At 41.4% G+C, this 989,707-nt stretch overlaps 1 protein-coding gene across 1 annotated transcript; it reads left to right on the top strand.

Annotated features, from left to right (window-relative positions):
* Positions 1 to 150,728: 150,728 nt before the first annotated feature.
* Positions 150,729 to 905,619, top strand: LOC136864057 (potassium voltage-gated channel protein Shaw). The gene is made up of 13 exons (XM_067140592.2): positions 150,729 to 150,795; positions 341,416 to 341,476; positions 456,762 to 456,842; positions 482,800 to 482,933; positions 674,065 to 674,197; positions 689,297 to 689,476; positions 800,545 to 800,784; positions 840,140 to 840,451; positions 850,442 to 850,651; positions 873,098 to 873,251; positions 887,941 to 888,069; positions 896,624 to 896,739; positions 904,959 to 905,619. The coding sequence occupies exons 3-13, from the start codon at positions 456,783 to 456,785 to the stop codon at positions 905,058 to 905,060; spliced, it is 1,770 nt and encodes a 589-aa protein (XP_066996693.1). The 5' UTR covers positions 150,729 to 150,795; positions 341,416 to 341,476; positions 456,762 to 456,782; the 3' UTR covers positions 905,061 to 905,619.
* The last annotated feature ends 84,088 nt before the right edge of the window (positions 905,620 to 989,707 follow it).

Below are 989,707 nucleotides of genomic sequence, written 5' to 3'. Positions count from 1 at the left end.
TCTACGTAACTATTGCATCCTACATCTGCTCTAATCTGCTTGTCATATTCATACCTTGGTCTACCCCTACCGTTCTTACCCGCTACACTTCCTTCAAAAATCAACTGAACAAGTCCTGGGTGTCTTAAGATGTGTCCTATCATTCTATCTCTTCTTCTCGTCAAATTTAGCCAAATTGATCTCCTCTCACCAATTCGATTCAGTATCTCTTCATTTGTGATTCGATCTATCTGTATAGCGCATCAAATACAGTAGAGACAATACACGACACTTACGGACTTCGCCTTGATAAAATGGGAGACAATTCGACGGTGGCGCTCCTAGTGACTTGACCTGAACAAATCGCGCTAAATTCAAATATCAATGGAAATGTATATACGGAAATGGATAAATAAATTACGTCTAGAAAGAAAGTTGTATTGAGATATTAACTTCGAAGTTGCTAAAGCAATTCTGGATAAATGAATGAAGAATTATTTAAAAGGTTATTATTCAAAGACTGAAATTAGACATATAAACAAGGTGTGAAATGGACTGCTGTGAAATGGCTTGATCTTTCATTTATGCATTACTTTTTTAGCTTTAGCATACCTGCCTGAAATCTTACGGTTGGATTTGTCTTTTTTCCTCATTTAAAAACATTGTATCATCACATTAAGACATTTGTCAATAAAAATATCGGCACATTCCTTACACATATGATGCAATTAATTAACATTTAATAGCTGGACAATTTTCCTCTTAACATGAAGCCTACTAACAGAAAGAAAATCTATAAAATCCCGGCTTTAATCTGAGAAGAGGGATAAAAGAAAGAAAAGTTTGAAAATGTTGTCGATAGTGATGCTCTGAGGAATATTTACGTACAATTAGAGTAAAAATGTAACATACCCTTGGCTGTATAGTCGAGGATTTTTAAAGTCGCTGGCCTAGAAATGATCTGAACAGATCTTATAATTCTTATACAAGCGTAACGTCCCTTCCTTCTTGTACACTTTATCCAAATCGCTTCTGTGACATTTCAAAACCCACAGATCACACCTACAACAACACATCGGTATTGAAGGTTAACTGCTGCACTATACAATAAAATATGCGTATTATATTTTAAGCCCGTTAAAACATGGGTCGAGCAGGTCAGAAGATTATGAAGTACTATAAAAATCTCTGTCACCGGAAGAATATATATGCAAACGCAATATTACTTACATGTTCTTGTCACGAGGGAACCTGAAGAACGAGCGCGCATTTTTCTCTACTTCGTAATTACTGCAGCCAACACAGCACATACCTTTCCCCTCATGTTGAGAGGAGATATCAAGGAATGACATACGCTACTATTTAATTATGTCAACTCACTGAAAACGCATAAATAACACCAAAAACTTCACAAAAAAAAATACACGTGCTCTTATGACAGAATCAGTACCGTTCAGGTCGCTCCAATAGCTGTCCCTCGATATCCGGCTCAGTGTCGCGTATTGTCTCTACTGTATTTGAGTGCATGGAGCTACTGCCAGAGCGCAGCTCTTAAAGCTGACGTTATTAGTTGTTCATACACCTTTTTCTTTCTTTTTTTTTTGCTAGTTGCTTTACGTCGCACCGACGCAGATAGGTCTTATGGTGACGATAGGACAGGAAAGGGCTAGGAGTGGGAAGGAAGCGGCCTTGGCCTTAATTCTGTGGCTTGGTTCTAAAAGGGCCAATGTCAAGAATCATAGTTTTGAGTTATAAGCTTCTGAATATTTTCTGCCATTTTCTGACAAAAATTAACAATTTATTTGTTGGCTATTTGTTGGTATCATTATTGTTAATTAACTTAACTAAGGGTTATTTTTAAATACTACATTTATAGAATTTTCAAATTCAAAATTAAAGGACTTAAGAGGACATTGGCCCTTTTTAATATCATGAACTCTCTTTTATTATTTGACATTGGCCCTTTGGACTTCTGGGTCAAATACACTAAATACCAAGAAACAGGTAATTTTAAGATAAATATTTCCGTATTTTCATTAATTAAATAATTTTATTCATTCATCAATAATTTAATAACTGATAGCAAATGTTACATCTTCCAGAAATCGCATTTTGTCACCATAAAATTTCATAATTTAATTATGAAAACACGGTTTAATCTCGAAATCAGGGGGAGAACTGTTTATTCACGTTTCTTAATATCAAAAAAAAATAATTTGCACATACACTACGGCTGATACTGTAAAAGAAGGAACAAAAACATGTATCACTCGTTTCCATCATCATCACCATCCTGATCCTCCCCCTCATAAAATATCAGTTCATCTCTTTCATCTGACTCTGTATTGGCTCTCAGGTGACTGATGAACTGCATGTAGAATGGACGACTGCTTATGTTGATGTATGGAAGGAGATCCTTTAATTTCTTTTCTGGAATGGGAATGGTGGCGTCAGAAATAGGTGCGAGTTCTGGCATCGACAAACGTCGAGTTTTCTTTCTGTTCAGATCTATCATCTTGAATGATTCTTCAGAGGAGTAACTATGTTTGTAGGAAACGATTCCTGGCATATCTGAGTGATACTTCATCCACTTTATCTTGTTCCAAACGACAGGATTCCCTTCTGTGTTAATTTTCTTGTGCAGATAATGACTTCTCATCAAGTCTTTAAAGCTGTAGAAATCCTTTTGCTCCAGCTCTATTGCAGTTATGGGTGGCTTTCGGGGAACCATGCGTATTAATTTGGCCCAGTCTCTCGGCAGTTCCACTTCAACAGTTGTTGTTTTCTTTGTCTTCTCAATGGCTGCGTGAACAGAATCAGATTCCAAGTGAGTATGTCCAACTTCAAGAAACTTGTGGTTGACTTCCAAACGTCTTCCCTGAATCATAAATTCTTCCACTACTCTCAGAAACATGATTGCAACAAAAATATTTTTATTTTGTCCAGTACACGAATCACTCCACAATTTCGTCAGGCAGTTTCAGCAAATAATCATATAGACAAGAAGCTATTTCCTGGGCACCTCTTCCTGCAACTGTTTCATTCCAAATGTAACACACTGGTGAACATTCTTTAAGTCCTTTTACATAGATCGTCAAGTTGAAGGTCCAAAGTTGTCTTTTGTAAAATGCCACACCACAACGTAGAAAAGGTGTGGGTAGACATTTCTGCAAATCAAAGGCCAGGGTTACAACTTTGGAATTCTGCTCAGCTTTCTTTTTATCACTTTCTTTCTGATCATAAGCAGCCTGGGCTAAATCCAAATGTTGTTGTCGTTCCATTTCAACCTTACAATGTTGAGCATCATAAGTACAATTCTTGAGTAACATGACGTATTTGTCACATTTTGCACACGTGTCAGTCTTCGGTTTGTGAAAGCTAAGATTAAAACAGGTCACAAAAACTCTTCGATAACATGCTTCACTTCTTGGCTTCACACCTTTGGTTTGGCAGAATTCTTGATAGAGCCGGTACATTGCTGAAATACTCAAGTCTGGAGATAAATATTTCTTAGAAGAATGAGATCGTGAATAATGACTTTCGTAGGAAGGAAACATGTTAATATGTTCCTGTATTAAATCAATGTCATCGGAAGGAACTTTTGGATGATTTGAATGTTTACCACGTCCATCTTTAGAACACACTTCTCCTTCAGAGCTCCGTCTTTTCTCCACAATTACTCTTACCTCCTTTTGTGTTAAACAAAATGTATTAAGGAACATATTCTAACATATTTCTAGCTTAGTCTGCAAGGAAGCCATGTAAAGAAAGTACTTTCTGGAATATTTTCGTCTGCTTGCAGTTCCTTCAGGTTTTTTCCTTAAACGCTCCACATGTTTCTTTTCCTCATACACATGATTAGCTACGAACTGATTTTGAGCTTCTGGGGACAATTTGTAATATTCAATGAACATTTTTTCTCTCTCATTGTCACTTACCTTTTCTCCGCAATTTTTCCTGCACTTGCACGACGATTTCATAACCTTAGCAGGTATAACTTTTCCTTTCGATGTCACATATTGCTTTCCTTGAGTTTTCAGTTCTTTCCTCTGATTTTTTCTCCATAATTTTTGGTTTCGCTTTCTTTTTCTGGACGAATATTGTGGATCACATTTCTTCCTCCCCCTTTCACTGAACTTTGTTGTTTTATTGCCAGGCTGCTGTTGAATTTGATCAATTTCTTCAGTCCTTGAAGATATTTTAGCTATCCTTCGTACAGCTCTATTCCCTCCGTCACTGCTTTCGTCACTACTTTCCCCATCACTTGGAACATACTCATCAGAATCTTCAAATATTATATCTTCATCAGAACTTGAAATCACGTCTGGCAATAATGATGAACATGCATTTCCTTCTCTACTCGTACTGGGAAAACCTTGAAGAAAATAACAATGAAATCAATCAATCAATACTCAATCAATCAATCAATAATGATCTGCATTTAGGGCAGTCGCCCAGGTGGCAGATTCCCTATCTGTTGCTTTCCTAGCCTTTTCCGAAATGATTTCAAAGAAATTGGAAATTTATTGAACATCTCCCTTGGTAAGTTAATCCAATCCCTAACTCCCCTTCCTATAAATGAATATTTGCCCCAGTTTGTCCTCTTGAATTCCAACTTTATCTTCATATTGTTATCTTTCCTACTTTTACAGTATAAACGCCATTCAAACCTATTCGTCTACTAATGTCATTCCATGCCATCTCTCCGCTGACAGCTCGGAACATACCACTTAGTCGAGCAGCTCTTCTTCTTTCTCTCAATTCTTCCCAATCCAAACATTGCAACATTTTTGTAACGCTACTCTTTTGTCGGAAATCACCCAGAACAAATCGAGCTGCTTTTCTTTGGATTTTTTCCAGTTCTTGAATCAGGTAATCCTGGTGAGGGTCCCATACACTGGAACCATACTCTAGTTGGGGTCTTACCAGAGACTTATATGCACTCTCCTTTACATCCTTACTACAACCCCTAAACACCCTCGTAACCATGTGCAGAGATCGGTACCCTTTATTTACAATCCCATTTATGTGATTACCCCAGTGAAGATCTTTCCTTATATTAACACCTAAATACTTACAATGATCCCCAAAAGGAACTTTCACCCCATCAACGCAGTAATTAAAACTGAGAGGACTTTTCCTATTTGTAAAACTCACAACCTGACTTTTAGCCCCGTTTATCAACATACCATTGCCTGCTGTCCATCTCACAATATTTTCGAGGTCACGTTGCAGTTGCTCACAATCTTGTAACTTATTTATCACTCTATAGAGAATAACATCATCCGCAAAAAGCCTTAGCTCCGATTCCACTCCTTTACTCATATCATTTATATATATAAGAAAACATAAAGGTCCGATAACACTGCCCTGAGGAACTCCCCTCTCAACTATTACAGGGTCAGACAAAGCTTCACCTACTCTCACTCTCTGAGATCTATTTTCTAGAAATATAGCAACCCATTCAGTCACTCTTTTGTCTAGTCCAATTGCACTCATTTTTGCCAGTAGTCTCCCATGATCCACCCTATCAAATGCTTTAGACATGTCAATCGCGATACAGTCCATTTGACCTCCAGAATCCAAGATATCTGCTATATCTTGCTGGAATCCTACAAGTTGAGCTTCAGTGGAATAACCTTTCCTAAAACCGAATTGCCTTCTATCGAACCAGTTATTAATTTCACAAACATGTCTAATATAATCAGAAAGAATGCCTTCCCAAAGCTTACATACAATGCATGTCAAACTTACTGGCCTGTAATTTTCAGCTTTATGTCTATCACCCTTTCCTTTATACACAGGGGCTACTATAGCAACTCTCCATTCATCTGGTATAGCTCCTTCAGCCAAACAATAATCAAATAAGTACTTCAGATATGGTACTATATCCCAACCCATTGTCTTTAGTATATCCCCAGAAATCTGATCAATTCCAGCCACTTTTCTAGTTTTCAACTTTTGTATCTTATTGTAAATGTCATTGTTATCATACGTAAATTTTATTACTTCTTTGGCCTTAGTCTCTTCCTCTATCTCGACATTATCCTTGTAACCAACAATCTTTACATACTGCTGACTGAATACTTCTGCCTTTTGAAGATCCTCACATACACACTCCCCTTGTTCATTAATTATTCCTGGAATGTCCTTCTTGGAACCTGTTTCTGCCTTAAAATACCTATACATAACCTTCCATTTTTCACTAAAATTTGTATGACTGCCAATTATGCTTGCCATCATGTTATCCTTAGCTGTCTTCTTTGCTAGATTCAATTTTCTAGTAAGTTCCTTCAATTTCTCCTTACTTCCACAGCCATTTCTAACTCTATTTCTTTCCAGTCTGCACCTCCTTCTTAGTCTCTTTATTTCTCTATTATAATAAGGTGGGTCTTTACCATTCCTTACCACCCTTAATGGTACAAACCTGTTTTCGCATTCCTCAACAATTTCTTTAAACCCATCCCAGAGTCTGTTTACATTTTTATTTACCGTTTTCCACCGATCATAGTTACTCTTTAGAAACTGCCTCATACCTGCTTTATCAGCCATATGGTACTGCCTAACAGTCCTACTTTTAAGACCTTCCTTTCTATCACATTTATTTTTAACTACCACAAAAACAGCTTCATGATCACTAATACCATCTATTACTTCAGTTTCCCTATAGAGCTCATCTGGTTTTATCAGCACCACATCCAAAATATTTTTCCCTCTGGTTGGTTCCATCACTTTCTGAATCAGCTGTCCTTCCCATATTAACTTATTTGCCATTTGTTGGTCATGCTTCCTGTCGTTCGCATTTCCTTCCCAATTGACATCTGGCAAATTCAGATCTCCCGCTACAATCACATTTCTTTCCATGTCGTTTCCCACATAGCTGACTATCCTATCAAATAATTCCGAATCCGCATCAGTGCTACCCTTTCCCGATCCGTACATTAGGCGGTTCACAATATTTTAGATCGGTATTAAGTAGAGATACCAGTCAATGTATGGGTTTGGGCTGGGAAAATGAGGTATAAAATAACAGTTTATTTTAGTAAACTTACCTTCAAGGCAGAGTGACGACTTGTGGGCTAATATTTCAGGTGGAGTTGGTTCCTCATGCTCTTCCTTGTCGCACATTGGGCCATTTATCGAGTAGGATTCTGATAAACAATGTGTAATATGCCCTAGAAGTTATAAAGTAAATAATATTATGATAATACGCTAAGAAAAATATCCCTCATGAAAACAGGACATTTGTATTCGATTATTATTAGCGTTATTAATGTATTCGTACCTTCAAAACAAGATGATGACTGAAGTCCTGATTTAACTGGTACATTTTGTTGTCCAGACTCCTCACAGACTACATTTATGATGTCTGACCGATCATGTTTTGGTATATCGTTTGTAGCTTGCTCTAAAGTAAAGAACAAATAATAGTAAGAAACCGACCTACAAATATGTAATCAAAATAAACCTAATTACTGTATCATACGTGAAAAACAAGCTATTTGTGGTTATTATAATGAACAGATTTACTTACCACTAATGTCAAAGCCTGTCTTCTGGCACAAAGATACCATTATCCGGCCTCTGTGAAACATGATGTGTGTGCCTACCAAGACTCTCTACTGTAGATTCCTCATTGACAATGCACTAAAATGTTCCGGGAATTGTTAAAGGAACAACACTTATTATTGTGTATTCCCGCCAGGTTTAAGACCAATGTCACAGCACTGTTTCAATTGTTGAAACAATCTGTCAGCAATAAAGGCCAATGTCGACATTGGCCCTTCTTGAAACAAATGTAAAATAAGAGACAGGGCCATTGGCCCTTTTATTCTAATGAGAAACTTGCTAAAACACTTTGGGGCTTACATCTTTAAACGCCAGTATCCTCTCATCCTATGTGACTCAGACATTGGCCGTTTTAACAATACGGAGAGCACGTGAAACTGTATGGCGTACACCAATAAAACCTGTTTTGATAAATCTTGACATTGGCCCTTTTAGAACCAAGCCACAGAATTAAGGTACAGCCCCAACATATGTCTGGTGTGAAAATGGGAAACCACAGAAAACCATCTTCAGGGCTGCCGACAGTGGGATTCGAACCTACTATCTCCCGAATACTGGATAATGGCCGCACTTAAGCGACTACAGCCAGTAGCGTACCCAGGATCGGCCAATTGGGGGGGGGGGATTTACAGTTCCAAAATTAAGATATACCATAATGAAAGTGCTTGTGCGTGTCTAGTACGCGCATGCATGACTGTCATAAGGATACTGATACAAGAGTGAATTGCCGTACTGTATGTGATATTGCAATACACTACAAAATTCTTACTTTGAAATACAGAATAAGAACAAGATGATCGAGGTCAGCAGTTTTATCTCGAACGGTACGTTCAGTTTACAATCTAAAATCCAATTTTCGAGGCTTCCTAGAAAATAAATTTAACACATCTGTTGGTTTTACAACTATGTCTCTGTGAATGTTCAAGAGAGCCAACCCGTTGAGTCGACTTTCACTTGTAGTATTTCTGAGGTAGGTTTTCAGGCGTCTTAATGTTGAAAATGATTTCTCACTGGCTGCAGTGGTGACAGGTAGGGTGGCAAACACTTGAGGTATCGAATATTTCACTTCTCGGCTCTGATGTCGACACACGGCGCTCTTCCGTCTCGGAATGCAAGAAAAGCAGTGTTTCGCGATGACGTGGTGAAATATGGACCGTTATTCTTCACAAAGCGCTTACAATGATACTAAATGGGATCCGGTTTACAGTAAAAAGCTCACCATAACAGTAACTCATTGGAATAATTATGAAATGATTAGTTACATTTCGGAAGAATACAAAATACCGTATTCTATGTACAATAACAAACTTAATCTAATCCAGTTACAAAAGCATAGTAGTCTAAGTAAGTGAACTAACTTTAAGAATTATAAAATGAGTAACCAAATCTAAGAAGAGTCCGAAATAGGAATTTTACTGGTTCTTCTTACAATTTACTTTTCGTCACACCAACGTAGATAGGTAGATACGTGGATGGGACAGGGAAGCGTGGGAAGGAAGCAACCATGGCCTTCATTAAGGTACAGCCTCAGTATTTGCCCGGTTTGAAAATGAGAAACCACGGAAAACCATTTTCAGAGCTGCCGACAGTGGGGTTCGAACCCACTATCTCCCGAATGCAAGATCACAGCTAACCGCACGGCCAACTCGCTCGGTTTTACGTACATGTAACTATGTAGTTACGAAAGCATAGTAAGATAGTTAACAACTAAGTGAACTAATTTAAATGATTATAAAATGAATAATTAATCTAAGAAGAGTCGAATATCGGTATTATTTTTATTTTATTTTCAAAATCCATTTGGTGGCTGCGTAAAGACAAAGAATACACTCTAACAACTTCGTAAAATATAAGGAATTGCTTTTGTAAATGATAAATCCACGATCTTTGTCTGGCGAATATAAGTGGTGTCTGAATGAGTATCAGAAGAGAACTCCTGAGAGTTTTGAGCTCCTTGGTACTGATGTTGAAGCTCGTCTTCTCAGGGACTGTCCCTCGTGCACTTCTACGTCGTCAAGCTCGTATTTATTGTTGTAATAGGGCTCTGTAGGCAGGTAGATATACTTCTTTTCTCTGTCTACTTCATCTGGTTGGTCGTACAGTAACAGATTTGACACCGTTTCAAAAATCTTTTCTGTTTCAAAGCATCGATGTAGCTGACATGTACGGACGGACTGAGCTTCTGTTCACGCGACACACGGCACACGAAGCGTTGTGGTGTTGAGGCATCGAGACAGCTGATTGAGCCGGCGGTGTTTCGAAGCATACACACACTACGACCAAAGAGCCGCCGCGGCAGTCATGCAGACACCTCCATACTGACTTTGCATATTCCAAAAGTTAATAGACCTGTCGGAAAGCGTCATTATCTATTTTAAGCAAAGTTTATTTAGTTTATTGTTTACTGTCAGTTTCTATTTATTTTATTTTTGTGAAAGGTCCATGGGGGGGGTTGGTTCTAACCCCCAGTAACCCCCTGGCTACGCCCCTCACTACAGCTATCGAGCTCGGTCACTCATACACTCCTGGTTCATGTAGGGAGATTATTAACTTCTGGGTAATTTCAGATGATTCCGAAATCCAGTAATCAATCACTAATCAATCACTAATCAATCACTACTGATCTGCATTTAAGGCAGTCGCCCAGGTGGCAGATTCCCAATCTGTTGTTTTTTTTTCTAGCCTTTTCTTAAATGATCACAAAGAAATTGGAAAATTATTGAACATTTCCCTTGGTAAGTTATTCCAATTCCTAACTCCCCTTCCTATGAAGGAATATTTGCCCCAATTTGTCCTCTTGAATTCCAACTTTGTCTTCATATTGTGATCTTTCCTACTTTAAAAAACCGAGCTCGATAGCTGCAGTCGCTTAAGACATATCTGTGTCGGTGCGACGTAAAGCAAATAGCAATATCAGTCTCCGATGCCTTGCTCTCAGAAATACGTGCGAGGTTTTTTCTCACTGCTTTCAAGTTTTGTAAATGGAACAATGTGTCAGATGCTTACATTATAATGTGCTTTCGACTTCCATCACTCTCATTTGAGGTTTGGACTTCACCGATAACCTTGGTAGCCTTCAGTATACGCCACTGGTGCTGGCAACACTGTCTCACACGAGTACGCTGCATCTCCGTGCTCTTTACAAATATCACTCAGCATCGGACACATTTTTCTTCTTTCGGGGGGGGGGGGGGTTGGCTGAAGCCCGCTCCCCCCACGTGGCAATCGACTCAATCTACATTGCCTCCGACATGCTATTATTTCTAAGAAGAAAGAGATAGCAGGGAAGAGTGGAAAGTGATATAAGGAGTATCTGCCTGTTTCCATGTCAAGCATGCTACCAAGGCCAGTGTTTGTGTTAGGTATGTGGTGTTAAGGCGTGGTATTAAGGGTCAGGAAAAACCACATAGGCGAAAAAAAAGAGCCTGCATGTAAAACCTAACAAATTTTGATAGCACATGCAAGGATGCGATTTCTGGATAGGTCCAGGTGTTTGTGTTAGTAGAGAAAAGGTATCATTCACCAGCCATGATCCATATTCTCGCCAGTCCAGTTATCAAGGGATCAGTCCGTCCGGACACTGCCGTAACTAGCGTGAACCTTGCCGGTTGCGGAGCCATACGTCGATAGCCACTAGAGCCCGACGAACAGCGCCGTCCCCTTGGAGTTCCTCGTACCCAGTCTCCGATCCCGGAGAATGAGGCCAAGTCCGCCTGGGTAGGGGCTCATGACTTAGGCCCTCCTTCCTCTCTGCCCGCGCCATGGCCCGGTAATCAGCGTAACTGCGATGGGAGGCCGGGTGGACCCCGCGCAGTTGGCGCACACGGACGCCTCTTTAAGTGCTGCGCAGGCCATGTAGTGGTGATCACCCCCACAACGGTTGCACCTCACTAAGAGCCCACACCTATCCTGACAGTGGCTCCACCTCAGGCAGCGAAACACTGCAAGAGCTTCCGAGGGGGGTGAACGTTTCAGTCTCACCTGATTGACGCTACCCGCTGAGGTCCTCACCTGATTGGTTCCTTGGTCGACAGTTGTCCTGGGAGCAGTCCTGGGCTGCGACTGGATGGTCCTCTTCTGGTGGGTCGGCGACATCTTCTTCTTCCTAGTGCGGAGGTGGCACCTGCTTCTTGGCTGGGACGGTCTCTTCTCGGCTGGGGAAGAGGCTTCGTGCTGGTTGCTCTCCTCCCGCCCTGGCGATCCTGGGGTTGCGGGTGGCCCCGCTGCAGCGCCAATTTTTCCCTCCTCTAGGCTGGCGGCGGGGGCGTCGGTCGTTGCCGACACCTGATTGCGCTGACTGCCCTGTGGGGCGCACATCGATGTCTGCAGCATGACAGACTCGCTGGCCGGCCGGGCCTGTGTAGAAGCCTCCGAACTCCAGGGGGCGTCCGCCTCTACTGCCGTGGTATCGTACGCCATCCGGAGCGCCTTCCTGAATTGGGGCCTAGTGGTAGGCCCTTCCTGGTAGGCCTTGGTCTGCGTCCACCTCTCAGAGGTGGTTCTTGGAGGAGCGGCCTGCGTCCACTTCGCAGTGCTGAGCCGCTCGGCCTATGTCGCACAGTTGCGGTGCCAGGGGGCGGCGTGCTCCACCTCCGTGGTGGCATCGCTGGTCTCCGAGATGGATAGAAGGACTAGGTCGGTGTTAACCGCCTTATTCCTCGTCCTTCTGTCCTTCTGGTAGACGGCTTCCATCGGAAGGCGTCGAACATCCCTGGTGCGTCGTCTCTCCCTGGGAGACGGATGACCTGGGGCCTATTCCACAAAAGTATGGTCTTGTACATTATAAGTAAATTCTCTAGTAACTAGTACGAATAACAGATTTTCTGTTCCACAAAATAATTTTCTACAGTTGTACTTTACTACTCCATACTTACAAATTACCAGTGAATTTTTAAGGGTGTGTTCCACGAAAGTACTAGTACTTGTAACTTACTAGTGAATTGAGAAGTATTCTCTACCAGTGAAAGGACATTAATACGTAAATGTACTAGTACTATTTAAATATGCTTGTTTCAGATACATTTTGATAAATATCTGGTCTAGCAGTAGTGATAGTGATGGTGATGAAAATGAAAACTACCGTCTGTACAGGGAAAGAATAAACTTACAGTTTAACACTGTATTTCAATACAATGAACGTATTAGGTTAAGCACAATACAAATGGAAGAACTTTTTATAGATATTGGGCATAGGTTAAAACATCCTACGAACAGAAATAAATCTCTCTCTGCTAAACAACAGTTACTAAAAATCTTCGGTCTGTAGGTCAATACATTCTGTGGTAGCTGCCGGAAAATACTGAACAAACATGTTCCAAGAAGGACACCCCTGGAATCATTAATGAGCAGAGTATCTCTTACATACGCCCAACTTTTCCCCTCAAAAGCTCCATGAGCTTTTCCCAAGTCAAATATTTCCATCCAACCATTTATTTTGTCTTTTTTTTCAGAATCTCGCTGAATGCACCGAAAAGAATATCTTTCCTTTTTTCTATTTCCTTCAAAATGAATAACTTCGTTTTTCTTGACATCATTTTAACAATTCATGCAGAGTTTGCAATTTCGTAACAATTAAGTTTGGCGGCCGAATATCGTTATTAGCGGCAAGGCAACTGATTCCTAATGACAGACCAAGGTATGTCAGACTATCGTGGCACATATGCGAGGAATCACGAAAGAACAGGATGGGTGATAATAATGGAGTAATTTCGTATCATCAAAGAAATAAACTGAAAAATAACGTCGTAGCATTAAGAAATTCACAGGAATATTATTTTTTCGTATTTTCGCTGCATAAGTTACCTTAAAATATGATATTACGATAAATGCGGCAAGCATAACCTAATTCAACGAATGGAATACGAAGATAAACAGCTGATTCATGCTATGGCGTAGTGTGTTTATTGATATGTCGTCACTTGTAAAACTTGTAACAATTCACTGGTAATATACAAGAGACTTTTAATCTTTTGTTTAACAGAAATGTACAACTCCATACATTACAAGAACCCACACTAGTCACCTGTAATGTACAAGACTATACTTTTGTGGAATAGGCTCGGTCGAACTACAACCCTGAACTGCTACTGGGTACATTTTTAGACGTTCGGAAGTGGTTATTATTATCAGTTGTTACACTCCATACATTACAAGAACCCACACTAGTAACTTGAAATGTACAAGACCATACTTTTGTGGAATAGGCATCTGGTATATTTGAGAGATCTCCCTCGCGATGTTGTCCAGGCGCTGCTGTCTGTGGTCCCTGATGATTAAATCTCCGGGGAGGAAGCACCCGACGTGCTGCGTAGGGGAGATCCTATTCCACTTGGTATAGGGGTGGCGCATCATGTGCAGGACCATATCCCGCTCAGCGGCTGCTTCTTTCTCCGGCCTGTAGTACACGAGGAGAGCCTGGTTCACCGGGGTTGCGGAGCTCTCTCGGAACACGAAGCCGTCATGGAGGTTCGCACCCGTCTGTGTAGCCTTCCCCCTCCGTCTCGTTCTCCACCCCCGTCATCGTGGTCCTCCTGAAATAAACATCTGAAAAAGAGCTAACACGGAGAAATGCTTCCTGACAAGTTCGTACTGCGTACTTAAAGGTATACACAGCAGACAATGCTCTTTTGGAAGATGTACTCTCAAGTAGAGTTGCCTGACTAGTACTTGGAAAGTACAGATAGCCTGGCGAGGAGAGTGTGAGTCAGCGGGAAGCACATACGTCCTCTCGCTGTGAATGCCAAGCTCATCCTTGGCAGCATCTGACACAGTTTTTGCTCCGTATATACCCTACCAGGCCTGGTAATAACACTAGAAACGAACAACATTGATGCACTCTGTGGTCGTTCTACCTGTCACAGGGATTTTAAATTTTAAATTTAAAATTCCAATAATCTACCTACTCGCCGATGGTGTATACGCGTAAGTAGTATAATTGGACAGTTCTGGCGCCTCCTCCCGCGGGAAATTTGAATTTTGGCGGGAGATTTGAATTTGTAAACAAAGCCACGTGCTTTTTGACAGCTGTCATCGACAACAGCGCATCGCTAACCTCACTGCTGCCATCTTGACGGGCCTAAACCTCAGTAGTGCCAACTTAAATTAAGTAGCGCGAGGTAAACAAAACCACGTGTTTTTTTGACAGCCACGTGCTTTTTGACAGACAACAACGCATCGCTAACCTCAGTACTGCCATCTTGACGGGCCTAAACCTTAGTGGTACCAACTTAACCTAACTAGCGTGTGGTAAACAAAGCCACGTGGTTTTTTGACAGCTGTCATCCGCCATCTTTAAACCACAGAGCACTGTGCTGCCCTCTTTATCGTAGTAGATGTAAAATTCGTCACCTGTCATCGGCAGTGCTGCCATCTTGGCGGGCCTAAACCTTAGTGCTACCAACTTAACCTCACTAGCGTGAGATAAACAAAGCCACGTGCAGCTGTCATCCGCCATCTTTAATCAAGAGAGCACCGTGCTGCCCTCTTTAGCTACTTACCTTTGAAATATGGTACGTCACAGCTGTCATCCGCCATCTTGCATCGTAAACCTCAGTGCTGCACTCTTTAGCTAGATACCTTTGAAATGTAGTGGCGGCAAATTCCACGTGCTCTTGTTTGGAAACAAAGCCACGTGCAGCTGTCATCCGCCATCTTTAATCCAGAGAGCACCGTGCTGCCCTCTTTAGCTACTTACCTTTGAAATGTGGTACGTCACAGCTGTCATCCGCCATCTTGCATCGCAGACCTCAGTGCTGCACTCTTTAGCTAGATACCTTTGAAATGTAGTGGCGGCAAATTCTTTATGCTCATGTTTGGAAACAAAGCCACGTGCAGCTATAATCCGCCATCTTTAATCCAGAGAGCGCCGTGCTGCCCTCTATGTGGTGGTGGTAAATTCTACACGCTTTACAAACCTATGTGCTTTTCTGACAGCTGTCAACCGCCAGAGAGCACCGTGCTGCCCTCTTTGTGCCGGTGACAAATTCCACGTGCTTTTTGACAGCTGTCATCCGCCATCTTGGATCACAAACCTCAGTGCTGTACTCTTTAGCTTAAATGTGGTGGCGGCAAATTCCACGTGCTCTTGTTTAGTAAACAAAGCCACGTGCTTTTTTTGACAGCTGTCGTCCGCCATCTTTAATCAATAGAGCACTGTGCTGCGGGTAATTTCGTCAGCTGTCATCCGCCATCTTTAATTCACAGAGCACCGTGCTGCTCTCTGTAGTAGCGGGTAATTTGAAAAGTTCTGTTAGCTGTCATCCGCCATCTTTAATCAAGAGAGCACCGTGCTGCCATCTTTAGCTGAACTGTGGTGGCGGCAAATTCCACGTGCTCTTGTTTAGTAAACAAACTCACGCGCTTTTTGTCAGCTGTCATCCGCCATCTTACATCGCAAACCTCAGTGATACACTCTTTAGTTGAAAAATGGTGGCGGATAATTTAAAAAGAAAAATTCTACAGCAGCCATCTCTCGACGCTAATTGCACAAGATGGTGGCTATACATGACTCCTTAAAGGTGCTTATGCGAGATGATCGCTATACATAGTTTCTTATGAGACTCCCTTGGGATGCTTGCGCAAGATGGCGGTTATACAAGGCTCCTTATGAGACACCCTAGGGATGCTTGCGCAAGATGGTGGTTGCTCTTATGAGGCGGCTTAAGGGTCCTTGCACAAGATGGCTAGAGACGCCCTAAGGATGCTTGCGCAAGATGGCGGACGCAAGATGGCGCCTATACATAGCTCCTTATGAGACAGCCAGTACTCGATACAACATGTGATCAGAACATTGATTGATGTGTTCAGAACACAAAATAAGTGATCAAGACTAGAATCGAACACTGTACTCGATGTCGTTAACTTCAACATGTGATTAAAACATTGTTTGGTGTGTTCAGAACACTACATAAGTAGAATCGAACGCTGTACAACATGTTAGGGGATACCTTTGTTCTAAGAAGGTCAGATTGAAACATAACAAGACTAAAATTGAACACTACACTCGATACAACATGTGAACATAACATTGATTGATGTGTTCAGATCACTAAACAAGTAGAACCGAACACTGTACAACATGTTTGGGGATATCTTTGTTCTAAGAAAATTAGATTGAAACATAACAAGACTAGAATCGAACACTGCACTCGATGTCGTTAACCTTAACATGTGATCAGAACATTGATTGATGTGTTCAGATCACTAAACAAGTAGAACCGAACACTGTACAACATGTTAGGGGATACCTTTGTTCTAAGAAGATCAGATTGAAATATAACAAGACTAGAATTGAACACAGCACTCGATGTCGTTAACCTTAACATGTGATCAGAACATTGATTGATGTGTTCAGATCACTAAACAAGTAGAACCGAACACTGTACAACATGTTAGGGGTACCTTTGTTCTAAGAAGATCAGATTGAAACATAACAAGACTAGAATCGAACACTGCACTCGATACAACATGTGATCAGAACATTGATTGATGTGTTCAGATCACTAAACAAGTAGAACCGAACACTGTACAACATGTTAGGGGATACCTTTGTTCTAAGAAAATTAGATTGAAACATAACAAGACTAGAATCGAACACTGCACTCGATGTCGTTAACCTTAACATGTGATCCGATACAACATGTTAGGGGATACCTTTGTTCTAAGAAAATTAGATTGAAGCATAGCAAGCCTAGAATCGAACACTGTAAGAACATTGTTTGATGTGTTCAGAGCAAAAGTACAACTTCAATGATTTACCTAGTGTAAAACACGCACTGTGCACATATCGCATAGCTATCTCGCCTATCACTTGCCTAGTATGAAAATCAAAAACACACTGTGCACATATCGCATAGCTAACTCGGCAACACTTCAAATGATTTGCTTAGTACGAAAATAAAAAATCTATACCGCGTAGCTAACTCGTTCATCGCACTGCTAAGACGCTTAGTAATTACAAATACACTGATATATGTCATACGAAAATCAAGAAAGCACACTGCGTAGCCAACTCGCTCGGGTCACTCGCTTAGTAATTGCAACACGACTAGAACACTGATACACACACGGATAAGAATGTTGTGAGATACTACATACTTACATGTGAAAAAAATATTGGGGGGTGAATGATCATAAATTATATGTACACATGTTGTCTCCTCCAAGTTGTAAGACGAAATAGACGCAGTACTGTGAGTTTCCGCTATAGCTGGCGAACGGAAGTAGCATGATATCTCAGCAGAAAAAAAAATACGCGTGAGCTTGCAAGTCAGACACAATGATGGATACCGCGATTCAAATCCTGGTAACTTATGCCGTTAGGAAGGGCATCTGGCGAGCATCTAGCTGTAAATCCCCGATTCTCATGTTAGAAAGAACAACTAGTTGTAAAACATTCTTAATCCCAGTTCTTTGACGTCAGGAAGGGCAACCGGTCGAAAACAATAGTGTATGATGTAAGAGGCTAGATACTGCTAGTTTTGCGTCAGGAAGGGCGACTAGTCTTAAAACAAATTCTTGTGATTTAAAATCTTAGTTTTGCGTCAGGAAGGGCATCCGGCTGTAAAACAATAGTTCATGATACAGCGATTTAAAATCTAAGAAGAGCATCTAGCTGTAAATCCCCGATTCTCGTGTTAGAAGTTGTAAAACAGATTCTTAATCCGAGTTCTTTGACGTCAGGAAGGGCAACCGGTCGAAAACAATAGTGTATGATGTAAGAGGTTAGATACTGCTAGTTTTGCGTCAGGAAGGGCAACTAGTCTTAAAACAAATTCTTGCGATTTAAAATCATAATTTTGCGTCAGGAAGAGCATCCGGCTGTAAAACAATAGTTCGTGATACAGCGATTTAAAATCTAAAAAATATACGCGTGAGCTTGCATACATGCAAGTCAGACACAATGATGGATACCGCGATTCAAATCCTGGCAACTTATGCCGTCAGGAAGGGCATCTGGCTAGATCATGTTATGACGATCGCGCAGGTCCCCCTCGCCTAGCATTTGCTATTTTTTTACGGCTTCCGACAGTAGGAGTTCGAACCCGCTATCTCCCGAAGTAGCGAGAATGATTGAAGAGTGTTGAGGGTGATTCATTTGTCGGATGGAGGCGTTAAGCTGTGTGCAGACTTCTTCGGTAGGAGTAGGCTATGTACCGGTACCGGGATATCTAGTTATAAAACCCGCTATAACAAATTAATCGCGTATACTGCTATTTAAAATCCTAGTCAGGAAGGGTAACCGGTCGTAAAAATTTGGTGTATGATCTAAGAGGCGGGGTGTGCAAAAAAGCCAGCATTAAGTAAGCTGTTAGGGGGCGTTAAACCTTGTGCAGACTCCTTCGAAAATGATTTTGAGTACAAGACGTTGATGGTGATTCATCTGTCGGATGGAGGCAATAAGCCTTGTGCAGGCTTCTTCGATAGGAGTAGGCTATGTGCTGGTACCGGGACATCTAGTTATAAAACCCGCTACAACAAATTTATCACGCATACTGCGATTTAAAATCCAAGTCAGGAAGGGTAACCGGTCGCAAAACTATGGTGTATGATCTAAGAGGCGGGTGTGTAAAAAAGCGAGCATTGAGTAAGGGCTGTTGATAGGGAGCGTTAAACCTTTTGCAGACTCTTTCGAAAATGATTTTGAGTACAAGACGTTGAGGGTGATTCATTTGTCTGATGGAGGCGTTAAGCTGTGTGCAGGCTTCTTCGGTAGGAATAGGCTATGTGCCGGTACCGGGACATCTAGTTATAAAACCCGCTACAACAAATTTATCGCGTATACTGCGATTTAAAATCTTAGTCAGGAAGGGCATCCGGCTGTAAAACTATGGTGTATGATCTAAGAGGCGGGTGTGCAAAAAAACGCTAGCGTTAAGTAAGGGCTGTTGATGGCAGTTGTTAAACCTTGTACAGGCTCCTTCAACAGGAGTAGCCTACAAGCCGGCGTCGTACAGGCTCTTTCGATAGGAGTGGGCTATATGCAGGCACTGTGTGTTTTAACCTCTCCGTACAATAATGATAATATATGTTAGGAGCTTACACGGTGAGTTACAAGTAGCTTATCACCACGCAGTGTCTTCGTTCAAGGTTAATGCTACCGGAAGCCGAGTGTACAATTTCAGCTAACACATGCATTCCATACATCGCTCAGAATGACTGCGCCGATACAACTTCAAAGACTGTGGAACAAAAAAATGTAACCTATAGCCTACAGTTTGGTTTAGTGTGCATGCCTCTCACCCGGCAGTCTCGGGTTCGATTCTCTTGGGAATAAAAATATATTTTACAGATTTTAAATCGCAAGAATTTGTTTTAAGACTAGTTGCCCTTCCTGACGCAAAACTGGCAGTATCTAGCCTCTTACATCATACACTATTGTTTTCGACCGGTTGCCCTTCCTGACGTCAAAGAACTCGGATTAAGAATCTGTTTTACAACTTCTAACACAAGAATCGGGGATTTACAGCTAGATGCTCTTCTTAGATTTTAAATCGCTGTATCACGAACTATTGTTTTACAGCCGGATGCCCTTCCTGACGCAAAACTAAGATTTTAAATCGCAAGAATTTGTTTTAAGACTAGTTGCCCTTCCTGACGCAAAACTAGCAGTATCTAGCCTCTTACATCATACACTATTGTTTTCGACCGGTTGCCCTTCCTGACGTCAAAGAACTCGGATTAAGAATCTGTTTTACAACTTCTAACACGAGAATCGGGGATTTACAGCTAGATGCACTTCTTAGATTTTAAATCGCTGTATCATGAACTATTGTTTTACAGCCGGATGCCCTTCCTGACGCAAAACTAAGATTTTAAATCGCAAGAATTTGTTTTAAGACTAGTTGCCCTTCCTGACGCAAAACTAGCAGTATCTAGCCTCTTACATCATACACTATTGTTTTCGACCGGTTGCCCTTCCTGACGTCAAAGAACTGGGATTAAGAATGTTTTACAAATAGTTGCTCTTTCTAACATGAGAATCTGGGATTTTTCCAGCTAGATGCTCGCCGTATGCCCTTCCTAACAGCATAAGTTACCAGGATTTGAATCGCGGTATCCATCATTGTGTCTGACTTGCAAGCTCACGCGTATTTTTTTTTCTGAGATATCATGCTACTTCCGTTCGCCAGCTATAGCGGAAACTCGCAGTACTGCGTCTATTTCGTCTTACAACTTGGAGGAGACAACATGTGTACATATAATTTATGATCTTTCACCCCCCAATATTTTTTTTAACATGTAAGTATGTAGTATCTCACAACATTCTTATCCGTGTGTGTATCAGTGTTCTAGTCGTGTTGCAATTACTAAGCGAGTGACCCGAGCGAGTTGGCTACGCAGTGTGCTTTCTTGATTTTCGTATGACATATATCAGTGTATTTGCAATTACTAAGCGTCTTAGCAGTGCGATGAACGAGTTAGCTACGCGGTATAGATTTTTTATTTTCGTACTAAGCAAATCATTTGAAGTGTTGCCGAGTTAGCTATGCGATATGTGCACAGTGTGTTTTTGATTTTCATACTAGGCAAGTAATAGGCGAGATAGCTATGCGATATGTGCACAGTGCGTGTTTTACACTAGGTAAATCATTGAAGTTGTACTTTTGCTCTGAACACATCAAACAATGTTCTTACAGTGTTCGGTTCTAGTCTTGCTATGCTTCAATCTAATTTTCTTAGAACAAAGGTATCCCCGAACATGTTGTATCGGATTACATGTTAAGGTTAACGACATCGAGTGCAGTGTTCGATTCTAGTCTTGTTATGTTTCAATCTAATTTTCTTAGAACAAAGGTATCCCCTAACATGTTGTACAGTGTTCGGTTCTACTTGTTTAGTGATCTGAACACATCAATCAATGTTCTGATCACATGTTGCATCGAGTGCAGTGTTCGATTCTAGTCTTGTTATGTTTCAATCTGATCTTCTTAGAACAAAGGTATCCCCTAACATGTTGTACAGTGTTCGGTTCTACTTGTTTAGTGATCTGAACACATCAATCAATGTTCTGATCACATGTTGAGGTTGACGACATCGAGTGCTGTGTTCAATTCTAGTCTTGTTATGTTTCAATCTGATCTTCTTAGAACAAAGGTATCACCTAACATGTTGTACAGTGTTCGGTTCTACTTGTTTAGTGATCTGAACACATCAATCAATGTTCTGATCACATGTTAAGGTTAACGACATCGAGTGCAGTGTTCGATTCTAGTCTTGTTATGTTTCAATCTAATTTTCTTAGAACAAAGGTATCCCCTAACATGTTGTACAGTGTTCGGTTCTACTTGTTTAGTGATCTGAACACATCAATCCATGTTCTGTTCACATGTTGTATCGAGCGCAGTGTTCAATTCTTGTCTTGTTATGTTTCAATCTGATCTTCTTAGAACAAAGGTATCCCCTAACATGTTGTACAGCGTTCGATTCTACTTATGTAGTGTTCTGAACACACCAAACAATGTTTTAATCACATGTTGAAGTTAACGACATCGAGTACAGTGTTCGATTCTAGTCTTGATCACTTATTTTGTGTTCTGAACACATCAATCAATGTTCTGATCACATGTTGTATCGAGTACTGGATGTCTCATAAGGAGCTATGTATAGGCGCCATCTTGCGTCCGCCATCTTGCGCAAGCATCCTTAGGGCGTCTCTAGCCATCTTGTGCAAGGACCCTTAAGCCGCCTCATAAGAGCAACCACCATCTTGCGCAAGCATCCCTAGGGTGTCTCATAAGGAGCCTTGTATAACCGCCATCTTGCGGAAGCATCCCAAGGGAGTCTCATAAGAAACTATGTATAGCGATCATCTCGCATAAGCACCTTTAAGGAGTCATGTATAGCCACCATCTTGTGCAATTAGCGTCGAGAGATGGCTGCTGTAGAATTTTTCTTTTTAAATTATCCGCCACCATTTTTCAACTAAAGAGTGTATCACTGAGGTTTGCGATGTAAGATGGCGGATGCCAGCTGACAAAAAGCGCGTGAGTTTGTTTACTAAACAAGAGCACGTGGAATTTGCCGCCACCACAGTTCAGCTAAAGATGGCAGCACGGTGCTCTCTTGATTAAAGATGGCGGATGACAGCTAACAGAACTTTTCAAATTACCCGCTACTACAGAGAGCAGCACGGTGCTCTGTGGATTAAAGATGGCGGATGACAGCTGACGAAATTACCCGCAGCACAGTGCTCTATTGATTAAAGATGGCGGACGACAGCTGTCAAAAAAAGCACGTGGCTTTGTTTACTAAACAAGAGCACGTGGAATTAGCCGCCACCACATTTCAGCTAAAGAGTACAGCACTGAGGTTTGTGATCCAAGATGGCGGATGACAGCTGTCAAAAAGCACGTGGAATTTGTCACCGGCACAAAGAGGGCAGCACGGTGCTCTCTGGCGGTTGACAGCTGTCAGAAAAGCACATAGGTTTGTAAAGCGTGTAGAATTTACCACCACCACATAGAGGGCAGCACGGCGCTCTCTGGATTAAAGATGGCGGATTATAGCTGCACGTGGCTTTGTTTCCAAACATGAGCATAAAGAATTTGCCGCCACTACATTTCAAAGGTATCTAGCTAAAGAGTGCAGCACTGAGGTCTGCGATGCAAGATGGCGGATGACAGCTGTGACGTACCACATTTCAAAGGTAAGTAGCTAAAGAGGGCAGCACGGTGCTCTCTGGATTAAAGATGGCGGATGACAGCTGCACGTGGCTTTGTTTCCAAACAAGAGCACGTGGAATTTGCCGCCACTACATTTCAAAGGTATCTAGCTAAAGAGTGCAGCACTGAGGTTTACGATGCAAGATGGCGGATGACAGCTGTGACGTACCATATTTCAAAGGTAAGTAGCTAAAGAGGGCAGCACGGTGCTCTCTTGATTAAAGATGGCGGATGACAGCTGCACGTGGCTTTGTTTATCTCACGCTAGTGAGGTTAAGTTGGTAGCACTAAGGTTTAGGCCCGCCAAGATGGCAGCACTGCCGATGACAGGTGACGAATTTTACATCTACTACGATAAAGAGGGCAGCACAGTGCTCTGTGGTTTAAAGATGGCGGATGACAGCTGTCAAAAAACCACGTGGCTTTGTTTACCACACGGTAGTTAGGTTAAGTTGGTACCACTAAGGTTTAGGCCCGTCAAGATGGCAGTACTGAGGTTAGCGATGCGTTGTTGTCTGTCAAAAAGCACGTGGCTGTCAAAAAAACACGTGGTTTTGTTTACCTCGCGCTACTTAATTTAAGTTGGCACTACTGAGGTTTAGGCCCGTCAAGATGGCAGCAGTGAGGTTAGCGATGCGCTGTTGTCGATGACAGCTGTCAAAAAGCACGTGGCTTTGTTTACAAATTCAAATCTCGCGCCAAAATTAAAATTTCCCGCCAAAAATTCAAATTTCCCGCCAGAATTCAAATTTCCCGCGGGAGGAGGCGCCAGAACCATCCAATTATACTTCTCGCGTACGAAGTAACATTGACATCCAACCATTTCTTCTGAGCGCTGCAACTTTTTAACTAGGCAGTGCAACTGCTTATCGTTCTTGGATGGCATTATGGGGATCCAGTCTAAATATGGGGGTGCGGCTGGGGCAACAAAAACCTAAAATATAAATTGTCGTACAAGGCATTATAGGGTAGGCCTACGTGTGAAACTTAATAAGAAATATTTCAAGAAACTTATTGAAGATAAAGCGAAAATATACTGTATGTACATTACTCCACTACATGGAAAAACATAGAATAGTGGATATGTTTTCGCATAATTTAGTAGTAAAAGAAGTATCTACCCTTAACAGAGGGTGTCTCACTGTTCCATCGGACCTTGTGTACTTTGTTAACGAGACTCCTTGGCAGCATGTTCATCAATCATACGCTTGTCACTGTAATAGGCCAGAACATGAAGTGAATTTTCGGTCTCCATATGCTCTCGTTTATTTCACAGCATTTTTCACTTTCTATGGTGTTTTTCTCATGTCTGACATATTGAAACAAATTTCTATAGCAGGGCTTACATTACCCTTACAGATAAGTTTAAAATGTAAGGTATATACGAGTAAAATAATCCCTCATCGAGGACACATTGACGAGTATCAAATTGCTTCTTCCTGCCATCTGTAAGTATCAGGTTATGCTTCATTTCAGGTTTCCTTAAAGCTAGAATGTTGAATTTGTGTTGATAATTTAGTAGGAAAAGAAGCATCTACCCTTTGTTGCTGACACTCCTAGTTGTGTTCTAAGTCAATAATGTTAATTAGGACATATTTTTAGAGTATAGAGATCAACAGAGGGTATTAGTTGTTGTCTGAGCCTCCTTGACTCAAGCCCTGAATATGTTTTTCCGTAGTTTCCCATTTTCACTTCAGGCAAATATTGGGGCTGTACACTAATCAAGGCAACATACGCTTCCTTACCACTCCAAACCCTTTCATATCCCATCGTCGTCATAAGACCTATGTGTGTCAGAGTGGCGTAAAGCAAACTGAAATAATTTTTTTGTTCTGGGTTGAGCGGTGTACCTTACGTACAGTTTTTTGACATTTCGAATACATTTTCCTATTCTTTGCCAATGCGACTTAAGTGAGGTGATCATTTTCCCGGGACAGCCAATATAGACTATGAAAGTGGTTGTTGTGCCTCATCCTGTTCCTCTGGTTTAGGGCCTCTCAAACGCCGAAAAGCTTACGCTTGCAAACCGAGGCACAGAGGTTCTTTGTACCGTGCATCTGTCCGACTCGGCTCGGTTCGAACCAGCATTTTGTCTCGGGGGGACTCGGCTAAGCTCGCCTCGAATGGTGGAGCGCTACAAAGCAAGTGAGGAAGGAGGAGACAGGCGGTGCGCAGGGAAAGAGAAAGACAGCGCTATTGCTCAAAATCAAGGAGTGGGGGTCTGCACTCTGCTCAACGTAGCGAAGTCGTCTTTTGCATCTTGGGCCGTGCAATGTACCGTGTATGCACACTGAGAGGCCCTGTTCTGGTTGATGCAAGCCCCCGCGGCGCCTCTTGAAACATCTGGATCGTACGTGTTACTCGGTGCATAGCTGAGAGTTACCGTTCCTGTTCCGAGACCCCAAGCAATATGAATTTAGAAGAAGACTACACAATCAGCAATTCTTGAATGCTAGAAGTAATTATTACTCCATAAACATGCAGAACTGTCATTCCGAAACTCCTCCATGGTATCTCCTGCTTTCAGTAAGAGCGGACCCCAAAGACTCTCAAATTGAGAGCGTGGGTTGGCGACCACGTGGCCCTAGCTGAGTCTGACGTAGCTGCTATTTACTTGTGCCAGTCTTGTCACTTTCTCTTTCCTATCCGATCTCCCTCGTTCTACTCCAATCGAGGCTGTATTACATTTGCGAGGCCGAGCGAATATTTAATTTTCTTTTGCCGATACCTTCATTTTCGAAGTATCTGGCCTATGATTAGCGTTAACAGAGTACATTCGACAGTTGTACTTTCTCTAACAATAACCACCAACCACCAACCTCAGCAGCCCGAAGACTAGCTGGAACCTCAAACTGTACCACCAAAGGTTATGCGGTTATAAGGAAACTAGGTCTTGGGGTCACTTGAACTGTCAAATAGTACACTTCATTGAAATTTGTCCATATTCGACTCGGGATTAACTTTCTTGAGTCGGTACTCTATCAGTAAATAGTAGCTATAATTTCTCATATTCCGATCTGAATATTCCTTCGACTTCATTTTCCAGGCAAGTGTTTCACCTAACCAATTATTTTATATAGACCAAACCAAAATTTAAACTAAAGTAGCTGAACTATTAATGAATAAATGTTGATGAAATTTTTAACCACATGATATAACAAGAAGCCTGATAGCTCGTTCTGTTCTGTTCTGTTCGTGAAGTTGATTTGGGCTCGTTATTTCACCCAGACACAATACTGTATTATATTTGTACTAGTTCTACACACGCACACAATTTCAATAAAGTAGTACACCAATGCAGTTGACAATGTTTTCTGAGTACGAAGTACTTGAAGATTGAGGGAAGTAGACCAAGCAGCAGACTCACAAAATGGGTTCAAAGCACTTGAAGTAGTTCAGGAAAAGACGTATCACCTAGGAAAAGCACAGGGACACAAGGTATACTCATCTTCACGCTAGAGTGGCCGTCTCAGCGACTTTTACAAAACATACACACCGGGCCAACATATAAGGGACAAGCAGGAGAGGGCAGGGGAACGACGGAGCGGTGGATATATGTGAGAGTGTAGGACTTTGGACAGATGGAAAGAAATATCTGAGCAACGTATATGGGGGATGCAGAGAGGGCAAAGTGTCAGTGAAATCGTAAACAAAAGATGAAGAGGGGCGACAGTGTGTTGGTCTGTAGCTCGTTAAATATGAGCATAATAATTGTTTTATTTGTTTTGAATTAAAACTCATAGAATATTGTAGAAGTTGGACTAAGATAAAATCTCTTAGTTCTTTCAAATTAATCTGGCATACTTTCAAAATATATGTATATAATTCTTACATTTTCATGACTTAGGCCTATTTATATAATAATATTAAGCCTAAATTTTGTCACAGTTCCATTATATTAGTTCATCCTCTATATAATTCATATTTGAACAACTGTGCTGTTTCATGGAGATCAACCGAATGTTTATTGTGATATTATTTTTCTTGTTTAAAAGAATGCGTTTTCAGGAAAACGTAGATAAAGACACAGTTCGACCACAGTATGCCTTAGAAGGCTCCAGTGGCATATGTTATACCCTCTGTCTGTATGTTCTTGGATTTTTCTTCCAGTCTGAGTTTTTGCCTAGACCTTCTAGCTTTCGAAGTTGAGTTTGTAACTTTTTTCATCTGAATCTCCCCTTCCCTGATCGAACTTGTTCAAAGCTTCCGCAGTATTCGTTCCAACTTTGATTCCCAATGCCTTCAGTACTTGTAGGCTACTGCTAGCTCAGTCATTAAAACTGGCCAGTGCACTGTCGGTTGCTTTTTTAACAATTTTACTACCATTGCATGATGTTTTGGGACACATGGATCAAACTTTACAATTGAATGACTCATTTGTATTTTGATTTTTCCATTTTAGACATCTTCCCAGTAACTCTGTTTTGCTAAGATCCTTGAAAACAGGCTTTATGTTTTCATTGTAGGCTTGGGAATGGGATGTGGATGCTTGTAAGTACTAACTGACCCCTCTGATTTAGCTCGTCGATAGCCACACCAAGATTCTGAGCCTTTGGGACAAAAGGAGACCAAACCTCTGCCCCAAGTTTCCTCGCTGATGCATTAGGCGTACTCGTTGCCTCAGTAATAACATCGCCATTATCACCTCTCTCTTGCTTGGAAAAGCGACTTCCAGCAAATCTCCTCTTTTTTTCGTCTTACTACATTCCATTTCTTAGACATTATGATCACAATTCACAACACACTGTTATAGAAACACTAAGGATCCGGGAGATAGTAGGTTCGAATCCCACTATCGGCAGCCCTGAAGATGGTTTTCCGTGGTTTCCCATTTTCACACCAGGCTAATGCTGGGGCTGTACCTTAATTAAGGCCACGGCCGCTTCCTTCCAACTCCTAGGCCTTTCCTATCCCATCGTCGCCATAAAACCTATCTGTGTCGGTGCGACGTAAAGCCCCTAGCAAAAAAAAAAAAAGAAACACTAAGGAGTACACAACGCCAAGGAGTAGACAACAGAAACCATGGAAACAGAAGCTCAAAGCTGTCCACTCATTAAACCATGGACACAGGCATGGACTCTCACCGCTGGGTTCCGTGTTTCAAATCCCGGTCACTCCATGGGAGATTTGTGCTGGAGAAAGCGGAGGCGGGACAGGTTTTTCTCCGGGTACTCCAGTTTTCCCTGTCATATTTCATTCCAGCAACAGTCTCCAATATCATTTCATTTCATCTGTCATTCATTAACACGTTCGCGGCCGCTCGGATATCGGCAACCATTACCGTGGTACCGTAATACTTTTTTATTTAAAGGAGTTCATTTCTGTGTTCTTAAGCATTCTAGTTTAGTATTTGAATTATTTCAATATTATTTATGTACATACGAGCCATGACGCACATGCTGAGTCAGCGGTACTACCGATGAGTTTTTCGCCTTCGGTGCCGTTTGACGCAGCATGTGCGTCATGACTGGTAATGAAGTGGAACGAGGAAAATAACGTTTTGTTCGATTGTAGAACTTCTTTACAACAGAAAAATAAGTTTTTGAACATTTCACACAAAGATACTGTGCAGTAGAATCTTATTATTGCTGTGTGAACAATGTATACTCACATTGCTCCATAAGCTGTACAATGTAACTACAGTAGTCCATACAGTGTGCTACAGTGACATTTTCTCGCAAAAATAACTCTTCTGCAAATGCGTTACAATCAGTTTCAGTATTATTCAGCACGTTGTAATCTGCAAGCAAGCGAAAATAATCAATGGGTTTCGTGTCACTTGGCAGTGGAACCTTCATTTCCGGCCAACCAATAAAGTTAATTTGTTTCATTGAGGACGAATCTGAACTCGAAGAAATGGCTCCTGAAATATTGCCCATGTTATTTGGCGGGAGATTCGGAGATGAGATATTAATTAGGTCTTCCTCATCTTCTGTAATGTGAGAATTCTGAGTAGACACTCGACACATACATCCGTGATTAAAATTCTCACACAAGTGGCTACAGTCACTTTTCACACTGTCATCGCTGTCATCACTATCATTTCTGTCACTGTCACTAGCGTTCAGGAGAGCTTCCAGACTATCATCATTAATTGCAAATTGCCTGTTTATCCCGCTAAGGTTTCTTCCGGTGAAAAGGTACTGAAACTTCATTGTTCCCTCTTGACATAGAGGAAATGTATGCCGACTTGTAATGGCTACAGAGATTGTAACTAACAATTGATCTGATGCCCGGAGGGCGCATATGTTTAATAACACCTTGTGCCCGTTCACACCTCCGCAACAGCTTTCAATGGCGCCGAGTGAAGGTATGGCCCATTTGATCTATAGGAAGCAAAGAATAGACACCAGTTGCGGTGACATAGAAGGCCATACACGTCATGGAACGGTCGAGTATTGAGAGTGAAACGGGCAGTGGACTGTCTACTGTATTGTTTTACGAAAAAAGTAGAAAACTACGGATTGTTAAGAAAACTCCATCTTAATTTTTTTTCAACGGAGAGTGAAGACGGAACTGCCGACCGCGCTATAATTTTAAAGGAAGAAGAAGCGATCTGAGGCTATACTGAAGGAAAAAGCGTCGGAAAAGAGAAGAAAACAAGTTAATTCACCGGAAAATAAGCAGAGTTGATTAGAGGTATTAAAAAAAAAAGAAATCAGCTAGTACCACGAAATACGCGTGGGCGGATACAGAGCGCACTTGATATATACCCTGCAAAGGAAGACCAAGCCAGCATCTAAAAGAAAAGGATCTCATACAAGAAGAGATACATTTCGATTTATTGAAACAGAATAAAAATAAGTTTTCAAGATCCACAAGAAGCAGCCGACAGAGATAGATTCACTGAAATTAACACCAACGAGACCGAAGATATTCGGCGGAGACCAACAAAAGAAATAATAATTCAAGGATTACAAACTTCAAAAAGGATTATATAATGGCTGTTCACTGCGCTGAAATCCATATTTTAGTTGCTGACAAGAATACCATGAAGATGATGTGCTAAATATACATGATGGACCAAGCTGGGGATCAGTACATCTTGCCATACGTCCGAGGCATGATGAGGAAGGCGACGGGAAACCATTCGACCAACCCATGATGAGGAAGGCGACACTCGGTAACATATAATATTATTTTAAACTTATCATCATTATTTTTTATTTTTATGGAAGGAAGTTTAAATGCGCTGTACATGAAACCAGTACTAATCAGTGTTAATATACTGGTTTATCAATTCTTACCGCTATATCTAATGTTAAGTAGAATTTGTTCCTCTTATTAGCATTGTTACAACCTTTTATACCGGCCATATTAATATTTCATATTAGCTCATAGCTACTGGCTTCCTACCCTGAAGCTTGTGTTTCTGATCCAGGTTCAACCTGGCTCGATATCTTCATCTCAAGGATCACGTGACATCAGGAAGGACATCTGGTCTTACACGTCCGGTCAGCGATCCCAGAAATAACTGGGATAAGCTGAAGAGAGTTTTATTTTAGTACCATTTCAGAAATGCCTCATACCTCACACTGTATTGTATAACCTAGCCTTGTTCCGTTTCTCTACGAGGTCGAGGCAAAGTCTGCATTTTTGGAGGGTTCCTGAATGTTAGTATGATGGTGTGAAGAGTGAAAAACGTACTGTAGATAACTGAAATACATATTTTATTTCTAAAAGAACTAGTACAATGAGTTCAGCTATCTGCAGTGATCCATGAAGCACACAGCGCCGCCACAGCAAGGTTGCTGCCACCCCCAGTAGGAACAGCGCCGTCCCACCGACACACAAAACTCCTCACCTGCCTGAAACAATCAGCAAGACCGTTACAGCTAATCCTTATTCCCTACTACAGTATATGCTTACACAATTAACAATGCTAATTTTATACAGGGTGTCTGAAAATAAGTTGCGGAAAAATTATGGGCTCAGTAAACCCAATAATGTAAAAGAGGATTCATTTGATTAATCACCAGAGGTAACTGGTTCATATCTCTTATGTCCTGCGAGGTAGTGCACTTAATTCACAACAGAACGTTAGTGGTGAAGAGTGTTAACATTAGCATTCAAATTTACCAAGGAAAATGATCAGAATCTCTACTAGCGAACGGAGTACAGATATGAGCACGTGACTGACGACCGCACGGTATCGGCTGTTTACATGTGCTGTGCAGTTGGCAAGCAATACCTTAGTGTGTACCGCGTGACTCAATACATGTAAGAGAGGGGAGTGGACAAGCGAGGCATTGGGAAGGAGAAATTTAAAGCATCATTTCCTGTTAAGTTTTCGCGCTTGTGCCGTGGGCCGGGTGAAACACACTACAGAAATGAAATAAAGATGTTAATGTTCACAATATGCATCGTATCGTAATCGGTTTACCCTCCAGGGTCGGTTTTTCCCTCGGACTCAGCGAGGGATCCCACCTCTACCGCCTCAAGGGCAGTGTCCTGGAGCTTCAGACTCTGGGTCGGGGGATACAACTGGGGAGGATGACCAGTACCTCGCCCAGGCAGCCTCACCTGCTATGCTGAATAGGGAGCTTGTGGGGGGATGGGAAGATTGGATGGGATAGACAGGGAAGTGGGAAGGAATCGGCTGTGGCCTTAAGTTAGGTACCATCCCGGCATTTGCCTGGAGGAGAAGTGGGAAACCACGGAAAAGCACTTCCAGGATGGCTGAGGTGGGAATCGAACCCACCTCTACTCAGTTGACCTCCCGAGGCTGAGTGGACCCCGTTCCAGCCCTCGTACCACTTTTCAAATTTCGTGGCAGAGCCGGGAATCGAACCCGGGCCTCTGGGAGTGGCAGATAATCACACTAACCACTACACCACAGAGGCGGACGTTCACAATATGTACGACACATAAACAATTAACATAAATCATTAATCACTAAACATATCTCCTCAATGGCCTAAAGACTATAAGTTGAGCAGTAAAGGCCTGGCCTGTTACATCAGCAAATCTAAATAACTTAAAGAAGATGTTTGGCATTAATAGAGGTTTACATTTCTGATTAACACCTATCAAAACACAATAATAACATACGAAACTACTTTGGACTTAGTTTTGTTAGCCTATATCGTAGGATGCTCCGTTCTAAACGTAGCCTTTAATACCTGTCAATACGACAGGACGTGCTTGCGATGTTTACTTTTATTACGTAACTTATGTTAAGTGAGTGCGTCATTTCAGTAATTATTTTGCAGTGTGGCGCACTTTTACATGCAAAAAATGTACTGCGTTTACCGATATGCTTCATTAAACAAATGCGTTGTGCTCACCCGAACCTGGGAGGAGTTTTACTACTAGAATTTCGGTTTTGTACGACACTTGGTTCAGGGTATCTTAGCGCATAATAATTAAAATAACTACGCTGCATTATCCGGGCATGATGAACAGACGCTGCTCTGTGAAACGCCACCATTACTAGCAAGGTTGAATGCGAGCGAACGACACGTTAGTGTACTACGGTAGCGCACCGGCCAAGGTTATCAAACAAGAAAACTTGGCCGGATACACGCTGTATAGGCTGACACAGAAGTTGTTCACGATTGAACTTACATTTCTTTGTCGATAATCTGGTGAGCTTTCACTAGGAGGAAATCAAATACGCTAGAGGTCGATTTTGTTTCTGAACACTCTGTCCTCTTACGATTTCCGTAACTTATTTTCAGACACTCTGTATAGACCTTGCAGAGGTTCTCGTATGTTGTCATGCGACTCACGTCTGAATAACAGATTCCGTGACAGATGGATGGGCAGATGCGGAATAATTCCATGGCATCGAATCTCCCCTTACCTAAACCCACTAGACTTTTATTTGGGGGGACATTTGAAAGCTCTTGCGTAAATAACGCCGGTACAAGGTGTAGAGAGTCTTCGTGTTTGTATTGTTGTTGTCTGCGAAACCACACGCACTACTCCAGCATATCTGCGGTTCAGTCTGTTGATAAATTAATTAGCTTTGTAAGTCCCTCGTATATATTAAATGCGTTAAAGTTCGCTTGTATCTGCTTCAGTTAGTATTATATGTGTTATTGATAGATTATATACAATTTATTTGAGGCGGCCCAATTTTGCTTCCTGCTTCCGGGCCCGAATTATATTCGTTACGCCTCTGGTTAAATGCAGACAATATAAGTTTTTTTCCAACCTTAAAAAACAGGAGTGCCTCTGCAAGGTTTGATGATGATGATGATGATGATGCTTGTTATTTAAAGGGGGAAACCCAGCTTAACAAAGAGAAAAAGTTAATATTCATTCGATTGTTATATAAATATAAATATAAATATAAATATAAATATAAATATAAATATAAATATAAATATAAATATAAATATAAATATAAATATAAATATAAATATAAATATAAATTGTTTTTGACAATTGATGCCCATATCCCAGTATTGGCATGCTTCCTGGCAACCAGAAGTAACTTGAATAATGTCAAAATTCTAATTATAACATTTTAATTAAAATAAAATGTTCAAAATTTCCCGCCTTTTCAGCAATATATCACTGTTTCCCTTATAAATTCCAAATTTATAAGAATTTTCGTACTTTTCCTTTTTTTAAAGTATCAAACCTCCACCTACAAAATGAACCTCAATCACTAACATAGACTGTGATTCAGACATTTTTATTCCGAGCACCTGAAAATATTAATATTTTTGTAAATGCATATATTATATAAAATCTAATATAAATCCTATTGATCTGAATGAGGTACAGATTGTAGTAGAACACTATGGGAGGAAACGTAGAAAAAATCATAATCATCCGTGAAACAGTAAGAGAGTTATGAAGGAAACCGTGATAAATTGTTAAAAAGGTGGGAAATTGTGAACATTTTGTTTTTAAAATGTTATAATTAGAATTCTGACATTATTGAAGTTGCTTTGATTGCTAGGAAGCATGCCAATACTGGGATATGTGCAGCATTTGTCAACAACGTTTGTAGCATATGAATGAATGAATGAATATTGCCCTGTTTTCCCCGTGTTAAGCTGTATCTCCCCACTTAAAGGGGCCTAACATCTAAGGTCATCGTCCCTGCAAGGTTTGAATCCAACATCTCTACCACTGATAGGCAGATTAGTGACATGCGCTCACAACTTACCCGCTTGAGCATCCTGGCTGTGCGGTAATAGGGACTGAACCAAACGGGACTCCACTTGTAAATAGGGGCCTCGTCGTTGTAGCCTGAGCAGATGGTAAGCAGCAGGGCGCATGCGCACAGCAGAGGAAACAGGCGATTCATCTGTAACAGTACCGAGACAACAGCATATTTTATTGTGTGACTGGTTGTGTTGGTGGTGGTTATTATTATTATTATTATTATTATTATTATTATTATTATTATTATTATTATTATTATTATTATTTTGCTATTTGCTTTACGTCGCACCGACACAGATATGTCTTATGGCGACGATGGGATAGAAAAGGCCTAGGAATTGGAAGGAAGCGGCCGTGGCCTTAATTAAGGTACAGCCCCGGCATTTGCCTGGTGTGAAAATGGGAAACCACGGAAAACCATCTTCAGGGCTGCCGACAGTGGGGCTCGAACCCACTATCTCCCGATTACTGGATACTGGCCGCACTTAAGCGACTACAGCTATCGAGCTCGGTGGGTTATTCTTTTAAGATGAAGTACAACTGGGCAACCATCTTCTGTTAACACTAATCACAGATGAAAAATGGAAGGGATCCAGCACTTCAAAAATGGAGGTATCGGCTAAAGAAAGACAAGGGACACGAAGGGCGTTGACCAAGGGAGGTGGAATAGGATAGATGAAAGTGAGGAGCCTGGCACAATTAAGTGGAAGCATATTATGTGACACTCATCATACCGTGCAAATTCAATTTTTGTATGAAAGTGCTTGTACCTCCTAGCTTGCTACAGCCTTAATGCCAGCTTCTTGATTGAATGTTGAGCGCAGGAGAAGGGTAAAAACATTGTATTTTATAGAATACCTGGATGTGTAACATGTAAATTGATCGTGTGTGTGTTCCTATGAACTGAGTACTTAATAGCTGAAATAGCAATATTTAATATTAAGTCAATTAATGTTATTGTGCAATTCAATAATAATATTATAAATGGCATAATTTCCTAGTATTTGTAAAGACTTGAGTAAATGATTTTAATTAGTACAATAAGAAATCGTATTGTATTTTACTCATGAATATTGTACTGGCTGTTACCTGTGCTTTTATATGTTTCATAGTTTTATTTATAGCTTGTGCATAAGGCGTAATAAAATGTTCCCGTTTGAGGCCGTTGTTGCAGCGGAAATGCAACGCAGCGGGACTCCGATGCGGGTATACAAGCACGGACATATCAGCATAGGGACATCCTTCGCCGACTGCAGTGACTCTAACGACAGTTTTTTTTTGCAAATTGCTTTACGTCTCACCGACACAGATAGGTCTTATGGCGACGATGGGGAAGGAAAGGGCTAGGAATGGGAAGGAAGAGGTCGTGGTCTTAATTATGGTACAGCCTGGTGTGAAAATGGGAAACCACGGAAAACCATCTTCAGGGCTGCCGACAGTGGGGTTCGAACCCACTATCTCCCGAATACTGGATACTGGCCGCACTTAAGCGACTGCAGCTATCGAGCTCGGTAAACGACAGTTTATACCACTGCATAAGGTCGATTCACACATCTCCGGGACGTGACGGCGCTTTCCGTGACGTGACGGCATCTTACGTGAAAATAAAATATCGTCACCATGTAAACGAAGGGATGAATTCCAACACTTCCGTTGACGTCATTCGCCGTGACCTTCAGTGCTTCTCCGTGATCCGTGCCGGCAATACGTATTCGCTCGCCAACGATATTTTCTTGTTTTCACGGACGTGGTTTCTCTCTTCCCGCCTTCCTGCTTCTCTGCTTTCTTCGAGTACTGAGGTTATCTGTGTACGTTTGAACTGTTCTTTACCTCCAAAAATGAAGGACGAACTGCTGATTGGATTAGTGAAGGCACACTCTTTTCTATATAATTTAGCTGATTAGAAATATATGGATAGTGGTTTGAAGAAGCGTGTATGGGACGAAATTGGCGAGAAAATGAAGCTGAAGGTAGATAGCTAAATTCTTTTGCTTTTACGATTAAGGAAATCAGTCTGTCTGTGCATAGGCACCGACTTTGGCGCGGCAAGACACTTTCTGCCCCCAACCTACAAAGTCAGGGGTATTAAAAATTAATCAACAATTTCATTTATTTAATTTTCAAGTAATTATTACTTAATTTTTCAAGTAATTGAAAGCAAATGTCGTGTATCCGTGAAATTTTACTTCGTCGTCCTTCAAGCACTTAGACTATATATAGTAGAAAACTCTCCTTCCTTACCCCTGCGTTTCCATATAGGATGAACCCACTGTTTCTTCCTCTCTTTTTCCTCGTCATCCAAGATTATAGCTATCGTTAACAGTACATCACTAAAAAAAAACTCATCATGGAACACTTGATTGCTGACTTATAACTGCGCGGAACTGCACGGAACTGAAGTGTGAGAACAGACGTGAAATATTCATGTCGGAAAGGACGGATATGGACACGGAGAGCGCCGTCACGTCCCGGAGATGTGTGAATCGACTTTAAGTCTTCACGTCCATCGACATCCACACACCAAACTCTAACATGGCGATTTGTAGTCGCTTAAAAAGTGTATAGAAAGGTGGACTGACTAGTGCTCGAATTGAAGTTTCGCCTCAGGACTCGTATTACTACTTCAGGGAGCCCTATTTCCTGCTCCAAGCTCGCCGAGAGAACAGTCTACGCTTCTGCCTTCTCCACCGAATATTACAGAGCAGCGAACTGGATCGTCGTGTATCATCACCCCGTCACCACCACCAGCGAGACCTGTACCACCACTACATCGACGACTTCAGTTGTGTCAGCCGCCCTCGACTCCGCCACCGTAGCCTGCCATGCTCCCATCATGCCCTTCTTCGCTAATCCCAAATACCAGGTGAGATTTCTACCACAAGTTCCATCTCCAAAGTAGGACACCAACAGACCTCAATATAAGGTCCGCCCCAGCCACCCCTCCAGCAGATGCACAATCAACCCGACGTTCGGCGGTCAGACAGACTGATACTCGTGAGGCCTATCTGGATCATTCTCCAAATATCCCTACGGAAACTCCATCTGAACCTCCTCTTCCTCCCACCAGCGACTCACTTCCAGTCTCAGGAGCCCGCCGTCCTCTCAACAATTTACGCTCTCTTCAGACCCCACCTACTGGTACCCACGTCCATCTCCTTGAAAATCCAACTCAGCAGTTCCGCTCCTCACGCAACATCCTTTTCACCCTACTTATGTTTTAAATGCGCCGAGAAGAGATTGCGGACATACGGTCAACCACCAACGGCGTTATCATCAAATTGAATGGAGACCTAGCCACCCAAAATCTCACCCTGTCAATTGGAGCAGGTCAACTTGGTTCCACCGTTCCTTTCATGCTTCTGTCACAACCAGCGCTCAAGACACCACCTCTGCCACCCAGACATAGCCTCTTCAGCTTTGTGGTTCGTGGTATAGATCCAACTATTACCAAGGAGAAAATCGTCACCGAATTGAACTCCGAAGGTATTCCAGCTAGTAAAGCCTACTGAATCCGAAATGCAACAGGCCCAACTTACATGGTGAGGATTCTACTGCCTACCACCGCAGATCTCCACAGGTGTGTTCATCTACCGACGCCAGTACAAAGTTGAATCCGAATCATGTCCTTCTTCGCTAATCTCAAATACCAGGTGAGATTTCTACCACAAGTTCCATCTCCAAAGTAGGACACCAACAGCCCACGTGCATCGCCACCGCAGCCTACTCGCTGCGAAAGATATCTGATATACAACTCACACACGACTAACAAATGTCGAGCTACGAACCCTAAGTGCGGGCATTGTTCACAAGCACATCCAACCTACAAGTGCCCTAACACTGCGCAACCTCCTGTCTGCAACTCCTGTGGAGAAGCACATCCGACCTACGCCCGCAGATTAAAGCTCGACCCGCCCCTCCTCCTGATAACTCCGACCTCGTCGGACCTATCCGCACAGTCAGTTCACCAGCCAGTCCCAGCCGCTCTTTCCTCCCATCTGCTACCGTCGAGGATTAAATTCGATTAGTCACCATAGCCTTCTACAATATTCACCCGTACTACCGTGCTCTCGTCCTAACACACGTACAAGCTGCCGCAAACCAAACCCTCAACGTCCACTTTCAAACTTCATATTCCGGCCTAAATACTCACTTCCGTTTCACCTCATTGGAAACTCTTGCCTGAACCTTGTTCCTCATTCCATCCCCACCTCTAACTCTTCTCTACAGTGAACACTGCAATATCCAGTCAACAAACAGAACAGTAGCGGGGTTAGAAAGCTCCAGCACTTCATCGTCGACAAACTCTCATCGCTCTTCCAGTTCTAGAAGGATCATCTATAGATATTTTCCTACTTTGTATTATTTCATTATTTTATATCCAGTCATGTAACTTTTTATTTTTACTTTATTTTCCCCCAGATCAGAATATAAGTATTTTTCGGTATCAACGCTCATTCTACAGAGCAGAAAAACAAAAAACGAAAACGAAAAACAAAAACAATAAAAACAACCAAAAGCTCCTGTAAATGATAACGAGATAAAATATACTCATTAGCTAAAAGGCCAAACCCCCTCTCATGTGCTTCTTCTTGACATTCTTTACCCACCTCCTTTCTCCATCACACCTTCCCAACCCGGCCGCATCTCTTGGCCAGAGAGAGGGCGTAACCCTCTAGGTGGCCCACCCCAGCCCTTCAGGGTGGCGAATGAAAACATTGACAGATATATAGCAAATAGATTAGTGTGACAGTCGTGTCGTGCCGAGGCGCGTGCGTTAAATGCGGCCATTTAAACTATGGTGACGTTATTACGAAATGCGTCCAAACAGGACCAGAGTGCTGTTATTCTGTTCTTGGCTGCCGAAGGACAAACAACGGTGGACATCCATCGGAGAATGAAGACTGTGTATGGGACAACAAGTCTGTCGAAAACCACTGTTGTGTAATGGCACAAGAAGTTCCGTGCGGGTCGTGCTTTGACACAAGACACCGGTGGATTTGGGAGACCAGTCTCATCCATTACGGACAACAAGCGGGCGGTGGATGAGGCCTATAATCCTGATCTCTCCCCATGCGATTATCACGCCTTCGGTCCCCTCAAAAAGGCCTTGAAGGGTCGACGCTTCGTGTCGGACAATGATGTGCAGCAGGCTGTAACATACTTCTTAACGCCGCAGGACAGGGTGTTTCACTACACGGAGATCTTCAAGCTGGTGTGTCGGTGAGATGTGTGCCTCAATGTTCACGGCAATTTTGCCTCATTGGCATCCCGACGGCCGTCGAATGGAAACGTTTTGATCACACCTTATATTAGTACTTAATTTAAGCCATTTAATGTGTAATTATAGTATTATAGTGTAATTTTAATGTAGTGTATTTTTTATTTTTTATAAAAATGTTATTTGCTCGTGGCGTCGACCTCTAAAGATCTTTTGCCACTACTTGCACCATATGTTATGAACCTGCGTGTAATTGGAATTGCGAAAGTGTAAAGTGTTGAATGTGAGGAAAGGAACGTTTAGGACGACACAAACACCCAGTCCCCAGGCCAGGGATATTAATAATTTATCATTAAAAATCCCTGATCCGGCCGGGAATCGAACCCGCGGCCGCCGGGTGACAGGCGCACGCGTTCCCCCCTACACCGCGCGGCCGGACTTGTGTGTAATTATTACAATAAGTATTTCATTTTATGTCATATACATTTGTTTATTGCCTGTACCTTTACATAAGTTGTACTGCCTCCTCTTTTTTTGCTGTTGGCTTTACGTCGCACTGACACAGATAGGTCTTATGGCGACGATGGGACAGGAAAAGCCTAGGAATGGGAAAGAAGCGGTCGTGGCCTTAATTAAGGTACTTCCCCAGCATTGCTGGGTGTGAAAATGGGAAACCACGGAAAACCGTCTTCAGGGCTTCCGACAGTGGGATTCGAACCCACTATCTCCCGGATGCAAGCTCACAGCTGCGCGCCCCTAACCGCATAGCCAACTCGCCGACCGGTCGATTACGTTTAGATACATCATTTCTCCTGTCTCATGTCTGTGTTGAAGGCAAACAGTAATGCTTATCGGTGGTCCGTGGTACAATTTACAGATGGTTGCATTTAAAATAATGTATAATTGTAGATTTTAAATTTTGAAAATAAGACAAACGGAGTTTCTCTTTACAATGAAATGGCTAAAAAATCAGGTCATTTGTTGTAAAAGTCATATGAAAAATTATAATACCAAATTCTGTCCTCTCAACTCCAACTCAAATTATCCACGGTATATTATGAAATTTATTATTGTATTTAACACATCTACTTTTCTTAACTTTTTCATTATGTTTATACGATTATTTTCTATATTCACTGTATAACTGTTTCCCAAACAATGATAGGCTTAAAGCAATTTCAGTGTGTAAAATCCAGTTATGCCCTTGTGGCGGTAGAGGTGGGATCCCTCGCTGAGTCCGAGGAAAAAAAGCCGAACCTGGAGGGTAAACAGATGATGATGATGAAAATCCAGTTATGTTTCTCATAAACAGATGAATTGAACTTACGTGTGAACTGTCTGCTTTTTCCTTGTAAACTCTTCTCTATGTTCAGTACTGGTGTGCGACGTCGTACATTTTTACATAAATATGTCTTATAGCTCGGGTTCATCCGAAAAATGGTATTACGTAACGCAACACAACGTGTGAAGGATGTGTAACCATAGCAACAGTGCAGGCAGTGATGTAACGTATGGATGGATGGTTCAGACAATGTTACCTAACAACCATGCAGGCCATATCTTATGTCTGGTTGCCATCTGAAAATAGCAGTCGTTGACAGATGGCCATGGCCGGGAGATATATTTATGATCATTTGATTTTCGCAAAGGAAAACAAGTTTCTCTTTTAATTTCTAGCTTATCTTCTGTTGAATGAAAGCTGAAGGGTATTATCAGCAAACAGGGCACTAAATTCGCTGTGAAAATGCACTACTTGAGTCACAGTTCAATTAAAATAATAACAACACTACGAACTCCTGACTGCTACCCGTAAGGAAGCGAGTCAACTACGAAACCAGCAGTGCAGATGCTAGCGAGATGCGCGCGCATGAGAAATGAGTGGAGAATGCAGTCTGTGGTTGGGCTGTACCACCGACACTCCGCTGGACTGAACAGGAACCAAGATGTGAACGAATCACTCCTCAGAAAGAGTAACTTGAAATCGTTAATTAATTAAAAGTGGTGTTTTTTTTTTTCGCAAACCTGCAACCACTCGTATGATGCTTTGCTCATGATTACGTCCCTGCAGATGTCACTATCTTGTGTATACAACTTCTGTGCAGTATTATCCATGACATATTGTTCTTACTTTCTCCTTTCTGTAAATGTGTTGTGAAATAAATGTGGCGAAGCCTAGAATTATTTTCAATACTCTGTGAAATTTTCCCTCAGATTTGAGTTTCACGTCTTATTGCCCTCGCCTAATTCCAGTTTATTTTTAGTACCTGGCTGACTGAGCTTTTAATTCAGTTAATTAACCATGGAAGTGTGCACCCTAAAACTTACAGATGACATTTTTACAAACAACAAAAAACCGGTTTGTGCAACTATCGCCTATAACGACCGTTAATTGGCGGTCGCTTTAGGGTCATTATAACCGATTTCGACTGTATTTATTATACATTTCGAACACAAACTACGGTAACTACTTATCCGTTTGCGTAAAAGAGTAGAAAAGAATAGAGTACTCCCATCTCCTAGTTCCGGACCGCCTGAAACTAGCGAGAGACCACTCTTTTATTGCATTTCATTAAAGTTTCATACATGCAGTACATTTTACTCTTATAATTATTTGACTACTGCTACACTAAATATATTTTATTTTTTCCTAGACGTTAACCGTGCTATATTGCCTAGGACATGAATCTTTCTTTAGGTTATTTAATGCTTAATTTTGTGTCACAAGTCTTTTGGAGTATCCTATAATTAACAAGATGCCTTGCCTAACGGCTGAATTATGAGTAGAATATAAAGGCACGACAATCAACAATTTGTATATTATTACACTGGAAATTATGTTTATGATGATGATGATGATGCTTGTTGTTTAAAGGGGCCTAACATTGATGTCATCGGCCCCTAATGGTAAGAAATGAAATAACAAAAATTTCAGATTCATCCACTGACCAAAATAAAATAAAAAATGTCATGAAGAATGAATGGATGGACATGAACCCTACAAAAACAAACAAACAAACAAACAAACAAACAAACAAACAAACAAACAAACAAACAAACAAACAAACAAACAAACAAACAAACAAACAAACAAACAAACAAACAAACAAACAAACAAACAAACAAACAAACAAACAAACAAACAAACAAACAAACAAACAAACAAACAAACAAACAAACAAACAAACAAACAAACAAACAAACAAACAAACAAACAAACAAACAAAAAACAAACAAACAAACAAAAACAGTGGATCAGACTCAAAAAGAAGGTAGTTAATTAGAGTATTACTGACCAAGGGACCATTTATAAAGCACAATGATGCTTGATGTCTGAAGGGGTGCTAAATTCACGTCTAAGGCCCCACAGAATGGTACATGTCGCGAGTAAAGTAGAACCATGGTATTTGTCATTTTGGGGGACTGATCAAAAGTAGCGAAGACTCACGGTGGTCCACACAAGATGGTACTACTCACAAGCATTGCAATTCGTACAGGGAACGACGACCTATGATGTTTCTCACACAATGGCGCCACTCATAGCCAACGCAAACCGGTAAGGTTCCTCACCTAGGTGTACTAGTCACGGGCGCCGGTATTTTCGTGGTGTTCCTCACATAGTGGGTACCAATCACAGGCAACGCTAACCCACGGTGCCGCTCATTTAGCGGTACAACTCACAGGCTACGCCCAGACCCGTGGTGTTGCCCACAGGGGTACAATGCACGGGTACTGGAATCCACCAGGCCAGGCTTTTTACTGCAACTAATCACAAACCTATTTCGTACCAATTTAGTGATACTACTCGCAAGTACATGCAACCCATGGTGTTCCCCGCATGATGGTACGAATCAAGAGTAGTTTCATGGTTCTAATTCAATCATCCCTTGGTCGCCCCTGGTAGTTGCCTCTTACGACAGGCAGGTGATACCGCGGGTGTATTCTACATGTGCGTCCCCCACCCGCAGGGGGTAGTGTGTTTGGTCCGCGAGAGGTATTTTATTTCGCTCAAGTCCGCCGGCAAGCCGGTTAGGACTCCCCTATCCGCCACCTGGGACGCGCCACGTGGGAGTATCACCTCACCCCCTGCTACGCCTGCGTAGCAGGTTCGTGGAAATTATGTTTAACCTAATAGTAACTATATTCATTATTCTAGGATATGCAGGCCTCTTATCCGTCTTATCCTCATCCTTCATTACTCTCGTTTGTACTTGTTTTATTTTCCTTTTTCCACGTACTCTTTTAAATACAAAACTATTAGCTATTCTTCCCGGTGTAATTGACTCTTTACTTAATATTTTAGCAATTGTATAGAATTCTCTCTCTCTGTATTTTTTTGTTTTGTACTCGCTTCCCAGACATTTTACTCTCAATTCTTCGGTTGCACGCATAAAAGACCACAACTTTAATTATATAAAAATATGTTAATCTAACACTTGTTTCCATACTTTAATTAAGGCTTCCTTCCACCTACTACCCTATTCGATCGTCGCCATAAGACATATCTGTACCGGTGCGGCGTAAAGCAATTTGTAAATAAATAATAAAAAATAGTCCTCTCTTGTCAGAGATGGTGGCAGGGTGGACAGAGAAGGGATCTCTGAACCAGAATTCTGATTTTACATTTTTTGAAATATATCCTTGAAATCTGACATTAACCTATCGCAATGTTACGTTATATCATTCACCAGTTCACGACGTACTTACACTATTTCTTTTTTCCTTACAAGTTGCTTTAAGTCGCACCGACTCAGATAGGTCTTATGGCGACGATGGTACAGGAAAGAGCTAGAAGTTAGAAGGAAGCGACAGTGGCCTTAATTAAGGTACAGCCACAGCATTTGTATGGTCTGGAAATGGGAAACCAGGGAAAACCATCTTCAGGGCTGCCGAAAGTGGGGTTCGAACCCACTATCTCCCGAATACTGGATATTGGCCGCAATTAAGCGACTGCAGCTATCGAGCTCGGTGTGCTATTTAATTTTAATTCATGAAACTGTGCAACATTGATACTGTTCCATTTTTTACTTCCTTCATAGCGAAATAAATGTACTTTCTGAAGGCCTTTGTATTGTTATGGTCTGACAAATGTGTGTTAAGGAAGCCTTGAAAGCTCTTATTTAACCCATTTAGAAAATGTACGGTATGCCTGTTTACCAAAGCCAGAGTTCATCAAGGAAACGGTCTTTCAAAACTGAAGAACTGTGGGAGAGAAATATTTGTACTTGTAAACGAAGCTTGAAGGAAATGAGGCCCCATACTGAGAGCAGTCAAGACGAAACACTCAGCCACTATGACTCTTGACGCCATCTTATTCTCATCGATCAAGACAAGATGTGGTTTCTATCATCAGGAGATTCGTACCACTTGGCTGACAGAAACTGAGAAGGACATTGAAGAACTGAGAACATCAGATCTTCAAGATAGACGTCTGTACGACATACCCTGAAGGAAGTCCATGGATTTCAGGAAAAATCCCGGAAGAAAAGTACCCCCTGGACAGATGAAAGAAAGGAGTTACAGCTGCAGAAAATGCGACAATACTGGGCAAAGATCAAAGCCCAACAGTTGAACAAGCGTGGTCCAGAGTAGGCCCATTCGATCCAATAATAATAATAATAATAATAATAATAATAATAATAATAATAATAATAATAATAATAATAATAATAATAATAATAATAATAATAATAATAATAATAATAATAATAATAATGTGGCTGTGCATTTTCAAGTAACAAATATAATTTTATTTGTAAGTATAGCAGACTATACACTAATTTTCTACCTTTTGCGCTCATCAATATCTGAAAGCTCGAGTACCAGTACGGGTATTGTTGGGAGATCAGAAGAATGCACATGCTCGGTGAGGCATGGGGCGAAGGGGTTTTCACCAGCAGAGCCAGTGACGCAATGGTTACCATAGCAACTCCGCTACTACTCAGGCGACTTTATATTATCTTCTACTGGCAGCTCTTCGCTCTTGACAGTTGTAATCCAGCAAACTGCAAAGTGTGAGTCAAAGTTTTCGTGTAGCAGATAAGAGCAGTAAGAGCCGATCTGTCTGGGCAGAACAGGAAGTTCGTGCTTGCAGGCCACATTCCTCATTCTTGCATTCTGCTCATCTCTACACAGTACACTTACCACAGTTTGGGACAAAATTATCCAGGGATGAATACATGGAACTTCTTTCATTTGTTTCGTTTGACTTGTGAATGTAAATTTCGACATTCCATTGCAGTTGGTCAGGTAAGCAGGGGCTATGTCGTAAAGAAACAATGTATATTTAAAAACAAAAAAGCAGCTTTGGCGAGTCCATCCGGCCATTCTACTGTACCTATTTGCTTCATGTTTGGTATTCACTCGGGGAATTCCTGATGATGAGCCAACAAACATTGAAACGTCTCTAAGTTCAGTCAACTTTGAGTAAATCACTACTAACACACATTCCAATGAAGGAAGGCTCTCCGCTAGCCCGCAATACATAACATATCTAGCGGGTTGCATACAGTTAAGGAGCGGTATTGGCGAAGTTAAATGACAGGCGACCGTACGCAACCTGCAGCACTGTCTACCTAGCCATTACATTGAACACAACACATCACAACAAGCAGCAAACTAACACATTGTACCCTAGACTTCTTAGTCCCATACACAGAATAAGAACAAACCACTTACACCGTTCTCTTGGGACAAAATGCCTTATAAGGTCATCTGTCTCCCCTTTCATTAACCCTTGCGTACCTCCTAGACTGTGACTGTAACACAGTGATGTGCAGATGCTGGGAAAGTGGCAGCGAGCTGCTACACGGGCAGCGGGCACTTTGCATTGGCACAGGTGAGTGACGTCACAGTCCCTTGTACTCTCATGCACTGTATTACATTCGTAGTTAGTCTCAGTTAACATAATGAAACTTACTGCGGAAGGTTCAAAGCGCAGACTCCCGACATGAACGGGAAGTATTGTACTTATTTATGTACGCTCAAGGGTTGGTGAAATATTTGTCATAAAACCTTGAACCAACTGAAGAAATTCAATTTAAAACGATATTATATCGTTTATCATAGTAAGGATTACGATCAATATAAAGATGAAGATCGTCTAGCACTAATAAAGCAACTAAAGGAGGAAATTGTCAACCAAGAAGTAGATATTATATTCACCCATTTCAGAGTTCCTGATTAATTTATGCCCAAGCATATTAGCCTATTAAACATGGTTCAAGACTGAATACTCACTAACTACGACGATGTCATTCTGTTACGCATTATTAGCACTTTGCTAGATTGTTCGTATATATGGTTATTAGAAAAACTAAAACCTGACAGTTATAATATAAGAATTACTTGAAGTAAGTTTAAGTTTACGTCAATCTGTTTGCTTACAGGACAATGAAATTTTAAATATATAAACAATGAGCCAGCCTTCCGCCTCTCCTACAGAATTTCTCTTCAACTGGTAAAACGATTAAGTTCATCAGATGCAGATTTTATCAAAGATTATTTGAAAATGGGGTGGTAGAATTTAATCCAAATCTGATAAAACAATATGAATGAGTAAATTTATCAAGATGGATGTGAATCAAAGATCATCAATTTCCCGACAACATTGTGACCATGGCAACCAGTGTTCGTCTATGTACACTAGGTCAGTAGCGTCACCTCACTGTGTGCTTTCTTCCTGTAACTACGAGCTTGAGAAAATCTAGTCCTCAATCCAGAATTAATATCCTTGAACTGGTCGCAAAACGAATACAGGGCCTTGGAATAAGAGGCAGGCACGCTATCTCTACACCACAGAGCTGGGTAATAGTACAGAATATCTTGGGTCCAATCCAGACTGAAACCGGCTGGAAACTTCGGAATAACCATGAAGTTTAGAAAAATGTGAAGAAAATTTCAGAGACCTTGAAGAAGGTTATAATTTCTCAGACATTTGTACAGAATGGACAAAACCAGACTAATGAAAAAGTTATTCGACTACCTGTGGAACAAAAAGACAACGACGGCATTGATTAATAAACTTCGTAAAGATCTAGTGAAGTCCAAAATCCAGAAAGTTCATATGTTAGACAGGAAAACATTTCGACCATGATTCCAAATTTGGAAGGGTTTCAACTCGAAATAACTGCGAAGACGGGAAGAGCCCGGACAGATGAACAGAAGAAACAGCATAACGCCCATATGAAGGGGCACCTACTGAAGGAAGAGGAAACTCAACGAAAGAAACGAAATTGTAGCGTGATCGTCAGTGGTCAATTTATTCGCAAATAAAAATATAATAATAATAATAGGTCTCAAAATCGCCTTTGAAAAGACCAAAATAATAACCAACATTAAGAATCCTCCAAAATATTTGAGTGCGGGAACAAAGAAAAGAGATCGTCGGGGATTTCAAATGCCTTGGTGAATGGATAAGTTGGAATGGTCTTGAGAAGAAAGCAATGGAATATCGACGAACCAAAATAGAAACAGACTTCCATCTCACGAAAGACACCTACAACAAAAAATCCCTCTCCTGGAATTCCAAGATCAGACATTATAATACAGTAGACAAGTCTAAAGCTCTTTATGCTGCAGAAATGCCTATAACTACATATGGTCCATTGGAAAAGTTGGAGATCAAGGAAAGGAAAACACTATGAAATATTCTAGGCCCCAAATTCCATCATAACGAACTTCCACACATCAGCAATGAAACCCTGTAAAGGAAAACAGAAAGGATTGCCGACACAGTAAAGAAAATGAGAATTGACTTCTATGACCACAACCTAAGAATGGATCCAAAAAGGATAACTGAAAGAAACTTCGACTATTTCCGCAATAAGAAAGCCAAGCCGAACTGCATTAAGGAAACTGAGAACGATCTACGAGAGTTCCAAATTACAGAAGAGATGCTTGTAGATGGATCGGCGAAGAAAATAACCAAAGACAAAATAAAGAGGTTTCAGGACTGGGTGAAGCCCAAACGACTATACAAAATTTCTGAAGAAGAGAGGAAGGCAATATCTAAAAGGATGAAAAAGTACTGGGAGGAGAGGAAAAAAAGGACTCACTAACCATTGACTGATCTATCATACCCGAAAGTGGTTGAAACGGACAATAATAATAACAATAATAATAATAATAATAATAATAATAATAATAATGATAATAATGAGGTCTAGAATATCTTGCATTTTTACCATTCTTTTGTGGATACGCTCATTTTCCTTTCGATTCATCGGGACTCGTTATCTCCCTGTGGGTGGAGTCAAATAATGTTCACCTGCATGTAGTAATAGTCTGCTAAGAGGGAAACAACTCGCTGTCTCGTATGCTAAGTCCAACAGCATATCGTCGTTGCCGGGGAAAAACCTCCTATGTGATAATATTTTTGGAGATATACTGACCCGCAGCACATACATTATGAAGACCGAGAATGCCTTGACAATATTAACACAATATTGCACCTTAGATGACAGAAGCTAAAGGTAGTATATATCACATAAGAGGTTTTGTCCCGGCAACGACGATATCCATTATTCTCTGCTTTTTCATGTAGCAGAGATTAAGTACGAGTTCGAATTCGTATCATGTTCTTGAGTCAAATAACGGCAAATTGATCAATTAACACGATCGCCTTTCCAGGACACACATGGCAGAAACAATCTTTTTGTGTTTTTTCTCTTTCAGACCTTCTCTCCATTCCAAAAGTGTAGTTTTGAAGATAAATCAACGAAAAACATTAAGTTGTGAAAGGGTGAAGTAAAGCTCAGATTACAGCTATCAGAGAATTTGATGATAAAAGTAACACGGCGATGAGAGTGAACTGGCAGTCCCCGCTACCACAAGAACTGACACTGCCTGTGTTCCGTGTGCAGAAATCACTTGGGAGCAGATGCGTGTTCAGCCTTTCGGACGAAGCACGCAACAGAATGTGAGCTAGGTGCGGGGCCGAACGGGTGGTCGTCTCTCGTGGTTGCCGAGCTGTACAAAAACCACCAGTGTTATTTCTGAGGAGCCAGGACACAACGTTTCTTCCTCGTGGTAACTGTTGAGTAGTTACCTAAACTCGGTTTTTGCACTAGACCTAGACTTCTTACTTTTTCACTCCAGCTATCTGACGGTGAGATAGCGGCCCCGGTCTAGAAAGCCAAGAATAACGGCCGATAGGATTTGTCATCCTGACCACACGACACCTCAAACTTTAGTGTTGGCCTTTTCCATACCCACCTGGTCGCTATGATCGTTGAGGTGTGAAGTCTATATGGTCTGACACCATCGTTCGCCGGTTCGAGTCCCGTATACAGGGTTATTCACCTAACATGTTACACAGAAATAGCTTCTAAACCATTAAAGATATCGGCATTCTGTTTTTATATTCGTAAATGGTACCCAGGGCCTTATAAAATAACGTGCTACTTAGTCTCATGGGATGATTAATAACCGAGATATTGATACTAACTCCATATTTTTAAATGGAACGGCACAAATTCATACAGCTGGCCTAAAAGATCAACTGCGTACACGTTCAAATATGTAAGTATTTTCAAAATCGAACAATTACTTTTTGAGATATAAATAAGAACAGTATGCGCGGTTTTGCTGCCGCATTAGACGGCGTGAGTCGGACATGGACATATTGAGGCGCAAGCTGCTTCCTGGCCTTGATTCCAGCCATAGAACGGATACCAGGCAGGTACTGTAAACATAATGTGATGTACCGTAACATACCCTGGGTGTGCAACGTTATTGTATGACTGGCGAACACACAACGGGGAAGGGAGATTAAAGTTGTATTGTTTTGTTTTGACATGTAATAGGCTGCGCTCAGTTTAGCGTTTTTTTCTCACGGATGGGAATGGGAAGGATTTGGAAAGGAAGTCGGCCGTGGCCTATCACAAAGGTTCCTATCCGGTTTTTGCCTGGTTTTGAACATGGGGCACCATGAAAATCACTTTCAGGTTGGGCGAGGCAGGACTCGAACCTACCCTCTCCCGAATGCACGCTACTACAGTCGCGCTGGAGCTCTGCAGAGATTAATGCGTGTAAAATACAACATAAATAATAGTGCTGCTGCCATCTCATCACGATCAGCTCTGAACATTTGCTTTTCTAGAAGGAGCTCTTCCGGTGTTTTGTGTTACGTTTATTTCTCAACTCATAGAGTAGTATGAACTGTACACTAAAGCCATTGACAATTATAGCTTTCGTTATGGTCCTTTAAAGGCAAAGTAATTTTATTCCTTTTAAACACATCAACCCTTTCTGTCCTGCCATATGTTCCTCTGTCATACACACTTTGCAAACCCATCACACGTGTACGAGTTGCTTACATGCCTGGTATCCGTTCTGTGGCTGAACTCACTCCCAAAGAAACTGCTTGCGCCTCAATATGTCCTTGCCCGACATCACGCCGTCTAATGCGGCATGCAAAACAGCACTTGCTGTTCTTACTTATATCTCAAAAAGTACTTGTCCGATTTTGAAAATACTTACATATTTGAACTTGTACGCAGATGAACTTTTAAATCAGCTGCATGAATTTGTGCCGTTCCATTTAAAAATATGGAGTTTGTAACAATATCTCGGTTATTAATCACCCCATGAAACTAAGTAGCACGTTATTTTACAACGCCCTGGGTACCATTTTTGAATATGAAAACAGAATGCCGATATCTTTAAAGGTTTAGAAGTTATTTCCGTGTAACATGTTACGTGAATAACACTGTATATGGTAGGAGAGGTGGTGGTATACAATTTATTATCACTAGATTGCGTACCAGGAACCTGGATTCACTCCCTAACCTCTCCACTGTGCTCACATGGAATGAGAACATATGACGCTGATGATGGCGATTCGTCCGTCGGATGGAGATGTAAAGCTATTCGACAGGAGTAGGCTATGTGCCGGCACTGGGTTTCACCCTCTTCCTTCCTACTACCTTATATCTAGTCATTCATTTCCTCTCATTAACTCGTCTGATGTGGTTGACGTCAGGAAGGGCATTCGGTCGTAAAAACTCGCTACGAGGATTCATCTCATTTCATACCCGACCCGTAGAAAAGCGGGTCAGGGGTTGGACATTAACACCACCACCACCACCACCACCACCACCACCACCACCACCACCACCACCACCACCACCACTAACAACAACAACAATAATAATAATTTTCTTCTTCTTCTACCGCTTTTACCACATCTGTGGGTCCCGGGTGCGAACTGTGTCGCACATGTGGATTTGGCCCTGTTTTACTTCCGGATACTCTTCCTGACGCCAACCCTATATGGAGGGTTGTAATTTCTGTCGCATGTTTCTGAGGTGATTGATAGTGTAGTGTACCGTATTTGTCTGAATATGAAGAGGAAAATATTGGGACAAACACAAGTACTCAGTCCCCGGGTCATAAGAATTAATCAAACGCGATCAAAATCCCCGACCCAGTAGGGGAATCGAACCCGGGACCCTCTAAACCGAAGGCCTCAACGCTGAGCAATCAGCCAATGAGTCGGACAATAATAATAATCCAGGATGTATCTGTGCAAAAGCCGGCCCCGTGGTGTAGGGATAGTGTGCCTGCCTCTTACCCGGAGGCCCCGGGTTCGATTCCCGGCCAGGTCAGGGATTTTTACCTGGATCTGAGGGCTGGTTCGAGGTCCACTCAGCCTACGTGATTAGAACTGAGGAACTATTTGACGGTGAGATAGCGGCCCCGGTCTAGAAAGCCAAGAATAACGGCCGAGAGGATTTGTCATGCTGACCACACGACACCTCGTAACCTGCAGGCCTTCGGGCAGACCAGCGGTCGTTTGGTAGGCCAAGGCCCTTCAAGGGCTGTAGTGCCATGGGTTTTGGTTTGGTTTTTGGTATCTGTGCAAAACGTTGAACGGAGAACAGACGATTTGTAGGCATAAAACTCATAGACACACAATATAACACACACACACGCACACGCTGGATACGAACCTGACAGACTAGCGCTGAGTTCTAAGAAAACAAGATGTATGGCTTTTATTACCGGCAGGATTCGAGGTCATGGGGCAGGACTTTCTATTACACGCCTTTGGGCAACGCGAGCATGTGGGCGTGAGTTGATGATGATGATGATGAGGCAGGGAGAGGGTTAAACCCGGCCTACTCCAAGAAGTCTACTCATGGCTTAACGTCTCCATCCGACGGACGAATCACCATCAGCAGCGTCATGTGTCTTCACTCCATATGGACACTGCGGAGAGGTTAGGAACTGAATCTCGGGTTTTGGTTCGCAATCTGGTGGTTAGAAACTGTATACCTCAATCTCTCTTAGCCTGCCGGCCAACATTCTGATGGCGAAAATATTCTCCACGAACGAGACTCGAACCGGCTAACCAAAGTGTCAAACCATAGAGACTTGACTCCTCGACGATCATTGCCAGGAGCCGGACAGTGAAAACAGAAGAAAATCCAAAAGAGACAGAATGAAAAACGACCACTGAGCGAGTGGTTGTGTGGTTTGGAGATAGCGGGTTCGAACCCCACTGTCGGCAACCCAGAAAATGGTTTCATGTCGATTCCCATTTTTACACTTGGCAAAATTCCGGGGTGGTGGTGGTGGTGATTATTGTTTTAAGAGGAAGTACAACTAGGCAAACATCCTCTATAAAACACTAATCTGAGAAGAAAGGGGAAGGGATCCGACACTTCGAAAAATGAAGGTATCGGCCAAAGGAAGACAATGGCCACGAAAGGCGTTAAAAGTGAAAGACTCCCTAGCCCTCGCAAACCTAATAGCGTCGGGGTCGGAAAAGAACAAGAGTTCACCAAGAAAGGTCGGACAGGATAGATGAAAGTGAGGAGCCTGGCACAAGTAAGTTGAAACAATGCCAGGACTCAGGTAAGGACCCCGTGGTTGCCAACCCACGATTCAAAGTTCAGAACCTATGGGTTCCCATTTAGTCACCTCTTACGACAGGCAAGGGATACCGTGGGTGTTATTCTACTGCCCCCACCCACAGGGGGAGCAAATTCTGGGGTTGTACCTTCATTAAAACCCAGGATCGGTGGCATTCTGTGATCTGGCGCAAATTATTTTCTTGGATTGAACTTATTTTTAAACTTACAGACCTTAGCTGCTACATATTTCTCCCCACATTCGTATGAGGTCATTGGCATTGTCGTGAACGGTCTTGATTGTTAGGAGAGGGATTATTGTCAAGCGGTGTAATAAAGTGACTCTTTAGACCCCGCGCCACCAGACCCGTTCGTCGGAAGTACAACAAGAACAATGCCCATTCTACCCAGTGAGTTACATGTGTGGTATGTTAGGAATTCCATTCAGTCAATTCAGGTTTTTTTTTTTTTTTTTTTGCTAGTGGTTTTACGTCGCACCGACACAGACAGGTCTAGTTCGAAGGAAGTGGCCGTGGCCTTAATTAAGGTACATCCCCACGCTTTGTCTGGTGTGAAGATGGGAAACCACGAAAAACCATCTTCAGGGCTGCCGACAGTGGGATTCTGCTTGCTTGTTGTTTTAAGGGGCCTAACATCGAAGGTCATCGGCCCACAGTGGGATTCGAACCAGATGCAAGCTCACAGCTGCGCGCCTCTAACCGCACGACCAACCCGCCTGGTAGTTAATTCCTTATCGCTGAAATGAGTTATGTAGCGTATGAGGCAAGTGTGTCATCTCTTTTGCAGTCTGTGGAAGAGGAAGAAGTTTTAGTGAAAATGAGGATGAATTAGAAGTAGTGGACCCTAACAGTGATATGGGACAGAGCGCTAATGAAGAAGTATTGTGATGATGATTTACCTTTCTCAACGGTTTCCGACCATAACAGGAAAGGATGGTATTACAAAATGGACTAAAATTTCTCCTTCTAAAAATTCATGTACTCGAACCCACAACATTACACTCCTTTACCGGGAGTAATACTCGCAACAAGAAGTGCAGCATCGCTTGGAGAAACTTGAGTAATTTTTTCACGAATATGTTTTAACTCATTGTAAACTGTAAGAACCTGGAAACGGAAAGTGTCAGAGAATATTATACTCACAAACAAATTCACGATTTTATGGATTGTCATGAAGAGGGTAGTTATTTCCAGTAGCGTAATTATTTTGGGAGGACTCTTCCTCACCACCCAGGGATATAGCATTGCGTAATTAGCACAATCTGAGGCTGTCAGCTGAATCAAGATAAGGTGTTGAATAAAGATTAGTCTTGTGCATAACAAGTTTTTACATTTATAATATTCATATGCTGTGAAGCTAATCAGTATTTGGTATATACATTCACGTACAGTAGGTCGAGTTTTGAGCAATGGCAACTATTTTTTTTCTCGCGAACAGGAGACAACACGAAAAATCTAAGATATGCATTTGGAAACGTACGGTATGTACTTGCGTATGATACCACTAGATGGTGTAGGTAAACAACAGTGTGGGTCTAAGCATGCCTCCAAGTTCAGTCTGTAAGTGAGACCGTCACAAAGTGGAAGTCAACAAACAGGAGCAACGATCGTATATTAAAATAGCAGTTCTCCGCGGCAGAAATGTACGCTAATGCTATGCAGAGCTGCGGGAAGCATTTGGTGTGCACGCCATGTCCTATAGAACAGTGGCGAGGTGGGTGGAGGCGTTCAAATGGGGTAGAGTATCAACTGCCGATTTGCCTTGCCCAGGCCGTCCAGTGTCCATGGACAAAGATGTACTGCTGGCAACGCACAGTGGAAAACTTGGGTGATTAATATGAAGGTCTGTAACCAGTGGAGACCTGTCCTTTGTACGTAGTTTTGTGTATTTGCTGTCTATACCATAATAAAACAATGTTTACCAATGGCCTGTGTTCAGTCACTGTCCTACGAGAATCTCCTCAAGTCAGAATTTGTCTTCCGGCACTATGCATAAGAACATGCCCTACATTTCGAAATGTATATCATAGAATTTCCGTGTTGTCTCCTGTTCGCGAGAAAAATAAAAGTTGCCATGACTTATGACTCGACCCTCGTATTTTTGATAACATATTATGCTATTGCGTTAATAAAACTAATACATCAATATCTGATACATAAAAATAAGTAGTTTTGTTATTAGAGCAAGTTCAACAATAGTGGTCAGACAGTACACCGCGCCACCTTTCACGTTACATCAGCGAGCCACTTGTCGAGGGTTAAGGCTACAGCCGCTTTCTTCCCACCCCTACCCCTTTCCTTTGGGCTACCAGTGTCGCCATAAGACCTATCTGTTTCGCTGCAGCGTAAAGCAGATTGAAGAAAAAAAGACCTTGAATTGGCTGGCATGACATAAGAAGACGACGGAGGTGGCAAGTTGACCGACTGCAACAACTTACACCAGAGAAGAAAATAAGTCCATTGAAAAAGAAATACGAGCACAACGGAAGGCCCCTACGTACTAAATGAGCGTATGTTCTGCTATTCAGGTGAGAACATGTTCAGTTTTATGGTTTTACTGTGATCGTTTGTATACACTAATACTCAGTCCGGGAGATAGTAGGTTCGAATCCCACTATCGGCAGCCCTGAAAATGGTTTTCCGTGGTTTCCCATTTTCACACCAGGCAAATGCTGGGGCTGTACCTTAATTAAGGCCACGGCCGCTTCCTTCCAACTCCTAGGCCTTTCCCATCCCATCGTCGCCATAAGACCTATCTGTGTCGGCGCGACGTAAAGCCCCTAGCAAAAAAAAAAATACTCAGTCCCCGAGACATACCAATGGGCCAATATTCTGACCGTTCATATCAAGAGTCCAACCTATGGATTTGGCCCTATTTTACGGTCGAATGCCCTTCCTGACGCCAACCCTATGTGGAGAGATGTAATCACTATTGCGTGTTTCTGTAGTGGTTGGTAGTGTGATGTATTATGTGAATATGAAGAGGGGGTGTTGGGACAAACACAAACACCCAGTCCCTGAGCCAGAAGGATTAATCACACGAGACTGAAATCCCCGGATTGGCCGAGAATCCAGCCTTCGACCTTCTGAATCGAAGGACAGAAGACTGAGCCGAGGAGTCCGACAATAACAATATTAATAATAATAATACTAAGCGAGTTAGCCGTGCGGTTAGGAGCGCGCAGCTGTGAGCTTGCATTCAGGAGACACTGGGTTAGAGCTCCACTGTCCGCAGCCCTGAAGATGGATTTCTGTGGTTTACCATTTTTGCACCAAGCAAATGATGGGGCTGTACCTTAATTAAGGCCACGGCCGCTTCCTTCCCACTCCTAGCCTTTTCCTGTCCCGTCGTCGCCATGAAACCTGGCTGTGTCGGTGCGATTTAAAACCAATTATAAAAAAAGTAGTGCGTGGTTCACTTTTGCTACCAGATGGTGTAGACTATGACAACATGAGATACCAGTCTCAGTGTTGTGTGAACACATCACCCTTAAATGCCGAACTACAAGTTATCACAGTACAACAAGTAAGCAAGATGATGAGATCTGAACACTTACCTTCAGGTACGTACGGCTATGACGAGAAGGAGATCAGATCTGAACACACCACACACATATGTTCTGACGTAGCGCGGTGCCACAAGTGGGCAGGACGACGGCGCAGCGGCGGGTGTGGGCGACGCCCGACTGCTACAATACTTTCATTAAGAGAGCGGTACAATCGATATCCCCTGACCTATCATGTACGTGGGCCACAACCCACGCCATCATGTGGTACTTTCGTTTCTCAGCAAAACACCTGTCGGAGTCTACATTATCCCATTTGGGGCGCGGTCCAGGTTATCCCGTGCCTGAAGGAAGCGTCTACTGAATGGGGAGCTTCTAGAGACTCTCAACTTGGGAATGAGGTCATGATGAGGTGGTGGTGATTATTGTTTTAAGAGGAAGTACAACTAGGCAACCCTCCTCTACATAACACTAATCAGAGAGAAAAATGGGACGGGTCCAACACTTCGAAAACTGAAGGTATCGTCCAAGGGAAGTCAAGGGCCGCGAAGGGCATGAAAATGAAAGACTCTCTAGGCCTCCATACGTAATGCCGTCGGGGTCTGAAAAGAACAAGAGTTGACCAAGGGAGGTGGCATAATAGATAAAAGTGAGGAGCCTGGCACAAGTAAGTGGAAGCAATGCCAGGTCTCAGCTAAGGGCCCCGTGATCGCCAACCCACGCTCCAAAGTTCAGAGCTCCTGAGGCCCCTTTAGTCGCATCTTACGACAGGCAGGGGATACAGTGGGTGTTATTCTACCGCCCGCACCCACAGGGGGTTCATGATGAGGCCCCTATAGTGGTGGTGAAAGGGTTTAAACGAAGGTCAAGGAGTCAGTGCAATTACACGTGGCAAGAACTGGAACCTATACATCATAATATATGTTGATTGATTCATCAGTCCATAGACTGGTTTGATACAGCCCTACCCTGTGCTAAGCTTTTCATTTCTACGTAACTATTGCATCTTACATCTGCTGTAATCTGTTTGTCATATTCATACCTTAGTCTACCCCTACCGTTCTTACCGTCTAGAACCACATATATACTTGAGGCGAAACCGAAATTTTAATGTGCGAATCGTACATGGATTTCTCTTTATTTATTGAATAGGAGAATGCATTTCAAATGTTGAAATATAATACTTTTACGTTTCCGACTTACAAGGTTTGATGAGGGACACAACAGGTAACTTTAAAATATAGCATTATTTTGAAATTCTAGTCTAGGGCAAGAATAAGAACAACAACAACAACAACAAAAAAGAACCATTACATTTACTCAAGGTGGGAAGTATTGAAATGATCGTATGATGCACACAAAATATTTTCAATATCATACATACATACATACATACATTATCATTATAGACAGTTATGCCTTTCAGCGTTCAGTCTGCAAGCCTCTGAAAATTTACTAAACGTCGCCACAATCCTCGATTTGCAACTAGTGTTGTGGCCTCATTTAGTTATATACCTCTTATCTTTAAATCGTTAGAGACCGAGTCTAACCATCGTCGTCTTGGTCTACCTCTACTTCTCTTACCCTCCATAGCAGAGTCCATTATTCTCCTATCTCACCGCTCACCACCCTCTAGGACCCCGATACCACCTAGGGGTGATGAGGTGAAAAACCTTATCCACCAGAGAGAGAGAAAAAGAGAGAGAGAAAAAAAGGACGGAGAGAGAGAGAGAGAGAGAGAGAGAGAGAGAGAGACTCTGGTGAGAAGGTTGTTAGCGTGTCCGCCCCAAAATGGGAGTAATAGCGAACACGAGGAAGAAGATGGGCACAAGAAGAAAAACACCAAAGTTCAAGCACAATTTAAAAACAAGAAATCATAGAAATAACTTACCGGAAACAGCGGAGGAAGACGACTAAAAGGCCGTGGAAGTTAATCAGAGGCAGTGCTCCACCGAACGTGGCGAATGAAAACCAGCATTTACATGAAGTTTAAAAAACTTAATGGAAGGGCAAATAGTAAGTAACAAACCAAGTTATTAAGATGATAAAGCCTAAGTTTATTTTTAAAACATAATGGCAAAATGTAAATAAAATCAACATAAGGTTGAAAAATGGAAAAGGAAATTAACAATAAGTAAAATAAATTAGAATATACCCAGGTGGGGTTTTAAAGAAAATTAATTCATTACTAAATAACAATTAATGAAAAATAAATATTCTTTAACAGATAATAAATGGGGAGCTTTGTGAAAACAACAAAGAAGGAAAGGGGTGACCTCCGTACCAAATAAAATGTAATCAGAAAACAACGGAAAACCAATAGACTCTCTTACATAAGTACAACTTGAAATAAAATGTGATCGATCACGGATAGTTATTTAATAAAAAAACTAAGTTAACAATTATTCAATAAACTGGATCTTCAACGCGGTCGTTTCTAATAATTACCAGATTTGAAAACGTTCAGTTTACACCAAGGACAGTTTCCAAGGCAAACAGAATTTTACGTAAAAATACCTCCTCACGCGGGGCAAGGAAATGGTAACACAACATTTAAGGAGGAGAAAATAAATAAATTAATTTAAACAGAAAACGATACACTCAACCCCGAAATATATATAATTCAAGATCCACACAGGCTCAACACGCCAGACAACTCTTAACCCGCCAACAATCCACACACGAACCGACGCCAAGGTCACCACCAGAAACAAGCAAGGCCTCCTAAAACACGGAGGAAAAACAGGCCAGAGAAAATGATAAAATTCACCCAAACCCCAGAAGGGGGGGGGGGGGGAGAAAACATACCAAACGAATTAGAAAACAAAACACAGGAAATCAAACAGAAAGCCGAAAGAGGTAAGGTTCGGTACCTTGGAGACTGTACCTTGGTTTACAAAGAAAGTTACAATTTAAAATGCCAAAGTAGATCAGTAAAATTTTAAATTAATAATTCCAATTTCGTTCATGGTGAACCTTCCACATTACTGTGATTAGTTGCCGAAACAGTTTTCCAGATTTTCGATACCACACACGCAAATAGGAATAAATTTAACGGCGAAGTCCAAATATTTATTATTATTATTATTATTATTATTATTATTTTTCCAGAAATCTTCGAAAATATCAAAATCCTCTTCAGGACGACGTTTAAAGTGTATCAAACACTGGTACGTACCTTTGGTGATGAAGAAATGAGAAGAATTTTTAACCTGACATTGTTGACGAAGAAATACAGTCAAGCCACCGGGATCCAGACCTCGTTGTGAAGTATCCAGACGAAAAATAAATCCAAAAAACGCTCAGAGAGAATGGCAGGAGGTCTCCAATTAGTTCATCTGGGGCAAATCCCCGTTAACATACAATTTACGGTGGTTTCTTGGTACTCCAACACTCCATGACGCCGGACACAAATACACACCAGCACAACATGGCTGCTTCAAGCGAACTGAGTGTCGCGTCGGCCGGCTGGAAGCAGGCCAGTTTTGCCTGGTAGTCGACCGGCGGGCGCATGCGCAGTAATGCGCAACCAATCACAAGACCAGACAATGGCCCGCTGACTACAGTAACTTTAAAAAAAGGTATACTGGCGTAAGCCGTTTGACACAAATTATTCTAGGCCGCAGGGCCAGATCAAAATGGTTATAATGGGGAGGCTCACATTATTTAATATTGTCTCAGCCCTCCCGCCCCGAATCGACGACAAAATCACATGCATATGCCATCAATGATGTGGTGGTCACACATATACTAAATTTGGGCGAAGTTGTCCAACAGAAAACGACCACCAAGATTAACTAATTTTAGTTAGGAGTTCACATGACCAGGTTAATAGTCCAAGACACAGTTCCATATCACATAGTTTTTAGAAATAATTGGCGGGTGCGATCAACATCAGTGTCCAGAAATGTTAACCGAGCACCCGGAAAATCACCAGAGTAATGTTTGTCATCAAATAGAGAGTACAATGACCAGAGTTCACCAAGGTTTCAGGTTCACCTAATACACATGTTTTCTATGCATCACACAATGATATAGTTTATGACACATGACGCAGTTCACCTTGAGGTTTGGCAACTCTCACACTAATCACAGATATACTGACCAAAATTAATCCAAAACCACGTGTTTATAAGTCCACGCATTCAGGTTATTTTCTCAAGCACGGTGGTAAATTAATTTTTAATGCATGAATACCTTTACAAGTCTCCTTTGAAATTAAGGAAACGCATGATCTTGTGTTGCAAAGGGAGACTACAGGGGAAATGAAACGCACAGGGAGACCCGGATGGGGGCAAAACCACAAGAAGAGGGAGGAACAAAAAGCAAATCAGGAAATTAAAGTAGGTGAGTATTCAGTTACAGGATCCACAGATCCGCCCATAAACTTTACATTTAGCTAGTTACCAACAAACTAGCTGAAGCCCAGAGCTTTCCACTTGGTCCAATATAGTACCGAAGGAAGAGGAGGGCCCATTCAACAACAATTAAGAAATCAAAGGGAAACTACATAAAATATACCATGTTACACAGCCACGAAGGACACTTAGCCATGACACGTAGAGAAACAATGAACAAGAACACATAGAAACATAGGGTACAATCCAACACATAATACCAACTAGGACAAAGACAGATATCCCTAAGGATCAAGAACATAACGGAAGGGAAATCAGTAATATTACTCAAGCACAAATCACCCACGAGAAAAATATATAAGTAAAGGTACAGGACCACTCCAAAGAATAGACGTCCTTGGAACATATGGTTTAGAATACCAGACGCTAAACTAAGAGGACACATGAATGACCTATCAAATTACACTTTTAGATATTGGAGTGACACACACACAACCACAGAGTGGCGAACTCGTCAATCGGTCCAAGGGTCAAGAACGAGGGGTAGAGCCAGAATACAAACCACACTGGGATCGGCAACTTATCCTAGTTCACCCACAAACACAGGTAAGGACTCAAGCATAGAAACCTAATTTTGAACAAACCAACGGAAAACCATCAAGGAGAAGGGACGCAGAACCTACACGAGTTACAGATAGGTAAGACAGGTAACAGTAGCCTCGATGGGCAATCAGGAGACTCCTATAGGTTACCAGATGGAAAAATCGCGATCAGTCAGTCATCCACAACGGCCACATCAAGGTACAACCACCGAAACTAAATGCACGAGGCAACGTGGCACAGAATAGTAACCACAAACCTAATTCAGCGTGAGGAAGAACAAGTCGAAAATCCCAGAGCCAAGAGATAACTAAGAATTGCCCACCCGAAGGTGTGCTTCTTCGGAGTAGTGGATACCAAACCAACAGCCAAATCTACCGTGACACAGAGGTAAATTAAAGGACAAATCACATCCCAACCAAGGTGTCTTGACAGCCAAACAACGTAACCCAAAACACAATTACCTAAATAATGACAAGCTAGCAGCACGGGTTATTAATAGAGAGGTAAAGGATAACTATCCTCAACGCGTGCTCACAGACTACAACCCAACAGCACAATACAAAGCAGAAATTACAACAGCAAACCAGGTACAGATTAAGGACTAGGTCCATCCCACTGAAGCACAAAAGGAGAAATATCCTCAGGAAGGAAGTCCGACAGTACCACCGAAAACTCCACACGCCAACCGGTAGATAAGGAAAATTACACAACGTTACTAACGGTCCACTTTTCAAAAGGATCCAAACAACTCACAACAACATTACCAAGTTACAACACAGGAGATACAACCATAATGCTGGCAGGAGCGCACCAACCGAACGCCCACAGGAAAAATCGGAGACAGATTTTCTACATAACCACAAAACCAAAAGGTTAGGAAGATAAATTCAGCCCAAAAACCCATTACAGGAAAGATAATATAGAGGGTTCACGCATAGAAAACCACTTTTAGAACAGCCGCGAAGGGTGCCCAAAAGTAGGAGTGTCAGATCTCTCAATCATGGAAGAATACAAACATCAGTATCCGGAACAGAAACACCTTTAAGACACGGAGTCCATGCAGAAGGCAAGCAGGGAACTTATCCGACACCAAATGATCGAAACACACCACAATCAGAAATCGTACAATGCTAAAATGGCACAAATAGCAACCCAATCATGACTAAGCACCACACATCTTCAGACACACGCACACAATGAAAGGATGACAAAATGGTAAACACTCAGGCACCAGACACACTCCCTTACATTCCATCCCAGGCACACCATAGCTCAGCAATGATTAAGTCACAAGATGATCAAAGGGTTCAGCGGAAGGAATCCTATGCGGAGCCACAGAAGAAACAAAACTTTGAAATTACATACTAAAAGCCTAGAGAAAACAGAGGGACAACAAAGCACAATTTAAGTTAGATGTCATCAGATTTCCCCAATGGAACTTCGTTAGCGCACTACATAAGCATAAGGTTAGATAACGAGGATATCAATTCCAAGGTATTAATACCACCATCACAAGACAATAAAGGAAAGACAATTTCTAACTACAAGAATCCACACCTAGAAACAGAAATATACGAGAAGTACTAAATTAGAGTCACCAACACGAGGCACAGAAAGGACCAGATTGACTCGCTCGCCATCCCACAGTATGCGTGCTAAATTCACTAACGATACAGGTCAGCTACCAAAGTTGCATCCATCCAGCGGAAGATGCGGTACAATTTACCAGATCAACCAGGTTTAATTTGAGAAACATGAACGCGCCTAATACGTTTTGCTACAGGGTCGCTTACTAAAATTGAAACGGGAGACAAGAACTCCAATACCGTGCACGGGCCTTGGTACCTAGGGGCAAGTTTTGCCGAAAACTTATTCACAGCCTTACTCATTGGGTAGCACTTAACATACACGAGATCACCAACATTGAATTTTGACGGTTTCCTACCTTTATCGTACTGCTTTTTGACCTTTTCGTATGACACAGCTAGATTCCTTTTTGCTTCGTTCCAGATCTTTTGAACATCATTAGGCCTAGATAGGTCTGGGAGAAGATCCTCAATACATAGCAGGTTAGACATAGGGGAGTACGGAGTATAGCCAAACATTAAAGACATAGGCGTCTTACCATGGGACTCATGAGTAGCGGAATTGAAAGCATGGGCCAACCAATGCAGACAGGAGTCCCATTTGGACTGGTTGTCATGATGATACGCTATCAACGCAGATTTTAAGTTCCGATTCAACCTCTCTGCATAAGAAGGATTTGGATAGTATGGAATAGTGGTGACATGTGAAATGCCCAACTCAAACAGATACCTTTTGAAGGAGTTACTGGTGAAAGAACTAGCGTTGTCAGACACTAAGAACTTAGGTGGGCCAAATGATGCAAAGATGGAATTTAGACAGGAGATAGAGGCACGTGAATTAGTGGACCTGGTGGGAAAGATCCAACAGAACCGGGAGAAGGCATCTATACAGACAAAAATGTGGGTGTTTCCCAAGTAAGATCGGGGGAGGGGTCCTACGAAATCTATGAACAGTCGTTCCATGGGGCGCGAAGCTTGTGATGAAGACAATAATCCCACTCGGTTATTCAAATTAGGTTTGCTGATGGCGCAAGATTTACAAGATTTGACCATGTTCCTGATATCACTATCCATTTTCTTCCAAACAAAGAATTGCCTGATTTTCAAACGAGTTTTGAAATTTCCTAGATGACCGCCAAGGGGTGAACAGTGGTAATACTTGAAAATGACCGGTACCAGAACCTTAGGAACGACAATTTTGGAATTATGGTCCTTGCGACCCTTACAACAGAGAACACCCTTAGATAAGGAGTAAGGTTTCACTTCGATCCCGCTACTGATTGTATCAATGATCCTTTTCAGATCCGGATCAGTTTTTTGATGATCTCCAATTTCTTGATATAGCAATGGGGAATCGGTGAGGATGGCGCTAACTCCCACCGTATTGACAGCAAGCTCATCGACACATGGGTTGGCTTCCGCACAAGGGTGACCTTCAAACATCCTGCTCAAGCCATCGGCGATGACGTTCTCAGACCCACGAATGTGGCGAACATTGAAATTAAAGGATGAGATCCGTAATGCCCATCTAGTTATCCTACCGGTCCTTTTGGGTCGGTTCAACACCCAAGAAAGAGCCTGATTGTCGGTTTCCAGATCAAAGTTGACGTGTTCAATGAATGATCGAAATTTTTCCAGAGCAAACAGCACAGCTAGACACTCTAGTTCATAAATGGAGTACTTAGACTCCAGATCATTGAGGACCCTAGATACGTAGGCCACGGGCCTACGCCCATCTTCATGTTCTTGTAACAGAACGCCAGCAATAGCACGCCCAGAGGCATCAGTTTGGACAATGAAACGTTTCTCGAAATCGGGAATAGCTAACAAAGGTGCATTAATCAGTGCGACCTTCAATGAATTAAAAGCTTCCTCCTGGGCTTTACCCCAAGTAAATTTTACATTCTTTTTCCTAAGGTCGTTCAACGGGGCAGCCACTTCAGCAAAGTTAGGGATGAATTTTCTAAAGAAATTGACCATACCAATGAATCGAGCAACGCCCTTGACATCTTTGGGAGGTGGAAAATCCCTAATGGCTTGAGTTCTGGAATGATCTATGGAAACGCCTTCAGAAGAAACTACATGTCCCAAGAAAGACATGCTGGGTCTGGCGAAAGCTACCTTTGATAACTTCACTGTAAGGCCGGCTTTCCTTAACCGTAGCAATACTTCCCTAACGTGCACCATATGTTCCTCGAAGGTCTTCGAATAAATTAATAAATCGTCCAGGTAATTAAAGACATAGCTGAACTTAATGTCAGAGAGAATGGAATTTAACAACCTTGACAACACAGCTGCTCCACAGCTGAGCCCGAACGGGAGTCTGAGGAACTCATACAAGTTCCAGTCGGTGATGAAGGCAGTGAGGGGAATTGATCTCTTCGATAAGGGCACTTGGTAATAAGCCTGGTTCAAATCCAGGACAGTGAAAAATTTTGCACCTGAGAACCATCCAAAACAAGTATGAAGGTCGGGTAGGGGAATAGATTGGAGTACAATCTTACTATTTAGAGACCTATAGTCAATCACAGCACGATAACCACCAGAAGGTTTGGGTACCAAGAACACAGGGGACGCATACGGGGAAGTCGAAGGTCTGATCACTCCGTCTCTTTCCATTTGCTCAATGATTTTCTTTAATTCCAACATACGAGGTGGGGAAAGGCGATAAGGAGGGGATCGAACAGGCTGCAGGTCCGACAACTCAATGTCATACTCGAGTACGTTGGTCAAGCCTAACTTGCTAGTGAACACATCGGGAAATTCCCTGCAAAGATCACGAACTTGCTGTGCTTCGGCATCTCCTAAATGATTTAGGTCAAGCCGATCGATGTCACTAGACTCATCTGACTCAGGGTAACCCACACACAGAACTTTAGGCATTTTCAAGGGAACGTTAATCAATTCAAATTTCAGGTCAGGAGAAAATTTAAAAAAGAAATTTCGACACTGAGGATCCAAAACGACACCAGCCCAAGATAGAAAATTGGTACCCAGAATAATGTTACATGATAAATTGGATGTCACCAAACACTTGATCTTCCAAGTGAAATTCCCAATCCTCAACTTGACCTTCACAGTCCCCAAAATATTTAAGAACTGACAATTAGCCGAAACGCATCTTAAGTTAGTGGGTTTTATTTCCGGAAGTTTACACGAGGATTTCTTTTGACAATACCAGGCATAATTCATCAAGCATACTGCGCTTCCAGTATCAAGAAGGGCATCTACGGGTTCATTGTTGACTTCGACAAATGTGCACGTGCCAGAGGAGGGGGCATGAGCAGAAATACTATTGCACCTAGGGGGACACACCGGTTTCTTACGAGATTCAGGGTTTGCAAACTTAGAATTGGCAGACTTTGCCCTTTCCCTTTCTAGTCATTGAGTACCATTTCTGTCTACCAAGGGACAATTTCTTTTAACATGCTGTCTAGAGCCACAGGAATAGCAAGCGCCTGGACCACGTCTAACGTCAGGGCAGGAATTTCTTAGATGATTTCGGGACCCACAGTTGTAACATTTACGGGCATTCACTACCTTAGGTGTTGACGGAAGGACGGGACAATTGGTAGTAGTAGGGGGAGGGAAATTCACAGGTCTGGAGGCATCCCCATGTTTGACATCTTCAGCAAAGGAACAGGCCTCTTCCAATTCTTGAAAGGTAGTAGGGCAACGGGTTAAGGAAAGATAGGAGCGGTACGCAGGAGATATTCCTTTTAAAATTCTAGAGACCATTTCACATTCTGGCACAGAAATTCTAAAAACCTTGCAAAAGAATCGCAGATCCAGCACATAAGTTAGCAAGTTCTCATGCAGGAACTGGGTCCGAAAACAGTGTTGGGGCACAAGACTTTGGAGAGCAAGAGAGGGAATAAATTTGGAAAGGACAAGTTCATGAAAGGTACTAATCGATAAATTTTTCGAGATAGCTTCAGAAATTTCTCTCTTTAGAATCCCTTCACAATGAGGGAAGAGGGCGCGGAAAATCCCCAAATCGTCAACTGAGTACACATTACCAGTCTCGGTTAACTCCACCAGAAACCGAAGGAATCGAATACACTCATCGATAGAATTTACAGAAAAGGACTTCACTCCCCGAAAGACTTCCTTTAAACAGTTAGGCGATGACGCCGAATTTAGCTTAGAGACTAAGGTTTCCAGTAAAGGAGCAGTCACACAGCACTGACCTTGGGCATGGGTCGAGGACACAATTTGGTGGGAAGAGACACTCTGGGTAGGTACAGAAGGGTTAAGTGCAGTAGAAATAGAACAATTCTCCATATCTCTGTTAATCAACAGCAAGTCTAAATCAGAGGTGATGCCAGAAACAACCGTTAACAATCTAGCACATTCTGACACAAAAACAGAATCAGGCTTAATAGATAATAAATCCAGAATTCGGCCCGAGTAGTGGTCAGCTCTGGCCCTCAGCCGGTTTACTTGGGCTTTAGACGGAGGCAATTCAATAAACTCTTCGCGAATAATATTAATTTCGTTAAGATTGTCACAGATCAGGTTAAGGTACTCACCCACTCGACTCCTGTCAATAGAAAATACATTAATGGGGACCTGGGAGTTGGCTGATAGCAAGGCAGCGCACTCAGCAACAGTACGGGCAGGTTCAAGGCCACGAATGGATAACTCGTACTCCAATTCGGCACGACGCAGGAAGGAGGGGTTCGTAACGGCACGCGCCATGGTAGCAAACATGGAACAAAATAATCAAAAAATTACACAAGATCCTTGCACTCCCTTTTACAATAGTTATTGACAATAACACTTTTAGTTTTTCAATTTTTGGTTTCCATCCACCAACATTCGCCACAGCACTGCACCAAGCAAGGGTAGGAGGGGAGGAAAGTTAGGCTGCACAAGGCAGAAACAACAGAGATTAGGCAGCAGAGCAACAACAGTGGAACAACAAACAACCACCGCTCTGATACCACTCTCACCGCTCACCACCCTCTAGGACCCCGATACCACCTAGGGGTGATGAGGTGAAAAACCTTATCCACCAGAGAGAGAGAAAAAGAGAGAGAGAAAAAAAGGACGGAGAGAGAGAGAGAGAGAGAGAGAGAGAGAGAGAGAGAGAGAGAGAGAGAGAGAGAGAGACCCTGGTGAGAAGGTTGTTAGCGTGTCCGCCCCAAAATGGGAGTAATAGCGAACACGAGGAAGAAGATGGGCACAAGAAGAAAAACACCAAAGTTCAAGCACAATTTAAAAACAAGAAATCATAGAAATAACTTACCGGAAACAGCGGAGGAAGACGACTAAAAGGCCGTGGAAGTTAATCAGAGGCAGTGCTCCACCGAACGTGGCGAATGAAAACCAGCATTTACATGAAGTTTAAAAAACTTAATGGAAGGGCAAATAGTAAGTAACAAACCAAGTTATTAAGATGATAAAGCCTAAGTTTATTTTTAAAACATAATGGCAAAATGTAAATAAAATCAACATAAGGTTGAAAAATGGAAAAGGAAATTAACAATAAGTAAAATAAATTAGAATATACCCAGGTGGGGTTTTAAAGAAAATTAATTCATTACTAAATAACAATTAATGAAAAATAAATATTCTTTAACAGATAATAAATGGGGAGCTTTGTGAAAACAACAAAGAAGGAAAGGGGTGACCTCCGTACCAAATAAAATGTAATCAGAAAACAACGGAAAACCAATAGACTCTCTTACATAAGTACAACTTGAAATAAAATGTGATCGATCACGGATAGTTATTTAATAAAAAAACTAAGTTAACAATTATTCAATAAACTGGATCTTCAACGCGGTCGTTTCTAATAATTACCAGATTTGAAAACGTTCAGTTTACACCAAGGACAGTTTCCAAGGCAAACAGAATTTTACGTAAAAATACCTCCTCACGCGGGGCAAGGAAATGGTAACACAACATTTAAGGAGGAGAAAATAAATAAATTAATTTAAACAGAAAACGATACACTCAACCCCGAAATATATATAATTCAAGATCCACACAGGCTCAACACGCCAGACAACTCTTAACCCGCCAACAATCCACACACGAACCGACGCCAAGGTCACCACCAGAAACAAGCAAGGCCTCCTAAAACACGGAGGAAAAACAGGCCAGAGAAAATGATAAAATTCACCCAAACCCCAGAAGGGGGGGGGGGGGAGAAAACATACCAAACGAATTAGAAAACAAAACACAGGAAATCAAACAGAAAGCCGAAAGAGGTAAGGTTCGGTACCTTGGAGACTGTACCTTGGTTTACAAAGAAAGTTACAATTTAAAATGCCAAAGTAGATCAGTAAAATTTTAAATTAATAATTCCAATTTCGTTCATGGTGAACCTTCCACATTACTGTGATTAGTTGCCGAAACAGTTTTCCAGATTTTCGATACCACACACGCAAATAGGAATAAATTTAACGGCGAAGTCCAAATATTTATTATTATTATTATTATTATTATTATTATTTTTCCAGAAATCTTCGAAAATATCAAAATCCTCTTCAGGACGACGTTTAAAGTGTATCAAACACTGGTACGTACCTTTGGTGATGAAGAAATGAGAAGAATTTTTAACCTGACATTGTTGACGAAGAAATACAGTCAAGCCACCGGGATCCAGACCTCGTTGTGAAGTATCCAGACGAAAAATAAATCCAAAAAACGCTCAGAGAGAATGGCAGGAGGTCTCCAATTAGTTCATCTGGGGCAAATCCCCGTTAACATACAATTTACGGTGGTTTCTTGGTACTCCAACACTCCATGACGCCGGACACAAATACACACCAGCACAACATGGCTGCTTCAAGCGAACTGAGTGTCGCGTCGGCCGGCTGGAAGCAGGCCAGTTTTGCCTGGTAGTCGACCGGCGGGCGCATGCGCAGTAATGCGCAACCAATCACAAGACCAGACAATGGCCCGCTGACTACAGTAACTTTAAAAAAAGGTATACTGGCGTAAGCCGTTTGACACAAATTATTCTAGGCCGCAGGGCCAGATCAAAATGGTTATAATGGGGAGGCTCACATTATTTAATATTGTCTCAGCCCTCCCGCCCCGAATCGACGACAAAATCACATGCATATGCCATCAATGATGTGGTGGTCACACATATACTAAATTTGGGCGAAGTTGTCCAACAGAAAACGACCACCAAGATTAACTAATTTTAGTTAGGAGTTCACATGACCAGGTTAATAGTCCAAGACACAGTTCCATATCACATAGTTTTTAGAAATAATTGGCGGGTGCGATCAACATCAGTGTCCAGAAATGTTAACCGAGCACCCGGAAAATCACCAGAGTAATGTTTGTCATCAAATAGAGAGTACAATGACCAGAGTTCACCAAGGTTTCAGGTTCACCTAATACACATGTTTTCTATGCATCACACAATGATATAGTTTATGACACATGACGCAGTTCACCTTGAGGTTTGGCAACTCTCACACTAATCACAGATATACTGACCAAAATTAATCCAAAACCACGTGTTTATAAGTCCACGCATTCAGGTTATTTTCTCAAGCACGGTGGTAAATTAATTTTTAATGCATGAATACCTTTACAAGTCTCCTTTGAAATTAAGGAAACGCATGATCTTGTGTTGCAAAGGGAGACTACAGGGGAAATGAAACGCACAGGGAGACCCGGATGGGGGCAAAACCACAAGAAGAGGGAGGAACAAAAAGCAAATCAGGAAATTAAAGTAGGTGAGTATTCAGTTACAGGATCCACAGATCCGCCCATAAACTTTACATTTAGCTAGTTACCAACAAACTAGCTGAAGCCCAGAGCTTTCCACTTGGTCCAATATAGTACCGAAGGAAGAGGAGGGCCCATTCAACAACAATTAAGAAATCAAAGGGAAACTACATAAAATATACCATGTTACACAGCCACGAAGGACACTTAGCCATGACACGTAGAGAAACAATGAACAAGAACACATAGAAACATAGGGTACAATCCAACACATAATACCAACTAGGACAAAGACAGATATCCCTAAGGATCAAGAACATAACGGAAGGGAAATCAGTAATATTACTCAAGCACAAATCACCCACGAGAAAAATATATAAGTAAAGGTACAGGACCACTCCAAAGAATAGACGTCCTTGGAACATATGGTTTAGAATACCAGACGCTAAACTAAGAGGACACATGAATGACCTATCAAATTACACTTTTAGATATTGGAGTGACACACACACAACCACAGAGTGGCGAACTCGTCAATCGGTCCAAGGGTCAAGAACGAGGGGTAGAGCCAGAATACAAACCACACTGGGATCGGCAACTTATCCTAGTTCACCCACAAACACAGGTAAGGACTCAAGCATAGAAACCTAATTTTGAACAAACCAACGGAAAACCATCAAGGAGAAGGGACGCAGAACCTACACGAGTTACAGATAGGTAAGACAGGTAACAGTAGCCTCGATGGGCAATCAGGAGACTCCTATAGGTTACCAGATGGAAAAATCGCGATCAGTCAGTCATCCACAACGGCCACATCAAGGTACAACCACCGAAACTAAATGCACGAGGCAACGTGGCACAGAATAGTAACCACAAACCTAATTCAGCGTGAGGAAGAACAAGTCGAAAATCCCAGAGCCAAGAGATAACTAAGAATTGCCCACCCGAAGGTGTGCTTCTTCGGAGTAGTGGATACCAAACCAACAGCCAAATCTACCGTGACACAGAGGTAAATTAAAGGACAAATCACATCCCAACCAAGGTGTCTTGACAGCCAAACAACGTAACCCAAAACACAATTACCTAAATAATGACAAGCTAGCAGCACGGGTTATTAATAGAGAGGTAAAGGATAACTATCCTCAACGCGTGCTCACAGACTACAACCCAACAGCACAATACAAAGCAGAAATTACAACAGCAAACCAGGTACAGATTAAGGACTAGGTCCATCCCACTGAAGCACAAAAGGAGAAATATCCTCAGGAAGGAAGTCCGACAGTACCACCGAAAACTCCACACGCCAACCGGTAGATAAGGAAAATTACACAACGTTACTAACGGTCCACTTTTCAAAAGGATCCAAACAACTCACAACAACATTACCAAGTTACAACACAGGAGATACAACCATAATGCTGGCAGGAGCGCACCAACCGAACGCCCACAGGAAAAATCGGAGACAGATTTTCTACATAACCACAAAACCAAAAGGTTAGGAAGATAAATTCAGCCCAAAAACCCATTACAGGAAAGATAATATAGAGGGTTCACGCATAGAAAACCACTTTTAGAACAGCCGCGAAGGGTGCCCAAAAGTAGGAGTGTCAGATCTCTCAATCATGGAAGAATACAAACATCAGTATCCGGAACAGAAACACCTTTAAGACACGGAGTCCATGCAGAAGGCAAGCAGGGAACTTATCCGACACCAAATGATCGAAACACACCACAATCAGAAATCGTACAATGCTAAAATGGCACAAATAGCAACCCAATCATGACTAAGCACCACACATCTTCAGACACACGCACACAATGAAAGGATGACAAAATGGTAAACACTCAGGCACCAGACACACTCCCTTACATTCCATCCCAGGCACACCATAGCTCAGCAATGATTAAGTCACAAGATGATCAAAGGGTTCAGCGGAAGGAATCCTATGCGGAGCCACAGAAGAAACAAAACTTTGAAATTACATACTAAAAGCCTAGAGAAAACAGAGGGACAACAAAGCACAATTTAAGTTAGATGTCATCAGATTTCCCCAATGGAACTTCGTTAGCGCACTACATAAGCATAAGGTTAGATAACGAGGATATCAATTCCAAGGTATTAATACCACCATCACAAGACAATAAAGGAAAGACAATTTCTAACTACAAGAATCCACACCTAGAAACAGAAATATACGAGAAGTACTAAATTAGAGTCACCAACACGAGGCACAGAAAGGACCAGATTGACTCGCTCGCCATCCCACAGTATGCGTGCTAAATTCACTAACGATACAGGTCAGCTACCAAAGTTGCATCCATCCAGCGGAAGATGCGGTACAATTTACCAGATCAACCAGGTTTAATTTGAGAAACATGAACGCGCCTAATACGTTTTGCTACAGGGTCGCTTACTAAAATTGAAACGGGAGACAAGAACTCCAATACCGTGCACGGGCCTTGGTACCTAGGGGCAAGTTTTGCCGAAAACTTATTCACAGCCTTACTCATTGGGTAGCACTTAACATACACGAGATCACCAACATTGAATTTTGACGGTTTCCTACCTTTATCGTACTGCTTTTTGACCTTTTCGTATGACACAGCTAGATTCCTTTTTGCTTCGTTCCAGATCTTTTGAACATCATTAGGCCTAGATAGGTCTGGGAGAAGATCCTCAATACATAGCAGGTTAGACATAGGGGAGTACGGAGTATAGCCAAACATTAAAGACATAGGCGTCTTACCATGGGACTCATGAGTAGCGGAATTGAAAGCATGGGCCAACCAATGCAGACAGGAGTCCCATTTGGACTGGTTGTCATGATGATACGCTATCAACGCAGATTTTAAGTTCCGATTCAACCTCTCTGCATAAGAAGGATTTGGATAGTATGGAATAGTGGTGACATGTGAAATGCCCAACTCAAACAGATACCTTTTGAAGGAGTTACTGGTGAAAGAACTAGCGTTGTCAGACACTAAGAACTTAGGTGGGCCAAATGATGCAAAGATGGAATTTAGACAGGAGATAGAGGCACGTGAATTAGTGGACCTGGTGGGAAAGATCCAACAGAACCGGGAGAAGGCATCTATACAGACAAAAATGTGGGTGTTTCCCAAGTAAGATCGGGGGAGGGGTCCTACGAAATCTATGAACAGTCGTTCCATGGGGCGCGAAGCTTGTGATGAAGACAATAATCCCACTCGGTTATTCAAATTAGGTTTGCTGATGGCGCAAGATTTACAAGATTTGACCATGTTCCTGATATCACTATCCATTTTCTTCCAAACAAAGAATTGCCTGATTTTCAAACGAGTTTTGAAATTTCCTAGATGACCGCCAAGGGGTGAACAGTGGTAATACTTGAAAATGACCGGTACCAGAACCTTAGGAACGACAATTTTGGAATTATGGTCCTTGCGACCCTTACAACAGAGAACACCCTTAGATAAGGAGTAAGGTTTCACTTCGATCCCGCTACTGATTGTATCAATGATCCTTTTCAGATCCGGATCAGTTTTTTGATGATCTCCAATTTCTTGATATAGCAATGGGGAATCGGTGAGGATGGCGCTAACTCCCACCGTATTGACAGCAAGCTCATCGACACATGGGTTGGCTTCCGCACAAGGGTGACCTTCAAACATCCTGCTCAAGCCATCGGCGATGACGTTCTCAGACCCACGAATGTGGCGAACATTGAAATTAAAGGATGAGATCCGTAATGCCCATCTAGTTATCCTACCGGTCCTTTTGGGTCGGTTCAACACCCAAGAAAGAGCCTGATTGTCGGTTTCCAGATCAAAGTTGACGTGTTCAATGAATGATCGAAATTTTTCCAGAGCAAACAGCACAGCTAGACACTCTAGTTCATAAATGGAGTACTTAGACTCCAGATCATTGAGGACCCTAGATACGTAGGCCACGGGCCTACGCCCATCTTCATGTTCTTGTAACAGAACGCCAGCAATAGCACGCCCAGAGGCATCAGTTTGGACAATGAAACGTTTCTCGAAATCGGGAATAGCTAACAAAGGTGCATTAATCAGTGCGACCTTCAATGAATTAAAAGCTTCCTCCTGGGCTTTACCCCAAGTAAATTTTACATTCTTTTTCCTAAGGTCGTTCAACGGGGCAGCCACTTCAGCAAAGTTAGGGATGAATTTTCTAAAGAAATTGACCATACCAATGAATCGAGCAACGCCCTTGACATCTTTGGGAGGTGGAAAATCCCTAATGGCTTGAGTTCTGGAATGATCTATGGAAACGCCTTCAGAAGAAACTACATGTCCCAAGAATAGACATGCTGGGGGTCTGGCGAAAGCTACCTTTGATAACTTCACTGTAAGGCGGCTTTCCTTAACCGTAGCAATACTTCCCTAACGTGCACCATATGTTCCTCGAAGGTCTTCGAATAAATTAATAAATCGTCCAGGTAATTAAAGGACATAGCTGAACTTAATGTCAGAGAGAATGGAATTTAACAACCTTGACAACACAGCTGCTCCACAGCTGAGCCCGAACGGGAGTCTGAGGAACTCATACAAGTTCCAGTCGGTGATGAAGGCAGTGAGGGGAATTGATCTCTTCGATAAGGGCACTTGGTAATAAGCCTGGTTCAAATCCAGGACAGTGAAAAATTTTGCACCTGAGAACCATCCAAAACAAGTATGAAGGTCGGGTAGGGGAATAGATTGGAGTACAATCTTACTATTTAGAGACCTATAGTCAATCACAGCACGATAACCACCAGAAGGTTTGGGTACCAAGAACACAGGGGACAGCATACGGGGAAGTCGAAGGTCTGATCACTCCGTCTCTTTCCATTTGCTCAATGATTTTCTTTAATTCCAACATACGAGGTGGGGAAAGGCGATAAGGAGGGGATCGAACAGGCTGCAGGTCCGACAACTCAATGTCATACTCGAGTACGTTGGTCAAGCCTAACTTGCTAGTGAACACATCGGGAAATTCCCTGCAAAGATCACGAACTTGCTGTGCTTCGGCATCTCCTAAATGATTTAGGTCAAGCCGATCGATGTCACTAGACTCATCTGACTCAGGGTAACCCACACACAGAACTTTAGGCATTTTCAAGGGAACGTTAATCAATTCAAATTTCAGGTCAGGAGAAAATTTAAAAAAGAAATTTTCGACACTGAGGATCCAAAACGACACCAGCCCAAGATAGAAAATTGGTACCCAGAATAATGTTACATGATAAATTGGATGTCACCAAACACTTGATCTTCCAAGTGAAATTCCCAATCCTCAACTTGACCTTCACAGTCCCCAAAATATTTAAGAACTGACAATTAGCCGAAACGCATCTTAAGTTAGTGGGTTTTATTTCCGGAAGTTTACACGAGGATTTTCTTTTGACAATACCAGGCATAATTCATCAAGCATACTGCGCTTCCAGTATCAAGAAGGGCATCTACGGGTTCATTGTTGACTTCGACAAATGTGCACGTGCCAGAGGAGGGGGCATGAGCAGAAATACTATTGCACCTAGGGGGACACACCGGTTTCTTACGAGATTCAGGAGTTTGCAAACTTAGAATTGGCAGACTTTGCCCTTTCCCTTTCTAGTCATTGAGTACCATTTCTGTCTACCAAGGGACAATTTCTTTTAACATGCTGTCTAGAGCCACAGGAATAGCAAGCGCCTGGACCACGTCTAACGTCAGGGCAGGAATTTCTTAGATGATTTCGGGACCCACAGTTGTAACATTTACGGGGCATTCACTACTTAGGTGTTGACGGAAGGACGGGACAATTGGTAGTAGTAGGGGGAGGGAAATTCACAGGTCTGGAGGCATCCCCATGTTTGACATCTTCAGCAAAGGAACAGGCCTCTTCCAATTCTTGAAAGGTAGTAGGGCAACGGGTTAAGGAAAGATAGGAGCGGGTACGCAGGAGATATTCCTTTTAAAATTCTAGAGACCATTTCACATTCTGGCACAGAAATTCTAAAAACCTTGCAAAAGAATCGCAGATCAGCACATAAGTTAGCAAGTTCTCATGCAGGTCCGAAAACAGTGTTGGGGCACAAGACTTTGGAGAGCAAGAGAGGGAATAAATTTGGAAAGGACAAGTTCATGAAAGGTACTAATCGATAAATTTTTCGAGATAGCTTCAGAAATTTCTCTCTTTAGAATCCCTTCACAATGAGGGAAGAGGGCGCGGAAATCCCCAAATCGTCAACTGAGTACACATTACAGTCTCGGTTAACTCCACCAGAAACCGAAGGAATCGAATACACTCATCGATAGAATTTACAGAAAAGGACTTCACTCCCCGAAAGACTTCCTTTAAACAGTTAGGCGATGACGCCGAATTTAGCTTAGAGACTAAGGTTTCCAGTAAAGGATCAGTCACACAGCACTGACCTTGGGCATGGGTCGAGGACACAATTTGGTGGGAAGAGACTCTCTGGGTAGGTACAGAAGGGTTTAAGTGCAGTAGAAATAGAACAATTCTCCATATCTCTGTTAATCAACAGCAAGTCTAAATCAGGAGGTGATGCCAGAAACAACCGTTAACAATCTAGCACATTCTGACACAAAAACAGAATCAGGCTTAATAGATAATAAATCCAGAATTCGGCCCGAGTAGTGGTCAGCTCTGGCCCTCAGCCGGTTTACTTGGGCTTTAGACGGAGGCAATTCAATAAACTCTTCGCGAATAATATTAATTTCGTTAAGATTGTCACAGATCAGGTTAAGGTACTCACCCACTCGACTCCTGTCAATAGAAAATACATTAATGGGGACCTGGGAGTTGGCTGATAGCAAGGCAGCGCACTCAGCAACAGTACGGGCAGGTTCAAGGCCACGAATGGATAACTCGTACTCCAATTCGGCACGACGCAGGAAGGAGGGGTTCGTAACGGCACGCGCCATGGTAGCAAACATGGAACAAAATAATCAAAAAATTACACAAGATCCTTGCACTCCCTTTTACAATAGTTATTGACAATAACACTTTTAGTTTTTCAATTTTTGGTTTCCATCCACCAACATTCGCCACAGCACTGCACCAAGCAAGGGTAGGAGGGGAGGAAAGTTAGGCTGCACAAGGCAGAAACAACAGAGATTAGGCAGCAGAGCAACAACAGTGGAACAACAAACAACCACCGCTCTGATACCACTCTCACCGCTCACCACCCTCTAGGACCCCGATACCACCTAGGGGTGATGAGGTGAAAAACCTTATCCACCAGAGAGAGAGAAAAAGAGAGAGAGAAAAAAAGGACGGAGAGAGAGAGAGAGAGAGAGAGAGAGAGAGAGAGAGAGAGAGAGAGAGAGAGAGAGAGACCCTGGTGAGAAGGTTGTTAGCGTGTCCGCCCCAAAATGGGAGTAATAGCGAACACGAGGAAGAAGATGGGCACAAGAAGAAAAACACCAAAGTTCAAGCACAATTTAAAAACAAGAAATCATAGAAATAACTTACCGGAAACAGCGGAGGAAGACGACTAAAAGGCCGTGGAAGTTAATCAGAGGCAGTGCTCCACCGAACGTGGCGAATGAAAACCAGCATTTACATGAAGTTTAAAAAACTTAATGGAAGGGCAAATAGTAAGTAACAAACCAAGTTATTAAGATGATAAAGCCTAAGTTTATTTTTAAAACATAATGGCAAAATGTAAATAAAATCAACATAAGGTTGAAAAATGGAAAAGGAAATTAACAATAAGTAAAATAAATTAGAATATACCCAGGTGGGGTTTTAAAGAAAATTAATTCATTACTAAATAACAATTAATGAAAAATAAATATTCTTTAACAGATAATAAATGGGGAGCTTTGTGAAAACAACAAAGAAGGAAAGGGGTGACCTCCGTACCAAATAAAATGTAATCAGAAAACAACGGAAAACCAATAGACTCTCTTACATAAGTACAACTTGAAATAAAATGTGATCGATCACGGATAGTTATTTAATAAAAAAACTAAGTTAACAATTATTCAATAAACTGGATCTTCAACGCGGTCGTTTCTAATAATTACCAGATTTGAAAACGTTCAGTTTACACCAAGGACAGTTTCCAAGGCAAACAGAATTTTACGTAAAAATACCTCCTCACGCGGGGCAAGGAAATGGTAACACAACATTTAAGGAGGAGAAAATAAATAAATTAATTTAAACAGAAAACGATACACTCAACCCCGAAATATATATAATTCAAGATCCACACAGGCTCAACACGCCAGACAACTCTTAACCCGCCAACAATCCACACACGAACCGACGCCAAGGTCACCACCAGAAACAAGCAAGGCCTCCTAAAACACGGAGGAAAAACAGGCCAGAGAAAATGATAAAATTCACCCAAACCCCAGAAGGGGGGGGGGGAGAAAACATACCAAACGAATTAGAAAACAAAACACAGGAAATCAAACAGAAAGCCGAAAGAGGTAAGGTTCGGTACCTTGGAGACTGTACCTTGGTTTACAAAGAAAGTTACAATTTAAAATGCCAAAGTAGATCAGTAAAATTTTAAATTAATAATTCCAATTTCGTTCATGGTGAACCTTCCACATTACTGTGATTAGTTGCCGAAACAGTTTTCCAGATTTTCGATACCACACACGCAAATAGGAATAAATTTAACGGCGAAGTCCAAATATTTATTATTATTATTATTATTATTATTATTATTTTTCCAGAAATCTTCGAAAATATCAAAATCCTCTTCAGGACGACGTTTAAAGTGTATCAAACACTGGTACGTACCTTTGGTGATGAAGAAATGAGAAGAATTTTTAACCTGACATTGTTGACGAAGAAATACAGTCAAGCCACCGGGATCCAGACCTCGTTGTGAAGTATCCAGACGAAAAATAAATCCAAAAAACGCTCAGAGAGAATGGCAGGAGGTCTCCAATTAGTTCATCTGGGGCAAATCCCCGTTAACATACAATTTACGGTGGTTTCTTGGTACTCCAACACTCCATGACGCCGGACACAAATACACACCAGCACAACATGGCTGCTTCAAGCGAACTGAGTGTCGCGTCGGCCGGCTGGAAGCAGGCCAGTTTTGCCTGGTAGTCGACCGGCGGGCGCATGCGCAGTAATGCGCAACCAATCACAAGACCAGACAATGGCCCGCTGACTACAGTAACTTTAAAAAAAGGTATACTGGCGTAAGCCGTTTGACACAAATTATTCTAGGCCGCAGGGCCAGATCAAAATGGTTATAATGGGGAGGCTCACATTATTTAATATTGTCTCACCTAGATAACCTATCCTCCTCCATTCGCCTCACATGACCCCACCACCGAAGCCGGTTTATGCGTACAGCTTCATCAATCGAGTTCATTCCTAAATTAGCTTTTATCTCCTTATTCCTACTACCTTCCTGCCATTGTTCCCACCTGTTTGTACCAGCAATCATTCTTGCTACTTTCATGTCTGTTACTTCTAACTTATGAATAAGATATCCTGAGTCCACCCAGCTTTCGCTCCCGTAAAGCAAAGTTGGTCTGAAAATAGACCGATGTAAAGATAGTTTTAATTATTTTATAATTGTTATTATGCTAATTGGACAGCCGAAGTAGGCGACTGCCTGTAGGGGTGAAGTACAGTGGGGACTTCGAGGGCCCTGGGACCGCTACGGTAGCTGTGAAGGCCCTTCAAGAACTCTGAAAAGCGGTGACAAAAGGGGATCTTGTTAAGACGCAACAAGTTGTTATGCTTGGTAGGTTCCCAAATGGGTAAACAATAAATAACAAATAAAAAATAAATAAATGCAATGTAGCAATGTACATTTTAATCTTATAACAGTCGTATAATATTATATGAAGTAATTCCACATGCTGTATACGAGTTGATTATGTTTGTAAGTACCGGTACAGAAGATATTACGAATAGAATTTTGTAAATAATATAAATTTATTACGGTGAGCTGTATGATTAATACAATTATTGTTAGTGTAAATTGTATAATACTGTATGTTAGGAAAATGTCTCCTTTTGTTAATTTAAAATTTAGTGCTTAATAATAATAATAATAATAATAATAATACTAATAATAATAATAATAATAATAATAATAATAATAATAATAAAGTATTTTTGTGTACCATTTGCCACCGAGGTAGACACCTTATTTGCGAATAAAGTGATTTTGATTTTTGAATCTGAAGATGATTTTAGGTTAGTGAGTCGAATACCTTCAGGTCTCCCAGCTTGGCGATCATCCTTTCCCCTGCTATCGATCGAATATTGGTCATGGAAATTTTTGAAATGATCACACGATGGAAACAAAATATCTTATAGGTTAACCAATTTAATTATTTTATAATTGTTATTATACTATAGGCTATGACATGAAAATCCACAGCCTGTTTCCAGTCATTTGACCGGGTCAGGAATGGAATGCTTGAAGCCCCCAATTAGCGGCGAGGATAGGAATTGTGCCGGCTGCCGAAGCCTGTCGCACTCCTCTGGGGCAGTGATTAATGAATGACATATGGAATGAAATGATATTGGAGAGTGTTTCTGGAATGAATTATGACAGGGAAAACCGGAGTACCCGGAGAAAATCCTGTCCCGCCTGCGCTTTGTCCAGCACAAATTTCACACGTAGTGACCGGGATTTGAACCACGGAACCCAGCGATGAGAGGCCGGCGTGCTACCGCCTGAGCCACGGAGGCTATATGAAACAATATTCAATGAAAAAATGAAATGGCGTATGGCATTTAGTGCTGGGAGTGTCCGAGGACAAGTTCGGCTTCCCAGGTGCAGGACTTTCGAATTAACTCCCGTAGGTGACCTGCGCGTCCGGATGAGGATGAAATGTTGATGAAGATGACAGATATACCCAGCCCCAGTGCCAGCGGAATTAATCAATTATGATTAAATTTCCCGACGCTGCCGGGAATCGAACTCGGGACCCCTGTGATCAAAGTCCCGCACGCCAATCACTTAGCCACTGTCCGCTCGGAGATCTGTGTTCAAACCCCCTACTATTATTAAAACGTTTTCACTCCTTCCCTGAAGAGGGGAGGCGGACCTCTTAAACGGTAACGCTGTCTCTCAGGCCTGGAGATTTTTTTCGGTGAAGGAGATGCTCGGAGAAGGTGAGGGGGTTTGCAGCCGTGGCCTATACTAGGAACTGTTCCGACAGTCGCCTTAGTGCGGGGGGAATGGAAAAATCACGGAAAACCATTATCAGGGCAGCCGACGATTGGGGACAGCCGTGAGGTACATCCCTGCCCCGTCTCCCGAATACAGAGGCGTAGAGCCACTCTACACTCTCCTCGGTCGGCCGGTCGGAGTGCAGAGCTGTTGGATCACGGACCAGCCGTGGCCACTTGACGGTCGAGACACACTCTGCATCTACCGACCTTCAAACCCATCCCCTGGCAAAGTACAGATTTAACACAACCTAACCTGCTGGTCAACATTCTTATGGCGGAGATCTTTTCCATCAACGGGAGTCCAACCAGCCAACCACAGTGGCACACCATACAGACACGACGCCTTGACGATTAAGGTAAATCCGGGACAGATGCCGCCCCGGTAGAGATGCCGCATACACTGTGGCTAAAGGTTCCCATCGTTACAGCTAGATGGCAATATGTGTGGTTTTTCAGTTTCTAAGGAAGAACTACTGTCTGCGAGTGTGACGAAATTTGCTCGTATATTACGCCAATTATAGCCGATATCATGAGGCGAGTACATGTTTCCTGCTGACAAAGTTTTTGCGTGTGTTAATTTATTGTATATTAAGTTGGCTTCAAATGCTTAAATCAGACGTTTTTAGTACAGTAGACGTCAGAAACATAACTGTAGTTGAGAGTAAGCTAATTTTGGGCCATGATAGCCTTGAGGTATGAAAACAGGAGGGTGCGGCGTCTCTCCCTGATAGTTGGCCTTCGGGCTGAGCAGCGGTCGCTGTGCAGGCCAGAGCCATTTCAAGGGTGTTACGTGCCGTGGGGTTTTATATAACACAGTGAAGAATCCATTGCATATGCACATTTATAGTAAATCGAAATTAAAATATGATTTTAATGTTGTAAATTATCAGATAGATTTTTTCCATTGAATGATTATATTATGTGGATATAATTGTCTTGTAGTACATTCTAGTGTTCGGTTATATTAAAGTTGAAGAAATTGGCTTAAATTTGATTTTGTCATTAATTATTTTACTCGCGGCACCTCTCCCGAGCAAAGTCGGCATCTATACTGGGATCCAGAGAGAGACGCCGCAGATGCAACAATTCCTTTGTTCACTCCTTTCTCCCATTTACTTTCAATTGCCAATATTTTGCTCATCCCTGATCAAATGTACATGTTTTCAAATTATGCTCGATGAATTTGCAACAATTTTTAAAGTAAATATACCGAGATATAACAAAAGACATAAAAAGTGCGGCAACTCTCCCGGAATTACCCTATAGTCACCAGGCGAGCTTTGGGGATAACTACCCGAACTGGATTATTTCATTCTCACTTCCCACGAAGCTAGCTGCAATTTGGCACGCATATCCTTTAAATAAAGTTGTAGGCGATCCGCTGTATGTAATGCCATTTATTTGGCCATATTTTATATATGCATCCATTTTAGGTCAACTCAAGATCGTATCATTAGTTTTTAGCTTTTGTGTTTGATTGTTTGTTTGTTTGTTCTACCATCACTGGTAAACGGCAGAATAGATCTCGACCAAACTTCATATTTATAGTTTATTCATCCAGGAGCAGGTTTTGATATGCGTATCATTTAATATCACTTAATACACTGGGGGTTTATAGAAAGACCACAAGAGTATTTTTCAAATTTCTCTTTCACCTTTGATTATATCTCGACCAAACTCCAAATTTTTTTCTATTTGTTTTGCATCGCACCGACATAGATACGTCTTATGGCGACGATCGGACAGGAAAGGCCTAGGAATGGGAAGGAAGCGGCCGTGGCCTTAATTAAGGTATAACCCCAGCATTTTCCTGGTGTGAAAATGGGAAAACACAGAAAACGATCTACAGGGCTGCCGATAGTGGGGTTCGAATCCACTATCCCCCGGATGCGGGCTCACAGCTGCACGCTCCTAACCGCACGACCAACTCGCCGGTAAACTTCATATTTAGAACCCACTCATCCAGGAACAGGTTTTGACGTGCATATCATTTAAAAATCACTGAATATCAGAAGTGTTTCTTCAATTTTCTCTTACCATGTTCATGTTTATGACGTCAGAATCATTTTACGAATCTTTTAAAATCAGCAGTTGACAATTTATATTCACAAGGGGCGATCAAAAATTTTCCGTTCGACGGCCGTACAGTGCCGAATCGGGATGCTATTCAGGCAAAATCGCCGTGACCATTGAGGCACTCATCTCTCTGACACCTCAGGTTGAAGATCCCCATGCGGTAAAACACCGTGTTCTGCTGCGTGAAGAAGTCGGTAACTGCCTACTGCATATCCTCGACCGACAGGAAGCGTGGACCCGTGAAGGAATTTTTGAGGGGACCGAAGGTGTCGCATGGTGGTGGTGGTGGTGGTGGGGGGTATCAGGACTATAGGCCTCATCCACCGCCCGCTTGTTGTCCGTAATGGATGAGGCTGGCCTCCCAGACCGAGCGGCGTCTTGTGTCGAAACGCGACCGACACGGAACTTGGTGCACCATTCCACAACGGTAGTTTTCGACAGACATGCTGCCCCATACACTGTCTTTATTCTCCAATGGATATCCACCGGTGTTTGTCCTTCGCATTTGGTGATAACGTCGCCATAGTTTACGTGTCCCCTTTTAACGCACGCATGTCGGCACGACAGGACTACCACACTAATCTCTTTGCTAGTTGCTTTACGTTGCACCGACACAGATAAGTCTTATGGCGACGATAGGACAAGGAAGGGCTAGGAGTGGGAAGGAAGCGGCCGTGGCCTTAATTAAGGCACAGCCCCAGCATTTGCCTGGTGTGAAAATGAGAAACCACGGAAAACCATTTTCAGGGCTGCCGACAGTGGGGTTCGAACCTACTATCTCCCGAATACTCGATACTGGCCGCACTTAAGCGACTGCAGCTATCGAGATCGGTACACTGATCTCTTTGTCTACTTGTCCGTGCTTATATATCCGCATCGGAGTCGCGCTACGTTGCATGTCCGCTGCAGCAACGCCCTCAAATGGAAACTTTTTGATCACGCCTTATATTTGCGTCATAAAGAGGTTCATCAACATGCTCTCTGTTAAGAATGACTGGATCGTCGCCATAAGACCTATCTGTGTCGGTGCGACGTAAAGCCCCTAGCCAAAAAAAAAAAAAAAAAAGGAATGACTGAAATACATACTATGAAAACTGGTCGTGTGTTGTTGAATACTATTGGTATCACTGTCGATACTGTTTTACGTATGAACGTTTGCCTTTTTTTTTCAAATGCTGAAAGTTTGACAGTTTCAACTCGTGGTTATGCGGTGTTCGAATTAAAATTTTGTGGGATTGTCGTGTAAACATGTAATTCCATGTGATGTATTATTGGAGTGCAAGGAACAGTGTCACTAGTGTAATTTTCAATTCGGGGCGGTAATTGGGAAATTATGTTTTCAACAAGAAATGTACAAGAACTGAAACGTCCATTGTATTGTGAGTACTGGATTGCAATATAATTCGTTTTACCAAGGGATTTGTAACCGGTAACTGGTACACCTGGATCCTAGGAAATGTAGAGAAATTTATTTTTATCAGTGCCAGAATGTGTGTGATAGCAGTGTGCAGCAACTTCCTGTAGTCTCACAAGGGAAGGGCGCGTACCGGGGAATCGCGGATCTTAAGTCAGTTTTGCACACACGTTAAATGAGTCAAGAATAACACAATGGCCTGAATACTTCTTTCGGAAATTAACTCGTGCGGCCTAGAGAATGCGTTAAGAGGGGTATAAAAGGCCTATCCTGGTAATGTTAAATTTAACAGATCTACATGCGGGTTTCCCCGCAACTGTCTGAGGTAATAAAATAAACTTTTGAAGTATACAGATTCACATCTGATACACTTACTAATCTACTTTCTTGGTTCTAACATTATTAGAAATGAAGATATGGATTTTTGTAAATGAAGTCCTTAAATTTTGTAATTAATTTACTTTTGAAATATATTTATGATTAAAGTATGTGTGGCATCTCCACCATTGCAGATCTATATAAAACCAATAATGCTATTAACAAGAGGTGAAACATTTAAGAGCCCCCGCTTAAGTAGTTTCTAAGAAAATATGCAACATTCACAAAAAAGCAGTTTTTCAGAAATCACACTTGAAAGTGGCCACTTACAAAACATGGATGTGGAAGTGATAGGAAGTGATACCATAGCAACCAATGTAGCCAACGTATTGAACCATTCTGTTGATGGTCGAAAAATATTGATTTTATAATAAATAATGGGAATTGCATGAGACCACCCAGAAAGCGCTGTGTATAACATTCTTTATGTAAGAGTATCTTAGAATGCGCATTTTTTCGTGGGAACGTGGCATCAAAATCGAGATGAAGTTTCTAGAGACTCATAATAAAGAATTTATTACCCGAGCGAAGCCTATTCAAGGGTAGCGTCGGACGCACAACGCTTCGGGGAATCTCGCGGGCATTTTTACCTTGGAGGGAAGAGGAAATTACTTAATATTTTCCGCCACATGAGGAAGGCACAGGAGTTGATACAAGAACTGCAACCAGGGTAAATTCCTGAAAATTTTGATATGTGGAATGGCTATAGTGGTAATCATAAATGATAATTGAGGTGCTTGACACTCAGATCGCGGGAAAAATTTCCATTCGCGGGCGCGCCCAGTTGAGGCCACCCACAACGAGCTTGATAGTGAGAACGCGAGCCTGTTTATAAATACAGCTGCCGAGCCCGCTAGAGTCACTTCACAGTGTGCATTGCTATCTGTCGCGCTGCTACTCTGCGCTGAGAGGACCGACCTTGTCTACAAGCTACGCTATCAGACTTCACCTTACATTTGGAAATGTAAGTAACAACCATTGATAATTGAACTCAGAACTGCATACAGCAAGTGTTGAACTGTTTTCTTATAGGAAGATTTTGTTGCCATGCAATACTGTTCGTGCACTGTCACATAATTTAATTTGAGGCTCATATTGTTCTAAACGAATGACACAGGCTAATGTAAGCTCAGAAGATTAATATAATATTATTCAGTCAGTTAGGTGAGAACAATCTAAGGCAAAGTGCAGTACCGTTTGTGATTAGATAACGGAATCTCTGTGACGGAACTTCAGAATGTGACAGGATATTATAGAAGTGAAAGAGAAGGTGTAGAGGGGAGACGTAGTCATCGAACAGTGGACATTTCTTAGTGAGATTTTCTTTACAGTTCTCCTACATCATCAGCGGAATGGACACTGCTCACACAGCACAGTGAAGCGGTAATCAAGATCCAAAGTTCTCGAGGGTCTTCAAGACATCGAGGAGCAAACCCGGACCATTGGTGACATCGCAGCACCACAACATCAGGGAGGTGATCAACCCGTCATCAGAACGAGCCGCAAATAACCAGGAAGTAAAAATGTAGTTAGATTTGGCCTTCTGCCGATGTGTAAATAGTTTAGGATAAGAATGTTTGTATAAGCTAGAGTTTATTTTCAGGACTCTTAATTTCGTAGTTACTAATATCTGCATGTTTTAGTCATATATATTTGTTAATGTCGTTATGGCAGATATCATTCTATAGGTAGGATAGTTGTGATCGTTTCATTTTACCGGGACCTACACGGCCTTATATGAGGGTAATTTATACAGGAAGATTTGGTTTTAACCAGATGCATGTGTAACGCAGACTGGAGCAGTAAAATTGATTGAATTAAGCCTAAGATCTTCTATAACTCTTAAATACATTCGGGGTAGTGTGTCAGACTGAGTCGCCCTATCATCAGATGCCAATAAGAATAATGAAGTCGTGTTATGTGCCCAGAATAGTGAGTCGAGGCCCTAAAGAGAATAAGAAATACAAGTTGCATGATAATTTGTGTATATGTGTACCTGTGAGGAGGTCAGAGGATGTGCCGTCGAGAGCACAGTTGTTAGATAATGCTTGGGCCGGTTTGATTTGATTTCATCTGTGATACAGGGTGAATTTGTTATATGAGGAATAAAATGACTTGTTAGTATTTTATACTGCAGAGGACAATAAAAATGTTAATGAACACGCACAGCGGAGAGGGGAAGGCACTCCCCAGTCTCTGCCAAGGTGCTGTCAAGAGGGGGAAATTTATGGCGGAGCGAAAATGGCGGCTTAGTTGGTACAAAAAATCCCGAAGTGTTGAGAGACTAAGGTATTTTGTGTCTGATGTCACGGCTAGCAAGGCTGAATGCTGGAGCTGTAGGTTTGTGTGTCAAGGAGACCAGAGTGCGTTGACCTTTATCTTAGGTCTGGCAGGCGTAATTCTATACGAGCGTGTTGTTGTTATTCCCTTTATCACATATAATTAGATGTATCTGCATGTTGTAAAGATGTTTTCTTCGCATTGACGTAATGTTAGATGGTCATGGGATCGATTCCCAGATGTGTGTGTGGATTAGACGTTTATTTGAACTGATAGGACACTTAGGAGTACTGAGATATAAATTCATGGCAGAAATATAGTAGAGTCCTTGTAAATAGAAGAATGTAAATTCGTATTGAACTTCATATAAGTAATGTATGATCAAATGTTGTTGCAGTGCTTAATATTCTCATGAAGACCGGCGTCTCCTCTACATCATTCAGGTATCGAACCAGAGACATATTCAGAGTTAATCAACATAGATTTGACTTCAACTTATATGTCAAATCATGTAAATTCTTTATGTTATCCAATCATCTTAATTCTTTAATTTTGTAATAAACCTGTTGTTAAACTAAACGTAGCTCAGTTATGGTTATTTGGATAGTGTTAGTAACGCCTTGCATCTTCCCCTTTTTTATGTGTTCTCTTCATTTGATTTAATGATTTGAATAACCCTTTTTCTGACCCGTTTTCTCCCCGAAGCTGTCATCATGCCGGTGCTGGTGGGGAGAATACACACATCCAAGGTAAGCTATGTGCCTAAGTAATTCACTTGTGGCGAATGTATTGTACGCTATAATGTGCTTGGTCCAGAATCAGCTGTAGCATGACGTGGACGAAGGCATTATAGGGCACAGTATGCAACAGGTGATGGTGGTGTTTATTGTTTTAAAAGGAAGTACAACTAGGCAACCTTCCTCTATATTACACTAATCAGAGAGAAACAATGGAAGGGATTCGACACTTCGAAAAATGAAGGTATCGGCTAAAGAAAGACAAGGGCTACGAAGGGCATGAAGATGAAAAACTCCCTAGCCCTCGGATAGCTAATACCGTCGGGTTCGGAAAAGAACAAGAGTTGACCAAGGGAGGTCGGATAGGATAGATGAAAGTGAGGAGCCTGGCACAAGTAAGTGGGAGCAACGCCAGGACTCAGCTAATGGCCTGGTGGTCGCCAATCTACGCTCCAAAGTTGAGAGCCCTTGGAGCTTCTAGTCGCCTCTTACGACAGGCAGGGGATTCCGTGGGTGTTATTCTATTACCACTACCCACAAGGGGTTATACAACAGGATGGTTACCATAAATCAACATAAATCATCGCCTTCTAGAGCAAATAGTTCCCGAGATATATTCTCTTAACTGAACATGTGCTCAGGAAATCTGAAGAAATATCTTGTGTAGTATAATATTTTTTAAAATTTATGAATACCTGCAGTTCTCCAAAATCAATCCAAATATCAATTTTTTTTGCCATCACCACCTTTATACTCCCCTTAAGTTCGTATGATTGAATTAGTGCGCTCGGCTAAGTGTTTGTTTGTATGATGGTAATCAACACAGGCAAAGTTACTTTTCGGTGGATGGAAAATATGGAACATAAGATATTAAGCCCTTATCCTCGCTTCGTTGGGTGTTGTTGACGTAAAATGGTTTTGTCCTTTCAACAGTTCATCCACGAGCAACATTGTTGCAGAAGCTATAAGGAGTAACTTGTTTTCGTGTGTAACGTCGCTTGTTATACTGCTTAAGCTTTATTTTCACTATAGCAATCTTATTCTATTGTCTGTGTTGACCCGCAATGAATGCAGGAATTAAATTATTTCTCGTAATGCCACTACATCATTTACGCGAAGTGACACGCAATTACTAACGGGATAGAAAAGAATATAGAAATTAGTACAGACTAGATATATTTGCAATTACATACACATCCATAGTAAAACAATGTAAACAAATGACTTAATTGTTTCCTGTTCTAAGTTAAAATCCCACTTTGCTGACTCCTATTGTTAAGCTCATAACTTTAGTTATCTTTCTAATTTCTAGTTATACCATCTATCTCATCGTCATTATTATCTTCGATAACATCACTACCATCATGTATAATTACAGTACTAATGCAGTTTTAAAGCAGTACGTAAATCATTAATTGTAATATTTTAAATACCTTGTTATACTATGTTTATATATAACTGAATATTGGTAATAGTGAAGAAAAGTGTATTTTTATTTCATTTATGACTTTATTTTACAAGGACTTTCATAAGAGATATTATAATTTTAATTTAATATTTGTTTTTATCTAATGTAATAATATATGTATATGTGTTTCACATCATTAGGGTTGTACCTGTCTGAAGCACAATAAATAAATAAATAAATAAATAAATAAATAAATAAATAAATAAATAAATAAATAAATAAATAAATAAATAAATAAATAAATAAATAAATAAATAAATAATAAATAAATAAATAAATAAATAAAAATCAGTGGCGCGGTCCCTCGACGATTGAACCCAGGACGCTCCGTAGTCCTGCGTAGCCATGTGCGTTAATTCAAACATATGAACTTTAACGCTTTCTGTAGGTCGCCTAAGTTAATTTACGAAAGAAATGTTTTGGCTGTTGTGTTATTCTTGGCTCATTTAACGCGTGAGCAAAATTTACGTAAGATCAGTGAATCCCCGGTACGCGCACTTCTCTTGTCAGTTGCCTTTCAGTCTGGGACACTATTGGGCGTGCATCTCTGTTAGTTTTGACATTTTATTTTTATTGTTACGTGGATATTATGGAGAGCAGAGGTGAAAGAAGGTGCGGACATGAATAGGTGGACACACGAACATCGAAAGATTGAATTAAAACTTTTGGCAGTTTTTATTCCTTTCCTTAACCTTTCCCCTTTCTTCTTTTCAAATCTTAATATTTTGACAAGTAATTAACAATTGGTTACAAATGTTAGCTCGTAAGCTTGAGAAACACTTTTAGAGAGGTCTGAAATAATTAGATAACAATTTTACATGTTGAGCTTGAAGCTCCCAGTTACAAATGTTCCTTGAGCACAACTCCTCCATTAAATCAACAGTTAAGGAGACGGATCTCCCAGTTTTTGCACCAAAAGTAAGAGCATCTTTGCTCTATCAATTAACACTTAGGAATCTGTTTCCGAAAATTCACACTTTCCAGGCCTATCAAACGCACAATCTACGTTTAACAAAATTAAACACTGTTCACTGTCTTAACTGCTCAACAGTCTGATACCTTTAACATACAATAAATGGAGTTAAATAGGGGTAACAAGTACCCATTCTACATGGCCTTTGCTAAAAAAAATAAAACGTTAAATTACTGGCCCGAAAAACAAAATGGAAAAGAGGCGAACCCTTGCACTCCTAGAAATTTACATTAAATGCATAAAATTCTATTTGAGCTCATGGTCTTACGTTACAGAGGCTAAGCCTGTACTACTGAGGTGACTAGATGGAGAAAAATATTTCAGTTACAGAAATTACAAGATACAGAAGGTTACAAAATCATAGTCACCTCAAAATCAAGTTGAGAGGGAATACGAGAGGGAACCTTACTCTCTATTCCTTGGTTTCAGTTAAGTTCTTTCGGCTTGTTTGAAATTTACATTAGAGTATGAAATTTAAATTTTAGAAAATGAAGTTACATTACTAAACCTTCCCCTCGAGATAGCTTTGAAAGACTATCAGATTTTAAACTGGATCTACCATTACCTTAAGCTGGTGGACCTCCCGATGATGGATAAGGCGGCCCCCCTCCTCCGTTACGAACACACACTAGACTGTAGACTGGAGCGATTACAAAAACCAACTGGTCTGAAAATGTGCCAGCTTTTATAGCCGAGGGGAATGTTCCAGAAAACTCTGGGCTAAGGTCCTGACACACCCCCAGTTCTCTTGGATAATCAAATAAATACCAGAAAGTTTTGTTTGGCAGAAAAATACATGTACAAGATTTTTCATTGGCCAACATCTCAAGTTGGCGGGAAGAGATAGAAGTGTTCTAAACTTTAGCACACCGAAAACAAAGTATAAACAATTCAGTTTAGGAAACCTTAACATGAGTTTTAATAGTTCGTCTTTACAACAAAGAGCACAACATAAGTTTATAGTAGCGACATATGTTGAGAAATGTTCAATCTTCTTGTACTAGTTGGTGAAGTTATTAAAACTGAGAGGACTTTTCCTATTTGTGAAACTCACAACCTGACTTTTAACCCCGCTTTTTATCATACCATTGCCTACTGTTCATCTCACAACATTATCGAGGTCATTTTGCCATTGGCCAGCGTGATCTCCAGACCAAAGAGGATATAATAGAATAGAGATGAATGCCAATAATACAGTTCGGTTCTAAGACAGATGGCCTCTTGTAGTTTCGGCCCGCAATCAGAGACTGCGCCTCAATGCACATTGTGTGCAATACCTTACTATTATTATCAACAGATAGCGCACAGAGGTGACCTCCGCCGTAGTGACACACATCCTGTTAGGCTCACCCCTCTCACCACCCTCAATTCTGTCCCCCCTTCCTTCGCCCATCCTATCAAGACCCGCACCCTCCCCTTCTATGATTATTATAACGCAGTTCTACTATTTCCAGTCCCAGTACATTCTAATATATATTATTTTCAAGTACTTGCTATGTCCTAAATAACGATCTGACAAGCCCTAGTTCGTACGACATACTATGTTACTGAGAGCATAACCTCACTCTACAAAGTTCATTTACCTTGAAATGTATGATTGATACATTACCACAAAGCTGATATTATGTCAAATAATACAGTAAATCCCTTCTAAAGCAAGACACCAGAGCACAGCATACTATAAATATGGGTATCACATCAGTATCCAAGTACCACATGAAAATAAAAATAACAGAATTAAATGCACTGAGACAGGAAATATATAGAAATACATTAATAGAAGCATTCAGCTTCCAGCCCCTGAGGTGTAGTCAAACAGGAAATACAGCATTTCAGGAGGACTGGCGAAGATATATTTCTAATAAACAAGCACAAGGAACAAAGCTTTATAGCACATGGACATTGGCACTTGGAATTCAAACCACACAAATACAGTAGCATCATGGGAACTATCGCTTAAAATCGACGTTGGTTCGAACGACGTTAATCGATTGGGTGAAGTCGGATTCAATGCAATCCAGCAATGTTATATCCATAACATTTGACGTTATCCGATTAATTCTTTGTCAGAAGGGCCCACTGATTGAGGTTAGATTTGAAATACTTCATTTCGAGACAAATGGGCTTTAATGATTAAAATCACCCTTTTCATGCCTACTTGCCTGCAATCTACAGAACTTTCCTACAACTATATACTCACTGTGGATGACCTCCAGTGCCATCTAAAAATTAAGACTGGAACTACCTGAAGCTAGCTACAGATTGGAACCATAAGCCCCATTAGACTTTCACCGGGGTGCTCCACACCTCGCCTCCTCCAGGAAGGTTTGGATGGGATTGGACAGCAGATCTGGAGAGTCACTTGCCCATGATGAGGTAGGTAGGATTTTCCTCAGGAGAACATTCGAGACCTGTATGTCTCCATAACCGACCTGATCTCTGGAGGAGCGATTCATGCCACATAACGGAGTTTATCCCTCGGTGTAGGTTTCAGGCAACAAGTAATACGTCTATATGACTCATTAAGAGGTATATATACTTGTTTGACATGAGTAGAATGATACCACATCGGGGTGGCATGTTCATCTGCCGCATAATACATAACTGTTTCTTGCTGGACCGCCTTTTCGGTACTGTAGTGTAAGCTATACTTCAATACACTGTTTGTTTCGGGAACATACATTCGAAACAGAAAATATCAGTCTATTGAAATAAGTGGAAAAACTGATTAGCCTCTACTCAGTGGTGTCGTTCTATTTTTTAACAGTCAGTTCTCTTCTTATTCTTCTTAATCTGTTTACCCTCCAAGTTCGGGTTTTCCCTCGGACTCAGCGAGGGATCCCACATCTACCGCATGGAGCTTCAGACTTTGGGTCGGGGGATACAACTGGGGAGAATGACCGGTTACTCGCCCAGGCGGCCTCACCTGCTATGCTGAACAGGGGCTTTGTGGAGGGATGGTAAGATTGGATGGGACAGACAAGGAAGCGGCCGTTGCCTTAAGTTAGGTACCATCCCGGCATTTGCCTGGAGAAGAAGTGGGAAACCACGGAAAACCACTTCCAGGATGTCTGAGGTGGGAATCGAACCCATCTCTACTCAGTTGACCTCCCGAGGCTGAGTTGGCCCCGTTCCAGCCCTCGTACCACTTTTCAAATTTCGTGGCAGAGCCGGGAATCGAAGCCGGACCTCCGGGGGTGGGAGCTAATCACGCTAACCACTACACCGCAGAGGCGGACACACAGTCAGTTCTCGCCGATAATTACCGTAACTTTGTTCATTTCAATACAAGAACGGGCTATAGAATAACAGTCTGCTGTAAATAAATATAAGTTTTAATGCAACATGTTATATCTACAATAATTTTAAAATCTACCCACACTGCCTGAAGGGTAGAAATGAACCAAAAAGCTACGTGATTCTGTGATTATTATATATTTCTTTTTTATATTCGATACGAAGCGCACTTTAAAAGCTACTGGCGAAAGAATATGCCTACTGGCCCTTTCATCATGCCATTTGTTTGATTATTTGGTGCAGGATTGCCAACTAACCCCATATTCAATTAATCATCAGTAATCGCAACACCGAGTGCTTGACTGCCATGCAGTTTTACAATATTCATCACAATAACATCAGAAGGAAATTTTATACTAAATAGTTGATCGTCCTTTGTGGTAAAACACTATATTTAAATTAAATTGAATTTGCTGTTCTGTTAACCGGCTGATTATTCCAATGACCGTATTCTGCAGGCTGTGTCTCTCGTGGTAGCAGTCATTTTATGTACAATAGGTCGATGGAATAAAAAGTATGACACAAATTGAATACAGTTGACATATTTATTGCAAAAGCTTTGGACCAATGTACTCGTTAAGGCACTTAGGATATGATTCACACTGAACTCCTGTTCCACGAACCTGCTACGCTGGCGTTGCAGGGTAAGAGGTGATACTCCCACGTAGCGCGTCCCAGGCGGCGGATAGGGGGTTCTAACCGGTTGCCGGTGGACTTGAGAGAAATAAAATACCTCTCGCGGACCAAACACACACCCACTGTGTGTGGGGGAGGCAGACGAAGAATTCACCCACGGTATCCCCTGCCTGTCGTAAGAGGCGACTAAAAGGGGCGACCAAGGGATGATCCAATCAGAACCATGAGACTACTTGTAATTAGTACCATCACGCAGGGAACACCATGGGTCACATTTACTTGCGCGTAATGCCACTATGTTAGGTACGCAATAGGTTTGTTATTAGTAGCAACAGTGTGTGAATCAGGAGGTGGGTCCTACAGTACCTGTGATTCGTACCCCTATATGAGCGACACCATGGGATTAGCGACATTATGGTTCTGCCTTACCTATGCTCAGTTTCCAGTATGCGAGGAATTCCACGGGATAGTACGAGTCCCTGTGGTTAGTCCACTTATGTGAGGAACGCCATAGGTTTGCGTTGCCTGTAAATAGCGCCGCAATGTACGAAACACAATAGGTCTGTGTTACATGTGCGCATTACACTACCTGTGATTAGTACCATAATATGTGGAATACAGCGAGTCTCCGCTACTTTCGATTAGTACCACAACATGACACATAGCATGGTCGTACTTTCCTAGCGATAAATACCATTATGAGGGGCCGATGACCTGGATTTTGGACCCGTTTCGACTATAAGCATAATCGATTCAGCATCGTGGTATAGAAGTAGTTCCTTGGTCAGTAATACTATTGTTTTTTGCCAGTTTCTGTGCATGTGAGGCACTGTGGGTCGGATCCATGGATCGTTTTAAATTCATATCCGTCCATCCATTCATTCTTCGTCCGCACATTTTGAATTCTGGTCAGTGGAGGATTTTGGACTTTTAAGTTGTTATTTCATTTTGTCTCATTTTGTACCATTAGGGGCCGATGACCTCGATGTAACGCCCCTTTAAACAACAAACATCAACCATCAATCAATCGAACTCTGTTCAGAGATACCACAGGGAGTGATGGGTAGTACATCTTTGTTCACTCAATTTCACCAGTGTAATTTTTCCAATTACACTTTTCGACTACTGGTTATCACTGAATTGAGCTAGTACCGTGGTTCCTTACGAAATATTTGACATCAATGCGTACATTAGGTCGCTTCGCATTCTCAAATTACGCTACTTCGGCCAACATTCGTGCCTCAAATTCCCCTTCCCTTTTTCGCCAGATGACGTCACCTGCTTGGGTACATTCGTCGATCATTCTTTATTTCTCTGGAATTATCCGCGTAGGCGAGGCAAAACCTGCTTCAAACTGTGTCGGTCGATTTTCAAGGATAATAATGAAAATAAAAATCCACAGCCTGTTCCCAGTCATTCGACCGGGTTAGGAATGGATTGAATTAAGCCCCCATCTAGCGGTGATGATAGGAACTGTGCCTGCTGCCGAAGTCTGTTGCACTCCTCTGGGGCAATGATTAGTGACTGACAGATGAGATGAAATGATATTGGAGAGTGTTGCTGGAATGAAGGATGACAGGGAAAACCGGGAGAAAAACCCGTCCCGTTTGTCTTGAATAAATCTCACATGAAGATACTACTACTACTACTACTACTACTACTACTACTACTAGACTGGCAAGACCGATGGGATGGCACAACTGATGTTGGCCAATGGACAAAAAAGCTAATACCCAACATAGGAGACTGGCTTAAATGTAGACATCGGCAGGTAGATTACTATCTGTCGCAGATCCTGACAGGCCTGGAAGATTCGGCGTATATGCCATGAAGATGGGAAAGACGCAGGGAGATGGTTGTCGGTACTGTTCTGAAAGGGATACAGTAGAACACACTTTTTTCTACTGTGTTCGATGGGAAGAAGAACGAAGGAAAGCCTGCCAACAACTTGGCCGACGACTCACGCCAGGGAATCTGGTTCAGATTATGTTAGAGAGCCCGTTTGCCTGGAGCACAGTGAAGGCAATGGCGACAAGCATTATGGAGATGAAGGAGAAAGAAGAGAAAGGAAGAACTTAATAATATACATCATTCCATTCTGATGTGATGCCGACAAGCAGTTCCAGAATGGTCTGAGTGAATAGGGCAGGGGTTTTTAGTTGGTGGAAATCCAACTCCCACACAGAGTGGTGTCTTTAAAAGATTTTCCCCTGCCATAAGAAAACTACTACTACTACTACTACGGCCGTAGCCGTGTTGAAACACCGGATACCGTGAGATTTCCTAAGTTAAGCAACATTGGGCGTGGTCAAGATTTGGATGGGTTGCCACACGCTGTTGGTGGGGAGTAAGGGAATGGAGGAGCGGAAAGGAACTGGCCAACCTACCGTACGTAAACTCCGGCTCAGGCACACCTCTGAGGAGGTTCGGACCTGCCTTCGGGCAGAATACACCCTTACCTTACTTACTTACCATTACTACTACTACTAATAATAATAATTAGCTGAAACCTGTCAAGACATATTTATTGAAGGATTTCCTTATGTATGACATTCCTTGTCCTTTTTTTTTACAATTACCTTTACGCCGCCTCGACGCAGGTAGGTCTTATGGTCATGGAGGGATAGGAAATGCGTAGAAGTGGGAAGAAAGCGATCGTGCCTTAACTAAGGTACAACCCCAGAATTTGCCTGGTGTAAAAGCCATCTTCAGGGCTGCCGACAGTGGGGGTTCGAATCCACTATCTCCCAAATGCAAGCTGTTAGCTACCCGACTCAAACCACGCAACTACTTCCTCGGTGCATTCCTTGTACAATAACTTTTTTTTGGCACTATTGCAAGTAAAAATGTACCTCTCTTGACATTGCAACATTTAACTACCCATGGCTGAAAACTGGCTGAGATAAATAGCGACCTTCACGTCCCTTGAGATTTATTAATCTTGATACAAACTGTCAAGCAAATTTGCAAATTGATGGCACTTGAAATAAAATGGAAGTGTTTTATCGGATGCCATTAAGCCAATTCTAGGGATTAGAGCTCTCTGCAAAGCTTTTTCGTACATACTTCTTATAATTAATCCCTAATCTGGTTCCGTTTAGGAGCCGTTGGGAAACGTTCCGATTTCTAAGGAACATAACTATGGCTGCAATTTTTAGAATACCGAGCTCGATAGCTGCAGTCGCTTAAGTATCCAGTATTCGGGAGATAGTGGGTTCGAACCCCTCTGTCGGCAGCCCTGAAGATGGTTTTCCGTGTTTTCCCATTTTCACACCAGGCAAATGCTGGGACTGTACCGTAATTAAGGCCACGGCCACTTCCTTCCTATTCCTAGCCCTTTCCTCTCCCATCGTCGCCATAAGACCTATCTGTGTCGGTGTGACGCAGAACAACTTGCAATTTTTAGAATAAGAATATGTGGAGGCAAATCATTAATTAAGAACGCAACTTTCGAGAACATGATAACATCTTCCGCACAAATAAACGTTTTGTTATAAATATCAATCACGATTTCATCACATGATGAAATTCTGGCTGGTAGTTCAATAACATTTGATCTGCCACCATCTGCAGAGGGGTAGTCGCTGTTACGGTCTTCTTACAAAAAATCAGTTAATTCCATTTTTGTGGTTTTTACCCGCATATTCTTATAAGCGGCGTGTTTTGAAGAAGGGTCAAAGACGAGAGTATTTAATACAATTATAAATAAATAATTGTTTGGCGATAAGCATGTGGCAAAATAGGCAAGAACAATAATTTTCCCACCAGAAGGAATGGAATGTCGTAAATATATATTGTAGAAGACGATTCACACACATTAATGAATGACTACTTACCATTGGGACCTTATCACATACTGAGCCGTGCTAATCGAATATAGCCAACTGCTTTGGAATTTAATTTTAATCCAGACACCAAACTCTCATTTAAATTTAGAATGTAATGTGCACTGTTCAACGACTGGGCAGCAAAACAGTGGCTATTCCTGTCCGCGAAGTACAGCTGACCAGGAAGACGTCTGACTGCGCCCTATCGTGCCATCTGCTCTCACGGTTCAGGTGGCCTTGAAGTACTGGCGAGTGCTTTAGCTAATCAGAATTCTATATTTTCCTTTAAAAATTTAAAAATATACGGAAAGGGCTTTTTTTGCTTTTAAAGACACCCTGCAAATCTGCAGGCAAAGAACTTTCGTCAGAATGCTTTACGACATCAATCGGTTCAGCCATTCTCTCAAACTCGCGTTCACAAATAACAGACTAGTGCTTTAAATATATAGCAAACAAAGCAAAGTCATCTCTTTACAGGCCACGAAGGCCCTTGGAGTGGTGGAAGGTAAAGGCTTCCACTATTCGTAACCTCGGCACTTGATGGGATAGAGTGGTTAGCTCTACGCCCGGCCGTCTTTGCCCCCAGAAATTAACCTGGTACTCATTTTTGGTGTAGGCTGAGTGAACCTCAGGGCCATGTGCACCTCCGGAAGTGGAAATCTCGTTTCTTAAATTTTACGACTTCCTGGCGGAAATTCGAACCCACGTCCTTCCGGGCGAACCGAGCACGACTTTACCGCCTCGGCCAGGCAGCCCCTTTAAAATGTATAGCTAATAATAATAATAATAATAATAATAATAATAATAATAATAATAATAATAATAATAATAATAATAATAACAACTTCGCACTCTCACCGGGCGAGTTGGCCGTGCGCGTAGAGGCGCGCGGCTGTGAGCTTGCATCCGGGAGATAGTAGGTTCGAATCCCACTATCGGCAGCCCTGAAGATGGTTTTCCGTGGTTTCCCATTTTCACACCAGGCAAATGCTGGGGCTGTACCTTAATTAAGGCCACGGCCGCTTCCTTCCAACTCCTAGGCCTTTCCTATCCCATCGTCGCCATAAGACCTATCTGTGTCGGTGCGACGTAAAGCCCCTAGCAAAAAAAAAAAAAAAAAAACTTCGCACTCTCCGCTAAAGGGAAATGTATAGAATAACGTATAAGGTTTTTGGGCTCATCGCGGGTTGTAGGCTTCGGCCTACAAGTAGCCGCGTCTCTAACCCCTGCATTCGGGAGACGGAGAGGGGCTGGTTCCCACCGTTGGCAGTGCTGATAATGGTTTTCCGTTGTTTTCCATTCTCCTGCACTTTGAGGAACGCAGGTACATTTCTTACCATGGGCCGGGGCCACCACCACCACCACCACAAATCTCCTGGCCTTAGAGACGGCGTCACCATTTAAGAGAAAAATTGGTATTAATAGTCATTTTTGGGCGGTGTAGGGATAACGTGCCTGCGTCTTGCCGGGAGACCCCAGGTTCGATTCCTGGCCTGGCCAGGGATTTTTACCTGGATCTGAGGGCTGATTTGAGGTAAATTCAGCGTATGTGATTACCACTGATGAGCTACATGATAGTGAGATAACGGCGCCGTCTAGAAACTCAAGAATAACGGCCGAAAGGGTTCGTCGTGCCTTCGGGCTGAGCAGCGGTCGCTTGGTAGGCAATGCTCGTTCGGGGTTCTTGCACCGTGGGGCTTGGTTTAAGACTTTTGGGCTTAATAGGCGAGAGAGCGAATACAGATTCTTTAGTGGTTCCCCTCTTAGTAGACTTTCACAACATGCAGGGCATGCAGATAATGGATCTTTTAAATCCACCCACAGAATTCCGATAAATCGAAAGAAATTTGAGTGTATCCCCCCAAAAAATGGTAAGGAGCATGAATTCTGAGAAAATGTGACATTCTAGAATTCGTAAATGTAATAATACAAAAACAATGGCGCAACTGTTCCCAAGGGCCATGGCCTACCAAGCGACCGCTGCTCAGCCCGAACGTCTGCAGATTGTGAGGTGTCGTGTGGTCAGCACGATGGTTCCTCTCGGCCGTTATTCTCTACTTTCTAGACCGGGGCTGCCACCTCACCGTCAGATAACTCTTCAATTGTAATCACGTAGGCTGAGCGGACCTAGAACCAGCCTTCAGAATCAGGTAAAAATCCATGACCTGGCCGGGGAATCGAACCCTAGGCCTCCGGGTAAGAGGCAGGCACGCTGCCCCTATATCGCGGGGCCGGCTCGTAAATATAATAATTTCTTAATCTGTTTACCCTCCACGGTTGATTTTTCCCTCGGACTCAGCGAGCGATTGCACCTCTACCGCATGAAGGGCAGTGTCTGGAAAGTGAGACTTTGGGTCGGGGATACAACAGGTGAGGAGAACCAGTACCTTTCCCAGGTGGCCTCACCTGCTATGCTGAAGAGGGTCCTTGTGGGGGACGTGAAGAAGGGAAGGGAAAGTCAAGGAAGAGGGTAGGAAGTGGCCTTAAGTTAGGTACCATCCCGGCATTTGCTTGGAGGAGAAGTAGGAAACTACGGAAAACCAATTTGAGGATGGCTGAGGTGGGAATCGAACCCCTCTACTCTGTTGACCTCCCGAGGCTGAGTGGACCCCGTTGCAGCCCTCGTACCACTTTTCAAATTTCGTGGCAGAGCCGAGAATCGAACACAGGCCTCAACTGACCACTACACCACAGAGGCGGACCAAATACATTACTAACCTGATTATTATTAGTCATTCCTGTGGTGTAAGACCCTGGGGTTCATTTTCCGGCCAGTTCGAGGTGTTTAAGTTTAATAATAAATTTAAATCTAAATAACATATTAGCTATGAGGAAGATCAGAAATTCTAAATTTGTAATCACTTTTGTAGACTTAAAAAAGGCCTATGATGCAATTCGTAGAAATACTCTATTTGATGTTTTAAAGGAATTTGGACTTGATAATAAAACAACTGAAATAATTAAGGCAGCATTAACAAACACAACATCAAAAGTAAAATTCTTGGGTGAACTCTCAAAACCATTTAAAATAAGATCAGGTGTACGACAGGGAGATGGTTTGTCACCTCTACTCTTCAATTGTGAATTAGAGAAGGTAGTTCGAGAATGGGGGAAATCAATCAATCAATCAATCAATCAATCAATCAATCAATCAATCAATCAATCAATCAATCAATCAATCAATCAATCAATCAATCAATCAATCAATCAATCAATCAATCAATCAATCAATCAATCAATCAATCAATCAATCAATCAATCAATCAATCAATCAATCAATACTGATCTGCATTTAGGGCAGTCGCCCAGGTGGCAGATGCCCTATTGGTTGTTTTCCAAGACTTTTCTTAAATGATTTCAAAGAAATTGGAAATGTATTGAACATCTCCCTTGGTAAGTTATTCCAATCCTTAACTCCCCTTCCTATAAACGAATATTTGAGCCAATTTGTCCTATTGAATTCCAAATTTATCCTCATATTGTGATCTTTCTTACTTTTAAAGACACCACTCAAACTTATTCGTCTACTGGTGTCCTCCCACGCCATCTCTCCACTGACAGCTCGGAATATACCACTTAGTCGAGTAGCTCGTCTCCTTTCTCCCAAGTCTTCCCAGCCCAAACTTTGCAACATTTTTGTAACGCTACTCTTTCGTCGGAAATCACCCAGAACAAATCGAGCTGCATTTGTTTGGATTTTTTCCAGTTTATGAATCAAGCAATCCTGGCGAAGGTCTCCTACACTGGAACCATACTCTAGTTGGGGTCTTACTAGAGACTTACATGCCCTCTCCTTTACATCCTTACTACAACCCCGAAAGACCCTCATTACCATGTGAAGAGATCTGTACCCTTTATTTACAATGCCATTTATGTGATTACACCAATGGAGATCTTTCCTTATATTAATACCTAGGTACGTACAATGATTACCAAAGGAAACTTTCACCCCATCAACTCAACGCAGTAATTAAAACTGAGAGGACTTTTCCTATTTGTGAAACTCACAACCTGACTTTTAACCCCGTTTATCATCATACCATTGCCTACTGTCCACCTCTCATCATTATCGAGGTCATTTTGCAGTTGTTCATAATCTTGTAAATGATTTAGTACTCTGTACAGAATAACATCATCTGAAAAAGCCTTATCTCTGTTTCCACTTCTTTACACATATCATTGATATATATAAGAAAACATAAAGGTCCAATAATACTGCCTTGATGAATTCCCCTCTTAGTTATTACAGGGACAGCTAAAGCTTCGCCTAGTCTAACTCTCTGAGATCTACTTTCTAGAAACCTAGCCACCCATTCAGTCATTCTTTTGTCAATTCCAGTAGCACCCATTTTTGCCATTAGTCTCCCATGATCTTCCCTGTCATATGCCTTAGGTAGGTCAATTACGATACAGTCCAATTGACCTCCTGAATCCAGGATATCTGCTATATGTTGCTGGAATCTTACAAGTTGGGCTTCAGTGGAATAACCTTTCCTAAACACAAGCCGCCTTCTATCAAACCAGTTATTAATTTCGCACACATGTCTAATATAATCAGAAAGAATGCTTTCCCAAAGATTGCATGCAGTCAGCAGTATGTAAAGATTGTCAAAGTTACTGGCCTGTAATTTTCAGCTTTATGTCTATCACCCTTTCCTTTATACACAGGGGCTACTATAGCAACTCTCCATTCATTTGGTATGGCTCCTTCATTCAAACAATAATCAAACAAGTACTTCGGATATGGTACTATATCCCAACCCATTGTCTTTAGTATATCCCCAGAAATCTGATCAATTCTAGCTGCTTTTCTAGTTTTCAACTTTTGTAGCCTACTGTAAGTGTCATTTTTGTCATAGGTAATTATCCTTGTAACCAACAATCTTTACATACTCCTGACTGAATACTTCTGCCTTTGAAGATTCTCACATACACACTCCCCTTGTTCATTAATGATTCCTAGAATGTCCTTCTTGGAACCTGTTTCTGCCTTAAAGTACCTATACATACTCTTCTATTTTTCACTAAAATTTGTATGACCGCCAATTATGCTTGCCATCATGTTATCCTTAGCTGACTTCTTTGCTAAAGGTGTTTGACTAGGAAGAAATCCAAATAAAATCATTATAGATGACATGGCGCTATTTACAGACTCAAGAGATTATGCTCAAGAACCAATACAAGAATTACAGAAACAAGCGGTCAAAATAGGATTGCAAATATCATTTGAAAAAACGAAGTTCATGACAAACATCATTAATACTAACAATAACAAAATATCCCGGACAGATTGCTTTAAATACCTGGGAGAATGGATAACAAATAACACAAAAGAGAAGGTAGCTATCGATATAAGAGTAAATAAAATGGAAAGGATGTTTCCTATGACAGTAAGTATATACGATAAGAAATCTCTATTCTGGAATTTGAAACTAAGGCATTATCAAACAGTGGCCCAGGCAGAAATTTTGTATGCTGCTGAAACTCATAAACTTACAAGAATTGGGGATCTTGAAAAATTAGTGAAAGTTGAAGGAATAATTTTGAGAAAAATGCTGCGACCTATAAAAAACATAACAATGCCCAATTTAGACTACGATCAAACAGAGAGCTAAATTTAAAAGTTGAAAAACTGACAACTGTAATGAGGAAAAGAAGACTCCGTTTTTTGGACACATTCGTAGAATGAATAACAATGGATTAACTAAACAATTCTTCAACTTATTGAACAGTTACATATCCAAGCCAACGTGGTTCATCGAAATCGAAAAGGATATGAAAAACGCTGGTTTTAAAATAGATACGATAGAAAACAGAACACGTTTCAGAGAAGTAACATGAAAGGCAGGATTTGATGAGAGAAAGAAATTAACAACTGGAAGAAAATGGACTCAAGAGGAAAAGGAACAACATTCTCAGAAAATGAAGGCAGTCTGGAAAAGAAAAATAAGCAAATCAAAAGCAAAGTCTTCTCCATACAGGCCATGAAGGCCCTTGGAGGACTGGAAGGTAAAGGCTTCCACCATTGTTAACCTCGGCAGGTGATGGGATAGAGTGGTTAGCTCTACGCCCGGCCGCCTTTGCCCCCAGGAATTGACCTGGTACTCATTTTTGGTGTAGGCTGAGTGAACCTCAGGGCCATATGCACCTCCGGAAGTGGAAGTCTCGTTTCTTAAATTTTGAGACTTGCTGACGGGGATTCGAACCCACGTCCTTCCGGGCGAACCGAGCACGCCTTTACCACCTCGGCCAGGCAGCCCCTGGAAACGAAGAAAGATAAATGTAAAGAAGAGTAACTGAAGTTGATTTATCGTACCCTCAAAAGGGTTAGTCGAATAATAATAATAATAATAATAATAATAATGCTATTGTTTTTACGTCCCACTAACTACTTATTGACGCTTTTAGAAGACTCGGCGGTGCCGGAATTCCGTCCCGCAAGAAATCTTTTAGGTGCCAGTATATCCCCCGACACGAAGCTGACGTATTTAAGCACCTTCATAAACCATCGGATTGTGCCAGGATCGAACCTGCCAAGCTGGGGTCTGAAGGCCAGCGTACAACCGTCTGAGCCACTCAACCCGGCTGGTCTTTAACTTTGGACTGAGGAGAGGACGACTTGATACAAGCTCTTAGTTACAGGAAGAAAGCGCGCAGTGAGAAGGTGACGCTACCGACCGAGTGTACATAGACGGACACTGGTTGTCATGGTAACAGGGAAACTGATGACGCTAATACCAGAGAGACCCCCAGTTCAAAGGCGTAGGTATCTGTGTTAATAATGGCCTCAGCTACTGTGTGCAGTAATTATGATTTGACGCTACTCAGACTGTTTGTGCTTCTGTTTCGACGTTCCATTTTACTCTGCTTGATGGTTGAGTTTTATCGCAGGGGCTGTTCAGACAGCAAGGCTATAAACAAACGCTATTGTGAACACTTGTTTAAACAAACACGGCGCACTACACACAAAGAAGATCTTCTACTAACAAACAGCACATCGCACACGGAGCACGGTATTGTTGTATTTCACTCGAAAGTGTCGTTTAAACGGGCCTAAGTTTTTTTGATGTTTGTTTTAACGCTCTCATAAAGTTTTGCATATTCTGACAGTGTACTTTTTATTTTCTATGTATTTGTGTGTACTTCGTACATTACGAACGGTATATACGAAGAAGTTGGCCTCCGTAGTGCAGTGGTTAGTGCGACTAGCTGTCCCACCCGGAGGCCCGGATTCGATTCCCGGCTCTGCCACGAAATTTAAAAGTGGTACGAGGGCTTGAACGGGGTGCACTCAGCCTCGGGAGGTCAACTGAGTACAGATGGGTTTTCCATTCCCACCTCATCCATGCTCAGTGTGGTTTACCGTGGTTCCTCACTTCTCCTCCTGGCAAATGCCGGGATGGTACCTAACTTAAGGCCACGTCCGCTGCCTTCCGTCTTCCTTGTCTATCCTTTCATATCTTCCCATCCTCCGACAAGACCCCTGTTCAGTATAGCAGGTGAGGCCACCTAGGCGAGATACTGGTTCTCCTCACCTGTTGTATCCCTAGACCCAAAGTCTCAGTTTCCAACCACTGCCATTCATGCGGTAGAGGTGGGATCCATCGCTGAGTCCGAGGGAAAAACCAACCCTGGAGGGTAAACAGATTAAGAAGAAGGTATACGAAGAAATACAAAATGCAACAGGCTATGGAAAACCGACAGGAACACAAGAAAACACGAAGTTTGAGAAATTAAATGGCGTATGGCTTTTAGTGCCATGAGTGTCCAAGGACACGTTCGGCTCGCTAGGTGCAGGTCTCCTGATTTGATGCCTGATGGCGACCTGCACATCGTGATGAGAATGGAACGATAATGAAGACAACACATACACCCAGCCCCCGTGCCAGCGAAATTAACCAATGATGGTTAAAATTCGTGACCCTGCCGGGAATCGAACCCGGGACCTCTGTGACCAAAAGCCAGCACGCTAACCATTCAGACATAGAGCCGGACACGAAGTCGGTAATGTGAGACTTTGGACACAAGATTATTTTTTATTGTAAGGCAGGTCAATACCGAGTATAGCCACCTCGGGACCTAGACATAGTAAAGTTGAAATAAAATCCAATCGTAATCGACATTATGAAAGTCGATGACTTTCTTATTCCTCCAGACTGAACACGCAACCATGGCACATTCCATTCCTCCTACCATCCTCTTTCTTGACCTACTCACGGTTGCTGAGTCCGGACTTACGTTACATCACCAGCCGAGTGTGTGTACCTCATTCTGCTCTCGTTGCAACATTACTTAATCTCATTTAAATACCAAGCCAATCTCTACATTCGATTTTGCCAACACGTCTTACCATACCAAAAATTACCTACCATGTATATTTAATAAACACAATCATTCTTTATATCCCACCACTTATTAAATTCATTATTCATTTCAAATGCAATTAAGATAATACTGCCATTATTCTTTCCAATTTCATACCGCCAACTCAGCCTCTTGCCACACTACCTCACTTCTCATACATCCCACCACATAATCACCCTTATCTTCACCTAAATAACAATAACCTAAAATTACCATCAACTTACCCATATCATCCCGCCACTCAATTTCTTGTTCATACAAATATCATAAAATTACCATAATCACTCTTCCAACTTACCTTAACAACACTCAGTTAATTACACTCTACCCTAATCCAAATATAATCCGAATCAAACTCCACATTAAATTCACTAATCATTACAAATTCTCGTCCCTCACAAGCCATCAACTCATCATTCATATATAAATTTACCTTCCAAATCAATTCCAAATTTCCTTTACAAATTCTCGCCCCTCTAATGTCACCAACTCATCATTCACTTATACTTATCCCGCCAAATCAAGCTGTTATCTTTCCAATAACCACTCTTCTAAATTACCTTAATTACATTCAGTTCATCCTACCACATAACTACTCTTATTTTTAGCTAAATACAAATAACATGAAATTACCAACAACTTGCCAGACTCATATCGCTAACTCAATCTCTTATTCATTCAAATAACATAAAATTCCCATCAAACTTTTCAGTCTCATACCACCAAATTCGCTATCCATTGCAAATCATTTTTAGCTTACTTACTACTACTACTACTACTACTTGTCTTTTTAGTTCTCGTCACTATGCCTTCGTCACATTTACCTTTCTTAGTCTAAAGCTCCTTTAAGCTCAAGCTTCTCCTTTTAGCCAAGGCACCTTTTATTTCTGCTTCCTCCCTCGAAACATTATTTTCACTTTGTTTATAACCACTTGCCATTCCTTTTGTTCCTCCTCGCACTGACACTTCCTGTATCCTCATTTCTTCCCTCGCACGGGTCTCCATCCTCAGATCATTTTCTGCTTCCCTGACTTCTTCTAAGACTGCTTCTATGATGTCTCTTCTGCTCGATGCTCCTCTCTTGTTACTATGCACATCATGTCCATCTTCTCCTGTACGGTTTCCTACTGACTGCCTTTCTTCAACTCTCGCCCCCGTCACTTCGTCCTGCTTCGTCCTTTCTTCTAACTCCAATAGGTTTGTCACAGTCCGAAGTCTAATCCACCTGCCATTAGTCACTACTAATTGCTGTCCCCTAATGTGTGCTTTTAAACCTTGGTGTCTGGCCCTCACCAAATGTTTCTTAAGAGTTTTTAAATTCTTAAACCCTTCTCTCCCTATGTCCCTCTTAATTCATATTTTATCGCTCTGAATGTCACTCGCATTTCTAATCACTATATTAGCCATCAGTGTAGACAGCAACTTCACTTTTATAGGCCTATGACCCTGGACTTTGCCTATCCTTTCCGCATCGTCTATATCAGTTTCACTGAAGTTAATTTTCATTTTGTTCTGGATTAACTCCACTACTTTATACACAGTATTCACTTTATATTCTCTCTTTTCCTCGATAACTCCATATATAAATAAACATTTTTTCTACGATCTTGACTAGAGGTCTCTACTTCTATTTTCATCTTCGATACTTTCTCTTCCAAATTTCTCATTTTCTCTCTTAGTAACACGATTTCTTTCCCGTTATTTCCCACTTTGGTTGTTGCTTAGTCTGTTTTTTTCCTGTAACTATTTCTTCGTATTATCGAACTCATTGGTTTGCTCCTTAATCATATTTTTAATCTGCTCAAACGGGGAGACTTCTTCTACCACCCCTTTCACCACCTTCCTAATTACTCCCACGTCTTCCCAACTCATACTACCACTGGAGATCGGCCCGGGGTTTACTCCCACTCCCCCGATGACTAGTACTGCCATAATCACCATTGCCACCAGCATCATCTCCCCTTTCATTCCCAGCTCCATTTTACTTCCTCCATTTTTAGCTTCTTCTTTCTTTTTTCACCCCTGCCATCTTCCAGTAACTACACGATATTGTTCCACATCATCTTTCTCGTCACTCTTCACTTCTCTCTAGCACTCCCCTCTCGCACTACCGGCACACACAACACAGCACGACCGTTCGCTTCGCTTGCTCAGGCTAGACTCTGCTAGCCAGTGTTGCCCGAATTGCACGAGCATTATCATCCACTAGTGTAAAGCTCACGCCCACTATGGCAGTAAATCTTATAGATGGTGTTTAAATAAAGATGTCCGATATTGCAACCGGGGTTGGGATTGGACAAAACGAGAAGAAATGTTCCCACAAACATATGTCTGGAAGCAAATACCTGTTGAGATATGCGCCATTGTACCCGTGTGGAGGAACGATGTGTCCGGTGGTGCAGGCGTCTTCCCGTTGAAGGTCTTTGCACATGTCGGATGTTTAGTCACCGTATGCGGTTGTGCTGACAGTGCATCTTTCCGTTGAAGGCCTTTGCACGAGTCTTATGTTTCGTCATAGTATGTGGTTGTACTGGCAGTACTGGCAAACCAGACTAGTGGTCCCGTACTGTGTGCACGACGTAAACAGTGCGATGGGAAATGGCAGACATGGTCTTTTGGTATGGATTAGCCAGCGCTACTGGACGAGAGGCCCGTACCTTGTACGCTCAACGACATCCACACCGCAAAATTCTACCGGAAAAGATTTTCGCTCGGCTATTCCAGCGACTTGCAGAAACGGGTTCATTTGGTGCAAGGAAAACAGATCGCGGTAGACCACGTACCGTTCGCACGCAAGAAATGGAGGAGCGGGTGTTGCAACGCGTGGAACGTGATCCTCAAACAAGTGTACGAAGAATTGCAGCTGCTGAAGGTACCAACCATGTTCTTGCGTGGTTTGTTCTACATGAGCAGTTACTGTATCCGTACCATGCCCGACGTGTGCAAGATTTTCGGCCTCCTGACCACCCTGCCAGAACACAATTCTGTCAATGTCTTCTACGCCTGAGGGCGGAAGATCCACAATTTAAAGCCTGTATTTTATTTGTGGATGAGGCAGAATTCACCAGAATGAGCATCTTAAATGACCAAAACAGGCACATGTGGGCGGATGCCAATCCGCGAGCTGCCAGGAAGTCGAGGCATCAAGATCGTTTTAGTCCCAGATTAACAGGTGTTGCGTATCATTGATCCCTGCGCGATGAATTACCTGGACTGTTGAAGGACGCTGGGCTTCTATAACGCCAGCGCATGTGATTTATTCATAACGGGGCACCACCCCATTTTCTACGCATCGTGCGACAATGCCTAAACCAAACGTTTCCTGGACGATGGATTGGTCGAGGAGGTCCAGTAGCATGACCTCCCGATTCGCCGTACCTCAATTCATTGGATTTCTGGCTATGGAGATATTTAAAGACATTTAAAGATATTGGTGAAAGCCACACCCATCCAAAATGTTCAAATATTACAGGAGCGTGTGAGCAATGCAAGTGCCCACATCCGCGAGCAACCAGACTTGTTTGGTCGCGTTCGGGATACCTTGCGAAGAAGAGCCGAAGCATGTGTACAAATGCGTGGTAACCATGTGGCGTATCTCCTGTAACGTGCAGATGGTATGCGTGGACAGACCGGCTGATATAATCACAGTTCCTAGTTGGTGGTGTTAATGGCTGTTTGCACAACGCGTGTTCTGTGCAGCGTGTGTGACAGTCATGTGTTCACTAGAAGTAGCTGGTAGGATGACGTCCATTGTGTGACAGTCATGTGTTCATTCGAAGTTGCTGGTAGGATGACGTCCATTGTGTGACATTCATGTTCATTAGAAGTAACTGTTAGGATGACGTCCATTGTGTGACAGGCATGTATTCATTAGAAGTAGCTGGTAGGATGACGTCAATTGTCTGAAATGTAAATATGCAACCGAAATGAAATATCTCAACGGGTATCTGTTTTGTGGACATATGTTTACAGGAACATTTCTTCTCGTTTTGACCAATCCCAACCCCTGTTTTAATATCGGGCACCTTCATTTAAACACCTTGTATCTATGGTCTTCTTTACCGTGGATTACAGGAGTACGTGGACCAAATCATTACGGCACTGCCTTGTAGCCAATGGTGCTCGTTCCATCTCTCATCGGTTCGTATCCAGGCTCTAGTCCTCTTGTTATATGGGGTTCGTTTCCACTGTTCCTATTGCCCACCTCAAACGAGCTGCCCTATGCTGTGGTTTAAGAGGAGCTTTCTCCTCCGTTGTGCTCATGATAAGATGTATTCACCTCAGTGGTCATATCCGGCTCCATGGCTAAAAGGTTAGCGTGCTGGCCTTTGGTCGCAGGGGTCCCGGGTTCGACTCCCAGCAGGATCGGGAATTGTAACCATCATTGGCTAATTTAGCTGGCATGGGGGCTGGGTTCATGTGTCGTCTTCATAATTTCATCCTCATCACGATGCGCAGGTCACCTACTGGAGCCAAATCAAAAGACCTACATCTGGCGAGCCTAACTTGTCCTCGGACACTCCCGACACTAAAAGCCACGCGTCATTTCATTCTTTTTTTTTCAGTGGGTCTCCCAGGATCCAGGCGGAAGAAGGTGGCAGTAGCGGCGTTCTGACCTTCCCCGCGAGCAGTCCCTTCCGTTTTCGATCAGCAACCGTTTGTGTCACCCTGAAAACTGGAGACATAACTCGAACTTGTGTAGCGCCATGTCACAAATGTCACAATTCCAGTCCTACACCGACCTTAAGTGCTGTCACTAATGCCTCCTATCGGATAAATACAGAATTAGATCTGTGTTTAATGTCACTAGAGCCTCCGTGGTTCCAGCGCGCCGGCCTCTCACCGCTTGGTTCCGTGGTTCAAATGCCGGCCACCTCATGTGAGATTTGTGGTGGAGAAAGCGGAAGCAGGACAGTTTTTTCTCCAGGTACGCCGGGTACTCCGATTTACCCTGTCATTTTTCATTCCAGCAACACTCTCCAATATAATTTCATTTCACCTGTCAGTCATTAATCATAGCACCAGAGGACTGCGACAGGCTTCGGCAGCCGGCTCAATTCCTATCCTAGCCGGTAGATGGGGACTTCATTCATTCATTCCTTTCCTGACCCGGTCGAATGCCTGGAAACAGGCTGTGGGTTTTTATACAGTATACATGTATATCAGGGTTTAGTGTCACTACGAGCCTATATTGATTGGACCAAGCTATTTGAGATTCTGAACGTAATCTGGATCAAATACGGAGAAATAAGTATTATCTACAATCTGTACGAAAATCAGTCTGCAGTGATAAGAATTGAAGGCTATGATACAGAAGCAGCAAACCATAAAGGAGCGAGGCATTTACGCAGTTTTCCCGTCCCCTCTTCAATATTTATATAGAACAGGCGATAAAAAAGGAGGAATTTGGAAAGGCTATCACAATCCAAGGAGAGGAAATACAATCTGTAAGTTTTGACTATCATTTTGTTATCTGAGTCTAGACGATCTAGAGAAATTGCTGAATGGGATCGGCACTGTCTTGGGGAAGGATTACAAGATAAAAAATCGTAAGCCGGGCTGAGTGGCTCAGACGGTTGAGGCGTTGGCCTTCTGACCCCAACTTGACAGGTTCGATCCTCTAAAAGCCGTCAGAAGAAGGTTGTGGGACCGGGCGAGTTGGCCGTACGGTTAGGGGCGCGCAGCTGTGAGCTCGCATCTGGGAGATAGTGAGTTCGAATCCCACTGTCGGCAGCCCTGAAGACGGTTTTTCCGTGGTTTCCCATTTTCACACCAGGCAAATGCTGTACCTTAATTAAAGCCACGATCGCTTCCTTCCCATTCCTAGGCCTTTCCTCTCCCATCGTCGCCAAAAGACCGATCTGTGTCAGAGCTACGTTAAGCAAATAGCAAAAAAATTTTTAAAAATGGTTGTGGAACGTAAAAATAATAACATTATTATTATTATTGTATGTATGTTCAGTCCTCAGGTCTAAAGGCCACCACACACAGAAAGCTAAGCTAAGCTATGCTATACTATGTTAAGCTAAGCTATGCCAAGCTGTGGTGTGCTATGACACGAATAGAAAGCTAAGCTAAACTATGCTGGCAGCACTTTTAATATCTCGCTGTTGTAAATAATCAATTACTCTCTCTGCACTACTACTCGGTGGCATGATTTTTTTCGAAGGGGTTCGACTGACTGAGATTGTGTAGGTGTGGGGGCGGACGGAACAGATGATAAATCAGATATATGTGATAGGGAGTGTAGCTCATCTCATTCCGGACTCTCACAGTCATCTGGGTGGATACTTCAGTTATCTCTTGAAGTCGACATGTTTCCTGTCTGTCAAGGTTTGAATGTGAGATGTAAGGAAAATTAAGCTATTAATACACATCCAAACGTATAGTAAGAAATGACACATGGAGATCTGTTTATGGAGAATGAACAAATTGAACTGTCCTAGTCCTTGTGCTTCAAACGCAATTATTCATGTCGTTCATTTTATTAGTGAAATGTTTACAATGTCTTAGCTGCAGAACATCACAAATTGAGAACGTTCTTTTTATAACCTCGAATGAATTACATTCGTTTTAAATTATAATATGCTCAACATATAAATTCACTTATAATTTCATCAATTTTTAATATTTTAAAATATTTTAAATATTAGTCATACTACGTGCGTTAAAATGACAGCTCACCTTCTTGTAGAAATATAAGGCAGAAGGAATTCCATTTGTTTGTGGAATATCCACTCCTCCATTTTTTCCCTTCCTGTCCACTTTTTCTCTCTTTTTGTCTCGTTAGTGCCTCCCTAAAACAGTTTCTCAGTCTTTTTCATAAGTTTTAAAGTTCTTTACCTAAAACAATATATGCTATTATTTTACTTTTCACTTTCTTAGTAACTGTTGATATATTTAAGAATATGGCATTCAGTTGCAGAACAGGCGCTTCGACTGTATCTGCTAAATTGTAAATAATGTACGCAAAGCCATGCATTCTTTTCAAACAATTAGAACTGTCAAAATTGTGATTATATAGCTAATTAATAAAATGTAGTCTACTTACAACAATTTAAAGTACTGAACTTATTTCCTGCCAACAGTTTTCCTTTCTTATCAAATCTCTGTAGTAATTTGATGACATAACATAAAGGCTAGGATATCTTTTCATCTCCTCAATTAGTCGTTCTTCTTTTGACCCGTTATCCATTGTATTAAAATATCGAAGTACTATACCAGAATAGACTCACACGGCACGACTAAACACACATACGTCAGCCCACCAGACCAACTGCTCAGAAATGAAAAGCGCATGCGCCAGGCCAGCTACAGCCAAGAAAATCTCCTGCCTAGCTTAGCTTAGCTTATCTTGGCATAGTATAGCTTAGCATAGCGGCCTGTGTGTGTCATCGTACTTAAATGCATTGGGTGCGATATTTTTCACAACACCGCGTAGCTTAGCTTAGCTTAGCCTAGCTTTCTGTGTGTGGTGGCCTTAAGGCTGATTGGATCCTCAACAGCTTCGCCATCAGCTGTCATAGATGGCCTAGGCATCACTGTAGATGTGTAGTAGGGAAATGATGATGATGATGATGACTCCGGTTTCCCCTGTCATTTTTCATTCCAGAAACACTCTCCATTATCATTTCATTACATCTGTCATTCATTAATCATTGCGCCAGAGGAGTTTGACAGGTTTCGGCAGCCAGCACAATTCCTATCCTCGCCGCTAGATGGGGGCTTCATTCATTCCATTCCTGCTCCGGTCGAATGACTGGAAACAGGCTGTGGATGTTCATTTTCATTCTGACACATTTCCGTAGCGTGCTGCAATGTTTACAACAGTGGTAATCAAACTTTTTGGTTGGCGTACCCCCAAAACTCAATTGTTTTACCTTCTTACTGTCCGAATTACGAGTATGTTGCGATTATACCAGAAATAACAAATTATTGTTGCGGGATGCCAAATAATGTTAACTATCATCATCATAATGTCCGACTCGTTGGCTGAACGGTCAGCGCACTGGCCTTCGGTTCAGAGGGTCCCGGGTTCGATTCCCGATACTGTCAGAAATTTCGTAAGGGCAAGAGGGTTGGTTTGTGGTTGAAATGGTACATGCAGCTCACCTCCATTGGGGTGCGCCTGAAAAGAGCTGCACTACCGGGGTATGAGGACACGAGTTTTTTTTATCATCATCATCGTCATCATTATTATCATTACCGTCGTCATCATCATTATTATCATCATAGGGGCAAAAGATCTCTATAGGTCGACGCCCCGAACAAATAGCATTAAAATCATTAACATCACTATCAGTATCATTATCATTATCATTATCATTATCATTATCATTATGATCACCATCATCTATACGGTTCGGAAATTTGGGCTGAATCGTTAAAAATTACGAAGTATCGGATAAGAATTGCGGCTGTACAACGGAGAGCAGCTTTACGATTGCACGAGCATATCGTACAGTATCAGACTGCGATTCTAGTAGTAGCAGTAGTAGCTCCTATTGACTTGTTGGCTTTCGAAATACAAGAAATTTGGCTCACACAAGGAGAGCTAGGAAGGAGACGGGCAAAGGCTTTGGCTCTTAGTCGGAGAATGCAACGATGGCAAACGAGATGGGAAGATAATTCTAGACGGAACTCGACGTAAGGGCTGATACCTACTCTGGGTGTATGTGTTGGCGGAAATCATGGTAGATTGAACTAGGTACTCTCTCACACAGTTGTCTCCATAGACTAGGGCTAGCAACTAGCCCGGTGTGCATATACTGCGGTGATAACAAAACCTCATGGCACTACAGCCCGCGAAGGGCCTTGGCCTACCAAGCGACCGCTGCTCATCCCGAAGGCCTGCAGAGTACGAGGTGTCGTGTGGTCGTTATTCTTGGCTTTCTAGACGGGGGCCGCTATCTCACCGTCAGATAGCTCCTCAGTTCTAATCACGTAGGCTGAGTGGACCTCGAACCAGCCCTGAGGTCCAGGTAGAAATCCCCGACCTGGCCGGGAATCGAAACCGGGGCCTCCGGGTAAGAGGCAGACACGCTACCCCTACACCACGGGGCCGGCTATTCTGCGGTGATATCGATGACGAATTACATACTTTCTTTGTGTGTATTCATTGTCTGCCACAAAGAAGATGCTTAGAAGTTATACAGGGAGAATTGACACCAGAAAACATCGTGCCAGTAATGCTGCGAAGTCAAGAGTCTTGGGATAAGGTCAGAAGAAGAAGGATCTGGATGATTACGACAAACAGTAAAGCAGAAAAGGAAGATGGAGCACAAGATGCATTAAGCACGACATCCGTCCTGAAGTAATGCGAGAGCGGTTTCCGGGGCGGAGATAAACCTCGTGGGAAAAGGGAGTGTGGTTTTTAGTGGATAAGAATCTCCACACACTTGTTGAGTGCGGACCCTCACAAGCGTCTTATGAAATATTTTCCACACTCCCTCGCCCAAAATCATCATCATCATCATCATCATCATCATCATCTTTTTTATTCTGCTTCTTAATCATCATTATCATCAACATAATCATCATGATCACCATCATCATTAGCATCATTATCATTATCATCATAATCATCATCATTACCATCACCATGATCACCATTACCGTAATAATCATTATCATTGTCATAATAATAATCATCATCATCATAATCTAATCATCACCATCCGCAGATTACCACGGTTGCTCAGGGTCCCTGTACGCACTGAGGAACGAACGAGTTGTGGCGGAGATTTAAGGTGGCTTGCCCTTCCTGACACTACTGGATTTTCAATTGAAAATTCCACTCCAGCAACACCAGGAATCAAACCACTGTCGCAGGGATGTCAGGCAAGCTGCTAAGCCGCTACACCACCCTGTTCCCCAAATTAACAATAATGTATTGTATATAGTCTAATCGTTGCTGGGCAAACGAAACCTCGTAACTCTTTCGGAGTAAAGTTTACAGGAGTCCAAAACTGACCTGTCAGCAATGGCCGCAGAACTGTTCCTGGCATTTTCATTGCTTAATGACAGTTCAGTTATTCGAGCACTGCAAATGTCTGCTTGGATGGAGAAAGACTCACCCAAGTGAAACAGTTCAAATACTTGGGAAGTCTCAACTCGTCAGATGGAAGATATAAAAATGATGTCCGCTCTCGTGTTGCTCAGGCGAAAGAAGCCTTCAATAAGAAGAAAAGTCTACTAACATCAAAGGCTATCTCACTTTCAGTGGGGAAACATTTTACTAAAAGCTTTGTTTGGAACACTGAAACATACGCCTCGGAAACCTGGATGCTGTTCAATAGGGACAAGGCAAGAATTAGAGCTTTTGAAATGTGGTGTTAGCGTCGCATCCTACGAATACCATGGACAAGGAAGGTAACAAATGATGAAGTTTTGAATAGAGTGGAAGAGAAACGCTCGTTGTTACCAACTATTGAAAATCGACGGAACAGCTAGGTTGGTGATTTATTCCGTCATTCATCGTGGTGCATCTCACTGATGGAAAAAAAGTGGAAGGAAGACCAAAAGGAGGTCGATCAAGAACATAATTTCTAGATGACATAAAAAGAAGGCGTCCCTACCAGCTAATTAAACACCTGGCTCAAATGCGGAAGTCATTGGGAGAATATCATGCTTCCCACTGACCTTCGGGTTGAGGAGACAAAGAAGAAGAAGAAGAAGAAGAAGAAGAAGAAGAAGGAGCAGAAGAAGAAGAAGAAGTCTTCCGGTTCCTTCTCAGGCGACGCGGCAAGCCTTCACAAGACAGACGGAGCGCTGTTTTCTCGTGAGTGGAATTATGAAGTTTTCATAGCCTAGCAACGGTATATATATCACTATCACTATCAGCCATATTTAATAGTTTTTCCAATATGGCCTCTTTAAGTCCGAAGCAAAGTAGGTTTTCATCTCTCCATCTGGGACGGCCTTGAGCGATGTTCTGCTAATTGATTCCAGTAATCTTCCGGATGTCTTTATCGCATCTCTCTGGTGGTTTTCCCTTTGGTTTCAAATGATCTTTCGGACTCCACTCGAGCATTAGCTTTGTCCACCTACCATCAATTCTCCGAGCAACATGGCCTGCCTACTGCCATGTTAGGGTAGCCACCCTTTATAAAATATCACTGACCTTTGTGATTGACCTGATGTAATCTGCTCTCTTCCTGTCTTTATTCGTGAAGCCTAGCATAAACCGTTCCATAGAACTTTGGGCTGTTCTGAGGTTTTGCTTAAGAAACTCGCTCAATGTCCAGGCCATGACAGACATACTCATTGACCTGTTCTAGTGTGGAGTTTCTCACGTGTAGCTTTCCTGTTGGGGCCAATTTGTTGAGCATTACTTTGGTTTTAGAAAGGTTCATGGATAGTGCCACTTTTTGACAGGCTGAGACGATATCTTTTCTTAGAGTTTGTAGTTCATCGATGTCGTTGGCCAAAAGTGTAATGTCGTCTACAAACCTCAAATTGTTCAGCCTTTTCCCATTGATTTTGATTCCTGTACCTTGCCAGTTGAATTTTGACATGGCCATTTCTAATACTGCTGAGAACAGCTTGGGAGATATGGGGTCACCTTGATTTACACGTCATTGAGTGGGAAAATCCGTGGTTGGCACATCGACGTTCACAAAGGTTGAAGAGGTTCCGCAGATATGCTGGAGTACTCTTATGTAGGCAGCATCGACGTCGTGTTCGGCTAAGGCTTGCATAACAGCAGCGTGGCTCACCGAGTCAAAAGGCTTTTCAAAGTCTACAAATGCTAGACAGAGCGGCATTTGATATTCATTACTTCTACTGATAACTTCACGAAGGGTGAGTATGTGGTGAATGTTCCAAAACCTCAGCGGAAACCTTCTTGTTCAATTGGCTTGGCAAAATCAAGCGTTGAACAGATTCGATTTGTCAGTACCTTGGTGAAAACCTTGTGAGGACAGAGAGCAAGCTAATAGGACGATAGTTTCTGATGTCATGTATGTTCCACTTTTTGTGCAGGAGAATTATCATTTCTATATTCCAAGACGGAGGGATGAATGCATTGCGTAGACAAGACGTGAATATTTTTGCCAAGTGGCTTAATGTTTCATCACCAGCAAGTTTAGTTTAGAGGACACTGTTACTAAAGCAATTGAAGTGAACTAGTGGATTATGACGAAAGAAATTAAAACAAGAGTAATGCAGCATAAGTAAGCATATTTACATATCAAGTAAATGGGAGGTACAAACAGAATAAATAGTTCTGAAGGGTACTCTGTGTTGTGGAAGACAAAAACACAATCAAAACAAATTTTTATTGAAAATGAGCAGGCTGGGCTCTTTTCTGAAATGTTCACTGAAAACAGAAGCTATGATCAATTTGCGTACCTCTTGAGACGACCTCACGCACCCCTCGTGGTACGCGTACCGCACTTTGGTTACCACTAGTTTAGAACACCCAGAATGGAACATACAGAAACAGATATTTGAAATATTACAACTAGTGAGGAATGCAGGACTTCGAGAAATCATCATTCACTTCTTATTGATCATGGGACTTGCAGAAATAAGGCATAGTGAAAAAGTAGACTTTCTCGCTAAATAAAGTATAACTTCAGTGCCATGTCGCCTCCGTGGCTCAGGCGGCACGCGCCGGACTCTCACCGCTGGGCTCTGTGGTTCAAATCCCGGTTACTCCATGTGAGATTTGTGTTGAACAAAGCGGAGGCGGGACAGGTTTTTCCGCGGGTACTCCGGTTTTCCATGTCATCTTTCATTCCAGCACCACTCTCCAATATCATTTCATCTGTCGGTCATTAATCAGGCTTCGGCTGCTGGCATAATTCCTATCCTCGCCGCTAGATGGGGGCTTTATTCGTTCCATTCCTGACCCGGTCAAATTACTGGAAACAAGCTCTGAATTTTCATTTCTTCATTGCCATCTTTCTCCCTTCTACAGACTCGCACTTCATCATCCGTCAGGGAGCCTATGACAAGATAGCAACGAACTTGCCTACAGCTGAAGTAGGCTACGTAAAGAGCGTTACTATGCCAGTTCAAACCGACATTACCAACAACTGCATAGTTCAGCATGATAGATCTTAGCAGCCGACATGATACAAGCACAGTACTAACGAGGCTTGGATGTTATCTCGGTCACCAATGTGCAAACAAGATCCCGCATGTGCTGCAGACTTCTAATCCTAGAATGTACAAAATACCCCGTAGCGCCGGAAGTAATGCACTTTAGGAACAAGTGTACCATTGTTAGAGCAACCAGCGCATCCTCTCATAATTCCTACATGAAATCATGTAGTGTATGTTGACTTACTTTATGCAAAACAAAAAAATGACTGAACAGAAATTTCTTGTGGAAAGAACTAAAGACTAACCCATTTTAAACTTGGAGAGTGTGGAGTGTAATTTGCCTGTCCTGATTGTAGGCCAAAAGCCAATTAATAAAGAGAAAATTGTTGTATGCGAACAGTAAGTTCTACCGTGACCTCATTGTTATTCCAAGATGAATTTGGGAACCCTCAGAACTTATTGGCTTTAATATTTAAGACGTCTTCAACAGAATACGCTCGATCTCATAGCAATAATCTCCTCAGTACGAAGCAGGAGTTTGTTCATGCGGAAATGGCTTCCATAGCCGATAAAAATGCAATTGATTGCAATTTCCAGCCTTTAAAACATTTACTAGAGGAAAATGTGAGACGCATTTGTTTCAAGGATATTTGATCGGTTTAGTCTAGAGTACTAAACAGTTTATTAAAGATTTTTTTGATCAGGATTTCGGATATTTTCTTTACAAAACCATGTAATACCAACCTTCGAACCTTAGCATCAACGAAGTGGGGATGTCTGCGAAGCATCAACAAAACTGTTACGCTTTGAAGATTTCAACTTCGAAGATTGGAGTCTTCGAAACACGTGGACACTCCTATTATATACATTAGGATGCATAGCCATACTTCAAACAAAGCGTGTTCAGTAGGTTTTTCGGAGACATTAGGCTACATGGCGAGTTTTCTACTGTATTTTGTTGTAATAAATAAATAATAAACAACAAACACACACATAAGTACCTCAAAGTCCAAGAACAATTGATTGAAATAGTAAAATATTCAAATATCTCGGAGAATGGATTAGTTGGAATACTGTGGAAAGCTAAGTAATAGAATGCAAGAAAAATAAACTCGAACTGACCTTCCAACTAACAAAAGATGCATACATCAGGAATCCTTTCCACAGGGGTGCAAAGTTAAACATTATAACACAGTGATTAAGCCAGAAGCACTATACGCTGCAGAAAAATTAAACACGAATTTCAAAGGTCAGATGGTAAAACTCGATGTAAAAGAAAAGAATATACATCAAGAATGAAACACTCTACAAGAAAATTGAAAAACTCTCAGATACTATGCGAAAACGAAGGACTTCTTCTTCTTTAACAAAGCCCAACTTGTTTAAAGAAACTGAAAAGGACCTAGTAGAATTAAAAATTACAGAAAATTCACTATTCGATCGAACAGCTAAAGTAATAAATAAATTTAAAAATGTGTCTCAAGACAAATCTACATTAAAAGTCAAACCTATTACCTCGGAAGACGAAAGGAAACGGAGATAAGAAAGAATGAAGAAATACTGAGCACTAAAAAAAGAACAGCTCATAGAGAAATGAGATTCAACGTAGCCCAAAGAGGGTGCAAGGAAAGAAGAAGAAGAAATGAATTAGGTCTGAACATAACTTTATCACGACCATAGACCTGTAGGTCTCTAACCAACGAGTTCTGGAGCAGGCATATTTACTGGTAGTGCCTTGGACCTTACCCTACACTTACAATTGCTTAAAAGTGCGTCAACCGTGTACAAGGGACAACTCAGCTATTGTTCAACAGGCTTTTGCTATCCCACTCTGTAATGCCTTTGCTATGCTAGTTTTCTTCTTCTCTTTCTTCTTTTGCTTCTTGTACCATACTTAAGTTGTGTGTGAATTTGTATATGATGATTCTGGATTTATAATGTTAAACTAGTAGTGTTTCTTGTAATATTTTATTTCCATGGAAGTGCGTTTTACTCTTCTTGTTTGTTTGTTTGTTGTTGGGTAATTATGTTTACTTTACTTTATTATTACACTGCTGTAAGTGACCATTGCCACTGGGATATTTCCCATTTGCGATGTATTCATTAATAATAATAATAATAATAATAATAATAATAATAATAATAATAATAATAATAATAAAATCCTCATTGGATGTCGGCTGTCATCGGGGCGATCTGGTTCTGAGCCCATACCCTTGTCGCAGATTCTGTCCCTTACTTCTCCTTCCTTCAATTTTACCTTGTAAGGTAAACTGAAGGAGTCCATGATTTCGAATGATCTGTCCAAAGTACTCTAGTTTTCTTTTTTGGTGTTGTGCATGTTGTTCAGGCGTTGGAGTTTTTCAGTGTTACGTATTCTGTCAAGCCCATGGTACAGTATTCTGAGCAGGCGTCGTTAGCACCACATCCCAAAGGATCGAAGTTTTTTGGTGGTGTTCTCTGTTAGGATCAATCAATCAATCAATCAATCAATCAATCAATCAATCAATCAATCAATCAATCAATCAATCAATCAATCAATCAATCAATCAATCAATCAATCAATCAATCAATCAATCAATCAATCAATACTGATCTGCATTTAGGGCAGTCGCCCAGGTGGCAGATTCCCTATCTGTTGTTTTCCTAGCCTTTTCTTAAACGTTCGCAAAGAAATTGGAAAATTACTGAACATTCACCTTGGTAAGTTATTCCAATCCCTAACTCCCCTTCCTATAAAGGAATATTTGCCCCGATTTGTCCTCTTGAATTCCAGCTTTATCTTCATATTGTGATCTTTCCTACTTTTAAAGACACCACTCAAACTTATTCGTCTACTGATGTCCTACCACGCCATCTCTCCAATGACAGCTCGGAACATACCACTTAATCGAGCAGCTTGTCTCCTTTCTCCCAATTCTTCCCAACCCAAACTTTGCAACATTTTTGTAACGCTACTCTTTCGTCGGAAATCACCCAGAACAAATCGAGCTGCATTTGTTAGGATTTTTTCCAGTTCATGAATCAAGTAATCCTGGTGAGGGTCTCCTACACTGGAACCATACTCTAGTTGGGGTCTTATTAGAGACTTACATGCCCTCTCCTTTACATCCTTACTACAAGCCCTAAATACCCTCATAACCATGTGCAGAGATCTGTACCCTTTATTAACAATCCATTTATGTGATTACCCCAATGAAGGTCTTTCCTTATATTAACACCTAGATACTTACAATGATCACCAAAAGGAACTTTCATCCCATAAACACAGTAATTAAAACTGAGAGGACTTTTCCTATTTATGAAACTCACAACCTGACTTTTAACCCCGTTTATCATCATACCATTGCCTGCTGTCCATCTCACAACATTATCGAGGTCACCCTGCAGCCGCTCACAATCTTGTAACTTATTTATTACTCTGTACAAAATAACATCATCTGCAAACAGCCTTATCTCTGATCCATGTCTCGGCAACATAAAGTAAGACAGGAAATACATAACACCGAAGTAAACGGAGATGGAGATTGATCTTAAAGTCCCTGTCACAGAGAAATTTGCTCATTCTCTTGAATGGAGTCCTTGCCTGTTCATTCCGGGACATACTTTCAACAGGAAGCGAGTTTTCAGTGACATAAAAACTTTATGGACTGATGAACGAAATCGTTTGAGTGTGTCATTAGTCAAAGCCGAAGTTTACTCAAGAGAAATTTTATAGCATTTTATTGGTTTGTTGAGTAGGCTTATGTAAACGGACTTCGCAAGCACTTTCCTTTAGTTGAAAGCATAAAAATAAAAACCGAGTTTAATGTGTAAAATCTAACGTTTTATCACGTACCATTGTATGTAAAGGATTACATTACAATTATTCTTCGTGTGTTTTGAGCAGTTTTAAGTGGTACCAAGAATAAATGACTGTTAAAGGAGGCAGGCTCGTAAAAACATTTTGAACAGCGACGTGAGTCCTTCTTTCAGTACGTAGGCCTTCCTATTAGCCTGGTTATGGAATTTACGAAACTTTGCTCACTTTTCTTCATCGACGTCAAACTTTGCGCATCTGACTACGGAACTCTGGATGCTTATATTATAGGAATTTTGTTTCTCAGAGTTGGCAAAGCTCTTGGCTGTACGCGTCTGCAGTGAAAGTGTATCCACTATTCCCTGCAATGTGTTACAAAGATACTGAATCACGCGAACATTTTCAGACGAGTGGAGTACTTGACTATGCGTTTATGGAAAACCCCAATAAAATTGGACAGAATGGTGAAAAAAGTAAATTACTTTGTAGAAGGCAACAGAAAACTCATTCTATCGTTGATGGGTTAGTTTTTGTACAATGAGTGGCAGCAGTAGGTCATTCGTTTCCTTCCACCTCGGCGATGTTGGGGCTTCATGATTGCCTTTCTTGTTACTGTTCTTCAGCTTTTCTTTTTCATCTCGGTGGTACAACAACCAACAACACCATCACCACCACTCTTCCATGTCAGCGATGGTCGCCTTTGATAGACTTACAATCTAAATGAGTAAACATATCTGTTATTATAGCCCGCGGTGGAAAAAATGTATAAGACAAATTATCGCAGATAGTGGTTTATACAACTTGCTAGTTGAGACGTGGCGTACGCTGCTACGCCTCCATAAATAAAACGTGTTTTAATTAATTCTAGTTTATGTACTTTTTATTAATATTTGTCTTCATTATTTTTGGTTGTTTCTTATTTACATTTTCTTTGTTACATTCACTTGTATTTTCACTTGTAAAATTAAGAAATAATTACAGCAAATATGTTCTATTTTCAAGATTTCTATTAAGTTGATCAAACTGTTTCTGTTTGTTTATACACTGACTGACAGTGACAATGCAACACCAAGGAGGAGTGGTTCGAAAGGGATGAAAGTTGGGGAAAAAACAGAGATGGCACGGATGAATAATTGATGTTTATTTCAAACCGATATGCAGGTTACACAATGCGCACGGCATCGACTCAGTAGGATGTAGGACCACCGCGAGCGGCGATGCACGCAGAAACACGTCGAGGTACAGAGTCAATAAGAGTGCGGATGGTGTGCTGAGGGATGGTTCTCCATTCTCTGTCAACCATTTGCCACAGTTGGTCGTCCGTACGAGGCTGGGGCAGAGTTTGCAAACGGCGTCCAATGAGATCCCACACGTGTTCGATTGGTGAGAGATCCGGAGAGTACGCTGGCCACGGAAGCATCTGTACACCTCGTAGAGCCTGTTGGGAGATGCGAGCAGTGTGTGGGCGGGCATTATCCTGCTGAAACAGAGCATTGGGCAGCCCCTGAAAGTACGGGAGTGCCACCGGCCGCAGCACATGCTGCACGTAGCGGTGGGCATTTAACGTGCCTTGAATACGCACTAGAGGTGACGTGGAATCATACGCAATAGCGCCCCAAACCATGATGCCGCGTTGTCTAGCGGTAGGGCGCTCCACAGTTACTGCCGGATTTGACCTTTCTCCACGCCGACGCCACACTCGTCTGCGGTGACTATCACTGACAGAACAGAGAACAGAAGCGTGACTCATCGGAGAACACGACGTTCCGCCATTCCCTCATCCAAGTCGCTCTAGCCCGGCACCATGCCAGGCGTGCACGTCTATGCTGTGGAGTCAATGGTAGTCTTCTGAGCGGGCGGACGCCGGGAGTGCAGGCCTCCTTCAACCAATCGACGGGAAATTGTTCTGGTCGATATTGGAACAGCCAGGGTGTCTTGCACATGCTGAAGAATGGCGGTTGACGTGGCGTGCGGGGCTGCCACCGCTTGGCGGCGGATGCGCCGATCCTCGCGTGCTGACGTCACTCGGGCTGCGCCTGGACCCCTCGCACGTGCCACATGTCCCTGCGCCAACCATTTTCGCCACAGGCGCTGCACCGTGGACACATCCCTATGGGTATCGGCTGCGATTTGACGAAGCGACCAACCTGCCCTTCTCAGCCCGATCACCATACCCCTCGTAAAGTCGTCTGTCTGCTGGAAATGCCTCCGTTGACGGCGGCCTGGCATTCTTAGCTATACACGTGTCCTGTGGCACACGACAACACGTTCTACAATGACTGTCGGCTGAGAAATCACGGTACGAAGTGGGCCATTCGCCAACGCCGTGTCCCATTTATCGTTCGCTACGTGCGCAGCACAGCGGCGCATTTCACATCATGAGCACACCTCAGTGACGTCAGTCTACCCTGCAATTGGCATAAAGTTCTGACCACTCCTTCTTGGTGTAGCATTTGCTCTGTCAGTCAGTGTATAAATGACAATTTATTTGCATGATGCGTGATGTTTATGGCACCGCGAGTCCCAATTGCTTTTCTTTTCGGTGACATTTTTGTATCCTTCTCAAAATTCTGAAAAAGAAAATGGGAGGAATCATTTTTTCATATTAAAAATGGAATAGCATGAAGAAGGAATTCTATCGTTAAAAATGTCTAGTGACGAAGAAAAGGGTGAATACAATTGTAATGAAAATGTATGCCAATATTTACTTGAACGAAGGACACCTTTATTCATGTTGTTTACAATAACCGGCAATGAGTTGCCTAGTTACATGAACCTCCCAGAAAGAAAGAGAGAATCCACAAGGGATAACTGCCCTAGAACAAGGGATACCGTACGGTAACAGCATCAAATAGATAATAATTTTCGCACTACTTACCTTAAGGTAAAATGAGCTTACAAATTTTTGAATTTTGGAATTCCCCTGTTGTACGTCTATCACCGATCAGGAAATTTTTTTTTTACATATACGACATAACTGGTGATTTACCATTGACTAAGAATTACTAAACACATATTCACTTTTATGTATTATTAGACTAGCAGGTGCCCGCGGCTTCGCCCGCGTTTATTAATTCAACCGCGTCCGATGTTTCTAAAACGTTTAATTAGACGCAAAATAACTATATTTATTAACGTACATCGTTTTAATCTTTAATATTGGTCGTTTTCTATTATTTTAACATTTCACCCCCTTTCCACCCCCACCCGTAGAGATGTCTTACCCTACAGTTTTCTTACACAAACAGTAAGTCACATGAGAATCATGTTTGGTTGAGAGCTATGTTGGAACATGCACACGTATATCCATGATCTCGGTCATTTTGGACATTCCCTTTACCCCTTCCAACTCCCATCCCGACTGGGAATGAACTTTGGCTCAAACAGCATCCAGAGTGTCACGGTTCATCTCAGCTACCACCAAAGACTATGACTCGCCAATAATATCGGTCATTTTTCGGTCATTTTTACATTTCACCCCTTCCTTTGGTGGTGCCAGGGGTTTCTTGCTCCTACAGTATTTTCTCCAGATAGTAAGTTCATGTTTGTGGGTTACTGTAGTCACGTCCTAGTTCGTGAACCATGGGCAACGGTTGAGTGGCCTAGTAAGTGGTCCTGAGAGTCGGGATACTAGTTGCTATGGAATGGGAGTGGGCATCTCGGACATATTCTGAGTCGTGGCCCTCCTTGTGCTCAGGCGGCTAGGACTATACAATCCACCGGTGGTCCATAACCCGTTAGAGGAGAGATCCTCACTTGGACTATGTGTAAGTAGGGTAGCATCCTGCTTCATGAATCTACCGAGCTCAGAACACTTTAAGAAAGCCTCGGACCTATGGGAGTAACGGAGTCCCACTCCCATTTGACAGGCGAGGGACTCCTTGGAAACAACTTGGCGAACGAAATGGAATTCGATGGGGAGCTATCAATATTAATGGGGCTTATGGAAGAAAGAAAGTAGAACTGGCTGAGTCAGCAAAGAGGATGCATCTGGATGTGCTAGGAGTAAGTGATATTCGGGTAAGGGGAGATAACGAGGAAGATATAGGAGATTATAAAGTGTACTTAACGGGTGTTAGAAAGGGAAGGGCAGAGTCTGGGGTAGGGCTCTTTATCAGGAATACCATTGCACGGAACATAGTTTCTGTTAGGCACGTAAATGAGCGAATGATGTGGATAGATTTGTCATTTGGAGGAATTAGGACTAGAATTGTGTCCGTGTATTCACCATGTGAGGGTGCGGATGAGGTTGAAGTTGACAAGTTTTATGAAGCATTGAGTGACATCGTGGTCAGGGTCAACAGCAAGGATAGAATAGTGCTAATGGGCGATTTCAATGCGAGAGTTGGGAATAGAACTGAAGGATACGAAAGGGTGATTGGTAAATGTGGGGAAGATATGGAAGCTAATGGGAATGGGAAGAGTTTGCTGGACTTCTGTGCTAGTATGGGTTTAGCTGTTACGAATACATTCTTCAAGCATAAGGCTATTCACCGCTACACATGGGAGGCTAGGGGTACCAGATCCATAATAGACTATATCTTAACAGACTTCGAATTCAGGAAATATGTTAGGAATGTACGAGTTTCCGCGGATTTTTCGATGATACAGACCACTATCTGATCTGTAGTGAACTAAGTATCTCTAGGCCTAGGGTAGAGAAAGTGAAATCTGTCTGCAAACGAATAAGGGTAGAAAATCTCCAGGACGAGAACATTAGACAGAAGTACATGTATATGATTAGTGAGAAGTTTCGAACAGTAGACAGTAAGCAGGTTCAGGATATAGAAAGTGAATGGATGGCATACAGGGATGCTGTAGTAGAAACAGCAAGGGAATGCCTAGGAACAACTGTGTGTAAAGATGGGAAAAGGCGAACATCTTGGTGGAATGATGAAGTGAGAGCAGCTTGTAAACGTAAACAGAAGGCTTATCAGAAATGGCTCCAAACAAGGGCCGAGGCAGATAGGGAATTGTACGTAGATGAAACAAACAGAGCGAAACAAATAGTTGTTGAATCCAAAAAGAAGTCCTGAGAAGATTTTGGTAACAACCTGGAAAGGCTAGCTCAAGCGGCAGGGAAACCTTTCTGGACAGTAATAAAGAATGTTAGGAAGGGAGGGAAAAAAGAAATGAACAGTGTTTTGAGTAATTCAGGTGAACTCATAATAGATCCCAGGGAATCACTGGAGAGGTGGAGGGGATATTTTGAACATCTTCTCAATGTAAAAGAAAATCATCCTGGTGGTGTTGTGAACAGCCAAGCTCATGGGGAGGAGGAAAATGATGTTGGTGAAATCATGCTTGAGGAAGTGGAAAGGATGGTAAATAAACTCCATTGTCATAAGGCAGCAGGAATAGATGAAATTAGACCTGAAATGGTGAAGTATTGTGGGAAGGCAGGGATGCAATGGCTTCATAGAGTAGTAAAATTAGCATGGAGTGTTGGTAAGGTACCTCCAGGTTGGACAAAAGCAGTAATTGCACCTATCTATAAGCAAGGGAACAGGAAGGATTGCAACAACTATCAAGGTATCTCATTGATTAGTATACCAGACAAAGTATTCACTGGCATCTTGGAAGGGAGGGTGCGATCAGTCGTTGAGAGGAACCTGGATGAAAACCAGTGTGGTTTCAGACCACAGAGAGGCTGTCAGGATCAGATTTTCAGTATGCGCCAGGTAATTGAAAAATGCTACGAGAGGAATAGGCAATTGTGTTTATGTTTTGTAGATCTAGAGAAAGCATATGACAGGGTACCGAGGGAAAAGATGTTCTCCATACTGGGGGACTATGGAATTAAAGGCAGATTATTAAAATCATTCAAAGGCATTTATGTTGACAATTGGGCTTCAGTGAGAATTGATGGTAGAATGAGTTCTTGGTTAAGGGTACTTACAGGGGTTAGACAAGGCTGTAATCTTTCACCTTTGCTGTTTGTAGTTTACATGGATCATCTGCTGAAAGGTATAAAGTGGCAGGGAGCGATTCAGTTAGGTGGAAATGTAGTAAGCAGTCTGGCCTATGCTGACGATTTGGTCTTAATGGCAGATTGTGCCGAAAGCCTACAGTCTAATATCTTGGAACATGAAAATAGGTGCAATGAGTATGGTATGAAAATTAGCCTCTCGAAGACTAAATTGATGTCAGTAGGCAAGAAATTCAACAGAATTGAATGTCAGATTGGTGATACAAAGCTAGAACAGGTCGATAATTTCAAGTATTTAGGATGTGTGTTCTCCCAGGGTGGTAATATAGTCAGTGAGATTGAATCAAGGTGTCGTAAAGCTAATGCAGTGAGCTCGCAGCTGCGATCAACAGTATTCTGTAAGAAGGAAGTCAGCTCCCAGACGAAACTATGTTTACATCGGTCTGTTTTCAGACCAACTTTGCTTTACGGGAGCGAAAGCTGGGTGGACTCAGGATATCTTATTCATAAGTTAGAAGTAACAGACATGAAAGTAGCAAGAATGATTGCTGGGACAAACATGTGGGAACAATGACAAGAGCGTACTCGGAATGACGAGATAAAGGCTAATTTAGGAATGAACTCGATGGATGAAGCTGTACGCATAAACCGGCTTCGGTGGTGGGGTCATGTGAGGCGAATGGAGGAGGATAGGTTACATAGGAGAATAATGGACTCTGCTATGGAGGGTAAAAGAAGTAGAGGTAGACCAAGACGACGATGGTTAGATTCGGTTTTTAACGATTTAAAGATAAGGGATATAGAACTAAATGAGGCCACAACACTAGTTGCAAATCGAGGATTGTGGCGACATTTATTAAATTCACAGAGGCTTGCAGACTGTAGTAAGTTATATGTGTATCTAGTTTGGTTGAGAGCTATGTTGGAACATACACACATTCGTCCGTAATCTCTGTCATTTTCGACATTTTCTTTCTTCACTCCTTCTCACCCCCTAAGCCATGAGGACCGAACTTGGACTTTTCATTTTTATATACCGTTTATAGAAGAAGGAAAAGAAGATGAGTTTTAAGAAACACATCATAATCTTCACGTACTATTGGTTATGCAAACCGCTGATCAGACTTGTCATGCGGTTTACTTACCTTCCCCTATTTTCCTTTTCCTTCGCCCTTCTCACCCATGCCTACAGCTGTAGCCGTGTTGAAACACCGGATCCCGTGAGATCTCCGAAGTTAAGCAACACTGGGCGTGGTCAAGATTTGGTTGGGTCGCCACGCGCTGTTGGTGGAAGTAAGGGAATGGACGAGCGGAAAGGAACTGCGTGTCGTCTCAAAACTCGCGAGTTTCAAAAGTCACGAGACTCAAAACTCACGAATTTCAGGAAGAGGATTAGTAAGAACAAGTTTCTCTACCTGCGCCAGTCTCAAAACTCACGAGCAGGGCCAGTCCTTCTTTGAATCGATAAATGTCCACCCTATTAGTGATGGGATAATCGAATACTTTTAATAATCAAATGACTTCCATCCGATTATTCAAATAATCGAATGAATAATCAAATAAAATAATCGAATGAGTTTCAAATATCATTCAGTTATATCGCGCGGAATAATGGGATGCGTCATGGATATTTATTTTTCGGCTTAAGTGTGTCGGGTAGATAACCGATTGAAATAAGCGAATAGATGAACGCTTACGAAAATTAGAAATACACCTTTTTCCAAATGAATCTCCAAATGTTGAAACTAAATGAGTGAATTAACTGTCTTGACCACTAATATCTCTAAAATTCCTTATTCAAGTAAATGCCGCCTTCTGGCCGCATTATGGAACTAAGCCCAGTACTAACAACTGGCAGTTTCTTTTAACTAGCAGCGGACAATATACCTACTTTAATTTTATGTCGTCCGGCTGCACGCATAAATGCTGGCCTTTAGTCCAAGGGGTCAAGGGGGTCCCGGGTTCGGTTTCCGTTCGGGTGGGAGATTTTAACTTTCATTAGTTAATAGCTATGGCTCGGGGACTGGGTGTTCGTGCCGTCTTCAGCATTAGACTTCATCTTCGGTAGGGCTTCATCCTCACAGACGTGCAGGTCGCCTATACGGCGTCAACTCTAAAGACCTCTACCGGACCTCTCCGGAGGCCACACGTCAGTATTATAAATTTATGTGAAAGGTAGGAAATTCATTATATTAACTTTAAGGCAACAGCAAAATATTTTATAAAACAATGATAATAATACACCTCGGTCTCTTTCATTCACTAACCATTATTTGTCCCCCGTGGGTTGGGGTGGCAGAATAACATTCACAGCATCCCCTGCCTGTCTCAAGAAGCGACTAAAAGGGGCCCCAGAGGCCCTTAAATTATTTAAGAAAACACTTGATAAAAACTGATAGACAATCTGCTACCTGGGTGACTAACCTAAGTCGGTGGAAAAACATGGGTTGAAGGGAAGCGTGAGTCATCGCGCACCTCATCCCTCCTGTAGTCATCGCAAGCATATGCTGTCCGGATTCGTGAATTTTGAGACTCATTAGAATGTTTAATGTAGCTACCAGTTTGTAGTCGTGAGTTTTGATACTATTTGTTACTAATTATAGCCCGTGAGTTTTGAGACGTAACCAAGGAACTGGCCACCCTACCGTACGTAAATTCCCGCTCAGGCACACCTCTGCGGTGGTTCGGACCTGCCTTCGGGCAGAATACACCCTTACCTTACCTTACCTTAACTCTTCTCACCTCCTATGCCGAACTACCCATCAGATTTCGTTCAAACTACTTCCTAAACGCTCCCAGGAGTAATAAGAACAAATTGTGAAATTTTCAGTCAGATCGCTCCAGTAGTTTTTGAGTCCATTCGAGACATACATACAAACAAACGTTCATATATATATATATATATATATAGTCTATAGATTAGATTGGATATACTATGTGCAGTTTTAGGATATAACTCATATTTGTGGAGATATTTTAACTTGTACTCTGGAGGAATTTTAACATAGAATTAATTTTGGGCTGGGGTTCTGTCTGGTAACCCCTGTGGGTGGGGGCAGTAGAATAACATCCACGGTATCCCCTGTCTGTCGTAAGAGGTGAGTAAAAGGTGCCCCAGGGCCTCTTAACTTGGGAGCGTGGGTTGGCGACCACGGGGATCTTAGCTGATTCCTGGCATTGCTTCCACTTACTTGTGGCAAGCTTTTCACCTTCATCTATCCTATCCGACCTCCCTCGGTCAACTCTTGTTCTTTTCGACCCCGATGGTATTAGGTTGCCTTTCGTGGCCCTTGTCTTTCTTTGGCCGATAACTTCATTTTCGAAGCGTCGTATCCCTTCCATATATCCTCTCTGATTAGCGTTATATAGAGGATGGATACCTAGTTGTACTTCCTCTTAAAACAATAATCACCACCACCGCCTCTGACTGGTTTTAGCATCATCAATTTCCTGACACCATTGTAACCATGGTGACTAGTGTTCGTCTATGTAGCGTCATCTTCTCACTGTGTGCTTTCTTCCTGTAACTAAGACCTGGAGAACAATTATTCGTATCGTGTGAACCGTGTTCTACTTCTCAGTCCAGAATTAGAGTCCTAGAAACCGAACGAGTCAGCCGTGTGGTTAGGTGCACGCAACTTTGTGCTTGCATTCGGGAGATAGTGGATTCGAGTCCCACTGACGGAAGCCCTGGAGATGGTTTTCTGTTATTTCCCATTTTTACACCAGGCACATCCTGCGTCTGAACATTAATTAAGGCCACAGCAGCTTCCTTCCCACTCCTACCCCATCGTCGCCATACGGCACATCTATTTCGGTGCGACGTAAAGCAGACTGATAAAAAGAACAACAACCAAGAACTCACCGGAAAATGAACCCAGGGCCTTGGAATAGGAGGCAGGCAACACAGGACTGGCTAACAACAACAACAACAACAACAACAACAACAACAACAATAATAATTGTACCGGGCGGTACACCTCCATGCCGCTTATTTAAAATTTGCGCCAATTGAAACTCCTCTGCTGGAGGAAGTCTGAACTTTGTTGACGGTATTAATTTTCAAATTTCTCAGAAGATGTCACTACGGGGAAAATTTGGAGTTTTTGAACTGTGTCATTTTCGACGTATTTTTGTTTTGCTTGTAGTAAGAAGTGTGAACTTTCTCTTCTAGAGGACACTACTGAAGATCAACAGTAGTGCACCCTAGTGCGGAGTGAAAGAACTGTTTTTTTGGAGAAAATTTAATTTCAAAAGTTTGTTCTTTGCTAAATTTCTTTCAGTCATTGTTTAAGTTGGTAATATTAACCCTTTCTTTCCCCTTGTTTTGTATTTAGCCAATCCCGAATTTCTTGAATTAATTTTCCACCAATTATGTGTTTCTTCTTCATATTGTGTAGGGGTTTCCTTGGTTAGCCAATAAAGTTTTGTGGGAGGGTGTTCTCATTCCCCTAACGCCTCGAACTTTCCGCGAGAGTATATAAACTGCTGATTTTAGGGTCTCCGGGCCACTTCTGTTCCATCTTTTCGTGTGTAAAGTACATAGCAGGGGGCGGGAAGCGCCTCTTTCTTCGGCGGCAGTCAACAACCAGGTAATGGCCGATTAATTACTTCTTTTCTTGCTTGCTCAGCAGTTTAACTCTCGGGGCGGGTCCGAAGTTTTTCCATTATGTAACCTTCCTTAAAATGTAAAGAAACTTGTATCTATTCTATCTTTTAAACGACATATTGGGATAGAGAGTGCTTAACCCTCTCGAGCTCCCACTCATATTGTTTTGAGGTGAACTTATTTTCTCAACCTATTCTTCCTTAACATTATGTAAATTTGTTTCTTTTCTAAAGTCACCTCCGTAGTATGGGATTAGCCCTTGCATTAGTGGCCTAGAGCCAGATTAGGTTTTAAGAACAAATGCATTAGGAGTGCAGATCGCCTCCTCTCTAATTGTTATTTTAGAGGTCATGTAATTACCCTTTTTCATTTAATAGACCTCAGTAGGTTGGGTATGTTACCCCTGTGTCTATGTCCTGAGAGGACAACTTGAAGGTGGAGTTTGGTGTGGCCTTTGAGAGGCTTAAAGTTTGAGAGCGTGTGGCCCGTTCTTGAAAATTAAGTGTTGTATGCCTCGAGGAGGCTTTTCTGTGTAATTTGGAGGAAGTGCTCTGGAACATGAATGGGGTTTTCGGCCCCTCTGGTAAAACTTATTTTGGAGTAAAGTTGGGCTAATTGCCCTAGAAGTGTGTATTCGGGGCTCGAAGCCCAAATACTGTAAATACTGTAATTGCACCTTTTGTTGCCTTGCTACTCTGTACCTGCCGTAATTGTTATTTCTTAATTTTGAAAAGAAAATATAACCTTGTTAAATTTTAAATTAATTTTACTTTCGTAGCTTGAGACCTGTTCACCACCCCGCACCTTCTTTCACCTCTGACTACCACAAAAACACGGTAACAAGTGGTAGCAGAGCGTGGTTGAATGGGTCTCATTTTAGCCCCTTTTGACGGCTAAACATTGTTTTGATCCGAACTCTAACCATTTTCTCAGTTGCTGGAATTTTTTGAGTTTTTCAAAATTGTTCTGTCATCATGCCCGGCCCTCGCGATGTTCTCCATCTTAACTATTTGCGCAAGGAGGAGTTGATCTATGAATTGACTATTAGAAATGTGCAATCTGGAGACACGGTTGCAGTAGACACAAACAAGATTAGAGAGTCCCTTGATTTGCCCATTTCCATCCCCACCTTGGGAGAGAAAGAAATTGACGACTCTCTTTCCACGATCGTCGAGAATATTACTGGGCTAGCATCTGTAGTTAGTTTTTTTGATGAAAATGATCCTTCTCCTAATCAAATTAAGCGTGTGCAAGCCAGGCTGTTTCATTTTTCAAATAGAGTTAACGATCTGTTGTCTCTAAAGCTGAATGACGTTCAGAAGAAGGAAGCTAGTACGCTGCTTGAAAATATTTCTGAATTATCTAGCAAGGTCACTCAATTGTTAACGGGGGAGGTTCCTCCCAAAAGCGATCTACCCACCACAACGAATGTAGGTAGCGAGGAAGAGCCTCCTAAGGGAGAAGTAAATAGGAAAACCATCGCTGCTCAAACAACCTCTGCCCCATTGGACGAGTCTGAACGCCGTAACTCATTAAATAATGTACGTTCTGAATTAACTTCCTTGCCACTGAAACCTTTACCTACTATGTCACCCGGGTTCAGCAGTTTGCCTCATCCATTGGCAATGTTGTTCAGAGGTATCTCTAAGTTTTCCGTTAATACCACCAGTGAAGTAATTTCCTTTTTAAGATTTTTAGTTGAATTTCAGGATCATGCCCTTGTGTTTTCTCTTTCTCCATGTCAAATTTTGCAAATCATCTATCCTTATGCAATTGGTATTCTCTCTGACAAAATAGTAAGAGCCATAGCCGAACAGTCATCTATTGAAGATTTTCATGCACACTTGCTTGCAAATTTTATTCCCGCCCGCGCGAGGTCATCTCTGATTCAGAAGTACTATTATCGACTACAGAGATTGGATGAAAATCTGGCTGATTTCATACAAGACATTAAGTTTTATACTAGGGTGTTTGCCCTTCATTTTCCTGAAGATCAGATTGTACAGGCTATTGTAGAAGGAATTTCACCACCCTATAGGTCATATTTGTGTTTCGCGGCGTGCCCGCAAACTTTCTCCGAACTTGAAGCGTTGGCCGTCTCAGCGGAAGGAGTGAGATACGCCGATTCCTTGCGTGTCGCGAAAGAACCCCCGCCTTCTTTTAGTAATACTCGGCCTCCACCTCGCCGATCAGTCACACCTCGTAAATGTTATGCTTGCGGGTCGCCTGACCATCTTCGCAATAAGTGTCCACTGATCAAGTCTAGTAGGGCAAATAATGGAGCTGGTTCATCACAAGGCTGTTTTAAATGTGGGGCTTTCTCACATATCGCCAAGAATTGCCCAAACTCAAATAGCACCCCCTCCTGCTCAACTCTGGTGCAAATTCCACCAATGCCAATAATAAAATGTGACTAGCGGCTTCGGCTGAGTCGACTAATTCTGCTTCCCAAGGCTCAGCCCCTGGCAGAAAGGTCGTGAATTCAGGGAACGTTCAATTTGCAAATCCATCTTTCGAATGCCCCAAAGAATGTCTTAGGATTGCGGCGGATACCCCCGCACCTGTTCCTTTTCTTAAGATTGAGTTAAATAACGAGCCTATAACCGCTCTATTAGATTCAGGCAGTGTTTGTTCAATTATTTCGGACCAATGGTATTCAAAATTGAAGTCTGTTTGTAAATTACCTGACTACGGCTCATCTACTGTTCAATATGTTTCGGCTAATTCATCTCCATTAGAAATTCTAGGTTCTGTAAGGTCAAAATTCGTATTTTTAAATTTACATGGAAAACCAAACTGTTTGTGGCTAAGCACTTGTCTTGCCCCATCATACTGGGAGCGGATTTCATTTCTCACACTAGTCTTGTGTTCGATCTTCAGAGTAAGTCGTGCACATTCAAATTTGCGTCCAATTGTAAAATTCCCTTGTTAAAGTGTAATTCTGTATCATGTTCATCTATTTCGCCTAGCCAGGATGAGATGTTGTTAGACCTTAGACATCTACCTGAGGAGCAGGCTGATAGTATTCGTAAATTATGTCAGTCATTTCCAGAGGTGTTCTCGGATACTCTTGGTGTTACTGACCTTATTGAATACAAAATTGAGGTCACGGATTCAATTCCTGTCCGTTTTCCACCTTATAGGCTATCTCCACCTAAAATGAAGGCTCTGAAAGAAATCATCGATCAAATGTTGAAGGATGGTATTATTAGGCCCTCTAAGTCGGCGTATTCTTCGCCTATTTTTCTAGTCCCGAAACCCCAAGGAGGCTTCAGGCCTGTCATTGATTATAGGGCTCTCAATCGGAAGGTGGTGTTGCAATCCGTGCCCCTTCCTGACCTTCATTCTTGTTTTTCATGGTTTCGTAAGGCCAAGTTCTTTACTATCTTGGACTTGAATCAGGCCTATAATCAAATTCCCCTTGCCGAAGAGTCTAAACATCTTACAGCGTTTGCCACGGACTGGAATTTATACGAATACAACCGCGTGCCTTTCGTGCTCCCCACGGGAGCAGCTGTACTCACTAGGCTGCTAGATAGGGTCTTCTCCGACATCAAATTTGAGTACTTGTATCACTACTTGGATGATGTCGTCGTATTTTCGGAGAATTTGGAAGAACATCTAGATCATCTGCGAGAAGTTCTCAATCGCCTTCGTAAGGCTGGGTAAACTGTCAAGTTGTCCAAGGTTGCCTTTGCTAAGCCCTCTATGTCATTCCTAGGGCATATTGTGTCACCTGATGGTGTAGCATTCGATCATTCCAGAACACAGGCCATCCGTGATTTTAAACCACCTAAGGACACCAAAGGTATCGCCAGGTTCATTGGTATGGTGAATTTCTTCAGGAAGTTTATTCCTAACTTCGCTAATAGAGTGGCGCCCTTAAACCTTCTTCGTAGGAAAGGCATCAAATTCGAGTGGGGACCTTCTCAACAAGCCCCTTTTGAGGATCTTAAATTAGCTCTCTGTAATGCCCCTGTACTTGCTATGCCTGATTTCTCGAAGAAATTCATTGTCCAAACCGACGCGTCGTCGTCAGCAGTAGCTGCAGTCCTTCTTCAAGAGACTGAACTAGGGAGGCGACCCATCGCCTATGCATCTAGGACCTTGTCGGCTCAAGAAGCCAAGTATTATATCTATGAGCTCGCAGGGTTGGCAGTCTTATTTGCCTTAGAAAAGTTCCGTCTCTATCTGGAACATGTCAAATTCGACCTGGAGACAGATAATCAAGCCTTAAGCTGGGTCTTAGGTAGGCCGCGTCGTACTGGTCGTATAGCCCGTTGGGCCATCCGTATTTCTGCCTTCCAATTCGATGTCCGGCATATCAGAGGTACCGAAAATGTTGTCGCTGATGGACTCAGCCGTATGTTTTCCAACGACGTCGAGACCCACGAACCGGTCGACAGTTCATCACCTCCCGAGTCCATACTACCTGGTGTTAATGCCATCTTAACAGATGCTCCCATGCTCTTTAGGGATATCGAGAAATACCAACGTGAAGATCCGACGCTGGCTCCGATAATGGAAATCCTTTCTTCTGGGGAACATGTTGTCCCTTATGTTCTGAGGAATGGTGTTCCATGTTGCCCTTCGAGGCATGATAAGATGATGAAGGTTGTCGTTCCAGCTGTTCTTGTACCTATGATCTTCAAGTATTATCATGAGACCCCATTAGGAGGGCATCTTGGAATCTTTAAAACTCGTGAAAACATTCGTGAAAGGTTCATCTGGAAGGGTATGGACGGTGAAATCCGTGAACTAGTAAAAGCTTGTAAATCTTGTTTGCTCAGTAAACCCACCATGTCCACCAAGGTAGGCCTTTTGTCTTCGCATCAAGCGTCGCGCCCCATGGAACGCCTGTATATTGATTATGTAGGACCCTTCCCCCAGTCAAAGGGAAATGCCAACAAGTTCATCTTTGTATGCGTAGATGGCTTTACTAGATTTTCCTGGTTATTTCCGACTAAGCTGGCTACCGCTCAGTCCACCATTACTTGCCTAAATTCTATTTTTGCTTCTTTTGGTCCGTGCCAATATATTGTATCTGATAATGCTAAGGCTTTTACATCTAATTTATTTCGTAAATTCTGCTTTGACTTGTCCATCTCTCATGTAACTACTTCTGCTTATTACCCTCAACCATCTCTGGCTGAACGGGTTAACCGTAATCTCAGGTCCGCGCTTATTGCCTATCACCATGAAGATCATTCCAGGTGGGACACGTCCCTGCATTGGTTAGCTTTTGCTTTGAATTCGGCGGTTCATGAATCTCACAAGTTTACTCCAGCTTCTTTGATGTTCAAGTTCGTTCCCAACACGCCGCTCTCTAACCTCTGGTCTCTGAGTGACATTCTACCCGAGACAATAGATCCGGCTAATATTAATCTTTGGAAGAAGGCTAAAGCCAATCTTAAAGTATCTCATGAAAAGGTTAGGGAAAGATATGATCGTGGACGGAGACCCACCCATTTGAAGGTAGGTGACCAGGTGATGGTCAAGAATTTTGTTCCCGCGGGCAAGCTTGCCCCCAGATTTCATGGGCCGTGTATCATTCTAGATTTCCTTACGCCGGTCACATTATTATTAAGCAATCCAGCCACCGAGAGGATATTTAGGGTTCACCTGTCACAGGTGAAACCGGTGTAATTTCTGGGTTAACTTGCTTCATATAATCGTGAAAGGAATATGAAGGTTATACTTTTTTTTTGAGTTTCACTTTTAAGGCTTTCTGCCCCTTCTATAGTATTTTGTTTTATATGTAAGCATTTTTGTGAAACCTGCCCCGAAACGTTAAACTGCCATCCTGTCCTTGCCACGGCCATTACCACGCTCCCGTCTCCTGCTCCACTCTACACAGTGGCTTAATTAATGCCATGGATATCTGCACGCCGCTGGCCCCTCAACCTCTCCACAAGCCTGTGCCCTCAAAATGATGATGGTCCAACAATTCTGTCGCCTAGCTTTTATGTTTCAGTGCCCCCGCAGCCACGCGGCGCCGTGCTGCGACTGGGTTAGAGGAAGGGCCCCCTCTTCTCCAGCGAGGACGACATGTGCATGGCGAGCCGGAGCTCTCCTCCCGGCCAAGGCTGATGTGCGGCGCACGACCTGCTACTTGCCCGCAGCCTGTATATGTTCACCGCTGGCGCGGCGTGCTTCAACACCACTGCTCCCCTCATAGTGCGGGCGAGCGGTATCTCAGGGTACTTGAGGGGTCCGAGCGGCCTCCTCTGGACGCAAGCTGCAACGGCCGGTCTGGCCATCCAACTTAATCAACATCAACTATATGGACATTCCAGATCAACTTTACTACCTTTTCTTGGGTATTCTACTGCAATATTTGGTGGACTTAGAAAATTTTCCTCAACTTTAAAAACTAAAGTTTTCCTTCTGAATTCAACTTCTACAAACATAAAAACTTTACTTCACCAGTTACAACAAAAATTTTGAAACTGAATCAAACCACATTAAGAAAATCTTATAAATACTTCGGCAATTAATCTCCATATCAACATCAAAACTTGGACCTTTCCAAACAAATTGCATGTGTCACCCCTGGAGGAACCTTTGGGGGGGGGGAGGTCTGTACCGGGCGGTACACCTCCATGCCGCTTATTTAAAATTTGCGCCAATTGAAACTCCTCTGCTGGAGGAAGTCTGAACTTTGTTGACGGTATTAATTTTCAAATTTCTCAGAAGATGTCACTACGTGGAAAATTTGGAGTTTTTGAACTGTGTCATTTTCGACGTATTTTTGTTTTGCTTGTAGTAAGAAGTGTGAACTTTCTCTTCTAGAGGACACTACTGAAGATCAACAGTAGTGCACCCTAGTGCGGAGTGAAAGAACTGTTTTTTTGGAGAAAATTTAATTTCAAAAGTTTGTTCTTTGCTAAATTTCTTTCAGTCATTGTTTAAGTTGGTAATATTAACCCTTTCTTTCCCCTTGTTTTGTATTTAGCCAATCCCGAATTTCTTGAATTAATTTTCCACCAATTATGTGTTTCTTCTTCATATTGTGTAGGGGTTTCCTTGGTTAGCCAATAAAGTTTTGTGGGAGGGTGTTCTCATTCCCCTAACGCCTCGAACTTTTCGCGAGAGTATATAAACTGCTGATTTTAGGGTCTCCGGGCCACTTCTGTTCCATCTTTTCGTGTGTAAAGTACATAGCAGGGGGCGGGAAGCGCCTCTTTCTTCGGCGGCAGTCAACAACCAGGTAATGGCCGATTAATTACTTCTTTTCTTGCTTGCTCAGCAGTTTAACTCTCGGGGCGGGTCCGAAGTTTTTCCATTATGTAACCTTCCTTAAAATGTAAAGAAACTTGTATCTATTCTATCTTTTAAACTACATATTGGGATAGAGAGTGCTTAACCCTCTCGAGCTCCCACTCATATTGTTTTGAGGTGAACTTATTTTCTCAACCTATTCTTCCTTAACATTATGTAAATTTGTTTCTTTTCTAAAGTCACCTCCGTAGTATGGGATTAGCCCTTGCATTAGTGGCCTAGAGCCAGATTAGGTTTTAAGAACAAATGCATTAGGAGTGCAGATCGCCTCCTCTCTAATTGTTATTTTAGAGGTCATGTAATTACCCCTTTTTCATTTAATAGACCTCAGTAGGTTGGGTATGTTACCCCTGTGTCTATGTCCTGAGAGGACAACTTGAAGGTGGAGTTTGGTGTGGCCTTTGAGAGGCTTAAAGTTTGAGAGCGTGTGGCTCTTTCTTGAAAATTAAGTGTTGTATGCCTCGAGGAGGCTTTTCTGTGTAATTTGGAGCAAGTGCTCTGGAACATGAATGGGGTTTTCGGCCCCTCTGGTAAAACTTATTTTGGAGTAAAGTTGGGCTAATTGCCCTAGAAGTGTGAATTCGGGGCTCGAAGCCTAAATACTGTAAATACTGTAATTGCACCTTTTGTTGCCTTGCTACTCTGTACCTGCCGTAATTGTTATTTCTTAATTTTGAAAAGAAAATATAACCTTGTTAAATTTTAAATTAATTTTACTTTCGTAGCTTGAGACCTGTTCACCACCCCGCACCTTCTTTCACCTCTAACTACCACAAAAACATGGTAATAATAATAATAATAATAATAATAATAATAATAATAATAATAATAATAATAATAATAATAATAATAATAATAATATTATATTTACGAGGTCTAGAATGTCTTGACCGAGCTCGATAGCTGCAGTCACCTAAGTGCGGCCAGTATCCAGTATTCGGGGATAGTAGGTTCGAACCCCACTGTCGGCAGCCCTAAAAATGGTTTTCCGTGGTTTCCCATTTTCACACCAGGCAAATGCTGGGGCTGTACCTTAACTAAGGGCACGGCCGCTTCCTTCCCACTCCTAGCCCTTCAATGTCCCATCGTCGCCATAAGACCTATCTGTTTCGGTGCTACGTAAAGCAACTAGCAAAATAGAATGTCTTGCATTTTGTCACCATTACTTTGTCGATGTATGTTTCAAGATGCTTCAAGAACAGACTACAGCATTTCCTAAATTGTGTACATTTCTATGTGGCGGTGTCGTGTTTTAGTACCGGCCCCGTGGTGTAGGGATAGTGTGTCTGCCTCTTACCCGGAAGCCCCGGGTTCGATTCCCGGCTACGTTAGGGATTTTTACCTGGACCTGAGGGCAGGTTCGAGATCCACTCAGCCTGTGTGATTAGAATTGAGGAGCTATCTGACGGTGAGATAGCGGCCCCGGTCTAGAAAGCCAAGAATAACGACCGAGAGGATTCCTTGTGCTGACCACACAACACCTCGTAATCTGCAGGCCTTCAGGCTGAGCAGCGGTCGCTTGGTAGGCCAAGGCTCTTGAGGGGCTGTAGTGCCATGGGGTTTGGTTTGCTTTGGTGTCGTGTTTTAACGCAACGGTCAAACCACTGTAAATTGTAGTATTAAAGCATCTGAATTATTTAAGGTATGTGTGAATTTGTATACGACGATGCTGGATTTAGAATGTTGAACTAATAGTATTTCTTGTAATATCTTCTTTCCATGGTATTGCATGTTGTACTCGTGTTGTTGTTGTTGGGTATGTATGTATTATTATCACACTACTGTAAGTGACCATTGCCACCGGGATATTTCCCAATTGTGACGTATTTGTTAATAATAATAATAATAATAATAATAATAATAATAATAATAATAATAATAATAATAATAATAATAATAATAATAATTGTACCGGGCGGTACACCTCCACGTCGCTAATTTAAAATTTGCGCCAGTTGAAACTCCTCTGCTGGAGGAAGTCTGAACTTTATCTACGGTATTAATTTTCTACTTTCTCAGAAGATGTCACTACCTGGAAATTTTGGAGTTTTTGAACTGTGTCATTTTCGACGTATTTTTGTTTTGCTTGTAGTAAGAAGTGTGAACTTTCTCTTCTAGAGGACACTACTGAAGATCAACAATAGTGCACCCTAGTGCGGAGTGAAAGAACTGTTCTTTTGGAGAAAATTTAATTTCAAAAGTTTGTTCTTTGCTAAATTTCTTTCAGTCATTGTTTAAGTTGGCAATATTAACCCTTTCTTTCCCCTTGTTTTGAATTTAGCCAATCCCGAATTTCTTGAATTAATTTTCCACCAATTATGTGTTTCTTCTTCATATTGTGTAGGGGTTTTCTTGGTTAGCCAATAAAGTTTTTGTGGGAGGGTGTTCTCATTCCCCAAACGCCTCGAACTTTTCGCGAGAGTATATAAACTGCTGATTTTAGGGTCTCTGCGCCACTTCTGTTCCATCTTTCTGTGTGTAAAGTACATAGCAGGGGGCGGGAAGCGCCTCTTTCTCCGGCAGCGGTCAACAACAAGGTAATGGCCGATTAATTACTTCTTTTCTTGCTTGCTCAGCAGTTTAACTCTCGGGGCGGGTCCGAAGTTTTTCCATTATGTAACCTTCCTTAAAATGTAAAGAAACTTGTATCTATTCTATCTTTTAAACTACATATTGGGATAGAGAGTGCTTAACCCTCTCGAGCTCCCACTCATATTGTTTTGAGGTGAACTTATTTTTTTCTCAACCTATTCTTCTTTAACTTAATGTAAATTATTTCCTTCTTAAGTCACCTCTTTAGTATGGGATTAGCCCTTGTATTAACGGCCTAGTGCCAAGTAGGTTTTAAACAAAGCGTATTAGGAGCGCAAGTTCGCCTCCTCTCAAATTGTTATTTTAGAGGTCATGTAATTAATCTTTTCTCACTTAATAGACCTCAGTAGGTTGGGTATTTTACCCCTGTGTCTATGTCCAGAGAGGACAACTTGAAGGTGGAGTTTGGTGTGGCCTTTTGAGAGGCTTAAAGTTTGAGAGCGAGCGGCTCTTTCTTGAAAATTAAGTGTTGTATGCCTCGAGGAGGCTTTTCTGTGTAATTTGGAGCAAGTGCTCCTGAGCATGAATGGGGTTTTCTGCCCCTCTGTTAATACTTATTTTGAAGTAAGGTTGGGCTGATTGCCCAAGCATTGTGAAGTCGGGGCGCGAAGCCCAAATCCAGTAAATATTGTAACTACATTTTAATTGACTTGCTACTCTGTACCTGCCATGCTTGTTATTTCTTTATTTCGAAAAGAAAATATAACTTTGTTAATTTTACCTGAACTCTAATTTCGTAGCTTGAGGCCCGTTCACACCCGCACCTTCTTTCACCTCTAACTACCGCAAAAACACGGTAACAATAACAATAATAATAATAATAATAATAATAATAATAATAATAATAATAATAATAATAATAATAATAATAATAATAATAATAATAATAATAATAATAATAATAATAATAATAATAATAATAATAATAATAATAATAATAATAATAATCATAATAATAATAATAATAATAATAATAAACATACTTGATACATTCAGTTTTCTTTCTATTTATCGGAACTCTTTATCTACCATGTGGTTGGAGTCATAGGAAGCATGATCTGTACACCTGCATGTCGCAAGAGGCAACTAAGAGGCAATAAGCAAAGTATCTGTACTTGCTCTCTCGCAGCCTAAAACCAGAGCGATGATTCTATGCTCTTCTGTCCGTAGAAGAGAAATGTACGAAAGTGCGATTTCTTTTTTAGTCGCTTTTGATGAGGCTGAATCAAGATGAAGAGGGAAGAAATATAAAATTGACAATTTAGAAGACCTTCAATTCCTTCTAATGGACATGAACGGAGTAAGCAGCTAGTTTGACCTTAATATCAACATTCAGAAAGCTAAACTCATGGTATTCAGCAAGTAATGCTGTAATCATGTTGCACGTGTCTCACACAGCTCACACTTCAAATACCAAGAAAGGGATTCGGTTGAAGAAACCTAAACCAGAATTGGTGTCGCAAGAAGTGGTGTTTGTTATCCTGGAAATGTGGATGTACCGCAGTATAGACCACAGTCTGATACGACTGATATTCGGGAAGCCAGAAACCTGAAATGTTTTGTACACTTTTGCGATATTAAGGTAGAAATATGATAATTCTCGTTACGCCACTGTCGACTATTAAGAAATTCTCCGTGACAACTTATTTCCTACTTTTGTTGTTCGTGTTTTGAGAGAAATGGGGCAAACTGCCCGGTGCCACTTAGTTAGGCGCGAGAAAAGCCCGCCTAGTCTGACACCTTGCTGAACCGGTTCGAATCTCGTTGGTGGACAAAATGTTCGCCGTCAGAATGTTAGCCCAATGGGTGGGCCAGAGGGTGATACACAATTTCTAACCACTGGATAGCGTTCCAAAAGTCTGGGTTCAACATCAAACTTCTCTACAGTGTTCATACGCAGTCAGGTTATATGACGCTGTTGATTCGTCGGATGGAGACGTTGAAGCTGGAGCATGCCCTTGGGGTTATTCAACAGAAGTAGGCTATGTGCCGACACGGGGTTCCACCTTGTATTATCATCATTTCGTTTCTAGACGCGCAAGTAGCCCACGGCCGCATCAGGCGAGCCCAACATGTCCTCGGACATTCCCGGCACTAAAAGCCATGTGATTAATGTGGGCCAGTATGAGCCGGTACGAGTTAGCAAAATGCCACATATGGGATACCGGTATCAGTTTTTTAAAATTAAAGTTGTCTCTTTGCGAAAAGCTACTGATTATGCATATGCCTTTGGATAAATGAAACTTTATGTTATATCAAGGAGAACTGCATCTCTACGTCGAAGGAACTTAACTTGTAGCCGCAGCATCTTTGGCGATCAAGGCCTATGATAACAACTAATGTGACGTCAATGACAGTACACTTTCCATTTCAACACACCCTATTTATACAAATCCACAGCCGCAGCAACTTTGGCGACCAAAGCCTACGATAACAACTAATGTGACGTCACTGATGGTACACATTTTGTCGCGTTACGTTTACAATAAAACATATTCTTGTCAAAAACTAGTCTTTTTTTTGGTCATCTCCGTACAGCGCATGAAGGTCCTTGGAGGGGTGGAAGGTAAGACTTCCACTATCCATAACCTCTTCAATTGTTACGGTGCAGTAGCCACCTTTGACCTCGAATTCAGTTTTGGTGTAGGCTGAGTGAACCTCAGGGCCATGCGTACCTCCAGATTTGGAAATCTATTTTTTTTTTAATTTTTCAACTTCCTGACGGGGAATCGAATCGACGTTCTTGCAGGTGAACCGAGCACGCCTTTACCATTTCGGCCAGGTTTTGGTGGTTAATTCCCCAGTACTAGCTACCAACCACCCTGTAGCCTTCAGGACTTTGTCTTGTAAGCAAGCATTCCCTCTTCTTTTTTAATAATGAGTAGGCTACCACTGTACCTACCCGCTGGCCATGAGCGTTATGGCGCCAGGTCTTTGTTAGTCGGTTTGAGTCCCCTTGCTGCCTCGACTGACAAGGGATTCGAACCCACCCTTTTAACAAGCACTGACACTCAGCTAACGTGTTTATTGATTCTCGCGTCAGAAACATATACATACAAGGCACAGTTCAAATATTATAATACTTGTGACCAGAACCTGGCTACTTCCAGTGCATTTGCTGTGCAGTAATGAAGGTCTTCCTAAGTGCAGGAGGCTGGACACTGTTGGCATTGAAGTAGATATTGTACAGTCTGGACCTCACCACATTTACACTCAATAACATTCTTATCAGAGTAGCCCCATCTGGTTAAATTTACCTTTGATCTGCCCACTCCAGATCTCAATCTATTCAGAGAATTCCAAGTCGGCCATTGCTCGTCATGGTTAGCAGACAAAGTTTCCGAAATTCTTCTCCAACCACTGGAAAGGTAGATCGTAGTCTTCCATAGTTGTAGTCTAGCTTTTTTGGCTGTGGTTCTAAGTTCCTTTGATGTTCTAAGGATGTAGTTTGTCTTTCTTCCTTTATTAATCTGTTTACCCTCCAGGGTTGGTTTTTCCCTCGGACTCAGCGTGGGATCTCACCTTTACCACGTCAAGCGCAGTTCCCTGGAGCGTGCGACTTTGGGTCGGGGATACAAATGAGGGGGAGGACCAATACCTCACCCAGGCGGTCTCACCTGCTATGCTGAACAGTGACCCTGGGAGAGGATGGGAAGTTTGGTAGGGACAAACTAGGAAGAGGGTAGGAAGCGGCTGTGGCCTTAAGTTAGGTACCATCCCGGCATTTGCCTGGAGGAGAAGCGGGAAACCACAGAAAACCACTTCGAGGACGGCTGAGGTGGGAATCGAACCACCTCCACTCAGTTGACTTCCCGAGGAAGAGTGGACCCCGTTGCAACCCTCGTACCACCTTTGAAATTTCGTGACAGAGCCGGGAGTCGAACGCGGGCCTCCGGGAGTGGCAGCTAATCACACTAACCACTACACAACAGAGGCGGATTACAATATTAATAACATTTTAAGTACCGAAACGTGATCAGTGATAATACACGTGTTACATGTATCTACTGGAGTGACATCCTATTCAAAGGCGGAAACACACTATCGTCACATTCCGTGAGCTCACGCGTATAGTGTCGCAATCTAACCTGTCCATAAAGATGTGCTAAAAGACGTCCGTACAGCAGCTCTCTCTTGGAATCAGGTCTTCTAAATCTGCCAGTGTTGCCAACTTAGCGGATTTTCCGCTAAATTTGGCGGAATTAGAAAACTGTCAGCGGAGAAATATACCATTTAGCGGACAGCGGAATTTTTGGCGGAATTCTTGATTTATTATAGCGGAATTTAGTGTTTGATCCATTTTAAGTATTTTTTAAATTTGTACTCCAGTCTGTCTCCGAGCTATTCCGTATTTCCTGTCAGGAGCTAGCAGTCACATGAGGAAAACATGTTATTTTGATCTGATGCTATGAGATCATGGTATCATAAATTTGTAATGCGTGCGGAATGGGTACTTATCTCTTAGTTGACGAATGACGACAGATAATGAAACTGTGAGAAAGTAGTATTTATATTTATGCTATGAAGGAAGACCGTTTTATGAAGTGGCCTGTTCTGTGTATGGCCCTTGAGGTAGGGGATTCCTAGTTTTCACCCGTCAGTAAAACGCCTACAAGTTTTAGTTCGCCGGCTAGCAGGCAGGGGTTAATCTTAGTGAAACTCACAGATCAGGTGAGTGCAGACATTTACTTTTATTATTATCATTATTATTATTATTATTATTATTATTATTATTATTATTATTATTATTATTATTATTATTATTATTATTATTACTCATTATTTGAGATCGGATTTCTTGGCGGAATTTAAGCGGATTTTTAGCAGTATTTAGCGGATTTTGAAAATATAAGTTGGCAACACTGATTTCTGCTACCTGCCTGTTCCGGGGAAATACAGACAAATATGTCTACTACACTATTTGGAAATCCTCTGAAACTCCACAAAGATAACACGTACGATTTTTTTTTGCTATTTGCTTTACAACGCACCGACACAGATATGTCTTATGGCGACGATGCAAAGGAAAGGGCTAGGACTGGGAAGGAAGTGGCCGTGGCCTTAATTAAGGTACAGCACCGGCATTTGCCTGGTGTGAAAATGGGAAACCACAGAAAACCATTTTCAGGGCTGCTGACAGTGGGGTTCGAACCTACTATCTCCCGATTACTGGATACTGGCCGCACTTAAGCGACTGCAGCTATCAAGCGCGTACGATGTTAGCGACGCTTCAGTTTAGAGAAGAAATGGTGAAATTATAACCAATTATGGCCTTATATCATTAAAATGAGCAATATATGAGGAAAACAATAAAAATGGCCGAAATATTTATATTTATATTTATATTTATATGCAACATCAAATTGGTTTAAACGGGGCCAGGAACGAGTCATTCACAGTTATTTTTCGGATAAAATGGCTCAGGAAAGGAGTATGAATTTTCCTTAACTTCCGAACCTTATTCACCACAATACTAACAAAAACATACCAGTCTTTTCTTGGTGTTGACTATTGCCACACTTTTGTATCATACTGTAGATGCTGCTGTTCATTTGACGCTAGATTCAGTCTTAAGCAAGCATGCGGAGGCAGCACACCTTGTTGATGCAATACCACGCATGCGCTGTGAGCCTACAGGAGACGCGGGAAGCTGCGACGTCTGGACCATACGCCAGTCACTGGACGCCCGCCGTCCGAACACCCCACTTCTCGCGTCGCGCCACTAGAGACATTTCGCCAGCACTGGGACGCAAGGTGAGTGCTACAAAGTTCTCTGTTCATTACACTCGTTCATTCGTTGCAGTGTAGGCCGAATTGTGTTCGGTGTGCAAGGTTCACCACATAGCGAGGAGCGGCGCACCTTATGGTACATAGCAGCCACGTCATCACACAAAACACACACACGTGCCCTCCACTCCAGAGACACACCCACACCCGAGACCAAAAGTCAGGCTCAAATTTAAACAAATAAGTGTGGAAAGGGGAACTCGAGTCCCAACCCGACCAGATATTTTACAGCGTATGGCTGTTTCCTACAGGGCTCCATGTGCACAGAAACACTCAACAGTGATAATAATAATGGTGTTATGGTTTTACGTCCCACTAACTACTTTTGATGGATTTTGAAGGTGCCGGCAATTTGTCCCGCAGGAGTTCTTTTACATGCCAATAAATCTTCCGACATGGGGCTGACGTATTTGTGCACTTTCAAATACCACCGGACTGAGGCAGGATCGAACCTGCCACTTTGGGATCAGAAGGCCAGCGCCTTAACCGTCTGAGCCACTCAGCCTACACAATAGTGATAGGAAAGGCATTCGGCAGTAAAACTGGGGTTATAGTGCTTATAACTGGTAAAAGAGAACTTCATATAATCTCGTGTATTCACTGTTTGTGGCAGAACAAAATATTATAACTGAAAGTCGTGCAGAAAGTCTTTATAACAATATACATATTGTAACCCCCCGTACAGCACGAAATCAATCAATCAATCAATCAATCAATCAATCAATCAATCAATCAATCAATCAATCAATCAATCAATCAATCAATCAATCAATCAATCAATCAATCAATCAATCAATCAACACTGAACTGCATTTAGGGCTGTTGCCCAGGTGGCAACTGTTTTCCTGGTCTTTTCTTAAATCATTTCAAGGAAGTTGGAAATGTTAACATCTCCCTCGGTAAATTGTTGCAATCCGTAATTTCTCTTCCTACAAAGGAATATTTGCCCCCCAATGTTTACATTACATTGAAATTCCAACATTATCTTCAAATGACCTTTCCTTCTTTTAAAATTCCAAACTTATTCGTCTACTGCAGTAATGGCATTGCACACCAACTCATCACTGACAGCTCGAAACATACCACATAGTCGAGCATCTCTGCTCCTTACTCCCAAGTCTTCACAGCCCAAAGTTTACAACAATTTCGTAACGCTACTCTTTTGTTGAAAATCACTCCGAGCAATTTGTGCATTTTTCCTTTGGATCCTTTCCAGTTCTCGAATAACGTAATCCTGGTGAGGGTTTCATACACTGGAACCATACTCTAATTGGGAGTCTTAATAGTCACTGCCGGCTCTATGGCTAAATGGTTAGCGTGCTGTCCTTTGGCACAGTGAGTTCCGGGTTCGATTCCCGGCCGGGACGGGGATTTTAACCTTCATTGGTTAATTCCAATGGCTCGGGGGCTGGGTGTGTTTGTTGTCTTCATTAGAATTCATCATAAGTAGGGGCCATCCTCACACATCGCCTATACGGCTTCATCTCGAACGATCTGCACCAGGCCCCTTTGGTGGCCACACGCCGTTATATTTATTATAATAATAATAATAATTACACCAGTGACTTCTACGACCCACTCGTTTACATCCTAAATACCCTCATAAACATATGAAGAGATTTTTAACATTCATTTAAATCCCCATAATATGATTGATTACCCTGGAGTCCGGATATGTAATCACAAAACACTGGGCAGTGTTCTTCTAAGTCTACTTCTAGCTAAGGACAGCGAGTGTGAAATGGAAGACTGTGAAGAAGCACAATAATCACTTCGTTTTGACTTCACACTTGGATCGGTAAAGTGAGTAGTTTTAAATATAAATAATGCGATATGTTAAATGTGCATGAAGTTAGTAAATAAGCTACGGGGAAATTTAGTACATGTCGCTTGCATTTAGCGCACGAATGCGATATCTACTTCTTCGTTGTTCATCGTTATTATCAAGAATCGACATAATCGACTGTTACTACGATGCAAGCATTAGCTTTTGTAATTTTTATTGCAATACCCGTGGTCCAGGTGAAACGCCTCCCTCTCCATCTGTCAACAACTTTTATTGCGATGATCACAAATGCATTTTCTTACCTAATTCTGGAGTGAGATCTCTCATAACGTGCACTTCACAATTTCCCTGCTATGACAGCAAGAAAGCTCAGTCAGTGACGGGTTGGCATCCACCCTTGGAATACTTTATCGATGGTTTTTTCTTTTACTAATTCCGAAAGAATGCTGTGATGATGCCTTTCTTCCCAATCGCTGTGCGAACGTAGACAGATAATGGTGGCCAGAGCTTGCCACGTCTGTGGCAGTGAGCGAGTGAAAACCGTGGGACGTGCTTCAGTGTCACGCAGAACAGAGAATGTTGTGTACATTTATTTATTTATTTATTTATTTATTTATTTATTTATTTATTTATTTATTTATTTATTTATTTATTTACGCCTTTAGCAGTGGCCATCTTTCACGTTAACTGCGTAAATTACAGGTTGATAAAATATTCTATTACAAAACCAAAGATGACTAAAATATTTGGAGAGCACATAATGTAGAAAGAAAGCGAAGCTCAACAAACAATAGAAAAGAAATCCGAAGCATAAAGGGAAGGAGAAAAAGAAGTGAAATACCGACTGAAAACGTAAGCGAGTGGATAAAAAGAACAATACACGTCTGCACAAAGCATGTGTGGTCACAATATTTTTTACTTGCCCTAATTTATGATAATGAATTTGAGAAGACAAGTTCCAACAAGTGGACAGCAAGTTCACAGTGAAAAACCCGACCTGGTTTTTAGGCAGTAAGAGGTTGGAATGAAAACTAATTTGGTTATTAGGGAATGTCTAGCCGTTCTTCCCTTAAGTAGCGAGAGTAATATAAATTCCCGGGATTCTGATAGGTCGAACCCCTAATGTTATGCAAAGCTCATAGCAGAACCGTTGTGCAGGATATACTATACTTATCAAACGCTTCAGGAGGTTTGCATTCTATTAGTGCATAGAAATCCGGATTGTTATATTAATTGAACGTTACATATAGGATTATTATTATTATTATTATTATTATTATTATTATTATTATTATTATTATTATTATTATTATTAGAGTCTGCTTTACGTCGCACCGACACAGATAGGTCTTATGGCGACGATTGGAGAGGAGAGGGCTAGGAGAGGGAAGGAAACGACCGTGGCCTTTAATTAAAGTGCCACCCCATAATTTGTCTGGTGTGAAAATGGGAAACCACGGAAAACCATCTTCAGGGCTGCCGACAGTGGGGCTCGAATCCACTATCTCTCGAATGCAAGCTGATAGGTAGGCCTATGTGTCCCTAACCGCGTCCATTTGCTCGGTATAGGCTATAGGAATAATATACAGTATACAATGTTACTAGCATACATACCGCAATCACACGAAACAGTCAGGAGGTAATCTCCGCATTTTGAGATTGCCTTGGCAGCATCTAACCGTGAATTCCAGTCCCAAACGAAGGATCTATTTAACATAGAAGTGTAATAATAAATAACGTCATTTGTTTTTACGTCCCACCAATTAATTTTACGGTTTTCTGAGACGCCAAGGTACCGGAATTTAGTCCCGCGGAGTTCTTTTACGTGCCAGTAAATCTACCGGCACAAGGCTGACGTATTCGATCACCATCCTGAGCTAGGATCGAACCTGCCAAGTTGGGGTCAGAAGACCAGCACGTCGATCGCCTGAGCCACTCAGCACGGTGACATGAAAGAGTGGCTCACGGGAATAGCGAGGGGAGTTCTAGGTCTAGTGTTACAATTATGAATTGTATTTAAGGAGATTTTTTATTCAATCTTCCATGTACGGTATGTGAAACTTCCTCTCCTATCAGATTTTATCCAGGAAAGAGCTGTGTAGCTAGGGATTGCATGTTATGTATTAATGATAAAATAATGACATTTACAGAGATTTCTTTCTTTTCTTTCTTTCTTTCTTTCTTTCTTTCTTTCTTTCTTAATCTGTTTACCCTCAGGGTTGGTTTTTCCATCGGACTCAGCAAGGGATCCCACCTCTACCGCCTCTTGGGCAGTGTCCTGTAGCCTGAGACATTGGATCGGGGGATACAACTGGGGAGGATGATCAGTACCTCCCTCAGGGGCCTTTTTGGGGGATGGTAAGATTGGAAGGGATAAACAAGGAAGAGGGAAGGAAGCGGCCGTGGTATTAAATTAGGTACCATACCGGCATTTGTCTGGAGGAGAAATGGGTAAACACGGAGAACCACTTCGAGGATAGCTGAGGTGGGAATCGAACCCACTACTTAGTTGACCTCCTGAAGCTGTGTGGACCCCGTTCTAGCTCTCGTACCACTTTTCAAATTTTCGTGACAGGGTTGGGAATCGAAGCCGAGCCTCGGGGGTGGCAGGTAATCACACTAACCACTACACCACAGAGGCGGCTATTTGTAAAGATAATTCTTAAAATGCTTTACAAATAAAATTTCCCACCTATTCAATACAAAGTTATTACCATTTCAAATGGTTTGTCTAAAACATTACATTACGAAAAGTCATGTTTAGAGCTTACTAGAGGTCCTCTTCAGCTTAAAGATTACTAGGAAACAACATATACAGTACATTACAAGGTAAAAATATTACATAGTTACTATTAAACTCAATATTTCAAAACGTTTACGTTTCTTCAAGCTTGATGAAGATGAGCTTGTATTGAATAGGACGAAAATTTTATTTGTAATTCATTTTAAGAATGATCTGTATAGTCAAGTGAATACGGAACCGATAATGAAATTTATTACATGTACATGTACGATGTACATTGTTTCGGTTTCCCATATTAAGCAGAATGTAACTTAAATATTTCAAATACTAACTATTGTCCTTTATCTCATTACTGAATGATTGTACCACATAGCCAGGTGGTTGACAACAGAAACACTAGCCGTACTTACGTCATCTGCTCAGAACCTTCAATGTGAGCTCGCCGTCCTATTGTTGGAACTTGTCCTCTCAAACTCATTATCATAAATTAGGGCAGGTAAAGAAATGGTGACCACACATGCTCCGTGCAGACAAAGCAAGTACTAAAGTTTCGACTCGTCTCTCTCTCTCATCGTTCCCTCAATTTTGAACGTGATCTGCGAGCAGACTGTTGCTCACTTGTCTCCATCTCTCGCGCTCGTCGGCTGCACCAAGCACATTTTAATGTTGAAATCATACTATGAAAAATCAAGCAAATTCCTCACTTGCGCCGGAAATGATCGGATAAAGGGCACTGAAAGGTTTTAAATTATGAGTCTTGGACAGCTCTATCAAACTAAAAAGCAAATTTTGAAAATCGATATCGGCCTAAATGCAGTTCCGAAAAACATCCTAAAATCGCTCGTTCCTTTACTCGTTTTCGTTCTCATTCTTTCTGTAATGTGTTCCTTGGTTCAATACCCTCAGGAGTTCTCTGATTTTTTTTTTACAATGTCCACACAGAACTTAGTTATAAGGGTTTAAGTGAAACTATGCATTGACTCACGTGGTAGACAAAGGCAAACAACTAATCTAATCGACCGGATGGCGATGATTAAGAAAATATTCTAATCTTTAAGAATAAATAAAGAATATATTCTCACACTTTATTATATTTTATTTACCTAAAATTCGTAGCTCATATCCCTCAGATATTTTCAACATTGAGTTACTTGCCTGAAGGGCTAGAACTGTGCACTTTTGATAATGTTCGACGACCGATTGCAAACGCGTCCACAATGTCTCTTACAGGGAATAAGAATGATTAGTTTTTCTATGCTGTCATTCTCACGTGTGTCCAAAGAATTGTAGAACTCTTTGTTTACATATTGATTATAATCTGAGTCTGAGATTGAGCTGGATTATAATGGAGTCATTGGTGCGAAATGTTGTCCAAGGTATGCGTAACATTCTTCGCCAGCACCACATTTTAAAACAGGTCTTCACGTCTCTTTGACTGGTACTCAATATTTTATTTCCGCTTCGAAAATAGGTATAGTTCAATGTTTGTCAAGGTATCGCGGCTAAAATAAATGTCTAGAAACTTAATATAACTTTATTGTTCCTGAAGCCAGCGAGGCTACCAGGATGGCAAAGAATATCACAAACAAATATTCCATTTTAAAATGAAATATATTATGAATAGCTCAACGCCCGTTCTTCGCCCGGAATAAAGCGTTATCATTTAGTCTGTTTGTTAATCGTCCGGCTCCCGGCCTAAATGGTTAGCTTGTTGGCCTTTGGTTTAAACGGTCCCCGGTTCGATTCCAGGCCGAATCGGAGATTTTAACCTTTATCCGCGAATTCCAGTTGCTCGGGGCCTGGGTGTGTGTGCCGTCTTCAGTACTAGAATTCATCATAGGTAGAGCCTCATCCTCACAGCCGCGCAGGTCGCCTATAAGACGTCTCCTCGAAAGGCCAACACGAGGCCTCTTCGAAGACCACACGCCATTATTATTATTATTATTATTATTATTATTATTATTATTATTATTATTATTATTATTATTATTATTGTTAATGTTTCTTAATCACAAAGCACCGAAATGAAAATTGTTCAGTTTTTCTAAGTAATTCAGGAGAAACATCTATACCGAGCGAGTCGGCCGTGCGGTTTGGAACAGAGAGCTGTGAGCTTACATTTGAGAGATAGTGGGTTCGAACTCCACTTTCGGCAGCCCTGAAGATCATTTTCCGTGGGTTTCCATTTTCAAACCAGGCTGTACCTTGACTAAGGCCACGATCGCTGCCTTTCCACTCCTAACACTTTCCTATCCCATCGTTGCCATAAGACCTATAGTATCTGTATCGGTTCGACATAAAGCAGAGTGTAAAAGAAGGTCTGTGCCAAATTGCAGTTTTTTAGTTTCATAGGTATTATCAGCATTAAATATTGTAAATTCGAGAGTTAACCCTATTTCACCTCCTTAATAAAGAATATCGGAATGAAACATCCTTACTTTCATTAATTAGCGCATATGGAACACTCGTGCCAACTTTCAGCCCTCTATGTTTGTAGGAAGTGACTTATTTAGTGATATTATATTTAGAGTAGTTACTCCATGCTATCCCGTTTATTACAAAAATCGGAATAAAACATCTTTACTTTTCCTAATTACCTTGCAAGGAACACTTGTTTCAAATTTCAGCCCTCTAGGTAGGTGCGAGGCGATGAGTGATTGAATGAGTGCTTTTATTTATACATATTTTTGTAGGGATGAAAAGAAATATAAATGAAAGAGAAGGAAATCTTACAACAGCACTGCAGGGGAATTGTGTACGTGAAAGAAGGGTAGAGGTGAGGTGTGTATTCCCCAGCTGACGATAATTACTTCGCACACAGGATTTCTAGCTCTGTTGTATTTCTCCACGTGAATATCCTGTTCTTTTCAGTTTCTGTCGGCTTATTCCTGGTGAGTCTCGCGTTGGATAGTCGGATGTGGTCACCAGGTTTAAAGGCGCTTCTTGTCCCAACCTTCAGGGCTACCGACAGTGGGGTTCGAACCGACGATTTCTGGTATGTAACTGATATCTACGTGACCTACGGTACGTTAATATCAGCAGGACTAGAAAACTGAATATAGTGACATTTTTATCAAATATAATTTCCAAACTTCTGTGTTTCACGCGATTTTACCATGCAGGGAGTAATAACGAGAAACACTTCTTCTTCTGGTTTCTATCCGTTCCGGATGTTGGCAGCCGTCTTGGCTGTGCTAGTCCTGTCACTTGCGGCTCGAAAAAGCTCTGTACATGTTTTAGAGGTCCATGTTCTGATGTTCTTAAGCCAGGATATTCTTCTTCGGCCAACGCTTCTTTTACCTGGAATTTTTCCTTGCAGGATGGTCTGAAGGAGATTGTATCTGCTGTTGTTCCGCATGATGTGTCCCAGGTATTGGATCTTTCTTGCTTTCACGGTGGCCAATACTTCTTTCTCTTTCATCATTCTTCGTGGAATCTCGACATTTGTCACATGCGAAGTCCGCGGTATTCTTAACATTCTTCTACACTTAAGAAAATGAAAATTGCAACACCATGAAGCCAATGGTCGTTTGTATTGATTTTCAAGATATGGAACGATGTCATGTAGGCATGTAAACGATCAAAGTTTCAGACGCATTGGATTGTTGCTACATGTCTCCCCATGTGATTGGTCGCGGAGGAATCAACTCCAGTATACGGACTCTGGTGTAGCGTAGTTGATTTGCAGTCTGTGCAACGAAGTGTTCATCGTCAAACATGCCTCAACGACAGAGAAGATCACGCTATCAACAACTGTCGCCGTTTGAGAGGGCTCGGATAATTGGGCTGTGTGATGCTGGATTATCGCTAAGGACTGTCGCTGCACGTGTTGACCGACAGGCATCTACGGTACAACGTGTGTGGCAGCAGAGGTCAAATGAAGGTATCCACACTCGCAGATCTGGCACAGGCCCAGCGCGACAGACAACTGTGAGAGAGGATCACCGCATCATTCGGATGGGCCGGATGGAACCCCATGTAACAGCAGCGCAAATTCGAGCAGCTGTGGCACCCCACGTTACACAACAAAGAGTTGGTAATCGCCTGCGTGCAGCTGGCTTACGAGCCCGTGTCCCTGCAGAAGGTGTTCCATTGACCCTACAGCAGTGACGTGTAAGGCTGGCGTGGTGTCGAGAAAGATCGACATGGGTCGACGAATGGCATAGGGTCGTCTTTAGTGATGAACCGCGCTTCTGCTTTGCCCGCAGTGATCGCCGGAATCGCGTGCGCCGACGTACCGGGACCGCCCAGATCTTATAGTCGAGAGGCACACAGGGCCAACACCAAGCATTATGGTCTGGGGAGCTATTGGCTTTAATGTGAAATCACAATTAGTGCTTGTTGAGGGCCTATGACTGCCCGACAGTACGTTGATAGGGTACTCAATCCAGTGGTTGTCCCTATGATGGCGAACATTGCTAATGGGATGTTTCAGCAGGACAATGCCCGGGTTCACTCTGCACGCATCTCCAGAGAAGCTCTTCACGACATCACAACCTTAGAATGGCCCGTCAGATCCCCGGACCTCAGTCCTATTGAGCATGTGTGGGACATGATGGGTCGACAACTGGCCAACCGTCCTCGGCCACCCACAACTCTGGAACAACTGACCCGTGCAGTGCAGCAAGCATGGGCCACAATTCCTCAGGAAGGGATCCAGGGCCTTATTGATTCCATGCCTCGACGAATTCATCAATGTATTGCAGCTCGTGGTGGGCACATCCTGTACTGATTGTTGTCCAAACATGCGGTCAGAGGGATCTGAAATTGTAATCATCAAATCACAACCGAACACTCGTCCTGCATGTTCAATTGCAGCAATGTAGCACTACTCCTTCTGGGTGTTGCAATTTCCATTTTCTTCAGTGTATATCGCCATATCTCAAAAGCCTCTAAGCGTTTACTCAATTATTCTGTTAGAGCCCATGTTTCAACACCATAGAAGAGAGTGGAGAACACATAGCAGTGTAGAAGTCTGATCTTCGTCGACATTTCTAACCCGTGATTCTTAAACAGATTGCTCATCTTATTGAAAACAGCCCTAGCTTTTCCAGTTCGGGTCTTCATCTCATAAGAAAGATCTTATATGTTTCATATATTTTCAAATATTCGGTATCTGCAAGTTGCGCGTATCCGAATTAATTCCCGCATTGTCTTTGAGTGTTGGTATCAATTGATTTTCGCTTAACCGATCTTCACCTCGATGTCATATATCATTATGTAAAAACAGCTGCAAAATTCTGTCGCCTGAGCAGTGGAATGTTTATGTTGAATTCTCTTAATCAGACGAGCAAGCGAAATACTAGAAAGTGGCCTCATGCATTGTTTATGAATTGCATTCATATGTATGGAACTGCAGCATGTGATCCCAGGTAAAATACCAGACACGCTGTGGGTAAGACCTTATTGGTTTACGTTGCTCTTAGCATTACCCAAGAAACACCACGCAGAGTACGTCATATACAGTGTCTGTCTTATAAACCCAGACGTTCCAGCTGCGTTTCTACTCTCCGAGATGTAAGCAGCTGTACGGAAGGCGCACGCATAGTTCTTGACCTTACAGGAGCGTGCACATGTTCGACCTAGCATCAGTAGCCGGTCTGAATTCCAGTTGGTAACAGGGTAACACCGTATTTTCGCATGTAAACATTATTTTAAGTACGAGTCGGCTTGACGGGTACGCGATGCATTTGTTCAGCAATTTCCTGGTGAAGAGCCACCTTCATGAGCACAGATTCACGTAATTGTAAATAAATTTGAAACCACTGGCTCGGTGCTCAATAAAAAACATGCACACACACACGAACTGTTTTAAGAGAGGAAAAGATAGATGGCACTGGTGCGAATCTTGAACGGTCAACCGAATAAATCATTCACAAAATTAGCACAACAAGTAGAGGTTTCGGTTTTTTTCTGCACACAGAGCTACAAAGCTGTTACTCATCAAACCGTGCAGGTTTACACGGGCCCATTGTTTAAAACCTGATGATCCAGCCACAAGAATGAGATAGTATGAGTTGTATCTTGCAGCACAGAATTATCGTTTATTCGATCCTCATATTGTGTACTTTTCGGATGAGGCCTGGTTTTATCTTAATGGTCGTGTGAACAGTCATAACTCTCGCCATTGGTGTGAAGAAAATCCTAATGATGTTTATGAAGTCCCTCATTGTGAAGGATGACACTTCCAGGATCTTATATAAGGTAATGTTTCATATAACATTGTATACACACTTATTAAAGCAGGGCAGCCGTGCGCGACTATGTTGGGCTGAGGCAGCAGCTATAGCGCAGAGCACAGACACAGCGCGCTCGGTCCGGGTTTATAAGGGAGACCGTGTATGTTCTTCTCTTGGAGAGAAACCTCACTTGGTACATCAAGGAAAAATGTAGAGTTTCTTGTTGTGCTGGTGGAGAATTCTATGAAACCCCGTACCAGCATATTTATGAAGGTAAGACTCAATAAATCATCAGATCATTACTTCGAAAGTGCTACAAATGGCCCTCAGAGTTCAGCTCCTGTGTCGTCAACAGTCGCAAACAAAGTACAATGCTACTTATTTGATGTCCGGCTACAATTACTAAATGTTTAGAGTGCTGGTCTTCGGTCCAGGAGCTCCCGCATTCGATTCCCGGCTGGGTCGGGAATTTTAAACTTCATTGGTTAATTTCGGTGGTTCGGGGGCTGTGTGTGTGTGTATGTGTGTCACCTTCATCATTACAATTCACCATAGGTAGGGCCCGACCCACACAGGCAATGCAGGTCACCTAGACCACGTCAACTCGAAAGACCTGCACCAGGCCACCTCAGAGGCCACACGCCATTATTACCTATATGATGACAGAAAGGAAGGAATGCAAAAAATCTGTGTGTTGAAAATATGACAGAGACGCGTGCTGAACATTCACAATTCAGGTATATTAGATGTATAGAAAAAGTCTATACATTTTTTCCTTAGGCTTGTAATGTTTTCGATTATATTGTAGATACAAGGTGATCCAAAAGTCCGTTGACATTTGACGAGGCAATACTTCACGGAATATTGGAGATAGAGAGTTAATAATTGACACATATGATTGGCATGACATGGGATTTTATTGACACCAAAATAAAGTAAATAAAGCTTCACTAACAGTGTCTTTTTTGGACACTGCAATGGTAGACACATCTGATGCCCTCTCTCACGATGGCTCCTTTCATATCGTACACGGATTTCATGGGGCATCACTGACGTGTTGCTTTCCAGCGCCATCCGTTGGACTATTTGTGCAGTCGTTGTTGGTGTCAATATAACCCCATGTCATGCTGAGGACGTGGGCCATTTTTACCTGACGTGTTGGTGTCCAGCGCCATCTATTGATCATTTCGTGAACTTTATTTTAGAGTCAATAAAACCCCATGTCATGCCAATCACGTGCGTCAATTATTACTTCTCTATCTCCAATACTCTGTGAAGTATTGCCTCGTCAAATGTAATGGAGTTTCGGGTCACCCTGTAGATCAAATTTTCTCATTCTGGTAATGTATTTCAATGTCGATAATGGTAAAAATAGGCTGAATTGAATAATGCTGTTCGTGTAGACGCCGCTTTTCAGTTATGCATTGCTTTTACGGTAGAACTGTATTTTCTCTCTCTCTCTCTCTCTTCTAGTGGCTTTACGTCGCACCGACACAGATAGGTCTTATGGCGATGATGGGATAGAAAAGGAAGAGGACGTGGCCTTAATTAATGTGCAGGTCCAGCATTTGCCTGGTGTGAACATGGGAAAGCACGGAAAATCATCTTCAGAGATGCCGACAGTGGGATTCGAACCCACTATCTCCCCCGGATGCTAGCTCACAGCCGTGCGCCCCTAATCGCACGGCCAACTCGCCCGGTGAACTGTATTTTACCCACCTCGAAACAACATGAGTCCGGGAGTTATTGCTAAAATTCTTGGGATTTTTAGGGTTAATTGTGAAAATGACTAGAGAGCCACACGTTTATAACCAAACCTACAACCGAACGTATGTGAAAGATATAGTGGCTCCACACCATGCAATCACTTTAGACCTAGGAACCGTCATAATCCTGACATACACTTCGTTAGACGAAAGGGAATCAATTAGGATGCAACCGAAGTATTGGTTCCATCTAAAAGGTATAATCAACAATAATGATCAAACTCTAATTTTCAGTCATTTATATCTGATAATGTCCTTTTTGACGTGCGAGCTCTAATAATTGAAACTTTTGTTCCGAATCCATAAACTGCTGGCGTGGAAATATTGTGCAGTCGCCATGGTAACCAACTTGGTAGTTGTTCTTATAAGCTGTAAACACTCCCGCATTGATCGGGGAGGATGCTATCGAAATAACAAGATAAATGTGAAATGGTGGTGGGCAACCATCCTCTATTAATACTAATCAGAAGGAAAATGGGAGAGGTCCGACACTTCGAAAAACAAAAACACTGGTTACATTAGAAGAATAAGAGTTGACCAAGGGAGGTCGGATAGGATAGGTGAAAGTGAGGAGCCTGGCACAAGTAAGCGGAAGCAATGCCACAAGTCAGTTAGGAGATCAGTGGTCGCCAAGACACGCTGCCAAATTAAGAGTCCTGGAACCCCTTTTAGTCGCCTCTTACGACAGGCAGGGGATACTGTGGCTGTCATTCTACCACAGCCCCACCCAAACGGGGATCAAAATTTGTTGTTGAAAACAAGTTATAAACATTAGATATAAGTGCGGCTTTAGTTCCGGATTACAATGACGTACATTTTTGCCACGTCTGACCGCTATTGAGCTGGAGCATGGCAGGTGAAACGTGTTGTTATCTACCAGCAGAGTGTGACATTGTTCTAGAACGTTCAGAAAATAAAACACAACCTCGATCCTCTCTTGTTATAATTTTCGTACGAATTTTTTAAATTTGTTCATCACGATCTGTGGTTTCTATAAGGTTAATTTTAATTGTAATTCTCCTTCATTTCAATCTTGCTTCTGTGATTCACAACATTAATTTTGTAAACACCGAGCTCGATAGCTGCAGTCGCTTAAGTGCGGCCAGTATCCAGTAATCAGGAGATAGTAGGTTCGAACCCCACTGTCGGCAGCCCTGAAAATGATTTTCCGCGGTTTCCCATTTTCACACCAGGCTGTACCTTAATTAAGGCCACGGCCGCTTCCTTCCCACTCCTAGCCCTTCCCTGTCCCATCGTCGCCATAAGACCTATCTGTGTCGGTGCGACGTAAAGCAACTTGCAAAATTTCGTAAACATTCATTCAATGCCTTTTTTGCACGAAAGGAGATCCGTTTGTTTAATCATAACTTCACCTCTATAGAAAGGTGGTTCTGAAATACCATTGAACAACGTACAAGTTTAGAAAAAGAAACAATTGCACGTGAAAATAGAAACACTTCTAGTATTTCTTATTTTTGATAATCATTTTTAAATCACATTTATTAAAATGCAAACCTATTTACATTTTCATACTTTATAAAAATGTTGAATCTGACAGAAAATGTACTTATAAATTTTGCTAGTATACAAAATTCTTGTTTAAGTCCATAATTAAAACAAGTACATTAACAAAATGAAAGAATCTGCACATCTTGAAAGTCTCTCCCTCTACAATAACATATCAGTAAATCGAGAATATTGTCTGTCTACACAATACTGAATAACATACAAGCTACCTCCTGTTACATATCCAACAACATGTCTATGTTGTCTGAGTAGTGTTCGTGAGTTAACTATGTCACCGACCACGTACTATAAAAATTAACAAAACACACACGCACAGTACCGGCCGTAAGTATTTTGGCAAATGTTTAAATTGCTCTGGTCTCGTTGTTTATTAACATAACGAGTGCACTTGTACAACACAAATAATTTGACCATTTCTACACCCGACCAAACCATCACATTCATACAAACGTAAATGTATAACACAAATAATTACACTATAGTAATACATGCAGACCATATATATTTTGACAGATATAACTGAGCAGAAAAACCATTCCGGAAGTTCATATGTCATTCGTATCATCTAGTATTTAATCGGGTAGCCATTTGCTTGTACAACTACTGTACATCGAGTTGGCATTAAGTCCACCATTTTTTCAAGGCATGAGGTAGGAATTTTGGACCATTCTTCATTTAAAGCTTCGAAATATGCCTCCTTGTTTGTATACACTGACTGACAGAGCAAATGCAACACCAAGGAGGAGTGGTTCGAAAGGGATGAAAGTTGGGGAAAAAACAGAGACGGCACGGACGAATAATTGATGTTTATTTCAAACCGATATGCAGGTTACACAATGCGCACGGTATCGACTCAGTAGGATGTAGGACCACTGCGAGCGGCGATGAACGCAGAAACACGTCGAGGTACAGAGTCAATAAGAGTGCGGATGGTGTCCTGAGGGATGGTTCTCCATTCTCTGTCAACCATTTGCCACAGTTGGTCGTCCGTACGAGGCTGGGGCAGAGTTTGCAAACGGCGTCCAATGAGATCCCACACGTGTTCGATTGGTGAGAGATCCGGAGAGTACGCTGGCCACGGAAGCATCTGTACACCTCGTAGAGCCTGTTGGGAAATGCGAGCAGTGCGTGGGCGGGCATTATCCTGCTAAAACAGAGCACTGGGCAGCCCCTGAAGGTACGGGAGTGCCACCGGCCGCAGCACATGCTGCACGTAGCGGTGGGCATTTAACGTGCCTTGAATACGCACTAGAGGTGACGTGGAATCATACGCAATAGCGCCCCAAACCATGATGCCGCGTTGTCTAGCGGTAGGGCGCTCCACAGTTACTGCCGGATTTGACCTTTCTCCACGCCGACGCCACACTCGTCTGCGGTGACTATCACTGACAGAACAGAAGCGTGACTCATCGGAGAACACGACGTTCCGCCATTCCCTCATCCAAGTCGCTCTAGCCCGGCACCATGCCAGGCGTGCACGTCTATGCTGTGGAGTCAATGGTAGTCTTCTGAGCGGACGCCGGGAGTGCAGGCCTCCTTCAACCAATCGACGGGAAATTGTTCTGGTCGATATTGGAACAGCCAGGGTGTCTTGCACATGCTGAAGAATGGCGGTTGACGTGGCGTGCGGGGCGTCCACCGCTTGGCGGCGGATGCGCCGATCCTCGCGTGCTGACGTCACTCTGGCTGCGCCTGGACCCCTCGCACGTGCCACATGTCCCTGCGCCAACCATCTTCGCCACAGGCGCTGCACCGTGGACACATCCCTATGGGTATCGGCTGCGATTTGACGAAGCGACCAACCTGCCCTTCTCAGCCCGATCACCATACCCCTCGTAAAGTGGTCTGTCTGCTGGAAATGCCTCCGTTGACGGCGGCCTGGCATTCTTAGCTATACACGTGTCCTGTGGCACACGACAACACGTTCTACAATGACTGTCGGCTGAGAAATCACGGTACGAAGTGGGCCATTCGCCAACGCCGTGTCCCATTTATCGTTCGCTACGTGCGCAGCACAGCGGCGCATTTCACATCATGAGCATACCTCAGTGACGTCAGTCTACCCTGCAATAGGCATAAAGTTCTGACCACTCCTTCTTGGTGTTGCATTTGCTCTGTCAGTCAGTGTATGTTTTGCGTTTAACACGCCTTTTGAGTTTCTCCCATACGTGTGCAATTGGGTTTAGGTCGTTAGTTTGAATTGACCAATCAATAAGCCTGACTTTTCTTGCTGAGACAGGTTTTCACAAACTTGGAGATATGTTCAGGATCATTGTCATGCTGATACAACCACCCACGAGGCATGGTTTGTTTAGCATACGGTACTATATGTTATTCAGTGCTCCTGCCATATACAAATTGATCCATGATGCCTACAATTTTTACAAGTGGATCAACTCCAGTTCTAGAAAAGCAGCCCCAAGTCATTACATGACCACCATGTTTTACTGTGGGTTTTTGGTAGGGTACATCATTGAGTGTGTTAACTGAACGTCTGAGAAATGCATTTCCATCTGAGTTGAACATACTGAATTTACTCTCATCGCTCCACAATACTTTACTACATTCCTTGTTTGTCCAGGCACCATATTTCCTAGCAATGGCAAGTCGGGCCATCCTGTTCTTTGCTGAAATCAAGGGCTTCTTGCTTGGTCGTTGGCCCATTAAACCTTGGTGTTTGGGGTACAGTTTGATAGTAGTTAAGCCAACTTTGATCTTATAATTGTCTTGTAAATTATTCCGTACCGAGCTCGATAGCTGCAGTCGCTAAGTGTGACCAGTATCCAGTAATCGGGAGATAGCGGGTTCGAACCCCATTTTCGGCAGCCCTGAAAATGATTTTCCGTGGTTTCCCATTTTCACACCAGGCAAATGATGGGGATGTACCTTAATTAAGGCCACGGCCGCTTCCTTCCCTCTCCTAGGCCTTTCCCATCCAATAGTCGCCATAAGACCTATCTGTGTCGGTGCGACGTAAAGCAAATAGCAAAAAAAAAAAAATTATTCCGTACATCTTCTGCTGTCGTACGAGGATCAGCAGAGGTAATAATTCTAGGGTGACCAGATCTAGGTTTATTTAAAAGTGTTCCGCGGTTGTTGTGGACTCCGATCCACAAATTTACAATTTGTCTAGAAAGGCCAAGTCTTTTTGAAACTTATGCTTTGCTAATTGCCTCTCTTCAAAGCCGCAATCACCGCTTGCCTAAGATCTAATGAATATGTTTTCTTTTTGCCCATTGTAATGTCTGTTCGGGTGAAAGAAAGAACTCGAAATCAGGCGTAAGTAAATCACTGATATAAGTAAAATCTCATATGTCTCCACGTAAACAGTTGGCCCCACTTTGCTACTAGGTTCGAACGTAAAAAACACTCAACTCTCCACACAGACACAAGCAAGTAAAGTAATGAACCGGCCTCCTGTTCGTTTTGCATCATGGGTATCATTTACGCTATCTATGATCGAAAATATGAATGTCGAAGTACCTATGGCTGGTACTGTAGCACTGACATTATAACTCACAATGACACTGCTTTTTGTTTACCTTGGTATAAAACACACACACACAAAAAAAGGGAAAATCACAATATGGTAGATACTCCATGTATCAAATACTTTACAGTCATCACATATCATTAACTGGAAATGATCTAATGTTCATATCAAACTTAAAAAAAAGAAAAGCTTACAAGTGATTCCTTGATAGCTGGCAGGTTCGAAACAGACTGACGTTCTTCTTTCGAGCTATCAGCGTATTCAGTCGGAGTTGGCTAAACTAGTGTCCTCGTGGTGGTGAGCTACATGCCAGCCTTCCGGACGTGAACTGACATCATCACAAAGGAGGAGAGCATCATGTGTTAGCATGTAAATACATTATAATACACAATTTTGGGGATGTTAGGTCGTGTAATAATTGTTATACGTTGACTCGTTTCGGACCTACGACCAGGATCGTCTTCAGAGCAATATGAAAACCTACAACCTGTTTTCCATTCGGTGACTGGGTCAGGGATGGAATAAATGAAGCCCCCACCATGCGGCGAGGATAGGAATTGTGCCGGCTGCCGAATTCTGTCGTACTCATCTGGGCCAATGATTAATGACTGACAGATTAAATGAAATGTTATCGGAAAGTGTTACTGGAATGAAAGATGACAGGAAAAACCGGAGTACCCGGAGAAAAACCGGTCCCGCCTCCTCTTTGTCCAGCACAAATCTCACATGGAGTGACCGAGATTTGAACCACGGAACCCAGCGGTGAGAGGCCGACGCGCTGCCGCTTCAGAGTAATAACATAGATTTTATTGGCAACTGTCACTTCATAGCAACCAGACTCAAGATACAGAGAGTTTGTTAGAAATGTTGTTCACGCCAGGGCCTCCAGAGTCAAGGAGAAAGATGATGACGAGTTAACTATGGAGGGTAGCCATGATCTACTCAGTATGTAGCCGTCACCTTTGTTAACATTATTTGGGTGTTTAGAAATTTATATCGCCTCATGAATGTTTCTAGGTATAAATGTCAGAAAATGCATCAAAAATGATTCGATGGTGATTGTGTACGGCATGTTCTGCCACAGCAGACTTCCCTCACTGGCAGAGACGTAAGTGCCTGCGATGTTCTTTAACCCTCGTTGCTACCTTCCCACATGTTTGGCCAACGTAAACTGATCCACAGGAGCAATGAATCATATATATTCCAACGCTGTTTAAACCAAGGTAGCGACAAGGGTTAAGAAACATAGACTAGGCAAAGAAGTCTGGTGAGGCAGAACATGCTATACATAGTTACTATCGTCCGACTCGTTGGATGAACAGTCAGCGTACTGGCCTTCGGTTCAGAGGGTCCCGGGTACGATTCTCGGCCGGGTCGGGGATTTTAACCTTCATTGGTCAATTCCAATGGCCCGGGGCCTGGGTGTTTGTGCTGTCCCCAACATCCCTGCAACTCACACACCGCGCATAACACTATCCTCCACCACAATAACACGCAGTTACCTAAACATGGCAGATGCGGCCCACCCTCATCGGAGGGTCTGCCTTATAAGCTAGAAATAGCCGCACGAAATTATAATTACTATCAAACCATTTTTGATGTAACTTCTGTCATTTGTAAAGAGAAACACTTTATACCTAGAATTATTCGTGAGGCGATAGAAATAGCTAAACACCCGAATCATTTTAACAAAGGTGACGGCTATATACTGAGTATATTATGGCTACCCTCCATAGTTAACTCGTCAGCATCTTTCTCCTTGACTCTGAAGGCCCTGGAATGAATTAATTTCTAACAGGATCTGTCTATCTTGAGTCCAGTTAGTAAGGAGTGGCAGTTGTCACTAACATCTTTGTGATTGATCTGAAGACGATCCTGGTCGCAGGTTCGAAACCCGTCAGCGTATAATAATTATTACACGACCTTGAACAGTGTATATTATAATGCCATTTAGTCTACGTTTTAAGAATATGTAAATACATCTTTCGTATCAGTTAAAAACTATAATTTTCACAAATGTGGCGAAAGTGTACTGATTCCTATCTTAATTACGCTTATTTGTATGCAATCGTTTACACCCTGGTGAGTTTCAGCTTCCGAGGCCGACTGTAATACCAGACTTTTAGGATAATAGGCCCAGTGTATGTATGTATGTGGCGAACTGTCAAGTGAAGTTTCGAACAAACGCGATGTTCGGAAAAATCCGTAACAAACTCCTAGGGCATGTGGAGGATCACGCGCCCATCTCAGAAAACGCGCAGTTTCCGAGCTACAAGCACAACCATTTCAAATCAAGTGTTCGAATGTTCCTCTCTACTGGGTGAAGGAGTGATCTACCAGACACCAGGACAGCGCTATTGTCATGGAGCTGAGCATCATCTGAGGAGTAGAAAATAGAGAGTGATAAGGTTACGTGGAAACAAATTATTAATGTGGAAAAATGAACAGGGTCCATTTTTATTCTTTTCTTTTTTTTTTTGGCTCGCTCCGTGTGTCAGGGGAACATGCACGGAAGGCGATAGCGCGGCCGGGTGACTCATTTGCCGAGAGATATATTGCTTCATGACCGGCTAAGATGATCTAATGCAGTACGGTAGCGATAGCAATTGCTTTACAGCAATAGTTTAGTTTAACATCTGTGGTGCTGGTAGCGTGTTTAATGTGTTCGCTTTAAAATAGCGTAGTTTCTGTAGTAATAAAAAAGTTATCGTGTGTATATAGTGTTACGGAGTTTTCCGTGGTAGGTAGAGGTGAAAGAAGGTGCGGGTGTGAATAGGTCTCCAACTACGGAATTAAAGTTAAATGTAAAATTTAACAAGGTTATATTTTCTTTCCAAAATTCAGAAATAACAAGAATGGCAGGTACGGAGTAGCAAGACAACAAAGTACAATTACAGTATTTACAGGATTTGGGCTTCGAGCCCTGAAAACACAATTCTTGAGCAACTAGCCCAACTTTACGATATACAAATTTCAACAACGGGGCAGAAGACCCCAATCAAACCCTGGAGCACTTGCTCCAAATTACACCGTAAAGCCTCCTCGAGGCATACAAGACTCAGTTTCCGGAAAAGAGCCACTCGCTCTCAAATTTAAGCCTCTCCCAGGCCACACCAAACTCCACCTTCAAGCTGTCCTCAACGGACATAAACACAGGGGTAAAATACCCAATCTACTGAGGCCTATTAAGTGAGAAAAGGTTAATTATATGGCCTCTAAAATACCAACTTGAAAGGAGGCTCTCCGCACTCCTAATACACTTTATTTAACCTACTTGGCACTAGGCCGTTAATGCAAGGGCTAATCCCATACTACAGAGGTGACTTCAGAAAAGAACAATTTGCATTATATTAACGAAGAATAGGTTGAGAAAAATAAGTTCACCTCAAAACAATATGATTGGGAGCTCGAGAGGGTTAAGCACTCTCTATCCCGATATGCAGTTTAAAAGATGAAATAGATACAAGTTTCTTTACATTTTAAGGAAGGTTACATAATGGAAAAAGCTTCGGACCCGCCCCGAGAGTTAAACTGCTGAGCTAGCAAAGAAAGAAGTTATTAATTGGCCATTACCTTGTTGTTGACCGCTGCCGAAGAAAGAGGCGCTTCCCGCCCCCTGCTATGTACTTTACACACTGAAAGATGGAACAGAAGTGGCGCAGAGACCCTAAAATCAGCAGTTTATATACTCTCGCAGAAGGTTCTAGGCGTTAGGGGAATGAGAACACCCGCCCACAATCACTTTATTGGAGAATAAAGAGAAACCCCTACACAAGATGAAGAAGAAACACATTATTGGTGGAAAATTAATTTCAGAAATTCGGGATTGGCTAGATTTAAAACAAGGGGAAAGAAAGGGGTAATATTGCCAACTTAACCAATGACTGAAAGAAATTTAACAAAGAACGAACTTTTGAAATACAATTTTCTCCAAAGAACAGTTCTTTTTCTTCGCACTAGGGTGCACTATTGTAGTTCTTCAGTAGTGTCCTCTAGAAGAGAAAGTTCACACTTCTTACTTCAAGCAAAACAAAAACACATCAAAAATGACACAGTTCTAAAACTCCAAAATTTACAGGTAGTGACATCTTCTGAGAAAGTAGAAAATTAATACCGTCAATAAAGTTCAGACTTCCTCCAGCAGAGGAGTTTCAACTGGCGCACCTTTTGAATTAGCGGCGTGGAGGTGTACCGCCCGGTACAGACAGTATAAGAGCGTGTATTCATTGTGTTGTGCTATGCGAAACATTCTTCTTATACAGAATGCCGCTTTCGATTCATTCGCAAATTTCCTGGCATCCTCCCTCCCTATAGGAGTACGTTACGTAAATTAGTAAAGAAGTTCCGCACAACCGGGTCCATTCTCAACAAGAAATCACGCAGGAGGCGAACCGTTTTAACGAAGGAAAAACTTGATGAAGTAGGAGCTCTGTTGGGAAAAAAAACTCCAACAAAATCCCTGCCGCGTCTCGCCGTACAAGCTTATGTGTCATTATCTTATGCCCACAAAGCAACAAAACTGTTAAAAACCAAACCGTACAAACCCACCCCTGCCCAACATTTAAGAGGACCTGACAGTTTCACTAGGGTTCGGTATTGTAACTGGTTGCTTCAGTCAGTGGGTAAGTTGATCCAGAAATTTTATTTTATAGTGACGAGGCATGGCTACACTTAAGTGACTACGTAAATAGTCAAAACAATCGCTACTGGTGTGCAGGAAATCACCACCAACTGCGTGTCTGTGCACTTCATGTTGTAAAGACAGGAGTTTGGTGGGCAATAAGTACTCGCAGAATTATAGGGCCTATATATTTCCGTGAAACAATAAATGCTAATCGACATATAGACCTCATTCTCAGACCATTCTTTCAAGAGCTGATGGAAGCAGAGAGGAGCAATGTTTACTTCACGCAAGATAATGCGACGGAACACACTGCTAATCGGTCTATGGAGGTAATACGGGAAGTTCTTGAAGATCGTGTGGTTAATTATTCCCCTAGATCTCCTGATTTAAATCCCTGCAGATGTAGCAGGTAAATTCATGACAGGGAGACTCAAAATGTTAGACTCGGGACTAAAGGCTATATAAACCAAATTAGGATAGACGGTGATGTGTAAAGTACCGAGCCAATCGGTGAACAACTTAGCAGTAGAGGTTACTTCGCTGCTTATCATTGACATCAGTGATCTCTGGAAGTCACTTACTTGTGACAGTCTCCTCACTTTCATCTATCTTATCCGACCTACCATAGACAAACTCTTGTTCTTTTCCGACCCCGATGGTATAAGAACACTCGAAGCCTAGGGAGTCTTTCATTTTCACGCCCTTCGTGGCCCTTGACTTTCTTTGGCCGATACCTACATTTTACGAAGTGCCGGATCCCTTCCATTTTTCTCTCTGATTAGTGTTATACCAGTATCCCCCGCAAGCCCCCTGTTCAGCATAGCAGGTGAGGCCGCCTGGGCGAGGTACTGGTCATCCTCCCCAGTTGTATCCCCCACCCAGAGTCTGAAGCTCCAGGACACTGCCCTTAAGGCGGTAGAGGTGGGATCCCTCGCTGAGTACGAGGGAGAAACCGACCCTAGAGAGTAAACAGATAAAGCAGAAGAAGAAGACTATCATCTTCACACGCAACAATAGTCATAAAAAATAGTAAATTATTATTATTATTATTATTATTATTATTATTATTATTATTATTATTATTATTATTATTATAGCGCTATGACCATCTGTAGAGTTCGATAGAAATTATTTACCTACTGCTTATGTTTTCTTATCCGTCCGACTCATTGGTTGAATGGTCAGCGTTGAGGCCTTCGGTTCAGAGGGTCCCGGGTTAGATTCCCGGCTGGGTCGAGGATTTTAATCGCCTCGGATTAATTCTTCTGGCCCAACACTTTCCTCTTCATATTCAGACAACACGCTACACTACTAACCACCACAGAAACACGCAATAGTGATTACATCCCTCCATATAGGGTTGGCGTCAGGAACGGCATCCGGCCGTAAAACAGGGCCAAATCCACATATGTGTGACACAGTTCCTACCCGCGACCCCACGGGTGTGGGAAAAGCGGTAGAAAAATAAGAAGATTTTTCCTTCCGAAAATCTCTTCATCTGGGCACTGACAACTTTCCCCCGTTCTTCAGTCCATGATTTATTGGTCCTGGTATTCATTTTCTCACCAAAATGACGGTTGTTGACTGCTTTTTAAAGTTGGAGTCGATCTTGAATATTTTCCTGTGGGATGCTAATTTCCTGAAGGTCTTTTTCTACTTCACTAAGCCAGCTGTTCTTGACTTTTATTGAGAGAGCAATGTTGAGAATCTTTTTGATGAGCCTATCATTGTTCATTCTGAGAATGTGGCCATTGAACTTTAATTGCTTTTCCCTGATGATGTCAGCGATCTTTTCAGAATGCTGATAAATTTCCCTAGACTTCCGTTTCAACCAGATTCTCTCCGAGTAGACTGGACCTAAGGTTTTCCTCAATATTTTCCTCTCTTGTTTCTCTATGTCTTTAATACTTTGTAAGCGATCTACCTCCAATCATCAAGGTTTCCGACGCGTATAGTGATTATTATTATTATTACTATTATTATTATTATTATTATTATTATTATTATTATTATTATTATTATTATTATTATTATTATTATTATTATTATTATTGAACTGTCACATTTGTGTTCCCACCGGCGGCGTAATAGGATGTCAATCATACTGTGCATGTCCTCCATTAAAATAATGAATTTAGAGGGCTTGTGATACGCGCTCTCTCCCGGATGTGGGTACAAGACACATAACGAGGTTATTGCACGGCACACAGACACTTCCTGCTTGAAGAGCTACTGTCGATCGCTCTATACTTTGTCTGCTGAGGTTGTAATTTCTTGCTGTTTTCAGTATTAGCAAGTTTTCCGACTCCTTGGCTTAATGGTTAGCATACTTGCCTTCGCTTCAGAGTGCCTCCAGTTCGATTCCCGGCGGGGCCAGAAATGTTAACCTTCAATGCATAATTCTGCTGGCTCGGAGACTGGGTGTTTGTACTGCAATTCACACACCACCCACAACACTATACTTCACTACAGTGTGCCCGTTTGCATTTTCTAACGTGTTCCAAAATGGCACCTAGGAAAGGTATAGACCACTCAAACTAAAGAGAGTATACAACGAAGTCTTAACATTTAGATACAATAGGAGGCCATGTTTAACTTGGAACGACTACATTTCAAAGGCGGTGCAGAACAGAGCAAGGTCAAGCGAATTGTTTCAAAGAAAACAAGTAAAATAGAATAGATTATTGAAAAAACTTACTTGAAAAACTGTACTGGAGAGGACAGGAAGCAAATTGCTGTTGCTCTGTAAAAGTAAGGAAATTGTCGAAATTGCGGCAGAAATCCGGAGGAAAAACTACTATAATCTAGAAGAAGACGGAAAAACAACCTGCAGAAACACTGCGGAGGATATAAATACAGCGAGATATACAAGAATTTATTTAAATACGTATACTGATAGTCCCGAGGCGCAAGATCAGCGATACTTCGGAAAACATAAATTGGAAGCCGTAAGAAGAGAAGAGGATAGGAGAGAATTACTCCATTAAAAGAAAAGTCGAGGAAGGAGTAATAGTTTAGAAAATAAATAATCTAAATTTGAAGATTTTCGCAAAACAAGACAAAATATTTTATGCGGACTTAGAGAATTGGTCGATTATAACACAAAAGAAGACTAAAAGAATAGTTTAAAAGAAATATTATTCTAACAAGAACCTAAAAATGAATATTTACTTCTCGAAGATATTTGATTTGATTGGCAGTTATTCCGAGGAGAAGATGATCTGCTAAGCATCCAGATGGACCAACCTGGAGGGAGATATCATCCGAACAGCTGAACCTACCCGAGATGAGAGGAGGAATTCGCCCAGCCGAACCAACTTAAATGAGATGAGGAGTCTAGCCGAACCTCGAACCATGGCCAATGAACCAGCGATGTGACGAGCAGAAGGAGAGAAACTGACGGCTGATATGATGAAAGACGAGTTAAGTGTTTATAATAAAAAATATAATTCTTAATTTAGCTAGGCATATGCATTAGAATAGAATATTCTAAGTGTGAAATATTTAAGTGTGCAAGTGAAACAGTGAAATGAAGTGCATTACATTTAAGCTACTAATACTATGTTAAGTTAATGTATAATTAGATAGATATCTCGTGAAGTATGACTATGCATAAACAAATGCATTAACGAGATAGTTGGGAATACGAGAAGGAAGGAAAGTAATATAACAGCTGATTGCAAAGATTGTCATATGAGGAATAATATCTATGGATTTCGCGAAACCATTCAGTCAAAGATTACGTCACAGGTGGATCGCGTATGAGTAGTGATAGATAGAGTCGAGTTATTCCTTGTAAAGTAATGTTGTTAAATGCACAAATACAGTATTTAAGGTTAAGCATCGTAATTCTGGAAGGGAATTGATCAATGTAAAGGAATATTAACCTACAGAAGAATGTTATGTCTCAGTAGTTGCAAATAATATGAAGAAGGTGATGAGAATAGATATTGAGAAAGATGAAATGGAATTAATTGAAGGTTGTATAAGGTAGAAAGAAGTTATATGAGTTGATGTGAGTATGATAAAGTGCGTCGTGGTAATTATGAGACATATATATGGAAGATAGACGTTAAATATGAATGATATTGAATTAGTTAGACGATGTTAGTACTGGAAGAGAAATACACCGCGGGAGTGACTCGAAATAAGGTATGGATGGTGAATATTCGTATATAGTTGAAATTTGAGAGGTGATGTAGTATCGAATACAACTGTCAATATATATATATAGATATATGAACTTTGTGACGTATTCTCAAAATATGTGAAATGTGAAGTAGACAAGACGATATACAGTAGAGCCGACGTATAAACATAGTACCGAGATATCGTACAGCAGATACTTGTTGAATTACTTGCACACATGATATATTTGAGATAAACTTAACGAATGAATGCATATCGAGCCGAATTGCAATAAATTAAGAAGTATGTAGACAGAATAGTGAGATGGATTATTTTATATTTTTGAATGTTGTTTTATAATTCATGCTAACATTTTAAATGAGAGGATAGTAGATTAGGAGCCATGATTTAACAGGCAGTAGGGAGGAAACCTTAGCACGTCAGTCGTCATAATACAGTTCTTCAGAATGATATTCTACATTAGCGAATTCAGATTTCATGACTTAAAAGTGTATAAATTATAAGGAGGAATTCCAAATTATCCTAATTCTAAAGTAATTCTGTTACATTGATGCATGTGAATGACTAATTTAATTTTTCAAGGATGATTATAGATAGTTTGACTTCACTTTAGAAAAATTGAATTCATAATATCATGTTATTTTATTAGTAAGCCAGCGCTGACTTAAATATTGAATTTCATGTATTATTATTTTTTTTTAAACAGCGATTGTGTAAGTATCGTAATGATACGAGTTCTCAGTTCTTTTGAGTTTTTCTTAGTTTAATAAATATGTTTTTTCATCATTTTATAATTCAGTGAGTGATAATTTATAGTAGTAGTTAGTAGATTGACTTAGTTTTTAAGGTGTCTTTCATGTGATTTGCATTAAGAAATTGGTGTCGGTGATGAATTTACATTTTATGCGATAGGATGGAGACGTTCATCGGAGATTACCGCGTACGGTCCATATGTTTTCTTCGGAATTCACGTAAAGCCTAACCTACAAGAAAAATTAAATACTTTTCTTATTTGATGATACCCTGAGATTACATCTGACTGTCGGGAATTGATAGCTGTGTCGTACCTGGACGCGGGAGGGGCTCAAGAGTAACATGTAGTTTCCCATAAACACAGATGCCACCCACCCCAGTGGCAGTGTTAGCCACGCAAATTTTTTTAAAAAGAAGCAAATTTGTACTTTTTCAGGGTAAAGTCCATCATTATACATAACAAATAATGTTGAAATTAAATGGCGTGTGGCTTTTAGTGTCGGGAGTGTCCGAGGACATGTTCGGCTCGCCAGATGCAGGTCTTTCTATTTGACTCCCGTAGGCGACCTGCGCGTCTTGATGAGGACTAAATGGTGATGAAGACAACACATACACCCAGTCCCAGTGCCAGCAAAATTAACCAATGATGGTTAGAATTCCCGACCCTGCCGGGTATCGAACCCGGGACCCCTGTGACCAAAGGCCAGCACACTAACCATTTAGCCATGGAGCCGGACACAAATTATGTTTACAAATTATGTCAAAGATCTACTTGCTGTGAAGCAAAAGGGATTTCTTATGTTTGTTGTCTTTAGACCAAATGGACTATGTCTTTCTTGAAAGAGGTTAAAATTATGTGCACCAGATCGTTGATATATTCTCATATTTTTATCAGTTTTCACGTAAATTCTAAATTCAAGTTACCGAGCTCGATAGCTGCAGTCGCTTAAGTGCGGCCAGTATCCAGTATTCGGGAGATAGTAGGTTCGAACCCCACTATCGGCAGCCCTAAAAATGGTTTTCCGTGGTTTCCCATTTTCAAACCAGGAAATTTTCACACCTTAATTAAGGCCACGGCCGCTTCCTTCCCACTCCTAGCCCTTCCTTGTCCCATCGTCGCCATAAGACCTATCTGTGTCGGTGCGACGTAAAGCAACTAGCAATAAATAAATAAATAAATAAATAAATAAATAAATAAATAAATAAATAAATAAATAAATAAATAAATAAATAAATAAATAAATAAATTCAGGTTGTTTAAATAGAAGATATTTTAAGGTTCAAGAATACAAAGCAACGTGTATAAGTGCAACATGTTAGTAAAAAAACAACAGGTGCTACACACCTGAAGAAAAATATCAAATTACAAGACTCATTATAATTTTATACATTTATCTTGATAAGAATAATATGTTTTAATTATGTGTTTGTTACTATTGTGTAGTGTTTTAGGATCTATTCTTTGTGTTAATTTTCATCTGTACAAAGGGAATATGGCTGATGATGGCCACATAGGACGAAACATGTCCCGCAATATTCACGAGAGTATAGAAATAAAATATAATCAAAGTATTATTTTTTGTGTTGAAAAGGTGGATCGTTAACATAATTTTTGTATGTATACTATACAAGACATTCACCGCGGACCAAAAAAAGAGATTCATAACGTGGAAAGTCCATCATGCCATCTAGTGGGACCTGCATGAAAAAAGGAACGATTAGCCTAAACACCTGCAGTTTGCAGTGAAAGCTGTTCAAGCGCGGGAGATGAGCAGCAATATGCCATGGCACACACGGCACTCAGTGGCAGAGTCCATAACTGCCACCCGCCAAGTTATGGCCGGCAAACTGCTTTCGACTCACAACAAGAAAATAATTTATTCGAAAGCATTATGCTCCGTGCCAGATGGGGTAGTCATTGCAGACTATTTGAACTGGCAGGGAAGGGGAAAGAAGCATTTTAAAGAGAGTAGACCTTGTAATATAAATAAAATACTCGCCGCACGCTTGGGCATTAATTAAATTCTTAATATAATTGCATGTAATAAACATGAAATAAATGGAATTATTAACTGAAATGTCCGTAATTTGGGCGCCAGAGTTCACCGAAATGGATCCCTCGAATTTTGCTAGAGCATGATAATTCTCTCCCCCAGGCCGTGTACGTAAAGCTGTACTGGTATATCTGCTTTGGGCCTTACCTAACATTATGAAAACGATTTTTCCTATTTGCGTTACGTCGAACCGACACAGATAGGTTTAATGGCGACGACGGGATAGGAAAGGCCGAGGAATGGGTCGGAAGCGGCCGCGGCCTTAATTAAAGTACAGCCCCTGGTGTGAAAATGGGAAACCACGGAAAACCATCTTCAAGGTTGCCGAGGGTGGGGTTCGAACCCACTATCTCCCGGATGCAAGCTCACAGCTGCGCGCCCCTAACCGCACGGCCAACTCGCCCGGTTCGAAAACGATTGAACAGGTAGGAATTGCGCCTACGTTCTCCAATAACTTATCTTCTGATTCTAAAAAATAAGTAACTGTATTATGATGTGCCTTCGTGAATCAGGCGGCAGCACGCCGGCATCAGACCGCTGCGTTCCGTGGTGCAAATCCCGGTCAGTAAATGTGAGATTTGTGCTGGACACAGAGGAGGCGGGACAGGTTTATCTCCGGGTACTCCGGTTCTTTCTGTCATTTTCCTTTCCAGCAATACTCTCCAATATTAATTCATTTCATTTGTCAGAGCTTAATCCTTGCTCCAGAGGAGTGCGACAGGCTTCGGCGGCCGGCACAATTCCTATCCTCGCCGATAGATGGGGGCTTCGTTTATTCCATTCCTGACCCGGTCAAAACAGGCTGTAGATTTTCATTTTCATTATGACATATTAGTGCATGAGCACTTCACATTCAGAACATTAACAACTACTGGACGGCTCCCTATGTACATTGAATAATTCTAGAACGAAAACAGTGGGAAACGGCAGCGAGGACAGCACTATCATTTCTATCGAGCCCGATGACTAATTGTTACAATGCAATATGCAGATAGATTGCCCTTCACTGTTTTAGTATATCAACACAAATTGCCGGCTCTCACCATTAACACATGGTGTACCACTCTCATATACTGTACCTGTTTCAGCACTGACACAAATACTTGGTTTTAGAGACATGTCTGTTTGCACAAACACACGCTGTTGGTCTATGCCTTAAAACCAGGCCACAGATTAACCGAAAGTTGTCATGAGATATAGAAGGCCAAGTCCTGTACTAGATGAGTACACTAGCACAAGAACTGTGTGAGTATTCGTTGGTTCTTCAAAAGTAAATAGTTCGCTGGATCGCGGTCTCCCGACGTACATAATTATAGTCTTCATCTTCCCCCACTCCATCTTCACATGACCAAGCTCGTTCAGGCGTGGTTGTCCAATCATGAACAAGAGATTTTCGGCGCTATGGTACCCAAGTGGCTGTTTACCGTCCACATCCAAAGTTATGACTTTTGGGTCCATGGCTAGGTACGGGACTGACTTCAAGACTTGGATTCTTTGTATGATTCAAAAAAAATTTCCTGGGTGCTTTTCAAAACCTATAAATAGCTATGTGTTTGCAAATTGCCTGTACAAAGTAAACTACTTGTATTTAACATGGAGACCTCCCAGCTTCAAATATTCCCAGATTAATACACCATAATAATAATAATAATAACAGAGCCTTCGTGGCTCAGACGGCAGCGCGTCGGCCTCTCACCGCTGGATACCGTGGTTCAAATCCCGGTCACTCCATGTGAGATTTGTGCTGGACAAAGCGGAGGCGGGACAGATTTTTCTCCGGGTACTCCGGTTTTCCCTGTCATCTTTCATTCCAGCAACACTCTCCATTCTCATTTCATTGCATCTATCATTCATTAATAAATCACTTTGGGAGTGGCGACCCCATCGTACTAACAGCCTATATCTGCTTCATTCATTACATCCCTGACCCGGTCAATGACTGGAAAACAGGTTGTAGGTTTTCAATAATAATAATAATAATAATAATAATACGTTGTGATAAATCCAGTGCGGGAGTGTGATAAATTATCAATATCATCACAGCCTGGAAGGACTGGGTAGGTTGTTCCCAATCATCACCTTAGGTCCGCCACTCTCGAAGGAGAGTCTGATGGAACCAGTGAAACTGAAATGCAATGGCGTATGGCTTTTAGTGCCAGGAGTGTCCGAGGACATGTTCGGCTCGCCAGATGCAGGTTTTTCGATTTGACGCCCGTAGACTACCGGCACGTCATGATGAGGATGAAATGTGAAGACGACACATACACCCAGCCTTCGTGCCAGAGAAGTTAACCAATGGCGGTTAAAATTCCCAACCTTGCAGGGAATCGAACCCGGGACCCCTGTGACTAAAGACCAGCACGCTTACCACTTAGCTATGCAGTCGGACTGATGGATGGAACCAGTCATTAAACATTTTAAAATCAAATGTGTCACTTGAATTGTTGATCCCGGTATCCCGTCTTTACACCTGTTTACCTGTTTGTGATTGATGACAATACCAAGACTTTCGTGACAGCCGTTAGAATAGATGTACGGTATATACAACCACTACTAATACTATTAATGGTACCAATAATAATAATAATAATAATAATAATAATAATAATAATAATAATAATAATAATAATAATAATAATAATAATCGTATGGCCAGAGTTAATGTGTGAAAGAATTTTAATTAGACACCGTTTAGGCTACCTGCGCGACACTTTCGACGTACCATGCTACTCCACTAGATAGCTGAATGAACGATCTATGACCGTTTTTAATTATCTTTGTCGTGTAAACACCGAACATACCGTCGTTTTATGACACTGACTTTCTTGTGCCCCTACGTGTGCAGGGTTTGAACCCGAAGCTCAGCCACACAGAGAGCTAGTCATATTTTCTCAATGTTATAGTCACTCCGTAATCCTCAGCGTCTTTGTTGCACCGACCGACTTACTGAACTGCTCTCTAACATGGAATGGGGAGATGACTTCTCAATTATTTAAGTACATATTGAACCCTTTAAGGCCCTACGAAGGATACTTATCTTCCTTACCTATCAGCAATCTGCATGCGATCTTTCTCGTGGGTCGATAACGGGTTCTTCGGCATTTGCTTAGGTTAAGAGGTGAGTTTCAATAATGCAAAACTAATGTCTAACATGAGTGAACGCTACGAGCGTTTAAATCAAATTTTAGATTTCTTGACCATTTGAAACGAAATTTGAAAGTTTGTGACATTTCACAACAGCTGATCAACGAACTAATTTATCTTTGGTAATTGACTTGTCCATTAAAAACAAACGGATAATAATAACGATGATCAGAGACGCTGGGTTTGGAGACCTTAACTCAATTGCCGGAGGGGTATCCTTACTAGAAACCACCGTCTTAATTTAAGAATAAAGTAAACAAAGTATGGAGATCCCTAAGATCGGCTTACATGTGAAACTGCATGTACCAACGTAATGAATCGTAATAACCGAGCTTCCCTAATACGAGCTCTGGACTATTGGTATAATTAAGCCTACCCTATCGGTATGTGCCAAACAGTGGTTGTACGGCATGGACCCTTAATTGAATCGATGTGACCTGCGACTTTGTCATGGACCGACATCTAATTCTGTTATTTACGACCTGTAACCCTGTCCATTTTGTTCTTGTTCCGATGTTTACGAGTTTGTATCTATCTCTGCCGTCCTCGATCGTACACCAAACATCCCAACTTAACGATTTCCGAATAGAATTTGTATAACCGAACAATTGGATAGAGGTCGTACTCCAAACTATCCAACTTAACGAAACCTGAATAATTCGACCAACAATAAACATAATCTTCTCCACCGGACAGTAACGAGATACAAAAGGGAAAGGTCTAGCAAAAGAAGAAATATTATACAACCAAGACAAGTTTGCAAGAGCATCATGCTAGAAACCGTCGAATCTAATAAATAACCAATGCAGTGACATAGAATGAAACCAAAAACTTTTTAATTCAAAAAAATAGTTTTTTTAATTTGTATAAGTTTTTAATCTTTAACTAACAACTGCGCCCCCCCCCCCCACCCTTCACGTATTCCCCTCCCCTCCCCCACCACCTAATTGTTCCTTACTAACATAATTTTTAATCTTAGTTATGGAATTGTTTTATGCTATTTTTTACCTAAACATTATGTGAAACAGCTGATGATGATTGCTAAGCCATCGAAACATGTACTGTACGTTTTAATGACAAAAATTTAGCCGAAGGCTAAATAAAGAAAAGGTGGAACCTTTTTCATTAGTTATTAAATTTACGTTATCACTTGGACATATTTACTAGAAAAATTCCTTTAAAAGAAAAATATTATCTTCTTGTTTCTCAGCTGTAATTCGAAAGACATTGTTATAACTACCGGTACCACTTGTTTATTTCATTATGCCACTCAACAAGTTTACGTATAACACAAATAATTATTGAGACACTAGCTTGGATAATCCTAACCTTAAATCCTATAATTTACATAAATTACATGAAACGCAAAATAAAACAACCCATGTTAAACTCTTATAACGTCTACGGTTAACCCTTGGACTAACTCCGGCACCTCCTTCCTATGTGAATTCAGGCTGATGAGACTCAAGTGATGTAATGCACCTCACCCAAACTCTAGGTTGGATGGACTACTGCACCACAATGTGGTCCACAGGCATGACCTCATAGTACACGAACCTACACTTGTGCCTTGGAAACCAACAACAACACCTTATCCATCACGAACTCTGTGGATTGACAAGCTATCATGACGTTTAAGTAAAATAATCGCAGGACTTTGGACAATCCTCAACAGCACGAAATAACACTTCTATATATTCTCAAATTTTGACACCCCTATAAATGGTTATTTACAACATAACACAACATCATATAATTCCCGTCGCACCTATAATGAATCTAAAGTTCTCTACCAAACGGTTCTCTTATTAAGTAATGAAATCAGTTTCCAAACGTTGACTATACATGACAAAATCTCAATTACAATTCCTCTCTGACAAATGAACTGGCTCACTCGCCGAACAGGTGTTCGCTCTGCTTGAAAAAAGACCCTACTCATCTTTATGAAAGTAAACACGTTATCTCTTCCGAATGTATCAAAATGAAGTCTTGCCTCGTTGGCAGCTCGCGTGAAAGACATTACTGAACCAATACAGAATGTGCGAAGAGATTTTATTTAAAACGTCACTTGAAATGTTCCTAGCCACCACGTCCTACGGTTACGCGTGGGATCCTACAGTAACTATGGAATTACCCTATTCCCGTACCATTAAAACACACAAATAAGTCCTCGGGTTCCCTATAATGGAAATCTCGGCAACAAACTTCACTTGAACATTACAGGATTTCAACGACCTGAGCCACATTTCCTCCTAACACTGCAAGACTTGAACCACTTGCTATCTCAATTTCTCTACACAACAATAATGCGGAATATCTCTCTTACGCGATCCACTATGCTGTTACATAAAACAATCTATGATAAACTATCCTTCTCTCCCCGAATATCTGAATCTGACAACAAAATATATCAAAACTGATACTCACAACTTGACTTACAAATTTTACCGTTATTTTCTACTCACCAATTCTACGCATATTTTAATAGGCAGTTGGAATAATACTTCCACTTCACAAATCACACACCGGTTTCGCCTCGTACATTCCTAAACAAATTCTACAGCTCCGACCACATTACCGCTCGCGCTCAGCAACAGCTGGCCTACGGTTACGCGTGGGATCCTACAGTAACTATGGAATTACCCTATTCCCGTACCATTAAAACACACAAGTAAGTCCTCGGGTTCCCTATAATGGAAATCTCGGCAACAAACTTCACTTGAACATTACAGGATTTCAACGACCTGAGCCACATTTCCTCCTAACACTGCAAGACTTGAACCACTTGCTATCTCAATTTCTCTACACAACAATAATGCGGAATATCTCTCTTACGCGATCCACTATGCTGTTACATAAAACAATCTATGATAAACTATCCTTCTCTCCCCGAATATCTGAATCTGACAACAAAATATATCAAAACTGATACTCACAACTTGACTTACAAATTTTACCGTTATTTTCTACTCACCAATTCTACGCATATTTTAATAGGCAGTTGGAATAATACTTCCACTTCACAAATCACACACCGGTTTCGCCTCGTACATTCCTAAACAAATTCTACAGCTCCGACCACATTACCGCTCGCGCTCAGCAACAGCTGGCGTTCCATCAATACTACATGATCGCTTTAAATGGTATAGCACGGATTACGCTTACGGGAATTGCAACTTCACACTGAAAGAAATTTCGTTATAAAATATCTTACCTTGGGCAAACAACAAACATAGGAATAAACGTACGGAAATGATACCCCACGCTATACATTACATTCGTTTTACAACCATTAAATCTACTATTGTACAACATTTCACAGGCTAGTTTTGCGGCTCTACCGATTATCCAATAAACTTAAAATGACCTTTCGTCGTATACTTCTGACATTACCACGAAAAAAAGGGTGACCAAAGTGCGTCACAGATACACAAATAAAATGGTGACATAATGAAATAAAAATGCACATTACAAAGGGCAGCTTACATACCTGGAAGTCATTTACCTGAAAATAATGACATATAGAAGTATAAATGCTCTTTACACGTTTCTTCCTTCCGCGGACCGAACACGTTCGTCGAACCACCGACTCGCACACGCAGTACTTTAGAATACAACAGGTATATTTACAGCTTCAATTGCAGGACCGCGGTATTTGAATGACCGTATGTTGCATGTCCCTGAATTTACATGATGATTCGACATTTGTAATACCGTCGATTACCTTTATCGGAAGAGTGCTTTGACTGATCGGTTTACGTTATCAATTGGACATGATGTTACAGCCACTTTCGGCCAAAACCTATCTTCCCTTTTGGGAGTTAGTCTTCCAAACGCTGGTTTGCATTGTTACTCTGAAATGCGTGGAGTCGCCTCGAATTCACTGGACACAAGATGGGGAATCGCAAAATGGCGCGGCGTGGTTTTATAAATTTTTCACCCACTTCCATGCTGTCTGCCTAATGTTTACTGACACAGTTTTAACTCAGAGAAAATATAATCAGGCTTGATTCTAAAATAACACATAAATGTCTAGTTTAGTAGCGGTGCTGATGATAAGCATTAAGGTATTCTCTTAACAATTTTGAGTCTTTAAACTAACTCACAATCTAGACACTATATTTTGGTCAATGTAACAGAGTTCAAACAAACAGGCGGGTCTTTTCGGCAATTTTCCTTCTTGGAGCACTTTGGCGGCCTATAGACTTTACCACTAACAACCAAATTGTTTCATTTACGACCTCTTGATGTTTACTACGGAGTTTTCGCCGCCAATTCTCCTTAAATTGGAAGTTCAGCTGAAATAGTTCCGCGCCGAATTAATTTGTATCCCTGCACATTCTACACGTGTAGGTGACGTAATTTCTGTTGCGTGAGAATGAGAATATCCCATCTATTTTCCACGTGCCGCCTCTGGTCAGAAATAAATATGCAACTAGTACTCCTCATGATCTGGCGCGCTGGAATTAAATGGTATCACATGTAACACAATTAGGACTGGTTACTTTTGACTCAAGGGTCATGGGTTCAATATGATGTTTGACATTTAAAGAAATATTGGAACTTAAGGTTTTTATTTAAAGCATTAAATTCGCACAGAGTGAAAGATGAGTACATCCTGAAGACTCGCACGTTGTGTTTTTATTAACTGTTGTTGACGGTTTAGTAGGAGAGGTAGAGAAAACTTCAGTCAGTGGACTGTTATTCTTGAGGATTTGTACAGTTTCCTTCTCATTCGATAATATTAGAATTCCTATTCATTTTTCTTCGAGTGTTAATTTTTAACGTTTTGATTAATCATCATTATTTTCTGATGAACAGACGGTCTTGAAGAACTTCGTCACCTTCTTCGTTACCATGGTGACTTGCACGTCAGCGATGGACAGCATGTTGGCGAACATCTCTCTCCTACGGGAAATGAAACCACTTTTCCCTTTAAGAAAATCAAATGATCTTAAATATGCCTCCCGGTCAGTGTCGTCTATCAACGGCTGCTAATTTCAGATGGCAACCAGCCACGCGCGGTTGCTAGGTAACATTGTCTGTCCATCCATCCATACCTTACATCACTGCCTGCACGGTTGCTAGTAACATTGTCTGACCATCCACTCATACCTTACTCACTGCCTGCGCGGTTGCTAGTAATATTGTTTGACCGTCCACCAATATCTTACATCACAGTCTGCACGGTTGCAGGTAACATTGTCTGACCATCCATCCATACCTTACATCACTGCCTGCACGGTTGCTAGTAACATTGTATGACCATCCACCCATACTTTAGATCACAGCCTGCACGGTTGCAGGTAACATTGTCTGACCATCCATCCATACCTTACATCACTGCCTGCACGGTTGCTAGTAACATTGTATGACCATCCACCCATACTTTAGATCACAGCCTGCACGGTTGCCAGAAACATATTCTGACCATCCATCCATACGTTACATAACGGCCTGCACAATTGTTAGGTAACCTGGTTTGATCATCCATCCATACCTTACACCACAGCCTGCACGGTTGATAGGTAACATTACCTGAAAAGGAAACCCTTCCAAATATAAGACGCCTGTCTGATTGAGATTTAGTTCAACGACTTCAGTAGGAATGCTTTATTCTGCCATATCAAAATTAGATGCCCAGTCGTATATTTATAACCTGTTTTGAGGTACCAATGTTTGCTCATTTAAGCACCGCGAAGACAGGAGTGAGCGGCGGGAAGCAGGTAGAGGTGGGTAAGTAACATGTGTGCAAGAGAGGAAGAGTTAGAGCGTGACACATAAGATATTATCAAATAGCGGGTTTTCCGGGTGCAAGGACGATATGTGAGTTATGTCCCCTGAACAGTAGACAGCACACCACGAATATTTGGCCGTGATTGAAGCACTAGTTCTCTGGATAATGACACAGAATTACATGAATTGTAAAGCCAATAAATATAAATCCTTAACCTACACAATATTAAAACAATAGAAATATAATACTATGGCGATGATAATGGAAATGACTGGATAAATAAACTAAAGCCCCCAGCAGTTCTCATACTAATATGGAAAAGTACGCTTAACACTCTCAACAACACAACTGTAGCCTCCAAACGCTTTCCACAATAGGACGCGCCCAGTTTTCAGCTGGCCTGTAAGCAAACTAACAACGATTTTACTCGAATGATGACGAACATGGCTTCACGTGACCCCTGCTTCCGCGCGAAATGAGTAGCCTGTTTATTACCGAAGGTGTCCGCATTCAAAAACACAAGGGAGCTGAATTTTTCAGAAAACAAAAAGAGGTCTACAAAGGAGAAAGCAGGAAAGTTTGGAATTTAAAACTTGATCACCAGCAAACAAGAAGTATCAAGGGTACACACTTATGCACCCTCACATTGAAGAAGTTGTGAAGAAAGTGTACATAACGTTTCTTGCAGAGCATTTAATTTCAAGGCCACATGGTGCACATCAGTTTTTGATACGGCCAACTGTTTTACCCGTTATTTTATTTGATGTAGGGAAAAATGCCAAAATTTGAGACATACCCCTCTAAAATCCATCACTACTTTGAAACGGTGAATTATATCAAAATCAAAAGTTTTTTCCGGGTATTTCAAGCTATGTGCTTACCAAACTTCAGCTCTGTCCGTCCAGTACAACTGTAGCCTAAGCACAAGCAAACAAACAAACAGACAAACAAACAAACAAACAAACAAACAAACAAACAAACAAACAAACAAACAAACAAACAAACAAACAAACAAACAAACAAACAAACAAACAAACAAACAAACAATCAAACAGACAGACAGACAGACGCGATCTCATATTTATTTCATGCAGTTTCCCTTGCTCACATTGCTCAAAATACCGTGGAGAGTGGAACTACGATACTTACCATCAAAATCTCATTATTATGTGTGGACGAGTCAGTCTATCTATGGACTCATTGTTGAATGACATCGATTCTTTCACGGATGGCGTCGGCCTTGAACTGTGTTCATCTTAATACTATTACGAAGGTGTTTTTAAAAAGCGATCTCGTTCCAAACTCAATCTCGACCCTTGTAACGTAAATAGCAATCATAAAACGTCTATAATGTACAGCAGGAAGTTGGCGCTCCATATTTTACCTACCTCAGTACTTACAGTCTACTGCTTATCCGTCGATGTACATGTCGAATTTCGACAAATTCTGTTGCGCAATGTGTCCGTGATGTCAACCCAAACAAACAAACAAACAAACAAACAAACAAACAAACAAACAAACAAACAAACAAACAAACAAACAAACAAACAAACAGAAAGACATACAAATAAATAAACAGGCACACAGACCAATAAGTAATTTAACTCAACCTGGTTTCCACCTTTGTACAACTAATTCGAGATATACAATGATCAGCCAGAACATTATGACCACTTACCTACTATCGATATAAACCCGTCCAGGCGATAGCAGCGTCACCTGACGAGGAATAACTGCTAGTCAGACACACGCACGGTGCATGTAGTATCAGTGAGGGTTCCGTCCGTGTGTAGAATGGGGAAGGCGCACGATCTATCTGAGCTTGACCCAGGGCAGATTGTGATGGCCCAGAGGCTCTGCACGAGCATTTCGGAAACTGCACGACTTGTCGGGTGCTCGAGGAGTGCTAGGGCGAGTGTCTTCAATAAGTGGCGAAACCAAGGTGAAATCACGCCCAAACGTCGAGAAGTTGGGCGGCCACCCCTCATTACAGAAGTCGGACGTCGTAGGCTGGACAGATTGGTAAAACAGGACAGGCGACCAACTGTGGCGGAACTAACATCAGACTTTAATGCTGGACAGAGTACAGGTGTGTTTGAACACACAGTGCACCGAACACTCCTAAGGATGAACCTCCGCAGCTGACGAGCCAAGCAGGTGCCAATGTTAACACCACCACATCGGCAACTACAACTGAAATGGGCACGTGACTATCGACACTGGAGGTTTCCGCAGTGGCAGAGCGTTGCATGGTCTGATGAATCCCAATACCTTCTCATCATGTCGATGGGAGTGTGCGAGTCCGTCGTCTTCCAGGGGAACTGACACCTGTACTGCGGGACGGAGACAAGCTGGCGGCGGCTCAGTTATGCTCTGGGGAACATTCACGTGGGAATCCATGGGTCCAGTGGAGCTCGTGCAAGGCACCATGACGGCCGAGAAGTATCGTACACTGGTTGCAGAGCAAGTACACCCCTTCATAACGATCGTCTCTCCCAACGGCAGTGGCATTTTTCAACAAGATAATGCACAAGAGTGTGATGGAGTGGTTCGTGGAACACCGTGGCGCGATGCAATTGATGTTCTGGCCCCCAACCCGGCAGATGTTAACCCGATCGAACACATCTCTCATCTCTCCCCTCCACGGAATTTACGGGAATTTGGTTACTTGTGTGTGCAGGCGTGGTGTCAATTCCGTCCAGCGACCTACCAAGGCCTCATTGCTTCCAAGCCAAGACGCGTCGCCGTTGTATCCCTGTTAAAGGTGGACATACCGTCTATTAGGTAGGTGTCATTATGTTCTGGCTGATCAATGTAAACGAACTGTCATGAAAGAATATTACTTGTATAGACAAAAACCACTATTATTTTGTGTGTGCAGATATCCAACAGAATCCTCGAAATACAGGGCGTAGCAAATAGTTATGGTCAAACTTACAGGACGTATTCCTTACATGTAGAAGAAGAAAATATGTTATATGGACATGGGTCTGGAAGCGCTTTATGTCCATGTTAGAACTACAATGATCATGGGAAACAAACAGAAATAGAACGTACCAGCATAGCACACGAAACTTTTTCTTACATGAAATGTTTAAAATTCCCTCCTTTAGCATTGATACATGCATGAAGGGATACGTCAGCGCATGCGGGGTTGAATGCGACGACGTGTTGATGAATAGATCAACGTTAACGGGGGGCATTTGAAACATTTCCTGTAAGAAAAAGTTTCATGTGGTATGCTGGTAAATTCTGTTCCTGTGTGTTTGCCATGAAGTGGCGTATAGCTTTTATTGCCGGGAGTGTCCGAGGACATATTCGGCTCGTCAGATGCAGTTCTTTTGCTTTGACGCCCGTATTTGAACTGTGCATCGTGATGAGGATGAAATGATGATCAAGACAACATAAATTTCATAAAAAACTTTCCAGTCTGTCAGACACACAAAAATTTCAAATGCAAGTTAAAACACTATAAGCATACCTGTAAAAATCACATATTATGTACAAAGAATGACATGTTATGTTCTACAAGAACATCCTCAGATTCTATATTCTTCTTCTTTATCTGCTTACCCTCCAGGGTCGGTTTTTCCTTCGGATTCAGCGAGGGATACCACCTCTACCTCCTGAAGCTTCAGACTCTGGGTCGGGGATACAACTGGTGAGGATGACCAGTACCTCGTCCAGGCGGCCTCACCTGCTATGCTGAACAGGTTCCTTGCGGGAGGGATGGGAAAATTGGAAGGGATATACAAGGAAGAGGGAAGGAAGCGGCCGTGGCCTTAAATTAGGTACCATCCTGACATTAGCCTAGAGGAGAAGTGGGAAACCACGGAAAACCACTTCCAGGATGCCTGAGGTGGGAATCGAACCCATCTCTACTCAGTTGACCTCTCGAGGCCGAGTGGACCCCGTTCCAGCCCTCGTACAACTTCTCAAATTTCGTGGCAGAGCCGGGAATCGAACCCGGGCCTCCGGGGGTGGAAGCTAATCACACTAAGAACTACACCACAGAGGCGGACTCTTCTTCTTCCCAAGTTCTTCTTTTCCGTCTTTGTGATGCTGTCCATTGTGACTTTATTCAGTCGAGCGACCTTCATTCCTTCGTTGCATACGACCTCACCTAACCATGTTATTACAAGTTTTGCGAACAAGCATTATCAACACTGCATTTGTCCCTGTCGGGAGTCTGTACGGCGCACAGAAATAGAACAAAGTTTAATAGTATCAGTTGTTTTAGCGGAGTTTGAAAACGGTAATCGGAAAATCAATTCTAAGTTATCTTCTTGAAACATTGTTATACAATTCTTCTTCTTCTTCTTCTACTTTATCTGTTTACCCTCCCACCTCTACCACCTCAAGGGCAGTGTCCTGGAACGTGAGACATCAGGTCTGGGGATACAACTGGGGAGGATGACCAGTACCTCACCCAGATGGCCTCACCTGCTATGCTGAGCAGGGACCTTGTGGGAGGATGTGTGATTGGAAGGGATAGACAAGGAAGAGGGAAGGAAGCGGCCGTGGCTTGAAGTTAGGTACCAATCCGGCATTTTCCTGGAGAAGTGGGAAACCACGGAAAACCACTTCTAGGATGGCTGAGGTGGGAATCGAACCCACCGCTACTCATTTGACCTCTCGAGGCTGAGTGGATCCTGTTCCAGCCCTCGTACCACTTTTCAAATTTCGTGGCAGAGCCGGGAATCGAACCCGGGCCTCCGGGAGTGGCAGCTAATCACACTAGCCACTACACCACAGTCGCGGACGTTCGGTTTCTCAACTTTATTAAAGTAGAGACTGGTTTCAAAACAGCCCTACACATCAGTTCTTTAGAGCGTTGCCTGCATATCTAGAGCAAACCGAAGTCATCTCCGTACAGGCCATGAAGGCCCTTGGAGGCGTGGAAGGTAAAGGCTTCCACTATCAGTTACCTCGGCACTTGGTGCGGTAGAGTGGTTAGCTCGACACCGGGCCGCCTTTGACTCCAGGAATTTACCTGGTACTCATTTTTGGTGTAGGCTGAGTGAACCTCAGTGCTACGTGCACCTCCGGAAGTGGAAATCTCGTATCCTATATTTTTCAACTTCCTGACGGGGAATTGAACCCAAGTCCTTCCGGCTGAACCGAGAATGCCTTTACCCCCTCGGCGAAGCAGCCCCTGGAGTTGTTCCAAACGACAGTGTAACAAAACTGCACTCTTCTTCTTCTTCTTCTTCTTCTTCTTAGCGTGCCTATCCGCCTCGGACGTTGGCGATCAACATGGCTATTCGGGCTTTATCCATTGAAATTCGGAACAGCTCTGCAGATGTTTGGTTGAACCAGGTTTTAAGGTTGTCGAGCCAGGAAATTCTTCTTCGCCCAGGAGATCTTTTCTTCTATTTTCCCTTGCAGGATAAGTTTAAGCAGCTCATACCTTTTCTAATTCCTCATGATGTGTCCAAAATATTGTAGTTTACGACACTTGATGGTGTTGATCAGCTCTGGTCTCTGCACTCACAACCCTATTAAAGCGTTATTGTTGGGACAATGGCTGAGAAAAAGTGATGTATTGAAAGCATATGAATGAGAGGAATGAAATAACTTACCAAGGGAGATATTCAATAAATTTCCAATTTCTTTGAATTTATTTAAGAAAAGGCTAAGGAAACAAATAAGAAATCTGCCACCTGGGCGTCTGCCTTAAATGCAGATTAGTAATGATTGAGGCCTACCCTTTGTGATTGACAGTTTGAAAACATTTCAACTGACAGAAGTATGTTGTTTTGGAAGTGTTGTAGTGAACCGTAACGACAATTAGAAAGTATAAAGTTCAAAACATCTTCAAACGACGAAACACAATAAACGAAAAGAACAGGTAAACTTGAAACATAATCACCAGCCACTTGTAACCACAGCTTTCTGGACCAACACGAAGTGAATATAGTGATGACTTGTATAAAGCAAACATGCCATTGGCTAAGCTAAGGAATAAGAACAGACTTCAGTTTATGGAGAAGTATACGAAACAACTAGTCCTAGATGAATGTACAATTAGGAAGAATTATGTCCCTGAGATTTTTTATAACGTGACGTCTGTTAAAAAATGGGAGAAGGCTGACGGAAGATATATTTGGGTCTCCTTAGAAGAAACAACGGACGTCGACCAAAGATCTAAGATTAGCTTCGTGTTTTGAATTTTAGGAGAGGGAGAAGAGAGGAACTGTGAATGTGTTACCTAAAAATAAAGTTAATCACTCAAGAGTTACTGCATTTTTCAATGATGCACTTAGTTTTTTGTGGCCATCCCTAATTCTTTATGATCTTGTTCTCGTTACATAAGTGAAGTCTAGTAAGGTCTTGTGTTATTACATCCCATGTTGACACACGTCATGTGCAGCACATGAACTTCATAGAGTGGCAGAAGCAGTCTGGGCTTCCTTTCCTGAAGTAAATCGTTTGATCTCCGTATTGCTACTGAAGGCTTCACGTATAATAGCGTGATTCAGCCCCCCTTCCAAGGTAGTTGTATGCAACCCACAATATTCATTCCGTCCTGAAAACATCTTCCCTGCTGGTATGCTCAGACAACACAACCAGATATCGTAGTATTTATCGCCTCACAATGATAGGACGCCGATATGTTATACACTCGTATTAAACATTGGAAGACATGCGTGTGCCTTCTAGATCATATGAACCTAACACACCGGCGAAACACTAAATTGATATTGTGGGGCACGATGCGCATTGGTATCACCCAAATATCACTGTAAAATTTGTCACAAATGGAACATAATAATTGCTTTTACACATATCAAGTGAAAAATCCCTCGCAAATTAAGAAATACCGTCGTTTTTTGAGAAATATGAAAACATACTTAAGGCTTGTAGACAGGACTGGTTTATGACGTACTGCGCTGCTGGTGCCGTCATTTGTTACTTTCTTCAGGTCCAGGGCTAGCACCGTGGAATGGGAGTGCTATGTCTGTAGATTCTCATTATCTTTGTCCATATGACTAGAGCGGCCAGTTCAAACAGCAAAATGGAGGTCAACAGAAAAATAGCATGATCCCTGGACCAATAAATCACTAGCCCACTGAATTTTTCTTATGTACATTGGCCACACCATTTTGTCGCTTATTAAATATTGCATATCGCGATACAATTCATGAAATGATGTTTGACAAGTGAAGCAATGAAACGAAAGCAAAGAACTTCAGTGAACACAGATATCACACACGAAATCGTTGAAAGTGTAAGACAAAAGACATGTGTGTCACTGTGAGCGAAACACCAATATACTTGTAAAGTGGTAAAGTACGAATACATAATATTCTCGAAAAATCAAATATTTCTTAATTTGCTGCAGATTTTTCACTTGATATGTGTAAAAGCAATTATTATGTTCCATTTGTGACAAATTTTATAGTGATATTTGGGTGATACCAACGCGCACTATACCCGATATTGTGACCGAAGAGCTGCCCAGTGTGCTATACGTAACCATACTGTAATTGGTAAAGGCGTGGCGGAGCGGGCTTGCATGTCAGGTTGGAGGTTCGAGTCCGGGGTGAAGATTAAAATGTTTTGAAATATTTGTTTAATACGTACCGGTCGCAATGTAAGTTCAATACCCGCTTGGCGCTGTTTAAAGTGTAACAATTATTTTTATAACATAAATTGCTAATTAGTATTACATTTATGCTTGTTTCGAGTGCGTATCTTTACACTTTTGGTGTATATTTTGACATTTTTATTGAATAATTTTCCGAAGCGTGCATATGACATAATAAACGAAGGTTGTATACGATGTCTTTATATTTACAAAAATACATGTAAAGGAAGAGAATATGGTGAGTTCACTTGAAATGAGTGACTGACAAACGAGGGGAATGTAACCTTCAGATACTATAGTAAATATACTGCACAAGGACTTTCCAGGGGGCAGCTCTAACATGTTTAGGGATTTCATTTTGCAAATTGCTTTACGTCGCACCGACACAGATAGGTCTTATGGCGACGATGGGACAGGAAAGGGATAGGAGTGGGAAGGAGATGTCCGTGGCCTTAATTAAGATACAGACCCAGCAATTTGCTTGGTGTGAAAATGGGAAACCACGGAAAACCATCTTCAGGGCTGCCGACAGTGGGATTCGAAGCCACTATTTCCCGAATACTGGATACTGGCCGCACTTAAGCGACTGCAGCTATCTAGCTCGGTTTTAGGAATTTCACTAGGTGACACAAAATTCGTTCAGTGATGTTGGGACCTCTATGTTTCGTTTCTGCACTTGTGTAAAAAAAAAAAAAGGTATGGTGTGAGGAGGGGAGCATATTATAGAGATTTGTGTATAAAACGTGCGCCTAGTGGTGTGTTCGCCACTGCAAGTCAGCGATTGTAACGTTAAAATGTGTAACCAGGAACGGCCAAAGTGAAACTTCAGCTGCGCTGTAGAGGCCGCTATTAACATATCCGAGTTAGTTGGTGGTCGATGGCTACATACAGAGTGACCAATAAGTCTGTTAACATTTGACGAGGCTATACTTCACGGAATATGAGAGGTAGAGGCGTAATAATTGACATACATGTTTGGCATGACAGGGTGTTTTATTGACACCAAAATAGAAAACATGAAATGACCAACAGATGGCGCTGGACAGCAACATATCAGGTACAAATGACCACACATGCTGGACATGACACGAGGTTTTGACACCAAAATAGAAAACATGAAATGACCAACAGATGGCGCTGGACAGCAACATATCAGGTACAAATGACCACACATGCTGGACATGACACGAGGTTTTATTGACACCAAAATAGAAAACATGAAATGACCAACAGATGGCGCTGGACAGCAACATGTCAGGTACAAATGACCACACATGCTGGACAGGAATACGTCAATGATGCCGCAATAGACCAGTGTACGGTATAAAAGGAGCTGTCGTGAGAGAGAGCGTCAGATGCATCTATAATTGCGGCATGTGATGCTTGGCCTCCCTGGTCTCCCGACCTCCGTATGATTATTGGTTGTGGGGTTACCTGAAGTCGCAAGTCTACCGGGACCGTCCGACCTCATTAGGGATGCTAAAAGACAACACCCGACGTCAATTTCTCACCATACCTACGGATATGCTGTACAGTGCTGTTCAGAACATTGTCGCTCGACTACAGGTATTGTTGATGAATGGCGACCGCCATGTTGAGCATGTCTTATAAAGAACATCGTCTTTGCTACATTCTCGATTGTTATTCTAATTATTGCTTGTGTATCGTATTTTGTCCAATAAAACCGCATGTGGTGCCAATCATGTGCATTACCTCTCTATCCCCGTTATTCCGTGAAGTATTGCCTCATCAAATGTTAACGGACATTTGGGTCATCCTGTACATAATTACTTTCAATAAAACTGTTCTTCTTCTTATCATTATTATTAATCGGTTTACCCTCCAGGGTCGGTTTTTCCCTCCGACTCAGTGAGGGATCCCACCTCTACCGCCTCAAGGGCAGTGTCCTGGAGCGTGAGGCATTGGGTCGCGTGGTACAACTGGGGAGGATGACCAGTGCCTCGCCCAGGCGGCTTCACCTGCCGGAAGAGGGAAGGAAGCGGCCGTGGCCTTAAGTTAGGTACCATCCCGGCATTTGCCTGGAGGTCAAGTGGCAAACCACGGGAAACCACTTCCGGGATGGCTGAGGTGGGAATCGAATCCACCTCTACTCATTTGATCTCCCGAGGTTGAGTGGACCCCGTTCCAGCCCTTGTACAACTTTTCAAATTTCGTGTCAGAGCCGGGAACCGAACCCGGGCCTCCGGGGGTGTCAGCCAATCACGCTAGCCACTACACCACAGAGGCGGACCCACAAAACTGTTGCTGTACTTTAAGTTAGGTATTATTTACTCTTCGTGTAAATGAACGTTCTGAATTTGCTCTTTGTCGAGTGTCATGTTGTTTTATGATCGCAGAAATATGTTGTTGTTTGAGTCATCAGTCCATAGACTGGTTTGATGCAGCTCTCCATGCCACCCTATCCTGTGCTAACCTTTTCATTTCTACGTAACTATTGCATCCTACATCTGCTCTAATCTGCTTGTCATATTCATATCTTGGTCTACCCCTACCGTTCTTACCCCCTACACTTCCTTCAAAAACCAACTGAACAAGTCCTGGGTGTCTTAAGATGTGTCCTATCATTCTATCTCTTATTCTCGTCAAATTTAGCCAAATCGATCTCCTCTCACCAATTCGATTAAGTATCTCTTCATTTGTGATTCGATCTATCCATCTCACCTTCAGTATTCTTCTGTAACACCACATTTCAAAAGCTTCTATTCTCTTTCTTTCTGAGCCAGTTATCGTCCATGTTTCACTTCCATACAATGCCACGCTCCACACGAAAGTCTTCAAAAACATCTTTCTAATTCCGATATCAATGTTTGAAGTGAGCAAATTTCTTTTCTTAAGAAAGCTCTTCCTTGCTTGTGCTAGTCTGCATTTTATGTCCTCCTTACTTCTGCCATCGTTAGTTATTTTACTACCCAAGTAACAATATTCATCTACTTCCTTTAAGACTTCATTTCCTAATCTAATATTTCCTGCATCACCTGCCTTCGTTCGACTGCACTCCATTACTTTTGTTTTGGACTTATTTATTTTCATCTTGTACTCCTTACCCAAGACTTCATCCATACCATTCAGCAACTTCTCGAGATCTTCTGCAGTCTCAGATAAAATAACAATATCATCGGCAAATCTCAAGGTTTTGATTTCCTCTCCTTGGACTGTGATTCCCTTTCCAAATTTCTCTTTGATTTCCTTTACTGCCTGTTCTATGTAAACATTGAAAAGGAGAGGGGACAAACTGCAGCCTTGCCTCACTCCTTTCTGGATTGCTGCTTCTTTTTCAAAGCCCTCGATTCTTATCACTGCAGACTGATTTTTATACAGATTGTAGATAATTCTTCGTTCTCGGTATCTGATCCCTATCATCTTCAAAATCATAAATAGCTTGGTCCAATCAACATTATCGAATGCCTTTTCTAGATCTACGAATGCCATGTACGTGGGCTTGTCCTTCTTGATTCGATCCTCTAAGATCAGACGTAAAGTCAGGATAGCTTCACGTGTTCCTACATTTCTTCTGAAGCCAAATTGATCTTCTCCCAACTCAGCTTCAACTTGTTTTTTCCATTCTTCTGTAAATAATACGTGTTAAAATTTTGCAGGCATGAGATAGTAAACTAATGGTGCGGTAGTTTTCACACCTGTCAGCACCGGCTTTCTTGGGAATAGGTATAACCACATTCTGCTGAAAATCGGATGGGACTTCTCCTGTCTCATACATCTTGCAGACTAAATGAAATAACCTTGCCATGCTGGTTTTTCCTAAGGCAGTCAGTAATTCAGAGGGAATGTCATCAATTCCAGGTGCCTTGTTCCTATTGAGGTCACTCACAGCTCTGTCAAACTCTGACCTCAAAATTGGGTCTCCCTTTTCATCAACATCAACAGCCTCTTCATGTTCCAGAACCAAATTATCTACATCTTTACCTTGATACAACTGTTGGATATGCTCCTGCCATCTTTCTGCTTTGTCTTCTTTCCCTAGAAGTGGTTTTCCATCTGAGCTCTTAATATTCATACACCTAGATTTCCTTTCTCCAAAGGTTTCCTTGATTTTCCTGTATGCAGCATATAAATTCGTTAAATTATTATTAGTAGTAGCAGTAGTGTGGCATTTTCATGCTCGATTCACGTGGAAATACGTCGGGAATTTGTGAGATGTTACGGTGCACTGTGGTGGTGCTATTCATTACAACATGGCCCGGAGACAACGTTTGGATGAGTTCACACGGGGAAGAATCATCGGGAATCTGGAAGAAGGACGAAGTGTGACGAGTGTGGCATTGCTTCACGAGCTCGGAGAGCATTTCGAACTACAGACACTGCTGCCCGAAGGAGAGGAGGGGGTCGACCACCGTCAACTATAGCAGCAGATGACCGCTACATTGTCCAATAGGCAAGAAGAGAGTCATGTCAAACAGCAGGTGCAATTGCAACCACATTTAACAGAACTGCAAGGCACCCTATCTCACGCTCCACAGTGGCACGAAGACTGCTTGCCCGACGACCATTACGTTGTGTTCCGTTGTCACTCGCACATCTGCGGCACCGTTTGCGATGGTGCCAAGAGCGTGACGGGGCGTGGGGTCACGTGCACTTCTCAGATGAGAGCAGATTCAATCTGAGTAGTGATTCTAGACGTATTCTCATGTGGCGAGAGGTGGGAACATGTAATACACCCAGGAGCATTGCCGAACATGACCATTTTGTTGGTCCAACTGTTATGGTGTGGGGAGGCATAATTTTTCATGAGAGTATTGACCTCCCAATCTTTGAGCGGTGTACTTTCACCGGTCAACGTTATTGTGACAATGCACTTCTTCCCCATGTGCGTCTTTTCCGGTGTGAATTCGGTCCTAACGTCATTTTTATGGATGACAAAGCCAGACCGCATTGAACAGAGCAGGTGGAGGAGCTCCTTGGAACGAGGGTTTATTCGGCGAATGGACTGGGCTGTCCGTTCCCCCGACTTGAATTCCATTGAGTGTGTGTAGGACATGTTGCGCAGACGTATTGCAGCACTTCTACATGCACCAACGACCATCCAGCAGTTGTGAACCGCGTTAGTGGAGGAATGGAATGCCCTACCACAAGAACTCCTTACCAATCTTGTGGCCAGCATGGGAACACGTTGCAGAGCATGCATCTCTGTCCATGGTGATCACACACCCTTTTATGAACCATGTCTCTTCTTCTGTGATGTCCAGGGGACCATCTTGAGTCACAGTTAATTTTTTTTTAATTTCGTGTGGCTATTTCTAGCCGAGTGCAGCTCTTGTAAGGCAGACCCTCCAATGAGGGTGGGCGGCATCTGCCATGTGTAGGTAACTGCGTGTTATTGTGGTGGAGGATAGTGTTAAGTGTGGTGTGTGAGTTACAGGGATGTTGGGGACAGCACAAACACCCAGCCCTCGGGCCATTGGAATTAACCAATGGAGGTTAAAATCCCCGACCCAGCCGGGAATCGAACCCAGGACCCTCTGAACTGAAGGCCAGTTCGCTGACCATTCAGCCAACGAGTCGGACTTGAGTCACAGTGACTTACGTGCAATGTATTGTCTCTGTATAAAAGTGTCATTTCTGTTCGTCTCAACGTATATCCCTTTCAGTTCCTTACCGTACCATATTGCAGCAGATCTTCCTATATATGGTTCAAGTTTCATCGAGCTATGTTACTTGGCAGTGCCCGGCTCCATGGATAAATGGTTAGCGTGCTGGCCTTTGGTTACAGGGGTCCAGCGTTCGATTCCCGGCAGGGGCGGGAATTTTAACCATCATTGGTTAATTTCCCTGGCACGGGGGCTAGGTGTATGTGTTGTCTTTGTTACGAGGTTACCCGTGGAGCAGAAAGAGGTTAAAGAAGTTGCCGGGGTGAATGGGTCTATCTACAATATCAAAGTTGAGTGAAAACTTTAAAAGGTTATATTTATTTTCCAAAAACAAACTTAAAATTATTTTTCACTGAGTGAACATGACAATATATCAGGTACAAAGCAATCTTGAAACAAGACGAGAAAAATCCAAGATTCAGGACTTTAACAATTTTGGGCTTCAAGCCCCTACTTTTCAATGTCAGCGATATCGTATTCAGTTTACAGAACTTCAATTAAAATAAGAAATCCTTTAGTTAAGGGCAGAAATCCCCTAATTCAAGAGCACTTGCTCCCTCAATTACCAATGTAAAGCCTTCCAGAGGCACCCTTCACAATTACAAACTTTGACAAGAGCAAACAGGCTCTCCATTTCTTACATCCCGCTCAAGGCAATATTACCTCCAAAGTTTCACTCTCAGAATTACAAATAACAAGATTTAATACAGGGGTATCTAGCACCCAACCTACAGATTAAAAAAAAACGGCCCGAACACAAAATGAATGGAGGCGTACACTTGCACTCCTAGATAATGGAGAATAAAATCCTAACGGGGCTCTTGGCGCAGAAATACAGGGACTAATCCCAAGCTACTGAGGTGACACGAATAAAGGTTCAATTAATGCATTACGAAAAGGAAGAAAAACAGTTACAAAACGTAGTCACCTCAAACCAAGATGAAGGGGAGCTCGAGAGGGTACACCAATCTATATCCCCGGTTTACAGTTAAAGATTTTATGACATTTTTTACATTAGCCGGAAGAAAGTTACATTTTAGAAAAGTAGGTTACATGACTAAAGATTCGGACCTTTCCCCTCGGATTAAGCTGCGGAGGTAGCTACAACAAGAGAGATGTAATTTATGTGGCCATTACGTTATAGATGTTCTGCTGCCGACGAAAGAGGCCGGCCGCCTCCTGCTTAAACACACACACTTAGATAGACGACGATCAATTGGCCAAGAAATGTAAAGAGCCGCAGTTTATAAACCCTCAAGGAAGGTTCGGGATCATTCAAGACTAAACCAGCCACACCCTCTCAATTTAATTTGTTAATCTCAAAGTTACACACAGAATCGAACAAGAAGCCTGTGATAGGTTGAAAATTAATTACAGAAATGTTTGATTGGCCAGATTCAAAACTGGCGGAAAGAAAAAGGAGGGTTGCCAACCCAAAAATAAATGAACATAGATCAGTTATGGAAAGAATACAAAACTTCTTTAAGTTATAAGTTCTTGCACCTTGCACCAGGGTGCATGATCATAGTTTTTGATAGTGTCATCTGTGGAAAAATGTCCAAACTTCTTGACGTATATCAAAACAAAACAAGGATAAATTCAGTCAGTTTAGGAAACAGCGCAATAACAAAATAATTCAGTGGAGACATCTTCTGATTAAAGTTCCAACTTGTTGTGTTATTAGTTTCACTTTTGATTGATAGAGGAGTTCATTTAGGCGCTAATTTTGAATGCACGGCGTTGAGGTGTACCTCTCGGTACAGCCTTCATCATCATTTCATCCTCGTCATGACGCGCAGGTCGCCTACGGGTGTCAAATCAAAAGACCTGCACCTGGCGAGCCGAACCCGTCCTGGGATCTCCCGGCACTAAAAGCCATACGACATTTCATTTACTTGGCAGTGACACAACATGCGAAAGTTACTCGCGTCCTCAAGTTTTGCACAGCATTATGGATTAGTGTAAGAAGAAAATTGAAGAAGTGTCAGTGACAGAAGTAAAATTGAACTGTCTTGCAAAGGCACTATGGAAACAAACAAGGAACGTGTTCAATTCTGTGTAACAAACTTGGAGGTCAAGTTTCTCATAAACATGTCAAATATTGACATGAACATGTCTTATGGCTGGCGGTCATCCGAACCTTTGTATAACGTAACGCGACAAAGTGTGTGACGGGAGTTACGTCACATTAGTCGTTACCGTGGGCTTTGGTCACCAAAGATGTTGCGGCTGTGGATTTGTATTAAAAAGTGTGTTGTAATAGGAAGTGCACCGTCAATGACGTCACATTAATCGTTATTGTAGGCCTTAGTCACCAAAGATGCTTGGGCTACAAGTAAAGTTCCATTTCTTTGAAATGATGCTGGAAATAAATCGTTCGTTATCAGTATTTGAGTTTCATTTATTGAAAGAGGGGCTGCCTGGCCGAGGCGGTAAAGGCGTGCTCGGTTCGCCCGGGAGGATGTGGGTTCGAATCTCCGTCGGGAAGTCGTAAAACTGAAGAAACGAGATTTTCACTTCCGGAGGTCCACATGGCCCTGAGGTTCATTCAGCCTACGGCAACAATGAGTACCAGGTTAATTTCTGGGGGCAAAGGCGGCCGGGCGTAGAGCTGACCACACTACCCCATCAAGTGCTGAGGTTACGGATAGTGAAGGCCTTTACCTTCCACCACTCCAAGGGCCTTCATGGCCTGTACGGAGATGACTTTGTTTGCTTTTTTAAATTGAAAGATATATCCAAGATCATTAGCTTTTCACAAAGAGAAAAGTGCTTTTTTATTTATTATAAGGCGTAAGCAAACAAGTTCCCTGTAAACGAAAACATATATGTTTGAGGTCTGAGACATTTTTGGCTTGTTCTTTTTGAAATATGAATATTGAGTGGAATTATCTCTATTACTGCTCCCCGAAAAATATAAAGGCTCGGAAGTTTCTCGGTACACTCGTTGAGAAGCACTGGTTTAGTACTTCGGAGGAGTCCTGAACCCAGGACAACTAGATGAAAGTAGACGATCCAGCGTAGTCTCTTAAATAGCAGAGACTGCTCGTTTTTGTCGAGGTGCGTGTGCTGTCGATACATTTACAGCACGTGCCTCTTTCACTTCGCCTCGCATCCAATTCAATTACCTCACTTCACTGCCGGGAATCAGCTTTGTTACTAGACGGGAATTTCCTGGCCTGGAGACAGGACTGCTCTTGAAAGACCCAGGGCTTTCAACCATGAATAATTGTGCTCTCGTGTATTCAGAATAATTAGGTCTAGGAATTTTATGTAATGCCGAGGTGTGAAATTTGTACATATTATGTAAAAGTAGAGTAAAAAAAGTTGTCCTGAAATATGCAATATTAGAAAAGTAATGTATAGTATTGAAAACAGGCAGGTTCTTAATGAAGCTTCAATACATGGGACAGCAACACGTCAACCGCAGTCTACCGGTAAATTTTATCGCGAGATCTGAGCAGAGAGAGAGAAGGTTTCCAGAAAACATTTCAATTCCACGCGTTGCATGTTGACTCCGACTTGTTCGCTTATCCATTCTAAAGAGGTAAGGTAAGGGTGTATTCTGCCCGAAGGGAGGTCCGAACCTCCAGAGAGGTGTGCCTGAGCAGGAGTTAATATGCGGCAGGGTGGCCAGTTCCTTAACACTCCTCCATTCCCTTACCCCCCACCCCCCGCACCAACAGCGCGTGGCAACCCATCCAAATCTTGACCACGCCTAATGTTGCTTACCTTCGGATTCTAAAGAAAGGAACGAAATACGAAGTTTAGTGAAGAGCGATCCCATGATTTTTCATAGCATGAATTGATTGCATGATGTGATACTAATCCATGACGTGATCGCAACTTCTATAACCCTGATATGATGCTATTTGTGATGAAGCACGCAAGTAGTGATGGTGATTATTGTTTTAAGAGGAAGCGCATCTGGGCAACAATCCTCTATTAACACTAACCAGAGGTTAAACTGAAGGGGTCCGACACTTCGAAGAATGAACGTGTAGGCCAATGGAAGACAAGGGCCACGAAGGGCGTGAAATCGAAATACTCTCTAGGCCTCTAATGCTCTAATACCGCCGGGATCGGAAAAGAAGAAAGAACTGACCAAAGGAAATCGGACAGGATACATTAAAGTGAGGAGGTTGGCACAAGTAAGTAAGTCCCCAACGCACGCTAATAAGTTGAGAGCGGCAGACATGAGGCAGAGAATGCCGAACATGCTATTCTACCTCCCCCACATGGGCAGATTGAAAGGAATAGGAATTACATGCCCTAGTTCCCGACCGATATAGAGCATTTCGCAGGCTCCCATTTAAAATCTTACATCATGTTCAATTTCCAGTAATTTGATCTTAAACATTTTACACTTCTTAATAAATATATACACGGTGTGTGCGTGATGATGTTACAAAGTTTCAGGGATGATGGAGGACGGCAAATAGATCAGTTTGAGATAAGGAACCGTCGTCCGGAAACGTTCAAGTCAAAAGTTATTAATAATCCAAGTTGTTCTTCCTCCCCGCAGCAGTGTATACTACATATTGGTACTCAGAGATGTACTACCCACGTTCCTGAAACACATCCCACTTGCCCGTCAACAAAGGATGTGGTTCCAACATGATGGAGCCCCACATCACTTTGGACTGAAGGCGCCTGAACGCCTGGATCAGATATTCCCTTCAAAGTGGATAGTAAGAAGAGGTCCTGATTCGTGTCCCGGCCTGATCTCACCCCACTTGATTTCTTCTTGTGGGACCATATACAGATAAAAAGCCTTGCTTATGAGATACCTGTCGAGACTATAATAATTTCGTGTGCCTATTTCTAGCCGAGGGCAGCCCTTGTAAGGCAGACCCTTCCGTATGAGATACCTGTCGAGACTATAATAATTTCGTGTGGCTATTTCTAGCCGAGGGCAGCCCTTGTAAGGCAGACCCTCCGATGAGGTGGGCGACATCTGCCGTGTGTGGGTAACTGCGTGTTATTGTGGTGGAGGATAGTGTTATGTGTGGTGTGTGAGTTGCAGGGAAGTTGGGGACAGCACAAACACCCAGCCCCCGTGCCATTGGAATTAACCAATGAAGGTTAAAATCCCCGACCCGGCCGGGAATCAAACCCGGGACCCTCTGAACCGAAGGCCAGTACACTGACCATTCAGCCAACGAGTCGGACCTGTCGAGACTGAAGAGGATCTCTTGGCAAGAATTCTCGACGCTGTTCAAACGACACAGGGGATATTCGAACGGGTACGACAGAACTTCGTGCGACGATGCCACGTCTGCATTGACCAGGGGGCGCCATTTCGAACATTTGTTGTAAAGGGAGCAGCTTGTGGAACTTGTGCAGGTAAACGGACTTAAATGAGTAGAATTTTGCTTAACTTTTGACTCGATCGTTTCCGGAATATGGTTCCTTTATCTCAAATGGATCCATTTGCCGTCCCCTTGAAAGTTTGTAACATTACCACGGACACACCGCGTAGATTAACAACTGATAATAATTTATATATAATGAAATTCCTACATTTCATATTTAATTTTTCAAACCCGTTGCCTTCCGGGCGAGTTGGCCGTGCGGTTAGGGGCGCGCAGCTATGAGCTCGCATCCGCGGGATAGTGGGTTCGAATCCCACTATCGGCAGCCCTGAAAATGGTTTTCCATGGTTTCCCATTTTCACACCAGGCTGTACCTTAATTAAGGCCACGGCCACTTTCTTCCCATTCCTATGCCTTTCCTGTTCCATCGTCGCCATAAGACCTATCTGTGTCGGTGCGACGTAAAGCAAAATAACAACAACAAACCCGTTGTCGGCATGAAAATTAAACATTTCCAAAGTAGAAGAAAAGATAATATAAAGATTCTTGTATAAAATAACCTAATTTCCTCGGAATGTACATGTCCAAGGGAATAAAGACAGAAAATATCACGCAGAAATTTTTTAGTAGTTAGAAGTTATTCTGTCCGCCTCTGTGGTGTAGTGGTTAGCGTGATTAGCTGCCACCGCCGGAGGTCCGGGTTCGATTCCCGGCTCTGACACGAAATTTGAAAAGTGGTACGAGGGCTGGAACGGGGTCCACTCAGCCTCGGGAGGTCAACTGAGTAGAGGTGGGTTCGATTCCCACCTCAGCCATCCTGGAAGTGGTTTTCCGTGGTTTCCCACTTCTCCTCCAGGCAAATGCCGGGATGGAACCTAACTTTAGGCCACGGCCGCTTCCTTCCCTCTTCCTTGCCTGTCCCATCCAATCTTCCCATCCCTTCACAAGGCCCCTGTTCAGCATAGCAGGTGAGGCCGTCTGGGAGAGGTACTGGTCATTCTCCCCAGTTGTATCCCCCGACCAAAGTCTGAAGCTCCAGGACACTACCCTTTAGGCGGTAGAGGTGGGATCCCTCGCTGAGTCCGAGGGAAAAACCGAACCTGGAGGATAAACAGATTAAGAAGAAGAAGAAGTTATTCTGTGTTGAATGTAAACGGAAGCGAACGTACGTGTTCCCTCTGGTGACCTCTTTGGAGCCGACACATAATTTGCTGCCTACTGTCAGATATAACCGCACTAACAGCAGCGTTCAAACAACGATGAATGAGGGTGAATGTAGAATTTGGGGCGTACAGTAACAGTAATTTCACCCTTAGGCTGCGAACGTACGAAATTAACAGTCAACAGCTCGCCATAAATACACTTCTCTTTTGTGTTATATTATAATACGAGTTACACAATGTTTATACGGCCCCGCGGTGTAGGGACAAGGCGTCCGGCTGTCACCCGGCGCTCCCGGGTTCGATTCCCGGCCGGGTCAGGGCTTAATTTTAATGATTAATATTCCTGGCCTGGGGACTGGGTGTTTTTTGCTAGTGGCTTTACGTCGCACCGACACAGATAGGTCTTATGGCGACGATGGGATAGGAAAGGCCTAGGTGTTGGAAGGAAGCAGCCGTGGCCCCAGCATTTGCCTGGTGTGAAAATGGGAAACCACGGAAAACCATCTTCAGGTTGCCGACAGTGGGATTCGAACCCACTATCTCCCTTATACAAGCTCACAGCTATGCGCCTCTAACTGCATGGCTAACTCGCCCGGTCAGGACTGGGTGTTTGTGACGTCTTTAATCTTTCTTTCCTCACACACAACATTCCACACTACCGCCATTCCAATTACACGCAGGTTCGTACAATGTGGTGCCAGTAGGGGCAAAAGATCCACATGGATCGACGCCCCGAACAAATAGCATTAAAATCAATGTTTGGGTAGTTTTTGTGTAATTTAAGGCGTGATTGAAATGTTTCCGTTTGAGGGCGTTTTTTGCAACGGACATGCAACGTTGCGCGGCTCCGATGCGGACATGTAGGCAAAGGGATTAGTGTGAGAGTCGTGTGATGCCGAGGTGCGTGCGTTAAATGCGGCCACGTGAACTGTGGCGACGTTATTAGTAATAATGTGTTCCAACAGGATCAACGTGGTGTTATTCTGTTCTTGGCTGCCGAAGGACAAACACTGGTGGACATCCATCGGAGAATGAAGACTGCCTATGGGGCAGCATGTTGTGGAATGGTGCACCAAGTTGCGTTTCGACACAAGACGCCGATCAATCTAGGAGGCCAGCCTCATCCATTGTGGACAACAACAAGAGGGTGGTGGATGAGACGATTAGGGCGGAGCGGGGAATAACCATGCGATTACCACGCCTTCGGTCCCCTCAAAAGGGCTTGAAGGGTTGACGCTTCCTATCGGACGAGGATGTGCAGAAGGCGGCTAGGGACTTTTTCACGCAGCAAGACACGGTATTTTGCCACACGGCGATCTTCAACCTGGTGCGTCGGTGGGATGGGTGTCTCAATACTCACGGCGATTTTGCCTGATTGGCATCCCGATTCAGGACTGTACGGCCGTCGAGCGGAAACTTTTTGATCGTCCGTTATATAAATCATCAATACCGGTACCTAAATTGTTTGTGCACGCTCACACTGCGACACGAATTTTTGCGGACTTCTGCAACAATTCGGTCCCTGAAATGTCTTCATTATCGTACTGACTTGGCGTGGAATTCCCATAAGGAGAAAGAGTCGCGGCTTTATTAGACCTTCCAGCGTGGTTATAATCTTTACTCCTAAATTATCACTTTTTATTGGTTTTACGTCGCACCGACGTAGAAAGATCTTATGGCGACGATGGGATAGGAAAGGCCTAGGAGTGGGAAGGAAGCGGCTGTGGCCTTAAATAAGGTACAGCCCCAGCATTTGCCTAGTGTGAAAATGGGAAACCACGGAAAATCATTTTCAGGGCTGCCGACAGTGGGATTCGAACCCACTATCTTCCATATAAAATTATAACGTTCGCCTCTGTGGTGTAGTGGTTAGTGTGATTAGCTGCCACCCCCGGAGGCCCGGGTTCGATTCCAGGCTCTGCCACGAAATTTCAAAAGTGGTACGAGGGCTGGAACACGGTTCACTCAACCTCGGGAGGTCAACTGAGTAGAGGTGGGTTCGATTCCCACCTCAGCCATCCTTGAAGTGGTTTTCCGTGGTTTCCCACTGCTCCTCCAGGCAAATGCCGGGGTGGTACCTAACTTAAGGCCACGGCCGCTTCCTTCCCTCTTCCTTGACTATCCCTTCCAATCTTCCCATCCCCACACAAGGCCCCTGTTCAGCATAGCAGGTGAGGCCGCCTGGGCGAGATACTGGTCATTCTCCCCAGTTGTATCCCCCGACCCAAAGTCTCAAGCTCCAGGACACTGCCCTTGAGGCGGTAGAGGTGGAATCCCTCGCTGAGTCCGAGGAAAAAACCAACCCTGGAGGGTAAACAGATTAAGAAAAAATAAAATTATAACTAGAATGAAATTTCTTTTATATCCCTGTAATAAACTGCATGACCAGGATTTATTTAATTCCGACGATGATGTCCTGGGTGAGTGGGAACATCTTGAGATAATCGAAGAAGTTCCTCCTCAGGTATCTATGGTTTATGGGCACTACTTGCCACACCGAGCTATCGTGAAGGATAGGGTGCGTCCTGTATTTGATGCCTCTGCCAGGAAGGGAACCTCGCCCTTCCTCAATCAGTGTTTAGAAAGTTGACCTTATCTCAGTGAACTCATTCCCTTAGTCTTGCTCAAATTTCGAGAAAGAAAGTTTGGTGTAACAGCAGATATAGCAAGAGCTTTCCTGCAAATTAGTTTTAGAAAAGAAGACAGAGATAATATCCGCTTCTTCTGGTGGGATAAAGGAGACCGAGAAAAGTTTAGAGTTTTTCGGCACAAACGGGTAGTATTTGGATTGAGATGTAGCCCATTAATCTTGGGAGCGGTTCTCAATTATCAAATTAACGAAACAATGCGAAGCTCTCACTATAACAATGGAGTCATGTTGAAACTGAAACAAAGCTTGTATGTTGACAATGTGGTCACTAGTGTGAATGTAAGTCTGAATTAAAGCAGTTCATCAGCGAGGCCAGTGATACTATGAAACTTGGTAAATTTAATTTAAAGGTATGGCAGTCCAATCACTACAGTTTTGATTCCACTGTAAAAGTTAGGGTGTTAGGAATGTTTTGGGGCACTGTTTCGGATACTCTGACTTTAAATTTAGAATGGATGGAGGTGACAAAATGTACTATCCTTTCCGTTGCTCAAAAGATCTTCGCCCCAATTGGTATAGTCAGTTCTGTATTAATAATTCCTAGGCTATGGTTGCAGAAACTTTGGAGGAATGGGTTGTCCTGGGACGAGGAGACCGATGCTGGTACTCGAATTGAATTTCTGACATGGTACCAATGTCTTTCACTTCTTAGGAACTTAAAGGTACCACGTTGGTTCTTTTATGTAAGAAGGGACAGTAAAGTAAGAATCCACACCTTCTGTGATGCCAGTGGGCTAGTGTACGGAGCAGTTGTATTTATAAGAATACAGAATAATGATGAAGTGAAAGTATGTCTTCTAGCTGCCAAAGCACGAGTAGCTCCTATTAAAGCTGTCTCCATTCCTCGATTGGAGTTGATTGCTGCGGAGGAAGGAGCCAGATTATGTAAATCTGTGCGAGATGGGGTTACATTGAAGGACAATGACTTTTATTTCTGGACAGACTCTTCCATGATTTTGACCTGGATCCAAAAACAAGAAAATTAGACAGTGTTTGTAAACAACCAAGTTCAGGAAATACGAAGTCTGACTCTTCCCGAATCCTGGAAACACGTGTCTGGTCATCAGAATCCCGCAGATCTTTTCTCGAGAGGCTGCCGGGCAGACAGACTATTAAGTTTGAAATGGTGCGAGGGACCAGATTGGGTGAAAGAACCTCCACGAGATTGGCCTTCGGGAGAGATAGTTGTGAACGAGCAGGTGATTCGTCAAGAAATAGACGAGTCGACACAGGTGGTGAGCTGTCTTATGAAGGAATCGGTTGTCTGTGAATGGTGTCATAAACACAACAATCAATGCAAATATCATACTCTTACCTGGCACTATAAATATTTACGATAGAATCGTACGAATGATTGCGTGGATGAGGAGGTTCATCCATAACTCATAGGATTCAGGATCAATGAGGAGGGGAGAGTTATCATGTGAAGAGATCCGTATGGCGGAGAAAGTAGTGATAAGTCTGACACAAAATGAGTCGTTCATCTCAGAGGATGACAAATGCCTTATTGCTTTAAAGGTATTTAAGTATGATGAAGGGATTCTGAGACTTAAAACAAAACTAGTTAATAGGCAAGATAAGGAATATTTTTGTGCAACCATGATCCTGCCAACCTCTCATCCACTGGTTCACCGGTTAATTATGAGCGAACACAAGAAGAAATTGCATGTCGGAGTCCAAACACTTATTAACATTTTGAGGGAACAGTTTTGGATGTTGAAAGCCAAGAAAACCATCCGGAATGTACTCTCAAAATGTGTGGTATATTTAAGACAGGTAGGACATAATCTAAATGCCCCTTCGGCATCGCCACCAATGGACCGAATAAAGAATTCAGCGGTGTTTGAAGTGATAGGAGCTGATCTTGCAGGGCCACTCTATATGAAGGGTGCTACCAAAGCCTGGATTTTTTTATTCACATGTACCGTCTATAGAGCAGTACACCTTGAATTATTGTCTGCATTGTCAAAATAGAACTTTATTCATGGGTTCAGACGATTTATTGCACGCCGGGGGAGACCCGCAATAATGTACTCTGATAATGGTCGAAACTTTACTGGAACTTCGAATGAGCTCAATGCAGTTGATTGGAATAGAATTGTGCAGTACAGTAGTGTTAGGAAAATTTAGTGGAAGTTTATTTCTCCTGCAGCCCCCTGGTGGTGGTGGGAATTTTGGAAACGGTTGATTGGTGTTATGAAACAGATTCTCTGAAAAGTCCTAAGTAGAGCCCTGCTTTCTTATGAAGAAATGTCTACGGTTCTCTGCGACACAAAATCGCTTGTGAATTCCAGACCTTTATTTCTGAGAGTGTTAGTGAGCTTCTTCCCTTGCCACCCTCATTGTTTTTTCAGGATGTTAAAGAAACTCAAATGCCGTGTTGTGATATTATTGAAGAAACGTCTCTCAACAGAAGGTTGAAATATCGACAGAAAATACAGGCAGATCTACTCGTACGTAAAATATTTAGATCAGAGTATTTAGGTCTCTTAATGCTGAGGCCAGGATTAAAGAAACAAGAGAGCAAAATCAAACTAGGAGATATAGTCCTTGTAAGGGGCGATGATGTCAAGCGTGTAGATTGGCCCTTGGGACGAGTTATTGAAAGTTTGCAGGGCAAAGATAATGTCACTCGTTTAGTGCAGACTTCAACAACTGTCTTACTTAGGCTCATTCAAAGGGTAGGGTCAGGTTCGCAAATACGCCCACCAAAGTATATTCGTATATTTTATTCGAAGGTGAAAAGGAGTGCAAAGACAAATTAAAGCGGAAATGAAAGGTACATAACTACTAAATGTTTAGTGTGCAGGAATTCAAAACAACTGTATTATAGATGATTTTACTTGAACTTATTTAGGATCATTGCAAAACGGCCGTATTAGTAGACGGTCTTGTAAGATGGCCGTCTATGGAAAATTCTGTTTATGAACACTTTCCACACACAAAATCTTTTACATCATGTGCATTTGCACATTTCTCATGACACCACATAGTGCACTTCACACAACACACCCAGATTTGCCCGTCGTGGTTTTCGCTGAAGAGTCCATCACAATATCCACACCTGCTATCATCAGTGTTTCGTGCGGATCCATTTTTCGCTTTCGGGTTCATTTTCGCCATTTTCTTTGCTCTTCGTTCTCTTATGTGTTGTGGGGAAGTCAAAATTGTGGCTTTTTGACTTCTGCCTGTATTTTTATTTCTTGGTACAGAAGGCGTAGGGCATCGTTGCTGCAGCTGCCAGGTTGCTGGCCGTGTTACAAGACCATACACTTCCAAGTAATTCACGACCTATCTCACTGATGGCAGCTCTAATCTACCGTAACGAACTACGATTCTCTTCACTGAAGGCCATGCTTTAACAGGCAATGTTCACTTTTTATAATGTAAAACTCATACTGCTACAGTGAATTATATTTCACGAACACGAAAAATAAAAATGGCTTCGTCAGACTTACCTTTAGAGAATGTTAATGTTATATATTCTCTCGTAGAAAAGCACAAAACAGACATATGACAATAGCAGACAACTCTACGGAAGCTGAACAAGTATGGCAATGCTTTTAACACAGTCTGTCGGGTTCCTCACCAGATAGGAAGGCGGTAGATTTGAAAGAGCGAAATATGGCCGTTTTACAAGACTTGACCCTATACCCTCTAGATGTTTCGTCCGACTTTGTAGAGGAAGTTAGGACATCAGATAAAGCTGATGAATCCCAGAATATTTCTGAGAGTGAAAATACCAAGGACCAGTGCTGGATTAAGGTGTTTGGGGGCCCTGGGCTATTTAAAAATGTGGGGCCCCTTCTTCGTAACCAAGCCCCCCACCAGGCAGCGCCAGGGAAGGTACATGTGCCTTCGGGGGCGGGGGAGGGGGCAGTCATTATTGCTACCACTACACCAACGAGATCGGCAATTTATTATTTACGACTCCGAGTATTCCATACAATGTGACTGAAGTTTAAAATACACATTAGGATTCCCTTTCATTGTTCCTAAAACCATCTTCCTAATGCTCATGCTTTCCAATTCCGTAAGGACCTAATCTCTCTTAAAACAGCAGACTTAGATATTACACTATTCGCTTACCTGTAGAAGATTCCAATTCACCAGTAACAGTCTCTTCAATCGTCGATGCACTTGTAGACTTCCTGACAAAAAATGTTGAAATTTTCGGCAACTTTTCAATTTATTTCAAATGTTGTTCTTTTAATTTACGTTTCTTGGCACCACTAGGATATTTTCTATCCATTTTACAAGAACTTTACAGTTGTAACTTACGAATGGTTCAATAATCAGAGGTGAACTGGAAGTTCTCTTCCTGGTGCAAATATATAGTGCATGAGCATTCCATCGTGCTTCCCCTGTCCCCTCCCGCTCACTTCCTAGACCCCTTCCCCCTTCAGCCCGTACTCGCAAGCTGCCAGATTTAAATTCTCATCAACAATAACCTTTACAATAATTACAGTGCGTAAGTAGCGAGGATTCGTGTCTCCGGACGGTAACTGATTCTAGCAGTGATGAAATACTAACGCGGACAGCTGATAATAAGGAAGGAAGAGTGCGTGTTCGATATTTTGCGAGCGTAAATATTCATACACATGCACGGAGGTGGAGCAGTAGGCCTTTTTATACAATTTTAGGTTCGGCCAAGGGCCGGGGCCCCTTGGCACGCGGGGCCCGGGGCTGCAGCCCCTTTAGCCCCCCCCCCCTTAATCCGGCCCAGCCAAGGACTACCAGTAGTGGCAGGCAGATAAAGGTGCCTGAAAGATTAGACTTGTAATTGTTGATCCTATTGTTCAGTAGGTATTCATTGTATTGTATATCCCTCATTTTTGTATGTATTCTGACTTTTATGTATATAATTTTTTACATGTGTTTTTATTTATTTGTTAACAACCAAATGAAGTGGGAGGATGTTGTGTTTTCAATGTAAAATATGCTATGGTGGGAGAAGAGCGGATGCACGGGCTTGGCAGCAGTGGCCAAGCGGCATCATGATGCCAGAGAGTTGCTATGGTGATGTGTTGTTATGTCTTCCTATGTTTATGTTGCTATGGTGATGTGTTGTTATGTCTTCCTATGTTTATGTTGCTATGGTGATGTGTTGTTATGTCTTCTTATGTTTATGTTGCTATGGTGATGTGTTGTTATGTCTTCCTATGTTTATGTTGCTATGGTGATGTGTTGTTATGTCTTCCTATGTTTATGTTGCTATGGTGATGTGTTGTTCGCATAGATTGAATAACTATCTGTTGTAAGTGTGATGCGACTTATCATTTAATGACCTTCTTTTACTGATACGTGGCTAGCGTAAAACTAACAGATACAATTCCATGAAATGCCGTCTAGAAGGGAATTAAGAGAAAAGTGTCTGTCGGCTATATCTTGGCAAGGTCCTAATGAAGGAAGTAGTTGGATGTTCTGAAATTACTCTCACATATGTAACCTTTACACCTTATTTCAGAAGGTGATTAAAACCATGGAGGATAGTGGATTAAGTCATGGAGAACAGTGGATTCCTTGTGAAAAGAATTGTGGTGGACAATCACAAAAAACGTCCTCATGTTCAGACATTTCGGACAACCTCAAATATCCAAATTATAATGTCCAAGTCAATCTACAAACAGAAAAATCAAAGCCTAATTTGCGGTTACTTGGTTCGTGTTGTTGAAGAGAGGATGGAGTGTGACATTTGAGTCAGCAACATCTCCTTGCCTAGAGCTTCGATACCACTAAATGGAACCGATTATGCATCAGGACAGAGGAGTACTTCGATACACAAAACCTTGTTTTGTTGCTCTAATGAGGCATCTGAAGCTGATGTGTACTACTGTCGGAAGACCTTCAAACTTACGAGCCAAACACGAGGACTTGCTACATCTTCCGTTTCAGAATGTGTTCTGTTACAGTGTGAGGTCAAATAATATCAGCAAAATGTTACTGATATTATGCTAACCAAGTTCGCAAGACCTCTACTAACCGATGTTGCATTGGCAAGAACATAATTTTAGCCGCCCAGTGTATCACTCCAAGCCTTCGTCCAGGGTAATTTATTTATTTATTTATTTATTTATTTATTTATTTATTTATTTATTTATGTATTTATTTATTTATTTATTTATTCTGTGATGAACATAACAGGCGTTTTGCCAATTACAATGTTCACAATATACAGTACAATTAATAGTTACACTACTAAACATTAACTGAAAAAAAGACAATACAAAGAATACAATGAACTACCCAAACAATACAAAGTTGGTAATACAATAAAAATATACAGTTACTACATTAATAATTATTTTACAGTGGTGACTAACACAAAGTAACACATTCAGTTATACAGTTAAATTATACACTCTTAGTCTTAAAACATGACACATGACACATTATGCAAAATAATATTCTAAAAAGAGAAATAAAATGTTTAATTTATAGGTCATTTGAAAACTGTGAATTCAAATAGAAGAAGAGAAATAACAGAACAACTAGAAGAATGAAATAAAACATATACAGAAAACAGAGATAATATTCAACAGTATGTGCATTATGGGAAAGTATCACACGCCAATTGAAAGTTGATTTGATTCATGAAAACGATATCCAAATTGTATGTATTTAATGTATTATAAAGTTTCAGAATTTTATTAAGAGGAGAATTCTTATGGGCTTCTGTGCGGCATTTCTTAATGTAAAACAAATTCTTGAACCTGCCAGACCTCCGAGGAACGTAAAATGGTATCCTTCCAAGTATCTCTTCAACATCAATTTTACTATCCAATATTTTGTACAAAAATAACATCATGGACTTCTTACGTCTTTGTTCCAAAGTTTTAACACCAAAGTGTGATAACATTGTGGAGTAGGACAGAAATGTCGGGTACTCGTGTGACTGTTTCCAGTACACATACATTAAGAATTGCTTTTGTACTTTATCAATTAATTTGATGTACTTAGTGTCTGAAGGACTCCAGATAATAGAACCATATTCTAGTTTCGGTCTTATTAATGAGTTTAAACTGTGAGATAAAGAGGCCAGCTACGACTTCATATAGGAAATATTACCGATATTTAATATTAATGATTTAATTTACGAGCTTCAGGGAACATATGACTCTACTGCATAGTGTTTTGTTGGCTGTCATCATAATAATGCGTTAAGAACTTTGTGTGTCTTTGCCTGCCATCTAGCGGAGAAATTTTGTCGCAGCCTATTCGCAAAAAGCCTTGCATAGAGCCATTTCCTTCGTGATATACAGGCCGTAGTGTAGCTCTGATGACGTCACGCTTTGGGTGGGACTTGCAGGCGATACGCATCCGCTCCGCTTGAATAACACACTCGTTTAAATTAACTTAAGAAACTGTTAACACCTTATAAAACCACAAACTATTCATAAATATTTGTAAGTTCTGACATACAATGCATATCCTCCCCCGTAACGCTCTATTTCTAGCGTATATCCGTTCATTTCCGTGAGTACAGGTTGAAACTCTGAAATATATTCTTGCGATTTCTATTCATTTTCTTTTCAACTGGAATATTCACATCATAGACACTAATAGAAAACAAGCAACCAATTACCAACACAATATACTACAAATGTAAATTATTTCTGTACCACTAATTAAATACCTGCAAGAAAGACTGCGAGTAAGCTAACCTCCAACGATAACAAAACATTAATGTCACTGTCATGAAATTCAGTTATTGTTTCAAAAATGTAGATTTTTAAACAGCAAATAATGCCTATACAATTATTTTCATATTCAGACTTCATGGAATAACCCTGTTCCATTGCCTACGGGAGAAAGGAGACGAGCTGCTCGATTAAATGGTATGTTCCGAGCTGTCAGAGGAGAGATGGCGTGGGAGGACATCAGTAGACGAATAAGTTTGAGTGGTGTTTTTTAAAAGTAGGAAAGATCACAATATGAAGATAAAGTTGGAATTCAAGAGGACAAATTCTGGCAAATATTCGTTTATAGGAAGGGGAGTTAAGGATTGGAATAACTTACCAAGGGAAATGTTCAATAATTTTCCAATTTCTTTGCGATCATTTAAGAAAAGCCTAGGAACACAAAATATAGGGAATCTGCCACCTGGGCGACTGCCCTAAATGCAGATCAATAGGGATTGATTGATTGATTGATTGATTGATTGATTGATTGATTGATTGATTGATTGATTGATTGATTGATTGATTGATTGATTGATTGATTGATATGATATGAAATTTGATAGGAAAAATCTCAGCAGTGTTATTTCACAATACATTTCTACCTAAAATAGACTTGGATTTTGAGATACACCGAATTCAAATAAGCCGTAAGTCTGATTACATAAATATATATATAATGTTACCCATGTTTTTGACATAATAAGACATTTTAACTCACCATCTGGACGAGACTCTCTTATTTCCCCTCAGGATTTCGTCTTCAGGAAATTGGTTGATACACACAACTGTGTGGTGATTAACTATTAATTTCTCCCTAGGAATACCCTTCTTCCATAACCCAAGTCCTTCTTCATCAGAAAGAAACACAAATACTGGAGTGTACTCTCCTCGTTTATAATCTGCTATGCAGCCCGGCACACGGCAACTCTTAGCATAGTGATTTCTCTCACTGATAATCTTAATTAAATTACAGTATATACATATCGTAGTTGATAATAAAATGCTGAATGCAGTAACCAAATTCATTTTACACTAGGGATATAGCATTACACAAATAAACTACAAATTAAAACACGGTAGAGCGATATTCTTAACCAAAAGCTTCACATGAATACACGCGCACACTAAGTTTTCTTCACTAACTGAGGACTTTTCACTTAATAATGCAGCCGATAACGACTCAGTCTGGTATATATCTGAGTAAACCTGCGGCCATCGTTAAAAATTTCAATAAAACAGCGAAGAATTCACATGTAACTCAACTAACTCACGTGTCTGAACTCCCCCCCTAACGATCAGTTGATTGCCTTCCTACGATTGCTACAATACGGCCTATACTTCACGAAGGCAGTGATAGAGCAGTAAGAGGATCGAGACGGCGGTGCCAGGAATTAACCTCGTACTCATTTTTGGTGCAGGCTGAGTGAACCTCAGGGCCATGTGCACTTCCAGAAATGGAGATCTCTTTTGTTAAATGTTTCGACTCACTCTGATTTGGCTGTCGAGGAACTGTGACATCTCAATTCAACAACAGTTTTATAGTCTGTTCTTCTGTTAAAAGGAATACCCGTAACTTTTCCGATTCAAGCTACTTCCAGCATAACACAGAATTTTATATGGCACGGAGAGTTCTTTGTGCTAATAATTAGGAGGATATTTCAGCAATCTCATTAATTGCTTCATGACAGTTTACTTGGTCTCTGTATACTTGATTTGAATATTGATCTGCTACTGGGCTTTTACACGGGACGGGAGAAATAATAGCCTTTGTCGTGTTTGTCTGCTGCAGCATCCCGTGGGAATGAAACTTGGTATTCAACTTTACAATAAGGGCGAGGAATATCTTCGCTGTAATGTGTTCGGAACATTTACCTCGATGGGGGGGGAGGGGGGGTCGTGAAACATAAAACTCGATGTGTCTGTTTTACAGGAAAATTGCTCTTGACAAAATTTATTTAGAATGTTGAAAATGTAAGGGAAAATCCACAGCATGTTGCCAGTCATTCGACCGTGATAGGATAGGAATGACTGAAACCCCCATCTAGTGGCGAGGATAGGACTTGAGCCGGCTGCCGATCCTGTCGTACTCCTCTGGCGAAATGATTAATGACAGACAGATGAAATGAAATGATATTGGAGAGTTTGCTGGAATAAAAGTTGACAGACCGAGCTCGATAGCTGCAGTCGCTTAAGTGCGGCCAGTATCCAGTATTCGGGAGATAGCAGCCCCGAAAATGGTTTTCCGTGATTTCCCATTTTCACACAAGGCAAATGCTGGGGTTGTACCTTAATTAAGGCCACGGCCGCTTCCTTCCCAGTCCTAGCCCTCTCCTATCCCATCGTCGCCATAAGACATCTGTGTCGGTGCGACGTAAAGCCACTAGCAAAAAAAAGTTGACAGGGAAAACTGGAGTATTCGGAAGAAAACCCGCCCCGCCTCCAGCTTGTCCAGTAGAACTTACATGAAGTGACCGGGATTTAAACCACGGAACCTAGCGGTGACAGGCTGGCACGATGCCGCCCGAGACACGGAGGCTTACATTTAGAATACTATTTAAAGAATTTGTTGTTCGGTAAATTTTACTGTTAAAGTGAAAAGTGAGGGAAATGTACCTAGTGCCGGTAGTGTGAAAGAGCTGATATGTAACTGTATGCGGAGTAGACTCACTCTGTACATATATAAACTGTGTAGTGTATTGGACCAACATCACAGAAAGATCATAGATTTACAAACTGGAAATTTCAAAGGATTGTTTTGTTTCCCGGAACAAGGAGGGTGTCATTTCTACTGCCTGAGGCATCACCATGCCGGTAACTCTAATCCCCCTGTGAATGGGAGTGCCTGCCGTAAATATCGACTAAAAGAGCCATGGGGATTTTAACTTGGGAGCGTGGGTTGGCTGCCACCAGGCGGTGGGTGGACAGTGGATGTTAAATATTAAAATTTGAGGACTTCTATAAAATAATGTCGGGTGCATATTGTGAAATTAGAAACACTAAATTAAAACTTTCAGAATAACACAATTATTTAAGACATTTGTATTCATGTTGATGATTACAATAGCTGACGTCTCCTGGGATTTTTGGCCAGCTTATTGATTATATTTTCTACGGTATTTTCTAACGCATTCAATCTTTCCTGTACAGTCAGATTCTGCAAATGACCTTCTAAGTATTTCAGGGATGAAAGAGAGCGTGCTGGTGTGGCATTGGTCACTAGTAAGACAGCAAACAGTTCAGTACGCGATGTGTTGCTGGGAACATTTATCACTGTCGCAAAATGTTAAGTGCAGAAATGAAGTCCAATGGTGCAGGATGATTGCTTTTAGAAGAAAAATATGTAGAGAGTTCTTTCTTAATCTGTTTACGCTCCAGGGTTGGTTTTCCCTCGGACTCAGCGAGAGATCCCACCTCTACCGCCTCAAGTGTAGTGTCCTGGAGCTGAGACATTGGGTCGGGGATACAACTGTGGAAGAGGACCAGTACCTCGCTCAGGCGGCCTCATCTGCTATGTCGAACAGGGTCCTTGCGGGGGGATAGGAAGATTGGAAGGGATAGACAAGGAATAGGGAAGGAAGCGGCCGTGGTACCATCCCGGAATTTGCCTGGATGAGAAGTGAGAAACTATGGGAAACCACCTGGAGGATGGCTGAGGTAGGAATCGAACCCACCTCTACTCATTTGACCTCCCGAGGCTGAGTGGACCCCCTTCCAGCCCTCGTACCACTTTTCAAATTTCGTGGCAGAACCGGCGATCGAACTCAGGCCTCCGGGGGTGGCAGCTAATCACGCTAACTACTACACCACAGAGGCGGACTTATAGAGAGTTATTTATATTTATTAAATGAAGCATCAACACATTGTTGGCAATACGTAGTCGAAATTAAAAGCAAAACAATGAGTCACATAAAATCTTCATATACATGGTTGCCGCAATAAATCACAAGTTATAACCTTCAAAATTTCGTGGGGGGTATATATCCCCCGATCCCCCCTCTGCGTACACTGCTGGCTACCACCGGCCTTCTAGCTGAGTCTCACATTCTTTCCACTTACTTGTGTGCAAAATCTCTTCGCCTTCATCTTTCCTATCCGACCTCCCTTGGCCAACTCTTGTTTTCTTCCGAGCCCTACAGTATTAGCGAGTCTCGCCCTTCGTGGTCCTTTCCTTCCTTGTACGGAAACATCGGAACTCTTAGATTTTTCTTTTGGTTAGTGTTAATAGAGGATAGTCGGCCTCCAGGAGAACTGGAAGCCAGTACCAGTGGCAAGGCAGTCTGACAGTTTTACAGTTAAAGTGAAAATTAGCGAACACATTACTGTAGTTGAGATAAACAGTGCGGCTTTCTCTGACAATAGAGAACCCTCTAACTAGTTTTACGACGTTGCGTACGATGTGCTAACAGGGCCAGGATTGGAAACAGAACAGCAGGTAATGGGGTAATACAGGGCATCGCTTATACTGCAAAGGGGCCATATGGAGACTACCGCTTTTGCGACCCGAAATTCTACACGAGAAGGAGATCTGCTTCGTCTTGTACCAAAGGGGCAACCGTCTGCGATCGAGGAGTTCGCTCCAGGGAGTTTCCTTATCCCCTACCACAAGTGGGTAGCCATTCAGCCCCGGGGTGAGGAGGAGACACGTTGTACGAGGAAGTGAGGTGTATAGATAGCACAATTTATGACACGGAAAGAATTCAATGTTAAAAACGATTTCTTGGCAGACAAAGTACGAGCCTCCACACCACGAAAAATATAAAATTAAGCAATTTCCTCAACTGTGTCGAAAGTCGACGATCTAAAGTGACTGGAAATATTTTAAATTGTGCGTCTTGACAGCCCTATCAAACTAAAAAAAGAGAAATCGAAAATCACTTCCGGCCTAAATGCAGTTCCGGAAAACAGCTTAAAATCGCTTGTTTCTTTACTCGTTTTCTTTTTTATTCAAATCCTAAACAAACTAACTAATTTACATAATTGTTTCTGCAATGTGTTCCTTGGTTCAATACCTTTAGGAGTTTTTGATTTTTTGATAAATTTCACACCGAATGTAGTTATAAGAGCTTAAGTAAAACTCTGCCTTGAAGTACATTAGCACTCGTAGTGGTGCTTAAGTGAAACAATGCATTGACTCACATTAGCACTCTTAGTGGTGCTTAAGTGAAACAATGCATTGACTCATATTAGCGATCGTAGTGGTGCTTAAGTGAAACAATGCATTGACTCACATTAGCACTCGTAGTGGTGCTTAAGTGAAACAATGCATTGACTCACATTAGCACTCGTAGTGGTGCTTAAGTGAAACAATGCATTGACTCACATTAGCGATCGTTGTAGTGCTTAAGTGAAACAATGCATTGACTCACATTAGCGCTCGCTGTGGTGCTTAAGTGAAACAATGCATTGACTCACATTAGCGCTCGCTGTGGTGCTTAAGTGAAACAATGCATTGACTCACATTAGCGCTCGTAGTGGTGCTTAAGTGAAACAATGCATTGACTCACATTAGCGCTCGTAGTGGTGCTTAAGTGAAACAATGCATTGACTCACATTAGCACTCGTAGTGGTGCTTAAGTGAAACAATGCATTGACTCACATTAGCGCTCGCTGTGGTGCTTAAGTGAAACAATGCATTGACTCACATTAGCGCTCGTAGTGGTGCTTAAGTGAATCAATGCATTGACTCACATTAGCACTCGTAGTGGTGCTTAAGTGAAACAATGCATTGACTCACATTAGCACTTGTAGTGGTGCTTAAGAGAAACAATGCATTGACTCACATTAGCACTCGTAGTGGTGCTTAAGTGAAACAATGCATTGACTCATATTAGTACTTGTAGTGGTGCTTAAGTGAAACAATGCATTGACTCACATTAGCGATCGTTGTAGTGCTTAAGTGAAACAATGCATTGACTCACATTAGCGCTCGCTGTGGTGCTTAAGTGAAACAATGCATTGACTCACATTAGCGCTCGTAGTGGTGCTTAAGTGAAACAATGCATTGACACACATTAGCGCTCGTAGTGGTGCTTAAGTGAAACAATGCATTGACTCACATTAGCACTCGTAGTGGTGCTTAAGTGAAACAATGCATTGACTCACATTAGCGCTCGTAGTGGTGCTTAAGTGAAACAATGCATTGACTCACATTAGCACTCGTAGTGGTGCTTAAGTGAAACAATGCATTGACTCACATTAGCGCTCGCTGTGGTGCTTAAGTGAAACAATGCATTGACTCACATTAGCACTCGTAGTGGTGCTTAAGTGAAACAATGCATTGACTCACATTAGCGCTCGTAGTGGTGCTTAAGTGAAACAATGCATTGACTCACATTAGCACTTGTAGTGGTGCTTAAGTGAAACAATGCATTGACTCACATTAGCGCTCGCTGTGGTGCTTAAGTGAAACAATGCATTGACTCGTATTAGCGCTCCTTGTGGTGCTTAAGTGAAACAATGCATTGACTCGTATTAGCGCTCCTTGTGGTGCTTAAGTGAAACAATGCATTGACTCACATTAGCGCTCGCTGCGGTGCTTAAGTGAAACAATGCATTGACTCGTATTAGCGCTCCTTGTGGTGCTTAAGTGAAACAATTGCATTGACTCACATTAGCACTCGTAGTGGTGCTTAAGTGAAACAATGCATTGACTCACATTAGCGATCGTAGTGGTGCTTAAGTGAATCAATGCATTGACTCACATTAGCACTCGTAGTGGTGCTTAAGTGAAACAATGCATTGACTCACATTAGCACTTGTAGTGGTGCTTAAGAGAAACAATGCATTGACTCACATTAGCACTCGTAGTGGTGCTTAAGTGAATCAATGCATTGACTCGTATTAGCGCTCCTTGTGGTGCTTAAGTGAAACAATGCATTGACTCACATTAGCGCTCGCTGCGGTGCTTAAGTGAAACAATGCATTGACTCGTATTAGCGCTCCTTGTGGTGCTTAAGTGAAACAATTGCATTGACTCACATTAGCACTCGTAGTGGTGCTTAAGTGAAACAATGCATTGACTCACATTAGCGATCGTAGTGGTGCTTAAGTGAATCAATGCATTGACTCACATTAGCACTCGTAGTGGTGCTTAAGTGAAACAATGCATTGACTCACATTAGCACTTGTAGTGGTGCTTAAGAGAAACAATGCATTGACTCACATTAGCACTCGTAGTGGTGCTTAAGTGAATCAATGCATTGACTCACATTAGTACTCGTAGTGGTACTTAAGTGAAACAATGCATTGACTCACATTAGCGCTCGTAGTGTTGCTTAAGTGAAACAATGCATTGACTCACAACTGCGCGCGTAGTGGTAGGAAAAGGCAAACCGCTAATCTAATCGACCGGATAACGATGATTAAGAAAAGGATTGTAAAGTTTAGGAATAAATAAAGAATATATTCCCATACTATATTATATTTTATTTACCTAAAATTTGTAGCTCATATCAGTCCATAGACTGGTTTGATGCATCTCACCCTATCCTGTGCTAACATTTTTATTTCTACATCCTACATCTACTCTAATCTGTTTGTCGTATTCATACCTCAAAAAGTAACTGAACAAGTCCCGTGTGTCTTACGATGTATCTTATCATTCTATTTCTTCTTCTACGATCACGTATTACAAGTCCAGGGGGCAGCCTTGTCAAATTCCAAAGAACCATCACAATGTGAATCTGGAGAAGAACAGGCAATGAGTCATCTGTGCAAATGCCCACTCTGTCCTGAGTCATGCAGTGATGGAGAGTGATTGAAAGCTGAAGATAATGCAGTTGGTGTTGCCCCATTCTGGCTCAAGATTGTTTAATTTTCTTCCCTTAGTAATGGATTTACTCATCTGTTCTTTTACAATACATGTTCCATTATTCTACACAATCACATCAATTTAAATTTTTTATAGATACTCAATAGAGTAAATAAATAAATAAATAAATAAATAAATAAATAAATAAATAAATAAATAAATAAATAAATAAATAAATATCTTCTTCTGGTCAAATTTCGCCAAACCGATCACTTTTCACTGATTCGATTCAATATCTCTTCATTCGCGCTTCGATCTACCCATCTTCAGCATTCTTCTGTTCAATCAATCAATCAATCAATCAATCAATCAATCAATCAATCAATCAATCAATCAATCAATCAATCAATCAATCAATCAATCCTGATTTGCATTTAGGGCAGTCGCCCAGGTGGCAGATTCCCAACCTGTTGTTTTCCTAGACTTTTCAAATGATTGCAAAGAAATTAGAAATTTATTGAACATCACCCTTGGTAAGTTATTCTAATCCCCAACTCCCCTTCCTATGAACGAATATTTGCCCCGATTTTTCGTCTTGAATTTCAATTTTATCTTCATATTGTGATCCTTCCTATTTTTGAAGACACCACTCAAACTTATTCGTTTACCAACGTCATTCCACGCCATCTCTCCACTCATAGCTCGGAACATACCACTTAGTCGAACAGCTCGTCTCCTTTCTCCCAAGTCTTCCCAGCCCAAACTTGGCAACTATTTTTTAACGCTACTCTTTTGTAGGAGAACACCCAGAACAAATCGAGTTGCTTTTCTGTGGAATTTTTCCAATTCTTGAACCAAGTAATCCTGGCGAGGGCCCCATACACTGGAACCATACTCTTGTTTGGGTCTTACCAAAGACTTGTATGCCCTCTCCTTTACATCCTTACCACAACTCCTACATACCCTCGTAGCCATGTGGAGAGAGCTGTACCCTTTATTCACAATCCCGTTTATGTGATTACACCTGTGAACAACTTTCCTTACGAGTATATTAACACCTAGGTACTTACAATGATCCCCAAAAGGAACATTCAACCCATCAACGCAGTAATTAAAACTGAGAGGACGTTTCCCATTTTTCACACTCACAATCTGACTTTTAACGCCGCTTATCATCATACCATTGCCTACTGTCCATCTCACAACATTTTCGAGGTATCTTTGCAGTTTCTCACAGTTTTGTAACTTATTTATCACTCTATACAGAACAACAGCATTCGCAAATAGTCTTATCTCTGATTCCACTTTTTTACTCATATCATATATATATATAAGAAACATAAAAGGGTTTGTAATGGCAAGGCCAGCGTTCTTACATCAGAGAAGGTGAGTCCAGAGCAGACAGGGACACTGCCTAGAAAATTCAAAGATTCTACTGTTAATGTACACGCCAGTCATTTCAGCAGCCGATAGAACTATTTTATTAAATTAAAACTTGTTATATTTAATTTCTATGACCAATAAACCTAAAATGAAAAGATTTGTTTGGAAAGATTTAAGAATCTATAGAAGAACCTTTTATGGTTCTCTTTTTAATTAAATAGTGTCTTTTAGAACTGAGAAGAGAAAGCAACATTTAATTATCATTATCTTCTCTGTTACTAATTTGAGAGTTATAGCAGGTTCCTGTATAACATTTCTGTCAATATCTCTCTTAAGTTCCCTAGAAGTAAACTGCAATTTACCCAAAAATATGATTTTTCAGGAGAGGCAACAGGCTGATTTCAAACGACTTCAACGTTATTGTAATAATAATAATAATAATAATAATAATAATAATAATAATAATAATAATAATAATAATAATAATAATAATAATAATAATAATAATAATAATAATAATGTTATTTGTTATACGTCCCACTAACTACTCTTTTACGGTTTTCGGAGACGCCGACTTGCCTGAATTTAGTCCCGCAGGAGTCCTTTTACGTGCCAGTAAATCTATCGACACGAGGCTGACGTATTTGAGCACCTTCAAATACCACCGGACTGAGCCAGGATCGAACCTGCCATGTTGGGGTCAGAAGGCCAGCGCCTTAACCGTCTGAGCCACTCAGCCCGGCCAAAGTTATTGAAGGAAATAGGTGGATGCATATCAGGGCAAAATCTTTAAAATATTATTTTAAGCAAAACGAAATACATTGTACTTATTTATTCCCGTAAATGTTATAACGAAATAAATTTGAAGAAAATTCACTTTGGTTTCAATGTATGGATAATTTTTTTATTTGAATCTCATCAAAGTAGACAAAATGCAAATTGATATCAATGAGTAATTTAGTTTGAAGAATGTACATATTTCAGATTTATCCAAATATCAATAGTACCGTATATTTTAAAGGTTCGAATGTTAATGATAATTACACTATACTCCTGAAGGCTCATATCAGTGGCACAGTGAAAAGGATGAACAGTTCAGCAGTGTGTGAACTAAACTGTGTATCAACCTCCACCGCTCAACATACTAACTTCTTACGCAAAAGCTGCACATGATTTCTCTTTTCTTATGTAACTTCGTTGGCTTTTGGTTAATGTCACTGTAGTTCTTGAACTCCTGAAGGAACCTTAATCAGTTTCGAAATGTGTTTCACCGCACAGAGAAACTTTGTTTGCTTTGGACCGTTTGAAATAGATTGTTTCCATATTCAAAATTTGAAAATGCCATTACGCAAATTTCTTCATAACAGTCTCCGTCTTATATGTTAGTGTCATTGCCAACCTGTTGGGCGAGATGATTCATAAATACAGAATATTTGATGCCTTATATTCACATAATAAGTTGGTCGGATCCCCAAGGCAACGAACGGGCCAACCATTTGAGGATGTAATATTAGTATTTTTTTTAATCTGGCATTTCACGGTCTAGATATCAACTTATGTGGAATATCGTTATAAAGCTCTCCCTACGACTCTTAGGGACAAAGTTAAGTGGGGGTCAAAAATTTACTTCATGTCAAAATTTAAATGTAAACTCTGACCCGTCATGTGTGTATCATAACGATACCAATGCGGCAGGTCAGAAGTTACGTGGTGTAGTACTGTGTTTGTTACCGCTGGAAATAAAAGTGACAGGGTTGTCTATTTGGCCCTCTTCTCTTATTCATATATATTTATGGTATTGGTTGTTTAAAAAAATTGAAATTCGGACTACATTTGTATGCTGATGATACCAATATTTTAACTTATACGTCGGTAATTACTAGAGTCCGGATTATTAGGTGCTGATAGGTTAGAATGCAAACTTACTTAAGCCAGCAAGAAGTATACCCTACACTGTACAACGGTTTTGCTATGAGATTTGCATAGGTATTAGGGATACAGGCTACAGAACTCCTTAAATTTATGCTACTCTTCCTACATTTAGGTACAACGGGTTGCATGACAATTTCTATAATCCAAACTACAGTACTTTGCATTCTAACCTTTTACCACCTACAAATCCGAGGTATAGTAATTACTGACCTGACTTTGAAGAGAAAATGCAGCACGATATAACGTAAATTTAATGTTGTCTGGAAGAAAACGGATTAGCAATCAAACTGACAAAGGCAAATTATATTTTACACAATCTTCCTATCATTGTCACTCTATGGCCAATACAGTGGAACCTCGATATATCGAATCATCTCGAGAGCTATACTTTATTTCTAGTTATCTAAATTTCGAGATGTAGATGCGTGTAGCACATGATTGAATCATATGTCTCTACGGGCTAATACTGAATGAATTATTTTAACAGTATTTATAAATATATAAATAAACTCCATTTTACGGCATCACATTAATTATAACCCTTATTATAATAACTTTTTAGAAGACAGGATACAGTACATACAGTAGCGAAACAAGAAACATACGACAGTTAAAACCTTTGGAAAAAATCCATTAGTCTCTTCTGTTTGTTACTGTTGACCTTTCCTCCTTTCAAACTTCTCGTCAATACCACGCAGCAGAGGTTCTTAAGGGAAGTTAGGACTGAATTTATAAAAAATAGTAATTATTGATAGAATTGAATGAAATTTGGTTTATGGTCTTCTAATTGTGAAACAAGGCCATATACCAATTTTCAGGAAAATAGCGACATAACTTTCTGAGAAATTAACAGTTACAATTTAAAATTTTTAAAAATCGGTAAGGATAAAAAATGCTCCAGCTGAACAGTTACTTCAAATATCACATTGAAAACTGGTGTGCAGGCACTTCAAGGTATGGAAAGAATTTTAACGGAGAGAAAGTCTGCGTATGTAGTCCATGAATGTGAGGAAAACTGTGTTTTATGTGTTTATGTTTTTCTCAAATTATGCTAAAAAACCCATTTGAAGGCTACTATCTTTTAAAGTATCAACATTATGAAAAATTCCTCCTGTTAATATCAAGACAATACAAGTGTTAACAACCCATTAAATTCTCATGGAATTTAAAACCAAATTAGTTCAGCTGGAACATTTTAAATACCTGAAAATGTATACATAAAAAAAAAACACAACCGGACATTTAAATGTCACGCTAGTACTTTAAAAATGGTGGAACCCGAAAAATACCACCGCCAAATGATCCGCAGGAGTCCGGCGTACAACAATATGCACAAATTGAAAAATCGAACACTTTTAATTTTTTCACCAAAAACTCAGTCCCAGCCACCCTTAAATGGAACTTGTCATCCACGACTTCGAAGGTTGCTTTCGTACGTGACCGTTATAAAATTCACACCCGGGAAAAAAGGGAGACTTCGCCGATTTTCCGATCTCTAGAAGTTTTAGTTTTTCGATTCCCGTCATATTAGTTCCCAGCATCACTGTAACCCTTTCTTTTCTTCTTAATTGTTTCTCACAAACCACAAATGCCGTAATCCAGAGTTAAGATGTTGCACAAAATTCGAGTTACTTCAAGGGAGGAAATGTTTGCTTCGAGAAATCGAGAAATTCGTGAAACCAAATTTCGAGTAATGGGGGTTCGAGATATCGAGATTTGACTGTATGTAATTCGTGCAAAGTTTACGAGATTAATTATGGATTAAGCACTCCCTTGGGATAAATATCTTAAAGCCATTTGTGATAATATTATTCCTGCTGTAGGTATTTCGGGATGTAATATAATGAACAGTTTGTAGGTTTTCACTTTTTTCCAGGTATCTCGATAGCTGCAGTCGCTTAAGTGCGGCCAATATCCAGTAATCCGGAGATAGTGGGTTCGAGCCCCATTGTCGGCAGCCCTGAAGATGGTTTCCCGTAGTTTCCCATTTTCACACCAGGCAAATGCCGGGGCTGTACCTTAATTAAGGCCACGGCCACTTCCTTCGACTTTCCAGGCCTTTCCTATCCCATCGTCGCCATAAGACCTATCTGTATCGGTGCGACGTAAAGCAAATACCAAAAAAACAAAAAAAAATAGATATCTTGAGCAGACTGAAATAGAAGGTAGGCCATGGGCTGCTGCAAAGTGCTTACCATGCGGTTATAGAGATCCACCTCACTTACATGATCCATATTTGGGCTTGTTTAAGGAAGAAACAATTAGAAAAATCAATATCTTGCATCAAAGAACATTAACATAATCTTCAACCTGCTCATGCTGACTCCAACTGCGATAGAATAACATCCCCAGTATCGCCAACCTGTCATAAAGTGCGATTAAGGTGAATACCAAGAGCTCTGAACTTTGGAACGGTCCCCCGGCTGAGTCTTGCATTGTTTCCACTTATTTATGCCATCATCCTCACCTTCATTTGTCGTACAATTTTGCTTTACTGCGCACCGATACAGAGAGGTCTTGTGGCGACGATGGGACAGGAAAGGGTTAATAGTAGGAAGGAAGTGACTGACCCAGTCGGCTCGAGTCTCGTTAGTGGAAAAAATGTTCACCATCAGAATGTTATCCGGCAGGGCAGGAGTGTTGGTCGTATACAGTTCTTAATCAATAGATTGCGTGCTAAAAGCCTGGAGTAAATTCCAAGACCTCTCTGCAGTGTTCATAGGGAGTGAATTCATACAACGCTGTTTATAGTAATCCGTCTGTCAGATGGGGACGTTAAATCTTGAGCACACCCGTTAGTGTTATTCGACAGGCGTATGGTATGTGACCACACCGGGTTACACCGTCTCCCCACGTCTCTGTTATCATGATCATGATACACCCAAACGCGGAGATCACCTTTGGGCGTGTCGACACTTGTTGTGTAAAAGGTATATGACTTAGGGCTGCTAGTAATGGGGTTCGAACCCACTATATCTCGAAGGAGAGCTCGCAGTCATACGACCCTAAGCGCGTAGTCAAATCGCGCCATGTTGTACGTTGAGATTGTTGCAGCTAATACCTGCAGATTATCGGGGGAAGGGGGGGTCTAATACGTAGGAAGAAAAGCAGGTAGCCAAATAATTCCTGGTGACAACAGTAGCCTAAGTAGTGGGAGGATAGCGCCAAAAGTAGTAGTGCCCCACGCTAGTAAAGGGAGATTATCACCACAATTACTAGTGTCCCATGTTACCAACAGGAGATAGATTATCACCACAAGTACTAGTGCCCCGTGGTAGCAATAGGAGATAGATTATCACTACATTTACTAGTGCCCCGTGGTAGCAACAGGAGATGGATTATCACCACAAGTACTAGTGCCTCGTGGTAACAACGGGAGATACATTATCACCACAAGTACTAGTGCCCCGTGGTAGCAACAGGAGATAGATTATCACCACAAGTACTAGTGCCTCGTGGTAACAACGGGAGATACATTATCACCACAAGTACTAGTGCCCCGTGGTAGCATCAGGAGATACATTATCACCACAAGTACTAGTGCCCCGTGGTACCAACATGAGATAGATTATCACCACAAGTACTAGTGCCCCGTGGTAGCAACAGGAGACAGATTTCACCACAAGTACTCGATTAGTTCCGGGCACTCACACGCGCTACGCCCTTCACCTCGTTAAATGTCAGGCACAACAGTTGCTAGGCAACGCCGGCCCAGCTCAACAGGTGAGGGGTGAGCTTGGTGGGTTTGACATACCTATTCTTCGTTACAGATGGACGAAGTTGTAAATAATGTGATTGTTTGGTAAGGATTAAGATACGTGTTTTCTATGTGTTGTCCCGTCCCAGGTTGTAGGAGGTATCACGCACGTGCCGTCGATCGGCTGTGGGGAAAAAGGAGTTCACAGAAACATGTTTTTAGTGATAGGGGTTCGGTACATTATTGTCAGAATTTTTCTGTTCACTTATTTTCCAGACTTGAGCCAATTTTAAAGAGGTGTACACTCAGTCCTAGCTCGTGCTTTTTACCGTACTTACAGTATTGGAACAACAATATACTGTTTACACATTTGAGAAGTCCATTGAAAAATGCTTTGTCAAATTAAAAACTGTAGGAGTAAAATTCTTCTAACTCGACACTTACATTTTCTGTATCTTTAATGCTCCGCCTTGCTTCCATTATTATATAAAATTGCAGTTGCAATATCCTGTGTCATCAGCTGATCTAGCGAGAGTTGTTTATGTAAATCAAATGATTCTTATGGTTTGAATAAGTGTTCTAATTTTATTTGCTAAAATCAATACAGCAACAATACATTCTTCTGCAAACTTTAAATATTTTGCACAAACTACTTCTTTTCGTATTACGTGTGTTAAGTTTAATGTTTGTATGAAATCGGTGTTGAAATTGAAGAAAGTACACCAGGTTATATGAAAACAGGACAGGAGGAATTTTGTAGTTAGTATTTGCTCTATCGAAAAAGTCTTCATCATAAAATTCTCGGATCATTGTATTTTAAATTAAAAATACCGACTTCGATAGTTGCAGTAGCTGAAGTTCGGCCAGTATCCAGTATTCGGGAGATAGTGGGTTCAAACTCCACTGTCGGCAGCCATGAAGATGGTTTCCCGTGGTTTCCCATTTTCACACCAGACAAATGCTGGTGCTGTACCTTAATTCAGTCCACGGACGCTTCCTTCCCACTTCTAGACCTTTCCTGACCCTTCGTCGCCCTAAGACCTATTTGTGTCGGTGCGATATAAAGCAACTTGTGAACAATATATATAAATAATAATTAGGGGTCCGCCTCTGTGGTGTAGTGGTTAGTGTGATTAGTTGGCACCCCCGGAGGTCCGGGTTCGATTTCCGGCTCTGCCACGAAATTTGAAAAGTGGTACGAGGGCTGGAACGTGGTCCACTCAGCCTCGGGAGGTCAACTGAGTAGAGGTGGGTTCGATTTCCACCTCAGCCATTCTGGAAGTTGTTTTCTGTGGTTTTCCACTTCTCCCCCTGGCCAAATGCCGGGATGGTATCTAACTTAAGGCTACGGCCGCTTCCTTCCCTCTTCCTTGTCTATCCTTTCCAATCTGCCCATTCCCCTCCACATGGCCCCCGTTCAGCATAGCATGTGAGGCCGCCTGTGCGAGGTACTGGTCATCCTCTCCAGTTGTATCTCCCCACCCAGAGTCTGAAGCTCCAGCACACTGCCCTTGAGGCGGTAGAGGTGGGATCCCTCGCAGAGTCCGAGGGAAAAACCGACCCTGGAGGGTAAACAGATAAAGAAGAAGAAAGAATAATTAGGGACATATTCATGATTATTACATTTTTGACAAACTTCCACATATACCCGAAAATATTTATTCAATACAAATCCTGTACATAACACAAGTCTTATATATATATATATATTTTTACAATCTGTTTTATGTCGCACGGGCACAGATAGGTCTTACGGCGACGATGGGATAGGAAAGATCAATGACTGGTAAGGAAGCAACCGTGGCCTTAATGAAGGTACAACCCCAGCATTTACCTGGGGTGAAAATGAGAAACCACGGAAAACCCTTTTCAGGGCTCCCGACAAAGGGGTTCGAATCCATTATCTCCCGAACTACGTGACCCAAAGCTCATAGCCACTTGCCAGGTTATACATTTTTACCGCATGGGCAATATTAAGGGAGATATTTGGGAATAAGTCCTTCGACCGTGAATATTGGTGACATGGAAATATTGCTTACACGTAATTGTAAAATGTTAACTGCCCATGATGGTCGTTTTCGTGATATTTATTACGCAAAAACTGAGTAATAATCAGCCCATATAGATCTGGAGGATAACCATTGAAATGAAAAGAAAAACGCGAAGGAAAATAGTAAGACTAATGAAGAGAGGTGGACTAAGGCCTACACCGTTGTAAGCCTACGAAACTGATGAACAATAACATTACATTGACCGCTAAACGACTCATTCGGACAATTCTAATCTGCTTCAGCGGCTTGTGAGCTACAATTGTAGGAATAATGATCGAAGTGAAAATGAAATGGCGTATGGCTTTTAGTGCCGGAAGTGTCCGAGGACATGTTCGCTCGCTAGGTGCAGATCGTTTGATTTGACTCCAGTAGGCGACCTGCGCGTCATGATGAGGATGAAATTATGATGAAGACGACACATACACCCAGCCCCCGTGCCAGCGAAATTAACCAATGATGGTTAAAATTAACGACCCTGCCGGGAATCGAACCCGGGACCCCTGTCACCAAAGGCCAGCACGCTTACAATTTAGCCATGGAGCCGGACACTCATACAGAATAACAGTTCGTGTTGGACTTAGAAAATTCAGCACTCTTAAAATTTTGGGGTGAAATCCAGCATTTGCCCTGAGTAGAAGTGACAAAGATACCTGGCTTTGTAGCCTCGTGGTAGGTCTTCCAACATTGTCGCTAGTAAACTTGAATATTCTTGCAGTGAACCGCACCGGGCGAGTTGGCTGTGCGTGTAGAGGCGCGGGGCTGTGAGCTTGCATCCGGGAGATAGTAGGTTCGAATCCCACTATCGGCAGCCCTGAAGATGGTTTTCCGTGGTTTCACATTTTCACACCAGGCAAATGCTGGGGCTGTACCTTAATTAAGGCCACGGCCGCTTCCTTCCAACTCCTAGGCCTTTCCTATCCCATCGTCGCCATAAGACCTATCTGTGTCGGTGCGACGTAAAGCCCCTAGCAGTGAACCGCGCCTGTAGTAAAAATGTTGCTATTTTTATGAACTTATTTAGAAGAGTCCATAGAACACCCTGCTGCTGTGGTATTAACATTCAATCGTAGGTTTAAAAGTTACAAATGTTGAACTTCTTACTCTTCCAGAGAAACACCGTGTGCATGAGTGATCGCATCAGAAACGTAAGGAATACCATACGGGTATGCTCAAAGAAGTTCTTATAAAGCCTATCATTAACATAAAATTAACTACAGCAGATACCCGTGACTGGGTGAGAAGAGTGCTTATTCATTCATCCATTCAATCACAAATGCTCTCTCCCAAGTTGGTGGCTATCCGTGACTGGGTTAGAAGAGTGTTTATTCATTCATCCACTCAATCACAAATGCTCTCTCCCAAGTTGGTGGCTATCCGTGACTGGGTGAGAAGAGTGCTTATTCATTTATCCACTCAATCACACATGCTCTCTCCCAAGTTGGTGGCTATCCGTGACTGGGTGAGAAGAGTGCTTATTCATTCATCCACTCAATCACAAATGCTCTCTCCCAAGTTGGTGGCTATCCGGGACTGGGTTAGAAGAGTGCTTATTCATTCATCCACTCAATCACACATGCTCTCTCCCAAGTTGGTGGCTATCCGTGACTGGAATAGAAGAGTGTTTATTCATTCATCCACTTAATCACAAATGCTCTCTCCCAAGTTGGTGGCTATCCGTGACTGGGTTAGAAGAGTGCTTATTAATTCATCCACTCAATCACAAATGCTCTCTCCCAAGTTGGTGGCTATCCGTGACTGGAAGAGAAGAGTGTTTATTCATTCATCCACTCAATCACAAATGCTCTCTCCCATGTTGGTGGCTATCCGTGACTGGAAGAGAAGGGTGCTTATTCATTCATCCACTCAATCACAAATGCTCTCTCCCAAGTTGGTGGCTATCCGTGACTGGAAGAGAAGAGTGCCTATTCATTCATCCACTCAATCACACATGCTCTCTCCTAAGTTGGTGGCTATCCGTGACTGGGTTAGAAGAGTGCTCATTCATTCATCCACTCAATCACAAATGCTCTCTCCCAAGTTGTTGACTATCCGTGACTGGGTGAGAAGAGTGCTTATTCATTCATCCACTCAATCACACATGCTCTCTCCCAAGTTGGTGGCTATCCGTGACTGGGTTAGAAGGGTGCTTATTCATTCATCCACTCAATCACAAATGCTCTCTCCCAAGTTGGTGGCTATCCGTGACTGGAAGAGAAGAGTGTTTATTCATTCATCCACTCAATCACAAATGCTCTCTCCCAAGTTGGTGGCTATCCGTGACTGGAAGAGAAGAGCGCTTATTCATTTATCCACTCAATCACAAATGCTCTCTCCCAAGTTGGTGGCTATCCGTGACTGGGTGAGAAGAGCGCTTATTCATTCATCCACTCAATCACACATGCTCTCTCCCAAGTTGGTGGCTATCCGTGACTGGAAGAGAAGAGTGCTTATTCATTCATCCACTCAATCACAAATGCTCTCTCCCAAGTTGGTGGCTATCCGTGACTGGAAGAGAAGAGTGCTTATTCATTCATCCACTCAATCACAAATGCTCTCTCCCAAGTTGGTGGCTATCCGTGACTGGAAGAGAAGAGTGCTTATTCATTCATCCACTCAATCACACATGCTCTCTCCCAAGTTGGTGGCTATCCGTGACTGGGTGAGAAGAGTGCTTATTCATGTATCCACTCAATCATAAATGCTCTCTCCCAAGTTGGTGGCTATCCCTGACTGGAAGAGAAGAGTATTTATTCATTTATCCAGTCAATCACAAATGCTCTCTCCCAAGGTGGTGACTATCCGTGACTGGAAGAGAAGAGTGTTCATTCATTCATGCATGTATGAAAACCATTCATGAAATCAGTTCACTTACCAATTCATATAGGCACTCAATCATTCTTTCAATCATTCAATTAATTCAAAATGTATGTAGTAATTGTTGGATAACTCTATAAAGACGAATGAGACAGACGTAAGCGCTAAAAACACTTAGGGAGGGTAAGATACATGTTTGTCCTAGATTATACTGTATAACACTGTTAGGTCTAGGACTTTGAGGAAAAAGAAAACTTACAATTTAGAAACTGAATTGAATGAGTTACTAAGTTTATTTGTAATGTTTAGTCTAGTAATAGATAAATAATAATAGGGAAAAGAATGAATGTATCAAAACACATTTTCAATTAAAATAAATGATTACTCCGAAATTGGAGGATGGGAGTATTCTATTTTATAACTACAGCAGATATGAGGCAATCTATATTAATTTAATATAAACAAAGGACTTGCTATAAGATTACAAAACTAATTTATCAATCGATTTTATTTTGAAAGGTAAATATGTTTAGGGATTAAAGTACAACGTGGTCCGCCTCTGTGCTATAGTGGTTAGCATGATTAGCTGCCACCCCCGGAGGTCCGAGTTCGATTCCCGGCTCTGCCACGAAATTTGAAAATTGATACAAGGGCTGGAACAGGGTCCACTCACCCTCGGAAGGTCAACTGAGCAGAAGGGGAGTCGATTTTGACCTCAACCATCCTCGAAGTGGTTTTCGGTGGTTTCCCACTTTTCCTCCTGGCAAATGCCGGTATGGTACCTAACTTAAGCCCACGGCCGCTTCCTTCCCTTTTCGTTATCTATACCTTCCAATCTTCCCATCCTCCTCCCCCCACAAGGTCCCAGTTCAGAATAGCAGGCGAGGCCGACTGGGCGAGGTACTGGTCCTCCTCTACAGTTGTATCCCCGACCCAATGTCTCACTCACCAGGACACTGCCTTTGATGCAGTACAGTTGAGATCCGTCGCTGAGTCCGAGGGAAAACCAACCCTGTAAGGTAAATAGATTAAGAAAGAAAGAAAGAAAGAAAGAAAGAAAGAAAGAACGAAAGAAAGAAATACAACGTGAATAAATATACTCTTTGTCTTCACTTCTTTTAAAATGGACTGTACTCACATTTGATTCTACGTAAATAAACTGGACCATGCAGCGTTCTTTCAGAGATGCAAGGTCATTGATAATTTCAATGATATCCATGGATGACGCTCTTGATATTGAGGAGGCTGAGTTCACAGACTGTCTTGGATCATAACATTTCGTGTGTAGTTCTTTGTAAGTTTTAGTTTCGAAAAATGATCGTTTTTCGGAAGTAATAGAAACGGGAAGAATTAGGTCTAAAGTCTGATATTTTTGGAACCAATTTTCACTGTTTCTATAATAATAACTTGGCGCAAATATTTGTGAGAGAGCGTGCCGCTCGTGTTACGAGTGGACTCAGCACAATAACAATAATTTGCAGACAGATGCAAACTTCCCAAAATTACATACTCTACATAGGCACTATAAAAGCAAACTTTTCCGCCCCATTCTTCGAACACATCACGATGTTACCTTTCTCGCCCAGAGGGGCATTCGGGTGAAGTTACTCATTCATTATTTACTTCTCGGGAAGTCTGCGGGCCTCTTAATTCCCCAGCCCATCTGCATTGCAGGCCTCGCAGGGCCTCACGTTACGATACTGGATTGCGTCTATTTGCCCAAGCCAATGAGCATGAAGTTCGTTCCCTCGCAAACAAATAGGTATTTTTCTATGGCACACGTTAGAAGAACACGCAATTAGTTTTGAAAAATATCCTCGAGAGATTCATTATCGATCTGGTCTTCATTGTCAGTTGGCTCCCTGCATCACACCTTGTACCATTGTTTCGTGGAATGAGAGACACACTAACACCTCGCCTCAAGCAGATGTCGTCACATGTCTTATCTGGAAGACCGTCATCTTTCTTAAGCTCAATCTTTCCAGTGTTTCAAGTAGAGATATTCTTCTCCAGGATGAAATTAACAGAGAAATGCATGTAGATTTTAGAAAACTTCACATTTTCATGTTGAATATGTAGACTTACATTTTTTATGATTTTTCGTCTCTAACCTCTTTCTATTTTTAAATTATTGTGACATTTGTGATTCATTCTTGACAATATCTGCACGAAAATGTCTAGAGAATACAGGGTGTTTCAAAAAGAATATACATATTTCGAATGTATATAATTATTAAACTGTAAGACATACGAATATGAAACTTTACACACATATTTAAGAACCCCTCAAGTTCAGATTACAGATATTCAATATGTCCTCCAGGAGCGACACGAACAATATCACATCGATACTGAAATTCCTCCCATACTCGGGCAAACATGTCCTTCGTCACTGATGTTATGGCAGTACGGGACCGGTTCTTCAACTCTTCCAGGTTCTGTGGGAGTGGTGGTACATAAACGTTGTCTTTAACGAAACCCCACAGGAAAAAGTCACAGGGTGTCAAATCCGGTGACAGTGGAGCCCAGCTGAGAAATGCGAAGTCGCCGGCTCCTTGACGACCAATCCAACTGCTCAGTAGAGTTTCATTCAGATATTCACACACTTGGCGACTCCAATGAGGGGGTCTTGTTGAAAAATGAAGTTGTCTTCGTGCAGCCTGGGAAACAACCAGTTTTGTAACATAGCGAGATACTGCTGACCGTTAACCGTGTTTCCATCAAAGAAGAATGGGCCGGGATATCGCACAAAACACATTGACTTTGGGCGAATCTCGTACATGTTCAATGACTGCGTCTGGGTTTTGTGGGCCCCAGATTCGAACATTGTGTTTGTTCACCTGACCTCTAACATGGAAAGTCGCTTCATCACTGAAGACGATGCGTTGTGCGAAAGTGTTATCATTGTCAATACCATCAGGAATCTCGTTACAAAATGTCACACGTTTGCGTTTGTCATCAGGACGCAGAGCTTGTAACAGCTGTAACTTGTACGGCTTCATAACCAACCGACGTCTCAAAACACGTTAAACTGTTGTTGTAGGCAGTTGTAACTCCCGACTGGCACGACGAGTTGATTTTGAAGGATTACGTTGGAAAACAGTTTCAATTCGTGCAACATTTTCTTCAGGAACACGAGGGCGGCCAGGACTCTCTCCTTTACATACACACTCTGTATCTACAAACTGTCGATACCATCTGCGAATGTTCCACCCATTCCGAGGATCAATTTGGTACCTCAACCTGAAACGTCTTTGCACTGTAATCACGGAATTGCACTTCGCAAACTCGAGAACACAAAATGATTTCTGCTGCGGAGTAGCCATTTCAAACATATGACGGTTACCAAGCGAAACAGAAGACAACTGACATCTAGCAGCTGTTAATATAAACTAGACTATGTATTCGTTTTTCCAACAGCCGAGCCGAGGAGCAGCGATCGATAGTTTGGACAAAATACTACTTTGTAATACGGGCGATTGTAGTGCGTATATTCTTTATGAAACACCCTGTATTAAGTGAATTAAGCGATGAAACCTCTCTAAAGAACCAGAGATACAAGGAAATGCCATTTGGTCCTTGTTTCAATGAGGTGACATCCTGACATTCACCTCCCCGCGGTAGAGAGGGGGTAACGACTGTATATAAAAATTATATTTTATATGCAGGCGGCTAACGAATGAAGGGACCGATTATCTCCCAGTATAAGGAGATCCCCTATACCAAGTGCCAACAGTCTCTTTGAGAGTGGATGAGCGGGTATGGGTAAGGGCACTCTATTGTCCTGGGGACAAGAAATTGTTCCCAAAGGCGGAGGAACCAGTTTGGTGAACGGCATTAGGATGCAGAAGGCAACGGAAAACCACTGCATTAAAGATCCTGAGAGATATTCCAATAAATTCACATGGCATGGCTGCAACGTGAAGATCAGAGCTGGCCGTGTGGATCGTCTACCTCCGTTTGTAGACGACGTCTTAAGAAGAAGAAGAAGAAGAAGAAGCGATGAAAGCTTAATTCTTTGCTTATTATTTTTACCTAGATAATAAGTGCAATATCGCGAACAACGAACGTTATGTGCAGAGCTCATGCGCCGTGTCCACTATTGTGACATTTCTTCATTAATTTAAAAATGAGGAACTGGGAATATTTTCATGAACATTGTCATCTACCGGATAAACCGAAGAAAGCAAAATCTTTCGTTTTAAAGTTTATGCAGAAGCTGGAAGGATTATGGAGCAGTCAGTAGACCTCGTCATCCATTTGGTGATGGATAGTGCCCTGTTTTATCTTAAAAATTATTTTTCTGTTTGTTTATCTTCTTCTTAATCTGTTTACCCTCCAGGGCCGGTTTTCCTTCGGACTCAGCGAGGGATCCCACCTCTACCGCCTCAAGGGCAGTGTCCTGGAGCTTCAGACTCTGGGTCGGGGGATACAACCAATACCTCGCCCAAGCGGCCTCACCTGCTATGCTGAACAGTGGCCTTGCGGGGGATGGGAAGTTTTGGAGTGGATGGACAAGGAAGAGGGAAGGAACCGACCGTGGCCTTAAGTTAGGTACCATCCCGGCATTTGCCTGGAGGAGATGTGGGAAACCACGGAAAACCACTCCCAGGATGGCTGAGGTGAGAATCGAACCCACCTTTACTCATTTGACCTCACGAGGCTGAATGGACCCCGTTCCAGCCCTCGTACCACTTTTCAAATTTCGTGGCAGAGCCGGGAATCAAACCCGGGCCTCCGGTTGTGGCAGCTAATCACACTAACCACTACAGCACAGAGGCGGACTCTCTTTGTTTATAATTTTTATTTTCTAGTTAACTATGTTTTTATTCTATCGACTACTGGGCAAGTCTGCCATGCGGTCAGGGGTGCGCAGCTGTGAGCTTGCATCCGGGAGATAGTGGGTTCGAACCCCACTGTCGGCAGCCCTGAAGATGGTTTTCCTTGGTTTCCCATTTTCACACCAGCCAAATGTATCTTAATTAAGCCTACGGCCGCGCCCTTCCCATTCCTAGGCCTTTCATATCCCATCGTCGCCATAAGACCTATCTGTGTCGGTGCGACGTAAAGCAAATAGCAACAACTATTCTATCGACTCTGTTTATTTTTATTCGTGTATTTTAATTTGTTTAATTTTGCTATTAATTTTAATGATATACAGTATATGATTTAACAAAAACGGCAAAACCTTATTCTATTTTATGTCACTTTATAAGAAAAATAGATGAGCTGATTATTTTCAAATCATAACCTTCTTTTCATCATAATTTGTTTTAAATTCTAGTCAGCGGATACATTTTAATTGTTATTACATTTAGTTTTCACCTCTCACCATCAAGGGCCGACGATATAGGTGTTATGCCTCTTTATAAGCAACAAGCATTGTCATCACAGGAATATGTTCCAACATTTCTGTAATGTTCATTCCTTGCGCTGTGGAACGTACGGATTATTCTCATGTTTTATGTCGTCCTAATGACGACATGCTACTTCTCACCCCAGGAACGATGTTGCAGAACTGATAGCACCCAGGAGTAATGCAATGCGCCTTGCTAACACGGATAGGGATGCCACGTCACACTCCAGTAAAATAGATCGCTTGAGGGAAACCTAGTCCACGACGTTTATACTGCAGTACAGCACCTGTTCATGATTACAGTAGAAGTAATATGGCAACAAGGGCAGGAGAGGGGAAGAAGCGGCAGGACCTAGACGACCGAATACAACCACACCAAAACTTTAAATTTTGAATGTATTTCGAAAATTATATTTTGTTTTCCTTTTTGTTTAATTTCTATTGTCTTTCCAAGGCAACAACAATAACAAAATTTAACAAGAAGTAATATTTATAAGGGTAAATTACAAAATTGTCCGCCTCACTGGTGTAGTGGTTAGTGTGATTAGCTGCCATCCCCGGAGGCTCGGGTTCGATTCCCGGCTCTGCCACGAAATTTGAAAAGTGTTACGAGGGCTGGAACGGGGTTCACTCAGCTTCGGAAGGTCAACTGAGTAGAGGTGGATTCGACTCCCACCTCAGCCATCCTGGAAGTGGTTTCCCGTGGCTTCCCACTTCTCCTCCAGGCAAATGCCGGGGTGGAACCTAACTTAAGGCCACGGCGGCTTCCTTCCCTCTTCCTTGTCTATCCCTTCCAATCTTCCCATCTCCTCACAAGGCCCCTGTTCAGTCTATCAGGTGAGGCCACCTGGGCTAGGTGCCAGTCATCCTTCCCAGTTGTATCCCCAACCCAATGGCTCACGCTCTAGGACACTGCCATTGAGGTGGTAGAAGTGGGATCCCTCGCTGAGTCCGAGGGAAAAACCAACCCTGGAGGGTAAACAGATTAAGAAAGAAAGAAAGAAAGGAAGAAAGAAAGAAAGAAAGAAAGAAAGAAAGAAAGAAAGAAAGAGAGAAATGACAAAATTAAGCTTTAGAACTTAACTATTAACATGGGAGAAGGGGCTGACATTTGGCAATACAAGACTTGCTAGTCCTAAAAACCATCTTTGGTTTAGTCAGAGGATAAGAAAGCTAGAGCTTCCAATAATAACACTTATCCTTGAGAAGGATATCGGTTCTTCAACTTTGTTTTACAGTGGTCTCACGGGCTTAGAGATCACATCCAGGTACACTGACTTAGCAAATGTCATGGGATAGTCACCTAATAGCGTGTGGGGCCTCCTCTGGCCCTGCGAATTGCAGTGAGAGGCCGTGGAAGTGAGTCAACAAGTCCCTGGTAGTCCTCTGGATGCAGCTGACACCAAATCGTTTGCAGAGCGGCCGCCAATGCTGGTCTCTTCGTGGGTGCAGGATCCATGGCACGGAGCCTGCGTTGCAGGACATCCCAGATATGCTCGATAGGGTTCATATCGGGGCTCCTGGGTTGCCATGGCAGTCATTGGACCTCCAATGCATGCTCCTGGAACCATTCCCGGGCGACGTGGGAGCGATGTGGCGGCGCGTTATCATCTTGAAATACCGCAGAACCGTCTGGGCGTTGGAAGGCGAAAAATGGGTGGAGATGGTCTCCGAGCAGCTCAACATACCGCGTACCATTCACAGTCTCTTCCAGAACAACTAGGGGGCCAATTACGTACCAGGAAAATGCACCCCAGACCATAACAGAGACACCAGCGCCCTGGACCACACCTTCGAGGCAGGCGGGATCCATCGCTTCATGTGGTCTGCGCCATACGCGGTGCCTCCCATCGGCATGGTGCAGTTGAAATCGTGATTCGTCCGACCATATCACGTTACGCCATTGTTCCAGTGTCCATCCCTGGTGACTGGCGACAAATGACGTTGGGTTAACAGTGGCACCCGTGTGCGGCGCCGGCTCCTATACCCCATAGAGCCCATGTTCCTACGGATTGTCCACTGGAAGACGTGTCCAGCATGACCTGTGTTAAATTGAACCGTGATTTGTTGCACGGTTGCCCGTCTGTCACTATTGACAATCCGTCTCAGATGTCGCCGGTCACTGTCATCGAGGATGGCTGGACGGCCGGTCGTTCGTCTGTTGTGGACGGTGACACCCGCATTCAACCATTCACGATACACCCTGGACACGGATGATCGCGTGAAGCCGAATTCCCGCACCACTTCCGAAATCGCACTTCTCATCCGCCGGGCACCGACCATCATACCCCGTTCGAACAGTGTCAGTGCACGACGACGTTCCATGTTACACCTGTCACATGCACAGCCACTGCTCGGCTGCTATACCACTGCCGCTGGCACAGGGGGCGTGTGGTGCGCAGACAACACAACTGCGCGTCAGTGCTCCGCTATCGCATGACATTTGCTCAGTCAGTGTAGTTTGCCATTAAAAGATTGTCAGGTTTTAAACCACTTTTGCACTGTTGCTACTTCTTGATATTTTGCTGACATATTGTTGTTGTACGTACTGTGTAAATATTAGAAGGAAATTCTTCTCAGCCCCACTCCTCAAATACTCTATTAAAAATTGTAATGCAGCCGTCCTAACAGCAGATTCATCTTGGAAATTGAAATATACATTTCACGTTAGAAGGGAAATAATTCCGGAATGACATAATACATTTTTATACATTTCATCGAACGAAAATATGTGTTCTGCAGTGCATGGACAAATGTTAGTCTACTAGTACAATACAGTTAACAGACGACGAGTATAACGCTAAGTTCTCTTCTTGTAATACATAACATAAAAGGTCTGTACGTGACATACTGAAATGAGTTTTCAGTACAATAATAGCTTTTACTGTATCAAATTATGCTTTCTGAAGTTCCACCTCGGCGTATTCCCGGCAGGTGCAATGACAATAAGCAATATTGTTGCCGCGCAAATAGTAGATTAATATCCACCTCATTGCACAACCGGAGAGTTAAAAAAACCCTATTGTCTGGAGAAAAACGCTGCTGGTAATAACAAAATTAAATAGTGTATTAATTTCGCTTCTCCATTAAAAAACCGAACAATAAGTGATACCCCAACAACTGTGGGGAAGCTGGTAGTCTCATCAGCCTATACCAGGGCCTCTCAAACGCCCAAAATCTCACGCGTGCATACTGAGACGCAGAGTTCCTGTGTACAGTGCATCGGTCCTACTCGGTTCGGCTCGGACCAGCGCGTCGTCTCTGGGCTACTCGGATAAGATCGGTTCAACTCGGCTCGGATTTGGAGCGCTACAGAGCAATTGAGGAAGAGGGAGACAGGCGAAGCGAGCGAGACAGGCGTGGAGAAAGAGAGAGACAGCGCTATTGCTCAAAATCGAAGAGTGGCGGTCTGCACTCTGGTCAACCAAGCGAAGTCGTCTTTTGCACCGTGTACAGCGCAATGCACTGGTGCATGTACCCTCAGAGGCCTGGCCTATACCAATATTCTCTCAAAAAGGTAAAGGGATACACGTGGATGAAAATAGCCGTCACGTTACTACAATATTAACCGTCACAACAAAATGGAATTCTTATATAAACGTACGTAAAATAATATTCTTATAAATGCCAGTCATCACAGCCTGAGAACTTGGATGTCAATGAAATAGTTCAGAGAAATTCCAATACTGCCAACGTTCGACGAAAAGACATCATTGTGTTCGACGAAAACGCAAAAATCGGGTGTATAAGCCTCCGGACGGTCATATTCAAGGCTGAAGAGATACGGGTAGTAGGCCCATACTAATCGGCATGTAAACGCTCACATTACTCTTTCTCCCCTATTATAACTGAAGATAGTGATTTATAGTTATTTTCAAACTGTTGGGTTCGATTCAGTGCCTCTAACTACACAATTTACGGACCCTACTTGACGATATGATGTCTTAGAGTTACCGTTCATCTGGCATGTTGGCACTAGGTAGTCATATTTTGTTCTTGACTTGCGAGATTACACTAGCGTGTTGTGAAAATCACTATAGTTACGTTTTCGTGAATAAGTAAAGCATATTTTCTTTTTCTGCAGGATTGTAAGTCTATTTGGGTAATACCAGGTAAATAGAATTTTGGCATGTTCGAATACTGCATTTAATAAAGTAGTTATTGTGAAATGACGAACGCAGCCACTGTTGCCAATCGAAAAATATTTTATACACTCAATTTTAGTTTAAAATCCGCTGAATTCCGCTAAATTTCGAATTAAATCAAAATAGCATACATCAGCTTTTTGTATAGAGGAAATTAACTCGACACTTGCCAGTTTTAGAACAGGGTTTCATAATCTTCTCCTCTCCTTTGGTTTCATATGAAGCCTTGGTACTATTCCTTTTCGAAATATCTGATGCCAATTCATGATCACTACAACACTTGTTCACGCGTTTCAGTCCTGCTCGAATGGTAAACAATCGCAGTAGACATTCAAGTTTTTTTACCTAATGTAATTGACTGAGAGCTCTTTCAACAACAGCGTTAGACAAATATCTTAAATCTTTAGCACTCTTTCAGAGCAGCCAAAGGAACTTTCCGTCGACTTTGCGGCTCACCAGCAATGCAAAATTTAAAATTTTCTGATCTATTTCGGAAGCTTCTTCACTTTCATCACATGTTTCATTGTTTTCGTAGCCAAGAGATATTTAAGGAAATTTATATTTACTAATATCTACTGTCAAATTATCACCTTAGTATCTCGGAACATTTCTTCTGGCGATATGGTGTGCCGAGTTCGACTGGAATGATTTATTGACATTTCAACGTTTTGACGAAGAGGGTTTCAGAAAAACAATATAAAGTTTATTAATGATATCACTGTCTGGCAGTGAAACAATTTTCATTTGCCTTTGTTCCTAGATAATGGGTCATTAACTCAAGCCATTTGGAAAGGACACGATTTATTGCGAATTGAATAGATAGCCATCTTGTGTTACTTTGCTGCACCTTTCGTTTCGGCATAGAAACACGGTATCAAACACAACACATCATGATTTTAGTGACGTTTACACCAGCAGCAAACAATGATGGTAAGTTCTCTTCAGCACGTATAGCGAATTTTAAAGTGAGTTTTATATTATTGTTTCTCCATATGATAAAATATGATAATGTTACCGCTGAAAACCGTTAACAGATGTTTGAAAATCCGTCAAAAATTTCGCTGTTCGGTAAAGAGAAATTTTTAACCGCTGTTCCATTTAAAATTCCGCCAAATTTAGCGGAAATCCGCTAAGTTGGCAATACTGAACGCAGGACATTTTATACGGTCTTAGTTCGTTCAATTCGAATGTATAGACTTCAAGAAGCAAGAGGAATCTGCAAGGACTCCTCCGAAAAGGAACGGGACGTTGCCTCCTCTATTCTATGAAAAGTTTCTGACATAATGAAAACATGTTGAAATGGGCAGGAAATTTAGTTATCAACGTAACCTTACTTGACCTTGTGTTGTCTCGTCTGTGGTACGGTTTGCAGACTTGGCCTTTGTGTATTCTTAATGAATTACAGCGTACGTGTATGTAATACATTTGCTTGCGTATATTATTACAGCGTGATTTCACTTCAGTCCGGCTAGTAATAACAAATTTTAAGAAGGGAGCTGAAATATTTACTCCAGGCAAGCACGGGAAACATACGGTTACAGTAATGCGCATATCAAAATGAAGGCAGAAATATAAATAAAATTAAGTTGAGTGAGGGTGAGAGAGAGAGAGAGAGAGAGTGCGTTTATTTCCTTAATTCCTCATCGAGCTTGAAACCCAACGTACTGTTAAGGGTGGTAAGGAATGGTAAAGACCCACCTTATTATAATAGAGAAATAAAGAGACTAAGAAGGAGGTGCAGACTGGAAAGAAATAGAAATGGCTGTGGAAGTAAGGAGAAATTGAAGGAACTTACTAGAAAATTGAATCTAGCAAAGAAAGCAGCTAAGGATAACATGATGACAAGCATAATTGGCAGTCATACGAATTTTAGTGAAAAATGGAAGGGTATGTATAGGTATTTTAAGGCAGAAACAGGTTCCAAGAAGGACATTCCAGGAATACTTAATGAACAAGGAGAGTGTGTATGTGAGGATCTTCAAAAGGCAGAAGTATTCAGTCAGCAGTATGTAAAGATTGTTGGTTACAAGGATAATGTCGAGATAGAGGAGGAGACTAAGGCCAAAGAAGTAATAAAATTTACATATGATAACAATGACATTTACAGTAAGATACAAAAGTTGAAAACTAGAAAAGCGGCTGGAATTGATCAGATTTCTGGGGATATACTAAAGACAGTGGGTTGGGATATAGTACCATATCTGAAGTACTTATCTGATTATTGTTTGGTCGGAGGAGCTATACCAGATGAATGGAGAGTTGCTATAGTAGCCCCTGTGTATAAAGGAAAGGGTGATAGACATAAAGCTGAAAATTACAGGCCAGTAAGTTTGACGTGCATTGTATTTAAGCTTTGGGAAGGCATTCTTTCTGATTATATTATACATGTTTGTGAAATTAATAACTGATTCAATAGAAGGCAATTCGGTTTTAGGAAAGGTTATACCACTGAAGCTCAACTTCTAGGATTCCAGCAAGATATAGCAGATATCCTGGATTCTGGAGGTCAAATGGACTGTATCGCAATTGACCTGTGTAAAGCATTTGATAGGGTGGATCATGGGAGACTACTGGCAAAAATGAGTGCAATTGGACTAGACAAAAGAGTGACTGAATGGGTTGCTATATTTCTAGAAAATAGATCTCAGAGAATTAGAGTAGGTGAAGCTTTATCTGACCCTGTAATAATTAAGAGGGGAATTCCTCAAGGCAGTATTATCGGACCTTTATGTTTTCTTATATATATAAATGATATGAGTAAAGGAGTGGAATTGGAGGTAAGGACTTTTGCGGATGATGTTATTCTCTATAGAGTGATAAATAAGTTACAAGATTGTGAGCAACTGCAACGTGACCTCGAAAATGTTGTGAGATGGACAGCAGGCAATGGTATGTTGATAAACGGGATTAAAAGTCAGGTTGTGAGTTTCACAAATAGGAAAAGTCCTCTCAGTTTTAATTACTGCGTTGATGGGGTCATAGTTCCTTTTGGGGATCATTGTAAGTATCTAGGTGTTAATATAAGGAAAGATCTTCATTGGGGTAATCACATAAATGGAATTGTAAATAAAGGGTACAGATCTCTGCACATGGTTATGAGGGTGTTTAGGGGTTGTAGTAAGGATGTAAAGGAGAGTGCATATAAGTCTCTGGTAAGACCCCAACTAGAGTATGGTTCCAGTGTATGGGACCCTCACCAGGATTACCTGATTCAAGAAAAAGAAAAGCAGTTCGATTTGTTCTGGGTGATTTCCAACAAAAGAGTAGCGTTACAAAAATGTTGCAATGTTTGGGTTGGGAAGAATTGAGAGAAAGAAGAAGAGCTGCTCGACTAAGTGGTATGTTCCGAGCTGCCAGCGGAGAGATGGCGTGGAATGACATTAGTAGACGAATAAGTTTGAATGGCGTTTATAAAAGTAGGAAAGATCACAATATGAAGATAAAGTTGGAATTCAAGAGGACAAACTGGGGCAAATATTCATTTATAGGAAGGGGAGTTAGGGATTGGAATAACTTACCAAGGGAGATGTTCTATAAATTTCCAATTTCTTTGAAATCATTTCGGAAAAGGCTAGGAAAGCAACAGATAGGGAATCTGCCACCTGGGCGACTGCCGTAAATGCAGATCAGGATTGACTGATTGATTAAATATGAATAGATATCTTGATTTCTCATTTACTTGGATAAGGGAACATTCATTATTGATTCTTAGCCTACACTGAAGTTATAGTTTGTTATGTTTATGTAACTAGTCGAGTTTTCAGAAGTGTTGAACCATTAAAAAAGAGAATAGGGCGGCAATATTTGCTTTTTAGTGTATATCCTTACTTGACGAGACGTCGACCTAGGTATCCGTTACGATCTAGAAAACCTTGAAGTAGTAGAACGTTGGAAATTCCGTCTGCGTTTGTCGAATTTTCAACAGACTCAGAATGAGCAATAGTCATCAATGTTGTTTTTTCACAGCTCTGGAAGGATCGTTGAGGATATGAGACATCTTAATATTAATCTTTTAGTAGCAGTGCGTTAACTATCGCGTGTGCCGTACATGTACCATCCCTTCTACAACACATCTGCTTTTCAATGCCCCGAGTTAAATTTCGGACAGTGAAACTGAAAACCTAATTTTGTATCTTTTGCAGAATACATATATTGTGCACTGAAAGATACAGAAATGATATTCGTATCTCAGGAGAGAGTCTAGTCCTTAAAGGGTGCTGCAGATCGTAACTGCTATATTTCGTTTCGTTGGTACCAGTGTGGATCCTTGTGGTCACCTTACAGGATTGTACAATCAATCAATCAATCAATCAATCAATCAATCAATCAATCAATCAATCAATCAATCAATCAATCAATCAATCAATCAATCAATCAATCAATCAATCAATCAATCAATCAATCAATCAATCAATCAATCAATCAATCAATCAATCAATCAATCAATCAATCAATCAATCAATACTGATCTGCATTTAGGGCAGTCGCCCAGGTGACAGATTACCGTTCTGTGGTTTCCCTATCCTTTTCTTAAATTATTGCAAAGAAGTTGAAAATTATTTAACATCTCCCTTGGTAGGTTATTTCAATCCCTAACTCCCTTTCCTATAAACGGATCACCCGGAGGATCCATTTTCTGTTCCCGTCCTCATCAGCTTCGTGTTTCGGGACTGACAGTCACTTCTCTTGCCAACGTATAGTTAGATCCTCAGCGGCTATAGAGAGCCCATCTCACTGAAGAGGCGTGACGTTGTTTCCTGTTGCCTTCCGCAGTGAACCAATCAGTCCAGTACAACCCAACGTACGCTCTTCAAGGGCCGAGGTTTGTCGTCCCAATTCAGACAGGTGTTTTGTTGACCATAAGAACGAGAATCAAGATTCAACCCCAGCATTTGGTTGGGGTGAAAATGGGTAACCAGACAAGTGCGCGTTGAGGGCTGCTGACAGGCTGTTTGGAGCATCTACAAGGCTCAGAGCCAACTTGACCTAGATGTTAGACCCCATTATCACCTGTAAGCAGTGAACACTCCTCGCAGTAAGTCGGGCAAGCTGTTGCAGATGAATTCAAATTTATGGAGTTAGATAAGGATGCGCTATTAATTCTTTGACGAAATTCAAAACGTGTTCACAACATCGCACTTGGTGCAGTTAGGGTACATTTCATTTCTATGGAATATGGGTCAGTATTGTTTGTTTGTGCTCGCAATGAGGACTTGAATTACTTGGTGAATGTACAGCTCACTCCTCCTAATGTACTCTAATAATGTTATTGATTTTAAGTCCCATCAACTAGTTTTACTGTTTACTGAGGCTCCGAGGTACCGGAATTTTGTTCTGCGGGAATTCTTTTTCGTGCCCGTAAGTCTACCGACATGGGACAGACGTATTTGGGCACCTTCAAATATCACTGGACTGAGCCAGGATCGAACCTGTCAACTTGAGGTCAGATAATCAGGGCCTTAACCATCTGAGCTACTGAGCTCAGCAAACACTCTCTCGTGGGAACTACCACAATCTCAGTAATAAGTTACTGTCAACTTGTTGAGGCCTGTAAATGACCCGTCAGAAATCCAAGGTCTGAAACTCTCTTTCAGTGTGGTATATTCCATCCTGTACCTCAAGTTCGTGCCAGGTGCAACGAAATTCAACTCTTAAATATTGTAGAAATAATGAAGAAACCAAAACTCATATTTAACCGCTTGTCAGATATTGATACTTGCGGAGTTTTCTGACATGATTGAGAAGAAAACTGTTACATTCTTCTTCTTTTCTTCTTTCTGTCTTAATCTGTTTACCCTCCAGGGTTGGTTTTTCACCCGGACTTAGTGAGGGATTCCACTTCTACCGCCTCAACGGCAATGTCCCGGAGCGAGAGACTTTGGGTCGGGGGATGACACTGGAAAGGAGGACCAGTACTTCACTCAGGCTGTCTAATCTGCTATGCTGAACAGGGGCCTTGTGGGGGGATGGGAAGATTGGAGGGTATATACCAGGAAGAGGGAAGGAAGCGGCCGTGACCTCAAGTTAGTTACCGATGTACCATTCCGGCATTTGCCTGCAGGAGAATTGGGCAACCACGGAAAACCACTTCCAGGATGGCTGAAGTGGGAATCCGAACCCCTCTCCTTAGTTGGCCTCCCGAGGCTGATTGGGCCCCGTTCCATCCCTCGTACCACTTTTAAAATTTCGTGTCAGAGACGGGAATCGAACCTGGGCCTGCGGCTGTGGCAGCTAATCACGCTAACCACTTCGGAGGCGGCTGTTACATTATTAAGTTTAATAAATAATCATAATAATCGTATGGCCTCAGTTACCGTATGCAGACATTTTAATTTGATGCCATCTGGCTGTCTGCTCGTCATTTTCGATGTTCCGTTTTACTCTAGGCCTGATAGATGGCAGCAAAGTAACCCGAATCTCTCTTGGGCGTCTAAGCCTGACACGGGAAGTGTCCAACTATATCGAAATCGACAATGAAATTTCGCAGAGAACATGAGGAGACCCATAAAATAGCGATACAAAATCCATGTGACAATGGAGCTTACTGGACAACCCTTGCTTCTTGTTGGCTCGCGCGGCGTACAACGGAGTGGAGTTGCAGTTGTGCTAGAGAGAGAGAGAGAGAGAGAATGAACTGGCAGGCTGCCACGTGCCATGGTCACTTTCTTGTTACGGAACGAATGTGAAACATAAATGAGGTGTGTTAATCGCATGATAAAAAACAAATATTTTTGGCACCATGCACAATGAATATGCACTTTGAGGCCACATTGTTCTTCACAGTTTTCTTTACTTGTCTGAAGGCAACATTTCGCAAGCACTTCGTACTCGGGAGGTCTCTCCGTTGTATAATTGGTTGCGAACCACGAATATTTAATCACGTCCTTGAACCATGGGGAAGAAAATTGAAAATGAATGAAGGACTGCATTTTCAGTACCGGTATGCTGTTTCTCTGATAAACATCAAACTGAATGTCTTCACAAGTCGGCACAATGTCTGTTAAGCGGCGATACAAAGCCTTCAACTACCGGAAGAAAATCTTGTCCAAGGATTGTATTTTCCCTGTAGTGCCGGAAGGAATCTGGAGAATTTCTATACTGTTGCTTGAAGGAATGTCATCAAGACAGCTCTTATCAGTATAAATAGTCCAGGGATCTAGCAGTAGCAAACACTTCTCTTCCGCAAATGGGAAGAAGGATTCTTTATACCAATACTTTAATTCCTTTTTCCCCTTTTCCCCTGATTTTGTGGCTGTTACAATTATATTTTTGGCATGAAATATTTCTTTGGAAACTCTCGGACCAAAACTTCCAGTCATCATCATCATCATCATCATCATCATCTGTTTACCCTCCAGGTTCGGTTTTTCCCTCGGACTCAGCGAGGGATCCCACCTCTACCGCCTCAAGGGCAGTGTCCTGGAGCTTCGGACTCTTGGTCGGGGGATACAACTGGGGAGAATGACCAGTACCTCGCCCAGGCGGCCTCACCTGCTATGCTGAACAGGGGCCTTGTGGAGGGATGGGAAGATTGGAAGGGATAGGCAAGGAAGAGGGAAGGAAGCGGCCGTGGCCTTAAGTTAGGTACCATCCCGGCATTCGCCTGGAGGAGAAGTGGGAAACCACGGAAAACCACTTCCAGGATGGCTGAGGTGGGAATCGAACCCACCTCTACTCAATTGACCTCCCGAGGCTGAGTGGACCCCGTTCCAGCCCTCGTACCACTTTTCAAATTTCGTGGCAGAGCCGGGAATCGAACCCGGGCCTCCGGGGGTGGCAGCTAATCACGCTAACCACTACACCACAGAGGCGGACCAATAATTTCGTATGAATCAATTTCCTGTGTTCAATGAGGCTTACTGATGTAGATTATAATTGTTTCTTCCACCTATACAGTTGTCGTAGTGACGTCACCTTACGACAACTTTTAAGAGCAGTGGTTAATGAAAGCCGCTTCTTACACCCCCCCCCCCCATTATTTAACTATAAATGTAGAGCTTTTCTTTTGTACGCAAGATCTACAGTTTGTTCCACTTTCTTATGTGGACTGAAAGCATAGCTTGAACTAGTAGGTTTGCTAGGTGACTGCGGTGTCTCTTCACTGGATTGACGGGAGTCAGACTCGGGGCTCAAAATCGGATCCGTAACAATATCTTGTTCCTGGCAATGGTGTGCTGCCTTCTCTTTCAGATAATGCAAATGACGTGTCGCTGCTTCCACTATCACTTTCACTGTCACTATTTCTCTTCAGACAAGACTCCGAGACGATGCTGGCACCCATGGGATGATTTTCAATTAGTTCGGTCACATGTTGACCCAACTCCCTTTCTTCCGAAGTTATTTCACGGGAAGAGGAGACACCTTTTTCACGGAAATAACGTAAAGCATACTCTAGAACATCAGCCGGATTCATGACTGCTCTTTCAAAAGAATATGTGTCAACTGGCTAGCGCAGAAAGCGAAAGGTAACCCGGTCGCTTCAGCTGGTCACTAGGGCTGTCCATGTCGAGCTATACGCTAACGCGTGCAATTCTATTAGACATTTCAGTATCGATTTCAGGACCTTACAGATTAAAATAGCAGCTGAATTTTCGTACATTGATGTCTTATGGACCCCTCATACTCTCTACCAAATTTCGTTGTCGATTTCCATATGACAGTGAGATTTTAATGAATTTTGTCGGGTAAATACTAACAAGGAGGCATTACCTACTCGTCACCACCGATTTTGCTCAAATTTATAGAACATGCAAGGCTTGGCTAGAAATGAAAGTACCCAAAGTGGGAACTCCAGATGGCCAAGCATATAGAAAATAAAAATAAAAATGAAAATGTTGACGTGGCTCTCGCACCGTATAAGCCACTTACGTTAGTGCGCACGCCAGGCAGTAGTTGGCGAAGCGGTCAGAGCTTGGACTAGTAATTCGATGGTCGTGAGTTCGCCTCCCCGTGAGTGGTTGCTGTTCTCAATTTTTATATTATTAATTTATTTTAATTTATTTATATGAAAAAGGCATATGGGACGACATTTTTATAATTAGCGCACAATTGTAGCAAACTTTCCCGATATGTTCAAACAGAAATTCCTCTTTCTTTCTCCTTTATTGGCTATCTCCTCTCCTTGGGGAATGTGCCATAAACGTGAATAGTTGTTTCGCTGTAGGATTCGTTTCCACCAGAAAAGTAAAGGTTGCTCCTGCCGACTGTACACAAACAATAGATTCTTGGTGCAGATAGAAAAAAGTCTGACAATGAAATCCCAATTGTTTACCTTTTAAATGCCTTTTGCGTATAAATAAATAAATAAATAAATAAATAAATAAATAAATAAATAAATAAAATGAATTATTCAACTTTTTGCTTAATTGTAAAATTAATAATATAAAAGTTGACAGAAAAAACATTCTCCGCACAAAGAGTCGAACCCACGACCATCGCATTACCAATCCGAGCTCTTACCGCTACGCCAACAACCCCTCGGCGGGCGCAGTAACGTAAGTGGCTTATACGGTGCGAGAGCCGCATCAATACTTTTTTTATTTATTTTCTATACGCTTGGCCATCTGGAGTTCCGACTTCGGATACTTTCATTTCTAGCCAAGCCCTCCATGTTCTATAAATTTGAGCGAAATCGGTGGTGACGAGTAGGGAATGCCCCCCCCCCCTTGTAAGTGTGTCACCAGAGATCTTTTACGACCGAGCTCGATAGCTGCAGTCGCTTAAGTGCGGCCAGTATCCAGTATTCGGGAGATAGTAGGTTCGAACCCCACTGTCGGCAGCCCTGAAAATGGTTTTCCGTGGTTTCCCATTTTCACACCAGGCAAATGCTGGGGCTGTACCGTAATTAAGACCACGGTCGCTTCCTTCCCACTCCTAGCCCTTTCCTGTCCTGTCGTCGCCATAAGACCTATCTGTGTCGGTGCGACGTAAAGCAAAAAAGAAAAGATCTTTTACGTGCCGATATCCTACGACATGGAGTGTCGAATGGACTTTTTACGCCCTTCAAAAATCCGACTACTTCTGGCGTGTATGAACCCGCTATCTTAGGATCCGGAGACCGACACTCTACCACTGATCCACAGAGGTAGCTGGTCAGTTTAATTATAATCCTTCACGAAAGCGGTTCCAAGTTGCGACGACCTGCAACAACGGAATGTTAGTACACTCTGCTTCACGTCAACAAGTACCTCAATTACCAATTTCTCACTTGTATTATTTAATAAAATATATTTCTTTTGGTCTCCTTTGTAATTCATACAAATTTGAGCACTGAATTTGCTTACACGCTGTACTTTCTTCTTCCTGGGGTTCTCAGCCTGCTGCAGGGTCTACTTTGAGGGTCAATAAACGTCATTTTGAGCAGTCTTACTTAGATTTACCACATTTGCATTTTAGTGACCAATTGTACTGAAACATGGCCGTTGGCACGTTCTCTTTAAGCCTGCAAGGGTAGCAGAGGAACGTCCTTCTTGAACTGGGAGGTTGGCGAGTTGACTGATGTCCAAAGGACTTAAGAAGTCACAAACATCCTAGAGACATTCATCCAGTCTTAGGAGGCAATTAGTGAAAAGTCAAGATTTAAACTGAAAACAATAAATTAATGCTCACACGTGACTTTCTATTATTGCCAGAAATGTACAAAATTTCTTATTTTAAGCATTTTTAAAGAAAATGAATAACTGATGCAACCAGTAACCTGTTCTATCGGTTCATTGGCTTTCACAGGCATTCGTTTCATCATCATCATCATCATCATCATCTGTTTACCCTCCAAGTTCGGCTTTTCCCTCGGACTCAGCGAGGGATTCCACCTCTACCGCCTCAAGGGCAGTGTCCTGGAGCTTCAGACACTTGGTCGGGGAATACAACTGGGGAGAATGACCAGTACCCCGCCCAGGCGGCCTCACCTGCTATGCTGAACAGGGGCCTTGTGGAGGGATGTGAAGATTGGAAGGGATAGGCAAGGAGGAGGGAAGGAAGCGGCCGTGGCCTTAAGTTAGGTATCATCGCGGCATTCGCCTGGAGGAGAAGTGGGAAACCACGGAAAACCACTTCCAGGATGGCTGAGGTGGGAATCGAACCCACCTCTACTCAGTTGACCTCACGAGGCTGAGTGGACCCCGTTCCAGCCCTCGTACCACTTTTCAAATTTCGTGGCAGAGCCGGGAATCGAACCCGGACCTCCGGGGGTGGCAGCTAATCACGCTAACCACTACACCACAGAGGCGGCGGCATTCGTTTCCCGCAGTACTATTTCGTTCTTCTTCTTCTCCTTCATCTGTTTTTGTATTATTATTATTATTATTATTATTATTATTATTATTATTATTATCTTCTTCTACTTCTTCTTAATCTGTTTACCCTCCAGGGTTAGCTTTTCCCTCGGACTCAGCGAGGGATCCCACCTCTACCGCCTCAAGGGCAGTGTCCTGGAGCTTCAGACTCTGGGTCGGGAGAAACAACTGGGGAGAATCGAACCCGGGCCTCCGGGGGTGGCAGCTAATCACACTAACCACTACGCCACAGAGGCGGACTGATATGTACATGACAATCAAAATATACTAATAAAGAAATTGGTAACAGCATCAGGACTTCACTTTTATATTTTAATGCCCATATGTTTTATCCACGTAATCACTTCCGGTGTTACTTCATAGAATTCAACAAGTGCTCTCTTGCTATTTGATTCTGTTCTCATTGATTGTTTTACAATGTCGTTCACCCTTCGGACCGCCGTTTTACACAATCCCGTACCATCCCTTGGTCAATTCCTATCCCAATAGTACCCCACTCCTATGTCCTTCAGTAGTGCACACATTGCGATCATAGCCACGGGACCTCAAGTTTTATATCACTGTTCAGATTGTAATCCTTGCCACGGGACCTCAAGTTTTATATCACTGTTCAGATTGTGATCATAGCCACGAGACCTCAAGTTTTATATCACTGTTCACATTGTGATCATTGCCACGGGACCTCAAGTTATATATCACTGTTCAGATTGTGATCATTGCCACGGGACCTCCACTTATATATCACTGCAGAGATTGTGATCATAGCCACGGGACCTCCAGTTATATATCACTGCAGAGATTGTGATCATAGCCACGGGACCTCCAGTTTTATATCACTGTTCAGATTGTGATCATAGCCACGGGACCTCAAGTTTTATATCACTGTTCAGATTGTGATCATTGCCACGGGACCTCAAGTTTTATATCACTGTTCAGATTGTGATCATAGCCACGGGACCTCAAGTTTTATATCACTGTTCAGATTGTGATCATTGCCACGGGACCTCAAGTTATATATCAGTGTTCAGATTGTGATTATTGCCACGGGACCTCCACTTATATATCACTGCAGAGATTGTGATCATAGCCACGGGACCTCCAGTTATATATCACTGCAGAGATTGTGATCATAGCCACGGGACCTCCAGTTATATATTACTGCAGAGATTGTGATCATTGCCACGGGACCTCAAGTTTTATATCACTGTTCAGATTGTGATCATAGCCACGGGACCTCCACTTATATATCACTGCAGAGATTGTGATCATTGCCACGGGACCTCAAGTTTTATATCACTGTTCAGATTGTGATCATTGCCACGGGACCTCAAGTTATATATCACTGCAGAGACTGTGATCATCGCCACGGGACCTCTAGTTATATATCACTGCAGAGACTGTGATCATCGCCACGGGACCTCTTGTTATATATCACTGCAGAGATTGTGATCATCGCCACGGGACCTCTAGTTATATATCACTGCAGAGATTGTGATCATCGCCACGGGACCTCCAGTTTTATATCACTGCAGAGATTGTGATCATAGCCACGGGAGCTCAAGTTTTATATCACTGTTCAGATTGTGATCATAGCCACGGGACATCAAGTTTTATATCACTGTTCAGATTGTGATCATTGCCACGGGACCTCAAGTTATATATCACTGTTCAGATTGTGATCATTGCCACGGGACCTCCACTTATATATCACTGCAGAGATTGTGATCATAGCCACGGGACCTCCAGTTATATATCACTGCAGAGATTGTGATCATAGCCACGGGACCTCCAGTTTTATATCACTGTTCAGATTGTGATCATAGCCACGGGACCTCAAGTTTTATATCACTGTTCAGATTGTGATCATTGCCACGGGACCTCAAGTTTTATATCACTGTTCAGATTGTGATCATAGCCACGGGACCTCAAGTTTTATATCACTGTTCAGATTGTGATCATTGCCACGGGACCTCAAGTTATATATCAGTGTTCAGATTGTGATCATTGCCACGGGACCTCCACTTATATATCACTGCAGAGATTGTGATCATAGCCACGGGACCTCCAGTTATATATCACTGCAGAGATTGTGATCATAGCCACGGGACCTCCAGTTATATATCACTGCAGAGATTGTGATCATTGCCACGGGACCTCAAGTTTTATATCACTGTTCAGATTGTGATCATAGCCACGGGACCTCCACTTATATATCACTGCAGAGATTGTGATCATTGCCACGGGACCTCAAGTTTTATATCACTGTTCAGATTGTGATCATTGCCACGGGACCTCAAGTTATATATCACTGCAGAGACTGTGATCATCGCCACGGGACCTCTAGTTATATATCACTGCAGAGACTGTGATCATCGCCACGGGACCTCTAGTTATATATCACTGCAGAGATTGTGATCATCGCCACGGGACCTCTAGTTATATATCACTGCAGAGATTGTGATCATCGCCACGGGACCTCCAGTTTTATATCACTGCAGAGATTGTGATCATAGCCACGGGACCTCAAGTTTTATATCACTGTTCAGATTGTGATCATAGCCACGGGACATCAAGTTTTATATCACTGTTCAGATTGTGATCATTGCCACGGGACCTCAAGTTTTATATCACTGTTCAGATTGTGATCATAGCCACGGGACCTCTAGTTATATATCACTGCAGAGACTGTGATCATCGCCACGGGACCTCTAGTTATATATCACTGCAGAGACTGTGATCATCGCCACGGGACCTCTAGTTATATATCACTGCAGAGATTGTGATCATCGCCACGGGACCTCTAGTTATATATCACTGCAGAGACTGTGATCATCGCCACGGGACCTCTAGTTATATATCACTGCAGAGATTGTGATCATCGCCACGGGACCTCTAGTTATATATCACTGCAGAGATTGTGATCATCGCCACGGGACCTCCAGTTTTATATCACTGCAGAGATTGTGATCATAGCCACGGGAGCTCAAGTTTTATATCACTGTTCAGATTGTGATCATAGCCACGGGACCTGAAGTTTTATATCACTGTTCAGACTGTGATCATTGCCACGGGACCTGAAGTTTTATATCACTGCAGAGATTGTGATCATAGCCACGGGACCTGAAGTTATATATCACTGCAGAGATTGTGATCATAGCCACGGGACCTGAAGTTATATATCACTGCAGAGATTGTGATCATAGCCACGGGACCTGAAGTTATATATCACTGCAGAGATTGTGATCATAGCCACGGGACCTCCAGTTTTATATCACTGCAGAGATTGTGATCATAGCCACGGGACCTCCAGTCTTATATCACTGCAGAGATTGTGATCATAGCCACGGGACCTGAAGTTATATATCACTGCAGAGATTGTGATCATAGCCACGGGACCTCCAGTTTTATATCACTGCAGAGATTGTGATCATAGCCACGGGACCTGAAGTTTTATATCACTGCAGAAATTGTGATCATAGCCACGGGACCTGAAGTTATATATCACTGCAGAGATTGTGATCATAGCCACGGGACCTGAAGTTATATATCACTGCAGAGATTGTGATCATAGCCACGGGACCTGAAGTTATATATCACTGCAGAGATTGTGATCATAGCCACGGGACCTGAAGTTATATATCACTGCAGAGATTGTGATCATAGCCACGGGACCTCCAGCTTTATATCACTGCAGAGATTGTGATCATAGCCACGGGACCTGAAGTTATATATCACTGCAGAGATTGTGATCATAGCCACGGGACCTCCAGTTTTATATCACTGCAGAGATTGTGATCATAGCCACGGGACCTCCAGTTTTATATCACTGCAGAGATTGTGATCATAGCCACGGGACCTGAAGTTATATATCACTGCAGAGATTGTGATCATAGCCACGGGACCTGAAGTTATATATCACTGCAGAGATTGTGATCATAGCCACGGGACCTCCAGTTTTATATCACTGCAGAGATTGTGATCATAGCCACGGGACCTCCAGTCTTATATCACTGCAGAGATTGTGATCATAGCCACGGGACCTCCAGTCTTATATCACTGCAGAGATTGTGATCATAGCCACGGGAGCTCCAGTTTTATATCACTGCAGAGATTGTGATCATAGCCACGGGACCTCCAGTCTTATATCACTGCAGAGATTGTGATCATAGCCACGGGACCTCCAGTCTTATATCACTGCAGAGATTGTGATCATAGCCACGGGACCTGAAGTTTTATATCACTGCAGAGATTGTGATCATAGCCACGGGACCTCCAGTCTTATATCACTGCAGAGATTGTGATCATAGCCACGGGACCTCCATTTTATATCACTGTTCAGATTGTGATCATAGCCACGGGACCTCCAGTATTATAAAACTGCAGAGATTGTGATCATAGCCACGGGACCTCCAGTTATATATCACTGCAGAGATTGTGATCATAGCCACGGGACCTCCAGTTATATATCACTGCAGAGATTGTGATCATAGCCACGGGACCTCCAGTTTTATATCACTGCAGAGATTGTGATCATAGCCACGGGACCTCCAGTTTTATATCACTGCAGAGATTGTGATCATAGCCACGGGACCTCCAGTTATATATCACTGCAGAGATTGTGATCATAGCCACGGGACCTCCAGTTTTATATCACTGTTCAGATTGTGATCATAGCCACGGGACCTCCAGTTTTATATCACTGCAGAGATTGTGATCATAGCCACGGGACCTCCAGTTTTATATCACTGCAGAGATTGTGATCATAGCCACGGGACCTCCAGTTTTGTATCACTGCAGAGATTGTGATCATAGCCACGGGACCTCCAGTTTTATATCACTGCAGAGATTGTGATCATGGCCACGGGACCTCCAGTTTTATATCACTGTTCAGATTGTGATCATAGCCACGGGACCTCAAGTTTTATATCACTGTTCAGATTGTGATCATTGCCACGGGACCTCAAGTTTTATATCACTGTTCAGATTGTGATCATTGCCACGGGACCTCCACTTATATATCACTGCAGAGATTGTGATCATAGCCACGGGACCTCCAGTTATATATCACTGCAGAGATTGTGATCATAGCCACGGGACCTCCAGTTATATATCACTGCAGAGATTGTGATCATAGCCACGGGACCTCCAGTTTTATATCACTGCAGAGATTGTGATCATAGCCACGGAACCTCCAGTTTTATATCACTGCAGAGATTGTGATCATAGCCACGGGACCTCCAGTTTTATATCACTGCAGAGATTGTGATCACAGCCACGGGACCTCAAGTTTTAAGTGAAACTCGAACTTTTCGAGGATGGTTTTCTTTAAAGAATGCCATGTACGTTGGCTGTTAAATTAAGCGCAGTCATCTTGTTGATGATCCAACGATGATGTTAATGCGCCATTATAATCAAGTATTGCGTAGTGAATAGCGCCCGTCGTTCGATTCCCAAAGAAATCTTAGAATTTTACTTAGATTTGAGGGTATGTCGGACGCCCGCCCAGTCCTTAAGGCATATGACGGTGAGATAGCAGCGCTTCCGTTTGGTGGGGCAAGGGCGCGTTAGCAAAATAGTATCAAGGATTTGCTGTGTCTGTGAAACCTTCTCACTGAAGTTCTTCGAGAAAAATGTAAAGAAGAAAGCTTCTTTTAAAAAGGAAAGACATGCGTCACTCCGAATAACTTGAAGAGACGTGCTTTGACTTTTATATTTCCTGAGGTCGTCACAGAACGAACTCGCTGTACATGAGCTACAGGCATCAGCTCCGTGTACTAGTGTACAATAATAATAATAATAATAATAATAATAATAATAATAATAATAATAATAATAATAATAATAATAATAATAATAATAATAATAATAATAATAATAATAATAATAATTTCTTTACGTCCCACTAACTACTTTCTTGTGGTTTTCGGAGACATCAGTAAATCTCCCAACATGAGGTTGACGTATTTGAGCACCTTCCAGCGCACTGAGCGAGGATCGAACCTGCCAAGATAGGGTCAGAAGGCCAGAGTCTCAACTGCCTGAGCCGCTCAGCCCGTCTGTACACTCAGAGAGACGGTGTCTAAATTCACTCTGAAAATATTTTTTTGACATATGTGGTGACTTGTATGACTTGACCTGTCTTGTGAAGGTTGAGAAAGACCATATTTGTGAACTATGCGGACGACTCTCAAATTCTCGAAGGTTTCTGATACTGTACCGACGGTGATATTATGGACTCGTATGAAAATGCATTAGAATAAAGCAGTGAGAGTGATAGTGATGAACAGGTTGCCACATATTTCAGATAATTCGGAGGATGAATAGTCGGGGGATTTCCTACAAGATCTAACAGGAAATACTGAAAACAGTTACAAAAGCTTCCAAAATCCATCTTTCAAAAATCTGTTGATAATGAAAATGAAAACCTACAACCTGTTTTCCAGTCATTGACGGTTTAGGGATGGAGCGAATGAAGCAGATATAGGCTATGAGTACGATGGGGTCGCCACTCCCAAAGTGATTTATTAATGACTGATAGATGCTATGAAATGAGAATGGAGATTGTTGCTGGAATGAAAGATGACAGGAAAACCGGAGTACCCGGAGAAAAACCTGTCCCGCCTCCGCTTTGTCCAGCACAAATCTCACATTGAGTGACCGGGATTTGAACCACGGTACGCAGCGGTGAGAGGCCGACGCGCTGCCGTCTGAGTCACGGAAGCTCCCAAAAATCAGTTATGTCATGAAAATTGTATTACGTAAGGAAAGGACCATACTGTCATTGATTCAAATAATTTCACGTGATTGGCTTCGAAGAGGAGGTGGTGGTAGTGATTATTGTTTTAAGCGGAAATATAACTGCGCAGTACACCTCTGTGGTGTAGTGGTTAGTGTGATTGGGTGACACCCCCGGAGGTCCAGGTTCGATTCCCGGCTCTACCACGAAATTCGAAAAGTTGTACGTTAACTGAGTAGAGGTGGGATCGATTCCCACATCAGCCATCCTGGAAGTGGTTTTCCGTGGTTTCCCACTTCTCCTCCAAGCAAATGCCGGGATGGTACCTAAGTAAAGGCCACGGCGCTTCCTTCCCTCTCCCTTGTCTGTCCCTTCCCATCTTACCATCCCCACCAAGGCCCCCGTTCGTCATAGCAGGTGATGCAGCCTGGGAGAGGTACTGGTCATCCTCCCTAGTTGTATCTCCCGACCCAATGTCTCACGCTCCAGGACACTGCCCTTGAGGCGGTAGAGGTGGGATCCCTCGCTGAGTCCGAGGGATAACCCAACCCTGGAGGGTAAACACATTAAGAAAGAAGGAAGGAATATAACTGGGCAACCATCCTGTATTAACTCTGAATAGAGAGAAAATACGGAAGGGGTCCGACACTTCGAAAATGAAAAACCCACAGTTCTCTCTCTTCCGGCAAGCAACTCGATGTCGAAAACATCCTAGGGATATGAGTTACGAATTTTAGGTAAATTAAATGTACGTAATAAAGTATGAGAATATATTCTTTTATTCCTAAAAATTACAATCATTTTTTAAATCTTTCTTATGCGGTCGATTAGATTCTCAGTTTGCCTTTTTCTGCCACTACGAGCGCTAATGTGAGTCAACGCAGAGTGTCACTTAAGCACCACTCCGAACGCTACTGTGAGTCAACGCAGAGTGTCACTTAAGCACCACTACGAGCGCTAATGTGAGTCAACGCAGAGTGTCACTTAAGCACCACTCCGAACGCTACTGTGAGTCAACGCAGAGTGTCACTTAAGCACCACTCCGAGTGCTAATGTGAGTCAACGCAGAGTGTCACTTAAGCACCACTCCGAGCGAGTCAACGCAGAGTGTCACTTAAGCACCACTCCGAGCGCTAATGTGAGTCAACGCAGAGTGTCACTTAAGCACCACTACGAGCGCTAATGTGAGTCAATACAGAATGTCACTTAAGCACCACTACGAGCGCTATTGTGAGTCAACGCAGAGTGTCACTTAAGGACCACTCCGAACGCTAATGTGAGTCAATACAGAATGTCACTTAAGCACCACTACGAGCGCTAATGTGAGTCAACGCAGAGTGTCACTTAAGGACCACTCCGAACGCTAATGTGAGTCAATACAGAATGTCACTTAAGCACCACTACGAGCGCTAATGTGAGTCAACGCAGAGTGTCACTTAAGGACCACTCCGAACGCTAATGTGAGTCAATACAGAATGTCACTTAAGCACGACTACGAGCGCTAATGTGAGTCAACGCAGAGTGTCACTTAAGGACCACTCCGAACGCTAATGTGAGTCAATACAGAATGTCACTTAAGCACCACTACGAGCGCTAATGTGAGTCAACGCAGAGTGTCACTTAAGGACCACTCCGAACGCTAATGTGAGTCAATACAGAATGTCACTTAAGCACCACTACGAGCGCTAATGTGAGTCAATACAGAATGTCACTTAAGGACCACTCCGAACGCTAATGTGAGTCAATACAGAATGTCACTTAAGCACCACTCCGAACGCTAATGTGAGTCAATACAGAATGTCACTTAAGGACCACTCCGAACGCTAATGTGAGTCAATACAGAATGTCACTTAAGCACCACTCCGAACGCTAATGTGAGTCAATACAGAATGTCACTTAAGCACCACTCCGAACGCTAATGTGAGTCAATACAGAATGTCACTTAAGCACCACTACGAGCGCTAATGTGAGTCAACGCAGAGTGTCACTTAAGCACCACTCCGAACGCTAATGTGAGTCAATACAGAATGTCACTTAAGCACCACTACGAGCGCTAATGTGAGTCAACGCAGAGTGTCACTTAAGCACCACTCCGAACGCTAATGTGAGTCAATACAGAATGTCACTTAAGCACCACTACGAGCGCTAATGTGAGTCAACGCAGAGTGTCACTTAAGCACCACTCCGAGCGCTACTGTGAGTCAACGCTGAGTGTCACTTAAGCACCACTACGAGCGCTAATGTGGGTCAATACAGAATGTCACTTAAGCACCACTCCGAACGCTAATGTGAGTCAATACAGAATGTCACTTAAGCACCACTACGAGCGCTAATGTGAGTCAACGCAGAGTGTCACTTAAGCACCACTACGAGCGCTAATGTGAGTCAATACAGAATGTCACTTAAGCACCACTCCGAACGCTAATGTGAGTCAATACAGAATGTCACTTAAGGACCACTCCGAACGCTAATGTGAGTCAACGCAGAGTGTCACTTAAGGACCACTCCGAACGCTAATGTGAGTCAATACAGAATGTCACTTAAGCACCACTCCGAACGCTAATGTGAGTCAATTCAGAATGTCACTTAAGCACCACTACGAGCGCTAATGTGAGTCAACGCAGAGTGTCACTTAAGCACCACTCCGAACGCTAATGTGAGTCAATACAGAATGTCACTTAAGCACCACTACGAGCGCTAATGTGAGTCAACGCAGAGTGTCACTTAAGCACCACTCCGAACGCTAATGTGAGTCAACGCAGAGTGTCACTTAAGCACCACTTCGAGCGCTAATGTGAGTCAACGCAGAGTGTCACTTAAGCACCACTACGAGCGCTAATGTGAGTCAACGCAGAGTGTCACTTAAGCACCACTCCGAGCGCTAATGTGTGTCAACGCAGAGTGTCACTTAAGCACCACTTCGAGCGCTAATGTGTGTCAACGCAGAGTGTCACTTAAGCACCACTCCGAGCGCTAATGTGTGTCAACGCAGAGTGTCACTTAAGCACCACTCCGAGCGCTAATGTGTGTCAACGCAGAGTGTCACTTAAGCACCACTCCGAGCGCTAATGTGTGTCAACGCAGAGTGTCACTTAAGCACCACTTCGAGCGCTAATGTGTGTCAACGCAGAGTGTCACTTAAGCACCACTCCGAGCGCTAATGTGTGTCAACGCAGAGTGTCACTTAAGCACCACTTCGAGCGCTAATGTGTGTCAACGCAGAGTGTCACTTAAGCACCACTCCGAGCGCTAATGTGTGTCAACGCAGAGTGTCACTTAAGCACCACTACGAGCGCTAATGTGAGTCAACGCAGAGTGTCACTTAAGCACCACTCCGAGCGCTAATGTGTGTCAACGCAGAGTGTCACTTAAGCACCACTCCGAGCGCTAATGTGTGTCAACGCAGAGTGTCACTTAAGCACCACTACGAGCGCTAATGTGAGTCAACGCAGAGTGTCACTTAAGCCCTTATAACTACATTCGGTGCGAAAATTTTTCAAGAAAGTCTAAACCACCTGAGGATATTGAACCAAGTAGTATATTACAGAAATTAATTCGGCTAGGATTTGAATAAAGAAAGAAAACGAGTAAGGAAACACGCGATTTTAGGCTGTTTTTTCGGAACTGCTAGTGGCTTTACGTCGCACAGACACACATAGGTCTTATGGCGACGATGGGATAGGAAAGGCCTGGGAGTTGGAAGGAAGCGGCCGTGGCCTAAATTAAGGTACCGCCGGGTGTGAAAATGGGAAACCACGGAAAACCATCTTCAGGGCTGCCGATAGTGTGATTCGAACCTACTATCTTCCGGATGCAAGCTCACAGCCGCACGCACTTAGCCGCATGGCCAAGTCGCCCGGTTTCCGGAACTGTATTCAGGCCGGAAGTGATTTTCGAAATCTGTTTTTTTTTTTTTAGTTTGATAGAGTTAAAACCTTTTTGGGCTCTTTAGCCATTCAATTTTCGGTACAATTGAGGAAATTGCTTAATTTTGCGTTTTCGGTAGTGTAGGGATCTCTACTTTGCCAAGAAAATAAAACTCCCTAGGCCTCGAATATTCTGATACCTTCGGGGTTGGAAAAGAAAAAGATGTGACCAAGGGAGGACCAACAGGTAAGATGAAAGTGAAGAGCATGGCACAAGAAAATAGGTGCAATGTCAGACTCAGCTAGGGGTTATGTGGTCGCAACCCATAGGGGGAATTGCAATAAAGGAGTCTTAGTACTGTACCTAGGACCTACGGAATGTTTTCATTCCCCTCCCCGAACGGGGTGCGGGCCATCTAGAAGGCAACGCCTTCTCTCTGGCCATGAGATACGGCGGGGTTTGTTGGTTTGATAAGAGTTGGGAGAGAGGGGGTAAGGAGGTTTGTTACGGTGAAAGAGGTGGGAGGGGACTCGACCTCTTGGCCAAGTACTTTATTAAACGTCTCAAATTTGTACATTTGCATTTTTACATGATTGTTCGATTTACAACCTTGTGTGGTACTGTGCGTACAGTGAGAGCACCACGTATTATGAGTCGCTCCACATTGTCGCTAACTGCTACAGCTAATTTACTCGTACTTGTAACATGTTCCTAAATCTTCTACAATATACGCAGGTAAATGTCACGTGACCTCCGCTCTGGCCTCTGATTGGTGGAATATCTGTTTACAGACAACCAAGCTCGTTCCTGCCGCTAGGGTTTACTTTCCATAAGGCTGCAGGCGGGGTTGTGATTTATAGCGCACAATGAGCTACCGTACATCATCCGAGCTACTGTGTGCGGCCCGACCACTAAGAGAATTAGATCTTAGGTAATTACAACTTCCAACTGTTTAACAAAAATTGGATTGTATCAGAAAAGACAATACCATTAGTTGGTATGATAAGAATATATCGCCAAAGAAAATAATAGAAGCATGTACGTAAGTAATTAAGGGTTGTCCAAGAACATTTAGGACTTGAAACTTAACACAACTTATAGCACTGCAGTAGGCACAAATATTAGTAATAACTAATAAGGATTATTTAAATTCATGTACGGAAGCAATTTGTGTTACCATAAATGAATAATTCTGGATAATCCGAGCTGAAAATTCCTCTTGTTGATTTTTAAAAATCAATCAATCACCACTGATCTGCATTTAGGGCAGTTGCCCAGGTAGCAGATTCCTTATCTGTTTTTTATCTAGTCTTTTCTTAAATAATTGCAAAGAATTTGAAAATTTAATGAACATCTCCCTTGGTAAATTACTCCAATCCATAACGCCTCCTCCTATAAACGAATATTTGCTCCACTTTGTCCTCTTGAATTCCAACTTTATCTTCATATTGTCCGACTCGTTGGCTGAATGGTCAACGTACTGGCCTTCGGTTCAGAGGGTCCCGGCTTCGATTCCCGGTCGGGTCGGGGGATTTTAACCTTACTTGGTTAATTCCAATGGCTCTACGGCTGGGCGTGTGTGTGGCGTATTCAACATCAGAAATCATCCTAGGTAGGGCCCTCATCTTCACAGACCTGCAGGTCGCCTGATAGGCCGTCTACTAGAAAAAGACCTGCACCAGGCCTCTCCGGAGGCCATACGCCATTATTATTATTATTATTGTTACGGAGATATCCGTGGTAGGTAGAGGTGAAAGAAGGTGCGGGTGTGAATGGGTTTCAAGCTACGAAATTAACGTGCAATGTAAAATTAATTTAAAATTTAACTAGGTTATATTTTCTTTTCAAAAACAAGAGATAACAATCATAACAGGTACAGAGTAGCAAAAATGTAGGTACAATATTACTGGATTCGGGCTCAGTGCCCTTACTTCATAACTCTTGGGCAATCAGCCCGCCTTACTCCAAAAAAAATTTTAGCCAAGGGGCAGAAAACCCCATTCATGCCCAGGAGCACTGGCTCCAAACATTACACATAAAGCCTGCACGAGGCATACAGAAACAAATTTCAAAGAGCGATCCGCTCTCAAAATTGTAAGCCTATTACAAGGCCACACCAAACTCTACCTTCAAGCTGTCCTTCTAAGGACGTATTCACAGGGGTAAAATACCCAACCTACTGAGGTCTATTACATGAAAGAAGGTTGATTACATGACCTCTAAAATAACAATTTGAGAGGAGGCGAACTTGCACTCCTAATACACTTTGTTTTTAAAACCTAATCTGGCTCTGGGCCACTAACGCAAGGGCTAATCCCATACTACAGAGGTGACTTAGAGAAGAACACTTTACATTACATAAACGAAGAATAGTTTGAGAAAATAAGTTCACCTCAAAACAAATGTGAGTGGGAGCTCGAGAGGGTAGCACTCTCTATCCCAATATGTAGCTTTACAAGAAAAAGATGAAAAGAGTAATTATATTTTAGGAAAAGGTTACATGATGGAAATGCTTCGAACCCGCCGCGAGTGTTAAACTGCCGACCTAGCAAGAAAAGAAGTTATTAATAGGCCATTACCTGGTGTTGAACGGCTGAAGAAGAAAGAGGCGCTTCCCGCCTCCTGCTATGTACTTAATACACTGAAAGATGGAACAGAAGTGGCCCGGAGACCCCAAAATCAGCAGTTTATATACTCTCGCGGAAGTTTCTAGGCGTTAGGGGAATGAAAACACCCGCCCACAATGTTTTTATTGGATAGGACCCCGCAATCGATTCAAGTTGGGGGAAGATACATCTGATTGGATAGAAATTAATTTAAGAAATTCGGGATTGGCTACATGCAAAACAAGGGGAAAGAGAGGGGTATACAGCCAACTTAAACAATAACAGAAAGAAATTTAACAAGAAACAAACTTTTGAAATAAAGATTTCTCCAACAAAATAGTTCTTTGACTCCGCACTAGGGTGCGCTATTGTTGATCTTCAGTAGTGTCCTCTAGAAGAGAAAGTTCACACTTCTTACTTCAAGCGAAACAAAAACACATCAAAAGTGACACAGTTCAAAAACTCAAAATTTTCCACGTGGTGACATCTTCTGAGAAAGTAGAGAATTAATAGAATAGATAAAGTTCAACCTTCCTCCAGAAGAGGAGTTTCAACTGGCGCAACTTTTAAATAAACGGTGTAGAGGTGTACCGCCCGGTACAGACCTCCCCCCCCCCCCAAAAGTTCCTCCAGGGGTGACACATGAAATCAGTTTGAAACAAAGTCCAAGTAATGATGTTGATACGAAGATAGATAGCAGAAGCATTTACAAGATTTCTTAATTCAGTTTCAAAATGTTGTTGTTGCAGGTGAATGAAAGTCTTTATGTTTGTAGAATTTGAATTTCTGAAGATAAACTTTTAATACTTAAAGGTGAAGAAAATTTTTGCAATGTCCACCAAATATTGTTGTTGAATTCCCAAGTGTAGTTATTACTTATGGTGACTGTCCATGTAGTTGATGTAGATTGAGTCGGATGGCCAGACCGGCCGTTGCAGCTTGCGTCCAACGGAGGCCGCTCGGACCCCTCAAGTACCCTGAGATACCGCTCGCCCGCACTATGAGGGGAGCAGAGGTGTTGAAGTACGCCGCGCCCGCGGTGAACAGATACAGGCTGCGGGCATGTAGCAGGTCGTGCGCCGCACATCAGCCTTGGCCGGGAGGAGAGCTCCGGCTCGCCGTGCACATGTCGTCCTCGCTGGAGAGGAGGGGGCCCATCCCCCTCCCCAGTCGCTGCACGGCGCTGCGCGGCTGCGGGGGCGCTGAAACATTAAAGCTAGGCGGCAGAATTGTGTTGGACTATCATCTTCTTTGAGGGTACAGGCTTGTGGAGAGGTTGAGGGGCCAGCGGCGTGTAGATATCCATGGCATTTACTATAATGAAGCCACAGTGTAAGGTGGAGCAGGAGACGGGAGCGTGGTAATGGCCGTGGCAAGAACAGGATGGCAGTTTAACGGGTCGGGGCAGGTTTTACACAAGGCTTACATCTAAAACCAAAATATTACAGAAGGGGCAGAATGCCTTAAAAGTGAAACTCAAAAAAAATATAACCTTCATATCCTTTCAAAATAATATGAAGCAAGTTAACACAGAAATTACACCGGTTTCACCTGGGACAGGTGAACTCTAAATATCCTCTCGGTGGCTGGATTACTTAGCAATAAGGTAACCGGCGTAAGAAAATCGAGAATGATACAAGGCCCATGAAATCTGGGGGCAAGCTTGCCCGCGGGAACAAAATTTTTGACCATAACCTGGTCACCTACCTTCAAAGTGGTGGGTCTCCGTCCACGATCATACCTTTCCCTAACCTTTTCATGAGACACTTTAAGATTGGCTTTAGCCTTCTTCCAAAGATCTTTAATGTTATCCGGATCTATTGTCTCGGGTAGAATGTCATTCAAAGACCAGAGGTTAGAGAGCGGCGAGTTGGGAACAAACTTGAACATCAAAGAAGCTGGAGTAAACTTGTGAGATTCATGAACCGCCGAATTCAAAGCAAAAGCTATCCAATGCAGGGACGTGTCCCACCTGGAAGGATCTTCATGATGATAGGCAATAAGTGCGGACCTGAGATTACGGTTAACCCGTTCAGCCAGAGATGGTTGAGGGTAATAAGCGGAAGTAGTTACATGAGAGATGGACAAGTCAAAACAGAATTTACGAAATAAATTAGATGTAAAAGCCTTAGCATTATCAGATACAATGTATTGGCACGGACCAAAAGAAGCGAAAATAGAATTTAAGCAAGTAATGGTTGACTGAGCGGTAGCCAGCGTAGTCGGAAATAACCAGGAAAATCTTGTAAAACCATCTACACACACAAAGATGAACTTGTTGGCATTACCCTTTGACTGGGGGAAGGGTCCCACATAATCAATATACAGGCGTTCCATGGGGCGCGACGCTTGATGAGAAGACAAAAGGCCTACTTTAGTGGACATGGTGGGTTTACTGATCAAACAAGATTTACAAGCTTTTACAAGTTCCCGAATTTCACCGTCCATACCTTTCCATATGAACATTTCACGAATCTTTTCACGAGTTTTAAAGATTCCAAGATGCCCCCCCAATGGGGTCTCATGATAGTATTTGAAGATCATAGGTACAAGAACCGCTGGAACAACAACTTTCATCAACTTATCATGCCTCGAAGGGCAACATAAAACACCATTCCTCAGAACATAAGGGACGACATGTTCCCCAGAAGAAAGGGTTTCCATTATCGGAGCCAGCGTAGGATCTTCACGTTGGTATTTCTCAATATCCCTAAAAAGTATGGGAGCATCTGTTAAGATGGCATTAACACCAGATAGTATGGACTCAGAAGGTGATGAACTGTCGACCGGTTCGTGGGTCTCTACGTCGTTATGAAACATACGGCTGAGTCCATCAGCAACAACATTTTCGGTACCTCTGATATGTCTAACATCAAACTGGAAGGCGGAAATACGAATAGCCCAGCGGGCTATACGACCAGTACGACGCGGCCTACCTAAGACCCAGCTTAAGGCTTGATTATCTGTCTCCAGGTCGAATTTAACGTGTTCCAGATAGAGACGGAACTTTTCTAAGGCAAATAAGACTGCCAAACCTTCGAGCTCATAGATGGAATACTTGGCTTCTTGAGCCGACAATGTCCTAGACGCATAGGCGATGGGTCGCCTCCCTAGTTCAGTCTCTTGAAGAAGGACTGCAGCTACAGCTGACGACGACGCATCCGTTTGGACGATGAATTTCTTCGAGAAATCAGGCATAGCAAGTACAGGGGCATTACAGAGAGCTAATTTAAGATCTTCGAAAGCGGCTTGTTGAGAAGGTCCCCACTCGAATTTGATGCCTTTCCTACGAAGAAGGTTTAAGGGCGCCGCTCTATTAGCGAAGTTAGGAATAAACTTCCTGAAGAAATTCACCATACCAATGAATCTAGCGATACCTTTGATGTCCTTAGGAGGTTTAAAATCACGGATGGCCTGTGTTCTAGAATGATCGACAGCTACCCCATCGGGTGACACAATATGCCCTAGGAATGACATAGAGGGCTTAGCAAAGGCAACCTTGGACAACTTGACAGTTAACCCAGCCTTACGAAGGCGATTCAGAACTTCTCGCAGAGGATCTAGATGTTCTTCAAAAGTCTCGGAAAATACGACGACATCATCCAAGTAGTGATATAAGTACTCAAATTTGATGTCGGAAAAGACCCTATCTAGTAGCCTAGTGAGCACAGCTGCCCCCGTGGGGAGCCCGAAAGGCACGCGGTTGTATTCGTATAAGTTCCAGTCCGTGGCAAACGCTGTAAGATGTTTAGATTCTTCGGCAAGGGGAATTTGATTATAGGCCTGATTCAAGTCCAAGATGGTGAAGAACTTGGCCTTACGAAACCATGAAAAGCAAGAATGAAGGTCGGGAAGGGGCACAGATTGCAACACCACCTTCCGATTGAGAGCCCTGTAATCAATGACAGGCCTGAAGCCTCCTTGGGGTTTCGGGACTAGAAAAATGGGCGAAGAATACGCTGACTTAGAGGGCCTAATAATACCATCCTTCAACATCTGATCGATGATTTCTTTCAGAGCCTTCATTTTAGGTGGAGATAGCCTATACGGTGGAAAACGGACAGGAATCGAATCCGTGACCTCAATTTTGTATTCAATAAGGTCAGTAACACCAAGAGTATCAGAGAACACCTCGGGAAACGACTGACACAGTTTCCGAATACTATCAGCCTGCTCCTCAGGTAGATGTCTAAGGTCTAACAACATCTCATCCTGGGTAGGCGAAATAGATGAACATGATACAGAATTACACTTTAACAAGGGAATTCTACAATTGGACGCAAATTTGAATGTGCACGACCTACTCTGGAGATCGAGCACCAGACCAGTGTGAGAAATGAAGTCCGCTCCCAATATGATGGGGCAAGACAAGTGCTTAGCCACAAACAGTTTGATTTTCCATGTAAATTTAAAAATACGAATTTTGACCAGTACGGAACCTAGAATTTCTAATGGCGATGAATTAGCCGAAACATATTGAATAAGAGCTGAGACATGGTCAGGTAGTTTACAAACAGATTTCAATTTAGAATACCATTCAGCCGAAATAATCGAACAAACACTGCCTGAATCTAAAAGAGCTGTTATAGGCTCGTTATTTAACTCAATCTTAAGAAAAGGAACAGGTGCGGGGGTATCCGCCGCAATCCTAAGACATTCTTTAGGGCATTCAAAAGATGAATTTGAAGGCTGATTGTTCTCTGCATTTACAACCTGTTTACTAGGGGCTGAGTCTCGGGAAGATGGATTAGTCGACTCAACCGATGCCACTAGTCACTTTTTATTATTGGCATAGGTGGAATTGGCACCAGAAGTTGAGCAGGAGGGGGTGCTATTTGAGTTTGGGCAATTTTTGGCGATATGTGAGAAGGCCCCACACTTAAAACAGCCTTGTGATGAACCAGCTCCATTATTTGCCCTACTAGACTTGATCAGAGGACACTTATTGCGCAGATGGTCAGGCGACCCGCAAGCATAACATTTACGAGGGGTGACTGATCGGCGAGGTGGAAGCCGAGTATTACTAAAAGAAGGCGGGGGTTCTTTTGCCACACGCAAGGAATCGGCATACCTAACTCCTTCCGCAGAGACGGCTAATGCTTCCAGTTCAGAGAAGGTTTGCGGGCACGCCGCGAAACACAAATATGACCTGTAGGGTGGTGAAATCCCTTCGATAATAGCTTGCACGATCTGATCCTCAGGGAAGTGGAGAGCAAACACCCTAGTATAAAACTTAATATCTTGGATGAAGTCTGCCAGGTTTTCATCCAAGCGCTGTACCCGATAATAGTATTTCTGAATAAGAGATGACCTCGCGCGGGCAGGAATAAAATTTGCAAGCAGATGTGCATGGAAATCTTCGATAGATGACTGTTCAGCTATGGCTCTTACTATTTTATCTGAGAGAACCCCAATAGCATAAGGATAGATAATTTGCAAAATTTGACATGGGGAAAGAGAAAACACAAGGGCATGATCCTGAAATTCCACTAGAAATCTTAAAAATGAAATTACGTCACTGGTGGTATTAACGGAAAACTTGGATATACCTCTGAGCAACATTGCCAATGGATGAGGCAAGCTGCTAAACCCGGGCGACATAGTAGGTAAAGGTTTCAATGGCAAGGAAGTTAATTCAGCACGTACATTGTTCAACGATGTGCGGCGTTCAGACTCGTTGTCCAATAGGGCAGAGATAGTTTGAGCAGCAACGGTTATCCTATTGCCTTCTCCCTTAGCAGGTTCTTCCTCACTACTTACATTCACTATGGTGGGCTGATCAGATTTGGGAGGAACTTCCCCAGTTAACAATTGAGTGACTTTACTAGACAATTCAGAGATAGTTTCAAGGAGCGTATTAGCTTGCTTCCTCTGAACGTCATTCACCTTCAGAGACAACAGATCATTAACTCTATTTGAAAAGTGATATAATCTGCCTTGCACACGCTTAATTTGGTTAGGAGACGGATCGTTTTCATCAAAAAAGCTGACTACAGATGCTAGCCCAGTAATATTCTCCGTGATCGTGGAAAGAGAGTCGTCAATTTCTTTCTCTCCCAAATTGGGGATGGAAATGGGCAAATCAAGGGACTCTCTAAGCTTGTTAGTGTCTATTGCAACCGTGCCTCCAGATTGAACGTTTCTGATAGTTAACTCGTATATCAACTCCTCTTTGCGCAAATAGTTAAGGAGGAGAACATCGCGAGGGCCGGACATGATGACAGAACAATTTAAAAAAAAACTCAAAAAATTCCAGCAACTGAGAAAATTGTTAGAGTTCGAATTAAAGCAATGTTTAGCCGTCAAAAGGGGCTAAATTGAGACCCATTCAACCACGCTCTGCTACCACTTGTTACGGAGATATCCGTGGTAGGTAGAGGTGAAAGAAGGTGCGGGTGTGAATGGGTTTCAAGCTACGAAATTAACGTGCAATGTAAAATTAATTTAAAATTTAACTAGGTTATATTTTCTTTTCAAAAACAAGAGATAACAATCATAACAGGTACAGAGTAGCAAAAATGTAGGTACAATATTACTGGATTCGGGCTCAGTGCCCTTACTTCATAACTCTTGGGCAATCAGCCCCGCCTTACTCCAAAAAAAATTTTAGCCAAGGGGCAGAAAACCCCATTCATGCCCAGGAGCACTGGCTCCAAACATTACACATAAAGCCTGCACGAGGCATACAGAAACAAATTTCAAAGAGCGATCCGCTCTCAAAATTGTAAGCCTATTACAAGGCCACACCAAACTCTACCTTCAAGCTGTCCTTCTAAGGACGTATTCACAGGGGTAAAATACCCAACCTACTGAGGTCTATTACATGAAAGAAGGTTGATTACATGACCTCTAAAATAACAATTTGAGAGGAGGCGAACTTGCACTCCTAATACACTTTGTTTTTAAAACCTAATCTGGCTCTGGGCCACTAACGCAAGGGCTAATCCCATACTACAGAGGTGACTTAGAGAAGAACACTTTACATTACATAAACGAAGAATAGTTTGAGAAAATAAGTTCACCTCAAAACAAATGTGAGTGGGAGCTCGAGAGGGTAGCACTCTCTATCCCAATATGTAGCTTTACAAGAAAAAGATGAAAAGAGTAATTATATTTTAGGAAAAGGTTACATGATGGAAATGCTTCGAACCCGCCGCGAGTGTTAAACTGCCGACCTAGCAAGAAAAGAAGTTATTAATAGGCCATTACCTGGTGTTGAACGGCTGAAGAAGAAAGAGGCGCTTCCCGCCTCCTGCTATGTACTTAATACACTGAAAGATGGAACAGAAGTGGCCCGGAGACCCCAAAATCAGCAGTTTATATACTCTCGCGGAAGTTTCTAGGCGTTAGGGGAATGAAAACACCCGCCCACAATGTTTTTATTGGATAGGACCCCGCAATCGATTCAAGTTGGGGGAAGATACATCTGATTGGATAGAAATTAATTTAAGAAATTCGGGATTGGCTACATGCAAAACAAGGGGAAAGAGAGGGGTATACAGCCAACTTAAACAATAACAGAAAGAAATTTAACAAGAAACAAACTTTTGAAATAAAGATTTCTCCAACAAAATAGTTCTTTGACTCCGCACTAGGGTGCGCTATTGTTGATCTTCAGTAGTGTCCTCTAGAAGAGAAAGTTCACACTTCTTACTTCAAGCGAAACAAAAACACATCAAAAGTGACACAGTTCAAAAACTCAAAATTTTCCACGTGGTGACATCTTCTGAGAAAGTAGAGAATTAATAGAATAGATAAAGTTCAACCTTCCTCCAGAAGAGGAGTTTCAACTGGCGCAACTTTTAAATAAACGGTGTAGAGGTGTACCGCCCGGTAAAATTATTATTATTATTATTATTATTATTATTATTATTATTATTATTATTATTATTATCTTCATTTGTGATCTTTCCCACTTTTGAAAACACCACTCAAACTTCCACTGGCAGAAAGTTAGTCGTGCGGGAAAATCCGCCGGTGCCAGGGCTTGGACCCGCTGTCGGTGGTACGAATACAGTTTCTATTCTCGCAAAAGTTACAATCCTAGTGGCCACTGGGTTCGAGGCAGATGTTTAACCTCAGAGTGTTTACGACCAAATTGTTTGACACATCAGAGATGTATTCCGCTGCGGCGTATTCCAGGTGTTCATTGATGGTATTAGTATCGATATAATCCTCGCATAGAAATGTAGCTGCCACATATGCCATTTGGCCACCCCCGGAGCGTTATCTACAAACACCGACGTATTCATATGCGCTTGTCTGGAAGGGCGATGTGACTGCGTCATCTCTGTCCTGGTTCTCTGGGCCTGCAATCTGTCACAGAGATATCATGACTCGCCCCCTCGACAATAATACAACACAAATTTTATCTTTTAGTGCTCAGTCTGCAAGCCTTTGTGAATTAACCGTCGGGCTCCATGGCTAAATGGTTAACGTGCTGGCCTTTGGCCATAGGGGTCCCGCGTTCGATTCGCGGCAGGGTCGGGAATTTTAACCATAATTGGTTAATTTCGCTGGCACGGGGGCTGGGTGTATGTATCGTCTTCATCATCATTTCATCCGCATCAAGACGCGCAGGTCGCCTACGGGAGTCAAATCAAAAGACCTGCATCTGGCGAGCCGAAGTTGTCCTCGGACACTCCCGGCACTAAAAGCCATACGCCATTTCATTTTATATTTATTTTTTGGTGAATTAACCATGTGCCTAAAATCAGTCCTGTCGTCTTATATATTTCCTTAACTATTCGCCTGAAATAATTGAAAAAGTCAATCTAAACTATCCTCGTCTTGTTCTCCCTCTATTTCTCTTACCCGGTATGGCCGATCCCATTGTTCTCCAAGATGATCTGTCCTCCTCCATTCCCCCCACATGACCCCATCATCCAAGCAGTACCCGCCGTTTATGTGATATTATATAGCCTGTGTAAAGCTACTTTCCGCCAATATTCAGACATGCTGTTTTTACTCGGGACGCAGCAGTAATCCCATCTATCGGAGATGAGTGGCAGCAGAAGAGACACTTTGGGATATTAGAGCATCTAATTTAAAGGCAGTCCTTTCTCCTTTAATGACTTCCTCTTGTCTTATCCTTGAAGCGATCATTCCTTGGCGCTTTTTTCTAACTTTTTCTAATAAACGTTATGGTGCAATTTTCCTTGTCGGTACGGACCGATGACTACGCGCCTTTACACCTTAAGACAATCATGACAAAAACCATCGCCAGTTAACACTATTAAACAATATTTCCATGTTAGCATTACTCGGCGCTGATACGGACTGATCAACAAAAGTCTAAATTCATGAATTCTATTATTATAGTCAGTGCAGTAAAACTGTATAAAACATAAATGTTTGGGACTTGTATTCTATATAACTTTTATTATGTAATACTTTTCGATAGCACCATTAACATACAGTAGATATACTGTAGATTTAAGCATCTTCAGTTGAAGGGATGATAAAAGGAAAACGAGGAACGGGAAGGATACGATATCAGTTATTAGACAGAATTAGAAAAATCAAAACAAGATTTTGCAGAAGTGAAGAAAAGGGCATAAGATCGAGGGATATGGAAGTCACAGCCATGACTGAACCTGCCGGATGGCAGAATAACCTATGATGATGACGCCTAAACTACCATTTCATCCAGCGTGAATAAAACGTTTTATATCCTAGACTGTAGAACCATGCTCCCAGACTTTACATGCCGATTTCCATTAAGTGCTGTTCATCCATTTTCTCGTGGTTCGGGGTTGATATGGACTTAGCAAAAATAAATAAATAAATAAATAAATAAATAAATAAATAAATAAATAAATAAATAAATAAATAAATAAATAAATAAATAAATAAACCGGTCCGCCTCTGTGATGTAGTGATGACTGTGATTAGCTGCCACCCTCGGAGGCCCGGGTTTGATTCCCTGCTCTGCCAAGAAATTTGAAAAGTGGTACGAGGGCTGGAACGGGGTCTACTCAGCCTCGGGAGGTCAACTGAGTTGAGGTGGGTTCCATTCCCACCTCAGTTATCCTGGAAGTGGTTTTCCGTGGTTCCCCAATTCTCCTCCAAGCAAATGCTGGAATGGTACCTAACTTAAGGTCACGGCCGCTTCCTTCCCTCTTCCTTGTCTATCCCTTCGAATCTTCCCATCCCCCAGCAAGGCCCCTGTTCATCATAGTAGATGACGCCACCTGGGCGAGGTACTAGCCATCCTCCCCAGTTTCATCCCCCGACCCAGTGTCTGAAGCTCCAGGACACTGCCCTTGAGGCGGTAGAGGTGGGATCCCCCACTCAGTCCGAGGGAAAAGCCGACCTTGGAAGATAAACAGATCAAGTAGAAGAAGTATAATAAATAAACCGTAATTCATGAATATCTCTGTTGTCATAGCCGGTACGGTAAAATGTATAAAACATAAATGATCGAAAACTTAATTCTAAATAACGTTAGTAATTTAGTAATTATCTGTAGGACCACTAATAACATAAATATTTGAGAATTTAATTTTAGGCCTTCCCCTAAACTACCATTTCACTCAGCGCGAATAAAATTATTTTAGCCTGGGTTGTAGTGCCTCATTCCTCGACTTTACATACCAATTTTCATTAAATTATCTTCAGCCATTTTCTCTTGATGCCCGTACATACATACATACATACATACATACATACATACATACACACATACATACATACATTCTAAATAACGTTTCCTTATTACTGTGGACACAGTTGATACAGATATGGCATTCTTTTTAAATTCTGAACAATGTATAGACAAAGCTCTTATTTTATACATACCGTATAGGTATCGTGAGTTCACCCAGTTTTCACTCTCGTGCAGTTAAGTCGGTCTGAAAAGAGGTCGATGGAAATATTGTTTCCTCTGAGAGCTAATTTCTTTCTTGATTGAAACGGTTTTCTCACTGCATTCGCTTTGCAGCATCCTGATTCAGTTTCACTTACGAGGGAAGTATTTGCGTTTGAACTCTAATTTATAGACACGCTCAAATATTGTCGCTGAAAATGGCTGTACGGTTCCTTTCCGAGTAAAATTGTTCATTTGAAGAGACGAGTAGTTGCAGTTAATAACATGACGTTTCGTCGCAACGTTGGAGATGACCGGAATCGATTAATGCAGACTTCGTTATAGTACTGAGTTATTGACAAAAATCTATTAAAATTTTACATGGTGTTTTTAATGTACTTAGTTTATTTCCCTGGAAAGAATGCCACACGACTGCCATTTTAACAGTACCTATATAACAGTGAATGCAGTTCATAATTGATGGATCCAGGCCCTTTCAGCAATTAACACGACCAAAACACAAAATGTGATAATAAATCACCTCAAATTAAAGTGAATATTAATGGGAACAACTTTAAGTAATCCACACACACCACTGGTACGACATAAATATGTAATTAATCGTTTTATTCCACTATTCAAAGCATTGCAATAGTGTTACTTGTAGTCTTTTTGTAGCTAATCATCGCTAACATTCTTCACATTTTACACAGAGATGGAGAATATCAATATTAAACAACATTATCAGCATTAAAACAGTAAGTGGTATTACATCCGGAGTGTCATATTTCATCTCAGCGACCACGGAAGCTATGGACTCTACATTAATATTTCTCGTTGTCTATTATTTTTATTTCACCCCTCTTTCCGTGTTTTTATAATTCAACCCGGGCCCTAGGGGAGCAAGTAGTATTTAACCCCCATTGTAATTTCTTCCAGATAATAACTCATATGTGTACTTTGGTTGAGAGGTATGCTAGAACATACACACTTACGTCCATAAACTCGGTCAGTTTGGACATTTTCTTTTCTTCACTCCTTCTCACCTCCACGCCGATTCGGGTTCAACTTGAACTTAAACGACGTCCGGAGTGTAAGGATTCATTTTAGGGACCCCGAACACTATACATTCGACACTATTACTGGTCGTTCTTTGTTATATTTGTATTTCATTCCCTCCCCTAGTGGTTCTAGGGGTGTCTTACACTCACAGTATATTTACCAGATAGGAAGTCATACCTGTGTAAATTTTCGTTGATAGCTACGCTGGAACATACATACGTCCATTTTGGACAGTATCTCTTTTAACCTTTCTCAATCCATACGCTAAAGGGGGCTTTGACTTTAAAAGTTCCGGGGAGTCACTATTCATGGCAGCGAGCGCGAAAACTATGGATTCGACACTATTTTCTATTATTTTTGTATCTCACCCCCCACCCCCAGCCCTAGGCGTGCTAGGGGGATCTTACCCCCAACGCGTTTAGCCTCTTTAGAATAGGCTAAGTCATAAGTGTGCCAAGTTTGTTTCAAATCGCTCCAGTAGTCCGGAAAACTATGGATTCCACACCATTCCCCTATAGGTTTAGGGGTGTCTTGCCTCCACAGTATTTTTCACAGATATTAAGTAATATTTACACTAAATATAGTTGATAGCTATGCTGGAACATACACACATACAGTACATCCATATTCTTGATCGTTTTGGTCATCTTATTTTCCACCCTTTCTGACTCACGATGCCAAAGCGGGCTGAACTTTAAAAAAATCCAGTGTTACTATTCATCTCAGAGACCCCGAAAACTATGGATTCGACATTATTTTTGATTATTGTTGTATCTCGCTCCCTCGTCGTTCCCCCATGTGTTTTCATGTGTTTTTGAAATCAGCTAAACATTTACAGTGCAATTGTATTTGTATTAATTAGTGTATCATTTAATATAGCGCAATTTTTAACTTAATTCCTTGTTATTTATTGAACTAATCATTGTTTTAATTACTGCCTTGATGGGGTGAAAGTCCCTTATGGGAATAATTGTAAGTACCTAAGTGTTAATATAAGGAAACGGGGTTGAACTTGGACTTAAAAATTTCCATTGTGTTACTTCATCTCGGCGATCGCGAAAACTATGGATTCCACACTATTTTCGATTATTTTTATATCTCACTGACCCCCTCGCCCCCACCCAAAGGGGGGCTGAACTTGGACTTCAAAAAATGGGGAGTGTTACTGTTCATCTCAGCGATTCCGAAAACTGTGGATTCGACACTATTTTTGAGTAGTTTTATATCTTAATCTCCCCCTCGCCCCCAACCAAAGAGGGCTGAACTTGGACTTTAACAATTCCGGAGTGTCACTATTCTTTTCAGTGACCCCTAAAATAGGGTATAGATCTCTGCACATGGTTATGAGGGTGTTTATGGGTTGTAGTAAGGATGTAAAGTGGAGGGCATATAAGTCTCTGGTAAGACCCCAACTAGAGTATGGTTACAGTGTATGAGCTTGCATCCGGGAGATAGTAGGTTCGAATCCCACTATCGGCAGCCCTGAAAATGGTTTTCCGTGGTTTCCCATTTTCACACCAGGCAAATGCTGGGGCTGTACCTTAATTAAGGCCACGGCCGCTTCCTTCCAACTCCTAGGCCTTTCCTATCCCATCGTCGCCATAAGACCTATCTGTGTCGGCGCGACATAAAGCCCCTGGCAAAAAAAGAAGTTCCAGTGTATGGGATCCTCACCAGGATTACTTAATTCAAGAACTGGAAAAAATCCTAAGAAAAGCAGCTCGATTTCTTCTGGGTGATATCCGAAAAAAAGAGCAGCGTTACAAAAATTTTGCAAAGTTTGGGCTGCGAAGACTTGGGAGAAAGGAGACGAGCTACTCGACTAAGTGGTGTGTTCCGAGTTGTCAGTGGAGATATGGCGTGGAATGACATTAATAGAAAAATAAATTTGAGTGGTGTCCTTTAAAAGTAGGAAAGATCACAATATGAAGATAAAGCTGGGATCCAAGAGGACAGATTGGTGTAAATATGCGTTTAAAGGAAGGGGAGTTAGGGATTGGAATAACTTACCGGGAGATGTTTAATGAATTTCCAATTTCTTTGAAATCATTTAAGAAAAATATTGGAAAACAACAAATAGGGAATCTGCCATCTAGGCGAGTGCACTAAATGCAGATCAGTAGTGATTGATTGAATGATTGATAAGGCGAATGGACTTTGATTTTTTTGGGTTTTTGAGCAGAGCGTTTACGATTTTAGAAATTAAGAATCACATGCAGTGTTTAGAATATATGAGCTTTTTTCCTCCTGCTCGGGATTTCAGCGGACAGATGTTAATTCGTTGTCCAAAGAAAAGCTCGGTATTAGATATTGCCCTCCCTACCAGGCTGTCTTATTATATTGGAGCCGTTATGTTTTACTGCTGAGCCACCTTGGAATATTATTAACAATATTTAATATTACGCTAACGCTCTCATGATGTTATTTTCCACAGCGCCTAGAAACATCAGCCGGGACATGTGGCAAATCAGCGTTCCCGCATCTTCGCTCGTCGCCACGTGCGGAGAGCTGTTTAGAACACGCAGGTTGCTTTAATAGCGGCCAAGGCCCATTACATCCTACTCACAGCCCTTTCCTATCTTGCCGTCACCATAAGACCTATCTGTGCCGGTGCAACGTGAAACAAATCGAAAAAACAATATAAAACCCAACAAACGTGACTCAGGTTCTTTGGTCCTTTTCGTAATCATCCCTTCATTTATATTATCAATACAGGCGTTGATATGGACGAGACATCTTCAGTCAATATAATAATAATAATAATAATAATAATAATAATAATAATAATAATAATACTGGCTTTACGTCCTACTAACTACGTTTATTTTTTTGAGACGAAGAGGTGCCAGAATTTAGTCTCTCAGGAGTTCTTTTACGTGCCAGTAAATCTACCGACACGAGGCTGACATAATAATAATAATAATAATAATAATAATAATAATAATAATAATAATAATAATAATCGTATGGCCTCAGCTACCGTGTGCAGACATTTCAATCTGACGCCATCTGGCTGTCTGTTCGTCAATTTCGACGTTCCGTTTTACTCTAGGCCCATTAGAGGGCAGACCGAGTAAACCGAAACTCTCTTGGGCGTCTATGGCTGAGATTTAATGAATTTTGTCGGGTAAACACCAAATGTGTCACCAGAGATCTTTTACATGCCGACATCGTACGACATGGAGTGTCGAATTGACTTTTTTTCGCCCTTCAAAAATCCAACTACCCCTACCGGGCTTGAACCTGCTATCTTGGGATCCGGAGGCCAACACTCTACCACTGATCCACAGAGGCAGCTGAGGCTGACGTATTTGGGCACCTCAAATTCCCCTGGTTTGGAGAACGTCAAGTTAAGCGTTTTGAGCTGCAGCTAATAGCCAACGGAGCAGCCTGCTGTGTTGTCAAAGCTGCTTCACAAGCCTCTGCCCTGACCTCTGTTACTGCCAATGCTCAACCCCTGATCAGTGAAGATCGTACCCTAAGGTTTAGCAAATGAACATCCTTAGCAAATTAAAGACTAGATTTGTGGCTAAATGGATAGGATGCTTGTCATTGGTTCGATGGCCCCGGTTCAATTCTCAGAATCAAACCCCTCGTAGGCCTACTGTTAATCCCTCTGGCTCGGGGGCTGGGAGTTAATGACATCTTCGCCATTCATTTTATCCTCATTAGGTCACCACGAAGCTTTTCCAGATGCCATGCATTATTATTATTATTATTATTATTATTATTATTATTATTATTATTATTATTATCATTATTATATAATTCGCTGGGGCCATCAAGGACCACGTTAACTCTTGTTGCATTTGACACTGAACTTGGCCTTCTTTAGAGTCCAAATTTCCCTCATTCTTTGTGAGTGGGCCTGCTTACGCTCCTCTGTCCAAGGGGCACCATGTCTTCTCTTCGGTTGCTCGTCTCGGTTTAGCCCGTTCGTCAATATTTTCTTGCGGAAGAGATCTCTGTTAAGGGCATCTTCAGCTGAGATATGTAGCATTTGCAGGTCTTCTTTGGTATTTCTAAACCAAGGAATTGTGGTTTTGGGGTTTGAATAAAAAAAGTGAAAGATTTCTTTAGTTAACTTTCTTCCGTCCATTCTTTTCAGATGACCGTAAAATCGTGCCCGTCTTTTTCTGATTGTGTCGATAATTTTCTCTATTTTACTGTAGACTTCCTCGTTGGATCTCTTTTGATGGATTCCATTTCTGTACTTTGATCCCAAGATTCCTCACACAATTTTGCGTTCTTTTTTCTCCAGTTCTTTAAGGAGTCCTTTGTTGGCATTTAGAGACAGGGTTTCGGCTCCATATAGAACTACTGGCTTCAGAACGGTTTCATAGTGACGTATCTTGGTGTTTTGGGAAAGGCATTTTTTGCTGTAGATTGTGCGGGATGTTTGGTAGGCTATTTCCAGTTTGCGTACTCGCTCCTGAAGTGCTTCTTTGTCCAGTCCATTTTTCATGATGATCTCACCCAGGTACTTGAATTTGTCTACTCGGGTGATATCCCCGTATTTTGTATGGAGTTTTGGTGGAGCCTTATTGATGTTAGTCATTACTTCTGTTTTCTCAAACGATATCTGCAAACCAGTTTGTTCGGCAATTTCCTTTAAAATTTCAACTTGAGCTCTAGCGGTTTCTATGTCGTTTGAGAGAACAGCAATATCATCGGCAAATGGTAAGCAGTCTGTTGCTATCCCCTTGGATTTGGTTCCTATTCTCAATGGACTATAGTTGGTTTCCTGTAATCTCATCCGCCAGGTTCTGATGATCTTTTCAAGAACACAGTTGAAGAGTATCGGGGATAGCCCATTACCTTGTCGGACTGCTGTTTTGATGTCAAAGGAATGCGAGAGACATCCGTGGAACTTCACCTTCGATTTTGTATCGGTCAGGGTGGCTCTAATTAATGCCAGCAGTTTCAAATCAACTCCGAATTCATTTAAGATGTTTAGCAGGACTTCCCGGTCAATGGAGTCGTACGCTTTCTTAAAGTCCACAAAGACAGACACATACTGCTTGGACCTTAGTGTACAATATCTGATGATCGTTTTGAGATTTTGGATCTGCTCGGCTGTTGAGCGACCTTTTCAGAACCGTCCTTGGTATTCACCTATTTGATGTTCGACTTGTGCTTCCAAACGCTCCAGGATGGCAAGTGATAGAATTTTGTAAGTCACGGGTAGCAAAGATATTCCTCTGTAGTTGTTGATGTTCTTCATGCTGCCTTTTTTGTGTAATGGATGGATCAAAGCTATTTTCCAATCTTCGGGTAGGGTCTCTTTGTTCCAAATTTCTTCTATTTGCTTTTGCAAGATATCAAGTGATTATTATTATTATTATTATTATTATTATTATTATTATTATTATTATTATTATTATTATTATTATTATTATTATTATCACTAAATAAAAATTTTGAATTTTTACAGCGGTCATACCCATCGTTCACTGGTTTATTAGATTCCTCGGGAGATCAGTGGTGGTGTCCGACCCATGATCACGGGTTCGATTCCAACCAATAAAGAGAACACTAAACCTGAAAGATTGCATTTCATTTTAACAGTTCTACTTATTAAAAAAAACTATATTACTTCTATAACAACAGTCCTGCGGTGTCTTCCTACAAGGACGTGGAAGTAAATGGGGTGAAATACCAGCATTCCAGCACTCTGTTATCTGTATCATTAATCAGAAATATGAGGTGAGGAAGTATATACGATGAGGAACGCATGTTCGTTAGCAGTGGCGATCAGACGGAGGGAAGCCTAGTACACCTATCTCCCCGGTCCCTGCACCTACAGCAGCAAGGCGCTAAGCTAATAATAATAATAATAATAATAATAATAATAATAATAATAATAATAATAATAATAATAATAATAATAATAATTGTACCGGGCGGTACACCTCCACGCCGCTAATTCAAACTTTGCGCCAGTTGAAACTCCCCTTCTGGAGGAAGTCTGAACTTTATTTGTGTTAATTTTCAAGTTTCTCAGAAGATGTCACTACTTGGAAATTTTGAAGTTTCTGAACCGGGTCGTTTTCGACGTATTTTTGTTTTGCTTGTAGTAAGAAGTGTGAACTTTCTCTTTTAGAGGACACTACTGAAGAACTACAATAGTGCACCCTAGTGCAAGGTGAAAGAACTGTGTTTTGGAGAAATTTTCATGTCAAAAGTTTGTTTCTTGTTAAATTTCTTTCTGGTATTGTTTAAGTTGGCTGTATTCCCCTTTCTTTCCCGTTGTTTTGAATTTAGCCAATCCCGAATTTCCTTAATTAATTTACGACCAGTAAGGGGTTTCTTCTTCAAATTGGATATGCTGCTTAACCCTAACCAATGAATGATTGTGGGCGGGTGTTTTCTTTCCTGAAGCGCTTCGAACCTTCCGCGAGAGTATATAAACTGCTGATTTTAGGGTCTCTGCGCCACTTCTCTACCATCTTTCAGTGTGTAAAGTACATAGCAGGGGGCGGGAAGCGCCTCTTTCTTCGGACAGCAGTTCAACAACCAGGTAATGGCCGTATAATAACTTCTTTTCTTGCCAGCTCAGCAGTTTAACTCTCGGGGCGGGTCCGAAGCTTTTTCACCATGTAACCTTTCCCTAAAATGTAAAGACTCTTAGTATCTATTCTCTTTTAAGCTACATATTGGGATAGAGAGTGCTTAACCCTCTCGAGCTCCCACTCATATTGTTTTGAGGTGAACTTACTTTTTCACAACCTATTCTTCTTTAACGTAATGTAAATTGTTTTTTTTCTAAAGTCACCTCTTTAGTATGGGATTAGCCCTTGCATTTGTGGCCTAGAGCCAGATTAGGTTTTAAAACAAAGTGTATTAGGAGTGCAGATCGCCTCCTCTCAAATGGTTATTTTAGAGGTCATGTAATTAACCTTTTCCTCACTTAATAGACCTCAGTAGGTTGGGTATTTTACCCCTGTGTATATGTCCTTAGAGGGCAGCTTGAAGGTGGAATTTGGTGTGGCCTTTGACAGGCTTAAATTTTGAGAGCAAGTTGCTCTTTCTTGAAAATTTTGTTTTCTGCGCGCCTCAAGGAGGCCTTACTGTGTAATTTGGAGCAAGTGCTCCTGGGCATGAATGGGGTTTTCTGCCCCTCTGTTGAAACTTGTTTTGGGGTAAAGCTGGGCTAATTGCTCAAGAATTGTGAGTTCGGGGCTCGAAGCCCAAATCCTGTAAATACTGTATTTGTACTTTTGTTGCCTTGCTACTCTGTACCTGCCATGCTTGTTATTTCTTAATTTTGAAAAGAAAATATAACCTTGTTAAATTTTATCTTAACTTTAATTTCGTATTTTGAGGCCCGTTCACCCCCGCACCTTCTTTCACCTCTGCTGTTCCACAGATACCTCGGAACAATAATAATAATAATAATAATAATAATAATAATAATAATAATAATAATAATAATAATAATAATAATAATAATAATAATAATAATTTAAATAAATTATTGCAAGTTTGTGTTATTCGCTTTTGAGGCCTTACGGCACCCGATGAATCCGACTCTGAGCCCTCCCCTGCTTTCGTTTCCAAACTGAATCCACTAGAAGTGAGAGAGATGATTATCTTGTCCATATATTCCTCCACTACCCCTTCCCTTCTCGATGCCTCTTCTGTCTCCTTTCTTGCGGAGTAACCCGATCAATGCTCTCCCTAGTCAAGACCTCAGGTATTGTGTATTTCTTGTTATTTGGGGCAACGTAACCCTTGACTTACGTCCAGATGAGTTCTATCGGGTTCAAGTGAGCACGGTAGGGAGAAAGCATCTTTCAGATTCCTATATCAATGGTCGAAGTGAGAAAATTTCTTTTCTAAGACATGCCTTACTTATTTGACTAGTCTTCATTGTATGTCCTTACTTCTGCCATCGCTAGTTATTTTACTGCGCAAGTAACAATATTCATCTACTTCCTTTAGAAGGCTTCATTTTCTAATCTAATATTTTCTGCATCACCTGGCTTCGTTCGATTTCACTCCATTACTTTATAGATGAATTTACTTTCGTCTTGTGCTCCTTCTCCAAGATTCAGTCCATACCATTCAGCAATTTCTCCAGATATTCTGCAGATTCAGATAAAATAACAATATAATCGGCAAATCTGGGAGATTTGATTTTCTCTCCTTTCCAAATTATTCTTTGATTTCCTTCACCGCCTATTCTATATAAACATTGAAAAAGCGAGAGGACAAACGGCAGCATTGCTGTACTCCTTTCTGGATTGCTGCTTCTTTTTCATAGCCCACGATTCTTATCACTGCAGACTGATGTTTGTACAGATTGTAGATAAGTTAACCCTTCTTTCCCGGTATCTGATCCCAGTCTAAAATAGCTGGCTCCAATCAACATTACCAGGTGCCTTTTCTACATCTAGATAGTTTGAGTTGTAATTTCTTGTTTCAAGAGACCACCACTGTAGATCGACTAATTTCTAAGTAGTAGTGGACTAAAATTTAAATTGTTTACATTCTTTCCTTGAAGGAGGAGGAGGGCTTCTTAGACGGTGACGCCGTCTCTCAGGCCTGGAGATTTGTTACGGTGAAGGAGATGCTCAAAATAGATGAACGGGTTGGCGGCCGTGGCCGGGAACTGTCCCGACATTCGCCTTAGTGCAAAGGAGTGGGAAACCACGGGACAATGCACAGTGCGGATCAGCTCCTCTCCGTCTTCCGAACACAGAGGCGTAGAACCACGGTAGGGCCGTGGTCACCCCACAGTAGCATTTTTTGTTTTTGCTACTGGCTTTACGTCGCACCGACACAGATAGGTCTTATGGTGACGATGGGATAGGAAAGGCCAAGGAGTTGGAAGGAAGCGGCCGTGGCCTTAATTAAGGTACAGCCCCAGCCTTTGCCTGGTGTGAAAATGGGAAACCACGGAAAACCATCTTCAGGGCTGCCGACAGTGGGATTCGAACCCGCTATCTCCCGGATGCAAGCTCACAGCCGCGCGCCTCTAACCGCACGGCCAACTCGCCCGGTCCCCACAGTAGCGGCGATTACGGGCAGCAAGGGGGTGGGGCGGCTTTCCCCCATCACTTTGTGGAGGAAACATTACATTTTAATTCCATTTTAACCGGCTAAAGCTAAGAATTATTTTTTAAAAAAAGCAATTTGCACAAGCGCTATTGTCATATCAGCTAATTCTTCCCTTTATTTTATTTAATTAACAAATTTATTAGCGGAAATACTCACAAAATTTTGTTCGTCGTGGCTAACCGATTTATATAGCGCCACAGCAAGTAGTGGAGACTATGCAGGTGCTGTGAGGAAGGGTAGCAGGGGTATACTTTTTTGCCAAAGGTCATGGACTCTGAGGTATGATTCACCTTTCGCATTCGTCAATATGGCAGTCTCTTTAGTGTCCGGGCCGATGACCTTAGATGTCAGGCCCCTTTCTTTAGTGTCCGTTAGTTTCTTAGTGTGTACTAAATGATTTTTAATTGTATTATTACCGGGCGAGTTGGCCGTGCGCGTAGAGGCGCGCGGCTGTGAGCTTGCATCCGGGAGATAGTAGGTTCGAATCCCACTATCGGCAGCCCTGAAGATGGTTTTCCGTGGTTTCCCATTTTCACACCAGGCAAATGCTGGGGCTGTACCTTAATTAAGGCCACGGCCGCTTCCTTCCAACTCCTTGGCCTTTCCTATCCCATCGTCGCCGTAAGACCTGTCTGTGTCGGTGCGACGTAAAGCCCCTAGCAAAAATCGTATTATCACACCGCATTTCTATTTAAGTGTAATGCACGTGTAATATTATTCCGTTGATGAAAGTTTTATTGTATAGTATTAAATGAAAATCTCAAAAAACTATTATTACCGCACTTAAATTGGTAAACTGTCAATCTTTACATCTCTGTCGAAATTCGCTCAGAGAGCATTAAAGTTAATACTTCGCACCTTTTTTTTTCAGTATTGATGTATTTACCTACCCTCCCTCTCTCTATAACCCTAAAAACCCGGGTACTTTTCGTTGTCTGTACATACTTTTGCCCGCCACTTGTAATTCCTAATCGCCGCTACTGGCTATCCCTCCTCTGTTCGGTTGGTCGGTCGGAGTGCAGAACTGTCGAACCACAAACCAGCCGTGGCCAATTGTGGGCCGAGTCCCACTCTGCCTGCTGTTTCATTCGTGCCACGATCCCTTATTGAATGAAGTTACCTCACGTTATCCGCTTACTAGTCTTATATTTGGACATTCTTTAAACTATTACAAAATTTGCCAATTTTCAGTCATAAAACTTTCAATAAATACAACGAAATTTTCATTTTTCTGGTGTGTTTCTTGATAATGACACCTCTCGCAAGCTGCGCTGTGTGACAGTTGATTTTGGACTTAAATATGCAGTTTTGCCACAAATTTTAGCGCCACATATTGATTTGAACGTACGCAACCCTCTCCCTATATTATTAAGTTAATTAACAATGTTACCTAACAACAAGTAACTTTGATATAATTTTGATATATTGTTAGATTCTTTCTAGGCGACCTGTGCGTCGTGATGAGGATGAAATGATGATGAAGACGATACATACACCCAGCCCCCGTGCCAGCGAAATTAACCAATGATGGTTAAAATTCCCGACCCTTCCGGGAATCGAACCCGGGACTCTTGTGATCATAGGCAAGCACGCTAACCATTTAGCCATGGAACCGGTTAGCAAGGGTGAAATATCCCTCGAAAAGAATATTTCGCACACGCCAAGCATTTTCTGAGTTTTGTTCTTTTCCAGACAAGTGTGAGGAAAACCATGGGATCTGACACATGCATCAAGAAGTGGTGATTATTGTTTTAAGAGGAAGTACATCTGGGCAAGCATCCTCAATACAGCACCAATCAGAGAGGAAAAAATGGAAGGGATCCGACACTTCGAAAAATGAAGGTATCGGCCAAAGAAGGACAAAGAACCGGAAGGGTGTGAAAATAACACTTCCTGCGCCGCGAGTGCTCTAACACCATCAGGGTCGGCAAATAACAAGAGCTGACCAAGGGAGGTCGGATACGACAGATGAATGTGAGGAGCCTGGCATAAGTAAGTGGAAGCAATGCTAGGAATCAGTTAAGGGCCCTGCGGTCGCCAACCCACGCGTGCACATGTATCAACTCGCCGTCGCATTAAATCTCGGAAGAGCTAATGTATCCCTGGAGTATTGCGTATCCGTGTTTCACGCTAACGGAGGGCATTTTGAAAATTTCCATGTGGTATGTAGGTACGTTGTGGCTTTCCCATCATTATTGTACTTTGTCGAGTTCAAGAAAACGAGTTCTGACAGGGAAATAAGGCGTTTCTGGACTCATGTCTATATGACATTTTCTTCTCCTACGTGTAGGAATGTATCCTGAAAGTCTGGCCACACCTCATTGCTACAAGGTGTATGAAAGTTCCTACGAGAAAAAACTCCAGCACCTCTGCGTCTCTGATAACCATAAAAGTACTGTGTGAGGCCTTTCTTCTTCTACTTTCTCTACTGCGTTGTCCCACACCTGTGGGTTCGCGGGTGCGAACTGTGTCGCACATGTGGATTTGGACTTGTTTGCGGCCGGATGCCCTTCCTGACGCCCTATGAGGTCTATCAAAATAATAATAATAATAATAATAATAATAATAATAATAATAATAATAATATTACCGTAATTTGGTGGATCAGTAGAGGTGAAAGAAGGTGCCGGGGTGAATGGGTCTAACTACAATACTTTGTCAAGAAAGAATCTAAACTGAAATGGAAGGTTATATTGTAAAAAAAGCAATAATTTCTCACTTAGTGAGATAACAATAACATAGTAATTTAAAAAAAAAGATTTAGAAAAAAATCCAAGATTTTGAAACATTAACACATTTCGGCTACAAGCCCTTAGTTTTACAATTTTTGAGCTTCCAGATCAAACATTACAGAGGAGCGTAATTTTACAAAGGGCAGAAATCTCCAAATACCTGGAGCGCTTGCTCTTTAATTTACCATTTCAAGCCTCCTAGAGGCACTTTTACAATACTTGAAAAGAGCATTCACGCTCTCAGTTTTTCAAGCCTCTTCAAGGCAATAGTAGACTTTACAATTAGTTACCATTAAGGCACCACTTACAATAACGACACGGGGGTATCTTGTACCCAATCTACTGGGCATTAGCAGAAAAAGAACAGGTTAAGTAAATGGCCCGAAATACAAAAAATGAATGGAGGCGTGTACTTGCACTCCTAAATACTCATTTTAAAACCCAAAAGGCACTATGCCGATGAAACAGGGGCTATTCGCAAACTATGGCGGTGACCCGTATAAGAAAGAAATTTAAAACATTAATGAAGAGAACCAGTTACCAAAACGTAGTCACCTCAAACCAAAATGAAGGGGAGCTCGAGAGGGTAAATCACTCTCTATCCCTGAATTGCACTTACAGATTTTATGAAGTTTTTACATCAAGCGGCAGAAAATTACATGTTGGAAAGATTGTAAAGGTTTCGGAACTTTCCCACGGGTTTAACTGTTGAGCTAGCAAGAAACAAAGATGTTAAACGGCCATTACCTTACTGAAGACCTGCTGCCTGATGAAAGAGGCACCTCCCGCCTCCTACTACACGTCCACACACTAGGTTAGATGTTTATCAAGTGGCCGAGAGACGAGAAAATCAACAGTTGATAAACCCTGGGGGAAAGTTCGAGACCTTTCATGAATAATTAAGCCACACCCTCTCTCTTTTATTGGGTCGCTCAAAGTTACACATCAAATCGAAGAAGAAGCCTGTGATTGGTAGGAAATTAATTACAGAAATTCTTGATTGGTTAAAATCAAAACAACCGGGCGAGTGGCCGTGCGACTAGAGGCGCGCGGCTGTGAGCTTGCATCCGGGAGATAGTAGGTTCGAATCCCACTATCGGCAGCCCTGAAGATGGTTTTCCGTGGTTTCCCATTTTCACACCAGGCAAATGCTGGGGCTGTACCTTAATTAAGGCCACGGCCGCTTCCTTCCAACTCCTAGGCCTTTCCTATCCCATCGTCGCCATAAGGCCTATCTGTGTCGGTGCGACGTAAAGCCCCTAGCAAAAAAAAAAAAAAATTAAAACAGGTGGAAGGAAAGATAAATATTGCCAACCCACAACTGAATGAATGAAATTTAGTAAAGAACAAACTTATGAATACAAAATTTCTTCAAATAAAGTTCCTTCACTTCGCACCAGGGTGCATGATCATAGTTTTTTAGTAGAGATATCTATGAGAGAGTGTCCACCCTTCTTGAGGAACAGAAAACAAAACAAGTTGAAATTCACACAGTACTGGCAACTTCATAATCACAAAATTAAGGTAGTGACATCTTCTGAGAAAATTTATCATTTGGTCCAGTTTTAAGTTCCGAGTTTCTCCTGTAGAGGAGGTTTTATTGGCGCAAGATTTAAAAGTGTGGCGTAGGGGTGTACCTCCCGGTACAATGATGATTATTATTATTATTATTATTATTATTATTATTATTATTATTATTATTATTATTATTATTATTGAAATTCACAGCCTATTTCCAGTCAATCGACCGCGTCAGGGATGGAATGAATGAAGCCCCATCTAGTGGCGAGGATAGGAATTATGCCGGCTGCCGATGACTCTTATCAATCAATCAATCAATCAATCAATCAATCAATCAATCAATCAATCAATCAATCAATCAATCAATCAATCAATCAATCAATCAATCAATCAATCAATCAATCAATCAATCAATCAATCAATCAATCAATAAATCAATCAATCACTACTGACCTGCATTTAGGGCAGTCGCCCAGGTGGCAGATTCTCTATCGATTGTTTTCCTAGCCTTTTCTTGAATAATTTCAAAGAAATTGGAAATGAATTGAACATCTCCCTTGGTAAGTTTTCCAATCCGTAACTCCCCTTCCTATAAACGAATATTTGCCCCAATTTGTCCTCTTGAATTCCAACTTTATCTTCATTCTTTTCCTACTTTTAAAGACACCACTCAAACTTAATCGTCTACTAATGTCATTCCACGCCATCTCTACACTGAGAGCTCGGAACATACCACTTAGTCGAGCCACTCGTCTCCTTTCTCCCAAATATTCCTAGCCCAAACTTTGCAACATTTTTGTAACGCTACTCGTTTGTTGGAAATCACCCAGAATAAGTCGAGCTGCTTTTCTTTGGATTTTTTCCAGTTCTTGAATCAAGTAATTCTAGAACCATATTCTATTTAGGGTCTTAGCAGAGACTTGTATGCCCTCTCCTTTACATCCTCACTACAACCCCTAAATGCCCTCATAACCATTTGCAGAGATCTGTACCCTTTACCGTGTCACACTCCTTTGGGGCAATGCTTAATGACTGACAACTGAAATGATATTGGAGAGTGTTGCTGGAATGGAAGATGACAGAGAAAGCTGGAGTACCCGGAGAAAACTTGTCCCGCCTTCGCTTTGTTCAGCACAAGTCTCAAATGGGGTGACCGGGATTTGAACCACGGAACCCAGTGGTGAGAGGACGGTGCGCTGCCGCCCGAGCCTCGAAGGCTATTCACTATTATTATTACCGTATTATTATTATTATTATTATTATTATTATTAAAGACCAAAAGAACACGTACTCAAACCTTGCACTGTACATAAACTTATTCTGTCACGTGACTTCAGTGAGTGCCTTGTCTCTCAGTCTACACACATGTCTGTCGGCTTCTAGAAACTGTGAAAGTTCAACTCCTACCGTCATCTGATCGATTCACGATTCTGGCGGAGTTCCAGTGTCTTTTCGCTGCATTGCCCATGGAGATACACCTGTGTTTGTGCGGTCTATGTAACTCAGCGTCTGTTGAGAAAGGGCTGATTAAAACCCGGGTTAGATTGCTTGTCAGGAAGTCAAAATACTAGAAACAAGATTTGCACTTATGGAGAGGTAGATGGCCATATAATTAACCATTCTGTTGCTCCCTCGTTGATGCAGATCACCTTTTGCGAAAGAAATCATGGTATCCACTTGGCTCACTTGAGTTTTGAATTCTCACAAAATGGCTTTTAGTGGAGCCAAAACATTTCCAGACTTGTACTCAGTGCAGTACGATGTAACCTCCTCACTCAGCCACAATGCTGCCAACCAAAATCATACTATGGAGCACATGAGAAACACGCACTATTTCTCTCCATGCATCCTCAAGTATGGTACACCACGAGCGGCAACCTACTGTATATGCATCTGTGATCTGAAACAAACATACCCCTTGGCCTTGGCCTACCAAGCGACCGCTGCTCAACCCGAAGGCCTGCAGATTATGGGGTGTCATGTGGTCAGCATTACGAATCCTCCCGGCCGTTATTCTTGGCTTTCTTAACCGGGGTCGCCATCTGACCGTCAGATAGCTACTCAATTGTAATCACGCAGGCCAAGTGGACAGCGAACCGGCCCTAAGGTCCAGGTAAAATCCCTGATCTGCTCGGTAAAGGAACGGCGGGGCCGGCTGGTCTAATGAATAGTTCTCACATTTTCAAATGGTCTACTTTAAAAAAAAATCGTAACCCAACAGAGTTTTTAAAACGTCAATGAATGTAGGTAACAGTTAAAAAAGCTGTAGAGAATAAAATTAGTATTTACATACTGAAACGTATGGAAAAGCTTTGAATCGCCTCTATATTTAGTGTAAAACTTGACACGAAAATTTATCAACAACAGCCCCTTTGTTGGATGACATTTCGGAATCTACGATTCCAAATGCTCGTCACCTAACCCAGCTCCGTACTTATTTTCGATGGAATTCATGCTTGAAAATAAGCATTTTAAAAGGTATGTTGAAGTAAACAATATGGAAGGTCAGTCAGTAAAGCGAACTTCTATTGATAATTACAGACCAACTTCTCTTAGGTTCTCCAACATTTTTTAACGCTACTCTTTTGTCGGAAATCACCAAGAACAAATCCAGCTGCTTTTTGAATGTGTTCCAGTTCTCGAATCAAGATCCTGGTGAGGGTCCCATACACTGGAACCATACTCTACTTGGGGTCTTCCAGAGACTTGTACGAAGTCTCCTTTACATCGTCAATACAACCCCTGAACACCCTCAAAATCATGTGCAGAGATTTGTTTACAATCCCGTTTTTGTGGTTACCCCAATGATGATCTTTCCTTATATTAACGCCTAGATACTTACAATGATTCCCCTTAGGAACTTTGATCCCATCAACGCAGTAATGAAAATTATTTATTTATTTATTTATTTATTTATCGTATGATGTACACAGAAAGATTATATAAATAAGTATGCAATATATACACAATATATACAAACAGAAGCCTATAGTTCCAAATCAAGTCCATTGATCCATTTTAAGGCCTCCTCAGTTGCGTTATGAATGTCCTCCAAAGGACCCTGAAATGCTCTCTGTGGACACTCGACAATTACATGGTGGATGGTCTGTGAGGTAGCTCCACAATCACACCCAGGAGACTTCTGCCAGCCCCATTTATAAAGAGTATAGCCGCATCTTCCTTGATTGACTCTAATCCTGTTTAGAGTCCTCCATTGACGTCTGGGTAGATGGAATCCGGGAGGTTGAACATGAGGTAGGGTCACAAGATGTTGATTGGGAACAGAAGACTGTTGCCATTGATGTAACCAGGCGTTAGTGATGGAGAATCCAGATTCTTCCAGTGTAAGTGCAGTGCGCCAGGGTGGAGATCTAGACTTAAGTCGTGGAGGGGCAAATTGATTAATATCTTGATGAACGGGGAGGTTGGAGTCCTGGCTGATCTTCTTCCACAATTTTAGAAGAGCTTCAGACCTTCTTAAGCAAGGCGGTGGAATATTGCTGAGTGTAGGCAGCCAGGCCACGTTTGTAGAGCGAATGCAACCAGTTATAATGCGCATTGCTTGATTTAGTTGAGCATCAATCTTCGCAGTATGAGTACTTTTATTGTTTGTGAAACTCACAACCTGACTTTCAACCCCGTTTATCTTCATATCATTGCCTGCTGTCCATCTCACAATATTCAGTTTTAATAACTATGTTGATAATGTGAAAGTACCTATAGCTCATTCCACGTTGAGAACACAATACAAGGAGTGAACTCACCCCCTCTGAGACACCGATAATTTCTCGTGGTTAAGGGATATTATGCTGTACTTTGTAATGTACTATGAAAGGTAGATTTAAAAAAAACGAGGCATTTTTGCCCGCGAGTTGTTAAAATAACTACATAACATTTTCTTTTTTATAAATACATTTGTAGGGAGGAAGCACAATGGCAGTAACAGCCATCGCTTCGTTGCCTTCCTTCATTTTCTTTCTTCTGTATTGCTCTGGTATAAGCCTCGTGTAGTTCCTCACTCTGTGAACCGCCAGCAGCTCACTTCTGTAGTGAAGTTATCTGCAGTATTTATTTATACGCGTGTGCTTTTTCAGGCTTTAAATCTGTGCGTAATTGTCTTGAGTTGAGCGAGAGTTATGCGATAAGCCTATGTGTGTGATTTCTTTTTTAACATTAATAGGTCTACTGTGATCTTTTGTAGAGTCATCTACAGTATTTATTTGTTGCGTCTGTATTCTAGCCTTTATTGTCTGTAGACATTTATTAAATACAATTAAATGCATCCCCCACCCATCGAGCCCATAAAATTATTTGTCTATTTTCTTCCCCGATTTACCTTACACTTCAATGCTGAGGATTTTTATGTGCCGTAGTTTAACTTCGATTCTGTACAAACCAAAAATAGCCCCTGTAAACCCCCCACCCCCATCCCCTTTAGTTCATAAAATTAATTTGTAGCATAGTTTCTTCCGCTTTTTATTTGAACGTAAATACTGAATTTCACAAATTTATGTGCTGTCGTTTTCCCGTGATGACGTTCAACATAGTCGTTCCATGTGGGTTTTCATAACATGGAATGAGTTATAGGTGTTAGCATAAGGGAAGATCTTTATTGGGGTAATCACATAAACGAAATTGTGAATAAAGGCTACAGTTCCCTGCACATGGTTATGAGGGTATTTAGGGGTTGTAGTACGGATGTCAAGGAGAGGGAGTACAAGTCTCCGGTAAGACCCCAATTAGGGCATGGTTGCAGGACCTCTCAAGGGCCAAAAATCCCACGCATGCAAACTGAGGCGCAGAGTTCCTGTGCACAGTGCATCGGTCCCACTCGGTTCGGCTCGGACCAACGCTTCGTCTCTGGTCTACTCGGCTAAGCTCGGCTCAACTCGGCTCGGATTTGGAGCGCTACGGAGCAAGTGAGGAAGAGGGAGACAGGCGGAGCGAGCGAGTCAGGCGTGGGAAAGAGAGACAGCGCTATTGCTCCAAATCGAGGAGTGGGGGTCTGCACTCTGATAAACCAAGCGAAGTCGTCTTTTGCACCGTACACCGCGCAATGGACTGGTGCATGCACCCTGAAAGACCCTGTTCTATTGTATTGGACCACTACCAAGATTACTTGATACGAGAATTGGAAAAGATGCAAAGGAAAACAGCACTATTTGTTCTTGGTGATTTCTGACAAAAGAGTAGCGTTTCGAAAATGTTCCAAACTTTGGGCTGGGAAGACTTGGGAGTAAGGAGACGAGATGCTGGACTAGGGGGGTATGTTCCGCGCTGTCAATGGAGAGATGGTGTGGAATGATATTAGTAGACGAAAAATCTAGAGCGGAGTTTTAAAAATTAGGGAAGATCATAATGTGAAGGTAAAGTTGGAATTCAAGAAGACAAATTGGGGAAAATATTCATTTATATGAAGTTACGAAATGTTTAGGGAAATCCCAGTTCTTTGATATCATTTTAGTAAATACGAAGAAAACAATTAATAACGAATCTGTCACCTGGACGCCAGTCCTAATTGCAGATTAATGAAGACCGACTGATTCATACCGTCTTCTCAATATACGGTAGAATTCGAAAGTGTCAGGTGAAACACACGGAGTTTCCCTGTCGTGATACTTGCAAGCTCTATATCTCAGCCTCCAGATAGCGTCTTCAAATCTGGGACAGGTAGTCACATTTTTGGAGGGCGAAACAAAATCAAACAAAAAAAAAAAATAATAACATGGCGGAATGTAAAGATTTCTGGTGACAATTTTGGTGATTACCCAACAGAATGAAGTAAATTTCTTCCATTGATTGACCTACAGCACTCATTTCTCCGTCATCTTGTGGCGACTGCTACACAAGCAGCGTAAACGGCGTCAATTCAAAATATCTGTACACAGTAGCTGAGGCAGTACGATATTCAGATATTCAAGGAATATTTTATTCAAAGAAAATGAGCATTCTATTTGTGACCCGTTGTGGGGAAAGGCACCTAAACACTGATTTTTCCTTTTTGAATTTCATGTTTCTACGTGCAATACTTGAGAAGATATTGACAATCGACTGTTGCTAATAAGAAAACTGTGTTTTGAGAAAAACAAAATTACAGCTTTCACTTATTTTCTTACACATTTATAGAGATGATTCTACGTTAGAAACTGATCAATGAAAACAGTATCCCTTCCATATCTTGATCCTCCTTCGTAAGACCTCACAGTTATCTTATAAGCTAAGTATCATATTCGAGGGTCGGCTGTTGCACAGTGGGCTTCTGCTAATCCGAGTGCTCTGCATTCCGACCGTCTAGCCGAGGAGAGGAGGGGTGGCCGCGACTCCCTCGTGATTCTACGCCTCTGCATGCGGGAGACGGAGAGGGGCTGTCCTGAGAATGGTTTTCCGTGGTTTTCCATTCTCCTGCACTAAGGCGAATGCCAGGACATTTCCTAGTAAGTTATAGGCCACGGCTTCCAACCCTCTCACCTTCTTTGATACAAAACTCCCGGTCTGAGAGACGGCGTTACCGTTTAAGAGGCCCGCCTCCACCTTCAGGGAAGGAATGAAAACTTTTAGTAGTAGTAGTCTTGGTATTGTCCGACACATTGGCTGAAAGATCAGCGTTGCGGCCTTCGGTTCAGGAGGTACCGGGTTCCATTCCCGGCTGGGTCGGGGATTTTAATCGCCTCAGAATAATTGTTCTGGCCCGGGGACTGGGTGTTTGTGTTCATTCCAACACTTTCCTCTTCGTATTCAGACAACACACTACACTACCAACCTCCACAGAAACACGGAATTGTGATTACATCCCTCCATATAGGGTTGGCGTCAGGAAGGGCATCCGGCCGTAAAACAGGGCCAAATCCGCAGGTGCGACGCAATTCGCACCCGCAACCCCACAGATGTGGGAAAAGCGGTAGAAGAAGAAGAAGAAGAAGTTGTCTTAACATTGGTCCGGAACAAGGTGAAAATAAACCCCGCCGAAACTCATGCGCTAGCCTTAACTTCGTCATCTGAGCATCTGCCTTGATCTAACAAAATTAAATATCTTGGCCTAATTATCGACCGTGGTTTGACCTGGAGACATAATGAAGAACAGGCCTTACAGCGAGCCACAGCACTGATGGTAGCCCTGAGACCTCTGCTATGTAACAGGTATATCTCTACCAAAATAAAGAGAAACCTTTATCGAGCATGTGTCAGGCCCATCCTGCTGTATGGCTGTGAGGCCTGGAGCTATATTCCTAAAATTCTTTCCTGACATCGGGGTAATTTTTTCCTCCATGACAGATCTTTTCCCCTCCCGCCGGTGTACGTGATGGAGTTTTTCTGACTCATCGGCATTTCACGGCAAGAGATGAGTAAAAGGGCATAGTTTTCGCTCTGGGACTCTCATGTACTTGCTTTCAACAAAAACAAAATAACTTGGTACTGTGCTAATATGAAGACGGCCGTATATTTCACTATTTCAGGCCCGCACGTACACTCAACAACACAAAGAATTGGCTGTCACAAAAGATAACTTTCTTTTAAAATACTCCCGTTTGAAACAGGGTGAACACACTGCGCAGAAGAGAGGATTCCGTGAATCATCCTCGCGTTTCCAGAATTTGCGCGGTTGATTGTTCATCATTATCGAATGTTCCGGAGATGCTCTTTTTACGTTAAAACGGCTTTTTAAAATATCGGCAGCATGTACATTTTCAACGAGTATTTAGCTGAGATGGGAAAGAAATTAATCATTTCTGGCTTTTAACAGTCCTTGGAAAATGTTATTCCCATACTTTTCAAAAAACAATAATCCCAAAAGTAAAGTAAAAACGGCCACATTGTGCAGGCCTCTTTAATAAAGAGATTTCTTTCTACTATACGATGAACTACCACAACATTTGCAGGTATATATTTACATATATTTTTAAAAGTTCACATTTTTCACCATACCTTCACTTTTTAATTACACGTGACTCTCGTGGTTCATCTAAATAATTCTGGAAAGTTTTCAGTGAATCATCTAATGAGCTTATGAAATGAGGTGAGAATAACTAGATTCTTTGTCTATTATCTGACCACCGGGCGAGTTGGCCGTGTGGTTAGGGGCGCGCAGCTATGAGCTTGCATCCGGGAGATAGTGGGTTTGAATCCCACTGTCGGTAGCCCTAAAGATTGTCTTCAGTGGTTTAACATGTTCGCACCAGGAAAATGCTGGGGCTGTACTTTAGTGAAGGCCACGGTCGTTTCCTTCCCATTCCCAGACCTTTCCTATCCGATAGTCGCCATAAGACATATCTGTCGTTGAGACGTAAATCAAGTAACAATATATATATATTCTCTGACCAGTACAACTCAATCATCAAACTTATGTGAGGTACCTTTAGAGCACTATTCCGACTAATGATAATGTTATTGTTCTTATGTCCCATAACTACTTCTAAAAGTTTCTGGAGATGCCGAGGTGCCGGAATTTAGTTACGCAAGACTTCTTTTACGTGCGAGTAAATCTACCGACACGAGGCTGACGTATTTGAGCACCTTCAAATACCACCGGATTGAGCCAGGGTCGAACCTGCCAAGTTGGGGTCAGAAGGGCAGCGCCTGAACCCTCTGAGCAGCTCACCCCGGCACTATCCCGAACTGAGGAGAGTGAAGTACCAATATCTTGTTGGGATATATATATTATAACCGTTCAAGCTCGAAGGTTAACTGTAACCGTATTTTGTCAAAAATATAATCAGGGGTTCGAAGCAATATTGTTAGTGTGTCTTGGCATTACTCAACGCTGATACATGAGGTTCCACTCGCGGGCGTGAAGGTTCAATTAGACACCGGTTACAGTTCATGGCAAACATCAGTATGATAATATTACCATAATAAGAATTCGTAGCTTATAATTATTTGAGGCTACTATAAATACTAATTTATAAATGAAAACACTGAAAATCGATTTCAATTGGAAAGATGTTCCGTTTTAATGATGTCAAATCTTCGATAAAATATAATTAACAATAATGAAAAATAAACTCTTGCAACATGGATGGATAAATATCAAATGCTGAATATAATAATTATCGTAGTTTTAAAATATACATTAAAATACTTTTGTTGGCTATCATTCTCTCGCTCACATGGCGCTACAATATTATTATGATTCAAACAATGTTGGCAAACCGATCTAATATTAATGTTAAATACAAGCAAATAAATTATTATTGCCAACATGAAAATTGCTGAAGGCTTACATGTACAATCAATTACAATTATTTCAATTACTTATTTTATCCACCGTAGAAAAGAAATAAAATATTTATTCGTTCATATCTGTTTACATTATGGGTCAAAAACCTTGCCCTTTAATTTCCATTAATATAATAATACAATCGTCGCATAAATTAACGAACTCTAACTAACACCTTGAGTGCTCAATACATAAATACGTGCAACGTCGTGGAACCTAATAGAAAAATCAATCACGATGATCCAAATCTAAACTCTGCAGCTAACCACGAGTAAATAATTGAAAGCAATGTCAAATAAATGAACAACATAATCATGATATCCTTGAGCCGCCGCACCTAAGTGAAATAGACATTCAAATCTGCACACTATCATAATAAACAATTATGTTTTGAAATTATCAAAATATAATAACATCTGGATCCGTTCACAGGATTTCCTCCGGATAGCTGAAATTCTACCAGCATCTACAAACACATACTAACATTATTGCCACCCTAAAGAAAATACCTAGGTTGTACATTGGGTAGTATGACCCTAATTTCGCTTCCAATCATAATGCAACTCATACGTGTTATTGGGACAACATTATTTCGAATATTTTCATGTTTTCTGTATCTATCTATTCATATAACACTCGTTCCATAATTATATATCGGATTAATATCATCGATGAATATTCACATGCCCATTGCGACTTAAGCGACTGCAGCTATCGAGCTCGGTCCTTCCAATATCCAATGGTCGACCATGGTAGAGCGCTGCGCTGGCCTTCTTAGACCAACTTGGCAGGTTCGATGTCGGTCGGTCGGTCACTTGCTTTCTTGGCTTACGCTGCCTGAACCGTCAACGATAGACCCCAAGTGTAAGCGTACGAATTGTAGAGCATAAAAGCCTGTACCAAAAAGTCCGCGATGGTATATACCTATTTCGAACCGGCTGCCCTCTAGAAGCGATTTTATATTATAGTCCGCGGTAAGAAAAATAACTCCTTAAGATTCAATAAATATTTCGATATTATCCTCGAACTCCTAATCGAAATAAATTATTTGACCTCCTCCACTATTTCATAAGGCATACAATAACCTTGTCAGGACATTATTTGCATGAATGGTTCTGAAGTTATGACCATTTTAGACTGTAGTGGTAATTCGTTCCCTGTTGTCTGCTAGCAAGTTGCCTCTACCTCGCCGCTAGAGGTGCTAGTGTCGCTCCAGCTGTCAAGTGGATGAACCTTCCGCTTATTAGAGCCTCGCGACTGTATATATTAGACCAGGGCCTCTCAGGGTGCATGCGCGTGGTGCATGCACTGTGCACGGTGCAAAAGACGACTTCGCTTGGTTGACCAGAGTGCAGACCCCCCACTCCTCTCTCCCTACACCTGTCTCCCCGTTCGGCCTGTCTCCGCGTTCCTCACCTTCACTGCTGTTTCTCCCCCACTGCGAAATGTTTATGTGTGGTGAGCGGAGACGCTCAGTTGTATGGGACAAGGTTACCAGTGTTATTAAAAAGTGAATTAGAAATACACATACATGTTTGAGAGGAATGTAAACATAATTTAAAAAAAAATGCAGAACCCGTAACCAAAGTGAAAATGCTACAGTACTGGAACAAACCTCATATGTGGATATAGAATGCTCTTCTTCAAGATGTTTCAACTTCCTTAAGTCTTTCTCTCTGACGTCTCCTATGATTTCACAATCATTTTCCGAATGTAGTCTGTTGTAGTGTCTTTCAATAGACGATTTTCTTACGCACGTAATTATCGTCCCACAGATTAAGCATTTGGCGTTATAGTCACGATAGACAAAACAAATACGAAAGTTCCCAGTTCGATTGAAATGGACTTTCGGAAGTCTTTGCTTTCTTCGAAACAGGTTGCTCCATTATTATGTTGTTGTCGTGCGCTTATCTATTTCACTGATAAACACGTCGTCTACTACCAAACGCTTCGTCGCTCTCAGCACACTACACCATCTGAGTCAAGCCGAGTTGAGGCGAAGCGTACCGATGCACAGTGCACAGAGCCTATGCACCTCGCTCTGCACGCGTGAGAGTTTGAGCGTTTGAGAGGCCCTGTATTAGACCGTGATACAGTCCAATCATCCTGTCCTTGAAATATTATCATTTGCTTGTGTTAACACATCGCCACTAAGCCTACTCTTGCCGAATAACGAGAAGGGGTCCGGTGGAGAAATGACCATCCACAGCGTCATATGCCCTGACTCCGTATGAATACTACGGAGAGGTTTGGAATTGTTCCAGGCGTTGAAGTAACTATACATTTTATACCACCACCTTTTCTATCCTTGGCGAGACTCGAACCAACTATGGCAGAGTAGAGTGTGTTGGCGGCCACTAGGAGGCTTATTTTGGTGTTTCTTTTCTCAGAGTGTGGTGGGGCATGGCACAGTTATAAGTCCGGCTGCTCTTCCCGAGTGGTGTGCTGTGTGAATACAACCACGAACACCCACTCCCCGAGTTAGAGGAATTTACCGCACCCCGACCAAGCCAGGAATTGAACCATTCATTCTTCGAACAGAAGACCTCAACGGCGACCTTTCAGCGAAGAACCGTGACAGATGGTCTTATAATAACTTGTGTTTAGATATTAAATTTTGTTGCAGACCCTGTGTGAAGGACAGTATATTAATAACTCGAGTTATCGCTGGATATTAAAAATTTTACGATCGCAAAAGACGAAGTGCTCCTCTTACCGTCCTCTGATTAGACGTACACAGGCGTCTGCCCAGAGGCTCGCTGAATAGCTGCACGATAGCTTAGGGTTCTCCGCAGAATAGACCAGTAAGCTGTCCTGGAGAATGTGAAGGCATGCAACAATAATTAAAGAAATGTCCTGCTTTTTACTTCAGAGCCAAATAGCTAGAGTATTTTCTACTTTCTTTCCCCGTGTAAAAGTTTTGTTCTTGCAGTATTCCTTTTGTACGTTTTGATGTAACGGCGGTAGAAATTCAGTAAGGGTTACATTACTTTTATAGCATGATAAGAACGTAATATGTTGGAAATCTTAAGTGGAATACCTTGTAGAGGAGAGATGTGTTCACTGCGACAGTTAAGAACCCACCCGCCGTCCCCCAAAAGTAAATTTGCTTTTATAACCTAATACAACTTATGACGCACCATAGTTCATCGCCTAACTACGTTCCAGCATTTCGATTGGGTGAGACACAATGGGATATGACGTCACCCGTAGCAATGAAGTAAATGAATTCCGTTACCAACCCGCGCACAAGAAATACACTACTGCCCAGACCAATGGAAGTGTCACGCGAGATACTAGAGGCCTAGGGCCGCTTCGCGGCGATGGTTTTGTCAATGACCAATGGTCTAACCAGTCCAGACCAATGGCTTTGTCACTGACCAATGGTCTAACCAATCCAGACCAATGGCTTTGTCACGAGATTCGTAAATTCAAAAGTAGCGCCACTGCGCTAGGACTAGTTCTTTATATGAACAGTTGGCAGCTCTGTCCACTGCACGATCAAGCCCTTTGCGAGACGCGACAGTGCAATCGCGCCTAGATGCGTGCGCTGGAAAATGTAACCTGCTCTGAACTTTTGCCGTAACGGAAAATGCATTATCTGTGGCGAAGGAGGACGGTAGAAGTAGTGGCGAATGCTGGAATCAAGATGTGGGCTACCACTAGACTTAGGTTACCCCTTTTACGATGGTTGATTTAGTGAACGGCAAACCTTAAGCATTTTGAGCTGCAGCAAACAGAGTAGCCTGCTGCGTTTTCAAGACTGCTTCACAAGGTACTGCCCTGGTCTCTGCCACTTGCTAATACTCAACACCTGATCGGTAGAACAGGTAGCCTAGGCTTTAGCAAATTCAGGTTCAGCTTTGTGGCTAAATGGATAGAATGCTTGCCTTTGGTCCGATGGCCCCGGTTCAATTCTCAGAATCAACCCTCTCGTATTGTTAATTCGCCTGACCTGGGGACTAGGTGTTTATGACGTCTTCGCCATTCATTTTATCCTCATTAGGTCACCACCAAGCCTGTACAGATGTCATGCACCTATTATTATTATTATTATTATTATTATTATTATTATTATTATTATTATTAAATAAGAGCTTTGAATTTTACAGTGATCGTACACTTCGTTCACTGATTTAGCTTTCTCGGAAGATCAATGGTGGTGTCCGACCCATGACGACGGGTTCGAATCCAGCCAACAAAAGAGAACACTAAAACTGAACGATTGCATTTCAATTTAGCAGATCTACCTATAAAGAGAAAACTATATTACTCCGTAACAGCAGCCTTGCAGTGTCTTCCTACAAGGATGTAGAAGTAAGCGGGAGTGAAATACCAGCACTCTGTTATCTATATCATTAAGTGAGAAATTTGAGGTGAGGAAGTATATACGATGAGGAAAGCATGGTTGTTCGTTAGCAGTGGCGATCTGACGGAGCGAAGCCTAGCACACCTATCGGACATTCAACAGCAAGCCGCGTGAGATGAGTAGAGGGGAGAGGGACGTAGCGCCTGGGCTGCAAGATCAGTCTCCTATGCCTTGCTCTCAGAAATATGTACGACGTTTTTTCTCATCGCTTTGAAGTTTGTAAATGGAACAATGTGTCAGATGCTTACAATATAATGTGCTTTAGATGTTCATCGTTCTCATTTGAGGTTCGGGCTTCACCCATAGCCTCGGTAGCCCTCAGTATACGCCCCTGAGTAGAAGAATCCTGCACACCCACACTATGCCCACTGTACGGTGTTATATTCGAGCACTATCTTCGTTACGACGCGCACATCGAACGATCCACGTGCACAGTTCCCAAGAATGCATTGTTGTCACTTTTCCGTATATGCTCGTGGGATAATGCAGTTGTGAACCGGAAATCTAAATGCATACAATAGATTCCAAGCAGGAGTTGTTGTGAACACCGCTATGAGCTCCTCCATGACCCTGAAATACACTGACTGACAAAGCAAATGCAACACCAAGAAGGAATGGTTCGAAAGAGATGAAAGTTGGGAAAAAAACAGAGACGGCACGGACGAATAATTGATGTTTATTTCAAACCGATATGCAGGTTACACAATGTGCACGGCATCGACTCAGTAGGATGTAGGACCACCGCGAGCGGCGATGCACGCAGAAACACGTCGACGTACAGAGTCAATAAGAGTGCGGATGGTGTCCTGAGGGATGGTTCTCCATTCTCTGTCAACCATTTGCCACAGTTGGTCGTCCGTACGAGGCTGGGGCAGAGTTTGCAAACGGCGTCCAATGAGATCCCACACGTGTTCGATTGGTGAGAGATCCGGAGAGTACGCTGGCCACGGAAGCATCTGTACACCTCGTAGAGCCTGTTGGGAGATGCGAGCAGTGTGTGGGCGGGCATTATCCTGCTGAAACAGAGCATTGGGCAGCCCCTGAAGGTACGGGAGTGCCACCGGCCGCAGCACATGCTGCACGTAGCGGTGGGCATTTAACGTGCCTTGAATACGCACTAGAGGTGACGTGGAATCATACGCAATAGCGCCCCAAACCATGATGCCGCGTTGTCTAGCGGTAGGGCGCTCCACAGTTACTGCCGAATTTGACGTTTCTCCACGCCGACGCCACACTCGTCTGCGGTGACTATCACTGACAGAACAGAAGCGTGACTCATCGGAGAACACGACGTTCCGCCATTCCCTCATCCAAGTCGCTCTAGCCCGGCACCATGCCAGGCGTGCACGTCTATGCTGTGGAGTCAATGGTAGTCTTCTGAGAGGACGCCGGGAGTGCAGGCCTCCTTCAACCAATCGACGGGAAATTGTTCTGGTCGATATTGGAACAGCCAGGGTGTCTTGCACATGCTGAAGAATGGCGGTTGACGTGGCGTGCGGGGCTGCCACCGCTTGGCGGCGGATGCGCCGATCCTCGCGTGCTGACGTCACTCGGGCTGCGCCTGGACCCCTCGCACGTGCCACATGTCCCTGCGCCAACCATCTTCGCCACAGGCGCTGCACCGTGGACACATCCCTATGGGTATCGGCTACGATTTGACGAAGCGACCAACCTGCCCTTCTCAGCCCGATCACCATACCCCTCGTAAAGTCGTCTGTCTGCTGGAAATGCCTCCGTTGACGGCGGCCTGGCATTCTTAGCTATACACGTGTCCTGTGGCACACGACAACACGTTCTACAATGACTGTCGGCTGAGAAATCACGGTACGAAGTGGGCCATTCGCCAACGCCGTGTCCCATTTATCGTTCGCTACGTGCGCAGCACAGCGGCGCATTTCACATCATGAGCATACCTCAGTGACGTCAGTCTACCCTGCAATTGGCATAAAGTTCTGACCACTCCTTCTTGGTGTTGCATTTGTTCTGTCAGTCAGTGTATTGCAACACTGATTCCAACGTGGAGTAGACATGTTACCCGAAAACGACACAAATGAAGGCACCTTACTGGTGCATCCAGAGAACCGCTGACTTGATGGGCTCATGTGCCGGCCGTATTGAAAATAAAGGAAGCAGGCGCAAAGAAATAGAGCGAATTTCATTGTCTTGGAGAAGTTGGTATATATATTTTTGTAATACGTTTAATAGTACTGTAGAACCTCATTAATCTGGACTAATAGAGGCTCTAGGTTGTCCGAATTAATGAAAGTCTGGATTAAACCAGATAACTTGCGAAACGAGGTAAGGTGCATATTTAAACACTCTGTTCAGTAAAAAATGAAATGACGTATGACTTTTAGTGCGTGAGTGTCCGAGGACATACTCGGCTCGCCAGGTGCAGGTCTTTCGATTTGACATCCGTAGGTGACCTGCGCGTCGTGATGAAGATGAAATGATGATGAATACAATATATACACCCAGCCCCCTTGCCAGAGAAATTAACCAATGATGGTTAAAATTCCCGACCCCGCCGGGAATCGAACCCAGGACCCCTGTGAGCAAAGACCAGAAGACTAACCATTAAGCCATGGAGGCGGACACTCTGTTCACTAAAACGAACGCTTAGAGTACAGTATTCTAAATTTAAGAAATGCAGAGGTTATTTAGTATGCAAGATACAGTATAATGCTCTACAAAATACATAACAACTAGTGCAGTACAGATTTAGAACCTGGCGATCAAGGCGCAACTTCATTGACCACACTTGACACGCTTACTGGTTTGAAGGGACTGCTAATATTTTGTTTCTTTTGACATTATTTTTTTTAATAACTGACTCACGCAGATGACTCAAATGTTCGTAATATGCAGATATGTTTTCAACGTATTTAATGACAATGTTTAGATGGTCTTTAATTTCACTAAGTTTTGACTTAGGGTTAATAATACCACCTGCTTCATCCTGGTCATATTCATGCATTTCAGAGCTTTTTGCAGGGATCACACTTTCAACGATCTCCTCCTCTGTTAAAATGTGATAACTTGCATCATCCTCATCTACTTCTAGCCACAACATTGCTCTCGTAACACAGCTTTATACTGTAATTCTATTTATGTATTATTATTATTATTATTATTATTATTATTATTATTAAACGGTTGTCCCGATTAAACGAAGTCCATAATAATTGGGTTCGGGTTAATGAGGTTCTTCTGTGTTCGAGATTGTTATGAAGTACAGAGTCCCCAGTTTCCTAAAATTGTGTGGTAGACAATTTTAGGGAGTAACACGTGATTCTTCTTCAAGATTATCCTATATATGATTGAATAATGTTTGTCATCATATTATTACTGTTGTGTGCCGATCAAGTGTGGAATTACACTTAAGAAAATGGAAATTGCAATACCATGAAGGCATCGGTCGTGTGTGTTGATTTTAAAGATATGGAACGATGCCATGTAGGTATGTAAACGATCAAAGTTTCAGACCCATTGGATTGTTGCTACAGGTCTCCCCACGTGATTGGTCGCGGAGGAATCAACTCCAGTATACGGACTCAGGTGTAGCGTAGTTGACTTCCAGTTTGTGCAGTGAAGTGTTCCCCGTCAAACATGCCTCGACGACAGAGAAGAGCACGCTATCAACAACTGTCGCCGTTTGAGAGGGCTCGGATAATTGGGCTGTGTGAGGCTGGATTATCGCTAAGGACTGTCGCTGCACGTGTTGGCCGACGGGCATCTACGGTACAACGTGTATGGCAGCAGTGGTCGAATGAAGGTACCCACCCTCGTAGACCTGGCACAGGCCCAGCGCGACAGGCAACTGTGAGAGAGGATCGCCGCATCATTCGGATGGCCCGGATGGAACCCCATGCAACAGCAGCGCAAATTCGAGCAGCTGTGGCACCCCACGTTACACTACAAACAGTTGGCAATCGCCTGCGTACAGCTGGCTTACGAGCCCGTGTCCCTGCAGAAGGTGTTCCATTGACCCAACAATAGCGACGTGTAAGGCTGGCCTGGTGTTGAGAAAGATTCGAGTTGAGTCGACGAATGCCATAGAGTAGTCTTTAGTGATGAATCGCGCTTCTGTCTTGCCCGCAGTGATCGCCGGAATCGTGTTCGCCGACGTACCGGGGAGAGGGGCCGCCTAGATCTTAACGTGGAGAGGTACACAGGGCCAGCACCAAGCATTATGGTCTTGGAAGCTATTGGCTTTAATGTGAAATCACAATTAGTGTTTGTTGAGGGCACTGTGACTGCTCGACAGTACGTTGATAGGGTACTCAATCCAGTGGTTGTCCCTATGATGGCGAACATTGCTAATGGGATGTTTCAGCAGGACAATGCCCGGGTTCACACTGCATGCATCTCCAGAAAAGCTCTCCACGACATCACAACCTTAGAATGGCCCGTCAGATCCCCGGACCTCAGTCCTACTGAGCATGTGTGGGACATGATGGGTCAACAACTGGCCAACCGTCCTCAGCCACCCACAACTCTGGAACAACTGACCCATGCAGTGCAGCGCACATGGACCACAATTCCTCAGGAAGCGATCCAGGGCCTTACTGACTCCATGCCTCGACGAATTCATCAATATACTGCAGCTCGTGGTGGGCACATCCTGTATTGATTGTTGTCCAAACTTGCGGTCAGAGGGACCTGAAAGTGTAATCATCAAATCAAAACCAAACACTCGTCCCGCATGTTCAATTGCAGCAATGTAGCACAACTCCTTCTGGGTGTTGCAGTTTCCATTTTCTTCAGTGTAGTATTCATAAGGCAATGTCTTGGGAATTGTATATTTGGTTTCCCTTTTATGAAATCCGTTAACAGATGTATGTTTATGTAGCCGATATGCCTAGTATAATTGTGATTTCTATTTTTTAATCAAGTTATTTAGTGCTTGCCAAGTTTATTTATTTCGACATGCCTCTACTGGAGATTGCCTCTGAGGACAAAGTATACAAAAAGGAAAGGTGAATATTAATAGTAATTGTGAGCTGGTTAACTCATTCGACATACTGTATGTCATAGCATTGAGAAGTTTGGGAGATATGGTTCTTCAGGATTTGGATGGAATATTTCAAAGCAGCCACTGCAATTTCTGAGATTAATGACTGATTAAGGTTAAATGATTTTCAGAACTGGACGAAAGATAAATGTTTCCTCTAGCGCCAAGCATTAATCCTACGACTATGCTTCGGCTCGATATCTGTATCTTCAGTCTACGTGCTGTAACCAGTGAAACGTTCGTCTGCCATAAAGTTTATGTGTAGACACGTGTGGCAGGAAGGCCACCTAATCTGTATTTTACCGCTCGTCCAAGTGAGGGACGAACGGATGTCAGATATTATGCTGTTGCACAGGTTATTGGAATTCGAGAGAAACTCTTGTTAGCGTGGTGTTGTAATGATATACAAACATGGATGAAAGTATTCATACCCCTACCCATACAATTCAAAATGCTCTATTGCTGGACCAATACGGAGTGCAGGTCAAAATTACAAAACCAAACGTATACCTTGTACTGTAGTGTACATTAAAAAGCACAAAATAAACTGGAAGTAAATAACGGTACATAACAAAGCAACAAATTCGTACTCCATGACACTACTTGTCTGGACATAAGTATTCATACCGTATCCCAGAAGAGTTCACAACTCAATGAAGATACAGATATTACCAACTCGATCAGTAGCGCGTTTGTTTGCCTTACCTCTATATTACTTCTTTTAACCTGCTGGGCATTGAGAACACCAGTTTCCATGTTAGTTCAGATGAAATGTTCCCCCATTCTTGTTGTAGTAACTGTTTCAAGTGTGCTCTACTTGTTATGTGGTATTTTCTTAGTCTGGACTCCAATTATCTCCATAGATGTTCGATGGGGGTTAGAATCCGGCGGTTGGGGAGGTGTTTTTAGTGTGTGCGGCGTGTTTTAGAGTACCCACAAACGAACAATTTCCACCGTATGTTTGGGGTCATTGTCGTGTTGGAAGTAAAACTCATTGCAAATCCCAAGCTTTTCGGCGCTTTTGCGAAAGTTTTCTTTTAGGATATTAAGATATTTAAATATGTCCATCGTCTCCTCGAAAAAAACCAACTCCCCAACACCTGAAGCGACCATTGAGCCCCACACCATAACTCCACCCCCGCCGTGCTTCACAGTGGTAACGAGGTTCTGCTCATTTGGCTCTGTTTTGGGGCGTCTACACACTAAAATGCGTCCATCACTTCGGGGAATATTAAATTATTTCTCATCTGTAAACATCGTTGTCGACCAAAACGCATTATCTTTCGCCACGTGTTCCTTTGCAAATTGCAATCTCTTCCGTCAATTCACTTTCGTTATGTGCGGTTTCTTTCTTGGGACCCTAGATCGATACCCAGGGAGTGAAGGACCCTCCGTACTGTTTTATGTGACACTGCATGATGGAAATATTCTGCCAGCTGCGATACTATTGCCGAAGATGTAGTGTGTGGACGTTTTTTTAATTGTGGTTACTATGAACCTTTCTTATAGTGCGGTCAGTTTCTACGGACGTCCATTTCTTTTATTATTATTATTATTATTATTATTATTAAAGCGTCTTTATTGTGGCGAAGTTAGGGCTCCCGGCCCTTTCTTACACTTAACCACTTCATGTATATACAATGTAATTTTTACATAAAATTTAAACATATGAAATTTTTACAACCTAAAGTATAACTAAAGCAACTAAAGTATCACTAACTAAACTAAGGTGAGTAAAGTATAACTAAATTATACACAGGAACACATTGCAATAAACAATCATATTCACTCTCATTCATGCATCCCATTCACACTCAAGAAAGACTGGAAGTGCTTAAAAGATGACGCTGGCAAAGGATTTTAAATTTTGTCTTAGATTTAGCTTCTCTGATGTCATTCTTTTCTTGCTTATAAGAACATACTCTTCTTTTAACCTTTCTATGATGCTTTGCACAGTTGGTTTACTTCTTCCTATGATGTTTTCGATCTCAGAATACGATTTTCTTTGGTGGTGAAGGCGTAGAATAAGTCGTCTCTCTTCAACAGGCGTTTCCCTAGTTTTCCTCGCCATTGGACTTGTACCGTCTCTAACTAGCTAATCAGTCCATCTCTGTCTGCATCTACTACACAGCTAATGCCTCGGAACAACACAAGTTTCTGTTTACTCGTCCAAACCCCACTTTTACACTAACGTATGAATACTTATGTCCAGACAAGTAGTGCCATGGAGTACGCATTTGTTACTTTGTTATGTACTCTTATTTATTTACAGTTTATTTTGTACGTTGTAATGACCACTGCTGTACAAGGTATTCTTTTGGGTTTGCAATTTTGACCTGTACTCCGTATTGATCCAGCAATAAAGCATTTTGTATTGGATGGGTAGGGGTATGAATACTTTTGTCCATGTCTGTATGTGTAGCTCAGAAGAGGAGCTGTGACCCTCACTGAAGATATTCGATGGAGTACGTTACTTGTTGTGTGGTAGTCGGGCATGTGAACCCCAATGCAATGTAATTTAGGAGCTGTGCAGTAACCCTTGTGGCGGATACTATGGAATAATATTCCGAGAATTATAATGAAAGGAAAGTTTCTTCTAAGATGCACTCCAGTCATCAACATTTTCATCATTTTAATTTCCCCTTGTCCAGATCCTACCAGGAGTTGATGTTAATTCTCCACCATTGCCTCCACTTTCACCACTCGACTTCAGTAATTGTATTCCATCCCACTCTTCTTTTCCTTATACTGTTCTTGACAGAGTCTATCCATCTTTGCTCTGGGCCTCCCGCTTGCCCTCTTTCGCTCAATGCTAGCGTCCAACACTTGCTTTTCTTTTTTGTTAAGAAGGAAGTCAGACTTTCCATTGTCGACTTGGTTAAATGCAACTAAAAAGATTTCCAGTCTTTGGACACACAAGTTAAATATTACTCTATAACATACCTGTGGAAAACACATTATTAAACAAGAAATAAAAATACACACTAAGGAATACAAATACACACGTGTTTTTCTACAGGTATTTATAGTTTAATATTTAACTTTTAACTTTGCACAACCATGTTTTGGTATCCTTCCCTCCTCCATCCTCATAACATGTCCAAACCACCTCAATTTGTTCTTTTCTATACTATCATTCAGTTTTTCTACCCCTATTTCTGTTCTGCCCTCAAATGTATTCCTCTGTGTCTCCTTGTTTTCCCTACCATACTATTCAGGAACTTATTGGCCTTAATTTTACTCTCATCTCTTGCTGTCAATGTCAGTGTCTTCGATGCATTCGTTATTGCAAAGTAAACAAAAAGCAAAGTCATCTCCGTACAGACCACGAAGGCCCTTGGAGGGTTGGAAGGTAAAGGCTTCCACTATCCGTAACCTCGGCACTTGATGGGGTAGAGTGGTTAGCTCTAAGCCTGGCCGCCTTCGCCCCCAGGAATTAACCTGGTACTCATTTTTGGTGTAGGCTGAGTGAACCTCGGGGCCATGTGCACCTTCGGAAGTGGAAATCTCATTTCTTAAGTTTTACGACTTCCTGATGGGGACTTGACCCCGCGTCCTTCCGGGCGAAATCGTTAATGTAGGGGTAGATTACATCTTGCACATATCTCCTTGCCTTTCACATTAACTTCTCTGTTCTACACCAAGTTCCTTACATTCTGGTAGAACGCATTTCCCACTTGTACCCTTCTGCTGATCTCCTTATCCAAGCTTGAATTTATCATTGCGGTATGAACTGAAAAGATGACAGTGTCAAGAGATAGAACGTTAACATGTGTTTAGGTAGAAATCTTTAACGCTCCTAAAGCACCAGATGTAGTATGTCTTATGTTCAGGAGGGACATTAGATGAGGTATGTAATGTTTTCTGTTAATTTTGTGCAGTTACACGAATTATTTCAATCGGGCCGAGTAAGCCACATGACTATCTTCTTCTTCTTCTTCTTGCGTTACGGCCTCTGTAGGACCACGGACAGCTCCTTCATGGATTGCATTTTCTTCTTCTCCTCCCAGAACCTCTTCATCCTTTCTCTTCTTCTCTCCCACTCTTCTTCTGAGATATTCAGTATCCTCTTCTCTTGCCTACTCCACTGGTGACTCTCAATCCTTTTCCTGTACCCATCCCTATCATTGATCTCTGGCATATTAGTCGGTATGTACTTGCTTCTCCAATTTTCCTTTTCTTCCACCTTGATCTCCAATTCCGACCAATCTTTCCGGAGTTCAACTACCCACTTGGTTCCTGTCTTTCCTCGTGTCCTCGCTGTTGTTTCCCATACTCTTTTCGTCATTCTATCCATATTCATCCTGATTACATGTCCCGCAAACCTTGCTCTTTTCAGTCTGATTTCTTCTGAGATTGTTCTCATGTTCCGGTATAGTTCTTCCCTGGGTCTCCTCATCCATCTCTCACCTCCTCTCTTAGGGCCTAGTATTTTCCTCAATATTTTTCTCTCCTCTTTCTCTAGTTGTTCCGCACCATTTCTTCCTAGTGCTATTGTCTCAGCAGCATATAATACAGCATTTCTCACCGTTGCCTTGTAATGTCTAATCTTTGCGTCTGTAGATATATTCTTTTTATTGTATATATCTCTGGTCATACAGAAGGCTGATCGCCACATGACTATGCTACAGTAAGTTTCTCTCATCGGCTGATCCAAATTATCTGCCTCCCGTTGACTCATCACTGCCCGCTCCGCGGCGTAGCAACAAGGACAACATTTCGCTCACTTAATCTTTGTATGACATGAGATAACAATTAAAATTACGAAAATAAGAATTAAGATAATTAGTAGTTAAGAATTTTAAAAATAAGCTCGTACCTTATGACACGAGATGATGCAAATGCTATCCTCCAGCATTCACACATTTCAGTTTTACCATTTTCGTAGTCCATCATGCTGAGCTCTTCGAAACGCCGGCTTCTTGCCCAAGTCGTCTTAGGGATTTTGTAGGCGTGTGTTCTAATCTTACTGCGATTTCATTTACTTGTTCCTCGTTAAGTACACATTTTTAACACTTCCATTCTTATCGAGTAAAGAACTAGTTCCTCTCAATTTATTTACGAGTTTCCGCACGGTCTATCAATGTGGAGGGCGTACACCTAGAAATTGTGTTACAAATCGCCTAACAACTTCCTTGCAAGACTCTGTTTTCACATAATTATTGTACATAAATACCCTTTCCCCCCACCGTGTACACATGTGGAGGCATTATGAGAATTATATCCCGAAGTGACACTTCACAACTTGAGAACAATAGGAGCGACAGATCAGCACTTAATACACGGACAGGAACTGCGAAGTGCGGGCATTCCCGTGCTGTCACTGCGCTGTGTGACGGGAAGTGATGAGTCAACGGGAGGCAGATAAGCTGGGCGCGCCTTCCGGCCAACACGTGAGAGAACCCATGCACACTATAGACGATGTTAATGTTAGGTTTGTGCAGATATTGGAGATGTAATATTCCATTCATATGAAGTTGGTGAAGCATCTTCCAGCACTTCAGAATTGGTAGTAGGTAACGGAGTCATTTGTCGTTGACTGAATTTCATAACGTTGGTGAAATTCTTGTGTGTCGAAGTTGTATATTATTTACAGGTCTATCCTGCGAAGAAATAGATTTTTGTGTTAAGTGTTTTATTCAGGAAGTCAGCTTTACAAGTGCAAGTGATAACAATTCGTTTAACTGATTCTCCTAAACAATGGAACGACATGGGAAGGCGAGAGACAGTTCGTTACCAGGCTTTATTATTGTCATTTGTGTATTTCAATTTTTCTTATTCATCTTAATTTATTTTTGTTAAGCCCTCAAGGAAGTTGCTCTTGAGGTGTGACTTGAAGTAGGTATGTTAAAGTTATATTTTCAGTGATTATTTATCACCAATAAATTTATTTTCTGGAAGCCAGGCATTCTTTGCGACTTTCAGCGTAACTTAGGTTTAGCGTAGTGTTTACACCTGATCTCTTATTTCCCTTTTCTCTTTGCAGAAAGTAGTTTGCCTCAAGAAGTGAAAACACAAAATAAAAAGTTCTGAGTGATGAGCCATGCAATGCTATAAAGCGAATAGAAACTAAATTGTAACTTTGTTACACATTTCATTTGTTTGATATTTTATAATTATATTTTGGTATTGTCAAAACTAGGAGTAACTTTAATGATAATCATTATCCAGCCAGGAGATTGAATTTCATAACGACTTTACCACCATATCCTCATTATTTATTAATTTGCAATTCCACTATATCCTGTTCCCAGCCTGCGAAATTGGAAGAACTGTTCGTGTTCTGACAACCGCTGAAGTAGTATAAGGGCGCAGAATGTATGCATGTATGTATGTATGTATTGTACCAGGAAAAGTTCGTGGGTTTAGGGCATGAGAAGGATCTCAGGTAGTGGAAGTTGATTTCGGAGCCAATACAGAGCAGGATAGAATCGCAGGGCGAATAATAGATGGTTATACCTTTTACAAACAATTTATTAATAATGTTAAATGATTCATCACCCTGCAATATCAATATAGGAATCAGATATTTTGTTGAAATCAAAAATGTTAACGTAAATCTTCTTGAATTCAGTTCGTGAAAATAAATAAATATCACAGATCCTATAGTCTTTTGTGAAAACACGAAGTGTCAGTTCTTCACCTAAAGTCTTTCTAAGTATTAATTCATGAAATGAACACACACTTATAATTGAAAACTGAAATAAGAATTTAAATTTCTGTTGAAAGTTTCTCAGTTTGTTAGCCTTGAAATATAGAACACTTGAAAATCCTAGAGTTCTTCTATGTAAAATAAATTTATCATTAAAAGATGAATTTTGAGAAATGATGAAAAACTACAAAATATCGTCACACGCAGCACTGAGTAAACCACTGTTCAAGATTGATAAGAAAAAGTCAGTCAGTTTGTGACTACTCACTTAATAAAGAAAATTTGGCTTACACATGTTGATGGGAATCTGGAACATTCCGCGGGGTGCGAACGAAGACTCGAACTCGATGTTCCACGAAGAAACCACGTTGACGTCCCTCGATGGGTACCATAGATGAGATGATGTTGAAGGTTGCTGGATCTTGTAGAATTTCACCAAGATTTCCGCTGCTCGTGGAGGTGATTTTAGCACACGGAACGTTCATTTGGCGCAAGTAGTATTTACAGATGCTATCATTCACTGTTGAACACAGTTCAGTTCGTGTGTTAATTTTATGACGTTAAATGAATGATTACAATCCTTGCTGCATAAAACACTATTTTAAATCGTCACTGAGAACGTCCGTAAATACACAGTTCAAACAATTGAAAAAGTTACGTGTAATATTTCTCATTACAGTCTCTGACCACAGTCTTTGAATCGTTATCCTAGCAGATAACACTGACTTTCTGGTGGTAATAAAATTATATTACTTTAGAAAAATTTCTTAATATTCACCAAGTTTATCACTGTAGTAAGTCATGTCCTAATATGACACGTAAAATAAAGAGACACAGTTCAAGGACGTACTGTATTAGAAAAAAATAAGTCTTAGAGTAGTTAGAGTTATTGTACACAACAGTTTCTGTTTATTGTGGTAATTTAATATTATGTGAAATTAATTAAGTCCACGCGCCATGTTCTAGTTTGTGAATGTCCAATATTTAACTTCGTACTTCAATGATTTCACACGTGTTATACTTCGAAATGTCTGTGAATTATATCGTAGTCGCGGCACGATAAACTAGGTACGGTGCGACGTCTTCTACAAGTACGACGGCGATTGATTATCCCATAATTTCGTCTCCGCGAAACGCGACGGAAAGTACTGCCTTCAAGACTGCACTGACATACTGTACGAGGGTCAGTCTCCCCTCTGTCTCACTCACACACACATATTGCACTGCTCTGCACTGCACTGCTAGACTGTACTGCTGAACTGCTTGTCAGCCTTGACCTAGTGGCATATATATCTGCGCCAGGAGGGGTGGTGTTGTGAGTCATGTGACCGAGAGTGCTCAATCTTCTTAAACTTTATATTGTTATAACTCAAAAACTAATGGACAAATTGCTTTGAAATTTACAGGATTTTACTTTTACGATGTCTGCTACAATTTAGCGTTGGTCCTGTTCAAATTGGTTAAGGAGTTAAAAAGTTCACGAAAGAAAAATTCTTTCGAGAAATATCTCTAGGGGAGGCAAGTTTCAAGCGGTAGGTGACGTCACGTGGCCTCGCCTGGTCGGTCGTGGAGTCTGGTACGTACTGGAATGTTCCTTCGCTCCGCTGTTCGCATGTCGGACGGAAATTATATGCTGAAATAAAGTTTTTACAATCGATATGTGCCAGGACCTAGGCCTTCCTGGTACATCATGTATGTATGTATGTATGTATGTATGTGGGTCAAGTGCTAAATAAAAATCTTGATCGATCCCCTTGAAAATCTTTAAGGAAACTGGCTCTGCAAATTTGGGTTTCATATTCTTGTGCACAGCGGACGTCAAGGAAACTGAAATGTAAGTCTTACGTCACAGCAATATAAAGTTTAAGTCCAATAGATCCAGCCATAAGAAAGCATTGTTGTAATTGGTTTCTTCAGTTTGTCAACAGTGATGAATTAGACCTTGGAATAGTGCTGTTTTGTGATGAGGCATGCGTTTACACTCATCAAAACAAATGTTAAGCACACATCAGGTTCTGCTGAACTGAGGTTGAACCGATATCATAGTATTTAATGTGAAACTCAGAATAAGAAATACAACGAAAACGCACACTTCTCGGTGGTGGTGGTGATTACTGTTTTAAGAGGAAGTACAACTAGGCGACCATCGTCGTACACTTCTTTGTAACTTCGACCCAGCATGAAGAAAACCCACTCAGGACGTTACTAAAGCAAACAAAATTAAGGAACTTCCTCAGTTAGAACCTCACAATGAAGTCACACTAGCCGATAACGCGTTGGTCTGAGATACTCTTCAATGCGACTCGATACCAAATTATTGAACATTTCTTGAGACAAACGGTCCCACTCTTCGATGACAGCATCTTTTAGGGAGTGAATCGGTAGTGGTGGATGGTGACGGTACAAAATTGTTTTTTTTTTAAAGAAAGGTGCACTTGTGCTGATACGGGGTAGACGACGGAGGATCCCACGTCCCTGCAGGTACCCATTCACAGTTGCTGCATTATGTGTACCAGCGTTGTCATCCTGTACAGTAAACCCATCTCTTACAGTCTCTGCATAATCACTATTGTTCGAAGAATGTTGTGTTCATGTAGTGAGGCCGCCTTCAATGTGAACCAGTGGTATACGGCGGCCGAACCTGATACCTGGCCAGAACAGTGCTCAACCTCCAAGTTGCTCGTGTCATTGTACTGAGAATGATACATTGTAACGTTTCCCTGTCTCTCTGGATATGCTCAGAGAGTGATCATCAGGATGTAAACCAATTCACACTTCATCAGTGAACAACGTCCTGGACCATTGATCTGGTAATAATAATAATGGCGTATGGCTTTTTGAGCCGGGAGTGTCCGAGGACATGTTCGGCTCGCCAGGTGCAGCTCTTTTGATTTGACTCCCGTAGGCGACCTGAGCGTCGTGATGAGGATGAAATGATGATGAAGACGACACAGCGGAATTAACCAATGATGGTTAAAATTTCTGACCCTGCCGGAATCTAACCCGGGACCCCTGTGGCCAAAGGCCAGCACGCTAACCATTTAGCCATGGAGCCGAACATTGATCTGGTGTCCAAGTATAATGTGCTCTAGCCCTACGAATACGAGCCGCTCTGTGATGTTGATGAAGTCGAGTGCTGAGGGATCTTCTTGAATACAAACCCCAATCATGGAATCTAATGCGCACAGTTTGGGTACTTACAGTAACTCTTGTGGCGTCTCGAAGCTCCTGGCGCAGGGTAGAATCTGTATGTGTAGGGCGTCCATGTGCAGATATGCGTATACTTCGGTCTTGAGCTGCTGTTGTTTTGCACGGAGGGTTCACGCGATGAAACTGAATTGGTGTCTTGGAACTATATCCACAACAACACTTTAGTTCATGTGAACAATGAACGCAATGTCTAATTGTCGCCTGTTCTGTTGTATCAGACCTGCCATAAACAGTGTATGGCGAGACATTTTAATGCACAGTGAATAGAAGTGAGGTTGCCTGGAGGTCACCTCAGTTCTAGTTTGTTTCCCAGTCGCGAGTCGCATGTTGTGAAGAAAGCAGGATTGCCATGAGTTCTGACTATCTAACCATAAATATTAGACAGTGATGGGTACTGTAGATGAAAAATGAAAACCTACAACCTGTTTTCCAGTCATTGACCGGGTCAGGGATGGAATGAATGAAACATATACAGTATAGGCTATTAGTACAATGGGGTTGCCACTCCCAAAGTGATTTATTGATGACTGAGAAATGCTATCAAATGGTAATGGAGAGTGTTGCTGGAATGAAAGATGACAGGGAAAACCGGAGTACCCGGAGAAAAACCTGCCCCGCCTGCGCTTTGTCCAGCACAAATCTCACATGGAGTGATCGGGATTTGAGCCACGGTATCCAGCGGTGAGAGGCCGACGCGCTGCCGTCTCAGCCACGGAGGCTCCGGTAAATTGTAAATATGCTTAATTTTTTCTAATGAGTGTATTTGCATGACGTGTACCGGTATTGGTCAGGTGAGAATCGACGAATAATCCATAAAACTCGAGTTCATGACCTGAAAATTTGGGTTTGGTGCACAGTTTGTGGTTAAAAAATTATAGGGCTATTATTTTCACGACGCAATTAATTCTGATCGATACACTGAATGAACACTTCACGAGACTGAACAGGAAAGGTCTCTCGGATATTTCCAGCACATCCCGCTCGTAATTCAGTTAATGTAGTGCGTGTTGTTTTCGGGGACATGTTTATGGTCAGCTCGCTCTCCCGATGTAACGCACGCGAGTCTTGAAGAAGGGCCTCGTTGTTCTTCGTGTAGGCGCGAGACACCGGGCCCCAGCTTCAATCCGGTAGAGCGACTTGAAACGCGGAGAACCCTCTATCCGCAGCCGGATCTTCCTTCAGTATTAAGTGATTTCTGGCAAAATTTTAGTGACAAGTGACGGAATATTGTTAGACACGTCACACACTCCCTGTCAGTATACGTAATAGCACTTCAATAGTCTCATTTAAACGGTCTTGTCGAGATTTCCTCTTAAATACGAGATCAGCTTGTATGAATGTTAGTGTGTATGAGTGCAAGTATGATTTGGAGCTATTTGCAGATAGGCTAAATAGTATTAATCATTAAGAATAACAATTATAATATGTTATAATATTACTCCATTAATGTAGGTAGTTTCCGAGACTGTTAATGCTATTTTTCCAAATTATGTGACTATTTACTGGCATAAATAAATAAATAAATAAATAAATAAATAAATAAATAAATAAATAAATAAATAAATAAATAAATAAATAAATTAATTAATTAATTAAATAAATAAATAATAATTTTGTGTTTTATAAAAACTTACAAGTTTGTCGATTTTTACGACAATTTTAAAAATGTGTGTGCTTTTTAAAATTTTGTCAAATTGTAGTGCTATGAAAAAGATATATTAGTTTTTGACATAGTTTTTATAAATTTGTAGAACTGTCATTTTGGCGGTGACAGGTAAACCTTTATATGTAGCCAGCAGTGTTTATATAACTTGGGAATTCATTTTTATGAATGATTTGTAATTTAAAATCTCTGTTGGATAATGAACTATAGTAACAGTAGGCAATGAAGAAATAGAAATGAGACCATGCCGGGTTTTCAGACAACATATTAACCTAACATTCAATTTCAGTGACTTTGTAGTAGAAGATAGCAACGGCCGTAGCCGTGTTGAAACACCGGATCCCGTGAGATCTCAGAAGTTAAGCAACATTGGGCGTGGTCAGGAGTTGGATGGGTTGCTATGCGCTGTTGGTGGGGGGTAAGGGAATGGAGTAGCGGAAAGGAACTGGCCACCCTACCGCACGTAAACTCCGGCTCAGGAACACCTCTGCGGAGGTTCGGACCTGCCTTCGGGCAGAATAACCCTTACCTTTACCTGTAGTCGAAGATAAATTTCGAATTTGGAAGACATCAGCTGAATACATCATACAGTAAATGATACCGGACAGCAATTGCAGTCACAAACACAAAAGTTATTCCGTCACATCACAAGAGTAAATTTTGTTTCCTCTGCATTGACTGTTTAATATCGTAACATTATCAAAATTACTTGCCATTCTATCTGAGTGAGTAGGAACAAACTGGAGGTTAAATTTCAATTTGGGGTTTTGTCGCTTCATAATAACAGTCGATCATTTGTGCATCGCATTCAATGATCGATAACGCTCTTCGGAGCCATCTAGAGCGGAATACAGTAAACTTGAGATCTGACATAATATATATTGTCGCGTTTATGAAACAAGCTCTACAAGTTACAATTATTTTGCCTGTCACGTAAGAGAAACTTTAAGAAAACATTTATGAGAAAATTTGTGAAACAGAAAATTCTCATCACATATTGACACATTTGTCAGATATGACCTAACTGTAAAATTTTCCGCACCTGTCAAGTTTTATGAAATAGCGATCAGCTGGACGTTTCACGGCAGTGCTCTAACGACGGAGGAGATTGTTCATCGTTTGAAAGACAGAGTGTATAGAAGTAATCCCTGTTTAACATGGTTTATTGTTATTATTTAAGGGCCGCTGACCTTCGATGTTAGGCCCCTTAAAATAACAAGCAACAACAGCAGTTATTATTTATGACTACGTAATATTTATGCAGATAATGCAAACAGATTATATGCCCCCAATAAGGAATTGACAGAAATGTGTGTCTCACTTACTGCCTCAAACACCCATCAACACCTGGCGGAATACGGGATCACTTGGAAGTTCATTGCTTCCAGGTCTGCTTGGTGGGGTGGTTGGTGGGAAAGAATGATAGGCACAACAAAGCGGTGCTTACGGAAAGTATTAGGCAGACGTCAAGTTTCAGAATCAAGTCTAAATACTATTCTTATCGTGATCGAAGCGGGCTTAAATTCTAGGCCAATCGCGCAAAGAGAGGATGGAGACTCACAACAGCAAGCAAATGCACATTTTCTCTGTGGAGATCAACTCACAGCAATTCCAACGGAACCGGAACTTGAAGTTTCAACAAAACTGATAAAGGAGTTCCGGAAACACCAGAAGCTAGTGGATGATCTATGAAAAAGATGGACGAAGGAATATCTCACCCAGTTAAGGAGCTAGTATGAAGTCCGCAGACCCCACCAAACATCGCCGAGAGTCAGAATCGCTGATCCATGATGGGATACGGCCACGTCACATTTGGAACCAGTGTTGCCAACTTATATTTTCAAGTTCCGCTAAATACTACTAAAAATTCGCTAAAATTCCGCCAAATCCGATCTCAAGTAATGAGAAATGAAAACGAGGAATAATAATAATAATAATAATAATAATAATAATAATAATAATAATAATAATAATAATAATAATAAATGTAGATGCCTGAACTCACCTCATCTGGTGAGTTTCACTGGGATTAACCCCCTGCCTGCGACCCGGCGAGCTAAAACTTGTAGGCGTTTTACTGCCGGATGCAAACTAGGCCTCGAGGGCCACACACAGAACAGGCCAGTTCATTAAACGGTCTTCCTTCATAGCATAAATATAAATACTACTCTCTCACAGTTCCATTATCTGTCGTCATTCGTCAACTAAGAGATAAGTACCCTTTCCCCACGCATTACAAATTTATGATACCATGATCTCATAACATCAAATCTAAATAACAAGTTTTCCTCATGTGACTGCTAGCTCCTGACAAGAAATACGGAATAGCTGAGAGACAGACTGGAGTACAATTTTTTTTTAAATCGTTAAATGGATAAAACACTAAATTCCGCTATAATAAATCTAGCGTTCCGCCAAAAAATCCGCTAAATGATATATTTGTCCGCCGACTGTCTTCTAATTCCGCCAAATTTAGCGGAAAATTCGCTAAGTTGGCAACACTGTTTGGAACTGTAAGAAGGAAGAGATGGGGTGGTGAGGACCGTCGTGTTGCGTGCACCGAAACTAGAGTCTATCATTCAACCTATTCAGCTGATCATTCTTTTAGAGGTTCGCTAGTGTGGGGAGAGTGTAGACGATCTTTGTTATTCGACTGGGCCTCACAACATTTGAAGTGGTTAGTTTTGTTAAGTCACTCATTTTGTCATTGTCAGGTTTTGAGAGAAAATGAAAGCTACAACATGTATGTGACATTCTGTTTAGAAATTCCATATTTCTGATGAATAGAATGGATGGAAGGACACTGGGAACTTTTGATCTGGTTTTGAAACTGTGCAAATAATTAATTTGCGGGGTTTATCAATGTAACCATTATCGACTACAAATCCTGGTGGCCGCCATTGTTCAAGAAGTCTGTCCTGCCCATTGTATTGCATGGGAACGAGGCGCCTCGAGATAAGAAATTAATATTTCAGGTATCACAGTATAACAATTTTATGTATTCTAGGGACCATTTTGTTATATTACTAGCCAGTAGCCAACGGCCGTAGCCGTGTTGAAACACCGGATCCCGTGAGATCTCCGAAGTTAAGCAACATTGGGGGTGGTCAGGAGTTGGATGGGTTGCCACGCGCTGTTGGTGGGGGGTAAGGGAATGGAGGAGCGGAAAGGAACTGGCCACCCTACCGCACGTAAACTCCGGCTCAGGAACACCTCTGCGGAGGTTCGGACCTGCTTTCGGGCAGAATAACCCTTACCTACTCAAATATCTCCGCTTGATGAAACTTTGGGTCACTCCTCGGTCTTTGTTTAATAATCCACATTGATGGTCTGGCAACCTACAACCTCAAGGTTTTTAACAGTACTCCCAGTGCCACTGTGATGCCATAGAGAAGTCCGTGCAAACGTAATCTTCGAATTAATATAAGGAAAATGGAGGATTTGATAAAAATGGAAAGATACATATCGAATGAAGGGAAAATTCAAAGATTCTAGATAACCCTGTATGACTGTGATATCACTGGCAAAGAGACTGGTTAAAAAGGATTTCCATTTCAAAATAATTTGTACGGTGTGTACTTTCATTAAAAATACGTTTCTTAAGTTTTGGGAATTTTTTTTACTAACTGACATGTGAATCATTTTCCAGATGAATATTGTAATTCAACATATTATTGTAAGCAACGTGTGCCATGTTATGATAAAAATATAACAATTTTATGTATTCTAGCCCCTTCAAACCTGAATTATTTTGTGCAATGGAAAAAAAAAATTTAATACTGTTTTTTGTTTATAATACTCAATTATGTAACATGATTTACCTAATTTCTCTGGGTGTAATTTCTAAATTGCCGAATTTTGATGTGCATAATTGTGCTCAATTCTACCCAAACGTTGCATATTCAAGGTGAACTGCTGCTGTTTGATCAGTAATACAAATTCATCTATTAGTTGTAAAATGTATATTTATATGTTACAATAGCTTATATACAACACATTAGAAACAATGAAATACTAGAAATATATTATGTTTAGAAAAAGAATACAATCCTGTTATACGTGACAGCAGTCTTTTGAAACTAACAAGTCACTTTACTGTGTCACTGTAATTCTGCCAGGACGATGGAAATCAACGAAACCATTTCTGTCCTTCTTAATACATAAGTGAACCATACATTTGTCGCAATAGAACTGTGTTTTCTGATTGCAAAGTTTGTTTTTACACCGTTTGCCTTCCTTGTTTCCATCTAAATGTGGCATGTGGTCAACAAGGTCTTGACGAACTTCCGGAATACGACGCTGTTCCTCTTTACAGCGCTTGGGATTGCTTTTAGATTGACTTTCTCCACAACTTGGTCTTCCACGTTTCTTTGATTGGGGTTTTCCAGCCTTTATAAGACTTTCTGCAATACGCATTCTAAAATGCAGAAGATCAAGAACGTTTTTCACTGCAGCACAGTCGCGCTTATATTCCAACCAACTGCAAACAATAGCAAAGTCAATAATGTGGAAAATAAGCCTCAAAGTCCACTTCCTTGAGCGAATATAAATACGATACAGAGCAATCAGCTGATCCAATAGATCCACACCACCCATTGCGTGATTATATAGTCTCACAATCTCTGGTCGTGAAACTTTTACGTAGGTTTTCAGTACTCTGTTCCACCTTTCAACTAGGTCTGACTCGCCAGACCCAACAAAATTGGAAGCAAGTGCTACTGACCGATTGTCCATCCATTTAACCACTACTACATCACCATCAGCACTAACAACTTGATCAAAACTTCCTTGCCCCTTCTTCTTCAAGTCCTTATCACATAGGGGAGGAGGGTTAGCAAACCTGTTGAGCCTTGCAGTACCTCCAGCGCATATCTTTCTGCTTTTTAATAGCTGAAGAAGATTGTATGATGAGAAGAAATTGTCGTAAAATAGTTTGTGACCCTCTCCGTCTATTCGTTTTGCTAGGTGTAGAACAAGAGAAGCTCCCAATCCAAATTTCTTGAGGGTATCCTGATCAAGCTCAGTTGTTGAGCCTTGATACACCAGGAAGTCATAGGCCTGACCTGATTTCCCACACAATACAAAAATCTTTACTCCCCAAGGAGTGGGCTTTCCTTTAACGTACTGCTTAAATGACAAATTTCCTCTAAAGGGTACTATTTGTTCGTCTACACAAAGGTTTTCTTCCAAACTTAACTGAAGACATCATTCCCTAACAGAATTGTACAAAGGTCTGACTTTGAACATTTTATCTTGACATGATTCAGGTCTGTCAAGATTGTTGATAATGTGTAGTTTGTACGTAGTTTGAAAAACCTGTCTCTAGACATAGAATCTAAGAACAAATTCATTCCAACGAACTGATCCCAAGACAATCTAACCCTTGGAAGCTTCAAAGTACCAGTTGCAATGTGGAGGCCAATTAGAGTCTGAATTTCGAGCATATCTGTAGGATTAAAGTTCAATATATTATTCTGTAGGGCATAAATGTTTGTAAAATTTGCCATTTGTTCAAATATACTGTCAGGAAGATACAACTTGAAATAACTGATTGGATTCATGTGCACTATGTCAGTTTCAGATTCAGGCTTGTGCCAAGGATTGTGAAGTTTGTCAAATGAACGCCTTCTCCATTTTATATTTTGCTTTTCAGTCGTCTCTAAATTAGCATTACATGCACTGTCCACATTGTCACTAGCAAAATCCCTATCCCAGTTACTTGCTGCACCATTTTCTTGCACTGTATCTTCAGGCAGCACTCTATCACCTCCTTCACGAATAAAAGATTTATTGGACTGTACATGAGGTTCCACATTATCATCTTCATCACTCAGATCCAAATCCGATAGGTTTCCAGATTCTAGTTGCTGTAATATTTTGTCCACATCATCCGCACGGAACACCTCTGCAAAAAAAATACACCTCTGTAAAAACAGTTCTGTTGATACACTTACAGAATTCACATTGATTTCGAAGGCAGTGTCAGCTGAATAAAGGTAGTTAATATCTCTAAAATAAATAAGGGATTAATTAAGAATTAAAAGATAGCAAAATGATAGGAAATATGATGATTCCACCACACAATAATATACAAGAAGTCAAATTAGGCTAGTAATACACCATCACTACAAGTAAACAATTTACCTAAACAATGCAACCTTTCAGCCTGGGTGGTCATTATAATGCACATCATTTTTATGATGAGAAACTGGAGTATCACCTGGCTCAAATTAAGTATATTATGACGTACAACTATCTTAATAACTCTCTTCTGTAACATTCATTACAGATATTTCAAAATTGCAGTTGGATTATATTATTTAAAAGCAAAAATATGTGAGCTTACCTTGGTCAGTAGAATAGCAGTCAGCCATGCTTTCTTCATTGTGGCTTAGTTCCCTGTTTTCCACACAGGAAGCACCACTGCTGTTGTTATGAGTCTCAACTCATGTCCAGAATTGTGAACAAATCTTCTGAACGTTTGTAAGAATAACATGCTTCCATTTAAGAAGCTTTAAAACTGATGTGTATAATTATGCACCGTAGGTCTGAAGGGGCTAGGGACCATTTTGGTATATTACTAGCCAGTACATTGATGGTCTGGTAACCTACAACCTCAGGTTTTTTAACACTGCTCCCAGTGCCACTGTGATGCCATAGAGAAGTGCGTGCAAACGTAATCTTCAAATTAATATAAGGAAAATGGAGGATTTGTTAAAAATAGGTTTTGAAATTCTGTAGGTCATGAATTTACCAAGCTCGATAGTTGCAGTCGCTTAAGTGCGGCCGGTATCCAGTATTCGGGAGATAGTAGGTTCGAACCCCACTGTCGGCAGCCCTGAAAATGGTTTTCCGTGCTTTCCCATTTTCACACCAGGCAAATGCTGGGGCTGTACCTTAATTAAGGCCACGGCCACTTCCTTCCCTACCCTAGCCCTTTCCTGTCCCATCCTCGCCATAAGACCTATCTGTGTCGATGCGACGTAAAGCAATTACCAAAAAAAAAAGGTCATGAATTTAAACCAGACTAGCAACAATTGCGATATTTATACAAGACAACTGCATACTTTCATGGCATGCCCTAACTAGATTTAAAGTTCAGATGTAATAAAAGCATATACAAGTTTTCTACGTCATTAGTTATTCAGTTTTCTTATTTTTCCACAAATGTACAATTTTTGACTTAAGGGGTTTTAAAAATAACCGATTACTTATTCTTATGCTCTTTTTTCTGTAAATATTCGCTGTATTTAGAATATTACAGGATAGCTTCCTTGATGTTGACAACAATAAACCATGTTAAACAAGGTGGAGTGTTAAACTGCTCGTGCACACAATTTCCCAACAACCTCCGCAACAGAGAAGACCTGAAATATGCAATTCATACCCAAAATAGTTCTAAGTTTTAAAGTTGGTTCTCCCCTTGAAAAATACCTTCAGAGAGTAAGAAGAGAAGCTGCGTGTTTTGTGACATTGTCCTCATGAGTGGATTCCTCACGGGGTTCACAAGGAATTGAAGCTGCAGACAGTGAAACAGGAATATCATCGCACTTGTCTACAGAGTGAGGGAGAACATTTTCAGCACTTACTGTAGTGGGATAATTTTAATTGTTTTATTTGTTTCCCGGTACTTACAGGGGTTAGACAAGGCTGTAATCTTTCACCTTTGCTGTTCGTAATTTACATGGATCATCTGCTGAAAGGTATAAAATGGCAGGGAGGGATTCAGTTAGGTGGAAATGTAGTAAGCAGTTTGGCCTATGCTGACGACTTGGTCTTAATGGCAGACTGTGCCGAAAGCCTGCAGTTTAATATCTTGGAACTTGAAAATAGGTGCAATGAGTATGGTATGAAAATTAGTCTCTCGAAGACTAAATTGATGTCTGTAGGTAAGAAATTGAACAGAATTGAATGTCACATTGGTGATACAGAGCTAGAACAGGTCGATAATTTCAAGTATTTAGGTTGTGTGTTCTCCCAGGATGGTAATATAGTAAGTGAGATTGAATCAAGGTGTCGTAAAGCTAATGCAGTGAGCTCGCAGTTGCGATCAACAGTATTTTGTAAGAAGGAAGTCAGCTCCCAGACGAAACTATCTTTACATCGGTCTGTTTTCAGACCAACTTTGCTTTACAGGAGCGAAAGCTGGGTGGACTCAGGATATCTTATTCATGAGTTGGGGGTAACAGACATGAAAGTAGCAAGAATGATTGCTGGTACAAACAGGTGGAAACAATGGCGGGAGGGTATTCGGAATGAGGAGATAAAGACTAATTTAGGAATGAACTCGATGGATGAAGCTGTACGCATGAAACGGCTTCGGTGGTGGGGTCACGTGAGGCGAATGGAAGAGGATAGGTTACCTAGGAGAATAATGGACTCTGTTATGGAGGGTAAGAGAAGTAGAGGGAGACCAAGACGATGATGGTTAGACTCGGTTTCTAACGATTTAAAGATAAGGGATATAGAACTAAATGTGGCCACAACACTAGTTGCAAATCAAGGATTGTGGCGACCTTTAGTAAATTCACAGAGGCTTGCAGACTGAACGCTGAAAGGCATAAAAGTATGTAATGATAATGTATGTATGTATGTATGTTTGTTTTCAATCTCATTATCCATTCATCGAAGTAGATAGTTTCCTTTACGGTCAAACAGGAACGATGCAAGAAGGACGACAAATATTTTATGATTCCAGTCGATATTTTACTTGGCTAAAAAATTAAACGTGACATGTTCATGACGACTTCCAGTGTGTATGCCAAATTTATCCCTTCGTCGGGACACCGTGCGAACTAAAGCAAGATATTTAATGTGACACCGTTTAGACAGAACATGTCTCAACAAGTATTCACCACTCTTAACAACTTGTATGCGGCTTATTAAAAAGCATTTTTATCAATTACAGGAAGTATCATCACTCGCCTAGTTCTAGTACGAGCGTATCTCATGAAAATATTGTCGAGGTCCAGACCGCATAATAATTTGTCATTCATTCATTCACTATTCGTCATTATGATTGTTTAGGTCAGTCATTCGTATTCTGACGAGCTCTGATCAAAAGGAATTGAAATCATCCAGAATAGCATTGTGTCAACTGTATTGAGACGTCTGTTCGCATACTTTCTAAGTTTAAAGTTGGTTCTCCCCTTGAAAAATACTTTCAGAGAGTAAGAAGAGAAACTGCGTGTTTTGTGACATTGCCCTCATGAGTGGATTCCTCACGGGGTTCACAAGGAAATGGAGGCTATCATCATTGACTTACGTGATATCTTATGCAGCTAAAATGTATAACATCTTCCGGGAACTTCAGCATCATATTGCTCGCATAAAGGACTCTACGCAGACCCAAGATGAATAAAAATATCACTTTATTTCTTTGTCACTATCTATAGTGTAAATGTTCATCTCGTGTTTTGGTAATGTAGTATTTTCACTTCTTTCTCTGAGTAGAACTGTGGTACAGTGTTAGCGGTAGTCAACATACTGGGTTGTTATATTTTTGCTATGTCGTGATGGTGAGGTTATTTCTCTAATCATGTGCTTGTGGTGTTAGATTTGAATATTCTAAATACGTTCTCCAAGAATATGGTCGCGAAGTTGTGTAACGATATAAATTCATATCTAATGCAGTTATTGCTCTTCATCTTAAATATATTCCATAGAATTCCATGAATACGTTGGGGTAGATAAGTTTATGTCTAAACATATTAATTTAATAACTTCTAATAAATTAGACCGAAATTAATAATGAATGCATATGGTGCTGTGACAGGTGTTATTGTGGTGTTTTTATGTATTGAATATAGCAGGTATCAGTGAATCCATTAACATAGTTACATGGATATGAAATCATTACTGCCGTTCATCATGAAATTTGTTAAGTTGGTACCAGTTAATGATCAACGTTTCGTTATGCCCTTGTAATTTAAGATTTCGCCTGGGCATTGGAATTTAAATTCTGTTGTTTGAATGTTCATTTCATACGAAAAGGTTCTTATTTACTGATCTTTCACCGACCATTTTCGCGTTATATTTATGATATTTTTTCGAACACAGTACGACATGTTTGATATTTTAAATGAGAATGCAGTCATGATATTTTACTTCGGACAGTAACATCAGATGTTCATCTTGGCCATCACTCAGCCATTCATGATTGACCATACCCGATCATACCCATCAAGTGACCACGTAATCATCTTGCACTTGGAAGATAGTGGCTTCAAACCCCATTGTTGGCAGCCGTGAAGATGGTTTTCGGTGGTTTCCCATTTTCACATCAGGATCTATCGTGATTAAGGCCACGGCCACTTCCTTTCCTCTCTCATCACCGCCATAAGACCTATCTCGGTCTGTACGACGAAAAGGAAATTGTGACATATTAATAATAATAATAATAATAATAATAATAATAATAATAATAATTGTTACGGAGTTATCCGTGGAAGGCAGAGGTGAAAGAAGGTGCGGGCTGGAATGGGTCTAACTACAAGTCCGAGAGATGAATTTAAAATTTAAGTAAAGGTTATATTTTCAACAGACAACAATATTTAACAATTTTTCACTAAGTGAAATAAAAATAAATATTCAGGTACAATAATATTTTTACAAGCGGAAACACAAGTTAAGGTGTCTTTGCAAATCCTGCGCTTCGAGCCCCAATACGTCAATCCTTGAGCTCTCAGCTCACAACCACAAAATACCAAAGGGAAGAAAACCCCTAATTACATGGAGCTCTTGCTCCCGCTTAGTAATGTCAAGCCTCCTATAGGTACCTTCCAAAATACCAGAAAGAGCTGACCTGCTCTCAATTTTACAAGCCTATCAAAGGCCACAACAAATTTTACTTCTAACTGCCCTCAAGGCACACTTACAAAGAAACAGGGGTATCTTGTACCCAACCTACAGGGCCTTCGCATGAAGGAAAAAACAACAGGTTAAGTTACTGGCCCAAGGTACAGAGAGGACTGGAGGCGAGAAATTGCACTCCTAAATACACATTTTAAAACCTAAGTGGCGTTAGGCCGATTACCCAGGGGCTAATCCCAAGCTAGGGAGGTGACTCGTATGAGAAAACTTTAACACATTAAGGAAGAGAAAACGTAGTCACCTCAACTTCAAAATGAAGGGGAGCTCGAGAGGGTACGGCACTCTCTATCCCCGCTTTACAGTTAAAGAGATTTGTAGTTTTTACATAGACTGAAATGGGATTTACATTTTAAGAAGGTTGGTTACATATTAAAGGTTTCGAACCTTACCCGCGAGTTAAACTGCTGAGCTAGCAAGAAAAGATGTTAAACGGCCATTACCTTTTTAAGAGCTGCTTCCCGAAGAAAGAGGCGCTTCCCGCCTCCTGCTACATATCCACACACTAGGCTAGATGTTCTACAAATGGCGAAGTTCCGAGAAAATCAGCAGTTTTAAACCCTCGTGGAAGATTCGAGACCTTTCCTGAATGAAACAGCCACACCCACTACCTTTTATTGGTCGGTTAAAATTTACACGTCAAAAATGAAGAAGAAACCTGTGATAGGTGGGAAATTAAATACAGAAATTCTTGACTGGCTAGCTTCAACATAGGCAGAAAGAAAGGGTTAATATTGCCAACCGACAAATGAAAGAACCAAATTTAGTAAAGAACAAACTTATGAAAACAAAAATTCTTCCAAAATTTCCTTCACTTCGCACCGGGGTGCATGATCATAGTTTTTTAAGCAGTGACATCTATAAGAGAATGTCCACATTTCTTGATCAATGAGAAACAAAAACAAATCGAAATACACACAGCGACATCTTCTGATAAACAATTGAGTTGATTCCGTTTTTAAAGTTCAGAGTTTCTCCTGTAGAGGAGTTTCAATTGGTGCAAGAATTGAACTTGCCCGCTACAATAATAATAATAATAATAATAATAATAATAATAATAATAATAATAATAATAATAATAATAATAATGTTATTGGCTTTAAGTCCAACTAACTACCCTTTTACTGTTTTCGGAGACGCTGAGGTGCCGGAATTTAGTACCCACAGCAGTTCTTTTACGTACCAGTACATCTACCGACACGAGGTTGACGTATTTGAGCACATTCAAATACCCGGCTTTTTGTACATTGTTTTGTGCCTTGCCACCGCGCAAATTTAGCGGTGGTAGTTTTGTTACTGCTGTATTTTTTCCTGGCGCGTTGATTTGTGCCATTACTGCCATCGTTGTTCTATATTCATCAAAGCCTGATTTTATTCGATTATGTTGACTCATTTAATTTTGAATAACTCAAGTTTACAGTCAAGGAATATTTAACATTTAGCACGATGCACGATCGAAAAGGAAACAAATTTATGATCGATCGATCAATCAATCAATCAATCAATCAATCAATCAATCAATCAATCAATCAATCAATCAATCAATCAATCAATCAATCAATCAATCAATCAATCAATCAATCAACCAATCAATCAATCAATCAATCAATCAATCAATCAATCAATCAATCAATCAATCAATCAATCAATCAATCAATCAATCACCACTGATCTGCATTTAGGGCTAGTCTTTTCATAAATAGCCTAATTGCAAAGAATTTGGACATTTATTGAACATCTCCCTTGGTAAATTATTCCAATCCCTAACTCCTCTTCTGATAAACGAATATTTTCCCCAATTTGTCCCCTTGAATTCCAACTTTATCTTCATATTTTGATCTTTCCTACTTTTGCAAACACCACTCAAACTTATTCATCTCCTAATGTCATTCCACGCCATTTCTCCGCTGACAGCTCGGAACATACCACTTAGTCGAGCAGCTCGTCTCCTTTCTCCCAAGTCTTCCCAACCCAAACTTTGCAACATTTGTGGAAGGCTACTCTTTTGTCGGAAATCATCCAGAACAAATCCAGCTGCTTTTCTTTGCATTTTTCCCAGTCTTCGAATGAAGTAATCCTGGTGAGGGGTCCATACACTGACGCCATACTCTAGTTGGGGTCTTACCAGAGACTTATATGCCCTCTCCTTTACATCATTACTACATCCCCTAAGTATCCTCATAACTATGAGCACAGATCTGTACCCTTTATTTACAATAATGTTTATGTGATTAACCCAATGAAGATCTTTCCTCACATTTACACCTAGGTACTTGCAGTGATCTCCATAAGGAAGTTTCACCCCATCAACAAAGTAATTAAACCTGAGGTGACTATTTCTATGAGTGAAAATCAAAACCTGGCTTTTACCCCGTTTATCATCATACCATTGCCTACTGTGCATCTCACAACATTGTCGAGGCCTTTCTGCAGTTGTTCACACTCTTCTAACTTATTTATTACTTGGTTTATTATTTGGTTTAATGGCGTCATTCTTCTTCAGCGAGCCGTCTCATTCAATCAAGATGAAATTTAATGAAATAATGTGAAGCCAATGTAACTTATTAGCTCAGTGCTATGGACTTTTCTCTTCTCCACCCCATTTCATTTATTTGATCTACTTTATAATTCTTTTATGTGTGAATTAGGGGGAAAGCGAGCAAGCATTGTCCATAGTCATCAGCCTAGTTAGGACTCTTTTCATCTCTAATAAAGTACACCCTATTTTTGCCCTCGTTACTTGTTACTTTTTTATATTTCGAACTGAGTTCAAACACAGGCACTATTGTCTATTTTCCAGATGTGCTCTTCGAGGATGAAAGCTATCTACAGCACGTGAGGGAGTTTGATGTCCCGGTGGGGTAAGTAATCTCTTCACTTGTTTGTTACGGAGACAACTGCTTTGTCAGAGTTTCAGATTCATTCATTGAATGATTAATGTTGTATTTATTCAGGCAATATTAAAAGCCAGATGGCCTTCACTTACATATAACCAGATCGAGGCTACGTATTATATACAGCGTGTAAATACAAATCATTTTAATGAAATAAGTGATAATTGGGTTAGCAGATAATTAAAAATCACATAACTAATTCAAATGTTGAGCAAACATAAAAGCTATTAACTAGCGCAAATATTGAACCCAAGTGCTTTTAAAGTACAAAAGGCACAAACTCCTAGCCTAATAAGGTAATAGATTACACGTAAATAATTAAGAATAGTTAAGAACGTTATAATGAAACGGATCGTGGTGTGGGTTACTGTAGTCACGTTCTAGTTCGTGAACCATGGGCAACGGCTGAGTGGTCCTGAAAGTTGGGATACAAATTGCTACGGAATGGGAGTGGGCATCTAGGACATATTCTGAGTCGTGGCCCTCCTTGTGCTCAGGTGGCTAGGACTATATAATCCATCTGTGGTCCCTAACCCGTTAGAGGAGAGATCCTGACTGGGATTATGTATAAGTAGGGTAGCATCCTGCTTCACAAATTTACTGAATTCTGAACATTTTAAGGTAGCATCGGACCTATGGGAGTTGGCGAACGGAATGGAATTCAATGGGAAACTATCAATAATAATGAGGCTTATGGAAAAAAGAAAGTAGAACTGGCTGAGTCAGCGAAGAAGATCCATGTGGATGTGGTTAGGTAAGCGGAGACGCGTTCACAAGATCGCCGCTGAGAACCTTTACTGTTTCTTACGTCTGGATTTACTGCACTGATCACTCACTGCCTCTTCCAAGTGCAGACTTTCTCTTTTTCTTTGCACAGTGGACAGCGATGAAGGCTACGTCGTTTTGAAATTCCACTTAACTGAAAAGCACACCATTGAGCTGCATTTAGGTGGTGGACTCACTAGTCTTTTCTTATAAGATTTCTGGAAGCCCACTGTCGGTAGACCTGAAGGTGGCTTCCCGTGGTTTCACATTTTCACACCTTAATTAAGGTCACGGCCGCTTCCTTTCCACTCCTCGCCCTTTTCTACCCCATCTTCGCCATAAGCCCCATCTGTGCCGGTGCGACGTAAAGCAAATTGTAAAACGAAACATTTCTGGAAACCTTTTTTGCAGTCCGAAAATATTGCATTCTTTCTCTGGCCGCCTGTCTTCTCTCTTCTGTCCAGCCACTGTTGTGCTTTTGCTCATCGTGGAAATCCTTAAAATTGTTGATCACTGACGTGTATTTCGATCGGTTAGAGATGTCCTCCTGATTCAGTGCCATGCTCGTGAGGTCTTTCCTTACTTCCTTGAACCATTTATTCGAGATGTTAGGTCTGCTTCGTTAGTCGGGTTGCATCCATCTTCAGTCGTCATTTCCTTAACGAGTCCATCAGCCGTTCATGTATAGCTCTTAACTTCCTTAGAGTCTACAATGTCCATCTGTTATCATTGACGCAAGTGCGATAACAGGTATAACTTGAAAACAATATTCTCTCACGCATCGGTAACTAACACCAACTGACACAAATATATCTCGATTCATTATTATTATTATTATTATTATTATTATTATTATTATTATTATTATTATTATTATTATTATTATTATTATTATATGTATGGCTGTGAAGTGATGTATATCAAGTTAGTATTATTGTTTACGTAGTCGAATGATCGTACTGTATGTGAGGTTATGTCATGAAACGTGTGTTGTACATAGACATTGATATCAGTTCCGTTAATGTAAATACCTGTACTTACATTAATATTATAATTTATTCTTACCTGTATATATAAAGTGTAATCCATAATTATGAAACACACTGTAACTTCCAGAATGGTAATAGTGAGGAGGACGATTGGGAATATTCCATCCATTGTAAACTATGTATTAGAAACTCTAGAATTTTCACGAAGAAATGTTGTTGTAATGTTATTTTCTAGAAGCTTGGCCAGGCACCTATATAAAGAGACGATCTTGACGGTGAACTTAATTACTGTTAGTTACTGTTATGTTAGTTGTTGTTTAGTAGAGTACGGATCGAGTTGGCCGTGCGGTTAGAGTTACGTGGCTGTGGGCTTGCATCCGGGAGATAGTGGGTTCGAATCCCGCTGTCGGCAGCCCTGAAGATAGTTTTCCGTGGTTTCCCATTTTCACACCAGGAAAATGCTGGGGCTGTACCTTAATTAAGGCCACGGCCGCTTCCTTCCCACTCCTAGGCCTTCCCTATCTCATCGTCGCCATAAGACCTATGTGTGTCGGTGCGACGTAAAGCAAGTAGGAAACAAAAGAGTTTGGTAGAGTTATGGTGTAGAAAGTATATATCCCGGACTGCCCTCCAATATTTGCAGTCTTAATATTGAAATACGCAGTCATCTATTTTCAACTGTGTTTCAAAGTTGTAACCTCCATATTGTAGTGTTGACAGTTGTTTTTAGTAATGGCGGCTTTCTTGATATTCTCGAAGTGAAGTTTTTTGATATTGTGATTAAGGTTATGTGTGTGTTTAATTTGTAAATACATGTACATAGATGTGAAAATAGAACTGTACTAAGTTATAGCATCTCGCGTGCGTCTGTGTGGATACGTTATCTTAGGACCCATTATTTTGCGAAGGATCATGCACTCATACTTCTACCCTGCTCAGAATAGAACAAATACAAATGGCAGTAAACTTACTGACATTTGTGATGCCTTTGTAAATTATGCTAATGCCTAATAATAAACGAATATTCGCCACAATTTTTCCTCTTGAATTCCAGCTTTATATTCATCTAATGATCTTTCCTGCTTTTCAAAACTCAGTTCGAGCCTATTTGTCTACTAATGCCATTCCATGCCATCTCTCTACTGACAATTCGGAACATACCGCTTAGTCGTATACTTACAAGTATAAACAACCAAACGTTTAAGATATTTTCGTAAGACTACTCTTTTGTCGGAAATTATCCATACACAGGCACCATACTCTAATTACGCTTTAACCAGAGACTTATACGCAATCTCCTTTACATCCCAACTACAACACCTATTTACCCTCATAACGATGGGAGGAAATCTGTAACCATTATTTACAACCTCATTAATATGATTAGCGCAAGATATTTCCGTATATTAACACCTAAGTACTTACAGTGCTCCTATGAGGTACTTTAACTCCAACAACAGGCATCATACCTAGAAACAGTATCATCTTGAGGAATTGATTCCATGACTTCTCTGACTATCCTGAAGTGCGTTACATAATACAGTAAAGCAGAAATCCACATTCTCATCTCGTTAGAATTGGCTGAGAAATGAATTTAAATTTTAGGACACGGGATGGAGCTTCAGGAGATAAGAAAATCTTCTTGGTACTGAAAATAAGGCGATGGACATTGCGCTCTTCAGCAAAGCGGTGAACTGTATATCTACTGGGGAGCTCCACGGTAGACACATGACTATACCTCGGATTTGTAGGTGGTGAAAGGTTAGAATGCAAAGTAATTTGGTTTATAGGAAGTGTCATGCAACCCGTTGTACCGTAATGTAGGAAAAGTAGCATAAATTCAAGAAGTTCTATAGGCTGTACCCCTAATACCTATGCAAATCTCATAGCATAACCGTTGTACAGTGTAGGGCATACTTCTTGCTGGCTTAAGTAAGTTTGCACTCTCACCTTTCAGCACCATATAATCCGGACTCTACACATGACATTGTTCTACTTCAAGTGAGGTGCTGCCATCAATGTCGGGGTTCAAAGCCCCTCCGAAATAAAAGTGAACTTGACAAATTTAAACAGCATATATGGGTATTGGAACAGCCTACAATACATTAGAAATATTATAAAAAATAAGCATTTGATCAATGAATCAGTCACTACTGATATACATTTAGGACAGTCGCCCAGGTGGCAAATTCCCTATCAGTTGTTTTCCTAGCCTTTTAAAGTGATTGCAAAGAAATTGGAAATTTATTGAACATCTACCTTGGTAAATTACCCAATCCCTAACTCTCCTCCCTATTAACAAATATTTGCCGCAAGTTGTCCTCTTGAATTTCAACTTTATCTTCATATTGTAATCTTTTCTACTTATAAAGACACCACTCAAACTTATTCGTCTACCAATGTCATTCCACGCCATCTCTACACTGACAACTCGGAACCAACCGTTTAATCGAGCAGCTCGCCTCATTTTTCCCAAGTCTTCTCAGCCCAAACTTTGCAACATTTTTGTAACGCTACTCTTTTGTCGGAAATCACCCAGAAAAAATCGAGCTTCTTTTCATTGGAATTCTTCCAGTTCTTGAATCAAGTAATCCTGGTCAGGGTCGCATACACTGGAACCATACTCTAGTTGGGGTCTTACCAGACACTTATATGCCCTCTCCTCTGCATCACCCGTCGAGTTGTAAAAGGTACCGCTAAACACCCTCATAATCATGTGCAAAGATCTGTATCCATAATTTACAATCACATTTATGTGATTACCCAAATGAAGATCTTTCCTTGTGTCAACCCCTAGGTACTTGGCAATGATTCCTAATAGGAACTTTCATCCCATCAACGCAGTAATTACAACTGAGAGGACTTTTCCTATTTGTGAAACTCACAACCTGACTTTTAATCCCGTTTATCTTCATGCCATTGCTTACTGTACATCTCATAACATTATTGAGGTCATTTTGTAGTTGCTCACAAACTTGTAACTTTTTATTACTCTATACAAAATAACATCACCCGCAAAATCCCTTATCTCTGATTCCACTTTTTGACTCATATCATTTACATAATAAGAAAACATAAAGGTCCAATAATACTGCCTTGAGGAATTCCCCCCTTAATTATTACAGGGTCGGATAAAGCTTCGCCTACTCTAATACCCTGAAATCTGTTTTCTAGAAATATAGCCACCCATTCAGTCACCCTTTTTTATATTTCAGTTGCACATATTTTTGCCAGTACTCTCCCATGATCGAACCTATCAAATGCCTTAGACAGGTAAATCGCGATACAGTCCATTTGGCCTACTGAATCCAAGATATCTGCTATATCTTGCTGAAATCCTACAAGTTGAGCTTCAGTGGAATAACCTTTCCTAAAGCCGAACAGCCTTTTATCGAACCAATTATTAATTTCGCAATTATGTTTAATATAATCAGAAATAATGCTTTCCCAGAGCTTACACGCAATGCATGTCAAACTGACTGACCTGTAATTTTCAGCTTTATGTTTATCACCCTTTCCTTTTTACATAGGAGCTACCGTAGCACCTCTCCATTCATTTGGTATAGCTCCTTCATACACACAATAAATACATTTACGAAATAAACAAGTGAATTTAACCTGTAAAATACCGGTATGTGCCATCTTAAAATGTTTCTCTGTGAATATAGTTAACAAAATTACTGAAAACATAATGGACATTTGATTTTGGTGAGATATAAGGATTGTTTGTTTATTATGTTCCTAATACCCTTTGCACCATAAAAATCTATTTGAGTAGACATAAACATATAATGTTATCGACTCGCTAAATTTTTTTAACGAAATGAATCAAACCTCTAAATATTTTAAATACTTACAGTGACACCATTAAACAAATCTTTATGTCGCACTGCACTCACGTGTTCTGCCTACCATACCCTATGAATTTACCTTTCTACATCACCCGTCGAGTTGTAAAAGGTACCGCTCTAAAATTACTTCTGTAAGATCTATTTCAAAGTAAAAGAATATGTACTATAGTTTTTGTTTACGGAACCCTCCATCCTCCCCTCATATCCTAACCCCCTCCGAAAAATATTCATGGATACGGCCTTGGCTGCCATAAACGTCAAGAACATAGGAGGAAAGAGGGGTTTGAATCAGTAACGAACTACACCAAAGGTGTCAAGGTGTGACATCATAGCAACGAAGGAATCATTTATTCCTGACCCGCATTGATATTGTCATACAGTCCGACAGTATATCATTTCGATCTACTGAGGGAGATTCTTCAACAAGCGAGCGAGTAGGCGGTGCTGTGTATACTTGTGAACTGCTCTACGACCATGTCCGCTCTACTTGAGGTATTGCCAACTGACGAAGGTAACCGAACCACTTGGTAAGCAAGTAGGACTGGCGGACAAATACTTATTACTTAGACTTTAGACTACAGTAAATAAATTATACATTACATGAATTTACTTTAAATTACACTTATTCTACATAAGCAAATATATTACTAAAATGTCAGTTTATTTCAATAGAGTTACCTTTGGGTCGTCCGTTAAAAGGGTCTGCATTTTGACTTGGCATTGCTCATTTATGAAAACAGTTCGTATCCTATTAAAAGATTTCATTCCCCACTCTGAGGAACACCCTCTTTCTGGCCATGTGAAAACAGTTTCTAAAACAAATAAGTGGAAGCAAATATGCGCTTATTAAACGTAAAAAAATCTACGTGACACATATATTTTATTTTTCCAGCCGCAGATCAGATTTACGATCTGAATGAGTGACGGACTTCCAGTAGTGCCATGTTTTGTACTAGCTCAAGAACAGATTACTATCCTCAGCTCAAAGAAATGTGGGTATAATTGTAAGAATAATTTTCAAGCAGGAGTTCAAATTAACTTCTGATGGAATTTCATGTACCGGCCCTAAATTGAGGTGCTTTTAATCAACAAAACTAAAGAATAAAAAGTAAAAATAAAAATAGACCGGTTTTCCCTTTGCGGAAATCAAATGATTATAAACATATCTCCCGGTCATGACCATCTATGAACGGCTGATAATTTCAGAGGGCAACCAGCCATAAGACATAGCCTGCACGGTTGCTAGGTAACATTGTCTAACCATCCATACCTTACATCAGTGCCTGTACGGTTGCTAGGTAACATTGTCTAACCATCCATACCTTACATCACTGCCTGTACGGCTGCTAGGTAACATTGTCTTACCATCCATACTTTACATCACTGCCTGTACGGTTGCAGGTAACATTGTCTGACCATCCATCCATACCTTACATCACTGCTTGCACGGCTGCTATGTAACATTGTCTAACCAACCATCCATACCTTACATCACTGCCTGTACGGTTGCTAGGTAACATTGTCTGACCATCCATCCATACCTTACATCACTTGCTAGGTAACATTGTCTGACCAGCCATCCATACCTTACATCACTCCTTGTACGGCTGCTAGGTAACATTGTCTGACCATCCATCCATACCTTACATCACTTGCTAGGTAACATTTTCTAACCATCCATCCATACCTTACATCACTTGCTAGGTAACATTGTCTGACCATCCATCCATACCTTACATCACTGCCTGTACGGCTGCTAGGTAACATTGTCTAACCATCCATCCATACCTTACATCACTTGCTAGGTAACATTGTCTGACCATCCATCCATACCTTACATCACTTGCTAGGTAACATTGTCTGACCATCCATCCATACCTTACATCACTGCCTGTACGGCTGCTAGGTAACATTGTCTGACCATCCATCCATACCTTACATCACTTGCTAGGTAACATTGTCTAACCATCCATCCATACCTTACATCACTTGCTAGGTAACATTGTCTGACCATCCATCCATACCTTACATCACTGCCTGTATGGTTGCAGGTAACATTGTCTGACCATCCATCCATACCTTACATCACTGCCTGTACGGTTGCTAGGTAACATTGTCTAACCATCCATCCATACCTTACATCACTGCCTGTACGGCTGCTAGGTAACATTGTCTAACCATCCATACCTTACATCACTGCCTGTATGGTTGCAGGTAACATTGTCTGACCATCCATCCATACCTTACATCACTTGCTAGGTAACATTGTCTGACCATCCATCCATACCTTACATCACTTGCTAGGTAACATTGTCTAACCATCCATCCATACCTTACATCACTTGCTAGGTAACATTGTCTGACCATCCATCCATACCTTACATCACTTCCTGTACGGCTGCTAGGTAACATTGTCTAACCATCCATCCATACCTTACATCACTTGCTAGGTAACATTGTCTGACCATCCATCCATACCTTACATCACTTGCTAGGTAACATTGTCTGACCATCCATCCATACCTTACATCACTGCCTGTACGGCTGCTAGGTAACATTTTCTGACCATCCATCCATACCTTACATCACTTGCTAGGTAACATTGTCTGACCATCCATCCATACCTTACATCACTGCCTGTACGGCTGCTAGGTAACATTGTCTGACCATCCATCCATACCTTACATCACTGCTTGTACGGTTGCTAGGTAACATTGTCTAACCATCCATCCATACCTTACATCACTGCCTTTACGGCTGCTAGGTAACATTGTCTAACCATCCATACCTTACATCACTGCCTGTATGGTTGCAGGTAACATTGTCTGACCATCCATCCATACCTTACATCACTTGCTAGGTAACATTGTCTGACCATCCATCCATACCTTACATCACTTGCTAGGTAACATTGTCTGACCATCCATCCATACCTTACATCACTGCCTGTACGGTTGCTAGGTAACATTGTCTAACCATCCATCCATACCTTACATCACTGCCTGTACGGCTGCTAGGTAACATTGTCTAACCATCCATACCTTACATCACTGCCTGTACGGCTGCTAGGTAACATTGTCTAACCATCCATACCTTACATCACTTGCTAGGTAACATTGTCTGACCATCCATCCATACCTTACATCACTGCCTGTATGGTTGCAGGTAACATTGTCTGACCATCCATCCATACCTTACATCACTGCCTGTACGGTTGCTAGGTAACATTGTCTAACCATCCATCCATACCTTACATCACTGCCTGTACGGCTGCTAGGTAACATTGTCTAACCATCCATACCTTACATCACTGCCTGTATGGTTGCAGGTAACATTGTCTGACCATCCATCCATACCTTACATCACTTGCTAGGTAACATTGTCTGACCATCCATCCATACCTTAAATCACTGCCTGCACGGCTGCTAGGTAACATTGAATCCATCTGTACCTTACATCACTGCCTGTACGGTAGCTAGGTAACATTGTCTGACCATCCGTCCATACCTTACATCACTGCTTGCACGGCTGCTAGGTAACATTGAATCCATCTGTACCTTACATGACTGCCTGCACGGTTGCTGTGGTTTCACTTCAGTCACACATTTCGTTGCGTCACGTTACACACATTTTCGGATGACCTCCAGCCATAAGACATATTGATGCCAAAACCAATTACATTTATTAAAGGTGGGGAGTTTTGAAATGAACTCACGGTGTACTAAATGTTAACATTAGTGTAAGGTTACGAACAACAAGGGACCGGCACTGTTGACTTTGCACTCTGTTATGACGTCATAAGCCTGGGTCGGTGGTGGTGGTGGTGATTATTATATTAAGAGGAAGTGCATCTGGGTAACCATCCTCTATACAACATTAACCAGAGAGAAAGTTTGGAAGGGACGCGACACTTCGAAAAATGAAAGTATCGGACAAAGAAAGACAAGGGCCAAGAAGGACATAAGAATGAAAGATTCCATAGACTTTAAATGCTCTAATACCGTCGGTGTCAGAAAAGAACAAGAGTTGACCAAGGGAGGTCGGACAGCATAGATGAAAGTGAGGAGCCTGACACTCGTAAGTGGAAGCAACATCAGGACTCAGCTAGAGGCCAGTGGTTGCCAACCCACGCTTCCCATTTAAGAGCACCTTGGGTCTCTTTTGGAATACCGCTCCCACCCACAGGGGGTACTAAGTTCAGGCTGACTGCCGTAGAACTAGAACTCTCCAGAGCATTAGGTCACCCGGTCTTGGGAATCTTTCAATTCATGGCCGCCTTATAACCATCGAACGGGCGGACGAGAACAGCAGAATGCAATACACAGGTTGGTGGGGGTGTGCAGAGTTATGGCGACACGAAATTAAAACTCATAACCCAGATAGAGATGACAAATGGGCCGCGCTAGCTCTCCGTCACATCAAAGTGCAATGCTCTTATTCTAAACGTGAAACTGGCAGTGTAACGCTCGCTTTTCCTGTATAACGACCTTCATCCATGCAAAAGAAAAATGGTCAAAAACAATGTATTAAGAATATTCACTATAGATTGCTATGACTTTGAGCATTCAGTCTTCAAGCCTCCACGGCCTAGCTTAGATCACTAAAATTTAAAAAGTAATTTTGATCACTGCAGTATGTTTCTCACTCTAGCTCTCTTACCGAGTACTGACGAGTCCATTATTCTCTTACTCATATTTCTAGTTCTATCAATGTTCTGTGTAATTCTAGTTTGTTTGCGGCCCCTAATACCATGTCATCTGCATACAGTAATAGCGTCGTACTTGGGGTGACCTGAATTATATCGATAATGTCTGCTGTGGCGATACTGAATAAAAGAGGGCTTAAAGGATCATCCTCCGTTCGTCTGCGTGATGGGACATGATATGGAAATGCCGTCGTCAGTTTCTCTAAGGATATATGCCAAAATGTGTTCCAAAAGAGTTTTATCGGACGTAATTCATTGGACAAACTTTTAATCTTCTGTATTAGTAATTCCCAATGTATCGAGTCAAAAGATTTTGTGTAATCCACAAATACTGTATGGTATTTCCCTTTGGATTTTATTAATGCTTCCTCCACTTCATTTAGTATTTAAGTGACTTGGAAATTAACCTTCAAAAAAGACAGTTGAATTGACATTTAGGAAAGGCAGAAAATTCTACTCTGTAAGGCACCCTTTTGTTGTACAACGAACCATTAATCGTAGCGAACAAATTCGGTTACCTGAGTACAACCCTCCAGAATTTAGAAAGATCATTCAGCCAGCATGTACAAGAGAGGTCAGCAAAAGCCGTCAGAGCCATCTATAAGATCAAAAATCTAACAGCCCAGTCTCTCATTACAGTTTTGACACTATGCCACACGTCCATCTCAGCCATTATGACACTCGGTATAGAAATAATATGGGATCACCTCACAATCGGTGATCTCGAAAGATTAAAGAATGTCAAGTCACGTTTCATAAAATGTGCCATAAGAGTTGGAAGACAGGTCCCTACAAGATTAGTTTACGAGCTAGCGAAAGAATCCTTCTGCAATGAAATTATCAGTGCCAGCTACAGGACCGTCTAGAGTGTAGAGTGTAGACAAGCAAAGAGAAGAGAGATCGACCAAAGACTTTTATATTACTGACGCCATGACAGACAGAACATGGGCCAATCAATATTATGTTTTGTTTTTGCTATTTGCTTTATGTCGCACTGACACAGATAGGCCTTATGGCGACGATGGGATAGGAAAGGCCTAGGAGTTGGAAGGAAGCGGCCGTGGCCTTAATTATGTTACAGCCCCGCATTTGCCTGGTGTGAAAGTTGGAAACCACGGAAAACCATCTTCAAGGCTGCCGACAGTGGGACTCGAACCCACTATCTCCCGATTACTGGATACTGGCCGCACTTAAGCGACTGCAGCTATCGAGGTCGCTCAATCAAGATCAAAGGCGCTTAATAATGAGACTCGCCATTCATGGTTTCCACCATAAGATATGTTCAAACACAACATTCCACAGCCCAGTGACAAATATGTATGTGTACTATGTAATCAAAGGTGTACCAAGTATCATCTAATGACGTGCCGCAGAAGAACATTCGGCCGATCCGTTTGCCTTTTTATTTCAATAAAGAATGTATATTATTATGTCTGCCTGCTGTCATTTCTTGATGGATACAGTACTTTTGCATCCATCTCTTGGCACAGGCCAGAGTAAAGTGTAGCTTCCACCGAAGTCCCAGTCAACATCCATGGCTGTGACAATATGGAAGCTGATGGGGTATGGGTGGTGCTGAGTAATGACATTCAGAGCACAACTAGTGCATGCGAGTGTTATGAATGGTGCTGCTCACAGGGTCAATCGTGCTGCAATAGTACTTTCTGACCTAGTGAGGAAAGCAATGGCAAACTACCTCACTCCTCATCTTGCTTAGTACGCCTCATTTTGGTGCTGCCATTGGTTTTTGTGATTTCCTTATAACTGCATAACCTTTGGTGGTGCTATTTGAGGATCCAACCAGCCTCTGGGCTGATGACCTAACAGACAGACATTATTATGTGTACCAGGTGTATGCATACGTTTCTGCTGGGTTTTGTGGTAAAGAAAACACGTAATTTTCAACGGAAATTCATTTTGTTTCGTTTTTCAAAATATTGGCCATCGGCTTCTACACGCTTCGCCCATATTTCAGGTAAGTTATAAATACTATGACATGCGGCGAACCATTTTCCAACTTCCTCGTGCGAGCGCGTGTCCTATTGATGCGAAGAGGTGATAGTCAGATGGCGCCAGGTCGGGGCAGTACGGCGAGTGCGGAATGATGCCCCATTCAAGCGATTTCAAGGTGACATTCACTGGTTTTGCAGTGTGAGACGACGCATTGTCGTGTAACAAAATCACTTTGCCACGCCTTCTGGTCCATTTCGGATGGTCTTTCGATCAATGCGCGATTTAAATTAAACATTTGTTGGCGATAGAGTTGTGCATTAACGGTTTCACCGGGCTACAAGAGTTCATAATACTCAATACTGTTCTGGTCTCACCAGACAAAAAGCATGGTCTTCTTGCCAAAGCGATTTGTCTAAATCATGTTTCACATGTTCTAATCGATGGAGCGTGTTCACCATGTTTCTACCAGCAGACGATGACTTTCCACGGCCTTTTTTCTTTTGATTAAATAAGAAAAGCAATGCGTGCCGCAAATGTTCTTTTTGAGTCACAAACATCGATATGATCACTGAACGATATCACATAAATACTAGTGTTTGGTGGACTCAGCTTGTGTGTGTTGGTAGGTTAATATCAGACGAACACACTGACGTATGTGTCAAAATCATACGCTGCGTAGTGTTCGCTGGCGCCATCTCTTAGTGAAACCGGAAAGGACATATGCATACACCTGGCATTACTGCTATTCTCTTAGCTAACCTGTTTACCTCCATTCACCTTACAGGAGCCCACCACTACTCATTCCTGAGCCACTGTCACCTGTTTGTACCAGTTCACTCACACACATCCATCACCAGTCTTACTTAACAAGTGACAGCGACGCTGTACTTGAGAGTGCGACTTGGCAGCCACGGGCCCTCTAGCTTCCTCTTACTTGCGTCAGTCTCCTTTCCTACCCGCCCAGGTATGAGGTTTGTGGAGCCTTCATGACACTATGTAGCGATTGTGTTTCCGTTCCCAATGTCTTCATTCTTCGAAGGAGCGAAACTCTTGGTTAGTGTTAGTAGGGGATGGTTGCCCAGTTGCACTTCCTCTGAAATAATAATCACCAGTCCCAGACTGACGTTTCGTCTTGGGGTCCTCTCTAATTGTAGGTACCTGCGTATTTGTGGTGAGGCTCAGTGTAGGCGAGGGCGGATGATCTCGTACATTCGCACCCTCCAATGAGCCATTTTGATGTGGTGTGCAGATCTAATATTTTTCAGAACCTGGACAGCAAATGAGACATTTTGGCTAATTCGGAATTACGAAGGTGGGCTTCTGATTGGTTGTACCTCGTATTGTGTGCTGTCGTGATTGGCTGCAACAAGTGGTGGAAGTGCTGTCATTCCTGACATTGATGTTTGCGGCAGAGATTTTGCCGCCCCCCCCCCCAGCTGTTTACTTGTTTAGGGTGTGGAAGGGGAGGTTAATCGGATGATATACCTTCCTGGCGTTTTGCATTATTATTATTATTATTATTATTATTATTATTATTATTATTATTATTATTATTATTATTATTATTCCGCCTGTCTACGTAAGGGTCTTCTAGGGATCACGTGACAATTTTAGTGCTTCGTCCTTTGTTGTTTTTTGTCCAATATTTCATCTTCTCACTACGTTTCCTTTTCCTCTCATCGGATCATTTGGGCTTGTTTTCTTTCGCTACCGTCCTTGAAATCCTTCCATTTTTACCACTTTACCTTATAAAACTCTCTCTCTGTTGATTCTTCTTCTCTGTTGTTTCTTTCCAAATCTTCCTCGATTTCATAAAACCAGGTTGTTGTTGACTTCTTGTTCCCAATAGTTTGAAGATCTGTTTACTTCACCTGTTGTAATAAATTCTATATAAATGTCCAAACTGAATCAGTAGCCTCTTCCGTACTGTTTATGTTATGTTGTCTATGTTACGGCATATTTCATCATTACTTCTTGATTTCCAGAGTTCTGAAGTTCTTTCTTCCTTTCTTTCTTAATCTGTTTATTGTCCAGGGTTGGCTTTTCCCTCGGACTTAGCGAGGGATCCCACCTCTACCGCATCAAGGGCAGTGTCCTGGAGCTTCAGACATCGGATCGGGGGATACAACTGGGGAGAATGATCAGTACCTCGCCCAGGCAGCCTCACCTGCTATACTATACAGGGGCCTTGGTGGGGGATGGGAAGATTGGAAGGGATAGCCAAGGAAGAGGGAAGGAAGCGGCCGTGGCCTTAAGTTAGGTACCATCCCGGCATTTGCCTGGAGGAGAAGTGGGAAACCACGGAAAACCACTTCCAGGATGGCTGAGGTGGGAATCGAACCCACCTCTACTCAGTTGACCTCCCGAGGCTGAGTGGACCCCGTTCCAGCCCTCGTACCACTTTTCAAATTTCTTGGCAGAGCCGGGAATCGAACCCGGGCCTTCGGGGGTGGCAGGTAATCACACTAACCACTACACCACAGAGGCGGACTCTGAAGTTCTTAACGGACCAAATATTTTCCGTATAATTCTTCTTTCCAATATTTCTAATCCATTCAGTTTGTAATTCAGTACAAAATATTCACTAGCGCATAGTTCTTCCGATTTGAGTATTGTTGTAGTTTGAGGTTTTTAAATAAACACTTTTTGTTTTAGATATTTCTAGTTATACTGTATGATCTTTCCATCTTGTGTGTCCTTTCTTCTACAGGATTTTTAAAACCGTTTTCTTGAATTTTTTTCTTCCAAATATTTGAATTTCTTTATCTTCGTTATTCGAATAATTTCTGTTATTAGAAATTCTGGAGCATTTTTTTATATTCATCATACATTTGATTTTTTCTACGGAAGTTCTTAAAACCGACGTCTTCCAAGAGATTGACTTGTATTACTGCATTTGTCAGGTTATCTGAAAGTATGGAGAAATCATATGCAAATGCTAAACAGTTTATTTCAATACCTCTGTTCTTTCTTCCCAATGTTATTGGTGATAGATTTTGTTCTTTCAGGTTTTCATTCCAAATTTGCCGGGCTGAGTGGCTCAGACGGTTAAGGCGCTGGCCTTCTGAGCCCAACTTGGCAGGTTCGATCCTGGCTCAGTCCGGTGGTATTTGAAGGTGCTCAAATACGTCAGCCTCGTGTTGGTAGATTTATTGGCACGTAAAAGAACTCCTGTGGGACTAAATTTCGGCACCTCGGCGTCTCCGAACACCGTAAAAGAGTAGTTAGTGGGACGTAAAACAAATAGCATTATTATTACATTGCAAATTCTTACTGTTTTTGTCCAAGACGCAGTTGAACAGGAGTGGAGATAAGCCATCACCTTGCCTTACACCTGTATTTATTCTGAATGGTTTAAATATTTCACCCATAACTATTATTATTATTATTATTATTATTATTATTATTATTATTATTATTATTATTATTATTATTATTATTATTATTATCATTATTATTGCTCGACAATTTAGCCATATCTCAAAAGTACAGAGCCTGAAATCAATGTGCGCATACAATTGCAACTACTGCAGATCGATTTAGTAGAAATTATCATCAGCGACACCCAACATGGCTTCAGACCGGGGAAATCGACGACGACAAATTTGTTGGAGTTCACTCATCAAGTGTCGGCAGCCATGGATACAGGAGGCCAAGTGGATGTAGTTTTCACAGATTTTAGAAAAGCATTCGATAAAGTTGATCACGATGTACTTTTAAATAAATTAGCTTATTATGGACTCTCTCACAGCTTAATAAAATTATTTGCATCATATCTCTCTGATAGACAACAATTTGTGTCTTATAAAGGATTTGAATCTGAGTATTACAATACTCGATCTGGTGTCCCACAAGGCTCAAATCTTGGACCATTACTCTTCTTACTCCTTATCAATGATCTTCCTAAATGCGTACAGTATTCAAACATATTGCTATTCGCAGACGATGTAAAAATTTTCAGAACCATTCGTTCACAGGTGGACTGTAGATTTCTTCAGAAAGACCTCAATAGCATATCACATTGGAGCGTTATTAACAAGTTAGATTTTAACATTAACAAGTGTCATGTAATGGTATTTTCCAGGAATAAAAATAAAATTAGTCACTCATATAATATTTTGAATACTAATCTGTCATCAGTGAATTTTATCATCAAGGATCTTGGCGTGCATTTTGACGCTAAATTGACGTTCTCTCTGCACATAAACGAAGTAGTTGCAGATGCTTACAGAATATTAGGATTTATTAAGAGATGCACACGTGACTTCACAAATCCCGAGGCAATAAAGCTATTATACAACTCCTTTGTAAGAAGTCGGCTGGAATATGCACCAACCATTTGGAATCCCACCTTTAAACTATATGAAAACAAAGTTGAAATGGTGCAAAACAAATTTCTTAGATACCTTACGTACAAAATAACTAATAATTATCCTAAATTTGATTCGTATGATGACTTAATGAAACAACTTGGCTATAAGTCCTTAGCAAAAAGACGAGTAATTGCAGTTCTTCTATTTGTCTACAAATTATTTAACAATATTATTGGTAGCTCTAACTTGCTCTCTCTGTTCAACTTGTCTGTCCCTAATCCATCTACACGCCCGAAATATGTTACTTTCTACTGCTCTAGATCAAGAACCCAACAACATAGTAATTCACCAGTGTTTAACTCAATGAAAATATTTAATAAATATAGCAATGAGTATAGAATAGATATATTTGCAACTACATACACATCCATAATAAAACAATGTAAACAAATAACTTAATTGTTTTCTGTTCTAAGTTAAAATCCCACTTTGCTGATTCCCATTGTTAGCCTCATAACTTTAGTTAATATTCTAGTTTCTAGTTATACCATCTAGCTCATCATCATTATTATCTTCGATAACATCACTACCATCATGTATAATTACAGTACTAATGCAGCTTTAAAGCAGTTCGTAAATAATTTTAATTGTACTATTTTAAATACCTTGTTATAATATGTGCACATGTAACTGAATATTTGTAATACTATGTTACTGAAGAAAAGTGTATTTTTTATTTCATTTATGACTTTATTTTACAAGGACTTTCATAAGAGGTATTATAATTTTAATTTAATATTTGTTTTTATCTAATGTAATAGTATATGTATATGTGTTTTACATCATTAGGTTTGTACCTGTCTGAAGCACAATAAATAAATAAATAAATAAATAAATAAATAAATAAATAAATAAATAAATAAATAAATAAATAAATAAATAAATTATTCAGTTGAACAACTGTCGTGTCGCAGCGTTTCATCCATGACTTTGCATCAACGTACGCATACAAGCCGTCGAGCAGGAACAACTGTCTATATAGCAGATGATCTGAGATTGAGATTGAATTTGACTATAGCGAGTATTGATGACGATGATGATATTTGTTGTGCAAAGGGGCCTAACAGCTAGGCCATCAGCCCCTAGATAGCAAGTATTTTTTTTTGCTATTTGTTTTACGTCGCACCGACACAGATAGGGCTTATGGCGACGATGGGACGGGAGAGGGCTCGAAGTGGGAAGGAAGCGGCCGTGGCCTTAATTAAGGTACAGCCCCAGCATTTGCCTGGTTTGAAAATGGGGAAACCACGGAAAACCATCTTCAGGGCTGCCGACAGTGGGGTTCGAACCTATTATCTCCCGAATACTGGATACTGGCCGCACTTAAGCAACTGCAGCTATCGAGCTCGGTAAATAGATAGCAAGTATTATAAAGGAGGAAAGGTTCATTGAAGCTGCGGAGAAGAGGCCTGCTCATTATTTAAAATCTCTAAAGGAGTATTCAGATGCCAATTTAAAATAGAAGTTATTTATGGGAAGATGTTTGTATAGAAATGATTTCTAGATAGGTACAACTAGATGCAGATAACAGAAGAAAAGTTGAAAAGTGTCGTTTATTTTAGTCATATTTCCTTAAAATTAAACAGTTATAAGTATTTATACATTCCAAAATATATGTGGTGTGCATTTTTATTACGGGAGCAGAGGTGAAAAATTGTTTCAAGTTTTAAATCTTAGATATATAAAACTCGAGATTTCTCCCATACACAAAATAATATAATATTTAACTGAAAAACTTCTCTGTACATTTCTTGTGTAACTTATGTATATGGAAATTCATAACAGATAAATTAATTTGATATAAGGAGGGCTTGGACTACTTGTGAATAAAAATTATATTTTTAAAAATATGCCGAGTATTTCATGCAAATTATTCTTTAATTAGGTGATGTACCGCGCTTCACTGCGAAATTCTACATTGTAAACAAAATTCTAGGTTAAGTAGTGTACCTTTCGTGAGTAGGACTATATTAAATTCTGTACCTCTTAATGTAGCTGGTTTAGGGGTTTTCATTGTAATGGCAGGCCCTCTTGCCCACTACCAGTGAATCGAGTTGGGCAGTTTTCATTATAATCGCTGACTCTCACTCTCCATCTGCCTTTTGACATCCTCAGAAAGACTGTTTTGTGGGTTTCCCATCTGAAATCAACATAAGTCATTCCAATGAAGTCAGCAGGAACGTCACGATCGAAATCAATGCTATCATATGAAATACTCGATCAAATGAAAAAAAACTCGCATATTTTCTCACGCTGCCGATCTAATAGTTCAAAGTTCCTGAGCTAGAATGACCAGGCCGCAGACAGCCGTGAACACTCCTCTGCCATTATTCCTTTAAGTGTACACACTGCTCATTCCAATCAGCGTCTCAGAGCAGGGATCCAACAGCTGGAATACTATGATGTACCAGTGTATTACGTACTAGTAGTATCGGAAAATTTATGAACCAGAGGAATGGCATGCTTAAGAAGAAAGATATGTAACTCCCCAGCTACTTCCATCCAATTTTCAGGCAGGCTGTTATACTCCGTATGCAGCAGTAATCCTATCTATGGGAGATGTGTGGCAACAGCAGAGACAAAGCATATCACAAAAACAATGGTCAATGTAATGTTATTGAAGATCAGTTTTATGAGCTTTCGATATTGTAGGCCTTCATATTTAGATTTCTTCCGACACCGTGATATTAGGGCATCTAATGTAAAGGGAGTCTTCGTTTCTTTCATAACCCATTCTTGTTTTATTCTTCAAGCGATCGTTCCTTTATGATCTCCCTTCTTCAACTCTTGTTCTTTTCTGACCCCGACAGTATTACGTATGGAGGCCTAGGGAGTCTTTCATTTCCACGCCCTTCGTGGCCCTTGTCTTTGTTAGGCCGATACCTTCATTTTTCGAAGTGTCAGTCTCCTTCCATTTGTTCTTTCTGATTAATATTATACAGAGGATGGTTACCTAGTTCTACTTCCTCTTAAAACAATAATCACCACCACCACCACTACTCTTATCATAGTCGGTATGGTGAGACTGAATAAGACATAAATGATCGGAAATTGTATTACCTATAACTTTTCTTTTGTAGTACTTTTCGATAGGACAACACACTGCTCATTCTAATCAGAGCCTCGGAGTAGGGATCCAACAGCTGGAATACTACGAGGGTGAGTCAATAAATAAGTCGCAAACATGGGTGTGCCTTATATCATTTGAAATTACGCGCGCAAGTTTTGCCAGCAGATGGCAGCATATGTATGCTTGTCGTACGACATCTCGCAGGCACTAAGTCAGTCAGAGGCTGTTAGTGCACGATGGCACATGTGTTGCATGGCAGAAGAACAGCGTGCAGTTGTGGTTTTTTTGTGGGCCAAAGGACTGCCAACAGAAGAAGTGCATTGCGAAATGGCATCCCGTCTATGGTGAAAACTGTTTCTCACGGAAAGCTGTGTTCAATTGGATCCAGAAGTTTAACCATGGAAGTAAAAGCATCAGAGATGGTGAGCGCTTGGAACATCCACCGTACAGTCCTGACTTAGCTCCCAGCGATTTTCATCTGTTTGGGCCCCTAAAAGATCATTTGGGTTGCCGTCATTTTGATACAGATGACTTCGTAATCTATGAGGTTACACGTTGGCTGCGACAACAACCAAAGGACTTCTTTTTCTGCTGGCTTTCAGGGACTTGTAAAGAGATGGGATACGTGCCTGAATATACAGGGTGAATATGTGAAAAAGTGAAACAAATGTCAGAAAGTTACTTTGATTATTTTCGCCTCAATTCAGCTTTGCGACTTATTTATTGACTCGCCTCGTATGATGTACCAGTGTATTATGTAGTAGTAGTATCGGAAAATTTATGAACCAGAGGAATTGCAAGCTAAAGAAGAAAGTTATATAACTCCCCAGCTACTTCTATCGAATTTTCATAGTATTTAAAGATTAAATTTCAGGTGCCTTCCCCTGAACTATCGTTTTATCCAGCGTGAATAAAATTATTTATAGCCTAGACCAGCTGCAGTACCAGTCGTTGATGGGACAATCGTATAGAATGTGCAAAGTAATCCCCAGCTACACTCTACCAAATTCAGGCATACTGTTTTACTCGGCCCGCAGCGGTAATCCCATCTATCGGAGATGAGTGGCAGCACAAGAGACAAATCAATATAATGTTATTATAGATCAGTGATATTAGGGCATCCAATGTAATGGCAATCCCTCGTTCTTTCATGATTCTCTCTTGTCCCATTTTTCAAGCAATCGTTCCTTTACGATTTATTCTCACTTTTAAACAATCATCATCACAATTTTCCTTGTCGATACGGGCCGATGACCACGTGGTTTTACACCTTAAGACAATCATGAAGAAAAACCATCGCCAGTCAACACAATTAAACAATATGTCCATGTTTGCAATGCTTGGCATTGATATGACTAAGCCATTATTCTATTACCACTGTCAGCGATAACTGTGTAAGGCAAATGATTGGAACTTGTATTCTCTACAATTTTTATTATTTAATACCTTTCGATAGAACCAGTAAGAAAGGTATTTAAAAAATTAAATTTTAGGCACCTTCCCCTAAACTACCATTTCACCCACCGTGAATGAAAATTATTTACAACCTAGACTGTAGCACCTTATTCCCAAACTTTACATACCGATCTTCATTAAATTCGATTCGGCACTGATATGGACTTAAGAACAAAAATCGAAATTCACGAATATTTCTGTTATCATAGCCGGTACGGTAAAAATGTATAGCATAAATGATCGGAAATTTCATTCTATACAAATTTAGTTATTCCCGCCTCTGTGGTGTAGGTTAGTGTGATTAGCTGCCACCCCCGGAGGTCCGGATTCGATTCCCGGCTCTGCCACGAAATTTGAAAAGTGGTACGAGAGCTGGAATGGGGTCCACTCAACTTCGGGAGGTCAACTGAGTAGAGGTGGGTTCGATTCCCACCTCAGCCATCCTGGAAGTGGTTTTCCGTCGTTTCCCACTTCTCCTCCATGCAAATGCCGGGATGGTACCTAACTTATGGCTACGGCCGCTTCCTTCCCTCTTCCTTGCCTGTCCCATCCTATCTTCCCATCCCTCCACAAGGCCCCTGTGCAGCATAGCAGGTGAGGCCACCTGGGCGAGTAACTGGTCATCCTCCCCAGTTGTATTCCCCGACCCAGATTCTGAAGCTCCAGGACGCTGCCCTTGAGGCGGTAGAGGTGGGATCCCTCGCTGAGTCCGAGAGAAAAACCGACCATGGAGGGAAAAAAGATTAAGAAGAAGAAGATAAATTTAGTTATGTCGTATTTATCGGTAGAATCATTAATGACATACATTTTTGAGAATCTTTTCTTTTTTTAAATTTTGCTTTACGTCGCACCGGCACAGAGAGGTCTTATGGCGAATATGGGATAGGAAAGGTCTATGAGTAGGAAGGAAACAGCAGTGGCCTTAATTAAGGAACGTACACAGCATTTGCCTGGTTTGAAAACGGGAAACCACGGAAAACCATCTTCAGGGCTGCCGACAGTGGGGTTCAAAACCACTATCTCCTGGATGCAAGCTCTCAGCAGCGCACGCCTAACGGCACGGCCAAATCGTCCGGTAAATCAAATTTTAGGCCTTCCCCTAAACTTCCATTTCACTCAGCGAATAACATTATTGATAGTCTACATTGTAGTGCATCATTCCCCGACTTTACATCCCGTTTTCATTAAATTCTCTTCGACCATTTTTTTCGTGATTCCCGTACAGACAGACAGACAGACAGACAGACAGACAGACAGACAGACAGACAGACAGACAGACAGACATGAAGGAAAATTTAAAAAAATGCATTTTCTTGTTACTGTGGATACGACCGGTGCAGAAAAACCATGCTTTTTAAATTCTGAGCAATGCACAGACGAATCTCTTTCAGTCCCGGTGTACATTATACTGTACATTACATTCATTAGCTTATAGCACCAAGAAATACTAGTGAATAGAGGAGTTCTCTATCTTGCTAGAGACCTCCATGCTTTGTCTTTGTTTCTTAATTGGTTGAAGTGACATCTACCAACACATTAGTGAATTATGAAGATAAACAACAAACATGGCAGACAAGCATGCTGTTGGTGGAAGTAAGTGGGAGAATTTTATTCTTTATTTTTAACATTTTATTCTGTTGAGGGTAAAGTTCTGTTTGGGGGTTAAAGAGAAAGGTTTGAATAGAATATGCATACTAATTATAGTTAGTATTCCATGTCCTTTGACTCGTAACATCCATCCCCAGTATGACCTAAAATCAAAATCCGGTCAGAAATAATTTTTCTTTGTAATCAGAAAAATTCGGGACTGAAGGGGATAGATAATAGATCAAGTGTTTAAGTATCGCTATGTGTTTTACTTACCTTAATTTAACAATCAGCCTCTCTCTTTTGAGGAATTAGGCTTCTTCCAATTAGTATCCAGACACATCTCCACTCTCCAACAATTTCAAAATCGTATCAATGTCGCTCGGGTTAATTTTCATCCTTGATGTGCCTGAATTTCAACAAAAATATATTTTTAGGGAACTCCGAGAACAGAAACAAAGTTTCTTTTTAAATTTCTAAAAGAAAATCTAGAGTATACAACACTTAAACTTCTTCTATATCACTAGAAACTACCAGGTATATAAATAAAACTTTGTGAAAGACAATGAACTCAGTCACACTATTTGCAACACCTAAGACACTATGTACAGTATACTGTAGATGCTAACATGTCGTATGTATGCGCACATCGACGACTAGAGGCTTTAGTTGTAGTGAATCGTGGAAGGTGAATGACACGACTAAACTATTGAGCTGTGTCAAAACTCGCTTGTATGCGCCCACCCTAAACGGACATATCTTGGTGGCGATAAACGCTCGTAAAGATTACATGAAAACCCAATATTACAAACAAGGAGAAATTTGAAGATAACAAAAGAAGGAAAAATGCCTTAAAACAAGGAACAAATATCTTATGTGGCAAAACAATCCCAGTGAAATTTTCCGAAAATGATATTACCTCTCATGTTGCGTAACATAACCTAATCACTTCCACTGTGTTAACAGCTCGCAACGCCCATTCCAAGTGGGCGCCGAGGTGGCACATTCCCCATCACCTATTTACCAGGCCTCTTCTTACATGATTACAAAGAAGTTTGGGAATTTACTGAATATTTCAATTGATAAAATATACCTTAATTAAGGCCACGGCCACTCCCTTCCCACTCCTAGCCCTTTCCTGTCCCATCGTCGCCGTAAGACCTATCTGTGTCGGTCCGACGTAAAACAAGTAGCAAAAAAGAAAAAATCAGCTACTTTTGTTTAGCTTTCAAATTTTGTATCCTTTTGTCATATTACTGAGGTAAGTGACAGAGAATATGTGCTCGCAAAGATATGTAGAACCAAACATAATAATTTTTTGCATGCCAATGCGTAGATGTGCGGAAATTCCTTTTGTTCCAAATTTTAATAAAATGCAATGAAGCCCCTGGGATATATTACACAAGAGCCTTGTCAGTTCTCTTTTACACTTGACTGCACTCTATTCAATATTTCCAGAGAAAGGCGTCATAAAACTATTTAATTACGGTGGCGTTTCTTCTGTGTACTATCTCTAAACCTTCATCAAATTGTTTAATGGCTTGACAGTACTATCAGTGTTACAATAAGAAAGACAATATGGTTTTAAAGATAAGAATTCTTCAACATCTTTCTCCTGTATTGTTTTTCGAACAAGGGAAGTTCCATCCTAAAATCTTTAATTCTGTCCCAGGTAGAACAAATCAACACAAAGAAATATTTATATCACTCAAATAATTCATGAGACGGCAGTGGACTTCTTAGCGCCTGATTCAAAACCCGCGACACCGAATTACATTGACTGCAGAATATCAGAGCTTACGTGTCACTTCGGGCAGTGCGACAACATCGGTAAAGAAAGATAACAGGTCAAGTGATTTTCCGTCCAAAGCACATATGCAATAATACGAGGAAAGCATGCCTGAAGCTTAACAGATATTTTCATTGTCATTGGAGTTTTATTTTACAGGGAACTGTGAAGAAGGAATTCTCGGAGCACACGAATATAAATCTGATTCACCTTGTATTTCCTTTATTGAAATATGAAATACTATTCTGAAGAGCGCCGAGCAGCGATAAAGGGGTGATTCAAAGTTTAATATTCCCTCACTTGAAGCAATGGATCGAACGAGCTGTCCTTTCTTTCCTCTTCTCATCACAATGAATGTTGAGAACATTCCCTTTACTGTCAATGTCCTGCGAGCATTCTCCCGGCAATTGCGAAATTCTCTTTGGGATTGAGCCCTGGACGGCACTTACAGTAACACAGTCTTGTCCTAGAATGTTGGCAGTGGGAGTAGATAATAATAATAATAATAATAATAATAATAATAATAATAATAATAATAATAATAATAATAATAATAATAATAATAATAATAATAATAATAATAATAATAATAATAATAATAATCATGCTATTTGCTTTACGTCCCACTAACTACTTTTACGGTCTTCGGAGACGCCGAGGTGCCGGAATTTAGTCCCGGGGAGTTCTTTTACGTGCCAGTAAATCCACCGACACGAGGCTGTCGTATTTGAGCACCTTCAAATACCACCGGACTGAGCCAGGATCGAACCTGCCAAGTTGGGGTTAGAAAGCCAGCGCCTTAACCGTCTGAACCACTCAGCCCGGCATTATTATTATTATTATTATTATTATTATTATTATTATTATTGTTACCGTGGTTTGGTGGATTAGCAGAGGAGAAAGAAGGTGCGGGGGTGAACAGGTCTCAAAATACGAAATTAAAGTTAAGATAAAATTTAACAAGGTTATATTTTCTTTTCAAGATTAAGAAATAACAAATAGAACAGGTACTCAGTAGCCGAAACATAATTCGAAAATGTACAATTACAGTGATTACAGGATTTGGGCTCCGAGAGCCAGACACACAATTCTTGAGCTATAAGCCCAACCTTACGATATATAGAATTCAACAAAGGGGCAGAAGACCCCAATCATGCCTAGGAGCACTTGCTCCTCTTTACACGGTAAAGCCTCCCCGAGGCATATAACAACTCAATTTTCAAGAAAGAGCAACTCGCTCTCAAAATTTAAGCCTATCAAAGGCCACACCAAACTCCACATTCAAGTTGTCCTCCAAGTACATGAAAACAGGGGTAAAAGTACCCAACCTACTGAGGCCTATTAAGTAAAGAAACAGGTAAATTACATGGCCTCTAAAATACCAACTTGAGAGGAGGCGTTCTTGCACTCCTAATACACTTTATATAAAACCTACTTGGCACTAGGCCGTTACTGCAAGGGCTAATCCCATACTAAAGAGGTGACTTTTAGAAGGAAACAATTTACATTACGTTAAGGAAGAAACGGTTGTGAAAATAAGTTCACCTCAATGCAATATGAGTGGGAGCTCGAGAGGGTTAAGCACTCTCTATCCCAATATGTAGTTTAAAAGATAGAATTAATACTAAGTGTCTTTACATTTTAGGGGAAAAGTTACATGGTGGAAAGGCTTCGGACCTGCCCCGAGAGTTAAACTGTTGAGCTGACAAGAAAAAAAAGTTATTAAACGGCCATTACCTGGTGGCTGAACTGCTGCCCGAAGAAAGAGGCGCTTCCCGCCCCCTGCTACGTACTTTACGCACAGACAGATTTTACTGAAGTGGCCAGGAGACCCGAAAATCAGCAGTTTATATACCCTCGTGGAAAGTTCGAGGCGTTTCAGGAATGAGAACACCCTCCCACAAAAATTTTGTTGGTTAACGACGAAAACCCCTACACTAGATGAGGAAGAAACACCTTATTGGTGGGAAATTAATTACAGAAAATTATGATTGGCCAGTTTCAAAACTGGCAGAAAGAAAGGGTTAATATTGCCAACTTAAACAATAACTGAAAGAAATTTAACAAAGAACAAACTTATGAATTCAAAATTTCTCCCAAAACATAGTTCTTTCACTTCGCACTAGGGTGCACAATTGTAGTTCTTCAGTAGTGCCATCTGGAAGAGAATGTCCACACTTCTTACTACAGGCAAAACAAAAATACATCGAAAACGACCCAGTTCAGAAACTTCAAAATTTCCAAGTAATGACATCTTCTGAGAAACTTGAAAATTAACACAGTAGATAAAGTTCAGACTTCCTCCAGTAGAGGAGTTTCAACTGGCGCAAAGTTTGAATTAGCGGCGTGGGGGTGTACCACCCGGTCCGGCTCCCCCTCCCCCAAAAGTTCCTCCAAGGGGTAACACAGAAGAACATAAACTTTTGTTTCAAAATAAGGTCCAAGCTATGATGTTGATATAGAAATTAATTGCACAAGCATTTATAAAAATTTTCTAAATTTGGTTTGATTCAGTTTCAGAATTCTTTATAGTAACTTTAGATGTAAAGTCTTTATGCTTGTAGAGGTTGAATTCAGAAGGAAACTTTCAGTTTTTAAAGTTGAGGAACAATTTTCTAAGTCCACCAGATATTGCAGTTGGGTTCAAAACTGTAGTAATTGTTGATATTAAATGTCTATGTAGATGATTACATATATCCAAGGTTGATTAAGTTAGACGGCCAGACCGGCCGCTGCTGCTTGTGTCCAGAGGAGGCCGCTCGGACCCCTCAAGTACCCTGAGATACTGCTCGCCCGCACTATGAGAGGAGTAGTGGAGTTGAAGCACGCCGCGCGCGCGGCGAACATGCAGGTCGCGGGCCAGTTACAGGTTGTGCGCCGCACATCAGCCTTGGCCGGGAGGAGGACTCCGGCTCGCCGTACACTGGTTGGCTTCACTGGGGAAGGGCGGGCCCATACCCTGCCTCAGTAACGGTACGGCCCCGCGCTGCTGCGGGGGCACTGAAACATTAAAGCTCGGCGGCAGAATTTTGTTGGACCAGAATGATTTTAGGATACATTCATTGTGGTGGAACTGAGGGGCCAGCGGCGTAGAAATATTTATTTCATTTGAAAGCCACCGTGTGTAGTTGGGCAGGAGACGGGAGCGTGGAAATGGCCGTGGTAAGGACAGGATGGCAGTTTAACTGGTCGGGGAAGGTTTACAATAAATGGTTACCCACAAAGAAAACAGATTCCAAGGGCAGAAGGCTTTAAAGTGAAACCCCTCAAACAAAAATATAACCTTCATATTTCTTTCAAAATTATATGAAGCAAATTAACACAGAAATTACACCGGTTTCACCTGTGACAGGTGAACCCAAAATATCCTCTCGGTGGCTGGATTGCTTAGCAATAAGGTAACGGGAGTAAGGAAATCGAGAATAGTACACGGCCCATGAAATCTGGGGGCAAGCTTGCCCGCGGGAACAAAATTCTTGACCATCACCTGGTCGCCTACCTTCAAATTGGTGGGTCTCCGTCCACGATCATATCTTTCCCTAACCTTTTCATGAGACACTTTAAGATTGGCTTTAGCCTTCTTCCAAAGATCTTTAATATTATCTGGATCTATTGTCTCGGGTAGAATGTCACTCAGAGACTAGAGGTTAGAGAGCGGCGTGTTGGGAACAAACTTGAACATTAAAGAAGCTGGAGTAAACTTATGAGATTCATGAACCGCCGAGTTCAAAGCAAAGGCTAACCAATGTAGGGACGTGTCCCACCTAGAATGATCTTCATGATGATAGGCAATAAGCGCGGACCTGAGATTACGATTAACCCGTTCAGCCAGAGATGGTTGAGGATAATATGCAGAAGTTGTCACATGAGAGATGGACAGGTCAAAGCAGAATTTACGAAATAGATTAGATGTAAAAGCCTTAACATTATCAGACACAATATATTGACACGGACCAAAAGAAGCAAAGATTGAATTTAGACAAGTAATGGTGGACTGAGCGGTAGACAGCTTAGTCGGAAATAACCAGGAAAATCTTGTAAAACCATCCACACATACAAAGATGAACTTGTTGGCATTTCCCTTTGACTGGGGGAAGGGTCCTACATAATCAATATACAGGCGTTCCATTGGGCGCGAAGCCTGATGAGAAGACAAAAGGCCTACAGTGGTGGGCATGGTGGGTTTACTAAGCAAACAGGATTTACAAGCCTTTACTAGTTCACGGATCTCACCGTCCATACCCTTCCAGATGAACCTTTCACGAATCTTTTCACGAGTTTTAAAGATGCCTAGATGCCCCCCCCCCCTAATGGGGTCTCATGATAGTACTTAAAGATCATAGGTACACGAACAGCTGGAACGACAACTTTCATCATCTTATCATGCCTCGAAGGGCAACATAAAACACCATTCCTCAGTACATAAGGGACGACGTGTTCCCCAGAAGAAAGGGTTTCCATTATCGGATATTCACGTTGGTATTTCTCGATATCCCTAAAGAGCATGGGAGCATCTGTTAAGATGGCATTAACCTCAGATAGTATGGACTCGGGAGGTGATGAACTATCGACCGATTCATGGGTCGCGATGTCATTGGAAAACATACTGCTGAGTCCGTCTGCGACAACATTTTCAGTACCTCTGATATGCCTAATGTCAAATTGGAAGGCAGAAATTCGGATGGCCCAACGGGCTATACGACCAGTACGACGCGGCCTACCGAAGACCCAGCTTAAGGCTTGATTATCCGTCTCCAGGTCGAATTTGACATGTTCCAGATAGAGACGGAACTTTTCTAAGGCAAATAAGACTGCCAAACCTTCGAGCTCATAGATGGAATACTTGGATTCTTGAGCCGATAGAGTCCTAGATGCATAGGCGATGGGTCGGCTCCTAGTTCAGTCTCTTGAAGAAGGACTGCAGCTACTGCCGACGACGACGCGCCGGTTTGGAGGATGAATTTCTTCGAGAAATCTGGCATAGCAAGGACAGGGGCATTACAGAGAGCTAATTTCAGGTCTTCAAAAGCGGCTTGTTGCGAAGGTCCCCACTCGAATTTGACGCCTTTCCTACGGAGTAAGTTCAAGGGCGCCGCTCTATTGGCGAAATTTGGAATAAATTTCCTGAAGAAATTCACCATACCAATGAACCTGGCAATACCTTTTATGTCCTTGGGAGGTTTAAAATCACGGATGGCCTGTGTTCTAGAATGATCGACTGCAACACCTTCGGGCGACACAATATGCCCTAGGAATGACATGGAGGGCTTAGCGAAGGCAACCTTGGACAACTTCACAGTTAACCCAGCCTTACGAAGGCGATTGAGAACTTCTCGCAGATGATCTAGATGTTCTTCGAAAGTCTCCGAAAATACGACGACATCATCAAGATAGTGATACAAGTACTCAAATTTGATGTCGGAGAAGACCCTATCTAGCAGTCTAGTGAGTACAGCTGCTCCCGTGGGGAGCCCGAAAGGCACGCGGTTGTATTCATACAAATTCCAATCCGTGGCAAACGCTGTAAGGTGTTTAGACTCTTCGGCAAGGGGAATTTGATTGTAGGCCTGATTAAGGTCCAAGATGGTAAAGAATTTAGCTTTACGGAATCATGAAAAACAAGAATGAAGGTCAGGAAGGGGCACAGATTGTAACACCACCTTCCGATTGAGAGCCCTATAATCAATGACAGGCCTGAAGCCCCCTTGGAGTTTCGGGACTAGAAAAATAGGTGAAGAATAACCGACTTAGAGCGCCTAATAATACCATCCTTCAACATTTGATCAATGATTTCTTTCAGAGCCTTCATTTTAGGTGGAGATAGCCTATATCCGTGACCTCAATTTTGTATTCAATAAGGTCAGTAACACCAAGAGTATCAGAGAACACCTCTGGAAACGACTGACACAACTTACGAATACTATCAGCCTGCTCCTCAGGTAGATGTCTAAATCTAACAACATCTCATCCTGGGTAGGCGAAATAGAGGAACATGATACAGAATTACACTTTAACAAGGGGATTTTACATTTGGAAGCAAATTTGAATGTGCACGACTTACTCTGAAGGTCGAGCACTAGACCGGTGTGAGAAATGAAGTCAGCTCCCAATATAATGGGGCAAGACAAGTGCTTGGCCACAAAGAATTTAACTTTCCAAGTAAATTTAAAAAAAAAAAATTTTGACATATAAGGAACCTAACATTTCTAATGGAGAAGAATTAGCCGAAACATATTGAACAGACGATGAACAATAGTCAGGAAGTTTACAAATAGAGTTCAATTTCGAATACCATTGAGCCGAAATAATTGAACAAACACTGCCTGAATCTAAAAGAGCTGTTACAGGTTCATTATTTAACTCAATTTTGAGAAAAGGTACGGGTGCGGGGGAGTCCGCCGCAATCCTAAGACATTCTTTGGGGCATTCAAAAGATGAATTTGAAGACTGAATTTTCCCTGAATTTTCGACCTGTTTACCAGGGGCTGAGCCTTGGGAAGCTGAATTAGTCGACTCAGCCGAAGCCGCTAATCACTTATTATTAGTGACATTGGTGGAAGTTGCACCAGAAGTTGAGCAGGAGGGGGTGCTATTCGAATTTGGGCAATTCTTGGCGATATGTGAGAAAGCCTCACCTTTAAAACAGCCTTGTGATGAACCAGCTCCATTATTTGCCCTACTAGATTTGACCAATGGACATTTATTGCGAAGATGGTCAGGCGACGCGCAAGCATAACATTTACGGGGTGTGACTGGTCGGCGAGGTGGAGGCCGAGGGTTACTAAAAGAAGGAGGGGGTTCTTTCGCGACACGCAAGGAATCGGCGTATCTAACTCCTTCCGCTGAGACGGCCAATGCTTCAAGTTCAGAGAAGGCTTGCGGGCACGCCGCGAAACACAAATATGACCTATAAGATGGTGAAATACCTTCCACAATAGCCTGTACAATCTGATCTTCAGGGAAGTGAACAGCAAACACCCTAGTATAGAACTTAATATCGTGAATGAAATCTGCCAAGTTTTCATCCAACCGCTGTACACGATAGTAGTACTTCTGAATAAGTGAGGACCTTGCCCTAGCCGGAATGAAGTTAGCTAGCAAGTGGGCGTGGAAGTCTTCAATAGATGATTGTTCGGCAATGGCTCTTACTATTTTGTCTGAGAGAACACCAATTGCATAAGGATAAATTATATGCAAAATTTGACATGGAGAAAGAAAAACAAGAACATGGTCCTAAAACTCAACTAAAAACCTTAAGAATGAAATTACTTCACTGGTGGTATTAACAGAAAACTTAGAGATACCTCTGAGCAACGTTGCTAATGGATGAGGCAAGCTGCTGAACCCAGGTGACATAGTAGGTAAAGGTTTAAGTGGCAAAGAAGTTAATTCAGAACGTACATTATTCAACGAGGTACGGCGTTCAGACTCGTTGTCCAATGGGGCAGAGATTGTTTGAGCTCCAACGGTTTTCCTATTGACTTCTCCCTTAGGAGGCTCTTCCTCGCTACCTACATTTACCGTAGTGGGTTGATCAGTTTTGGGAGGAACTTCCCCAGTTAACAATTGGGTAACCTTACTGGACAATTCAGAAAAATTTTCAAGAACCACACTAGCTTCCTTCCTCTGAACGTCATTCAACTTCAGAGACAACAGATCGTTAACTCTATTAGAAAAATGAAATAACCTGGCTTGCACACGTTTAATTTGATTGGGAGAAGGATCATTTTCTTCAAAAAAAGGTAATTACAGATGCCAGCTCAGTAGTATTGTCCGTGATCGTGGAGAGAGAGTCGTCAATTCCTTTCTCTCCCAAAGTGGGGATGGAAATGGGCAAATCAAGGGACTCTCTAAGCTTATTTGTGTCTACCGCAACCGTGCCTCCAGATTGCACGTTTCTAATAGTTAATTCATAGATCAACTCCTCCTTGCGCAAATAGTTAAGATGGAGACCATCGCGAGGGCCGGGCATGATGACAAAGCAATTTTGAAAACAACCGGAAAAATAAAAAAAATCCAGCAACTGAGAAAATTGTTAGAGTTCGAAAACAAGGCAATGTTTAGCCGTCAAAAGGGGCTAAATTGAGACCCATTCAACCACGCTCTGCTACCACTTGTTACCGTGGTTTGGTGGATTAGCAGAGGAGAAAGAAGGTGCGGGGGTGAACAGGTCTCAAAATACGAAATTAAAGTTAAGATAAAATTTAACAAGGTTATATTTTCTTTTTAAGATTAAGAAATAACAAATAGAACAGGTACTCAGTAGCCGAAACACAATTCGAAAATGTACAATTGCAGTGATTACAGGATTTGGGCTCCGAGAGCCAGACACACAATTCTTGAGCTATAAGCCCAACCTTACGATATACAGAATTCAACAAAGGGGCAGAAGACCCCAATCATGCCTAGGAGCACTTGCTCCTCTTTACACGGTAAAGCCTCCCCGAGGCATATAACAACTCAATTTTCAAGAACGAGCAACTCGCTCTCAAAATTTAAGCCTATCAAAGGCCACACCAAACTCCACATTCAAGTTGTCCTCCAAGTACATGAAAACAGGGGTAAAAATACCCAACCTACTGAGGCCTATTAAGTAAAGAAACAGGTAAATTACATGGCCTCTAAAATACCAACTTGAGAGGAGGCGTTCTTGCACTCCTAATACACTTTATATAAAACCTACTTGGCACTAGGCCGTTACTGCAAGGGCTAATCCCATACTAAAGAGGTGACTTTTAGAAGGAAACAATTTACATTACGTTAAGGAAGAAACGGTTGTGAAAATAAGTTCACCTCAATGCAATATGAGTGGGAGCTCGAGAGGGTTAAGCACTCTCTATCCCAATATGTAGTTTAAAAGATAGAATTAATACTAAGTGTCTTTACATTTTAGGGGAAAAGTTACATGGTGGAAAGGCTTCGGACCTGCCCCGAGAGTTAAACTGTTGAGCTGACAAGAAAAAAAAGTTATTAAACGGCCATTACCTGGTGGCTGAACTGCTGCCCGAAGAAAGAGGCGCTTCCCGCCCCCTGCTACGTACTTTACGCACAGACAGATTTTACTGAAGTGGCCAGGAGACCCGAAAATCAGCAGTTTATATACCCTCGTGGAAAGTTCGAGGCGTTTCAGGAATGAGAACACCCTCCCACAAAAATTTTGTTGGTTAACGACGAAAACCCCTACACTAGATGAGGAAGAAACACCTTATTGGTGGGAAATTAATTACAGAAAATTATGATTGGCCAGTTTCAAAACTGGCAGAAAGAAAGGGTTAATATTGCCAACTTAAACAATAACTGAAAGAAATTTAACAAAGAACAAACTTATGAATTCAAAATTTCTCCCAAAACATAGTTCTTTCACTTCGCACTAGGGTGCACAATTGTAGTTCTTCAGTAGTGCCATCTGGAAGAGAATGTCCACACTTCTTACTACAGGCAAAACAAAAATACATCGAAAACGACCCAGTTCAGAAACTTCAAAATTTCCAAGTAATGACATCTTCTGAGAAACTTGAAAATTAACACAGTAGATAAAGTTCAGACTTCCTCCAGTAGAGGAGTTTCAACTGGCGCAAAGTTTGAATTAGCGGCATGGGGGTGTACCACCCGGTAAAATTATTATTATTATTATTATTATTATTATTATTATTATTATTATTATTATTATTATTATTATTATTATATCAGATGAGGCCTGCTAATGACCACGTGCCAATTTCAATTCAGTTCTTTCTGTCCTCGGATCACTTCGCACCAGGCTTCTTGTTCAGTCTTCCTTGGAATCATTCGATACTTACTACCCCTTTCTAAAAAAATCTCTCTGTCAAGAGTTTCTTCTTCTCTTATATTATTTCTTTCTAAATCTCTCTTTACTTCTTCAATTCAGCTAGTTGTTGCCTTTTTGTCCAAAAGGTACTTGAAAATCCTTTTTGTTAATCTGGAATCATCCATTCTGTAAATATGCCCGAAAAATTGCAATTTCATTTTTCTTATGGTTTCTGTTATGCTTTTATTATTATGCTTTTATTATTATTATTATTATTATTATTATTATTATTATTATTATTATTATTATTATTATTATTATTATTATTATTATTATTGTCTTCATTCGTACTGGCGAAGTTAGTTCACGTCATGGTCCTCTCTTACCCTTAACCACACTTTTTAACAGTGTACATCCGTGACAAATATTCGTAATCCTTTTATTATTTTTTATTTTTTCATTTAATTAACATTGATCTGCATTTAGGGCAGTCGCCCAGGTGGCAGTTTCCCTACGTGTTGTTTTCTTAGCCTTTTCTTAAATGATTACAAAGAATTTGGAAATTTATTGACCATTTCGCTTGGCAAATTATTCTAATCCCTAACTACGCTACCCATAAACGAATATTTGGCCCAATTTGTCCTCTTGAATTCCAACTTTTTCTTGATATTGTGATCTTTCCTACTTTTAAAAGCACCACTCAAACTAATGCCATTCTCCATCTTACAAACTAAAAATAAGATGAGACAAAATAACATAATACAAGCACACTGGATATTTTAAATCTTATCTTAAAAATTACGGTTAATATTCATTCGATTTTTAAATATGATACAATTGTTGTTGACAGTTGCTGGACATATCCCAGTATTGGCATGCTTCCTGGCAACCAGAAGCAACTTTAATAATGTCAGAATTTTAATAAAATTAATATTTTAAAATAAAATGTTCAAACTTTCCCGCCTTTTTAAGAATATATCACCGTTCCCCTTATAAATTCCAGGTTTATAAGATTTTTCGTACTTTTCCTTTTTTTTAAGTGTGCATCAAAACTCCAGCTACAAAATGAACCTCAATCATTAACATAGACTGTGATTTGGACTTTTTGTAGCGTTTTTATTCCGAGCACCAGAAAATATGTATAGTTTTTCAAATAAAAATGTTATATAAAATCTAATTTAAATCCTCTTGATCTGAACGAGGTAAATATTGTGGTAGAACACTATGGGAAGAAACTCTGAAAAATTCATAATTATCCGTGAATCAGTAAGAGGGTTATGAAGGAAACCGTGATATATTGTTAAAAAGGCGGGAAATTTTGAACATTTTATTTGAAAATGTTATAATTAGAATTTTGACAATTATTGAAGTTGATTCTGATTGCTCTAAAGCATGCCAATACTGGGATATGCGCAGCATTTGTCAACAACGTCTGTAGCATATATAACAATCGAATGAATATTGGCCTATTTTCCCCGTGTTAAGCTAGGTCTCCCCCCTTGAATATTGAGTGCTGCTGAGTAAATTAGCGTACATTCTGCTTAACCTGCGACATAGAAAGAAAATTAAACTCCTACTGTCTTGACTGATGACCATAATGTTTTCTCTAAGTAAAATTAATGAAATAGATACAACTTAACCAAATATTGTAGGTAAAATGGTGGAAAAATCAAATGATCATAAATAAATGAAACTCAAATTGATAGCGATTAAGTTATTTGCATGTAACGGATCGTTCCCGAGAGACATCTGTATTGAATTTGGTGTCGACAAGTGTCGGACTCTGTGGATCAAAAGAGGGAATCTGACTCAGGCCCTTTGAAACTACCACCAATGAAATAATCAGTTCTCTGCAGTATGAAGAGATGAGGTCTCTTTGATAAAACAGCCTTCTGTATGTCCCTCGGTCATGGCCATCCATCAATACCTCGTATCACAGCCTGCAAATTACATCGACAATCAATCAATCAATCAATCAATCAATCAATCAATCAATCAATCAATCAATCAATCAATCAATCAATCAATCAATCAATCAATCAATCAATCAATCAATCAATCAATCAATCAATCAATCAATCAATCAATCAATCAATCAATCAATCAATCAATCAATCAATCAATCAATCAATCAATCAATCAATCAATCAATCAATCAATCAACATTAATCTGCTTTTAGGTCAGTCGCCCAGATGGCAGATTCCCTATCTGTTGTTTTCCTAGCCTTTTCTTAAATTATTACAAAGAATTCGGACATTTATTGAATATCTCCCTAGGTAGGTTATTCCAATCTCTAATCTCTAACTTCGCTACCTATAAACGAATATTTCCTCCAATTTGTTCTCTTGAATTCCAACTTTATCTTCATATTTTGATCTTTTCTACTTTTAATAAACACCACTAAAACCTGCACTCTAACACGCCTCTTTGATAATATTGGCCAAGTGCACGAACCTTGTTTACCCCGCACGCTCTGAACCGAAGGCGACTATGCTGACCAATCAGAAAGAAGAGAAAGGGGCATGAAATATGATGGAACTACAGGACAGAAAAGAAGAATAATCCTCTTGCAGGATGAAGAAGAAGACCCTGAAATCCATCCTATAGTGCAGGAATGTATTGATAAACCTTGGAGGCCATTTCCCGTAAATTAGATTTTTTAAAATTTAAGGAACATTTTCTCAACAACCACTCAAGATAGCCAGATGAAACTTTTATATAGTGCTCTTTGTGGTAGTAAGTACATTTTAACACAGCCATTTGACAATATGTTCAGTAGTGTATAAGTAACTTAATTAAATATAGCAATTTTTTTCAAAAAAAATTAGGGTTGGTGACAAAAAATGATTTAAGGGAAACTATAAAATATAGTGAAAAATCCCCAGTCCGGATTTCAAGACTGAACCACTGTATTTCTTGACGAATTTTCAAATTAATAGAAGTAATAGTTTCCCCATAAATGTTCCTTAAATTTCATCATTTTAACATGAGCAGCATAGGCACAACAGACTTATCACTACATCGAGGTATTATGCCACTCGTTCCTTTAAAAGTTGTACGTGATACTATTAGTATGCACGGAACAGCAGCAGCTCGGATTGTACACGACGTGAGTAATAATATAGCTTTTGCAATTACGCCACAATATCGGTTTCAAAGTCCGAAAAATTGGACGACCTTTTTCTCATTTGTTCTTCCAGTACTGTCAGCAAAGAAGAAATGAATATTCCTCCTTCTAACAAAAGAAACACGAAATCACTGCAGCGCGTTCACTGTTCTTCACTAGCAAGTTAAACATCACGCTATTGTTTAATTCCACTGCCAAATAAACATGCCTAACTAAACATTGATTAAGAATGGTGGTCCACGCTTCCTTCTAACCAGTCCATAAATTTAAACCCTGTTGACGTACACACTGGTTAGCCGAATCTTAAACAAGATTGGTGCACTTGGCCATAAGTCTCTCAGTCGTGGACATCCATCAATAGTTCACACCACAGCCTGCATGGTTGATAGGTAACATCGCGTTACATATTTTGTATTTCCTTCTTTTCAATTTTGACCATCTAGGGACCACGGAAAGTAACACTGTGCATTAATCTTGACCCTTCTTTTCTTGAATTCCAATAGTTCTTCATCCTTTCATTTTTCTGTTTTCTCCTCTCTTGTGTTCAGATGTTATTACCTCTCATCTTCTCCTTCTCCTGAAAACCCTTGAAATTTTGTATCGACCTTCTGAAAGTTGTTCTCTCTTGTATTATATCGTCTGTTATTCCATTCTCCGCCATATCTGTTTTTGGTCCTTGGATCCACTGGTTGCCATTCTTGCTCTTGGTTAAACACTCGTTTTGTCAATCTGCTGTTATCCATCCTCATTATGTGACCCAAAAGTGTAATTCTCCGCTTCCTGATCGTGTCTGACGACCTTTCATTTTCTTCGTCCTTGTGTAGATCTTTATTCCTCCTATGTCTAAACTTTCCTTCCTCCGTTTTCAATGGTACCCAAATTTTCTTCAATATTTTCCTTTTCTTTTTCTATCTCTTCTATTTCACATGTTCTCGAAGAGAACATGCATTCTGTGGCATACAGACTCTCTGGTTTGTTTATTATATTGATTTAATTTTTTGAAGAGATTCTTCTTATTGTAGGTATCTTTAGTTAGTTGGTATGCTAGTTCCATCTAGATGGGCACCTGTACAATTGATAATGATTGGAAATTTACTCAGTTTTGTATTGCCGTGTGCTAATTAGGGAATGCTTGCAAGCAGTAGATAATACTCATACGATTTCTTCCTTGATGTGTATGACGATAAACAATTTTCTGTGGTACTGCATTTTCTGCATTGTGCGTTTTATCTCCGTCTGCTTCTGTTGAGAGGTCGAGTCGTCATTTCCATGGGTGATAATTTCAGAGACCATTTTGATTGTATTTTTGCGATATTTCTTCTCAGACCGGTTTTTATTTCTGAAGTTTATGAATTTGATCTTAGATACGGGGTAAAATAGTTGTATGATTTTTTTTATTCATCTAATGAAAATTGGCCTGATTATATCTACCTGACTGTGTCCCGTTACGGCCATCCTTGGTGTTCCGATGACCCATATTTCTGCGACTTTGAGTCATGTATTTGTATTGTAATAATGTTTAATTAGTATAATCGTGCGCATTACAACCTCATGATTCCAATGATGGGCAATTTGCATATTTCTGTTAATGGATTACTTTGATATTTGTCGATGTGCGGATGATTGATTTTGCTGTTGATTTTTGGTAATATATCTTTTTTAGATGTGCTATTCTTCTTTGTTTGCCATGTGTTTTATCTATGTCCGCCACGTGTTGTGTTTTTGTCATTTGTTATCGCTCATTTGTTACCAGTGCAGCGTTGTATTTTAGTTAGTTTGATGGCAGAATACGTTTGGGTATCTATTTTTGTGACTGCGGCCCAGCCAATCAAATTCACTTAAATTTCATAACGATGGGATGATTCATTAATTAATTTTCTGTAAACAATACCTGAAAGGAAGCTAATAATTACTAAATAAACGACACAGCACACAATTTAATTCGAGTGTTAAATGTAATGGATATAATTCAATCTTGCGTGGTTGGTGTTACCACTTCTCTTCATTTTGGGTACGAACACAGTCACCTCTGATATCCAGTCTTCACCCCTCTGGTCACTCTTGTGTGCTGACTATGTCCTACTGGCTGGTGAGGAGCGTCAATAGATTCAAGAGCAGGTTAAAAACTTGAACGAAAAACTAAGAGCGCATGGACTTGGACTCAATACCAAGAAAACTGAGTATATGGAGTGTGGTCCTCAGACAAATGGAACCATTCACATATATTGTTCTTTGGTCAACGCTGAGTGTGGCAATACCGTATTTCAGACCCCCGTACATGAGTAAATGCGGCCAGGATGAAGTAGCGGCAAACTAATGGTGTTCTCTGCGATCGTCGGATACCGATCAACATGGGGTCCAAGGCTTACAGGGCTGTTGTTCACCCAGTCGCTCTGTATGGCTCTGAATGCTAGCCAGCAACGGTCAAGTACGAGTAAGCACTCCATGTCATGGAGATGCACATGTTTCGCTGGTCACTTGGACTGACCCGGCTAGATCATGTCACCAACCTAGAAATTCGGAAAATAATGCGAGTTGCCCCTATCGTAGACAAGATGTGTGAGACCCGTCTTCGGTGGTATGGTCAAGTACATCTATTGTACAAAGGGCATTTCGCATCACGCCGTCTGAAAATAGGCCGCCACGTGGTCCGCCCAAGAAACACTGGCTTGATCGCCTTCAAGAAGACATGCGCTATGTTCATCTTGTTCCAAATGATGCGCTTAATAGAACAAAGTGGAGATTGGCTTGAAAAACAGCAGACCTTGCTCCATTGCAGGACAACGCTAATGATAATGATGATGATGTTGATGATGATGATGATGACTTCAATCTTGCGTGGACTGTTTTTAACATGGATTAACTTTTGCTTTTTAATTTTTTCGAAGAAACATCAAACATTTCCTGTGTCAATGAAATTAATGAATGATCCGAAAGGAGGCTACAAGTTCCAAAAGGAAAGGGGGGGGGGGGATTTCTGTTTCGAGTAATTCCTCGGCAGATATACCAATTCTGGTTGAGTGTAAGACAGGGCCAGGAGCCCTAACTTCACCGTCAATAAGGACATAAATAGTTGAACCTCTCTTCTGCAGACACCGTCGGTTCCGTGGGAAAATGTCCGATACGAGAAGTGACCACTAAAACAAAGTATTAAAAATGAATTGAACATTTTACAGGCAAAGAATATCCACATTAAATATAAGTACAGGGTCTTTATTTATGCTTGGCAGGGACTTTCTCGCTCGACCTTGGCCGCCGATGAGAGACCGCTACCGGCCGCTGGCGCGCGCGGTTACCGGCACTCTGCAGTTCTTGAGAGCTGAACTCCGAGATAGTAGGGTGTTCAATGAAGCTACTGCGTACTGTATGTCGTATTGTATAGTGTTTTATTGTTACTGTGTATAGTGCTGTAATGTATGTGATATATTCGTTACGTGAACGTGTATATCTACACAATAGTTACATTAAGTGCAGAAAATCGTGCGCTAGGACAAGACAAAAGTTTCGGGCGAAATTTCCAGGGAGACCCATTCCTATCATTCGGACAATAAAACAACTGGCCAAGAGATTCAAACGTACAGGTTCAGTAAACAATAAAAATAGACGTAAAGGTCATTATCTCCTTAGTGAAATGTGTTTGGTACGAGGATCATTAGTAAAAATCTGTGACCCTCTCGTAGCCCAGATTTAATGGCATGTGATTTTTATTTGTGGGAGATGTTAAAAAATGTAGTTAATGGGAACAACCCTCACACACTAAACTTAAAGGCACTATAAGAGTTGCAATTGCATCCATCAGTGCTGAAGAACTTGGTAGAGTAACCGAAAACTTCATTAGGAGGTGCCGATTATGTTTGGCAGCGCATGGGGAACATTTTCAGAATAAACTGAAAATATGGTGAGTAAACTGCATGATAATGATTTTGAGCACCGTATTCTGCCGTACATACGCACGCGCAGTAGCCGGCAACTGAACCGTCACTGGCGGCCAAGGTCGAGCAAGAAAGTCCTTGCCAAGCATAAATAAAGATCCTGTACATATATTTTGTTTCGGTTATTCAAAATAATGTCTAACTAAATATTTGCTTGAAAGATATTACAAGTGATTATACAGCCTTTACGTTCATTACAGCTTCGGGAAGTAATTGTACAGCTGAGTGGATAAATTTTGCATATTTTTCTTTATGCCAATATTCTCGAAAAGTGAATAACGACCCAGTATGACACACAAATTCTTCATTCAACTAACCTTAACTTTCAGGTTATTTGTGATTTCTAGCGGGTTTTTTTGTAACATTGGCCCACTCACACTGAGTTTCTTTCCTCAAAACACTTCTGTACCGCAATGTTCACTTCTGCCAAAATTGACTTCCATTTTCTTTGCATTCCTCGATTTCTATTTTCCTCCCACTCACTTAAAATGTTATATTTATTCTTCACAGCTGTGTTTTCCCGAAGTTTAATATTTCATGGAGCTTTTCTCGCTGAAAGTCCTTTCGGATTATGTTTTTCCTTGCCTCGTGATCTAAACACGTTCGTCTCTCCTACTCATGTTTACTGGGCGATTGAAATGGTATGGTATTTCTGCCTCTACAGCCAGCACATGAAAGTCACTTTCTTGTGAAGTTTAACTGAACTACCTGACCTCGATCTTATCAGCCTTAGGGCCGTTTTCCCCAAATGAGTTTAAACTAGGTTTATTTTAATCTGGTTTAAGTCTGAGTTTAAATTAACATTCATTTTCCCCATATTGGTTTAAACTTTGTATCAAGTTTAAACCTGGCTCAAAGTTAAACCTTCTATATTGTTGGTTTAAACTGCTGTTTATATTCAACCTTCTTGACATTTTATTAACGTATCTGTGATTTTCCTAATAGAAGGGTTAGTTTTGACTACCAGTACTGCAGCACTTTAATGAAAAACGTACTAAAATTATAACCTAGTATTAGCATTAGAAAAATGGGAGAATTTATTGAAGTCTTTGGTTAAATAGGAAATAATTTTGATGTGCAAGAGAGGTTAAGAAGCCGCGTTCCAACAAAAGTTTACAATCTTGGAAAATCGGATGTAACGGAGTTCTTTGATGGATTTATAATTCATAAGCGAACAGCAAGGATTGTCTAGTATCGAAGAAGGATTCATTTAAAACGTCAACTGCACGAAATAATGTTATTTCGCTAGAAGCAATGATTCTGGTTGCTTTAAGATATGATGCGCAGGCATTTTTTTCATTAACAACGGGGACCACAGACCTTAAATTGCAGTCTCCTTATAATATTATATACTGTAAAATACTGTTCGTGGTATGAATACTGTAATGTGAAGCATAAAAATATTCGTACATAAGTCGTGTAATACGTCGGCTCTTCCTGCGGTGCGTTGTGGCTGTGGTCAGCATCGTCCGAATCCGTGACAAGACGGTTCGAATCTAATTTGTCGGAAATATTTTTACCATCCGAATGTTGACCGGCACGGGAGGAGAGGCGGTGGTATACAATTTCTAATCGCTAGATTATATATTTATAGGATCAGAAAAACAATAAAGTATTTCATGATTGCTAGTAAACTTGTAATAGAATAGATTATAGTTAAGAATGTTTCATCGTATCTATTGCCAGCATACCAGCAATAGAAATATTAATGCTATAGGGAGAAGAGTATTATGCATACAGTACGACATATCGCGAACTTGGTTATGTTATAAACGAATATGGAATCAAGTAATACATCTCCAAATAATACATCCTCAGTGGTCTGTCTGCTGGATCCAAGGTTTGTGAGATTGATCCCGGCCGAGGGCGATGGATTTTGATAGGAGATAGATCCCGAGCATGCTTGGAATTTGTTTACTTGAAATTCACATAAATGTTGATTTTCTGAGGAAAGGAATACCGTAGGCCTATTGCTGAAAGACCAGGATTTTAATATTTCAACGTTCCCGTGTGTTCCGTAAGACAATAGACATCAAAAGACACGTATTAGGCCCACGGTACTTGTTTATGGCAAAGCATGACAGAGAAAAATAAGAAATAAAAGTGCGTTCCAATAAATTGTAGACAGCAATAGGTAGAATTATATGACACAACACTTCGCACAAATGTAAACAATTTATTTATCAGTAAAGCTAATATCCCGCCGAATTTGTTCTTTATTCACTACGTACGATAGCATTAACTCGCCACAAACAGCTGATATTACAAAAATGTCGGTCATTGAATTACTTGGCTCTGATTGGCCAATTCCAATCGACCATGCCTTCGACTATTCCTTCAGTGCAGCCAACGTTAGCGCCAACGACAGCTCGCCCGTTTAAACTAAACGAGTGTCAGAAATTGGTGGAGAAAATGGACGCAACTTTAAACTAGGTACTAAAGTTAAACGGGTTTAATTTATACCAAGTTTAACTCGATTTGGAGAAAATGGCCCTTAATCTGACTTACGAATAGAACGATTCAAGCTAGATTGAGAAATCGCTCGGTAAGGTTTTTATTTAAAAATATACCGCATTTGGGAAATATCCCGGGGACAATGATTACTTATAGTGTGATAATAAAGTAAGAACAAGACGTAATTACCCAACAACAATAATAACAACAACAAAAGTACAACAAGCAATTCTATGGAAAGAAAATATTACAAGAAATACTACTAGTTTAACATTCTAAATCCAGGATCATTCACACACAACTTAAGTATTTCCAGTGCTTAACATACGGCTTACATTACGATAGGTTGAGCTTACTACTAGCTTAACATTACAACACAGTCATATTCAAATTCACATACTCCGAGCTCGATAGCTGCAGTCGCTTAAGTGCGGCCAGTATCCAGTATTCGGGAGACAGTAGGTTCGAACCCCACTGTCGGCAGCCCTGAAGATGGTTTTCCGTGGTTTCCCATTTTCACACCAGGTAAATGCTGGGGCTGTACCTTAATTAAGGCCACGGCCGCTTCCTTCCCATTCCCAGGCTTTTCCTGTCGCATCGTCACCATAAGACCTGTGTCGGCGCGACGTAAAGCAACTAGCAAAAAAAAAAAAAAAAAAATTAAAAAAAATCACATACAACTTTAGTATTTCCAGTGCTTAACACTACGGCATGCCTTTGCTGGCGAGATGTAGTGTTTACAGTGCACTATGTCTTCTGGTATGGGCTATATCAAATTTGTTACTTTCATTGACCTGTCACAGTCTCATCCTTGGCTTTGACAATATGAAAGTGACTGAGGTATGAGTGATGCTAGTAATACCATTCCTTATGCAGCCAGTCCCTGTTATGAATGGTGTGAAAATATCGCTCATAGGGTCAGTTGGTGCATACATTTCAGTGGGCTTGGCAGACTGATATGTAAGAGCAACTGCTGGCTCGGTGAGGAAAGCAACGGGAAACTACCTCACTCCTCGTTTCCCTAGTACGCCTCTTCAGTGACGCCTAGGCTATTTATGACAGCTGTTGGCGAAGCTGCAGAGGATCAAACCAGCCTTCGGGCTGATTACCCAACATACATACATACAACACTACGGCTTATAATACTGCAGGTTGAGCTTACTACCAGCTTAACATTACAACACAGTCATATTCAAATTCACACATACCTTAAGTACTTCAAAATTGTACACTATGACTTAGAGTAGACTGGCGGTCCAATTACTATTATCTTAGCATTGTACATACAGCACGTTCATGTACAAATTCACAATAGTAACTAAAATAATTCAGATGCCTTAATGCTAAAATTTACAGTGCATTAAAATATGACACCATCACATAGAAATTTACACACAGTTTTCATAATGCTGGAGTCAGTTCTTGAAGCAATTTACATTTTTGGGAAAAGGCTCTAAGACAACTGCAGGTAACGCATTCCAATTACCTGATTTACAAACGAATATTTACCTAGTTAATTTTCTGCTATATGTCTTTTACGTTACGCTGATGATCTGTCCTACTTACGTAACAAGGCTTTTCTAGTCGACTGTTCAACTCTCCCCAAGCTGGCTTATCATCATCATCATCATCATCATCATCATCATCATCATCATCATCATCATCATCATCTGTTTACCCTCCAGGTTCGGCTTTTCCCTCGGACTCAGCGAGGGATCCCACCTCTACCGCCTCAAGGGCAGTGTCCTGGAGCTTCAGACTCTTGGTCGGGGATACAACTGGGGAGAATGACCAGTACCTCGCCCAGGCGGCCTCACCTGCTATGCTGAACAGGGGCCTTGTGGAGGGATGGGAAGATTGGAAGGGATAGACAAGGAAGAGGGAAGGAAGCGGCCGTGGCCGTAAGTTAGGTACCATCCCGGCATTCGCCTGGAGGAGAAGTGGGAAACCACGGAAAACGACGTCGAGGATGGCTGAGGTGGGAATCGAACACCCTGTACTCAGTTGACCTCCCGAGGCTGAGTGGACCCCGTTCCAGCCCACGGACCACTTTTCAAATTTTCGTGGCAGAGTCGGGAATCGAACCCGGACCTCCGGGGGTGGTAGCTAATCACGCTAACCACTACACCACAGAGGCGGACTAGCTGGCTTATACATGGCACATAACCGTGTTCGTTTCCTTCCAGTCCTCGGTGTCTCCCCACCAGTTTTTCTATCATACTTGTCACACTACTTCGAGGATTGAAATCATTAAACACGAATCCTGCAGCCTTTCGCTGTACTATCTCAAGTTACTATGAGTTCTATTTGGTACAGATCCCATACGGCTGCTCCATATTCCAGGACTGGCCTATATAGCCCTGCCCCTTCGCCTGGGAACTGCTGCCTTTTAGCACCCTCATCACGAATTACACTTTCTACGTGGGTGTCCCATCTTAGATCTCTGTTTATGTGGATTCCTAGGTACTTGCATGAGTCACTCTCAACCAGATCCAAGACAATGTTGAAAGTCCCCTTGCATATGTTTCTTTCCCATGCTTATGAGAATGCGTTTTCGAGAACTTATTTTCATTTTGTTATCGAGCACCCACTTAATGAATATATTTATATGTTTATGTAATAATCTATTATCGGTAGCAATCTGTGAAAAATGAAAACCCACATCCTGTTTCCAGTCATTAGACCGGGTCAGGAATGGAATGAATGATGTCCCCATCTAGCCGAGAGGATGGAAAATGTGTCGGCTGTCGAAGCCTATCGCACTCCTCTGGGGCTGTGATAAATGACTGACAGATGAAATTAAATGTTAATGGAGAGTGTTGCTGGAATGAAATATGACAGGGAAAACCGGAGTACTTGGAGAAAAACCTGTCCCACCTCTGCTTTGTCCAGCACAAGTCTCACATGGAGTGACCGGGATTCGAACCACGGTATCCAGCGTTGAGAGGCCGGCGCGCTGCCGCCTGAGCCACGGAGGTTCCTAGCATTCTGTATTTTTCTGTGTATTATGCAGTCCTCCGCAAACAATCTGCATGTACTTCGAATTTCGTTCGGCAGATCGTTGATAAATGCCATAACTAGGAGTGGCCCTATAACACTACCCTGCACTACTCCCGACGTTATAGAAACTTCGTCACATAATTTACTTCCCACCTTTACCCTCTGTGAGCCGGCTGTCAAAGATTCCCGGATCCACAGTACCGCCCTTTTATCAATGTTTGTTTCCACCAGTTTTCGGATCAGAATTTCATGTGGTACTACATCAAATGTCCGCCTCTGTGGTGTAGTGGTTAGTGTGATTAGCTGCCACCCCCGGAGGCCCGGGTTCGATTCCCAGCTCTGCCACGAAATTTGAAAAGTGGTACGAGGGCTGGAACGGGGTCCACTCAGCCTCGGGAGGTCAACTGAGTAGAGATGGGTTCGATTCCCACCTCAGCCATCCTCGACGTCGTTTTCCGTGGTTTCCCCACTTCTCCTCCAGGCGAATGCTGGGATGGTACCTAACTTAAGGCCACGGCCGCTTCCTTCCCTCTTCCTTGCCTACCCCTTCCAATCTTCCCATCCCTCCACAAGGCCCCTGTTCAGCATAGCAGGTGAGGCCGCCTGGGCGAGGTACTGGTCATCCTCCCCAGTTGTATCCCCGGCCAAGAGTCTGAAGCTCCAGGACACTGCCCTTGAGGCGGTAGAGGTGGGATCCCTCGCTGAGTCCGAGGGAAAAGCCGACCCTGGAGGGTAAGCAGATGATGATGATGCTACATCAAATGCTTTAGCAAAGTCAAATACAATAGCATCAACTGGGACACCTTTGTCTAATGAGTCGCTAATATCTCGAAAGAGCAACAACAATATTGTTTGCATATAATGGACGTAAGGTAAATGGCATCACGATGTGCAGGTCACCTACGGGTGTCAAATCTAAAGACCTGCACCCGGCGAGCCGAACATATCCTCGGACACTCCCGGCACTAAACGCCATGCGCCATTTAATTTCAGCAGCCTGTTTCCCCCTTTGAAATAGTGACTAGAGTTGCTTTCTTTCAGTCGTATTGTCGAAAGACACAGTAAATAGTATTTCCAAATAACGTAGAATAGCCAGTTTTAGAACCTCCCTAGCAATACTATCAGGCCCTGTCGACTTATTTTTCTTTAAGTTCCAACTGCGACATCACGCTCACGTTACACCATATTTCAAAACATTGGGATGGCTACGCATAAATGAACGAAGGAATTTTCACCTAATGACGCTTGTTTACCAAGTGCTCTCGACGAACACTCCTACTTACCTCTCTTCTAATTTTCGTTTCCTTTCCTCATTCCATGAAATTAGTACCCGTTCTGGTTCCCTACTTGAAATTCCACTAAGTCGAACGAATTCCTACAATCATTCCTTTTTAGTTACTGCATCGAGACTCTGGAATACACTCCCAATGGACATTCGGCACCTTACTTCGTCCCATAAATTCAAATCTGCCTGCCGATAGTATTTCCTGGGAACACATAACTGAGTTGTGTGTCATTGTGTGTATGTTGTGTGAATGGGTTTTCTTCATTTATTATTATTATTATTAGTAGTAATAGTAGTAGTAGTAGTAGTAGTATTGTCACATGAATTGTTGTACTGATATGTAGGCCTAACTTAGTCTTAGAAATTATCTGACCGGGCGAGTTGGCCGTGCGCGTAGAGGCGCGCGGCTGTGAGCTTGCATCCGGGAGATAGTAGGTTCGAATCCCACTATCGGCAGCCCTGAAGATGGTTTTCCGTGGTTTCCCATTTTCACACCAGGCAAATGCTGGGGCTGTACCTTAATTAAGGCCACGGCCGCTTCCTTCCAACTCCTAGGCCTTTCCTATCCCATCGTCGCCATAAGACCTATCTGTGTCGGTGCGACGTAAAGCCCCTAGCAAAAAAAAAAAAAAAAAAAAAAGAAATTATCTGTCCCTCGTATTATTTCTTTTTAGAATATCTAAGTCTTACTTTTATGTTTACCTGTTTAAATTTTATTGTTTGTAGTGGTTAAGTATAAGAGAGGGCCGTGAACCCTAACTTCGCCACAAATGTAAGTCAGGAATGAATGAATAAATAAATAAATAAATAAATAAATAAATAAATAAATAAATAAATAAATAAATAAATAAATAAATAAATAAATAAATAAATAAATTCTAATTTAGAAGAGAAAACAATCAATGTTATCGATAACAATGCTATTGGTAGATTGTCAGTAATTACTGTACCTCACCATCCCTGGATATTATCATTGACACATCATGGCTGGCCCCTTTCCTTTTCCTAACATACTTATAGAAATTTTCTATCGATTTTCCCTGGAGGAAAGTATACCTTTCATATATTTGAGCAGATTTCATTTCAGAAGCGAGTTCTTTGGACAGTTCGTGAAACGCATTCATATGCTCCGAACTAAATTGCCGTTTGTTGTCGCTTTCCTTACTTTCCTTTGAATAAAACTTTTTTAAATCCATGATTAAACAATGGATCAAATAAAAATACTACTAAGGCTCGTGGCTGCTCATTGCCCGTCGTCAGCTATAGTTGGCAGCCCTCCTCCGACTCGAGTCTTCCTTCTCTTTGCCGGCACGACAAAATGACTCTCTCGCGCAGGTTTCCTAACTAGTAGGAGTCTTGCCTGTTCAGGTGCAGTACATCCAGCGAGTGAGTCAACAGTCACCGGCAGCTTTGCCGGGCAACTAGAATTCTCAGAATGTACACTAATTGGAACACAAGACAACCGTAACAAAAGCTTTGGAAAGAGCCCTGTACAGAACAATTAACTTCACGGCTACTTGAGCATTCTTGTGTATGTTTCATCTCTCTTTTCCTTGGACACCAGGGAGTAAAGAATACAGGGAGCTGCCCGCTACACTACTCTCTGTCGCTATCGCTTGAAGCCAACGGCCACGCCCCCCATGGTTACCAAAACATGGCAGTTTTTACGTTGTGGATATATACAAACTAAGACATTTTCTCGGGAGTAAGGAAACTTCGAATCGCTCAATGAAGTACAATCGTTTTCAAAATAACACGGCGATTAACTGTAACAAAGTTTTCTGGCAAACCGACCTATTAATGCATTTTTACTGAGCTCAAAGGAAGCGTTTCTCATGACCCACAGTCTTAAATCTACCCTCTCGCTAGTTGACTATCGGTACTATAAACCGAGTATATTAAAAAAATAGATGCAAATATTCACCAGATATCAGTAAAGATAAGGAGTAGGCTGTTAATAATGGCATACCGCAATCTGAATGCTTTAGGGGAATAAATCACCAAACTGGGCTTAGCAACATTGCTTACTACATATTTCTTACTAGTGGTGATGATTATTGTTTTAATAGGAAGTAAAACCATCAAGCGAACCATCCTCTGACACCAGTGGAAACAATGCAGGACTCAGCTAAGGGCCCCTTGGATGCCAACCCACACTCCGAAGTTAAGAGCCCCTTAGGCTCTTAATCGCCTTTTACGACAAGTGGTGGTGATTATTGTTTTAAGAGGGAGTACAACTAGGCAACCATCCTCTATTAATACTAATAAGGGAGAAATGAAGATATCGACCAAAGAAAGACAAGGGCCATGAAAGGCGAGAAAATGAAAGACTCCCTAGCCCTCGAATCCACGTACAGCCTCAGGGTCGGAAAAGAACAAGAGATGACCATCGGAAGTCGGACATGATAGATTAAAATTAGCCTGGCAAAAGTAAGTGGAATGAATGCCAGGACTCAGCTAAGGGCCTCGTGGTTGCCATCCCATGCTCCCAAACTGAGAGCTGCTGGGGCATTTAAGTCGCTTCTTACGAAAAGCAGTGTATACCGTGGGTGTTGTCCTACTACACCCACCTCCCCAGGGATTTTTACGACAGGCAAGGAGATACCGTGGGTCTTCTTCTGCCGTAAAAGGAAGTACAACTGGGCAATCATCCTCTATTAACACTAATTAAGAGGGAAAATGGAAAAGATCCGACAATTCGAAAAATGAAGGTATCGGTCAAAGGAAGACAAGAGCCACGAAGGGCGTGAAAATTAAAAACTCTCTAGGCCTCGAGTGCTCTAATTCTGTAAGTAAGAAAGGAATGCTAAAAAATAGTAGGTAATGCATTCTCCTTCATAACAACTTTCTTCATGGACCAATCAAATAATTCCGGTTGGAAATGTGCTGAACATATTCTGGTGTAAGGAAAAGGTATCCGATTTTCCCTTCTAATGGCCTTAATCCACTCTGCTCTCCTTTCTTCACGAACAGGAAACCTCCGGAAAAATTGACGATAAACAACAAGTCTAACCTAAAAATTCTTACAAAAATTGAACGGTACTTCTGAGACTCCGAAATACAATGGAGGTAATATAATGTACTGTAGGCCTACTACATATTACAAGCCATACTTAGAATCTTATCTATGAGATGTTATTCCAGGAATAATTTTGGATTTCCGATTCTTGCAACCGTATGCACAACACGATATTGTAAGAGCTACAACTAAATATTAGTATCTCTTTTACATTTTAGCGTGTCGTACAGTGTTTGCATCTGAAAATTCCCGCAATTACAATCTTCGTACACCGTATTCACTTCAATGAGCTGTGATAGAATTTGACAATCAAAAAAGAACGTGCGTTCTCGCATCTATTCACGACCACGCCCCCTATGTAGACCACTGTCACTGGGCTTCACTCTCAGAGCTCCAAGGCATCTCCCTGTATTCTTTACTCCCTGTTGGACACGAAACAGTACAAACATTTAAAAAAAAAATTCCATATGTTTGCAGAATGATATTAAGAGTAAGAATGGCATAGCGTTGTGTAAAGAAAGTGTCCTGGAACGCGTAAAGTGTCCGCTTAAGAAAACAAGTAGACGAGACTAATGGCGGTCCTCTGCCCAGAATTCGAGATCTCCATTTAAATAACACTAATTTAACACGTGTCTTATGTAAAATAAAATCGGTTCCGTGAAAAACATGTCCGTATATGGAGGTATCGACTGAATAAAGGTGTCCGGTAGGGCAGGTTAGACTGTAATAATAATAATAATAATAATAATAATAATAATAATAATAATAATAATAATAATAATAATAATAATAATAATAATAATATTTGTTAGTGGCTTTACGTCGCACCGACACAGATAGGTCTTATGGCGATGATGGGATAGGAAAGGCCTAGGAATTGTAAGGAAGCGGCCGTGGCCATAATTGAAAAAATGAAACGGCATATGGCTTTTAGTGCCCGGAGTGTCCGAGGACAAGTTCGGCTCGCCAGGTGCAGGACATTTGATTTGATTCCCGTAGGCGACCTGCGCGTCATGATGAGGATGAAATGATGATGAAGACAACACCACCCAGCCTCCGTGCCAACGAAATTAACCAATGATGGTTAAAATTCCAGACCCTGCCGGGAATCGAACCCGGGAACCCTCTGACCAAAGGCCAGCACGCTAACCATTTAGCCATGGAGCCGGATGTGGCCTTAATTAATGTGCTGCCTCAGCATTTTCCTGGTGTGACATTGGGAAACCACGGAAAACCATCTTTAGGGCTGCCGACAGTGGGATTCGAACCCACTATCTCCTTGATGCACGCTCACAGCCGCGCGCCCCTAGCCGCTCGGCCAACTCGCCCGGTGTTAATAATAATAATAATAATACACTGACTGACAGAGCAAATGCAACACCAAGAAGGAGTGGTTCGAAAGGGATGAAAGTTTGGGAAAAAAACAGAGACGGCACGGACGAATAATTGATGTTTATTTCAAACCGATATGCAGGTTACACAATGCGCATGGCATCGACTCAGTAGGATGTAGGACCACCGCGAGCGGCGATGCACGCAGAAACACGTCGAGGTACAGAGTCAATAAGAGTGCGGATGGTGTCCTGAGGGATGGTTCTCCATTCTCTGTCAACCATTTGCCACAGTTGGTCGTCCGTACGAGGCTGGGGCAGAGTTTGCAAACGGCGTCCAATGAGATCCCACACGTGTTCGATTGGTGAGAGATCCGGAGAGTACGCTGGCCACGGAAGCATCTGTACACCTCGTAGAGCCTGTTGGGAGATGCGAGCAGTGTGTGGGCGGGCATTATCCTGCTGAAACAGAGCATTGGGCAGCCCCTGAAGGTACGGGAGTGCCACCGGCCGCAGCACATGCTGCATGTAGCGGTGGGCATTTAACGTGCCTTGAATACGCACTAGACGTGACGTGGAATCATACGCAATAGCGCCCCAAACCATAATGCCGCGTTGTCTAGCGGTAGGGCGCTCCACAGTTACTGCCGGATTTGACCTTTCTCCACGCCGACGCCACACTCGTCTGCGGTGACTATCACTGACAGAACAGAAGCGTGACTCATCGCAGAACACGACGTTCCGCCATTCTCTCATCCAAGTCGCTCTAGCCCGGCACCATGCCAGGAGTGCACGTCTATGCTGTGGAGTCAATGGTAGTCTTCTGAGAGGACGCCGGGAGTGCAGGCCTCCTTCAACCAATCGACGGGAAATTGTTCTGGTCGATATTAGAACAGCCAGGGTGTCTTGCACATGCTGAAGAATGGCGGTTGACGTGGCGTGCGGGGCTGCCACCGCTTGGCGGCGGATGCGCCGATCCTCGCGTGCTGACGTCACTCGGGCTGCGCCTGGACCCCTCGCACGTGCCACATGTCCCTGCGCCAACCATCTTCGCCACAGGCGCTGCACCGTGGACACATCCCTATGGGTATCGGCTGCGATTTGACGAAGCGACCAACCTGCCCTTCTCAGCCCGATCACCATACCCCTCGTAAAGTCGTCTGTCTGCTGGAAATGCCTCCGTTGACGGCGGCCTGGCATTCTTAGCTATACACGTGTCCTGTGGCACACGACAACACGTTCTACAATGACTGTCGGCTGAGAAATCACGGTACGAATTGGGCCATTCGCCAACGCCGTGTCCCATTTATCGTTCGCTACGTGCGCAGCACAGCGGCGCATTTCACATCATGAGCATACCTCAGTGACGTCAGTCTACCCTGCAATTGGCATCAAGTTCTGACCACTCCTTCTTGGTGTTGCATTTGCTCTGTCAGTCAATGTAATAATAATAATAATAATAATAATAATAATAATAATAATAATAATAATAATAATAATAATAATAATAATAATAATAATAATTGCTGTAAAGCATAAAGCTAGCAGGACGTTGAAGCAGCATATACTGTACATAACATTAATAGTTTTCCAGGTTTTGGATATTAACGTTGGAGATTGCTCTCTTTCGTAGTAAATATTTTCCGACGGCAGACATTGTTTTTTCTCAACGCAGTACTAATAGAGATGGCTCTTTTAGTTGCAGACCCGATCAAAATATAATCAGAAAATGGGTAATGAATGATTAATTCTTTCTTTCTTTCTTTCTTTCTTAATCTGTTTACCTCCAGGGTTGATTTTTCGCTCGGACTCAGCGAGGGATCGGAAGTGTCCTGGAGTGCGAGACTTTGGCTCGGGGGCTAAAACTGGAGAGGAATACCAGTACCTCGCTCAGGCGGCCTCACCTGCTATGCTGAACACGGGCTTTGTGGTTGGATGGAAAGATTGGAAGGGATAGACAAGGAAGAGGGAAGAAAGCGGCCGTGGCCTTAAGTTAGGTACCATCCCGGCATTTGCTTGGAGGAGAAATGGGAAACCACGGAAAGCCACTTTCAGGGTGGCTGAAGTGGGAATCGAACCCACTTCTACTCAATTGACCTCCCGAGGCTGAGTGGACCCCGTTTCCAGCCCTCGTACTACTTTTCAAATTTCGTGGCAGAGCCGGGATTCGAACCCGGGCCTGCCGGGGTGGCAGCTAATCACGCTAACCACCACACCAAAGAGGCGGACTGAATGATTAATTACTGAAATAAATGGGTGGCGGTGCGAATTCAATGCAGACTTACACATTATTTAATTAAGGGAATGTCAGAGGTTGATAATAAAGTGTAGTATGCACAGATTCTTATTAAAATTTGGATGTATTTATTAATGAATGCACACTACTTTAATCAACCATGCCATTACGGGAATGGACACACACTTATTCTGTTGCAACAGCGCTCAAGTTTAAACAATCATTAATACATTTTTCCATTGTTGGTATCCTCGCACAGAGAGTCATCTGCAGTACGTATTCTTCAGGTTGCAGGTCCTCTGCTCCTTGAATTTCGTGTCGAATGGCATCAAGGGGTCTGCTCAAGGCTTAACGTCTCCATTCGACGGACGAATCACTATCAGCTACATCATATGTCCTCACTCCGTATGAGCACTGCGGAGAGGTTTGGAATTTAATCCAGGCTTTTGGCTCGCAATCTAGTGATTATAGTTGTATACCACCAGCTCCCCTACCCTACCGGCCAACATTCTCATGGTGACATTTTTTGACCAACGGAACTCGAACCAGCTAACCACGGACTCTGACCGTTTAGGCGTCACGACGTTAACGATCATGGCCACCATGCGGGCAAAAAATGCTTGATAAGTATTTATGAATACATTGTGACATCTTTGGTCATCTGTTTTTCTTGCTTAATTAGCAAACCACATTTTCTTTTCCTTTCTTCATCCCTTATTCTGCTAACAACATTTTATAAGCCACTACGACCCTTATGTAACCGTCCAGGCTTCTCCAGCCCTACTAATTTAAGATAATATCATTTTACGCGATATCATTTGATATCAAGTTTATCCGCCATCGGCAATTATTCGTAATAACATATTTATTCTACGTCAAGCATTTGTAAATAAGGTTTTTGCAATCATATTGTATATATTATAACATCATTTATTATTTATTATTATATTATGAAAAATAGGAATTTATTATGTATTGGATGTGGTTAATATGTTGAAATATAGTTGTTGTCATTTCATCTCATTTTTTGTATAATAAATTCATCTGTATGTTATATTGCGTTAATTTTCTTTCTTAAGCGATACTTAATGGTTAATCATTTTAAATCCTACCCCTGTGATTTAAGTATAAGTCTCTATGCTAATAAATATAAATTTTGGTTTACATCACATAGAGAAATGGGAAACCATGGAATGTTAATTGTTTCTGTTTGCGTGGCAATTTGCGGGCAAGCCACAAATAGTTTATTTGATATTCATGTGTCCCAAGGTAATAACTTTCATCTCTCCAAGTGTCTTGATGAGGAGAGGGAACAGTTACATTTGTCGTATCAACGTGGAGCTCGAAAACCATTAAGTATTCGTGGAAGGGAAGCAGTAAAAGTAGAATCTGTGTTTGTGGGGGTTAAGTGAGTGTCCATACAATTTGTATGTGTGATTTTGGGGGAATCATGGCTGCACAAGGTGAAAAGGACATGAAATTACGTAGCGGAAACTTAGTAAAGGGAGGCGAGACGCTGAATTCTAGGAATGTTGTAGATGAAAGCATTGAAGTAGATAAAACGGTAGAGAGTGGTGGGAGCATGGAAAATAGCACAGAATCTTATGTAGCTACGATGGAGGGCAAAAAAGAAGGTAATACGAATAGTGATAAGAATATTGAACAACTGTTTGTGATGATGCAAGGGATATTAGAGCAAACGAATGTAATTAGGAAAGAAACGGATGAAATTAGGAAGGAAACGAAAGGGATAGATGAAATTAAGAAGGAAGTAGAGAGAACGAAAACCGAAATTAGCAGAGAAATAGAACAGACTAAAACCGAAATTAGCAGAGAAGTTAATACTAAGATGGATGCTTTAAATCGTAGATTAGATGAAGCACTAGAGCAGCATAAACTTTTTGAGAATCAGTTAGCGGAACAGGAGATGGGACGTAGCCAACATGAGAAAGTCGTAGATAGTAAGTTAACTGAACTTAGGAGCGAAGTAGACCAGCAGATCACAGGAATTAATAGTAAAATTCAGGAACAAGTAGGAGAAGTTACTAAAGTTAGAGAACAAGTACAACAACAATTCGATGATCTGTGTGGTAAGGTAGAGACTAATGCTAAGATATGTAATGAAATGTTGGTGAATGACGTAGAAACTAGAGAGAAATGAATTAATGAACGTATTGCTAGGTCGGAGGCACAAATACGTAAAGAAATCAGAGAAAAGCAAGGTAATATAGGAAGTCAGTGCCATGGTACAAATTTCATATGTGAAACAGAAGTACCTAAATTTAATGGGAGGCAGACAAACCCTTTAGATTTTTTAAACACTGTTAAGAAACGGTTTGAAAAGCGAATCGAAGAAGGAATCATTGAATGGGAAGAAGCGATAGAAATAATTGGTAAAGCTTTTATTGGGGAAACGAAATCATGGTTTGCGGTGTATAAGAGCAGCATGACCAGTATGGTGGAATTCCAGAAATATTTCAAGGAGAAATTTTGGAGTGAAGCTATACAAAGCAGGGAAAGAGAACGCATTGTCTTTGGGAAATTTAGGCCACACGAAGGAGTTTCTATGACCGAATATTTTTGGGCCCACGTTATGATTTGTAAAAACGTGGATGGGATGTCAGCGGAGAGAGATATTGTGAAGTTATTACTCAGACATTTTCCCAACAAAATCCGCGAAGCTAGCTGTATGCAACAGATAAAGGCTATTCAGGGAATGGAAAGATTGCTAGCAAGTTTCGATGCGTTAGGAAATAGTAATAGTACACGAGAGCACACAAACTATCAAAACACCACCCAGAAGACAAGAACACAATGACCGTGGTCAGTTTCAACCGAGACAACAACCTATAGGTAATCAGTCACACCAGCAAAATAGGAATGTTCAGAGGGAACGCAATGTTGAGGAAGGCACAAGCCGAAATCAGGATACAAGGAGACAAAGTAATTTAAACTGATAGTAGACGGTAATGAAAGATCAGATTTTCAGTCTTCAGAACATGTTGCGAGGAATTGTGTAATGACGCACATGAATTATGATATCGATGTCAGAGATGAGTTATTAAGGGAGGTGGAAATGGATCAAGTTGTAGTTGGTAGTAAAAGTGATAACCCCGTTGTTACGATCGTTGTATGGAGGGCGCAGTATCTGGCTTTATTGGATTCAGGCAGTCAAAGATCATGTGTAAATTCGAAGTGGTATGAGGACAGAAAGAAGGAGAATATTGAGATTGAAGAAATGCCTTGGAATCCACATATATCGTCACTGCTGTAGGTAAAAGATCCAAGCAAATATGTAAACAAGTTGCAATACCTATTTGTATTAACGGGAAGTCGAAAATTCAGATCTGTCTTGTTATTCCGAATCTTATATTTGATGTTATCTTGGGATCTGACTGGCTAAGTTTATACTCAGCTCGGTTAGATTACAATGAGGCGATAGTATATTTAAGGTGGGATAATGAGGATGTTAAAGTCACGTGGGATGCCGAAGTTCAGACGAAAGTGGAGGTTTGTAACATGTAGTGTGTTAATGAGGTTTCAAAAGATGAATAAGAGAGAGCGGATTTTAAGTTGTGTGAAGTGTGGTTAGAGGAGAACCACGATGATGCTTTGAGAGAAGCGGTAGATAGTAGCAATTTCGAAGAAGGTCAGAGGGACCGATTGTTGTATGTGTTGAGAGAACACACGGAAGTATTTTCATCGAAACCTGGCAAAACACATGTGTATGAACACTCATTTTCAGTGTTGGATCAAAGTATATTCGCTGGACCGAGATATCCGATACACACATAAGTATGCTAAAGCAGTAGACAATCAAATTGAAGCTATGTTAGAGGATGGTATTATAGAAGTTTCGAGTAGTGAGTGTGTCAGTCTTTTATTGAGAAAAGCGACAGGTCTTAGTTGCAGTAAGATTATTAGTGACAAGTATGTTCAGGAATTAGGTACGCCTAGTAGGTTATTATCTGATAGCGGATCTCAATTTACCTCGAAGAAGTGGAAGGCTGTGATGACAGAGTTAGGTATCACACATGTTTTTTCCTCAATTAGGAATCCGAAAGGGAATATGTGTGAACGCACGATGAAGGAATTAGGTAGGATGTTTAGATCCTAGTTCATGACAAGCACACTGCGTGGGTTGGTTCTTTGGCGTTGATTGAGAAATGGATTAATATGGCACAGCATGATAGTACGAAATTCACCCCATTAGAGGTTCATTTTGGCAGCAATCCAAGGAATGAGTCGGCAAAAGTACTAGGTATTACACAGGAACCTCAGCGGGATTCTAAGATATATGTCAGACTAGCGAGAAAGAATTTGATTAAAGCGGCTGAGAAGCGTAGCAAACAGCAGAAACGTCAGGTGTTCGACGAATTTCAGGTAGGAGATTCTGTTCTGTTACGTGTTCTCATGCTCTCGTCCAGTGAAGAGAAGGTGACGAAGAAATTCTTTTTGTTGTATCAGGGTCCATTCCAGATTCATTGTCGGGTTGGTCCTTGTGCATACAGATTGAAAGATGGTAATCGTGTCATGTTGGGCACTTATAATATTCGCTGTCTGAGACGATATATTTCTGCGAATTAAGTGTAATGTCTCCCAGACGTTGTTTTGACAACATTAAATGTACTTGAGTTGGAAAACGTGAATTCATGTATAGGTTGTGAACCTAGACCTGACACCATTGTAGAAGCCATGATTAACTTGGGATTTTGTTTTGAAACTGCAGAAGGAAATTAATGCAATAATTTTCTAAGTAATATTTTTTGCAATGAAAACAAGAAATTGCTTGCGGCCATCTAAGAGAGGTAAGCCACGTGTGATTACGTGTGTGTGTAGTGTATATATAATTATTATAACCTGGAACTGCCGAACACTTTGATGGTGAAGTGCAAAGAAAGTGTTATTTACCTGTTGTTATGTTGTAAATATTATGAGTGTTGCTGACAAACTTTCGGAAGAAAATCGGCAGGAATTATTACTAATGTTATCTGGTATCGTGGAAACAGACACTCTACAGTGAGATACAAGATTTGATTATGTATGTTTTTATTAAGAGTTCGTAAGATGTAATGATGTATATATCAGACGTTTTGGTGTAGTGTGTTATTTTCATATATGTTATACCTGTAAATAACAGGAGGGCATATGTAACCGTCCAGGCTTCTCCAGCCCTACTAATTTAATATAATATCATTTTACGCGATATCATTTGATATCAAGTTTATCCGCCATCGGCAATTATTCGTAATAACATATTTATTCTACGTCAAACATTTGTAAATAAGGTTTTTGCAATCATATTTTTTATATTATAACATCATTTATTATTTATTATTATATTATGAAAAATAGGAATTTATTATGTATTGGATGTGGTTAATATGTTGAAATATAGTTGTTGTCATTTCATCTCATTTTTTTGTATAATAAATTCATTTGTATTTTATATTGCGTTAATTTTCTTTCTTAAGCGATACTTAATGGTTAATTATTTAAAATCCTGCCCCTGTGATTTAAGTATAAGTCTCTATGCTAGTAAATATAAATTTTGGTTTAAACCCTGGCGCCCAAACATCACATAGAGAAATGGGAAACCATGGAATGTTAATTGTTTGTTTGCGTGGCAATTTGCGGGCAAGCCACAAATAGTTTATTTGATATTCATGTGTCCCAAGGTAATAACTTTCATCTCCCCAAGTGTCTTGATGAGGAGAGGGAACAGTTACACTTATGTGGGCACAATATTTACAAAGTCAATTCGCTGTCTATCTAATTATTGAAAATGACGCTGCTAGGGCAGTTAACTTCAGTTGCTTCCTCGACCTCGACTTAAAAGTCCCAGAATTTCTGCCTACCTGCCATGTATCCTAAAGGGTTGGGTAGGGTTGAGGCTCTGGTCATGGGGGATGCTATGGCTAGATATGTGGGGAAAGTGTGTAGAGGAAAAGGAACCAGGGTAGAGTGTTATCCAGGAATTAGGTTGAGGCATCCCCCTGTGGGTGGGGGCAGTAGAATAACACCCACGTTATCCCCTGCCTGTCGTAAGAGGCGACTAAAAGGGGCCTCAAGCCTCTGAACTTTGGAGCGTGGGTTGGCGACCATAGGGGCCTCAGCTGAGTCCTGGCATTGCTTCCACTTACTTGTGGCAGGTTCCTCACTTTCATCTATCCTATCAGACCTCCCCTGGCCAATTCTTTTTCTTTTCCGACCCCGAAGGTATTACGTATGGAAGCCTAGGGAGTCTTTCATTGTCATGCCCATCGTGGCCCTTGTCTTCCTTTGGCCGATACCTTCATTTTTCGAAGTGTCGGACCCCTTCGATTTTTCTCTCTGATTACTGTAGTGTTATATAGAGGAAGGTTGCCTAGTTGTACTTCCTCTTAAAACAATAATCTGCAGTCGCTTAAGTGCGGCCAGAATCCAGTATTCGGGAGATAGTGGGTTCGAACCCCACTGTCGGCAGCTCTGAAGATGGTTTTCCGTGGTTTCCCATTTTCACACTAGGCAAATGCTGGGGCTGTACCTTAATTAAGGCCACGGCCGTTTCCTTGCCAGTCCTAGCCCTTTGCTGTTCCATCGTCGCCATATGACCTATCTGTGTCGATGCGACTTAAAGCCAATAGCAAAAAAAACAAAAAAAAAACAAAAACAAATCAATGTTGGTGAGTTCTGAGGTAATAAACACAATCGGTTACCTCGTTATATTCTCAGACAAAAACAATACCCATGAGGTGGTACGTTTCCATCATTCACACTTAACACTGAATATGACTCAAATAGTGGAATAACTGTTGTGCAGATCGACCAACAGAAGGTAGAATCTCCCTAAAGCGTCACTTCAGTTGATATTTAAAAAATCTTATTCACTTGATTCTCTCACTTTTCCCTACATATCCCTACATATCTTTTCTAATAAGAGCGTCGTTATCTATTATGAATGGTCATTTGGCATGTGAAATTCACAGCATATATTCGCAGATGCGACGTTGATCGGCCGAGCAGCTTCACGGACATTCATTATGGAGAGTGACTGACGTTCAGCTTAAGCAGGTGACAGCTTGCCAGGTGTAGCGACGTGCTCTAATTGAACAATTACTTTAGTACACACTGAGGTCAAGAGATAGTCTGAATTTCTAAGGAAACAACATGACATACCGCCAGTATCACATGTTACAATGTTATAAATAGTTGTGGGCGTGATTATTGTTTTGAGAGGAAGTGCAACTATTTACACTAATCAATTTGAAGGAAGGAACAGGTTCCACTCTTCGAATAACGAAGGTATCAGCAAAGCGAAAGGTGTGAAATGACCTGGCACACCTCATACCGTTGAGTTGGGAAGAGGACAAGAGTTGACCAAGAGAGGTCGGACAGGAGCCTGTACAGAGTTATCGGTAGCATTGTTATTTTACTGATACCAACTAATTTTATTATTAAAGTTTTTCTTGTTATAACTATTATTTTTATTATTCTTAATACTTCATTATTACAATTGATATTTATTACCGAGATTACTATTATTACGGCACTATTATTATTACTAAGGAAATATGGTGGTTGATTTTAATTCTGATTTTACTAAATTAATGGGATTATATTAGGTAACGTCTTAAATATCAATTTCATGTAAGGGGTCATTACCATTATTACTGTTATCTTCGTCCGACTCGTTGGCTGAATGGTCAGCGTACTGGCCTTCGGTTCACTGGGTCCCGGGTTCGATTCCCGGCCGGGGATTTTAACCATAATTGGTTAATTCCAATGGCCCGGGGGCTGGGTGTTTGTGCTGTCCCCAACATCCCTGCAACTCACACACCACACATAACACTACCCTCCACCACAATAACACGCAGTTACCTACAAATGGTAGATGTCGCCCACCCTCATCGGAGGGTCTGCCTTACAAGGGCTGCACTCGGCTAGAAATAGCCACACGAAATTTAAAAAAAACTGTTATCTTCGTTTGACATCCAGAATCAGTAGGCAATAGTGTATTTTATTCATTTCTACTACTGTAGTGCTAAAATGTTTTCATTTCTCCCCTGAAGAGGAAGGCGGGCCTCTTAGACGGTGATGCGTCTCTCAGACCGGGGATTTGGTATGGTGAAGGAGAAGCTCGGAGAAGGTGAGGGTGTTGGCGTCCTTAGCCTATACTAGGAACTGTCCCTGCATTCGCCTTAGTGCAGGGGAATAGGAAACCACGGAAAATCATTTTCAGGACAGCCGACGGTTGGGGCCAGCCGTGAGGTCCAGCCTTGTCCCGTCTCCCGAATGCGGAGGCGTAGAGCCACGGTAGGGCCGCAGCCACGCCTCCTCTGCTTGCTTGGCTGGTGAGAGTGCAGAGCTGTTGTGGCCACTTGAGGCGTATAGTTTCAAACACGACCAAGTTCATCTTTTTTTACGTTCTGATGTTTTGACTTCCATGGATTCCGCTTTACAAGATGAATACAGCGGGAACGAAAGTGGGTTTCAAATCCGGCCAGATCACATTTAAAATTGCAGCAAAGAATGAGGTTTCATATCAAAGTCGGCCAAGTCCCTGTTAACCCGCACGGGCCAATAATCCTGCGCTATCCAGTCACGTGTTTTCTTCCGGTAATATGGCGGCCTGACGTTTGTTTGAGTCGCATGTGGTGGTTTTGTTTCGTGTATTTTAATAAATATTTTATAAATAATAAATATAATTATACATAATTAATTGGTCGTTTTTAATAGTATTCATATTTGCTGTGCAATAAAATGGAGGAAATTAATAAACGCCATACCAGAAGATGGCAACGTGATCTTTCCACCTTGAAGCGCATGAGGGAAAAACAGCTGAGATGAGTACAATCAACAACGAGTTGTTAGTGGTGATTTAGTCAAGGCTCGGTGATATATTTTGAAGGCGCGATGGTATTGAATAGGTATAAATGAAATGTATGGTTTTTAGTGCCGGGATATCCCAGAACGGGTTCGGCTCGCCAGGTGCAGGTCATTCTATTTGACTCCCGTAGGCGACCTGCGCGTCGTGATGAGAAGGAAATGATGATGAAGACAAATACACCCAGCCCCCGTTCCATTGGAATTATCCAATTAAGGTTAAAATCCCCGACCGGGCCGGGAATCGAACCCGGGATCCTCTGAACCGAAGGCCGGTACGCTGACCGTTCAGCCAACGAGTCGGACTGAATAGGTATAATATGAAGAATATACATTGAAGTAGCTACACGAATCCATATATTTGCAAAATATACACCATTTAAATGTTAATTGGCCTCTACATTGGTTACAGTGTTGGGTAAATTTACACAAACATAATGTTTAAAATAATAATCTTTAAAGATTTTTCACTAAATCGTATATTATTTTTAATCATATTTGTTCCAAATAAAGTCAAGATGAACACAGTTGGAAAATAGGCCTAATCTAGATTTCTTTTTTCTTTAGGTATTAGGCCAAATTTTCTAATCTAAGTTTCAAGGATGGCCAAGTCCTCTTACGTAAGTTTCAAAATCGGCCAAGTCCCACCGTTAGTTTCAAACATGGTCAAGTCCAAATTTTAAATACATTTTTCAATTCATGTAATATATTTAGACTATAAAAATTGTATGGTAATGAATCAGAAGCCTCTGCTAAGCAACATAAAGATTAAAGTGTCTGAATATATCTCAATTAATAACCTAAACGAGTTTTTTGCTTCTCCTGAAAAAACAGCTCAACGGACTTGGCCATGTTTGAAACTATACGCCTCACTTATGGGTCGAGACCCACTCTGCATCTACCGACCTTATTCATTTAATTTTATTATGCATTTTATGGTGCCACCGGTTGTAAGCCACTTGTAAGAGAAATAAACAGTTAACTTACTTACTTACTTACTTACTTACTTACTGACGGACTCACTGAAACTGATCCAATTAGCTGTGGTATGCGAGGTCCTAGGTGTAGAGTACAGCTATACCGTGGTACAGATCAAGAACGGGACAGGGCACTCCACAGCTCAGCGATATTCAATTGACGCAGAGCTCCAGCCAGTCAATGAAATCCACCCATCAATCTCCTGAAAGAGCCGTTCATATTGTTTATTTTAATCCTGCAATGCTTCGCTCGAGCTGTTTTCACAAGAGATGGAGTGTTAATATAGATGATGTGAGCTGAATGTAACTCTCATTATTATTAGACCATTGTGAAATTAGTTTCGAAACGAGAAATAAAAGCAAATCGCTCAAATCCCGTCTGCTATGGAGCTGCAGCGAGCGTTCAGAAATGTACACGGTTTGTTCAGAAAGTAACGCACTTCACACTGGCTCCCACACACAGAAATCTAAACTAAGCTAGAGTAACCTGAGCCATGACAACTAAATTTTACAGATCGCCAAGGAGGCGATTTTCATAGCTGTAGCTGGCTTCGCGCATGCGCACAATCACTTTTTTGCCCGGCGTCTATCAAACGGGAGGCCTAAGAGTCACCGTCATCTAGCATCACGCTTCACATCACGCACAGCCCAAGACCGACTCCAATCGTCAGACCTTAATGCTACTCTCGATCGTTCAAAGATGGCGAATCGAGTAGCCGGAATCGTTGGAAATCTGGGTTTGTTTTGGTTTGTTGTCATCGTACATAGTCTGTGTAATTTTATGAAAGTTGACGATAAATTTTAGTTTCTTTGTAGAATATAAGTGTGCCAGTGTATTTATATGAGTCAGTGGTCACGTACGATCTGTAATTATACGCAGTAATGTGAGAATATGCTTGTTTTTATCGTGTTTTTACCCATTATAGAACATGATTGCACTAGGTGGACCAGGTTTTAGTCTAACTATGGCAATGCCTCTCATACAACTATTCTTAAATTCCCTACGGAATAGAACATTAAGATAGAAATGGATTAGGAATATACATCGTGATTATTTTGAAGTCCATGACAAAACTGTAGCGTGCATACATCATTTTGTGAATAAGTCTGAGGTTAGGGAAGCCATTTCTCTACTTCCAAACTATTCGTGTTTCTCGATATATATTAATTTAGATAGAATATAATTGATATTGTATTATTCCGTCAGTGTCTATGTCCTTCAAAGTGTCGAGTGATTTAGATGCAAGTTTATTTTACAATAATCTGTGCTTTGACTGCGGAAATGTTTGCCTGGATCTTGGAGTATAACAAAACTTATAAGTGTGACAGTTTGAGCAATCTGTATAGTGTAACACAGAATAAATAGTGACTAAGAGGGATTAGCTGGGTTTGTAACGTAGGGTTTTACACTACCAACACCTTCCGATTCATGCTGTGGTTAACTGTTATCAAGCAGACTACGCCAAACTGAAGCTCGTGCATGTGGTTAAATATCAATGTTTAGTAAATAGAGGTTTTGCACTCATGTTCTTTAATGGGTACAAACCTATTATATCTTTAGTGTCTGAACGTTTTATTACTAAGGTTACTATCATTGTGTGAAGTGCTGTTATGTCATATGTCAACATTATGTTAACATTACCAGGGCCGTTCATTGGGTTAACATAATCAATTCGGGTGTACTTGGGCTGAGTGACTCAGACGGTTAAGACGCCGGCCTTCTGACCCCAAGTTGGCAGATTCGATCCTGGCTCAGTCCGGTAGTATTTGAAGGTGCTCAAATATGTCAGCCTCTTGTCGGTAGATTTACTGGCATGTGAAAGAACTACTGCAGGACTAAGTTTCGACATTTCGACGTCTCCGAAAACCGTAACAAATGTCGTTAGTGGGACGTAAAGCCAATAACATTATTATTTCGTGTGTACTTCCTATTCGTTGGGTGCTGAATTTAAGAAATTGTCCACCACTTCAAAACTAAGGCAACAAATTATGTTTCACAGTTCTCATGAGAGCGAATAAATCGAGGAATTTCGTACCTTAATTTATGTTGAAATATTCAAAATGATGTTAGAAGTATCATTTAATCAGTTTTATCATGTATTTTCATCTATCCAGCGAAGTGCAATCTAAGAAAAAGCGTTATTTGACGAACTGAAATTTCTAAATAATCAACTTCTAGTAGAATATATGTGATTCTTGTTGGCGAAGCGTTTTCATACGTGTAAAAGTGATTTTCGCTATTCTGTTACATTTATCATGCTAATTTACCGCCGGTTATATAACATGTACGTGATATTTTCGTGTTAGCCAATACCAGCAATCCGGCTACTTCGGCCGCCATGATTTTTTAATATTACAGTCTGAGGATTGGAGTTGGTCTTGCACAGCCGAACATTGCCGACTCGGCTCCGACCCGAAACAATATCTTGCTCTAGCACCCGATAGAGGCCAGCGGCTGCGCTGGCGCACTGGGACTCGCATTGGCGTACGAGTAATAATTATTTAAGAAAATACTGAAACATACACTTTCAATGTAGTACGTAGTTTATAAATGATGTAAAGAGATCATCCCCATTAGTCATTATTACTGAAAATAACTGCATGTAAATTTTAAAATTTCGAAGACTTTTTTTCTTCAGAAATTTAAATACAAATTACACAATAAATTTGATATTAAATATCACTTTGTCAGAAACACAGTGCTGAACTTTTAAAGGACAGGAATATACGATCAAGTAATTTTATTTAGAACTGCTGTGTTAGTTATGTGCCCTTATCAGTGAATAAAGAATATTTATTCACTGTTACAATAAAACTATTTATGGCAACAAACGGTAAGATTACAATTCGATGTAATTTTATTATTAACTAGCTGATGTACCCGTGCTTCACTATGGCATTCTACATTGTATACAGAATTTTAGGTTAGGTAGTGTACACGTTGTGAGTAAGATTTTATTAAATTGCATAGCTCTTAACGTTAACCTAGAAACGCGACGGGGAATTCACCAAACGTCTTTTTTTAATGTGAAGCCTGTGTTAGGGAATTTTCATTGTAATGGTAGGCCCTCTTGCCTACCATCAGTCACAATCAAGTTGGGGAATTTTCATTATAATGGCAGACTCTCATTCTTCACCTGCCTTTGTACACCCTCAGAAAGATTGCCTTAGTGGTTTTCCAACTGAAATGAGCGCTCGTCATTACAATGTCGACAGTAGGAATATCGCGATTAAAAGCAATGCTATCATATGAAATACTCGAACAAAGGAAAAACCACACATTGTCTCACTTTTAACGAACAGTAGTACGCTGCCGATTTAACAGTCCAAAGTTCCAGAGCAGGAATGTCCAGGCCGCAGGCAGCCATGAGCCGTGAACACAGCTTTTTTTTTGTCGGGGGGGGGGGGGAGTGGAGAGTCCCAGGGCAACAGCTATGCCCCTTTTACTCTCTGTTTCCTAGTAGTACCCGATGAGTCGGAAAATCTCAATTCACTACACTGGCGGGGAAAATCTGTCTGGCTTAGAGGAAAAATTTACCTCCAAGCCAGAGGAGAAACCCCCTCTTGGCTGCCAATTTGGAATAAAATGAATGTAAATTCATTTACCACTTTACCATCTTATTACCATTTTATTCAGGGCGAATAAAATTGTTTATAGCTTAGACTGTAGTTTCTTATTACCCGACACTATATACCAATTTTCATTCAATTCTGTTTACCCATTTTCCCGTGGCTCGGCTTTGATATGGACTTATGTATTAATGTTCAGTCTTCAGCCCTAAGGCTGGTTGGATCCTCAACAGCTCCACCATCAGCTGTCATAGATGGCCTAGGTATCACTGAAGAGACGTAGGAAATGAGGAGTGAGGTAGTTTCCCGTTGCTTTCCTCACCGAGACAGAAGTTGCTATTACATATCAGTCTGGCAAGCCCACTGAAATGCATGCACCAACCGACCCTATGAGCAACATTTTCACACCATTCATAGCAGGGACTGGCTGCATAAGGATTGGCATTACTAGCATCGCTTATACTTTAGTCAATTTCATATTGTCTAAGCCAAGTATAAGACAGAGACAGATCAATGAAAGTAACAAAATTACTCTAGCCCATACCAGAAGACATAGTGCACTGTAAACAGTAGGTCCTGCCAGCAAAGGCAAGATATGGACATAGCAACAAAAATACAAATTCATGTATATATATATATGTTATCATAGCCGGTACGGTAATGTGTATTGCATAAATGATCGGAAATTTAATTCCATATAACTTTCATTATGCAGTATTTATCAATAGGACCACTAATAACACAAACATTTGATAATTAAATGTTAGGCCTTCCCCTAAACTACCATTTATCTCAGCGTGAATAAAATGATTTGTAACCTAGATTGTAGTGGCACGTTCCCCGACTTTACATACCTTTTTTTTTATTAAAATCTCTTCAGCCGTTTTCTCGTGATGCGTGTACGTACATACATACATACATACATACATACATACAGACAGACAGACAGACAGACAGACAGACAGACAGACAGACAGACAGACAGACATTGCGGAATAGTAAAAACTGCATTTCCTTGTTACTGTGGACGCGACCGATACATAAATACAATCCTTTTTAAATTCTGGACAATGTACAGACAAAACTCTTAATATAATATAATATAATATAATATAATATAATATAATATATATAATATATATATATATAACATAATATAATATAGAAGTAAAGTGAAGATTCGTTTGATACCAGTTCTCAATAATACAATTGTACAAAGACATTATACACAGATTTTATCTATAAATAGCTAGTTATCTCACTAGAAATGATGCCTTTAGCAGTGGCGACGGGTGACGTTTCGAAAAGTGTTACCACACTCCTTCTGAGATTATTCTGTCGCTCGCACCGCAGCATTTTTATGAGCAGTACAGATGTCATTTTATAAAAGTGAAAGACTTGATAATTGATATTACTTTTGTAGAGGATAACATCATTTGAAAATGTTGAAATGGCACATAATATATTGAACACTAGTGACCATCAAATTCATAGAGACTAGCAGTCTTGATTATGCACTAATTGAAAATAGTTCACATCATGAAAAACTTAGGGCAGGTTACTCATGCACTCATAAATATCTATTAAAGTGCTGACTTATATCTGTTATTTTTCTTCTTTCTTTCTTCCTTAATCTGTTTACCCTCCAGGGTTGGTTTTTTCGTCGGACTCAGTGAGGGTTCCCACCTCTACCGCCTCAAGGACAGTGTCCCGGAGCGTGAGACATTGTGTCGGCGGATACAACTGGGGAAGATGACCAGTACCTCGCCCAGGCGCCTCACCTGCTATGCTGAACAGGGGCCTTAGTTGGGGATGGTAAGATTGGAAGTTATAGACAAGGAAGAGGGAAAGAAGCGGCCGTGGAGAAGTGGGAAACCACGTAAAACCACTTCGAGAAAGGCTGAGATGGGAATTGAACCCACCTCTACTCATTTGATCTCCCGAGGCTGGGTGGACCCAGTTCCAGCCCTCGTACCACTTTTTAAATATCGTGGAAGAGCCGGGAATCGAACCCGGGCCTCCGGGGGTGGCAGCACCGCTACACAACAGAGGCAGACCTGTTAATTTTTTACTAGCTTATCATGGTAGTGAATTTTCTTTCTGTAAGCTGTACTCAAACAGAACTCTATTCTGGACATTCCGAACTGAATAATATCGGCAACAGAGTTGATGTGTGCTTGAGATACCTCATGGTGTCTCTTTAAAACTCTAAAACTATCTAAATCGTCCACACCGTCTTTATTTTACCATTATTTTCTGAGGAAAACAGAATACATGGCCAACAGTACACTTTATTCTGTTTTGCACAACCACATAATCAGTCCACATTTATGTAGCACGAGTCACGAAAATATAGTTCTTCTTTTCGATTCCTCGAATAAATTTTTAAGAGAAGTCGTGGGTCTACCTTTTTCATTTATGTTTTCCTTTTCTTCAAAAGTTCTTAACGAAAATATCGTGTTCATTAACCCTTCTATTATACATGAACATTCTGGGCCCGTCAACTGACTTGTTTTCGAGGTGGAAGCGGCAGCACTCATTTTAATGTTTAATACGTTGTGCAGTCCTATAGGCTATCTTTACCTAACACAAATTAAATATAAATTCTCACTTTAAAAAGAGAAGTCACGCCGTATTATAATAGAAAATGTCCGACTCGTTGGCTGAATGGTCAGCATATTGGCCTTCTGTTCAGAGGGTCCCGGGTTCGATTCCAGGCCGAGTGGGTATTTTAACCCTCATTGGTTAATTCCAATGGCCCGGGGGCTGGTTGTTTGTGCTGTCCCCAACATCCCTGCAACTCACACACCACACATAACACTGTCTTCCACCACAATAACACGCAGTTACCTACACATGCCAGATGCCGCCCACCCTCATCGGAGGGTCCGGCTTACAAGGGCTGCACTCGGCTAGAAATAGCCACACGAAATTATTATTATTACAATAGAAAACAATAACATAATAATATAACAATGCGCTGTTGAGCACGGTGGAACGAACGGACGGAACAGCTAGCACCGACGTTATAAGCTCTTGTTTCCACTTTCCACTGTGGTAACACGAGCGGAGAACGTAGCAGGATACATCTCAGTGTCGAGGGGAAAGGGGCCTTGCTTGGCGCAGGCGCAGTATTACTCGCATAGCTGTTAGAAGAGATTCAAAGCGTAACCACTGCATGGTGTGGGTAACAGCCTCTCGCTCAGCTTTGACGGTAGCAGAGTGCTGCAATAGAGTTCTCGCGACACGTCCAGGCGAAGAAACAAAAATATTAAATATTAATATTAAAGAATATTCGATTTATTTATTTTCGAACCGTTGCCAGTGGTAACAGTGGATACTAGCACGCTTCGCCACTGGTCTTTAGTTAATCTCCTTTTCAACCCAATCCACGTTATTATCTCTATGACGACGTGAAGGTGGTGGTGATTATTGTTTTAAGAGAAAATGCAACTGGGCAAACATCAGCTCTTAACACTGATCACAGAGTTCAACAATCTACAAGTACGGAAGCAGTCGCGGGTGGAATGGGGAATATTCCATTCGGCTAGTGTCGGGAGACCTCGGCAGTACAGTGGTGTTAGATGGCGGTGAATCTTAGGCTTCCTGAGCCCTAGCCTCGCGGAGCGACTGCTGCCGCTTGTGTGATTTTGCCCTAGCAAACAGTCGTTTTATGTGTGTGGCTTCCGTGAATTATCTCAGTGCAGCAGCTATTATATAGCTTAATTGTTTCTGTGCTTGTTAATTATTATGGGAGGCACACCAAAGTATAAAAGGCTGATTGTCAATTTATTAGAGAGATATAACCATTAAAGACAATTGTTGGCAAAAATAAATTAAACCGTGGAAATTGATTGTACATGTCATTTATTGTTTCTACGTACCGGTACATGTTTACACTGCAATCTGTAATTGGGTACTTCATATTCATTTAAAAAGATATCATCCTCAGTAACAGAGAGAAGTTCATGAAGCTGTTCCTCATTTAGACGAAAGTGAGTTTTATTTCTTCATCACTTCCATTCAATGCTTGAAACAAACGATGGAATTCACCATGAATTATTCTCCCTCCAATTTCACCTGTACATAATCTTCTTCTCTTTCCGTTTCTTTCTCTTTCTTCGTCTTCCACGACGGTGGCCAATAAAAAAGTCTCCTCTGCAATTAATCTGCCATTTTTAAACGGCTGCCTAGTATTGTTTAGCTTAAATTTTTATTCGTGACGTAGTACAACATAGCTTAGCATTGTTTGGCATAGCGTAGCTTAACTTACCTTATCTCAGTTTTCTCTGTGTGGCGGCCTTTACTGGGATTGTTTCAGCGTCTCTCAGCTGGCGCCACAGTGCCCGTCGTACAATCACTGAGCATGTATATTGTAATGGTTATAGCCACGGTTACTAGACTATACTGCTAATAATAAGAGTTGGTGTCTGACATTTCTTAGAGGGAGGTCAGTTTACTGCCTGCCGAGGCGGGATAAAGGGAGTGGCTGTGTGGTTGCCATGGAAACGAGGGTGGGGCGATTGCGGTTGCCATGGATATAAAACTTCAGGGCAACTCGTCTTGCTGGGAGTTGCCAAACCTGTCACTGTCACTGATAAGAACCTGATTGTATAAGAGTGATCGCAAATGGGACGACACCGCCCGGCCAGGTAGTTTACAGCAGATCACAGCGGTCAGAATGAAGGAGGGAATAAGTGAGCCGGAAGCGAGGGGTAAGAGTATGTAGACAGCAATGCTGGAATGCAGCAAAATCGTGAAATGGCACGTGTAATGCTCCTCCCTCCAACCTTACCTGTCAGACGCCAACTTTAGTTAAGTCTATAGTATAGACGGTAGGGGTCAGGCGCAGGCTCGCTTTGGCTGGGGACGTCATGCGGCCTACACTGCCGAGCTTGCAGTGAACACGACCCATTGTAATTGTGCGTTTCTGTTAATGATTTGCTTGTTTTTATTTAACCACTTGATTAATATTTTTCAGTTTTGTCAAATATAATTGCCAGTTGTTATGTGTAGATAATTTTGTAGTAATTTATTTCAGTATTTTTCAGAGCATTACAAGTAATGTAATAACACTGATTAATACGAACAATTGTAGTAGCTTTCTCAGTACCAAATTATCTTTCGCCACGCAAATAAAGTATTTACGGTTCGGTTTTCGTATTTTCCATCCATACAGCGATTTTACAACTGGCGAATTATTGAGTAACTGAATTGCTGATAATAAAGACATTTAAAAAGAGATACAAAAGTTGAAAGATAGAAAAGCATCTGAAATTGATAAGATTCCTGGGGATATATTAAAGGCTATTGGTTGGGATATAGTGCCATATCTGAAATACTTATCTGATTACTGTTAGATTGAAGGAGCTACACCAAATGAATGGACAAGTGCAATAGTAGCCCAAGTGTACAGAGGAAAGGGTGATGTACATGAAGCCGATAATTGCAGGCCAGTAAGCTTGATATGTCCTCTGTGGTGTGGTGGTTAGCGTGGTTAGCTGCCACCCCCGGAGGCCCGGGTTCGATTCCCGGCTCTGCTATGAAATTTGAAAACTGGTACGGGGGCTGGAACGGGGTCCACTCAGCCTCGGGAGGTCAAATGAGTAGAGGTGGGTTCGATTCCCACCTCAGCCATCCTGGAAGTAGTTTTCCGTGGTTTCCCACTTCTCTTCCAAGCAAATGCGGGATGGTACCTAACTTAAGGCCACGGCCTCTTCCTTTCCTCTTCCTTGCCTGTCCCTTCCAATCTTCCCATCCCTTTACCAGGCCTCTCTTCAGGATAGCAGGTGAGGCCGCCTGAGCGAGGTACTGGTCCTCCTGCCCAGTTTTATCTCCTACCCAAAGTCTCACTCTCCAAGACACTGCCCTTGAGGCGGTAGAGGTGGGATCCCTCGCTGAGTCCGAGGGTAAAACCGACCTCGTGCTGACCACATGACACCTCGTAATCTGCAGGCTTTTGGGCTGAGCAGCGATCACTTACCAGGCCAAAGCCCTTTAAGGGCTGCAGTGCCATGGGATTAGGTTAGGTTGGTTAGGAGATTTTAAAAGTAGGATAGGTCATAATGTGAAGATTTAATTGTAATACAAAAGTTCAAATTGGGGCAATTATTAGATAAATTTCCAATTTCTTTGAAAACATTTAAGAAGAAGAAACGACTGATAGGGAATATGCCAAATCTGCCACCTGGGCGACAGGCCTACATTCATATCACATTTCATGAATTACCCAGACAGTAAAGCCGCACGTGTTATGCCCCTAGTCACTGGTGCTGTAATTCACTGCAAGACGTTGGCTGTGTCATCAGGTGATCCGATAACGGCCGACAGCCTCTGACTGATGGCCTGTTTTTCTTGTTCCCAGCATCCAGTGATTGATCGAAGAGTTCCATTATCCGATATAAAAGATATTATTCCGAGACTACTCTCGTGCACTTGGATGATGTGCTCTTACCGCACGAGTGCCAGCCTAACGCTTGTTCTCTCACAGCGAGGCCAGCGGAGTCCTCAGTGCAATCTTCTCGTTATATCGCTTAAATTTTTATCACCAACATTAATTTCCGTAGCAAGATCACTTGTATACCAAACTACCTTCGCAGAACAAGAGATCGGTAAAGTGGTATCATTCCACTTTGGATGATAAGGAGATCCATGATATTAACAGGGTCACTGGCGAGTTACAGTTCTCTTATAATTTTCGGCCAATAGGAATTACGTTGTACTCTCTCACCTCCATTCCATTATTTCTTCTTTATCTGCCTTTTACTGCTCTTATTCTTAAGAGACACCTTATTCTGATGACCTAGTTATTTCCCAGTGTAATTTATATATTTATTGAGAAACTCAGCGAATTTACAGACATTTCGATCTGCCATACACACAAAACTTAACTATAATGAACGAAGGTTATAAAATTAAATCTGAACATATAATGCGTATATAGATAAATAACTCTAAGAGTATCAAATTTGTACAGGATATCATAAAAATTGTTCACACGCTTGGAAATACACATGTTACTCTCGAACACCGTGTGAACCTGCTAGGCATTACCGCAGGCCTCTCAAACGCCCAAAATCTCACGCGTGCAAACTGGTGCGCAGAGTTCCTGTGCACAGTGCATCAGTCCCGCTCGGCTCTGCTCGGACCAACGCTTCGTCTCTGGGCTACTCGGCTAAGCTCGGCTCAACTCGGCTCAATTCGGCTCGGATTTGGAGCGCTACGGAGCAAGTGAGGAAGAGGGAGACAGGGGGAGCGAGCGAGACAGGCGTGGGGAAAGAGAGAGACAGGGCTATTGCTCCAAATCGAGGAGTGGGTGCCCGCACTCTGTTCAACCAAGCGAAATCGTCTTTTGAACCGTGCACAGTGCATGCACCAGGAAAGGCCCTCCATTACCGTGTGGTCCGCGTTGGACATTCATCTTTGACCGAACTGTAACGTCGTTCTATGTTTCGCAGAGATGCTTAGTGACGAGAAGTGTTACTTCCAGTAAAATGGAGCACCAACTATTTCGATGGCATGCTTCCGAACAGATGGATTGAGTGAAGAGGTAGCGTTGAATTCCCTGCGCGATCACCCGACCTCACGCCAATGAACTTCTTCATATGGGGGTACCTCAAAGATAAGGTTTACGGTGAAAAACAAGCAACAGTCGATGTGTTGAAAGCGGAACAATACCAAATGCAATGCTTCATAACCTTTTCGGCCCCCACTGGTCCACGTTACCAGCTGTGTATGAAAAATAATGATCATCAGTTTGAACATTAGCGAACATGGCGGGGGCTCTAGTATTTATTTTCCTGCATTTTGTGGTGTTTAATTTAAATTAAAGCATTAACGTTGCATATCTATGTCGCAGGATAATTGTAAACAGCCTTTTTATAGAAATAACGTCGCTTACTCCGTAAGACTGGAAATTCCTGGTAGTTTTATAATAAGCCTGATTATAGAAGGTACAAAAAGGCAAACACGGTCTACAGCCATTTTATAATTATCCTGATACGCCTAGCCAAATTGTAAAATGTTATTTCTCTTCTTATTCACGCATGGCACTTCCACAAGAATATTGTTGGAAAGATAGTAGGTTTGAGGAATGGAGTGTATCGAATAGGTACGTACCACTTCGGGAATTGTTAAAAACTGGTTTCTACGCCAAGAAATACAGTATTCGATTGCAATTGAACTAAGGTACTAAATTATACTGAACATACCTATTATTTTAACAAAGGCAATATCAAAGCAGTCACCATTCTGTGGACAAGGTTTTCAAAAGTGTTGCTAAAAATTTGTGCCGAACAAATCGATCTACTTCTTTCAAAAATAATATCCAGTGCAACTCAAAATGTCATTTCAGTTAACATATTTAATAAGTAGTCTTTCAGAAAGTAATTTCAGAATTAACCATTATTATTATTATTATTATTATTATTATTATTATTATTATTATTATTATTATTATTATTATTATTATTATTATTATTATTACACATTTCCATTTAAACATATTATGTCTAAGTACTATTCTTAATTCAGAATGTGTTATATTCAGTTTATTTTTCATAACTGTAGAGTGTGTTTCAAAATGTAACCTAGGCATGTAGGATATGTGATGATTATTCAATAGTTGAAGTGACCATTAATTAATAATAGTTAAAGTTATATTCTGGATTAGTTCCAACAGAAACCTGTCATTTGCTACTCATTTTTTTAATTTTTTAGAATTCTGTACAGAATATTTAACATATTTGTTTTACAGAACTCGTGAAGGGGATTCGATCAGTTAAAATGAAATTAGTACTTCATCATAATATTAAATATACGGATAATAGTGCTTTCAAAGACATTGGAATGAGACTAGCCTTTACATTGTCATTATTACATGTGACTTTATTTACAATTTGGCTGCAATACATAAGGCTTATTATAAAAAAAGGCCAAGAATTTCCAGTCTAATTGAGTAATCGACATTTTTCTACAAACAGACGCCTGATTGTAAAAAGGCTAGACTTTTTACAAAAAGGCAGAAATGACAATCATCCTGCGACATCTGTAAGAAGATATGGGTGCAATAACGAAGAAGATCCAATTTTTCTGATTATTAGATTGTGGATCTGCTTGATAGAGCAAATCATGTAGTTTATTAGTGTGTATTCATTTTAGCTGATAGTGGTCAGGGCCCAGGGATATTCGTCAATAAAAATAATTGGAAAGATGGAGAGAGAGAGAGAGAGAGGTCCGTGTGTTTAGCGAAAAAACGATGATTGTCCACTCTCTTTCTGCTTAGGAGTTGGTAAGTCTAATTTTTTATCTTCAAATGGACCTAGATACGAGTCCAGAACCGAATGTAGAGTGCGAAGAAGAAACGAGAGCCTTGTCGGATATTTGATGCAGCAAGGAAAATAAGAACACATACACATGAATCAGGTGAGGAGTCTAAGTGTACTACAGTAGATTAAAATGTTTTGAACGCGTGAGTGAAGTGGAGAAGACCTCCCTTTCTGTTGATTTGTACGAAGGCGTACGATAGATCAGACGTAAACCGAGCGAATTCCAAAGTGCAGAATGCCAACAGATATTTTTTGAAGAACGGTCAGCTTCCTTTCCTTCTCGAAATCTCTGAAGGAAGTAAAATAGTAAAATGAATAGCCAAAGATTATGCCATTAAAATCTGGAAGTTACAACGGTTCCTGGGAAGCAATCATCGTCACAGGTAGAGAAAGAGGACTTCGTTGGAGCTTCAAGGGAGAGATTTTACTCTACCTAGACCAGCTTAACCGAGATCTTACCTACGTACCTAGGAAAGATCTAAATCTACATAAATATTTTACAACACCACGTCGGGACCACGCAGTTGGCCTTGCACTGCTAAGCAGAGTCTTGGAGGGGCGTGTCAATCCAACTGATGAGCCCAAATGGCACGTCTGGGCGAAACACTGCAATCGCACAAGGCCAAATCTGGATCTATTCCCGTGATCTTTATAACTATTTTAATCACGTGTTTACGTATATAGTATCTTATAATTAACTTACTAATTTCATATAATTATTGATTTGGAGGAATTGTCCAAGCTTCTCACAAGAGAACAAACCAAAATCTTCTATGGAATATTACTAAATTTTGAATGAAGACAAGGCTTGTACGATATTATCTGGTTGTATTATTCTATATAGGCCTAAAAATCCACAGCCTGTTTCAAGTCATTCGATCGGGTCACAACTGGAATGAATGAAGACCCCGTCTAGCGCCGAGGATAGGAATTATGCCGGCTGCCAAAGCGTGTTGCACTCTTCTTGGACAATGATTAATGACTGACAGTCGAAATGAAATGGAATTCGAGAGTGGTTCTGGATTGAAAAATGACTGCGTAAATCGGAGTACCCGGAGAAAAACCTGTCCCGCCTCTACTTTATACAACACAAATCTCACATTGAGTGACCAGTATTGAACCACGGAACCCAGCGGCGAGAGGCCAGCGCGCTGCCGCTTGAACACCGTAAGCTCTAGTATTTTATATAGGTCTATAGCCATCTATTCCATTCATGATTCATAGAGATTCAAGTTAAATTGTTTTAAGGCATATGTAATTGTTTCAATCCTAGCGACGACGGGGGGTATATCAGATCATTCATCTCTAAAGTACAAACTAGAAATTCGCGTTTGGAAATCAAAATTTGAACAATTCAGCGACGATCATGGCTATAATAAATTGGTTCTAGATTTCGCAACATTCCTCTTCACATCGATTAACCTCCTGCCTGGCCCCAAACACCCAGCAATCAAATTTTATGAGGCTAGGAAGAAACGCCGTCTAGCTCTTAACGAAAAACACCACAGTCACTCGTCAAATCCACAGCGTGCAGACAAACGTGCCCGCGAAAAAAGGCGAAACAAATATAACTACAAACCTACCCAATACCAGTTCTACAATCAGAGACGGAAAGCAGTGAGGCGGGTGTTGGAACACAAGTCTGAGGAGTGTAAAATCGACTTTGGAAACATCCATAGCTCCTTTTCCGATACATTTTCCCATGAAAATTTACACGAAAGGTAAACCTACCCTTCAAAAATCACTGAAGCGGAGCGTGTGGAAATTAATGAAACGTTCGTGCCCACCGTGTCGAAGGAGGAAATCACTGCTGCCGTCCATCATATCGCAGTGGATACTGCACCGGGCCCGGATCGTGTTTTGATGAGAGCTCTTAAAGACGACGACGTACAGGCTATTATCGCAAAAGTAGCAACCAGAATGCTACAAACTGGCGAAATTCCCGAATGTCTGCGGAAAGCACGAACAATTTTGCTATATAAGAAAGGCGATCCGAAGGCCGTGTCGAACTGGCGACCTATCACTATCTGTTCAGTCATTAGGAGGGTAATAGAAAGAGTACTTAACAGTCGCCTACGTGAGTACATCCACTATAATGAACACCAGCGAGGATTCTGTTCAACTCCAGGCACCATTCTCGGTGCATTGTTAAAATATGCTAAACAGAGGAAAGAAGACATCCCGGTTATTCTCTTGGACATTCGAAAGGCATTTGACAACATCGGTCGCGGCCACCTTCTACAAACTCTACAGTCCGAAGGAATACCTTCAAAACTCAGAGACGTAATTTCCAACCTTCATACCGGGAACGTCACTCAAATCGAAACGCAGAAAGGTAGAACAAAACCTATCCTCACAAAGAGAGGTGTGATGCAGGGATCTCCATTATCACCAGCCCTCTATAACCTAGTCGTAGATCATATCTTAGACGAGCTAAGCGAAGATAGTCTCTCGCGGCATTACGGGGCATCTCTGTCACCAGAACTACCATCTATAACCGTAATGGGCTTTGCCGATGACACCGTCATCATCGGGAAGAACAAAGAAGCCGCCTTAGATCTTACTCGACTATCCCGCAGGAGGTTCGAAGAAATTGGTCATGATATCAATCCACAGAAGTGTACAGGGATATGTGTAATCCGAGGTGAGTTGAAGCAAGGGTCGCTATCCGTAGAGGAAGGCTGTAGCATTGAATTAATCGGAGACGGCGAACAAATTCGTTATCTTGGAACTACCTTCAGAGATACTCTAGCGTTCGACGAGACTGCTGTAATTAAAGACCTTCACAATAAGCCACTGCTTAAGGAAGACCAAAAGCTCATAGTACTAAATTCCTCAATCTGTCCCACCCTGATATACCCTTTCCTGACATGCAGTTTCAAGAAAATTGCACAAAACTTTTTATCCGATAGCGATAAAATGATTAAAAGTGCAACAAAGAAGATATTGCCGTTGCCGACGGATACCCCATATAGCATTATGTACACCGAAAAGAAATATAAAGGACACGCTCTGTTTAAAACCTCGTGGGAAGTTTACCTACAATGCATTAATGCCTGCAATATCTTGCTGAAGACTAAACATCCACTTGGTGTCGCTTCGAGGGATTCTCACGCGGAGAGTCGGGAATGTATAGAACGCCTAAAACTAACAAACGCTGATACCCAGAAAATAACCGCCAAGAACGGCTTGTACGATACCTTGAAGATACGTCAAGAGCTACGAGAACGTGAATTCACCTCCTGGACTCGGAGTACAACTTTACAAAAAGTATACACCACCAAACTCTTGGGTGCGAGATCTTACCGGACTGTCTTATAACGAGTGGAGAGAGGCTATAAAGATGACTGCTAATGTTTCTGCGGTGCGCTCGGTGCCAGGCAGATCCCTCGACAACAACCTCTGTCGGCATTGCCACGGAAAGAAAGGTACTCTTGGTCATGTCCTGGGATTCTGCACACGCGGGGAGCTCCTAAGAAACACGCGGCACCACCAGATCAGATCCTTCATTGCCGCAGAACTGAGAAAGAAGGGATTCAATGTGCATGAGGAGGTACACGGACTGGCCTTAAATGGTAGTTCGCAGAGAATTGACATCATATCTTTAATGACAACAGCGTTCAAGGATTCATATTAGATCCGACTGTCAGGTTCGAGCACCATAGCGGTCAGCCAGAGGAGGTTAATCTAGAAGATTAATAAATACAAAGCCACTATCCCTTATTACAAATCTAAATACCACCTTCAGGAAATTGAAATAATAGGGATAATGGTCGGAGCTCGCGGTACCATACCTCGTCACTTCGTTGCCACATGGAAGCGATTCCAACTCCCAGTAAAGCTCATCCCCGAAATCGCGACCCTTGTCCTCCGAGGCTCCATGAAGTTCCTGAGGCACCACCTCTACAGCTAATTTTGAATTTTCCTTAATTAATACATATGTCCAGAAAATTGATGTGTTTTACCTTGTTCTTAGCGGCAGCCTGTAAATACAGGAGGTCTTTCCAAAATAAATGGAAATTATATACAGAATTAAGAATTCGGGCTAAATTCATCTTTATTCCCGCTAATGTCTATGCAGCAAAAGGTTATTGTTGTCCCGCCATTGTTGTCAAACAGAAATTTAAGGAACATGGTATGTAAATTGTTAGAAACTTTATAGTTATTTTCATAGCAAGTATTCTTTACCACTGTTTCTGGCATGGATATTATAGTGTTTCAAACTTTAAAATTCAAATATCTCAGAATAATGAACATGTGACATTCATCGTTATTCGTCCCAAGCAGTGGCGGCCCTTGGCTAAATTATCCGGCGGGGCACAACTTATGAAATAATATGGACAGTCAAGTAGAAACTTAAGGTATCGGTTGCAAAATATTACACTAATGCGCATGTGAATAAATACACTAACAACTGACTTGTAGATCAGCTTATCCCGTTTACAGTTGGTGCCAGTTAGATATTAACACTAAGGAAAACGACAGTGAAAGGTGGGGTCAAAGGCACTGGGGCACGAACCCGTGACCTCTCCATTTCCGGTCAAGTATTATTTCACTGAGTTAATGGCCAGGGATAAGCGCATCCACATTTCATTTATAACCTGTTCCCCTACAAGTCAAGTAATAATGAATACAGTAACCTTCATATTTATAGATCAAGTCCATTCTTCGATCCTTTGCTTGAGCAAATACTTCGATAACTCGCTGGTTGAAGTCGGGAATCGAACTTACCATTTTACTTTCAATTTAAAGCCTGGATGACGTCATCGAATCTACACTCTTCATGGATATTCACGACGTTTGTAGTGCAGTGTGTTTTCACTTCTCCTGTACCAGCCCTTTCCAACTAGCCTATTTAAGCAGCCCACTTTGCTTGCTACTTCGAGGCGTTCTTCGGCTGCTGGAGAGAGGGTAACATCTTACGCTGTTACGCTGATGTACATTTTCACACCAGTATGGGACTAATTCTTCGCATGACTATGTTCTCGAGTGGTTGTTCTCGATTATGTGTCCATAAGGGAGCACCTGGATGTCTAATTCGTTTGTTTGGAACGCTGTTCGAATTTATATAAAAATCAACTTCCTGTGTGTCAATACTCTCGAAAACTGGTACTCCAAACTTTGTTTACATTATTGTACTGCGTAATACTCTTATCTTGAACTCGTTTACGTTTATCCTGTTGGGCTAAATACATCTGTGTTACATTCAGTGTTTTCTAGAATTTGTAATTTGAAATAGCGCACTATTTTCTAGTCAGGTGAATTCTTACGCTATCCCGGACTTTGTCATTTGTAACTTAAAATGCTGATCATTAATTCATTCTCCTATTCCATTGTTTTTTGTATCTTCCCTAATGTTTCTTATTTCACGTTGTACAGTTTGTTGAGAAACATGTATTGTACTTTATTTATTTATTTATTTATTTATTTATTTATTTATTTATTTATTTATTTATTTACATAGTTTACGCCCACATTAGAGCACTTAAATCAAACCCAAATACATTTACGTTAACACAGATTTAACTGAAGATTTATCTTGCATCATCTTGTTCCTTTCCCAAAAGTCTTCATTCTGGCTGACCTGGCTGCCCTTTCTTCATCAGATATGACATATTGTTTGTGTTGTACAGTTTTTAATGTCAATCTTAATTGTTTGTTCTTGAGAATCCTTTTTTATTTTCTATTTTCAATTTGCTTCATTGTAATATTCAGCTGTTCTAAATCATTCTGAACTTTAAACCAATTATTTTTTGTTTTACTTTTCCAAAAGTAATTAAATAGTTGTTTTATTATCCTATTATCATTTAATCTAGAAAGATGACAGAAAAAGGCAATTCTTTTTTTTCTCATCGTATTGTGTTTAATCAGAGTGTAATTGTAAATGTTTTTCGGATGAAATCCAATTTGTCGCTATCACCGATCTTTGTAATATTTCCTTCGTGATTTGTTGTGAAAAGTATTCTAATCTTTCGATATTTTAGAGCTGTACTATTGCTATCTTGTGTCTTGTTTCTGTACAGCTATTTTGTTCATCCGAAGTTGCCAATTCTTGTTCATCCGCTAGTGTCCTTGTACTTGCCTGACTGCTTGCACATTGCTATTTATACTTTCCTCTTTGTAAAATCCACAGTATACTTCTCGTTCCCCAGCACTTGAATATGTCTCTTCCACGATCCCTTTTTATCTTTCGTAAATAGTATATGTAACCAACCCACTTCAACCTTTAGTTGACGTTGGTTATACTTGATTTTATCGTGTTTTGATGTTTGTTTTTACTTGTTCTAAAAGTAATTATTTTCTAAGTTTCAAAATTTTCTTTTTAATTCATATTTTAATGTTCAATAATATTTAATAATTTCCCATGTTTATTTTACATATAACGCTCGACGTTTACACATTTTAAATTCTCAGTTACAACCCCCTTAAAAGTAAACATATCAGCGGCCGATTATCGACTGGCCTGACAAATCTCCTTTGTATTCATGTGATAGATTGAACTATCTCTTTCAGTGAACTCTCGTATTGAAAGCTCTCCATAATCCAAGTTCACAAACTTTATGGAGTTTGTGTGCTAATGGAGGACAACGACAGGAGCAGAAGAAATATGTTGAGTACGTGGAGAGAGGAGAAACATCTGTGCTCACAAACTCTATGTTGAGAATAGCTTTCTGACATACAATCTCCCAGTGGCTTGTAATCGAATGTGAATTACCGACCTACGACGGAAATTCTCTAATCTGGTTTTAAAAGAATGTGTAGCAAGTGTGCAGATTCTCTACATTTATACTGTAAAGCTAGAGCACGTTTCAGCTTGGAGGCATAACAAACGAGAGCAAGCAGAAAAGCAGCGTTGAACTGCGCTGGTACATCGGCCAGACAGAAAGCAGTATTGCAACAACAATATGTACAGCCAACATGCCGCCAGTCGTATCACAATTTACAAGATTATTATTGCTAATCGAGGTTTCTCCAGTGTGGATAGATCTGATTGACAGTGGGCACATGAAATGAATTTAGGGCGGGAAGATCTTGGCGAGTTTAATAACGTGTATAAAGAATTACACAACTGCAGTGAACGATTTTTTAACATCCATCATCATTATAGACGTCCGGCTCCATGGCTAAATAGTTAGCATGCTGGCCTTTAGCCACAGGGGTCACAGGTTCGATACCCGGCAGGGTCGGGAATTTTAACCATAATTGTTTAATTTAGCTGGCACGGGGTGGGTGTATGTGTCGTCTTCATCATCATTTCATCCTCATCACGACGCGCAGGTCGCCTACGGCCGTGAAATCAAAAGACCTGGATTTGGCGAGCCGAACATGTCCTTGGACACTCCCGGCACTAAAAGCCATACGCCATTTCATTTTATCATTATAGACCGCTATGCCTTTCAACGCTCAGTCTGCAAGCCTCTGAATTTACTAAACGTCGCCACAATCCTCTATTTGCAACTAGTGCTGTGGCCTCATTTAGTTCTCTAAGTCTTGTTTTTGCCTACTGCCATTTCTTGATGTATACAGTACTTTTGTATCCATATCTTGGCACAGGTCAGAGTAAAGTGTAGCTTTCACGGAAGTCCCAATCTCATCCATGGCTGTGACAATATGGAAGCTGTTGGGGTATGGGTGGTGCTGAGTAATGGCATTCAGAGCACGACTAGTGCATCTGAGTGTTATGAAAGGTGTTGCTCATAGGGTCAGTCGTGCTGCAATAGCACTTTCTGACCCAGTGAGGAAAGCAATGGCAAACTACCTCACTCCTCGTCTTGCCTAGTACGCCTCATTTTGGTGCTACCATTGGTTTTTGCGGTTTCCTGATAACCGCATAACCTTTGGTGGTGCTATTTGAGGATCCAACCAGCCTCTGGGCTGATGACCTAACAGACAGACAGACAGACAGACAGACAGACAGACAGACAGACAGACAGACAGACAGACAGACAGACAGACAGACAGACAGACAGACAGACAGACAGACAGACAGACAGACAGACAAGTCTTATCTTTAAATCGTTAGAAACTGAGTCTAACCATCGTCGCCTTGGCCTCCCTATAGTTCTCTTACCCCCTGTTGTATACAAGGAGCTTGATATACAAGGCACAACATAAAAGTTTATTATTTGGAAATTTTCATGCAGTATGTACACAGAAAGAACGAAACATGTCTTGATGTTTAATGTGTTCCACACGTTCAATGATAACATAAATTGGTAGACTGAGAGTCTGACAATTATTTACAGTTATACACTTAATATTTCTATGTATATTGAGTTTTATGTTGATAAGATATGCTGCTCCGATGAATGAATGTCCGTGGTAGTTGACGACTATCTGTAGTTGGTAGAATGACAAGTGGAACTTATAGAAAGTCTAGAAATACTAGTTAGGAGTTGTAGAACTTGCAAGGAACTTGCGGTAAAGTTCATGAATAGCAGAATGGTTGGATTGAAGTCGGAGAACTTGCAGGGAACATGTGTTAAAGTTCATGAGTAGCAGAATGCTAGGACAGGATGCACGACGGCGATACGGGAGGCAGGATACATGAGGCAATGTCCTGAGGTGAAACCTCCCGGCCAGAGTTAGTCCACCTGTTCAGAACACTTATTTAAGAGGGTACCTCCGTGTCTGACATACGGTGTAGTCCGATCGCTGGACACTGTGGGAGTGCCTGGAGAGGCGGAAACGTCGCTCAATTTATAGCGTGGCTGACGTCACGGACGGTTACGTCAAAGCACTGCAGTCCACCACATGGTCTCTCGAGACGTCGATGCTGGGCGGGCTGCGGAGCTTGCAGGCGGCGGAGGACATACTCAACACCCTCTATAACAGAGTCCATTATTCTCCTAGGTAACCTATCCTCCTCCATTCGCCTCACAATTTTTTAAATACTTGCTAATATCTGTAGAGACATTTGATAATTTATTACCTAACTGAAACTCAGGTTGCAGAGAATGGAACTAAACTGCAGAAAACGCATCACGGTAAAAGAGACGCCTGTTGTTACCTTGAGGTAAATAAAATACGAACTCTAGTTCTATTGTATTTTAAATAGTACTTCATTGATTAACTGAGAAAAGCACAGTTCCATATAAAGGTGGAAAATGGATATATTAAATCATCTATGCATGAAACTTCGTACAAAATAAGGAAATTAAACATTAACTCATTAATAGAGGAAAATAAGTCCATAAGCAAATAACATTACGTCACTAGAAAAATTGTTGCATTTTTGATTAAATGAAAGAAGCGTTGTTTCATATAAAGGTAGAAAATACATTGTTATTGTCCATTATTCTGAATAACATTAACAACCTGAGTCAGGTAACGTTCCTGTCTTTAAAATATTTGTGAGATATAAAGGTGATGACCGGGCGAGTTGGCTGTGCGGTGAGGGGCACGGAGGTAGCGGGTTCGAATCCCACTGTCGGCAGCCCTGAAGATGGTTTCCATGGTTTACCATTTTCACACCAGATAAATTCTGGGACTGTTACTTAATTAAGGCCACGGCCGCTTCCTTCCAACTCTTAGGCCTTTCCTATCCCATCGTCGCCGTAAGACCTATCTGTGTCGGTGCGACGTAAAGCAACTAGACAAGAAAAGCTGACGAAATTAATTCCTCTATTCCAAAAGACATGGTAAGTTCGGGACAAAACGCTCCACATGTGAGCAGCAAGAAACAAACTGATCTGACTTGAAGCGGCATTTGTGTGGCCATGCCGGCTTGATTCTACGCGCCCAACTGTTCAGGACCGCTTGTTATTGCTTGCTGCTTCAAAAGGCTTCGTGTGTGGCCTTAGGCTAAGGGTTCTAGAGATGGAACTGAGTTTTCTGTTGGTTTATTATAAACACGCTGGAAGTAAAGAGTGTCCTAGCAGTTCACAGACGCCTCTGATTCATACCTTGATTGTTTTGTTCTTACCAAGCTGCCCACTCTGCCTGACTTGATTTCGGCGCATCCCAACCCCATCTATACACTGTACATCGTTCATACTACTCGTCTAACACCACTGTCACTATAAAATGAATAACCGACGCTGGGCAATTCTAGGCTAATTCAAGGAAAAACCGTACCTGACACTTTTCTTCCGCACAAACAGCATAATAACACTTTTCGACGATACCAAATACGTAGTCATGGACCGAATTACGCGCAATGTTCTCTTTCCTCGAATAACAAGGCTCAACTTCATTTGAGCAACTCTTATAAATGAGAAAAATACCCCGTCACCAAGCTGGGTTTGGGGTGTAGCAGTCGCAGAGCCTTTCCTAGTAACCGAGGTCATCCACAATAAAACTGGGCCAAACTATACGATGTGCAGGCAGGAAATGATTGGGAGAGCGTCCGAAAGAATAATAATAATGGTAAGCTGACGGATATAATGCGGGAAATTCAACGAACATTTAGTGAAAAGGGAGGAAAATTGATTGAATTAAAGGATCTTAGACCATATCGCAAAATTAGAGACAAGAACGAAATGAGTGGAGGAGATCGAGAAGGATGTAAAATTGCGATAACAGGAGAACGGAGTTCATGGGGCGAACCGACACGCTCAGACAGTTCCAGGTAGGGAGTCAAAATTCAAACTAATAATATCCGAGAAGAGGAGAAAGGTAAAAAGTGAAAGACTGAGGACTTCTGAGAGGATAAGAGAAGACAGACCAGAGAGCCTTAACTAGTTGCGTAAAATGGAAATAGAAAATAAAGTAGATATCGGTTGGGACCGCCAATCAACGGTCGTTACAGCCGAGAGACGCACAAACCGGTTTATTATCTTCTTGCTAAAAATGTCATATCCGTAAGGTTAAGGCAGCACACTTATATTATTATTACATACATCATCATTATAGAACGTTATGTCTTTCAGGGTTCAGTCTGCAAGCATCTGTGAATTTACTAAACCTCGCCACAATCCTCTATTTGTAACCAGTGCTGTGGCCTCATTTAGTTCTATACCTCTCATCTTACAAACGTTATAAACTGAGTCTAAACCATTGTCGTCTTGGTCTCCCTCTACTTCTCTTACCCTTCATAAGACAGTCCATTATTCTCCTAGGTAACCTATCCTCCTCCATTCGCCTCACATGACCTCACCTACGAAGCCGGTTTATGCGTACAGCTTCATACATCGAGTTCATTCCTAACTTAGTCCTTATCTCCTCATTCTGAGTACCCCCTGCCATTGTTCCCACCTGTTTGTACCAGCAATCATTTATTGCTACTTTCATGTTTCTTACTTCTAACTTATGAATAAGATATCCTGAGTCTACCCAGATTTCGCTCCCGTAAAAGCAATGTTGGTCTGAAAACAGACCGATGTAAAGATAGTTTCGTCTGGGAGCTGACTTCCTTCTTATAGAATACCGTTAATCGCAACTGCGAGCTCACTGCAGTAGCTTTACTGCACTTTGACTCAATCTCACTTACTATACTACCATCCTGGGATAACACACATCCTATATACTGGAAATTATCTACCTGTTCCAGATTTGTATTCCCAAACTGACATTCAGTTCTATTGGATTTCTTACCTACTGTCATAGACTTTTTCTCGCACACATTGCACACATTTTCAAGTTCCAAGATATTAGACTGCAGGCTTTCGGCACAATGTGTCATTAACACTAAGTCGTCAGCATAGGCTAGACTGCTTACTACATTTCCATGTAAGATAATTAAGTTAAAACTTCAAAAAACGTAACTGAAGGAAGTACTGTATTTATACAACAGTAGGCTATTAGTGGAGTAGGTTTGCAAGGAATTTCAGTGGCTTTCGCTTGAGAATTAGGTCCATTGATCGGCACATTATTTGTTCATTGCTGCTTAAATCGTCTAAGTAAAGATTCTTCAGTATCTTTCTACTCAGATATTCTGGCACGCTTGATTTGTATGGAATTTTCTTAGAAAATAGACTGATTTTTTCTTTCTGTCCTTCCAAATTGTAGAAATCACTCAGTGTGACCCACACAAATCCTTAGCGATGTTGACTCTTGTTTCCCCATTTTCTATTCGCGGTATTAAGTGTGACTTTTCTACATTAAACACTTTTCTTTTACTTTGAGACATCCTCAGAGCGATGCTTGCCTCGACTATTTAACAGACAGACTGATTTGAAATCTGCAATAATAAGCGTTACATTGTTGTCAGTGGTGGTTAATTTTAATTTCGTGTGGCTATTTCTAGCCGAGTGCAGCCCTTGTAAGGCAGACCCTCCGATGAGGGTGGGCGGCATCTGCCATTTTTTGGTAACTGCGGGTTATTGTGGTGGAGGATAGTGTTATGTGTGAGTTGCAGGGATGTTGGGGACAGCACAAACACCCAGCCCCCGGGCCATTGGAATTAACCAATGGAGGTTAAAATCCCCGACCCGGCCGGGAATCGAACCCGGGACCCTCTGAACCGAAGGCCAGTACGCTGACCATTCAGCCAACGAGTAGTACGTCAGTGGTGGTGGTGGTGGTGATTACTGTTTTAGGAGGAAATACAACTAGGCAACCATCCTTTATATAACACTAATCAGAGAGAAAAATGGAAGGGGTCCGACACTTCGAAAAATGAAGGTATCGCCCAAAGAAAGGCAAGGGCCACGAAGGGCGTGAAAATGAAAGACTCCCTAGCCCTCGCAAACCTAATAGCGTCGGGGTCGGGAAAAAACAAGAGTTGGCCAAGGGAGGTCGGATAGGATAGATGAAAGTGAGGAACTTGCCACAAGTAAGTGTAAGCAATGCCAGGAATCAGCTAAGGTCCCCGTGGTCGCCAACCCACACTCCAAAGTTCAGTGACCCTGGGGCCCCTTTTAGTAGCCCCTTACGACAGGCAGGGGATACCGTGGGTGTTATTCTACCGCCCCTGCCCACAGGGGGAAACATTGTTGTCAGCAGTCCCCAAATGCGTATCAAGAAAAATCTGCATTGAACGTTATAGCCGATATTTTTCTCCGAAAATGCAATCAAGGTAGGTCGTTTTATAGGATAGGTCGTAATAAGCGAGTTTTTACGCACATTGTTTACATAGGATTTAGACGGGACCGTTAGATTTCCTCGTTATATCCAATTAAAAGCAATGTCGCAATAAGCGATTTCTACTGTAAAATGAGAAAGCTTTTCGGGATTTTTCAATCGTGAAATTATCAACGTTTAGCCGCAGTGTGGCAGCTCTCCGAGACTAGTGCTCTACCACGGGGCGGGTCCGGTAAAGAAGCCGACCATCGCTAATCCGGGGTTCAGAAATTGTTTAACCTAAAGGGCGAATTCTACCATGTCCAAAATCAATCAATCAATCAATCAATCAATCAATCAATCAATCAATCAATCAATCAATCAATCAATCAATCAATCAATCAATCAATCAATCAATCAATCAATCAATCAATCAATCAATCAATCAATACTCATCTGCCCAGGTGGCAGATTCCCTATCTGTTCTTTTCTAAACGTTTTCTTAAATGATTGAAGAGAAATTGGAAATTTATTGAACATCTCCCTTGGTAAGTTATTCCAATTCCTAACTCCCCTTCCTATAAACGAATATTTGCCCCAATTTGTCGGAAATCACCCAGAACAAATCGAGCTGCTTTCCTTTGGTTCTTTTCCTGTTCTTGAATAAAGTAATCTTGGTGAGGGTCCCATACACTGGAACCATACTCTAGTTGGGGTCTTACCAGAGACGTATATGCCCTCTCCTTTACATCCTTACTACAACCCCTAAATACCCTCATAACCATGTGCAGGGATCTGAACCCTTCATTTACAATCATATTTATATCATTACCCCAATGAAGATCGTTCCTTATATTAAGACCTAGGTACTTACAATGATCCCCAAAGGAAACTTTCGTCCCATCAACGCAGTAATTAAAACTGAGAGGACTGTTCTTATCTATAAAACTCACAACCTGACTTTTAACCCAGTTTATCATCATAGCATTGCATGTTGTCCATCTCACAACATTATCGAGGTCATTTTGCAGTTGCTCACAGGATTTTAGGTGTGAAAATTACGATTTTTTTTTCGGAATTCGTAAGTGATTATTAAATGAAAATATTTACCAAGCGCGACGACTATTTTGCCATGGTAGCCATGTTTGTGACGTCATAGTTCACAGTCAGTACGTCCCTTCAACTTGTTGGACGTCAGCCATGATGTCAGCATAAAATCTCAAACTAAGGGATTACAGGAAAAAAATGATCCTTTCGCGTGACAAAATACTTACACCATAGAAATCACATTAAACCTTTAAAGTACTGGAAATTGAAAACAAAACAACAAAACATGGGAGACTGCTTCGATGCCGTTTGAGGGATCCGTTCACTAGCGAGCAATTAACAAACATGAGAGCATGTTTTTGAATGAGGAAAGCATTTACGAACGATATGGAACGATGCCTGAAGCAGCAGTGAGGTGAGATCCTTCATTTATGCTTGCCATGGACCCACCGACCCACCGCAAGAAGTGTTATTACTTACAGTACACAGAAAAATTAAAACGGAGACTACATTACTTTGCAATTTGACACAGTGGCAGGAAAAGGAAGGTGTGTGTTCAGATGATAGTCACAGTTTACTAAAGGTGGTTATATTGACATCCATTTCACGCACTGTCGAAATTGTCCGCGAGTCGTCTTGCATTTCAATTCGCTCGTGAGGTTCGTTTCATCGCACATTCATTCGCAATTAAAACTACTTAAAACAACATACATACATTCACTTTGAATATGCACGAATCATTCCTTAATTAGTTAGGCACACAAAACAGTTTAATGCCATATACAGTCATTAATTACATACAAAATCTAGACTATTGACAGTCATAGCACCGTGATCACGAACACGTCGACTTGTCGAACTGCGGCTGATTACCACTCCTCCTTTTTCGACGCACACATGCGCTCGAGACCTTTTCTTAGAAATACCAACCTAAAAATTGTTACTACTTGGGGTTAGAGGGACGCCTACGAGAAAGACAGGCCATGCCCCGCTAAAGTCACGTGATTGGGCCAGTCCAACGCTTGGCGGAGTAAAGCCGATTAGCACATGCGTGGTTATTGCTAGTTTATTATGAATTATCGAAGTAACTTACCGAGATTTTGGGTTTATGTGGAATATGTTTGTGTTGTGTGACAGTTCATTACATAGACAGTATTGTTTGTTTATGGAGTTGTAAGTAAATATTCACCAACAAAAATGTGTATGTAACCTCAATTCAGCAATGTTAAACTGCAATACACGAGTTCCTAGAACAGTTGGATAAATTACAACTTCATTGCTGTGGATTTAGAGGTATTACATTAATATCCTATTTATTTACAGGTATATGAAAACTTGAAAATGCCTTGTCGCTGTAGGGTCTTCGACTATAAGTCGAATTTTGACACAGAAACTGAAAAAACATTGGCCTTTTCTTTACCGACGGATGAAAGCCACCGATAATTATGGTTTCGTCACATTTCGAGGGATTTTTCTAAACTGAAAAACCCATTAGTGTTATGCATAAAACATTTTGAAAATTCGTACATAATTCTAGTAGACAAGGATACGGTTAAGGGAGAACTGAAAGAGTTCACTTGAATAATTCCGAAACTTCCCGAAAATGCTGTGCCAGCTATTTTTTCCGAATACACGTTCATACTGGTTCTAAGTCACCTCCTAAAGTAAGACGTCTTGCTCATGTAGAATAGGATAATCTTCGAACAGCTATTCAGGATAGTATCGAATCCAATAAAATATACCTTACATAGGATTCCGTGAAGTGTCTGAATGACATAATTTTTTTTTTCTAGAAACCCGACAAGTTTATTCCAACAAGTCGACTGTGATTAAGCACGAGGAGAAATTACTTATTTTTCTCCTGGGAGTTGATATGGGAATACGTTGTGTTACTTCCTTATCACTGTACTTGAAGATTTGACATTCAGTGGAAACCTAAAGACCGGTAATACTTCAGTGTAAATATTTCCTTAAAGAATCATTAAGACATTGAACTCTATGAACGCTTTAGAAAGTATTATGCCGCAGGTAGGAAACGGAGACATAGTGTCTACTATAAGGACAAGGTTGACTGTGCTATCCACTTTTACAAACTATTCCCAATTACGATCGGAATGAATAGTTAAAAATTTATTGTTGAACAACTTAGTGGCCTTAGATCTCAAAAAATAACAGACAGTATACATGCAATGTTCTTCGGAGATGTGATTTAATGTTTATACCCATTGTAATGTATCCTCTAATTGCTGAGATATCGAACAGCAGAGCTTTAGTTCCAGCAGCCAATGTTGTTGGTTTCTTAGCACCACCCGGGATCACGTATAGGGCAGGCCTACTTTAGGGTTAAAGCTACAGACGTGATGCAACGGCGATCCCTTAATACGTTCTTCACCACTTGGCGATTGAAAACAAACGTATCCAAAACTGAGGTGATGGTGGTGATTATTGTTTTAAGAGGAAGTACAACTAGGCAACCATCATCTAAACAACACTAATCAGAGAGAAAAAATGGAAAGGATCCGACATTTCGAAAAATGAAGGTATCGGCCAAAGAAAGACAAGGACCACGAAGGGCGTGATAATGGAAGACTTCCTAGGCCTCGAATACTCTAATACCATCGGGGTCGGAAAAGAACAAGAGTTGACCAAGGGAGGCCGAATAGGATAGTTGAAAGTGAGGAGCCTGGCACAAGTAAGTGGAAGCAATGCCAGGACTCAGCTAAGGGCCTCCAAAGTTCAGATCCCCTGGGGCTCCTTTTTGTCGCCTCTTATGACAGGCAGGGGGTGGTTATTCTGCCTCCCCCAACCACATGGAGATCCAAAACTGAGGTCACCTTCTTTCATTTGAACAATAAGCAAGCAATTTACACCCCTCAAGTGGAATTCAATGGACAGATACTGAAGTATAATCCTCATCCAAAATATCTAAGCATTGTATTGGATCGATCATTGACCTATAGAGAACATCTCAACAGAACACCTGCAAGGGTCAAAACCCGTAACAACATCTCATACAAACTCTCAGTAACAGGCTGGGGTACAACTGCATCCAAGATGTCTTCCAGGAAGGTAGCAGATGTTGAAGCCAGATCCGGAGTGAATCAAACGTACGACTTGTAAATAGCTTACAATAGACCTACGTTTAATCCTGGATTCAATAAGATACAGTATTCCTAACATGAATGTTATTGTAAATATAGTTATATTAGCAACATTTTATTCCTATGAGTAGTGCATATTTTTACTGTAGTAAGATTTTAGGTTTTGTCAACCAAGGATAGTTAGTGACATTATATTTCCTTTCATCTGTAATTTACTAGTATACTTCCTTTAGACTGAAATGCGCTGAAATGTATTTTATCTACCATGCTACTACAGCCTCGGGATGTATTCTCTAGACAGACTGGCAGAGTCACGTGACATTCAATGTATGACGTGCGCGCTACGGACAGTCTTTCTCGTCGGCCTCGGGTTAGAGGACATGACGTTACGGATTGTGGTACGGTGACCTCTATCAACGGCATGGAACAGAATACAACAAAATCATTCAATGTAATAAGCAGCTTACTCACTTACTTGAGAGTAGGGCCTACTGCTCAGAAATCCACCTCCCCACCTTTCAACCTCTAACAACACTACTTACCTGTTCAGTGACGTAGAAAATAAATCATGTAGGTCCTAACTATTTTTTCCGAATTATTTTACTTGAAAGTTTTACTATTTTTACACGTCATGGTTCACATTTTGTTAATAATCCATTACGTGCCGCGGATATGAGCATATTTAGATGAACCCAAGCTCATAAGGAGCGGGCGTGTTACGCCTCCTTCCTCCTCGCAGGTGCATCTCATGTGCCCTTTTCAGTCACTTCTTGCGACAGGCAGGAGTTACCTTGGGTGTTATTCTACCGCCCCCACCCACGGGAGGTGCTGTGATATACGGTATGGATGGATGGTGTGATAATGTTACCTAGCAACCATACAGGCTATATCTTATGGATGGTGGTATCTCAAATTAGCAGCTGTTGATAGATGGCCATGACCGGGTGACACATTTACTGTCATTTGACCTTCGCAAAGCGAAAAGCGTTTTTCCTTTTTTCCCTTTGTGTCTACACGTACATACGTAATTTCAGTATTTAGTGAACATTGATTTCAGATTATATCTGCACTGAGTAAAAAGTATACAGGAGAAACCGCTTTTCAACTTACGCTTGAATGACAACCTACAACCTGTTTTCCAGTCAATGCCCGGGTCAGGGATGGAATGAATGAATGAGACCTAGGAAGTCTTTCATTTCTACGCCCTTCGTGGCTCTTGTTTTCCTTTGGCCGATACCTTCATTTTTCGAAGTGTCGGATCCCTTCCATTCTCTCTCTCTCCGATTAGTGTTATATAGGGGATGGTTGCCTAGTTATACTTCCACTTATATCACAGCCTGCACGGTTGCTCTGACCAACCACCCATCCATTACATCACAGCCTGCACGGTTGCCAGGTAACATTGTCTGACCAACCATCCATCCATTACATCAGAGCCTGCACGGTTGCTAGGTAACATTGTCTGACCACCCATCCATGCATTTCATCACAGCCTGCACGGTTGCTAGGTAACATTGTCTGACCAACCATCCACCCATTACATCACAGCTTGCATGGTTGCTATGGTTACGCTTCCGACACACAATTTGTCGCGTCACGTTACGCAAATTGTCGGATGACCTCCAGACATAAGACATATGTACGTCAAAGTAATAAGGTTATGTTTCTTGCATTTAATATTATATCAGAGTTAATTTTAGTTATTACCAAAGTATAATTCACCTCCCCTATACATACTAAACCGCGAACATTGTACAGTTCAGTTGTTTGTTTGTACCCTCCAGCAACTTATAAAATACCATACGCTCATTCTTTCTTGAGCTACTCTTCATGAATGAGGAGGAAGAGAACTAATGTCATCTTCAAAGAAATATTTTAAAGCCTGTCACCGTAGTCCGTCATTTTGTGTTGGTATGGCGGGAGAAAGGCTCGAAACTCTCTAAAACCAAAACAGGAAATATACATTTCTCCGGTAATGTTAGCTGTATCTAACATCTGCACAGTTTTTAATTAGCTTCCCGAAAATTATCAAGGCTATCACAAGGACAACGCATAATAAGTACAAATAATATGGGTATACAATTACTGATGAAAAATAGGAAAATAGTAGGAGAGATTAAGGACAATAAGACATTGTTAGATAGCATATAAATGATTTTGTAAAATCGCGACGGATCCCTTAACTGCCTAGGCTGCAATTTCTTTTATTGTACTCTCTGGGTTGCCTAGCATTTTGCTGGTCTTTAAGAAAGTCTCGGTATAGTTTCACCAGCATCCACCATCATTCCAATCACCTCAATATGTTCAAGGTTGTATGCATAGTAGAGCACAGTTGGTCGTAGATAGCCTTCTACCTCTTGTGGCTGGTTTGAACTCAGTTCATACCTCACAGTTGGATCTAGTATACAGCCAGTTTTTGAGTCAGTTTTAAAGACTATGATGTCTATTCGCTCCGTGTTCCGTCGTATGCCGATCCCAGAAACTTCCTCTCCTTTGTAAAGAGTCGTCTAGCATGTGACGGACGGTATGGTGACGGCATTGCGAATATTTTCACCTTGCGGGCAAAAGCCAAGGACGTGTGGAATTGTTTCCATTTCACTGTGGCAACGCCAACAGTTGTTACCGTCTGGAGTTCTGCGGCACAACTCCGACTGCAACAACATTACACGTCATTTTGAGGGCCTCCTATTCGGAGCAAGAGAGTCCATTCTGGTGCCACATCCAATTCTTTTCTGTTAAGAAGGAAGCCATACTTTCCTGTGTCGACTTAGTTAAATGTAATCTAAGACCTTTCCAGTCTGTCAAACACATAATTTCAATATAAAATATAACACTATACCACCCTTTAAAAATACACACTATTACACAAAGAATGATATGTTTGGCTCTATAAGAACATCATCAGATTTTATTAAATCACTTAAATCACGCGTATATATGTACAGTGCCTTTTACGTAGCGTAAACTTGGCGATGATTGGGAGTTTGGTGAAAATATGAACAAGTATTAACAAATAATTATTGTATTGGTATTGAACCATCGCCTTATTAACTTAATGGAATATTTCTGTACTTATCTAGTCTGCCTAAACGTAGTCCGTAGTCTCCAAATACTGTTTCAGGGTTATGGTCATGGAAGGCTAATGGAAAGTTATTTGGGCGTAGCATACTGTTCCGTGAAGAGGGAAGGGGAAGCATGGGAGGAGAGCGTTATGGATCCTTCTTATTGGAGAGGGTTAATTACTTCTTCATGTTATAAACTAGCATACTCTTCCGCGGAGAGTGGTGAATAGATAGGGGCGGAGCGAGGGGAGCGTTGTGGATCCTTCTATCTATAGTGTTATAATTTACATTGAAATTATGTGTTTGCCAGACTGGAAAGATTTTATGTTACATCCAAATATTAGTTCTTTATAAATAACGCAGTTTACACCACACTTGATATTCCATGTCAAAGAACTCAGACCTAACATCGCGAGCACATACTCGATTGTCCCTCGTATTTAAATGTTTTTCTTGTCTTACTAATTTCAACTGACCTAGACAGGTTGCGGGAGTTAGTGATGTATGGGTTTGCAGATTGTTTTGGAGTCCTTAATGCACTAAGCTGTTGCAGAACAGTTGGAGAGTACTATTTTCCGATCTGGTGTGTTATGCGTTTTTATCGTACGATAGAGACATTCCATTTTTTATATTGGACCCTTTAAAGTCCATAAAGGATACCTAACTTCCTTACCTATTAGCAATCAGCATGAGACCTGTCTCTTGCGTCGTTACTGGTTCTTAGTTACTTGCTTAGGTAAGAGGCGGGTTTCAGTAATTTTTATCTATCTACCAAATGATCGGAGTCAAATCTATATAACATTGATATTTAATCAAGAAAATTATTGAAATGAAGTTAAAAACAAATATTTAAATTGACAATATAACGCCGAGGATAGATGTACTTGTTTAAGAGACTTTAACTCAACTGACTGATGGGCATCCTGACTAGAAACCACTGTCATAAGTTAAGAGTAAAATAAAGAAAGTCTGGAAATCCTTAAAATCGGCTACCATGTGAGACTTTTTTTTTGCTAGTGTCTTTACGTCGCACCGACACAGATAGGTCTTATGGCGACGATGGGACAGGAAATGTCTAGGAGTGGGAAGGAAGCGGCCGTGGCCTTAATTAAGGTACAGCCCCAGCATTTGCCTGGTGTGAAAATGGGAAACCACGGAAAACCATTTTCAGGGCTGCCGACAGTGTGGTTCGAACCTACTATCTCCCGAATACTGGATACTGGCCGCACTTAAGCGATTGCAGCTATCGAGTTCGGTCCATGTGAGACTACACGTACCATCATAATGATTCGTAATGATCCACCCCTCGTAGCATGAACTCTGGACCCTTGGTGTAATTAAGGCAGTCCAATCGGTAAGTGCCACACAGTGGTTGTACGGCATGGACCATTAACTGAATCGATGTGACCTGCGACTATGTCATGGACCGACATGTAACTATGTAATTTACGTTAAAGTCATTGTGGATGATGACCGCAAGGAAAATGATGCTATAATGGCAAATGGCCTTAATCTAAGTCACTGAGTTTGATGACCCCATAAGCATTCAAGTTTCTAAGCTGAAGGCTAAACACAATCAAGTTACTGTAGTTGATGACCAAGGTTTCCACTTTAATAATTTCAGCACATTTCATGCTCAATCAATCCAAGTCAAATTATACAACAACAACAACAACAACAACAACAATAACGCACAACGCTAGTGGCAGTACAAATCCTTTCCTTTCGAATAGGTCCCCTTAATCGTAACGTTAACAATTGAATTTTCCCAGCAAAATAAACTAAGATTTCCAGAATACATTTCAAGTTAGTCGCTTGGTTTTATTTCTCAAATACGATTTTCACTGAATTTAATAATTTTGTAAATTGAAATATTTTTTATGATCCTAATTAACAACAAATTCTACCCACCCGGACGAATGGATTCTTTAAAAAGTCCCTAATTAATTTTGTGACATTTCTAATTACATTTTATACTTCATCATTCACTTGATTCGTGGAGGCTGAAAATAACGCATTTAATTCTTCCAGTATTATTTATTTTTACATGACATCACATCGTTAAGTTTACCTTAACACTCACAATTATTAATACTTGCTTGGTTAACCCTAATTATAACGTACCCAAAATCTGCACAAGTAGAACTCAACGCAAAATAGACCAATTCCCATGTCACCTCACCCTGTGACATTTAAAATATAACTTAGTGCATCCCTCAAATCAATATCAACAACTACCACAATACTGTACTTTGGACATCCCTGGAAATGGTTAAATGCGATCATCCATTGTCTCATTTCCGTCGCGTCAAATATACGTTCAAATATTGGTTAAAATAGTTTATTCTAAAGAATGCAATCTAATTCCAAACATATTACTCAATGATATTTTTTTTTTTTTGCTAGGGGCTTTACGTCGCACCGACACAGACAGGTATTATGGTGACAGACGATGGGATAGGAAAGACCTAGGAGTGGGAAGGAAGCGGCCGTGGCCTTGATTAAGGTACAACCCCAGCATTTACCTGGTGTGAAAATGGGAAACCACGGAAAAACATATTCAGGGCTGCCGACAGTGTGATTCGAACCCACTATCTCCCGGATGCAAGCTCACAGCTGCGCGCCCCTAACATCACGGCCAACTCGCCCGGTTTTTAATATATTTTTTAGAAATTTCCAAACAGATTATCTCGGATATCATTTCTATCTAAACAGGGCTGCAATTTCAATGCATGGCAGACAATACGAGCTATCAGAGTATTTACATCATTGTAATCAAGCGATCAAAATCTGGGACGGAAATTATCGATCCAACCTGTGCAACCAAATTAGGTCGATAAGGAGAAGACCGGGCGAGTTGGCTGTGCGGTTAGGAGCGCGCGGCTGTGAGCTTGCATCCGGGAGATAGTAGGTTCGAATCCCACTGTCGGCAGCCCTGAAGATGGTTTTCGTGGTTTCCCATTTTCACATCAGGAAAATGCTGGAGATGTACCTTAATTAAGACCACGACTGCTTCCTTACAACTCCTAGGCCTTTCCTATCCCATCGTCTCCAAAGACCTATCTGTGTCGGTGCGACATAAAGCAACTAGAAAAAAAAAGGAGTAGAAAGCCATACCATACTTTCTAGGCATGAACAATTTACAGAGCATTCGAGTTACTGGTCTCTTTATTGGTGCAATATTTCGTTGATTGCAGAGGACGGTACAAACTCACAAGAAAAGGAGAAAAACCAGTATGAAGTTTTCATCAGTGTTATAAAACATTCTGTTACAGTTATTATTCGTATAGCGTTCACGATACGTGAATGTAGGAAAAGTACATCCTATTATTAATGTTAAAAACATGTTTTAGCAGACAACGTAGGGTTCCCCAAACTACATAAAATTAAACAATTTCTCAATTGTGCCAAAAGTTGAAGGGATAAAGGGCCCGTAAAGGATCCAAATTATGAGTATTGGATATCTCTAACAAATTAAAAAGGAACAAAGTTCGAAAATCACTTCCGGCCTAAATGCAGTTCCAGAAAAACAGCATAAACTCACTCGTTTCTTTACTCATTTTTTATTCAGATCCTAGCCAAATTAACTTACATAATTATTTCTGTAATGTGTTCCTTGGTTCAATATCCTCAGGCATTTTTGTGATTTTTTGAAAAATCTTTACACCGAATGTAGTTATAAAGGCTTAGATGAGACTCTGCATTGATTCACAGTAGCGCTGGGAGTGGTGCTTAAGTGAAACGATGCATTGACTCATAGCGATCGTCGCGCTATAAAAAGGCAAACTGCTAATCTAATAGACTGGATAACGATGAGTAAGAAAATAACTGCAAGTTTTAGGAATAAATAAATAATATATTATCATACTTAATTATATTTTATTCGCCTAAAATTCGTAGCTCATACCCTTAGGATGTTTTCAACGTTGAGTTGCTTGCACGAAGGGCTAGAAATGAGTACTTTATGATATTTTGTGTCATTATGGCAAGTCTTCGCGGTCAGTCACAAGGCAGGAGTGTAGAGTGAGTGTGGACCAAACAGAGATAGGGAAGTTCTCTCAGATAGAGATAAGATATCGATCCCTGCGTCGTAAACGTGCATGGTAATGGGCAGATTACGGTCTGGTTCCTGGGAGCTCACACGTACAAATCGCGAAGTTCACCTTTATATACAGTAACATACTGCAGTTACACGCGTGGCCCTTGAACACAGCCTCCACATCGATTGAATACCATAATTTAGAAAGTGTGTAATTGCCAAAATGAATAAATCGCACAAAAACTGGAAAACAGTTTGAATACCGCAGAAGTGCGGAGTGATTTTCTCTAAATGCCATGACATTTACGTATGCATTGCACATTTATTTTTTAAACAAATTTAAGCACGCTTAGATAGAGAAAAGTTAGACATGAAGCACACCACATTACTTAGAAAACTTTATTTAACATGCTCATATAAGCATTAGATAATTTACTTTCTTATCTGGTGAGTATCAGGCGATCTAAAATTTGGAAAACTAAGTTTTTGTTTTTCATATTTTAACGTTCACCATTAATCACAAAAAACACTCATTTTTAAAAATCAATATATAAAAAACACCAAAAATTTATTCCTGCTTTTAACGATGTTAGGTTAGGAAAGTTAAACCCAGAAGAAAACACGAATGAATTAAAAGTTCGGAGCTGTATACAATTCCGTCAGCCGCCGAGCACTACTCGGAGTCATTTTCGGAGAGTTTACTTTTCCTGCCAGGCCTCATAGGTCTCCAGAAGCGCTGCAGCCCCCAGTTACACTTCAAAAGAAACAGTGTAAAAATAACAAAGGGAATTTACAGAAACTAACAGCACCAGCGAGCCAGGGCAAAGTTACATAGCAACTGAGGCCACAGGAGGGTGAGCAAAGGGAAACTGACTTTATATTACACCTGTCCAGGGCTACAGTGCATTAATAATAATAATAATAATAATAATAATAATAATAATAATAATAATAATAATAATAATAATAATAATAATAATAATAATTCGTAAGAGCTGTGGTTGAATGGAATGTGTACGATTATATCTTTGAAGAACAATCCCGGAGTCGAAGTCCCATCACATCTACTTCCTGGTAACCGCGACTAGATTTAAGAGATAATGGGCCGATGGCCTATCCATAAAAATGGGCATTATATTATACATTTATAAGTAGGGGGTTCTAAATACAAGAGGAATAATTTTAATTTCGTGTGGCTATCTCTAGCCGAGTGCAGGCCTTGTAAGGCAGACCCTCCGATGAGGGTGGGCGGCATCTGCCATGTGTGGATAACTGCCTGTTATTGTGGTGGAGGATCGTGCTATGTGCGGTGTGTGAGTTGCAGGGATGTTGGAAACAGCACAAACACCCAGCCCCCGGGATAATGGAACTGACCAATGAAGGTTAAAATTCCCGACCCGGCCGGGAATCGAACCCGGGACCCTCTGAACCGAAGGCCAGTACGCTGACCATTCAGCCAACGAGTCGGACTATAGGAGGAATACAACGTCACTACTAAATTAGAAGAATGATATCCTATGTTTTCGAATATAATTTTATTAAACTGAGAAAAGAACACACATAAACATTTCTATATAAGACTGTGCCATAAAATTTAATACTAAAAGGAAATACACTGACTGACAGAGCAAATGCAACACCAAGAAGGAGTGGTTCGAAAGGGATGAAAGTTGGGGAAAAAACAGAGACGGCACGGACGAATAATTGATGTTTATTTCAAACCGATATGAAGATTACACAATGCGCACGGCATCGACTCAGTAGGATGTAGGACCACCGCGAGCGGCGATGCACGCAGAAACACGTCGAGGTACAGAGTCAATAAGAGTGCGGATGGTGTCCTGAGCGATGGTTCTCCATTCTCTGTCAACCATTTGCCACAGTTGGTCGTCCGTACGAGGCTGGGGCAGAGTTTGCAAACGGCGTCCAATGAGATCCCACACGTGTTCGATTGGTGAGAGATCCGGAGAGTACGCTGGCCACGGAAGCATCTGTACACCTCGTAGAGCCTGTTGGGAGATGCGAGCAGTGTGTGGGCGGGCATTATCCTGCTGAAACAGAGCATTGGGCAGCCCCTGAAGGTACGGGAGTGCCACCGGCCGCAGCACATGCTGCACGTAGCGGTGGGCATTTAACGTGCCTTGAATACGCACTAGAGGTGACGTGGAATCATACGCAATAGCGCCCCAAACCATGATGCCGCGTTGTCTAGCGGTAGGGCGCTCCACAGTTACTGCCGGATTTGACCTTTCTCCACGCCGACGCCACACTCGTCTGCGGTGACTATCACTGACAGAACAGAAGCGTGACTCATCGGAGAACACGACGTTCCGCCATTCCCTCATCCAAGTCGCTCTAGCCCGGCACCATGCCAGGCGTGCACGTCTATGCTGTGGAGTCAATAGTAGTCTTCTGAGCGGACGCCGGGAGTGCAGGCCTCCTTCAACCAATCGACGGGAAATTGTTCTGGTCGATATTGGAACAGCCAGGGTGTCTTGCACATGCTGAAGAATGGCGGTTGCCGTGGCGTGCGGGGCTGCCACCGCTTGGCGGCGGATGCGCCGATCCTCGCGTGCTGACGTCACTCGGGCTGCGCCTGGACCCCTCGCACGTGCCACATGTCCCTGCGCCAACCATCTTCGCCACAGGCGCTGCACCGTGGACACATCTCTATGGGTATCGGCTACGATTTGACGAAGCGACCAACCTGCCCTTCTCAGCCCGATCACCATACCCCACGTAAAGTCGTCTGTCTGCTGGAAATGCCTTCGTTGACGGCGGCCTGGCATTCTTAGCTATACACGTGTCCCGTGGCACACGACAACACGTTCTACAATGACTGTCGGCTGAGAAATCACGGTACGAAGTGGGCCATTCGCCAACGCCGTGTCCCATTTATCGTTCGCTACGTGCGCAGCACAGCGGCGCATTTCACATCATGAGCATACCTCAGTAACGTCAGTCTACCCTGCAATTGGCATAAAGTTCTGACCACTCCTTCTTGGTGTTGCATTTGCTCTGTCAGTCAGTGTATATGATGGATTCAAATTGATGACTTAATGATCACTTGTCCTTTCAGATTTTGCATTCCGCATCAGATAACCCTATAACACTTAAGAGGCGCCCCCCTTATTATCACTTCACTTGCTAACACTCATAATTTAAAACACTCATTAATTAATTAATAATTGCACATAATAAAAAGGCACATTCGCAATTACGAATTGTGTCATTATCATGAATTCATATTCATAGATTCGAAGTTCATTGTGTCATGATATTATATGATTAAGGCACTGAATTAATTATGATAAGCACACATCTGAAATATTTGAAAGACATATTATAATTCTTGCTTATTAACCCTATTTGAATATTATTTACGATGATGCAGTTATCACACAAGCATGTTTCGGCGGGATGTGAATAACACTATTTAACGAGACAATTCATAGACAATGTTGTTCCTGTGAGACAATACATTGACAACAACACCATAACGCTATGTACAACAAGAATATAAGAACACTCATCTGGACATTAAACACACAAAATAATACATTTCACATATACACATGCGTATGGAAGGTATGCTCCCTCCATGATCAATGACAATGACGGTGTTCGTCACTATCGGATGGGATCGAACCCATAGTCTTCTGACAATCGGGCGCATGCCTAAACTCCTAATTCGAATTGAATAAATAAAGAAAAATTGGGAGGAATTCCTTCATCTCCTGATATATCGACTCTATCACGTCAGTGGTAATCTATTATTTGCACGTGTATGTTATGTAACGATTTGTCAGAAAGAAATAGCCAGAAAAGTGTCCCAGGTACTGTATTTGTGATGCTTTACCGTGCAGTCATTTCCCTCAGACACAGAACAATATACTTTTCGAGGCACACTCAGCTGACAACTTTCACTAGATATAACGGCAATTCCATACTGCCTTTCTCATTAATCTTAAGGAAGGATATCTCTCTTCCTACAATAGCCTCAATATTAAATCCGGCCTTATACAGCCTCATTATAGTATAGCTTTAATCTACCTCATTACCATCTGGCACTATTCAACCTCATTTTCATTATCATTAGTGTGGTATAAGATCTCACACTTGACATAAATTCTCTTGGAAAATTCACATTTCCATTTCGCTTCAACCTATCAGACGGTAACACGCAAGCCGACCATCATTCAAATCCTGAAATTTCAAACGCAAGCATATTTGCAGAAGAATCTATTCTTCGGGACATTTAAAAAAATTGCACATTACATTCGCCGTCTAAATATATCATATTTGCACCCGTTGTTACATTTCCAGCTTCTCAGTCAGTAGTCTTAAATATGATATGGGGAAATATCCTACCTTACGTGTGAAGCATAAATTTAACATAAGAACCTTCTAATGATTCATGACAACACGTAACCTGTTGATAACTGAGATTAGTTAAACGAACATTACTCCCATTTATTACAATACTTCACACACAAGACAGTACTAAGACCTCATAATTACGTCATGCATTAATTTTTCCCAAGGGTAAATAAAATGCTGGTTTCCAAACCAGAGAAAATTCCCTATAATAAACTAGAAAACTACAATCTCTTCGAAGTAGCTTGTGATAATTATTCATATTCTACCTAATTAGCATGCAAATGTACTTGTTTACATTTAGGGAAATTATGATTTTCAAGCTTAGAATTTTGAAGTGTACTTATCGATCCTGCATTGTGACCATTCTTCCTCAGGTAGGCACATTCAGAGGAAATTAAACTCTCATCACGACGTCTTCAATAGCGCAGGATCCTAGGTTCACCTCATTAATGTACACGTCCATGCTGCAGATCTTCACAAGGCGTTGGAAGGTCTAGAAGATACCTAACGCGCTGGGATGAAGCACAGGCAAACAGCCTTAGACTCTTCCAGGATCGACGATTTCACTCGTTCATATATGCAAATGAGGAACGTTAATTGTGTGTCACGTATTATGACCCGATGCGATTAGAATCACTCATAAGCTTGAGTGAGCTAATCTAGTAACGATATTTTTCTGTAGTTCGTTACCCTAATTATCTCATTAGCATAAACAGTTATTAATCACTCAGGTAAAAATTGAAGTATCACGTACACACTGGCACTGTTTCTGGATTTAATTAATTTCATGTGGCTATTTCTAGCCGAGTGCAGCCCTTGTAAGGCAGACCCTCCGTTGAGGGTGGGCGGCATCTGCCGTGTGTAGGTAACTGCGTGTTATTGTGGTGGATGATAGTGTTATGTGTGGTGTGTGAGTTGCAGGGATGTTGGAGACAGCACAAACACCCAGTCCCCGGGCCATTGGAATTAACTAATGAAGGTTAAAATCCCCGAACTTGCCGGGAATCAAACGCGGGACCCTCTGAACTGAAGGCCAGTACGCTGACCATTCAGCCAACGAGTCGGACACTGTTTCTGGATATACAGAGTTTATTTTATATAGCACACTCGTTGTTAATGATCTGGCGTTACCTAATTTACGGCACTTCTGCGCGTAAGGCAAGTTATTCACTGCGTTTACGTATTCGGCAGACGCTGCCCAATTATTATTATTATTATTATTATTATTATTATTATTATTATTATTATTATCACAAGTAAGCCACTATTTTTCTTGTCAAGTTCTCCTCCCGACTCTATTTTTGTGATTTTAACTGCGCTTTTACGGTACTTCACTTTTATCTGATCAACCGTGCTTTAATTATGTCATGTACACATTTACCTGTACATAAGTAAATGCCGCCAAGTTGTCACACGATTCATTGTAGGCAAATAGTACCTGTTTCACTAACTTGATGTTTGCAACACAATACGGAACCTCAGAATAAACGAAGAATTTGCAATCTGTGGCGCATGAGTGATTAACTTACTCAGGCCGATAATGTGTACATTATTTCACAACTCATATGGTACAAACACTTGCACTGCACAATGCGATGAACATATTGCGCAACTGCACTGACCGTAAGACTGATTGCACGTCTGAACGGTGGAAAAATACTGAAAATAATGGATATCTATCTCTCGTAGCGATTTATTTTATATGTGTAGAGGGCTAAAGTTGGTGGAGGGTGCTAAACACGCCTTCTTCTCACACATCGGTACGCTAATACCCTGTTCTCGAAGTTGATTGAGGTATCAAAAGATAGCTCCAGTCTTCTACATTCCACTGATCGAATCTCATCCGGATCGGATCGTAGGTTTAATCTGATATTTTTCTAGTAAATGACTCTACGCCTTTGAAAAATCTAACTTAAGCTAGCACGGCCAGAGTCATGACGTCTTTTCGTAATTTGCTGCACCCTTATGCATCGCGTAATTGATGATATGTTAATTAAGTGGAATATATCCATATATATTCATCCTGACGAGCTCTTACTGGTAAATATTTGTTGCGTATTTCAGAATCCATGTTTTTATTATTGTTATAAACAAGTGATAGTTCTCAGTTGGCATCAATGAATATGCGGGTAAATAAACATATAATTGTGTTTTCATGGGTTAACAAAACTTAATTAAAGACAGACCGCTGTCACCTGGTGTTTGCTCACTCTCATTCACTCCCACAAGAGAGAGAAGATATCGAATTGTGGACTGGCGCATGACCAGTTTTGGCAAGTGCGCGCAATGAGACTCTCGCTTCTTGAGCCAGCGGCGAGTCGCTCGTGCCCCGTATAGTGCAAAATGTGCTAGTTATGGCACTAATTATCACAGAATGACGCGGAAAACGGCACATTACTGTCACAGGGTATCACAACATGCTATGACAGTGTCGTGAAACAGTCACAATATCTACCCTGACTGAGTCATTTTTTTTTGCTAGTTGCTTTACGTCGCACCGACACAGATAGGTCTTATGGCGACTATGGGACAGGGAAGGGCTAGGAGTGGGAAGGAAGCGGCCGTGGCCTTAATTAAGGTACAGCTCCAGCATTTGCCTGGTGTGAAAATGGGAAACCACGGAAAACCATTTTCAGGGCTGCCGACAGTGGGGTTCGAACCTACTGGACAGAGTCATTTGCGGCCAGTGAAAAATTAGTGATGAAAGTGTTGAAGATTTGTCTTCAATGTCTTACTTGTTATAATAGCGTAAGTGAATGGTAAATTATAGCAGATTACGGGAATGCACGTACTATGCGTCGCGCATGCGACATTGGAATTCTATTCATGTTATATTGCGCAAGCGCGACGTTTGGAAGTTTTACGGTTAATTGCACGGTGATGTTTCAAAACAAATTAGCACACAAGTATTACAAACGTAGAATATTAAGAACATATTAAGCAAGTATAGGCCTTATCTGCAAAGAGGGAAAAGAAAACTTCAGCAGAAAACGCATGAATGTAAACTCTAAACTAAAAATGGATCTGTGTACCGTGTTCTTGTGAAACGTATTATATTTGTAACTTTGACACAGCTACAGTTTTATTACACACAAAACAGCAAACCTGCACCGTGAGATACAATCGCAACATCTGCCGGCAAATAAGGAAACGTTTTGCTCAAGTCCCTTTTCTTGTCACATGTGATGCAGTTCATACACTTAAGGTGGTGCTTCTTCGTGGTTGATGTTCTTGCTGTCGTCTTCCAGTTTTTACAATTTTGTAGGTTATCGGGGTATAAATCTCATTAATATTTTGTTAAACAGAAAACACACAATGTGAAAGGATATAAACTAATTCACTACAAAGTTTTGTCAGAGAACAAGGGCTCTTCGGGCACTCCAGCGCGTGCTAACGACCGCAAAAGTTTTCAAGCCATTGGCACACACAGTCATGGTTCGGTTCGTGAAAACTAAGTACAACACATAGATGGAAACCACGGACCACTGCACGAGCATGTCTGAGATCGAAGCAACTTTGGCACCAGTTGTCTGTAGTCTTTGCATCCGGTATACAAAAGTCACTTCAAATTTTTGTCTCCTCATAACTCCTTATAGAAATGTTATTGAATGGCTTCCTTACAAGGAACTCAACGATCTTCGTTTATGATTTTTACTGTGGAAGTTTCAGCAATATTTAGGTCTCCAGTATTTATAAAGGTATCCGAAGCTTTACAGTAATCCTTTAAACCAGTTTACTCCATATTAACAACAAAATAAGGACGTTTTGTTTCAGCTAATTATGATTAGAAGTTCTATGTTCTTCGATACAAATATCGCGTTTTACATTCTACTGTTGTACGTATGTTTAGTCCTCAGCCAGAAGGCTGGTTGGATCCTCAACAGCTCCACCATCAGCTGTCATAGATGGCCTAGGCATCACTGAAGAGGTGTAGTAGGGAAATGAGGAGTGGGGTAGTTTCCCGTTGCTTTCCTTACCGAGCCAGAAGTTGCTATTACATATCAGTCTGCCAAGCCCACTGAAATGCATGCACCATCCGACTCTATGAGCAATATTTTCACACCATCCATAGCAGGGACTGGCTGCAGAAGGAATGGCATTACTACCATCACTCATACCTCAGTCACTTTCATTTTGTCAAAGCCAAGGATAAAGCTGAGACAGATCAACGAAAGTAACAAGACTGCTCTAGCCCAGAAGACCTAGTGCACTGTAAACACTAGGTCCCGCCAGCAAAGGCATATTATAAGCTGAAAATTTCATTAAATACATTTCTATCTATTAAGGTAGAACCTCCTGTTTTTACAAGCTGCCATTAAAAGAAGGTAAACCATTTCAAATTTTATGTGTAAAGTTCTGTTAATGAACGGAAACACTAAATTATAACGTAGATACGGCATAACAGTATAATTGTTGATGACAGTGAAGGCAGATGTATCTAGTGAAGAGCTGTGGAACTTCGACACATTTTGTTACACGTGTAACTGTTGATACAACCTGCTCCATCCTCAGGTTGTTCCAAAAACTACTTCCTCCAAATGTTTTGCTTACACATGCTTTGGACTTGTTGCATAGACACATTTTTAATTGAAAACCTGACATTTTCAATTTTGGCACTTGGGCCCTTTTTAATTTATAGTATTCAATTAGCGTGTCAATCCTCGTAGTCACCAGGCCAACATGTAGCCACTGGAGCTTGTTCTTTTAATTTCCTAATAATTTCTGAATAATAAATGATGTCTCTGGAGCCCGGTATTCCTGCAATAATACCAATACTAATGAAGGTGCCACCTCATATTGTAAGAAATGTGACGACACTATAACATTATAATTATGTTAGAAGTGGCTACCACACAGGATTGAACTCGGCATGCCATATTCTGCCAATACGTGTTCGACATGTTTAGAGGATCTCCTCTAAGGTCGTACAATAAAGTCCCCTTTGTTTCCACTCTCTTCGACACTCCCAGATATTTGATTGACTCTCTCAGAGAGATGCTCTTGACGTTTCCTCCCGTAGGTTGAGATATCTTCACCAATAAGTTTTCACTTATATCATATTACTTACTCGGCCATATTAATATTCAAACCAATCTCACTGAATCCACGAATTCGTGCAAGTTCGAGCGAAGATTGTTTAACTTTGCCGATGATGACGGTATCATCCACGAAGCTTAAGACTGTTAACGGCTTACGTTCGAATGCTGTAGGGAAATCCATATTCTCTTGCAACTGGTTCCTCGTCGAGTTCTTCCAGAATATGATACATTACAAGATTTGATATCGCTCTAGATAAAGGAGATCCATGCAAAACGCCTCTTGTTACTGGCTTGGTATTTAAGTGGTTACTTTCAATTTGTGTTTGATTTCCTTCTTTTGAAGACACAACCAAAGAAAAAGATTTTGAGGGAGCAATGGAATTTTCCAATGTTCTTCTAAGATGATCGTGGTCTATGTTATCGAAGACTTCATGAATGTCAAGAAAAATTATAGTAGCATTGCTGCTATTCTTCTTTGCACATTTTAATATCGACTGTAGTATGGATGTGTTCAGTGTAGTGCCAGTTGAATTCGTGAAACCTCTTTGGTTCTAATTAAACATTAAGAATTCCCTTAACCTCCGGTCGAGGACTCGCCCGATAACTCTTCTGAGAACTGAAACAATTGTGATTGATGGCAAATTTGAGCTTGACATCTGATCTCCAGATTAAAATATTAATATTCTTCTTGCTTCATTGATGCAGGGTGGTACATGTGATATGTCGAACATACGGGTATCTGTAAGAGCAATTACATCAGTAACCATGGTTCTCTCTGACAACTCTCATTAACACGTGATAAGGTCCGGGTGGCGAATCAATTGCTATTTTCTGAATTGGTGATAGAATTTTCTCTTTCGGAATGATGTAGTGATTGTGTCATCTAGAACAATACTCTGTGGATCAGGTAATTGATTTGGATAGTAATTCCGGATACAGTCATTACTGACAGAAAAATCTGGGGAAAATGATTTTCTATATCCTGAACAGGAGCTTTGCCTTGGGATCAACAATTATCAAGAACACGATGAAGTGCTTTTCTCCTTTGATAATAATAATAATAATAATAGTGATGATACTGCGTTAGCTGGTATTCATGTTTTGCATGTCTGTTTGCTCAATCGCGCTTTGTTTGCCTTTCGGGTTTTGATGACTGTAAATACTTTGGTCCTTCCTATCGTTACTCAGTTCATAATACCTGCAAGCAGGGTGCTTAGGTCTAGGAAGAATATCAAGAGACTGGGCAAAGATATGTGTAAACTCATGTACCCTTTCTAAAAGCTGATTTTTAACCATATTTTCTGTGAATTTCTCTTTCCATTTCGTAATTTATTATTTGAATAGAGTAACTTTTAATCATCGAGGAAGAAAGAGAAGAGGTTGACGATTCAGAAGCGTTGGCAGAAATATTCACCTGACGAGATACAAGTCTCAGTTGTTGAACATCAGGACGAGATTTGCTCAAGTAAATCTAACGCCTTTAATCCATGGGCATTTGTTCCAAGGAATTGACAATGAAGTGGTTGGGGTGCCACGCAATGTGATTATTACACTGACTGACAGAGCAAATGCAACAAAAAGAAGGAGTGGTCAGAACTTTATGCCAATTGCAGGGTAGACTGACGTCACTGAGGTATGCTCATGATGTGAAATGCGCCGCTGTGCTGCGCACGTAGCGAACGATAAATGGGACACGGCGTTGGCGAATGGCCCACTTCGTACCGTGATTTCTCAGCCGACAGTCCTTGTAGAACGTGTTGTCGTGTGCCACAGGACACGTGTATAGCTAAGAATGCCAGGCCGCCGTCAACGGAGGCATTTCCAGCAGACAGACGACTTTACGAGGGGTATGGTGATCGGGCTGAGAAGGGCAGGTTGGCCGCTTCGTCAAATCGCAGCCGATACCCATAGGGATGTGTCCACGGTGCAGCGCCTGTGGCGAAGATGGTTGGCGCAGGGACATGTGGCACGTGCGAGGGGTCCAGGCGCAGCCCGAATGACGTCAGCACGCGAGGATCGGCGCATCCGCCGCCAAGCGGTGGCAACCCCGCACGCCACGTCAACCGCCATTCTTCAGCATGTGCAAGACACCCTGGCTGTTGCAATATCGACCAGAACAATTTCCCGTCGATTGGTGGAAGGAGGCCTGCACTCCCGGCGTCCGCTCAGAAGACTACCATTGACTCCACAGCATAGACGTGCACGCCTGGCATGGTGCCGGGCTAGAGCGGCTTGGATGAGGGAATGGCGGAACGTCGTGTTCTCCGATGAGTCACGCTTCTGTTCTGTCAGTGATAGTCACCGCAGACGAGTGTGGCGTCGGCGTGGAGAAAAGTCAAATCCGGCAGTAACTGTGGAGCGCCCTACCGCTAGACAACGCGGCATCATGGTTTGGGGCGCTATTGCGTATGATTCCACGTCACCTCTAGTGCGTATTCAAGGCACGTTAAATGCCCACCGCTACGTGCAGCATGTGCTGCGGCCGGTGGCACTCCCGTACCTTCAGGGGCTGCCCAATGCTCTGTTTCAGCAGGATAATGCCCGCCCACACACTGCTCGCATCTCCTAACAGGCTCTACGAGGTGTACAGATGCTTCCGTGGCCAGCGTACTCTCCGGATCTCTCACCAATCGAACACGTGTGGGATCTCATTGGACGCCGTTTGCAAACTCTGCCCCAGCCTCGTACGGACGACCAACTGTGACAAATGGTTGACAGAGAATGGAGAACCATCCCTCAGGACACCATCCGCACTCTTATTGACTCTGTACCTCGACGTGTTTCTGCGTGCATCGCCGCTCGCGGTGGTCCTACATCCTACTGAGTCGATGCCGTGCGCATTGTGTAAGCTGCATATCGGTTTGAAATAAACATCAATTATTCGTCCGTGCCGTCTCTGTTTTTTCCCCAACTTTCATCCCTTTCGAACCACTCCTCCTTGGTGTTGCATTGTCACTGTCAGTCAGTGTATATGGAAAATGGGGCTGAGATTCTAGCCATAAAGTGTAAGACAGAATGCACTTCATTCGTCAGCGCCTCAGACGGATTTTGTGCAGACTAAACTCGTTACCAATGGAACGGTTCATTGCCTTAACTGATCTAGTAAGTACAGTCACTGTGTAACTTGAGTACTTTGGATGGAGGAAGGAAAAATGGCAGCTCCATCAATAGTAAGGTATGTTTTCTTACATTTTGTACTTCAGTGCGTTAATATGTTATTTTACAACTTTTCTAGTTACAGGGTTGCCACTAAGACACCGATTAACAGGTTTGAAAGTTACTATCGAATATAATAATAGATATTCATATTAGTATGGGGAAACGAAAAAGTCTTAGACATAAAATAGACAAAAATCAAGTTAGCTAAGAGTACACATCGCTCCATCGTCTCTAGGGGAACTCGATAGAACTTGATAGCAGCTATTGCATGGGGGTTTGTTTCGTAATTAGTGGAATACTTGTCGTTGTATTTAAAAGAATAGTACGCAGTACGCGTTTCGTTTCATACATATTTTGGCACTTTAATCTATCGTTAGCAGGTAACCTACAAGGATCATTTTAAGGTATTGAAATGTTTTTATTTATTTTTTATTTATTTATTTATTTATTTATTTATTTATTTATTTATTTATTTATTTATTTATCGTGAGTTTTAGCGTCGGGAGTGTCCGAGGACATGTTTGGCTCGCCTGGTGCAGGTCTTTCTATTTGACACCTACAGGCGACCTGAGCGTCTTGGTGTGGGATGATGATGATTATTATAATGAGGTAGGTAGTGGGTGAAAACCGGCGTCCACACATAGCCTACTCTTGTCGAATAACACCAAATGGTGTGCTGAAAGCTTTTCGTCCCCATCCGACGGACGAATCACCATTAACAGCGTCATATGCCCTCACTCCCTATAAGCTCTGAGGAGAGGTTTGGAATTTAATCCAAGCTTTTGGCTCGCAATCTAGTGACAGAAGTTGTATATCGCCACCTCTCCTACCCTGCTGGCCAACATTTTTATGGTGAATTTTTTTTTCGATCAACTGGAATCGAACTGGCTAACCATAGTGTCGAACCATACAGACTTCAGCGCCTCCAGGCGGGTTGGGTATTGAAATAATCTATTAACTAATAACAGCGACACTGGGCTCTAATGGGTTTAAGTAACGAAACTGTAATGTCGAGTAGATGCTGCTCTAAGTAACTGGTTGTTGTTTATTCCAGGTGGCGCGCCATGCGGTGACAATGGACGGAGAAAACCGCATCATTCTCAACGTGGGCGGTATTCGCTACGAGACTTACAAGGTACAGTATGTCACTTAAATATCTCCTTAACATAAGTTAACTTGAGTTTAGTCAAAACAATTCTACACTGGAGACCGATATTCACAAAAGAAGAAATGTCTCTGCTTTAATAGGTTGCACACTAAAAACTATTAGCTGATCAACATCTAAACCTGCGGCCACGGAATTAGGTGGGTGAGGAAAACTGCGCTGTGTTCAGACGTGGGAGGAGGAGACAGATGGTCGAGAGTCGCTTACATCTGAGCACGGATTGGCAACGCTGATCGTGCAGTGCCGCCTATAGCTCATTCCATGTCAAGAAAATACAAGGAGTGAACACGCCCCCTCTTAGACTGTCATAATTCCTAGTGATTAAGGAATATCATACTATACATTATATGAAGACTGGACATCAATAACGGGATAAGTGCCAAAAAATTGAAAAATTATTTAGACCCGAAAAAGCGAGCTCTGTGCCAATGCTAACAACCTATAAAGAGGGCTAACTGCCATGGCCATGATTGTAGTGCATACAAGACCCAAAAGATGGCATGAGAGGTATGTGCCGGGCCGCTAGTGAAGCTATTACGGGCTATGTGCCACCGAGATTTTACTGTTGAGAGAGCAAGAGAAGTAATGAAACAAGATACTATATCATCTCAGCTTCCTACGAGTGACGAATGTACGTGTTCGATGGATCTTCAACAAGTTCTATCACTGCCTTCTCTAACCCATGGTCAGATGTTTTATTCCCGACAGCTTTCATGCTACAACCTGTGTGTCCATGTTGGTGACAACAACAAGGGGTTCATGTATTTGTGGCACGAGGGTATGAGTGGCCGAGATGGTAATGAAGTTGCTTCATGTCTGTTTAAAGCACTCAGTAGTCCTGAATTTGTGAGAAAACGAAAACTTAATGTCTGGTCGGATAACTGTATTGGCCAGAACAAGAACAAAATGATGATGTTTCTTTGGATTTACTTGACGATTAGTGGCAAGTATGATGAGATAAACCATAAATTTTTGGTCTCTGGTCATTCATTTTTATCTTGTGACAGAGATTTTGCACAGATCGAGAAACGTAAAAGGGTTGAAAAGTGTCAAGTTCCTTAGAACCTGGTGAATGCAACACCAAACAATCCTTTTACGGTTACTATGCTTCAACCTGATGACTTCTTTGATTTCAAAAAAGCAGCTGGTTCATACATCAATACGACAAAACCAAATATTTCGAAATGCAGTTGGATTAGATTTCAGAAAGTCGCACCCGGAGTCGTCAAGACGAGAAAAATGTTTAATGAATTTGAAGCATGGAGCACTTGCAAGGTTCTCAAGAAAGGGGTTACCACTAATACAATCAAGAACTTGGTTTTACCACTACAGCCGTGTCAAAACAACTTGTCAGCTGAGAAGAAGAGAGATCTGCAACAGATGCTGCCGTATTTGAAGGAAGAGAATCGAGCATTCTTCGAAGAATTAATCAACTAAAATTGTTTTGTATTCTTAGAAAAACTATACTAGGATGTTCTAACAAGACGTAAAGTAAAAAAAGAAGGTAAACTGTAATTAAATGCATGTACTAGGACTGATATAAACAGTTAAAATTTATAAAAACTTGAGATTTTTCATTGGCACTTAACTCGTTTTTGCTGAAAAAAATGTGGCACTTAACACGTTCTACATTTTGCTGAATAAAATGCTATTTTCCATTCATAAGAGAAAGTAAATTAAGAAAAAAAAACGCAATAGGAATATGAATCTTACCCTAAGTAATAAATTAAAAAATTGGTTAAGGTTTTTGATCAAGAGATCTTTGACAGAAACAAAAAAAAATGAATAATTCCAAATCAACTTTTTGGTACTTAGTCCATTATTTATGTCCAGTCTTCATATTGTATTATGAAAGAAAGAAGTATGGGGCATGTTTTTGTCGGTGAGTTATTAAAATAACTACTGAAGGTTTTCTATTTCATAAATACATCCAGAGGGAGGAAGCAGAATGCCGGGAACAGCCATCACTTTGTTGTCTTCCTTCATTTTCCTTCTGAGTTGCTCTGGTACATGAAACGCGAAATCCGTTACGCTGTGAATCGCCAGCAGGTTATCACTGTTGTAGAGAAGTAATCTATTTATTTGTGTGTGTGTTCTAATATTCTCGCAATGTACAGCAGTTGTTACTGAAGATTTTGATGTTGTGGTGTGCAGAGATACATCACGGCATGACTTGTACTGATATAGAAATTCGCTGTGCTTAGTTTTGTTACTTAGCTTTTGTATTTTAAGCGCACGTCTGTCACATTTTTGCCACTTTTTCACAAGCGCATTTAACTGATACCATCCTTTACGTGAGGCAATATGACGACACAGTAGTTCCCGGCGTTGCCTGGGCAAATTTGTAGAAAGCAATTTACTGCATCTTCCAAGCCTATAAACATTATCTGTTGTCTATTTTCTCCCAATTTTCCTTGAACTTCAATACTGAGGTATTGTATGTGCAGTTGTTTACCCATATTGCTGTAAAAACATAAATAAGCGCCCCCCCCCCCCCTAACAAACCTGTACCTTAGAATTTTTTTTAAATGCAGCTTAGTTTCTTGCTCCTTTTATTTTAAATATAAGTACTGAGTTTCGTCAATATATATGCCACTGTTTTTCCGCGATCCTGTTGGGCAGAGCCGTTCCATATGGTAAACTGTTGTCATAACAGCAATACTGTTTTTTTTAACTTGGAATGAGCTATAGTCGAAGCCGGTCCGCTCCAGGTCCAAGTATAGTTTAAAGTAGTTTTCTTTTCGATACTAGGCATTCCAATATATAGTATTCAGGTATTTAAAGTTATACTGTAAAGCATAAAGACATACAAATACTGTATTTTAATAAAACTGATACAGATTAATCCAAAAGTACCTCCTACTTACAGTGTCCTCTGTCCTGCGCTGGCCCGCGCGACCCAAACGACCTCAGCTAGCGAAATTTATATGGCCCCTTTCCGGGCCATTTTCCTGGAAAACTAAAAGACCCATGGGAACACGTTTCAAATTTTAAAAATCAAGTTAGATGATTTTCTATATTTTATTGACTGAAGAAATGGAAACATGACCGCTTACTTACAATTTCGATACATGATTTTAAGGATTTACATTTACTTGGTCAGGTTTTTTTTCTTAATAATATTATTGAACTGGTTTATGTGGGAAGTAGTTATACCGCTAAAATCACCAGTATTTCCTGGAGCTTGTTGTATAATTTGTATTGCAACATTACAGTACGTAACAGCAGGAGCTTGGGAGAGAACAAACTGCCTCGCCCTTCAAAATGACGCGTTAGATTAGACATTTCTTCAACAGTTGATACATATAACCTTGATCTTCTTTCTTACTACATTTCTTAACCTGTTTACTCCCCAGGGTTGGCTTTCCCCTGGGACTCAGCGATGGATCCCACCTCTACTGCCTCAAGCGCAATGTCCTGGAGCGCGAGACTGTGGGTCGGGGATACAACTGGGGAGGATGACCAGTAACTCACCCAAGCGGCCACACCTGATATGCTGAACAGGGGGGATGGTTGGGAAGATTGGAAGGGATAGGCAAAGAAGAGGGAACAAAGCGGCCGTGGCCTTAAATTAGGCAGCATCCCGGCATTTGCCTGCAGGAGAAGTGGGAAACCACGGAAAACCACTTCGAGGATGGCTGAAGTGGAAATCGAACCCACCTCTATTTAGTTGACCTCCCGAGGTTCAGTGGATCCCGTTTCAGCCCTCAGACCACTTTTCAAATTTTGTGGCAGAGCCGTGAATAGAACCCGGGCCTCCGTGGGTGGCAGCTAATTACGCTGACTACTACATCACACAGGCGGACTGATAGCCTTCGTGACAGCGTAATTTCTCCGACCCGCCTAATTTGGTGGCCGTAACAATAATGGAATTGTTGTTGTCTGTATAACTATGTACTAATGTACGGTAGGCGGAATAACATTCAATTTAGAGAGCAATAACATAGAAATGCAGCATAGAAATCTATTAGCAGCCCACAGTGGTCTGTTTTTGAGCTCCATGAAGTCAGATACGACTCCAAAGTGCGTATCACGACTGATATTTTTGTCCAACACCCTGGGACATTGCACGTTGTTCGAGTGTCACGTGGAAACTCGGAGAACTATTCTGTGGACAGCAGTCACTGTCCTCATTCAGCAGATCAAGCCAGGCAGTGATGATGGCGTGTCCTCCGGAGAAGCCTGGTGCAGGTCCTTCAATTTGATTTCCGTAGGCGACTTGCGCGCCGTGATGAGGATAAAATGATAATGAAGACGGCACAAACATCCAGTCCCCGTGCCAAGAGATTTCACCAATAGGGAACATGCATGATCCGGGGTTTTAATTAAAACTAAGCTTATCTGATTCAAAATTTCATGCAGAATTCAAAAATGTGATCAGAATGTACAAATAATAACTACAAACATGATAAAAATCTAAATCAATGTACGAAACTGTCACGTGACGCAAGTACACGATCTCATTGGTCTGACGTCATCGTACAGGTTGACTGAATTAGCAGACGAAATAACGCATAGTGTGCTGTGAGAAGCAGGATACACTTCGCGTATTTCTACTTTACGTTAGTGTCTGGTATGGTTTAATTCAAGGTCTATACATTGGATAATAATCTGAGTGGTATATTTTAGACTTAAAATGAATCCTGCGCAGACAGTGAGGCAGAAAACTTATAAATGGTGTAGAGTTCCGATGTGCAATAGCTAACTACTTCTACGATTTTCGGAGACGCCGATGTGCAGGAATTTAGTCCTGCAGGAGTTCTTTTACGGGCCAGTAAATCTACCGACACGAGGCTGACGTATTTGAGCACCTTCAACTACCACCGGACTGAACCAGGATCGAACCTGCCAAGTTGGGGCCAGAAGGCCAGCACCTCAACCGTCTGAACCACTCAGCCCGACTTGTGAAAGCTAGATGAAGTCATATTTATCTTTATCATGTTTAACTTTTTCTCTCCACAAAGATATTTAATGTTTCTCTTTCATGGGCCCCGGACATGGGTAGGCCAGTTGTCCCAACCATAAATATATATATTTTTGGGAATGATAGATTATAGCCCTATAGTACTATGATCTTTCTTTCTTTCTTTCTTAATCAGTTTATCCTTCTGGGTTGGTTTTCTCTCGGACTCAGCGAGGGATTCCACCCCTACCACTTCAAGGGCAGTGTCCTGGAACGTGAGACTTTGGGTATGGTGATGAAACTGGTGAGGAGGGCCATTACCTCGCCCAGGCGGCCTCACCTGCTATGCTCAACAGGGGCCTTGTTGGAGAATGAGAGGATCGGAAGGGATAGACAAGGAAGAGGGAAGGAAACGGCCGTGGCCTTAGGTGCCTGGAGGAGAAGTGGGAAAATACGAAAAACCACTTCGAGGATGGCTGAGGTGGGATTCGAAACCCTTCTACTCAGTTGACTTCCCGAGGCTGAGTAGACCCCGTTCCAGCCCTCGTACTATTTGTTTTCAACTTTCATGGCAGAGCCGGGAATCGAAACCGGGCCTCCGGGAGTGGCACACATTAACCACTACACCACAGAAGCCGACTAATACTATAATGCTACCTATATGTTTATGTTAGTGCTGAAATCCGATTTCTTACTTTACTAATGCTGAAAGCCCGAAAATGTAATGTTATTCTTTAATAGGGGAATCAGTCTAGAAGGAAATGTTGGAAGTGATGTGATTTCTATCCAGGTTCGTTGTTATCCTAATACTATGGGTTACAGTACATTGCACGTATATAAAAGACGCCACTTACAAACTTGCTTGTTACCCGCGAATTTCTGCGGCCACAAAAGTCACATTTTTCAAGAATGATGACATCTACACATGGTAGATTGTCTGACTGTGCTGTTTTGAACATTTCTTCTGTCATTTCAAAGTTATTCGCGATCATGAATAATAAACAATCGGCTTTTAGTAACGGCTGATGCACAACGGCTGGTAGAGCTGTATGCGGTACTGGATCGTGACGTCACAGCGCGCCGTTTACGTCAGAGGCCGTTTCACTCGCCTTACGGAAAGGCACTATTAAATATTTTTTAATGGTAGAAAACAAGGCAACTTACCACAATGTAATACGTTTACGTACTATTTCATTGGTGTACTTTTCAAAAAAAACATTTTTGAAAATGATGCATGTTCCCAATTACGGTTAAAATTCCCGACCCTGCCGGGAATATAACCCGGGGCCCCTGTGATCAAAGGCCAGCACGCTAACCATTTAGCCATGGATCCCGTCAAGCCAGGCAGTCAACCACTGATACAGTTAAAGAAAAATCAATCTATTAAGAAAGTTTACTAAAATCAGCTTTGCCCAGTTCGTCCATCTGTTCTACTGGACAGATGTGTTTCGTTTTTTTATTCTCTCCAAAATAACGTGCTAATGAATTATAAGTAGGATCGGATTTTTAGTCACTGATATTATAGGTTAGAATGCAAAATGCGGGTAGCAAGTATAGTCTATCTTGCACAACGGTTATGCTATGAGATTTGCATAAACGTTAGGGGTACGGCGATTTAGAACACCTACTACAATTTGTGTTACTCTCGCTACATTACGGAACAACGGGCTAGATGAGACTTACTAATAAGCAAATTAGTTTGAATTCTAACCTATCACTGCCTAAAATTCCGGGCTGATCATCAAACATGTAAGTTCAGTCAACATTGGGTAATCCTAAAACCAAATCATTAAATAACTGGTGTACGAGATTCCCTGTACTTCTGGCAAGGTACACATTGGCCAAAAATGCCGGTCCATTGGAACTCGAATCAAGAAACACCAAAGAAATATCCGTCTCCACCAGCCAGACAAGTCAGCAATAGCTAAGCACACGCCGTATCGTCGGGTCATGATGTCGTGTTCCAAGATGTTCGAGCTCCCACATTAGACACTACAGGTATAGGATTATGCGGGAAGCTGTGGAAATAGGCAAAACTCCTAACAATTTCAACAGGGACACTGGCTATCAATTAAGTAATACCTGGTTGCCAGCCATTAACGATTTATGTAGATAGTTCTCTTCCCTGTCCTTTCACTACTGTTATTTCGTTTCGGTAGTTTCCAAATTCGTACGTTCCTCAGCGCCAGGTGGTTCATTCCAGGCTGTGTTATGTGTCATACTTTCATAACGTGTGTACACCTGTTATTTCCCCCCCACCGTTCCCTCACACTGTCTCACATCATTATCATCCTTTGGTTTTCTCCACACATTTTCTTCCCATTCCTGACCTCTAGTCTATTCTTGCCCTGGTGTATTCGTTCATTTTATTTTATTCTTTTATTTATTTCTGCTACTACGTTCGTCCCTGATTTGTCTCATGCCCTCTCTGTTACTTCTCACGCACACTCGGTGAAATAGAACATCTTGATTGGAGCTCCAGCTTGGATTGCTAGCGCTGTGCTAGCATACGGGGAGCCATCTGGTGACGAATGAGCGTGCCACTACAGCTCCAACGATAAAGCATTCTTAAATTCAGACCTTCATTACTGTAGAAGTCTTCCTCATGAATTGTCTACATTTACTTCTGAAGGTGTGGAGCAAAGTTCTCTGCGAAATGTAAAGAGTTTCCGCCTGTTTTCTTGACACGGCGTAAGCCCAAAAGCCCATGGCATGTCTATTAAACAATCACTTCACTAATTACAGGCAAAGGCTTACCGTAGCCCGCAATACATTCTGTACTTAGCCGGTTGTACGCAGTTAAGGAGCAATATCTTTACGTAAAGATATCGGCGAAGCTAGAGCCAGCGTCTCTCAGGGTGCATGCACCAGTGCATTGCGCTGTGCACGGTGCAAAAGACGACTTCGCTTGGTTGACCAGAGTGCAGACCCCCACTCCTCGATTTGGAGCCATAGCGCTGTCTCTCTTTCCCCACGCCTGTCTCACTCGTTCCGCCTGTCTCCCTCTTCCTCACTTGCTCCGTAGATTTCCAAATCCGAGCCGAGTTGAGCCGAGCTTAGCCGAGTAGCCCAGAGACGAAGCGTTGGTCCGAGGAGAGCCGAGTAGGACACATGCCCTGTGCACAGGAACTCTGCTCCTCCGTTTGCACGCGTGAGATTTTGGGCGTTTGAGAGACCCTGAGCTGCACGATTAAAAGTAACGGCGACTGTAGGTAAACCGGCAATTTGAACCAAACTTGGAACATATATGACGTAATCTTATCTGCCAGCCACCATCGGCATGGGGTGTGAGAAGGGGAAAATAAAATGTCCAAAATGACCGAGGTTGTGTACGTATGTGTGTGTGTATATTCCAGCATAGCTGTCAACCAAATTTGGCACACATTTGACTTAATATCTGGAGCAAAATAATGTGGGAGTAAGACACCCTTAGCACACACGGTTGGGGTTTGGGAGGGAATGACATGTAAAAAAATTGAAAATGACCGATATTAATGTCGAATCCATACTTTCCGGCGTCCGTGAGATGAATTGTCTGGATGAAGTTTAAGTCCAAGTTCAGCCTCCAGCTGCATGCGGGTCATAAGAGGTGAGAAAGAAAATGCCCAAAATGACCGAGATGAGTTAGAATCCACAGTTTTTGGGTTCGCTAGGCTAATTGGTGACATTCCTAATGAAACAGGGAGTCGTGAACATCTTATCTATAGCTCTACGTGTAAATAAGTACAATTATCACTTTTATTATTTGGAACGATCAGTTACTTCCCAGACAATCCGGGCTGCCACAAGGACAAAGTTCCACGCGAGACAAAATAATCTTAAACAAAAACTTTAAATTAAACAGACAACAAAAGCTCTAAAGCTACAAAATAGTTCGTAGAAACCGATCGAGTGGCCGCGCGGTTTGGGTCACGTAGCTGTCAGCTTGCATTCGGGAGATAGTGGGTTCGAACCCCACAGTTCTGAAGTTGGTTTCCCGTGATATCCTGCTTTAACACCAGGAAAATGTTGGAGCTGAACCTTGATTACTACGGTCGTCTGACGAGAAAGGGTAAGGGGTGTGGAGGGTGAGTTTAGCTGCTACGCATGCGTCACTGTCAAGTCTCAAGGCCTGACAATAAACATCGGTTCCATCCACGGTGATTCTTGTGAATTAAGGTGCTGCTGTGAAGTTTCAAATTGGTAGTGCAATTGCGCTTCAGTTACACATTTACTGCAAGTAATACTGTATAACGAACCAGTGGCGCCCACTTTAGGGGAGGCAAGGTATTTCCTGCCACCCAAAAAATAATTTAGGGGGGCAGAGTTTCCTTAAAACGTGGAGTTTGATAGTCTTCGGGGGCTGCTGAGGCGTTAAATAGGGAGAAGCTGGCAGATGGTTTTATATGAAGAAATGAGATTAGAAAGAGGCATTCCTTCCGAGAACTACATTTCCCAATGGAGACTGTTCAGGCAATACATCTGGTGATAGAACTTCCAACATTTCGTATCATTACAGCACAAAAGCAAAGCAAAGTCATCTCCGTACAGGCCATGAAGGCCCTTGGAGGGGCGGAAGGTAGATTCTTCCACCATCCGTAACCTCGGCACTTGATGGGGTGGAGTGGTTAGCTCTACGCCCGGCCGCCTTTGCCCCCAGGAATTAACCTGGTACTCATTTTCGGTGTAGGCTGAGTGAACCGCAGAGCCATGTGCACCTCCGGAAGTGGAAATCTCGTTTCTTAAATTTTACGACTTCCTGGCGGGGATTCGAACCCACGTCCTTCCGGGCGAACCGAGCATGCCTTTACCGCCTCGGCCAGGCAGCACCTATAATATACAGCACGGTAATAGGATATTTATTTAAAAAATGTATTCATGTAGCAAATTCTAATTCTTTTACATGTTATTACTTTTTTATAGCTTCCTACATATAACATTCCTTCAAAATAATTTCTATAATGTCCGACTCGCTGGCTGAACTGTCAGCGTACTGGTCTTCGGTTCAGAGGGTCCCGGGTTCGATTCCCGGCCGGGTCGGGGATTTTAACCATAATTGATTAATTCCATTGTCACGGGGGCTGGGTGTATGTGTTGTCTTCATTATCATTTCATCCTCATCACGACGCGCAGGTCACCTACAGGTGTCAAATAGAAAGACCTGCACCTGGCGAGCCGAACCCGTCCTGGGATATCCCGGCACTAAAAGCCACACGACATTTCATTTCATTTCTATAATAAAACGGGTAACCATTTTAGGGGTGTCGATTTGATGGTGGCTGATATTGTCCTCATGGTATCGTTCAGTTGTGTATCAACTTTTGAAGTATATACACTGTTAAGCCACACAGGGCAGCAGTATTCTGCAACTGGATAGATCAAGGCAAGAGCTGATGTTCGTAGTACTGTCGCGTTTGCTCCCCATCCTGTTCCACTGAGCTTGTGTAATATGTTGTTCCTTGTTTTTATCTTGGCTGCAGTGTTAGAGAGATGTTGCTTGTATGAAAGTGTCCGATCCATTGTAACGCCCAGATACTTTGAATATGGATTCACAAGTGGGGAAGATCTGAAGACCCATTCTGCGACTGTGATAATGTGCCTCAGATCATCCAGCACATTGTTATGGACTGCCCAAAAAGAAGATTCAATGGATCTGTTCAAGAATTACATAGTGCCTCTACAGAAGCAGTGGACTGGCAGAAAAGTCTGGACATTAAGTTTTGAATGCTGACTTGTAGATCACATACTTATTTAAGAAATATGTATATTTATACTGAACCCATAATTCTACGGTGAGAAAAATTTTTATTTTTCCCAAATATTTATTTGGTATTCAGAAACTACTGTATGTTTGAGGGCAGCCATTTTTCGCTCCCAAGAGCCCGATGTTGCGTGGGAAGGTTCCCGCAAGGCGAGCTCGTGGATTGCCGGGACACCTCGGTGGAACTCGAGTGCCCGACAATTTTCTAAATTAATGAATTCTGCACAACGAGGGATTTTGACAAGATAGTAAAGGAAGAAATAAATAAGCAAAATTATTCATACACCCTCTGTGAAGGTAGTGACACCAGGGACAATTTTAGATGCAGTTAAGCCTAAGTGTGTGTTAGCGTGAGAACAGCGAGCTAGTTACACGTGCCAAGGTCGTGGGCAGAAGAAAACGCGCGAAACGCACGGGCAGAAACAATTTATTTCTCCTGTTGTGGGTGTAGGAAAATTATAAAATTAACACCTAACATAAGTGCAAGTCTGTCCGGAGTTCTGGGACAAATCTTATCAAAATTGGTCTATTAGAAGCAAATTTGGCAGATTTCACAACCAAGCCTCATAGAGGGGATAGCGTCCTTCTGGAAATTATAAAAGAAACCCCCCCACCGTAGATTTTTCAGTGTCGATCTGGAACTTGAAGCCGCGGGAGCTCGTGCCCGTCGTCATTAGAAATTCGCGCCAGATTGACCGACAATAATTCAATTTTTTATATTTTTGTGGCAAGAATGCATATTAAATTAACGATGTTATCGTGCTCTTTCAGTTTAATAAAAGTTAGTAAGCACATTTTTGCTCCTCATTTCAAGTAGTTAGGCTTTCTTCTGAACCCCATCGTTTGGTTAAGATCGTGACCGAATTTATTCCCGCAACGACCCAAGATTTAAGAGTTCTAAATTGTTCTACTATAGCAGCCGTGGCCGACCAACGATGGAATGGTAAGTTCAAGGGTTCAGTAGAAGTGGCGCCATCAACTTTGGGGCCTTAATGTCACGATAACGATGAGGAGCCCAAAGTCACGATAACGATACGATGCCACGATAACGATAATGAAATTATCCATTGAAAATAAATGTTAGAAAAATATAAAATAATGTTGAGGCCTAAGCCACATTATAAATAATACAAGCGGGTGAAAATTATGGCTGAGCCACAGTTAAACGAATTATGCCCAATGAGAGTGCTAGATATTATCACGTTTAACGAGGAGCGTAACTACTTGGTAGATAATAATAATAATAACAGTCACAATGCATTTTAGGAAACCAGTACTTAAAGCTGTATTGAAGCTTATGTCATGTTGCCAATATAAATTTTGGAAGTGGTAACGCTGAATTACATTCAAAGTTTATGCGTTAACATGTTCTTTGTTTAATTAATTTACGGAAGCGAAAACATTTGGGATATTTATCCAGAGTAAATTATTAACTTTAGAATTTTCTTTTTATTAAACAAGTTTGTGATACCAGCCACCTAAACAAAATTTTATGAGACAACTGTCGGAATGTTGTCAGTTTCGGTATTAAATTATAATAGCGTTTGTATGTGAAAACGCAGTAGATAGTGAATTCTTTCCCTAGTAGTTTGGAGTATTCTGGTTGCATCAACAGCCAGCGTACTCATTATTGTATTCTTTGTGGTATTGTGAGATGGAAGGTCAGGCGACCTTGGAGAAGTTAATGCAGATGATAGAGGACATGAAAGTCCAGAATGAGAATTTAAGGGAGGATATGAAAGTTCATAATGAGAATTTAAATAGTAAGATGGAGGATACGAAAGGGCAAATGTTAGAAAGTTTTGATAGTAAGATGGAGGACGCGAAAGTCCAGAGTGAGAATTTGAGAGAGGACATGAAGGCTCATAATGAAAGTTTGGATGGTAAGATTGAGGAGTTGCAGTCGAGTTTGAAAGACACTCGGGAGGAGTTACAGTCTAGTTTGAAAGACACTAGTGACGAGTTAAAGAGTAGTATTGAGGATACCCAGGCTAGGTGTAAAGAGTCTAGTGATGAGTTGAAGGCTGGATTGAAGAACGTAGTTCGTGAGACATACACTATGTGCACCGAACTTAAAGAGGAAGTTAGGGGTGAGATAGGTAAACTCAACCAACGTTTTGATGATAGCCGAGTGGAAATTAGGGATGAAATTGACAAACAATTTGCGGAAGTGCAGGTCAATTTAAAGAACGATTTTGATAAACAATTTTCTAAAATCCATGACAGTTTAAAAACCGATATGGACAAGCGTTTTGACGAAAGCCACGACATGTACAGTAGGTTATGTGATAGTCAGGATGAGATGAGAAAGGAACTTGACAAGCATTTGCTGGAGAGCCAGGCGGCGCATAAACAGCTGATTGACAGTCAGGTTGAATTTAAGGACGACATTACACAACAGGTCGTAGAGATGCGGATCTCCAGTGATAAGGAAAAGGGGAAAACGCTAACCATAATAGAGGAACAACGTCAAATATTATCTGCGGACATTCAGTCACTGAACAACAAGGTAGATAAAATTAGTGTGGAATTGGAGAGTCAGGTATTGTCAAAAACCGAAACCATGGAGAAGAAACTGTTACAAGTTAATGAGGAAGCAATTAGTAAACTCCAAGCGGCTAATGAGGACTCCGAAACTTTAATTAAAGAAATTCAAGAGGAGTTAGTTGAAATGAAAAATGAACATACCAGGGAATTCAATGACAGGCAAATTAGTATAGAACAGGACTTAAGGGAAATCACGTCAGCCCAGGAAGAGACAGACAAGAAAGTTGGGTTCATTAAGAGCGAAGTGAGCAGTTGGATTAGCAGCGTGGTAGATATGCAGTCCAAGGTGGACAAAGTATTAAGTCAAACCTCGACAGCTGTTAACTCTGACCTCAGTGGTCAATTGCCAAATATCAGTCATGTGAATAATAACGGTCAGAGCTCGAATGTAGATACCAGTCGATCTCAAAGCTCAGGGGTCACCAACGTTATTAACATGATCAAGTTACATGAGGACCAGCCTAAGAAATTTAATGGAGGTCCACATACCACGCCGAAGGGGTTCCTTAAGGATCTCAGGGAGTACATCCGGGACGCCAAGATTCCTGAGGAACGTCAGTTGAGGGTAGCTGAAAGATATTTAGAGGGGGCACCACTTTTATGGTTTAAAGGCTTCCGATACCACTTTGATACCTTTGATGAATTCCAGAGGGCGTTTCTCAATAAATTTTGGAGTACGGAAATTCAGCAGAGTCTTAGATTAGAGCTATACTCACGTCGGTATAATGCAATAGGCCCTACAAAGTTCAGTGAATACTTTATTGCCCAAATGGTAAAGTTCAGAGAACTTGAGGCGCCGCCCTCGGAGCAAGAGTTGGTACAGGCCATCCAGAAGCAGTTACCTCCCGAAGTGCAAAGGATGCTCTTTGCATCAAAGGTAGAGACCCCCATGCAGGCAGAAATGATCCTTAGGCAATTGGATCATACCCATAATCAAATAGCACCCAGAGGGGGACGATCGCACGAGCAACATGTAAACACTGTTAGCCAGGTTCCAGAGGGAAGTCCAGAGGCACCCGAGCAGGGGAAACCACAGCCGACTGAGCGGAGGCGTGAGTTTCGCAATAATTGGGAACCCTCGCATCCACGAAATGAGGATTGGAAAAGGCGTAGGGGTAATTGGAATTATCCACAAAGGAGGAACCCTTACTGGAGGCGATACGATGGGGACAGAGAAAACCAGAGGAATTTCAGGAATGGACTTAATAACCGCAGGGACTGGGGAAATAATCGAACCCAGAATTTCCGCCGTGATGAGGATGAACGGTACCGTGAACGTGTTCAGTACACCGACGGGTTAAGGAAGGACCACGAAAGAAAAAAATGGCAGGGGGCTATACAGCGCCAGGACGTCAACACCGATTGTTTCGGGGCTGAAAGTTTGGAATTCCAGAAGGCACATAGGCAAGACCAACGAAACTCCGGTCTGAACCCGTTTGCGCCAGATTTTGAGCAGGAGTCAATGTCGACTCTTGATAGAAGAAAAACAACTTCAAATTCCCAGTAGGAAAAGGTTCAGAGTCTTTCATCCCAGATTCTGAAGGAGAGACAACCAAATGACGCACATAACATCAGTAACATCAAGAAACAGACTCCTGGCAACTCCCAATTCAATGATGACCGCAACCCAATAAGAAGATTAAAGGTTTATCATAGAGCCGAAGAAAGAATTCCACTACAGGATGACGCAGCCTTACCAGCTGGGGAAATGGTCACCGAAGAAGAAGAAGAAGAAGTACAACCCGTAAATATGATCGTCACGTCGAGAGAAAGACAGGTCGAGGCACCACTCCAAGGACAGGCAAGCAGTGGGAGTAAAGAAGAGGAAGACGCTGAATGTTTACAATGTTCATTCTTAAGAGAAGACTTTGTTGATGACATCTGTAACGCAATCCTATTGTTGGAAGAAGAAAACAGGGAAATACGTGAAAGTAACAGAGCCCTACGTCAAGAGTGAGATCGGCTGGGAAAATTTACGTAGAATCATGGTTCATTTGTATCAAAATTCCCATGTACAATTCAGAATTTTGAAGGAATATATCTGTTTAAATATTTCCCCTTTCTGGGTAAATATTTCGTCGTTTGTAGGTGGATTATGAACCCATAATTCTACGGTGAGAAAAATTTTTATTTTTCCCAAATATTTATTTGGTATTCAGAAACTACTGTATGTTTGAGGGCAGCCATTTTTCGCTCCCAAGAGCCCGATGTTGCGTGGGAAGGTTCCCGCAAGGCGAGCTCGTGGATTGCCGGGACACCTCGGTGGAACTCGAGTGCCCGACAATTTTCTAAATTAATGAATTCTGCACAACGAGGGATTTTGACAAGATAGTAAAGGAAGAAATAAATAAGCAAAATTATTCATACACCCTCTGTGAAGGTAGTGACACCAGGGACAATTTTAGATGCAGTTAAGCCTAAGTGTGTGTTAGCGTGAGAACAGCGAGCTAGTTACACGTGCCAACGTCGTGGGCAGAAGAAAACGCGCGAAACGCACGGGCAGAAACAATTTATTTCTCCTGTTGTGGGTGTAGGAAAATTATAAAATTAACACCTAACATAAGTGCAAGTCTGTCCGGAGTTCTGGGACAAATCTTATCAAAATTGGTCTATTAGAAGCAAATTTGGCAGATTTCACAACCAAGCCTCATAGAGGGGATAGCGTCCTTCTGGAAATTATAAAAGAAACCCCCCCACCGTAGATTTTTCAGTGTCGATCTGGAACTTGAAGCCGCGGGAGCTCGTGCCCGTCGTCATTAGAAATTCGCGCCAGATTGACCGACAATAATTCAATTTTTTATATTTTTGTGGCAAGAATGCATATTAAATTAACGATGTTATCGTGCTCTTTCAGTTTAATAAAAGTTAGTAAGCACATTTTTGCTCCTCATTTCAAGTAGTTAGGCTTTCTTCTGAACCCCATCGTTTGGTTAAGATCGTGACCGAATTTATTCCCGCAACGACCCAAGATTTAAGAGTTCTAAATTGTTCTACTATAGCAGCCGTGGCCGACCAACGATGGAATGGTAAGTTCAAGGGTTCAATACGTATTTATAATGTATCCTTGTTTTGCCATACGAAATAATATTAATTGATGTAATTATTAATCAAGTTCTGTTTTACTGTTTACTTGTGAAAATTCCGCACATAAGTCCCGTTCAAAAATATATAATTTTAGAAACAAGCTCTATTATTGTTGTTCTCTTCTGTTTATTTGTGAATATCGTTATTCTACACTGACTGAGCAAATGTCATGGGATAGCGGAGCACTGATGCGCAGGTCTGTTGTCTGCGCACCACACGGCCCCTGCGCCAGCGGCAGTTGTATAGGAAACCTTGTGAGCAGTGGCTGTGCATGTGACAGGTGTAACATGGAACGTCGTGGTGAGCTGACACTGTTCGAACAGGGTATGGTAGCCGATGCCCGACGGATGGGAAGTGCGATTTCGGAAGTGGTGCGGGAATTCGGCTTTACACGATCAACCGTGTCCAGGGTGTATCGTGAATGGTTGAATGTGGATGTCACCGTCCACAACAGACGAACGATCGGCCGTCCAGCCACCCTCGATGACCGTGACCGGCGACAGCTGAGACGGATTGTCAATAGTGACAGGCGGGCAACCGTGCAACAAATCACGGCTCAATTCAACACAGGGCGTGCTAGACACGTCTCCCAGTGGACAATCCGTAGGAACATAGGTTCTATGGGGTATGGGAGCCGACGCCGCACACGGGTACCACTGTTAACCCAACGTCATCGGGCACAACGACGCGCATTTGTCGGCAGTCACCAGAGATGAACATTGGAACAACGGCGTAACGTGATATAGTCGGAAGAATCACGATTTCAATTCACCATGCCGATGGAGGCACTGTGTATGGCGCAGACCACATAAAGCGATGGATCCCGCCTGCTTCGAACGTGTGGTCCAGGGTGCTGGTGTCTCTGTTATGGTCTGGCGTGCATTTTCCTGGTATGGAATGGGCCCCCTAGTTGTTCTGGAAGAGACTTTGAATTGTACGCGGTATGCTGAGCTGCTCGGAGACCATCTCCACCCATTTTCGGCCTTCCTGCGCCCAGACGGTTCTGCGGTATTTCAAAATGATAACGCGCCGCTACATCGCTTCCACGTCGCCCGGGAATGGTTCCAGGAACATGCAGTGGAGGTCCAATGACTGCCATGGCCACCCAGGAGCCCCGATATGACCCCTATCGAGCATATCTGGGATGTCTTGGAACGCAGGCTCCGTGCCATGGATCCTGCACCCACAAACAGACCAGCATTGGCGGCCGCTCTGCAAACGATTTGGTGTCAGCTGCGTCCAGAGGACTACCAGGGGACTTGGCGACTCACTTCCACGGCCTCTCACTGCAGTTCGCAGGGCCGGAGGAGGCCCCACACGCTATTAGGTGACTATCCCATGACATTTGCTAAGTCAGTGTACATGAATGTTTGGAATAATAGTTGTTCCTCATTTCACATGCCTCAGCTCCTTTTAATCATCCCCCCCCCCCGCCAATAATTGTAATGAACAATTTAATAATGAACACGCATCTCTTTCAAAGAACTCGCATTGTTTATCGCGACTAATGTTTGTAGCTTGGTATAGTATCCGTTACTCGTGCCGTACCTACAAGCTGCCGCGACTTCTCGTGAGACACAGATATAATACCACGGTCGCTTCCTTCCCACTCCTAGCCCTTTCCTATCCCATCGTCGCCATAAGAGCTATCTGTGTCGGTGAGACGCACAACGAATTATAAAAAAAAGAGTTCGTAAATTATATTTCTTTTTCTACTTGCTTTACGTCGCACCGACACAGTTAGGTCTTATAGCGACGATGGGACAGGAAAGGGCTAGGAGTGGGAAGGAAGTGGCCGTGGCCTTAGTTAAGGTACATCCCCAACATTTGCCTGGTGTGAAAATGGGAAACCACGAAAAACCATTTTCAGGGCTGCCGACAGTGGGTTCGAACCCACTATCTCCCGAATACTGGATACTGGCCGCACTTAAGCGACTGCAGCTATCCAGCTCGGTCGTCAATTATCAGTCAACGTCACAATAAATACATCTACTAAAAAAACTTCACACAGAATTAATAGGAAAAGAGTACTCGGACAGCACGTGGAGCAATTTTATATTTGACTTATTTATTAAGAATGCTGCGGAGAAGAACGGACCCTCTAGTTATTTTATTATACAGCAGAAGTCCGGCTGTATGGCTAAATGGTTAGTGTTCTGGCGTTTGGTCACAGAGGTCCCGTGTTCGATTCCCGACAGGGTCGAAAATTTTAACCATAATTGGTTAACTTCGCTGGCTCGGAGGCTTGGTACATGTGGCAGACCATGGATGTGCAGACTTTTCCTTTCAGCGGGCGGTAATTTTCTTGTCACATAGCAAACCAGTGACCTGGCGCTACTTCAGCCATTTATAGCATTTACTCGTGCTCGGGTGTTTGGTGATGTATTTATCTCTGATGTGATGAGTGATACAAGTTATTTTAATTGTTTGGCTTCAACTAGGTCTTGCACGTCGATGCGAGTAGTATCAGCAGTCTGCAAGCCACACTGCACACACTCGGTTTTAGTAATGTTAAGGTGTAAGCCATATTCCTCTAAATTTGTAGTGAGTGTGAGTGGTTGAAATGTTCTGTTTCCCACAGAACTATGTTTTAGGGACTCGTTCATGTTTTCAGTTCAATGGAAATCTTCAGTAGTCATTCTGACTACTCGAAACTTGCGGTGCGCCTTTGCAATTGCGTACGCCCAATCCTCAAGCTGGCTTATTGTAAGCAGTTTGGAGGCAAAGAAATATATGTGTACTGGGCTGCCGCTAGCGCCAAACAAACAAACAAACAAACAAACAAACAAACAAACAAACAAACAAACAAACAAACAAACAAACAAACAAACAAACAAACAAACAAACAAACAAACAAACAAAGAAACAAGCAAGCAAACAAACAAGCAAGCAAACAAACAAACAAACAAACAAACAAACAAACAAACAAACAGTTTGATGAAGTGGTTCTGAAACAACATACTGGATTGCAGCACCTATCAATATTTTGCCACCAAACAGATTGGTTCTTCCCTTACAACTGACTCACACAATTTTTTTTAATTTTTGGTTCCTGTATCTCTTTGCTTCTCCCCCTGTGGTTGCTGCGATACAATAACACCCACAGTATCCCCTGTCTGTCGTAAGAGGCAACTAAAAGGGCCCCATCGGCTCTGAACTGTAGAGCGTAGGTTGGCGTCCACGGGGCTCTCAGCTGAGTCCTGGCATTGCTTCCACTTACTTGTGCCAGGCTCCTAACTTTCATCTATCCTGTCCGACCTTCCTTGGTCAACTCTTGTTCTTTTCCGACCCCGACGGTATTAGGTTTGCGAGGCCTAGGGAGTCTTTCATTTTCACGCCCTTAGTGGCCCTTGTCTTCCTTTAGCCGATATCTTCATATTTCGAAGTGTCGGATCCCTTCCAATTTTTCTCTCTGATTAGTGTTATATAGAGGATGGTTGCCCAGTTGTACTTTCTCTTAAAACAATGATCACCACCACCACCACCCCCACCACCCCATTGGCTCTAGGTGTTAATATAAGGAAAGATCTTCATTGGGGTAATCACATAAATGGGATTGTAAATAAAGGGTACAGATCTCTGCACAAGGTTATGAGGGTGTTTAGGGGTTGTAGTAAGGATGTAAAGGAGAGTGCATATAAGTCTCTGGTAAGACCTCAACTAGAGTATGGTTCCAGTGTATGGGACCCTCACCAGGATTACCTGATTCAAGAACTGAAAAAATCCAAAGAAAAGCAGCTCGATTTGTTCTGGGTGATTTCCGACAAAAGGGTAGCGTTACAAAAATGTTGCAAAGTTTAGGTTGGGAGGAATTGAGAGAAAGAAGAAGAGCTGCTCGACTAAGGGGTATGTTCCGAGCTGTCAGCGGAGAGATGGCGTGGAATGACATTAGTAGACGAATAGGTTTGAGTGGCGTTTATAAAAGTAGGAATCACAATATGAAGATAAAGTTGGAATTCAAGAGGACAAATTGGGGCAAATATTCATTTATAGGAAGGGGAGTTAGGGATTGGAATAACTTACCAAGGAAGATGTTCAATAAATTTTCAATTTCTTTGAAATCATTTAGGGAAAGGCTAGGAAAACAACAGATAAGGAATCTGGCACCTGGGCGACTGGCCTAAATACAGATCAGTATTGATTGATTGATTGATTGATTGATTGATTGATTGATTGATTGATTGATTGATTGATTGATTGATTGATTGATTGATTGATTGATTGATTGATTGATTGATTGATTGATTGATTAACTTGGGAGCATGAGTTGACGTGTACGGGCCCTTAGCTGAGTCCTTGCATTTCTTCCAGTCCTCACATTCATCTATCTTATATGACCTCTCTTGATCAACTTTTGTTCTTTTCCAACCCCGACTGTATTAGGTTCCGAGGGTACGGAGACTTTCATTTTCATGCCCTTTGTGGCTCTGGTCTTTCTTTTGCCGATACCTTCATTTCTTGTAGTGTCGAATCCCTTCCATATTTCCTTAGATTACTGTGAATAGACGAACGTTCACCATTTGTACTTCCTCTTAAAGTAGTAATCACCACCACCACCACCACCTCCACCCGTTTCCTTCCTAGCCTCTCAAATGTGATGTAACGTATTTGCTCATCTATTGCTCCTTAATCATCTCGACGCGCGCGGCTTCTGATTGGTGGCAACTTCTCTCGCCTAACAACCACCGAGATTAAAATAATGGGGCATGACGAAGAATCACAAACGGAACAACGCCTAATTAGTAAATACAGTCCTAGTCAGAGGGTGGAACACATTGACCACATCACATGAACTGCTCAAAGTTTCCTCCATGACCAGCCTCACCATGGACTGGCGATATCTGGGTCCTGTCCAACAGCTGCTCAGGCGTTACAAACATGACATTCCAGGTCGTTGATGTTCATCGGATTAATATACACTACTGCCCGCTTTCTCCAACTGTGTGTTAAAGTTTACTTAACAAAATGTTAACTAGCAATGTTTATTTATTTAATACTTCTGTTAAAAGTCCCCTGTTTCACGAATACATTTCCAACATGTGTTACAAAACAATTGTTAAAGACAAATTAACACGTATCCGAGAGATTTTTTGAACGCATTTGGCAGTGAGCATCTTTTGTTTCTTTAAGTACAGTGCTCCGAGGGGTGTATTGAAATTGTGCTTGCAATTTGTCATATACGTTTGACATTATTATAGGTTATCGTTGGCGCTTACCGGTAAGTCGTAAATATGTGCATTACCGAGCAAGTGGCCGTGCGGTTAGGGTCGCGCATCTGTGAGCTTGCATTCGGGAGATAGTGGGTTGGAACCCCACTGTCAGCAGCCCTGAAGATGGTTTTCCGTGTTTTCCCATTTTCACACCAGGAAAATGCTGGGGCTGTACTTATCGAAGGCCATGGCTGCTACTTTCCAATCTCCCACCCTTCCGTCGCCGAAAACCTTCGATTTGTTAGTGTGACGTTAAACAAATAGCAAAAAAGTGCATTAACAAGTAGCAAAAGCGTTATTATAAAGAAAAATAAAAGGACGGACGATTATATCACAACATTCAATGCATTCTCATATGAGTGCATATAAGACTCCTACAACACCGGAAAAATGTGATAATTCATACGTCTTGAATGATTTTCGGGCATTATTTTACTGCGGAGAAAATAATGTAATGCATTGCCAATGCCGCAAAGGCAGCAGAATATCTTTGCAGAATTCTACACATTCTTGACTTGCACTCACGTACATAGTGTCTACAATTACATGAAAAATGTCTGAAGCATAATATCAAAGAATTATAAGCAACGCTGCACTGGAGATACTGATAAGTTTCAATCTGTGGGAAACACTAACCTAGTACCTTGTTCATTATGACTTTGGTAATTAGGCATCTTTATAGATAACATTCTTCTGACAACTGTAAAAAGAAATTTTTCATAGTATGTGTCGTCCGTTGCCTTCTTCAGTTTATAGATAGTCTTCATATAGCAATACAGCTTCAAACTTACGACTTCTGGGTGCTACCATTTCGAAATTTTAGCAGCTGTTATGAGGTTTAACACAGGGCTGGTGTCATGTTAATTTAACACAAGTATTAATAGTTTGTTAGCGTTAACAATTCTTGATGACAAGGCCATTTTGTTATATTGAGCGTTAATTCTACTTAACAGCTGTTTTAACACTTAACATTCGTTGAAGTACCTGGCCCTATAATTTTCATGTGTTCCTACAAGTGAAATTTCAGTAGATGAATGTCGAGAGACCGTGCAGGCCAGTGGGCTAGGCAACGTCGCGGGAAGATGTCTCGAAACCGGTGTACATGCGAAGTGAATTGCGATGGAGCCCTCTGTAATGCCGAGGTACATGTTACAGTATTAGAGGCAGCGTGCCCATTACTGATGCATTCAGTCGTCGGGGTAGCATATGTGGGTCAAGGGTGATACCACATCACACATTTTGTCCAAAGCCCTGTTGATGATTAGCGACAATCGTACGAAGGAGATTTTCATTTGCCCATGTGTGTATGTTACCCTCATGGTGTCTGTCAGACAGCATAAATTTACTATCAAATTTTATCATGTATTGTTCGTTTTTGTTTGAACTTAATTGGCTGAAATGTAAGCTCAGCAGACAAAAAAGCTAGTCACCCTAGTGCGCACGCACAGATGGATGGTTATGCCTGTACAGATGGCGCAGCGAACCGCACGCGCTCTTGAGAATAAGGCAGTAGGACTCAGTGAGACATTGTTGTTTTAAGCGGACAGTGTACGTCATCATGGGTAGATGTAAGGATGTGACAGAGTGGCAAAAAGGGGCAATTGTGTTTAGCCGTGCACGTGGCCATACGGTGCGTGAAGTTGTTCGATTTGTTGGTGTTTTGCAGGGGACTGTTAACGTGTCTACAAGGAGTGGTGTACTGCACGTGGCCACGAAACACGACCTCAGAATTGTGGTCGGAAAAAAATATGCTGACCGAGAGGGACCGGAGACGCGTTTCACGGCTTGTAAATCGAAATCGCTTCCAACCCCGACAGGAATTGCTGCAGTCCGTGAATGAAGGTCCATCCCAACCTGTTAGGGACAGAACATTGCGACGGTAACTGCATGTAATGAACACCTCACAAGAGGCCATTGCTCACAAAGGCAGATAAAGCTGGGCGTCTTCAATAGGCTGGAAATCATCCGTCGTTGACAGTAGCTGACTGGCGGATCGTACTGTGGTCTGACGAATCACGTTTTCGCCTACATTCCAATGACGCATATCGTCGAGTGCACCGAAGGCCAAACGAAGCATTTCATCCTGGACGTGTGCAAGGTCAGATTCTTATTTCTTTTCTTGCAAGTTGCTTTACGTCGCACCGACACAGATAGATCTTATGGCGACGATGGGATAGGAACGGGCTAGGAGTGGGAAGGAAGCGGCCGTGGCCTTAATTAAGGTACGGCCCCAGCATTTGCCTGGTGTGAAAATGGGAAACCACGGAAAACCATTTTCAGGGCTGCCGACAGTGGGGTTCGAACCTACTATCTCCCGAATACTGGATACTGGCCGCACTTAAGCGACTGCAGCTATCGAGCTCGGCTGGGTCAGATTCAAGCCGGAGGTTGTTTATTTAAACATTCTGGATGACTAGGTGTTGCTTTTCAGTCAACATCTGAATGATGAGTACGCTATTGATTTTTCAAGTGACAGAGCAATGTTCTTTCGGCTGGATGCATATGTGACTGGTTTTATGAACACTCCCCCACCCTATTTCATATCAATTGGCCTGCAAAATCACCTGACTTGAACCCCATTGAAAATCTGTGGGGTATGCTGGCTTAGCGGGTAAAACGCTGACATCAGCATTCGCGCAATTTGGTGGAATTGCGCTATCAAATCCTCAGCATGTGGCTTAACCTCGATGTGATATACCTACACTATCTTGTGGATTCACGTCCTAACCGGTTTTCAAGTCCAGGGGTGGATTTACACGGTGTTAAATGATGCTTGTAATGATTTCTCTAAAAAAAGAAAAACAGAAGAAAATACAAGAAAACTAAACTGTAGCTCCAAAAACAGTAGACCTTCCTTTTTCTTTCTCAAAATTTTGGAACAGACGTTTTACTGATTACTTTTCTGCTATGTCATTCTTCCATAAAGAATCTAGAATCGAAAAAAAGAATCAAAATTATTGAAAATTTCAAAGCATAAATTCACTTTTTGTCCACCTCTGTGGTGTAGTGGTTAGTGTGATTAGCTGCCACCCCCGGAGGCGCGGGTTCGATTCCCGACTCTGCCACGAAATTTTTGAAAAGTGGTACGTGGGCTGGAACGGGGTGCACTCAGCCTCGGGAGGTCAACTGAGTAGAGGTGGGTTCGATTCCCACCTCAGCCATCCTGGAAGTGGTTTTCCGTGGTTTCCCACTTCTTCTCCAGGCAAATGCCGGGATGGTACCTAACTTAAGGCCACGGCCGCTTCCTTCCCTCTTCCTTGTCTATCCCTTCCAGTCTTCCCATCCCCCCCGCATAGCAGGTGCGGCCACCTGGGCGAGGTACTGGCCATCCTCCCCAGTTGTATCCTCGACCCAGAGTCTGAAGCTCCAGGACACTGCCCTTGAGGCGGTAGAGGTTTGATCCATCACTGAGTCCGAGGGAAAAACCGACCCTGGAGGTTAAAAAGATGAAGAAGGAGAAGAAGAAGACATTCACTTTTTGATGACCAAAATTGATGTTTTTAGATCATTTTCACCTGTTTGTATGCCGTATCCTCAATAATTAATTATCTTCCTCTTCCTGTTTGAATCCAATTTACCATCACTTTCTATCCCGTAATCGGGATCAATATCACTGTCGTCCAGCAGTTCATTAATCATTTCTTCTAAATCAGTTTGTAAGTTTGGTTGGTTTTGTTTCGGGACTCGTTGAGATTAACCAGTTTATGTGTCCACGTTATAAGTTTGTTCTGGTTGTTGAGAACGACCTGGTCATGGCCCCCTATGGTACGAATTAATTACAAAGAATTATCAGGAATGACAATATTATATTAAACAACGCTAATCACAATAAACACAAAATATTTATTAACACGACTCAGGAAAAGTAGTCGCGTAACCGTCTGTGAGACGGCACGGTGAACTTACCGCGCTTTTACTGAAGGCTATACACAGCGAACGACATGGAGCCATCGCTCCAACTCAAAGGCGGACAAAGGGAGGACGAATTAAGAACCCCGAAGTGGAGGGGATGGCAGTCGTCACTCAGGGTTATTTTCGACCAAATGTGGTCTCGTCGGCGAACAAATAGACGACAAACATATCAGTGACCATGTGCAATACCAGCGCACTGTAGGACATGTCTTGAAAGGGAGAACTTTTCTTGCTTTGTTCCCGGACGTTTGTTATACTCGTATATATTTTGATACAGCCTGAAGTGATCTACAGGTTGGCCTAAAAGTCAGTTAACATTTGACGAGGCAGTACTTCACGGAATATTGGAGGTAGAGGGGTAATAAATGATACACATGATTGGCATGGCATGGGGTTTTATTGACACCAACGAGTTTTGCAAACAGGCTAATAGATGGCGCTGGACAGCAACACGTCAGTACTTTTATGTCACCCTGCATTATGCTACGCAGGAAGCCCCAGACTATGTCATAAACTATTTTTGTTCCGCAGGCGACGCTGAAGAAGATCCCGGCGACACGACTGTCGCGTCTGACGGAGGCGCTGGCCAACTACGACCCCATCCTCAACGAGTACTTCTTCGATCGGCACCCCGGCGTGTTTGCGCAGGTCCTCAACTACTACCGGTAAGTGTTACTTGTTTACTATGAATAGCCAGTCACTGGTCCACCTGCTGTTATGGCTCCGCTTACACTGCAATTCCAACATACATAAAGATATGTCGTAAATGCATTGCATGTATTGTTACACATATCCTAATGGAATCCTACAATTACCACACATTTGAATTAATTGAATGAATGAATGAATGCCTACATGAATTGGTGAATGCATGATTTCATGATTGTTTTCTTCTATGAGTTAATGAATTACTGAATTACTGCAGTAGAGTTGCGTCTTGAGGTAACCCCACAAGCAATAATCACACTGATTGAGGTTGGGAGAACGGGGAGGCCAAGCATGATACGCCGCGATTGTAGGCACATCTGACTCCTTCTCTCACCACGGCTCCTTTTATACCTTGCTCTTCTCATCCAGCCACTGATAGCCATCATCTGGGAAAAGAGTATTCGTGAATGAATGGACGAATGAATGGGCTGAATTCCTGTAAAAATATAAAAAAATAAGAAAAAATCGCCTCTCCCAGTCATGGAAACCCACCAGCTGGGAGAGAGTTTCATGAATGAACTGAATGAGTTGAATGCCTACATTAATTGGTGGATACATGATCTCATGAATATGTTCGTGCATTAATGAATGAATAAACACTCTTCTCATCGAGTCACGGATAGCAACTAACTGCGGAGAGAGAATTCATTAATGAATGAGTGATTGATTGGATGAATGAGTCAATGAATGAGCTGAATGCATGCTCTCAACCTAGCGCTGTGGAACCCGGCCGTTAGGGAGACAACATTCCAATATTTACGACTGACTGACTGACTGTTTGAGTGAATGAATGAATGAATAAGTGATTTTCTGCCCCAGCCTCACCCCTAATGACTTTGGGAGAGCAGAGTGCCATTTCCCCCTTCAAATAATTCTCCTCCTAGATGTTAAGTCTCCTTAAAACGTCGAATTCGGTAATCTTCGGGGGCTGCTAAGGCGTTAAATCTGTAGAAGTTGGTGGATGGTTTTATTGATATAAATTAGACATTAGAAAGCGGGCAATCCTTCAGAGAACTACATTTCCCAATGGAGACTATTCGAGCGGTACATCTGGTGGTAGAACTTTTCACATTTCGTATCATGAAATGCAAAATATACAGTAATAGGGCATTTATTAAGAAAATGTACTTTTTGAAGCTAGTTCTAATTTTGTTAACTTGTGATTATTTTTGACAGCTTCGAATATGAAATATTCCCATAATCTTTTACGTATCAAGTTCTATTTTTCTGTTTACTTGTGAATAATATTGAAAACTCCGTACATAAAAATTGTTCAAAAATGTATTTGAAAAACAAGCTTTATTATTGTTCTGTTTTTCTGTTTGTGAATAAATGAATGCATGAATGTTCTCATTCAATTCACATGCAATTAATAGTTGTATATACAGTATATGGGCAATTAGACATATACCTATTTCAGCCAAAACAAACAAACAAACAAACAAACAAATAATAAAACCAACAGACAAACAATCAAAACTTACTAGACAGGAATACAATACGTAGCACATTTCAGCGAACAGAAATACTGCTAATTAGAAAATATATTGCAATACGTAAAGAATATTATCAAAACTGGACAAGTATAAAAAAGGAACAAGATACTAAAATTATTGTCACCCTTATTTATTATTGACTTTGACTCTACACTGTTCCATACCTGTGGGTCAAAATTTGTGTAATGTACATACGTGGTCACAAAATCTCGTTATTTTTTAACTCAGTATGACAAATTTTCAACTGCTGTACGGGTAAATGATCAATATGGAGTCTTCCTCTTCTGATATTGGTTGTTCGAGGCAGGTGAGACGAGATTTGGTTGATCCTGAAATATTAGCATACATTTGTGTATCAATGTAAACATGTACTGGTCAGGAACAATTTTTCCAGCCCTCGTGACGTAATCTGAGGAAACAGAACGAGGGAAGCTGATAGGAGAGAAAAACTTCTACAAGTAACGTAAATTACAGGTCAGAACGCGTAAAATACATCAAAATGCAAAGTATGTAGAAACAAACATAAAAATGAAATGTGTTTCTTACGATGTTTATTGTTGTAAAAACATTCTTTGAAAATTATTTTCTTCCAGATTTGTATGAGCTCTTTGACTGGAATTTTACATTCAGCGCTATTCACGCCATAATAAGCATAAGTATCGGGATTCACGGGCTTACGCGTCACTGCAAATACTGTGTTATAGTTATAAAGTGACATTTTCAGTTTTCGAATCAAAATGGGCTAGTTTTAAAGTGAGCATGTATCCTGAGTCTTCAGGTTGAAGGTTGATTGGTTATTCTCAATTCCACGGTCAGCTGTAATAAATAGCTTAGATGTCGCTGAAAATTGTGAGTGATATATTTTCCCGTTGCTGTCCTCACCGACCAGAAGGTCTGCCAAGCCAAATGAAATGCACGCACCAGACGATTCTTTGACTAACAGTTCCACACCACTCATCACAGAGACTGGGATGTTGTTACTAGTATCGCTGTGATTGAGACTGAGTCTATACCAGAAGTCACTCCAGAAATAGATGTGGGCTTTCAAAGTGGGTTAAATGTACTTTTCAGTATAACTTGCTTCATTTGTACAGTATTACGTGAATGAAAATATTGTGAAGGAATTTCAAAATCTATTAAAATGTCAAAATTCAGTTGTAATAAGTTACCAAACCAAACCCCATAGTGCAACAGCCCCGAAGGGCCTTGGCCTACCAAGCGACTGCTGGTCAGTCCGAAGGCCTGCAGATTACGAGGTGACGAATCCTAGACCGGGGCCGCTATCTCACCGTCAGATAGCTCCTCAATTGTAATCACGTAGGCTGTGCGGACCTATAACCAGCCTTCAGAATCGGATAAAATTCCTTGACCTAGCTGGGAATCGAACTTGGCGCCTCCGGGTAACAGGCAGGCCTTGAGGCGGTAGAGGTGAGATCCCTCGCTGAGTCCGAGGCACGCTACCACTAAACCGTAGGGCCAGCGAAATAAATTACCGTAAAAAGTATATAACAACACCTTTTAAAATTTTATAAATACGTAGGTATTGCATATTGTACTTTCTGCACAGTTGAACTTATAAGGAATAGCCGCAAGGGTGTCTCATGTAGTGAACGGCGGGAATTGTGCCGGGTAGATTTCTGGATGTCCGCCTCTGTGGTGTAGTGGTTAGCGTGATTAGCTGCCACCCGCGGAGGTTCGGGTTCGATTCCCGGCTCTGCCACGTAATTTGGAAAGTGGTACGAGGGCTGGAACGGGGTCCACTCAGCCTTGGGAGGTCAACTGAGTAGAGGTGGGTTCGATTCCCACCTCAGCCATCCTGGAAGTGGTTTTCCGTGATTTCCCACTTCTCCTCCAGGCAAATGCCGGGATTGTGCCTAACTTAAGGCCATGGCCGCTTCCTTCCCACTTCCTTGCCTATCCCTTCCAATCTTCCCATCCCCCCGGAAGGCCCCTGTTCAACATAGCAGGTGAGGCCGCCAGTTGTATCCCCCGACCCAGAGTCTGAAACTCCAGGACTGCCCTTGAGGCGGTAGAGGTGGGATCTCTCGTTTAGTCCGAGGGAAAAACACATCCTGTTTGGTAAACAGATTACGAACGATCGAGCATTGTGTAGAATTTACTAGACAGAAAATAAAACACAGTTTAAAATGTCGACTTTTAATTTTCATCCACTCTGTGACAAGAGACCGCAGCGGTGGTCTCGTGGCAGTGCTCTAGCTTTTCATCCAGTAATTAAATGATTAAATATAATAATTTCTGAAAGTTCACTGCTTATATAGCGTTGCAACAAAACAACTTGCCACTATATATACATTGAGAGGCCTATAAATACTACAACGAAATGCAATCGTAGTCCTCGATCACAGAAATATGAAAAGGACAAATGAACTTACCTTCAAGCTTGGCATACATGCAACTGTTCAAAAAAAATAAAAGAAACATTATAGAGAATAATGTTCCCAGAAGTATTAAACTATAAATCGGGAATAAATTTGGTATCTCTAGAGATCCATTGCTTCAGCAAGTAGGTCATGGAATATTTTTATTTAGGCCTTGCCGGACACACTTCTTCAAAGTAGATTGCAAAACTATGTCAAGGTAAAGTGTCCAACAATTCTCACTTTAATGGAGGTAGGTGTACAACGTTGATCGGTTCTCCCATATCATATGAGAAAGTACGAGTGTTAGAGAGCTTCGACGTCAAATTGTTCCTTATTTGTTCTAAAGGAGGGGCCGATGACCTTCGATGTTAGGCCCCTTAAAACAAATAGCATCATCATCATCATCATCATCATCATGTTCTAAAGGAAATTCCCGAAGTGCTATTTCTGGAGACTTCCGATAAATATCGTTATTGTTAATGGGGTAAATAAATTTTGAGAAACGAGAAAATAATTTTGTTGACCACACCAGCTAGAATATAATGCGTTGGAAGAAAATTTGCTTCTTTAAAAGACTGTTAAAAGACATTGAATAGGCAATCGTACTCCAAATAGGTATACAAATCCCCTGAAATAGGCATTTATAAGCATAATAAAATAACGAATTCTTGCTAAAAATGGCCAAATGACGGAGTTATATCATAAAAGTCTACGACTCTGTACACAGGAATAAAATACGCAAATAGGCAAAATTTCATCCCTAATCATGAGTTATGACTATTGACTTTTATTACGTGGCTGGCCTTTCCCTGTGGGTGGGGGTGGTAGAATAACACCCACAGTCCTGGCATTGCTTCCATTTACTTGTGCCAGGCTCCTCGCTTTCATCTATCCTACCCGACCTCCCTTGGTCAACTCTTGTTCTTTTCTGACCCGGAAGCTATTAGGTTGCGAGGGCTAGGGAGTCTTTCACTTTCACGCCCTTCGTGGCCCTTGTCTTTCTTTTTTTTCTCTCTGATTAGTGCCTAGTTGTACCTGTGGTTGTACTTCCTCTTTAAAACAATAATCACCATCACCACCACCACCGTAACTGCCCTTTAGAGTAAAGAGAGGTGGAGGGGAAAACTCTCAGTAATACTCCTTAATGAGAACGGCCCCTTCTGGGGGCTATTTCCAAAGTGAACAGCTGGACCGGACTGGGAACGATTGACACTGGGGGCGATTGACAGGACACCATGACAGAACACACCCGTGCACTGCCAGGCACTTTGCGAACCCCGCTACTGTCTGTTAGTATCGCACATCTGCATAAAAGTTAACATTACTCAACTTACATTGTTTTGAAGAAATGTAACAAACCTACTATTAAAAACTGTCTGATGTACCCGTGCTTCGCTGCGGAATTCTACATTGTATTCTGAATTCTAGGTTTAGTAGTGTACATTTTGTAAGACTGTATTAAATTGCATAGCTCTTAACGTTACGCCAGAAACGCGACGGAGAAGTCACCATACGTATTTACTCATGTGCAGACTGGGCTAGGGAATTTTTATTGTAATGGAAGGCCTTCTTGCTTATTATCAGTCACAATCAAGTTGGGGAGTTTTCATTATGATGGCAGGCCCACTTGCCTACTGCCAGTCACACTTGAGTTGGGCGTTTTCATTATAATAGCAGAATTCTCTTATCATAGTCATTCCCCTGTGGGGACCCCTTCCATTTTTAGAGGATGGTTGCCTAGTTGTATTTCCTCTTAAAATAATAATCACCACCACCACTCTTATCATAGTCGGTACGGTAAAACTGAATAGGACATAAATGATCAGAAATTGTATTGTCTATAACTTTTGTTATGTAGTACTTTTGGATAGAGGGACTGGCTGGCCGAGGCGGTAAAGGCATACTCTGTTCGCCCGGAAGGACGTGGGTTCGAATCCGCGTCAGGAAGTCGTAAAATTTAAGAAACGAGATATCCACTTCTGGAGGTGGACGTGGCCCTGAGGTTCACTCAGAATACAGCAAAAATGAGTACCAGGTTTATTACTGGGGGTAAAGGCGGCCGGGAGTAAAACTAACCACTCTATCCCATCAAATGCCACGGTTACGGATAGTGGAAGCCTTTATCTTCCATCCCTCAAAGGGCCTTCAAGGCTTGTACGGAGATGGCTTTGACTTTTCGATAGGATCAATAGGTATTTAAAAAATAAGTTTTAGGTGCCTTCCCCTAAACTACCATTTAATCCAGGGTGAATAACATTATTTATTGCCTAGAGTGTAGTTCCTTATTCTCCGACTTTACCCATTTTCTCGTGGCTCGGCAACAAAAATCGAAACTGGAAATGATAAGGAAATTTAATTCTATATTTACGTAGTAATTGTCGATAGGACCATTAATAACGTAAGTATTTGAGAATTACATTTTGTACTTTCCTCTAAACTACAAGAGTGAAAGTTATTCATAGCCTAGATTGTATTGGCTCACCCCCCGACTTAACATACCGATTTTCGTTAAATTCTCTTCAACCAATTTCTCGTTATGCCCGTGAAGACAGACATATGATATTTGTAAAGGAGTGGAATCGGAGGTAAGGCTTTTTGCGGATGATGTTATTCTCTATAGAGTGATAAATAAGTTACAAGATTGTGAGCAACTGCAACATGACCTCGAAAATGTTGTGAGATGGACAGCAGGCAATGGTATGTTGATAAACGGGGTTAAAAGTCAGGTTGTGAGTTTCACAAATAGGAAAAGTCCTCTCAGTTTTAATTACTGCGTTGATGGGGTGAAAGTTCCTTTTGGGGATCATTGTAAGTATCTAGGTGTTAATATAAGGAAAGATCTTCATTGGGGTAATCACATAAATGGGATTGTAAATAAAGGGTACAGATCTCTGCACATGGTTATGAGGGTGTTTAGGGGTTGTAGTAAGGATGTAAAGGAGAGTGCATATAAGTCTCTGGTATGACCCCAACTGGAGTATGGTTCCAGTGTATGGGACCCTCACGAGGATTACCTGATTCAAGAACTGGAAAAAATCCAAAGAAAAGCAGCTCGATTTGTTGTGGGTGATTTCCGACAAAAGAGTAGCGTTACAAAAATGTTGCAATGTTTGGGTTGGGAAGAATTGAGAGAAAGAAGAAGAGCTGCTCGACTAAGTGGTATGCTCCGAGCTGTCAGCGGAGAGATGGCGTGGAATGATATTAGTAGGCGAATAAGTTTGTGTGGCGTCTTTAAAAGTAGGAAAGATCACAATATGAAGGTAAAATTGGAATTCAAGAGGACAAATTGGGGCAAATATTCATTTATAGGAAGGGGAGTTAGGGACTGGAATAACTTACCAAGGGAGATGTTCAATAAATTTCCAATTTCTTTGAAATCATTTAGGAAAAGGCTAGGAAAACAACAAATAGGGAATCTGCCACCTGGGCGACTGCCCTAAATGCAGATCAGTATTGATTGATTGATTGATTGATTGATTGATTGATTGATTGAGACAGACAGACAGACAGACAGACAGACAGACAGACAGACATTTTAAAAGTGCATTTCATTGTTACTGTTGACACAACTGATACAAAAATACAATTCTTTTTAAATTCTGAGCAGTGTACAGACAAAACTCTTATTTTGTTACTTTTATTATGTAGTACTTTTCGATAGGATCAATAGGTATTTAAAAATAAGTTTTAGGCGCCTTCCCCTCAACTACCATTTCAACCAGGGTGAATAACATTATTTATTGTCTAGAGTGTAGTTCCTTATTCTCCGTGGCTCAGACGGCAGAGCGCTGGGTTCCGTGGTTCAAATCCCGGTCACTCCATGTGAGATTTGTGTTGGACAACGCGGAGGCGGGACAGGTTTTTCCGGGTACTACGGTTTTCCCTGTCATCTTTTATTCCAGAAATGCTCTCCTATATCATTTCATTTCATGTGCCATTCATTAATCATTGCCCCAGAGGAGTTTGACAGACTTCGGCAGCCAGCACAGTTCCTTCGCCGCTAGATGGGACTTCATTCATTCCATTCCTGATCCGGTCAAAAGACTGGAAACAGGCTGCGGATTTTTAGAGATGTAATTTGAGTATTCCTTATTCTTCCCAGAAATGTTACGACATCTCCCAGACATAATGAGGCAAGTCACCTGACACAAGAGTTTGTGGGAAAACGATTCTTTCCGCGATCATTATTACTTTATCTCAGTAGCTGAATCACATATGTCAAGCTTGCTTGTTCTAATTTTATTATGAATAAAAATAATACAAAAATTTGATCACCTATTGCTATACTGTCTAATTAGTTGGAAGTGCAGCATACGTCTGTGATAAATCGCCCGCGTTTATTAATTCATCTGTTAGATGTTTTCAAACCATTTATATAAAAGCAAAACAAAACATTACATCTATTAACATAGATCGTTTTTTTTACATACATTGCGTGAAATACATTTTTTAAAATTATATCTAGAGGATGCCTTTGCTGGCGAGATGTAGTGTTTATAGTGCAATATGTCTTCTGGTATGGGCTATATCAAATTTGTTACTTTCATTGACCTGTCTCAGTCTCATCCTTGGCTTTGACAATGTGAAAGTGACTGAGGTATGGGTGATGCTAGTAATACCATTCCTTATGCAGCCAGTCCCTGTTATGAATGGTGTGAAAATATCGCTCATAGGGTTGGTTGGTGCATGCATTTCAGTGGGCTTGGCAGACTGATATGTAATAGCAACGGCTGGCTCAGTGAGGAAAGCAACGGGAAACTACCTCACTCCTCATTTCCCTAGTACGGCTCTTCAGTGACGCCTAGGCTATTTATGACAGCTGTTGGCGGAGCTGCAGAGGATCAAACCAGCCTTTGGGCTGAATACCCAACACAACGTACATCTAGATGCATGGTTTTCTCGTATTAATTTATGTTAGATTTCGCGTAAAAGAATTTTTTTTTTTTGCGTTATTTCGCGAAATAGGACTGAACCAATCCCTTTAATTTCTATTCATAAGAAAACGAAATCGTGAGATTTGTGAATTATTTACATGGAAGATTAGATAAATAAAGAGAAGCAATGTTGATAAACATTCATTATTCCTTTTGTAATCTTGATAACTATGAAATGAAATGGCGTATGGCTTTTAGTGCCGGGAGTGTCCGAGGACATGTTCGGCTCGCCAGGTGCAGGACTTTTGATTTGACTCCCGTAGGCGACCTGCGCGTCATGATGAGGATGAAATTATGAAGACGACACATACACCCAGCCCCCCGTGTCAGCGAAATTAACCAATGATAGTTAAAATTCCCGACCCTTCCGGGAATCGAACCCAGGACCCCTATGACCAAAGGCCAGCGCGCTAACCATTCAGCCATGGAGCCGGACATTATAACTATAATATAGCGCTAATGAAGATTACATAACAAATTACCCTTTACCCTGCATAGCCATAGCTTTCACTCTACTGTATATGGCCATACCATTAAGGGATTTTAGAGAATATTAATACGAAGAGATATTTCTGTCGAAGCCGGCCGCGCGGTGTAGGGGTAGCGTGCCTACCTATTACCCGGAGGCCCCGGGTTCGGTTCTAAGCCAGGTCAGTAATTTTTACCTGGACCTGAGGGCTGCTTCGAGGTCCAATCAGCCTACGTGATTAGAATTGAGGAGCTCTCTGACGGTGAGATAGCGGCCCCGGTCTAGAAAGCCAAGAATAACGGCCGAGAGGATTCGTCGTGCTGACCACACGGCACCTCACAATGTGCAGGCCTCCGGGCTGAGCAGCGGTCGCTTGGTAGGACAAGGCCCTTCACGGGCTGTAGTGCCATGGAGTTTGGTTTGGTTTGGATTTCTGTCGAAATGAGAAATCCTTATTCTGTCTTCTGTTTTCCTTCACACATGTAATATTGGAATACAATTTCAAGATCGCTACTTCGCACGAATTTCGCTGCATTTTCGCACTTATCGCAAAATAAGTAAATTTCGCTTTAAATCGGCCTTGTCGTTTTAGTTCGCTATAATTCGCAAAAACAAGATCCCTAATTTCTTAACCAGAATCGGATGATTCGTTAAGATGTTTCAAAGTCGCTTCAAAATATTTTTGTCGCGTTTTTCGTTAATGACCAAAAAAAAAAAAATACTTTCAATGCTTAAGGTATCGAGTTGGTGGATGCTACAAATAATAACTAAGAGAATATACAGGGTGTATTATAAGTAATAGCGCAAATTGAAACAGATTTAAGTACACTATACTAGAAGCAAAACAATCTTACAAGGGGGCATTCCCTACTCGTCACCACCGATTTCGCTCAAATTTATAGAACATGCAGGGCTTGGCTAGAAAGGAAAGTACCCGAAGTGGGAACTCCAGATGGCCAAGCGTATAGAAAAAAAATATTGACGCGGCTCTCGCATCGTATAAGCCACTTACATTAACACGCACGCAGACCAGTAGTTAGCGTAGCGGTAAGAGCTGGGACTAGTAATTCGATGGACGTGGGTTCGACACCCCGTGTGGACACTTTCTTTTCTAATGAGACGTTGAAAGAACGATGTGGTTGTAAAAATGGGGCGTTTAAGACTTGTGCTAGATGCAGAAATAATTATTGTTTCCCCTGTTTCTACGATAAATATCATCCCGACACATGTAAAGCATCGAATATCAAAGAATAAAGTTTTGAATTTTCATGTATACAGTCTTTTCGTACGTGCTTTAAATACAATCCCTTGTTGAAAAGTCTGACAATAAAATTCCAATTTTTTACCTTTTCTATGTCTTTTGGGAATAAATAAATAAATAAAATTAATTATTCACCTCTTTGCTTAGTTGGAAAGTTAATAATATACAAGTTGAGAATAAAAAAGAAATCCACGACCCCCGAATTACTAGTCCGAACGCTTACCGCTACGCCAACTACTGCTCGAGGTGCGTGTTAACGTAAGTGGCTTATACGATGCGAGAGCCGAGTCAACATTTTTATTTTTATTTTTATTTCCTATACGCCTGGCCATCTGGAATTCCCTCTTCGGGTACTTTCCTTTCTAGCCAACCCCTCCATGTTCTATAAATTTGAGTGAAATCGGTGATGACGAGTAGGGTATGCCCCCTTGTTAGTAAACATGGGTCCGCAAAGGTCTACTTTCGTAGATGTGCAGCCGTTTTTAATGAACAAGAAAGCAGTCTTAATTAATGTGTTACAGTTACATTTTACAATGTCTGTACAGTGTACTTATTCGTAGTTAAAGGAAGTGTTCAAAGTGTTGTCCTTGTACCCGGATGCAGGCATGTACTAGTCACTGCAGTGAGTTTCGAATTCTTTCAAATACACCTGAGGAAACACTCGTGATGGTTTTCTTAATTATCACAGTTTTCACGTTTGGAGTCATACTGTGCATCAGTCGCCCCTGATTAGGGGTAATAGGTGATCGCCTTATAGGACGGTACGTTTTACCAAGTCCGCCTCTGTGGTGTAGTGGTTAGCGTGATTAGCTGCCACCCCCGGAGGTCCGGGTTCGATTCCCGGCTCTGCCACGAAATTTGAAAAGTGGTACGAGGGCTGGAACAGGATCCACTCAGCCTCGGGAGGTCAACTGAGTAGAGGTGGGTTCGATTCCCACCTCAGCAATCCTGGAAGTGGTTTTCCGTGGTTTCCCACTTCTCCTCCAGGCAAATGCTGGGATGGTACCTAACTTAAGGCCACGGCCGCTTCCTTCCCTCTTCCTTGCCTGTCCCATCCCATCTTCCCATCCATCCACTAGGCCCCTGTTCAGCATAGCAGGTGAGGCCGCCTGGGCGAGTTACTGGTCATTCTCCCCAGTTGTATCCCCCGACCCAAAAGTCTGAATCTCCAGGACACTGCCCTTGAGGCGGTAGAGGTGGGATCCCTCGCTGAGTCCGTGGGAAAAACCGACCCTGGAGGGAAGCAGATTACGAACGAACGAACGAACGAACGAATGTTTTACCAAACAAATCCAATGGACGGAATTACCTTCGGTTTCTACGGCATGAATCTCTAGAATTGCCTGTACAGTGTACAGTCATTCTAACATGTAACTGTAACATTCTAAGTAGGAATGTTTTCTTCTTCGTTAAAAACAATTGTACTTCTACCAAAAGTATCTTATAACTTTTCTTAACTAGGATGACGTTTACACACAATCAAGTCAGTGGTGGCTCATAACCACAAATTGTAAATTACCTCGCAAACTGCTCGTTTGATGACCCATGTTTACTAAGACTTTTTGCTTCTAGTATAATGTATTTACAGCTGTTTCAATTTGCGCTGTTAATTATGATACATCTTGTATAAAAGCAAACTATTTTTTACTTGCAGTGCTTCCGGATATTAAGTGATCTTCCATTTGGAGCTAAGGTGTATAGTGTGTTTGCCTTTCCAACTCTTGAACAACCCACGTACAGTTGATCATGGAAAGCACCTTTTCCGAAGATGGAGTCCAACTTTAAGATCGAGTTCTACAACTTAAAGCGATTGTCAGTGTGCCTTGTCGGTGCACATAGTGAAACAGACAACTACATAGAAACGGTATAGCCAAAGAGATGATTTCAATCCGAGGAATCGCGGCATGTCCAGTCGTGACGGTGGCTTCAATAGAAAATTTTAAGTGAAAGAAATGGATATTGGGTAAATATGAACTAACTCCAATCCCTCGTCCAAGTCGTGGGGGACGGGCAACGGTACGAAGTAGGGAATAGCCTGTAAGGGTGAAGTACAGAGGGGACCTTGTGTGCCCCAGGACCGCTACGGTAGCTGAGAAGACCTTACGGGAACCCTGAAAAGTAACCGCTAACGCGGCTCTGATGAAGTCCTTAACGGCATCTGAGGCGGAGAAGGAGACCTTTGGTACGGCAAATTTGACGGAGGAGGCAACCCTTCCTCTTGGGTAAATTAAAGAGGAAAACCAGTGCCTTGTGGTGAAGAGGGATCTTCAAAGGCTAAGGGAAACTACCCCAACAGAAGACAGAAGGCTTGGAGGCGAATGTGGCAGCCCCACCATCAAGCTCGGGTGCTGTGGGCCAATAACTCGCACAACCTTAAATGACCTTATTACAGAAACATCAACAATGAGAAACCGGTCTGATCCAAAGATGACGACCTTTGGCTTGAAAAGACTAACGATCTGTACACATGGAGGCAATGGAAGAAGGCAAGACCTAGAGAGAGGTGAAGAGGTTGGCTGACAACAGGATCAGATGGAGATGCTTTGTTGATGTCCATGTTCCACAAGGAACAACAGGAATTAAGTCAAGTAAGTCAACTAACTAACTAACTAACTAACTAACTAACTAACTAACTAACTAACTAACTAACTAACTAACTAACTAACTAACTAACTAACTAACTAACTAACTAACTAACTAACTAACTAACTAACTAACTAACTAACTAACTAACTAACTAACGAACTAACTAACTAACTAACTAACTAACTAACTAACTAACTAACTAACTAACTAACTATCTATCTATCTATCTATCTATCTATCTATCTATCTATCTATCTAACTAACTAACTAACTAACTAACTAAATTGTCCGCCTCTGTGGTGTAGTAGTTAGTGTAATTAACTGCCAACCCCGGCGGCCCGGGTTCGATTCCCAGCTCTGCCACGAAATTTGAAAAGTGGTACTAGGACTGAAAAGGGGTCCACTCAGCCTCGGAAGGTCAACTGAGTAGACGTGGGTTCGATTCCAACCTCATCCATCTTCGAAGTGGTTTTCCGTTGTTTCCCACTTCTCCTCCAGGCAAATGCCGGGATGCTACCTAACTTAAGGCCTTGTTCGCTTCCTTCTCTCTTCCTTGTCTACCCCTTCCAATCTTCCCTCCCGTCCACAGGCCCCCAAGGCCCCTGCTCAGCATAGCAGGTGAGGCAACCTGTGTGAGCTACTCGTCCTCCTCCCCAGTTTCATTCCCTCGACCCAAAGTATCACGCTTCAGGAAACTGCCCTTGAGGCGGTAGAGGTGGGATCCCTCGCTGAGTCCGAGAGAAAAAGCAATCCCAGAGGGCAAACGGCTTAAGAAAATAAATAAATAAATAAATAAATAAATAAATAAATAAATAAATAAATAAATAAATAAATAAATAAATAAATAAATAAATAAATAAATAAATAAATAAATAAAACGATTAAAAGTCATACAAATAATTAATGAAAGTAGGACTTAATCTGTATAAAGATTAATCTAAGAATACGCCTACGTTAAACATTTCAGATCTCTGCGTGCTGTAGCTGTCTGGGCATCACACACACACACACACACACAGAGAGAGAGAGAGAGAGAGAGAGAGAGAGAGTTCCGGATATTGCGGACTAAATATGGCTTCTCCTGTCGGGGAACGAAAATGGCTTCCTACGCCATGGACTTAAAATGGCTCCTAGACTTGTACTTCGTAGCGACAGTGAATCTATGTATTTAATCCTGGAGACAGCACATTGGATTGTTATATCCAAACCCAGGCTTTCCGCCGAATTTTCCTTCACAAACACCAACGAAGGCGAAAATGAAATATCCGGCTTCGAGGTTCATTTGGAGCCCTTTCCATCTACCTATGTTAAAAATTCAGTTCTCTGCATGCCACAGATTTGGCTGGGCATCACACACACACACATACACACAGAACCAATTTTAATTATAGAAATATGTGAACCAGGCCACTTTGGGATTAAACATAAAAAAGGGAAACCGCTAACGAAACATGTGTGTGAAATATTTTTTTCCAAATTTGGTGAAAAAATCCTGGAAGTATTCTAGAATAGCCGGAGTAACAGGTATTTTTAAGACGAGCGTTTACCGTTGTAAGAAAGAACTTAGGTTGATAGGAAACTAGTTATTCCTAAGAAAACACGTAAAGCGACAAAGTTAAGTGCGACAATTTTACAAAAGAGGTTTTCCGCAAAAAAATTCACGACTTCCTTTTAAGAAATAAAATACCAACTCTGAATAAAATATTAGCTTTAGTTAGTAGCAAAAATTCATTACCTACATTGGCCGGTTCATTGGCTAAATGGTTAGCATGCTGGCCTTTCGTCCAGGTGGTCTTGGGTTCGATTCCCGGCAGGATATGCGATTTCAAGCTTCATTGTTTAATTCCGATGGCTCGTTAGAATTCATCGTAAGTTGGACTCCATCCTCACTGACGCCCATACGGCGTCCTCACAAGCCACAAGCTATTGTTTATTATTACCTACATTTTTTCGTGCAACTCTTCACACTCTTCTAAACATTATGAACTTCACTTATGTGTCTCGAAATCGCCAGTGGGCACTTATTGAAATGGATAAAATAGTGTTGTAGAGAAGAAAGTATTATTCTAAATTAGGAAATTTCGTTAAGATGGTAGAAGTATTTATTTCGTTGATGAAACGTGGTTAAATGTAGAGCATATTACTAAGAAAGAATGAAAGATTAAACTATAAAATCTAGCAAAAAGGTATTTCTGAAGGGATTATCGAGTGGGATGAAATCTCCCTCAGGCAAGGCTTATTGTTCTCCACATAGGAAATGAAAACGGTTTTGTGGAAGGGGAGTTGTTATTGTTTGAGCCTAAGTCTATCGAGGATTACCATGAGGTAATGGACGGAATCGCATTCGAGAAATGGTTTGTTGACTTTCTTCCCCGGGTACGTAACAATGCTGTGATTGTTTTAGACAATGCTCCCTACTAGTCTGTTAAAGTTGACTGAATTCCGAACAAGTCTTGCAATAGGGGCGATTTGTGTGACGGGGGGAGCGGGTCAGTCGCCCTCCCTACTTCCTGGAGAATACATTAAACATTTATTCAATTTTAGCCTCCTGGAGCTTGGACTTATAGAAATTATTTAAAAATAAAGTTTGTACAAGCCCTGTTGTCTTATCAGCTAATTATTTCCTTTATTTTCTTTAATTATTAACAAAATTATTAGCAGAAATACGCACAAAATGTTGTTCGTCGCGGCTTACCGATTTGTACAGCGCCACAGCAAGTAGTGGAGACTTTGCAGGTACTGTGAGGAAGGATAGCAGGAGTATACAGTATGTGGCTTTGTTATTCGTACAGGCTTCAATTTCTTATCAAGTCTCCCATATTCACATTAACGATTGAAAAATTGAAATAAAACGTACACTACGGGTAAAAAAATGATTTTTCAATGACAATTCTTTAGTCAAAACCATACTTATCTACATGCAGGCCGGAAGATTTTATATGAATGTGCCGGCATCGACAAACAAATGTACCATTTGTATTCTTACATACGGACAGGATAATGCGCACCGTTTATTTGCGATGCACGGAAAAATTTCAGTGACGGCATACAACTAGTCAAATATGTTAGTCTCCTTCCTAGTGTATCTGTGGTGGGCATGGGTAGGAGTGCAGAGTTTTCTTAAGAACACTATCCATCAACTGCCACTTCAAGGATTTTCATTACGAAAAATTGGACAGCTTGTCAATATAACACATTCTACGATTCGATATGTGGTTCATGAAGTTAAATAGAAAGGCACTATTAATAACAATCCAAGGAAACCCAGGAGAAAGTGTTTAACTCAAAGGAAAGAGCATGTTTTGTTCGGCTGGTAAAGTCAGATTCCAAATTAAGTGCACCAGTATTGATGAAACTCAAGGAAGAGTGACCTGGAAAGAACATCAGCAAATCCACCATCCGTCGGATGCATGGGTAGTATGGAAAAGTCCCTCGGAAAAGGCCATACGTAAGTAGAAAAAACAGACGGATTAGACTGACATTCGCTAAGGAGCACATAAATAAGGAGAACGAAGTCTGAAATGACGTTATCTGGTCTGATGAGACAAAAATAAACCTTTTCAGGTCAGATGGCATCCGCAGGATATGGAGAAAAATTGATACGGACAATGATTTGGCAAATACACTTCCAACTGTAAAATACGGTGGTGCGTCTGTAATGCTTTGGGGCTGTATGTTGGCCAGAGATGTCGGTAACATATATTTCATTCACGGAATAATGAACAAGGAGGGCTATAATGCAATCCTGAAGGCAAACATGAAGCAGAGTGTCGAAAAAACGGGGTGCCACCTGTTTGTATGTTCCAGGATGATAATGACCCAAAACACACTGCTGACATTAATAAGCTGCTTAGAAAACCTCCCCAGTCTCCGGATTTAAATCTCATTGAAGATCTTTGGGCTACGTTAAAGAGGAATATCCGTAGGCAACGTGGGCGTTAAAAGTGTGTTCCTTCAGGAATGGTGCAAGAAATTAGTCGGCGACACTGTCAGGCAGTTATAAAGGATAGAGGACATTGCACTAGATACTATCATGTTCCAGGAACCTTTTATTTTTTGTTTATTTCAAGTGTTCAATTTGCTTGTACGAATAGGAAATATAGAAGATTATGGGCGCGCTTTTCTTTATTAGAGGTTCGACTCGTTGGCTGAACGGTCAGCGTACTGGCCTTCGGTTCAGAGGGTCCCGGGTTCGATTCCCGGCCGGGTCGGGGATTTTAACCTTAATTGGTTAATTCCAATGGCACGGGGACTGGGTGTATGTGCTGTCTTCATCATCATTTCATCCTCATCACGACGCGCAGGTCACCTACGGGTGTCGAATAGAAAGACCTGCACCTGGCGAGCCGAACTTGTCTTCGGACACTCCCGGCACTAAAAGCCATACGCCATTTCATTTCTTTATTAGAACCTGTCTGTTTTGTTAACATGCTTGCGAACAGATATAGTACGTATATGTTTTCTGAAGGCTTTGCTGAATATATTTTCAATGAATAAAATTCTTTTCAGTTTATTATTTTCTGGCAGTGCGTTGAGGTACTAAAGCAAACAGACCGTACGAATAGAATAGGTACAGTCACTCCCATAAATATTCGGCCACTGCTACAATCCGTGAAAACGTTATGATAATTACGCAACCATGAGCAGAATGTGAAACCAAATGTGTCTAAATAATGGTACTACATGTGGTTACTTATGCCGAAGAGGAATCACGCAGCATTGATATACAGTATGCTGTAAAAGAAATGGCATTGCGCACATGGGTGAAAAAAGACGCCTTAAATATACTCGGTCACCCGGAAAGGTCGGGATTGCCGTTGTGTTCATTGACAGAGACAGGGCAGATAGAGTTGCAAAACGTTCAGTTCGGTAGTGCGGTGCCACAAGACACGTCGTGCAGAAGCCATTTTCCTGAAGTTTTGCGGATTGGTATCAAATGGAGTGAAGAAGACAACACTATACCATATTTGAAGAACGCCAGCTCGTGATATTCCATCACGCTCGAGGTAAGTGGCATAGAAAGATATCCGAGATGCTTAACATAAGCAGAATAATAGTTGGAGATATAATCAGACGATTCAAAAATGAAGACAGAATTAATTCAGTTCCCCAGACAGGCAGACCAAGAAGGCTGACAGAACGAGAGGAGCAGTTTGTGATTCGGAATGTGAAACGAAATACGAAAATTAGTGCTCCCAAACTGGCAGCAGCTGTTTTAGAGGAGTGTAAAAAGAAAGTAGGTACTGTAACCGTGCGATGAACACTGCGAAGGAGTGAGTTCTTTGGGAGAAGACATAGGAGGAAACCATACATTATTGCGGTAAATATAAAGAAGCGGCTAGAGGTTGCAAAACCCTACGTAAGCAAACCCACCGTTTGGTGGGAGGATGTGTTATTTGTTGATGAGACAAAGTTCAATGTCTTTGGGTCCGATGGAAAGCAATTGGTGAGGCGGAAAAGTCACGAGGAGCTGGAAACAAGCAATTTACAAGCAACTATAATATATGGTGGAGGAAGTGCAAAGGTGTGGCGATGTGTTGCATCGAACGGGGTTGGTACACTGAGTTTTATTGAACATATTTTGACAAAAGGGAGCTACATATTTGGCTATCCTCGAAAACAATTTGCGACAACCTGTGGAACAACTTGGTACACAGCGTACTTTCAAGTTCTACCCAGATTACGACCTCAAGCACAAGTCGTAACTTGTCAGGGAGTGGCTGCTCTACAGCTGCCCGAGATTTTGGAGATTCCAGCACAATCACCGGACCTGAACCCCATCGAGAATGTGTGGATTTAAATAAAGGCAGCTCTTCAACTGCGGCCGCCAAGTTCCCTCACAATCTTGAAGATGAGACTGCTACAAAAATGGGCAGCATTAAGCCCTGATTGTATCAATAAAGTTATCGCCAGTATGCCGAATCGACTGGAAGAGGTCATAAAACATCAAGATGGACCTGCAAAGTACTGAAAGTGTAACAGGGTTGTGAATTATGCGAGTTTATGTTGCTTTGTGTATAGTGGCCGAATATTTTTGAAGCGGCCCTGGAATTATTGCTTTTATTTAATGCATGACAAATGGTGTGCTAATGACTGTCAGAAGAGTTTGATTTAATCAAAGTATTTGTATAACGTGTTATTATGTTTTCCTACATGTTTCGATTATCATTAGAGTCCGGATTATTAGGTGCTGATAGGTTAGATGGCGAACTTACTTAAGCCAGTAACAAGTATATCCTACACTGTACAGCGATTACGCTATGAGATTTGCATAGATATTAGGGGTGCAGCCTATAGAACTCCTTGAATTTATGGTACTCTTCCTACATTATGGCACAGCGGGTTGCATGACACTTCCTACAAACCAAATTACTTTGCATTCTAACCTATTACCACCTACAAATCCGAGGTATAGTTATCATTATAGCGTAAGAATAACTACCCAATAAAAGTGTGTCAAAAATCAGAGTGACCGAATATTTATGGGAGTATCTGTACATACTGTATGTATATTTTGTCAAGGTCAAGGACGCTTGAGGTATGATTCACCAGCTTGCCGTGCGCATTCGTCATTGTGGCAGTCTCTTTAGAATCTGCTAGTTTCTTAGTGTGTACTCAAATACTAAAAGTTTTTAAAATGTATAATCACGCCGTACTTCTGATTAATTGAAACACATGTGTAATATTGTTGCTTTGGTGGATTGAATAAAAATCTGAAAAAGAAAACCTTATTATCGCACTTAATTTGGTAAGCTACTTATTAACCTTTACCTCTCTGTCGAAATTCGCTCAGACAACATTACAAAGCTTACCATTTCGTAGCTTTTTTTTTTTTTGTGTGTGTCACCTCTCATCCAGTCACAGTTTTGGAACACGGTCAAAATCTGATACACTCTTATCTATTCCACCTCACCGCACCACACGATACACAAACTCATTTGTTATTTCTTCGGCACGACAATGGAATGCACTACCCGTCTCTGTTAGAGGAGCCTCAGCTGCTAGTTTTAGGCAACCTTGTCACCGCTACCTACTAAATAATGCTATGGAAATATTGTAGATTTAGCCTTCCTCAAACTATATACTTTATATAATCCCACTGTTATTACCAAGGTTAATAGAAATTAGCTAATCATGTCATAATTGTGTAAATAATCATCTTCACCTTCATCATCATCATCATCATCATCATCATAATTCTCCTATTTTTTCCTATTTTTATTTTTATTTTTTTATCATAATATTGTATTGTTTAGTAGTTGCAAGATGTTTTAATTGTACGTGTATTTATTTCAATTTTGCACAAGTAGATACTGTATTTTCTGGTTAGATGGAAGAGAGGGCCTAATTGCCTTAATCTTGCCAGACGAAATAAATCCATTGTATTGTATATACCCCCCCCCCCAGCTATAACCCACAAACACAGGTACGGTACATTTTTGTCTGTAAATTTTATGCTGCTACCCCCACTTCTAATTTCTAATCGCCGCTACTAAAGTGTTGGAGAAAGGATAACATACAGAACTTGCTAGACACGAAAGGCATTACCTATGACCCGCAGTCCATTGAAGTTCAACTACTGGCGCTAATAATACAGGAAATTCGTGATGTTTGTAATGAGTATCGCGTTGACAAGGCCGCAGCGGAGTCGGGACGACGTGTGTTAAGATTACATCCGAATCATTGCTCGTTACACCCAATAAAGCTTGCAAGGGACCAGGTTATTGGTTCAAATAAGGACTTGCGTGAACTATTGATTGAAGGAGTTGATACTGTCACTGCTGACCGCTGGAAATCGTGTATCAGTGCGGAGAAAGCTAACATGCGGAAGCTGGACGTCATTGTGGAGGAAGTCAACTTGGCTGACGACACAAATACCGATACATGCGAGGAATAGAACAACTTGACAGCGACTAAACTGTGACTCTTATTACTGCATGATGTTTTCTTTTTTAGGTTTTTTGTTTTATGATATTCAAACAAGTAGCTAATATTTCAACGAGTTTGTATCTCTGATGGTTCGCCCGGAAGAACGTGAGTTCGAATCGCCGTCAGGAAGTCATAAAATTTAAGAAACGAGATTTCCACTTCCGTCGGTGCACATGGTCCTGAGGTTCACTCAGCCTACGCCAAAAATGAGTACCAGATTAATTCCTGGGGGGAAAGACGGCCGGGCGTAAAGCTAACCACTCTACCCCATCAAGTGCCGAGGTTACGGACAGTGGAAGCCTTCACTTTCCACCCCTCCAAGGGCCTCCATGGCCTGTACGGAGATTCGAGGTCCACTCAGCCTACGTGATTAGAATTGAGGAGTTCTCTGACGGTGAGATAGCGGCCCCGGTCTAGAAAGCCAAAAATAACGGCCGAGAGGATTCGTCGTGCTGACTGCACGGCACCTCTTAATCTGTAGGCCTTCGGGCTGAGCAGCGGTCGCTTGAAAGACCAAGGCCCTTCGGGGCTGTTGCACCATGGGGTTTCGTTTGATTTGGTTTGGTTTCGTTTCGTTTGGTTTGGTTTGGTTTGGTTTGGTTTGGTTTGGTTTGGTTTGGTTTGGTTTGGTTTGGTGATATCTGTGTATCCTCAGCTTCAGTCTCTATACTACAAACCTCATAGCGGCAAATTGAATTCTTCTAACCCCTCTAACCCGTATGTGAAAGTAAATCGTTATAATGAGGATTATTGTTCAGGCGAAACAGTCTAATGAACCGAAGATACATTTTAGGAACAGAATACACGTGCTTGCTTTCTTGGAATCTCAAACCTTCGGAAAGAGACTGTAATTAACGTACAAGACCGCCTGGGAACAAGGCATGCCGCGTTGCTGTCATGTGACTTGAATTGCATCGGGTAAACGGGAATATCTTGTCTTTACGTAGACGAGTACAGAACAATGCCGAAAGTCTAATGTTGTCCTTGAAGAGTGGGAGGAAGCTTTAGGCGTCAGTTGACGTTCATTTCCAGTTCTGGACTGGATGAATCTTGGCCTTTCCACCCCATAAGACGGGTTCAGTTCAATGTTTGCCTGCTACAGCAACACGGGGGAGTGGATTCATGAAACTTGGTTAAGGGTGAGTAGGATCTTAGCTGTATGTTGTCCAAATGTTTTGCCACGAGGGGATCGCCAGAGGGAGCCTGACACATGAAGCCGACTGCCTCTTACCCGGAGATCAGGGGTCCGATTCCTGGCCAGGTCAGGACTTCTATCTCGATCTGAGGGCTGGTATGATGTCGACTCAGCCTACGCGAACCCCGCGGAACGACAGCCCGAGCGGCAGCTGGAGTAGGCTGATTGAGATTTCCGACTTATTTGGTCTCTCATCTCACTTTAACTTGGGCTCGTGGAGCGCTGACGTTGGCAGTTTTGGTATTTTTTCAATAGGATTGATTTGATTGTGGATTTAATGTCGTTATTGACAAGGTTCGGGAAAGGTATTGGATTCAGTAAATCTGAATCACGTCCTTGAGTTCGGAAGGTGCCGTACTTAGGGGATGTTTTCTGAGGGCTTACAATATTTAGAAGAGGGGAGGGTAAATCTGGGCTTGTGGACGGGATGTTTTCTTGCTTTTGGGCGGAATTTCTTTTGACTGTCAATCCTTCAGCTAGCCAGTCCACCTAGCTAAACTAATCTTAGGTTGTGACTGGTTTTCGGACTGTTTCGGGGGTAGGGTTTTGGGGTTCGGATTGGGCTTGTAACTTGGTTTGTGGTGGGAGAGGAAAACTTGGCTAGGATTGCTTGCAGTACGTTTTGTTCCTGGAGAGCTGGCGGTAGGTAAATTGTTGTGGGTTCGGTGGTGTTTGTGGCATGGTAAGTGTCGGGGCTAACTGGTGGATGGGGTGGTATATAGATTGTGAGAAATGCTGCTTGTATTTAGCTGCCTTCGCCTTATTTACGTAGGGGTAGCCAGGGAAAGAGGCAGCATGGTTCCCATGAGAGTTCGCACACATCGCCTGATCCCGAGGTAATAGGCATTCAGTATGACGGTGGTTTTCACCGCATCTGTTACATTTGGTGGAAGATTTGCAATAGGCAGCTGAGTTGTTCAGCTTTAGGCAGTTGAAACATTGGGTAGTTAGGGTACTTGTTTGGCGTGGACGTCTGGGTAGTTTAGAGGGTATTCAGCGTACATGATTACAGTTTAGGAGCTATCTGATGGTCAGATACTGCGTCCTCGGCCTAGAAAGCCAAGAATGACGACCGAGGGAATTTGTTGTGCTGATCAGACGACATCTCGTAATCTTCAGGCTTTCGGGCTGAGCAGCGATCGCTTGGCTGGCTGTTGCGCCACGGGGTTTTATTTTATTGGTCTCTCACTTAAGGTTGCATTTACAGGAGAACTGCACTCAGCCAAATTTATTTAGAATATTATTTGTAACTTTTTCTAGATTTTGTTTTTCTGTTGAGTCGAAAAGTCGATAATGAAATTTCCGGGGAGTTACCACGAAGATCCACGTTTTAGATGCATTGTACATTAGTCTGTACTTTTTGAATATTAACCTGATACCTGAGTTTTATATCGGATGGAAGAAATCATATGCGAGAAAGGATAAAACTACACAGTGCCAGACAGAGTCGTCACGACAAGCCGCTGCCCTTCCGCTTGCCTCAGGGTATCAGTAGCAACATGGTGCTACTGGGCAACACTGATTAAAGATCCGACACTTCGAAAGCGAAGCCCTCGAATGCTTTAATACCGTCGGGGTCGGAAAAATAGAAGAGTAGACGAAGGGACGTCGGATAAGATATATGAAAGTGAGGAGTCTGACACAAGTGAGGGGAAGCAATGCCAGGACTTAGCTGAGGCCCCCGTGGTCGCCAACACAAGCTCCCAGGTTAAGACCACCTGGCGCCCCTTTTAGTCGTCTCTGACGGCAGGCAGGGGATACTGTGGGTGTTATTCTACAGCCTCCACCTACGGGGGGGTACTTTCTTCAGGGAATGATTCTTAATTCAAAGTGAGTAATAGATTGCTCGTTATTTTCCTTTTAATCGGATAAAGTGAGTGTCGAAAAGGCACTACATGAGTAAGAATATACTTGTCCGGCTCCTGGTTCGGTTTAGGCGCTGGCCCGACTGGAAGGATGGTCAGGGAATGGACATTTCTCGTTGTATTCCTCGTTAATATGTGCATGATTACCTTTCTATAGATCCCTCATGCTGTCCCTCCTATGTGTGGGGGCGATATAATTGCTTTCACTTACTTGTTGCAGGCTCCTCACTTTTATCTATCCTATCCCCCTTCCCTTGGTCAACCCTCGTTCTTTTCTGACCCCAACGTTATTAGGTTCCGAGGGTTAGGGAGTCTTTTCATTTTCATGCCCTTCGTGGCCCTTGTCTTTCTTTGGTCGATATCTTCATTTTTCGAAATATCGGATCCCTTTCATTTCTTTCTCTGATTAGTGTTAATAGAGGATGGTTGCATACTTGTAATTCATCTTAAAACAGTAATCCCCAACAACACCTTAAGAAAAGTCCATACGCATTTTCTTAGTAGCTCTAACAGTAAGCCTGCATTTCGAGCATTCGTGCAAGTCCTCAATCTATGAGGGAACCTTTATTAAGGGAAAAAGTGAATGCAAATGTACACGTGACGTAAGTACCTGTTCTTTGTTGCTGATGTCCCTTTATAAAGCCTCAGGAACTGAACTACCAGTCACTTCTTAGGAGGTCTCCCCTCATATGCAAGCAGCTGCGAGACCTTAAGGAGACACTCCGGAGATAAAAGTCGATATTTTGGTCATTTTCGTGAAATTTTCTTTATGACTGAAATTGAAAGGGTTCAGTTTCTTTTTTTCTTGTTACGAAGTTATTCCGCTGAAATCAAACAATTTATCACTGTAATGATGCTTTGTTTGTCAATTGTAATTTTACATTTCAATCCCATTTGCTCCCATAATATTCTGCCAAATGTAACAAAATTTGTATGGTATATGTATCACAACTGTATTAAGAAACCTGCGTGTGGAATTTTTTATTGCAGAATTTTTGAAAGTAGTAGGTAGTTTTTAGAACAGTATTTTAGAACGTAAAAATTACACAAACTTTAGTACCATATAATTATTTCCTTATACAAATTATGTACAGAAAAGGGGATACGTAGTGCTTTTAAAAGAAGTATTATCTACCTAATTACGTATTTAAAATTAACATACCAATTAAATTTCATGAAAAATTGAATTAAATTTTTACAAAATTATTTTGGAAAACTATTAATTGTATATAAAAGAAATGTTTGTGATATCTCTACTTTTATGCAGGTGACATTCCCACAAAGTTTCGTGAAAATCCCTGCATTAGGTACAAATATCTTTTTTTATCTCCGGAGTGTCGCCTTAACATGTGAAACCATGTGCTTCTTACAAGTGCTTAACGATTTGAGTGTCTAACGTATCCTGAAGTTTGCAATTCACACTTAATGTCTCCGGTACAATACTTCCATTAAGTTTCATTTTAGTGTCCTTTCCAGAGGAATTGGTGTTGACTGTGTTAGAGGACCAGATCGCAGCGCTGCGAAGATCCTGTGTTACAAACCGTGCTGTGACACACCGTGGCTCTCAATGAAGTTAGGAGAGCTGCCGGTGGGCAATTTGCTCGTAGCTGGCAGCGAAAAACCGACAAATTCAATAATTCACAGCCGTCTTGGAACTAGGAGCTGTCACACCAAGACTCAAGTGAATTTGAGCACTTGGATTACGTCTTACGACACAAAACTTACTCAAGTGAGCCTCCCTTTTCTACTTCGTATCTCCATGCTTCATGTACACCTCTGACAGTGGTGGTGATTATTGTTTTAAAGCTGGGTAACCATAATTTATTAACACTAATAGTGATTATTATTGTTGTGAGAGGAAGATAGAACCATGTGAGGCGAACATAACATGATAGGTTAGTTCCAAAACTCAACATGCCCCTGTTAAAGTGAATTGAGAAAAAATGAAGAAACGGTTATCAGTGTCAATATCATCGAGAATGTGTATTGTGATAAAGACATTTTTTTTTCCTAGTTGCTTTACGTCGCACCGACACAGATAGGTCTTATGGCGACGATGGGATAGGAAAGGCCTAGGAGTTGGAAGGAAGCGGCCATGGCCTTAATTAAGGTACAACCCCAGCATTTGCCTGGTGTGAAAATTGGAAACCACGGAAAACCATCTTCAGGGCTGCCGACAGTCAGGTTCGAACCTACTATCTCCCGGATGCGAGCTCACTGCTGCGCGCTCCTAACCGCACCAACTCACCCGGTAAGACAATTGTTATGATTGAAATAACAACAATGTCAGGATTTCACTAGAGTTAAATAATAACGAAAGCTTTTAGGACATGTTGAGTGTTGGAAAGTACAAATGGACATATACAGTATTGAAACAAACATCACTGGGCACAATGAGTTTTGGAATAGATTCTGAGAGGAAGTTGCAGACTTAATACAACTAAACATTCGTATTTTCACGTTAAGTTTTCGACATCTAATATTTGATTTTACGGTGGGGAAATGGGAAATTTTCAACTTCAATGATTACTTCAATGTTAAGAGTAAATTCATATTGTCTTCTTGGAGAACATTTCCAAATAGCATCACTGTCGATCATTCATGTCCCTTCTTCGGATTAATTTATCATTTCAACCAAATAATTTGGGGTATAAAAGACTGTTCTGGTACGGAAAACTGCAAGTACTGTTTTCCTGTGATATGGAGCGTCACTTTTCAACCTATCGTAATTTGATCTCATCTGCAGTCGGCCTGTTACATCTATGCTGATGTGGAGATATCTCTTGATATTTTGTTACTACGTCCTAGTTCGGCAACTGTTAGGAACTGAGACGCCCTCTATGTCCTCTGTTGGTTGATCATTCTGTGATGGAGACTAGTAAAGAGTCGTCTATCTGTAAAACTGGAGAGTATGTACTAATAAAATAAGGATTTGTTCATAGCTTGCAAACGGTCATTACTTGCGTGGAGCAAAATATAACATACATACATACATTATCATTATAGGCTGTTATGCCTTTCAGCGTTCAGTCTGCAAGCCTCTGAGAATTTACTAAACGTCGCCACAATCCTCGATTTGCAACTAGTGTTGTGGCCTCATTTAGTTCTATACCTCTTATCTTTAAATCGTTAGAAACAGAGTCTAACCATCGTCGTCTTGGTCTCACTCTACTTCTCTTACCCTCCATAACAGAGCCCATTATTCTCCTAGGTAACCTATTCTCCTCCATTCGTCTCACATGACCCCACCACCGAAGCCGGTTTACGAGTACAGCTTCATCCATCGAGTTCATTCCTAAATTAGCCTTTATCTCCTCATTCCGAGTACCCTCCTGCAATTGTTCCCACCTGTCTGTACCAGGAATCATTCTTGCTACTTTCATGTCTGTTACTTCTAACTTATGAATAAGATATCCTGAGTCCACCCAGCTTTCGCTCCCGTAAAGCAAAGATGGTCTGAAAACAGACCGATGTAAAGATAGTTTCGTCTGGGAGCTGACTTCCTTCTTACAGAATACTGCTGATCGCAACTGCGAGCTCACTGCATTAGCTTTACTACACCTTGATTCAATCTCTCTTACTATATTACCATCCTGGGAGAACACACAACCTAAATACTTGAAATTATCGACCTGTTCTAGCTTTGTATCACCAATCTGACATTCAATTCTGTTGAATTTCTTACCTACTGACATCAATTTAGTCTTCGAGAGGCTAATTTTCATACCGTACTCATTGCACCTATTTTCAAGTTCCAAGATATTAGACTGCAGGCTTTCGGCACAGTCTGCCATTAAGACCAAGTCGTTAGCATAGGCCAAACTGCTTACTACATTTCCACCTAACTGAATCCCTCCCTGCCATTTTATACCTTTCAGCAGATGATCCATGTAAACTATGAACAGCAAAGGTGAATGATTACAACCTTGTCTAACTCCTGTAGGTACCGTGAACCAAGAACTAATTCTACCATCAATTCTCACTGAAGCCCAATTGTCAACATAAATGCCTTTGATTGATTTTAATAATCTACCTTTAATTCCATAGTCCCCCAGTATGGCGAACATCTTTTCCCTCGGTACCCTGTCATATGCTTTCTCTAGATCTACGAAACATAAACACAACTACTGCCTATTCCTCTCGTAGCATTTTTCAATTACCTGGCGCATACTGAAAATCTGATCCTGACAGCCTCTCTGTGGTCTGAAACCACACTGGTTTTCATCCAACTTCCTCTCAACAACTGATCGCACCCTCCCTCCCAAGATGCCAGTGAATACTTTGCCTGGTATACTAATCAGTGAGATACCTCGATAGTTGTTGCAATCCTTCCTGTTTCCTTGATTGTAGATAGGTGCAATTACTGCTTTTGTCCAATCTGAAGGTACCTTACCAACACTCCACGCTAATTTTACTACTCTATGAAGCCATTTCATCCCTGCCTTCCCACTATACTTGACCATTTCATGTTTAATTTCGTCTATTCCTGCTGCCTTATGACAATGGAGTTTATTTACTATCATTTCCACTTCCTCAAGCATAATTTCACCAACATCATTTTCCTCCTCCCCATGAGCTTCGCTGTTTGCAACACCACTATGATGATTTCCTTTTAAATTGAGAAGATGTTCAAAATATTCCCTCCACCTCTCCAGTGATTCCCTGGGGTCTATTATGAGTTCACCTGAATTACTCAAAACACTGTTCATTTCCTTTTTCCCTCCCTTCCTAAGATTTTTTATTACTGCCCAGAAAGATTTCCCTGCTGCTTGACCTAGCCTTTCCAGGTTATTACCAAAATCTTCCCATGACTTCTTTTTGGATTCAACAACTATTTGTTTCGCTCTGTTTCTTTCATCTACGTACCAATCGCTGTCTGCCTCGGCCCTTGTTTGGAGCCATTTCTGATAAGCCTTCTATTTACGTTTACAGGCTGCTCTCACTTCATCATTCCACCAAGATGTTCGCCTTTTCCCATCTTTACACACAGTTGTTCCTAGGCATTCCCTTGCTGTTTCTACTACAGCATCCCTGTATGCCACCCATTCACTTTCTATATCCTGAACCTGCTTACTGTCTACTGTTCGAAACTTCTCACTAATCATATCCATGTACTTCTGTCTAATTTCCTCGTCCTGGAGATTTTCTACCCTTATTCGTTTGCAGACAGATTTCACTTTCTCTACCCTAGGCCTTGAGATACTTAGTTCACTACAGATCAGATAGTGGTCTGTATCATAGAAAAATCCGCGAAAAACTCGTATATTCCTAACAGATTTCCTGAATTCAAAGTCTGTTAAGATATAGTCTATTATGGATCTCGTACCCCTAGCCTCCCATGTGTAGCGGCGAATAGCCTTATGCTTGAAGAATGTATTCGTAACATCTAAACCCATACTAGCACAGAAGTTCAGCAAACGCTTCCCATTCCCATTAGCTTCCATGTCTTCCCCACATTTACCAATCACCCTTTCGTATCCTTCAGTTCTATTCCCAACTCTCGCATTGAAATCGCCCATTAGCACTATTCTATCCTTGCCGTTGACCTTGACCACGATGTCACTCAATGCTTCATAAAACTTGTCAACTTCATCCTCATCTGCACCCTCACATGGTGAATACACGGACACAATTCTTGTCTTAATTCCTTCCACTGACAAATCTACCCACATCATTCGCTCATTTACGTGCCTAACAGAAACTATGTTGCGTGCAATGGTATTCCTGTTAAAGAGCCCTACCCCAGACTCTGCCCTTCCCTTTCTAAAACCCGTCAAGTACACCTTATAATCTCCTATCTCTTCCTCATTATCTCCCCTTACCCGAATATCACTTACTCCTAGCACATCCAGATTCATCCTCTTTGCTGACTCAGCCAGTTCTACCTTCTTTCTTCCATAAGCCCCATTAATATTGATAGCTCCCCATCGAATTCCATTTCGTTCGCCAAGTTGTTTCCAAGGAGTCCTTCGCCTGTCAAATGGGAGTGGGACTCCATCACTCCCATAGGTCCGAGGCTTGCTTAAAGTGTTCTGAAGCAGGATGCTGCCCTACTTGCACATAGTCCAAGTGAGGATCTCTCCTCTAACGGGTTATGGACCACCGGTGAATTGTATAGTCCTAGCCGCCTGAGCACAAGGAGGGCCACGACTCAGAATATGTCCGAGATGCCCACTCCCATTCCATAGCAACTGGTATCCCGACTCTCAGGACCAGTTACTGGGCCACTCAGCCGTTGCCCATGGTTCACGAACTAGGACGTGACTACAGTAACCCACAAACTTGAACCATGCAAAATATAATACCAAACCAAAACCAAACATTCCAAACCCCACGGCACTTATCGCCCTTGAAATGGTCTTGACCTGCCCATCGACCGCTACTCAGCTCGAAGTCCTGCTGATTACGAGGGGTCGTGTGGTTAGCACGACGCATCCTCTCGGCCGTTATTCTGGGCTTTCTAGACCGGGGCCGCCATCTCACCGTAAGATAGCTCCTCAATTCTACAGTAATCCCGTAGGCTGAGTGGACCTCGAACCAGCCCTCAGGTCGAGAGCAAAATCCCTGTCCTGGCCGGGAATCGAACCCGGGGCCTCCGGGCGAGAGGCAGGCACGATACCTCTACACCACGGGGCCTGCAAAATATAATACGGGTACCGAAAACCCCGGGAACGAATAATCATCAACACTACCATTAAAGAAGACTACACTGAACGGATATCTCCAATAATTTGTTTCTATTCTTTCCTTCGCGCTGCGAGTATCCACATCACAAGAGAGTACCAACATCACGGCAAACGACAGATGAGTAGATCGCATTATATTTATCCTTAATTAGTTGATTAGGGGTGTTATTACAAAAGAAAGAATGTTGAATGATAAACTAAGAGAGGGCGTCTCAATCCCTAACAGCAACTGTAATGCCCTTTCCATAGACTCTAATCTATTGCTCACCGTCCATTTCACTAGTTATAAAAGCTTCATGAGTAAACACACTGGCTTCTCTACAGAAAGAACTCACTATCGATACATTAAACACCGGGCGAGTAGAGGCGCGCGGCTGTGAGCTTGCACCCGGGAGATAGAGGTTTTGAATCCCACTGTCGGCAGCCCTGAAAATGCTTTTCGGCGGTTTCCCATTTTCACACCAGGCAAATGCTGGGGTTGTACCTTAATTAAGGCCATGACCGCTTCCTTCCAACTCCTAGGCTTTTCCTATCCCATCGTCGCCATAAGACCTATCTGTGTCGGTGCGACATAAAGCCCCTAGCAAAAAGATACATTAATCTACGCATTTTAACATCAAACCTGTCTTACAACAATAAGTTTCGTTCTGTTACCAGGTTGCTTTGTACGTGTCAAGTTATGGAACAGAAGATGTTGGGGACACACTCATTTTAGGATCAGAACTGAAAATTTAAGGTTTACTATCTATGGATTAAGAAGAGTTATTAAACAAAACATTATCAAGTATTAATTAGAGAGTCCCAAAGGTTTTTATATTTTAGTTTTTGTGGACATGTTGTGTTTTGGAATTAACCGACTCATATTATTTAATGATAACAGGTATGAAAGTAAAGGAGCCCACAGAGACGTCATATAATGAAGATGTATGTTTGTTTGACCTCTCGAGAGCACTTGCGACTGTGCTGCCCTCGAGCGCCCATTGTCACATCCCCCTTGTTTGTTGAGCTGAGCTCTGTCAACATCACGTGGAGAAACGTATTCGCGTGTAGTGAAGAAGACTGTGTTCGGCAGGGCCAGCCCCTTCGCAACGAAACTGTATGAAATAATAGAAACAAAGACAGGGAAATTAATGATCTTCATAAAATAATTTTAAAAACATTAAAGAGGAAAACAAATCACACTTCATTAGTCAATAAAGCATTGGCCACTGCAGAATATATATTTATTTTACGATTTGCTTTACGTCCACGGCACAGACAGGTGTTATAGCGACGATGGGATAGGAAAGGCCTACGAGTGGGAAGGAAGTGGTCTTATCAATCAAATCAATCAATACTGATCTGCATTTAGGGCAGTCGCCCAGGTGGCAGATTCCCTATCTGTTGCTTTCCTAACCTTTTCCTAAATGATTTCAAAGAAATTGGAAATTTATTGAACATCTCCCTTGGTAAGTTATTCCAATCCCTAACTCCCCTTCCTATAAATGAATATTTGCCCCAGTTTGTCCTCTTGAATTCCAACTTTATCTTCATATTGTGATCTTTCCTACTTTTATAAACGCCATTCAAACTTATTCGTCTACCAATGTCATTCCACGCCATCTCTCCGCTGACAGCTCGGAACATACCACTTAGTCGAGCAGCTCTTCTTCTTTCTCTCAATTCTTCCCAACCCAAACATTGCAACATTTTTGTAACGCTACTCTTTTGTCGGAAATCACCCAGAACAAATCGAGCTGCTTTTCTTTGGATTTTTTCCAGTTATTGAATCAGGTAATCCTGGTGAGGGTCCCATACACTGGAACCATACTCTAGTTGGGGTCTTACCAGAGACTTATATGCCCTCTCCTTTACATCCTTACTACAACCCCTAAACACCCTCATAACCATGTGCAGAGATCTGTACCCTTTATTTACAATCCCATTTATGTGATTACCCCAATGAAGATCTTTCCTTATATTAACACCTAGATACTTACAATGATCCCCCAAATGGAACTTTCACCCCATCAACGCAGTAATTAAAACTGAGAGGACTTTTCCTATTTGTGAAACTCACAACCTGACTTTTAACCCCGTTTATCAACATACCATTGCCTGCTGTCCATCTCACAACATTTTCGAGGTCACGTTGCACTTGCTCACAACCTTGTAACTTATTTATCACTCTATAGAGAATAACATCATCCGCAAAAAGCCTTACCTCCGATTCCACTCCTTTACTCATATCATTTATATATATAAGAAAACATAAAGGTCCAATAATACTGCCTTGAGGAATTCCCCTCTTAATTATTACAGGGTCAGATAAAGCTTTGTCTACTCTAATTCTGTGAGATCTATTTTCTAGAAATATAGCAGTCCATTCAGTCACTATTTTGTCTAGTCCAATTGCACTCATTTTTGCCAGTAGTCTCCCATGATCCACCCTATCAAATGCTTTAGACAGGTCAATTGCGATACAGTCCATTTGACCTCCAGAATCCAAGATATCTGCTATATCTTGCTGGAATCCTACAAGTTGAGCTTCAGTGGAATAACCCTTCCTAAAACCGAATTGCCTTCTATCGAACCAGTTATTAATTTCACAAACATGTCTAATATAATCAGAAAGAATGCCTTCCCAAAGCTTACATACAATGCATGTCAAACTTACTGGCCTGTAATTTTCAGCTTTATGTCTATCACCCTTTCCTTTATATACCGGGGCTACAATAGCAACTCTCCATTCATCTGGTATAGCTCCTCCGACCAAACAATAATCAAATAAGTACTTCATATATGGTACTATATCCCAACCCATTGTCTTTAGTATATCCCCAGAAATCTGATCAATTCCAGCCGCTTTTCTAGTTTTCAACTTTTGTATCTTATTGTAAATGTCATTGTTATCATACGTAAATTTTATTACTTCTTTGGCCTTAGTCTCCTCCTCTATCTCGACATCATCCTTGTAACCAACAATCTTTACATACTGCTGACTGAATACTTCTGCCTTTTGAAGATCATCACATACACACACTTATTTATGGTACAGCCCGAGTGTAAAAATGGGAAACCACGAAAAACCATCTTCAGGTCTGCCGACAGTGGGGTTCGACCGCACCATCTCCCGGATGCATGCTCACAGCTGCATGCACCTAGCCACACGGCCAAGTCATCCGGTATTGCAGAATGCATTTTCTTCGTACTATCTATTGGACAGAAGCATTCGTCACGTCATGTTAGTCTATGGACTTTAGGAGTTCACTCGCAGTGCAGAGAATAATAATAATAATGGCGATGAGGCCTGGTGCAAGTCTTCCGAGTGGACGCCGTATAGGCGTCCTGCGCGTCTATCAGGATGGGGTCCTACCTGTGATAAAATAATACTGAAGACGACTCACACACACAGCCGCCGAGTGATTGGAATTAACCAATGGAGCTTAAAATCCCCGACCCTGCCGGGAATCGAACCGGGACCTCCTGGGCCAAAGGTCTGCACGATAACGATTTAGCCGTGAGGGCGGAGAGTGCAGAGAAGAGGTAGTTTCTGTAGCTTCCATAAGAAAGGGAGGAACAAAGACATGTTTCGAGTCATATACAACGTTCGGCTGGATTGTTATGTCCTGGGGCGTTAACTCCACATTTAAGTAAATGTATTTCAACACCTTTCGTGAAATATCTGTTCAAGTAATTTGATCTGTGACGCAACGAAATGAAGTTAGCGATGTACGTGACGCAGCAATACTGCATGTAACTATTAAGTAGGCCAAACTTTCAAGACACTTTCCTCACACGTAGAAGAAGAAACTATGTTATATGAACATAGGTCTGGGAACGCTTTTTTTTCATGTTAGAATTCTACATAGTACATTAGTAGATATAACTGCAGCTTCACACGCATCCTCTGCCTCACGTGCCCTGAGACTCGATCCACTGAGGACCGCTTCCTTCTGACTGACTCCACTGATGAGGACTCGGCTAAGTGCGCGGCATCCGTAGAGGATGGTCAGAAAAGAGTGAGGGCTTATCTGCACACCCTGGCCAAGAGTAGTGCCTTAAATTCATACCCTGGCCAAGAGTCGTACCTTAATTTCGCACCCTGGCTGAGTGGTGCCATAACTTCACACCCTGGCAAAGAGTGGTGCCTTAAATTCACAGTCTGCCTAAGGGTGGGGCTTAACTTCACACCATGGCCAAGAGTGGGCCCTAACCTCACACCCTCGCTAAGTGTGAAGCCTTAAACTCACACCCTGGATAAGATTCGAGCCTTAATCTTACACTTCGACCAAGATAAGGCCTTAAACTCATACCCTAGCTAAGAGTGGGGCCTTAACCTCACAACCTGGCTAAGTGTGGAGCCTTAAACTCACACTCTGGCTAAGATCTGAGCATTAACCTTACACCTCGGCCAAGATACGGCCTTTGACTCATACCCTAGCTAAGAGTGGGGCCTTAACCTCACACCCTAGATAAGATTTGAGCCTTAACCTTACACCTCGGCCAAGATAGGGCCTTAACCTCACACCCGGGCTAGGAGTAGGGCCCTAACCTCACACCCTAGCTAAGAGTGTGGCCTTAACCTCACACCCTGGCTAAGAGTGGAGGATTAACCGCACACTCTACCTAAGAGTGGGGGATTAACTTCACACCCTAGTTAAGAGTGAGGGATCAATGTCACACCCTGGCTAACAGTGTGGCCTTAACCTCAGACCCTGGCTAAGTGTGGAGACTTAAACTTACACCCCGGCTAAGATTTGATCCTTAACCTTATACCTCAACCAAGATAGGGCCTTAAACTCATACTCTAGCTAAGAGTGTGGCCTTAACCTCACACCCTACCTAAGAATGGGGGATGAACCTCACGCCCTAGCTAAGAGTGTGGCCTTAAACTCACACCCTAGGTAAGAGTGGAGGATTAACCTCACGCCCTGGGTAAAAGAGGGGAAAACCTCACACCCTAGCTAAGAGCGTTGCCATAACCTCACAACCTGGTTAAGTATAGAGCCTTAACCTCACGCCCTGGCCAAGTGTGGAGCCTTAACCTCACACCCTGGCTAAGTGTGGAGCCATAACATCACACCCTAGCTCTGATTTGATCCTTAACCTTACACATCGGCAAGGATAGGGCCTTAGCTTCATACCCTAGCTAAGAGTGGGGCATTAAACTCACAACCTAGCTAGGAGTGGGGGATTAACCTCACACCCTACCTAAGAGTAAGGGATTAACTTCACACCCTGGCTAAGAGAGGGGATTAACCTCACACCGTACCTAAGAGTGTGGCAGTATCCTCACACCCCGGCAAGTGTAGAGCCTTAACTTCACACCCATGCTGAAATTTGAGCCTTAACCTAACACCTAGGCCAAGATATAGCCTTAAACTCATACCCTAGCTAAGAGTTTGGCCTTATTTTCACACTCTAGTTAAGAAGGGAGATTAACCTCATACCCTAGCTGAGAGTGGGGGAATAACCTCTCACCCTGGTGAACAGTGTGGCCTTAACCTCACTCGCCGGTTAATTGTGGAACCTTAAACTAACACAATAGCTAAGAGTCGGGGATTAACCTCACAACATGGCTAACAGTGTGGACTTAACCTCACAACCTGTCTAATTGTGAAGCCTTAACCTCACACCCTGGCTAAGATACGAGCCTCAAACTTGCACCTCGGCAAGATAGGGCCTTACACTCATACCCTGGCTAAGAGTAGAGCCTTAATCTCACATCCTGGCTAAGATTGGGGCCCTAACCTCACACCCTAACTAAGGGAGAGGATTACCCTAACAACCGGGCTAAGAGTAGGGCTTTAAAATCACACCCTAGCTAACAGTTGGGGATTAACCCCACACCCTAGTTGAGAGTTGGGGATTAACCTCACATTCTAGCTAAGAGTGGGGGATTAACCTCACACCCGGAGTAATTGTGGAACCTTAACCTCACACCTTGGCCAGGATTTGAGCCTTAACCTCACACCCTGGTCAGGTTTTGAGCATTAACCTTACACCTCGGCCATCATAGGGCCTAAAACTCATATCCTGGCCAAGAGTAGGAAGATAACCTCATACCCTGGCTAAGAGTGGGGCCTTAAACTCATACCCTGGCTAAGAGTAGGATCTTAACCTTACAATCTGGCTAAGAGTGAAGGCTTAACCTCAAACCCTGCCTAAGAGTGGGGGCTTAACCTCTCACACTGGCTAAGAGTGGGGCCTTAACCTCACAGCCTGGCTAAATGTGGAGTCTTAACCTCACACCTTTGCTAAGAGTGTGGGATTAACCTCATACAATGGCTGAGTGTGGAGCCTTATCCTCACACCCTGGCTAAGTTTTAAGCGTTAACCTTACTCCTCGGCCAATATAGGGGCATAAAGTCACACCCTGGCTAGGAGTAGGGCCTAAACCTCATACCCCGCCTAAGAGTGGGGCCTTAAACTCATACCATGGCTAAGAGTATGGCCTTAACTTTACACCCTGGCTAAGAGTGGGGCTTAACCTCACACCCTGGCTAAGTGTGGGGCCTTAACCTCACACCCTGTCTAAGAGTGGGGTCTTAACCTCACACCCTGGCTAATTGTGGAGCTTAACCTTACACCTCGGCTAAGAGTGAGGGCTTAACCTCACACCCATGCTAAGAGTGAGGGCTAAACCTCACACCCTGACTAAGAGTGCGGGATTAACCTCACACCCTGGCTGAGAGTGGGGCTTAACCTCACACCCTGGCTAAGAGTGGGGCTTAACCTCACACCTTGGCTAAGAGTGGGGCTTAACATCACACCCCTGGCTAAGGTTGGTGCCTTAATCTCACACCCTGGCTAAGTGTTAGGGCTTAATCTCACAACCTACCTAAGAGTGGGGGCTAATCGTCACACCGCAGCAATGAGTGGGGATTTAACCGTATACCCTCGCTAAGAGTGGGGCCTTACCCCTACTCCTTGGCTAAGAGTAGGGGCTTATCCTCGCAACCTGACTAAGAGTAGGGCCATTTTCACACCCTGGCATTGAGTGGGGGCTTAACCTCAAACCCTGGCTGAGAGTGGGGCCTTAACCTTACACCCTGGTTAAGACTGGGGGCTAATCCTCATACCGTAGCAATAAGTGGGGCTTTACCTTATATCTTGGCTAAGAGTGGGGGCTTAACCTTACACCCTGACTAAGAGTGGGGACTAAACCTCACACTCTACCTAAGAGTGGGGCCTTGAACTTACCCTCTGGCTAAGAGTGAGGGCTTAATATCACACTCTGGCTAAGTTTTGGAGCTTAATCTCACACCCTAGGTAAGACTGGGACCTTAAACTTACACCCTGAATAAGTGTGTGGGCTATACCTCACACCGTAGCAATGAGTGAGGCCTTGAACTTACACCCTGGCTAAAAGTGTAGCTTAACCTTACGCCCTAACTAAGTGGGGGATAAACCTCACACTCTACGTAAGTGTGGGGCCTTAAACTTACACCCTAGCTAAGAAGGGGGCTTAACCATACACCCTGGCTAAGAGTGGGGACTAAACCTCACACTCTACCTAAGAGTGGGGTCTTAAACTTACACCCTGGCTAAGAGTGGGGACTTAAACTTACAGCCTGGCTAACAGGTTGGCCTAAATCTCACACTCTGGCTAAGTGTGGGGCCTTGAACCTACACCCTGGCACAGAGTGGGGGCTTAATCTCACACTCTACCTAAGAGTGTGGCCTTAACCTTACACCCTGACTAAGAGTTTAGCCGTAACCTTGCACCCTGGCTAAGAGTGAGGGCTTAATCTCACACTCTGGCTAAGTTTTGGAGCTTAATCTCACAGCCTAGGTAAGACTGGGACCTTAAACTTACACCCTGAATAAGTGTGTGGGCTGTACCTCACACCGTAGCAGTGAGTGAGGCCTTGAACTTACACTCTGGCTAAGAGTGGGTGGCTTAGTATCATACCCTGGCTAAGAGTGCGACCTTAATCTTACACCCTGGCTAAGAGTGGGGCATTAACCTCAAACCCTGGCTAAGAGTGCGACCTTAATCTTACACCCTGGCTAAGAGTGGGGCATTAACCTCAAACCCTGGCTGAGAGTGGGGCCTTAACCTTACACCCTGGTTAAGACTGGGGGCTAATCCTCATACCGTAGCAATAAGTGGGGCTTTACCTTTTATCTTGGCTAAGAAGGGGGCTTAACCATATACCCTGGCAAAGCGTGGGACTTAACCTCACACTCTACCTAAGAGTGGGGCCTGAAACTTACACCCTGGCTAAGACTGGGACTTAACCTCACACTCTACCTAAAAGTAGGACCTTTGACGTACACCCTGGGTAAGAGTGGGGGCTTAACCACACACTCTATCTAAGAGTGGGGCCTTAAACTTGCACCCTGGATAAGAGTGGGGCTTAACCTCACACTCTACCTAAGAGTGGGGCCTTAAACTTACACCCTGGCTAAGTGTGAGGGGCTTCATATCACACCCTGGCTAAGTGTTGGGGCTTAATCTCACACCCTAAGAATGGGGCCTTAAACTTACACCCTGGCTAAGAGTGGGGGCTTAATCTCACACCCTACCTAAGAGTGGGGTCTTAAACTTACACCCTAGATAAGAGTGGGGGCTTAATCTCACACCCTGGCTAAGTGTTGCGGTTTAATCTCACACCCTACCTCTCCTAAACTAACCAAACCCAACCTAAATTAATGCAAGCTAAAAGTGCAGATTAACCTCACGCTAACCTAACTGGTTCCTCTGCCCTGCATCAGGCAGCCTTTCCCTATACAAGTTTGTAGGCTTGAAGGAGATATGGCTATGTCCGTAGGCTTAACTTAACATAGGTAAGAGTGCTGGATTAACCTCACGCCTAATCTAATCGGCTGCCCTAACCTGCACCAAGGCTTCCGGCGGAGCGTTGTAACATCATGGGTTAAAATGACTTTTGATGTTAAATAGTGTGGAAGGATATTTTTAATGACTTTTACGGTAAAAATAGGTTGGGGTGTAAACGACCCTTAATAAAAAAATTAAAAATTCAATATATGCTGAACCGTTAGGTGCAGAAAATTGACTTTTAGCTTAATATTTACAGTATTAGTAATTATTCTTTAACGGGTGATCTAGGCCAACTAACCATCGATTGTTTCTTTCCAATGTTTCGGGGTAAAATGACTTTTAACGTATCTTATGGCAAATTTTGGGTGTCCTGGATCAGACTAAATAAATAAAAATAAATAAAGATACTTCAAATGACGTTTAGATGATCCTTAACCTAAAAGTTTAATAATTTCTAAACTGATGGTTCTAAAAAATTGATTTTTAAAATTTATAAACTTTATCCTATAACCGGTGATATAAATCATCACATCCCTGACTGTTTCTTTCCAAAGTTTGAGGTAAAATGACTATTAACGTTAAAAACGTTAGTTTCTTGATTTTGTCTGTTTCTTAAATCTTCGAATGTAATTTGCAATTCACTCCTAAAATCCAGCTAGTGTTGCTCTTACTTTTTCTTCTTTTCTGTAATTCTCCTGATGATCATGTTTTCTGGTATTCTGAGTAGTGTGTTCATTACCGGTTCTATTTCTTTGTAGACTGTTTCGTTAGAACATAGCTTCCAACGTCTATTTCCTCGGTTGTTTTGTTTATGTAGTGTATTTTCTGATAACTCGTCTTTCAATTTTGAGTAGTCTGTCTATTTGTACATTGTTAGTTGTTTTGTAAATAGTTTCACTGGCGTATGTTATTTCTGGTTGTGTACGTTTTTTATAGTGTTCTAATTTTGTGGCTATTGTGAGGCTTTTTAGTGTATGTGTTCTTAGTGATATAATGTACACTGCTCAGTTATATATTTTATTACGCCTTGTCTCCTTTTCGTTGAGGTTATTATTTCTCCTAAATATTTAAATATGTAAAGGATTTTGATTTCTTGTTAATCTATTGTAGTTTTATTTATGAATGGTCGGTCACTTCACATAATCCTGCCTTTTGGAAGTGTGTTATCTTCAACATTGAAAATCATAAATTTATTTTAAAGTTGAACTTTTTATAACCAGTAGATCAAGACGATTCTTCACCAGAGGACACGCCCTTTCTTCAGAGGCTTATATGAATGCACCTTACCAGTAGACTATGAAAGCTAGGTTTCTGAACACAACCTTCTCGCACTTGGAAAAACGCAGTTTTTAAGTTTGTCATACTGGTACTGGGAAAGTACGGAAGATATTTTTTTCTAAACCTTCAAACTGTAAATGTTAATAAACCTCATAAAAGTACTCCTATATGAGAAACAGATGAATGAGCAATGAAAGTCTTTAGATCTGTTTAACATATACAAACCAATCTCACTAACACACCTACTACCAATCTAATAGAAATTCAGATATAACTATACTTCAATCCTAAATTCACCATTATTGAATATACAAGCAATAATACATAACCTCGTAATCTGAACAACATTCCTGCCAAAATTATCGAACCGTACACTGGTGCCTCAAAAAGTGGGAAAGTTTACTAAAAAAGACAAAATTAAAACGAAAATAAAACATAACATCAAACAAAATAACATTTATTAATAATTAGAGTCCGGATTATTAGGTGCTGATAGGTTAGAACGCAAACTTACTTAAGCCAGTAATAAGTATACCCTACACTGTGCAACGGTTATGCTATGAGATTTGCATAGAAATTAGGGGGTACTTCCTACAAACCAAATTACTTCGCATTCTAACTTATTACCACCTACAAATCCGAGGTATATTAATAATCTCAAATCCAAATTTGCACGAGCACTATGAACATTAAATTATCCTACTAGTGAGGGCAATGCAGCTAATAAAGTATAAAACAACAAATACACCCCAGAATCAGGCTGATACACCAACCCAAATTTAAAAAAATACAAAGCTGGCGTTAAACCACTTTCAAAAATGAAATAAAATTAAAGCTTTGTCACACCCATAAGAGTACAATAAAACATCAACAATAACAACAAAATATAAACCTGAAATAATTGATTATAACTCGGTTCAGTGATTCACTAGCAGTATTTATAAGTGCACAAGTCTGAAAATTCAACTATGTAAGTCCGTAAGATAGAATAACACAAGTAGAAAAATATGCCTTAGACGATCACCATCTCCAGTCGAAACATAGGCGAAGAAGAAAACAAACAAAAAATAGACTGAACGACCCGTCAAAATTCAAAAGCAGAACACACTGTGGGATTTAAAATATAATCATAAATATAAATGTTAATATTGTTAAATTCTAAATGTCCGAAAGGAGTTATAACCATATGTTCGAATCATAGAGACAAAATAATCTCAAACCCAAATTTCCATATACAGAATAAAAACTAAATAACCTTACTAACAGGGGAATGAAGCTAAGTAAGTTTAAAACTACAAATACACTCCAGCTTACAACTGCTGGCCTTGCACAAAAGTGCAAGTGTTATAGGCTCCGCAAATACAAGAAAGATCCAACAAGATAAAAGCTATCTGATGGGAACGGTACTGGAGCAGAAAAGAGACTGATTCATCTATCTATCTAGCTGCAGACTGGGTTATATTTCCACTTATGAGAATCCCGTGCAGATCAGTCTTGTATATATAACGGGCGATCAAAAAGTTTCCATTCGACAGTCGTACAGTCCTGAATCGGGATGTCAATCAGACAAAATCGCCGTGAGTATTGAGGTACTCATCTCACCGAAGCATCAGGTTGAAGACCCCTGTGGGGTAAAACACCGGGTCCTGATGTAACAGCCTGCCTGCTGCACATCCCTGTTCGATAGGAAGTGTCGACCATTCAAGGCCTTTTGGAGGGGACCGAAGGTGTGATAATCGCATGGGGAGAGATCAGGACTATACGGCAGGTGCTCGAGTGTCTCCCACTTGAGCTGGCGTATTGGATGAGTCTGGTCTCCCAGACCGACTGGCGTCTTGTGTCGAGACGCGACCCGCACGGAACTTGGTGTACCATTCCACAACGGTGGTTTTCGACAAACGTGCTGCCCCATACACAGTCTTCATTCTCCCATGGATGTGCACCGGTTTTTGTCTTTCAGCAGCCAAGAACAGAGTAACAGCACGTTGGTCCTGTTTGGACGTACTTGGTAATAACGTGCCATACTTCACGTTGCCGCATTTAACGCACGCTCCACGGCACGACACAACTGTCACACTAATGCATTTGCCTACATGTCCGTGCAGCGACGCTCTCAAACGGAAACTTTTTGATCATCCCTTATATGATAGAGAAGAGCCCAATTATAAACACCTTTAGCAGTATTGGGGGTAAATGCGGCTCCTGAATGTTCTAGCTTATCCATGAGATGAGGCAATTCTGTCAAAAACTTTTTATTTCTCAGAACTGCATATTTCTAATCTTGGGTACACTTTATTCAGAAACTGGAGGAGAAAACCACACGAAACTTTTCTTGTAGATTAATACTAGTGGAATTTGCCCTAAATTAAATAGAAAATTGACAACATTTTTCGCAACATTTTGGTTGAACTGTTTGCATGCTTCTAAAAATATCAAACTGACTGAAATGTGCTAATCACAATATAGTCCGATTCGTTGGCTGAATGGTGAGCGTATTGCCCTTAGGTTCAGAGAGTCCTGGGTTCGTTTCCCGGCCGGGTCGGGGGGTTTTAACCTTCAGTAGTTAATTGTAATGGCTCGGAGGCTGGGTGTTTCTGCTGCCCTCAACTTCCCTGCAACTCACACATAACACTACCCTCCACCACAATAACACGCAGTTACCTACATATGGCAGATGACGCCCACCCTCATCGGAGGGTCTACGTTACAAGGGCTGCACCCAGCTAGAAATAGCCACACGAAATTATAATTATTATCATAATATTTCCAAACTGACTGGTATATAATAATTTCGTGTGGCTATTTCTAGCCGAGCGCAGCCCTTGTAAGGCAGACCCTCCGATGAGGGTGGGCGGCATCTGCCATGTGTAGGTAACTGCGTGTTATTGTGGTGGAGGGTAGTGTTACATGTGGTGTGTGAGTTGCAGGAGCCCCCGGGTCATTGGAATTAACCAATTAAGGTTAAAATCCCCGACCCGGCCGGGAATCGAACCCGGGACCCTCTGAGCCGAAGGCCAGTACGCTGACCATTCAGCCAACGAGTCGGACAACTGACTGGTATTGTCGTAGATAGGTAAATATAAACATTTCAGGGGACTAGCTCTTCCTGAAAATTGTACCAGAAATCTGTCGATTTAACATGGACTGCATAGGAATGTCCTTTTGATTGCTCCCGATTATTACGAAACGAGTTAAGGAGCTTTGCTCCCAATTGACTTCCTGGAATTTTAAATCTTAGTCGTCCATATTGTTACAATATATTTCCAGTTCAAGTAGGTAGTCATTCTACCACGTCAAGTGTAGAATACCACATTATTGCATTCTTTGTATGTTTGGCAGAAAAAGTGGACTTCATAGCTGCAACACTGTACGTGAATTTTTAACTATTTTTCTAGCCTTTTCTAAAGGTTCTGATACACCTTTTCGGTCCATGATATCGTTCATTGCGAACTGAGATTGTGGGAATCACACCGAATTGGAAGAACTCCAAAAACATTTGTCCCGAGCGTCTCTCTCGCGGAGTTACGAGTCTTTCCGTTTGACACATTAGTGAAATAAAGTAATACTTCAACACTTTGGAAGCCCACTTTCATGGTTCCACTTTATCCTCTCTTGTGCTATGGACATTTATATTATCTACTCATATTCTCGCCATTGTCTGCTACGCATGTGAATAGCTACTACACTGTGACATTTCACTTACTTAGTAGTGACAGCCAGCCAATGTTCCCAGTCCTAATTCTAATCCCATGTATGTGAGAAATACCAGTCTCTTCTTCACTTCTCTACTAATTTTGTTCCATTTGCTGAATTTGAAACAGCTTATCCTTAATGCACGGCCATTCACTGCCAGTGATGCTGATGTCTGCCTGCCATGCATTCGTCACTTCCCCTCCAGCTCATTTTGATATATATAATCCTCCGTTGTTCTTTATGCACTTTGGCAACTCAGAAGGGTAATTACACTGCAAAAGCCTCATTAAATTTGTTGAATTATGCCAGATATTCCCTGCAAAATTTGTTGAAACGACCAAGCCATTTGGGAACGTCCTAGCTGATAGTGCAAATACTGTACATTTGAACTTTGTTATAGCGACATCGGTTTCAGCGACAACTCGTCTATACCGTCATGGTATTTTTTTGCGGTAAGGAGATATTCCTCATAAGGAATGTGTTTTTCAGCTTTGCTTAATACGACAAACGTATATGCGTCTACTTCGCATATAACGTCATTTTCAACCTCGATTTTGAATAAGATTTCCTAAGAACGAAAATATTTTAAGAAATATTTTGTTGAAATCTGGCAACCTAGCAAATTGTTTCCTGTCCACTTTTATCATAGACTTCTGGGATGCAGGCAGATTACCCACCCCATTGTAACCCGCCGGAATTCTTGCGGTATAAGTGCACGCAGTATGACTACTAAAAAAAAAAGTTTTAATGTTGCAAAAGAAGTTAAAGTCATTCACCAAATTGAGAATGGAATTAAAAACGCTGACGTGGGTCGTGAGTTTGGTCTTGTTAATTCCACAGTGGAAATTATTTGGAAGAGCAAGGTCAAAATTATCACTGAATTTGAAGAGAATGGCTCGACAACTAAGCGGCTACGAACACCTGAACGGAGCGATGTGGATGACGCCTAATTAAGTTTATGTTACTGTAGTTTAATTTTCACCTCACTCGACTGATACTACATATCCCGGTTACTACGACACTGGTTTATAACGATAATTTTTTTCAGGTTCCTTGGATGTCGTAATAACCGAGTTCTACTGTACATCATTTTGGTTCACAAGATTTCAACCTACAATTTACAGCATTTTAAAAAAGGACACAGACAAATTTTATGTTTTGCAATGAACCCATTTCTGGAAATCATCTGGTATCACTACAGGGCGACTGATAGCAAATACAACATGATGGTATTAATGGGCCTATATCTTGCATTACATACGTGAGATTACTGAAATGATATAACAACAATCGTTAATGGATACCTTTGTTTCCCAAGTGGTGTAAGTCCAAACTGTCAATTTTGAACTAAAACCACAAGTCAGTTCTTTAAGTTGTAGTTTGAAAATTGCCTGCATGCGAGCAGCTCAGGACCTAGTGGTGTACTTCCAGAGCATCTTTCATAAAGGCTTACTGTTCCCTAGTTTGAAATATCGTTTACTTTCATTTTATACTTAAAAATTATTCAGATATCTCTTTCAGTAAAAAACTCCAGTTTGATTAAAAAAGATTCATTAATTAATGAACGTATGTCAGTCCATTTATATAAAGCAGAATTTCTGTCTATCTGTGTGTCTGTACCTTATACAAATCCATACCGTTCTACCAATCTGAACCAAATTTGGTATACTTACCTTTTAGGACCCTGCGGATAACTCCATCTACAAGAAATTTTAACATCCCTCTCCTGGATTTAGGCTCTTTCGCACAGTAATATAGGCTAATATAGGCAAAATATTCAATTTATCATACAAGAACGAGACAAAGCTCATTTTAAGCCTCACGACGCAGAGAACAAAACTCAGCCAGGCCACACGGGCCCCGAAAACCATATTTTAAGGGCCTTAAACCAGCCGTTTCGGAAATATTGGCATCACACTACCCCGCTTTAGGAACTGGATGAAGAAATGACCAGCAGTAACCATGGCAACGTCAGTTCAAGGATTCTGCAGTAGAATACAGGCCTGGTGTTCGAAGTAGGCACGTGCGTAAATGTAGGCAAGGCCAAGGAGAGATTCTGCTACACTTATGACTGTCTGAAGAAAGCACTGTGGGGGTAAGCCACCGCTACGGTTGTGGTCGGGAGGGGGTGGCATATATAAAAATAATCGAAAATAGTGTCGAAGCCATAGGTTTCGGAGTCGCTGAGATGAACAGTGACACTCCGCATGTTGTTTAAGTCCAAGTTCAGTCCCCATCGGCATGGGGGGTGAGAAGGCCTGAAAAGGTCCAAAATGGCCCAGTTTATGGATTTATGGGTGTGCACTGCTCTGAGCGGGAGTGGAAATGGGATGAAGTATAAAAATAATAGGAAACGACCAATATTAAAGTAGAATTCATAGTTTTTGGCATCGCTGAGATGAATATTGACACTCCAGATGTCGTTCAAGACCAAGTTCACTCTCATCGGCGCGGGGGTGAGAAGGTGGGAAAAGAAAATATCCAAACTAACCGAGATTATGGATCAATGTATGTTCCAGCATAGCTTTCAAACAGACAAACAAACAAACAAACAAACAAACAAACAAACAAAAAGAGCTGTGGGGACAGGACTCTCCTAAATCCGTGCCTCTTTGGATGTCGTTTAATTACCAGTTCAGCTCGTAGGCATGGCGAAAAGTGCTGATGAAGAAAATGTCCGAACTTACCGATATTATTTTAATTAACGAAAAAGAAAATAATCTAAGACTTGAAATTAAACACAGCAGTAACTTCTGAACTGCAAAATAGTTCTTAAACAGTCAACGTCATAACAACGAAATCTACAAAAATTCTCTTCACACATAATTAAAAGTAATAAAATACCTAAAGGAGACAATAAAATGCCCGGGCGGCGCCCGGTAATATAGCTAGTGTATTATAAAATATATAATTACATATGGTTTTCTGGATTACAGTCACTTATTGATTACTAAAACAAAGCGGAGATTTCCGCCAAATTACATTGGCCTTCATTAGGGCACGAAATATCAGCAGAGAAAACAGTCACTTCAGTAAAAACTGAAATTCTTAAAAAAATATTCGTTAACTCTGGTAGTATATAAATGATATTAATGATATATAAAAACAAATAGAAAATGTAATAACGGAGCGAGCTCGCAGCGAAGGCAAATGCTGGGACTCTACATTGATTAAAGCTGCCTCATTCCCACTTCTAGCCCTTTCCTATCCCTGCGTCGCCACAAGACATATACGTGTTACGGTGCGACGTAAAGAAAATAGTTCATAAAATATTATAATATGATTCCAAATCTATTTATTCACGAATTTGAAAAGTAGAGGTGGCAAAATATTACCTTATAAATTTCGTTTTAGCAACATTAAGAATTAAGTAGGGTATTACAGTTTTCGAACCTCCACTCTGTTAACAATGTACAGAATAGTAATAATAAGACACTTGATCTTGTGTTAACAAATTTATTAGGCATACGTATTGTTGAGGAAATTGATCCAATCATTCCAAAAGACGGGTATCATCCTCCTCTTCAGATAATACTTAAAGTTAACCGAAATAGGAGAAAAGAAAATAATCATCATAGAAGGTATAATTTCACAAAGGCAGATTTTGAGAAACTTTACAGTCTGTTGAAGGAAACGGATTGGATTAATATTAAAGAATGCAGAGATGTTAACTTAGCCACACTACTTTTCTATGATAAAATGTATGCTGTATTGGATCAGTGTGTTCCGAAAACGAAAAAATACAAGAAAAAATATCTCATTTGGTTTACAAAGGATATTATAAGTAATATTAAATTAAAAGAAAAAATTAGAAAGAAGAAAAATTCTGAGTATTACATGCATATATTTAAAACTCTCAGAGCAAAAATAAAAAGAGATATAACTATTGCATACAACCAATATGTCGAGAAGATTGAAAATAACTTGAGTAATGATTGTAAGGTATTCTGGAACTTTATTAATAATAAGAGGAGATGCTTAAAAAATAACCCACAGTTTGAATTTCAAGGTTGTCTGTTACAATCACCAGATGACATAGCTAATGGATTTGCAGACTATTTCAAAACCATATACTCTCAGGAAAAGTCTAAATATAATTTAGAATTTAGGAATAATGATCAACCAAATGAAATAGGTGTACTTAATATACAGCATATAACTATAGAAGAAGTGCTTAAAGCAATTGACCACCTAAAACCGAAGAAGTCAGTAGGACCTGATGATATTCCCCCATATATTTTGAAAGGTTGTAGAGAAGTGTTAGTATATCCTTTAACCATTCTCTTCAACCTAATTGTAAAAACAGAAACATTCCCTGACTTGTGGAAACATACCAAGGTTACTCCTGTATATAAAACTGGAGATATCAAATTGTTCAGTAATTATAGACCTGTTACTATTGTTTGTGCCCCAGCCAAAATTTTTGAAATTATATTGTACAAACAAATTTATGATCATGTTAGAAATAGTATCTCACCGAGACAACATGGATTCATGGCGAGAAGATCGACTGAAACAAATCTTTGCAACTTTACTGAATATATATCCGCTAGTTTAGATGATCATGCTCAGGCTGATGTAATTTACACGGATTTTCAAAAAGCTTTCGATAAGGTTAATCATGATTGCTTAATAAATAAATTTTCTTCCTTTGGATTTTCTACTACATTACAAAACATACTGATATCGTATTTAAAGGATAGAACTCAGGTTGTAAGTTACAAAGGTCATATATCTTCCAAATTTGATGTAAATTCGGGAGCTCCACAAGGTTCTAACTTGGGGCCTTTGCTATTTCTAATCTTTGTTAATGACATACCGGAAACTATAACATCTTCTGAAATTCTTATTTTTGCTGATGATATTAAAATATACAAATCTATTAAAACAGTATCTGATTGTCAACTACTTCAAAACGATTTAGATTCTCTTGTAGACTGGAGCAAACAGAATAAGTTAAATTTTAATATAGATAAATGTGTAGCCATGACATTTACTCGGAAGAAACAGAAGATTAAATATAACTATGCAATGGATACTGACATATTAACTCGTGTCAAGACAAAGATGGATTTAGGAATAACATTCAATGAAGATTTAAGATTCAACGACCATATTCAAAAAATTACCAATAATGCTCTTAAAATGTTAGGCTTCATTATACGGAATTCATTATCATTTCGTCCAAAGACAATATTAACCTTGTTTAACTCATTTGTAAGGTCCAGACTTGAGTATGGCTCAGTTGTTTGGAACCCAGTGACCACAAAAAATATCAATCTTATCGAGAGTACTCAAAACAAGCTTTTAAAATTCATGACTTATAAAATCACAGGAAATTACCCAACCTTCATAAATTACTCAGGTATGCTGAAGGAACATGGTGTGAATAGCTTGCGCCACAGACGAAGTTGCAAAGATTTGACTTTCCTGTATAAAATAATTAATTCTGTAATTGATGACTCAAACATATTGAAATCAATAACATTTTATGTGCCACATAAACTAAGTCGTCCTAGAAATATATTCTTTCTATCAAAGGCTAAGACCGAAATACATAAGAACTCCCCAATTAACAGAGCAATGAGGCTGTACAACAATATTCATCCTTATGTTGATATTTTTAGTATGGCTGAAGCTACATTCATTTCGACATGTAACACTGTACTTCTGAACATATTTTAATAGATTATGAAGATTAAAAAAAGGAAAATAGTATAAACTAGTATAAATGTTGTAAACCTTGTTTTTTACATGTATAACATTCCAAGTGGAAATCCTGTTAAAATAATTGTTTTAAATATTATACTGATTTTAATTAGAATGTATTAGTAATGTAATGTAATGTATTATTAGTTATATTATCCATATTTTTTTATTTTTTTTATTTTTTTATTTTAGTAATGTGACTTGTGTGTCAGAGTAATTAGTTTTAGGATTACTCTAACTAGGTAGTGGTTTTTGTTCTTAATATGTATTTTTAACATGTAAGTAACAATTGTCGTGAACATTGTAATTGGGACTAATGACCTGTTATGTTCACAATAAATAAATAAATAAATAAATAAATAAATAAATAAATAAATAAATAAATAAATAAATAAATAAATAAATAAATAAATAAATTATCTTCTTTTGTACTTTTACCATGTTATAAAATGATACTGTACCGTTCCCGTCTGAAATACAGTCTACCGGCGCCAATCGGAGAGCTGCGTGTTCGGTTCTTAAAAAATTGATCGGGCTAAAATAAATTAAAAATTTGATAAAATAATACCATGGGTATATGAACGGGAAACAGTATCATATTTCCGAAATAAAATACAAAATAAAGGGGTAAGATGGATTTATTGACTAATAAACATTATTGAAATTCGAGATAAACAAAAAAATGGAAAATAATTAAAATATGGCTCAAATAAATGCCAAAAAAATTAATATGTGCCGGGCACATAATTAACATAAATTACACCAATTTACAAAGGACGGGCAATGTCCCGTTTCAAAATGAAAACATTTACAAAATAAACGCAACGACCTGGGGAAGAAATTCACACTTCGCTTCGACTTACGCAGTTAAATTCATTTATAACGCATCCTGACGGATATCATTCAAATTATAATTACAGGACATACCGCGACAGAATAAAATTATGCTAAATCCGATCCATAATAAATCTATATGTACATCACTTATCATCAAATCAATATTTCAGGGACCTTAGCTTACATCTACACTGAATTTACTTAACAGTCCGTTCTGTTATAAATTGGATGGCTTAGAAGCCTGCTTCCCAATAGAATGAGTTTCGGACTCAAATTTCAGAACAATTCTTTTTCAACGCTGGCCATGACATAATCAACAACAAACCAAGTAACACAAATTAATACAAAATACACTCTCGGAGAAACCTGTAAAGACATGCAATAAAAAAATATCATCTGTGTATTCAATATCTGAAATATAAACAATAAGATACTAGACTCCTTCATATAAAAAGAACACCGAACTCCAGGCTCAGCTATCCGTCTGTTGAGCTTTCACTTAGCACGCTGTAATATAAATCACGGAACACTTCTAATGCTCCAGCTATGAAACATCTTACTTCGCCAGAAAAGACTCTAACTAATTGGTTTGATAATTCTTGCCTGAGAGATTCTAATATATTTGGGAACATAAATTACGCTGCCATTCACTTCTCTGTTCATTTAATTAACACAAGGTCTCGAACTCAAACTAAGGCACCAATACACATTCCTATGGCCTTAACTACATATTCCAATATAACACGGCTTGCAGATATGATACTCAACACATCTGGCCTAACACTTTGGAGTCCGTGAGTTCGATTCTCACAATCATAATGAACACTTGAGGCAAGTCAAACCTCTCTCTTTTCATGCAGCTAACACCATTGTATCTTTCCCGATCCATTTCTAGTCACTTCCGTCCTGTGTAACACACATTGTAATCTCAGTATCAGGCTAATCTTGCCTTTTTCTCGTAAATACATGACTCAATACCAATTAGCTAGTTCTATCTGCGGATCTAGAAGACATTAGTTCGACGGTGCACTTTCACGTTGGCCATCACTGCCATGTACTCCTATAAACGTGCTACATGCAGAAAAAAAATACCTTGCTAAAATTTATTCCCAGACCAAACTTTAGGCTGTGTAGCCTTCATACTAAAAGAGTCTACATCTTGTACCAACATGGAATACACAGTTACCTTTAGACATATATATCCTCATCTACACCTAATCATTTCCCTCTTTCCCATCTTAGAAAAAGGTAATAAAGTAATATATAAAAATCAGGGTTCCAAACATGCATTTCCCTGAAACATGACACTAATCTATAAAAATACAACATAGCTCAGTCACAACAAGACTGACATTTATATTTACATTACACTTGGGATCGAATTAGCCTAATTCCTTCTATCTAAGCATGCCTATAATTAAAATGAACTTAACTGGTAGCGTCTCAGTTTCTTCATGATTCCAGGCCACAGCGTCCAGCAAATTACGCCATTATTGCACCAAACTGCATGGCGTTATCAAATTCTCTGCAAGTCTTTTCTTCTCTCTTCATCATGTAGTAATAGTGCTTCGCACACACCATTTAATTGTACCAATACGATGACGACGGTTCGTACAAGTTCTTCGCGAAACCGAACGCGTACCGAACACGGTATTTGCACAAACCGGATGCAAATTACGCATACACGGGTACGGAAATATCGACAGGAACTATCGTTTTTATTGTTATTATCCCGTGTCACCACCGCACTTTGACATACGTGATACGTGATATTATTTATATAGCAAAGGTAATTGCTCTGTTAATGTACTATGCACACTCGTAACTACAATCCATCACTTGCATTCATGTAATGCATATTTTCATAAAGGAAACGTTTCAGCTTCACAAATTGACTACTTATATGTTCAAACTGGTCACAAAAAAAAAGTTACTTTCCTATACCACTGGCTTAATATCAAAAACACCGACCCGCACGGATCACACTTGAAAGCAGAGTGACTTTCCATTTCCAGAGGCTGCTATATACACCACACTCCCGGTATTAGTCATATCTTAGGGGATTCCACTGGCGCGATGACGTTACTGCTCACCCACTACTCTGCAAAAGCGCTGATTCAATAAAATATGTCAATTACTTTATTAATTCAAATTAAGTATTGCAACTGTCTACAGGTAGTTCTTTTAATGTTTAACTGGCTTCTATTTCATATTAAAATCGTGGAGTATAGCTTTATAACAAATTGCCTAATAAAATAAAGAGTAGTGCAGCACTGTAAATTTAGAAGTTGGTAAGACTGACTTAATTTGTTTTGTAAATCCCTTCATTCTGCCATATCGCTTCCAGGGCTGTGATTGGTCCTTTTATAATCGGCCGCTCTCAAACACTCTCGTGCATCCCCGATTGAATCATACGAAATACCCGAGATATTCACTGTCGCTATGCATAGATAAGAAGCTATTACTGATGTCACGCGATGACGAAATACTGCATTACGCAACTTCTAGGTTGCATCATGACTCCTGCTTGTATTAGATGCACAATGTTACACCATATTATATCATTAATATTTGGGGCATATATGATATGGCACAATACCTTGCAAATAAATTATTATTTTTTCATTGGATATGAAAATTTGGCAAATTCTTTGCCCAAAACATTATCCATGTTTTTCTACAGAAATTCTAAATAAACCGTATTATTTATCGTAAAACCGTACAGTACTAATATTCACCCAACTACAGTACACTTTCAATAGAATGCGGGCAATAGTAGCAAGTACCAATAATATCAAATAGGAATGCATAACTGAAACGTATTACTGGAAGTAAGAAGATGCTCGTCCGCCTCTGTGGTGTAGTGGTTAGTGTGATTAGCTGTCACCCCCGGAGGCCCGGGTTTATTCCCGGCTATGCCACGAAATTTGAAAAGTGGTACGAGGGCTGGAACGGTGTCTACTAAGCCTCGGGAGGTCAACTGAGTGGATGTGCGTTCGATTCCTACCTTAGCCATCCTTGAAGTGGTTTTCCTTGGTTTCCCACTTCTCCAGGCAAATGCCGGGATGATACCTAACTTAAGGCCACGGCCGCTTCCTTGCCTATCTTTCCAAGGCCCCTGTTCAGCATAACAGGTGAGGCCACCTGGGCGAGGTACTGGTCATTCTCCCCAGTTGTATTCCCGACTCATTGTCTCACGCTCCAGGACACTGCCCTTGAGATGGTAGAGGTGGGATCCCTCGCTGAGTCCGAGGGAAAGACCAACCCTGGTTGGTAACCAGATAAAGAAAGAAAGAAAGAAAGAAAGAAAGAAAGAAAGAAAGAAAGAAAATGCTCTTTCTTCACATGTTGGATCAGGACGCAGACACTTCCTATACTGTCTATACTCTCTCACGACTGCCTGTACATTTCTGCCTTCTGGGTGTTTAACAGAAAGTTTTCAATTTTGGGGTGTCGAAGGACCTGCCTTTTTTTTTTCTGGGGAATCAGTAGTTAACCCCATCTTAACTTATTTAACATTCAAAATAAACGCCAAAGAAAATAATATATGCTTAATTACTAGATAGTAAGCTAATCAACAATAAATTGAAGCACTGCACTGTCACGCAAAAGAGTTCGTAAGTACATCACAATATTATTCAAAAGGTTTGACGAAATCACGTTATCCATAATATTTACAACTAGAGGCTGCACTGTTACATGTTTGATATTACACCACACTTCACACTGGTTCTGGAGTTCCGTGTGTGACTGAACAAAGATACGACCACGAGATCCACAGCTGATAAAGTTTGAAGTAGGGTAATCACAGCCCCAGAATGAGACAGAAAAATCCTACGTGTCAGACTATTCAGGCGCTTCATTGGTTGATTTGAAACCGGCTCAAAGGTGAATGACACTATTCAAAGCTTGGGAGTCCCCTGCATAAATGGAGGCCACGTCATATACAGTAGGTCCAGGAAATAAGGTATGTTCAAACAGGAGGAAAAATAATTTTGCGTACAACATAGGAACATTTCCAATTGTAAAAATGTAAATTTAAACATTTCATAGAACTGTATATAAGGCGTACAGTTTGACATTCGAACAGTACGCCGTACATAGAGCGTTGATGTGCGGTTCAAACAGTACGGTTAGGAACAATATCTCCAAAGTACAATTATGGACTTACATCACTTGGGAAATAGAAGGCTCTTACTATCTTCGCAGTTCTGAAAATATTTCCTTTCAATTTTACATTCTGTGTTCCAAGTTGCTCCTACACCTGGAAGCGTGAGATGTGACTGTAGGAAATGGTGTGCTTCAGACAGCAACGTTCGCGTCCAAGTGCACTTTGCTAGACACATTGCATTTCTTGGGCAACACGAGGACGGTGTAGTCTCTTACCATCTTACTGTTATGTTGATCGGTACAGTGGCACTTCTGTGTGCAATACTGCAGAAACAGTCAATATGTGAGTGGCTTTATCACCCTCACAGCCGCGATAACATAGCAGGACTGTGCGTAGGCTAATAAAACAGATCGAGTTAACTAAAACAAACAAACAAACAAACAAACAAACAAACCAACCCCAGGGCGCAACCCCGATGGGCCATGGCCTATCAAGCGAACGCTGCTCAGCCCGAAGGCAAGCAGATTATGAGGTGTCGTGTGGTCAGCACGACGAATCCTCTCGGCCATTATTCTTGGCTTCCTAGACCGGGGCCGCCATCTCACCGTCAGTTAGCTCCTACAATGTAATCACGTAGGCTGAATGGACCTCGAACCAGCCCTCAGATCCAGGTAAAAATTCCAGACCTGGCCTGGAATCGAATTCGAGGCCTCCGGGCAGGCACGCTACCCCTACACCGCGGGGCCGGCGGGATAGAGTTAATGCCCTTCCATTAATATCGGACACTCCATTTCATTTCATTTCTTCATTTCGGTGCTGGATAATATATATACTAGCAGGTACCCGCGGCTTTTCCCGCGTTCATTATTTCAACCATCAGATGTATTTAATCCATTATTTTAAAGCAAAATAAAAAATATAGTTATTATTGTCTTTTTACATAAATTGCATGAAATACATTATTTTATTTTTAATCTCTCCCATGATGGCAGTACAGTAAGTGAGATTGAATCAAGGTGCAGTGAGCTCGCAGTTGCGATCTACAGTAGTCTGTAAGAAGGAAGTCAGCTCCCGGACGAAAGTATCTTTTAATCGGTCTATTTTCAGACCAACCTTGTTTTACGGGAGGACTCAGGATAATTTAGTCATAAGTTAGAAGTAACAGACGTAAAAGTGGCAAGAATGAGTGCTAGCCACAGAATTAGTTACAAAAAGATTATTGTGGCGGTGGTTAGTGATTTCACAAAGGCTTGCAGCCTAAACACCGAAAGGCATAACAGTCTAAAATGAAGATGTGTGTGATAATTTTTTCTTGCAATGCTGAAGATACCGGTTTGGTGAATGGTACATATAATATTAAAATATAAAAGAACATCTATATAAAGTAGCATGTCCTGACTGACTCACTGACTCACTCACTCATCGATTCATCATCGCCGAGCCAAAACTACTTGATATAAAGAAATGAAATTTTGGGGATACATTTATATTACAGAGCAAGCTCCCACTAAGCGAGGATTTTTGGATATTCCGTCACTAAGTGGGTGAAAAGGGGGGTTGACTTTTTTGAATGAGTGTATCTATACCTCAAAACTTAAAAGTTTACGGACGTAAGAATTGGCATTTGCAATCTCCTTTAAAAATGAAAGAAACGCATTTTTTTGTTTTCCGATTATTCCCATCAATAGGGATGAAAAAGGTGAAAAGGGGGTTGAATAATTTTTATTGGGATACTTATTTCTCAAAACTGAAGATAATACAGACATGAAAATTGGTCTTTGGAATCTCCTTTAAAAATAAAGAAATACGTATTTTTTTGTTTTTGGAAAATTCAATTAATGAGGGTGAACAGGAGCGACAAAGGGGATACATCTTTAGAAAAAAATATATATACAGTATATCTCAGAAACGTAATATGTTACAGATGTAGAAATTCGTATTTGGAATCTCCTTTAAAAGTATGCGTACTTTTGTTTTCGAAAAATCAACTTAAGTGGGTTGAAAGAATTGAAAAATTAGTTGAATTATTTGTATGAGAATACTTATACCTAAAAAACTAAAGATGTTGCAGACATGAAAATTGGTATTTGTAATCTCCCTTAAAATTAATGAAACGCGTATTCCCTGATTTTGGAGATTCCAAATAAGAGAGGTGATAAAATTGAAAAATTAATTGAATTATTTGTTTGAGGATACTTATATCTGATAAAATCTAAGGTTGTTACAGACATGAAAACTGGTACATGGAATCTCCTTTAAAAATAAAGAAACACGAATTTTGGAGGGGGGGGGAGAATCAATGGTTGTAGGGTGAAAAAAAATGAATTATTTTTATGAGGATAATTATGTCTCAAAAACTGAAGATGTTGCAGACACGAAAATTTGTATTTGGGATATTCTTTCAAGGTAAAGAAACACGTATTCTTCTGTTTACGAAAAATCTACTTATGGTGGGTGGAGGGGGCGAATGAATTGAAAAATTAGTTGAATTCTTTGTATGAGGATAATTATATCTCAAAAACTTAAGATGTTACAGACATGAAAATTGGTACTTGGAATCTTCTTTAAGAATAAATAAACACGTTTTTGTATTCGAAAAATCCTATTAAGGGGGGTGAAAGAATTCAAAAATTAGTTGAATTATTTGTATGAGGCTACTTATATCTACAAAAGCTAAGGATGTTACAGACGTGTAAATTGGTATTTTGAATCTCCTTTACAAATAAATGCGTATTTTTGTTTTCGAAAATCGACTTAGAGCGAGAGTGTTGTGAGTTAAAATATTTAAAGGAGTTGAATTCTGTTCAGGAGTATACTTATATCTCAAAAACTGAAGATGTTACAGACGTGAAAGTTGATATTTTAAATCTTCTTTAATAATAAAGAAATGCGTACTTTTTCTTTACGTAAAGTCCACTTACGGGGAAGGAGGTGGAAAGAAGTGAAGAAGTAGTTCAATTATTTTTATGAGGGTATTTATATCTCAAGTACTGAAGATGTCACAGACGTGGAAGTTGGTATTTTCAATCTCCTTTCAAAATAAAGGACATGTATTTCTCTCTTAAGGGGCTGAAAAGAACTTAAAGAGGAGGTGAATTTTTAAAATGAGTACCGGTATATCTACAGTAATTGTCAATACCTTAACAGACATGAAACGTGGTATCATTTAAAATTACAGGAACACGTATTTTCTGTTTTCTGAAAAGGCACGGGGGTTAAAAGAAGTGAAAAATGTTGAATAATTTTTATGAGGATGCTTGTATCCCAAAAACTGAAAATGTTACAGGCGTGAATCTGGTATTTGTAATCCCCTTTAGAAATAAGGAAAAACGTACTTTTTGTTTTTGGAAAATCCACTTAGGCGGGGGTGGGGGAAAGACTGCGAAAGGAGATGAATTCTTTTTATGTGGATACTTATATCACAAAAACTGAAGATGTTACAGACATGGAAATAGGTGTTTGGATCTCCTTTAAAAATAGAAAAACATGTGTTTTTTTTTTCGACTTGAAAGTAGGCTACAGTTGTATGCCACATGGTCATCTTAGCTACAAAAGGCAATACCACGGACGTTGTTTCAAAGATTTTCTGGAGTAAATTAAACTCAATTTTTTGGCGAGTTTTTATACTCTAGGGATTATCTGATAATGTCTTGGTACAGTACCGAGGAAGGATTACTTTTATGAAATGACGAAATCCACGCGAGCGAAGCCGCGGGTAACTGCTAGTATAAAATAACATGTCCTGACTAACTAACTGACTGACTGACTGACTGACTGACTGACTGACTGACTGACTGACTGACTGACTGACTGACTGACTGACTGACTGACTGACCGACTGACTGACTGACTGGCCGACTGACTGACCGACTGACTGACTGACTGACTGACTGACTGACTGACTGACTGACTGACTGACTGACTGACTGACTGACTGACTGACTGACTGACTGACTGACTGACTGATTCATCATCGCCGGGACAAAACTACTGGACATAGAGATATGAAATTTTGGAGCTACATTTATATTTTAGTGTAGGTGCTCACTAAGAAAGAATTTTTTAATATTCCGTCGCTAATTAATTTCATGTGGGTATTTCTAGCCGGGTGCAGCCCTTGTAAGGCAGACCCTCCGTTGAGAGTGGGCGGCATCTGCCATGTGTAGGTACTGCGTGTTATTGTGGTGGAATATAGTGTTATGTGTGGTGTGTGAGTTGCAAGAATGTTGGGGACAGCACAAATACCCAGTCCCCGAGCAATGGGAATTAACCATTTAAGGTTAAAATCTCCGACCCGGCCGGGAATTGAAGCCGGGATACTCTGGACCAAAGGCCAGCACACTAACCATTTAGCCATGGATCCGGATAATCCGTCGCTAAGAAAAGGGGAGTGAATTTTTAAAATTAGTCGGATATCTACATCTAAAAATACTTAAAAAGTTTACGGATGTCAAAACTGGTATTTGGAATATCCTGTAAAAGAAATGAAACACGTATTTTTTTGTTTTCAGAAAATCCCATTAAGAGGGGGGAAAAGTTAAAAAGTGGTTGCATCATATTTATGAGGATACATATATCTCAAAAACTGAAGATGTTACAGACATGAAAATATGTATTCGGAATATCCTTTTAAAATTAAATAACTCGTATTTTTTGTGTTTGGAAAATCCAATTAATGGGGGTTAACTGGAGTGGCAAATGGGGTGAATATTTTGAAAAACCATATCCACGTTATATATCATAAACGTAACATGTTACACACGTAAAAAATGGTACTTGGAATATCCTGTAAAAGTAAAGAAAAATAGAAAATTTGTTTTCGGAAAATTCCCTTAAGGAGACCTAAAAAGGGAGAATTTTTAAAATGAGCATATCTTATATCCAAAAACTTTAACATGTTGCACGAGTGAAAATTGGCATTTCTAATCTCTTTTAAAAATAAACATGTATTATTTGTTTTCGGCAAAACCACTTGCGGGGAGGGGGGAGGGGGTGAAAAGGAAAGGAAAGGGGGTTGAGTTTTTTTTATTAGGATACTGATATCTCAAGAACTGAAGATGTTACAGACGTGAGGATTGGTATTTGAAATCTCCTTTAAAATTATAGGCTACTTACTTTTAGTTATCAGAAAATCCACTTAAGGGCGCTGAAAGTATTGAAAAATTAGTTGAATTGTTTGTATGAGGATACTTATATCTCAAGCACTAAAGATGTTCCGGACGTGAAAGTTGGTATTTGGAATCACTTTTAAAAGTAAAGAAACATGTATTTCTTTGATTTCGGAAAAAAATTTTAAGGGGGTGGAAGAATTGAAAAATTAATCGATTTATTTTTATGAGGATACTTATATCTAATAAAAATTACTTGTTTGATTATTGTTTGGTCGAAGGAGCTATACCAAATGAATGGAGAGTTGCTATAGTAGCCCCTGTGTATAAAGGAAAGGGTGTTAGACATAAAGCTGAAAATCACGGGCCAGTAAGTTTGACATGCATTGTATGTAAGCTTTGGGAAGGCATTCTTTCTGATTATATTAGACATGTTTGTGAAATTAATAACTGGTTCGATAAAAGGTAATTCGGTTTTAGGAAAGGTTATTCCACTGAAGCTCACCTTGTAGGATTCCAGCAAGATATAGCAGATATCTTGGATTCTGGAGGTCAAATGGACTATATCGCGATTGACCTGTCTAAAGCATTTGAGAGGGTGGATCATGGGAGACTACTGGCAAAAATGAGTGCAATTGGACTAGACAAAAGAGTGACTGAATGGGTTGCTATATTTCTAGAAAATAGATCTCAGAGAATTAGAGTAGGTGAAGCTTTATCTGATCCTGTAATAATTAAGAGAGGAATTCTTCAAGGCAGTATTATCGGACCTTTATGTTTTCTTATATATATATAAATGATATGAGTAAAGGAGTGGAATCGGAGGTAAGGCTTTTTGCGGATGATGTTATTCTCTATAGAGTGATAAATAAGTTACAAGATTGTGAGCAACTGCAACGTGACGTCGAAAATGTTGTGAGATGGACAGCAGGCAATGGTATGTTGATAAACGGGGTTAAAAGGCAGGTTGTGAGTTTCACAAATAGGAAAAGTCCTTTCAGTTTTAATTACTGCGTGGATGGGGCGAAAGTTCCTTTTGGGGATCATTGTAAGTATCTAGGTGTTAATATAAGGAAATATCTTCATTGGGGTAATCACATAAATGGGATTGTAAATAAAGGGTACAGATCTCTGCACATGGTTATGAGGGTGTTTAGGTGTTAATATAAGGAAATATCTTCATTGGGGTAATCACATAAATGGGATTGTAAATAAAGGGTACAGATCTCTGCACATGGTTATGAGGGTGTTTAGGGGTTGTAGTAACGATGTAAAGGAGAGTGCATATAAGTCTCTGATAAGACCGCAACTAGAGTATGGTTCCAGTGTATGGGACCCTCACCAGGATTGCCTGATTCAAGAACTGGAAAAAATCTAAAGAAAAGCAGCTCGATTTGTTCTGGGTGATTTCCGACAAAAGAGTAGCGTTACAAAAATGTTGCAATGTTTGGGTTGGGAAGAATTGAGAGAAAGAAGAAGAGCTGCTCGACTAAGTGGTATGTTCCGAGCTGTCAGCGGAGAGATGGCGTGGAATGACATTAGTAGACGAATACGTTTGAATGGCGTTTGTAAAAGTAGGAAAGATCACAATATGAACATAAAGTTGGAATTCAAGAGGACAAACTGGGGCAAATATTCATTTATAGGAAGGGGAGTTAGGGATTGGAATAACTTACCAAGAGAGATGTTCAATAAATTTCCAATTTCTTTGAAATCATTTAGGAAAAGGCTCGGAAAGCAACAGATAGGGAATCTGCCACCTGGGCGACTGCCCTAAATGCAGATCAGTATTGATTGATTGATTGATTGATTGATTGATTGATTGATTGATTGATTGATTGATTGATTGATTGATTGATTGATTGATTGAAATTAAGTTTGTTATAGATGTGAAAATTGTTATTTTGAATTTCCTTTAAAAAAGAAACACGAATTTTGTGGGAAAATCAACTTGGGGAGCGGGGGTGAAAATGAGTTGAATTTCTTTTGTGAGGACTCATATAACTCAAAAATTAAAGATGTTACAGTCGTGATAATTTATATTTGGAACCTCCTTTATAAATAACGAAAAATGTATTTCTTTGCTTTCGTAAAATTCACATAAAGGGGGGGGGGGAAATGAAACATTGAATTGCTTTTTATGGGGATACTTATATTCCGAAAACTGGAGGTTACAGACGTAGAAACGGTATTTGGAATCTCCTATAAAAGTAAATGAAATGGCGTATGGCTTTTAGTGCCGGGAGTGTCCGAGGACAAGTTCAGCTCGCCAGATGCAGGTCTTTTGATTTGACTCCCGTAGGTGACCTGCGCGTCGTGATGAAGATGAAATGATGATGAAGACGACACATACACCCAGCCCCCGTGTCAGCGAAATTAAGCAATTAAGGTTAAAATTTCCGACCCTGCCGGGAATCTAACCCGTGTCCCCTGTGACCAAAGGCCAGCACGCTAACCTTTTAGCGGGACTCCTATAAAAGTAAAGAAATATGCATTTTTAGGGGCGTGGGGGAATCAACGGGGCGGAGTTAGAAAGGAGTTGAATTCTTTTTATGAGGATACTTATATCTCAAAACCTGAAGATGTTACAGACATGAAAATTTGTATCAGGAATCTTACTTCAGAGAAAGAATGACGTATTCTTTTTTTCGGAACATCCACTTAAGGGGGTGAATGAATTGAAAAAAAATGCGCAGTACTTTGTATGAGGACACTTTATAAAAGCTAAAGTTGTTATAGATGTAAACATTGGTATTTGCAATCTCCTTTAAAAATAAAGAAGCACGTAATTTTTGTTTTCGGAAATTTCGACTTGTGTGAAAATACGTAACAGAGGAGTTGAATTCTGTTTAAGAGGATACTTACATATAATAAAAGTAAAGATGTTACAGACGTGAATGTTTGTATTTTGAATCTCTTTTAAAAATAAAGAAACACGTATTTTTTGTTTACGGAAAGTCCACTTAAGCGGGAGGGGAGAGTGGAAATAACTGAAAGAGAAGTTGACGTTTTTTATGAGGATACTTATATTTCAAAAACGGCAGATGTTACAGACGTGAAAGTTGGCATTTCTAATCTCCTTTAAAAATAAAAAAACAGGTATTTTTTCTTTTCGGAAAACCCATTTAAGGGACTGAAAAGAATTGAAAAAGCAGGTGATTTTTTTAATGAATACCGGTAAATCTACAGTATACGTAAGAAACTTAACATGTTACAGGTATGCAACTTCGCATTTGGAAAAACCTTTAAAATACAGGAACACGTATTTTTTACTTTTGGGGAAGAGCACTTAACGGTGGTGAAAAGAACTGAAAAAAGAGTTGAATGTCTTTTATGAGGAAGATTATATCTCAAAAATTGAAGATGTTAGAGGCATGAAAATTGGTATTTTGAATCTCCTTTAAAAGTAAAGAAAATGTATTTTTTGTTTTTGGAAAATCCAGTTAGGTGGGGGTGGGGGTGGATGAAGGACTGATAAAGGGGTGAGTTCCTTTTATTGGGATACTTGCATCTGAAAAACTGAAGATGTTACAGACATGGAAATAGGTACTTGGAATCTCCTTTAAAAATGAAGAAAAATATGTTGTTGTTTTTTCCGACTTGAGAGAAGGCTGCACACTTGTACAGTTCTATGTCGGATGGTCAACTTAGAACTAAAAGGCAATACCACAAACGTTATTTACAAAGAGTTTCTGTGGTAAACGAAACTCAATTTTTTGGTGAGGATTTACACTTAGGGATTTTCAGATAATGCAGATAACGTACCGAGGAACGTTTAACTTTGATAAAATTACGAAATCTACACGAACAAAGCTGCAGCTAACTGCTAGCATTATTCAAAAAACAAACGAAGTTTTCCTTATATAGCTTCCGCATAAACTATATTAAGTGTCCTTCTATTTGGAACTGAGATGTATAATGTGTTTGCGTTTCCAACTCTTGAACAACCCATGTACAGTTGATCATAGGAGAAGCACCGTTTCCGAAGATTGAGTCCTACAAATTTAAGCGATTGTTCTTGTACCATGTTGATGTACATTGCGAAGTTGAAATGAACGGTATGTTGCGGACATCTAGATTGGAATATTATATCCGAACGGGTGATTTGAATCCGAGGTACGAATACTACTTCCCTCGCGGCATATCCAGTTATGATGGTGGCTTGAATAATATTCGGCATCAGTTTCTTGCTGAGGGTTGTGTCCCATTGCAGAGGGAAGCAGGATTCATATACCGGAGAAGGATAATCTGGCCACAACTTTCAGTTCCAGGATGTTCGAGCGTACTCCAGGTGACTCCAAATTGTTCAAAAGCTCTGTCGTGTAGCTGACAGCCTTATCTGTGTTACGTATCGTGTCATAGACTTGTAAATTTAGAACACCGGGGAATTCATGTAAATGTTGCTTGTTGATGACGTTGACAGCTCCATTTCTAGAGGCAAGAATGTATTGCTCTTTAACACATCCAGGGCCGAATTTAACTACTACATTGCCTCTGGGCCCAAATCATTTTGCGCCCATCTTCCTTAAACTTGATAAGACAAGATTATAATTACCATTATTTTTATGTAATTAATAAAGTAATACGGTAGAATGCCTCCAAGGTAAAATATCAAACGTTAATACCATTAAATAATAATAATAATAATAATAATAATAATAATAATAATAATACCAACTGAGAGAGCAGACGGCTGTCAACTCTGCACAATTCACTACCGCATCTTTTAAACATTAATACGTAATCGCGATGGGAGTGAAAGGTCCCATGGTCCGTTAACAGCTGATTTCTATGCTTCAAATCATTGAAGTCAGTTGTTGAAATTTGGGATGTCCCTCCAAAACGTATACAAGGAGCACAAAATCATATCGTTGGCTGCAATAATAAACCAGATATTCACTTCTCACAATGAGTCCATTTAAAAGGTTTCCATCAAACAGCAGAATACACCAAATGTCTGGATATATCCGCAAATAATAATAATAATAATAATAATAATAATAATAATAATAATAATAATAATAATACCAACTGAGAGAGCAGACGGCTGTCAACTCTGCACAATTCACTACCGCATCTTTTAAACATTAATACGTAATCGCGATGGGAGTGAAAGGTCCCATGGTCCGTTAACAGCTGATTTCTATGCTTCAAATCATTGAAGTCAGTTGTTGAAATTTGGGATGTCCCTCCAAAACGTATACAAGGAGCACAAAATCATATCGTTGGCTGCAATAATAAACCAGATATTCACCTCTCACAATGAGTCCATTTAAAAGGTTTCCTTCAAACAGCAGAATACACCAAATGTCTGGATATATCCGCAAAGAATAACATGAATTATTCTGATACAGTTTTACTCCACTCTTAGCATTGTAGTATCTAGTACAATAATTAATAAGCCAAAAAATAAGGGTACCATTAGGTTTTAAAATACCTTCTCTTGATACTTGAGCGTCTTCACGATTTTCACTTACATTTCAAACAGCACACCATTGGAACGCAACTAAAACAGGGCGTATACTCATCAAAGTGTCTTGTGCCGGTACCATAGTTTCTATTTTCGTCATTTCATGGGAGTAGATGTTTTGATTTAGAGTTTTGGTCTTGTGGAGAAACAAGTCTAATTTTGATGTTTGAGATAACAGTTCACTTTTACTCCCTTTCTTCTTTTCTGATAATCTGAAATAATTTGCGCCACTTAGCCTACCGTCATCGTCTTCGACCATCCATGTTGTGTCGGTAACATGAAAGGCACTTAATAAAACTATCACAAAAAGAATAAAAATGGCTTTTACTTTCCCGGAATTCTTGGTATTATGGGAAAATAGCGGCCTTCTAAATTCAGTCAACACCACGCGATTGTCTCTAAGTGGCGGTGAGTTGAAACCCGAAGTCGCCATGTTACTCGTACGCAGAACCGAGGGGGCTGAGTTTGAACGTTGTGGTGGTATTTTTATAATATTATTACTGACAATTTTTATACAAGCAAAGCAAGAAAAGCAAAGTCACCTCCGTACAGGCCATGGAGGCCCTTGGAGGAGTGGAAGGTAAAGGCTTCCACCATTGTTAACCTCGGCACGTGATGGGGTAGAGTGGTTAGCTCTACGCCCGGCCGCCTTTGCCCCCAGGAATTAACCTGGTACTCATTTTTGGTGTAGGCTGAGTGAACCTCAGGGCCATATGCACCTCCGGAAGTGGAAATCTCGTTTCTTAAATTTTACGACTTCCTGACGGGGATACGAAACCCAAACTCTTTCGGGCGAACCGAGCACGCCTTTGCCGCCTCGGCCAGGCAGCCCCTAATTTTTATACAAGCGGAACGAAAATTCCGTTATTCATGTCCGGAGCTCTCGCTTTTGAATACAGCGGAAGTGCGCGCATTCTAAACACTCGTTTTCAAATTATCGATATTGTTGTCCAATAAAAGTTTAGATAGATAGTCACATTTTGCTTTGCCGATACTTTCGACATTTCGTTGGAGGAGCCGAATGGTTGGTCGAATGTTTCTTGTTAGGGAGCTCTAAAAAGAGCTGTTGTGACGTGTTTGATATGTCATTGTATGTAATTGCCAGGAGATCGCAGTGATAGACTGGCTGCCAAATATATTTTTGCTCGCTTAGCACCCCCCAGGGGTCAAGTGTAGGGTATTTTGAGGTTAAACCCTACGGACGTGAGAAACATAAACCATACACCATATTGAGTGTTAAAGGCGGGCATACACAGCAGCAAAGTGGATTTTCTGATGGCAACTCCAGAAGCAATACAGTGGATCAATGAACTTGACAATCAATTGTAAGGAGTCTTTCCTTGTTCACTGTTTTCTTGTATATGCTATGTATATAATTTATTTTTGTACTAAATTTGATTGTATGGGCCATACGCTAAGTAAATAAATAAATAAAAACTATCAGATCTTTTCATTTTTGTCGCCCATTAATTTGCCGCCCTGGTCCCAGGCCGATAAAAGCCCTTGCCTAAATGCGGCTCTGAACACATCCATGCGCGTTGGGTAAAATGCTGTGCCGACCTATGTTAAAACTTTCAGATCTCCGCGTGCCGTGCTGGGCATCGCACACATACACATAGACAAACAAACGAACAAACGGAGAGAGACAGAAGGAAACATAGATAGATAGACACATAAACAGATAAACAGGCAAACAGACACTTCCTTTTACCATTATAGATATCTGTCCTGTAAAACTGTTATGGTGGACCGGAACAGAGAAAGACCATAAAAGACACCCATATTCTTCAAACCCGACGGAAGAGAAGGAGAGTTAACCAAGAGAGGTCAGTGTTACGTAGAAGCAGGAGACACCTACCTCTGACGACAAACCGTGGGGATAAATTAGGAATGACGTAGATGAATAAAGCTCTGTGAGCCGAATACAGGGGAATACCGGACTCGGCCATGGAGGGTAAGAGTAGAAAAGGGCGATGATTGGATTCAGTGTTAATGATTTAGAAAAGCGAGGAACATAATGATACCACAGGGCTAGTTGTGGAAGCGATTGGTAAATACACGAAGGTTTATAAACTCAATTAATAACAATCTAGAACGAAGATGTATGTATGTTTGTATGTTGAATATGTAGGATTTATTTATTTATTTAACACAGTAAATACACAGCTCTGACGAGTCATTTCCTATCGCACTGCAAACAGGCAATGCTTTATCAATAAAATATTCCACAAATGAATACAAGAACGCTGCAGTATTTCAGCTCTTGTCTCACTGGCCGCCGGCAACAAGTGACATTGGAAAATATGAGCTCCGAACGGAGGAACATGGCATCTGTTGTCCTGCAGGACTCGATTTTAACTCAATACTGTTTCTAGGCAATATAACTCAAGTCTGTAATAAGAAACCAGACTGAACTTCAAATGGTTGCGTTAGATATATTTTAATCTACGTTGCAACGCCGTGCTATAGGAGATTGCCATGATCGCTGTTCTCCTTCAAACGAACTGAATTGCCTTTCTTCACTTTTTATTTTCCTCTCATCACATCAGTGCTAGGACATCACTTCCCTTGCTTAATAACTACTATATCGTAGTGTACTTGGATTATAATAGGACTCCGGATTTTTAGTTAGTAATAAGTAAGAATTCGAGTTAGAAGTAGAGGGTAAACTCTAGCCTGCACAATGGTTATGCTATGCGTTTTGCATAAACATGAGGGGTATGGCCTACAAGAACCCCTAGAATTTGTTACTTTCGCTACATTACAACGATTATGCTATGAGATTTGCATGAACATTAGGGGTACGGCCTATCAGAACCCCTAGAATTTATGTTACTCTCTCTACATTACAACGGTTATGCTATGAAGTTTGCAAAAACACTAGGGGTACGGCCTATCAGCACTCCTAGAACGTATGTTACACTCGCTACATTACAACGGTTGTGCTATGAGGTTTGCATAAACATTAGAGGTACGGCCTATCAGAACTGCTAGAATTTATGTTACTCTTGCTACATTACAACGGTTGTGCTATGAGGTTTGCATAAACATTAGGCGTACGGTGTATCAGAACTGCTAGAATTTATGTTACTCTTGCTACATTACAACGGTTATGCTATGAAGTTTGCATAAACATTAGGCGCACGGTGTATCAGAACTCCTAGAATTTATGTTACTCTCGCTACATTACAACGGTTATGCTATGAGTTTTGCATAAACATTAGGGTTACGGCCTATCAAAACCCCTAGAATTTATGTTACTCTCGCTACATTACAACGATTATGCTATGAGGTTTGCATAAAAATTAGGGGTACGAATTATCAGAACTCCTAGAATTTATGTTATTTTCTCTAATGGCGGAAGAGCGGGCTGGATGACTCTTCGTAATAACCGAGTTAGTTTGCATTCTAACCAGTTACACCCCGACAATCCGGGTCTAATTATGACAGGCGTCAAAGCTGTCGAGTACAGGAAACAAGATGGACAGGGTAAGAAATGTGAGAGTTCGGGAAATGGTAAATGAGGTACCCGTATAGGCAAAGATAGAAAATCAAGACTGCAGTGGTATGGACATGGTAAGAGAATGGGAGAAGTGAGGATACCAAGAAAGGTGTTAGAAATGGAGTTGAAGGGAAGGACACCTGGAGGAAGACCGAGGGACGGATGGCTGAAAGGTGTAAAGAAGAGCATAGAGGCAAGAGGAGGGAACTAGACGACAGTGACAGAAAAGAAGTGGTGGATGGACTGATAAGGATGGAGAGGCTTGTGTTCCTAGCAGACCCAGTCTGTGGTTGGAAACTGCTCCAGATGATAATGATGATGACAGGTTAAAACTAACATTCCCACACAGACAAGTACCACGCTATCACTAAATATTTTAAAATACTGTTTACAGTGAATCACATGTTAAATCACGTTTGAGTTTTACATTCGACACACACACGAACACGAGTGATTCTCATAGCGCAGCATTGTTCCAGAACAATTCACTCGTTGAACTCCGCGTAGCCAGCTGACGGACTCACAACCCACCGTCCCGTGCTGATTGACACACTCAAGACTGACTCCAGACTGATTGGTGTGTGCCAGTTGCTCTCTTTTTATAGGCCTGCAAGAGATCCTCGTAGTTTTCATTTCCGGGTCATTTTGGGCGTCTTATCCAGTATTAATCAGCTTTCTGCTTCTTTATCGCGAGTCTGAACAATTCATCGGCGTTATTGTTTTTCCGTGCACGTTATCGCAACTACCCAGCGATAATCGTTTCTCGCTAGCCATCCTACACTCGTTCATCATTGCCAGAATTCTCCTTCCTTAAGGCTAGGACCATACTTGTGTGATTTCACGCTGCGTTACCCCGTGTTTTTCACGCAAATTGATCACCTGCGAAGTTGGTGACCACACTTGTATTTTTTCACGCTGGATTTCTACGTGTAGTTTTACGTAGCTGGACGTCAGAGCGCCTGCCACACTTGCGTGTTTGCACGGCGTGATTTTATTAGTGTGTCGCCATTTCTCTGCATGTTGAAAGAATTGCATTAAATAATAACTTCGTTGTTGCGTTATGTTCTGCGTTGATTCGTCGTCGTCAAAGAAAATATCGGATCAATCCTACAATAAGTAACAGGTTATCAAGTGGACAATTTGTTCTCCTACACAGTAAACTAAAAGACAACCAAGATACTTTTTTTAGTACTAAATGATGTCCGTGACTTCATTTGAAATGTTTTCTGTTTGTTAAAAAATGCTATCAGCAAAAGATACTCAAGGGAATGTATTGCTGCGGAGGAAAAACAAATGCAGATGGAACACGCGTGGTATTCAAACAATTACACAATACCGCAGCGTCTTTCCACAAGTGCGGCCAGGCGCTGAACGGGAAAACACGCAAACAAACAAAACAAGCAAAACAAGCAAAGCGAAACAAACAAACAAGCAAACAAGCAAACAAAATGGACCTCGGCCCATTCTGGAGCAAGTGACCTTGAAGAAGCGCGTTGTGTTTTGTTCCGCGGTGGGAAATAACGCTGTGTGTGGCCGGTCCCGTCTTGCCGCGAGATTTCACGCAGTAACGCAGCGTGAAATAATGCAAGTGTGGTCCTAGCCTAAAACTGCTCATTACGAGTAGCTTCACGATAGGGCGCAAGCCTGTCTTGGTGCACAATGTGCAAGAGACGACTTCACAAGTTTGACCAGAGTGCAAACCTCCGCTCCTCTTTCCCTACATCGGTCTCACCCGTTCGGCGTCCGACTCGTTGGCTAAATGGTCAGCGTACTCGCCTTCGGTTCAGAGGGTCCCGGGTTCGATTCCCGGCCGAGTGGGTGATTTTAACCTTAATTGGTTAATTCCAATGGCTCGGGAGCTGGGTGTTTGTGTTGTCCCCAACATCCCTGCAACTCACACGCAACAACACGCAGTTACCTATACATGGCAGATGCCGCTCACGCTCGTCAGAGGCTTTGGCTAGAGATAGCCACACGAAATTATAATTACATACCCGTCCGGCCTGTCTCCACCACCCTCACCTTCCCCGCTATTTCTTCCCTCACTGCCAGATATTTACGAGCGGTGAGCTGAGGCACTCAGTTGTATGGGACAAGGTTACCGGTGTTAAAATTCTCTTCCTTCAATTTGTTTTGAGCAGACAACTTATCTTCTCTAGCACTTCTTTTCCTTCCTTCATTGCAATTATACCAGTAATATCTGGAGCAAGGCATCGGCTGGCAGCATTTCTGGGAGCGTTTTCTGAATTATGATCCGAAATACTTGCACGCAATCAGTTTTAGTACAAGTCAAAACAGAAAAAAATCCTTTCACATATGCCTGCGGAACCAAACGTAGAAGTAATCTTAGCTGCTTCTTGATGCAGCTTTGGAAAATCTTCCTTTGACAAATTCTGGTAGAATTCGAGCAAAGTCTTCGTATTGGAAAATAGATAATTTTGATAATCACGTAATTATTGTCTCTCGGATTAAGGATTTGGCTTTATCGTCACGACTGAGAAAAAAACAAATACGAAAGTTCCCAGTTCGATCTAAATGGACTTTTGGAAGTCTTTGCTTTCTTCGAAACAGGTTCCTTCATTATTATGTTGTTGTCTTGCGTTTATCTATTTCACTGATAAATGAGCCGTTTATCACCGAATGCTTCGTCGCTCTCAGCATATTACACCATCCGAGTCCAGCCGAGTTGAGCACAGTTGGACCGATGCACAGTGCACAGAGCCTCTGCGCCTTGGTTTGCACACGTGAGATTTTGGGCGTTTGAGAGGCCTTGGTGTAAAGCTACCCTCAGTTACCTTCTAGGACTTCTACTGAGTTCACCTGCAGGTTATTTTGGAACTTCATCCAGTTGCTAGATATCTCCAGGTGTCGTCCAACATATAGGTGGATATCCTCAAGTCATTCCTCCAGTTTCCATGTATGTCGTCGGTTGTTCTTGCTTCACAACCACCCCGAACATTAACTCACATGGCAGTCAGAATACCATCTTCGTGGATGCCATGCCTGCCGTCTCGTAGGCGCTTTAGTAGGAAGTACAACTGGACAACGTTGATCATAGGAACGATGGAAGAGGTCTCACATTTCGAATAATGAATCTATTTGCGTGAAAATGTAAGAGAGCAGGTTTTCGCCAGGGGAGGTCGGATAGAGCATTCTGACGACACAAGTAAGTGGAAGCAAAGCCAGACTCAGCTAAAGGAATCATGGTCGCCAACCCACGTCCTACAACTTGAGAGTTCCTACTTCTCTCCCACCCACAGCGGGTGCCATGTATATTCGGGGAGCTTGTGAAGTACATAGGCACGAGTTGTCGAGATATCTACGTAGCCCTTGAGATTATGCTGCTGTGTGGATACCAACTTCTGGAAAAGGAACTAGTCTTCACTCAAGTCAGGTACAGGGAAGCTTTTGCTGAGTAGTACTCATATTGTGCTGTGCGTTGCAAAATGACGAGGTCATGTGGTGATAATGCCTTCAGTAAAAAAAAAGTGTTTGTACGTCATCAAATATGAGTTGATTTTGTATATATCTGAAAACAAAATCACACCATTTTTCCCTTTGCGAATATCAAATGATCATAAATATATCTCCAAGTCATGGCCATCCACCACCGGCTGCTAATTTCACATGGAACCAGCCATAAGATTCTTTTTTTTTTTTTTTGCTAGGGGCTTTACGTCGCACCGACACAGATATGTCTTATGGCGACGATGGGAAGGGAAAGGCCTGGGAGTTGGAAGGAAGCGGCCGTGGCCTTAATTAAGGTACAGCCCCAGCATTTGCCTGGTGTGAAAATGGGAAACCACGGAAAACCATTTTCAGGGCTGCCGATAGTGGGATTCGAACCTACTATCTCCCGGATGCAAGCTCACAGCCGCGCGCCTCTACGCGCACGGCCAACTCGTCCGGTCAGCCATAAGATAGCCTGCACGGTTGCTATGTAACAATGTCTCGCCATCCATCCGGTTGCTATGGTTACACTTCCGTCACACATTTTGTGGCGTCTCCTTACACAAATATCAAAATAATTTCAGTTCCTAATGAGAAGATCACTTTATAATATTGGTGCTCTCAGCCTTTCCTCGCAATACATATCTGGAAAACGCGTTCTATCAGGCTCTCAAAAGGATTCCGTAACACAGAAATGTTTAATTTCCTTCCACGCAGAAATTACAGATGCTTTCATTTCTTTGATATCATACTACTTCACCCGTTCATACAAAGGTGAAGTCTTCAAAGATGACTTAAATATCGCTAATGAGCTTAACGAAGCCTCTGGGAAGGCAAAGCATTCTTTATATGCATGTTTGTGACTGCTTATTAACTCTTACTTAAAACTTCTTATTCTTGCTATCTCAACCCATAAGCAATACTTGATTAGAAAAGGTAAAATAAATTAATACAAAGAGCTAGGTATAGTTACTTTGTCAGCCCGAATTATTGAAAGAAATATGAAGTCAATTAATGAACCGGTATTGAAATGTTGTCAATGAATCGTTCAGTTTAGATTCCCCTCCAGAACAATTTAAAACTGGAGTGGGAAAAACCTTTGTTAGTGTGAAAATGTCTGTAAAATTAACATAAGCAATGTCAAAAGTATTCGTAAAGTGTTGAAACAAAATGTTCTATTAATTGTTTAAAAATAAATTCCGGAATGAACCTTCGAACGTCTGATATCATGACAAGGGAGTATTTTCATTGATCTCGACTTTCCACATGAGAGTTTCTCGACATCGAAGAGGATTTTTTTAATATTATACAACATTGTTTACTAGTCAAGAAGTTATAAAAGTACGGTATCAAACAATGAGTGCTGATTGGCCCCGATCAAGGTAATAATAGGTCTCCCCAAGGCTCAGTATTAGGTCCGTTGTTATTGATCTAGTCCCAACTGTAGCACACGTGAAACACGAAGATGACATGTTCATGTATTTATGAACATTAACAAGGCAAAACTGATAATTGAGACTAGGAACTTTTCTAAAGAATCTATCTATTTATACTTCCTACAGTGATAGGATGCTTTTGCTGGCAGCACCTAGTGTTGACAATGCAACATGTCTTATGGTATAAGCTAGATAAATTTTCTTACTTTCATAGATCTGTCTCTGTATTATCCTTGGCTTTGACAACATGAAAGTGACTGAGGTATGAGCGATGCTAGTAATGCCAATCCTTATGCAGCTAGTCCCTGCTATGAATGGCGTGAAAATGTTGCTCATAGGGTCGGTTGGTGTTTGCATTTCAGTGGGCTTGGCAGACTGATATGTAATAGCAACTCTGGCTCAGTTAGGAAGGCAACGGGAAACTACCTCACTCCTCATTCCCCTAGTACGCCTCTTCAGTGATGCCTAGGCCATCTATGACAGCTAATGGCAGAGTTGTTGAGGATCCCACCAGCGGCATCGCTGACGGACTGAACATACATACAATGATAGGCTGCCCAAATCTGATAAAATATACCATAACAGTTAAATATTGAATGTATGTTTATCCGTGAATAGTTTTCTAGAGTCAATCCTTCTCGAATGCGTTACTACAGAGGTGATTTCTAACAATTTGGACGGAGCCTTTAATGGCCAAGGCGGCTAAATCACAGTGTAAATTTTTGGGAATGTTAACACTTTTGAAAAAACTCACCTAAGATTTTTGATATGGTTCCTCTTACTCCGATGAAATGTCCTACAACCCGTTTACAGGAGATACTGTGTCATTGTTTCAAGTAGCTGATGGCTCGCTTCTTTCGACCTCTGCTGACTTACTGGAATCGACCTCACATCTAATGGTGCAGTCCACAATATAGGCAAAGTCCTTTTATCGGTCAGTTGAGATTATGGTATATTATCCGGTTGCTTCCAGCAGATCAAGTCTAAACTAATTGACGCTGCTTAAAGGGAGAAAGTGATATTAACTATTTGGGATTATTTATTGGCACTAACATGAAATGGAGATTGAAATAATGAATATAAGTAAGTGACTTACTTTGTACAAAATACGTAGCCTGAAGTCACTCAAGTATTGAGAATAGGTCATAGGGAGCTTGTTGGAAATGGCTTTCATGAGGCCACTACCTTGTCAGTCCTAGATATTTTCCATCGTTGTGCCACGTAAAACTTTAACGTGTTAGTTAAACGAATGGGTAGGAACTGCTCCGATTGGTATTGGTACAGCCGCTCACGTCCCTCGTGAATTATCATTAGAAATGAGAAACAAATATACAAGGCGACAGTCTTTTTCTTCTCATTCCTAGGCCTTTCCCATCCCATCGTTGTCATAAGACCAATCTGTGTCTGTGCGAAATAAAGAAAAGTAAAGAAACAAGAAAAAACAAATATATCTTATTTTAGTTATTTACTGAACAATGCAGAGTGCCGTGAGGCCAGCACTGCTTCCGCGGACATCTCATGTGTTGCCAAGATTTACTTTTGACGTTATTGAGTCCAGCTTCCTCACGCTTATGTTTTATTAGTCCTATATTTTGACCTTTTTCTGAAGTCTACAAAAATGCATCAATTTTCCGTCAAAAAATTGGCAAAGTTTTCTTTATTTTTAAGACGCCGTTTCCATACCGCGGTTGGCGATCTTGACAATGCAACATGTAAAGCTTCTTCTGATGTACATCTATGCCACCTTCGAATGTCCTTTAGTCATGAATTTCTCCGTCTTCCAACGGGCTGTTTCCCTTGTATCTTTCATTCCACAATTAGCTTCAATGATTGATACAGTTCGTCCCTCATAACATCGTGTTTTCCTTTGTTTTATAATAAGTAACAGTTCTTTTTGCTTTTTCATCCGATGAAGGGCCTCGACATTTGAAAGTTTCAATATCCAAGGTATGCGCAGGAGACAGTGAGACAGATATCCAAGGAACATTCACACATTCATTTAGGAGAATAGGGAATATGTATCAGCGGATCATAACGATTCGTAGCTGCGGACTGAGATCTGACCTTACAAAGAATTCTTTCATGCTAATGAATTGTTTCTTTGCCTGGTCGACTTTAGATTTTATTTCTCGTTTTGAATCGCATTGGTCGCTCAACATTGTGCCCAAGTACATGAAGCAGGAAAGCTGCTCTACTATATTAACTTTCAAAATGGCAACCTTTCTTATTTGGAAGGGTTAACATATAGGGCAAATTCTTCACCATGCTGAACTAAACGATTTATCATGCACGGAAGGGTGGGTTTATCTGCTATGGCAACAGTGTCATCCACATACCTGTTGGTGTTAATAACTTTCCCATTTATCTTGATCGCACCATATTCTGTCAGCGTTTCCTTAATAATTACTTGAGAATAAATGTTAAAGGAAAGAGGTGACAATAGACAACCCTGAGGTACACCTTTTCAGATAGAAGCTGTTTCTGAAGTACCTTGCTCTGTTTTGACATCTGCAGTATGATTCTGTTGATTTAGGGTCGCATTTTAATTTCATAGCTACTTATTTCATAGATCTTATCGTTTAAAATCACTCCCCACTGAGCAACATCTGCACTACAACGTAAAACAGATCTTAATTCGGTGGCGTCATGTGCATTACTCTAGTTATTTCCTTGTAAAAAAGCAAACTGAAGTCATCTCTGTAAGGCCATGAAGGGTAAAGGCTTCCTCGGCACTTAATGGGGTAGAGTGGTTAGCTCTACGTCCGGCCGCCTTTGGCCCCAGGAATTAACCTGGTACTCATTTTTGGTGTAGGATGAGTGAACCTCAGGGCCATGTGCACCTCCGGTAGTGGAAATCTCGTTTCTTAAATTTTACGACTTCCTGACAGGGATTCGAACCCACGTCCTTCCGGGAGAACCGAGCACGCCTTTACCGCCTCGGCCAGTCAGCCCTTATTATATCCTTGTGGTGTATAATAATAGATAAACCACTCAGGTATATGCACTACTTTTAGAGCTATAATATGTTCAAGTGTTTCACAAAACCCGTTCTGTCAACTTATTGCTTCATACTCCCCCCCCTTTCCACCCCCCGCTCCGAACCACAATTTGGAAGATGTTTCATTTCTTTTTCCTTACAATTCGCTTTACATCGCACTAAAACAGATGGAATAGTGAAGGGCTAGGAGTGGGAAGAAGCGGTCGTGGCCTTCTTAATGCCTGGTATTAAAATGAGAAACCACGGAAAACCATCTTCAGGGCTCCCGACAGTGGGATTCGAACCCACTATCTCTCGGATGCAAGCTCACATCTGCATGCCCCTAAGCGCCCGGTACGTTCATTTCTAAACCAAAATTTAGTTGAGAAGGTGGAGAGCTGCGCGTTACCACACAAGTGATGACTGTGAGGAGACGCCGAGTGCCTCTATTCTTAGACTTGAAACTCGAGCACGCCGCCTTTTTCTTTGAAACCTCATCAGCGATCGTACGTCACAAACGTATCGCTCTGTTTCTCTACACAGTATATTGATTCCTGCCGGCAGCGACATCTCAAATTCATTTCTTCCCATCACAGACTGAGCACATCTCATTACAGATAACATCGGCAGCTTCTTAGAGCCCGGTGGGGAGAGAAATCTCAGCAGCAACAACAACAATAATAATAATGGAGGTAGCTTTCCGAACCACCCGGAATATATAAAACCAAAAGTGTTTTTCTATAAATAATTTACTTATAACACTGTCGTGAAGCCGGTATCTCTCTATGCGTCATCATACCTTATTCCCTCTCAGAAATGTGCCCTCGCTAAGTTAGAGCAAAAAGAGGAAACGATCCTCCACAACATTCTGCGCACAAAGTACAAAATCTGTATGTATATAAGAAAACCCGCTCAAGAAATCTACTCTTAGAGAAGATCACGGACGTAATGCGCAAACGCAGGGGTCGCTTCTACGGTCGTCTACGACGAATGGACGACTCTCGATGGACAAAACGTATTTTCAATAATTTTGAGTCAGAACCAAAAATTAAAATTCACTGGTACGTTAACGTCAAGAAAGACTTCGAAGAAATAGGCCTATCACCAGACGACGCGCACAAACGACACCTTTTCAGAACAGACTTTTGGGACTTTCCGGGACTTTCTCGTGCAAAGTGGTCGGATAAACGCCTTGCTCGACACAGCGAACTAATGAAAACCTATTGGATCAATTGAAAACTGAGTAAATGCCAGAATTTATAATGAAACTTATCGTGGTCCCTAGTTGGCCGATTAGCGAATAAATAATAATAATAATAATAATAATAATAATAATAATAATAATAATAATAATAATAATAATAATAATAATGAAACTCCACAGTCTATTTTCACTCATTTGACCGGGTCAGGAATGGAATGAATGAAGCCCCTATCTAGCGGCAAGGATAGGAATTGTGCCGGCTGCCGAAGCCTGTCTTACTCCTCTGGGGCAATGATTAATGACTGACAGATGCAATGAAATGATACTGGAGAGTGTTGCTGGAATGAAAGATGACAACGAAAACCGGAGTACCCGGAGATAAACCTGTCCTGCCTCCACTTTATCCAGCACAAATCTCACATTTACTGACCGGGATTTGAACCACGGAACGCAGCGGTCTGATGCCGGCGTGCTGCCGCCGGAGCCACGGAGGCTTAATAATAATAATAATAATAATAATAATAATAATAATAATAATAATAATAATAATAATAATAATACGTGGTGGTGGTGGTTGTGGTGGTGGTGATTACTGGTTTAAGAGGAAGTACCACTGCTCAATCACTAAATCCTTTCATATAAATAAATATTTGCACCAGTTTGTCCTCTTGAATTTCAAGTTTATCTTCTTCCAACTTTTAAAAGCTCCACTCTAGTTTATTCGTCCACTAATGTCATCGCACCCCATCTCCCCACTCACAGCTCATCTCCTTACTCCCAAGTCTCACCAGCTTTGCAGCACTGTTCTGTTCGCGTTTCACATTCTCCACTGACATCACTTGGATTGAGCTACCACCTAAAATAGAAGCCTTTCCTTTGACGCAGTTTACAAACCATGTAAAACTGTGTGTGTATGGACGGGAGTGTTAGGAAGAGAAAGTGTCGTCAAGGGAATGAGTTTTTTTTAGTAGTAGTAGTAGTAGTATTTATTCATTCATCATGTCGTTTACATATTTACAGGACTCTGTTTTATATATACATAACTCTTCTAATAACATTATTACTTGAGAAATATTAATCTTATAACTAAACCACATATATTACAGAAGTAGTAGTATTATTATCAACATATTAATACTTAAAATAAATTGAACTTCTAACTATCTCTTGCACACATTAAATATATTATTATTATTATTATTATTATTATTATTATTATTATTATTATTATTATTATTATTATTATTATTATTATTATTATTATTATTATTATACAAAATCACACCAACCTCAACAGAGTCGAGTAGATATCAGTAAAATACCACGTAAGGTGAAACCTTGTGTGTGGTAATTTAGAATATTAATTACATAGTGAGAAATATATTTTAAATGATGCCTGAAATACGAGTATGGGTATGAGTGAATGACGGATATGATCAACAGCACATGGTGGAGCATTGAATAGAAATTGGATATGGTGACGTGATATTCTCATTTAGTTATTTCTTCCATAACAGTTTTATTATCCCTGACAAAGGATTTAAGACACTTCAGACTCATTTTCTGACCTAATAAAGTAGTTTGTAAAGAACCGGGAAGGACATTAAAGAATTTTGGAATGAAGTAAAAGAAATTGCACTTTGTTATGCTAAGTTTGGGTTTGTATAACATACAACGGTGGTTCATCTTACTGCGTGTTGAATATTCATGTTTAATGTTCTCAATTATATTTTTGTTTTTGTTAATATATTTGTATATTTCAAGGGCATAGAGCTGTTTTACATTAAATATATTTGCTTCAGCATATAATTGACTACTTGGGTATAATCTTCCTTTCTGGTACATTATTCGTAATATAAGGTTTTGAACAACCTGTATTTTATTGATTACATTTTTGTAGGCTCCTCCCCATGCCAAAATTCCGTAGCTAAGAATAGACTGAACTAAAGCGTAATAAACCTCTCTTAACAATTTTATACTGGATATGTATTTTAAGTTATGAAATATATAAACAGTTCTTCTGATTTTCTTTCTTAAATCGGTAATGTGACTTTTCCATTTCATGTTCGAATCAATTAATAATCCCAAATACTTAACATTATTTACTTTATAAATTTTGTAGCAGTTACAATTAAATTTACAGTTGATGTTGTGTACAATTAATTCATTAAAATCGTTTCGTGTATCTGTTACAGAAAAATTCATAAATTTTGTCTTTTTAATGTTTAGAAATAATTCATTATTATCTAACCATGCTTGAAATTTAAGCAGTGCTCGAGTTGCTCTCTGTCTGACGAGATTCCAGCTATCACCCTCAACATAAATGACTGTATCATCTGCATATGTTACGACGTGCGTATGTTCGGCATTTGCTATTGTTTTATCTAGATCATTAATAAATATAATAAACAATAAAGGACCTAATACTGTGCCTTGTGGGACACCCTTTATTATCCTCATTGGTGTGCTTAGATGTTGATTAATTTTGACATACTGTACTCGATCTGTCAAGTAACTCTCAAGCAAATCCAGCACATTACCCCTAAAGCCGTATTTTTCCAATTTCTGGAGGAGCAAGCGGTGTGACACACTATCGAATGCCTTTTCAAGGTCGAGAAATATCCCTGTGGAGAGCAGAGAAGAATTAAGATTTTCATATATTCTCTTTGTTAAGGCGGATATAGCATCAGTCGTTCCGAGATTTTTAATCAATCCAAACTGTCTGGGCGAAAGTATTTGGTGTTTTTCTAAAAATTGGTAAATATTGTTCTTTAAGCATTTCTCGAATATTTTTGATATTGTTGTAGTTATCGAAATGGGTCTGTAATTACTAATGTCACAAATATTTCCAGACTTGTGAAGAGGTTTTACTATTGTTGTTTTAAGCTGTTTTGGAAAGTAACCTAAGGTGAAGGAATCATTGATAATATTCAGCAACGGTTCCTTTAATGACTCTATATTTTCTTTAATAATTCGAGCCGAAATATTGTCTATTCCTACAGCTTTGTTTTCATGTACTTCACTCAAACATCTCTTCAGATCGTATTCTGTTACCGGTGCAAGGAAGCAAGTATGAGGGTTGCGAGCGATATTTAATGTGGAGTCGGAAATCTGTCTGTGATGCTTTGCTTTCTCAGTGGTTTCGTTAATGAAATAATTGTTAAATTTATTAGAAATATTTATGTCATCTTTCCAGATTTCACCTTTATATCTGATTTCCTTGATCTCTTCTTTTCTAACTGACCTTTGTGTTATTTCATTGACTATGCCCCAGACCTTACCCCGGTTATTTGAATTGCGATTGATCAGATTCCTATAGTACTCAGTTTTCGTTTTCATAATTAGATGATTTAGTTTGTTCCTATATTTCCTGTACTGTTCTTTAATTTCCAAGTTATCCTTATTTTTTAAATATTGTTGATAAAGTCGGTCTCTTGTGTGAATAGATTTTACCAAACCGTAAGAAATCCATTCTGTTCTTTTGACTTCCTTTGATTTCAATTTAACAGTGGACAGGCTCATGCAGCTTTTAATTGTATTTACGAATTTATCAAGTTTGATATCTAAATCACTGCTGTTTAAGATGTCTCCCCAATTTATTTTACTTAAATGATTTTTAAGCTCAAAATGATCTATTTTAAAACAGTTACGTCGAAAATTTGGTATATTACTAGGGACCGAGGCATTTTGAATGTTGAGACTTACTATTATAGGATAATGATCTGAAATTTTACTTTGAGAGATGATAGACAGAATGTCGTCATTTCTCAACCTACTTTTAATCAAAGCATGATCAATACAGGATTTACTTGTACCAGATACTCTAGTAGGATTGTTTATTAAGGACTGAAAATTTCTTTCTTGTACCATGTTGAGATATTCGTCACAGTCGTGTTCATTTAAAAGGTCTATATTTGTGTCCCCTATTATCAGTTCGGTTTCAACATGGCATCTATCTTGGATATAATGATCTAACGCACTGAGAAACCGCTGTTTGTGATATTCATGTGACCGATATATTCCTGTAATAGCTACTTTCTTGTTGTCATAGTTAATTACTACTCTGAGAAATTTAAAGTCATCGTACTCAATAATTTCCATTTCGTGCTCCAAACCATTTTTTACCATTAATACAACACCATCACATTTGTTAACTGAACCCTCATTGTAATAAGATTTATACAAGGCATGGTTGCTTATATTTACATTACTCAGTGACCAACTTTCTGTTAAAATTACGACATCAAACCTATGATCATATGCTTTCAAAACAACGTCTAAAATGTTCTTATTTTTCCTTATGCTTCTAATATTAGTATGAAAAATTTGTAATGTACTTTTCCCTTCCGCATGCTTCTGCAATCTACTCGTGCAATCTTTGATGCCCCTTCTCGTCTCTGAAAGAGGTTGGTATGTTACATAATCATCTTCTAGATCTATTCTGACTATTTACAGGAAAAGGTTAAAGTCAGCTGTTAGTTATTACTAAGAAGGAAGTTACTGTAAGTACGGAGTTTGTACAGAGGGTTGGGACAAGGTCAGTGTCCAGTGGAGAACCGTAATTAACGAGCTAGTGAAGGTCAAGCAGGTAGACTATAGCCGTTCAGCCAAGCAGGGTGGAATGCAAGAGCAGTGAAGGGGAGAGAGAGAGAGAGAGATAGCGAGAGGAAGATGTGTCCTAGAAGAGGAAACAAAACTTAATACAAAGGGTTACCAAATTATGGGTTAGTAAACTAAACACAGGTTAGATATGAGTAAGCTCATGGAATGTCACTCATCTGCGTAGCGCGGTGCATGCTGCCATCAGCGGTCTTAAACAGGATAACTCCATCACTGGTCCAGACATTTCTGACGCCGAACTTGGAGATAGCCGCCTTCAGAACCGTCAGTCTGGCAGACGTAAGGTCCTCCCGGATCGTGACACGAGATCCTTTTAAATGCCTTTTCTTTGCGAATATCTCCTTCCTGCTGCGATAACTTGTCATCTTCACGATAATAGGCCGGGGTTTATTACCGATTTTAAGCCCGACTCTGTGGCTCCTGTCGATATCAGTCAATTTTATGTCGGCACCAATGTCACGTGCATCTGTCAGTCATTAATCATTGCCACCAGAGGAGTGCGACAGGCTTCGGCAGTCGGCACAATTCCTATCCTCGCCTCTAGATAGGGCTTCATTCATTCCATTCCTGACCCGGTTGAATGACTAGAAACAGGCTGTGGATTTTCATTTTCATTAGATTAGTAGGTCCCTGAAGCACCTAATGTGCATAGGACTTGCCATTTTTTCATTAGACCATCCCTAAAATCTGTATAATTTGTGGTAAATAATAATAATGTAAAGTGAGTAAGATTTTAAGAAAGATCTTGGGCCCGGTCAAAGAACAAGGAGAGTACAGAAGAGGACACAACACGTAGAGAAGGTAACGGACACCATACGCAAAAGGGGGATCTTACTTTTTTGCCTGGTTTGAAAATGGGAAAGAACGGAAAACCATTTTCAGGGCTGCCGACAGTGGGGTTCGAACCTACTATCTCCCGAATACTGAAAGGAGGATCTCTTTCTATGGCCACCTGATACGAATAAACTACAGAATATTGTAAAATCGGATCTGTGCCTACATTGCGGGAGAGGAAACCAAAGGGATCTGGTTTACAGAGGTGGAAAAAGACCAGCAAGAACTGGGGATCTCACATGAGGACATCTTGGAACGTGACTTTTCGAAGAAGAAACTTGGGGAAGTACAGAGTTTTCAGCCAAAAACCAAAATGAAAACCGGCAAGAAGTGGACCGAAGAATGGAGGGATGCTTACCGAAGAAGAATGCGTGAACACTGGGCAAATGTGACAGACAGTAGGAGAAAGCAGTTGAAATAGTGTAGTAATAATAATAATGTTATTTGCTTTACGTCCCACTAACTACTCTTTTACGGTTTTCGGAGACGCCGAGGTGCCGGAATTTAGTCCCGCAGGAGTTCTATTACGTGCCAGTAAACCTACCGACACGGGGCTGACGTATTTGAGTACCTTCAAATACCACCGGACTGAGCCAGGATCGAACCTGCCAAGTTGGGTTCAGAAGACCAGCGCCTTAACCGTCTGAGCCACTCAGCCCGGCTTGAAAGAGCGTGCTCCATAGAAGATCGAAACGAGAATACGGTAATAAAATAATAATAATAATAATAAATTTTTATAATTATAATATTAGGTCACCTCGCTGCACATTTACAACCAACCTGACATCTGTACTTTTCAGAAAATGAGTCACGTATGTGTGATGAACTATTACAGCCTTGTCTAACGCCCGTAACTATTTTGAAGCCGGTACTCACTCTTCATTAGAAAATAGTGTATAGTGCTTGTGAGTTTAGGTACTCTTTAACCACGGGAAGAAAACTATGGTCTAATCTATTTGTTCCTGATTCATTTTTGTCACTTATTTTGACACAAGGAAAGTGAAATAAAGCGAGCGTAGTTGTTTGCTACAAACTGTAACCTTCTCTGGCAACAGAGTGTACCAACGTTAAATTAATTCAGGTCACTGATTACGAAAACACGAGAACAATATTAATATGGAGCTGAAAACAAAGGAATCTTCTTGAGGATGTCCGTGACGCTATTGATCCTGGCCCTGATAATATTTAATATGTTCATTTCAGTACGATAGACGCTGCTCTCGTCTCCTCTGGCGTCTGACAGTTGCTTGATTAATTAACCGTTCTTTGAAGAACTGTCGTCGTCGCCGTCTGAGGAGAGGGTGGGATGAGATAATGGCCAATAGCAGTACAGGATGTTCTAACAAGAAGGTGACTGTCGCGACTAGATCCTTCACACACAGTGTGTCACAGTCTCAAACAAGAGTGAGTTACAGGGACGTAACGTTAGAGCTAGCAGTGCAAGCGGATCCGGGCCTTAAAGGGGCCCCGAAGACTCCACAAAGACAAAGACACCTCCGTACAGGCCATGGAGGCTCTTGGAGGAGTGGAAGGTAAAGGCTTCCACCATTGTTAACCGCGGCACGTGATGGGATAGAGTGGTTAGCTCTACGCCCGGCCGCCTATGCCCCCAGGAATTAACCTGGTACTCATTTTTGGTGTAGGCTGAGTGAACCTCAGGGCCGTATGCACCTCCGGAGGTGGAAATCTCGCTTCTTAAATTTTACGGCTTCCTGACGGGGATTCGAACCCACGTCCTTCCGGGCGAACCGATCACGCCTTTACCGCCTCGGCCAGTCAGCCCCTACCGAGGACTCCTTGTAGAAAAAAAAACGATCTCTAGCCTAACGTCATTCTGAACGGAAAGGATCTGGGCGGTTTTGTAGGATCAGTCGAAATAGCCTGTTGTTTTAAGATTTGTACGTAGAGTAATTGCCACTGGGTTGCATCTAGCAAGAGTTATTGTACCGAGTGTAACACAGCACAACTGTAAACAATGCTTGCTCTTGCTGTATGTGGCAACGCCGTGACACCTTCCTCAGAAAGGACCCGCAACAAATTATTTTAAAATAATTAGAGCAATAACAAAAAAAAAAAAAAAAACCGTGGCTCAAGCGGGAGCCTCTCACCGCTGGGTTCCGTGGTTCAAATCCCGGTCACTCCATGTGAGGTTTGTGCTAGGCAAAGCGGAAGAGCGACAGGTTTTCCACCGGCCCCGTGGTGTAAGGGTAGCTTACCTGCCTCTCACACGGAGGCCCAGGGTTCGATTCCCAACCAGGTCAGGGATTTTTACCTGGACTTGAGGACTGGTTGAGGTCCAGTCACCCTACGTGATTAGAATTGAGAAGCTATCTGACGGTAAGATGGCGGCTCTGGTCTAGAAAGGCAAGAATAACGGCCGATAGGATTCGTCTTGCTGACCACACGGCACCTCGTAATCTGCAGGCCTTCGGGCTGAGCAGCGGTCGCTCGGTACGCCATTGGTAAGCCAAGCCCTTCAAGGGCTGTAGTGTCATGGGGTTTGGGGGGTGGTTGCTCCGGTTTTCCCTATCAACTTTCATTCCAGCAACACTCTCCAATAATATTTCATTTCACCTGTTAGTCATTAACCATTGCGCCAGAGGAGTGCGACAGGTCTCGGCAGCCGGCACAATTCCTATCCTCCTCGCAAGATGGGGCTTCATTCATTCCATCCGTTACCCGGTCACTGACTGGAAAACAGGTTGTAAGTTTTCTTCTACAGAAATAGCAATTAATGCCATAATATCAAATTGTACTCCCCCGTACTAAGTTCTGATGGAACTGACAGTGTTGGCTGTGCATTTGTAGTCTATGAGAACGATGCTGAAATATTTGCAGCTCAGTATGAAATTTCTCCCAACCGCTCAATTTTTCAGGCACAACTTTGGGCCTTAACCCGTATATGCCCACAGGGTCGAAAACGACCCACAATAGTCATTTGCCATCATTTATCCCCATGCATTCGTTTTCGACTTAAAATCATGATTATGTATTTGTCAGCATGTTGGCTATTATTGTGAATATGTGATTGTTGATTTGAAGCTGTACTGTTTGCCTTGTAACTGCAAACAGATTGCTGTGTTACATCCTTCACCATAGTATTGAAGCAATGTGGCAGAAAATGTAAGTTGACAATTTTGCTGTTTATTATTTTAGCTTGGTTCTTGTGCTGTTACTTAGAGTAAAGAATATAGTTTACAGCTACATGTCACAAGTTTTTTATTTTTTCTATATGGTCATTTAATAAAACGAGATATTTGATATGGGTCGTTTTCGACCCTTGGGCATTTCATCAAATATGATCATAATTGCACTATTGCTCAATGATAAGATATAGCTTAGTTTCTTTCCGTTATTATTGCAACGTTTTTATATTTGGGGAGAGGGAATTATCACGGGAATCTATTACCGACTCGGTACTAAAACTTAAGAGTTCTTCTTCTCATGTTTCCGAGTTTCCCAAACAGTCTTACAACTTTTGAGATTTTAGAAGAGCTTGAAAGGTTATCTTCCAAACAAGAGGTTTCAACTATTGATGTGGCTATACAACCTCCCGCTGAAGAAGGTCATTGCTTCAGACAAAAGGTGTAAAGGCAACAGGAACTGTTAGAAAGGACCGTACAGGACACTGTCCACTAAAGGGAACTGATGTTATGGGCAAGGAGCCTAGAGGAACATTTGACACCATGATAAACAAGAAACACGGTATCAATGCAATTAGGTGGCATGATAACAACGTTGTTACGCTCCTGTCAAGTGAGTACGGAGTTCATCCCATTCGACCCACGCAAAGGTACTCTTCAGCACAGAAGAAAGGAATTGCCATTCCTCAGACATTCGGTTTTCATCAGTACAATGGTTATATGCGCGGAGTGGATCAAATGGATAGCAATGTTGTTGTGTACCGGGTTGGAATTAGGGGAATGAAATGGTACACACCGATTGTATTTTGGCTGCTAGATGTTTCTGTGAGCAATGCCTACCTTCTAGCTCGTTCCCTTGGAAGAACCAATGATCTTCTATCATTTCGTAGGGAACTAGCTAAAACGCTTCTTCTGAAATATGGAGTTGTGCGAACACAACCCGGCCCATCTACCCGATCAAGGAATGTCATAAAGAATGTCCCTGAAATTGCACGCAAAAGTGATGTTCATGTGATTACTGTGGGTCAGAAACGTAAAAGTAAAAGTAAAACCACGAAAGCATGCAAGAGATGCAATGTCGCGTTGCATGATGAATGTTTCTTAAAGTTTCATGCATAGCTTTTCATGAAGACTGAGACTTCAATGTAAGATGCACACAGTGCTTGTAACTTTCTAGTGCTGCAATATTTTAGTGAATGTGTTGTAATTCACCATTGTACTTGAACTCATAATTATCTGTGTAATAATATGTGTGTATAATTGTAATAAACAAAACAATAACATTTCGCACAATAATGGTTGTCTGTATTAGTAAATAACTGTAAGATATGTTATGACAACAATTTAGGAAAAGGTAGTTGATATGCCCACAGGGTCGTTTTCGACCCATGGCCAATCAGACAGCAACGCTAATAGAAACAAAAAATCAGTGTTACCATTAACCTAATATCACTAAAAGAACCAACAAATGTAAAAATGAGCACTTCATTCAAAAACAAAAGTTGCGGGCATATATGGGTTAAAGTGTGCGATACAATGGCACAAGACTAACAACAAAGGAGTACGAATCTTCAGTGATTCACGAGCTGCACTGAACTCAGTAAACGATAATAATTTGACTTAAATCCAATAGCTGTCAATAAGAGCGCAATAGCTCAGGAGTGTTCCCACATCTGTACATCTCTGAACAGAGGTCACACTGGTTTACTGGTAACGAGAAAGCAGACTCATTAGCTGCTACGTCTGTTTTGGATATTGCGTTAGGTCCTCATTCATGACGATGCTGCTTGAAAGACTTCCGAAGTTCAGTTTGTTACCGATAGTCGTTACATGAACAAATTTTCTTGCCCTTGGTTTGGTAAATTCCTTCATGGAAATCTTACATATCAGAAATTTGGGAAGAGACCACAAAGAATAAGATAGACTGGAAAGATGTGTTTCTCTCAACAAATGAGTGAAAGGTGGAGATGTCTGATATGTGATATTTTCATCGCCAAAGAGAAATGTAATGTGGAGTGGCAATATCTTGCTGTGGTTTTCCGACAATAACGTTCACTCTCTTAACTGGCCTTCGGAAAGTCCCAAGAGTCTTGAGATTTCATGAAAAATCTATCTCACAGAATATCCAAATTAGCGTGATTTCAATATGTATAGGCTTAGTAATTTCTGTATTAGCGTAGTTACGGAAAAATTGCTCAAATTATTCTCAATCGATAGCATTGAGGCCATCATAAATCTCCAATATGTTATGTTGAAAGACAAATCAGGCAATATTTTTTATATCGCTGGAATATTTTATTGGCATGTAGTTTGAAAGGATCTGTTACGCGAGGAATATTTTTTCCGGAAGTACAAAATCGACTATCTTGTAAAGCATTAGTGCCGAAGTTTGTTTTAAACTCATTTTTAACCGAAAATTTAAATCGTATTTAGAACGCTTTAAACTTAATGTTACAGGCGGCTACTTATGCTTTTTTTAGAGCAGTTCAGACAGTGAATCATATGCTATTTGAGTGTCCAGTGTTTGAAATGAGAATATTTTTTACAACTCCACCAGAATGGTTGTAACTTGAACTTTCTAAACCACTGTATTGTGTACTTAAGAGACAATGTTGTTATGTGCAGTTTCTCACATTCATTAACAAAATGTTTTGAAAACTAAATTTATAAGAATTCTCTTTGTTATGATTTTAAGCTATGCGTATTGGTTTTGGATATTAAATAATAATAATAATAATAATAATAATAATAATAATAATAATAATAATAATAATTGTACCGGGCGGTACACCTCTACGACGCAAGTTCAAATCTTGCGCGAATTGAAACTTCTCTACTGGAGAAACCCGGAACTTTAACCACCGAACTAACTCTACTGGTTATCAGAAGATGCCACTGTGTGTTTTTGATTTGCTTTTGTTTCTCATTGATCAAGAAGTGTGGACTTTCTCTAACAGAGGTCTCTACCAACAAAACTATGATTATGCACTCTAGTGTGAAGGAATGAACTTTCTTGAAGAAATTTTGTATTCATCAGTTGTGTCTACTAAATTTTGTTCTGTGGTTTGTGGGTTGGCAATATTAATCCTTTCTTTCCGCCTGTTTTGAATTTAACTAATCAGTAATTTCTGTAATTAATTTTACTCCAATCATAGCTTTCTTCTTCAAATTTCCATGTGTAATTCTTAGTCTACCAATAAAAATTGAGTGGGTGTGTCTACTCATTCCTGAAAGGTCTCGAATTTTCCAGGAGGGTATAAAAACTGCTGATTTTCTTGTCTCCGGGCCACTTCAGTAACATCTAGCTTTGTGTGTGGATATGTAGCAGGGGGCGGGAAGCGCCTCCTTCTTCGGGCAACAGATCTCCAACAAGGTAATGGCCTTTTAACATCTTTATTTCTTGCTAGCTGAGCAGTTTAACTTTCGGGGAGGGTTCGAAACCTTTAATATGTAAACTATTAAACATGTAAACCCTTTTCCTGGTAAACTTCAGTTTTTTTTGAAATTTAATTCGGGGTAGAGAGTGCCTTACCCTCTCGAGCTCCCCTTCATTTGAAATTGAGGTGACTACGTTTTCATAACCGTTTCTTCTCTTCCTTAATGTATTAAAGATCTCATACGAGTCACCTCCCTAGCTTGGGATTAGCCCCTGTATTATCGGCCTAGCACCACATAGGTTTTAAAAAACTTTAGTGTAGGAGTGCAAGTACTCGCCTCCATTCAATTTTGTATTTTGGGCCATTTATTTAACCCGTTTTGTTTTCCTTCCTGAGAAGGCCCAGTAGATTGGGTACGAGGTACCCCTGTGCCATTATAAGTGTGCCTTGAGGGCAGTTAGTGTAAAATCAGTTTATGGCCTCTTAAATAGGCTTCAAAAATTTAGAGCGGGTCAGCTCTTTCTTGTGTGTGAAAGGTGCCTCTGGGAGGCTTGAGGTTAAAAGTTGGGAGCAAGTGCTCCATGCAATTAGGGGTTTTCTGCCCTTTGGTAAATTGTTGTTGTGAGCTGAGAGCTCAGAAATTATACTTGGGGCTCGAAGCCCAGATCTTGTAATAATCCCCTAACACTTGTGATTTCTTTGTACCTGATTTTGGCTTGTTGTTGACTTGTTACTTGTTGAGTTTTGAAAGTCTATATGAAAATCGTTAAGTTTTGAAAATATAACCTTATTGAAATTTTAATTCATCTTTCGGACTTGTAGTTAGACCCATTCCAGCCCGCATCTCCTTTCACCTCTGACTTCCACGGATACCTCCGTAACAATAATAATAATAATAATAATAATAATAATAATAATAATAATAATAATAATAATAATAATAATAATAATAATAATAATAATAATAATAATAATAATAATAATAATATAAAATTGTAGGTAGGAAATTATACTTTCTTGATGTGTAGTGCACCGGAGGTCGTATTATGAGAAAATTGTGCAGAACATTTAACTGAGACACACTTTTATTCGACAACAATGTATAACACCAATGAGACGTTTGTGTAGTAAGAATCAGTGAACTCAGTTTCAATCGCTCTCTCTTTGCGCGGTCGTGCGGTTTTATACTTTTCAAACCGTATTTGAACAGTATTTGATTTAATTTTGTTCGTACATTTTTGTGAGTGGTAATCGAATAAATGATTATAACCGAGACTCCGGTAGCAGTTGCAGAGTGTAGTTACTGAAAATTAAAACATACCACAGCTCACTACGAACATCTAAGTGGTGCATGGTTGGCAGTTCAGTGGCTTAGCCGTCAAACAACGGAGGCAGTCAAATAAATCTTATTAACATTTTACTACACAGTGTTGTCATGAGGCAACATATCACTTTTCACCTGTGTAAGTAAATACAGATTGTGGATAGATGTAATTTTACGGCACATCTTCAACTGTACAGTCAATCAAACACATACGCCAGTCATGCCTCGTTTCTTTTACATGACAGACGACAAAACACTACTTCCACTCCGTTAATATCCACGCTTACCAACCATCGTTTATTTTACGTGGACCCTCCCCATCGCATTACCACAGGCTTCAGGACTACCTCAGGCTCAACCTCAAAGGCATTACCGACCTACAGTCGTGCAAGTATACTTGTGTCTTGCAATACGTACGCATGTCCAGTAGGCATTCATTTTATTCAAATAGTTATTTCATTCTCCTAATTAGGGGAGCGGGCCATCAGTCCAAAAAAGGGACTCTTTGGCTGGTTAAATTTATAAATATTTGTTTCTGAAATGTTTTGATATGATTGTGTGCTAATAACACACGTTATATGAAAGTTAAAAAAAAATCGTTTGCAGAATACGTCATCAGAAATAAAATTATTTTTCTTGAAGTATTGAATCACTACAAACATAGCAAAAGAACAGGAAACATTTTTTCTTAGAGTGAAAGAATATGGAATAAGATGATAAATAATTTCTAAATTTAAATATACAATCTATGACGTAATATTATTGTAAATTTCTTGTCCAAGTTAATAAGCCAAGTCGTCATACGTTCTGAGGGAAAGGTCACACATACACATCGTGTTGATATCCCCATTAATTACACAAAATGTGTAAAATAACCAGAATTAGAACCTCGCCCAGAGCTGTGCGATCTGCAGTGGTCCATGATTCTATTTTGTGTTTAGATTTATGTATGGGCTGAGGTCGATGGTGGGAGGAGGTGTTTGATGAGAGGTGTTGGTTGGTTTGTAATAATGGTGGTGGCGAGAGGGGAAAGGCTAATTGCTTCTAAAGGTTCAGGTGAACTGCGGGAGACAGCATTCTGTAAATAGCGAAGATGAATAGAGTGTAGATGGGAAAGGATTGTTGGGAATGTATAAAGGTTATTGATTACTTCGAGTCTAGTTTCTGGTCTGAGGCGATAAGCTAGTTGGATGGCGTACCGGTCAAGTTTTAATATGTCTAGATATTCGATAACGGAGGTGGAGACCCAGGATAATGAGGCGTACGTGATAACAGGTCGAACAAAGGCTTTGTACGTGTTAATGATTTGTGTTGCTTTTAATCCCCAGGTTTGACCTAACAACCAGCGGAGGAGGTGAAGCCTGCGGGATGCCGTTTCGTAAATTTTGGTCCAAATGTCTATTCCATTTTAAATTACTTTGGAAAGTGATGCCTAGGTAGGTATGAATGGTGGTTTCAGTAAGGAGATGATTATTTAGGGTTAGGTAGATTTGGTTGGTAGGACGGCATCTACGTTTACAATTACCAAAAATTAGAAATAGTGTTTTGTTTACATTGATTTAGATTTGCCAGAGATTCAGCCAATGTTTGAGATCATTTAAACAGGCTTGTAAACGGGATTGGTGGGATCGGTTATTAGTTCCTAGAGCCAGTAATGAAATGGCGTATGGCTTTTAGTGCCAGGAGTGTCCGAGGACATGTTCGGCTCGCCAGATGCAGGTCTTTTGATTTGTCACCCGTAGGTGACCTGCGCGTCGTGATGAGGATGAAATGATGATGAAGCCCCCGTGCCAGCGAAATTAACCTATTAAGGTTAAAATTCCCACCCTGCCGGGAATTGAACCCGGGATCCCTGTGACCAAAGGCCAGCACGCTAACCATGTAGCCATGCAGCCGGACCCTACAGCCAGTATTGCTGTGTCATCAGCAAACTGGTAAAATATGAGTAGGTGTATAGGTTGGGGGATATCGATACAAAACAGGATATACAAAAGCGGTGACAATGGACTACCTTGTGGTACTCCTGTTTTAATAGGAAATGTGTAGGATAATGTATTATGGATATTGATTTGGGCCGTGTGGTAGTTAAGAAAGTTGGCTAGGAAACGGGTGATGATCATAGGTAGCGGGAGGTGACGAAGTTGTTGTTTCAATGCTTTCATTCCCCACCCTGAAGGGGTGGGGCGGGCCACCTAGAGGGTGTCGCCCTCTCTCTGGCCAGGAGAGATGGCGGGGTTGAGAAGAAGTGAGAAAAAGAGGGAGATGGGTAAAATGCGGTATGAGTAAGTAATGGAGATGAGAAGAAAGGACGTGTCGGTTGTCGATTGCCTTAGTGACAGATTTACAAGGACAGATAGGCTATGTGCGAGGTGTGGAGGTTAGAGCGGTGTGCTTGGGTGGAGATGAAAGGTTAGAAGATTGAGGGTAGCGGTGAGATTACAAAGGGAGGTAGTAAGGAGACGAAGGAGTTCGTACGTCGGAAGGGGTGTAGCGAAGAAACTTGTCGGGGGAAGGGGCGGACAGACTGGTTGACGAGGTTCGAAGGATGGAGGGGCTGGCCGGGGGCGACGAGACGTGTTTGGAAGGGAATGACGAAGTTGTAGGGGCGATGAACGAGAGGGTTCCACTTTATACCGATGGCGGTAGATAGTTGCTCCGTTGTGAATAAGATGGTGTACATCGTTGGCAGTTGGAAGGTGTAGTCTGACCATGTATGTAGGACCGGAGTCGTTCTGGATCCTGGACGCACGGCGGGCGGGGACACCAGCTGCTTGAAGTTCCCGGAGTATTTCCCGTGGTGAGATTGTAGTGTCGATGCCGCGAAGTACACAGCTAGGCATAGCTGTGGATGATGGTGGTAGCTGCGTTGGCGATGACAGTGACTGGGCGGTTGCTGCGGCGTCAGGGTATGGAGATAGTGGCGGTGCTGCGTGGGAATCCAAGACGTTCGTAGGGGGTTGCTGGGGGATAGATTGTGCGGGAAGTGAAGTAAGAGGAAGGGATGATATCATTATTGACGAAGGATGACAGGTTGCAACAATAGCGGGGGGAGTATTGGAAGGGATAGAGACTGAAGTCGTAATGGTGGTGGTGGTGGTGGTGGTGGTCGTGGAAGTGGGAAAAGGGGGCAGTGACTCCTCTTGCGGCGTCCTGGGTGGAGAATCAACTTCGGCGAGCAGGTTAGCAGGATCTGTGTTGAGTTGGGCGATGATGTTCGGAGGAGTAGGCTCCACTTGGTAAAAGCGTTGATAGATAATAACGCCGGTGTCGAGGAGACGGGTTACATCGTCCACTCTGGGGAGATAAAGAAGAACCTTTGATGACCGTAATCCAGTAGTGCCATCCAACAGCCTGCAGGCATCGTAGATGGGGGCGCCGATTGAGCGGAGTTCGTGATAAGGTCAGTATCGGTGAGAGCGGGATCAACATCGCTGAGAAGACAGGTGTGCATGGTGGTGTTGGGAAGGCTGACCTCCAACTAGGTGCCAGCCTATGTGTTTGAATTGAGGTCGGCTGGGTAGCGAATATAGATGAAGGCCACCCGGCCGAGCAAAAGATTTGAAGTTGCTGCGACGGGAAGTATGTGTCCGCTCTCCAAGAGAAGTGAAGTCGCCTCTGGGTGACGAAGCTTGCTTGCTTGCTTCAATGCTTTCATTCCCCACCCTGAAGGGGTGGGGCGGGCCACCTAGAGGGTGTCGCCCTCTCTCTGGCCAGGAGAGATGACGGGGTTGAGGAGGGGTATTAGAAGAAGGAGATGGGAGTAGGTGAGGTAATTAAAGTGTGGAGGTGGCGAAGTGGGGTAATTATACTGGGTTAGATTGAGATTGGATACAAGACATGAATAGATAGGACAGCGATGCTATGTAGCGAAGGTTTAGACAAGGTGGGAGGGAAATAGGTGAAGTGCAACGCTATGATAGAAGGAGGAGAAGTTAACAAGAGAAGTGAGGAGAAGTCGAATGATGTCAAAGGAAGGTGATGGTGGTGAAAAATAACCGGGTGGAGGTGGGGGTGGATAAGATCGAAGATATGGACTAGGTGGTTGGGGAGGTGGGGCAGGCCGGGGACGGCTACGAGATGTGGTGGGACGAGGCGAAGTTTGGGGAGGTGAACGAGATGGTTCGATCCGATGGTGACGGCCGTTGAGGTGGATCCCAGTGGCGATGAGTCGTGCGGCGTCGTCAGAAGTTGGAAGGAGAAGTCTGACTAGATATGTTGGACCGTCGGCGTTGTAAATGCGGAAAGCTCTTCGCACGGGTAGTCCTGCCTGGCGGAGTTCCTGGGCGATGATTGCAGATGGTATGCTAGGCTCTACACCGCAAACCACGCAGCTATAGGTGTTAGCATAGGCAGAAGGCGGTGGTATCGGTGGAAGATGTACGATGTTTCCAGGAGCATCTGTAGTAGAATTTCCCTCGGCAGGTGACTGGAGAGATCCGCTCTGCGGATGTGTTAGATCAGGGTTGGGAGGGAAGGGAAGAATAGACGTCATAAGAGGGAAGGAATGAGACATGACAGTAGTAGTAATAGGCAGGTGGGCTGAAGTGGTAATGGTGGTGATAGTAGTGGTAGTAGTGGCAGGAGTGGTGTAAATGGAAGACGAAGGTTGTGGTGATGAGGTGGAGGAAGATAGCGTGGTTACGGCGATCAGAGCGGCTGTTGCAGGCTGAGAGGGTTCGTCGTCCTGTAGCTGGAGCTGGACTTGAATATCCTCTGGAGTGGGTTCTGCTGGATAAAGACGACCACGAATACGGGCTCCAGTCTTGTAGATGGTGGAGAGGTCTGCTGAAGAGTGAAAATACACAAGTATAGCTGGTGCTGGTTGAGTCCCTTCGTAGAGCCTGGTGACAGAATAGGCGCCGGTGGGATGAAGTTCAGTAAGGAGGTCATCTTCAGAAAGTACAACGGGAACGTCGTGAAGAACACAGGTGAACAGCATGATGGGAAGGCCGACCTCCAACTTGGTGCCAGCCTATGTGCTTTATTGTCTCGGCGGGGTGCTAAATTAAAGATGAGCAGTCACCCGGCCGAAAAAAAAAGTTACGTTCCCCCGGAGTTGCAAAAGATTCGAGTATGGAGAGAAGATTCTGGGTGACGAAGTTTAAATATCAGCAGTAGACATTATGGGAAATCATATCACATACGAGTGTTAAGGTATTATCACCAGTTAAGAATTACTGGTAAATATAAGACACTGAACGATAGCTGAAGTTTAAAGCTTCAAAATTTCATCACCAAACAAACGCAAACGAAAAATAATTCATGCAACAGAGGGTTAAACATGGTTTTATAATAATATTACAGTAACGAATAATCCCTTCGTTCATATAACTTGAAGATATATTGCACTACTTCTTCTTCTTCTTAATCTGTTTACCCTCCAGGGTTGGTTTTTCCCTCGAACTCAGCGAGGGATCCCACCTCTACCGTCTCAAGGGCAGTGTCCTGGAGCTTCAGACTCTGGCTCGGGGGATACAAGTGGGAAGAATTACCAGTACCTCGCCCAGGCGGCCTCACCTGCTATGCTGAACAGGGGCTTGCAGGGGGATGGGGAGATTGGAAGGGATACGCAAGGAAGAGGGAAGGAAGCGCCCGTGGCCTTAAGTTAGGTACCAACCCACCATTTGCCTGGAGGAGAAGTGGGAAACCACGGAAAACTACTTCGAGGATGGCTGAGGTGGGAATAGAACCCACCTCTACTCATTTGACCTCCCGAGGCTGAGTGGACCCCGTTCCAGCCCTCGTACCACTTTTCAAATTTCGTGGCAGAGCCGGGAATCGAACCCGGGCCTCCGGCGATGGCAGCTAATCACACTAACCACTACACCACGGAGGCGGACTATTGCATTATTTCTACCTGCTATAATTACATTTACGTTAAAATAATTCATAGTTTTAATATTTTATATGAGGAGGTCCGAATTTTTATTTTTGCGGGCGGATACGTATTACGTTACACCCCTGGTGAGTTATGTATCTTTCCCAGTGTGAATTAGCAAGAGCGGCCAAATACTCACCCGAAAATGGTCTTTTACACATACGTTCTTCTTTCACTTCTGGGTTATCAGATATTCCTGACATTTACTGAGATTTGAAGACAGGTAGGTGGATAAAGATCACGTCTGACATTGCCTGCTTTCAAAGTAAATTAATGTGCTCCAGAATTCCATCATTCAGTGGTGTCATGTGCTTAAAATCGTTGGGTGTTCGCACAGAGTAGACAGTAGATGAACAAAGCAATGTATAAGTTGCCCCTCAGTCGGTTAATACGTTAACGGAAGCCCAGTTAGTTATACATTGTGTTGTCAGTAATGTTATAGAATAAATGGGCATGAATACAAATATGAAGTTAATACCCGAAATTTAAAAATAACTTACTTACCGGTGATTTGCTGAGAAACGAACCCTTCCCTCCACTTCAAGCAATATACTATTGCAGGGTTGCCGATGTAGTTGGAGGAACTGAGGACCAAAGATGGAAAAGGCTGAAAGTGCCGAAATATGAAAACTGTGTTTCTTGTAATGGGGGGATGTATTAGCTATGCCCAGCGCACCGGCCTCTCACTGCTGGGTTCCGTGGTTCAAACCCCGGTCACTACATGTGAGATTTGTGTTGGACAAAGCGGAGGCGCGATAGGTACGAAGTTCATTGGATCACCCTGTAGTACTCCGTTCATCTGTGTTATGAGATTCGAGACAGAGACGTTATCGTTTACAATGATGTAATCAATCAATCAATCAATCAATCAATCAATCAATCAATCAATCAATCAATCAATCAATCAATCAATCAATCAATCAATCAATCAATCAATCAATCAATCAATCAATCAATCAATCAATCAATCAATCAATCCTGATCTGCATTTAGGGCAGTCGCCTACCTGGCAGCCCTATCTGTTGCTTTCCTAGCCTTTTCTTAAATGTTTGCAAGAAAATTGGAAATTTATTGAACATCTCCCTTAGTAAGTTATTCCAATCCCTAACCCCCCTCCCTATAAAAGAATATTTTCCCCAATTTGTCCTCTTAAATTCCAACTTTATCTTCATACTAGCTCATGTACCCGTGCTTCGCTACGGAATTCTACATTGTATACAGAATTCTAGGCTAGGTAGTGTACACGTTGTGAGCAAGATTGTATTAAATTGCATAGCTCTTAACGTTACCCTAGAAACGCGACGGGGAAGTCATTAAACATCTTTTCTCATATGAAGACTGTGTTAGGGAATTTTCATTGTAATGATAGGCCCGCTTGCCTACCATCAGTCACCACCAGGTTGGGGAGTTTTCATTACAATGACAGACACTCACTCTCCACCAGCCATTTTACATCCTCAGAAAGACTGTCTTAGTGTTTTTTCCAACTGAAATGATCATAGGACATTGCAATGACGTCAGTAGGATTAAAAGCAATACTTTCATATGAAATACTCCATCAAATGAAAGACCACACATTTTCTCACTTTTAACGAACAGTACTATGCTGGAATTCCAGAGCTGGAATGACCAAGTCGCAGACAGTTCTGATCCGTGAACACTCTTAGTCTTTTTTTCTGCGGTGCGGGGAGGAGTGGGTGGGGGGGAAGGCGAATAGTGGAGAGTCCCAGGGCAAAAACTATGCCTTTTTGCTAATCTGTTTTCGAGGAGTACCCGATGAGTCGGAAAATCTCAATTCACTACAATGGGAACGGGAAAACCTATTTGATTTGGAGGCATTTTTTTCCTCCAAGCCAGAGGAGAAGCCCCCTCTTCACTGCTAATTTGGAATTAAATGAATGTAGAATTTAATAAAAGTGAAGAGGAAGAAGCTTTTCTTAAGAAACGGCTCTTTTCAGGGTTGACTTTTGAGTTATTTAGTGAATTGTGGTGGTATAATTGGAAATAGGCTTAAATAGTAATTCTAGACCAGGTCATACTACTGCTATAATTTGAAATAGACTTAAATAGTAATTCTAGACCAGGTCATACTACTACTACTACTACTACTACTACTACTACTACTACTACTACTACTACTACTACTACTACTAAGTTAGCATCTGCCGTAAGTGTGCATACAGCTCATTCAAAACAGCGCGTCAGAGTAGGGATCGAATAACTGGAATACTATGATGAACCAGTGTGTTATGTACCTGCAGTATCAGAAAATGTATGAACCAGAGAAAAATGAAAATGAAAACCTACAACCTGTTTTCCAGTCATTGACCGTGTCAGGGATGTAATAAATGAAGCATATATATATAGGCTGTTAGTACGATGGGTTCGCCACTCCCAAAGTGATTCATTAATGACTGATAGATGCTATGAAATGAGAATGGAGAGTGTTGCTGGAATGAAAGATGACAGGGAAAATCGGAGTACCCGGAGAAAAACATGTCCCGCCTCCGCTTTGTCCAGCACAAATTTCACATGGAGTGACCGGGATTTGAACCACGGTTACCAGCGGTTAGAGGCCGACGCGCTGCCGTCTGAGATACGGAGGCTACATGAACCAGAGGAATGGCATGCTAAAGAAGAAAGTTTTCCAACTCCCCAGCTATTTCCCGCTAATGTTCAGTCGGGCTGTTATACTCGGTACGCAGTAGTAATCCCATCTATCGGAGTTGAGCGGGACCATAAGAAACGAAGAACATCACAACAAACAATGGTCAATGTAAAGTTATTGTTAATCAGTAACAAACAATGGTCAATGTAAAGTTATTGTTGATCAGTGTTATGCGCTTTCGATATTGTAGGCCTTCTGAAATATCACTCTTATCATAGTCGGTACAGTCAAACTGAATGAAACATAAATGATCGGAAATTGTATTGTCTATAACTTTTGTTATGTAGTACTTTTCGATAGCACCAATAACATATGTATCGGTATTTAAAAATTAAATTTTAAGCGCCTTCCCCTAAACTACCATTTCATCTCGGGCGAATAAAATTATTTACAGCCTAGACTGTAGTTTCTTATTCCCCGACTCTATATAGCGGTTTTCATTAAATTCTGTTAACCCATTTTCCCGTGGCTCGGCGTTGATATGGACTTAGCAACAAAACTACAAATTCATTAATATCTGTGTTATCAGAGCCGGTACGGTAAAAATGTATAAGACATAATTGATTGGAAATTAAATTCGATATAGCTTTAGTTATATAGTATTTGTCGATAGGGCCGGTAATATTAAAAATATTCGAGAATTAAATTTAAGGCAATCCCCTAAACTACCATTTCACTCGGCGTGAATACAATTATTTATAGCCTAGATTGTAGCGGTTCATCCCCCGACATTACATACCGATTTTCATTAAATTCTCTTCAGCCGTTTTCTCGTGATGCGTGTACATACATACATACATACATACATACATACATACATACATACATACATACATACAGACAGACAGACAGACAGACAGACAGACAGACAGACAGACAGACAGACAGACAGACAGACAGACAGACAGACAGACAGACAGACAGACAGACAGACAGACAGACAGAAATTACGGAAAAGTAAAAAGTACATTTTCTTGTTACTATGGACATGACCGATACAGAAATACCATTCTTTTCAAATTCTGAGCAATGTACAGACAAAACTCTTATTTTATATATATAGATTGTAATCTTTCCTACTTTTAAAGACACCACTCAAACATATTCGTCTACTGATGTCCTCCCACGCCATCTCTCCACAGACAGCTCGGAACATACCACTTAGTCGAGAAGCTCGTCTCCTTTCTCCCAAGTATTGCCACCCCAAACTTTGCAACAATTTTGTGACGCTACTCTTTTGTCGGAAATCGCACAGAACAAATCGAGCTGCTTTTCTTTGCATTTTTTTTTTTCAGTTCCTGATTCAAGTAATCATGGCGAGGGTCCCATACGCTGGAACCATACTCTAGTTGAGTTCTCACCAGAGACTTATATCCCCTCTGCTTTACTTCCTTACAAGAACCCCTAAATACTCTCATAACCATGTGCAGAGATCTATACCCTTCATTCACAATCATATTTATGTGATTACCCCAATGAAGATCTTTCCTTATATTAATACCTAGGTACATACAATGATCCCCAAAGGGAACTTTCACCCCATCAACGCAGTAATTAAAACTGAAAGGACTTATATTATTTGTGAAACTCACAACCTGACTTTGAACCCCGTTTATCAACATACCATTGTGTACTGTCCATCTCACAACATTATCGAGGTCATTTTGCAGTTGCTCACAATCTTGTAACTTATTTATTACTCTGCACAGAATAACATCATCTGCAAAAAGCCTTATCTCTGATTCCACTTCTTTACACATATCATTGATATATATATATAAGAAAACATAAAGGCCCACCTTGAGGAATATCCCTCTTAATTATTACAGGGACAGATAAAGCTTCGCCTACTTAAATTCGCTGAGTTATATTTTCCAGAAACATTGCCACCCATTCAGTAACCTTTCTGTCAAGTCCAACTGCACTCATTTTTGCCAGTAGACTCCCATGATGTGTACCCTATCAAATGCCTTAGACAGGCCAATCGCAATACAATCCAATTGACCTCCTGAATCCAGGATATCTGCTATATCTTGCTGGAATCCTACAAGTTGAGCTTCAGTGAAATAAACCCAAACTGCCTTCTATCAAAGCAGTTATTAATTTCGCAACCATGTCTTATATAATCAGAAGGAATGCTTTCCCAAAGCTTACATGCAAAGCTTGTCAAACTGATTGGCCTGTGATTTTCAGCTTTATGCCTATCACCTTTTCCTTTGTACACAGGGGCTACTATAGCAACTATCCATTCATTTGGTATAGTTCCTTCATGCAAACAATAATCAAATAAGTACTTGAGATATGGTACTATATCCCAGCCCCTTGTCTTTAGTACATCCCCCGTAACCTCATCAATTCCAGCGTGTTTTCTAGTTTTCAACTTTTGTATCTTACTGTAAATGTCATTGCTGTCATAGGTAAATTTTAATACTTCTTTAGTGTTATTCACCTCCTCTATCTGAACATTATCCTTGTAACGAACAATCTTTACATACTGCTGACTTAATACTTCTGCCTTTTGAAGATCCTTGCATACACACTCCCGATGTTCATTAATGATTCCTGGAATGTCCTTCTTGGAACCTGTTTCTGCCTTAAAGTACCTATACATACTTTTCCATTTTTCACTAAAATTTGTACGGCCGCCAATTATGCTTGCCATCATGTTATCCTTAGCTGACTTCTTTGCTAGATTCAATTTCCTAATAAGTTCCTTCAATTTCTCCTTACTTCCATAACCATTTCTAACTCTATTTCTTTCCAGCCTGCACCTCCTTCTTAGTCTCTTGACTTCTCTGTTATAATATAGTGGATCTTTACCATTCCTTACGACCTTTAAAGGTACAAACTTATTTTCACATTCCTCAACAATTGCAAAAACCCATCCCAAAGTCTGTTTACATTTTTATTTACCGTTTTCCACCGATCGTAGTTACTTATTAAAACCTCCCTCATGCCTGTTTTATCAGCCATATGGTACTGCCCAACAGTCCTAATTTTAATATTCTCCTTCCTTTCACATTTATTTTCAACTACCACACAAACAGCTTCGTGATCACCAATACCATCTATTACTTCGGTTTCTCCTTAGAGCTCATCTGGTTTTACCAGAGCAAGAATGGTCCTAATGATGTTCGTTAAAGGATTCATATACCTTACTATGTTACCCAGTTTCTTCAGTAGATTTTCCCTGTCCTCTAGGTCGAACGCTTTGTTTGCAGTCTACGAAGATCGCGCAGTTTCCCTTTTGGTTATCTGAGGGCATCCGCTATGTCGTCCATGAGATTCCTTATCGGATTCATTGTATTTCTCCCTCGTCGAAGGCCGAATTGCTCTTCCGGTAAGGCGTGGTCGACCTCTTCTATCAGTCTCGTTGTTAGTAACCTGGTAAGGAGTTTAAAGATATTGCTTTCTAAGGCGATTCCGCGGTTTGAATCTAGATAACACGTGTTTCCCTTTCCTTTATATAAGATCTTCACATCGCCAGATGTCAGATATTTCGTTCTTTTCCACTCAAAATTGAAGAGTGATGTCCGCATTTTTAGTTGTACATTTTCTGTAGTTTGTATATGTTCGTTGAAAATGCTGTCAATTGCTGCAACTTTCTTACCCTTCAAGTCCCTTATGGAATTTTTTACTTCCTCTTTGGTGAAGCCCTGAAATGTTTTGTTCTCCATGTGCGATACTTCTGCTGTAGTTACCGATAAGTTGTCCTTGTTCAGCACTTTCTACAAATTGATTTAATTTTGATTCTTCGACGAGTTTATCTCCTTCTTCATCTATACGTTTTTCTCTTTTTTCTTTTAATATTGTGTGAAGTCAAATGGGGTCACGACGCTCAGCAATCAATTACACGACTTATGTTGATGAAAGCCTTATATATTCCTCATCGTATAGATGTATAATTCACTTTCCTTGCGGAATCACCTTGCTTTGTGGAGAGCTATAACAGTATCTTTACAAAGATTACAGCGTTCTTGATCAAAGCATGATTTTGCTTTCCTCGTCCTGTTCTCAATCTTTACCATTTCCCTTCGTATTACCTGTTCTATCTCCTGGGCTGCCTCATTTATGTTGCCTTCGGTTATATCGCTTTGAATAATTTACGACGTTCTAGTGATTTCCTGGAAAGCAGCTAGATTGACTCTTTTGTATTTTGTCTTCACCTGTTGGCTCTTCGGTTCAGAGTGTTTCACTGTCACAGTTATCTTGTTTCAAAATCATTCATACAACATTACTGAACAGAAGAGGAATGACACAAACAGGGAGTATCATTGCTATACGTGGTCCACGTCCATGTTTAGTTTTATCTGGATATGGGTCGATGAATTTGGACTTCTTTATTACAAAACTTTAAAGAAACTGAAATTAGTTTCATGATTACTTTGTTTTTCTTTATGTTTTGGCTCAAATGAACAAAACAGCCTGAAATACACTTCCGCGATGAGAAAGACGCAACAACAAGCAATATTGCTTTTTAATTCTTTTGCAACTTTCTTTATGTCACACTGACACAGATAAGTCTTATTTATTTATTTTTTATTTATTTATTTCATCATCATCATCATCATCATCATCATCTGTTTACCCTCCAGCTTCGGTTTTTCCCTCGGACTTAGCGAGAGATCCCACCTCTACCGCCTCAAGGGCAGTGTCCTGGAGCTTCAGACTCTTGGTCGGAGGATACAACTGGGGAGTATGACCAGTACCTCGCCCAGGCGGCCTCACCTGCTATGCTGAACAGGGGCCTTGTGGAGGGATGGGAAGAGTGGAAGGGATAGGCAAGGAAGAGGGAAGGAAGCGGCCGTGGCCTTAAGTTAGGTACCATCCCGGCATTCGCCTGGAGGAGAAGTGGGAAACCACGGAAAACCACTTCCAGGATGGCTGAGGTGGGAATCGAACCCACCTCTACTCAGTTGACCTCCCGAGGCTGAGTGGACCCCGTTCCAGCCCTCGTACCACTTTTCAAATTTCGTGGCAGAGCCGGGAATCGAACCCGGGCCTCCGGGGGTGGCAGCTAATCACGCTAACCACTACACCACAGAGGCGGACATTTATTTATTTATTTATTTATTTATTTATTTATTTATTTATTTATTTATTTATTTATTTACTTATTTATTTATTGATGTCTTTATTTGTGGCGAAGTTAGGGCTCTTGGCCCTCTCTCACACTTAACCACATTATGCTGGCTTAATACTGAATACAAACTTAATATTCAAACTTAACACAGTGTATATAATATACTAATAATAATAATATAACTTAATATAGACTAAAACTAAAAGATTACATCCTAAGTCTAAAATTAGAAAAATAAATTCAATATTAACTACTCTAGATGGAATTCATATAATATAACAGTAACTTATGTAAACGTTTGGGAACTATTTACTCCAGACATTCACTCACACATTCACACATAACTATATGATATAGCCTACGTATTCAAGAGGAAATCTTTAGACTGTCTTTTGAAGGTAATTAATGAGGAACAATTCCTAATTTCAGGGGGTAAAGCATTCCATATTCTAGCGCCCGACACAAGGAAAGTATTACTGAAGGCAGATGTATGATGTGGAGGTATTGCAATTGTTGACCCAGATCGCGTGTCACGGTGATTCCTCTGCTGCTCTACTTTTAACCAAGAAAGTTGTGCATAAAAAGGGGATACATGCGAGGCAAAATTCAATGAAGAAATAAATCTAATGCAGGAGTTTAAAGCTCTCTGCAATTTCCTATTTTGTTCACTGGTAGCATCCAGCAACACAACATCACAATAGTTAAAAATTGGAAGTATCAATGTTTGAACCAGTTTTATTTTTAAGTTGAGAGGTAATACGGTCGGCGACGGTGGGACAGGAAAGGGCTAGGAGTGGGAAAGAAGAGGCCGCGGCCTTAATTAAGGTACAGCCCCAGCATTTGCCTGGCGTAAAAGTAGGAAATCACGCAAAACCATCTTCAGGGGTACCGACAGTGGGGTTCGAACCCAGTATCTCCCAAATTCAAGCTCACAACTGTGGGCCCTAAACCGCACGGCTAACTTGCTCGATAACAAATAATAAAAATGTGAACACAAAAACCCCACGATGACCTGAAAGGGCAACAAATTTCGAAATACAACCACTATAACAACAATAAACTCGATCAGGTTTCAGGTTATTAGAGCTATTATTATTATTATTATTATTATTATTATTATTATTATTATTATTATTATTATTATTATTATTATTATTATTATTATTATAGGAAGGCTCGGCTTGTGCCGGTAACATAATGGGCTGACTCGGCCTAAGCAAGGAGTCACCCTCTTGATTATGAAACTACAGGTACATATATGTACAAATATTTACAACAGAAATAATTACAACATATACATTTATACAATAAATACAAACAACTTCAACTTCTTATGTCCCCGTTTTGGGAATCTGTTCTTCAGTATTACTGGAACTGCGGCCTGGATCTTCATGCTGTTTGGCGTGAGTCAGAGGAAAAGTCGTTCCTAGGAACTTCCTCACAACGTGGCAAGTGCTCAGGAGGGTGGCTTTCTGTAGTTCTACGTATGTGTGATGGTGCAGGTTTAATGCGGCCAGAGAGCTGTGCAAGCATTTTGGAATAACACCGGTACATGATATTACTATTGGAACTGTGGTGACTGATTCTAGTTTCCACAGACGTTGTATTTCTATTGCCAGTTCTGTGTATTTTGATATCTTTGTGGCTATTGTTGTTTGCAGATTGGAGGTATTTGGACAAGCAATTTCTATAAGGGATGCGGATCTTTTTGATTTATCGATTAGAATAATATCTGGCCTATTGTTGCTGAGCGTGACATCGGTTATGACTTCTCGGTCCCATAGTAGTTTATATGAAGAGTTTTCGAGAATGGGTGGAGGTGTATATTTCCAATATGCAGTTGATGACTGAAGAAATCCACATTTTACAGAAAGTTTCAGGTGAATTATTTTTGCTACCTGATCATGTCGGTGCTTATAATCGATGTTGGCCAAGTGTGGGCAACCAGAGATGACGTGCTGTATGCTCTCTGTAGTTCTGGAACAGCGGCGGCAGTTGTCTGAGACAACTGTTGGATCCTTCATGATAAATCTACGGTAGTTCCGTGTAGCAATTACTTGATCTTGGATGGCCAGAACAAATCCTTCTGTTTCTGGGAAAAGACCGGAGTAGGTCAGTCAATCGTGCGACGCAGGTTTGTCGATATGAGGCTGATCCAGTTCATGGGGGTATTTCCCGTGAAGAGGTTTTTGCTTCCACATGGCCATATTCATCTCTTTTGTAGGTGGGGTAGAAACAGGCATTTCTGGCGACGACAGATTGAGAGGTGTATAGTTTATATCAGCTCTGCAAACAGCATGATGAAGACACGATGTATCAGCTCTCGAGTGGAAATATTCTCTTAGACTTGATATCAGATTGCTATGTAAATTGACAATGGATAAGAAGCCCCTACCACCTTCTGATCTCGGGAGTGTAAGACGTTCGGTTGCAGATTTAGGATGGTGCATATGGTACCGGGTGAGTGAAACTGCTGTTTTCGTTTGTAACTGCTGAAGTTCTGTTTGGGTCCATTTTATGATACCAAAGGAGTATGTGAGCAGTGGTACGGCATACGTATTGACTGCTTTGGTAAGATGTTTAGCTGTCAGTTTTGATGATAGTACCTTGTTGAGACGTGTTATATATTGTTGGGTGACATTTCTCTTGATGTCGGCATGTTTCATACGAGTGCTCTGATGAAAATCGAGGTATTTGTACATTTCTTCTTCCTCCAGCTGCTGTATGGATTCGTCGCTTAAACTCGAAGGTGTCCCTTGTGCTGAGTAGGATCCTCTGATGACAGTTTGGGTTCTGCATTTGTCCAATCCAGACCGCATGCCTATATCTGAAGAAAACGTCTTGGTAATTGAGAAGAGATGTTGGAGATGGGGTTTGGTAGAGGCATACAGCTTAATGTCATCCATATAGAGTAGGTGGCTGATTTTTAATAGCTCTTCTCGCTTATTCTTAATGCTAAATCCATACCCACTTGTGTTCAGCAGGTAGGATAGTGGATTTAATGCCATGCAGAACCATAATGGACTCAGTGAGTCCCCTTGGAAGATCCCTCGTCGTATTGGTATGGGTCTCGTTGCAACACTACAGTTTCTTAGAGAAACGTGAAGTGAGGTGTTCCAGTCTGCCATTACCGTCTTCAGGAAGTGAATGATTGAGGGGTCAACTTTATATAGTTCCAGAACATGTATGAGCCAAGTGTGTGGTACTGAATCAAAGGCCTTTTGGTAGTCAATGAAGCACGTGTATAGGTTCCTGGATTTATGGTGTGCTTGTTCTAGGACCACAGTGTCGATAATCAGTTGCTCCTTGCTCCCCTTGGTATTCTTCTTGCAACCCTTTTGCTCCTCGGCAATGATGTGGTTTTCCTCGCAGTGTTTCAGAATTCTGTTGGCTATTATAGATGTAAATATCTTATATAGAGTAGATAGACATGTTATAGGCCGATACTTCGCTGGATTTTGCAGATTTTCATGCTTTGGTTTCAGATATGTGATGCCAGTGCACAGGAAAGCTGGGAATGTTGCCGGGTTGTCTAAAAATTTCTGGAAATGTTGAGTCAGAAGGAAATGAGTACATGTAAATTTCTTGTAGTAATAATTGTGTATGCGATCAATGCCTGGGGCCTTCCAGTTCTGCAGTTTCTTGATGCTCTGTTGTATTTCTCCGATCTCAACAGCCTTGGTTGCCATATGCTTCACTTCATTAGTTCTGTCTTTCAGTTCACTGATCCAATGGGCTTCCGCATTGTGCTCTATTGGGTTCGACCATACTCCCGACCAATGGCTGTGAATTTTTCCTTCGCTGGGCGTATTTCCATCTTGTGCTGCATCTTGTGTTCTCTCGTTCAGATTGTTGTAGAACTTTTTCTCATTTCTTTCGAACATTGCGTTCTGTGATTTTCTCTCTGTGGTGTTTTGGTATCTTTTGAGGCGCTTGGATAATGCGGCCAACTTTTGCTTCATGATTTCGAGGGTTTCTTGTAGTACTGTGCTTCCAGGTTCCTCCAGACTCTGCCTTGAACTGATTTTCAGAATTCGAATAATTTTGTTATTTAGGCGTTTCCCTCTTACTCCATTCTTGTATTGCTGCAAGCGATTGACGTCATGGCGGATTTGGATGATGCGTTCCTTCAGGCGTTTTGCCCAAGGTGGTTTTCTCAATTTTTTCTTGACAGACTTATTGTTAGGCAAAAATGGCTTTCCATTGTTCAGTCGTACTGCGGCTAGTGCTGCACAGTATATAGCAGTATGTACTTCAGGGAACGTCTGATGCTCTTTCAGATATTCTGGCAAGACTTTCGAATTAAGATCTTCAATGATTTTTCCAAACTTTTTGGATGATTCCTGCCTTGGCAGTATGGGTCGTTGTGTAGGATCGGTACCAGAATATTCTAGAAGGGCCTTGTAGAATTCAACATGTGTCTTGTCATGGAGGTCAGAGTTATCTGAAAGTATCACTTCGGGAGTACTTGTATGTACTGTTATATCAGTATCAGGTGGACTGTTAACCGTTGAGTCAGACTCGGTACTTTCAAGATGTGGAAAGAGTTCTTGTGTTACTTCTTGTCTGATTCTACTAAGAACAGGACCCGGGATCAAATTGTTCTTGATGATTGATCTTCGTTGATCTGCAATGCGCTGTTCAGTAACTTTCATTGTTGGGTACTGATTTGTAAAGGCTGAACCATGCTTATCGCATGTTCCACGATTTGACATTTAATTATGTAAATAGCTTCCTTCAGTTTTGTGTGTCAGTCTAATGACGTCCAGTAGGGAGCAGCACACGCTATGTTTTTATCTGTGAGGTCGTTCGTTTTGCTGAGCGATAATTTTTACTCTGTTGAGTTCTTTTGCTGTTCTATGTGGGGCAGATACTAACAATGGCTGCCGCTATGTTCGGTGTGGCATTTTTATGCCTCAAATATTCATTTAATGTGTTCAAGCCTGGACCTTTCGCGCTAACTGCTATTCGATTTTACTATTGATAATCACAGGTATGTGATACTTGGTTTATATTTAAATTTGGGGACGATTTATTCCCGTATGTTACGGTCGATGGCATACATCTTTCCGCTCCGTCATACGATGTGCTTTGGATGAATGCATTTGTGGTCTTGTTGTTATGATTGAAAAAGGGTCTCTGTGGTTATGATTTGGTGCGCTGCGTGCTTTAATACTGCGTGATCCTCATGATGTGCCCCTTGTCTCGACCGCAGGAGAGACCAATCCAGGTTGTACAAGGCGCAACATGCCAGTGATGTGAATAAAGTAATGACCAATTCTGACCTTATGTGTAATTGCACGCCGCACGCAAACATTTGAGTAATTGAGACCCACTGATAATGACCGTGGAGTCACAATTTATGGTTTGTATTTGACCACGAAATCTGAACGGCCGTTCGTGTTTTATTTTCCCGATACCCTCATTGTGTGTGCGTGAATGTGGTATGCATGTGAGTTCGAATGTGTGGGAGAGGAAAGGTTGATATGCCGGTTGACCTGTTGTATTTGTCTTTCAAATTCTGCGCCTTGTTTGGTTTTCAGCGCAGACCTATATTTATTTATCATTCATGGCTGATGCTCAGCTTGAGTACCCGCCATGTTGGTTTCATATTTGCGCATGGGCGTACCTATTGTATTCTTTGGGTCTTGTCTCGGCTTTGATTGGTCCATGGAGGCTGTGCCCAGTCTCATCTGTCGTTATTCTTATCTGCCTTTTGTTCTCCGGCACGGCTTATTGTTATGCGAACTTTTCGCATTGTTAGTTGCCTAATGAATACATGATGCAGTACCTTGGATATTTGAATCTTGGTAAAACGGGCGACCTAGTTGAATAGTTTATGATGAAAGGAAGCTGCTGGTATTGTAATAGCGATGTGTCGAGGAGCAGTGAGCATTTTAAATTACGTATCATTTTTTTAAGAGTATTAGTGAGTTTTCACGCCATGTTTCAACTATGTGAGAAAGAACAAGGTATGTCCATCAGTATTACGATGAATTTCCCTATTTATTTTGTGTGATTTTCTTTTCTTGCTTTAATTTTTCTCTCATATTTATTTAATAAATCCCCTGGTTTAAACCATTTCTTCTTTTATTTCAATTAGATGTAGTCTTGCCCTTGTTGCCTGATTACAAGGGGGGGTTTTCAGCTCAGGGTTATGTATGCGCCTTGCCCAGTCGACACGATCCGGGCCTCAAATATTGTTCCCCGTGAATATTTCACTAAGTTATTGCTTGAATCGCTGATTTATGTAGTGATAGATGGGGAGGGTGTGGCTCAGTAAATGGTAGCAGAAGCGTGCTCGACTGGGATACCTCCTCTGAAAGGAAATCGGACGAGGTAGAGCTGGAAACCCATTCGAAGTCAGTTCTGGTCGCTTTAATTTAATCTCATGATTCAGTTAGTCTCTGGCCCTAATTTTAAGTGTGATCTATAATTTATGTGCATTGTTGAATTCAAATCCATTGTTGTTATATTGTGTATGTGTCTCGTGTTCAAACCTTTGAAACTTGGGTTGCGATATGGATAATCAGAAGGCTGTAGAAATAAATAATCGTAACGATAGTATTACTAGCGACATGCCTAACCCGGAAAGCGAAATGGAGCAAGGGACGAATGAAGTCCATGTTTCGTCCGCGGGAAGCAACCGCTGTAATTCATGCCCTGACGATAACAATGTCATTACCTTTCGTAATCGTATTCCAGACGAAAATCGTAAGCGATTAACTTCCCCATCTCCTAGGCCCAGTTCCGACCGGCATGCTGAAGTGAACCCCGTGTTTGAAATTGTGAGAAAATGGAGGTTAAATTTCTCTGGTGAAGGGAAAACCTCCAGTGTAATTGAATTTTTGGAGCGAGTTGAGGACATAGCTGAGTGTAGCTCGTTACCTCTCGATTTGTTTGTGCCCGTCATCCCGGGAATGCTGGAAGGGCCTGCTCTAAAATGGTATAGGCTTATTAAAGGGAGTATCATAACGTGGAGTGAATTCGCCAGCCGCATAAAGGAGCGATTCGGGGTATCTGATATGGACTACTGTCTGAAGCAGGAAATCTTCCGTAGAACGCAAGGAGTAGGTGAAAGCATCGACGACTATGCCACTGGGATTTTGACGTTATTTAACCGCATGAATGTTAAGGTGCCCGAAGACGAGATTTTCGACCAATTCTATAGAAATCTTGCCCCCGACTACAAGCTACACATTAAACGGTCTCTAGTTCAGAGCGTCGACGACATCATCAACCTGGGTCGCGAATTCGAGGGGGTAGTCAGCCAAAACAAACAATACCGTCCGCCTCCCATCCCATCCGAGTGCTCTTTTCCTGACGTCGCTTGTCGTACGCCCATCAAATCTGTTAGTTTTGGTACCTCCCCTCCTCCGTCTCGTCTCGTCCGTAGCCCCAAACGCAGGCCCATCCCTCAAACTCCGCCCCCGCTTTATGTCAATGCAACCCAACCATCCAACACTGCTCCTGTAAAGGGTGGTAGAGTCAAGTCATGTGGGAATTGTGGTAAATTAGGCCACGTCTCAAAGAACTGTTGGTCCAGGTCTCCTGCAAAGTGTTCTCAGTGTGGTCTTGTTGGTGTCACAGCGCGCGTATGTCCTCGTTGTAACCCTCAGCAGGGAAACTAGAGGCGCGCCGGCGTGATGGCCCGCCGTTGGCGCCTAAGGTCGGTCTCAATAAAAGGATCTGGGGCCTTCCGTCATCTACCCCATGGGCCAAAGTTTATATTGGGTCTCGTGTATTGTATGGCTTGTTGGATACCGGCTCGTGTATTTCTCTTGTAGACAAATCCCTAGTGCTTTCTATGAAATTAGAGTATCTTCCTGAAAGTGAGAACCCGAGAAAGTACGTGTCTGTCGATGGTCGTGAGGTGTGTCCCGTTGGTAGAACCAAGTGCCATATCAAGATACATGGTTTGTCGTGGGATTGGACGTTTCATGTTGTGCCCAACCTGTCCGCGCCAATCATACTAGGCACCGATTTTATGTTGGCTACCGGCTTGTCCCTCGATTTCATTAATCGATCCTTTGCCTTTCGCTTTAAATCTGATGTCAGTTACCCCTTTGAGACACCATTTCAGCGTCCCACTGTGTCCGCTCTGACGGAACCTCCTCTTATCAATGCCTCATGTGAGCTCAGCGAAAACCAAAATCTCATGTTGAACTGCCTGTTAGAGGAGTTTTCCGACGTCTTGACCGATAAGCTTGGGTGTGCTAAGAATTTTTCATACTGCATCGAACTCAAAGATGACACTCCTGTGAGGTCCCCTCCGTTCAGTTGTTCGCCCCCGAAGTTGTCCGCTATGAGGGAATATGTCAACGACCTGCTAGACAAGAAGGTCATCAGTCACTCCAAGTCCCCTTTTAGTAGTCCCGCCTTCCTAATCCCAAAAAAGGACGGCAAGCTGAGATTCGTGATAGACTACAGAAAGGTTAACAAGAACATTGTCTTCGACAGCTTCCCGTTACCCACCATTGAAAGTGCCTTCCAGCATTTTCATGGCGCCAAGTACTTCACTGTATTTGACTTCAATTCCGCATATTATCAGATCCCCTTGGACGTTAAAAGTCGTCCCTGTACTGCCTTCGCCACTCCGTTTGGATTGTTCGAATTCAATAAAGTCCCGATGGGCATTTCTGTGGGAGGACAAGCGCTTAGCCGCGTGATGGACTCAATTTTCGGTGACCTCAAATTTTCCTGTGTATTTAATTTTTTGGACGATCTTCTAATCTTTTCGCCCAGTTTTGACGAGCACCTGGCCCATCTTCGCGAAGTTCTCAGTCGGTTGCGCAAGCACGGCTTCACGATCAACCCAAAGAAGGTCTCTCTTTGTACCAAACGGCTAAATTTTCTAGGCCACGTTGTATCTGACTATGGAATCGCTGTAAACCCTGATCGGGTTAAGTGCATCAAAGATTTTCCCCCGCCCAAAAACGTTCGCGGTGTGCGAAGATTTCTTGGTATGGTAGGATTTTACAGCCGGTTCATCAAAAATTTCTCTCAGATTTCGGCCCCTTTAAACCTGCTGAAAAGAAAAGGTTGTCGCTTTGTCTGGAGCCATGATCAAACCCAGGCCTTCGAACAATTGAAACAGGCACTCTGTGAAGCCCCTGTATTACATAGTCCGGATTTTTCCCGCGATTTCACCTTGCAATGCGACTCCAGCGAGCTCGCTGTGTCCGCGGTGCTCAATCAAGCCGATGAGCAGGGTAAGCTAGTCCCCGTCGCGTACTTCAGTAAACTACTACATGGAGCTGAACTGAGGTATTCCATTTACGAAAAAGAATGCCTAGCAGTAGTTTTGGGTGTCGAAAAGTTTCGCTCGTATCTTGAGCACCGCCATTTTTACATCCACACGGACAATCAAGCTCTCTCGTGGATGAGCGCTAATGTGAAAAGACTTGGTCGAACCGCCAGATGGATTCTCCGATTATCTGCGTACAAATTTACTGTCGTACATGTCCGTGGGAAGGACAATGTTGTAGCCGACTGCTTGTCGCGCATGTTCGAGGGAGTGAAGGAGAGTGCAGTCGAACCTGAGGAAGACCGTGTCCCAACCGAAGAAGATAACACCATTAGTATTTTGCAAAATTTCCCATGGTCCTTCACGGATATCTCCGAACACCAGAAGGACGACTCCGAGTGTCGCGAGTTGTTGAAACGAATCGCGGATGGCTCTCTTGAAGACGAGTCGTATAGTGTTAAGAGAGGATTGTTGTCCCGTCGATGTCGGAAAAATGGTAGTGACAGAATTTACGTACCCTTGAAATTGAGGCCCATGCTACTTCAGTTTTATCACGACTCCTATCTGGGCGCTCATTTAGGTCAATATAAAACTTTAAATCGAATCTCTCGCGACTACTTCTGGCCTAACTTGAAAAGAGATGTTTTGGAGTATGTAAGAAGTTGCGATGTTTGCCAGAGGGCTAAACCCGCGCAGTCTTCTCTCGTTGGACCCCATTCTGCCGACTTAGCAACATGCCCCGGAGAAAGGTTATTCATTGACTATTTTGGCCCCCTCACCAAGTCCAAGAGTGGCAACGTTGGGATCTTGTCCGTCGTTGATGCATTTTCAAAATTTGTTTGGCTATTTCCCGTGCGCAAGATAAATTCGAACAACGTTGTGCATTTCTTATCCCGGCACATTTTTGGAATTTACGGACCCCCTAAGACGATAGTGACCGACAATGCGTCCACCTTTAACTGTCGTAAGCTCCGACACTTATGCTTTGGGTGGGGAATAAAGCATGTGTTTTTAAGCCCTCACTATCCCAAACCCTCGCACGTTGAAAGGTTCCATCGAAATCTCAAAGCTTGCTTGACGGCATTTCACAACGCTGACCAGCGCAGCTGGGACTGTAATCTTGACTTCTTTGTTTTAGCATTCAACAGCAGTGTACATGAGTCGCACCGGCAAGCCCCGGCTGCTCTATTTCTAGGCAGGGATCTTGTCGACCCACTGCAGTTGAAGTGGAATATCGGGTATCTGTCCAAACCGTCCAGGACGATGGACGTAGAGGCCAAATGGAAGGAAGCAGTGACACAGTTAACCAGGGCTCGAGACCGTGTGGCTGAGAGGTACAATCAGAACAGAAAGAGAGTAAAGCTTGAAGTTGGAGACTTGGTCGTAGTGAAAGTTTTTCCATTGAGCTCAACGGCAAATCAAGTCACGGCCAAATTATGTTATAAATGGTCTCAGCCTAAAAAGGTAACCAGATTCCTAGGACCTGTGACAGTAGAACTGGAAGATGTAGTAAGTAAGAAGGTGAGCAAGGCTCACGTCTCGATGGTAAAGGCTTACCATCAAAGAAGCCAGTAAACCTCGTATATTTCCATATCTTACGTATCTGTAGTGGTGTATATTAACCTTGTCCTTAATGAATTCCCAGTTTTCTAACATGCCTTTTCTTTCAGGTAAAAATCGTGTTTCATGAATGAGAACGGAAATGAAAGAAAGGAAAGAAAGGAAATAGAAAAAAAGGGAAGTGATTCGAATTGCTGGAGTTGAACTGAATTCACATCCAGATCCCTGAGTGCATGGAAATATTATACCCAGCCGCCTTGACTTTTGAATGCCTAGATTTCAACCTGAGTGCGCGAATGAAACAGTGTAATAATGGACTGATGTAAATCAGCGTTGCACGTGACAAGCTAATACAGACCTCCCATGAGGCAGACTTTCTCATTTAAAATGTATAATGTGGTGACTGTTCTTGTAAATTTCATGTGTCTGTAAATAATTGTAGATATAAGTAGTTCATAAGTACCTAGGTTAAGTGGGCGCGCGCTCGTAGTTTTAAGTTATGGACCTCTTTTAAAATGCGTCCACTCGTCTGATCAACGAGTTTCGGAGCATTTTAAAAGGCGGTGCCGCTGGATATTTGAACCATGCTTATCGCATGTTCCACGATTTGACATTTAATTATGTAAATAGCTTCCTTCAGTTTTGTGTGTCAGTCTAATGACGTCCAGTAGGGAGCAGCACACGCTATGTTTTTATCTGTGAGGTCGTTCGTTTTGCTGAGCGATAATTTTTACTCTGTTGAGTTCTTTTGCTGTTCTATGTGGGGCAGATACTAACAATGGCTGCCGCTATGTTCGGTGTGGCATTTTTATGCCTCAAATATTCATTTAATGTGTTCAAGCCTGGACCTTTCGCGCTAACTGCTATTCGATTTTACTATTGATAATCACAGGTATGTGATACTTGGTTTATATTTAAATTTGGGGACGATTTATTCCCGTATGTTACGGTCGATGGCATACATCTTTCCGCTCCGTCATACGATGTGCTTTGGATGAATGCATTTGTGGTCTTGTTGTTATGATTGAAAAAGGGTCTCTGTGGTTATGATTTGGTGCGCTGCGTGCTTTAATACTGCGTGATCCTCATGATGTGCCCCTTGTCTCGACCGCAGGAGAGACCAATCCAGGTTGTACAAGGCGCAACATGCCAGTGATGTGAATAAAGTAATGACCAATTCTGACCTTATGTGTAATTGCACGCCGCACGCAAACATTTGAGTAATTGAGACCCACTGATAATGACCGTGGAGTCACAATTTATGGTTTGTATTTGACCACGAAATCTGAACGGCCGTTCGTGTTTTATTTTCCCGATACCCTCATTGTGTGTGCGTGAATGTGGTATGCATGTGAGTTCGAATGTGTGGGAGAGGAAAGGTTGATATGCCGGTTGACCTGTTGTATTTGTCTTTCAAATTCTGCGCCTTGTTTGGTTTTCAGCGCAGACCTATATTTATTTATCATTCATGGCTGATGCTCAGCTTGAGTACCCGCCATGTTGGTTTCATATTTGCGCATGGGCGTACCTATTGTATTCTTTGGGTCTTGTCTCGGCTTTGATTGGTCCATGGAGGCTGTGCCCAGTCTCATCTGTCGTTATTCTTATCTGCCTTTTGTTCTCCGGCACGGCTTATTGTTATGCGAACTTTTCGCATTGTTAGTTGCCTAATGAATACATGATGCAGTACCTTGGATATTTGAATCTTGGTAAAACGGGCGACCTAGTTGAATAGTTTATGATGAAAGGAAGCTGCTGGTATTGTAATAGCGATGTGTCGAGGAGCAGTGAGCATTTTAAATTACGTATCATTTTTTTAAGAGTATTAGTGAGTTTTCACGCCATGTTTCAACTATGTGAGAAAGAACAAGGTATGTCCATCAGTATTACGATGAATTTCCCTATTTATTTTGTGTGATTTTCTTTTCTTGCTTTAATTTTTCTCTCATATTTATTTAATAAATCCCCTGGTTTAAACCATTTCTTCTTTTATTTCAATTAGATGTAGTCTTGCCCTTGTTGCCTGATTACAAGGGGGGGTTTTCAGCTCAGGGTTATGTATGCGCCTTGCCCAGTCGACACGATCCGGGCCTCAAATATTGTTCCCCGTGAATATTTCACTAAGTTATTGCTTGAATCGCTGATTTATGTAGTGATAGATGGGGAGGGTGTGGCTCAAGGCTGTGTGTAGTTGTATTATTATTATTATTATTATTGTTATTATTATTATTATTATTATTATTATTATTATTATTCCTTCGTTTCGGCCAGCTATGCATCACTCTATTTCAACCATTTTCTGTCTTGAACTTCAACACTCGCTCAGTACTCCCGCATCCTTCTTCAGTGAGTTTCCTTCCGTTTTTCGGTCCACGTCTTGAAAATGAAAATCCACAGCCAGTTTACAGTCATTCGACTGGGTCAGGAATGGAATGAATGTAGCTCCCATCTAGCGGCGAGGATAGGAATTGTGCCGGCTGCCGAAGCCTGTCGCACTCCTCTGGGGTAATGATTAATGACTGACAGATGAAATGAAAAGATATTGAAGAGTGTTACAGAAATTAAATATGACAGGGAAAATTGGAGTACCCGGAGAAAAACTTGTCCCGTCTCTGCTTTGTGCAGCACAAATCTCACATTGAGTGACCGGGATTTGAACCACGGAACCCAGCGGTGAGAGGCCGGCGCAATGCCACCTGAGCCACAGAGGCTCGGTCAACGTCTTGCCTATCTTAATTTTAGGCTTTGTTTGAAAACTCTGTAGAAGTTTCTTCTTGAAAGGGTCACGTTGGAAGATGTCATCACGTAGGATCCCCAATTCCTGTAAATACTTTCCCACGTCTGTGAACCAGGCCCCCTTGTTTTTCATATTCGGAAGTAGGCAAAGATTCAAGTGGATAATCTTTCTGGTCTCATTCATGTTAAGTGACCATAGAAAAAAATCCTTCTTTTCCATATAGTGTCTGCTATTTTCTTCATATTATGCAGATATATAATTTATGATTGTGCCTTCTCCTACATTCTCCGTTATTATTATTGTGTTGCGTGTTTGAGTCATCAGTCCATAGACTGGTTTGATGCAGCCCTCCATGCCACCCTAGCCTGTGCTAACCTTTTCATTTCTACGTAACTATTGCATCCTACATCCGCTCTAATCTGCTTGTGATATTCATACCTTGGTCTACCCCTACCGTTCTTACCACTTACAATTCCTTCAAAAACCAACTGAACAAGTCCTGGGTGTCTTAAGATGTGTCCTATCATTCTATCTCTTCTTCTCAAATTTAGCCAAATCGATCTCCTCTCACCAATTCGGTTCAGTATCTCTTCGTCCGTGAATCGATCTATCCATCTCACCTTCAGCATTCTTCTGTAACACCACATTTCAAAAGCTTCTATTCTCTTTCTTTCTGAGCTAGTTATCGTCCATGTTTCACTTCCATACAATGCCACGCTCCACACGAAAGTCTTCAAAAACATTTTTCTAATTCCGATATCAATGTTTGAAGTGAGCAAATTTCTTTTCTTAAGAAAGCTCTTCCTTGCTTGTGCTAGTCTGCATTTTATGTCCTCCTTACTTCTGCCATCGTTAGTTATTTTACTACCAAAGTCTTAATTTCCTCTCCTTGGACTGTGATTCCCTATCCAAATTTCTCTTTGATTTCCTTTACTGCCTGTTCTATGTAAACATTGAAAAGGAGAGGGGACAAACTGCAGCCTTGCCTCACGCCTTTCTGGATTGCTGCTTCTTTTTCAAAGCCCTCGATTCTTATTACTGCAGACTGATTCTTATACAGATTGTAGATAATTCTTCGTTCTCGGTATCTGATCCCTATCATCTTCAGAATCATCTCCTCGATGTGTGCCGCCAGGCTGAATGAATCTGGTAGAGTGAATGTGTGTATGAAAGTACGTTTACTGTGCTTAGGGTATTTAGTGTCAATCAACTTTTAATTTGTAACGATAGTTTAAGACATGACTAAGAATATTTATAGAGTTTATGTTATTTTGTTTCATATTTTGTTTCTAGTTTGTAATGGTAGTTTTAAGATAATATTATGAATATTGCTCTCAGATGTACAATGTTAATGAAGTGTGGTTAAGTGTAAGAGAGGACCATGAGTCCTAACTTCGCCACTACAAATAAAGGCAAATATAATATAATATAATATAATATAATATAATATAATATAATATAATATAATATAATAATAATAATAATAATAATAATAATAATAATAATAATAATAATAATAATAATAATAATAATAATAAATAGCTTGGTCCAATCAACATTATCGAATGCCTTTTCTAGATCTACGAATGCCATGTACGTGGGCTTGTCCTTATTGATTCGATCCTCTAAGATCAGACGTAAAGTCAGGATTGCTTCACGTGTTCCTACATTTCTTCTGAAGCCAAATTGATCTTCTCCCAACTCAGCTTCAACTTGTTTTTCCATTCTTCTGTAAATAATACGTGTTAAAATTTTGCAGGCATGAGATACTAAACTAATGGTGCTGTAGTTTTCACACCTGTCAGCACCGGCTTTCTTGGGAATAGGTATAACAACATTCTGCCGAAAATCGGATGGGACTTCTCCTGTCTCATACATCTTGCACACTTAATGAAATAACCTTGCCATGCTGGTTTCTCCTAAGGCAGTCAGTAATTCACAGGGAATGTCATCAATTCCAGGTGCCTTGTTCCTATTTAGGTCACTCACAGCTCTGTCAAACTCTGACCTCAAAATTGGGTCTCCCATTTCATCAGCATCAACAGCCTCTTCATGTTCCAGAACCAAATTATCTACATCTTTACCTTGATACAACTGTTGGGTATGCTCCTGCCATCTTTCTGCTTTATCTTCTTTCCCTAGAAGTGGCTTGCCATCTGAGCTCTTAACATTCATACTCCTAGATTTCCTTTCTCCAAAGGTTTCCTTGATTTTCCTGTATACAGCACCTACCTTTCCCAGGACCATACAGCCTTCGACATCCTTGCACTTCTCCTTCAGCCATACTTCCTTAGCTACCTTGCACTTTCTATTCACTTGATTCTCTAATCGCCTGTATTCTTTTCTGCCCTCTTCATTTCTAGTATTCTTGTATTTTCGTCGTTCATCAATCAGGTAACTCCTGAGTTATCCATTGATTCTTAGTTGATCTTTTCTTCCTTCCTAAGATTTCTTCAGCAGCCCTACCGAATTCATTTTTCATGACTCCACTCTTCCTCTATAGTGTTTCCTTCAGCCTTTTCATTTAGTCCTTGTGCAACATGTTCCTTGAAACAATCCCTCACACTCTTTTCTTTCAACTTGTCTAGATCCCATCTTTTTGCATTCTTTCCTTTCTTCAATTTCTTCAACTTCAGATGGCATTTCATGACCAACAAGTTGTGGTCAGAGTCCACGTCTGCTCCTGGGAAAGTTTTGCAAAATTCATATTAAAAATAGATTATGGCTTTTCAGGCGTTTGCTCTATTAACCAGCGTTTCGTCTTAGGTCTGACACTAGACTCTTCAGAGTGGGATGTGTCAGACCCTACCCACTGACTCTGGGTTGTATGCAGGTGACTACTACTACTAACAATGCTTTCATTCCCCACCCTGAAGGGGTGGAGCGGGCCACCTAGAGGGTAACGCCCTCTCTCTGGCCAAGAGATGCGGGCGGGTTGGGGAGATGTGACGGAAGAAGGAGGTGGGTAAAGGATGTGAATATGTAGGAGATGGGAGGGGAATTGTGCCTATGCCTAGGTGTTGAATTTCGTTGAGAGAGTTTATTAGCATAGATGGTTACAAAGTAGTACAAAAGATATTACACAGATTTAAAAGTACGTAGGAAGATGATATAAAGGTTGTTGGACGAAGGTGGGGTTAGTGCTAGGTGTAAGGGAATGGGTTAAGATGAGAAAGATACAGGAGAAGTTATGCAGGGAAGTGAGTAAGTTGTGGAGAGGGTTTGTTGGGTGTGGTATTGGAGGAGAAAAACCAGGTGGAGGAGAGTAAAAACAGATTTGTGGACTCGGTGGAAGGAAAGGAGAAGCCGGCCGGGGCCGGTGACGGGGTGCATGAGGTCGGTTAGCAGGTTGAGGAGGAGAGCGAGATGGTTCAGTGTGATGATGGCGACCTTGAAGATGGAGGCCGTTGTTGACGAAATGCTGGGCGATGTCCGGAGTCGGCAGATGAAGGCGAACGAGGTGGGTAGGTCCTCTAGCGTTGAAAATTCGAGTTGCTCGGCGAACTGGTGTTCCTGTCAGGCGGAGGTCTTGAAGTATGGCGTCGTTGGATAAGAGCGGGTCCTTTCCTCGGATGACGCAGGTGCAATCGGTCGATGGTGGCAGCATTGTATCGGTGGTAGTGTCAGGTGCAAGCGCTGGTTCTTGACTTGATGAGGTAGAGGTGGGAGGCGTGGTGATAGTGGTGGTCATGATAGGGATAGGGTGGGTTGTAACCGTAGAGTTGAGCGAAGTTGTGAGGGAGGGCTGAACTGGGGAGGTTGTGAGGGTGGTAGTAGTGGTGGTTGTTGTAGTGGTGTAAGGGAAGGAGAAAGGTTGGGGCGGGTGTGTGTAAGGAGGTGGATCAATAGAATAGTCTGGGAGTAGCTCTAAAATATTGCTGGGAGTGTCTTCCATTTGATGGAGGCGTTGGCAGCTTTGTGCACCAGTGGCGATAAGATGGTCACGTTCTGTGGATGTTTTGAAGAAAAGCAGGACGTCGTTTGATGGTGCAGAACCTTCATGTAGCCTAGTGGCGCTGTATACTCCAGACTTGCGGAGTTCAGATAAGATAGTGTCTTCAGTGATGGATTGTTGGACGTCCAGGACAATACAGGTGTACATATTGGGAGGCCGACTTCCGATTTGGTGTCGTCGAGTGCACCGAAGGCCAAATGAAGCATTTCATCCTGGATGTGTCGCAAGGTCAGGTTCAATTCGGAGAGGGGTCTATGATGTTTTGTGGGTGTTTTTCGTATCATGGATTGGGCTCGCTCACTGAGGGGACCAGTAACATGAACCAGCATGCTTATTAAAGCATTCTGGATGATCAAGTGTTGCCTTTGAGTCAACATCTGCAGACGAGTATGCCATTGATACCCCGATTTTTCAATCAAGATGACAACAGCAAAGTTCATCAGGCTGGACGGATATGTGACTGGTTTTATGAACACTTTCTCATCCTGTTACATCTCGATTGGCCTGCACAATCATCTGACTTGAACCCTCATTGAAAATCTGTGGGAGATATAAAACGCCGGCTTAAGCTTTCCGCAATTTGGTGTAATTGAGCGATCAAATCCTCAGCTAGTGGCTTTACCTGGATGTGAGGTACCTGCACAACATTGTGGGTTAATCTCCTAACCGAATCCAGGCGGTTATCAAGTCCTTACGCGGGGTTAAACGATACTAAATGATGCTTGTAATGATTTATCCAGTGGGGACTAATAATTTTGTCCGGTTAGCTCATTTAGTTATCAGCTAACCTCTTACGACACAATTACTTTATCCTGTAAATGCTGTTACTATAAAAACCCACTGAAATCACACTCAACTCCCCTAATAAATATTCAATGAAGGAAGATACATCCACATGCAAAATCTTTATTTTCAAAACATGGCACGAAGATAACCACACAGACATGAAACAGCTTATCTTTGCAAAATGTGATAGTCACAACTTACCTTATTGTTGATTACCATTTCAGGGCCAGTAGCCTCTTTGTTGAGCAAACCATCCAGTCTTGGACTGACACATATTATACCACTCAGTTCTGGGTGGGGGCGGTCCCCCCACGACTAACAGGGGGCCAGGGGCTTGCAACTACGGGCCCGATATCTGAATCTGGCATTGCCTCCAGTTATTTGTGTTGGAATCCCCTATTTAATCTTTCCTATCCGACTTGCCTTGGTAAACTCTTGTTATTTTCTTACCCCGACGGTGGTAGGTTTTCCAGGCTCGTGGCCTTTCCCTTTCCTTGGCCGATACCTTCATTTTTCGAAGTGTCGGATCCCTTCCACTTCTTCTCCCTGATTAGTGTTATTGAGACTGCAGAAGATCTGGAGAAATTGCTGAGTGGTATGGACAGAGTCTTGGATAGGAAGTACAAGATGAAAAATAAATAACTCCAAATCAAAAATAATGGAGTGCAGTCGAACGAAATCAGATGATGCAGGTAATATTAGATTAGGAAATGAAGTCTTAAAGGAAGAAGATGAATATTGTTACTTGGGTAGTAAAATAACTAACGATGGCATAATTAAGAGGACATAAAATGCAGAGTAGCACCAGCAAAGAAGGCCTTTCTTAAGAAAACATGTTTGGTCACTTCGAACATTGATATACGAGTCAGAAGGATGTTTTTGAAGTTCTGAACCGTGGCATTGTATGGATGTGAAACATTGACGATAACTAGCTTAGAAAGAAAGGCAATAGACACTTTTGAAATGTGGTATTACAGAAAAGTGGTGAAGGTGAGGTGGATAAATCGGATCGCGAGTGAAGAGATACCGAATATAACTGCTCTGAGGAGATCGATTTCGCTAAATTTGATGCGAAGAAGGCGTATAATGATAGGACAAATCTCAAGACTCCCAGGACTTGTTCAGTTGGTTTTTCGAGGGAAGTGTAGGGAGTAAGAACTGTAGGGGTAGACCAAGACATGAATATGACAATCAGATTAGAGCATATGTAGGATGCACCATTTACATAGAAATGAAAAGGTTAGCACAAGATTGGGTTGCATTGAGAGCTGCATCAAACCAGTCTCTGCAATGATGACTCAAACAACAGCGGTAGAGAATGGTTGCCCCGTTGTGATTCCTCTTAAAATAATGGTTTGCTAAAGGAAGACGCTATTGACCCTGAAATGGAAATCAACAATAAAATAAGCTGTGACGATCACATTTTGCAAAGATTAGCTGTTTCATGTTTGTGTGGTTATCTTCGTGCCATATTTTAATAATAAAGTAGATTTTGCATGTCGATTTATCTTCCTTCGTTGAAATATTTATTATGAGAGTTCAATGTGATGTCACTGGGTTTTACTTTATAGTAACAGCATTGGCAGGATAAAGTAATTGTGTCCTAAGAGGTTAGCTGATAACTAAATAAGCTAACCGGACAAAACTATTAGCCACCCCTGGTGAAATTATTACAAGGTTTACCTCCGCCTCTGGACTTGATAATCGTCTGGATTCGATTAGGAAGTGAGTCCACAACGTTGTGCAGGTCCGTCACATCCAGGTTAAGCCACTCGCTGAGGATTTGATCGCCCAGGGTCCACCAAATTGGGGGAAGATGATGATGTCCCATAGATTTTCAATGGGGTTCAAGTCAGATGATTGTGCAGGCCAATCAAGATGTAACAGGGTGGGAAAGTGTTCATTAAACCAGTCACATATCAGTCCAGCCCGATGAACTTTACTGTTGTCATCTAGAAAATTCGGGGTATCAATATCATACTCATCATGCAGATGTTGACTGAAAGGCGATACCTGATCTTCCAGAATGTTTAAATAAACATGCTAGTCCATGTCAGTGGTCACCTCCATAAGCGGGCCCAATCCATGATATGAAAAACAACCTCAAAATATCCCCTCCATAAGCGGGCCCAACCCATGATATGAAAAACAACCTCAAAATATCACTTCCATAAGCGGGCCCAATCCATGATACGAGAAACAACCTCAAAATATCACAGACGCACCTCCGGCTTGAATCTGACCTTGCACATATCCAGGATGAAATACTTCATTTGGCCTTCTGTGCCCTCGACGACATGCGTCATTGGAATACAGGCGAGAATAAAGTTCCTGGGACGCTCAGCAGAATTTAAGGGATACATTTCTATACAGACTTTAGTTTTCTGTCAGTATTTACCAATCCAGAAATATATAATTCGTCAGACCACATATAGACATATATATGCTGAATGTACTGCGGCCTTGACTAGGATTTTATAACTACTCGATGATTTTGTTCTCCATATCTTAGCTTCGTCCTGCAGGAATATTCATATAAATAATTTTAATTAGGTAATAGAAGTAATTCTTCTATATTAAGACAAGTTTTTGCATTGCGACAGTTCTGGTGAGCATGAAGATTGTGAAGAAAGGCTATGAGACCTTTGGGAACTGAACTTCGCATGAATTTGTCACTAAGGAGCCAGGTCTCACACAGTGTTTTATTTAAAAGAGCAGCCTAACATGGAGAAGCGTCTCATTTCTTTTTCCAGTTTTGTGGTCCTTTGAAGGCTGGATCTATGTCGCTTTTAACTCTGCTTCATATTCATCTGGACTCGTAAAGTTCTCAGGAAGGAAATCGAATGTGAATAGAAATGATATTTTATTCAAGTCATATAGTGGAGAGGGGCTGCCTGGCCGAGGAGGTAAAGGCGTGCTCGGTTCGCCCGGAAGGACGTGGGTTCGAATCCCCGTCAGGAAGTCGTAAAATTTAAGAAACGAGATTTCCACTTCCGGAGGATGCATATGGCCCTGAGGTTCACTCAGCCTACACCAAAAATGAGTACCAGGTTAATTCCTGGGGCCAAAGGCACCCCGGGCATAGAGCTAACCACTCTACCCCATCACGTGCCGCGGTTAACAATGGTGGAAGCCTTTACCTTCCACTCCTCCAAGGGCCTTCATGGCCTGTACGGAGGTGACTTTGCTTTGCTTTGCTTTGCTTTGCTTTGCATATAGTGGAGAATTTCCGCAACGGAGTGACAGAGTCAGTAAAGTATCGTGGGAACTTACATTTATTTATTTTTTTATTTTTTTTGCTAGTTACTTTACGTCGCACCGACACTGATAGGTCTTGTGGCGACGATGGGACAGGGAAGGGCTGGGAGTGGGAAGGAAGCGGTCGTGGCCGTAATTAAGGTACAGCCTCAGCATTTGCCTGGTGTGAAAATGGTAAACTACGGAAAACCATCTTCAGGGCTGCCGACAGTGGGGTTCGAACCTACTATCTCCCGAATACTGGATACTGGCCGCACTTAAGCGACTGCAGCTATCGAGCTCGGTGAATATACATTATTTCGTACTTGTGTTCAACACACGATCAGCTGTTTAACAGGGAATATTTAGAAGCACTGGGTATGTTATCTTTAAACATTACTATGCAGAAGCCAGTTCCTTGTTCACTTTTACTCCCGTGAGTGTGGAGTAGTTCTAATTTTGAATTGTTTTTATCGTTTCCTTGCGCAATTTTCACTGAGTACAACATACATTTATTTTTTTCATATTTTGACATTAATATGGGTTAATCACGTAATTACACGAAGAGCTTCATTCGAAAATTTTGGGAAATTTTGCAATTTTTATATTGACTGGTCTCTGAGCCCTTTATAACATTCTTTGTCCAGGACTTTCCTGCGACCTGGAACTCCTGTATGTATATTTTGTAAGGTTTCGTGTTTTAGGCCCAGGTTAATTTGGCGGATTTAGAAAGGATGTGTATCGGTTTTGGTACATCTCTGTGGGGTAGTGGTTGGTGTGATTAGCTGCCACCCCCGGTGGCCCGTATTCGATTCCCGGCTCTCCCACGAAATTTGAAAAGTGATATGAGGGCTGGAAAGGAGCCCACTCAGCCTTGGGAGGTCAACTCAATACAGGTGGGCTCGATTCCCACTGCAGCCATCCTGGAAGTGATTTTCCGTGGTTTCCCACCTCTCCTCCACGCAAAGTCCGGATGGTATCTAACGGCCGCTTCCTTCCCTCTTCCTTGTCTATCCCTTCCACTCTTACCATCTCTCTGCAAGGCCCGTGTTCAGCATAGCAGGTGAGGCGAGGTACTGGTCATCCTCCCCAGTTGTATCCCCCGACCCGGAGTCTGAAGTTCCAGGAAACTGCCCTTGAGGCGGTATCCCTCGCTGAGTCCGAGAGAGAAACCGACCCTGGAGGTAAACAGATAAAGAAGAAGAATATCAGTTTTGTACATTTTTCTGTAATATGATTGACATGGTCTCTGAAAGTTAATTTATTGTAGAATATAATGCCTAAATATTCTAGACCAGGGATGGCAAGTCTTCGCCGACAAGTGTGCCATCGGTTATTTTCCTTTGAAATCATCATGAAACCGCCAAATTTGATTTCATTGAGGTATTAGATTGCACTGCATATAAATCCGTTCGACTGAACGTTTCATGATTATATTTTGTAAACATTGCCAACGGCCGTAGCCGTGTTGAAACACCGGATCCCGTGAGATCTCCGAAGTTATGCAACATTGGGCGTGGTCAGAAGTTGGATGGGTTGCCACGCGCTGTTGGTGGGGGGGGGTAAGGGAATGGAGGAGCGGAAAGGAACTGGCCACCCTACCGCACGTAAACTCCGGCTCAGGAACACCTCTGCGGAGGTTCGGACCTGCCTTCGGGCAGAATAACCCTTACCTTTGTAAACATCACTAAAAATACAGTAAAACAGGTATATTTTAAGAATAAGGTATATTTTTGCTTTAAGCTAATCACATTTGTAAACTTCTTGATCAAAGCGTAATATTAAAATATGCTATGTTTGATAGATTTTCGACCTACTTATTAGATGTTAAAAACATTGCAATATGTGAATATGTTTCCTGACGCGCCACAGGAGTCGTGTTCGCGTGTCATTGGTTCGCCATTCCTGGTCTAGACTTGTGTTGTCATTTTCTCGTTTCGGAGAATCCCAATTGTTTTCCTCTGGACTGTTCCTTCCGCTCATCAACATAACTTTAGATTTTCCTTCGCTATTTCCTTCAACTTCTATTATGTTATCTTCTTTTGTTAAAATTGTAGGATCACCTGCGAAGGCAATCGCCCTGGAGTGATTTGTCGAGTTCCGATTAAGCAGTGAATTACGTATAAGGTTCCAGAACCCCGGTCTCCCATATGAACCCTGTGGACAACCTTTTGTTAATCTTCGCTCTACTTTGGTACTGTTATTTGACAACGAAATTCTTCTCTCCATGAAGTATGACAAACGAAGTTGTCACAAATTTTTAGGGCATGCGCAATCACTCCATGCCTTTAAAATAGTAGGTCACCATCGAAAACTTGCAATTATAACTACTGAACCCGAGCATATTTAGTATATTCTTCTACCTCAGGGGGTGTTACTGGCTCTTCGTTACTTGCTGACATGACTTTAGGGAAACAAGAGAGAATCTAATTATGAAATCAAACGCGTGGTTAACCTACCTGTAATTATTTAAGAAAAGAACAAAAAATGATTCCAAGAAAAATTGTCAATAAGCTATGACCAAATATCTGGGGTCAATGACCTTATTGTTTTGATGGGACTGGACGGTTACAGGGTGCAATGCCATGCTATTACTACAAAATGCCTGAAGGGCCATTGTCGAAAAGCCGCCTCAAATGAAACTTAAACCAACAACAACAACCTGGAAGTATTACTATTCGAATTCATAAACAACTGCGGGTTAAGTTTCCAATTACTGAATACAGAATATATAATAGGAGCCTTGGAAGATATAGAAGAAGGAATTTTGATAAATGGAGTGAGATTAAACAACATCCGGTATGCCGATGATACAATTGTATTTGCTGATACTATCCAAGTGCTACAATCACTAATGGATAGAATTGTAAGAGTCAGCAGCCAATACGGGCTTGAAATAAACACCGCAAAGACAAAACTCATGGTTATAAGTAAGGAAAATATTTCCGGAATAAACTTGGTTATAAATCAAAAGAGTATGATGATGATGCTTGTTGTTTAAAGGGGCCTAACATCGAAGGTCATCGGCCCCTCAAAAGAGTATAGAAAGGGTAAAACAATATACATACCTTGGAACCTTAATAAATGAAGGCTGGGATTGCTCACAAGAAGTCAAGGTACGCATTGGAAAAGCAAGAAGTGTGTTCCAGAAAATGAGTAATGTGTTTAAAAGCCACAATCTAACTTTAGGGACTAAAATCAGACTTCTGCACTGTTATGTATTTTCTGTTCTTTTATATGGTGTAGAGACATGGACCTTAAATAAAAACACAGAGAAGAAGCTGGAGGCCTTTGAAACATGGATTTATAGGCGGATCCTGAGAATATCTTGGACCCAGAGAATTACAAACGTGGAAGTAATGAGAAGGATGAACACAACACCTCAGTTGATCAAGATAGTGAAATGCCGAAAGTTGCAGTATCTGGGACATATAATGCGCAACACAGATAGATACAACCTACTCCAAAAAATACTCCAGGGGAAAATCAACAGCAAAAGAGGTCCTGGAAGAAGAAGAATATCTTGGCTTGACAATCTTAGAGGCTGGTGCAATATGTCATCAGTTGAACTGTTCCGCTCTGCCACAAACAAGACGAAAATAGCCATCATGATCGCCAACATCCGAAACGGATAGGCACCGAAAGAAGAAGAAGAAGAATACCTAAACATCACGAACTAATTTGCAAACATTATTAAATTAAGCCCGTCCACTAACTGACGATCACAAGGGACGAGCTACATGGACCTGAGTAACCTCCAGTTAGCAACATGGACCGTTCATCATCACCCCTTAATACGAGAATTATATTAAACACACATGTTTGATGACCATAGTCTCCCTTCACAGAAGTTGACTTAAGTGAACGTGGTTGATGACCAAAGTGATCCTTCAGTGAGGGTAAGTCAAGTTAAGTTAACGCGGTCGAATACCACCGTGTCTATCCACTGAAATAAATTTAAATGAACCAAACTTTTACAGACTCGCGGGAACGACTGGCTATACATTTATGGACAAGAAATAACTCGACATCTTTACAATCGCCCTTCACCAGAATTCATTGAAAAACACCCTGAGATCATAATTCGACCATAAGCGTACTCTCTACGTCGTTTGAACGAATTCCTAGGGAATTAAACTGAATTTTGCATTCCCCTTTCGTAATAAAAATATAGTACGAAATTCTATATTATCCAGAGGCATTTTTAACACACGCACACATCGCAGAACTGCCCATGATTCGTTTTCAATCCACAAATAAATTATCAAACATGTAAAACTTCCACAAACGAAAATAAAGAAGGCACAATCCGCTCGCTCGCAACAATATAATGGCATGGTTTATTTACACAGGACTGCATTAGAAAAAGTTGCATAATGCACAAACCTGATAGTAAGCTGGTCCCAACATTCATTTTCAGATCAGCAGCTTCTCATTAGGTTTAGTAAGTCATCTTTAAATTACAGACATCCTTTAAGGAATCCTTTAAGGAATTCGCATTATGGTAATTCCTTTTTCTTACAATATTTGGCTTACACTTAAGGATCTGAAATGGAATATATAAAAAATATATACCCTTACATTATTTTCCTCACACGATAATCGCACACGAAATCCAGTGTCTAATTAACGCACGCACACGCTAAGCAATTATTAACCGTGACTTCTTCCCCACTTTGGCTCAGCCTGCTATAGTTTATTAAAGGAGAGACAAATGTCGACAGTGTCGTTATGGTACAGCAGTTAAGGTAATCTTTAGCGCTGCTAAATCTCGCTAAATTGTAGACCACCTTCTTTCTAACATGTTTAAGTTAAGATTGATTTGCGTGCGTTAACTTAAAGCCAAGTATTCATTTGAAATTAACCTGGAAGGCGTATTTCTTGTTGTTGGTTAATAATGAATTGTATTGATTGGATTTAATGGGATAAGTTATGCCATGACACTGTGGTCATCAACCGAGTGTACTTAAACTCAGGAAGCTTATCATATTGTGTTCTTGCTTTGAAGAGACAAGTTGGTCATTGCTCTTATAGTTCGACGTACTCACTCTTCTAATTCTGACCAGCGAATGAAATTGCTCTTGTGACATAGAAACTTGCCATCCCGCCGATTTTGATGACATGATATTTTACAAAAAAATACATTTCCTCCCCTCTTGGAACCTAATTGTTGAGATGGCACTTATAACCACCAGAAACATCCGTGGATTGTGAATTTGACCTCTAATTCTTCCGTTGGACATGATTAAGACCAGATAATTAGCTACTTACTGTACATTCATATCACTCCGACACGTGTTTCGAAAAAGTCCCTGCCGTGAGAACATAGAAGAATCGTCTCCACATACCAAGGCCATGAATACACAGAAACCCAGCTTTTTCCAAAGTTCAAAATGTCGCTCTCCCTAGACCGATGTATGGCAATTATAAAAATATGATTTCCTCGTATCTAGGGCCTCTAAATAATGGGTTCACTATATTACCTTTTTGTAAATAAGATTCTATGAAGTTTTTGATTTCCACTTCAGCATCAGTTGCACTCTTCTGATGAACACACCCATACTGATTTTGATTCAGCGCTCCATTTGAATATACATTATAACATTGTCTTTGTGATGTACAGCCCGTACTGTAGCTCCGATGACGTCACGCAAAGAGGCGAACTGTTTCCTCCGTCCTACCCGTGCAATCAAATGACTTGATACGTCTGTACCTTGTAATTAAGAAATATTTGAAAATGTTGTATTAATTTAACAGGTGAGATTATTAACACCTGTAATCGCATCATAACTCGTAAGTCAGGTCCATGTCATTTTAGGAGAAGTGGGTTTGAAGTGGGATCTACGCGATCAAAGCTTGAGTGTTTTACTCGTCAGTGCATAATGTGCATAATGATTATGCGTTCATACAAATATGGAGACAACAAACGTACAATAATAATAATTGACTTTACCTCCATAACTCTCGACGGCCATAAATAGAGTAGCTTTCCTGTTTTCTTTTTTCTTGACACTGCTGGCACTATCCTTGGAAGACTTTCTTGAGACCCTTTCTTCCACACAAACATTTGTATCAATTTTTTTGTTTAGGAATAGTCCACGTTTTCCCTAATATTAATGTACTGACCAGAAATATATTTCAGTTACTTCCCACATTCATGGAAATTGCCGAGTAATAATTCCTTAATTATTACTTAACTACTAAATGGTTAATTATTAATATGCATTGCTTCAAAAATCTAACTGTTAACTACCAGCAATAGTTTAATTTTTAAATTTTAAAATGTATGCATAAAATGCTAAAATAATTTGGAAGAAAGTTAGGTTTTATAAATTACATTTCGTTCTACATTTTCAGACTGGGATTTTTTACTCGAATTAATTTAGGGGAGAAAAGTCAGCACGTACTCAGCATTACTAACCCAACAAGTAATCATATGTAGGTTTGATTGGTTACTGTCCACCTTTATGCTTGTTGTTTATAAACAATAAAACGCCCTGCTCTAAATCGGTGAAGAAAGAACGTTAAAAGTACAAATCATCATCAGCTTGGGAAAATGAGTGAAACATACTCCATTATTCATCGTAACAGGTATATTTTCGTATGAGATATTCGTTTTTCATAAAGATAACCTGCCCTCTTCCAAAGAAAATGAGAATATTGTTGTATACTAGCGAATGTACCCGTGCTTCGTTACGGTATTCTACATTGTATTCGAATATCGAAGTAAATAGTGTACATGCAGTAAATAAGATTGTTTTAAAATTGCATGTCTTTTAGCGTTATCCAAGAAACAGCATGGGGAGGTCCCCGTACGTTGTGTCCAATGTAAAGTGTTTGTTACGGATTTGTGATATAATGGCAGGCTCACTTGCCTACTGGCATTCACAATCGAGTTGGGAAGTTTACATTATAATTGCAGGCCCCATTGCCTACTACGCGGACAGAATATATTTGGGGAATTTTCGTTAAAATGGCAGGCCCCCTTTCCTACTTCCAGACAGATTACAGTTGAGGAGATTCTATTATAATGGTTGGCAATTAACCTACTATCACTCGAAATTGAGTTGTGCAGTTATCATTATAATGCCAGGCCCATTTTCCTACTGCCAGCCAGCTTACTGCCAATCACACCAAGTTGGTGACTTTCCATCAAAATAGCAGGCCACTATGCCTAATGCCAGTCACATTTTAGATGAGGACATTTCTTTATAATGGCGGGCACCCTTGCCTACTGCCAAACACAATCGGGTAGGGGAGTTTTAAACAAAACTGCAGGCTCACTTGCCTTCTGCAAGTCAAATCGAGAAGGGAACTATTCATTACAATTGTAGGCCTTCCTTACTAATGACAGTTACACAGGAGTTGGAGAAGGAACCCTTTCCTACTGCCAGTCAAAGTCGGTGTGGGGAGTACTGATTACAATATCAGACCCATACTTTCTCGATCGCTAAAAATCGACATCAGTGAATATATATAGAGCGACATACGAAAGTATATGCGTGTTTACAATATTGAAGACCTTCATTTACAGATTAACTGCTACTAAACGTACCTCATATCGACAAAGGATTTTACCATAAGACACGCCGGATTTAGTGGCCTAAATGGCTGGTCCTATGATATGTCATCTATTCTTGGGTCAGATTGAGTTAGAAACGTGGAACTGGATAAAGGTTTTGTAAGATTATCTCACATTACATTACTTTTCGGATAATTATGTGACAGCTACATACACAGCATTTGACTCACATATGCCTACTGGGTGGGCCAATTTTCGTGACGAGTATGATGATTCTGTATTTCATATAAGTAATTGAAAGTATGAATTATGCATGTGAAAATTCCAAATTGACTTAACATCGATTAATAGAGAAAAATCAAACGTAAAAGGGATACAGATACGGCAAAAAGTCATAAGACCAAGGTTGTAGATCATTCCAAATTGAACGGAGATTGTGCAATGCGTTATGTGACAGGAATTTCCGAAGGTATGCACCATCATTAAAATTGCCTGCATATTTCGATATTCTTCGGGGATAAAAAGTGAAAAATTTAATGATCTAGGATGTTGTCCGTTCGTTACAGCCTAAAACGTATAATTTTGTCAAATTTCAATTATCTTCTTTTCCTTCTGGCAGATTATGCCGCAATCTGGATTTTGGGCGAGGCAGGTAAAAATTAGGACTTTCAGGAAACTAAACTAAAAATTATGGAGATGGTCATTATTACCCCTTAAATGGAAAGCTGTATGATAAGAAAATTTCGCCAAAATAGTCAGTGTAGAGGCACACAGTCGTAACGATTTGATTTATATAGATAAGGAATCTGCTCCATGTAAAACACCTTTTGGGCTATGTCCGCTGGATTTAACCTGCAAAAGTGACCATTCATGATATCTCCCTTATTAATCCTCCTGACGAAAAAATGCACATTAAAAAAAAGGTTTAGAGGTGGAATTCCATCACGTTTGGTCGATTTCCAGTCAGGTTGATCTTGTTCTGTATATATTGTGGAAGAGTAAAATCACCATTTGTGTTCCCTATAAACCGCCAGTCCATTCCGGAACATGAAATGTTATTTACGTTTAAAACCTACCTTTGGACAGGTGGATGCTAAATATAAATTTTGGGTCGAATGTCTTCAGTAGTTTTCAAGTTGTAAGGAATATGCTTTACACGCACCCGCTCGTGAGTTAAGTCCGATGGGACTTGTACCGGAAAACGGTCCGTTAATGATATCTCCCTTATTAATCCTCGTATCGAAATGATGCACATGAGAAAAAAGGTTTAGAAATTAATTTCTATCAAGGTAGGTAGATTTCCATCAAGTTTGGTTGTGTATAATTTGTGGAAGTGCAAAATCACTGTTTCGGTTTCGTATAAACCCCCAGTTAGTTCAGGGATTTAGAAACAATATTTACCCTAAAACCTATCAAGGGCAGGTGTATTCTAAATATGAGTCTTGGTGGAAATACATCCAGTAGTTTGTAGCACTCGCGTACATACGGCGTAATTAAGGAAGAAAATAATACAGTTAAGAAAGTTGAAACTAATAGAAAATGGATTATAACTGAGGACAGCCGGATAACGACAAATATGTAAATGCCAAGTGAATGTATTGGAAAATCAAATGCCCCTCAATAATTTATGCTAGTGTGAGTTATGGATATAATAAAGCGGTAACAGTGGAGAAATTTAGGTCCAGTGATTCTTAGGTAAACAAATAATAATAAGATGACTAATGGTGTCATTACTTAATCTATTCGAGGGCGGTTATAACATCCAACGATATTCCGCCAATATCCCGCAGATAGGCCGATTGACGCCTCTCTTGCCTTCTACCCAAGGAACAACCACGAATTTAAAAGCATGATGAGGAAAATGACAATACGTTACTTCCCTGCTGGCAAGCAGTCAGAGACGTTGCCATGGTAACCTGTAGGTTCGTTGTCGGTCTGTCGGTTACTCAATGCAGAGCATGATACCAGCGGAAAATTGTAAATTTCTCCGCCATGTGAAAAGTAAGGTAAATTATGAACATAACGAAATATATTTATAATGAAGAGACGTTTCACGTACGGTAAACGAACTTTACAGAAAATCAATAGTATAAGAGAAAATGGAGGAAAACCATTCTGGTTTTCCTATAAACACCCGTCTATTCAAAGATTTTAAAATGATATGCATATCGAAACCATCCCCGGGATGAGTATACTCTGAATATGAAGTTTGGTTGAGATCTATCCAGCCGTTTCGACGTGATGGTGGAAAAACCATTCTGGTTTTCCTATAAACCCCCGTGTATTCAAAGATTTTAAAATGATATGCATATCGAAACCTTCCCCGGGATGAGTATACTCTAAATATGAAGTTTGGTTGAGATCTATCCAGCCGTTTCGACGTGATGGTGGAACAGACAAACAGACAGACAAACAGACGAACAAACAGACACGAAACGTAAAAACCACCGATTCGGTCTTGAGTTGACCTAAAACGGATAAATATCTGAAAAATTGGCAAAACAAAAGAAATTACAGACGGCGGCCCCCTTACAATTTTATTTATATAGATTTACTTATATAGTTGTAGACCTATCTTCGCCGTGGTACGCACTACTTCTTAGCATTGTGGCAACTGCGAACTTTCACACACTGTATTTCTACAAAAACGTGTTATACGAAAACAAATGAATAAATTTCACAATAAGTATTACGTCCCTTGAATTTATATTACTCACCACGTGAAGATACCATACCTAACCTAAACTATGAGGTCTCGTTATCTTAATAACAGCTGTTTACCTAAATCCTGATATGACAAATTTAAATAACAAACGTGCAATATACTTAAATATAAAGTTCTGTATTTCAGCAGTCGCAGTTATCCAAAGAATTCTTCCAGTCCTTATGAATTACATTGACAAGTATAATTTGTATCATTCGCTTAGCTCGCCTCAACTGATCAGCTGATGGGCTTGGCGCACTTTCTACAGTACACCCTGTATATTACGAAGGCAGTGATGGTAGTTAATTCTATTTATGAACAGTTTTTCTAAATGTTTCCATCCAATGTTAATAAGATTAATATGGTGGTCTTTCGATGGATCCGCACTGTTTTCCTTGCCAGGCTTTGTTACTAAAAGGATTTAAGCTGTCATCCACATTCTTGGAGAGCATTCCCTTTTTTTAAACAGTGGTTATGTATTGGAGTTGCGTACCTTGAAAATTTATTGAATATTTGTAATAAAATAACACAGGATATCCCGATCCGTTCATGGACCTTTTTTTTGCCGTTGAAGTTTGTTGTTGTGTCAGCTATTTCTTCTTGGGTGTATTCTGTATCGTCGTTCGTATGTATTGGTTCTTCAACCATTCTTCTTACCATTATTTGGTTTTTAGTAACGTATTGTGTTCTGTGGTGAAGTGATCCATTATTATGTACCGTATTTGCTCTTTCAGATCCATCTGTTTTCTGCAGCGTTGTCAATATGCTGCTTTTCCTTGATTTCTTTGTTGTAATGTACGTGTCCCAGGCCCGACAGAGTGCTGAATATAAAATATAACGTCACAAATATATCATCGAATGGAAATCTTATGGATGAGGAACTTCGAAAAATCAAATCCAGGCATCGAAGTCCCATCCTCACTACTTTCAAGTAGCACAACGACTACGTTCGACAGCGTACGGGTCAATGGTCCTGTTTGTTAAATGAAAATGGTCATTTAATCTAATTATATTGAAAATAGATTACTATAGTAAGAAGAATACGCTAATCTACTAAGTGATAAGAATGGATTGTTGCCAATTCAAAAGGACAATTTTAATTACTGAGAGAGTCATATGAAAATATTTACATCATCGTCGTTTTGTTCAGACATTTATAAAAGTTCATTCCCGCATAATTATCTAGTCATGAAAATCATGTCTTCGCTTGTCGCTAATAAGGTCTACATTATCAGATTAATTATCATCACATTATCGAATATACGTGTTCCTACGGGGTAATAACTTATTTTAATATTTACAAAGCGGACACACAACGTTGTTTAGCCTGTAACTTCACAGAGATCAACATACACTGAAACAATACACAAAAATATAAGCACATATTGCGACGGAGCATTATCCCTGTAAATACATAAATGCAATATACACTACACGCACTGTAATGCTATCCAAAAATATGTGTCTCCTTTCAGGCCTCCTGGTGTCGATCCAACGACGTCGATACCAATCGGGTATCGAACCACGCTATCTTGACTTCGGGGTGCTATCTGAAAATTCTCATCTCCATAACACCTATCTGTGTCGGTGCGACGTAAAGCCACTAGCAAAAAAAACTGAAAATCCCTACTAGCATCTTATTTAATTATATTAAATGGAGGAGTGTATCGCCTATCGGCTCAATGACAACACGAAGCATTGCAATGAGACATTATTGACAAGTGAATATTAAGTGCAGTGTGAAATGGGAAAACACTTAATGTGTTTTGTGCAAGCGGCCGACAGATATTAAACGGGACAAGCAGCTAAGGGTCTAGCACTCACCCCCTCGTCACTCACTTGGAGGACAGCATGGGCTCCCAACACAGCTGAGTAGACACATACAATTTCATACGGACAGAAGCACGTACTTCTTAATTCAATTATCTCGTATTCTCCGAGAAAATGACCATTCATAATTTTATCTCAGTGCCTCAGCCAATTTCAATATTGGTTTATCTCATCATTATTATCAAATCAGTCACCTTGCACATTTTCACATATATGGTTTTAACCTCCATTTCCACACACATGTACCTAGTATGCACATTATTCATACACTGAGATGATCCAGGGACTTAACATAAAACATATCACTCACTCGCGTATCTATCTAAGGTCATTGATTCCCACCTCGAGTCAGCTTTCCTTTCTCCACTCGTCAGCATCTTTAAACCAAAGGGGGGCGTAAATGTAATCATGCACATAAGTTGTGAAGCATATGAACAATCTATATTCAAAAAATTTGAGAAGATCCATATCAGTTGATTGAAAATGGAATGGATTATGAAATCCGCTCAATTATCTAAGTCCATCCCTACGAATGCTTCACTCAAAGACATAACAAACTATTGGACCTAATACAATAGTTCATGCAAATTCACGGAATAACTTTGTAATTACCAAATAATCACAGAAAACAAGAAAATAAAACTAATAAAGAAAACTTTACCCCATTGAAACTCGCATATTGCGTCACCTACACAGACTACAAAAATTAAAATGCATGCTGCTAGATTTTATTTTACAAAGTTAAATTTTTCATCCTAATGCGATACGGCTGATTTTCATGCTAAGGTATCATGGGAATGTAATTATCATTTTGATGTGTAACCTGCTGTCATCTGGAGGTACCCATATGGATTTAGTTATCCATAACCGCCGTCTCGCTAGCAGAAAGTCCTTGGTTCATCTCCTTCCGTGTTGATTCCATGATGTCTTGATCTGCTACCTGCAGCTGCTGGACGTTCTGCACTGTCTTCAAACAGGAATTTCGCAGGCACACAGGCGTGATCTCGGCGTGCGAATCCTGGGTTCGAAGAGCACTCACATGCATGCGAACAGAATTAGGAATCGGTTACTTGCAGCACTGTTTAAATGACTTCAAATAACATGACACGGAATAGATCCACTCATGGACTCGAAATGGACTATTCAATTAGCGATTACTGTCCCTGAAGACCGCCACTGGATTGACGTTCGTTGCAGAGAGAAATATTCACTGATTTTTGTGTTCCTAAGTGAGCGTCACTTTTTATTTGTGGTACACTTTCCTGGCTAATCTGACAACGTTTATTTGTTACGTTTTTTGCCTCTGGTAACTGCATATGCGTTAGGTATAGTACAATAACTACTGGTTCTCTGTCTTCAGTAACTCACTACGTCATAACGATTTTTAGCAGTGATACTCGTTCTTTATAAACAAATACATTTAGCCTGCAATAATACTACTTTTCTGCATTCCATTATTGAATACTTAGACTGGTATTTTACACATCAAGACACCACAACTATAAATTAACACAAAGAAAGTGTAACTGTTCTATGACTGCGTATCGGACTGACGTAGAGTAAGCCTCTGGCTGGTGCAATACCGGACATACTCAGTATGGAGGATTCTTAGGGTTGACTTTTTATGGAGGACTCGGGTCGTCGGTTACGTAGAGGGAAAATTCTCCCACATTGGACAAATCGCTCCACTAATAATTGTCCCCCTCTATCTACTGATCTATTTTTATTTGAATCGCATCACAGGTTTCCTGGTAATTTCTAATGCGTCATCTTGAATTTTAGCCCACGCAGGAGGGGGTATGGGGACTCCCCTATCCGTTTTGAGATAATTACTAAAACCATCTGGCTTTCATCACTGCACATCTGTATAAAGTGCGTCATTAATGTTGCGCTCGATAAGTAATTAATCTTCTTACATTATCAAATACCACAAATTATGCTGATTTCGTTGATTCCTTACTTTTAAATGTCTTAGGCTTGTGGCGAATTTTAATTTTTATTACTTGACACGCGAAATTTGTAGGTTGGTATTCAAGAATATGCATGGAAATCGGTGAGAATATCCATTTCTCAAGTTAGAACCCTGTAAAATTAACTCCGCCTCCTAACATAGGCATCAGTTGAGCGTGTCGTCCTATCTCGCGCTTGCTTCCACAATAGAGATCGTAATTCCAAGGCCACGCTGTACTGAGAGTTCTCCCTCTCCTGACGCGTACTTAGAGCCTCTGCCTCCGAGCTCGCACAACGTCGTTCGTACCCCGGACCGGGCATAAAATGCTATTACAAGCAAATATTTCATAGAAGGATGCGGAAAATGGCACATATCTCTTGTTGGGCTTCATGGCATGTCTATTAGCATGGTATTGAATGGTTTCAGTAAGTCTATAAACTTCTGTCCAAGGATTTGTAGCTGGCGTTAAATTACAAAATTATTTCCAGGAGAGAGTTTTGGCTTTATGATTTCACTTTGATACATTTTCCCTGCAAAGTATTGTTTTCCGGTCTTCCCTCCGTTCCACGTAGTTTTTAGTCCTTCAGTATCATCCTCTCATAGCACCGACTATCTCACAACATAGCGAGACTGTCCTTGCACCAGCGTACGGACTTCTTCTTAAGCGACGAGCTGCCAGTTCTGAAGGTATTGCTGCAGGCGGAGTGTACCGTCTCAGTAAACATTTGTATATGCCGTAAACCAATCTGTTTCATGTTTCAGAAGACTAGATAAGCTCGTTTCTATATCTTATTTAAGTTGTTCTATGTTTATAGTATGTGTTTTAGATGCTACTCGGATGAAGTTTCTGCCGAATTTAATTTACTTTCGTTTCCTTCATTATATATCTACTATTCTGAAAGCTGCAGGAGTTGTTAGACATTCTTATAATATTATAATCAAGACAACTTTCTTCTACGCTGATTTCCTAATCATTGATATCTGACACTAATTAATCATTTTTTGTAATAGTTAAATATATGTTGTCGAAGGTAAACATTTCACTTTCTTCATTCATAATATGCAGCTTTGTATTGCTTGGCAGTCTTCTAGTTCTCTGCCTCCTGTGCCAAGTTGTATATCGCGAGTTGCTTTTCATTGTTATTAACAATTTATCACCTTTAACAAATTCTAGTATTTCTTCTAATTTAGCTAAGCTTTCTGCAGAGTCTTAAGTATCCCAGTACAAACAGACAGCATAGATGTTTTTCTCCACTCGTTATATCGATAAGAACGGTATCTTCATTTGAAAGCTTCTTAATCAGTAACGCGGCATTGTTATTTCTTGTAAGAATAATGGCTGCTCTATTTTCCAGATGTAAATATTCTATACGTTTTATCTATTCCGAAAGATTGGTTTGTTGTACGTATGGTTCTTAGATAAATACTATTTCAACAGCTTCTTTTTTCTGTAATTTTCAAGAGATTATCTTTTGCATCTCTCTAATGCTGAAGGTTTATTTGTTATAAGCGAATATTCTTAAATATTATGTTAGTTAATTTAATCTTTCGTTGACTGGTAGAATGAATATCCGTTAATAATCTTTGTTTCTTCTATACTTTGCTAACACTGCTTGGAGACTTGGGCATTATCTACATAATGAAGAGTGTTTCTCACTAATCTTTTCCTTCTTATTGTATTTATTATAAATGATACAATTGATGGAATTATGAGTACTCATGAGTGCTGAACATTCCTTTAATGTACTGTATGTTCCCCTTCACATAAGTCACACGTTTCTTCAACCTTGCAGGCGCTGCGTTCGTAACTGAAACTACTACACCTATAAAATCTAGTTGGTAGTACTTTCAGTTTAGATTTAAGGCTATGTAGGTATGCATTTTTTATTTTATTTTTACCGTTTATTAATAGCATGTTCCATTACATGTCAGTAATACTACATGCTTGAGTAATCATATTACAAATGTAAATTTTCTAATTACATGTGAGATACATTCTTAAATCGATGGCTGATGTTGTGTGCATAAGTAAACAAAATAATTATGTAAACAAAACTATATCCTTTCTTCACAGTTGTTCAAACACAATTGAGTTTGTGAAACGTAAGAACTGTTTAAAATAATTTTCGACTAATGTTCGTTTGCTCACTGGCCATGACTCTGTATCTGAAATGTCTTTAATTAAAACGCCTCTTCCTCTCTCCAGTAATTCACAATGAAATAATACATGGTCAACTGTTTGATCACTGACATTACTTGGATATATGGGAGTATGTAAAATTTGAAAACGATGAAAATAATCTCTTAATTTTCCATGACAGTTAAACATTACCATTGCGGTGAAATTTGACATTTTATAAATATTTTGAATAAGTCTGTCTATTACACTGGGAAAATTATTTTGTTAGTGAACCCTTCGTCATTTGATCCCATTCATTCTGCCATTTTCTAAAGCTCTCCTCTCTCAATTCCTTAATCAAAACACTCTTAAGAATGTTGCTGTAACAATCGCTCATTTCACTATCGAGCGCTGCTTCCTTGGCCAGATGATCTGCGAGTTCGTTTCCATAGTTCCCAGCGTGAGCCATAATCCAGGTAAACTCGATTTTCTGCTTGTTACTTGCAAGAATCTTCGCTTTCACCTTGATTTGGTGAATAATGGTATGTATGTATGTATGTATGTATGTATGTATGTATGTATGTATGTATGTATGTATGTATGTATGTATGTATGTATGTATGTATGTATGTATGTATGTATGTATGTATATGTGCGTGGCTCCCTGGTATACAGAGTGAATCACTTACAACTTGCACCTCAGATATTACTGAAGTAGAAGGTGCTGTTTTCTGAGAAATGAAGTGTAACCGAGGGCTTATAATTGTAGCCCATACTCAGATTTTAATAATTATTAGAATGTGTATTATTTTAGAAAGGTACATTTTTCAACTGTAACAATACCTCCTACCCTGCGAACCATGTAACCTGGCCGCGATGGGGAGGCTTGCATGTCCCAATGAAGTAGATAGCCGAGCCGTAGGTGCAACCATATCCGATGGGTATCTGTCGAGAGACCAGACTAACGAATGGTTCATCGAAAGGAGGGTAGCAGCCTTTCGAAAATTGCAAGGGTGACGGTCTAGATGATTGACTAATATGGCCTTTTAATACTACTCAACATGGTTTGAAAGGGTTGATACTGCTATACGGCTGAAAGCAACGGGAAACCAGAGCCGTAACTAACTCCCGAGGACATGTAGCTCTCTATGTATGAATGATGTACTAATGATGGCTTCCTTCCGGGTAAAATATTCCGGAAGTAAGATAGTCTTCCATTCGTATCTCCGGGTGGAGACTACACGAGAAGGGGCAATCATCAGGAAGATGTGTACCATACCGCAGGGGTAAGGACCACCTAGGACGATGCCTCCATTTCTTGTCTGAAACATCCGACTGAGCTCAAGTGGGTAGAGAGTGGTTAGGTTGTCGAGGGTAGAAAAAAGCCGAATTTCAAACTTAAACCTAGTATAATGACAAGAATGATGGGGGTTTGTCGAACGAGAAATACATTTAAGGGGTAAGATGGATTTATTACAGAAAAATAAACGAGCCAAACTAACATGAAAAGAAAGAAATAGAAATAGCCTTAAATGGGTTCCAAAATAATGATCCGGACATAAACAACAATCATGAAATAAATCAAAAGTAATTACAGAATCAAACAAAGTCGGATAACATTCCAAAATAATAACAAAGTTAAGTGAAAATTTTAATTATATCTCAAATCAAAATGAACAAAATCAAAGTTCTTGATTCACATGGAGTCACGGCAAAAACTAAGTTTACGGAGTTCTACGGTTGTGAAACTGCATCGGTTAATGCAATGTCGAGTGGCATAACCACAATTGAATGTGCTTAACATGAATTTATGATATACGATCAATTACTAGTGAAGTTCAACTATCCTATATGTACATCCATTATTACGGTAATGACAATCAAATAATATATACTGGTACAAGGTTGGTAAAATAACTTATACAAAAACACAGATTCCTCGTGTGAATTCCGGTTCACAACAAAGATCTAGACAGAACTAGAAAAACCATCAATCATCAAAACAGCTTACGGGCTGTCCCCAATTTAACAACAAGACAACATAAATTTCAACACACATCATAAACAACAATCCTGAAAACAAAACAAGGCAAAAAATATCACAACGTACAATAAGAAGGCAACGGGCAACATTCCCGTCTCATCCAGCTGCATATGAGCGTAACACAACGCCCAACGTCGTCTTTCCTTTGCACGCCACGCCACATACACGACGGGGCGACTAACATCTTTCTCAAATATACATAATATTCTTATTGCCTCACAAATCATACAAGGCTTCCTTTCGCATATCAATAATATCTATCCGCGTTCAATTAATAGGCTCACTCTGGCCTCTCATATTATATACAACATTACCAAGCATGCACTCCGCACGTACCCTGCATATCATTCTCATCCAACGTGCAATATCGTAAGCCCTTCAATAAATATCCACGGTTCGACTTCCTGCTCAACCTTTTCCCAAACAAACCTCCAGGCTCTTTCAATGGCCCTGCTTAAATTCAACGACGTGCATGCAACACATTCCTTCTTGTAGACACTGGAAACACTAGCAAATAAAACGTCCTAACTGAATCTATTTTCAGTAATGACAGAAACGAAATTAATATCAAAGCAGTAAGCGAATTACTCTTAAATATTCTGATGATTGCGCCAATCTCTACCTTCACACGTAGAACATAGGAATAAAAATATATAGCAATGCACAAAAAAAAAACCCACAAAAAGTATACAAAATGAACCTACATTTCCCTCGGTTCCCAACTATCTATACTAGACTTAACTAAAGTTGGCGTCTGACAGGTAAGGTTGGAGGGAGGAACACTGCACGTGCCATTTCACGATGTTGCCACATTCCAGCATTCCTTTCTGCATGCTCTTTCCCCTCGCTTCCGGCTCACTTGTTCCCTCCTTCATTCTGACCGCTGTGATCTGTTGTAGACTACCTGGCCAGGCGGTGTCGTCCCATTTGCGATCACTCTTATACAAACAATCAGGTTCTTATCAGTGACAGTGACAGGTTTGTCAACTCCCAGCAAGACGAGCTGCCCTGAAGTTTTATCTCCATGGCAACCGCAGTCGCCCCACCCTCGTTTCCATGGCAACTACACAGTCACTCCCTCTATCCCGCCTCGTCAGGCAGTAAACGGACCTCCCTCTAAGAAATGTCACACACCAACTCTTATTATTAGCAGTATAGCTATATACAGAAAATCAAAGAGAGCATGCAAAATACAAAGTATGCAAATGCCATCTGGCTGAAAATTACATTAAAATCCCTAACCTATTTCTCACTAGCATTTAATGTGTATCATAAATCATGCAATTAAAAAGACATCATGCCACTTAACTTCAGCAGGTCACATGATGCCGCTGGCGAGTCACATTGTCGCTGAGTCTAGACTCCTTAATCCATGATCATCACACGGGGCACACGTAAATCAGTCCTTGGTTCTTCTCTTGGTGAAGCCATATTCTTCCAAACACGTTCCTGTAGAACTGCAAAGTGCAGTATACACACAGTTAGTTCCTCTTCACCACTAAGCGTGCTCTGTGCACAGCATCGAACTAACACAGGCTATACGAATAAAATAACAAAGCCTTCGTACGAAAATTAACGTTAGCACATCGTACAGTTTTAAGATATAAATATCTTAGGTTCAACTCTCGACCTTGGTAGCAGCACAACGCTTCACGAAACGCACTCGCACAGTTTATCACGCGATCGCGACCCGACCGATGATAATAAACACAAGCGTCCTTCGCGCTTTTATTATCAGGTTGCAGTAAAATAGTTACTAATTTACACATTTAATACACGAAATAATGCCATTCCGCATTTGTAAATGGAATACAGTTAATGTTACAGCAAAACACTGCTTCACTTGTTTAAAAATAGTACACTGTTACTGGTCTGCCTGACCGCACGAAGAAAGTTCTGCCCACGTGGCAACCGTCTCTCGCAATACGTACACTCTTACCACGCACAGCACAAGAAGCAAAAGGAGGACGCTTCACCTTGCGGCGAGCTTAAATATCTTTCACCAGGTTCGTTAGCTCAGGGGAATCCCCTAGCGTTTGAACAGGTAACCAATCCGCGGTCTAGCCCTGATTAACGCTTCTGTATTTCAATTAAATAATTAGCAAAAGCGCTCAAGCCATTTTAGATATTCAGTTATATTCCACTCAGTCCTGTGGAATAGCTACAAATAACAGATTTAAATACCATATTACGACGATCGCAGTACTACTACAATGATGTTGGTTATTCTGGATTGATCGCCTCGGGCTTCCCTACATTCAGATCAGCCACGCCCCTAGCTTCTCATTGGCTAGATTCAACTGGTGGTTTGACGTTCCTTTACACGTGCGTACCGATCCTAGTATGCTTCAAAATTTGTAGCATAATGCAGCTACTGGAAAATTATCAGCGAGTCTCTCTCACATTTGTCACTCCGCCTGACTTCCGGTCTCGACTCCAACTTGCTACGTTTGAACCATCAGACTGCAGTCCACGTTAATATATGAGGGGCCCTTAGACGTGCTAGTGCAATATTATTGCGCAAAATGGATTGTACAATATATTGTTAGTTGCTTATAGACGTACAATATTATTGCACAAAAAATCGAGTTTGTACAATAAATAGAATCGTGTGGAGATAATATTGATAGTTGTGCAATATATTGTGCAAAGCAGTCATAGACGTACAATATGCGTTGTAATATATAGTCAGTCCATGCCGGTATTTTATTTGGTGATTATATTGAGTGACACTGATCTTTGCTGCGTTTTGATCGCCGTGGGTGTAAGTGCCAAAAAGAAGCAAAAACGGAAAAGAAGTACAAGGGCCAAACAGTGGTTTCTAGACAGAGAAAAGTACACTCATGAAAATTTACTCAATGAACTGTGAAAATGGGAACCAAATGATTTTCGAAACTTTCTGCGCATGAATAGTGAATTGTATGAGGAACTCCTCGCTTGGCTCTTAACGTCCCACAGAGCCGGAAGGCCATGGTACACTTCGATAAACTCCAAAATAAACTTTTTGCCTGCCATCACGATACCTTCTCCAACGCTTGTTGATACCAACTGGCGGGAGGACGGGATATTGCACAATGTTGCCAACACACAGCACAGTATTTTGCGATTTGCGCAATATATTTCAAACTTTCTTGATTTCGTACAATATATTGCACAACCCTTCAATATTAAATACACACTATCAATTTTATTGCACAAACCCCGATATTGCGCAATAATATTGCACGTCTATGGGCCCCTTAAAGTACCAAATGAGCCGTCTGGGTACGGCGCAGATGGATACTGATATTCGTAGCGTGGAATGTTAGAAGTTTGAATCGGTGTGGTAGGCTAGAGAATCTGAAGAGGGAAAAGAACGGCAGTGGTAGACCAAGGTATGAATATGACAAGCAGATTAGAGCAGATGTAGGATGCAGCAGTTACGTAGAAGTAAAAAGGTTAGCACTGGATAGGGTGGCGTGGAGGCTGCATAAAACCAGTCTGTGGACTGATGACTCAAACCCAAAAATACCTATGTTGACATTTACAAAATAAAACTAGAGTAAATTAGAATGTCAAAGTTGTTTTTCACTATTCTTGTACAAGTAATATACGAGATATCGTAGTTTGTAACTTGTAAGTACCGGCAGTTATCTGATGCATGTTTCAGCATTAACTTAAGGAAAATTGTATAAACAAATTCTTTGGATTCTGGAAGAGAAAGAGAATTGGCCTTCGGAGGTTGTGGCATAGGTGTTGGGTGATACCATCTGCTAGTGTTCAGCTACACCTATTTAGTGCTCAATTGTATTCGCGCCACTGTATTAACATGTTCACACAGGCACTAACTTCACTACCCCCTGCGGGTGGGGGACGCACATGTAGAATACACCCGCGGTATCCCCTGCTTGTCGTAAGAGGCGACTACAAAGGGCGACCGAGAGATGATTGAATTAGAACCATGAAACTACTCTTGATTCGTACCATCATGCGGGGAACACCATGAGTTGCATGTACTTGCGAGTAGTATCACTAAATTGGTACGAAATAGGTTTGTGATTAGTTGCAGTACTGGTGGATTCCAGTACCCGTTCGTTGTACCCATGTGGGCAACACCGCGGGTCTGGGCGTAGCCTGTGGGTTGTACCGCTATATGAGCGGCACCGTGGGTCAGCGTTGCCTGTGATTGGCACCCACTATGTGAGGAACACTACGGGAATATCGGCGCCCGTGACTAGTACACCTAGGTGAGGAACCTTACCGGTTTGCGTTGGCTATGAGTGGAGCCATTGTGTGAGAAACACCATAGGTCTGCGTTCCCTGTACGAATTGCAATACTTGTGAGTAGTAGACCACCGTGAGTCTTCGCTACTTTTGATCAGTCCCCCAAAATGACAAATACCATGGTTCTACTTTACTCGCGACATGTACCATTCTGTGGGGCCTTAGACGTGAATTTAGCACCCCTTCAGACATCAAGCATCATTGTGCTTAATAAATGGTCCCTTGGTCAGTAATACTCTAATTAACTACGGTACCTTCTTTTTGAGTCTGATCCACTATTTTTGTTTGTTTGTTTGTTTGTTTGTTTTTGTCGTTTTGTAGGGTTCATGTCCATCCATTCAATCTTCATGACATTTTTTAATTTTATTTTGGTCAGTGGATGAATTTGAATTTTTTGTTATTTCATTTCGTACATTAGGGGCCGATGACCTCGATGTTAGGCGCCTTTAAACAACAAGCATCATCATCATCATCATCATCATCACTAACTTCACTCTTAATAGAGCTAAGAGTTCGGACACCGGATTCACTGTTAAAAGCCCGAGTGCTCCCCAGATAAGCCTGTAATAATGTGTACGAAGTACGCTTTATAATGGTGAATGAACTACTGAGTTTGATCCAGGGTTCCCTCCACAATTCTCTGTTGATAACATGCAGTAAGTATAGATGTGAAAAGTGCCCAGTCAACAGGTCAGTGGCTGGGAACAATAGCAGGAACGTTACTGTCCAGTGATATCGGAATGAGGTGCTGCTTCCTATACCTCACTCGATGATCGGTTTGAGCTCTCACATGTATTGACCGGGTGTTCAACCAGGGCCGTCTTGGTAGGATGCCAATAGTGAAGCCTTTATGGTCTCAGTTCGAGCGACAGCACAAGCTCCTGCAAACATAGGGTGTAAACAAGCCACAGCAACTTGACCTCAACATAGAATAAACACTGCCATTGTGTTGTGAAGAGACCCTCAGATCCAGGAATAAACCACACGCACTCTGGCTCGTAATCGAATCCGAAACACTCTAAATCGAAGGCCAGTACGATGAGCCTTCGTTCAAACAGTAATAATACCAATAGTAGTAGTAATAAAATTTTTAAAATACCGGAATTTTATAAAAATAAGAGCACCGGGCGAGTTGGCCGTGCGATTAGAGGCGCGCGGCTGTGAGCTTGCATTCAGGAGATAGTGGGTTCGAATCCCACTGTCGGCAGCCCTGAAGATGGTTTTCCGTGGTTTCCCATGTTTGTACCAGGCAAATGCTGGGGCTGTGCCTTAATTAAAGCCGCGGCCACTCCCAACTCCCATGCCTTTCCTATCCTATCGTATATATGTGTCGGTGCGACGTAAAGCCACTAGAAAAAAACAAGAGCACAGTAAACTCTCTGTCACCCTGTTTAACCGAAGCATGTTCTAGTAATGCTGGAAGATGTACGACGCGCTCATATCGTGACTCAGTCATCATCATCTGTTTACCCTCCAGGGTCGGCTTTTCCCTCGGACACAGCGAGGGATCGCACCTCTACCGCCTCAAGGGCAGTATCCTGGAGCTTCAGACTCTTGGTCGGGGATACAACTGGGGAGAATGACCAGTACCTCGCCCAGACGGTCTCACCTGCTATGCTGAACAGGGGCCTTGTGGAGGGATGGGAAGATTGGAAGGGATAGGCAAGGAAGAGGGAAAGAAGCGGCCGTGGCCTTATGTTAGGTACCATCCCGGCATTCGCCTGGAGGAGAAGTGGGAAAACACGGAAAACCACTTCCAGGATGGCTGACGTGGGAATCGAACCCACCTCTACTCAGTTGACCTCCCGAGGCTGAGTGGACCCCGTTCCAGCCCTCATACCACTTTTCAAATTTCGTGGCGGAGCCGGGAATCGAACCCGGGCCTCCGGGGGTGGCAGCTAATTACGCTAACCACTACACCACTGAGGCGGACTCGTGACTCAGTACAGGCAGAAAGTAGCTGTCCCCCACACGACAGCCGGGCACAATCAGTTGTGTTACAAAGGTGATGGTGGTCATTACTGTTTTAAGAGGAAGTACAACTAGGCAACCATAGTCTATACAACACTAATCAGAGAGAAATACTGGAAGGGATCCGACAATTGGAAAAATGAATGTATCTGTCAAAGAAAGACAAAGGCCACGAAGGGCGTGACAATGAAAGACTCCCTAGGTCTCGAGTGCTCTAATACCGTCCGGGTCGGAAAAGAACAAGAGTTGACCAGGGGAGGCCGGACAGGATGGATGAAGGTGAGGAGCCTGACACAAGTAAGTGGAAGAAATGCCAGGACCCAGCTGAGGGCCCCGTGTCGCCAACCCATGCTCCCAAGTAAACAGCAAAGAGACCCTAGGGACTATTTTAGTCGCCTCTTACGACAAGCAGGGGATACCGTGGGTGTTATTCTACCACTTCCACCAACAGGGGTCGCATCATCGCAGAAGTACAGCAATGTAGTGTCAAAACCCAGGAAAAACTGTCTCAAATACCGCTACTTTTAACTTGTTAAGCCATGTAAGCGAATTTTCACCGAATTAAATAGTACGAAATATCCAAAACACATTTTAGATGTTTAGTTTTATTCTTAATTCATCCTCGGCATTAAAATAATATATCTTAGGTTTCTCTTATGTATTTTCATTTTTGTTAGTATAATTTATATTTCTGAGAGAGTAAAAGTAATATTGTAATCTCCTAGATGTTTAGTCTCTATTATTATTTTTTAATCGTCAGTATCTTACGTTCCTTTATGTATTCCTTTTATTATATTTTGTATATTAATTGATGCATTGAAGTTACTGTGGTCGTTAGTTACAGCCAAAGGGACCTCTGGTCCTACTTGTAATTAACTTTAAATAAATATATTCCTATTTCTAAGACCCATTTATGTCGGTGTGATGTAAAGCAACTGTTATCCGAAATACTTTGAGCACCCTTTGTTTCAGTTAACGGACGTATTATGGGAACAATAGCAGGAAGGTACACAGTAAAAGAAGATAAAGACTAAGGAATATACTTTAAAAAAGCAATGAGCATAAACCGATCACAGTGAAGGAGAACATGTTACTCAGCCATGGAAGGTAGGAGAAGTAGAGGTCGCATTAAACGATACTACAGAAGTAGCAGCAGTTGAATTACAGTAGCGTACAGACTGAACCTTGAAAGGCACAACAAAGCTCAGCTAACTCCCGTCTCCCACAGCTTTTCAGGACAAGGACTCAAAAGACTTGGAGGGGCGAATGAAATGTTGACTACCGACGCCAGCAAAAAGGGCTTAACCCGATCAAGCGATGAATGGTAGGAATATCTTAGGAAGGGGAGGTAAGCATGTGTGGGTGGGACCGTATACCCTACCTGCCGTAGAGGGTACACCGGGGGCTCTAGCTAGGCTTTGTGCCAGGCTCCACACTTTTACATTCCGACATCTCTTAAAACCAAAATAGTCCTGAAATTTCACTTCATATATTGCCAGTCTCTTTTCTGAGACTTTTACTATTCCAAGGGTCGGAGCTCTTTAAATTCTCCTGTTATTAGTATTAATACAGGATGAGTGTCAAGTTGTACTTCCTCTTTAACCAGTAATCAGTACTATCATTAGTGTTAATACAGGCCCGGCCCCATAGCAAAACTGTTAACGTGCTGGCGTTTGGTCCAGAGGGTCCCGGGTTCGATTCCCGGCCGGATCGAAGATTTTAACCTCAAATGTGTAATTCCCTTGGCTTGGGGACTGGGTGCTTGTGCTGTTCCCAACATCCCTGCAACTCACACACCACACATAACACTAACCTCCACCACAATAACACGCAGTTGCCTACACACGGCAGATGCCGCCCACCCTCATCGGAGGGTCTGCCTTACAAGGGCTGCACTCGGCTAAAAATAGCCACACGGGAATATATTTAACATTGTCCAGTTGTACTTTCTCTCTAACGAATAATCACTAACATCGTTATTGTTAATAGACGGTCATTTTCGAACTGTACTTCCTCTTTAACCAGAAATCATAGAGGATGGTTGTCCAGTTGTACTTCGTCTTTCACCAGTAACCTCTACCATCATTAGTGTTAATAGAGGCTGGTTGTCCAGTTGTACTTCCTCCTTAACCAGTAACCTCTACCATCATTAGTGTAATAGTGGTGGTTGTCCAGTTGTACTTCATCTTTATCCAATAATCACTACCATCATTAGTGTAATAGTGGTGGTTGTCCAGTTGTACTTCATCCTTATCCAATAATCACTACCATCATTAGTGTTAATAGAGGCTGGTTGTCCAGTTGTACTTCCTCTTTAACCAATAACCTCTACCATCATTAGTGTAATAATGGTGATTGTCCAGTTGTACTTCATCTTTATCCAATAATCACTACCATCATTAGTGTTAATAGAGGCTGGTTGTCCAGTTGTACTCCATCTTTAACCAGTAACCTCTACCATCATTAGTGTTAATAGAGGCTGGTTGTCCAGTTGTACTCCATCTTTAACCAGTAACCTCTACCATCATTAGTGTTAATAGAGGCTGGTTGTCCAGTTGTACTTCCTCCTTAACCAGTAACCTCTATCATCATTAGTGCTAATAGTGGTGGTTGTCCAGTTGTACTTCATCTTTATCCAATAATCACTACCATCATTAGTGTAATAGCGGTGGTTGTCCAGTTGTACTTCATCCTTATCCAATAATCACTACCATCATTAGTGTTAATAGAGGCTGGTTGTCCAGTTGTACTTCCTCTTTAACCAATAACCTCTACCATCATTAGTGTAATAATGGTGATTGTCCAGTTGTACTTCATCTTTATCCAATAATCACTACCATCATTAGTGTTAATAGAGGCTGGTTGTCCAGTTGTACTTCCTCTTTAACCAGTAACCTCTACCATCATTAGTGTTAATAGAGGCTGGTTGTCCAGTTGTACTCCATCTTTAACCAGTAACCTCTACCATCATTAGTGTTAATAGAGGCTGGTTGTCCAGTTGTACTTCATCTTTATCCAATAATCACTACCATCATTAGTGTTAATAGAGGCTGGTTGTCCAGTTGTACTTCCTCTTTAACCAGTAACCTCTACCATCATTAGTGTTAATAGAGGCTGGTTGTCCAGTTGTACTTCCTCTTTAACCAGTAACCTCTACCATCATTAGTGCTAATAGTGGTGGTTGTCCAGTTGTACTTCATCTTTATCCAATAATCACTACCATCATTAGTGTTAATAGAGGCTGGTTGTCCAGTTGTACTTCCTGTTTAACCAGTAATCACTACCATCATTAGTGTTAATAGAGGTTGGTTGTCCAGTTGTACTTCCTCTTTAAACAATAATCACCAATAGGTATCAATCTCAGACATAGTGATGAATCTCATTAGCAGAGATGCCAGTTGGCAACGTGCAGGATATATTAGGTATGTCTGTATGTGTGTATGTTTAGTCCTCAGCCCTAAGGCTGGTTGGATCTTCAACAGTTCCGCCATAAGCTGTCATAGATGGCCTAGGCATCACTGAAGAGGCGTACTAGGGAAATGAGGAGTGAGGTAGTTTCCCGTTGGTTTCCTCACCGAGCCAGAAGTTGCTAGTACATATCAGTCTGCCAAACCCACTGAAATGCATGCACCAACTGATCCTATGAGCAATATTTTCACACCATTCATATCAGGGACTGGTTGCAGAAGGAATGGCATTACTAGCATCACTCATACCTCAGTCACTTTCATTTTGTCAAAGCCACAGATGAAGCTGAGACAGATCAATGAAGGTAACAAAATTGCTCTAGCCCATACCAAAAGACATAGTGCACTGTAAACACTAGGTCCCGCCAGCAAAGGCACAGGTATGGCTAAGACATAAGAATTTCGCACTGACATGAGTTGACGTGACCATGAGTACTGTTAAAGCGATTGAGATTTGAAACAGTAATCTCAATAACAAGAGACGAACTGTTCCTGTCATTCACCGGCATGTACCATCTTTTACTTGCGTATATATGGACGTGATCGATAAGAGAATTCTAAAGTTGTGAGACTCGACGAATCCAATGAAGAAGACAACATAACCGAATATGATATCTTGGAAGGATACGAATAAACGTTTTTCATGATGATGTAATCAATGATTGTGAGAAAAATTTTGCTGCTAAGACGGGTTCCATTCGATCTGGGAGGAAGGGAAATTTGAGACTGGCTAAGATAGAATGTAACAGTTTGATGGAGTTGTACGCAATAGAGTAGCCTTCCGGGGACAGTTTAAAAAGATACACGAGGATGACGAAATAGAAGAAGAGGATAAATTACAATACCTCTGTCAGGCTACTGTACCTACTAATCGCATTGTTGTGAGCTGTACAATGCTTTCAGGCCCACAAGCAGGAACTTGAGAAAAAAGTTAAGGTCTTCCAGAACGAAGACATACAGTATGTACTGGCTGGAAGTGCACACACTGGAGGTGGTGGTGGTGGTGATATTTGCTCTTTTGAGACGAACTGTAACTGGAGAACCATCCTCTTTAAACTGTAATGGCAGTGGTGATAATTTATATTGTAAGACGAAGTATAACTGGGCAACCTGCTTTAAACAGTAATGGTGGTGGTAATAATACTATATTATGTGAAATTAGAAATTGTTCCTCATTAATTATCTTCAAAAGACAGTCTAAAGATTTCCTCTTGAATACGTAGGCTATATCATGTAGTTATGTGTGAATGTGTGAGTGAATGTCTGGAGTAAATAGTTCCCAAAAGTTTACATAAATTACTGTTATTTTTTATGAATTCCACCTAGAGTAGTTAATATTGAATTTATTTATTATTTTTCTAATTTTAGACTTAGGATGTAATCTTTTAGTATTAGACTATATTAAGTTATATTAATATTATATTATATACACTGTGTTAAGTTAGAATGTAAAGTTTGGATTCAGTATTAAGCCGCATAATGTGGTTAAGTGTAAGAGAGGGCCAAGAGCCCTAACTTCGCCACAAATAAAGACATCAATAAATAAATAAATAAATATATTCTGGTGAGTGTTCAGCAATTAAGAATGTGTTGACAATTGGAAGGTGTGAGGTTGTTCCAAAATGTCATTTACCGACATGGACTATATTTTACTTATCACGTGACTTTCTGCTGCATAGCTAAGGTCGTTGTGATAATCATGACAGATGGTGGTGGTTAGGCAAATAAAGTAGCTCGACTTCTGGCAACCGAGACCGTGACACAACTGTTTTGATGGCCTGTACTAGAACCGGGAGTCCAACATTCCAATGTGACGTAGTAAGTTTAATAATCGAGGTTGGTGCTCTATTGACGGCCAGGGCTGCCAACCATACCAGAGGACGGCCTTAGTACAGTAGAGAACACTCATATTGACACGGCCAGGTTTCCAGAGGTTTTGGTAGTGGTGATAACTACTGCTGTAAGACGGAGTATAACTCGAAAACCATCCTCTTTAAATAGTAATTATGGTGATGACAATTACTGTTGTTAGACGAAGTATAACTTGATAACCATCCTATTTAAACAGTAATGGTGGTGATAATTACTATTGTAAGACGAAGAATAACTGGAGAACCACCATCTTTAAGTAGAAATGGAATTTGCCCAACCTTTCCAGGAGTGATATCGAGGGTGTAGTCCACCTCCACCTCGCACAAGCGACATTTATGAACACATACTTGACATATGCTTCGTGTAAAAACAGGAAACCACTGAAGAATGTCAACGCAGGTTAGAACCCACCTATTCTCTACCAGGAAAGCAAGTAAGTGTCATCATCATCATCATCATCATCATCATCTGTTTACCCTCCAGGGTCGGCTTTTCCCTCGGACACAGCGAGGGATCCCACCTCTACCGCCTCAAAGGCAGTGTCCTGGAGCTTCAAACTCTTGGTCGGGGATACAACTGGGAAGAATGACCAGTACCTCGCCCAGGCGGCCTCACCTGCTATGCTGAACAGGGGCCTGGTGGAGGGATGGGAAGATTGGAAGGGATAGGCAATGAAGAGGGAAGGAAGCAGCCGTGGCCTTATGTTAGGTACCATCCCGGCATTCGCCTGGAGGAGAAGTGGGAAACCACGGAAAACCACTTCCAGGATGGCTGAGGTGGGAATCGAACCCACCTCTACTCAGTTGACCTCCCGAGGCTGAGTGGACCCCGTTCCAGCCCTCATACCACTTTTCAAATTTCGTGGCAGAGCCGGGAATCGAACCCGGGCCTCCGGGGGTGGCAGCTAATCACGCTAACCACTACACCACAGAGGCGGACAAGTAAGTGTCAAATGTGTAATCAAATTATGTCTGCTCTTCCGTCTTCTTTTTATAGATTATAATGCCTTTCTGTCACTTTTTTTTGCTAGTTGCTTTACGTCACACCGACACAGATAGGTCTTATGGCAACGATGGGACAGGAAAGGCCTAGGAATGGAATAAAGCGGCAATGGCCTTAATTAAGGTACAGCCCCAGCATTTGCCAAGTGTGAAAATGGGAAACCACGGAAAACCATCCTCAGGGCTGCCGACAGTGGGGTTCGAACCCACTATCTCCCGGATGCCTTTCTATAACATAATTCTGGATGTTGTCAGCCATAGTATCTGTGTCTTTACCGTTGTCAGGTGTTCGGAACAGCTCCGCGGATGTTTTCGATGTCAACGTTCTCAGATTTTTCATTCGCCTTTAATGGAAGAAAAGCATGGTATGATCCTTCAAGAAAGGAATGTGAGAAGTGAGATCGTAGTTCTCATCACTCCTGACTCTCTTGTGCCGTATGCGACCAAACAAACGACACTGACACTGCGCTGGTACAGTGTGTGTACTACCACGTTCCACACATTGTTCATAACGTTTGAACATGTTGCTGCAAGAACATAAAAAGAAAGACTTATGCCCGGGTGCATCAACCTCGGTTATGACATAACCGTGGTAAAATGGTGAAGTTGAATTTCTGTTGTATCAACTACCGCGGTTGAAAATTAAGCGGTCGTGAGCGAGCGGTCAAGCAGGTAACTGAGGCTTTAAGGCCTACGTACGCTACATAACGTCATGAGTAACTTGTATATTACGTGCATCAAAAGTGTCGTGATCCGATTTAAATGTTTACCGGTCATGAGTGAACGATATACATATTGCGTGCATCCTTTTAGGGGTTTTTGATTTTTTTGGAAAATGTCCGCACCGAATGTAGTTATAAGGGCTTTAGTAAAACTTTGCATTGACTCACATTAACGCTCGTAGTGGTAGAAAAAAGCAAACTGTTAATCTAATCGACCGGATAACAATGGTTAAGGAAAGGATTGTAAATTTTTAGGAATAAATAAGGAATTAATTCTCATACGGTATTATATTTTATTTACCTAAAATTCGTAGCTCATATTCCTAGGATGTTTTCAACAATGAGTTGCTTGCATGGAGGGCTAGAACTGTGGACTTTATATTTTACTTCCTGTGAGTTTCACTATTAGGAAAAGTCCTCTCAGTTTTAATTACTGCGTTGTTGGGGTGAAAGTTCCTTACGGGGAACACTATAAGTACCTAGGTAGGATCGTCTTTGGCGTAATCACATGAACGCGAATGTAAATATAGGGTACATCCCTTTACACGTGGTTTTGAGAGTATTTAGGGGTTGTAATAGGGGTGTAAAGAGGAGGTTTAAAAACTAGAGTACAGTTCCAATGTATGGGACACTCATCAGGATTACCGCACTTGATGTGACAGGAGCAAAAATATCCAAAGGAAAGCAGCTCGAATTGTTCTGGGCGGTTTCCGACAAAAGGTAGCGTTACAAAAATATTGCAAAGTTTGGGCTAGGAAGACTTGGGAGAAAGGAGACAAAATGCTGGACCAAGTGGTGTTCCGAGCTGTCAGTGGAGGGATGGTGTGGAAAGACCTTAGTAGTCGAATAAGTTTGGGTTGTGTTTGTAAAAGTAGAAAAGATCTCAATATGAAGATAAAGTTGGAATTCAAGAGGAACAATAGGGGGAAAATATTCGTTTCTAGAAGGAGGAGTTAGTGATTGGTGTAATTTACCAAGGGAGATGTCCGTCTCCATGTCTAAACGGTTAGCGTGCTGGCCTTTGGTCGCAGGGGTCCCGGGTTCTATTCCCGGCAGGGTCGGGAATTTTAACCAAAATTGGTTAATTTCGATGGCACGGGGGCTGGGTATATGCGACGTCTTTATCATTATTTCATCCTCATCACAACGCGCAAGTCGCCTACGGGAGTCAAATCAAAAGACCTGCACTTGGTGAGCCGAACTTGTCCTCGAACACTCGCGGCACTAAGAGCCATACGCCGTTTCATTGCACCAAGGGAGATATTAAATAAATTTCCAAATTCTTTGCAATCATTTAAAAAAAGACTAAGAAAACATCACATAGGGAATCTGCAGGTCAGATTGAACACGTTTAACTAAAGAAAATTATTTTTAGAATATGTAAACAGTACATGGGAGGGGCTGCCTGGCCGAGGCGGTAAAGGCGTGCTCGGTCCGCCCGGAAGGACGTGGGTTCGAATCCCCGTCATAAGTCGTAAAATTTAAGAAACGAGATTTCCACTTCCGGAGGTGCATATGGTCCTGAGGTTCACTCAGCCTACACCAAAAATGAATACCAGGTTAATTCCTGGGGGCAAAGGCGGCCGGGCGTAGAGCTAACCACTCTACCCCATCACGTGCCGCGGTTAACAATGGTGGAAACCTTCACCTTCCACTCCTCCAAGGGCCTTCATGGCCTGTATGGAGGTGACTTTGTCTTTTAAACAGTACATCGAGTTAATACCAGCTCGGCAATGTAACAAATCAACAGTTCTGAACACTTTTGATTTGTACCAACTATATCTACTGAGACTTTATTATTTGCTTGTCCTACTATATTAAAATATTATTTGACGTGGTCTTTAAATAAATATTACCGGGCGAGTTGGCCGTGCGGTTAGGGGCGCGCAGCTCTAAGCTCGTATCCGGGAGACAGTGGGTTCGAACCCCACTGTCGACAGCCCTGAAGGTGTTTTTCGGCGGTTTCCTATTTTCACAACAGGAAAATGCTGGGGATGTAACTTAATTAATGTCACGGACGCTTCTTTCCCATTCCTAGGCCTTTCCTGTCCCAACGTAGCCATAAGACCTATCCGTGTCGGTGCGACGTAAAGCAAATAGCAAAAATAGTAAATAAATATTACTTTTTTTACCTTTTAAAAATATTTAAAAAGCGTGGTCTGCTGCTTCAGCGTCCATTTCAAAATTAATGCACTTAATGTTAATCATAAGAAATGTCCTTATCATGAGGTTGATGACATTAATGGCTTCTACGCTATGGATGCGGCCTCGCCTCCTATGCTGGACATGGGCCGTGGTGGGGGATGGGAAGGTTGGAAGGGATAGACAAGGAAAGGGGGAGGATGTGGCCGTGGCCATAAGTTAGGTACCATTCCGGCATTTGCCTGGAGAAGTGGGAAATGACAGAAAACTACTCCCTGGAAGGCTGACGTGGGAATGGAACCTCCCTCTACTCAGTTGACCTCCCGAGGCTGAGTGGACCCTGTTCCAGCCCTCGTACCACTTTTCAAATTTCGTGGCAGATCCGGGAATCGATCCCGGGCCTCCGGGGGTTGCATCTAATCACATAGTTCGTATTACCTTCATTAATCCATGAGCAAAGGACCATGTCTTCTACAGTGGAAGCTTAATGGACTCTTCACTGCTTCAAATAACATTAATGCTGATGTTTTATTACTACATAACTCCTCTTACACGCCTGTTATATCATACACACACACAACAAGAAAACAAGAAGACATCACTGCGTGAGTCAAATATAGAGGTGACGTGACAAGGTCTGTAGCCTACTCTATAAGAAGATATTGTATACAACAGCACCGGGTGAGTTGGCCGTGTGGTTAGAGTCGCGCAGCTGTGAGCTTGCATGCGGGAGATAGTGGGTTCGAATTCCACTGTCAGCAGCCCTGAAAATGGTTTCCCATGTTCATACCAGGCAAATGCTGGGGATGTACCTTAATTAAGGCCACGGCCGCTTTTTTCCCCATTCGTAGGTCTCTTCCCTATCCCATCGTCCCCATAAGACCTATCTGTGTCGGTACGACGTAAAGCAACTTTAAAAAAAAAAGTATACAACAGCCACTTGTTTCGAAATTCCGTCTATAACGTAGAACATCACTTGGGTGCTACCTAAATAACTCTTTTGATCCTTTCACATTTATACGCCCCCTTAAAATCAACTCCAGGATTTTAGTGTGTCACGGTTTTTCACCTTCATCTGAGGGTTGCTTCGAGATTCACTCAGCCTACGTTATTGCAATTGAGAAGGTATCTGACGGTAAGGTAGCGGCCCCGGTCAAGAACACCAGCCGTGCGGATTTGTCCTCCTGACCTCTCGTCACCTTGTAATCTGCACGCCTTCGGACTGAGCAGCAGCGCCATCGCACTGTGCGGTCTGCTTTTGTAGTTTAAGAGTTGTTTTGCTGTGGTAGTAAGTACTACCGAAACTAAGCTTGAATTGAACCCCCAGTCAGCTATAAGAACTACATCCCTTTGACTTCTTCCATCTTCAGGAATGCCGACAGTGGGGTTCGAACCCACTATCTCCCAGATGCAAGCTCACAGCTGCGCGCCCATAACCGCACAACCAACTCGCCCGCTGATTAAAACTACTGGGCGATAGTCTTTCTCAAGCCTTTCTCATAGACTGCGTCCAAACTTTGGCCTTAAATTTGTACTTGAATACAGCGTGAATGATTTTCAACAGTACTTTTTTCTATCTCCGTTAGCTTCAGAACCGTACGTTGCAACTGGATCAGGCCCGTAGGCTTCCTCAGAGTCATTTGTACTTCTGGTTCAGAAGTTCACTCTCTTTCTAGATGAACTAGTTGTGGTGTGACTGTAAAGGTACTTAGAGTATGCTCTCTTTGGAGTGACGGTCGCTGCTCCGGGCACCGATTTAAAGGGATCCGAGAATAATGAAAATATTCATATTATATTCAAAGAAAAAATTGTATTTTTATAGCAATAATATTTATAGCAGCTGGGTACTGAGCAGAGTGCTACAGCTATGGAGGGAATCTCTGCATTCGGAAGACGCCTGGGTTCGAATCCCACCCTTTTATTCTTCTGAGGATGGTTATATGTGGTTTACCATTTTCACTTCCAGTCAAATGCCTGGGCAGTTCCTATTCGTAGGCCACAGTTGATTCCATTCACCTCCTGGCCCAATTTCGTTCACTGTCACTCATTTCATCTTCATTAGCTCCTCAGCGGAGGTTGGCGTCGGAAAGGGCATCCGGCCGTAAAAATACCATAAGCATTCATCTCATCTCATCCTTCATTAAGGGACAGGAATACGTACATTTCCAGAAATAGAGTCCTTTCGGAGTCGGGGTTATTCTCAAATGAGGAATGCTTTCGCAGAAAGCAAAGTTTGCGCGTGGAATTTGTTCAAGAATATAGTGTAGTATTTGTTAGTGTTTGAGAGTGTCTCTGAAAAGGTTGGCATTTTTATGTGAGTTGAACATTACTGTTAAACTTTGAAAGTAACTATATAATGTATGTGATTTTTTTTTCTAGTTGCTTTACGTCACACCGATACAGATAGGTCTTATGGCGACTATGGGACAGGAAAGGGCTAGGAGTGGGAAGGAAGCGGCCGTGGCCTTAATTAAGGTACAGCCCCAGCATTTTCCTGGTGTGAAAATGGGAAACCACGGAAAACCATCTTCAGGGCTGCCGACAGTGGGGTTCGAACCTACTATCTCCCGAATACTGGATACTGGCCGCACTTAAGCGACTGCAGCTATCGAGCTTGGTATGTATGTGATACAGTGGGGTGAAGTAAAGTAGGATAACATTGACTTCGACCTTGGATGTCGCTGGAGAGAGTCCTCACGTTCCGTAATACATCGTAATGGTGCCCCCCCCCCTTCTCATGTTGAAAGAGAAAAGGCATAGGAAAATGAATGGAGCTATATTTGATGTATCAGAGAAGAGACATCCTTCCATTTTACTGGCCCCGAGAAGTGTTCTTATACGGAAAAAATTGTGTGGATCTGCTAAATCCTACAATTTGATGTGTTCCTATTGGAAGGCCATGATTTTGTCTCTGATAGAGGTCGTATCGTGTATGACACAGTGATGCCAAGTTTGAGACTATCATGACGTGCGCCAGATGCGACTCCTCTATCCTTGACGTGATTCACTCGGCAAATGGCCCGTCACTCCCCAGACCTGACCAAAACGGACCAATGGTCCGTCATTTCCCAGACCTAACCAGATCCAAGTAATGGTCTTGTTACTCTCAGGATATAACCAAAGCTGGCCAATGGTCTGTCATTTCCCTGACCTAACCAAATCCAAGTAATGGTCTTGTTACTCTCAGGATATAACCAAAGCTGGCCAATGGTCTGTCATTTCCCTGACCTAACCAAATCCAAGTAATGGTCTTGTTACTCTCAGGATATAACCAAAGCTGGCCAATGGTCTGTCATTTCCCTGACCTAACCAAATCCAAGTAATGGTCTTGTTACTCTCAGGATATAACCAAAGCTGACCAATGGTCAGTCATTTCCCTGACCTAACCAAATCCAAGTAATGGTCTTGTTACTATCATGATCTGACCAAAAGCCGAGAAATGGTCTGTCACTTCTCAGACCTGACCAAAACGGACCAATGGTCCGTCATTTCCCAGACCTAACCAAATCCAAGTAATGGTCTTGTTACTCTCAGGATATAACCAAAGCTGGCCAATGGTCTGTCATTTCCCTGACCTAACCAAATCCAAGTAATGGTCTTGTTACTCTCAGGATATAACCAAAGCTGGCCAATGGTCTGTCATTTCCCTGACCTAACCAAATCCAAGTAATGGTCTTGTTACTCTCAGGATATAACCAAAGCTGGCCAATGGTCTGTCATTTCCCTGACCTAACCAAATCCAAGTAATGGTCTTGTTACTCTCAGGATATAACCAAAGCTGACCAATGGTCTGTCATTTCCCTGACCTAACCAAATCCAAGTAATGGTCTTGTTACTCTCAGGATATAACCAAAGCTGGCCAATGGTCTGTCATTTCCCTGACCTAACCAAATCCAAGTAATGGTCTTGTTACTCTCAGGATATAACCAAAGCTGGCCAATGGTCTGTCATTTCCCTGACCTAACCAAATCCAAGTAATGGTCTTGTTACTCTCAGGATATAACCAAAGCTGGCCAATGGTCTGTCATTTCCCTGACCTAACCAAATCCAAGTAATGGTCTTGTTACTCTCAGGATATAACCAAAGCTGACCAATGGTCAGTCATTTCCCTGACCTAACCAAATCCAAGTAATAGTCTTGTTACTCTCAGGATATAACCAAAGCTGACCAATGGTCTGTCATTTCCCTGACCTAACCAAATGCAAGTAATGGTCTTGTTACTATCATGATCTAACCAAAAGCCAAGAAATGGTCTGTCATTTCCCTGACCTAACCAAATCCAAGTAATGGTCTTGTTACTCTCAGGATATAACCAAAGCTGACCAAATATCTGCCACTTCCCAGACAATACAAAAGCCGACCAATGGTCGATCACTGAAAAAACTAGAGGCCTATTCGCAGCTTCCCAGCATATCCCAAGGAAGCTTTACCGAGATAGCCTAAACCTTGATAGACCTGGTGGGGTTGCCAGTATCATAAGCGTAAGGGATTCGTGTGGTCCAGATCTGACAAGGAGAGTTGCACCCAGTTTTTGTTATCTTATCACTCTGTCGATGCTGGAAGGAGCGTATGTTACTCAGAGATTACCTGCGGGAAGTGATCCACTTGTTGGTGACCGGCTCCACTCCACTCTTGTTTAGACGGAGAGGGAAGTTCGCTGTCGGTTGTCATGGTAACGGCTTTAGAAAAGTAGCGCCTACTCTAGAGCAGTCACCCTACCAATCTACAGTGCGTGACAAAAGTGTCTGCCCAGCGACGCTACCACACAGCGATGAAGATGTACTTAATGAAATTAAATTAAACTGACCATAATTTATTACCACTGACGCTGGAAACGTCACCTTCGCTGCTGAACGTGCAGTTAGACTCTTCTGGACTTGTTTTCAAACACTTTGTGTAGGTTTTCTTGTGTAATTATGTTTAAACTATAAATTTATAAGGATGCGAAGTAAGTTCGTTACGTATGGTTCAGTGTGCTGACTGTCGAGACATATTTTTCTCCGGCGCTAATTTCCGTATCGATTTAATGGGGCCTTCAACATAACATCAGAAATCTTTTGCGTTGGTTAAAATTGTAGGCCTATTGCTTTACGCAACGTCACATCGTCGTTGCGCCTAGAAAAACCGATATGTGATAGGCCTATATTTTGGCTCAGAACTCTGAGCAGAAACGTTTTTTCATCTAAGGCAGTGGAATTCAAACTTCTGAAAAGAGTTGAGCCTGCTCACTTTCAGTAAAATCTTCTTCTGATTTACTGCTTTTATTTATCACTATACAGAGTCCCCTTTCAGAACTAATCACTCTAATATTATGTGTCAGTTTGTACCCCTCATTGACTAGGTATGTGAAAATGCTTACTTAAGCTGCTTTGTTTCTTCTTCTTCTTCTTCTTCTTTATATGTTTAACCTCCAGGGTCGGTTTTTCTCTCGGACTCTGCTAGGGATCCCACCTCTACCGCCTCAAGGGCAGTGTCCTGGAGCTTGAGACTCTGGGTCGGGGATACAACCGGGGAGGATGACCAGTACCTCGCAAAGGCGGCCTCACGTGCTATGCTGAACATAGGCCTTGCCGCGGGGTGGGGAGGTTGGAGGGGATAGACAAGGAAGAGGGAAGGAAGCGGCCTTGGCCTTAAGTTGGGTACCATCCCGGCATTTACCTGGTGGAAAAGTGGGAAACCACGGAAAACCACTTCCAGGATGACTAAGGTGGGAATCGAACACACCTCTATTCAGTTGACTTCCCGAGGGTGAGTGGACCCCGTTCCAGCCCTCGTACCTCTTTCCAAATTTCGTGGCAGAGCCGGGAATCGAACTCGGGCCTCCGAGGGTGGCAGCTAATCACAATAACCAGTACACCACAGAGGCGGATTTAGCTGCTTTTCTCTTTTCTAATTTTTTGTTTCGAAATCCACTCATTCACTTCAATTTTTCTTCAGTAGCAGTGTGTGCTGTATAACACAACAGTAATTGTTGCATTAATTATACGCTACTCGTGGAAATACACTGACTGACAGTGACAATGCAACACCAAGGAGGAGTGGTTCGAAAGGGATGAAAGTTGGGGAAAAAACAGAGACGGCACGGACGAATAATTGATGTTTATTTCAAACCGATATGCAGGTTACACAATGCGCACGGCATCGACTCAGTAGGATGTAGGACCACCGCGAGCGGCGATGCACGCAGAAACACGTCGAGGTACAGAGTCAATGAGAGTGCGGATGGTGTCCTGAGGGATGGTTCTCCATTCTCTGTCAACCATTTGCCACAGTTGGTCGTCCGTACGAGGCTGGGGCAGAGTTTGCAAACGGCGTCCAATGAGATCCCACACTTGTTCGATTGGTGAGAGATCCGGAGAGTACGCGGGCCACGGAAGCATCTGTACACCTCGTAGAGCCTGTTGGGAGATGCGAGCAGTGTGTGGGCGGGCATTATCCTGCTGAAACAGAGCATTGGGCAGCCCCTGAAGGTACGGGAGTGCCACCGGCCGCAGCACATGCTGCACTTAGCGGTGGGCATTTAACGTGCCTTGAATACGCACTAGAGGTGACGTGGAATCATACGCAATAGCGCCCCTAACCATGATGCCGCGTTGTCTAGCGGTAGGGCGCTCCACAGTTACTGCCGGATTTGACTTTTCTCCACGCCGACGCCACACTCGTCTGCGGTGACTATCACTGACAGAACAGAAGCGTGACTCATCGGAGAACACGACGTTCCGCCATTCCCTCATCCAAGTCGCTCTAGCCCGGCACCATGCCAGGCGTGCACGTCTATGCTGTGGAGTCAATGATAGTCTTCTGAGCGGACGCCGGGAGTGCAGGCCTCCTTCAACCAATCGACGGTAAATTGTTCTGGTCGATATTGGAACAGCCAGGGTGTCTTGCACATGCTGAAGAATGGCGGTTGACGTGGCGTGCGGGGCTGTCACCGCTTGGCGGCGGATGCGCCGATCCTCGCGTGCTGACGTCACTCGGGCTGCGCCTGGACCCCTCGCACGTGCCACATGTCCCTGCGCCAACCATCTTCGCCACAGGCACTGCACCGTGGACACATCCCTATGGGTATCGGCTGCGATTTGACGAAGCGACCAACCTGCCCTTCTCAGCCCGATCACCATACCCCTCGTAAAGTCGTCTGTCTGCTGGAAATGCCTCCGTTGACGGCGGCCTGGCATTCGTAGCTATACACGTGTCCTGTGGCACACGACAACACGTTCTACAATGACTGTCGGCTGAGAAATCACGGTACGAAGTGGGCCATTCGCCAACGCCGTGTCCCATTAATCGTTCGCTACGTGCGCAGCACAGCGGCGCATTTCACATCATGAGCATACCTCAGTGACGTCAGTCTACCCTGCAATTGGCATAAAGTTCTGACCACTCCTTCTTGGTGTTGCATTTGCTCTGTCAGTCAGTGTATATATTATACGCGAACCTCTTCTTGATACCTGAGCTTCCTAGTGCTGATTCGGTAGACCTCGGTTATCTTCGAGATTCGTACTGGCAACCTTCGAAAAACAAACTATGAATCGCTTATGCATCGCCGTGAGACATCTGGCGTACACTTTACGTACTAGTACTGTTGTCATTTACACAGTAAAGCCAAACTATAGAATTCATGCTAGGAACAAGATTCGCATCAAGAAATGTTATATAATGTGTGCATGACACAGTTGTTTAGAAAATTAATATCGATGGATCATATTATCGATTCCATTTAGATTTCATTTTCATACAGTTGGCAGTATAACCGGAACCGGGAGAGCTCCCTCATTACTCTTCACCCCCGTAAAACTTGGCATCAAAGAAAGGTTCGCGTATAGCATATATCGTTGCTAAGCAATGAAAACGTAACTCCACTCACGAGAATAGCGCGTTCCTGCAACCCTCTTGTTTAGACTTGTCGCGTTGCCTGAGAAGGGATCAGTCAATCAATCAATCAATCAATCAATCAATCAATCAATCAATCAATCAATCAATCAATCAATCAATCAATCAATCACTCAATCAATCAATCAATCAATCAATCAATCAATCAATCAATCAATCAATCAATCAATCAATCAATCAATCACTACTGATCTGCATTTAGGGCAGTCGCCCAGGTGGCGGATTCCCTATCTGTTGTTTTCCTAGCCTTTTCTTAAATAATTGCAAAGAAATTGGAAATTTATTGAACATCTCCCTTGGTAAGTTATTCCAATCCCTAACTCTCCTTCCTATAAACGAATATTTGCCCCAATTTGTCCTCTTGAATTCCAACTTCATCTTCATATTGTGATCTTTCCCAGTTTTAAAGACACCATCCAAACTAATTCGTCTACTGATGTCCTCCCACGCCATCTCTCCACTGACAGCTCGGAACATACCACTTAGTCGAGCAGCTCGTCTCCTTTCTACAAAGTCTTCCCAGCCCAAACTTTGCAACATTTTTGTAACGCTACTCTTTTGTCGGAAATCGCCCAGAACAAATCGAGCTGCTTTTCTTTGGGTTTTTTCCAGTTCCTGAATCAAGTAATCCTGGTAAGGGTCCCATACACTGGAACCATACTCAGGTTGAGGTCTAACCAGAGACAAATATACTCTCTCCTTTTCATCCTTACTACAACCCCTAAATACTCTCATAACCATGTGCAGAGATCTGTACCCTTTATTTACAATCATATTTATGTTATTACCCCAATGAAGATCTTTCCTTATATTAATACCTAGGTATTTACAATGATCCCCAAAGGGAACTTTCACTCCATCAACGCAGTAATTAAAACTGAGAGGACTTTTCCTATTTGTGAAACTCACAACCTGACTTTTATCCCCAATTATCTCACAACACTATCGAGGTCATTTTGCAGTTGCTCACAATCTTGTAACTTATTTATTACTCTGTACAGAATAACATCATCTGCGAAAAGCCTTATCTCTGATTCCACTTCTTTACACATATCATTGATATATATAAGAAAACATAAAGGTCCAATAATACTGCCTTGAGGAATTCCCCTCTTAATTTTTACAGGGACAGATAAAGCTTCACCTACTCTAATTCTCAGAGTTCTATTTTCTAGAAACAGAGCCACCCATTCAGTCACTCTTTTGTCAAGTCCAATTGCACTCATTTTGGCCAGTAGTTTCCCACGATCTACCCTATCAAATGCCTTAGATAAGTCAATCGCAATACAGTCCAACTGACCTCCTAAATCCAGGATATCTGCTATATCTTGCTGGAATCCTGCAAGTTGGGCTTCAGTGGAATAACCTTTCCTAAACCCAAACTGCCTTCTGTTAAACCAATTATTAATTTTGCAAACATGTCTTATATAATCAGAAAGAATGTTTTCCCAAATCTTACATACAATGCCTGTCAAACTGACTGGCATATAATTTTCAGCTTTATGCCTATCACCCTTTGCTTTATATACAGGGGCTACTATAGCAACTCTCCATTCATTTGGTATAGCTCCTTCATGCAAACAAAAATCAAACAAGTACTTCAGATATGGTACTATATCCCAACCCATTGTCTTTAGTATATCCCCCGTAACCTTATCAATTCCAGCGTCTTTTCTAGTTCTCAACTTTTGTATCTTACTGTAAATGCCATTGCTGTCATAGGTAAATTTTAATACTTCTTTAGTATTAGTCACCTCCTCTATCTGGACTTTATCCTTGTAACCAACAATGTTTACATACTGCTGACTGAATACTTCTGCCTTTTGAAGATCCTCGCATACACACTCCCCTTGTTCATTAATGATTACTGGAATGTCCTTCTTGGAACCTGTTTCTGCCTTAAAGTACCTATACATACTCTTCCATTTTTCACTAAAATTAGTGTGGCCGCCAATTATGCTTGCCATCATGTTATCCTTAGCTGACTTCTTTGCTAGATTCTATTTCCTAGTAAGTTCCTTCAGTTTCTCCTTACTTCCACAGCCATTTCTAACTCTGTTTCTTTCCAGTCTGCACCTCCTTCTTATTCTCTTTACTTCCCTGTTATAATATAGTGGGTCTTTACCATTCCTTACCACCTTTAAAGGTACAAACCTATTTTCACATTCCTCAACAATTACTTTAATCCCATCCCAGTGTCTGTTTACATTTTTATTTACCCTTTTCCACCGATCATATTGGCTTATTAAAAATTCCCTCATGCTTGATTCATCAGCCATATGGTACTGCCTAACAGTCCTAATTTTAATCTCTTCCTTTCATTCACATTTATTTTTAATTACCACATAAAACAGCTTCGTGATCACTAATACCATCTATTACTTCGGTTTCTCCATAGAGCTCATCTGGTTTTACCAGCACCATATCCAGAATATTCTTCCCTCTAGTTGGTTCCATCACTTTCTGAATCAGGTGCCCTTCCCATATTAACTTATTTGCCATTTGTTGGTCATGCTTCAAAGGTCAAACAACTGGGCTATTATTTAGCACTCAAAATGCCAGGAACAGTTCTTCGGCCATTGCTAAGTTTTGGACTCCTGTGAACTTTACTCTGTAGGAGTTACGAGGTTTCCTTTGCCAAGCGACGATATTCTGTATATGAAAAATACAGTATTGTTATTATTGAGCAGTAGGATGGGGTGGTGGCCTAGCTGCTTGCCTGTCATCCTGGCGACCGTGGTTTGATTCCCAGTATTGCGGGGGTGAAATTTTCAGTCGATGATTATTATTATTATTATTATTATTATTATTATTATTATTATTATTATTTGGCATTCAGCAGCAATCATTCGTTATTTCTGGTATAATTGCAATATACTCGTACTTCGAAGGTAAAGCAATTCGATTTGGTGGGTACGCCAACCAAAAAGTTTGATCTAAGGTTAGTACTGCATGATCGATATCAGGTATTTCCTATTTGTAAGGGCTCGAGGGCCATATTGGTAAACCTTAGAAATGATCGCGGACCACGCTTTAATAACAGGCCAAATTTAGAAACAGTCTGCAAATAGAAGAGACATACCTTTATGAAAATACAGTATGTACAATTCAACTGAAACGAAGGTTTAATCATTTGTATTGCTTAAAACACTACAACTGAATAAAACAGTAAAATGAAAAATAAACGATAACTCTTACTCCCAGAACAATTGAATTTTAAAAGAGGACCCAGTTTTAGTTAATATTCGGCAAATCGCGGAAAAGAAAACAAACTAAAGACAGACTGAAAATAATAATGTAGTCAAAATAACACATCAAAAGTAGAATTTTGTGGTAATACTGTGGTCGATCAGCTGCATATACCAATAAACGAATGTGAAGATGCAGCTCATTTGTTGCTAATTTCATAAGGTAGAGCAGTGAAGAATCTACAAGTCGATTCCTCAACTGATTCTTAATGAATTCATTGAAAAAACAAAACTACTTTACATATGTTCGTGCTCCAAAATATTGAAGTCATTTTTAGACTAAATGCCATAAGTTTGGGTATTTATCGCTGGATAACAGTTATAAAAAATTGATCCACTTTTTTTTGTCTGGTCCAAATCCAAAGATATTCCTTGTGGAGAGAACATTTACATTAAGTTGCAAGAGTCTAAATTCCCAGCAATGTATTTCCAGGTATACTTCCGTGAAAATTTCTTCGAAAATACAGCGATGTGTACCACACAATGCTACCAACACGAGGAGAATGAAGATCTGAAACCGTCTCCTATACCAATGGCAATGAAAGTAAGTTTTGGTGCCCATGGTATGCTTGCATAAAATTTACATGGCTGACGCTGGCATGGAGTTCAAGATTTGGAATTGATCCCATAGCCACTTTTATAATACTTCAAGACCTAACGGTGACAAATGTAAGGGCTCATTTGCCTCCAAATTTCGGATTGAAATATTTAAAAGATCAATCAGTCTATTTAGATCCACTGAATACATAAATATATGAAAAAAATAGTCTTTATTTCTTTCCTAATCTGCTTATCCTCCAGGGTTGATTTTTCCCTCGGACTCAGCGAGGGATCCCACCTCTACCGCTTCAAGGGCAGTGTCTTGGAGCGTGAGACATTGGGTCGGGGGATACAACTGTGGAGAATGACCAGTACGTCGCCCAGGCGGCCTCTCCTGCTATGCTGAACAGTTGCCTTATTAGGGAATGGGAAAATTGGAAAGGATAGGCAAGGAAGAGGGAAGGAAGCGGCCGTGGCCTTAATTAGGTACCATCCCGGCATTTGCCTGGAGGAGAAGTGGGAAACCACGGAAAACCACTTCCAGGATGGCTGAGGTGGGCATTGAACCGACCTCTACTCAGTTGACCTTCCGAGGCTGAGTGAACCACGTTTCAAATTTCGTGGCAGACCCGCGAATCTAACCCGGGCCTCCGGGGGTGGCAGCTAATCACACTAACCACTACTTGTCATTCGGTCTGTAATAGGTATGAAAAATTTCTTTTTGAACGAGCTATGGAATATTTAGGATAAATGTGTCTTATGATTGGAGGTTGTCCAAAAATTTGTGTAACGTGACGCTACAAACTGTGTGATGGCAGTGTAATCATAGCAATCGTGCAGTCTGGTTGGCATCTGAAATTAGCAGCCGTTGACGGATGGCCATGACCAGGAGGCATATTTATGACTAGCAAATATACCCGTGCTTCGCTACGGTATTCTACATTGTATACGGATTTCTCCGTAAATTACTGTAAAAGCAGTGACTAAAATTACATTAAATTGCATGTCTCTTAGCGCTATCCGAGAAACAAAACAGGGAGGACACCACACGTTGTTTCCAAAGGAAGGAAGGCAATGTGGGAGTTTTGTTGATAATGACAGAGCACATTTTCTACTGCCAATCAGTATCGAGTTTCGGAGCTTTTACTATAATGGCAGGCTCACTTGGAAACGGCCATTCACAGTAGAGATGGAGAGTTTTCATAATAAAGAGAGGCCCCTGTTCCTAATGCCAGTCAAAATCGAGCTGGATTTGATTATAATCGAGAAATGCAGCTCTATCTAGCCTATCAATAATCGAGACACGACAATACGTCATAGGACACAAGGTTGTAGATCTCTCCATATTGAACGGCGATTGCGCTATCCGTTTTGTAATACAACTTACCGTTTAGCCACCAAGTACCCCGAAACGAAGGCCTGCACCGTCATTAAGATGCACCCATATTTCAGTATTTTCCGGGCCGAAAAGTTATACATTTGAAGAGCTTAGAATTATTCCTCAAAGAAAAGAGTGTTCAAGATTAGAGCTCGCATACATACGTAGTTATTGAGGATGAAAATAATACAGTTAAGGAAGTTGGAGTTAATAGCAAATAGCATTATAACCGAGGACAGCCGGATAGCACAAATAAGTAAATACCAAATCGATGTGTTGGAAAATAAAAGTCCCTCAATAAATTGTGATGGTGTGTGTTACGAATATAAGAAGGCGGTAACAGAGGAGAAATTTAGACCCAGATATTCTAGGCTGAACAGATAAGAAGACGACTTATTGTGTTATTGCTTAAGCTTAAATAGGCAATACAGAGGCAAGAAATTAAAGCAGAAAACAGAATTAGAATAGAAATAAGTTACAGTAAACATTATAGCAAATGCCAGAAAACACTTTATGGTGTGAAATAATGGGCTACACTCCGCGGTACTCTACAAACATTAACAGCACCCTTTAGTGCTATTCGAGGACGATTGTAATCTCCAACGGTATTCCGCCATTATCCCGCAGTATGGCCGATTGACGTATCTCGCTACAAAAGGAACAACCACGAGTTTACAGGAATGATGGGGAAAATGGCAATACGTTACTTTCCTGCTGGCAAGTAGTCAGAGACGTTGCCATGACACCTGTAGGTTCGTTTTCGGTCTGTTGGTCCCTCAATACAGCGCATAAGACCAACAGAAAATAGTAATTTCCTCCGTCATTTGAAGAATAAGCGAAATTATGAGCATAACAAAAGTTGTTTATAATGAAAGGACGTTCCACATATAGTCCACGGATTAAAAAAAATATAGTATAAGAGAAAATGGAAGGTAAATGTTCTGATTTTCCTATAGAACCTCCGCCTATTCGGATATTTTTAAATCGTATGCATATCAAAATCTATCATATCTAAATATGAAGTTTGGTCGAGATCTGTCTAGCCGCTTTGCCGTGATGGTGGAACAAACAGACAAACAGACAGGAAAAATGAAAACCACAGATACGTTCTTGAGTTGACCTAAAACGGACAAATATCTGAAAAATTGGCAAAACAAACGAAATTACAAACAGCAGACCCACCCCCCCTACAGCTTTATTTATATAGATAATTTGATTTTTGGAAAGGGAAAAGTGATTTAATTTTACGGTAAATTTTCTTCGTATTTCATTTTTTCAAAAATCTTTCGTAGGTCGCAAAATGTGGCCTCGCGGGCCTCCTGCGGCCCGCGGTTAGCCAGTTGGGAACCCCTTATCTATTATCAAGAAATTTTCATTCTAAGTGATTATTGTACTGCGGGTCCATTCATCTGACGACATTGCCGCATAGTGCTATTTCGAGGCACATCGACGATATACGGATGCGTTTTCACGAAATGTATTAGTTAATAATAGTGTAATTGGCTTTTATTTCCCAGTAATTCTTTTATACCGAGCTCGATAGCTGCAATCGCTTAAGTGCGGCCAGTATCCAGTATTCAGGAGATAGTAGGTTCGAACCCCACTGTCGGCAGCCCTGAAAATGGTTTTCCATGGTTTCCCATTTTCACACCAGGGAAATGCTGGGCATGTACTTTAATTAAGGCCACGGCCGCTTCCTTCCCACTCCTAGCCCTTCCCTCTCCCATCGTCGCCATAAGACCTACCTGTGTCGGTGCGACGTAAATCAACTAGCAAAAAAAAAAAAGAAAAGTAATTACTTTTGAGTTTTTCGAGACGTCGAGGTGCCTGAATTTGTCCCGCTGGAGTTCTTCAACGTTCAAGTAAATGCACGACACGAAGCTGACGTATTTGAGCACCTTCAAATACCAGCGGACTGAGCCACCAAGCCAGCTCTCAACCGCGTGAGATACACAGCCGGGCCCATGTCTGCCCGCTGTCTTGCTGCACGTGTTCTGGGCTGACCTCCGCAACCCGCTTATTTTCTAGAGTGCATCCACCTTTCCATTGGCCTTCCACGTGGACCCAATTTACTAATTAAATTTCTCACAGTATCAAGAATTTGGAAAACGTTCACGAGAATTAAATCTTATATTTTCATAAACCTTATCGCCTTCACGGAAGACGAAATCTCATTTCACTTCAAGAGCACAACTTCCAGCTCGGTACATTACCACATTGTCACCCGCCGCGCCTCTGAGTTCACTGTCACGCACAGTATGAAGTCGCTGATCGATGTTCCTCCGTTTACGTGAACGAATCATATCCGTGAAAGTTCGTTATCATGTTTGTCCTAAACGGAAGATAATAATTGTTTCTACGCAGATCAACAGTCAAATTAGCGGTAAATTAATAAATACCATTATTACTAGAGAAATATGTACATACTTAGGTACATTAAGGAATTCTGCTACGCCACAGCACTGCAGTATGTCTTTTGTTCATGTGAAATTTTTGCGTGTGAAGTCTTTGTTCACTGAACTTCTTTGAACTTCTTTGCTTTATGTTACTTGGTGGGACGAGTTGTGGACATGTGCCCATAACTCATTAATTAATGTACAACCTGTGACAATAAAGTTCGGTGAATGAAGTCAGAATGGTCGATCTGGCCACACTGACGACACACAACGCTGCACTTGCGTAGCAGCAGGTTTTGACCACCTGCTCCCAACGTTGTTCAGTTGAGCATCGTGTGTGTGCCGTGTAAGACCTGTTTGACACAGTGCGTGTTTAGTGCGTTAGTTCTGAACTGCGAACTGGAACATGAACGACCAAAAGATCAATGTACAATTTTGTTTTATGCTTGGGAAGACACCGAAAGAAACGCATACGATGCTGGTACGTGCTTATGAAGATCAAGCACTGTCCTAGAAGTGTGTGTACGAGTGGTTCGCTCGTTTTTGAGGAGGCTAGCAAAGTGTTTCTGACAACCCCTGTAGCGGAAGACCGGCGACCGCCGTCAGTGACGAATGGAGAATGTGAGGACATTAATCACGAACGATCGGCGATTAACTGTACGCATGATAGCGGATGAACTGCACATTAACTGTGAATTCGTGCGACAAAGCGTTACAGAGGAACATATGTTCTCGTCCTGTGCCACATCACTTGAAGGACGATTAGAAGCAGGCAAGTTTAGAGCCTTCACAGGATTTTGTCGAAACGGCGAATGTGACGCCAAATTTCTTGAACTGTATTGTCACTGAGTATGAAACCTGGTGTTTCAGATACGACCCTGAAACGAAACGGCAAAGCATGGAATGGCGTTCTCCGGGATCCCCTCTTCGGTAAAAGATCAGAGCCGAAAAGTCACGCATCAAAACGATGCTCATCACCTTTTTCGATAGTCAAGGCATTTACACAAGGAATTTCTACCTGAGGGAACTTATTGAATGCTACATGGTACATTGAAATTTTGACTCGTTTCATGAAACGTCTACGCAGGGTATGACCCTAGTACGTACAACAAGGTTCATGATTCCTAGTCTACGACAACGCTCGCCCACATACAGTCAATATCGTCAAACAGTTCATGGCAAAAAAGAGGGTGGCGGAACTTGAAAGTCCCCCATACTCGCCGGGTCTCAATCCTCCAGACTTTTTCCTATTCCCACGACTAAAACTCGCTTTGGAAGAAAAAAAAATTGACGATATTCCTGACTTCCAACGAAACGTGTCGAGGCTTTTGAACACCATTCAAAAGGAAGCCTTCTTTTAAAGTTTCCAGGAAATATATCACCAATCTCAGCAGTGCATAGTTATGGGAGGGGACTATTTCGAAGGACAGTAAGGTCACTGTCCTGCATTATTCATCTATTTTGATAGTACAGGACTATTCACCGAACTTTATTATCACAGGTTTTAATTATTGGTCCAGGAATCTTGCTATTTTTCTGTCAACAAAAATCACTTTTGTGTTACGATGTACTTTCCACCTCCAGTTTGACGTTTGAACTGCCCGCGCGAGTCATGATGAACAATGATATTGAGAACTCACAGACATAGCACTTCCATTCATCGGTGCCAGCCCTGGACCTCGAGAAGGAAACAAAGGATGGAACGATGAGGCGCACCACACAATGCTTGACGGCACTGAGGATCTTGGCAGTCGCTGAGACGCGAGATTTAGAGTCCCGTAACCACAATAACATGAATATCTTCCTTAGTTCTAATTCTGAATAGCACTCCCGTTCGTCGGTGATAGCCCTGGACCTCAGGAAGGAAACAAAACAGGGCACGATGAAGTGGAATGCTACAGAAGAGAGTCGTGTCTGCAGCGAAATAGTCCATAGTTACGTTTGCATATTTCTCCACTATTTCTTAATTTACCATTAATTTTCCTGTTGAAATGAAATGTCGTATGGCTCTTAGTGCCGGAATATCACAGGGCCGGTTCGGCTCGCCAAGTGCAGGTCTTTCCATTTGACTCCCGTAGGCGACCTGCGCGTCGTAATGAGGATGAAATGATGATAAAAACAACATATACACCGAGCCTCCGTGCCATTGGAATTAACCAATTAAGGTTAAAAACCCCGACCCGTACGGGAATCGAAAGCGGGACCCTCTGAACCGAAGGCCAGTACGCTGACCGTTCAGCCAACGAGTCGGACATTTTCCTGTTGATTTGCGTGAAAGCAATTAATATCCTCCATTTCGGACAAAAATTACTAAGAAATTTCGTGGATACGATTCGTTCACACCACCTGTTCCTCCTTCACTACTCTTCTTCTTGTGTATTGGGTGATTGTGTTGTAGGCTGTAGAATACATCCTACCTGTCGTACGAATTGACTAATTGAGGGGACCCTACCGCACGAATTTTCCTTAGTTAACTTCCGAACAAGACGGTATTCACCTTCTCATGTTCTTCCGGACCATTTCCTTCCATCCAGAGCTCTATACTTCTCACGTGAATGGTTGTTTGGTTCTATTTGGACCATCATCACACTTATTGGCAGTTCGATCGGAACTTCTTCTTCTTCTTCTTCGTATTATTATTATTATTATTATTATTATTATTATTATTATTATTATTATTATGCGTAAATGGTCCCTTTCTGAACACACGAAGCTTTATTTAAGATTGCGTTTGCGGAGGTTCCAGGATGCTTTCATCTGTTGATTAAAGATCCTCTTCCTTTCTTCCGTCCACTGGGTACCTGCTCTTTTTGGTACTTCATTCTCTGGTGTAACTTCCCACTTGTCAATTTTCTTTCTATATATATTTCGATTCAAAATTTATTCAGGTTGAATTTGTGTGTTCTTTATGTCCGCTTTTATTTGTTGTATCCAAGGGAAATTCTTCAGTTTATCAACTCTTTCAAGAACTTGGTGGGTTAGTCTGGTTTCTGGAAGCCTCATAACATGTCCATAAAAATTTAGCCTTCCTTTCCTGAAGCTATGCTGCAATGATGATAATTTTTCTGTGAATTTCCGAGTTTGGAGGCGGTACCCTTCTTTCGTAGGTTTTGATCCTAAAATTTTCTTCATGATTTTTCGCTCTTCTTTTAATATATTTTCCAGCTCGCCCTTTTTATGAAGCGTTACAGTTTCTCCTGCATATTAAACCCTTTGGTCCATTTTGAGGGATACCTACCTTTCTTACCTATCAGCAAAGTTTATGAGATCTGTCTCTTGGGTCGTATCGGGTTCTTCGTCACTTGCTGAGGTAAAGGTAGGGTTCAGTAATTCTAATCTATCTACTGGAATGAAAGGTCTGTTTAAAAGATTCCTATTTATTCAGGAAAATTCTGAAGCAATCTGATATGTCAACGGTATCATAGAAGTCAATTGTGTCCACTGGACACCACAATCATTTTAACATAAAGGTCAGAACACTGGTGTGAGACTTTAACGTAACTGCCTGATGGGCATTCTTACTAGAACCCATTGTCTCAATTATTAATTATTTAAGAAAGGAAAGTCTGGAAATCCTTAAATTCGGCTTCCATGTGAGATCACATGTACCATCATAGTGATTCGTTATGGTCCAGCCCTCGTAACACGAACTCTGGACTCTGGGTATAATTAAGGCAGTCCAATTGGTGTGTGCCACACAGTGGTTCTACGGCATGGACCCTTAATTGAATCGATGTGACCTGCGTCTACGTCATGGACCGATATCTAAACTTCTAAGTTACTTTAAAGTCATTTTGGATGATGACCGCAAGGAAAATGATGCTACAATGGCATATGGCCCTAATCTAAGTCACTGAGGTTGATGACCCCCTGACCATCCAAGTTTCTAGGCTGAAGGCTAAACACGATTAAGTTACATCGGTTGATGACCAAATTTTCCACTTTACTATCCCCAGCACATTCACTGCTCAATCAATCAAAGTTCAATAATTACAACAATAGCAATGCTCACAAACTTTGTGGCAGTAAAATCCATTTCCTTCGGATATGTCCCCTTATTCGTTACTTTATATTTTAATATTCCCCCAGAAAAACAAACTAAAATTTCCAGAATGCATCTCCAAATTATTCGCTTGATTAAAGTTATTTCAAAATGCGGTTTCACTGAATTTAATAATTAAATAAATTTAAATGATTTAACGAAATGTTAAAGAACCGTAAATTTTATCTCCGCGGACTCTGGTTTCTTCACAAATTCCTACGCAGCTGTGATGTGAATTCAATCTAGTGATATTTATCTGGCTGGAAAAGAATTGTTACATAATTCATGTCCAGTTATATATCTTGTCTCCTGATCTCACACTTTTAAAATCTAATCTAGCCCTGACCGTTATTAGCACTTGGATATCCTAATAATCTACGTACAAACCAAACAACTCGCCATATAATTACGATGTCATATCTCGTCATACCATTTATGAATTTTGCACACCCCTCACAGACAAACCAATCATCACGACCATCGCTCTATATTTTGGACAACCATGAATTTGGTTACTCTGTTCCTTATACTCGAAGTTCATGGTTTCAAATGTTCATTACGTCCCCAATTAAACAAATTTTACAGTATTTCACAATACTCAGATCATTACCGGCTATGAATTTCAACTAAATCCAGCATTTTAACGTTTTCCCTGGCCGAGAAATACAATCTCAATTCCACGCGTGTCCCGTTATATCCCCGCTGTTTTCCCCCTATCAGCTGAGGCCTCTCACCCCCAAGTTCGCCTATCAGTGATGTGAAACACCCGGTTCGTTCTACCTGACTGACTTCTCAAAATGCTCCCTTTTAAACTCCGCCGACATAATTAAATACGATATTCTAACCAACAAAGTGCACAGATTATGCTTCAAGATGCCCACACTAATTATACGCGTCGCCAGTTAATACCGCTATAGATTTCTATAAATTTCTTTCCATTCCCAACATTATAAAATATTCCTCGGGCTATCACGTCCCGGCTTCAATGACAGGACTCTAACCTGATTCGCACATCTCATCTCAACTCATATAAAACATTCCTCGGGCTTCCATGTCCCGGCTTCAATGACAGGTCCAACCTGATTCACCGACAAAGAACTGGAATAAAATCCTTACTAGAAATCTCGACGGCTAATATCGCACAATGCATTAATCATGAATAACTTCGCATAAATGATGTCGTATTTAATAACTTGATTTTTACGAGAAATGACTGAAACATTCTACTAGATCTTTTATTGTCAGTCAGACATTGTTTAAAATGGGCCTAGAAAAACGTTTCTCTCCGTGACCAAATTCATCACCCTAGGTTCTCACCCGACAGCGCGCTTCCACTCGATTGAAAATGAGTGACCATGGATTTCTACATTATTAACCTCAAATTGCAGACAGAAAAATTTACGTCGAATGAACATCTTAATTTGACATCACAAAATATAGGCAGTACACTCACACGGATAACGATCTACATTGGACGTGATATCACTTCGAAACTCTATTCAATAACTTTTACAATATTATACGGCACTCGCAAGACTTCAAAAATTTATCTAAGTGGGAAATAAAACAAATGACTCTTTTAGTCGTACTCTCACATTTACAAAACTTAGTAGGGGTGACCACTGCGTCGTATATTCCCATTCAAATACACTTTTAGAGATCATGAGACAATATATAAGAGGTACTAAGATGGAAAGTCACCCACCTCATGTAGTCACACCATTGTTCGTCATAGGGCTCACCTGCGACCCTGGCATTTTATTTAGCCATTTTTACATTCATGGCTTTACAAACCATTATGTTTCTTCAGGTTTCCTGGAATAAAGCATAAAAAAAAGAAAATACCCTTCACTTGTTTGCTGAGCGCACACGATGGACTATAATTATTTCCGCACACGAATTACTTAATCACATTAGAATTTATTCAGTAGTTTGACCGTCCTATCTGGTACAATTATTTCACTCAAGAAAACTATCTCCTCATGGAGACAAGACCTAGCCACAATGGCTAAAATCTGCAGTTGAACTCAGTCTACTTTCGTTGGTTTGATTTCGCAGAGCAGCTCAACAATTTTTCGTCCGCTTTGTATCACAAATGCCGGAGAAGGAGACTTCGTCATGGCGTCCCTTCATATTTATAGCAGTTACCCCCTCTCTTCGGATATCTCCCTTTGCCGCCAAGAAAATTTCTATAAATTTTCTGACTTACCTAAACTGTAATTTCAAGAGTTTTGAAAGTGACTACATGCTTGCTACATTTCTGGCGGGAGTGTTCATGGACATTTAAAATTTATACAGGTTCGATTTGTGAGATGATTGACCCCCTTTGATAGGCACTATATTTTGACTTGGCTTGGGTCACGCCATGTACACGCGCTTTGAAATAGTTCACAAAAATGACTTGAGATTCTTCCGCCGTCGACACGTGTGGCTGACGTCACGTACCCCAGAGCGTGGGACCGAAGGTAATCACCCCCTCGTCACGTGTCAAATCCATGCTATCAAGAATCCAACTTTTAAATGATTGTCGATTTATGCATAATGTTCTTAGGGCACAAAGGTCATGGGTTCAATATAAAGCCTCAGGTTTGATTACAGTATTGTAATGTTTAATCTTAACGTGCAAAGACATACATTTTTGTTGCAGATTTCTCTTGTTCTCCCATATGCTCGTCTGAGTTTTTGGACACGGTTATTTTGGGCTATTTTTTCTTGTCCGTTTCGTTCGAGGACTTCGCTCAGGTATTTTAAGTGAGGGACTCTGTTGATTTGTCCATATTTTATTTTGAGAATAGGGATGTCTAGGTTTGAACAGAAAAATTCAGTTTTCAGGAAGGAGATATGAAGTCCGACCTTTCTGGCACATTCATGGAGAAATTCAACTTGCTTTATCGCTGTGACTTCACCACTGGACAAAAGAGCCAGGTCATCCGCAAAGGCTAACCATAGAATTTCGAGCTTGTTTCTTCTGTCCCAATGTTTACTGGGTTCCAGCTATTTTGTGTTTTCAGTTCTTTTTCCCATTCCCCCATCACCTTATCTAGGACGACAGTTTTTTAATCATGAATTCGTCTGAGATTTCTCCCATGAATTTCACTCTTGACTTCGTGTCAGTGAGGGTCTGTTTGGTCACGTTTAGCGTTTTGGAGTCTAGTCCCTGTTCTTTCAGGTTACTGAACAGAGATTGAAGATCAATTGAATCATAAGCCTTCTTGAAATCTACGAAGGTACAGATGACTGGAAGGTTTCTGAGGGCCTGAATTTTAGAGCGGTTTTGGGGTTGAAGATCTGTTCAGTGCACGATCTGTGAGTGCGGAACCCAGCTTGATGTTCACCAATCAAATGCCCAATTTTTTGTTGTATTCTTTTCAACAGGCATGCAGAGAAAATTTTGTAGCCGACTTCAAGGAGGTAGTGTCCCCTATAGTTATTGACATCAGTTTTGTCTCTTTTTATGTGAAGTGATTGAATCAAGGCACATATCCAGTCTTGGGGAGTTTTTCGTTCTTCCGGATTTTCTGTATGATATCTGTAAGTTCTTTGGGTGAATTTGGACCAAGATTATTAAGGAATTCTGCAACAATCCCGTCTCTTCCTGAGGTTCTGTTGTTCTTTAGTCGTTTAATGTGGCTCTGAATTTCTTCCTGGTTTGGTGGAGGTGATTCTGGATGAGTGAAACTTGATGCTTTTTCAATAAATCTTTCAGTGGGTTAGGGGCAGTTAAGTTCTGAGAAGTCCTTGCAAGTTCTTGGCAGTTTTCTTCAATAGTATGCGCCAGTTTCTCCGTCTTGATTCCTAAAACATAAGTTCTGTGGAATATATCCTCAGTTTTTTATGTGAACGTTCTGTAGGAATCCCTTGTATTGTGGTTTCTAATGTTTTCTTCAGTTGAGTCTATTTGTTCTTTCAGGTGCTACCTTTTTTCTTGCCTGATGGTTTTGGATACTTGTTCTCTGGTCTCATAAAGTTATTGTTGAGTTTTCTGGGATTTGCTACTGTTTTATTTCTGAAATGCAGATTTTCTAATCTCTAGGGCTTGGTCGCATGTTGAGTTCCACCAGGGGTGTTTTGTATTCCTTTTTAAGAATATCATTTCTCGTGCCTTCTGTATGATTTTGGTGTGGAATTCTTCCCATGTTTTCGCTGGTGGATTTTTCCATGCTTCTTTTAGATCCGTAGCAGGAATCCTTTTTATGTCAAATTTATGTTGTTGGATTTTCTTGGGGTGGTATTTTCTTGGAGTAAATTTTAACTCTTGTCAGATAGTGATCAGAGTCGATGTTTGCTCCTCTACTCACTTGTACATCGTGTAGTGGAAATGAGAGTGCTACTGTACATATCAATCTGAAATTGGCCAATGGATTCAGTGGGGGATCTCCAGGTTTTTTGTTACTTGGGATGCTTCCTGAGGGATGTGGACATGATTTTAAGGTTGCACTGTTGATATAGTTCAATGAGTCTTGAACTGTTTTTGTGGGTAAATGTGTGCGCCGGATAGAGTCCGACGGTTTTCCTGTGTTCCTCTCCTCTGCCGATTTGTGCATTGAAATCGCCTATGAGGATTTTGACGTCATCCTTTGGAATTTTTGACATTACCTTATCAAGTTTTTCCTAACATTTGTCGACGTTTTGGGGGTTCTTCTTGTTGTCTATATTTGTAGGGGTGTGTGCATTTATTAATGAATAATTTTTATTGGTACACTGAATCCTCATTGTCATTAGGCGAGTGTTGATGGAATTAACTTCTTGGATCGAGTTAAGTTTACTTTTATGTACTACGAAGCTCATACCAAATAAAGGGGTCTTATTTTGAATATTTTGGTCTGTTTTACTTTTGAATATAAGGTAATTTCCATAATCCAAGGTGACATCAGTAAATCGAGTTTCCTGCAGGGCAAGGATAAGAAATTTTTGTCGATAAAATTCTGTGACTAAATTTAGAAATTTTTCTGATTGAATCAACGTGTTGATATTAAATGTGCCAATGTATGTGGGGGTTTTGTGGGACAGTTTACCAGAGAGCTCCGACTCTCTTCGATGTTTTCGTAGTCGTCCAGCCTCCCCAGAATCCCAAAGACTGGTGTCCGTCTCAATGCTACGAGTAGGTTGGGTACCACCTGGGTTAATGTTGTTACTACGCTCACGAATCATGTTTGGCTTGTAATAGGAGATCAAGCATTGCTGGGTGCTTAGAACCAGGGATTGTTAGTTCCTGGAGATTGGTATTGCCACCATACCCACAAGGTGTCAGACGCGGACCCGGAAGCTGGTGGATACCACTCAGACGCACTTGGATTTTAAACAGGCTTTTTATTACAATCCCAAAAAAACAAGGATCCCTCTTCCGCCATTTCCACCGTACCAATGATCTTCATCTCTACTTTCACTGCCGTTGAGGTCTTCACTCGTAATCCTGAGCGGGACCCTTATCAGATGATACACAGCGGGGCAGTGTGCTCTCGGACTCACATAGGCAGAGGCGCCGCTCCCAGGGCAGGGCTGCCTCCAAAGAGGGTCCCTACCTGCTACCTTTATTAGTAGTATTTTTATTCAAGTGCCACATACGGTCTTCCACATGTCAGTCTCACTGGAGATGGAACCCCTACCTTTGGATGATATGAACATTTGTTCGGTGTTGTTAATATCAGTCCAGTCTTTGTTATTTACTATCTCCTCGCTTGTCTTGTAATATCAGATAAGTCGTAGAACATGGACTAAATAAGTTGTTTTCCTGACTTTTATTATGTTTGTCAGCTCTCCCTCTGCTATAGATCGCCGTGACACTTCATTATTGGTTACAAAGTCTGTCCAGGGTATTCTGAGCATTCTCCTATGGAGCCACATTTTAAAGGCCTCGAATCACTTCATTGGGGGCAGCGTTGTACTCCAGGCTTCTACTCCCTAAACCAGTGTTGACTATTTGTAACATTTCAACAGCTTTTGACTGTGTTTGAGATTTAGGTTATCATCAAAAAAGAGTAACCTCATCTTTTGGGAAGATGGCCTAGAAATCCCAATACGGCGTCAGATCTCTTTTTCTGAGTCCAGATTGCCTGTTACGGTGCGATATGGCTTACACGTTCTGTGTACTGATTATTTAATGAAATGGGGACACTTTCGTGGTTGCTTCTGCTAAATACACATAACTAGGAAATCAGTATACCGATGGTGAACAGGCCAACTGGCAACCAGTTTGCACCTCACTACAGACATTGATCTATCTTAATTGTTGTTTATTTCAATTCTATAATGTATCTAAGATTGTAGTCTACTGGAATACGCGGTGTGGGATCATACGTTTTCTTGATATTAATTCTTTTTAATGTGAAATTTGAGGGTTAAGCCATTTGAATGCGACTGATACAAACTTCAATGTTGGTTACAACTATGTATATTTCTGGTTACACTAATTGGAATAAATAATAACAACAACAACAGTCCACCTCCGTGGTGTAGTGGTTAGCGTGGTTAGCTGGCGCACCCAAATGCCCGGGTTCGATTCCCGGCTCTGCGACGAAATTTGAGAAGTGGTACAAGGGCTAGAACGGGGTCCACTCAGACTCGGGTGGTCTATTGAGTAGAGGTGGGTTCGATTCCCACCTCAGCCATCCTCGAAGTGGTTTTCTGTGGTTTCCCATTTCTCCTCCTGGCAAATGCCGGGATGGTCCGTAACTTAAGGCCACGGCCCCTTCCTTCCCTCTTCCTTGTCTGTCCCTTCCAAACTTCCCATCACTCCCACAAGACTCCTGTTAGCAAGTGAGGGCACGTGGGCGAGGTACTGGTCCTCGTCCCCGGTTATATCCCCCGACCCAAGGTCTCACGCTCCAGGACACTGCCATTGAGGCGGTAGAGGTGTGATCACTCGCTGAGTCCGAGGGAATAACCGACCGTGGAGGGTAAACAGATTAAGAAAGAAAGAAAATTATAATAACAGCTGTAAATTGTTTATTACGTGAAGGAATGATCGTGAATAGTAATAAAACACAATTTGTTTATCCTGATTTATTTAAATAAATTACCCTCAAAGAAGTAACACAACTAAACTGAATTAATACCGTATACTAGTAAGTATTTGTACACTGTATGACAAAAATACTATTACTGAATTATGTAGTTAATTTTAGTGACAACTAGATCAGACACACTCATCAAAACAAAGACAGGCACTGTGTTACGCCAGCTGGCTTGCGTGGGTTTGTGGAATCGAGAGACTTAGCTGCCGCAAGTACAGTAGAGTGGCTTACCTACTCTTAACTGCGGGCTACGACTAGTTGGTTCCGCCAAGTGGCTTACCTGACCTTGCCATGCGTGGGGTTACGCGATAAACTTTCTTTATTTTCCACTGAAGGAATGTGTTGAAGGTTACGCCAATTTACCAGAATGTGTCTTACAATGCGAACTACTTGATTCACTCATAATCTCAATTTGGAAATTGGGAGGATTACGCCAATTGGCCTGTACACCATCGATATGTACTTTATTTTTGTGCATCTGTGTATCTTCAATAGAGGCTCAGGAGTGTATCTAAAAAACTCTTTACCCTATTGGTTTGTTTAAGAGTTATGCAACATAAACTAAACAAGGGGATCACGAGTTTTGCTTCCAAAACCAACCCGACATGCTGTGCTTCGGTACTTTGGCCCACAGCCTGTTCTTCTGAGAACCATAACTGTAGAGAAACTGCACAGTTCTTTTCCTCCGTAGAAACACCAAATGTAGAGATTCTCTAACATACTCATCATAAAATCTCTGTTCAGGGTCGTTCACATCTCTACAACGTAAGGAACAGTATTTCAGTGCATTTCCCAATCCTAACACCTCAAGTGAACCTCGTATATATTAACTAAATAAAACTGAACATATTTAGATTTCTTGACAATTATGCCTAAAAGCTCACAATACAATCCTCAGTCAAAAGATCTACGTGAATCTGTTCAAGCTGACCGCACAAGGATAGCCACTTTCTAAGATCAAACGTTCCTTAAGTCTTACTCTTTATTTAGCCTCCTTTCTGTTACCTGATCTCACGTCTCTATGGCCAGGAAAGAATTCGGATAAGTTGTCGGACTGTCTGTAATACGAACCTTTATTGTGTCTTCCTGTAGTTTTCTTTCTTCATATTCGCAAATAGATAATGGGCATTTACATGCCCCTCCCACCACGATAGTTCTGCAAGTCTCTTCCTATTGCACCCTCTAGATGTAAGATCTGCAGTATTTGAATTATCACGTACATGGAGCCATTGCTCAACTCTTAACTTGCGGATGTGTTTCGACGATAACGGGGCCCTTGTTTGAGTCCTGAAATTGCTTCCACGGCTCCTCACTTTCATCTATCCTATCCGACCAACATTGATCAATTCTATTTTCCGACCCCGAGGGTATTATGTCTCGAGCCCTAGGGAGCCCTTCATTTTTACGTCCTTTCATAGCCCTAGTCTTTCTTTGGCCGATGCCTTCATTCTTGGAAGTGTCAGACCCTTTCCATTTATTCCTCTGGTCAGTGTTAATAGACGATGGTTGAATAGTTGTAGCCCTACTTCTTTTTTAAACAGAGATCACCATCACCACCTTATTTCTTCCACTCTACTGACCCCAGGTATCCTGAAGGGCATATGACGTTGTCGATGATGATGAGTTCGTCGGATGGGTAAGTTAAGCTCTGAACAAATCTCTTCGTGCTATTTGTCGAGAGTATGCTATGTGTTGGCTCTGCTTCCCTTCCTAATATCATATATCAAGTCTTTCATTTAAACTCATGAACTCCTCTGATGAGAGTAACGTCAGGAGGGGCATCCTGTCGTATAAAATCGCTACGAAATTTCATGTCACTCTATACACGACCCCGCAGAGAAACGGGACAAGGGTTGGACACATACTTTATGGTGTCGTTTCATGTCGTGTCCAGGTAGACAAACTAGAATCGGCAGTGATCAAGGATCTAATTTTACAGGAGCACATTATTTATTACAGGAGGTTGATTGGACGAAGATTCACGAATATTGTGATTCAGTCAATCACTACTGATCTGCATTTAGGGCAGTCGCCCAGGTGGCAGATTCTCTATCTGTTGTTTTCCTAGCCTTTTCTTAAGCGATAACAAAGAAATTGGAAATTTATGGAACATCTCCCTTGGTAAGTTATTTCAACCCCTAACTCCCCTTCCCATAAACGAATATTTGCCCCAATGTGCCCTCTTGAATTCCAACTTTATCTTCATATTGTAATCTTTCCTACTTTTAAAGACACCACTCAAACATTCTTCTACTGAAGTCCTCCCACGCCACCTCTCCACTGACAGCTCGGAAGATACCACTTAGTCGAGCAGCTCGTCTCCTTTCTCGCAAGTCTTCCCAGCCCAAACTTTGGAACATTTTGCAACATGTCCATCGCATGTTTATGGATATTTATTCCGGCTGCCACCGCCTAGTGGGAGGAAGTTGATGTACTCGCCAATGGTCTACTGAAACAAGTTTTGAGAAGATCTACCTCATCGTATTTCGAAATGGAAACTGTCCTATGTGACTGGCCTCTTGAGTATATTGCGAATGGAGGCCAGCAACCAACCGCTATCACTTCTTCACTAGTTTGTTGAATATGTAAAAGAAGCTGATATGCCAGAATTAGATATCGTGGAATACATACATTAATCTGGATCATTAGCGTAGCCAGGATCAGGCAATTTGGGGGGTTGGGGGAGATAGTTGAAAAATGATGGTAGAACATAATAAAGGTGTTTGTGCGTGTGTGGTGTGCGCATTCATTATAAGGGCTCTGATGCAAGTGAATTATGTTGATATTCAGATTGCAGTGCACTACAAAGTCTTACATTAAAATACAAAATAAGAGCAATAGGAACAAGGTCAAAAGTTTTACACCGAATGGTATGTTCAGTTAACAATCAAAAAACTTATTTTCCAGGCTTCTTAGAAAATAGATTCAACAGACCTGTTGGTTTTACGATTATGTTTCTGAATATTTCTTTAGTTTAATGTTTATTTTCTTTCTGTAAAAATTACATGGGTTAGAGTGTTCTAACCCACAATAATTCATCCCCCCCCCCTCGGTAACGCCCCTTATCAGGACAAGGAATGACGGTACAGTGCTAAAGTACATGAAAATTTTAATGTTCGCTTCAGAAGTGAATATCTCGAACAACTTCAGATGAGGACATAGGATTTCAGAAGGGAAATAGTCAAACTTGATTGGGAGTGACAGCTCCAAATGGACTGATAGGACGCTTGCTAATGTTATGGAACTTTTACCCGGAACTGATTGAATTGTTCGCGTGGAAAACCCAGTCTGTTAAACTTTGTGTCGTTTGTTGGAAGTCCAAGAGTCTGTACTTTAGAAAAAAATAAGAATCTCCGATCCCTGGAGCAGAGACTGCAAGATTGCGAAGTGTCTGAGGTGATGTATTTGAAATATTTCAAGGAATCAGCAAGTGATATACCAAACTCGACTCTTCGCGTTATTCATTAGATACCGAGACTGGGCTGTCTTTTACTAAGAATGCACTTTATTTTGCTTATTCGCTGATTATTTAAGGCGCCGTTGATTTTAATTTATGCATTTTGTGTGCAACTCTTAGTAAGTTTTCTCTCGCGCAAAAAAATAATTCGAAAACTTTGGTGGGAAGTTGTCTACGATGATAACAACCCTAGATTCATCAGCAGTAAATATTGTGCGCGTCAAACACCGCATTAAATAACAAAAAAGAAACTTTTCCCTTTGCGAAATGCTAACCATCATGAACATGCATTTCAATAAATGAAACTCAAATATTGATAACGAGCGATTTATTTCCATAATTCCACAGAGTACCTTTGGAGACTAACGACTAATGCCACGTCACTGCCGATACATTTCCTATTTCAACACACTCTATGCATACAAATCCACAGCCGCGGCATCTTTGGCGACCAAGGCCGATGGTTACAACTAATGTGATGTCACTTCTGCCATACATTTTGTTACGTTACAGAAATTTTGCGGATGACTTCCAACCATGAGACATATTTATGTCGAAAGAAAATTACTGCATATTTTTATTGAACTATTGTAATGTTATCTTGTCAGCTGACATTATTTCTCTTGAATTCTTTTTGTCAAATAGAGACAGTGTATTTTCTTTTGTAATTGATGGAGTTGCTCGCAGTGGTGCTGACTAGTGTTGTTGGTGTTGCAGGACAGGAAAACTTCACTACCCCACAAATGTATGCGGTCCGCTGTTCGAGGAGGAGCTGGAGTTCTGGGGGCTGGACTCTAACCAGGTGGAGGCGTGCTGCTGGAGTACTTACAGTGTCCACAGGGACACGCAGGTATAGTCAACAACTACCACTGTATTACACATCAGTCTACGATAATTGCTTGCATGCCTTACGTTCCCCACCCGTTAAGGATAAACCCCAAGTATCTACAAAGGAATTGTTGAGCGGAAAGTGCTCTGGAAAATAGTCGGCGACGCTATGTCCCTCTCTGTACAAGGTACTTCTGCGTGCATATTTGTATATAGTAGCTTCCAGTAAACAATCAAACTTAAAGGTGGAAATGGTATTTTGAGATTAATCACTAATTCCTTACGAAAACAACTTGTTTATGCCCCTCAGTAATCTATTGCTTGGTCTAAGAATTCTATTCGCCTTCTTCCACCACCACCTCGACACCACTCAGTTCAACTTAGTACCGAAGTCACTTTGGACTCCACAAGGGGGATTACAAAGAAGGGTCTGACATGTGCCTCACCGATTTTTATAACATTTTTCAGGGACGTTCTATATTGAAAATTAAGAGATACGTGTTTCGGCGTTTTGTTAGACAAAGTTGATGAAGGAAAATAGTTTTCTCAATGCTGTACATGGAAAGATCGACCAGAAACGTATTTTATGTATGTAGTATGGGGTCCAAAACTGACGATTTAATGGGATAGCAAAGGATATGGTCTTCGAATATATATATGATGCAGTTTGTCACGTCACCTGCAAAGGAGCAGAGGGGAGTATATTTAATTATTTTCACTTGTCAGTACTTTCGTCCTGGAATACAGGTATAAGATACTTCTGATATTACAGTATATCATTATCCATTAACCATGGATTGTACGAGGGTCGAGTCATAAGTCATGGCAATCATTTTTTTCTCGGGAAAAAGTGACAACACGAAAAATCTAAGATATGCATTTGGAAATATAGGGCATGTACTTATGCATAGTGCATGAAGACAAATTCTGACTTCAGGAGATTCTCGTAGGAAAGTGACAGAACACAGGCTATTGGTAAACATTATTTTATTATGGTATGGACGCAAATACACAGGACTACGTACAAAGGACAGGTCTCGACTGGCTACAGACCTTCGAAATAATCATCCAAGGTTTCCACTGTGCGTTGCCAGCGGTGGGGCAGGCGCTTAATACCATTCGCTGCATGTGTATCGCTAATGTGTGACACCTCTCTCCGAAATGCTGTTACGGTGTCCTCTTTGTTAGCAAACCTTTGTCCACGTAATGGCTTCTTGACTTTGGGGATTAGATCGTAGTCACATGGGCTCAGATCAGGCGAATAAGGCGGATGTGGAAGAACCTCCCAATCCCCACCGTTGTTACCGACGCTGAACGATGGCTGCTGTGTGAGCTGTCGCGTCATCGTGTAGGATTATAGCGTTTTCCAAAAGATCTGGACCTTTTTTTCGCACTGCACGGCGCAGTTGGTATAAAAAAAACTGTAATAAACTGCATTGACAGTGTATCCCTCACGCACTGGATGACACACAAGAACACCTTGAACATCGTACGCCAGGATTACCATAACCACCTCGCCACTGTTGTATAGGCATGACATGCACACGTAATGCTTCCCGCAGCTCTGCATGGCATTGGCGTGCATTTCTGCCGCGGAGAACAGCTATTTTAATATACGATCGTTGCTCCTGCTTGTTGACTTCCATTTTGTGACGCTCTCACGCACACACTCAAATTGGGGGCATGCTTACACCCACACTGTTGTTTACATACACCATCTAGTGGCATCATACGCAAGTACATACCGTACGTTTCCAAATGCATGTATTAGATTTTCCGTGTTGTCTCCTATTCGCGAGAAAAAAGTAGTTGCCATGACTTATGACTCCACCCACGTATAATTTCGATAAAATCATCTTATGAAGTGTTTCCCAAGAGGCATATCGCAAAAGTAGTGTATCAATCAATCAATCAATCAATCAATCAATCAATCAATCAATCAATCAATCAATCAATCAATCAATCAATCAATCAATCAATCAATCAATCAATCAATCAATCAATCAATCAATCAATCAATCAATCCTGGTCTGCATTCAGGGCAGTCACCCAGGTGGCAGATTCCCCATCTGTTGTTTTCCTAGCCTTTTCCTAAATGATTTCAAAGAAATTGGAAATTTATTTAACATCTCCCTTGGTAAGTTATTCCAGTCTCTAACTCCCCTTCCTATTACATTACATGAAGTTTGTTTATCACACCTCGCGATGTTTTACTACGAAAAAATGCATAGAAAACGATTATCAGAATATTATCAGATTTACAGAAAAAAGTTAATCACAACAAGAAAACAAAAAAAGGCACGCGCAAGATTCGAACACGGACCAGTGGTTTGGTAGTCTGACGCCGACCTCGCTCTACTACAGCGTGAAAACTATATTATTTGCACCCCATATTATACAGGGTGTATCCGTGATGATGTTCCAGACTTTCAGGAATGATGGAGGATGGCAAATGGGAAACGTTCAAGTCAAAAGTTATTAATAATACACGTTCTTTAACGTGCCAGAAGCCAACGACATGGGGTTGTCACCTTCAATCACCCTTAAAAGCCAACGACCTCGGTCGGGGTTGAACCCGTTGAACTTGGGATTAGTAGACCAACGCCATATCCACTATACCATTGCGGTCAACAGTCAAAAATTAAGCTTATTAAAGGTCGATTCACACATCTCCGGGACGTGACGGCGCTCTCCGCGTCCGTATCCGTCCTTTCCGACATGCATATTTTACCTCTGTTCCCACACTTCAGTTCCGTGCAGTTATATGTCGGCAATCAAGTGTTCTATGATGAGTTTTATTTTTTTTTGTGATGATGAACTGTTAATGATAGCTATAATCTTGGATGAAGAGGAGAAAGAGAGGAAGAAACAGTGGGTTCATCCTATATGGAAACGCAGGGGTAAGGAAGGCGAGTTTTCTACTCTATATAAGTGCTTGTAGGATGACGAAGTATAATTTCACGAATACACTACATTTGCTTTCAATTACTTGAAAAAATAATAATTACTTGAAAAATTAAATAAATGAAATTGTTGATTAATTGTTAATACCCTGACTTTGTAGGCTGGGGGCAGAAAGTGCCTTGCCGCGCCAAAGTCGGTGCCTATGTATAGACAGACTGATTTTCTTAATCTTAAAAGCAAAAAATGTTAGTTACCTACCTTCAGCTTACATTTTCTCGCCAATTGCGTCCCATACACGCGTCTTGAAACAACTATCCATATATTTCGAATCAGCTAAATTATATAGAAAAGAGTGTGCCTTCACTAATTCAATCAACAGTTTGTCCTTCATTTTGGGAGGTAAAGAACAGTTCAAACGTACACAGATAACCTCAGTACTCGAATAAAGCAGAGAAGCAGGAAGGCGGGAAGAGAGAAATCATGTCCGTGAAAACGAGAAATTATCGTCGGCGAGCGAATGCGTATTGCCGGCACGGATCACGGAGAAGCACTGAAAGTCACGGCGAATGACGTCAGCGGAAGTGTTGGAACTCATCCCTTCGTTTACATGGCGACGACATTTCATTTTCACGGAAGATGCCATCACGTCACGGAAAGCGCCGTCACGTCCCGGAGATGTGTGAATCGACCTTTATTCTTGTGGGGCCATGTAAAAAGGTTTGTGTATGAGACACCTGTCGAGACTGAAGAGGATCATCTGGCAAGAAATTTCGCTGCTTTTTATTAAATATTTTCAACTTACTTGGAAATTTATCGAACATTTCCCTTAATAATTTACTCCTCGTCCTACAAATGAATGTTTGCCCCAATCTATCCTCATGAATACCAACTGTATTTTCATAGTTCCAGCTCCTCACTTTCATCTACCCTCTCCGACCTTCCTTGGTTCTTTTCCAACCCCGATGTTAATGGAACACTCCAGGTCGAGGGAGTCTTTCATTTTCACGCCCATCGTGGCCCTTGTTTTCCTTTGGTCGATACCTTCATTTTTTCGAAATGTCGGACCCCTTCCATTTTCTCTCTCTGATTAGTGTTATATAGAGGATGGTTGCCGAGTTGTACTTCCTCTTAAAACAATAATCACCACCAATCACTTGTTCATTAATGATCCCAGAAATGTCTTTCCGGGAACCAGCATGCCACCGCTCCGTAGTAAACAGAACACACACATCTCTCCACTGGGAGATCAGCTCACATGTCACATCCTTCCTCAAGCCTTCTTGACCTAGGACGTGGAAACCAAAGATAGAGATGAAACTAAATTGTCTGTGCCATCCGAGCTGGTGACCTAGTAGTCGCTCGGTTCTGAATTTAAATAGCTCGGCGACGTACTTCCGGAAATGTGACGTACATCCGGTTATGTTCTCCTCAACGCCACCCACTACTCAACATATCATGCCCCTTCCTCTACCCACCCCATTCCAAGCAATTATAGTGTAGGTCCATTGCTTTTATTTCATGACACTGTAATTTATATATTTTTTAATTTTCAATGAATTATTATACTGTAGCTTATAACCTGTACTCCTGTACCATACTATAGCCCAATTTCTTTAACGAATGTTAAGTGTTAACACTCCTGTTAAGAAGACAAAATGGCTGTCTTATCAAGAATTGGTAACTCTAACAAATTGTTAATACTTATGTCAAATTAAAATGGCCACAGGTCTGTGTTAAACCTCTTAACAACTATTAAAATGTCAAAAATGGTTACATGAAGTAGACATATGTTACAAGCTTTACTGCTGTATGAAAACTATTTTAAACCTGAAGAACGCAAAGGACGACCCATACTAAAAGAGTACTTTTTTCTGTTATCAGAAGAAAGTTTTCTAGGAAGATATGTAATTACCAAAGCCATAGTGTACAAGGTACTAGAATGAATTGAAAATAGGTTAGAGTTTCCGAGAAATTTACCCACTGTTTAACCTCAAACACAATCACTCAGATCTCATTATATGTGAAATAATACGTCCTATTAACCCTAAAGCGGGAACGCCTATAAATGTTTCATTGCCGGGCGCGTGGTGAATTTCGTTCAGCATTCATTTTTCTTAGTCTTAGCAACTGGTTAACAAGTACTAACTCTTACACGACTGATATTGTTACTCCTTATGTGCATTATAATCGTTAGACATAATAATTAAAACACAAATTACAAGTGAGAGTACATACATATAATAATAAAAGGTAAAAATGTTCATGGGTAGAAGACTGAAAATAAAATTGAAACAGATGAATACTTAACACATGAGACCTTAAAATGAAACACTTCTAACAATTTTCATTAATCATTATCATTATTCTCACAGCTTACACATCTAATGCATCTTTTAGAGTGTGCTTTCCACACAAAGTTATGACACTGATTACACTTCATTGTGGTGACTTGATTTTGTTTCCGCTCACAGTGAATGCATCGTCCTCTCTTCGATGGCACTTTTGTTTCTTCTAATATTTCTTCCTGTGGTATGAGGATAACACTGACCGGATATCCAGAGGCAGTGTTCCTATCTTAGCTCGTTCAACCAACCACGTATTCGTGAGTTGGAACGAAAGATTTTTCAATCCTAGAGATAGCCCTTGAAAAGCTAGTGGTGCACCACATTCCCTAGTTCGTCGTCTTCATAGCTACCAACTACGCCTAAATCACCTTCTTGTTCACTCTCATTGTCATGATCAATGTCTGAATAATTTACCACTTCATCTTCACCATCAGAAAAATCACAAACTTTAGCTCCTTCAGATCCTGCCTCCTCATCAGATAATTCCTGTAACAGCGTTTATATGTCTTCATCCTTCACAAACTTCGTCCTGCAATAAAAATAGATAGTTACTTTTGTTTCCTCTATAGTCTGCTCCGGTAAAGAAGTAGGGGACTGGAAATAATAATAATATTGCATTGAAAATTACTAACTTGTGTTCAGGACTCCATTTTGAATATTATTAGGTCCCGAAATGTGGCATTCTTAGTGATTTTGTCGGTAATATTGGTAATAATTGCACATATTAAGTATAAAGATGTGTTCATGATAGCCATCTTTGTTTGTTTCCAGAGATGTTATGGAATAGACTGGTTACTTTGACATTGGAAAGCAACATAAAGCATGGAAGTTACAATGCAAATATGTTATTGTTATGACAGAGCTTGGCCTGGATTTTGCAAAGATAGGTTAGAGCCCCTAAATTATACTTTTTTCTTGCCGTGCGGGCAGTATGCGCCGCGGCGATAGTTTAGAGCCTCTCGAAGGGAGTGTGGTCCCCTTATGACAGAGGTTGGCCTGAATTTGCAAAGATAAATTACAGCTACTAAATTAGAGGAGTTGTAACATCCATGCTTTATGTTGTAACTTCCATGCTTCTCACCTATCTGAAATTCCTTGCTTTGTTGTAAAGTCAAAGTAACCAGTCTATATTACGCACAAAATCACTAATAATGCTACATTTCGGGACCTAATAATATTCAAAATGGAGTCCTAAACACATGTGAGTAATTTTCAATGCAATATCATTATTATTTCCAGTCCCCTACTTCTTTACCACTGCCCTATAGTCTACATTTTAAAATAATGAAACTCCAAGAACGTTTAATGTACAATTTTACTGCCGGGCTGAGTGGCTCAGACGGTTAAGGCGCTGGCCTTCTAACCCCAACTTGGCAGGTTCGATCCTGGCTCAGTCCGGTGGTATTTGAAGGTGCTCAAATACGACAGCCCCGTGTCGGTAGATTTACGGGCACGTAAAAGAACTCCTGCGGGACTAAATTCCGGCACCTCGGCGTCTCCGAAGACCTTAAAAAGTAGTTAGTGGGACGTAAAACAAATAACATTATTATTATTATACAATTTTACTTACATGTCCGGGCGCGTGGTGAAGAAAGTTCACCAAATGACGGCACGTGCGAGTCAAGGTCGAATAGCGTGACACGTACAATTTCCTGGACAGATACCGCTACACTGAGAATATCGATAAGACTTCGCCGGAAGGTACTAGCAGCGCCACGGCTGTAGCTCTTAGGAACTAAAAACTAAAGATGAAATACGAAGGTTGGGGAACGAAATTCACCAGCGCGCCCGGTTTAGGGTTAAGGGCCATTCTGCATAATACCATATACGAAATAAAAGTTATCAGATAATTATCTAAGCTTAAACCTCTACTGCATGAATTATTTTTCGTTTCCGTTTGGTGAAGAAAATTTCAAGCTTTAATGTTCAACATACGCTTGGTGGTTTAGATATACCAGCAATTCTTAACTGGGCCTAATAGCTTAACACTCGTATGTGATGTGGATTGCCATATTGGAATATATATACGATTTTCCGCGATTTTACGCTAAGCTTTTAACATTCAAAGACCGAACATTACTGCCTACTGGCCATGGGTACGTATTGCAGGGCGCAAGTATACTTGCACGACCATAGGTCGGTAATGTCTTTGAGGTTGAGCCAGAGGTACTCCTGAAGCCTGTGGTAATATGATGGGGAGGGCCCACGTAAAATAAACGGTGGTTGGTTCGCGTGGATGTTGACGGGGTGGAAGGAGTACCTGTAGGGCTGTTTTGTTTTATGTTATGTGTATATATAATAATAATAATAATAATAATTTAAAAAAAGGCATCACTGGGATATGTGTTTAATTGAATGTACAGTTGAAGGTGTGCCGTAAAACTACCTCTGTCTATAATATTTATCAATTTACACAGGTGAAAAGTTATTTGTTGCCTAATGGCAACAGTATGCAGTAGAGGGTTAAGATTATATAGGCCAAGATATGAAAAAAATGCAAAATTTATAACGTACAAATCAAATACAGAAATGAAATTATTCCATTTCCAGCCCCTCTTACAGAAAGACTGGGAACAAAAATAAACTTTTCCCTTAGCCAAAAAGCTAATGATCATGAATGTGTATTTATAAGTAAAACTTAAATATTGATAACGAACGGATTAATTTGCATCATTTCACAAAGATGTGTACGGAGATAATTCTACGTCAAAGGAACTAAACTTGTAGTCGCAGCATCCTTGGCGACCAAGGCCTACGGTAACGACTAATTTAACGTCACTGACGGTACATTTTCTGTTTCAACACACTCTATTCATACAAATCCATAGCCGCAGCATGTTTGGTGACCAAGGCCTACGGTAACAACTAATGTGTCGTCACTTCCGTAACACATTTTGTCGCGTTACATTACATAAATTTTTGAATGACCGTGAGCCATAAGACATACTCATGTCAACAAGGCAGGATCTAACAAATCTGTTACCAATTTCATGGATAAACTTATTATTCCTCTGCGTAACTTAGCTTCAAAGTTGATGTAATTTTTCAGAACCGTCTTCTTCCACCATGCGTACTGCTCCAAAACACCTTCTTTCCCTACGTGAATTGTTTTCAGAACTTTTTCAATCCATAAGCAAGATTACTATTATTTGTTGTATGGGTTCCGAAACTCTTTCCGTCCTTCTTTTAATTTTTACTACAAGATCAGTTTAAGCTCATATTTTCAAGAATTACTAACACTGCTCAAGCTATATTGCTATCACCTCCTGGTAGAAGACGAAAGAGACTGAATGATCCGTCAAAATGGAAGAAAAGCAAAGAGAAATATAATAGGTAAGGGCAAATATAATTTTTAACTCCGAGGGTGCGAGTCTTAATGATTTAAACAATTTCGAGTAAATTGAATAGTTAGTATAAATACAAAATATCAGTATTAATTACTTTTAATGTATTCCTTGTTAATAATAATAATAATAATAATCGCCTTTTTCATCAGCGTTTGTCATCCTGCTGGCGGGGTCCACTACTTGGATTCGTTGTCTCCATTGAGTTCTGTCCTCGGCCATGTCAGGGTGGAGATTGACGTTCTTCAGGTCTTTGTGTGAAGGGTAGCGGGCCATCGCTGTTTTGGTCGTCCTTTTGGTCTCCTACCGGCGACTTCTAACATGTAACCCGTCTTCGCGATAGTGTTGGCGTCTGCCCTTAGTACATGTCCAAATTATCGTAGACGACTCTCGCGCATTTTTTCTTGACTCGGTGCAACGCCAATAATAATAATAATAATAATAATAATAATAATAATAATAATAATAATAATAATAATAATAATAATAATAATAATAATCGCAGAGGTGAAAGAAGGTATGGGAATTAATGGGTCTATCTCTACTACAATCAAACGATTAATTAAAAGCTTCAAAATTAAAGTTATTTTTCTTTCGAACTGTTTTATTTTTTCAAATACAAAATGTTAACAAAACCAGTCGCTCAGCGACAGTACACAATTTCAGATACAGGATTAAGTTGTTAGTTTAGTAACAATTTTGGAGAAATCAGAAAAATCCACAAGTCAACAATCTGAGCTACAAGCTCCCAACTTTTACAAATGTTACTTGAGCATTATTGCTCCGTCCGCTCAGTAGTCCAGGAGACGGGTCTCACAATTTCAAAATGATGCAGAGGCGGACACTTGCACTCCTTGAAATTTCAAATGGAAGCTAAAACCCTAAATGGGCTTATGGCCCGACGTTCCAGAGGCTAGTCCTATGCTACAGAGGGGACTAGGCGGAGAAAATTTAAGTTACAAAATCTACAGACTGAAAACGGTTACAAAAACATAGTCACCTCAAATACAAGTTGATAGGGAACTCGAGAGGGTTTCACACTCTCTATTGCCGAATTTAGGCTAAGTTTCTAGGCTAGTTTTGAGATTTACATTGGGAGATGAAATGTACATTATTAAAGATGAGGATACGAATTTACTTTACTTTGTTTTCTATGGATCCCCTTAAATTCATAAAACTTAAACCTACAACATTATATTCCAGATCTCCTTTGGAGAAATAAAGGTTACATAATTAAAGACAGTGAACTTTCCCCTCGAGATAGCTTTCATGGGCTATCACATAGATATTAAATGGCTGCCATTAACTTAGTCTGCAGAAAAGCTCGATGAAGGGCGAGACGCCCTCGCCTCTACAATTAGCACACACTCAGTAAACTGGATATTCAAGAAGACGAGGTGGCTCGAAAAATTGCCAGCTTTTATACCCAAGAGGAAGGTTCTAGGAAGATCTGGACTAAGACCAGGCACACCCCATTTTTTATTGGATAATTAAATATGTACAAGAAACCCATAATTGGTGGAAAAATACACCTACAAAGTTTCTTATTGGTAAATTTTGAATTTGGCAGAAAGAGATCGAAGGGTTGACGACTGTGATACACCAAAAAACAAAAACAAATCAACTCAGTTTAGGAAACCTTAAAATAACGAATTACTTCGAAATTTTAATAGTTCCTCTTCACACTAGAGGGCATAACATACGCTATTTTGGTAGAGACATCTGTGAAGAAATGTCCAAACTTCTTGCACCAGTTGTTGAACGGGGTGTGTGTACCCTCGCGGTAAAATAATAATAATAATAATAATAATAATAATAATAATAATAATAATAATAATAATAATAATAATAATAATAATAATTGTTCCAGGGTCACCCGTGGAGCAGAAAGAGGTTAAAGAAGGTGCGGGCTTGAATGGGTCTAACTACGATATCAAGAATTGATTTAAAACTTTAACAAAGGTTATATTTCTTTTAGTACTTCAAACCTAACAATTTTTCATAACAATGAAACATCAGGTACAATGATAATCTTGAGACAAGACTAGGGAAATTCAAGATTAGTGAACTTTACAGATCCTGGGATTCAGGCCCCTCGCTTTACAGTTTCTGAGATCCCAGATCAAATTTACAAAAGAGCACAAATTTGTTCAGGGACAGAAATCCCCTAATTCATGGAGCACTTGCTCCCAAAATACAATTTCTAGCCTTCTAGAGGCACTCGTTAATCTCACAAAAGTTTTGAAAAGGAGCTAACAGGCTCTCAGTTTTCGAAGCCTACTCAAGGCAATCACTGGCCTCTCAAGGCACAACTTATAATTTGAAAAATGATTTTATACAGGCGTATTTAATATCCAACCTATGGGCCCTTCATGGAATAGAAGAGGTTAAATAACTGGCCCAAACACAAAAGGAATGGAGGCATACACTGCGCTCCAAGACAATGAAAACCTAAAAACCTAAAGGGCTTTAGGCCGATGAAACAGGGGCTATTCCCCAACTACTGAGGTGACTCGTATATAAATTACGGTATCACATTACAGAATGAAGAACAGTTATAAAGCGTAGTCACCTCAAACCAAGATGAAAGAGAGCTCGAGAGGGTAATTCACTCTCTATCCCCGATTTACAATTAAAGGGTTTACGAAGTGTTTACATTAGCCGAAAGATGATTTACACTTTAGAAAAGTAGGTTACATAGTTAATGATTCGGACCTTTCTCTCGGATTAAACTGTGGAGGTAGCAAGAAAGAATAAAGTTATGTGGCCATTACCTTGTAGATGTTCTAGCTGCCGACGAAAGAGGCCGGCCGCCTCCTGCTTAAGCACACACACACTCAGATAGACGATGATCAATTGGCCAAGGAACGTCAAAAGCCGCAGTTTATTAACCCTCAGGGAAGGTTTGAGATCATTCAAGACTAAACTAGCCACACCCTCTTAATTTAATTGGTTAATCTCAAAGTTACACTCAGAATCGAACAAGAAGCCTGTGATAGGTTGAAAATTAATTACAGAAATTATTGATTGACTAGATTCAAAACTGGCGGAAAGATGAAAAATATTGCTAACCCAAAAATAAATGAACATCAATCAGTTACAAAAACCTAGAAATACAAAACTTCTTTAAATTATAAGTTCTTTCACTTTGCACCAGAGGGCCTGATCCTAAATTTTTTGGTGGTGTCATATGTAGAAAAATGTCCAAACTTCTTAATGAATGGCAAACAAAACAAGGAGGAATTCACTCAGGTTAGGAAACTGGACAATAACAAAATTACAAAATATTTCGGTGGTGACATCTTCTGATTAAAGTTCCAATTTGTTGTGTTATTAGTTCCACTTGTGATCGATGGAGGAGTTCATTTTGGCGCTAATTTAGAATGCGTGGCGTTGAGGTGTACCTCCCGGTACAATAATAATAATAATAATAATAATAATAATAATAATAATAATAATAATAATAATGTTATTGGCTTTACCTCCTACTAACTACTTTAACGATTTTCGGAGACGCCGAGGTGGCGAAATTTAGTCCCGCAGGAGTTCCTTTACATGCCAGTAAATATACCGCAAGGGGTTGATGTATATGAACACCAAATACCACCGGACTGAACCAGGATCGATCCTGCCGTGTTGGGGGTCAGAAAGCTGGCGCCTGAACCGTCTGAGCCACTCAATCCCACTATTTCTTTCCAGATATAGGCTTACTTCTCTAGCGAATATTCCAGGATGTAATCAAAAGCAGTGTGTTTATGGCTGTGGCGATTTTACAATGCACGATGCACAAAAATTTCATGCAGTTTTTTATGCTAACTATTCAAAAAATAGACCAAGATAAATTCATATTGAAGCATATATCTCAAAGTATTCTTAAAGAAGGTGTTCCGTCAAAGGCATTCGACCAGGAAATCCAGTTACTGTAGGTTATTTTGTAAAAACTGGACAATATTGGCTCCAAATCTGCAGCAACGGATGCCTGCTCTGAGTGCATGAGACTTAACGGCCTAATTGTCACATGTAAAGTGCCTCGTTAAAAAATCGAAATCATGCCAATGTTTAGGGTGCATACGCGGAAGGCAAACGCATTTTATAAAGACCTTAATACTACTAAGGAAAATACAGTTCAATTATCATTTGATTGTCAGAAGAATATGCCTCTTCGCCGGGTTTCTGATCAATCTGCCAGTTTTTCTAGACAGTTATATTTATATGATTTATGATTTCTGCTTGCAGGGATGTATATAATTATAATATTATTTTAATCCAAATGATAAAGCCATTTTCAAAACTTTCTCATTTCAGTGTAGAATTCCAAAACTTTCTACATCCAACCATAAATCTTTAATAACTTGTCAAATATCGAGTGATGATTTTCATAATTATGGCTTAATAAATGTGTATTCACCCAGCTATAAAACTGCAAAATGTTGGCCACTATCACCAATATTAAGGGAGTTATTAGTTTTACGCGAATTTCACAAAAACGTTTATTAAGGATGTAGGCAGTTTTGGAAGTGGAGTCTTCAATTCGTTTTTACAGAAAATAATTATTTTCGCTCGTTTCGATTAAACGGCATTTCGTTTTAAAGTTTTCCGTATAACAGACCTAGAATTAGTGATTCACTTCCATTCCTTTTGTCCTTTCATATGGAAGTTCCATGATGGTCTACGTTCGGAACCGTGTCGTCCCATTTGCGATCAGTCTCATCAGTGACATACAGACAGTCAGGTACAGGTTACTGTGAGGGAATGCCCTACTGAAGAACTGGTACAGGAAGACATCCCTCAAGTAACTGGCGAAACTACAGTAACTTACATACTACATACTACTTACTACTTACTACTTACTACTTACATACTACATACTACAGTAACTTACATACTAGGATTCTTACGAATCGTAATCTGAAACTGATTAAATTACTTATATGTACCGTTTGGGACTGATGCGTTAATATCGGGACTAACAGAGAATAAACAGGTCTCAAATGGACCTTTTATTTATAGTTACCATACGGCTGTGGATGTAAAGGTGGTTAAATGAGTTTTAAGAAGTAGGACAAAAAATGGGCGTATTAAAACCGTTCAATTTTACACTTCCCAACTTCAAAACAAAGTATTTTGCTGTCCTTTCTTGAAGCAATTGTAGCTAGTCTCAAACTTGACAGTTAATTTACACTTTCTTATACAATAGGGGACACTATTAAATTACTGCTTAAATAATGCTCAGACTGTTCGATTATTCATACTGACACGTTAATTAAGCAGTTGCTCAAAATATAATTAGCCTACTTTCATCTATCTGTATGTACGTCTACCACTTAGTCTCATTTCTTGATACTGGGTCGGGATGAGAGAGATTAATTTATATGGGATGTTTCTACGGCCGGATGCCCTTCCTGGCACCAACTTCAGTTGAGGAGCTAATGAAGATGAAATGTGTTATGGTGAATGAAATTGAGTAAGGGGTGGGAGGACACAGCTCTGGCCTACGGATAGGAACTGTACAGGCATTTACCTGGAAGTGAAAGTATTAAATTACAGAAAACCATTCGGAGAGCAGCTGACGGTGGGGTTCGAACCCACGCGTTTCCCGAATGCAGAACTTGGCTCCATAGCCGTAGCGCGTTCAAAAGGACGGCCACTCAGCCTACTTTCACATATATATAAATAAAATTATAATTTTTGTCTATACTCTCGGATTAGATGTACAAGATTCCCGAACTTAATGTTAAGAAAATGTTTAGATTAAAATAAGTTGAAAAATTATAATTCCATAACGATAGCGCGAAAAGATGAGATTACATTCGGGAAATAGTGGGTTCAAATCCCAGTATCGGTAGCCCTGAAGATGGTTTCCCGTGGTTTCCTATTTCCACAACAAGCAAATGCTGGGGCTGTACCTTAACTAAGGCCACGGCCGCTTCCTTCCCACTCCTAGCCCTTTCCTATCCCATTGTCGCCATAAGACCTATCTGTGTCAGTGCGACGTAAAACAAACCTTCAGGAGAGAGGTTGTGAGGAGTACGCCCTAATTAGCAGTCCCCTCGCTGCATGGACGTTGGAAAACCCTGATAGGCTGCTGATAATTTTACAGTGATCGCAAATGGGACAACTTTTGCTGTGATCGCAAATGGGACACAACCTTCGGAACACAACGGCCTTATGAGACCAGTTTATCATGTCATTAGGCAAGTTCATCCTTTCATGGTGAAAGGTCTCAAATTCCATACCAGTTTTCAGGCTGTGACAAGCTCCCGAAACATTTAAGTTAAAACTGCAGAATGTTTGCAAGTAGTAAAAGAGTATGGCGAAAAGAGGACAAATGATATATAAAGAGCAGTTTAAGGCATCAACAACCAAAATAGGCGCTAGCGTATCGAATAGGCATTTGTAGGGACTACAAAGCTGCAGCTTTAGATTCTTCGTAGCATGAAGCTGGTTTATAACCTTATAGATCAAAGGAATAAAGCAGAAAAATAAGCTAAGAAGTATTCACGTGAAATTGTTTTATCTTTGTTTCAGACCACACTCGCCATACTGGACAAGCTGGACATAGACGCTGAGCGACCCAGCGAGGAACAGATTGCACACCTCTTTGGATACGAGGATGACTACTTCGCGGGCACTCTGTCCTGGTGGCAGCGTATCAAACCTCGGGTGTGGTCTCTGTTCGACGAGCCCTACTCCTCCACTGGTGCTAAGGTAACAATTCAGGCACCTGTCTGACGTTACAATATTTTTTGATAGGCTTATTCATGATCCGAGCACCCTCTAGTTCTCGTCTGCCATCTGGAATGTGGTTCTTCACGTCGTCCTGTGTTCTCACCTGGATACAGATCAATTGTGCCCATTTTGTTCGAGTGTATCTTTATTTCTAGCCTCTCGTGATGTTCTTAGAGATTCCGCCGCGCAGAAAAATAACTGTGCTTCAAAAAGATGAGGACCTTATGAAAGAACGGGAAATGCTAAAAAATATTCTCATATTTCGAGTATACCTGACTTTTCTCTACAGCTGAAAGCTAATGAGAACTGACAGCTACACAGAGTGAGTCATTTGAGATTCTGCCCTTCACTCTGGAGAACAGGTATGAGGTTATCCACCTTTCAATACTCTACAAGTAAAGTGACAGAAACCGAGCTCGATAGCTGCAGTCGCTTAAGTACGGCCAATATCCAGTATTCGGGAAATAGTGGGTTTGAATCCTACTGTCGGCAACCCTGAAAATGGTTTTCCGTGGTTTCCCATTTTCACACCAGGCAAATGCCTGGGCTGTACTTTAATTAAGTCCACGGTCGCTTCCTTCGCACTCCCAGCCCTTTCCTGTCCCATCGTCGCCAATAAGACCTGTCTGAGTCGGAGCGAAGTAAAGCAACTTGGAAAAAATAGTGACAAAAATATGTTTAGACCATTTCACTATTTAAGGGACCGGTTTCAACCCAACCAGGGGTCATCCTCAGTCTTATAATTCTAAACATTGGCAAGTTATACAATGTATATACAATTATTAAAATCGCTTAGAGTATACATTATCACAAGACATAAAACACACATTAAAATATATAACGACAAAATAAAGAACACTTAAAACACTTCTTAAATAATGTACAAAAACGTAAGTAATGTGATAACCACTGATGACTTCTAATCAACCACATAACTTCGTTCAACATTTTCAAATATAATTTAAGAAGATAAAGTATTAATGTGTAAACTGATACGATGACGAATATAAGAACAAGTCAAGGTACGTAGAATACAAGGTAGGGATCACGAGAGAGGTGCGCAGTGGCAAAGCCGAGCTGTGACGTCACGCAGGACCCTCGCGTTGAATCTGCTCTGAATGAGATAGAGGTAGTTCGAATAAGAATCGCTGTACACGCAGAAGCTAGGTGCTAATAAATCACGATAGTAACATATCTGTGGTGTATAAGAAACAGTGTGTATTTATTTTATGAGGTAAAACGTAAAAAGCAGTAACAGTGTACACTTTTCAGTATGCTTTGTCATGCCATTGCAGGTTGCACAAATCATAGCAGGCACGCGAAGGAACGAAACATACACTTTCATGTATTCCCTAAAACCACTGACGTAAATAAATGGTGACAGAAGTAATCAAGACATTATCGAAAGCTATCTTTCTCAGCTTCGTGGGTTCGGAAGGCTTTATGACGATCCGCTTCCGACAGCTGTGACGCGAAAGGTGAAATCATTGCTTCTAGCCTCAATGCTGCCGAGGCGATAAGAATTTTCAACTGTTCTCTGAAAGATTATGAAATATTACGCCCAAATATGTACTGATGAACTCAATCAAAACTCGGATATCATGTGCCAGTCTGAAGGCCAGCGTTGAGCCCACAACATCCTATTTTTTATCGGAGGATGAGCAAGAGTTCGTTAAAGCCCTTGAAGATCTAGTAAAACAGCTCGAGGACAGTCGTGAAACCAGGAGCTGCTTGAAGACTTCACTGGCTATATAGCTTTTAGGATAAAGAAGAAGAACCTCGATATAGAAAGTAATTACGGAGAAAAGACAGGTCAAATTACAAGGGGTAGAAATTACATTTCAAAAAGAGTCTTTTTTTTTTTTTTTTTTTGCAAGTTGCTTTACGTCGCACCGACACAGATAGGTCTTGCGGCGACGATGGAACAGGAAAGGGCTAGGAGTGGGAAGGAAGCGTCCATGGCCTTAATTAAGGTACAACCCCAGCATTTGCTTGGTGTGAAAATGGGAAACCACGGAAAACCATCTTCAGGGCTGCCGACAGTGGGTTTCGAACCCAATCTCCCGAATACTGGATACTGGCCGCACTTAAGCGACTACAGCTATCAAACTCGGTAGTTTCAATTTTACCACGGGAAAGAACTGAAAGACGGTTCTAACATCATCACAAACCTTACGGATATCCTGAAAAAGAAATTCCCAGAAACTTATGAGCTTGCAAGTTGCTTCGTGAGAAGCCGTTCATTTATTCGAATGGACGCTTTAAACAAAAGTAAGACAATGAAGAGACCGGGTTTCAGTTAATACAACACCGATAAAGAAAGAAGAAAAGCAAAGAAATTCCACTGATGCTATGGATAAGTGTCTTTGATATTCTTTTTGTTTTAATATCAGCATTATTCTTTGTGTATAACATACCTGTTTTTTTATGAAAGACAATTTATTATGTTGTATATGAAACCAGTGCTAAGAATGTTAATATACAGGCTCATTAATATGGCCTACCTAATGTTAACGTGGAATTTGTGATTTCCTGGCACTTGGAGGAGAACATTTACTGTACTATTTGTGTTGTGGGTAGTTTTCTAACATTTGCTGTTTGTGTTGTTGACAGTGTATATAGTTTCCCAATACTGCTTGTAACAACGGACATATTTCTTGCAGTCATCACGCTTTAATGTTCGAGTCTGTAACAATTAGAGCCCCTTGTAATTGTTATCATAGGTGTTGAGAACATGAACATATGGAATGGCCATTCCACTGCGATCACAGTCTTAGCATTGTTACAACCTTTTATACAGATCGAAATACTTCAGAAACGCTGCTGGATTCACACTGTATTTGATCTCCTAGTATTACTCTACTGTAATAGTGGAGTGGAATGCATTTTCTTAGGTGATGTTAAAATATCAATGAAGTTCTCTTATCTCTAACTTGTGGCTGAAACAGAATAGCTTACAGCAGTGTATTAGCCTACCTCATACAGAAGACAAGGCGCTGAGGGTTCATGTTGACGTCATCGACGGCCAAGCGTGGTGGGGAGACCTGCGCGTGATCCCTACCTTTTACTCTAACTACCTTGGTTGCGTTCACAAAATACGACTCCGAGTAGAGTTGGAGTAGAGTAGAGTATCGCGGAGTAACTGGTAAAGTTAACTCTGAGTAACGGTATTTCGTGAACGCTTCGAGTGAATACAGAGTAACAGAATATGGCTAATCAATTAAGGAAGGTTATTTGTTTTACCATAACCTCATTTGTGAGGAATTTAATGTCTAATTTCTAGGCGAGTTTCTTCATAGCAGCGTGCTATATGAGTTATTACTACTTTCCTCACCAAGTTGTGCCTTAAAACAGTATCCGTTATTCTTTACCTCATAGGAACAATCTGATTACATTGATGATGAATACCAATACATCGGCTCCGCACTGATGCACGATAGGCCATTTAGGACAACTAACTGTAAAGATTATGTTGTTAACAACTACGACGAAACTGAATTTAAACAACATTTCCGATTGCATTCGAATGTGTACTCAGAGTCATTGGCCCTAAACTTTTTTAATCCAAAATCGGGGAACGAGGAAGACCATTGCAAGACCCACGAAAAAAAAAAAAATTCTAGTTGTAATTTGGCTCTTAGCACCTGATTCGTACATATCGGTTTCGTGAGAATTATAAATGCACTGTGTGGTATTTCTGATCGAATAATTAAATGGTCTCATTCAGAAGGTCATCTAAAATATTAAAAAGTTACGTTGCATTTTCCCAAGGAAAGCTCATAAAGTTGAGGTTATTAAATCAGCTGCTCATTCATAACATGGGTATTCTTATAAAAATTCAATCATGTTATTTCCGCCGATTATTAAAATTGGCACGGTGCCTATTTTTCCTGTTTTAAACGAAAATATCCCCTTCTTTATTCAATACATAACGCCCTTCTTTGTCAACAACTGAAAATAATTTGAATTCATTGCCATGTCAATATAGCCGCAGTTAATATTTCTCACCGCCACCAATGAATGCATTACTGCGCATGTCGAGTTAAATCTACCCACCTATTTACGCAGAGTAAAAAGAATATACTCTAAGTTAATTCGGAAGCATTTTCTGAACGCCTTGTAGAGTTGACTCTTTACTTTTATGAACGGATAGAGTTAACTCCGAGTTTACTCGGAGTTGGAGAGTAGTATTTTGTGAACGCAACCCTTGAGAACAAGTGTAAGGACTCCTCGAGTTCAAGCGCAGCCCGCCAGACAGCGCTAGAGTGTGCAACTCCCACAGTACCGATCAGCTGGTTTTAGGAGTGATGCCAGAGGAAACGTTTTACTCCATAACTGATAAATATATAAACTGTCCTCCAAAAAACAGTGACAGATTACAATTGAAATACCACGGCAGGGTACAATGGAAAAATCATACATCGAAATAACAGCTACGGCCTTCCTGACATGTTGCGGAAAGCACAGGTTACTGGAATACACATATGCAGATAAATAGCGCATAACTCCCAGCATATTAAAACAAACACCCGTGGACTATTTAAAGATAATACCCTACTTACAACTCAATTTGTCGGTTACTGGACTTTCGATATCTGGCGTGAAGATTTGGCGGATGTTCGAGTTGAGACTGGATCTAGCTGGAATCAAATTTCGATTACAATATTTTAGGCGCCTTTTGAGTGATAATACTGTCTGTTCGGCATCAGAAAGAACACTAGAATGACCCAAATTTTTACCAACATTAGACTGACCTTTTAATTCTCCATCCACTGCTGCACTCCAGTCGTCAATCTTCTTTCTTTTTTTCCTGGTGGTGTCAAGGTTCCTTTTCCTGTTGGGAGCTTCACGGGACCTAATCTCACTTGAAAGGTATTTCGGCAAGTAGGGAAAATGTGAGGCACTGCTCCAGGACACAATTTCTATTTCACACGAGAGATATAAACTCTTTCACCATTCACTATAAAATTATCTGATTTTACTATCAAATCATCCGAGAAATGAACATGACAAATTCTGCCATTACGCGTTAACTCAGTACTCTTCCGTGGATTAGCACTGGCCCATTGTTCAAATGGATTTCTATCCTTCGCTGGTGAGCAAATAATCGCGTGTCATAAACTACTTGCAATGATTAAGAGAAGGTGCCATAAGGCTTTATTATTAGACCTGAATATTTTCTTATGTATGTAAATGATATGAGTAAGGAATTGGAATCAGATATAAGTATTTATGCGGATAATATTAAATACGTTACAGGGATGTCAGCGACTGTACAAATACCGCGACAAAGTTGTAAAACGCTAATGGGATGAAAAGTCAGGCTGTAGGTTTCACCAACAGGAAAGGTCCTGTCAGTTTTAATTGCTGCGTTGATGGGGTGACAGTAACTCATGGGGACCACTTTCAGTACATGGGTGTTATTACGTGTATAAAGAAAAATCTTCATGGGAATAATTACATTAACGATGGTGTAAATAAAGCGTACATACATCTTCACATCGTTATGAGGGCATTTAGGGTTTGTAGTAAGGATGTAAAGAAGAGGACGCATGGATCACTTGTATTATCCCAATTAGGATTGTTACCGGGCGAGTTGGCCGTGCGGTTAGGAGCGTGCAGCTTTGAGCCTGCATCCGGGAGATATTGGGTTCGAATCCCACCGTCGGAAACCCTGAAGATGGTTTTCCGTGCTTTCCCATTTTCACACAAGGCAAATTCTGGGGCTGTACCTTAATTAAGGCCACGGCTGCTTCCTTCCCACTCCTAGCCCTTTCCTATCCCATCGTCGCCATAAGACCTGTCTGTGTCGGTGCGACGTAAAGCAACTAGAAAAATTGTTGTGAGAACTGGAAGATATCCCAAGAAAAGCAGCAAAATTTTTCCGAGTGATATCCGACAAAGGAAATAGTTGCAAAGTTTGGGGCTGGGAAGATTTGGGAGTAAAGAGACGAGCTACTCGACTAAGCGGTAAGTTCCGAGCTGTCACTGGAGGGATGGCTTGAAATGATATTAATGGTCGAATAAGCCTGACTGGGGTGGAAATATCATAATATGAAAATAAATCTGGAATTCAAGTGGACAAACTGGGGCAAAGAGGCCTATTCGTTTCTAGGAAGAGGAGTAAGTGTTTGAAATAATTTAGTGAGAGAATAGTTCGATAAATTTGCAACTTCCTTGAAGTCACTTAAGGGAAAGATAAACAATTAAGGAGATCAAATAGGAATTTGGAAATGGAATCACTAGCCCAGGAGAGGAAATCAAAACCCAGAGATTTGCCGATGACATTGTTATTTTATCTGACTCTCCCAAATATCTGGAGGAATTACTGAATGGTATGGACAGAGTCTTGGATAAGGAATGCAAGATGAAAATAAAATAAGTCCAAAATAAAAGTGATGGAGTGCGGTCGAACAGAGTCAGATGATGCTAGAAATATTAGAATAGGAAATGAGAAAGGAAGTAACGATGGCGTCAAATGCAGACTAAGGGATGCATATCACCTCGAACGTTGATAGAGGAGTTAGAAAGATGTTTTTGAAGACTTTCCTCTGGAGCATGGTATTGTATGGAAGTGAAATATGAACTATAACTAACCCAGAAAGAAAGAGAATAGAATCTTTTGAAATGTGGTGTCGTCCGCCTCTGTGGCGTAGTGGTTAGTGTGATTAGCTGCCACCCCCGGAGGCCCGGGCTGGAACGGGGTTCAGTCAGCCTCGGGAGGTCAGCTGAGTAGAGAGGCGTTCGATTCCGTTCTCAGCCATCCTGGAAGGGGTTTACCGTGGTTTCCCACTTCTCCGCTAGGCAAATGCCGGGATGGTACTTAACTTAAGGCCAGGGCCGCTTCCTTCCCTCTTCCTTCTCCATGTCTTCCAAACTTCCCATCCCCCCACAAAGCCCCTGTTCAGCATAGCAGGTGAGGCTGCCTGGGCGAGGTACTGGTCATCCTCCCCAGCTGTATCCCCTAGACCCAGAATCTGAAACTCCAGGACACTGCCTTTGAGGCGGTAGAGGTGGGATCCCTCTCTGAGTCCGGGGGAAATCCGACCCTGGAGGGTAAACAGATGGAGGAGAAGAAGAAGAAGAAGAAGAAGAAGAAGAAGAAGAAGGAATGTAGTGTTACAGAATAATGCTGAAGGTGAGATAAGGTGAGATAGATAGCTCGAATCACGAATGAAGAGATACTGTATCGAAATGGTGAGAGGAGATCTATTTAGATAAATTTAACAACAAAAGGAGATAGAATGATACTTGTACGATTGGTTTTTGAGGGAAGTGTAGGTGGTAAGAACGGTATGGGAGACAAAGGTATGAATGTGACAAGCAGATGTAGGATGTAGTAGTTATGTAGAAGTGAAAAGGTTATCAAGGGATAGGGTGGCATGGAGTGCTGCATCAAACAAGTCTATAGACTGATGACTCAAATAACATAAACAATTGGCAAATAATCTGCCATCTGGGCTGTAGCCCTAAATGAAGATCCGCGGTGCTGGGAAATCACGTGAAAATCCAGTGAAGGAACCTATTTCGCTGGTATGTTCTGACTTGTTAACGTGGGCGGAGATGGATCTGTGGCAATAGTCAGATATCCAGGAGGCGGTGCCAGATTACGATGTTCATATAACTGCTCCTTTGGGTCGCGCGTTCTGCGAGGGTACTAATAACAAAATTTGTAGACATTATCTGAGAGAATCAACAGAAGTAGGACAAGTCCACCCTTCGTATCTGTGAAGGATAATTAATGAACATGCGTCCGAGCTGAAGTCTGTATCACCCACAACTCGCCATTGTGTGAAGTCCAATATTTCACAGTACTGAAGCCTAATTATATGTTTAAAGGCTTGTCGTTGTTTGGACAACTCTGAATCAGCCGTGCTTTCCTGTGATTAAAGCACAACTACTGGGAAGTTGAGAGCAGAGTAGTAATCACAGGGAGTAATTCTGAAAATAAGTTTGGAGAGTCTGTTAACGACAGGACTTTCTATTTAGAGTCAATAGTCTTCCGTGCCATGACAGACATGTGTTAGCTCAGTAAACGTTTGTGGTATCTCCAAGAAACCATAAAAGTGACGTGAAAGTTACGAGGTCCAGTTCGTCTATGAAGTGGCTGTTCGTGGGAGGAGATGAATCTGGTAAAACACTGTGCTGCTACAGAGTGATGATCAGACATGCTTTACTCCGACTCGAGCTCCCAGCTCGTTCACCGCGCGGTGTTGCCACACATGTTTTGTTTCCTGACTCGGCGTTCTCCTTATGTGCAAGTGCATCCCTACTAACTGACATTGTACACGTGTCGCAGACGTATTTCAGCTGCTTCCAATTGTGTGTATTTCCTTCTTTTATTAACTCTTTAATTAGTCAGCCGGCCCCGTGGTGTGGGGGTAGCGTGCTTGCCTCTTACCCGGAGGCCTCGGGTTCGATTCCCGGCCAGGTCAGGGATTTTTATCTGGACCTGAGGGCTGGTTCGAGGTCCACTCGGCCTACGTGATTAGAATTGAGGAGCTATTGACGGTGAGTTAGCGGCCCCGGTCTAGAAAGCCGAGAGGATTCGTCGTGCTGACCACACGGCACCTCGTAATCTGCAGGCCTTCGGGCTGAGCAGCGGTCGGCTGTAGTTAGTCAAAGAGGGTGTTATGGCTCGTGCCTTTTCAGCGGCACACCGTGTCTTTGTGTACAATTCACATGTGTTAATCAACTCGAGAAGTTCAAAGACGGCTTCAAGAAAACAATATTCCCGGGTGTAGACGTTAGAAGTTGTAAAACATATGTATAAGAAATTCCAGGAAACAAGCTATCGAGTCTTCTTCTTTCCCAGCATTTAGTCTCGCAGGATCCGTTTTTAAAAAGGTCTCCCATTTCCTGCGGTCAACGGATGCGTACAAGACGCATGTCTTCCTTGATGCAGTCGAACCAACGCTTCTTGGGACGACCTCGGGATCAAGAACCTCCAGGATCAAATTATAGGGTTGTATCTATCCTTGAGTCTGAAGGGCTTCAGACGACATGAACATACCGTATAACCCGTGTTTCTAGCATCTTGTCTGGAAAAGGTGCCACTCCCACTCCCAATCGCTTTCGGACATGTTCATTTCTGACATGGTCCAATCTTGAAACATCTCTGTACCATACAGAACCTGCTCGCGCTCTTTTGTTGTAGGCCAGCATTCCGAGCCATAGAGTGCAACTGGTCGGACCATGGACTTGTAGAGTTTTCCTTTCAGGCGTGTGGGAATTTTCTCGTCATCCAGCACACCAGAGATCTGATGCCACTTCAGCCATGTAGCATTTACTCGTGCTCGGGTGTCTGGTAATGTCTCTCCGTCTGAGATGATGAGTGATTCAAAGTATTTTAATTGGTTGGCTTTAACCACGTCTTGCCCATCGATGCAAATGGTACCAGCAGTCTGCAAGCCACATTTCACAATACTCGGTTTTAATGATGTGCAACCCACATTCCCTTAACCTTCTGTTTACTGAATTATTAATTTTTGATTTTTTTTGGACACAAATTTTAATTTGGTTTACTGATACGTAGATTTAGATATACTAAACATGTATGAAACTATACATATACGATATGCTGGTAATACGGTCCAAGGTGTAACTTGGGACATGAAACTCCCGACAGGATTCACGGGAATATTTTCAAGGTGCGTATGAATGACAAACTACTTCACCATGATGGTAGTAAAAAAAAGGAACTGCAAGCCTAAAAATTAGTATATTTCGTCTGATCGTGGAGTCCGGCTCCATGGATAAATGGTTAGCATACTAGCCCTTGGTCTAAGGGGTCCCAGGTTCATTTCCCGACTAGGTCGAAGAGTTTACCTTCCACTTCCTCTGGCTCGGCGGCTGGATGTTTGTGCCGTCTTCATCATTAGAATTCATCTTAGGTGGGGCCCAATCCTCGCGGACGCGCAGGTCGCCTATAGGGAGTCAACTCAAAAGACTTGCACCAGGCCATTTACCATTACTATTATTATTATTATTATTATTATTATTATTATTATTAATATTATTATTTTTTGACTGTGGTAGTAATAGCAATGGTAAACGTAGATGTAACGGTACTAGTAACTGTAGTAATAAATATTTAGCCTTATTTCAGCAGCTGAGTGATAAGATACGGCTGCCATTTTCACGAAGTTGCAGTCAGGATCCTTTCTTACTTTCTTGCTTTTCAACATCACAGATCTCTACAGACAAAGCCTTCTCATCTCATATGCTATATCAGTTACTTTGGGTCATTTTCTGCAGAGAGCTGAAAAGTATGGAAAGACGTTTAGCGGAATTCTTTAGAGTGGTATTATATATACACTCAGCCGCTGAAATAAAGGTAAACAATTTTCCGTTGGCACTGATGTAATTTACCATGAAGAGGCCGTCCAATAACCCATGGACACTAATGCAATTAGCAGCTTCCAATCAGAAACTCAACCACTACTTATTGTCTTTGGAATCTGATAGGACTTTGAAGTCCCCAGTACTTTATAACACCAGAATTGTACAATGCTACATAAAGAATAAGTTCAGAGAGAAGAATTTGTAATTTTAGATATTAATTTAGTGTGGAAGATGTTAGATTACCGTTTGAGCAGAAGAAATGCTGTTAAAAATCAAATGTTGTTTGCACTCCAGCATTCACCAAAATGGCTTCGTCACTGCTGCGTAGTACTACACATTTAAGTCAGATAGCTGCTGTATATCGTGTGTGATCGAATCTGCCATCTCGTACTATATTCCAAATCTATTCCTAAAGACGACTGAGAAGTCCCGTTGGGTTTCCAAGTAATGTGTAGTTCCTGCAGTGATTTTAAAAGGTGGGACTTGAAAGTCCCGTCAGTAAACAAAGGGCTAAACGGTCTTTCTAAACTTGCAGCAGATTATCCAGATTCCTTCGAGATTCCGCTAGTAAAACATCATCAGCATATAAGATGACTGTGAATGTATCAAGTCTAAGGAACCATAAGTATCAAAGTACAGTTCTCGCCGAAGAACAATTAGATGACAGGGGTCATGGTTCGGAAAATTCCCCTAAAAACGACTTCATCGTTTTGCAAAAGAAATGGGAAATTTCATATGAGTCTGTGCTACTAAATTATTTCCCGTAACGCTGTATACAATGACTGTGGCTCATGCTCTTCAACCAGCTACGTAGGAGCACATTTTGTATGCAATGGATATCGAGGGCAGAACGCATCTCTAATTTAATGTATTTTGACGAGATATCAAAGCTCCCTCTGTGGATCAGTAGCCTCGGGGTCCAAACTCAGCAGAGGCAGTCGAATTTCGGAAGGGCGGAGAGACGCTGCGTGTCGTACGAAGTCGGGATATAAAATATGTCTGGTAACATATTTGGTGTCTACCGGACAAAATTCATTGAAAACTCAGCCATCAAGCAGGCCCACAGTAAAACGGGAAAAAGTAAGACATGAATTTAATAGGAGTCATTGAGTAACACTTTGTTCCGTCTAGAATTAATTTGTTGGTTTACTCAGGTTTAGTGACAAAAAGAAACCACACGTCCAAATTGACGAGCAGGCAGCCAGATGATGTCAAATTAAAATGCATGCACGCGTTGAAGTACGTTCTCCTAGAAGCGACTCCCCAATAATCGCTCTGCGATATTCGCTCCGCGATAATCGCTGGCACAAAACGCTGAGCTGCTTTCCTGCATGCTTCTTTTGCGGCTATTGCAGCAGTTTATCAGTAAATAATTAGTTGACGCAAACGGTGGTTTCGTGAATTCTATAATTACGAGGTAGCTTGAAGGAAATAACTAGTCTTGCTTATTTACTAATAGAGGAAGGTGATGTGGTGCCGAGCAAATGATGCGTTCTTCGGAGTGCATCTACTATTCAAAGCAAGAAACGATAAGGGGTGTTTCTTTAACTAATCAGAAATAATTTGAGGGTAGATTTTGAAAAGTTCCAAAAATATTTTAGATTCACCCCTTCGCAGTTTGATTTCATTTTGAGTTTAATTGAAGGAGATATCAAGAAGACAGCATAAAGTAGATGTCTTCACCCAATCAGTCCTGCAGAAAACCTTGCTGTAACTTTGAGGTAAGTAGATCGTAATTACAGTACATAAAATTTCTCTAAGCGATCATTCTGTCGAAAGGCGTATTTAATTCATTGAATTGTAAGTAAATGTCTAAAATATTCAGCAAAAAATTCATGTAGGCCTATATTAAATGATTAAGAAAAATTTAAAAAACAGAACCGCCTAAAAATTAGTTGTCACTGTCTCATGTAATACGAGTAAATTATCGAAACTTGCTTCTCCTTCATTGTCAATATGTACGTATCTGTAGTACATTTTCACTATCATTTCCAATATTTGATTTAACCGAAAAATTGTCATATAGGAAGGAGGCGAAACCTTTGTTGCAGAGTATGTACTGACAGGTACTGGATGATGAGGAAAACTTGTATTTGTATCGCAGCGTGAGGTCTGCATTCGGTTTTCAAGGTTGGGAACAAAATATAAAGTTTACAGTTTGATCTGCCGGTAGATTCCGAGATCTGGATGAAACCTTGGTGATACTTTCGAAAATAAATCAATATCATCCTCTTCTTCTTCAACTGAATATTTGAAGGTTTCATTACGTTCTGCATTCCTTCTCTCGAGAAGGCTGGCAAGCCTCTCTTTAGTTCTGTTGAGGGAACATTTTATTTTTGTTGCGGAACTTACTACTTTCTTCACCAACTTGTCTGAGATTTTAGGTCGTGAGTAAACAGATGGAAATGGATGAGTAGAATGTACACTGGTAGTGTATTCTCGTTATTATGTGGCTTTAAAAAAGTCTGAGATTTGAGGAACATCCGTTCTCGCTGTTTCTTCCTGATCTCTTCTGTAGCTGGATACTCTGAGGATCTTGGGATGAAGGTGCTTTTCCCTTGATTACCTGTAGACTGAAGGAATGACAATTTCTCTGCCAACTACCATCCACTTTTTATTTTATTCTCACGTTCAACCTCGGAGCCTGCTGGTATCTTGGCCCTCATTTTTTGGTCACAAGTATCCTTGGTGCATTTCCAACGCTTCTTACACTCTGCAACTGGCGAAGGGACAACATGCTGAATTCACAAAGAAACGCTAGCGGCTGCGATTATGACTGCTCCTAGAGCAGGCGTCTATAGCCGCTCAACGATAGAAACTAGCGACTCTGCCGGACTAAACCTCCTGTGTGACAATATTTGTGGAGATATACTGACCCGCAGCACATACATTATGAAGAGCGAGAATGCCTTGCCAATATTTACACAATATTGCACCTTAGATGACAAAACTTTACCGGCCAAAGTTCTAAGCTAAAATACAGTAGTTCACATAGGAGGTTTTGTCCCGGCAGCGACGAAATATACTACGGACGATACTGGATTCTCCCGTACTAAAGTGAGGGACATGTTGAGAGTGGCGCACCTGGCGGCCCTACCATTAGGCGGCAAGATTGAAACTACAAAAATTGCATGTTAAAACTAATTGAAATAATGATTTTTGGTTTTTTCTACTACGAAGGTTGAATGTTAATACTGACAGAATTAATGAAACTCAATGAAGATTTCGTTTTGTCCGAATCCTTGGCTGAATGGTCAGCGTTGAGGCCTTCGGTTCAGAGGGTCCCGGATTCGATTCACTTCCGGATCGAGGATTTTAATCGCGTCTGATCAATTCTTCTGGCTCGGAGACTGGGTGTTTACGTTTGTTCCAACATGTTTCTTTTCATATTCAGACAACACACTACGCTTCGAAGGTCCACAAGAGTATGCAATAGTGATTACTAGACTTCGGATTTTTAGGTGCTTAAACGTTACTTTAGCTGTCTAAAATAGACTCTCAAATAGGCTATGTTCTAAAATATTTTTATGCAGCTTCAATTTTACGTATTTTAATATGCATCAATTAATACAGTATACTACGTTTATTTTGCTAAATTAATAATAACTCGTTAGGGGTATATATAAATCAAGTTTCACTCCCCTCTTTGCTGCAAAAGTTACAGAATATAATTTTACCATCCGATGCGAAATGGAGAAACTCCTGCAACCACTTTGTAATTAATGACGACTTGGAACCGGATACTTTCGGCATAATTCATAGTGTATAGTCCACTACTACACTCAGTTTCAAGGCCGTCCCGCTAGGTGCGCTGTCAATCAATGTCCTGCGATATCTCGCAAAGTGGCACGTATTCTCTAAAGTATATTTGATACAAACTCAAAAGAGGTCCGCCGCAACGATCGCTAAGCGACTATCGCGGAGTGATTATCACTGGGGTGGAGTCGCTACTAGGAAAATGTACCGTTAGCTGAGGCCATACGATGATTATTTTTTGCTACTTGCTTTACGTCGCACCGACACAGATAGGTCTTATGGTGACGATGGGATAGGAAAGGAATGGGAAGGAAGCGGCAGTGGCCTTAATTAAGATACAGCCTGGTGTGAAAACGGGAAACCACGGAAACCATGGAAAACCATCTGCAGGTCTGCCGACAGTGGGGTTCGAACCCACTACCTCCCGGATGCAAGCTCACAGCTGCGCGCCCCTAACCGCACGGCGAACTCATCCGGTGATTATTATTGACAAGCGACGCACTTACCGCACACTGAATACCATGTACACTTTACAACCTACGGTCGGTAGGTGCAGAGTGGGTTTCGGCCCATAAGTGGCCACGGCTAGTCCATGGTCCAACAGCTCTGCTCTCTGACCGGCCTACCGAGCAGAGGAGGGGTGGTCAAGGCTCTACCGTGGCTCTAAGCCTCTGCATTCAAGAGACGGGACAGGGCTGGACCTCACGGCTTGCCCCAACCATCGGCTGTCCTGAGAATGGTTTTTTATTCTCCTGCACTAAGACGAATGTCGGGACAGTCCTAGTTCAGGCCACGGCCACCTACCTCCTCACCTTCTCCGTGCATCTCCTTCGCCGTAACAAATCTCCCGGCCTGAGAGACGGCGTCGCCGTCTAAGAGCCCCCCCCCCCCTTCAGAGGAGGAATGGAGACATTTTAGTAGTAGTAGTAGTAGTAGTAGTAGTAGTAGTAGTAGTAGAAATATTAAGCGAATCTGAAGTTCAAGAAGGCTCCAGCTCATTAGAAGAAGATGATTGCTCTGACTGGGTAACCTAGAAGCGTACCCACGGTAATTTTATGAAGTTCCCCCATAATTTGACAAGTGAATACACACAGTGACATTTGTGGAACAGAATAGAATACTCCGATCCCCCAGTTCCGGATCGCTTCTAACTGAGGGGAGAGTAATCTTCACATTATTTTGATACATAAATGCTCTTCTTATTATATTTAAATTTATCTACTACCACTACTATAACAATACACTTAAACCTAATTACTATTTACAAATAATCTCTAAATTGTGTTATTCTTTTCGTAGACCAGGGTTTCCCGAAACTTTTGTTTCCGAGGCCCCCTGAGCATATCGCACGCATGCCCAAGGACCCCATAGGCACATAACACTGCATTCAGTAAAAAAAAAACTAAATTTTGTAATGTTACCATGTTTGATTTTATTCGTATCATTTAGGACTAATATTTACTTTATTTGAAAGTTTAGCTGCTCTGTGGATCAGTGGTAGAGTGTCGGCCTCGGGATCCCAAGATAGCGGGTTCAAACCCGGCAGAGGTAGTCGGATTTTTGAAGGGCGGAAAAAAGTCCATTCGACACTAGGCATGTAAAAGATCTCTGGTGGCACATTTGGTGTTTACCCTACAAAATTCATTAAATCTCAGCCACAGTCGCCCAAGAGAGTTTCGGTTTACTCGGTCTGCCATCTATGGGCCAAGAGTAAAACGGAACGTCGAAATTGACGAGCAGACAGCCAGATGGCGTCAAATTGAAATGTATGCACACGGTAGCTGAGGCCATACGATTATTATTATTATTATTATTATTATTATTATTATTATTATTATTTGAAAGTTTGATTTAACTTCATTTACATGCACAGACATTATAAAACAGTGTGACACTTGGCTAATGATTACAAAAGTCTGAAACAATTCACTTGTTGCGGTTGTAGGATCAATGTCACGGATGATGCTGTTTTGAAAGGACAAGCGTAGTCATTCGAATCGAAGATCAGCCTCTAGATTAGCTCCGTTTCTTCACTTCGTTTACATTTGTATCACAGCAGAAAGGGTACACTCACACAGGTATGTTGTCATGAACGGCATTAAACGCAGTATTTCCTGTCTAGAAATTGTAGGGTGTCGGGGATGTCATGGGCACAAACGTCGATCAGAGACTTGGAGTTATGATACATCCATGGAACTTCCTGGAGCTAAACATGCCACTCCGTTCATTCTCCACTCATATCATGCTTCAATTTATTTTTCACTTTCACATGTGTTAGACAAGGCTGTAATCTTTCACCTTTGCTGGATCTTCTGCTGAAAGGTATAAAATGGCAGGGAGGGATTCAGTTAGGTGGAAATGTAGTAAGCAGTTTGGCCTATGCTGACGATTTGGACTTAATGGCAGATTGTCCCGAAAGCCTGCAGTTTAATATCTTGGAACTTGAAAATAGGTGCAATGAGTATGGTATGAAAATTAGCCTCTCGAAGACTAAATTGATGTCAGTAGGTAAGAAATTCAACAGAATTGAATGTCACATTGGTGATACAAATCTAGAACAGGTCGATAATTTCAAGTATTTAGGTTGTGTGTTCTCCCAGGATGGTAATAATATAGTAAGTGAGATTGAATCAAGGTGTCGTAAAGCTAATGCAGTGAGCTCGCAGTTGCGATCAACAGTATTCTGTAAGAAGGAAGTCGGCTCCCAGACAAAACTATCTTTACATCGGTCTGTTTTCAGACCAACTTTGCTTTACGGGAGCGAAAGCTGGGTGGACTCAGGATATCGTATTCACAAGTTAGAAGTAACAGACATGAAGTAGGAAGAATGATTGCTGGTACAAACAGGTGGGAACAATGGCAGGAGGGTACTCGGAATGAGGAGATAAAGGCTAATTTAGGAATTAACTCGGTGGATGAAGCTGTACGCATAAACAGGCTTCGGTGGTGGGGTCATAAGAGGCGAATGGAGGAGGATAGGTTACCTAGGAGAATAATGGACTCTGTTATGGAGGTTAAGAGAAGTAGAGGGAGACCAAGACGACGATGGTTAGACTCTGTTTCTAACGATTTAAAGAGGTATAGAACTAAATGAGGCCACAACACTAGTTGCAAATCGAGGATTGTGGCGACGTTTAGTAAATTCTCAGAGGCTTGCAGACTGAACTCTGAAAGGCATAACAGTCTATAATGATAATGTATGTATGTATGTATGTATGTATGTATGTATCTCTATGCAAAGATACTTGGGCTAGTTGATCTTCTTCAATGGAGGGCAGTTCATGTTCAGTTTCAAGGAAGGGATTTCTGTTCCACGACATTTTCTCAACCAGAGGTGGAAAATATGGTCTGAGTGTAGATACTAGCAATTCCAAGTGTTTCACAATTGCACCGTACACATTGCCTTGTGGTATTTCTTCTTTTTCCACTGGTAATTTGCACTATCCATCGGACAAGTATAGAGTTTCATATAATATATGTAAGTTATACAACAGTGAAGACATAGTTTCTAAATTTAGTATAATGGTCTATGAATTGTGTGTGTACAAGAAAATGTCCCTCTTTAAGTACTCACAGCTTACATTATTATTGCGGACCCCTTGGGTTATCATCCCGCGGACCGCAGAGTGGGAATGACTGTCGTAGACATTAACAGTGTTTTCTAGTCTAGGACCACATATATCTTACCCTTAATGTTAATTAGTGCGATTATTTGTTTTGTTACGAGTACGTACAGATTCCTTAGCTTACAGTAGAGATTGTGAATTAACTGAGTGATTTTACGAATGGATGGATGGATGGATGGATGGATGGATGGATGGATGGATGGATGGATGGATGGATGGATGGATGGATGGATGGATGGATGGATGGATGGATTTATTCGTGGATGAGCTGTTCATGTATGTATGAATGAATAAACACTCCTCTCACCCAGTCATCCATAGCCACCAACCGGGGAGCAAGCATTTATAATTAAATGAGTGATTGGACGATTTAATTTTCTCGGACTACATATAAGGAGCCCTAGCAGATAAGGTGAGAACACTCCAGTGCGTATGGATGAATGATGACTGAGTGCATGAATGAATAAATGACTGAGTTGAATTAAAAAAAAACGTCTCTCTGAGTCACGGATAACCACCAGCTGTGAGGAGAGAGAGAGATATTTGCACATACTGTATATTCAATGTTTGTGGAAGCACTCCAGCTTGAGTTCTGTAAAATAAATTGTTTCAGCCTTAAGAACAAATATCAGTATAGTAATAAATTTTCACAAATATAAATACGAGTAGAGCTGCTGAGAAAACAAAATTTTTGACGAATATAAAAAGTGCCCCAAAGTTTTTAGCAGAGGATATTGGTCAAATAGAAAAGGTAAAGAAAATCAAATATTTGGGTGAGACAATTCAAGAAAATGGTTTAGAAAAATCGGCTATAGAGGAGAGGATACAAAAGATGGAAAGAGCGTACGGTATAACTAAGAATACTTACAACAAAAAGTGCTTATCAAGAAAAATTAAAATAAAGCACTACAACATAGTAGTGAAACCAGAATGCCTTTATTTCAGCGAATGTCTAGCACTGAACTACAAGCTTGATAAATTAGAAATATTAGAAAGAAGAATTATAAGGAAAATATTAGGTCCTCTGAGAATTGCAGAGTTTTGGAAATTAAGAAGTAACAATGAAATTTACCAGAATGTAGAAAACATATCAGAAACAATAAGAAAAAGGAGATTGCTATTTCTTGGACACATTTACAGAATGGATGACAATAGACTAACTAAACGAATCTTCAAGTACCTTTGGGAAAAAAAATTAACTACTACCTGGATTCAAGAAGTCAAGAAAGACCTGGAAAGGAACAACATACGAGAAGAAGAATTATTGGAAAGAAAAGATTTTTAGGAAGAAAGTCTTACAAATGGAAGAATTCCAAGGGAGGAAGGAAAAGAAAACAGGTACAAAGTGGACTGAAGACAGGAAAATGAAACACAGTGAAATAATGAAAGAATACTGGAAGAAAAGAACAACTAAGGAGGAACAATTGAAATTGTAACGTGATCCTTAGAAGGCCGGAACGCAAGAAGAAGAAGAAGAAGAAGAAATATGAGTAGATGTATGTGACTATGTAAACAAATTCGAGTGCTAAGCTAAGGGTTAACTATTCAACAGGCAACTGTAAGTCTATACAGCAGTGCGCTGTGATATTAATCACTAAATACTGGCAGGGTTTGTCCGACCCCACTGTGGTATTCACGTATGAGATTTTGAAGTGTGGCGTTCCAGGGTTAATCGAATGCACTGAGGTGGAAAATGATTCAACATATTCCACTATTCTGAATTCTCTGATTAATTATGTGAAGCTCTGCTGTTGGTGTACCAGAGGGAGTTGAGCATCCAGATCTCATGAGTTGTCTGTACCATGTCCTGACCACTGGTTGCCACTGTGTGTTACAGAAGAAATTCCTCCTCCATCTGAGCCAGGTTCACGTCTCGAGTTGAGTGGCTAGAGCAGGGGTTTCCCGCGAAGCCATAATGCGGGCCATGAGAGCATTTTAATAAATAATGTGAAGATTAGTTACAAAATAATATTTTATAGGTCCTTCAAAATGTATTAATTAGTATATTCGTTATAGACCCAAGTCCGAACTAGTTCATTGTCTAATATTATTTCCTCTTCTTAAAAATTAACTTGATCTGAATGGATTATTCTTCATTTTCAAAAATTTAAAATCCAAATTTCGGACAATAATGATTGGATTTTACGTCCCACTAACTACTTTTGATGTTTTTGGAGATGCCGATGTGCCGGAATTTTGTCGCGCAGAAGTTCTTTTAGGTGCCAGTAAATCAATCGACACGAGGCTGACGTACTTGAGCACTTTCGGAATGATCTAACATCGAACCTACCTACTTCAGAAGGCCAGCGCCTCAACCATCTGAGCCACACAGCCCGGATCCTAATTTCGCTCTTATATGCAATTATAAAGTAATGTTTTACCCACGTAATTAAAATTATCAAACATTTTTTTTTCAATTTATGCATATTATTTTTTCATAATGGTATTTCTACAGGCCCACTATATGCAGAATTTTACGAAAATTGGCCTATTATTCAAGTGCGGCCCGCGAACATGACTAAGGTTTCCAATATGGCACTCGAGCCCTTACAAATTGGAAACCCCTGGGCTAGAACTAAGTACAGTATCTCTGGATAAGTGAGAGCATGAAATGGAAATGGCGTATGGCTTTCGTTACCGGGCCTGTCCGAGGACATATTCGGCTCGCCAGGTACAAGTCTTCTGATCTGACTCCCTTAGGCGACCTGCGCGTCGCTATGAGCATGAAATGATGATGAAGACGACACATACACCAAACCCCGTACCAGAGAAATTAACCAATGATGAGCAACATTCCCCATCCTGCCGGAAATCGAACCTGGGCCCATGTGACCAAAAACCAGGACGCTCTATTTGGCCATGGAGAGGTAATTTTTTGAAGTTTTTGGACAATTTTACTCAATTTTTGCCGTCAGTCTACTGATCATTTTTGAAGTTACAGTCAAAATTGAACTGCAGCCAGTTCCAAGCATGCAGTCAAGGGGTGTCCACAGGGATCCAGTTGCAACCCTGAATTTTGGAACATTTTGTATGGAGACCTCCTGAGGCAGTCTCTCATTGCCTACGCCAATGATGCTCTTCTTATAATCGAAGCTGACAATGTACATGAGCTCAATGCGCGAAATGCAACCATCTTCCACAATTGGGGGTAGAACAATAAACTCCAGTTTAATCCAACAAAGACCAAAGCTATGGTGGAGACTAGAAGAAAGAAAGTGAAAAATCCCAAAATAAAGATGAATGGTCACATAATTACCTTAGAAGATCATCTCCTGTATTTAGGGGTTATGCTAGATAAACACTTCACGTTTGGGGCTCATTTTCATAGGCTGAAAAACAAAGCCAGAAAATTCATACAAGGTATAACTGGTGCCTGCAGGCCTTCATGGGGACTCAATTCTGACATACTGCGAGTAATCTACAACACATCCCTTATACCACTGATTTTACACTGTGCATCTTCATTCCGCTTTGTACTGGAAAAGAAATGGGCTCAAAACAATTTAATGCAACTTCAAAGAGGATTTCCTCTTCGAATTTCCCACGCCTTCCGCACAACGTCCACTGATGCTGCACTTATTATTGCAGGAATTGAACCATTATTTTTGACTACAAGTTGCGGGGTTGAATTTGCTTTGCGCAAGAAAAAATGGATCTTATCATTGCCCACTATCAAGATCACTGTGGAGGAAAAAAAAACAATTATTTTAAATCTGGACATCCTAATATCTTTAAGAAACTTGTCAGCAATAATTGATCACGCTCTCATTACTGCGTTTCCAATTTGTAATGGCTCGAGTGCCATATTGGAAACCTTAGTCATGTTCGGGAGCCACAATTGAATAATAGGCCAATTTTCATAAAATTCTGCATATAGTAGGCCTACAGAAATACCATTTTGAAAAAATAATATGCATAATTCAATTGAAATAAAGGTTTGATAATTTTAATTACTTAAGTAAAACATTATTCTACAATTGGATCCGGGCTGTGTGGCTCAGATGGTTGAGGCGCTGGCCTTCTGAAGCCAGCTTGGCAGGTTCGATGTTAGATCATCCCGAAGGTGCTCAAATACGTCAGCCTCGTGTCGACTGATTTACTGGCACGTAATAGAACTCCTGCGATGCAAAATTTCGCCACCTCGTCGTCTCCGAAAAGCATCAAAAGTAGATAGTGGGACGTAAAACCAATCATTATTATCTAAACTTTGGATTTGAATTTTTTTAATGAAAAATAATCTATTCAGATCAAGTTAATTTTTAAAGGAGGAAATAATATTAATGATTGAACTGTTTCGGACTTGGGTCTTTAACGAATATAAAAATTAATACATTTTTGAACGACCTATAAAATATTATTTTGTAATTATTCTTCACATTATTTATTAAAATGCTCTCGCGGGCCGCATTATATGGCTTCTCGGGCCACATGCGGCCCGCGGGCCGCCAGTTGGAAACCCCTGCTCTATAGTATATACAGATGCCTCACGCATACCGGACAATGATGAATATGACCAATTTGATGTGCCTTCGTGGTATTTGAAAATGATCTTGAAATATTTTCAGAACAACATAAGCTTTCTTCAGACTGTTCCGTTTTTCGAGCTGAACTTTGGGCCATAAAATCAGCACTGAACTGGTGCATAGATAATGGCAAAAATGCAAAGGTATACAGTGACTCACAAGCAGCACTAAACGCAATAAATGATAAGTATAATTTAAATCCAATAGCTGCTGATATAAGATCCATAATCCAGAATGGATTAGAAATGAGAAAGCAGACCTGTTAGCAAAAAAAGCTGCAAAATCTGCGATTGAAATATCATATGATAAAGCTCCGATATGTTACCTGAAAAGGAAGCTTCGAAGTCACACATCTCTTCAGTGGAATAACATCTGGACCACACAAGCACAAAGGACCTGTAACGAGAGAACTGCTCTTTCCTGAGATCCAGCATCGATTCCAGTGCAAAGTGCTCGTGCCTAATTTTGTGCTTACGCAACTACTATCTGGCCATGGCACATTTAAATCATATTTCAAGCGATTTAACATGAATGTCTCAGATGATTACTTATGCTTCTGTGGATCCTCTCAAACAGTGCAGCATTTAATTTTTTGATTGTCCTGTGTTCCGGCGTATCTGTGGAACGCAGAGGTGATGAAAGAAGGTGCGAGCTTGAATGGGTCTAACTACAATGTCCAGAATTGAATTAAAACTTTAACAAAGGTTACATTTTCATTATTAAAAAACTTAACAAGTTTCCACAAGGGAAAAATAACAATTAGGTGCAATGTCAAACCAGAAACCAGATTAGGAAAAAATCCAAGATTCAGAACCTTAACACTTCGTGCTTTAAGCCCCTAGTTTTACAATTTTACAAAAGGAAGAGGAATTATTTAATGAGGGGCAGAAATCCCCTAATTCAAGAACACTTGCTCTTAAATTTGCAATATCTAGCATCCCAGAGGCACACTTTACATTTACAAAATTTGAGAAAGAGCTAACCGGCTCTCCATTTCCTTTCAGCCTCCTCGAGGCAATATCAAAAATCGTACACTCTCTGGCCTTCCATGGCCCAACTTACAATTTGAAACAGGGGTATCTTGTACCCAACCTACAGGGCCTTTGCGGAAAAGAACAGGTTAAGTAAATGGCCCGAAACACAAACTGAATGAAGGCGTATACTTGAACTCCTGGATATGAACACTAAAACAACCTAAGGGGCTCTAGGCCGATGAAACAGTGGCTATTCCCAAACTAAGGAGGTGACTCGTATAGAAATTACTTTACCATATCACAGAATGAAAAACAGTTACAAAACGTAGTCACCTCAAATCAAGATGATGGGGAGCTCGAGAGGGTACATCACTCTCTATCCCGGATTTACAGTCAAAGATTTAATGAAACATTTTACATTAGCCGGAAGAAGTTACATTTTAGAAAGGTAGGTTACATAGTTAAAGATTTGGACCTTTCCCTCGGGCTAAACTGCGGAGGTATCAAGAAAGAATAAATGTATGGGGCCATTACCTGGTAGATGTTCAGTTGACTGATGAAAGAGGCCGCCTGCCTCCTGCTTTGACACACACACTCAGTAAGATGACGATCAATTGGCCAAGAAACGAGAAAACCGCAGTTTATAAATCCTCAGGGAAGGTTCAAGATCATTCAAGATTAAACTAGCCACACCCTCTCAATTTTATTGGATAAACTCAAAAGTAACACTCAAAATCCAACAAGAAACCTGTGATAGGTGGAAAATTAATTACAGAAATTAGGGATTGGCTAGATTCAAAAGTGGCTGAAAGAAACAGGAAATATTGCCAACCCAAAAATGAATGAACATCATTCAGTTACAAAAACCTAGAAAAACAAAACTTCTTTAAATTATAACTTCTTACAACTCGCACCAGGGTGCATGATCATAGTTTTCAGTGGTGCCCTCTGTGAAAAAATGTCCAAACTTCTTGATGAATGTCGAACAAAACAAGTAGAAATTCACTCAGGTTAGGCAACTGCGCAATAACAAAATTACTCAATATTTTTGTGGTGACATCTTCTGAGTAAAGTTCTAAGTTGGTGTAGTTTTGGTTTCACTGTTTTACCAATAGAGGAGATCTTTTGGGCGCTGAATTTGAATGCTCGGCTTTGGAGTATACCTCCGGGTACAGCCTGCTTTTGAAAGGCCAAGATATACCCTAGTATGTCACCTGAACGTTGGTGTTACTGAATTGAACAAGCCTCTATTTCATAATTTAAAAACAATGTTGTTATACTAATTATTTTAACTTTCATCCACTGCATCTTTAAGAAGCTTTCATCATAATGTTCAATCTGTTGCGAATTGTGTGTAATAGTTAAACTATAGCCCTAACATGCTTTTGCACAATAAAGTTCCCTTCTATTTTCGTTGAAATTCAATGATTCTATTTTCGTTGAAATTCGATGATAATAAACATTTTAGTTCATCAAAATCCTGACCCTGTTGATTAGAATTGTGTGTGTGTGTCCATTTATTGGGTCATCTTGAAATAAATTAGAGTAATGAAACAGACAGAATTTAATTTGTAACAGTGTATACAAATAAATTGCCGGCCCCGTGGTGTAGGGGTAGCATGCCTGCCTCTTACCCGGAGGCCCCGGGTTCGATTCCCGGCCGGGTCAGTGATTTTTACCTAGACCTGAGGGCTGGTTCGAGGTCCACTCAGCCTACGTGATTAGAATTGAGGAGCTATCTGACGGTGAGATGGCGGCCCCGGTCTAGAAAGCCAAGAATAACGGCCGAGAGAATTCGTCGTGCTGACCACACGATACCTCGTAATCTGCAGGCCTTCGGGCTGAGCAGCGGTCGCTTGGTAGGCCAAGGCCCTTCAAGGGCTGTAGGGCGATGGGGTTTGGGTTTGGTTTGGATATACAAATAAATTAGAGTAATGAAACAGGCGGAATTTAATTTGTAACAGTATATACAATAGCAATAATTAAAATGACAACTATTATGTCCGTGAAATACCACTCCAGATAATGATAGTAGTGAAGTGACCGGGCGAGTAGGCCGTGCGGTTAGAGGCGTGCTGCTGTGAGCTTGCATCCGGGTGATAGTGCGTTCGAATCCCACTGTCGGTAACCCTGAAGATGGTTTTCTGTGGTTTCCCATTTTCGCACCAGGCGAATGCTGGGACTGTACCTTAATTAAGGCCACTGCTACTTCCAACTCTTAGGCCTTTCCTATCCCATCGTCGCCATAAGACTTTTCTGTGTCAGTGCGACATAAAGTCACTAGCAAAAAAAGAAAGTAGTGAAGTGAAGTGAAGTGAAGTGTGAGAAAGACTAAATATACACAAAGATTAATGTATGCGACTGGGTTCTTTTTTAAATGGCAACTACAAATGAACAATAACGATTTACAATTTAGAAAATTCAACTTTTTGAGGAGGTAATCATGGCACTGTTTCTGGAAACTAGCAGAGTTGGGTAGCTTGTTCCACAGTTGTTCCGTAGAAGCGTCAAAAGCATTTATGTACTGTGTGGTACGATGGAATGGTAGAGATAATGTGTGGCTATGTCTGGGTGGGTTCCAAAATCGTGGTCGGGTGACAATCAGTTACACTGAGAATGAATGTAACGTGGAGAAGACAAGGCATAGAGCATAAAGGTTACGGCGTTGTTTTAGTCTTACCAGCCAAGTTCGTTGTAGTACGAAGGCCGCTTATGTGGTGCACACAAGTGTTTTGAGCACGTTGTAACTTGTCGGCAAGCATGGTAGTCAGGTCATGGTAAACTACGTCACAATTAGATACAGAGCAGTGAAGGATCCGGCTCTGATTTCTAACTAAACATGCTATTCTTAGCCCTGTCACGTTCGTGTGATGAACTTTTCGTTCACAGTTGGCACTCCCATGTGTAAACTTCGCTCATCCCAATAACATGGCGCCTTTACATTGGACCATGGAACATATCCTCCCGTGTTGGTGTTGAGCCACCACTTGTAGACGCATTAGGTGTCCTGCTTATAACCGTCTGGATCTTCTCTTGTTACATTTTCTGTAGTTCTTCATCTCGCAGCCACACACGTTTGCCATGAGCCCGACTGTTCTACAGTGTTGTCGCATTCCTTTTACTTGCTTACCCATAACTTCACTTTTATAGAAAATGGTTTGTTAATTCACTAAAATTAAAGAACAGTTGTAGCCGAAACTAGAACTTAACAATATAACAATATGCTGGTAGAAAATCTCGCAGACATCGATAAACAAATTCACGGTGGGGGAAAAATACTCCCTAAAATATTAGTAACAACGAAGCATTCTTTAACATGTTAAAATTAGCCTTACCAGTAGAGATTTTTGTGCACTAATTAATAATGAAACACAAACTATTCTAACACACATTTGCTTGTGTGAGGCTCCTGTCCGACCTTCCGTCGTGAACTGTTGTGGTCTTCCTACCCTGAACGCATTACGTGTTTTGCGAGACTCATGGCACTTCCTTTTTTATTTTACCGTCAGGTTCATCTTTCTCTTCATCGTCTTTCTTTCTAAACTCTGACTAGTATTAAGGGGAGTCTATTTCACAGTCAGTACGTGACACTGCGACTACGGCGAACAATTTTTGTACCAAAGTAATATTTGTTTACGCTAATTATTTTATATTTATAATTTGCAATTCGGAATATTATAAAATGGCGAAATTCCACTCTGGCTCTGAGCGGGCAAGTAGTTCCTTCCTAGACGTTTACTTTTTCCGGAAATACAAATTTGCAATTCGGAGGTTAGAAGAGTACTTCAGACAAATGTGTATAATTAAGAATAGTACAGGAAAAACCTTCACGATAGTCTTCATAATTAAATTACATCCTGCTAGCTTTCGCACTACCGTCGACAAGGTAACATTTAAATTAATGCGCTGTTTATAATGTGATGTGTTCAATTTGTATGAAGGGATTAAATGTACTATTATGCAATTTGTTTTACGTCTCATCGACACAGAAAGGTCTTAGGACGACGATGGGATAGGAAAGGCCTAGGAGAGGGAAGGAATCAACTTTGGCCTTAATTACGGTACAGCCCCAGAATTTGCCTGGTGTGAAAATGGGAAACTACGGAAAATCATCTTCAGGGCTGCCGACAGTGGGGATCGAACCCACTATCTCCCGGATCCACCCTCACAGCTGCGCGCCCCTACTGCACGGCCAACTCGCCCAGTATTAAATAATAATAATAATGTTATTTGTTTTACGTCCCACTAACTGCTTTTACGGTCTTCGGAGACGCCGATGTGCCGGAATTTAGTCCCGCAGGATTCTTTTTACGTGCCAGTAAATCTACCGACACGAGGCTGTCGTATTGGAGCACCTTCAAATACCACCGGACGGAGCCAGGATCGAACCTGCGATGTTGGGGTTAGAAGGCCAGCGCCTTAACAGTCTGAGCCACTCAGCCCGGCTCCGGTATTAAAGAACGGACGGTGAAGCATAAACATGTATATATATACCTTGCCGCTTACTTTTAGCACGTAATTGATATATCTACGTCCTTGTCGTAAGTTTTATATCACGTTAATAAGAAAGAGGCGCCGCCTCTGTGGTGTAGTGGTTAGCGTGATTAGCTGCCACCCCCGGAGGTCCGGGTTCGATTCCCGGCTCTGCCACGAAATTTGAAAAGTGGTACGAGGGCTGGAACGGGGTCCACTCAGCCTCGGGAGGTCAACTGAGTAGAGGTGGGTTCGATTCCCACCTCAGCCATCCTGGAAGTGGTTTTCCGTGGTTTCCCACTTCTCCTCCAGGCGAATGCCGGGATGGTACCTAACTTAAGGCCACGGCCGCTTCCTTCCCTCTTCCTTGCCTATCCCTTCCAATCTTCCCATCCCTCCACAAGGCCCCTGTTCAGCATAGCAGGTGAGGCCGCCTGGGCGAGGTACTGGTCATACTCCCCAGTTGTATCCCCCGACCAAGAGTCTGAAGCTCCAGGACACTGCCCTTGAGGCGGTAGAGGTGGGATCCCTCGCTAAGTCCGAGGGAAAAACCGAACCTGGAGGGTAAACAGATGATGATGATGATGATGATGATGATGAATAAGAAAGAGAGGTGACATAAACGTTAGACAAACGTTAGATTGCGGAACGACTGTCGTTTGTTTACACGCTCGTGGCCTTCTCGGGAAGGATGTTGTGAAGCTATGCTCAGAGCTGCCAACCTCTGTACGGAGGAATTAATGAGTGAGGTGCTTCGATAGCTGGTGGCAAGACGATTAGTCTGGACGGTTAGGATTCTTGCCGTGGACAAGACGATTGGTCTGGACGGTTAGGATTCTTGTCGTGGACAAGGCCATTGGTCTGGACGGTTAGAAGCCGCGAAGCGGCCCTACGCCTCTAGTTTCATGTGGAAACACGATTGGTCTGGACTGGTTCTTGCCGTGCGGACGGTTAGGATAAGACCTGGACAAGACCATTGGTCCGGACGGTTAAAGCCGCATTGTAATTTTACATGGTGTTTTTTTGTTTGTGCTTTTATTCAGCCGGGGTTGGTAACGCAATGTATTTATCAGCATTGATGGCAATGACGTCACATTCCGTTCACCATGACCAATGAGAATGCAAGAAACTACTTGAGCCATGGACGATGGCGGCTACTGCTCTTTATCTATATATATAAAGTAGCTTGTCCTGACTGACTGACTGACTGACTGACTGACTGATTCATCATCGCCGAGCCAAAACTACTGGACATAAAGAAATGAAATTTTGGAGATATATTGATATTAAGATGTAGGTGCTCGCTAAGAGAGGATTTTTGGATATTCCGTCGCTAAGGGGGTGAAAAGGGGGGTGAAATTTTAAAATGAGTGTGTCTATATCTCAAAACTTTAAAAGTTTACAGATGTGAAAATTGGTATTTAGAATCTTCTTTAAAAATAAGGAAACACGTATTTTTTTGTTTTGAGACAATCCCAATAGGAGGGGCACAAAAGGGTGAAAAAGGGGTTGAATGCCTTTAATCGGGATACCGGTACTTATATCTCAGAAACTAAAGATATTACAGACATGAAAATTGGTACTTTTGATCTCTTTTAAAAATAAAGAAACACGTATTTTTTTGTTTGGGGGAAATCCAATTAATGGGAGGGTGAAAAGGGGGTGAATTTTTAAAATGGGTGCATCTATATCTCAAAACTCTTAAAGTTTACAGATGTAAAAATTGGTACTTAGAATCTTCATTAAAAACAAAGAAACACGTATTTTTTTTTGTTTTCGGAAAATCCCAATAGGAGGGGTGAAAAGGGGTGAAAACGTGGTTGAATGACTTTCATGAGGATACTTATATCTCAGAAACTGAAGATATTACAGACCTGAAAATTGGTGTTTAGGATCTCCTTTAAAAATAAAGAAATACATATTTTTTGTTTTTGGAAAATCCAATTAATGGGGGGTGTGAAAAGGGGGTGAATTTTTAAAATGAGTCTATCTATATCTCAAAACTTTTAAAGTTTAAACATGTGAAAATTGGCATTTAGAATCTCCTTTAAAAATAAAGAAACGCGTATTTTTTGTTTTCGGAAAATCCCAATTGGAAGGGTGGAAAAGGGTGAAAAAGCGGTTGAATGCCTTTAATGAGGCTACTTATATTTCAGAACCTGAAGATATTACAGACCTGAAAATTGGTATTTGGGATTTACTTTAAAAATAAAGAAACAGGTATTTTTTTGATTTTGGAAAATCCAAATAATGGAGGGTGAAAAGGGGGGTGAATTTTTAAAATGAGTGTGTCTACATCTTAAAACTTTAAAAGTTTACAGATGTAAAAAATGGTATTTAGAATCTTCTTTAAAAATACAAGAACACGTATTTTTTGCTTTCTTTAAATCCCAATAGGAGGGGTGTAAATGGGTGAATAATGGGATGAATGCCTTTAATGAGGATACATATATCTCAGAAACTGAAAATATTATGGAACTGAAAATTTGTATATGGGAGCTCCTTTAAAAATAAGGAAACACGTATTTTTTTGTTTTTGGAAAATCCAATTAATGGGGGTTAAACAGGAGTGACAAACTGGGGTGAATTTTTTGAAAGACTATATCTACAGAATATCTGAGAAACGTAAAATGTTATAGACGTAAAAAGTGGGTATTTGGAATCTCCTGTAAATGTAAAGAAAGATAGGTGATTTGTTTCCGGAAACTCCACGTAAGGGGAAATAAAAAGGGGTGAAATTTTAAAAAGCGAATTTCTACAGTATATCTCAAAAACTTAACATGTTACAGAAGTGAAAAATGGTATTTTTATCTCTATTAAAAATAAAGAAACGTGTATTTTCAGCTTTCGGAAATACCACTTGGGTGGAAGGGGGGGGGGTAAAAGTGACTGAAAATGGTGTTGAATTCTTTTAATTAGGCTACTGATATCTCAAAAATGAAGATATTACAGACGTGAAATCTGCTTTGGAATCTGCTTTAAAAGTAAAGAAACACGTATTCTCGGAAAATCCAATGAAGGGGTGGTGGTGGGGGGGTGAAATAATTGAAAAATTAATTGAATTAATTGTATGAGAATACATACATCTAATAGAAACTAAAGTTGTTACGGACGTGAAAATTGGTATTTGAATCTCCTTAAACAAAGAAAAACGCGTTTGGGGGGCGGGAGTGAAAAGGAGTTGAATTCCTTTCATGAAGACACATAAATCAAAAACTGAAGAAGTTATAGTCGTGATAATTACTATTTAGAAGATCCTTTACTATTAAGGAAACAAGTATATTTTGCCGGAAAATTCACTTACGGGGTGGGGGGGAGGGGAGTGTGAAAGGAAGTGAAAATAAAGTGAATTATTTTTATGGGGATACTTATATCTCAAAACTGAATGTAACAGATGTGAACATTGGTGTTTGGAATATCTTTTAAACATAAAGAAACACGTCTTCTATTTTTTTGGGAGGGGGGGGGGTGTAAATAAACTTAACGGCGGTGGGGTGTAAAAGGAGGTGAGATCAATTGATTTTACTGTTCATAATGTACTTAAGGAGCCTCCGTTGCTCAGGTGGCAGCGCGCCGGCCTCTCGCAGCTGGGTTCCGTGGTTCAAATCCCGGTCACTCCATGTGACATTCGTGCTGGACAAAACGGAGGCGGGACAGGTTTTTCTCCGGATACTTCGATTTTCTCTCTCATCATTCATTCCAGCAACACTGTCCAATATTTCATTTCATTTGTCATTCAACGATCATTGCCCCAGAGGTGTGCTTCGGCAGCCGGCACAATTCCTATTGTCGCTGCTAGATGGGGCTTTATTCATTCCATTCCTGACCCTGTCGAATGACTGGAAACAGGCTATATAGTTTCGATGTACTTATTCTGATCATAAACCGATCATTTTTAATCTTTCCTGGGCTGGTTTTCAACAGCCATCTTTTCCTTCGGAGAACGTTCTTAGATTACAGTAGATCCTCCTGGCATGTAAATAAAAATTTAAACACATTTGAAATAAACGATAGGAATGAGATGGACCGTCAAATTGTTCACCTCTATAATAAGGTCAACAATGCACGGAAGTATGTCATTGGTATCGCCAGAAATCCCGCACACTTGCCTACGCGCGACGATGGTGCTGGTCACATTGTAACAATGACACTGGCAGCAGATGTAATTTACCGCCAAGTAGCGATCTTGCAGCTTGCTGTGGGGTTCAGAACATCTTTTAATAATAATAATAATAATAATAATAATAATAATAATAATAATAATAATAATAATAATAATAATAATAATAATAATGTTCTGGACCGTTGTCAAATGTGCGGACCCCCCTGGAAAATGGTCCTGGACGGGTAATGACTAAGAATGCAGTCCGGCCGCGGGTTCAGTACCGCCAAGGCACCTAAGACGACACCACGCCGGATCTCCTGAAGGATTTGATCCATATTAAAAACGCTTATAGGAAAAGATGGCAAAGATTTAGGGACGCAACTGACGGGGTGGAATATCTGGACCTAGCCCGGGAAGTACGAAATCGATTGCTGGAAAGAAAGATTGAAAAATGTGAGGAAACATACCGTAATCTATTAGAAAACGAGTCAGATCGCGAATTTTGGCGGATTCTCGCAGAAAACGAGTCAGATCGCGAATTTCGGCGGATTATATATCTAAAACAATTAGCATTCAATTATAAATTTCAGTATAATACCGTAGCGAAGCACGGGTATCTTGCTAGTTAGGTTATAAAAGTAAATATATTTCTCGGGGCGGGCTGGTGGGTTCCTAGACATGACAATGAACACATCTCTCCTCTAAAAGGAATTCCAAGTAAGATTTACATTATTTTCACTTCCCTATAATGTTATAAACGTTGGGCTGCGGGAAGTAAAGTTTTACCGATTGCTTATATTCCTTTCTGCAATAGCCGTTGTCCCTGTGAGAAGGTTTCTTTGTAATTGATTTTATCTCAGCAATATTTTAATATTGTGACCCCGCAACAGTCGATTTATAATCACTTTTCCGGCTTGTTCCAGTAAAATCAGCCTCTGCACCAGCTAAGCTGACGTTGTTTAATTTATTGTGGCTTTCTGCTGAAGTCTCAAGCCGTGAGATGTAGAAAACAATAGAACAATGTCCAGATTCTCGCTTTGTTCTCGTCACTTCCTGCCTGTGTGTTGAATACGAACAGGATGGGACACAGTGAGCCATTGTGCTCCTGACATGTGAATGATTTTAGGTAATAATGTGAAAAGCAGTCTTCCGTTTGTGACATAATGATGATGTGAAACAAAAGCCAAAGGTTTCCACCTATTCAATAATATGTATTGCCTATGAACATAATTATGATACAACCTGACGAACCCTGTGCTACAGATTACGAGGTGACGACCTCAAGGCCAGGTAGCTCCTCAGTTGTTCTCAAGTACGTTGACCGAATGTCGAACTAGTTCTCAAATTAAGCTGATGTGGCCGGCAATCGAACCCGTGTCCTGCGGGTAAGAGGCAGGCTCAGCTCCCGTAGGCCTGTCAGGTAGCCATGATCGTCAAGGCGCTCAGTCTTTATGGCAAGACGCCACAGTTCGAATCTAGTTGTGGAAACAGTTGTCAGCATCAGAATGTTGGCCGGCAGGGTAGCAGAGATCATGGCGTAATTTGAACATTTTGATTTGACGGGGTTCATGGATATTCCCTTTCGAGAGCAATTTGTCACCAAAAATTTATCGCTAATATTCCCTATCTTTCTTTTTTCTATATTAATCACTTTAATTTAATAACCAAACCTTTGTAAAGTAAATAAAAGATCCATAGAATTTAAAAAGTGGACCTAATTCAAATTTATTTGTTGCTTGGCCAGTTTTTATGCGTAAAAGTTGAAATCAAACGGACAACATGGACAAAATATAAAACTTTCTTTAATTTTATATGATCTTTTTTTTTTTTTTTTTTTGCTAGTGGCTTTACGTCGCACTGACACAGATTCGTCTTATGGTGACGATGGGATAGAAATGGCCTAGGAGTTAGAAGGAAGCGGCCGTGGCCTTAATTAAGGTACAGCCCCAGCATTTTCCTGTGGGAATATGGGAAACCACGGAAAACCATCTTCAGGGCTGCCGACAGTGGGATTCCAACCCACTACCTCCCGGATGCAAGCTCACAGCCGCCCGCCTCTAACTGCACGGCCAACTCGCCTGGTTTGATATAATCTGATCGCATCGTACCCAGTCTAGCAAGTCAAGAATAACTTCCGAAAGAATTCGTCTTACTGACCACACGACACCTGATACTATCACGTCTTCGGACTGAGCAGCGGTCGCTTGGTAGGCCATGGCCCTTCGGTGCTGTTGCGGCATGGGGTTTGGTTTGGTTTTGATCACATCGTAATTTGACACAAATTTAAATCTTCTCTTTCGATTTGAATTCAAGTCATTAATTATTAATTTTTTTTTTTTTTTGCTAGTTGCTTTACGTCGCACCGACACAGATAGGTCTTATGGCGATGATGGGACAGGAAAGGCCTAGGAGTGGGAAGGAAACGGCCGTGGCCTTAATTAAGGTACAGCCCCAGCATTTGCCTGGTGTGAAAATGGGAAACCACGGAAAACCATTTTCAGGGCTGCCGATAGTGGGGTTCGAACCTACTATCTCCCGAATACTGGATACTGGCCGCACTTAAACGACTGCAGCTATCGAGCTCGGTTTAATTACTTTTGAAATGGCAACATCAGTACTACTTTTGGTAGCTGACACGACGTCTCTTACTTAAGCATGTCATTATCAGAGAACAGCATTGAAGCTCGGTAGTTACTGTTGCACTGTGTCAAATGGAGCTTTACTCCCACCGCTAATTTTTGTTGGATTGTTGCCTTTTCTTGGCAACTCTGCTGCTCTGAATCCACATTTCTCTGCTACCTTCTTGTAGTGATTGAACAATATTGAATAGAACATTCTTTAATTCTAAAAGATCGTAAAACTTCAAGTGTCCTGTTCCCAGTGGCGGCTCGTGAAAAAATCGTCCTACGTGCTACAAAAAACAAGCTAAATACGCTGTTTTAAATCTGCATATTGCCATGATGAACAACGCATACTTCAAACTTGGTAATAATACTACTACTACTAATAATCATAATAGAAATAGTAATAATAATAATAAAGCAGATGAATTCTTCGACAACTGTCTAAGAGATAAATAATTCATTGAAGAAATATTGTTTTTACTAACCTAATGGCGCAACTTACATCAGTGCAAATAGAATCGTGGGAATATGGATCCCCACTAAGAACACTAATTTAATTTCACTTTATATACACTGCAGTGGATAAATAATTTGATAAATCTTCGTATAAACTTTAGCACTAACACAATGACAGGAAAAACACGCACCAGTAATATAACCGCGAGATTAAAAACTGCACAAAGCAACTGAAAGAGCTGCCAACTGATTCACTGAGACCTCCCCTATTAGGTTACCAGAGTAAATGTCCGGCTCCATGGCTAAATGGTTAGCGCGCTGGCCTTTTTGGTCACAGGGATCCCGGGTTCGATTCCCGGCAGGGTCTGGAATTTTAACCATCATTGGGTGTACGTGTTGTCGTCATCATCATTTCATCCTCATCATCACTCGCAGGTCGCCTACGGGTGTCAAATCAAAAGATCTGCATCTGGCGAGTTGAACATGTCCTCGGATACTTCCGGCACTAAAAGCCATACGCTATTTCAGTTCACCAGAGTAAATTACATTGTAATGCGGGATAACATGTAGGGTCAGTCAAAGATTCTTTGACTCACCTACGAATTCCTTATTTTTGACACAAAAGGAAGATAGATATTTTAATAAGCATGTGTGAGATAGATTGCCTCCACTTACGCTTTACTTTCGAACCCAGACGATGCTACTCTCTAGTGGCAGATTCGCTTACCACGTTCAACATAAGCACGGCCGACTGAATCCCTCGCTGCGCTCCGGGTAGCAGGAGACATCGAGTAATTCTACCCCCTTGCGGGAGAGGAAGTAACTATAGACGGGATCAGTGAAAGTTGATCCCGGTTTACGGTATACTCCGCCGGCTAGGGGGAGTGTTGCAAGCTTGGTTGCGCCTGCGTATTGCTTCCTTCAGGCTACTGGCAAGGGCTCACTACACATGAGCACGAGCCTTGTTCCCCGGGAGAACGGCGCTAGGTGTTCGACAGATCTCGTCCTGATTTTCACAAAACACAAATTCATATCGTACTCAAAACAACGAAAAGGCACCAGGATAATTGTACTGTACATAAATAATATTCCTTACAGTTCCAAGCTACGTGCTGGAGCCCGGTAGCACGTACTGACCGGCCGCCACTGCCTGTTCCTCAACTTCGAGGTCACAATGCTGAACTGTACGGTCTTTAATAACGAGTCATATTACGCTAGAAATCTTATGAGTACAAGTAAATCAAATAAAAAGTTGAAATTCTCCATACTTTTTAACGGAGCATTGGCTTGTCTGCCGCTGACAGAGTCAGTCAATGAAATTTATTTTAGTACCGACAGAGTGGCTTCAGAGTTATCTAAAAATAATTACATCACTACAAAGGGCGATCAAAAAGTTTCCACTCGACGGCCATACAGTCCTGAGAGGGGATGACAATCAGGCAAACTCGCCGTAAGCATTGAGGCACTCATCCCACCGACGCACCAGGTTGAAGATCCCCGTGTTGTAAAACACTGTGTTCTGCTGCGTGAAGAAGTTCGTAACCGCCAAACCTTCAAGGCCTTTTCGAGGGGAACGAAGGCATGATATTCGCATGGTTATTCGCCGGTCCGCCCTAATCGCCTTATCCACCACCTTGTTGTTTTCCGTAATGGATGAGGCTGGCCTCCCAGATTAACCGGCATCTTGTGTCAAAACGCGACCCGTACGGAACTTGGTGCACCATTCCAAAACATTGTATAGGTAGTGTATACAATTTTGCACGGTGCAAAATACGACTTTGCTTGGTTGACCAGAGTGCAGACCCCCACTCCTCGATTTGGAGCAATAGCGCTGTCTCTCTCTTTCCCCACACCTGTCTCGCTCGCTCCGCCTGTCTCCCTTTTCCTCACTTGCTCCGCAGCACTCCAAATCCGAGCCGAGTTGAGCCGAGCTTAGCCGAGTAGCCCAGAGACGAAGCGTTGGTCCTAGCCGAGCCGAGTGGGACCGACGCACTGTGCACAGCAACTCTGCGCCTCAATTTGCACGCGTGAGATTTTGGACGTTTGAGAGGCCCTGCACTGCACTATAACATAACCAAACTGCGTCTCTACCGCTCGGCAGATACACGTACGGCGGGTAATCTGAACATCTGATGATCGAGACAGTCATGTAGTCCGTAGCGTTTGGCGCACACCCGTCAGCATTTTCGCCGAATTTGTAAGCGACGTTTTCATTAGAATTGTAAACTAATAGAAATTAATTCAATCGACATTGCATAGGTAGCGTATACAATTTTGCAACGATCATTTTGTTTCATTGAGCTAAACTGAATAAGGCAACGAAAAATGTACTTTAAAATATGTATTTCTATAATATTACGAAAATTGTGTTTACTTCAAAATATTGGGGGCGGGGGGAGGGAGTAACTGCTACCTCTTGCCACTGCTGACCTTGTAAGTAACATTTTCACACCGTTCATAGCAGGGCCTAGTTCTGTAAGAAACCTCAGTCAAAAGCGAGGGTGGGACTGAGTCACAACGGTCAAATCTAGCAAAGATTTGTCGAGAAAAAGACGTGAATTGTGTATTCGTTAAGGTCAGCAGCTCTTTTTCCTACTTGCTTTACGTCGCACAGACACAGATAGGTCTTATGGCGACGATGGGACAGGAAAGGCTAGGAGTGGGAAGAAAGCGGCCGTGGCCTTAATTAAGGTACAGCCCCAGCATTTGCCTGGTGTGAAAATGGGAAACCACGGAAAACCATCTTCAGGGCTGCCGACAGTGGGGTTCGAACCTACTATCTCCCGAATACTGGATACTGGCCGCACTTAAGCGACTGCAGCTATCGAGCTCGGTAAGGACAGTAACAGTACAGGACGAACAAGAGAAATACACCCATGTCTACTGCGCATGACTGGTGATGCCGCACCTGTTACAAAGCTTGTGATGAAGCTGTACAATCAGTCACTGTCATGCGCAAGAGATATCGTCACCGTTCGTCATCCCCCAAGGGCTTCCCGATTCATCCACTTCTCTTCAGTTACTACTGTTTTATACGAAGAGCATAGTGCGACCATTTCTAACTCTACCAGCACTCTGATACTATCCACATTTTATATGAAAGTCCAGTCTTCAATTCCAGTCGCTTGCTTTTCAAATCCTGTTTTATATTTTCTGTAAGTTCCATAGCGCTGTAATCGCGGCTGTCTCTTCATTTCTGCCATTTCGGGGAGATATCCAACAAATTAATAAATCAGTTTTTAGAGGGCCGTTAATAAGTTAATATACTTAAAAGGCCACCCTGGGTTCGCTCCCGCTCAGTTTAAGTACTTACGTTTACTTTTTTTTCTAGTTGCTTTACGTCGCACCGACACAGATAGGTCTTATGGCGACGATGGGATAGGAAAGGCCTAGGAGTTGGAAGGAAGCGGCCGTGGCCTTAATTAAAGTACAGCCCCAGCATTTGCCTGGTGTTAAAATGGGAAACCACGGAAAATCATCTTTAGGGCTGCCGACTGTGGGGTTCGAACCTACTATCTCCCAGATGCAATCTCACAGCTGCGCACCCCTGACCGCATGGCCAACTCGCCCGGTACGTTTACTTTTTAATGGAGTGCAATCATAATATCTTAATACTAATCAGAGTTGAAGAACCTTCGCAAATAGCAGGTGAAGGCTCACGAAGGGTATGAACATAAGTTTCCTGAACCACGGCAACCTAATACTGTCGGGGTCGGAAGAGAACAAGAATTCACCAAGGAAGGTGGTACAAGACTCAGTTAGAGGCCTCTTGGTTTGAGAGCCCCCTGGGAATTACAGGATATCGCCCACACAAGCTTCTCCTGTGGGTAGATTTACCTGTGCTGTAATGAATACTGGCTTCCGGCACATCCACGTCTTGAAATTATTATTATTATTATTATTATTATTATTATTATTATTATTATTATTACATCCATTTTGGAAGGCTGCGTGTTTGGCGGTAAATATAATGGGCAGACTCGGCCTAAGCAAGGAGTCACCCTCTTGATTATGAAACTATATAGATATCTACAAATATTTACAACAGAAATAATTATAGCAGACATATACAGTAAATGTGCACAGATGATGTCCTTAAAGAGCTTTTTATCTTCCCGTTTTGGGAATCTGTCCTTCAGTATCACCGGAACTGCGGAATGGAACTTCATTCTGTTTGGTGTAACTCGGAGGAAAAGTCGTTCCTAGAAACATTCTCACAATGTGGCAGGTGCTCAGAAGGGTGGCTTTCTGTAGTTCAACGTAGGTGTGATGATGCAGGTTTAATGCGGCCAGAGAGGTGTGCAAGCATTTCGGAATAACACCAGGACATGATATTACTATCGGAACTTTGATGGCAGATTCTAGTTTCCACAGGCGTTGTATTTCTATTGCCAGTTCTGTGTATTTTGATATCATTGTGGCTATTGTTGTTTGCAGATTGGGGGTGTTTGGATTGATCTTTTACACTTTTTCGGTTAGGTATATCCACACAAATGTGTAGTTGCACTGCGACTGTCTCAGTGGCGGCTCGTACTAAAAGTCAACTGTGCGCTACAACGTCCAACAATGAAGCTGAGCAAACAATAAATAAACAGCCGAAAATATTTAGCACGCACTCACTGGCAAAAAGTTAAGTCCGTACGTTGCAGTACTTGTCAGTAAATTAACAGTTGAACCCCTCATTGTCGCCGACCATTTTCTTCTAAATTGAAGATTTTTGCAAAGGCACTAAGGCGTTACTATGATGTGCTATTCGGAAGAAAATGTCTTAATTCTGTCGAGGGAAGGAAAGCATATTTTTGGTTCAGCATTTGTCGTGATTATTGTGGCTAGTAACGTGTGTTGTAAATTGCTGGACAGGATGAACTGGGTACTTCTCGGTATAAAGGTGCAAGGTTCTCAGAGCTAGGTGTAGACAAGTATGAAGAGAGTTCTTACGTAGTCTCCTTCCAAAATAAGTCCTGAAGCTCTCATACGTGAAACGTACAACGTACCATTCATCTGATTTGAATGGTGTTGCTGATTCTTTTCCTGATGGAAAATGGGTTATTTGAGAGCACAGAGCAGCCGAATCTTGTTGGTGGGCATAGGTTCCTTCCCTGTGCATCTGATTTTATTCTCAAATAGTAAAGAAAACCAGTCAAAAATGCATACATTGCCATTGATTTCCATAAACGTTGGAAGAATTTCAAAGTGGTTCCAATGATTTTAGTAAATTCCTTTAAGATCTGTATCAGATCAAGTTATCAATAAAAAATTCTGAATATTTCCAGATCTATCAGCGCTACCTGTCAGAATTAGCAAGTGTTCAGGTGAGATAATCCTACATTGATATTGAAATGGATCGTAAAATAAACGTTCCGAAAAGAAGGGAAACACGTAAAAGATAAACAATCAGCTCTACACAATGTACGTCACGTGAAAATGACAATATTTGAAAGACATAATTCCACATTTGGCCTAGACAATCAGCAGTATGTGAAGATAGTTGGTTACAAGGATAATGTGCAGATAGAGGAGGTGACTAATACTAAAGAAGTATTAAAATTTACGTATGATAACAATGACATTTACAATAAGATACAAAAGTTGAAAACTAGGAAAGCGGCTGGAATTGATAAGATTTCTGGGGATATACTAAAGACAATGGGTTGGGATATAGTACCATATCTGAAGTACTTGTTTGATTATTGTTAGTATGAAGCAGCTATACCAAATGAACGGAGAGTTGTTATAGTAGACCCTGTATATAAAGGAAAGTGTAATACACATAAAGCTGAAAATTACAGGCCAGTCAGTTTGACATGCATTGCATGTAAGCTTTGGGAAAGCATTCTTTCTGATTATATTAGACATGTTTGCAAAATTAATAACTGGTTCCATAGAAGGCAGTTTGGATTTAGGAAAGATTGTTCCACTGAAGCTCAGCTTGTAGGATTTCTGCAAGATATAGCAGATATGTTGGATTCAGGAGTTTAAATGGACTGTATTGCGATTGACCTACCTAAGGCATTTGATAGGGTATATTATGGAAGACTACTGGCAAAAATGAGTGCAATTGGACTAGAAAAGAGAGTGACTGAATGGGTTGCTATATTTCTAGAAAATAGATCTCAGAGAATTAGAGTAGGCGAAGCTTTATCTGTCCCTGCAATAATTAAGAGGTGAATTCCTAAAGGCAGTAGTATTGGACCTTTATGTTTTCTTATATATATATATCAATGATATGTGTAAAGAAGTGGAATCAGAGATAAGGACTTTTGCAGATGATGTTATTCTGTACAGAGTAATAAATAAGTTACAAGATTGTAAGCGGCTGCAGGGTGACCTCGATAATGTTGTGAGATGGGCAGTAGGCAATGGTATGATGATAAACGGGGTTAAATTAAGGTTGTGAGTTTCACAAATAGGAAAAGTCCTCTCAGTTTTAATTACTGCGTTGATGGGGTGAAAGTTCCTTTCGGGGATCATTGTAAATACCTAGGTATTGATATAAGGAAAGATCTTCATTGGGGTAATCACATAAATATGATTGTAAATAAAGGGTACAGATCTCTGCACATTGTTATGAGGATATTTAGGAGTTGTAGTAAGGATGTAAAGGAGAGGGCATATAAGTCTCTGGTAAGACCCCAGCTAGAGTATGGTTCCAGTGTATGGGACCCTCACCAGGATTACTTGATTCAAGAACTGGAAAAAATCCAAAGAAAAGCAACTCGATTTGTTCTGAGTGATTTTCGACAAAAGAGTAGCGTTACAAAAATGTTGCCAAGTTTGGGCTGGAAAGACTTGGGAGAAAGGAGACGAGCTGCTCGGCTAAGTGGTATGTTCCGAGCTGTCAGTGGAGAGATGGTGTGGAATGATATCAGTAGACGAATATGTTTGAGTGATGTCATCAAAAGTAGGAAAGATCACAATATGAAGATAAAGCTGGAATTCAAGAGGACAAATTGGGGCAAATTTTCGTTTATAGGCTGGAGATGTTCCATAAATTTCCAATTCCTTTGCGATCATTTAAGAAAAGAGTAGGAAAACAACAGATAAGTAATCTGCCACCTGGGCGACTGCCCTAAATGCAGATCAGTAGTGATTGATTTACTATTATTCACACCTTTCATGAATTGTTACCATGTCGATTTCTGAGTGTGGTAATATTAACAGTATGTCTAATCGAATGTTAAAGATCGATCAAAAGTTGTCATTTGTTAACTCTCAAAACTAAATGCTTTAAATTGCTTGCACCTTTCTAGTGATAAGTACCCAACTTAAGCAGTAGTAAAGTTCAATGCTGTAAGCCTGGGCACCTTCTTGAACACTTCTTTAATTTACAAAAATGCAATAAGTTCGCTGCCGCTGTGAGGGCAGGGGCTACTCGTGATGCATGGACAGAGAGCACAACGCGCAAGCCAGACATCCCTGTCAGTTTCTCTTAAAAGGTGTCACCTACAGCGAAGAGAGTACTACAGCACTTTAATATGTAATACATAAGTTCTGTTCAGTAACGGGTCTAACTGTCCCCCAACCCCCGCCCCCCACCCGTCTTTGTAGAGGAAACATTACATTTCCATTCCATTTTATCCGGCTGAAACTAGAATGAAAAAACAAGCACTTTGTACAAACCCTGTTGTCCCATAATCCAATTCTTTCTTTTATTTTCTTCAATTATTAAAAAATGATTAGCGGAAATATACAAATAATGTCGTTCGTCGCTGTTAACCGATTTGTATAGCGCCACAACAAGTAGTGGACACTTTGAATTTGCTGTGAGGAAGGGTATCAGTGTATATTTTCTTTTTGTCAAAGTCATGGCAATGAGGTATGGTTCACCCGCTTGCCGCGCGTATACGTCAGTCTGACAGTCTCTTCAGTGTCTATTAGTTTCTTATTGTTTAGTCAAATACTAAATTATTTTAAATTGTATAATCACATTGTAATACATGTGTAGTATTGACATGATACTGTATAGGCTTTTGAGCTTATGCCGTGTCGAGAAAATAAGGTAAAATTCTTTACGTTTCGCAGAGAACTGTGCTCTGCGTCATCAGAAGAAAATCTCGACTGTCCACGGGGAATGCTTCTTAAACAATGGCATTTTGAAATTTAGACGTTATAAGTGGTGGTGGTGGTGATTATTGTTTTAAGAGGAAGTACAACTAGGCAACCATCCTCTATTTAACACTAATCAGAGAGAAGAAATGGAAGGGGTCCGACACTTCGTAAAATGAAGATATCGGTCAAGGAAAGACAAGGGCCACGAAGGGCGTGAAAATGAAAGACTCCCTAGCCCTCGCAAACCTAATAGCGTGGGGGTCGGAAGAGAACAAGAGTTGACCAAGGGAGGTCGGATAGGATAGATGAAAGTGAGGAGCCTGGCACAAGTAAGTGGAAGCAATGCCAGGACTCAGCTGAGGGCCCCGTGGTCGCCAACCCACGCTCCAAAGTTCAGAGCCCCTGGGGCCCCTTTTAGTCGCCTCTTACGACAGGCAGGGGATACCGTGGGTGTTATTCTACCGCCCCCACCCACAGGGGGATTTAGACGTTATAATAGAAGTGGAAATGGTACTTTCATTCGTCACCAGATGGCTCCCCGGACGTGGTGGTGGTGGTGATTATTGTTTTAAGAGGAAGCACAACTGGGCAACCATCCTCTATATAACACTAATCAGAGGGAAAATATTGAAGGGGTCCACCACTTCGAAAAATGAAGATATCGGCCAAAAGAAGATAAGGGCCACGAAGGGCGTGAACATGAAAGACTCCCTAGCCCTCGCAAACCTAATAGCGCCGGGGTCGGAAGAGAGCAAGAGTTGACCAAGGGAGGTCGGATAGGATAGATGAAAGTGAGGAGCCTGGCACAAGTAAGTGGAAGCAATGCCATGGGTCCGATGGTTGCCAACCCACGCTCCAAAGTTCAGAGCACCTGGGGCCCCTTTTAGTCGCCTCTTACGACAGTCAGGGGATACCGTGGGTGTTATTCTACCGCCCCCACCCACAGAGGGATCCCTGGACGTGGCACAGCGCTAGCGTTCATAGCGGAAGCTGACCGAACCATCAGAATCAGTCTGAGAGGGTCACATAACAAGTGTACGTAACGTATGACATTGACAGGTGTATGCCATTGACACAAGCCTGGAATGAAACATCTGGCGATGACGAACGTACGAATTTCGAAAACAGCGAGGTGAAATAACAATAGTGAAGGCTCAGTGAAGGGAACTACCTACGTAAATCCTTAATGGATCGCAACCAGCTATTACTTAATTGATAGCCTTGTGTCCCTGTTGAAATTTTAGGATTTCTACGTATTTCCACAGCTTCCCGTATAATCTTGGACCTGTAGTGTCTAGTGTGGTTAATAGCTCGAGCTGTACTGTACCTTCAGTATCCGCCGACTGCCCTCCAGCCCAAACAAGTGACAGCTACAGATAGGGCACCTCCGAAACATCGACACCCTAAAACTAGTAATACCTCTACTGTATAATCCAAAAGAATATGTGTGTCTCAAAAAAATGTATTCAATTTTGCTCCTATCTGTGAAGACGAGAAAAATTGTTGAAGTATATGAACCCAATTTTCAATTTTAAGGCCAGTAGTTGGGAAGTTTCTTCGAAAGAGACTGCCATGCGAGACACCATTACTAGAATGTTAAGAAGAAAACTTCAGTATGAATTGTACAAAGATAAAACTGACAAATCTGGAATGAACAAGCCAATCACTACTAATCTGCATTTAGGATAGACGCCAGGTGGCAGATTCCCTATCTGTTGTTTTCCTAGCCTTTTCTTAAATGATTGCAAAGAAATTGGAAATTTATTGAACATCTCCCTTGTTAAGTTATTCCAATCCCTAACTCCTCTTCCTATAAACGAATATTTGCTACTTTTGAAGACACCACTCAAACTTATTCGCCTACTAATGTCATTCCACGCCATCCCTCCTCTGAGATCACGGAACATACCACTTAGTCGAGCAGTTCGTCTCCTTTCTCCCAAGTCTTCCCAGCCCAAACTTTGCAACATTTTTGTAACGCTTCTACTTTGTCGGAAATCACCCTGAAATAATCAAGCTGCTTTTATTTCGACTTTTTCGAGTTATTGAATCAAGTAATCCTGGTGACGGTCATATACACTGGAACCATACTCTAGTCGGGGTCTTACCAGAGACTTATATGCCCTCTCCTTTACATCTTTACTGCAACCCCTAAATATCCTCATAACCATGTGCAGAGATCTGTACCCTTTATTTAGAGTCATATTTGTATGATTACCCCAATGAAGATCTTTCCTTATATTAAGACCTAGGGACTTACAATGATCCCCTTAAAAATAATTCACCCAATCAACGCAGTAATTAAAACTGAGAGATCTTTTCCTATTTACGAAACTCACAACCTGACCTTTAACCCCATTTATCATCATACCATTGCCTACCGTCCATCTCACAATATTATCGAGGTCATTTTGCAGTCGATCACAATGTCGTAACTTATTTATTACTCTGTACAGAATAACATCACCTTCAAAAAGCCTTATCTCTGATTCCACTTCTTTACACATATAATTGATATATATTGAACCCATGACCTTTGTGCCCTAAGAACATTATGCATAATATGACAAATTAAACTTAAAGTTGGATTCTTGATAGCATGGAGTTGACACGTGACGAGGGGGTGATTACCTTCGGTCCCACGCTCAGGGGTACGTGACGTCAACCACACGTGTCGACGGCGGAAGAATCTCTAGTCATTTTATGAACTATTTCAAAGCGCGTGTACACGGCGTGACCACGCCAAGTCAAAAAAATATAGTGCCTATCAAAGGAGGTCAATCATCTCACAAATCGAACCCGTAAAAATTTTAAATGTCCATGAACACTACCGCCAGAAATGTAGCAAGCATGTAGTCACTTTCAAAACTCTTGAAATTACAGTTTAGGTAAGTCAGAAAATTTAGAGAAATTTTCTTGGCGGCAAAGGGAGAGATCCGAAGAGAGGGGGTAACTGCTATAAATATGAAGGGACGCCATGACGAAGCTTCCTTCTCCGGCATTTGTGATACAAAGCGGACGAAAAATTGTTGAGCTGCTCTGCTAAATCAAACCAACGAAAGTAGACTGAGTTCAACTGCAGATTTTAGCCATTGCGGCTAAGTCTTGACTCCATGGGGAGATAGTTTTCTTGAGAGAAATAAGTGTATCAGATAGGACGGTCAAAGTACTGAAATATTCTAATGTGATTAAGTAATTCGTGTGCCGAAATAATTATAGTCCATCGTGTGCGCCCAGCAAACAAGTGAAGGGTATTTTCTTTTTTTTTATGCTTTATTCCAGGAAACCTGAAGAAACACAATGATATGTACAGCCATGAATGTAAAAATGGCTAAATAAAATGCCAGGGTCGCAGGTGAGCCCTATGACGAACAATGGTGTGACTACATAAGGTAATGTGACTTTCCATCTTACTACCTCTTATATCTCATCTCGTGATTTCTAAAAGTGTATTTGCATGGGGATATACGACGCAGTGGTCACCCCTACTAAGTTTTGTAAATGTGAGAGTACGACTAAAAGAGTCATTTGTTTTATTTTCCACTTGGATAAATTTTTGAAGTCTTGCGAGGGCCGTATAATGTTGTAAAAAGTTATTGAATAGGATTCCGAAGTGATATCACGTCCAATGTAGATCGTCATCCGTGTGAGTGTACTGCCTATATTTTGTGATGTCGAAGTAAGATGTTCATTCGATGTAAAATTCTTCTGTCTGCAATTTGACGTTAATAATAATAATCCATGGTTACTCATTTTCAATCGAGTGGAAGCGCGCTGTCCGGCGAGGACATAGGGAGATGAATTTGGTCATGGAGAGAAACGTTTTTCTATGCCCATTTTAAACTGTGTCTGACTGACAAATAAAAGATCTAGTAGAATGTTTCAGTCATTTCTCGTAAAAATCAAGTTATTAAATACGATATAATTTATGCGAAGTTATTCATGAGTAATGTATTGTGCGATATTAGACGTCGGTATTTCTAGTGGGGATTTTATTCCAGTTCTTGGTCGATGATAATTGTGGAGCTGGGAAACAGAGGTTAGTTTTGTGAATCAGGTTGGACCTGTCATTGAAGCCGGGACACTGAAGCCCGAGGAGTGTTTTATATGAGTTGAGATGAGATGTGCGAATCAGGTTAGAGTCCTGTCATTGAAGCCGGGATATGATAACCCGAGGAATATTTATAATGTTGGGAATGGAAAGAAATTCATAGAAATCTATAGCGGTATCAATTGGCGACGCGTATAATTAGTGTGGGCATCTTGAAGCATAATCTGTGCATTTTGTTGGTTAGAATATCGTATTTGTTTAATCATGTCGGCAGAGTTTAAAGGGAGCATTTTGAGAAGTCAGTCAGGTAGAACGAACCGGGTGGTTTATGTAACTGCCAAGCGAGCCTGGGGTGAGAGACCTCAGCTTTGATAGCGGAAAAGAAGTGGAGTTGAGAGTGTACTGTAATTCTCGGCCAGGGGATACGTTAAAATGCTGGATTTAGTTGAAAATTCATAGCCGGTAATGATCTAAGTATTGTGAAATACTGTAATTGGGGACGTAATGAACATTTGAAATCACGAACTTTGAGTATAAGGAACAGAGTAACCCAATTTCAGGGTTGTCCAAAATATAGAGCGATGGTCGTGATGATCGATTTGTCTGTGAGGGGTGTGCAAAATTCATAATGGTAATGACGAGATATGACATCGTAATTATATGGCGAGTTGTTTGGTTTGTACGTAGATTATTAGGATATCCAAGTGTTAAACGGTTAGGATTAGATTAGATTTTTAAGCATGATATCACGAGATGAGATATATAGCTGGACATGAATGATGTAACAAATTCTTTTCCAGCCAGATAAACATCGCAATATTGAATTTACATCGCAGCTGCGTAGAAAGTTGTGAAGAAACCAGAGTCCGCGGGGATAAAATTTACTGTTCTTTAACATTTCGATAAATCATTTAAATTTATTAAATTATTAAATTCAGTGAAACCGCATTTTGAAATAACTTTAATCAAGCGAATAACTTGGAGATGCATTCTGGAAATTTTAATTTGTTGTCTGGGGAATATTAAAAAATAAAGTAAAGATAAAAGGGACATATCCGAAGGAAATGGATTTTTTCTGCCACAAAGTTTGTGAGCATTGTTGTTGTTGTAATTATTGAACTTTGATTGATTGAGCAGTGAATGTGCTGGGGATAGTAAAGTGGAACTTTGGTCATCAACCGATGTAACTTAATTGTGTTTAGCCTTCAGCCTAGAAACTTGGATGGTCAGGGGGTCATCAACCTCAGTGACTTAGATTAGGGCCATATGCCGTTGTAGCATCATTTCCTTGCGGTCATCATCCACAATGACTTTAAAGTAACTTAGAAGATTAGATGTCGGTCCATGACATAGACGCAGGTCACATGGATTCAATTAAGGGTCCATGCCGTAGAACCACTGTGTGGCACACACCGATTGGACGGCCTTAATTATACTCAGAGTCCAGAGTTCGTGTTACGAGGGCTGGACCATAACGAATCACTATGATGGTACATGTGGTCTCACATGGAAGCCGAATTTAAGGATTTCCAGACTTTCCTTTCTTAAATGATTAATAATTGAGATAATGGTTTCTAGTAAGATTGCCCATCAGGCAGTTACCGGTACGTTAAAGTCTCACACCAGTGTTCTGACGTTTATGTAAAAATGATTGCGGTGTCCAGTGGACACAATTGACTATGACATCGTTGACATAGTAAATTACTTCATTTCCCTGAATAAATAGGAATCTTTAAAATAGACCTTTCATTCCAGTAGATAGATTAGAATTAATGAACCCTACCTTTACCTCAGCAAGTGACGAAGAACCCGAAACGACCCAAGAGACAGATCTCATGAACTTTGCTGATAGGTAAGGAAGGTAGGTATCCCTCAATAAGGACCTAAAGGGTTCAATATATATATATATAAGAAAACATAAAGGTCCAATAATACTGCCTTGATGAATTACCCTCTAAATTATTACAGGGAGAGATAAAGCTTCGCCTACTCTATTTCACTGAGTTCTATTTTCTAGAAACATAGCCACCCATTCAGTCACTCTTTTGTCTAGTACAGTTTCACTCATTTTTGTCTCCCATGATCTACTGGCAAAAATGGCAAAAGTGTGACTGAATTGATAGCAGTCCATACCAAACAAAATGAAGCCCAACAAGTTAGTATTAAAGATTTTATGTTTGCTGGAAATTTTATCTGTGAAGGTTGTTTACAACTTGTTTTTTTTCCTGCGAGTGAAACCTAGTCCTCAAACTCACACGTTTTCAAGATCGTGGAGGGTTACTATCGGCGTTTGATGAGAAGTTGTGGCAGCTTGTACGTGCGACACGAGTAAGATACTACACACTAAGCTACAAACATTGTTTGTGAGGACTGTACGAGCTCGCTTAAAACAGATGTAGGTAGATAATTAAACTGTTCATTGTGCAGTACTTTAGTAAATTTGTAACTGAAGCACAATTGCACTGCCACTTTGAAACTTTACTACAGCATCTTAGTTCGGAAGTGTCATCGCAGACGGAACAAATGTTTATTGTCAGGCCTTGAGACTTGATATTGGTGCATGCGCAGCTACCATACTTATCCCTAGCACCATGCAACTTCTCGTCAGACGACCTTAGTACTAGAGCAAGTTATGCAATTCATATCCCGAGCGGTTCACTAGCTGCTTCGGAAGAAGTTGCTCACGAACTGTACAGTTTTATTAAAATACATGTTCTTTTCAGTCAATTAGCCGGCCCCGTGGTGTAGGGGTAGCGTGCCTGCCTCTTACCCGGAGGCCCCGGGTTCGATTCCCGGCCAGGTCCGGGATTTTTACCTGGACCTGAGGGCTGGTTGGAGGTCCACTCAGCCTACGTGATTAGAATTGAGGAGCTATCTGACGGTGAGATGGCGGCCCCGGTCTAGAAAGCCAAGAATAACGGCCGAGAGCATTCGTCGTGCTGACCACACGACACCTCGTAATCTGCAGGCCTTTGGGCTGAGCAGCGGTCGCTTGGTAGGCCAAGGCCCTTCAAGGGCTGTAGTGCCATGGGGTTTGGTTTGGTTTGGTTTGGTTCAGTCAATTAAGTATGACAAATGCGATGACAGTAAACTTTATAAACTTTCGATTGTTCTGCACAAATTTATGAAAGAGCTGCTGGACAACATAGCCTTGTATCTCATGAGCAGGAATGAAAGAGTCTTGCAACTTCACAATTTGCCTCTCAACAAAAAGGTACTGAAGAGTTAATGAACGATTGCTTGTTTATGATCTACCGATGAGTTGTAGATATTAATGACGAACCTGGAAGTTTTAAATTCATATAGAGCGCTCGTATACAGGATGCTAAAGCGCGATTATGATGGCAGAGCTATGGACTCCACTGTTACCCAGTCGCTGCGCCGCATCTCCCGGCATTGTATAATCATGTAATCAACGACTAATATATCTGTATACCGCTTTTGCTCGTTAGGAGCTGGGCCCCCAGCCAGTTAATCTTAATTGGAAGTGGTCATTTGAAAAATTACTGTGGAGAAACGGTACGTCGTATCGACAAACTGATTGCGCCACCAGACGGCCCTTCTAGTTGGCTACGTGTTTTGGTCCAATGGCATTTTCTCGTATATTGGCGATTGATAGCATACCTAGAGGTAATCGTTTCGATCTAAGACATTTCGTAGGTTTACACAAGTTGAAAAATTACTTTTCCCACCTAATGGAGAGCTACAGTCTTTAAACTTGGGAGACGTATCTTGGTTGAAACGATCTACAATTTTTATTCCTTGATGTTTTGTCGTATCTCCATTGGGAACACCTTAGATTGGTTGAGAAACTTAGATTAGGCTCAAATATGAGTGCAGTTTCTCACTTTCATTTTTCCATACTTACACGGGACCTAGAATCATGCAACTTAGCTAGCACATGGCCCATTGACGTACTGATGAGTCTGCCTAATTTTAAGATTCTATCATTTCTTATAACTGTGCCAAACAGTAAACTTAATTATGAAAAACGCAAAAAATTGACGTAAACTCTGAAATTGCAGCTCTATCTAAGGTTTCTAGATAGACTAAAATTCATAGGGCCAAAGTTGTAGATCTCTTTATGATGGGTACCGAATGTGTTATCCGTGTTGGGATACGACTTAGCGTTTAGCCGCAAAATACCTCGACGCAATGGTCTGCACCGTCATGATAACTGTTCCACATTTCGTTATTTTCCGGAGGTAAAACGTTATACATTGGAACAGTTTGGAATTTCTTCGTCGGTTGTAGGCCAAGAGCTATAATTTTAACAACTTTGAATTTTCTAGCGCACATGGAAGTTTGAATCAGTCAATCTTTCTTGGGGGTGGGGGTACCGGTAATATTTAAAATTTCAAATTTTGGAAATTTTAATTAGGTTACAGCTTGATAGCTATCAGTTTACTGAATTTCAAGTTTATAGCTTATCTGGAGTGCGTAAACTTTTATATCAGTGAGTCAGTCAGTTAGCCTTATGGCTCGTATAATAGAGATTTTTCGTTTATCACCTCAAAGTACCTCGAGACACATGTGCCCGATCTCCTGGCAACCTAAAGTGCTATAATAAACTAGTTAACTCTGCTAGGAAGAACAAATTCACATTAACCTACAGTCTGGCCTTGGTCGAATTGCTGTGCGGTGTTTGGGCGAGTGGATGATGCAATAGCCACCCAGTGACGTCATGGTCTCAGCCAGTCTGCGATAAGCTAACGTACAACGCACAGGAGTAACTGATCGGTTTAGTGCCTTTATGGTTTCTGAATTAAGTGCTGAAAAGCGTATTTTCGTGTTATGCATATTTTAAAATACAATTCCCACCAAAAGATTCATGAGGCTGAATTACAGAGAGTGAACTGGAACTTCATCAGACTATGCAACACTTGTCTGCACTTACCGTAATGGGATAACTATTACTGCCTGTTTTTCAACATTCTACCCCTCGAAGACAAATGCGCGCTGCATACCCTGACCTCATTACACCGAACCCTTACAATACAATCCGCACATCAACATACCGACTTCGTAAAGTTAGAAGTCCATTGGTGTAAGTATTCCAAGCCAGTGGCTTTCTCTTGAAATGTGAAACATTTACTAAGACATCATTAATACCAATCTATATCATAAGCCATCATCTGCATCATAAGCCATCATTTTCAAAAGTATTTAGTTTGATTGAACAGCAAGTGCTTTACAATCATCCAACAAAACAACATGTTGCACGAGATTTCACTAAGACCTGTAGAGGTTTTGCCAATGCTTTTTATCCAGGTGGTAGTGATTATTGCTTTAAGACGTAGTACAGGTAGTCAGCCATCTTATATTAACAATAATAAACGGGAAGAATGGAAGAATTCCGACAATTCGATGATATTCGCCAAAAATACACAAGGGCTACGATGGGCGTGAGAATGTTTTTTTTTTTTTTGCTAGGGGCTTTACGTCGCTCCGACACAGATAGGTCTTATGGCGACGATGGGATGGGAAAGGCCTAGGAGTTGGAGGGAAGCGGCCGTGGCCTTAATTAAGGTACAGCCCCAGCATTTGCCTAGTGTGAAAATGGGAAACCACGGAAAACCATCTTCAGGGCGGCCGATAGTGGGATTAGAACCTACTATCTCCCGGATGGCGTGAGAATGAAAGACTCTCTTGGTCTCATAAAGCTAATACTGTCAGGGTCGGAAAAGAACAAGAGCTGACGAAGGGAGGTCGGATAGGACAGATGAAAGCGAGAAGCAAGTAAGTGGAAACAATGCCAGGGCTCAGCTATGGGCTCCGTGGTTATCAATCTGCGTTCCCTCGTTGAGAGCTCGTGGTCCCGCTTTTAGTCACCTTTTACGAGAGACAACAGATACCATGGATGCATCCTACTACGCTCACCCACAGGGGGATAACCACCCCTTGAATGTATAGTTGGGGACAAAACATGACGGCCTCAGTTCCTAGAAGCGAGCTGGAAGCCAGTAGTCAATCACACCGTGCACCCTGCTGAGTTAACGAGTTCTAAGTTGGCCAAAGAGAAGGCGTAACCTTCTAGGTGGCCCGCCCCTTCCCTTCAGGAAGGGGAATGAAAACTTTCCCCTTGGTCCTTGAATGCTAAGCGATCCTTGTTTGTTTTGGAGAGGCTGCCAAACCACTTTCTTCCTCACTGTCTGTAGTATTTACCCTTTCTTCGTGTAGAGTGCAGTAGCCGATTTGGCAACTCTGGCTGCAGTAGTGGTAGTAAATCCTATAAATCGCTAATAGACACCGAGGTGCCGCTGGAAAGTAGTGGTGTGAGGCAAGGTCGTCATGATTTGTGTCCAACTATACATATGTAACTATTTTCAATACTTTAGCATTTTTGGAGGAACAGGACCGCGCGCTGAGAAGGTTCACACAGGTATAAGAATGGAACTGTCTGCAGTAATTGCTTTAAGGTGACTGCGGAGCAGGGAAGTAGGCTAATTGGCTCTCGACGGAACTTGTGTGTCGAGAGCGGCAATGTCGGTAGCACAATAACTCACAAGGAGCAGACGCGCAATTAATATAAACACAGTATCAACTAGCTTCAGAGGCTGCCTGCCCGAGGCGGTAAAGGGATACTCGGTTCACCCGGAAGGAGATGAGTTCGATTCCCCGCCAGGAAGACGAAAAATTTAACCCGCGACTGGTCGCTGTATGAGATTTTCTGTTCCCTCTTCTAGCTGAGTTGATAACTGTCGTGAGTAAGGCGATTCACATTTGGAGAGAAAGCATCCCCTCTTCTCGTCAGAACAATGATTTGTGTGAGTTCGTGCGGCCTGTGTGAGAGGTTCTCTCTTCGCGCGACCAGTGGCGTTGGTGTTATGTTGAATGGAAACTTTATCCTGTTGTAGGCGTTAGTATTTGACTAAAGTCGCGAAACGTTCTCCATATGCAGTTACTGATAAATGAATCTTCAAAAATTATGAGTCGAGGAAGAATGCTGGGTAATAAGCGCTTTTACAAACTCAAATGTTAGAGAAAAGACCTACCGGGCGAGTTGGCCGTACGGTTAGGGGCGCGCGGCTGTGAGCTTGCATCCGGAAGATAGTGGGTTCGAATCCCACTGTCGGTAGCCCTGAAGATGGTTTTCCGTGGTTTCCCCATTTTCACACCAGGCAAATGCTGGGTCTGTACCGTAATTAAGGCCACGGCCGCTTCCTTCCAACTCCTAGGCCTATCCTACCCCATCGTCGCCATACCAATCTGTGTCGGTGCGACATAAAGCAACTAGCAAAAAGAGAAAAGACCTATTGTACTTTATTCTTCCATTTGTATTGCGACTGTCAGAAAGTTTGATATTAACAACAATATTATTGGTTTTACGTCCCTATAATTACTTGTTACGGTTTTCGCAGATGCCGAGGTGCTGGAATTTTGTCCCACAGGAGTTCCTTTACATGCCAGTAAATCTACGGCTGACGTGCCTGAGCACCATCAGATACCACCGGACTGGATCGAACCTGCTAGCTTGGGCCCAGAGAGGCAGCGCCTTAACAGTCTGAGCCATTCAGCCCGGCACTCTTGTGAATATTACTTACTGACATGCGACTGAACTAATGACTAATTTCCATTAAGTAGTAATTTGTTTCTGTGATCTAAGGCTAAACATTCCATTTTTTAAATCTAAAATGTATAACGCATTCTTTGCGTCTCATTTCAGTAATTCATTTCACTCTTACGCCCCGCAAAATTGTGGAAGATAGACTATATATATATATTTTTTTTTTGCTAGTTGTTTTACGTCGCACCAACAAAGATAGGTCTTATGGCGACGATGGGACAGGAAAGTGCTAGGAGTGGGAAGGAAGCGGCCGTGGCCTTCATTAAGTTACAGCCCCGCCATTTGCCTTATGTGAAAATGGGAAACCATGGAAAACCATTAAATTTAAATGAAGTTGAAAGTGAGAGAAAGTCTCACGTCGTACCACTCACGGGTTAAATGTGGTTGGGTGTAGAGCTAACTAACCACTCTACCCCACCACGTGTCGAGTTTACGAATAGTAGAAGCCTTCACCTTCCACCCCTCCAAGGGGACATGATTTCTCTTTGCATCAACTATGTTCGACTTCTGAAATACAACCTGTGACAATAAAGTTCGGTGAATAGTTCCGTACTATCAACATAGATGAACAATGCACGACAGTGACCTTACTGTCCTTCGAAATAGTCCCCTCCCATAACTATGCACTGCTGAGATTGGCGATACATGTCCTGGAAACTTTGCAAGAAGGCTTCCTTTGGGATGGTGTTCACAAGCCTCGTCACGTTTCTTTGGATGTCAGGAATATCGTCAAATCACTTTCCTTTCCAATCGTTCGTGATTAATATCCTCTCCTTCTCAATGTTTTCGTTGCCAGTCTTCCGCTACGGGGGTTGTCAGAAGCACTTTCCCGGCCTCCTCGAAAACGGGCGAACCACTCGTACACACTTCAAGAACAGTAGGCCTACTTGATCTTCATAAACTCGTACCAGCATCGCATGCGTTTCTTTTGCTGTCTTGCCAAGCTTAAAGCAAAATTGTACATTGATCTCTTGGTCGTTCATGTTCCTGTTCGCAGTTCAGAACCAACGCACTAAACACTCCCCGTGTCAAACAGGTCTTATATGGTACACACACGATGCTCAACTGAACAGCGTTGGGAGCAGGTGGTCAAAACCTGCTGTTACAAACGTGCAGCATTTCGTGTCGCCAGTGTTGCCGGATTGACCGTTCTGACTTCATTCACCGAACTTTATTGTCACTTTATCTTTTACGAAAGATAAAATATCCGTCTCCCTGCACACAGACATTAGTAGGCCTACATACCACTTTCTGAGTTTCCGGTGTAGTGATAGTCCGAGACATTTGCATTCTGTTATATCACTGTACTTTTTTTTTTTTTTTTTGAACGACGTGATGGCTGGAATGCATTGTGCTTTCTTAATGTTTATTTTAAGGCTTCCTTCAGTGATGCTGCTTAAAATCAGAGAGTATCGCGTGCAATGGTGTTCATCCGTTGCTCCGCGTTCCTCAATCAATGTAATCAAGGGCAATTCGAAAAATAATTTCAGTGTATAAGTTAGAGAGGGCGAGAGGTGATAAAACCTTATCTCACACCTTTCTCTATCGGAATGTTTTCAGTTACATGGTCTCCAATTTATACGAAACCTATTTGGTTACATGCGGCTTCTTGATGGTGCTCGCATCTAGTCCAATGTTTTCCAGCAGACGTACAATGAGTCAAAGTGAAACGCATACACCACTATATCTAGTATGTGTTTATGAAAAGAAATGTGGAAAATAATTTATGTTCGTATTTTATGTCTGGAACAATAAAGGTATGTCTTGAATTACTAAGTCACCACAGACCTGTTAGCAAGATATACAGTAGAATTCCATTAGTCCGGCATCCAACAGTCCGGAACGTCCGATGGTCCGGGACCTTCCCAGGATTTTTAATATTATTATCTATTAATAATGATCTCTCCTGAACAATTTGATGCATTTGTCGAAACCATTGGAAGTGTATTTTTTATTATTTCAAAGTAAATAGTGCAAATGCATCTGATACAATCCAGTTGTTATGCAATGACTTACTTAAATATCTCTATCTCTGGAAATATTCAGTCTGGAAGGCTGTGTGCTATACTGAGTACTGGAAAGCCAACCATATGATAAAAAACCAGATTTTAAAAATGGGTCACGTTCAAAAACGGACGGGAACATGCCTTCAAAAACTGAAGCGGATAGAAGGAAAAGAGAAGCTGTAGATGGAAAGTCTCTAAATGGTAAAGGAAGACTTACACATAAAAATATCGATGAACTTCGGCATTATTATGGAATGACAATAAGAAACAACACGATTGAAAAGAGGAGTGTGTTATTAAACTAATGATTCTGCTGATCAGCATTTTACTGCAAAACCCGGTGTTGGAGCTGTTTTCACTGTACGCCTTAACCTACATCGTAGTAAGAGGTACCGCTTGATAGTCCGGCATTTTCGGTAATCCGGCACCGGGCCGGCCCCGATCGTGCTGGACTATCGGACTTCTACTGTAACAGATTCTTTGTCTATATGTTGCTGGGGCACGTCAAAATGAAACTCCTCCAGTCCTACATGGGCAGATAAGAGGGCAGTTCAAGTGTTGTATGCTTGTGTTTCTACACCACATTGTGTTTATTGCGTAGAGTTGTGAAGTACAGACAAGTTCCGGTGCTATCATAGGGCAATATTCGAAAGAAGGAAGAGAAGTGATAATTTTTCACAATAAGAGAGGAAAATCACTTCGAAATATTGGTAAACTTTTAAACAGGATTCAAGCAACTGTACAGTGCGTTATAAATAGATATAAAACTACAGGCAGCTTTGAAAATAAAGAAAAAGTGAGTGGGAGAAAAATGTTCAACCTCAGAGAGGAACGTTGGATAGTAAGACAAGCGGAGAAAAATCCTGCAATTTGTGCTCCGAAACTGGCTGTGATGGCTAAGGAACATGCCAACAAGAGAGCACATCCAGAAACTATTCGACTTATCGTAAGTAAAAATAACAGGCATGGACGAGTGGGTAGAGAATAACATTTGTTAGCAATATTAATAGGAAGAAAAGGTTCAGCTGCGTTAAGCAGTATATAGAAAAATATTTTGGCCTCTAGAAAACCGTTATTTTTGCAGATGGAAGCAAATACAATTCCTTCGGAACAGATGGAAAGGTTAATGTCTGGAGGAAACTAAATGAGAAGTTGATACCTAGCAATCTACGTTCAAGTGTCAAACATGGTGGAGGTACTGTAACTGTCTGGGGGTCCATATTAGCTAGTGGACTGGGAGAGTTGGCTTTTATTGATGGGACGATGGATCAATATCTGTATCTAAATATACTGAAATAACATTTACGTCCTAGTGCTCAAAAGCTTGGAATACTTGATCAATTTAAGTATTACCAAGATAACGACCCGAAGCACAAATCTCATAATGTACAGATGTGGTTGCTGTATAATTGCCCAAAAGTACTCGAGACTCCTCCACAGCCACCAGACTTAAATTTCATAGAAAATCTATGGCATTACTTGGAAGTATCGATAAGAAAACACCAGATTTCGAACAAAAATGATCTGAATGGCTTTTTGTGAAGAATGGAAGAACATAGATCCATCTTATTGCGAAAAGTTGGTACAACCGTTTAAGAGCCGTGAAAAGTGATAAAGGTTATCCTACAAAGTATTGAATGTTAAAAACATCGTGTTACTGGAAATCACTCAGGAACTACTTGAAGGTGTATGACTTTTACTTTGAACTGTTTCATGCATGTTTAAGGGGAGCCGCAGGTCGGCAAATAAAAAAAAAAAAATGCGATATTTCATTTTTACTACTAAAAATTAACTTGAACATTCCTCTTCAAGGAAACTTTGATTTATCATTCTACTCGCCCTAGAAGTGGAGTTATTGATGTTTCTATACGTGCTTGCAGAGGAAGTGGGCAGCCGGCAGAGTAATGCTTATCCTCGCCGCTAGATGTGGCTTCATTCATTACATTCCTAACCCGGTCGAATGACTGGAAACAGACTGAGCATTTATTATTATTATTATTATTATTATTATTATTATTATTATTATTATTATTATTATTATTATTATTATTATTTCCAGCCTGGTGCAGCCGTTGTAAGGCAGATCCTCCAACAAGGGTGGGTGGCACCTACCGTGTATGGGAAATGCGTGTTTTTTGTAGAAGAGGATGCTGTTGTGTGTGAGTTGCAGGAATGTTGGAGACAGTACAAATATCCAGTCCCCGAGCCGGGGAAAATTACCATTTTGTGGTTAAAAACTCTGACCTGGCCTGGAATCGACCCCGCACCCTATGAACCGCTGCGACTACGCTGACCAATCCGAAAGAAGAGAAAGGGACATGAAACATGATGGAACAACAGGACAGAAAAGAAGAATAATCCTCTTGGAGGATGAAGAAGAAGGCCCTGAAATCCATCCTATAGTGCAGGAATATATTGATAAACTTTGGAGGCTATTTCCCGTAAATTAGATTTTTTAATTTAAGGAACATTTTCTCAACAACCACTCAAGATAGCCAGATAAAACTTTGATATAGTGCTCTTTGTGGTAGAAAGTACTTTTTAACACAGCCATTTGACAATATGTCCAGTAGTGTATAAATAAATTATAGGATTTTTTCAATAATTTATGGTTGTAACAAAAAATTATTCAAAAGAAGCTATAAAAGATAGTAAAAAATCCCCCCGTCCTGACTTTAAGACTGAACCACTGTATTTCTTGACGCATTTTCAAATTAATAGAAGTAATAGTTTTCCCATAAATGTTCCTTAAATTTCATCATTTTAACATGGGCAGCATAGGCACCTCCGGCTCCCCTTAAGAATAATTTATTATTTTTCTTTGTAAGTATAAGAAATAGCAGTGGATTTACTGTGCACCTTGATAGAGAAATGTGTATTTCTTGAGCCAGAACCAAGACTAAAATAAAGTAATGGTTATATTTTTGGTTGAATCCAAATAAACAAGCTTTCCTCTAGTGTATGAGTTTCATTTTGACTCACTGTATAAGTATACCATGTTAAACGCTGTCAGAAGCATCAAGCAACGACAGTTGGTGAAGACAATGTTGAACTAAAACTAGAACAAATACCAGGACATGCAAACCCAAACTGAGATTGCGTTTCGTTGGCATCTTCCTCTATGTTTCTCAGTAAGCGGGAGTATGGAATTCTTAACAGCCCTTTCAGAGCCTGATTCATTAGATGTTTCCACGGTATAAAAGCGTCCGAAATGGGAGCAAGTTTGTGTTTTTGCACCTGTTTCAGGACGTATACACTGTGTAGCGAATAATTTCTGGAGAGCGTTCTGAGTGACATGAGGGTACACAAATTCAAGTACAATGCGTTAACCTCTGTCGGAATGAGTCAACGTAGAGAATTCAGTGTGTTTGAATGGTCCATGATTATAATAGTCCACAACTTCAGATATCCCGTCAGAGAGTGTTATATCCAGGCTCACTGTTAGGTCATATTGCGACGATGGGATAGGAAAGGGCTAGGAGTGCGAAGGAGGCGGCCGTGGCCTTTAAGGCACATCGACAGCATTATCCTGGTGTGAAAATAGGAAACCACGGTAAACCATTCAGGGTTGCCGACAGTGGGATTCGAACCCACTATCTCCCGAATGCAAGGTCGCAGCTGCGCGACCCTAACCGCACGGCCACCTACTCGGTCGTACTCTACCAATCAGTCATTACCCATCCTTTTTAACTACGGCAGAGGACTAACATTGCAGGTCAGTGGTAGAAAGACCAGTCAAGAGACGATAGGACTCCCTTTTCAGGGCCACGCTGCTGCCCGGAAACCACTGATCACACGAACGAATGTAGCTCACAATGGTGCAAACAGGCCTGTAGAACAGTGACGTTACATAGTATATGCTGTAGTACTCAGATAGCAATGTGTGAACATGGTGGCATTTACCTGAGGGTGTTATGGTAGAAGAGGTGTGATGTTCTGCGGCTGTCACTCTCTGGTTTGGGCTCGGACCATTAGTTATGGTCAACAACTCTCTCATAGCTACCACCTGCTCATCGCAATCCTTTTGGCTTGTCTCGCGTGTTCACCATGTACCTGGATTTTTCCTTGTTGATCCGGTGATCCTTCGCACATGGGCTGAAGGACTTCCGTCAGTTAGTTCGCACTTCTCCCGAGCAAGACAACATCATCCGCAAAGGCCATGGTACCTCCTAGGTTCAGTGGTATTCGACGCATAACGTGCTCCATACAGAGGTTAAACATGGGGATTGACAACGCGTCGCTTTGCCTCGCCGCTCTCTGCACTTCGAACTCTCCGGAAAACTGCCCACTTTTCATGAAACAGTTTAAAAAATTATGTCTCAAAGAGTATTACACGTACGGGAATTATTTATATATTATCTTGAATGTATAGGACGTGACCACGGTTATACGCATGAAGCCATCATAATATGGCCGCCAATTTAAGGCGTATTTCAGCAGTCGAAAACCACTTACCGTGCTGTGTGTAGAGGCGAGTGACAGCAGATAAATTAAAATGTCGCAATAAGGAAAGCTTTTGTCACTGAAAACTGACGAATTTCACCATGCATCACAAAAGTATAAGATTGACAAGCTCCTAAAAGCCTTTGTAACACGTCGTCTGCTGCAACTCGTATCCGAGTAAACATATTCTTTAGCAGTTTACAGTTTTACACTCGCAAGGCTTTATGAATACGTTTCACATGACTTAGCAGCCCAATCTTGGCATGAAACATACGTTTACACAAATCACATGGAATAGCTGCGGGAGGGCGGGCCTGAGCTTGACGGAGCTTCTGTGCTTGTCGCAATTCCTCTTCACATCTACGTCGTTACTCTTAACACACAGTAACTGAAGTAGAAACAGTGTGGTGCCAAAATTTACGATTGTCAGGAAGCGTATCCCAGGATTGAGTGTCAATTCCAGCTCTTTTCATGATATGCTTCAGCTGATCCTTGAGACGCCTCAAAAAGTGGCCCATGAAGTTTTGTGCTAGAGCAGAGTTCACCATACAGGATATGACGAGGAAGCCTGGTTTCACCCATGCGACGGATGTGCCCTATCCGTGTGAGAAGGTGGCCGATGATGGTAACCTCAATGCTTATGCACGTGCTTTCCTCAAGATCTGCAAGGTTGGTGACGCGGTCCTCCCATTTGATATTCGAGGTGGATCTAAGTTTTTGCAGATGGAAGCGCTCTAGATTTTTGTTATCCTGACTGTAGAAGGTCCCAGTTTCACAACCCAAAAGCGGTGTATTGCAGGAAACTGGACTCAATAAAGAGTCGAATAAGACTTGAAGTCCAGTTTACAGTGCTGGTCTCTTTTAAAATCCAACGATTTTGTAAATGATATATCTAACATCATTCAATAAAATGTTAATAATTCCTATAAACTAAAGAAATGAACATTTAAATGAATAAATAAAACGATGTGCTTGTTTATAGTTTCCCATTAAAGCACACGAGAGAGTTTCACATACCTAGGCAGTCTACCATGTTTCTTTACTAGCGTTTGTAGTGTTGAGGGAAGTCTGGGGCACAAGGATGTTCACCAGCAGAACGATTGCTGGAACAAAATGGCGAAGTGTAATTAGCATTCATAGGAAGTATGAATTCATAGTCATCTTTCATGTATTCCTATTCTATTCACTGTATCAGGAACAAAATTAACATCAGCATCATTGGCTCACATATTTTTCCAGTTCTGGTTGTGTCAGACAGGATTAAATTGGAAGTGTGCGAAGTATCTCCGGCGAAAACTGGAGCCCCTTTGCGTGGCCATCTTCGTAATGGAAGTATTGGTGTGGAGACCAACCAAAGTTTGAATAATTAATTGGCGATCGGTGATCGCAGTAGTTTGGCCATTGCACCGAATGCAGGACTGTGTCTACTTCAACGACCATTCTGGCGACAGGGATCTGCTTGTTCTTTTTCTACCAATAATGGTAGTGCGTATGAAGACCTAAGAAGTTTTGTCTTTTTCGGCTGATATTCTTCATGATTCTTGATTGCAAGTGGCAGATTATACGTTGTTATGCACCTTACAATTCAAAAGGGAGCTGACAGTTCTCAAAATACCAAGAAGAAACTATCGGAACTTACTCGTAGTCCATTTGTCATCGTAATGGCAACAAACCCACCATTGGAAAATATAAAGCGAGGACACAGGGTTTTACCACACGGGAATATTCAACCTGGTGCGTCGCTGGGATGCGTGCCTCAATACTCACGGGGATTTTGCCTGATGGCTTCCCGATTCATTCAGGACTGTACGGCCGTCGAACGGAAACTTTTTAATCGCCCCTTATAGATAAGTACGTAGACAAGTCAATGAGTAACTGAAATTTTCCTCTAATTGTCCTTAGGTTGGCTCTATGGCGTTTTGTGCTCACCAGCCGCTAGATGGCACCTTGTCTTCGTCTGTGGTAGGCTTCAGCGTTATGAGATCAGTACAGCTTGCGCTGTTGCGACGTAAAGATGACCGCACCACTCTCTGTTTGCACCAAGGAAGAATAGCGTTCCGTAGTCTGTCTTTTTTTCCTGTTTTTTTTTTTTTTTTTTTTTTTTTTTTTGTGGTCTGAGGATGTACCAGGAGTGGAAATTCATAGAAGACTTTCAGCACAATACGGGGACAATGTTTTGTCACAGCGAAGTGCTTATCAGTGGATGGAGCGTACAAAAGAGATCGTGAAGTTTAAGAAAAGATCCGGGCGTCCACCTGCAGCCGTAACTGATGCCAATATTGAACAAGTGCATGATATGATCCTGAATTCTATGATGAGCGCATAACGCCATAGAGCCAATCTAAAGACAATTAGAACAAAATTGCAGGTACTTATTGTCTTGCCCTCGTATAATAGAAATGACTAAAGTCTGTAATTGTGTTCTCTTTGGGTCATCTTCTTCTTCTTCATTATTATTATTATTATTATTATTATTATTATTATTATTATTATTATTATTATTACATGTAATCTTGATTCGTCTCTACTACTGTATATTTAAGTATCGTATGTCGCAGTCCTGTGTTTTCTGATTACAAGGAAGAGAGTAATCCTGACATCTACTGTATTGTAAGAGTACAGCAGCTACCCGTGATACGGATGGTTTTCTTGAGTCATGGTCTTAAATATATGTACAGTATCATCTACCTGTCGTATGGGGTGACTTAAAAGGGAAATCCCTGATTAAGAGCTTCGCTTGGCGACCTTGGTTTCCTTAGCAGATACCAGTGCGTCAGTTCTTTTGCTATTTCCTACCTGACCTCCATTGGTCAACTCTTGTTGTCTTCCAACCCTGACGATATTAGGTTGCTAGTACCTTTATCATCCCATGATTAATGTTAATAGAATAAGATTTTACTTCCACTTAGAATAAAAATCGTAACAAAAGCGTTCAGCCACTTGGCTAGGTCTTGCCCCTGGATCAGGTATGAATGTTTGAACATGTTTCAGCGAGACTCATGTACAGGGTTTGGTGCTTGATTTCTGCAAGAATCGCCATGAAATTGCTGAAAGGCGCATAGAGAATAACAAATAAGCTTTCACGACTCTCTTGGGAAATACGAGTACAAAACTGTAACTCCGTTCTTCCTTAAGAAACTTCCTCTATGCGGAGATTCCATGTAAAAAATTAATCACCTACCAAATAGATGTGGCGACGTTCACAGAAAAAAAAATTGATAAATTGCCAGCTGCATGTAGCGCAGTAATGGCGCCACCAAACAATACTAAATTAATTATAACGCCTGCAGCTGGCGGTCCACTTCCTCATTACCCAGCATTCAAACAAACTCTTCCTCGAGCCACGCTCTCAATTAGCGCACGCTGCTGTCAATCCCAGGACCTTGCTGTCGGTACTAACTCTTCTAATGTAATGCCTATTTCTTTGTATTTATTTATTTATTTATTTATTTGTTTATTTATTTAACACAAAGGACGAGATACAGCTTCAATGAAAATTCTCACTTGTACAGTCAACTACCAAATTAACAAACGTAAACTCTCATTATGAAAATACGGTAACAAAATAATTTACATGTTAATAAGAAGTCGTCGTAGGTCAAGATGACGGTAAACCTAGCGTGACCCCATTTCAAAATGAAGAAAAACGGGGGTTTATACCAAACTTAGCTTATTCAAATGATATACAAATCACCTTAACCATCGTGGCTGAGGTTAATTCCCAATGAGTAATCAGGGGAGCCTGCCCCCCTTCAGAGCGCGTCCCTGGGTGGCAGATACGGGGTTTCCTATAGGGATGATATTTGGATCCGTGGACCAAACAGTAGCCGAATTTCTGGGGGCTTTAAAATACTGGGACACCCTCTCTCCAGATGACATAAATATGCAGGGCCCTAACACAGGGTAATGTGCACAACGGCAAAGCAGGCGGAAGAGGATCCTTTTCTAACGTTATGGTTTTCCAATGGCTGCGGACGCGGAAGAGGATGAAGCCAGACGGACTGCCTATAAAGGTGCTACTCAACTAATTTGGAGTCTTCGGCAGTCCGTTGCAGTTTTGGAGCTTGCTACTGCCTTTTTCATACTACAAGTGTCGCGGTGACAGGCTCTGAAATCGTAGGGTGTGGACTTCCTCCCTGCAAGTTGAAGTCCACCTTAAACAAAGTCATGCTCATGGCATTTTCTCCTGCTACTCCTACAAAGTCCAGTGGCGATGGGATAAGGATGGTGGAAGCAGATTTATGGCGAAATCGGGAGCTTCTAGTCTGGACCTGCACGTTGGCAGCAGATGTGTGATGATCGCCTTCCTCAGACTTAGTGGCTACTCAGGGATCCGGTCCTGCATCTGTGTCTGGCCAGGCCTATTTAGGATCACCGCTGCCCACCCCGAATGGGGAAGGCCCTAGAAATTGTGGGATAAACATTGGTAGTCACACTCAGATCCCTGCTTGAAAACCGCACCCAGAGGGACACCCCAATTTTGCGGTCGTAAAAATGAGAGAACTTTGCTTATAGCGGAAACTACGTCAGATCCAACAGCGTCCTCCACCTACCTTTGGGTATGACCTGTGTGGCCGGATGTTTCTTGCGAAGATTGGATTGATCAGTCATCAGCGACATCTCCACAGAGCCAACAGACTGTAAGATAAATTGCCGGAGAAAAACGTATTCTCGGAAACAAGGAGCGGCCAACGATACAGTAGAACTTGGTTATAACGACAATGTGCCGCTATAACCGAGTGTCGTAGTAACCGAAACTCATATTATCAGTCCAGTGAGGTGTAAAATGAAAAATACAGACACATAAACTTAATTAGGCTTCATCCACGTCGCTCCGTTCAGGTTGCCGTAGCTGCTTAATTTTCGAACCATCCTGTTCAAATATAGCAACCATTTTATCCTTGCTCTTCCGAATATTTTGGACTGTGAAATTATTTAGGCCAAACCTACGACACAAGTCAGCCTTTTTATTCCATTCCCAATTTGGCGAATCATTCTAACTTTTTCTTCTGACGTTAAAATTGATCTTTTAGTAGTCATACTGCGTTAAAATGCGTGCACTGACAGTAGACTTCCAGTCGAAACAGACCGCATTCAGGTACCGTTATACTGCAAGAATTCGGGTGTGTTACAAAGGCGTGGGGAATCTGCCTGCATTCCCGAGGTCTTTGACAAAAGAAAGCAGAAATGAATTTGCCAGGTTGTTATATTTCGACCAAAAAATTCTTGAAATCTTGGTTCTTTGAAAATCTTATTCTAAACTAAGATTGAAAATGACGTTATCTGCGAGATAGACGGATGCACGTTTGTCGTATTACGCAAGGTTGAAAATGACGATATCTGTGAGATAGACGGATATACGTTTGTCGTATTACGCAAGGTGAAAATGACGTTATCTGTGAGATAGACGGATATACGTTTGTCGTATTACGCAAGGTTGAAAATGACGTCATCTGTGAGATAGACGGATATATGTTTGTCGTATTAACCAAGGCTGAAAATGACGTTATCTGCGAGATAGACGGATATAGTCGTATTAAGCAAGGTTGAAAATGACGTTATCTGTGAGATAGACGGATATACGTTTGCCGTATTACGCAAGGTTGAAAATGACGTTATCTGTTAGATAGACGGATATACGTTTGTCGTATTACGCAAGGTTGAAAATGACATTATCTGCGAGATAGACGGATATACGTTTGTCGTATTAAGCAAGGTTGAAAATGACGTTATCTGCGAGATAGACGGATATACGTTTGCGTATTACGCAAGGTTGAAAATTACGTTATCTGCGAGATAGACGGATATACGTTTGTCGTATTAAGCAAGGTTTAAAATGACGTTATCTGCGAGATAGACGGATATACGTTTGTCGTATTACGCAAGGTTGAAAATGACGTTATCTGCGAGATAGACGGATATACGTTTGTCGTATTACGCAAGGTTGAAAATGACGTTATGTGCGAGATAGACGGGTATACGTTTGTCGTACTACGCAAGGTTGAAAATGACGTTATCTGTGAGATAGACGGATACACGTTTGTCGTATTACGCAAGGTTGAAAATGACGTTATCTGTGAGATAGACGGATACACATTTGTCGTACTACGCAAGGTTGAAAATGATGTTATCTGTGAGAGAGACGGATATACGTTAAACGTATTACGCAAGGTTGAAAATGACGTTATGTGCGAGATAGACGGATATACGTTTGTCGTATTACGCAAGGTTGAAATTGACGTTATCTGTGAGATAGACGGATACACGTTTGTCGAATTAGGCAAGGTTGAAAATGAAGTTATCTGTCAGATAGACGGATACACGTTTGTCGTATTACGCAAGGTTGAAAATGAAGTTATCTGTCAGATAGACGGATACACGTTTGTCGTATTACGCAAGGTTGAAAATGACGTTATCTGTGAGAGAGACGGATATACGTTTGTCGTATTACGCAAGGTTGAAAATGAAGTTATCTGTCAGATAAACGGATACACGTTTGTCATATTACGCAAGGTTGAAAATGACGTTATCTGTGAGATAGACGGATATACGTTTGTCGTATTAAGCAAGGTTGAAAATGACGTTATCTGTGAGAGAGACGGATATACGTTTGTCGTATTACGCAAGGCTGAACATGACGTTATCTGTGAGATAGACAGATATACGTTTGTCGTATTACGCAAGGTTAAAATGACGTTATCTGCGAGATAGACTGATATACGTTTGTCGTATTACGCAAGGCTGAACATGACGTTATCTGTGAGATATACAGATATACGTTTGTCGTATTACGCAAGGCTTAACATGACGTTATCTGTGAGATAGACGGATATACGTTTGTCGTATTACGCAAGGTTGAAAATGACGTTATCTGTGAGATAGACGGATACACGTTTGTCGTATTACGCAAGGTTGAAAAGCTCATTTCTTATGAGGAATATCTCCGTACCACAAAAACATAACGTTATGGACGTGTTGTCACTGAAACCGATGTCGTTATAACAAAGTTCAGCTGTAATTACGTTATAAATAAGTATTTTAACAGCATTTATTTTATGAAAAATATTGTATTCCTCTCTGCCTCGAACCTTCAAATGAAACTTATCCCTATATTTGACGATGTCTTAGAACCTACAACATCAAAATATCTTGTGTTTTATTTCGCCATGTTGCATAATATCAGCTCCCTCTCCATGTATGCGATGTGTATTTTAATGAGTCTGTAATAACTTTCTTTTTTTACAAGTGCTTTATGTCGTACCAACACAGGTATCTCTTATGGCGGCGATGGGAGAGGAAATGGCTAGGAGTGGGAAGGAAGCGGCCGTGGCCTTAATTAAGGTACAGCCTTTGCCTGGTGTGAAAATAGGAAACCACCGAAAGCAATCTTCAGGGCTGCCAACAGTGGGATTCGAACTCACTATCTCTCGAATGCAAGCTCACAGCTGTGCGCTCCTAACTGCATGGCCAACTCGCTTGATCTGTAATAACTTATAAGTTAGTAAGATTTTTGGTTAGAAGGGTCATTAGAACATTCCCTCGTTACACAAACTCTACAGAAAACGTAAAAATTAAAATCATACCTACAAAACAAACACCAATCTTACAAAAGCGAGACTTCAGTCTTATGATACTCCAATTTTTACTTAATGTTGCCTTCCGGCATTTTCACTGCAGTCCAAAACCAAAGAATAAATTAATAGTAAAGTATCGATGTTCGCTTAAGCTCTGTAATCGATTACAGACCACCACCGGTTGATACTCGTTCCCAGTTTGAAGTGACGATTTACACGTTTCCTTAGTGCTTAATTGAGGTTTTAAGAATAACTCTAAAAACCTGGCTGTGTCCGGATAAAGCTCATATTTACTTGATGATACGATAGGGTCGTGTTTATGAGGGCTGGGCAATGGATTTGAAGCGATCTCCGGATTATTGTGCGCTGAGCGAGAGTATTTTGGAGAAGAGCTTTGAATCTTGTGAAGAGGGAAGAGAGAGGGAATGGGTACAATGAAATTAGATCTTTCGAGCGGGAATATCCACTTAAAATCCCATGGAAGAAAGAGAGGTCATCTGCCAGTCACCTAAAGTGCAGTGGGGACACATTTATCACTGCATGTAGTGGTTGGTGTTTGGTCTCTGTTCCGTAGAGTGTCACGGAAGATGGACAATGCTTTGTCCAATTGGTTCATGTCAGACAGGGAGGACATTGTCCAAAATGGGAACACTGTTTAAATTGTAATGAAGAAGAGGTGAACATCAATGGGATCAGAGTTTTCTATGAATTACCAAACAGTTTTATGTTTGTTTGTTTGTCACTGTTGATATCGAATACAAGACCCAAGTTATGGGCCTCTCAAGTAGAGTTTCAGACAAGTTGTATACAAGTTCGGCACCCGTTTGAGAGGACATTGAGTGAGGATTGAAGAAGACATGCATCTGTTGGGACCGATCCACCTAAAGATATTGCAGTCCTCACCAAAGAGTAGCTTATTAGATGGCTTTGTTCGTGGCGTCGACCTCTGAAGATCTTTGCCACTACTTTCACGATATGATAGGAGCCTGCGTGCAGCGGAAGTGTAGAGTGTTTAATGTGAGGAAAGGAACGTTAAGGACGACACAAAACCCAGTCCCCATGCGAGGGATATTAATTATTAAAATTAAAAGCCCCAACCTGGCCAGAAGTCGAACCCGGGACCGCCGGGTGACGGGCGGACACGTTGTCCCCTACAACGCAGGGCCGGACTATTAGATGGCTTGATGTATTGATTAATTCATTGATTGATTAATGATTTATTTATCCTAGTAAGATTAAGGCCAGGTGGCCCTCTCTTACATTTGACCAGTTTAACGCACGGCAGTATTTACACGAACTAGTTCACTACTGTGCAGGATGTTCGGAAACAACGTGGAGCGAGTATATGAGCGTTACAGTGTTGGTCATACTGATAAGTAATTTGAAAAAAATTACGTCGATATCTCGCGCCGTTGTCAGTTTATCAGCTGCTGAAGTTGGCCAATCAGATCGCTTTACGAGGTGGTGTTGCTAAATCTGCGCGTGGCTTGCGAACCATGCCGAGAAATGAGCATCAAACACTAACAGACCGTGAGTTTCAGTCAGTGCCACCGTAGCGTGCCTGCTATGGGTCGAGCCTACCAGCAGGTTCCTCCCCTGGAGAAGTTTATTGCTTCTATTGGCGCTCTCAAGCTGGTCGTAAGCCACGCGCAGATTTAGCAACACCGCCTCGCAAAGCGATCTGATTGGCCAACTTCAGCAGCTGATAACATGACAATGGCGTGAGATATCGACGTACATTTTTAAATTATTTATCAGTATGACCAACTCTCTAACGCTCATATACTTGCTTCACGTTCTTTCCGACCGTCCCGTGTATGTACATGGTACATTAAAATTAGATCTTAACTGATATTACTAAGAATAACAATATATAAACAGACATGAATATAGTGTCTTACCTCCTAACAGTCTGCCTTTGTGGTGTAGTGATTAGTGTGATTAGCTGCCCCCCCACCAAGGAGGCCCGATACGAGGGCTGGAGCGGGGTTCACTCAGCCTCGGGAGGTCAACTGAGTAGAGGGTGTTTTGATTCCCACCTCAACCATCCAGGAAGTGGTTTTCCGTGCTTTCCCACCTATCTTAAGGCCACGGCCGCTTCCTTTCCTCTTCCTTGTCTATCCCTTCCAATCTTCCCATCCCCCGCAAGGCCCCTGTTCAGCATAGCAGGTGAGGTCACCTGGGCGAGGTACTGGTCATCCTCCCCAGTTGTATCATCCGACCAAGAGTCTGAAGCTACAGGACACTGCCCTTGAGGCGGTAGAGGTGGGATCCCTCGCTGAGTCCGAGGGAAGAACCGACCCTGGAGGTTAACCCGTTAAAGAAGAAGATCTACTGAACAATTTAAAATGGTTATGCATAACGAAATGGGATATAATAATATAAGTAATTATTGAGTAAATAATATAAGTAATTATTGAATAAGTAATTAATAACTGAATTGTTTACACCTAATTGAGCAAAATATAATTAAAGCTATCTGAATCATGATTGAGTACGTATTTATGAATTTAAATTTAACAGTTATGAACCCCACTGTCGGCAGCCCTGAAGATGGTTTTCCGTGGATTCCCATTTTCACACCAAGCAAATTCTGGGGCTGTACCTAAAGTAACTTGTAAAAGAATTAAATAATTAATAACTAAATTGTTTATGACTTACTAAACTTAAGGTACAACAATAGAAACACACCTATCTGAATTACGATCTCCCTAAATATATTGTAGTCGTCACAAAGAGTAGCTCATTTGATTGATTGATTGATTGATTGATTGATTGATTGATTGATTGATTGATTGATTGATTGATTGATTGATTGATTGATTGATTGATTGATTGATTGATTGATTGATTGATTGATTGATTGATTGATTGATTGATTGTTCGATCCTGACAATAGTAAGGCCTCGTGGTCTTCTCTTACATCTAACAAGTGTAATGAATTTGATAAGAGCGACTTATATTAGGATGATATGAAAGGGAAATATTTTGATTAGTACGGTTAATAATTAGTCATTCATTTACACGAGAGCCCCTAAACAGCTCCTTTGAACGCATTCCCTCTTTTTATAGCCCTGATATTCTGAGGAATTTTGTTCCTTTTACGACGTAGTAAAACACTGAAGGAATTGTTGAACATGGTAGTTCCGTGTGTGAGAAGTGCAAGAAGGGTCGTACTATGTTCTCGTGTATTTCTGTCATGGTGAGAAGAGAGGTAATTGAAGACATTTCTCAGTGGGTTGTAAAGTGTTTAGTATTTTGTGAAGGATACTAAGGGAGTGATAAGTTCGTCGCACGCTTATTTGCTGTTTCATTGAGTTTTGATGGTAGACAGTCGAAAAACAATAAGAAAGAGGAAATAAACTGCCACTGTCCGCGACGCTACTGTAAGTGAAATGTGCATGAGTTGAAACGAATAAAGAAAATCAAACAAATAAACTAAATGTATGTGTTCATCTCTCTAGGATTCAGTTCATTTTCTCCACAGATGCAGTGAACACGTGCAGATGTGGAAGTGGGACTGAAGATATAGAGATGACGGTGTGATTCTCGCTGAAAACACTGAGAGCTTGTTGATCTTTATTCACAAACTAAATGTAGCTGTCTTAACACAAATATTTTAAAAATAGGTAATGATTTTCAGCAAGACAAATGTGGAACCGCTTCCTTAAAACTGAACAATGAAGCGATCCAACAAGTAAGCAAATTTAAATACGTTCGTTGTTGGATTCACACTGGTCTGAAAATTAAGAGGCGTATTGATGCTAGGTACTGATGCTCTCAATTTAAAACTTAGACAACAAATGCTGAAATGTTACATTTGGACCACATTTCTTTATGGGGTTGAATGTCAGACCAGAATTTCATAGTTGGAGGGTCTGTAAACGTGGCCGTAAATAAGAACGAAGAGAATATCTTAAGTCATCAACGACAGAGTGTTGAGTCATTACTTGGGACATGTGTCACTTGGTGATCCTCGGACAAAGGAGCAGAGGAACCTGTCTCAACAATAGACAGTAACACGAACGGTTGGCCAGGTTGACTGGCAGAATCTGGAATGTCAGTGATGAGAGGAGATTTACAATCGACATGAAGAGAATGTGAGGCCGATAGTGGTATTCTTCAGATTAATAGATGTGATCAGTTGAAATTCCTCACGTAAGAACTAATGCAATCGATTAATTGAGGGTGTTACCGTATTTTGGTGGTAGGTAGAGGTGAAAGAAGGTGCGGGTGTGAACGGGTCTCAAACTACGAAATTAAAGTTAATGTAAAATTTAACAAGGTTATATTATCTTTCCAAAATTCAGAAATAGCACGAAAGACAGGTAGAGAGTAGCAAGGCAATAAAAGTACAATTACAATATTTACAGGATTTGGGCTTCGAGCCCCAACCTCATAATTCTTGAGCCATTAGCCCAGTTTTACCCCAAACACAAGTTTCAACAGAGGGGCAGAAAACCCCATTCATGCCTAGGAGCACTTGCTCCAAATTACACAGTAAGGCCTCCTTGAGGCGCGCAGAAAACAAAATTTTCAAGAAAGAGCAACTTGCTCTCAAATTTTAGGCCTGTCAAAGGCCACACCTAATTCCACCTTCAAGCTGTCCTCTAAGGACATATACACAGGGGTAAAATACCCAACCTACTGAGGTCTATTAAATGAGAAGAAGGTTAATTACATGACCTTTAAAATAACAACTTGAGAGGAGGCAATCTGCACTCCTAATGCATTTGTTTTAAAAACTAATCTGGCTCTAGGCCACTAATGCAAGGGCTAATCCCATACTACTGAGGTGACTTTAGAAAAGAACAATTTACTTTACATTAAGGAAGAATCGGTTGTGAGAAATAAGTTCACCTCAAAACAAAATGAGTGGGAGCTCGAGAGGGTTAAGCACTCTCTATCCCAATATGTAGCTTTAAAAGATAATAGATGCTAAGAGTAGTTACATTTCGGAAAAGGTTACATGGTAGAAACGCTTCGGACCCGCCCCGAGAGTTAAACTGCTGAGCTAGCAAGAAAAGAAGTTATTAAAAGGCCATTACCTTGGTGTAGAACTGCTCCCCGAGGAAAGAGGCGCTTCCCGACCCCTGCTATGTACTTTACACACTGAAAGATGGTACTGAAGTGGCGCAGAGACCTTAAAATCAGCAGTTTATATACTCTCGCGGAAAGTTCGAGGCGTTTCAGGTAAGAAAACACCCGCCCACAATCACTTTATTGGCTAGGGTACAGCAACATATCCCCTTTGGAGAAGATACACCTGATTGGTTAGAAATTAATTTTAAAAATTCGGGATTGGCTAAATACAAAACAAGGGGAAAGAAAGGGGTATACAGCCAACTTAAACAATAACAGAAAGAAATTTAACAAGAAACAAAATTTTGAAATAAAAATTTTCTCCAAAAAAACAGTTCTTTCACTTCGCACTAGGGTGCACTATTGTTGATCTTCAGTAGTGTCCTCTAGAAGAGAAAGTTCACACTTCTTACAATAGGGAAACAAAATGCGTCGAAAACGACCCAGTTCAGAAACTACAACATTTCCCAGTAGTGACATCTTCAGAGAAACTTGAAAATTAATTCCGTAGATAAAGATCAGACTTCCTCAAGCAGAGGAGTTTCAATTGGCGCAAATTTTAAATTAGCGGCGTGGAGGTGTACCGCCCGGTACAGACCTCCCCCCCCCCCAAAAGTTCCTCCAAGGGGTAACACAGAAGAACATAACCTTTTGTTTGAAAACCAGGTCCAAGTTATGATGTTGATATGGAGATTAATTGCAGAAGCATTTATCAAAATTGTTGAAATTTGATTTGATCCATTTTCAAAATACTTGTAGTAACTGTTGAAGTAATGTCTTTATGTAGGAATTGAATTCAGAAGAAAACTTTTAATACTTGAAAGTGAAGAAAAATTTTCAAAGTCCACCAAATATTGCTGTTGAATTTCGAAGTGTAGTAATTGCTGATAGTAAATGTCCAAGTAGTTGATTAAATATTTCGATGTTGATTAAGTTGGATGGCCAGACCGGCCGTTGCAGTTCGCGTCCAAAGGTGGCCGCTCGGACCCCTCAAGTACCCTGAGATACCGCTCGCCCGCACTATGAGGGGAGCAGTGGTATTGAAGCACGCCGCGCCCGCGGTGAACATATACAGGCTGCGGGCAAGTAGCAGGTCGTGCGCCGCACATCAACCTTGGCCGGGAGGAGGGCTCCGGCTCGCCGTACACTGGTCGACCTCGCTGGAGGAGAGGGGGCCCTTCCTCTATTCCAGTAGCGGTACGGCGCCGCGCGGCTGCGGGGGCACTGAAACATTAAAGCTAGGCGGCAGAATTTTGTTGGACCATCATCTTTTTTGAGGGCACAGGCTTTGTGGAGAGGTTGAGGGGCCAGCGGCGTGCAGATATCCATGGCATTTTATATAAGCAAGCCACTGTGTATAGTGGAGCAGGGGACGGGAGCGTGGTAATGGCCGTGGCAAGGACAGGATGGCAGTTCAACAGATCGGGGGAGGTTTTAAAAAATAATTACGCATAAGGGAAACAGATTGCAAGGGCAGAAGGCCTAAAAGAGAAACCTCTCAGAGAAAGAGAAAAAAAATATAACCTTCCGATTTCTTTCAAAATAATATGAAGCAAGTTAACACAGAAATTACACCGGTTTCACCTGTGACAGGTGAACCCTAAATATCCTCTCGGTGGCTGGATTACTTAATAACAACGTAACCGGCGTAAGGAAATCGAGAATGATACACGGCCCATGAAATCTGGGGGCAAGCTTGCCCGCGGGAACAAAGTTCTTGACCATCACCTGGTCACCTACCTTCAAATTGGTGGGTCTCCGTCCACGATCATATCTTTCCCTAACCTTTTCATGAGACACCTTAAGATTGGCTTTAGCTTTCTTCCAAAGATCTTTGATATTATCCGGATCTATTGTCTCAGGTAGAATGTCACTCAGAGACCAGAGGTTAGAGAGCGGGGTGTTGGGAACAAACTTGAACATCAAAGAGGCTGGAGTAAATTTATGTGATTCATGAACCGCCGAATTCAAAGCAAAAGCTAACCAATGCAGGGACGTGTCCCACCTGGAATGATCTTCATGATGATAGACAATAAGCGCGGACCTGAGATTACGGTTAACCCGTTCAGCCAGAGATGGTTGAGGATAATAAGCAGAAGTAGTTACATGAGAGATGGACAAGTCAAAACAGAATTTACGAAAAAGATTTGATGTTTACGCCTTAGCACTATCAGACACAATATATTGGCACGGACCAAAAGACGCAAAAATATAATTTAGGCAAGTAATGGTGGACTGAGCGGTAGCCAGCTTAGTCGGAAATAACCAGGAAAATCTTGTAAAACCATCTACGCATACAAAGATGAACTTGTTAGCATTTCCCTTCGACTGGGGGAAGGGTCCTACATAATCAATATACAGGCGTTCCATGGGGCGCGACGCTTGATGGGAAGACAAAAGGCCTACCTTGGTGGACATGGTGGGTTTACTAAGCAAACAAGATTTACAAGCTTTTACTAGTTCACGGATTTCACCGTCCATACCCTTCCAGATGAACCTTTCACGAATCTTCTCACGAGTTTTAAAGATGCCTAGATGCCCTCCTAATGGGGTCTCATGATAATACTTGAACATCATAGGTACAAGAACAGCTGGAACGACAACTTATCATGCCTCGATGGGCAACATAAAACACCGTTCCTCAGAACATAAGGGACGACATGTTCCCCAGAAAAAAGGGTTTCCATTATCGGAGCCAGCGTCGGATCTTCACGTTGGTATTTCTCGATATCCCTAAAGAGCATGGGAGCATCTGTTAAGATGGCATTAACATCAGATAGTATGGACTCGGGAGGTGATGAACTGTCGACCGGTTCATGGCTCTCGACGTCGTTGGAAAACATACGGCTGAGTCCATCAGCGACAACATTTTCGGTACCTCGGATATGCCTAACATCAAATTGGAAGGCAGAAATACGGATGGCCCAACGGGCTATATGACCAGTACGACGCGGCCTGCCTAAGACCCAGCTTAAGGCTTGATTATCTGTCTCCAGGTCGAATTTGACATGTTCCAGATAGAGACGGAACTTTTCTAAGGCAAATAAGACTGCCAAACCTTCGAGCTCATAGATGGAATACTTGGCTTCTTGAGCCGACAAGGTCCTAGATGCATAGGCGATGGGTCGCCTCCCTAGTTCAGTCTCTTGAAGAAGGACTGCAGCTACTGCTGACGACGACGCGTCGGTTTGGACGATGAATTTCTTTGAGAAATCAGGCATAGCAAGGACAGGGGCATTACAGAGAGCTAATTTAAGATCTTCAAAAGCGGCTTGTTGAGAAGGTCCCCACTCGAATTTGATGCCTTTCCTACGAAGAAGGTTTAAGGGCGCCGCTCTATTAGCGAAGTTAGGAATAAACTTCCTGAAGAAATTCACCATACCAATGAACCTGGCGATACCTTTAATGTCCTTGGGAGGTTTAAAATCACGGATGGCCTGTGTTCTAGAATGATCGACGGCAACACCATCAGGTGACACAATATGCCCTAGGAATGACATAGAGGGCTTAGCAAAGGCAACCTTGGACAACTTGACAGTTAACCCCGCCTTACGAAGGCGATTGAGAACTTCTCGCAGATGATCTAGATGTTCTTCAAAGGTCTCCGAAAATACGACGACGTCATCCAAGTAGTGATACAAGTACTCAAATTTGATGTCGGAGAAGACCCTATCTAGTAGCCTAGTGAGTACAGCTGCTCCCGTGGGGAGCCCGAAAGGCAAGCGGTTGTATTCGTATAAATTCCAGTCCGTGGCAAACGCTGTAAGATGTTTAGACTCTTCCGCAAGGGGAATTTGATTGTAGGCCTGATTCAGGTCCAAGATAGTAAAGAACTTGGCCTTACGAAACCATGAAAAACAAGAATGAAGGTCATGAAGGGGCACAGATTGTAACACCACCTTCCGATTGAGAGCCCTATAATCACTGACAGGCCTGAAGCCATCTTGGGGTTTCGGGACTAGAAAAATAGGCGAAGAATACGCCGACTTCGAGGGCCTAATAATACCATCCTTCAACATCTGATCGATGATTTCTTTCAGAGCCTTCATTTTTGGTGGAGAGAGCCTATAAGGTGGAAAACGGACAGGAATCGAATCCGTGACCTCAATTTTGTATTCAATAAGGTCAGTAACACCAAGAGTATCAGAGAACACCTCTGGAAACGACTGAAACAACTTACGAATACTATCAGCCTGCTCCTCAGGTAGATGTCTAAGGTCTAACAACATCTCATCCTGGGTAGGCGAAATAGATGAACATGATGCAGAATTACATTTTAACAAGGGGATTTTACAATTGGAAGCAAAATTGAATGTGCACGACTTACTCTGAAGATCGAGCACAAGACCAGTGTGGGAAATGAAGTCAGCTCCCAATATAATGGGGCAAGACAGGTGCTTGGCCACAAACAATTTGATTTTCCACGTAAATTTAAAAATACGAATTTTGACCTGTAAAGAACCTAGAATTTCTAATGGAGATGAATTAGCCGAAACATATTGAACAGGAGATGAGCCATAGTCAGGTAGTTTACAAACAGATTTCAATTTTGAATACCATTGGTCCGAAATAATTGAACAAACACTGCCTGAATCTAATAGAGCTGTTATAGGCTCGTTATTTAACTCAATGTTAAGAAAAGGAACAGGTGCGGGGGAATCCGCCGCGATCCTAAGACACTCTTTGGCCCATTCAAAAGATGGATTTTCAGATTGAACGTTCCCTGAATTTTCGATCTGTTTACCAGGGGCTGAGCCTCGGAAACACTAGTCATTTTTTATTATTGGCATTGGTGGAATTTGCACCAGAAGTTGAGCAGGAGGCGGTGCTATTTGAATTTGGGCAATTTTTGGCGATATATGAGAAAGCCCCACATTTAAAACAGCCTTGTGATGAGCCAGCTCCATTATTTGCCCTACTAGATTTGATCAATGGGCACTTGTTCCGAAGATGGTCAGGCGACCCGCAAGCGTAACATTTACGGAGTGTGACTGATCGGCGAGGTGGAGGCCGAGTATTACTAAAAGAAGGCGGGGGTTCTTTCGCGACACGCAAGGAATCGGCGTATCTAACTCCTTCCGCTGAGACGGCCAATGCTTCAAGTTCAGAGAAGGTTTGCGGGCACGCCGCGAAACACAAATATGACCTATAGGATGGTGAAATTCCTTCTACAACAGCCTGTACAATCTGATCTTCAGGAAAATGAAGAGCAAACACCCTAGTATAAAACTTAATGTCTTGTATGAAATCAGCCAGATTTTCATCCAATCTCTGTACTCGATAATAGTACTTCTGAATCAGAGATGACCTCGCGCGGGCAGGAATAAAATTTGCAAGCAAGTGTGCATGAAAATCTTCAATAGATGACTGTTCAGCTATGGCTCTTACTATTTTGTCAGGGAGAATACCAATTGCATAAGGATAGATGATTTGCAAAATTTGACATGGAGAAAGAGAAAAAGCCAGGGCATGATCCTGAAATTCAAATAAAAACCTTAACAAGGAAATAACTTCACTGGTGGTGTTGACAGAAAACTTCGAGATACCTCTGAGCAACATTGCCAATGGATGTGGCAAACTGCTGAACCCAGGTGACATAGTCGGTAAAGGTTTAAGTGGCAAAGAAGTTAATTCAGAACGTACATTATTCAATGAGTTACGGCGTTCAGAATCGTTGTCCAATGGGGCAGAGATAGTTTGAGCAGCAACGGTTATCCTATTGACTTCTCCCTTAGGAGGCTCTTCCTCGCTACCTGCATTCATCGTGGTGGGTTGATCGATTTTGGGAGGAACTTCCCCAGTTAACAATTGGGTAACCTTGCTGGATAATTCAGAAATATTTTCAAGCAACATACTAGCTTCCTTCCTCTGAACGTCATTCAACTTCAGAGACAACAGATCGTTAACTCTATTTGAAAAATGATATAGCCTGGCTTGCACACGCTTAATTTGATTAGGAGAAGGATCATTTTCATCAAAAAAACTAACTACCGATGCTAGCCCAGTAGTATTCTCGGTGATCGTGGAAAGAGAGTCGTCAATTTCTTTCTCTCCCAAAGTGGGGATGGAAATGGGCAAATCAAGGGACTCTCTAAGCTTGTTTGTGTCTACCGCAACCGTGCCTCCAGATTGCACATTTCTAATAGTTAATTCATAGATTAACTCCTCCTTGCGCAAATAGTTAAGATGGAGAACATCGCGAGGGCCGGGCATGATGACAGAACAATTTGGAAAAAATCAGAAAATTCCAGCAACTGAGAAAATTGTTAGAGTTCGGAACAAAACAATATTTAGCCGTCAAAAGGGGCTAAATTGAGACCCATTCAACCACGCTCTGCTACCACTTGGTACCGTATTTTGGTGGTAGGTAGAGGTGAAAGAAGGTGCGGGTGTGAACGGGTCTCAAACTACGAAATTAAAGTTAATGTAAAATTTAACAAGGTTATATTCTCTTTCCAAAATTCAGAAATAGCACGAAAGACAGGTAGAGAGTAGCAAGGCAATAAAAGTACAATTACAATATTTACAGGATTTGGGCTTCGAGCCCCAACCTCATAATTATTGAGCCATTAGCCCAGTTTTACCCCAAACACAAGTTTCAACAGAGGGGCAGAAAACCCCATTCATGCCTAGGAGCACTTGCTCCAGATTACACAGTAAGGCCTCCTTGAGGCGCGCAGAAAACAAAATTTTCAAGAAAGAGCAACTTGCTCTCAAATTTTAGGCCTGTCAAAGTCCACACCTAATTCCACCTTCAAGCTGTCCTCTAAGGACATATACACAGGGGTAAAATACCCAACCTACTGAGGTCTATTAAATGAGAAGAAGGTTAATTACATGACCTCTAAAATAACAACTTGAGAGGAGGCAATCTGCACTCCTAATGCATTTGTTTTAAAAACTAATCTGGCTCTAGGCCACTAATGCAAGGGCTAATCCCATACTACTGAGGTGACTTTAGAAAAGAACAATTTACTTTACATTAAGGAAGAATCGGTTGTGAGAAATAAGTTCACCTCAAAACAAAATGAGTGGGAGCTCGAGAGGGTTAAGCACTCTCTATCCCAATATGTAGCTTTAAAAGATAATAGATGCTAAGAGTAGTTACATTTAGGAAAAGGTTACATGGTAGAAACGCTTCGGACCCGCCCCGAGAGTTAAACTGCTGAGCTAGCAAGAAAAGAAGTTATTAAAAGGCCATTACCTTGGTGTAGAACTGCTCCCCGAAGAAAGAGGCGCTTCCCGCCCCCTGCTATGTACTTTACACACTGAAAGATGGTACTGAAGTGGCGCAGAGACCTTAAAATCAGCAGTTTATATACTCTCGCGGAAAGTTCGAGGCGTTTCAGGTAAGAAAACACCCGCCCACAATCACTTTATTGGCTAGGGTACAGCAACATATCCCCTTTGGAGAAGATACACCTGATTGGTTAGAAATTAATTTTTAAAATTCGGGATTGGCTAAATACAAAACAAGGGGGAAGAAAGGGGTATACAGCCAACTTAAACAATAACAGAAAGAAATTTAACAAGAAACAAAATTTTGAAATAAAAATTTTCTCCAAGAAAACAGTTCTTTCACTTCGCACTAGGGTGCACTATTGTTGATCTTCAGTAGTGTCCTCTAGAAGAGAAAGTTCACACTTCTTACAATAGGGAAACAAAATGCGTCGAAAACGACCCAGTTCAGAAACTACAACATTTCCCAGTAGTGACATCTTCAGAGAAACTTGAAAATTAATTCCGTAGATAAAGTTCAGACTTCCTCCAGCAGAGGAGTTTCAATTGGCGCAAATTTTAAATTAGCGGCGTGGAGGTGTACCGCCCGGTACAGAGGGGATGCACTTTGAATTCACAGTGAGGAGTGGCAAGGTCAGCAAGGTGCAGTGTAAGAGTAACATTTCCCAAATAGATGTCTTATGCTTCTGGGATGTTATAAACAGAGACCAGAATTCGGCAACTGAAAGTACTGCTACTCTGTCGCACATCGACTTCAGTGTCCCGGTAAACCATCACTAAGCGTTATAGGTGGCACCTCTATCGCCCAATACTTGACTCACTGTCACTTTCCGTTTCTGTTGGCCGAAATAATCTCGGACGTACCGTTGTTGACATTCAGGGTTTTCTAGATTCATAATTTGTTGTTATTTTAACCAGTAACCTACTTATGTAGGCATTAACTTCATTATTTTCGAGATATTTGCAAATTTACTCGTAAATTGGGATATTTCACAACTTTAAACTCCCAAATTTTAATTTTATGCTTAATTCATTTAGTGTATTTTATGATTTTTCTTGGTTTGAACGATCTTATGAACTGAAAATGAACTTACGGTACGGTTGTACATCATACTACACTAATTTTCTCCTGGCGGCAAGGATGATGTGAGATTACAATATCATTTCCAAGAGATGCTCGAGCTGAACATTGGTCTGGTTTGGCTACAGACCTAATATTAAAAGAAGAGTTGTGACAGCTAGCGCAGGGAGGGTCCCTTTACTGCCTGCCCAACTGGACATAAGGGAGTAGGAATATGGTTGCCATGGAAACGTGGGCGGACCCCAGTGGTGGCTCGTGCTGAATTGTGTTGGTGGTTATGCTCTGTGACGCCCAGTCCACTTCAGTACGTGTAATAGAGACATCTAAATACGTATCATATACGGGAAGTGCCTACTGAGCTCCTGTGTATCCGTCCTCCAACTCCCTGTCCTATTAGTGTGAAGTTCTCGAAAAATGTACAGAAAGTCCACAGGTAGAAATACATCTCAATTTGTAAGACCCCGATTTCGATGGACATTGACGATATAAATAACTAACTTGTACAAAAAACAACAGTTAGAATGTTACAAAAAATCCTTTCTTCTACTTATGGAAAAAAATGTTGATCTAGTATCGACACACTCATATTTATAGAGGTTCCGAGACGTGCATACATCTTTGGGAGCCGGCTTTCTTATGGAGGTGGAACATCATCCGATGGTACTAACGTCCCTGTTTTCATTTTCATGAATACATAACTCGGAAGAATTAACTACCATTACGGAGAAACAGTTTTAAAAGTTCTCTGTTTGCCTGGCTGAGTGGCTCAGACGGTTGAGGCGCTGGCCTTCTGACCCCAATATGGCAGGTTCGATCCTGGCTCAGTCCAGTGGTATTTGAAGGTGTTCAAATACGTCAGCCTCGTGTCGGTAGATTTACGGGCACGTAAAAGAACTCCTGTGGCACAAAATTCCGGCACCTCGGCGTCCCCGAAGACCTAAACACGTAGTTAGTGTGACGTAAAGCCAATAACATTATTATTATTATTAGTTCCCTGTTTACACTGATGAGTATAGTGCAGGGAGGTTTTTGCGAAACAGCTGAGATTTCAACATGTTTGCTCGCTGCAGTGGTTACAGACGGTAGCGCTGGTGCTACCTCTAATGTATTGTTTACTAACTCTATGGCCTCCGCGATACATATGCGAAGAGGCCAGCCGTGTTGCGAGGCGTGCAATTCATACTGAACCTTATGGGCGACTCTCAGTCACCTATCGGAAGAAAGATGCAGTTAAGTGTGTTATCCTAATGCTCTGTCGTTCACAGATCTAAACAGGGTTGCCAGATCACGAGTATCTGTATGGGTACCAATCTTTGGCTCGATATTAACACTCAACATGAAGGATGGGATCACTAATCGCTGTATGTTATATCGTTCATTCTGGTGGTTCTGCAGCTCTTCAGATAGAATTATGGAGCCACGCCTGGCGGACCCACTGCTGTCACCATTGAGACGTGCCTGCTGTCAACTTGGAGTTGCCAGAACTTCAACTTCTCAGCAACGGCACTAGAGTATCCACTCCCTCCCTGTGCTAGCTGTCAGAACGATTCTTTTAATATTAGCAGTATGGGTACAAATGTGGTTCCGTCAGATCTTGACCGTCTCTTCACCTTTGAGATACGAAGTATTCTACCACAGGTTGTCTATAATTTGACTGACCCTTACACTCGGTGGTTTTAAAAAGGAAGTATCACTGTGAAGCCTTTCGGCTCCATGGATAAATGGTTAGCGTGCTGACCTTTGGTCACAGTGGTCCCGGGTTCAATTCCCGGCAGTTTCGGGAATTTTAACCATTACTGGTTATTTCCGCTGGCACGGGGGCTGGGTGTAAGTGTCGTCTTCATCATCATTTCATCCTCATCACGACGCGCAGGTCATCAACGGGCGTCAAATCAAGAGGCCTGCATCTGGCGAGCCGAACATGTCCTCGGACACTCCCGGAATTAAAAGCCATACTCCATTTCATTTTTGACTGGGCAGTCATCCTCTGTAAACATCAGTCAGAAGTTCGGAACCTCGAAGAATGAAGATACAGCCCGCGAAGGACGCGGGTCGAAAGGGATTTTTTTTTTTTTTTGCTAGTTGCTTTACGTCTGACCGACACAGATAGGTCTTATGGCGACGACAGGACAGGAAAGGGCTAGGAGTGTGAAGGAAGTGGCCGTGGCCTTAATTAAGATACAGCCCCAGCTTTTGTCTAGTGTGAAAATGGGAAACAACGGAAAACCCTTTTCAGGGCTTCCGACAGTGGGGTTCGAACCTACTATGTCCCGAATCCCGGATACTGGCCGCACTTAAGCGACTGCAGCTATTGAGCTTGGTCAGAAGGGAAGAAGGGTGGAGTGGAAGCAACGCCAGACACAGCTAAGGGTCCCAGGGATTCACCTTTTAGTCATCTCTTACCAACAGAACCACCCATATTAATAGAGAGTGATTGCAGAGTTTCAGTCAGGGATTAATTTTTCAATATGACGGTGTAGAAATTAATGAGACGTAATGACAACGGAATTAACTTCTGTTTGTACATCAAGACCAATTAATTTAGAATAGAATTCCCGACGACCTGAGGGATGTAGGAGCCTCCAGTGTTGTGATACGGTAGTTATCTAATTACATTAAGACTAGAGTAGTGAGAACTCAGTGGGGAGCGCATCGCGCAGCGAGCAGTTGAGTGTACTAGACTAATTCCAGAGTGATCTTGTAGGCGTGCCTAGAGACATCCCACTACTGACCACATATCAGCTGGTGTCATGTCGACACCAAGGAATTCGTAAATGTCCAGGGAGAATAATAATAATAATAATAATAATAATAATAATAATAATAATAAAAAGTTGCCTCCGTGGCTCAGGCGACAGCACGCCGGCCTCTCACCACTGGGTTCCGTGGTTCAAATCTTGGTCACTCCATGTGAGATTTGTGCTGGACAAAGCGGAGCCGGGACAGGTTTTTCTCCGGGTACTCCGGTTTTCCCTGTCATATTTCATTCCAGCAATTCTCTTCAATATCATTCAATTTAATATGTCATTCATTAATCATTGCCCCAGAGGAGTGCGACAGACTTCGGCAGCCGGCACAGTTCCTATCCTCACCGCTAGATGGGGCTTCATACATTTCATTCCTGACCCGGACGAATGACTGGAAGCAGGCTGCGAATTTTCAGTTTTTAAATAATAATAATAATAATAATAATAATAATAATAATAATAATAATAATAATAATAATAATAATAATAATAATAATAATAATAATAATAATAATAATAATAATAATGAATCCAGCAAAATGGACTTGACAAAAAGGAGCCATAGCAGCAAGTATCAAGAAAATGGAATTCACTTTGCAAACCACCCGCAACATATACCACAAAAAGTGCTTTTCTCTGAACACAAAAATTTGTCACTACAACACTATCATCAAACCAGTATCGCTGTATGCATCTGAATGCCTTATCCTGTCGGAGAAACGTTTGCTCGCGGATTTAGAGAGGAAAGAAACAAGATCCTACACACAATACTTGGCCCAAATTACAAAAATGTCATCTACATTAGAAAATCCAGACAAGAAGTATTCCCTAAGATAGAGAAGATCACGGACACAATGCGTAAAGGCAAAGTTCTCTTCTACGATCATATATGACGGATGATCGATTCTCGATCGACGAAACGTATCTCAGTATGTTTGACTCAAAACCAAAAACGGCAATGCCATGGTACGTTAATGTCAAGAACTTAAAGAACTGGGCATGCAAAGAGAAGATAAAAAAGACTGAAATATTTTCAAAGCATCCATCAAGACTTTTGGGAATTTCCGGGACGAAAAACGGGCATCTGGTGCGAAATGGACAGAATAACTTCGTGCTAAACCCAGTGAGCTAATGAAGACGATGTGGATCAATCGAAAAATGAACAAATGCCAGAATGTAAAGTGAGGCTGATCGTGGTCCCTAGTTGGCTGATTAGCGAAGTTGAATGAATGGATGAATGAATGAATGAATGAATGAATGAATGAATGAATGAATGAATGAATGAATGAACAATAATGATAATATAGTATGTCTAGGAGTCAAGTGATGCCATCTAGGGAATCTTACCAATTTTGACATTCCAATTGCGCTGCTACCTAAGAAACAAATTGGTATTCTACTCAATGGATATCCCTTCATTTCCAGTGTTCAATCTGAGGACTAGTTTCCAAGTTGCCCGTTCATTAGCTGTAGGTAATTCTATCAGGAATTGTCTCGTATCATTTGTCTGGTGTATGCGAGTTTTAGTCGTTTTCTACACTTCTTCCCTACTACACAGCAGTCAAGAAATGTTGCAGAAGACTTTCGTGCCTTAACACAATATATAAGCTTTCTTAGTTGGGTCAGAATATTGCATACACATGGGCTCTCCGCATTTTTCATACCTCACTTTATCCACACATTAGCACGACATCTAGAAAGCCCGAGGTACAACCACTGCTCAATAACATGTTCATACTCCGAACTCCAAATGCGTCAGCAACCTCTCGGCTTTACCTGTGTAGCGGGAGTGCCTACTCTCGCTAAAAGAAGATTCACATTGAAATCAGCGACTTACCAGATGGTGGTGATTGTTGTATTAGACGAAGTACAGCTGGGAAATCATGGTCTATTAACGCCATTCAGAGAAAAAGGGGTCCGACACTTCGAAAAATGAACATATAGGCAGAAGAAAGGTAAGGGTCATGTTGGACGTCGAAACGAAAGATACCCTAGGCCTCCATACCTAGTACCGTCGGGGTCGATAAAGAACAAGACTTGACCAAGGATAGGATAGATGAAAGTGAAGAGCCAGACACAAGAAATTGGAAGCAATGCTGGGACTCAGCTAAGTGCCCCGTGGTCGCCAATTCACGATCGCAAGTTAATCATTCGTCTCTAATGACAGGCAGAGGATACTGTGGATGTTATTCTACCACAGCACGAAGAAGGAGAGGTGGTTAAAGTAATTGTTATCGGTTGGCTGGTTGTACGATTTCACTCACAGAAGAGCGTTAGTTCAATGCCGTCTGGTACTGAATAGAAGAGGGGCGAATTGGTGCATGGGGAAAATCGAGGGAATGCATTTCCTTTAGTTGAGCTGCATGCGTGACATTAATATGTAGCTAATAAAAGTTTACAAAGAGCACTCCCCCGGCCTCACTAAGCTCATACCGTCAACATTGGAAGAGAGCAAGAAATGACCAAAGGGAGTTGGACGGGACGGATGAAACCGAACAATATGGTACAAGTTAGTGGAATCAATTCGAGACTCAGTTAGGGACCTCGTGGTAGCCGCCCACTCCCCTTAGCTGAGTGAGGCCACCACAATTAAGGTAAATTCAGCATCAGCACACGCTGCCTAATAATTAAATGTGGCCTCGATTTTGGGAACTGACTGACAGTGACAGAGAAATGGAAAAGAAAATGAGTGTCCCAGTCACGAATCTGGTCCTAGAATAAGAGTTGGTCACGATGGAACACATTGCCTTAAAATGCATTCTGTACGACTCTGGGGAATGGACACATTCCATCGTCACTCTTCCTAAAAACATAGTGTTACATGCCAGCCCCATGGTAGCCCCTTTCGGCACTTCCAGAAAGGGGCTAGTGACTCAGACGACCAGGCATCTCCAAGCCCCTTTGTGGGGTGGGGCAGGCCTTTCCATGAATTGTTCTCGCCGGTGGTTTACCTGTAATTTTCTTGGAGATTCAGCGGAATGTTCCGCCTCTAGCCACCTCGCGAATGTTCTGGTTCACATCACACGAGCGATAAAAAGTGAGGCTAGCCACGGACAGTCAGTAGGTATTGGCTCCGTGGTGGAGCTATAGTCAGTGTTGGAGGCAGTGTTGGACTCCGTGGTGGAGTCAGTCTTGAGACTCAGTGTGTTGGAGTTCGTGGCTGGGCTGAGGGGGACGGAGGTGTTGGGTGTCGCTAGTGTCGCATCGAGGTCTGAATCATGAGTCGTCGTATCGGAGACTCCAGTGAGTAGGTGGGATGAAGACGACGGAACGGTAGACTGTGTACTACCTGAGAGTACTGAGTGTTTGTGTATATCTGTGAACTCAGGATCGCAGTGAGTCTGTGAGGGAACCCGCTATTGTGAATGTGAGGGTAAATGAACCTGTGTTAATGTTCGCTGTTGTGAGTATCGTCCTGCCATTTACGGTTCAGCTATTTAGTTGTTCACTGCATGTGACTCTATTGAATACTAGACTGTCTCTGCAGTCGAAGCAAAGAATATACATCATGCGGTGAGTGGCCCGTAGCCTTGTGTTCAGACCCAGTGGTCTACACACAGCTGTTGTATGAGGTGCCTGGATTTGGGGAAGTGAAAAAAATATTAGCCTTCCCCAGGTGTAGCAACAGGCCGGACAACCTGCTGTGCAATAAGGAAGAGAGACTTGTAAATAGACAATAATTATTAAGTGTGGCTGAATAGATTTGTGTATAAATGTGTGTACATTTTTGGGTCATCATGAAATAAATTAGAGTAGTGAAACAGACGGAATTTTATTCGTAGCATATTATTAATAATGCTATTGGCTTTACGTCCCAATAACTTTTTCGGTTTCTGGAGACGCCAAGGTGCCGGAATTTTGTCCCTCAGGAGTTACTTTACGTGCCAGTAAATCTACCGGCACGAGGCTGGCGTATTTGAGCACATTCAAATACCACCGGACTGAGCCAGGGTCGAACCTGCCAAGTTGGGGTCAGAAGGACTGTGCCTCAACCGTTTAAGTCACTCAGCCCGCCCGTAACAATTTCGACACATTCAGGCCTGTCACTCTTCCTAAGAAACATACCTTCAAATAGTGAAGCGATTGGTTCAACGTATTCTTAGTCCGTGTCTGTCAGTTTGGCGCGAGGAATTATCTTTTCATGGGGGAAGCAATATGTTTTATAAGGTCTTATTCCAATGAAGTCAAGAAAAATATTATTTATAGATGTACACATTAGGAAATATGTACATTCTGTAAGAAACAGGCATCACTGTATTTGAAATGAGGGAATGGTCCTTACGGATGTTTTGACTCAAGTGAGAACTTAGTCTGGCAGCTCCCCTCCACCAGTGTATATTCTGTTCTCATGGCTGTTGTCCCACAATTTTAATTCTGTTCACTGGCAAGTGCCAATGATGGAAATCAAGCTGCTTATCTGAGATAACCGACCGAGTGGCTCCGTGGTTTGGGTCACGTACCTGTCAGCTTGCATTCGAGAGGTAGTGGGTTCGATAACCGCTGTCGGCAGTTGTTAATTCCCCCAAATCAAACGCTTTGATGCAATCAACGAGGCACAGACAGGTCGCACCATTGAACTCTATGGTCTTTTCCACAATCTGCTGGACATTCATAATTTTCTCCCCGGTGCCTTTTCCTTTGATAAAGCCACATTGCTCTTCAGCTATAAGGCGTGATCAAAAAGTTTCCATTTGAGGGCGTTGCTGCAGCCCACATGCAACGTAGCGCGACTCTGATGAGGGTATATAAGCACGGACATGTAGGTGCAAAGGGATTCGTGTGGCAGTTGTGTCGTGCCAAGGTGGGTGCGTTAAATGGGGCCACATGAACTGTGGCGACATTAATACCAAATGGGTCCAAACAGGACCGACGTGCTGTTATTCCGTTCTTAGTTGCCGAAAGACAAAGAACGGTGGACATCCTTCGGAAAATGAAGACTGTGTATGGGGCAGCATGTCTGTCGAGTACCACCGTTGTGAAATGGCGCACTAAGTTCCGTGTGGGTCGTGTTTCGACAAAAGACGCCGGTCTATCTGGGAGGCCATACTCGTCCATTTCGGACAACAACAAGTGGGAGACACTCCAGCACCCGGCCTGTAGTCCTGATCTCTCCCCATGCGATTATCACGCCTTCTATCCCCTTAAAAATATCTTGAAGGGTCGATGCTTCCTGTAGGACGAGGATGTGCAGCAGGACACGGTGTTTTACCAGACGGGGATCTTCAACCCGGTGTGTCGGCAGGACGAGTGCCTCAACGCTCACGCCGATTTTACCTGATTGTCATCCAGATTCATAACTGTACGGCCACCAAACGAAAACTTTTTCATCGCCCCTTATATTTCAGGAATTAAAAAGTTTTCAGCCTATTGTGAAGGATTGCTCGCATGATGAAAGAGGACTGCCGTTCTATAGTTAGAACATTCAGTCAGTGAACCTTTCTTGTAATTGGGAATGAAGATTGAGTGACACTTCTCTCAGTCCTCCAGATTGTTTTGCATAACTCTAGGATTTTGTTTAATCCAACTTTACCCATGGATTCCAGTACCTTGGAAGTTATGCCATCCATCCCAGGCGATTTCTCAGTTGTCTGATGGCCTTTTTAATCTCGGACTGCAATATAGCAGGTTACAGCCACGGGGTCGGCGTGGCCTTGGTTATCCTTGAACAAATTCTTGCAGTACTTTCACCATAGTTCTTCGATACTCTCTGTGTCTGTAATCTTCACACTACACTTATACACAATTACCTGGGCTTGGGGTATGATTTCCCTGGTAAAATACTTGACAGTTCTGAAGAGGTCGTGGGCTTCGTTTCGTATGGCATGCAGAGTCACAGTTTACACCAGGCCTATCCTTAACATTCTTCATGGAAGTCCTCTGTATCTTACTGATCAGTATACAATCAATATTATTCCTACATTGCTTACCAGGTGCATGCGTAAGTCTTTTCCGGTTTCACTAAGAGATGGCGCCAGCGAACAGTACGCAGCGTACGAATTTGACACTTACGTGATTTGTTCGTCTGACATTAACACACAAGTTGAGTGCGCCAAACACTAGCGGCTGTGTTGCATCGTTCAGTGATCATGTCGACGTTTGTGCCTGAAATGGAACATTTGCGGCACGCATTTCTTTTTTAATTTAATCAAAAGAGAAAAGCTTTGTAAAGTCATCATTTGCTGATAGAAACTTAGAGTATGATGAATACGCTCCATCTATTATAACATGTGAGACCATGCTCTGTGTCTGGTGGGACAAGGGTGGTGTTGTGCATTATGAACTCTTGAACTCTTCCATTATGCACAACGCTATCGCCAACAAATGATTAATTTAAATCACGCATTGATCGAAGAACGATCGAAATGGGCCAGAAGACCTAGCAAAGTGATATCGTTACACGACAATACGCTGTCTCACACAATAAAACCAGTGAAAGACACCTTGATATCGCTTAGATGGGACATCCTTCCGCACCCGCCGTACTGCCCTGACCTGGGGCCGTTTCACTATAATCCCTTCGCACCATTGGGGCACGCGCTCGCAGAGCAGCACTTCAGCAATTTCCAGGAAGTTAGAAAATGGCTCGACTAGTGGTTTGAGGCAAATGACAAGCAGTTGTTTGGCATGGTATTCATAACTTACCTGAAAGATTGGAGAAGTGTGTAGAAACCGATGGCCAATGATTTGAATAAATAAAATAATAATTTCCCTTAAAAATTACGTGGTTTATTTATCAAAAAAACCGGCAAAAACTTATGCACTCACCTCGCATTTGGTGCGTTAATGTATCAATACTGAAAATAATATCATTAGTCCTGCCATTATAACTGTTTTATTTTCGTTTATGTAGCGATAGCTGTGTACTATTTTCCATTATATTAGAAGGTAGCGATCGCATCACGCCTTGCAGCTTACCTTATCGGTAATTGAGAACATAATATGGTGTAAACAATACCTGCCTCTTACCCGGAGGCCCCAGGTTCGATTCCCGGCCAGGTCAGGGATTTTTACCTGGACCTGAGGGGTGGTTTGAGGTCCACTCAGTCTACGTGATTAGAATTGAGGAGCTATCTGACGGTGAGGTAGCGGCCCCGGTCTAGAAAGCAAAGAATAACGGCCGAGAGGATTCATCGTGCTGACCACACGCCACCTCGTAATCTGCAGGCCTTCGGGCTGAGCAGCGGTCGCTTGGTAGGCCAAGGCCCTTCAAGGGCTGTAGTGCCATGGGGTTTGGTTTGGTTTGGTGTAAACAAACATGCAGCATCCTGCGAGAGACAAACGCCGCATATTGACTAAAATGTACGGGGCTTTGAAAAACGGACATCAGTGAAAGAGACTTTTGCGACCGCAAAGTGAAAAACCACACCATTCGGCACACGGCCTAATAACCCGAAATCTTGGTTGATCTGACACTTTCTCTGTGCAGACATTCTCACAATCTCCTTGCGACATTGTGCATGACACAAATTATATTTCAATAGAAATCTTTCAGATTTTCTGCCTTCAGTTATTCCGTCGCAACGGATCGCGTATTGCAAATAGCGCTCTTAAGGTCAGGCAGTGTCTTGGTAGCAGTCCTTGAAAGGGCATGCTTGTCAGTGCTCTATCTGCCTTTCTCCGAGTTGTTTGCACCGAATGTTGTCAAACATTCGTATACAATTGTGCAGTTCGTGCGCAACAAAGATTTCCAGCACACCACATACCACTGTTACATGAATACTAAATGGCAAGGTATTTTAAACAGTATTTTATTTGTTATTCAGCGCTACCAATCTGCCACAACGTTTTCATTTTTTTCAGTCACACTGTACTAGTATCTCGCTCCAGCTCTCTCGGCTGTTGGCGCTAAAATGACACGCTCTATTTTCTCTCATTAGCGAGATCTTGTTTCTAGGAGCCCGCAGAATATAAAATCCACCTTGGGAAGTTGAAACGTTGTTTATTCAGGCGAACCACACAGAAAGTAATTCCGTGTAATATGCAGTTCCTGTGTTCATATATGTTCACACTTCAGCCTGACGTAAGCGCTAGATGAGCCTGCTCATTATGTCCACATCGTCCTACATTACACACTTCGCACAAACACGAGAATTCTACCATCACTTGCTATTGAAGTAGAGAATTCGTCTTCTTTTCACCGCTACATTTCGTGCCGTAACAGATGTAATCATATCCTGGAGCAATCTGTCGATCTAACGGAACTTTCACGTTATGTGTCTACATCACGAAAATTATCATTTTTGTTTGAATAAAGAAACATTAGATACCACCGATTCAATACGTATGTACCAGTATAACGTTAAAATGACAGGGCATAAACTCGGAATATACACTGACTGACAGAGCAAATGCAACACCAAGGAGGAGTGGTTCGAAAGGGATGAAAGTTGGGGAAAAAACAGAGTCGGCACGGAAGAATAATTGATGTTTATTTCAAACCGATATGCAGGTTACACAATGCGCACGGCATCGACTCAGTAGGATGTAGGACCACCGCGAGCGGCGATGCACGCAGAAACACGTCGAGGTACATAGTCAATAAGAGGGCGGATGGTGTTCTGAGGGATGGTTCTCCGTTCTCTGTCAACCATTTGCCACAGTTGGTCGTCCTTACGAGGCTGGGGCAGAGTTTGCAAACGGCGTCCAATGAGATCCCACACGTGTTCGATTGGTGAGAGATCCGGAGAGTACGCTGGCCGCGGAAGCGTCTGTACACCTCGTAGAGCCTGTTGGGAGATGCGAGCAGTGTGTGGGCGGGCATTATCCTGCTGAAACAGAGCATTGGGCAGCCCCTGAAGGTACGGGAGTGCCACCGGCCGCAGCACATGCTGCACGTAGCGGTGGGCATTTAACGTGCCTTGAATACGCACTAGAAGTGACGTGGAATCATACGCAATAGCGCCCCAAACCATGATGCCGCGTTGTCTAGCGGTAGAGCGCTCCACAGTTACTGCCGGATTTGACCTTTCTCCACGCCGACGCCACACTCGTCTGCGGTGACTATCACTGACAGAACAGAGAACAGAAGCGTGACTCATCGGAGAACACGACGTTCCGCCATTCCCGCATCCAAGTCGCTCTAGCCCGGCACCATGCCAGGCGTGCACGTCTATGCTGTGGAGTCAATGGTAGTCTTCTGAGCGGGCACCAAGAGTGCAGGCCTCCTTCAACCAATCGACGGGAAATTGTTCTGGTCGATATTGGAACAGCCAGGGTGTCTTGCACATGCTGAAGAATGGCGGTTGACGTGGCGTGCGGGGCTGCCACCGCTTGGCGGCAGATGCGCCGATCCTCGCGTGCTGACGTCACTCGGGCTGCGCCTGGACCCCTCGCACGTGCCACATGTCCCTGCGCCAACCATCTTCGCCACAGGCGCTTCACCGTGGACACATCCCTATTGGTATAGGCTGCGATTTGACGAAGCGACCAACCTGCCCTTCTCAGCCCGATCACCATACCCCTCGTAAAGTCGTCTGTCTGCTGGAAATGCCTCCGTTGACGGCGGCCTGGCATTCTTAGCTATACACGTATCCTGTGGCACACGACAACACGTTCTACAATGACTGTCGGCTGAGAAATCACGGTACGAAGTGGGCCATTCGCCAACGCCGTGTCCCATTTATCGTTCGGTACGTGCGCAGCACAGCGGCGCATTTCACATCATGAGCATAACTCAGTGACGTCAGTCTACCCTGCAATTGGCATACAGTTCTGACCACTCCTTCTTGGTGTTGCATTTGCTCTGTCAGTCAGTGTATTTCAAAATGAAGGAGGATGCTCAAAGGAGGTTGAAAACAGCCAGTTTTACTTATAACTGTTTCAAACAAAGCTTCCTTTAAATTATTAACGTTTCCCATCGTCAAGTCCTTGGTTCGACAGTTGCAACTGATAGGTCTTTGTGATCAGTGCACTTTGAGATTCCAGACCGCCTCAGATTTAATGATCAATGACAAAGTTCGCAAATGAAATATGAGATAATGTGGTTTCTTCCACCCCCAGGCTACATCAAACCCAGCGGAAGGTCTTTGAAGTATGGCGTTGGCTACCCTCTATGCTATGCGTTCCGCATTATCCGGATTACACTCATCTGTCCCTGTGGCTCGAATGTGCTTTAGGGACAGAATAATATCGCAGACTTCAGCAAGACTGAAAAGAAATACTATTTCTTTTCTTCATGTAATTACTTTAGATTCACGAACGTATCTGTTTATGAATTACTGTATATAAAACAATGACAGATTAGGAAGCATTTCATAAACTAGTTCATTGTCGAGCTATCATAATACAACGTCGTAAAACTAATAGGTTTGTTGTTTGTGAATCAGGTATTACTTAAATTTGAACTCGACGAAACTCTACAACAAACGGCATCGCTTAAGAGTTCCTCACACAACGTACGAATGTTTTATTATTATTATTATTATTATTATTATTATTATTATTATTATTATTAAATTCGCAGTAGTAGTCATTGTAGTCATTGACGGGTTCTATCGATCTTGTTTGGTTTAACGTGCAAATTCATCCTGTCTATGATAGTATTCTCTGTCTTGTGGCGTGTACTATCTCGAATGTTACTCTGCTTGACCTAGGGAGTCTTACATTTTCTTGCCCTTCTTGGCCCTTGTCTTCCTTTGGCCGATACTTTCATTTATCGAAGTGTCGGATCCCTTCCATATTTTGTCTCCGATTAGTATTATATAGAGGATGGTTGCCTAGTTGTACTTCTTATTAAAACAATAATCACTACCACCACCACCTAAGACCAAAATTCTGCTCTGTGTGATTCTCTCATTGGAAGTGCAAATCCAGGTCAACGTTCCTTCACCCTATTTCCGTACACCATGAACTAATCGTTTGTTTTAATTTATCCGTCCCATCCTATAAATGAATATTAGCCCCAATTTGTCCTCTTTAATTACAATTTTATCTCCATATTGAACCCGAGTGACATAGATCCATAGTCAGTCATGATTTGATTGATAAAATAATATTTGGTACATTTATTGAAATACAGAAAACTTATTCCGTACAAGCTGTGTTGAAATAATACGTTGGGTACGCGACAGACTGGAGCCGTGAGGCTTATCCTGGCACAACAGAATTTAGCTGCTTCACGGCAGGGGAGCCCATTAGTTTGGCGACCAGGAAAAATACAAGTCCACAAATAAGTCTTGATCAGAAAGAGAAGGGGGTAGTTGAGACAATGAAAGCTTACAACACGTGCAGTGCGCTGAGATATTTTGGGCGAACGGAAACTTCCGCTACGTCATGAATTCCAGGAAAGGTTGAATGGAAAAGTACAGCGGTTTCGACGACATTCGCTAGCCTAGGTTCGGGCAGGTGGAAACTTAAATCACGTGATCACTTGTTGGCCAATCGCAAAATGTTGATGGAAGATTCAGGGATACCATCTTAAGAGATGGGGGATGAGACACCAATGTAACTTCGAAAGAAATCAGTAATAAATTATTGTGAGTACACGGATCAATGTAATGAACTTATTAGATGTCACGCATGGAAAAATAATCGATAATTATTGGCAAATTAAATAAATTGAAGGCTGGATTTCTTGGAAACCAGACAGCTTGAATGTCATTGGCTGGACGAAAACCACGTTGTATGGGACGCTTCCAAAGGCGCGAAATGTGAGGAGCCAAATCCACCCGTATCTCCTAAATCTATGATCGTCAGGAGTTCATATTTAATCCAGCAAACATGCTAGAGGAGTGGATTAATTTGATATAAATTTTAACGTCCAATTCGGAGTGCAAGTGCTGATATTAAAAATCCACCCCCTCCATCGTGGATATGACGTCAGTTAATGTGCTAGGGAAAGCTGCGTCAATATATACGAGTGCATAGAACACTCATTACCCAGTCTTACCAGTCTTAGCAGTTGTGCTAGTCTCGCTTGATTTGAAATTGTACTTCGAAGCTGAACGACCGTCCGCAGCTGAATTCAAATTTGTCTTGCTTACAGTAATTCAACATGTATTGGTGCGAGCATCCGCCGGTACTGATAAAATGTGACCGCGCTCGAAAACCGTGAACTGAAAGTAGTTAACTTAGGACAGTGTGTGCCAGCTACAAATATCGTAGTAAAGTTAATTAATTGCATTGCAAGAGTGACCAATATAAAATTAAACGGCACAGCACTAAGTGCAAGAGTAGAATACTGTGTGACGAACAGTACCTGGGGAAATAATAGCCTGTACTTAGGAGGATGGAACCGTTATCATGAACACTTCAAGAGGGAGACATGCGTCGGCCGTATCGCGTCGGACAACATAAATTCGTGCCGGGCGAATAATTTGACACCTCGTCGTACGTGTCCATGTCCATTGTGCGGTAATTGGACGAAGATTAAAGCAGTGTAAAATATTAAATTTTGGGTCTAGGGTATTAATTTGTTTTATAAAAGTCAATTTTTCAGTGTTAACATTGTCAATAGTGAAGTAGTGTGATAGTTAAAGTATTAGTGTAAAAATGGTAATGTGCCAGGAAGTCACTTGTGGAATTCCGCCATCAAGAATGGGCGAGTAGTACGGCGGATAGGAGCCGAGAGGTGCCTCTCATCTGCCAAGCTGCAATGGATTACCAATAACTAAGATGAGTACCAAAATGTAGATAATAATTTGGGAAATGTTAGCGTGATTGGGAAAATGGGAATAATTTGATTAGACTTGGTTACCTTCTGTAACAAGATGGGGCGCTTAACGATCCCATCCTAAATTTGTAGCACGGACAGTATTAAGTAATAATAACGTAAATAATCGGGTCTTTTTATGCATTCAGTTTGTTGTAGATGTAAATTTTGTAGATATAGGGTAGTACGTAAAGTCATGCATGCATTCATAATTTCTTTGTAGTCAAGAATAATTTTTACAGTTGATTTTGTTATCATAGTCTAATAGACCCGATCTGTGCTTTTCTGTTAGTCATTTGACGAGTTATGTAATGACGTTGAAAGAAAGTCCAGCCTTGTCATGCCAGCTGTGTTTTTGTTGTTGATCAGTGTGTTCATATTTTCAAAGTGAAGTTGTTAAATTTGTGAGAAGCGATATTAATCATAATAATAATTCATGAGATATTGGAATTTTAGTGAGCAGTGCGAAATAATAAAATTTAAATGATCAGGTGTTGAGTTTATCGGGAATCATTTAATGACGGGATGTCGTTTTTAATTCGGAATTAAAGTGTGTGGTAATTTAATTTGATCAATTAATAATATTAAAATTTAATATCGGTGCTAATAATCCGTACATATTAATGAACGTGTGGTTTAAATTACGGTCCAGTATTTTTTTACGAATAAATGTCGTGTCTTAAATTTGCAGTTCAGTAGCCGGAACACGTAGGACTAATATTACGAAACCATGATTGTCAAATTTTGGTAAATATAATTTCAAGATGTTACGATTATTTGTGGAGAACGAACTAAGGCGTAGATCAAAATGAGATAGAACATGTTAAAGTATCTGCAGTCAGATAATAAAAGGTCGTACGATGTCAGAAGTGGAATAAATAAGTCAGTTGATAATTCTGTGAGAAATAAATGAATCAAGGAATATTGAGATAGAAAGGGATATAAATTCCGTATGAGAAACACTTAGGATATTGAAATGAGTGTAAAATGTACGGGCAGTGTCACAGAGAAATACTGAGTTACGTAGCGGGTAGAATTCGAACCCGTGTCAGCATGTACGAAATAAATAGACTGCACCGCTATTCGTCGAGATACTACGGATCTAAGGATAATGAGAGTTCAGATTCCACATAAATGATCGTATATTGTAATCATTGTAATGACGAGTGATGACAATCATGATGCCGTGATAATAATAATAAATATTGCAGATAAAAGATTGGACCGCCTTAATTAAATGAGCGTTGATAAAGATGTTAAACGGGAATCTAAATGATAGTATGCAACCGATAATAATAGTAACAATGTTAGGACGATGTTAAGTCATCGCGGTCAGATTAATAATAATTATCATAATGATAATAGTAATGATGTAGTTGGTTGATCAGTCATATAATTGTAATTGCGACCGATATCTTAATATATTTTGGCGGAAGTGACCGGTTCAGTAATAATAATAATAATAATAATAATAATAATAATAATAATAATCTTGAGTGACGTCATAATAATAATAATCACAAGAAGGATATAATAATAATAATAACAGTAATAACCATTTGTGTTCGCGTCTCGCATAATAACGACGATATTAATCAAACGTGACAATGCCAGGAACCGTTGATAATAATAATAATAATAATAATAATAATAATAATAATTTCAAGGATGATAATTTCGTGGATAAATAAATATTCTGACGATAGTGAATTAAATAATTGGTGACAACATCCCTCTATTCGAGTAGTTTGAATAATAAGAATAAATAATATTATAGTCACTTGTTACCTCGTTATCGTACGGTTTCCGCACGGGACAAGTTACAGTTATACTTGGTGTGTTTGTTTACTTCGCTTGCGATGCGAGGGGAGGTCTTCGGCACGGTATTTCCCACCGCTTCTCGTTATCTCATCTGTAGCAGTATTCTACTGAGGCTACTTTGTAACATTTCAGAACATGTGTAAATAAAATATAAATGCTAATTCAGTGGTATGGCATCAGCTGGACATCGTAAGATAGGAACTGTCCGTGTAATCCATTTTTCGTAAGTCACGAGAAACATTACCCAGTCCGAGTACCGGTCTCGGAAAAATGTATATAGCCGGGGTACGTCATCTTGCTTAAATCGAGAAGCCGACCGTAACATGGGTTATGCTCGGGCTCCCGATAGAAGGAAGCTATATCATTGAACAACGGTTCGATTCAAATGGAATCGATCCATAAGTTATACTCCATTTGTAATTTCTTTCAGAAGCAACCCAGCAACATATTGATACCACTTGCGGTATAGCAAGTGATTTGTTTATGTAACGTGTGTGGAAATTTAAATATCATTGCCAAATGTATCAAAGTTTCGTACGTCGGATGGGGTAATAAACTGCTCCTACTGGCAATTATTTCAAAGGAAACCATTCTCATAATCTTTTTATTGCAGTTAGATGATACCCTTTTTAAAGTTAACTGTCACTTCCTAGTCCTATCATGGAGCCCTTAAATTCAAGTTTACAATCGAGCTTTCCCCATTTTAATTTTAATTGCTCCGTTCATTCCCGTGTTCTCTTATGCCTCTATATTTATATATTCGTGGACTTAAAATAATGAACCGACACCCCTGAGATAAATGCTAGTCTGGGACTCGGGAGGTGGACGGGTGCAATATTGTGATCTTTCCTACTTTTAAAGACGCCACTCAAACTTATTCGTCTACTAATGTCATTCCACGCCATCTCTCCGCTGACAGCTCGGAACATACCACTTAGTCGAGCAGCTCGTCTTCTTTCTCCCAATTCTTCCCAACCCAAACTTTGCAACATTTTTGTAACGCTACTGTTTTGTCGGAAATCACCCAGAACAAATCGAGCTGCTTTTCTTTGGATTTTTTCCAGTTCTTGAATCAGGTAATCCGGTGAGGGTCCCATACACTGGAACCATACTTTAGTTAGGGTCTTGCCAGAGATTTATATATATATATTTTGCTAGGGGTTTACGTCGCGCCGACACAGATAGGTCTTATGGTGACGATGGGATTGGAAAGGCCTAGGAGTTGGAAGGAAGCGGCCGTGGCCTTAATTAAGGTGAAAATGGGGAAACCACGGAAAACCATTTTCAGGGTGGCCGATAGTGGGATTCGAACCTAGTATCTCCCGGATGCAAGCTCACAGCCGCGCGCCTCTACGCGCACGGCCAACTCGCCCGGTCAGAGATTTATATGCCCTCTCCTTTACATCCTTACTACAACCCCTAAACACCCTCATAAGCATGTGCAGAGATCTGTACCCTTTATTTACGCCGGACGTAAACTCAGGCAAAGACAACGAAACTTCTTCGCAACATTCAACCTCAATTCATTGCTCAATGTGGGTAAGATGAAACATTTGGTCAATACACTAGAACGGCACAACATTTTACTGACAGCGTTACTGGAAACCAGATTCACCGACGATTACGTCTTCGAGTCACACAGTTATAGACTAATCATCAGGTACTCATTAAGATACTGGACTCAGTCAGCAAGCAGTCCAGTGTCCATCCTCTCTCTCTGAACTGGGATACACTTTAACCAATGTGTACAGCCAAGTCAACGGTGACAACAGGAGAAACCTGAGAAAAAACGGACAGAATATGGGAAGATTTGAAAGATGTTCTCTCTAAAATCTCAGAGGGACGTACCACAATGCTATTAGGTGACCCCGATGCCCAGTTAGGAAGAGAGGTAGAGAAAATACAGAAATATCGTGGGCATCTGTTCGGTGCACAAGCGGCACATGCTTAGGGAACACTAGCACAAACCAATTATGGATATGTCGAAACAGTCTCTAAGGGAAATATGAGACGTAAAAGAACTGAGAGGCGTTCAGTAACTCTCAGAGACCAAACTGAGAGACATCAGGCGGCACAAATCACAAATCTCCAGGACGAGGAGATTCGACACAGAACGCTATATGAACAGCCAAGAAATAATAATAATAATAATAATAATAATAATAATAATAATAATAATAATAATAATAATAATAATAATAATAATAATAATAATAATAATAATGTGTTTTATTTATTGTGGCAAAGTTAGGGATGTACTCTCTTTCTTACACTTAACCAGTCTATCACTGTTCATAATAACTACTGATGACAATAATATAATAACAATATTAACAATAATAATAGCAATAGTATTAATAAAAGTAATCACACGTTAAAAAACAAATCATATAATCTGTATAATAAACATCGTGCGTAGAATACATTAAAATAGATGAATAATGAGTACTATAACTACTACTTAAGAGAAAATTTAGAAAATATACACATTTCTACAGTACACCGAGATATCGCCTTCAATTGAGAGGTGAAAAGAAGAATTACAAATCAAATCAAAATCACTGTATTTGCAAATGAGGTGTCTACCTCGGTGGCAAATGGTACACTAAAATACATTACTGTCAAGCACTAAATTTTAAATTAACAAAAGAAGAAGATATTTTCCTAGAATACAATATTACACAATTTTCACCAACATTTTTTTCTATTAAACACACAGCTCATCCTTAATAAATGTATATTGGTTAAAAAATTCTACTTATAATATCTCATGTACTTACAAACATAGTCAACTCATATACAATATGAGGAATTACTTCAAATAATACTACACAATTGGTATAAGATTAAAATTTATATTTCATTTATTGATTGATTGATTTATTTATTTATTTATTTATTTATTTATTTATTTATTTATTTATTACCCATTTTGGAACCTAAGTAGCATAACGACCTGCTGCGTCTTAACCAGAGCCCCTTTTGCCACCGCCTTTCAGAGTTAGTAAGAAGTAGAATAAAAATTCTGTGAAAGGAAGAGGGAAATAATGATTAAGAGGTGGTAGGAGGAGGTATTTTCAGGTCATAACGTGATGATTCATGCATGTTTACCTAGCATTTCGACACAGGCATGTTTAAAAGCGGAGCTGCTGGACATATTTCTGGCGTCCACTGGTAAGAGATTCCATTGTCGGGCTGCGGTAACGGTGAATGATTTCATGTAGATTGCTATTCTGTGTTCAGGAAGGGATAAACACATGGTACTGCAGGATGGGGCATTTTCGTTATGGTCTGTGGAGAGGAGCTTGATGCGATCTCGGAGATAGGCTGGTTGAGAAGAGTAAGAAGTGTGCGTCGTTCTTGCAGGCGAAGCCACCCGAGCCGTGGGTTCTTAGTTTAAAACGAAGAGCATCCCTGATTTTCTTTGTTGGCATAATTATGACACCCTGTACAAATGGTTTCAATGCAAGAGCACTATGGAGGTTGTTGTTGGTAATAACATAATATAGTGTATGTTTACTTTTCATGCAGTATGTCTACCACAAGGCATATTATTCTTCCGTGTCGCACATGAAACAATCCACACCGCAACAAATGGGCTTGCAACACGTGTGAAGTTGTACTTGATCTCAATGAGGCCAAGTAATGCATTCTTGCATGTCATACAAAGTAGAGTTGAAGTACATTACGAGTAGATCGGGATGAGACTAATTTATGTTTTTGAGTCTCATAATTCCCACCAAAGCAGAAATAAGTAAGTAGACTAATAAGACACGTAATGGCAACAATAAACTCGCACTATTTTCGATTATTTGTAAATAAAATGTGCAGAATCAAATAGATAATAATTAGAGCCCGGATTTCCATGCACCATCAAATCTCAAAATATGCATGCATTCATGCACTATCATATGCCAAAACATGCACAATAAACTGGAAAATGTGCACTATCAAAATTCAGTTCCTTTTGAAACATTGTACAAATACTACTGTAAATTCTCCAAATTGTCTTGATTTAAGCTCATCCGTTTATCTGTCAGCACAATACGTCTTTTATAAGCTTGACGAATTCAAAATCAGAATTTGAACGAATTAATTTGTTCACTTATTTCTAGCTGCGGCAGCTACTTCTCCATGCGATGATTGCAGACACATTTGAATGTCCTCAATAAGTGGTAACGATTGCCTGCTGCCATAACAAAGACGTGTAACGAGTGAGAGTCCGGGTAGGAAATTCCAGGATAACAACGGAAGAGAGTTCAATGCAAAACCAGAATTTGTAACCTGCTACCTCAGTAACGCGGCGCCACAGAAGTGCGATACAAGTTTTCTTTTGTTCGTCTAACATAGACTAAAAATGAGCCATCAATAATCAATGCACAATTTACGGTTCAATTTATAGCAATTCACAACTGTAGAACTAGGACACCTTATTCCTAAGAAAAGAGATCGACGTGGAGCCTTCCGACTTACGTCATTGTTTACTTAAGCAACAGATAAGAAAGTGTTTGGTTAATTGGATTATAGGACCTGTACCCTATGTAGGCTACTAACTTTGGTTGTCACATAGGATGCCAGGAATACATTCTCTCCGTCTCTCAGTAATAGGCATACTGTAGCCTATAACGTGGAAAAATTGTCCCAAAATTCTGCAAACTAACATTCAGAAAATGCACTATCATGCAAGTTAACAATATATATGCGTCAAAGTCAGAATAAAAGTCATATTATGCAATATTAGACGTCCAAATATTCGCTATTAAATCCAAAATCATCCAAATATGCATTATGCAAGAATTTTCTCCTAAAAAGGCCAAAACATGCAAACATGCAGGGAAAAGGAACGGTTATTTGGAATTATTAGGCCATAAAACGAATATTGCGAAGTTTGAGAAGTGTAGCTAGCGTATCTGAAAACATGCATTTGCACGGAAATCCGGGCTCTAATAATAATAATTTAGTGTGGCTTTTTCTAGCCGGGTGCATCCCTTGTAAGGCAGACTCTCCAATGAGGGTGGGCGGCATCTGCGAAGTGTAGTTAACTGCGTGTTATTGTAGTGTAGGATAATGCTATGTGTGGTGTGTGAGTTGCAGGGATGTTGGGGACAGCACAAACACCCAGCCCCCGAGACATTGGAATTAACCGACCCGGCCGGGAATCGAACACGGGACCCTCTGAACCGAAGGCCAGTACGCTTTCCATTCAGCCAACGAGTCGGACATCAAATAGATAACAGTTGTAAAGCCTTATAATCTGGCAGGCAATAAATTCCTGTTCTGCATAGTGGTTTCACCTTGAAACCATCAGATTTGAGACCTCAGTGATCCAGTTTTTCAGAATTAGAATATGTGTGCAGTGGTTTCTTATGTGCCAGGGACCCTTTTTTGTGTGCAAATATATTTTATTACTGGCCTGTCGAAGCAACACCTGCGAAAAAAGACTTTTTTTGCTATTTGCTTTACGTCGCACCGACACAGACAGGTCTCATGGTGACGATGGGATGGGAAGGGCCTAGGAGTTGGAAGGAAGTGGCCGTGGCCTTTATTAAGGTACAACCCCACCATTTGCCTGGTGTGAAAATGGGAAACGAGGGAAAACGATTTCAGTGCTGCCACAGCCACACGCCCCTAACCGCACGGCCAACTCGCCCGGTGCGAACAAAGACTAACATTGAAACTGATGATAGAGAAAACGTGAGAAAAGTAACTGAAAATACACTGAACTTCGGAAGACCATTTATTTGCCTTCAAACTTACACTTCCGTTGTGACAAAGAAAATGTTGGAACCTTTGCAATTTATAGAATTTTCACAATGAATTCTTTTGGCAAGACATGAATCTATAACATGAGGATGGCCGTATACATTTCAGCAATTTTCAGTATACAGTAAATCTGAAATGTACCTATGAATCATCACCTGAATCTTAAAACGGTGAGGACCTAATCCTGGAATGTGGCTGCGGCTAGCAGAGAAGGTTGCAAAAGACATTCTACCAGTATGCGGCCTTACATGGTTCATGAAATCATTATCATGTAGCGTCATTCCTTCAAGTACGTCGTTTACTTGAGGCTGTGGAAAATAATCCAAACCATTGTGTCACAAGAATTAAAATGTCCATTTACCATTTCCGCAGCAAAATGTTGTGCTTGGCAGTGCATACAGATTTCATTTAATAACCCTACATTGTTTAATTCAATGTAAGTTTCATAATAAAGGGCTTTCTGAAATAAGAATATCCTGAGATGGATTTATTTCTGTTTCTGGCTCATTAGAACCAACATAGAACAATAACTAACATTCTAGTGATAATTTGTTTTCACACAGCCATATATTGGACTAACATAGAAAATTCTGCATAGACAACTTTCACAGAGCTCTCTATCGCGCTGGCAAAGAAATATATGAGGATGCAACCTTCATAGAGCCATCTACCGGCGAATAAAGTTAACTGAAATAACCTAACCATCGTATTATTCGAATAAATGACTATTTTATGCAAACAAAGAACTTAATGAAATAAGTAATAGTTTTCTAGTAATCCTGAGATAGAAACCTTCATTATGATGTATAATAGCGTACATAGGTGTGAGTATTGCGATTTTTTCACAGTACTGTGTTACACAATCAAATTATATATAAAGTATCTTAATCCAAGTTCAGAGGGTCAAAAGATGGGAATTTTTCAAAGTCAGTCACTTGTCATTGTTTTGGGTAAAGTCAAAATTTCATGATAAAGTCACGAATTCTGTCACACACATTTTTTCCTTGCAAAGAATCATTTAAATGACTTATAAAGGTGTGAAACACAAGGCTGTGAACCCTGGGTAGCTGTGTCAAGGCAACACATCAGGATATCTCGTACCCCAACTAAATAAATGTAAATTGTGTGATAATCGCAGTACGAATTTCTATGTTTAATATTTGCTTTTCGATGTTGTTGTTTGAGTCATCAGTCCATAGACTGGTTTGATGCAGCCCTCCATGCCACCCTATCCTGTGCTAACCTTTTCATTTCTACGTAATTACTGCATCCCACATCTGCTCTAATCTGCTTGTCGTATTCATACCTTGGTCTATCCTACCGTTCCTACCACCTACACTTCCCTCAAAAACCAACGGAACAAGTCCTGGGTGCCTTAATATGTGTCGTATCATTCTATCACATCTTCTCGTCAAATATAGCCAAATCGATCTCCTCTGAATAACTCGACTCAGTATCTCTTCATTCGTGGTTCGATTTATCCATCTCACCTTCAGCATTATTCTATGAAACCACATTTCAGTAGCTTCTATTCTCTTTCTTTCTGAGCTAATTATCGTCCATGTTTCACTTCCATATAATGCTACGCTAAGAAAATTCTTTAAGAACATTTCTAATTCTTATATCAATTTCATTTCTTAAGAAAGGCCTTCGTTGTTTGTCTTAGTTTACATTTTATGTCCTCCTTACTTCTGTCATCCTTATTTATTTTACTACTCAGATACAATATTCATTGACTTCCTTTAAGTTTTAAATTCCTAATTTAATATTACCTGCATCACTTGATTTTGTTCAAATGCACTCCATTACTTTCGTTTTGGACTTATTTATTTCCATCTTGTACTCCTTTCATAAGACTCTATCTGTATCATTCAGCAATTTCTCCAGATCTTCTGCAATCTCAGATAAAATAATACCATCGGCAAATCTCGTGTTTTGATTTCCTCTCCTTGGGTTGTGATTGATTATCTCTCCAAATTCCGCTTTCATTTCCTTTACCGCATGGCCTCTATAAACATTGAAAAGGAGGGGGGAGGGACAAACTGCAAAATTGCCTCAGTCCTTTCTGGATTGCTGCTTCGATTTTCAAAGCCCTCGATTCTTATCTTTCCAGACTAATTTTTATACATATTCTAGATAATTCTTCGTTGTCGGTATCTGATCCTGATCATGTTCAGAATCTCAACTATCTTGGTCCAATCATCTTTTCGATAACAGTCAAAAAATGCTGTAATAGTTTTAAAATATTTAAATAAGTTAATAGCTTTTATTAAAACTCATTTCAGTGGCTGGGAGAATTACATAATCACTTGGAGGTTACAGCGCATTGCGACCACTTCAGCTTTCAGTGATGCACACATGTGTCGAAAGTTACATCGTGCGCCTTTCATTGGAAGAATCTCCCATATCTGCTCCTTTCGTTTCACTAACGAGCCCTCTAATGGCCACTTCACTTCCTGTTCAAGTAGCGTCCCAATTTCCTTTCCAGATCTGCAAGTAAAGAAATACTTCTTAAAACCAATGGGGATGGCATTCGCTTACTTGTCGGCTACGAACAGGGATATTCTTGGCTTAGATCAGTATTGATCCAGGAACAGATATACGGTATACTGTGGCGCTATGTGAAATTTTCTAAATGATAAGTGGCCAGTCATTTCGTTTTTTTTCTAAACATTTGGTCCATAGCATATACAGTTATCGCTTCAAAAGCTTGTGAATAATGTTGTCTAGCAACTGAGTAGACCACAAGTTTGAAGGCAAGAAGGTCTGCAGTCAGGCCAAAGTTTCATACTATATCAGGTTGGATGAAAGCAGCGGAGATTATAAAATTGATTGTACATATTGTGTAACTGAGAACAGCAGATTATATACGAGTGTATCTATCTCCCTCTCGCATTAAAATCCCAGATCGTAAATATCCCCGTATCAAAACAGCACACGTTACACCTAGATGTCTGTGCACAACATTCATCAAGAGTTTGTGTGTCAGGCAGTAACTGGACATATAACTGGACATACTCTTGTAACAAAATGTCTGTGACAGGTGAAATGAAAACCTACAACCTGTTTTCCAGTCATTGACCGGGTCAGGGATATAATGAATGAAACATAATTATATAGGCTATTAGTAAGATGGGGTCGCCACGCCACCCCCAAAGTGATTTATTAATGACTAATAGATGCTATGAAATGAGAATGGAGAGTGTTGCTGGAATGAAAGATGTAAAAGGGAAAACCGGAGTACCTGGAGAAAAACCCGTCCCGCCTCCGCTTTGTCCAGCACAAATCTCACATATAGTGACCGGGAATTGAACCACGGTATCCAGCGGTGAGAGGCCGACCCGCTGCCGTCTGAGCCACGTAGGCTCCTTGTGACAGGTATTAGGTGAATATGAGACGTACCGGGCGAGTTGGCCGTGGGGTTAGGAGCACCCAGCTGTGAGCTTGCATCCGGGAGATAGTGGGTTCGAGTCCCACTGTTGGCAGCCCTAAAGATGATTTCCCGTGGTTTCCCATTTTCACACCAGGCAAATGCTGGGGTCTGTACCTTAATTAAGGCCACGGCCGCTTCCTTCCCACTCCTAGTCCTTTCCTATCCCACCGTCGCCGTAAGACCTATCTGTGTCGATGCGACGTAAAGCAACTAGCGAAAACAAAATGAGACGTATATTTAACAGATAGTCGCGGTACCTGTCAAAATGCTGAACACCCTTCACGTCATGATTTTTGTGCACCAGAACATGAGCTCAAACGAAGGTAAGCTCACCGGACAAAAAATGCTCACCCTAGTGAGCACGCACAGATGGAACGTTATGCCTGTACAGATGGCACTGCGAACGAGTCCCGTGCCCAACCACACGCGCACTGCCTCTACGTGAGCGTAAAGGTGCGTTTTCCAAGGTGCGACTGTAGCGGCCACAGCGGCCAGAGCCGCAACGACTGGGGTCGCCATATACGATGGCGACAGCAGCCGCAAGCGACGGGCACGTGGGGTGTTTCCTTATTACCTGAGTGTTAGTTTAGTTATATTCTCTAACTTTTAAAAAGTGAAATTTTGAAAACGCCGTGCAATCGGTACAAGAAGCCTATCAGTCCAGCTGAGAAACTTGCACACACTCTGAGGTACGGATATATTAATCTTATTTTAACAGTGTTTAGCTCAGCTGAATAAGTGTTTTTACAGTAAGACAATAACGATCAGTAAATCTGTGGTTCTAATAGACTTCAAGATTTTTTTGCTAGTGCCTTTATGTCGCACCGACACATATAGGTCTTATGGCGACGAAGGCATTGGAAAGGCCTAGGAACTAGAAGGAAGCGGCCGTGGCTTCATTAAGGTACAGCCCCAGCATTTGCCTGGTGTAAAAATGGAAAATCACGGATAACCTTCTTCAGGACTGCCGATAATGGGATTCGATCCCACTATATCCCGGATGCAAGCTCACAGCTGCGCGCCCCTAACAGCACGGTCAACTGGCCCGGTAAACTTCAAGTTTAACAAACCCGCAACTAAATTGACTGACACAACATTAATTGCACCAATATGTAAATTATTTGCATGCCATTCCATCGGTGTAATCTAGGGAATGAAGGAATCAATAAAAACGCATAAAAATGATAACGCAGTGTGGGATTTGCATGTTATTTAAAAGTACATATTACACTGTATATTCATTCCTAAATTATGACCCAGTAATCTTGACAAGATATCAAGACTGTTTACATCTGAGCACGGCTCTGCTTTTATCGGCCCTTGATTGACAGAGGAGAATGCTTGCGGAGGAGGTGTTGAGCAATAGTCACTTCCGTCGCAGCGACTGCGGCCGCCAGCACTGCTCACTGCACCAGTGTGGCGGCTCAAGCCGCAATCGCAGCGAGTCGCAGACCAAATTCAAACTGCGCATGCGCGGAGATGGAGACTGCTGTCGCCGTGCGCCTACAATCGCCGTTGCGGCTACAATCGCACCTTGGAAAACGCACCTTAAGGCAGTAGCAATCAGTGAGTCGTTGATGTTTCAAGTGGGTAAATGTAAGGATGTAACAGAGTGGCAAAAATTGGCAGTCGTGTTTGACCGTACTCATGGCGATACGGCGCGTGAAGTTGTTTGGATTTGTTGATGTTCCGCAGCGGACTGTCCAACGTGTCTACAAGCAGTGGCCACAAAACACGACATCAGAATTGCCGGAAATATCCTGACTTAGAGTGACCGGGCACGCGTTTCACGGCTTGTGAATAAAAATTTCTTCGAAACGCGACAGGAATTGCTGCAGTCAGTGAATGAAGGTCCATCCCAAACTGTTAGCGCGAGAACATTGCGACGGGAACTGGATGCAATGAACATTTGGAGTCGGTCACCTCGCAAGAGACCATTTCTCACACAGGTCAAAACGCTGCGCGTCTTCAATAGGCTGGAAATTATCGAGAGTGGACAGTAGCTGACTGGTAGAACGTAACGTGATCTGACGAATCATGTTTTTCCTTGTATCCCAATGACGCATGTCATCAAGTGTACCGAAGGCCAAATGAAGCACTTCATGCTGGATGTGCGCAAGGTCAGATTCAAGCCGGAGGGGGTTTTATGATGATTTGGAGGTGTTTTTCGTACCATGGATTGGGACCGAACACTGAGTTGACCACTAACTTGAACCAGTTTGTTCATTTAAACATTCTGGATGATCAGGTGTTGCCTTTCAGTCGACATCTGTATGACGGGTATGCTACTCTGATTTTTAAGATGACAACAGCAGAGTTCATCGAGATAAACACATATGTGACTGGTTTCATGAACACTCCCGCACTATATTACATCTCTACTGGCCTGCAAAATCACCTGACTTGAACCCCCTCTGCAGGACATAAGCATCCCCGCAATTTGGTGGCACTGCGGATGCTCAAGCTTGTGGACTCACTTCCTAACCGAATCCAGGCGATTGTCAAGTCCAGAGCTGGAGTTAGGCGGTATTAAATGATCCTTTTAATGATTTCTCGAGGTGAATATTTTTTTGTCCAGTGAGCTTAATTGTGTAGTGGTTAGTAGGTGAATATTAAGATGTTTGTGTAATGGGTAGTAGCAGAACTATGTCTGTGTTTCAGGTAGTAGCGGTAGTGAGCGTCTTCTTCATCTGCGTGTCCGTCGTATCGTTCTGTCTCAAGACACATCCGGACATGCGTGTCCCCTGGGTACAGAACACTACAGTGGACGTACCTCAAGGGAACATTTCCTTCCCGATGTGGGTCCTGGATAAGAACAGCACTCAACCACACGAGGCCTTCTTCTACGTCGAGCTCGTCTGTAACGCCTGGTTCACATTCGAGCTGGCCGTGAGATCCGTGGTGAGTACGGCTCCACTAAGTAGCAACAAGGTGATGTGATTGTGCTTTGACCGAGAAAACTGCCATGACACACGCCGCAACTCACTTCAGTGGTCTTTTTCGATCAGCCAAGATCTCTTCCCTTGCGAGTCACGTGAACATTAAATGTTTCACCACCTACGAATATGCTATTTTATTTCTGTTCATATTTCTATTCTATTTCATGCTAGCTTGTACCCACGGCTTCGCCCGCGTTTATTAATTCAAATGTCAAATATTTATTCAAAGAAAAATCACTTTATCGTTTTAACTTTGAAAATATTTCTTAGCAGATAAAGTAAAGGTCCCCGTACTACGAAAAAAAGTAAAATTAAGCAATTTCCTCAATTGTGCCGAAAGTTGAAGGGTTAAAGGGCCCAGAAAGGTTTCAAATTGTGAGTCTTGGAGATTTCTATCAAACTAAAAAAATTTCGAAAATGCAGTTCCGGAAAAAACAGCCTAAAATCGCTTGCTTTTTATTCGTTTTCTATTTTATTCAAATCCTAGCCAAATTAACTTTCATAACTATTTCTGTAATATGTTCCGTCGTTCAATACCCTCAGGCATGTTTCTATTTTTGGAAAATGTCCACACCGAATTTAGTTATACGGGCTTAAGTGAAACAATGATGCATTGAGCATGGCCGACTTAATGCGTCGCTCTAGCTCGGAGGGATCCAGTCGGCCGTGTATTAACTCACGTTAGCGCTCGTAGTGGTGTTTAAGTGAAACAATGATGCATCGACCACCGCCGTCTCGATCCTCTTATACTGCCTGCTCTATGCCACTAGTTTAAAACAGGAAGGCGCGACTACCAATAGTTCTCCAAATCGCCGTAAGAGTGCAGCAGTAGACGCACAATCTTGGCTGTCAGTGTGGGTGTAGCACTGTATTATTGGTGCATGAATGTGTGTGAAAACCTGAGTTCTTTTGTACAATGAGTAAACGTGTCTGGTCACTTTCGTTCGTAAACGATATATTTTGAATAGAACTGTAAAATGAATTAATCAAGTTATGTTTATAGATATTTCAAAAGTATTTCAAGGTGTTGGTACTTGTTTCTTTCCGTTCGTGCAAGGTATGTTTTACGTAGAACTGAAACTTCAGATTCTTTCCCCGAATTATTCAACTGTTGTATACCATGTTGCCAATCTCAGCAAGGTTGTTCGCAGCCAGAAAATATACGACTCCATGAAATACAGTCCAGAAGAGAATTGAGAGAAAAGCGGCTGCCGGCTTTATCTAGGCAAGGACCTAATGAAGGAAGTAATTGGATATCCTCAGATTACTCTCGCATCTGTGCCTTTACACCTTATTTCAGAATTTGATGGAGCCTCCGCGGCTCAGGCGGTAGACGCCGGCCTCTCACCGCTGCGTTCTGTGGTTCAAATCCCGGTCATTCCATGTGAGATTTGTGCTGGACAAAGCGGAGGCGGGACAGGTTTTTCTCCGGGTACTCCGATTTTCCCTGTGATATTTAATTCCAGAAACACTCTCAAATATCATTTCATTTCATCTGTCATTCATTAATCATTGCCCCGGAGGGGTGCCACAGGCTTCGCCAACTGGCACAATTCCTATCCTCCCTGCTAGATGGGGGCTTCATTCATTCCATTCCTGGCCCGGTCGAATGACTGGAAAGAGGCTGCGGATTTTTTTCCAGAAGGTGATTAAAGCCGTGGAGGATAGTGGATTCCTTGCGATAAAAATTGTGACGGACAATCACTAAACGCCTTCATGTTTAGACATTTTGGACAACCTCAGATATCCAGACGATAATATTCCAATCAAACTAGAAACAGGAAATCAAATCCTAGCTTGCGGGTACTAGGTTGGTGTTGTTGAAGAGAGGATGGAGTGTGACATTTGTGTCAGCAACATCTCACTGCCTAGAGCTTCGACACCTCTAAATGGAACTGATTATACATCAGGACAGAGGAGTTCGATACCCAAAACCTAGTTTTGTTGCTCTGGTGAAGCATCTCCAGGAGTTCATTTAACTGATGTGCCCTATTGTCGAAGTCCTTCAAGGGTATGAGCGTAATACGAGGACTTGCGACGTCTTCCCTTTCAGAATACCGGGCGAGTTGGCCGTGCGGTTAGGAGCGCGCAGCTATGAGCTTGCATCCGGGAGATAGTGGGTTCGAACCCCACGGTCGGCAGCCCTGAAGTTGGTTTTCCGTGGTTTCCCATTTTCACACCAGGCAAATTCTGGGCTGTGCCTTAATTAAGGCCACAGCCGCTTCCTTCCCATTCCTAGGCCTTTACTATCCCATCATCGCCATAAGACCCATCTGTACCGGTGCGACGTAAAACAAATATTAAAAATCTTTCAGAATGTGTTTTGTTACAGTGTGAGGTCAAAGAACATCAGCAAAATGTTAGTGATATTATCCTAACCAAGTTCGTAAGACCTCTATTATTTGATATTGCGTTGGCAAGAACGCAAAAAGTACGGTACCAGGAAAATCTTTAAATTGTACATGAAGAGGCCAACTGCGACTTCGTGCAGGTAATATTGCCGATATTTAATATTACTGATGTATTTTACGAGCTTCAGTGAACATATGACAATACTGCATAGTGTTTTGTAGGCTGTCGTCATTAGAATAAGTTTAGACCATTGTGCGTCTATGTCTGCCATCTAGCGGAGAAATTTTGTGGCAGCGTAGTCGCAAAAAGGCTCGCATAGAGCAGGCAGTATAGGAGGATCGAGACGGCGGTGGCATCGACTCACATTAGCGCTCGTAGTGGTGCTTAAGTGAAACAATGCTGCATTGACCACGGCCGACTGGATCCCTCGCTGCGAGCTAGAGCGACGCATCAAGTCGGCCGTGCATTGACTCACAGTAGCGCTCGGAGTGGTGCTTAGGTGAAACAATGATGTATTGACTCACCACGGCCGACTGGATCCCTCGCTGCGCTTCTTATACCGGCCTCGACAATCGCTTGTGAAGCCCAGCATAATGCTGTAATTCGAAAGTTTCATCGTAATGCCGCTGGAGCGCTGGCCTACTACCCACTGACAGGAAGCTGTATACCGCAAATTACCGCATTTCCAGTTTTATTTATATGGTTTTGCTGTCGTAAATGTTGGCAATGTGTTCGCAATGAGGTGCTTGTGGGCTTGATATTGAGATCTGATAGTTAAGCGCTAGTGAGTTTATTTTTTATTGTGTAGTGTGGTAATTATATTTTTTAAATTGTGTTTACAAATCTTGGAATTTGTGACCTTCTTGTGCACCTTTTCGTACGGCACTTCAGGCAGAAATGTTATGGAAACAAGAACAAAGTGATTTATCGCTGTAACTTCGTCCTGAACAAGGATTTTAATTTATGCGCTAATTCGTTTCTTAATGGTGTGGTGATTTGCTTTTCTTTAACTGTGATAGGAAATATTCGAACATATATTGCTGTGTGCCTTTTTTGTACTCCGAACAGGAAAAAAAAGAGCAAAGGGGCACCATCATTTCACTAATTCTCTGTAGACCAGGAGGAAACTACGGAGTGGCTAAAAGCAGATAGCACTCTCATCCTAGTTTTCCGTTTCTATTTCGGGTATTTATCTTCGTTCGTTCTTTCTTTCTTTCTTACTCTGTTTACTCTTCGGATTGGCTTTTCTCTCGGACTCAGTGAGGAATCCCACCTCTACCACTTCAAGGGTAGTGTCCTGGAGCGTGAGACTGCGGGTCGGGGGATACAACTGGCAAGGATGACCAGTACCTCGCCCAGGCGGCCGCAACTTCTATGCTGAACAGGGGCCTTTTGTTGGGGATGGGAAGATTGGAAGACATAGACAAGGAAGAGTGAACGTAGCAGCCGCTGCCTTAAGTTAGTTACCATCCCGGCATTTGCTTGGAGGCGAAGTGGGAAACTATGGAAAGCCACTTCGAGGATGTCTGAGGTGGGAATCGATACCCTCCTCTAAACAGTTGACCTCCAAACGCTGAGTGGACCCCGTTCCAGCCTTCGTACCACTTTTGAAATTTCATGGCAGGGCCAGGAATCGAACCCGGGCCTCCGGGAGTGGCAGCTAATCCCGTTAATCAGGCATATTTACCGATGAATTTTCTTTCACAGAATAATCTTTTAGGCAGTGTCGTATTTACCATATGACAGCAACACAACACATTTTTATCCAAGATAATCTGAACTTTAATATTTTAACATTGACAAGTAAGAATCACTACTGCTATGACGGTAAGGCCAACGTATGAAGTGTTGTTACCTGAGCAATGGGGCCGATGACCTAGATGTTAGGCCCCTTTAGACAACAAGCATCATCATCGAGCAGAGAACAGTTTACAATTTATTTACTCAAAATACTTTTCTCTCAGTGAATTTTTATTTAAATTCTTCTTCTTCTTTTTCGCTATTTTTTTCGCCGCACCGACAACGATAGGTCTTATGACGCCAGTGGAATAGGAAAGGGCTAGCAGTGGGAAGGAACCAGCTGTGGCCTTAATTAAGGTACAGCGTGATGTGAAAATCGGAAACCACGGAAAACCATCTCCAGGGCTGCCGACAGTGGGGTTCGAACCCACTATCTCCCGGATGCAAGCTCACAGCTCACAGCTGCACGTCGCGTGGCCAACTTGTTCCACCCTACTGCATTTCAAGTAAAATTATTGTCTGAATTTAATACGGCCAACTTACCCGGTATTTAATATTCTAGTGAAAGGTATGAATGAAATGTAATCTGAAACTATATATATTGAAATTAAAATTTAAACATGTTTGAGTCAAAATATTTGTCTTATGCATACAACGAATATGGAAAAAGTAAGACGTTTATGTTTTGTCCAGCCCCCTTCCTGAGAGCAGCGCATGAAGAATTTTTAAACTCTAGTTGAATAATGACTCGTAATCTCAATATTAACATCAGAAGATAAAAGTACTGTGGTAAGTTCTGCTATGTATCTAAATGCCATGATAATAAAAACGATTACTATTATTCCTCACAATTAAGGAACGTCAGTTGGACTACTCCATCCTACGCAGTTTCATTTCACGACGTTATTTTGGCACATATCAATGAAATTAGCCTTTAGGATTAATCATTTAACAATATTAGTCAATGTAACATACTATTTTATTCCCTAAATTAAGATACATCGGCAATCAGAGTCAATATCAGAACGTCAGCTGGACTAAGACATCTCGCCACAGTTTCATTTCACGACATCATGTTGGCAAATATCAACGAAAGTAACCTTTAAGATTAATCATTTTAACAGTATTAACCTATTTAACATTCTCCATAACTCTAAATTACGATAAATCGGCAATCAAAGTCAATATATTTTCCATAAAGAAGTATGCATTTCTACCGCAAATAGGTCGGCCGCCAGCGCCACGTGTCGAGCTGTGTAACTACTCCGATTACAGTGCGTGGACCCGATTGTCAAGGCCGGTAAGGAGCTAGCTAGAGCGACGCATCCAGTCGGCCGTGGACTCACATTCACATTAGCTCTCGGAGTGGTGCTTAAGTGAAACCACGGCCGACTGGATCCCTCGCTGCGGTCATTATACCGGCCTTGACAATCGCTTGTGAAGCCCAGCATAAAGCTGTAATTGGAAAGTTTCACCGTAATGCCGCTGGAGCGCTGGCCTACTACCCACTGACAGGAAGCTGAATACCGCAAATTACTGCATTTCCAGTTATATTTATATGGTTTTGCGCTCGTAAATGTTGGCAATGTGTTCGCAATGACGTGCTTGTTGGCTTGATATTGAGATCTGATAGTTATGCGCTAGTGAGTTAATTTTTTATTGTGTAGTGTGGTGATTATATTTTTTAAATTGTTTACAAATCTTGGAATTTGTGACATTCTTGTGCACCTTTTCGTACTTCGAGCAGAAATGTTATGGAAACAAGAACAAAGTGATTTCTCGCTCTTACTTCGTCCTGAACAGGGATTTTAATATATGCGCTAATTCGTTTTTTAATTGTGTGGTGATTTGCTTTTCTTTAACTGTGTTAGGAAATATTCGAATATATATTGCTGTGTGCCTTTTTTTATTCTGAGCAGGAAGAAAAAGAGCAAAGGGACACTATCATTTCACTAATTCTCTGTAGACCAGGAGGAAACTACGGAGTGGCTAAAAGCAGGTAGCACTCTCATCTTAGTTTTCCGTTTGTATTTCGGTTATTTACCTTCGTTCTTTTCATTTCTTTCTTTCTTTCTTTCTTTCTTTCTTTCTTTCTTTCTTTCTTTCTTACTTTGTTTACTCCTCCAAGGTTGGCTTTTCTCTCGGACTCAGTGAGGGATCCCACCTCTACCACCTCAAGGGTAGTGTCCTGGAGCGTAAGACTGCGGGACGGGGATACAACTGGGAAGGATGACCAGTACCTCGCCCCGGCGGCCGCAACTTCTATGCTGAACAGGAGTCTTATGTTCGGGGATGGGAAGATTGGAAGTCATAGACAAGGAAGAAGGAAGGAAGCTGCCGTGGCCTTAAGTTAGTTACCATTCCGGCATTTGCTTGGAGGATAAGTGGGAAACTATAGAAAACAACTTCAAGGATGTCTGAGGTGGGAATCGATACCCCCCTCTACACAGTTGACATTCCAAGGCTGAGTGGACCCCGTTCCAGCCTTCGTACCACATTTGAAATTTCGTGGCAGGGCCAGGAATCGAACCCGGGCCTCCGGGAGTGGCAGCTAATCACGCTAATCAGGTATTTTTACCCATGAATTTTCTTTCATAGAATAATCCTTTAGGCGGTGTCGTATTTACCATATGACAGCAACAAAACACATTTTTATCCAAGATAATCTAAACTTTAATATTTAAACATTGACAAGTAAGAATCACTACTGCTATGACGGTAAGGCCAACGTATCACGTGTTGTTTCCTGAGCAATGGGGCCAATGACCTAGATGTTAGGCCCCTTTAGACAAAAAGCATCATCATCGAGCAGAGGACAGTTTGCAATTTATTTACTCAAAATACTTTTCTCTCACTAAATTTTTATGTAAATTTCTTCGTCTTTTTTCGCTATTTGTTTTACGTCGCACCGACACAGATAGGTCTTATGACGCCGGTGGAATAGGAAAGGGCTAGCAGTGGGAAGGAACCGGCCATGGCCTTAATTAAGGTGCAGGTTGATGTGAAAATGGGAAACCACGGAAACCATCTCCAGGGCTGCCGACAGTGGGGTTCGAACCCACTATCTCCCGGATGCAAGCTCACAGCTGCATGCCGCGTGGCCAACTTGTTCCACCCTACTGCATTTCAAGTAAAATGTATTTCCTGAATTTAGCATGGCCAGCTTGCCCGGTATTTAATATTCTAGTGAGAGATATGAATGAAATGTAATCTGAAACTATATATATTGAAATTAAAATTTAAACATGTTTGAGTCAAAATATTTATGTTTTGCGTACAACGAATATGGAAAAAGAAAGAATTTTATGTTTTGTCCAGCCCCCTTCCTGAGAGCAGCGCTTGAAGAATTTTAAATCTCTAATTGAACAGTGACTCTTAATCTCAATATTAACATCAGAAGATAAAAGTATTGTGGTAAGTTCTGCTATGTATCTAAATGCCATGATAATAAAAACGATTACTATTATTCCTCACAATTAAGGAACGTCAGTTGGACTACTCCACCCTCCGCACTTTCATTTCACGACGTTATTTTGGCACATATCAAAAAAGTAGCCTTTAGGATTAATCATTTTAACAATATTAGTCAATGTAACATACTGTTTTATTCCCTAAATTAAGATACCTCGGCAATCAGAGTCAGTATCAGAACGTCAGCTGGACTAAGTCATCTGCCCCCCAGTTTCATTTCACGACATCATTTCGGCAAATATCAACTAAAGTAACCTTAAGTATTAATCATTTTAACAGTATTAACCAATGTAACATTCTCCATAAATCTAAATTACGATAAATCGGCAATCAAAGTCAATATATTTTCCATAAAGAAGTATGCATTTCTACCGCAAATAGGTCGGCTGCCAGCGCCACGTGTCCAGCTGTATAACTACTCCGATTACAGTGCGTGGACCCGATTGTCAAGGCCGGTAAGGAGCCAGCTAGAGCGACGCATCAAAATCGGCTGTGGTGAAACAATGCTGCATTGACCACGGCCGACTGGATCCCTCGCTGCGAGCTAGAGCGACGCATCAAGTCGCCCTTGCATTGACTCACAGTAGCGCTCGGAGTGGTGCTTAAGTGAAACAGTGGTGTATTGACCACGGCCAATTTGATGCGTCGCTTTAGCTAGCTCCTTATAAGGAGCGTAGCGAGAATCCAGTCGGCCGTGGTATTGTCTCATATTAGCTCTCGGGGTGGTGCTTAAGCGAAACAATGCATTGACTCACATTAGCGCTCGTAGCGGTGCTTAAGTGAAACAATGCTGCATTGACCACGGCCGACTGGATCACTCACTGCGAGCTAGAGCGACGCATCAAGTCGGCCGTGCATTGACTCACAGTAGCACTCGGAGTGGTGCGTAGGTGAAACCGTTGCCTACGCTATAATACAAGGCCTTGAAATGCACTCGTGGAAACGGGTTGCTTCCTAGTTCACCATTCAGCCGCTAGGATCGCGGTCTTGCTCCCTTGTATTCGCATGGCCGTATATGTCAATAAGTAAAGTATATCGTAAATAAAAAGAACTGAATGTTTTTGCGTGTATTGACAGTACTTTATTTATAGAGCGGTGCTGCATTGGCTTGGATATGTCATTGAAGTTTCAAAACTTTCCTTCTGAGGGGCTTCTTAACAAGTTTCAAAACTTTCTCTCTTCTACTTGTGTGGCTCAAAGCAATGTTGTCTAACAGAGGTCTCAGAAATGTTCATAGTAGAAAAAGAGGTGGTTTGTCGCCTTTACACTTTCCACACTTAATTTCACTGTTGAACATGTCTTTCGAAAAAATAAACGTACACCGTTTAGTAACTCTCTTCGGGGCAAGTACTGCGTAGCGGAGGTGCCAATTTCTGTCGTTCACTGCAGAAGTGCCACAGACTATTTTCGGTATCTGAGAGCTCCTCGATCTTGAAAACGAATAAGACACAATGTTGGACTTTGAGTAGCTGGAGAACAGATATGTTCTAAACAGCCTTTACAGTCTGTTTTTTCTTTTGCCACACGAACCATAATGTCATTGTATTCCGCTTGGCGTCTTAGATAGCTGAACTTGGCGTCTTAGATAGCTGAAGAAGAGCTCGATGTCATAGCTCGTTAGGTTCCTCATCAATGCATAATGCAAATGTATACTTATGAGGTATTTTACGCAGGCCACAGTGGACTGGGTAGTCAAGATCTATGCCTGATACATATTTCTCATGATTCTTTTTTACTTTCTCTGAATGCATTTTAAATTTCTTAATATATGACAGGAAATCATTAATTAACCAACTGAGGAGTTCATCTTCAGTACTAAAAGATGCTTTTTTTTGCTAGTGACTTTACATCGCACCGACACAAGTAGGTATTATGGCGACAATGGGATAGGAAAGGCCTAGGAGTTGGAAGGAAGCGGCCGTGGCCTTAATTAAATTACAGCCCCAGCATTTGCCTGGTGTCAAAATGGGAAACCACGGAAAACCATCTTCAGGGCTACCGACAGTGGGATTCGAGCCCACTATCTCCCGGATGCAAGCTCACAGCCGTGCGCCCCTAACCGTACGACCAACTCGCCCGGTTAAAAGATGCTCGTTTGTTCTCGTTCCTGAATATGTCCCATGTGATGTGTTGCAGACGTTATGCGCATTGAACAATTTAATAAAAAGCTCCATAAAAATGGTTTACCGGTATTATAAACTGTATTTTATGCTCTCGGGACAAAACCACCTCCATACTTTACAAACCAGAGATTGTTTCAGGGGAAAATACAATATTTTTAGCTCTTGCTACATTAATTTTCGTGAAATTTGTTGGACAAATTATTTTCCTCGTTTAGTTCCTAATTTAAGATTTCTGAGTTTGAAGATGCCTCTCAAATGATTGCCGGCCACGGTAGCATAGTTTAAAAAAAGTCCAGTGACAAATTTTGGGATCGCCCGATTCTTATGACGTAACTAGGATCAGAACTTAGGAACAGAGGCCTACTTCGATCAGCTTGAAGTCGTATCTCATGCGTAATACTTCCTCTGTGTAATGTTTCGAACATTGAACATTCACTGGAAACTTGTGAAACAAAATTCCACTACCTTTAATTTCTCGTGAATAAACCATGAATGGAACTGCGAATGCTTAACATCAGACAAATACATAATACATTCACAACCAACTCAGTTAATGAACACATTTAAAGGCGCGAGCCTGGTAGACAGGGGGCAAGATAGCGATCCTAGCGGCCCGGCATTGAACTTCAGTGTAACCACTTCCATAGCGTTTTACGGGCTCTACAACGACATTAAAAATATAGACTGCTAATCTGATGGCCATCTTTGAATCTACTTGAACCACTGGCAGCCATGACACTTGTAGGCAAAACATATGCTTATTTCCTCTGAATCTGCCATAGAAAGGGTCTGCAGAAGTTATTGTGTGATGGAGTACGGTCTTTGAGAAGGTGTGCAATGTTAAAATAAATAAATAAATAAATAAATAAATAAATAAATAAATAAATAAATAAATAAATAAATTCAGTCGAATGAAGTCAGGCGAGGTTTGACCAAGAGAGGTCCGGTAGAAATATTAAAGTGGTAAACCTGGTAAGATACCGTATGTGGAAGGAATGCTACACTCAACCAGGGGTCAGATGTTCTCAACTTTAGAATCTGGGGTTACCCCCATTTAGTGGCCCCTTACGACAGGCAGAGGATGCCGACGAGATATTGTACACAGCAACCAACAGACGTCTGTGCTGCATGTCGCACAGCAGTTCTTAGAAAGTAGTCATAAGTAGCAAAAAGCATAAAACGTAACAAACCAGACAAAGAAGCAAAATTCAAAAATTATACCAGAATGACACTGAAGGTATGTCATGAAAAGGCAGGGTATCTTTCTTTACGCGTGTGAATTCCTCAATGAACTGCTGTACGTATAACATGTCTTTCTGTAGTGAATGACTTTATTGTTAGTGCATGACGCCGAATTATCCATTCTTCTACATACGTAATTCTCGTTTTAACCAAGCAAATGTTCACCATATTCACTGCGTTTATTTCATTATAACATCAATGCAACATTAAGCATGTTTGAAAATGTCGTGTTTATTCTTAAATACATCTTTAATTTGCAATAACGTATAATCTCATCAGTTCATTGAACTGATAAGGGCTAACTGTCAAGACCAAGAAGTGGCAGCCGCCATGACAGTTGTAGGCAAAAGTTAGTTCGCTGTGCTTCAACCAGGGGCGCTGTAACGAGTATGTTTAGCAGTCTATATATCTTTAATGTCGTTGGGGCTCTATTTCAAGGCCTTGTAGTATAACGTAGGCAACGGGTGAAACAATGCATTGACTCACATTAGCGCTCGTAGTGGTGCTTACGTGAAACAATTCTGCATTGACCACGGCCGACTGGATCCCTCGCTGCGAGCTAGAGCGACGCATCAAGTCGGTCGTGCATTGACTCACAGTAGCACTCGGAGTGGTGCTTAGGTGAAACAATGCATTGAATCACATTAGCGCCCGTAGTGGTGTTTAAGTGAAACAATGCTGCATTGACCACGGCCGACTTGATCCCTCGCTGCGAGCTAGAGCGACGCATCAAGTCGGCCGTGCATTGACTCACAGTAGCACTCGGAGTGGTGCTTAAGTGAAACAATGCATTGACTCACATTAGCGCTCGTAGTGGTGCTCAAGTGAAACAATGCTGCATTGACCATGGCCGATGGATCCCTCGCTGCGAGCTAGAGCGACTCATCAAGTCGGCCGTGCATTGACTCACATTAGCGCTCAGAGTGGTGCTTAAGTGAAACAATGATGCATTGACTCACATTAGCGCTCGGAGTGGTGCTTAAGTGAAACAATTATGCATTGACGCACATTAACGCTCGTAGTGATGCTTAAGTTAAACAATGCATGACTCACATTAGCGCTCGTAGTGGTAGCAAAAGGCAAACTGCTAATGTAATCGGCCGGACAACGATGATTAAGAAAAGGATTGTAACTTTTAGGAAACAATAACTAATATTTTCTCGCACTTTATTTTATTTACATAAACTTCGTAGCTCATGTCCCTGAGAAGTTTTTAACATTGAGCTGCATGCCTGAAGAGATGGAGCTGTAGATTTTTATCTACATTTCATGAATTACATTATTTTATTTTTAATTATATTGTTACTTTCAATACATGGTGGATGGTACAAATAATTAAAACAATATAAAAGACCATATTATATAAAAAAACGAAAATTGTTAACGTTGATGCTTTCACGGCCCGCACTTGTAAACCCGATATAGGTTTTTGGGTTTATGTCGTGATACCAAAATCTTACATCATGTCTACAAGAAATTATTTGTTTTCCTTACAGAGCCTTCGGATAAACTATTTTAAGTGCCTTCCATTGGCTGGGCATCACACACACACACACACACACACACACACATACAGGCAGACAAACACTTCCTTCTATTATTATAGATTTACTTGAAGAAGACAGGTGTACGAACTGTGGCTGTGAGTGGGAATTAAGTAGCGAGCTTGAGGGAGATAATTAGCCATTTTACCGAGGACAGGAATGAAGCTAGAAGAAAGGAAAGGGAAGGAAAAGGAGAAGTTCTGGGAGACAGGTGGACAAATCTTCTAAGGGGAAGGAAAATGACTGCTAAGGGTTCTGCGCAGGGAGTGAGTTGAGGAACGAGTCACTGCGGTGGAAGGAGCGAGATAAGGGAAGTGATTCAGAGGAGGTGCGAGGCAAGAGGAAAGGGAATGGGAAACGTAGAATAGAGTATGTGAAGGGGGAGATGGAACACGATAGTAAGAGGCAGAGAAAAGAGGAGGAAGTAGGTTCTGTAGGCATCAGGGATGTTAAGGGAGACCATGAGAGAGGGGAAGCAATGGGGAGGGTGGCACTGACGCTTTGGTCATGGCCAACTTGTCAGTCGTGTGGGGAAGGTGTGTGGAGGAAAGGGAACCAAGGAGCAGAATTAGGATAAGGGAGATATTGAGATAGGCTAAGTAGGAGGGTAAAGTGAAGGTAGTAACTTTCGACGTCGTTACCAGTAACGTACTGCAAGCAGGAATATGTACTAACATAGCTGATTATGACAGCGCGGGAGTAGTTGTGCCACTGTGTTATTTTTAGTTTTCAGTACTCATGTATTGTATTGGCAAACTGGAGACAATACGGCTCTTATTACGTTCCTTGCATCCAGGAGATCGTGCGTTCGAGCACCACTGTCGGCAGCTCTGAAGATGGTTTTCGGTGGTTTCCCATTTTCACACCAGGCAAATGCTGGAGCTGTACCTTAATTGAGGCCACGGCCGCTTCCTTCCAACTCGTAGGCCTTTCCTATCCCATCGTCGCCAAAAGACCTATCTGTATCGGGGCGACGTAAAGCAACTAGCAATATATATATTGTGCCCTTGTAAAGGCACCCAAATGCGGTGGCCTTCTTTCTTGATATCTGCGCCGGCTGCTCCTGTAAATAATGACATGTAAAAATACCTACCACTGCATGTAGACTCTTCTACCTCAGAGGTGGTGCGTCCCAAATATCCCACGGGTTGATGGGCCACACGTCGATCGAGGGGTGAGGAAATGAAAGATGGGGTAAACTAAACTATAAATGACGGTACCAAAAGACTGAATTAAAATTTAAATAAATAAAATGATTTATTGAACATAGTACAAAGTGTAAAATTGAAAATACACCGGTGGAAAATAAAACAAAGTGAAATGAAATTGAAATTTAAAAAAATTAAAGATCTACATTACAATAACTCAATTATCTGCCTAATAAAATTTTGACTGAAGGTCGATCAAATTTAAATTATTCTAGATTACGTCGAATCACTGTCTCCATGACGATGACGTGACCAACTCCAAAACACTGGTCAGAAATACCACCTCATTTGAATAACTGATTTGTAATACATTGGAAAATGTCTTTTCAAAAGAAACTTGCGTAGTTAATTAATTAATTGGTTAAGTCATTAAATTTGACACTGACTCAGAGGTGTTTATCAAATATTTAACCCATATTCAAATTCAGATGGGAAACACCCAACTCAAAAATAATCATGGAATGCACTAACCATGTGTAACAAAATAAAGTGGAAAAAAAGAAAAACAAAACAACCATGAACATTGTACTTCATCTGCCACATAACCATTGCCACATTGTTTTTAACTACTCGTGGCTGAAAACAAGAGAAATTATTGAAACATGAACCTGAGTGTTACAATCACTCATTTAATTAGTTAAACCTTACTCGCACGACTGTGATAGTCTGGACTTAAGATACTTAAATTAATTAGGCCAAGTGCCTCATGTTTACATCTTAAATGAAAGCGATCCCTTTACATTATTAGTTTTACTGTATTTGCCGCTGCCTGCATTTTCATTACGAATTCATATTTGTGGTACCACCACTAGGTGGAGGCAGATCCCATCTCATTTATAATTCATTTTCGGCACTTATGATACAACTGCTTATTAAAGATCGCTTCATTTCCTAACTGAAATGTAGTGGATTTCTAAGGCTTGGTGGTTACTGACTGTCTGGTATGAGCATACCACTACTATGGTTTTGACTATGAACTAATCGATGATCTTTTACCCTAACACATGATATCTTATTTACATAAATGAACATGTCAATGGAGAAACACTGCTCCAAAAATACTGAAATCAAAAATAACCTAACTACACCTATTTATTTACATCAATGAATACAAACAATTCACGTATGATCAGATTCTAAATAATACGGCGATAAAATATGCACAAAGAAAGGATAATAATAACAAAAATCTAGATCCCAAAAATCGCTGCCTGCTGAAAGTTTACAAATAAAATGCGCAAATATCGGAGTCTAAAGAAAAATTTACCCTGCTTCAAGTAACAAAATATGTGAATTTGATGGCAATCTTCTAACCTCAGACGAAAAATGTCTGGCTATGACACTATTCAACCTTTACGGACAATAATTACTGGTATTACATGTCATCCATGATTCTACATGACTATCAAAATACACATTGATTCGTCGCTCTGTTCACACATTACCTAGTGCACTAACTCGCATATTTTCCGAGCATCTATTTTCCCTGGAAACTATTTGAAACACTACAGGCTTTCCGCCTACAACCATTTCACATGTCGTCATATATTTAACATTCTCGGTTAAATTATTCATCTCTCAATTCTATTTATTCATCATTATTCTCGACGTAGTAACTCATAATACGGCCTCGCTCGTATCAGGCGGGCGAAATATCTGTCGTTCACATCTCCATTTCTTACGACACTCTTCATGACATGGTCCAAATATCACATTTCCATTTTCAACGCAGATCATCACGGATATTATTATTCACTTTGCTCGATCTTTTGATCATCCTCCGCTTCACATATTATAAAATATCAGAGCTGACTTATCAATGGCTTCCTGTCGCTAACTATTTTACTAAAATGACGAGAATGCCTCTCAAAGCACGGCTATTGAAATGTGTAACCGCACTTACACACAGAAATAAACACTTGCGTGTCAACCAAATCGTCGCGAAAATACACGGTATGAGAGCTACCGGAAACGGTCATCTGAATAATGATTACATAACATGAAACAATAAACTGAATGCGCTAGTAGCAAAGGTAAACATTAAAAATCAACACGGCGGCATCGACAAAATCAACGTCAACAAAAATAACGCTCATAACCAACGTTATAATAACATTATTATATACTATTATTATTCCCAAATCTGCACTACACTTATTTAAATCTCTAGTAAAATAGGATTCTAATCTGTCAAAATGACTTACTTCAAAATGATCCAGAAATAATACGCAACACACATTTACTTAAAGAAAGTACGCAAATAACACTTGCTCACTTATATTATTATTATTATTATTATTATTATTATTATTATTATTACGTGAATTATTTACAATCCTATCTAACAGTCTAAGCTACATTTTGATCATCGATTGGTTCATAGTCCTACATATTTATTTATACATTTTGTTGCTCATTACCGTAGTGCTGGAGGCAGGTTGGATCACCCTCCGGGCTCTGTCATGATGAATTAGTATTCCATCTTGAAGCTGATGTGGTAATCCGAAATATCACACGTGCATACTTGATACATTTTTATGATGGCGTTGCACACGTCCACATTTACATAAACACTCGCATTTTCTAGTGCTTCAATGAAGATTATACAATAACACTGCATTAAACACCTGACGTGAAGTCGAAAGTCTGCTCTCCGCTACCTGCCTGGCCTCCTGCTGTGTCTCTCACACCCCTCTCAGTTTGTTTGTGTAAGGCTTACTGGTTATTCACCTCCTCTGAACATAACATTGGACTCAAGGTCTTAGCACAAAGTCATTCTCCTTCCTGTAACTGCTTTAACTAATTCTGCTCCCGTAATATCTCGCTTGCCATAATAGTTCTTTGAAAGTGATGAAAACAAGCTAAATGTAATGTTCCCAATGATGTGTGGAGAATCTTTATACTAATCGTCCTCCAAAAAAATGACCTTTCAACAAATATCCATACCACACGTGGATTAGGGAAAATTTATGCAGTTACGTGTTACGACGTGATCCATTGTCCCTCCCGGTTTGTTTGTGTAAGTTCATTTAAGGCAAGTGTTGAAAATGTAGCTATTGCCTGATTATCTCTGCATAAATTCAAATTAAATAAAAGTTTCTCAAAGTGTTCATTTCTCCTGAAATATTACTCTCACAAGTAAATACATTGCTCACTCGGATGCCAACAAGTGTCTCTGATCGCGTTCCTACAAGACTCAGAATTCACACAACTGACTGAACTAACTCCGTACAGGACTGGATTAAACAACTGAAGATTCACCACACTGCTCGTTGGTTTTGTAAACAGTCCTCCCCCCACTTCGAAAATAGTTCTGTGGAAGGGATGTGGCGTAATAATCTTATTTTGCTTCTTTATTTTCTTGCAGAGGATGAAGTCTTCTCGCCATTATGGTTCACTTCCTGGGCGATACCACCCTTCCATTTCAAGTTAAAAATTTCTTAATTAACCACTAATTAATCACACATTTTCACTGACAAAACCTCAAATATTGTTAGGAAGTCAGGACACCATTTTCCACAACTACTCCGGGCTCCAAATCGCGAAATACTGGCTGTAGATTCCCACTATGACAAAACATTTAAATTTGCAATTTTGTGATTGGCTGAGACGTTCGCGCTCTTCGCAGCATGGAGGCTTCCACTTTCTGCTAAGGGTTGACGGGTATTATTGGTTTCTCTCTCGCACTTCTAAGTAGGTCAAGTTCCAACGCGTGAATTCCCGTGAGAACCGAGTAGAAAGTTTCCACCTCTCGTCGGCATCATAAACATTATTGGATGTACCACTTAGGCCAGCTATACGCTGTCCGTGCCTTAAGACGTGTTCTGCGGATCTTCTTGCAGTCTGAACGGCGCCAGAATGTTGCTTTTGTGAGACTGCCAGCTTTCCCCAGCCTACTGCTGTATTCCAATATGTGTATTATTAAACATTTAATTCATTCATTAATTACGCACATTCGCTTATGGGTGCAATGCTCCCCTACAACATTAGAAATCTTACGCGACAGTTGGAAGATTTCTCTCAATTCAACCTATGGTTCAAACAAACTTGCAGCCATAAGTGAATGTATACCTCTGACTATGAAGTATACCTCTGCTTATGTCTGAGCTTTTCTCTGATTTCTTTCTCTAAACTTCTGTTTTCTTTCTCGAGGTCATCTGCAATTTGTTTCATGACCGTCAGTATCTCAGCTGATTTCCGTTCGCACTCCGGACAATTTTCTTCTGTTCGTTGACCTGTTTCAACCTCGAAATAACTGTCGTGTCCTGGGTTCGTTGATGGGGTTTCCTGGTCATCTTCTTCTTCTGCTTCAGTACACGGGTCATCATCTTCATCTTCTTCTTCCGTGCCGGAACCTGGGTCTTCTCCTGCGTTTGAGCTCCTTTGTTTCTCCATGAGATTCACCTGAGCTGCGCCTGGTTCTGATCTATACTTTGAGGTTTGATGCATTCATTATCATTTCATTTTCTCCATCTAGACTTCTAATTTTGTATGCATTATTTTGCATGTCTTGAATAATGCGATAAGGACCGATGTACAATGGCGCAAATTTTGCATAGCATCTCCTTTCAGGATCGGAGATGCCTGGTCTGCGGATCAATACAGTTTCGCCTATTCTTAATGGCCTGTGAAATTTTCTTCTCCGAACCCTTCTTAGTCGGCGGTCAGCTTGCTCTCTTAAACGCTGTTGTACCTGCTATGTACACACTTCCGGGGACAGTAGGGTTTCAGGCGGACAATTAACGACTGGATGCCAAGGTCTAGCCGGTTGTAAGTTATTGTGTACTACGGCCGGAATTTTTGCCGTTGCTTCATGGACAGTATTATTTATGCAGTCAGTGATTAATGGGAGAATATCTACCCATCGCCAATGCTGTTCTGGGATATAAATTCTGCTGAATTTTGCGATAACTTTCATTACTCTTTCTGCCGGGTTCGACTCTGGGTGTCGTGTTGAACTCAGAACATGTTGTATTCCTAATTGCTGTAGACCTGTTTTGAACTGTGCGGAGGTGAACTGTGTTCCGTGATCTGTTAATAATTTCTCCGGTTTTCCCATAGCCGGAATTATTTCCCTATTGATGCATCTTAAAACTGACCTAGTATTGGCCTTTTGTATTGGAGAAAGGTTCGTAAATTTCGAAAATACATCCATGGTGACTAATATGAACTGATTGCCTCTCCGTCATTTCGGGATTTTCGATAAATATCCATCGCGAATAACTCACGGGGCTTTGACGGTAGAATAGGAATTGGCTTCTGCTTGACAATGTATGAGTTCGCCTTCACACGCTGGGAAGTGTCGCATGTAATTATAGCATCCCTGACAGTCTTCCTTAGGTCTTTCCATGTAAACGTTTCCTGGATTGTGGCGACGGTCTTATCGATACCTCCGTGCCCAATAACACGGTGTACATGCCAAATTAACTCATTCTGTAATTCTTACGGAACTACGATCTTTAATTTTTATGGTCCTTATCTGCATATTTTAACAGTTGATTATTTAACAATCTGTATTCTTCTGCGGCCTTGTGAATTTCGTTATAACGAGGGTCCCCTTGCTGAATTGCTCCCTGGAAATACTGGATAATCGGCTGTAAGGTTGGGTCGGCCTGTTGAAAGGTTGGCAATTGGCTCAGTCGCAGCAGTACATTTCTGTCTTCCTGTGTCAAGTCAACATAATTTACCTGCTCTTCCTGTTTATTCGGGTTTCTACTTAAGGCATCAGCTAAGATATTCGCCTTGCCTGCACAGTGTTCAATGGTGAAATTAAATTGTTGCACGAACAATGACCATCTTGTAATTCGGTCAGATGAGACAGCTGACTTTAACATGAACGTTAAAGCTTTGTGGTCGGTTCTGATGACGATTGGAAATCCGTAAATAACTTTTCGCCAGTGCTGTAGGGCTTGGACTATAGCTAGCATTTATAATTCTGTAGTTGTATAATTTCGTTCGTGCGACCTCAGTTTTCTACTATAAAAGCCTAAATAATCCTGGGTCTTACGTTCATCGTCCTGCTCCTGAAATAAGACTGCACCTATACCAATTTTAGATGGATCCGTCTGGAGGATGAATGGTTTGTTAAAGTCAGGATATGCTAATTTTATACTCCTGGCTAACAATTCTTTGGTACTTGTGAACGCTGTCTCCGTTTCCTGCGTCCATTTCCATCTGTTGTTTCTACGCAGCAGGTCTTGCAGTGGCGCAACTACTTCTGTAAAATTTTTACAATGTTCCCTAAAAAATTGACACGTACCATGGAATTGGCGGACATGTTTAACCTTGGTAGGCCTAGGGAAGTTGCGTATCGCTTCTGGCTTTACTGGGTTTGGTCGGATTCCTTTGCCGTCTATTACGTGTCCTAGGAATAGGATTTCCGGCTTACAGAAGTGTGACTTTTTGATGTTCACCTTGAATCCGGTTTCCATGAGGTTCTTGAATAGTTTACCTAAGTTTTGGAGGTTTTCTTCAAAGGATTTAGTCGCTATTATCATGTCATCTATGTACAAAGTGGTAACTGCTTTGACTTCGTCAGTTAGCTTCCTATCAAGCGCTCGTATCAAAGCACTACTTGAATTTCTGGTCCCAAATGGGAGGCGTTCGAAGACATAGGTCTGTTGATCAAACATGAACCCTGTTAGTAATTTTGATTTGTCATGCAGAAGGATATGGTGAAAAGAACTGGTCAGGTCTACACCTGCAAGAACTTCCATATCTTTAAATCGGCGAATCGCGTCCTTAATAGGCATGGCTTGATCGTTTTCTGGGACTAATTTGGAGTTTAATTGACGAACGTCCAAACACAATCTGAGGGAATTATCGGCTTTCTTTACAATAACGAGGCTGTTTACGTACGGAGTGGGTCGCTCGGAAATTATGCCGTTTTCCTCTTTTTCTTTACTTATTTGTTTGACCTCCTCGTGGTATTTTTCTGGCACTGGATACGGCTTTCGTTTATATGGTTCCCAGTCCAAAACATTGAAAGCGTACGTGAAATTTGGTATTAGGCCTACTTTAGAATCAGATACGGCCTGATGTTCAATTAAAAAAGCTCTTAATTTATCTTTCTGTTGTTTTGTTCCATTAAATTCTGCAACCTTGTCGTTAATTAATTTCTCTATGTCCTCTGCAGTATCTGCCATAAAAATGTCTGTAAAAATCCCTTCATGGTCCAAAATATTTAATTCTTCCTCAGCATGCTCGGTTCCCAAAGTATCGTGGAACTCTTCGTCGGTACTGTCATTCGCTTCGTCCTCCTCATCAGTTTCGGGATTTATTTCAACCCTATCATGACCTCCATTTCTTCGGAATTTCACAACGCTCCCTGCAAGGTCAATGACGGCATGCGTTTCCCTGAGAAAATCGGCTCCGAGAATTATATTGTAATTAACTCTAGCCATAATAATAAACGTATGACTGTAGGTTGAATTTCCTATTGTCATGTCCAGGTATGTCTGTGACTTACAGGTAGTCACCTTGTCTGGCACGATCCCTTTTATCTTTACAGTTGAGACCGGAATCTCAGGTAAGCTCATTTTCTCTTTCAGGTCGTTAAATAAAGTCCTCGAAATGATGCTAATACTAGCGCCGGTGTCTAAAAGTCCTAAAACATTTGTCCCATTAATTTTAATTTTTATAACAGGTAGAGGTAGAATTTGAGGGCTCTCCTGTTTGAATGCATCATTTAATAAGTCTTCAGGCTGTGCTATCCATGAATCTACTTGTGCTACTTCCCATTCTTCATTTTCGATGGTTAACTGTGCTGTTGTATCAATGTCCGATGGAGCTGTTAATTGGAAATCGAAGTTTTTTTCCACCAGTCCCCTCGTAAGTTGGTGCGTTTGGGTTTAGCGGCCTGCTGTCCTCATTTCCTCTCCTTCTGGCTTGGTGAAGCTCGAGGCTTTCAGCTCCCGTGATGTCTGGGTTCATATCCTGGGATTCAATTGCCTGTTTCCATGGGTCACGCTGGTGTTTATTACTTAAGTCATTAATGTATCTGCGCCCCTCTTGGTGTCTTGGGTCCGAGTTCCTGTCCCGTTGATAATTTTTCCTATCGTCCCATCTTCTTACACGGTCACGATAATATGGTCTGTCTCTTCCTCTGTCTTCCCATCGCCTCCTGTCTCGGGATGGATACCTTCTCTGGTACGGTTGCCTGTCCTGATATTTCAGTCGCCTATCTGGGCAGTTGGGTCGTCGGTACCAAGGACGCTGGATCTCTTCCTCCTGGCGTCTCGGGTTTATATCTCGCCGCGGTACAGCACCTGAATTTGAACTGTTTACCTGCGCGTTGCCTCGTGTGTTCTCATTCGTGGCATTCGCTAGGTAAGCCCTATGCTCTTGTGTCTGTCTAGTCGTTCTTTGCGGGATATTATTGGTTGATGTGGCATCTAATTCCCTTAAGATCGCCTCAACCTGAGCCGGACCTTCTACTCTAGCAGTGATTAGCATTCGTTGCACGTCTGGCGGAAACTGCTTAATTATTGTCTGAACTATTTCTGCGTCAGATACAGGGGAATCTAATTGGCGGAGCTTCACTAATTGGATTAAGAAAAAATCCACGTAACGTGTGGGCTGTGTTGACATGTACTTGCGAGTGTACAAGTCCATTCTAAGCGCTTGTTGCGCTGACAAGGAGCAGTACCTTTCGAGGAAAGTTTTCTCGAAATCTTCGAACGTCTTAAATGAGTCCACGAATCCATAGTACCATGTCCTTGCCTGTCCCTCTAGGTATTTTTCTACAACACGTAGTTTCTTATCTTCTGGTACTTTTATATCTTGAAAGTACTGTTTTATTTCCCTCAAATATACTTTCGGGGTAAGTTGTGACGTCCCACTGAATTTCTTAGGTTGATCGTCACTTGTACGTACAATATTTATTACTTGGATGGAAGCTTCACTCCTTTGAGTATTCTCCGGAATTGTTCTTTCTACGTTAAATACCTGTGTCATCGGCTCACTCTCGTTTACTTGCACCCTTGTTTCCTTTACTACCTGCGGTTCGGTAGCTTGTTTGTCTACGAGTAGCTTAACCAAAGTTGACAGGTTTTCGCCTTGGGTCTTAATTGCCTGGATTTTGCCCTCGATGACCTCATTAAATTCTTGCCTTATCGATTGTTCACTAAGTGCAATCTCACTCTCAGTCTCTGATATTTTCTCCGACAGTTCCGTTAATTTCTTCGTGATGTCCTGGGTTTCTGATTTCAGGGTAATGATTTCATTACTCATTTTCTCTTGAGTTTCTTCAACCTGCACGTATACCTTATTTATCTCTTTCTTGGTTCCGTCCTCAATTTCATCTATGCGCTCCTCCAGAAGTATGATACTCTTAGCTAAATCTTTTCCCTGGTCTTGTATCATAACCACGGTCTCTCTCATACCTTCTTTAAAAGTGGCGCGGTTGCTGTCCAATTGTTCCTGTATTTTCGACTGCACATCCGCTAATTTTTTTATTTCGTCCATTGTCTCCTGCCTGTTCGCGTTACATGCATGCATAAGTTTGTCCTGGTTTGCCTGTAGTTCTTTCTTTAATTCGACCTGGCTCTTAACAAACTTCTGTTCAAGCTTCTCCTCACATTGTTGTTTAAATTCCACAGTGACCTGTTCTTGTATTGCCTCTACCTTATTTGCAAGTTCGGCTTGGCTACTTTCAATCTTAGCCGCTAGTTCTGCCTGACTGGACTTTAATTCGCTCTGTGTAACTTTCAATTTATTAGCTAACTCTGCCTGACTACTTTCTATCTTAGTTGACAGTTCGGCCTGACTGGATTTTAACTCGCCTGCTAATTCTGTCTGGCTTGATTTTAGTTCATCTTGACTTGTTTTAAGTTGATTAGCTGTTACACTTAATTCACCGATTGTTTGTATCAACCTGTCCCACTGCTACTGACTGATCGACATATTCGTATACTGAGAGAGATGACGGAGACCTATAGATTCCCCACCACTACTTCCAACACATGCAAGACATAGTAATCACCAATAATTAAAAAAAATTATCCTAAATTTGGATAAAATTATACAAAACATGTTAGTTACGATTACTACCACTACCTGTCAAACAGTACTATCACAGCATTCATATTTATCAATAATTAGTAAACACATGTTCATGGCTGTCAGTCTGGGTAGAAAAATAAATTAAATATAAAGTGCAAAGTCCCGGGGATAGGTAAATCTGGCCCCACGTTGGGCGCCACGATTTCACCCCTCACCCCAGCCCCCTGTGCCCTTGTAAAGGCACCCAAATGCGGTGGTTTTCTTTCTTGATATCTGCGCCGGCTGCTCCTGTAAATAATGACATGTAAAAATACCTACCACTGCATGTAGACTCTTCTACCTCAGAGGTGGTGTGTCCCAAATATCCCACGGGTTGATGGGCCACACGTCGATCGGGGGGGTGAGGAAATGAAAGATGGGGTAAACTAAACTATAAATGACGGTACCAAAAGACTGAATTAAAATTTAAATAAACAAAATGATTTATTGAACATAGTGCAAAGTGTAAAACTGAAAATAAACTGGTGGAAAATAAAACAAAGTGAAATGAAATTGAAATTTAAAAAAATTAAAGATCTACATTACAATAACTCAATTATCTGCCTAATAAAATTTTGACTGAAGGTCGATCAAATTTAAATTATTCTAGATTACGTCGAATCACTGTCTCCATGACGATGACGTGACCAACTCCAAAACACTGGTCAGAAATACCACCTCATTTGAATAACTGATTTGTAATACATTGGAAAATGTCTTTTCAAAAGAAACTTGCGTAGTTAATTAATTAATTGGTTAAGTCATTAAATTTGACACTGACTCAGAGGTGTTTATCAGATATTTAACCCATATTCAAATTCAGTTGGGAAACACCCAACTTTAAAATAATCATGGAATGCACTAACCATGCGTAACAAAATAAAGGGAAAAAAGAAAAACAAAACAACCATGAACATTGAACATCTGCCACATAACCATTGCCACGTTTTTTTTAACTACTCGTGGCTGAAAACAAGAGAAATTATTGAAACATGAACCTGAGTGTTACAATCACTCATTTAATTAGTTAAACCTTACTCGCACGACTGTGATAGTCTGGACTTAAGATACTTAAATTAATTAGGCCAAGTGCCTCATGTTTACATCTTAAATGAAAGCGATCCTTTACATTATTAAATTTACTGAATTTGCCGCTGTCTGCATTTTCATTACGAATTCATATTTGTGGTACCACCACTAGGTGGAGGCAGATCCCATCTCATTTATAATTCATTTTCGGCACTTATGATACAACTGCTTGTTAAAGATCGCTTCATTTCCTAACTGAAATGTAGTGGATTTCTAAGGCTTGGTGGTTACTGACTGTCTGGTATGAGCATACCACTACTATGGTTTTGACTATGAACTAATCGATGATCTTTTACCCTAACACATGATATCTTATTTACATAAATGAACATGTCAATGGAGAAACACCGCTCCAAAAATACTGAAATCAAAAATAACCTAACTACACCTATTTATTTACATCAATGAATACAAACAATTCACGTATGATCAGATTCTAAATAATACGGCGATAAAATATGCACAAAGAAAGGATAATAATAACAAAAATCTAGATCCCAAAAATCGCTGCCTGCTGAAAGTTTACAAATAAAATGCGCAAATATCGGAGTCTAAAGAAAAATTTACCCTGCTTCAAGTAACAAAATATGTGAATTTGATGGCAATCTTCTAACCTCAGACGAAAAATGTCTGGCTATGACACTATTCAACCTTTACGGACAATAATTACTGGTATTACATGTCATCCATGATTCTACATGACTATCAAAATACACATTGATTCGTCGCTCTGTTCACACATTACCTAGTGCACTAACTCGCATATTTTCCGAGCATCTATTTTCCCTGGAAACTATTTGAAACACTACAGGCTTTCCGCCTACAACCATTTCACATGTCGTCATATATTTAACATTCTCGGTTAAATTATTCATCTCTCAATTCTATTTATTCATCATTATTCTCGACGTAGTAACTCATAATACGGCCTCGCTCGTATCAGGCGGGCGAAATATCTGTCGTTCACATCTCCATTTCTTACGACACTCTTCATGACATGGTCCAAATATCACATTTCCATTTTCAACGCAGATCATCACGGATATTATTATTCACTTTGCTCGATCTTTTGATCATCCTCCGCTTCACATATTATAAAATATCAGAGCTGACTTATCAATGGCTTCCTGTCGCTAACTATTTTACTAAAATGACGAGAATGCCTCTCAAAGCACGGCTATTGAAATGTGTAACCGCACTTACACACAGAAATAAACACTTGCGTGTCAACCAAATCGTCGCGAAAATACACGGTATGAGAGCTACCGGAAACGGTCATCTGAATAATGATTACATAACATGAAACAATAAACTGAATGCGCTAGTAGCAAAGGTAAACATTAAAAATCAACACGGCGGCATCGACAAAATCAACGTCAACAAAAATAACGCTCATAACCAACGTTATAATAACATTATTATATACTATTATTATTCCCAAATCTGCACTACACTTATTTAAATCTCTAGTAAAATAGGATTCTAATCTGTCAAAATGACTTACTTCAAAATGATCCAGAAATAATACGCAACACACATTTACTTAAAGAAAGTACGCAAATAACACTTGCTCACTTATATTATTATTATTATTATTATTATTATTATTATTACGTGAATTATTTACAATCCTATCTAACAGTCTAAGCTACATTTTGATCATCGATTGGTTCATAGTCCTACATATTTATTTATACATTTTGTTGCTCATTACCGTAGTGCTGGAGGCAGGTTGGATCACCCTCCGGGCTCTGTCATGATGAATTAGTATTCCATCTTGAAGCTGATGTGGTAATCCGAAATATCACACGTGCATACTTGATACATTTTTATGATGGCGTTGCACACGTCCACATTTACATAAACACTCGCATTTTCTAGTGCTTCAATGAAGATTATACAATAACACTGCATTAAACACCTGACGTGAAGTCGAAAGTCTGCTCTCCGCTACCTGCCTGGCCTCCTGCTGTGTCTCTCACACCCCTCTCAGTTTGTTTGTGTAAGGCTTACTGGTTATTCACCTCCTCTGAACATAACATTGGACTCAAGGTCTTAGCACAAAGTCATTCTCCTTCCTGTAACTGCTTTAACTAATTCTGCTCCCGTAATATCTCGCTTGCCATAATAGTTCTTTGAAAGTGATGAAAACAAGCTAAATGTAATGTTCCCAATGATGTGTGGAGAATCTTTATACTAATCGCCCTCCAAAAAAATGACCTTTCAACAAATATCCATACCACACGTGGATTAGGGAAAATTTATGCAGTTACGTGTTACGACGTGATCCATTGTCCCTCCCGGTTTGTTTGTGTAAGTTCATTTAAGGCAAGTGTTGAAAATGTAGCTATTGCCTGATTATCTCTGCATAAATTCAAATTAAATAAAAGTTTCTCAAAGTGTTCATTTCTCCTGAAATATCACTCTCACAAGTAAATACATTGCTCACTCGGATGCCAACAAGTGTCTCTGATCGCGTTCCTACAAGACTCAGAATTCACACAACTGACTGAACTATCTCCGTACAGGACTGGATTAAACAACTGAAGATTCACCACACTGCTCGTTGGTTTTGTAAACAGTCCTCTCCCCACTTCGAAAATAGTTCTGTGGAAGGGATGTGGCGTAATAATCTTGCACTTGGGACCGATTTATCATACGTCCGTAGGTTAAAGTTTTAGGAAATATGTTCAAAACATTCCTAATTTTGGTCCGATTTACGTGTTATATTGCGCTGTGAGAAACGATCACTGGTTAATTCATACGAGGGCGCGCGTCACTGGCTTTATTTTCTTCCAGAGGATGGAGTCTTCTCGCCATTATGGTTCACTTCCTGGGCGATACCACCCTTCCATTTCAAGTTAAAAATTTCTTAATTAACCACTAATTAATCACTCATTTGCACTGACGGAACCTCAAATATTGTTAGGAAGTCAGGACACCATTTTCCACAACTACTCCGGGCTCCAAATCGCGAAATACTGGCTGTAGATTCCCGCTATGACAAAACATTTAAATTTGCAATTTTGTGATTGGCTGAGACGTTCGCGCTCTTCGCAGCATGGAGGCTTCCACTTTCTGCCAAGGGTTGACGGGTATTATTGGTTTCTCTCTCGCACTTCTAAGTAGGTCAAGTTCCAACGCGTGAATTCCCGTGAGAACCGAGTAGAAAGTTTCCACCTCTCGTCGGCATCATAAACATTATTGAATGTACCACTCAGGCCAGCTATACGCTGTCCGTGCCTTAAGACGTGTTCTGCGGATCTTCTTGCAGTCTGAACGGCGCCAGAATGTTGCTTTTGTGAGACTGCCAGCTTTCCCCAGCCTACTGCTGTATTCCAATATGTGAATTATTAAACATTTAATTCATGCATTAATTACGCACATTCGCTTATGGGTGCAATATATATATATATATTGCGCCGTTCCCGCGTCCAGGCGTGGACACAAGAGATCCTGACTAGCTCTAAATTCAAATAATCCGGTGACCAAGTTTTACGGGTGTGAGTTCCGTAATGGAAAAACGTCCAGGAAATGGTAGTTTCTAACTAACGCAGAAAGACGTCTCTAACTCGTAACTAGTTAGATACCATACTCTTATTAGCTCTTAGAGCAATTGCCGTCGATTGAAACAACTACAGTCTTACCACTAATTCTTATTCTAAGAACACAGAGAAAGAATGTTTAGGTTTCACCATTCCATATTTTTTTTTATATTAACTCAAACATTCAAGAAAAATATCTCAAACTTTGCCAATAAAATTTTTTGAAGTGAGTGACTCACTGTCATCCCTATAGTCTATATCCGTCAACAACATTTCAGAAAAATTACATCTTCCGAATTCATCCTAAATAAATGTCTTCTCGGATTACACTATTTCCTTTCATAAGTCCATTGATCTCAAAATTGTAAATTATTAGAATAAATACTATGTAACATCTGGGAAACTTTTGAAAAAGACATGTTTTCCTTCGCATACAACTCACAAAGTTGGGCGACAATAAAATAAATTAATGTGAATGCAGTTAATTGTATTTACATGTGCCGTACTGGCAAGAAAATAAACATTAAAATCAAGTATACCAAGAATATAGGATGCATCCTCAAAGAAGAAAAATAAAAAATTGTATTAGTTATTATTTACAATATTCCTAGCGATACTCTCTTGAGAAAATAAAGAAACGCTTGTAGAATTGCCGAGTTAATGTTCAGTTCAGGATTGGAGTTCAAGTTGTCTGAATCAATTATTCTTGGAATAAGTAGGCCTATTAGATTCTGTTAGTTACCACCTATTCCTTACTCTTTAAACTGCCGCATTACTTAATTTTCACTGACTGTTTGTCTGGATGCAGGTTTAAAAATTCTCAATAAAATCTATCACAAAGTTCTTCTTCCTTTGATCTGACAAGTACTCTCTTGTATGTTTTACAGTTTAAAATATTCACTTCCGCATACTTAGTTGCCTCTTAGTTGCTCATATTTCCCTGTGTCACACACCATAAGCTAAGCTACGTCCATTGTAAGTCGTAATCACCCTTCAAGTAACGTTATTGTAAGATTTAATTTATGAACTTAAGGTAATGTGGCCTTAGCCTATTGATATTAGACTACGTGCGTATAAGGTTGCAAGAAACGTCACCACACATATCATACATAGTTATCATAACACATACTACCAATGGAAAATCTACTTGATCAGATGACACTATCTCCGACTAAAAAAAAATAATTCTCTTTTGAAAATCTATGTCACCAGTGATTAGCCTAGTAGGTTGAATTTTGTCCAGAATAATGTTATACACAGTGAGAGTTTTCAAGATCATCCTAAATAAATCAGTGAAGGCTCAAATCTCATCTTGCGTACATATATGATTCTCTAGGTAATCCTAACATGGACAAAAACATTGCACTACACGTCTCGAGATCATATCCTGAGCTAAGTAAAATGCGTAGGATCCAGAACTATTACAAGGAATTGGCGAGAATTCAGTGACACTCTCAGAAACATCATTTGCAATCACGAGATCTCACTTCGCACAACTATGACTATTTCTCTCTCGAAGAAAACAATAAATACAACCATCATAAATCATTAACAACCTTACATCATATCTATAACGCGTTAAATATACTCACATTTCATATATAACAACTCTTTCACTTCATCATATGTAAATCACTCCCTTAACTTGCACATCAACGTGCCGTGACATTCATAAAATGCCTACATTACTTACTACTGTCATAGTGCTAGACTTCACATGAACTCGGAGTAGTCTACTGCCTTATTCCTTCATAAAACACTTCCAATATACGATCTCGAACTGATTGACATTGATTAAATTAGGACACACAGGTATTAATGCCAACTTCACTCTTTACTCTTCACTGATAATAATAATAACTCTAGCTATCTCTCCTCACATATCACTGGAAAACATTACGATCGGAAAATCACTTGGTGACCACGCCTACAAATGGAATTGACATTTCCTTTGGATGAGTACTTACTTCCAATCATCTCAGCTAGACGTTTATCTACGCACTGTCTTCGCACAAAACATCAACATCAACAAACATCAACATACAATAAAGGAAATAATATACTCTTACTTACGAAAACGACTTGGATAATGGACTTAGCTTTGCTCAAGATGGTCTCGGTGTTTCCTCATCTCCGGTCATCTGAGATTAGGATCTCGTCATCTGGTTCCTCCACAAGTGGTCGGGTACATCGTAGCTTCTCAACACTGATTACGGGTCATCCGGGACAGCCAACATCGTATCGCCTCATCAGGATCCAAGTAGCGTTGCCTTGCTTCTTTACCGACTCATGGTTGAAACTCGAGCGTATGAAACAGAACAATAATAAAATATTTGATTCATTGCTGACATCTTTCAATTAATATATCTCTTGTGTTGCTCAAGTGGTATAGATTTCGTTAGGGTACAGTTGATCCAACAAACTAGTTCCAAATCGACTAAGATAGATGTTCTGTATTTTTTCCAATTTGAAAATAAATCTCTTTCCGCTATCTTTTTATTGGCGTAAATGCACTCAACAACTGATCAGTAGGTGTCCTTCAACATTAAACAGAATCGGGAAAATTTTATTGAGGCCCTGCGCCACTCCGTGACGTAGTTCTACTGTAGTCTATTTATCTCTTCTTTTTACGTATTTAATCTCCCGCGCGGCGTTTAAATCTTGATATCAGCAGATTGGCGTGTAGTCGCGAATTATCTTTCGTTTCCAATTTATAGTATTTAGCTCCGCTGGATAATCCCTTTCAAATCTAGTCTTGCGTCTTCTTAACACATCGAAGTCAGATTATATAATAAGTGATGAGCATTTTTTTTTTTAATAATGGTTTTAAATAATGTCCATTTGTCATTTTTTCCTGCGCCTTCTATACGCGGTTATTTCCGTAACCGACCGACGAAAAGACTTACATCTCGGCCCGTACTGACGTTAAATGCATTTTATTTGACATTTTGATGGCAGAGACTCCATCTTTGTTACTACAGCTCTTATAAAGAACTGTGAAACGGCACAATATATATATATAATACGTTCCTTTCAATCAATCAATACTGATCTGCAGTTAGGGCAGTTGCCCAGGTGGCAGATTCCCTACCTGTTGTTTTCCTAGCCTTTTCCTAAATGATTTTAAAGAAATTGGAGATTTATTGAACATCTCCCTTGGTAATTTAACCAATCCCTAACTCCCCTTCCTATAAATGAATATTTGCCCCAGTTCGTCCTCTTGAATTACAACTTTATCTTCATATTGTGATATTTCCTACTTTTATAAACGCCATTCAAACTTATTCGTCTACTAATGTCATTCCACGCTATCTCTCCGCTGACAGCTCGGAACATACCACTTAGTCGAGCAGCTCCCCTTCTTTCTCTCAATTCTTCCCAGCCCAAACTTTGCAACATTTTTGTAACGGTAATCTTTTGTCGGAAATCACCCGGAACAAATCGAGCTGCTTTTCTTTGGATTTTTTCCAGTTCTTGAATCAGGTGATCCTGGTGAGGCTTCCATACACTGGAACCATACTCTAGTTGGGGTCTTACCAGAAACTTATATGCCCTCTCCTTTACATCCTTACTACAACCCCTAAACACCCTCATAACCATGTGCGGAGATCTGTACCCTTTATTTACAATCCCATTTATGTGATTACCCCAATAAAGATCTTTCCTTATATTGACACCTAGATATCTACAATGATCCCCAAAAGGAACTTTCACCCCATCGTAATAGCCATTAACTTAAAATTGGCATCATAACATCGAGAACCCGTGGAAAATTTGCCGACAATACCTGTTCCACGTATCTTACAATACGACGATACGATCCATCAGGAAAATATTTCTGCTGTCTATAAAACTTTATTTTACTATGCGTCAGGTACAGCAGACGCGTTATAACTCTGCTACTGAGTAGCCGTGGCCTTTCTAAGAATTGGAAGGCTCGCATGTTTTGATGCCATTCTGCAGATTTGAGAAACGTTTTTGTAGAGGATAATAGAATGTCATTCTGCCTTCACTATTTCCCGAGATCCAGTGACAAAATGAAATGTCGTATGGCTTTTAGCGCCGGGATATCCCAGGACGGGTTCGGCTCGCCAGGTGCAGGTCTTTCTATTTGACGCCCGTAGGCGACCTGCGCGTCGTGATGAGGATGAAATGACGATGAAGTCAACACATACACCCAGCCCCCGTGCCATTGGAATTAACCAATTAAAGTTAAAATCCCCGACCCGGCCGGGAATCGAACCCGGGACCCTCTGAACCGAAAGCCAGGACGCTGGCCGTTCAGCCAACGAGTCGGACAGATCCAGTGACGTTACGCATAGGCACTGTACGACCGGTACCGCGGCAAGCGATGTAGGCCTATGATAAAGAGGCGGTCTTTTTTTTGCCAATGAGTTTTGTGTGTGCGCGGGGGGTGAAAAGAAACAGCGTGGTTACTGCAGTAATTGCCAGTGGTGTTCATTACTATCAGGCTGCGAATGCAACACCACCCTTTTTCACACGAGATTCTGAGAGAAAAAAAATGTCGTCTTGGATTCGAAGAAATACGGATCACTCCAGAGGCTTCTGTGGCAAACATTTCAGTTTCCTTTTTCAAACGGCATCACCTAACCTAACCTAACCGTGTATGTATCATGAAAACCTATTTGAAACGCATGTAAAGAAATTATGACCTCTTCGCAAAAAATGAAATGGGAATACCTTTCCGAAATTTAACTAGATGCGAGAAAATATAAGCTATCTTCTCAAATCAGTGATAGTACACTGCCATACCTTGTGGTGTATCACTTTCTACTTAATTTCAGTATACGGTATACAATTAAAATTAAGAGATCGTTTACTTCAGCTCTTTTTTAACGAGTTAACAACTGCTATCGGCCATGTTATTTACGCATTTATTACGAAAACGTCTTATCCGCTTTCATTTCGAATTTTCTTTTGAGAACAGCAGTCGACGGGTATTACTAATCGACTCCAATATCGCCTTCGAATGTTGATGAGAGAGTTCGCAAATCCACATAGTGCGAAGACTATACCGTACGGAAGATGATCGATCCCATTTTGTGGCAAATGTTTCAGTTTTGTTATTCAAATAGCGTCACATATCCTAACTTATCTGTACTATATGTATGATGAAAACATACTTCAAGCGGAAGTAGAGAAATTATAACCTTCTCGCTATAATTTTTCATGATAATAGCCTTTCCGTAATTTAAAGGACGCGAGAAAATATAAACGAACCTCGTTATCATTGACGCACTCTGCCATATCTTGAGGTGTTGACCTATCTCATTCTTACTTAACTGCGGTATTTAGCATTAAAATTAAGCGATCATTTATTCAGTATTTATCTTTAACGAGTTATGAACGGCTGTCGGACACGATATTTACGCATTTATTACAAAAACATGTTCTCCTCTTTCATTTTCCTCGCGGAATAGCAGTCGACGGGTATTACTAATCGACTCCGACATTGCCTTCGAATGTCGACGAGAGAGCTCGCTGGTGGGCATAGCGAGAAAACGATACGGTACCGAAGATGATTGGACGCCTGCAGTATAATGACTGGGTGCATAGATATAGGCAACGAAAAAAATCGACCGTGCATAATCGCTCATAATAACGGATGCGTCAGTGATAGGGTTCTCGCTGTAACCGAAGGATAATACACAGTTTAATATAGGAATCTTGCACTGGCGAAAATAAGTTATAGTTATAACGGAGTTCTCGTTATATGCCGTACTCGCTATAACGGACTTCTACTGTATATACTGTACTTATTTTGCACTCGTTTACAGTATTCTTGAATTATTTAAAGATCATTTGTTGTATTTGCGTTACCTTTTTTAACTTATCGAATTTACCTCTCCATGGGAGAACTAGCCGTTTGTACAACGGAGCAACTTTTACGTAGAAAGGAATTATGAATCTTATCTTAACTCAGGCTACTCACAGCTGTTATTTCTCCAGCACGGCAACTATTAAATACCTTGTACAGTGGACCGTACTTGTACTAGTGGTTATTTTTAAACCTGTCCAGTCACAGTTCACCCAAATGAAGTCTACTCTCTCATCTGGTACAGCGTACGTAGTATACACGATGTCAGATCAAAATTCTTGAGGAGCTGGAAAGGATAGTAAATAAACTCCATTATCATAAAGCAACAAGAATATATGAAATTAGATCTGTAATGATGAAATATAGTGGGAAGGTAGAAATAATAATAATAATAATAATAATAATAATAATAATAATAATAATAATAATAATGGCGTGTGGCCTCCAAAGATGCCTGCTGTAGGTGTTTCGAGTTGACACCGTATGGGCAATCTGCGCGTCTATGAGGATTGGGCCATACCTATGATGACTCTGATGATGAATACGTTAGACATACCCCGTCCCCGAGCCAACGGAATTAACCAATTAAAGTTAAAATTCCCGAGCCGACCGGGAATCGAACCAGGGCCCCCTTAGACCAAAAGCCAGCACACTAACCATTTACCCATGGAACCGGACAATGAAGGACTGAAATGATTTCGGAGAGTAATGAGATTAGCTCGGAATGTTAGTAAGGTACCTTCTGATTAGACGAAAGCAGTAATTGCAACAACTGTCGAGGTATTTCATTGATCAGTATAGCAGGCAAGGTGTTCACTGACATTCTGGAAAGGAGAGTGCGATCAGCGGTTTAGTATAAGTTGGATTAAAACCATTGTGGTTTCAGACCACAGAGGGGCTGACAGAGTCAGACTTGAAGTATTCGCCAGGAAATTGAAACGTGTCCGCCTCTGTGGTGTAGTGGTTAGCGTGATTAGTTGCCACCCCTGGAGGTCCGGTTTCGATTCCCAGCTCTGCCACAAAATTTGAAAAGTGGTACGATGGATGAAATGGAGTCCACTCATCTTCGAGAAGTCAACTGATTAGAGGTGGGTTCGTTTCCCACCTCAGACATCCTCGAAGTGGTTTTCCGTATTTTCCCACTTCCTCCAGGCTAATGCCGGGATGGTACCTAACTTAAAGCCACCGCCGCTTCCTTCTCTCTTCCTTGTCTATCCCTTCCAATCTTCCCATCCCCTCGCAAGGCTCCTGTTCAGCATAGCAGGTGACACTTCCGTTGTGGCGGTAGAGGTGGGATCCCTCGCTGAGTCCGAGGGAAAAACCGACCTTCGAGGATAAACCGATAAAGAAGAAGAAGAATTGAAATTGGAATAGACAGATAGCTGTAGAAAAGGCATATGACAGAGTACTGAGGGACTATGGGATTCAAGGTAGATTAATAAAAGCAATCAAAGGCATCTGTTATATTGCGCCCGACAAAACAACCAATACGGCCGCACATACAAAAACATATTTCCATAGGCGCAAATACACATATTATTGTAGGAGCAGGCTTCACTATATAGGCAGGCAATGACATTACTATGCTTTAATTGTCCTTGCACTAAACGTACTGAATACTGATTTACAAAGATCTTTCGCAGTGCGTGAAGCACTCATCTGTTAGCCACCTTGTCTCTCCCATGATGCAGTAGGAGCGCATTGCCAACTGCAGAATTTTACATAACAACAAATTCACCAAGCGATATCAAAGTAATGCTGCCATCACACATTATTCGAAACATATCCCCCCTCCAGCACCTTCGAGGGACCTGAACACACAAAAGAAATTTCATCATCATCATCATCATCATCTGTTTACCCTCCAGGTTCGGTTTTTCCCTCGGACTTAGCGAGGGATCCCACCTCTACCGCCTCAAGGGCAGTGTCCTGGAGCTTCAGACTCTTGGTCGGGGGATACAACTGGGGAGAATGACCAGTACCTCGCCCAGGCGGCCTCACCTGCTATGCTGAACAGGGGCCTTGTGGAGGGATGGGAAGATTGGAAGGGATAGGCAAGGAAGAGGGAAGGAAGCGGCCGTGGCCTTAAGGTAGGTACCATCCCGGCATTCGCCTGGAGGAGAAGTGGGAAACCACGGAAAACCACTTCGAGGATGGCTGAGGTGGGAATCGAACCCACCTCTACTCAGTTGACCTCCCGAGGCTGAGTGGACCCCGTTCCAGCCCTCGTACCACTTTTCAAATTTTCGTGGCAGAGCCGGGAATCGAACCCGAACCTCCGGGGGTGGCAGTTAATCACGCTAACCACTACACCACAGAGGCGGCCCAAAAGAAATTTCAATTTATGATATTTTGAATTTACAACAACTCATGTTGAAACATTATACAAACTTCTTTCTTTCTTTCTTTCTTAACCTGTTTACCGTCCAGGGTTGCTTTTTCCCCTCAGACTCAGCGAGGAATCCCAACTCTACCGCATCAAGGCCAGCATTAAACAAACACTGATTAAAATCCTTAGGCAATGGACACAATTTAACTGTGGCACGGTGAAAAGAACCAGTTTTTATTTTGCCAGTGATCTCACGAGTGACATTCTCAGAGCCAGGACGGAGCTCGTGGATTAAACCACTTTTCCAAACCAATGAAATGGCGTATGGCTTTTAGTGCCGGGAGTGTCCGAGGACAAGTTCGGCTCGCCAGATGCAAGTCTTTTGATTTGACTCCCGTAGGCAACCTGCGCGTCGTGATGAGGATGAAATGATGATGAAGACGACACATACACCCAGCCCCCGTGCCAGAGAAATCAACCAGTTATGGTTAAAATTCCCGACCCTGCCGGGAATCTAACCCGGGACCCTTGTGACCAAAGGCCAGCACGCTAACCATTTAGCCATGGAGGAAGGTTATCTTCCTTTAGAAGCACCAAGTCTCATAATGATGGGTTCATTTTCTTGTGCATGACCGCTTACACCTCTGTTGGAGAGAATCTTTGACCACCTCTGCCAGAAAACGAGAGACAGCTGTTGCACTAATTTCCATTTTGTCAGACAGGAATAGGGGCTGCTGGATATGTCTGGGGAATCGTTTCCCTACTAGAAAATGTCCAGGTGTCAAATAACATTGATCATTAGGGTTGGCAGTCGTTAAACAGAGAGGTCTTGACTTCAGCACAGACTCAACTTGATACAAAGTAGTAATCAACTCTTCAAGAAGAAGCGAATTTCTTATGGGCCGCTTCAATAGTGATTTTGCTGACTTTATTTCAGCCTCCCGTGCCCGCCTAAATGAGGACTGGAAGGTGAAATAAATTTCCATTTCACATTTAAATTAGCTGAATATCCTTGTATTTCAGCACAGATATTCTTTAAAAATCTCAGTAATTCACTGTTGGCTCCAATCCCATTCGTACAATTATCACTCAAAATGTGATTTGAAAACCCTCTTCGTGATGTGAATCGTATAAAGGCAGCAAAATCCTGAGTTGTCAGAGTCTTCACAAGTTGTGACAAGACAAAAAAGAGTTTTGGTGGAAAAATTAAAGGATGCTTTTCATTGAAGTGAGAAATCGTGAGTGGACCATCGACTCTCAACAAACGTCCGGCTCCACGGCTAAATGGTTATCGTACTGGCCTTTGGCCACAGGGGTCCCTGGTTCGATTCCCGGCAGGGTCGGGATTTTTAACCATAATTGGTTAATTTCGCTGACACGGGGGCTGAGTGTATGTGCCGTCTTTATCATCATTTCATCCTCATCACGACGCGCAGGTCGCCTACGGTAGTCAAATCAGAAGACCTGTATCTGGCGAGCCGAACTTGTCCTCGGACACTACCGGCACTAAAAGCCATACGCCATTTCATTTTTCTCAACAAACCATTATCATCAAGGGAAGGTTTGAAGAGGAAAATGCATTATTGACTTCAAGTCATGAAGTTCCCTTCCGTATTCACACAGTGCATATTGTGCAGATTGTAAAATCGTGGTTCATCTGAAAACAGGACTCTTTTCGTTTAGAATTTGCGTTACGTCGCACCGATACAGATAGGTCTATTTTTTTTTTTTTTTTTTTTTGCTATTTTGCTTTACGGCGCACCGACACAGATAGGTCTTATGGGGACGATGGGACAGGAAAGGCCTAGGAATGGGAAGGAAGCGGCCGTGGCCCTAATTAAGGTACAGCCCCAGCATTTGCCTGGTGTGAAAATGGAAAACAGCGGAAAACCATCTTCAGGGCTGCCGACAGTGGGGTTCGAACCCACTATCTCCCAGATGCGAGCTCACAGCTGCGCGCACCTGACCGCACGGCCAACTCGCCCGGTAACAGGACTCCTGACAGAAAGGCTGCATCACTGGTCTCTCAGTCTATTAAAAAGTGGTATTCGAGGCATTGAAATCACGTCCGTCGAGCTGCTCGTGTAACTGCGGATGGTTCGGGTGAAATGTATTGGTATGCAATATTCGCATAAGAGACGACCGGCTGATGTTGGTCTGTCGTGCAATTGTCCGTATACTAACAATCCAAACAGCGTCCAAAACAGCCTTTTCATTTGGACCATACATTATAGGAGCGTTTCTAACAGGAGGTACCCTCTCAATTGTCAAATTTGAACGATATCGTCCTTCTGTGTTGTTACCCCATAAATTAGTAACATATCTGCGCACTCAGAGCGTCCGTGGCTCAGGCGGCAGCGCACCGGCTTCTCCCAGCTGGGTTCTGTGGTTCATATCCCGGTCACTCCATGGGATATTTGTGCTGGACAAAGTGAAGACGGGACAGGTTTCCCTCCGGGTACTGCGGTTTTCCCTGTCATCTTTCATTCCAATAACACTCCCAAATATAATTTAATAGCATCTGTCAGTCATTATTCATTGCCCCAGAGGAGTGCGACTGGCTTCGGCAGCCGGCACAATTCCATTTCTGACCCGGTTGAATGATTGGAAACAGGCTGATGATTTTCATCAGCGCACTCGTACCTGGATACATGATGAGCAAATGAATAAGTGGTGTGTTATGCCTGGTAGATCTAGATAAACATTGCGTCTCCGTTACAATGGGGCTCGCTCTGTCCTTCAAAAATAGATTAATAAGGAAATTCCATGTAATGTTTTCCTACACTGTTGACAGGTGAGTCCTAACGTGGTGCAGTTCGTCAAGTCTCCAGTTAACGTGATCGACTTCGTGGCCACTCTTAGTTTCTACATGGACGTGCTGCTCACCAGCAAAGTGGGTCCGCGCCTCGACAAAGTAGACATCGTGGAGTTCTTCAGCATCATCCGAATCCTACGCCTCTTCAAGCTGACCAGGCACTCTCCAGGTCTCAAGATTCTCATCCACACGTTTAAGGCGTCCGCCAAGGAGCTCACTCTGCTCGTGTTTTTCCTTGTCCTGGGGATTGTCGTCTTCGCCAGCCTCGTCTACTACGCTGAGCGCCTGCAGGTGAGTGCTTGTAATGTGTTCATAAACAGGAATGGCGTGCGGTGTTCCTGTACACAGGTGATTCAAGTTGTTGTTGTTTGAGTCATCAGTCCACATACTGTTTTTAAGCTGCATCCTACATCTGCTCTACTCATACCTTGGTCTACCCCTACCGTTCTTACCACCTATCATTCTATCACTTCTTCTGGTGAGATTTAACCAAATCGATCTCCTCTCACCAATTCGATTCAGTATCCCTTCATTCGTGATTTGAACTATCCATCTCACCTTCAGCATTCTTCTGTAACACCAGATTTCAATAGCTTCTATTCTCCTTCTTTCTGATCTAGTTATCATCCATGTTTCACTTCCATACAGTGCCACGCTCCAGACGAAAGTCTTCAAAAACATTTAATTCCTATATCAATGTTTGAAGTGAGCAAATTTCTTTACTTAATAAAGGCCTTCTTTGCTTGTGCTGGTCTGCATTTTCTGTCCTCCTTATTTCTACCATCCTTAGATATTTTACTACCCAAGTATCAATATTCATCTATTTCCTTTAAAACTTCATTTCCTAATTTATTATTTCCAGCGCCACCTGACTTCGTTCGACTGCACTCCATTACTTTTGTTTTGGACATATTTTACTCCTTATCCAAGACTCTGTCCATACCATTCAACAATTTCTACAGATCTTCTGAAGTCTCAGATAAAGTAAACAACATCATCAGCAAATCTCAGGGTTTTGATTTTCTTCCCTTGGATTGCGATTCCCTCCCCAAATTCCTCTTTGATTTTCTTTACTGCCTGTTCTGTATAAACATTGAAAATGAAGAGGGGCAAACTGCAACCTTGCCTCACTCCAGTCTGAACTGTTGCCTCTTTTTTAAGGTCCTCGATTATTATCACTGCAGTCTGATTTTTATACATATTGTAGATCATTCTTCCTTCTCGGTACCTGATCCCGATCAAACCTCAAATAGCTTAGTACAATCAACATTATGAAATGCCTCAAGATCCACGATTCAAGTAAAAAATTCGAACATAGAGCTCTTTCTAAAATGTCTTTCAAACAGCAGAATCTAGCCATAATTTTAATTTATCAGTTAACCGTAGAACAGTACAGCGGGGCACTCAATATCCCAGAAAATTTTATTTCCAGGTTCTAGTTATGTTGGCACATCTGATCAGCATCCACTTCCTGCGACTTTTATTTGGCCTCGACTGTCTTTCTGTCAATGTATGTACTTCGTAGAAGTAAGAGTTATTTATACCCAAGGCATTACAGCCCGTGATCTACTGGGCTGAATACCACAACTGTAATTGTATACACGCGGTACTAAAGTGACTATTCATTTGCGAGTCAAATATATCTCTACAGAACTGCAAATCGATTCTTCAACTGCGAGACAAAAATGTTCCGAAATGTAACAAATGCAGTTTATTTACCGATTTGGTAAGCCATTTTCAGAATCATGAGGTTATGCTTCTAATCGTCGATAAGAGAAAGTTCACTCAAATCATTCTTTATAAAACTATTGTCACTGTTCTCCCAGAACAGTTTATTTACTCATTTCCTGGCCACTTCATAGGAAATAATGAAGAAAATCCACAGCCTGTTTACAGTCATTCGACCGCGTCAGGAATGGAATGAACGAAGCCTCCATCTAGTGGCGAGGACATAAATTGTGCCGGCTGCCGAAGCCTGTCGCACACCTCTGAGGCAATGATTAATGAATGGCAGATGAAATGAATGATATTGGAGAGTGTTACTGGAATGAATGATGACAGGGAAAACTGGAGTAGCCGGAGAAAAACCTATCCCGCCTCCGCTTTGTCAAGCACAAATCTCACATGGAGTGACCGGGATTTAAACCGCGGTGAGAGGCCGGCGCTCTGCCGCCTGAGCCACTCAGGCTCTTCATAGGAAATAATAATGTTTGGAATTTGCCACATATCATATACATTTCTAGATACGATTAAACCCAGGTAGAGAACATTCACGTAAAGCATTTCAATGAAGATAGTAAATTGCTCAAAAATAAGGAAGTGGTATAATGTAAAGAAGAAAATTATTGCTAATCGGAAAACACAGTGTTGATGCCGGACCTCATTTCTTGAACGTCATATCTACGAAATGAGGATATTATTTACCTTTTCCTAGCAAAACGTTCCTAAATCTACCATAACCGCGTTATAGAAACTGTGCTGAGTGATGAATGTGCTTGGATTTAATGTTTGCTTCTTTTCCGATACCAGAAGTGTGCACAGAATAATATTTCAGCTATTGTACGATTGTAGGTTTAAAAATGATATCTTCTATTCTAAACTCCACATACAGTATTTTAATTGCGTGCGTTGAGCGGATATAATTAACTATTTACCGGATACATTGTGAATGAGATTTTATCCGTCTTAATGTAGCTGAAGAAGAGAGCACAATACATAACACGTAGCTCTTTCAGAGAAGTGTACATTGATGAAACTTGCTCCTAGTCTATACAAAGAGGTTGCCTATATTCTACTTCCACAGTGCGAAGAAGAGACCCTCATAATAACCTCTAAAGTTGTAAATGTTCTTTGAAATTATCTTGATTATACCTGTCTGTTAAACCAGGACGAGTTTATACTACTGAATTCCATCGAACATACAGAGTTACGACTAAATCTTCAATCTCGCTGATTTTTGCAATATCATACAGCAATTACCTATATTTAAGAAATATTTCACAAATATTTTCTAGGTTATGTGAATCTAGAGTCGATATTTAGTTTAAGATGCTCTATATTATCGGATTGATCTCCTTATTTTATTATTTGCACTTAACTAAACATGACATGATTAAATGCCTCAACAATATTATTGACAGCTTAGCCATTCTAGAACATAAAGAGACCGAGCTCGATAGCTGCAGTCGCTTAAGTGCGGCCAGTATCCAGTATTCGGGAGATAGTAGGTTCGAACCCCACTGTCGGCAGCCCTGAAAATGGTTTTCCGTGGTTTCCCATTTTCACACCAGGCAAATGCTGGGGCTGTACCTTAATTAAGGCCACGGCCGCTTCCTTTCCACTCCTAGCCCTTTCCTGTCCCATCGTCGCCGTAAGACCTATCTGTGTCGGTGCGACGTAAAGCAACTAGCAAAAAAAAAAAGAACATAAAGAGAAGGATATGTGAATGAATCAGAGTGTTGTTCACATTCAACCAATACGAGTTGATTTTGTATTAAGGTCAGATATCCTTGAACATTGTCTTTCTACTGCGGTCGAACCAGCATTCCGATACTCATAAAACTCATTTTCATGTATCCTATCCAACCTTCCTTGGTCAACTCTTGTTCTTTTCGATCTCCGACGGTACAGTCGAACTTACCCTAACGGACAATTTTCCAATTTTATTTTATATAAGACAGATGTTAAATAAGTCTCATTTAAGCGAACAAAGACAAAAGACAAAATCACCTCCGTACAGGCCATGAAGGCCCTTGGAGGAGTGGAAGGTAAAGGCTTCCACCATTGTAAACCGCGGCATGTGTTGGGGGAGAGTGGTTAGCTCTACACCCGGCCGCCTTTGCCCCCAGGAATTAACCTGGTACTCATTTTTTGTGTAGGCTGAGTGAACCTCAGGGCTATATGCCATTTAAGCGAACACCTCGAATAATTCTGGACAGTAGACATCACAATTAGTCTCGTCCAGTTGTCTTAAGCGGACATTTTACGCGTTCCAAGACAATTTCTTTATGCAAGATTATGTCATTCTTTCTCCTAGTACCATTCTGCAGACACACGGGAATTCCTTTTTAATATCCGCACTGTTTCGAGTCCAAGGAAAAGAGAGATGAAACGTACGTAACAATGCTGAAGTAGCCGTGAAGTGCAGGGATCTTTTCAAAATTTTCTTTAAGGTTGTCTTGTGTTCTAATTAGTATACATTCTGTGAATTCTAGTAGCCTGGGATTGCTACCAGTGACTTCTTGCTGACAAGTCACCAATGGATTTTTCCATTGCATTCATAACTGAGATTGTCGCTGATGAGGGCGAGGTCAGATAGTTCGTTTAAACTTCACAAGGAAGAGACTTCCATGTGCTGGTTCTTGAGGCAGAAATACCATAGCATTTCAATCGCCCAGTAAACAAGAGCAGGAAGGACAAAAAAGTAGCGTCACAAAAAGGTTGCAAAGTTTGGGCTGAGAAGATTTGGGAGAAAGGAGACGAGCTGCTCGACTAAGTGGTATGTTTCGAGCTGTCAGTGGGGAGATGGCGTTGAATTACATCAGTAGTCGAATAAGTTTGAGTGGTGTCTTTAAAAGTAGGAAAACTCACAATATGAAGACAAAGCTGGAATTTAAGAGGACAAATTGGGGCAAATATTCGTTTCTAGGAAGGGGCGTTAAGAATTGGAATAACTTACCAAGGGAGATGTTCAATAAATTTCCAATTTCTTTGCAATAAATTAAGAAAAGGCTACGGAAACAAAAGATAAGGAATCTACCACCTGGACGACTGCACCTAAATACAGATCCGGATTGATTGATTGATTGATTGATTGATTGATTGATTGATTGATTGATTGATTGACTGATTGATTGATTGATTGATTGATTGATTGATTGATTGATTGATTGATTGATTGATTGATTGATTGATCGATTGATTGATTGATTGATTGATTGATTGATTGATTGATTGATTGATTGATTGATTGATTGATTGATTGAGAGTATTTAGATCTCGAGACAAGAAGAAAAATGTAGTGCGAAAAGAGTTTCAATGAGGAAAGGTCCCTGAAGAATTAAACTGCGGGAAAACACAATTGTGAAGAATAAAAATGACATTTCAGTGAGTGGGAGGAAAATAGGAATCGAGGAATGCAAAGAAAGTGGATGACAGTTTCCGCAGAAGTGAACATTGCGGTATATGAGTAGTTCAAATGTATTCATGCAATGCTGAAAAACCGCGAGAAATCGCAAATAAACTGTAAGCTGCATTTAATTGAATACAGAAGGTATGTGTCACGTTGAGTCGTAATTACCTTTTCGGAAATATTATAGTAAAGAAACATATGCTGAATTTGAAGACCCAGTTGAATGATTGCTTGCCAAAGCTGTAATGAATGTAAAAGCTTTAAAATCACTTGTAATATGTCCCAGGCAAATATTTAGTTAGAAATTATTTAGAATAATCAAATTAAAAGATGTATGCTTATGTTTAAGGTGGATGTTCTTTGTCATTAAAATATTCGATTAATTTCTACAACCTTGCTTCAGCGGACACCTCTCGTAACGGACATTTTTCCACGGAACCGGCGGTGTCCGCAGAAGAGAGGTTCGACTGTTTTAGATTTCAGAGGCGTACCGAGTCTTTCATTTCACACCCTTCGCGACCCTTATATTCATTTTTCGAAGTGCCGAAACCCCTCCTCCTGATTAGTCTTAATAGAGAATGTTTATCCCCGTTACACTTCCTCCTAAACAATATACGCCACTGAGCTGTGGAAGATATGTGCAAGGGCCTTGTCAGTGCATTCTGTTTGTAAGCTTTACTTGGCACGACCTGAAACGCCCATTTGTTACGGCAACTGATTGAAATAATAGCATACCTCTGAAGCGGCCTTGTGTATCTTTGTATCTTTATTTCCTCCAGATTTTACAGCTTTTCAACCTTAAACTTTACGGAGGAAATAGAAAGAACAAAACCAAATAAGACAATGAAAACTATAAAATATAAAACATTATGAAGGTAGAAATAAACCCTATTAAACAAAACTCTTCGGGAAAACGGCAAACACAAAACAGAACAAAACAAAAAACAATAGCCTGCATCTTTTCTTAGACTTTGTTACTGATATATTTTTCTTATTCTCTCTTTGTTTCTCTTGTATTTTCTGTTTAAGGACGACACAAATACCCAGTCCCCGGGCCAGTGGAAATAACCAATTAAGGTTAAATCCCCGAACCCGGCCGGGAATCGAACCCGGGGCTCCTTGAACCAACGGCCAGCACGCTAACCATTTAGCCATGGAGCCGGGCAATCTCAAATCCTCGTTAAGCGGCCTTGTGCTGCACCGTCATATTTGAATCCATTTGAATGCCACGCCCACCATGTGTTAAGGTAGTAAAGAAAGTGGGCGTGGTGGTGGTGAAGAAAAAACGCAAGGTGCGGGAAAAAGAACATTACACAACTTTATTCTGCACCGAAAGGTGCATTAAATACAGGATATACTGTATATAAATGCATATTGTCCGCCTCTGTGGTGTAGTGGTTAGCGTGATTAGCTGCCACCCCCGGAGGTTCGGGTTCGATTCCCGGCTCCGCCACGAATTTGAAAAGTGGTACGAGGGTTGGAACGGGGTCCACTCAGCCTTGGGAGGTCAACTGAGTAGAGGTGGTTTCGATTCCCAACCTCAGCCATCCTGGAAGTGATTTTCCGTGGTTTCCCTCTTCTCCTCCAGGCAAATGCCGGGATGGTACCTAACTTAAGGCCACGGCCGCTTCCTTCCCTCTTCCTTGCCTGTCCCATCCAATCTTCCCATCCCTTCACAAGGCCCCTGTTCAGCATAGCAGGCGAGGCCGTCTGGGCGAGGTACTGGTCATTCTCCCCAGTTGTATCCCTGACCCAAAGTCTGAATCTCCCGGACACTGCTCTTGAGGCGGTAGAGGTGGGATCCCTCGCTGAGTCGGAGGGGAAAACCGACCCTGGAGGGTAAGCAGATTACGAACGAACGAAATGCATATTACATAAAAAGGAAAATAAACACCTTTCCAATAGTTACAAAAACAATCGGAATGTACTGCCATCAAATTCATTGATCCTAACAATTCTTAAAGCGAATGAAAATATTACATCAGAAAACCTTGAACAAAATAAGGTTATGGCATCATGAATGATATCATTTGGAACTGATGTAATAAAACACCGTACTGAAATATTCCGTAATAAAATCAGCAATATAATTCGGTTTACGTCGCACCGATAAAGACAGGTCTCGTGGCGACAATGGGAAAAGACATGTGTGAAAATGAGACACCATGGAAAACCATCTTCGGGACTGCCGACAGTGGGGGATTGAACCCACTATCCTCCGAGTGGAAGCTCATAGTTGCGTGATGAAATCCGCTTTGCCAACGCGCTCAGTATAATAATAATAATAATAATAATAATTCTAGTAATGATAAAATAATACAGTAACATGCAGGAAATTCTTCATATTACTTCAATAATAATAATAATAATAATAATAATAATAATAATAATAATAATAATAATAATAATAGTGGAAAGGGGGTGGTTATACAATAGGCGGGTTTCATGGAATTATTCCTTATTATTCCCAGCTCGTACTGTATTCTGTCGGCGACCATCATTACTATCACTGCAATGCACAATACGTAGTATTAATAACAGTAGTAGTAGATTAAACGTTTTCATTCCCTCCCTGAAGGGGGAGGCGGGGCTCGTAAATGGTGACGCCGTCTCTCAGGCCAGGAGATTTGTAATGGAGGAGATGTGGAGAGAAGGTTAGGGGATTGGCGGCCGTGGCCTATACTAGACACTGTCCCGGCATTCGCTTAGTGCAGGAGAATTGAAAACCACGGGAAAACATTCTCAGGACAGCCGACCAGCCCCACTCCGCCTCTTGAGAGACGTGGCCATTCCTCCTCTGCTCGGTTGGCCGGTCGAAGTGTAAAACCGTCGGACCACGGACCAGCTGTAGCCACTTGTAGGCTCCTCTGCAGCCGCCGACGCATTTCTATAACGGTATAAGGTGATTTCATGTGAGTGGCGAGTGAGTTCTAGTAGCATTTCCATTATTGATAGAGCAACATTTCACCTGTTCGTGTCGGAAAAATTTATTCAGCTTTCTGCTCTATACAGTTTGTTTATTTTTACTCTGACTTCAGAGAGAGGCATTGATTGCACATTAAAATGAAATGGCGTATGGCTTTTAGTACCGGGTGTGTCCGAGGACAAGTTCGGTTCGTCAGATGCAGGTCTACCGGGCGAGTTGGCCGTGCGGTTAGAGGCGCGCGGCTGTGAGCTTGCATCCGGGAGATAGTGGCTTCGAATCCCACTGTCGGCAGCTCTGAAGATGGTATTCCTCGGTTTTCCATTTTCACCTTAATTAAGGCCACGGCTGCTTCCTTCCAACTCCTAGCCCTTTCCTATCCCATCGTCGCTTTAAGACCTATCTGAGTCGGGGCGACGTAAAGCCACTAGCAAAAAAAAAAAAAGATGCAGGTCTTTTGATTTGAAGCCCGTAGGCGTTCTGAGCGTCGTGATGAGGATGAAATGATGATGAAGACGACACAAACACCCAGCCCCCTGCCAGCGGAATTAACCAGTTATGCGAATCGAACCCCGGATCCCTGTGACCAAAGGCCAGCACGCTAACCATTTAGCCATGGAGTCGGACTTATTTTATATTTAAAATCTGTAACTGGATTTCACGTATTTAGTTGTGTGTGGGAGACGATTGACGGTACAAGTTATGGGCCACTTCATATGTATGGTATTCCCATCCATGTTCAAGCACTGAAGTACTGCTTTTTCTAGTTTACGAGTTACTGTACCTTTTAATTTTTCATTATTTACTACCCAGTAAGCAATATTAACGCTGCATGAAATGTAATCGATATATAGATGCAAATGGCTTCAGAGTCACTGACACTGACGGTGTTGAATATATATTTTGTAAAATGGAGCTTTTTGATGACCTGAAAGTGGAAATATTAGTGCAATGCATGCAATGTCATAGTGGGCCAACGGATGTTGTAACGACATGTATATTTATGACTTTTGCAAATAGTTTTAGCGATTTAGGGGAACAGTTATTGTATTCTGTTAAGCCAGCCCATGACCCAACTCATATATCACTTTTTTTAATTTTGTGTTAATTTTAGTTCATAACTCTCTGTTTAAAGATCAACAGTTTGGTGGACAGAATACGTTATTAAAGTATATTTCAGGCCTTACGAATATATTTAAGGTCAGATGTCTGTGTTCATATACACAAACGTAAGAACAATGGCGGTATTCCATAATCACCTCCTTTCCTGAAATAATAATAATAATAAGAAGAAGAAGAAGAAGAAGAAGAAGAAGACCGAGTCAACTTTGTTCAAGGAGGTGGAAAGGAACCTACAGGAGATGGGGATCACTTATGAAGACAATAAGAACGCAACCCAATCACGAGGAAACTAAAAGACCACCAGGGTTTTCAAGAAAGACCGTAGTTGAAGACGGGAAAGACGAGGACGGAGGAAAGAGAAGGGCAACATCAGCAACGAATGAAGAAGCACTGGGCAAACCTAAAAAGCCCAGAGAAGACAGCTGATATAACGTGGTCCTTAGTAGGCCGATCCAAACAAATAATAATAATAATAATAATAATAATAATAATAATAATAATAATAATAATAATATAACACCGATCTCGATAGCTGCAGTAGCTTAAGTACGGCCAGTATCCAGTACTCGGGAGATAGTGGGTTCGAACCCCACTTTCGGCAGCCCTAAAGATAGTTTTCCGTGGTTTCCCATTTTCACACCAGGCAAATGCTGGGGCTGTACCTTAATTAAGGCCACGGCCGCTTCCTTCCCAGTCCTAGCCCTTTCCTGTCCCATCGTCGCCATAAGACCTATCTGTGTCAGTGCGATGTAAATCCAATAACAAAATAATAATAATAATAATAATAATAATAATAATAATAATAATAATAATAACAATAAGTATATTAATAATAATAATAATAATAATAACAGAACAAAAATCTGAAGAATAAACCGTTTAAAATAATTATTTTAGGACAGAACCAGTCGCCCTTGTGTTAATGATGTTAAATATCCTATTTATCTGAATAATCCAATTTCATAACTTTGGGCGAATATCCTGGTAGTGCAGATGTAGGACTGAAAGCCCTCATATTACGTCGTATCCTTGGCGGAGTTTTAGTGTGCTTTCTAAAGGTATGACGCTGTCAACTGTGCTGTTATATTTGCTTCTGTGTGCGCAGGCCAACCCTAAGAATGACTTCAAGAGCATCCCGGAAGGCCTGTGGTGGGCGCTGGTGACGATGACGACGGTCGGGTACGGCGATATGGTTCCCAAGACCTATTTGGGGATGTTCGTGGGGGCGCTCTGCGCGCTGGCTGGAGTTCTGACCATCGCTCTACCGGTGCCTGTCATCGTCTCCAACTTCTCCATGTTCTATTCTCACACTCAGGTGGGTCTCTTCGGTTTCTTCTTTGAAGCAAGGTTCTTGTCTGAATGCAGGAACAGACGTACAACGAACTCGAGTAGTTTTCTCTCAGTATTGTGCTGTAAGCGTTCCCTGGTGGAAGAGGGAAGTACATCTGGGAAACCATCCTCTATTAACACAAATCAAGCCAGGGCGAAAAATGAAGGGGTCTAACATTTCGGAAAATGAATGAATCAGCCAAAGAAAAGTAAGGACCATGAAGGGTGTGAAATACCCCTAGGAATATGCCCAAGGGGTGACAAACCTAATAATGTCGGGGTCGAAAGAGAACAATAGGGTTACCAAGGTAGTTCAGACAGGATAGAGCCTTGGAAAGTGAAAGCAATTCCAGATTCAGCTAGAGGATTCGTAGTCGCCATTCACGCTCACAAGCTTAGAGCCCTTGAGTTCCCCATTTAGTCGCCTCTTACGACAGACACGAAGTACCGTGGATTATGTTCTACTACACTAAGACCGAGAGAATTTGAGTTCCCTCAGTGCCCAACACATCACATCGAATTTTAGAACATTCTCCCTCTGTGGTTAATGCGCAGATCTTGTTTCAAATTGTTTACTAACACGTGTTCAGAACGCATTGTAAAAGCAGATATTTGAACATTTGTAAACAGAATTCAATAACCACTTTTTCCCACTGCGAAAATCAAATGATCATAAATATGTCTCCCGATCATGGCCATCCACCAACAGCTTCTGTCCGGCTTCGTGGCTAAGTGGTTAGCGTGCTGGCCTTTGCTCACAGGGGTCCCGGGTTCGATTCCCGGCAGCGTCGGCAATTTTAACCAACAATCGTTTAATTTCGTTGGCACGCGGGCTGGGTGTATGTGTTGTCTTAATAATCATTGCATCCTCATCACGAGCGCAGGTCGCCTACAGGTGTCAAATCGAAAGATCTGCACCTGGCGAGCCGAACTTGTCCTCGAACACTCCCGGCACTAAAAGCCATACGCCATTTCATTTTTTCATTTCAGCAGCTGCTATTTCAGATGGCAAACAGCCATAAGGCGAAGCCTGTACGATTCCTAGATTATCTGACCATCCATCCACACTTTACATCACTGCCTGCACGATTGATAGGTAACATTATCTGACCAACGATCTACACCTAACACCACTGCCTGCACGATTGATAGATAACATTATCCGACCACCGGACGAGTTGGCCGTGCGGTTATGAGCGCGGAGCTGTGAGCTCTTATCCGGGAGATAGTGGGTTCGAACCCCACTGTCGGCAGGCCTGAAAATGGATTTCTGTGGTTTCCCATTATCACACCTAGCAAATGCTCGGGCTGTACCTTAATTAAGGCCACGGCCACTTTCTTCCCATTCCTAGGCCTTTCCTGTCCCATCGTCGCCATAAGACCTATCTGTGCCTGACCATCCATCCAAACCTTATATCACTGCCTGCACGGTTGCTATGTAATATTGTCTGACCATCCATCCAAACCTTACAACACTGCCTGCACGGTTGCTATGTAATATTGTCTGACCATCCATCCAAACCTTACAACACAGCTTGCACGGTTGCTATGGTTACACTTCCGTCACATATTTACTCGCGTTATGCTTACGTTACACACATTTTCGGATGACCGCAGCCATAAAACATATTTATGTCAAAACAGTTTGTTTTAGCTACTATGCGCTAAGGACTAGTTGAGCAAAGCCGTAGAGGCCATGTCGTTCTGTTCATCATACTTACCATTCTGTAAGTGTCATAAAGCAGAGCGATATCAGAATATCACCTATTTCTCATTCCACAACGGCTCGTAAAGGAGGCTGACTGGAAGTGATGAAACTGACGTGAGAACGACAGATCTCAACACGTAGCAATAAGATACGGTTATAAAAGTAACTGGAGGTGAATGGCAAGGGAAATAATCCAAACATATTGATGATTATCTAAGTGCTGTAGTACAAAATAAGTGTTTTCAGGGAATAATTTACAGTCCTTGCACGGGAGCATTTGAGCGCGATCTTGGAGACGAAATTCCAATTTCTGAATAAACATAGTCAATGAGGTGAATAGATTACAGGATAACATGCACGAAATACATTGAATGCTTAGTTTTCGAATGATTGGATTGGTGGACAAGGCCGTCTAGAAGCAACAATCTCACTTCAGTGGACTTCTTGACATTAAGAATATCGTTTGCAGTGACTTACTGCATCTCAGACAAAGGATTGATACTCTCACTCCATAGCGTACTGATATCTGCCGTGACACTGATGGGGCACGTATTGAGAAAACCTCCCTTCCTTCCTCTTCAGTTTAAGACCATAATCACCTCAATAAGCAGCAATTTACAAATATATATGGATACTTTTTTCGATGGCTCTGTGTGCATTTAAAAATGTTGAATAGTAAAATCTTGAATCCTAATGATGCTGACAATGAGCATGGAGGTATCCCTTACTGCTTCTTGATTGCCTTTTTTCCAGTTTTACTTATCTATAAATAATAAAAAGTATTATGGTGAGATGTAATGTGTTCCGTGCCTGGTCAACAACCATTTTGGTGCCAGTCAGATCTGAGTAATTTTAGGTTGACTCTTGGATGCTTATTCCGAATATAATAACGGTTTTGCTCAATTGGCTCTATTTTTTTTGAGATATTGAAAGTCCTACTGGAAAATATTTTAAAAACAGGAAAATAAATGTGAAAAGTATAATCTACTCACAAACAGTCTGAAAAAAAAAATCATTATAATATTTTATTATTATTATTATTATAAATCATATATAGTCGTATCAGCACACTCTTTTTTAAAACATAACCGGTTTTTGGACACTAAGGTCCATCATCAGTGTTAGAATTTAAATTTAATTCCACATGAGAGTGTCGTCAAAATTAGTTTAAATGAGTTTAAATTGTAGCCCTGTTGATATTAACTGTAAAAATAAGAAAAAGAAAAAAACAAGTGTAAAAGTATCCAAATAATACATACAAACTTAAAATGATGTTGTAAAAGGTATGAATATACCATAGGAAGGGCTGACTTTTGCTCGTGCTCAGGCTGTTGTTCGAGTACTAACAAACGTTCAGCTTTAACTACGGAAACGAAGTGCAAGCACATGATGTTACGTCACCTCAAGGTTACGGTAGAAACACTTAATTCTAATTAATCGTTATAAAGTGAACATATGAACTCTACAGCGACACCAGATTCAGTTCATAACAGAACGCATAATTGATTTCACAATTCTTGCTTGAAATATCTCTGTCTGTATGATAGTCTCCTATGTGACTAATCAGGACAGTCACATTGGACATTCCAGCAGTAGTCTAACATCTTGTGCCTGTCCCACCTTCCTTAATACTTTTCCTCCATGACGTGTATGTCTTGATGGAACCTCTCCCCTTCTTCCTCACTAAAATCAACAAGATTGTCAGGAAATCTCTCTATGTGACTATGAAGGAAGTGCACCTTTATGCTCATATTAGCCCCCAAATTATGACAGTTTGTGGGCATTTTGTGGACCAATTGTTCCTCGTTCTCTTCTTTCTGGTTGACCAAGAAGTTCCTCACAACACAGACAAAACTACATCAGGTAGATGCTTCGATGTCAGTCATGACTTTATTGAAATCTGAATCACTGATGAGCTGGCGAATTTGCGGTCTATTGAAGATTCCTGCTTTAAGCTTTCCACAACCGAGTCCATGGAAAGATCTGCAAATGTACTTGAAGCAAATTGAATTTCTATCCAAGGCCTTTACAAATTGCTTCATGAGGCCTAGCCTTATATGAAATGGAGGCAGAATGAATTTTTCCCTTATCAACCAATGACTCATGTATGATGTTCACTGATCCAACCGCTATATATTCTCTTGAAGGCCATGTTAGCGTTTCCCAATTATGTTGCTTAGCCTTACTATCCCACATGCAGATGAAATATGGGTGGATTTTGTAGCCACTTTGCTGCCCATGCAAGATTGTGACCATCTTCAAATCAGCACAAATAAGCCACGCGTGCTGATAACGAATTTTCTGCAGAATCATATTCATGTTGTTATATTCTTCACGAAGTTTCGTGGAGTGGGCAAGTGGAATGGATGCACAGCGATTCCCGTTGTGTAATAGCACACATTTCAAGCTTTTCACGGATTTGTCGATAAAAAGTTGCCAGTCTTCTGGTCGATACTCCGGCAAACCCATTTCAAGGAGCAGTCCCGGAATGTCATTAATTTCATAATCTTCATGGAAGTACGGAAGAAGCCCCTTTTCTCTAGTCCGGTAAACTGTAATATTAGTGCGTGGCTTCGGGCAGTTCATTTCTTTGAGCCTTGATGCCAAGATGCTTAGACGGACTGAGGTCTCTTATCAAGTCACCAAGTTGTTCCTGAAAGAACCGCCGAGGTGTAGAAATACTGGCTTCAAATTCGCTGTCATCAGTATTACTTTCCACGTCCTGCAATTCTTCAGCATCTGACAATGGCAGTTCAGGAAGTGAGTGGAGTGTATTCACAGCACACATAACAGAACTCATCAGGACAGTTCACACAACCTCGTCGTGAAGAACTCATATTTCACTGCAACAAACAAATAAAATGTAAAGTTAATGTTAAGTTAATGTTTAAGTTACATGACAATAATCAATCAAACATTTAAAAACAATTAAGATTCACCTCAATAAGTCGGTGGATATAGATAATGTCAGAATGCAAGGTTAATTTAATGAACAGCCTGTATCTTATAAACAAGAGCCAATATGTAAAAATCAATTTCAGATCCGTATTCAGCATCACCAAAATACCCCATATTCGTTGCAATTTCCCTGACATCTTGAGGGTTTTTTTCCTTTGTTGGCCAGTGTTATGTATCATAGAATATATATTCCCAATCTTCGAACACAGGGTAGAGGATGGCTGTAAGGAAATATTTGAAATGCATTTAAAGTGTAGTTGTCATCATGAAACATTGTAACACAATTTTTCCAGAAGTACGTAGTTTCTCATATAAACCCCCACCGAACGCACAGTGTCTGTACTCTGTGCTACAGCAGCTGTAGTATGAGAGGCGCGCGCACAGTTATTGATCTTGCAAGCTGCCTGCACTTGTTCGACCTGGCAAGCATGAGTTGCCAGTCTGAATCTCAGCTGTTAGCATGGTGAGACAGTTATCATTGCAAAACCGCATTTTCGTATGTAAAAGTTCTGGTTTCATCGTAATGGTTGTGTGAACAGTCATAACTCTCGCTATTGATGTGCTGAAAATCCCAATGGTATTTATGATGTCTCTCATATGATAGAATGTTTGGTGCTATGTGTCCTGTTAGTGCAAGACGAATAATTGGACCTATTTTTCTCGAGACGACAGTAAATGTAGAGAGTTACCAAGTTCATTTCTTTGAGCCTGGATGCCAAGATGCTTAGATGGACTGAGCTCTCTTATCAAGTCACCAAGTTGTTCCTGAAAGAACCGCTGTTCTTCTGTCAGTTAACGGAAGAAGAAAAATCACGTGGGTGGTTTCAACAAGACTCAGCCCCTACTCATACAGCAGAAGATACCCTTTTTACAATCTCGGAAGTGTTTCCAGACGGAGTGATCAGTTTACAAAGACGCGAAAACTGAAATCCGATGTAAACTACAACGTGCATAGAATGCCTGTTGATGAGTATATTATTCCTTTTATAAAGAAAATTTTCAACGAGCAGAATATTTCCTTATAGAGTGTGAAAGTGCTTAATAAAGAGAAAAGTTTCAATTTTATGAGCTTCACACTTAATCAACAAATATAATCTTGGACCAGTATGTATTATATCCTCCTCAGAACTGAAAACACGTTTATGGACAAATAAAATGAAATCCCTTTTTGGAATTCCGATACCCCTATAAGAATTATCTGTGGTGCTAGTTTTCACCTCTGCAAACGATGTTCACGATTTAAATTGGCCCTTAAATGTGACCATTGGCTGTATACTACTTTTGAAACTAATATCAACATGGTGGAGGCAAATAACTAGTGTACAGTTATTTCAAGTTTAATAAAAATTAGTCTGCAGTGATAAGAATCGAGGGTTTTGAAATAAAAGCTGCAGTCCAGAAAGGAGTGAGGCAAGGTTGCAGTTTGTACCCTCTCCGTTTTTAATATTTATATAGAACAGGGAGTAAAGGAAATCAAACAGGAATTTGGAAAGGGAATCACAATACAAGGAGAGGAATCAAAACTCTGAGATTTGCCGCTGATATTGTTATTTTATCTGAGACTGGGGAAGGTCTGGAAATTGCTGAGTGGTATGGACGCAGTCTTGGGTAAGGAGTACAAGATGAAAATAAGTGAGCCCAAAACAAAACTAATGGAGTGCAGTCGTACGAAGTCAGGTGATGCAGGAAATATTATAGTAGGAAATGGAGTATTAATGGAAGTAGATGAATATTGTTAATTGGGTAGTAAAACAATTAACGATGGCGGAAGTAAGGAGAGTATAAGTTTCAGGCTAGCACAAGCAAGGGAGGTCTTTCTTAAGAAAGAAACTTTCCTCACTTCGAACATTGATATATGAATTAGAATTTTTTGAAGACTTTCGTCTGGAGCGTGGGATTGTATGGGAGTGAAACATGGCTGATAACTAGCTCAGAAAGAAAGAAAATAGAAGCTTTCGAAATGTGGTGTTACAGAAGAATGCTGAAGGTGAGATAGATAGATCGAATCACGAATGAAGAGATAGAATACTAGGACACATCTTAAGACACCCAGGACTTGTTCAGTTGGTTTTTGAGGGAAGTGTACCGGGTAAGAACGGTGGGGATAGACAAAGGTATGAATATGACAACTAGATTAGAGCAGATGTACGATACTTCAGTTACGTAGAAATGAAAAGGTCAGCACAGGAAAAGGTGGCGTGGAGAGCTGCATCAAACCAGTGTGGACTGATAACTCAACAACGAAAATCACGTATAATCTTCACGAACAGAGTCCACGTCTAATCAAGCTTCAGTCTAGTAAATGAACTTATTAACGAGGAGCATCTTAAAATAACACAAAGAAAAATATAAATGTCTTACCTACTAGGACCACAATTTCTTCCAAGTGGTGGAGCCACTTTTTACGAAATATTCAAGAAATCGCATTTCTTAAATTTTTGTAATAGCCGTGACCATGAGGAATGCAGCGTCCTCGAGCAGAGCATATCGTCTGTTTTATGTTACGTTCGTTGTGAATAATGCAAGGAAGTGGTAATAAGAGAGTGGAAAAGTGTGTTCACATGGACGCTCTTACATATTTATGGAGAAGTACTTTGCTCAGCATTGTTTGGGGTGTGCTTTACCTCCCGACGTTCAGTAAACAACTTTACAAATTGATATATCTCCTTCCAAACAGAAAGCTCTTTTGTTTAATTTTCTGTTCAAAATAGTGTATTGTCCGTATGATGCCAGTTATTAATACGCGAGTATGTCTATGAAACGAGCGTGAACTAGATCCATAATTTTCATACGAACGTCCTAATTACCACTATATATTTTTGTTCGATCATAATTAAATGTCCCAGTTGTGACATGAATATGATTTTTGGCTGGCGGACACCCGAAAATTTCTGTAACGTAACGCGTATCGTGACAAAATGTGTGACGGAAGTGTAACCATAGCAACCGTGCAGGCAGCGACATAAAGTATGGATGGATGGTCAAACAATGTTACCTAGCAACCGTGCAGGCTATGTATTATGGCTGGTTTTCATCTGAAATTAGCAGCCGTTGATGGATTGCCGTGAGTCGGGAGATTTATTTATGATGATTTGATTTTCGCAAGGGAAAAGTGGTTTACTTTTACAATATATCGTGTTACTTTATTGAATTCTATCTGTATCTATGTGCCCTTCCACCTGTACAAAGACAAATGACAAGACAGATCTTATAGACCACGTCCGCTCCTCAAATCACCGGTTCAAATATTCTTGGCCTGAGAGAGGTGGTCCCACCATGCCCCATTAGGGTACATAATAAAAACAGTTTAGTAGCACAAGAAGTATGCCCTAGCTCTCCGTTCCGGAGGTTGGCTGACCTGGACTTTCGCATTTTCTCTTCCAGACGAATGCTGCGACGGTTCTTTTTTTTACAGGACACAGAATACTCCTCCCGAACCTTCCCCACACCTCTAATTTCCACCACACATATCCTGGCCAGGGTGACGGCGTCAGCATCTAAGTGGTCCACCTCACCACTTCAGGGTAGGAGAATGGAAGACCATGTAAGACCCTTCTCAGGACAGCAGACAGCTCCACCTCCCAAATGCAGAGTTATAAGGCTAGTAAAACCAGCTCATGTTGAGCCGAAGACTACTCTCAATTTTTCAAACTTCGGGCAGCCGCCCAACTCCGCTCCCCATGCGCGGCGATCAACAAAAGCTGCCTCGCTTTCGACATGCTGTTCATTCTCTTCATTCTGGCAATTTTGTGGAGACATGATCTTCTCTTACATCTAACCAGATACAGGCTTCCTGGTAAAATAACAGATTCGTGAGAGAGCAGACAAGCAATTAATAGTGTATAACTTGTTTACACATTGAAAAACAAACATTCAAACTAACATAAATATTAGACTTTGTACTCCTGAGTCTGATACTGAAATATACTGCATGTAAATAATTAAGAATACTTAGAAAATAAGAAATAATGGAATAACAGGGAGATAATTAAGGCGCTTCCTTACAATAAAATATAACACAATATATAACAGGGTAAGATTTGATGAGATATAAATTATATAAATTTGCTGCGAAGACAGTGAAGGTACTTAAGGAAAATTCTCGGGTAGCCTGGTTGTGAAGAGCGTATAATGTTTGTTAAATGCGTCGTACGTCAAAACAGAGCTAGGAAAGACGAGTAAAGGATAGTGATACGTGTTCAAATTACTTCAAGTTGGAAATGTATCGTGCACTGTGTCTTCGTTGCCGTCGATTTTATAGACCTATCCCCGCGTCGCTCTGTACAATGTCACAGTAAGCGAAGTGAGGCATTACTAGCTATTCAACCCTCTTTTATTTTTCCGGAAAAATATACTTAAATCTGTTTCAAAAGTGTATGGAAGAGGACACTCGTTTTATTATGCTTGGAAAAGAAAACAAGAATCCAGGATAAAATATTAATGCCAAGTAGGGACGTAAATAATGTGATACGGGCCTGACTGCCAAAATAAAAATTCGTTCCCCTTCAAGTACAAGGTAAAACCTAGAAATAAGTAAGAGTGTTATTACAGCAGGTAGAATAATGCAATATATTGTCAAGTTACTGTATATCAACAAAGGGATTATTTGTTATTGTAAGATTATTAAAAATAATGTTCAATAGGTTTTATTTCACTGCCTCTGTGATTTCTCGGCTAAGCTGCTTTAGTGCCAACCATGAATCTCTTAGATGTTCGCACTTTAATTCGTTTCATTTTTCAGAAACTACAGAACTGTACTCTGTAGCCGATTCCGAAGTCTCGGTTATATGAGAAAATAGATCTCAGAAAATTAGAGTAGGCTGGTTTACTTAAGGTAAGTTTCCACACGGCAGAAAATATAGAAAATATCCAAACAAAGGAAGATTCGCTAAAATATAAGTTGAAATGAGGAACAACGTAAAGTATTAATTTTATCACGTCGATTCCAGTATTATTTTGTTCGATTTACCTGGGAGTAGGTCGCAGGTTGGACATGAAATGTGCCTGTGTCGCCACGCTCAGTCGTCGGGTCTAGTGGGGAATGAAGTGCTGTTAAGTGGTCGTTGAGATCGTTGAGAGGGATAAATACGTCAGAGGACGGGTGTGGTTTTGTTAGGCCAAATTATTTCGCCAAGCTCCATATTATCTTACTGGAAATGTTTTGGTTCCTCAAGCGTTCCGAATTACTCAAGTTATTCAGTCACCTTCTCATTGAAGTGTGTCACTTTGTCGTTTTCGTTCCTGTGTAAGTATGCCTTACCGTGATATTTTTGCTACACCTTCGAGCAGGTCATTTTTGTCAATACGTCATTACAGATTATAGATTATCTGACCTCCTCAATCCTCACTTCAACCCTGGTCCATAGTTTTAAAGATTTGCTTCTCCAAAAATAAGGGTAAATAACTTACTCCATAGGTTCTAATAAAGGGTATAAATCATATTGATCCCAGACAGGTTTTGGGATTATCTTTTCTATAATTTAGAAACTATTCCCTGAAGATCCAATGAAGATTCATACATTAAGTAAAAAAAAAATATATATGTTCATCTCCAGATTGTCCTCTTAACAAGAAGAAGACTGCAACAAGTCAAGAAAGTCTGGTTTTAAGTTTCATTGAACTTTCATGGGGGGGGGGGGGGGGCCCTTCCTCTACTGTTGTTGTTTTCTACTTGCGGGATAGTTGCAACTGAAATACTATAAGACTGCCTCATGTCAGTACAAGACACCTTTTGAGGTCGATTTCAATCAGGTAGACTTAAGGCACCGAGAGGTACGATATCATTAGATATAATTGTTGAGTTAAGAAGAGGCTCATACCAATTCGCTTGGCAGATCTTAAGCTGAAAAGAACTTGGTGTATGTTTATGCGATGCCAAACTTATTTCATCTGTGCCCGAACAGTATTTCAAATATTTTTTAACTAGACTCAATAATTACGGTCAAACATGAAAAGTTGCATTGTCCTTACACGGTATTTTGATGTTTAGCTGTGCTATTATTTTTTTGTTGGAAGTACGTGTGTTACTGCTGTGTAAAACACGCCCTGCAGCTGTGACAAATACTGCAAAAGTAGACCTGCTCCATGTGCAAGAACGTCATAGAGTGCTGTGGACAAGAATGAATTAAAAATATGTGTATACAATTATTCCGTTGTGTACGACTCTGCTGCATCAAATTCCACGTATCGCTTTGCGTTCTTGTTTCTATCTCCTCACGATGGAGCGCGAAGATCGTCATAAACCGATCATTGCTGACATTGTTTATTTACAAATTTCCGTACCGTAATAAACATAAAAGTTGTTCACTTCCTTGAGATATTTATTGGACTAGCAGTGAGAACGAAATTAAACGTGGGAGTTCAGACATTGGCGCTTTTTATCTGCCTTCTCTCGAAGATCACGTTACTGAGGTTTCTTTGTTTTCAGATACTTCTGGGCTTCAAAACAGGAACCAAAACATTGCAGTTCGTCTCTTGTTTATCGTACGAAGTACTCACCTTCAAGTGGTGGAACACAAGTTATTCGTGGAGGTAAACTCAATGCACACTGGCATAGAAAATGCCGAGAAATGTGTGCATGTGTACAGTATGCAGGACTGGCTGGCAATACTTCAAGTTGCTCCATCAATGAGACTTCGAAATAAGAAAAGCGATCCTTACAAAGTACCCTGATTTCTTTGACCTTAACCAAGTGAGAAAAACAGCTAATGAAGAAAAGGTTCAAAGGTGACAATGGCGATGTTGTCAAGTTTTTGAAAGTATACAAGTTTTTCAATATACAAAGGAGAATCCATGGGTTCTGCAGTACAAGTACGGGCTTTTTGACTAATATCTCGCCATCAAGGTCGTTGGGAAGGGAAGACCACTCACTTACCCAGAACCATTGTCAAAAGCATATGGACATCCATTGTCTATTAGCACAGCAAAGAAAATGCCGTGCAGGTATCATTCCTAGTCTTCTAACATCCGTCTCTACAGCTGGGAATGATCCAGAACCTGCTGTGGAATATAGCGCAAATGTTGATTCTGAAGATGAAGGTTAAAATGAAAGATATAAGTGTTCAAATAGTTTTTCAGACAGTGCAAAACGTACGATAACATACTTTAAATGTTAGTTGCCGAAATAAAACGAGGTTTTATTTCTAAGGAAACCATGTCATACATTCACAATGGTAACCAACAACCCAAATCTCTGACATATGGATAACACGTACTTGATATCACATAAGCAGTTATGGACTTAATTCATTCTGCCTGTACATAATATATTTAAAAATCAATATTACAGGGAAAAAGGTGTCAAATGCACTTAATGCCTTTTTGCTGACACTGCGTGGCTCAGGTGGCAGCGCGCTGGCCTCTCACCGCTGGGTTCCGTGGTTCAAATCCCGGTCACTCCGTGTGAGATTTGTGCTTGACAAAGCGGGGGCAGGACAGGTTTTTCTCCGGGTACTCCGCTTTGCCCTGTCATATTTCATTCCAGAAACAGTCTCCAATATCATTTCATTCCATCTGTCATCTATTAATCATTGCCCCAGAGGAGTGCGACAGCCTTAGGCAGCCGGCACAATTCCTATCCCGGTCGCTACACGGGGCTTCATTCATTCCATCCCTGACCGGGTCGAATGACTGGAAACAGGCTGTGGATTTTCTTTCAATACCTTTTTGCTGTCAGAATTTTGGGTATAATGGACTTAGATATTTTTGAAAGTGTTACTGCTCAGGAAATGTAAGAGATAGGACTTCCTTCGTTTTCCCTGTATGTAGAGAATAACTTGCAGGACGTAACACCATTAATATCTCATTATCACATTTATGGACTTGATACCTTTTCCTTGTAATCCCACCATATGTTGGGTGCTTATTTTTGTCAAGAAGGAAGCCATACTGTTCAGTGACACTCAGTTAATCTGCCGCGAAAGCTTTTCAGCCTCTCGACCACCTTATAACATACATGTTATATAACATCCACAGATCCAATCAGATCACTTTTGATCATGGGTGTATAGGTACAATATTGTTTTCATTTGGTAAATTTGTCAAAAACTGAGCATGTGGCCGCGTGGTTCTGGTCACGTAGCTTTCAGCTTGTATTCGAGAGATAGTCGGTTCGAATCCCTGTGTCGGTAGTGCTGAAGATGGTTTTCCGTGGTTTCCTATTTTCACAACAGACAAATGTTGGGTTTTACCTTAATTAAGGCCACGGTCGCTTCCTTCCCACTCCTAGCCTTTTCCTACCCATCGTCGCCATAAGACCTATCTGTGTCGGTGCGACATAAATCAAATGTTGTAAATTGTACTTGTCAAATGTGAACTCATGATGTTATGAATTAGAAAAAAATATGATTTTGGACTACCAGTGGGGGATCTAATGCCCGTCGAATACCATCAAATGTTTCTTTTAATTCAATACTTCACAAGAAACGTCAAATATTGTTCAACATTGCTGAAGATTTGACAAGATTTAAACAGATTTGGCAAGGTTTGACAGCATTTTATTTTAACGTGGAGGAAAGGCAAAAGACAGTTATGGTTCTTAGACTAGCAGTGGGATACATTCTTAAAAAGATAAACGCGCAATAAACCATAATTTACATGGGGAAAATATTAATGTGGTTATCCTCAACATAATTTTTGAAATGTGTTTACTGGCATAATAATATTTTTAGAGGTTATGTTACATCCCATTTACTCTATACATTTAAAAAAAAGTTATGAAAACTAAAGTCAGTCAGTGCGGCCATTCTATCTGGTCGATGTCCGGCTCAATGGCTAAATGGTTAGCGTGCTGGCCTTTGGTCACAGGGGTCCCGGGTTCGATTCCCGGCAGGGTCGGGAATTTTAACCATCATTGGTTAATTTCGCTGTATATGTCTTCTTCATCATCATTTCATCCTCATCATGACGTGCAGGTCGCCTACGGGTGTCAAATTAAAAGACCTGCATCTGGCGAGCTGAACTTGTCCTCGGACACTCCCGGCACTAAACGCCATACGCCATTTCATTTTTTTCATCTGGTCGATTTCCTTCATTCTTTAACTGAAATGTATTCATGCACAGATTTGTCATCAGGTACTATAAATCACTTAACTCTTTTGTCTCTTTGAAGCAATCACATCTTTGGTGCTAACTGAGGTACGCAGTTCGTTTTGGTCTAAAACACTCAGTGGATCAAGGGCTTTCTTTTGAGGTAATTACTTAAATTGGTAGATTCTGAGAAAAGTTATGAGTGCATTTGTCTCCATGACGAAGATCTTTGAAGGACTTTGTAACAGTTTGGCGCGTAATGTTGTTCCAAGGAACGTTTAATTCAATTTCTTTTTGTGATGTATTTTCAGATGTTTTGTTGACAAAATATTACATTCTATTACCACAGCAGATCATGTGCTTTATTTCATTAACTCGAAACTTTGCAAATACATCCGTGAGGATAGTAACGAACAACACCATACTTTATACAATGCGGGCGGAGTCAGCGCGAAAAGGCTAGTAACTTATTACATGAAAACATATGAGAAGTTCCATAATAACACGCAAAAGTCGTCATAAATCGATCATTGCTGACAGTGTTTATTTGCAGTTTTCCGTACAGTAATAAACATAAAAGCTGTCCACTTCCTTGAGATATTTATCTTGCAATCTCCTTGTATGCTACAGTTTTACTCATTTTATTGTAGTACTCAACTGATCCCACTGAATATAGGCAGAGATGTGCCTCGTACTTAGAAATTAATACACACATAACAACCTTCGATAAGGAAGACAAGCCATTTTTGTCGTTTTGATTCCCACTCCGGCAATCCCAGCATGCCTAGCGGCATACCGCGCATCGTTAATACTCGAATTCCACTGGTCAATTCTCTCAAACACTTGGCATTTCCTTGATAAGGTATAACATGCTGTAATTCAATTGCAAGACTTTTCAGGACTTCTATGGACTTGTCAAGTATTTCAAGCGATTTGACAAGTGAACTTGTGAAGAATTGAAAATTCTTGTTAAGTTACGTGAAGTCTTGAATTTTACAAAAATGTGATCACGTACAACAGGTTCAGTACAGTGAAACCTGCCTAAGCCGGAACCCGATACACCGGAAACAAGAAAACTTACTCCATCGTGAGGAGATGGTGTGGTGATGACACCTAACAAGACCTAGACCTCGCAAAACTAATACAGTAAAACCTGCCTAAGCCGAAACCCGATATACCGGAAACAAGAAAACTTACTCCATCGTAAGCAGATGGTGTGGTGATGACAGCTAACAAGACCTAGACCTCGCAAAACTAATACAGTAAAACCTGCCTAAGCCGGAACCCGATATACCGGAAACAAGAAAACTTACTCCATCGTGAGGAGATGGTGTGGTGATGACAGCTAACAAGACCTAGACCTCGCAAAACTAATACAGTAAAACCTGCCTAAGCCGAACCCCTATATACCGGAAACAAGAAAACTTACTCCATCGTGAGGAGATGGTGTGTTGATGATAATTAACAAGACCTAGACCACGCAAAACTAATACAGTAAAACCTGCCTAAGCCGGAATCCGATACACCGGAAACAAGAAAACTTACTCCATCGTAAGGAGATGGTGTGGTGATGACAGCTAACAAGACCTAGACCACGCAAAACTAATACAGTAAAACCTGCCTAAGCCGAACCCCTATATACCGGAATCTAGAAAACTTACTCCATCGTAAGGAGATGGTGTGGTGATGACAGCTAACAAGACCTGGACCTCGCAAAACTAATACAGTAAAACCTGCCTAAGCCGAACCCCTATATACCGGAATCTAGAAAACTTACTCCATCGTAAGGAGATGGTGTGGTGATGATAATTAACAAGACCTAGACCTCGCAAAACTAATACAGTAAAACCTGCCTAAGCCGAACCCCTATAAACCGGAAACAAGAAAACTTACTCCATCGTGAGGAGATGGTGTGGTGATGACACCTAACAAGACCCAGACCTCGCAAAACTAAGACAGTAAAACCTGCCTAAGCCGGAACCACTATATACCGGAAACAAGAAAACTTACTCCATCGTAAGGAGATGGTGTGGTGATGACAGCTAACAAGACCTAGACCTCGCAAACCTAATACAGTAAAACCTGCCTAAGCCGAACCCCTATATACCGGAAACAAGAAAACTTACTCCATCGTAAGGAGATGGTGTGGTGATGATAATTAACAAGACCTAGACCTCGCAAAACTAATACAGTAAAACCTGCCTAAGCCGAACCCCTATATACCGGAAACAAGAAAACTTACTCCATCGTGAGGAGATGGTGTGGTGATGACACCTAACAAGACCCAGACCTCGCAAAACTAAGACAGTAAAACCTGCCTAAGCCGGAACCACTATATACCGGAAACAAGAAAACTTACTCCATCGTAAGGAGATGGTGTGGTGATGACAGCTAACAAGACCTAGACCTGGCAAACCTAATACAGTAAAACCTGCCTAAGCCGAACCCCTATATACCGGAAACAAGAAAACTTACTCCATCGTGAGGAGATGGTGTGGTGATGACAGCTAACAAGACCTAGACCACGCAAAACTAATACAGTAAAACCTGCCTAAGCCGAACCCCTATATACCGGAATCTAGAAAACTTACTCCATCGTAAGGAGATGGTGTGGTGATGACAGCTAACAAGACCTGGACCTCGCAAAACTAATACAGTAAAACCTGCCTAAGCCGAACCCCTATATACCGGAATCTAGAAAACTTACTCCATCGTAAGGAGATGGTGTGGTGATGATAATTAACAAGACCTAGACCTCGCAAAACTAATACAGTAAAACCTGCCTAAGCCGAACCCCTATATACCGGAAACAAGAAAACTTACTCCATCGTGAGGAGATGGTGTGGTGATGACAGCTAACAAGACCTAGACCTCGCAAAACTAATACAGTAAAACCTGCCTAAGCCGAACCCCTATATACCGGAAACAAGAAAACTTACTCCATCGTGAGGAGATGGTGTGGTGATGATAATTAACAAGACCTAGACCACGCAAAACTAATACAGTAAAACCTGCCTAAGCCGGAATCCGATACACCGGAAACAAGAAAACTTACTCCATCGTAAGGAGATGGTGTGGTGATGACAGCTAACAAGACCTAGACCACGCAAAACTAATACAGTAAAACCTGCCTAAGCCGAACCCCTATATACCGGAATCTAGAAAACTTACTCCATCGTAAGGAGATGGTGTGGTGATGACAGCTAACAAGACCTGGACCTCGCAAAACTAATACAGTAAAACCTGCCTAAGCCGAACCCCTATATACCGGAATCTAGAAAACTTACTCCATCGTAAGGAGATGGTGTGGTGATGATAATTAACAAGACCTAGACCTCGCAAAACTAATACAGTAAAACCTGCCTAAGCCGAACCCCTATATACCGGAAACAAGAAAACTTACTCCATCGTGAGGAGATGGTGTGGTGATGACACCTAACAAGACCCAGACCTCGCAAAACTAAGACAGTAAAACCTGCCTAAGCCGGAACCACTATATACCGGAAACAAGAAAACTTACTCCATCGTAAGGAGATGGTGTGGTGATGACAGCTAACAAGACCTAGACCTCGCAAACCTAATACAGTAAAACCTGCCTAAGCCGAACCCCTATATACCGGAAACAAGAAAACTTACTCCATCGTAAGGAGATGGTGTGGTGATGATAATTAACAAGACCTAGACCTCGCAAAACTAATACAGTAAAACCTGCCTAAGCCGAACCCCTATATACCGGAAACAAGAAAACTTACTCCATCGTGAGGAGATGGTGTGGTGATGACACCTAACAAGACCCAGACCTCGCAAAACTAAGACAGTAAAACCTGCCTAAGCCGGAACCACTATATACCGGAAACAAGAAAACTTACTCCATCGTAAGGAGATGGTGTGGTGATGACAGCTAACAAGACCTAGACCTGGCAAACCTAATACAGTAAAACCTGCCTAAGCCGAACCCCTATATACCGGAAACAAGAAAACTTACTCCATCGTAAGGAGATGGTGTGGTGATGACAGCTAACAAGACCTAGACCTGGCAAACCTAATACAGTAAAACCTGCCTAAGCCGAACCCCTATATACCGGAAACAAGAAAGCTTACTCCATCGTGAGGAGATGGTGTGGTGATGACAGCTAAAACTAATACTGTAAAATCTGCCTAAGCCGGACCCCCTTTCCCTGTGGGTGGGGGTGGTAGAATAACATCTACGCTATCTCCTGCAATTTAAAGGACCCCAGAACTCTTAACTATGAAGCTTGTGTTGGCGACCACGGGGCCCTTGGCTGAGTCCTGGCATTGCTTCTACTTACTTGTGCCAGGCTCCTCGCTTTCATCTATCCTATCCGACATCCCTTGGTTAACCCTTGTTCTTTTCCGACCCCGACGGTATTAGATATTGAGGCGTAGGGAGTGTTTCATTTTCACGCTCTCCGTGGTCCTTGTCTTTCTGAGGATGGTTGCCTAGTTTTACTTCCTCTTAAAACAATAACCACCACCACCACTACCTTGTCTTTCTTTGGCCGATACCCTCATTTGTCGAAGTATTGGAACCCTTCTATTTTTCCTTCTGATTAACGTTAATAGAGGATGGTTGTCCAGTTGAACTTTCTCTTAAAACAATAATCACCACTACCGACACCATCCGGACTCCCTATATCTTATGTTTTCTTTCTTTCTTGCGAACCGGCCAAACTTAAGACCACGCCAATACCACTTCACTTCCTTCTTATCATCCCTTCTTCCTTTCTCTTTCTCCACAGTGCCTTCGTTCTGTCAGAATGTTGCACTCTTCTCCCTTCAGTCCATCTTCCCCCTCTGCGCTCTTTCTTTTCTTCCACAAGAACTTTTATGTTGGAAAGTCTTTTCCTGAATTGGTCTCTATTACCACATTCTTCATCTGCAATTCCTAACCTCTTCAGTTCTTCCTTTATCTGCTTGGCAATCCCCCCTGGCTCTTCAAGTAGTATATTTTATTAAAAATATGTTTATTTAACCTTGCTGGATCCATTCTGACCATGCGTCCATAGAACCGCAGCCGTCTTTTCCTTATTGTTGTTTCGAGGTCTTCTGTTCTTTTGTATATCTCCTTATTTGTTCGTAATCTGTAGTTTCCCTCTGCCAACCTTGGGCCGTAAATTCTCCTTAATATTCTCCTTTCAATCTTTAGTAGTTTTTACAGGTTTGTTAGTGTTGCTCTTTCCTCCCCGTACATAATCACCGGTTTTATCACAGCATCATATGTTTTAGTTTAGCATTAATGGAAAGATTCTTTTTGTTGTAAATGGCTTTGGTGGCAGTATTTTGCCTTTCCAACTTAAGTCTCCAATTTTCCATGGCCTCTTTACCCATCACGTTGCTACTGATAATCTCTCCCAGGTATTTAAACTGCTTTGTAACTTTACTTCGCCATATTTCGTCTCCATTGTTCTTTTCACATAATTCCTGTCCATGCTCATCATCTCTGTTTTTGTGAAGGAGATTTTCAAACCTGTCTTCTCGACTATCTCCTGTAGTTCATTTATCTGTATTATTGCTTCCTGTTCTGTCTCAGCGAAGAATGCCAAATCATCACCAAAGGCCAAACACTTCGGTTTGACACCTATTATAGCACCTGAGTCATTATGTTTCCACAGTGTTTTCATGACCTTATCCAGAACCACGTTGAACAGTGTTGGTGATAAGCTGTCGCCCTGTCTCAGACCTGTTTTTATCTGGAAGGGTTTGCTGATCACTCCTCGAAATTTCACTTTGGATACGGTGTTTGTTAGTGTTAACCTAAGTAAGTTGAGTGTTTTGTGATCGATGCCATATTCTCTCAAAATATCTATCAATGTGTCTCTGTCTACTGAATCGTATGCTTTTTTGGAAATCAATGAAAGATATGAAGATGGTTTTTGGTCGCACATTGTAATATTTGATTATCATATCTTATGTTTAATAATACTTAAAACTGGAAAACTACCCAACGGTGAAATGGGACCATATTTAAGCCATTTTCATATACATAACCTGATAAAAACGAGACAATTTAAGCATACCTGCTACTACAATTATGTTAACAAGTAGGGCATTATTTCCGAGGCAGGGTGTTTTTGAATCTCTATGGTCTACTGACTCTACTCTTTTGAATGTGTTCATGAACGATTCTGTTAGGTTCCATAGTATCCGTGCTACAGAAGATTACGAAAGTTCCCTGAACCTACTGGGCTGTAAATAGTTAATTCTTCCATCCATTTTGCGATGGGCATTCCAGAGTAGTTATGGTTCACCCACTGTTTCGTGCCGGCAAGCAGTCAGTGGAGTACGAGTTAAATAGGGAGCTTTTAAACGCAGTTTCGTTCTGTACTTTTTCGACACAGCAAAACTGTCTTCTAAACATAGGGCATCAGAAGAGAATGATTCTGCAATGAATTTGGCTGAGTTGAATCAGAGAATAAAACTAAACTGTTTGAACTTTTCATTTTACAGGAATACAGAACACAGGTCTTCGTAAACTGAATACCTCTGTTAACGGAAAAGAAATACCGGAACGGTCACGTTTTAGGAAGGGGCGATCGGACAAAGGGACTAAAATGAGGAGCCTGACACAACGCCAGGCTTTGAGGGAGAACTTCTCGGTACCAACCCACCCTCCTTGGGAATCCGTCTTTCAATCGTCTTTTTCGTGACAGGCTGGTGGAGAAGTACAATGTGAACTGTGTAGGTAGGGAGACTCCCGACTGGCGACAACACTCCGAATTTTCATCAGTACAGCGTGATAATTGATAGTCTTAACCATAATGGTTGATATTAAAATGATCCGCATTGACAAATGATATATCGCATTAATACATCCAATTAAATGTCCACCTCGTCAATACTAAATACGAAATTTATTACAAACCATACATTTTTCGAGAAACAGAGTTCTCGTTCTCAGCGGCTCAAAATATTATCACAATCTCAGAACTTAAAAATAAACATTAATTATGATATTTGGTAAATCATGCTTGAATTATTTCAAGGAAATCAAATGAGGTATGGAATTAAGTTAACTAAATTCTACTTTTGTATCGTTGGAAGATAGATTATGAAATGAATATGCCAAAAACAAACATATACAATTCATATTAACATGGAAACAGTAATTTTATGCATTTTAATCCTTTTTAGAGTAGCTCATTTCAATTTTATTTCAAGTTTAACATCTTCTCATCATGATTCATTTTCTTTTCTTGTATCGATTTTGGCCAGCTGTGGACCACGTAAATAACTCCTCATGATTCAAATTTTCTTTGGCGCCAGTACTCCTTCATCCTCCTGCTTGCTGCTTCTTTCCTTTCAGCCGTTCATTGTTGTTTCTTCTTGGTCGCTGTTTCTGGCTATAGGAAACCCTTAAATGCGTCTAACTTTTTTCTGAAGGTGGTTCTATTGTGGATGTCTTGATGTGTGATGTTCATTTCTTGCAAATCCTTCTTCGTGTTAACAAACCATTTTTCATAAGAGCTGCCTTTCCTATTGGGCTTATTGAAGTGATTAAAGATTTTCTTGGCAAGTCTGTCATCAGGCATTCTTGAAAAATGCCCAAAAAATTTAACTCTTCGCTTTCGAATGGCATCTGAAATCCTACTGCATGTTTTATATATTTATTTGTTACTGCATAATCGATATGTGTCAGTACATTTCTTTGGACCGAGGATTTTTCTTAGAATCTTCCTTTCCTTCTTCTCAATGTCTTCAATGTCTTTCCTGGTTGTTAATCCCAGGAATTCTGAAGCATACAAGCACTCTGGTTGAATTACTGCCTGATGGTGGCGTAGTTTTGTCCTAATAGAGATTGCTTTCTTGTTGTATGTGTTTTTTGTAAGGTGGAATGCAAGCTCCATTTTTCTGGCTCTCTCGCGGTTTGCTTCTTTATCAAGCCCATTAGGTTGTATAATATCACCAAGGTATTTGAATTTAACAACTTTATCTATCTTATCATTGTTCATGATTCATTTTATTGTACGGTTATCTTACAAAGATAACAATCATAGAATTTAGTTAATTCCATAACTCAGTTGATTTTCCTTGAAATATGATATGCCGAATGTTACCATTAATGTTTATTACTACGTTCTGAGACTGTAGTAATATTTTGAGCCACTGAGGAAGAGAACACTGTTTCTCGAAATACGTGCGTCCTGCGCGTTTTAAAAATTTCATATTTAGTGTCGACAAGCTGGACATTTAATTGGATATACTCATGTGATATAGTACTTCGTGACTCAATCATACCCACCACAAACCCTAGCTAGTGAGTATCATTCAACATACGCGCTACTTTTGAAGGAATATAGTTTGGAAAACTAATTTTCTCCCGTCAGTTTAATTATATCCTAATATTAAGCAAACCGGTGAAGTTGCATAATTAACACTGCTGTACTTGTGCATGAAACCATTTAAGGAAACAAAGTTGCTGTCAATATTGTTTCATGAGCTCCGTAATGCCGATCGCTATCAATAACAGATCTTCAGGCATTTGAGGTGGACTCACTCTTAATACCAGAAACACCCCGTAGTTCGAGACACTTACGTATCATATTCCACTTATAGTAACTCGAGCTGCAAATGGCACAAAAGACTGACGGAGGAACGAACGCCTAGAACCACTTGTTGGTCACTTGTGCATGTTGTAAATCATCGGTGAAAGTATTTAGAGGAATCTGGAGTAAATTACATTATTATTTGTAAGTTATATGATAATCTCTGTGCTCGTAGGCCCGCTCCAAACTCCCCAAGAAGAGACGCCGAGTGCTACCCGTCGAGCAGCCCAGGAGAAAGAGGGGTGACGGTGCCATCAACAGGAGGATGAACGCAATCAAACATCACCACCCGGCCATCTTCAAGGACGCTTTTGGAGGAGCAAAGATTGGTGAGTAACTGTCTCCTACTTACGGCATACTACAAACAAGACGGCGAATTCAACGTTTTCAAACTTCACCACACGGTCATGTTCCGCTTAGGTGAGTAACTGCCTCATACATGCGGCATACTACAAAAGAAAACGTCGAATTCAACACCATTAAATATGACCATCGGGCCATCTTCAGTTTAGGTGAGTAGCTGCCTGATACGTGTGGATTACTACAAACAAGACGGCAAATTCAACACCATTAAATTTCACCACCCGGTCATGTTCAGATTAGATGAGTAGCTGAATGATACATGAGGCATACCTCAAACAAGACGGTGCATTCCACACCATCAAACATAACCACCGAGCTATCTTCAGTTTAGGTGTGTAGCTGTCTGATTCATGTGGAATACTACAGACAAGACGGTACATTCAACACCATCAAACATCACCACCGAGCCATCTTCAGTTTAGGTGAATAGCTGTCTCATACATATGGCATACCTCAAACAAGACGGTGCATTCAACACCATCAAATATCAACAACCGGTCATCTTCCGTTTAGGTGAGCAACTGTCTGATTTATGTGGCATACGTTAAAAATTAAATAATTGAAAAAGAGGTTCAACCTATTCAATACATAAAAGAAAGGAATGTAGTGATTACATTCTTATTTAATAGTGATTAGAAATGGGACCGGTTTCGACCCTATTCCAGGTCATCGTCAGCCGTTCAAAACATAAAAAACAAGAAAAAGAATAAGTGAACTCTGGATCGGTATAAGATGAAATATAAATTGATGATGGGGGTAGAAATTGTGAGTCACTTGAAATAAAACAGTACGTAATATTATGAAAGGTAGTACGGCACACGCAATGATAAGTAAAGTCTCTCAATGTTTATGAATAGTGGAGAACGGTCAAATGGGTCAGATTTTACACTCTGTCACGTACAAAGTCACAACACTATCGAACAACATATGAAGATCCATAAATATTTTGAAGTTTGGGTGAGTAGCTGTCTGATACATGTGGAACACTAGAGACAGGACGGTGCATTCAACACCATCAAACATGACCACCAAGCTATCTTCAGCTTACAGTAGGTGAGTAGCTGTCTGATACATGTAGCGTACCTTAAACAAGACGGTGCATTCATCACCATCAAACATCAGCACCGAGCCATCTTCAACGACGCTTTTGGAGGAGTAAAGATGGTGTGTAGCTGTCTGATCACTGGATTGTGCCATATTACAGTCGGAATGGTGTCATGAAACCTAACTAACTAACCCCATGGCACTGCAGCCCTGAAGGGCCTTGGTCTACCAAGGGACCGCTGCTCATCCTGAAGGCCTGCAGATTACGAGGTGTCATGTGGTCAGCACAACGAATCCTCAAGGCCGTTATTCTTGGCTTTCAGGACAGGGACCGCTACCTCAACGTCAGGTAGCCCCTCAATTCTAATCACGTAGGCCGAGTGGACCTCGAACCAGCCCGCAGATCGAGGTGAAAATCCCTGTCCTCTCCGGGATTTGAACCCGGGACCTCCGGATAAAAGGCAGGCACGCTACCCCTACACCACGGGGTCACCGTTATCAAACAAGCCATCTTCAATTTAGGTCAGTACCTGTTTGATACATCGCATGCACAGTTTTATCTACGATAATTCCTGTAAATGACTGCAAATTTTGAACGGTCTCATCAATTACGTCAATCGAACTCAAAAGGTAAAGAAAGCCCGACGATATTTCTCAACAATCAAAGTCCTTAGCATGGATACTAATCATATTGACATTTGAAATTATGGTATACTTGATACGCTTCGTCCGCCTCTGTGGTGTAGTGGTTAGTGTGATTAGCTGCCATCTTCGGAGGCCCGGGTTCGATTCCCGGCTCTGCCACGAAATTTTAAAAGTCCTACCGGGGCTGGAACGGGGTTGAGTCAGCCTCGGGAAGTCAACTGAGTAGAGGTTGGTTCGATTCCCACCTCAGCCGTCCTCAAAGTGGTTTTCCGTGGTTCCCCACCTCTCCTCCAGGCAAATACCGGGATGGTACCTAACTTTTTTTTGCTAGGGGCTTTACGTCGCACCGACACAGATAGGTCTTATGGCGACGATGGGATAGGGAAGGCCTAGGAGTTGGAAGGAAGCGGCCGTGGCCTTAATTAAGGTACAGCACCAGCATTTGCCTGGTGTAAAAATGGGAAACCACGGAAAACAATCTTCAGGGCTGCCGATAGTGGGATTTGAACCTACTATCTCCCGGATACAAGCTCACAGCCACGCGCCTCTACACGCACGGCCAACTCGCCCGGTGTACCTAACTTTAGGCCATGGCCACTTCGTTCCATCTTCCTTGTCTATATCTTCCAATCTTCCCATTCCCCGTAAGGTCCCTGTTCAGCATAGCAGGTGAGGTCGCCTGAACGAGGTACTGGTCATCCTCCCCAGTTGTATCCTGACCCAGAGTCTGAAGCTCCAAGACACTGCCCCTTTAGGCGGTAGAGGTGGGGTCCCTCACTGAGTCCGAGGGAAAAACCGACTCTGGAGGGTAAACTTCTAGTCCAGTATAACACAGTGTTCAGTGATTTATTCAATGTATGAAAAGCAGTGATTTTCCTTAACCTCGAATGCTGCCCCTCTGGATCAATCGTAAAGCGTCCATTTGGATATCCTAAGACCGTGGGTTCAAATCCAGCAGAAGTAGAGGGATAATTGCATCGCAGGAAATCGAACTCTGTTACATGTAGGTAGTCCATACATTGCAGGCGACTCACAAGGAATGTTAATTAAGCATTAAGCCGTATTCTATAATCAAAAAGGCCCAGTGACTCAGTTGCTGGCTTCCCACCCGAAAAAATGAGCTTCGAACCCCGGTCGAGCCTGTGTTGAGATTTTAATCTCAAAAATCACGTGAGCTCAGGAAGGCCTCATATCCTTGGCCAAAACCAAATGAACGTGGGTGGCTCCAGTGACCCCAGATGTAAGTAGGAAAAGTTGATGAAACTTAGTCGTGCAGTCGACAATCACCGAACGGATTTTGTTGCACTTTGCGTGCGCATCTTCTGTCCAGCTACTCGCATATAATGGGTGTTCACACGACGTTGTACTCGCGTCTGAATTAAGATGGCGGACCTCGTAAGGGAAAGGATATCAGCTGTTGCTGATATGTTAATTGCCGAGTTAGTAAATAGTGTTGGAAAAATAAATAGAAAGGAAAATGTAATGTGAGCGCGAGAGTGGAGTGTATGACGTAGTGCATTCGGTGCGTCGACACATTTTTTACGTGAAGTTCTAGAGGGGGATGAAAACATTTAAAAATCACTTACGACTCACAGCTATCCAGTTCGATCAACTTCTACAGATGATTAAAGTACAAATACAGAAACGCAACACAAATATGAGAGCGGCTTCAACTGCCCGTCTGAAACTCCAGGTTACACTACGGTACTTGGCGACTTATGACTGTCTCAGATCTTTGGAAACTTTATATCGAGTTCCAAAGACTACAATATCCACGTTTGTGTCGGCTGTGTTGGATGCGATCTATGATGCACTGAAAGAATGCATCCTAGTGTGTTCGCATGTATCAATTATTAAGTGTCAAAGAATATAATACATTGTTAAACATTCACTCAGCCCGGTAATATTGAATGGTTTACAATGTAGGTATTATATTCTTTGACCCTTTAATAAATGATAGACGACAACGGAATATAAAATAAATACCGGTAAATAAATAAATAAATAAATAAATAAATAAATAAATAAATAAATATCACACTCTTACCAATTTGGTGAAATTGTTTCTCGTATTCATTACTCCATTCAGAAATCTATCAGCGATGTTAAACCATTACATTGTCGGTGAATAAATTTCTTCGGGTGATGTGCCTGACTTCTTGGATTTCTTAATTTTTAATAGTAGTTCTCTGTACGTGCTACGAATGTTTTATTTTTTTGTTGATTTCTTCGACGCCTACCCCAGGAATATTCATTTTTTCAGCAATCCGTAGCAACGATGAATCCCTGGCATCTTTTATTTTATAACTGGGAAACTTAGCATTCCACAACACTTCTTCAGATTCGTATAAGTATTATTGTCTGCGTATCGCTTCACTTCCTTCCTTGCACCGTCTTCAAGCTTTCCGCCAATTTGTTACTAGCTTGTAGAAAGTTGGGCACGGTCCGAGTTGACTCGCTTCTCTCAAACTCAGGCAAATGGACTCCATGAACTGATCACATGATGCGAGTGGCGGGCCAAACATGCGCACGCATTATGCGAGTCCACTCGCTCCGAGTCTACTCGCACCGTGTGAACCCAGCTTGAGCATTTACCGGGGAAACTGTCTTCAGCTGCACAAAGTATTAATCTACAACAAATGACAACTGAGCAGTCATCAGTTTAGCGTATGGCCTTCGGAGAGGACTGGTGCAGATCTTTCGAGTTCACGCCTGAAAGAGACCTGCCCTAGTTGGATGAATTCTGATATAGAAGACGGCATACACACCCAGCCTCCCAGCTCTCGGAATTAACAAATTAAGGTCCACGAACCGGCCAGGAATCGAAACCAGGTTCCCTTGAATCAAAAGAGAGCACGCTAACCCTTTAGCCATGGAACCGGAAGAATAAACGCCCAGCCAGCCATTTCGCTTATGCTGCACAAACCATCACGATAGACCGCAAAGAGCTCTAGGAAGTGAGTGGGGTACGTCAGGACCTGTCCCTAACGTCACGCAACGCAAACAAACTTACCCAGCTGGACGCCTACCGGCAGAGAGCATGCGTGGACCATGCCACTCCGTAGCATTCCGGATCAATCGGCACGTGCGCTGCTGTTATAATTTGTGAAGCTGAAGTCTGAAAAGAGTTACGACGGTACAATTCTTTCCAATGAAAGCAAACACGATAATGTTTCGAAATAGTTTCGAAAACCCCTTCCCCTTGTAACTTTTGCCCAGTTGGAATCAAAATTAATTATATTCACTTTCCACGAAGAATGAACTAACGCTGGAATTACTTTATATGGGCTGACCTATTAAATCTTTTATATGTAACAAAAATGGCCATGAAACTATAAAAATGAATGTTTTAAACGGGTGTCATTAACAGAATCGTCCATATCCACGTGGCTTCAAAATTTCCCATGTCCCTTCTGAAACGAATTTCTACGTATTTATTTCCAAAAGTGGCCATTTATTACTGACTTAGCTTACCAATTCGCAATGTTCAACCAATTTTTCCTTCAGCAGGTCATGTAGACATGTGTTCGACCGAATTGAAAGTAACAACAGTTCTTCTAGAATGACATGATTCAATGTTTCAAAATCACGGAGTAATACGCAACATAGAATTGACACAATAATTCACGCTTGGAAACGTATTAAACCACCTGGAGCTTCATTTCGTACGTACTTACCTTCATTCAATATTTAAACAGTGGGAATCAGAGATGAATCAAGTTACAGATCTGATTTCGTTAGTACTAATGAAACAATAAAAGAGAGAAGTCATTAAGACAACGCCAGCGCCTCGCGCTACAGTCAAGACGGAAACGTTAAACCTGCTCCACAAACATTCTGGGACAGACAGACAGGATGATTAAACTTTGAGTTGTCACAGGGATTTGACAATACTGACAGGGAGAACTGTGTTAGGGTTGCAAATGACATTAATGAAAATTAACCAATACCACCAGTATAAAAATAACATTTTCTTAACCTATAACAATCCATTGTCATCATATAAAGGTAGCAGTAGTCATACAATTCTGAAACCTAGTAGTTAACTACGAAACCTTCTATAAAAACTTACGTCACAACTGGTTTTATCGATTCAGTCTGTGACAAATTCCACATGTGCAATCCCTTTTAATGAATATTTTCTTCAGAATAATTTTTAAAACTGTGCGCATTGTATTTAACCCATTTTATCCCGTTCTTCCGAAATGGCTGAAGCTCAACTTGTAGGATTACAGCAAGATATAGCAGATATTCTGGATTCAGGAGGTCAAATGGACTGTATCGCGATTGACCTGTCTAAAGCATTTGATAAGATGGATCATGGGAGACTATTGGAAGAAAATGAGTGTAAGTGGACTAGACAAAAGAGTGACTTAATGGGTTGCTATATTTCTAGAAAATAGATATCAGAGAATGAGAGTAGGCGAAGCTTTATCTGGCCGTGTAATAATTAAGAGGGGAATTCCTCAAAGCAGTATTATTGGACCTTTACATTTTCTGATATATATAAATGATATGAGTAAAGAAATGGAATCAGAGATAAGGCTTTTTTCAGATTATGTTATTCTGTATAGAGCTGATAGAAACTACATACCTCACAATCTCTTCTCGCTGGAAATTCCTGTATCTACCCCATCTATAAAGGAGATGAATATGGCCGCGTGGAAGCAAAAACTTCTTCTGGGAATAATAACCCCACGAGCCTCATATCGGTAAGCCTGAGCCAAACGCTTGGCTGACCTACTCTGGTCTTTTCTCAGAAAGAGAAGGATTTGTTTTGGTCATCCAAGATCAAGTAATTGCTACACGGAACTACCGTAGATTCATCATGAGTGATCTAACAGTTGTCAGAGACAAATGCTACCGCAGTTCCAGAAATAGAGAGAGCATACAGCACGTCATCTGTGGTTGCCCACTCTTGGTCAACGCTGATTATAAACACAGACATGATTAATTAGCTAAAATAATTCACCAGAAACTTTCTGTACAATGTGGATTTCTTCAGTAATCAACTACATATTGGAAATACACACCTCCACACGTTCTCGGAAACTCTTCATATAAATTTCTATGGGGCGGAGAAGTCTTAACCGATGTCACGCTCAGCTACATTACGCCAGATATAATTTTAATGGATAAATCAAAAAGATCCGCATCCTTTATAGAACTTTATTGCCCAAACACCTCCAATCTGCAAGCAACAATAGTCACAAAGATATCAAAATACACAGAATTGGCAATAGAAGTACAACGCCTGAGGAAACTAGAATCATTCATCACAGTTTGAATTGAAATACGTTACCATGTACTGGTGTTATTCCGAAAAGCTTGAACATCTCTCTGGCTGCATTAAACCTGCTATATCAGACGTACGTTGAACTGCAAAAGCCACCCTTCCGAGCACCTACGACAATGTGAGAAAGTTTCTAGGAACGAATTTCCATCTGAGTTACACCAAACAGCATGAAAATCCAGGCCGCACTTTAGTGATTCTGAAGGACGTGTTTAGGAACCTAATCTGTGAACTTTTGTGTATCTAGGTGTATATGTTGTACTTCTTTGTGTTGTAAATATTTGTAGATATCTGTGTATCTATGTTCAGTCGTCAGCCCTAAGGCTGGCTGGATCCTCAACAGCTCCGCCATCAGCTGTCATAGATTGCATAGACATCACTGAAGAGGCGTACTAGGGAAATGAGGAGTGAGGTAGCTTCCCGTTGCTTTCCTCACCGAGCCAGAAGTTGCTATTACATATCAGTCTGCCAAGCCCACTGAAATGCATGCATCAACCGACCCTATGAGCAACATTTTCACACCATTCATAGCAGGGACTGGCTGCATAAGGAATGGCATTACCAGCATCGTTCTTACCTCAGTCACTTTCGTATTGTCAAAGCCAAGGATAAGACTGAGACAGATCAATGAAAATAACAAAATTGCTCTAGCCTATACCAGAAGACATAGTGCACTGTAAACACTAGGTCCTGCCAGCAATCGTTTCATAATCAAGAAGGTGACTCCTTGCCTAAGCCGAGTCAGCCCATTATGTTACTCTCACAAGACGAGTCTTCCTAAATGGATGTAATAATAATAAGAATACAATGCGCGAAAGTTTGAGTAATTAAGATGTATTATACATTGCTCAAGATCACAATATGCATACATTGCACAGTTCTGAAACGCAGTCGATGTCTGGGTTATGTATATTTTAATGTGGAAGCCTAGTCACCTTAACATGCCAACGCTGTGTAGAACTCGCTTCATATTTCTCTCTCGTGCATCATTTCATTGAGTTAATAGAAGATTGTATGTTGAGGGTATCGATTAACAAAGATTTCCTCACTAGTTCATCCAGAGACATTCTGTTTTGATAGATCGTGGTGAATAGACCAGATGACCTCACACAATCGACATGTTAAAATTACTTTGATTTCCTCACATTCATCGCCTTATTTTAAACCCTTCACTCACAATTACGAAAAAACTATTTTTCCCCCCGAAGAGCAGGAGAAGCCTCGCTATTCGGGGTGAGCTTCAGTAGATGGGAGACACTTTTTGTGTTGTATGTTCTCAGTAATACGTGTTGTAGAAATTGCCGTTGAGATTGGCGATCAAAACTCCTCGGCGCTCGAGCTATTTACATTCCATTTAGCAAGTAATTTCATGCAGTAACAGGGCTGCAGGCAGCATTCTATTTGCATCCTAACAAGTGAGGCTGTGTGTGAGCTTTGTTTCAGGTAGACGGTGTATGACCAATGGCGGCATGGGCTCTTTGTTCCACCACACACACGGGAAATCTGCATCCCTTACCAGTAGATGATGATAATAATAACATACATACATACATACATACATACATACATACATACACACATACATCAATCATTAAAGAAAGTTATGCTTTTCAGCGTTCAGTCTGCGAGCTTCTGTGAATTTACAAAATGTCCCCACAATCCTCTATTTGCAACTAATTCTGTGGCCTCATTCAGTTCTATACCTCTTAACCTTAAATCGTTAGAAACTGAGTCTAACCATCGTCGTCTTGGTCTACCTCTACTTCTCTTACCCTTCACAACAGAGTCCATTATTCTCCTAGGCAGCCTATCGTCCTCCATTCACCGCACGTGACCCCACCACCGAAGCCGGTTTATGCGTACAGCTTCATCCATCGAGTTCACTCCTAACTTAGCCTTTATCTCCTCATTCATGGTACCCTCCTGCCATTGTCCCCACCTGTTTGCACCAGCAATCATTCTCGCTACCTTCATATCTGTTACTTATAACTTATGTATCAGTGACATACTCCCACAACGCCTCAAACTGTTGCATGTAATGGTGAAATCCCCTGGGGCGGCTGAGAAACTCAAAGGAACAGAGCTCAGTGCTAACTGAGCACGATGACGTAGCCATGACGTGGCGATGACTTGGCAGAATCGCCAGTAGTGCAAAATATAACAACGTCACATCCACATCTGATACATCAAAACTCACTGTACAGGTATTTAATGTTAATCTACATATACGTATATGTGCATACCCTAAATTACAAATACGCAAGCGACAAGCAATGCATAATCGAATTGAATAATAATTATAACAAAATAATAGTAATCGCACAGATAAAATAATAATACGGAAATAATAATAATAATAATAATAATAATAATAATAATAATAATAATAATAATAATAATAATAATAATAATAATAATAATAATAATAAAAATACAGCTATCATCTTGTAACGGGATTTGAACCGTTACAATTTGGTATAGCAAGATCTGTACTATACTGGGCAAGCGTACTCTGCTGAGTACTGAGGATCTCACTGTCTGCCTGTGCTCCCCAGTTATTCCAGTTGACGTACGTACGACATCGTAACTGGTGTAAAACCTTCAATTATGTTTAATATATTTTAATTATATTTTATTAAACGTTTAATTATCTTTTATTAAATGTTAAACATAACTAAGCCGGGCTGAGTGGCTCAGACGGTTAAGGCGCTGGCCTTATAACCTCAACTTGGCAGGTTCGATCCTGGCTCAGTCCGGTGGTATTTGAAGGTGCTCAAATACGACAGCCTCGTGTCGGTAGATTTACTGGCACTTAAAAGAACTCTTGCGGGACTAAATTCCGGCTCCTCGGTGTCTCCGAAGACCGTTAAAGTAGTTAGTGGGACGTAAAGCAAATAACATTATTATTATTAAAAATAACTAATACATGGTTTCCCTGTAAATATGTATTATGAACTTTGTATAACTTTAAATACGTATTGTGTATGGGTTTAACCTCAAAATCCATATGGTCGAAAGCGGTAGAATATTCCATAATGTTCGTATGTTAGACTTATTGTACTATAATTTCGTATATAGGAAGGGTTCTGGAAACTTACTGTAAGGTTTTATTATCCAGATACATGTAGAGACATTAGGAATGTTGTAGAGATTTCCATGTGTATTAGTAAACAGTAAAGGAAAGTTCGAGTACCCATTCGACTAGCTGGTCGATCGATGTTTCGAGTGTGTTCCATTAGAGTGTTGTAAGAACTCTTCCAGAAATCGATAATTCTAGATGGTTGATCGAACAGTATATATATCGAACTGTTTGTGAAGTCAGGACTCAGTCAGTGTTGGACTCGGAGTCAGGTTGGACTCGAAGGCAAGTGATGGACTGCGTGTGACTGTTGGGCTCCGAGGCGGAGTCGGTGAGTTCAAGAAAGTGTATGGTATAGTGCGCGAATCAGTGTTGTTGATATCTGCACTGTCCGGCTCCATGGCTAAATGGTTAGCGTGCTGGCCTTTGGTCCAGAGGGTCCCGGGTTCGATTCCCGGCCGGGTCGGTGATTTTAACCTTAATTGGTTAATTCCAATGACTCGGGGGCTGGGTGTGTGTCACGTATTCAGCATTAGAAATCATCCTAGGTAGGGCCCTTATCTTCACACACATGCAGGTCGCCTAATAGGCCGTCTACGAGAAAAAGACCCGCACCAGGCCTCTCTGGAGGCCATACGCCATTCTTGTTTATATCTGCACTTGTCAGAATCGACTTCAGGGTACTCCGCTATTAAGAGTTGCAGTGTCACTTGCTAGTATGTATAATTGTGTTTTGTAACTTAGCGTGTAAATAAAGTAATTTATACAAGGAAGTGAACGTGTTATCGTATGATATATATTTACGTAAAATAAAATCGCATCGCAGAACGATACAGTTAGCTTCCAAACCACATTATTCCTGGCAGCCACTTGGTTCTTGGTGTTCAAACAATGTTTTCTATAAGAAAGTGTGCTTATCGCGAAACAGGCACTGACGGTCAAAATAGGCATTTATGGCCACTAATAAAAGCGTTTTATTCGTCTTAATTTCATCCAACTTGACAACATGTTTAGCAGTTACAAGTAAAAGTAGGCATTGTGGTAAATATATATAGCTGGTTCGTAGCTCAGCAACGAGATAAATGAAAAGAGATGTTTTATTTTCTTTAGCTTTTGTGGTGGACTCTGCTGTTGTCGACGTTAAGCAGGCCAGTGCGTGTTCGTAGATGAGCGGACGAAGAAACTAAATTCTAACATTTCCATACATCATTTGGCATCAAGTTATGTAACGTTTGAACACCTTCTATATTCAAAATGTTAAAAGAAAAAGTGTTCATATAAATAGCACGGTACCCTGCCGTTATATTAAAACAAGCTTGCTCCGAGCAAGAACTTCTTTATTCGGGGTAAAGTAATTTATTTAGTGTAGAAACCCTTATCACGTCCGACTCCTTGGTTGAATGATCAGCGTTGAGGCCTTCGGTTCAGAGGTTCCTGGGTTCGATTGCCGGGCGGGTCGGGGATTTTCATCGCGTGTGATTAATCCTTCTGCCTTGGGGACTGGTTGTTTGTGTTTGTCCTAACACACTGCTCTTCATATTCACACAACACCCTGCACTACCAACCACCACAGAAAGACGCAATAGTGATTACATCCCTCCACATAGGGTTGGCGTCAGGAAGAGCATCCGGCCGTAAAACAGGGCCAAATTCCCATATGTGTGACACAGTTTGCGCCCGTCAATCGCCGGTGTAGGAAAGCGGTCGAATAAGAAAAAGAGGAAGAAGAAGAAGAAGAAGACTTCTTCACAAAACAATCGAACTCCAAAATTACTGTCGATGGGGTGAAAGTTCCTTATGGGGTTCATTGTAAGTAAGCAAAGCAGAGTCATATCCGTATAGGCCATCAAGGCCCTTGGAGGGGTGGAAGGTAAAGGCTTCCACTATCCATAACCTCGGCACTTGATGGGGTACAGGAGTTAGCTCTACGCCCGACCGTCTTTGTCCCTAGGAGTTAACCTGGTACTCATTTTTGGTGTAGGCTGAGTGAACCTCAGGGCCATGTGTACCTCCGGAAGTGGAAATCTCGTTTCTTAAATTTTACGATTTTCTGACGGGGATTCGAACCCACGTTCTTCCAGGCAGCCCCTGATCATTGTAAGTATCTAGGTGTTAATATAAGAAAAGATCTTCATTGTGGTTATCACATAAATGGGACTGTAAATAAAGGATACAGATCTTTGCACATGGTTATGAGGGTATTTAGGGGTTGCAATAAGAATGTACAGGAGGGGGCATATAAGTCTCTGGTAAGACCCCAACTACAGTATGGTGGATGGGAACCTCACCAGGATTACTTGAATCAAGAAATGGAAAAAATCCAAAGAAAAGCAGCTCGATATGTTTTGGGTGATTTCCAACAAAAGTGTAGTGTTACGAAAATGTTGCAAAGTTTGGGCTGGGAAGACTTGGGAGAAAGGAGACGAGCTGCTCAACTAAGTGGTATGTTTCGAACTGTCAGTGGATAGATGGCGTGGAATGACACTACTAGACGAATAAGTTTGAGTGGGTTTGAGTGGGTTTGAGTGGTATTTCTAAAAGTAGGAAAGATCGCGATATGAAGATAAAGTTGGAATTCAAGAGAATGAATTGGGGCAAATATTCGTTTATAGGACGGAGAGTTAGGGATTGGAATAAGTTACCAAGGCAGATGTTCAATAAATTTCCAAATTCTTTGCAGTCATTTAAGAAAAGGGTAGGAAAACAACGGATAGGGAATCTCCCACCTGGGTGACTGCCCTTAATGCAGATTGATTGATTGATTGATTGATTGACTGATTAACTGATTGATTGATTGTCTTAGCCGTTTCCGATAAATAACTAGCCATTTACCGCGCTGTTTGGTGAGTATGTGTTGCGATGGACGAGATGTCTGATATTGCAAGCACCGCATTAACTTGAGATACACGGTAGTATGGAAAAAAAAATCGCCGAGACCAAAGAAACCGCATCAGGTAATGTCGAATGTGAAAGTGTAGTTGATGTTTTCTTAGGGGTCAACGGCGTTGTGCGCAACCGAGGGTCAAACGGTGAGCCGCTGGTATTATCTCCAAGTCTTGAGAAGTCTTGAAAGAGAAAATGTCAGTAAGAAAAGAGCAGACAGCTCCTAGAGTCAGCTCGCACACGGCTGTTCACTATAAACATGAAGATAATTGTGATTCCCCGTCCACCATACCTCCCCGGCATAACCCCATATTCTCTAAACTGAATTTCACCCTAAAAGGACGATGATTTCAGTCAACTGAAGACATCAATACATGTAAGTACCTAAGTGTTAATAATATAAGGAAATGTCTATTTATTTATTTATTTATTTATTTATTTATTTACTTATTTTTACAAGATAGATCTTATGGCGACGATGGGACAAGAAAGGGCTAGGAGTGGGAAGGAATCGGCCGTGGCCTTAATTAAGGTACAGCTCCAGCTTTGTCTGGTGTGAAAATGGGAAACCACGGAAAACCATCTTCAGGGCTGCCGACAGTGGGGTTCGAACCCACTTCCTCCCGAATACCGGATACTGGCCGTACTGAAGCGACTGCCGCTCTCGAGCTCTGTAGGAAATGTCTTTTTTGGGGTAATTATATTAAAAAGGTTATAAATAAGCGTTACAGTGAGCCTCCGTGGCTCAGGCGGCAGCGCGCCGGCCTCTCACCATGGGTTCCGTGGTGCAAATCCCGGTCACTCCATGTGAAATTTATGCTGGACAATACGGAGGCGGGACAGGTTTTTGTCCAGGTACTCCGGTTTTCCTTGTCATCTTTCATTCCAGCAATACTCTCCAATGTCATTTCATCTGTCAGTCATTAATCGTTGCCACAGAGGAAGTGCGACAGGTTTCGGTAGCCGGCACAATTCCTATCCTCGCCACTAGATGGGGTCTTCATTCATTCCATTCCTGACCCGGTCGAATGACTGGAAACAAGTTGAGGATTTTCATAAGTAAACGTTACAGATTTCTTCTTGTGGTTATGAGGGTATTTATGGCCTGTAATTAGGATTTAAAGGAGAGGGCATATGCGTCTCTAGTAGGATCACAGATTATGGTTCCCCTGTATGGAATCCTTACCAGGAATACTTCTTTCAAGAACTGATAAAGATCGAAATGAAAGCAGCCCGATTTGATCTGGACGATTTCGAACAAAAGAGTAGCTTAACGGAAATGTTGCAAACTTTGAGCTGGGAAGACTTGGGAGTAAGGTGACGAGCTGCTCGACTAAGCGGTATGTTCCAAGCTGTCAGCAGGGAGATTGCGTGGAATGACTTTTGAAGATGAATACGCTTGAATGGACTTTTAAAAAATGAATTCAAAACGATGAAATGGAAAAAAGAAAAATTAAAGGAAAAGGATTTAGGGAATGAAATAATTGAGCAAGGGAGGGGTTCGATTCATTTTTGAAATTATTTAAAGGTAGGTGGTAGGGAATCTGCCAACTTGGTGACAGTTCTAAGTGCAGATCAGTGATATTGATCAGATTGTAGTCACAGCAGGAACCCAGGACTGTAAAGGTGGAAGTCTTATTTTGGTGATCTTTTGAAGTCTCGGTTGCGAACAAGAACAGACGGTGCTCACGTCGTTCTTTTGTTGTTGCAGGTAATGTTAACGGAGTGAATGTGATCGGGCTAGCTCTTCAGGGACCATCCATACCTGGCCTGCAGGTAGTACACAGTGCACGACCCCGCTGTCCTTACCAGGTCCCCCTGCAGGCTCGCGGTCCCACCAGTAAGTACGGCTTCTTCAATTATTAAAGCTTTGAGCCTTTGTGCCGCCAAACTACCGAGCCTTTGTAATATTTCCCGTAAAAGTAATTGAAATGATGTCACTCAGTATTCACTTTGAGACCGGAACATTCAGTCTTTAAGTTTTTCAGCCTGTCAGACACAAAGTAAAGAAACACCAACACACACCTGAGAGAGAATACATCCCCACATTCTTCCAGATCATTTACTTGCATGTTGTTGTTTGATTCATCAGTCCGTAGACAGGTCTGAAGCAGCTCTCCATACCATCCTATCCTGCGCTAATCTTTTCATTTCTACGCACCTATTACATCCTACAACTGCTCTAATCAGCTTGTCATATTCATACCATGGTCCATTCCAACCGTTCTTACCGCTGCACTTCCCTCAGAAACAATCTAAACAAGTCCTGAGTGTCTTAAGATATGTCCTATCATTCTACCCCCTTTTCCGGTCGAATTTCACCAAATCTATGTCCGGCTCCATGGCTAAATGGTTAGCGTGCTGGCCTTTGCTCTAGAGGGTCCCGGGTTCGATTCCCGGTGGGGTCGGGGATTTTAACCTTCGTTGGTGAATTCCAATGGCTCGGGGGATGGGTGTGTATGCCGCCTTTAGCATTAGAATTCATCCTATGTAGGGCCCCATCCTCACTGTTAGATCGCGTATGAGGCGTCAACTCGACCTTCATCAGGCTTCTTCGGAGACCACACGACATTATTATTTTACCAAATCGATTTCCTCTCATCAATCCGATTCAGTATCGCTTCATTCGTGATTTGATGTATCCATCTCACCTTCAACACTGTTCTGTAACACCACATTTCAAAAGATTCTATTCTATTTCTTTCTGAAGTAGTTATTCTTTACGCTATGTATATTACATTACGAGTAGGTGGTATTATGTACAAGTGAAAAAGCCACGCGAGTCGTTTATTTTCCAAGTCGTATTACTCCAAAATTGTCAATGTTAGACACAAAAAAGTGTCAAATTTTCTTTAGGGAAAATGGAACTCCTAACGGGCTCGTTTTCGAGAGACTTTTTTTTTTGCTAGGGGCTTTACGTCGCACCGACACAGATAGGTCTTATGGCGACGATGGGATAGGGAATGACTAGGAGTTGGAAGGAAGCGGCCGTGGCCTTAATTAAGGTACAGCCCCAGCATTTGCCTGGTGTGAAAATGGGAAACCACGGAAAACCATTTTCAGGGCTGCCGATAGTGGGATTCGAACCTACTATCTCCCGGATGCAAGCTCACAGCCGCGCGTCTCTATGCGCACGGCCAACTCGCCCGGTACGAGAGACGTCTATATGGAATTTTGGAGTCGACAAGTGTAGGAATCTCTGCATGGAAAGCGGGGAACTGACTCAGAGCCTATCAAACTATCACTAATGAAATAATCAGTTCTCTAGAGACTGATGTGATGAGATCTCGTTTATAATAAAGCCTTCTAGATGTCTCTCATCCATGGCCATCCCTTAGTACTTCACATCACAGCCTGTAAGATCACGTCGATCAGCTGTACTCTAACGCAAGGGCACATCGACCATCTATATTCTAACGCTCATCTTTGATAAATATGTTTCTCTGTCATGGCCGTCCATCAGTACTTTACATCACATCCTGCAAGATCACATTGATCAGCTGTACTGTAATTCCCTACCTATTTGATAACATGTCTCTCAATTATGGCCATCCCTCAATACTTCACATCACAGCCTGCAAGATCACATCGATACGGGTGTAACACCTCACAGTATCTTTTCCAGATAGTAAGTCATGAGTGTACCCAGATTGGTTGAAATTGCTCCAGTAGTTTGGGAGATGTGGAATTGATACACATTTCTCGTATATCGTGGAAAATATCTACAGAGTGATCCAACTCTGCCAGTGATTCTATGAATGATTCCCGAACGACGTCACCAAAGGGCACAGTTCACACTGAAGTTCGTTTTTAACCGCCTCCTTTGTTTTATGTCAATATTCACCTGTTTGCATTGTTTTATATATTGTGCCGAGTCGTCGCCTACATAATAATCGAGGCCTTGAAAGAACGGTCAATTTTCCGCCAGAATAGCGAGACACTTTAGGTTTGTAGTCTTACCTGTAGACGTCAGTGTTATGGGCTGTTGTCAGTGAATTAGAACCGTAACTTGGTATAAGATTTGGGCTACATGTATATGTTTGCAGTTTATTAATGGTTTTCGTGGTATCTTTTGGCGTGCTATAGCTGTACGAATTGTAGCACCCTGATAGATGCATCCTGTTATCGTTTTTCCTTCATTAATTACAAGTTAGTTTCGATCTGATTGGTTATTTTGTAGTTTGATGATGATGTTGATGATGATGATGCTTGTTGTTTAAAGAGTCCGAACGTCTCGGTGATCGGCCCCTATTTTTTGTGGTGTATTCATATAATATATAAGCCTATTTATGTTGACTGAGGTGAGTGGCCTTCAACTCAACAGCGGCTAGTTTTGCTAACCATGCAGCTCTGCAGTCGAGAGGCGGAGGGTCTGATTCCCACCGTCGGCTAACTTGAGAATGACATTCCATGGTTTTCCATTCTCCTACACTAAGGCAAATTTCGGGACAAGCATTTTTATGGGCAACGGGCGCCACCCCCTCACCTTCCCCGTACCTCAAATCACGGCTTCAAATCTCCATGGCCTGAGAAAATGCGTAACCCTCTAGGAGACCCGCTCTTCTCCGTCAAGGTACTGACTATAAACTTTTAATAGTAACATAAATGTATAGGTTGTTTCTTCGTCTACTTCTGTACCAAACCACCCCAAGACTACCTTAAGTTTTTTATGGCAGCGACGAATAGTGTGGTGTTACTGTCAATGCTGCTGTTTGGAAATTTTTTTGCTTAGTCTTGTCTATATATATAAAAGAGTTTTGTCTGTACATTGCTCAGAATTTAAAAAGGATGGTATTTCTGTATCAGTTGTGTCCACAGTAACAAGGAAATGCACTTTTTAATATTCCGTAATGTCTGTCTGTCTGTCTGTCTGTCTGTCTGTCTGTCTGTCTGTCTGTCTGTCTGTCTGTCTGTCTGTCTGTCTGTCTGTCTGTCTGTCTGTCTGTCTGTCTGTCTGTCTGTCTGTCTGTCTGTACACGCATCACGAGAAAACGGTTGAAGAAAATTTAATGAAAATCGGTATGCAAAGTCGGGGAATAAGTAGCTACAATCTAGGCCATAAATAATTTTATTCACGCTGAGTGAAATGGTAGTTTAGGTGAAGGCCTAAAATTAAATTCTTAAATGTGTATGTTATTAGTGGTCTATTTTAATAAAACTCGGTGTACAAAGTCGGAGTATTTGTTATAATCTAGGCCGTAAATAATTTTATTCACGCTAATTGAAATGATAGTTTAGGGGCAGGCCTAAATTTTAATCCTCAGATATTTATGTTATTAGTTGTCTTATCTTAAAGAAAATTGGTAGGAAAAGTCGGGGAATAAGTAGCTATAATATAGGCTATAAATAATTGTATTCACGCTGGGAAAAATGGTATTTTAGTGGAAGGCCTAAAATTTAATTCCAAATATTTATGTTATTAGTGGCCGTATCGATAAATACTACATAACTAAAGTTATATAGTATTACATTTCCGATCATTTATGTCTTATACATTGTTACAGTACCGGCAACTATCACAGAGATATATTTATGAGTTTGGATTTTTGTTACTGAGTCCATATCAGCGTCGAGTCATGAGAAAATGTGTAAAAAGTATTTTACGAAAATCCGTATGTGAAGTCGGAGAATAAGGAACTACAGTCTACGCTATAAATAATTTTATAAGACGCTCTAATATCACAGAGCCGAAAGAAAACTAAATGTGAAGGCCTACAATATAACAACTTTGGACTGTTAGATCGGCACCGTAGTACTGTTCGTTGAAAGTGAGAAAATGTGCGGTTTTTCATTTGATCGAGTGTTTTATGCGATAACATTGGTTTTAATCACTGCATTCCTACTGGCGTTTCTGTAATGACCTATGTTGACTTCTGTTAGGAAAACCATAAAGTCTGTCTTTATGAGAATCCCGTAGTGAAGCACGGGTACATCAGCTAGTGTTGGTACATATAATCATTGTAGGGCCAAGTCCTATTATGCACATTCAGTGCACTATATGGGAATGTGAGTAAAGAATTAAAAATGGTGCATTGCACTGTTCCAAGATGTTCTTCAAACAGTGCAAAGAAAGAAAAAAGTGGCGTTCCACCTCTTTCTTACTGACCCATCCTTACTAGAGAAGTGGAAAATTTCCGTTTCGAGGTAAGGCCAAAAACTAGGTTTATATGGTTAGTGACAAGACCGTCGAAAGTGTATAGCAAGCATTTCCTTGAATCTAATTTTGGTGTTATTCCCACGAAGAAGAAGCTTCTTCCAAATAAAATATCATCCATATTTAGTGGTTATCCCACTCATAAACAAATACGTGCCAAACGCACAAGTGATCCTACCCCAGATTAAATTCATCTAAACCAGAAAGAATTCAATCAATGGTAGCTTCACTTCGCAGAAGCTTCTCAAACTTATATGATAAAAGTAGCAATTGTAGTAGTCACCCCAACTCCAAAAGCATCCCGAAGAGCTAATTACAATAGAAATAGATGGAAATCTATCTTGCTGAGGAAGTCAATTGATAGATATAAGTAAGTAATTTATAAGTTTCGACACAACTGAAAGAATTAAAATCTGAGAAGGAGAAAACAACAATTTTACAGAAGTAAATAAGCTAGGCCAGTACGGATCGAAAAATATCAAATTTGGTGAGACTACTTTGGAAAATACTGTCTTGTGGCATAGAAAAGCACCTAATGGCTACATTTTAATTAGATGGTTGCTTGAAACTTCCACACAGGAATACATTAAAAAATGACCTTGGCTACACTAATGGAGAGCCTGGATGATCTTCAAAATTTAAACGATTCTTCAAAATGTTAGTGACTGACAGCTACGGAATATGTATTATGTGATTTAACCGAAATATTTTTTGTAAATTTTTCCCTTCCTTATAGCATTTTTATGAATTCATGAGGTGGATATCAACATACTTGTGTTCTTTCCCATTTACGAGCCTTGTGTAGGTCATCCCATAAAGATGACATCTAGTGGCGTATTTTGAAACTCTACGCGCCCCCATCAGCTTGCCAACAATTCCAGGCCTTGTATATCACGTAGGCAATGGGCGAGCAAATTATGAATTTCGAACCTATCGTCTCATATCTGAAACTAAGGAACAAGAAATTTGTGGTGACCTCCGTCGACTTCAAGAAGGCCTATGACTTGATTGATAGAATCACTGTTATTGAAGTCGTAAAGGAATTTTGCTTGGATAACGAAACTAGGGCAATCATCGAACGGACTCTAGCTGACACTATCTACAGCAGGGCCTCTCAAACGCCCAAACTCTCACGCGTGCAGAGCGAGGTGCATAGGCTCTGTGCACTGTGCATCGGTACGCTTCGCCTCAACTCGGCTTGACTCGGAATGTGTAGTGTGCTGAGAGCGACGAAGCGTTTGGTGGTAGACGACGTGTTTATCAGTGAAATAGACAAGCGCACGACAACAACATAATAATGGAGCAACCTGTTTCGAAGAAAGCAAAGACTTCCGAAAGTCCATTTCAATCGAACTGGGAACTTTCGTATTTTTTGTTTTTGTTTGTTTGTCGTGACGATAACGCCAAATGCTTAATCTGTGGGACGACAATTACGTACGTAAGAAAATCATCTATTGAAAGACACTACAACAGACTACATTCGGAAAATTATTGTGAAATCATAGGAGACGTCAGAGAGAAAGAATTAAGGAAGTTGAAACAGCTTGAAGAAGAGCATTCTATATCCACAAATGAGTTTTGTTCCAGTACTGTAGCATTTTCATTTTGGTTACGGGTTCTGCATTTTTTTTAAATTATGTTTACATTCCTCTCAAACATGTATGTGTATTTCTAATTCATTTTTAATTTTTTTAATAACACTGGTAACCTTGTCCCATACAACTGTGCGTCTCCGCTCACCACACGTAAACATTTTGCAGTGGGGGAGAAACAGCAGTGAAGGTGAGGAACGCGGAGACAGGCCGAACGGGGAGACAGGTGTAGGGAGAGAGGAGTGGGGGATCTGCACTCTGGTCAACCAAGCGAAGTCGTCTTTTGCACCGTGCACAGTGCATGCACCACGCGCATGCACTCTGAGAGGCCCTGATCTACAGGGTTAAATTCAGAGGAGAAATTTCAGACGCTTTCAAGATAAAGGCAGGAGTTAGGCAGGGAGGTAGGTTCTCATCCCTGCTCTTCAATTGCATCGTTGGAGAAGTCATCCGCGAGTGACGACGATGTGCTCCGAAATGGTATGAGATTGGGTTATATGAACATGAATCTTTAAATTGAACGCCTAGCTTTTGCAGATGATCCACCATTTTTTCTGATTCTTTAGACGTGGCCAGAAAGCAAATTAACCACCTAAAGGCACAGGCGGAAAAGAACAGGCCTCCAGATCTCTTCGGAGGAAACGCAATTCACAATTAACATCAAACCGGCAGCAAGAGAGCTAAAAGTAAACCAGGGCGTAGTCAAACGGACAGATTTTAAATATCTTAGTGAGTGGATAGAACCCAAGATCTCTGAAAAAGAAGCTTTCGCGTCGCACATGAATAAATTGGCTCCATGGCTAAATAGAGTGCTTGCCTTTCGCCTAAGGGGTCCCTGGTTCGATTGCCGGCCGATTTGGGGATTTCAACCTTCATTGGTTAATTCCTATGGCTGGGCGTGTTTGTCATATCCATCATTAGAATTCATCATAGACAGGGCCTCATCCTCATAGACGCGCAGGTCGCCCATACGGCGTCAACTCGAAAGACCTTCACCACGCCCCTTCGGAGGCCATACGCCATTATTATTATTATTATTATTATTATTATTATTATTATTATTATTATTATTATTATTATTATTATTATTATTATAAACCGAACAAAGACGTTTACAACAAAAAGTCCATACCCTTACACGCAAAATTCAGACATCATTGCACTGCCTCGATATGAACAAGAAAGGCCTGATAGAAAAAATGGAAATTAAAGAAAGAAAGAAAGAAAGAAAGAAAGAAAGAAAGAAAGAAAGAAAGAAAGAAAGAAAGAAAAAGAACTTAAGAAAAATTCCTGGCCAAGTAAAGAGAAAGACGAATATAGACGTCGGCATAACCATGAGCTGTATACTGATATTCAGAAGATCTCTGATGTCATGTGGAGGAGGAAAATTGCATTTTATGGCCACTTGCTTTGAATGAAACCCACACAATTATCGAACCAGATATTTCTTTCTTTCTTTCTTTCTTTCTTTCTTTCTTAATCTGTTTATTGTCCAAGGTTGGCTTTTCCCTCGGACTTAGCGAGGGATCCCACCTCTACCGCCTCAAGGGCAGTGTCCTGGAGCTTCAGACATCGGATCTAGGGATACAACTGGGGAGAATGATCAGTACCTCGCCCAGGCGGCCTCACCTGCTATACTGAACAGGGGCCTTGGTGGGGGATGGGAAGATTGGAAGGCATAGATAAGGAAGAGGGAAGGAAGCGGCCGTGGCCTTAAGCTAGGTACCATCCCGGCATTTGCCTGGAGGAGAAGTGGGAAACCACGGAAAACCACTTCCAGGATGGCTGAGGTGGGAATCGAACCCACCTCTACTCAGTTGACCTCCCGAGGCTGAGTGGACCCCGTTCCAGCCCTCGTACCACTTTTCAAATTTCGTGGCAGAGCCGGGAATCGAACCCGGGCCTCCGGGGGTGGCAGCTAATCACACTAACCTCTACACCACAGAGGCGGACTACCAGATATTTACCTACAGTAAAGAAGACTGGGGCAACTTGGTTCAAGGAGGTGAGAAGCGACCTACAGGAGACGGGAATTACTTATGAAGATATACAAGAACGCAACCCACTCAGGAGGAAACTCAAAGCCCAGAAAAAACAGATGAAATAACGCAGTGCGTAGTAGGCCCATAAAAACAAGCTTGATTGTCACTGTCAGCCATATTGGTTTAGGAATTTTTATTTGACCGCTGTGTTGCGATTTACGTGACATTGTACAAATTTGTGAATATACTGGTGATAGCTTCGTAATGATTTGCCTTTGTAGATGTTACGAAGACAGAAACTGGCGGTCCTCCACATTTTAGCAACGCGCCCTTATTTTTGTCACAGTAATCATTTATCATGGTAAACGTGTCCGGCTCCATGGCAATATGTTTAGCGTGCTGGCCTGTGGTCAGAGGGGTCCCGGGTTCGATTCCCGGTAGGGTCGGGAATTTTAACCATCATTGGTTAATTTCGCCGGCTCGAGGGCTGGGTGTATGTGTTGTCTTCATCATCATTTCATCCTCATCACAACGTGCAGGTCGCCTACGGGAGTCAAATCAAAAGACCTGCACCTGGCGAGCCGAACATGTCCTCGGACACTCCCGGCACTAAAAGTGATACGCCATTTCATTTCATGATAACCGTAACCCTGTTTTTTCTTTCAGTTCAAGACAGCCTGCCGTTGCTGACGTCCACGCAGGCTCTGGTTCCAGTGTCGCCTCCCCCACTGCAGCCCAGGCCTGCCACTATCGGCGAGACACACCTGCTAATACCCATTCAGGTAAGTGTTCGAACGGTACACGGCCGATTCCTTGATAAACTGTTTATTTCTTCAGAGAGATCCTGGTAAGTAGTCATCTCCCATACTGGAGAAATGGCAGGTCCGCCGTGCCAGTCTCCTAGCTTATGAACTCTACCGAGCTCGATAGCTGCAGTCACTTAAGTGCGGCCAGTGTTCAGTATTCGGGAGATAGTGGGTTCGAACACCACTGTCGGCTACCCTGAAGATGGTTTTTCGTGGTTTCTCATCTTCACACCAGGCAAATGCTGCGACTTTACGTTAATTTAAGACCACGGCCGTTTCCTTCCCACTCCTAGCCCTTTCCTATCCGATCGTCCCATAAGACCTATCTGTGTCGGTGCGACGTAAAGCAACTTGTAAAAAAATCTTCTCTTGGTCAGCCCTGTTCTTTTCCGCCCCCGAAGCCTAGGGGAAGGGGAATTAGGGATTGGAATAAATTACCAAGGGAGAGAATCAATAGATTTCCAATGTAAGTTATTTGCAATCATTTAAGAAAAGGCTAGGTAAACAAGAGATGGGGAATCTGCCACCTGGGCGACTGCCCTAAATGCAGATCAGTGGTGATTGATTGATTGATTGATTGATTGATTGATTGATTGATTGATTGATTGATTGATTGATTGATTGATTGATTGATTGATTGATTGATTGATTGATTGATTGATTGATTGATTGATTGATTGATTGATTGATTGATTGACCAGATATCTTTCATTGTCATGCCCTTCATGGCCATCGTCTTTCTTTGGCCGATATCTTTATTTTACCTCTGATTATTGTTAATAGAGGATGATTGCCTCGTTCTACTTCTTCAGACAGTAATAACCACCAAAGGATAGAGGGGACAGCCACAATGACGAGAACACAATTAGTTCCATGGGTCTTTGAAGAGAGGTGTTCGCCAGACAAGGTGAGGTTAGAAAATGATGGGAGTAAAGAAGTGGAATCAGAGATAAGGCTTTTTGCGGATGATGTTATTCTGTACAGAGTAATAAATAAATTACAAGATTGGGAGCAACTGAAAAGAGACCTCGGTAATGTTGAGAGTTGCATACGCAATGGTATGATGATTAACGGGGTTAAAAGTCAGGTTGTAAGTTTCACAAATAGAAAAAGACCTCTCAGTTTTAATTACAGCGTTGATGGGGTGAAACTTCCTTATGGGGATCACTGTAAGTACCTAGGTGTTAATATAAGGAAAGATCTTCATTCGAGTAATCATATAAACGGTATTGTAAATAAAGGGTACAGATCTTTGCACATGGTTATGAGGTATTTAGGGGTTGCAGTAAGTATGTAAGGCCGGCCCCGTGGTGTAGGGGTAGCGTGGCTGCCTCTTACCCGGAGGCCCCGGGTTAGATTCCCGGCCAGGTCAAGGATTTTTACCTAGACCTGAGGGCTGCTTCGAGGTCCACTCAGCCTACGTGATTAGAATTAAGGAGCTATCTGACTGTGAGATAGCGGCCCCGATCTAGAAAGCCAAGAATAACGGTCGAGAGGATTCGTCGTGCTGACCACACGACACCTCGTAATCTGCAGGCCTTAGCGCTGAGCAGCGGTCGCTTGGTAGGCCAAGGCCCTTCAAGGGCTGTAGTGCCATGGGATCAATCAATCAATCAATCAATCACCTCGTTACCAAATTTATTTCACCGTCATCCATTTTATCTTCATTAGCTCCTCAAGTGTGGTTAGCGTCAGGAAGGGCAAAAATCCATCTTATCTCATCTCGGAGCCCGTATCGAGAATCAGTCAAAGGTAAGACTCCAGATAGAGTATGGTTCCAGTGTATGCGACCCTCAGCAGGATTACTTGATTCAAGAACTGGACAAAATCCGAAGAAAAGCATCTTGGTTTGTTCTGGATGATTTCCGACAAAAGTGTAGCGTTACAGAAATGTTGCAACGTTTGGGCTGGGAAGACTCGGGGGAAAGGAGACGAGCTGCTCGACTAAGTGGTATATTCCGAGCTGTCAGTGAAGAGATAGCGTGGAATGTCATTAGTAGACGAATAATTTTGAGTGGTGTTTCTAAAAGTAGGAAACTTCATAATATTAAGATAAAGTTGGAATGCAAGAGGACAAATGGAGGTAAATATTCGTTTATAGGGAGGGGAGTTAGGGAATGGAATAATTTACCAAGGGAAATGTTCAACAAATTTCCAAATTATTTGCAATTGTTTAAGAAAAGGCTAGGAAAACAACAGATAGGGAATCTGTATTTTTTTTTTCTAGTTGCTTTACGTCGCACCGACACAGACAGGTGTTATGGCGACGATGGGGCAGGAGAGGGGCAGGAGTGGGAAGGAAGCGTCCGTGGCCTTATTAAGGTGCAGCCCCAACATTTGCCTGGTGTGAAAATGGGAAACCACGGAAAGTCGAGCTGCCGAGAGTGGGGTTCGAACGCACTAAAGGGGGAATCTGCCATCTGGGGACTGCCCTAAATGCAGATCAGTAGTGCTTGGTTGATAATCAATCACTGTCAAGTGCCAAAGAACCTATTCAGGTCCGCAGTAGTAATAACATACTGCTTTGAGGTATCTCCATCGATATCAAAAGGAACAAGTCTTTCGCTCCTTGAACAAAATGTGTAGGCCTACTTAAACAGATATGGAAATAAGACAAAAGTAACTGATGATAAAAAGAACCGATGACCAGAAGAAATCCAACACAAGTTTTGAATTATTATTATTCCCTACAAATCGCCCAGTGCATGAAGACAGAGATATTTCACCGGTAGGTTTATTCCAAATAATATTTAATAGAGACGTTTTGGAGCGTGAAATTTGCCATATCAGAATTGTGTAAACTATATCCTACTGTATATTCTTCCATTATGATCGCTTCAGGGCACGCAAAATCACCTTATCGACGAATGTATTGGGGAACTGAGAATGACACACACATTGCGTATTAGCAATGCCTTGGGAAGAAACAGTTTGAGCAAATGCTGAAATATTTTCATTTTAATGTTAACTCTCCAACTGATGAAACTGACAGACCAATCGAGTTGTTGTATTCACTTGATGAAGCAATGGAACCATATTATGGGTGTCGCTCAATAAAGTAATTTACTAGAGGTTCACCTGTACCGAATGCAGTGGCCGCTATGGAGCCAAGCTCTGAATTCGTGAGACGCCTGGGTTTGAACCCTATCCTCACCTGTCCTGTGAATGGTTTTCTGTGGTTTCTCATTTTCCCTTCCAGGAAAATCCGAGGACAGTTACTATTTATAGCCCACTGACAATTTCTTCCACCTCGTTACCAAATTTAAATCACTGTCATCCATTTTATCTTCATTAGGTCCCCAAGTGTGGTTAGCGTCAGGAAGGGCAAAAATCCATCTCATGTCATATGGGAGCCCGTAAACCTGTGAAATCAGGGTTCAAGTTTTGGTGTCTGGCAACAACTGAGTGAAATGTACTCCCTACACACGTAAAGGCTCATCAATTACAGGAAAGATATGTCTCAACCTCCTCCTTGCCTCGCTAAGTGGCTTAGACAGTTGAGGCGTTGGCCTTCTGACCCCAATTTGGCAGGTTCTATCCTGGCTCAGTCCGGTGGTATTTAAAGGTGCTCATGTCGGTAGATTTACTGCCACGTAAAAGAACTCCTGCGGGACGAAATTCCGCCATCTCCGCGTCTCCGAAAACCGTAAAAATGTGAGTGATACGTAAAGAAAATAACGTTATTATTAAAATAATTCTTCTTCTTCTTAATCTGTTTTCCCTCCAGGGTCGGTTTTTCCCTCGGACTCAGCGAGGGATCCCACCTCTACCTCCTCAAGGGCAGTGCCCTGGAGCTTCAGACTCTGGGTCGGGGGATACAACTGGGGAGGATGACCAGTACCTCGCACAGGCGGCCTCACCTGCTATGCTGAACAGGGGCCCTGGTGGGGGATTGAAGATTCGAACTGATAGACAAGGAAGAGGGAAGGAAGCGGCCGTGGCCTTAAGTTAGGTACCATCCCGGCATTCGCCTGGAGGAGAAGTGGGAAACCACGGAAAACGACTTCCAGGATGGCTGAGGTGGGAATCGAACCCACCTCTACTCAGTTGACCTCCCTAGGCTGAGTGGACCCCGTTCCAGCCCTCGTACCATTTTTCAAATTTCGTGGCAGAGCCGGGAATCGAACCCGAACCTCCGGGGGTGGCAGCTAATCACGCTAACCACTACACCACAGAGGCGGACTTCTTCTTCTTCTTCTGTAATTCAGCCTTTCCCCACGTCACGTAGGGTCAGCGTTGCTGTGGTGAATTCTTGTCTTCTATAAATTTATATCCAGTGCTTCTTCCCTCTTCAAACTTTTTTCTCTTCAATCCCGTTGTATTCCATGGCTAAATGGTTAGCGTGCTGGACTTTGGTCACAGGGGACGCGGGTTCGATTCCCGGTAGGGTCGGAAATTTTAACCATCATTGGTTAATTCTGCTGGCACAGGGGTTGTGTATGTGTGTCGTCTTCATCTTAATTTCATACTCATCAAGACGCTTAGGTCACCTACGGGTGCCAAATCAAAAAACCTGCACCGAGCGACCTGAACATGTCCTCGGACACTACCAGCACTAAAATGCATACGCCATTTCATTTCTCTTAGGTCCCCTTTACCTTGTCTTTCCACCTCATTTTTTGATTTCTTCTCTTCTTTGACCCTTCAATTTCCATTTTTCTTTTCTCGATGTATAGTAGTCCGCCCCTCGTCTTTACACATGTCCATACCATCTAAGCCTACTTTCTTGAACCTTCTCACTTTCACTGATCCTCTGATGTAATCATTCCTTATTCTATCCTTTCTTGTAACTCCACTCATCCATCTTAACATTCACATTCCTGCCACTTCCAACTTTCTCACCTGGGCTTTTGTGATCAGCCCTCGTACTACCTGCATTTTCATCGATAATTGTTTCAGTTCAGTTCAAGTGTTGCAGTCTATGTTTGAGAATATCATATGGTTATACACATATGAAGAACATTTATGGTAGAAAGATTTGTTACCGGGCGAGCACTTAGGGGCACGCAGTGCGTCCGGAAGCTAGTGGGTTCGAACCCCACTGTCGGCAGCCCTGAAGATGATTTACCGTGGTTTCCCAAGTTCACGCACCAACGGCCGTAGCCGTGTTGAAACACCGGATCCCGTGAGATCTCCGAAGTTAAGCAACATTGGGCGTGGTCAAGATTTGGATGGTTTGCTACGAGCTGTTAGTTCAGGGTAAGGAAATGGAGGAGCGGAAAGTAACTGGCCACCCTACCGTACGTAAACTTCGGTTCAGGCAAACCTCTGCGGAGGTTTGGACCTGCCTTCGGGCTGAATACACCCTTACCTTACCATGTTCACGCCGGGCAAATGCTGGGACCGCTTACTTCTCACTACTCTCCCATTGCTGTAATAAGACCTATCGGTGTCGGTGCGACGTAAAGCAGATGTAAAGAAAAGAAATATTTGTTCTTCAAGAATATGTGGTAATTTGGGTTGCAATATTATTAGTTTAACGCACACCACTTCCATAGAGTTATGCAGGGGCGTACGCAGAGGGGGCTGGGCGAATTGGGGGATAAATCCCCCCCCCCCCGAGAAAATTTGAAGTTTAGAAATTATGATTAACTGAGACAACCATGTAAAAGAAGATTTTAGTTAACTCATTGCTTTGTTTTCATTTGAACTACGTAACCTATTTGCCAACAATGTGCTGATATTTTCATTTATAAACAAATATATGTAAGTTTTTCTTCTAGAAGCAATCATCCTGAACCGATGGAATTTATTTCCGCACTTAACGTTTTGCGACAGCGATATGTTCCCAACAATACATCGAGTACTGTAACTGCTATCTTACTAGTGACCACTGACACACCAGAACGCCCTCTTTCATCCCTGAAATATTTAAAAATGGTTATTTGCGGAATATGACTAAACAGGAAAGATTGAATGGGTTGGCTCAAGTGTTAGAATACGTGACAGTAGAAATGATAATCCATGAGCTGGCCAAAAAACCCACGAGACGTCTGCTATTGTAATTGTCAACATGAATACAAATGTGTCTTAATGAAATAATTGTGTTATTTTGAAAGTTTTAAGTTAGTGTTTCTAATTTCACAAAATGCACCCAACATTATTTTATAGAAGCCCACAAATTTACATATTTAATATCCCCTCCCCAAAAACCAAACCAAACCCCATGGCGCAACAGCCCCGAAGGGCCTTGGCCTACCAAGCGACCGCTGCTCAGCCCGAAGGCCTGCAGATTACGAGGTGTCGTGTGGTCGGCATTACGAATCTTCACGGCCGTTATTCTTAGCTCTCTAATCCGGGTCCGCCATCTCACCGTCAGATGGCTCCTCAATTGTAATCACGTAAGCTGACGGGACCTCGAACCAGCCCTCAGGTCCAGGTAAAAATATCTTACCTGGACGGAAATCAAACCCGAGGCTTCCAGGATAGAGGCAGGCACCGCGGGGCCGACTTATCCCCTCCCCCACCCCCCGAAAATAATTCCTGTCGTAGGTACGACATCGTAACTGGTGTAAAACCTTCAGTTATTATGTTTAATATATTTTAATTATAGTTTATTTAATGCTAAATTATCTTTTATTAAATGTTAAACATGACTAGTACATGGTTTCCCTGTAAATATATAGTATAAATTTGTATAACCTCAAATACGTATTGTGTAGCCTATAAGTTTAACCTCAAAATCTATATAGTCGAAAGCGGTAGAAAATTCCATAATGTTCGTATGTTAGACTTACTGTACTATAATTTGGTATATATGAAGGGTTCTGGAAACTTACTGTAAGGTTCTATTATCCAGAGACATTAGGAATGTTGTAGAGATTTCCATGTGTATTGGTAAACAGTAAACGAAAGTTCGAGTACCCATTCGACTAGCTGGTCGATCGATGTTTCGAGTGTGTTCCATTAGAGTGTTATAAGAACTCTTCCAGAAATCGATAATTCTAGGTGGTTGATCGAATAGTATATTATATCGAGCTGTCAGTCAGTGTGAGAGTCTAGTCAGGACTCAGTCAGTGTTGGACTCGGAGTGAGTGTAGGACTCAGTCAGGTTGGACTAGAAGGCAAGTGATGAACTGCGAGTGACTGTTGGGCTCCGAGGCGGAGTCGGTGAGTTCAAGAGAGTGTATGTTATATAGTGCGCGAGTCGGTGTTTTTGATATCTGCACTTGTCAGAATCGACTTCAGGGTACTCCGCTATTAAGAGTTGCAGTGTCACGTGCTAGTACTATCTGCGCACTTTTTATCGATAGATTTGTGTACGGGTTTGAGGAGTAAGGAGGGAGCAATTTCGGTTCCAGTAGTACTGCCACCTGAATGGAAATGAAATCTGAATTGAATCGATAATATGATAGATCGATGTGAATTTTCCTAAACCTTTGTTATCTTAAGTCAACAATTGTGTCACACACACATTATATAACATTATATAACATTTCTCGATGCGAATCTTATTCCTAGAGTGAATTCTATAGTTTGGCTTTGCTGTGTAAATAACAACAGTACTAGTACGTAAAGTGTACGCCAGATGTCGCACAGCGATGCATAAGCGATTCATAGTTTGTGTTTCAAAGGTTGCCAGTACGAATCTCGAAGATTGCCGAGGTCGACGAATTCAGCACTAGGGTGTAAATCTATCCATAAAAGGTGCGCAGATAGTATGTATAATTGTGTGTTGTGACTTACCGTGAAAATTAAGTAATTTATACAACTAAGTGAACTTGTTCTCGTGTGATATTTATTTACGTCAAATAAAATCGCAATTTAGAACATGCATATAACAATCTGGTACAATGTTGAAGATGTTTGTTAATAAGCATATTGCCGGGCTGAGTGGCTCAGACGGTTAAGGCGTTAGCCTTCTGACCCCAACTTGGCAGGTTCGATCCTGGCTCAGTCCGGTGGTAATTGAAGGTGCTCAAATACGTCAGCCTCGTGTCGGTAGATTTACTGGCACGTAAAAGAACTCCTGAGGGACTAAATTCCGGCACTTCGGCGTCTCCGAAAACCGTAAAAGAGTAGTTAGTGGGACGTAAAACAAATAACATTATTATTAATAAGCATATTCGTCATAATCCAAATAATAATGAATTGCCAGTTCAAATATAAACAAACTATTCAGTACTTTCCAGAGCTCTTCATTATGTGGTGTGAATACTGTACAATAACTGAGGCTTAAATTCTGCTTGTTTCAGACCCGACTGCTACCGCTGCCGGCCGAGAGGGACCAGCCGAGCGCTGACGTAAAGCTCGACAACAACAACGAACCGCATTGCGTCACTGGAGACAAGTTCTGAACTCACACCTTCTACTTGTAGCTTATCAACTACTCTATTTTACGCTGCATATTTTTACACAACTAGAGTACATTTTACAATTTTAAAAGGACGTCATGTCTTTACACTGGTAATTGGCGACACTGTGTGAACGTCTAGACAGTGAAATAGTGTAGTAACAGTTACTTCTCTGAGTCAAACACAACAGTGAAAATGAACATATTACCTTTCCGCCAGAAGAACTAGAGCAGTGTCCGCGAAATGGCTGACGTGTGAGAGCGCCCATGTGACGTCAGAAAGAGGGCGCTTCAGTCGTAGAGTGGACGAAAAGACTGCCTCGCTCTGTAGTAGGCACAATAGTGGTGTTAGTAGTGGTACAGCACAGTACTCCTCACCAGCTAGAATTAAACATTCCTTCACGAATTCACCATCACTGAACGGTTTAACTTTCTTTGCAATTAAATATGAAATTTGTGTGTGCTATTTTGTTTTACGTCGCACCGACACAGAAAGATCTCATGGCGACGATGGGATAGGAAAGGCCTAGGAGTGGGAAGAAAGCGGCCGTGGCCTTAATTAAGGTACAGCCTCAGCATTAGCCTGGTGTGAAAATGGGAAGCCACGGAAAACCATCTTCAGGGCTGCCGACAGTGGGGTTCGAACCCACTATCTCCCGGATGCAAGCTCACAGCTGCGCGCCCCTAACCGCACCGCCAACTCGCCCAGTAATATGAAGTTTTAAAACTCAATCAAACTGCTGACTCATTGATCGAATACTCGGCAGGGTTATTTCATTTATCTTTCAGTTCTGCAATTACAGTACCCGTTCTTCGTCTTTATACTGATCATAATCTGTAGCGTGACACAAACAGTATGGGTGTTGTAAATTATATATATACAGTATCTCTTTTTTACAAACTAAACATTTAGCTGTAGCATTCCTATCATTTTCAATAAATAAATATAGATCTTCCCATAATGATAATATAATAATAATGCTACTTGCTTTACGTCCCACTAACTACTTTTACGGTTTTCGGAGACGCCGAGGTGCCGGAATTTCGTCCCGCAGGAGTTCTTTTACGTGCCAGTAAATCTACCGACACGAGGCTGACATATTTGAGCACCTTCAAATATCACCGGACTGAGCCAGAATCGAACCTGCCAAGTTGGGGTCGGAAGGCCAGCGCCTCAACCGTCTGAGCCATTCAGCCCGGCCCCATAATGATAAAAATATTGGAGGCATAGGTAGCTTGTCGCACTGTGATGTGTTCGGTTCATCTATGCTTATGTAGTGTGCTGTACCACTACTAACACCACTATGTGCCTACTACGAAGCGACGCAGTCCCTTCGTCCCACTGTACGACAGAAGCGCCACACCACTCTGCGCTCTTACGTCACACGGGCTCTCCGACGGCACACGTCGGCCAGTTGTTGGACACTGGACAAAGAGATACACTCAGTTTGTACAATCATCAGTCGCGCCCCCAAATCTCTCGCATAGCGTACATGTTGAACCCAGTGGTGATTTTCGAATAATTTAACAGCCGGTTCTGTGACATAGCTCTACCTAGATTACGTGGTCTGCTCACATAGCCGTAATAAATGAGATACGGGTCCACCTACTAAAATAAAAATTCAGACCCCCCTCAAATAAAAAGGAAAAACCTAAGAATAACTAACAAATTAAATTACAGAAGGTACAAATAATGCAATATATTGCCAAGGTATATACACAAAGGGAATATTCGTTATTGTGAGATTATTAAAAATAATGATTAATAGGTTTTATTTGACTGCCTCCGTGGTTTGTCGGCTAAGCTGCCTACCTATCAACCATGCAACATTTATATGCTCGTGCTTAACTTAAATTAGTTTCAATTTTCTGTAACTACAGAACTATGCTCTGTAACCGATAATGAAGTCTCGGTTATAATAATTTATTTTATTCCATTACAAAAAAAATAACAAAATTAAATAAAAAAACTGTTCAAATATATCAGACCGCACAACTGATAAGCCTAATTTATTATTAACTTCGCGACCGGGGGAGTTGTCCGTGCGGTTAAGAGCGCGCGGCTGTTAGCTTGCATCTGGGAGAGAGTGGGTTCGAATTCCACCGTCAACAGCCCTGAAGATAGTTTTCCGTAGTTTCCCATTTTCACACCAGGTAAATGCTGGGGTTGTACCTTAATTAAGGCCACGGCTGCTTCCCTCCAACTCCTAGGCCTTTGCTATTCCATCGTCGCCATAAGACCTATCTGTGTCGGTGCCACGTAAAGCCACTATTAAAAAAATCAACTTCACGCAAAGAAAAAGAAGAAGAAGAGTTCTGTCGAAACCGAGTTGACTGAGTGCTACTAAACCAACCGTATTGGCATTATAGAGTACGCTGTATCATAAATATATATCAAAAAAGTTCAGCAAAATTTGTGCATAGTACTATCTCAGGTGCACTACACATCAACAAAGTACCGTATGATTTCCTAACTATAGTATTATATTTTGGTACAAATTTTCCTCGTTGTAACTATTTTTCTAATTCGGTGCAGGTCTTTTGTGAGGAGCTTGTCTCGATGTTGAGAGACGGCAAGGGCAGGCATTGTTTACAGCTGTGCTGTGTTACACTCGGTACAAAAAACTGCTGCTAAGTGCAACCAAGTGACAATTCCTCTACGCAAAAATTGTAAAAAAAGCAAACAACTATTTCGACTGATTCTACAAAATCGCCCTGATCATTTCCATGCAGACTGACACTAGGCTAGATATATATTCTTTATTTATTTTTCGACGAGTCTGAGAGGCCCCTTAAAGGCCCTGCAAACTGTAACGTTACGCCCCTGTCTGTTCATAAATAAGTACTTTTGCATCCATCTCGTTGCGCAAAGTGTAACTTCCTGCGTACTTCCAGTCTCATCCATGATTATGACAAGATGGAAGCTGTTGGGGTATGGGTACTACACGATCTTACATGTTATTGTTATGACAAGTGTTACTCATAAGGTCAGTCGTGCAATAATAACACTTTCTGATCCAGTGAGGAAAGCAATGGCAAACAACGTCACTCCTCATGTACACCTCATTTTAGCACTGCTATTCGTTTCTGTGATCTTCCTATAACTGCATAGCCTTCGGTGGTGTTGTTTGAGAATCACATCAGCCTCTGGGCTGATGGCCTAACGGACAGACACCCGCAACTTAGTTAGCTTCGTCTCTTTCGAAGTATCCCCCTCATTTTAACCCTGTAGAATTCACGCCCACCACCGAGCTGGATAGCTGCAGACGCTTAAGTGCGGCCAGTATCCTGTATTCGGGAAGTAGTGAGCAGTCCTGAAGATGGTATTCCGTGGTTTTCCATTTTCACACCTCATTTAAGGCCACGGCCGCTTCGTTCTCACTCATAGCCCTTTCTTATCCCATCGTCGCCATAAGACCTTTCTGTGTCAGTGCGAAGTAAAGCAACTCTCAAAAAAAGAAGAAGGAAGATACGCCTAATTCTGTAACGTTAGTAGTCGCGTAGGGTGTTGGAGACACCCCAGTTTTTATTTCGTTCTGTTTCCTGAATAATGATTGTTTTACGTCTACAAAGATTTTATTGCCTACCGGAGAGGTATCTGTACTATAACATAGCAAACGACTTCTAATTTACTACATCGTGGAAGAAAATACCAAATTAATGAAATGAAAAGGAGTGGATAATATTGTGACAAACTCCAGAGAGTAAGTATGACAGATGATATTGTCTACAACTTTATCGGTCAATGACTTTCACTGTCCATAAGGGCGCGACCAAATAACTCACCAGAGGAAAAATCGTTACTTTCAACAAGCAAGTAGTGAAATAGCTCTTCGTTGGCGGTTACACTGAAGGGAGAAAGTGTACATGGGGTGTTACAACTACTTGAGGGATCATACAACGCTCCCAACGCCGTTTCCACTGGTGAAAGCAGTCACGGGAATGGGGAACAAACTTCAATAGACTGAAATCGTGTCCATTCCGGGTGAATTTCAGTTTGGGAATAGAAAATAGTGAGATGAGTAGGTTAGATCGGGAAGCACAGCTGTCGTCATGTTCGTCAAAAACAGCCATCCTTGAGCTGGCGGCTTATCATAGTGGAGCTCGAACACGGAACCACATTCAATGCACGGTGCAAGGAAGACACGTTGCAAAGAATTAACAAATCACACTGAAGTACAAAATATTTTTCTAAGAACTGAAACTGCTAACAACGTCTCTAATGCCAGAGAGATTTGTACCAGTTGGTGCGGCCTTGGTCTGTAGTAGAAAGTGTTCCGGCATTCGCCTTAGTGCAGGAGAATGGAGAACAACGTAAAACCATTCGGAGGACAACGGACGGTGGGGACCATCCCCTCCTCCCTGATGTAGAGCCTATACGCAATATTAGTAACAGGGTCATCGATGTAGTATCCTTCTTACCACCCTTTTATTATGAGATAAACAAGTGCCTCTCAACTCAGACTTCCTGTTCTACAATACTCCCAAAACTGTTAGTTTTCAATTTACTTAGGCCTACTAGTAGAAAATTTGGTCGGAGTAACAGGGAACTATTTTATGGTCGCAGCCCAATTCCTGGGGAAGAAACAACAGAAAATCTCGCAGCCTACTTGTGACAGTTATCCACACGGTCATCTAACGTCAGATGAAGGAAAACGCTATTGTGAACTATTTTTTTTTGCGATGATCATTATTGTGGGAAATTCAATTGTTATTTAATTAAACATATCACTCTTTTATAGATCTTTTCTTCAGAAATAATTAGGTATTTAACTTCTCGTTATTTTGTCACATTCACAGCCAAACTGTCGCCATTTAGATTTGACTCCCAGCCAATAGAGCGTGCCCTGCGTACAACCAAGATCTCCCACCCCTCCCCCTACCCAATGTGATTTTCAGATCTCTCGGGAGTTGAAGAGAGACTCGAGGACATAGGTTTCTATCGGACGATGTCATGTGTGACTGGGTACAGATGTGATCCCGTCGAGAACCCGCAGCTTTTTCAAGAATGGGATTGAACGTCTCACCACCCAATCTTGGTGATTACTGGTGATCCGATTTCTTTATACCACACTTATTTACATAATCGATTCCTTTTCCTCTTCATTTACATGCATAACAACTCGGCACCTGAAAATGTTATTGTTGAATCTCTTCTTTAAAACGAAATTTTCGGGAGGAATAAACGGTCTGAAAAAGAGACGAAATGTTTAAAAAATATTTCTGCTGTAGGCCTACGTGCTCTTGAAAGAGAACGAAAAAATCAAGTATTTTAAACGTCTCATAACTAATTCTTTGGGAAGGGAACGACAACAAATCCTGCCGGTAACAATTTATGTGAGAAAGATTCAGTCAAATGTACCGTTTAATCTGTTTCTAGAAGCCCATTAGTGAAACGTGTGTTTTAAAAGTTCGCTCTTAGTTTTACTGTGTGCCAACACCTCCTGGACAACCCTGGTGCGAGACCTACCAGTCCATGTTGATATTTAGTCCGCCGGATTTTTTTTATTTACCCCGCACGATTGTGTACTGCAGGTGGGAAAAGGATGAAGTGTGTACGAACTTTCACTCTCTTTGGTTGACAATGCTGCGAAAATGAGCATCGAAGCGGCACTCTTGTCGCTATTCTACCGTCACCTCCCTCTTAAATAAAAAAAAAAAAAAAGAAATGATCATGAATATGTCTTTCAATAAATGAAACTCAATGTTATATCAAGGAGAACTTCAACTCTATGTCAAAGGAACTTAACTTGTAGCCGCAGCATCTTTGTCGACCAAGGCCTACGGTAACGACTAATGTGACGTAACTGACGGTACACTTTCTGTTTCGATCAACGACCTGCTTTATACTACATAGACTGACTTACAAGGGCTCATACAGCGCTCCTAGCTGAGGAAAGTTGCAGCACGTCCGCCATGTTTGCTGGGGGCACTCTTCAACTGTTAGTTGCCAACAAGGAAAGATGCCTAAGTCGTGGTCTGTAACTTAAGTGCATGAATAGAGGAAATACAAGAAAAATAATTTTACAAGTGAGTATTTATTCCTTTCCGCCACCTGAGAACATGGTGGAACAGCTTTCAACTTTCTTCAAAGATGGCAGGTCTTCCGCCAGTCTATGTAGTATAATATAGATCGTTGATTTCAACACATTGTATTTATACAAATCCACAGCCGCAGCATCTTTGGCGGCTAAGGCCTACGATAACGATTAATGGGACGTTATTGACGGTACACTTTCTATTTCAACACACTCTGTTTATACAAATCCACAGCCGCGGCATTTTTGGCGCTAAGGCCTACGGTGACGACTAATGTCACGTCGCTGACGGTACACTTTCTATTTCAACACACTCTGTTTATACAGAGCAACAGCCGCAGCATCTATGGTGACCAAAGCCTACGGTAACCTGTAACCTGTGAGATGGAAAAAGGACAAGGTAGGTCGGATTAAGGTAAAGCAGGAATTAGAATGAACACATATCGGCAATACGTATCACACAGTGTCCTTACTGTCAGTGTAAAGTATAAAGAGAGGAAAACCTTTTAGTCTTAGAATTGTTGTCAGTCAGAGAGGCCTACCATTGTTACTCTCAAATTCTAAATGTAACAGCCTTCGAGTTTTTCGACTGATTAATAGTTATACAACATTTTTAAACAGATTTGCTACACACTAGAGGACATAGAGATAAGAAAACTGTATTTTGTATAGTTGGAATATTTTAATAACAAGTGAAATCAAAATTAGTGAAGGTGACAAATCAGAGTCATATCGCAGAATAGATTCAAACTAACTGACTGTCAAATCTATGTAGTCAGTGTCCTCGTGTAATCATATCAGTTATCACAACTTATAGCACTACTCGTGCTCCTGAGCCATTGCTTGAAGATAAGGGCAGTCCGAGGTTCGAACACCAGTAGCGTCCATACTATCATCTTATTTTCCGATACAGTAATGGTTGCCGCTATGATGTTACGTCGCTAGTGGGTGGTTCGTGCAGGCTAAGGTGCACGATGTAACTCAGCCAACAAAGACAGCACAGAACGTAAAATAATTTCTTATTTTCTAGCAGGTACAGTACTCGTAACATCATCTACTTAGTCAAACTGAAAAACTTGTTATTTATAGAAATACATTTAGCAATACATTTTTCATACTGTCAAAATGCCACGTCAGTTTTCTTTTTCACTGGAATCAATAATTTCTGGAGAGTTGCAATTTCGTTTCTTCTCTTCACAAAATTCCAACAATGACAAGCGAACAATTGGGTGCTAGAATACAAGAGGGAGCTAACCTACAAATTGTTAAAAAAAGAATTATTGTCATAGGCCTATTAAAATTTTACTATCCCACAATATATGAATAATTATTATCCAATTTTACTTTCACACTGTACAAAACAAAGATTTTGGAATATATCTTTCAATCAATCAATCAATCAATCACTACTGATCTGCATCTAGGGCAGTCGCCCAGGTGGCAGTGCGAGATGGAGCTAAGCCACGCGGTAACATTACGTCAGCTAGTGGTAGCCAATAGCACACGCGCTTGCTGTCACATGTTATAGTGTTGACATCATGGCTGACGGTGACAGATGGCTGCCTCGAGTAGGTGTGACTTAAAGCCCAGACACTATTAGCAAACCTTAAAATATATATAACAAGAAATTCATGTTGAAGTAAATCTGTACCTAACTGCATTTAGAAACAAGTAGGGGAGAAGGGGGCACATTTGAACAAATTTTGAGAATTTTTTTCCTTACTATTCAAAATATTTTACTCATCGAAATCACAACATTCTTGAAAGAGTAACATATTATATATAGTTTGAAATCGAATGAACCACAAAATTAAGGCTCTGATGCATCCTATTAATAGAAAACGATAAGGATGTAACATGTTCATAACTACCCCACCCCTGGGGTACCTTTGAACTACACATGGGGCACTTATGAACATACATAAATCGGTACAAAATAGATTAAGTATGTAAGATTTATGTTGTTTGAAGGACACTTTTCACTTGATTACATAACTTTGTCCTTGCAAAAGTTGAAGTTCACACCGAAAGTTTTCAATGCTGCACTGCGAGCAGTTCTACCTGAAGTATATGGCGGTGGAAGTTTGATAACAATATCATCTCTTTCAACTTCACCGATATCATCTATTTCCGGAAATAGAAACTTCCATGTCTCCCCGTACCTGCGCATGAATTTTATCTTATATGTCAGACTGTCGGATATTTCGATTTCTTGACCTACAAACAACACCTTGTTTTTCTTTGTAGCGTATCGAATTAACAGAAAGTCACCTGTTAATATTTTTTCATTGTCTGCCATCTCAGGAGACCCCACGATTTCTTCGAATGTCTCAAAATCTGATTCATCGTGAACTGAAATATCCTCATCACTTTCACTGGAAGATGAAAAAGTCAGTTGTTTCTTAGGTTTCTTCTGACTTACTCGAAATTTGCTTTGATTTTTAGCCTCCCTGCCATATTTGTTCTTTAGAGCAGCCCTCGCTACAGTTTTCTCCTCAATGCAGTCTTTAACTGGGGTAGATGATAAAATGCGGGATTTAGCTTTCTTTCTTTGCCTTTTTTCGCAACTAGGTCCAGCTTTCGGAAAGGGTCGAACATCTTCTGGTGAAAGGTTCTCCATTTGTGATCTTTGAGTTTCCTCGCAAGGTTTTCCAGTAGGCCTAGGTGTTCCAGGCCTGGTAGCAGAAGGGACAGATTTCTCTGAAACAGTGACTTCTTCACTGGTAACGCATGATGGCTCGAAATCCTCATCACTGAAAGCAAGCCTAGAGAAAGGCCATATTCCTGTCTTAGAAAAAGCAGCAGTTATGTTCTTCACAGTGTAGGAAGCTTGAAAAGCAACATTCGTTAATACCGCTAAGTCATGAATTGTTATTGTTTTTCGAGGATTAGGGCCGCCTCTGTAGCGTAACGGTTAGTGTTATTAGCTGCCGTCCTCGGAGGCCCGGGTTCGATTCCCCGTACTGCCAGAAATTTAAGAATGGCAGGAGGGCTGGTATGTGGTTGGAATGGTACATGCAGCTCACCTCCAAGGTGGGGGTGTGCCTGAAAAGAGCTGCACCACCTCGGGATGAGGACACGAGCTTTCTTTCTACCAGGATTAGCAGTCATCCAGTCGTGCTGTGCGATTCGGAGCTTTCTTTTGAATGGCCCCATGACTCCTACATCGAGTGGCTGCAGTCGGTGTGTGCAGTGAGGGGGGAAAGTAACCAAAACGATACTATGCTCTCGGGCATACAGAATAGAATCTAGAGTGCAATGGGACTCGTGATTATCCATTAACAAAATGATAGGGTCTTCCCTCGAACACCTAGTCATTTTCTTGATATGCTCCAGTACCATTAAAAACAAAGGTCCCGTCATCCAGCTACTTCTAGGACTATTGACTAGGCCCAGGCTTCCAGGTGGTGCACCAAACATCAGTGAGTCAGCAAGTCTCGCCCTTGGAAAGACGAAAACATGTGGTAAACTATTACCAACAGCATTGATTATCATACAAACTGTTATCATTGTCCCACGCTCTCCAGAAACCACTTGCCCAGCCTGCTTCACCCCCACCTGTGCAACAACATTTGTAGATACCCCCGTTTCATCGAGATTCAAGACTCTGTCCGCACTGATCGGCGCCAGTTTCAGTGCTTGCTCATAATTGTCATAAAATTCCATTACATTTGGTTTGTTGAACGCACTGGCTCTGGCGAGACTTGTATTTTCAGGCTTACGAAGAGCAAGTTTCTTATGTCGCTTCATAAATCCCTGTACCCAGTCAATTCCTGCAATGTTGTTTTCATCCCAGGTAGTTGGATATTTACGGCCTGATTTCTTAGCATAATCGTACGCGAACTGACGGATTTGCATGTAAGTCATTCCGTAACTAATTTTAGAGCACTTTACAATGTAATCTTGTAGCATTAGCCCTTGATTTTCACTGAACACTTGCCGACTTGCATACCGCGAACAAAACACACGAGATTTGTTTAGGTCATTCTTCTCCTTTTTAACTCTGTAGTACAATTCAGTGTGAGTCATTCAATATTTTGAAACAGCCTCCCTCAACGAAAGACTTCTCTCCATGACAGCTTTTACAGCCTCTCTTATACCCTCTTCCGGGACATCCGGTTTGTTTCTCTTCTTAATGTACGTACGAACCATAGTTTTCCTCAGTCCTAAAATAAATTCAAACTAATCAGTAGGAGTTTTCTTGTTATATTTTGCTTCATAAACATGTGTACTTACAGTAGGGCGTATTTGAACAGTGTTCAAATGTACCCCCAAAGGCAGTGTTCAAATCTACCCCGCATGCAGCCATTAACCGTAACCTTAAATTTTGCTGAACAGCAAGACCTTGCAACAGCTTTGTTCTAATGGCACGCTTCACAACCCATTAATATTTAGTACTGCAGAAACAAACTTACCTTTTATGGAACAACACAGTCACAAACACCTTACAAAGTTCACTTGGCAAATTTACTTTCAATGCAGCGTAATACTTGTTCATTCACCCACACCAAACACAACAAATGAATGGTGGGAAAACAAATGTCAGCTGAAGAGCAGGGGTGCCACTCTCAAATAATGAAATTAGATATTAGGACTTTCAATTGTTTGGCGGATTATTCAAATTGTTCAAATGTGCCCCATGTTCAAATGTGCCCCCTTCTCCCCTAATTGATGAAAATTCGTCTGTTGCAAAAGTAACCGATTTTGAACATTTCATTTTTTCAGATTGGGCTCTTAGGAGCTGGAACTTTTCAGACACATAATGGATATTAGAAGACGATTTTAATTTGCCTATATCTTTTGGACAATACATAATTGTTTATGAACAAAAAATGTTACAGTTAATGGGATCAGTTTCATGCAATAAAGTCAAGCGCAACACTCAAAATATCCCCGTTCGATGTCTGGGTGTGTTAGCTCACTCTCGCATTCTAGCACTCAATCTAATTTTCAAATTTTATCAAGCTAGATTTTCTTTTCAGCATTAACAGACTCTCCACAATATTTTGAGTAGTCCTCAAAGCTTTTGCTGCCCGGGTACCTGTTTTATTGAGAGCAAAGATTCTATCTCTCTTCTTTACAAAATGTCAGCATGTTATAAATTACTTTTCCCCGCTTTAATACAATACAACATCTGTGAGACGGTGTGGGTGGCACATGAACCGTGTGGGAGGTGGGTATAAGTAGCATTTCAAGAGTAGTGAACAGTAATCAGAAGGTCGGATGGACTGACTCCCTTCGTCTCATGTGGGGAAACAACAAGAGTTGACCAAGGGAGGTCGGAAAGTAAAGATGAAAGTGTGGCGGCAGGCACAAACAAGTAAGTGGAAGTCATGCCTGACTCAGCCAAGGAGCCCGTGTTACCCAACAAAAGAGCCCCTTGAGACTGGGGATTCGAACCATGACTGCCTTGGCAACAATTTACTTAGTTTATATAATAATAATCTTAATTCTATCAAATTAATTTGTAAGGAAAATAAAATAATCTTATTTCAACATTCGTGGTACTAAATGTTTAGCTCATGTCACCTGTGGTATGTGTTTCATTTTATGTGCTGTGTAAGAGGACGTGTTGGTTTAACAAATATAATATTTGATTGTATCATCATTCAGTTTATTATTTTCCTCGTCCTGCAATTCTCATAATTCCGTGTATTAGAATGGGTCACTTGGAAAAGGGAACGTGTCCAAAGGAAAGACAAAAGAATGAATAAATTGTGAATGAGTCAAATGATTGAAGCTTCATTGTGCCTTTGCCTATAACAAGTAAACGATCACATATTCTATCCCCAGAGAACAAAATATCTCATTTTCTCCTGAACAGATGACCATTTTCCAAGTAAATGAAATTTTCCTAGAAATTAAGCAAACCGTTTTCATCTCTGTGCTTTTAATTCTGCTTTTAACTGTATTTTATCATTATAACGTATTTTTTCTACAAACTTATACCATTAAGAGTATGTTAGTCTACACAAAATAATTAACTTACAAATCCCAAACAGTGTACCTAAAATGTTTTGATAAAATAACCATACCATTCCCCTGCCTATATATTGTATTAGGATTATTATATTATGCTTACTGGCTGTTTGTTCATAAAAATTTAAAAAAAGACATTCAAATTAGTTCCCTTGAATTCGAAAGTAACCTTAAGGTATGGTTCCAGTGTATGGGACCTTCACCATGATTACTTGATTCAATAACTGGAAAAAATCCAAAGAAAAGCAGCTCGATTTGTTCTAGGGGAACTCGACATCAGCTGTGGTAGCGTCAACGCTTCCTGTTGGGCGAGGATGTGCAGCAGGCTGTTACTTACTGAACCCTTGACTTACCATTCCATTGTTGGTCGGCCACAGCTGCTGCAGTAGAGCAATATCGAACTATTAAATCTTGAGGTCGTAGCGGGAATATTTCGGTCACGATCTTAACCAAACAATGGGGTTCAGAAGAGAGCCTAACTACTTGAAATGAGGAGCAAATATGTGCTTACTAACTTTTATTGAATCAATTAACTGCACAAAAAATGTATTGATATAAAATCCTTGATCAAGAAAAAATTTAATTATTTAATGTTTCAAACGCAGTCACATTGCATGGCGTTAGTTTTATTGATTACAGTATCGAAGAATTTTCTTCGGAGAAAAGTAGAAATATCACAGATTAGTGGACTGCGAAAACTAGAAAAATGAAAAGTAACCTGAAAATCGGGCACCTATTGATCCAAACGATAACTGAGAATCAACTTACACGATCCGTGGAAAATCTGACCTTCAACAAATAGAGTTCAAGATTTACTCTTAATTAATACCCTGTCGGATATGGATACACCCGCCGAATGGACCCTTAATCGAACCAAATTGACTATCAGTTGCTTTGGATAGGTTGCGAAATATTACTGAAAAGCATGGTGTTCACTACAAATTAACAGCAGCATTCATAATTGAAAATAAAATTCCACCATGTATTGTCATCTCGTGACACCCTTAAGTTATAAAATAATCCCGATGCTGAAACGTGCATCACCCAAACAGCTGTTCAGAAAGAACCAACAACTCTCCATCCGAGAGGATCTTACGTTACGTCGTTCTGAAGGAACAAAACTGCTAAATGCAGGAAACACTCATTCATCACGCATTTAGAAGAAATGCCAAAACTGAAGTTAAATAAAAAGTGGTAAATCACTTGAAAAATATTATTACAAAACCAACTTTCTGGTTATAAACGATTACGTTACGCTTAATAAAATTGCAGGTCCACATGGTAAAATAAAATAAAATATATAGGAATTCTTTCCTTTATAACAACGATGACTACCATTACAGAACCATATACTTATTGTTTGTCCCAACAAACTACCTACAAATTTATTAATCGACCACAATCAACTACGTATATAAATGAAAGAACGAAACATTGAAAATAAAATATATTCCCGGCTGACGAATCGAACCCGCATTCGTAACTCAAGTCTCACACAAATAAGCTGACTGTCAACACGCACATTAGCAAAGCAAACGGACGTCAGAACGACAAAACAATTAAGTCCGTAACTAAAATAAAATACTGAAGTTCAATGAACTCAAACACGCGTGGCACACTGCAATAAATATTCAAATCACCGTTAGCTCAGTACCCAATATCGGACAGGCCTCACGTTCATGCCACTAGTGGTTCCATAATCTTAGGTAAACACCTTCCAGCTTGTAAGGGCTGTGCGCAAAACATGGCCTCAATGTTATGTAGCTAACACTCTTCGCATTGCATACGCTACTGCAGACACTACCATCACTCAAATCACTTCGCAAAAACCCCTAATCTAAGACTTGAGTATATACAGCCGACATCCTAAACCTATCGTCGGGCCTACCTATTGTCTACACACCCTAACACTAACCTCTATGTACACACACACACCGTCCTAAACCTATCGTTGAGCGTGAACTAGGACGTCTCAACATCAGTATACTCGAGCGGAAATTCGGTTGTCTACGCTTCCTCTGGAATGTCAGGCGAAATCGTAACTTCAAACACACTCTTAGATATTTTAGCTGTAAACCTTGTCGAAACTAATAGCACAGAATGAAAAAAATCTTGCCACAGAATGAACGCAAGTCGGGAAATGCAACTAAGTCCCTATCTTGTTAATAAAACGTGAAATTGAAAATAAATAACGCGTGGCAAGCAATCCATAACTCAAACACGATCTCGACATGAACACTGAATTTTGGAAAAATAATAATGATTTTCAACATACGTCTAACATTACGTGAATATCGCCAAAAGAGTAATCATCACCACCGCAAAAATCCACACTATAATTCTAGGGTGAGGCCCTCAAATCGCCTACCTTCTCACTATTCCAAATATCCATATCCACTAACTATCCAGTGAAGCGAAATTCAAAGAATCTACACAGCCAAACTATCGCTTTAATAATGTCCAATATCACATCCCACAATGTTTCCGATTTAATGATAAATCATCGTCTCGTAATTTATGAAATTTCCTGAATGGAAATTTGTCATTACAGTCAAATAACACCAACCGTGTATTCAGAATGCTCTTCTACCCTTGAGGTCGTATACTATAATATTCATTATGCTGACTTTACGTAAACTAGTCACTTGGATTTAACTGCCAAGAGCTACCATCTTCAACAGAAATTGTTTTTCACTGGGGATCTTAACTTGAAATCTTACTGTGCATCACACAATACTCATCTCGAACCAACCTTCACTCGGTCAGCTGTCCCGGATTGTAAACGGAATCCGTCCTCAGAAATATCACATTTAATATACAGCCTGTCTCAAAAAGTCTTCGCCATCAACAAATATAGCCTGTCATAAAAATTCATCCTCATCGCCTCTCACGGCGGTATTACACATGAAATACAGGCTTCCTCTGCCTTCAACAACTATACAACTCTTATCTCAACATATAAAAATTCTTCGCCATCAATCCAATTCTTCTGTTTCAAGACTTTTCAAACCTCAATCCTCTCGTGACAAATAACTTTTATAAAAATCCTTTTTCATTTATATTCTTCTACAACTTTCTGACCTCAGGAATACAACAACACACCGTGATTTCCTATAGCACCGACATATACGATGTCACAAAATTTAACTTCCCGTGAATAAATGTAACTTTATCAGACTCCACTGGATTTCGAGACACACGCAAACCTTATTGAACATAACTGTTAAATACACTTTTAACATAGAAAAATTTCATCATGCGGTAAATATTATTATTATTATTATTATTATTATTTGGACAAACATTTTCTGAACTCATACGGTATTCGAAATTAAGACATTCACCACGACTACATAATCGTTATCACCTTCCTAATTTTACTCAATTTGAACAATATCTCAAAGAATATTAACACATTATTTAAACTTCGCATTTTATAATTTCTCGACATGAATTTTACAGCCCTGAAGAGTTTCACACGACTACCAGAAATGTAATACATTCGCCTGATCATTATTAAATATAAATTCGACGCACGCACTAAAAATTTATTGGGACAAACAAATTCTAACTACAACATTGATAAAAATATAGTTACAGACCTGTAATCATAGTCATCCTGGATTTCTGGTTGCATTTAGCCAGCTGGCCTCGTGCTTAGTCTTCTATGGCTACATTTGACATCATCTTCTTATATATATAACTTAAGTTATACAAATTTTTACAATAGGTGTCGATTAATATCGCAAATACCGCACTTTCTTCGCATTTAACATGCGACGAGAACGCCTCTCAAATGGCGATTGCCACAGTATTCCCAGGACCCTGCTTGTGTTCAAGCTACTGCTGGCCAGGTGTTCCAAACAGATAAGAAAATCAGACCTCACTGGTAACCTCCAGACTTCCCTTTTACAAATATCAAACGCGCACAATTGTAATACAGAGAGAAACTCAGCTACGTATTTTAACCAAATCTCTAAACCTTCAAAGTTTTCATCGGCGGCAGTTCAGGAAAATTTCTATCACCTTCTACTTAATACTCTACTTGAACCATTGACACGAATATATAACAAAGTACTCTGAGAACAAAACCCCGCACTTTCTTGCAGACGATTGACGTGGGCTCCGCCATTCAGACCATCGGACAGAATGGGTAAAATAGGCGGAGGGAGGTTTCTTATATACCCTCCGGGAGGGACGCCACCCTCTCCACGAGGCTCGGTTATGCAATCTGCTAATTCCACATCCACTGGACCAATTTTCTTGAAATTTATTCCATAACTTCGGACAGACTTATAATTCATTGGGGTGTTAATTTCATATTTTCCCCATAATTTCAACGAATGCAATGAATTATTTCTGCCACGGAGTTTCGTGGCTTTTTCTTCAGGAAATTGACCTTGCCACATGTCGCAGAATCCGCAAGCAGGACGCACTCTCCTCCAGGCTTAACTGCATTTATATTTACCCTGGGGATTCTATCTTCACATACGGTTTATAAATAATTTAGATCCTTTATTCCTGGATTTACTATGTCGCCAAAATCTCTTGTTATGAAGAATTTCTCGAAATTGACAAATTATTCATTACTCGAGGTCCACCGAAGTATCCCGACATTTCACGAGCTCGCCGCTCGCTTGTCACGGTAAGTTCGTTCCCACGAGACAGAGAGGCTCTTAAAATAAAAACATGGCTACTCTCAAAAAGTTGTTTGTTGCTGAAACAAATATTTGGATTTTTTTTTTCTCATCGTAGAATTATGGGTTCAGGGCTTCTCCACGCAGCAGGACACGGTGTTTCACTACACGGGGATCTTCAATCTGGTCCGTCGGTGAGATGAGTGGCTCAGTGCTCAAGGCGATTTTGCCTGATTGGCGTACCGATTCAGGACTGTACGGCCGTCGAACGGAAACTATATGATCACCCCTTATACATTAGATCAATGCCAAAAACTCGAATATGTTCCTACAGTAATAAAGGACGTGTGCGAGGATCGTCTGGTGAACTGACCTGCTTGATCCCCCAATTCAAACGTTGAAAGGAATAGCCCACGCTAACAAACTTCATAGACGAGAAGATATCTGTCTCACTGAGAGTCTGTAAACCTGCCGTTACTCTGAGCCGGGTAAGATTTTAAGGGGAGAGACCCAGCTTAACACGGGGAAAATAGGCCAATATTCATTCGATTGTTATTTATGGTACAAACGTTATTGACAAATGCTGCTCATATCCCAGTATTGGCATGCTTCAGGGCAAACACAAGCAACTTAAATAATGTCAAAATTCTAATTATAACATTTTAAAATAAAATCTTCAAAATTTCCCACCTTTTTAACAATATATCGCGGTTTCCTTCTTAACTCTCTTAGTTTCACGGATAATTATGATTTTTTCAGGGTTTCCTCCCATTGTGTTGTACTACAATCTTTACTTCATTCAGATCAATAGGATTTATATTAGATTTTTTATATATACCGAGCTCGATAGCTGCAGTCGCTTAAGTGTGGCCAGTGTCCAGTAATCGGGAGATAGTGAGTTCGAACCCCACTGTCGGCAGCCCTGAAGATGGTTTTCCGTGGTTTCCCATTTTCACACCAGGCAAATGCTGGGGTTGTACCTTAATTAAAGCCACGGCCGCTTCCTTCCAATTCCTAGGCCTTTCCCATCCAATCGTCGCCATAAGACCTATCTGTGTCGATACGACTAAAAAAACAGCAAACGAATGTTATATAACATATTTATTTACAAAAATATTAATATTTTCAGGTGCGCGGCATAAAAACTCGACAAAAATATCTAAATCACAGTCTATGTTACTGACTGAGGTTCAATTTGTAGGTGGAGGTTTGATACACACTTTAAAAAAAGAAAAAGTACGAACATTCTTATAAACTTTGATTTTATAAGGGAAACAGTGATATATTGTTAAAAAGGCGGGAAATTTTGTACATTTTATTTTAAAATATTATAATTATTAGGATTTTGATGTTATTGAAGTTGATTTTGGTTGCCAGGAAGCATGCCAATACTGGGATATGTGCAGCAATTATCAACAACGTTTGTAGCACATTTAACAACCGAATGAATATTAACCTTCTTTTCTCCTTTGTTAAGCTGGTTCTTCCCCCTTAACCCCTTAGTTTCACCAGAACTGTTATCTGAACCAAAAAACGGGTGTCATTACGGCAGCTTACCATGGCTTGCATGGTGCAAAGTTACCCAGTACAAAAAAGTCTAGTTTAAGACCAAGAATAAAACCAATCTCTCCATTACTTTAAGATTTGAAATTCGACAATATAATATTGCTGTCGACGAATTACATGAAGCACTTGTGCTCATCAACATCGCTGTGGAAAGAAATACGTCTAAAACAAAAATGGCTGACATTAAAAATGCTTTATTTGACAAAACTTGTACAGGGAGATCCTGCGGTCATGGTGTTACTGTCGGCTGAACTTAGTCCTTTCAGAGCTCAATTGAGAAGCTCGGGCAGGAAAGAGTCGGCCGTCTCAGCTCAGTTCGAGCGTAACATCCGCCGAGGTCAAGTTGAGACGGGCAACGGATCCCCAAACAACGAACTTGGTCGGTCCACCCTAGTGATGATGAGGGTTCCCTCTTGGTTTCTTCCTCGTAGATACCAGACGAGCGATAGCCGTTTGCGCGTCCCACTAGCAATGTTGTCACATTGTATTTCGACTATCTATTCAAACACGTTACCATTTAATTTATTCTTTAGGACAAAATATAGAATACGGTTCATGAACCACAGCATAACCCATATCGAAGTGGTCGTAGATGTTAGAAGAAAGAAAGGACTGGCACATAAAATCGACAAGGAACTTTCAAATATAGATTAGCGAAATACTCTGGATGGCGAAAAGTCACGGGAAGGGGTGTTCCATCAGAAAACGTGTCGTGTATGACCCCTGAGCGTTGCGGCTAGCTGCGGCGTATCTGAGCAGTCTGTCGCAGACACCTGTGTCGTGAAGATGGCAACACGTCGCGAGTAACCGACTTTAAACAAGGGATAAAAATTAATGCACGACGTATGGGTCATAGCATTGCGGAGATTACACGCGAATTCGGGTTTCCGAGGTCATCAGTGTCGAGGGTGGTTATCACCCACGCAAACCACGCCCGGGAACACCACAGGTGTTTAATGAACGGACATCACGTCACATCCGCAGAACCATACTGCCCCATGAATCTATAGATGCTGCGTGTAAACAAATGTGTGTCCAGGCGGGAGATGGCTCAGTTCTGGTTTGGGCGGCGTTCTCACGGCCGCAATTAGTCCCCAATGTCCGGCTGCAGGGAGCGCTGACAGGTGCACGTTATGTGGACATAATTTCAGACCATCTGCATCCTTTTCTGGCCGTAGAGTACCCTAATAGAGATGCCATGTTACAACAGGACAATGCGTCATGTCTCTGTAGTGGCACGCAGGTGGTTGGAGGAGCACTCCAGTGAAGTTACAAGCTTGGATTTGTGCTCCAGATCCCCCGATCTTAATTCAATCGAGCATTTATGGGATGCTGTCGATGATGGTGTACTCTCCATGAACCCCGCACCAACTAGACAAGACCAATTGTGGGTAAGACTACAAGATGCGTTGGTCCAGATCCGTCCAGAACGATTCCAACACCTTGTAGAGCCGATGCTTCGCCGTATTGTTGCCGTTTTGAGAGCTCGCGGAGGAGCAAAATATTAACATCACATTTACTGTCTTCCCATGACATTTGGCCACTCACTGTAGATACATGTTTAGAACTGCTAAATGATCGCATGGGCTATTTATACATACAAATAGCAGGTCTCTCAATATATTGAACATAAATTCATAACATAGTAAGCCTATTAAAATATTACTTTTATGATGCTAATATCGATTTGCCTCTTTCAGTAATTAGGTGGTTAGGCCGTATGCGTTTGTAGAGTTTCACCCAGACGTAACATTTGGGCTCATCAGTTGGATTTGGACGCCCCTACAAGAGACTCTGCTTGGCAGTGAAATATGTACTGGGATTGCTTTTTTTACCAGGCGAGTTGGCCGTATGCATAGAGGCACGCGGTTGTGAGCTTGCATCCTGGAGATACTGGGTTCGAATCCCACTGTCGGCAGCCCTGAAGATGGTTTTCCGTGGTTTCCCATTTTCACACCAGGCAAATGCTGGGGCTGTAACTTAATTAAGGCCACGGCCCCTTCCTTCCAACTCCCAGGCCTTTCCTATCCCATCGTCGCCATAAGACCTATCTGCGTCGGTGCGACGTAAAGCCCCTAGCAAAAAGGATTGCTTTTTTTAATAAGGATAATTCAATTCTCCTTTAGCAGGTTAGCAATCCCTGTTTGCTAACACGCAGGGACTACGCAGTCGGCCTGCTACTGCTAAGCATAGTGTTCGAGGGGCGCGCCAATTCAGCTGAAGAGCCCAAATGGCACGTCTGGGTGAAACTTAACAAACGCACACGGCCTAACCACACGAAAGCTAGTTCAATTCCTGTGACTTTTACGTCGGTGGCCGTGAAAGCCATTTTCGGAATAGGATAAAAATAATTGTGTTACAGGTTTTACTTCCTTTTAAACTACTGTGAATCTACAGAGCTTGGGTGCCGGAATTTTATCCTGAAGGGGATCTTTAACGTACTGACAATGCTCTCTCGCATTTGAACACCCTCAAATTCCAACTGACCACGTTGGGATTCGATTCCGCAACCATAGACATAGTATGTGAGAACATTACCGCTGCGCTGGCAGCCAGTCTCAGGGAAAAGGGGTCGCATTTCGTGTTTTCTATTTAACACCACTCGGCCGGTAAGTTTGATTACTCTTCGTTTTAAGTAGACCCCGGACTAAAAGGGTATGTACAAACCGATTTCATTCTGTTTATAATAAAATGCCACTTCACTGTATAATAATAATAATAATAATAATAATAATAATAATAATACCGGGCGAGTTGGCCGTGCGCGTAGAGGCGCGCGGCTGTGAGCTTGCATCCGGGAGATAGTAGGTCCGAATCCCACTATCGGCAGCCCTGAAGATGGTTTTCCGTGGTTTCCCATTTTCACACCAGGCAAATGCTGGGGCTTTACCTTAATTAAGGCCACAGCCGCTTCCTTCCAACTCCTAGGCCTTTCCTATCCCATAGTCGCCATAAGACCTATCTGTGTCGGTGCGATGTAAAAGCCCCTAGCAAAAATATAATAATAATAACAATAATAATAATAATTATTATTATTATTATAATATAGTACAATATGAAAATAAATAAGTCCAGAACAAACGTAATGGAGTGCAGTCAAACGAAGACAGGCGATGCAGAAATTATTAGATTAGGAAATAAAGTCTTAAAGGAAGTAGATGAATATTGTTACTTGGGTAGTAAAATAACTAACGATGGCAGAAGTAAGGAGGACATAAAATGCAGACAAGCACAAGCAAGGGAGGACATTCTTAAGAAAAGAAATTTGCTCACTTCAAACATTGGTATAGGAATTAGAAAGATGTTTTTGAAGACTTTCGTCTGGAGCGTTGTATTGTTTGGAAGTGAAACATGGAAGATAACTAGCTCAGAAAGAAAGAGAATAGAAGCTTTTGAAATGTGGTGTTACAGAAGAATGCTGAAGGTGAGATTGATAGACCGATTCACGAATGAAGAGACACTGAATCGAATTGGTGAGAGGAGATCGATTTGGGTAAATTTGACCAGAAAAAGAAATGGAATGACAGGACACATCTTAAGACACTCAGGACTCGTTCAATTAGTTTTTGAGGGAAGTCTAGGCGGCAAGAACTGTAGGGGTAGACCAGGGTATGAATATGACAGGCAGATTAGAGTAGGTGTAGGATGAAGCAGTTACGTAGAAATAAATAGGTTAGCACAGGATAGAGTGTTGTGAAGAGCTGCATCAAACCATTCTATGGACTCGTGCCTCAAAAACAACAACAGCAACAACAACTTTTGTATCATCGCACCTACGCGCAGTTGTTTTTATGTAAATTCAGCAGACTAGCACACGAAAAATGTATGGCCTCTTTGCTCTAATACGTGTATGTATGTTTAGTCCTCAGCCCGAAGGCTGGTTGGATCCTCAACAGCTCCGCCATCAGCTGTCATAGATGGCCTAGGTATCACTGAAGAGGCGTACTAGAGAAATGAGGAGTGAGGTAGTTTCCCGTTGCTTTCCTCACCGAGCCAGAAGTTGCTATTACGTATCAGTCTGCCAAGCCCACTGAAATGCATGCACCAACCGACCCTATGAGCAATATCTTCACACCATTCATAGCAGGGACTGACTGCAGAAGGAATGGCATTACTAGCATCACTCATACCTCTGTCACTTTCATTTTGTCAAAGCCAAGGATAAAGCTGAGACAGATCAATGAAAGTAACAAAATTGCTCTAGCCCATACCAGAAGACACAGTGCACTGTAAACACTAGGTCCTGCCAGCAAAGGCACCTCTAATACGTAGTAAAGCAAAGTCATCTTCGTACAAGCCATGAATGCTCTTGGACGGGTGGAAGGTAAAGGCTTACACAATGCGTAACCTAGCATTTGGTAGGGTAGAGTGATTAGCTCTACGCCCGGGAATCAACCTGGTACTCATTTCTGGAGTAGGCTGGGTGAACCTCAGTGTCATGTACAATTCCGGAAGCGGAAATCTCATTTCTTACATTTTCAACTTCCTAGCGGGGAATCGATCCCACGTCCTTCCAACTGAAACTAGCTTAGAAATAAAGATAATAGCGGCTTTGAAAATGTGGTGTTACAGAAGAATGCTGAAGGTCAGATGGATAGATCGATTCAAGAATGAAGAGATACTGAATCGAATTGGTGAGAAGAGATTGATTTGGCTAAATTTGACGAGACGAAGAGGTAGAATGATAGGACACATCTTAAGACACCCAGGATTTGTTCATTTGGTTATTGAGGGAAGTGTAGGTGGTAAGAACGGTAGGGGTAGACCAAGGTATGAATATGACAAGCAGATTAGAGCAGATAGGGTGCAGCATTTATGTAGGAATGAAAAGGTTAGCACATGATACGGTGGCACGGAGAGGTGTATCAAACAACAACATTTTAGTTCGGATACAAAATAACCGATAAACTCAGCTTTTCTAATAAAATGCAGAATTCACCTTACATGTTATCGTCGTCCTCCTCAGTGAGCTCCTAGGACAGACTGTCCCAGCTCCGTCACGCAGAAGTTGACACACACCAGCACTTTGATCCCAGCGCTATCGAGGGAACCGCAGCACTTCGTGTACGCATGAGGCTGAGTACTACTTACTGATATTGCTGACATGATTTCCTGCAACGTTACTGCCCTGATGAGTACCAGGAATGTCAATGTACTCCATAAACTTTATAATGTCCACAACATTGCTGTTCATGGAAGGAAACCGAATCAGGTGCCGCGTATGATTGCTTGCGTTGTACATCACGATTAGGCTACATATTTACCATCACGTGATAGGTTCTCTACTCGAAAACTCATTTCGTGATGGCTATCAGCTAATTTTACGAAAAAGTATAAAACAATTTTCCACCCAGCTCTGACTGTCCCCAGCGTGCAACACCATAATACGCTTGCCTCGCTATCTTGGTGCTTTCAGTATGCAATTACAGGTTCCATCATTCCACCCTTTCTTCACAATGGCATGAGGGCTGTAACAAGTTTCATCTAGATAGACAACGCTGCACACCTCGGAACACTATTTCCGGAGACGGTGTATGAATTTATATCGCCAAGCTACTATTCTAGCAGATTCCATTACAGTCTGCCTTCTTTCCTCAGAATGCGGAAAAACCCCCAAGTTTTATTAAAAGCTGTCGTAGAGAAGTTTAATTCATAAGGAAAGTCACACACACTTTCCAAGCGTTTTAACAGGCCTTGTAAGTTTGGTGAGTTACCTTTATAAAGACTGCATGCACCTCGCGTGTCACCAAGTCACAGGAACAATCATCACCTTTACTAAAAATAACCCTATTATTGCCATACATTTTTTGGAGTTGTAGGACCTCTTTGTATGATTTTCCCAATAGTTTTCTTATCAAGTTTCAAAATATCACCTCTGTCTGAAATATAATCCTTGTCTACGATCTCCCTCGTAATGTATTCGTATGCGTTGCACACCAGCCTTTGACTTTGCTTACTTAAAGTTTTATTTTATTTTCTTCGCAGTACAACTACTACTCGTTTTAGTATCACTGCTGAGTTGGTCGTGGGGTTAGGAGCTCGCAGCTGTGTGCTTGCATCCGGGAGATAGTGGGTTCGAATCTCACAGTCGGCACACCTGAAGATGGTTTTCCGTGGTTTCCCATTTTCACACCAGGCAAATGCTGGGACTGTACCTTAATTAAAGCCACGGCCTTTTCCTTCCCATTCCTAGTCATCTCTTGTCTCATGTCGCCATAATACCTATCTGTGTCGGTGCAACGTAAAGCAATAAAACAAAATAAATAGTATCACTGCCACTTGCGTTTGGTTGAGGATTGTTTGCATGCACTGGAGGATTTAATTCAGGACTTTATGGTACGTTAATTTCGAGGTTTGGCCTTCAAGGCTTCCACATTATTGAACAAAGTTAACTAAAAAGCAATACACTTTAAAACTATGAATTAATGAAGTAAATATTGCAAGAGATTCAAACAGTAAAATAAACACGTGCGGATTGTCCGAGCTTAAAGTAGACTGACTTCTGTTACAATGAGTGGTGTACTGGTAACATAGCTGTGAGATTTTCAGTTAGGGAATGGAAAGTTTCATTTCAAAGCCCACTACAGTCATAAAATCAGCCCCTGTTGCGCAGGTAAGGGCCCGGGAGATCAATTTTATGCCGGTGGGAATACGTCTCAACTTTTAATACGACAAGCGACCAAGGCGCGACTAGAGTACTGTGTGGAGGTTGCGCAGTGCGAGTGCTTGTAGACTTCAAAAAAGTGGTTCGAAACGTTTTTCAGGTGCAATATGTTAACAATTTTTTTCCCTTTTTAGCAATTTTCGAAATTAGTTTAAACTGAATCTCAGAGATATATATAACAAAACCAAACCCCATGGCACTATAGCCCTTGGAGGGCCTTGGCCTGCCAAGCGACCGCTGCTCAGCCCGAAGGCCTGCAGATTACGAGGTGTCGTGTGGTCAGCACGACGGATCCTCTCGGCCGTTATTTTTGACTTTCTAGACCGGGGCCGCTATCTCACCGTCAGATAGCTCCTCAATTCTAATCACGTAGGCTGAGTGGACCTCGAACCAGCCCTCAGGTCCAGGTAAAAATCCCTGACCTGGCCGGGAATCGAACCCGGGGCCTCCAGGTAAGAGGCAGGCACGCTACCCCTACACCACGGGGCCGGCATCTCAGAGATATAAACAATAAAAAAACTGTATCAGACATAAAACAATGACAAACAGATGTGTTATATTTGTCGTTACCTGATGTATCCGGAGATAAATGGAAGTTCGTGAAGAATCGTGACGTAGAACTGCATGAAACAAGGGAAATTACATTTCACACAATGTTTACAACAAACATATTTTCGATACAACTACAGTAATATGACCTCATGTTTTGATTCTAAGGCGCTGTATATCATCCCAGATTCCATCTGCTTTTGACAAATTCAACCTACGTTTGACTCTTAGTTCAAGATAAAAACGAAGTAAGAAACCGAAGAGCAGACAAAATTTTATGTACACTGACTGACAGAGCAAATGCAACACCAAGAAGGAGTGGTCAGAACTTTATGCCAATTGCAGGGTAGACTGACGTCACTGAGGTATGCTCATGATGTGAAATGCGCCGCTGTGCTGCGCACGTAGCGAACGATAAATGGGACACGGCGTTGGCGAATGGACCACTTCGTACCGTGATTTCTCAGCCGACAGTCATTGTAGAACGTGTTGTCGTGTGCCACAGGACACGTGTATAGCTAAGAATGCCAGGCCGCCGTCAACGGAGGCATTTCCTGCAGACAGACGACTTTACGAGGGGTATGGTGATCGGGCTGAGAAGGGCAGGTTGGTCGCTTCGTCAAATCGCAGCCGATACCCATAGGGATGTGCCCACGGTGCAGCGCCTGTGGCGAAGATGGTTGGCGCAGGGACATGTGGCACGTGCGAGGGGTCCAGGCGCAGCCCGAGTGACGTCAGCACGCGAGGATCGGCGCATCCGCCGCCAAGCGGTGGCAGCCCCGCACGCCACGTCAACCGCCATTCTTCAGCATGTGCAAGACACCCTGGCTATTCCAATATCGACCAGAACAATTTCCCGTCGATTGGTTGAAGGAGGCCTGCACTCCCGGCGTCCGCTCAGAAGACTACCATTGACTCCACAGCATAGACGTGCACGCCTGGCATGGTGCCGGGCTAGAGCGACTTGGATGAGGGAATGGCGGAACGTCGTGTTCTCCGATGAGTCACGCTTCTGTTCTGTCAGTGATAGTCACCGCATACGCGTGTGGCGTCGGCGTGGAGAAAGGTCAAATCCGGCAGTAACTGTGGAGCGCCCTACCGCTAGACAACGCGGCATCATGGTTTGGGGCGCTATTGAGTATGATTCCACGTCACCTCTAGTGCGTATTCAAGGCACGTTAAATGCCCACCGCTACGTGCAGCATGTGCTGCGGCCGGTGGCACTCCTGTACCTTCAGGGGCTGCCCAATGCTCTGTTTCAGTAGGATAATGCCCGCCCACACATTGCTCGCATCTCCCAACAGGCTCTACGAGGTGTACAGATGCTTCCGTGGCCAGCGTACTCTCCGGATCTCTCACCAATCGAACACGTGTGGGATCTCATTGGACGCCGTTTGCAAACTCTGCCCCAGCCTCGTACGGACGACCAACTGTGGCAAATGGTTGACAGAGAATGGAGAACCATCCCTCAGGACACCATCCGCACTCTTATTGACTCTGTACCTCGACGTGTTTCTGCGTGCATCGCCGCTCGCGGTGGTCCTACATCCTACTGAGTCGATGCCGTGCGCATTGTGTAACCTGCATATCGGTTTGAAATAAACATCAATTATTCGTCCGTGCCGTCTCTGTTTTTTCCCCAACTTTCATCCCTTTCGAACCACTCCTCCTTGGTGTTGCATTTGCTCTGTCAGTCAGTGTATTTATGCATGTACTCTCTCCGGGACCTGGTCCTTAACACGTTGGCTGCCGCATGTCATGCCACGTCATTCCCGCACTACATGTCGTTGGCGCACATGTGTGTCTTTGTATATGATCCACTTTTTGCTTGTCTTTACTGGTCTGCACAGTGACCGGGCTTTGTTCCTCTGATCCTCCGAGTGGTATTCAGACTGATGTTCGAGTTAAGTGTTCGGGTTATTGGTTCGTGAACCGTTGATTTCAAATTTGGTGTAATATTGGATGAAAGTTACGATGGTAGTTCTACTTGTCCTTCAAATTCCAACACAAAAAGTAAATGCAACCAGGCAAATCAATGAGAAAGTGGCGTAAATTTTGCCACGAAAAAGGGAAAGGTACTGTCCCAAATTTTTATTGCACTCAGTTCCCTGATAATCCTGCACTTACCGGGCGAGTTGGCCGTGCGCGTAGAGGCGCGCTGCTGTGAGCTTGCATCAGGGAGATAGGGGGTTCGAATCCCAATATCGGCAGCCCTGAAGATGGTTTTCCGTGGTTTCCCATTTTCACACCAGGCAAATGCTGAGACTGTACCTTAATTAAGGACACGGCCGCTTCCTTCCAACTCCTAGGCCATTCCTATCCCCATCGTCGCCATAAGACCTATCTGTGTCGGTGCGACATAAAGCCCCTAGAAAAAAAATCCTGCACTTTGCTTAGTGCTTTGCCGTAGGATTTACCGCTAGTGGTAAACATGAAGCGAATGACTACAATAATTATTCACTACTGCGTCATAAAAAGACTGTCACTGGAGGATATTCTTGGACTCAACGATTATTACGTAACAATGTAACGTAATTTTTTATAACACAATGTAAATATGATGTATAAATAACACACATCGATGAGGCGCATGTGCATCTACCGGCATATAGGGTGTGCCCGTTCGCATCTCGTAGACCAACAACAAAATGGCGGCGTAGGAAGGTATGGGCCATCCGATCTACTAAGGCAATGAACTTCGTATCAATGCAACGAATAGGAGGCTATGTACGTCACGGAAAGGATAGGTTTCGAAGACACTGGAGAACAGTAGAGGCTCATTTGAATTGTTTTAAAAAAAATATAGCAGCGGGTGAATTGTTTAACGAGACTCTAAAAAATTACTTTCATGAAGACAAGACGCAGATGCGAGCAGATCTACATATTACAAGAATAGATTTGCCTACTGAAGAAGAATATTAATTATATATATTCGCGACAGCATATAATTAAAGTATTCATCGCTGTATGCCAGTAGATGAGCCGAGAAAAAAATATAAATATATAAATTTTGGTGATATACGACGGATTTGGAAGATCAAGTAGCAACGTAACGATCGAAAGAATCGGAATTCACCATTGTGAAATATTTAATATCTACACACGAGAAGAATATAACTACCGTAGCAGTAAAAAATAATAATTATTTACGGAGAAAACTTTTTACAGAAAGAAAAACTTTAACGATTATTTTAAATAACAGAAAATGCAGATTATCATGACTAATTACTGCGCACAGGGAATTCTTTTCATTGTCAACAGATACGTGATGATGACTGTCTGCTAATTCATCAAGATGGACCGAACTGGGGAAATGTACCGTCGAATCAGATGACCAGGCGGAGATTATTGGACAGACCAACCAGTGGAGATGGTGACGTTGGATGAGCATCGGCCAGCCGAAAGACCGGATGATACGAAGTGGTCTGACGAGCTATGTAACCAGCAGATGACCGTGAATGTCCAGTTCAGACAGAGATCCAGTTCCAATCTGAGGGTCTAGCAGCAAGTGAAGGACGGAGCAACCACCAGACCAGATGTAGCAACTGACGAGCTAAGTCCATACTTTTCTATAGTAGAGTAGTTTCTTGCAATCTGCACCCTCAATCTATTTTGGCATGTGCTGAGAGTTTGGTGATTTATGGAGTAATTAAGAACGCGTGTGTAATATAAGTAATGTGTGAAATACTTAAGATTTTAAAATTAGATGGAAGTGATGAATTAGAATGACAATATGACATATACTAGATACTGCACTAGCACATCGACAGTGGAAATAATATCCGATAAGAGAAAGGTATGTTACTTGAGTAGAGCTAGAATCAATGAGTCTAAGTTACTAGTAAAGGTTCGATTAATCTCGTTTTACCTGAGTATAGTTTACGTCACGAATTACCTGCGCAATATGATGATCATTGACAAATTAAGTATTCCTTTCGTCAGAGAAAGAGGGCATATGAATTCATATTACTGTTATTAAAAATAGAGGTTATTGACTGCGTATTTTGCTAAGCAATTCTTGAATATTTAGCATATGGTTTCGGAGTTATGGCTATATGCATGCGGCTAAATGGAAGCCGATAGGATGTTAAAGTATCGACGGTAGTGTATTGAAATGTGATTATATATTGATGAATGGTTTAAGTGAAGAGATTTAGTTATGTTCTACGGGAAGTGTAAGAATTGCTATTTGACGTGTTAATGATTTATTAGTAATATAAGGTGAGTTTCTATGCCATGTTGAAAATATACGTCAAGAAGAGAATTCCGCGCAGATGACCATTTCAAGGTAAGGTAAACATGAATTATGTAGAATTGTGTATCGTGACAGTGATATAGTGTTTGACTTGGGTGAATAACAGGTACTGCGTAAAAGAGAGTGTTCTTATATATGATGCAATAGACGCATGATTGATTATATATCTAGTATTTCGTGGAGCGGTGATCTTACAGGTTGATGTGAAATACCTGCATTCTATACTATCCATACACGTTCAGTAGCACGTATATAAATGAAATATTGAGACAGTGCAGATCATAAGAGTACATTGAGCCACTAATAGATGAGTGTGTAGATTAGAAATTATTCGAAGAGTTAGTTAGATATTTTTTTATTTCTACTCAGATAAATATGATTTTAATTCTGTATATAAAAATGAAGAATATTACAATGATTAGTTAGGAGCCAGATATCGTAGGCACGAGGGTGGTATTGCTTTAGCTCGTAAGTCGTTACTTGTTCACTAGAAAGATATTACCTAACACTCGGAGTTCAAACCTATGAAAGACTTTAACTTATGAATGGAAGGTCGGTGAACACTGCCACAATTTAATACACGCGAAAGTGAATACTTGGGAAACATGTCTCATATGTTGTGAGGATAACTTTAATAATTAACAGAGCAGTATTTACAATATGAAAATTTTATTTGATTCCTTGAATGCTCAATGATCGCAAATATTATTTAAAAAAATGTAATACTTTCGGAACATGGCTACGAAGGTTCACATGTGTATTTATTGGAATTTGAACTTATAAATGAGAGAATGTTAGCATTTTTTTTTAAGTTCCACTATTTTATCTTAAATGAGCCAGCGCTGACTCTAACTTATTTTCAAATGATGAGATAACACGGAATTAATACTACCCAGATTTCACTATATCTCGAACATTAGTTTTTTTGTCAATAAATAATCTTATATATTTTCTTTAGTATGTGACTGAGTTATGATTTCTGTTCTGGTAACGTTTAGAGTTAAGTTAGTTGTTAAGTTTTCTAGATGTAAGCAATCGACAAGTTCTTACAAACGAAATGCGAGATGATTTCTAGATATCGGTCGTCATTCTCGTGGATATTGATATTCCCATCACGAGTACCCCAGCGGCTAATTTCTCTTCAGAAACCACGTTAAATAATTACATATAAAATCTCAGATTTTATGGGCGGAAAAAGGATACCCTGAGAAGAATTAATGAGCTACCGGGATAATCTTGCACTGACCGTTGCATGAGCGGGTGCAAGTATTTAAAATGGCTGCCCAACTCTGGGGCAATTGAAGAGAAACACACCGTGGGAAAGTTATTAAAATGACGCCGCAATGTGTGACGATTTGAAGAGAAAGACACCGCGGGATCATTGAATATTGGTTGCCAGAGGTAATTTTTGACATCATAACGTGATTTAAAATGGAGAAAGATGCCGTGGGAACTGTTGGTTGCCAAAGAATAAAATGCCGCAACAGTGGAGCGAGTGAAGAGAAATACACCGTGGGAACGCCAAATAAAGTGAAAAAAGTATTGGAAACGGTCTTCACTTTGAAATAAATTAAATGTCGCATTAATGGTTGGCGCCTGAAGAGAAACACATCGCGGGAGTGTATGAAAATAGTCTGATAATTTATATTACTTAATAGGCAATCATGTGACGAAGCTCGAAATGTAGGTATCGGGTATAGAAAACATGTCACTAATGTAATGAGTAATTTATTAATTATTACCACATGGCTGAACCTGTGAAGATATATTAATAAGGAATTATTGTATTTATTAGATGAATGCTTCTTTTTAATAATAATAATCTAGGGTAAGGTGATTTTAAGTCAATATGAAATGAAACTTAGTTAATTTTAATTATGGTATAGGCTGATGGCCATACATATAAATATGGAATGCAGCATAACGGAATTTTAATTTATTTATTTCGTAACATGTTCCGAAATGTGAACGAAATCATAGATTTGAACTCTTGGTCTGGTTGTTGTTGGTCTATCTGGTGAGATGGTGCCGATCTCCAGGAAGGTCCATCAATATTATTATTTACTGAAGAGAAAACTTCAAACTAGTGCATATAGTGCAAACCTTGAACTATTTTTAAACCTTGTAGACTAAGTTATTGTGGTGTGTGTGATATAATATTTAATATTTTGTGAACTTAGAGGACTGTTAGGCAAATAAGTGATTTTTAACAAAATAGAGAGCTTAATATAAACTTTGACATATTGTAACGAATATATAGAAAACGACATAAAATGGCAACACAGGGTAGAGTTCAGACAAGAAGAGAACAAGAAGAGGAGATGAGAAGAGCTCAAGAGAAACAAGAGGGAGCGCCATTATGGTTTCTCGAATATTTGAAGCAACAACAAGAAAAAGAGAGGAAACTGGAAGAAAAAGAGAGGAAACTGGATGAAGAAAGACAGAAGGAGAAACAGGAGCGTGAAGAAAAAGAGAGGAAGCTGGAAGAAGAAAGACAGAAGGAGAAACAGGAGCGTGAAGAGAAAGAGAGGAAGCTGGAAGAAGAAAAAGAAAGAAGACGGAAAGAAAAGGAACGAAAACAACAAGAATTGTTTAGAGAATTTCAAAAGGAACAAGAAAAGAAACAAGAAGAATGGCAACAAGAACAACGCGAAGAAAGAAAGAAAGAAAGAACATTATGAGTTGATGCAAGAATTGCACAAGAAACAAGAAGAATGGCAACAGAAACAAGAAGAGAAAGAACAGGAACGGGAATCAAGATTCCAGAGATGCATCATTGAGATGAGAGAGGAAAGAAGAGAGGATCAGCTAAAACAGAAAGAATCTTTAGAAGAATTCGTTAGAAAAATAGAAGATGAACACAAAGGGATGATCGATGAGCTACGCAAGAAACAAGAAGAAGCAACAGAAGAAACAGCGAAAACACGGTCGGAAGTATATGAAGTTAGGAACGAAATCCAAAACATGCAGACGAGGTTGACTGAAACCATGGAGAATAGAAACAGGGAAATACACGAGGAAATAAATAAAATAAATGAAATGGTAACAGAGAGCCAGGAAACGATCCGAAAATTGGAAGAAGAGAAAATAAATGATATAACAGCTGGTATGCAAGGATTAAATCTAAGGCAACAAGACTTAGATGAGAAATATGACCAAGCTGCGAGCAAAGTAGCACAGAAAATTGATGAATTGAAGCAGAAAATAGAAGATAACAAGGTGGAATCGGAACGAAAAATCGAAAAGACGGAAGAAGTGGTGAATGAGATCAGAAGGGAAATACAGGAGATGAAGGTGGAATCACACACGGCGAAATCTATGGCCTCAAGCTCTAGTGATAGGCAGAGAACAGTAGAGGTACAGATTAATGAGAGAGAGAACACACCTTCAGGGATAAGCGACCCAAGTAGAAGAGATATAGAAATGTTAAACGGTAGTAATCAGAGTGAAGGAAGCACGATAATTAATATTATTAAAAATTACGACGACCGCCCAAAACATTTTGATGGTTCAGCTAAGACCTCACCGAAACAATTCCTTAGGGACATAGAGTAATATTTTAGGGAAGGAAAAATTCAGGAGGAAAAGAAATTGAGAATTATCGAAAAACATCTGGACGGGAACCCAAATATTTGGTTCCAGGCTTTCAAGTACACATTCCATAACTATGACGAGTTTAAGGTAGCTTTCCTGAAGAAGTTCTGGGATCCTGAGATCCAGCAACAGCTAAGATTAGAGCTGTATTCAAGGAAATTTTCGACTGCAGGCCAAACTCGCTTTAGTGATTTCTTCTCCCTACAATTTCATCGTTTTCAGGACTTAGATTCTCCACCTAGCGAACTGGAGGCAATTAAAACTATTCAGAGGCAATTACCACTCGAAATACAAAGATTATTAGCAGCCTCTGATATACAAACTGCTATTGACATGGAGAGACGATTAAGACAGATCGACCTAACGTCATCCTGCTTAATAGAGAGGAACCCCAGAAATATAAGACAAATAGAAGCAGTCAATACGCTCAGCTCCGAAATCACTAACCGAGGACTAGATAAGGGTCATGAAATTAGGACAGAAGATTGTGTTAGAGCCCAAAACAAAGAACCAAGAAAATGTTATTGTCAGTATAGTGGTCAACAGCACGGAAGATGTGGGCAAATTGGAAATAGAAATAGTTTCCAGTATAGGAGTAACATTCGATATGGGAACAATAGAAGTCGACCATATCAGAGGAACAGAAGGCGATACGATGAGAGGAGAAGACCTGCACAATATAATCAAAATGAAGAGAATAGGCGATATCTTCAAGAGCTAAGAGAAGAGAGACAAAATAGGAGCCGATGGGAGGAAGCCATCAAAAATAAGGATATAAACGGCGACCTCGAAGGCGCAGAAAGTCTCGAACTTCAGAATTATAAACGAAGAAGACAGGAAGAAGGTTGGAAGGAGCATGAAAAACATGGGAACACAGAAATTTCCCAAACATCTGAGCGAAAAAAAAACGCCGATGATGAACTAGTTAAACACGAAATTGTAAATATTAAACCGTTAGTGAATATTATCAAAATTCGCAGTTGGGTAGTAGCACAAATAGATCATTGGGACATTCAACCTGAAGATTTAATTAAAGAAGATACTTGTCACGAAACTCAACCTAAATTCAAGTTACCAGTAATAGTTGTGAGAGTGTTCAACACCCGATTGTACTGTTTAGTGGACTCTGGAGCTAGCATAAGTGTAATGCCATATACCTTATTCCAAGAGCTAAATCAGAAAATACAGATACCAATCATACCTGTATCTGGTGTAAAAATCCGAGGCATAATTCCAGACAAGTCTGTTGAATGCAAGATACAAGCCTACTTAAGTATAAAGATCGGAAAATATGAATTTGAACATCCATTCATGGTTATGAAGAAAATAAAATACAACGTCATTTTGGAATAGACTTCATGATAAGCTCTAGGATGACAATTGATATGGATAAGGGTGAAATTCGATTTCCAGTGGTAGAAAATGATGGAAATAGAACTGTAGAAAGAGTTCAAATTAGTAGCACACTTGAAGAAAACGAATGGTTGAAGATCGAGGGAAAAGAAGTGGATCTATTGGACGGAGAGAGCCAAGAACTAGAAGAAAAAGATCTTAGCACAGAAATAGAACCGGAATTAATCATGAGAATTGAGGAAATCGTTGCAATCGAAGAGGAGAACTATGAAAAATCTGAAATTTGGGAGGCTATTACTCAAGCTGCGGTATCTGCAGAAGAAAAACGAATATTGTACAACATCATAAAGAAATATATTGAAGTTTTTAGTGATAAACCAGGGCAGATTCCTAACTACAAGTACAAACTGATAGTTACTGACTGGACGCCATACAAGGGAAAAATATATGATGTGCCAGAGAAGTATTTCACTGAAGTTAAACAAATCATCGAGGAAATGTTAGTTGATGGATTGATCGTGAAGACTACCACTCCATTTCTGAACCCTATAGTAATTGTAAAGAAAAACAACGGAAAACTGCGTTTGTGCCTCGATGCGCGAGTCCTAAATTCCAGACTGATTCCAGAGTATAGTCAGGCCCCTAAAATTAAGGACATTGTGAAGAGATTCCGAGGTCAGAAATATTTTACGAGTATGGACTGCACAGCTTCATTTCACCATATTGTACTTGAAGAAAAGTCACGGTTATTAACAGGTTTTATGTTTAATAACCAAACATATGCCTATTGTCGGTTGCCTTTCGGATTAAAGGTCAGTTCGGCAGTATTGATAAGGGCACTAGACAGAAGCCTAACGAGTGAAGTAAAGGACTTTGTAAATTGTTATGTTGATGATCTAGTCTTTGCGAGCACTACCTTCGAAGAACACTGTGTCAAATTGGAAAGGCTATTAAGTAATTTACAGAGAACTGGCTTCAAAATAAATTTATCAAAATCTAAATTTTGCCAAAGCCAAGTACTTTTTGTAGGTCACGTGATCGATGGAGAAGGGATAAGACCAAATCCCGTAAAAATAAAGGCAATATGCGATTTCCCAAGGCCGACTAAAGTAAAGCATATAAGGCAATTTCTTGGGTTGACTGGATTCTTCTCAGACCATTGTGAAGGTTACACAGATACGGCTGCACCGTTACAGAACTTGCTAAAGGTCAACAATAAATGGAAGTGGAATGATGAGGCAGAAGAAGCATTCATCAACATGAAAGAGCTGATGAAGAAAAGTATCAAACTGGGATATCCTGATTATCAACAGAGATTCATAATTCAAGCTGATGCATCACACGTTGGTGTAGGAGCATGCCTATATCAAGAAGATAATGAAACCAAAAGACGAACTTATTTGGCATTTACCAGTAGGAAACTTAGAAAACATGAGCAACATTATACTACTACTGAGCTTGAACTACTCGCAATAGTGCATGCATTACAACATTGGAGACGTATAATTTATGGCTACCCAGTAACAATACGGACAGACCACAAGGCGTTGACTTTTGGGTTAAAAGCCGTCATGATCAGCGAAAGGATAACGCGATGGATGTTATTCACGCAACAGTTTGACCTAAAGATTGAACATTGCAGTGGAAAGGAAAACATCTTAGCTGATGCGTTAAGTAGAAACCCACATGAAGGTGAAGAACATGTGCTAGCAATCGAACTGGATACTCAAGACGAACAACTACTAAGAAAGTTAGAGAATCTGAGAGAATTTCAAGAATCTGACCAGAAATTAAAGATCATCATCGATAATTTGGTTAACAGGGAATCAACGCCAGAACTCACAAAGAAATATGAAATCGTAGACGGAATACTATTGAAAGTAGTGGACAAGATCAGTAACAGCAAAAGAATTGTAATACCGGAAGAGCTACAAAGAGAATTAATCTGGCATACTCATAAGATGACAGGACATGCTGGTATAGACAAGGTTATAGGGACGATAATGGAGAAATTCACGTGGAATGGATTACGAAGATCAGTAAGAAACATAGCAAAAACATGCGATGTGTGTCAGAGAGTAAAGCATAACAATTACACATGCGGACATAAACCGATCCCAATTATACCATCTAGAGCTCAGGAAATTTATGCAATAGATATTTTTGGAAAGTTGCCCACTGCTAGGAAGGGAAAGAAATATATACTAGTGGTTATCGACATATTCTCTAAATATATTTCATTGCAAGCCATACAGAGAGCCAATACTAAACAAGTTTTACACGGCCTCATTAATAAGACATTTCCTGAAATGGGAAAACCTGAGAGGATCCTTACTGATAGAGGAACACAATTTACTTCAGTTATGTTCCGCGAACGAATAAGAAATGAGGGCATCAAGCATACGTTATGCTCAGTTCGTCATCCAGCAGCTAATCCCGTAGAGAGATATATGAAGGAGATCGCTAAATTCGGGAGAATATATTGTAGTCAACAACATTGGAAATGGATAGATATGCTAGATATCATAGCTGAAAGTTTAAACAACACGGTTAATCAATCAATAGCCCAAATTCCTAGCGTAGCCCATAAAAATGTTCACCCACAGAGAACATGGGACAGCATTTTCACTATGCAGCTAGAGAAAAAGCCAGATCTTCAAGAAATAAATCTAAAGATCCAACAGAGACTCAAGGATCAGTCTCAGAAACGGTTAAGAAGGCTACGGAATAAGAAGTTCCATCCACATTTCAAACAAGGAGATCTAGTTCTGGTTAAGACTGCACCAATATCAAATGCACCAGCAAAAATATGTGCTAAATTTCTGCCGTTATATAATGGTCCCTACAGAATCGAACGCGTACTTGGGAATAATGCGTACGAAATAGCAAGTTTAAATGGCAAATATCGTAACGTACATAATGCATGCAATATCAAGTTGTACTTCCAAGAGAATCAGCAAATGTAATAAGAACTTAAGAGATAAGAAAGTCTAAAGCCATTAAATGACCTACCATTGTGAAATGCGCAAAGAGGAAGGAATAAATATCTTAATTACAACCACTAGAATGAATAAAAAGCAGTTGCCAAATACATGGTTACGGGACATGTAAACAAATTAATGCAACTAGGACGTAATCGATATCAATCTGCTGATATTCGATAATCGAATAGATAATATCGCAATGGCAGAGAATATACGAGATGCAAAGTCACATTTGAGATTCAAGTTAACAATGAGAAAATATATCGTGACCAATATATTTTCTTCATGCCAGGGGCATTAAATGTGCCCGTTCGCATCTCGTAGACCAACAACAAAATGGCGGCGTAGGAAGGTATGGGCCATCCGATCTACTAAGGCAATGAACTTCGTATCAATGCAACGAATAGGAGGCTATGTACGTCACGGAAAGGATAGGTTTCGAAGACACTGGAGAACAGTAGAGGCTCATTTGAATTGTTTTTAAAAAATATAGCAGCGGGTGAATTGTTTAACGAGACTCTAAAAAATTACTTTCATGAAGACAAGACACAGATGCGAGCAGATCTACATATTACAAGAATAGATTTGCCTACTGAAGAAGAATATTAATTATATATATTCGCGACAGCATATAATTAAAGTATTCATCGCTGTATGCCAGTAGATGAGCCGAGAAAAAATATAAACATATAAATTTTGGTGATATACGACGGATTTGGAAGATCAAGTAGCAACGTAACGATCGAAAGAATCGGAATTCACCATTGTGAAATATTTAATATCTACACACGAGAAGAATATAACTACCGTAGCAGTAAAAAATAATAATTATTTACGGAGAAAACGTTTTACAGAAAGAAAAACTTTAACGATTATTTTAAATAACAGAAAATGCAGATTATCATGACTAATTACTGCGCACAGGGAATTCTTTTCATTGTCAACAGATACGTGATGATGACTGTCTGCTAATTCATCAAGATGGACCGAACTGGGGAAATGTACCGTCGAATCAGATGACCAGGCGGAGATTATTGGACAGACCAACCAGTGGAGATGGTGACGTTGGATGAGCATCGGCCAGCCGAAAGACCGGATGATACGAAGTGGTCTGACGAGCTATGTAACCAGCAGATGACCGTGAATGTCCAGTTCAGACAGAGATCCAGTTCCAATCTGAGGGTCTAGCAGCAAGTGAAGGACGGAGCAACCACCAGACCAGATGTAGCAACTGACGAGCTAAGTCCATACTTTTCTATAGTAGAGTAGTTTCTTGCAATCTGCACCCTCAATCTATTTTGGCATGTGCTGAGAGTTTGGTGATTTATGGAGTAATTAAGAACGCGTGTGTAATATAAGTAATGTGTGAAATACTTAAGATTTTAAAATTAGATGGAAGTGATGAATTAGAATGACAATATGACATATACTAGATACTGCACTAGCACATCGACAGTGGAAATAATATCCGATAAGAGAAAGGTATGTTACTTGAGTAGAGCTAGAATCAATGAGTCTAAGTTACTAGTAAAGGTTCGATTAATCTCGTTTTACCTGAGTATAGTTTACGTCACGAATTACCTGCGCAATATGATGATCATTGACAAATTAAGTATTCCTTTCGTCAGAGAAAGAGGGCATATGAATTCATATTACTGTTATTAAAAATAGAGGTTATTGACTGCGTATTTTGCTAAGCAATTCTTGAATATTTAGCATATGGTTTCGGAGTTATGGCTATATGCATGCGGCTAAATGGAAGCCGATAGGATGTTAAAGTATCGACGGTAGTGTATTGAAATGTGATTATATATTGATGAATGGTTTAAGTGAAGAGATTTAGTTATGTTCTACGGGAAGTGTAAGAATTGCTATTTGACGTGTTAATGATTTATTAGTAATATAAGGTGAGTTTCTATGCCATGTTGAAAATATACGTCAAGAAGAGAATTCCGCGCAGATGACCATTTCAAGGTAAGGTAAACATGAATTATGTAGAATTGTGTATCGTGACAGTGATATAGTGTTTGACTTGGGTGAATAACAGGTACTGCGTAAAAGAGAGTGTTCTTATATATGATGCAATAGACGCATGATTGATTATATATCTAGTATTTCGTGGAGCGGTGATCTTACAGGTTGATGTGAAATACCTGCATTCTATACTATCCATACACGTTCAGTAGCACGTATATAAATGAAATATTGAGACAGTGCAGATCATAAGAGTACATTGAGCCACTAATAGATGAGTGTGTAGATTAGAAATTATTCGAAGAGTTAGTTAGATATTTTTTTATTTCTACTCAGATAAATATGATTTTAACTCAGTATATAAAAATGAAGAATATTACAATGGTTAGTTAGGAGCCAGATATCGTAGGCACGAGGGTGGTATTGCTTTAGCTCGTAAGTCGTTACTTGTTCACTAGAAAGATATTACCTAACACTCGGAGTTCAAACCTATGAAAGACTTTAACTTATGAATGGAAGGTCGGTGAACACTGCCACAATTTAATACACGCGAAAGTGAATACTTGGGAAACATGTCTCATATGTTGTGAGGATAACTTTAATAATTAACAGAGCAGTATTTACAATATGAAAATTTTATTTGATTCCTTGAATGCTCAATGATCGCAAATATTATTTAAAAAAATGTAATACTTTCGGAACATGGCTACGAAGGTTCACATGTGTATTTATTGGAATTTGAACTTATAAATGAGAGAATGTTAGCATTTTTTTTTTAAGTTCCACTATTTTATCTTAAATGAGCCAGCGCTGACTCTAACTTATTTTCAAATGATGAGATAACACGGAATTAATACTACCCAGATTTCACTATATCTCGAACATTAGTTTTTTTGTCAATAAATAATCTTATATATTTTCTTTAGTATGTGACTGAGTTATGATTTCTGTTCTGGTAACGTTTAGAGTTAAGTTAGTTGTTAAGTTTTCTAGATGTAAGCAATCGACAAGTTCTTACAAACGAAATGCGAGATGATTTCTAGATATCGGTCGTCATTCTCGTGGATATTGATATTCCCATCACGAGTACCCCAGCGGCTAATTTCTCTTCAGAAACCACGTTAAATAATTACATATAAAATCTCAGATTTTATGGGCGGAAAAAGGATACCCTGAGAAGAATTAATGAGCTACCGGGATAATCTTGCACTGACCGTTGCATGAGCGGGTGCAAGGGTATTATGTCATTCTTCAGTGCTGATGACGAATATGTGCGTCATCGATGATTTTTCATGTGTATGCGTAAAATCTTCACTTGTAATGTTAAAGCTACTATCTACTGCCATCTAACTAATAGAAGAAATAGAGGAATATATTGCCTCCTGAGGCAGTTGATAGGCTTAATTAAAGCGGCAGTGAACGTGGGAATTCGTATGACTGGGTGTACATCACAGACACTAGCTCCAGGATGTTTAGGTAGTATATTCTAGCTCGCTCTTGCGTAATGTATCGCGAGTAACATAACTTTCCCCTAATGTTTATGCAAATCTCATGACAGAACTGCTGTGTAAGGTACAATATATTTGTTATTCACTTCAGTAAATTTGCATCGTAACCTGTTACTGCCTATACATTCGAGCTCAACCCCATAGGTTTGTCCTCGGAAAGGCATCTAGCCGTAAAACTGGATAAATCCACAAACACACACAAGAAACTGAAAGAAGGGTTAGGAAGAAAGAGAGACCATACACATATGAGTGTTTCTCGTTACACTGTGGAGCACACAGTTCTGGATTGTTGTGGTCACAGCAGCCTGGCTACTGAGTTGAGTGAAACGCAGCATTTTGCCGTGATGTAAGAAACTGAAAGGTCCATCCTCCCTAGCCCGGTGATAGGATTCTCCACCCCTGGGCAACTGCAAGGTTCGGACCCCTAAATGACAGTTCCCATTCTTCCCCTCACGTAATCTAGAGCATAACTGCGAACTTTCATGTTATTTTATAACCAAGACTAACCTGATCATCAGCCCCTGGTGCAAAATGTCTCTGGGTGCAAACGTGGTGTATTTGTGGTATTAATTTGTTGAAACAGCGGCAATGCATGCACCGATTTAACACCAATGGAAAATGCACAAAAATTGTACCATAATTACACCACACATTTTTAATATTAATTTACAGCATTCTTGCACCAAGAAAGTTGGTGTAAGAGGAGTGACATATTACACCACAGTTACAACAGAAATGAAGTACATTATTCCGAAGATTTCTGCAACAATTCTTACATAAGTACATACATTATCATTATAGACTGTTATGCCTTTCACCGTTCAGTCTGCAAGCTTCTGTGAATTTACTAAACGTCGCCACAATTCACTATTTGCAGCTTGTGCAATGGCCACATTTAGTTCTAAACTTTAAATCATTAGAAACTGAGTGTAACCATCGTCTTCTTGGTCTTCCTCTACTTCTCTTACCCTCCATAAGAGAGTCCATTATCAATCAATCAATCAATCAATCAATCAATCAATCAATCAATCAATCAATCAATCAATCAATCAATCAATCAATCAATCAATCAATCAATCAATCCTGATCTGCATTTAGGGTAGTCGCCCAGGTGGCATATTCCCAATCTGTTGTTTTCCTACCCTTTTCTTAAATGATCGCAAAGAAATTGGAAAATTATTGAACATTTCCCTTGGTAAGTTATTCCAATCCCTAACTCCCCTTCCTATAAACGAATATTTGCCCCAATTTGTCCTCTTGATTTCCAACTTTATCTTCAAATTGTGATCTTTCCTACTTTTAAAGACACCACCCAAACTTATTCGTCCACTGACGTCCTCCCACGCCATCTCTCCACTGACAGCTCGGAACATACCACATAATCGAGCAGCTCGTTTCCTTTCTCCCAAGTCTTCCCAGTCCAAACTTTGCAACTTTTTTGTAACGCTACTCTTTTGTCAGAAATCACCCAGAACAAATCCTCTTTGGATTTTTTTCCAGTTCTTGAATAACGTAATCCTGGTGAGGGTCCCATACACTGGAACCATTATTATTATTATTATTATTATTATTATTATTATTATTATTATTATTATTATTATTATTATTATTATTATTATTATTATTATTATTATTATTATTATTACAACTTCCCCCATGCGGAGGCTGCCACAAGGACAAAGTATGTCGACTACACAGTATTTTGTCTTCTAAGTTACTGTTGAATTTTCCTAGTGTGCCAGGTAGAAAAATCACCGCAAGGCTCAGGAATAAATTCGCAAATACGGTTCCTCAGATGTTATGTAGATGATTGCGGAGTATGGTCACTGAACTTCGTATTGCGGCGATAGCGATGTCGTGAAGTCGTGTCCGACTGAGGCCGAGAGATTCCCATAGCCGTACAAGAAATTTAGGGATTGTGCCACGAGCTCCGATCATGAGTCCATGGACGGAAATATTGTCTAGGTGATATTTATCTTTGTAGTAGTTTACAGTTGGCTGGTAAATTGACTTCTTTTCGGCGTCCACCTCTTCGGGCTGGCCAACGTGCGACTCGAAGGGTATTGTGGGATCTAAGATTAGTCCTTGCTTGCTAGCTGGTTGAAAGGCTATCGTGTCAATACGCCTGTTACTCCCGTCGGTAGCTAGACCAGAGACCTCTTCGTGCACCGTGAAACCGTGATCCCTCAGCGAGGTCGCAATCATGTGTCGTGTTGTATGGTGGCGGGAATTTCTCAATACCTCCCCGTCAGGGCAGGCTCCCAGGACATGGGCAAGAGTTTCGTGCTCTCTGTGGCAACGCCGACAGAGGGTGTTGTCCTGGGACCTTCCTGGCACGGAGCGAACGGCGCACACATTCGCTGTCATCTTGATGGCCTCTCTCCATTCCGCACAGGATAAGCCTCGGTGATCTCTTATCCATTTGTTCCCTGGCGTGTATTCCTGGAAGAATCCAACGCCCTTTCCTTTGTGCGGCAACTTCGTCCATGACTGAACTTCTCTGTCTCGTAGTATCTGTCGGACCTTCCTTACGTTGGGAAGATGGCTATTTTTGGACATAACTCGATCATTCATTTCTATGCCTAGATCTTGCAAACAAATTGTACGTTCTTGTTCCAAGTTCCTAGTTGCATTAATGTAGCCGTTATTTGCAAGCGATAATTTATTACAGATGTCACTCTAGTTGGGGTCTTACCAGAGACTTATATGCCCCCTCCTTTACACCCTCACTACAACCCCTAAATAAACTCATAACCATGGGCAGAGATATGTACCCTTTATTTACAATCATATTTATGTGATTATCCCAATGGAGGTCTTTTTTTATATTAACTCCTAGGTACTTACAATGATCCCCAAAAAACTTTCAGCCCATCAACGCAGTAATTAAAACTCAGAGGACTTTTCATATTTTTAAAACTCACAACCTGACTTTTAACCCCATTTATCAACATACCATTGCCTGCTGTCCATCTCACAACATTTTCGATGTCATCCTGCAGCCGCTCACAATCTTGTAACTTATTTATTACTCTGTACAAAATAACATCCCCTGCAAACAGCCTTATCTCTGATTCCACATTTTTACACATATCATTGATATACAGGTATATAAGAAAACGTAAAGGTCCAATAATACTGCCTTGAGGAATTCCCCTCTTAATTATTACAGGGTCAGATAAAGCTTTGCCTACTCTAATTCTCTGAATTCTATTTTCTAGAAACTTAGCCACCCATTCGGTCACTGTTTTTTTCTAGTCAATAGCACTCATTTTTGCCAGGAGTCTTCCATGATCTACCCTATCAAATGCCTTAGATAGGTCAATCGCAATACTGTCCATTTGGCCTCCTGAGTCCAGGATATCTGCTATATCTTGCTAGAATCCTACAAGTTGGGCTTCAGTGGAATAACCTTTCCTAAACACAAACTGCCTTCTGTCAAACCCGTTATTAATTTCGCAAACATGTCTTATATAATCAGAAAGAATGCTTTCCCAAAGCTTACATACAATGCATGTCAAACTGACTGGCCTGTAATTTTCAGCTTTATGTCTATCACCCTTTCCTTTATACACAGGGGCTACTATATCGACTCTCCATTCATTTGGTATATCTCCTTCAACCAAACAATAATCAAATGAGTATTTCAGATATGGTGCTCTATCCCAACCCATTGCCTTTAGTATATCCCCAGAAATCTTATCAATTCCAGCTGCTTTTCTAGTTTTCAACTTTTGTATCTTACTCCATTTGCCTCACATGACCCCAGCATCGAAACCGCTTTAGGCGTACAGCTTCATCCATCGAGTTCATTCCTAAATTAGCCGTTATCTCCTCATTCCGAGTATCCTCCTGCCATTGTTCCCACCTGTTTGTACCAGCAATCATTCTTGATAATTTCATGTCTGTTACGTCTAACTAATGAATAAGATATCCTGATTCCACCCAGCTTTCGCTCCCGTAGAGCAAAGTTGATCTAAAAACAGCCCGATGTAAAGTTAGTTTCGTCTGGGAGCTGAATTCCTCCTTACAGAATACTGTTGATCGCAACTGCGAGGTCACTGCATTAGCTTTACTACACCTTGATTCAATCTCACTTACTATATTACCATCCTGGGTGAACACACAACCTAAATACTTGAAATTATCTACCTGTTCCAGCTTTGTATCTGACATTCAATTCTGTTGAATTTCTTACCTGCTAACATCAATTTAGTCGTCGAAAGGCTAATTTTCATACCATACTCATTGCACATATTTTCATGTTCCAAGATATTAGACCGTAGGCTTTCGGCACAATCTGCCATTAAGGCCAAGTCGTCAGCATAGGCCAGGCTGCTTACTACATTTCCACTTAACTGTATCCCTCCCTGCCACTTTATACCATTCAGCAGATAATCCATGTAAACTACGAACAGCAAAGGTGAAAGATTACAGCCTTGTATAACCCCCGTACGTACCCTGAATCAAGAACTCATTCTACCATCAATTCTCAATGAAGCCCAGTTGTCAACATAAATGCCTTTGATTGCTTTTAATAATCTACCTTTAATTCTATAGTCCCCGAGTATGGTGAACATATTTTCCCTCGACACCCTGTCATATGCTTTCTCTAGATCCACGAAGCATAAACACAACTGCCCATTCCTCTCGTAGCATTTTTCAATTATCTGGCGCATACAGAAAATCTGATCCCGACAGCCCCTGCACCAATTTCGCGACAAATATACACCAAAGGTTTTCTTTCAACCTTCTTTATTGTCAACACCACTGTAGAAAATACACTGACTGACAGAGCAAATGCAACACCAAGAAGGAGTGGTTCGAAAGGGATGAAAGTTGGGGGAAAAAACAGAGACGGCACGGACGAATAATTGATGTTTATTTCAAACCGATATGCAGGTTACACAATGCGCACGGCATCGACTCAGTAGGATGTAGGACCACCGCGAGCGGCGATGCACGCAGAAACACGTCGAGGTACAGAGTCAATAAGAGTGCGGATGGTGTCCTGAGGGATGGTTCTCCATTCTCTGTCAACCATTTGCCACAGTTGGTCGTCCGTACGAGGCTGGGGCAGAGTTTGCAAACGGCGTCCAATGAGATCCCACACGTGTTCGATTGGTGAGAGATCCGGAGAGTACGCTGGCCACGGAAGCATCTGTACACCTCGTAGAGCCTGTTGGGAGATGCGAGCAGTGTGTGGGCGGGCATTATCCTGTTGAAACAGAGCATTGGGCAGCCCCTGAAGGTACGGGAGTGCCACAGGCCGCAGCACATGCTGCACGTAGCGGTGGGCATTTAACGTGCCTTGAATACGCACTAGAGGTGACGTGGAATCATACGCAATAGCGCCCCAAACCATGATGCCGCGTTGTCTAGCGGCAGGGCGCTCCACAGTTACTGCCGGATTTGACCTTTCTCCACGCCGACGCCACACTCGTCTGCGGTGACTATCACTGACAGAACAGAAGCGTGACTCATCGGAGAACACGATGTTCAGCCATTCCCTCATCCAAGTCGCTCTAGCCCGGCACCATGCCAGGCGTGCACGTCTATGCTGTGGAGTCAATGGTAGTCTTCTGAGCGGACGCCGGGAGTGCAGGCCTCCTTCAACCAATCGACGGGAAATTGTTCTGGTCGATATTGGAACAGCCAGGGTGTCTTGCACATGCTGAAGAATGGCGGTTGACGTGGCGTGCGGGGCTGCCACCGCTTGGCGGCGGATGCGCCGATCCTCGCGTGCTGATGTCACTCGGGCTGCGCCTGGACCCCTCGCACGTGCCACATGTCCCTGCGCCAACCATCTTCGCCACAGGCGCTGCACCGTGGACACATCCCTATGGGTATCGGCTGCGATTTGACGAAGCGACCAACCTGCCCTTCTCAGCCCGATCACCATACCCCTCGTAAAGTCGTCTGTCTGCTGGAAATGTCTCCGTTGACGGCGGCCTGGCATTCTTAGCTATACACGTGTCCTGTGGCACACGACAACACGTTCTACAATGACTGTCGGCTGAGAAATCACGGTACGAAGTGGGCCATTCGCCAACGCCGTGTCCCATTTATCGTTCGCTACGTGCGCAGCACAGCGGCGCATTTCACATCATGAGCATACCTCAGTGACGTCAGTCTACCCTGCAATTGGCATAAAGTTCTGACCACTCCTTCTTGGTGTTGCATTTGCTCTGTCAGTCAGTGTATTTTCAAAAATTCTTCAAAGATACACCAAGGATTTGGGTGCATTTGTGGAATCACCTTGGCGACTTTTTAGTGCAAAATTTGTTCAATTTTCTTTTTCTTTACTTCACAAACATAATGGTTCAAAATTATGTAATCTTGGGATAAAGTTGATGTATTTTTGGTGTATCTTTCGAAACAAGCATTCTGATACATTTGTGGATTGACCTTGCTGCTTCTTTGTTGCAAAATTAGGGCATATCGTTTCGCATTTATCCCATTAATTTAGTGCAATATTGTATAAAATTGTTAACAACAACAACAACAACGATAACGTCATCCTTCCCTGCTGCACACTAGCACACGCTCTAACTTAATTTGTTTTCTCACGTTTCAAACGACTAATTTTAATAGCATTTAAATTTAGTCAATCATTAAATTTTTATTTTTTCAGATTTATGACCCCCTCTTCCACACACACACACACACACACACACACACACACACACCACTCCCTTGTCACCGGCCCCGCTATGGAACACTCACAGCCCGCTCAAGGAAAGGTTCCCACAACCTTTTTACTACCATACAAATGTATGAGGCTTGGATTTTCTATTCCATCTCTCTTTCTTACATTGGATACTTCGGTAAGGCACAGAAAATAAATAAAAATATTATTATTCTAGGATTAATTTCAACTTGCCTCACATCACAAATTTCATTTCCTACTACTTTTGACATAAATATATCTTATGGCTAGGTTCATCCGAAAATTTGTGTAACGTGAAGCGAAAAATGTTTGACGGAAGTGTAACCATGTCAGCCGTGCAGGCTGTGATGTAAGGTATGAATGAATGATCAGAAATCTTACCTAGCATCCGTGCAGGCTGTGATGTAAGGTATGAATGAATGGTCAGACAATCTTACCTAGCATCCGTGCAGGCTGTGATGTAAGGTATGAATGAATGGTCAGACAATCTTACCTAGCATCCGTGCAGGCTGTGATGTAAGGTATGAATGAATGGTCAGACAATCTTACCTAGCATCCGTGCAGGCTGTGATGTAAGGTATGAATGAATGGTCAGACAATCTTACCTACCAAACTTGAAGGCTGTGATGTAAGGTATGGATGAATGGTCAGACAATGTTATCTTGCATCCGTGCAGGCTGTGATGTAAGGTATAAATGAATGGTTAGACAATCTTACCTACCAAACTTGAAGGCTGTGATGTAAGGTATGGATGAATGGTCAGACAATATTACCTTGCAACCATGCAGACAGTGATATACTGTACCGTACCGAGGGGTAAATACCCTCTAGGACGATGCCTCCATTCCTGTATGAACATCCGACTAACTCAGGGTTGGGCAGAGCGTGGGTTGGTCGTCATTGGATCAGGCTAAAAGTCGAAGTTCCACACTTAAATATAAGTAAATGACAGGAAAATGGAGGTATAAATAGAATGAGAAACAATAATATGTGGTAGGTTGAGTTTATTCATAAATATCCCCGAATCATACTACTCGAAAATCAAATAAATCAAATAATAAAATGTCATTACAAAAATCTCAAAATTAAGGAAATAACTGGACATTAACAACGTTAATTGATCAAAGAAACAAAAGTGAAATGAAGTATCAAGCACAACATTGAATACTTGCATACTTTCGGAAATAATCTTCTTCTGCTTGTCCATTGTTCATGTTATATGGTAACATATGTACGCATATACTGATACGTATTTATTTCAGATGGAGTGACACTTGAAAATAATCACATCGATACGGGTTTGTAATTTAATTTAGAGTCGTCGCAAGATTAAACGTTAAAAAGAAATTACAATATAAAATAAAGTTACGATGAAAAGAAAAACTAAGACGCAATGGGACATGATATAAATTATGAAAAATACTAGTGGCATTTCCTATGTTAGATTTACAATAAACAAAATAAGCAAAATAACACATCTATTTACATCGGATAAAGAGAAAAGTCTTACATACTACACAGATTCTACGTGAATCGCGGTTCACCACAAATGATCTAGTGAGAACTAGATTGACCATCAATATACTCAGCACTCGGGCTGTTCCCCATTAAACAACAAGACAACATATTCAAACAACATGAAACATCATAAAACACAATCCTGTAAGGGAAAAACATACAATTATCCAATCAATATTTATGTGGAAAGCAATGGGCAACATTGCCTTCTTCTGCTGCATTTGCGCACTCAACAGCGCGATCATCCGTCACGTATTTCCTGGTGTGCTGTGAGCTGAAAGGAAACGTTGGAACTCAACACTGTACTAAGGCTTGGATTCTGTCTGCCAAGATTGTAACACGGAAATGCCATCTCATTCACGCCGTCTAAGAAAAACACGGCCAATATATCAGCTTGCAATGAGATATTATCTTTCGTCAGCTACACGGAAACTCACGTACAATCGTATACCTTCCTAACATGCTTCGACAATTTAACACACATCAGACTCCTTGGTCTGGAATCCATTCCGTCAATTCTGATAATTAATATTCTCTCAGAAGACAATAGCAGGTACATATCCACTGCACATAATTCTTTCACTTATCAGGCATGCAATCGGCCTGCATAATCATTTTATAACTCCGCATGCATTATAACTTCTCATATCTCTCACAAATCACATCAGCGTTTTACATTATGAGACCCGGTTTGTTTCCTGTGCAAATCATTGGGCAAAAACAGATTCCAACCTAAATTCGAAGATCCTAGTCTTTCAACGTTGTTATGCAGCTCCTTACGTACAGCTTCTGAAATACCATGCGTCACGCAATTAACTGTTAATGTCTCTCTAAATGACCAAAATAAAATAACGTAGCAATTGTTTAACTTTGAAAATTGGATGAACTTGTCAATCTAATCCTCCTAGCACTAATATACAAGGAAAAAGCGAAATAAAACTAAACTAAATTATCATGCATGAATGAACAACAAAATAATCCTAACAAATCCCTCATTATCCCAAATATCTAGTCATAAATAAAAATAAAAATAAAGAGAACATGCATTTCTCTTTTATCCGTATATTCAACAATATAAAAGTGAAACAAACACATGCCGTCAGGCTAACTTTACGTTAAATAAAATCCCTATTCTAAACTGCACTAGTATTTTAACATAACCCATATAACATTCCATAATTAACACATGCGCCTTATCTTGGACGACTCTCTGGATACATGGCAGCAGCTCACATCTCTGCCTTGCTGGGTGTCTACTCCATGTTGATCACTGCTTCAACACGTAGAAATACACGTCCTTCTTCCATAGGCGAAGCCATCTTCTTGCTGAAAATTATTGAACACTGCAACACAGAAGGCTTTGGATGAATATCTCTTCACCGCTCAATTCTGCACGTGCCGAACAACCCTTTATGTGGCTACAAACTCAGCCAAACACACTGACACATAAATACACTGTAAATTTTACATTTGAGGGTTTATGTACACAGTTTTTGAGAGCGGCACGCGGTACGAATTGAGAGTTCCTCACGAAACGCGACCGACACGAAAATATGAGACAATGGAACGTCTTTCCTGCACTTTCTACACTGCGGCTAATTATCACCGTCTATATATTGGAAGTGAACTTTGCGATAATATAATCTTCAATTAACTCTGCATCAGTTACTTTATTCCACTGCATGACTGAAACACTGTTTATTGGTCTTATTAATCATACTCTGTTAATGATATATTCACGTGGCAACTTTTAAGTACAATTCTCGGAGCACATCGAACAGCGTCCACCTCACGTCTATATCCACGATCAGAGTTACACTTCTACACTCTCCAAACTACCCGATCAGAGTGACGCTCTCCAGAGCTTGGGATGCTAAGGAAGCGTAGGTAACGCCGTTGCAACTATGGGATTCCCGCTTGTCTAGACAAACCACCAATCAGAAAGCTTGCCATTTATAATGACAAAATATCAATTATAACATATCAATAAAACACAGTTCAGATTATATAAAATCTCTTCCTATAATTTTTATACCGTTTTCCTGATTATATTTCACTTATAGACCTGTGGAAATCTGCCAAATAACAGAATTTATCTCAAGCAACTGTACACGTTGGTCAATCTGGGATTATGACTTCGCGCGATGTAGACTCCATATTTGCCACATCCTCACGTTCTCATTGGCTGAATATTTCGCTTGGTCAGCATCTTGTACACGTGCCGAGCTGTGCCAACGCTTGGTGACGCTAAGCCATTCTCACGGTCCCGAGGAAGTATTGGGCAATATCCAGCGACTTGATGGCTCCATAAACTTCCGGTCTCAGCTATCCTGCGATTCCTTACTTTACCATATATGACTGCAATTCATATCAATAAAATTTACATATTATGTCAAATAATAATCCGAGTATCTCTTATGGGCCGGCAGGATAGGCTCAGTAAGATATGAATGAATGGACAGACAACGTTACCTAGCAACCGTGCAGGCTGTGATGTAAGGTATGGATGAATGATCAGATAATGTTACCTTGCAATCGTGCATGCTGTGATGTAAGATATGAATGGTCAGACAATCTTACCTAGCCACCATGCAGGCAGTGATGTAAGGTATGGATGAATGGCCAGACAATGTTACCTTGCAATCTTGCAGGCTGTGATGTAAGATATGGATGGATAGTCAGACAATGTTACCTAGCAACAGTGCAGGCAGTGATGTAAGGTATGGATGGATGGTCAGACAAGGTTACCTAGTAACAGTGCAGGCTGTGATGTAAGGTATGGATGGATGGTCAGACAAGGTTACCTAGTAACAGTGCAGGCTGTGCTGTAAGGTATGGATGGATGGTCAGACAAGGTTACCTAGTAACAGTGCAGGCTGTGATGTAAGGTATGGATGGATTGACAGACAAGGTTACCTAGTAACAATGCAGGCTGTGCTGTAAGGTATGGATGGATTGTCAGACAAGGTTACCTAGCAACAGTGCAGGCTTGTGATGTAAGGTATGGATGGATGGTCAGACAAGGTTACCTAGCAACAGTGCAGGCTTTGATGTAAGGTATGGATGGATGGTCAGACAAGGTTACCTAGCAACAGTGCAGGCAGTGATGTAAGGTATGGATGGATGGTCAGACAAGGTTACCTAGCAACAGTGCAGGCTGTGATGTAAGGTATGGATGGATGATCAGACAAGGTTACGTAGTAACAGTGCAGGCTGTGATGTAAGGTATGGATGGATGGTCAGACAAGGTTACCTAGCAACAGTGCAGGCTGTGGTGTAAGGTATGGATGGATGGTCAGACAAGGTTACCTAGCAACAGTGCAGGCTGTGGTGTAAGGTATGGATGGATGGTCAGACAAGGTTACCTAGCAACAGTGCAGGCTGTGATGTAAGGTATGGATCGATGGTCAGACAAGGTTACCTAGCAACAGTGCAGTCTGTGATGTAAGGTATGGATGGATGGTCAGACAAGGTTACCTAGTAACAGTGCAGGCTGTGATGTAAGGTATGGATGGATGGTCAGACAAGGTTACCTAGTAACAGTGCAGGCTGTGATGTAAGGTATGGATGGATGGTCAGACAAGGTTACCAAGCAACAGTGCAGGCTGTGATGTAAGGTATGGATGGATGGTCAGACAAGGTTACCTAGCAACAGTGCAGGCTGTGATGTAAGGTATGGATGGATGGTCAGACAAGGTTACCTAGCAACCGTGCGGGCTGTGATGTAAGGTATGGATGGATGGTCAGACAAGGTTACCTAGCAACCGTGCAGGCAGTGATGTAAGGTATGGATGGATGGTCAGACAATGTTACCTAGCAACCGTGCAGGCAGTGATGTAAGGTATGGATGGATGGTCAGACAATGTTACCTAGCAACCGTGCAGGCAGTGATGTAAGGTATGGATGGATGGTCAGACAATGTTACCTAGCAGCCCTGCAGGAAATGATGTAAGGTATGGATGAATTGTCAGACAAGGTTACCTAGTAACAGTGCAGGCTGTGCTGTAAGGTATGGATGGATGGTCAGACAGGGTTACTTAGCAACAGTGCAGGCTGTGCTGTAAGGTATGGATGGATGGTCAGACAAGGTTACTTAGCAACAGTGCAGGCAGTGATGTAAGGTATGTATGGATGGTCAGACAAGGTTACCTAGTAACAGTGCAGGCTGTGCTGTAAGGTATGGATGGATGGTCAGACAGGGTTACTTAGCAACAGTGCAGGCTGTGCTGTAAGGTATGGATGGATGGTCAGACAAGGTTACTTAGCAACAGTGCAGGCAGTGATGTAAGGTATGTATGGATGGTCAGACAGGGTTACTTAGCAACAGTGCAGGCTGTGCTGTAAGGTATGGATGGATGGTCAGACAAGGTTACTTAGCAACAGTGCAGGCGGTGATGTAAGGTATGGATGGATGGTCAGACAGGGTTACTTAGCAACAGTGCAGGCTGTGCTGTAAGGTATGGATGGATGGTCAGACAAGGTTACTTAGCAACAGTGCGGGCAGTGATATAAGGTATGGATGGATGGTCAGACAGGGTTACTTAGCAACAGTGCAGGCTGTGCTGTAAGGTATGGATGGATGGTCAGACAAGGTTACTTAGCAACAGTGCAGGCGGTGATGTAAGGTATGGATGGATGGTCAGACAAGGTTACCTAGCAACAGTGCAGGCAGTGATGTAAGGTATGGATGGATGGTCAGACAAGGTTACTTAGCAACAGTGCGGGCAGTGATGTAAGGTATGGATGGATGGTCAGACAGGGTTACTTAGCAACAGTGCAGGCTGTGCTGTAAGGTATGGATGGATGGTCAGACAGGGTTACTTAGCAACAGTGCAGGCGGTGATGTAAGGTATGGATGGATGGTCAGACAAGGTTACCTAGCAACAGTGCAGGCAGTGATGTAAGGTATGGATGGATGGTCAGACAAGGTTACTTAGTACCAGTGCAGGCTGTGCTGTAAGGTATGGATGGATGGTCAGACAGGGTTACTTAGCAACAGTGCAGGCGGTGATGTAAGGTATGGATGGATGGTCAGACAAGGTTACTTAGCAACAGTGCGGGCGGTGATGTAAGGTATGGATGGATGGTCAGACAGGGTTACTTAGCAACAGTGCGGGCAGTGATGTAAGGTATGGATGGATGGTCAGACAAGGTTACTTAGCAACAGTGCAGGCGGTGATGTAAGGTATGGATGGATGGTCAGACAAGGTTACTTAGCAACAGTGCAGGCGGTGATGTAAGGTATGGATGGATGGTCAGGCAAGGTTACTTAGCAACAGTGCAGGCGGTGATGTAAGGTATGGATGGATGGTCAGGCAAGGTTACTTAGCAACAGTGCAGGCGGTGATGTAGGGTATGGATGGATGGTCAGACAAGGTTACTTAGCAACAGTGCAGGCTGTGCTGTAAGGTATGGATGGATGGTCAGACAGGGTTACTTAGCAACAGTGCAGGCGGTGATGTAAGGTATGGATGGATGGTCAGACAAGGTTACTTAGCAACAGTGCAGGCTGTGCTGTAAGGTATGGATGGATGGTCAGACAAGGTTACTTAGCAACAGTGCAGGCTGTGCTGTAAGGTATGGATGGATGGTCAGACAAGGTTACTTAGCAACAGTGCGGGCAGTGATGTAAGGTATGGATGGATGGTCAGACAAGGTTACTTAGCAACAGTGCGGGCAGTGATGTAAGGTATGGATGGATGGTCAGACAAGGTTACTTAGCAACAGTGCAGGCAGTGATGTAAGGTATGGATGGATGGTCAGACAAGGTTACTTAGCAACAGTGCGGGCAGTGATGTAAGGTATGGATGGATGGTCAGACAAGGTTACTTAGCAACAGTGCAGGCGGTGATGTAAGGTATGGATGGATGGTCAGACAAGGTTACTTAGCAACAGTGCAGGCTGTGCTGTAAGGTATGGATGGATGGTCAGACAAGGTTACTTAGCAACAGTGCAGGCGGTGATGTAAGGTATGGATGGATGGTCAGACAAGGTTACTTAGCAACAGTGCGGGCAGTGATGTAAGGTATGGATGGATGGTCAGACAAGGTTACTTAGCAACAGTGCGGGCAGTGATGTAAGGTATGGATGGATGGTCAGACAAGGTTACTTAGCAACAGTGCAGGCGGTGATGTAAGGTATGGATGGATGGTCAGACAAGGTTACTTAGCAACAGTGCGGGCAGTGATGTAAGGTATGGATGGATGGTCAGACAGGGTTACTTAGCAACAGTGCGGGCAGTGATGTAAGGTATGGATGGATGGTCAGACAAGGTTACTTAGCAACAGTGCGGGCAGTGATGTAAGGTATGGATGGATGGTCAGACAAGGTTACTTAGCAACAGTGCGGGCAGTGATGTAAGGTATGGATGGATGGTCAGACAGGGTTACTTAGCAACAGTGCGGGCAGTGATGTAAGGTATGGATGGATGGTCAGACAAGGTTACCTAGCAACAGTGCAGTGCAGGCTATGTTTTATGGCTAATAGCCGTCTGAAATTAGCAGCCGATGATCGTTGGCCATGATCTGGAAAAGTGTTTACGATCATTTATTTTGCACAAAGAGAAATATAGTTTCTTTTATTAGATAAAATATATGGATTCAACCAGTTTTAATGGAGAGATTTAGAATTTACGTCGTCCCCAAAAGTATTATTTCTTCCAGCGATAATAAAAGCATTTATATCCTAGATTGTAGAGCCTTCTCCCTGGCCGTCACTGTGAGGCAGAAATGATGGAAATTGAAAAATTGCATTTTCTTTTATTCTCTACATGACCGACACAACGAACACCGACAGCTAATACCAATATGTCGTTCAGAACTGTCAGCGCACAGGTGAGACACTTTGACAGATCCCATTGCACAGCTCTCCCGTCTGGCTCAATTGAAAAGTGAGCAGACAGATCTCACTTTTTGCTGACAGCGTAGCAAGTAGTTTAGTTTCCAGGTAAATTCGTACGAATCAATATAATAATGTCGTGGTTGTGGTGGTGTTTATTGTTGTTTTAGGAGGAATTACAGCTGGGAGACCATCCTAATCGGTGGGAAAATGGAGAGGGCCCGATACTAAAAAAATGAAGGTATCAGCCAAAAAACGACAAAGGGCCACGAAGGTCGTGAAAATGAAAGACTCCTAGGCATCGTAACCTAATGTCGTCGCGGTCGGAAAAGAGCAATAGTTGGCCAAGTGATGTCGGGTAGGATAGACGAAAGTGAAAAATCTGACTCAAGTAAGATGAAGCAATGCTAGGACTCAGCTACGGTCCCCGTGGTGTCCAGCACACTCTCTCAAGTTAAGAGCCCCCGAGCCCATTTTAGTCGTCTCTCACGAAAGGCAGGGGATACCGTGATATTATTCTACTCTTCCTACCCACAGGGTAATGTTTAGTGACGATCAATTGGAATAAGGACCAGGATAGGTCATTCTAGTAACTTTTCAGCTCTTATTTTTTCCTTTAATTACTAAGAAAAATGCTTAACGGAAGTAGGCACAAAGAGTCCTTCGTTGCGGCTAACCGATTGGTACAGTGCCACAGCAAGTAGTGGAGACTCGGCCCGCAGCGTGTAGACTATATATGCTGATAAAATTCTAACCGTTTGAGTCGCAGGTTGGATTGCTGGTCGTGTTGAAGGATCATGCTCGGGGACTGGGTATTTGCACCGTGTTCAAAAATAGAGTTCATCCTCAGTGACGCGCACGTCATCCATGGGTGTCAAATGGAAGGATTTGTATTTTTATTTATCTCTAACGTTGACCCGCAGGTTCTGGGTCCAGTTTTCAGATCGCAAAACGTCATTTTGAACTATGAGGCACATGAGCTGGGTGTAAGATATGGAACCATCGTCGTCGTCGGAGTCGACCATCGCTTCGAAATATTTCATTGTACAGGCGAAAGCTTGTTTGTGATTAATCACAAGAATAAAACATCCTGAAACGATCTCTGAGATTATAATGTTTGTATCATATTCACCAGCAGTGGCGATTAGGGGGCGGCGAGGGGCGGGGGGAGTCAGTCGCACCCGCCCCCATCAAACACACATTGTGGAGAAAATTTAACTTTTTGTTCCATTTTATCCATCTGATTTTAGTTACGGCACACTGAAGAACCTAACAGTTATTAAAAAAATACCTGAAACTAGAAACTATAACAAAAACAATGTGTACATTTTCAGGTCTTTTTTTCCTTTAATTACTAAGAAAAATGCTTAGCGGAAGTAGGCACAAGGTGTCCTTCGTTGCGGCTAACCGATTGGTACAGTGCCACAGCAAGTAGTGGAGACTCGACCGTCAGCGTGTAGCATACGCTGTGAGGAAGGGTGCCAGGGGTATATTTTTGCCAAGGTCATGGACACTGAGGTAAGCAGTCTCACTCATTCATTGTGTCTGTTACCGTTTTAGTGCGTAGTCAAAGACTAAATGTCCGGCTCCATGGCTAAATGGTTAGCGTGCTGGCCTTTGGTCACAGGGGTCCCGGGTTCGATTCCCGGCAGGGTCGGGAATTTTAACCTTAATTGGTTAATTTCGCTGGCACGGGGGCTGTGTGTGTGTGTGTGTGTCGTCTTCATCATCATTTCATCCTCATCACGACGCACATCTCGCCTACGGGCATCAAATCGAAAGACCTGCACCTGGCGAGCCGAACATGTCCTCGGACACTCCCGGCACTAAAAGCCATACGCCATTCCATTTCAAAGACTAAATGACATTTTAATTGTATGATCACGCGGTACTTCTATTTAGTTATAATACACGTGTAATTATTGTTCCTTTGGTGAAAGTTTTACTGTATAGTACTACTATTACCCCACTAAAGTTGGTAGACTGTCAACCTTTACGTTCCTATCGAAATTATCTCAGAGAGCATCGAACTTACCATTTTACAGCTTTTTCTTCAACTTTGAAGTCCCCTGCCCCTCAGCTATAACCCCCAGACCCGGGCACTTTTTTCTGTCTATGAATTTTTGTCCCCCTCCCACACTTCTAACTCTCAATCGCCGCTACAGTTTATCAGCCACTCATTGTAAATATAGGCCTACTCTAGCTCTCAGCTACTAAGTTGATGATGATGTGCTGTTCTCGGGTGCAGGCGTGCATGTTTCTTACCGTCATTGGCAATCTTGAAATATTTGTTACACGTCTGTTGTGATAAATGTTGTATTCCTCTTTCGTACGAAGTCTTTTACTTTACAAGCTCGACTGTGATGAATTCCCAATAGTACGGAGGTAATGGAATTACACGAAGTCCGATTGCATCAGCTATTATATTTCGTGCGCTATGAATTGCCGTCTATTCAATTGTGTTAGTTCATATAATTTAGGCTTGACCCTGAACTCATAAAACAGAATGATTTTCCTCGTAATCACCCCTGCATTTTCACTTTAGCCGAAGCATTCGTTTTTTAACGGAACGTAATGAGCCCATAATTTTCTAAAGATACCACGGACTAATTTCAGGATTTAACATCCCCTTACAGGCAGTAAGTATGTCATTTAAAATCTCCCCTGTACAGACTTAAAATGGTTCATCGCAGTGCGTAGTGATTAGAGGATTCGATCCCGCGATCTCGGCCAAATTTCAACCCCGAAATTTTCGGGATTAAGTTTTTCTGATCCGTATATATTCGGAATTGACCACCTTCTTTTTAAATTTGGAAAATAGACTGCGTGAAGCGAAACGCTCAATGTGTCAGCCATCTCATTTCACCTCTCAATTTTTTACTGATATCAGCCATCTTGTTTGTCAGCTGATTTTTAGTAGCGTTTGCGCCAGCAGGCTGAGAAGTAGTGAAAAACTGCGCTTTTTTTTAATACGTGAGTTGAGTAAGAATCTTTTATTGTTTCTTACTTAATTTGTAATTAGTAGGTACTTGAATTTAAAGTTATCAATAACACACGAATATAATTCCTGCAGTTCTGAGAAGTTATGTTTATTGCACTAATGTACAGATACTCCCATAAGTATTCGGTCAGTCTGATTTTTCACACACTTTTATTGGGTAGTTATTCTTACACTATAATGATAACGTTGAATACAACGAAACATGTAGGAAAACATAGTAACACGTTCTGCAAACATTCAAACTCTTCTGACAGTCATTAGTACGCCCTCTGTCGTACATTAAATAAAAGCAATAATTCCAGTGCCACCTCAAAAATATTCGGCCACTATACAAAAAGCAACATAAACTCGCATAATTCGCAACACTGTTACACATTCAGTACTTTGTAGGTCCACCTTGATGTTTTAGGACCTATTCCAGTCGATTTGGAATATTGGCGATTATTTTCCTGGTATAATCAGGGCTTAATGCCGCCCAATCTTGTAGCAGTCTTCTCTTCAAGTCTCTGAAGGAACTTGGCCGCCGCAATTGCAGAGCTGCCTTCATTCGACTCCATACATTCTCGATGGGGTTCAGGTCGGGTGATTGTGGTGGAGTTTCAAGACATTCGGACAGTTGTACAACAGCCACTCCCTGGCAAGTTACGACTTGTGCTTGAGGTCGTTATCTTGGCAGAACTTGAAAGTACGCTGTATACCAAGTTGTTCAGCAAATTGTGGCAAATTGCTTTTGAGGATAGCCAAATAGCCCCCCCCCCTTTTTTTTGTCAAAGTTTCAGGTTTGTGGGTTACTGTAGTCACGTCCTAGTTCGTGAACCATGGGCAACGGCTGAGTGGCCTAGTAAGTGGTCCTGAGAGTCGGGATACCAGTTGCTATGGAATGGGAGTGGGCATCTCAGACATATTCTGAGTCGTGGCCCTCCTTGTGCTCAGGCGGCTAGGACTACACAATTCACCGGTGGTCCATAACCCGTTAGAGGAGAGATCCTCACTTGGACTATGTGCAAGTAGGGCAGCATCCTGCTTCATGAATTTACCGAGCTCAGAACACTTTAAGCAAGCCTCGGACCTATGGGAGTAATGGAGTCCCACTCTCATTTGACAGGCGAGGGACTCCTTGGAAACAACTTGGCGAACGAAATGGAATTCGATGGGGAGCTATCAATATTAATGGGGCTTATGGAAGAAAGAAGGTAGAACTTGCTGAGTCAGCAAAGAGGATGCATCTGGATGTGCTAGGAGTAAGTGATATTCGGGTAAGGGGAGATAAGGAGGAAGAGATAGGAGATTATAAAGTGTACTTGACGGGTGTTAGAAAGGGAAGGGCAGAGTCTGGGGTAGGGCTCTTTATCAGGAATACCATTGCACGCAACATAGTTTCTGTTAGGCACGTAAATGAGCGAATGATGTGGGTAGATTTGTCAGTGGGAGGAATTAGGACGAGAATTGTGTCCGTGTATTCACCATGTGAGGGTGCAGATGAGGATGAAGTTGACAAGTTTTATGAAGCATTGAGTGACATCGTGGTCAGGGTCAACAGCAAGGATAGAATAGTGCTAATGGGCGATTTCAATGCGAGAGTTGGGAATAGAACTGAAGGATACGAAAGGGTGATTGGTAAATGTGGGGAAGATATGGAAGCTAATGGGAATGGGAAGCGTTTGCTGGACTTCTGTGCTAGTATGGGTTTAGCTGTTACGAACACATTCTTCAAGCATAAGGCTATTCACCGCTTCACATGGGAGGCTAGGGGTACCAGATCCATAATAGACTATATTATCTTAACAGACTTTGAATTCAGGAAATCTTTTAGGAATGTACGAGTTTTTCGGGGATTTTTCGATGATACAGACCATTATCTGATCTGTAGTGAACTAAGTATCTCTAGGCCTAGGGTAGAGAAAGTGAAATCTGTCTGCAAACGAATAAGGGTAGAAAATCTCCAGGACGAGGAAATTAGACAGAAGTACATGGATATGATTAGTGAGAAGTTTCGAACAGTAGACGGTAAGCAGGTTCAGGATATAGAAAGTGAATGGGTGGCATACAGGAATGCTGTAGTAGAAACAGCAAGGGAATGCCTAGGAACAACTGTGTGTAAAGATGGGAAAAGGCGAACATCTTGGTGGAATGATGAAGTGAGAGCAGCCTGTAAACGTAAAAAGAAGGCTTATCAGAAATGGCTCCAAACAAGGGCCGAGGCAGACAGGGATTTGTACGTGGATGAAAGAAACAGAGCGAAACAAATAGTTGTTGAATCCAAAAAGAAGTCATGGGAAGATTTTGGTAATAACCTGGAAAGGCTAGGTCAAGCAGCAGGGAAACCTTTCTGGACAGTAATAAAGAATCTTAGGAAGGGAGCGAAAAAGGAAATGAACAGTGTTTTGAGTAATTCAGGTGAACTCAAAACAGATCCCAGGGAATCACTGGAGAGGTGGATGGAATATTTTGAACATCTTCTCAATGTAAAAGGGAATCATCATGGTGGTGTTGCAAACAGTCAAGCTCATGGGGAGGAGGAAAATGATGTTGGTGAAATTATGCTTGAGGAAGTGGAAAGGATAGTAAATAAACTCCATTGTCATAAGGCAGCAGGAATAGATGAAATTAGACCTGAAATGGTGAAGTATAGTGGGAAGGCAGGGATGAAATGGCTTCATAAATTAGTCAAATTAGCGTGGAGTGTTGGTAAGGTACCTTCAGATTGGACAAAAGCAGTAATTGCACCTATCTATAAGCAAGGGAACAGGAAGGATTGCAACAACTATCGAGGTATCTCATTGATTAGTATACCAGGCAAAGTATTCACAGGCATCTTGGAAGGGAGGGTGCGTTCAGTCGTTGAGAGGAAGTTGGATGAAAACCAGTGTGGTTTCAGACCACAGAGAGGCTGTCAGGATCAGATTTTCAGTATGCGCCAGGTAATTGAAAAATGCTACGAGAGGAATAGGCAGTTGTGTTTATGTTTCGTAGATCTAGAGAAATCATATGACAGGGTACCGAGGGACAAGATGTTCGCCATACTGGAGGACTATGGAATTAAAGGTAGATTATTAAAATCAATCAAAGGCATTTATGTTGACAATTGGGCTTCAGTGAGAATTGATGGTAGAATGAGTTCTTGGTTCAGGGTACTTACAGGAGTTAGACAAGGCTGTAATCTTTCACCTTTGCTGTTTGTAATTTACATGGATCATATGCTGAAAGGTATAAAATGGCAGGGAGGGATTCAGTTAGGTGGAAATGTAGTAAGCAGCCTGGCCTATGCTGACGATTTGGTCTTAATGGCAGACTGTGCCGAAAGCCTGCAGTCTAACATCTTGGAACTTGAAAATAGGTGCAATGAGTATGGTATGAAAATTAGCCTCTCGAAGACTAAATTGATGTCAGTAGGTAAGAAATCCAATAGAAATGAATGTCAGATTGGTGATACAAAGCTAGAACAGGTCGATAATTTCACTCTAACCAGAGGCAACCCAGGCCTAGAGAGCAACAGATAAATAACGTCGAGAGGCAGACGGAAACTAGAACCATCAGTACTAGAAGTCAAGGAACGAGTACCGATCCACAACCCAAGAGGATGTATGATCCAGGATGGAGACCACGACAATGGAATCACGGAGGAGGATTTGCGGAAAGCAACCGGCAAATGAATCATGTTAAATTCCATGACGAAAGGGGATACCGTGGACATCGGAATGGAAGGAGCGAAACTCAGCCGTACCACCGAAGAAATCAGAATAACCGAAGGCCTTACACGGAGGAATACCGTAGAAATGGGGAGGATCGACACCCAGAAACCCAGCAGTACCTCGATGAGCTGAAGAAGAGGAAATGGAAGGAGGCAATCCAAAATCATGACCGAAAGGATGACAAGCCATGTAGTGTTTGGGACCGAGACGATGGGAAACCATACATAGAGGCGACGATACAAACTATGGAGGAGCTACATCAGGAGACCAAGCAATATTTAGAAGACAAATGGAAGAAGGAGGCAAATGGTGGTCGCAACGGGGAAAGGAACGCGCCGTTGTCACATTCGCAATATAGTAGCCAGCTAAATCCAAACGCCCCTAGATTCGAGGACGAACGACAACTCGGAGCTAGGAGAAAATCGAGAGAGTTTCAATAAGGCAGAGGACGACCAAGAAGAAGATGAGGACGAAGGAGAGGATGATGAAGAAGAAGATGGAAGAGAAGAAGAAGTCCAACTGATCCATAGGCAAATAGAAGCAAGACCATGCCCAGAATGCGGAGAGATCGACAGTAATGTCCAAGATTTCGTTAACAGGATCCACATGATTCAACGAGAGAATGAAGAATTGAGACTCAATAACCAGAATCTGCGGGACAAGATCAATCACCATCGAAAAGGGAACGAAAGCAGTAATCAAATCATGATGAAAGTATGATGCGGATATATAAAAAAATCTCATGATTATCACAAGATTTTTTTTTACCGAGCAACAGGAAAATGTACCCGGATGAGATAGGCCCTAGTTTCATGATTTGATTTTGATATGAGAAATACAGATATATTGGAAGATTAAATAAATACAGTGTCAGTTTTGTGTGGACGGGAGAATTTCCACATGTTCGCGACAGTCCGGCGCCACCGTAAGCTTGTCATTAAGGGGAAGAAGGTTTCCTGGTCAAAAGATAAGAGGATTAAAATCTAGAGCTCACAACAACAGAATAATTACTACGAGGAAGTAAAAGAGTATATATTTCGGACCAAGGCCGAGCAAGATGCATCGCCAATACCGAGAATATGACGTACGGGTTTTGTCCACGCCCGAGGCATTTGGTGTGGCCACGTTTCACAGGGAGAGATTTCAAACTAACCAAAGCGGTCCTGACCAATGAGAAAATGTATCGTAGGCCCGCAGATAAACTAACATAAGAAAAACTCAGAGTGAACTCCAGTTAGCTTCTCCGATAACAATAATTAAATTATTCCAACCACATGATTGAATAGAGGGGATTTTTGTGATATCATTCCCATGTTGATTAATTGTAATCATAATAAATTCAAGTATTGAATTCGTGGAAATGACCCACGCTATCTCGCCATTGGTCGAGATGAGCACGCCATCAGGGACGCCGAGTTAGCGCGCGAAAGGTGGAGGACAGAAATTAAGTGATATTTCCATAATCACCGAACGATAGGAGTTCAGAATACGACACATGAATGTGTATCGCCAGTGTATTAAGTAGGATAAAGCAAGAGATCCAAATCCACCTGCATATGCCAATTTAGGAAACCAACCCCCCTCTCCAGGAAGTGACCGCGGATGACCCCGGCGGGAAATCAGATCGTCCATAAAAGTCCAGAAGCGGACCTCACATCACTCAGTTCCTACCAGTACTCAGTCGTTTGAAGTCACCAGTTGTGACCGAGCGGACCTCACATCACTCAGTTCTTACCAGTCACCAGTCGTTATCGGTCACCAGTCGTGTCAGTCGTAATGAAGTAGTTGAGACTCTGACACGTTGACTCTGTAAGTCAGTACCTCGGGACGTATTCGAAGTCAATTAGAGCTGAAAGTACGTGAATTATTAGGAGAATGAATACGAACAGTGAAATTATCCATAGTACCGAGTGTGTATAATCAGTACAATTGTATGTTGAAATTAATGAATGTCATGTGTTTAAATAATAACTAACTAACGGAACGCCGATAGTACCTTTGGAAGGCAGTGTGCGGAGCCTGAAGTAAACACCTCAAGATAGACGGTGAATAACTATCCGAGCAGGGAATTATAGGAGCTAGGCGAGGATCAAGACGGCTTGAAAATAAACTAGGAAGTGCCGGTTGAAGACGCGATACGCGCCGGTTCAAATGAACGACATTTCGTCGTAATGTGTCACGACGTGTGTTTCGGGCGTATATGAAGAGTATATTGTGCGAGTGTCAGGGGTCTAGGAGCACCTATAAGTGTTTTTTTTTTGTTATTAGTATTCTTGTGTAAATTAGTGTAATAAGGTATTAATCATGGGTAGTCACCCAGAAGTGTTTTATTGTGTAAAATTTGTATTGTGCGACATGATGGACGTGTAAATCACCATGGGGCCGTAAAGCCTATATCTCCTCCGCTACGAGACAATGGAATTCTACATAGGAATGAGTACACAATTTTGATATTTAGGGGATGTTATCGCGACTAAACGGGGTTCAGTGTAAATTAATTATGGTTACTTAACATGGTCCGCTTCCCGAGTCCATGATTTTTATTTTTTTGTTAGACGGACGAACTAATTTATATTAACGTAATAATGGGTTAGATTAATTAATTTGAGTAATTGTTTGTTGTATATAATGTAAATATGGGATAGATTTCTTTCAATTAATGCATGCTGTTTATAATACTTTGAATTAAGTTCATTTCAAGTGTTAAATTCTTTTTTTGTGCTAACCCATTTATTTGAATTTCATTCACTGCGGTGATCATTTGTATTTTAATTAGGAATAATTTCTATTAGACAGCCAGATTATGAAAGAGCCAGAGTATGGAAGATTTGTGTTGCGTACGGAAGGTCATTAAAATACTAATAATAATCATGTTTGTGAGCCGACAAAGGAAAGTAAAATAATAATAATAATAATATTTATGCGTTTGCGAGTTAGAGTATAATAATAATAATGACAGTGCTTCGTGAGTTAGCCAGTGCAAATATAATAATCAATGTGGAGATGACATGTAGCGTTAAAGACTTTCATTCGCGTAATCAGTTTGATTTTACGTAAATTTTTGATTTTACGTTTTTGGACTTTAATTTAACCATTAAAATTTTGTTTAAGAGCGATATAGGCACGTGAATTAGAATGGTCACGATATGTTAAAAGCCCAGAATGATTTGAGCCCATATTTAGAGTTGGAAGTCATGAGGGACGAATATCCGGCGTGAAATAAATTGAGCCGTATTGTTTGTAATGATGAAATAGATGAATCTCAAGGCCTAAGATGATATAAATGCATATGCCGGTGTTCTTAGTGGTAGAATCCACGCACCGAGGATTATTTTATGAATTAAATGTTTGAAGAGTTCCGATGAAAGGAAATGGACTTCAAATTTGAAGGAATAGTTTAGCAATCGCCGGCATTGGAGGTATTTGCCCAGCCGCGATGTGCCATAGGTTGTGAGATGTGTCTTGGGAGGACAGGTGTCCCCATATAAAATTAACGGCAGTACGAAGTTGAAGGTACGGTCCCGAATACCGTGTTGTCCCGACCGATATAAAGCAGATCTTAGTGGTTCATAACGGGATTTAACATATGTGACTAAATTCTAAAGAGTGGATATTAAAATATCATCTTTCCATTTTTAATAATAATAATAAAAATAATCATACTCCAAGTGAATCTTGTCTTAAATCAAATGCTTAGTGCCAAGATAAATCGGAATTGTAAAAGGGGTTATGCGTTAAACATATTAAGAGTGGACTACCGTGTAACAGGCGAATTTAAGTTTTTTAATAATAATAATAATAATAATAATAAAAACTAAGCTACTTTTTTTTTGAAGAATATTTTTTTTATATTTTGGACATAATAATGAAGTTGGGAGATGAAATGAAAGATTTGAGATTTTTAACTAATAATAATAATAAATAAAATATTTGAAGAAGGAGAAGAAGAATAACCAATGAAGGTACTTTTTTTTAAACTTTTTTTTTTGATGAAATTAATAAGAGCGAGACGTTGAAGTATTATAGCGAGGTTGATTACGGGTTACGATAATCACGATTTCCACTATTAATAATAATACTAATAATAATAATAATAATAATAATAATAATAATAATAATAATAATAAAAATATTTATGAGGAAGCTGATCATTATATTGTGCGGATAATTTAGGAGGAAGAACTAACCTTCGTTTGAAACGTCGGCAAGGGTTGGCATATAATCATCCCGGATGACAAATGATAATAATCAAATACCGGATTATAATTGAAATTAATGATAATAATAAAATTAATTGATGTAGTCAAAGTATATGCTAATGATCAGACAGAGAATGGTAATGATATTATTTGATAATCATAGGAGGGTATGCTAGGGACAGTCATCCTGTGTCGAACTGCTCCGAACCACATGTTGGGTTTTCACGGGGAGATAGCGGTAGATACGTAAATAACCCACGGACGGCACATGTTTGCAGGGTCAGAGCAGAGTAATGAACCTTTCCGTACGTCTTGTCGTATTGACAAGTGTAAATATTAAAGTAGCTTTTGAGTTAATGAACTCTACCTGGTGTGTTTGTGAATCTGGAAATAATAGGCTAGAGTTTGTCCGTATTATAAATTCCCGTTTTTTTCAAGGCGATAACATTTTCTACGGTGGGTGTCCGGCTCACCAGAATGTACATACCGGAAGTGTCTCATGTCCAAACGGAACGAGGAGACGACAGTAAAAAGTTACTGTCGTGCCTTCGTTTCCGAAAGAAGATCTCCAGCGGTGAAACGTCCAATCATACGGATGTGAATTCGATCCCCAGTAACCAATTGGGACGAATTCACCAGATGTTTTACACTACCAGAGTAGTGAGGTAAAATCCAAGTATTATGTCATTTATTTTTCAGGATTAAAGTGTCACAATGTAAATTTGTCATCATGTGTAGTATGCAAAATAAGTGAATAAATTGCTCCTCATTGCAATTTCAATAGGAAACAGCTTCCATATCTTTTCATTGTAGTTAGTCTAGTATGCCCATGGAATTTAAGTTGTCACTTCCCATTCCTATTGTGGAGTCAGAATTTTGTATCCATGAATGAGTCGTCCCCCGTAACCTTAAATTTTCATGCCCCGTTCATCCCTGTGTTCATTTGATGCGCCGATATATATAATTTTTTGATAGAAAATTTTTTTTATTCGTTTTCGAACTGATCACCCCTGAGATAAATGCTAGTCTGGGACTCAGGAGGTGGGCGGGTGCAGTATGTATGTATCTTCAATGAAACTCAGTGCACCAACCCCGTTCGATGCTGCATATCCCCAAACGATTGCTCTTCCTCCACCATTTTGTACCGTTGATTGTAAATTGCTTGTTCTCAGTTCCTCGTGGCATTTCCGCCACACAAATTACTTTCCTTCGGACCCGAAAAAGTTGAACTTTGATTCATCAACAAATAACACATCCTCCCACCAAGCACTGGGTTTGCGTACGAAGGTTTTTGCGAACCCTAGCCGCTTGTTTTTATTTACTGCACTAGTGTACGGTTTCCTACTAGCTCTTCTCCGAAAGAACTCATTCCTTCGCAGTGCTCTTCGCACGGCTTCAGTACCCACTTTCTTTCCACACTCCTCTAAAACAGCTGCTGCCAGTTTCGGAGCACTAATTTTCGGATTTCGTTTTCCATTCTGATGCACAACCACTCCTCTCGTTCTGTCAGCCTTCTTGGTCTGCTTGTCTGGGGAGTTAAATCAATTCTGTCTTCATTTTTGCATCGTCTTATTATATCTCCACCATCTGCGGTACCTCTCTATGCGATTTACCTTGAGCATGATGGAATGTCAAGAGCTGGCGTTCTTCAAACGTGGTATTGTGTTGTCTTTTGCACCCCATTTGATACCATTCCGCAACACTACATTAAATGATTTCGGCACGACGACGCGTCTCACGGCACCGCACTCCTGAACTGAACGTTTTGCAACTCTATCTGCCCTGTCTCTATCAATGAACACAGCGGCAATCCCGGCCTTTCCGGGTGACCGAATATATTTGAGGCGTGCCATTCCACCCATGTGCACAATTTCCTTCATTTTACAGCATACTGTACATCAATGTTCCGTGATTCCTCTTCGGCCTAAGCAATCAAATGTAGTTTCATAACTTGGACACATTTGGTTTCACATTCGGCTCATGGGTGCGTTATTGTCATCACTTTTTCGCGTATTTTATCAGTGGCCGAATATTTATGGGGGTGACTGTAGTTATTTTCTCTGTAAATATATTTGTAACAGACTATAGTGATTATGTCTCATTCAATCAATCAATCAATCAATCAATCAATCAATCAATCAATCAATCAATCAATCAATCAATCAATCAATCAATCAATCAATCACTACTGATCTGCATTTAGGGTAGTAGCCCAGATGGCAGATTCCCTATCTGTTGTTTTCCTAGCCTTTTCTTAAATGATTACAAAGCAATTGGAAATTTATTAAACATCTCCCCTGATAAGTTATTCCAGTCCCTTGCTCTCCTTCCTATAAACGAATATTTGCCCCAATTTGTTCTTTTTTTTTTTTTTTTTTTGCTACGGGCTTTACGTCGCACCGACACAGATAGGTCTTATGGCGACGATGGGATAGGAAAGGCCTAGGAGTTGGAAGGAAGCGGCCGTGGCCTTAATTAAGGTACAGCCCCAGCATTTGCCTGGTGTGAAAATGGGAAACCACGGAAAACCATCTTCAGGGCTGCCGATAGTGGGATTCGAACCTACTATCTCCCGGATGCAAGCTCACAGCCGCGCGCCTCTACACGCACGGCCAACTCGCCCGGTCCAATTTGTTCTCTTGAATTCCAGCTTTATCTTCACATTTTGATCTTTCCTACTTTAAAAGACATCACTCAAACTTATTCGTCTACTCATGTCATTCCACGCCATTTCTCCACTGACAGCTCGGAACATACCACTTAGTCGATCAGCTCGTCTCCTTTCTCCCAAGTCTTCCCAGCCCAATCTTTGCAACATTTTTGTAACGCTTTTCTTTCGTCGGAAATCACCCAGAACAAACCGAGCTTCTTTTCTTTGGATTTTTCCAGTTTTCGGGCTTAGATGGCTTTCCTTTTAGAGTCTTTGTAAAGAACTCATTTCTGTAAGTTTTTCTTATTTTTTACTTGTAACCCTCCATACCGGGATTGACTAAGTATAATACCAAAATCACGGGAGTAGAAATAATGACCGGGATCGAATTCAAAAAGATCAACGTTAGTCTCACTGCTTTGGTGAGGTCCATTCTTAACGGGGTTATGAATGGGATCCTGTGTGCGCTTATCATTTAAATTATTTCATATCATGCTGTACTCCTAGCCAATCCCGTTGCTCGTCGTTACAAGCCTATGCCTGGAGTACCACAAAGCTTATTACAGGGACCTTTGTGTTTTTTTCTATTTATTAATGATTTCTCAAAACAAAGGTTATCGGGTAGAGACCCTCTTTGAGGCAACCCTACTTCAGGGAGTGGCTACCCTGCCCACGTGAGTCCCAGAACACACTGACACGGTTTGTAACATCTGGTAATGGTCCTAGCTCAGGGTGACGAGCGAAGACCTCAACGGAATTTACGGCGGAGAAGGTGGACTTTGGTACGGCGTAAGTGGCGGAGGAGGCAGCCTAGTGCTCGGGATTGATGGAGTGCAGTTACCAAAACTACTCTGAGTCTCTGAACCCATAATGGGCGGCTCAGGGGCAGCGCCTGATCTTCATGTTAGGAGTGGCTGTGAACCTAACTCCTCTGACGCTAAAAACCTCAATTTTATCTCTTGTCGATGCCCGGGCATCGGCCCAAAGCCAAAATCATTCGACTCAACTTGATGGAAAATTCTAGCATAGGCACTACCCCAGGTGGTAACCAATCCCCCGTTGTCAAGAACAACGTCAGCGAGCCTTTGGATTCTGGGGAGCTCGCACCAGCATGCAACAGATTAGAGAGCAAGAGAGTAACTCACTTTGCAACTTTCAACGTTAATTCACTCCTCAAAGTTGAAAACTCAAACATCTGACCAATACGTTGTGCAAACAAGACATCGTGATAACAGTATTACAGGAGACCAGATTCACAGATGAGTCAGCTTTTGAATCACAAGGGTACAGGATTATGAAAGAAAAACCAGGCAATAGAGTGATGAAAAATGTCCCTCACCTGGGAATGGGTTTTATAATCAATAAGCGAATCCTAGGAGCAATCGTAGACTTCACTTCCAGGACCGGCTAGATTTCCATCCTTTCGTTCAAAGGAGCAAATAAGCTCTACACGCTAGTCAACGCACATACACCTACAACTGATAGCAACAAGAAAGACCCGGAGAAAGTAGAGGAATCCTGGGAAGATTTGGAGGAAACTATATCCAAGGTACCAACCAAAAATGTGATTATACTCCTTGGAGATTTTAACGCACAAGTGGGGAAAGGAAACGAGATTCACTGCCATGATTGGAGACTATCCAGCCCACAAAATGACTGATCGAAATGGAGAACGATTATAGAGTTATGTAGGACCTTCAATCTGGTCATGGAATCTCCAGCATTCAGACACCTCCCAAGAAAATAGAAAACAAGGATATCTCCCAACTCCAACCTAGGAGATCACGTAGTTATCTCAAAACATGCGGGAAAGGAGATCCAAAATGTCAAAGTCCTGAGGGGTGCAAATTTAGATTCAGATCACTAAGATCAGAGTCAAGATCATCCGAAGATCCCAGAAAAACAGGAACACAACTCGAACAATAAAGTTTGACAGAGAAAATCTTAGAACGCTCAAAGATTTTGCAACAGAATTAAACAAAAGACAGTACCAGGGATGGGAACAGTTAAAAGAGGCTATGATTGATTCTGCTAGAGTCACAGTTTCTCTATAAAACAAGAGGAAACATGCATGGTGGTCATCTAATTGTGATGATGCAATCGAAGAACGCCGGAAGGCGTGGGTGAATTGGTGTTCCCAGAAGACACCAGAGAACCAGAAGAAATTCCAGGAAACAAGGTAAAGAACATCCAAGACCATCAGGAATCTGAAGAGAAACAATGAAAAGGAACGCTTGATTCAGATCGAACAGGATTTTCAAAAAAAGAAACACTCGGGCCTTTTATAAATCATTCAAGAACACCTTGAGTAGATATGATCCACCAAGCCTCAACTTCAGAAACCAAGAAGTAAAAGTAGCTCACAGTGATGTGGAAAATTGCCAGATTCTGGCAGATTACTTCGCAAAACTTCTCAGTTTTTAGCCACCGTCTCAGAAATTTGACTACAGTGACAAGGAACCAAACACGGACTCAGACCCTCCGACTGTGGACGAAGTCACAACAAAGCACCTGGAGAAGATGGGATTATTGTAGAACTTTGGAAATATGCTGACAAGAGAGCGATCGTTGAACTAACAAGAATCCTAAACAATATCTGGGAAGAAGAGGAGCTGTCAGATGGATGGACATCAGCGTTAATACACCCTCTTCACAAGAAAGGAGAGGTAGACGTCAACAGTTACAGGGGAATATCGCTACTACCAGAGACATATAAAATATTTTCAAAGGCACTGCTAGATAGAGTAGAAAAACCACTGGAACCGCAAGTTGGTGAGTATCAAGGAGGTTTTAGAAAGGGCGGGTCATGTGCGGAACACCTGAACCTGAAATTGATCAGAGCATACCAGAAACAGAGGAACAAGAAATTCGTGCTCACATTTGTGGACTTCAAGAAGGCCTACGATTCGGTAGATAGAGAAACACTGATCCGTATCCTAGAAGAAATGGATCTAGATAGGAAGACCAGAGAGCTCATTAAACAGACTGTGACTGACACAACATCCAAGGTCACGTTCAGGGGGATACTATCAGAATCATTTACGATTAAAACAGGGATCGGACAGGGAGATGGGCTTTCTCCCCTTCTATTCAATTGTGTTCTTGACAAGGTCATTAGAGAGTGGCGCAAGAAAATGCAAGGAATAGGTGGTATGCGAATGGGACATAAGAAGAGAGGGACTGTAGCCGAGTGCCTAGCCTTTGTTGATGACATTGTGATTCTGTCATGGTTAATAGAGGAGGCACGGACCTAGATTGCCCAGCTCCAGGAACAAGCAAGTAAGGCAGGCTTATGGATCTCCTCCGAGAAGACACAGTACACAACCAACATCGAAACAGCACCCAGAGGGATGACAGTGGAGGGAGAGAGGATTCGGAAAGTAGAGAAATTTAAATATCTGGGAGAGTGGATAGATAGAAACCAGTCAGAGTAAGAGGCACTGATACTGAGAATCAACAAAATGAACTTGGCATACAAGCTAAGTATGAACACCTATAACAAGAAGAAAATCTCAATCAATGCAAAACTCAGACATTACCAGACAGTGATCCGTCCAGAAGCCTAATATGCACCTGAATGTTTGAACCTGATAAAGGTAAGATTGGTCTAGAACTGGTGGAGTGAAAAATTCTGAGGAACATACTGGGAGCCCAAAGAACAGAGGATGGATCATACAGAAAGAAAGTAAACCAAGAACTGCACCGCAAGACAGAAAAATCTCAGACACCATCCAGAAGAGGAGAGCCATGTTCTTTGGACACATCTACAGAATGGACCCGGGAAGACTGACCAACCAAATAGTAAGGCTTTTTGAGACCAGGAAAACTGTGGTACGCTGGCATCAGGAAGTGAAGAAGGACCTGACCGAAACGGGAATATAAGGATCGGAAACAAGCAACAGGGAAACTTACAAGTCGAAAATAAAGAACACAAAGTGTTTCCAAGAAAAATTTAGTTTGAGGACCCAAACACCATGAGCGGAAGAGAGAAGAAGGTTGAAGAGTGAAAGAATGAAGGATTATTAGGTGCAGATCAAAGCGCAGAAGCAGCTGAAACCGAATTAGAGTGGTCCACAGTTGGCCAGAAAGAAAGAAAGAAAGAAAGAAAGAAAGAAAGAAAGAAGTTCTGCCAAAACAAATTTATTCCAGCAAATACTTCGTCTATGCTGATGACCTCAAAGTTTACAGAGTAATTGAAACCATGAGTGACTGCGAATTGCTGGTCAGATATAGATAATATTAGTGATTGGTGCGAAATATGCCTTTTAATCCTAAATATTTCAAATTGCAGAGAAGAGAAAATCATTCACTAATGCACTGAAATATTATTTAACTGGTGAAGAAGTGCGGTGTGTCACCGAAGTTAATTATCTTGGTGTTCTTTTAGTAATAAGAACCGAATTTTTCAATGAAATTGTGTTAAATATTGTTATTAATGCATTTAAAGTGTTAGGCTTTTTGGAAAGGAATTTAGAAATTTTATATTCATTGTCTCTTTGAAAATTCTGAATTTTTCACTCACACGGTCGAGTCTAGAGGTGTGAGTTGTGATGGTGGTGATCAATGTTTTAAGAGGAAGTACAACAGGGCAACCATCCTCTATTAACACTAATCAGACAGAAAAAAGGAAGTGATCATTCACTTCGAAAAATTAAGGTATCGGCCAAGGAAAGACAAGGCCACGGAGAGCGTGAAAATGTAAGACTCTCTAGCCCTCCGAACTTAATACCGTGAGGGTCGAAAAAAACATGAGTTGAACAAGCGAGGTTTGATAGGATAGATGAGAAGTCTGGCACAAGTAAGTGGAAACAATGTCAGGACTCAGCTAAGGGATCCGTGGTCGCTAACCCACACTCCCAAGTTAAGAGCCCCTGGGGCCCCTTTTAATCGCCTCTAACGACAGGCAGGTAGGGAATACCAGTTTAAAATAATAAATAATAATGTTATTTGTCTTACGTCCCACTAACTACTTTTCCGGTTTTCGGAGACGCCGGGCTGCCAGAATTTAGTCCCGCAGGAGTTCTTTTACGTGCCACTAAATCTACTAACACGAGGCTTACGTATCTGAGCATCTTCAAATACCACCGGACTGAGCCAGGATCGAACCTGCCACGTTGGGGTCAAAAGGCTAGCGCCTCAACCGTCCGAGCTACTCAGCCTGCTTGTTTAAAATAAGCTTGGTAATTATTCTACCACTGAGGTCGACGGATACAGAGTGGGTCTCGGCTCACATGTGGTCACGGCTTGTCCGTGGTCCGACAGCTCTGCACTGCGACCAGCCAACCGAGAAGAGGAGGGGTGGCCGCGGCTTTGCCGTGGCTGTACGCCTCTGTACTCGGGAGACGGAGACGGGCTGGTCCCCACTGTCAGCTGTCCTGAGAATGGTTTTCAATGGTTTTCTGTGGTTTTCCATTTTCCTCTACTAAGGGGAATGTCGGGACAGTTCCTAGTATAGACCACGGCCGCCAACCCTCACACCCTATCCCCGCATCTCCTATACCGTGTCAAATCTCCTGGCCTGAGAGACGGCGTCACCGTCTAGGAGGCCCGCCTCCCCCTTCAGGGGAAGAATGAAAACAATTTACTAGTATTTCTACCACTCAGGTCTTCTATATACCGCTGCACTAAATCTAATACGTGTCAGCCATACTATCTGGAAATACGAAATAGTGCACGAATCCATATATTATTCTTAAATATTATCATTACCGGTACCCTAAAACTCTAATTCAAGTAATCTTTCAGTTCAGTTTCACCTTCATTCAAAACTGCTACTCTATATTATTTCTTCACCGATTAATTTCCAGCGCTATCATTAAATGAATACATCCTCTTTTCCTTTTCAATCACTTTTTTTACAATTTGTTTTATGTCGCACCGACACAGATATAACTTGTCGCGACGATGGAACAAGGAAGGCCTAGGAGTGGGAAGGAAGTGACTGTGGCCTTAGTTAAGGTATAGCCCCTGCATTTGCCTGGTGTGAAAATGAAAAACCACAAAAAAAATCTTCAGAGCTGCCGACATTGGATTTCGAACCCACTATCTCCCGGATGCAACAATCACTAATTTAGCGCAAATTTAATAGACTGGGTGAGGAGGAAATATTTCTCATCGGTACCAGTAATTAACCAAGAATCAAATATTTATTATGGAACTGTACAGTATTTACATGTAGGAGCTTGGTACTTATTTTGTGCTTACAGCCTTTGACTTGTTTGTAGCTTTTGTAGGTAAGTTATCTTCTCGTCTGATGTCTCCAGTTTTCTCATATTTTTTCACAGGTTTTTCTATATTTTTATCAAGTATTTCTTCTTTCTCTTTTTCCCATCAAAGTTTAGTTCACCTCTTATCTACATGTAGGATGCGTTTTTTGCTTCTCTCTAATGCTTCTGTGATTCTGAGGTTTGGTCTTTCGATTTGGTGGTTCACTTCGTTGTTCCTAACTTCAACAACGTTGGCAGTGCGGTGCTGCCTTTTGTAGCAAGTCCACAATTCAGTTTAGGAATTTCTTCATTCTCCGGCCAACTTTCTAAGAAATAGTAAACAAAACTGAGACAATTTGGGATTATCGGCAACTCTTCTCCACAAACACTGTTTCATGTGGAAGTAACACTTCCTCAAGAGCGGATATCGCCGGCAATGCCTCGAAATCAACGTTAACATTTCTTGGTTTCGATTCAATGATAACATTCACCATAGGAAGTAAAATTAAGATGGTAACAGAGTAAGCACAACTGAAATAGGCATTCGATTTGTATTTATAGCAGCGTGGACAACAAATTTGGAAAAACAACTTTTAAATTTTCATCCATGAAAAAATTTTGGTGGTGCATTTCCTTCTTCCTACCTTCTGTCTTTTCTTTTTCCCACTGATAATTGTAATTCTTTCTCCTGGGTCATCAACTTTCAAGAGAAACGTGGTACCATCTTTCATCTGAAGTACTTCGTGACCTACAGTAGAACAACGTCATTTCGCATTCTCGGCTCCATTTGGTTTCCAAGAGATTTGCTTTTATGATGGTACAAAATCCTCCTTGTTGTTATTATGTAGTTCTCTGTGTGTATGTCTTGAAACGGACGTGTCTTCTTCACATGCTCTGTTCTTAGCCCGATTGACACTCCTCATAACTTCTAAACGGGTTGCGTCCGATGCTCGATATAAATGGTCAATCAAATCGAAAAGATCAACATATTTTGCTCTCACTGTTCTTTTCGCTCCTTCCTTCTAGTATCACCAAACGATTGTCCCAATTTATTTTCTTCTAAATTCTCGTGAAGCATAGCCGTTTTAATGTACTACAGTGTTAGTTGTCAGCACTTCCACATCGACACACTGTACAAACTTCAATGGATGACTGCTATGTGGAATCTCTGAGACCTAACTTTTTGCTTTGAACACTTTACAGCCAGAATCGTGAATGGTCGTTATTCAAATTGCACAAGAAAAACGTTCGTTCGTAGGATCTCAGGTAGATGTAGGTCAGGTCGTTCTGGTGAGGCTTTCTGGCTGATCACAGGATCCAAGTGTTCGTCGTGAAGTCGAATTTGCTCGTGAACGACACATGAAGACTGACGGAGCGGGCTAGCCACACGAACTAGAGTCTCCATGCCAAGCAGGTGTCACTGTCTTTGTTCATACTCAGGTTTCCAGCAGGATTTGGACTTGTTGCTTGTCTGGTAGAATGCCCTACAAGTAGATCGCTTATGGATAAAGAGCATCTGAGACAATTAGGTCAATTAGGACAGTTATTCTTAGTAAGTAGACTCATAACACGAGTAAAATATAATGTAATCTCATGACTTGTTACTTGTACCAGTAATTGTATTTGAACAGAGGGAAGATGATGTCGAAAGCTGAGTGATGGAAGAAAATGTACTTTACAGTCCTTCATGAAACAATACAATCAGTGTTACCCGTCACTCTGAAGTGTTATTAACGCGTTTCGCATACTGTGCTTCATCTGTAGGGGGTGAAATGGTGACAGATATTAGAATTCGACTTGATATACAATAGTTTAGTACTATATTTTCGAGTAGGAGCTGTGTACATTATACAGAGTAACCCAAAAGTCGGTTAACATTTGACGAGGCAATATTTTACGGAATATTGAAGGTAGAGACGTAATAATTGGCACACATGACATGGGGTTTTATTGACAACAAAATAAAGCTTAACTAGCAGTGCCTTTTTTGGTAACGTCAACATGCCGTGATTGCAGCCGCATCTGACGCTCTTTCTACTACTACTAACATGATTTCATTGCTCCCCTGAAGGGGGAGGTGGGTCTCTTAGGCGGTGACGCCGTCTCTCGGGCCGGGAGATTTGTTACGGAGAAGGAGATGCCAGGAGAAGGTGAGGGGGTTGGCGGCCGTGGCCTATACTAGGAACTGTCCCGGCATTCGCCTTAGTGCAAGAGAATGGAAAACCACGGAATAACATTCTCAGGACGTTGGGGCCAGCCATGAGGTCCAGCCCTGCCCCGTCTCCCGAATGCAGAGGCGTAGAACTGTAAAGCCGTGGCCAATCCTCCTCTGCTCGGTTGGCCAGTCGGACTGCAAAGCAGTTGGACTACGGACCAGCCGTGACCACTTACGGGCCGAGACCCACTCTGCACCTTCCGACCGCTCTCTCCCTCACGACAGCTCCTTTTTTATACCGCACATGGGTCTCACGTGGCATCACTGACGTGTTGCTGACCAGCGACATCTCTTGACCTTTTTGTGCACTCGTTTTTGGTGTCAGTAAAACCCCATGTCATGTCAAGCATATGTAGCCATTTTTTATCTGAGGTGTTGCTGTCCAGCGCCATCTATTGGTCGTATTGTGTACTTTATGTCGGTATCAATAAAACCCCATGTCATGCCAGTCATGTGTGTCAATTATTATCTTTATACCTCCAATATTTAGTGGAGTATTGCCGCGTCAAATGTTAACGGTCTTTTGGATCACCCTGTACATATTGAGTCAACATTCTAGTAAGTGTTTGTCGTTTCAGAGATATACAGTTGTAACTAAAGCTTTAGATTGTTTTTAAATATTCATTTTCTATTTTATCATTGAACATGATCTGTTTCTAGAGTTTCTAAGATGTTTACTTTTATTCCTTTCGGATGAGTGTGTGTAAAATAGTGAGAGAATTCTGTATGTTAATGTAACCGAAGTACCGCCATGTGTTCTTGAAAACTGTACTCTGTCAGTCAGACCAATATGAAAACAGTTAGAGTTTTTACAGGTGATTTCATATAGCTCAGCTTGTTTACAATTATCTGGTGTATTGAATGAGTGTGGTAAAATGTGGCCGTTTGTTTATGGTTGAGAGGTTGAAGAGTATATTTTGCGTCTAGAACGCTTTGGCTATTTCGTATGATGCTCTCATTATTTAATAAAAGCTTCAAGGTGACTGGTTACAGTGTTTCCATACAGTCAAGGACAAGGAGTAAGCTACACCAAAACGCCGTTGTATTTAAGATTAGATCGCAGTGTTGAGTGACATTGCACAGTAGTGGTAATTAGTGGGGGCGAGGGGTGTGGGGGGAGGCAGTCGCCAACCCCCCACTTTGTGGGGAATACATTACATTTTTATTATGTACATTTTAGCTGGCTGAGGTTTGTGAAGGAATCCGATCCACTAAATGTCACTGTAATATTTGCTCCAAATTGAAGACAATAACTCCTTTCACTCAAATAAAGTGTAAAATCTGCGGTAAATTAAGAAATACCGTCGTTACTAGAGAAATATGTATACGTACTGTACTTACGAGCTGTAGACAGGACTCCCTTGTGTTGCATTCCAGTGATCGTGCCGTCTTTTGTTTATTCCTTGAGGTCCAGGGCTAATACCAACGAATGGAAGTGCTATGCCTGTGAATTCTCATTATCTTTGTCCATATGACTAGCGCGGGCAGTTAAATAAGCAAAATAATATGATCCCTGGACCAATAATAATGAATGAGTTAGGGCACAAAACGAATGAGAAACACGAAGAAAACGACACCTAATTAATTCAAACAACTTCAGTGAGCAAAGACATCACACACGAAAGTGTTAGACAAATAAAACATACGGAAGTGCTGCGACGTAGCGGAAAAAGTAGTTGTGAGGCAGTAAAGTATGTATCGATATTATTCTCTACAAATAAAATATATCGTACTTTTTCTCAATTTACCGCAGATTTTACACTTTCTTTGAGTAAAAGCAATTATTGTCTTCCATTTGGGACAAATAATACAGTGACGTTTCGTAGATCGAATGCGTTCACGTAACCGCCGGTTGAAACGAGGAATTTTTTTAAAGGCAATTTTTACAATTTGTTGTCTTATCGGCTAAATCCTTCCTTTATTTTATTTTATTATTAACAAAATGACTTGCGGAAATGCGCACCAAATATCGCCCGTCGCCACTAACCGATTTGTATAGCGCCACAGCAAGTAGTGGAGACTTCGCATGTGCTACGAGGAAGGGTAGCAGGAGTATACTTTTCTGCCAAGGTCATGGGCATTGAGGCATAATTCACCCGCTCGCCACGCTCATTCTGTTTGGTGTCTGTTAGTTTCTTGGTGTGTAGTGAAATATATTTAAATTGTGAAATCACGCCATACTTCTATTTAATTGTAATACATGTATAATTACTGTTTCTTTGGTGAAAGTTTTACTGTATGGTTATGAATCAAAATCTCAAGAAAATATTATTACCGCACTTCAGTTGGTAAATTGTCAATATTTATCTCTCTGGCGAAATTCACTCACAGAGCATCAAAAGTTACAATATTGTAGCTATTTTCTTCACGCTTTATGTGTATACACCCTCCCCCATTTCCAGGTCGCTATAAGCCACAAACCCGGGTAATTTGCGTTGTCTGTAGACTTCCTCCCCCACCCCCAACCCCCACCCCCTTGTAATTCCCAATCGCCACTACTGCATGATTCAGTAATTCAATGCTGGTCGACAATTTTGTGACGCAATGGTATGATGATAAACGGGGTTAAAAGTGTAATGTCCCCTCCCGTGCTACTAGTGTCTACGACACATTCATACCTTGTTCACTGGTTCCCCCAGCCATCTCTTCTCGGCATCAGGCTGCTGTACTGACGAGCATCAACTTGCTCTGGGCCACCTGTTACGTCACATTGTCACGTCACACCTGCCAATCTACACCTCGTGATACTTCCAGTATCATCCACACGCTAACTACCCCTGCTATATAAACTCGCATTTTCCCCGACTCATCAGTCTGGGATTCGACTGTGCTGGTGTGTGGAGGCTCTTAATTGCTTTCTTCGCAGCGTGTTGGTCACGCTGGTTTTAACTGGAACTCTTTCTAGTTTCTACCAGGCAGATGGTGAGCTAAGAATATTACCCAAATTTTAATATCTTTTCTGTGGCCCTTCAGGCCCTTCTGATATTTTCGCCGGGCCATTTAAAAACTGAATTCCTTCCCTTGTGCCATGGTAACAGTGTTTAATCATGAAGATTTCGAGTGGCTGAAAACGCACTGACTGACTCAGTGGAACGTTCTATCAGTCCTTAGTGTTTTCCCCTTAGCTTTTTGCTGGGCTTATTCGCGTTTATTTCTCTTCCCTTTTCTCTTGCCGGTTGAGTCGCGCGTCCCTTTTTCGCTTTCCTCACCCCTATCCTTTTCCCATTCGGGTTCGCTTTTTTGGGGTAATAATTTCTACTTTGGTGTCATGTGTATTCGATTTTGGATTTATCCTCTCAAATGAACGTTCAAAACAAAATTTGGTGGCTCAAAAAAAGTTTTTTTGTTTTTTGCTATTTGCTTTAAGTCGCACCGACACAAATAGGTCTTTTGGCAACGATGGAACAGGAAAGGCCTAGGAATTGGAAGGAAGCGGCCGTGGCCTTAAGGTACCGCCCCAGCATTTGCTTGATGTGTGAACCCATGACCTTTGTGCCCTAAGAACATTATGCATAATGTAACAATTAAACTAAAAGTTGGATTCTTGATAGCATGGATTTGACACGTGACGAGTGGGTGATTACCTTCGGTCCCACGCTCTGGGGTACGTGACGTCAACCACACGTGTCGACGGCGGAAGAATCTCAAGTCATTTTTATGAACTATTTCAAAGCGCGTGTACATGGCGTGACCACGCCAAGTCAAAAAAATATAGTGCCTATCAAAGGGGGTCAATCATCTCACAAATCGAACCCGTAAAAATTTTAAATGTCCATGAACACCACCGCCAGAAATGTAGCAAGCATGTAGTCACTTTCAAAACTCTTGAAATTGCAGTTTAGGTAAGTCAGAAAATTTATAGAAATTTTCTTGGCGGCAAAGGGAGAGACCCGAAGAGAGGGGGTAACTGCTATAAATATGAAGGGACGCCATGACGAAGTCTCCTTCTCCGGCATTTGTGATACAAAGCGGACGAAAAATTGTTGAGCTGCTCTGTGAAATCAAACCAACGAAAGTAGACTGAGTTCAACTGCAGATTCTAGCCATTGCGGCTAAGTCTTGACTCCATGAGGAGATAGTTTTCTTGAGTGAAATAATTGTACCAGATAGGACGGTCAAAGTACTGAATAAATTCTAATGTGATTAAGTAATTCGTGTGCGTAAATAACTATAGTCCATCGTGTGCACTCAACAAACAAGTGAAGGGTATTTTCTTTTTTTTATGCTTTATTCCAGGAAACCTGAAGAAAATTAATAATGAACTGTGAAGCCATGAATGTAAAAATGGCTAAATAAAATGCCAGGGTCACAGGTGAGCCCTATGACGAACACTGGCGTGACGACATGAGGTAGGTGACTTTCCATCTTACTACCTCTTATATCTTGTCTCGTGATTTCTTGTATTTGAATGGGGATATACGACGCAGTGGTCACCCCTACTAAGTTTTGTAACTGTGAGAGTACGACTAAAAGAGTCATTTGTTTTATTTTCCACTTGGATAAAATTTTGAAGTCTTGCGAGGGCCGTATAATGTTGTAAAAGTTATTGAATAGGGTTCCGAAGTGATATCACGTCCAATGTAGATCGTCATCCGTGTGAGTGTACTGCCTGTATTTTGTGATGTCAAAGTAAGATGTTCATTCGACGTAAAATTCTTCTGTCTGCAATTTGACGTTAATAATAATAATCCATGGTTACTCATTTTCAATCGAGTGGAAGCGCGCTGTCGGGTGAGAACCTAGGGTAATGAATTTGGTCACAGAGAGAAACGTTTTTCTTAATGCCCATTTTAAACTGTGTCTGACTGACAATAAAAGATCTAGTAGAATGTTTCAGTCATTTCTCGTAAAAATCAAGTTATTAAATACGATATCATTTATGCGAAGTTATTCATGATTAATGCATTGTGCGATATTAGATGTCGGGATTTCTAGTGAGGATTTTATTCCAGTTCTTTGTCGATGATAATTGTGGAGCTGGGAAACAGAGGTTAGTTTTGTGAATCAGGTTGGACCTGTCATTGAAGCCGGGACCAGGAAGCCCGAGGAATGTTTTATATTTGTTGAGATGAGATGTGCGAATCAGGTTAGAGTCCTGTCATTGAAGCCGGGACATGATAGCCCGAGGAATATTTTATAATGTTTGGAATGGAAAGAAATTCATAGAAATCCATAGCGGTATCAATTGGCGACGCGTATAATTAGTGTGGGCATCTTGAAGCATAATCTGTGCATTTTGTTGGTTAGAATATCGTATTTGTTTAATTATGTCGGCAGAGTTTAAAGGGAGCATTTTGAGAAGCCAGTCAACTGTGAATAAACCAGGTGTTTCCTGTAACTGCCAAGCGAGCTTGGGGGGGATGAGAGGCCTCAGCTGACAGCGGGGATATAACGGGACCCGTGTGGAATTGAGATTGTAATTCTCGGCCAGGGAAAACGTTAAAATGCTGGATTTAGTTGAAATTCATAGCCGGTAATGATCTAAGTATTGTGAAATACTGTAATTGGGGACGTAATGACCATTTGAAATTACGAACTTTGAGTATAAGGAACAGAGTAACCCAATTTCAGGGTTGTCCAAAATATAGAGCGATGGTCGTGATGATCGGTTTGTCTGTGAGGGGTGTGCAAAATTCATAATGGTAATGACGAGATATGACATCGTAATTATATGGCGAGTTGTTTGGTTTGTACGTAGATTATTAGGATATCCAAGTGTTAATAACGGTTAGGACTAGATTAGATTTTTAAGCGTGATATCACGAGACAGGATATATATATAGCTGGACATGAATTATGTAAAATTCTTTTCCAGCCAGATAAACATCGCAATATTGAACTCACATCACAGCTGCGTAGAAATTTGTGAAGAAACCAGAGTCCGCGGAGATAAAATTTGTTGTTCGTTAATATTTCGTTAAATCATTTAAATTTATTTAATTATTAAATTCAGTGAAACCGCATTTGAAATAACTTTAATCAAGCGAATAACTTGGAGATGCATTCTGGAAATTTTAGTTTGTTTCTGGGGAATATAAAAAATAAAGTAACGATTAAGGGGACATATCCGAAGGAAATGGATTTTTCTGCCACTAAGTTTGTGAGCATTGCTATTGTTGTAATTATTGAACTTTGATTGATTTAGCAGTGAATGTGCTGGGGATAGTAAAGTGGAACTTTGGTCATCAACCGATGTAACTTAATTGTGTTTAGCCTTCAGCCTAGAAACTTGGATGGTCAGGGGGTCATCAACCTCAGTGACTTAGATTAGGGCCATATGCCATTGTAGCATCCTTTCCTTGCGGTCATCATCCACAATGACTTTAAAGTAACTTGGAAGATTAGATGTCGGTCCATGACATAGACGCAGGTCACATCGATTCAATTAAGGGTCCATGCCGTAGAACCACTGTGTGGCACACACCGATTGGACGGCCTTAATTATAACCAGAGTCCAGAGTTCGTGTGACGAGAGCTGGACCATAACGAATCACTATGATGGTACATGTGGTCTCACATGGAAGCCGAATTTAAGGATTTCCAGACTTTCCTTTCTTAAATG

The sequence above is a fragment of the Anabrus simplex genome, chromosome 1 (genome assembly GCF_040414725.1).
Source record: "Anabrus simplex isolate iqAnaSimp1 chromosome 1, ASM4041472v1, whole genome shotgun sequence".
Classification (NCBI taxonomy): Eukaryota; Metazoa; Arthropoda; class Insecta; order Orthoptera; family Tettigoniidae; genus Anabrus; species Anabrus simplex.
This window is presented reverse-complemented; position numbering and strand designations above follow the sequence as displayed.

Bases quoted from the DNA above. Each gene is read 5' to 3' on its own strand.
- LOC136864057 (XM_067140592.2), top strand. From the start codon at position 456,783: ATGGACGGAGAAAACCGCATCATTCTCAACGTGGGCGGTATTCGCTAC. The intron at 482,934-674,064 runs GTAAGTGTTACT...TTGGTGTTGCAG, and splicing joins CAGGTCCTCAACTACTACCG to GACAGGAAAACTTCACTACC. The intron at 840,452-850,441 runs GTGAGTGCTTGT...CTGTGTGCGCAG, and splicing joins ACTACGCTGAGCGCCTGCAG to GCCAACCCTAAGAATGACTT.